Source organism: Elephas maximus, chromosome 27 (genome assembly GCF_024166365.1).
Source record: "Elephas maximus indicus isolate mEleMax1 chromosome 27, mEleMax1 primary haplotype, whole genome shotgun sequence".
In the NCBI taxonomy this organism is placed as follows: Eukaryota; Metazoa; Chordata; class Mammalia; order Proboscidea; family Elephantidae; genus Elephas; species Elephas maximus.
This window is the reverse complement of record NC_064845.1, coordinates 27,512,740-28,585,645: the sequence shown is the minus strand read 5'-3', so window position 1 is coordinate 28,585,645 and position 1,072,906 is coordinate 27,512,740. Positions and strand designations below refer to the sequence as shown.

Genomic DNA, 1,072,906 nt, shown 5'->3' with positions numbered 1-1,072,906 from the left:
CCAGAACCGGCCCCTGTACCACCTGGTGAGGTTGATCCTGCTCCTGCACCAAAACCGGAGCTCCACAGAGCACCACTGATTCCATCACCAGCTCCTGCAGTGGACCCTGACGAAGAGCCAGCTGGAGGCTCAGATTCGTATCCTGGGCCACCTCCAGAACCGGTTCCTGGACCACCGGCTATCGTCCATCCTGCTCCCGCTCCTCTTCCAACACTGGAGCTTGACGCAGCCCAGGTCTTTCCACAGCTGCATCACCAGCATCAGGTGGAGAGTCAGATGGAGAGGTGCATACCCATTCTGAGCCACCTCCAGAACCGGATTCTGGACCACCAGCTGATGGCGATCCAGCTCCTGCTCCAACACAGGAGGTCGACAGAGCAACAGCTATTCTGTCACGAGCTTCAGCTCTGGCAGCACATGGATAGGCCGCTGGAGATTCTGATTCTTAACCGGGGCCACCGCATGAGCCGGGTCCTGGACCATGTGGTGAGGTCGATCTTGATCCTATACCAACACCGAAGCTCAATAGAGCACCACCTATCCCATCACCAGATGGACAGCACGCAGCAGAGCTGGATTTTTACCGTGGGCAACTTCCAGAACACACTCAAGGACTACTTCTTGAGTCAGATCCCACTCTTGCAGGAACACTGGAGCTGGGTACGACAACAGGTCCTCTGTCACCAAGTTCAGCACTGGCACCTGACAGAGAACCTGCTGAAAGAACGGATTCTCTCCCTGGGTCAAGACCATAAAGAGCTCCTGGACCGCCTGCTGAGGTCCATCATGCACCTGGGCTAACACTGGAGCTCCACAGAGCACCATCACCAGCTCCAACACTGGCAGAAAATGGAGAGCCAGCTGGGAGATCAGATTCTTATCCTGGGCTACATCCAGAGCTGGCTCCTGGACCACTGGCTCATGTCAATCCTACTCCTGTTCCTCTACCAACACCAGAGCTCACTGTACCCCAAAGCCCTCCATCTCAATCTCTGGCTCAGGCACCAGGAGAAGAGCCTGATGGAGGGCTCGATTCCCATCCTGGGCCACCTACAGAAATGGTTCCTCAACCACCTGCTCCTACACCAACACCGGAAGTCCTTAGAGCACCAGGTATTTCATCACCAGGTCCAGCGATGGCACTAGACAAAGAGTCAGCTGGAGGGGTGGATTTCCATCCTGGGCCACCTCCAACTGGCTCACGGACAAACAGCTGATATCGATCCTCCTGCTACTCCTTCAACACTGGAGCCCCATGGGCTAATAAATCCTTCACCTCTAGCTCTGCCTCGGGCACCAGAGGCGGAGCCAGTTGCCCTACCTCCTCCACAGCAGCTCCTCATTCACAGCCAGGGAACATCAGCCTCAGAACCAGACATTTTCTTCTTCTCACCTCAGTGGGTACTTTTTTTGCTTTTGTTCTAGTATTTTTCCAGCTCAATTTATACTTTATAGCTTATACTATATTAATTGGTAGAGTTCTTCTTAAATAAAGTTTTGTTTCGATATCTTTAAAATGTGCCATATACTGCTTTACCTAGTTTCATAATCCTATTCAACCATCACCAGCATCTACTTCAGAACACTTTCATCACCACTATGATGGTTCATGTTATGTGTCAACTTGTGTAGGCCATTACTCTCAGGGATATGGCAGAAGTTATGTAATCATCCTCCATTTTGTGATCTGATGTGAGCAGCCAATGAGTTGGAAGAGAATTTTCCTTGGGGATGTGGCCTGAAAATTAATATATCTTCTGGGGTATGCATCTGGCCAATGCCTTTTTCTCTCTCCCTGTTTTAAAGGACCACCAGAAGCAGTTTGCCTTCAGCTGGTAAGGCCAGCGATACACCTTCACTAGTTTTTCTCGGGGCAATATCAACTCTCAAGCCCTATGTGATAATTCAGTCCACAGGGAACTTGATCACTTTTCCCTTCCGAAAGACGTCATACTGGTCCATTACATTAATGGCATTATGCTGACAACCTAGTAAGAAAGAAGTATCAATACTCTAAACTTATTGATAAGACCTTTGCATGCTAGAGGGTGGAAAATTATTGCGACAAAAATTCAGGTGCCTACATCTTAGTGAAATTTCTAGGGCTCCAGTGGAGTGGGGCATGTTGAGATATTCCTTGTGAAGTGGAAGGTAAGCTGATATATCTTGCCCTTCCGACAACCAAAAAAGAGGCACAACATTTGTTCGGCCTCTTTGGATTCTGGAGGCATCACATCCCTCATTTGGGTGTGCTATTCCAGCCTACTTATCACATGACTTGAAAAGCTGCTAGTTTTGAGCAGGGCCCACAACAAGAGAAAGCTTTGGAACAGGTTCAGGCTGATGTCCAAGCTGCTCTGCCACGTGGGCCACATGATCTGGCAGAACCAACAGTTCTGGAAGTGTCAGTGGCAGATAGAGATGCTCTGTGGAGTCTCTGGCATGCCCCTATTGGTGCATCACAGTGCAGATCCTTAGGATTTTGGAGCAAAGCCCTGCCATCCTCCATGTTTAATTACTCTCCTTTTGAGAAACAGGTTTTGGCTTGTTCCACAGCCTTAGTAGAGACTGAACACTTAACCGTGGGACACCAAGTCACCATGCGCCTTAGCTGCCCATCATGAACTGCATGTTGTCTGACATACAGAGCCATAAACCTGGATGTGCTCAGCAGCACTCCATCATTAAATGCAAGTGGTATCTATCATATCACGCCTGAGCAGGACCTGAAGGCTCAAGTAAGTCGCATGAGGAAACGTCCCAAATGGCCATGGTCTCCACTCCTGTTACATTACCTGCCCTTTCCTCGTCTTCATCTATGGCCTCATGATCAGTTGACTGAGGAAGAGAAAACTGGTGTCTGGTTTACTGATGTTTTTCTGCATGATATGCAGGCACCATCTGAACGTGGAAAGTGGCAGCAAAGCACTACAGCCCCTTTCTGGGAACTCCCTGAAGGACAGTGGTGAGGGGATAGCCTCTCAATAGGCAGAACTTCAATCAGTGCACATGAGTTTTCACTTTACTTGCAAGGATAAATGGCCAGATATGCAATAGTACACTGAGTCGTGGGTTGTGGCCAATTTTTTGACTGGATAGCCAGGGACTTGGAAGGAACATGATTGGAAATTTGGAGCTAAGGAAGTATGAAAAAGTGGCATGTGACAGAGCTCTCTGAACAGGCCAAAGAAGTGAAGATATTTATATCTTGTGTGAATGCTCTGACATAGGGAGCATTCTCTAAAGAAGCAAAACCAGTAAAATGTATAAAGATACATAGAGAGAGAGAGATTTATATCAAGAAAATGGCTCACATGGTTTTACAGGCCATAACATCCCAAGTCTGCAGGTCAGGATAGAGGCCTCTCCTGATCCCTGTAGCCTCAGGTGCTGGTGAACCCAATATCAGCAGGCTGGAGAACACAGGTGTTGCTCACAGGCTGTGAAGATCAACCAATCCCAACATCGGCAGGCAAGACTGTAGGTAAACAGCCAGCTGAAGTCCCGAGCAAGCAAAAGCCCCGGAGCCCTGCCAGAATGTCTGCACACATTGGATGCAGACCACACACCCAAGGAAACTCCCCTTCAAGCAACTGGCTATTCACAGCATATTGCACCATTGGGGTGATCACATATCAAATCTCAACAGGGAAGTGACCACAACATGACTGCCCAAACTCTGAGAATCATGACACAGCCAAGTTGACACACAATCTTAACTATCACAGTTTACCCCTTATCAATTCGGCCCCTGTAAACATGTCCTTCAACCATACATAATCTCTGAATAAAGACAATTACAACGTCATTCTTGTGCCTAACATGACACAACGAACACACATACAACCAAAACTGCACTAGCTCTGTTTACATCTTATATTTTATATAAATGGAGAAGACAAAAATATTTGATGCACACATACAAAGCAGAAATACTCATAACTGTTACAGCCCTCATTTCTGCAACTGATCACGTGGCCATAACTAGTATTTGGAACTACCTCCTTCCACCACCCATCCCATATTCCCTGTCCTCAGCAAGCACCTCAGCTGGTCGTGGCTCTCTGCCTGGTGGGGTGACCCAAACCGTCATTCCTAAAGGGTCTGGGCCATTAGTAGTCATTTCAGAACAGAGTTGCTGTAATTTTCCACTGACTTTAATCACGGGGCACGTGTGATGGTTAAGAATGTGCCAACTTGGCTAGGGTATGATTCTCAATGTTTTGGCAGTTGTCTGATGTTGTGATCACCTCCCTGTTGAAATTTCGTATGTGATCACCCCCATAATGGAATCTTCTGAGTAGTGTCAGTGCAGGTAGAGCCTGTGGTGGCTCACTTCCCCCTCAGCCTTTATCTTTTTGCCCTCTACTACCTACTTCCTTTTTGCTCATCTTGCCAAGGTTCTTGGCTTGTTCTGGATCCTGTACCTGTCTCTTGTTCCTCTGACCTCCAGTTCTTGGGTCTGGAGCTAGAAGCTTACCTGCTCATCTTGGGATTCACCATCATTCACAGCCTGTGAGCAAGAGCCTTGCTCTCCAGCCTGCTAATCTTGGGTTTGCCAGCCCCTGTGGCTACATGAATCAGGAGAAGCCTCTATCCTGATCCACAGACTTGCAGCTCTACAATCATGTAAGCTGTTTCCCAGATGTAAATCTCTCTCTCTATATATTTATACACTATTCTAGTTTTTCTTCTCTAGAGAACCCAGCCTAAGACATTTGGTACTGAGAGTGGTTCTAGAGAAACAAAATTGTAAGGATGAGTTTTCTAAATTAGTTTTCAAGTCTGGTTAGTCTCAAAGATGTTGATGACTCTGCTTTCAGTAGTAAAGAGGGCACTGCTAATCCACGGCATGAGGTGGCAATTCAAATATGCAAATTATCACCACCAAAGATTAGGTATTGGAAAAAGGCGAGGCTTGGAGTGATTGCATATATGATACCTTTCAACAATTTTCTCATAATGAGATGTTTAAGGAAGCTGGTTGGCTGGTCCTAGTTTCACTAGACGAACTGGTGAAAGAAAGACGTTTGCTCAGGGCTTCGGTGTCAACGCTCAAGTGCAGCGTAAACAACCTCAAAGTTTCTACTTCTGCTTTGAAAGAAAGCCTTATTTCTTGTAGCAACAGTGCTGATATTGCCAAAAACCAAAAAAGTCTTATTGTAAGAGTGGCTGAATTGCAACACCACTTCAATTGCCAGCCTCAAGAGATATCTGAAGTTCAAGTGAGGGCATTCATTGGGAAGAAATGAGATCCTGAAACTTGGGATGGGGACATATGGGCAGATAATTAGAAAGTTGGAGACACTGAGCCCCTAAATTTCATTTAATCACACCTTCCTATAGAACCACTTCCATCTGAAGAGATGACGTCATGTGTGTCTGCTACACCACTCTGCCCAGTAAAACCATTATCCTCTCCTCTTCCATCTAATGAGATTAGCCCTAGCCCAGGTGCCTCTAAAGAGCCCTTGCCTAAGTCATTGCCTGGGGCATCATCTGAGGCAGGTGCTTTATATAACACAATACTGAATGTTCTCAAAACAATTCCACACTACTGATTCTGGCTTCTAGACCTATAACTAGATTTAAGTCCCAGAGAGCCCCAAAAAGGTGAAGTACAAACTGTGACCCAGGAGGAGGTATGCTACACTCCAACAGAACTGCTTGACTTTTCTAATATGTACAAATAGGAACCAGGGCAATAGGTGTGGGAATGGTTATTAAGGGTGCAGGATAATGCTGCAAGGAACATAATGATGGATCAGTCTGAGTTTATTGATATGGGTCCGCTAAGCACACATTCTCCATTCAGTGTTTTAGCTTGAGAAGACAGGAAAAGATCTAATAGTTCCTTTGGTTGGGTTGCTGAAGCATGCATTACCCAGTGGCCTGCACTAAATCAAGCTGAAGTATCAGACCTTCCTTGGTATACTGTACAAGAAGGTATTCAAAGGCTTAGGGAAATTGGCATACTAAGGTGGATTTATCAGGTTAAACCTACACACCCACTCATGGATGCCCAGAGAACACACTTTTACCACAACTATGAGGAACAAATTTGTGAAGGGAAATCCCGCATCCTTGAAGACTGCTGTGATTGCTATTTTATGTAAGTCAGATTTGACAGTGGGAACTGCCCTAACTGAATTAAGACAGCTAAACACAATGGGGCTGACTGGACCCTGTAATAGTGGGAGCCAAGTGGTTGCACTGAATTGACAAAGTGGACAAAGACAAGGTGGGCGTGGTTACAGTAACAGACAGCAGAATCAAAGCAGTAATCAGAACAGTCTGACTCATATGCACTTACGACTACTAACTCATGGTGTCCCTAGGAGTGAAAGAGATAGGCAATCTACTAAATATATACTTGATCTGTACAAACGGATGAATTCTAGGTCAGGTGAACAGCAGCCTAACTCAAATTGCACTCAGTCAACTCCCACGCTTGAGCCAATTTGAATATCCACAATCCCTTCAATGAAGGGAAGGCCAGGTCCCCATGAGGAAAGACTGCCAAAAATTTATACTGTTAATCTCTCTCCTAGCCTTCCCCAAAGGAATCGACAACCTTTTATGAGAGTGACTTTTCACTGGAGAAAAGAAAATAATCAGACTTTTTGGGGAATACTAGATACTAGCTCTGAACTGACACTGATTTCAGGAGACCCAAAACAGCATTGTAGCCCATCAGTCAGGGTGGGAACATACAGAGGTCAGTTTATTAATGGAGTGTTGGCTCATGTTTGTTTCACGGTAGGTCCACTGGGTCCCCAAATCTCCCCATAGTGATTTTCCCAGTTCCAGAAGACAGTATTGGAATAGATATACTCAACAGCCTGCAGAAGCCCCACACTGAATCCCCAGCAAATGAAGAAAGGGGTATTTTGGTAAGAAAAGCCAAGTGGAAGCCATTATGACTACCCCTACCTAGGAAAATAGTAAACCAAAAGCAATACTGCATTCCGGGAGGAAATGCAGACATTACTGCCACCATCAAGGACTTGAAGGATGCAGGGGTGGTGAGTCTCACCACATCCCCCATTCAACTCGCCTATTTGGCCTGTGCAAAAAACAGATGGCCCTTGGAGAATGACAGTAGATTATCAAAAACCTAACCAGGTTGTGACTCCAATTGCAGATGCTGTTCCAGATGTAGTTTCATTGCTTGAGCAAATTAATACTTGTCCTGGTAACTCGTGTGCAGCTATTGACCTGGCTAATGCCTTTTTCTCCATGCCTGTTTGGAAGGACCATCAGAAGTTTGCTTCCAGCTGGCAAGGCCAGCAGTGCACCCTCAGTTGCCTGCCTCAGCGCTCCATGACTTTTCTAGCCCTGTGTCATAATTTAGTCCGCAGGGACCTTGCTTGCCTTGCCCTCTGGAAAGATGTCACACTGGTCCACTAAATGGATGATATTATGCTGATTGCACCTAGTAAGGAAGAAGTATCAATGACTTTGGACTTATTAGTAAAACATTTGGCTGCTAGAGGGTGGTAAACTAATCCCATAAAAATTCAGGCACCTACTATCTAAATGAAATTTTTAGGGGTCCAGCAGTATGGGGCCCGTCGAGATATTTCTTCTAAAGTGAAGGGTAAGTTATTGCATCTGGTCGCTCCCACAATTAAAAAGGAGGCACAATGCCTAGTGTGTCTCTTTGGAATTTGGAAACAACATATCTATCATTTAGGCATGCTACTCCAGCCTATTTATCAAGTGACTGGAAAAGCTGCTAGTTTTGAATGGGGCCCAAAACAAGAGAAGGCTCTGCAACAGGTTCAGGCTGCTGTGCAAGCCGCTCTGCCACTTGGACCGTATGATCCAGCTGATGCAATGGTGCTTCAACTGTCAGTGGCAAACAGAGATTCTGTCTGGAGTCTTTAGCAAGCCCCTACTGGTGAACCACCACACAGGCCCTGAGGATTTGGAGCAAAGCCCTGCCATCCTCTGCAGATAATTATTCTCCTTTTGAGAAACAGCTTTCGGCTTCTTACTAAGTCTTAGTAGAAACTGAACACTTAACCAGGGGCCACCAAGTCACCATACAGGCTGAGCTGCCCATCTTGAACTGGGTGGCGTATGACCCACAGAACCATAAAGTTGGATACACACAGCAGCACTCCATCATTAAATGGAAACAGTATATACAAGATTGGGCCCAAGCAGGACTTGAAAGCAGGAGTAAGTTGCATGATGAAATAGCCCAAATGCCCACAGTCTCTATTCCTATCACACTACCTTCCATCTCCCAGTCTGCACCTACGGCCTCATGGGGAGTTCCTTCTGATCAGTTGAATGAAAAAGAGAAACTTGTGCCTGGTTTACAGGTGAGTCTGTGCAATATGCAGACACCACTCAGAAGTGAACAGTGGCAGCACTACACCCCCTTTCTGGGACCTCCCTAAAGGGCAGTGCTGAAGGGAAATCCTCCCAATGGGCAGAACTTCAAGCACTGCACCTGGTTGTTCACTCGGTTTGGAAGGAGAAACGGCCAGATGTGACACTGTATACTGATTTACGGGCTGTGGCCAATGCTTTGGCTGGATGATCAGGGAATTGGAAGGAACATGATTGGAAAATTGTGAGACCAGGATTTACGGGGAAGAGGTATGTGGATAGTCCTCTCTGAATGGGACGAAGAAGTGAAGATATTTGTGTCTCATGTGAATGCTCACCAAAGGGTGGCCTCAACAGGGGGTTATTTTAAAAATCAAACGGATAGGATGATGTGTTCCATGGAAACCAGTCATCTCTTTCCCCAGCTACTCCCGTCATTGTTATGGGCTCATGAACAAAGTGGCACTGGTGGCAAGGATGGAGGTTATGCGTGGAACCAACAACATGGACTTCTACTCACCAAGGCTGACTTGGCTACAGCCACTGCTGAGCATCCAATCTACCAGCAGCACAGGCCAACACTGAGCCCCCGATATGGCACCATCCCTTGAAGTGATCAGCCAAGAACCTGGTGGCAAGTTGATTACATTGGACTACCTCCATCATGGAAAAGGCAGTGCTTTCTTCTTAATGGAATAGACACTTATTCTGGATAAGGATTTGCCTTCCCAATATGCAATGCTTCTGCCAAAACTACTCCGTGAACTTGCACAATGTCTTACTCACCACTGTGGTATCAGATACAGCCTTCTCCCTGATCAAGAGACTGACTTTACAGCAAATGAAGCACAGTAGGCCCACGCTCATGGAATTCACTAATCTTACCATGTTCCCCATCATTCCGAAGAAGCTGGTTTGATAGAACAATGGAATGGCCTCCTAAAGTCACAATTACAGTGCTAGGCGGGTGGCAATACCTTGCAGGTTTGAGGCAGTGTTGTCCAGGAGGCTCCATATGCTCCAAACCAGAGTCCAATATATGATGCTGTTTCTCCCGTAACCAGAATTCATGGGTCCAGGAATCAAGGGGTAGAAATGGAAGTGGCACCACTCACTATTACCCCTAGTGATCCACTCATAAGATTTTTGCTTCCTATCTCTGCAACCTTATGCTTTGCAGGTCTAGAGGTCTTAGTTCCAAAGGGAGGGATGCTCCCATCTGTAGACACATCACTGATTCCACTGAACTGGAATCTAAGAATGCCACCTGGCCACTTTGGGCTCCTTATGCCTCTGGATCAACAGGCAAGGAAGAGAGTTACCATACTGGCTGATGTGACTGATTCTGATTACCAAGAAGAAATTGGATTGATATTACATAATGGAAGAAAAGAAGACTACACCTGGAATTCAGGAGATCCCTTAGGGCATCTCTTAGTACTACCATGCCCTGTGATTAAAGTCAATGGAAAACTACAGCAACCTAATTCTGACATGACTACTAATGGCCCAGAACCTTCAGGAATGAAGGTTTGGGTCATCCCACCAGGCAAAAACCATGACCTGCTGAGGCGCTTGCTGAAGGTAAAGGGAATATGGAATGCGTGGTGGTAGAAGGTAGTTCTAAATACCAATTACAGCCATGTGACCAGTTGCAGAAACAAGGACTGTAATTGTTATGAGTATTTCTGCTTTCTCTGTGTGCAGCAAATATTTTTGTCTTCTTCACTTATAATATACAAGACGTAAACAGGGCTAGTGTGTTTTTGGATGGACGTGTGTTAGTTGTTTCATGTTAGGTGCAGGTGTGACTCTGTAATTGTCTTTATTCAGAGATTTTGTATGGTTTGGGAAGATGTGTACTAGTGCCAAGTTGACAAGCACTGGACTGTGATAGTGGCGTGTCAACTGTGGGTGGGCCATGATTATCAGTGTTTTGGCAATTCTATAGCGTTGTGATCAATTCCCTGTTGAAATTTGGTATGTAATCACCCCCGTGATGGAATCTGCTGAGTGGTATCAGTGGGTGCAGGGCATGTGGCAGTTCACTGCCTTCTGAGCCTTCATCACTCCTCCCTCCGATGCCTACTTCCTCCCTGCTTGCCTCACCAAGGTTTTTGGCTGGTTCTGGACCCTACACCCACCTCGCGTTCATCTGACCTCTGGTTCTTGGGACTTAAGCTAGCAACTTATCTGCCCATCTTGGGATTCATCAGCCTTCACAACCTGTGAGCAAAAGCCCTGCTCTTTGACCTGCCTATCTTCGGTTCGCTAAATAAGAGCTGTCACATGAATAGACATTTGCACATCCATGTTCACTGTGGCACTATTCACAATACCAAAAAGATAGAAACAACCTAAATGCCCGTCATTAAAAGAATAAATAAAGAAATTATGGTACATACAATGGAATATTATCAGCGATAAGTAACAACGATGAATCCGTGAAATACCTCACAACATGGATGAATCTGAAAGGCATTATGCTGAGTGAAATAACTCAGTCACAAAAGAACAAATATTATATGAGACCATTATTATAAGAACTCAAGAAAACATTTAAATAGAAAAAAGGATTCTCTGACGGCTACAAGGGTGGGGAGGAAGGGGTAGGGGAAACTGCTAACTAGATAGTAGACAGGGATCAACTTCGATGAGGGGAAGGACAACACACAATAAAGAGGAAGTCAGCACAACTGGACCAAAACAAAAGTAAAGAAGTTTCCTAGACACATCCACTTTGAGGGACAGAGCAGCTTGGAGTGGGGTCTGGGGATCATAGTTTTGGGGGACATCTGGGTCAACTGCCATAATACTTTATAAATAAAAATGTTCAACATCACACTTTGGTGAGTAGCATCTGCGGTCTTAAAGCTTGTGAGCGGCCATCTAAAATCCACTGATTGGTCCCATCCCACTCATAGCAAAAGAGAATGAAGGAAACCAAAGACGCAGGGAAAATATTAGCCCAAAGGACTAAAGGACCAAATGAACCAAAGATTTCACCAGCCTGAGACCTGAAGAACTAGATGGTGCTTGACTACCACCAACGACCACCCTGATAGGAAACATAACAGAGGGTCTTTGGACAGAGCAGGAGAAAAATGTAAAACAGAATTCAAATTCATGTAAAAAGACCAGACTTAACCATCTGACAGAGACTGTAGGAACCCAGAAACTAGGGCCCCCGGATGCTCTGTATCCCAGAACTGAAACCATCCCCAAAGCCTATTCTTCAGACAAAGAATGGACAGGGCTATGAAACAAAAAACAATACATGTGAGGAACACGCTGCTTAGTTCAATCAGATATACGAGACCAAATGGGCAGCTCCTGTCAAAAAGCAAGACAAGAAGGCCAGAACGGACAGGAACTGGACAAATGGACACAGGGAACCCAGGCTAGAAAGACAGAGGGTGCTGTCACATTGTCAGGACAGCAGCCAATGTCAAAAACAATAAGTGTACAAATTTTTGAATGAGAAATTGACTTGAGCTGTAAACTTTCACCTAAAGCACAATAAGAAAAAATGGTAATAATAAAAAGATTTCACCAAAAGAGTAAAAGGACAGCCTACAGACTGGGAAAAAGGTTTTGGCTATGACAAATCCTACAAAGATCTCATCTCGAAAATCTATAGGAAAATCCAACACCTCTACAACAAAAAGACAAACAATTCAATTTAAAAATGGGCAAAGGATATGAACACACACTTCACCAAAGAAGATACTCAGGCAGCTAACAGACACATGAGGAAATGCTCACACTCACTAGCCATTAAAAAAAAAAAAAAGCCATTAGAGAAATGGAAATCAAAACTACAATGAGATACCATCTCACCCTGACATTTCTGTCAATAAAAAAATAAATAAATAAATAAATAACGGAGAGGATGCAGGGAGCTTGGAACTCTTATTCATTGCTAGTGGGAACATAAAATAGTATAACGATTTTGGAAAATATGGGGATTCCTTAAAAAGCTAGAAATAGAAATGCCACACATCCTAGCACTCTCACTCCTAGGAATATATCCTAGAGAAAAAAGAGCCATCACACAAATAGACAGATGCACATCCATACATCCATGTTCACTGCAGCATTATTCCTAATAGCTAAAAGACGGAAACAACCTAAGTGCCCATCAACAGATGAATGGATAAACAAACTATGGTACATACACACAGTGGAATACTACCCAACGATAAAGAACAACGATGAATCTGCAAAACACCTCACAACATGGATGAATCTGGAGGGTATTATGCTGAGTGAAATCAGTCAGTCACAAAAGGACAAATATTCCATGCGACCACTATTATAAAAACTCACGAAAAGGTTTACAAACACAAACAAACAATCTCTGATGGTTACTAGGGAGGGGAAGAGTCAGTATGGAAAAACACTAACTAGACAATAAATAAGTGGTAACTTTAGCGAAGGGTAAGACAGTACACAATACTGGGGATGTCACCTCTACTTAATCAGGGCAAGGTCATGGAAGCTTCATAGACACAGCCAAACTCCCTGAGGGACCAAATTACTGGGCTGAGGGCTGGGGACTATGGTCTCAGGGGACATCTACCTCAATTAGCACAACATATTTTACAAAGAAAATAGTCTACATTCTACTTCATGAGTAGTGTCTGGGGTCTTCAAAGCTTGTGAGCATCCATCTAAGATATCCCACTTGCTCCACTCCATCTGGAGCAAGGGAGAATGAAGAAAACCAAAGACACAAAGGAAAGATAAGTCCAAAGGACTAATGGAAAACAACTACCACAGCCTCCATGAGACTGAGTCCAGCACAACTAGATGGTGCCCAGCTACCACCACCAACTGCTCTGACAGGAATCACATTAGAGGGTCCTGGACAGATCTGGAGAAAAATGTAGAACAGAATTCTAACTCCAAAAAAAGACCAGGCTTACTGATCTGACAGACACTGGAGAAACCATGAGACTATGGTCCCCAGGCACATTTAGTACTGAATTTATTCCTGAGGTTCACACTTCAGCCAAAGATTAGACAGGCCCATAAAAGAAAATGAGACTAATTTGGCACACCAGTCCAGGGGTAAGGACTAGAAGGCAGAAGGGGACAGGGAAGTTGGTAATGGGGAACCCAAGGTGGAGAAGGGGAGACTGTTGATATGTTGTGAGGGTGGCAAACAATGTCACAAAAAAATATGTGTACTTATTGTATAATGAGAAACTAGTTTGCTCTGTAAACCTTCATCTAAAGTACAATAACAAAAATGAGAACGAAAACACAACAAAAACTTTTAGGATACAGCAAAAGCATTGGTCAGAGTATGTATGCATCAATAAAAAAGAAAGGACCAAAATCAATAGTTTAACTCTACAACTCAAACAAATAGAAAAGAAGCAGCAAAAGGAGTCCCCATTCAACAGAACAAAAACAGTAATAAAAATCAGAGCAGAAAAGAATGAAACAGAAAACAAAACAAAAAATAGAAAGAATCAACAAGACTAGAAGTTGGTTCTTTGAGAGGTTCAATAAAACTGAAAAACCACTGGCCAAAACTGAAAAAGGAAAAAAAAATCAGAAGATGGAAATAATCAAACTAAGAAATAAGATGGGTGATATTACAACAGTACCAACTGAGGTAAAAAGGATCATAAGAGAATATTATGAAAAATAATATTCCAACAAATCCGAAAACCCAAAAGTAATGGACTAATTTCTAGAAACACACCACCCAGCTAAACTAACTCAAAAGAGGTAGAAAATTTTAACAGGCCAATAACAAAAGAAGAAATTGAATATGTCATAAAAAACAACAACAACAAAAAGGCCCAGCCAAGTCAGATTCACTGGAAAATTCTATCAAACATTCAGAGAAGAGTTGACACCAATTCTACTCAAACTATTCCAGGGCATAGAAAAGGAAGGAATAGTCCCTAATTCATGCTATGAAGCCAGCAATATCCTCATACCAAAGCCAGGCAAAGACACTGTTAACAAGGAAAATTACAGACCAAGAGTCCTTATGAATATAGATGCAAAAACTCTCAACAAAATTCTAGCCAACCAACAACTATATAATGATTAAAGGGACAATTCATCATGAAGGCTTAACTACAATAAAAACCTATGCACCCAATGACAGGGCTCCAAAAGACATAAAACAAACACTAAGAGCAATGAAAAGAGAAACTGACAGTTCCACAATAAGAGTGGGAGACTTCAACACACCAGACAGAACATCTAGAAAGAAACTCAACAGAGATATAGAAGAGCTAAAGAGCACAATCAGCCAACTTGCCCTCACAGACATATTTTGAACACTCCACCCAACAGCTGCAAAGTACACATTCTTTTCCAATGCACATGGGACATTCTCCAGAATAGGCCACATTGTAGGCCACAGAGCAACCCTCAACAAAATCTAAAGCAAACTGTCTTCTCTGACCACAATGCCATCAAAGTAAAATTAACAACAGGATTACTAAGGAAAAAAAAAATCAGTTACATGGAAAGTGAATAATACCATTCTTAAAAACTACTAGGCGATAGAAGAAATCAGAGATGGAATCAAAAAATTCCTAGAATTAAATGAGAATGAAAACATATCATACCAAAACCTTTGGGACACACCAAAGACAGTCCTCATAGGTCAATTTACAGCAATAGATGCACACATCCAAAAAAAAAAAAAAATCAAAAATTAACTACACAACTTGAACAAACAGAAAAAAAAAAAGCCCACAGACACCAGAAGAAAGGGAGTAATAAAGATCAGACCAGAAATAAATGAAATAGAAAATAGGAAAAGAATAGAAAGAATTAAGAAAATCAAAAGTTGGTTCTCTGAAAGGATCAACAAAATCGACAAACCACTGGCCAAACTGACAAAAGAAAAACAGGACAGGAGGGAAATAACCCAAATAAGAAATGAAATAGAGTACATTACAACAGACCCAACTGAAATAGAAAGGATCATAACACAGTATTATGAAAAACTATACTCCAACAAATTTGAAAACCTAGAGGAAATGGACATAATTTCTAGAAACACACTTCCTCCTCAAACTAACACAAAATGATGTTGAAAATTTGAACAGACACATAATAAGGGATTGAAAAGGCAAAAAAAACAAAAAAAACAACAAAAAAAAACCTGCTGACAAAAAAATGCCTTGGCCGAGATGGCTTTACTGGAGAATTCTACCAAATATTCAGAGAAGAGCTCACACCAGTACTACCCAAACTATTTCAGAATACAGAAAAGGAAGTGATACTCCCAAATTCATACTACAAAGCCAGCATAACCCTGATACCAAAACCAGGCACACCCACAAAGACACCAAAAAAAAAAAAATTACACACCAATGTATCTCATGAATATAGACACAAAAATTCTCACCAAAATTCTAGCCCATAGAAATCAGCATCACATCAAAAAAATAATACACCACAACCAATTAGGATTCATACCAGGTGTGCAAGGATGGTTCAACAGTAGAAAATCAATCAATGTAATCCACCACATAAACAGAAAGAATCACATGACCATCTCAATCAATGCAGAAAAGGCATTCAACAAAGTCCAACACACATTCCTGATAAAAACTCTCAATAAAATAGGTATGGAAGGAAAATTTTCAACATAATAAAGGGCATATACACAAAACCAACAGCAAACATCATTCTTAATAGGGAGAGGCTGAAAACATTCCCCTTCAGAACAGGACAAGACAAGGATGCCCTGTATCACCACTCCTATTTAACATTGTATTAGAAGTCCTAGCTAGAGCAATAAGGCAAGAAACAAAAATAAAGGGCATCCAAATTGGCAATGAAGAAATTAAACTCTCCCTATTTGCAGATCATATAATACTATATATAGAAAACCCAAAAGACTCCATGAGAAAACTACTGGAACTAATACAAAGATTCAGCAGAGCAGCAGGATACAAGATAAAAAAAACAAAAATCAGTAGGATTTCTATACATCCATAAAGACAACAATGGAAAGGAAATCAGGAAAACAGTATCATTTGTAATAGCCCTTAAAAAAATCAAATGTTTGGATGTAAAAGACCTATACAAAGAAAACTATAAAGCACTACTGCAAGAAAACAAGAAATCTACATAAATGGAAAAACATACCATGCTCATGGATAGGTAGACTCAACATGGTGAAAATGACAATTCTTCCCAAAGCGATTTACATATACATTGCAATACCAATCCAAATACCAACAACATTCTTTAAAGAGATGGAAAAACTTATCATGAACTTTATATGGAAAAGGAAGAAGCCCCAGATAAGTAAATCACTATTAAAAAAGAAGAATAAAGTAGGAGGACTTGCACTACCTGACCTCAGAACCTACTATACAGCTACAGTAGTCAAAACAGCCTGGTACTGGTACAATGACAGAACATTGACCGATGGAACATAATTGAGAACTCAGATGCAAATCCATCCACCTACGGTCACCTGATGTTCAACAAGGGTCCAAAGTCCATCAAATGGGGGAAAGACAGACTTTTTAACAAATGCTGCTTGCAAAACTGGATGTCCACTTGCAAAAAGAAACAGTATCCATACCTCACACCATATTCAAAAACTAACTCAAAATGGATCAAAGACCTAAATATAAAGCCAAAAACCATGAAGTTCATACAGGCCCTAATACACGTCATCAACAGGATACAAACCACAACCAACAACACACAAGCTCCAGAGGATAAGCCAGATAACTGGGACCTTCTAAAAATTAAACACTTATGCTCATCAAAAGACTTCACCAAAAGAGTAAAAAGAACCTACAGACTGGGAAATGATTTTTGGCTATCACAAATCAGACAAAGGTCTAATTTGAAAAATCAACAAGAAAATCCAACACCTCTACAACAAAAATACAAACCAATTAAAAAACGGGCAAAGGACATGAGCACACACTTCACCAAAGAAGATATTCAAGGGGCCAAGAGATGCATGAGGAAATGCTCATGATCTCTAGACATTATAGATACACCAAGCAAAACCAGAACGAGATACCATCTCACCCCGGCATTACTGGCATAAATTAATGAAACAGGTAATAACAAATGTTGGAGAGGCTGCACGGAGATCAGAGCTCTTGTGCACTGCTGGTCGGAATGCAAAATGATACAACCATTTTGGAAAACAATATGGCGCTTCCTTAGAAAGCTAGATATAGAAATACCGTATGATCCAGGAATCCCACTACTAGGAATATATCCTAGAGAAATAAGAGTCATCACATGAATACACATATGCACAACCATGTTCACTGCAGCACTGTTCACAATACGAAAAAGATGGAAACAACCTAGATGAACATCAACAGGTGAATCGATAAACTGTGGTACATACACACAACGGAGTATTACACAACGATAAAGAACAACGATGAATCTGCGAACTCTCTCATAACATGGATGGATCTGAAGGGCATTGTGCTGAGTGAAATAAGTCAATCACAAAAGGACAAAGATTGTAGGAAACCACAAAACAAAAAGGTTTACACACAAAAAGAAACAATCTTTGTTGGTTATGATGGAGGGGAGGGGTGGGGATGGAAAAACACTTAATAGACAATAGATAAGTGCAAACTTTGGTGAAGGGTAATACAGTACACAGTACTGGGGAAGCCAGCACAACCTGTATAAGGTAAGGTCATTGTAGGTCCATAGACACATCCAGACTCCCCGAGGGACCTAACTGCTGGGCTAAGAGCTGTGGGGACCATGACCTTGGGGAATATCTACTTCAATTGGCATAAACAACATAGTTTATAAAGAAAATGTTCTACATTCTATTTAATGAGTAGCATCTGGGGTCTTAAGAGCCCGTGAGCAGCCATTTAGGATACTCTACTGGTCTCACCCCTTCAGGAGCAAGGAATAAAGAAGAAAAATAAAGATACAAGGGAAAGTTTACTTGGAACGGCTAATGGACCACATCTACCGTGGCCTCCACCACACTGAGTCCAGTATAATGAGATGCTGCCTGGCTACCACCACTGACTGCTTTGACAGGGATCACAATAGAGGGTCCCAGACAGAGCTCGAGGAAAATGTAGAGCAAAATTCTAACTCAAGAAGAAAGACCAGACATGATGGCCTGACAGAGACTGGAGAAACACTGAGAGTATGGTCCCCGGATACCCTGTCAACTCAGTAATGATGTCACTCCTGAAGTTAACCCTTCACCAAAGATTAAACAGCCCCATGAAACAAAATAAGACTAAAGGGGTGCACCAACCCTGGGGCAGGGACTGGGAGGCAGGAGGGAACAGGAAAGCTGGTAATAGCGAACCCATGGTTCAGAACAAAGAGTGCTGACATGTTGTGGGGTTGTTAACCAATGTTATAGGACAATGTGTGTACTAACTGTTTGATGAGAAACTAGTTTGTTCTGTAAACCTTCACCTAAGAACAATGTGTGTACTGTTTGATGAGAAACTTGCTTATTCTGTCAACCTTCACCTAAAGTATAATAAAAAAGAAAAATAAATTCTAGCCAACTGAATTCATCAGCACATCAAAAACATAATATGTCATGATCAAGTGGGAATCATACCAGGGATGCAAGAATGGTTCAACATTAGAAAATCAATCAATGTAATTCATCACATAAATAAAACAAATGAAAGAATCATATCATCATCTCAATTGACGCAGAAAAGGCTTCTGATAAAATCCAACACCCTTTCCTGATAAAAGCTCTCAACAAAATAGGAATAGAAGGGAAATTCCTCCACATAATTAAGGGCACATATAAAAAACCAACAGCCAACATTATTCTCAACCAAGAACGATTGAGAACATTCCCTTTGAGAATGGGAAAGTGAAAAGGATTCCCTTTATCACAACTCTTATTCAATATTGTACTGGAAGTCCTAGCTAGAGCAATAATGCAAGAAAGGGAAATAAAGTTTATCCAAATTAGAAAGGAAGAAGTAAAACCATGCTTATTCACAGATGCCATGATCCTAAAACAAAAAAACCCACTGCTGTCGAGTCGATTCTAACTCATAGTGATCCTATAGGACAGAGTAGAACTGCCACATAGAGTTTCCAAGGAGCACCTGGTGGATTTGAACTGCTGACCTTTTGGTTAGCAGCCGTAGCTTTAAACACTATGCCACCAGGGTTTCCGACATGATCCTATACATAGAAAATCCCAGACATTCCACAAGAAAGTCACTGGATCTAATAGAAGGATTCATAAAATTGACAGAGTACAAAAGCAACACACAAAAATCAGTTGGCTTCCTCTACACTAACAAGAAGGACTCTGAAAAGGAAATCAAGAAAACAGTACCATTTGCAATAGCCCCCAAAAGGAGAAAATATCTAGGAAGAAACCTAACCAGGGATGTAAAAGACTTATACAAGAAAAACTATAAAACAGTACTGCAAGAAACTAAAAGAGATCTACATAAATGGAAGAACATTCTATGGTCATGGACTGGAAGACTTAACATTGTGAAAATGTCAATGCTACCAAAATAATGCGACTCTGATCCAAATCCCAAAAACAATCTTTAATGAAATGGAAAAACTAATCTCCAGCTTTATATGGAAAGGAAGGAGGACCCGAATAGCTAAAGCAGTATTAAGAAGAAGAATAAAGTAGGACTCCTCACACTTCCAGCTCTTAAAACTTACTACACAGCCACAGTAATCAGAACACCCTAATATTGGTTCAATGACAGACACACAGACCAATGGAATACAATTCAGAACTCAGAAATAAATCCATCTATCTGTGGGCAGCTGATCTTTGGCAAAGGGTCAAAGTCCAATCAATGAGGAAGAAACAATCTCTTTAACAAATCGTGCTGGCAAAACTGGATATCCATATGTAGAAAAATGAATCCGGACCCACACCTCACATCATGCACAAAAAGCAACTCAAAATGGATAAAAGACCTAAGTGTTAAAGCTAAAACCGTAAAGTTCCTGGAGGATAACACAGGGTCAAAACTGGGTGTGATGGTTAAAATTGAAGGTCCACTTGGCTGGGCCATGGTTCTTGGTGTTTATATGTGATCACCCCCATTATGGGATCTGCTGTGAGTAGTCAGTCAGTTGAAACGGGGTTTCCTTGGGCTTGTGGCCTGCATCGGAACCTAAGTGTTCATTCTGGCTACTGCCTGCTCTGGATCGTGCAGCTGCCTCCTGTTCACCCGACCTCCGTTTCTTGGGACTTGAGCTAGCAGCTTACCTGCTGATCTTGGGCTTCATCAATCTTCACATCCCATGAACAAGAGCCCTGCTCTACAGCCTGTCGATCTCGGGTTTGCCGGCCCCTGCAGCTACGTGAATCAGGAGAAGCCTCTATCCTGATCCACGGATGTGGGACATTCCAGCCTCTACAATGCTGTGAGCCATTTCTTTGATATAAATCTCTCTGTCTCTCTCTGTATATATTTATTAGGCTTTACTGATTTTGCTTCTCCAGAGAATCCAGCCTAAGACACCAGGGGACCTCATTTTTGGCATAAATAGCCCATCAAACAAAATCACAAATGCACAAATGACAGAAGATAAATTACATAAATGGGACCATATAAATATTAAATATTTATGTTCATCAAAAGACTTTACTAAGAGAGTAAAGAGAAAGTTTATTGGCTGAGAAAAAAATCTTTGGCAACAACATATCTGATAAGGGTCTAATCTCTAAAATATATAGAAAACTTCAATGACTCAACAACAAGAAGACAAATAATCCATTCAAAAAATGGGCAAAGGACATGAACAGATACTTCCAAAGAGCGTATTTAGGCAGCCGACAAATACATGAAAAGATGTTCATGATCATTAGCCATTAAAGGGATGTCAATCAAAACTACAATGAGATACCATCAAACCCCTGCAAAAATGGCAATGATCAAAAAAACAGAAAACAACAAATGCTGATGAGGTTGTGGGGATCGGAACTTTTATACACTGCTGGTGGGATTTTAAAACAGTAAAAGCACTATAGAAAACAGTACGGTGCTTCCTCAAAAAGCTAGAAATAGAAATACCTTATAATTAACAATCCGACTCCTAGGTATATATCCTAGGGACATAAGAGCACTGACATGAACACACATATGCATATCCATGTTCACTGCAGCGTTATTCACAATAGCGAACAGATGGAAACAACTAAGTGCCCATCAACAGAGAAATGGATAAGCATATTGTGGTACATACATTCAATGGAATACTGCGCAACCATGAAGAATCGTGAGGAGTCTGCGTAACATTTTACAATGTGGATGAATCTGGAGGACATTATGCTGAGTGAAATAAGTCAATCACAAAAAGACAAAGATTGTATGCTCCCACTATTATAAAAAGTCAAGAATACATATAAACACAGAAAGCAAAGTTGATGCTGCTCACCAGGGACTGGAGGGAGACGGAAGGGGAATCACTTTCTACATAGTAGACACTTGTTACTTTCCGTGATGGGAAAGACAATCCCAAATACGGATGAAGTCAGCACAACTTGACCAAGTTAAATAAAGACACTAAGAAGTACACTTAGAGAAAAAGAGCCAATTTTGGTAAAAACTATAACATATACAACTTTGCAACAACAGTAAAAATGACCAAAGGATATGTGTGTGGTTACGTAGGGAGATACAGGTGCACATACGTGTACAGGAAGGCAGATGCGAGTAAATGCATGCCCTTGTATAGGTGTATCTGTGGGCATCTGTACATATACCTTTGTGTGTTGTCATGTATATCCACACGTATAACAAACCATATGGGAGGCACCATTACAGAGGCTTCCTAGATATACCTGAAGAACTCACAGAATTGGTTTACTGGATTAGAAGGCTTGGAATCATAGTTTCCAGGGACAACTCAGTCAATTGGCATTCACAAAGATAATGTTCTACATCCTAGTTTGGTGAGTAGTATCTGGGGTCTTAAAAGCTTGCAAACAGCGATCTAAGATACAGCTATTGGTCTCTACTCGTATGGAGCAAAAGAGACTGAAGGAAATCAAAGATTCCGAGAAGAAATTAGTGCATGGGTAATTACAAAGGCCACTTATACTGTATTTTTCACTAATAAACTTGTCATGTCCCACGTGACATAGAAGACAGATGCATTAAAAATAACTATAAATTTATGTTTTTGGACATATAATTTATAAAAATATAACTTGTGGCAACAAAATAAAGGGGGGGTGAAGCTGTATACGAATAGAATTTTTCTGTTATTGAAGTTAAATTGGTATCAATTAAAACTAGATTGTTATGAATTTAGGATATTAAGTGTAATCACAATGAAAATATCTTAAAAATTCACACAAAAGGAAATGAGAAGGGAATCAAAATGGTTTGCTGTAAAAACTAATAACACAAAATATGGCCGTTTAGAAAGAAATGAGGACAAAACAGGTAAAAGACACACAGAAGACAAACAACAAAATGGCAGAAGTCCTTCCCCTTATCAGGAATCACTGCATATGCCAAAAAAGCAAACCAAACCCACTATTGTCCAGTCAATTCTGATACATAGCGACCCTAAAGGACCCTATAGGACCCTACAGAGCTCACTGTAGGGTTTTCAAGGCAGCTTTACAGAAGCAGACTGCTGTAACTTTTCTCCCACAGAGTGGCTGGTAGCTTTGAATCGCTCAACATTTTGGTTACCAGCCAAGTGCTTTAGCCACTGCATCATCAGGGCTCCTTCCTCAAACATAATCCATTGCCACTGGGTCAATTCTGATTCATAGCAACCCTATAGGACAGAGTAGAACACCCCTATAGGGTTTCTAAGGAGCGGCTGGTGGATTCGAACTGCCAACCTTCTGGTTAGCAACTGAGCTCTTAACCACTGTGCCAACAGGGTTCCTCTGCAAACACACCCATTGCAAAAAAAACCCACTGCCATGGAGTTGATTCAATTCTAACTCATGGCGACCCTATAGGATACAGTACAACTGCCCCATAAGGTTTCCAAGGAGCGACTGGTAGATTTGAACCGCCAACCTTTTGGTTAGCAGCCATAGGTCTTAACTACTGCACCACAAGGGCTCCTCCCCAAACACAGAGCTATATTAATCTACATCTCTAGGCAAGGGGATAATATTCGGCTATAAAAAATTAAGTTCTGATACATGATGTGACATAAACGAACCTTGAAAACATTGTGCTAAGTGAAATGAAGTCTGACACAAAAATGGTGTATGATCTCACTTCTATGAAGTATTTAGAACGGGCAAACACATTGAAATAAAAATATACTGGTGGTCACTAGGGGCTGGGGGAGGGAGGAATGGGGAGCTATTGCTTAATGAATACTGAGTTTCTGTTTCAGGTGATGAAAAAGTTGTAAAAGTACATGGTGATGGGGATGGCACAACATGGTTAATGTAATTAATGTCACTGAACTGGACTCTTAAAAAATGGTCAGAGTGCCAAGTTTTGTGTCATATATATTTTACCACAATAAAATTTTTGAAAATAGAGCTGTTTTAAGGGAATGCTGGATGTTTTTAATGAATCCTCACAACAATCCAATGAAGTAGATTTGCAAATGGAAGAGGGATTCACTTTACAAGCTGAAACTAGAAAGGAAAATTTTTAGTTCATTTATTCCAAATATATACCACGTTTTTAGCGTCAGCATCATGTGGATGAAGAGAATATGTGAATACTAAATAGCCAAGTCCAGATGTTATATTCAAAGAGGTGTCAGTAGGAAATTAGAAGGAAAGATAATCTGTGCAATTACATGGATAGAAATAAAGATTAAGTTTTGTCTCACATGCACTCCTACCATACATTTTTTCTTTGTTCATATGTCACCTTTCTTTAAATTCTGAAAAACATTTAATCCTGTCTTCATAGGAATAAATGAAATAAACATATGGCTTTGAGCTGTAACAAAAAAGGTTATATTGAATAGCCAAGACGGAGTCATTTCAAATGAGCCCCATTTAAAACTATTGTGGAAGCTTTAGCCATATTGAATTGTGTGACCTATTTTTAATGCACCTCTCTGTATACAATAGTTTTTATTTAATATGGGAGAAGGAGCAAGAATAAAAATGTCATAGAATAGTTAGGGGCCTTAAGGCACATTAATTTCCCAGTAGTCCCTTCCTTTAACGATTGAATTCTCTACATCTTCCCTAGTGACGCAAAACTGTGAGCCATTTAAATTCAAACAACTGTACAGGACACAACCAACTTAGCATGCCAGGGGTTGCAAAAAGGTCCTCATATGTATCAGGGAAGATATCAGCCACAATAAAGAAACAACAGAAGATAAATAACAGGATATTGCTTACCACACATGCTTCTAACTATGGGGAATAAATATTTCCTTGATGGTTTTCAAATGAGACATTAAACAGAAAGGCCACAGAGGGGAAAATTATATACTTGGGAGAAGAAAATGTAAATATAATAGCTACATGATGTCAATAATGATAATATCAAATAGTATAATTCGTGCATGCTTCTATAAAACCCTAAAGTATAAGGCAAAGGGGTCAAGTCTTTTACAAGAGGCCTTAAAACAATGTTGTCCACTAGAACTTTCCGTAATGCTGGAAATGTTCTCTATCTGCTCTGTCCCACATAATATCCACTAATCATTTGTGGCTCACTGAGCACTTGAAATGTGGCTAGTGTGGCTGAGGAACTAAATTTATTATTTTATTTCATTTTAATTAATTTGGATTTAAATAACAACATGTACCTAATGGCCAATGTAATTGACAGGATAGACTTACAATGGTTCCAAAGAAATTGATAAACATTCAAAACTAACCTGCTATTTAAACAAACTCCTTCTACTACATGAACCATAGCCGACAAGACCATGAGACAAGAAGAACTAGATGGTGCCCAGCTACCATTACCAACTGCTCTGACTGGGATCACAATAGAGGTTCCCGGGCAGAGAGGCAGAAAAATGTAGAGCAAAAATCAAACCCAGAAAAAAGACCAGACTTACTGGTTTTATACAGACTGAAGGAACTGCCGAGACTGTGGCCCTCAGACACCCTGCTAAGATGGAACTGAAGCCGTTCCCAGAGACCACCTTTCAGCGATAGACAGGCCTACAGAATAAATAATAACACCTGAGAGGAACTAGCTCCTTTGAACAGTTAATTATAGGAGACCAAAAGGGTAAGATGTGCCCAAAAGCAAAGATGATAAGGCGGGAAGGGGTAGGAAAATCGGCTGATAAGTAACAGGGACCCCAGGGCAGAGATGCGGAGAGTGCTGACACACTGCGGGGCCTGAGACCGATGTCCTGGGACATTCTGTGTGCAAATCCTTGAACGGTAAACCATTTGCTTTGTAATCGTCATCTAAAGCTCAATAAAATATTTAAAAAAAGAAACTCCCGCTGACTGTCATTTCCCAAACTGACTCCTGAACAGTAGCCAGAATTACGTCTGTAGGGCTGAAAGAGTTCTATTTGTTGGAGACACCTGCTGTTCCTGGGGGAAAAACTTACAGCAATGTCTAATGAAATATTGCCCCACAGTAATGAAATGGAATGTGACATTCAGAGGTTCTCTCACTCCTCTCCTTGGCTTATGGGATTCCCAGGGCGTGGCCTCACACTCAGTGGATGGAGACCTTCATCTGATTCTTGGATTCTAAACTAAGAAAATAACAAGGTCTCCTGACTGGTTACTTGAGAAGAAAATAAAATTGGCCTGAGAGCCTGGCCTCCCTCTGGCAAGGTATTACTGCTCTTACTAACAAATTTCTTCAGTGTGATCAGAGACTTCACATGCTACAATGCTATCATTTAACTTTCTACCTCGCATCATAAATTTAGACCTTGGTGGAAACCACCCTTGGAATCTATGCAGTGACATTCACTTCAACCAACCATAGCATTAATGTTTTGTTACGAACAAACTCATATATTCAGCCAGAGATGGAATGCAGGTTTGATTTAATTGACTGGGTATAACTGTCAGGAGCAGCACTGTCCAGAGACAGTATTTGAAAGTACATTTAGGCTCAGTGGGAAATCACGCTGTAATTGTTTAATAAGGAACACTGGCGGTGCAGTGGTTAAGCATTCAGCTGCTCACCGAAAGGTCTGTGGTTCGAACCCACCAGCTGCTCTGCGGCAGAAAAATAGAGCAGTCTTCTTTCATAAAGATTACGGCCTAGGAAACACTATGGGACAGTTCTACTCTGTCCTGTAGGTTCATTATGAGTCAGAACTGATTCGACAGCAATGGGTTTTATGTCTTTAATAATGTCTGCCATGGGCTCACAAATGGGGATCCTTGGCTTCAGTGCTGTTATGGATTGAATTGTGTTCCCCAAAATATGTGCTAATTCCTGGCTCTGCACCTACGGACTGTGACCCTGTTTGGAAATCAGGGTTTTCTTTTGTTACGTTATTGAGTCATACTAGAGCATTGAGTAGGTGGGTCCTAAACCTAATCACTTCTGAGTTATAAAAAGACCAGACCAGACACAGAGACATACACACAAAGGGAAAGACAGAGCTCATGTGAGGATTATCCACAAGCCACGAAACACCAAGGAACCAAGGAATGCCCGGGGCTGCAAATAAAGAATGAATCGATACAGCCAAGACCCTGATTTGAACTTTTAGACTCTAGAACGGTGAGAAAATAAATTTCTGTTCTTTACTGCCACACACTTGTGGTATCTGTGCTACAGCAGCACTAGGAAACTCAGACAGGTGCTGTGTATCTGTCATCCCTGTGCTAGACAACACAGGGGGACAATGGCGAAAGGGAAAATGGGAAGTAGAGTAGGAGCGCAGAGATCACAGACATTAATTGCCACCAGGAACTATTGTTGGTGGCATCATGGAAGAGCTGGTATTTGAGCTGGACCTTGAAAGATGAGTGGATTTTGGAGGGCAAATAAGAAGGGCAAAGGCAGTGCTGCAATAACAGACACATGAATACACAGCATGTCAGAGGAAGGGCAACTGTGTTTCTAACAAATGCAGAAGGAGCTGAATTGAAAGGTAATACTGCAAAGGCAGCCTGAAGCCAAATTCTGAAAGGCATGGAATGCCATGTTATGGAGTTTGTTTTCTAACGACACGTAGCCAGCAAAATTTTTGAACCAAGTTGTAGCCTGGTCAGATCTGCATTTTAGGAGGAGAAGTTTGTCTTCTATGATTGGGTACGTGAAGCAAGATATGGAACACAGCGAGTTCTTTTATTAGTTTATTTGTAATATAAGTTTCTCAAAAGTCTAAAACTGAGTTGAGAGGGCTTATTGTGGCAGACACTATTGGTTGCTAACCCCAACAAGCATTTGTTCTTCTTTATCAGTTTATAAAATCTTAATTTTGTCCAGGCAGCAAAATGCACAGACAAGGCGGGCCTTCCAGCTTGCCTCAGGGGTTGAATCATGATTTCCCTAAGCCAAATTTAAAATCCATTGCCTTTCTGCTAGCGGCTGGTGAAGGTGTGCTCCAGTTCTGAACCGAGAAACTGAAAGTGAAGTCTACTAGGAGGACTTTAGGTATCGTAAGTATTTTGATCCCTGATTAAAATATAGATGGCAAAGAGGCCTATTCCTGCTTACTGCCCAGCTACGTGAGGATGTAATGTCTACGGCAGCAGCAGCCATCTTCAAACTATGAGACAAAAAACTAATGTTGAAAAAAATAATACATAGGAAAATAGCAAAGGCAAAAGATAGTAAATGTATATTTAAAAAAAAAAAACAAAGCTGTTGCTGTGGAGCCGATTCCAAGCCCTAGTGACCCTAAAGGACAGAGTAGAACTGCCCCATAGGGTTTCCAAGGAGCACCTGGTGGATTCAAACTGCCAACCTTTTGGGTAGCAGCCATAGCACTTAACCACTATACCACCAGAGTTTCCACAAAAGTATATACGTCCTTAATTGATGGCCTGCTGTTACATGGCAGGATTAAATGTATTGTCTGAGATACTGTGCTATTCAAAAGTATTTTAAGTGACATGTTATATTTCTATCTCTATATCTAGATAGGCAGATTTATTCCAGAGTCTACCCTAAGCCATTTTGCAGTAACTGGTATTGGATTTATCCTCCCACACTAAATAGGTATTAAACTGGGCAAAACATATGAGGCAACAGTTTTCAGTCATTTTCAACAGGTCATGCAAGACTATAATCCTTGGGGGAAAGGAAACATATGAGCTTTGTCCCATATTCACCTTGACTCTCTGCCTAGCAGCATTTTCCTGACCATGTTGCAGGAAGATGAAATTTAAGCTGAGAGCAATGTATTGTTATGCTAAAGAGACAGAGGTGAGATTTTAGGACTGAAGATGTAATTAAAATTTGCAGGGCAGGGTATCAGAGAGGAGAAAATCGGGGATGGAGGAGGAGGGAAAAGAGTTTGGGTGGGTGTCCTTAGGTTGTTGGTTGAGGACTAGGCTGTACAAGAGAGAAGTAATACCAATCTGACACAAACACTTTCAGAAAACAGAGGAGGAAAGCACACTTCCCAACACTGGCCAACTGTTGTATGGCCAGCAGAACCCTAATACCAAAACCTCACAAGGTCATTCAAAGAAAAGAAAATAGCACACTAATATCCCTCAGGTAGATAGACACAAAAATCTTGAACAAAATATTATCAAGTCAAATCTCACAACGTATAAAAAGGATAATATAACCAAGTGAAATTTGTTTCTGAAATGCAAGGTAGATTTAATATTTGAAAATTAGTCCATGTAAGTCACTGTATTGAGAAGAAAGCAGAAAAGTCAGGATTACAAGCACATTTGAGGCATTTGCCAAAACTCGATGCGCATGCAAGATAAAAATTTTGAAACCAGGAGCAGAGAAGAGCTTCCCAGATCCGATAAAAAGCAGTATCAAAAAACCTGAAACTATTGTTTTCCTTCATGGGGAAATGTTGAACACTTTCACCCTACAATCCAGAATAAGACAAATCTGTGTGTTCTCACCACTTCCAAACATTGCCCTTGGGGTCTCAGCCATGCATTAAAGCAAGAAAAACAAACAAACAAAAAAGCATAACGGTTGGCAAGAAGTAAAGCTGTCTTTATTTACGGTCAACAAGATAAAAAAAATGTACATGAAAACTCTAAAGAATCTATGAAACGACTACTAGAACCAAAAAGCGTATTTAGCAAAGTCACAGGATACCACCAGGTCAGTACACAAAATCAACTGTATTTCTATATTCTGGCAACAAACATTTGGAAAATAGAGTCTTAAAAATACCATTTAAAGTAGTTATGTATCTATATATACATATGCACAGATATAAAATAGGAATAAATTTAACAAAAGTCACGCGAGTCCTATACATAAAAAACTGCAAGATGTGGCTGAGAGATACAGATGGTTACTACTATGTTGGGTCAACTTGGCTAGGCCATGATTCTCAGTGATTTGGTAGAAACTGTGCAGTCGCCTTCCATTTGGGGATCTGATGTGAGCAGCCAATGAGTTGAAGGAGGGAGTTTCCTTGGGGGTGTGGCCTGCCTCCAGTATATCAATGGACTTTCTGGCAAAGCCCTCTCTCTCTCATTGCCTGACCTCTGGTTCTTGGCATGGAAGCCTGCAGAAGTATTCAGCCTGCTGCCTGGTCTGCAGATTATGGGTTCATTAGCCCCCACAGCCCCATGAGCCAGCAGTGGTCTCCCAGCAGAGGCCACCAGCCTGTAGCCTGATCTGCAGATTTGGGGTTTGTCAGCCCCTGCAACCACATGAGCCAGCAGAGGTCTTCAGCCTGTTGCCAGGCTCACAGATTTGAGACTTGCCAGCCTCCACAATTGCATGAGCCATTTCCTTGAAGTAAATCTTTCTCTACATTTTTATACATGCTTCACTGGTTTTGCTCCTCTAAAGAACTCAGACTAATACAGAGATACTAAAGAAGACCTGAGTGAATTGAAAAAAAGAAGGACAATGTTTGAGACTCATCCTACCTGATTTCAAGGCTTACTATAAAGGTACAGTGATCGAGACAGTGTGGTATCGGTGAAGGAGAGGCAGACTAACGGAACAGGTTGGAGTGCAGACATAGAACCAGACATTTATGGTCAACAGATTTTGGACAAAGATGCTAAAATAATTCAATAGGGGAAGGGAAAGTCTTTTTTAATAAATGTTGCTGGTACAACTGGATAAATATATGGAAAAATTAATAAGAGCTGAACCATAAATCTAATGTAAAAGCTGAAACTATAAAGCTTACAGGAAACAACATAGGAGACCATCTTGTGATCCTGGGGTAGGCAAAAAATTCTTAGATACCACATAAAAAGCAAAAAAAAACAGAAAAGAAAAAATACATATATTGGATTTCATCAAAACTAAAATCTGCTCATAAAAAGGCACCTTCAAAAATGACCAGGTAAGCCCCAGAGTAGGAGAAAATGCTTGCAATACATATATATGACATAGGATTTGCACTCAGAATATATTAAAAACTGCTACAAATGAATGATAAAGACACAATCTAATTTTTTAAATAGGCAAAAGACTGGTACAGGTACTCCAAATTGTTGTGGTTATCTGCTGTCAGATCACCAGGTTTGTTCTTCCAGGGAGCTGCTGGTGAGTTTAAACTGGCAACCTTTCAGTTAGCAGCCAAGCCCTTCAGCATTGCATCACCAGGGCTCCTTACTCATCAAATAAGTTAAATGAATAGTCCATGAGCATATCACTGACCAGCAGGAAAATATAAAACCATAATAAGATAGAATTTCACAGCCACTAGGATAGCTAAAAATTTTAAGTGCAATAACATCTAACGTCGGCAAGGATATGGAGCAACTAGAAGTCTCGTAGAAGGTTAAACGTGTATCTACCCGATGGCTTAGCAATTCTGTTCCCACAGAGAGTAACTTAATTACCTTAGCATTTTTGAAAAATGAAAACATATGCCCACAAGGCTTGTGCAAAAATATTTATTGCAGCATTATTCATAAATGCCCCAAACTAGTAACTATACAAACACCCATGAACATGAGAACTGTGGCATATTTATAGAATGGAATTCTACGCACAATAAAAAAGAATGAACTACTAATACGTGCAGTAACATGTATGAAACAAACTTTGTTAAGCAAAAGAAGCTAGATAAAAAAGAGTATATACTGTACAAGTTCATTTATATGAAGTTTATGAACGGGCAAAGTTAATCTACCACAAGAAAAAACTAGAACAGTGTTCCCCTATGGGGATTCACTGGAAGGGGGACAAGCAAATTTTCTGGAGTGATGGAAATGTTCTATAGATTAATATGAGTGGGTTATGGATTGAATTGTATCCCTCAAAACATCTGTTGGAATCCTAACCCCTATACGTGTGTGGTGCAGTGGTTAAGTGTTTGGCTGCTAACCAGAAGTTCAGTGCTTCAAACCTACCAGCGGCTCCCTGGGAGAGAGATGTGGCCTTGGAAATGCTATAGGGCAGTTCTGCACTGTCCTAGAGGGTCGTTATAGGTCAGAACCAACTCAATAGCAATGGTTATACATGTGTATGTAATTTCATCTGGGAATAGGGTTCCTCTGTTATGTATGTTAATGAGGCTATATCAGTGTAGGCTGTGTCTTGGGCCAATTACTTTTGAGATATAAAAGGAGATTAGGCACAGAAGCAAGCAAGCAGAAACAGGAGAAAGAAAGATGCCTGTGGAGATCTCCAAGGAATGCCGAGAAGAACGCCAGAGAAGCTGTCAGGAGGGTTTTCCCTTGCAGCAGACAGAAAGAGCCTTCCCCTAAAGCCGGCACCCTGAATAAGGACTTCCAACCTCCTAAACTGTGAGAAAATTAATTTCTCTTCACTAAAGCCACCCACTTGTGGTATTTATGTTAAAGCAGCATTAGATAACTAAGAGAGAGTGCTAATTATACAGTTGTATACCTTTGTCAAAATTCATTAAATTGTACATTTAGGATCCATGTACTTTACTGCACTGAAATTTTACTTCAATAAAACAATACATAAAATGACAATTAGTAATTAAGTCCCTTTGCTCCTTTGCTAAATTTTCTCAGTTCTCCGTATTTTACCCTTCACAATATTCATCACGCTTTAACATTTGTTTGTCTCCCCTACCCCTTCCTTGTTCATGGCTTGTTCATCACAGTATTCCCAGGACCAAAAAGTATTCAAAATCGAAAAGGTACTTAATTATTATTTCTCTAATCAACAAATAAATGAGATTTAAAAAAAAGCTGGGAAATAATCTACCAAGAAGCTGCATTAAGATGGTCACTCAATTTTATGCTTCCTGATAGCCAAGGCAAAAAGAGCAATATTATCTGTCCTATTGTTAGGTCTGTTAGAAGGATGTGTGATATTGGTATGTCAATGGAATTATGGCCAAGGTACTCAGGGATACCTAAATTCTATCAACAGGCAACTACCCTTTGCCATGGGGTCCCTGAATAAGATTAGGCACAGTGCCGGCAAATGTGAAGCAATGCTGCACTTTCTTTTTAGCTGGGCACGTTCTTTACCTGGCCCCAACTATAACTCAGATAAGCTTATAAATTGGGCTGGATGACATGAAGTACACATTTTTCCTAAGCTAGTAGAGTGAGGCCTAAGTAGCTTCAGACCAAAGCAGATCATGAGAGCAGCTTCATCTCTTTCTAGAAATCCCCTTCACCTCTTAACCAAATCTAGGGTACAGCTCTTATCCATGTCATTAGAGGAATCATTCACCCAACATGTAGCCAGAGAGAACCCAACATAAATAAATCTGCTACAAAGAATCTCAGAAGAGAGACTTGGGGGATTGAGAAGTGAAAAGAGGTAGAGTAGGCTCAGAATACAACCTTGAGAGTTTAGGCAAGGGCAAGGAAGAGCTGTCATTCTCCTTAGCCCAGTGTCTTGCTAAACTCCACTGGCCTCTGGCATACTGTTATTCTGACTATGTACCCAGAATGCAGCACCTGCAAAGGCAACTAGGTTATTTCTGCCTTGCACTGCCAAGCTGGGTAAATTGGTCAAGGACTTCTCTGTCAAGCATCCAGGTCTACCCTGGGAGGTGAGAATAAACATAAACTGTCTCTTGAGCACAGAAGGGGAACATACTTTCATGAGAAGGGGACAAGGTATTGGAATAAAAGGGCTTAAAATGTTGATCTGTTGATGAAGCTGGATGTGAGAAGCTAAAGCCATATCTAATATCTAATATACATTATCTATTGGCATTTTTTTTATAATATGTTAAAATATTTTTAAAGTAAGTATAAGTGATGCACCCCCATATGTCTGTCAGTTTGTTGTACCGTGGAGGCTTGCATGTTGCTGTGATGCTGGAAGCTAGGCCATCAGTATTCAAATACCAGTAGGGTCACCCATGGCAGACAGGTTTCAGCTGAGGTTCCGGACTAAGACAGACTAGGAAGGAGGACCCAGCAGTCTACTTCTGAAAAGAATCAGCCAGTGAAAACCTTATGAATAGCAGCAGAACACTGATATAGTGCCAGAAGATGAACTCTCCGGGTTGCAAGACGCTCAAAAGATGACTGGGAAGGAGCTGCCTCCTCAAAGTAGACTTGACCTTAATGACATGAATGGAGCCAAGCTTTTGGGACCTACATTTGCTGATGTGGCACCACTCAAAATGAGAACAAACTGCTGCAAACATCCATTATTAATCAGAACATGGAATGTACGAAGTATGAATCTAGGAAAATTGGAAATCATCAAAAATGAAACGGAATGCATAAACAACAATCTCCTAGGCATTAGTGAGCTGAAGTGGACTGACATTGGCCATTCTGAATCGGACATGCCGGGAATGACACCTTGAAGAAAAATGGTGTTGCATTCATCAGAAAAACGAACATTTCAAGATCTATCCTGAAGAACAACACTGGCAGTGATAGGATAATTCCATACGCCTACAAGGAAGACCAGTTAATACGACTATTATTCAAATTTACACACCAACCACTAAGGCCAAAAAAAAAAAAAAGGCCAAAGATGAAGAAATTGAAGATTTTTACTGCCTTCTGCAGTCTGAAATTGATTGAACATGCAATCAGGATGCACTAATAATTACTGGTGACTGGAATGCCAAAGTTGGAAACAGGACGATTGGAAATTGGAAAATATGGCCTTGGTGATAGAAACGATGCCAGAGAGCAAATGGTAGAATTTTGCAACACCAACAATTTCTTCATTGCAAATACCTTTTTTCACCAACATAAACAGCGACTATACACATGGATCTCGCCAGATGTAATACACAGGAATCAAATCAACTACATTTGTGGGAAGAGACAACGGAAAAGCTCAATATCATCAGTGAGAACGAGGCCGGGGGCCGACTGTGGAACAGACCATCAATTGCTCATATACAAATTCAATCTGAAACTGAAGAAAATTACAAGTAAATGGGAGCCAAAGTACGACCTTGAGTATCTCTCACCTGAATTTACACACCATATCAAGAACAGATTTGAGGGAGGCAGGGCCAAGATGGCGGACTAGGTAGACGCTACCTCGGATCCCTCTTGCAACAAAGACTCGGAAAAACAAGTGAATCGATCACATACATAACAATCTACGAACCCTGAACAACAAACACAGACTTAGAGACGGAGAACGAACAAATACGGAGAAGCAGCGATTGTTTTCAGAGCCTGGAGCCAGCGTACCAGTCAGGCGGCTTCATTAACATCCGAATTGCCTGAGCCAGAGGGAGAACTCTGATAGGGATCTGACTGCATTTTTTTTTTAGCGGATTTTCTGGAAAAACTAGTTTCCCAGTGATGGCTCGGAGACAGCAGTCCATATCAAACCACATAAAGAAGCAGACCATGACAGCTTCTCCAATCCCCCAAACAAAAGAATCAAAATCTATCCCAAATGAAGATACAATCCTGGAATTATCAGATACAGAATATAAAAAACTAATTTACAGAAAGCTTCAAGACATCAGAAACGAAATAAGGCAAACTGCAGAAAAAGCCAAGGAACACACTGATAAAACTGTTGAAGAACTCAAAAAGATTATTCAAGAACATAGTGGAAAAATTAATAAGTTGCAAGAATCCATAGAGAGACAGCATGTAGAAATCCAAAAGATTAACAATAAAATTACAGAATTAGACAACGCAATAGGAAGTCAGAGGAGCAGACTCGAGCAATTAGAATGCAGACTGGGACATCTGGAGGACCAGGGAATCAACACCAACATAGCTGAAAAAAAATCAGAGAAAAGAATTTAAAAAAATGAAGAAACACTAAGAATCATGTGGGACTCTATCAAGAAGGATAACTTGCATGTGATTGGAGTCCCAGAACAGGGAGAGGGGACAGAAAACACAGAGAAAATAGTTGAAGACCTCCTGACACAAAACTTCCCTGACATCATGAAAGACGAAAAGGATTATCTATCCAGGATGCTCATCGAACCCCATTTAAGATTGATCCAAAAAGAAAAAACACCAAGACATATTATCATCAAAATCGCCAAAACCAAAGATAAACAGAAAATTTTAAAAGCAGCCAGGGAGAAAAGAAAGGTTTCCTTCAAGGGAGAATCAATAAGAATAAGTTCAGACTACTCAGCAGAAACCATGCAGGCAAGAAGGGAATGGGACGACATATACAGAGCACTGAAGGAGAAAAACTGCCAGCCAAGGATCATATATCCAGCAAAACTCTCTCTGAAATATGATGGTGAAATTAAGATATTTACAGACAAACACAAGTTTAGAGAATTTGCAAAAACCAAACCAAAGTTACAAGAAATACTAAAGGATATTGTTTGGTCAGAAAACCAATAATATCAGATACCAGCACAACACAAGGTCACAAAACAGAACGTCCTGATATCAACTCAAATAGGGAAATCACAAAAACAAACAAATTAAGATTAATTAAAAAAAAAATACACATAACAGGGAATCATGGAAGTCAATAGGTAAAAGTTCACAATAATCAAAAAGAGGGACTAGATACAGGAGGCATTGAACTGCCAGATGGAGAGTGATACAAGGCGATATAGAACAATACAAGTTAGGTTTTTACTTAGAAAAATAGGGGTAAATAATAAGGTAACCACAAAAAGGTATAACAACTCCATAACTCAAGATAAAAGCCAAGAAAAACTTAACGACTCAACTAACGTAAAGTCAAACACTATGAAAATGAGGATCTCACAATTTACTAACAAAAACATCTCAGCACAAAAAAGTATGTGGAAAAATGAAATTGTCAACAACACACATAAAAAGGCATCAAAATAACAGCACCAAAAACTTATTTATCTAAAATTACCCTGAATGTAAATGGACTAAATGCACCAAGAAAGAGACAGAGAGTCACAGACTGGATAAAGAAACACGATCCATCTATATGCTGCCTACAAGAGACACACCTTAGACTTAGAGACACAAACTAAAACTCAAAGGATGGAAAAAAGTATATCAAGCAAACAATAAGCAAAAAAGAAGAGGAGTAGCAATATTAATTTCTGACAAAATACACTTTAGACTTAAATCCGCCACAAAGGATAAAGAAGGACACTATATAATGATAAAAGGGACAATTGATCAGGAAGACATAACCATATTAAATATTTATGCACCCAATGACAGGGCTGCAAGATACATAAATCAAATTTTAACAGAATTGAAAAGTGAGATAGACACCTCCACAATTATAGTAGGAGACTTCAACACACCACTTTCGGAGAAGGACAGGACATCCAGTAAGAAGCTCAACAGAGACACGGAAGATCTAATTACAACAATCAACCAACTTGACCTCATTGACTTATACAGAACTCTCCACCCAACTGCTGCAAAATATACTTTTTTTTCTAGCGCACATGGAACATTCTCTAGAATAGACCACATATTAGGTCATAAAACAAACCTTGGCAGAGTCCAAAACATCGAAATATTACAAAGCATCTTCTCAGACCACAAGGCAATAAAACTAGAGATCAATAACAGAAAAACTAGGGAAAAGAAATCAAATACTTGGAAAATGAACAATACCCTCCTGAAAAAAGACTGGGTTATAGAAGACATCAAGGAGGGAATAAGGAAATTCATAGAAAGCAACGAGAATGAAAATACTTCCTATCAAAACCTCTGGGACACAGCAAAAGCAGTGCTCAGAGGCCAATTTATATCAATAAATGCACACATACAAAAAGAAGAAAGAGCCAAAATCAGAGAACTGTCCCTACAACTTGAACAAATAGAAAGTGAGCAACAAAAGAATCCATCAGGCACCAGAAGAAAACAAATAATAAAAATTAGAGCTGAACTAAATGAATTAGAGAACAGAAATACAATTGAAAGAATTAACAAAGCCAAAAGCTGGTTCTTTGAAAAAATTAACAAAATTGATAAACCACTGGCTAGACTGACTAAAGAAATACAGGAAAGGAAACAAATAACCCGAATAAGAAATGAGAAGGACCACATCACAACAGAACCAAATGAAATTAAAAGAATCATTTCAGATTATTATGAAAAATTGTACTCTAACAAATTTGAAAACCTAGAAGAAATGGATGAATTCCTGGAAGAACACTACCTACCTAAACTAACACATTCAGAAGTAGAACAACTAAATAGACCCATAACAAAAAAAGAGATTGAAACAGTAATCAAAAAACTCCCAACAAAAAAAAGCCCTGGCCCGGACGGCTTCACTGCAGAGTTCTACCAAACTTTCAGAGAAGAGTTAACACCACTACTACTAAAGGTATTCCAAAGCATAGAAAATGACGGAATACTACCCAACTCATTCTATGAAGCCACCATCTCCCTGATACCAAAACCAGGTAAAGACATTACAAAAAAAGAAAATTATAGACCTATATCCCTCATGAACATTGATGCAAAAATCCTCAACAAAATTCTAGCCAATAGAATCCAACAACACATCAAAAAAATAATGCACCCTGATCAAGTGGGATTTATACCAGGTATGCAAGGCTGGTTTAATATCAGAAAAACCATTAATGTAATCCACCACATAAATAAAACAAAAGACAAAAACCACATGATCTTATCAATTGATGCAGAAAAGGCATTTGACAAAGTCCAACACCCATTCATGATAAAAACTCTTACCAAAATAGGAATTGAAGGTAAATTCCTCAACATAATAAAGGGCATCTATGCAAAGCCAACAGCCAATATCACTCTAAATGGAGAGAACCTGAAAGCATTTCCCTTGAGAACGGGAACCAGACAAGGATGCCCTTTATCACCGCTCTTATTCAACATCGTGCTGGAAGTCCTAGCCAGGGCAATTCGGCTAGACAAAGAAATAAAAGGTATCCAGATTGGCAAGGAAGAAGTAAAGTTATCACTATTTGCAGATGACATGATTATATACACAGAAAACCCTAAGGAATCCTGCAGAAAACTACTGAAACTAATAGAAGAGTTTGGCAGAGTCTCAGGTTATAAAATAAACATACAAAAATCACTTGGATTCCTCTACATCAACAAAAAGAACACCAAAGAGGAAATAACCAAATCAATACCATTCACAGTAGCCCCCAAGAAGATAAGATACTTAGGAATAAATCTTACCAAGGATGTAAAAGACCTATACAAAGAAAACTACAAAGCTCTACTACAAGAAATTCAAAAGGACATACTTAAGTGGAAAAACATACCCTGCTCATGGATAGGAAGACTTAACATAGTAAAAATGTCTATTCTACCAAAAGCCATCTATACATTTAACGCACTTCCGATCCAAATTCCAATGTCATATTTTAAGGGGATAGAGAAACAAATCACCAATTTCATATGGAAAGGAAAGAAGCCCCGGATAAGCAAAGCACTACTGAAAAAGAAGAAGAAAGTGGGAGGCCTCACCTTACCTGACTTCAGAACCTATTATACAGCCACAGTAGTCAAAACAGCCTGGTATTGGTACAACAACAGACACATAGACCAATGGAACAGAATTGAGAACCCAGACATAGATCCATCCACATACGAGCAGCTGATATTTGACAAAGGACCAGTGTCAATTAACTGGGGAAAAGATAGCCTTTTTAACAAATGGTGCTGGCATAACTGGATATCCAGTTGCAAAAAAATGAAACAGGACCCATACCTCACAACATGCACAAAAACTAACTCCAAGTGGATCAAAGACCTAAACATAAAGACTAAAACGATAAAGATCATGGAAGAAAAAATAGGGACAACCCTAGGAGCCCTAATACAAGGTATAAACAGAATACAAAACATTACCAAAAATGATGAAGAGAAACCAGATAACTGGGAGCTCCTAAAAATCAAACACCTATGCTCATCTAGAGACTTCTCCAAAAGAGTAAAAAGACCACCTACAGACTGGGAAAGAATTTTCAGCTATGACATCTCCGACCAGCGCCTGATCTCTAAAATCTACATGACTCTGTCAAAACTCAACCACAAAAAGACAAACAACCCAATCAAGAAGTGGGCAAAGGAGATGAACACACATTTCACTAAAGAAGATATTCAGGCAGCCAACAGATACATGAGAAAATGCTCTCGATCATTAGCCATTAGAGAAATGCAAATTAAAACTAGGATGAGATTCCATCTCACACCAGCAAGGCTGGCATTAATCCAAAAAACACAAAATAATAAATGTTGGAGAGGCTGCAGAGAGATTGGAACTCTCATACACTGCTGGTGGGAATGTAAAATGGTACAACCACTTTGGAAATCTATCTGGCGTTATCTTAAACAGTTAGAAATAGAACTACCATACAACCCAGAAATCCCACTCCTCGGAATATACCCTAGAGATACAAGAGCCTTCATACAAACAGATATATGCACACCCATGTTTATTGCAGCTCTGTTTACAATAGCAAAAAGTTGGAAGCAACCAAGGTGTCCATCAACGGATGAATGGGTAAATAAATTGTGGTATATTCACACAATGGAATACTACCCATCGATAAAGAACAGTGACGAATCTCTGAAACATTTCATAACATGGAGGAACCTGGAAGGCATTATGCTGAGTGAAATTAGTCAGAAGCAAAAGGACAAATATTGTATAAGACCACTATTATAAGATCTTGAGTAATAGTAAACCTGAGAAGAACACATAATTTTGTTACGAGGCAGGGAGGGAGGGAGGGTAGGAGAGGGTTTTTTATTGATTAATCAGTAGATAAGAACTGCTTTAGGTGAAGGGAAAGACAACACTCAATACATGGAAGGTCAGCTCAATTGGACTGGACCAAAAGCAAAGAAGTTTCCGGGATAAAATGAATGCTTCAAAGGTCAGCAGAGCAAGTGCGGGGGTCTGGGGAACATGGTTTGCGGGGACTTCTAAGTCAATTGGCAAAATAATTCTATTATGAAATCATTCTGCATCCCACTGTGAAATGTGGCGTCTGGGGTCTTAAATGCTAACAAGCGGCCATCTAAGATGCAGCATTTGGTCTCAACCCACCTGGAGCAAAGGAAAAGGAAGAACACCAAGGCCACACAACAACTAAGAGCCCAAGAGACAGAAAGGGCCACATGAACCAGAGACCTACATCATCCTGAGACCAGAAGAACTAGTTGGTGCCCGGCCACAACTGATGACTGCCCTGACAGGGAGCACAACAGAGGACCCCTGAGGGAGCAGGAGATCAGTGGCATACAGACCCCAAATTCTCATAAAAAGACCAAACTTAATGGTCTGACTGAGACTGGAGGAATCCCGGCGGCCATGCTCCCCAGACCTTCAGTTGACACAGGACAGGAACCATCCCGGAAGACAACTCATCAGAAATGAAAGGGACTGGTCAGCGGGTGGGAGAGAGACGCTGATGAAGAGTGAGCTAATTATATCAGGTGGACACTTGAGATTGTGTTGGCAACTCTTGTCTGGAGGGGGGATGGGAGGATAGAGAGAGAGGGAAGCAGGCAAAATTGTCAAGAAAGGAGAGACTGAAAGGGCTGACTCAAGAGGGGGAGAGCAAGTGGGAGTAGGGAGTGAGATGTATGTAAACTTATATGTGACAGACTGATTGGATTTGTAAACGTTCACTTGAAGCTTAATAAAAGTTAATAAAAAAAAAAAGAATAGATTTGAAGCGTTGAACACTAATGACCGAAGACCAGATGAGTTGTGGAATGACATCTAAGACATGACAGAAGAAGAAACCATAGCAGGGGCAGGAGTTTGGGGGCCATGGGTCCAGGGGACATCTAAGTCATTTGCCATAATAAAATCTATTAAGAAAACATTCTGCATCCCACTCTGGAGAGTGGCATCTGGGGTCTTAAATGCCAGCAAGTGGCCATCTAAGATGCATCAATTGGTCTCAACCCACCTGGAGCAAGTGACAATGAAGAACACCAAAGACACAAGGTAATTATGAGCCCAAGAAGCAGAAAGGGCCACATAACGCAGAGACTACATTAGCCTGAGACCCGTAGAACTAGATGGTGCCCCGCTACAACTGATGACTGCCCTGACAGGGAACACAACAGAGAACCCCTGAGTGAGCAGGAGAGCAGTAGGATGCAGACCCCAAATTCACGTAAAAGGACCAGAATTAATGGTCTGACGGACACTGGAGGGACCCTGGAGGTCATGGTCCCTAGACCTTCTGTTAGCCCAAGACAGGAACCATTCCCAAAGCCAACTCTTCAGACAGGGACTGGACTATGGGATAGAAACTGATACTGGGGAACAATGAGCTTATTGGCTCAAGTAGACACATGAGACTATCTTGGCATCTCCTGTCTGGAGGGGAGAGGAGAGGGCAGAGTGGGTCAGAAGATGGCCGAATGGACATAAGACATAGTGAAGGGAAGAAGTGTGCTGTCTCATTAGGGGGAGAGCAATTAGGAGTATATAGCAAGGTGTTTGTAAATTTTGGTATGATTTATAAACTTTCACTTAAAGCACCATAAAATTTTTTTAAAAGCAAGAGGCATTAAGAAGACAGGAAAGAAAAGACCAAAATGGATGTCAGAAGAGGCTCTGAATCTTGCTCTTGAACATTGAGCAGCTAAAGCAAAAGGAAGAATCAATGAAGTAAAAGAACTGAACAGAAGATTTCAAAGGATGGCTCGAGAAGACTAAGTATTTGAATGACATGTGTAAAGAGCTGGAGATAGAAAACCAAAAGGGAAGCATATTCTCGGCATTTCTCAAGCTGAAAGAACTGAAGAAAAAATTCAAGCCCCAAGTTGCAACAGTGAAGGATTCTATGGGCAAAATATTAAACGACGCAGAAAGCATCAGAAGAAGATGGAAGGAATACACAGAATCATTATACCGAAAAGAATGGATCAACTTTCAACCATTTCAAGAGGGAACATATGATCAGAAACCGACAGCACCGAAGGAATAAGTTCAAGCTGCACTGAAGGTATTTGCGAAAAACAAGACTCCAAGAATTGACGGAATACCAACTGAGATGTTTCAACAAACGGAGGCAGCACTGGATGACAGCTACCTGGCCAACCGGCTGGAAGAGAGGCATATTTATGCCTATTCCCAAGAAAGGTGACCCAACCGAACGCAGAAATTATCGAACAATATCATTAACATCACACTCAAGCAAAATTTCGCTGAAGAGCATTCAAAAGTAGCTGTAGTAGTATATCGACAGGGAACTGCTAGAAACTCAAGCCAGATTCAGAAGGGGATGTGGAACCAGGGATATCATTGCTGATGTCAGATGGACCCTGGCTGAAAGCAGAGAATACCAGAAGGATGTTTACCTGTGTTTTGTTGACTATGCAAAGACATTCATTCGACTCTGTGGATCATAACAAATTATGGATAAAATTGTGAAGCATGGGAATTCCAAAACAATTAATTGTGCTCATGAGGAAACTGTACATAGATCAAGAGGCAGTTGTTCGGAGAGAACAAGGGAATACCGTGTGGTTTAAAGTCAGGAAAGTTGCGCGTTAAGGTTGTACCCATGCACCATATTTATTCAATTCGTATGCTTAGCAAATAATCCAAGAAGCTGGACTATATGAAGAAGAATGGGGCATCAGGATTGGAGGAAGACTCATGACAACCTGCAATATGCAGACGACACAACCTTGCTTGCCCAAAGTGAAGAGGACTTGAGGCATTTAATGATGAACATCAAAGACCACAGCCTTCAGTATGGATTACACCTTAATATAAAAATAAAGAAAACAAAAATCCTCACAACTGGACCAGTAAACAACATCATGATAAATGAAAAAAAGACTGAAGTTGTCAAGGATTTCATATTACTTGGACACACAATCAACACCCCTGGAAGCAGAAGTCAAGAAATCAAAAGATGCGTTGCATTGGGCAAATCGGCTGCAAAAGACCACTTTAAAGTGTTGGAAAGCAAAGATGTCACATTGACGACTAAGGTGTGCTTTACCCAAGCCATGGGATTTTCAATCATATCAGAAGCGTTAGAAAGCTGGACTATGAAGAAGGGAGATGGAAGAATTGACGCCTTTGAATTGTGGTGTTGGCAAAGAATATCGAATATACTGTGGACTGTCAAAAGAATGAAGAAATCTGTCTCGGAAGAAGTACAACCAGAACGGAATGCTCCTTAGAAGTAAGGATGACAAAACTGAGCCTTACACACTTTGGACATGTTGTCAGGAGGGATCAGTCCCTGGAGAAGAACATCATGCTTGGTGAAGTACACGGTCAGCGGAAAGAGGAAAACCCTCAAAGAGACTGACACAGCAGCTCCAACAATGTGCTCAAGTGTAACAAGGACTGTGAGCATGGCGCAGAACCAGGCAGTGTTTCATTCTGTGGTACACAGGTTCGCTATGAGTCGGAGCCAACTGGACAGCACCTAACAATAAAAAAGTAATGCACCAGTATCGTTAGGGAAGCCTGGAACAGTGCATAGCACTTAACTAAACCAAAAAAAAAAAAAAAAAAAACCCACTGTTGTTGAGTCGATTCCAACTCAGCGACCCTATAGGACAGAGTAGAACTGCCCCGTAGAGTTTCCAAGAAGTGCCTGGCAGATTCGAACTGCTGACCTCTTGGTTAATGGCTGTAGCACTTAACCACTACGCCACCAGGGTTTCCAAATAAAGGTTTATTGGATGAAAATTGAGAAACATAATTTAATATACAATCTTGTAACAGTAGTTCTCGAATTTAGCATGCATCAGAATCATCTGGAGGGCTTGTTAAAATACAAATGCTGGCCCCACACCCAGACTTTCGGAATCAGTACATCTGGGATGGGGCCTGAGAATATGCACTTCTAGTAAGCTCCCTTTCTAGTAAGTTCCCAGGTGATGCTGGCACTGCTGGCTTGGAACTGTACTTTATTAAAGAGCCATTGCCTTACAACGTTAGAAGCCCTTGGCCTCGTGTGAGTCTCTTTTGGTTCTTATCTTAACTGTGTAAGGATGTGTAGGTTCCTACCCTCTCTAACATCATAGTCTATGAAGTGGGAATAATGCTAGTACCCACCTCATGGGGTTACGGTGAATTTAAATGAGATGGTGCAAGTAAAGGCACCATCTAGCCCAGGGCAGGTGATTAATAAACATGAAGTATTGTTACTGTATAAGAGCTCCAACATGTAAAGCCCTCATCACCCATCACATAGGCACTTTTCAGTAATTTAATCAGGTGCTGTCGAGTCAATTCTGACTCATGGAGACACCATGTGTGCTAGAGTAGAGCTGTGCTCCATAAGGTTTTCAGTTGCTGATTTTTTGGACGTAGATTGCCAGGCCTTTCTTCCGAGGCTCCTCCAGGTGGACTCAAACTTTCAGTTAGCAGCCAAGGGCATTCGCTGTTTGCACCACCCAGGGACTCCCAATCATTGTTATTTTCATATTAGAAAGAGTCAGAGTGATATTTCTGAAACAGCAATCTGATCCAGCATCTTACACCCCAAGCACCAGGTCTAGTAGTAACACACATTCAATAATCACTGCCCACCAGAGGTTTCTGGTTTTCCCCTGTCTTTGAAGAAAAAATCCAAGAAAAAGACACAAGGCCTTCTGCTTGGTCCCTGCTTATTTCTCTCCAAGCTCTTCTCTTAGCAATTCCACTCCACTTCTTCCTCTCCAAGCTTCTCCCCTATGGAACTACTTGAAGTTATCAAAGATACATTTTGTGATCTATCTCTGGGGATTTCACTTTGCCTTGAATATGCTCCCTGCTCACCCTGTTGCCCACATCACCTCCACTTTTCCTTGGCTAACTACTGCCCCTCTCTGAAATTTTTCCTAAATGCCCCTACCCCCCACTGAGTTCTTGCTAGCTGCCATCCAGTTGGCCCCCAACTCATGGCAATGTCATGCACAAAGAGATTGGACCACTGTGAGCCGTAGGGTTTTCATTAGATCATTTTTTGGGATGTAGATTGTCAGGCATTTCTTCCTAATCTGTCTTAGTCTGGATGGTCCACTGAAACCTGCTCAGCATCATAGCAACACCCAAGCCTCCTATGGCAGATAGGTGGAGGCTGTATATGAGGTGCATTGGCCAGGAATCAAACCCAGGTCTCCCATATGGAAGGTGAGAATTCTACCACTGCACCACCACTGCTCCCTAAATCTAGAATAAAAAAATAGGCACCCCTAATTTGGTGATCCCACAATACCATCCATTTCCTCTACCATAATCTTATCCCAGTGTATTGTCATTTCCTGTTCCTTTTCCCTTTTCTTTTATTCCACTCTCTAAAGGAAAGGCTCTGGCTTCGGGGTGCCATGTCCCTAGAAACAATCACAGTGCTGAGTACAGAGTAGGTGCTGAGCAATAGTGAATAAATGGAGTCAGGGCAATAATACGATTACTTTAGTCAATGAAAGGGATGTTGCAGGGCTCCAAGTTTTTTTTTTTTTTCCACAAGTTAATCTAATCTGGCAGCATCCTGGATTTATAATTCAGATACTGGACTCATCAACTCTCATTTGTGCCTTTCAGAGAAGTGATTTTCAAAATTTAATATACAGGGAGACATAGCCAAGATGGTGAAATAGACAGACACTTCCGGCGAGCCCATTTACAACAAAGACCTGAAAAAAAAAGTGAAACGAGTATATTTATAATAAGCTAGGAGCCCTGAACATCATAGGCAAGCTTAGAAAATAAACTGAGGAGCAGGGAGAGAAAGAGACAGTTTACAAGCAGAGAGGAGTTACAGGACCTGAATTGTGGAGAGCCCTCAGGAACCATTCCCGGAAGCGGCGGCAGAAGGCTGGTACTACCATTTGGCTGCAGTTTCCACAGGGAGAAGCAGCCAGCCACACAGCCTACTCACACCTCCGAAACCAGACAAGAACAGTGCACTCGCCAAAAGCTAAGTACGTGTGTATATTCTACTGCGCCCCACCCCCTAACCCCCCACCCCCTCACTCCCCACCCCCCGCCCACCACCCCCACTCCAAAGCTGCCTTCAGTGGCTGATTTCACTGGGTCAGAGATAGGCCCTGTTGAGTGCCTAGAGCTATCTTCCCAGTCTTGGAGAATGAATAAATTTGCAGTTGGGGGAAAAGATAATTTGCCAGAGCCACCAACCAGTGAAGCTCAGGATAGAAGCGGCTCCTGTCCAGGCATAAACAGTCCGTGGGCTTTCAGTACCTTTCCCCTCTGCATGGACCTGTGTGGGCCTATTTCAGGAGAAAAGCCCCTTGTTGGCAGACTCCAGCCGTTTTGGCTGTGTGGCGGAGAGGTAGGTGTTTGATGTCTGACATTGCCTATGCAACAGGATCCTCACCTACCCAAATAAGGGACCTAAGGACTGGTGGCTCCTCTCAGGTCACCCAGCCACCTGTAACAGGGGTCCAAGGAAAACTGGTACCTCCCAATCCTTACAACCAAAAACACCGGGTGCCCATGGTCCACCTGCAGAACCCACCCACCTGTATGCTCTAGGGAATAGGAACACACTTAGAAGATTCCATCCAGAGAGAGTAATGTGTTCCTGCATCTTCTGCCCCCATGTACGCACAGGGCCCTCTCTCCCTCACTGAACAGGTCTTTGCTTTAAGGAGGCCTTGTCAGAGAGGCCTTCCCTGGTCAAATGATCCAAAGAAGCATTTCCTCCGGCAGCTGGTGCTCTCTAACCAAGCCTTTCTCAACCAGGGTTCCGTGAGAGAATTTCCCTAGAGAGAATCACGTCAGTGACTTTTTTCATACCTCCCAAGGATGGTACATAGCTAACATCCTTCTAGTTGCATACAAGAAGTTAATTCATTGTATATAACAGGTGTTGTAGGGCGTTAGTGTTTAATAACCCCATGGAACTATTAGAAAAGGTCTACTGTAAATGGTTATCCTACTTGATTTTTCTTCTGAGCTCTTATCAACATTTCATGAATTATCTCTTTATTGTCTCTAGAATGTAAGCATACGGACCTTGATTTTGTTCCCTGCTTATCCTCCATGCCTAGAAATGGTATATAGTAAAAAAAAAAAAAATCCACTGCCGTCAAGTTCTTTCAACTCATAGTGACCCTATAGGACAGAGTAGAGCTGCCCATGTGGTCTCCAGGGAGCGCCTGGTGGATTTGAACTGCCGGCCTTTTGGTTAGCTCTTAACCACTATGCAACCAGGGTTTTCCTGGTATATAGTAGACACTCAAAAAATATTTGTTGAATAAATTGCACAGCAGCAATTTGTGTTATAACTTTGTATGTAAAAGCTTTTCCATTGTTAAAACAATTCATGTTAAAACTTCTATATCCAGAAACATGTATATTATAGATTTCCTGAGTAGTATGATAAGACAGAAAATGTTAAAAGAATTGGAAAAGCTAAAACTATTAGTCCAGATAATAATAACAGAAGGCTTTAGTCATCCAATCAGAAATGACCAACTGCTCAATCAGGATGAGAGATGGGGGAGGGGTTAATAATTTGAGGATGTTTTCTACAACCCTTACCAACGGAAAGTAGAGTGGGCTTTCATTCCAAACAGGATCAGAAATGGACTCTAGGGATTGCTGTGGGTGCGCCACTCAGTAAGAATTAATAACGTAATTAAATTCTGCATCCTCATGAGACAGAGGAAAACCAAGAAACCCATTTCATGAACTCTAGATTTTTAAAAAGGAACATATGATCAGCATAGGCCCCATTTAGGAGATAACTGAAAGGAAGTATTTGAAAAAGTCAATAACCCACAAGAAAATCCTATACACTTTTTCCCCTGCTATCCATGAAAAGTTTGTACCAAGAAATAAAGATAACAAGCATTTTGGGATAGAAGCTAAAAAGAGAACTGGTAAAGTCATATAAATTACTGGAGAAAAAATAGGGCATTTTCCCCAAACTCACAAGAGAGCTCATGTGAACAGGATAAAGACACCCAATCAATTATAAATGAGGAGAATAATAACTACACCAGAAAGACTCTGAAAAGCACCTTGCAAGTGTCTTAGAAACCAATAAAAGGAGATTGTTTCAACATGTGAATGGGAGGAAGTCACTCAAAGAATAGGTGGGATCTTTGATCCTTGTAGATAAAGGATTTGCTTGAGAATGGAAAAGGGGACATTTTACACGCTGAATTATTTGAGCCAAATTGAAAGAATAAATGGAGGCTTCCTTTCCCATGATGTCCTCTAAGATGAACTAGTTGGAATTACTTGACTGCATGCTACTCGAAGATACTCTACCAGGCTGGACAAAATCAATGTGGACAAACTGTCAGGACAGAGAGATGGAGAATCTGCTGACTCAGATGGGTGGCTTATATCTACAAATGTGTAGCTGTAACCCCATTCAGTGAAGTTCAGAGGAGACCTGAAGAATCATGATCAGAAGAGCTTTGCTTTAATAACAGGCAAAGTCACAGAGCCTATAATACCCCAAAACCCACTGCTGTCGAGTCGATTCCGACTCATAGCGACCCTACAGGACAGAGCAGAACTTCCCCATAGAGTTTCCAAGGAACGCCTGGTGGATTCGAACTGCCGACCTCTTGACTAGCAGCTGTAGCACTTAATCACTACACCACCAGGGTTTCTCAGAGCCTACAATAGGGATTAAAAAATCATTGAATATTTAAACAAAAATCATCTTTGGGAGGAAAGACAATGTGAATTTTAAAAGTAAATGCATGCTTAATTTGCTGGTTTCAGGAGAGATGCACCGGTCACTAAACAAATGAGAACTGATGACTATCTTCTGGGCTAGTATATTTCTTTCCAATTGACTTTAACTGGGCTCTCCACGATGGCAACAGGGGTACAGACCACAGAATACTGCACAATCAATAGACAGCAACGTGCCCTCCTCTGAATGAAGTCCAAAGAGTAGGAATCCTCAGGGCTACCATTACATACACCTACTTCTTAACTTCTGTAGTAAAGAAATACTTAAGTGTTTGCTAACTAGGTTACTTCCAAAATCATATACATTGTCTTGCTGTTTGACTAGGCGTGATAAGAATTACATATCACCATATTGTATTTTTGCTTATCTCTTATGACCTTACTATTACTTATGAATTTATTAACCAGTTAAAGTTACAGGTTTAAAACGAACTAAAAGCCCAGCACACAGTAAGCATTCAATAAATGTTAACTGCATTTAAATTGATTTACGTAAATAAATGAAACTTCAGAAAATCAATCAATAGATTCCAGACTGTCCACTCTCCCTTCCCAACCCCAACTTTCCTTTATTTTCTACTGGGCTCCCTTCTGGAATTTCATCAGCTATCTCCAGCTATATCAGCAACAGCCCTCTGGCAAAAAGTTCCTGCTAATAAGGGTGCAAAAAATATAGTCTTTACATATTCTTACACCTATTTATGGGAGTTCCTGGGTGGTACAAACACTTAAGCGCTGGACTACTAGCTGCAGAGGTTGGCAGTATGAACCCACCCAGAGGTGTCTCAGAAGACAGTCTTAGTGATCTGTATCTGAAAGTTCACAGCCTTAGAAACCGTGTGGAAGACAATTCTACTCTAAGACACATGGGTTGCCACAGTTGGAGTCAACTCGGGGCCAACTGTTTTTTAGCTTACCTAATATTAAAGTTAATGAACAGTAATCCCATTCATTCACTCACACATGCCCCAGCTTTGAGGAAGTGCTCCTTGGGTATGGTAATTAGTCCTGATAAGTGTGTAAGGTTCGGGATGCAGCAGTCACCCATAGCTGAGGCACAGACAGATAAAACATGGCATAAAACAGAGAAAGGGTAAAAAGAGTAAGAGAGACACAACTATGGTTTAGGGCAGATGTTACAAGTCAGTCACCTATAGGGTGAGACTGGTGAAGCAGAGAAGTGAAACAGGCAGCGATAAGACAGTAAGAAGAGTTGGGGACTGTGGTATTTCTAAATTACACCCAATTTTTGCAACATGAGAATGCAATATCTACCGTATCTCATATTTTTGGAGATCTGGATTTTTATGAGAACTTACCCATTTTTTAAAAAGAAATCTCTGTGGACCAAGCACAACACATCTGCAAATCAGATACGAGCCACAGCTCCAACCCTTAGCTAAAAGGGTCAATTCCCCAGCCTAAAATCTCTCAAACCCCTTCCCAGAACTGTGTCATATGACCACTGCTAGGTGCAGGGGAGGCTGGGAAATTAAGGTGGTTTTTTGTTTATTTGTTTGTTTGTTTTAAGCTGAATACATTATTGTAGTAAAACCTGGGTTAAATTGTTGTAGTAAAACCTGGATTCAGCTACTAAGCAAGAAGGAGACCACACATCCAAAGGAGGGAATATGCCCCATGCTTTGAAATACTAGGTCTAAGAGAATTCCACAAACATCTACCTTCTCAGCAACCTCCTTTCTCCCTGCTCTTGAATGTTCCCTGGAGGTCCCTAAATTAAGCAACTAGCCTGAGTATAATGTGACTTGTACTGTTGTATTCCGCCAGGCGCTCCTTGGAAACTCTATGGGGCAGTTCTACTCCGTCCTATAGGGTCGCTATGAGTCGGAATCGACTCGAGGGCATTGGGTACTGGGTTACTGTTTTATTACACAACTGCATTCAATTAAAGGACTGCAATCACTGTGCTAAACGGGGCCATTATCAATATAGGGTGTGTCTGGGGAAAGCAGACAAATGAGAAAGGAAATATATGCTAGAAATACCAGGTGCAAGAAATTAAAACCTGAATCCCTCTTTTGCTGGGGCTTTCATGACGTGACAGATGTACTTCTCCTGTTACTGTTCCAGCCTCAAGACAAGCAAATGTCTTGAGGAGTCATTGGATTTAAATTACTTAGGAAAATGTCTCTGAAGTCAAAAGGTGTATGAACCAAGTACACATTTCTTGTTTTCACGTCAGTGACCGTCTTATCCAAGAGTTAGATGTACCAACTTTAAAATGTGAAAGAGACGGCAATAATCTCCTAGTAATGATGCGACATCAGTGGGTGGGGTTGATTAAGCCCTCTGGACTGCCATATTATTTTTCTGACTAGATTCTCTGGGCTTTGCCTTAAGCAACATAGGAGCAATACATCTAGTTAAGACACTCAGCAGAGTATCAGTTTCAGGTTTTCTGTAGTCTTTTTTTTTTTTTTTTTTTTGGAACATTTTCTTGTGGTTTGAGTAAAATTTTACAGAGCTTATTACTTTCCCATTCAACAATTTATGCATGTTTTGTTTCGTGACAGAAGCTGCAATCCCCCCAATCCCCAGTACCTTCCTGGGTACCCATTAGCCCATCTTCCCCTCTCCTTCCTGCCTTCTGAATTTTGTTCTGGGGAAAATGCTGCCCTTTTGGTCTTGTGTGGTTGATTGTTCTGAGGAGTAGGTTTCTCAAGGGTGTTATTCACTTTAGGGGCCGGTCTATTGTTTGGCCGAAAGGTGATCTCCAGGAGTGGGTTCAGTTCCAGGTTTGAAGAGTATCTAAGGGCCATAGTTTCAGGGGTTCCAGCAGTCTCTATCAGACCAGTAAATCTGGTCTTTTTCATGAATTTGAATTTTGTTCTAGAGTTGTCTCCCACTCTGTCCAGGACCTTCTATTACGGTCCCAATCAGAGTGATTGGTAGTGGTAGCCAGACACCATCTAGTTCTCCTGGTCTCAGGCTAGGGGAACCTTTGGTTCATGTGGTCCATTAGGCCTTTGGACTGTTTCCTTGAATCTTTGATTTTCTTCAGTCTTCTTTGCTCCAGACAGAAAGAGAGCAATAGTTGTATCTTAGATGGCCACTCACAAGCTTTTAAGACCCCAGTTGCTACTCACCAAAGTAGGACATAGGACCTTGTCTTTATGGACTATGTTATGCCCATTGACCTAGATGTCCCCTGAAACTATGGTCCTAAGCCCTCAAGCCCCATGACTCAGTCCCTCAAGGAGTCTGGTTATGGCTAAAAAGTTTCCATAACTTTGCCCCGTGTGCTCTACTGTATACATTGACATGTTGGCAGCACATACATGTATGTATATGCTCGTGGGTGTACTCCCACACTTGTTCAGCTTACATATCTACCTATATATCCACTGGTCAATTACTGTTTGTTGTTACATTATTGCAGAATTGTGTATTTACCTGCCAGTGCCTTCCTTTGCCTTGGTCACGTATTCCTGACTTCCCCCTTCTTGTTTATTGCCTTTCCCTTTACCCGAGTTAATATCTGTCTATTCAGTGATTTTCCCTCCCGCCTGTTCCCATCCCTGGTAACCATCAAAGAATATTTCTTTCTGTGTGTAAACCTTTTCTTGACTTTTTATAATACTGATCTCACATAATATTTGTCTTTTTGTGATTGACTTATTTCACTTAGCATAATGTCCTCTAGGTTTATCCATGTTGTGAGATATTTTGCAGAGTCACTGTTATTCTTTAACGTTGCCTAGTATTCCATTGTGTGTATGTATCATAGTTTGATTATCCATTCGGCCAATGATGGGCACTTAGGTTGCTTTTTCTGTAGTCTTAAGAGACCTGGATTTGCTCTTGATTTCTACCCAGAATTTACTTTCTTCAATTTTTTTTGAAGATCAAGTTTCTACTTTATTTTCCATTTACTGGGAAGAAAGAAAAATCATTTGCTTCCATTTTTACTTTTTACTCAATTCTCAGCATTTTTGTGGAGCTCTCCCCCACCAATGATGAAATCTTTAATTAACATTTTTTTAGTCATCAGGATTTTCTAGAGCTAATGATGCCTGGGAGCCCTGGTGGTGCAGTGGTTAAGAGCTCAGCTGCTAACCAAAATGTCGGCACTTTGCATCCACCAACTGCTCCTTGAAAATCCTAAGGGGAAGTTCTACTCTGTCCTTTAGGCTCACTATGAGTCGGAATGGACGCGATGGTAATGGATTCGGTTTTTGTTTTGGGCTTAATGATGCCCGAGGAACCTGTCAATAGCCACACAAATCCACATACACATATTAAATCCCTGTTACTGGAGTTGTTTACTCTGGGCCTTGCTGGCCAGCTCGTGTTCCTTCATCTATTTGCATCGATGTGGGCTGCCAGCTTTTGTAGAGTCAATATTTGTGTTTCAATCAAGCCAAGTCTCTTTGGAGTTCATCCTTCTTTACTCTTCCAGTGAGAACTATCATGGCCCTGCCCTTTCCTGTGGTTTTAGGGAATGCCTTGTCCTCATCCTTCTATTCCAAAGCAGGAATCAAATGGGAATTACTGTTTCCATGTCAATCTAGCAGTTTCACTTCTATTACATTAGCCTTCAGCAACCCATGCGAAGTCTCGTGAGTCAAATCTTAATTAGATTTTGAAAACCACAGTTCAAAATATAAAATGCCCTTCTGTATTAGACAGGGCTTGCTTTGGAATATACATGTGGAAAACCCAGTTGCAGTGGCTTATCTAAAATTTTTAAAAATCTTCTCAACAAGTCCAGAGGTAGGCTGGTGCAGCAGCTGTGCAAAGTCATTGCTGAAAGTTTGCTTGCCCAGAAAGCAACTCTGGGATGGAGAATGCACACAGGGAGTTTACTAATGAGCGCTCTTGGGATCAATGCCTATGGGATAATGGAAGAAAGCAGGATTGGACAGAGAACAAGTTGGGCTGTGGTGCTGCCACAAGAGGACCTCAGCCAGTCACGTGAGATCTGAACCTGTGATGGTTTTTTAGAATTTTTCTGAGTTGGGGCAAGGGAACAGGCCTTTATACTTCCTCAAAAGACAGTCACTAGACATGGGTTGCCCACCAGGAAGGAGGCATGACCTTCAGAGGGGTGCCATCTTTAAAAAAAAAAAAAAAAAAGCCATCTTTAGCTGAGGGTAATTCCCAGAGAGGGCTTACAGCTGAAGGCTATCAACTGGCCACACTCCCAGCAGTGGGGGGTAACAGACTTCAGTCCTGAAGGGGATCTCAGTAGAGAAGGTCAGTGCCCACCACAGTCATCATGTCCTAGGCCCCTTCTACCTTTCTGACCTGCCACTCTTAGCATTTGGCTTTCACGCTCACTGTTGCTTCATGCTCTCAAGGTGACTATTCCACCCCTTGCCTTATTTCTGCACTTGAGGCAGAAATAAGAAGGATGCAACAAGGAAGAGGAGGTAGCACCTATATTAAGAAAGGAATGATTTCCCAGAGATGTCCACCAGTCTTCTGTTTACATCTCACTGGCCACAACTTGTCACATGGCTATTTCTAGATGCAAGAGCTGATGGGAAATGAAAGTTTTAGGCAGACATATTGCTGCCTCGATGAAGGTCAGAATTCAGAGTTTTGATTTTAATGAAAAAGCAGAGAATGGAGATTGGAATTAGGAACTAGCAGTACTCCCACACCATCTGATTTTCAAAAATAGTTCACTCTCATTGACAAGAAGTTGGCAATTCTCTATAAACCTCAAGGATGTTTTTCCCTAATTTCTTCCCAGAAGCCACTTCTCTATCTTAATCACACATTAGTTGTACTACTTCCTTCTGTGGCCACTGCACGTTAGGATTCCTTTTCTAGTTGTCATGATCATCTCAAAAGAGTAAACCTTAAACTTCTTTCTTACTGATTCGTCATTTCTCTCTTTTTCTCTCTCTCACACACAGGCACAGATACATGAGGTTTTACTCTTTCTATGTTTCTGAGAGTAGAATGATAGTAACAAAGTGCCCTCATTTCATCCAGTCTAAAATCATCATTATATCCTTGTCAGTGTGGGATCAAACTAAAGTGCATCTAGAGATAAAAGAGGAACCATTGGCAATAATGGGTACACAGAGGATAGAGGTATAGCAAATCCAAGGTAGGGAATCCAGCCAAAGTAGAATGGACTAGGAAAAAGGTTGCCAGGTTTAGCAAATAAAAATACTGGATACCCAGTTAAAGTTTAATTTCACGTAACTAACAAATAATTTTAGTATAAGTATATCCCATATATTGTACGGGACACACTGATACTAAATATTTATTTGTTGTTTATCTGAAACTAAAATTTAACTGGTTACCCTGTGTTTTATCTGGCAACCCTGACCAGGAAGAATAGTGTCCACACCATCACAGAGCTCAATACTGCTACTGTGCCCACTTCTCTAACTACTAACTTCACCTCCTCCCCTGGAGCTTTCCCATAAACGTCTAGCCTGAGAACTACTGTCCAGTATGTTTGGAGACTCATCAAGACAGCTAAAGCTGAAACATTCTTTGCTAAAGCTTACTTTTTTTTTTATTGTCTAGAACACAGACCCCCTTGGGCATGCAGATGAGCTTCAAGTTGGTCTCTGAATCCATTGAAATTGTGGCCTTATGTTGTTTTCATTTATTTATATTCATTCATTCATCCTTTCGTTTAGTCATTTGACAAACATTTATGGCTCCTTACTGTATTAAAGGCACTAGACAAGGTCCAGAGAAAAAAGTTAAATAAGAAAGAGTCCCTTCATTCCAGATGCCCATGTTATATATGACATAACCTACTCTCGGGTGTAGTTAATGGTGGTGCACCAGGGACCCTTGGTGAATCCTACAGACATGGCTGGAGACTTTGCTGGCAATTTGCCATGGTATAAGTCTGTCCTTTCTGAGCATATGGACTCAGAAAACTTGATAGGAGAACGCAATCCTTCAAAGGTTAGGCCACACCATTGCATTGAGTACTGAAGGGAGCATGATAGTATTCTGCTATCTTGCATTATTAGATCATGAGACTTTTCCATGCTTGCTACTATGTACCAAGCACTCTAAGAGGACAGAAGCCCAAATGAGAAGCAAAGAATTGTAATTGGAGGTTTTCACTGTCAAGCACTGTGAATGAACAGGACCCTTAAGGGAGAGAAGTAGTGAGAAGGTCTTTTCCACAGGACTTGATTATAGACAAACTTCTTAACCTGCCTCTCCAAAGACAGGGATTGGAGAGGGAGTACGGTGGTCTCTAGTCTTTACCCTTTGAAACAGCTGAACGGTTTAAGGAAAAAACCTCACAGACAGAGATGCTGAGAAAACAGTGCCAGTTATTCGTGAGATTAAGGGCTTTGCTGAAATACTCTCACGACTAATGTCTAACTCTATCGTTGACTTTGGACTGGCAAAGAAAAGGGCTAATATCAACCTTCCTCATTCAGACCTCTCCCCTAAGAACTCAGAATGAAGAACTACCCACTTCTCCCCAGCCTCTAGAAAGAAGGGAACAGATCTTGAACATGTATTCTACTCCTGAGGGATGCTGTTATCTTTTATTTTGAAGCTTCTGGTGATTAGATTTGAGAGAGAGAAAGAGAAGACAGATTCAAATACCCCAGATTTATCTTAAAAACACAGCCCATAGCCAGAATGCTCCTTGGAAGCAAGGATGGCGAGACCTGTCTCACGTGCTTTGAACAAATTATCAGGAGGTTCCAGTCCTTGTGGATTTGACAGGCTTGGAAAACATACTACAGAAAAGCTTCACCCTTAGGTATGGGCCAAGGGCTCCCCTTCTCAGGATCTATGCCTCAGGGAACCTATGCTTTGGAGGGCTTCCTTCAAATTTTCTATCTTCCTCTTACAGGTGGGGCAGTACCATTTGGGCAGGATGCCCAAAGCCCAGGCAGGGATCTACAGGGACCTTGTTGCCTGTTCTGTCCTTTGGAACACTCTCTAATTCTCCGCCTCATGGATAGGTTCACCAGATGCCCCAAGAAACGCTGGCCAATATATCCATGGGGTTGTCCCAGAGCTTCTGGGCTAGGCCCTGAATCTACAATGGCAGTCTGGTGAGCAGATTACTCCTGATGGCATAAGCAGTACTTCTTGTGGGGGATCACATGAGATTGGAATAAATTCACAGTTGGGGGAAAAGGTAATTAGCCAGTTCCACTAACCAGCAGAGCTCAGGACAGAAGCGGCTCCTGCCTAGGCATAAACAGTTCATGGACTTTGAGTATCTTTTCCCCCTGCATGGACCTGTGAGGGTTTATTCTAGGAGAATTGGCACTTGATGGCACACTGCAACCATTTCATCCCCATGGTGGAGAGGTGAGTGTTTAATATTTGCCACCACTTGGCTATTAAACAGGGTCAAAAGGACTGGTGGCTCCACTCAGGTCACCCAGCGACCTGTGACAAGGGTCCAGGAATAACTGCTACCTCCCAGTCCTTACAACCAAAAGCATTGGGGGCCCATGGTCCATCTGCACAACCCACCCACAGGTACGCTCTAGGCAACAGGGACCCGCTTTCCTCACAGACACTTGGGGAAAGTTTCTTAGCCCCCTGCCTTGTTCACAGCATGACTCCCTACTGCAACCAGATACCAGTACCTACAACAATCACTTCTGCCCCTCTAAGATTGTATGACAGAGCTTGTACCACGCACTAGATGATGATCTACCTGGACACCTGAGCTGAATCCACACAAGAAAAGTGAATGGACTCCTAGACTGATATATCTGATAACAGCTCTAGCCATCTGGTGACAGGACATCAGACCTTCAAAGGCAAAAATAATCCAGCTAGCTCACTCAAGCAACCCATTTGGGCATATCAAAACAAAACAAACCAAGAAGCTACAATACGGGAAGCTAAAAATCTTGTGAGTGGGTCACTAGGGGTAATAGTGAGTGGTGCTACTCCCATTTCTCCCCTTGATTCTTGGACCCATGAATCCTGGCTACGGGAGATACAACACTGTATACTGGATGCTGCTTTAGAGCATATACAGCCTCTAGGTGAACACTGCCCCAACCCTACAAGGTACTGCTACCTAGCTGGCACTGTAATTGTGTCTTTAGGAGTCCATTCCATCATTGTATCAAACCAGCTACTTTAGGATGATGGGGAACATGGTAAGACCAGTGAATTCCATGATCATGGGCCCACTGCTGCATTTCATTTGCTGTGAAGGGAGTCCCTTGATTCAAGGAAATGCATGTGGGATACCATGATGGTGGATAAGGCATTCTCTAAGTGCATGGGTGGTAGTTATGGCAGAAGCATTACATGCAGGGGAAGCAAATCCATACGCAGAGTAAATGTCTATCCCCCTGAGCACAAAACGCTGTGCTTTCCATGATGGAAGTGGGCCAATGTAAACAGCTTGCCACCAGGTTACTGGATGATCACTTTGAGGGATGGGGCCGAATAGGGGACTCTGTGTTGGTCTCTGCTGCTGCCAGATTCTGCACTTGGCAGTGGTTCTCGCCAAGTCTGCCTTGATGAGTAGAAGTCTATGTTGCTGGACCCATGCATAACCTCCATCCCTGCCATCATGGCTACTTTGTTCATGAGCAATGATGAAAGTACCTGGGAAAGGAGGATGAGTGGTTTCCACAAAACACGTCATCCTATCCACTGGATTGTTAAAGTCTTCATCTGCTGAGGTCACTCTTTAGTGAGCATTCACATAAGACACAAATATCTTCACTTCTTTGGCCCATTCAAAGTGGTCTATCCACATACCTCTTCCCCACAAATCCTTATCTCCAGTTTCCCAATCATGTTCCTTCCAAGTCCTTGACAATCCAGGTAAACCACTGGCCACAGCCCATGGATCAGTATACATACAATCGCACATCTGGCCATTTCTCCTTCCAAGCAAAGTGAACACCCAGGTGCACTGCTCCAAGTTCTGCCCATTGGGAGGATTTCCCTTTACCACTGTCCTTTAGGGAGGTCCCAGGAAGGGGCTGTAGTGCTGCCACTCTCCACTTTCAACTAGTGCCTGCATATTGCACAAAACCATGTGTAAACAAGGCACGAGTTTCCATATCTTCAGTCACCTGATCATAAGGAACACCCCATGAGGCCACAGGTGCAGACTGGGAGATGAAAGGTAATGTGAGAGGAGTGGAGACCATGGGATTTGGGCCATTTCCTCATGCTACTTACTTGTGCCTTCAGGTCCTGCTCAGGCCCGATCTTGAATATACTGCTTCCATTAATGCTGGAGTGCTGCTGGGCAAGTCCAAATTTATGACTCTCAGACAACCTCCAGTTCATAATGGATAATGAAGATAGATAAAAGAATGAAAACAAATACATGCAAAGAAAAGAGCATGTTCTATAGAGAAAATAATGTAGGGTGCTGTGAGCTAAGGCTGGGGTGTGGTTCAAAAGGCCTCACTAACGTGACATTTATGTGTGACTGGAATGACAGGAGGGACCAGCCCTACATGAGTCTGGGGACAGCGTGCCAGGGCGAAGACACAGCTGGTGCAGAGACTGGGAGGCGGACATGAGTTTGTCTAGGGCGGGGAGGCGGTGGTTAAAATGCAGCCAATATGGCTAGAGGAAGCTGAGGGGGAGAGGAGGCAGGGAGGAGGAGGACAGATCCAGGACCCATGACCTGGTGGGCTGGAGGAGTTATCTCTTGCTCGCTGAGAACAACAGCCCTAAAAGCAATGACTCACAACAGCACACAGCACACAGTCTCTGTGGACCAGGAATCCAGGCAGGGCTCACATGGTGACTGCCCCAAGTTCTCAGGAGCCTGTAGTTGTGGTCTCAACTTACTCTTGACTGGGGAAGATCTGCTCCCTACTCACTGTCGTGTCATGAGCAGGATTCTGAGCTGTGGGACTGGGGGGCCTCACTTTCTCTCTGTCTGTTGATGAAGACTCTCCCTCAGGTTTGTGACATGAGTCTCTCCATGGGCAGGTCATACATCACAGCTCCTTCCCGGGGGAAGGGGGGAGAGATAGAAATAAATGAAAGACACTCAGGGGGAGAGATGACTTAGACAGAGAGAGAGAGAATAAAAGAGAGCCAAGAAACATTGCCCCATATGGGGTCATTACGAGTTGAAACCGAATCAGTGGCACCTAAGAACAACAACATTCTTGAGAAGCTAGCCGCTGAGTCCAATCCACACGGAGGGGAGGGGATCACCCAGGATGTGGAGACCAACAGGTAGGATTGTTGGGAGCCATCGTGCAGGCTGCCCACCCCCTAGTCTGAGATCAGGCACTGGGTCAGATTCTATATAATGGAAGTTATTGGAGGGTTTTATGCACAGGGTGACAATATCTGATGTTCATTTAATTTCAATCCCCTCCCGGTGCAGGCTGGGAATTGAGGCCAAGAGGGGAAGTGACTTTCCCAAGCTCACACCACCAGAACCCAGCCCTGTTTGGAGATGTACTCCATGCATCTTCCCATCCTTGCTTGAAATTCTTCCATCTCTGAGTTTGTGCATAAGCTACAGGAGCAGATTATCCAACAGGCAAGTAAACATGGTGAACACCAAATCTTTGATGTGGCAAAACCCATGTGAAATTGTTCACTACAGATTAGTAAGTAAGCACAAGGGGACCTGTGTTTACCTTGCTTACAGGGTCATCTGCCCCCATCAGGGACTGTAAATTTGAAAAGAGGCTTTGATTCTGTAGGAAGGTGCTCTGGGGTTGGGAGAGACAGATGCCAACCATACCTAGAAGCAGAGTATTAGATGTGGTAAAAAATTATGAAAAGGTGAAAATGTTTATTATAGATGATCTGGTAAGCTGGTAAGCCCTGTGCTTACCTTGCCTACTACATAATCCACCCCTGGTTAGCTTCAGGAAATTCCAGCCCATGGGTTCTGTAAGTATTACCTCACATATACCTGCTGAGGTTCCCAGGAAGAAGATACTAAAATGTTCCCTACTGTGTGGGTAGAGGACTGGGGAGGCTCTGAGAAGCACAAAGACTTGTCCAGGGTCACAAAACTGATCTGCTCAAAGCTGGGACCCTGGCTACACCCAGGCCTTCCACAGGCTCTGGGGGTGGGGGGAGGGCTGTGTTGGTGTCACTGTGTATAGTTATGGAGATGGCATGGGGAGAGGTGAGCATTCAGCAGCACAGTGGGGACTTTGGGGACATCTTAACTGACATCAGGCCAAAGTCAGGAGAGCAGGACGTGACCTCACTTCCTTGACAACAGAGTACATAGAACTTGGAACCCTGGTAACCAGCGCCCTACCCAGCTCACTTGAGTGGAGATACTCAAACTAGGAACATGTTTTCTTGTTGTCTCCCATCTTCCCTTGTATCAAAGCTTGAGAGACCCAGGAGTTCGACACTTTCACCAAGGCTGGGACATGGTCTTGTCCCCCACTCACGAAAGCTCAGGCCATTCACCAAAAAGAATCCAAAGGTAACACAGGGTGGCCCAGGGATGCCAATATAGGCCAGGCCACCACTGTGATCCCACCTGGGCAGTCCCACACCCCTCCCCCAGGTCACACCATCCCCCAGGCCATGACAGCCCTTGTCCTCATGGGGTCCCTGGTAATGGGGGCTGGGAGGAAATGTGGACAGAACTGAGGAGGTAGAAAGTTGTTGGCTGAGGCAGGGTCCATTTGGGAGAGAATTGGTGGGGTCAGGGAAGGAGGAGCCATGTGATCTGGGTAGATTTGGGACGGGAGGAGTGATAATGAGGATGATGAAAATGGGGCTACTGCTTCAGGACTAGCACACATTGAGGGCAAGCCCAAGCTCCATCCCCACGGTCTCTCACCATACTGGATTCATGGGGCTGAGTCTGACCATGGCTGGGTCTAGTCCATCAGATTGGGTGCCTTGGAGACCAGGGGTACGGTGGCAAGTGTGGAGGCCTCTTTTACTTCCCTGCCCTGATCCTGCTGATCACACAGAATGCTGGGATTTAAGTCTACCCAAGGGTTCCAGTTCAGACCACAACTTAGGAAGGGACTGTCGAGGTCACAGCTGAGTCAGCGCTCTCATTTGGGCCTTCTCAGAGATCCAGCTGACCCTGAGTGGGGACTCAAGGTGCAGCCCTAGCTGCTGGCATTGCCTCAGCCACTGTTGACCCTGTGCCAGCCCAGCTTCTGCCAGATCCTGCTTCAATAGGCAGAGCTTCATTTTTCTATCCATGGACTTGGTCAGGGCTACATGGTGCTGCTCACAGTCCAACCCACCCAGTATGGGAGAACTGGGAGCTCCTCGGAGGCACAAGGGTTTGATGGGCAGAAAGGGAAGGAGGTGGCTCGGAGGGGCTCTTGATGCATCCCTGGCAGCTGAAAGCACTGTCTCTGCGGAACTGCCAGCAGGAGATCCCCAAGGAAAAGGAGAATGGCATCGTCTACTCGGTCTACCCCAAGAAAGGGACCAGGAAGGGCTGGCAAAGGTTCTGGGTGAGTGCGGCTAGAGGGGAGCGGCATTCCCATCCAGGGACCCGAGATGACCAGAGGGGGCCCAGGGCCCAGACACCACCCTGTAGACCTCAAGTTCCTCTCAGGACTTTCCCTCTCGAGGGTCCCCAGTTCCCTCCCAAAGGAATCAACCTTACCCCCACAACACTGCCTCCCCTGCCCTGGCCAGCTACAAAGTCACTCTTCCCGTATTTGTAGGAACATGAGAGAAGAGCTTTTTATACCGTCTTCACTTCACATAAGCCAATGCATCTTTTGCATGTTGCTGCCATTTTAGTGCTTAACTTTCAACCCCAGAGCCCCAGGCAGCAGTCGGCTGGACTGTCCTTCCACACCTTCTCCCAGCTTCACACATCATCACACTTAGCAGGCTTCTTTTACCCTAAAGTGTGGGGCTCAGGCTATGACACACCTTTTTCTACAATCTGCAATCTCAGGGAATATATCACGTGACCCTTCATTCAGGTCAGGGGCTGTACCCTGACTCGATACAGAATGTTCCAGAAGGGAGGCCTATCCCCACAGTGACTGAGCCTCTCGCTGCTGCTGTCCCTGGACTGATTCCTTCTGCTGCCCTTTCAGCAGGGCTGCAGAAACGCTTACATGTGTCCTCATACCCTGACCCACCCAGGACAGACTCCCAGGAGTGGCATGCTGGGCAGAAGTATGTGCACATTTCAAGTTAGGGTCACTAGAGCCAGACTCCTTCCCAAAACAGCTGCCGCGGTCCAATGGCCCAGCAATTTGTGATGCTGGCTGAGTCTCTGCATTAAGCCCATTCCAGGTATTATGGTTCCTTTCCATTTTGCCAGTCTGCTGTCAGGGTGGGCAACAGAACTGCAGGGTGGCTCTAAGGCACCTGTTGGCCCTGAGAAGCTGAGCCACCTCTCAGGCCTTTACCAACCATTCACATTTGTCCTCCCTGAGCCATCTGGTCAGGTCCTCGGCTCTCTAGGGGTCTTTCTCCCACCCCAGGATCTCCAGGCTCTCACACTTGGCTGGATCTGGGTTTTCCATAGCTTCAGGTTCTCAAAACCCACTTTCACGTACAGAAAGAAAAATCTGTGTCTTGCTTAACTCATGGGTGAGTCTGCTCTGTGCACTGTCTTCAGCTGGAAGGAAGTGAGCTTGAACCATACCTTCCCCTCAGAGTCAGGAGCGGAAGAGGCCTCACATAGCACAGAGGGAACATCATGGAGCCCTAGTGTCAGACAGTTCTGGGCTCGGATCAGGTGACTTCAAGCAGACAATGGATATCACCAAGCCTCTCTTTTATCATCCCTGAAATGCGGAGTTTTGTGAGGACTCACTGGGATACAGCTTTTTCTCCAGGGAGATACCATGGTTACTTCGTTAACAAAATCACTTCAGGCTCCTAATGTTTGTAATCATCCCCCAACTCCAATCCTGCTTCGAAAGCTGAGACCTCTTTGCTGCTCAAGGCACTGGTGTCCCACCTCCTGACACAGATCACTGAGGGAGAGGGAGTACCTGGTCTGAGCTCTGAGCCCACAACCCTCCTGGTGGTTCATGGGGCTCCCTCTGACAATATGTCCCTCCTCTGTCCCATTCCAGTGTGTCCCTGGTTCTGACGAGGACCTGGATGAGGCCTGGCTGATGAAAACCTTCAAGGCAGGCTCACTGGAGAAGCTGGTGGAGCTCCTGGTGCCTGCCTACCTAAAGGGTGACTTCTCCTACATTGAAATCTTTCTGGGAGCCTACAGAACCTACGTCACCACCCAACAGGTCCTAGAACATCTGCTCCAAAGGTGAGCCCTCCACAGCCCAATGGGGACTCTACCCCCTACCAGCTGTGACTCTGGAGAATGTCACTTCACCACTCAGAGCCTTAGTTTTCTCCTCTGAGTAGGGTGCTAAAGGTCCAATCAGCTAGAATTACTGTCAGGACCACATGAGACAAGCCACAGGAGCCCAGCTCTAAGGTGAAGGGTGCTTGAGGGGCTGGGATGTTCACATTTATTATTTTCCTCTCTCCCGTGAAGAAGCTGTCCACGTGACCCCTCACTGACGACATACCCTTGAGCAAACCTACTTAACATTTGTAAAGAGGAGGTGCAGATTCAATTTAGTGGGTCCTTTTTTCTCCTTGGTACAGCCAGAACAGGGATCCCTGGAGGCTGGTAGAGGGGCCCCAGGACTCTTAGATACCTGGGAAGGTGCTGGTTGGGTTCACTCATTCACCAATCATCCATGAAGCCCCTACTGTTGCAGACACTGTTCTAGGTATTTAGCATTGTTCAGTGAAAAAAGCAGATAGGAAGCCCTGCCCTCCTAGGATTCTGTTCCAGTCTGAGAGTCAGACAGGAACACTAGACATCTTAAGCAGAGTAGTGTCCACAGTGCATTAGATGTGACACCCTCACACCACCTCTAGGTATGGATGTAACCATCCCTATTCTGCTGAGTACGGTGAACCCCAGGAGCAGCTGAAAGGGTGAGTGGACTTCGTGTGGAGAAGGAGGGCCTCCTATCTCTACAGAACGGTGGAGGTTTTAGGAGTCGTGTGTCTGGATTGGGGTTGGCAGACCCTGGCCCCACACATCTAGATTCCACTAGAGGGATGAGTTTAGGGGCACCCCTGCAGGATGTACGCAGTCATACAGAGATGGGAGTGGATCCTGGGTGTCATGGGCAGCAGAGGGGAGGCTGGGGGCTCAGAGAGGCCCCTGAGAGAATTCATCCTCCCACAATTCCCTCACATCACTGCTTCCTCCCTTGTCTATTTGGTGCCTAAAACAGGAGGTGTGGGGGGGCAGGATTGGAGGAAACTGCTCCCAAATCCCGATCCCCAGTTGTGGGTGCTCAGCTGCATGTGGGGCCCCTGTCCCAGGGGAGAACAGTGTCCGTGGGAGAAGAGATTCTCACACACATGCAGAGAACCAGGCAGCACGCTGGTGCACATGCTTCAGAGGAGGGGCCCTATGGCCTGGGCATCTGGGTCAGGAGATGGACTCTGTGTGTCGCCCAGCATCAGATAATCCTGGAGCACTACTGTGTGCCAGGCTGTGAGGTGAACCTGCAGACATGCATCTCCGTGCCCTTAGAGGGTTACTGTCCAGTGGGGAGAGGGCCAGGGGACAGAAAGGGATGTAATTCAGACTCCCTAGAAGGGAGAATTTGTTAGACCATTGATGGGGAGCTCCTTGGGACAAGCCTCTGTGCTAGCCTCCTGTCAGTGACCAGGCCTGCCACTGTCAGGGCAGTCAGAGGGCGTGTGCAGGGCAATACTGACCTTTGGAAAGTCAGGGGCAGACAGAGGGACTGGACCCTTGCAGGGGTGTCCTGGGAGGGCAGTATGGTGGGAAAAGCCAGACCTCTGACCCTGCTCTTCACCACCCCTCCCTAGCGCCATCTCTTTTATCCTGGGCACATGGCTGAAGGAATACTCGGAGGATTTCAATCAGCCCCCGGACTTCCCCTGCCTAAAGCTCGTGGTGGAGTATGTGCACGTGAACATGCCAGGCTCACATCTGGAGCATGATACCCAACTTCTCTTGGCACAGCTGGATCAAATGGAGGTCACTGAGGCAGAGCCAGAGGGTGAGGAAGACTGGGCAGGAGTGCATGTGAGCTTCTGAGGGGCACGGGGGAAGACCCCCAGAGGCTGGGGTTGAGCCAGAGTTCAGAGTAACTTCAGAACCTCCTCTGGGGGACTACAGTCTGGGAAGACTTCCTGGGGTGGAAATCTTGGAAACGGGCTTCTCTTCGTGGCAGTGGGTTGTTTCCCATCACTGGGAAAACATGAGGAAAGGCAGTCATGTTGGTGAACCTTTCTCCTCTTGCAGCTCTAGAGCCGGGGCCAGCGCCAACTGCAAAAGGAGCTCAAGAGCTAACTTTGCCCCAAGAACCGGCTCCTGGACTATCTCCTGGGGTACATTCTGCTCCTGTAGCAGCACCAGAGCTCCATGGCACACCACCTATCACGTCATCAGCTCCAGCACTGGCACCAGATAGAGAGCTGGCTGAACGGGTGGATCCCTCTCCTGGGCCACCTCCAGAACTGGCTCCCAAACCACTGGCTGATGTCAATCCTGCTCCTGTTCCTGTTCCAACACTGGAGTCTGATGGAGCCCAGGTCTTCCCCCAGCTCCACCACCAGCATCAGATGGAGATTCAGATGAAGAGGTGGATTCCCATCCGGAGCCACCTCCAGAACGGGATCCTGGACCGCCAGCTGACATCGATCCTGCTCCTGCTCCAAGACAGGAGGTCAACAGAGCACCAGCTATTCCGTCACGAGCTTCAGCTCTGGCAGCAGATGGGTAACCCGCTGGAGGTTCACATTCTTAAGCGGGGCCACCGCCTTAGCCGGATCCTGGACCGCCTGGTGATGTCCATCCTGATCCTGTACCGACACCGAAGCTCAATAGAGCACCACCCATCCCATCAACAGATGGAGAGCCCTCAAGAGAGCTGGGTTTTTACCCTGGGCAACTTCCAGAACAGACTCAAGGACCACTTCCTGAGTCAGATCCTGCTCTTGCAGCAACATTGGAGCTGGGTACAACAACAGGTCCAACATCACCAAGTTGAGCACTGCCACCTGACAGACAGCCTGCTGAAAGACTGGATTATCTCCCTGGGCCAAGACCATAATGAGCTCCTGGACCGCGTGCTGAGGTCCATCACAAGCCTGGACTAACACTGGAGCTCCAAAGATCACCATCACCAACTCCAAAACTGGTACCAAATGGAGAGTCAGCTGGAAGATCAGACTCTTATTCTGGCTCGTGGACCACTGGCTGATGTCAATCCTGCTCCTGTACCTGCAGCAACACCAGAGCTCACTGTACCCCAAAGCCCTCCATCTTGATCTCTGGCCGGGCACCAGGAGAAGAGCCTGCTGGAGGGCCCGATTCCCATCCTGGGCCACCTACAGAAATGGTTCCTCAGCCAACTGCTCCGGCAACAACACTGGAAGTCCTTAGAGCACCAGCTCTTTCATCACCAGGTCCAGTAGTGGCACTAGACAAAGAGTCAGCTGGAGGGGTGGATTTCCATCCTGGGCCAGTCACAGACAAATAGCTGATATCAATCCCGATCCTACTCCAACACTGGAGCCCCATAGGCTATTAGGTTCTCCACCTCTAGCTCTGCCTCAGGCACCAGAGGCTGAGCCAGTTGCCATACCTCAACAGGAGCTCCTCATTCATGGCCAGGAAACATTAGCCTCAGAACCAGACATTTTCTTCGTCTCACCTCGGTAGGTATTTTTTTGCTTTTGTTGTAATATTTTTCCAGCTCAATTTATGCTTTAGAGTTTATACTATATTAACTGGTAGATTTCTCATTAAATAAAGTTTTGTTTAAATAGCTTGAAAGTGTGTAATAGAGTGGCTTTACCTACTTTCACAATCCTATTCAACCATCACCAGTATCTACTCCAGAACACTTTCATCACCACTGTGATGGTTAGTGTTATGTGTCAACTTGGGGAGGCCATGATTCTCAGGGATTTGGCAAAAATTATGTAATCCTGCTCCATTTTGTGATCTGATATGAGCAGCCAATCAGTTGGAAGAGAAGTTTCCTTGGGTATGTGGCCTGAAAATTAATATATCTTTGGGGGTGTGCAACCATTAACCTAGCCAATGCTTTTTTCTCTATGCATGTTTTAAAAGACCACCAGAAGCAGTCTTCCTTCAGCTGGTAAGGCCAGCAATACTCCTTCACTATTTTATCTCAGGGATACATCAACTCTCAAGTTCCACGGGAAACTTGATCACTTTTCCCTTCCAAAAGACGTCACACTGGTCCATTACATTAATGGCATTATGCTGACTGAACCTAGTTAAGAAAGAAGTATCAATACTCTAGACTTGTTGGTAAGATCGTTGCATGCTAGAGGGTGGAAAATTATTCTGACCAAAATCTATGTGCTTACATCTCAGTGAAATTTCTAGAGCTTCAGTGGTGTGGGGCATGTTGAGATATTCCTTCTAAAGTTAAGGATAAGTTGATGTATCTGGCCCTTCCTACAACTAAAAAGGAGCCACAACACTTGTTGGGCCCCTTTGGATTTTGGAGGTATCACATCCCTCATTTGGGTATGCTACTCCAGCCTATTTATCAATTGACTTGAAAAGCTGCTAGTATTGAGCAGTGCCCACAAGAGAAAGCTTTGCAACAGGTTCAGGCTGGTGTCCAAGCTGCTCTGCCAATTGGGCCATATGATCTGGCAGAGCCAATGGTTCTGGAAGTGTCAGTCGCAGATAGAGATGCTGTTTGGAGTCTTTGGCAGGCTGCTATTGGTGAATCACAGGGCAGATCATTAGGATTTTAGAGCAAAGCCCTGCCATCCTCTGCATTTAACTACTCTTAGACAAAGAGCTTTTGGCTTGTTACGGGGCCTTAGTAGAGACTGAACACTTAACCATGGGAGTCCAAGTCACCATGTGCCTGAGCTGCCCATCATGAACTGGGTGTTGTCTTATTACAGAGCCATAAAGCCGGATGTGCTCAGCGGCACTCCATCATTAAACAGAAGTGGTATACAGGATATCGGGCCTGAGCAGGACCTGAAGGCCCAAGTCGCATGAGGAAATGGCCCAAATGCCCATGGTCTCCACTCCTGTTACATTACCTGCCCTTTCCTAGTCTTCATCTATGGCCTCATGATCAGTTGACTGAGGAAGAGAAAACTGGTGTCTGGTTTGCAGATGTTTCTCTGCATGATATGCAGGCACCATTTGAAAGAGATGACCTCGTGTCTGTCTGGCACACCACCCTGCCCAGTAAAAGCATTAGCCCCTCCACTTCCATCTCATGAGATTAGCCCTAGCCCAGCTGCCTCTAAAGAGTCCTTGCCTGAGTCATTGCCCGGGGCATCATCTGAGGCAGATGCTTTACAATGCAATGCTGAATGTTCTCAAAACAATTCCACACTACTGATTCTGGCTTCTAGACCTATAACTAGACTTAAGTCCCAGTGAGCCCCAAAAGGTAACTCCAACAGAACTGCTTGACTTTTCTAATATGTACAAACAGGAACCTGTGGAATAGGTGTGGGAATGGTTATTAAGGGTGTAGGATAATGCTGCAAGGAACATAAAGATGGATCAGTCTGAGTTTATTGATATAGGTCCACTAACCACACATTCTTCATTCAATGTTTTAGCTCGAGAAGTTAGGGAAAGATCTAATAGTTCCTTTCGTTGGGTTGCTGAAGCATGCATTACCCAGTGGCCTACACTAAATCAAGTTGAAGTCCCAGACCTGCCTTGGTATACTGTAGAAGAAGGTATTCAAAGACTTAGGAAAACTGGCATGCTAAGGTGGATTTATCAGGTTAAACCCACAGACCCACACATGGAATGCCCAGAGAACACACTTTTAACACAGCTGTGAGGAACAAATTTATGAAGGGAAATCCAGCATCCTTGAAGACTGCTGTGATTCCTATTTTATGTAAATCACATTTGACAGTGGGAACTGCCCTAACTGAATTAAGACAGCTACATTCAATGGGGCTGATCGGACCCTGTGATAGCAGGGGCCAAGTGGTGGCACTCAATCGAGAAGGACAAGGTGGGCATGGTAACAGTAATGGACAGCAGAGTCACAGCAGTAATCAGAATAGTCTGACTCATATGGACTTATGACTCCTTAGTCATGGTGTTCCTAGGAGTGAAATAGATAGGAAATCTACTATTTACTTGATCTGTACAAGCAGATGAATTCTAGGTCAGGTGAAGAGCAGTCTAACTCGAATCGCCCTCAGTCAACTCCCATACCTGAGAGAATTTAAAGACCCACAACCCCTTGAATGAAGGGAAGGCCAGGTCCCCATGACGAAGGGCTCAAATACACTGCCAAAAATTTATATTGCTATTCTCTCTCCTAGCCTTCCTCAAAGGAATGTATGACCTTTTATGAGAGTGACTTTTCATTGGAGAAAAGAAAATAATCAGACTTTTTGGGGATTACTGGATACTAGCTCTGAACTGACACTAATTCCAGGAGACCCAAAATGGAACTGTAGCCCACCACTCAGGGTGGGGACATATATAGGTTGAGTTATGAATAGAGTCTTGGCTCATGTTTCTTTCACGGTAGGTCCAGTGGGTCCCAGAATCCCCCTGTAGTGATTTTCTCAGTTCCAGAACGCATTATTGGAATAGACATACTCAGCAACCTGCAGAAGCCCCACACTGAATCCCCAACAAATGGAGAAAGGGCTATTTTGGTAAGAAAAGCCAAGCGGAAGCCATTACATCTCCCCTTACCCAGGAAAATAGGAAACCAAAAGCAATACTGCATTCCCCGAGGAATTGCAGACATTACTGCCACCATCAAGGACTTGAAGGATGCAGGGGTGGTGATTCTCACCACATCCCCCGTTCAACTTGCCTATTTGGCCCGTGCAGAAAACAGATGGATCTTGGAGGATGACAGTAGATTATCAAAAACCTAGGCAGGTTGTGACTCCAATTGCAGATGCTGTTCCAGATGTGGTTTCATAGCTTGAGCAAATTAATACATGTCCTGGTAACTCGTGTGCAGCTATTGAGTGGGCTAATGCCTTTTTCTCCATGCCTGTTTGGAAAGACCATCAGAAGTCTGCCTTCAGCTGGCAAGGCCAGCAATACCCCTTCCACTTGCCTGCCTTAGGGCTCCATGAGCTCTCCAGCCCTATGTCACAATTTGGTCAGCAGGGGCCCTTGATTGCCTTTCCCTTCCATAAGATGTCACACTGGTCCATTACCTTGATAACATTACTCTGGTTGGATGTATTAAGGAAGAAGTATCAGTGACTCTGGACTTACTGGTAAAACATTTGCCTGCTAGAGCGTGGTAAATTAATCCCACAAAAATTCAGGCTTCTACCACCTCAGTGAAAATTTTAGGGATCCAGTGGTAAGGGGCAAGTGGAGATATTCCTTCTAAAGTGAAGGATAAGTTATTGCATCTGGCTGTTCACACAACTAAAAAGGAGGCACAATGGCTAAGGGCCTCTTTGGATTTGGGAGGCAACATATTTCTCATACTCCAGCCGATTTACCAAGTGACTGGAAAAGCTGCTACTTTTGAATGGGGCCCAGAAAAAGAGAAGGCTCTGCAACAGGTTCAGGCTGCTGTGCAAGCTGCTCTGCCTCTTGGACCCTATGATCCAGCTGATTCAATGGTGCTTGAAGTGTCGGTGGCAGATGGAGATTCTGTATGGAGTCTTTGGCAGGCCCCTATTGGTGAACCACCCCACAGACCCTTAGGATTTTGGAGCAAAGCCCTGGCATCCTCTGAAGATAACTACTCTCCTTTTGAGAAATAGCTTGGCTTGTTACTGGACCTTAGTAGAGACTGAACGCTACAAAGACAGCTCATTTTTTCATTACACATTCTGCTTCTGCAGTTTTTCTGCTCCTTTAACATCCTTTTCCTTCCTGTCCTCCTATTTAATGTCAGCTGCTTGTGCCCAGGCACTGCCACCTCAATCTGCACCATTTTGTCACTGAAATATCAACAAGCTACTCCAGTGTCAGCTTCCAAGAGACCTTGAGGAAGTCCCTCTGCCCACATGTACCTCAGCCTCCTCTATGTGTCAGAAGGATGGTGGTCACAACCCTGATTGCTCAAACGTGAAAAGAACTCAGAACTGTAAAACAACAGACACATTTACGTAAGGGATTGTTATTACTATTAGCACCTTCACCTGCCTTTACAGGAAAGTTCTATTTCCTTTTAACCCTTATGGCTCTATGAATGCCTCGATTGAGCCGTCTTCTGCCACCTAGCCACAGGAATTATTTTCATCCTTTCACTGATTTATTATCTGTTCTCCATCTTAACCTTTCACTCTGGCCTCTTAGTTTAGCTGTTAAATGACTACCTGAGTTTTCTAGATTCAAGGACCGGGAACCCCAGGGAGGAAAGGTGCAGAATAAGGGAAACTCAGGGATGCTAGCCAAGACCAGAGCTGCAGGCTTTAAGGGCCTTACACCCTGTTCCTCAACAGCATTTCCCCTCGGCTCCTCAGGTCTGCCATGGCTGAGCTCAAAGACCATGTGGGAGCAGTTCAGTAAGCAACTGTCTGCAGAGGGCCCTGCCTGCAAGATAAAATGGACCAGGTCTCTTTAAAATGTGCTTATTGTAGTGAGGGCAAAATAAGTGAGGGATAGGCACTGATATGACAATGGCAATGTCTGAAATGGCAAGTGGACAACCACTGCTCTGAGCTGTTTCTCTCTTCAATTGCTTTCTTACTAATCATCTTTTACCTACTCACCCATTCTTCTGGAGAAGCGGGTAGAATAAAAGTTGAAAGCTATGGAATTAGTCACACAACTCTAGTACATGTTTTAAAAGTGTTGTCATTAGCCTCTTCCAACTCACATCTTCTAAAGAAAGTAAGAGCCCTGCTTTGTTGTCGCTGTTAGGTGCCGTCGAGTCGGTTCCGACTCATAGCGACCCAACGCACAACAGAATGAAACACTGCCCGGTCCTGAGCCATCCTTACAATCGCCGCTATGCTTGAGCTCATTGTTGCAGCCACAGTGTCAATCCACCTCATTAAGTGAGGGTCTTCCTCTTTTCCGCTGACCCTTTACTCTGCCAAGGATGATGTCCTCCTCCAGGGACTCATCCCTCCTGACAACACGTCCAAAAAGCCCTGCTAATAGACCGTAAATCCTCTGGGAATCGACACTATGACTTTCAGCTTAATTTTGTAGAATACATTTTCTAGAACATATGTATTTTTCACCAACTGGGATCACAATAGAGGGTCCAGGACACAGTGGGAGAAAAATGGAGAACAAAATTCAAATTCACAAAAAAGACCTGACTTACTGGTCTGACAGAGACTAGAAAAACCCCTGAGACAAGGGTCCCAGAACACTCAGAACTGAAGCTACTCCTGAAGGTCACCTTTCAGCCAGATTAGACAAGCCTATAAAACAAACAGTAACACACATGAAAAATGTGCTCCTTACATTAATTAAGTATATGAGACCAAATGGGCAACACCTGTCCAAAAGCAAAGACGAGAAGACAGGAAGGGACAGAAAAACTGGATGAAAAGGGAATGGGAAACCCAGGGTGGAAAGGGGGAGAGAGCTGACACTGGGGATTGCAACCAGTGTCACAAAACAATTTATGTAGACATTTTTGAATGAAAAACTAATTTGCTTTGTAAACTTTCACCTTAAGCACAATAATAATAAAAGTATTTTACTACATGTATTTTATTTTATTAAAAAATACATACATTTAAAAATTTAGACCCTTAAATTCTCCTCTTGCCTTCCTCCCTCTCCAAATCTCAAGGAGTCTTCCTCTTTCTCTCGACCCCACATCACCCAGAGCTATATTCCTTTCCGGATCATCTCCTTCCTTGGACCTTGAGGTCTCCAGATACCCCCGACCCCATTCCTAGCAACCCATCTCACATCTCACACTTTCAGCCTTCTTCACTTGCTCTCCCTTAAATGCTGATTTTCAAAGGGACATCACTTGCATGGGACTTCATGCCTTTGTTCTCACCTTTCAAGCCATCTGTTACTTCCTCTGGAACTCACTGCTGGTACAAAGCAGTAGAAATCTTATTTCCCACAGGAACAAAACACAGGGCGAACTAAATGGTCTCCCCTCTTTCCTATCACCTTACAAAAATGAGGTGCAAAAATCACCTTACAAAAATGAGGTGCAAGGGAGGGAATATTATGACCTAGAAGGAAGGAAAACCCTTGGGCTGTGCTAGATCTGAGAAGTGATGATGACGGGAGGGATGACATCAGAAAGACTCCATGAGGACTAGGATTACTACTCAGTAAAACTCCATCAATTTGCTGGTAATCACAGCAAAATTGCAAACAATCACTGGTGAGGAAAGACATGCAAAAAAATAACAATGAGATTTCACATCATGCATCTTAACCTAGCAAAAATTAGAGAACTGGAGAATGCCAATTGTGAGTGAGGATTTAGGGAAACAGGCCCTCCAAGAACTATTGGTGGACGGTGGTCCTTCTGGAGTGCAATCAATACCACCTAGTCAGATTAAGTACAGACAGTCCCCAGGGTATGAACATCCAATTTACGGACAACTCACAATTAAGAACGGACTGCCATAAAGCCTATTATGATAAAAAATTGAGTTAAGTACAACGGTTCATAATAATGAATATAAGCGCTACCTTGTGATGCTCATGAAAACACTGTGCGGTTTGGGAGTGTTTCTTAATTGTTTTATGTCCATGTTCTTGTTGTTGTGTGCCGGGGAATGGGTTCCGACTCACAGTGACCCTACACGACACAGCAGAACTGCCCCATAGCAGCTGGGAAGGAAAAATGGGGACACTATGGGCCTTAATATATGGTATAAACAGAATACAAACTATAAAAATGCACAAACACCAGAAGATAAATTAGATAACTGGAGGCTCCTAAAAATTAAACACTTATGCTCATCAACAGACTGCACCAAAAGTGTAAAACAAGAACCTATAGATCAGGAAAAAAATTTTGGCCTGTGACATATCCCACAAGGGTCTAATCTATAAAATCTATAAAATACTTCAACACCTCAGCAACAAAAAGACAAATAACCCAATTAAAAAATCAGCAAAGGATATGAACAGATACTTCACCAAAGAAAACATTCAGGCAGCTAACAGACACATGAAATGCTGGCAGTTATTGGCTATTAGAGAAATGCAAATCAAAACTACAATGAAATACCATCTCACCCCAGCATTACTGGCACCAATCAAAAAAACAGAAAATAACAAATGTTGGAGAGATTGCGAAGAGGTTGGAACTCTTATGCACTACTGGTGTAGGAATGTAAAATGGTACAACTATAGAAAACGATATGATACCTCCTTAAAAAGCTAGGAATACAAATACCATATGATTCAGCAATCCAACTCTTCGGAATATATCCTAGAGAATAAGAGCCATCACATGAATAGACATAGGCACACCCATGTTCACTGAAGCATTATTCACAATAGCAAAAAGATGGTACAATCTAAGTGCCACAACAGAAAAATGGATAAACAAGTTATGCGACATACACACAATGGAATACTATGCAATAAGAAAGAACAATGAGGAATCCACAAAACACCTAATAACATGGATGAATCTGGACAGCATTATGCTGAGTGAAATAAGTCAATCACAAAAGGACAAACAATGTACAAGACCACTATTACAAAAACTCAAGAAAAGGTTTACACACAGAAAAAACAATCTTACAAGAAGGGGAGGGGTGGGGAAGGGATATCACTAACTAGATAGTAGACAAGTGTTAACTTTGGTTAAGGGAAAGACGACACACAATACAGGGACCTCAGAACACCTCGACAAAGGCAGAGTCATAAAAGTTTCCTAGACACATCCAAACACTTGAGGGACCATGTTACTGGGGCTGAGAGCTGGGTACCATGATCTCAGGGAATATCATGGTTGATTGGCATAACACAGCTCATAAAGAAAATGTTCTACGTGCTACTTTTGTGAGTAGCATCTGGGATCTTAAAAGCTTATGAATGGCGACCTAAGCATATCTATTGGTCCCATCCCATTCAGAGCAAAGGAAAAGAAAAAAAAAAAAAGACAAAAGGAAAATATTGGTCCAAAGGGCTAAAAGACCACATGAACCACAGCCTCCACCAGCCTAAGCCCTGAAGAACTAGATAGTGCCTGGCTACCACCACTGACCACTCTGACAGGGATCACAATAGAGGGTACTGGACAGGGTGGGAAAAAAATGTAAAACAGAATACAAATTCACAGAAAAAGACTAGATTTACTGGTCTGACAGAGACTGAAGGAACCCCTGAAACTATGGCCCCCAGACATCCTGCTAACTCAGAATTGAAGCCACTCCCAAAGTCTACCTCTCAAACAAAGATTAGACAGGTGTATAAAACACATAACAACACACATGAGAAATGTGCTTCTTAGTTCAATCAAGTCTATGACATCAATGGGCAACACTTGACTAAACAGCAAAGACAAGAAGGCAGGATGGGACAGGAAAAATGGACAAACGGGTGCAGGGAATCTGGGGTGGAGAAGGGGAGAGTGCTGACACATTGTGCGGATTACAATCACTGTCACAAAATAATTTGTGTACAAATTTTTGAATGAGGAACTAATTTGCGCTGCAAACTTTCACCTAAAGCAAAATAAATTTTTTTTAATTAAAATATAAATTATCCTGCAACTCCGCAATTCTACTCTTAAGTATCTATCCTAGAGAAATTAAAAGTATATACACACAAGGACTTGTTTATGATAATGTACACAGCAGCATTATTCATAAGGGTCAAAAAGTAGAACCAATCCAAACATGCATCAAATGGTGAGCAGATGAACACAATACGGTGTATCTACACAATGGACTACTATTCAGCAATTAAAAGGAATGAAATACTGATGCATGCGGGAACACGGACAAACCTTGGAAACATTATACTTTGTGAAAGAAGCCCAATGCGAAAGATTACATGTTGTATGATTCCATTTATAGAAACATCCAGAAAAGGCAAATCTCTAACGAGAAAAAGCAGAGTAGTGGTTGCTTGAGGGTGGAGGATTGACTGCAAAGGGCAGGATGGACTTTTCTAGGGTAACTGAAATGTTCTAAAACTGGACTGTGGTCATGTTTGCACAATTCTCTAAATTTACTAAAGATCATCCAGCTGCATGCTCAAGCCAGTGAATTTTGTCATCTGTAAATTATACACCAATAAAGCTATGTGTGAAAAAATTCAATGTCATAAAATACAAAGAGGCCATGGAACTGCTCCAGAGTAAAAGAAACTAAAGACATGACAATTCATGGAATAAGTGATCCTAGACTGGATCCTGTACTGGAGGAAAAGAAAAATGCTAGAAAGGGCATTGTTGGGTTAAGTGACAAAACTGACCTATGGGCAGCATGTAAAATAGATAAAAGTACCGCAGCAAAGTGAAATTCAACTAGGTGGGTAATAGTACCAGGGCTCCATCAGAGAATGTCCTTATTCATAGGAAATACACAGTTAAGTGTTTAGAAGAAACATGAGGTATGCAACTTGCTTCCAAATGGTCCCAGAAAAAAAAAAGTGTCTACACACACACACACACACACAAAGGGAGAGAGAGAGAGAGGAGGGCGGCCACAAAAAGAGGGAAAATGTTAACAATAAATGAATCTGGCTAAAGGGTATACGGGTCCACTCTGTATTACACGGCAACTTTTCGGAAAGTTTGAAATTATTTCCAAATTAAAAAAGAATTTCTACTGAACAGCTTTTGCGCACCAGGTACTGTGTGAGGTGCTGGTTACACGGAGAGAGGACGAACAAGAATCCTGAGCTCGGCCTTCAGGGGGCTCAGCCTGCGTTAGTCAGCTGCCTAGTGGTCCACCTCTTCAGTGTGAGCTCCCTGAGGGCGGGAAGTGTGGAAGTTTAAAGAAGAGGGAGTTGGGGGGGGGGGGCAGAACAGTCAGAGTTGCTACAGTAGCCTGGCATCCCTGTGCGCATCTCCAGTTCAGAAGACAATTCCTTTCTAATGACAAATGGCTGTTAAGTGAACAAGCAGCAGAGAGAGTATTCATTGCATAGCATTTATTGTACACTGATCAACAAAATGCTTTTTCTTTAGGTCACTTACCAGGACAGGGACATTGCTTTGTTATCAAGAATGAATCCTTGTAATGAAATGCTATAATGAGACTGAAATCATACTCTCTTCATAATAAACTGTCTTCTTCTTCGTAATAAACATTCTTCAGGGTTTATCATCTGCTTTTCCTTTGTATCTGCATGTCCAGCACTTCCTCATAGGTGGCACAGGGTAGTCGGCTTTTTCAGGGGCGAGTTCACCTTTAGATTTCCTCCACTTGTACAGCTCATTAACCACAAGCTGAGGGGACAGAGGAAGCAGTAGGAGCAGGTGACCCGCAGCCCTGCAACTGAGCAGGCTGCACCGCTATTCATTTATTTTTGAAAACAACACTTGCGAATGCACCATATTTCAGGTGTACAAGTGAGTGGTCACAATCGCAGTAACCATGTTGTGCAACCGTCACCCTCACAGGCAGCGCCCTGAGCAGGGGTGATGGCATCCTGGTCAGGCCAGTCGTCGACTGCTGCCTCGTGCTGTTCGTCCACCGCTCACTTGGTGTAAGCTCTCGTCCCGCAACAAGACCGCAGGCTTCCCAGAGGACACGCCCAATGTCACAATGGACACTTAAGAAGCACTGCTGAAAGAGGTTCTCTGAAACCTGTGACTCTGGCAGGCTCTCAGAAGCCAGGAAGGGAACTCCAGACAGGAATGTGTGGCAGGGAGAGTGCCAGGCAGCAGTGATTCCTGTGGTTGAGCTGGGGGTGAGCTCCAGCCCTAGACTAAAGGAGAGCTGCAAGCCAGTTCTCATCTTCCCTCAGGAGCAAATCCTCAGAGAACCAGCCAGTCCTGCTCTGTCCCGCCAGATCTTCTTCCTAAATTAGGAGAGAACAGGAGAGTGCTCCCAGGAGCGGGAGAGGGATTCTGAGTAGCCCACACTGCAGGAAATAGAGGTTTATTAAAAAATGAAGGCGGATTAGGCTACCTAACCCCTAACACAAGTCAGCAAAGCAGTAACAGTTGAGCTCCTGTACGTCTCTCTTTCCATTTATTCTTTTTTTTTTTTTTTACTTCTCTTATTCTTTCTTATACTTTGGAAACCCTGGTGGCGTAGTGGTTAAGTGCTATGGCTGCTAACCAAAAGGTCGGCAGTTCAAACCTGCCAGGCTCTCCTTGGAAACTCCATGGGGCCCCTCTACTCTGTCCTATAGGGTCGCTATGAGTCGGAATCGACTCGACAGCAGTGGTGTTTTTCATACTTTATAGCTTTTTTTTTTTTTAATTGTGCATTAGGTGAAAAGTTAACAGAGCAAATCAGATGCCGATTCAACAGTTTGCACATAAAGTGTTTCATGGCCTTGTGTGTCAGCACTCTCCCCATTTTCACCCTGGGTTCCCCGTTTTCTTTTATTCCGGTTTTCTACCCCTTCCCGCCTTCTCATCCTTGCTTTTGGGCAAATACTGCCCTTTCGATCTCATATAATTGATTGTTCTAAGGAGCACATTCCTTTTAGGTGTTATTGTTTATTTTACGGGCTTGTCTATTGTTTGGATGAAGGTGGTCTCTGGGAATGGCTTCAGCTCCAGGCCAGAAGGGGGTCTTAGGGCCACAATCTCAGAGGTTCTTCCAGTCCCTGTCAGAACAGTTCTGGTCTTTTTTTGTGAATTTTATTTTTTGTTCTATATTTTTCTCCTGATCTGTCTGGGATCCTCCACTGGGACCCCAGTCGGTCACTATATTAATAACTTTTTAAAAATTCAAAATCAATAGTTTAAAAACATTCATCTTGCTCAAAGCCTGCATTTATTGCTCCCTCCAACTATGAATATTTCTAGTGTGGAAGATTACAGGAGTCAGGCCCTGATGCCTTTTCTTCAGAAAGAATAACAAGTAATTTAGGGCAACTCAGGCCCATAGTTTATTGTTACAACTCTTCCTTTTCTTTAACCCTAAACTCACTCAAACACAGGCAATCTCCCCTCTGTCAGTGCTTATACAGTGAAAAGATCAGGGTTCCTGTTGCCAGCCCATAAGACCTCTCCATTCAAAGAAGTTACACTGGATAATATTTGTCATTATGAGTCTAAAAAATAATCTATCTTAACTCTCCTCCAAAAGAGGGATCTGGGAAGAGTAATGTATTCTGCTGGATCTTTTTACACCACGGTTATTCCTATGGTCTTTTATATATTTCCCTCAGAGCCTGAGGTAAAAACAGAGGAAATTACAATATGTTGACAACTGGTAAGGATCCAATTAGCAATACACATGAATGACCAAGAAAGGGAGAAGAGTCCAAGAAGCCGTGTTCAGTGTCTCTCAGCAATAAACTCAGGAGGAAAACAGAGAGATGAAGTTAATTCAATGAGAACACGCATATATATAAGCTAACCAGGCCAAGCTAATAACTGAAAGCCAACAGATCAAACTAGAGAAGCAATACAAGCAAAACTCCAAAGTTAAGATTCCTTGAATGGAAAAGAATTTAAAAGTTTTATTTTGGTACAGAAACAAGGAAAAGGGAAAAAGGAGGAGAAAGAAAGAAGGAAAAGGGGCAGAATAAGGTAAGCTTTGAGAAACCAAAATTTACAGGTGTAACATACAGCTTCAATCATTTAAGCAAGAGGTAGAAAATGATGTTTTAAATAGAAGGATGAAAAGAAACACTGATGTGCTCTCAGCGCCAGCCCGAGGAGGGCAGAGCTGCCAGGAGAGCATCACTGTTTGGTAACACTGGCAGGCTTGTTCAGGCTAAGCGTGTTATCGCTGAGAATCAATATGGGGCAGTCTGCTCAAATGAACTTTCTGGGCTTGTCCAAGCTATCCCGTTAATGTCACGTTGCATTTTGTTAAGTGATGTTTGGAATTAAAAGCTTATTGGTTGGGCCTTAGAAACCTTTTGTTTTAAAGAAGTATTTCTTGTCATGACAGCTATAACCTTACATTTTACACTCACGATAAATCTCACTACACCTGAGAGGAAACAAATGCTGAGCAAACGAATCCGTGCTCGAGGATGCAGAGTGGCTGTGAAATTGCTGTCAGTTGCTGATACGGGTAGATATGCCATGCAGGACACCACGTGTGGGCACGAACATAATTCCCATAATCACTGGGGGTGGGGTGGGCAATGACCTTTAGGTGCATACTGATAGGGTAGGAGTGCTAGGATCCTGTCACAGAAAGATGTGGTTAGAGAAGATGTGAAAGTGGCAGGTAGAAGATAACTAATCAAGAATTGAGATGTCGACCAGCCCTGAAATTCCGATCATCAATAAGTTAATCAGCAAGCACGTGTGATGAGTTTATATTCAGAGCTCTGTGCTAGACAGGCAAAAAGAGGACATGGGTGGGAGAGTATCCCCAAGGCCACACTAAGTGCTTCACCTCACTTTATGTTCACAAGCAACCTATCAAGTAGGTATTATGATTCTCATCCTGCAAATAAGAAAATAATATTTACAAAAACAAAAAAGAGTAGCTGCTGAGGCTGCTCATGTGTAGCCAAAAACCTCATGGGATTTGCTTCTCTGCTTTGGAGGTTTAGGGTCATGGATATCCCAATTAATTGGCCAATAACAGTGTCTCTCTTCTGCCCCCTGGTTTGTTGAGCAGTGTCTGGGGTCTTTCAAGTGGCCATCCAAAGCACAACAGATGGTCTCTATTCGCCTGGAGCGACAGACAAAGAAGGACAGACAGGAATAGGAGGAGGATATGGAATGTGTGGCTAATTGGCTCCATGAACAACTGCCTCCTTTGCCATGAGACCAGAAGAACCAGATGGTGCCCAGCTACCATTGCTGAATATTTTGATTAAAGATTTTATAACAGAATCCTGATCAAAAGGGTGCTGGGAGCCAGGCTGCAAGGGCGGCCCCTCTGCACCCACTGCCCCCAGCATAAACATCGAAGAATCCCTGAAAAGTCAGGAGGAGCCAGGCTGCAAGGGCAGCCTCTCTGCACCCACTGCCCCCAGCATAAACATTGAAGAATTCCTGAAAAGTCAGGAAGAGCCAGGCTGCAAGGGCGGCCCCTCTGCACCCACTGCCCCTAGCATAAACATCGAAGAATTCCTGAAAAGTCAGGAATATCTCTGTCATCTGTGTTATGTTTCTATTTCATTTTCAGCCTGTGTATAGCAGAATGTATAAGCATAAAATTTCATTATAGATTTAGGGACCTTTGGACGGGGGGCGTCCTACTCATAATCCCCTGGTGAAATCTCGGGTAGGGACAGCCCGTGTGTTACTTGGGGATCAACATGAAGTTGTCTTAGGGGAAAAACAAATAGCTCGACTATGGAAAATAAGAATAGGATGGTGAAATCCTGGTATTTACCAAGGCCCTTTTTGTGATTAAACCACCACCCACACATGACCCCATAAAAGTGGAAAAACAAAAGGCAGTGAGTTCTCTCAGCCAATTTCTCAGCCAATTACAGCTCAACCTTCTCGTTTACCTCGCTCACTGCTGCGCTTGACTGGTCTTTGGGTAGAGATTGGGCTAATTGTCCTTGGCATAATCGTGGACAATATGACGTAACCCAAAGTGGCTGGACTTCAAAAATTTGGCCACCCTGGACAAAATGGACAAAGCCTATGTGGCAATGGTTTTTGCAAAAAGATTAATTATTATAAAAACTGTGGAAGGAATTGCAAGATTAAGCATAAAGTGTAAAGCAGTATGAAGTCAATTGTTACTTTGTGTAAAAATATATCAACAAAATATTCTCTTCAATTAAACAAAAACTCATTGTACTTGTGTGTGTATGCGGAACTGTACTATGTGTCACTTGGAAAATTATGTCTCTGGGAAATGATGTTTATGATTATATCTTGTACTGCCCCTTTATTGATCATGCGATGTTATGCTTTTGTAAGCTTATGATATAAAAGACCATGTAAAAAATAAAGAGAAGGCTTCTTTTTCTGCAGAATGAAAATATAAGACATACTACCTCTCATTCTTTTTTCGCCGAACTCTACCCCTCCTCTGGTAACCCTGTTCATTGCTGAGGCTGGCCCCCGGCAAAAGGGGGAAAATGAAAAGTAGATTTTCAAATTTTCATGGAATCCAGACTTTCTGGAGCCATAGAAGCTGGATGAACCCCTCAAACTATTGCCCTGAGATAATCTTTAAAACTTAAACCAAAGCTATCCCCTGAAGTCTTGTGAAAACCAAACAATAGTTTAGCTTAACTAGTAAAAAAAGGTCTGCCTAAGCATTATGCTCTTTGAAGATCTATCTATACGGAATCACATTGACAAGAGCAACTCAAAAGAACAGACAGGAACCTTAGAGGGTAGTGAGTTTACATCAATGCGGGAGGAACAACTCAGAAAACGAGGGTGACAATGGGTGCACAACTCAAAGAATGTAATCTGTGCCACTGAATTGTACATGTAGTAACGGTTAAATTGGTGTATGTTTTGCTGTGTATATTCTTAACAACTACAACAAAATAAATTTTATAAAAAAGAAAACTAAGGCTGAGTAAAATTAAATACTTCGCTCAAAATCACATTTCTAAAAACTGATAGAGACAGGATGGGAATACAGATTCATGCAGCTACTAAGCCCAAGGTTTATCAAGGCCATCAAATATTCACACAAAAAAAGGAGGGGGGCATTTATGCAGGAAGGAGAGAGTGGGGCACAGGCCAGTTTGGATAAATGGACATGTTGTGCATACAAAGAGCAGAAAGAAAGGGAGGCTGCAGTCAGCCTGGGGACAGCCTTTATACCCAGTTAAGAAGCACTTTGGTTTACAGCCCACTGCGAACCACAAAACTCTGGAAATAATGGACTGACATAAGAGAAAATGCAAAAGATTAAAGGACCTAAACAAGGTAACAGCATTCATGGAAGAAGAGAAAAGATAAAGGGGTATTTGGAGATACCCTAGAAGGGAGAAAAAGTTAAAATCCAGGACTGTAAAAATAGGATTTGGGCCTCTTTTCTAAATTGGGGCCTCTAAATATTTCCTGGAAACCCTGATGGTGTAGTGTTTAAGGCTATGGATACTAACCAAAAGTTCAGCAGTTTGAATCTACTAGGTGCTCCTTGGAACCCCTATGGGGCAGTTCTACTCTGTCCTATAGGGTTGCCATGAGTTGGAACTGACTTGGCAACAGGTTTTAAATAATGTCCTGACCTTTAATATTTGGCAAATATTTTATTACTGTCCAAAATTAAAAGTTCAAAAGTGATCAATAATGGTGCCCTGCAGCCACCAATGACGGCCCTGACGGAACAAAATGGAGAGTCCCTGAAGGAGGAGAAAAGTGGGGTGTAGATCTGAAATTCTCATAAAAAGGCCATACTTAATGGTCTGACTGAGACTAGAGAAACCCCAGAAGACATGGCCCTCAGATTCTCTGTTAACCTAGAACTAAAACAATTCCCAAAGCCAACTCTTCAGACAAAGAACAGGCTGGACTATAAGACATAAAATGATACTCGTGAAGACTGTGCTTCTTAGTTCAAGCAGATATACGAGACTAAATGGGAAATTCCTTTCTGCAGGTGGGATGAGAAGGCAGAAAGGGACAGAACTGGTAGAATGGACACATGAAATCTGGGGTGGAAAAGAGGAATGTATGATCACATTTTAGGGATAGCACCTAGGGTCACATAACAATATGTGTATAATTTTGGTACGAGAAACTACCGTCAGCTGAAAAATTTCACCTAAACCACAAAAAAAAAAAAAAAAAAGAGAAGGGAAAAATAAAAGTGATCAATAAATGTTCTTTCTCGTGGAACAGGGAAAGCTATTGATAGCTAGGAGAATCATCCTCCCCCTTGCCTGCTTTCTTCCTTGTTTCTGATGCCCCCTCGAAGGAGGTGGGTGCTAGGAATGGGTCACATTTAAAAACATTAAATCAGCCACAGCTTTACTTGTTTGGAAGTCCAAGGCAACAGCCAATGATGGGCTCAGGAGAGAGAGCACCAAGAGGCACTGGACCTTCCTGGGCCTCATAGGAAGGGTGAGGCGGCTCAACAGGTGGGGGGCTCTCAGTCACAGGTCCTCAATCAAGCATCTGCACCCACAGTCCTTCCCCTGGTGCACATTTATCCCTCAGGGGTCTCACACGGAGTGGCCTGTGGCAGGACAGGATTCATGGATCCAGGATTTTAGGCTCTCAGCCATCTTTCAGAATCTCTCAGGATCTCTTTATATCCTGGAGGGAGCAGATGTCTTTACCATTCCTACAGGATCTTCATTGAGGGTTACTGCAAGTTAATTCCTGATCCTATGGGAACAATTATATTTTTGGAAGAAAATAAGTTATGTATGCACAGATTTGAGTTGCTTTATCTTTATCTAATTTAGCCTGCAAGACTAGTGCTCATTTAAAATTAAAATTGAAGGTTTTAATCTTCTGGCAATATCTGGTTATCTATGTATAAATCTTCTCATTCAAAAGAAATAAAAGTAAAATTAACTATATATAATTCTGCACTTCTTTCTCTTCTCATTTTTTTAATTTCATAGAGGGTGTAGGAATCTTCAAGAAGAGAAAGAAGAGCAACTGGAGCAAATGATTCCCCTCTGTTCTTTTCACTTCGGTAGTCAGCAGCTGGGTGAGAAAGCTGACCCAGGCCACCCCTGGGTAACAAACTACACTTCCTCCTCACCCACCAGCTGGAGAAGCTCTGCTGCACCCCTTCTCTGCTGACTCCCCATCGACAAAGCTCCATCCCTCTAAGGAAGTGCCGACTGATTCTCTGTATGCAGTGCCACTGGGATCCAGCTACTCGGTGAGAAAAATTCAGTATTAGAGCCTTAAATGAATTCATCGACATCATGAGCTCTTTGTGCTGCCACAGATCACCCCGCTCACAGCTGCGCCGGTCCCAATGGAACCTGGACCGTCGTTCTTACCCTGGCACAGAATCAGGAATCAGGACAGAGCCTTCTGTGATATTATAATGCATTCCCTTGTAAAGTCACACTCAATCGTTGGTTCACATGAACAAAACCCACTATAACAACATATTAACTATGCTTTCTAAGACAGTAATCCCTGAAATGACACAATTTACACAGAACTTATTTTTAGACTAATACGCCAAGTTATTTTTTTTGTCCGACCTGGAATCTTACAAACCCAGCTGTTGAACAGCAATTGTCACAGATGTCAAAACGTCTTTCAACATTTACACAGTCACCTAGCCATTATTCTCGTGGGATACATGAGTGCCTGAGAGAATCACACTTGACGGATGCAAAAAATAGGATAGCCATATGGTAAATACAACTCCCCATGTCCCAATCATCTAATCTAGTAATTTCCCTACTATTCTATACTGAGAGGAAGCCCATCGTCTCAATTAAAAGAACGGGTTCATGCTTTTCCCCAAATGCTCCCGAACATGAGAACATGTAAGTTTTGTGAATGATCTTCCAATTCTCTATGCTACATGTAACCCACAAATGCTATTTATACTGATTCCTGAAGTTAACAACTCAGGGTCCCTATGTCAGAGAGAGAAGTCCCTGAGTGGTGCAAACACTGACGCACTCGATTACTAGCTGAAAGGTTGGAAGTTTGAACCCATCCAGAGGCACCTTGGAAGACAGGCCTGGTGATCTACTTCTAAAAGGTCACAGCGTTGAAAACCCTATGGAGCAGCTCTACTCTGCACGCATGCTCTTCCTATGAGTCGGAATCAACTCGGTGGCAACCAACAACAGCAACATACTGGAGACGGAGTCCCTGGATGGTGCGAACGGTTAAGTACTTGACTACTAACCAAAAGGGTGGTAGTTCGAAGCCACCCTGAGGCTCCCTGGAAGAAAGGCCTGCTGACCTGTTTCTGAAAGCTCACGGCATTGAAAACCCTATGGAACAGGTCTACTCAGCACATATGGGGTCACCTGGAGTCAGAAATGATGCAAGGGCAACTGGTTTTTTTGGTTTACACTGGAGGGGGTCTCATGTTCTATCAGTCTATTCTATCACTGCTCTCTTCTACGGAAACTGCCAGGACCACAGTCCTAACTGAAGCAAGTAGCCCTAGGCCACAAATGTTTGGACCATGTCGTGGATTGAATTATGTCCTGGCAAAAAATGTGTGTATCAATTTGGCTGGGCCATGATTTCCAATTGTGCGGTTTCCTCCATTTTATGATTGTAATTTTATGTTAAAGAGGATAAGGTAGGATTGTAACACCCTTACTGAGGTCACACCACTGATTCATTGTGAAGGGGGTTTTCCTGGGTGTGGCCTGCACCACATTTATCTTACAAGACATAAAAGGAAAAGGAAGCTAGCAGAGAGGGGGACCTCATACCACCAAGAAAGAAGCACTAGGAGCAGAGCACGTCCTTTGGACCCAGGGTCCCTGCACCTGAGAAGCTCCTCGACCAGGGGAAGATTGAGGACAAGGGCCTTCCTCCAAAGCCGACAAAGAGAAAAAGCCTTCCCCTGGAACTGATGCCCTCAATTTGGACTTGTAGCTTACCAGATTGTGAGAAAATAAATTTCTCTTTGTTAAAGCCATCCACTTGTGGTATTTCTGTTATAGCAGCACTAGATGACTAAGACAGACCAGCAGAAGGCATCAGCATCCATCGGATTGCCTGGTATGAGAGCTTACGCCAATAGGGATGATAGCTACTACAGAACCTATCACAGTCCATTCTTTTCCTGGAGTTTGGTGCATACACAGACCATCGGCTAGGTTGTGGGAGCAAGAAGGGAGAGCAGGAGCAGAAAGACACCAGAAGAGAAGCCAAAATGGAAATGCTGAGTCATGTTAATGGCCAAGAAGTAGAATATGAATGAGCAGCCAATGTTAGTGCAGACACACCCTGGAGTGGCACCAGACCAGGAACTATCTTCCTGCTCCTGAGTTAGGTCCCTCCCTGGCAGTAACAGAGGCCTCTGTTGACTTTCAGCCTCCGGGGCCAAGTCTTACAGTAGCAGAATGCAATTCTTCTAGTCTAATAGAATAAAATTAGTTCCCAACATCAGTTCCAGCACTGCAAGAAGTGGCTGTTTGGGGCCAGCTGTGTCAGAAATTAATGAGCCAGCCCCTCGGAGCACCTGCACCTTCACCAACTCTAATCACTTCTCCCTCCCAAGAAAGACACCAAGCTCATCTCTTTAGCTACCAGTGATTCTCAATCACAGGCATTTGGAAATGTGTATTGTGGGTGGGGTGGATATCTTTGCTTGACGTGATGACTTGGTTAAGTTGGAGTAACACGGGCATCGAGTGACCAGGGATGCTAAATGTTCCTAAATGGGCAAGGACAGTTCCATACAATGATAAGTCACACCAAAACACCCTCCTTGAGAAACACTGGGCCCCCTCCAACATTCTGGGCAGACAGAAGAGGGTAAGAAAGGCAAGTTAAAGAGAGGACGGCAGTAAGAGAATAAGCAACATCCTCCGTAAGAAGTGAACAACTCAAGTCAAGACTGTCCAAAAATCAATGTGAGCCCCTATGCACCTCCTTCCCTCACGTCCAGCAATAATGCTAAAGACAAAAGAAGTTCTTACTCTCATACCCCCTCCCATGGGCCCAGTTAGCTTTCAGTTTTATCTTTTAAAAACTGTGCATTTCCACATCTTTTTTCATTTGTTCTAATTAGAATAATTTCTTAGCAACTAAGAATAATTATTGCTGTTGTTGATAACAGTGACACCAAAACCAAACTCTACCATCAAGTGAATTCCAACTCAGAACAGCCTGACAGGACAGAGTAGACTGCCCCATAGGGTTTCCAAAGCTGTAATCTTTAGACAAGCAGACTGCCACATCTTTCTCCCACAGAGCAACTGCTGGGTTCGAACCACGACCTTTCGGTTAGCAGCTGAGCACTTAACCACTGCATCATCAGAGCTCTTTGATAATAGCAATAAAGTAACAACTGAAATTTTTTCCACGTTACTAAAGGGACTAATTACTAAATCTGTGCTGTAATATGTCTGTTGAAATTTTACCTTAGAGATTAATTCTTCAGAGGATAACTCTTCACAGATTAAGTTTGTGAATTAATATCCTCTTAGGAAACAGTTTTTTGAGCCACGCTGGGGAAACAGAAGGGGTGAAATTCTCTTGCCGTCTCTTCCAGACTCTTTATAAAGCTCTAGGCAGTGTTGATAGAGATCTGCACAAACAAGCTTTACCACCAATGATCAGGGCATGGGGAGACCAAATGGAAAGAGACAGCTTAGCAGATCAAAGAGCAAATATTTTAGAGGCAGTGTGCTCAATTATGTGGGAGACAGACCCACGGCACTTTCTATACCAGGCAGATGCCAACACAAGGTAGAAAGTTCACCAGGATACAACTACAGACTGAAACTCTCCCCAGAGTACAGAAGTCCAAAACTCAATTCTGTTTTCAACGACTTGACGTATTCACTTAACTAGAACACACCATCACTACAAGTGGGGGTTTCCAGCCTGTATGAGTCAAACAGGGGTCATTACAGGCTGAAACAGTGCTGGCCAATAGAACTTTCTGTGATGATGAACGTGCTCTACATCTGTGCTCTCCAATAAGGCAGCACTAAGCACATGTGGCTACTAAGCACTTGAAAGGTGGCTAGTTCAACTGAATAACTAAGTTTATTTTTAGTTGTAATTAATTTAAGTATAAATAGCCACCTGTGGCCTGTGCCTATTGTACTGGACAGCATAGTTAAAGGCTTAGACCATGCCCTGGGAAAATGATCCCAAAGTATATCACAAGACAGTCTTACTCATCCTCCGACTACCTGATAAAGCAGTTCCTTAACCCTTGCCCTCCATACACATGTAGACACTACGCATAAAATTTCAGCATATCACACATGACTAGACCAGCACTCTCAAATTTTAGCACACGTAAGAATCATGGAGGGCTTGTTAAAACACAGATTATTGAGCTCCAACCCCAAGTGTCTGATTCAGGAGGTCTGGGTTGAGCCCCTATCATTTACATCTCTAACAAGTTCCCAGGTAATGCTGATACTGCTAGGACCACACTCTGAGTAGTACTAAAATAAAAACTTCAACCATTCAAACACCAACTGTCATAGATTGAATTGTGTCCCCCCCAAAATGTAAGTCAACATGGCTAGGCCAGGATTCCCAGTATTGTATGACTGTCCACCACTTGGTCATCTGATGTAATTTCCTATGCATTGTAAATCCTACCTCTAGAATGTTAATGAGCTGGGCTTGACGGCAGTTATGTTAATGAGGCAGGAGTCAATCTACAAAATTAGTTTTTATTTTAAATCAATCTCTTTGAAGATATAAAAGAGAGAAGTGAGGACAGACACATGGGGACCTCCTAACACCAAGAACACAGACCCAGGAGGGGAGAGCTTCCTTTGGACCCAAGGCCCCTGCACTTAGAAGCTTCTAGGATGGGAATACTGATGACAAGGACCTCCCCCCAGAGCTCACACAGAGAAAGAGCCTTCCCCTGGAGCTAGCATCATGAATTTGGACTTCTAGCCTCCTAAACTGTGAGAGAACAAATTTCTCTTTGTTAAAGCCATCCATTTGTGGCATTTCTGTTACAGCAGCATTAGACAACTAAGACACCAACCTATCTACAAGAACAGCTTCTCTCACTGTCCCCTTTCTGCTACACAGAAGTGTCCCTTTCTTCTAGTAAACACTTAACACCTCGGGACCAAGATGGCTGACTAGGTAGAAGCTACCTCAGATCCCTCTTGCAACAAAGACTCAGAAAAACAAGTGAATCGATCACATACGTGACAATCTACAAACCCTGACCATCAAACACAAATCTAAAGAGTTGACCTGAGTGACAGAGACTCAGCCAGTGGAAGCAGGCTGCATATGGATGCAGCTAACCAGAGAACGAGCAATCACAGGGAAGCAGCAACTGTTTTCGGAGCCTAGAGCCAGCATCCCAGTCAGAAAACCTTGGCGCCAGGCTTTGGACTAGGCACAGGGGAGCTGGGCATGGCATCCTGAGATGGAACAAACACAGGAAACAGCACTAGCCCCCAGAAGTGACCTCGGGGGAAGCCCAGCTATTGCACGCAGGCAGAGCAGCACTGCGGCTGACAGGATGAGAAGTCACCAGTAGGCAGTGACTGGTTTTGGAGCCTGAAGTGCAGCATCCCAGCTGGGGAACCCTGGAGCTGGGCTTTGGACTGGGAGCGGAGGAACTGACCATGGCTTCTGAGACGGCAATAGCACGGGACACGGGCCTGACCCTCGGGGGCAATCTCGACCCAGCCAGAGCACACAGGCTACACACTCCTCGGGAATCTCAGAAAAAACAGTCATCTCCAAGCAAGGTAAGTAACGTTGTCTATATTCCTGGGTGCTACTCTCTCCTATCTATCTGATCCCCCCCACCCACTTCCCAGGCGGCTTCATTAATATTGGAATTTTCTGCGCCAGAGAGTGAAGTACTCTGCGGGTTTTCTTTGTTTGTTTGTTTTTTGTCTTTTCCTAACCCATTCTCCTGGCCTGAAAGAAGCAGTTACAAAAAACCCAGGGACCAAAAATCCTTCCCTGACTTCCCAAAATTGGACTGAAAATACAGAACCAGCTCCAGCCAAGCATATGAGATCCACAGTCTTGGGCTTTCATCCCTACAGGCCACAAGGTGGCTATTATAATGCAAAGGCAATTCTGATAGGGATCTGACTGTAATTGTTTTAGTGGATTACTGGAAAGACAGATTGCCCAGGTCTGATATCTCTACCTATTAAACAGAGGCCTCACTGACCCACAACTGAAAACTGAGGGCTGAAGCTTCACCCAAACTACCTAGCCTCCTGCCATAGGAGTCTGAGGATAGTGACACCTACCAATCTGTAGAGGTACATGCATTGGGTGCCTAAGGTACATCTGCAGAGCCCACCCACCAAAGTGCTTTAGGAATAGAGCACACCTACCTCAGTGGCACCTGGGGGAACCCTGTCAGCATCCTGCCCCCACTGGAGTGTGACCCCCTGCTGCTATTAGAATCTGGTACACACAACTATCACCACTACTCCTCCACTGAATAGGTGACAGTCTACACCACACACTTGGTGACCGAAAATCAGATTCTACCCAAGAATAGTGAATGGACTCTTAGGCTTATATACCTGGTAACAGCCCAAGCCAGCTGGTAATAGGACATAAGTGATTCAAAGGCTACAACAATCAAGACAGCACAATCTAGTAGCCCATCTACGTATATTGAAAGAAAACAAAACAAGATAAGACTCAGGGAGCAAATATAAAATAAATCATTACAATATCTTATAGATGGCTTGGAGACAGCAGTCAATATCAAATCACATGATTACCTCTACAACTCCCCAAATTAAAGAATCAAAATCTTGCCCAAATGAAGAAACAATCCTGGAATTGCCAGATACAGAATATAAAAAACTAATTTACACAATGCTTCAAGACATCACGGGTGACCTCAAAAATGAAATAAGGCAATCTACACAAAAAGCCAAGGAACACACTGATAAAGCAGTTGAAGAACTCAAAAAGATTATTCAAGAACATAGTGAAATCATTAATAAGCTGCAAGAATCCATAGAGAGACAGCATTCAGAAATCCAAAAGACTAACAGTAGAATTACAGAATTAGACAACTCAATAGGAAGTTAGAGGAGCGGAATCGAGCAATTGGAATGCAGAGTGGGGGAGCTGGAGAATAAGGCAATGAACACCAATATAAAGAAAAATCACATAAAAGAATTAAAAAAAAATGAAGGAACCCTAAGAATCATGTGGGACTCTATCAACAAGAATAACTTGCGTGTGATTGGAGTCCCAGAACAGGGAGGGATAACAGAAAATACAGAGGGAATAGTTGAAGATCTGTTGGCAGAAAACTTCCCTGACATCATGAAAAACAAAAGGCTATCTATCCAAGATGCTCATCGAACCCCATTTAAGATTGATCCAAAAAGAAAATCACCAAGACATATTATCATCAAACTTGCCAAAACCAAAGATAAAGGGAAAATTTTCAAAGCAGCCAGGGATAAAAGAAAGGTCTCCTACAAAGGAGAATCAATAAGAATAAGTTCAGACTACTCAGCAGAAACCATACAGTCAAGAAGGCATTGGGATGACATATACAGAGCACTGAAGGAGAAAAACTGCCAGCCAAGGATCATATATCCAGCAAAACTCTCTCTCAAATATGAAGGTGAAATTAAAACATTTACAGATAAACACAAGCTTAGAGAATTTGCAAAAACCAAGTATTAAAGGAAATTGGTCACAAAATCAATAATATCAGATACCAACACAACACAAGGTCACAGAACAGAACATCCTGATATCAACTCAAATAGGGAAATCACAAAAACAAATTAAGATTAATTTTAAAAAGAAAAAAATGCTCAAAACAGGGAATCATTGAAGTCATTATGTAAAAGATCACAATAATCAAGAAGAGGGACTAAATACAGGAGGCAAAGAACTGCCATATGGAGAGGAAAACAAGGCGATATAGGACGATTCAAGTTAGGTTTTTACTTAGAAAAATATGGGTAAATGTTAAGGTAACCACAAAGAGGTATAACAATTCCATAACTCAAAATATAAACCAAGAAAAACATAACGACTCAACCAACATAAATTCAACTACTATGATAACGAGGAACACAGATTTTACAAAGAAAAACGTCTCAGCCCAAAAAGTAAGTGGAAAAGTGAAATTGTCAACAACACACACAAAGAGGCATCAAAATGACTGCAATAAACACATACTTATCTATAATTATGCTGAATGTAAATGGACTAAATGCACCAATGAAGAGACCGAGAGTCTCAGACTGGATAAAGAAACATGATCCATCTATATGCTGCCTACAAGAAACATGCCTTAGACTTAGAGACACAAACAAACTAAAACTCAAAGGATGGAAAAAAATATATCAAGCAAACAACAAGCAAAAAAGAGCAGGAGTAGCAATATTAATTTCTGAAAAAATAGACTTTAAAGTTAAATCTACTACAAAGGATAAAGGACACGACATAATGATTAAAGGGACAATTGACCAGGAAGATAGAACCATATTAAACATTTATGCACCCAATGACAGAGCTGCAAGATACATAAAACAAACTTTAACAGAACTGAAAAGTGAGATAGACACCTCCACAATTATAGTAGGAGATTTCAACACACCACTTTCTGAGAAGGATAGGACTACCCTTCAGTAAGAAGCTCAATAGACACACGGAAGACCTAATTGCTACAATCAACCAACTTGACCTCATAGACTTATACAGAACACTCCATCCAACAGCTGCAAAGTATACTTTCTTTTCTAGTGCACATGGAACACTCTCTAGAATAGATGACATATTAGGTCATAAAACAAACCTTTGCAGAATCCAAAACATCAAAATATTACAAAGCATCTTCTCAGACTACAAGGTCATAAAAGTGGAAATCAATAACAGAAAAATCAGGGAAAAGAAATCAAATACTTGGAAACTGGACAATACTCTGCTCAAAAAAGACTGGCTTACAGAAAACATTAAGGAGGAAACAAAGAAAATCATAGAATGCAACCAGAATGAAAACACTTCCTATCAAAACCTCTGGGATACAGCAAAAGCAGGGCTCAGAGGTCAATTTATATCGATAAATGCACACATACATAAAGAAAAAACAGCCAAAATCAGAGAACTGTCCCTACAACTTGAACAAATAGAAAGTGAGCAACAAAAGAATCCATCACGCACAAGAAGAAAACAAATAATAAAAATTAGAGCTGAACTAAATGAAATAGAGAACAGAAAAACAATTGAAAGAATTAACAAAGCCAAAAGCTGATTCTTTGAAAAAATTAACAAAATTGATAAACCACTGGCCAGACTGACTAAGGAAATACAGGAAAGGACACAAATAATCCAAATAAGAAACGAGATGGGCCACATCACAACACACCCAACTGAAATTAAAAGAATCATATCAGATTATTATGAAAAATTGTACTTTAACAAATTTGCAAACCTAGAAGAAATGGATGAATTCCTAGAAAAACACTACTTACTTAAACTAACACATTCAGAAGTAGAACAACTAAATAGACCCATAATAAAAAAAGAGTTTGAAACGGTAATCAAAAAACTCCCAATAAAAAAAAGCCCTGGCCCGTATGGCTTTACTGCAGAGTTCTACCAAACTTTCAGAGAAGAGTTAACACCACTACTACTAAAGGTATTTCAAAGCATAGAAAATGATGGAATACTACCTAACTCATTCTATGAAGCCACCATATCCCAGATACCAAAACCAAGTAAAGACATCACAAAAAAGGAAAATTACAAACCTATATCCCTAATGAACATAGAGGCAAAAATCCTCAACAAAATTCTAGCCAATGGAATTCACCAACATATTAAAAAAATAATCCACCACGACCAAGTGGGATTTATATCAGGTATGCAAGGCTGGTTTAATATTAGAATAACCATTAATGTAATCCACCATATAAATAAAACAAAAGACAAAAACCACATGATCTTATCAATTCATGCAGAAAAGGCATTTCACAAAGTCCAACACCCATTCGTGATAAAAACTCACAGCAAAACAGGAATTGAAGGAAAATTCCTCAACATAATAAAGGGCATCTACACAAAGTCAACAGCCAACAACACTCTAAATGGAGAGAGCCTGAAAGCATTTCCGTTGAGAACGAGAACCAGACAAGGATGCCCTTTATCACCGCTCTTATTCAACACTGTGCTAGATAGAGGTCCTCCCCAGAGCTATTAGGCTAGACAAAGAAATAAAGGGCATGCGGATTGGCAAGGAGGAAGTAAAATTACCTCTATTTGCAGATGACATGATCTTATACACAGAAAACCCTTAGGAATCCTCCAGAAAACTACTGAAACTAATACAAGAGTTTGGCAGACTCTCAGGTTATAACATAAACATACAAAAATCACTTGGATTCCTCTACATCAACAAAAACAACAACGAAGAGGAAATCACCAAATCAATACCATTCACAGTAGCCCCCAAGAAGATAAAAGACTTAGGAATAAATCTTACCAAAGATGGAAAAGATCTATACAAACTAAACTACAAAGTACTAGTGCAAGAAACAAAAAAGGACCTACGTAAGTGGAAAAACAAACCTTGCTCCTGGATAGGAAGACTTAACATAGTAAAAATGCCTCTTCTACCAAAAGCCATCTATACATACAATGCACTTCCGATCCAAATTCCAATGACATTTTTTAATGTGATGGAGAAACAAATCACCAACTTCATATGGAAGGGAAAGAAGCCTCGGATAAGTAAAGCATTACTGAAAAAGAAGAAGAAAGTGGGAGGCCTCACTCTATCTGATTTTAGAACCTATTATACAGCCACACTAGTCAAAACAGCCTGGTACTGGTACAACAACAGGCACATAGACCAATGGAACAGAATGGAGAACCCAGACATAAATCCAGATATAAATCCATCCACATATGAGCAGCTGATATTTGACAAAGGCCCAGTATCAGTTAATTGGGGAAAAGACAGTCTTTTTAACAAACGGTGCTGGCATAACTGGATATCCATTTGCAAAAAAATGAAACAGGACCCATACCTCACACCATGCACAAAAACTAACTCCAAGTGGATCAAAGACCTAAACATAAAGACTAAAATGATAAAGATCATGGAAGAAAAAATAGGGATAACCTTAGGAGCCCTAATGCAAGGCATAAACAGAATACAAAACATTGCGAAAAATGACGAAGAGAAACCAGATAACTGGGAGCTTCTAAAAATCAAACACCTATGCTCATCTAAAAACTTCACCAAAAGAGTAAAAAGATCACCTACAGATTCGGAAAGAATTTAAAGCTATGACATCTCCGACCAGCGCCTGATCTCTAAAATCTGTCTGATTCTGTTCAAACTCAACCACAAAAAGACAAACAACCCAATCAAAAAGTGGGCAAAGGATATGAACACACACTTCACTAAAGAAGGTATTCAGGCAGCTAACAGATACATGAGAAAAATGCTCTCGATCATTAGCCATTAGAAAAATGCAAATTAAAACTATAATGAGATTCCATCTTACTCCAACAAGTCTGGCATTAATCCAAAAAACACAAAATGATAAATGTTGGAGGGGCTGCAGGGAGATTGGAACTCTTATACAGTGCTGGTGGGAATGTAAATTGGTACAACCACTTTGGAAATCTATCTGGCATTTTCTTAAAAAGTTAGAAATAGAACTACCATACAACCCAGAAATCCCACTCCTAAGAAGAGGAAAATAAGAGCCTTTACACGAACAGATACATGCACACCCATGTTTATTGCAGCTCCGTTTACAACAGCAAAAAGCTGGAAGCAACCAAGGTGTCCATCAACAGATGAATGGTAAAATAAATTATGGTATATTCACACAATGGAATACTACGCATCGATAAAGAACAGTGACGAATCTGTGAAACATTTCATAACATGGAGGAATCTGGAAGGCATTATGCTGAGTGAAATTAGTCAGATGCAAAAGGACAAATATTGTATAAGACCACTATTCTAAGATCTTGAGAAACAGTATAAACTGAGAAGAACACATTCTTTCCTGGTTACAAGAGGGGGGAGGGAGGGAGTGTGGGACAGGGTTATTTACTGATTAGTTAGTAGATAAGAACTACTTTAGGTGAACGGAAGGACAATACTCAATACAGGGAAGGTCAGTTCAACTGGACTGGACCAAAAGCAAAGAAGTTTCTGGGATAAACTGAATGCTTCGAAGGTCAGTGGAGCAAAGGCGGGGGTTTGCGGACTATGGCTTAAAGGGACTTCTAAGTCAATTGGCAAAATAAATTCTATTATGAAAACATTCTGCATCCCACTTTGAAGTGTGGCGTCTGGGGTCTTAAACGCTAACAAGCGGTCATCTAAGATGCATCAATTGGTGTCAACCCACGTGGATCAAAGGAGAACGAAAAACACCAAGGTCACACGATAACTATGAGCCCAAGAGACAGAAAAGGCCACATGAACTAGAGACTTAGATCATCCTGAGACCAGAAGAAATGGATGGTGCCTGGCCAACCAATGACTGCCCTGACAGGGAGCACAACAGAGAACCCATGTGGGAGCAGGAGAACAGTGGGATGCAGACCCCAAATTCTCATAAAAAGACCAGACTTAATGGTCTGACTGAGACTAGAAGAATCTCGGCAGTCATGGTCCCCAAACCTTCTATTGGCCCAGGGCAGGAACCATTCCCGAAGACAACTCATCAGACATGGAAGGGACTGGACAATGGATTGGAGAGAGATGCTGATGAAGAGTGAGCTACTTGTATCAGTTGGAAACTTGAGACTGTGTTGGCATCTCCTGTCTGGAGGGGAGATGGGAGGGTAGAGAGGGTTAGAAACTGGCAAAAAAGTCAAGAAAGGCAAGACTGGAGGGAGGGAGCGGGCTGACTCATTAGGGGGAGAGTAAATGGGAGTATGTAGTAAGGTGTATATAGGTTTATGTGTGACAGACTGACTCGATTTCTAAACTTTCACTTAAAGCACAATAAAAATTATTAAAAAAAAAAAAAACTTAACACCTAGTACTATAAATGCAGGGCAGACAGAAGATGAAAAAACAAGGCTACCTGTCTAAGACGGCTTCTCCACGTATTAGATCCAAGATTTGTCCACGTTTGTCATAAACTTTGCAAGTGTGTCTGTCTAAGACGGCTTCTCCACGTATTAGATCCAAGATTTGTCCACGTTTGTCATAAACTTTGCAAGTGTGTCTAACACTACAGAGACCAAAAACACAGCAAGGGTGAATGCTAGCCTTCCAGGATGGTTCACATCTAATTCCTGCACTGCCCGTCTTACAGTCAAGTTGGTGCTTTCCATCAAAATAACGTAGATCACTCAGGTCTAGGTTAGGATTACAGCCTTTTTCACCTTTTCAACACACAGTTCTGAAGAGTAATAAAAGAACACATGGATCATAGTAAAGCATTTATGAAAAGCCTATGTGAAGACAACGTTTTTCCATATTCCAAAAGAGAGGAGACAGAAACCTAAAGGCTCTAGAACAAAGAGACTTTTCCAAAAAGTTTTTGGTCTGCATTAATCACCGGCAACAACTCTTCTGGATCAGCAGTCATTTGAAAAGACACTTTGATTTGGGGGGTTACTTCTCTGTGTCCTCTGGTCCAATTATACAAGAGTCACCTTCACATTAGGAGATCGCCCCACCAAGTGCACTTTCCTGACTGCTCTCAACAGCCTTCTTCCTGCCTCCTCCACCCTCCCCTTTCTTTCCTCTCCAAAAGAAAGCCTTCATCCAGAATACACTGTCACAATAAACTAGGACAGGATGCCTTCAAATAAACTCCGATGCCACTACTCTTCACCATTTCCCACACCACTAAGCCTTCACCCTTCTCCAAATTCCCACTGCCCCTCACTTACTGCCATCACAAAGATTAAGAGTGATCTTTGGGTCTTGGAAATGTGGGGAGATAGGTATTGTTTCTGAGCACTTACACAACCCCCTAGTTGCCACGCAGTTCTATGCACATTACTTCCTTACACTGTGTCTACAGGTAGTGAAACTGAGGCACGATGAGGTTAAATCATTAAAATACAATCCCAGAGAAACTCAGAGTAAGATTAAATTCCTGTATCTCCCACTGGAGTCACTCTCACCTGGGGCTCTTTGGGTGCCCCTCCCCCCTCATGCAGACATCTGCCATGTCTGGAGACATTTTTGATTGTCACAATTCGGGAGGGGGGCAGTGCTACTGGCACCCAGTGAGCAGAGGCCAGTGATGCTGCTAAACATCCTACAACAACTCCCCCTTCCCCCCGCCCCCGCAACAAACAAGAACTGTCTGGATCAAAATGTCAACTGCATTGACCTAATCTCTAGGACTACGTTCTTTGGCCCCTAATTGATAGTTAAAGAATGGCTTACTCTACAATTTTATCATTGTACAGCATTTACACATGCCCCCCTTTTTTAGTCAAGTGCTATTTCTGACACGTTATACTTAAAAAAAAAAAAAAAACACTTTTTAGTTACTCTAAAAAAAAAAATTTTTTTTTTTTTTAAAACAGACGATATAGGGAGCCATAGAGGAACATGAGTAGAGCTCACAAAGCCCAACTCTCTTCCTTTATTGAGAAAACCTGGCAAAGACCAGCTCCTTTCCTTAGCAACCTCAATCCCCTGAGCTGTGGTCTGCCTGTGCCTGGCTGCTCACCTGGATTCTTCAGTTGCTGACATGCTCTTGCAGCTGCCTTTTCTCTGCTTTGCTCATCCCCACACACATGTTTCACTCCACAGCAGTAATGATGTACATTGATGGGAATCTCCAGAGATCTACAGCCCCTACTTGTCTGTTTCGCTCAGTAAATTACATTCATTACCGAGCCATGTGAGGCACCTAAGGACATCAACTTTTCTTGCTGCCCTCTGTCTGAGGCTGGGCAATGGGACATTACCTAGAAAGGGCTCCAAATTACTATCCTAAGCTGAAAACAACACTCCAACCAGTTTTTAAGCTGAATACAATTTTTCTTTTTTAATTTTTCACTCCCTGTCCCTCTTTCCTAACCATCCTTGGCTCTGCCTAGATTTCTATTAGTTGTAATTTTCTCTTCAAGGAGTCTGCTTTGAGTTCAAGCTGGAGAAGCTGGAGAGCTCAACAAGATGTGGTATCTTTTCTACTCCTTCTTCCAAGGCTTCCGCTTGGACTCTCAGAAGGGTACACCAAACAGTGACTTTGTCCTTCTGGCCTCAAACATCTTCAGCACAAATGAGAGCTCAAAGCCAGCCTTGGTCATAATGTTCCCAATGCCAATGCCTGATTCACTGTTGTTAGGTGCCATCAGATTCCCAGGTCTTTCTTCCAGCCGCTGGGTGGGTTTGAACTGCCAACCTTATGGTTAGCAGCCAAGTGCTTAACCTTTGCGCCACCAGGGCTCCTTGCCTGATTCACTAGGAACTGTAAATAGATGAGTAAATGGACATGTGACTGCCAGTGATGAAGGATAAAGTGGAACTGGCAGAACCACGTGCTTTGCTAATGCTATTATCCACCAAACCTGGAATCCTCAACTCTTTCGCAAGCTGTTTCCTTTCTAGAAAAAGTAATTAACAAAAGAACAGCTAAGGAAAGTGATCCACGGAGAAGGAGGATGGTGGTTGAGGGAATGTGAGTTGGCAGAGCTAACAACCTGATATGGTACATGAAAAAGGGCAATCAGACCTGGTTCCATTCTCGACAACACACCTCAGGAAGGCCCAACAACCCTTCCCTGGTTCTAGGAAAATCATGTCTCATGTCAATAAATCCCTAATGATGCCTGAGATATTTCCACCCACATAATGAATTCCATCCTATCACCCAAAACCTAATGGTTTTCTCTTCACAATTATTCACTGGCATGGTGTCTATGAGTTGAATCAACAGAGGCTTTGGGAACCTTTCACAGGCAGGGTATCCCATTGCACTAACTCCAAGAGGCTGGAGAGACAAGAGTCCCTATGACCTGGCAAAGTCAGAGTAACAGTGGCAGCCACTGCCTTTGCCTTACCCTGAAGTAGACAGTGTGACAGCCTTCAAACACATCTTCACAATCCATCAGCTCTGCTGCTTTTCACCACTCACTCACTTCTGCATGCTGGACCACGATCAATCAATCACCAACTGCCAGAGACAAAAAAAGGAATGAATGCATTAGGCCAACAGACCCACGACTTCAATTACTAAGTCACTGCTCGAGTGTATTTGTTAAAGTTGGCTAAGTGCTTAAGAAATAGACCCAAACACAGATAATGGCTCAAGCTCAAAATAAAAGTTTACTTCTAGCTCCTGTACACATACTGGACAGGTGAAAGATCTGTCACTGAGGTGGGCCTCCTCAATGCAGTGATCCAGGGACCCAGGCTGACAAGTCTTGCCACCTCTGAAACAATTTCTAAGGTTGCTCTGGGGTGAGGCGCGGCCAAGATGGTGGAATAGTCAGATGCTTCCAGGATCCCTCTTACAACAAAGACCTAAAAAAAAACAAGTGAAACGGTTATATATATGACAAGGGAGGATCCCTGAACACCAAAGGCAAAGTTCAGAAGTCAGACTGAGTGGCAGGGGGACGGAGACATGGGTCAGAAGCTGCAAGGAGTTGCTAGACCTGACTCGGCAGGAACCAGTGCCCCTCAGGCACAATCCCCCAGAGCAACTGCAGCAGGGCTGGTGGTGGCATTCAGGACGTGGTTTCCTCAGGGAGAGACAGCCAGCCGCACAGTCTACTCACACCTCCCAAACCACAGAAGAACAGCTCTCTCGGCAAAAGCTAAGTACTTGCGTTTATTTTACCGTGCCCCCAAGCCCCCAAGCCAGCTTCAGTGGCCATTAATTTCCCTGGGCCTGAGATAGGTCCTGATGCACATCCTGAGCCATTCTCCCGGCCTTGGGGGAAAAGATAATCTGCCAGCTCCACTAACCTGGGGAGCTCAGGACAGAAGCGGCTCCTGTCCAGGCACAAATGGTCCGTGAACTTTGAATACCTTTAACCCCTGCATGGAGCTGTGTGGGCCCATTTCAGATTAGGCCCTTGTTGGTAGACCGCAACGGTGCATCTGCTTGAGATCTGACTTTAACAGCCTCAGCTGTGTGGTGGAGAGGTGGGTTTTTGATGTTTGACAACTCTTTGCCTCTTAAACAGGGTCTTCACCTACCTACATCAGGGGCCTGAGGACTGGTGGCTCCACCCATGTCACCTAGCCACCCACGACAGGGGTCCAAGGGTAAGTCATTCCTACCAGTCCTTACAACCAAAAGCATTGGGTGCCCGTGGTCCAGCTGCAGAACCCACCGAACTCTGCGTTCTAGGGAACAGGGACACACTTTCCTCACAGACACTCAGGGGGACGGCTGGCAGCCCCCTACCTTGTTCAGAGCGTGACCCCCTTCTGCAACCAGATACCTGTGCCTACACCAATCTCCCCTTCCCCTCAAAGACCAAGGTTGTTCTGGGGACTTCACTCCTTTCAAGCCAGCTAGGAGTGGAAAACACAATGGAGGAGCTGCATGGGAGTTATCTTGTTAAGTTTGTCTCTCTTCCCTAGAAATGGATCTCAGTACCTCCCACTTCCACTCACATTATGCGGGCTAGAGCTATCCACACGGACTGCTCCGCAGCCAGGAATCTCTGTTGTACAAGGCTGACTCCAGCCCAACCAGGAACACAGCATTACGTTTGTTGTTGTTGTTGTTAGGTGCCGTCAATTCTGACTCAGAGAGACCCTGTGTACAACAGAATGAAACACTGCCTGGTTCTGTGCCATCCTCACAATCATTGCTGTGTTTGAGCCCACTGTTTCAGTCACTGTGTCAATCCATCTCATTGAGGGCTTTCCTCTTTTTTGGTGACCTTCTATTTTCCCAAGCATGATGTTCTTCAGGGGCTCGACCCTCCTGATCATAAGTCCAAAGCATGCGAGATGAAGTTTTGCTATCCTCACTTCTAATGATCATTCTGGCTGCATTAGGTTTAGAGCAAGAAATTTGGGATAAGACACAAGCACAGTAACCTTGCCTTAGTTACTTAACAACTCTGAGTCTTGATTTCCCCATCTGTAAAATACCCTGCCTTCCTCTGAGGGTCATTGCTGTTATTGTTGTTAGGTACTGTTTGCAACCCTGCTTTCAATTCTTTGAGCCATATGCTTAGGATTCGAACTGCTGGCTCATATGATAGCTCTACATTGAACTTTTTTGAGGAACCACCAAACTGTTTTCCACAGCGACTATGGCATTTTGCATTCCCACCAGTAATGAATGAGGTTCCAATTTCTCCACATCCTTGCAAACACCTGTATTTTCCTTTTTTTTTTTTTTTGTTATAGCCATTCTACTGGGGGTGAGGTGGTATGTCTTTGTGGTTTTGATTTGCATCTCCCTAAATTTTTTTTTTTTTAATGACTAACAATGTTGAGCTAGCACCAACAGAATTTTAGGATTCGTCATCGGTAGTAAAAACAAGCTCATCAGTTCATTTGAAGAGAGACAGAAATAAACCTCCAATAAGCTGAACATAGAATACGAACTGAAAGAGGAAGCAGGTGACTGGCGTACTGGCATCAAAGGCAGTGTACTCTACCTGGGTCAGGGTCAAAGCTGAGGTCCTCATTATACACTGTAACCTCCCCTTCACTGGAAACAGCACCCATCTCCCTCAAACATCATGTCTACAAAATTCACCTCAAAGAACAGCCATCTAGTTATTTCAGAAAAGAGAATGGATGAATGAACCCTGGCTCGTGAGGTCAAAAAAACCAATGTTCAAGTTTTGGGTTGTGAATACAATCTCAAAGGGACAGAATTTAAGAAAATCTATACTTATTAGAAACTTCCAAGTTCTAGAAAAACCTGATTTCAGAATAAGTTTGACCTGCCTTCTGTGCCAGCCCTGAAGTATACTGACTAATTAACCAACATTATTTTTACTAGTACTCTCACGCCTACCTTCAAGGTTTATAATTACTGGATATTGATCAGGTTTAAAAGTCACATGTATGTTTGCAGAATCCCACCCATGTGTGTAGGCTAGGTTTACATGCAACGAATTAGAAACTATGAAGTTATGGGGAATTTTAATTGAATCATGATTTCAACTTCAGGTTCAATTACCCAATTTATGCAACCCAAAATTCAAAACCTGTATTATGATGCTTAATTGTTAGGTTACATCCCACCTTCTCCCCCACTACACATGCAAAAACACACACACACACACACCCCTAGCAAAGTAACCGCAACCATCCCTCAGTCTCCACAAAACCCATTATTTCAACCTTACGTAAACAATTTGGCTTTCACAACTATTTTCTTTGAGCTTCTCTTTCACTGAGATCTCACAAAGCCTCTCAAGATCCTGTAGACTAGAGGCTACACACTGCTAGTTTGCCAGCTCCATTATTTCACCTCCTCCAGGAACTCCCAGAGACAGCAGTGCCACCTGCTGGTAGGGAAGGCACAATCTGCTTTCTGGAAGCCTATGGGTGACAGGAATGGCAGCCTAGATTTCTGTCCTTGGGAGCCTTTCTTTTCTAGAGCACATCATAAGCATAAGCTACCATCTGAGATGTGTAACCTCCACAGGAGCCTCCACTGTGACTTGCAGGTCGTCTGGAAGCCATGTAAAGCAAAGCCAGGCTGGCCAACAATGAGGCACTTCTGCCTGGAAATGCCTCCTCAATCTTGCAAATGCAAGAGCCTCACTGAATTCAACATTTCCTGGCTCTCCTTTTCCCCCACTGCTTCAGTATCAGATAACAGCACTCCCAGCCCCCACCTGTAGCTATGCTATCTAGCTCTACCTTACATCCTAAGGAAGGTGCTCAGACCCCTCCCAATGTGAAGGCTCTTACAGGTACACAATGTGACACAGATCCTTCTCAAGGGATACTACTGCTTAGGCATGCAAGTCAGACTCTAATTTTTCATTCACTCTCCATCCTCCCCATGCCTAACCCAAGGGACAGAAAGGACAGGAAGGAAATGATTTTGTTATTGTTTTGAAAGTAACACTAGTGAGCTTTCATTGATTCAGAGAGTAAACTCTTGTGCTATAGGTCACTAATACATGCTGCGTCCCTCAAGATGCACTCAGCCTGCCAATCTTCCTGGTTTCCCTTGCTTAACCTGATCAGTGTTTTTCAACCTTTTCACAGCCCCTTCCACAGGTGAACGTAAGAACTGCACGCCCTTTGTGTAGTTTTCACAGGCAGTCCCCAGTTACAAAGGTCCCACTAACATGCAACCTGTAGTTACAAACCAATCCCCATAAAGCCTATTTATATTAAAAATTTGAGGTATATACAATGGCTCGTAATAATAAACAGGTGCTACTTTGCAAAGAGCATTAAAACACTCTTATTATCACCATATTATCATGTTAAAAATATTCGAGTGTATCTGGAAATGATTCTATAATGCTTTTTATGTCTACAAAAGGAAAACTACGTGCTAAGACAAACATCTGGTTAACTAACATTAGATACAAACTGTACCTAACTGTTCCGGCTTATGTACAAATTCAACTTAAAGACAGATTTAGGAACGGAGCTCCTTCTTAATCCGGGGACTCCCTGCATGACAAAAATGACAGTTTTTTTTTTTTAGATCTAAAAGCATATACTTTTTCAAGTTATACCACCTCTCTCAAACTTCAGAATTCCTTCCCTCACCATCACCAACTTAAAAATTTTAGACAAAATTTTAAGTTATTACCAATAATTTGCTTTGTGTTCCAAACTATTAGCCGACAACCTATATTTCACTTTACTAGGGACAGTTGTTCCCAGCAAGCTTGAGCTTCGCAGCAACTTCTTTTACTTCCATTCACCTCAGAGTTCTCATCTCTCTAACAGATCCAAGTGCTCCCTCTTCAATTTTTTTTTTTAACTTGCCAAGCTAATTGATTGCCTATCAAGTATAGACATTTTGCCAGTATGCAAGGGTGGATTAGCCAGGAAGCAAGGTGTACAACAGGGTTAATTGTGTTTACTCACGAATCAGTAGTGAACAATTTCACGGGGGTTTCATCACACCTTTGATGTGGTGAAAAACAGGGAAAATTTTGACTACAGATTAGTAGGTAGGCACAAGTAAACCCGTGTGTACCTTGCTTATTGGATAAACCATCTCTGGAGTATGACTTACATGTTTGAAAATCACAGTGTTTCCTAAAGAAACAAATTTGTAGGGAGAAGAGGAATAAAACGGCTTTGAAAAGGTATCAGGGTGTCTCCAAGGAATCAGGTAAATATAAATCTTTGTCAATCTCATGCCAGAATAAATTCTAAGTGAATTACATTCAAACGCCAGAATACAGTAAAATTAACACTAGTTAACCACTGGAAAACTGAAGGGACTTTTTATGTTTCACTATAAGGATGTACACTATGCCCTTCCTATTGCAGGTCTGCGGAAATGGAGGAGAGAGGTAGGGGATACCCTGCAGTTTTAATCTGCTCTTAAACTCCTGCAGGCACCTCCCCTTTTCAAAGCGTGGTTTACAGGAGATATTCCCTCCCCACACATCCCTCTTCTGCCAGCCAAATGGTCTTCTTCAAACACACACTTTTCAAAGAACTGAGGAAGTCTGAAGAGGCTTAATTTAGACCTTGCCTTCACCCTACAGCCCAGTAACATGCAGAAAATAACTAATTTCCCTCTTGAACAGCCCCAGAAAAGCTTCAGTTCACAGCGACCCCCCACCCCCCCAACACACACACACAAAATCCTGTCTTCTTGAACAAGAATCTCAGTGTGCTGACCTAGTCCGCAGTTCACTGCAGGCATTTCCTTCCTCACAATTTACCAGTCACCAGTTAAGTGTCTCATTTAGATCTGCTCCACCAGCGCCCAGCTGCTTAGAACATTTTTACCTTTGTAACGAATCTCTGGGTCCCTTCAGCCCACTCAGAGCGCCCACCTGCGGGGAACCTGGGCCCTTCAGCCCACTCAGAGCGCCCAACTGCGGTGAACATGGGCCCTTCAGCCCACTCAGAGCGCCCAACTGAGGGGAACCTGGGCCCTGCAGCCCACTCAGAGCGCCCAACTGCGGGGCCCTGGGCCCTTCAGCCCACTCACAGCGCCCAACTGCGGGGAACCGGGGCCCTTCAGCCCACTCAGAGCACCCAGCTGCGGGGAACGTGGGCCCTTCAGCACACTCAGAGCGCCCAACTGCGGGGAACCGGGGCCCTTCAGCCAACTCAGAGCACCCAGCTGCGGGGAACGTGGGCCCTTCAGCCCACTCAGAGCGCCCAACTGCGGGGAACCTGGGCCCTGCAGCCCACTCAGAGCGCCCAACTGCGGGGAACCTGGGCCGAGGGCTCGCCTGAAGGTCGAGCGGCCAGAGAAGCTTCTCCGGGCGGCACTCTCCGGGTCACGCCGCCCCCACCCCGCCCGCACCAGGGAAGAGGGTCTGCGTCCACCTCAGAATAGGGGATCTCGGGGTGGTGGAGGGGCGTGTGAACCCCCGCCCGCCCCGCCAGGCCCATCCCGCTCACCCCGCCCCGCCCCGCCCATCCCGCTCGCCCCGACCCGGCCAACGTGCGATGCGACTGGCAGCCCCGCGGCCTCGCTCACCTCGGAAGAAACGCTCCGGCTTCCTCCGACGGCTCTGGGGAAGAAAAAAAAAAAAAAACCTGCCGCTCCCGCAGGCGCACTAGGCTCTCGCGCCTTCGCCCCTCCGGTCCAGGCGCGAGACCCTCCGACCAGGCTCTGGCCCGCCCCGGCCCTGTCGGTCAGCTGCCGCGAGAGCCAATCCGCTCGCACGGGAGGCCCAGCGGCAGTCACGTGGCCACAGCAGCCAATCACAAAATAGCCCTCGGCCGCCTGCTCCCAAGTCCCTGGGGGCTCAGCTGCTACAGTACAGAGAGGGTGTGAGACGTGCGCAAAAGGATGAGGATCCGTGTTCCGGGACTGATTGATTGATCATTTGCTACATCTTTTAGTTTCTAAAATCCTAATAATAGTCATCACCTGGGTACCTTGTTAAAATGCGGATTCCGATGCAGTAAGTTTGGGGTAGGGACCTGAGAGTCCACCTTTCTAACTAGCTCCCAGGTCGTGGTGATGATGCGCCTGGTCCAAGGACCACCCTCGAGGAGCAACATTTTAAGGAAATCTGTCAGAAAGCGTCGGTTTTACACCTGCCCCATGTTATTTTCAAGTTTTGAAACCTCTTCCTCCAGTGATGCAGAGCATTCCAGTGACTGACTAAGCAGGGGGTGTCCTGGTGACGCTCATGGTTTGGGCACCTGCTGAGGGAAAAAACCCGCTAACCAAACCAACTGCTGTGGTGTCGATTTGGACTCATAGGACCCTACAGGACAGAGTAGAACTGTCCCATAGGGTTTCCAAGGTTGTAAATCTTGAGGGAAGCAGACTGCTTTGTCCCAGGAGCAGCTGGTGGATTGGAACCCCTGACCTTTCACCGCTGTGCTCTGTTTAATTCCCACACCACCCACCCTTAGACTAAGGGACAACAACCTATGCCAACTTGGGGTTGGGGTATGGAAAGTAGAAATGGAGACTGTATGATCCTTGGAAATAACAGGACTGTGTTCTGAAATATTGGGCATGTGTTTCTGAGTGGCACCTGGGCCAGACTCTGGCATAAAGTCCCCCCTACTTTATGTAATTTACAGTCTGTCATACAACTACAAGGGCAAGTTCAGGAAGGGCACTTGGAGTATAGGAAAAACATGCAGGGACCTGATGCTTGCAGTGTAAGCTAGAGTGGTTGTACACTAACCTGCCTTAAAACCCACTGCCGTCGAGTCGATTCCGATTCATAGCGACCCTATAGGACAGGGTAGGACTGCCCTATGGAGTTTCCAAGGAGCACCTGGTGGATTCGAACTGCTGGCCTTTTGGTTAGCAGCCGTAGCAAACCTGCCTTAGAAGTCATAAAAATTTTCCCAGATGCTCTTCTGTAATTCCAGAGTCAGGACGTCAAGAAGCCCATTGCCTCTAACATCTCTCAAACTTGACCTGAACTTAGTGTACAGACTAGCCATCTAGAAGCTTTGTGGTTCAGCATAGCCAAGCTCTTATTACCCAGTGTTGTACTGATGTGGCTCAAGAGTCTAAGTGCTAAATTCTCTAAAGCCTTCAGACCAGGTGGTGTGATATTCCACCACATTGCTTCAAGCAGTTCTCTCTCACTATTCATCAAGGGGACTAAACTGCCACTTACAGAGAACTTCATCCTTGTCAGTGTGTCTTAGTGCTAGAAGTGAAGCCCAGTGAGTAACCTTGGACATTGTTCATCACATTGCTCAGTATCAGGGCACGCATACCACAAAATTCAGAGTTTCTGGGAGCACATTAAATCAAGTATAGCACCGGTTCTGGTTATAGCAGGAATAAACAGATGTCCAAGCAAGAAAAACACATTTGAAGTCTCAAAGAAAATCTTCTTTGCTGTCTTCTAATTCCGCTATGAGTCGGAATCAACTTGATGGCAATGAGTTTGGTTTGGGTTGGTTTTAGCATTAAACTGGAGGAGTCCTGGTGGCTCAGTGGTAAAGTGGTCAGCTGTTAACCAAAAGGTTAGTGGTTTATATCCACCAGCCGTTTCATGGGAGAAAGATGTGGTGACCTGCTTCTGTGAAGGTTACAACCTTGGGAACCCTATGGGGCAGTTCTACTCTGTCGTATAGGATCGCTATGAGTCACAATCAACTCAATGGCAATGGGTTTGATTTGGGGTTTATCATTACATCAGTGGTTCTCAAGCGTGGCTGTACAGTAAAGGTTTTTAAGGGTATAGATTTTGGGCCCCTGTGCCCAGAGATTCTGATTGGGGTGAGGCGTGGAACCTGTGTAGCTATAGGTTTAAAAAGCTCTGCAGGTGATTTGCTATCCAGCATGTGTGAGAACACCTGCATAAGTTCCTACATCAATGGAGTCATTCTTTCACAAGGAAAGTCAGCTCTGCAACACAGAACACTAATGACATTAAGACTGTGAAAACAGGGCATTTTGCACACAATATGTGAGAATAGATAAGAAAGGCCAAAAATAACTCATAGGAAATAAATACACCAAGGACAATTCAGCGGTACAAATTGAAAAGCCAGGTCCATAACTCAGTTTCATTCCAGTTGATTAGCTAAATATTTCAAAAAGAACCTGTTATCTTTGTTAACCATGCCAAGCTGACCAGCTCTCTAGTGATATCTTCACTTCTTCTATGCCCCTCTTACCAAAAGCAAATTCCTGGTTGAATATCAGTAACAGTTATTCTCTGAGGCTTTTCCCAAAGTGTGTAACAGAGTCACCAGGGATACTTGTTAAAATGCAGATTCCCAGGACCCACCCCAGAGCCTCTTGTTACCTCTCTCATGTAACGATCCTGAAGTCAGTATTGGTTAAATGGGAGTCCAAACTGGACCTCCTGATAGAAAGCATCCACACATAGGCAAGCCCTCAAGTAAAAGACCTATGCTATTAGTTTGCCATGCTGGCTAAATAAAGGAGGGCCATTCCATTTTATAAAACTCCAGGAGATTCTCAGTTCTCTTTACTGGGATTGTATGAAGTTCTGTCATTATTATTATTATTATTTTTAATCAGGCATCGGGATGCTGTTGTTGCACAGAGTTTTTCTACGGAATGATGTGTAATGCAGTGGAGCTTGACTCGGTATTTAACTCAATTAGTGAGGTCCCCTCAGAACGCTCTGCTAACAACAGCCATCTTTTTCTAAAGTGACTTTATTTGTGACACCAAAAATAAGGAAGCCCAATGCGTGAGCCTTCAAACTAGCTTCTTTCTAGCTCTGACGCTTTAAAAAATATATTTCACAGCATCCAAATGGGGGAAGAATGTTTTTTGCCTTGTAAACTTGTAGCTCTATCTACTGGGTAAAATAAGGACAGGTTTCACTGATATTTAACTAGCATGAATACTGTGAACTTTTAACTAGGAAAAAAAATTTGTTTTTCTCTTTATCAGTGTCAACATTATAAAGAGAGGGAACAGGAAGCAAAGAGATGCTTACCTGAGGATATGAATTTGTAAAAAGACATCCAGGCCCTCATTCATTTTCTGTTTTTCGGTCTACTTGCCTCACATACATGACTTGACTATTCTAGCTCAGGAAATGGCTATGTTAGGATGTGATATAAATCCCGAGTGATCACAAGCACTTTTCTTCCCCCCCAGAAATTGCTGAACAAGAGATTGGGGTATATTTGAAAAGAAAAGAAAGAGGTAAGATATAAACACCCCACCAATTTGCCAAGTCCCCAGAAATCCACCCATTGGTCTGTTGTGAGCAAAACCTCTGTAGACTCCTTTCTAATTGCTAATTACACTTTTATCTCTCTAGCAATAAACAGCTTCTCTAAATGCAATTGATTTCATTCACAAAGACTCACAGGTTATCCCAAAATTTACCCTCTGTAACATTTTATACCTATGTGTCTGTCTTTTGGAAATGCTGGTGGCATAGAGGTTAAGTGCTATGACCGCTGACCAAAAGGTCTGCAGTTCAAATCCACCAGGAGCTCCTTGGAAACTCTATAGGGCACTTCTGCTCTATCCTGTAGGGTTTCTATGAGTCAGAATCAACTTGACACCAAAGAGTTTTAGTTGTGTTTTAATAACTGTTGCTTTTTTTTTCTTTTTTTTTGTCATCCAGTGTAATCCTGTACAGATTTAGATTTAACCTAACACACAAGGCACAGCTTAGATAAAATGATTTTCTTCATGGTCTCTATAGGTTGTTACTTTTTAAAAAAATATTTCAGACTTAAGGAATGTGTAGGTAATATACAATATAGCCTTCTATAGCCCCCCCTTCAACTCATGAAAGAAAACGTTATAAATACAGTCAAAACTCCTTGAACCACTCCCAAGAAGTTTATTTTTTAGAAGGAGAGTTCACAATAAGCAAGCTTAGCCACAAAGGAAAGAGAATGGCTTATGTAAGGAAACATCATGTTGTATACATGTAATAAACAAAATATAAATGGACAAAGTTCTTACTGAACAAAATGTTTGGAAATTCCAAACTGGTATAAGAGCATGATAACAGAGCTGGAGTTTCCATGTGGTCCAACCAACCCTTGTGTTTTACAGTTACAGATTTGGAGCTGGAAAGCAGGTCACCTTTGGAGGGCAGCACAGGTAATTAGGAGCAGACATAAGGTGAGGGATCAGATCTCATTCATTCAACAAACACACTCCATGAGCCCTGTCTTTCAGCTCATTTTGGAAGAGAAGTAAGCCATCACAATTCAAGATTAAAAAGTGTTGTATTGCAAGTGAGGCACACAGCATGGCAAGAAAGCAAATAGGACCACCACTTCTGATTGATGGAATCAGGGAAGAATTTTTACAAGAAGTAATGCCTTAACTGAATTCCAAAGAACTAGTAAGAGTTTGCCAGCCAAGGGTATTCCAGGCCTGAGGAACAGGCCATATAAAAAGCACGAAACCATGGAACACTGCGGAAGAGAAAATAGTTTAAATAGGTATGAGAGGGGAAGAGGGTGAAATGATGATTAAAAGGTGGTGGTGTTTTGGTTAGGTGCTATCAAGTCAATTATGACTCATAGTGACCCTAGGTACAACAGAAAGAACATTGCTCAGTCCTGTGTCACCCTCACAATGGTTGTTATGCTTGAGCCCACTGTTGCAGCCACTGTGTCAATCCATCTCATTGAGGGGCTTCCTCTTTCTCCCTGATATTCTACTTTACCAAGCATCATGTCCTCCAGGGACTGGTCCCTCCTGATAACATGTCCAAAATAAGCGAGACAAAGTCTCGCCATCCTTGCTTCTACGGAGCGTTCTGGCTGTATTTCTTCCAAGGCAGATTTATTCCTTCTTCTGGCAGCCTGTATTCCTCGCCAACACCATAATTCAAAGGCATCAATTCTCCTTCGGTCTTTCTTATTCATTGTCCAGCTTTCACATATGAAGCGATTGGAAACACCATGGCTTGGGTCAGGCATACCCTAGTCCTTAAGGACTTTAAAGTGACATCTTTGCTTTTTAACACTTTAAAGAGATCTCTTGCAGCAGATTTTCCCAGTGCAATGCATCTTTTGATTTTTTGACTGCTGCTTCGGTAGACGTTGATTCTGGATCCAAGTAAAATGAAATCCTTGACAACTTCAGTCTTCTCTTCCTTTATCGTGATGTTGCTTATTGGTCCACTTGTGAGGATTTTTGTTTTCTTCCTGTTGAGGTATAAATCATACTAAAGGCTGTGGTCTTCATCAGTAAGTGCTTCAAGTCCTCTCACTTTCAGCAAGCAACGTTGTGTCATCTGTATATGACAGGATGTTAATGAGTCTTCCTCCAGTACTGATTCCCTGTTCTTCTTCGTATAGTCCAGCTTCTCAGATTATTTACTTAGCATACAGATTAAATAAATATGGTGAAAGGATACAACCCTGACACACACCTTTCTTGATTTTTAATCATGCAGTATCCACTTGTACTGTTCTAAAGACTGCCTCTTGCTTTATGTACAGGTTTCTCATGAGCACGATTAAGTGTTCTGGAATGCCCACTCTTGCCAATGTTATCCATAAATTGTTGTGATCCACACAGTCTAATGCCTTTGCATAGTCAATAAAATACAGGTAAATGTTGTTCTAGTATTTTCTGCTTTCAGCCAAGATCCATCTGACATCATTCCACATCCCCTTCTGAATCCAGTTTGAATTTCTGGCAGCTCCCTGGCAATGTAGAGCTGCAACCATTTTTGAGGTATCTTCACGAAAATTTTACTTATTACACTATTGATGATATTGTTCAATAATTTCTGCATTCTCTTGGATCACCTTTCTTTGGAATGGGCATGAATATGGATCTCTTCCAGTCGGTTGGCCAGGTAGCTGTTGCCAAATTTCTTGGTAGAAATGAGTGGGTGCTTCCAGCATTGTATCTGCTTGTTGAAACATTTCTGTTGATTTCCCCACAACTCCTGGAGCCTTGTTTTTCACCAATGCCTTCAGTGCAGCTTGGACATCTTCCTTCTCATATGCTACCTCCTGAAATGGTTGAATTTTGACAGTTATTTTTGGCACAGCGACTCTGTGTATTCCTTCCATCATCTTTCGATGCTACCTGCTTGTTGTTTTTTACTTGTAGAATGTTTCAATATTGCACCTTGAGGCTTCAATTTTTTCTTCAATTCTTTCACCTTGAGAAGTGCCGAGCTTATTCTTCCCTTTTGGTTTTCTAACTCCAGGTCTTGCACATTTCATTATAAACTTTATGTCTCCTTGGATGCCATTTGAAATCTTCTGTTTAGCTCTTTTACTCATCATTTCTTCCATTTGCTTTAGCTACACGATGTTCATGAGTAAGTTTCAGAGTCTCTTCTGACATCCATTTTGGTCTTTTTTTTTTTTTTGTCTTTTTAAGGACCTTTTGCTGTCTTCATGTATGATGTGCTTTATGCTTGATCCTACAACTTATCTGCTCTTCATTCATTAGTGTTCAGTGCATCAAATCTGTTCTGGAGATGGTCTCTAAATTCAGTTTGGATATACTCAAGGTTGTACTTTGGCTCTTGTGGACTTGTTTTAATTTTCTTCACCTTCAACTTGAACTTGCATATGAGTAATTGATGGCCTGCTCTGCAGTCAGCCCCAACCTTGTTCTGACTGACGATACTGAATGTCTCAGTTGTCCCCACATATGTAGATTGCAGATATGTCGATTTTATTCCTTTGTATTCTATCTGACAAGGTCTACGTGTGTAGTCATCATTTATGTTGCTGAGAAAAGGTATTTGCAATGAATAGTTTACTGGTCTTGCAAAATTCTACCATGCAATCTCCCACATAGTTTCTATAACCAAGGCCATATTTTTCAACTACTAATCCAAATTTTTTTTTTTAATCCTTCATGTGTGTTTCCAACTTTCTCCTTCCAATCACCAGTAATTACCAATGCATCTTGATTGCATATTTGATCAATTTCAGGCTGCAGAATTGGTAAAAATCTTCAATTTCTTCATCTCTGTCATTAGTGGTTGGTGTGTAAATTTGAATAATAGTTCCATTAACTGATCTTCCTTGTTGCAGTTGTTCTACTTAGGCACTGTCGAGTCAGTTCCAACTCATACCAACCCTATGCACAACAGAACGAAACACTGCCTGGTTCTAAGCATCCTTAACAATCATTGTTATGCTTGAGCTCATTGTTGCAGCCACTGTGTCAATCCACCTTGCTGAGGGTCTTCCTCTTTTCTGCTGACACTGTACTCTGCCAAGCATGAGGCCCTTCGCCAGGGACTGATCCCTCCTGACAACATCTCCAAAGTATGTAAGATGCAGTCTCGCCATCCTTGCTTCTAAGGAGCATTCTGGCTGTACGTCTTCCAAGACAGATTTGTTCATTCTTTTGGCAGTCTGCAGTATATTCAATATTCTTCACCAACGCCACAGTTCGAAGGCATCAATTCTACTTCGGTCTTCCTTATTCTTTGTCCAGCTTTCACATGCATATGATGCGATTGAAAATACCATGGCTTGGGTCAGGCGCACCTTAGTCTTCAAGGTGACACCTTTGGTTTTGAACAATTGAAAGACATCCCTTGCAGCAGATTTACCCAATTCAATGCGTCTTTTGATTTCCTGACCGCTGCTTCCATGGCTTTTGATTGTGGATCCAAGTAAAATGAAATCCTTGACAACTTCAATCTTTTCTCTGTTTATCATGATATTGCTCATTGGACCAGTTCTGAGGATTGTTTTTCTTTATGTTGAGGTGCAATCCATACTGAAGGCTGTGGTCTTTGATCTTCATTAGTAAGTGCTTCAAGTCCTCTTCACTTTCAGCAAACCAGGTTGTGTCATCTGCATTACGCAGGTTGTTAATGAGCCTTCCTCCAATCCTGATGCCATGTTCATCTTCATATAGTCCACGTTCTCGTATTATTTGCGCAGTGTACAGATTGAATAGGCATGATGAAAGAATACAACCCTGACACACACCTTTCCTGACTTTAAACCAATCAGTATCCACTTGTTCTGTCTGAACAACTGCCTCTTGATCTATGTAAAGATTCCTCATGAGCACAATTAAGTGCTCGGAAATTCCCATTCTTCGCAATGTTATCCATAATTTGTTATGATCCACACAATCGAATGCCTTTGCATAGTCAATAAAACACAGGTAAACATCCTTCTTGTATTCTCTGCTTTCAGCCAGGATCCATCTGCCATCAGCAATGATATTCCTGGTTCTACGTCCTTTTCTGAAACCGGCCGGAATTTCTGGCAGTTCCCTGTTGATGTACTGCTGCAGCTGTTTTTGAATGATCTTCAGCAAAATTATGCTTGTGTGTGATATTAATGATATTGTTCTATAATTTCCACATTCGGTTGGATCACCTTTCTTGGGAATAGGCATAAATATGGATCTCTTCCAATCAGTTGGCCAGGAAGCTGTCTTCCATATTTCTTGGCATAGACGAGTGAGCACCTCCAGCGCTACATCTGTTTGTTGAAACATCTCAATTGATATTCCATCAATTCCTGGAGCCTTGTTTTTCGCCAATGACTTCAGAGCAGCTTGGACTTCTTCCTTCAGTACCATCGGTTCCTGATATATGCCACCTCTTGAAATAGTTGAATATCACCTAATTCTTTTTGGTATACTGACTCTGTGTGTTCCTTCCATCTTCTTTTGATGCTTCCTGCGTCGTTTAATATTTTCCCCATGGAATCCTTCACTGTTGCAACTCGAGGCTTGAATTTTTTCTTCAGTTCTTTCAGCTTGAGAAAGGCCGAGCGTGTTCTTCCCTTTTGGTTTTCCATCTCTAGCTCTTTGCACATGTTCTTATAATACTTTACTTTGTCTTCTCAAGAGCCCCTTTGAAATCTTCTGTTCAGTTCTTTTACTTCATGAATTCTTCCTTTTGCTTTAGCTGCTCGACGCTCAAGAGTGAGTTTCAGAGTCTCCTCTGACATCCACCTTGGCCTTTTCTTTCTTTTCTGTTTTCTCAGTGACCTCTCGCTTTCTCCATGGTTGATGTCCTTGCACAACTCATCTGGTCTTTGGTCACTAGTGTTCAATGCATCAAATCTATTCTTGAGATGGTCTCTCATTTCAGGTGGGATATACTCAAGGTTATATTTTAGCTCTCGTGGACTTGCTCTGATTTTTTTCAGTTTTAGCTTAAACTAACATATGAGCAATCGATGGTCTGTTTCACAGTCGGCCCCTGGCCTTGTTCTGACTGAAGGCATTGAGCTTTTCCATCGTCTCTTTCCACAGATGCAGTCAAGTTGATTTCTGTGTGTTCCATCTGGTGAGGTCCATGTGTATAGTCACCGTTTATGTTGGTGAAAGAAGGTATTTGGAATGAAGAGGCCGTTGGTCTTGCAAAATTCTATCATTTGATCTCCGGCATTGTTTCTATCACCAAGGCCATATTTTCCAAAAACTGATCCTTCTTCCTTGTTTCCAACTTTCGCATTCCAATCGCCAGTAATAATGCATCTTGATTTCATGTTCGATCAATTTCAGACTGCAGCAGCTGATAAAAATCTTCTATTTCTTCGTCTTTGGCCCTAGTGGTTGGTGCGTAAATTTGAATAATAGTCGTATTAACTGGTCTTCCTTGTAGGCATATGGATATTATCCTATCACTGACAGCGTTGTACTTCAGGATCGATCTTGAAATGTTCTTTTTGACGAAGAATGCAACACTATTCCTCTTCGAGTTGTCATTCCCAGCATAGACTATATGATTGTCTGGTTCAAAATGGCCAATACCAGTCCATTTCAGCTCACTAATGCCTAGTATATTAATGTTTGTGTGTTCCATTTCATTTTTGACGATTTCCAATTTCCTAGATTCGTACTTTATACATTCTAGGTTCCAATTATTAATGGATGTTTTCCCCACATGTGTTTCAATTTGTCGTACTGTGGGGGCTTGTGTGTTGCTGTGATGCTGGAAACTATGCTACCAGTATTCAGATACCAGCAAGGTCACCCACGGAGGACAGGTTTCAGCTGAGCTTCCAGACTAAGACGGAGTAGGAAGAAGGATCCGGCAGTCTTCTTCTGAAAAGCATTAGCCAGTGAAAACCTTATGAATAGCAGCAGAACATTGATACAGTGCTGGAAAATGAGCCCCCCCTTATGAATAGCAGCAGAACATTGTCTGATATAGTGCTGGAAAATGAGCCCCCCCCGCCCCAGTCAAAAGATGACTGGGGAAGATCTGACTCCTCAAAGTAGATTTGACCTTAATGATGTAGATGGAGTAAAGCTTTCGCGGCCTTCATTTGCTGATGTGGCACGACTCAAAATGAGAAGAAACAGCTGCAAACATCCATCAATAGGCTGGAGTACCACACCCAAATGAGGAGTACATTGCTTCCAAAATACAAAGACGTACAGCAGGGGTTGTGCCTCCTTTTCAGTTGTAGAAGGGGCCAGATACATCAACTTATCCTTGACTTTACAAGGAACATCTTGACATGACCACACCACTGGAGCCCTAGAAAGTTTACTGAGGTGGAAGACATCTGAATTTTTTTGGAATAATTCCCACCCTGTAGCAATATTCTACCAATAACTGTAGAGTCATTGATATGTCTTTCTTACTAAGTCCATTCAGCAGAATGTCATCAATGTGATGGGCCAGTGTGACATATTGTGGAAGGAAAGGGCGATTAAGGTCACTGTGAATTAAATTATGACACAGGGCTAGAAAGTTGACATACCTCTGAGATAAGACAGTGAAGGTGTACTGCTGACCTTGCCAGCTGAAGGCAAACTGCTTCTGGTGGTCCTTCAAAACAGGGATGGAGAAAAACACATTGGCCAGATTAATGGCTGCATACCCCAGGAAATGTATTCATTTGCAGGCCACATTCCCAAGGAAACGCCTCTTCCAACTGATTGCTCATATCAGATCATAAAATGGAGTATGCTTACATAATGTCTGCCAAAACCCTGAGAATCATGGCCTACCCAAGTTGACACATAACATTAATCAACACAGTGGTGATGAAAATGTTCTGAAGTAGACGCTGGTGACGGTGAATAGGATTGTGAAAGTACATAAAGCCACTGTATTACACACTCACAGGCTATTAAAACAAAACTTTATTTAATGAGAAATCTACCAGTTAAAATACTATAAACTATACAGAATAAATTCAGCTGGAAAAATACTAAAACAAAACTAAATAGTACCTACTGAGGTGAGGAGAAGTAAGGATCTGCTTCTGGAGTGGATGTTCCCTGGCTGTCAATAAGGAGCTGCTGTGGAGGAGGTGTGGCAACTAGCTCAGCCTCTGGTGCCCCAGACTGAGCTGGAGATGGGGCTCCAGTGTTGGAACAGAAGCTGGATCAATATTAGCTGTTCATCTGGGAGGCAGTTGGAAGTGGCCCAGGATGGAAATCCACCCCTCCAGCTGGCCCTTCATCTGCTGTTGGTGATGAAGCTGGAGAAGGAAGACCTGTGGCTCCAACAAGTTCCAGTGTTGGTGCAGGATCAGAATGGACATCAGCCGGTGGTACGGAAGCTGGTTCTGCAGGTGGCCAAGGATACGAATCCAATGCTCCAGCTGGCTCTTTGTCTAGTGCCACTGCTGGAGCTCTGAGGAGCTCCACTGTTGGTGCAGGAACGGGATCAACATCAGCAGGTGATAGAGGAATCATTTCTGGAGGTTGTGCAGGGTTGGAATCCAGCTCATCCAGCCAGCTGTTCTCCTGGTACCCAGGCCAGACCTGAAGATGAAGGGTGGTGGGCTACAGCGAGCTCTGTTGTTGTTGTAGCAGCAGGAGTAGGGATGACATCAGCTGGTGGTCCAGGAGGCAGTTCTGGATGTATCCCAGGATAAGAATCAGACCTTCCAGCCAGCTGTCCATCTGGTACCAGTGATGCAGCTGGTGATGGTGCTCTATGGAGGTCCAGTGTTAGTCCAGGAGCATGATCAACTCCACCAGGTGGTCCAGGAGCCCATTATGGTGTTGGCCGAGGAAGAGAATCCGATCTTCCAGCAAGCTCTCTGCCTGCTCAACTTGGTGATGGAGGACCTGTTGTTGTACCCGGCTCCAACGTTGCTGCAAGGACAGAACATAACGCAGGAATTGGTCCTGGATTCTGTTCTGGAAGTCACCCAGCGTAAAAATCCAGCTCTCCATCTCTTGGCAGTGCTGGAGCTGCTGATGCTCTATTGAGCTTCGGTGTCGATTCAGGACCAGGATCTCCATCACCAGGTTGTCCAGTGTCTCACTCTCTAGGTGGTCCAGGTTAAGAATCCGAACGTCCATCGGGCTATTCCTCTGCTGCCACAGCTGAAGCTGGTCATGGAACAGCTGTTGCTGTACGGAGCTCCTGTGTTGGAGGAGGAGCAGGATCGACATGAGTTGGTGGTCCAGGTTCCGGTTCTGGAAGAAGCCCAGGATGGGAATCCACCTCTCCATCCAGTTGTCCATCGGATGCTGGTGATGGAGCTGGAGGAGGGCCCGGGCTACATCGAGCTCTGGTATTGGAGCAGGAGCAGGATTGACAGTAGCCAGTGGTCCAGGAGCCAGCTCTGAAGGTGGCCCAGGATAAGACTCTGACCCTCCAGCTGGCCCTCCATCTGGTGCCAGTGCAGGCGCTGGTGATGAAATACCTGGTGTGGTATGGAGCTCCGCTCTTGCATCAGAAGCAGGACTGACATCAGCCAGTGATCCAGGAGCCAGTTCTGGAGGTGACCCTGGCTGGGAATCCACCCCTCCAGCTGCCTCTCTATCTGGTGCCGGTGCTGGAGCTGGCGATATAATAGGTGGTGTGCTGTGGAGCTCCGGTGCCAATACAGGAGCAGAATATACCCCAGAACATGGTGCAGGAGCCAGTTCCTGGGGCAAAGATGGATCTTGAGCTACTTTTACAACTGGCCCTGGCCTTGGCTCTGGAGCTGCAAGAAGAGAAATGTTCACCAATATGACTGCTTTTCCTCATGCCTTTCCGATGATGAAAAACATCTCACGGCCATCAAGAGAAGCCCATTCCCAAGATTTCCACCCCAGAAAGTTTTCCCAGACCATGGTCCACCAGAGGAGGGTCTGAGGTTACTCTGCGCTATAGGCCAACCCCAGCCTCTGGGGGTCTTCCCGTGTCCCCCTCACAAGCTCACATGCAAGCATGCCCAGACCTCCTCACCCTCTGGCTGTGGCTCAGTGACCTCCATTTGATCCAGCTGGGCCAAGAGAAGCTGGGCATGGCGCTCCAGATGTGAGCCTGGCATGTTCACCTGCACATACTCCACCACGAGCTTTAGGCAGGGGAAGTATGGGGGCTCATCGAAATCCTCCAAGTATTCCTTCAGCCATGTGTCCAGGATAAAAGAGATGGCGCTGGGGGTGGGTGGTGAAGAGCAGGGTCAGAAGCCTTGCTTTCCTGCCACACTTCCCTCCCAGGGCACCCCTGCAAAGAGCCCTGTGTCTGCCCGTCCTTCCAAAGCTCAGCACCACCCTGCATCACACCCTCTGGCTATCCTGGCAGTAGCAGGCCTGGTCACTGAGCAGAGGGCTAGCACACAGCCTCCATCCCAGGGAGCTCCCCATCAATGGTCTGAACAACTCTCCCTCCTTGGCAAGCATGAATTACATCCCTTTCTCTCCTCTGGCCCTCTCCCCACTGGACAGTAACCCTCTAAGGGCACAGAGATGTGTGTCTGCATGTTCATCTCACAGCCTGGCACACAGTAGTGCTCTAGGATTATCTGATGCTGGGCAACATATGGAGGCTGTCCCCTGCCCCAGCTGCCCAGGCCATAGGGCCCCTCCTCTGGAGATTGTGCACCAGCATGCTGCCTGATTCTCTGCATGCATGTGATGGTCTTTTCTCCCATGGACACTGTTCTCCCCTGGGACAGGGGCCCCACATGCAGCTGAGCACCCACGACTGGGGAGTGAGATTCAGGAGCAGATTTCTCTCCCTCCCACCCCACACCTCCTATTTTGGGCCCCCAATAGGGGAGGGGGCAAGTGGAAATGTGAGGGGACTGTGGGGGGATGGGTTCTCTCAGAGGCCTCTCTGAGCCCCCAGCCTCCCCTCTGCTCCCCAGGACGCCCAGGTTCCACCCTCAGCTCTGTATGACTGCTTATGTCTTGCAGGGGGCGCTGCTAAACTCATTCCTCTAGTGGAATCTAGATGTATGGGGTGCAGTGTCTGCCCAGCCCCAATCCAGACACAGGCCCCATACAGCCTCCACCCTTCTGTATAGACAGGAGCCCCTCTTTCTCCACCCAAAGTCCACTCACCCTTTCAGCTGCTCCTGGGGTTCACCGTCCTGGGCAGAAGAGGGGTGATTACATCCATACCTAGAGGTGGCGTGAGGGTGTCACATCTAATGCACTGTGGACACTACCTGCTTAAGGTATCTGCTGTTCCTGTCTGACTGCCCGACTAGAATGGAGGCCCAGGGGGGCAGGGCTTCCTATGTGCTCCATCTACTGAACGATGCTAAGTGCCTAGAACAGTGTCTGCAACAGTAGGGGCTTCATGGCTAACTGGTGAAGGAGTGAACCCAATCAGCACCTTCCCAGGTATCTGAGAGTCTTAGGACCCCTCTACTAGCCTCCAGGGATCCCTATTCTGGCTATACCAAGGTCAAGGACCCACTAAAAAGAATCTCAAACCCCCCTTTACAAATGGGAAATAGGTTTGCTCAAGGGCACACGGTCACTGAGGGCTGAGCCAGACAGCTTCTTCATGGGTGAGAAGAAAATAATGAATGTGAACATCCCAGCCCTTCCAACACCCTTTACCAAAGAGCTGGCCTCTGATACACACTTCCCATGGCTTGTCCCACAGGGTCCTGATAGTAATTCTAGCTGATTTGTCCTTTACCACCCCATTTCTCAGTGGAGCAAACAGGCTCTGAGTGGTGAAGTGACATTCTCCAGACTCACAGCTGGTAGGGGGCAGAGTCTCCACTGGCCTGTGGAAGGCAGGCGCTCACCTTTGGAGCAGCTGCTCTAGGACTTGCTCGGTGGTGGCATAGGTTCTGTAGGTTCCAAGGAAGATTTCGATGTAGGAGAAGTCACCCTTTAGGAAGGCGGGCACCAAGTTCTCCACCAGCTTCTCCAGTGAGCCTGCCTTGAAAGTTTTCGTCACCCAGGCCTCATCCAGGTCCTCTTCAGAACCACAGACACACTGGGGGGGGGACAGAGGAGGGACATAGTGTCAGAGGCAGCCCCATGAACCACGAGGAGGGTTGGGGCCTGGAGCTCAGCCCAGGCACTCCCTCTCCTTCAGTGACCTGTGGCAGGAGGTGGGACAGGAGTGCCTTCAGCAGCAAACAGGCCTCGGCTTTCCAAGCAGGATTGGAGGTGGGGGATGATTACAGACATTAGGAACCTGAAGGGATTTTGTTAACTAAGTAACAATGGCATCTCCCTGGAGGAAGAGCAGTATCCCAGTGAGTCCTCACAGAACACCCCATTCCACAGATGAGAAAACAGAGGCTTGGTGACGTCTAGTGTCTGCTTGAAGTCACCTAGTCAGTGCCCTGAACCGTCCGATGCTAGGGCTCTGTGATGTTCCCTTTGTGCTACACGAGGCCTGTTCTGCTCCTGACTTAGAGGGGAATGTCTGGTGCAAGCTCACCCTTTCCCAGCTGGAGACAGTGCACAGAGCAGACACGCCCATGAGATAAGCAAGACATGGATTTTTCTTTCTGTACATTAAAGGGGGCTTTGAGAACCTGAAGCTGTGGAGCACCCAGATCCAGCCACGGGTGAGAGCTTGGAGATCCTGGGGTGGGAGAAAGACCTCCACAGAACTGAGGGTCTGAACAAATGACTCAGGAAGAGTGAATCCGAATGGCCAGTAAAGGAGTGAGGGGGGCTCCGCTTCCCAGGGCCAACAAACACCTCAAAGCCACCCTGCAGTTCCATTGGCCACCCTGACAGCAGATTGGCAAAATGGAAAAGAACTCTAATACCCAGAACTGGCTCGATGCAGGGACACGGCCACTGCCATAGACTACTGGGCCACAGGACTGCGAACGCTGTCTTGGGAAGGAGCCTGGCTCTAGTGATCCTAACTTGAAATGTGCACATCCTTCCCCTAGCATGCCACTCCTAGGAGTCTGTCCTTGGTGGGTCACTCTGTGAGGACACACATAAGCATTCCTGCAGCCCTGCTGAAAGGGCGGCAGAAGGAAATCAGTCCAGGGCCAGCAGCAGTGAGAGGCTCAGTCACTGTGGGGACAGGCCCCCCTTATGGAACATTCTGCAGCGAGTGAGGACACAGTTCGTGAACTGGAGGGGTCACGTGATGTGTTCCTCGAGCTTGCAGGTGGCAGAAAAAGATGTTTCATAGCCTGAGCCCTGCGCTTCAGGGTAAAAGAAGCCTGCTAAGCGTGACGATGTGTGAGGCTGGGAGAAGGTGTGGAAGGACAGTCCAGCCGACTGCTGCCCAGGGCCCTGGGATTGGAAGTTAAACACTAAAACAGCAGCAACACGCAAAAAGACGCATGGGCTGATGTGAAGCGACAACACTATGAAAAAGCCCTTTCTGATATTCCTACAAATATGGGAAAAGAGGCTTTGTAGCTGGCCAGGGCAGGGAGGGCAGTGGCAGGGGCTTGGGGGGACAGGAAAGGTTGGTGGTCAATTTCATTGAGAGGGGACCGGGGGCCCTCGAGAGGGAAAGTCCTGGGAGGGAACTGGTGGTCTCCAGGACGGTGTCTGGGCCCCGGGCGCCCCCTGGTCATCTAGGGTCCCACCCGGGGACCTACTCCCCTCACCTGCACTTACCCTGAGCCTACACCAGCCCTTCCTGGACCCCGAGTGGATGATGCCATTCTCCTTTTCCTTGGGGATCTTCTTCGCCGGGCTCTGGAGAAACAGTGCTGGCAGTGGCCCGGGAGGCATCAAGGGCCCCTCTGTGCCACCTCCTTCACGTTCTGCCCCTTTGGGTCCTCGTGACCCTGGGCCTCAGAGGAGCTCCCAGTTTCCCATCTGTCACCATGTGATGAGCGGGTCGGCCTGGGGGCTGCACCACCCAGCCCCAGCCAAGCCCACGGATAGAAAAATCAAAGCTCTGAGTATTGCAGCAGGATCTGGGAGAAGCTGGGCTGGCACAGGGTCAGCACTGGCCCAGGCAATGCCAGTAGTTAGGACTGCGATTTGATTGCCCCACTCAAGGCGAGCCGTATCTCAGAGAAGGCCCAGGTGAGAGTGCTGACTCAGACTGTGACCCCGACAGTCCCTCCCTAAAGCCCTGGTCTGAACTGGGACCTCTGGGCAGACTTAGGTTGCAGAGTTCTATGTGATCAGCGGGGTTGGGGCAGGGACGTAAAGGAGGTCTCCGCCTTGGTGCTCCAGCTCCCAGTCTCCAAGGCACCCAACCTGATGGACTAGGCCCGGCCACCACCCCATTCCAGGTCAGACCCAGCCCCATGAACCCAGTGACGGTGAGGGGCTGTGGGCCTGGAGCTTGGGGTTGCCCTCAAGCAACAGCACCATTTTCATCATCTCATCCTCACCTCTCCCCTCCCAAATCTCCCCAGATCACATGGCCCTCCTTCTCTGACTCCCACCCACCTTTCTCCCAAATGGACCCTGCCTCAGCCAACAACTTTCTGTCTCAGCGGTTCTGTCCTCATTTCCTCCCTGCCCCTGTTACCAGGGACCCCATGAGGACAAGGGTCGACATGGCCTGGGGGCTGGTATAACCTGGGGTGGGATGTGAGGCCACCCAGGTGGGATCACAGTGGTGGACTGGCTTGGACTGGCAGCTCTGGCCACCCTGTGTTACCTTCGGTTTCCTTTTGGAGAGTGGCCGGAGCTGTCGGGGGTGGGATATGAGACCTTGTCTCAGCCTTTGGGACAGGGTCGAACTCCTGGATTTCTCAAGCTTCGGTACAAAAGAGGATGAGAAACAACAAGAAAACATGTTCTCAGCTCGAGTGTCTCCACTCAAGTGAGCTGGGTAGGGGGCCTTGTTTTGCATGTGGGTGCCTGGTTACCAGGGTTCCAAGTTCTATGTACTCTGTTGACAAGGAAGTGAAGCCATGTCCTGGGTCCCCTTACCTGGGCCTGACCTTAGATGAGACCTCCCAAAAGTCTCCTCTGGGCTGCTTAATGCTCACCTCTCCCCATGCCATCTCCATAACTGTACCCAGTGACACCAACACAGCCCTCTCCCCTCAGCCCACGGAACCTGGGGAAGGCTTGGGTGCAGCAAACAGCTGGGTTCAGACACAGCTCATCCCTCTTAACCAGTCTCCAACCCTATACAAGTCTTTCTGCTTCCCAGAGCCTCCCTGGTCCCCCACCCTTACAGTGAGGATCATTCTAGCATCTTCTTCTTAGGGACGTCAGCAAGTGTATGTGAGATAAGAACCTGTTGGCTGACGTTGCATGTAGCTAATTAGGGGCAGATTATCCAATAGGCAAGGTAAGCACAGGGCTTACCTGCTTACCAGGCCATCTATAGTGAACATTTTCATATTTTGTCACCACATCAAAGTCTCTGCTTCTAGGTATGGCTGGCATCTGTTTCTCTCAACCCCACAGCACCTTCCTACAGAATCAAAGCCTCTTTTCAAATTGACAATCCCTGATGGGGGCAGATAACCCAGTAAGCAAGGTAAGCACAAGTTTACTTGTGCTTAATTACTAATCTGTAGTGAACGATTTCACATGGGTTTCACCACATCAAAATGTGGTGTTGACAATGCTTACCTTGCCTTTTGGAATATCTGCCCCTGTAGCTAATGCACAAACTCAGAGGCTCAAGAATTTCAAGCAGGACTGGGAAGCAGCATGCATGGTGGACACCTTCAAGCAGGGCTGGGTTCTGGTGGTGTGATCTTGGGAAAGTCAGTTCCCCTCTTGGCCTAACTGCACTAGTACCATTTACATCTTCTATTTTTTAAGTGAAGAAAACAAAAATATTTGATGCACACATACAGGGAAGAAATACTCATAACAATTATAGTCCTCATCTCTTCAGCTGATCACGTGGTCATAACTGGTATTTAAAACTACCTTCTTCTACCACCACTTCTGCATTCCCTTTACTCTCCGCAAGCACCTCAACTGGCATGGTTCTTTGCCTGGTGGGGCGACCCATACCTTCCGGGCCATTAGCAATCATGTCAGAATTGAGTTCCTGTAGTTTTCCATTGCCTTTAATCACAGGGCATGGTAGTACTACGAGACGTCCTCAGGGATCTTCTGTGTCCCAGAAATCCTCTTCTTTACTTTTATCATGCAATATCACTCTGATTTCCCCTTGGTAATCAGGATCAATCACATGAGCCAATATGGTAACCCCTTTCTTTGCCTGTTGATCCAGAGGCACGAGGAGCCCAAAGTGGCTAGTGGCATTCTTTTTTTTTTTTTTTTAATTAATTTTTATTAAGCTTCAAGTGAACATTTACCATTCCAATCAGTCTGTCACATGTAGGTTTACATACATCTTACTCCCTTCTCCCACTTGCTCTCCCCCTATTGAGTCAGCCCTTTCAGTCTCTCGTTTCGTGCCAATTTTGCCATCTTCCCTCTCTCTCTATCTTCCCATTCCCCCTCCAGTCAAGAGTTGCCAACACACTCTCCAGTGTCCACCTGATTTAATTAGCTCACTCTTCATCAGCATCTCTCTCCCCCCCACTGACCAGTCCTTTTCATGCCTGATGATTTTTCTTCGGGGATGGTTCCTGTCCTGTGCCATCAGAAGTTCTGGGGAGCATTGTCTCTGGGATTCCTCTAGTCGCAGTCATACCTTTAGGTATGGTCTTTTCATGAGAATTTGGGGTCTGTATCCCATTGGTCTCCTGCTCCCTCAGGAGTTGTCTGTTGTGCTCCCTGACAGGGCAGACATTGATTGTGGCCGGGCACCAACTAGTTCTTCTGGTCTCAGGATAATGTAGGTCTCTGGTTCATGTGGCCCTTTCTGTCTCTTGGGTTCTTAGTTGTCGTGTGACCTTGGTGTTCTTCCTTTGCCTTTGCTCAAGGTGGGTTGAGACCAATTGATGTATCTTAGATGGCCGCTTGTTGGCATTTACGACCCCAGGCGCCACAATTCAAAGTGGGATGCAGAATGTTTTCATAATAGAATTATTTTGCCCGTTGACTTAGAAGTCCCCTCAAACCAAGTTCCCCAGACCCCAGCCCCTGCTCCGCTGACCTTTGAAGCTTTCATTTTATCCCGGAAACCTCTTTGCTTTTAGTCCAGTCCAATTAGGCTGACCTTCCTTATATTGAGTGTTGTCTTTCCCTTCACCCAAAGCAGTTCTTATCTACAGATTGATCAATAAAAAGCCCTCTCCCTCCCTCCCTCCCTCCCCTCTTTGTAACCACAAAAGTATGTGTTCTTCTCCGTTTTTTCTATTTCTCAAGATCTTATAATAGTGGTCTTATACAATATTTGTCCATTTGCAACTGACTCATTTCGCTCAGCATAATGCCTTCCAGATTCCTCCATGTTATGAAATGTTTCAGAGATCCGTCACTGTTCTTTATCGATGCATAGTATTCCATTGTGTGAATATACCACAATTTATTTACCCATTCATCCGTTGACGGACATCTTGGTTGCTTCCAGCTTTTTGCTATTGTAAACAGAGCTGCAATAAAAATGGGTGTACATATATCTGTTTGTGTGAAGGCTCTTGTATCTCTAGGGTATATTCCGAGGAGTGGGATTTCTGGGTTGTATGGTAGTTCTATTTCTAACTGTTTAAGATAACGCCAGATGGATTTCCAAAGTGGTTGTACCATTTTACATTCCCACCAGCAGTGTATGAGAGTTCCAATCTCTCCACAGCCTCTCCAACATTTATTATTTTGTGTTTTTTGGATTAATGCCAGTCTAGTTGGTGTGAGATGGAATCTCATCGTAGTTTTAATTTGCATTTCTCTAATGGCTAATGATCGGGAGCATTTTCTCATGTATCTGTTGGCTGCCTGAATATCTTCTTTAGTGAAATGTGTGTTCATATCCTTTGCCCACTTCTTGATTGGGTTGTTTGTCTTTTTGTGGTTGAGTTTTGACAGAATCATGTAGATTTTAGAGATCAGGCGCTGGTCTGAGATGTCATAGCTGAATATTCTTTCCCAGTCTGTAGGTGGTCTTTTTACTCTTTTGGTGAAGTCTTTAGATGAGCATAGGTGTTTGATTTTTAGGAGCTCCCAGTTATCTGGTTTCTCTTCATCATTTTTGGTAATGTTTTGTATTCTGTTTATGCCCTGTATTAGGGCTCCTAGGGTTGATCCTATTTTTTCTTCCATGATCTTTATCGTTTTAGTCTTTATGTTTAGGTCTTTGATACACTTGGATTCAGTTTTTGTGCATGGTGTGAGGTATGGGTCCTGTTTCATTCTTTTGCAAATGGATATCCAGTTATGCCAGCACCATTTGTTAAAAAGACTATCATTTCCCCAATTGACTGACACTGGTCCTTTGTCAAATATCAGCTGCTCATATGTGGATGGATTTATATCTGGGTTCTCAATTCTGTTCCATTGGTCTATGTGTCTGTTGTTGCACCAGTACCAGGCTGTTTTGACTACTGTAGCTATATAATAGGTTCTGAAATCAGGTAGAGTGAGGCCTCCCACTTTCCTCTTCTTTTTCAGTAATGCTTTGCTTATCCGGGGGTTCTTTCCCTTCCATATGAAATTAGTGATTTGTTTCTCTATCCCCTTAAAATATGACATTGGTATTTGGATTGGAAGTGCGTTATATGTATAGATGGCTTTTGGTAGAATAGACATTTTTACTATGTTAAGTCTTCCTATCCATGAGCAGGGTATGTTTTCCCACTTAAGTATGTCCTTTTGAATTTCTTCTAGCAGAGTTTTATAGTTTTCTTTGTATAGGTCTTTTACATCTTTGGTAAGATTTATTCCTAAGTATTTTATCTTCTTGGGGGCTACTGTGAATGGTATTGATTTGGTTATTTCCTCTTCGGTGTTCTTTTTGTTGATGTAGAGGAATCCAAGTGATTTTTGTATGTTTATTTTATAACCTGAGACTCTTCCAAACTCTTCTATTAGTTTCAGTAGTTTTCTGAAGGATTCCTTAGGGTTTTCCATGTATACGATCATGTCATCTGCAAATAGTGATAGCTTTACTTTCTCCTTACCAATCTGGATACCCTTTATTTCTTTATCTAGCCTAATTGCCCTGGCTAGGACTTCAAGTACGATGTTGAATAAGAACGGTGATAAAGGGCATCCTTGTCTGGTTCCCGTTCTCAAGGGAAATGCTTTCAGGTTCTCTCCATTTAGAGTGATATTGGCTGTTGGCTTTGCATAAAAAAAAAAAAAAGATGCCCTTTATTATGTTGAGGAATTTTCCTTCAATTCCTATTTTGGTAAGAGTTTTTATCATAAATGGGTGTTGAACTTTGTCAAATGCCTTTTCTGCATCTATTGATAAGATCATGTGGTTTTTATCTTTTGTTTTATTTATGTGATGGATTACATTAATGGTTTTTCTGATATTAAACCAGCCTTGCATATCTGGTATAAATCCCACTTGATCAGGGTGAATTATTTTTTTGATGTGTTGTTGGATTCTATTGGCTAGAATTTTGTTGAGGATTTTTGCATCTATGTTCATGAGGGATATAGGTCTAAAATTTTCTTTTTTTGTAATGTCTTTACCTGGTTTTGGTATCAGGGAGATGGTAGCTTCATAGAATGAGTTGGGTAGTATTCCATCTCTTTCTATGCTTTCAAATACCTTCAATAGTAATGGTGTTAAGTCTTCTCTGAAGGTTTGGTAGAACTCTGCAGTGAAGCCGTCCGGGCCAGGACTTTTTTTCGTTGGAAGGTTTTTGATTACCGTTTCAATCTCTTTTTTTGTTATGGGTCTATTTAGTTGTTCTACTTCTGAATGTGTTAGTTTAGGTAGGTAGTATTGTTTCAAGAATTTATCCATTTCTTCTAGGTTTTCAAATTTGTTAGAGTACAATTTTACGTAGTAATCTGAAATGATTCTTTTAATTTCATTTGGCTCTGTTGTGATGTGGTCCTTCTCGTTTCTTATACGGGTTGTTTCCTTTCCTGTTTTTCTTTAGTCAGTCTAGCCAATGGTTTATCAATTTTGTTAATTTTTTCAAAGAACCAACTTTTGGCTTTGTCAATTCTTTCAATTGTTTTTCTGTTCTCTAATTCATTTAGTTCAGCTCTAATTTTTATTATTTGTTTTCTTCTGGTGGCTGATGGGTTCTTTTGTTGCTCGCTTTCTATTTGTTCAAGTTCTCGGGACAGTTCTCTGATTTTGGCTCTTTCTTCTTTTTGTATGTGTGCATTTATCCATATAAATTGGCCTCTGAGCACTGCTTTTGCTGTGTCCCAGAGGTTTTGATAGGAAGTGTTTTCATTCTCGTTGCTTTCTAAGAATTTCCTTATTCCCTCCTTGATGTCTTCTATAACCCAGTCTTTTTTCAGGAGGGTATTGTTCATTTTCCAAGTATTTGATTTCTTTTCCCTAGTTTTTCTCTTATTGATTTCTAGCTTCATTGCCTTGTGGTCTGAGAAGATGCTTTGTAATATTTCGATGTTTTGGATTCTGCAAAGATTTGTGTTATGACCTAATATGTGGTCTATTCTAGAGAATGTTCCATGTGCACTAGAAAAAAAAGTATATTTTGCAGCAGTTGGGTGGAGAGTTCTGTATAAGTCAATGAGATCAAGTTGGTTCATTGTTGTAAGTAGGTCTTCCGTGTCTCTATTGAGCTTCTTACTGGAAGTCCTGTCCTTCTCCAAAATTGGTGTGTTGAAGTCTCCTACTGTAAATGTGGAGGTGTCTATCTCACTTTTCAATTCTGTTAAAATTTGATTTATGTATCTTGCAGCCCTGTCGTTGGGTGCGTAAATATTTAATATGGTTATGTCTTCCTGATCAATTGTCCCTTTTATCATTATATAGTGTCCTTCTTTATCCTTTGTGGCGGATTTAAGTCTAAAGTCTATTTTGTCAGAAATTAATATTGCTACTCCTCTTCTTTTTTGCTTATTGTTTGCTTATTTTTTCCCATCCTTTGAGTTTTAGTTTGTTTGTGTCTCTAAGTCTAAAGTGTGTCTCTTGTAGGCAGCATATAGATGGATCGTGTTTCTTTATCCAGTGCGTGACTCTGTCTCTTTATTGGTGCATTTAGTCCATTTACATTCAGTGTAATTATAGATAAATAAGTTTTTAGTGCTGTCATTTTGATGCCTTTTCATGTGTGTTGTTGGCCATTTCATTTTTCCACATGCTTTTTTGTGCTGAGACGTTTTTCTTAGTAGCTTGTGAGATCCTCATTTTCATAATGTTTAACTTTGTGTTTGTTGAGTCGTTACCTTTTTTCTTGGCTTTTTTCTTGAGTTATGGAATTGATATTCCTTTTCGTGGTTACCTTATTATATACCCCTATTTTTCTAAGTAAAAACCTAACTTGTATCCTTCTATCTCGCCTTGTATCACCCTCCATCTGGCAGTTCAATGCCTCCTATATTTAGTCCCTCTTTTTGATTATTGTAATCGTTTATCTATTGATTTCCATGATTTCCTGTTATGTGTATTATTTTGTTTATTTATTTATTTTTTAGAATTAGTCTTAATTTCTTTGTTTTTGTGCTTTCCCTATTTGAGTTGCGTGGATATCAGGACGTTCTGTTTTGTGACCTTGTATTGTGTTGGTACCTGATATTATTGGTCATCAGGCCAAACAATCTCCTTTAGCATTTCTTGCAGTCTTGGTTTAGTTTTTGCAAATTCTCTAAACTTGTGTTTATCTGTAAATATCTTAATTTCTCCTTCATATTTCAGAGAGAGTTTTGCTGGATATACGATCCTTGGTTGGCAGTTTTTCTCCTTCAGTGCTCTGTATACGTCATCCCATTCCCTTCTTGCTTGCATGGTTTCTTCTGAGTAGTCTGAACTTATTCTTATTGATTCTCCCTTGAAGGAAACCTTTCTTTTCTCCCTGGCTGCTTTTAAAATTTTCTGTTTGTCTTTGGTTTGGGCAAGTTTGATGATAATATGTCTTGGTGTTTTTCTTTTTGGATCAATCTTAAATGGGGTTCGATGAGCATCTTGGATAGATATCCTTTCGTCTTTCATGATGTCAGGGAAGTTTTCTGTCAGGAGTTCTTCAACTATTTTCTCTGTCCCCCCTCCCTGTTCTGGGACTCCAATCACTCGCAAGTTATCCTTCTTGATAGAGTCCCACATGATTCTTAGGGTTTCTTCATTTTTTTTTAATTCTTTTATCTGATTTTTTTTCAGCTATGTTGCTGTTGATTCCCTGGTCCTCCAGAAGTCCCAGTCTACATTCTAATTGCTCAAGTCTGCTCCTCTGACTTTCTATTGCGTTGTCAAATTCTGTAATTTTATTGTTAATCTTTTGGATTTCTACATGCTGTCTCTCTATGGATTCTTGCAACTTATTAATTTTTCCACTATGTTCTTGAATCATCTTTTTGAGTTCTTCAACAGTTTTATCAGTGTGTTCCTTGGCTTTTTCTGCAGTTATCCTAATTTCATTTGTGATATCTTTAAGCATTCTGTAAATTAGTTTTTTATATTCTGTATCTGATAATTCCAGGATTGTATCTTCATTTGGGAAAGATTTTGATTCTTTTGTTTGGGGGGTTGGAGAAGCTGTCATGGTCTGTTTCTTTATGTGGTTTGATATGGACTGCTGTCTCTGAGCCATCACTGGGAAACTAGATTTTCCAGGTAATCAGCTAAAAAAAAATGCAGTCAGATGCCTATCTGAATTCTCCCTCTGGCTCCGGGTATTCGGATGTTAATGGAACTGCCTGGGGAGGGTGGGGGAGGGATCAGAGAGCTAGGAGTGTAGCACCACAAAATATAGAGCTGAACACCGCGTTCACGCTCCGCCCCCGTCCGCCAAAATCCGGTCGGGACGGGTCCCCGGCTGGGACGCTGCTTTCCCCGCTCCGAGACCAGTCACTTCCTCCAGGGGACTTCTCCCTCCGGTGCTCGGCACTGCTAGCGCGAACTGGGTGGGCGTCACCCCACACAAACGTGCGGGCCCCGCCCCGAGGTTGCTTTACGGAAATATAGCTGACCCCCCGCCCCGCTCGTGCCCCGCCCGCTTCCCGCCAAACTCCTGGCAGGACGGCTCCCCGGCTAGGACGCTGCTCTCCCCGCTCCAAGATAAGTCACTGCCTCCCGGGTGCTTCTCCCTCCAGGTGTGCCGCTACGCCGCCCGCGCCAACCAGCTAGACTCCCTCCAGGGATGGGTTCGGGGGGGGGTACGGCTGGGCCCTTTGTCTGTGCCGTCTGCGCCCCTGGGCTCTGCCCCAGATCGGGCTCCGAAGGTCACCTGCCTGGTACGCTGGCTCCTAGTTCTGAAAACGGTCGCTGTCTGCCCGTATTTGTTCGTTTTCCATCTCTAAGTCTGTGCTTGTTGTTCAGAGTTCGTACATTGTTATGTATGTGATCGATTCACTTGTTTTTCCGAGTCTTTGTTGCAAGAGGGATCCGCGGTAGCGTCCATCTAGTCCGCCATCTTGGCCCCCGGCTAGTGGCATTCTTAACTTCCAGTTCAATCAGTGTTTTGTCTCCTGCTTAGATCATCCCTCACTTTGAAACTAAGCCTCTAGGCCTGCAGAGCATAAAGTCTTGAGGATAGGAAGCAAAAATTTTGCAAGTGAATCTCTAGGGGTAATAGTGAATGGTGCCACTTCCATTTCCATCCCTTGATTCCTGGACCCATGAATCTTAGCTATGGGATGGCAGGGCTTTCTTCCAAAATCCTAAGGATCTGCACTGTGATTCACTAATAGGAGACTCCACACAGCATCTCTATCTGCCATGGACACTTCCAGAAGCATCGGATCTGCCAGATCACATGACCCAAGCGGCAGAGCAGCCTGCACCATCAGCCTGCACCTGCTGCAAGGCCTTCTCTTGTTCTGGGCCCCACTCAAAACTAGCAGCTTTCCGAGTCACTTGATAAATAGGCACAGTAGCAAACCCAAATGAGGGATAAGTTACCTCCACAATCCAAAGTGGCCCAACAGGTGTTGTGCCTCCTTTTTAGTTGTGGGAGGGGCCAGATAAATTGACTTTTCCTTCACTTTACAAGGGATATCTTGACATGCCCCATACCACTGGAGCCCTAGAAATTTCACTGAGGTGTAGGGAAACTGAATTATGGTTGGAATAATTTCCCACCATCTAGCATACAAATGTCTTACCAATAAGTCTAGAGTCATTGATACTTCTTTCTTACTAAGTTCAATCAGCATGATGTCATGAATGTAATGGACCAGTGTGAGGTCTCGTGGAAGGGCAAGAAGATCAAGATCTGTGATGGTTAAGATTGTGTGTTAACTTGGCTGGGCCATGATTCTCAGCGTTTTGGCAGTCCTGTAATGTTGTGATCACTTCCCTGTTGAGATTTGATACGGGATCACCCCATGATGGGATCTGCTGTGAGTAGCCAAGCAGTTGAAGGGAGCTTCCTTGGGCATGCAGCCTGCATTGAGTGTGGGCAGACCTTCGGGCAGGGCTCGGGGGTTTTCACTCATTCGGAGTCCTGCAGGTGGCTTCTGTTTTTCTGACCTCTACTTCTTGGGACTTGAGCTAGCAGCTTAGCTGTGGTCTTCCTGCCAATCTTGGGATTTGCCCATTTTCACAGACTGTGAGCAACAGCCCTGGTCTCCAGCCTGCCGATCTTGAGTTTATAGCTCCTGTGGCTATGTGAATCAGAAGCCTCTTTCCTGACCCATGGACTTGGGACATTCCTGTCTCTCCAGCTTCATGAGCAATACACTTTCAGTTGCCTATCTCATGGCTACATCAACTCTCCAGCCATAGGTCGTAACTTACACTGCTGGGAACTTTATCACCTTCCCCTTCCACAAGACATCACATGGGTCCATAACTGATTGGACCTAGTAAGGAAGAAGTGTCAGTGACTCTGGACTTATTGGTAAAACAGCTGCATGCTAGAGGGTGGGAAATTATCCCACAAAAATTCAGGCACCTTCCACCTCAGTGAAGTTTCTAGGGGTCCTGTGGTGTGGGGCATGTCGAGATATTCCTTCTATTTTCCTTCTTCACTGTCCACCTTTGGCATGCATATGAGGCTACTAAAAATATCATGGTGTGGGTTAGGTACACCTTAGTCCTCAAAGTGATACCTTTACTTTTTAATGCTTTAAAGAGGTCTGTTGCAGAAGATTTTGGGTACAGATGACAATATTTAAAGACTAAAAAACAACAGGCTATCTCCAGCTTGTCAGGGAACACGAAACGTTAGATGCTAGTCATCAGGTCTAACCTAGACATGAAAAAAGTGGCCAACACAGGAGCCTCCTGGACTCTGCCCTAACCCCTGGCTGGGTTGCTCTAGCTTCCTGATCACCACTGAGTTATTCCTCTGAGGTTCCCTTACACAGTGGCCTTTGGGTGCTGAAAGATCAGCTCTGTTTCATGTTTCAGTTAAGCCAAGAAAGAAAATTCCTTAGTCTCTGTCCCTTCATCTGCCTCCAATACTGCTTTAGTTTTCTTTTCCACATTATCTTTCTCCCCTCCTTCCTCTCTCTTTTAGCTCAGCACACACACAGACACACTTACTCTTTCAGCCCCTCTTCACATAGAATGATCCCAACCAGAGGACTTATGACTACAGCCGAGCCCATGTTCACAGGCGACAAGTGATGACCACTACTACTCCTCTAGGTGGATAGGTGACACTCTGCACCACACACTTGGTGACCCAAAATCAGATTCTACTCAAGAATAGTGAATGGACTCTTAGGCTTCTATATCTGGTAACAGCCCAAACCAGCTGGTAATAGGACATAAGTGATTCAAGGGCTACAATAATCACAACAGCGCAATCTAGTAGCCCATCTACGTATATTGAAAGAAAACAAAACAAGACTCAGTGAGCAAATATAAAATAAATCATTACAATTTCTTATAGATGGCTCAGAGACAGCAGTCGACATCAAACCACATTAAGAAGCAGACCATGATTGCTTCTACAACTCCCCAAACTAAAGAATCAAAATCTTTCCCAAATGCAGATACAATTCTGGAATTTCCAGATGCAGAATATAAAAAACTAATTTACAAAATGCTTCAAGACATCAGGGGTGACGTCATAAATGAAATAAGGCAATCCACAGAAAAAGCCAAGGAAGACACTGATAAAACAGTTGAAGAAATCAAAAAGGTTATTCAAGAACATAGTGGAAACATTAATAAGCTGCAAGAATCCATAGAGAGACAGCATTCAGAAATCCAAAAGATTAACAATAAAATTACAGATTTAGACAACGCAACAGGAAGTCAAAGGAGCAGACTCGAGCAATTGGAATGCAGAGTGGGAGATCTGGAGGACCAGGGAATTGACACCAATATATCTGAAAAAAAATCAGATAAAAGAATTAAAAAAAATGAAGAATCTCTAAGAATCATGTGGGACTCTACCAGGAAGAAAAACTTGCATGTGATTGGAGTTCCAGAACAGGGAGGAATAACAGAAAACACAGAGAGAATAGTTGAAGATCTGTTGGCAGAAAACTTCTCTGACATCAAGAAAGATGAAAGAATAGCTATCCAAGATGCTCATTAAACCCCATTTAAGATTGATCCAAAAAGAAAATCACCAAGATATATCATCATCAAACTTGCCAAAACCAAAGATAAAGGGAAAATTTTAAAAGCAGCCAGGGATAAAGGAAAGGTCTCCTACAAAGGAGAATCAATAAGAATAAGTTCAGACTACTCAGCAGAAACCATACAGGCAAGAAGGCATTGGGATGACATATATAGAGCACTGAAGGAGAAAAACTGCCAGCCAAGGATCATATATTCAGCAAAACTCTCTCTCAAATATGAAGGCGAAATTAAGACATTTACAGATAAACACAAGCTTAGAGAATTTGCAAAATCCAAACCACAGCTACAAGAAATATTAAAGGAAATTGGTCACAAAATCAGTAATATCAGATACCAACACAACACAAGGTCACAGAACAGAACATCCTGATATCAACTCAAATAGGGAAATCACAAACACAAATTAAGATTAATTTTAAAAAGAAAAAAATGCTCAAAACAGGGAATCATTGAAGTCATTATGTAAAAGATCACAATAATCAAAAAGAGGGACTAAATACAGGAGGCATAGAACTGCCATATGGAGAGGAAAACAAGGCGATATAGGACGATACAAGTTAGGTTTTTACTTAGAAAAATAGGAGTGGATATTAAGGTAACCACAAAGAGGTATAACAATTCCATCACTCAAAATAAAAACCAAGAAAAACATAACAACTCAACCAACACAAATTCAACTACTATGAAAATGAGGAACACACAATTTACAATGAAAAACGTCTCAGCACAAAAAAGTAAGTGGAAAAATGAAATTGTCAACAACACACACAAAAAGGCATCAAAAGGACAGCACTAATCTATAATTACGCTGAACGTAAGTGGACTAAATGCAGCAATAAAGAGACAGAGAGTCTCAGACTGGATAAAGAAACACAATCCGTCTATATGCTGCCTACAAAAGACACACTTTATACTTAGAGAGACAATCAAACTAAAACTCAAAGGATGGAAAAAAATAAATCAAACAAACAACAAGCAAAAAAGAGCAGGAGTAGCAATATTAATTTCTGACAAAATACACTTTAAAGTTAAATCCGCCACAAAGGATAAAGAAGGACACTACATAATGATTAAAGGGACAATTGACCAGGAAGATATAACCATGTTAAATATTTATGCACCCAATGACAGGGCTGCAAGATACATAAAACAAACATTAACAGGACTGAAAAGTGAGATGGACACATCCACAATTATAGTAGGAGACTTCAACACACCACTTTCGGAGAAGGACAGGACTTCCAGTAAGAAGCTCAATAGAGACACGGAAAACCTAATCGCTACAATCAACCAACTTGACCTCATAGACTTATACAGAACACGCCACCCAGCTAGCTGCAAAGTATACTTTTTTTTCTAGGGCACATGGAACTTTCTCTAGAATAGATCACATATTAGGTCATAAAACAAACCTTTGCAGAATCCAAAACATCGAAATATTACAAAGCATCTTCTCAGACCACAAGGCCATAAAAGTGGAAATCAATAACAGAAAAATCAGGGAAAAGAAATCAAATACTTGGAAACTGAACAATACCCTGCTCAACAAAGACTGGCTTATAGAAGACATTAAGCAGGGAAGAAAGAAATTCATAGAATGCAACGAGAATGAAAACACTTCCTATCAAAACCTCTGGGACACAGCAAAAGCAGGGCTCAGAGGTCAGTTTATATCGATAAATGCACACATACATAAAGAAGAAAGAGCCAAAATCAGAGAACTGTCCCTACAACTTGAACAAATAGAAAGCGAGCAACAAAAGAATCCATCAGGCACCAGAAGAAAACAAATAATAAAAACTAGAGCTGAACTAAATGAAATAGAGAACAGAAGAACAATTGAAAGGATTAACAAAGTCAAAAGCTCGTTCTTTGAAAAAATTAACAAAATTGATAAACCATTAGCCAGACGGACTAAAAAAATACAGGAAAGGAAACAAATAAGCCAAATAAGAAACAAGATGGGCCATATCACAACAGACCCAACTGAAATTAAAAGAGTCATATGAGATTATTACGAAAAATTGTACTCTAACAAATTTGCAAACCTAGAAGAAATGGATGAATTCCTAGAAAAACACTACCTACCTAAACTAACACAATCAGAAGTAGAACAACTAAATAGACCCATAACAAAAACAGAGATTGAAAAGGTAATCAAAGAACTCCCAACAAAAAAAGCCCTGGCCCGCACGGCTTCACTGAAGAGTTCTACCAAACATTCAGAGAAGACTTAACACCACTACTACTAAAGGTATTTCAAAGCATAGAAAATAATGGAATACTACCTAACTCATTCTATGAAGCCACCATATCCCAGATACCAAAACCAGGTAAAGACACCACAAAAAAAGAAAATTACAGACCTATATCCCTCATGAACATAGATGCAAAAATCCTCAACAAAATTCTAGCCAAGAGAATTCAACAACATATCAAAAAAATAATCCACCATGACCAAGTGGGATTTATACCAGGTATGCAAGGTTGGTTTAATATTTGAAAAACCATTAATGTAATCCACCATATAAATAAAACAAAAACCAAAAACCACACGATCTTATCAAATGATGCAGAAAAGGAATTTGACAAAGTCCAAAACCCATTCATGATAAAAACTTTCAGCAAAATAGGAATTGAAGGAAAATTCCTCAACATAACAAAGGGCATCTATACAAAAAAAAAAAAAAAAAAAAAAAATTTTTTTTTTTTTTATACAAAGCCAACAGCCAATATCACTCTAAATGGAGAGAGCCTGAAAGCATTTCCCTTGAGAAAGGAAACCAGACAAGGATGCCCTTTATCACCGCTCTTATTCAACACTGTGCTAGAGGTCCGAGCTAGAGCAATTAGGCTACACAAAGAAATAATGGGCTTCCAGATGGGCAAGGAAGAAGTAAAATTATCTCTATTTGCAGATGACATGATCTTATACACAGAAAACCCTTAGGAATCCTCCAGAAAACTACTGAAACTAATAGAAGAGTTTGGCAGAGTCTCAGGTTATGAGATAATCATACAAAAATCACTTGGATTCCTCTACATCAACAAAAAGAACAACGAAGAGGAAATCACCAAATCAATACCATTCACAGTAGCCCGCAAGAAGATAAAATACTTAGGAATAAATCTTACCAAAGATGTAAAAGACCTATACAAACAAAACTACAAAGTACTAGTGCAAGAAACGAAAAGGCACCTACATAAGTGGAAAACCATACCTTGCTCCTGGATAGGAAGACTTAACATAGTAAAAATGCCTGTTCTACCAAAAGCCATCTATACATACAATGCACTTCCGATCCAAATTCCAATGACCTTTCTTAACGTGATGGAGAAACAAATCACCAGCTTCATTTGGAAGGGAAAGAAGCCCCGGATAAGTAAAGCATTACTGAAAAAGAAGAAGAAAGTGGGAGGCCTCACGCTACATGATTTCAGAATATATTATAAAGCCACAGTAGTCAAAACAGTCTGGTACTGGTACAAGAACAGGCACATAGACCAATGGAACAGAATTGAGAACCCAGATATAAATCCATCCACATATGAGCAGCTGATATTTGACAAAGGCCCAGTGTCAGTTAATTGGGGAAAAGACAGTCTTTTTAACAAATGCTGCTGGCATAACTGGATATCCATTTGCAAAAAAATGAAACAGGACCCATACCTCACACCATGCACAAAAACTGAACCCAAGTGGATCAAAGACTTAACATAAAGACTAAAATGATAAAGATCATGGAAGAAAAAATAGGGACAACGTTAGGAGCCCTAATTAAAGGCATAAATGGAATACAAAACATTACTAAAAATGACAAAGAGAAACCAGGTAACTCGGAGCTCCTAAAAATCAAACACCTATGCTCATCTAAAGACTTCATGAAAAGAGTAAAAAGACCACCTACGGATTGGGAAAAAATTTTCAGCTGTGACATCTCCAACCAGCACCTGATCTCTAAAATCTATATGATTCTGTTAAAACTCAACCACAAAAAGACAAACAACCCAATCAAAAACTGGGCAAAGGATATGAACACGCTCTTCACAAAAGAAGATATTCAGGCAGCTAACAGATACATGAGAAAAATGCTCTCGATCATTAGCCATTAGAGAATGCAAAGTAGAACTACGATGAGGTTCCATGTCACTCCAACAAGGCTGGCATTCATCCAAAAAACACAAAATAATAAATCTTGGAGAGGCTGTGGAGAGATTGGAACTCTTATACACTACTGCTGGGAATGTAAAACGGTACAATCACTTTGGAAATCTATCTGGCGTTTTCTTAAAAGGTTAGAAATAGAACTACCATACAACCCAGAAATCCCACTCCTCAGAATATAACCTAGAGAAATAAGAGCCTTTACACGAACAGATATATGCACACCCATGTTTATTCCAGCACTGTTTACAACAGCCAAAAGCTGGAAGCAACCAAGGTGTCCATCAACGGATGAATAGTTAAATAAATTACGGTATATTCACAAAATGGAATACTACGCATCGATAAAGAACAGCGGCGAATCCGTGAAACATTTCATAACATGGAGGAACCTGGAAGGCATTATACTGAGTGAAATTAGTCAGAGGCAAAAGGACAAATATTGTATAAGACCACTATTGTAAGATCTTGAGAAATAGTACAAACTGAGAAGAACACATACTTTTGTGGTTACGAGAGGGGGGAGGGAGGGAGGGTGGGAGAGGGTTATTTGCTGATTAGTTAGTAGATAAGAACTACTTTAGGTGAAGGGAAGGACAATACTCAATACAGGGAAGGTCAGTTCAACTGGACTGGACCAAAAGCAAAGAAGTTTCCGGGATAAACTGAATGCTTTGAAGGTCAGCGGAGCAAGGGTGGGGGTTTGGGGACTATGGCTTAAGGGGACTTCTAAGTCAACTGGCAAAATAATTCTATTATGAAAACATTCTGCATCCCACTTTGAAGCGTGGCGTCTGCGGTCTTAAATGCTAACAAGCGGCCATCTAAGATGCATCAGTCGTTCTCAACCCATCTCGATGAAAGGTGAATGAAGAACACCAAGGTCACACAATAACTATGAGCCCAAGAGACAGAAAGGGCCACATGAACCAGAGACTTACATCATCCTGAGACCAGAAGAACTAGTTGGTGCCTGGCCACAACCCATGACTGCCCTGACAGGGAGCACAACAGAGAACCTCTGAGGGAACAGGAGATCAGTGGGATGCAGACCCCAAATTCTCATAAAAAGACCAGACTTAATGGTCTGACTGAGACTAGAAGAATCTCGGCGGTCATGGTCCCCAAACCTTCTGTTGGCCCAGGGCAGGAACCATTCCCAAAGACAACTCATCAGACATGGAAGGGACTGAACAATGGGTTGGAGAGAGATGCTGATGAAGAGTGAGCTACTTGTATCAGGTGGACACTTGAGACTGTGTTGGCGTCTCCTGTCTGGAGGGGAGATGGGAGGATAGAGAGGGTTAGAAACTGGCAAAATTGTCACGAAAGGAGAGACTGGAAGGAGGGCGCGGGCTGACTTATTGGGGGAGAGTTAGTGGGAGTATCGAGTAAGGTGTATATAAGCTTATATGTGATAGACTGACTTGATTTGTAAACTTTCACTTAAAGCACCACAAAAATTATTTAAAAAAAAAAAGGAAAGTAGTTATCTGCAGAGGATGGCAGGGCTTTGCTCCAAAATCCTGCAGATCTGCGCAGTGATGCACCAAGAAGGGCCTGTCCTTCAAAAGAAGGATGAAGAAAAAGGCATTGGCCAGATCAACGGCTGCATACCAGGTACCAGGAGATGTGTTAATTTGCAGTTCACTCCTCCAAGGAAACTCCCCTTCCAACGGATTGGCTGCTCACATCAGATCACAAAATGGAGGCTAATTACATAACGTCTGCCAAACCCTGGGAATCATCACCTAACCAAACTGAAACATAATATTAACCATCACAGTGGTGATAAAAATGTTCTGAAGTAGGTACTGATGATGGTTGAATAAGATTGTAAAAGTACATAAAGCCAGTATACTACACACTTAAAAATTATTAAAACAAATTTTATGAGAAATCTACCACTTAAAATAGAATAAACTATGAAGTATAAAGTGATCTGGAAAAATATTACCACAAAACCAAAGAAATTCCCGCTCAGGTGAGTTGAAGAAAGGGTGTGTTTCTGGAGCTAACGTTCCCTAGCTGTGAATGAGGGGTGGCTGTGGAGGACTTGCAGCAAATGGCTCAACCTCTGGTGACTGAGGCAGAGCTGGAGATGGAGGACCTGGTGTTCTATAGAGCTCTTATGTTGAGCAGGAGCCGGATCAACATCAGCAGGTGGTCTGGGAGCCATTCAGGACGTGGCTACAATTGAACTCTACGCCTCCAGCTGACTGTCCATCTGACGCTGGTGATGGAGCTGGTGACGGAAGAGTTGGTGCACTATGGAGCTCCAGTGTTAGTGCAGGAGCAGGATCAACATCAGCAGGTCATCCAGGAGCTGGTTCTGAAAATGACCCATGTGGTCCCTGTCCGCTGGAACTCACAATCTGTAGGGGAGACATGAAGATGGATAAAAGCATGAAAACAAACACATGCAAAGAAAAAAGCATATTTTATAGAGAAAATAAAGCAGGGTGCTGTGAGATAAATTTGGGGTGTGGTCCAGGAGGTCTCACTAAGGTGACATTTATGTCTGACCAGAAAGACAGGAGGCACCAGCCCTGCGCGAGTCTGGGGACAGCGTGCCAGGGAGAACACAGAGCTGTTGTGGAGACTGGGACGCAGACGTGAGTTTGTCCAGAGAAGTGGTTGAAATGCAGCCAGTAGAGCTAGAGGAAGCTGAGGAGGAGAGGAGGCAGGGAGGAGGAGAACAGGTCCAGGACCCATGACCTGGTGGGCTGGTGGAGTTCTCTCTTGCTCTGTGATAACAACACCCCCAAAACTAATGACTCACAACACACAACAGCACACAGTCTCTGTGGGCCAGGAACCCAGGCATGGCTTACCTGGTGACTTCTCCAAGTTCTCAGGAGCCTCTGGTTGTGGTCTCAACTGAGTCTTGACTGGGGACGATCTGTTCCCTACTCACTTCCGTGTTATCAGCAGGACTCCATGAGCTTTTGGACTGGGGGGCCTCACTCCTGTCTGTCTGTTCATCAGGACCCTCCCTCAGGTCTTTGTCACATGAGTCTCTCCATGGGCAGGTCATACATCACAGCTGCTGCCTGGAGGGAGAGAGAAAAATAAATGACAGACACGGGATGACTGAGAGAGAAACAGAGAGAGAGGATAAAAGAGAGCCACCACGGTGACCCCACTTGGGTGGCCCCACACCCCTCCCCAAGGTCATACCACCCCCCAGGCCATGCCAGCCCTTGTCCTCATGGGGTCCCTGGTAATGGGGGCTGGGAGGAAACGTGGACAGAACTGATGAGGCAGAAAGTTGTTGGATGAGGCAGGGTCCATTTGGGAGAGAGGTGGTGGGGGTCAGGGAAGGAGGAGCCATGTGACCTGGGGAGATCTGGGAGGCGAGGAGTAATAATGAGGATAATGAAAATTGGGTTCCTGCTTCAGGAATAGCACACATTGAGGGCAACCCCAAGCTCCATCCCCACAGCCTCTCACCACACTGGGTTCATGGGGCTGAGTCTGACCGTGGCTGGGCCTAGTCCATCAGGTTGGGTGCCTTGGGGAGGCTGGGGGCTGGGGTGGCAAATGGGGAGGCCTCTTTCACTTCCCTGCACTGACCCCGCTGATCACACAAAACGCAGGGATGTAAGTCTACCCAGGGGTTTCAGTTCAGATGAGGCCTTAGGGAGGGACTGTCGGGGTCACTGGCAAAGTCAGCACTCTCACCTGGACATTCTCTGAGATCCAGCTCACCCGGAGTGTGGCAGTCAATGTGCAGCTCTGGCTGCTGGCATTGCCTGGGCCACTGCTGACCCTGTGCCAGCCCAGCTTCTGCCAGATCCTGCTGCAGTAATTAGAGGTTGATTCCTCTATCCGTGGACATGGTCAGGGCTAGATGGTACAGCCCACAGGCCAACCCATCCAGCATGGGAGAACTGGGAGCTCCTCGGAGGCACAAGGGCTTCAGGGGCAGAAAGAGAAGGAGGCAGCTCAGAGGGGCTCTTGACGCCTCCCTGGCCGCTGCTGGCACTGTGTCTGCAGAACTCTCCGCAGGAGATCCCCAAGGAAAAGGAGAATGGCATCGTCTCCTCGGTTTACCCCAAGAATCGGGCGATGAACGGCTGCCGCAGGTTCTGGGTGAGTGCAGGGGGAGGGGAGTGACGTCCCTACCCAGGGACGCAAGGTGACCAAGACACCACCCTGTGGACCTCAGGTCAATCCCAGGGCTTTCCCTTTCGAGGGTCCCCAGTCCCCTCACAAGAAAATGATATCCCCACCTCCGCTCTGTCCTCCCTGCCCTGGCCAGCTACAAAGTCACTCTTCCCATATTTGTAGGAATATCAGAAATGAGGTTTTTATACTGTCTTCACTTCACAAAAAAAAAAAAAAATTTTTTTTTTTTCTTTTCACATAAGCCCATGCATATTTTGCCTGTTGCTGCTGTTTGTGTTTAACTTTCAACACCAGGGTCTCAGGCAGCAGTCGGCTGGGTCCTCGCACAACTTCTCCCAGCTTCACACATCATCACACTTGGCAGGCTTCTTTTATCCTAAAACGAGGGGCTTAGGCTATGACACATCTTTTTCTACAACCTGTAATCTCAGGGAACACATCACGTGACCCCTTCAGGTCAGGGACTCTAGCCTGACTCGCTGCAAAATGTTCCAGAAGGGAGGCCTGTCCCCACAGTGACTGAGCCTCTCTCTGCTGCTGGCCCTGGACTGATGCCTTCTGCAGGGCTGCAGGAACACTTACGTGTGTCCTCACACACTCACCCACCCAGGACAGACTCCCAGGAGTGGCATGCTTGGGGGGAGGATGTACACATTTCAAGTTAGGATCACTAGAGCCAGACTCCTTCCCAAAACAGCGGTCACAGTGCTGTGGCCCAGCAGTTTGTGATGCTGGCCACATCTCTGCATTGAGCCTGTTCCAGGTATTATGGTTCTTTTCTGTTTTGCCAGTCTGCTGTCAGGGTGGCCAACAGAACTGCAGGGTGGCTCTGAGGCACCTGTTGGCCCTAAGAAGCTGAACCGCCTCTCAGTCTTTTACCGATCACTCACATTTGCACTCCCTGGGCCACCTCTTCAGATCCTCAGTTTTTCGGGGGTCTTTCTCCCACCCCAGGGTCTCTAGGTTTTCAACCTTGTATGCGTCTGGGTGCTCCATAGCTTCATGTTCTCAAAACCCCCTTTAATGCACAGAAAGAAAAATCCATGTCTTGCCTATCTCATTGGTGTGTCTGCTGTGTGCACTGTCTCCAGCTGGGAGGGAGTGAGCTTGCACCAGACCTTCCCCTCCGAGTCAGGAGCAGAGCAGGCTTCATGTTGCACAGAGGGAACATCATGGAACACTAATGTCAGACAGTTCTGGGCTCTGACCAGGTGACCTCGGGAAGACACTGGATATCACCAAGCCTCTGTTTTCTCAATGGGGTGTTTTGTGAAGACTCACTGGGATACTGCTCTTCCTTCAGGGAGATAACAATGGTTACTTAGTTAACGAAATCCCTTCAGGTTCCTAATGTTTGTAATCAGCCCCCACCTCCAATTCTGCTTGGAAATCCAAGTCCTGTTTGCTGCTGAAGGCACTCATGTCCCACCTCCTGCCACAGGTCACTGAGGGACAGGGAGAGCCTGGTCTAAGCTCCGGGCCCCCAACCCTCCTGGTGGTTTATGGGGTTGCCTCTGACAATATGTTCCTCCTCTGTCCCACCTCAGTGTGTCTGTGGTTCAAACGAGGACCTGGATGAGGCCTGGGTGATGAAAACCTTCAAGGCAGGCTCACTGGAGAAGCTGGTGGAGCTCCTGGTGCCCGCTTTCCTAAAGGGTGACTTCTCCTACATCGACAACTTTCCGCGAACCTATAGAACCTACGCCACCACCCAGCAAGTCCTAGACCAGCTGCTCCAAAGGTGACTGCCCTGTCCTCCAAAGCCCAATGGGGACTCTACTCCCTACCAGCTGTGAGTCTGGAGAATGCCACTTCACCACTCAGAGCCTCAGTTTTCTCCCCTGAGAAGTGGGCTGATAAAGGTCCAATGAGCTAGAATTACTGTCAGGACCACATGGGATAAGCCACAGAAAGTGTATACCCAGAGCCCAGCTCTATGGTAAAGGGTGCTGGAGGGGCTGGGATCTTCACATGTTCTCCATCACGAAGAAGCTGTCTGCCTCCCTCCTCACTGACTACGAGCCCTTGAGCAAACATACCTCCCATTTGTAAAGGGGATGTTGAGATTCCATTTAGTGTGTCCTTGTCCTTGGTATCAACGGCACCGGATTTGGTTTTTGGTTTTGGCTTGTCCTTGGTATAGCCAGAAAAGAGATCCCTGGAGGCTGGAAGAGAGGCTACAGGACTCTCAGATACCTGGGAAGGTACTGGGTGGGTTCACTCATTCACCAATGATCCGTGAAGCCCCTACTGTTGCAGACACTGTACTGGGTATTTAGCATTGTTCAGTGAACAAAGCAGATAGGAATCCCTGCCCTCCTGGGCCTCCGTTCCAGTCCGAGAGTCAGATAGGAACACTAGACATCTTAAGCAAGTGGTGTCCACAGTGCATTAGATGTGACACCCTCACACCACCTCTAGGTATGGATGTAATCACCCCTATTCTGCTGAGTACGGTGAACCCCAGGAGCAGCTGAAAGGGTGAGTGGACTTTGTGTGGAGAAGGAGGGGCTCTATCTCTACAGAAGGACAGAGGTTTCAGGGGACTTGTGTCTGGATTGGGGTTGGCAGACCCTGGGCCACATTCATCTAGATTCCACTAGAGGGATGAGTTTAGGGGCGGCCCCTGCAGGACGTAAGCAATCGTAGAGAGATGGGAGTGGAACCTAGGTGTCCTGGGGAGCAGAGGGGAGGCTGGGGGCTCAGAGAGGCTCCTGAGACAATTCATCCTCCCAAAATTCCTTCACATCACAGGTTGCCCCCTTCTGTATTTGGGGCCCAAAACAGGAAGTGGGGGGGGTTGGGGAGTGGAGAAAATTGCTCCCAAATCCCCGTCCCCAGTCATGGGTGCTCAGCCGCATGTGGGGCCCCTGTTCCAGGGGAGAACAGTGTCCATGGGAGAAGAGACCCTCACACATGTGCAGACAACCAGGCAGCATGCTGGTGCACACGCTCCAGAGGAGGGGCATCATGGCCTGGACATCTGAGTCACGGGACGGACCCTGTGTGTCACCCAGCATCAGATAATCCTGAAGCACTACTGTGTGCCGGGTTGCGAGATAAACATGCAGACACGTATTTCTGTGCCCTTAGAGGGTTACTGTCCAGTGAGGAGAGGGCCAGGGGACAGAAATGGATGTAATTCAGGCTCCCCAAGGAGGGAGAGTTGGTCAGACCATGGATGGGGAGCTCCCTGGGATAGGGCTCTGTGCTAGCCCCCTGTCAGTAACCAGGCCTGCCACTGCCAGGATAACCAGAGTGTGTAATACAGGGTGGCCCTGATCTTTGGAAGGCCTCTGACCCTGCTCTTCACCACCCATCCCTAGCGCCATCTCTTTTATCCTGGGCACATGGCTCAAGGAATACTCGGAGGATTTCAATCAGCCCCCAGACTTCCCTTGCCTAAAGCTCGTGCTGGAGTATGTGCAGGTGAACATGCCAGGCTCACATCTGGAGCGCTGTGCCCAACTTCTCTTGGCACAACTGGTTCAAATGGAGGTCACTGAGGCACAGCCAGAGAGTGAGGAAGACTGGGCATGACTGCATGTGAGCTTGGGAGGGGCACGACGGAAGAACCCCAGGGGTTGGGGTTGAGCCAGAGCTCAGAGTAACTTCAGATCCTCCTCTGGTGGACCACAGTCTGGGAAGACTTTCCGGGGTGGAAAATCTTGGGAATGGGCTTCTCTTTGTGGCAGTGGGTGTTTTCCATCATTGGCAAGGCATGAGGAGAGGCAGTCATGTTGGTGAACCTTTCTCCTCTTGCAGCTCCAGAGCCGGGGCCAGCGCCAATGGTAAAAGGAGCTCGAGAGCTATCTTTGCCCCAAGAACCGGCGCCTGGACAATCTCCTGGGGTACATTCGGTTCCTGTAGCAGCACCAAATTGCCATAGTGCACCACCTATTATGTCATCGGCTGCAGCACTGGCACCAGATGGAGAGCTGGCTGGAGGGGCAGACCCCTCTCCTGGGCCACCTCCAGATATGGCTCCCGGACCACAAGCTGATGTTAATCCTGCTCCTTCTGCTGCTCCAACACCAGAGCTGCAGACAGCACCAGCTATTCCATCACCAGCTCCATTGCTGCCACCAGACCCAGAGCTGCCGGAAGGGTGGGATTCTTATCCTGGGCCACCTCCTGAACCGGCCCCTGCACCAGCTGGTGAGGTTGATCCTGCTCCCGCACCACAACCAGAGCTCCACAGAGCACCACTGCTTCCATCACCAGCTCCTGCACTGGAACCTGACGAAGACCCAGCTGGAGGCTCAGATTCGTATCCTGGGCCACCTCCAGAACCAGTTCCCGGACCACTGGCTGATGTCAATCCTGCTTCTGCTCCTGTTTCAACACTGGAGCTTGACGTAGCCTAGGTCTTCCCCCAGGTCCATCAGCAGCATCAGATGGAGAGTCCGATGGAGAGGTGGATTCCCATCGTGAGCCACCTCCAGAACCGGATCCTGGAACACCAGCTGACATCGATCCAGCTCCTGCTCCAACACAGGACATCGACAGAGCAACAGCTATTCTGTCCCAAGCTTCAGCTCTGGCAGCGGATGGATAGCCCGCTGGGGGTTCACGTTCTTAACCAGGGCCACCGCCTGAGCCGGGCCATGGACCGCCTAGTGATGTCGATCCTGATCCTGTACAGACACCGACGCTCAATACAGCACCGCCTATCCCATCACCAGATGGAGAGCCCGCAGAAGAGCTGGATTTTTACCCTGGGCAACTTCCAGAACACACTCAAGGACCGTCTCCTGAGTCAGATCCCGCTCTTGCAGGAATATTGGACCTGGGTACAACAACAGGTCCTCCATCACCAAGTCGAGCACTGCCACCTGACACACAGCCTGCTGAAAGATCAGATTCTTTCCCTGGGCCAAGACCATAACCAGCTCCTGGACCGCCTGGTGAGGTCCATCATGCGCCTGGACTAACACTGGGACTCCACAGAGCAGCATCACCAGCTCCAGCACTGGCACCAAATGGGGAGAAAGGAGGAAAATGAGATTCTTATTCTGGGCTACATTCAGAGCTGGCTCCTGGGCCACCGGCTGATGTCAACCCTGCTCCTGTACCTCTACCAACACCAGGGCTCAATATAGCACACAGCCGTCCATCTCCATCTCTGGCCCCGGCACCAGGGGAAGAGTCTGCTGGAGGGCCCGATTCCCATCCTGGGCCACCTACAGAAATGGTTCCTCAACCACCTGCTCCTGCACCAACACCAGAAGTCCTTAGGGCACCAGCTATTTCATCAACAGTTCCGGCAATGGCGCTAGACAAAGAGTCAGCTGGAGGGGCGGATCTCCATCCTGGGCCACCTCCAACTGGCTCCCGACAAACAGCTGATATCGATCCTGCTCCTACTCCAACACTGGAGCCCCACAGGGTATTAAGTCCTACACCGCTAGCTCTGCCTCGGGCACCAGAGGCAGAGCCACTTGCCATGCCTCCTCCACAGCAGCTCCTCATTCACAGCCTGGGAACATCAGCCTCAGAACCAGACATTTTCTTCTTCTCACCTCAGTGGGTGTTTTTTCGATTTTGTTGTAGTATTTTTCCAGCTCAATTTATACTTTATACCTTATACTCTATTAACTGGTAAATTTCTTATTAAAGAAAGTTTTAATAGCTTTAAAGTGTGTCATATAGTGGCTTTACCTACTTTCACAATCCTATTCAACCATCACCAGTATCTACGTCAGAACACTTTCGTCACCACTGTGATGGCTCATGTTACATGTTAACTTAGTTAGGCCATGATTCTCAGGGATTTGGCCGAAATTATGTAATCATCTTCCATTTTGTGATGTGATATGATCATCCAATCAGCTGGAAGAGAAGCTTCCTTGGGGATGTGGCCTGAAAATTAATATATCTTCTGGGGTATGCAGCCATTAGTCTCCCTGATGCCTTTTTCTCTATCCCTGTTTTAAAGGACCACCAGAAGCAGTTTGCCGTCACTTGGTCAGGCCAGCAATACACCTGCACTAATTTATCTCGGGGGTATATCAATTCTCAAGGTGTATGTCATAATTCAGTCCTCAGGGAGCTTGATTGCTTTTCCTTTCCAGAAGGCATCACATTGGTCCATTACATTGATGGCGTTATGCTGACTGAACCTAGTAAGAAAGAAGTATCAATACTCTAGACTTATCGGTAAGATACTTGCATGCTAACCCAAAAACCAAACACACTGCCATCGAGTCGATTCCGACTCGTAGTGACCCTATAGGACTGATTAGATCTGCCCGATAGAGTTTCAAAGGAGCACCTGGCGGATTCGAACTGCGGACCTCTTGGTTAGCAGCTGAAGCACTTAACCACTGTATGCCACCAGAGTTTCCATTGCATGCTAGAGGGTGGAAAATTATTCTGACAAAAATCCATATGCCTACATTTCAGTGAAATTTCTAGGGCTCTGGTGGTGTGGGGGATGTTGAAATATTCCTTGTAAAGTGAAGAATTAGTTGATGTATCTGGCCCTTCCTACAGCTAAAGAGGAGGCACAACATTTGTTGGGCCTCTTTGGGTTTCGGAGGCATCATATCCCTCATTTGGGTATGCTGCTCCAGCCTATTTATCACGTGGTTTGAAAGCTGCACCTTTTGAGTAGGGCTCACAACAAGAGAAAGCTCTGCAACAGGTTCAGTCTGACGGCCAAGCTGCTCTGCCACTTGGGCCGTATGATCTGGCAGAGCCAGTGGTTTTGGAAGCAACAGTGGCAGACAGAGATGCTCTTTGGAGTCCTGTTTAGAGTCTCTGGCAGGCCCCTATTGGTGAATCACAGTGCAGATCCTTAGGATTTGGGAGCACAGCCCTGCCATCCTCTGCATTTAACTACTCTCCTTTTGAGAAACAGCTTTTGGCTTGTTACAGGGCCTTAGTAAAGACTGAACACTTAACCGTAGGACACCAAGTCACAATGCATCCAGAGTTGCCCATCATGAACTGGGTGTTGTCTGCCTTATGGAGCCATAAAGCCAGATGTGCACAGCAGCACTCCATCATTACATGCAAGTGGTATACATGATATCAGGCCTGAGCAGGACCTGAAGGCTCAAGTAAGTCGCACGAGGAAATGGCCCAAATGCCCATGGCCTCCACCCCTATTACATTACTTGCCCTTTCCTAGTCTTCATCTATGACCTCATCATCAGTTGACTGAGGAAGAGAAAACTGATGTCTGGTTTACAGGTGTTTCTCTGCATGATATGCAGGCACCATCTCAACATGGACAGTGGCAGCAAAGCACTACAGCCCCTTTCTGGGACCTCCCTGAGGGACAGTGGTGAGGGAATAGCCTCTCAATGGGCAGAACTTCAATCAGTGAACATGAGTTTTCACTTTACTTGCAAGGATAAATGGCCAGATATGCAGTGGTACACTGATTCATGGGTTGTGGCCAACAGTTTGACTGGATAGCCAGGGACTTGGAAGGAACATGATTGGAATTTGGAGCCAAGGAAGTATAAAGAAGTGGCATGTGACAGACCTCCCTGAACAGGCCAAAGAAGCAAACATATTTGTATCTCATGTGAATGCTCTGACTTAGGCAGCATTCTCTAAAGAAGCAAAACCAGTAAAGTGTATAAATACCTAGAGAGAGAGAGAGATTTATATCAAGAAAATGGCTCACACGGTTTTAGAGGCCATAACATCCCAAGTCTGTGGGTCAGGATACAGGCCTCTCCTGATTCATGTACCCTCAGGTGCTGGTGTACCCAAGATCGGCAGGCTGGAGAGCAGGGCTTTTGCTCACAGGCTATGAAGATCAACAAATCCACAGAGTGGCAGGCAAGACCGCAGGTAAACTGTTAGCTCATGTCCCAAAAACTGGAGGTGAGACGAACAGAAGCCAGCTGCAGATTCCACAATGACAAAAGCCCCCGAGCCCTGCCAGAATGTCTGCACAAAATAGATGCAGGACACACACCCAAGGAAACTCCCCTTCAACCAATTGCCTACTAACATCATATGGCACCATGGGGGTAATCACATATTAAATCTCAACAGGGAAGTGACCACAACATAACATGACTGCCAAAACTCTGAGAATCACGGCACAGCCAAGTTAACACTCTTAACTACCACAGTTCGCCCCTTTCCAACTCTACACATCTCCTTAAACCATACATAATCTCTGAATAAAGACAATTATAAAGGCATTCTTGTGCTAACATGATACAATGAACACACATACAACCAAAAATGCACTAGCCCTGTTTACATCTTATATTTTATAAGTTGAGAAAACAAAAATATTTGATGCACACATAAAAGCAGAAACACTCGTAACAGTGACACTCCTGGTTTCTGCAGTTGGTCACATGGCCATAACTGGTATTTAGAACTACCTTCTTCCACCACCTATTCCATGTTCCCTTTGCTCTAAGCAAGCACCTCAGCTCGTCGTGGCTCTTTCCTGGTCGGGTGACCAAACTGTCATTCGTAAAGGGTGTGGGCCATTAGTAGTCCTGTCGTAACTGAATTGCTGTAATTTTACACTGACATTAATCACAAGGCATGTGTGATTGTTAAGATTGTGTGTGTCAACTTGGCTGGGCCACGATTCTCTGTGTCTTGGCTGTTGTACGATGTTATGATCACTTCCCTGTTGAAAGCTGATATGTGGATTTCAGATATGGAACCCCCATAATGGAACCTTCTGAGTGCTATCAGTGCAGGTAGGGCCTGTGGTGGCTCACTCCCCACTCAGCCTTTCTCTCTTCACCCTCTGCCACGTACTTCCTTCCTGCTCATCTTGCCAAGGCTCTTGGCTTGCTCTGGATCCTGCAGCTGTCTCTTGTTCATCCGACCTCCAGTTCTTGGGACTTATCTGCCGATCCTGGGATTCATCAACCTTCACAGCCTGTGCGTTTAAGACCCCTGCTCTCTAGCCTGCCAATCTGGGCTTTGCCAGCCCCTATTGCTACATGAATCAGAAGAAGCCTCTATCCTGATGCATGGACTTGCAAATCTACAATCACATGAGCTGCTTCCTTGATGTAAATCTCTCTTTCTATACATATTTATACCCTTGACTAGCTTTCTTCTCTAGAGAACCCAGCCTAAGACAGTTGGTACCGAGAGTGGTTCTAGACAAACGAAATTTTAAGGATGAGTTTTCTAAATTAATTTTCAAGTCTGGTTAGTTTTGAAGATGTTGATGACTCTGCTCTCAGTAGTAAAGAAGGCACTGCTAATCCATGGCATGAGGCAATTCAAATATGCAAATTATCACCACCAACAGATCAGGTATTGGTGAAAGGCGAAGCTCTGGGTGATCGCATATATGATACATTTCAACAATTTTCTCATAATGAGAAGTATACAGAAGCTGGTTGGTTGGTCCTACTTTCACCAGACGAACTGGTGAAAGAAAGAGATGCACTCAGGGCTTCAGTGTCAAAGCTCAAGTGCAGCATAAACAATCTCAAAGTTTCCACTTGTGCTTTGAAAGAAAGCCTTATTTCTTGTAGCAATAACGCTGATATTGCCAAAATCCAAACCAGAGTCTTATTGTAAGAGTGGCTGAATTACAATCCTACTTCAATTGCCAACCTCGAGAGGTGTCTGAAGTAAAAATGAGGGCACTGATTGGGAAGAAATAAGATCCTGAAACTTGGGATGGGGACATATGGGAAGATAATCAGAAAGCTGGAGACACTGAGCCCCTAAATTCCATTTAATCACTCCTGTTGGTAGGGTTGCCAATAGAACCACTTTCATCGGAAGAGATTACTTGACGTTTGTCTGCTACACCACCCTGCCCAGTAAAAGCATTAGCCCCTCCACTTCCATTTAATGAAATTAGCCCTTCCTCAGCTGCCTCTAAAGAGCCCTTGCCTGAGCCATTGCCTGGGGCATCATCTGAGGCAGATGCTTTACAAGACAATGCTGAACGTTCTCAAAACAATCCCACACTACAGATTCTGGCTTCTAGGCATATAACTAGGCTTAAGTCCCAGCGAACCACAAAAGGTGAAGTACAAAGTGTGACCCAGGAGGAAGTACGCTACACTCCAAGAGAAGTGCTTGAGTTTTCTAATATGTACAAACAGGAACCTGGGGAATAGGTGTGGGAATGGTTATTAAGGGTGCAGGATAATGCTCCAAGGAACGTAAACATGAATCGGACTGAGTTTATTGCTATGGGTCCACTAAGCACAGATTCTTCATTCAGTGTTTCACCTCAAGAAGTTAGGAAAAGATCTAATAGTTCCTTTGGTTAGGTTGCTGAAGCATGGGTCACGCAGTTGCCTACAGTAAATCAAGTTGACGTGCCACACATGCCTTGGTATACTGTAGAAGACGGTATTCAAAGGCTTAGAGATACTGGCATGCTAAAATGGATTTCTCAGGTTAAACCCACAGACCCACACATGGAATGCCCAGAGAACACACCTTTTACCACAACTGTGAGGAACAATTTTCTGAAGGGAAATTCAGCATCCTTGAAGACTGCTGTGACTGCTATTTTATGTAAATCAGATTTGACAGTGGAACTGCCCTAACTGAATCAAGACGCCTAAATACAATAGGGTTGATTGGACCCTGTGATAGTAGGGGCCAAGTGGCAACACTCAATCAACAAAGACAAGTGGACGTGGTTACAGTAATGGATGGCAGAATCAAAGCAGTAATCAGAATAGTGTGACTCGTACAGACTTAAGACTACTTAGTCATGGTGTCCCTAGGAGTGAATAAGATAGGAAATCTACTAAATATTTACTTGATCTGTACAAACTGAAGAACTCTAGTTCAGGTGAACAGCAGTCTAACGCGAATCGCTCTCAGTCAACTCCCATACTTGAGCAAATTTACGGACCCACAACCCCTTCAATGAAGTGGAGGCCAGGTCCCCATGAGGAAGGACTCCAATACACTGTCAAAAATTTCTATGCTCAATTCTCTCCTAGCCTTCCCCAAAGGTGTCTACAACATTTTATGAGAGTGACTTTTCACTGATGAAAAGAAAATAATCAGACTTTTTGGGGATTACCGGACAGTAGCTCTGAACTGACACTAATTCCAGGAGACACAAAACGGTACTGTAGCCCACCAGTCACAGTGGGGGTATACAGAGGTCAGGTTCTTAATGGAGTCTTGGCTCATGTTTGTTTCACAGTAGGTCCAGTGGGTCCCTGAATCCCCCCATAGTGATTTTCCCAGTGCCAGAATGCATTATTGCAATAGATACGCTCAACAACCGGCAGAAACCCCACGCTGAATCCCTCACAAATGAAGAAAGAGCTATTTTGGTAGGAAAAGCCAAGTGGAAGCCATTACAACTGCCCCTACCTAGGAAAACAGTAAACCAAAAGCTATACTGCATTCCTGGAGGAATTGCAGACATTACTGCCACCATCAAGGACCTGAAGGATGCAGGGGTGGTGATTCTCACCACATCCCCCATTCAACTCGCCTATTTGGCCTGTGCAAAAAACAGATGGACCTAGGACAACAACAGTAGATTATCAAAAACTTAACCAGGTTGTGACTCCAACTGCAGATGCTGTTCCAGATGTAGTTTGATTGCTTGAGCAAATTAATACATGTCCTGATACCTGGTGTATAGCTGCTGAACTGGCTAATGCCTTTTTCTCCATAACTGTTTTGAAGGACCATCAGGAGAAGTTCACTTTCAGATGGCAAGGCAAGCAATACACCTTCACTGGCCTACCTCAGCACTCCATGAGCTCTCCAGCCCTATGTCATAATTTAGTCAGCAGGAACCATGATTGCCTTTCCCTTCCATAAGATGTCACAGCTGGTCCACTACATTGACGGCATTATGCTGATTGGACCTAGTAAGAAAGAAGTATCAATGACTCTGGACTTATTGGTAAAACATTTGCCTGCCAGAGAGTGGTAAATTATTCCCACAAAAATTCAGGCACCTACCACCTCAGTCAAATTTTTAGGGGTCCAGTGGTACGGGGCATGTTGAGATATTCCCTCTAAACTGAAGGATAAGTTATTGCATCTGGCTGCTCCCACAACTAAAACAGAGGCACAATGCCTACTGAGCCTCTTTGGAATTTGGAGGCAATACGTTTCTCATTTCAGTCTGCTACTCCAGCCTATTTATCAATTGACTTGAAAAGTTGCTAGTTTTGAGTGGGGCCCAGAACAAGAGAAGGTTCTACAACAGGTTCAGGCTGCTGTGTAAGCCACTCTGCCACTTGGGCCACATGATCCAGCTGATCCAACGGTGCTTGAAGTGTCTGTGGCAGATGAAGATTCTGTCTGGAGACTTTGGCAGGCCCCTACTGGTGAACCACTGCACAGACCCTTAGGATTTTGGAGCGAAGTCCTGCCATCCTCTGCATTTAACTACTCTTCTTTTGAGAAACAGCTTTTGGCTTGTTACTGGGCCTTAGTAGAGACTGAACACTTAACCATGGGACACCAAGTCACCATGTGGGCTGAGCTGCCCATCATGAACTGGGTATTGTATGACCCACAGAGAAATAAAGTTGGATGTGCACAGCAGCACTCCATCATTAAATGGAAGCAGTATATACAAGATCGGGCCCAAGCAGGACTTCAAAGCCTGAGTAAGTTGCATGAGGAAACAGCCCAAATGCCCATGGTCTCTATTCCTAGCACATTACCTTCCTTCTCCCAGTCTGCACCTATGGCCTCATGGGGAGTTCCTTCGGATCAGTTGACTGAAAAAGAGAAACTTGTACCTGGTTTACAGATGATTCTCTGCAATATGCAGGCACCACTCAAAAAGGAACAGTGGCAGCACTTCAGCCCTTTCTGGGACCTCCCTGAAGAAAAGTGCTGACAGGAACTCCTCCCAACAGGCAGAACTTTGAGCAGTGCACCTGGCTGTTCACTTTGCTTGGAAGGAGAAATGGCCAGATGTGAGCTTCTATTCTGATACATGGGCTGTGTCCAAAGGTTTGGCTGGATGGTCAGGGACTTAGAAGGAATATGATTCAAAAATTGGAGACAAGAATTTATAGGGAAGAGGTATGTGGATAGTCCTCTATGAATGGGCCAAAGAAGTGAAGATATGTGTGCCATGTGAATGCTCACCAAAGGGTGACCTCACCAGAGGATTATTTTAACAATTAAGTGGATAGGGTGATGTGTTCTATGGAAACCAGTCATCCTCTTTCCCCAGCTACTCCCGTCATTGTTCAAGTGACTCATGAACAAAGTGGCCCTGGTGGCAGGGATGAAGGTTATGCATGGAACCAACATGGCCTTCCACTCACCAAGGCTGACTTGGCTGCAGCCACTGCTGAGCACCCAATCTGCCAGCAGCAGAGACCAATACTGACTCTCCAATATGGCACCGTCCCTTGATGTGATCAGTCAACAACCTGATGGCAAGTTGATTACAATGGACAACTTCCATCACGGAAAAGGCAGCGTTTTGTTCTTAGTGGAATAGACACTTACTCTGGATAAGGATTTGCCTTTCCAGTATGCAACACTTCTGCCAAAACTACCATCCGTGAACTTACAGAATGTCTTATCCCAGTCATGGTATCTCAAATAGCATTGCCTCTGATCAATGGACTCACTTTACAGCAAATGAAGTGCAGCAGTGGGCCCATGCTCATGGAATTCACTAATCTTACCATGTTCCCCATCATTCTGAAGCAGCTGGTTTGACAGAATGATGGAATGGCCCCCTGAAGTCACAATTATGGTGCTAGGTAGGTGGCAATACCTTGCAGGTTTGGGGCTGTGTTCTCCAAAGGCTCTATATGCTCTAAACCAGCACCCAGTATATGGTACTGTTTCTCCCATAATCAGGATTCATGGGTCCAGGAATCAAGGGGTAGAAATGGAAGCGGCACCATGCACTATTACTCCTAGTCATCCACTCATAAGATTCTTCTTCCTGTCCCTGCAACCTTACGCTTTGTATGTCTGGAGGTCTTAGTTCCAAAGGGAAGAATGCTACCACCTGGAGACGCATCACTGATTCCACTAAACTAGAAGCTACGAATGCCACTTGGCCACTTTGGGTTCCTTATGTCTCTGGATCAACAAGCAAAGAAGGGAGTTACCATACTGGCTGGTGTGATTGATTCTTATTACCAAGAGGAAATCAGATTGATATTACATAATGGAAGTAAAAAAGAGTATGTCTGGAATGCAGGAGATCTCTTAAGCCGTCCCCTAGTACTACCATGCCTTGTGATTAAGGTCAACGGAAAACTACAGCAACCCAATTCCGACATGACTACTAATGGCCCAGGCCCTTCAGGAATGAAGGTTTGGGTCATCCCACCAGGCAAAGAACCATGACCTGCTGAGGTGCTTCCTGAGGGCAAAGGGAATACGGAATGGGTGGTGGTAAAGGTAGTTCTAAATACCCGTTGCGGCAACGTGACCACTTGCAGAAACGAGGACTGTAATTGTTACGAGTATTTCTGCTTTGTATGTATGCATCGAGTATTTTTGTTTTCCCCACTTATAAAATGTAAGATGTCAACAGGGCTAGTGTGTTTTCAGCTGGATGTGTGTCAGTTGTATCATGTTAGCTGCAAGTGTGACTTTGTAATTGTCTTTCTTCATAGATTTTGTATGGTTTGGGGAGATGTGTACAGGTGCCAGGCTGACAAGGCGTGCACTGTGATGGTTAAGACTGCATGTCAGCTTGGGCTGGGCCATGATTATCAATGTTTTGGCAGTTGTATAGTATTGTGATCACTTCCTGTTGAAATGTGATGTGTAATCACCCCCAAGATGGAATCTGCTGAGTGGCATCAGCAGAGGCAGGGCATGTGGGAGTTCACCACCCCTCAGGTTCATCTCTCCTCCCTCTGCTGCCTACTTCCTCCCTGCTTGCCTCGCCAAGGCTTTTTGCTGATTCTGGACCCTACAGGTTCCTCGAGTTCACCTGACCTCTGATTCTTGGGACTGGAGCTAACAACCTACCTGCCAATCTTGGGATTCATCAGCCTTCACAGCCTGTGAGAAACAGCCCTCCTCTTTGACCTGCCCATCTTGGGTTCGCCAGCCCCTGGGGCTCCATGAATCAGGAGAAACCTCTATTCTGATCCACGGACTTGGGTTGTTCCAGCCTCTACAATCATGTGATTGATACACAAACACACACACACACACACATATATATACATACACGTATGCATATGTATATACGCTTTACTGTTTTGCTTCTGCAAAGAACCTAGCTTAAGACAGCACATATGCCCAGTTACCAGGTGCTCTGTCTCATGTTGCCTTCTCATACTCCCTGTCTGTATTCCTTGGTAGCTGTAGTCCAAGATGGCGAACCCATGCCGCATTAGCTGGTAGGGAACCTCCAGTCCATAGCTGTTTTCTCTGTTCTCTATCAGTTTCTTATTCCATTTGATGCTTGATCGAGTTCTTTATTCCTCCATTTGATGCTTAACGTTCCAGAACTGACGTATATATTTGTTTTGTTTTTTGGGTCTTTGCTGCAGAGAGATGGCATGCTGCTTCTGTGTATAGTGCCATGTTGGATGTGTCTTGTTTTCTTTATGTTGAGTCGCAATCCATACTAAAAGTTGTCATCTTTGATCTTCATCGGTATGTTTTTTAAGTCGGCAAGCAAGGTTGTGACATCTGCATTTCTCAGGCTGTTAATGAGTCTTCTTCCAATCCTGATGGCCCATCCTTCTTCACGTAGTCGGATTATTTGTTCAGCATACAGATTGAAAAAGTATGGTGAAAGGATACAACCCTGACGCACACCTTTGTACACGTTCATTGTACACGTTCCTCATGAGCAAAATTAAGTGTTCTGGAATTCCCATTCTTTAAATGTTACCCATAATTTGTTATGATCTACACAGTTGAATGTCTTTGCAGAGTCAATAAAACAGGTAAACATCTTTCTGCTATTCTCTGCTTTCAGCCAAGGGCCATCTCACATCAGCAATGATGCACCTTGTTCCACGTCCTTTTCTGAATCTGGCTTGAACTTCTGGCAGTTCCCCATTGATGTATAGCTACAACCACCTTTGAATGATCTTCAGCAAAATTTTACCTGTGTGTGATATTGATGATGTCGTTCAATAATTTCTGTTGCATCACCTTCATTTGGAGTGGGCACAAATATGGATCTTGTCCAGTGGCTTGGCCAAGTACACGGCTTCCAAATTTCTTGACACAGATAAGTGGGCACCTCCAGCACTGCATTCATTTGTTGAAACATCTCAATTGGTATTCTGCCAATTCTTACAGCCTTGCTTTTCGCCAATGCCTTCAGTACAGCTTGGACTTCTTTTTTCAGTAGCATTGCTTCTTGATCACATACTACCTCCTGGAAGAGCTGAACATCGACCAATTCTTTTTGCTACAGTGACTTTGTGTATTCCTTCCATCTACTTTTGGTGCTTCCTGGGTTAGTCAATATTTTCCTGTAGAATCCTTCAGTACTGCAACTCATGGCTTGAATTTTTTCTTCAGTTCTTTCAGCTTCAGAAATGCTTAGTGTGTTCTTCCCCTTTGGTTTTCTAATTCCATGTCTTTGCACATTTCATTATACTACTTTACTTTGTCTTCTCGAACAGACCTTTGAAATCTTCTGTTCAGCTCTTTTACTTCATCCTTTCTTCTGTTCGTTTTAGTTTCTCTATGTTCAAGAGCAATATTCAGAGTCTTTTCTGACATTCGTTTTGGTCCTTTCTTTCTTTCTTTCTTCTCTTTTTTAATGACCTTTTGCTTTCTTCATGTGTGATGTCCTTGATGCCATCCCACAACATTTCTGGTCTTTGGTCATTAGTATTCAATGCATGAAATCTATTCTTAAGATGGCGTCTAAATTCAGGTGGTATACACTCAAGGTCAAAGCCCTGGTGGTGTAGTGGTTCAGTGCTACAGCTGCTAACCAACAGATCAGCAATTTGAATCCACCAGGCACACCTTGGAAACTCTGTGGGGGCGGTTCTACTCTGTCCTATTGGGTTCTTTGAGTCAGGATACACTTGATGGCAACAGGGTTGGGTTGCTTGGTTGATATACTCAACGTTGTATTTTAGCCCTCACGGATGTGCGAACGAAAACCATAAATGCAGAGGCAGTGCTTTGAGGTCCAGCTTTTAACAATGGCTTATTTAATAATAAAAGCACAAAAGGCAAAATAAATAAATAGAACTTCATAAAAAGTAAAAACACTTTATCAAAAAAGTGAAAACACAAGCTACCAAATTGGAGAATATCTTCAGGAACTCTATGTCGTATAAGAATCTAACAATCAAACTATATACAAAACTTCAACAAAAAACCAAACCAAACACGTTGCCAATGAGTCAATTCTGACTCTTAGTGACAAAAAGACAAAAAAATCATAAAATGGGCAAAGGGCTTGAACACACATTTCACCAAAGAGGGCATTCAAATGGCCACCAGACACATGAAAAGATGCTCAGTGTCATTAGCCATCAGAGGGATGCAAATCAAAAACACAATGAGATACCATGTCACTTCCACCAGGATGTCTAATAATAAAAATAACAGACATTGGTTGGGATGTGGGGAAATTGGAGCCCTTATCCATTACTGGTGGGAATACAAAACGGTACAGCAGTTGTGGAAAACTGTGGCAGTTCCTCAAAAAACTAAAATAGGAGAGGCACTGCCAAGATGGGGGAGTACTCACATGCTTCCGGTGGTCCCTTTTACAAGAAGACCCCCAAAAAACAGTGAACTGACTATATATATGAAAAGTGAGGACCCATGAACATCAAAGCAAAGTTAAGAAACTGGACTGAGGAGCAGCGGGGAGGGACAGATGGTTCAGAATCATGAGGAGTTGCTGGACCTGTCTCAATGGGAACCAGCGCCCCTAAGCCCCAATCCCTGGCTTGACCACAGCAGCCCTGGCTGTACCATACTGAATGCGGTTTTCTCAGCCAAAGAGAGTGAGCAGCAGAATCTACTCATGCCTCAGGAATCAGCGAGGAACAGCCTTCTTGGCAAAAGTTAAGTGCTTGCATCTAATTTACTGTGCAGATTTATCTGATCCCTCCTCCCTCTGCCCCAGGTCCTAAGTCAGCTTCAGGAACAGTCAGTTTTCCTGGGCCTGAGCTAGGTCCTGCTGCGCACCTTAAGCCACTCAGGCCTTACAGAAGGAGCAAATTAACAAACAGGGAGAAGAATAATCTGCTGGCTCCCCTAAACTGGGAACTTAGGGAAGAAGTGGCTCCTGTTCAGGCACAAACAGTCCATGACTTTGAATGCCTTTGACCCCTGCATGGACCTGTGTCCCATTTCAGTAGCTAAGCCCTTGCTGTTACACTGCAAGGGTTTATGTGCCTGAAGTCTGACTTTAACTATTTCAGCTGTGGGGTGGAGAGCCAAGTTTTTAATATTTGACACTGCTCTGCCTGTTAAGCAGGGTCCTCACCTACCCACATCAGGGGCTTCAGGACTGGTGTTTCCACCCATACCACCTAGCCACCCACAACACCAGTCCAAGGATAAGTGGTGCCTCCCAGTCCTTACAGTTAAAAGCACTGGGTGGCTATGGCACGGCTTCACAGCCCACCCACCTGTACACTCTAGAGAACAGGGACTCACCTTCCTCACAGACACCTAGGGGGTGGTTGTCAGCCCCGACTTGCTCACAGTATGACCTCCTGCTGCAACAAGAAACTTGTGCATATACCAATCACTACTCTCCTCTCAGACCATAGGTGACAGCATGCACCACACACTTGGTGACCTGTTCACTGGACACCTGCCCTGAATCCACACAAGAAAAGTGAATGGACTCCTATGCTCGTATACTTGGTAACAGTTCTAGCCATCTCGTGAAAAGACATTACAGCTTAAAAGCCTCCAATAATCAAGTTAGCTCATTCCAGCAGCCTATTTGGGTATATCAAAACAAAACAAAGTAAGAAGCTAAGACAGGAACCAAACAAAATAAATAAATACAAAATAAATTATTACAGTGCAGAGTTAAATGAAATAGAGAACAACAAAACAACTGAAACAGTTAACAAGACCAAAAGCTCTTTCTTTGAAAAGATTAACAATCGATAAACCACTTACAAAAGAAAAACAGGAGACGAAGCAAATAACTGAAATAAGAAATGAGATGGGTGATATCACAACGGACCCAACTGAAATTAAAACAATCATTTCAGATTACTATGAAAAATTGTACTCTAACAAATTTGAAAGCCTAGAAAAAATGGACAAATTTTAGAAACACACTACCTACGTAAACGAACACAAATAGAGGTAGAACAACTAAAATTCATATCAAAAAAAGAGACTGAAAAGGTAATTAAAGAACTCCCAACAAAAAAAGCTCTGACCCTGATGGCGTCACCGGAGAATTCTACCAAACATTCAGAGACGAGTTAACCCCACTACTACTAAAGGTATTTCACAGCATAGAAAAGGATGGGATACTCCAAAACTCATTCTATGAAGCCAGCATCTCCCTGATACAAAAACCAGCTAAAGACACCACAGAAAAAGAAAATTACAGACGTATATTCCTCATGAACCTAGATGCAAAAACCCTCAATAACCTTCTAGGCGAAAGATTACAAAAACGTATCAAAAAAATAATTCACCATGACCAGGTGGGATTCTTATCAGGTATGCAGGGAGGGCTCAACATTAGAAATACAATCAATGTAATCCACCATATAAATAAAACAAAAGACAAGAACCACATAATCTTATCAACTGATGCAGAAAAGAAATTTGACAAAGTCCAACACCTATTCATGATAAAAACTCTCAGCAAAATAAAAATATAAGGGAAATTCATCAACATAATACAGGGCATTTATACAAAGCCAACAGCCAACATCATCCTAAATGCAGAGAGTCTGAAAGCATTCCCCTTGAGAAAGGGAACCAGAGAAAGATGCCCTCTATCATCACTCTTATTCAACATTGTACTGGATGTCCTAGCCAGAGCGATTAGGCTAGATACAGAAATAAAGGGCACCCAAATTAGTGAAGAAGAAGTAAAAGAATCTCTGCAGATGACATTATCTTATACACAGAAAACCCTAAGCAATCCTCAAGAAAACTACTGAAACAAATAGAACATTTCAGCAGAGTACCAGGATACAAGAAAAATATACAAAAATCATTTCGATCCCTCTACACGAACAAAGAGGAAATCACCAAATCAATACCATTTACAATTACCCCCAAGAAGAGAAAATACTTAGGAATAAATCTAACCAGAGATGTAAAAGATCTATACAAAGAAAACAAGACATTAAAGCAAGAAACCAAAAGAGACCAACATAAGTGGAAAAACATACCTTGCTCATGGATAGGGAGACTCAACATTGTAAAAATGTCTGTTCTACCCAAAGTGATCCATAGATACAATGCAATCCCAATCCAAATACCAGTGACGTATTTCAATGAGATGGAGAAACAAATCACCAACGTCACATGGAAAGGAAAGAGGTCTCCGATAAGTTAAGCATTACTGAAGAAAAGAACAAAGCAGGAGGCCTTGCACTACCTGATCTTAGAACATATTACACTGCCAAGTTGTCAAAACAGAATGGTACTGGTACAACAGACACAGAGGCCAATGGAACAGAATTGAGAATCCACACGTAAATCCATCCACATATGAGCAGCTGATATTTGACAAAGGCCCAAAGTCTGTTAAATAAGGAAAAGACAGTCTCTTTAACAAATGGCACTGGCATAAGAGGATACCCATCTGCAAAAAAAGGAAACATGACCCATACCTCACACCATGCACAAAAACTAACTCAATATGGATCAAAGACCTAAATAGAAAATCGAAAACAATAAAGATCATGGAAGAAAAAATACGGACAGTGCTAGGAGCCCTAATACATGGCATAAACAGTATGCAAAACGTTAGTAACACTGCACAAACACCAGAAGAGGAACTTGATATCTGGGAGCTCCTAAAAATCAAACACCTATACTCATCCAAAGACTTCACCCAAAGAGTAAAAAGATAACCTACAGACTGGGAAAAAGTTTTGGGCTACCACAATTCTCATCAGCATCTGATCTCTAAAACCTACATGATACTGTAAAAATTCAACTACAAAAAGACAAATAATGCAATTAAAAAATGGGCAAAGGATATGAACAGGCACTTCACCAAAGAAGACGTTAAGGCAGCTAACAGATACATGAGGAAATGCTCACAGTCATTAGCCATTAGAGAAATCCAAATCAAAACTACAATGAGATACCATCTCACCCAAACAATGCTGGCATTAATCCAAAAACTACAAAATGATAAATGTACGAGAGCTTGTGGAGAGACTGGAACACTTATACACTGCTGATGGGAATGTAAAATGGTACCACCACTTTGGAAATTGAGTTGGCGCTTGCTTAAAAAGCTAGAAATAGAACTACCATACAATCCAGCAATCCCACATCTTGGAATCTATCTTAGAGAAATAAAAGCCCTCATATGAACAGATACATGCACACCCACGTTCACTGCAGCACTGTTTATAACAGCAAAAAATGGAAGCAACCGAGGTGCCCATCGATGGATGAATAGATAAATGATGGTATATTCACAAAATGGAATACTACACAATGGTTAATAACAATGATGAATCCGTGAAACATCTATAGTACGAAGGAATCTGGAAGGCACTATGCTGAGTGAAATTAGTCAGCTGCAAAAGGACGAATATTGTACAAGACCACTATTATAAGAATTCAAGAAAAAATTTAAACACAGAAGAAAATATTCTTTCATGGTTACGTACGTGAGGAGGGAGGGAATGGGTATTCACTAATTAGATAGCAGACAAGAACTATTTTAGGTGAAGGGAAAGACAGTACACAATACAGGACAGCTCAGCACAACTGGACTAAACTAAAAGAAAGGAAGTTTCCTGAATACAACTGAACACTTTGAAGGCCAGAGTAGCAGGGGTGGAGGTTTGAGGACCATGGTTTCAGGGGACATCCAGGTCATTTGCATAACAAAATATTCTGCATCCCACATTGGTGAGTGGCATCTGGGGTCTTAGATGCTAGCAGGCAGCCATCTAAGATGCATCAATTGCTCTCAACCCACCTGGAGCAAGGGAAAATGAAGAATAACAAAGACATAACGTAAAGAGGAGCCCAAGAGACAGAAAGGGCCACATAAACCAGAGACTACATCAGTCTGAGACCAGAAGAGCTAGACGGTGCCCAGCGACAACCGATGACCACCCTGACAGGGAACACAATAGAGAATCCCTGATGGAGCAGGAGAACAGTGGGATGCAGACCTCAAATTCTTATAAAAAGACTCGGCTTAATGATCTGACTGAGACTAGAGGTAACCTGCAAGTCATGATCCCCCGACCCTTTGTTACCCCAACACTGGTACCATTCCCAAAGCCAATTCTTCAGACAGGGATTGGACTACACAATAAGACAGAAAATGATACTAGTGAGGACTGAGACTTTTGGCTCAAGCAGACACATGAGACTATATGCGCAACTGCTGTTTAGAGGTGAGATGAGAAAGCAGAGGGGTAGAAGAGCTGGTTGAATGGACACCAGGAATGCAGGTTGGAGATGAGGAGTGTGCTGTCTCATTACGGGGAGAGCAGCTAGAAGTACAGAGCAAGGTGTTCATAAGTTTTTGTATGAGAAAGTGACTTGATTTGTAGCTTTTCACTTACACCACAATAAATAATAAAAAATATTTTTTTACCCAGAAATGGAGCTACCATATGCCCGAGAAATTCCACTCCTAGGTATATACCTGAAAGGCTTGAAAGCAAAGACTCAGATAGGGATTTGTACAAGAATGTTCATTGCAGCCTATTCACAACAGTCAAAAGGTGGAAACAACCTAAATGCCCATCTACAAATGAATGCGTAAACAAAATGTGGTACACACATACAATGGAATACAATCATCCAGTAGGAGAAATAAAGTCTTGATACATGTGACAGTATGCTGAGTGAAATAAACCAATCATACAAGGAAAAATATTATATGACCTCCATCATATAAAAAGACAAGAAAAGGCAAATGTACAGAGCCCAAAGTTTATTAGTGGTTACCTGAGGCAGGGAAGGAGGAGGAATGGGGTGTTGACGGTGTTGGAAAAATCACATTGATTAAACAAGGGTTGCACAGCTAAGTATTGTAATTGCTGTCAATTATACACCTGTAAAAAGCTGAATTGGCAAAAGTTGTGTGATAGATATATTTATAACTACAAAAAAAAAAAAAAAAAGAGGAGCTGTTGAGGCTGCTTATGTATAACCAAACACCTCATGGGATTTGGTTCCTTGGCTTGGAGGTTTACAGTTATGACTTCATGGACCATCCCAGTTAACTGACCTAATAATGTATTTAGTGCTTAGTTTGTTTTGTAGTGACTGAGGTCTTAAAACGCTTGCAGGCAGCTGTCCAAGGCACAATTGGTCTCTATTCACCTGGAGCAACACGGGAAAAAAGAGGGTCAGGAATAAGAGGAGGATATGGAATGTGTAGCTAATTGCCTCCATGAACAACCGCCTCCTTTGCCATAAGACCAGAAAAACTGGATGGTGTCTGTCTACCATTACTAAACATTTTGATCAAAAAGTCCATAGAAGAATCCTGATTGCAGAACTTCGAATTCTCATGGAATCCATACTTTCTGGACCATACAGACTAGATTCACCACTGAAACTATTGCCCTGAAATGATTTTTAAACATTAAACCAAAAATATTCCCTGAAGTCATCTTAAAATCAGCCAAGAGTGTAGCAATACGCTCTTTTAAGAATCATCTATATACAGTGAGTCTATGTTAATGAGGAAGGAACAACTCAGAAAAGGAGGGTGAGAATGGTTGCACAACATGAAGAATGCAATCAGTGTCACTAAATTGTACATGCAGAAAATGTTGAATTGGTGTATGTTTTGTTCTGTATGTTCTCAATAACAAAAAAACTAATAAAATTCAGAAAAAAAAATCTGTTGACAATAAAAAAAAAAAAAAAGACAAATGACCAAGAAGGCTCTCCATGATTGTCCCCTATTACTCCTCTCTTATCATCTTCCCTTGGCTCACTCTGCTCCGGACTCACTGGTTTCCTTGCTGTTTCTAGAAAACCCCACACACCCTGCTGCATTAGTGCTTTTCAACTTGCTGTTCATTCATCTTGGAGCACTACCCTTCTCCCCATATCTGTGTCTCATTTCCCAATTCCTTCACCTTAACAAGGTCATCTCTCATCACCTATCTAAAACAACAAACCTCATGCCCTGAAACTCCAGGTTCCTCTTACTGGTTTTATTTCTCTCCAGAGTACTTATTGTCCCCAAAATTAAATGAATAAGTAAATGAACATGTTTGTTCATTTATCTATTACCATATTCTCCATTGAGAATTTAAGCTCTATTAGAGCACAGACTTTTTTTTTTTTTAATCTATTTTGCTTATTGCTGAATTCTCAGTGGGCAGAATCGTTTCTGAACTATAGTAGTCACATATATGACCAAAATAACACACCTGTTGAGTGAAAGAATGCACAAAGGAACCATTGGGCCATAGTCAATTCATAGCCAAGCACCATTTAAGTAGGGGAAGGGAGACAAGTGGATAGCTTAGGGGACTGAATACACTCATCTTCCCTGCCTACTCCTGGGTCCACAAGTTGTGTCTGGAAACTCTCCTGGGTACAGATTGACTGACAGCAAGACTTGAGAGTCTTGGGTCACCATCTATTTCCATTCCAGGGGATACAATCTTGCCGTATGAAAAGTACAAGTAGTGGTTCCAGAAGGTCTAGTTTTAAAATCCATTAATTATTTGGAAGGTTTGAGAAAGTAACTTAACTACATCGAGTCTCAGTTTCCTCATCTGTAAAACAAGAGAACATATCAGCTATTTTCCATATGGGATGCAATAAAGATTAAAAGAGGTAACATGAAAACAACGTTCTGTAAACTGTTAAAAAAAAAAAAAAAGCAATAAATATAGATTGTGATGGTAGAAGAGAACAATACTGATTTGGACGTACTTAGCAACTTAGGATTGGAGGAAGATTCATTAACAACCTAAGACATGCAGATGACACAACCTTGCTTGCTGAAAGAGGACTTGAAGCACTTACTGATAAAGATCAAAGACCGCAGCCTTTAGTACGGATTACACTTCAACATGAAGAAAACAAAAATCCTGACAACTGGACCAATAAACAACATCACGATAAACGGAGAAAAGATTGAAGTTGTCAAGGACATTGTTCTACTTGGATCCACAATCAACATCCATGGAAGCGGCAGTCAAGAAATCAGATGACACATTGCATTTGGCAAATGTCTGCAAGTATTTCTTTGAAGTGTTAGAAAGCAAAGATGTCACTTTAACAACTAAGGTGCGCCTGACTCAAGCCATGATGTTTTCAATTGCCTCATATGCCCATGAAAGTTGGACAATAATTAAGGAAGACTGAAGAAGAATTGGTACATTTGAATTATAGTGTTAGTGAAGAATATTGAAAATACCATGAATTGCGGAAGCACAAACAAATCTGTCTTACAAGGAGTACAGAGAGAATGCTCAATAGAAGCAAGGTTGGTGAGACTTTGTCTCACATAATTTGGACACGTTATCAGGAGGGACCTGTCCGTGGAGAAGGGCAACATAAAGTAAAGGGTCAGCGAAAAAGAGGAAAACCCTCGGCAAGATGGATTGACACAGTGGCTGCAACAATGGGCTTAAGCATAACACCGACTGTGAGGATGGCGCAGGACCTGCCAGTGTTTCGTTCTGTTGTACACAGGGTTGCTATGAGTCAGGATCAACTCAGTGGCACCTAAAAACAACAGCAACCAACAGGGTCATTGTAATTACAATTACATTGTAATTGACGGATACCTGATTAGTCATACAAACACGCAAAATATTTGTTGGTTGCTGCTATTAGCCTTGTTGGCCTAAAAGGAGAATGATGATTTTTTAGTACTCACAAGTGGTGAGTACTTTTTATGCATTATTTCATTTTATTCTAATAAAAAACTCTTGTGAGGTAAATATTACAACAACTATTTTAAAAGCAATAAGTGGCTTACAGAGGAGGTGGGGGCCAAGACGGCTGACTAGGTAGAAGCTACCTCGGATCCCTCTTGTAACAAAGCCTCGGAAAAACAAGTGAATCGATCACATACATGACAATCTACGAACCCTGACCATCAAACACAGATCTAAAGAGTTGACCTGAGTGACAGAGACTGAGAACGAACAACCACAGGGAAGCAACAACTCCTTTCGGAGCCTGCAGCCAGTGTCCCAGTCAGGAAACTTTGGCGCCGGGCTTTGGACTGGGCGCAGGGGACCTGAGCACGGCATCCTGAGGCAGCGCAAACACGGGACGCGGCACTAGCCCCCAGAAGCGACCTCGGGGGAAGCCCAGCCAGTGCACACAGGCAGCGCAGCCACGTGGCTGACAGAAGGAGAAGCCACCAGTAGGCATCGACTGGTTTTGGAGCCTGGAGTGCGGCGTCCCAGCCAGGGAACATTGGCGCTGGGCTTTGGACTGGGAGCGGAGGAACTGACCACTGCTTCTGAGACAGTGCAAGCACAGGACACGGGCCTGACCCTCGGGGGCAATCTCTACCCACCCAGCACACACAGTCAACACGCCCCTTGGGAATTTCAGAGAAAACAGTAATCCCAAGCAAAATAAGTAACTTTGTCTATATTCCGGGGTGCTACTCTCTCCTATTTATCTGAACCCTCCCCTCCCCTCCCCTTCCCAGGCGGCTTCATTAACATTTGAAATTTCCTGAGCCAGAGAGTGAAGTGTGCTGCGGTTTTTGTTTGTTTCTTTTTTTTCTGGTCTTTTCCTAACCCATTCTCCTGGCCTGAGAGAAGCAGCTACAAAAAAACACAGGGACCAAAAATCCTTCCCTAATTGGACTAAAGACACATAACCAGCTCCAGCCAAACATATGTGATCCACAGTCTTGGGCTTTCATCCCTACAGGGAACAAGGTGGCTAGTATAATGCAAAGGCAATTCTGATAGGGATCTGACTGTAATTGTTTTAGCTCATTACTGGAAAGACAAGTTTCCCAGGTCTGATATCTTTGCATATTGAACAGAGCCCTCACTTACCCACAACAGGGAACTGAGGGCTGAAGCTCCCCCCAGACCACCTAGCCTCCTGCCTTAGGGGTCTAAGGAGGGTGATACCTACCAATCTGTAGAGGTGCATGCATTGGGGGCCTAAGGTACAGCTGCAGAGCCCACCCACTAAAGTGCATTAGGAATACAGACACACCTACCTCACTGGCACTTGGGGGAAGACTGTCAGTATCCTTCCCCCACTGGAGTGTGAAACCCTGCTGCGACTAGAATCTGGTGCACACAACTATCACCACTACTTCTCTAGGTGGATAGGTGACAGTCTGCACCAAACACTTGATGAACCAAAATCAGATTCTACTCAAGCATAGTGAATGGACTCTTAGGCTTATATATCTGGTAACAGCCCAAACCAGCTGGAACTAGGACATAAGTGATTCAAGGGCGACAAGAATCAAAACAGAACAATCTAGTAGCCCATCTACGTATATTGAAAGAAAACAAAAGAGACTGGAACGAGAGAGTGGGCTGACTCATTAGGGGGACAGTAAGGGGGAGTATGGAGTAAGGTGTATACAAGCTTATATGTGACAGACTGACTAGATTTGTAAACTTTCACTTAAAGCACAATAAAAATTATTAAAAAAAAAAAAAAGCGATGAGTGATGTTCAGAGAGCTTAACTGCCAAAACTCGGATGGTCATGTAACTAGTAAGTACTAAACCCATTTCCAAAATTCCAAGCCATCCTCTGACTTTTAAAGTTAGGCCTCTCTTTACCCATGATATTTAAACATGTTCAAGACAGGTTGCTCCACATGAAATGTGCAGGGAAGGGTAGCACCATAGAAAGTGAAAAGTTTAATTTAAATTCATAGAAGGTAGGAAATGCCTGATATAAAAGACGACATGCTGCGTGATTCCATTCCTATGAAATTCTACAGCAGACAAAAATAAGCTATGGTAATTATCTTGTGGGGAGGGGGAGTAGAATTAACTCGAAAGGGGCAAATTGAAATTACTGATGTGACAGAAATAGCCTTATTTTCATAGTGGGTTACATGCTGTTTACATTTTTCAAAGCTCATCAGACTGTATACTGATGATCTGTGCATTTTACTGTACCTAAGTCATAATTCCATTTGAAAAGTTTAAGCTCATAGAAATAGAGATGAATTGTAGACTTGGGAACCAAATGAAACATAGTAACGCTAGAATGATATCACCACGATGGTAAAGGAAAAAGCTCCAAGCTCCTGACTACCAAGTAAACACAAAAAGCAAGTAGAATCTGTCAGAATTAACCTTGTCAGAACTCTGGTACACAGTCAGAGGCGCATGGCAATCAAACGAACACTGAATCAAGAAGGGGGTAACGTCAAGAAAATGGTACGAAAATTGTGTGGCTTTCTGTTACTGGCCTATGCCTCTCCCCTGCCCTGGCTCAGTAGCCAGCTTGAAGGGGCAACCCATATTTTCAGCTTGGGACTCTGGTCCTGGATTCTGAAAGGAATAAACCAAACCTCATGCACAAAGTACTATGTTTGTCTGTTTGAACCTGTCAGTGGCTACCTAAAGGGCTGAAGCAAAACTCATGTCTCTGTATCATCTATCTTAGAGGTAGTACAGGTGGAGGAGTAGCGGGCTCACTGAAAGTCCTGGGCTAAGAGAAGAAGATTCAGACACACATTCGAAAGCTGTGGGGTAAGGTCAGGGGCCAAAAAGAGAGCTTCTTTGGGAAGCTGGGGCATTCAGAAACACCCAGGTATACTGAGGAATTTAAAAAGACATACGAACGCCTAGGTTAAGATGCTCACCCAGAAAAGACCTGAGAACACCTTTAACGTTCACTTGGGGTTGATCTCTAGGTCAGCATAAACCTTCCTAAGTTTTGACGGAGTGTTGCAGGACAGACCCAATCTGCAAAGACCACAGAGGACTTTTCCTCTCATTGCTTACCTTTTCTTTGCTTCTTTTTCCTGTTTTCTTTCATTTTTTTTCTTTTTCTTTTCAACTCCTAGTGTTCATGGAAGTCTCAGTCAGAACAATAGCTGAGCATAACCTAAAGAAACAGAGACTTCAGTGAACACACATATCAAGTAATTCAGACTTTGCAAAAATTATTTCTGAAAGTCACTAAACCAATGGACTTCAACAACAAAACAAAGAGAGAGACAGAGAGGAATGGAGGAAGAAAGGAAAGTCCGGTAGAAGGGGGAGAATCTCATTTCAAGAGTTAAAATATTACTCAAATATCTGATTCTCAATTAAAAAAATCACAACGTATACAGAGAAACAAGGGAGAATGGTCCATTCAAAGGAACAAAGTGACAGAAATCATCCCCAAGAAAGCCAAGTTACTGGACTTACTAAAGACTTTTAAACAACTGTTTTAAATATGCTCAAAGAGCTAAAAGAAAACACAAAGAACTAAAGGAAATCAGAAAAACAATCTATAAACAAAGCGAGAATATCACTAGAAATATAAATTATATATATACACAAAACAGAAGCAAACAGAAAAGTACAATAACTGAAATGAAAAATTCACTAGAGGGGCTCAATAGCAGATTTGAGCTGGCAGAAGGAAGAATCAGTGAACCTGAAGATAGGACAACTGAAATAATTCGATCTGAGAAACCGATAGAAAAAAGAATTTCAAAACAATGTACACAGTCTAACAGACCTGTAGGACACCATCATGCAGAAAATATACACATTATGGAAATCCCAGAATGAGGAGAAAGTAAGAAAGGGACAGAAAGAATATTTGAAGAAATAATGGCTGAAAACTTTCCAAATTTGATGAAAGTCATGAATCTATGCATGCAAGAAGCTCAATGAACTCCAAGGATAAACCTAAAGAGATCCACAGTGAGACACATTATAATCAACCTGATGAACACCAAAGATAAAGAGTTTTGCAAGCAGTAAGAGAGAAGCAAATCATCCCATGAAAAGAATCCTCAAAAAGATTAAGTATCAATTTCTCCTCAGAAACCATGAAGGCCAGAAAGCAGTGGGGTGACATACTTGTAACGATGAAAGAAAAAAAAAAACTGCCAACTAATAATTCTGTATCTGACAAAACTGTCCTTCAAAACTGAGGGCAAAAAATAGAATATTCCCAGAGAAACAAAACCTAAGGAAGTAGGAAATGACCCAAGATGGCAGCTTAGTCACACACACCATGCTGTCCCCCTACAGCAGAGAACCAAGAAACCAAGTGAAACAGATAAAGATGATGTCATGGATAGAACTGTGTCCCCCCAAAATATCTCTGACCTTGGCTAGGCCATGATTTACAGTATAGTGTGATTGTCTACCATTTTGTCATTTCATGATATTTTTCTATGTGTTGTAAATCCTATCACTATGATGTAATGAGATGGATTAGTGGCAGTTATACTGATGAGATCTGCAAGATTAGATAGAGTCTTAAGCCAATCTATTTTGAGATATGAGAGAGAGGAGCGAGCAGAGAGACATGGGAACCTCACACCACCATGAATGCAGTGCTGGGAACAGGGTGTGTCCTTTGGATCTGACATTTCTGCACTCAGATGCTCCCAGACCAAGGGAAGACTGATGACAAGGACCTTCCTCCAGAGCTGACAAAGACAGAAAGCCTTCCCCTGGACCTGGCGCAATGAATTCAGACTTCTGACCTACTGGACTTGGACAGAATAAACTTCTCTTTGTTAAAGCCATCCACTAGTGGTATTTCTATTATAGTACCACTAGATGACTAAGACAGATGACAATCTGGGAACCCAGAACAGCAAATGAGTCAAACACCGAAGGAAAGGAGAACTGAATGAAAACAGCAAACAAGACGTAGAGACTGTAGACGTCCTGCCAGATAGCCCAGCACCATGTGGCCATCTTAAGATAAAGTGAGTTACATTCCTGGGTGAGGAGCTCAGGAAGGCAACTTCACAGAACCCCCATTAAGAGATAGAGATACTGTGTAGAAAAACATGGAACAAAACGAGGTGAGCAAAACATGAACCATATCTAAGGAAGCAAAGTGCAGGAAGGCAGGCGAGAGCCCTAGGGATCCAGGCAAACACAGAGTAGAGACTCACCTAGAAAACAGGGCAGAAGTACTCACAAGCAGCAGTTTCTGGTCATTAGGGCAGCTGGCACTGCCAGAGTGGAGGATCCTTGAAGTGGCAACTAGAGATCCCTCACATGACCAGACTCTGAACAGCCCACTCCCAGCATCTGGTCAGAGCTGGTCCTGATCACTGGTTGCACTCTGTGGGGAGTGCCTCAGCTCCCTCTCTATGCTCCCCGCTTCCCTCCCAGTTCCCAGGAGTGTGCCTCTCTTCCCTTCGCCACTTGGCAATCCACATAACACAACCCCGTGCTCTCAGACTTGCAACCCGAGGTTTTCATCTGTCCCGTGCATTCTCATGCCAACTTGCACACCTGGCAATCCACAGCACACAGTCGTACACTGTCGGACCTGCAACCAGAGGCTCATGCACGCTCCATCCACCCCTGCGCTACACAGCCCACCACTCCCACCACCAGACTGGCAATCAGAGGAGTGAAACTCCAGACTCACTGGTTTCCTTGCTGTTTCTAGAAAACCCCACACACCCTGCTGCATTAGTGCTTTTCAACTTGCTGTTCATTCATCTTGGAGCACGGCTCACTCTGCTCCGGACTCACTGGTTTCCTTGCTGTTTCTAGAAAACCCCACACACCCTGCTGCATTAGTGCTTTTCAACTTGCTGTTCATTCATCCTGGACTAGTACCCTTCTCCCTATATCTGTGTCTCATTTCCCAATTCCTTCACCTTAACAAGGTCATCCCTCATCACCTATCTAAAACAACAAACCTCATGCCCTGGAACTCCAGGTTCATCTTACTGGTTTTATTTCTCTCCAAAGTACTTATTGTCCCCAAAATTAAATGAATAAGTAAATGAACATGTTTGTTCATTTACCTGTTATCACATTCTCCATTGAGAATTTAAGCTCTATTAGAGCACAGACTTTTTTTTTTTTTTACTCTATTTTGCTTATTGCTGAATTCTCAGTGGGCAGAATCGTTTCTGAACTATAGTAGTCACATATATGGCCAAAATAACACACACCTGTTGAGTGAAAGAATGCACAAAGGAACCATTGGGCCATAGTCAATTCATAGCCAAGCACCATTTAAGTAGGGGAAGGGAGACAAGTGGATAGCTTAGGGGACTGAATACACTCATCTTCCCTGCCTACTCCTGGGTCCACAAGTTGTGTCTGGAAACTCTCCTGGGCACAGACTGACTGACAGCAACACCTGAGAGTCTTGGGTCACCACCTCTTTCCATTCCAGGGGATACAATATTGCCGTATGAAAAGTACAAGTTGTGGTTAGAGAAGGTCTAGTTTTAAAATCCATTAATTATTTGGAAGGTTTGAGAAAGTAACTTAACTACATCGAGTCTCACTTTCCTCATCTGTAAAACAAGAGAACAAAGGCTATTTTCCATATGGGATGCAATGAAGATTAAATGAGGTAACATGAAAACAACACTCTGTAAACTGTTAAAAAAAAAAAAAAGGAATAAATATAGATTGTGATGGTAGAAGAGAACAATACTGATTTGGACCTACTTAGCAACTTAGGATTGGAGGAAGACTCATTAAGAACCTAAGACATGCAGATGACACAACCTTGCTTGCTGAAAGTGAAGAGGACTTGAAGCACTTACTGATGAAGATCAGAGACCACAACCTTCAGTATGGATTACACTTCAACATGAACAAAACAAAAATCCTGACAACTGGACCAATAAATAACATCACAACAAACGGAGAAAAGATTGAAGTTGTCAAGGATTTCATTCTGCTTGGATGCACAATCAACATCCATGGAAGCAGCAGTCAAGAAAACAGATGACACATTGCATTTGGGCAAATGTGCTCCAAGTATCTCTTCGAAGTGTTAGAAAGCAAGATGTCACTTTAACAACTAAGGTGCGCCTGACTCAAGCCATGATGTTTTCAATTGCCTCATATGCCCATGAAAGTTGGACAATAATTAAGGAAGACCGAAAAAGAATTGGTACATTTGAATCACAGTGTTGGTGAAGAATATTGAAAATACCATGAATCGCCAGAAGAACAAACAAACCCGTCTTGCAAGAAGTACAGACAGAATGCTCATTAGAAGCAAGGTTGGTGAGACTTTGTCTCACATAATTTGCACATGTCATCAGGACGGACCTGCCCATGGAGAAGGACATCATAAAGTAAAGGGTCAGCGAAAAAGAGGAAGACCCTCAGCAAGACGGATTGACACAGGGGCTGCAACAATGGGCTTAAGCATAACACCGACTGTGAGGATGGCGCAGGACCTGCCAGTGTTTCGTTCTGTTGCACACAGGGTTGCTATGAGTCAGAATTGACTGAGTGGCACCTAAAAACAACAGCAACCAACACAGAGTCATTGTAATTATAATTGTAATTGACGGATACCTGATTAGTCACACAAACAGTCAAAATGTTTGTTGGTTACTGCTATTAGCCTTGTTGGCCTAAAAGGAGGTAGTACAGATGGAGGAGTAGCGGGCTAACGGAAAGTCCTGGGTTAAGAGGAGAAGATTCAGACACATGTTAGAAAGCTGTGGGGTAAGGTCAAGGGGCCAGAACGAGAGCTTCTTTGGGAAACTGGGGCATGCAGAAGCATCCGGGGATACTGAGGAATTTAAAAAGACATACAAACGCCTAGGTTAAGATGCTCACCCAGAAAAGACCTGAGAACACCTTTAACATTCACTTTGCGTTGATCTCTGGGTCAGCGTAAACCTTGCTGAGTATTGAAGGAGTGTTGCAGGACAGACCCCATCTGCAAGGACCACAGAGGATTTTTTCTCTCATTGCTTACCTTTGCTTCTTTTTCCTGTTTTCTTTCATTTTTTTTCTTTTTCTTTTCAACTCCTAGTGTTCATGGAAGTCTCTGACAGAACAATAGCTGAGCACAACCTAAAGAAACAGAGACTTCAGTGAACACACACACCAAGTAATTCAGACTTTGCAAAACTAATTTGTGAAAGTCACCAAACCAATGGACTTCAACAACAAAACAAAGAGATAGACAGAGAGGAATGGAGGAAGAAAGGAAAGAAGGAAGAAAAGAAAGTCCAGTAGAAGGGGGAGAATCTCATTTCAAGAGTCCTCATATCACTCAAATATCTGATTTTCAATTAAAAAAATCACCAGGTATACAGAGAAACAGGGGAGAATGGCCCATTCAAAGGAACAAAGTGACAGAAATCATCCCCAAGAAAGCCAAGTTACTGGACTTACTAGATAAAGATTTTTAAACAACTCTTTTAAATATGCTCAAAGAGCTAAAAGAAAACACAAAGAACTAAAGGAAATCAGAAAAACAATCTATAAACAAAGCGAGAATATCACTAGAGATATAAATTATATACATATAAAAAAAAAAGAACCAAACAGAAAAGTACAATGACTGAAATGAAAAATTCACTAGAGGGGCTCAGCAGCAGATTTGAGCTGGCAGAAGGAAGAATCAGTGAACTTGAAGATAGGACAACGGAAATAATCCAATCTGAGAAACTGAAAGAAAAAAGAACTTTAAAACAATGTACAGAGTCTAACACACCTGTAGGATGCCATCATGCAGAAAATATACACATTATGGATATCCCAGAATGAGGAGAAAGTAAGAAAGGGACAGAAAGAATATTTCAAGAAATAATGGCTGAAAACTTTCCAAATTTGATCAAAGTCATGAATCTATGCATGCAAGAAGCTCAATGAACTCCAAGGATAAACCCAAAGAGATCCACAGTGAGACACATTATAATCAACCTGATGAACACCAAAGATAAAGAGTTTTGAAAGCAGCAAGAGAGAAGCAAATCATCACATGCAAAGAATCCTCAAAAAGATTAAACATCAATTTCTCCTCAGAAACCATGAAGGCCAGAAAGCAGTGGGGTCACATACTTATGACAATGACAGAAAAAAAAAGAAACTGCCAAATAATAATTCTGTATCTGACAAAATAGTCCTTCAAAATTGAGGGCAAAAAATAGAACATTCCCAGATAAACAGAAGCTAAGGAAGGAGGAAATGACCCAAGATGGCAGCTTAGTCACACACACCATGCTGTCCCCCTACAGCAACGAACCAAGACACCAAGTGAAACAGATAAAGATGATGTCATGGATTGAACTGTGTCCCCCCAAAATATTTGTTAACTTGGCTAGGCCATGATTTCTAGTATAGTGTGATTGTCTACCATTTTGTCATTTCATGATATTTTTCTACCTGTTGTAAATCCTATCACTATGATGTAATGAGATGGATTAGTGGCAGTTATACTGATGAGATCTGCAAAATTAGATAGTGTCTTAAGCCAATCTATTTTGAGATACGAGAGAGAGGAGCGAGCAGAGACACATGGGAACCTCACACCACCAAGAATGCAGTGCTGGGAACAGGGTGTGTCCCTTTGGACCTGATGTTTCTGCATGGAGATGCTTCCAGACCAAGGGAAGACTGATGATAAGGACCTTCCTCCAGAGATGACAAAGAAAAAAAGCCTTCCCCTGGACCTGGCGCCCTGAATTCAGACTTCTGACCTACTGGACTTTGACAGAATAAACTTCTCTTTCTTAAAGCCATCCACTAGTGGTATTTCTATTATAGTAGCACTAGATGACTAAGACAGATGACAATCTGGGAACCCAGAACAGCAAAGGAGTCAAACACCGAAGGAAAGGAGAACTGAATGAAGACAGCAAACAAGACTTACAGACTGTAGGCATCCTCCCAGCCAGCCCAGCACCATGTGGCCATCTTAAAACAAAGTGAGCTACATTCCTGGGTGAGGAGCTCAGGAAGGCAACTTCACAGAACCCCCATTAAGAGACAGAGATACTGTGTAGACAAACGTGCAGCAAAACAAGGTGAGCAAAACACGAACCATACCTAAGGAAGCAAAGTGCAGGAAGGCAGGCGAGAGCCCTAGGGATCCAGGCAACCATAGACTAGGGAGTGAGCTAGAAAATAGGGCAGAACTACTCACCAGCAGCAGTTTCTGATCATTAGGGCAGCTGGCACTGCCAGAGTGGAGGATCCTTGAAGTGGCAGCTAGAGATCTCTCACTTGACCAGACTCTGAACAGCCCACTCCCAGCATCTGGTCAGAGCTGGTCCTGATCACTGGGTGCACTCTGTGGGGAGTGCCTCAGCTCCCTCTCTATGCTCCCCGCTTCCCTCCCAGTTCCCAGGAGTGTGCCTCTCTTCCCTTCGCCACTTGGCAATCCACATCACACAGCCCCGTGCTGTCACACTTCCAACCCGAGGTTTGCATCTGCCCCGTCCATTCTCATGCCAACTTGCACACCTGGCAATCCACAGCACACAGTCGTACACTGTCGGACCTGCAACCAGAGGCTCATGCACGCTCCATCCACCCCTGCGCTACCCAGCCCACCCCTCCCGCCACCAGACTGGCAATCGGAGGAGTGAAACTCCCCTCTCCCGCCCACCATTCCACCCACCTGGCGATCAGCAGTGAAAGCTCCTGTGCTACCTACCCAGTGACAAGTGACCCACGCACTCTCACCCCAACCACTGGGAAACCCGCAAGGCACACACACAATGCCCAACCCAGAGATCAGTAAGAACGCTCCCTGCACCCATGCTCCAGTAACCAGCTGGAAAGACACATCACCTCAGCAGCAATGGCAATACATCCTGACAGGTGCCAACTGAACCTCTGCCAAATGATGATCAGGAGATCCTAGTGCCCTCAGCCTACATCTCACCATCTGCAATGCCACACATTCCATATCCAAAGAGTTCTTGCAGGCTGTCTACACTTGTGCTGAAACCCCTTGATACCCTACCACCTAATGAGATAACAATTTGTGCATGTACAGTGGGCCTACCCCATCTATTTGGGTAGCACTCTCTCATGGTGGATATGGAAACATCCTGCCCTGACCTCCAGAAAACACACTAACTCTATCACTAACCCAGAAGGATCCCATGGTCCCACAAGTGCTGTGGAAGGAAGCTGAACACCCAACACTTGTCACCCAATGTCAGGAGAAGAGCCAGCTCTCCCACCTCCACTCAATCCAGTAAGGGAAGACAAATGAGCCTACCCAAAGAAGATTCACACATGAGTGTGACAAACCATACCCCATAGTGAGAGCAAATCATCCTCAGCCAAAATATACCACCAAAGTTACAAATAAGCCAGAACCACAAAATAAGTAATGCAAAGGAATAAAGTCATTCTAAAGAGAAAGAAAAGAAACAAGGCTCTGGATACATCAAAACAAAATAAAATAAATTAGCACACATCAGGAGCAAGGTAGAATGAAGAAAACTAAAGACACAAGGGAGAGATTAATCCAAAGGACTAATGGACCAAAACTACCACAGCCTCCACCAGACTGAGTCCAGTGCAACTAGATGGTGCCTGGCTACCACCACTGACTGCTCTGACAGGGATCACAATAGAGGGCTCTGGACAGAGATGGAGAAAAATGTAGAACAAAATTCTAACTCACAAAAAAAGACCAGACTTATTGGCTTGACAGACTACAGAAACCCCAAGAGTATGGCCCCCATCACACTTTTAGCTCAGTAATGAAGTCACTCCTGAGGCTCACCCTTCAGCCAAAGATTCAACAAGCCCATAAAACAAAACAAGACTAAAAGGGCACACTAGCCCAGGGGCAAGGATGAGAAGGCAAGTGGGGACAGGAAAGCTGGTAACAGGGAACTCAAGGTCAAGGAGGGGAGAGTGTTGACATGTCGGAGGGTTGATATCCAATGTCACAAAAGAACATGCGTACCAACTATTTAATGAGAAGCTAGTTTGTACTGTAAACCCTCATCTAAAGTATAATAAAAAAAATCAGCAAAAAACATACAATCAAGAAAGAAATATATAAATAAATTAACACCTTAATACCTCAGAGACAGTAGACAATAACAAATCATAGGAAGAAACAGGATAAGACAGCTCAAAAAAGTGAGCAAGATAAAGGAGCAGAAAACCTTACTGAGGAAGAACCACCTAATGAGGGATTCAAAAGACATATATAGGACCATCAAAGAGATCAAGGAAAACACAGACAAAACCCTAGAAGAATTCAGGAAAACAATACAAGAACAAAATCACAAGATAGACAATTAGAAACCATACAAAAACAACAACTAGAAATTCAGAAGATTAACAATAAAAAATCAGAAGTAAATAATGCAATGGAGTACACAGAAGTAGAATTTAGTCAATTAGAGAAAGAACCAGCAAAATAGAGAATAAATTCCTTGTTACTAAGTTGTTTGAGGAACAATCACAAAAAAGATGACGAAAAATGAAGAAAGCTTAAAAGTTATATGGGACACTATCAAGAATAATAATTTACACATAATAGAAATTCCAGAAGAGGAAGAGAAAAAAAAAAAGTATAGAGAGAATTTTCAAAGATTTATTGCCAGAAAATTTCCCTAATGTCATCAAAGACAAGAAGGTTTCCATCCAAGAAGCTCAACAAACCCCATACAGGATAAACCAAACAAACCAAAACCAGCGCCATTGAACCAATGCCAGAACCCCCAAAAAGTCACTAAGACATATTATAATTAAACTTTCCAAGAACAAAGAAAGAATTCTAAGAGCAGCTTAAGAAAAACAAAGTATCACCTACAAGGGGGCACCAATAAGACTAAGCACTGATTTCTCAGCAGAAAACATGCAGCAAGAAGGTAATGGGATGACATATGTAAAGCACTCAAAGAAAAGAACTGCCAACCAAGAATCTTATATTCAGCAAAACTGTCTTTCAAATAGAATGAAAAAACTAGAACATTTTCAGATAAAAGAAAAATAAGGGAATGTGTAAAAATCAGACCAACCTTTCAAAAAAACATTAAAGGGAGTCCTTCAGACAGAGAACCAACAATATCAGAGAACAATCTGAAACTAAGACATATAACAACATCACACAGATACCAACACAGATAAAGAATTCTCAAAAGTAAAATAAAGTGCAAAACTGAAAACAGGATACCAGAGATGTCAATCTGTAAACAATGACAGCTTCTAAACAAAAAGGGGGAATAAATGGAGAGGAAGTCAAGGCGATATCAAGATATAACACTGTTTTAAACTTAGGAAGATAAAGGTGAATTTCAGAGTAACCACAGGCAAAATTAATAAATCTACTTACCAAACAAAAACAAAATCAAAAAGAATCAGTAAGCACAAAGTCAACAACAATTGCGGATATGGGAAGAAAATCCATAAACAAAAACAACTTAGCAAAAAAATTTAAGTGGAACAAAGAAATCATTAACACCACACAAAAAAAAGGCATAACAAAATGACAACGGTAAATACATACCTATCAATAATCACACAGAAAAGAGACAGAGTGCAGAATGGATAAAAGAAATCCATGATTCATCAATATGTTGCCTACAACACACACTTCGGACATGAGGACATAAATGGCTAAAAATCAAAGGATGGAAAAAAATATATATATCAAACAAATAGTAACCAAAAGAGAGTAGGAATGGCAATAATAATCTCTGATAAAACAGACTTAAAGTCAACATCCATTATAAGAGACAGAAGGGCATCATTAACTATTAAAGGGTTAATCCACCAAAAGGACATAACCCTAATAAATATTTATGTACCTAATGACAGAGCTCCAAAATACATAAAGCAAACTCCAACAGAATTGGAGTTCTACAATAGTAAAACAGACAGTTCTACAACAGTAGTAGGAAACTTTAACACAACACTTTCGATGAAGGACAGAACAACTTGAAACAAACTCAACAAAGATACTGCAGATCTAACCAACAGACTGGAAAAGTTTTTGGCTATGAAAAATCGAATCAGCATCTGATCTCTAAAATCTACATGATACAGCAAAAACTCAACAACAAAAAGACAAATAACCCAATTAAAAAACTGGCAAGGACATGAACAGGCTCTTCACCAAAGACATTCAGGAGCTAACAGATACATGAGGAAATACTCACGATCATTAGCTATTAAAATAAAAATGGAAATCAAAACTACAATCAGATACCATTTCACCCCAACAAGGCTAGTGTTAATCAAAAAATCACAAAATAATAAATGTTGAAGAGGTTGTAGAGAGACTGGAACACTTACACACTGCTAGTGGGAATGTAAAATGTTACTACTTTGGAAATCAATTTGGCGCTTCCTTAGAAAGCTAGAAATGATCCAGCAATCCCACTCCTTGGAATATATACTTGAGAAATAAGACCCCTCACATAAACAGTATATGCACACCCATGTTCACTGCGGCACCGTGTACAGCAGGAAAAAAGATGGAAGCAACCGAGGTGCTCATCAACGGATGAATGGATAAATAATGGTATATTCCCATAATGGAGTACTACCTAACAATTAAGAACAATGAAGAATCCATGAAACATCTCATAACATGGAGGAATCTGGAAGGCATAATGCTGAGTGAAATCAGTCAGTTACCAAAGGACAAACATTGTATGAGACCACTATTATAAGAACTCAAGAAAAAGTTTAAACACGGAGGAAAATATTATTTGATGGTTATAAGGGTGGGGAGGAAGTGAGAGGGGTATTCACTAATTAGATAGTAGACAAGAACCATTTTAAGTGAAGGGAAATATAACACACAATACAGGGGAGGTCAGTACAACTGGGCTAAACAAAAAGCTAAGAAGTTTCCTGAATACAACCAAACACTTCGAAGGCCAGAGTAGCAGGACTGGAGTCTGGGAACCATGATTTCAGGGAACATCTAGGTCAATTGGCATAACAAAGTATATTAAGAAAACGTTCTGCATTTCACTTTGGTGAGCGGCGTATTGGGTCATAAATGCTAGCTAGCAGCCATCTAAGAGCATCAGTTGGTCTCAGAAAGGGTCACATAAACCAGAGACTACATCAGCCTGAGACCAGAAGAACTAGATGATGCCCGGCTACCACCGACGACTGCCCTGGCAGGGGGCACAAAAGAAAATCCCTGATGGAGCAGGAGGACAGTGGGATGCAGACCTCAAATTCTCCTCAAAAGATGACTTTATGGTCTGACTGAGACTAGAGGGACCCTGGAGGTCATGGTGCCTGGAACCTCTGTTAGCCCAAGACTGGAACTATTCCCGAAGCCAACTCTTCACACAGGGATTGGACTGGACTATAAGACAGAAAGTGATACTGGTGAGGAGTGAGCTTCTTGGCTCAAGTAGACACATCAGACTAGGTGGGCAGCTCCTGTCTAGAGGCAAGATGAGAAAGCAGAAAGGGACAGAAGCTGGTTAAATGGACACAAGGAATATAGAGTGGAGAGGAGGAGTCTGCTGTCTCATTAGGGGGAGAGCAGCTAGGAGTACCTAGCAAGATATGCAGAGTTCTTGTATGAGAGACTGACTTGATTTGTAAACTTTCATTTCAACCACAATAAATTAAAAAAAAAAAAAAGATTCAGAAAATCTAAATTAACACAATCAATCAACTCGACCTTGTAGATATATACAGAACACACCACCCAACAGCAGCACAGTACACATTCTTCTCCAATGCGCATGTACCATTCTCCAGAAGAGGCCACATTTTAGGCCACAAATCAAACCTCAATAAATTAAAAAACATCAAAGTACAGGTATGTACCACTTAATGTCCACAATACATTCTGTGAAATATGACATTACATGATTAGGACATTGTGTGAACACCACAGTATATACAGGAGAGAGGTACACAGGATGGTCACCAGCCACACCAAGGGACTGTGCAAAAATTTCGCTCTGCCGTAGTCAGTCCTGCATGGCTACTAGCCCGTCTCCAGGAGACACACCTGGCCCCCAACCTGCTGTGGCACGCACTTGCTGTCCAGCCAGCTGCCAGCTCCATTCCCTTCATTCCTCCCTGCCTTCCCCATCCCCAATAATGGCTTTCAATTCTTCCAGTCCTGCCCGCCCCTCCTTTACATCACATCTCCACATGCCTTTCCTATTCTTTCTCCTACCACCCCCTTGAGCCCAATAATTAGGTGACCAACCACAATGGGAGGAGCTGCAGCCTCAGGCCTGAGCTTCAAGTGTAGGGCGCCCAGGCTGACTGGAGCTGTGGCCTCAGCAGGGCATACCCCTCAGCAGCTCTGGCAGCATCACCCTGCCTGAGGTGAATATAGCAGGACAGGCAGCCACAGATGGGCACCGAGACCCTCACCCCTCTGCCCCTGGGGCCAGGGCAGATGTGGGACCCAGACAGCTAGTGAGAGACGGATCAGATTTCCAGCAAAGTACATCTGTGACATCCTGTTCTGTGACTGGGATTGCTAAACTCTATTATAACTTTACGGAACCACAGACATGTATGCAGTTGGATATTACCTGAAAGAATGTTAAGTGATGTATACCTGTAATGCAGAACATCTTCTTTGATCATAACGCTATAAAGCTAGAAATCAATAATAGAAAGAACAGTAAAGAAAAAAAAAAAACATGGAAACTGAATAATAACTTACTTAAAAACTATTGGGTAATCGAAGAAATTAAAAATGAAATTGAAAAATTCTTAAAATCCAATGAGAAAGAGGTGGAGCCAACATGAAGCTATAGACAGAAGCGCCATGCCATCCTTCTGCAGCAAAGACCAGAAAAACTAAGTAAAACAGATAACGAATGTCAATCCTGGAAGCCGAAGCATCAAATGAAAGAATAAAGAACTCAATCAAGCACCAAATGGAATAAGAAACTGACAGAGAACAAGGAGAACTACAGAGTGGAGGTCCCCTACCAGCTAAGGCAGCACGCATTTGCCATCTTGGACCACAGCCACAAAGGAACGCAAACAAGGAGTACAAGAAGGCAACTTCACAGAGCTCCCGACAGGAGACAGAGCACCCAGTAACCAGGGATACATGCTTTCCCACCCTCACCCTTTTTCCCTCTATGTGGCCTCCACTGCTTTCCAATGGGCCATGGTTACTCAGCTGGAGAGACACCAGCTCACTGCTGGCTGATTTGCCATCTTGGAACTTAGCCACCAAGGACTGCAGATAAGGAGGACGGGAAGGCAAACTTCATGCTGCTCCCAACAGGACACAGAGTACCCAGTAACTAGGGGTACACACTTTCCCACCTCCCAGCCTTGTTCCCTTGACACAGCCTCCAATAAAAAAAGAATAAAATAAAATAAGAAGACGGAAAAAAAAAGTGACCAATAAAAGTTCTTTCTGGTGGAACAGGGAAAGCTATTGATAGCTAGGAGAATCATGCTCCCCCTTGCCTGCTTTCTTCCTTGTTTCTGATGCCCCCTCGAAGGAGGTGGGTGCTAGGAACGGGTCACATTTAAAAACATTAAGTCAGCCACAGCTTTACTTGTTTGGAAGTCCAAGGCAAGAACCAATGATGGGCTCAGGAGAGACAGCACCAAGAAGCATAGCCCCTTCCCGCACCTAATGGGAAGGGCGGAGCGGCTCACTAGATGGGGGATGCTCAGTCACAGGTCCTCAATCAAGCATCTGCACCCACAGTCCTTCCCCTGGTGCACATTTATCCCTCAGGCGACTCACAGCGAGTGGCCTACGGCAGGACATGACTCAAGGATCCAGGATTTTAATTTTAGGCTCTCAGCCATCTTTCAGAATCTCTCAGGATCTCTTTACATCCTGGAGGGAGCAGATGTTTTACCATTGCTACAGAATCTTCATCGAGGGTTGCTGCAACTTAATTCCTGATCCTGTGGGAACAATGATAATTTTGTTTTATTTTTGCAAAAAAAAAATTATATATGCACAGATTTGAGCTGCTTTACCTTTATCTAGTTTAGCCTGCAAGATTAATGCTCATTTAAAAATAAAATGAAAGGTTTTAATCTTCTGGCAACACATGGTTATCTTTGTATAAATCTTCCTATTCAAAAGAAATACATATATATATACATACGTATGTTAAAATGAACTCTATATAATTCTGTACTTTTTTCTCTTCTCATTTGTTTTTTTTTTTTTTTAATTCCATAGAGGGTGTAGGAATCTTCAAGAAGAGAAAGAAGAGCAACTGGAGCAAATGATTCCCCTCTGTTCTTTTCACTTCAGTAGTCAGCAGCTGGGTGAGAAAGCTGACCCCGGCCACCCCTGGGTAACAAACTACACTTCCTCCTCACCCACCAGCTGGAGAAGCTCTGCTGCACCCCTTCTCTGCTGACTCCCAATCAGCAAAGCTCCATCCCTCTAAGGAAACGCTGACTGATTCTCTGTTAGTGCCACCGGGATCCAGCTACTCGGTGAGAAGAATTCAGTGTTAGAGCCTTAAATGACTTCATCGACATCATGAGCTCTTTGTGCTGCCACAGATCACCCCGCTCACAGCTGTGCCGGTCCCAATGGAACCTGGACCGTCGTTCTTACCCTGACACAGAATCAGGAATCAGGACAGAGCCTTCTGTGATATTATAATGCATTCCCTTGTAAAGTCACACTCAATCGTTGGTTCACATGAACAAAACCCACTATAACAACATATTAACTATGCTTTCTAAGACAGTAATCCCCGAAATGACACGATTTACACGGAATTTATTTTTAGACTAATAAGCCAAGTTTTTTTTTTTTTTCTCAGAACTGGAATCTTACAAACCCAGCTGTTCAACAGCAATTGTCACAGATGTCAAAATGTCTTTCAACATTTAGACAGTCACCTAGCCATTATTCTCGTGGGATACTTGAGTGCCTGAGAGAATCACACTTGACGGATGCAAAAAATAGGATAGCCATATGGTAAATACAACTCCCCATGTCCCAATCATCTAATCTAGTAATTTCCCTACTATTCTATACTGAGAGGAAGCCCATTGTCCCAATTAAAAGAATGGGTTCATGCTTCTCCCCAAATGCTCCCGAACATGAGAACATGTAATTTTTGTGAATGACCTTCCAATTCTCTATGCTACACGTAACCCACAAATGCTATGTATACTGATTCCCAAAGTTAACAACTCAGGGTCCCTATGTCAGAGAAAGAAGTCCCTGAGTGGCGCAAACAGTGACACACTCGATTACTAGCTGAAAGGTTGGAAGTTTGAACCCATCCAGAGGCACCTTGGAAGACAGGCCTGGTGATCTACTTCTAAAAGGTCACAGCGTTGAAAACTTGATGGGGAGACCCAAGGCCCCTGCACTGAGAAGCTCCTAGGATGGGAAGACTGATGACAAGGACCTCCCCACAGAGCTCACACAGAGAAAAGGCCTTCCCCTGGACCTAGCATCATGAATTTGGACTTCTAGCCTCCTAAACTGTGAGAGAACAAATTTCTCTTTGTTAAAGCCATCCGCTTGTGGCACTTCTGTTACAGCAGCACTAGATGACTAAGACACCAACCTATCTACCAAAACAGCTTCTCTCACTGTCCCCTTTCTGCTACACAGAAGTGCCCCTTTCTTCTAGTAAAAACTTAACACCTAGTACTATAAATGCAGGGCAGACAGAATATAAATAACAAGGCTACCTGTCTAAGACGGCTTCTCCACCTATTAGATCCAAGATCTGTCCACATTTGTCATAAGCTTTGCAAGTGTATCTAACACTACAGAGACCAGAAAACACCGCAAGGGCGAACGCAAGCCTGCCAGGATGGTTTACATCTAATACCTGCACTGACCCTGCCTCAGAGTCAAGTTGGTGCTTTCTATTAAAATATCTTACATCACTCGGGTCTAGATCAGGATTACAGCCTTTTTCACTTTTTCAACACACAGTTCTAAAGAGTAACAAAACAACACACGTATCATACTAAAGCATTTATCAAAGGTATATGTGAAGGCAACGTTTTTCCATATTCCAAAAGAGAGGAGACAGAAAAGTAAAGGCTCTAGAACAAAGAGACTTCTCCAAACAGTCTCTGGTCTTCATTAATCACCTCAACAGCTCTTCTGGATCAGCGGTCATTTCAAAAGACACTTCGATTTGGGGGGTTACTTCTCTATGTCCTCTGGTCTACTTATGTATGCGTCACTTTCACATTACAAGGTTACTCCATGAAGAGCACTTCCTTGACTGCTCTTCTCAACAGCCTCCTTCCTGCCTCCTCCACCCTCCTCTTTCTTTCCTCTCCAAAAGAAAGCCTTCTTCCAGAATACACTGTCACAATAAACTAGGACAGGATGTCTTCAAATAAACTCAGATGCCAGTACTGCTCACCATTTCCCACACCACTAAGCCTTTACCCTTCTCCAAATTCCCACTGCCCCTCACTTACTGCCATCACAAAGATTAAGAGTGATCTTTGGATCTTGGAAATGTGGGGAGACAGGTATTGTTTCTGAGCACTTACAGAACCCCCTAGTTACCACGCAGTACTATGCACATTACTTCCTTACACTGTGTCTACAGGTAGTGAAACTGAGGCATCATGAGGTTAAATCATTAAAATACAATCCCAGAGAAACTCAGAGCAAGATTAAATTCCTGTATCTCCCACTGGAGTCACTCTCAACTGGGGCTCTTTGGGTGCCCCTCCCCGCTCAGGCAGACATCTGCCATGTCTGGAGACATTTTTGATTGTCACAATTCGGGAGGGGGGCAGTGCTACTGGCATCCAGTGAGCAGAGGCCAGTGATGCTGCTAAACATCCTACAACAACTCCCCCTTCCCCCCGCCCCCGCAACAAACAAGAACTCTCTGGATCAAAATGTCAACTGCATTGACCTAATCTTTAGGATTACGTTCTTTGGCCCCTAATAGATAGTCAAAGAATGGCCTACTCTACAATTTTATCATTTTACAGCATTTATACATGCCAGTCAAGTGCTATTTCTGACATGCTATACTTTTTTTTTTATACTTTTTAGTTACTCTTAAAACAGAGGATATAAGGAGCCATAGAGGAAAATGAGTAGAGCTCGCAAAGCCCAACTCTTTTCCTTTATTGAGAAAACCTGGCAAAGACCAGCTCCTTTCCTTAGCAACCTCCATCCCCTGAGCTGTGGTCTGCCTGTGCCTGGCTGCTCACCTGGAGTCTTCAGTTGCTGACATGCTCTTGCAGCTGCCTTTTCTCTGCTTTGCTCATCCCCACACACATGCTTCACTCCACAGCAGTAATGATGTACTTTGGTGGGAATCTCCAGAGATCTACAGCCCCTACTTGTCTGTTTTGCTCAGTAAATGACATTCATTACCGAGCCATGTGAGGCATCTAAGGACATCAGCCTTTCTGGCTGCCCTCTGTCTGAGGCTGGGCAATGGGACATTATCTAGTAAGGGCTCCAAATTACTAACGTAAGCTGAAAACAACACTCCAACCAGTTTTTAAGCTGAATACAATTTTAATTTTTCACTTCCTGTCCATCTTTCCTAACCATCCTTGGCTCTGCCTAGATTTCTATTAATTATAATTTTCTCTTCAAGGAGTCTGCTTAGAGTTCAAGCTGGAGATGCTGGAGAGCTCAAAAAAGAGATGTGGTATCTTTTCTACCCCTTCTTCCCAGACTTCCACCCGGACTCTCAGAAGGGAACACCAAACAGTGACTTTCTCCTTCCGGCCTCAAAACTCTTCAGCACAAATGAGAGCTCAAAGGCAGCCTTGGTCATAATGCTCCCAATGCCAATACCCGGTTCACTGTTGTTAGGTGCCATCAGATTCCCAGGTCTTTCTCCCGTGGAGCAGCTGCGTGGGTTTGAACTGCCAACCTTATGGTTAGCAGCCGAGTGCTTAAACTTTGTGCCACCAGGGCTCCTCACCTGATTCACTAGGAACTGTAAATAGATGAGTAAATGGACATGTGACTGCCAGTGACAAAGGATAAAGTGGAACTGGCAGAACCATGTGCTTTGCTAATGCTATTTTCCACCAAACCTGGAATCCTCAACTCTCTGGCAAGCTGTTTCCTTTCTAGAAAAAGTAATTAACAAAAGAACAGCTAAGGAAAGTGATCCACGGAGAAGGAGGATGGTGGTTGAGGGAATGTGAGCTGGTAGAGCTAACAACCTGATATGGTACAGGAAAAGGGCAATCAGACCTGGTTCCATTCTTGACAACATGCCCCAGGAAGTCCCAACAACCCTTCCCTGGTTCTAGGAAAATCATGTCTCATGTCAATAAATCCCTAACGATGCCTGAGATATTTCCACCCACATAATGAATTCCATCCTATCACCCAAAACCTAATGGTTTTCTCTTCACAATTATTATTGGCATGGTGTCTATTGACTTGAATCAACACAGGCTTTGGGAACCTTTCACAAGCAGGGTATCCCACTGCACTAACTCCAAGAGGCTGGAGAGACAAGAGTCCCTATCACTGGGCAAAGGCAGAGTTAACAGTGGCAGCCACTGCCTTTGCCTTACCCTGGAGTAGAGAGTGTGGTACCCTTCAAACACGTCTTCACAACCCATCAGCTCTGCTGCTTTTCACCACTCACTCACTTCTGCATGCTGGACCATGATCAATCAATCACCAACTGCCAGAGACAAAAAAAAGAATGAATGCATTAGGCCAACAGACCCACGACTCCAACTACTAAGTCATTGCTCGAGTGTATTTGTTAAAGTTGGCTAAGTGCTGAAGAAATAGACCCAAACACAGATAATGGTTCAAGCTCACAATAAAAGTTTACTTCTAGCTCCTGTACACATACTGGACAGGTGAAAGGTCTGTCACTGAGGTGGGCCTCCTCAATGCAGTGATCCAGGGACCCAGGCTGACAACTGTCTTGCCATCTCTGAAACAATTTCTAAGGTTGCTCTGGGGTGAGGCGGGGCCAAGATGGTGGAGTAGTCTGATGCTTCCGGATCCCTCTTACAACAAAGACCTGAAAAAAACAAGTGAAATGGTTATATATATGACAAGGTAGGATCCTTGAATATCAAAGGCAAAGTTCAGAAGTTAGACTGAGTGGCAGGGGGACGGAGAGACAGTTCAGAAGCTGCAAGGAGTTGCTGGACCTGACTCGGCAGGAACCAGTGCCCCTCAGGCACAATCCCCCAGAGCAACTGCAGCAGGGCTGGTGGTGATATTCCAGACGTGGTTTCCTCAGGGAGAGACAGCCAGCCGCACAGTCTACTCACACCTCCCAAACCACAGAACAACAGCTCTCTCGGCAAAAGCTAAGTACTTGCGTTTATTTTACCGTGCCCCCACACCACCAAGCCAGCTTCAGTGGCCACTGATTTCCCTGGGCCTGAGATAGGTCCTGATGCACACCCTGAGCCACTCTCCCAGCCTTGGGGGAAAAGATAATCTGCCAGCTCCACTAACCTGGGGAGCTCAGGACAGAAGCGGCTCCTGTCCAGGCACAAATGGCCCATGAACTTTGAATACCTTTAACCCCCGCATGGAGCTGTGTGGGCCCATTTCAGATTAGGCCCTTGTTGGTAAACCACAATGGTGCATCTGCTTGAGATCTGACTTTAACAGTCTCAGCTGTGTGGTGGAGAGGTGGGTTTTTGATGTTTGACAACTCTTTGCCTCTTAAACAGGGTCTTCACCTACTTACATCAGGAGCCTGAGGACTGGTGGCTCCACCCATGTCACCTAGACACCCACGACAGGGGTCCAAGGATAAGTGATGCCTACCAGTCCTTACAACCAAAAGCATTGGGTGCCCATAGTCCAGCTACAGAACCCACCCAACTGTGCGTTCTAGGGAACAGGGACATGCTTTCCTCACAGACACTCGGGGGGACGGCTGGCAGCCCCCTGCCTTGTTCAGAGCGTGACCCCCTGCTGCAACTACATACCTGTGCCTACACCAATCTCCCCTTCCCCTCAAAAACCAAGGTTGCTCTGGGGAGTTCACTCCTTTCAAGCCAGCTAGGAGTGGAAAACACAATGGAGGAGCTGCATGGGAGTTATCTTGTTGAGTTTGTCTCTTTTCCCTAGAAATGGATCTCAGTACCTCCCACTTCCACTCACATTATGAGGGCTAGAGCTAACCAAACGGACTGCTCGGCAGCCAGGAATCTCTGTTGTACAAGGCTGACTCCAGCCCAACCAGGAACACAGCATTACGTTTGTGGTTGTTGTTGTTAGGTGCTGTCAATTTTGACTCACAGAGACCCTGTGTACAACAGAATGAAACAATGCCCGGTCCTGTGCCATCCTCACAATCATTGCTGTGTTTGAGCCCACTGTTTCAGTCACTGTGTCAATCCATCTCATTGAGGGCTTTCCTCTTTTTTGGTGACCTTCTATTTTTCCAAGCATGATGTTCTTCAGGGGCTTAACCCTCCTGATCATATGTCCAAAGTATGTGAGATGAAGTTTTGCTATCCTCACTTCTAATGAGCATTCCGGCTACATTAGGTTTAGAGCAAGAAATATGGGATAAGACACAAGCACAGTAACCTTACCTTAGTTACTTAACAACTCTGAGTCTTCATTTCCTCATCTGTAAAATACCCTGCCTTCCTCTGAGGGTCATTGCTGTTATTGTTGTTAGGTGCTATTTGCATCCCTGCTTTCAATTCTTTGGGCCATATGTTTAGGATTGGAACTGCTGGCTCATATGATAGTTCTACGTTGAACTTTTTTGAGGAACCACCAAACTGTTTTGCACAGCGACTATGGCATTTTGCATTCCCACCAGTAATGAATGAGGGTTCCAATTTCAACACATCCTTGCAAACACCTGTTATTTTCCTCTTTTTTTAGTATAGCCATTCTAGTGGGGGTGAGGTGGTATGTCTTTGTGGTTTTGATTTGCATCTCCCTAATGACTAATAATATTGAGCCAGCACCAGCAGAATTTTAGGATTCGTCATTGGTAGTAAAAGCAAGCTCATCAGTTCATTCGAAGAGAGACAGAAATAAACCTCCAATAAGCTGAGCACAGAATATGAACTGAAAGAGGAAGCAGGTGACTGGGGTACTGGCACCAAAGGCAGTGTACTCCACCTGGGTCAGGGTCAAAGCTGAGGGCCTCATTATACACGGTAACCTCCCCATCACGGGCAACAGCACCCATCTCCCTCAAATATCATGTATACAAAATTCAACTCAACAGACAGCCATCTAGTTATTTCAAAAAAGACAATGGATGAATGAACCCTGGCTCGTAAGGTCAATAAAACAAATGTTCAAGTTTTGGATTGTGGATACAGTCTCAACAGGACAGAATTTAAGAAAATCCATACTTATTAGGAAGTTCCAATTTTTAGAAGAAACTGATTTGAGAATAACTTTGACCTGCCTTCTGTGCCAGCCCTGAAGTATACTGACTAATTAACCAACATTATTTTTACTAATATTCTCATCCCTACCTTCAAGGTATGTGATTACTGGATACGGATCAAGTTTAAAAGTCACACGTATATTTCCAGAATCCCACCCATGTGTATACCCTAGCTTTACAAGCAAAGAATTAGAAACTATGAAGTTATTGGGAATTTGAATCGAATCATGATTTCAACTTCAGGTTCGATTAACCAGTTTATGCAAAGTGCTTTCAAACCCTGTATTATGGTGCTTTCCATGGTGCTTGTCAGGTTACATCCAGCCTTCTCCCACACTACACACACACATACACCCAGCAAAGTAACCACAACCATCCCTCAGTCCCCACAAAACCCATTATTCCAACCTTATAGAAACAGTTTGGCTTTCACAGCTATTTTCTTTGAGCTTCTCTTTGACTGAGATCTCACAAAGCCTCTCAAGATCTTGCAGACTAGAGGCTACACACTGCTGGTTTGCCAGCTCCATTATTTCACCTCCTCCAGGAATTCCCAGAGACAGCAGTGCCACCTGCTGGTAGGGAGGGCACAATCTGCTTTCTGGAAGCCCATGGGTGACAGGAATGGCAGCCTAGATTTCTGTCTTTGTGAGCCTTTCTTTTCTAGAGCACATTATAAGCATAAGCTACCATCTGAGATGTGTAACCTCCACAGGAGCCTCCACTGTGACTGGCAGGTCATCCGGAAGCCATGTAAAGCAAAGCCAGGCTGGCCAACAATGAGGCACTTCTGCCTGGAAATGCCTCCTCAATGTTGCAAATGCAAGAGCCTCACTGAATTCAACATTTCCTGGCTCTCCTTTTCCCCCACTGCTTCAGTATCAGATAATAGCACTCCCAGTCCCTACCTGTGGCTATGCTATCTAGCTCTATCTCACATCCTAAGGAAGGTGCTCAGACCCCTCTCAATGTGAAGGCTCTTACATGTACACAATGTGACACAGATCCTTCTCAAAGGACACTACTGCTTAGGCATGCAGGTCGGACTCGAATCTCTTTCATTCGCTCTCCATCCTCCCAGCGCCTAACCCAAGGGACAGAAACAACAGAAAGGAAATGATTTTGTTGTTGCTTTGAAAGTAACACTAGTGAGCTTTCATTGATTCAGAGAGTAAACCCTTGTGCTATAGGTCACTGATGCATGTTGTGTCCCTCAAGATGAACTCAGCCTGCCCATCTTCCTGGTTTCCCTTCCTTAACCTGATTGGTGTTTTTCAACCTTTTCACAGCCCCTTCCATAGGTGAAGGTAAGAACTGCACGCCCTTTGTGTAGTTTTCACAGGCAGTACTCAGTTAGCAATGTCTAACGTGCAACCTGTAGTTACAAACCACTCCCCGTAAAGCCTATTCATATTAAAAATTTGAGGTATATACAATGGTTCATAAAAATAAACTGGCGCTACTTCGGGAAGCGCATTAAAACACTCTTATTATCACCATATTATCGTGTTAAAGATATTTTAGTGTATCTGGAAATGATTCTTTAATGTTTTTTATGTCTACAAAAGGAACACTACGTGCTAAGACAAACATTTGGTTAACTAACATTAGATACAAACCGTACCTAACTGTTCCGGCTTATGTACAAATTCAACTTAAAGACAGATTTAGGAACGGAGCTCCTTCTTAATCCGGGGACTGCCTGCATGACAAAAATGACATTTTTTTTTTTCAGATCTCAAAGCATATACTTTTTCAAGTTATACCACCTCTCTCAACCTTCAGAATTCCTTCCCCCACCATCACCAATACCAACTTAAAAATTTTAGACAAAATTTTAAGTTATCCCTAATAATTTGCTTTGTGTTCCAAACTATTAGCCAACAACCTATATTCACTTTACTAGGGACGGTTGTTCCCAGCGAGTTTGAGCTTCATAGCAACTTCTTTTACTTCCATTCACCTCAGAGTTCTCATCTCTCTAACAGATCCAAGTGCTCCCTCTTCAATTTTTTTTTTTAACTTGCCAAGCTAACTGACTGCCTATCAAGTATAGACATTTTGCCAGTATGCAAGGGTGGATTAGCCAGGAAGCAAGGTGTACAACAGGGTTAATTGTGTTTACTCACTAATCAGTAGTGAACAATTTCACGGGGGTTTCATCACACCTTTGATGTGGTGAAAAACAGGGAAAATTTTGACTACAGATTAGTAGGTAGGCACAAGTAAACCCGTGTGTACCTTGCTTATTGGATAAACCATCTCTGGAGTATGTCTTACATGTTTGAAAATCACAGTGTTTCCTAAAGAAACAAACTTGTAGGGAGAAGAGTAATAAAAGGGCTTTGAAAAGGTATCAGGGTGTCTCCAAAGAATCAGGTAAATAAAGATCTCTGTCAGTCTCATGCCAGAATAAGTTCTAAGTGGATTACATTCAAACTCCAGAATACAGTAAAATTAACACTAGTTAACCACTGGAAAACTGAAGGGACTTTTTATGTTTCACTATAAGCATGTACAATATATCCTATTGCAGGTCTGCGGAAATGGAGGAGAGAGGTAGGGGATACCCTGCAGTTTTAATCTGCTCTGAAACTCCTGCACACACCTCCCCTTTTCAAAGCGTAGTTTACAGGAGATATTCCCTCCCTGCACATCCCTCTTCTGCCACACAAATGGTCTTCTTCAAACACACCCTTTTCAAAGAACTGAGGAAGTCGAAGAGGCTTAATTTAGACCCTGCCTTCCTCTCACAACAGCCCAGTAACATACAGAACATAACTAATTTCCCTCTTGAACAGCCCCAGAAAAGTCTCTGTTTACAGCGACCCCCCACCCCACACACACACACAAAATCCTGTCTTCTTGAACAAGAATCTCAGTATGCTGATCTGGTCTGCTGTTCACTGCAGGCATTTCCTTCCTCACAATTTACCAGTCACCAGTTAAGCCTCTCATTTACACCTACTCGGTTGCTTACAGCATTTGTGCCTTTGTAACGAATCTCTGGGTCCCTTCAGCCCACTCAGAGCGCCCGACTGCGGGGAACCTGGGCCCTTCAGCCCACTCAGAACACCCACCTGCGGGGAATCTAGGCCCTGCAGCCCCTTCAGAGGGCCCACCTGTGGGGAACCTGGGTCCTGCAGCGCACTCACAGCGCCCAACTGCGGGGAACCTGGGCCCTTCAGCCCACTCAGAGCGCCCAACTGCGGGGAACCTGGGCCCTTCAGCCCACTCAGAGCGCCCACCTGCGGGGAACCTGGGCCCTTCAGCACACTCAGAGCGCCCAAATGCGGGGAACCTGGGCCCTTCAGCCCACTCACAGCGCCCAACTGCGGGGAACCTGGGCCCTGCAGCCCACTCAGAGCGCCCACCTGCGGTGAACCGGGATCCTTCAGCCCGCTCCGAGCGCCCAACTGCGGGGAACCTGAGCCCTTCAGCCTGCTCAGAGCGCCCAACTGCGGGGAACCTGGGCCCTTCAGCCCGCTCAGAGCGCCCAGCTGCGGGGAACCTGGGCCCTTCAGCCCGCTCAGAGCGCCCACCTGCGGGGAACCTGGGCCCTTCAGCCCCCTCAGAGCGCCAACCTGCGGGGAACCTGGGCCCTTCAGCCCCCTCAGAGCGCCAACCTGCGGGGAACCTGGGCCCTTCAGCCCACTCAGAGCGCCCAACTGCGGGGAACCTGGGCCGAGGGTTCGCCTGCAGGTCCAGCGGGCAGAGAAGCTTCTCCGGGCGGCACTCGGGCTCGGTCCCCGCGTCACGCCGCCCCCACCCCGCCCGCACCAGGGAAGAGGGTCTGCGTCCACTTCAGAACCGGGGATCCCGGCATGGGGGAGGGGCGTGCGAACCCCCCCCACCCGCCCCGCCCATCCCGCTCGCCCCGACCCGACGAATGTGCGGTCGGACCGGCAGCCCCGCGGCGTCGCTCACCTCGGAAGAAACGCTCAGGCTTCCTCCGATGGCTCGGGAATAAAAAAAAAACCCGCCGCTCGCGCACGCACATTAGGCTCTCGTGCCTTCGCCCCTCGGGTCCACGCTCGAGACCCTCCCACCAGGCTCTGGCCCGCCCCGGCCCTGTCCGTCCAGGGCCGCGAGAGCCAATAAGCTCGCACGGGAGGCCCAGCGCCAGTGACGTGGCCACAGCAGCCAATCACCAAATGGCCCTAGGCCGCCCGCTCCGAAGTCCCTTGGGTTCTGCTGCTACAGCGCAGAGAGGGTGCCAGAGGCGCGCAGAAGACTGAGACTCCGTGTTTGGGGACTGATTGATCGTTTGCTACATCTTTTAGTTTCTAAAATCCTAATATGAATAGTCATCTCCTGAGTATCTTGTTAAACTCCGGATTCCGATGCAGTAAGTTTGGGGTAGGGACCTGAGAGTCCACCTTTCTAACTAGCTCCCAGGTGGTGGTGATGATGCTCCTGGTTCGAGGACCACCCTCGAGGAGAAAGATTTTAAGGAAATCTGTCAGAAAGCGTCGGTTTTACACCTGCCCCATGTTATTTTCAAGTTTTGAGACCTCTTCCTCCAGTGAGGCAGAGCATTCCAGTGACTGACTAAGCAGGGGGTGTCCTGGTGACGCTCATGGTTTGGGCACCTGCTGAGGGAAAAAACCCGCTAACCAAACCCACTGCTGTGGTATCGATTTGGACTCATAGGACCCTACAGGACAGAGTAGAACTGCCCCATAGGGTTTCCAAGGCTGTAAATCTTTAGGGAAGCAGACTGCTTTGTCCCAGGAGCAGCTGGTGGATTGGAACCCCTGACCTTTCACCACTGTGCTGTGTTTAATTCCCACACCACCCACCCTTAGGCTAAGACACAACAACCTATGCCAACTTGGGGTTGGGGTATGGAAAGTAGAAATGGAGACTGTGTGATCCTTGGAAATAACAGGACTGTGTTCTGAAATATTGGGCATGTGTTTCTGAGTGGCAGCTGGGCCAGACTCTGGCATAAAGTCCCCGCTACTTTATGTAAGTTACAGTGTGTCCTACAACTACAAGGGCAAGTTCAGGAAGGGCACTTGGAGTATAGGAAAAACATGCGGGGACCTGATGCTTGCAGTGTAAGCTAGAGTGGTTGTACACTAACCTGCCTTAGAACGCACTGCCGTCGAGTCGATTCCGATTCATAGCGACCCTATAGGACAAGGTAGGACTGCCCTGTGGAGTTTCCAAGGAGCACCTGGTGGATTCGAACTGCTGGCCTTTTGGTTAGCAGCCGTAGCAAACCTGCCTTAGAAGTCTTAAAAATTTTCCCAGATGCTCTTCTGTAATTCCAGAGTCAGGACGTCAAGAAGCCCATTGCCTCTAACATCTCTCAAACTTGACCTGAACTTAGTGTACAGACTGCCATCTAGAAGCTTTGTGGTTCAGCATAGCCAAGCTCTTATTACCCAGTGTTGTACTGATGTGGCTCAAGAGTCTAAGTGCTAAATTCTCTAAAGCCTTCAGACCAGGTGGTGTGATATTCCACCACATTGCTTCAAGCAGTTCTCTCTCACTATTCATCAAGGGGACTAAACTGCCACTTAGAGAGAACTTCATCCTTGTCAGTGTGTCTTAGTGCTAGAAGTGAAGCCCAGTGAGTAACCTTGGACATTGTTCATCACATTGCTCACTATCAGGCCAGGCATAGCACAAAATTCAGAGTTTCTGGGAGCACCTTAAATCAAGTATAGCACCGGTTCTGGTTACAGCAGGAATAAACAGATGTCCAGGCAAGAAGAACACATTTGAAGTCTCAAAGAAAATCTCCTTTGCAGTCTTCTAAGGTCGCTGAGTCGGAATCAACTTGATGGCAATGAGTTTGGTTTGGGTTGGTTTTAGCATTAAACTGGACAAGTCCTGGTGGCTCAGTGGTAAAGTGGTCGGCTGTTAACCAAAAGGTTAGTGGTTTAAATCCAGCAGCCGTTTCATGGGAGAAAGATGTGGTGACCTGCTTCTGTGAAGGTTACAACCTTGGGAACCCTGTGGGACAGTTCTACTCTGTTGTATAGGATCGGATCGCTATCAGTCAGAATCAACTCAATGGCAATGGGTTTGATTTTGGGTTTATCATTACATCAGTGGTTCTCAAGCGTGGCTGTACAGTAAAGGTTTTTAAGGGTATAGATTTTGGGCCCCTGTGCCCAGAGATTCTGATTGGGGTGAGGCGTGGAACCTGCGTAGCTATAGGTTTAAAAAGCTCTGCAGGCGATTTGCTATCCAGCATGTGTGAGAACACCTGCATAAGTTCCTAGATCAATGGAGTCATTCCTTCACAAGGAACAGTCAGCTCTGCTACACAGAACACTAATGACGTGAAGACTGTGAAAACAGACGGTGATTTGCACACAATATGTGAGAAGAGATAAGAAAGGCCAAAAATAACTCACAGGAAATAAATACACCAAGGACAGTTCAGTGGTACAAACTGAAAAGCCAGGTCCATAACTCAGTTTCATTCCAGTTGATTAGCTAAATATTTCAGAAAGAACCTATTATCTTTGTCAACCATGCCAAGCTGACCAGCTCTCTAGTGATGTCTTCACTTATTCTATGCCCCTCTTACCAAAAGCAAATTCCTGGTTGAATATCATCAACAGCTATTCTCTGAGGCTTTTCCCAAAGTGTGTAACAGAGTCACCAGGGGTACTTGTTAAAATGCAGATTCCCAGGACCCACCCCAGAGCCTCCTGTTACCTTTTCTCATGTAACAATCCTGAAGTCAGTATTGGTTAAATGGGAGTCCAAACTGGACCTCCTGATAGAGAGCACCTACACACAGGCAAGGCCTCAAGTAGAAGACCTATGCTATTAGTTTGCCATGCTGGCTAAATAAAGGAGGGCCATTCCATTTTATAAAACTCCAGGAGATTCTCAGTTCTCTTTACTGGGATTGTATGAAGTTCTGTCATTATTATTATTTTTCATAAGGCATCGGGATGCTGTTGCACAGAGTTTTTCTATGGACTGAGGTGTAATGCAGTGGAGCTTGACTCAGTTTTTAACTCAATTAGTGAGGTCCCCTCAGAACGCTCTGCTAACAACAGCCATCTTTTTCTAAAGTGACTTTATTTGTGACACCAAAAATACAGAAGCCCAATGCGTGAACCTTCAAACTAGCTTCTTTCTAGCTCTGACGCTTTAAAAAATATATTTCACAGCATCCAAATGGGGGAAGAATGTTTTTTGCCTTGTAAACTTGTAGCTCTATCTACTGGGTAAAATAAGGACAGGTTTCACTGATATTTAACTAGCATGAAGAATGTGAACTTTTAACTAGGAAAAAAAACATTTGTTTTTCTCTTTATGGGTGTCATCATTATAAAGAGAGGGAACAGGAAGCAAAGAGATGCTTACCTGAGGATATGAATTTGTAAAAAGGACATCCAGGCCCTCATTCATTTTCTGTTTTTCGGTCTACTTGCCTCACATACATAACTCGACTATTCTAGCTCAGGAAATGACTATGTTAGGATGTGATATAAACCCCGAGTGATTGCAAGCACTTTTCTTCCGCCCAGAAATTGCTGAACAAGAGATTTGGGTATATTTGAAAAGAAAAGAAAGAGATAAGATATAAACACCCCACCAATTTGCCAAGTCCCCAGAAATCCGCCCATTGGTCTGTTGTGAGCAAAACCTCTGTAGACTCCTTTATAATTGCTAATTACACTTTTATCTCTCTAGCAATAAACAGCTTCTCTAAATGCAATTGATTTCATTCACAAAGACTCACAGGTTATCCCAAAATTTACCCTCTGTAACATTTTATACCTATGTGTCTGTCTTTTGGAAATGCTGGTGGCGTAGAGGTTAAGTGCTATGACTGCTGACCAAAAGGTCTGCAGTTCGAATCCACCAGGAGCTCCTTGGAAACTCTATAGGGCAGTTCTGCTCTATCCTGTAGGGTTTCTATGAGTCAGAATCAACTTGACACCAAAGAGTTTTAGTAACTGTTGTTTTTTTTTTTTGGTCATCCAGTGTAATCCTGTACAGATTTAGATTTAATCTAACACACAAGGCATAGCTTAGATAAAATGATTTTCTTTATAGTCTCTATAGGTTGTTACTCTTTAAAAAAATATTTCAGACTTAAGAAATGTGTAGGTAATAATACGATATAGCCTTCTACAGCCCCCCTTCAACTCATGAAAGAAAACATTATAAATGCAGTCAAAACTCCGTGAACACTCCCAAGAATTTTATTTTTTAGGAGGAGAGTTCACACTAAGCAAGCTTAGCCACAAAGGAAAGAGAATGGCTTATGTAAGGAAACATCATGTTGTATACATGTAATAAACAACATAAATATAAATGGACAAAGTTCTTACTGAACCAAATGTTTGGAAATTTCAAACTGGTGTAAGAACATGATAACAGAGCTGGAGACTCCATGTGGTCCAACCAACCCTTGTGTTTTACAGTCACAGATTTGGACCTGGAAAGCGGGTAACCTTTGGAGGGCAGCACAGGTAATTAGAAGCAGGCATAAGGTGAGGGATCAGATCTCATTCATTCAACAAACACACTCCATGAGCCCTGTCTTTCAGCTCATTTTAGAAGAGAAGTAAGCCACCACAATTCAAGATTAAAAAGTGTTGTGTTGCAAGTGAAGCACACAGCACGGCAAGAAAGCAAATAAGACCACCACTTCCAATTGATGGAATCAGGAAAGAATTTTTGCAAGAAGTAATGCCTTAACTGAATTCCAAAGAACTAGTAAGAGCTTCCAGCCAAGGGTATTCCAGGCCTGGGGAACAGGCCATATAAAAAGCACGAAAGCATGGAACACTGTGGAAGAAAAAACAGTTTAAATAGCTGTAAGAGGGGAAGAGAGTGAAATGATGATTGAAAGGTGTTGTTGTTGTGCTTAGGTGCTGTCAAGTCAATTATGACTCATAGTGACCCTAGGTACAACAGAAAGAATATTGCCCAGTCCTGTGTCACCCTCACAATCATTGTTATGCTTGAGCCCACTGTTGCAGCCACTGTGTCAATCGATCTCATTGAGGGTCTTCCTCTTTCTCCCTGATATTCTACTTTACCAAGCATGATGTCCTCCAGGGACTGGTCCCTCCTGATAACATGTCCAAAATAAGCGAGACAAAGTCTCGCCATCCTTCTACGGAGCGTTCTGGCTGTATTTCTTCCAAGGCAGATTTATTCCTTCTTCTGGCAGCCCGTGGTATATTCAATATTCCTCGCCAACACCGTAATTCAAAGGCATCAATTCTCCTTCGGTCTTTCTTATTCATTGTCCCGCTCTCACATATGAGGCGATTGGAAACACCATGGCCTGGGTCAGGCATACCCTAGTCCTTAAGGACTTTAAAGTGACATCTTTGCTTTTTGACACTTCAAAGAGATCTCTTGCAGCAGATTTTCCCAGTGCAATGCATCTTTTGATTTTTTGACTGCTGCTTCGGTAGACGTGATTGTGGATCCAAATAAAAGGAAATCCTTGACAACTTCAGTCTCCTCTTCCTTTATCGTGATGTTGCTTATTGGTCCAGTTGTGAGGATTTTTGTTTTCTTCCTGTTGAGGTATAAATCATACTAAAGGCTGTGGTCTTCATCAGTAAGTGCTTCAAGTCCTCTCACTTTCAGCAAGCAACGTTGTGTCATCTGTATATGGCAGGATGTTAATGAGTTTTCCTCCAATACTGATTCCCTGTTCTTCTTCGTATAGTCCAGCTTCTCAGATTATTTACTTAGCATACAGATTAAATAAATATGGTGAAAGGATACAACCCTGACACACACCTTTCTTGATTTTTAATCATGCAGTATCCACTTGTACTGTTCTAAAGACTGCCTCTTGCTTTATGTACAGGTTTCTCATGAGCACGATTAAGTGTTCTGGAATGCCCACTCTTGGCAATGTTCCCCATAAATTGTTATGATCTACACAGTCTAATGCCTTTGCATAGTTAATAAAATACAGGTAAACATTGTTCTAGTATTTTCTGCTTTCAGCCAAGATCCATCTGACATCATTCCACATCCCCTTCTGAATCTAGTTTGAATTTCTGGCAGCTCCCTGGCCCAATGTACTGCTGCAACCATTTTTGAGTTACCTTCAGCAAAATTTTACTTATTACAATATTGATGATATTGTTCAATAATTTCTGCATTCTGTTGGATCACCTTTCTTTGGAATGGGCATGAATATGGATCTCTTCCAGTCGGTTGGCCAGGTAGCTGTTGCCAAATTTCTTGGTAGAAATGAATGGGTGCTTCCAGCATTGTATCTGCTTGTTGAAACATTTCTATTGATTTCCCCTCAACTCCTGGAGCCTTGTTTTTCACCAATGCCTTCAGTGCAGCTTGGACATCTTCCTTCAGTACCACTGGTTCTCGATCATATGCTACCTCCTGAAATAGTTGAATTTTGGCCAGTTATTTTTGGTACACTGATTCTGTGTATTCCTTCCATCATCTTTTGATGCTTCCTGCTTGTTCAGTTTTTTACCTGTAGAATGCTTCTAAATTGCACCTTGAGGCTTGAATTTTTTCTTCAATTCTTTCACCTTGAGAAGTGCCGAGCTTATTCTTCCCTTTTGGTTTTCTAACTCCAGGTCTTGCACATTTCATTATAAACTTTACTTTGTCGTCTTGGATGCCATTTGAAATCTTCTGTTCAGCTCTTCTACTCATCATTTCTTCCATTTGCTTTAGCTACACGATGTTCATGAGTAAGTTTCAGAGACTCTTCTGACATCCATTTTGGTCTTTTTTTTTTTTTTTGTCTTTTTAAGGATCTTTTGCTGTCTTCATGTATGATGTCCTTTATGCATGATCCTACAACTTATCTGCTCTTCATTCATTAGTGTTCAGTGCATCAAATCTGTTCTGGAGATGGTCTCTAAATTCAGTTTGGATATACTCAAGGTTGTACTTTGGCTCTTGTGGACTTGTTTTAATTTTCTTCACCTTCAGCTTGAACTTGCATATGAGTAATTGATGGCCTGCTCTGCAGTCAGCCCCAACCTTGTTCTGACTGACGATACTGAATGTCTCAGTTGTCTCCACATATGTAGATTCCAGATATGTCGATTTTATTCCTTTGTATTCTATCTGGCAAGGTCTACGTGTGTAGTCATCATTTATGTTGCTGAGAAAAGGTATTTGCAATGAATAGTTTACTGGTCTTGCAAAATTCTACCATGCAATCTCCCACATAGTTTCTATCACCAAGGCCATATTTTTCAACTACTAATCCAAAATTTTTTTTTTTAATCCTTCATCTGTGTTTCCAACTTTCACCTTCCAATCACCAGTAATTACCAATGCATCTTGATTGCCTATTTGATCAATTTCAGGGTGCAGAAGTGGTAAAAATCTTCAATTTCTTCATCTCTGTCATTAGTGGTTGGTGTATAAATTTGAATAATAGTTGCATTAACTGATCTTCCTTGTTGTTGTTGTAGTTAGGCGCTGTCGAGTCAGTTCCAACTCATAGCAACCCTATGCACAACAGAACGAAACACTGCCTGGTCCTAAGCATCCTTAACAATCATTGTTATGCTTGAGCTCATTGTTGCAGCCACTGTGTCAATCCACCTTGTTGAGGGTCTTCCTCTTTTCTGCTGACCCTGTACGCTGCCAAGCATGATGCCCTTCTCCAGGGACTGATCCCTCCTGACAACATGTCCAAAGTATGTAAGATGCAGTCTCGCCATCCTTGCTTCTAAGGAGCATTCTGGCTGTACTTCTTCCAAGACAGATTTGTTCATTCTTTTGGCAGTCCATGGTATATTCAATATTCTTCGCCAACGCCACAATTCCATGGCTGTTGATTGTGGATCCAAGTAAAATGAAATCCTTGACAACTTGATCTTTTCTCCGTTTATTATGATGTTGCTCGCTGGACCACTTGTGAGGATTGTTTTTCTTTATGTTGAGGTGCAATCCATACTGAAGGCTGTGGTCTTTGATCTTCATTAGTAAGTGTTTCAAGTCCTCTTCACTTTCAGCAAGCCAGGTTGTGTCATCTGCATAATGCAGTTTGTTAATGAGTCTTCCTCCAACCCTGATGCCCCGTTCTTGTTCATATAGTCCAGCTTCTCATATTATTTACTCAGAGTACAGATTGAATAGGTATGATGAAAGAATAAAACCCTGATGCACACCTTGCCTGACTTTAAACCAATCAGTATCCTCTTGCTCTGTCTGAAAAACTGCCTCTTGATCTCTGTAAAGATTCCTCATGAGCACAACTAAGTATTCTGGAATTCCCATTCTTCACAGTGTTATCCATAGTTTGTTATGATCCACACAGTCAAATGCCTTTGAATAATCAATAAAACACAGGTAAACATCCTTCTGGTATTCTCTGCTTTCAGCCAGGATCCATCTGCCATCAGCAATGATATTCCTGGTTCTACGTCCTCTTCTGAAACCGGCCGGAATTTCTGGCAGTTCCCTGTTGATGTACTGCTGCAGCTGTTTTTGAATGATCTTCAGCAAAATTATGCTTGTGTGTGATATTAATGATATTGTTCTATAATTTCCACATTCGGTTGGATCACCTTTCTTGGGAATAGGCATAAATATGGATCTCTTCCAGTCAGTTGGCCAGGAAGCTGTCTTCCGTATTTCTTGGCATAGACGAGTGAGCACCTCCAGTGCTACATCTGTTTGTTGAAACATCTCAATTGATATTCCATCAATTCCTGAAGCCTTGTTTTTCGCCAATGACTTCAGAGCAGCTTGGACTTCTTCCTTCAGTACCATCGGTTCCTGATATATGCCACCTCTTGAAATAGTTGAATATCGCCTAATTCTTTTTGGTATAATGACTCTGTGTGTTCCTTCCATCTTCTTTTGATGCTTCCTGCATCGTTTAATATTTTCCCCATGGAATCCTTCACTGTTGCAACTCGAGGCTTGAATTTTTTCTTCAGTTCTTTCAGCTTGAGAAACACCGACCGTGTTCTTCCCTTTTGGTTTTCCATCTCCAGCTCTTTGCACATGTTCTTACAATACTTTACTTTGTCTTCTCAAGAGCCCCTTTGAAATCTTCTGTTCAGTTCTTTTACTTCATCAATTCTTCCTTTTGCTTTAGCTGCTTGACACTCAAGAGTGAGTTTCAGAGTCTCCTCTGACATCCACCTTGGCCTTTTCTTTCTTTTCTGTTTTCTCAGTGACCTCTTGCTTTCTCCATGGTTGATGTCCTTGATGTCATTCCACAACTCGTCTGGTCTTTGGTCACTAGTGTTCAATGCATCAAATCTATTCTTGAGATGGTCTCTCACTTCAGGTGGGATATACTCAAGGTTATATTTTAGCTCTCGTGGACTTGCTCTGATTTTCTTCAGTTTTAGCTTGAACTTGCATATGAGCAATTGATGATCTGTTTCACAGTCGTCCCCTGGCCTTGTTCTGACTGAAGGTATTGAGCTTTTCCATGGTCTCTTTCCACAGATGTAGTCAAGTTGATTTCTGTGTGTTCCATCTGGTGAGGTCCATGTGTATAGTCACCGTTTATGTTGGTGAAAGAAGGTATTTGGAATGAAGAGGCCGTTGGTCTTGCAAAATTCTATCATTTGATCTCCGGCATTGTTTCTATCACCAAGGCCATATTTTCCAAAAACTGATCCTTCTTCCTTGTTTCCAACTTTTGCATTCTAATCGCCAGTAATAATGCATCTTGATTTCATGTTCGATCAATTTCAGACTGCAGCAGCTGATAAAAATCTTCTATTTCTTCGTCTTTGGCCCTAGTGGTTGGTGCGTAAATTTGAATAATAGTCATATTGACTGGTCTTCCTTGTAGGCATATGGATATTATCCTATCACTGACAGCGTTGTACTTCAGGATAGATCTTGAAACGTTCTTTTTGACGATGAATGCAACACCATTCCTCTTCGAGTTGTCATTCCCAGCATAGTAGACTATATGATTGTCTGATTCAAAATAGCCAATACCAGTCCATTTCAGCTCATTAATGCCTAGTATATTGATGTTTGTGTGTTCCGTTTCATTTTTGACGATTTCCAATTTTCGTAGATTCGTACTTCGTACATTCCAGGTTCCAATTATTAATGGATGTTTCCCCCACATGTCTTTCAATTTGTCGTACTGTGGGGGCTTGTGTGTTGCTGTGATGCTGGAAACTATGCTACCAGTATTCACATACCAGCAAGGTCACCCACAGAGGACAGGTTTCAGCTGAGCTTCCAGACTAAGACGGAGTAGGAAGAAGGATCCGGCAGTCTTCTTCTGAAAAGCATTAGCCAGTGAAAACCTTATGAATAGCAGCAGAACATTGATACAGTGCTGGAAAATGAGCCCCCCCTTATGAATAGCAGCAGAACATTGTCTGATATAGTGCTGGAAAATGAGCCCCCCCCCGCCCCAGTCAAAAGATGACTGGGGAAGATCTGACTCCTCAAAGTAGATTTGACCTTAATGATGTAGATGGAGTAAAGCTTTCGCGGCCTTCATTTGCTGATGTGGCACGACTCAAAATGAGAAGAAACAGCTGCACACATCCATCAATAGGCTGGAGTACCACACCCAAATGAGGGGTACGTTGCTTCCAAAATACAAAGACGTACAGCAGGGGTTGTGCCTCCTTTTCAGTTGTAGAAGGGGCCAGATACATCAACTTATCCTTGACTTTACAAGGAACATCTTGACATGACCACACCACTGGAGCCCTAGAAAGTTTACTGAGGTGGAAGACATCTGAATTTTTTTGGAATAATTCCCACCCTGTAGCAATATTGTACCAATAACTGCAGAGTCATTGATATGTCTTTCTTACTAAGTCCATTCAGCAGAATGTCATCAATGTGATGGGCCAGCGTGACATATTATGGAAGGAAAGGGCGATTAAGGTCACTGTGAATTAAATTATGACACAGGGCTAGAGAGTTGACATACCTCTGAGATAAGACAGTGAAGGTGTACTGCTGACCTTGCCAGCTGAAGGCAAACTGCTTCTGGTGGTCCTTCAAAACAGGGATGGAGAAAAACACATTGGCCAGATTAATGGCTGCATACCCCAGGAAATGTATTCATTTGCAGGCCACATTCCCAAGGAAACGCCTCTTCCAACTGATTGCTCATATCAGATCATAAAATGGAGTATGCTTACATAATGTCTGCCAAAACCCTGAGAATCATGGCCTACCCAAGTTGACACATAACGTTAATCAACACAGTGGTGATGAAAATGTTCTGAAGTAGACGCTGGTGACGGTGAATAGGATTGTGAAAGTACATAAAGCCACTGTATTACACACTCACAGGCTATTAAAACAAAACTTTATTTAATGAGAAATCTACCAGTTAAAATACTATAAACTATACAGAATAAATTCAGCTGGAAAAGTACTAAAACGAAACCAAATAGTACCTACTGAGGTGAGGAGAAGTAAGGGTCTGCTTCTGGAGTGGATGTTCCCTGGCTGTCAATAAGGAGCTGCTGTGGAGGAGGTGTGGCAACTAGCTCAGCCTCTGGTGCCCCAGACTGAGCTGGAGATGGGGCTCCAGTGTTGGAACAGAAGCTGGATCAATATTAGCTGTTCATCTGGGAGGCAGTTGGAAGTGGCCCAGGATGGAAATCCACCCCTCCAGCTGGCCCTTCATCTGCTGTTGGTGATGAAGCTGGAGAAGGAAGACCTGTGGCTTCAACAAGTTCCAGTGTTGGTGCAGGATCAGAATGGACATCAGCTGGTGGTACGGAAGCTGGTTCTGCAGGTGGCCAAGGATAGGAATCCAATGCTCCAGCTGGCTCTTTGTCTAGTGCCACTGCTGGAGCTCTGAGGAGCTCCAGTGTTGGTGCAGGAACGGGATCAACATCAGCAGGTGATAGAGGAATCATTTCTGGAGGTTGTGCAGGGTTGGAATCCAGCTCATCCAGCCAGCTGTTCTCCTGGTGCCCAGGCCAGACCTGGAGATGAAGGGTGGTGGGCTACAGTGAGCTCTGGTGTTGTTGTAGCAGCAGGAGTAGGGATGACATCAGCCGGTGGTCCAGGAGGCAGTTCTGGATGTAGCCCAGGATAAGAATCAGACCTTCCAGCCAGCTGTCCATCTGGTACCAGTGATGCAGCTGGTGATGGTGCTCTATGGAGGTCCAGTGTTAGTCCAGGAGCATGATCAACTCCACCAGGTGGTCCAGGAGCCCGTTATGGTGTTGGCCGAGGAAGAGAATCCGATCTTCCAGCAAGCTCTCTGCCTGCTCAACTTGGTGATGGAGGACCTGTTGTTGTACCCGGCTCCAACGTTGCTGCAAGGACAGAATATAACGCAGGAATTGGTCCTGGATTCTGTTCTGGAAGTCGCCCAGCGTAAAAATCCAGCTCTCCATCTCTTGGCAGTGCTGGAGCTGCTGATGCTCTATTGAGCTTCGGTGTCGGTTCAGGACCAGGATCTCCATCACCAGGTTGTCCAGTGTCTCACTCTCTAGGTGGTCCAGGTTAAGAATCCGAACGTCCATCGGGCTATTCCTCTGCTGCCACAGCTGAAGCTGGTCATGGAACAGCTGTTGCTCTACGGAGCTCCTGTGTTGGAGGAGGAGCAGGATCGACATGAGTTGGTGGTCCAGGTTCCGGTTCTGGAAGAAGCCCAGGATGGGAATCCACCTCTCCATCCAGTTGTCCATCGGATGCTGGTGATGGAGCTGGAGGAGGGCCTGGGCTACATCGAGCTCTGGTATTGGAGCAGGAGCAGGATTGACAGTAGCCAGTGGTCCAGGAGCCAGCTCTGAAGGTGGCCCAGGGTAAGACTCTGACCCTCCAGCTGGCCCTCCATCTGGTGCCAGTGCAGGCGCTGGTGATGAAATAGCTGGTGTGGTATGGAGCTCCGCTGTTGCATCAGAAGCAGGACTGACATCAGCCAGTGATCCAAGAGCCAGTTCTGGAGGTGACCCTGGCTGGGAATCCACCCCTCCAGCTGCCTCTCTATCTGGTGCCGGTGCTGGAGCTGGCGATATAATAGGTGGTGTGCTGTGGAGCTCCGGAGCCAATACAGGAGCAGAATATACCCCAGAACATGGTGCAGGAGCCAGTTCCTGGGGCAAAGATGGATCTTGAGCTACTTTTACAACTGGCCCTGGCCTTGGCTCTGGAGCTGCAAGAAGAGAAATGTTCACCAATATGACTGCTTTTCCTCAGGCCTTTCCGATGATGAAAAACATCTCACGGCCATCAAGAGAAGCCCAGTCCCAAGATTTCCACCCCAGAAAGTTTTCCCAGACCATGGTCCACCAGAGGAGGGTCTGAGGTTACTCTGCGCTATAGGCCAACCCCAGCCTCTGGGGGTCTTCCCGTGTCCCCCTCACAAGCTCACATGCAAGCATGCCCAGACCTCCTCACCCTCTGGCTGTGGCTCAGTGACCTCCATTTGATCCAGCTGGGCCAAGAGAAGCTGGGCATGGCGCTCCAGATGTGAGCCTGGCATGTTCACCTGCACATACTCCACCACGAGCTTTAGGCAGGGGAAGTATGGGGGCTCATCGAAATCCTCCAAGTATTCCTTCAGCCATGTGTCCAGGATAAAAGAGATGGCGCTGGGGGTGGGTGGTGAATAGCAGGGTCAGAAGCGTTGCTTTCCTGCCACACTTCCCTCCCAGGGCTCCCCTGCATAGAGCCCTGTGTCTGCCCGTCCTTCCAAAGGTCAGCACCACCCTGCATCACACCCTCTGGCTATCCTGGCAGTAGCAGGCCTGGTCACTGAGCAGAGGGCTAGCACACAGCCTCCATCCCAGGGAGCTCCCCATCAATGGTCTGAACAACTCTCCCTCCTTGGCAAGCATGAATTACATCCCTTTCTCTCCTCTGGCCCTCTCCCCACTGGACAGTAACCCTCTAAGGGCACAGAGATGTGTGTCTGCATGTTCATCTCACAGCCTGGCACACAGTAGTGCTCTAGGATTATCTGATGCTGGGCAACATATGGAGGCTGTCCCCTGCCCCAGCTGCCCAGGCCATAGGGCCCCTCCTCTGGAGATTGTGCACCAGCATGCTGCCTGATTCTCTGCATGCATGTGATGGTCTTTTCTCCCATGGACACTGTTCTCCCCTGGGACAGGGGCCCCACATGCAGCTGAGCACCCACAACTGGGGAGTGAGATTTAGGAGCAGATTTCTCTCCCTCCCACCCCACACCTCCTATTTTGGGCCCCCAATAGGGGAGGGGGCAAGTGGAAATGTGAGGGGACTGTGGGGGGATGGGTTCTCTCAGAGGCCTCTCTGAGCCCCCAGCCTCCCCTCTGCTCCCCAGGACGCCCAGGTTCCACCCTCAGCTCTGTATGACTGCTTATGTCTTGCAGGGGGCGCTCCTAAACTCATTCCTCTAGTGGAATCTAGATGTATGGGGTGCAGTGTCTGCCCAGCCCCAATCCAGACACAGGCCCCATACAGCCTCCACCCTTCTGTATAGACAGGAGCCCCTCTTTGTCTGCCCAAAGTCCACTCACCCTTTCAGCTGCTCCTGGGGTTCACCGTCCTGGGCAGAAGAGGGGTGATTACATCCATACCTAGAGGTGGCGTGAGGGTGTCACATCTAATGCACTGTGGACACTATCTGCTTAAGGTATCTGGTGTTCCTGTCTGACTGCCCGACTAGAATGGAGGCCCAGGAGGGCAGGGCTTCCTATGTGCTCCATCTACTGAACGATGCTAAGTGCCTAGAACAGTGTCTGCAACAGTAGGGGCTTCATGGCTAACTGGTGAAGGAGTGAACCCAATCAGCACCTTCCCAGGTATCTGAGAGTCTTAGGACCCCCCTACTAGCCTCCAGGGATCCCTATTCTGGCTATACCAAGGTCAAGGACCCACTAAAAAGAATCTCAACCCCCCTTTACAAATGGGAAATACGTTTGCTCAAGGGCACACGGTCACTGAGGGCTGAGCCAGACAGCTTCTTCATGGGTGAGAAGAAAATAATGAATGTGAACATCCCAGCCCTTCCAACACCCTTTACCAAAGAGCTGGCCTCTGATACACACTTCCCATGGCTTGTCCCACAGGGTCCTGACAGTAATTCTAGCTGATTTGTCCTTTACCACCCCATTTCTCAGTGGAGCAAACAGGCTCTGGGTGTTGAAGTGACATTCTCCAGACTCACAGCTGGTAGGGGGCAGAGTCTCCACTAGCCTGTGGAAGGCAGGCGCTCACCTTTGGAGCAGCTGGTCTAGGACCTGCTGGGTGGTGGCATAGGTTCTGTAGGTTCCAAGGAAGATTTCGATGTAGGAGAAGTCACCCTTTAGGAAGGCGGGCACCAAGTTCTCCACCAGCTTCTCCAGTGAGCCTGCCTTGAAAGTTTTCGTCACCCAGGCCTCATCCAGGTCCTCGTCAGAACCACAGACACACTGGGGTGGAACAGAGGAGGGACACATTGTCAGAGGCAGCCCCATGAACCACCAGGAGGGTTGGGGCCCGGAGCTCAGCCCAGGCACTCCCTCTCCTTCAGTGACCTGTGGCAGGAGGTGGGACAGGAGTGCCTTCAGCAGCAAACAGGCCTCGGCTTTCCAAGCAGGATTGGAGGTAGGGGATGATTACAAACATTAGGAACCTGAAGGGATTTTGTTAACTAAGTAACAATGGCATCTCCCTGGAGGAAGAGCAGTATCCCAGTGAGTCCTCACAGAACACCCCATTCCACAGATGAGAAAACAGAGGCTTGGTGACGTCTAGTGTCTGCTTGAAGTCACCTAGTCAGTGCCCTGAACCACCTGACGCTAGGGCTCTGTGATGTTCGCTTTGTGCTACATGAGGCCTGTTCTGCTCCTGACTTAGAGGGGAATGTCTGGTGCAAGCTCACCCTTTCCCAGCTGGAGACAGTGCACAGAGCAGACACGCCCATGAGATAAGCAAGACATGGATTTTTCTTTCTGTACATTAAAGGGGGCTTTGAGAACCTGAAGCTGTGGAGCACCCAGATCCAGCCACGGGTGAGAGCTTGGAGATCCTGGGGTGGGAGAAAGACCTCCACAGAACTGAGGGTCTGAACAAATGACTCAGAAAGAGTGAATCCAAATGGCCAGTAAAGGAGTGAGGGGGGCTCCGCTTCCCAGGGCCAACAAGCACCTCAAAGCCACCCTGCAGTTCCATTGGCCACCCTGACAGCAGATTGGCAAAATGGAAAAGAACTCTAATACCCAGAACTGGCTCGATGCAGGGACACGGCCATTGCCATAGACTACTGAGCCACGGGACTGCGACTGGTGTCTTGGGAAGGAGCCTGGCTCTAGTGATCCTAACTTGAAATGTGCACATCCTTCCCCTAGCATGTCACTCCTAGGAGTCTGTCCTTGGTGGGTCACTGTGTGAGGACACACATAAGCATTCCTGCAGCCCTGCTGAAAGGGCGGCAGAAGGAAATCAGTCCAGGGCCAGCAGCAGTGAGAGGCTCAGTCACTGTGGGGACAGGCCCCCCTTCTGGAACATTCTGCAGTGAGTGAGGACACAGTTCGTGAACTGGAGGGGTCACGTGATGTGTCCCTCGAGCTTGCAGGTGGCAGAAAAAGATGTTTCATAGCCTGAGCCCTGCGCTTCAGGGTAAAAGAAGCCTGCTAAGCATGACGATGTGTGAGGCTGGGAGAAGGTGTGGAAGGACAGTCCAGCCAACTGCTGCCCAGGGCCCTGGGATTGGAAGTTAAACACTAAAACAGCAGCAACACGCAAAAAGACGCATGGGCTGATGTGAAGCGACAACACTATGAAAAAGCCCTTTCTGATATTCCTACAAATATGGGAAAAGAGGCTTTGTAGCTGGCCAGGGCAGGGAGGGCAGTGGCAGGGGCTTGGGGGGACAGGAAAGGTTGGTGGTCAATTTCATTGAGAGGGGACCGGGGGCCCTCAAGAGGGAAAGTCCTGGGAGGGAACTGGTGGTCTCCAGGACGGTGTCTGGGCCCCGGGCGCCCCCTGGTCATCTAGGGTCCCACCCGGGGACCTACTCCCCTCACCTGCACTTACCCTGAGCCTACACCAGCCCTTCCTGGACCCCGAGTGGATGATGCCATTCTCCTTTTCCTTGGGGATCTTCTTTGCTGGGCTCTGGAGAAACAGTGCTGGCAGTGGCCCGGGAGGCATCAAGGGCCCCTCTGTGCCACCTCCTTCACGTTCTGCCCCTTTAGGTCCTCGTGCCCCCTGGGCCTCAGAGGAGCTCTCAGTTTCCCATCTGTCACCATGTGATGAGCGGGTCGGCCTGGGGGCTGCACCACCCAGCCCCAGCCAAGCCCACGGATAGAAAAATCAAAGCTCTGAGTATTGCAGCAGGATCTGGGAGAAGCTGGGCTGGCACAGGGTCAGCACTGGCCCAGGCAATGCCAGTAGTTAGGACTGCGATTTGATTGCCCCACTCAAGGCGAGCCGTATCTCAGAGAAGGCCCAGGTGAGAGTGCTGACTCAGACTGTGACCCTGACAGTCCCTCCCTAAAGCCCTGGTCTGAACTGGGACCTCTGGGCAGACTTAGGTTGCAGAGTTCTATGTGATCAGTGGGGTTGCGGCAGGGACGTAAAGGAGGTCTCCGCCTTGGTGCTCCAGCTCCCAGTCTCCAAGGCACCCAACCTGATGGACTAGGCCCGGCCACCACCCCATTCCAGGTCAGACCCCGCCCCATGAACCCAGTGACGGTGAGGGGCTGTGGGCCTGGAGCTTGGGGTTGCCCTCAAGCAACAGCACCATTTTCATCATCCTCATCCTCACCTCTCCCCTCCCAAATCTCCCCAGATCACATGGCCCTCCTTCTCTGACTCCCACCCACCTTTCTCCCAAATGGACCCTGCCTCAGCCAACAACTTTCTGTCTCAGCGGTTCTGTCCTCATTTCCTCCCTGCCCCTGTTACCAGGGACCCCATGAGGACAAGGGTCGACATGGCCTGGGGGCTGGTATAACCTGGGGTGGGATGTGAGGCCACCCAGGTGGGATCACAGTGGTGGACTGGCTTGGACTGGCAGCTCTGGCCACCCTGTGTTACCTTCGGTTTCCTTTTGGAAAGTGGCCGGAGCTGTCGGGGGTGGGATATGAGACCTTGTCGCAGCCTTTGGGACAGGGTCGAACTCCTGGATTTCTCAAGCTTCGGTACAAAAGAGGATGAGAAACAACAAGAAAACATGTTCTCAGCTCGAGTGTCTCCACTGAAGTGAGCTGGGTAGGGGGCCTTGTTTTGCATGTGGATGCCTGGTTACCAGGGTCCAAGTTCTATGTACTCTATTGTCAAGGAAGTGAAGCCATGTCCTGGGTCCCCTTACCTGGGCCTGACCTCAGATGAGACCTCCCAAAAGTCTCCTCTGGGCTGCTTAATGCTCACCTCTCCCCATGCCATCTCCATAACTGTACCCAGTGACACCAACACAGCCCTCTCCCCTCAGCCCACGGAACCTGGGGAAGGCTTGGGTGCAGCAAACAGCTGGGTTCAGACACAGCTCATCCCTCTTAACCAGTCTCCAACCCTATACAAGTCTTTCTGCTTCCCAGAGCCTCCCTGGTCCCCCACCCTTACAGTGAGGATCATTCTAGCATCTTCTTCTTAGGGACGTCAGCAAGTGTATGTGAGATAAGAACCTGTTGGCTGACGTTGCATGTAGCTAATTAGGGGCAGATTATCCAATAGGCAAGGTAAGCACAGGGCTTACCTGCTTACCAGGCCATCTATAGTGAACATTTTCATATTTTGTCACCACATCAAAGTCTCTGCTTCTAGGTATGGCTGGCATCTGTTTCTCTCAACCCCACAGCACCTTCCTACAGAATCAAAGCCTCTTTTCAAATTGACAATCCCTGATGGGGGCAGATAACCCAGTAAGCAAGGTAAGCACAAGTTTACTTGTGCCTAATTACTAATCTGTAGTGAACAATTTCACATGGGTTTCACCACATCAAAATGTGGTGTTGACAATGCTTACCTTGCCTTTTGGAATATCTGCCCCTGTAGCTAATGCACAAACTCAGAGGCTCAAGAATTTCAAGCAGGACTGGGAAGCAGCATGCATGGTGGACACCTTCAAGCAGGGCTGGGTTCTGGTGGTGTGATCTTGGGAAAGTCAGTTCCCCTCTTGGCCTAACTGCACTAGTACCATTTACATCTTCTATTTTTTAAGTGAAGAAAACAAAAATATTTGATGCACACATACAGGGAAGAAATACTCAACAATTATAGTCCTCATCTCTTCAGCTGATCACGTGGTCATAACTGGTATTTAAAACTACCTTCTTCTACCACCACTTCTGCATTCCCTTTACTCTCCGCAAGCACCTCAACTGGCATGGTTCTTTGCCTGGTGGGGCGACCCATACCTTCCGGGCCATTAGCAATCATGTCAGAATTGAGTTCCTGTAGTTTTCCATTGCCTTTAATCACAGGGCATGGTAGTACTATGAGACGTCCTCAGGGATCTTCTGTGTCCCAGAAATCCTCTTCTTTACTTTTATCATGCAATATCACTCTGATTTCCCCTTGGTAACCAGGATCAATCACATGAGCCAATATGGTAACCCCTTTCTTTGCCTGTTGATCCAGAGGCACGAGGAGCCCAAAGTGGCTCCTGGCATTCTCTTTTTTTTTTTAATTAATTTTTATTAAGCTTCAAGTGAACGTTTACCATTCCAATCAGTCTGTCACATGTAGGTTTACATACATCTTACTCCCTTCTCCCACTTGCTCTCCCCCATTGAGTCAGCCCTTTCAGTCTCTCGTTTCGTGCCAATTTTGCCATCTTCCCTCTCTCTCTATCTTCCCATTCCCCCTCCAGTCAAGAGTTGCCAACACACTCTCCAGTGTCCACCTAATTTAATTAGCTCACTCTTCATCAGCATCTCTCTCCCCCCCACTGACCAGTCCTTTTCATGCCTGATGATTTGTCTTCGGGGATGGTTCATGTCCTGTGCCAACAGAAGGTCTGGGGAGCATTGTCTCTGGGATTCCTCTAGTCGCAGTCATACCATTAGGTATGGTCTTTTCATGAGAATTTGGGGTCTGTATCCCATTGGTCTCCTGCTCCCTCAGGAGTTGTCTGTTGTGCTCCCTGACAGGGCAGACATCGATTGTGGCCGGGCACCAACTAGTTCTTCTGGTCTCAGGATAATGTAGGTCTCTGGTTCATGTGGCCCTTTCTGTCTCTTGGGTTCTTAGTTGTCGTGTGACCTTGGTGTTCTTCCCTTGCCTTTGCTCAAGTTGGGTTGAGACCAATTGATGTATCTTAGATGGCCGCTTGTTGGCATTTACGACCCCAGGCGCTACAATTCAAAGTGGGATGCAGAATGTTTTCATAATAGAATTATTTTGCCCGTTGACTTAGAAGTCCCCTCAAACCAAGTTCCCCAGACCCCAGCCCCTGCTCCGCTGACCTTTGAAGCTTTCATTTTATCCTGGAAACCTCTTTGCTTTTAGTCCAGTCCAATTAGGCTGACCTTCCTTATATTGAGTGTTGTCTTTCCCTTCACCCAAAGCAGTTCTTATCTACAGATTGATCAATAAAAAGCCCTCTCCCTCCCTCCCTCCCTCCCCTCTTTGTAACCACAAAAGTATGTGTTCTTCTCCGTTTTTTCTATTTCTCAAGATCTTATAATAGTGGTCTTATACAATATTTGTCCATTTGCAACTGACTCATTTCACTCAGCATAATGCCTTCCAGATTCCTCCATGTTATGAAATGTTTCAGAGATCCGTCACTGTTCTTTATCGATGCATAGTATTCCATTGTGTGAATATACCACAATTTATTTACCCATTCATCCGTTGACGGACATCTTGGTTGCTTCCAGCTTCTTGCTATTGTAAACAGAGCTGCAATAAAAATGGGTGTACATATATCTGTTTGTGTGAAGGCTCTTGTATCTCTAGGGTATATTCCGAGGAGTGGGATTTCTGGGTTGTATGGTAGTTCTATTTCTAACTGTTTAAGATAACGCCAGATGGATTTCCAAAGTGGTTGTACCATTTTACATTCCCACCAGCAGTGTATGAGAGTTCCAATCTCTCCACAGCCTCTCCAACATTTATTATTTTGTGTTTTTTGGATTAATGCCAGTCTAGTTGGTGTGAGATGGAATCTCATCGTAGTTTTAATTTGCATTTCTCTAATGGCTAATGATCGGGAGCATTTTCTCATGTATCTGTTGGCTGCCTGAATATCTTCTTTAGTGAAATGTGTGTTCATATCCTTTGCCCACTTCTTGATTGGGTTGTTTGTCTTTTTGTGGTTGAGTTTTGACAGAATCATGTAGATTTTAGAGATCAGGCGCTGGTCTGAGATGTCATAGCTGAATATTCTTTCCCAGTCTGTAGGTGGTCTTTTTACTCTTTTGGTGAAGTCTTTAGATGAGCATAGGTGTTTGATTTTTAGGAGCTCCCAGTTATCTGGTTTCTCTTCATCATTTTTGGTAATGTTTTGTATTCTGTTTATGCCCTGTATTAGGGCTCCTAGGGTTGATCCTATTTTTTCTTCCATGATCTTTATCGTTTTAGTCTTTATCTTTAGGTCTTTGATCCACTTGGAGTTAGTTTTTGTGCATGGTGTGAGGTATGGGTCCTGTTTCATTCTTTTGCAAATGGATATCCAGTTATGCCAGCACCATTTGTTAAAAAGACTATCATTTCCCCAATTGACTGACACTGGTCCTTTGTCAAATATCAGCTGCTCATACGTGGATGGATTTATATCTGGGTTCTCAATTCTGTTCCATTGGTCTATGTGTCTGTTGTTGCACCAGTACCAGGCTGTTTTGACTACTGTAGCTATATAATAGGTTCTGAAATCAGGTAGAGTGAGGCCTCCCACTTTCCTCTTCTTTTTCAGTAATGCTTTGCTTATCCGGGGGTTCTTTCCCTTCCATATGAAATTAGTGATTTGTTTCTCTATCCCCTTAAAATATGACATTGGTATTTGGATTGGAAGTGCGTTATATGTATAGATGGCTTTTGGTAGAATAGACATTTTTACTATGTTAAGTCTTCCTATCCATGAGCAGGGTATGTTTTCCCACTTAAGTATGTCCTTTTGAATTTCTTCTAGCAGAGTTTTATAGTTTTCTTTGTATAGGTCTTTTACATCTTTGGTAAGATTTATTCCTAAGTATTTTATCTTCTTGGGGGCTACTGTGAATGGTATTGATTTGGTTATTTCCTCTTCGGTGTTCTTTTTGTTGATGTAGAGGAATCCAAGTGATTTTTGTATGTTTATTTTATAACCTGAGACTCTTCCAAACTCTTCTATTAGTTTCAGTAGTTTTCTGGAGGATTCCTTAGGGTTTTCCATGTATACGATCATGTCATCTGCAAATAGTGATAGCTTTACTTTCTCCTTACCAATCTGGATACCCTTTATTTCTTTATCTAGCCTAATTGCCCTGGCTAGGACTTCAAGTATGATGTTGAATAAGAACGGTGATAAAGGGCATCCTTGTCTGGTTCCCGTTCTCAAGGGAAATGCTTTCAGGTTCTCTCCATTTAGAGTGATATTGGCTGTTGGCTTTGCATAAAAAAAAAAAAAAGATGCCCTTTATTATGTTGAGGAATTTTCCTTCAATTCCTATTTTGGTAAGAGTTTTTATCATAAATGGGTGTTGAACTTTGTCAAATGCCTTTTCTGCATCTATTGATAAGATCATGTGGTTTTTATCTTTTGTTTTATTTATGTGATGGATTACATTAATGGTTTTTCTGATATTAAACCAGCCTTGCATATCTGGTATAACTCCCACCTGATCAGGGTGAATTATTTTTTTGATGTGTTGTTGGATTCTATTGGCTAGAATTTTGTTGAGGATTTTTGCATCTATGTTCATGAGGGATATAGGTCTAAAATTTTCTTTTTTTGTAATGTCTTTACCTGGTTTTGGTATCAGGGAGATGGTAGCTTCATAGAATGAGTTGGGTAGTATTCCATCTCTTTCTATGCTTTCAAATACCTTCAATAGTAATGGTGTTAAGTCTTCTCTGAAGGTTTGGTAGAACTCTGCAGTGAAGCCGTCCAGGCCAGGACTTTTTTTCGTTGGAAGGTTTTTGATTACCGTTTCAATCTCTTTTTTTGTTATGGGTCTATTTAGTTGTTCTACTTCTAAATGTGTTAGTTTAGGTAGGTAGTATTGTTTCAAGAATTTATCCATTTCTTCTAGGTTTTCAAATTTGTTAGAGTACAATTTTACGTAGTAATCTGAAATGATTCTTTTAATTTCATTTGGCTCTGTTGTGATGTGGTCCTTCTCGTTTCTTATTCGGGTTATTTGTTTCCTTTCCTGTTTTTCTTTAGTCAGTCTAGCCAACGGTTTATCAATTTTGTTAATTTTTTCAAAGAACCAGCTTTTGGCTTTGCTAATTCTTTCAATTGTTTTTCTGTTCTCTAATTCATTTAGTTCAGCTCTAATTTTTATTATTTGTTTTCTGCTGGTGCCTGATGGATTCTTTTGTTGCTCACTTTCTATTTGTTCAAGTTGTAGGGACAGTTCTCTGATTTTGGCTCTTTCTTCTTTTTGTATGTGTGCATTTATCCATATAAATTGGCCTCTGAGCACTGCTTTTGCTGTGTCCCAGAGGTTTTGATAGGAAGTATTTTCATTCTCGTTGCTTTCTAAGAATTTCCTTATTCCCTCCTTGATGTCTTCTATAACCCAGTCTTTTTTCAGGAGGGTATTGTTCATTTTCCAAGTATTTGATTTCTTTTCCCTAGTTTTTCTGTTATTGATTTCTAGCTTCATTGCCTTGTGGTCTGAGAAGATGCTTTGTAATATTTCGATGTTTTGGATTCTGCAAAGATTTGTTTTATGACCTAATATGTGGTCTATTCTAGAGAATGTTCCATGTGCACTGGAAAAAAAAAGTATATTTTGCAGCAGTTGGGTGGAGAGTTCTGTATAAGTCAATGAGGTCAAGTTGGTTCATTGTTGTAAGTAGGTCTTCCGTGTCTCTATCGAGCTTCTTACTGGATGTCCTGTCCTTCTCCGAAAGTGGTGTGTTGAAGTCTCCTACTATAAATGTGGAGGCGTCTATCTCACTTTTCAATTCTGTTAAAATTTGATTTATGTATCTTGCAGCCCTGTCATTGGGTGCATAAATATTTAATATGGTTATGTCTTCCTGATCAATTGTCCCTTTTATCATTATATAGTGTCCTTCTTTATCCTTTGTGGCAGATTTAAGTCTAAAGTCTATTTTGTCAGAAATTAATATTGCTACTCCTCTTCTTTTTTGCTTATTGTTTGCTTGATATATTTTTTCCATCCTTTGAGTTTTAGTTTGTTTGTATCTCTAAGTCTAAAGTTTGTCTGTTGTAGGCAGCATATAGATGGTTCGTGTTTCTTTATCCAGTGCATGACTCTCTGTCTCTTTATTGGTGCATTTAGTCCATTTACATTCAGCGTAATTATAGATAAGTAAGTTTTTAGTGCTGTCATTTTGATGCCTTTTCATGTGTGTTGTTGGCCATTTCATTTTTCCACATGCTTTTTTGTGCTGAGACTTTTTCTTAGTAGCTTGTGAGATCCTCATTTTCATAATGTTTAACTTTGTGTTTGTTGAGTCGTTACTTTTTTTCTTGGCTGTTTTCTTGAGTTATGGAATTGATATTCCTTTTTGTGGTTACCTTATTATTTACTCCTATTTTTCTAAGTAAAAACCTAACTTGTATCCTTCTATATCGCCTTGTATCACTCTCCGTCTGGCAGTTCAATGCCTCCTATATTTAGTCCCTCTTTTTGATTATTGTGTTCGTTTATCTATTGATTTCCATGATTTCCTGTTATGTGTATTATTTTGTTTATTTATTTATTTTTTTAGAATTAGTCTTAATTTCTTTGTTTTTGTGCTTTCCCTATTTGAGTTGCGTTGATATCAGGACGTTCTGTTTTGTCACCTTGTATTGTGTTGGTACCTGATATTATTGGTCATCAGCCCAAACAATCTCCTTTAGCATTTCTTGCAGTCTTGGTTTAGTTTTTGCAAATTCTCTAAACTTGTGTTTATCTGTAAATATCTTAATTTCTCCTTCGTATTTCAGAGAGAGTTTTGCTGGATATATGATCCTTGGCTGGCAGTTTTTCTCCTTCAGTGCTCTGTATATGTCGTCCCATTCCCTTCTTGCCTGCATGGTTTCTTCCGAGTAGTCTGAACTTATTCTTATTGATTCTCCCTTGAAGGAAACCTTTCTTTTCTCCCTGGCTGCTTTTAAAATTTTCTGTTTGTCTTTGGATTTGGCAAGTTTGATGATAATATGTCTTGGTGTTTTTCTTTTTGAATCAATCTTAAATGGGGTTCGATGAGCATCTTGGATAGATATCCTTTCGTCTTTCATGATGTCAGGGAAGTTTTGTGTCAGGAGTTCTTCAACTATTTTCTCTGTGTTTTCTGTCCCCCCTCCCTGTTCTGGGACTCCAATCACTCGCAAGTTATCCTTCTTGATAGAGTCCCACATGATTCTTAGGGTTTCTTCATTTTTTTAAATTCTTTTATCTGATTTTTTTTCAGCTATGTTGGTGTTGATTCCCTGGTCCTCCAGAAGTCCCAGTCTACATTCTAATTGCTCGAGTCTGCTCCTCTGACTTTCTATTGCGTTGTCAAATTCTGTAATTTTATTGTTAATCATTTGGATTTCTACATGCTGTCTCTCTATGGATTCTTGCAACTTATTAATTTTTCCACTATGTTCTTGAATCATCTTTTTGAGTTCTTCAACAGTTTTATCAGTGTGTTCCTTGGCTTTTTCTGCAGTTATCCTAATTTCATTTGTGATATCTTTAAGCATTCTGTAAATTAGTTTTTTATATTCTGTATCTGATAATTCCAGGATTGTATCTTCATTTGGGAAAGATTTTGATTCTTTTGTTTGGGGGGTTGGAGAAGCTGTCCTGGTCTGTTTCTTTATGTGGTTTGATATGGACTGCTGTCTCTGAGCCATCACTGGGAAACTAGATTTTCCAGGTAATCAGCTAAAAAAAATACAGTCAGCTCCCTATCTGAGTTCTTCCTCTGGCTCCGGGTATTCGGATGTTAATGGAGCTGCCTGGGGAGTGTGGGTTAGGGATCAGAGAGCTAGGGGTGTAGCACCACAGAATATAGAGCTGATCACCGCGTTCACGCTCCGCCCCCATCCACCAAAATCCGGGCGGGACAGCTCCCTGGTTGGGACGCTACTCTTCCCGCTCCGAAACCAGTCACTTCCTCCCGGGGACTCCTCCCTCCGGTGCGCGGCACCACTCGCGCGAGCTGGGTGGCCATCTCCCGAAAGAACGGGTGGGCCCGCCCCCAGTGTCTATTCAGGAGAATATAATTGGACCCCATGCTCACGCCCCGCCCGCTTTCGCCAAAATCCCAGCGGGACGGCTCCCCGGCTGGGACGCTGCTCTCCCCGCTCCAAGACCAGTCACTTCCTCCCGGGGATTTCTCCCTCCGGTGCGCCACACCGCTCACGCGAACTGAATAGGCGTCACCCGCACGACCAGGTGGGCCCGCCCCCTGGGTCAATTCAGGGGAATATAATTGGACTCCGTGCTCACGCCCCGCCCACTTTCGCCAAAATTCCAGTGGAGCGGCTCCCCGGCTGGGACGCTGCTCTCCCCGCTCCAAGACCCGTCACTTCCTCCCAGGGACTTCTCCCTCCGGTGCGCCGCGCCACACACTTGAACTAGGTGGGCGTCCCCCCGCACGAACGTGTGGGCCCCGCCCCGGGGTCGCTTTAGGGAAATATAGCTGACCCCCCCCCGCTCGCGCCCCACCCGCTTCCCGCCAAACTCCTGGCGGGACGGCTCCCCGGCTGGGACGCTGCTCTCCCCGCTCCAAGATTAGTCACCGCCTCCCGGGTGCTTCTCCCTCCGGCTGTGCCGCTACGCCGCCCGCGCTAACCAGCTAGACTCCCTCCCGGGATGGGTTCGGGGCGGTAGGGCTGGGCCCCTTGTCTGTGCCGTCTGCGCCCCTGGGCTCTGCCCCAGATCGGACTCCGAAGGTCACCTGCCTGGTACGCTGGCTCCTAGTTCTGAAAACGGTCGCTGTCTGCCCGTATTTGTTCGTTTTCCATCTCTAAGTCTGTGCTTGTTGTTCAGAGTTCGTAGATTGTTATGTATGTGATCGATTCACTTGTTTTTCCGAGTCTTTGTTGCAAGAGGGATCTGCGGTAGCGTCCATCTAGTCCGCCATCTTGGCCCCCGGCTAGTGGCATTCTTAACTTCCAGTTCAATCAGTGTTTTGTCTCCTGCTTAGATCATCCCTCACTTTGAAACTAAGCCTCTAGGCCTGCAGAGCATAAAGTCTTGAGGATAGGAAGCAAAAATTTTGCAAGTGAATCTCTAGGGGTAATAGTGAATGGTGCCACTTCCATTTCCATCCCTTGATTCCTGGACCCATGAATCCTAGCTATGGGATGGCAGGGCTTTCTTCCAAAATCCTAAGGATCTGCACTGTGATTCACTAATAGGAGACTCCACACAGCATCTCTATCTGCCATGGACACTTCCAGAAGGATCAGATCTGCCAGATCACATGACCCAAGCGGCAGAGCAGCCTGCACCATCAGCCTGCACCTGCTGCAAGGCCTTCTCTTGTTCTGGGCCCCACTCAAAACTAGCAGCTTTCTGAGTCACTTGATAAATAGGCACAGTAGCACACCCAAATGAGGGATAAGTTACCTCCACAATCCAAAGTGGCCCAACAGGTGTTGTGCCTCCTTTTTAGTTGTGGGAGGGGCCAGATAAATTGACTTTTCCTTCACTTTACAAGGAATATCTTGACATGCCCCATACCACTGGAGCCCTAGAAATTTCACTGAGGTGTAGGGAAACTGAATTATGGTTGGAATAATTTCCCACCATCTAGCATACAAATGTCTTACCAATAAGTCTAGAGTCATTGATACTTCTTTCTTACTAAGTCCAATCAGCATGATGTCATGAATGTAATGGACCAGTGTGAGGTCTCGTGGAAGGGCAAGAAGATCAAGATCTGTGATGGTTAAGATTGTGTGTTAACTTGGCTGGGCCATGATTCTCAGCGTTTTGGCAGTCCTGTAATGTTGTGATCACTTCCCTGTTGAGATTTGATATGGGATCACCCCATGATGGGATCTGCTGTGAGTAGCCAAGCAGTTGAAGGGAGCTTCCTTGGGCATGCAGCCTGCATTGAGTGTGGGCAGACATTCGGGCAGGGCTCGGGGGTTTTCACTCATTCGGGGTCCTGCAGCTGGCTTCTGTTTTTCTGACCTCTACTTCTTGGGACTTGAGCTAGCAGCTTACCTGTGGTCTTCCTGCCAATCTTGGGATTTGCCCATTTTCACAGACTGTGAGCAACAGCCCTGGTCTCCGGCCTGCCGATCTTGAGTTTATAGCTCCTGTGGCTATGTGACTCAGAAGCCTCTTTCCTGACCCATGGACTTGGGACATTCCTGTCTCTCCAGCTTCATGAGCAATACACTTTCAGTTGCCTATCTCATGGCTACATCAACTCTCCAGCCATAGGTCGTAATTTACACTGCTGGGAACTTTATCACCTTCCCCTTCCACAAGACATCACATGGGTCCATAACTGATTGGACCTAGTAAGGAAGAAGTGTCAGTGACTCTGGACTTACTGGTAAAACAGTTGCATGCTAGAGGGTGGGAAATTAATCCCACAAAAATTCAGGCACCTTCCACCTCAGTGAAGTTTCTAGGGGTCCTGTGGTGTGGGGCATGTCAAGATATTCCTTCTATTTTCCTTCTTCACTGTCCACCTTTGGCATGCATATGAGGCTACTAAAAATATCATGGCGTGGGTTAGGTACACCTTAGTCCTCAAAGTGATACCTTTGCTTTTTAATGCTTTAAAGAGGTCTTTTGCAGAAGATTTGGGTACAGATGACAATATTTAAAGACTAAAAAACAACAGGCTATCTCCAGCTTGTCAGAGAACACGAGACGTTAGATGCTAGTCATCAGGTCTAATGTAGAGATGAAAAAAGTGGCCAACACAGGAGCCTCCTGGACTCTGCCCTATCCCCTGGCTGGGTTGCTCTAGCTTCCTGATCACCATTGAGCTATTCCTCTGAGGTTCCCTTACACAGTGGCCTTTGGGTGCTGAAAGCTCAGCTCTGTTTCATTGTTTCAGTTAAGCCAAGAAAGAAAATTCCTTAGTCTCTGTCCCTTCATCTGCCTCCAATACTGCTTTAGTTTTCTTTTCCACATTATCTTTCTCCCCTCCTTCCTCTCTCTTTTAGCTCAGCACACACACAGACACACTCACTCTTTCAGCCCCTCTTCACACAGAATGATCCCAACCAGAGGCCTTATGACTACAGCCGAGCCCATGTTCACAGACGACAAGTGATGACCACTACTACTCCTCTAGGTGGATACGTGACAGTCTGCACCACACACTTTGTGACCCAAAATCAGATTCTACTCAAGAATAGTGAATGGACTCTTAGGCTTCTATATCTGGTAAGAGCCCAAACCAGCTGGTAATAGGACAGAAGTGATTCAAGGGCTACAATAATCAAGACAGTGCAATCTAGTAGCCCATCTACGTATATTGAAAGAAAACAAAACAAGACTCAGTGAGCAAATATAAAATGAATCATTACAATTTCTTATAGATGGCTCAGAGACAGCAGTCCATAACAAACCACATAAAGAAGCAGACCGTGATTGCTTCTACAACTCCCCAAAGAATCAAAATCTTTCCCAAATGCAGATACAATCCTGGAATTGCCAGATGCAGAATATAAAAAACTAATTTACAGAATGCTTCAATACATCAGGGGTGACGTCATAAATGAAATAAGGCAATCTACAGAAAAAGCCAAGGAAGACACTGATAAAACAGTTGAAGAAATCAAAAAGGTTATTCAAGAACATAGTGGAAACATTAATAAGCTGCAAGAATCCATAGAGAGACAGCATTCAGAAATCCAAAAGATTAACAATAAAATTACAGAATTAGGCAACGCAACAGGAAGTTAAAGGAGCAGACTCGAGCAATTGGAATGCAGAGTGGGAGATGTGGAGGACCAGGGAATTGACACCAATATACCTGAGAAAAAATCAGATAAAAGAATTAAAAAAAATGAAGAATCCCTAAGAATTATGTGGGACTCTACCAGGCAGAATAACTTGCATGTGATTGGAGTTCCAGAACAGGGAGGAATAACAGAAAACACAGAGAGAATAGTTGAAGATCTGTTGGCAGAAAACTTCCCTGACATCAAGAAAGATGAAAGAATAGCTATCCAAAATGCTCATTGAACCCCATTTAAAATTGATCCAAAAAGAAAATCACTAAGACACATTATCATCAAACTTGCAAAAACCAAAGATAAAGAGAAAATTTTAAAAGCAGCCAGGGATAAAGGAAAGGTTTCCTTCAAGGGAGAATCAATAAGAATAAGTTCAGACTACTCAGCAGAAACCATACAGGCAAGAAGGCAATGGGATGACATATATAGAGCACTGAAGGAGAAAAACTGCCAGCCAAGGATCATATATCCAGCAAAACTCTCTCTCAAATATGAAGGCGAAATTAAGACATTTACAGATAAACACAAGCTTAGAGAATTTGCAAAATCCAAACCACAGCTAGAAGAAATACTAAAGGAAATTGGTCACAAAATCAGTAATATCAGATACCAACACAACACAAGGTCACAGAACAGAACATCCTGATATCAACTCAAATACGGAAATCACAAAAACAAGTTAAGATTAATTTTAAAAAGAAAAAAATGCTCAAAACAGGGAATCATTGAAGTCATTATGTAAAAGATCACAATAATCAAAAAGAGGGACTAAATACAGGAGGCACAGAACTGCCATATGGAGAGGAAAACACGGTGATATAGGACGATACAAGTTAGGTTTTTACTTAGAAAAATAGGGGTAGATATTAAGGTAACCACAAAGAGGTCTAACGATTCCGTAACTCAAAATAAAAACCAAGAAAAACATAACAACTCAACCAACATAAATTCAACTACTATGAAGATGAGGAACACACAATTTACAATGAAAAACGTCTCAGCACAAAAAAGTAAGTGGAAAAATGAAATTGTCAACAACACACACAAAAAGGCATCAAAAGGACAGCACTAATCTATAATTACACTGAATGTAAATGGACTAAATGCAGCAATAAAGAGACAGAGAGTCTCAGACTGGATAAAGAAACACAATCCGTCTATATGCTGCCTACAAAAGACACACTTTATACTTAGAGACACAAACAAACTAAAACTCAAAGGATGGAAAAAATAAATCAAACAAACAACAAGCAAAAAAGAGCAGGAGTAGCAATATTAATTTCTGAAAAAATAGACTTTAAAGTCAAATCCGGCACAAAGGATAAAGAAGGACACTACATAATGATTAAAGGGACAACTGACCAGGAAGATATAACCATATTAAATATGTATGCACCCAATGACAGGGCTGCAAGATACATAAAACAAACATTAACAGGCCTGAAAAGTGAGATGGACACATCCACAATTACAGTAGGAGACATCAACACACCACTTTCGGAGAAGGACAGGACTTCCAGTAAGAAGCTCAATAGAGATACGGAAAACCTAATCGCAACAATCAACCAACTTGACCTCATAGACTTATACAGAACACGCCACCCAGCAGCTGCAAAGTATACTTTTTTTTCTAGTGCACATGGAACTTTCTCTAGAATAGATCACATATTAGGTCATAAAACAAACCTTTGCAGAATCCAAAACATCGAAATATTACAAAGCATCTTCTCAGACCATAAGGCCATAAAAGTGTAAATCAATAACAGAAAAATCAGGGAAAAGAAATCAAATACTTGGAAACTGAACAATACCCTCCTCAAAAAAGACTGGCTTAAAGACTGGAGGGAATAAAGAAATTCATAGAATGCAACGAGAATGAAAACACTTCCTATCAAAACCTCTGGGACACAGCAAAAGCAGGACTCAGAGGTCTGTTTATATCGATAAATGCACACATACATAAAGAAGAAAAAGCCAAAATCAGAGAACTGTCCCTACAACTTGAACAAATAGAAAGTGAGCAACAAAAGAATCCATCAGGCACCAGAAGAAAACAAATAATAAAAACTAGAGCTGAACTAAATGAAATGGAGAACAGAAGAACAATTGAAAGGATTAACAAAGTCAAAAGCTCGTTCTTTGAAAAAATTAACAAAATTGATAAACCATTAGCCAGACGGACTAAAGAAATACAAGAAAGGAAACAAATAAGCCAAATAAGAAACAAGATGGGCCATATCACAATAGACCCAACTGAAATTAAAAGAATCATATCAGATTACTATGAAAAACTGTACTCTAACAAATTTGCAAACCTAGAAGAAATGGATGAATTCCTAGAAAAACACTACCTACCTAAACTAACACAATCAGAAGTAGAACAACTAAATAGACCCATAACAAAAACAGAGATTGAAAAGGTAATCAAAGAACTCCCAACAAAAAAAGCCCTGGCCCGGACGGCTTCACTGCAGAGTTCTACCAAACATTCAGAGAAGACTTAACACCACTACTACTAAAGGTATTTCAAAGCATAGAAAATGATGGAATACTACCTAACTCATTCTATGAAGCCACCATATCCCTGATACCAAAACCACGTAAAGACACCACAAAAAAAGAAAATTACAGACCTATATCCCTCATGAACATAGATGCAAAAATCCTCAATAAAATTCTAGCCAAGAGAATTCAACAACATATCAAAAAAATAATCCACCATGACCAAGTGGGATTTATACCAGGTATGCAAGGTTGGTTTAATATTTGAAAAACCATTAATGTAATCCACCATATAAATAAAACAAAAAACAAAAACCACATGATCTTATCAATTGATGCAGAAAAGGCGTTTGACAAAGTCCAACACCCATTGATGATAAAAACTTTCAGGAAAATAGGAATTGAAGGAAAATTCCTCAACATAATAAAAGGCATCTAAACAAAACAAAAAAAAAATTCTTTTTTTTTTTTTTTTATACAAAGCCAACAGCCAATATCACTCTAAATGGAGAGCCTGAAAGCATTTCCATTGAGAACGGGAACCAGACAAGGATGCCCTTTATCACCGCTCTTATTCAACATTGTGCTAGAGGTCCTAGCCAGAGCAATTAGGCTGGACAAAGAAATAACGGGCTTCAAGATTGGCAAGGAAGAAGTAAAATTATCTCTATTTGCAGATGAGATGATCTTATACACAGAAAACCCTTAGGAATCCTCCAGAAAACTACTGAAACTAATAGAAGAGTTTGGCAGAGTCTCAGGATATGAGATAATCATACAAAAATCACTTGGATTCCTCTACATCAACAAAAAGAACAACGAAGAGGAAATAACCAAATCAATACCATTCACAGTAGCCCCCAGGAAGATAAAATACTTAGGAATAAATCTTACCAAAGATGTAAAAGACCTATACAAACAAAACTACAAAGTACTAGTGCAAGAAACGAAAAGGGACCTACATAAGTGGAAAAACATACCTTGCTCATGGATAGGAAGACTTAACATAGTAAAAATGTCTATTCTACCAAAAGCCATCTATACATACAATGCACTTCCGATCCAAATTCCAATGACCTTTTTTAATGTGATGGAGAAACAAATCACCAGCTTCATTTGGAAGGGAAAGAAGCCCCGGATAAGTAAAGCATTACTGAAAAAGAAGAAGAAAGTGGGAGGCATCACTCTACATGATTTCAGAATATATTATAAAGCCACAGTAGTCAAAACAGCCTGGTACTGGTACAAGAACAGGCACATAGACCAATAGAACAGAATGGAGAACCCAGATATAAATCCATCCACATATGAGCAGCTGATATTTGACAAAGGCCCAGTGTCAGTTAATTGAGAAAAAGAGAGTCTTTTTAACAAATGGTGCTGGCATAACTGGATATCCATTTGCAAAAAAAATGAAACAGGACCCATACCTCACACCATGCACAAAAACTGAATCCAAGTGGATCAAAGACCTAAAGATAAAGACTAAAACGATAAAGATCATGGAAGAAAAAATAGGGACAACCTTAGGAGCCCTAATTAAAGGCATAAATGGAATACAAAACATTACTAAAAATGACGAAGAGAAACCAGATAACTGGGAGCTCCTAAAAATCAAACACCTATGCTCATCTAAAGACTTCACCAAAAGAGTAAAAAGACCACCTACGGATTGGGAAAAAATTTTCAGCTGTGACATCTCCGACCAGCACCTGATCTCTAAAATCTATATGATTCTGTTAAAACTCAACCACAAAAAGACAAACAACCCAATCAAAAACTGGGCAAAGGATATGAACACGCTCTTCACAAAAGAAGATATACAGGCAGCTAACAGACACATGAAAAAAAGCTCTCGATCATTAGCCATTAGAGAATGCAAAGTAGAACTACGATGAGGTTCCATGTCACTCCAACAAGGCTGGCATTCATCCAAAAAACACAAAATAATAAATGTTGGAGAGGCTGCGGAGAGATTGGAACTCTTACACACTACTGGTGGGAATGTCAAATGGTACAATCACTTTGGAAATCTATCTGGCGTTTTCTTAAAAAGTTAGAAATAGAACTACCATACAACCCAGAAATCCCACTCCTCAGAATATAACCTAGAGAAATAAGAGCCTTTACACGAACAGATATATGCACACCCATTTTTATTGCAGCTCTGTTTACAACAGCAAAAAGCTGGAAGCAACCAAGGTGTCCATCAACGGATGAATGGGTAAATAAATTACGGTATATTCACAAAATGGAATACTACGCATCGATAAAGAACAGCGACGAATCCGTGAAACATTTCATAACATGGAGGAACCTGGAAGGCATTATACTGAGTAAAATTAGTCAGAGGCAAAAGGACAAATATTGTATAAGACCACTATTATAAGATCTTGAGAAATAGTACAAACTGAGAAGAACACATACTTTTGTGGTTACGAGAGGGGGGAGGGAGGGAGGGTGGGAGAGGGTTATTTGCTGATTAGTTAGTAGATAAGAACTACTTTAGGTGAAGGGAAGGACAATACTCAATACAGGGAAGGTCAGTTCAACTGGACTGGACCAAAAACAAGGAAGTTTCCGGGATAAACTGAATGCTTTGAAGGTCAGCAGAGCAAGGGTGGGGGTTTGGGGCCTATGGCTTAAGGGGACTTCTAAGTCAACTGGCAAAATAATTCTGTTATGAAAACATTCTGCATCCCACTTTGAAGCGTGGCGTCTGGGGTCTTAAATGCTAACAAGCGGCCATCTAAGATGCATCAGTCGTTCTCAACCCATCTCGATGAAAGGTGAATGAAGAACACCAAGGTCACACGATAACTATGAGCCCAAGAGACAGAAAGGGCCACATGAACCAGAGACTTACATCATCCTGAGACCAGAAGAACTAGTTGGTGCCTGGCCACAATCGATGACTGCCCTGACAGGGAGCACAACAGAGAACCCCTGAGGGAGCAGGAGAACAGTGGGATGCAGACCCCAAATTCTCATAAAAAGACCATACTTAATGGTCTGACCGAGACTAGAAGAATCTCGGCGGTCATGGTCCCCAAACCTTCTGTTGGCCCAGGGCAGGAACCATTCCCGAAGACAACTCATCAGAAATGGAAGGGACTGAACAATGGGTTGGAGAGAGATGCTGATGAAGAGTGAGCTACTTGTATCAGGTGGACACTTGAGACTGTGTTGGCGTCTCCTGTCTGGAGGGGAGATGGGAGGGTAGAGAGGGTTAGAAACTGGCAAAACTGTCACGAAAGGAGAGACTGGAAGGAGGGCGCGGGCTGACTCATTGGGGGAGAGTTAGTGGGAGTATGGAGTAAGGTGTATATAAGCTTATATGTGACAGACTGACTTGATTTGTAAACTTTCACTTAAAGCACCATAAAAATTATTTAAAAAAAAAAAGGAAAGTAGTTATCTGCAGAGGATGGCAGGGCTTTGCTCCAAAATCCTGCAGATCTGCGCAGTGATTCACCAAGAAGGGCCTGTCCTTCAAAAGAAGGATGAAGAAAAAGGCATTGGCCAGATCAACGGCTGCATACCAGGTACCAGGAGATGTGTTAATTTGCAGTTCACTCCTCCAAGGAAACTCCTCTTCCAATGGATTGGCTGCTCACACCAGATCATAAAATGGAGGCTAATTACATAACGTCTGCCAAACCCTGGGAATCATCACCTAACCAAGCTGACACATAACATTAACCATCACAGTGGTGATGAAAATGTTCTGAAGTAGGTACTGATGATGGTTGAATAAGATTGTAAAAGTACATAAAGCCAGTATACTACACACTTAAAAATTATTAAAACAAATTTTATGAGAAATCTACCACTTAAAATAGAATAAACTATGAAGTATAAAGTGATCTGGAAAAATATTACCACAAAACCAAAGAAATTCCCGCTCAGGTGAGCTGAAGAAAGGGTGTGTTTCTGGAGCTAACGTTCCCTAGCTGTGAATAAGGGGTGGCTGTGGAGGACTTGCAGCAAATGGCTCAACCTCTGGTGACCGAGGCAGAGCCGGAGATGGAGGACCTGGTGCTCTATAGAGCTCTTATGTTGAGCAGGAGCCGGATCGACATCAGCAGGTGATCTGGGAGCCATTCAGGAGGTGGCTACGATTGAACTCTACGCCTCCAGCTGACTGCCATCTGACGCTGGTGATGGAGCTGGTGACGGAATAGTTGGTGCACTGTGGAGCTCCAGTGTTAGTGCAGGAGCAGGATCAACATCAGCAGGTCATCCAGGAGCTGGTTCTGAAAATGACCCATGTGGTCCCTGTCCGCTGGAGCTCACAATCTGTAGGGGAGACATGAAGATGGATAAAAGCATGAAAACAAACACATGCAAAGAAAAAAGCATATTTTATAGAGAAAATAAAGCAGGGTGCTGTGAGATAAAGTTGGGGTGTGGTCCAGGAGGTCTCACTAAGGTGACATTTATGTCTGACCAGAATGACAGGAGGCACCAGCCCTGCGCTAGTCTGGGGACAGCGTGCCAGGGAGAAGACAGAGCTGTTGCAGAGACTGGGACACAGATGTGAGTTTGTCCAGAGAAGTGGTTGAAATGCAGCCAGTAGAGCTAGAGGTAGCTGAGGAGGAGGGGAGGCAGGGAGGAGGAGAACAGGTCCAGGACCCATGACCTGGTGGGCTGGTGGAGTTCTCTCTTGCTCTGTGATAACAACACCCCCAAAACTAATGACTCACAACACACAACAGCACACAGTCTCTCTGGGCCAGGAACCCAGGCATGGCTTACCTGGTGACTTCTCCAAGTTCTCAGGAGACTGTGGTTGTGGTCTCAACTGAGTCTTGACTGGGGACGATCTGTTCCCTACTCACTTCCGTGTTATCAGCAGGACTCCATGAGCTTTTGGACTGGGGGGCCTCACTCCTGTCTGTTGATCAGGACCCTCCCTCAGGTCTTTGTCACATGAGTCTCTCCATGGGCAGGTCATACATCACAGCTGCTGCCTGAAGGGAGAGAGAAAAATAAATGACAGACACGGGATGACTGAGAGAGAAACAGAGAGAGAGGATAAAAGAGAGCCACCACGGTGACCCCACCTGGGTGGCCCTACAGACCTCCCCAAGGTCATTCCACCCCCCAGGCCATGCCAGCCCTTGTCCTCATGGGGTCCCTGGTAAATGGGGGCTGGGAGGAAATGTGCACAGAACTGATGAGGCAGAAAGTTGTTGGATGAGGCAGGGTCCATTTGGGAGAGAGGTGGTGGGGGTCAGGGAAGGAGGAGCCATGTGACCTGGGGAGATCTGGGAGGCGAGGAGTAATAATGAGGATGATGAAAATTGGGCTGCTGCTTCAGGAATAGCACACATTGAGGGCAACCCCAAGCTCCATCCCCACGGCCTCTCACCACACTGGGTTCATGGGGCTGAGTCTGACCGTGGCTGGGCCTAGTCCATTAGCTTGGGTGCCTTGGGGAGGCTGGGGGCTGGGGTGGCAAATGGGGAGGCCTCTTTCACTTCCCTGCCCTGACCCCGCTGATCACACAGAACGCAGGGATTTAAGTCTACCCAGGGGTTTCAGTTCAGACGAGGCCGTAGGGAGGGACTGTCGGGGTCACAGGCTAAGTCAGCACTCTCACCTGGACCTTCTCTGAGATCCAGCTCACCCTGAGTGTGGCAGTCAAAGTGCAGCCCTACCTACTGGCATTGCCTGGGCCACTGCTGACCCTGTGCCAGCCCAGCTTCTGCCAGATCCTGCTGCAGTAATTAGAGGTTGATTCCTATATCTGGGGACATGGTCAGGGCTAGATGGTACAGCCCACAGGCCGACCCATCCAGCATGGGAGAACTGGGAGCTCCTCAGAGGCACAAGGGCTTGAAGGGCAGAAAGAGAAGGAGGCAGCTCAGAGGGGCTCTTGACGCCTCCCTGGCCGCTGCCGGCACTGTCTCTGCAGAACTCTCCGCAGGAGATCCCCAAGGAAAAGGAGAATGGCATCGTCTCCTCGGTTTACCCCCAAGAAACGGGCGATGAAGGGCTGCCGCAGGTTCTGGGTGAGTGCAGGGGGAGGGGAGTGACGTCCCTACCCAGGGACCCAAGATGCCCAAGACACCACCCTGTGGACCTCAGGTCACTCCCAGGGCTTTCCCTCTTGAGGGTCCCCAGTCCCCTCACAAGAAAATGATATCCCCCCCTCCGTACTCTCCTCCCTGCCCTGGCCAGCTACAAAGTCACTCTTCCCATATTTGTAGGAATATCAGAAATGAGGTTTTTATACTGTCTTCACTTCACATAAGCACATGCGTATTTTGCCTGTTGCTGCTGTTTTAGTGTTGAACTTTCAACCCCAGGGTCTCAGGCAGCAGTCGGCTGGGCTCTCCTTGCACAACTTCTCCCAGCTTCACACATCATCACACTTGGCAAGCTTCTTTTATCCTAAAACGAGGGCTTAGGCTATGACACATCTTTTTCCACAACCTGCAATCTCAGGGAACACATCACGTGACCCCTTCAGGTCAGGGGCTCTAGCCTGACTCGCTGCAGAATGTTCCAGAAGGGAGGCCTGTCCCCACAGTGACTGAGCCTCTCTCTGCTGCTGGCCCTGGACTGATGCCTTCTGCAGGGCTGCAGGAACACTTACATGTGTCCTCACACACTCACCCACCCAGGACAGACTCCCAGGAGTGGCATGCTTGGTGGGGAGGATGTACACATTTCAAGTTAGGATCACTAGAGCTAGACTCCTTCCGAAAACAGTGGTCGCAGTGCTGTGCCCCAGCAGTTTGTGATGCTGGCCACGTCTCTGCATTGAGCCTGTTCCAGGTATTATGGTTCCTTTCTGTTTTGCCAGTCTGCTGTCAGGGTGGCCAACAGAACTGCAGGGTGGCTCTGAGGCACCCGTTGGCCCTAAGAAGCTGAACCGCCTCTCAGTCTTTTACCGATCATTCACATTTGCACTCCCTGGGCCATCTGTTCAGATCCTCAGTTTTACGGGGGTCTTTCTCCCACCCCAGGGTCTCTAGGTTCTCAACCTTGTATTCGTCTGGGTGCTCCATAGCTTCATGTTCTCAAAACCCCCTTTAATGCACAGAAAGAAAAATCCATGTCTTGCCTATCTCATTGGTGTGTCTGCTGTGTGCACTGTCTCCAGCTGGGAGGGAATGAGCTTACACCAGACCTTCCCCTCTGAGTCAGGAGCAGAGCAGGCTTCATGTTGCACAGAGGGAACATCATGGAACACTAATGTCAGACAGTTCTGGGCTCTGACCAGGTGACCTCGGGAAGACACTGGATATCACCAAGCCTCTGTTTTCTCAATGGGGTGTTTTGTGAAGACTCACTGGGATACTGCTCTTCCTTCAGGGAGATAACAATGGTTACTTAGTTAACGAAATCCCTTCAGGTTCCTAATGTTTGTAATCAGCCCCCACCTCCAATTCTGCTTGGAAATCCGAGTCCTGTTTGATGCTGAAGGCACTCATGTCCCACCTCCTGCCACAGGTCACTGAGGGACAGGGAGTGCCTGGTCTAAGCTCTGGGCCCCCAACCCTCCTGGTGGTTTATGGGGTTGCCTCTGACAATATGTTCCTCCTCTGTCCCACCTCAGTGTGTCTGTGGTTCAAACGAGGACCTGGATGAGGCCTGGGTGATGAAAACCTTCAAGGCAGGCTCACTGGAGAAGCTGGTGGAGCTCCTGGTGCCCGCTTTCCTAAAGGGTGACTTCTCCTACATCGACATCTTTCTGCGAACCTATAGAACCTACGCCACCACCCAGCAAGTCCTAGACCAGCTGCTCCAAAGGTGACTGCCCTGCCCTCCAAAGCCCAATGGGGCCTCTACTCCCTACCAGCTGTGAGTCTGGAGAATGCCACTTCACCACTCAGAGCCTCAGTTTTCTCCCCTGAGAAGTGGGCCGATAAAGGTCCAATCAGCTAGAATTACTGTCAGGACCACATGGGATAAGCCACAGAAAGTGTATACCCGGAGCCCAGCTCTATGGTAAAGGGTGCTGGAGGGGCTGGGATCTTCACATGTTCTCCAACACGAAGAAGCTGTCTGCCTTACACCTCACTGACTACGTGCCCTTGAGCAAACATACCTCCCATTTGTAAAGGGGATGTTGAGATTCCATTTAGTGTGTCCTTGTCCTTGGTATCAACGTCACTGGATTTGGTTTTTGGTTTTGGCTTGTCCTTGGTATAGCCAGAAAAGAGATCCCTGGAGGCTGGAAGAGAGGCTACAGGACTCTCAGATACCTGGGAAGGTACTGGGTGGGTTCACTCATTCACCAATGATCCGTGAAGCCCCTGCTGTTGCAGACACTGTTCTGGGTATTTAGCATTGTTCAGTGAACAAAGCAGATAGGAATCCCTGCCCTCCTGGGCCTCCGTTCCAGTCCGAGAATGAGACAGGAACACTAGACATCTTAAGCAAGTAGTGTCCACAGTGCATTAGATGTGACACCCTCACACCACCTCTAGGTATGGATGTAACCACCCCTATTCTGCGGCACCCCAGGAGCAGCTGAACCGCAGGAGCAGCTGAAAGGGTGAGTGGACTTTGTGTGGAGAAGGAGGGGCTCTATCTCTATAGAAGGACAGAGGTTTCAGGGGACCTGTGTCTGGATTGGGGTTGGCAGACCCTGGGCCACATTCATCTAGATTCCACTAGAGGGATGAGTTTAGGGGCGGCCCCTGCAGGATGTAAGCAATCACAGAGAGAGGGGAGTGGAACCTGGGTGTCCTGGGGAGCAAAGGGGAGGCTGGGGGCTCAGAGAGGCTCCTGAGACAATTCATCCTCCCAAAATTCCTTTACATCACAGGTTGCCCCCTTCTGAATTTTGGACCCAAAACAGGAAGTGTGGGGGGGGGGTGGGGAGTGGAGAAAATTGCTCCCAAATCCCCGTCCCCAGTCATGGGTGCTCAGCTTCATGTGGGGCCCCTGTCTGAGGGGAGAACAGTGTCCATGGGACAAGGGACCCTCACACACGTGCAGACAACCAGGGAGCATGCTGGTGCACACGCTCCAGAGGAGGGGCATCATGGCCTGGACATCTGGGTCAGGAGACGGACCCTGCGTGGCACCCAGCATCAGATAATCCTGAAGCACTACTGTGTGCCGGGTTGCGAGATAAACATGCAGACACATATTTCTGTGCCCTTAGAGGGTTACTGTCCAGTGAGGAGAGGGCCAGGGGACAGAAATGGATGTAATTCAGGCTCACCAAGGAGGGAGAGTTGGTCAGACCATGGATGGGGAGCTCCCTGGGATAGGGCTCTGTCCTAGCCCCCCTGTCAGTAACCAGGCTGCCACTGCCAGGATAACCAGAGTGTGTAATACAGGGTGGCCCTGACCTTTGGAAGGACAGGGGCAGACAGAGGGACTGGCCCATTGCAAGGGTGCCCTGGGAGGTCAGTGTGGTGGGAAAAGCCAGGCTTCTGACCCTGCTCTTCACCACCCATCCCTAGCGCCATCTCTTTTATCCTGGGCACATGGCTCAAGGAATACTCGGAGGATTTCAATCAGCTCCCAGACTTCCCCTGCCTAAAGCTCGTGCTGGAGTATGTGCAGGTGAACATGCCAGGCTCACATCTGGAGCGCTGTGCCCAACTTCTCTTGGCACAACTCGTTCAAATGGAGGTCACTGAGGCACAGCCAGAGAGTGAGGAAGACTGGGCATGACTGCATGTGAGCTTGGGAGGGGCACGACGGAAGAACCCCAGGGGTTGGGGTTGAGCCAGAGCTCAGAGTAACTTCAGACTCTCTTCTGGTGGACCACAGTCTGGGAAGACTTTCCGGGGTGGAAAATCTTGGGAATGGGCTTCTCTTTGTGGCAGTGGGTGTTTTCCATCATTGGCAAGGCATGAGGAGAGGCAGTCATGTTGGTGAACCTGTCTCCTCTTGCAGCTTCAGAGCCGGGGCCAGCGCCAATGGTAAAAGGAGCTCGAGAGCTATCTTCGCCCCAAGAACCGGCGCCGGGACAATCTCCTGGGGTACATTCGTTTCCTGTAGCAGCACCAAATTGCCATAGTGCACCACCTATTATGTCATCGGCTGCAGCACTGGCACCAGATGGAGAGCTGGCTGGAAGGGTGGACCCCTCTCCTGGGCCACCTCCAGATATGGCTCCCGGACCACAAGCTGATGTCAATCCTGCTCCTTCTGCTGCTCCAACACCAGAGCTGCAGACAGCACCAGCTATTCCATCACCAGCTCCATCGCTACCACCAGACCCAGAGCAGCCTGAAGGGTGGGATTCTTATCCTGGGCCACCTCCTGAAGCGGCCCTTTTACCAGCTGGTGAGGTTGATCCTGTTCCTGCACAAAAACCAGAGCTCCACAGAGCACCACTGCTTCCATCACCAGCTCCTGCAGTGGAACCTGACGAACAGCCAGCTGGAGGCTCAGATTCGTATCCTGGGCCACCTCCAGAACCAGTTCCCGGACCATTGGCTGATGTCAATCCTGCTTCTGCTCCTGTTTCAACACTGGAGCTTGACGTAGCCTAGGTCTTCCCCCAGGTCCATCAGCAGCATCAGATGGAGAGTCCGATGGAGAGGTGGATTCCATCGTGAGCCACCTCCAGAACCGGATCCTGGAACACCAGCTGACGTCGATCCAGCTCCTGCTCCAACACAAGACGTCGACAGAGCAACAGCTATTCTGTCACAAGCTTCAGCTCTGGCAGCGGATGGATAGCCCGCTGGAGGTTCACGTTCTTAACCAGGGCCACCGCCTAAGCCAGGCCATGGACCACCTGGTGATGTCGATTCTGATCCTGTACAGACACCGACGCTCAATACAGCACCGCCTATCCCATCACCAGATGGAGAGCCCACAGAAGAGCTGGATTTTTACCCTGGGCAACTTCCAGAACACACTCAAGGACCGTCTCCTGAGTCAGATCCCGCTCTTGCAGGAACATTGGAGCTGGGTACAACAACAGGTCCTCCATCACCAAGTCGAGCACTGCCACCTGACAGACAGCCTGCTGAAAGATCAGATTCTTTCCCTGGGCCAAGACCATAACCAGCTCCTGGACCGCATGGTGAGGTCCATAACACGCCTGGACTAACACTGGGACTCCACAGAGCAGCATCACCAGCTCCAGCACTGGCACCAAATCGGGAGAAAGCTGGAAAATGAGATTCTTATTCTGGGCTATATTCAGAGCTGGCTCCTGGACCACCAGCTGATGTCAACCCTGCTCCTGTACCTCTACCAACACTAGGGCTCAAGATAGCCCACAGCCGTCCATCTCCATCTCTGGCCCCGGCACCAGGGGAAGAGCCTGCTGGAGGGCCCGATTCCCATCCTGGGCCACCTACAGAAATGGTTCCTCAACCACCTGCTCCTGCACCAACACCGGAAGTCCTTAGGGCACCAGCTATTTCATCACCAGGTCCGGCGATGGCGACAGACAAAGAGTCAGCTGGAGGGGTGGATTTCCATCCTGGGCCACCTTCAACTGGCTCCCGACAAACAGCTGATATCGATCCTGCTCCTACTCCAACACTGGAGCCCCACAGGCTATTAAGTCCTCCATCGCTAGCTCTGCCCCGGGCACCAGAGGCAGAGCCACTTGACATGCCTCCTCCACAGCAGCTCCTCATTCACAGCCTGGGAACATCAGCCTCAGAACCAGACATTTTCTTCTTCTCACCTCAGTGGGTGTTTTTTCACTTTTGTTGTGGTATTTTTCCAGCTCAATTTATACTTTATAGCTTAGACTGTATTAACTAGTAGATTTCTTATTAAAGAAAGGTTTGTTTTAATAGCTTTAAAGTGTGTCATATAGTGGCTTTACCTACTTTCACAATCCTATTGAACCATCACCAGTATCTACGTCAGAACACTTTCATCACCACTGTCATGGTTCATGTTACGTGTTAACTTAGGTAGGCCATGATTCTCAGGGATTTGGCCGAAATTATGTAATCATCTTCCATTTTGTGATCTGATGTGATCAGCCAATCAGTTGGAAGAGAAGCTTCCTTGGGGATGTGGCCTGAAAATTAATATATCTTCTGGGGTATGCAGCCATTAGTCTCCCTGATGCCTTTTTCTCTATCCCTGTTTTAAAGGACCACCAGAAGCAGTTTGCTGTCACTTGGTCAGGCCAGCAATACACCTGCACTAATTTATCTCGGGGGTATGTCAATTCTCAAGGTGTATGTCATAATTCAGTCCTCAGGGAGCTTGATTGCTTTTCCTTTCCAGAAGGCGTCACATTGGTCCATTACATTAATGGCATTATGCTGACTGAACCTAGTAAGAAAGAAGTATCAATACTCTAGACTTATCGGTAAGATACTTGCATGCTAACCCAAAAACCAAACACACTGCCATCGAGTCGATTCCGACTCGTAGTGACCCTATAGGACTGATTAGATCTGCCCGATAGAGTTTCAAAGGAGCACCTGGCGGATTCGAACTGCGGACCTCTTGGTTAGCAGCTGAAGCACTTAACCACTGTATGCCACCAGAGTTTCCATTGCATGCTAGAGGGTGGAAAATTATTCTGACAAAAATCCATATGCCTACATTTCAGTGAAATTTCTAGGGCTCCGGTGGTGTGGGGGATGTTGAAATATTCCTTGTAAAGTGAAGAATTAGTTGATGTATCTGGCCCTTCCTACAGCTAAAGAGGAGGCACAACATTTGTTGGGCCTCTTTGGGTTTCGGAGGCATCATATCCCTCATTTGGGTGTGCTGCTCCAGCCTATTTATCACATGGTTTGAAAGCTGCACCTTTTGAGTAGGGCCCACAACAAGAGAAAGCTCTGCAACAGGTTCAGTCTGACGTCCAAGCTGCTCTGCCACTTGAGCCGTATGACCTGGCAGAGCCAGTGGTTTTGGAAGTGACAGTGGCAGACAGAGAGGGTCTTTGGAGTCCTGTTTAGAGTCTCTGGCAGGCCCCTATTGGTGAATCACAGTGCAGATCCTTAGGATTTGGGAGCACAGCCCTGCCATCCTCTGCATTTAACTACTCTCCTTTTGAGAAACAGCTTTTGGCTTGTTACAGGGCCTTAGTAGAGACTGAACACTTAACCGTAGGACACCAAGTCACAATGCATCCAGAGCTGCCCATCATGAACTGGGTGTTGTCTGACTTACGGAGCCATAAAGCCAGATGTGCAGAGCCGCACTCCATCATTACATGCAAGTGGTATACATGATATCAGGCCTGAGCAGGACCTGAAGGCTCAAGTAAGTCGCAGGAGGAAATGGCCCAAATGCCCATGGCCTCCACCCCTATTACATTACTTGCCCTTTCCTAGTCTTCATCTATGACCTCATCATCAGTTGACTGAGGAAGAGAAAACTGATGTCTGGTTTACAGGTGTTTCTCTGCATGATATGCAGGCACCATCTCAACATGGAGAGCAGCAGCAAAGCACTACAGCCCCTTTCTGGGACCTCCCTGAGGGACAGTGGTGAGGGAATAGCCTCTCAATGGGCAGAATTTCAATCAGTGAACGTGAGTTTTCACTTTACTTGGAAGGATAAATGGCCAGATATGCAGTGGTACACTGATTCATGGGTTGTGGCCAATAGTTTGACTGGATAGCCAGGGACTTGGAAGGAACATGATTGGAATTTGGAGACAAGGAAGTATAAAGTAGTGGCATGTGACAGACCTCCCTGAACAGGCCAAAGAAGCAAACATATTTGTATCTCATGTGAATGCTCTGACTTAGGCAGCGTTCTCTAAAGAAGCAAAACCAGTAAAGTGTATAAATACCTACAGAGAGAGAGAGATTTATATCAAGAAAATGGCTCTCACGGTTTTAGAGGCCATAACATCCCAAGTCTGTGGGTCAGGATACAGGTCTCTCCTTATTCATGTACCCTCAGGTGCTCGTGTACCCAACATCGGTAGGCTGGAGAGCATGGCTTTTACTCACAGGCTGTGAAGGTCAACAAATCCAAAGAGTGGCAGGCAAGACCGCAGGTAAACTGTTAGCTCAAGTCCCCAAAACTGGAGGTGAGACGAACAGAAGCCAGCTGCAGATTCCACAATGACAAAAACCCCCGAGCCCTGACAGAATGTCTGCGTAAACTAGATGCAGGACACACACCCAAGGAAACTCCCCTTCAACCAAATGCCTACTCACATCATATGGCAGCATGGGGGTAATCACATATTAAATCTCAACAGGGAAGTGAACACAACATAACACGACTGCCAAAACTCTGAGAATCACGGCACAGCCAAGTTAATACACAATCTTAACTATCACAGTTCACCCCTTTCCAACTCTACACATCTCCTTAAACCATACATGATCTCTGAATAAAGACAATTATAAAGGCATTCTTGTGCTAACATGATACAATGAACACACATACAACCAAAAATGCACTAGCCCTGTTTACATCTTATATTTTATAAGTTGAGAAAACAAAAATATTTGATGCACACATACAAAGCAGAAACACTCATAACAGTTACATTCCTCGTTTCTGTAGTTGGTCACATGGCCGTAAGTGCTATTTAGAACTACCTTCTTCCACCACCTATTCCATGTTCCCTTTGCTCTAAGCAAGCACCTCAGCTCGTCGTGGCTCTTTCCTGGTGGGGTGGCCAAACGGTCATTTGTAAAGGGTCTGGGCCATTAGTAGTCCTGTCGTAACTGAATTGCTGTAATTTTACACTGACATTAATCACAAGGCATGTGTGATTGTTAAGATTGTGTGTGTCAACTTCGCTGGGCCACGATTCTCTGTGTCTTGGCTGTTGTACGATGTTGTGATGTGATCACTTCCCTGTTGAAATCTGATATGTGGATTTCAGATCTGGAAGCCCCATAATGGAACCTTCCGAGTGGTATCAGTGCAGGTAGGGCCTGTGGTGGCTCACTCCCCACTCAGCCTTTCTCTCTTCACCCTCTGCCATGTACTTCCTTCCTGCTCATCTTGCCAAGGCTCTTGGCTTGCTCTGGATCCTGCAGCTGTCCCTTGTTCATCCGACCTCCAGTTCTTGGGACTTATCTGCTGATCCTGGGATTCATCAACCTTCACAGACTGGGAGTTTAAGAGCCCTGCTCTCTAGCCTGCCAATCTGGGCTTTGCCAGCCCCTATGACTACATCAGTCACAAGAAGCCTCTATCCTGATGCATGGATTTGCAAATCTACAATCACATGAGCTGCTTCCTTGATGTAAATCTCTCTTTCTATACATATTTATACCCTTGACTAGCTTTGCTTCTCTAGAGAACCCAGCCTAAGACAGTTGGTACCGAGAGTGGTTCTGACAAACAAAATTTTAAGGATGAGTTTTCTAAATTAATTTTCAAGTCTGGTTAGTTTCGAAGATGTTGATGACTCTGCTCTCAGTAGTAAAGAAGGCACTGCTAATCCATGGCATGAGGCAATTCAAATATGCAAATTATCACCACCAACAGATCAGGTATTGGTGAAAGGCGAGGCTCTGGGTGATCGCATATATGATACATTTCAACAATTTTCTCATAATGAGAAGTATACAGAAGCTGGTTGGTTGGTCCTACTTTCACTCACTAGACAAACTGGTGAAAGGAAGAGATGCACTCAGGGCTTCAGTGTCAAAGCTCAAGTGCAGCATAAACAACCTCAAAGTGGAAACACTTGTGCTTTGAAAGAAAGTCTTATTTCTTGTAGCAATAACACTGATATTGCCAAAAACAAAACCAGAGTCTTATTGTAAGAGTGGCTGAATTACAATCCTACTTCAATTGCCAAACTCAAGAGGTGTCTGAAGTTAAAATGAGGGCACTAATTGGGAAGAAATAAGATCCTGAAACTTGGGATGGGGACATATGGGAAGATAATTAGAAAGCTGGAGACAGTGAGCCCCTAAATTCCATTTAATCACTCCTGTTGGTAGGGTTGCCAATAGAACCACTTCCATCGGAAGAGATTACTTGACGTTTGTCTGCTACACCACCCTGCCCAGTAAAAGCATTAGCCCCTCCACTTCCATTTAATGAAATTAGCCCTTCCTCAGCTGCCTCTAAATAGCCCTTGCCTGAGCCATTGCCTGGGGCAGCATCGGAGGCAGATGCTTTACAAGACAATGCTGAACGTTCTCAAAACAATCCCACACTACAGATTCTGGCTTCTAGGCATATAACTAGACTTAAGTCCCAGCGAACCACAAAAGGTGAAGTACAAAGTGTGACCCAGGAGGAAGTACGCTACACTCCAAGAGAAGTCCTTGAGTTTTCTAATATGTACAAACAGGAACCTGGGGAATAGGTGTGGGAATGGTTATTAAGGGTGCAGGATAATGCTCCAAGGAACGTAAACATGGATTGGACTGAGTTTATTGCTATGGGTCCACTAAGCACAGATTCTTCATTCAGTGTTTCACCTCAAGAAGTTAGGAAAAGATCTAATAGTTCCTTTGGTTAGGTTGCTGAAGCATGGGTCACGCAGTTGCCTACAGTAAATCAAGTTGAAGTACCAGACATGCCTTGGTATACTGTAGAAGACGGTATTCAAAGGCTTAGAGATACTGGCATGCTAAAATGCATTTCTCAGGTTAAACCCACAGACCCACACATGGAATGCCCAGAGAACACACCTTTTACCACAACTGTGAGGAAAAAAAATCTGAAGGGAAATTCAGCATCCTTGAAGACTGCTGTGACTGCTATTTTATGTAAATCAGATTTGACAGTGGGAACTGCCCTAACTGAACCAAGACACCTAAATACAATAGGGTTGATTGGACCCTGTGATAGTAGGGGCCAAGTGGCAACACTCAATCAACAAAGACAAGTGGACGTGGTTACAGTAATGGATGGCAGAATCAAAGCAGTAATCAGAAGAGTGTGACTCATATGGACTTAAGACTACTTAGTCATGGTGTCCCTAGGAGTGAATTAGATAGGAAATCTACTAAATATTTACTTGATCTGTACAAACAGAAGAACTCTAGTTCAGGTGAACAGCAGTCTAACACGAATCGCTCTCAGTCAACTCCCATACTTGAGCAAATTTACGGACCCCCAACCCCTTCAATGAAGGGGAGGCCAGGTCCCCATGAGGACGGACTCCAATACACTGTCAAAAATTTATACGCTCAATTCTCTCCTAGCCTTCCCCAAAGGTGTCTACAACCTTTTATGAGAGTGACTTTTCATTGATGAAAAGAAAATACTCAGACTTTTTGGGGATTACCGGACAGTAGCTCTGAACTGACACTAATTCCAGGAGACACAAAACGGTACTGTAGCCCACCAGTCACAGTGGGGGTATATAGAGGTCAGGTTATTAATGGAGTCTTGGCTCATGTTTGTTTCACAGTAGGTCCAGTGGGTCCCTGAATCCCCCCATAGTAATTTTCCCAGTTCCAGAATGCATTATTGCAAAAGATACGCTCAACAACCGGCAGAAACCCCACGCTGAATCCCTCACAAATGAAGAAAGAGCTATTTTAGTAGGAAAAGCCAAGTGGAAGCCATTACAGCTGCCCCTACCTAGGAAAACAGTAAACCAAAAGCTATACTGCATTCCTGGAGGAATTGCAGACATTACTGCCACCATCAAGGCCTTAAAGGATGCAGGGGTGGTGATTCTCACCACATCCCCCATTCAACTCGCCTATTTGGCTTGTGCAAAAAACAGATGGACCTAGGAGAACAACAGTAGATTATCAAAAACTTAACCATGTTGTGACTCCAACTGCAGATGCTGTTCCAGATGTAGTTTGATTGCTGAAGCAAATTAATACATGTCCTGATACCTGGTGTATAGCTGCTGAACTGGCTAATGCCTTTTTCTCCATAACTGTTTTGAAGGACCATCAGGAGAAGTTCACTTTCAGATGGCAAGGCAAGCAATACACCTTCACTGGCCTACCTCAGCGCTCCATGAGCTCTCCAGCCCTATGTCATAATTTAGTCAGCAGGGACCATGATTGCCTTTCCCTTCCATAAGATGTCACAGCTGGTCCACTACATTGACGGCATTATGCTGATTGGACCTAGTAAGAAAGAAGTATCAATGACTCTGGACTTATTGGTAAAACATTTGCCTGCCAGAGAGTGGTAAATTATTCCCACAAAAATTCAGGCACCTACCACCTCAGTCAAATTTTTAGGGGTCCAGTGGTACGGGGCATGTTGAGATATTCCCTCTAAACTGAAGGATAAGTTATTGCATCTGGCTGCTCCCACAACTAAAACAGAGGCAAAATGCCTACTGAGCCTCTTTGGAATTTGGAGGCAATACGTTTCTCATTTCGGTGTGCTACTCCAGCCTATTTATCAATTGACTTGAAAAGTTGCTAGTTTTGAGTGGGGCCCAGAAGAAGAGAAGGTTCTACAACAGGTTCAGGCTGCTGTGTAAGCCACTCTGCCACTTGGGCCATATGATCCGGGTGATCCAATGGTGCTTGAAGCGTCCGTGGCAGATGAAGATTCTGTCTGGAGACTTTGGCAGGCCCCTACTGGTGAACCACTGCACAGACCCTTAGGATTTTGGAGCGAAGCCCTGCCATCCTCTGCATTTAACTACTCTTCTTTTGAGAAACAGCTTTTGGCTTGTTACTGGGCCTTAGTAGAGACTGAACACTTAACCATGGGACACCAAGTCACCATGTGGGCTGAGCTGCCCATCATGAACTGGGTGTTGTATGACCCACAGAGACATAAAGTCGGATGTGCACGGCAGCACTCCATCATTAAATGGAAGCAGTATATACTAAACCGGGCCCAAGCAGGACTTCAAAGCCTGAGTAAGTTGCATGAGGAAATAGCCCAAATGCCCACGGTCTCTATTCCTAGCACATTACCTTCCTTCTCCCAGTCTGCACCTATGGCCTCATGGGGAGTTCCTTCGGATCAGTTGACTGAAAAAGAGAAACTTGTACCTGGTTTACAGATGATTCTGTGCAATATGCAGGCACCACTCAAAAGGGAACAGTGGCAGCACTTCAGCCCTTTCTGGGACCTCCCTGAAGAACAGTGCTGACAGGAACTCCTCCCAACAGGCAGAACTTTGAGCAGTGCACCTGGTTGTTCACTTTGCTTGGAAGGAGAAATGGCCAGATGTGAGCTTCTATACTGATACATGGGCTGTGTCCAAAGGTTTGGCTGGATGGTCAGGGACTTAGAAGGAATATGATTCAAAAATTGGAGACAAGAATTTATGAGGAAGAGGTATGTGGATAGTCCTCTATGAATGGGCCAAAGAAGTGAAGATATGTGTGTCATGTGAATGCTCACCAAAGGGTGACCTCACCAGAGGATTATTTTAACAATTAAGTGGATAGGGTGATGTGTTCTGTGGAAACCAGTCATCCTCTTTCCCCAGCTACTCCCGTCATTGTTCAATGGACTCATGAACAAAGTGGCCCTGGTGGCAGGGATGAAGGTTATGCATGGAACCAACATGGCCTTCCACTCACCAAGGCTGACTTGGCTACAGCCACTGCTGAGCACCCAATCTGCCAGCAGCAGAAACCAATACTGACTCTCCAATATGGCACCATCCCTTGATGTGATCAGTCAACAACCTGGTGGCAAGTTGATTACAATGGACAACTTCCATCACGGAAAAGGCAGCGTTTTGTTCTTAGTGGAATAGACACTTACTCTGGATAAGGATTTGCCTTTCCAGTATGCAACACTTCTGCCAAAACTACCATCCATGAACTTACAGAATGTCTTATCCCAGTCATGGTATCTCAAACAGCATTGCCTGTGATCAAGGGACTCACTTCACAGCAAATGAAGTGCAGCAGTGGGCCCATGCTCATGGAATTCACTAATCTTACCGTGTTCCCCATCATTCTGAAGCAGCTGGTTTGACAGAATGATGGAATGGCCCCCTGAAGTCACAATTATGGTGCTAGGTAGGTGGGAATACCTTGCAGGTTTGGGGCTGTGTTCTCCAAAGGCTCTATATGCTCTAAACCAGCGCCCAGTATATGGTACTGTTTCTCCCATAATCAGGATTCATGGGTCCAGGAATCAAGGGGTAGAAATGGAAGCGGCACCATGCACTATTACTCCTAGTCATCCACTCATAAGATTCTTCTTCCTGTCCCTGCAACCTTACGCTTTGTATGTCTAGAGGTCTTAGTTCCAAAGGGAAGAATGCTACCACCTGGAGACGCATCACTGATTCCACTAAACTGGAAGCTACGAATGCCACTTGGCCACTTTGGGTTCCTTATGTCTCTGGATCAACAAGCAAAGAAGGGAGTTACCATACTGGCTGGTGTGATTGATTCTTATTACCAAGAGGAAATCAGATTGATAGTACATAATGGAAGTAAAAAACAGTATGTCTGGAATGCAGGAGATCTCTTAAGCCGTCCCCTAGTACTACCATGCCTTGTGATTAAGGTCAACGGAAAACTACAGCAACCCAATTCCGACATAACTACTAATGGCCCAGGCCCTTCAGGAATGAAGGTTTGGCTCATGGCACCAGACAAAGAACCACGACCTGCTGAGGTCGTTGCTGAGGGCAAAGGGAATACGGAATGGGTGGTGGTAGAAGGTAGTTCTAAATACCAGTTGCGGCCATGTGACCACTTGCAGAAACGAGGACTCTAATTGTTATGAGTATTTCTGCTTTGAATGTATGCATCAAATATTTTTCTTTTCTCCACTTATAAAATGTGAGATGTCAACAGGGCTAGTGTGTTTTCGGCTGGATGTGTGTTAGCTGTATCATGTTAGCTGCAAGTGTGACTTTGTAATTGTCTTTCTTCAGAGATTTTGTATGGTTTGGGTAGATACGTACCGGTGCCAGGCTGACAAGGTGTGGACTGTGATGGTTAAGACTGCATGTCAGCTTGGGCTGGGCCATGATTATCAATGTTTTGGCAGTTGTATAGTATTGTGATCACTTCCTGTTGAAATGTGATGTCTAATCACCCCCAAGATGGAATCTGCTGAGTGGCATCAGCAGAGGCAGGGCATGTGGCAGTTCACCGCCCCTCAGCCTTCATCTCTCCTCCCTCTGCTGCCTACTTCCTCCCTGCTTGTCTTGCCAAGGTGTTTGGCTGGTTCTGGACCCTGCAGGTACCTCGAGTTCACCTGACCTCTGGTACTTGGGTCTGGAGCTAACAACCTAGCTGCCAATCTTGGGATTCATCAGCCTTCACAGCCTGTGAGCAACAGCCCTCCTCTTTGACCTGCCCATCTTGGGTTCGCCAGACCCTGGGGCTACATGAATCAGGAGAAACCTCTATCCTGATCCATGGACTTGGGTTGTTCCAGCCTCTACAATCATGTGATTGATACACAAACACACACACACACATATATATACATACACGTATGCATATATATATACGCTTTACTGTTTTGCTTCTGCAAAGAACCTAGCTTAAGACAGCACATATGCCCAGTTACCAGGTGCTGTCTCATGTTGCCTTCTCATACTCCCTGTCTGTATTCCTCGGTAGCTGTAGTCCAAGATGGCGAATCCATGCCGCATTAGCTGGTAGGGGACCTCCAGTCCATAGCTGTTTTCTCTGTTCTCTATCAGTTTCTTATTCCATTTGATGCTTGATCGAGTTCTTTATTCCTTCATTTGATGCTTAACGTTCCAGAACTGATGTATATATTTGTTTTGTTTTTTGGGTCTTTGCTGCAGAGAGATGGCATGCTGCTTCTGTGTATAGTGCCATGTTGGAAATGTCTTGTTTTCTTTATGTTGAGTCGCAATCCATACTAAAGGTTGTCATCTTTGATCTTCATCGGTATGTGCATTAAGTCAGCAAGCAAGGTTGTGACATCTGCATATCTCAGGCTGTTAATGAGTCTTCTTCCAATCCTGATGCCCATCCTTCTTCACGTAGTTGGATTATTTGTTCAGTATACAGATTGAAAAAGTATGGTGAAAGGATACAACCCTGACACACACCTTCCTTAACTTTAAACCACTCAGTATCCCCTTGTTCTGTTCAAATGACTGCCTCTTGGTCATTGTACAGGTTCCTCATGAGCAAAATTAAGTGTTCTGGAAATCCCATTCTTTAAATGTTACGCATAATTTGTTACAATCTACACAGTTGAATGTCTTTGCATAGTCAATAAAACAGGTAAACATCTTTCTGGTATTCCCTGCTTTCAGCCAAGGGCCATCTCACATCAGCAATGATGCACCTTGTTCCACGTCCTTTTCTGAATCTGGCTTGAACTTCTGGCAGTTCCCCATTGATGTATAGCTACAACCAGCTTCGAATGATCTTCAGCAAAATTTTACCTGTGTGTGATATTGATGATGTCGTTCAATAATTTCTGTTGCATCACGTTCATTTGGAGTGGGCACAAATATGGATCTTGTCCAGTGGCTTGGCCAAGTACACGGCTTCCAAATTTCTTGACACAGATAAGTGGGCACCTCCAGCACTGCATTCATTTGTTGAAACATCTCAATTGGTATTCTGCCAATTCTTACAGCCTTGCTTTTCGCCAATGCCTTCAGTACAGCTTGGACTTCTTTTTTCAGTAGCATTGCTTCCTGATCATATACTACCTCCTGAAAGAGCTGAACATCGACCAATTCTTTTTGCTACAGTGACTTTGTGTATTCCTTCCATCTACTTTTGGTGCTTCCTGGGTTAGTCAATATTTTCCTGTAGAATCCTTCAGTACTGCAACTCATGGCTTGAATTTTTCCTTCAGTTCTTTCAGCTTCAGAAATGCTTAGTGTGTTCTTCCCCTTTGGTTTTCTAATTCCATGTCTTTGCACATTTCATTATACTACTTTACTTTGTCTTCTCGAACAGACCTTTGAAATCTTCTGTTCAACTCCTTTACTTCGTTCTTTCTTCTGTTCGTTTTAGTTTCTCTATGTTCAAGAGCAATATTCAGAGTCTTTTCTGACATTCGTTTTGGTCCTTTCTTTCTTTCTTCTCTTTTTTAATGACCTTTTGCTTTCTTCATGTGTGATGTCCTTGATGCCATCCCACAACATTTCTGGTCTTTGGTCATTAGTATTCAATGCATGAAATCTATTCTTAAGATGGCGTCTAAATTCAGGTGGTATACACTCAAGGTCAAAGCCCTGGTGGTGTAGTGGTTAAGTGCTACAGCTGCTAACCAACAGATTAGCAATTTGAATCCACCAGGCACACCTTGGAAACTCTGTGGGGGCAGTTCTACTCTGTCCTATAGGGTTGCTTTGAGTCAGGATACACTTGATGGCAACAGGGTTGGGTTGGTTGGTTGGTATACTCAAGGTTGCATTTTAGTCCTTACGGATGTGCGAACGAAAACCATAAATGCAGGGGCAGTGCTTTGAGGTCCAGCTTTTAACAATGGCTTATTTAATAATAAAAGCACAAAAGGCAAAATAAATAAATAGAACTTCATAAAAAGTAAAAACACTTTATCAAAAAAGTGAAAACACAAGCTACCAAATTGGAGAATATCTTCAGGAACTCTATGTCGTATAAGAATCTAACAATCCAACTATATACAAAACTTCAACAAAAAACCAAACCAAACACGTTGCCAATGAGTCAATTCTGACTCTTAGTGACAAAAAGACAAAAAAATCATAAAATGGGCAAAGGGCTTCAACAGACATTTCACCAAAGAGGGCATCCAAATGGCCACCAGACACATGAATAGATGCTCAGTGTCATTAGCCATCAGAGGGATGCAAATCAAAAACACAATGAGATACCATGTCACTTCCACCAGGATGTCTAATAATAAAAATAACAGACGTTGGTTGGGATGTGGGGAAATTGGAGCCCTTATCCATTACTGGTGGGAATACAAAACAGTACAGCAATTCTGGAAAACTGTGGCAGTTCCTCAAAAAACTAAAATAGGAGAGGCAGTGCCAAGATGGGGGAGTACTCACATGCTTCCGGTGGTCCCTTTTACAAAGAAGACCCCCAAAAACAGTGAACTGACTATATATATGAAAGTGAGGACCCATGAACATCAAAGCAAAGTTAAGAAACTGGACTGAGGAGCAGAGGGGAGGGACAGATGGTTCAGAATCATGAGGAGTTGCTGGACCTGTCTCAGTGGGAACCAGCGCCCCTAAGCCCCAATCCCTGGCTTGACCACAGCAGCCCTGGCTGTACCATACTGAATGCGGTTTTCTCAGCCAAAGACAGTGAGCAGCAGAATCTACTCATGCCTCAGGAATCAGCGAAGAACAGCCTTCTTGGCAAAAGTTAAGTGCTTGCATCTAATTTACTGTGCAGATTTATCTGATCCCTCCTCCCTCTGCACCAGGTCCTAAGTCAGCTTCAGTAACAGTCAGTTTTCCTGGGCCTGAGCTAGGTCCTGCTGCGCACCTTAAGCCACTCTCCTGGCCTTACAGAAGGAGCAAATTAACAAACAGGGAGAAGAATAATCTGCTGGCTCCCCTAAACTGGGAACTTAGGCAAGAAGGGGCTCCTGATCAGGCACAAACAGTCCATGACTTTGAATGCCTTTGACCCCTGCATGGACCTGTGTCCCATTTCAGTAGCTAAGCCCTTGCTGTTACACTGCAAGGGTTTATGTGCCTGAAGCCTGACTTTAACTATTTCAGCTGTGGGGTGGAGAGCCAAGTTTTTAATATTTGACACTGCTCTACCTGTTAAGCAGGGTCCTCACCTACCCACATCAGGGGCTTCAGGACTGGTGTTTCCACCCATACCACCTAGCCACCCACAACACCGGTCCAAGGATAAGTGGTGCCTCCCAGTCCTTACGGTTAAAAGCACTGGGTGGCTATGGCACGGTTTCAGAGCCCACCCACCTGTACACTCTAGAGAACAGGGACTCACCTTCCTCACAGACACCTAGGGGGTGGTTGTCAGCCCCGACTTGCTCACAGTATGACCTCCTGCTGCAACAAGAAACTTGTGCATATACCAATCACTACTCTCCTCTCAGACCATAGGTGACAGCATGCACCACACACTTGGTGACCTGTTCACTGGACACCTGCCCTGAATCCACACAAGAAAAGTGAATGGACTCCTATGCTCGTATACTTGGTAACAGTTCTAGCCATCTCGTGAAAAGACATTACAGCTTAAAAGGCTCCGATAATCAAGTTAGCTCATTCCAGCAGCCTATTTGGGTATATCAAAACAAAACAAAGTAAGAAGCTAAGACAGGAACCAAACAAAATAAATAAATACAAAATAAATTATTACAGTGCAGAGTTAAATGAAATAGAGAACAACAAAACAACTGAAAGAGTTAACAAGACCAAAAGCTCTTTCTTTGAAAAGATTAAGAATCGATAAACCACTTACAAAAGAAAAACAGGAGACGAAGCAAATAACTGAAATAAGAAATGAGATGGGTGATATCACAACGGACCCAACTGAAATTAAAAGAATCATTTCAGATTACTATGAAAAACTGTACTCTAACAAATTTGAAAGCCTAGAAAAAATGGACAAATTTTAGAAACACACTACCTACGTAAACGAACACAAACAGAGGTAGAACAACTAAAATTCATATCAAAAAAAAGAGACTGAAAAGGTAATTAAAGAACTCCCAACAAAAAAAGCTCTGACCCTGATGGCTTCACTGGAGAATTCTACCAAACATTCAGAGACGACTTAACCCCACTACTACTAAAGGTATTTCACAGCATAGAAAAGGATGGGATACTCCAAAACTCATTCTATGAAGCCAGCATCTCCCTGATACAAAACCAGGTAAAGACACCACAGAAAAAGAAAACTACAGACGTATATTCCTCATGAACCTAGATGCAAAAACCCTCAATAACCTTCTAGGCGAAAGATTTCAAAAACGTATCAAAAAAAAATAATTCACCATGACCAAGTGGGATTCATATCCGGTATGCAGGGAGGGCTCAACATTAGAAATACAATCAATGTAATCCACCATTAAATAAAACAAAAGACAAGAACCACATAATCTTATCAACTGATGCAGAAAAGAAATTTGACAAAGTCCAACAGCTATTCATGATAAAAACTCTCAGCAAAATAAAAATATAAGGGAAGTTCCTCAACATAATACAGGGCATTTATACAAAGCCAACAGCCAACATCATCCTAAATGCAGAGAGTCTGAAAGCATTCCCCTTGAGAAAGGGAACCAGAGAAGGATGCCCTCTATCATCACTCTTATTCAACATTGTACTGGATGTCCTAGCCAGAGCGATTAGGCTAGATACAGAAATAAAGGGCACACAAATTAGTGAAGAAGAAGTAAAAGAATCTCTGCAGATGACATTATCTTATGCACAGAAAACCCTAAGCAATCCTCAAGAAAACTACTGAAACTAATAGAACATTTCAGCAGAGTACCAGGATACAAGAAAAATATACAAAAATCATTTGGATCCCTCTACGCCAACAAAGAGGAAATTACCAAATCAATACCATTCACAATTACCCCCAAGAAGATAAAATACTTAGGAATAAATCTAACCAGAGATGTAAAAGATCTATACAAAGAAAACACGGCATTAATGCAAGAAACCAAAAGAGACCAACATAAGTGGAAAAACATACCTTGCTCATGGATAGGGAGATTCAACATTGTAAAAATGTCTGTTCTACCCAAAGTGATCCATAGATACAATGCAATCCCAATCCGAATACCAATGACGTATTTTAATGAGATGAAGAAACAAATCACCAACGTCATATGGAAAGGAAAGAGGTCTCCGATAAGTTAAGCATTACTGAAGAAAAGAACAAAGCGGGAGGCCTTGCACTACCTGATCTTAGAACATATTATACTGCCAAGTTGTCAAAACAGCCTGGTACTGGTACAACACACACAGAGACCAATGGAACAGAATTGAGAATCCACACATAAATCCATCCACATATGAGCAGCTGATATTTGACAAAGGCCCAAAGTCTGTTAAATAAGGAAAAGACAGTCTCTTTAACAAATGGCACTGGCATAAGAGGATACCCATCTGCAAAAAAAGGAAACATGACCCATACCTCACACCATGCACAAAAACTAACTCAATATGGATCAAAGACCTAAATAGAAAATCTAAAACAATAAAGATCATGGAAGAAAAAATACGGACAGTGCTAGGCGCCCCAATACATAGCATAAACAGTATGCAAAACGTTAGTAACACTGCACAAACACCAGAAGAGGAACTCGATATCTGGGAGCTCCTAAAAATCAAACACCTATGCTCATTCAAAGACTTCACCAAAAGAGAAAAAAGATAACCTACAGACTGGGAAAAAGTTTTGGGCTACCACAATTCTCATCAGCATCTGATCTCTAAAACCTACATGATACTGTAAAACTTCAATTACAAAAAGACAAATAATGCAATTAAAAAATGGGCAAAGGATATGAACAGGCACTTCACCAAAGAAGACATTAAGGGAGCTAACAGATACATCAGGAAATGCTCACAGTCATTAGCCATTAGAGAAATCCAAATCAAAACTACAATGAGATACCATCTCACCCAAACAATGCTGGCATTAATCCAAAAACTACAAAATGATAAATGTACGAGAGCTTGTGGAGAGACTGGAACACTTATACACTGCTGATGGGAATGTAAAATGGTACCACCACTTTGGAAATTGAGTTGGCGCTTGCTTAAAAAGCTAGAAATAGAACTACCATACAATCCAGCAATCCCACATCTTGGAATCTATCTTAGAGAAATAAAAGCCCTCATATGAACAGATACATGCACACCCATGTTCACTGCAGCACTGTTTATAACAGGAAAAAATGGGAGCAACCAAGGTGCCCATCGATGGATGAATAGATAAATGATGGTATATTCACAAAATGGAATACTACACAATGGTGAATAACAATGATGAATCCGTGAAACATCTATAGTACGAAGGAATCTGGAAGGCATTATGCTGAGTGAAATTAGTCAGCTGCAAAAGGACGAATATTGTATGAGACCACTATTATAAGAATTCAAGAAAAAAATGTAAACACAGAAGAAAATATTCTTTCATGGTTACGTGCATGAGGAGGGAGGGAATGGGTATTCACTAATTAGATAGCAGACAAGAACTATTTTAGGTGAAGGGAAAGACAGTACACAATACAGGACAGCTCAGCACAAATGGACTAAACTAAAAGAAAGGAAGTTTCCTGAACACAACTGAACACTTTGAAGGCCAGAGTAGCAGGGGTGGAGGTTTGAGGACCATGGTTTCAGGGGACATCCAGGTCATTTGCATAACAAAATATTCTGCATCCCACATTGGTGAGTGGCATCTGGGGTCTTTGATGCTAGCAGGCAGCCATCTAAGATGCATCAATTGGTCTCAACCCACCTGGAGCAAGGGAAAATGAAGAATAACAAAGACATAAGGTAAAGAGGAGCCCAAGAGACAGAAAGGGCCACATAAACCAGAGACTACATCAGTCTGAGACCAGAAGAGCTAGACGGTGCCCGGCGACAACCGATGACTACCCTGACAGGGAACACAATAGAGAATCCCTGATGGAGCAGGAGAACAGTGGGATGCAGACCTCAAATTCTTATAAAAAGACTAGGCTTAATGATCTGACTGAGACTAGAGGTAACCTGCAAGTCATGATCCCCCGACCCTTTGTTACCCCAAGACTGGTACCATTCCCAAAGCCAATTCTTCAGACAGGGATTGGACTGCACAATAAGACAGAAAATGATACTAGTGAGGACTGAGACTTTTGGCTCAAGCAGACACATGAGACTATATGGGCAACTGCTGTTTAGAGGTGAGATGAGAAAGCAGAGGGGTATAAGAGCTGGTTGAATGGACACCAGGAATGCAGGTTGGAGATGAGTGTGCTGTCTCATTAGGGGGAGAGCAGCTAGAAGTACAGAGCAAGGTGTTCATAAGTTTTTGTATGAGAAACTGACTTGATCTGTAGCTTTTCACTTACACCACAATAAATAATAAGAAATATTTTTTTACCCAGAAATGGAGCTACCATATGACCGAGCAATTCCACTCCTAGGTATATACCTGAAAGGCTTGAAAGCAAAGACTCAAATAGGGATTTGTACAAGAATGTTCATTGCAGCCTATTCACAACAGTCAAAAGGTGGAAACAACCTAAATGCCCATCTACAAATGAATGCATAAACAAAATGTGGTACATACATACAATGGAATACTATCATCCAGTAGGAGAAATAAAGTCTTGATACATGTGACAGTATGCTGAGTGAAATAAACCAATCATAAAAGGAAAAATATTATATGACCTCCATTACATAAAAAGACAAGAAAAGGCAAATGTACAGAGCCCAAAGTTTATTAGTGGTTACCTGAGGCAGGGAAGGAGGAGGAATGGGGTGTTGACGGTGTTGGAAAAATCACATTGATTAAACAAGGGTTGCACAGCTAAGTATTATAATTGCTGTCAATTATACACCTGTAAAAAGCTGAGTTGGCAAAAGTTGTGTGATAGATATATTTATAACTACAAAAAAAAAAAAAAAAAAAGAGGAGCTGTTGAGGCTGCTTATGTATAACCAAACACCTCATGGGATTTGGTTCCTTGGCTTGGAGGTTTACCGTTATGATTTCATGGACCATCCCAGTTAACTGACCTAATAATGTATTTAGTGCTTAGTTTGTTTTGTAGTGACTGAGGTCTTAAAACGCTTGCAGGCAGCTGTCCAAGGCACAATTGGTCTCTATTCACCTGGAGCAACACGGGAAAAAAGAGGGTCAGGAATAAGAGGAGGATATGGAATGTGTAGCTAATTGCTTCCATGAACAACCGCCTCCTTTGCCATAAGACCAGAAAAACTGGATGGTGTCTGTCTACCATTACTAAACATTTTGATCAAAAAGTCCATAGAAGAATCCTGATTGCAGAACTTCGAATTCTCATGGAATCCATACTTTCTGGACCATACAGACTAGATTCACCACTGAAACTATTGCCCTGAAATGATTTTTAAACATTAAACCAAAAATATTCCCTGAAGTCATCTTAAAATCAGCCAAGAGTGTAGCAATACGCTCTTTTAAGAACCATCTATATACAGTGAGTCTATGTTAATGAGGAAGGAACCACTCAGAAAAGGAGGGTGAGAATGGTTGCACAACATGAAGAATGCAATCAGTGTCACTAAATTGTACATGCAGAAAATGTTGAATTGGTGTATGTTTTGTTCCGTATATTCTCAATAACAAAAAAACTAATAAAATTCAGAAAAAAAAATCTGTTGACCATAAAAAAAAAAAAGACAAATGACCAATAAGGCTCTCCATGATTGTCCCCTATTACTCCTCTCTTATCATCTTCCCCTGGCTCACTCTGCTCCGGACTCATTGGTTTCCTTGCTCTTTCTAGAAAACCCCACACACCCTGCTGCATTAGTGCTTTTCAACTTGCTGTTCATTCATCTTGGAGCACTACCCTTCTCCCCATATCTGTGTCTCATTTCCCAATTCCTTCACCTTAACAAGGTCATCTCTCATCACCTATCTAAAACAACAAACCTCATGCCCTGAAACTCCAGGTTCCTCTTACTGGTTTTATTTCTCTCCAGAGTACTTATTGTCCCCAAAATTAAATGAATAAGTAAATGAACATGTTTGTTCATTTATCTGTTACCATATTCTCCATTGAGAATTTAAGCTCTATTAGAGCATAGACTTTTTTTTTTTAATCTATTTTGCTTATTGCTGAATTCTCAGTGGGCAGAATCGTTTCTGAACTATAGTAGTCACATATATGACCAAAATAACACACCTGTTGAGTGAAAGAATGCACAAAGGAACCATTGGGCCATAGTCAATTCATAGCCAAGCACCATTTAAGTAGGGGAAGGGAGACAAGTGGATAGCTTAGGGGACTGAATACACTCATCTTCCCTGCCTACTCCTGGGTCCACAAGTTGTGTCTGGAAACTCTCCTGGGTACAGATTGACTGACGGCAAGACTTGAGAGTCTTGGGTCACCATCTATTTCCATTCCAGGGGATACAATCTTGCCGTATGAAAAGTACAAGTTGTGGTTAGAGAAGGTCTAGTTTTAAAATCCATTAATTATTTGGAAGGTTTGAGAAAGTAACTTACCTACATCGAGTCTCAGTTTCCTCATCTGTAAAACAAGAGAACATATCAGCTATTTTCCATATGGGATGCAATGAAGATTAAAAGAGGTAACATGAAAACAACACTCTGTAAACTGTTAAAAAAAAAAAAAGCAATAAATATAGATTGTGATGGTAGAAGAGAACAATGCTGATTTGGACGTACTTAGCAACTTAGGATTGGAGGAAGATTCATTAACAACCTAAGACATGCAGATGACACAACCTTGCTTGCTGAAAGAGGACTTGAAGCACTTACTGATAAAGATCAAAGACCGCAGCCTTTAGTACGGATTACACTTCAACATGAAGAAAACAAAAATCCTGACAACTGGACCAATAAACAACATCACAATAAACGGAGAAAAGATTGAAGTTGTCAAGGACATCCTTCTACTTGGATCGACAATCAACATGCATGGAAACGGCAGTCAAGAAATCAGATGACACATTGCATTTGGCAAATGTCTGCAAGTATCTCTTTGAAGTGTTAGAAAGCAAAGATGTCACTTTAACAACTAAGGTGCGCCTGACTCAAGCCATGATGTTTTCAATTGCCTCATATGCCCATGAAAGTTGGACAATAATTAAGGAAGACTTAAGAAGAATTGGTACATTTGAATTATACTGTTAGTGAAAAATATTGAAAATACCATGAATTGCGGAAGCACAAACAAATCTGTCTTACAAGGAGTACAGACAGAATGCTCAATAGAAGCAAGGTTGGTGAGACTTTGTCTCACATAATTTGGACATGTTATCAGGAGGCACCTGTCCGTGGAGAAGGGCAACATAAAGTAAAGGGTCAGTGAAAAAGAGGAAAACCCTCGGCAAGATGGATTGACACAGTGGCTGCAACAATGGGCTTAAGCATAACACCGACTGTGAGGATGGCGCAGGACCTGCCAGTGTTTCGTTCTGTTGTACACAGGGTTGCTATGAGTCAGGATCAACTCAGTGGCACCTAAAAACAACAGCAACCAACAGGGCCATTGTAATTACAATTACAATTACATTGTAATTGACGGATACCTGATTAGTCATACAAACACGCAAAATATTTGTTGGTTGCTGCTATTAGCCTTGTTGGCCTAAAAGGAGAATGATGATTTTTTAGTACTCACAAGTGGTGAGTACTTTTTATGCATTATTTCATTTTATTCTAATAAAAAACTCTTGTGAGGTAAATATTACAACAACTATTTTAAAAGCGATAAGTGGCTTACAGAGGAGGTGGGGGCCAAGACGGCTGACTAGGTAGAAGCTACCTCGGATCCCTCTTGTAACAAAGCCTTGGAAAAACAAGTGAATCGATCACATACATGACAATCTACGAACCCTGACCATCAAACACAGATCTAAAGAGTTGACCTGAGTGACAGAGACTGAGAACGAACAACCACAGGGAAGCAACAACTCCTTTCGGAGCCTGCAGCCAGCGTCCCAGTCAGGAAACCTTGGCGCCGGGCTTTCAACTGGGCTCAGGGGACCTGAGCACGGCATCCTGAGGCAGCGCAAACAAGGGACGCGGCACTAGCCCCCAGAAGTGACCTCAGGGGAAGCCCAGCCAGTGCACACAGGCAGCGCAGCCACGTGGCTGACAGGAGGAGAAGCCACCAGTAGGCATCAACTGGTTTTGGAGCCTGGAGTGTGGCGTCCCAGCCGGGGAACATTGGCGCTGGGCTTTGGACTGGGAGCGGAGGAACTGACCACTGCTTCTGAGACAGTGCAAGCACAGGACACGGGCCTGACCCTCGGGGGCAATCTCTACCCACCCAGCACACACAGTCAACACGCCCCTTGGGAATTTCAGAGAAAACAGTAATCCCAAGCAAAATAAGTAACTTTGTCTATATTCCGGGGTGCTACTCTCTCCTATTTATCTGAACTCTCCCCTCCCCTCCCCTTCCCAGGCGGCTTCATTAACATTGAAATTTCCTGAGCCAGAGAGTGAAGTGTGCTGCGGTTTTTGTTTCTTTCTTTCTTTTTTTTCTGGTCTTTTCCTAACCCATACTCCTGGCCTGAGAGAAGCAGCTACAAAAAAACCCAGGGACCAAAACTCCTTCCCTAATTGGACTAAAGACACATAACCAGCTCCAGCCAAACATATGTGATCCACAGTCTTGGGCTTTCATCCCTACAGGGAACAAGGTGGCTAGTATAATGCAAAGGCAATTCTGATAGGGATCTGACTGTAATTGTTTTACCCCATTACTGGAAAGACAAGTTTCCCAGGTCTGATATCTTTGCATATTGAACAGAGCCCTCACTTACCCACAACAGGGAACTGAGGGCTGAAGCTCCCCCCAGACCACCTAGGCTCCTGCCTTAGGGGTCTAAGGAGGGTGATACCTACCAATCTGTAGAGGTGCATGCATTGGGGGCCTAAGGTACAGCTGCAGAGCCCACCCACTAAAGTGCATTAGGAATAGAGACACACCTACCTCACTGGCACTTGGGGGAAGACTGTCAGTATCCTTCCCCCACTGGAGTGTGAAACCCTGCTGCTACTAGAATCTGGTGTACACAAATATCACCACTACTTCTCTAGGTGGATAGGTGACAGTCTGCACCAAACACTTGATGAACCAAAATCAGATTCTACTCAAGCATAGTGAATGGACTCTTAGGCTTATATATCTGGTAACAGCCCAAACCAGCTGGAACTAAGACATAAGTGATTGGAGGGATACAATAATCAAGACAGCGCAATCTAGTAGCCCATCTACATATATTGAAAGAAAACAAAACAAGATAAGACTCAGTTGGCAAATATAGAACAAATTACTACACTATCTTAGAGATGGCTCAGAGACAGCAGTCGATATCAAACCACATAAAGCAGCAGACAATGACTGCGTCTACAATTCCCCAAACTAAAGAATCAAAATCTTTCCCAAATGAAGATGCAATCCTGGAATTGCCAGATGTAGAATGTAAAAAACTAATTTACAGAATGCTTCAAGACATCAGGGATGACCTCAGAAATGAAATAAGGCAATCTACAGAAAAAGCCAAGGAACACACTGATAAAGCAGTTGAAGAACTCAAAAAGATTATTCAAGAACAAAGTGGAAAAATTAATAAGCTGCAAGAATCCATAGAGAGACAGCATTCAGAAATCCAAAAGATTAACAGCAAAATTACAGAATTAGACAACTCAATAGGAAGTCAGAGGAGCAGACTCGAGCAATTGGAATGCAGGGTGGGGGATCTGGAGGACAAGGGAATTGACACCAATATAGCTGAGAAAAATCAGATAAAAGAATTTAAAAAAATGAAGAAACTCTAAGAATCATGTGGGACTCTATCAAGAAGAATAACTTGTGTGTGATTGGAGTCCCAGGACAGGGAGGGATAACAGATAATACAGAGAGAACAGCTGAATATCTGTTGGCCGAAAATTTCCCTGATATCATGAAAGACGAAAGGATATCTATCCAAGATGCTCATCGAACCCCATTTAAGATTGATCCAAAAAGAAAATCACCAAGACATATTACCATCAAACTTGCCAAAACCAAAGACAAACAGAAAATTTTAAAAGCAGACAGGGAGAAAAGAAAGGTCTCCTACAAAGGAGAATCAATAAGAATAAGTTCAGACAACTCAGCAGAAACCATGCAGTCAAGAAGGCAATGGGATGACATATACAAAGCACTGAAGGAGAAAAACTGCCAGCCAAGGATCGTATATCCAGCAAAACTCTCTCTCAAATATGAAGACAAAATGAAAACATTTACAGATAAACACAAGCTTAGAGAATCTGCAAAAACCAAACCAAAGCTGCAAGAAATACAAAAGGAAATTGTTTGGTCAGAAAACCAATAATATCAGATACCAGCACAACAAAAGGTCACAAAACAGAACATTCTGATATCAACTCAAATAGGGAAATCACAAAAACAAACTAAGATTAATTTTAAAAAGAAAAAAAACACTCAAAACAGGGAATCATTGAAGTCAATATGTAAAAGATCACAATAATCACAAAGAGGGACTAAATACAGGTGGTATAGAACTGCCATACGGAGAGGAATACAAGGCGATATAGAACAATACAAGTTAGGTTTTTACTTACAAAAATAGGGGTAAATATTAAGGTAACCACAAAGAGGTATAACAACTCCATAACTCAAAACAAAGACCAAGAAAAACATAATGACTCAGCAAACATAAAGTCAAATACTATGAAATGGAGGAACACAATTTACAAAGAAAAACGTCTAAGCACAAATAATTGAAAAATGAAATTGTCAACAACGCACATAAAAAGGAATCAAAATCACAGGACTAAACACATACATATCTATAATTATGCTGAATGTAAATGGACTAAATGCACCCATAAAGAGACAGAGAGTCTCAGACTGGATAAGAAACACGATCCATCCATATGCTGCCTACAAGAAACACACCTTAGACTTAGACACACAAACAAACTAAAACTCAAAGGATGGAAAAAAATATATCAAGCAAACAACAAGCAAAAAAGAGCAGGAGTAGCAATATTAATTTCTGACAAAATAGACTTTAAATTTAAATCCACCACAAAGGATAAAGAAGGACACTACATAATGACTAAAGGGACAATTGACCAGGAAGATATAACCATATTAAATATTTATGCACCCAATCACAGGGCTGCAAGATACATAAAACAAACTTTAACAGAACTGAAAAGTGAGATAGACACCTCCACAATTACAGCAGGAGACTTCAACACACCACTTTCAGAGAAAGACAGGACTTCCAGTAAGAAGCTCAACAGAGACATGGAAGACCTAATTGCTACAATCAACCAATTTGACCTCATAAACTTATACAGAACACTCCACCCAACTGCTGCAAAGTATACTTTTTTTTGTAGCGCACATGGAACATTATCCAGAATAGAGCACATATTAGGTCATAAAACAAACCTGTGCACGATCCAAAACATCGAAATATTACAAAGCATCTTCTCAGACCATAAGGCCATAAAAGTGGAAATGAATAACAGAAAAACCAGGGAAAAGAAATCAAATACTTGGAAACTGAACAATACCCTGCTCAAAAAAAACTGGCTTATAGAAGACGTTAAGGAGGGAATAAGGAAATTCATAGAATGCAATGAGAATGAAAACACTTCCTATCAAAACCTCTGGGACACAGCAAAAGCAGGGCTCAGAGGTCAATTTATATCGATAAATGCACACATACATAAAGAAAAAACAGCCAAAATCACAGAACTGTCCCTACAACTTGAACAAATAGAAAGTGAGGAACAAAAGAATCCATCAGGCACCAGAAGAAAACAAATAAAAATTAGAGCTAAACTAAATGAATTAGAGAACAGAAAAACAATTGAAAGAATTAACAAAGCAAAAAGCTGGTTCTTTGAAAAAAATTAACAAAATTGATAAACCATTGGCAAGACTGACTAAAGAAATAAAGGAAACAAATAAGCCGAATAAGAAGCGAGATGGGCCGCATCACAACAGACTCAACTGAAATTAAAAGAATCATATCAGATTATTACAAAAATTGTACTCTAACAAATTTGCAAACCTAGAAGAAATGGATGAATTCCTAGAAAAACACTACCTGCCTAAACTAACACAATCAGAAGTAGAACAACTAAATACACCCATAAAAAAAACAGAGATTGAAACAGTAATCAAAAAACTCCCAACAAAAAAAAGCCCTGGCCCGGAGGGCTTCACTGTAGAGTTCTACCAAACATCCAGAGAAGAGTTAACGCCACTACTACTAAAGGTATTTCAAAGCATAGAAAAAGATGGAATACTACCTAACCCATTCTATGAAGCCACCATATCCCTGATACCAAAACCAGGTAAAGACATCACAAAAAAAGAAAATAGATGCAAAAATCCTCAACAAAATTCGAGCCAATAGAATTCAACAACATATCAAAAAAATAATCCACCATGACCAAGTGGGATTTATACCAGGTATGCAAGGTTCATTTAATATTAGAAAAATCATTAATGTAATCCACCATATATATAAAACAACAGACAAAAATCACATCATCTTAGCAATTGATGAAGAAAAGACATTTGACAAAGTCCAACACCCATTTATGATAAAAACTCTCAGCAAAATAGGAATTGAAGGAAAATCCCTCAACATAATAAAGGGCATCTGAAAAAAAAAAAAAAAATACAAAGCCAACAGCCAACATCATTCTAAATGGAGAGAGCCTGAAAGCACTTCCCTTGAGAACGGGAACCAGACAAGGACGCCCTTTAAAACCACTCTTATTCAACATTGTGCTAGAGGTCCTAGCCAGAGCTATTAGGCTAGACAAAGAAATAAAGGGCATCCGGACTGGCAAGGAGGAAGTAAAATTATCTCTATTTGCAGATGACATGATCTTATACACAGAAAACCCTAAGGAATCCTCCAGAAAACTACTGAAACTAATAGAAGAGTTTGGCAGAGTCTCAGGTTATAAGATAAACATACAAAAATCACTTGGATTCCTCTACATCAACAAAAAGAACATCGAAGAGGAAATCACCAAATCAATACCATTCACAGTAGCCCCCAAGAAGATAAAATACTTAGGAATAAATCTTACCAAAGATGTAAAAGATCTATACAAACAAAACTACAAAGTACTAGTGCAAGAAACAAAAAAGGACCTACGTAAGTGAAAAAACATACCTTGCTCATGGATAGGAAGACTTATATAGTAAAAATGCCTCTTCTACCAAAAGCCATCTATACATACAATGCACTTCCAATCCAAATTCCAATGACATTTTTTAATGTGATGGAGAAACAAATCAGCAACTTCATATGGAAGGGAAAGAAGTCCCGGATAATTAAAGCATTACTGAAAAAGAAGAAGAAAGTGGGAGGCCTCATTCTATCCGATTTTAGAATCTATTATACAGCCACAGTAGTCAAAACAGCCTGGTGCTGGTACAACAAAAGGCACATAGACCAATGGAACAGAATTGAGAACCCAGACATAAATCCATCCACATATGACCAGCTGATATTTGACAAAGGCCCAGTATCAGTTAATTGGGGAAAAGACAGTCTTTTTAACAAACGGTGCTGGCATAACTGGATATCCATTTGCAAAAAAATGAAACAAGACCCATACCTCACACCATGCACAAAAACTAACTCCAAGTGGATCAAAGACCTAAACATAAAGACTAAAACGATAAAGATCATGAAAAAAAAACTAGGGACAACCTTAGGAGCCCTAATTCAAGGCATAATCAGAATACAAAACATTACCAAAAATGACCAAGAGAAACCAGAAAACTGGGAGCTCCTAAAAATCAAACACCTATGCTCATCGAAAGACTTCACCAAAAGAGTAAAAAGACTACCTACAGATTAGGAAAGAATTTAAAGCTATGACATCTCCGACCAGTGCCTGATCTCTAAAATCTATATGATTCTGTTAAAACTCAACCACAAAAAGAAAAACAACCCAATCAAAAAGTGGGCAAAGGATATGAACACGCACTTCACTAAAGAAGGTATTCAGGCAGCTAACAGATACATGAGAAAAATGCTCTCGATCATTAGCCATCAGAAAAATGCAAATTAAAACTATAATGAGATTCCATCTTACTCCAACAAGTCTGGCATTCATCCAAAAAACACAAAATGATAAATGTTGGAGGGGCTGCAGGGAGATTGGAACTCTTATACAGTGCTGGTGGGAATGTAAATTGGTACAACCACTTTGGAAATCTATCTGGCATTTTCTTAAAAAGTTAGAAATAGAACTACCATACAACCCAGAAATCCCACTCCTCAGAATAGGGAAATAAGAGCCTTTACACAAACAGATATATGCACACCCATGTTTATTGCAGCTCTGTTTACAATAGCAAAAAGCTGGAAGCAACCAAGGTGTCCATCAACAGATGAATGGTTAAATAAATTATGGTATATTCACACAATGGAATACTACGCATCGATAAAGAACAGTGACCAATCTGTGAAACATTTCATAACATGGAAGAATCTGGAAGGCATTATGCTGAGTGAAATTAGTCAGATGCAAAAGGACAAATATTGTATAAGACCACTATTCTAAGATCTTGAGAAATAGTATAAACTGAGAAGAACACATTCTTTTCTGGTTACAAGAGGGGGGAGGAAGGGAGTGTGGGACAGGGTTATTTACTGATTAGTTAGTAGATAAAAACTACTTTAGGTGAACGGAAGGACAATACTCAATACAGGGAAGGTCAGCTCAACTGGACTGGACCAAAAGCAAAGAAGTTTCCGGGATAAACTGAATGCTTCGAAGGTCAGTGGAGCAAAGGCGGGGGTTTGGGGACTATGGCTTAAGGGGACTTCTAAGTCAATTGGCAAAATAAATTCTATTATGAAAACATTCTGCATCCCACTTTGAAATGTGGCGTCTGGGGTCTTAAATGCTAACAAGCGGCCATCTAAGATGCATCAATTGGTGTCAACCCACCTGGATCAAAGGAGAACGAAAAACACCAAGGTCACACAATAACTATGAGTCCAAGAGACAGAAAAGGCCCCATGAACTAGAGACTTTGATCATTCTGAAACCAGAAGAACTGGATGGTGCCTGGCCAACCAATGACTGCCCTGACAGGGAGCACAACAGAGAACCCATGTGGGAGCAGGAGAACAGTGGGATGCAGACCCCAAATTCTCATAAAAAGACCATACTTAATGGTCTGACCGAGACTAGAAGAATCTCGGCAGTCATGGTCCCCAAACCGTCTATTGGCCCAGGGCAGGAACCATTCCCGAAGACAACTCATCAGACATGGAAGGGAGTGGACAATGGATTGGAGAGAGATGCTGATGAAGAGTGAGCTACTTGTATCAGGTAAAAAAACTTGAGACTGTGTTGGCATATCCTCTCTGGAGGGGAGATGGGAGGGTAGAGAGGGTTAGAAACTGGCAAAAAGGTCACGAAAGGCAAGACTGGAGGGAGGGAGCGGGCTGACTCATTAGGGGGAGAGTAAATGGGAGTATGTAGTAAGGTGTATATATGTTTATGTGCGACAGACTGACTTGATTTGTAAACTTTCACTTAAAGCACAATAAAAATTATTTTTTTAAAAAAACTTAACACCTAGTACTATAAATGCAGGGCAGACAGAATATGAAAAAACAAGGCTACCTGTCTAAGAAGGCTTCTCCACGTATTAGATCCAATACCTGTCCACGTCTGTCATAAACTTTGCAAGTGTGTCTAACACTACAGAGACCAAAAACACAGCAAGGGTGAAAGCTAGCCTGCCAGGATGGTTTACATCTAATTCCTGCACTGCCCGACTTGAGTCAAGTTGGTGCTTTCTATCAAAATAACGTAGATCACTCAGGTCTAGATCAGGATTACAGCCTTTTTCACCTTTTCAACACACAGTTCTGAAGAGTAATAAAAGAACACATGGATCATAGTAAAGCATTCATGAAAAGCCTATGTGAAGACAACGTTTTTCCATATTCCAAAAGAGAGGAGACAGAAACCTAAAGGCTCTAGAAGAAAGAGACTTTTCCAAAAGTCTCTGGTCTTCATTAATCACCTGCAACAACTCTTCTGGATCAGCAGTCATTTCAAAAGACACTTCGATTTTGGAGGTTACTTCTCTGTGTCCTCTGGTCCAATTATACATGAGTCACTTTCACATTAGGAGATCGCCCCACCAAGTGCACTTTCCTGACTGCTCTTCTCAACAGCCTCCTTCCTGCCTGCTCCACCCTCCCCTTTCTTTCCTCTCCAAAAGAAAGCCTTCATCCAGAATACACTGTCACAATAAACTAGGACAGGATGCCTTCAAATAAACTCAGATGCCACTACTGTTCACCATTTCCCACACCACTAAGCCTTTACCCTTCTCCAAATTCCCACTGCCCCTCACTTACTGCCATCACAAAGATTAAGAGTGATCTTTGGGTCTTGGAAATGTGGGGAGATAGGTATTGTTTCTGAGCACTTACACAACCCCCTAGTTGCCACGCAGTACTATGCACATTACTTCCTTACACTGTGTCTACAGGTAGTGAAACTGAGGCACGATGAGGTTAAATCATTAAAATACAATCCCAGAAAAACTCAAAGCAAGATTAAATTCCTATCTCCCACTGTAGTCACTCTCACCTGGGGCTCTTTTGGTGCCCCTCCCCCCTCATGCAGACATCTGCCATGTCTGGAGACATTTTTGATTGTCACAATTCGGGAGGGGGGCAGTGCTACTGGCATCCAGTGAGCAGAGGCCAGTGATGCTGCTAAACATCCTACAACAACTCCCTCTCCCCCTCCCCCCCACAACAAACAAGAACTGTCTGGATCAAAATGTCAACTACATTGACCTAATCTCTAGGACTACGTTCTTTGGCCCCTAATTGATAGTTAAAGAATGGCTTACTGTACAATTTTATCATTCTACAGCATTTAGACATGGCAGTCAAGTGCTATATCTGACAGGTTATACTTAAAAAAAAAAATGCTTTTTAGTTACTCTTAAAAAAAAAAAAATTTTTTTTTTTAAAACAGATGATACAGGGAGCCATAGAGGAACATGAGTAGAGCTCACAAAGCCCAACTCTTTTTCTTTATTGAGAAAACCTGGCAAAGACCAGCTCCTTTCCTTAGCAACCTCCATCCCCTGCGCTGTGGTCTGCCTGTGCCTGGCTGCTCACCTGGAGTCTTCAGTTGCTGACATGCTCTCGCAGCTGCCTTTTCTCTGCTTTGCTCATCCCCACACACATGCATCACTCCACAGCAGTAATGATGCACATTGATGGGAATCTCCAGAGATCTACAGCCCCTAGTTGTCTCTTTTGCTCAGTAAATTACATTCATTACCAAGTCATGTGAGGCATCTAAGGACATCAGCCTTTCTGGCTGCCCTCTGTCTGAGGCTGGGCAATGGGACATTATCTACTAAGGGCTCCAAATTACTATTGTAAGCTGAAAACAACACTCCAACCAGTTTTTAAGCTGAATACAATTTTTCTTTTTTAATTTTTCACTCCCTGTCCCTCTTTCCTAACCATCCTTGGCTCTGCCTAGATTTCTATTAGTTGTAATTTTCTCTTCAAGGAGTCTACTTTCAGTTCAAGCTGGAGAAGCTGGAGAGCTCAAAAAGAGATGTGGTATCTTTTCTACTCCTTCTTCCAAGACTTCCACCTGGACTCTCAGAAGGGTATGCCAAACAGTGACTTTGTCCTTCTGGCCTCAAAACTCTTCAGCACAAATGAGAGCTCAAAGGCAGCCTTGGTCATAATGCTCCCAATGCCAATGCCTGATTCACTGTTGTTAGGTGCCATCAGATTCCCAGGTCTTTCTCCCAGCTGGTGTGTGGGTTTGAACTGCCAACCTTATGGTTAGCAGCCAAGTGCTTAATCTTTGCGCCACCAGGGCTCCTTGCCTGATTCACTAGGAACTGTAAATAGATGAGTAAATGGACATGTGACTGCCACTGATGAAGGATAAAGTGGAACTGGCAGAACCACGTGCTTTGCTGATGCTATTATCCACCAAACCTGGAATCCTCAACTCTCTGGCACGCTGTTTCCTTTATAGAAAAAGTAATCAACAAAAGAACAGCTAAGGAAAGTGATCCACGGAGAAGGAGGATGGTGGTTGAGGGAATGTGAGCTGGCAGAGCTAACAACCTGATATGGTACATGAAAAAGGCAATCAGACCTGGTTCCATTCTCGACAACACACCTCAGGAAGGCCCAACAACCCTTCCCTGGTTCTAGGAAAATCATGTCTCATGTCAATAAATCCCTAATGATGCCTGAGATATTTCCACCCACATAACGAATTTCATCCTATCACCCAAAACCTAATGGTTTTCTCTTCACAATTATTCATAAGCATGGTGTCTATGAGTTGAATCAACAGAGGCTTTGGGAACCTTTCACAGGCAGGGTATCCCATTGCACTAACTCCAAGAGGCTGGAGAGACAAGAGTCCCTACGACCTGGCAAAGTCAGAGTAACAGTGGCAGCCACTGCCTTTGCCTTACCCTGAAGTAGACAGTGTGACAGCCTTCAAATACATCTTCACAATCCATCAGCTCTGGTGCTTTTCACCACTCACTCGCTTCTGCATGCTGGACCACGATCAATCAATCACCAACTGCCAGAGACAAAAAAAGGAACGAATGCATTAGGCCAACAGGCCCACGACTTCAATTACTAAGTCACTGCTCGAGTGTATTTGTTAAAGTTGGCTAAGTGCTTAAGAAATAGACCCAAACACAGATAATGGCTCAAGCTCAAAATAAAAGTTTACTCCTAGCTCCTGTACACATACTGCACAGGTGAAAGGTCTGTCACTGAGGTGGGCCTCCTCAATGCAGTGATCCAGGGACCCAGGCTGACAAGTCTTGCCATCTCTGAAACAATTTCTAAGGTTGCTCTGGGGTGAGGCGGGGCCAAGATGGTGGAGTAGTCTGATGCTTCCGGGATCCCTCTTACAACAAAGACCTGAAAAAAACAAGTGAAACGGTTATATATATCACAAGGTAGGATCCCTGAACACCAAAGGCAAAGCTCAGAAGTCCGACTGAGTGGCAGGGGGACGGAGAGATGGCTTAGAAGCTGCAAGGAGTTGCTAGACATGACTCGGCAGGAACCAGTGCCCCTCAGGCACAATCCCCCAGAGCAACTGCAGCAGGGCTGGTGGTGGCATTCAGGACGTGGTTTCCTCAGGGAGAGATAGCCAACCGCACAGTCTACTCACACCTCCCAAACCACAGAACAACAGCTCTCTCGGCAAAAGCTAAGTACTTGCGTTTATTTTACCGTGTCCCCAAGCCCCCAAGCCAGCTTCAGTGGCCATTGATTTCCCTGGGCCTGAGATAGGCCCTGATGCGCACCCTGAGCCATTCTCCCGGCCTTGGGGGAAAAGATAATCTGCCAGCTCCACTAACCTGGGGAGCTCAGGACAGAAGCGGCTCCTGTCCAGGCAGAAATGGTCCGTGAACTTTGAATACCTTTAACCCCTGCATGGAGCTGTGTGGGCCCATTTCAGATTAGGCCCTTGTTGGTAGACTGCAACGGTGCATCTGCTTGAGATCTGACTTTAACAGCCTCAGCTGTGTGGTGGAGAGGTGGGTTTTTGATGTTTGACAACTCTTTGCCTCTTAAACAGGGTCTTCACCTACCTACATCAGGGGCCTGAGGACTGGTGGCTCCACCCATGTCACCTAGCCACCCACGACAGGGGTCCAAGGGTAAGTCATTCCTACCAGTCCTTACAACCAAAAGCATTCGGTGCCCGTGGTCCAGCTGCAGAACCCACCGAACTCTGCATTCTAGGGAACAGGGACACACTTTCCTCACAGACACTCGGGGGGACGGCTGGCAGCCCCCTGCCTTGTTCAGAGCGTGACCCCCTTCTGCAACCAGATACCTGTGCCTACACCAATCTCCCCTTCCCCTCAAAGACCAAGGTTGTTCTGGGGACTTCACTCCTTTCAAGCCAGCTAGGAGTGGAAAACACAATGGAGGAGCTGCATGGGAGTTATCTTGTTGAGTTTGTCTCTTTTCCCTAGAAATGGATCTCAGTACCTCCCACTTCCACTCACATTATGCGGGCTAGAGCTATCCACACGGACTGCTCCGCAGCCAGGAATCTCTGTTGTACAAGGCTGACTCCAGCCCAACCAGGAACACAGCATTACGTTTGTTGTTGTTGTTGTTAGGTGCCGTCAATTCTGACTCAGAGAGACCCTGTGTACAACAGAATGAAACACTGCCTGGTCCTGTGCCATCCTCACAATCATTGCTGTGTTTGAGCCCACTGTTTCAGTCACTGTGTCAATCCATCTCATTGAGGGCTTTCCTCTTTTTTGGTGACCTTCTATTTTCCCAAGCATGATGTTCTTCAGGGGCTCGACCCTCCTGATCATATGTCCAAAGCATGCGAGATGAAGTTTTGCTATCCTCACTTCTAATGAGCATTCTGGCTACATTAGGTTTAGAGCAAGAAATTTGGGATAAGACACAAGCACAGTAACCTTGCCTTAGTTACTTAACAACTCTGAGTCTTGATTTCCCCATCTGTAAAATACCCTGCCTTCCTCTGAGGGTCATTGCTGTTATTGTTGTTAGGTACTGTTTGCAACCCTGCTTTCAATTCTTTGAGCCATATGCTTAGGATTCGAACTGCTGGCTCATATGATAGCTCTACACTGAAATTTTTTGAGGAACCACCAAACTGTTTTCCACAGCGACTATGGCATTTTGCATTCCCACCAGTAATGAATGAGGTTCCAATTTCTCCACATCCTTGCAAACACCTGTATTTTCCTTTTTTTTTTTTTTTTATTATACCATTCTAGTGGGGGTGAGGTGGTATGTCTTTGTGGTTTTGATTTGCATCTCCCTAAATTTTTTTTTTTTTTAATGACTAACAATGTTGAGGTAGCACCAACAGAATTTTAGGATTCGTCATCGGTAGTAAAACAAGCTCATCAGTTTATTTGAAGAGAGACAGAAATAAACCTCCAATAAGCTGAACATAGAATACGAACTGAAAGAGGAAGCAGGTGACTGGCGTACTGGCATCAAAGGCAGTGTACTCTACCTGGGTCAGGGTCAAAGCTGAGGTCCTCATTATACACTGTAACCTCCCCTTCACTGGCAACAGCACCCATCTCCCTCAAAAATCATGTCTACAAAATTCACCTCAAGAACAGCCATCTAGTTATTTCAGAAAAGAGAATGGATGAATGAACCCTGGCTCGTGAGGTCAAAAAAACCAATGTTCAAGTTTTGGGTTGTGAATACAATCTCAAAGGGACAGAATTTAAGAAAATCCATACTTATTAGAAACTTCCAAGTTCTAGAAGAACCTGATTTCAGAATAAGTTTGACCTGCCTTCTGTGCCAGCCCTGAAGTATACTGACTAATTAACCAACATTATTTTTACTAGTACTCTCACGCCTACCTTCAAGGTTTATAATTACTGGATATTGATCAGGTTTAAAAGTCACATGTATGTTTCCACAATCCCACCCATGTGTGTAGGCTAGGTTTACATGCAACGAATTAGAAACTATGAAGTTATGGGGAATTTTAATTGAATCATGATTTCAACTTCAGGTTCAATTACCCAATTTATGCAACCCAAAATTCAAAACCTGTATTATGATGCTTAATTGTTAGGTTACATCCCACCTTCTCCCCCACTACACACGCAAAAACACACACACACACACACCCCTAGCAAAATAACCGCAACCATCCCTCAGTCTCCACAAAACCCATTATTTCAACCTTACGTAAACAATTTGGCTTTCACAACTATTTTCTTCGAGCTTCTCTTTGACTGAGATCTCACAAAGCCTCTCAAGATCCTGTAGACTAGAGGCTACACACTGCTAGTTTGCCAGCTCCATTATTTCACCTCCTCCAGGAACTCCCAGAGACAGCAGTGCCACCTGCTGGTAGGGAAGGCACAATCTGCTTTCTGGAAGCCTATGGGTGACAGGAATGGCAGCCTAGATTTCTGTCCTTGGGAGCCTTTCTTTTCTAGAGCACATCATAAGCATAAGCTACCATCTGAGATGTGTAACCTCCACAGGAGCCTCCACTGTGACTTGCAGGTCGTCTGGAAGCCATGTAAAGCAAAGCCAGGCTGGCCAACGATGAGGCACTTCTGCCTGGAAATGCCTCCTCAATGCTGCAAATGCAAGAGCCTCACTGAATTCAACATTTCCTGGCTCTCCTTTTCCCCCACTGCTTCAGTATCAGATAATAGCACTCCCAGCCCCCACCTGTAGCTATGCTATCTAGCTCTACCTTACATCCTAAGGAAGGTGCTCAGACCCCTCCCAATGTGAAGGCTCTTACAGGTACACAATGTGACACAGATCCTTCTCAAGGGATACTACTCCTTAGGCATGCAAGTCAGACTCTAATTTTTCATTCACTCTCCATCCTCCCCGTGCCTAACCCAAGGGACAGAAAGGACAGGAAGGAAATGATTTTGTTATTGTTTTGAAAGTAACACTACTGAGCTTTCATTGATTCAGAGAGTAAACTCTTGCGCTATAGGTCACTAATACATGCTGCGTCCCTCAAGATGCACTCAGCCTGCCAATCTTCCTGGTTTCCCTTGCTTAACCTGATCAGTGTTTTTCAACCTTTTCACAGCCCCTTCCACAGGTGAACGTGAGAACTGCACGCCCTTTGTGTAGTTTTCACAGGCAGTCCCCAGTTACAAACGTCCCACTAACATGCAACCTGTAGTTACAAACCAATCCCCATAAAGCCTATTTATATTAAAAATTTGAGGTATATACAATGGCTCGTAATAATAAACAGGTGCTACTTTGCAAAGAGCATTAAAACACTGTTATTATCACCATATTATCATGTTAAAGATATTTGAGTGTATCTGGAAATGATTCTATAATGCTTTTTATGTCTACAAAAGGAACACTACGTGCTAAGACAAACATCTGGTTAACTAACATTAGATACAAACTGTACCTAACTGTTCCGGCTTATGTACAAATTCAACTTAAAGACAGATTTAGGAACGGAGCTCCTTCTTAATCCGGGGACTCCCTGCATGACAAAAATGACAGTTTTTTTTTTTTAGATCTAAAAGCATATACTTTTTCAAGTTATACCACCTCTCTCAAACTTCAGAATTCCTTCCCTCACCATCACCAATACCAACTTAAAAATTTTAGACAAAATTTGAAGTTATTACCAATAATTTGCTTTGTGTTCCAAACTATTAGCCGACAACCTATATTTCACTTTACTAGGGACAGTTGTTCCCAGCGAGCTTGAGCTTCGCAGCAACTTCTTTTACTTCCATTCACCTCAGAGTTCTCATCTCTCTAACAGATCCAAGTGCTCCCTCTTCAATTTTTTTTTTTTAACTTGCCAAGCTAATTGATTGCCTATCAAGTACAGACATTTTGCCAGTATGCAAGGGTGGATTAGCCAGTAAGCAAGGTGTACAACAGGGTTAATTGTGTTTACTCACGAATCAGTAGTGAACAATTTCATGGGGGTTTCATCACACCTTTGATGTGGTGAAAAACAGGGAAAATTCTGACTACAGATTAGTAGGTAGGCACAAGTAAACCCGTGTGTACCTTGCTTATTGGATAAACCATCTCTGGAGTATGACTTACATGTTTGAAAATCACAGTGTTTCCTAAAGAAACAAATTTGTAGGGAGAAGAGGAACAAAACGGCTTTGAAAAGGTATCAGGGTGTCTCCAAGGAATCAGGTAAATATAAATCTTTGTCAATCTCATGCCAGAATAAATTCTAAGTGAATTACATTCAAACGCCAGAATACAGTAAAATTAACACTAGTTAACCACTGGAAAACTGAAGGGACTTTTTATGTTTCACTGTAAGGATGTACACTATGCCCTTCCTATTGCAGGTCTGCGGAAATGGAGAAGAGAGGTAGGGGATACCCTGCAGTTTTAATCTGCTCTGAAACTCCTGCACGCACCTCCCCTTTTCAAAGTGTGGTTTACAGGAGATATTCCCTCCCCACACATCCCTCTTCTGCCAGCCAAATGGTCTTCTTCAAACACACACTTTTCAAAGAACTGAGGAAGTCTGAAGAGGCTTAATTTAGACCTTGCCTTCACCCTACAGCCCAGTAACATGCAGAAAATAACTAATTTCCCTCTTGAACAGCCCCAGAAAAGCCTCAGTTCACAGCGACCCCCCACCCCACACACACACACACACAAAATCCTGTCTTCTTGAACAAGAATCTCAGTGTGCTGACCTAGTCCGCAGTTCACTGCATGCATTTCCTTCCTCACAATTTACCAGTCAGCAGTTAAGCGTCTCATTTAGATCTGCTCCACCAGCACCCAGCTGCTTAGAACATTTTTACCTTTGTAACGAATCTCTGGGTCCCTTCAGCCCACTCAGAGCGCCCAACTGCAGTGAACCTGGGCCCTTCAGCCCACTCAGAGCGCCCAACTGCAGGGAACCTGGGCCCTTCAGCCCCCTCAGAGCACCCAACTGCGGGGAACCGGGGCCCTTCAGCCCCCTCAGAGCACCCAAATGCGGGGAACATGGGCCCTTCAGCCCACTCAGAGCGCCCAACTGCAGGGAACCTGGGCCCTTCAGCCCACTCAGAGCGCCCAACTGCGGGGAACCGGGGCCCTTCAGCCCACTCAGAGCACCCAGCTGCGGGGAACGTGGGCCCTTCAGCCCACTCAGAGCGCCCAACTGCGGTGAACCTGGGCCCTTCAGCCAACTCAGAGCGCCCAACTGCGGGGAACCGGGGCCCTTCAGCCCACTCAGAGCACCCAGCTGCGGGGAACGTGGGCCCTGCAGCCCACTCAGAGCGCCCAGCTGCGGTGAACGTGGGCCCTTCAGCCCACTCAGAGCGCCCAACTGAGGGGAACCTGGGCCCTGCAGCCCACTCAGAGCGCCCAACTGCGGGGAACCTGGGCCGAGGGCTTGCCTGCAGGTCGAGCGGCCAGAGAAGCTTCTCCGGGCGGTACTCGGGCTCGGTCTCCGGGTCACGCCGCCCCCACCCCGCCCGCACCAGGGAAGAGGGTCTGCGTCCACCTCAGAATCGGGGATCCCGGGGTGGTGGAGGGGCGTGTGAACCCCCGCCCGCCCCGCCAGGCCCATCCCGCTCACCCCGCCCCGCCCCGCCCATCCCGCTCGCCCCGACCTGGCGAACGTGCGATGCGACTGGCAGCCCCGCGGCCTCGCTCACCTCGGAAGAAACGCTCCGGCTTCCTCCGACGGCTCTGGGAAAAAAAAAAAAAAAAAAAAAAAAAACCTGCCGCTCCCGCAGGCGCACTACGCTCTCGCGCCTTCGCCCCTCCGGTCCAGGCGCCAGACCCTCCGACCAGGCTCTGGCCCACCCCGGCCCTGTCGGTCAGCGGCTGCGAGAGCCAATCCGCTGGCACGGGAGGCCCAGCGGCAGTCACGTGGCCACAGCAGCCAATCACAAAATAGCCCTCGGCCGCCTGCTCCCAAGTCCCTGGGGGCTCAGCTGCTACAGTGCAGAGAGGGTGTGAGACGTGCGCAAAAGACTGAGGATCCGTGTTCGGGGACTGATTGATTGATCATTTGCTACATCTTTTAGTTTCTAAAATCCTAATAATAGTCATCACCTGGGTACCTTGTTAAAATGCGGATTCCGATGCAGCAAGTTTGGGGTAGGGACCTGAGAGTCCACCTTTCTAACTAGCTCCCAGGTCGTGGTGATGATGCGCCTGGTCCGAGGACCACCCTCCAGGAGCAACATTTTAAGGAAATCTGTCAGAAAGTGTCGGTTTTACACCTGCCCCATGTTATTTTCAAGTTTTGAGACCTCTTCCTCCAGTGATGCAGAGCATTCCAGTGACTGACTAAGCACGGGGTGTCTTGGTGATGCTCATGGTTTGGGCACCTGCTGAGGGAAAAAAACCGCTAACCAAACCCACTGCTGTGGTCTCGATTTGGACTCATAGGACCCTACAGGACAGAGTAGAACTGCCCCATAGGGTTTCCAAGGTTGTAAATCTTGAGGGAAGCAGACTGCTTTGTCCCAGGAGCAGCTGGTGGATTGGAACCCCTGACCTTTCACCACTGTGCTGTTTAATTCCCACACCACCCACTCTTAGACTAAGGGACAACAACCTATGCCAACTTGGGGTTGGGGTATGGAAAGTAGAAATGGAGACTGTGTGATCCTTGGAAATAACAGGACTGTGTTCTGAAATATTGGGCATGTGTTTCTGAGTGGCAGCTGGGCCAGACTCTGGCATAAAGTCCCCCCTACTTTATGTAATTTACAGTCTGTCATACAACTACAAGGGCAAGTTCAGGAAGGGCACTTGGAGTATAGGAAAAACATGCAGGGACCTGATGCTTGCAGTGTAAGCTAGAGTGGTTGTACACTAACCTGCCTTAAAACCCACTGCCATCGAGTCCATTCCGATTCATAGCGACCCTACAGGACAGGGTAGGACTGCCCTGTGGAGTTTCCAAGGAGCACCTGGTGGATTCGAACTGCTGGCCTTTTGGTTAGCAGCCATAGCAAACCTGCCTTAGAAGTCTTAAAAATTTTCCCAGATGCTCTTCTGTAATTCCAGAGTCAGGACGTCAAGAAGCCCATTGCCTCTAAAATCTCTCAAACTTGACCTGAACTTAGTGTACAGAGTGGCCGTCTAGAAGCTTTGTGGTTCAGCATAGCCAAGCTCTTATTACCCAGTGTTGTACTGATGTGGCTCAAGAGTCTAAGTGCTAAATTCTCTAAAGCCTTCAGACCAGGTGGTGTGATATTCCACCACATTGCTTCAAGCAGTTCTCTCTCACTATTCATCAAGGGGACTAAACTGCCACTTAGAGAGAACTTCATCCTTGTCAGTGTGTCTTAGTGCTAGAAGTGAAGCCCAGTGAGTAAACTTGGACATTGTTCATCACATTGCTCAGTATCAGGGCACGCATACCACAAAATTCAGAGTTTCTGGGAGCACATTAAGTCAAGTATAGCACCGGTTCTGGTTATAGCAGGAATAAACAGATGTCCAAGCAAGAAAAACACATTTGAAGTCTCAAAGAAAATCTCCTTTGCTGTCTTCTAAGGTCGCTATGAGTCGGAATCAACTTGATGGCAATGCGTTTGGTTTGGGTTGGTTTTAGCATTAAACTGGAGGAGTCCTGGTGGCTCAGTGGTAAAGTGGTCAGGTGTTAACCAAAAGGTTAGTGGTTTATATCCACCAGCCGTTTCATGGGAGAAAGATGTGGTGACCTGCTTCTGTGAAGGTTACAACCTTGGGAACCCTATGGGGCAGTTCTACTCTGTCGTATAGGATCGCTATCAGTCGCAATCAACTCAATGGCAGTGGGTTTGATTTGGGGTTTATCATTACATCAGTGGTTCTCAAGCGTGGCTGTACAGTAAAGGTTTTTAAGGGTATAGATTTTGGGCCCCTGTGCCCAGAGATTCTGATTGGGGTGAGGCGTGGAACCTGTGTAGCTATAGGTTTAAAAAGCTCTGCAGGTGATTTGCTATCCAGCATGTGTGAGAACACCTGCATAAGTTCCTACATCAATGGAGTCATTCTTTCACAAGGAAAAGTCAGCTCTGCAACACAGAACACTAATGACATTAAGACTGTGAAAACAGGGCATTTTGCACACAATATGTGAGAATAGATAAGAAAGGCCAAAAATAACTCATAGGAAATAAATACACCAAGGACAATTCAGCGGTACAAATTGAAACGCCAGGTCCATAACTCAGTTTCATTCCAGTTGATTAGCTAAATATTTCAAAAAGAACCTGTTATCTTTGTTAAGCATGCCAAGCTGACCAGCTCTCTAGTGATATCTTCACTTCTTCTACGCCCCTCTTACCAAAAGCAAATTCCTGGTTGAATATCAGTAACAGTTATTCTCTGAGGCTTTTCCCAAAGTGTGTAACAGAGTCACCAGGGGTACTTGTTAAAATGCAGATTCCCAAGACCCACCCCAGAGCCTCTTGTTACCTCTCTCATGTAACGATCCTGAAGTCAGTATTGGTTAAATGGGAGTCCAAACTGGACCTCCTGATAGAAAGCATCCACACATAGGCAAGCCCTCAAGTAAAAGACCTATGCTATTAGTTTGCCATGCTGGCTAAATAAAGGAGGGCCATTCCATTTAATAAAACTCCAGGAGATTCTCAGTTCTCTTTACTGGGATTGTATGAAGTTCTGTCATTATTATTATTATTTTTTTTAATCAGGCATCCGGATGCTGTTGTTGCCCAGAGTTTTTCTGTGGAATGATGTGTAATGCAGTGGAGCTTGACTCAGTATTTAACTCAATTAGTGAGGTCCCCTCAGAACGCTCTGCTAACAACAGCCATCTTTTTCTAAAGTGACTTTATTTGTGACACCAAAAATAAGGAAGCCCAATGCGTGAGCCTTCAGACTAGCTTCTTTCTAGCTCTGACGCTTTAAAAAATATATTTCACAGCATCTAAATGGGGGAAGAATGTTTTTTGCCTTGTAAACTTGTAGCTCTATCTACTGGGTAAAATAAGGACAGGTTTCACTGATATTTAACTAGCATGAAGAATGTGAACTTTTAACTAGGAAAAAAAATTTGTTTTTCTCTTTATCAGTGTCAACATTATAAAGAGAGGCAACAGGAAGCAAAGAGATGCTTACCTGAGGATATGAATTTGTAAAAAGACATCCAGGCCCTCATTCATTTTCTGTTTTTCGGTCTACTTGCCTCACATACATAACTCGAGTATTCTAGCTCAGGAAATGGCTATGTTAGGATGTGATATAAATCCCGAGTGATCGCAAGCACTTTTCTTCCCCCCCAGAAATTGCTGAACAAGAGATTGGGGTATATTTGAAAAGAAAAGAAAGAGATAAGATATAAACACCCCACCAATTTGCCAAGTCCCCAGAAATCCGCCCATTGGTCTGTTGTGAGCAAAACCTCTGTAGACTCCTTTGTAATTGCTAATTACACTTTTATCTCTCTAGCAATAAACAGCTTCTCTAAATGCAATTGATTTCATTCACAAAGACTCACAGGTTATCCCAAAATTTACCCTCTGTAACATTTTATACCTATGTGTCTGTCTTTTGGAAATGCTGGTGGCATAGAGGTTAAGTGGTATGACCACTGACCAAAAGGTCTGCAGTTCAAATCCACCAGGAGCTCCTTGGAAACTCTATAGGGCAGTTCTGCTCTATCCTGTAGGGTTTCTATGAGTCAGAATCAACTTGACACCAAAGAGTTTTAGTTGTGTTTTAATAACTGTTGCTTTTTTTTCTTTTTTTTGTCATCCAGTGTAATCCTGTACAGATTTAGATTTAACCTAACACACAAGGCACAGCTTAGATAAAATGATTTTCTTCATGGTCTCCATAGGTTGTTACTTTTTAAAAAAATATTTCAGACTTAAGGAATGTGTAGGTAATATACGATATAGCCTTCTATAGCCCCCCCCTTCAACTCATGAAAGAAAACATTATAAATACAGTCAAAACTCCTTGAACCACTCCCAAGAAGTTTATTTTTTAGAAGGAGAGTTCACAATAAGCAAGCTTAGCCACAAAGGAAAGAGAATGGCTTATGTAAGGAAACATCATGTTGTATACATGTAATAAACAAAATATAAATGGAAAAGTTCTTACTGAACAAAATGTTTGGAAATTCCAAACTGGCATAAGAGCATGATAACAGAGCTGGAGTTTCCACGTGGTCCAACCAACCCTTGTGTTTTACAGTTACAGATTTGGAGCTGGAAAGCAGGTCACCTTTGGAGGGCAGCACAGGTAATTAGGAGCAGACATAAGGTGAGGGATCAGATCTCATTCATTCAACAAACACACTCCATGAGCCCTGTCTTTCAGCTCATTTTGGAAGAGAAGTAAGCCATCACAATTCAAGATTAAAAAGTGTTGTATTGCAAGTGAGGCACACAGCATGGCAAGAAAGCAAATAGGACCACCACTTCTGATTGATGGAATCAGGGAAGAATTTTTACAAGAAGTAATGCCTTAACTGAATTCCAAAGAACTAGTAAGAGTTTGCCAGCCAAGGGTATTCCAGGCCTGGGGAACAGGCCATATAAAAAGCACGAAAGCACGGAACACTGCGGAAGAGAAAATAGTTTAAATAGGTATGAGAGGGGAAGAGGGTGAAATGATGATTAAAAGGTGGTGGTGTTTTGGTTAGGTGCTATCAAGTCAATTATGACTCATAGTGACCCTAGGTACAACAGAAAGAACATTGCTCAGTCCTGTGTCACCCTCACAATTGTTATGCTTGAGCCCACTGTTGCAGCCACTGTGTCAATCCATCTCATTGACGGGCTTCCTCTTTCTCCCTGATATTCTACTTTACCAAGCATGATGTCCTCCAGGGACTGGTCCCTCCTGATAACATGTCCAAAATAAGCGAGACAAAGTCTCGCCATCCTTGCTTCTAAGGAGCGTTCTGGCTGTATTTCTTCCAAGGCAGATTTATTCCTTCTTCTGGCAGCCTGTGGTATATTCAATATTCCTCGCCAACACCATAATTCAAAGGCATCAATTCTCCTTCGGTCTTTCTTATTCATTGTGCAGCTTTCACATATGAAGCGATTGGAAACACCATGGCTTGGGTCAGGCATACACTAGTCCTTAAGGACTTTAAAGTGACATCTTTGCTTTTTAACACTTTAAAGAGATCTCTTGCAGCAGATTTTCCCAGTGCAATGCATCTTTTGATTTTTTGACTGCTGCTTCGGTAGACGTTGATTCTGGATCCAAGTAAAATGAAATCCTTGACAACTTCAGTCTTCTCTTCCTTTATCATGATGTTGCTTATTGGTCCACTTGTGAGGATTTTTGTTTTCTTCCTGTTGAGGTATAAATCATACTAAAGGCTGTGGTCTCCATCAGTAAGTGCTTCAAGTCCTCTCACTTTCAGCAAGCAAGGTTGTGTCATCTGTATATGACAGGATGTTAATGAGTCTTCCTCCAGTACTGATTCCCTGTTCTTCTTCGTATAGTCCAGCTTCTCAGCTTATTTACTTAGCATACAGATTAAATAAATATGGTGAAAGGATACAACCCTGACACACACCTTACTTGATTTTTAATCATGCAGTATCCACTTGTACTCTTCTAAAGACTGCCTCTTGCTTTATGTACAGGTTTCTCATGAGCACGATTAAGTGTTCTGGAATGCCCACTCTTGCCAATGTTATCCATAAATTGTTGTGATCCACACAGTCTAATGCCTTTGCATAGTCAATAAAATACAGGTAAATGTTGTTCTAGTATTTTCTGCTTTCAGCCAAGATCCATCTGACATCATTCCACATCCCCTTCTGAATCCAGTTTGAATTTCTGGCAGCTCCCTGGCAATGTAGAGCTGCAACCATTTTTGAGGTATCTTCAGGAAAATTTTACTTATTACACTATTGATGATATTGTTCAATAATTTCTGCATTCTCTTGGATCACCTTTCTTTGGAATGGGCATGAATATGGATCTCTTCCAGTCGGTTGGCCAGGTAGCTGTTGCCAAATTTCTTGGTAGAAATGAGTGGGTGCTTCCAGCATTGTATCTGCTTGTTGAAACATTTCTGTTGATTTCCCCACAACTCCTGGAGCCTTGTTTTTCACCAATGCCTTCAGTGCAGCTTGGACATCTTCCTTCTCATATGCTACCTCCTGAAATGGTTGAATTTTGACAGTTATTTTTGGCACAGCGACTCTGTGTATTCCTTCCATCATCTTTCGATGCTACCTGCTTGTTCAGTTTTTTACCTGTAGAATGCTTCAATATTGCACCTTGAGGCTTCAATTTTTTCTTCAATTCTTTCACCTTGAGAAGTGCCGAGCTTATTCTTCCCTTTTGGTTTTCTAACTCCAGGTCTTGCACATTTCATTATAAACTTTATGTCTCCTTGGATGCCATTTGAAATCTCCTGTTCAGCTCTTTTACTCATCATTTCTTCCATTTGCTTTAGCTACACGATGTTCATGAGTTAGTTTCAGAGTCTCTTCTGACATCCATTTTGGTCTTTTTTTTTTTTTTTGTCTTTTTAAGGACCTTTTGCTGTGTTCATGTATGATGTGCTTTATGCATGATCCTACAACTTATCGGCTCTTCATTCATTAGTGTTCAGTGCATCAAATCTGTTCTGGAGATGGTCTCTAAATTCAGTTTGGATATACTCAAGGTTGTACTTTGGCTCTTGTGGACTTGTTTTAATTTTCTTCACCTTCAACTTGAACTTGCATATGAGTAATTGATGGCCTGCTCTGCAGTCAGCCCCAACCTTGTTCTGACTGACGATACTGAATGTCTCAGTTGTCTCCACATATGTAGATTCCAGATATGTCGATTTTATTCCTTTGTATTCTATCTGACAAGGTCTACGTGCGTAGTCATCATTTATGTTGCTGAGAAAAGGTATTTGCAATGAATAGTTTACTGGTCTTGCAAAATTCTACCATGCAATCTCCCACATAGTTTCTATCACCAAGGCCATATTTTTCAACTACTAATCCAAAATTTTTTTTTTTTAATCCTTCATGTGTGTTTCCAACTTTCTCCTTCCAATCACCAGTAATTACCAATGCATCTTGATTGCATATTTGATCAATTTCAGGCTGCAGAATTGGTAAAAATCTTCAATTTCTTCATCTCTGTCATTAGTGGTTGGTGTGTAAATTTGAATAATAGTTCCATTAACTGATCTTCCTTGTTGCAGTTGTTGTACTTAGGCACTGTCGAGTCAGTTCCAACTCATACCAACCCTATGCACAACAGAACGAAACACTGCCTGGTCCTAAGCATCCTTAACAATCATTGTTATGCTTGAGCTCATTGTTGCAGCCACCGTGCCAATACACCTTGCTGAGGGTCTTCCTCTTTTCTGCTGACACTGTACTCTGCCAAGCATGAGGCCCTTCTCCAGGGACTGATCCCTCCTGACAACATCTCCAAAGTATGTAAGATGCAGTCTCGCCATCCTTGCTTCTAAGGAGCATTCTGGCTGTACGTCTTCCAAGACAGATTTGTTCATTCTTTTGGCAGTCTGCGGTATATTCAATATTCTTCACCAACGCCACAGTTCGAAGGCATCAATTCTACTTCGGTCTTCCTTATTCTTTGTCCAGCTTTCACATGCATATGATGCGATTGAAAATACCATGGCTTGGGTCAGGCGCACCTTAGTCTTCAAGGTGACACCTTTGGTTTTGAACAATTGAAAGACATCCCTTGCAGCAGATTTACCCAATTCAATGCGTCTTTTGATTTCCTGACCGCTGCTTCCATGGCTTTTGATTGTGGATCCAAGTAAAATGAAATCCTTGACAACTTCAATCTTTTCTCTGTTTATCATGATATTGCTCATTGGACCAGTTCTGAGGATTGTTTTTCTTTATGTTGAGGTGCAATCCATACTGAAGGCTGTGGTCTTTGATCTTCATTAGTAAGTGCTTCAAGTCCTCTTCACTTTCAGCAAACCAGGTTGTGTCATCTGCATTACGCAGGTTGTTAATGAGCCTTCCTCCAATCCTGATGCCCTGTTCATCTTCATATAGTCCACGTTCTAGTATTATTAGCGCAGTGTACAGATTGAATAGGGATGATGAAAGAATACAACCCTGACACACACCTTTCCTGACTTTAAACCAATCAGTATCCACTTGTTCTGTCTGAACAACTGCCTCTTGATCTATGTAAAGATTCCTCATGAGCACAATTAAGTGCTCGGGAATTCCCATTCTTCGCAATGTTATCCATAATTTGTTATGATCCACACAGTCGAATGCCTTTGCATAGTCAATAAAACACAGGTAAACATCCTTCTTGTATTCTCTGCTTTCAGCCAGGATCCATCTGCCATCAGCAATGATATTCCTGGTTCTACGTCCTCTTCTGAAACCGGCCGGAATTTCTGGCAGTTCCCTGTTGATATACTGCTGCAGCTGTTTTTGAATGATCTTCAGCAAAATTATGCTTGTGTGTGATATTAATGATATTGTTCTATAATTTCCACATTCGGTTGGATCACCTTTCTTGGGAATAGGCATAAATATGGATCTCTTCCAATCAGTTGGCCAGGAAGCTGTCTTCCATATTTCTTGGCATAGACGAGTGAGCACCTCCAGCGCTACATCTGTTTGTTGAAACATCTCAATTGATATTCCATCAATTCCTGGAGCCTTGTTTTTCGCCAATCACTTCAGAACAGCTTGGACTTCTTCCTTCGGTACCATCGGTTCCTGATATATGCCACCTCTTGAAATAGTTGAATATCGCCTAATTCTTTTTGGTATAATGACTCTGTGTGTTCCTTCCATCTTCTTTTGATGCTTCCTGCGTCGTTTAATATTTTCCCCATGGAATCCTTCACTGTTGCAACTCGAGGCTTGAATTTTTTCTTCAGTTCTTTCAGCTTGAGAAACACCGACCGTGTTCTTCCCTTTTGGTTTTCCATCTCTAGCTCTTTGCACATGTTCTTATAATACTTTACTTTGTCTTCTCAAGAGCCCCTTTGAAATCTTCTGTTCAGTTCTTTTACTTCATCAATTCTTCCTTTTGCTTTAGCTGCTCGACGCTCAAGAGTGAGTTTCAGAGTCTCCTCTGACATCCACCTTGGCCTTTTCTTTCTTTTCTGTTTTCTCAGTGACCTCTTGCTTTCTCCATGCTTGATGTCCTTGATGTCATTCCACAACTCATCTGGTCTTTGGTCACTAGTGTTCAATGCATCAAATCTATTCTTGAGATGGTCTCTCATTTCAGGTGGGATATACTCAAGGTTATATTTCAGCTCTCGTGCACTTGCTCTGATTTTCTTCAGTTTTAGCTTGAACTTACATATGAGCAATCGATGGTCTGTTTCACAGTCGTCCCCTGGCCTTGTTCTGACTGAAGGTATTGAGCTTTTCCATCTTCTTTCCGCAGATGTAGTCAATTTGATTTCTGTGTGTTTCATCTGGTGAGGTCCATGTGTATAGTCACCGTTTATGTTGGTGAAAGAAGGTATTTGGAATGAAGAGGCCGTTGGTCTTACAAAATTCTATCATTTGATCTCCGGCATTGTTTCTATCACCAAGGCCATATTTTCCAAAAACTGATCCTTCTTCCTTGTTTCCAACTTTTGCATTCCAATCGCCAGTAATAATGCATCTTGATTTCATGTTCGATCAATTTCAGACTGCAGCAGCTGATAAAAATCTTCTATTTCTTCGTCTTTGGCCCTAGTGGTTGGTGCGTAAATTTGAATAATAGTCGTATTAACTGGTCTTCCTTGTAGGCATATGGATATTATCCTATCACTGACAGCATTGTACTTCAGGATAGATCTTGAAATGTTCTTTTTGACGAAGAATGAAACACTATTCCTCTTCGAGTTGTCATTCCCAGCATAGACTATATGATTGTCTGGTTCAAAATGGCCAATACCAGTCCATTTCAGCTCACTAATGCCTAGTATATTGATGTTTGTGCGTTCCATTTCATTTTTGACGATTTCCAATTTTCCTAGATTCGTACTTCATACATTCCAGGTTCCAGTTATTAATGGATGTTTTCCCCACATGTGTTTCAATTTGTCGTACTGTGGGGGCTTGTGTGTTGCTGTGATGCTGGAAACTATGCTACCAGTATTCAGATACCAGCAAGGTCACCCACAGAGGACAGGTTTCAGCTGAGCTTCCAGACTAAGACGGAGTAGGAAGAAGGATCCAGCAGTCTACTTCTGAAAAGCATTAGCCAGTGAAAACCTTATGAATAGCAGCAGAACATTGCCTGATATAGTGCTGAAAAATGAGCCCCCCAGGTGGGAAGGCACTCAAAAGATGACTGGGGAAGATCTGACTCCTCAAAGTAGAGTTGACCTTAATGATGTGGATGGAGTAAAGCTTTCCCGGCCTTCATTTGCTGATGTGGCACGACTCAAAATGAGAAGAAACAGCTGCACACATCCATCAATAGGCTGGAGTACCACACCCAAATGAGGGGTACGTTGCTTCCAAAATACAAAGACGTACAGCAGGGGTTGTGCCTCCTTTTCAGTTGTAGAAGGGGCCAGATACATCAACTTATCCTTGACTTTACAAGGAACATCTTGACATGACCACACCACTGGAGCCCTAGAAAGTTTACTGAGGTGGAAGACATCTGAATTTTTTTGGAATAATTCCCACCCTGTAGCAATATTGTACCAATAACTGCAGAGTCATTGATATGTCTTTCTTACTAAGTCCATTCAGCAGAATGTCATCAATGTGATGGGCCAGCGTGACATATTATGGAAGGAAAGGGCGATTAAGGTCACTGTGAATTAAATTATGACACAGGGCTAGAGAGTTGACATACCTCTGAGATAAGACAGTGAAGGTGTACTGCTGACCTTGCCAGCTGAAGGCAAACTGCTTCTGGTGGTCCTTCAAAACAGGGATGGAGAAAAACACATTGGCCAGATTAATGGCTGCATACCCCAGGAAATGTATTCATTTGCAGGCCACATTCCCAAGGAAACACCTCTTCCAACTGATTGCTCATATCAGATCATAAAATGGAGTATGCTTACATAATGTCTGCCAAAACCCTGAGAATCATGGCCTACCCAAGTTGACACATAACGTTAATCAACACAGTGGTGATGAAAATGTTCTGAAGTAGACGCTGGTGACGGTGAATAGGATTGTGAAAGTACATAAAGCCACTGTATTACACACTCACAGGCTATTAAAACAAAACTTTATTTAATGAGAAATCTACCAGTTAAAATACTATAAACTATACAGAATAAATTCAGCTGGAAAAATACTAAAAACTAAATAGTACCTACTGCGGTGAGGAGAAGTAAGGGTCTGCTTCTGGAGTGGATGTTCCCTGGCTGTCAATAAGGAGCTGCTGTGGAGGAGGTGTGGCAACTAGCTCAGCCTCTGGTGCCCCAGACTGAGCTGGAGATGGGGCTCCAGTGTTGGAACAGAAGCTGGATCAATATTAGCTGTTCATCTGGGAGGCAGTTGGAAGTGGCCCAGGATGGAAATCCACCCCTCCAGCTGGCCCTTCATCTGCTGTTGGTGATGAAGCTGGAGAAGGAAGACCTGTGGCTTCAACAAGTTCCAGTGTTGGTGCAGGATCAGAATGGACATCAGCCGGTGGTACGGAAGCTGGTTCTGCAGGTGGCCAAGGATACGAATCCAATGCTCCAGCTGGCTCTTTGTCTAGTGCCACTGCTGGAGCTCTGAGGAGCTCCACTGTTGGTGCAGGAACGGGATCAACATCAGCAGGTGATAGAGGAATCATTTCTGGAGGTTGTGCAGGGTTGGAATCCAGCTCATCCAGCCAGCTGTTCTCCTGGTGCCCAGGCCAGACCTGGAGATGAAGGGTGGTGGGCTACAGTGAGCTCTGGTGTTGTTGTAGCAGCAGGAGTAGGGATGACATCAGCCGGTGGTCCAGGAGGCAGTTCTGGATGTAGCCCAGGATAAGAATCAGACCTTCCAGCCAGCTGTCCATCTGGTACCAGTGATGCAGCTGGTGATGGTGCTCTATGGAGGTCCAGTGTTAGTCCAGGAGCATGATCAACTCCACCAGGTGGTCCAGGAGCCCGTTATGGTGTTGGCCGAGGAAGAGAATCCGATCTTCCAGCAAGCTCTCTGCCTGCTCAACTTGGTGATGGAGGACCTGTTGTTGTACCCGGCTCCAACGTTGCTGCAAGGACAGAATATAACGCAGGAATTGGTCCTGGATTCTGTTCTGGAAGTCGCCCAGCGTAAAAATCCAGCTCTCCATCTCTTGGCAGTGCTGGAGCTGCTGATGCTCTATTGAGCTTCGGTGTCGGTTCAGGACCAGGATCTCCATCACCAGGTTGTCCAGTGTCTCACTCTCTAGGTGGTCCAGGTTAAGAATCCGAACGTCCATCGGGCTATTCCTCTGCTGCCACAGCTGAAGCTGGTCATGGAACAGCTGTTGCTCTACGGAGCTCCTGTGTTGGAGGAGGAGCAGGATCGACATGAGTTGGTGGTCCAGGTTCCGGTTCTGGAAGAAGCCCAGGATGGGAATCCACCTCTCCATCCAGTTGTCCATCGGATGCTGGTGATGGAGCTGGAGGAGGGCCTGGGCTACATCGAGCTCTGGTATTGGAGCAGGAGCAGGATTGACAGTAGCCAGTGGTCCAGGAGCCAGCTCTGAAGGTGGCCCAGGGTAAGACTCTGACCCTCCAGCTGGCCCTCCATCTGGTGCCAGTGCAGGCGCTGGTGATGAAATACCTGGTGTGGTATGGAGCTCCGCTGTTGCATCAGAAGCAGGACTGACATCAGCCAGTGATCCAAGAGCCAGTTCTGGAGGTGACCCTGGCTGGGAATCCACCCCTCCAGCTGCCTCTCTATCTGGTGCCGGTGCTGGAGCTGGCGATATAATAGGTGGTGTGCTGTGGAGCTCCGGAGCCAATACAGGAGCAGAATATACCCCAGAACATGGTGCAGGAGCCAGTTCCTGGGGCAAAGATGGATCTTGAGCTACTTTTACAACTGGCCCTGGCCTTGGCTCTGGAGCTGCAAGAAGAGAAATGTTCACCAATATGACTGCTTTTCCTCAGGCCTTTCCGATGATGAAAAACATCTCACGGCCATCAAGAGAAGCCCAGTCCCAAGATTTCCACCCCAGAAAGTTTTCCCAGACCATGGTCCACCAGAGGAGGGTCTGAGGTTACTCTGCGCTATAGGCCAACCCCAGCCTCTGGGGGTCTTCCCGTGTCCCCCTCACAAGCTCACATGCAAGCATGCCCAGACCTCCTCACCCTCTGGCTGTGGCTCAGTGACCTCCATTTGATCCAGCTGGGCCAAGAGAAGCTGGGCATGGCGCTCCAGATGTGAGCCTGGCATGTTCACCTGCACATACTCCACCATGAGCTTTAGGCAGGGGAAGTATGGGGGCTCATCGAAATCCTCCAAGTATTCCTTCAGCCATGTGTCCAGGATAAAAGAGATGGCGCTGGGGGTGGGTGGTGAATAGCAGTGTCAGAAGCGTTGCTTTCCTGCCACACTTCCCTCCCAGGGCTCCCCTGCATAGAGCCCTGTGTCTGCCCGTCCTTCCAAAGGTCAGCACCACCCTGCATCACACCCTCTGGCTATCCTGGCAGTAGCAGGCCTGGTCACTGAGCAGAGGGCTAGCACACAGCCTCCATCCCAGGGAGCTCCCCATCAATGGTCTGAACAACTCTCCCTCCTTGGCAAGCATGAATTACATCCCTTTCTCTCCTCTGGCCCTCTCCCCACTGGACAGTAACCCTCTAAGGGCACAGAGATGTGTGTCTGCATGTTCATCTCACAGCCTGGCACACAGTAGTGCTCTAGGATTATCTGATGCTGGGCAACATATGGAGGCTGTCCCCTGCCCCAGCTGCCCAGGCCATAGGGCGCCTCCTCTGGAGATTGTGCACCAGCATGCTGCCTGATTCTCTGCATGCATGTGATGGTCTTTTCTCCCATGGACACTGTTCTCCCCTGGGACAGGGGCCCCACATGCAGCTGAGCACCCACAACTGGGGAGTGAGATTTAGGAGCAGATTTCTCTCCCTCCCACCCCACACCTCCTATTTTGGGCCCCCAATAGGGGAGGGGGCAAGTGGAAATGTGAGGGGACTGTGGGGGGATGGGTTCTCTCAGAGGCCTCTCTGAGCCCCCAGCCTCCCCTCTGCTCCCCAGGACGCCCAGGTTCCACCCTCAGCTCTGTATGACTGCTTATGTCTTGCAGGGGGCGCTCCTAAACTCATTCCTCTAGTGGAATCTAGATGTATGGGGTGCAGTGTCTGCCCAGCCCCAATCCAGACACAGGCCCCATACAGCCTCCACCCTTCTGTATAGACAGGAGCCCCTCTTTGTCTGCCCAAAGTCCACTCACCCTTTCAGCTGCTCCTGGGGTTCACCGTCCTGGGCAGAAGAGGGGTGATTACATCCATACCTAGAGGTGGCGTGAGGGTGTCACATCTAATGCACTGTGGACACTATCTGCTTAAGGTATCTGGTGTTCCTGTCTGACTGCCCGACTAGAATGGAGGCCCAGGAGGGCAGGGCTTCCTATGTGCTCCATCTACTGAACGATGCTAAGTGCCTAGAACAGTGTCTGCAACAGTAGGGGCTTCATGGCTAACTGGTGAAGGAGTGAACCCAATCAGCACCTTCCCAGGTATCTGAGAGTCTTAGGACCCCCCTACTAGCCTCCAGGGATCCCTATTCTGGCTATACCAAGGTCAAGGACCCACTAAAAAGAATCTCAACCCCCCTTTACAAATGGGAAATACGTTTGCTCAAGGGCACACGGTCACTGAGGGCTGAGCCAGACAGCTTCTTCATGGGTGAGAAGAAAATAATGAATGTGAACATCCCAGCCCTTCCAACACCCTTTACCAAAGAGCTGGCCTCTGATACACACTTCCCATGGCTTGTCCCACAGGGTCCTGACAGTAATTCTAGCTGATTTGTCCTTTACCACCCCATTTCTCAGTGGAGCAAACAGGCTCTGGGTGTTGAAGTGACATTCTCCAGACTCACAGCTGGTAGGGGGCAGAGTCTCCACTAGCCTGTGGAAGGCAGGCGCTCACCTTTGGAGCAGCTGGTCTAGGACCTGCTGGGTGGTGGCATAGGTTCTGTAGGTTCCAAGGAAGATTTCGATGTAGGAGAAGTCACCCTTTAGGAAGGCGGGCACCAAGTTCTCCACCAGCTTCTCCAGTGAGCCTGCCTTGAAAGTTTTCGTCACCCAGGCCTCATCCAGGTCCTCGTCAGAACCACAGACACACTGGGGTGGAACAGAGGAGGGACACATTGTCAGAGGCAGCCCCATGAACCACCAGGAGGGTTGGGGCCCGGAGCTCAGCCCAGGCACTCCCTCTCCTTCAGTGACCTGTGGCAGGAGGTGGGACAGGAGTGCCTTCAGCAGCAAACAGGCCTCGGCTTTCCAAGCAGGATTGGAGGTAGGGGATGATTACAAACATTAGGAACCTGAAGGGATTTTGTTAACTAAGTAACAATGGCATCTCCCTGGAGGAAGAGCAGTATCCCAGTGAGTCCTCACAGAACACCCCATTCCACAGATGAGAAAACAGAGGCTTGGTGACGTCTAGTGTCTGCTTGAAGTCACCTAGTCAGTGCCCTGAACCACCTGACGCTAGGGCTCTGTGATGTTCGCTTTGTGCTACATGAGGCCTGTTCTGCTCCTGACTTAGAGGGGAATGTCTGGTGCAAGCTCACCCTTTCCCAGCTGGAGACAGTGCACAGAGCAGACACGCCCATGAGATAAGCAAGACATGGATTTTTCTTTCTGTACATTAAAGGGGGCTTTGAGAACCTGAAGCTGTGGAGCACCCAGATCCAGCCACGGGTGAGAGCTTGGAGATCCTGGGGTGGGAGAAAGACCTCCACAGAACTGAGGGTCTGAACAAATGACTCAGAAAGAGTGAATCCAAATGGCCAGTAAAGGAGTGAGGGGGGCTCCGCTTCCCAGGGCCAACAAGCACCTCAAAGCCACCCTGCAGTTCCATTGGCCACCCTGACAGCAGATTGGCAAAATGGAAAAGAACTCTAATACCCAGAACTGGCTCGATGCAGGGACACGGCCATTGCCATAGACTACTGAGCCACGGGACTGCGACTGGTGTCTTGGGAAGGAGCCTGGCTCTAGTGATCCTAACTTGAAATGTGCACATCCTTCCCCTAGCATGTCACTCCTAGGAGTCTGTCCTTGGTGGGTCACTGTGTGAGGACACACATAAGCATTCCTGCAGCCCTGCTGAAAGGGCGGCAGAAGGAAATCAGTCCAGGGCCAGCAGCAGTGAGAGGCTCAGTCACTGTGGGGACAGGCCCCCCTTCTGGAACATTCTGCAGTGAGTGAGGACACAGTTCGTGAACTGGAGGGGTCACGTGATGTGTCCCTCGAGCTTGCAGGTGGCAGAAAAAGATGTTTCATAGCCTGAGCCCTGCGCTTCAGGGTAAAAGAAGCCTGCTAAGCATGACGATGTGTGAGGCTGGGAGAAGGTGTGGAAGGACAGTCCAGCCAACTGCTGCCCAGGGCCCTGGGATTGGAAGTTAAACACTAAAACAGCAGCAACACGCAAAAAGACGCATGGGCTGATGTGAAGCGACAACACTATGAAAAAGCCCTTTCTGATATTCCTACAAATATGGGAAAAGAGGCTTTGTAGCTGGCCAGGGCAGGGAGGGCAGTGGCAGGGGCTTGGGGGGACAGGAAAGGTTGGTGGTCAATTTCATTGAGAGGGGACCGGGGGCCCTCGAGAGGGAAAGTCCTGGGAGGGAACTGGTGGTCTCCAGGACGGTGTCTGGGCCCCGGGCGCCCCCTGGTCATCTAGGGTCCCACCCGGGGACCTACTCCCCTCACCTGCACTTACCCTGAGCCTACACCAGCCCTTCCTGGACCCCGAGTGGATGATGCCATTCTCCTTTTCCTTGGGGATCTTCTTTGCCGGGCTCTGGAGAAACAGTGCTGGCAGTGGCCCGGGAGGCATCAAGGGCCCCTCTGTGCCACCTCCTTCACGTTCTGCCCCTTTAGGTCCTCGTGCCCCCTGGGCCTCAGAGGAGCTCCCAGTTTCCCATCTGTCACCATGTGATGAGCGGGTCGGCCTGGGGGCTGCACCACCCAGCCCCAGCCAAGCCCACGGATAGAAAAATCAAAGCTCTGAGTATTGCAGCAGGATCTGGGAGAAGCTGGGCTGGCACAGGGTCAGCACTGGCCCAGGCAATGCCAGTAGTTAGGACTGCGATTTGATTGCCCCACTCAAGGCGAGCCGTATCTCAGAGAAGGCCCAGGTGAGAGTGCTGACTCAGACTGTGACCCTGACAGTCCCTCCCTAAAGCCCTGGTCTGAACTGGGACCTCTGGGCAGACTTAGGTTGCAGAGTTCTATGTGATCAGTGGGGTTGCGGCAGGGACGTAAAGGAGGTCTCCGCCTTGGTGCTCCAGCTCCCAGTCTCCAAGGCACCCAACCTGATGGACTAGGCCCGGCCACCACCCCATTCCAGGTCAGACCCCGCCCCATGAACCCAGTGACGGTGAGGGGCTGTGGGCCTGGAGCTTGGGGTTGCCCTCAAGCAACAGCACCATTTTCATCATCCTCATCCTCACCTCTCCCCTCCCAAATCTCCCCAGATCACATGGCCCTCCTTCTCTGACTCCCACCCACCTTTCTCCCAAATGGACCCTGCCTCAGCCAACAACTTTCTGTCTCAGCGGTTCTGTCCTCATTTCCTCCCTGCCCCTGTTACCAGGGACCCCATGAGGACAAGGGTCGACATGGCCTGGGGGCTGGTATAACCTGGGGTGGGATGTGAGGCCACCCAGGTGGGATCACAGTGGTGGACTGGCTTGGACTGGCAGCTCTGGCCACCCTGTGTTACCTTCGGTTTCCTTTTGGAAAGTGGCCGGAGCTGTCGGGGGTGGGATATGAGACCTTGTCGCAGCCTTTGGGACAGGGTCGAACTCCTGGATTTCTCAAGCTTCGGTACAAAAGAGGATGAGAAACAACAAGAAAACATGTTCTCAGCTCGAGTGTCTCCACTCAAGTGAGCTGGGTAGGGGGCCTTGTTTTGCATGTGGGTGCCTGGTTACCAGGGTTCCAAGTTCTATGTACTCTGTTGTCAAGGAAGTGAAGCCATGTCCTGGGTCCCCTTACCTGGGCCCGACCTCAGATGAGACCTCCCAAAAGTCTCCTCTGGGCTGCTTAATGCTCACCTCTCCCCATGCCATCTCCATAACTGTACACAGTGACACCAACACAGCCCTCTCTCCTCAGCCCACGGAACCTGGGGAAGGCTTGGGTGCAGCAAACAGCTGGGTTCAGACACAGCTCATCCCTCTTAACCAGTCTCCAACCCTATACAAGTCTTTGTGCTTCCCAGAGCCTCCCTGGTCCCCGACCCTTACAGTGAGGATCATTCTAGCATCTTCTTCTTAGGGACGTCAGCAAGTGTATGTGAGATAAGAACCTGTTGGCTGACGTTGCATGTAGCTAATTAGGGGCAGATTATCCAATAGGCAAGGTAAGCACAGGGCTTACCTGCTTACCAGGCCATCTATAGTGAACATTTTCATATTTTGTCACCACATCAAAGTCTCTGCTTCTAGGTATGGCTGGCATCTGTTTCTCTCAACCCCACAGCACCTTCCTACAGAATCAAAGCCTCTTTTCAAATTAACAATCCCTGATGGGGGCAGATAACCCAGTAAGCAAGGTAAGCACAAGTTTACTTGTGCTTAATTACTAATCTGTAGTGAACAATTTCACATGGGTTTCACCACATCAAAATGTGGTGTTGACAATGCTTACCTTGCCTTTTGGAATATCTGCCCCTGTAGCTAATGCACAAACTCAGAGGCTCAAGAATTTCAAGCAGGACTGGGAAGCAGCATGCATGGTGGACACCTTCAAGCAGGGCTGGGTTCTGGTGGTGTGATCTTGGGAAAGTCAGTTCCCCTCTTGGCCTAACTGCACTAGTACCATTTACATCTTCTATTTTTTAAGTGAAGAAAACAAAAATATTTGATGCACACATACAGGGAAGAAATACTCATAACAATTATAGTCCTCATCTCTTCAGCTGATCACGTGGTCATAACTGGTATTTAAAACTACCTTCTTCTACCACCACTTCTGCATTCCCTTTACTCTCCGCAAGCACCTCAACTGGCATGGTTCTTTGCCTGGTGGGGCGACCCATACCTTCTGGGCCATTAGCAACCATGTCAGAATTGAGTTCCTGTAGTTTTCCATTGCCTTTAATCACAGGGCATGGTAGTACTACGAGACGTCCTCAGGGATCTTCTGTGTCCCAGAAATCCTCTTCTTTACTTTTATCATGCAATATCACTCTGATTTCCCCTTGGTAATCAGGATCAATCACATGAGCCAATATGGTAACCCCTTTCTTTGCCTGTTGATCCAGAGGCACGAGGAGCCCAAAGTGGCTACTGGCATTCTTTTTTTTTTTTTTTAATTAATTTTTATTAAGCTTCAAGTGAACATTTACCATTCCAATCAGTCTGTCACATGTAGGTTTACATACATCTTACTCCCTTCTCCCACTTGCTCTCCCCCTATTGAGTCAGCCCTTTCAGTCTCTCGTTTCGTGCCAATTTTGCCATCTTCCCTCTCTCTCTATCTTCCCATCCCCCCTCCAGTCAAGAGTTGCCAACACACTCTCCAGTGTCCACCTAATTTAATTAGCTCACTCTTCATCAGCATCTCTCTCCCCCCACCACTGACCAGTCCTTTTCATGCCTGATGATTTGTCTTCGGGGATGGTTCCTGTCCTGTGCCATCAGAAGTTCTGGCGAGCATTGTCTCCGGGATTCCTCTAGTCGCAGCCATACCATTAGGTATGGTCTTTTCATGAGAATTTGGGGTCTGTATCCCATTGGTCTCCTGCTCCCTCAGGAGTTGTTTGTTATGCTGACAGGGCAGACATTGATTGTGGCCGGGCACCAACTAGTTCTTCTGGTCTCAGGATAATGTAGGTCTCTGGCTCATGTGGCCCTTTCTGTCTCTTGGGTTCTTAGTTGTCGTGTGACCTTGGTGTTCTTCCTTTGCCTTTGCTCCAGGTGGGTTGAGACCAATTGATGTATCTTAGATGGCCGCTTGTTGGTATTTAGGACCCCAGGCGCCACAATTCAAAGTGGGATGCAGAATGTTTTCATAATAGAATTATTTTGCCAATTGACTTAGAAGTCCCCTCAAACCAAGTTCCCCAGACCCCAGCCCCTGCTCCGCTGACCTTTGAAGCTTTCATTTTATCCTGGAAACCTCTTTGCTTTTAGTCCAGTCCAATTAGGCTGACCTTCCTTATATTGAGTGTTGTCTTTCCCTTCACCCAAAGCAGATTGATCAATAAAAAGCCCTCTCCCTCCCTCCCTCCCTCCCCCCTTTGTAACCACAAACGTATGTGCTCTTCTCCGTTTTTTCTATTTCTCAAGATCTTATAATAGTGATCTTATACAATATTTGTCCTTTTGCAACTGACTCATTTCGCTCAGCATAATGCCTTCCAGATTCCTCCACGTTATGAAATGTTTCAGAGATTCGTCACTGTTCTTTATCGATGCGTAGTATTTCATTGTGTGAATATACCACAATTTATTTACCCATTCATCCGTTGACGGACATCTTGGTTGCTTCCAGCTTTTTGCTATTGTAAACAGAGCTGCAATAAACATGGGTGTGCATATATCTGTTTGTGTGAAGGCTCTTGTATCTCTACGGTATATTCCGAGGAGTGGGATTTCTGGGTTGTATGGTAGTTCTATTTCTAACTGTTTAAGATAACGCCAGATGGATTTCCAAAGTGGTTGTACCATTTTACAATCCCACCAGCAGTGTATGAGAGTTCCAATCCCTCCACAGCCTCTCCAACATTTATTATTTTGTGTTTTTTGGATTAATGCCAGTAGTTGGTGTGAGATGGAATCTCATCATAGTTTTAATTTGCATTTCTCTAATGGCTAATGATCGGGAGCATTTTCTCATGTATCTGTTGGCTGCCTGAATATCTTCTTTAGTGAAATGTGTGTTCATATCCTTTGCCCACTTCTTGATTGGGTTGTTTGTCTTTTTGTGGTTGAGTTTTGACAGAATCATGTAGATTTTAGAGATCAGGCGCTGGTCGGAGATGTCATAGCTGAATATTCTTTCCCAGTCTGTAGGTGGTCTTTTTACTCTTTTGGTGAAGTCTTTAGATGAGCATAGGTGTTTGATTTTTAGGAGCTCCCAGTTATCGGGTTTCTCTTCATCATTTTTGGTAATGTTTTGTATTCTGTTTATGCCCTGTATTAGGGCTCCTAGGGTTGATCCTATTTTTTCTTCCAAGATCTTTATCGTTTTAGTCTTTATGTTTAGGTCTTTGATCCACTTGGAGTTAGTTTTTGTGCACGGTGTGCGGTATGGGTCCTGTTTCATTCTTTTGCAAATGGATATCCAGTTATGCCAGCACCATTTGTTAAAAAGACTATCATTTCCCCAATTGACTGACACTGGTCCTTTGTCAAATATCAGCTGCTCATACGTGGATGGATTTATATTTGGGTTCTCAATTCTGTTCCATTGGTCTATGTGCCTGTTGTTGTACCAGTACCAGGCTGTTCTGACTACTGTAGCTGTATAATAGGTTCTGAAATCAGGTAGAGTGAGGCCTCCCACTTTCTTCTTCTTTTTCAGTAATGCTTTGCTTATCCGGGGGTTCTTTCCCTTCCATATGAAATTAGTGATTTGTTTCTCTATCCCCTTAAAATATGACATTGGTATTTGGATTGGAAGTGAGTTATATGTATAGACGGCTTTTGGTAGAATAGACATTTTTACTATGTTAAGTCTTCCTATCCATGAGCAGGGTATGTTTTCCCACTTAAGTATGTCCTTTTGAATTTCTTGTAGCAGAGTTTTATAGTTTTCTTTGTATAGGTCTTTTACATTTTTGGTAAGATTTATTCCTAAGTATTTTATCTTCTTGGGGGCTACTGTGAATGGTATTGATTTGGTGATTTCCTCTTCGGTGTTCTTTTTATTGATGTAGAGGAATCCAAGTGATTTTTGTATGTTTATTTTATAACTTGAGACTCTTCCAAACTCTTCTATTAGTTTCAGTAGTTTTCTGGAGGATTCCTTAGGGTTTTCCATGTATACGATCATGTCATCTGCAAATAGTGATAGCTTTACTTTCTCCTTACCAATCTAAATAGCCTTTATTTCTTTGTCTAGCCTAATTGCCCTGGCTAGGACTTCAAGTACGACATTGAATAAGAGCGGTGATAAAGGGCATCCTTGTCTGGTTCCCGTTCTCAAGGGAAATGCTTTCAGGTTCTCTCCGTTTACACTGATATTGGCTGTTGGCTTTGCATAGATGCCCTTTATTATGTTGAGGAATTTTCCTTCAATTCCTATTTTGCTGAGAGTTTTTATCATAAATGGGTGTTGAACTTTGTCAAATGCCTTTTCTGCATCTATTGATAAGATCATGTGGTTTTTATCTTGTGTCTTATTTATGTGATGGATTACATTAATGGTTTTTCTGATATTAAACCAGCCTTGCATACCTGGTATAAATCCCACTTGATCATGGTGAATTATTTTTTTGATGTGTTGTTGGATTCTATTGGCTAGAATTTTGTTGAGGATTTTTGCATCTATGTTCATGAGGGATATAGGTCTAAAATTTTCTTTTTTTGTAATGTCTTTACCTGGTTTTGGTATCAGGGAGATGGTAGCTTCATAGAATGAGTTGGGTAGTATTCCGTCTCTTTCTATGCTTTGAAATAGCTTCAATAGTAATGGTCTTAAGTCTTCTCTGAAGGTTTGGTAGAACTCTGCAGTGAAGCCGTCTGGGCCAGGACTTTTTTTTGTTGGAAGTTTTTTGATTACCGTTTCAATCTCTTTTTTTGTTATGGGTCTATTTAGTTGTTCTACTTCTGAATGTGTTAGTTTAGGTAGGTAGTATTGTTTCAAGAATTTATCCATTTCTTCTAGGTTTTCAAATTTGTTAGAGTACAATTTTACATAGTAATCTGAAATGATTCTTTTAATTTCATTTGGCTCTGTTGTGATGTGGTCCTTCTCGTTTCTTATTCGGGTTATTTGTTTCCTTTCCTGTTTTTCTTTAGTCAGTCTAGCCAATGGTTTATCAATTTTGTTAATTTTTTCAAAGAACCAACTTTTGGCTTTGTCAATTCTTTCAATTGTTTTTCTGTTCTCTAATTCATTTAGTTCAGCTCTAATTTTTATTATTTGTTTTCTTCTGGTGCCTGATGGGTTCTTTTGTTGCTCGCTTTCTATTTGTTCAAGTTGTCGGGACAGTTCTCTGATTTTGGCTCTTTCTTCTTTTTGTATGTGTGCATTTATCCATATAAATTGGCCTCTGAGCACTGCTTTTGCTGTGTCCCAGAGGTTTTGATAGGAAGTATTTTCATTCTCGTTGCTTGCTAAGAATTTCCTTATTCCCTCCTTGATGTCTTCTATAATCCAGTCTTTTTTCAGGAGGGTATTGTTCATTTTCCAAGTATTTGATTTCTTTTCCCTAGTTTTTCTGTTATTGATTTCCAGCTTCATTGCCTTGTGGTCTGAGAAGATGCTTTGTAATATTTCGATGTTTTGGATTCTGCAAAGATTTGTGTTATGACCTAATATGTGGTCTATTCTAGAGAATGTTCCATGTGCACTAGAAAAAAAAGTGTATTTTGCAGCAGTTGGGTGGAGAGTTCTGTATAAGTCAATGAGGTCAAGTTGGTTCGTTGTTGTAAGTAGGTCTTCCGTGTCTCTATTGAGCTTCTTACTGGAAGTCCTGTCCTTCTCCAAAAGTGGTGTGTTGAAGTCTCCTACTGTAAATGTGGAGGTGTCTATCTCACTTTTCCATTCTGTTAAAATTTGATTTATGTATCTTGCAGCCCTGTCATTGGGTGCGTAAATATTTAATATGGTTAGGTCTTCCTGATCAATTGTCCCTTTTATCATTATATAGTGTCCTTCTTTATCCTTTGTGGCGGATTTAAGTCTAAAGTCTATTTTGTCAGAAATTAATATTGCTACTCCTCTTCTTTTTTGCTTATTGTTTGCTTGATATATTTTTTTCCATCCTTTGAGTTTTAGTTTGTTTGTGTCTCTAAGTCTAAAGTGTGTCTCTTGTAGGCAGCATATAGATGGATCGTGTTTCTTTATCCAGTGCGTGACTCTGTCTCTTTATTGGTGCATTTAGTCCATTTACATTCAGCGTAATTATAGATAAATAAGTTTTTAGTGCTGTCATTTTGATGCCTTTTCATGTGTGTTGTTGGCCATTTCATTTTTCCACATGCTTTTTTGTGCTGAGACGTTTTTCTTAGTAGCTTGTGAGATCCTCATTTTTATAATGTTTAACTTTGTGTTTGTTGAGTCGTTACCTTTTTTCTTGGCTTTTTTCTTGAGTTATGGAATTGATATTCCTTTTCGTGGTTACCTTATTATATACCCCTATTTTTCTAAGTAAAAACCTAACTTGTATCCTTCTATATCGCCTTGTATCACTCTCCATCTGGCAGTTCAATGCCTCCTATATTTAGTCCCTCTTTTTGATTATTGTGATCGTTTATCTATTGATTTCCATGATTTCCTGTTATGTGTATTATTTTGTTTATTTATTTATTTTTTAGAATTAGTCTTAATTTCTTTGTTTTTGTGCTTTCCCTATTTGAGTTGCGTGGATATCAGGACGTTCTGTTTTGTGACCTTGTATTGTGTTGGTACCTGATATTATTGGTCATCAGGCCAAACAATCTCCTTTAGCATTTCTTGCAGTCTTGGTTTAGTTTTTGCAAATTCTCTAAACTTGTGTTTATCTGTAAATATCTTAATTTCTCCTTCATATTTCAGAGAGAGTTTTGCTGGATATACGATCCTTGGTTGGCAGTTTTTCTCCTTCAGTGCTCTGTATACGTCATCCCATTCCCTTCTTGCTTGCATGGTTTCTTCTGAGTAGTCTGAACTTATTCTTATTGATTCTCCCTTGAAGGAAACCTTTCTTTTCTCCCTGGCTGCTTTTAAAATTTTCTGTTTGTCTTTGGTTTGGGCAAGTTTGATGATAATATGTCTTGGTGTTTTTCTTTTTGGATCAATCTTAAATGGGGTTCGATGAGCATCTTGGATAGATATCCTTTTGTCTTTCATGATGTCAGGGAAGTTTTGTGTCAGGAGTTCTTCAACTATTTTCTCTGTGTTTTCTGTCCCCCTTCCCTGTTCTGGGACTCCAATCACTCGCAAGTTATCCTTCTTGATAGAGTCCCACATGATTCTTAGGGTTTCTTCATTTTTTTTAATTCTTTTATCTGACTTTTTTTCAGCTATGATGGTGTTGATTCCCTGGTCCTCCAGAAGTCCCAGTCTACATTCTAATTGCTCGAGTCTGCTCCTCTGACTTTCTATTTCGTTGTCAAATTCTGTAATTTTATTGTTAATCTTTTGGATTTCTACATGCTGTCTCTCTATGGATTCTTGCAACTTATTAATTTTTCCACTATGTTCTTGAATAATCTTTTTGAGTTCTTCAACAGTTTTATCAGTGTGTTCCTTGGCTTTTTCTGCAGTTATCCTAATTTAATTTGTGATATCTTTAAGCATTCTGTAAATTAGTTTTTTATATTCTGTATCTGATAATTCCAGGATTGTATCTTCATTTGGGAAAGATTTTGATTCTTTTGTTTGGGGGGTTGGAGAAGCTGTCATGGTCTGTTTCTTTATGTGGTTTGATATGGACTGCTGTCTCTGAGCCATCACTGGGAAACTAGATTTTCCAGGTAATCAGCTAAAAAAAAATGCAGTCAGATGCCTATCTGAATTCTCCCTCTGGCTCCGGGTATTCGGATGTTAATGGAACTGCCTGGGGAGGGTGGGGGAGGGATCAGAGAGCTAGGAGTGTAGCACCACAGAATATAGAGCTGAACACCGTGTTCACGCTCCGCCCCCGTCTGCCAAAATCCGGGCGGGACGGGTCCCCGGCTGGGACGCTGCTTTCCCCGCTCCGAGACCAGTCACTTCCTCCCGGGGACTTCTCCCTCCGGTGCTCGGCACTGCTAGCGCGAACTGGGTGGGCGTCCCCCCGCACGAACGTGCGGGCCACGCCCCGGGGTCGCTTTAGGGAAATATAGCTGACCCCCCCCTGCTCGCGCCCCACCCGCTTCCCGCCAAACTCCTGGCGGGACGGCTCCCCGGCTGGGACGCTGCTCTCCCCGCTCCAAGATTAGTCACCGCCTCCCGGGTGCTTCTTCCTCCGGCTGTGCCGCTACGCCGCCCGCGCCAACCAGCTAGACTCCCTCCCGGGATGGGTTCGGGGGGGTACGGCTGGGCCCTTTGTCTGTGCCGTCTGCGCCCCTGGTCTCTGCCCCAGATCGGGCTCCGAAGGTCACCTGCCTGGTACGCTGGCTCCTAGTTCTGAAAACAGTCGCTGTCTGCCCGTATTTGTTCATTTTCCATCTCTAAGTCTGTGCTTGTTGTTCAGAGTTCGTAGATTGTTATGTATGTGATCGATTCACTTGTTTTTCCGAGTCTTTGTTGCAAGAGGGATCTGCGGTAGCGTCCATCTAGTCCGCCATCTTGGCCCCCGGCTAGTGGCATTCTTAACTTCCAGTTCAATCAGTGTTTTGTCTCCTGCTTAGATCATCCCTCACTTTGAAACTAAGCCTCTAGGCCTGCAGAGCATAAAGTCTTGAGGATAGGAAGCAAAAATTTTGCAAGTGAATCTCTAGGGGTAATAGTGAATGGTGCCACTTCCATTTCCATCCCTTGATTCCTGGACCCATGAATCCTAGCTATGGGATGGCAGGGCTTTCTTCCAAAATCCTAAGGATCTGCACTGTGATTCACTAATAGGAGACTCCACACAGCATCTCTATCTGCCATGGACACTTCCAGAAGCATCGGATCTGCCAGATCACATGACCCAAGCGGCAGAGCAGCCTGCACCATCAGCCTGCACCTACTGCAAGGCCTTCTCTTGTTCTGGGCCCCACTCAAAACTAGCAGCTTTCTGAGTCACTTGATAAATAGGCACAGTAGCACACCCAAATGAGGGATAAGTTACCTCCACAATCCAAAGTGGCCCAACAGGTGTTGTGCCTCCTTTTTAGTTGTGGGAGGGGCCAGATAAATTGACTTTTCCTTCACTTTACAAGGAATATCTTGACATGTCCCATACCACTGGAGCCCTAGAAATTTCACTGAGGTGTAGGGAAACTGAATTATGGTTGGAATAATTTCCCACCATCTAGCATACAAATGTCTTACCAATAAGTCTAGAGTCATTGATACGTCTTTCTTACTAAGTTCAATCAGCATGATGTCATGAATGTAATAGACCAGTGTGAGGTCTCGTGGAAGGGCAAGAAGATCAAGATCTGTGATGGTTAAGATTGTGTGTTAACTTGGCTGGGCCATGATTCTCAGCGTTTTGGCAGTCCTGTAATGTTGTGATCCCTTCCCTGTTGAGATTTGATATGGGATCACCCCATGATGGGATCTGCTGTGAGTAGCCAAGCAGTTGAAGGGAGCTTCCTTGGGCATGCAGCCTGCATTGAGTGTTGGCAGACATTCGGGCAGGGCTCGGGGGTTTTCACTCATTCGGGGTCCTGCAGCTGGCTTCTGTTTTTCTGACCTCTACTTCTTGGGACTTGAGCTAGCAGCTTAGCTGTGGTCTTCCTGCCAATCTTGGGATTTGCCCATTTTCACAGACTGTGAGCAACAGCCCTGGTCTCCGGCCTGCCGATCTTGAGTTTATAGCTCCTGTGGCTATGTGAATCAGAAGCCTCTTTCCTGACCCATGGACTTGGGACATTCCTGTCTCTCCAGCTTCATGAGCAATACACTTTCAGTTGCCTATCTCATGGCTACATCAACTCTCCAGCCATAGGTCGTAATTTACACTGCTGGGAACTTTATCACCTTCCCCTTCCACAAGACATCACATGGGTCCATAACTGATTGGACCTAGTAAGGAAGAAGTGTCAGTGACTCTGGACTTATTCGTAAAACAGCTGCATGCTAGAGGGTGGGAAATTATCCCACAAAAATTCAGGCACCTTCCACCTCAGTGAAGTTTCTAGGGGTCCTGTGGTGTGGGGCATGTCGAGATATTCCTTCTATTTTCCTTCTTCACTGTCCACCTTTGGCATGCATATGAGGCTACTAAAAATATCATGGTGTGGGTTAGGTACACCTTAGTCCTCAAAGTGATACCTTTACTTTTTAATGCTTTAAAGAGGTCTTTTGCAGAAGATTTTGGGTACAGATGACAATATTTAAAGACTAAAAAACAACAGGCTATCTCCAGCTTGTCAGGGAACACGAAACGTTAGATGCTAGTCATCAGGTCTAACCTAGAGATGAAAAAAGTGGCCAACACAGGAGCCTCCTGGACTCTGCCCTAACCCCTGGCTGGGTTGCTCTAGCTTCCTGATCACCATTGAGTTATTCCTCTGAGGTTCCCTTACACAGTGGCCTTTGGGTGCTGAAAGCTCAGCTCTGTTTCATTTCAGTTAAGCCAAGAAAGAAAATTCCTTAGTCTCTGTCCCTTCATCTGCCTCCAATACTGCTTTAGTTTTCTTTTCCACATTATCTTTCTCCCCTCCTTCCTCTCTCTTTTAGCTCAGCACACACACAGACACACTTACTCCTTCAGCCCCTCTTCACATAGAATGATCCCAACCAGAGGACTTATGACTACAGCCGAGCCCATGTTCACAGGCGACAAGTGATGACCACTACTACTCCTCTAGGTGGATAGGTGACACTCTGCACCACACACTTTGTGACCCAAAATCAGATTCTACTCAAGAATAGTGAATGGACTCTTAGGCTTCTATATCTGGTAACAGCCCAAACCAGCTGGTAATAGGACATAAGTGATTCAAGGGCTACAATAATCACAACAGCGCAATCTAGTAGCCCATCTACGTATATTGAAAGAAAACAAAACAAGACTCAGTGAGCAAATATAAAATAAATCATTACAATTTCTTATAGATGGCTCAGAGACAGCAGTCGACATCAAACCACATTAAGAAGCAGACCATGATTGCTTCTACAACTCCCCAAACTAAAGAATCAAAATCTTTCCCAAATGCAGATACAATCCTGGAATTGCCAGATTCAGAATATAAAAAACTAATTTCCAGAATGCTTCAAGACATCAGGGGTGACGTCATAAATGAAATAAGGCAATCCACAGAAAAAGCCAAGGAAGACACTGATAAAACAGTTGAAGAAATCAAAAAGGTTATTCAAGAACATAGTGGAAACATTAATAAGCTGCAAGAATCCATAGAGAGACAGCATTCAGAAATCCAAAAGATTAACAATAAAATTACAGATTTAGACAACGCAACAGGAAGTCAAAGGAGCAGACTCGAGCAATTGGAATGCAGAGTGGGAGATCTGGAGGACCAGGGAATTGACACCAATATATCTGAAAAAAAATCAGATAAAAGAATTAAAAAAAAATGAAGAATCTCTAAGAATCATGTGGGACTCTAACAGGAAGAAAAACTTGCGTGTGATTGGAGTTCCAGAACAGGGAGGAATAACAGAAAACACACAGAGAATGGTTGAAGATCTGTTGGCAGAAAACTTCTCTAACATCAAGAAAGATGAAAGAATAGCTATCCAAGATGCTCATTGAACCCCATTTAAAATTGATCCAAAAAGAAAATCACCAAGACATATCATCATCAAACTTGCCAAAACCAAAGATAAAGAGAAAATTTTAAAAGCAGCCAGGGATAAAGGAAAGGTCTCCTACAAAGGAGAATCAATAAGAATAAGTTCAGACTACTCAGCAGAAACCATACAGGCAAGAAGGCAACGGGATGACATATATAGAGCACTGAAGGAGAAAAACTGCCAGCCAAGGATCATATATTCAGAAAAACTCTCTCTCAAATATGAAGGCGAAATTAAGACATTTACAGATAAACACAAGCTTAGAGAATTTGCAAAATCCAAACCACAGCTAGAAAAAATATTAAAGGAAATTGGTCACAAAATCAGTAATATCAGATACCAACACAACACAAGGTCACAGAACAGAACATCCTGATATCAGCTCAAATAGGGAAATCACAAACACAAATTAAGATTAATTTTAAAAAGAAAAAAATGCTCAAAACAGGGAATCATTGAAGTCATTATGTAAAAGATCACAATAATCAAAAAGAGGGACTAAATACAGGAGGCATAGAACTGCCATATGGAGAGGAAAACAAGGCGATATAGGACGATACAAGTTAGGTTTTTACTTAGAAAAATAGGAGTGGATATTAAGGTAACCACAAAGAGGTATAACAATTCCATAACTCAAAATAAAAACCAAGAAAAACATAACAACTCAACCAACATAAATTCAACTACTATGAAAATGAGGAACACACAATTTACAATGAAAAATGTCTCAGCACAAAAAAGTAAGTGGAAAAATGAAATTGTCAACAACACACACAAAAAGGCATCAAAAGGACAGCACTAATCTATAATTACACTGAATGTAAGTGGACTAAATGCAGCAATAAAGAGACAGAGAGTCTCAGACTGGATAAAGAAACACAATCCGTCTATATGCTGCCTACAAAAGACACACTTTATACTTAGAGAGACAATCAAACTAAAACTCAAAGGATGGAAAAAAATAAACAAACAACAAGCAAAAAAGAGCAGAAGTAGCAATATTAATTTCTGACAAAATAGACTTTAAAGTTAAATCCGCCACAAAGGATAAAGAAGGACACTACATAATGATTAAAGGGACAATTGACCAGGAAGATATAACCATGTTAAATATTTATGCACCCAATGACAGGGCTGCAAGATACATAAAACAAACATTAACAGGACTGAAAAGTGAGATGGACACATCCAGAATTATAGTAGGAGACTTCAACACACCACTTTTGGAGAAAGACAGGACTTCCAGTAAGAAGCTCAATAGAGACACGGAAAACCTAATCGCTACAATCAACCAACTTGACCTCATAGACTTATACAGAACACGCCACCCAGCTAGCTGCAAAGTATACTTTTTTTTCTAGGGCACATGGAACTTTCTCTAGAATAGATCACATATTAGGTCATAAAACAAACCTTTGCAGAATCCAAAACATCGAAATATTACAAAGCATCTTCTCAGACCACAATGCCATAAAAGTGGAAATCAATAACAGAAAAATCAGGGAAAAGAAATCAAATACTTGGAAACTGAACAATACCCTGCTCAACAAAGACTGGCTTATAGAAGACATTAAGCAGGGAAGAAAGAAATTCATAGAATGCAATGAGAATGAAAACACTTCCTATCAAAACCTCTGGGACACAGCAAAAGCAGGGCTCAGAGGTCAGTTTATATCGATAAATGCACACATACATAAAGAAGAAAGAGCCCAAATCAGAGAACTGTCCCTACAACTTGAACAAATAGAAAGCGAGCAACAAAAGAATCCATCAGGCACCAGAAGAAAACAAATAATAAAAACTAGAGCTGAACTAAATGAAATAGAGAACAGAAGAACAATTGAAAGGATTAACAAAGTCAAAAGCTCATTCTTTGAAAAAATTAACAAAATTGATAAACCATTAGCCAGACGGACTAAAGAAATACAGGAAAGGAAACAAATAAGCCAAATAAGAAACAAGATGGGCCATATCACAACAGACCCAACTGAAATTAAAAGAGTCATATGAGATTATTACGAAAAATTGTACTCTAACAAATTTGCAAACCTAGAAGAAATGGATGAATTCCTAGAAAAACACTACCTACCTAAACTAACACAATCAGAAGTAGAACAACTAAATAGACCCATAACAAAAACAGAGATTGAAAAGGTAATCAAAGAACTCCCAACAAAAAAAGCCCTGGCCCGGACGGCTTCACTGAAGAGTTCTACCAAACATTCAGAGAAGACTTAACACCACTACTACTAAAGGTATTTCAAAGCATAGAAAATGATGGAATACTACCTAACTCATTCTATGAAGCCACCATATCCCTGATTCCAAAACCAGGTCAGACCTATATCCCTCATGAACATAGATGCAAAAATCCTCAACAAAATTCTAGCCAAGAGAATTCAACAACATATCAAAAAAATAATCCACCATGACCAAGTGGGATTTATACCAGGTATGCACGGTTGGTTTAATATTTGAAAAACCATTAATGTAATCCACCATATAAATAAAACAAAAACCACATGATCTTATCAATTGATGCAGAAAAGGCATTTGACAAAGTCCCACACCCATTCATGATAAAAACTTTCAGCAAAATAGGAATTGAAGGAAAATTCCTCAACATAACAAAGGGCACCTATACAAAAAAAAAAAAAAAAAATTTTTTTTTTTTTTTAATACAAAGCCAACAGCGAATATCACTCTAAATGGAGAGAGCCTGAAAGCATTTCCCTTGAGAACGGGAACCAGACAAGGATGCCGTTTATCACCGCTCTTATTCAACATTGTGCTAGAGGTCCGAGCTAGAGCAATTAGGCTAGACAAAGAAATAATGGGCTTCCAGATGGGCAAGGAAGAAGTAAAATTATCTCTATTTGCAGATGACATGATCTTATACACAGAAAACCCTTAGGAATCCTCCAGAAAACTACTGAAACTAATAGAAGAGTTTGGCAGAGTCTCAGGTTATGAGATAATCCTACAAAAATCACTTGGATTCCTCTACATCAACAAAAAGAACAACGAAGAGGAAATCACCAAATCAATACCATTCACAGTAGCCCCCAAGAAGATAAAAGACTTAGGAATAAATCTTACCAAAGATGTAAAAACCTATACAAACAAAACTACAAAGTACTAGTGCAAGAAATGAAAAGGCACCTACATAAGTGGAAAAACATACCTTGCTCCTGGATAGGAAGTCTTAACAAAGTAAAAATGCCTGTTCTACCAAAAGCCATCTATACATACAATGCACTTCCGATCCAAATTCCAATGACCTTTTTTAACGTGATGGAGAAACAAATCACCAGCTTCATTTGGAAGGGAAAGAAGCCCCGGAGAAGTAAAGCATTACTGAAAAAGAAGAAGAAAGTGGGAGGCCTCACTCTACATGATTTCAGAATATATTATAAAGCCACAGTAGTCAAAACAGTCTGGTGCTTGTACAAGAACAGGCACATAGACCAATGGAACAGAATTGAGAACCCAGATATAAATCCATCCACATATGAGCAGCTGATATTTGACAAAGGCCCAGTGTCAGTTAATTGGGGAAAAGAGAGTCTTTTTAACAAATGGTGCTGGCATAACTGGATATCCATTTGCAAAAAAATGAAACAGGACCCATACCTCACACCATGCACAAAAACTGAATCCAAGTGGATCAAAGACCTAAACATAAAGACTAAAACGATAAAGATCATGGAAGAAAAAATAGGGACAACGTTAGGAGCCCTAATTAAAGGCATAAATGGAATACAAAACATTACTAAAAATGACAAAGAGAAACCAGGTAACTGGGAGCTCCTAAAAATCAAACACCTATGCTCATCTAAAGACTTCACGAAAAGAGTAAAAAGACCACCTACGGATTGGGAAGAAATTTTCAGCTGTGACATCTCCGACCAGCACCTGATCTCTAAAATCTATATGATTCTGTTAAAACTCAACCACAAAAAGACAAACAACCCAATCAAAAAGTGGGCAAAGGATATGAACACGCTCTTCACAAAAGAAGATATTCAGGCAGCTAACAGATACATGAGAAAAATGCTCTCGATCATTAGCCATTAGAGAATGCAAAGTAGAACTACGATGAGGTTCCATGTCACTCCAACAAGGCTGGCATTCATCCAAAAAACAGAAAATAATAAATCTTGGAGAGGCTGCGGAGAGATTGGAACTCTTATACACTACTGCTGAGAATGTAAAATGGTACAATCACCTTGGAAATCTATCTGGCGTTTTCTTAAAAGGTTAGAAATAGAACTACCATACAACCCAGAAATCCCACTCCTCAGAATATAACCTAGAGAAATAAGAGCCTTTACACGAACAGATATATGCACACCCATGTTTATTCCAGCACTGTTTACAACTGCAAAAAGCTGGAAGCAACCAAGGTGTCCATCAACGGATGAATAGTTAAATAAATTACGGTATATTCACAAAATGGAATACTACGCATCGATAAAGAACAGCGGCGAATCCGTGAAACATTTCATAACATGGAGGAACCTGGAAGGCATTATACTGAGTGAAATTAGTCAGAGGCAAAAGGACAAATATTGTATAAGACCACTATTGTAAGATCTTGAGAAATAGTACAAACTGAGAAGAACACATACTTTTGTGGTTACGAGAGGGGGGAGGGAGGGAGGGTGGGAGAGGGTTATTTGCTGATTAGTTAGTAGATAAGAACTACTTTAGGTGAAGGGAAGGACAATACTCAATACAGGGAAGGTCAGTTCAACTGGACTGGACCAAAAGCAAAGAAGTTTCCGGGATAAACTGAATGCTTTGAAGGTCAGCGGAGCAAGGGTGGGGGTTTGGGGACTATGGCTTAAGGGGACTTCTAAGTCAACTGGCAAAATAATTCTATTATGAAAACATTCTGCATCCCACTTTGAAGCGTGGCGTCTGGGGTCTTAAATGCTAACAAGCGGCCATCTAAGATGCATCAGTCGTTCTCAACCCATCTCGATGAAAGGTGAATGAAGAACACCAAGGTCACACAATAACTATGAGCCCAAGAGACAGAAAGGGCCACATGAACCAGAGACTTACATCATCCTGAGACCAGAAGAACTAGTTGGTGCCTGGCCACAACCCATGACTGCCCTGACAGGGAGCACAACAGAGAACCTCTGAGGGAACAGGAGATCAGTGGGATGCAGACCCCAAATTCTCATAAAAAGACCAGACTTAATGGTCTGACTGAGACTAGAAGAATCTCGGCGGTCATGGTCCCCAAACCTTCTGTTGGCCCAGGGCAGGAACCATTCCCGAAGACAACTCATCAGACATGGAAGGGACTGAACAATGGGTTGGAGAGAGATGCTGATGAAGAGTGAGCTACTTGTATCAGGTAGACACTTGAGACTGTGTTGGCGTCTCCTGTCTGGAGGGGAGATGGGAGGATAGAGAGGGTTAGAAACTGGCAAAATTGTCACGAAAGGAGAGACTGGAAGGAGGGCGCGGGCTGACTCACTGGGGGAGAGTTAGTGGGAGTAAGGAGTAAGGTGTATATAAGCTTATATGTGACAGACTGACTTGATTTGTAAACTTTCACTTAAAGCACCATAAAAATTATTTAAAAAAAAAAGGAAAGTAGTTATCTGCACAGGATGGCAGGGCTTTGCTCCAAAATCCTGCAGATCTGCGCAGTGATTCACCAAGAAGGGCCTGTCCTTCAAAAGAAGGATGAAGAAAAAGGCTTTGGCCAGATCAACGGCTGCATACCAGGTACCAGGAGATGTGTTAATTTGCAGTTCACTCCTCCAAGGAAACTCCTCTTCCAACGGATTGGCTGCTCACATCAGATCATAAAATGGAGGCTAATTACATAACGTCTGCCAAACCCTGGGAATCATCACCTAACCAAACTGAAACATAACATTAACCATCACAGTGGTGATGAAAATGTTCTGAAGTAGGTACTGAAGGTGGTTGAATAAGATTGTAAAAGTACATAAAGCCAGTATACTACACACTTAAAAATTATTAAAACAAATTTTATGAGAAATCTACCAGTTAAAATAGAATAAAGTATGAAGTATAAAGTGATCTGGAAAAATATTACCACAAAACCAAAGAAATTCCCGCTCAGGTGAGTTGAAGAAAGGGTGTGTTTCTGGAGCTAACGTTCCCTAGCTGTGAACGAGGGGTGGCTGTGGAGGACTTGCAGCAAATGGCTCAACCTCTGGTGACCGAGGCAGAGCTGGAGATGGAGGACCTGGTGTTCTATAGAGCTCTTGTGTTGAGCAGGAGCTGGATCAACATCAGCAGGTGGTCTGGGAGCCATTCAGGAGGTGGCTACGATTGAACTCTATGCCTCCAGATGACTGTCCATCTGACGCTGGTGATGGAGGTGGTGACGGAAGAGTTGGTGCACTATGGAGCTCCAGTGTTAGTGCAGGAGCAGGATCAACATCAGCAGGTTGTCCAGGAGCTGGTTCTGAAAATGACCCATGTGGTCCCTGTCCGCTGGAACTCACAATCTGTAGGGGAGACATGAAGATGGATAAAAGCATGAAAACAAACACATGCAAAGAAAAAAGCATATTTTACAGAGAAAATAAAGCAGGGTGCTGTGAGATAAAGTTGGGGTGTGGTCCAGGAGGTCTCACTAAGGTGACATTTATGTCTGACCAGAAAGTCAGGAGGCACCAGCCCTGCGCGAATCTGGGGACAGCAAGCCAGGGAGAAGATAGAGCTGTTGTGGAGACTGGGACACAGACGTGAGTTCGTCCAGAGAAGTGGTTGAAATGCAGCCAGTAGAGCTAGAGGAAGCTGAGGAGGAGAGGAGGCAGGGAGGAGGAGAACAGGTCCAGGACCCATGACCTGGTGGGCTGGTGGAGTTCTCTCTTGCTCTGTGATAACAACACCCCCAAAACTAATGACTCACAACACACAACAGCACACAGTCTCTGTGGGCCAGGAACCCAGGCATGGCTTACCTGGTGACTTCTCCAAGTTCTCAGGAGCCTCTGGTTGTGGTCTCAACTGAGTCTTGACTGGGGAGGATCTGCTCCCTACTCACTTCCGTGTTATCAGCAGGACTCCATGAGCTTTTGGACTGGGGGGCCTCACTCCTGTCTGTCTGTTGATCAGGACCCTCCCTCAGGTCTTTGTCACATGAGTCTCTCCATGGGCAGGTCATACATCACAGCTGCTGCCTGGAAGGAGAGAGAAAAATAAATGACAAACACGGGATGACTGAGAGAGAAACAGAGAGAGAGGATAAAAGAGAGACACCACGGTGACCCCACTTGGGTGGCACCACACCCCTCCCCAAGGTCATACCACCCCCCAGGCCATGCCAGCCCTTGTCCTCATGGGGTCCCTGGTAATGGGGGCTGGGAGGAAATGTGGACAGAACTGATGAGGCAGAAAGTTGTTGGATGAGGCAGGGTCCATTTGGGAGAGAGGTGGTGGGGGTCAGGGAAGGAGGAGCCATGTGACTTGGGGAGATCTGGGAGGCCAGCAGTAATAATGAGGATAATGAAAATTGGGCTGCTGCTTCAGGAATAGCACACATTGATGGCAACCCCAAGCTCCATCCCCACAGCCTCTCACCACACTGGGTTCATGGGGCTGAGTCTGACCGTGGCTGGGCCTAGTCCATCAGGTTGGGTGCCTTGGGGAGGCTGGGGGCTGGGGTGGCAAATGGGGAGGCCTCTTTCACTTCCCTGCCCTGACCCCGCTGATCGCACAGAACAGTGGGATATAAGTCTACCCAGGAGCTCCAGTTCAGACCAGGCCGTAGGGAGGAACTGTCGGAGTCACAGGCTAAGTCAGCACTCTCATCTGGACCTTCTCTGAGATCCAGCTCACCCTGAGTGTGAGAGTCAAAGTGCAGCCCTACCTGCTGGCATTGCCTGGGCCACAGCTGCCGTGTGCCAGCCCAGCTTCTGCCAGATCCTGCTGCAGTAATTAGAGGTTGATTCCTCTATCCGTGGACATGGTCACGGCTGGATGGTACAGCCCCCAGGCCGACCCATCCAGCACGGGAGAACTGGGAGCTCCTCGGAGGCACAAGGGCTTCAGGGGCAGAAACAGAAGGAGGTGGTTCAGAGGGGCTCTTGACGCCTCCCTGGCCGCTGCTGGCACTGTCTCTGCAGAACTCCCCGCAGGAGATCCCCAAGGAAAAGGAGAATGGCATCATCTCCTCGGTTTACCCCAAGAAACGGGCGATGAAGGGCTGCCGCAGGTTCTGGGTGAGTGCAGGGGGAGGGGAGTGACGTCCCTACCCAGGGACCCAAGATGACCAAGGCACCACCCTGTGGACCTCAGGTCACTCCCAGGGCTTTCCCTTTCGAGGGTCCCCAGTCCCCTCACAAGAAAATGATCTCCCCCCCTCTGCACTGTTCTCCCTGCCCTGGCCAGCTAAAAAGTCACTCTTCCCATAGTTGTAGGAATATCAGAAATGAGGTTTTTATACTGTCTTCACTTCACAAAAAAAAAAAATTTTTTTTTTCTTCTTTTCACATAAGCCCATGCATATTTTGCCTGTTGCTGCTGTTTGTGTTTAACTTTCAACACCAGGGTCTCAGGCAGCAGTCGGCTGGGTCCTCGCACAACTTCTCCCAGCTTCACACATCATCACACTTGGCAGGCTTCTTTTATCCTAAAACGAGGGCTTAGGCTATGACACATCTTTTTCTACAACCTGTAATCTCACGGAACACATCACGTGACCCCTTCAGGTCAGGGACTCTAGCCTGACTCGCTGCAGAATGTTCCAGAAGGGAGGCCTGTCCCCACAGTGACTGAGCCTCTCTCTGCTGCTGGTCCTGGACTGATGCCTTCTGCAGGGCTGCAGGAACGCTTACGTGTGTCCTCACACACTCACCCACCCAGGACAGACTCCCAGGAGTGGCATGCTTGGGGGGAGGATGTACACATTTCAAGTTAGGATCACTAGAGCCAGACTCCTTCCCAAAACAGCGGTCACAGTGATGTGGCCCAGCAGTTTGTGATGCTGGCCACGTCTCTGCATTGAGCCTGTTCCAGGTATTATGGTTCCTTTCTGTTTTGCCAGTCTGCTGTCAGGGTGGCCAACAGAACTGCAGGGTGGCTCCGAGGCACCTGTTGGCCCTAAGAAGCTGAACCGCCTCTCAGTCTTTTACCTATCATTCACATTTGCACTCCCTGGGCCACCTGTTCAGATCCTCAGTTTTGCGGGGGTCTTTCTCCCACCCCAGGGTCTCTAGGTTTTCAACCTTGTATGCGTCTGGGTGCTCCATAGCTTCATGTTCTCAAAACCCCCTTTAATGCACAGAAAGAAAAATCCATGCCTTGCCTATCTCATTGGTGTGTCTGCTGTGTGCACTGTCTCCACCTGGGAGGGAGTGAGCTTGCACCAGACCTTCCCCTCCGAGTCAGGAGCAGAGCAGGCTTCATGTTGCACAGAGGAAACATCATGGAACACTAATGTCAGACAGTTCTGGGCTCTGACCAGGTGAACTGGGGAAGACACTGGATATCACCAAGCCTCTGTTTTCTCAATGGGGTGTTTTGTGAAGACTCACTGGGATACTGCTCTTCCTTCAGGGAGATAACAATGGTTACTTAGTTAACGAAATCCTTCAGGTTCCTAATGTTTGTAATCAGCCCCCACCTCCAATTCTGCTTGGAAATCCAAGTCCTGTTTGCTGCTGAAGGCACTCATGTCCCACCTCCTGCCACAGGTCACTGAGGGACAGGGAGTGCCTGGTCTAAGCTCTGGGCCCCCAACCCTCCTGGTGGTTTATGGGGTTGCCTCTGACAATATGTTCCTCCTCTGTCCCACCTCAGTGTGTCTGTGGTTCAAACGAGGACCTGGATGAGGCCTGGGTGATGAAAACCTTCAAGGCAGGCTCACTGGAGAAGCTGGTGGAGCTCCTGGTGCCCGCTTTCCTAAAGGGTGACTTCTCCTACATCGACATCTTTCCGCGAACCTATAGAACCTACGCCACCACCCAGCAAGTCCTAGACCAGCTGCTCCAAAGGTGACTGCCCTGCCCTCCAAAGCCCAATGGGGCCTCTACTCCCTACCAGCTGTGAATCTGGAGAATGCCACTTCACCACTCAGAGCCTCAGTTTTCTCCCCTGAGAAGTGGGCTGATAAAGGTCCAATCAGCTAGAATTACTGTCAGGACCACATGGGATAAGCCACAGAAAGTGTATACCCGGAGCCCCGCTCTATGGTAAAGGGTGCTGGAGGGGCTGGGATCTTCACATGTTCTCCATCACGAAGAAGCTGTCTGCCTCCCTCCTCACTGACTACGTGCCCTTGAGCAAACATACCTCCCATTTGTAAAGGGGATGTTCAGATTCCATTTAGTGTGTCCTTGTCCTTGGTATCAACGGCACTGGATTTGGTTTTTGGTTTTGGCTTGTCCTTGGTATAGCCAGAAAAGAGATCCCTGGAGGCTGGAAGAGAGGCTACAGGACTCTCAGATACCTGGGAAGGTACTGGGTGGGTTCACTCATTCACCAATGATCCGTGAAGCCCCTACTGTTGCAGACACTGTTCTGGGTATTTAGCATTGTTCAGTGAACAAAGCAGATAGGAATCCCTGCCCTCCTGGGCCTCCGTTCCAGTCCGAGAGTCAGACCGGAACACTACACATCTTAAGCAAGTAGTGTCCACAGTGCATTAGATGTGACACCCTCACACCACCTCTAGGTATGGATGTAACCACCCCTATTCTGCTGAGTACGGTGAACCCCAGGAGCAGCTGAAAGGGTGAGTGGACTTTGTGTGGAGAAGGAGGGGCTCTATCTCTACAGAAGGACAGAGGTTTCACGGGACTTGTGTCTGGATTGGGGTTGGCAGACCGTGGGCCACATTCATCTAGATTCCACTAGAGGGATGAGTTTAGGGGCGGCCCCTGCAGGACGTAAGCAATCGTAGAGAGATGGGAGTGGAACCTTGGTGTCCTGGGGAGCAGAGGGGAGGCTGGGGGCTCAGAGAGGCTCCTGAGACAATTCATCCTCCCAAAATTCCTTCACATCACAGGTTGCCCCCTTCTGAATTTTGGGCCCAAAACAGGAAGCGGGGGGGTGGGGAGTGGAGAAAATTGCTCCCAAATCCCCGTTCCCAGTCATGGGTGCTCAGCTGCATGTGGGGCCCCTGTTCCAGGGGAGAACAGTGTCCATGGGACAAGGGACCCTCACACACGTGCAGACAACCAGGGAGCATGCTGGTGCACACGCTCCAGAGGAGGGGCATCATGGCCTGGACATCTGAGTCAGGGGACGGACCCTGTGTGTCACCCAGCATCAGATAATCCTGAAGCACTACTGTGTGCCGGGTTGTGAGATAAACATGCAGACACATATTTCTGTGCCCTTAGAGGGTTACTGTCCAGTGAGGAGAGGGCCAGGGGACACAAATGGATGTAATTCAGGCTCCCCAAGGAGGGAGAGTTGGTCAGACCATGGATGGGGAGCTCCCTGGGATAGGGCTCTGTGCTAGCCCCCTGTCAGTAACCAGGCCTGCCACTGCCAGGATAACCAGAGTGTGTAATACAGGGTGGCCCTGACCTTTGGAAGGCCTCTGACCCTGCTCTTCACCACCCATCCCTAGCGCCATCTCTTTTATCCTGGGCACATGGCTGAAGGAATACTCGGAGGATTTCAATCAGCCCCCAGACTTCCCCTGCCTAAAGCTCGTGCTGGAGTATGTGCAGGTGAACATGCCAGGCTCACATCTGGAGCGCTGTGCCCAACTTCTCTTGGCACAGCTGGATCAAATGGAGGTCACTGAGGCACAGCCAGAGAGTGAGGACGACTGGGCATGACTGCATGTGAGCTTGGGAGGGGCACGACGGAAGAACCCCAGGGGTTGGGGTTGAGCCAGAGCTCAGAGTAACTTCAGACCCTCCTCTGGTGGACCACAGTCTGGGAAGACTTTCCGGGGTGGAAAATCTTGGGAATGGGCTTCTCTTTGTGGCAGTGGGTGTTTTCCATCATTGGCAAGGCATGAGGAGAGGCAGTCATGTTGGTGAACCTTTCTCCTCTTGCAGCTCCAGAGCCGGGGCCAGCGCCAATGGTAAAAGGAGCTCGAGAGCTATCTTCGCCCCAAGAACCGGCGCCTGGACAATCTCCTGGGGTACATTCGGTTCCTGTAGCAGCACCAAATTGCCATAGTGCACCACCTATTATGTCATCGGCTGCAGCACTGGCACCAGATGGAGAGCTGGCAGGAGGGGCGGACCCTTCTCCTGGGCCACCTCCAGATATGGCTCCCGGACCACAAGCTGATGTTAATCCTGCTCCTTCTGCTGCTCCAACACCAGAGCTGCAGACAGCACCAGCTATTCCATCACCAGCTCCATTGCTGCCACCAGACCCAGAGCTGCCGGAAGGGTGGGATTCTTATCCTGGGCCACCTCCTGAACCGGCCCCTGTACCAGCTGGTGAGGTTGATCCTGCTCCTGCACCAAAACCAGAGCTCCACAGAGCACCACTGCTTCCATCACCAGCTCCTGCACTGGAACCTGATGAAGACCCAGCTGGAGGCTCAGATTCGTATCCTGGGCCACCTCCAGAACCAGTTCCCGGACCACTGGCTGATGTCAATCCTGCTTCTGCTCCTGTTTCAACACTGGAGCTTGACGTAGCCTAGGTCTTCCCCCAGGTCCATCAGCAGCATCAGATGGAGAGTCCGATGGAGAGGTGGATTCCCATCGTGAGCCACCTCCAGAACCGGATCCTGGAACACCAGCTGACATCGATCCAGCTCCTGCTCCAACACAAGACGTCGACAGAGCAACAGCTATTCTGTCCCAAGCTTCAGCTCTGGCAGCGGATGGATAGCCCGCTGGAGGTTCACGTTCTTAACCAGGGCCACCGCCTAAGCCAGGCCATGGACCACCTAGTGATGTCGATCCTGATCCTGTACAGACACCGACGCTCAATACAGCACCGCCTATCCCATCACCAGATGGAGAGCCCGCAGAAGAGCTGGATTTTTACCCTGGGCAACTTCCAGAACACACTCAAGGACCGTCTCCTGAGTCAGATCCCGCTCTTGCAGGAATATTGGAGCTGGGTACAACAACAAGTCCTCCATCACCAAGTCGAGCACTGCCACCTGACAGACAGCCTGCTGAAAGATCAGATTCTTTCCCTGGGCCAAGACCATAACCAGCTCCTGGACGGCCTGGTGAGGTCCATCATGCGCCTGGACTAACACTGGGACTCCACAGAGCAGCATCACCAGCTCCAGCACTGGCACCAAATGGGGAGAAAGGAGGAAAATGAGATTCTTATTCTGGGCTACATTCAGAGCTGGCTCCTGGGCCACCGGCTGATGTCAACCCTGCTCCTGTACCTCTACCAACACCAGGGCTCAATATAGCCCACAGCCGTCCATCTCCATCTCTGGCCCCGGCACCAGGGGAAGAGTCTGCTGGAGGGCCCGATTCCCATCCTGGGCCACCTACAGAAATGGTTCCTCAACCACCTGCTCCTGCACCAACACCAGAAGTCCTTAGGGCACCAGCTATTTCATCAACAGGTCCGGCGATGGCGCTAGACAAAGAGTCAGCTGGAGGGGTGGATTTCCATCCTGGGCCACCTCCAACTGGCTCCCGACAAACAGCTGATATCGATCCTGCTCCTGCTCCAACACTGAAGCCCCACAGGCTATTAAGTCCTATACCGCTAGCTCTGCCTCGGGCACCAGAGGCAGAGCCACTTGCCATGCCTCCTCCACAGCAGCTCCTCATTCACAGCCTGGGAACATCAGCCTCAGAACCAGACATTTTCTTCTTCTCACCTCAGTGGGTGTTTTTTCGATTTTGTTGTAGTATTTTTCCAGCTCAATTTATACTTTATAGCTTATACTCTATTAACTGGTAAATTTCTTATTAAAGAAAGTTTTGTTTTAATAGCTTTAAAGTGTGTCATATAGTGGCTTTACCTACTTTCACAATCCTATTCAACCATCACCAGTATCTACGTCAGAACACTTTCGTCACCACTGTGATGGCTCATGTTACGTGTTAACTTAGTTAGGCCATGATTCTCAGGGATTTGGCCGAAATTATGTAATCATCTTCCATTTTGTGATCTGATGTGATCAGCCAATCTGTTGGAAGAGAAGCTTCCTTGAGGATGTGGCCTGAAAATTAATATATCTTCTGGAGTATGCAGCCATTAATCTCCCTGATGCCTTTTTCTCTATCCCTGTTTTAAAGGACCACCAGAAGCAGTTTGCCGTCACTTGGTCAGGCCAGCAATACACCTGCACTAATTTATCTCAGGGGTATATCAATTCTCAAGGTGTATGTCATAATTCAGTCCTCAGGGAGCTTGATTGCTTTTCCTTTCCAGAAGGCGTCACATTGGTCCATTACATTAATGGCATTATTCTGACTGAACCTACTAAGAAAGAAGTACCAATACTCTAGACTTATTGGTAAGATACTTGCATGCTAACCCAAAAACCAAACACACTGCCATCGAGTCGATTCTGACTCGTAGTGACCCTATAGGACTGATTAGATCTGCCCGATAGAGTTTCAAAGGAGCACCTGGCGGATTCGAACTGCGGACCTCTTGGTTAGCAGCTGAAGCACGTAACCACTGTATGCCACCAGAATTTCCATTGCATGCTAGAGGGTGGAAAATTATTCTGACAAAAATCCATATGCCTACATTTCAGTGAAATTTCTAGGGCTCCGGTGGTGTGGGGGATGTTGAAATATTCCTTGTAAAGTGAAGAATTAGTTGATGTATCTGGCCCTTCCTACAGTAAAGAGGAGGCACAACATTTGTTGGGCCTCTTTGGGTTTCGGAGGCATCATATCCCTCATTTGGGTGTGCTGCTCCAGCCTATTGATCACGTGGTTTGAAAGCTGCACCTTTTGAGTAGGGCTCACAACAAGAGAAAGCTCTGCAACAGGTTCAGTCTGACGTCCAAGCTGCTCTGCCACGTGGGCCATATGATCTGGCAGAGCCAGTGGTTTTGGAAGCGACAGTGGCAGACAGAGATGCTCTTTGGAGTCCTGTTTAGAGTCTCGGGCAGGCCCCTATTGGTGAATCACAGTGCAGATCCTTAGGATTTGGGAGCACAGCCCTGCCATCCTCTGCATTTAACTACTCTCCTTTTGAGAAACAGCTTTTGGCTTGTTACAGGGCCTTAGTAGAGACTGAACACTTAACCGTAGGACACCAAGTCACAATGCATCCAGAGCTGCCCATCATGAACTGGCTGTTGTCTGACTTACGGAGCCATAAAGCCAGATGTGCACAGCAGCACTCCATCATTAAATGGAAGTGGTACACACGATACCAGGCCTGAGCAGGACCTGAAGGCTCAAGTAAGTCGCACGAGGAAATGGCCCAAATGCCCATGGCCTCCACCCCTATTACATTACTTGCCCTTTCCTAGTCTTCATCTATTACCTCATCATCAGTTAACTGAGGATGAGAAAACTGATGTCTGGTTTACAGGTGTTTCTCTGCATGATATGCAGGCACCATCTCAACATGGACAGTGGCAGCAAAGCACTACAGCCCCTTTCTGGGACCTCCCTGAGGGACAGTGGTGAGGGAATAGCCTCTCAATGGGCAGAACTTCAATCAGTGAACATGAGTTTTCACTTTACTTGGAAGGATAAATGGCCAGATATGCAGTGGTACATTGATTCATGGGTTGTGGCCAACAGTTTGACTGGATAGCCAGGGACTTGGAAGGAACATGATTGGAATTTGGAGCCAAGGAAGTATAAAGAAGTGGCATGTGACAGACCTCCCTGAACAGGCCAAAGAAGCAAACATATTTGTATCTCATGTGAATGCTCTGACTTAGGCAGCATTCTCTAAAGAAGCAAAACCAGTAAAGTGTATAAATACCTATATATATAGAGAGAGATTTATATCAAGAAAATGGCTCACACGGTTTTAGAGGCCATAACATCCCAAGTCTGTGGGTCAGGATAGAGGCCTCTCCTGATTCATGTACCCTCAGGTGCTGGTGTACCCAACATCGGCAGGCTGGAGAGCAGGGCTTTTGCTCACAAGCTATGAAGATCAACAAATCCAAAGATTGGCAGGCAAGACCGCAGGTAAACTGTTAGCTCACGTCCCAAAAACTGGAGGTGAGATGAACAGAAGCCAGCTGCAGACTCCCCAATGACAAAAGCTCCCGAGCCCTGCCAGAATGTCTGCACAAAATAGATGCAGGACACACACCCAAGGAAACTCCCCTTCAACCAATTGCCTACTAACATCATATGGCACCATGGGGGTAATCACATATTAAATCTCAACAGGGAAGTGACCACAACATAACATGACTGCCAAAACTCTGAGAATCACGGCACAGCCAAGTTAACACATACTCTTAACTACCACAGTTCACCCCTTTCCAACTCTACACATCTCCTTAAACCATACATAATCTCTGAATAAAGACAATTATAAAGGCATTCTTGTGCTAACATGATACAATGAACACACATACAACCAAAAATGCACTAGCCCTGTTTACATCTTATATTTTATAAGTTGAGAAAACAAAAATATTTGATGCACACATAAAAGCAGAAACACTCATAACAGTGACACTCCTGGTTTCTGCAGTTGGTCACATGGCCATAACTGGTATTTAGAACTACCTTCTTCCACCACCTATTCCATGTTCCCTTTGCTCTAAGCAAGCACCTCAGCTCGTCGTGGCTCTTTCCTGGTCGGGTGACCAAACTGTCATTCGTAAAGGGTGTGGGCCATTAGTAGTCCTGTCGTAACTGAATTGCTGTAATTTTACACTGACATTAATCACAAGGCATGTGTGATTGTTAAGATTGTGTGTGTCAACTTCGCTGGGCCACGATTCTCTGTGTCTTGGCTCTTGTACGATGTTATGATCACTTCCCTGTTGAAAGCTGATATGTGGATTTCAGATATGGAACCCCCATAATGGAACCTTCTGAGTGCTATCAGTGCAGGTAGGGCCTGTGGTGGCTCACTCCCCACTCAGCCTTTCTCTCTTCACCCTCTGCCACGTACTTCCTTCCTGCTCATCTTGCCAAGGCTCTTGGCTTGCTCTGGATCCTGCAGCTGTCTCTTGTTCATCCGACCTCCAGTTCTTGGGACTTATCTCCCGATCCTGGGATTCATCAACCTTCACAGCCTGTGCGTTTAAGAGCCCTGCTCTCTAGCCTGCCAATCTGGGGTTTGCCAGCCCCTATTGCTACATGAATCAGAAGAAGCCTCTATCCTGATGCATGGACTTGCAAATCTACAATCACATGAGCTGCTTCCTTGATGTAAATCTCTCTTTCTATACATATTTACACCCTTGACTAGCTTTGCTTCTCTAGAGAACCCAGCCTAAGACAGTTGGTACCGAGAGTGGTTCTAGACAAACAAAATTTTAAGGATGAGTTTTCTAAATTAATTTTCAAGTCTGGTTAGTTTTGAAGATGTTGATGACTCTGCTCTCAGTAGAAAAGAAGGCACTGCTAATCCATGCATGAGGCAATTCAAATATGCAAATTATCACCACCAACAGATCAGGTATTGGTGAAAGGCAAGGCTCTGGGTGATCGCATATATGATACCTTTCAACAATTTTCTCATAATGAGAAGTATACAGAAGCTGGTTGGTTGGTCCTACTTTCACCAGACAAACTGGTGAAAGAAAGAGATGCACTCAGGGCTTCAGTGTCTAAGCTCAAGTGCAGCATAAACAACCTCAAAGTTTCCACTTGTGCTTTGAAAGAAAGCCTTATTTCTTGTAGCAATAACGCTGATATTGCCAAAAACCAAACCAGAGTCTTATTGTAAGAGTGGCTCAATTACAATCCTACTTCAACTGCCAACCTCAAGAGGTGTCTGAAGTTAAAATGAGGGCACTGATTGGGAAGAAATAAGATCCCGAAACTTGGGATGGGGACATATGGGAAGATAATTAGAAAGCTGGAGACAGTGAGCCCCTAAATTCCATTTAATCACTCCTGTTGGTAGGGTTGCCAATAGAACCACTTCCATCTGAGGAGATTACTTCACGTTTGTCTGCTACACCACCGTGCCCAGTAAAAGCATTAGCCCCTCCACTTCCATTTAATGAAATTAGCCCTTCCTCAGCTGCCTCTAAAGAGCCCTTGCCTGAGCCATTGCCTGGGGCATCATCTGAGGCAGATGCTTTACAAGACAATGCTGAATGTTCTCAAAACAATCCCACACTACAGATTCTGGCTTCTAGGCATATAACTAGACTTAAGTCCCAGCGAACCACAAAAGGTGAAGTACAAAGTGTGCCCCAGGAGGAAGTATGCTACACTCCAAGAGAAGTGCTTGAGTTTTCTAATATGTACAAACAGGAACCTGGGGAATAGGTGTGGGAATGGTTATTAACGGTGCAGGGTAATGCTCCAAGGAACGTAAACATGCATCGGACTGAGTTTATTGCTATGGGTCCACTAAGCACAGATTCTTCATTCAGTGTTTCACCTCAAGAAGTTAGGAAAAGATCTAATAGTTCCTTTGGTTAGGTTGCTGAAGCATGGGTCACGCAGTTGCCTACAGTAAATCAAGTTGACGTACCAGACATGCCTTGGTATACTGTAGAAGACGGTATTCAAAGGCTTAGAGATACTGGCATGCTAAAATGCATTTCTCAGGTTAAACCCACAGACCCACACATGGAATGCCCAGAGAACACACCTTTTACCACAACTGTGAGGAAAAAAATTCTGAAGGGAAATTCAGCATCCTTGAAGACTGCTGTGACTGCTATTTTATGTAAATCAGATTTGACACTGGGAACTGCCCTAACTGAATCAAGACACCTAAATACAATAGGGTTGATTGGACCCTGTGATAGTAGGGGCCAAGTGGCAACACTCAATCAACAAAGACAAGTGGATGTGGTTACAGTAATGGATGGCAGAATCAAAGCAGTAATCAGAATAGTTTGACTCATATGGACTTAAGACTACTTAGTCATGGTGTCCCTAGGAGTGAATTAGATAGGAAATCTACTAAATATTTACTTGATCTGTACAAACTGAAGAACTCTAGTTCAGGTGAACAGCAGTCTAACGTGAATCGCTCTCAGTCAACTCCCATACTTGAGCAAATTTAAGGACCCACAACCCCTTCAATGAAGGGGAGGCCAGGTCCCCATGAGGAAGGACTCCAATACACTGTCAAAAATTTCTATGCTCAATTCTCTCCTAGCCTTCCCCAAAGGTGTCTACAACCTTTTATGAGAGTGACTTTGCACTGATGAAAAGAAAATAATCAGACTTTTTGGAGATTACCGGACAGTAGCTCTGAACTGACACTAATTCCAGGAGACACAAAACGGTACTGTAGCCCACCAGTCACAGTGGGGGTATATAGAGGTCAGGTTATTAATGGAGTCTTGGTTCATGTTTGTTTCACAGTAGGTCCAGTGGGTCCCTGAATCCCCCCATAGTGATTTTCCCAGTGCCAGAATGCATTATTGCAATAGATACGCTCAACAACCGGCAGAAACCCCCCGCTGAATCCCTCACAAATGAAGAAAGAGCTATTTTGGTAGGAAAAGCCAAGTGGAAGCCATTAGAACTGCCCCTACCTAGGAAAACAGTAAACCAAAAGCTATACGGCATTCCTGGAGGAATTGCAGACATTACTGCCACCATCAAGGACTTGAAGGATGCAGGGGTGGTGATTCTCACCACATCCCCCATTCAACTCACCTGTTTGGCCTGTGCAAAAAACAGATGGACCTAGGAGAACAACAGTAGATTATCAAAAACTTAACCAGGTTGTGACTCCAACTGCAGATGCTGTTCCAGATGTAGTTTGATTGCTTGAGCAAATTAATACATGTCCTGATACCTGGTGTATAGCTGCTGAACTGGCTAATGCCTTTTTCTCCATAACTGTTTTGAAGGACCATCAGGAGAAGTTCACTTTCAGATGGCAAGGCAAGCAATACACCTTCACTGGCCTACCTCAGCGCTCCATGAGCTCTCCAGCCCTATGTCATAATTTAGTCAGCAGGAACCATGATTGCCTTTCCCTTCCATAAGATGTCACAGCTGGTCCACTACATTGACGGCATTATGCTGATTGGACCTAGTAAGAAAGAAGTATCAATGACTCTGGAATTATTGGTAAAACATTTGCCTGCCAGAGAGTGGTAAATTATTCCCACAAAAATTCAGGCACCTACCACCTCAGTCAAATTTTTAGGGGTCCAGTGGTACGGGGCATGTTGAGATATTCAATCTAAACTGAAGGATAAGTTATTGCATCTGGCTGCTCCCACAACCAAAACAGAGGCACAATGCCTACTGAGCCTCTTTGGAATTTGGAGGCAATACGTTTCTCATTTCAGTGTGCTACTCCAGCCTATTTATCAATTGACTTGAAAAGTTGCTAGTTTTGAGTGGGGCCCAGAACAAGAGAAGGTTCTGTAACAGGTTCAGGCTGCTGTGTAAGCCACTCTGCCACTTGGGCCACATGATCCAGCTGATCCAACGGTGCTTGAAGTGTCCGTGGCAGATGAAGATTCTGTCTGGAGACTTTGGCAGGTCCCTACTGGTGAACCACTGCACAGACCCTTAGGATTTTGGAGCGAAGTCCTGCCATCCTCTGCATTTAACTACTCTTCTTTTGAGAAACAGCTTTTGGCTTGTTACTGGGCCTTAGTAGAGACTGAACACTTAACCATGGGACACCAAGTCACCATGTGGGCTGAGCTGCCCATCATGAACTGGGTATTGTATGACCCACAGAGAAATAAAGTTGGATGTGCACAGCAGCACTCCATCATTAAATGGAAGCAGTATATACAAGATCGGGCCCAAGCAGGACTTCAAAGCCTGAGTAAGTTGCATGAGGAAACAGCCCAAATGCCCATGGTCTCTATTCCTAGCACATTACCTTCCTTCTCCCAGTCTGCACCTATGGCCTCATGGGGAGTTCCTTCTGATCAGTTGACTGAAAAAGAGAAACTTGTACCTGGTTTACAGATGATTCTGTGCAATATGCAGGCACCACTCAAAAGGGAACAGTGGCAACACTTCAGCCCTTTCTGGGACCTCCCTGAAGAACAGTGCTGACAGGAACTCCTCCCAACAGGCAGAACTTTGAGCAGTGCACCTGGTTGTTCACTTTGCTTGGAAGGAGAAATGGCCAGATGTGAGCTTCTATTCTGATACATGGGCTGTGTCCAAAAGTTTGGCTAGGTGGTCAGGGACTTAGAAGGAATATGATTCAAAAATTTGAGACAAGAATTTATGGGGAAGAGGTATGTGGATAGTCCTCTATGAATGGGCCAAAGAAGTGAAGATATGTGTGCCATGTGAATGCTCACCAAAGGGTGACCTCACCAGAGGATTATTTTAACAATTAAGTGGATAGGGTGATGTGTTCTTTGGAAACCAGTCATCCTCTTTCCCCAGCTACTCCCGTCATTGTTCAAGTGACTCATGAACAAAGTGGCCCTGGTGGCAGGGATGAAGGTTATGCATGGAACCAACATGGCCTTCCACTCACCAAGGCTGACTTGGCTACAGCCACTGCTGAGCACCCAATCTGCCAGCAGCAGAGACCAATACTGACTCTCCAATATGGCACCATCCCTTGATGTGATCAGTCAACAACCTGGTGGCAAGTTGATTACACTGGACAACTTCCATCACGGAAAAGGCAGCGTTTTGTTCTTAGTGGAATAGACACTCTGGATAAGGATTTGCCTTTCCAGTATGCAACACTTCTGCCAAAACTACCATCCGTGAACTTACAGAATGTCTTATCCCAGTCATGGTATCTCAAACAGCATTGCCTCTGATCAAGGGACTCACTTTACAGCAAATGAAGTGCAGCAGTGGGCCCATGCTCATGGAATTCACTAATCTTACCATGTTCCCCATCATTCTGAAGCAGCTGGTTTGACAGAATGATGGAATGGCCCCCTGAAGTCACAATTATGGTGCTAGGTAGGTGGCAATACCTTGAAGGTTTGGGGCTGTGTTCTCCAAAGGCTCTATATGCTCTAAACCAGCGCCCAGTATATGGTACTGTTGCTCCCATAATCAGGATTCATGGGTCCAGGAATCAAGGGGTAGAAATGGAAGCGGCACCATGCACTATTACTCCTAGTCATCCACTCATAAGATTCTTCTTCCTGTCCCTGCAACCTTACGCTTTGTATGTCTGGAGGTCTTAGTTCCAAAGGGAAGAATGCTACCACCTGGAGACGCATCACTGATTCCACTAAACTGGAAGCTACGAATGCCACTTGGCCACTTTGGGTTCCTTATGTCTCTGGATCAACTAGCAAAGAAGGGAGTTACCATACTGGCTGGTGTGATTGATTCTTATTACCAAGAGGAAATCAGATTGATAGTACATAATGGAAGTAAAAAAGAGTATGTCTGGAATGCAGGAGATCTCTTAAGCCGTCCCCTAGTACTACCATGCCTTGTGATTAAGGTCAACGGAAAACTACAGCAACCCAATTCCGACATGACTACTAATGGCCCAGGCCCTTCAGGAATGAAGGTTTGGGTCATCCCACCAGGCAAAGAACCATGACCTGCTGAGGTGCTTCCTGAGGGCAAAGGGAATACGGAATGGGTGGTGGTAAAGGTAGTTCTAAATACCCGTTGTGGCCACGTGACCACTTGCAGAAACGAGGACTGTAATTGTCATGAGTATTTCTGCTTTGTATGTATGCATCGAGTATTTTTGTTTTCCCCACTTATAAAATGTAAGATGTCAACAGGGCTAGTGTGTTTTCGGCTGGATGTGTGTCAGTTGTACCATGTTAGCTGCAAGTGTGACTTTGTAATTGTCTTTCTTCAGAGATTTTGTATGGTTTGGGGAGATGTGTACAGGTGCCAGGCTGACAAGGTGTGGACTGTGATGGTTAAGACTGCATGTCAGCTTGGGCTGGGCCATGATTATCAATGTTTTGGCAGTTGTATAGTATTGTGATCACTTCCTGTTGAAATGTGATGTCTAATCACCCCCAAGATGGAATCTGCTGAGTGGCATCAGCAGAGGTAGGGCATGTGGGAGTTCACCGCCCCTCAGCCTTCATCTCTCCTCCCTCTGCTGCCTACTTCCTCCCTGCTTGCCTCGCCAAGGCGTTTGGCTGATTCTGGACCCTACAGGTTCCTCGAGTTCACCTGACCTCTGGTTCTTGGGACTGGAGCTAACAACCTAGCTGCCAATCTTGGGATTCATCAGCCTTCACAGCCTGTGAGCAACAGCCCTCCTCTTTGACCTGCCCATCTTGGGTTCGCCAGCCCCTGGGGCTACATGAATCAGGAGAAACCTCTATTCTGATCCACGGACTTGGACTGTTCTAGCCTCTACAATCATGTGATTGATACACAAACACACACACACACACACATATATATACATACACGTATGCATATGTATATACGCTTTACTGTTTTTCTTCTGCAAAGAACCTAGCTTAAGACAGCACATATGCCCAGTTACCAGGTGCTCTGTCTCATGTTGCCTTCTCATACTCCCTGTCTGTATTCCTTCGTAGCTGTAGTCCAATATGGCGAATCCATGCCGCAGTGGCTGGTAGGGAACCTCCAGTCCATAGCTGTTTTCTCTGTTCTCTATCAGTTTCTTATTCCATTTGATGCTTGATCGAGTTCTTTATTCCTCCATTTGATGCTTAACGTTCCAGAAGTGATGTATATATTTGCTTTGTTTTTTTGGGTCTTTGCTGCAGAGAGATGGCATGCTGCTTCTGTGTATAGTGCCATGTTGGAAATGTCTTGTTTTCTTTATGTTGAGTCGCAATCCATACTAAAAGTTGTCATCTTTGATCTTCATCGGTATGTTTCTTAAGTCGGCAAGCAAGGTTGTGACATCTGCATTTCTCAGGCTGTTAATGAGTCTTCTTCCAATCCTGATGCCCCATCCTTCTTCACGTAGTTGGATTATTTGTTCAGCATACAGATTGAAAAAGTATGGTGAAAGGATACAACCCTGACGCCCACCCTTCTTAACTTTAAACCACTCAGTATCCCCTTGTTCTGTTCAAATGACTGCCTCTTGGTCATTGTACAGGTTTCTCATGAGCAAAATTAAGTGTTCTGGAATTCCCATTCTTTAAATGTTACCCATAATTTGTTATGATCTACACAGTTGAATGTCTTTGCAGAGTCAATAAAACAGGTAAACATCTTTCTGGTATTCCCTGCTTTCAGCCAAGGGCCATCTCACATCAGCAATGATGCACCTTGTTCCACGTCCTTTTCTGAATCTGGCTTGAACTTCTGGCAGTTCCCCATTGATGTATAGCTACAACCACTTTTGAATGATCTTCAGCAAAATTTTACCTGTGTGTGATATTGATGATGTCGTTCAATAATTTCTGTTGCATCACCTTCATTTGGAGTGGGCACAAATATGGATCTTGTCCAGTGGCTTGGCCAAGTACACGGCTTCCAAATTTCTTGACACAGATAAGTGGGCACCTCCAGCACTGCATTCATTTGTTGAAACATCTCAATTGGTATTCTGCCAATTCTTAGAGCCTTGCTTTTCGCCAATGCCTTCAGTACAGCTTGGACTTCTTTTTTCAGTAGCATTGCTTCTTGATCATATACTACCTCCGGGAAGAGCTGAACATCGACCAATTCTTTTTGCTACAGTGACTTTGTGTATTCCTTCCATCTACTTTTGGTGCTTCCTGGGTTAGTCAATATTTTCCTGTAGAATCCTTCAGTACTGCAACTCATGGCTTGAATTTTTCCTTCAGTTCTTTCAGCTTCAGAAATGCTTAGTGTGTTCTTCCCCTTTGGTTTTCTAATTCCATGTCTTTGCACATTTCATTATACTACTTTACTTTGTCTTCTCGAACAGACCTTTGAAATCTTCTGTTCAGCTCTTTTACTTCATCCTTTCTTCTGTTCGTTTTAGTTTCTCTATGTTCAAGAGCAATATTCACATTCTTTTCTGACATTCGTTTTGGTCCTTTCTTTCTTTCTTCTCTTTTTTAATGACCTTTTGCTTTCTTCATGTGTGATGTCCTTGATGCCATCCCACAACATTTCTGGTCTTTGGTCATTAGTATTCAATGCATGAAATCTATTCTTAAGATGGCGTCTAAATTCAGGTGGTATACACTCAAGGTCAAAGCCCTGGTGGTGTAGTGGTTCAGTGCTACAGCTGCTAACCAACAGATTAGCAATTTGAATCCACCAGGCACACCTTGGAAACTCTGTGGGGGCGGTTCTACTCTGTCCTATTGGGTTGCTTTGAGTCAGGATACACTTGATGGCAACAGGGTTGGGTTGGTTGGTTGGTATACTCAAGGTTTTATTTTAGCCCTCATGGATGTGCGAACGAAAACCATAAATGTAGGGGCAGTGCTTTGAGGTCCAGCTTTTAACAATGGCTTATTTAATAATAAAAGCACAAAAGGCAAAATAAATAAATAGAACTTCATAAAAAGTAAAAACACCTTATCAAAAAAGTGAAAACACAAGCTACCAAATTGGAGAATATCTTCAGGAACTCTATGTCGTATAAGAATCTAACAATCAAACTATATACAAAACTTCAACAAAAAACCAAACCAAACACGTTGCCAATGAGTCAATTCTGACTCTTAGTGACAAAAAGACAAAAAAATCATAAAATGGGCAAAGGGCTTGAACAGACATTTCACCAGAGAGGGCATTCAAATGGCCACCAGACACATGAAAAGATACTCAGTGTCATTAGCCATCAGAGGGATGCAAATCAAAAACACAATGAGATACCATGTCACTTCCACCAGGATGTCTAATAATAAAAATAACAGACATTGGTTGGGATGTGGGGAAATTGGAGCCCTTATCCATTACTGGTGGGAATACAAAACGGTACAGCAGTTGTGGAAAACTGTGGCAGTTCCTCAAAAAACTAAAATAGGAGAGGCAGTGCCAAGATGGGGGGAGTACTCACATGCTTCCGGTGGTCCCTTTTACAAAGAAGACCCCCAAAAAACAGTGAACTGACTATATATATGAAAAGTGAGGACCCATGAACATCAAAGCAAAGTTAAGAAACTGGACTGAGCAGCAGCGGGGAGGGACAGATGGTTCAGAATCATGAGGAGTTGCTGGACCTGTCTCAGTGGGAACCAGCGCCCCTAAGCCCCAATCCCTGGCTTGACCACAGCAGCCCTGGCTGTACCATACTGAATGTGGTTTTCTCAGCCAAAAAGAGTGAGCAGCAGAATCTACTCATGCCTCAGGAATCAGCGAAGAACAGCCTTCTTGGCAAAAGTTAAGTGCTTGCATCTAATTTACTGTGCAGATTTATCTGATCCCTCCTCCCTCTGCCCCAGGTCCTAAGTCAGCTTCAGTAACAGTCAGTTTTCCTGGGCCTGAGCTAGGTCCTGCTGCGCACCTTAAGCCACTCAGGCCTTACAGAAGGAGCAAATTAACAAACAGGGAGAAGAATAATCTGCTGGCTCCCCTAAACTAGGAACTTAGGGAAGAAGTGGCTCCTGTTCAGGCACAAACAGTCCATGACTTTGAATGCCTTTGACCCCTGCATGGACCTGTGTCCCATTTCAGTAGCTAAACCCTTGCTGTTACCCTGCAAGGGTTTATGTGCCTGAAGTCTGACTTTAACTATTTCAGCTGTGGGGTGGAGAGCCAAGTTTTTAATATTTGACACTGCTCTGCCTGTTAAGCAGGATCCTCACCTACCTACATCAGGGGCTTGAGGACTGGTGTTTCCACCCATACCACCTAGCCACCCACAACACAGGTCCAAGGATAAGTGGTGCCTCCCAGTCCTTACAGTTAAAAGCACTGGGTGGCTATGGCACGGTTTCAGAGCCCACCCACCTGTACACTCTAGAGAACAGGGACTCACCTTCCTCACAGACACCTAGGGGGTGGTTGTCAGCCCCGACTTGCTCACAGTATGACCTCCTGCTGCAACAAGAAACTTGTGCATATACCAATCACTACTCTCCTCTCAGACCATAGGTGACAGCATGCACCACACACTTGGTGACCTGTTCACTGGACACCTGCCCTGAATCCACACAAGAAAAGTGAATGGACTCCGATGCTCGTATACTTGGTAACAGTTCTAGCCATCTCGTGAAAAGACATTACAGCTTAAAAGGTTCCAATAATCAAGTTAGCTCATTCCAGCAGCCTATTTGGGTATATCAAAACAAAACAAAGTAAGAAGCTAAGACAGGAAGCAAACAAAATAAATAAATACAAAATAAATTATTACAGTGCAGAATTAAATGAAATAGAGAACAACAAAACAATTGAAACAGTTAACAAGACCAAAAGCTCTTTCTTTGAAAAGATTAACAATCGATAAACCACTTACAAAAGAAAAACAGGAGACGAAGCAAATAACTGAAATAAGAAATGAGATGGGTGATATCACAACGGACCCAACTGAAATTAAAACAATCATTTCAGATTACTATGAAAAATTGTACTCTAACAAATTTGAAAGCCTAGAAAAAATGGACAAATTTTAGAAACACACTACCTACGTAAACGAACACAAACAGAGGTAGAACAACTAAAATTCATATCAAAAAAAGAGACTGAAAAGGTAATTAAAGAACTCCCAACAAAAAAAGCTCTGACCCTGATGGCTTCACTGGAGAATTCTACCAAACATTCAGAGACGAGTTAACCCCACTACTACCAAAGGTATTTCACAGCATAGAAAAGGATGGGATACTCCAAAACTCATTCTATGAAGCCAGCATCTCCCTGATACAAAAACCAGGTAAAGACACCACAGAAAAAGAAAATTACAGACGTATATTCCTCATGAACCTAGATGCAAAAACCCTCAATAACCTTCTAGGCGAAAGATTTCAAAACCGTATCAAAAAAAAAAATAATTCACCATGACCAAGTGGGATTCATATCAGGTATGCAGGGAGGGCTCAACATTAGAAATACAATCAATGTAATCCACCATATAAATAAAACAAAAGACAAGAACCACATAATCTTATCAACTGATGCAGAAAAGAAATTTGACAAAGTCCAACACCTATTCATGATAAAAACTCTCAGCAAAATAAAAATATAAGGGAAATTCATCAACATAATACAGGGCATTTATACAAAGCCAACAGCCAACATCATCCTAAATGCAGAGAGTCTGAAAGCATTCCCCTTGAGAAAGGGAACCAGAGAAAGATGCCCTCTATCATCACTCTTATTCAACATTGTACTGGATGTCCTAGCCAGAGCGATTAGGCTAGATACAGAAATAAAGGGCACACAAATTAGCGAAGAAGAAGTAAAAGAATCTCTGCAGATGACATTATCTTATATGCAGAAAATCCTAAGCAATCCTCAAGAAAACTACTGAAACTAATAGAACATTTCAGCAGAGTACCAGGATACAAGAAAAATATACAAAAATCATTTGGATCCCTCTACGCCAACAAAGAGGAAATCAACAAATCAATAACATTTACAATTACCCCCAAGAAGAGAAAATACTTAGGAATAAATCTAACCAGAGATGTAAAAGATCTATACAAAGAAAACAAGACATTAAAGCAAGAAACCAAAAGAGACCAACATAAGTGGAAAAACATACCTTGCTCATGGATAGGGAGATTCAACATTGTAAAAATGTCTGTTCTACCCAAAGTGATCCATAGATACAATGCAATCCGAATCCAAATACCAATGACGTATTTCAATGAGATGGAGAAACAAATCACCAACGTCATATGGAAAGTGCCGGGGGCCAGCCTCAGCAAAGAACAGGGTTACCAGAGGAGGGGTAGAGTTCGGCGAAAAAGAATGAGAGGTAGTGTGTCTTATATTTTCATTTTGCAGAAAAAGAAAGCCTGCTCTTTATTTTTTACATGGTCTTTTATATCATAAGCTTACAAAAGCATAACATCGCATGATCAATAAAGGGGCAGTACAAGATATAATCATAAACATCATTTCCCAGAGACATAATTTTCCAAGTGACACATAGTACAGTTCCGCATATGCACACAAGTACAATGAGTTTTTGTTTAATTGAAGAGAATATTTTGTTGATTTTTACACAAAGTAACAATTGACTTCATACTGCTTTACACTTATGCTTAATCTTGCAATACCTTCCACAGTTTTTATAATAATTAATCTTTTTGCAAAACCATTGCCACATAGGCTTTGTCCATTTTGTCCAGGGTGGCCAAATTCTTGTAGTCCAGCCACTTTAGGTTACGTCATATTGTCCGCGATTATGCCAAGGACAATTAGCCCAATCTCTACACCCAAAGACCAGTCAAGCGCAGCAGTGAGCGGGGTAGACGAGAAGGTTGACCTGTAATTGGCTGAGAAATTGGCTGAGAGAACTCACTGCCTTTTGTTTTTCCACTTTTATGGGGTCATGTGTGGGTGGTGGTTTAATCACAAAAAGGGCCTTGGTAAATACCAGGATTCCACCATCCTGTTTTTGTTTTCCATAGTTGAGCTATTCGTTTTCCCCCTAAGACAACTTCACGTTGATCCCCAGGTAATACACGGGCTGTCCCTACCCGGGATTTTACCAGGGGATTATGAGTAGGACGCCCCCCTCCAAAGGTCCCTAAATCTATAATGGAATTTTATGCTTATACATTCTGCTATACACAGGCTGAAAATGAAACAGAAACATAACACAGATGACAGAGATATTCCTGACTTTTCAGGAATTCTTCGATGTTTATGCTAGGGGCAGTGGGTGCAGAGGGGCCGCCCTTGCAGCCTGGCTCTTCCTGACTTTTCAGGAATTCTTCAATGTTTATGCTGGGGGCAGTGGGTGCAGAGGGGCCGCCCTTGCAGCCTGGCTCCTCCTGACTTTTCAGGAATTCTTCAATGTTTATGCTGGGGGCAGTGGGTGCAGAGGGGCTGCCCTTGCAGCCTGGCTCCCAGCAGGAAAGGAAAGAGATCTCCGATAAGTTAAGCATTACTGAAGAAAAGAACAAAGCGGGAGGCCTTGCACTACCTGATCTTAGAACATATTACACTGCCAAGTTGTCAAAACAGAATGGTACTGGTACAACAGACACAGAGACCAATGAAACAGAATTGAGAATCCACACATAAATCCATCCACATATGAGCAGCTGATATTTGACAAAGGCCCAAAGTCTGTTAAATAAGGAAAAGACAGTCTCTTTAACAAATGGCACTGGCATAAGAGGATACCCATCTGCAAAAAAAGGAAACATGACCCATACCTCACACCATGCACAAAAACTAACTCAATATGGATCAAAGACCTAAACAGAAAATCTAAAATAATAAAGATCATGGAAGAAAAAATACGGACAGTGCTAGGAGCCCTAATACATGGCATAAACAGTATGCAAAACGTTAGTAACACTGCACAAACACCAGAAGAGGAACTCGATATCTGGGAGCTCCTAAAAATCAAACACCTATACTCATCCAAAGACTTCACCCAAAGAGTAAAAAGATAACCTACAGACTGGGAAAAAGTTTTGGCCTACCACAATTCTCATCAGCATCTGATCTCTAAAACCTACATGATACTGTAAAAATTCAAATACAAAAAGACAAATAATGCAATTAAAAAATGGGCAAAGGATATGAACAGGCACTTCACCAAAGAAGACATTAAGGGAGCTAACAGATATATCAGGAAATGCTCACAGTCATTAGCCATTAGAGAAATCCAAATCAAAACTACAATGAGATACCATCTCACCCAAACAATGCTGGCATTAATCCAAAAACTACAAAATGATAAATGTACGAGAGCTTGTGGAGAGACTGGAACACTTATACACTGCTGATGGGAATGTAAAATGGTACCACCACTTTGGAAATTGAGTTGGCGCTTGCTTAAAAAGCTAGAAATAGAACTACCATACAATCCAGCAATCCCACATCTTGGAATCTATCTTAGAGAAATAAAAGCCCTCACATGAACAGATACATGCACACCCATGTTCACTGCAGCACTGTTTATAACAGCAAAAAATGGAAGCAACCAAGGTGCCCATCGATGGATGAATAGATAAATGATGGTATATTCACAAAATGGAATACTACACAATGGTTAATAACAATGATGAATCCGTGAAACATCTATAGTACGAAGGAATCTGGAAGGCATTATGCTGAGTGAAATTAGTCAGCTGCAAAAGGACGAATATTGTACAAGACCACTATTATAAGAATTCAAGAAAAAATTTAAACACAGAAGAAAATATTCTTTCATGGTTACGTACGTGAGGAGGGAGGGAATGGGTATTCACTAATTAGATAGCAGACAAGAACTATTTTAGGTGAAGGGAAAGACAGTACACAATACAGGACAGCTCAGCACAACTGGACTAAACTAAAAGAAAGGAAGTTTCCTGAACACAACTGAACACTTTGAAGGCCAGAGTAGCAGGGGTGGAGGTTTGAGGACCATGGTTTCAGGGGACATCCAGGTCATTTGCATAACAAAATATTCTGCATCCCACATTGGTGAGTGGCATCTGGGGTCTTAGATGCTAGCAGGCAGCCATCTAAGATGCATCAATTGCTCTCAACCCACCTGGAGCAAGGGAAAATGAAGAATAACAAAGACATAACGTAAAGAGGAGCCCAAGAGACAGAAAGGGCCACATAAACCAGAGACTACATCAGTCTGAGACCAGAAGAGCTAGACGGTGCCCAGCGACAACCGATGACCACCCTGACAGGGAACACAATAGAGAATCCCTGATGGAGCAGGAGAACAGTGGGATGCAGACCTCAAATTCTTATAAAAAGACTCGGCTTAATGATCTGACTGAGACTAGAGGTAACCTGCAAGTCATGATCCCCCGACCCTTTGTTACCCCAAGACTGGTACCATTCCCAAAGCCAATTCTTCAGACAGGGATTGGACTACACAATAAGACAGAAAATGATACTAGTGAGGACTGAGACTTTTGGCTCAAGCAGACACATGAGACTATATGCGCAACTGCTGTTTAGAGGTGAGATGAGAAAGCAGAGGGGTAGAAGAGCTGGTTGAATAGACACCAGGAATGCAGGTTGGAGATGAGGAGTGTGCTGTCTCATTACGGGGAGAGCAGCTAGAAGTACAGAGCAAGGTGTTCATAAGTTTTTGTATGAGAAAGTGACTTGATTTGTAGCTTTTCACTTACACCACAATAAATAATAAAAAATATTTTTTTACCCAGAAATGGAGCTACCATATGCCCGAGAAATTCCACTCCTAGGTATATACCTGAAAGGCTTGAAAGCAAAGACTCAGATAGGGATTTGTACAAGAATGTTCATTGCAGCCTATTCACAACAGTCAAAAGGTGGAAACAACCTAAATGCCCATCTACAAATGAATGCGTAAACAAAATGTGGTACACACATACAATGGAATACAATCATCCAGTAGGAGAAATAAAGTCTTGATACATGTGACAGTATGCTGAGTGAAATAAACCAATCATACAAGGAAAAATATTATATGACCTCCATCATATAAAAAGACAAGAAAAGGCAAATGTACAGAGCCCAAAGTTTATTAGTGGTTACCTGAGGCAGGGAAGGAGGAGGAATGGGGTGTTGACGGTGTTGGAAAAATCACATTGATTAAACAAGGGTTGCACAGCTAAGTATTGTAATTGCTGTCAATTATACACCTGTAAAAAGCTGAATTGGCAAAAGTTGTGTGATAGATATATTTATAACTACAAAAAAAAAAAAAAAAGAGGAGCTGTTGAGGCTGCTTATGTATAACCAAACACCTCATGGGATTTGGTTCCTTGGCTTGGAGGTTTACAGTTATGACTTCATGGACCATCCCAGTTAACTGACCTAATAATGTATTTAGTGCTTAGTTTGTTTTGTAGTGACTGAGGTCTTAAAACGCTTGCAGGCAGCTGTCCAAGGCACAATTGGTCTCTATTCACCTGGAGCAACACGGGAAAAAAGAGGGTCAGGAATAAGAGGAGGATATGGAATGTGTAGCTAATTGCCTCCATGAACAACCGCCTCCTTTGCCATAACATAAGACCAGAAAAACTGGATGGTGTCTGTCTACCATTACTAAACATTTTGATCAAAAAGTCCATAGAAGAATCCTGATTGCAGAACTTCGAATTCTCATGGAATCCATACTTTCTGGACCATACAGACTAGATTCACCACTGAAACTATTGCCCTGAAATGATTTTTAAACATTAAACCAAAAATATTCCCTGAAGTCATCTTAAAATCAGCCAAGAGTGTAGCAATACGCTCTTTTAAGAATCATCTATATACAGTGAGTCTATGTTAATGAGGAAGGAACAACTCAGAAAAGGAGGGTGAGAATGGTTGCACAACATGAAGAATGCAATCAGTGTCACTAAATTGTACATGCAGAAAATGTTGAATTGGTGTATGTTTTGTTCTGTATGTTCTCAATAACAAAAAAACTAATAAAATTCAGAAAAAAAAATCTGTTGACAATAAAAAAAAAAAAAAAAGACAAATGACCAAGAAGGCTCTCCATGATTGTCCCCTATTACTCCTCTCTTATCATCTTCCCTTGGCTCACTCTGCTCCGGACTCACTGGTTTCCTTGCTGTTTCTAGAAAACCCCACACACCCTGCTGCATTAGTGCTTTTCAACTTGCTGTTCATTCATCTTGGAGCACTACCCTTCTCCCCATATCTGTGTCTCATTTCCCAATTCCTTCACCTTAACAAGGTCATCTCTCATCACCTATCTAAAACAACAAACCTCATGCCCTGAAACTCCAGGTTCCTCTTACTGGTTTTATTTCTCTCCAGAGTACTTATTGTCCCCAAAATTAAATGAATAAGTAAATGAACATGTTTGTTCATTTATCTATTACCATATTCTCCATTGAGAATTTAAGCTCTATTAGAGCACAGACTTTTTTTTTTTTTAATCTATTTTGCTTATTGCTGAATTCTCAGTGGGCAGAATCGTTTCTGAACTATAGTAGTCACATATATGACCAAAATAACACACCTGTTGAGTGAAAGAATGCACAAAGGAACCATTGGGCCATAGTCAATTCATAGCCAAGCACCATTTAAGTAGGGGAAGGGAGACAAGTGGATAGCTTAGGGGACTGAATACACTCATCTTCCCTGCCTACTCCTGGGTCCACAAGTTGTGTCTGGAAACTCTCCTGGGTACAGATTGACTGACAGCAAGACTTGAGAGTCTTGGGTCACCATCTATTTCCATTCCAGGGGATACAATCTTGCCGTATGAAAAGTACAAGTAGTGGTTCCAGAAGGTCTAGTTTTAAAATCCATTAATTATTTGGAAGGTTTGAGAAAGTAACTTAACTACATCGAGTCTCAGTTTCCTCATCTGTAAAACAAGAGAACATATCAGCTATTTTCCATATGGGATGCAATAAAGATTAAAAGAGGTAACATGAAAACAACGTTCTGTAAACTGTTAAAAAAAAAAAAAAAAAGCAATAAATATAGATTGTGATGGTAGAAGAGAACAATACTGATTTGGACGTACTTAGCAACTTAGGATTGGAGGAAGATTCATTAACAACCTAAGACATGCAGATGACACAACCTTGCTTGCTGAAAGAGGACTTGAAGCACTTACTGATAAAGATCAAAGACCGCAGCCTTTAGTACGGATTACACTTCAACATGAAGAAAACAAAAATCCTGACAACTGGACCAATAAACAACATCACGATAAACGGAGAAAAGATTGAAGTTGTCAAGGACATTGTTCTACTTGGATCCACAATCAACATCCATGGAAGCGGCAGTCAAGAAATCAGATGACACATTGCATTTGGCAAATGTCTGCAAGTATTTCTTTGAAGTGTTAGAAAGCAAAGATGTCACTTTAACAACTAAGGTGCGCCTGACTCAAGCCATGATGTTTTCAATTGCCTCATATGCCCATGAAAGTTGGACAATAATTAAGGAAGACTGAAGAAGAATTGGTACATTTGAATTATAGTGTTAGTGAAGAATATTGAAAATACCATGAATTGCGGAAGCACAAACAAATCTGTCTTACAAGGAGTACAGAGAGAATGCTCAATAGAAGCAAGGTTGGTGAGACTTTGTCTCACATAATTTGGACACGTTATCAGGAGGGACCTGTCCGTGGAGAAGGGCAACATAAAGTAAAGGGTCAGCGAAAAAGAGGAAAACCCTCGGCAAGATGGATTGACACAGTGGCTGCAACAATGGGCTTAAGCATAACACCGACTGTGAGGATGGCGCAGGACCTGCCAGTGTTTCGTTCTGTTGTACACAGGGTTGCTATGAGTCAGGATCAACTCAGTGGCACCTAAAAACAACAGCAACCAACAGGGTCATTGTAATTACAATTACATTGTAATTGACGGATACCTGATTAGTCATACAAACACGCAAAATATTTGTTGGTTGCTGCTATTAGCCTTGTTGGCCTAAAAGGAGAATGATGATTTTTTAGTACTCACAAGTGGTGAGTACTTTTTATGCATTATTTCATTTTATTCTAATAAAAAACTCTTGTGAGGTAAATATTACAACAACTATTTTAAAAGCAATAAGTGGCTTACAGAGGAGGTGGGGGCCAAGACGGCTGACTAGGTAGAAGCTACCTCGGATCCCTCTTGTAACAAAGCCTCGGAAAAACAAGTGAATCGATCACATACATGACAATCTACGAACCCTGACCATCAAACACAGATCTAAAGAGTTGACCTGAGTGACAGAGACTGAGAACGAACAACCACAGGGAAGCAACAACTCCTTTCGGAGCCTGCAGCCAGTGTCCCAGTCAGGAAACTTTGGCGCCGGGCTTTGGACTGGGCGCAGGGGACCTGAGCACGGCATCCTGAGGCAGCGCAAACACGGGACGCGGCACTAGCCCCCAGAAGCGACCTCGGGGGAAGCCCAGCCAGTGCACACAGGCAGCGCAGCCACGTGGCTGACAGAAGGAGAAGCCACCAGTAGGCATCGACTGGTTTTGGAGCCTGGAGTGCGGCGTCCCAGCCAGGGAACATTGGCGCTGGGCTTTGGACTGGGAGCGGAGGAACTGACCATGGCTTCTGAGACAGTGCAACCACAGGACACGGGCCTGACCCTCGGGGGCAATCTCTACCCACCCAGCACACACAGTCAACACGCCCCTTGGGAATTTCAGAGAAAACAGTAATCCCAAGCAAAATAAGTAACTTTGTCTATATTCCGGGGTGCTACTCTCTCCTATTTATCTGAACCCTCCCCTCCCCTCCCCTTCCCAGGCGGCTTCATTAACATTTGAAATTTCCTGAGCCAGAGAGTGAAGTGTGCTGCGGTTTTTGTTTGTTTCTTTCTTTTTTTTCTGGTCTTTTCCTAACCCATTCTCCTGGCCTGAGAGAAGCAGCTACAAAAAAACACAGGGACCAAAAATCCTTCCCTAATTGGACTAAAGACACATAACCAGCTCCAGCCAAACATATGTGATCCACAGTCTTGGGCTTTCATCCCTACAGGGAACAAGGTGGCTAGTATAATGCAAAGGCAATTCTGATAGGGATCTGACTGTAATTGTTTTAGCTCATTACTGGAAAGACAAGTTTCCCAGGTCTGATATCTTTGCATATTGAACAGAGCCCTCACTTACCCACAACAGGGAACTGAGGGCTGAAGCTCCCCCCAGACCACCTAGGCTCCTGCCTTAGGGGTCTAAGGAGGGTGATACCTACCAATCTGTAGAGGTGCATGCATTGGGGGCCTAAGGTACAGCTGCAGAGCCCACCCACTAAAGTGCATTAGGAATACAGACACACCTACCTCACTGGCACTTGGGGGAAGACTGTCAGTATCCTTCCCCCACTGGAGTGTGAAACCCTGCTGCGACTAGAATCTGGTGCACACAAATATCACCACTACTTCTCTAGGTGGATAGGTGACAGTCTGCACCAAACACTTGATGAACCAAAATCAGATTCTACTCAAGCATAGTGAATGGACTCTTAGGCTTATATATCTGGTAACAGCCCAAACCAGCTGGAACTAGGACATAAGTGATTCAAGGGCGACAAGAATCAAAACAGAACAATCTAGTAGCCCATCTACGTATATTGAAAGAAAACAAAAGAGACTGGAACGAGAGAGTGGGCTGACTCATTAGGGGGACAGTAAGGGGGAGTATGGAGTAAGGTGTATACAAGCTTATATGTGACAGACTGACTAGATTTGTAAACTTTCACTTAAAGCACAATAAAAATTATTAAAAAAAAAAAAAAGCGATGAGTGATGTTCAGAGAGCTTAACTGCCAAAACTCGGATGGTCATGTAACTAGTAAGTACTAAACCCATTTCCAAAATTCCAAGCCATCCTCTGACTTTTAAAGTTAGGCCTCTCTTTACCCATGATATTTAAACATGTTCAAGACAGGTTGCTCCACATGAAATGTGCAGGGAAGGGTAGCACCATAGAAAGTGAAAAGTTTAATTTAAATTCATAGAAGGTAGGAAATGCCTGATATAAAAGACGACATGCTGGGTGATTCCATTCCTATGAAATTCTACAGCAGACAAAAATAAGCTATGGTAATTATCTTGTGGGGAGGGGGAGTAGAATTAACTCGAAAGGGGCAAATTGAAATTACTGATGTGACAGAAATAGCCTTATTTTCATAGTGGGTTACATGCTGTTTACATTTTTCAAAGCTCATCAGACTGTATACTGATGATCTGTGCATTTTACTGTACCTAAGTCATAATTCCATTTGAAAAGTTTAAGCTCATAGAAATAGAGATGAATTGTAGACTTGGGAACCAAATGAAACATAGTAACGCTAGAATGATATCACCACGATGGTAAAGGAAAAAGCTCCAAGCTCCTGACTACCAAGTAAACACAAAAAGCAAGTAGAATCTGTCAGAATTAACCTTGTCAGAAGTCTGGTACACAGTCAGAGGCGCATGGCAATCAAACGAACACTGAATCAAGAAGGGGGTAACGTCAAGAAAATGGTAGGAAAATTGTGTGGCTTTCTGTTACTGGCCTATGCCTCTCCCCTGCCCTGGCTCAGTAGCCAGCTTGAAGGGGCAACCCATATTTTCAGCTTGGGACTCTGGTCCTGGATTCTGAAAGGAATAAACCAAACCTCATGCACAAAGTACTATGTTTGTCTGTTTGAACCTGTCAGTGGCTACCTAAAGGGCTGAAGCAAAACGCATGTCCCTGTATCATCTATCTTAGAGGTAGTACAGGTGGAGGAGTAGCGGGCTCACTGAAAGGCCTGGGCTAAGAGAGGAAGATTCAGACACACATTCGAAACCTGTGGGGTAAGGTCAGGGGCCAAAAAGAGAGCTTCTTTGGGAAGCTGGGGCATTCAGAAGCACCCAGGTATACTGAGGAATTTAAAAAAACATACGAACGCCTAGGTTAAGATGCTCACCCACAAAAGACCTGAGAACACCTTTAACGTTCACTTGGGGTTGATCTCTAGGTCAGCGTAAACCTTCCTAAGTATTGAAGGAGTGTTGCAGGACAGACCCAATCTGCAAAGACCACAGAGGACTTTTCCTCTCATTGCTTACCTTTTCTTTGCTTCTTTTTCCTGTTTTCTTTCATTTCTTTTCTTTTTCTTTTCAACTCCTAGTGTTCATGGAAGTCTCAGTCAGAACAATAGCTGAGCATAACCTAAAGAAACAGAGACTTCAGTGAACACACACATCAAGTAATTCAGACTTTGCAAAAATTATTTGTGAAAGTCACTAAACCAATGGACTTCAACAACAAAACAAAGAGAGAGACAGAGAGGAATGGAGGAAGAAAGGAAAGTCCGGTAGAAGGGGGAGAATCTCATTTCAAGAGTTAAAATATTACTCAAATATCTGATTTTCAATTAAAAAAATCACAACGTATACAGAGAAACAACAGAGAATGGTCCATTCAAAGGAACAAAGTCACAGAAATCATCCCCAAGAAAGCCAAGATACTGGACTTACTAGATAAAGACTTTTAAACAACTCTTTTAAATATGCTCAAAGAGCTAAAACAAAACACAAAGAACTAAAGGAAATCAGAAAAACAATCTATAAACAAAGCGAGAATATCACTAGAGATATAAATTATATATATACACAAAAAAGAAGCAAACAGAAAAGTACAATAACTGAAATGAAAAATTCACTAGAGGGGCTCAACAGCAGATTTGAGCTGGCAGAAGGAAGAATCAGTGAACCTGAAGATAGGACAACTGAAATAATTCGATCTGAGAAACCGATAGAAAAAAGAATTTCAAAACAATGTACAGAGTCTAACAGACCTGTAGGACACCATCATGCAGAAAATATACACATTATGGAAATCCCAGAATGAGGAGAAAGTAAGAAAGGGACAGAAAGAATATTTGAAGAAATAATGGCTGAAAACTTTCCAAATTTGATGAAAGTCATGAATCTATGCATGCAAGAAGCTCAATGAACTCCAAGGATAAACCTAAAGAGATCCACAGTGAGACACATTATAATCAAGCTGATGAACACCAAAGATAAAGAGTTTTGAAAGCAGCAAGAGAGAAGCAAATCATCCCATGCAAAGAATCCTCAAAAAGATTAAGTATCAATTTCTCCTCAGAAACCATGAAGGCCAGAAAGCAGTGGGGTGACATACTTGTAACGATGAAAGAAAAAAAAAAACTGCCAACTAATAATTCTGTATCTGACAAAACTGTCCTTCAAAACTGAGGGCAAAAAATTGAATATTCCCAGAGAAACAAAAACTAAGGAAGTAGGAAATGACCCAAGATGGCAGCTTAGTCACACACACCATGCTGTCCCCCTACAGCAGAGAACCAAGAAACCAAGTGAAACAGATAAAGATGATGTCATGGATAGAACTGTGTCCCCCCAAAATATCTCTGACCTTGGCTAGGCCATGATTTCCAGTATAGTGTGATTGTCTACCATTTTGTCATTTCATGATATTTTTCTATGTGTTGTAAATCCTATCACTATGATGTAATGAGATGGAGTAGTGGCAGTTATACTGATGAGATCTGCAAGATTAGATAGTGTCTTAAGCCAATCTATTTTGAGAGAGAGGAGCGAGCAGAGAGACATGGGAACCTCACACCACCATGAATGCAGTGCTGGGAACAGGGTGTGTCCTTTGGATCTGACATTTCTGCACTCAGATGCTCCCAGACCAAGGGAAGACTGATGACAAGGACCTTCCTCCAGAGCTGACAAAGACAGAAAGCCTTCCCCTGGACCTGGCGCAATGAATTCAGACTTCTGACCTACTGGACTTGGACAGAATAAACTTCTCTTTGTTAAAGCCATCCACTAGTGGTATTTCCATTATAGTAGCACTAGATGACTAAGACAGATGACAATCTGGGAACCCAGAACAGCAAATGAGTGAAACACCGAAGGAAAGGAGAACTGAATGAAAACAGCAAACAAGACGTAGAGACTGTAGACGTCCTGCCAGACAGCCCAGCACCATGTGGCCATCTTAAGATAAAGTGAGTTACATTCCTGGGTGAGGAGCTCAGGAAGGCAACTTCACAGAACCCCCATTAAGAGATAGAGATACTGTGTAGACAAACGTGGAACAAAACGAGGTGAGCAAAACATGAACCATATCTAAGGAAGCAAAGAGCACGAAGGCAGGCGAGAGCCCTAGGGATCCAGGCAAACACAGAGTAGAGACTCACCTAGAAAACAGGGCAGAAGTACTCACCAGCAGCAGTTTCTGGTCATTAGGGCAGCTGGCACTGCCAGAGTGGAGGATCCTTGAAGTGGCAACTAGAGATCCCTCACTTGACCACACTCTGAACAGCGCACTCCCAGCATCTGGTCAGAGCTGGTCCTGATCACTGGCTGCACTCTGTGGGGAGTGCCTCAGCTCCCTCTCTATGCTCCCCGCTTCCCTCCCAGTTCCCAGGAGTGTGCCTCTCTTCCCTTCGCCACTTGGCAATCCACATCACACAGCACCGTGCTCTCAGACTTGCAACCCGAGGTTTTCATCTGCCCCGTCCATTCTCATGCCAACTTGCACACCTGGAAATCCACAGCACACAGTCGTACGCTGTCGGACCTGCAACCAGAGGCTCATGCACGCTCCATCCACCCCTGTGCTACCCAGCCCACCACTCCCACCACCAGAGTGGCAATCGGAGGACTGAAACTCCCCTCTCCCGCCCACCATTCCACCCACCTGGCGCAAGTTCCTGTGCTACCTACCCAGTGACACGTGACCCATGCACTCTCAACCCAACCACTGGGAAACCAGCAGTGCACACACATAGTGCCCAACCCAGAGATCAGTAAGAATGCTCCCTACACCCATGCTCCAGTAACCAGCTGGAAGGAAATATCACCATCAGCAATGGCAATATATCCTGACAGGTGCCAACTAAACCTCCGCCAAATGATGATCAGGAGATCCTAGTGCCCTCAGCCTACATCTCACCATCTGCAATGCCACACATCCCACATCCAAAGAGTTCTTGCAGGCTGTCTACACTTGTGCTGAACCCCCTTGATACCCTAACACCTAATGAGATAGCAATTTGTGCATGTACAGTGGGCCTACCCCATCTATCTGGGTAGCACGCTCTCATGGTGGATATGCAAACATCCTGGCTGACCTCCAGAAAACACACTAACTCTATCACTAACCCAGAAGGATCCCATGGTCCCATAAGTGCTATGGAAGGATCCTGAACACCCAACACTTGTCACCAAATATCAGGAGAAGAACCAGCTCTCCCACCTCCACTCAATCCAGTAAGGGAAGACAAACGAGCCTACCCAAAGAAGATTCACACATGAGTGTGACCCACCATACCCCATAGTGAGAGGAAATCATGTTCAGCCAAAATATACCACCAAAGTAACAATAAGCCAGAACCACAAAATAAATAATACAAAGGAATAAAGGCATTCTAAAGAGAAAGAAAAGAAACAAAGCTCTGGATACATCAAAACAAAACAAATTAGCACACATCAGGAGCAAGGTAGAATGAAGAAAACTAAAGACACAAGGGAGAGATTAATCCAAAGGACTAATGGACCAAAACTATGACAGCCTCCACCAGACTGAGTCCAGTACAACTACACGGTGCCTGGCTACCACCACTGACTGCTCTGACAGGGATCACAATAGAGGGCCCTGGACAGAGATGGAGAAAAATGTAGAACAAAATTCTAACTCACAAAAAAAGACCAGACTTATTGGCTTGACAGACTACAGAAACCCCAAGAGTGTGGTCCCCGATCACACTTTTAGCTCAGTAATGAAGTCACTCCTGAGGCTCACCCTTCAGCCAAAGATTCAACAAGCGCATAAAACAAAAGAAGACTAAAGGGGCACACTACCCCAGGGGCAAGGATGAGAAGGCAGGTGGGGACAGGAAAGCTGGTAACAGGGAACCCAAGGTCAAGGAGGGGAGAGTATTGACATGTCGTGGGGTGGATATCCAATGTCACAAAACAATATGTGTACCAACTATTTAGTGAGAAGCTAGTTTGTACTGTAAACCCTCTTCTAAAGTATAATAAAAAAAAACAGCACAAAACATACAATCAAGAAAGAAATACATAAATAAATTAACACCTTAATACCTCAGAGACAGTAGACAATAACAAATCATAGGAAGAAACAGGATAAGACAGCTCAAAAAAGTGAGCAAAATAAAGGAGCAGAAAACCTTACTGAGGAAGAAACAGTAATAGAACTACCTGATGAGGGATTCAAAAGACATATATAGGAACATAAAGAGATCAAGGAAAACACAGACAAAACCCTAGAAGAATTCAGGAAAACAATACAAGAACAAAATGACAAGATAGACAATTAGAAACCATACAAAAACAACAACTAGAAATTCAGAAGATTAACAATAAAATATCAGAAGTAAATAATGCAATGGAGCACACAGAAGTAGAATTTAATCAATGAGAGAAGGAACCAGCAAAATAGAGAACAAATTCCTTGTTACTAAGTTGTTTGAGGAACAATCACAAAAAAGAATGATAAAAAATGAAGAAAGCTATATGGGACACTATCAGGAACAATAATTTACACATAATAGAAATTCCAGAAGAGGAAGAGAAAAAAAAAAGTATAGAGAGAATTTTCAAAGATTTATTGCCAGAAAATTTCCCTAATGTCATCGAAGACAAGAAGGTTTCCATCCAAGAAGCTCAACAAACCCCATAGGGGATAAACCAAACAAACCAAACCCAGCGCCGTTGAGTCAATGCCAGACCCCCAAAAAGTCACTAAGACATATCATAATCAAACTTTCCAAAACCAAAGAAAGAATTCTAAGAGCAGCTCAACAAAAACAAAATATCACCTACAAGGGGACACCAATAAGACTGAGCACTGATTCCTCAGCAGAAAACATGCAGCAAGAAGGTAATGGGATGACATATATAAAGCACTCAAAGAAAAGAACTGCCAACCAAGAATCTTACATTCAGCAAAACTGTCTTTCAAATAGAATGACAAAACTAGAACATTTTCAGATAAAAGAAAAATAAGGGAATTTGTAAAAATCAGACCAACCTTTCAAAAAAACATTAAAGGGAGTCCTTCACACAGAGAACCAACAATATCAGAGAACAATCTGAAACTAAGACACATAACAACATCACACAGATACCAACACAGATAAAGAATTCTCAAAAGTAAAATAAAGTGCAAAACTGAAAACAGGGTACCAGAGCTGTCAGTCTGTAAACAATGACAACTTCTAAACAAAAAGGGGGAATAAATGGAGAGGAAGTCAAGGTGGTATCAAGCTATAACAGACTGTTTTAAACTTAGGAAGATACAGGTAAATTTCAGAGTAACCACAGCCAAAATTAATAAATCTACTCACCAAACAAAAAGAAAATCAAAAAGAATCAGTAAGCACAAAGTCAACAACAATTGAGGTTATGGAAAGAAAATCCATAAACAGAAAGAACTTAGCAAAAAAATTTAAGTGAAACAAAGAAATCATTACCAACACCAAAAAAAAAAAAAAGGCATAACAAAATAACAGTAAATTCATACCTATCAATAATCACACAGAAAAGAGACAGAGAGTAGCCGAAAGGATTAAAAAAAATCCATGATCCATCAATATGTTGCCTACAACAGACACACTTCAGACATGAGGACACAAATGGTTAAAAATCAAAGGATGGAAAAAAAATCAAACAAATAGTAACCAAAAGAGAGTAGGACTGGCAATAATAATCTCTGATAAAACAGACTTAAAGTCAACATCCATTATAAGAGACAGAAGGGCATCATTAACTATTAAAGGGTTAATCCACCAAAAGGACATAATGATAATAAACATTTATGTACCTAATAACAGAGCTCCAAAATACATAAAGCAAACTCCAACGGAATTGGAGTTCTACAATAGTAAAACAGAAAGTTGTACAACAGTAGTAGAAAACTTTAACACATCACTTTCGATGAAGGACAGAACAACTTGAAAGAAACTCAACAAAGATACAGCAGGTCTAACCAACAGACTGGGAAAAAGTTTTTGGCTACGAAAAATCCGATCAGGACCTGATCTCTAAAATCTACACGATACAGCAAAAACTCAACAACAAAAAGACAAATAACCCAATTAAAAAATGGGTAAAGGACATGAACAGACTCTTCACCAAAGACATTCAGGGGCTAACAGATACATGAGGAAATACTCACTATCATTAGCTATTAGAGAAATGTAAAGCAAAACTACAATGAGATACCATCTCACCCCAACAAGGCTACTGTTAATCCAAAAAACACAAAATAATAAATGTTCAAGAAAATGTAGAGAGACCGGAACACTTATACACTGCTAGTGGGAACGTAAAATGGTACTACTTTGGAAATCAATTTGGCGCTTCCTTAGAAAGCTAGACATAGAACTACCAAATGATCCAGCAATCCCACTCCTTGGAATATATCCTTGAGAAATAAGAGCCTTCACATAAACAGTATATGCACATCCATGTTCACTGCAGCACCGTTTACAGCAGCAAAAAACATGGAAGCAACTGAGGTGCCCATTAACGGATGAATGGATAAATAATGGTATATTCCCATAATGGAGTACTACCTAACAATGAAGAACAATGAAGAATCCATGAAGTATCTCATAACATGGAGGAATCTGGAAGGCATAATGCTGAGTCAAATCAGTCCGTTACCAAAGGACAAACATTATATGAGACCACTATTGTAAGAACTCAGGAAAAAGCTTAAACATGGAAGAAAATATTATTTTTATGGTTATGAGGGTGGGGAGGAACTGAGAGGGGTATTCACTAATTAGATAGTAGACAAGAACCATTTTAGGCGAAGGGAAAGATAACACACAATACAGGGGAGCTCAGCACAACTGGACTAAACAAAAAGCTAAGAAGTTTCCTGATTACAACCAAACACTTCAAAGGCCAGAGTAGCAGGACTGGGGTCTGGGAACCACGATTTCAGGGAACATCTAGGTCAACTGGCATAACAAAGTATATTAAGAAAATGTTCTGCATTTCACTTTGGTGGGTGGCATCTGGGGTCATAAATGCTAGCAAGCAGCCATCTAAGAGCATCAGTTGGTCTCAGAAAGGGCCACATAAACCAGACACTACATCAGCCTGAGACCAGAAGAACCAGATGATGCCCGGCTACCACCGACGACTGCCCTGGCAGGGGGCACAAAAGAAAATTCCTGATGGAGCAGGAAGACAGTGGGATGCAGACCTCAAATTCTCCTCAAAAGACGACTTAATGCTCTGACTGAGACTAGAGGGACCCAGGAGGTCACGGTCCCTGGAACCTCTGTCAGCCCAAGACTGGATCTATTCCAAAAGCCAACTCTTCAGACATGGATTGGACTGGACTATAAGACAGAAAGTCATACTGGTGAGAAGTGACCTTCTTGACTCAAGTAGACACATGAGACTATGTGGGCAGCTCCTGTCTAGAGGCGAGATGAGAAAGCAGAAAGGGATAGGAGCTGGTTGAATGGACACAGGGAATACAGGGTGGAGAGGAGGAGTGCGCTGTCTCATTAGGGGGAGAGCAGCTAGGAGTACATAGCAAGATATGCAGAGTTCTTGTATGAGAGACTGACTTGATTTGTAAACTTTCATTTAAACCACAATAAACTTTAAAAAAAAAAAAAGATACAGAAGATCTAAATTAACACAATCAATCAACTCGACCTTCTAGATATATACAGAACACACCACCCAACGGCAGCACAGTACACATTCTTCTCCAACGCACATGTATCATTCTCCAGAATAGGCCACATTTTAGGCCACAAACCAAGCCTCAATAAATTACAAAACATCAAAGTACAGGTATGTATCACTTAATGTCCACAATACATTCTGTGAAATATGACATTACGTGATTAGGACGTTGTGTGAACACCACAGTATATACAGGAGAGAGGTACACAGGATGGTCACCAGCCACACCAAGGGAATGTGCAAAAATTTCGCTCTGCCGTAGTCAGTCCTGCATGGCTACTAGCCCGTCTCCAGGAGCCACACCTGGCCCCCAACCTGCTGGGGCACGCACTTGCTGTCCAGCCAGCTGCCAGCTCCATTCCCTTCATTCCTCCCTGCCTTCCCCATCCCCCGTAATGGCTTTAAACTCTTCCAGTTCTGCCCACCCTCCTTTACATCATATCTCCACATGCCTTTCCTATTCTTTCTCCTACCACCCCCATGAGCCAAATAATTAGGTGACCAACCACAATGGGAGGAGCTGCAGCCTCAGGCCTGGGCTTCAAGTGTAGGGCGCCCAGGCTGACTGCAGCTGTGGCCTCAGCAGGGCATACCCCTCAGCAGCTCTGGCAGCATCACCCTGCCTGGGGCCAGGGCAGATGTGGGACCCAGACAGCTAGTGAGAGAGGGATCAGATTTCCAGCAAAGTACATCCGCTACATCCTGTTCTGTGATTGGGATTTCTAAACTCTATTATAACTTTATGGAACCACAGACATGTATGCAGTTGGATATTACCTGAAAGAATGTTAAGTGATGTATTCCTGTAATGCAGAACATCTTCTTTGATCATAACGCTATAAAGCTAGAAATCAATAATAGAAAGAACAGTAAAGAAAATACATGGAAACTGAATAACAACTTACTTAAAAATTATTGGGTAATCGAAGAAATTAAAAATGAAATTGAAAAATTCTTAAAATCCAATGAGAAAGAGGTGGAGCCAACATGAAGCTATAGACAGAAGCGCCATGCCATCCTTCTGCAGCAAAGACCAGAAAAACTAAGTAAAACAGATACAAATGCCAATCCTGGAAGCCGAAGCATCAAATGAAAGAATACAGAACTCAATCAAGCACCAAATGGAATAAGAAACTGACAGAGAACAAGGAGAACTACAGAGTGGAGGTCCCCTACCAGCTAAGGCAGCATGCATTTGCTATCTTGGACCACAGCCACAAAGGAACGCAAACGAGGAGTACAAGAAGGGAACTTCACAGAGCTCCCAACAGGAGACAGAGCACCCAGTAACCAGGGATACATGCTTTCCCACCCTCACCCTTTTCCCCTGTATGTGGCCTCCACTGCTTTCCAATGGGCCATGGTTACTCAGCTGGAGAGACACCCGCTCATTACTGGCTGATTTGCCATCTTGGAACTTAGCCACCAAGGACTGCAGATAAGGAGGACGGGAAGGCAAACTTCATGGTGCTCCCAACAGGAAACAGAGTACCCAATAACTGGGGGTACACATTTTCCCAACTCCCACCCTTGTTCCCTCGACACAGCCTCCAATAAAAAAAGAATAATATAAAATAAGAAGAGAGAAAAAAAAAAAGTGACCAATAAAAGTTCTTTCTAGTAGAACAGGGAAAGCTATTGATAGCTAGGAGAACCATGCTCCCCTTTGCCTGCTTTCTTCTTTCTGATGCTCCCTCTAAGGAGTAAAGAGCAAATATTTTAGAGGCAGTCCACTCAATTATGTGGGAGACAGACCCACGGCACTTTATATACAAGGCAGATGCCAACACAAGGTAGAAAGTTCACCAGGATACAACTACAGACTAAAAGTCTCCCCAGAGTACAGAAGTCCAAAACTCAATTCTGTTTTCAACGACTTGACGTATTCACTTAACTAGAACATACCATCACTACAAGTGGGGGTTTCCAGCCTGTATGAGTCAAACAGGGGTCATTACAGGCTGAAACAGTGCTGTCCAATAGAACTTTCTCTGATGATGAACGTGCTCTACATCTGTGCTCTCCAATAAGGCAGCACTAAGCACATGTGGCTACTAAGCACTTGAAAGGTGGTTAGTTCAACTGAATAAGTTTTTTTTTAATTGTAATTAATTTAAGTATAAATAGCCACCTGTGGCCTGTGGCTATTGTACTGGACAGCATAGTTAAAGGCTTAGACCATGCCCTGGGAAAATGATACCAAAGTATATCACAAGACAGTCTTACTCATCCTCCGACTACCTCATAAAGCAGTTCCTTAACCCTTGCCCTCCATACACATGCAGACACTACGCATAAAATTTCAGCATATCACGCATGAGTAGACCAGCACTCTCAAATTTTAGCACACGTAAGAATCATGGAGGGCTTGTTAAAACACAGATTATTGAGCTCCAACCCCAAGTGTCTGATTCAGGAGGTCTGGGTTCAGCCCCCATCATTTACATCTCTAACAAGTTCCCAGGTAATGCTGATACTGCTAGGATCACACTCTGAGTAGTACTAAAATAAAAACTTCAACCATTCAAACACCAACTGTCATAGATTGAATTGTGTCCCCCTCAAAATGTAAGTCAACATGGCTAGGCCAGGATTCCCAGTATTGTATGACTGTCCACCACTTGATCATCTGATGTAATTTCCTATGCATTGTAAATCCTACCTCTAGAATGTTAATGAGGTGGGATTGGTGGCAGTTATGTTAATGAGGCAGGAGTCAATCTACAAAATTAGTTTTTATTTTAAATCAATCTCTTTGAAGATATAAAAGAGAGAAGTGAGGACAGACACATGGGGACCTCCTAACACCAAGAACACAGACCCAGGAGGGGAGCGCTTCCTTTGGACCCAAGGCCCCTGCACTTAGAAGCTTCTAGGATGGGAAGATTGCTGACAAGGACCTCCCCCCAGAGCTTACACAGAGAAAGAGCCTTCCCCTGGAGCTAGCATCATGAATTTGGACTTCTAGCCTCCTAAACTGTGAAAGAACAAATTTCTCTTTGATAAAGCCATCCATTTGTGGCATTTCTGTTACAGCAGCATTAGACGACTAAGACACCAACCTATCTACAAGAACAGCTTCTCTCACTGTCCCCTTTCTGCTACACGGAAGTCTCCCTTTCTTCTAGTAAACACTTAACACCTCGGGACCAAGATGGCTGACTAGGTAGAAGCTACCTCGGATCCCTCTTGCAACAAAGACTCAGAAAAACAAGTGAATCGATCACATACGTGACAATCTACGAACCCTGACCATCAAACACAAATCTAAAGAGTTGACCTGAGTGACAGAGACTCAGCCAGTGGAAGCAGGGTGCGCACGGATGCAGCTAACCAGAGAACGAGCAATCATAGGGAAGCAGTAACTGTTTTCGGAGCCTGGAGCCACCATCCCAGTCAGAAAATCTTGGCGCCAGGCTTTGGACTGGGCGCAGGGGAGCTGAGCACGGCATCCTGAGACGGAACAAACACAGGAAACAGCACTAGCCCCCAGAAGTGACCTCGGGGGAAGCCCAGCCAGTGCACGCAGGCAGCGCAGCGACACGGCTGACAGGAGGAGAAGTCACCAGTAGGCAGCGACTGGTTTTGAAGCCTGAAGTGCGGCGTCCCAGCTGGGGAACCTTGGCGCCGGGCTTTGTACTGGGAGCGGAGGAACTGGCCACGGCTTCTCAGACGGCATAAATCACGGGACACAGCCCTAGCCCCAAGAAGTGACCTCAGGGGAAGCCCAGCTAGCACACGCAGGCAGCCCAGCAGTGCGGCTGACAGGAGGAGAAGTCACCAGTAGGCAGTGACTGGTTTTGGAGCCTGAAGTGCAGCATCCCAGCTGGGGAACCTTGGAGCTGGGCTTTGGACTGGGAGCGGAGGAACTGACCATGGCTTCTGAGACGGCACTAGCACGGGACACGGGCCTGACCCTCGGGGGCAATCTCGACCCAGCCAGAGCACACAGGCTACACGCTCCTCGGGAATCTCAGGAAAAACAGTCATCTCCAAGCAAGGTAAGTAACGTTGCCTATATTCCTGGGTGCTACTCTCTCCTATCTATCTGATCCCTCCCCTCCCCTTCCCAGGCGGCTTCATTAATATTGGAATTTTCTGCGCCAGAGAGTGAAGTACTCTGCGGTTTTTCTTTGTTTGTTTGTTTTTTGTCTTTTCCTAACCCATTCTCCTGGCCTGAAAGAAGCAGCTACAAAAAACCCAGGGACCAAAAATCCTTCCCTGACTTCCCAAAATTGGACTGAAAATACAGAACCAGCTCCAGCCAAGAATATGAGATCCACAGTCTTGGGCTTTCATCCCTACAGGCCACAAGGTGGCTATTATAATGCAAAGGCAATTCTGATAGGGATCTGACTGTAATTGTTTTAGCGGATTACTGGAAAGACAGATTGCCCAGGTCTGATATCTCTACCTATTAAACAGAGGCCTCACTGACCCACAACTGAAAACTGAGGGCTGAAGCTTCACCCAAACCACCTAGCCTCCTGCCATAGGAGTCTGAGGATAGTGACACCTACCAATCTGTAGAGGTACATGCATTGGGTGCCTAAGGTACAGCTGCAGAGCACACCCACCAACGTGCTTTAGGAATAGAGCACACCTACGTCAGTGGCACCTGGGGGAACCCTGTCAGCATCCTGCCCCCACTGGAGTGTGACCCCCTGCTGCTATTAGAATCTGGTGCACCCAACTATCACCACTACTCCTCTATTGAATAGGTGACAGTCTACACCACACACTTGGTGACCGAAAATCAGATTCTACCCAAGAATAGTGAATGGACTCTTAGGCTTATATACCTGGTAACAGCCCAAGCCAGCTGGTAACAGGACATAAGTGATTCAAAGGCTACAACAATCAAGACAGCACAATCTAGGAGCCCATCTACGTATATTGAAAGAAAACGAAACAAGATAAGACCCAGTGAGCAAACACAAAATAAATCATTACAATATCTTATAGATGTCTCAGAGACAGCAGTCAATATCAAATCACATGATTACCTCTACAACTCCCCAAATTAAATAATCAAAATCTTGCCCAAATGAAGATACAATCCTGGAATTGCCAGATACAGAATATAAAAAACTAATTTACACAATGCTTCAAGGCATCACGGGTGACCTCAAAAATGAAATAAGGCAATCTACACAAAAAGCCAAGGAAGACACTGATAAAGCAGTTGAAGAAATCAAAAAGATTATTCAAGAACATAGTGGAAACATTACTAAGCTGCAAGAATGCATAGAGAGAGAGCATTCAGAAATCCAAAAGACTAACAGTAGAATTACACAATTAGACAACTCAATAGGAAGTTAGAGGAGCGGAATCGAGCAATTGGAATACAGAGTGGGGGAGTTGGAGGATAAGGCAATGGACACCAATATAAAGAAAAATCACATAAAAGAATTAAAAAAAAATGAAGGAACCCTAAGAATCATGTGGGACTCTATCAAGAAGAATAACTTGCGTGTGATTGGAGTTCCAGAACAGGGAAGGGATAACAGAAAATACAGAGAGAATAGTTGAAGATCAGTTGGCAGAAAACTTCCCTGACATCATGAAAAACGAAAGGATATCTATCCAAGATGCTCATCGAACCCCATTTAAGATTGATCCAAAAAGAAAATCACCAAGACGTATTATCCTCAAACTTGCCAAAACCAAAGATAAAGGGAAAATTTTAAAAGCAGCCAGGGATAAAAGAAAGGTCTCCTACAAAGGAGAATCAATAAGTTCAGACTACTCAGCAGAAATCATATAGGCAAGAAGGCATTGGGATGACATATATAGAGCACTGAAGGAGAAAAACTGCCAGCCAAGGATCATATATTCAGCAAAACTCTCTCTCAAATATGAAGGTGAAATTAAAACATTTACAGATAAACACAAGCTTAGAGAATTTGCAAAACCCAAACCACAGCTACAAGAATATTAAAGGAAATTGTCTGGTCACAAAATCAATAATATCAGATACCAACAGAACACAAGGTCACAGAACAGAACATCCCGATATCAACTCAAATACGGAAATCACAAAAACAAATTAAGATTAATTTTAAAAAGAAAAAAATGCTCAAAACAGGGAATCATTGAAGTCATTATGTAAAAGATCACAATAATCAAAAAGAGGGACTAAATACAGGAGGCATAGAACTGCCATATGGAGAGGAAAACAAGGCGATATAGGACGATACAAGTTAGGTTTTTACTTAGAAAAATACGGGTAAATGTTAAGGTAACCACAAAGAGGTATAACAATTCCATAACTCAAAATAAAAACCAAGAAAAACATAACAACTCAACCAACATAAATTCAACTACTATGATAACGAGGAACACAGATTTTACAAAGAAAAACGTCTCAGCACAAAAAAGTAAGTGGAAAAGTGAAATTGTCAACAACACACACAAAGAGGCATCAAAATGACTGCAATAAACACATACTTATCTATAATTATGCTGAATGTAAATGGACTAAATGCACCAATGAAGAGACAGAGAGTCTCAGACTGGATAAAGAAACACGATCCATCTATATGCTGCCTACAAGAAACACACCTTAGACTTAGAGACACAAACAAGCTAAAACTCAAAGGATGGAAAAAAATATATCAAGCAAACAACAAGCAAAAAAGAGCAGGAGTAGCAATATTAATTTCTGACAAAATAAACTTTAAAGTTAAATCCACCACAAAGGATAAAGGACACTACATAATGATTAAAGGGACAACTGACCAGGAAGATATAACCATATTAAATATTTATGCACCCAATGACAGAGCTGCAAGATACATAAAACAAACTTCAACAGAACTGAAAAGTGAGATAGACACCTCCACAATTATAGCAGGAGATTTCAACACACCACTTTCCGAGAAGGATAGGACTTCCCTCCGGTAGGAACCTCAATAGAGACACGGAAGACCTAATTGCTACAATCAACCAACTTGACCTCATAGACACAGAACACTCCATCCAACAGCTGCAAAGTATACTTTTTTTTCTAGTGCACAAGGAACACTCTCTAGAATAGAGCACATATTAGGTCATAAAACAAACCTTTGCAGAGTCCAAAACATCGAAATATTACAAAGCATCTTCTCAGACTACAAGGTCATAAAAGTGGAAATCAATAACAGAAAAATCAGGGAAAAGAAATCAAATACTTGGAAATTGAACAATACCCTGCTCAAAAAAGACTGGCTTATAGAAAACATTAAGGAGGGAACAAAGAAATTCATAGAATGCAATGAGAATGAAAACACTTCCTATCAAAACCTCTGGGACACAGCAAAAGCAGGGCTCAGAGGTCAATTTATATCGATAAATGCACACATACATAAAGAAGAAAGAGCCAAAATCAGAGAACTGTCCCTACAACTTGAACAAATAGAAAGTGAGCAACAAAAGAATCCATCACGCACAAGAAGAAAACAAATAATAAAAATTAGAGCTGAACTAAATGAATTAGAGAACAGAAAAACAATTGAAAGAATTAACAAAGCCAAAAGCTGGTTCTTTGAAAAAATTAACAAAATTCATAAACCATTGGCCACACTGACTAAGGAAATACAGGAAAGGACATAAATAATCCAAATAAGAAACGAGATGGGCCACATCACAACACACCCAACTGAAATTAAAAGAATCATATCAGATTATTACGAAAAATGGTACTTTAACAAATTTGCAAACCTAGAAGAAATGGATGAATTCCTAGAAAAACACTACTTACTTAAACAAACACAATCAGAAGTAGAACAACTAAAGAGACCCATAATAAAAAAAGAGTTTGAAACGGTAATCAAAAAACTCCCAATAAAAAAAAGCCCTGGCCCGTATGGCTTTACTGCAGAGTTCTACCAAACTTTCAGAGAAGAGTTAACACCACTACTACTAAAGGTATTTCAAAGCATAGAAAATGATGGAATACTACCTAACTCATTCTATGAAGCCACCATATCCCTGATACCAAAACCAGGTAAAGACATCACAAAAAAAGAAAATTACAAACCTATATCCCTAATGAACATAGATGCAAAAATCCTCAACAAAATTCTAGCCAATGGAATTCAACAGCATATTAAAAAAATAATCAACCACGACCAACTGGGATTTATACCAGGTATGCAAGGTTCTTTTAATATTAGAAAAACCATTAATGTAATCTACCATATTAAAAAAACAAAAGACAAAAACCACATGATCTTATCAATTGATGCAGAAAAGGCATTTGACAAAGCCCAACACCCATTCGTGATAAAAACTCACAGCAAAACAGGAATTGAAGGAAAATTCCTCAACATAATAAAGGGGATATACACAAAGTCAACAGCCAACATCATTCTAAATGGAGAGAGCCTGAAAGCATTTCCCTCGAGAACAGGAACCAGACAAAGATGCCCTTCATCACTGCTCTTATTCAACATGGTGCTAGAGGTCCTACCCAGAGCTATTAGGCTAGACAAAGAAATAAAGGGCATCAGGATTGGCAAGGAGGAAGTAAAATTACCTCTATGTGCAGACGACATGATCTTATACACAGAAAACTCTAAGGAATCCTCCAGAAAACTACTGAAACTAATAGAAGAGTTTGGCAGAGTCTCAGGTTATAACATAAACATACAAAAATCACTTGGATTCCTCTACATCAACAAAAAGAACATCCAAGAGGAAATCACCAAATCAATACCATTCACAGTAGCCCCCAAGAAGATAAAAGACTTAGGAATAAATCTTACCAAAGATGTAAAAGACCTATACAAAGAAAACTACAAAGTACTACTGCAAGAAACTAAAAAGGACCTACTTAAGTGCAAAAACATACCTTGCTTATGGATAGGAAGACTTAACATAGTAAAAATGTCTTTTCTACCAAAAGCCATCTATACTTCCGATCCAAATTCCAATTACCTTTTTTAATGTAATGGAGAAACAAATCACCAACTTCATATGGAAGGGAAACAAGCCTCGGATAAGCAAAGCATTACTGAAGAAGAAGAAGAAAGTGGGAGGCCTCACACGATCTGATTTTAGAACCTATTATACAGCCACAGTAGTCAAAACAGCCTGGTACTGGTACAACAGGCACATAGACCAATGGAACAGAATTGAGAACCCAGATATAAATCCAGATATAAATCCATCCACATATGAACAGCTGATATTTGACAAAGGCCCAGTGTCAGTTAATTGGGGAAAAGACAGTCTTTTTAACAAACGGTGCTGGCATAACTGGATATCCATTTGCAAAAAAATGAAACAGGACCCATACCTCACACCATCCACAAAAACTAACTCCAAGTGGATCAAAGACCTAAACATAAAGACTAAAACGATAAAGATCATGGAAAAAAAACTAGGGACAACCTTAGGAACCCTAATTCAAGGCATAAACAGAATACAAAACATTACCAAAAATGACAAAGAGAAACCAGATAACTGGGAGCTCCTAAAAATCAAACACCTATGCTCATCGAAAGACTTCACCAAAAGAGTAAAAAGACCACCTACAGATTAGGAAAGAATTTAAAGCTATAACATCTCCGACCAGCGCCTGATCTCTAAAATCTATATGATTCTGTTAAAACTCAACCACAAAAAGAAAAACAACCCAATCAAAAAGTGGGCAAAGGATATGAACACGCACTTCACTAAAGAAGGTATTCAGGCAGCTAACAGATACATGAGAAAAATGCTCTCGATCATTAGCCATTAGAAAAATGCAAATTAAAACTATAATGAGATTCCATCTTACTCCAACAAGTCTGGCATTGATCCAAAAAACACAAAATGATAAATGTTGGAGGGGCTGCAGGGAGATTGGAACTCTTACACAGTGCTGGTGGGAATGTAAATTGGTACAACCACTTTGGAAATCTATCTGGCATTTTCTTAAAAAGTTAGAAATAGAACTACCATACAACCCAGAAATCCCACTCCTCAGAATAGGGAAATAAGAGCCTTTACACGAACAGATATATGCACACCCATGTTTACTGCAGCTCTGTTTACAATAGCAAAAAGCTGGAAGCAACCAAGGTGTCCATCAACAGATGAATGGTAAAATAAATTATGGTATACTCACACAATGGAATACTATGCATCGATAAAGAACAGTGACCAATCTGTGAAACATTTCATAACATGGAGGAATCTGGAAGGCATTATGCTGAGTGAAATTAGTCAGATGCAAAAGGACAAATATTGTATAAGACCACTATTCTAAGATCTTGAGAAATAGTATAAACTGAGAAGAACACATTCTTTTCTGGTTACAAGAGGGGGGAGGGAGGGAGTGTGGGACAGGGTTATTTACTGATTAGTTAGTAGATAAAAACTACTTTAGGTGAACGGAAGGACAATACTCAATACAGGGAAGGTCAGCTCAACTGGACTGGACCAAAATCAAAGAAGTTTCCGGTATAAACTGAATGCTTCGAAGGTCAGTGGAGCAAAGGCGGGGGTTTGGGGACTATGGCTTAAGGGGACTTCTAAGTCAATTGGCAAAATAAATTCTATTAGGAAAACATTCTGCATCCCACTTTGAAATGTGGCGTCTGGGGTCTTAAATGCTAACAAGCGGCCATCTAAGATGCATCAATTGGTGTCAACCCACGTGGATCAAAGGAGAACGAAAAACACCAAGGTCACACAATAACTATGAGCCCAAGAGACAGAAAAGGCCACATGAACTAGAGACTTTGATCATTCTGAAACCAGAAGAACTGGATGGTGCCTGGCCAACCAATGACTGCCCTGACAGGGAGCATAACAGAGAACCCATGTGGGAGCAGGAGAACAGTGGGATGCAGACCCCAAATTCTCATAAAAAGACCACACTTAATGGTCTGACCGAGACTAGAAGAATCTCCGCAGTCATGGTCCCCAAACCGTCTATTGGCCCAGGGCAGGAACCATTCCCGAAGACAACTCATCAGACATGGAAGGGACTGGACAATGGATTGGAGAGAGATGCTGATGAAGAGTGAGCTACTTGTATCAGGTAAAAAAACTTGAGACTGTGTTGGCATGTCCTCTCTGGAGGGGAGATAGGAGGGTAGAGAGGGTTAGAAACTGGCAAAAAAGTCACGAAAGGCAAGACTGGAGGGAGGGAGCGGGCTGACTCATTAGGGGGAGAGTAAATGGGAGTATATAGTAAGGTGTATATATGTTTATGTGTGACAGACTGACTCGATTTCTAAACTTTCACTTAAAGCACAATAAAAATTATTTAAAAAAAAAAACTTAACACCTAGTACTATAAATGCAGGGCAGACAGAATATGAAAAAACAAAGCTACCTGTCTAAGAAGGCTTCTCCACATATTAGATCCAATACCTGTCCACGTCTGTCATAAACTTTGCAAGTGTGCCAGAGACCAAAAACACAGCAAGGGTGAAAGCTAGCCTGCCAGGATGGTTTACATCTAATTCCTGCACTGCCCGTCTTAGAGTCAAGTGGTGCTTTCTATCAAAATAACGTAGATCACTCAGGTCTAGATCAGGATTACAGCCTTTTTCACCTTTTCAACACACAGTTCTGAAGAGTAATAAAAGAACACATGGATCATAGTAAAGCATTCATGAAAAGCCTATGTGAAGACAACGTTTTTCCATATTCCAAAAGAGAGGAGACAGAAACCTAAAGGCTCTAGAAGAAAGAGACTTTTCCAAAAAGTCTCTGGTCTTCATTAATCACCTGCAACAACTCTTCTGGATCAGCAGTCATTTCAAAAGACACTTTGATCTTGGAGGTTACTTCTCTGTGTCCTCTGGTCCAATTATACATGAGTCACTTTCACATTAGGAGATCGCCCCACAAAGTGCACTTTCCTGACTGCTCTTCTCAACAGCCTCCTTCCTGCCTCCTCCACCCTCCCCTTTCTTTCCTCTCCAAAAGAAAGCCTTCATCCAGAATACACTGTCACAATAAACTAGGACAGGATGCCTTCAAATAAACTCAGATGCCACTACTGTTCACCATTTCCCACACCACTAAGCCTTTACCCTTCTCCAAATTCCCACTGCCCCTCACTTACTGCCATCACAAAGATTAAGAGTGATCTTTGGGTCTTGGAAATGTGGGGAGATAGGTATTGTTTCTGAGCACTTACACAACCCCCTAGTTGCCACGCAGTACTATGCACATTACTTCCTTACACTGTGTCTACAGGTAGTGAAACTGAGGCACGATGAGGTTAAATCATTAAAATACAATCCCAGAGAAACTCAAAGCAAGATTAAATTCCTATCTCCCACTGGAGTCACTCTCACCTGGGGCTCTTTTGGTGCCCCTCCCCCCTCATGCAGACATCTGCCATGTCTGGAGACATTTTTGATTGTCACAATTCGGGAGGGGGGCAGTGCTACTGGCACCCAGTGAGCAGAGGCCAGTGATGCTCCTAAACATCCTACAACTCCCTCTCCCCCTCCCCCCCACAACAAACAAGAACTGTCTGGATCAAAATGTCAACTACATTGACCTAATCTCTAGGACTACGTTCTTTGGCCCCTAATTGATAGTTAAAGAATGGCTTACTGTACAATTTTATCATTCTACAGCATTTACACATGGCAGTCAAGTGCTATATCTGACATGTTATACTTTAAAAAAAAAAAATGCTTTTTAGTTACTCTTAAAAAAAAAAAATTTTTTTTTTTAAAACAGACGATACAGGGAGCCATAGAGGAACATGAATAGAGCTCACAAAGCCCAACTCTTTTCCTTTATTGAGAAAACCTGGCAAAGACCAGCTCCTTTCCTTAGCAACCTCCATCCCCTGCGCTGTGGTCTGCCTGTGCCTGGCTGCTCACCTGGAGTCTTCAGTTGCTGACATGCTCTCGCAGCTGCCTTTTCTCTGCTTTGCTCATCCCCACACACATGCATCACTCCACAGCAGTAATGATGCACATTGATGGGAATCTCCAGAGATCTACAGCCCCTAGTTGTCTCTTTTGCTCAGTAAATTACATTCATTACCAAGCCATGTGAGGCATCTAAGGACATCAGCCTTTCTGGCTGCCCTCTGTCTGAGGCTGGGCAATGGGACATTATCTAGTAATGGCTCCAAATTACTATCGTAAGCTGAAAACAACACTCCAACCAGTTTTTAACCTGAATACAATTTTTCTTTTTTAATTTTTCACTCCCTGTCCCTCTTTCCTAACCATCCTTGGCTCTGCCTAGATTTCTATTAGTTGTAATTTTCTCTTCAAGGAGTCTACTTTCAGTTCAAGCTGGAGAAGCTGGAGAGCTCAAAGAGAGATGTGGTATCTTTTCTACTCCTTCTTCCAAGACTTCCACCTGGACTCTCAGAAGGGTACGCCAAACAGTGACTTTGTCCTTCTGGCCTCAAAACTCTTCAGCACAAATGAGAGCTCAAAGGCAGCCTTGGTCATAATGCTCCCAATGCCAATGCCTGATTCACTGTTGTTAGGTGCCATCAGATTCCCAGGTCTTTCTCCCAGCTGGTGTGTGGGTTTGAACTGCCAACCTTATGGTTAGCAGCCAAGTGCTTAATCTTTGCGCCACCAGGACTCCTTGCCTGATTCACTAAGAACTGTAAATAGATGAGTAAATGGACATGTGACTGCCAGTGACAAAGGATAAAGTGGAACTGGCAGAACCACGTGCTTTCCTGCTGCTATTATCCACCAAACCTGGAATCCTCAACTCTCTGGCACGCTGTTTCCTTTATAGAAAAAGTAATTAACAAAAGAACAGCTAAGGAAAGTGATCCACGGAGAAGGAGGATGGTGGTTGAGGGAATGTGAGCTGGCAGAGCTAACAACCTGATATGGTACAGGAAAAGGGCAATCAGACCTGGTTCCATTCTCGACAACACGCCTCAGGAAGGCCCAACAACCCTTCCCTGGTTCTAGGAAAATCATGTCTCATGTCAATAAATCCCTAATGATGCCTGAGATATTTCCACCCACATAATGAATTCCATCCTATCACCCAAAACCTAATGGTTTTCTCTTCACAATTATTCATAAGCATGGTGTCTATGAGTTGAATCAACAGAGGCTTTGGGAACCTTTCACAGGCAGGGTATCCCATGGCACTAACTCCAAGAGGCTGGAGAGACAAGAGTCCCTATGACCTGGCAAAGTCAGAGTAACAGTGGCAGCCACTGCCTTTGCCTTACCCTGAAGTAGAGACTGTGACAGCCTTCAAATACATCTTCACAATCCATCAGCTCTGCTGCTTTTCACCACTCACTCGCTTCTGTATGCTGGACCATGATCAATCAATCACCAACTGCCAGAGACAAAAAAAGGAATGAATGCATTAGGCCAACAGACCCACGACTTCAATTACTAAGTCACTGCTTGAGTGTATTTGTTAAAGTTGGCTAAGTGCTTAAGAAATAGACCCAAACACAGATAATGGCTCAAGCTCAAAATAAAAGTTTACTCCTAGCTCCTGTACACATACTGCACAGGTGAAAGATCTGTCACTGAGGTGGGCCTCCTCAATGCAGTGATCCAGGGACCCAGGCTGACAAGTCTTGCCATCTCTGAAACAATTTCTAAGGTTGCTCTGGGGTGAGGCGGGGCCAAGATGGTGGAGTAGTCTGATGCTTCCGGGATCCCTCTTACAACAAAGACCTGAAAAAAACAAGTGAAACAGTTATATATATCACAAGGTAGGATCCCTGAAAACCAAAGGCAAAGTTCAGAAGTCAGACTGAGTGGCAGGGGGACGGAGAGATGGCTCAGAAGCTGCAAGGAGTTGCTAGACATGACTTGGCAGGAATCAGTGCCCCTCAGGCACAATCTCCCAGAGCAACTGCAGCAGGGCTGGTGGTGGCATTCAGGACATGGTTTCCTCAGGGAGAGATAGCCAGCCGCACAGTCTACTCACACCTCCCAAACCACAGAAGAACAGCTCTCTTGGCAAAAGCTAAGTACTTGCGTTTATTTTACCGTATCCCCAAGCCACCAAGCCAGCTTCAGTGGCCATTGATTTCCCTGGGCCTGAGATAGGTCCTGATGCGCACCCTGAGCCATTCTCCCGGCCTTGGGGGAAAAGATAATCTGCCAGCTCCACTAAGCTGGGGAGCTCAGGACAGAAGCGGCTCCTGTCCAGGCACAAATGGTCCGTGAACTTTGAATACCTTTAACCCCTGCATGGAGCTGTGTGGGCCCATTTCAGATTAGGCCCTTGTTGGTAGACTGCAACGGTGCATCTGCTTGAGATCTGACTTTAACAGTCTCAGCTGTGTGGTGGAGAGGTGGCTTTTTGATGTTTGACAACTCTTTCCCTATTAAACAGGGTCTTCACCTACCTACATCAGGGGCCTGAGGACTGGTGGCTCCACCCATGTCACCTAGCCACCCACGACAGGGGTCCAAGGGTAAGTGATGCCTACCAGTCCTTACAACCAAAAGCATTGGGTGCCCGTGGTCCAGCTGCAGAACCCACCGAACTCTGCATTCTAGGGAACAGGGACACACTTTCCTCACAGACACTCGGGGGACGGCTGGCAGCCCCCTGCCTTGTTCAGAGCATGACCCCCTTCTGCAACCAGATACCTGTGCCTACACCAATCTCCCCTTCCCCTCAAAGACCAAGGTTGTTCTGGGGACTTCACTCCTTTCAAGCCAGCTAGGAGTGGAAAACACAATGGAGGAGCTGCATGGGAGTTATCTTGTTGAGTTTGTCTCTCTTCCCTAGAAATGGATCTCAGCACCTCCCACTTCCATTCACATTATGCGGGCTAGAGCTAGCCACACAGACTGCTGGGCAGCCAGGAATCTCTGTTGTATAAGGCTGACTCCAGCCCAACCAGGAAGGCAGCATTACGTTTGTTGTTTTCGTTAGGTGCCGTCAATTCTGACTCACAGAGACCCTGTGTACAACAGAATGGAACAATGCTATCCTGTGCCATCCTCACAATCATTGCTGTGTTTGAGCCCACTGTTCCAGTCACTGTGTCAATCCATCTCATTGAGGGCTTTCCTCTTTTTTGGTGACCTTCTATTTTCCCAAGCATGATGTTCTTCAGGGGCTCGACCCTCCTGATCATATGTCCGTCCAAAGCATGTGAGATGAAGTTTTGCTATCCTCACTTCTAATGAGCATTCTGGCTGCATTAGGTTTAGAGCAAGAAATTTGGGATAAGACACAAGCACAGTAACCTTGCCTTAGTTACTTAACAACTCTGAGTCTTTATTTCCTCACCTGTAAAATACCCTGCCTTCCTCTGAGGGTCATTGCTGTTATTGTTGTTAGGTACTGTTTGCATCCCTGCTTTCAATTCTTTGGGCCATATGCTTAGGATTGGAACTGCTGGCTCATATGATAGTTCTGCATTGAACTTTTTTGAGGAACCACCAAACTGTTTTCCACAGCGACTATGCCATTTTGCATTCCCACGAGTAATGAACGAGGGTTCCATTTCTCCACATCCTTGCAAACACCTGTTATTTTCCTCTTTTTTTTTTTTATTATACCCATTCTAGTGGGGGTGAGGTGGTATGTCTTTGTGGTTTTGATTTGCATCTTTTTTTAATGACTAACAATGTTGAGCTAGCACCAGCAGAATTTTAGGATTCGTCATCGGTAGTAAAAACAAGCTCATCAGTTCATTTGAAGAGAGACAGAAATAAACCTCCAATAAGCTGAGCATAGAATACGAACTGAAAGAGGAAGCAGGTGACTGGCATACTGGCACCAAAGGCAGTGTACTCTACCTGGGTCAGGGTCAAAGCTGAGGTCCTCATTATACACTGTAACCTCCCCTTCACTGGAAACAGCACCCATCTCCCTCAAACATCATGTCTACAAAATTCACCTCAAAGAACAGCCATCTAGTTATTTCAGAAAAGAGAATGGATGAATGAACCATGGCTCGTGAGGTCAAGAAAACCAATGTTCAAGTTTTGGGTTGTGAATACAATCTCAAAAGGACAGAATTTAAGAAAATCCATACTTATTAGAAAGTTCCAAGTTTTAGAAGAAACTGATTTCAGAATAAGTTTGACCTGCCTTCTGTGCCAGCCCTGAAGTATACTGACTAATTAACCAACATTATTTTTACTAATACTCTCATCCCTACCTTCAAGGTTTATAATTACTGGATATTGATCAGGTTTAAAAGTCACATGTATGTTTCCACAATCCCACCCATGTGTGTAGACTAGGTTTACATGCAACGAATTAGAAACTATGAAGTTATGGGGAATTTTAATTGAATCATGATTTCAACTTCAGGTTCAATTACCCAATTTATGCAACCCAAAATTCAAAACCTGTATTATGATGCTTAATTGTTAGGTTACATCCCACCTTCTCCCCCACTACACACGCAAAAACATACACACACACACCCCTAGCAAAGTAACCACAACCATCCCTCAGTCTCCACAAAACCCATTATTTCAACCTTACGTAAACAATTTGGCTTTCACAATTATTTTCTTTGAGCTTCTCTTTGACTGAGATCTCACAAAGCCTCTCAAGATCCTGTAGACTAGAGGCTACACACTGCTAGTTTGCCAACTCCATTATTTCACCTCATCCAGGAATTCCTAGAGACAGCAGTGCCACCTGCTGGTAGGGAGGGCACAATCTACTTTCTGGAAGCCTATGGGTGACAGGAATGGCAGCCTAGACTTCTGTCTTTAGGAGCCTTTCTTTTCTAGAGCACATCATGAGTATAAGCTACCATCTGAGATGTGTAACCTACACAGGAGCCTCCACTGTGACTTGCAGGTCGTCTGGAAGCCATGTAAAGCAAAGCCAGGCTGGCCAACGATGAGGCACTTCTGCCTGGAAATGCCTCCTCGATCTTGCAAATGCAAGAGCCTCACCGAATTCAACATTTCCTGGTTCTCCTTTTCCCCCACTGTTTCAGTATCAGATAACAGCACTCCCAGCCCCTACCTGTAGCGATGCTATCTAGCTCTACCTTACATCCTAAGGAAGGTGCTCAGACCCCTCCCAATGTGAAGGCTCTTACAATGTGACACAGATCCTTCTCAAAGGACACTACTGCTTAGGCATGCAGGTCGGACTCTAATCTTTCATTCCCTCTCCATTCCCCCCGTGCCTAACCCAGGGGACAGAAAGGACAGGAAGGAAATGATTTTGTTATTGTTTTGAAAGTAACACTAGTGAGCTTTCATTGATTCAGAGAGTAAACCCTTGTGCTATAGGTCACTGATACATGCTGCGTCCCTCAAGATGCACTCAGCCTGCCGATCTTCCTGGTTTCCCTTCCTTAACCTGATGAGTGTTTTTCAACCTTTTCACAGCCCCTTCCATAGGTGAACGTAAGAACTGCACGCCTTTTGTGTAGTTTTCACAGGCAATCCCCAGTTACAAACGTCTCACTAACATGCAATCTGTAGTTACAATCTAATCCCCATAAAGCCTATTTATATTAAAAATTTGAGGTATATACAATGGCTCATAATAATAAACAGGTGCTACTTTGCAAAGAGCATTAAAACACTGTTATTATCACCATATTATCATCTTAAAGATATTTTAGTGTATCTGGGAATGATTCTTTAATGCTTTTTATGTCTACAAAAGGAACACTACGTGCTAAGACAAACATTTGGTTAACTAACATTAGATACAAACCGTACTTAACTGTTCCGGCTTATGTACAAATTCAACTTAAAGACAGATTTAGGAACGGAGCTCCTTCTTAATCCGGGGACTGCCTGCATGACAAAAATGATATTTTTTTTTTAGATCTCAAAGCATATACTTTTTCAAGTTATACCACCTCTCTCAACCTTCAGAATTCCTTCCCTCACCATCACCAATACCAACTTAAAAATTTTAGACAAAATTTGAAGTTATTACCAATAATTTGCTTTGTGTTCCAAACTATTAGCCGACAACCTATATTTCACTTTACTAGGGACAGTTGTTCCCAGCGAGCTTGAGCTTCGCTGCAACTTCTTTTACTTCCATTCACCTCAGAGTTCTCATCTCTCTAACAGATCCAAGTGCTCCCTCTTCAATTTTTTTTTTAACTTGCCAAGCTAACTGATTGCCTATCAAGTATAGACATTTTGCCAGTATGCAAGGGTGGGTTAGCCAGTAAGCAAGGTGTACAACAGGGTTAATTGTGTTTACTCACGAATCAGTAGTGAACAATTTCACAGGGGTTTCATCACATCTTTGATGTGGTGAAAAACAGGTAAAATTTTGACTACAGATTAGTAGGTAGGCACAAGTAAACCTGTGTGTACCTTGCTTATTGGATAAACCATCTCTGGAGTATGTCTTACATGTTTGAAAATCACAGTGTTTCCTAAAGAAACAAATTTGTAGGGAGAAGAGGAATAAAAGGGCTTGGAAAAGGTATCAGTGTGTCTCCAAGGAATCAGGTAAATATAGATCTTTGTCAATCTCATGCCAGAATAAATTCTAAGTGGATTACATTCAAACTCCAGAATACAGTAAAACTAACACTAGTGAACCACTGGAAAACTGAAGGGACCTTTTATGTTTCACTATAAGGATGTACAGTATGCCCTTCCTATTGCAGGTCTGCGGAAATGGAGAAGAGAGGTAGGCGATACCCTGCAGTTTTAATCTGCTCTGAAACTCCTGCACACACCTCCCCTTCTCAAAGCGTAGTTTACAGGAGATATTCCCTCCCCGCACATCCCTCTTCTGCCAGCCAAATGGTCTTCTTCAAACACACACTTTTCAAAGACCTGAAGAAGTCTGAAGAGGCTTAATTTAGACCCTGGCTTTCTCTCACAACAGCCCAGTAACATGCAGAAAATAACTAATTTCCCTCTTCAACAGCCCCTAAAAAACCTCAGTTTACAGCGACCCCCCACCGCCCCCCCCCAGCCCCCCCCCCCCCACAAAATCCTGTCTTCTTGAACAAGAATCTCAGTGTGCTGATCTGGTCTGCAGTTCACTGCATGCATTTCCTTCCTCACAATTTACCAGTCACCAGTTAAGCGTCTCATTTAGACCTGCTCCGCCAGCGCTCAGCTGCTTAGAACATTTTTACCCCTGTAACGAATCTCTGGGTTCCTTCAGGTCCCTCAGAGCGCCCAACTGCGGGGAACCTGGGCCCTTCAGCCCACTCAGAGCGCCCAACTGCGGTGAACCTGGGCCCTGTAGCCCACTCAGAGCGCCCAACTGCGGGGAACCTGGGTCCTTCAGCCCACTCAGAGCGCCCAACTGCGGGGAACCTGGGCCCTTCAGCCCACTCAGACGCCCAACTACGGGGAACCTGGGCCCTTCAGCCCACTCAGACGCCCAACTACGGGGAACCTGGGCCCTTCAGCCCACTCAGAGCGCTCAACTGCGGGGAACCTGGGCCCTTCAGCCCACTCAGAGCACCCAGCTGCGGGGAACCTGGGCCCTTCAGCCCACTCAGAGCGCCCAACTGCGGGGAACCTGGGCCCTGCAGCCCACTCAGAGCGACCAACTGCGGGGAACCTGAGCCCTTCAGCCCACTCACAGCGCCCAACTGCGGGGAACCTGGGTCCTTCAGCCTACTCAGAGCGCCCAACTGCAGGGAACATGGGCCCTTCAGCCCACTCAGACCGCCCAACTGCAGGGAACCTGGGTCCTTCAGCCCACTCAGAGCGCCCAACTGCGGGGAACCTGGGCCCTTCAGCCCACTCAGAGCGCCCAACTGCGGGGAACCTGGGCCCTTCAGCCCACTCAGAGCGCCCACCTGCGGGGAACCTGGGTCCTTCAGCCCACTCAGAGGGCCCAACTGCGGGGAACCTGGGCCCTTCAGCCCACTCAGAGCGCCCAACTGCGGGGAACCTGGGCCCAGGCCTCGCCTGCAGGTCCAGCGAGCAAAGAAGCTTCTCCGGGCCGCACTCCGGCTCGGTCCCCGGGTCACGCCGCCCCCACCCCGCCCGCACCAGGGAAGAGAGTCTACGACCACCTCAGAATCTGGGATCCCGGAGTGGGGGAGTGGCCTGTGAATCCGCGTCCAGCCCCGCCCATCCCGCTCACCCCGCCACGCCCATCCCGCTCGCCGGACCCGGCGAATGTGGGATGGGACCGGCAGCCCCGCAGCGTCTCTCACCTCCGAAGAAACGCTCCGGCTTCCGCCGACAGCTTGGGAATAAAAAAAAAAAAACAAAAAACAAACCTGCCACTCGCGCACGCGCACTAGGCTCTCGCGTCTTCGCCCCTCAGGTCCACGCGCCAGACCCTCCGCCCAGGCTCTGGCCCGCCCTGGCCCTGTCCCTCCAGGGCCGCGAGAGCCAATCCGCTCGCACGGGAGGCCCAGCGCCAGTCACGTGGCCACAGCAGCCAATCACCAAATGGCCCTTGGCCACCCACTCCAAAGTCCCTGGGGCTGGGCTGCTACAGCTCTGAGAGGGTGCAGGATGTGCGCAGAAGACTGAGTCTTCCAGTTTGGGGACTGATTGATCATTTGCTACATCTTTTAGTTTCTAAAATCCTAATATGAATAGACATGACCTGGGTACCTTGTTAAAATCCAGATTCTGATCCAGTAAGTTTGGGGTAGGGACCTGAGAGTCCACCTTTCTAACTAGCTCCCAGGTGGTGGTGATGATGCGCCTGTTCCCAGGACGACCCTCGAGGAGCAAGATTTTAAGGAAATCTGTCAGAAAGCGTCGGTTTTACACCTGCCCCATGTTATTTTCAAGTTTTGAGACCTCTTCCTCCAGTGATGCAGAGCATTCCAGTGACTGACTAAGCAGGGGGTGTCCTGGTGACGCTCATGGTTTGGGCACCTGCTGAGGGAAAAAACCCGCGAACTAAACCCACTGCTGTGCTGTCAATTTGGACTCATAGGACCCTACAGGACAGAGAAGAACTGTCCCATAGGGTTTCCAAGGCTGTAAATCTTTAGGGAAGCAGACTGCTTTCTCCCAGGAGCAGCTGGTGGATTGGAACCCCTGACCTTTCACCGCTGTGCTGTGTTTAATTCCCACACCAACCACCCACCCTTAGGCTAAGGCACAACAACCTATGCCAACTTGGGGTTGGGGTATGGAAAGTAGAAATGGAGACTGTATGATCCTTGGAAATAACAGGACTGTGTTCTGAAATATTGGGCATGTGTTTCTGAGTGGCAGCTGGACCAGACTCTGGCATAAAGTCCCCCCTACTTTATGTAATTTACAGTCTGTCATACAACTACAAGGGCAAGTTCAGGAAGGGCACTTGGAGTATAGGAAAAACATGCAGGGACCTGATGCTTGCAGTGTAAGCTAGAGTGATTGTACACTAACCTGCCTTAAAACCCACTGCCGTCGAGTCGATTCCGATTCGTAGCGACCCTATAGGACAGGGTAGGACTGCCCTGTGGAGTTTCCAAGGAGCACCTGGTGGATTCAAACTGCTGTCCTTTTGGTTAAAAGCCGTAGCAAACCTGCCTTAGAAGTCTTAAAAATTTTCCCAGATGCTCTTCTGTAATTCCAGAGTCAGGACGTCAAGAAGCCCATTGCCTCTAAAATCTCTCAAACTTGACCTGAGCTTAGTGTACAGAGTGGCCATCTAGAAGCTTTGTGGTTCAGCATAGCCAAGCTCTTATTACCCAGTGTTGTACTGATGTGGCTCAAGAGTCTAAGTGCTAAATTGTCTAAAACCTTCAGACCAGGTGGTGTGATATTCCACCACATTGCTTCAAGCAGTTCTCTCTCACTATTCATCAAGGGGACTAAACTGCCACTTAGAGAGAACTTCATCCTTGTCAGTGTGTCTTAGTGCTAGAAGTGAAGCCCAGTGAGTAAACTTGGACATTGTTCATCACATTGCTCAGTATCAGGCCAGGCATAGCACAAAATCAGAGTTTCTGGGAGCACATTAAGTAAAGTATAGCACTGGTTCTGGTTATAGCAGGAATAAACAGATGTCCAAGCAAGAAAAACACATTTGAAGTCTCAGAGAAAATCTCCTTTGCTGTCTTCTAAGGTCGCTATGAGTCGGAATCAACTTGATGGCAATGAGTTTGGTTTGGGTTGGTTTTAGCATTAAACTGGAGGAGTCCTGGCGGCTCAGTGGTAAAGTGGTCAACTGTTAACCAAAAGGTTAGTGGTTTAAATCCACCAGCCGTTTCATGGGAGAAAGATGTGGTGACCTGCTTCTGTGAAGATTACAACCTTGGGAACCCTGTGGGGCAGTTCTACTCTGTCGTATAGGGTTGCTATGAGTCACAATCAACTCAGTGGCAATCGGTTTGATTTTGGGTTTATCATTAAATCAGTGGTTCTCACGCGTGGCAATACAGTAAACGTTTTTGAGGGTATAGATTTTGGGCCCCTGTGCCCAGAGATTCTGATTGGGGTGAGGCGTGGAACCTGCATAGCTATAGGTTTAAAAAGCTCCGCAGGTGATTTGCTATCCAGCATGTGTGAGAACACCTGCATAAGTTCCTACATCAATGGAGTCATTCCTTCCCAAGGAACAGGCAGCTCTGCAACACAGAACACTAATGACGTGAAGACTGTGAAAACAGGGCATGTTGCACAGAGTATGTGAGAATAGATGAGGAAGGCCAAAAATAACTCATAGGAAATAAATACACCAAGGACAGTTCAGCAGTACAAACTGAAAAGCCACGTCCATAACTCAGTTTCATTCCAGTTGATTAGCTAAATATTTCAGAAAGAACCTGTTATCTTTGTCAACCATGCCAAGCTGACCAGCTCTCTAGTGATATCTTCACTTATTCTATGCCCCTCTTACCAAAAGCAAATTCCTGGTTGAATATCATTAACAGTTATTCTCTGAGGCTCTTCCCAAAGTGTGTAACAGAGTCACCAGGGGTACTTGTTAAAATGCAGATTCCCAGGACCCACCCCAGAGCCTCCTGTTACCTCTCTCATGTAACAATCCTGAAGTCAGTATTGGTTAAATGGGAGTCCAAACTGGACCTCCTGATAGAAAGCATCCACACATAGGCAAGCCCTCAAGTAAAAGACCTATGCTATTAGTTTGCCATGCTGGCTAAATAAAGGAGGGCCATTCCATTTTATAAAACTCCAGGAGATTCTCAGTTCTCTTTACTGGGATTGTATGAAGTTCTGTCATCATTATTGTTATTATTTTTCATAAGACATCGGGATGCTGTTGTTGCACAGAGTTTTTCTACGGAATGATGTGTAATGCAGTGGAGCTTGACTCAGTTTTTAACTCAATTAGTGAGGTCCCCTCAGAACGCTCTGCTAACAACAGCCATCTTTTTCTAAAGTGACTTTATTTGTGACACCAAAAATACGGAAGCCCAATGCATGAGCCTTCAAACTAGCTTCTTTCTAGCTCTGACGCTTTAAAAAATATATTTCACAGCATCTAAATGGGGGAAGAATGTTTTTTGCCTTGTAAACTTGTAGCTCTATCTACTGGGTAAAATAAGGACAGATTTCACTGATATTTAACTAGCATGAATAATGTGAACTTTTAACTAGGAAAAAAACATTTGTTTTTCTCTTTACACGTGTCATCATTATAAAGAGAGGGAACAGGAAGCAAAGAGATGCTTACCTGAGGATATGAATTTGTAAAAAGGACATCCAGGCCCTCATTCATTTTCTGTTTCTCGGTCTACTTGCCTCACATACATAACTTGACTATTCTGTCTCAGGAAATGGCTATGTTAGGATGTGATATAAACCCCGAGTGATCGCAAGCACTTTTCTTCCCCCCCAGAAATTGCTGAACAAGAGATTTGGGTATATTTGAAAAGAAAAGAAAGAGATAAGATAAAACACCCCACCAATTTGCCAAGTCCCCAGAAATCCACCCATTGGTCTGTTGTGAGCAAAACCTCTGTAGACTCCTTTATAATTGCTAATTACATTTTTATCTCTCTAGCAATAAACAGCTTCTCTAAATGCAATTGATTTCATTCACAAAGACTCACAGGTTATCCAAAAATTTACTCTCTAACATTTTATACCTATGTGTCTGTCTTTTGGAAATGCTGGTGGCGTAGAGGTTAAGTGCTATGACCGTTGACCAAAAGGTCTGCAGTTCGAATCCACCAGAGGCTCTTTGGAAACTCTATAGGGCAGCGTTTCTATGAGTTAGAATGAACTTGACACCAAAGAGTTTTAGTTGTGTTTTAATAACTGTTGCTTTTTTTTTTTTTTGTCATCCAGTGTAATCCTGTACAGATTTAGATTTAACCTAACACACAAGGCATAGCTTAAAGTGATTTTCTTCATGGTCTCTATAGGTTGTTACTTTTTAAAAAAATATTTCAGACTTAAGGATTGTGTAGGTAATATCCGATATAGCCTTCTATAGCCCCCCCTTCAACTCATGAGAGAAACGTTATAAATACAGTCAAAACTCCGTAAACCACTCCCAAGAAGTTTATTTTTTAGAAGGAGAGTTCACAATAAGCAAGCTTAGCCACAAAGGAAAGAGAATGGCTTATGTAAGGAAACATCATGTTGTATACATGTAATAAACAACATAAATATAAATGGACAAAGTTCTTACTGAACAAAATATTTGGAAATTCCAAACTGGTATAAGACCACGATAACAGAGCTGGAGATTCCACGTGGTCTACCCAACCCTTGTGTTTTACAGTTACAGATTTGGAGCTGGAAAGCAGGTAACCTTTGGAGGGCAGCACAGGAAATTAGGAGCACGCCTAAGGTGAGGGATCAGATCTCATTCATTCAACAAACACACTCCATGAGCCCTGTCTTTCAGCTCATTTTAGAAGAAAAGTAAGCCATCACAGTTCAAGATTAAAAAGTGTTGTATTGCAAGTGAGGCACACATCATGGCAAGAAAGCAAATAGGACCACCACTTCTGATTGATGGAAACAGGGAAGAATTTTTGCAAGAAGTAATGCCTTAACTGAATTCCAAAGAACTAGTAAGAGCTTCCAGCCAAGGGTATTCCAGGCCTGGGGAACAGGCCATATAAAAAGCACGGAAGCATGAAACACTGGGGAAGAGAAAATAGTTTAACTAGGTCTGAGAGGAGAACAGGGTGAAATGATGATTGAAAGGTGGTGTTGTTGTAGTTAGGTGCTGTCAAGTCAATTATGACTCATAGCGACCCTAGGTACAACAGAAAGAATATTGCCCAGTCCTGTGTCACCCTCACAATCATTGTTATGCTTGAGCTCACTGTTGCAGCCACTGTGTCAATCCATCTCATTGAGGGGCTTCCTCTTTCTCCCTGATATTCTACTTTACCAAGCGTGATATCCTCCAGGGACTGGTCCCTCCTGATAACATGTCCAAAATAAGCGAGACAAAGTCTCGCCATCCTTGCTTCTACGGAGCATTCTGGCTGTATTTCTTTCAAGGCACATTTATTCCTTCTTCTGGCAGCCTGTGGTATATTCAATATTCCTCGCCAACACCATAATTCAAAGGCATCAGTTCTCCTTCGGTCTTTATTACTCATTGTCCAGCTTTCACATATGAAGCAATTGGAAACACCATGGCTTGGGTCAGGCATACCCTAGTCCTTAAGGACTTTAAAGTGACATGTTTGCTTTTTGACACTTTAAAGAGATCTCTTGCAGCAGATTTTCCCAGTGCCGTGCATCTTTTGATTTTTTGACTGCTGCTTCGGTAGACGTTGATTGTGGATCCAAATAAAATGAAATCCTTGACAACTTCAGTCTTCTCTTCCTTTATCGTGATGTTGCTTATTGGTCCAGTTGTGAGGATTTTTGTTTTCTTCCTGATGAGGTATAAATCATACTAAAGGCTGTGGTCTTCATCAGTAAGTGCTTCAAGTCCTCTCACTTTCAGCAAGCAAGGTTGCGTCATCTGTATATGGCAGGATGTTAATAAGTCTTCCTCCAATACTGATTCCCTGTTCTTCTTCGTATAGTCCAGCTTCTCAGATTATTTACTTAGCATACAGATTAAATAAATATGGTGAAAGGATACAACCCTGACACACACCTTTCTTGATTTTTAATCATGCAGTATCCACTTGTACTGTTCTAAAGACTGCCTCTTGCTTTATGTACAGGTTTCTCATGAGCACGATTAAGTGTTCTGGAATGCCCACTCTTGCCAATGTTATCCATAAATTGTTGTGATCCACACAGTCCAATGCCTTTGCATAGTCAATAAACTACAGGTAAACGTTGTTGTAGTATTTTCTGCTTTCGGCCAAGGTCCATCTGACATCATTCCACATCCCCTTCTGAATCCAGTTTGAATTTCTGGCAGCTCCCTGGCAATGTACTGCTGCAACTATTTTTGAGTTATCTTCAGCAAAATTTTACTTATTACAATATTAATGATATTGTTCAATAATTTCTGCATTCTGTTGGATCACCTTTCTTTGGAATGGGCATGAATATGGATCTCTTCCAGTCGGTTGGCCAGGTAGCTGTTGCCAAATTTCTTGGTAGAAATGAGTGGGTGCTTCCAGCATTGTATCTGCTTGTTGAAACATTTCTATTGATTTCCCCTCAACTCCTGGAGCCTTGTTTTTCACCAATGCCTTCAGTGCAGCTTGGACATCTTCCTTCAGTACCATTCGTTCTCGATCATATGCTACCTCCTGAAATAGTTGAATTTTGACCAGTTATTTTTGGTACACTGATTTTGTGTATTCCTTCCATCATCTTTTGATGCTTCCTGCTTGTTCAGTTTTTTACCTGTAGAATGCTTCAATATTGTACCTTGAGGCTTGAATTTTTTCTTCAATTCTTTCACCTTGAGAAGTGCCGAGCTTATTCTTCCCTTTTGGTTTTCTAACTCCAGGTCTTGCACATTTCATTATAAACTTTACTTTGTCGTCTTGGATGCCATTTGAAATCTTCTGTTCAGCTCTTTTACTCATCATTTCTTCCATTTCCTTTAGCTACAGGATGTTCATGAGTAAGTTTCAGAGTCTCTTCTGACATCCATTTTGGTCTTTTTGGTTTTTGTCTTTTTAAGGATCTTTTGCTGTCTTCATGTATGATGTCCTTTATGCATGATCCTACAACTTATCTGCTCTTCATTCATTAGTGTTCAATGCATCAAATCTGTTCTGGAGATGGTCTCTAAATCCAGGTTGGCTAAAAAAAAAAAAATTTTTTTTTTTTTTTTTTATACTCAAGGGTGTACTTTGGCTCTTGTGGACTTGTTTTAATTTTCTTCACCTTCAAATTGAACTTGCATATGAGTAATTGATGGCCTCCTCTGCAGTCAGCCCCAGCCTTGTGCTGACTGATGATACTGAATGTCTCAGTTGTCTCCACATACGTAGATTCCACATATGTCGATTTTATTCCTTTGTATTCCATCTGGCAAGGTCTACGTGTGTAGTCATCATTTATGTTGCTGAGAAAAGGTATTTGCAATGAATAGTTTACTGGTCTTGCAAAATTCTATCATGCAATCTCCCACATAGTTTCTATCACCAAGGCCATATTTTTCAACTACTAATCCTTCATGTGTGTTTCCAACTTTCTCCTTCCAATCACCAGTAATTACCAATGCATCTTGATTGCATATTTGATCAATTTCAGGCTGCAGAATTGGTAAAAATCTTCAATTTCTTCATCTCTGTCATTAGTGGTTGGTGTGTAAATTTGAATAATAGTTGCATTAATTGATGTTCCTTGTTGTTGTTGTTGTTAGGCGCTGTCGAGTCAGTTCCAACTCATAGCAACCCTATGCACAACAGAATGAAACACTGCCTGGTCCTAAGCATCCTTAACAATCATTCTTATGCTTGAGCTCATTGTTGCAGCCACTCCGTCAATCCACCTTGTTGAGGGTCTTCCTCTTTTCCAATGACCCTGTACTCTGCCAAGCATGATGCCCTTCTCCAGGGACTGATCCCTCCTGACAACATGTCCAAAGTATGTAAGATGCAGTCTCGCCATCCTTGCTTCTAAGGAGCATTCTGGCTGTACGTCTTCCAAGACAGATTTCTTCATTCTTTTGGCAGTCCGCGGTATAATCAATATTCTTCGTCAACACCACAATTCCAAGGCGTCAATTCTTCTTCAGTCTTCCTTATTCATTGTCCAGCTTTCACATGCATATGATGCGATTGAAAATACCAACCATGGCTTGGGTCAGGCACACCTTAGTCTTCAAGGTGACACCTTTGCTTTTCAACAATTGAAAGAGGTCCCTTGCAGCAGATTCACCCAATTCAATGCGTCTTTTCATTTCTTGACTGCTGCTTCCATGGCTATTGATGGTGGATACAAGTAAAATGAAATCCTTGACAACTTCAATCTTTTCTCTATTTATCATGATATTGCTCATTGGACCAGTTGTGAGGATTGTTTTTCTTTATGTTGAGGTGCAATCCATACTGAAGGCTGTGGTCTTTGATTTTCATTAGTAAGTGCTTCAAATCCTCTTCACTTTCAGCAAGCCAGGTTGTGTCATCTGCATAATGCAGGCTGTTAATGAGCCTTCCTCCAATCCTGATGCCTGTTCATCTTCATATAGTCCATCGTCTCGTATTATTTCCTCAGTGTACAGATTGAATAGGCATGATGAAAGAATACAACCCTGACGCACACCTTTCCTGACTTTAAACCGATCAGTATCCTCTTGTTCTGTCTGAACAACTGCCTCTTGGTCTACGTAAAGATTCCTCATGAGCACAATTAAGTGCTCTGGAATTCTCATTCTTCGCAATGTTATCCATAATTTGTTATGATCCACACAGTCGAATGCCTTTGCATAGTCAATAAAACACAGGTAAACATCCTTCTGGTATTCTCTGCTTTCAGCCAGGATCCATCTGCCATCAGCAATGATATTCCTGGTTCTACGTCCTCTTCTGAAACCGGTCTGAATTTCTGGCAGTTCCTTGTTGATGTACTGTTGCAGCTGTTTTTGAATGATCTTCAGCAAAATTTTGCTTGTGTGTGATATTAATGATATTGTTCTATAATTTCCACATTCGGTTGGATCACCTTTCTTGGGAATAGGCATAAATATGGATCTCTTCCAGTCAGTTGGCCAGGAAGCTGTCTTCCATATTTCTTGGCATAGATGAGTGAGCACCTCCAGTGCTGCATCTGTTTGTTGAAACATCTCAATTGATATTCCATCAATTCCTGGAGCCTTGTTTTTCGCCAATGACTTCAGAGCAGCTTGGACTTCTTCCTTCAGTACCATCGGTTCCTGACATATGCCACCTCTTGAAATAGTTGCATATCGCCTAATTCTTTTTGGTATACTGACTCTGTGTGTTCCTTCCATCTTCTTTTGATGTTTCCTGCGTCGTTTAATATTTTCTCCATGGAATCTTTCACTGTTGCAACTCGAGGCTTGCATTTTTTCTTCAGTTCTTTCAGCTTGAGAAAGGCCGAGCGTGTTCTTCCCTTTTGGTTTTCCATCTCCAGCTCTTTGCACATGTTCTTATAATACTTTACTTTGTCTTCTCGAGAGCCCCTTTGAAATCTTCTGTTCAGTTCTTTTACTTCATCAATTCTTCCTTTTGCTTTAGCTGCTCGACGCTCAAGAGCGAGTTTCAGAGTCTCCTCTGATATCCACCTTGGTCTTTTCTTTCCTTCTTGTTTTCTCAGTGACCTCTTGCTTTCTCCATGGTTGATGTCCTTGATGTCATTCCACAACTCCCCTGGTCTTTGGTCACTAGTGTTCAATGCGTCAAATCTATTCTTGAGATGGTCTCTAAATTCAGGTGGGATATACTCAAGGTCATATTTTGGTTCTCGTGGGCTTGCTCTGATTTTCTTCACTTTCAGCTTGAACTTGCATATGAGCAATTGATGGCCTGTTCCACAGCCCTGGCCTTGTTCTGACTGATGATATTGACCTTTTCCATCGTCTCTTCCACAAAAAAAGAAAAAAAAATTTTTTTTTTTTCTTTATGTAGTCAGTTTGATTTCTGTGTGTTCCATCTGGAAAGGTCCATGTGTATAGTCACCATTTATGTTGGTGAAGGAAAATGTTTGCAATGAAGAAGTCACTGGTCTTGCAAAATTCTATCATTCGATCTCCTACATTTTTCACACATTGTTCATCACAAAGGCCATATTTTCCAACTACTGATCCTTCTTCTTTGTTTCCATCTTTCGCATTCCAATCACCAGTAATTATCAAAGCATCCTGTTTGCATGTTCAATCAATTTCAGACTGCAGCAGCTGATAAAAATCTTCTATTTCTTCATCTTTGGCCCTAGTGGTTGGTACGTACATTTGAATAATAGTCGCATTAACCAGTCTTCCTTGTAGGCATTTGGATATTATCCTATCACTGACAGCGTTGTACTTCAGGATAGATCTTGAAACATTCTTTCTGACAGTGAATGCAATACCATTCCTCTTCAAGTTGTCTTTGCCAGCACAGTAGACTATATGATTGTCCAATTCAAAATGGCCAATACCAGTCCATTTCAGTTCACTAAGGCCTAGGGTATCGATGTTTATGCATTCCATTTCATTTTCGACAATTTCCGATTTTCCTAGATTCGTACTTCATACATTCCAGGTTCCGATTATTAACGGATGTTTGCAGCTGTTTCTTCTCATTTTGATTCATGCCACATCAGCAAATGAAGGCCCCGAAAGCTTTACTCCATCCTCATCATTAAGGTCCACTCTACTTTGAGGAGGCAGCTCTTCCCCAGTCATCTTAGGAGTGCCTTCAAACCTGGGGAGCTCATCTTCCAGCACTATATCAGACAATGTTCCACTGCTATTCATAAGGTTTTCACTGGCTAATTCTTTTCACAAGTAGACTGCAGGGTCCTTCTTCCTAGTCTGTCTTAGTCTGGAAGCTCAGCTGAAACCTGTCCTCCATGGGTTACCCTACTGGTGTCTGAATACCAGCGGCTAGCTTCCAGCATCACAGCAACACAGACATGTGGGGGCTACCTCATTTAGTCCCTCTTTATTGATTATTGTCATCTTTCACATAGTGACATCACTGATTCCCTGTTTTCAGCTTTTTTTCATCTTAATTTTTGTGCTTTCCCTATCTGAGTTGATGTCTGAATGCTCTGTTCTGTGTCCTAGTGCTCTGTTGATATCTAACATTATTGATTTTCTAACTAGAGAATTCCCTTTATTATTTCTTGTAGTTTTGGTTTGGTTTTTGCACATTCCCTAAGCTTGTGTTTATGTGGAAATGATTTCATTTCACCTTCATATTTGAGAGACAGTTTTGCTGGATATATGATTCTTGGCTGGCAATTTTTCTCCTTTGATGCTCCATATATGTCCTCCCACTGCATTCTTGCCTACATTGTGTCTGCCGAGTAGTCTGAACTTATTCTTATTCATTCTCCTTTCTAGATGATGATGTTGCTTATCCCTGGCTGCTCTTAAAATTTTCTCATTATCTTTGGTTTTGGCAAGAATGATGATAATATGTCTTCGTGACTTTCTTTTGGGACCTACAGTGTATGGGGTTCTAGGATAGATGTCCTTTCATCTTTCACTCTGTCAGGGAAGTTTTCTGCCAACACACCTTCAACAATTCCCTCTGTATTTTCTCTTATCCCTCCCTGTTCTTGTATGCAAATCACTCACAAGTTATTCTTCTTGATAGAGTCTGACGTGATTCTGCATTCCACCTCCTCAATTCTGTTACTCTGACTTCCTATTGTGTTGTCTAATTCTATAATTTTATTGTTAATCTTGTCAATTTCTGAATGCTGTCTCTATGGATTCTTGCAGCTTATTAATTTTTCATAACGTTCTTGAATAATCTTAATTTCTAAACTGCTTTATCTGTGTGTTCCTTGGCTTTTCTGTATATTGCCTGATGTCATCCCTGATGTCTTCATGTGTTCTGTATATTAATCTTTTGTATTGTACATCTGGCAATTCCAGGAATACATCTTCCTCCGGGAAAGTCCTTGATTCTCTGTTTTTGGGAGTTTGTTGAAGCCATCACAGTCTGCCTCGTTATGTGATTTGATATCAACTGCTGTCTCTGAGCCATCTGTAAGTTCTTGTAATAATTTATTTTATATTTTCTCACTGTGTCCTAGCTTCTTGCTTTCTTTTGTTTCAATATACCCAAATAGACTACTAGAGTGTGCTAACTTGATTATTGGACGCTTTTTTTTTTTTGAAGCACTAATGTCCTGTTACCAGATGGTTAGAACTGTTACCAGGTATATAAGCCTAACAGTCCATTCACTATTCTTGTGTAGATTCAGCTCAGGTGTACTGACAGTTGGTCACCTAGTGCGTGGTGTAGGCTCTCACCTACTATCTTAGAGGGGTAGTGATAGTGGTTGTATGCACTGGTTTCTGGTAGCAGCAGGGGTTCACACTCTGAGGATGGCAGAGTGCTGACAGTCTTCCCCCAAATGTCAGTGAGGAAGGAGAGTCTCTGTTCTCTAGAGTGCTCTGGTGGGTGGGCTCTTTAGCTGTACCTTAGGCACCCAGTGCTTATCCCTGTAAAGACTGGTAGGTACCACTATCCTCAGACCCCTTTCATGAGTGGCTAGGTGGCATGGGTGGAGCCTCAGCCCTCAGGTCCCTGCTGTGGGTAGGTGAGGGCTCTGTTTAATAGGCAGAGTGGTTTCAGACCTCCAAAACCTGCCTCTCCACCACACAGCTGAAACCATTACAGTCAGATCTCTAAGAGATTTCCCCTTGCATTATAATAGCTACCTGGATCCACGTAGGGGTGAAAGCCAAAGTCTGTGGATCACTTATGCCTGGACTGGAGCCACTTCTGCTCTGAGCTTCCAGTTTAGGGGAGTTAGGAAAGTATTTTCCCCATGTTTGTTAATTGGCTCCATCTCCCACGCCTGGAGAATGGCTCAGAGAGGGTGCAACAGATTCTATCCCAGGCCCAGGGAATTCACCTCCTAATGAAGCCTGCTGCGCAGAGGCGGGAGGGATCAGATAGATAGGAGAGAGTACTTCAGAGGGAAGAGCTATTAGATCCATGTGGTAAATTAGACAAAATCATCTATCTTGTACCGAGAGTGCTCTTTTATCACAGATTCCAGGATGCATGTAGCCTGTGTGCACTGGCTGGTACCCACCGACATTGCCCCAGGGGGTTAGAGCTGCATTCCGTGCTTGCCTTCTTCTGCTAAAGCAGCTGTGTCCTAAACTCCACAGCCAGACCAGCGGCTGTCACACCAGGGGGTCGGGGTGCCGGCACTTCATTTGCCTTTTTTCACTGAAGCAGCTACTTCTAAAATGCTGTGGCCAGCCCTGCTGTAGACACACCACAGAGTCAGGGGTGTGCCACTTAGCTTGCACTCTTTTGCTGAATCTGCCGTGTCTCAGGAAACCACCATCAGCCCTGCGACACTTGCACTGGAGAACGGTGCCGAGGAATCGGAGCTGAGGTGCTGCGTGGGCTCGGCAATTCGTCACTGCTTCTGCACTGTCTCTTGCTCCTCTGTCACTCAGATCGATTCCTTAGTTCTGTGCTTGATCTTCAGGGTTTGTACATTGTCATATATATAATTGATTCACTTGTTTTCTCGGGTCTTTTTTGCAAGAGGGTTCAGGGGAAGCTTCTGACTAGTTAGCCATCCTGGCCCCGCCTCCTGAATCTGAAATTGAGACAGCACAAACAGGGGAACCAGCCCTAGCCCCCAGAATTGACCTCCGGGGAAGCCCAGCCAGTGCACGCAGGCAGCGCAGCAACGCAGCTGACAGGAGAAGTCACCAGGAGGCAGTGACTGGTTTGGGAGCCTGGACTGCGGCATCCCAGCCTGGGAACCTTGGCACTGGGCTTTGGACTGGGAGCGGAGGAACTGTCCACGGCTTCTGAGACAGCACAAACACAGGACGCAGGCCTGACCCTTGGGGGCAATCTTGACCCAGCCAATGCACACAGGCTACACACCCCTCAGGAATCTCAGATAAAACAGTCATCCCCAAGCAAGATAAGTAACTTTCTCTATATTCCAGGGTGCTACCCTCTCCTATTTTTCTGATCCCTCCCCTACCCATCCCAAGCAGCTTCATTAACATTGGAATTTTCTGAGCCAGAGAGTGAAGTGCTCTGCCGTTTTTTTATCTTTTGGTCTTTTCCTAACCCATCCTCCTGGCCAGACAGAAGCAGCAACAAAAAACCCAGGGACCAAAAATCCTTCCCTGACTTCCTGAAATTGGACTAAAAATACAGAACCAGCTCCAGCCAAGCATATGAGATCCACAGTCTTGGGCTTTCATCCCTACAGGCAACAAGGTGGCTATTATAATGCAAAGGCAAATCTGATAGTGATCTGACTGTAATTGTTTTAGTGGATTACTGGAAAAACAAGTTTCCCAGGTCTGATATCTCTGCATATTAAACAGAGCCCTCACTGACCCACATCGGGGACCTGAGGGCTGAAGCTCCCCCCAGACCACCTAGCCTCCTGCCTTAGGGGTCTGAGGATGGTGACACATACCAATCTGTAGAGGTGCATGCATTGGGTCCCTAAGGTACATCTGCAGAGCCCACCCACCAAAGTGCTTTAGGAAGAGAGACACACCTACCTCACTGGCACTGGGGGGAAGCCTGTCAGCATCCTGCCCCCCATGGAGTGTGACCCCCTCCTGCCACTAGAATCTGGTGCACGCAACTATCACCACTACTCCTCTAGGCGGATAGGTGACAATCTGCACCAAACACTTGGTGAGCCAAAATCAGATTCTACTCAAGAATAGTGAATGGACTCTTAGGCTTCTATATCTGGTAACAGCCCAAACCAGCTGGTAATAGGACATAAGTGATTCAAGGGCTACAATAATCAAGACAGTGCAATCTAGTAGCCCATCTACGTATATTGAAAGAAAACCAAACAAGATAAGACTCAGAGAACAGATATAAAATAAATCATTACAATTTCTTATAGATGGCTCAGAGATAGCAGTCGATATCAAACCACATAAAGAAGCAGACCATGATTGTTTCCACAACTCCCCAAACTAAAGAATCAAAATCTTTCCCAAATGCAGATACAATCCTGGAATTGCCAGATGCAGAATATAAAAAACTAATTGACAAAATGCTTCAAGACATCAGGGGTGACCTCATAAATGAAATAAGGAAATCTACAGAAAAAGACAAGGAAGACACTGATAAAGCAGTTGAAGAAATCAAAAAGATTATTCAAGAACATAGTGGAAACATTAATACGCTGCAACAATCCATAGAGAGACAGCATTCAGAAATCCAAAAGATTAACAATAAAATTACAGAACTAGACAACGCAATAGGAAGTCAGAGGAGCAGACTCGAGCAATTGGAATGCAGAGTGGGAGATCTGGAGGACCAGGGAATTGACACCAATATACCTGAAAAAAAATCAGATAAAAGAATATAAAAAAATAAAGAATCCCTAAGAATTATGTGGGACTCTACCAGGAAGAATAACTTGCGTGTGATTGGAATTCCAGAACAGGGAGGAATAACAGAAAACACAGAGAGAATAGTTGAAGATCTGTTGGCAGAAAACTTCCCTGACATCAAGAAAGACGAAAGAATACCTATCCAAGATGCTCATCGAACCCCATTTAAGATTGATCCAAAAAGAAAATCACCAAGACGTATTATCATCAAACTTGCCAAAACCAAAGATAAAGAGAAAATTTTAAAAGCAGCCAGGGATAAAAGAAAGGTCTCCTACAAAGGAGAATCAATAAAAATAAGTTCAGACAATTCAGCAGAAACCATACAGGCAAGAAGGCAATGGGATGACTTATATAGAGAACTGAAGGAGAAAAACTGCCAGCCAAGGATCATATATCCAGCAACACTCTCTCTCAAATATGAAGGTGAAATTAAGACATTTACAGATAAACACAAACTTAGAGAATTTGCAAAAACCAAACCACAGCTACAAGAAATACTAAAGGAAATTGTTTGGTCACAAAATCAATAATATCAGATACCAACACAAGGTCACAGAACAGAACATCCTGATATCAGCTCAAATAGGGAAATCACAAAAACAAATTAAATTAATTTTAAAAAGAAAAAAATGCTCAAAACAGGGAATCATTGAAGTCATTATGTAAAAGATCACAATAATCAAAAAGAGGGACTAAATACAGGAGGCATAGAACTGCCATATGGAGAGGAAAACAAGGCGATATACGACGATACAAGTTAGGTTTTTACTTAGAAAAATAGGGGTAGATATTAAGGTAACCACAAAGAGGTCTAACAATTCCATCACTCAAAATAAAAACCAAGAAAAACATAACAACTCAACCAACATAAATTCAACTACTATGAAAATGAGAAACACACAATTTACAAAGAAAAACGTCTCACCACAAAAAAGCAAATGGAAAAGTGAAATTGTCAACAACACACAAAAAAAGGGATCAAAATGACAGCACTAAAGACATAGAAACACATACTTATCTAAAATTACGCTGAATGTAAATGGACTAAATGCACCAATAAAGAGACAGAGAGTCTCAGACGGGATAAAGAAACACAATCCGTCTATATGCTGCCTACAAAAGACACACTTTACACACAGAGACACAAACAAACTAAAACTCAAAGGATGGAAAAAAATATATCAAGCAAACAACAAGCAAAAAAGAGCAGGAATAGCAATATTAATTTCTGACAAAATACACTTTAAAGTTAAATCCACCACAAAGGATAAAGAAGGACTCTACATAATGATTAAAGGGACAATTGACCAGGAAGATATAACCATATTGAATATTTATGCACCCAATGACAGGGCGGCAAGATACATAAAGAAAACTTTAACAGAACTGAAAAGTGAGATAAACACCTCCACAATTACAGTAGGAGACTTCAACACACCACTTTCCAAGAAGGATAGGACTTCCAGTAAGAAGCTAAATAGAGACACGGAAGACCTAATTGCTACAATCAACCAAACTGACCTCACAGACTTATACACAACACTCCATTCAACAGCTGCAAAGTATAGTTTTTTTTCTAGTGCACATGGTACATTCTCTACAATAGATCACATATGAGGTCATAAAACAAACCTTTGCAGAATCCAAAACATCGAAATATTACAAAGCATCTACTCAGGCTACAAGGCCATAAAAGTGGAAACCAATGACAGAAAAATCAGGGAAAAGAAATCAAATACTTGGAAACTGAACAATACCCTGCTCAAAAACAACTGGCTTATAGAAGACATTAAGGAGGGAAGAAAGAAATTCATAGAATGCAATGAGAATGAAAACACTTCCTATCCAAACCTCTGGGACAGAGCAAAAGCAGTGCTCAGAGATCAGTTTATATCGATAAATGCACACATACATAAAGAAGAAAGAGCCAAAATCAGAGAACTGTCCCTACAACTTGAACAAATAGAAAGCGAGCAACAAAAGAATCCATCAGGCACCAGAAGAAAACAAATAATAAAAATTAGAGCTGAACTAACTGAAATAGAGAACAGAAAAACAATTGAAAGGATTAACAAAGTCAAAAGCTCGTTCTTTGAAAAAATTAACAAAATTGATAAACCATTTGGCAGACTGACTAAAGAAATACCGGAAAGGAAACACATAACCCGAATAAGAAATGAGATGGGCCATGTCACAACAGACCCAACTGAAATTAAAAGAATCATGTCAGATTATTACAAAAATTGTACTCTAACAAATTTGCAAACCTAGAAGAAATGGATGAATTCCTAGAAAAACACTACCTACCTAAACTAACACAATCAGAAGTAGAACAACTAAATAGACCCATAACAAAAAAAGAGATTGAAAAGGTAATCAAAAAACTCCCTCCAAAAAAAGCCCTGGCCCAGACGGCTTCACTGCAGAGTTCTACCAAACATTCTGAGAATAGCTAACACCACTACTACTAAAGGTATTTCAAAACATAGAAAATGATGGAATACTACCTAACTCACTCTATGAAGCCACCATATCCCAGATACCAAAACCAGGTAAAGACACCACAAAAAAAGAAAATTACAAACCTATGTCCTTCATGAACATAGATGCAAAAATCCTCAACAAAATTCTAGCCAAGAGAATTCAACAACGTATCAAAAAAATAATCCACCATGGCCAAGTGGGATTTATACCAGGTATGCAAAGTTGGTTTAATATCAGGAAAAGCATTAATGTAATCCACCATATAAATAAAACAAAAGACAAAAACCACATGATCTTATCAATTGATGCAGAAAAGGCATTTGACAAAGTCCAACACCCATTCATGATAAAAACTCTCAGCAAAATAGGAATTGAAGGAAAATTCCTCAACATAATAAAGGGCATCAATACAAAGCCAACAGCCAATATCACTCTAAATGGAGAGAGCCTGAAAGCATTTCCCTTGAGAACGGGAACCAGACAAGGACGCCCTTTATCACCGCTCTTATTCAACATTGTGCTAGAGGTCCTAGCCAGAGCAATTAGGCCAGACAAAGAAATAAAGGGCATCCGGATTGGTAAGAAAGAAGTAAAATTATCTCTATTTGCAGATGATATGATCTTATACACAGAAAACCCTAAGGAATCCTCCAGAAAACTACTGAAACTAATAGAAGAGTTTGGCAGAGTCTCAGGTTATAAGATAATCATACAAAAATCACTTGGATTCCTCTACATCAACAAAAAGAACAACGAAGAGGGAATCACCAAATCAATACCATTCACAGTAGCCCCCAAGAAGATAAAAGATTTAGGAATAAATCTTACCAAAGATGTAAAAGACCTATACAAAGAAAACTACAAATACTAGTGCAAGAAACTAAACGGGACCTACATAAGTGGAAAAACATACCTTGCTCCTGGATAGGAAGACTTAACATAGTAAAAATGCCTCTTCTACCAAAAGCCATCTATACATACAATGCACTTCCGATCTAAATTCCAATGACATTTTTTAATGTGATGGAGAAACAATTCACCAGCTTCATTTGGAAGGGAAAGAAGCCCCGGATAAGTAAAGCATTACTGAAAAAGAAGAAGAAAGTGGGAGGCCTCACTCTACCTGATTTCAGAATGTATTACACAGCCACAGTAGTCAAAACAGCCTGGTACTGGTACAAGAACAGGCACATAGACCAATAGAACAGAATGGAGAACCCAGATATAAATCCATCCACATATGAGTAGCTGATAATTTGACAAAGGCCCAGTGTCAGTTAATTGGGGAAAAGAGAGTCTTTTTAACAAATGCTGCTGGCATAACTGGATATCCATTTGCAAAAAAATGAAACAGGACACATACCTCACACCATGCACAAAAACTGACTCCAAGTGGATCAAAGACTTAACATAAAGACTAAAACGATAAAGATCATGGAAGAAAAAATAGGGACAACGTTAGGAGCCCTAATAATAAAAAATAATACAAGGCATAAATGGAATACAAAACATAACTAAAAATGACAAAGAGAAACCAGATAACTGGGAGCTCCTAAAAATCAAACACCTATGCTCATCTAAAGACTTCACCAAAAGAGTAAAAAGACCACCTACGGATTGGGAAAAAATTTTCAGCTGTGATATCTCCGACCAGCACCTGATCTCTAAAATCTATATGATTCTGTTAAAACTCAACCACAAAAAGACAAACAACCCAATCAAAAAGTGGGCAAAGGATATGAACACGCACTTCACTAAAGAAGATATTCAGGCAGCTAACAGATACATGAGAAAAATGCTCTCGATCAGTAGCCATTAGAGAAATGCAAATTAAAACTACAATGAGGTTCCATGTCACTCCAACAAGGCTGGCATTCATCCAAAAAACACAAAATAATAAATCTTGGAGAGCCTGCGGAGAGATTGGAACTCTTATACACTACTGCTGGGAATGTAAAATGGTACAGTCACTTTGGAAATCTATCTGGCATTTTCTTCAAAAGTTAGAAATAGAACTACCATACACATAGAAATCCCACTCCTCAGAATATAACCTAGAGAAATAAGAGCCTTTACACAAACAGATATATGCACACCCATGTTTATTGCAGCACTGTTTACAATAGCAAAAAGCTAGAAGCAACCAAGGTGTCCATCAACGGATGAATGGGTAAATAAATTACGGTATATTCACAAAATGGAATACTACACATCGATAAAGAACAGTGACGAATCTGTGAAACATTTCATAACATGGAGGAACCTGGAAGGCATTATACTGAGTGAATTTAGTCAGATGCAAAAGGACAAATATTGTATAAGACCACTATTATAAGATCTTGAGAAATAGTACAAACTGAGAAGAACATATACATTTGTGGTTACGAGAGGGGGGAGGGAGAGAGGGTGGGAGAGGGTTATTTGCTGATTAGTTAGTAGATAAGAACTGCTTTAGGTGAAGGGAAGGACCATACTCAACACAGGGAAGGTCAGCTCAACTGGACTAGACCAAAAGCTAAGAAGTTTCCTGGATAAACTGAATGCTTCGAAGGTCAACGGAGCAAGGGTGGGGGTTTGGGGCCTATGGCTTAAAGAGACTTCTAAGTCAACTGGCAAAAAAATTCTATTATGAAAACATTCTGCATCCCACTTTGAAGCGTGGCGTCTGGGTTCTTAAATGCTAACAAGCGGCCATCTAAGGTGCATCAGTCGGTCTCAACCCATCTCGATGAAAGGAGAATGAAGAACACCAAGGTCACATGATAACTATGAGCCCAAGAGACAGAAAGCGCCACATGAACCAGAGACTTACATCATCCTGAGACCAGAAGAACTAGTTGGTGCCCGGCCACAACCCATGACTGCCCTGACAGGGAGCACAACAGAGAACCCCTGAGAGAGCAGGAGGATAGTGGGATGCAGACCCCAAATTCTCATAAAAGGACCAGACTTAATGGTCTGACTGAGACTAGGAGAATCCCGGCAGTCATGGTCCCCAAATCTTCTGTTGGCCCAGGGCAGGAACCATTCCCGAAGACAACTCATCAGACATGGAAGGGACTGAACAATGGGATGGAGAGAGATGCTGATGAAGAGTGAGCTACTTGTATCAGGTGGACACTTGAGACTGTGTTGGCGTCTCCTGCCTGGAGGGGAGATGGGAGGGTAGAGAGGGTTAGAAACTGGCAAAATTGTCACGAAAGGAGAGACTGGAAGGAGGGAGCGGGCTGACTCATTGGCGGAGAGTTAGTGGGAGTATGGAGTATGGAGTAAGCTTGTGTGTGATAGATTGACTTGATTTGTAAACTTTCACTTAAAGCACAGTAAAAATTATTAAAAAAGGAAAGTAGTTACCTGCAGAGAATGGTACGGCTTTGCTCCAAAATCCTGCAGATCTGTGCAGTGATTCACCAAAAGGGCCTGTCCTTCAAAAGAAGGATGAAGAAAAAGGCATTGGCCAGATCAACGGCTGCATACCAGGTACCAGGAGATGTGTTAATTTGCAGTTCACTCCTCCAAGGAAACTCCTCTTCCAAATGATTGACTGCTCACATCAGATCACAAAATGGAGGCTGATTACATAATTTCTGCCAAACCCCTAAGAATCATGGCCTAACCAAACTGACACATAACATTAACTATCACAGTGGTGATGAAAATGTTATGAAGTGGGTACTGATGATGGTTAATAATATTGTAAAAGTATATAAAGCCAGTATACTACACACTTAAAAATTATTAAAACAAATTTTATGAGAAATCTACCAGTTAAAATAGCATAAACTATGAAGTATAAAGTGATCTGGGAAAATATTACCACCAAACCAAAGAAATTCCCGCTCAGGTGAGTTGAAGAAAGGGTGTGTTTCTGGAGCTGACGTTCCCTAGCTGTGATGAGGGATGGCCGTGGAGGACTTGCAGCAAATGGCTCAACCTCTGGAGACCGAGGCAGAGCTGGAGATGGAGGACCTGGTGCTCTATAGAGCTCTTATGTTGAGCAGGAGCCGGATCAACATCAGGAGGTGATCTGGGAGCCATTCAGGAGGTGGCTACGATTGAACTCTACGCCTCCAGCTGACTGTCCATCTGACGCTGGTGATGGAGCTGGTGACGGAATAGTTGGTGCACTGTGGAGCTCCAGTGTTAGTGCAGGAGCAGGATCAACATCAGCAGGTTGTCCAGGAGCTGGTTCTGAAAATGACCCATGTGGTCCCTGTACGCTGGAACTCACAATCTGTAGGGGAGACATGAAGATGGATAAAAGCATGAAAACAAACACATGCAAAGAAAAAAGCATATTTTATAGAGAAAATAAAGCAGGGTGCTGTGAGACAAGACTGGGCTGTGGTCCAGGAGGCCTCACTAAGGTGACATTTATGTCTGACCAGAATGACAGGAGGCACCAGCGCTGCGCGAGTCTGGGGACAGCGTGCCAGGAAGAAGACAGAGCTGTTGCAGAGACTGGGACACAGACGTGAGTTTGTCCAGAGAAGTGGTTGAAATGCAGCCAGTAGAGCTAGAGGGAGCTGAGGCGGAGAGGAGGCAGGGAGGAGGAGAACAGGTCCAGGACCCATGACCTGGTGGGCTGGTGGAGTTCTCTCTTGCTCTGTGATAACAGAACCCCCAAAACTAATGACTCACAACACACAACAGCACACAGTCTCTGTGGGCCAGGAATCCAGGCATGGCTTACCTGGTGACTTCTCCAAGTTCTCAGGAGCCTCTGGTTGTGGTCTCAGCTGAGTCTTGACTGCGGACGATCTGCTCCCTACTCACTTCCATGTTATCAGCAGTACTCCATGAGCTTTTGGACTGGGGGGCCTCACTCCTGTCTGTCTGTTGATCAGGACCCTCCCCAGGTCTTTGTCACATGAGTCTCTCCATGGGCAGGTCATACATCACAGCTGCTGCCTGGAGGGAGAGAGAAAAATAAATGACAGACAGAGACGACTGAGAGAGAAACAGAGAGAGAGGATAAAAGAGAGCCAAGAAACATTGCCCCAAATGGGGTCATTATGAATTGAAATCGACTCAGTGGCACTTAACAACACTCTTGAGAAGTGAGTCCCTGAGTCCAATCCACACTGAGGGGAGGGGGTCACACAGGATGTGGAGACCAGGAGGTAGGATTGTTGGGAGCCATCGTGCAGGCTGCGTATCCGCTAGTCTGAGATGAGGCACTGGGTCAGATTCTAAATATAATGGAAGTTATCGGAGGGTTTTATGCAGAGGGTGACACCATCTGATGTTCATTTAATTCCAAACCCCTCCTGGTGCTGACTGGGAAATGAGGCCAAGAGGGGAAGTGAATTTCCCAAGCTCACACCACCAGAACCCAGCCCTGTTTGGAGATGTACTCCATGCTGCTTCCCACACCTGCTTGAAATTCTTCCATCTCTGAGTTTGTGCATTAGCTACAGGGGCAGATTATCCAACAGGCAAGGTAAGCACGGTGAACACCACATCTTTGATGTGGCAAAACCCATGTGAAATGCTTCACTACAGGTTAGTAAGTAAGCACAAGGAGACCTGTGTTTACCTTGCTTCCAGGGTCATCTGCCCGCGTCAGGGATTGTAAATTTGAAAAGAGGCTTTGATTCTGTAGGAAGGTGCTGTGGGGTTGGGAGAAACAGATGCCAGCCATACCCAGAAGCAGAGTATTAGATGTGCTGAAAAAATGTGAAAAGGTGAAACTGTTCATTACACATAATCTGGCAAGCAGGTAAGCCCTGTGCTTACCTTGCCTATTAGATAATCCACCCCTGATTAGTCAGCCCACAGGTTCTACAGGTGTTATCTCACATATACCTGCTGAGGTCCCTGGGAAGAAGATGCCAGAATGATTCCTATTGTGTGGGTAAGGGGACTGAGGAGGCTCTGAGAAACACAAAGACTTGTTCACAGTCACAAACTGGTTGACAAGGATGACCTTTGTCTGAACCCAGCTCTGTCAGCTCAAAGCTGGGGCCCTGGCTACGCCCAGGCCTTCCTCAGGTTCTGGGGGTGGGGGTGGGGAGGGCTGTGTTGGTGTCACTGTGTACAAGTATGGAGATGGCATGGGGAGAGGTGAGCACTCAGCAGCCCAGGGGAGACTTTGGGGAGGTTTTATCTGCCATCAGGCCTAAGTCAGGAGATCCAGGACATGACCTCACTTCCTTGATGACAGAGTACATACAACTTGGAACCCTGGTAACCAGGGACCAACATTCAAAACACAGCCCCCTACCCACCTCACTTGAGTGGAGACACTCAAACTAGAAACATGTTTTCTTCTTGTCTCCCATCTTCCCTTGTATCAAATCTTGAGAGACCCAGGAGTTCGACACTTCCACAAAGGCTGAGACATGGTCTCATCCCCCACCCACGACAGCTCAGGCCATTTACCAAAAAGAATCCAAAGGTAACACAGGGGGGCCCAGGGTTGCCAATCCAGGCCAGGCCACCACTGTGACCCCACCTGGGAAGCCCCACACCCCTCCCCAAGGTCATACCACCCCCCAGGCCATGCCAGCCCTTGTCCTCATGGGGTCCCTGGGAATGGGGGCTGGGAGGAAATGTGGACAGAACTGATGAGGCAGAAAGTTGTTGGATGAGGCAGGGTCCATTTGGGAGAGAGGTGGTGGGGGTCAGGGCAGGAGGAGCCATGTGACCGGGGGAGATCTGGGAGGGGAGGAATAATAATGAGGATGATGAAAATTGGGCTGCTGCTTCAGGACTAGCACACATTGAGGGCAACGCCAAGCTCCATCCCCACGGCCTCTCACCACACTGGGTTCATGGGGCTGAGTCTGACCGTGGCTGGGCCTAGTCCATTAGGTTGGGCGCCTTGGGGAGGCTGGGGGCTGGGGTGGCAAATGGGGAGGCCTCTTTCACTTCCCTGCCCTGACCCCGCTGATCGCACAGAACAGTGGGATATAAGTCTACCCAGGAGCTCCAGTTCAGACCAGGCCGTAGGGAGGAACTGTCGGAGTCACAGGCTAAGTCAGCACTCTCATCTGGACCTTCTCTGAGATCCAGCTCACCCTGAGTGTGAGAGTCAAAGTGCAGCCCTACCTGCTGGCATTGCCTGGGCCACAGCTGCCGTGTGCCAGCCCAGCTTCTGCCAGATCCTGCTGCAGTAATTAGAGGTTGATTCCTCTATCCGTGGACATGGTCACGGCTGGATGGTACAGCCCCCAGGCCGACCCATCCAGCACAGGAGAACTGGGAGCTCCTCGGAGGCACAAGGGCTTCAGGGGCAGAAACAGAAGGAGGTGGTTCAGAGGGGCTCTTGACGCCTCCCTGGCCGCTGCTGGCACTGTCTCTGCAGAACTCCCCGCAGGAGATCCCCAAGGAAAAGGAGAATGGCATCATCTCCTCGGTTTACCCCAAGAAACGGGCGATGAAGGGCTGCCGCAGGTTCTGGGTGAGTGCAGGGGGAGGGGAGTGACGTCCCTACCCAGGGACCCAAGATGACCAAGACACCACCCTGTGGACCTCAGGTCACTCCGAGGACTTTCCCTCTCAAGGGTCCCCAGTCGCCTCGCAAGAAAATGATATCCCCCCCTCCCCCACTGTCCTCCCTGCCCTGGCCAGCTACAAAGTCACTCTTCCCATAGTTGTAGGAATATCAGAAATGAGGTTTTTATACTGTCTGCACTTCACATAAGCCCATGCATATTTTGCCTGTTGCTGCTGTTTTAGTGTTGAACTTTCAACCCCAGGGTCTCAGGCAGCAGTCGGCTCGGCTCTCCTTGCACAACTTCTCCCAGCTTCACACATCATCACACTTGGCAGGCTTCTTTTATCCTAAAACAAGGGGCTTATGCTATGACACATCTTTTTCTACAACCTGCAATCTCAGGGAACACATCACGTGACCCCTTCAGGTCAGTGGCTCTAGCCTGACTCGCTGCAGAATGTTCCAGAAGGGAGGCCTGTCCCCAAGTGACTGAGCCTCTCTCTGCTGCTGGCCCTGGACTGATGCCTTCTGCAGGGCTGCAGGAACGCTTACGTGTGTCCTCACACGCTCACCCACCCACGACAGACTCCCAGGAGTGGCATGCTTGGGGGGAGGATGCACACATTTCAAGTTAGGATCACTAGAGCCAGACTCCCCAAAACAGCGGTCGCAGTCCCGTGGCCCAGCAGTTTGTGATGCTGGCCACGTCTCTGCATTAAGCCCGTTCCAGGTATTATGGTTCTTTTCTGTTTTGCCAGTCTGCTGTCAGGGTGGCCAACAGAACTGCAGGGTGGCTCCGAGGCACCTGTTGGCCCTAAGAAGCTGAACCGCCTCTCAGTCCTTTACCGATCATTCACATTTGCACTCCCTGGGCCATCTGTTCAGATCCTCAGTTTTACGGGGGTCTTTCTCCCACCCCAGGGTCTCTAGGTTCTCAACCTTGTATGCATCTGGGTACTCCATAGCTTCATGTTCTCAAAACCCCCTTTAATTCACAGAAAGAAAAATCCATGTCTTGGCTATCTCATGGGTGTGCCTGCTCTGTGCACTGTCTCCAGCTGGGAGGGAGTGAGCTTGGACCAGACCTTCCCCTCTGAGTCAGGGGCAGAGCAGGCTTCACGTAGCACAGAGGGAACATCATGGAACACTAATGTCGGACAGTTCTGGGCTCTGACCAGGTGACCTCGAGAAGACACTGGATATCACCAAGCCTCTGTTTTCTCATCTCTGGAATGGGGTGTTTCGTGAAGACTCACTGGGATACTGCTCTTCCTTCAGGGAGAAGACAATAGTTACTTAGTAAACGAAATCCCTTCAGGTTCCTAATGTTTCTAATCAGCCCCCACCTCCAATTCTGCTTGGAAATTCGAGTCCTGTTTGCTGCTGAAGGCACTCATGTCGCACCTCCTGCCAAAGGTCACTGAGGGAGAGGGAGTGTCTGGTCTAAGCTCTGGGCCCCCAACCCTCCTGGTGGTTTATGGGGTTGCCTCTGACAATATGTCCCTCCTCTGTCCCACCTCAGTGTGTCTGTGGTTCAAACGAGGACCTGGATGAGGCCTGGGTGATGAAAACCTTCAAGGCAGGCTCACTAGAGAAGCTGGTGGAGCTCCTGGTGCCCACTTTCCTAAAGGGTGACTTCTCCTACATCGACATCTTTCTGCGAACCTATAGAACCTACGCCACCACCCAGCAGGTCCTAGACCGGCTGCTCCAAAGGTGAGCACTCTGCCCTCCACAGCCCAATGGGGACTCTACTCCCTACCAGCTGTGAGTCTGGAGAATGACACTTTACCACTCAGAGCCTCAGTTTTCTCCCCTGAGAAGTGGGCTGATAAAGGTCCAATCAGCTAGAATTACTGTCAGGACCACATGGGATAATCCACAGAAAGTGTGTACCCGGAGCCCATCTCTACGGTAAGGGGTGCTGGAGGGGCTGGGATCTTCACATGTTCTCCATCACGAGAAAGCTGTCTGCCTCACTCCTCACTGACTACGTGCCCTTCAGCAAACCTACCTCCCATCTGTAAAGGGGATGTTCAGATTCCATTTAGTGTGTCCTTATCCTTGGTATCAGAAGAACTGGTTTTGGTTTTGGGTTGTCCTTGGTATAGCCAGAAAAGAGATCCCTGGAGGCTGGAAGAGAGGCTACAGGACTCTCTGATACCTGGGAAGGTGCTGGGTGGGTTCACTCATTCACCAATGATCCGTGAAACCCCTACTGTTGCAGACACTGTTCTGGGTATTTAGCATTGTTCCGTGAACAAAGCAGATGGAAAGCCCTGCCCTCCTGGGCCTCCATTCCAGTCCGAGAGTCAGACAGGAACACTAGACATCCTAAGCAAGTAGTGTCCACAGTGCATTAGATGTGACACCCTCACACCACCTCTAGGTATGGATGTAACCACCTCTATTCTGCTGAGTACGGTGAACCCCAGGAGCAGCTGAAAGGGTGAGTGGACTTTGTGTGGAGAAGGAGGGGCTCTTATCTCTGCAAAAGGACGGAGGTTACAGGGGACCTGTGTCTGGATTGGGGTTGGCAGACCCTGGGCCCCATTCATCTAGATTCCACTAGAGGGATGAGTTTAGGGGCGCATCCTGCAGGACGTAAGCAATCATAGAGAGATGGGAGTGGAACCTGGGTGTCCTGGGGAGCAGAGGGGAGGCTGGGGGCTCAGAGAGGCTCCTGAGACAATTCATCCTCCCAAAATTCCTTCACATCACAGGTTGCCCCCTTCTGTATTTGGGGCCCAAAACAGGAAGTGGGGGGGGGGTTGGGGAGTGGAGACAATTGCTCCGAAATCCCCGTCCCCAGTCATGGGTGCTCAGCTGCATGTGGGGCCCCTGTTCCAGGGGAGAACAGTGTCCATGGGAGAAGAGACCCTCACACATGTGCAGACAACCAGGCAGCATGCTGGTGCACACGCTCCAGAGGAGGGGCATTATGGCTTGGACATCTGGGTCAGGGGGCGGACCCTGTGTGTCACCCAGCATTAGATAATCCTGAAGCACTATTGTGTGCCGGGCTGTGAGACGAACATGCGGACACACATTTCTGTGCCCTTAGCGGGTTACTGTCCAGTGGGGAGAGGGCCAGGGGACAGAAATGGATGTAATTCAGGCTCCCCAAGGAAGGAGAGTTGGTCAGACCACGGATGGGGAGCTCCCTGGGACAGGGCTCTGTGCTAGCCCCCTGTCAGTAACCAGGCCTGCCACTGCCAGGATAACCAGAGGGTGTGATGCAGGGTGGTCCTGACCTTTGGAAGGGCAGGAGCAGGCAGAGGGACTGGCCCATTGCAAGGGTGCCCTGGGAGGGCAGTGTGGTGGGAAAAGACAGGCCTCTGACCCTGCTCTTCACCACCCATCCCTAGCGCCATCTCTTTTATCCTGGGCACATGGCTGAAGGAATATTCCGAGGATTTCAATCAGCCCCCAGACTTCCCCTGCCTAAAGCTCGTGCTGGAGTATGTGCAGGTGAACATGCCAGGCTCACATCTGGAGTGCTGTGCCCAACTTCTCTTGGCACAGCTGGATCAAATGGAGGTCACTGAGGCAGAGCCAGAGGGTGAGGAAGACTGGGCATGACTGCATGTGAGCTTGGGAGGGGCACGACGGAAAAACCCCAGGGGTTGGGGTTGAGCCAGAGCTCAGAGTAACTTCACACCCTCCTCTGGTGGACCACAGTCTGGGAAGACTTTCCGGGGTGGAAAATCTTGGAATGGGCTTCTCTTTGTGGCAGTGGGTGTTTTCCATCATTGGCAAGGCATGAGGAGAGGCAGTCATGTTGGTGAACCTTTCTCCTCTTGCAGCTCCAGAGCCGGGGCCAGCGCCAATGGTAAAAGGAGCTCGAGAGCTATCTTTGCCCCGAGAACCGGCTCCTGGACAATCTCCTGGGGTACATTTGGTTCCTATAGCAGCACCAAAGTGCCATAGTGCACCGCCTACTATGTCATCGGCTGCAGCACTGGCACCAGATGGAGAGCTGGCAGGAGGGGCGGACCCCTCTCCTGGGCCACATCCAGATATGGCTCCCGGACCACAAGCTGATGTCAATCCTGCTCCTTCTGCTGCTCCAACACCAGAGCTGCAGACAGCACCAGCTATTCCATCGCCAGCTCCATCACTGCCACCAGACCCAGAGCTGCCGGAAGGGTGGGATTCTTATCCTGGGCCACCTCCAGAACCGGCCCCTGTACCACCTGGTGAGGTTGATCCTGCTCCTGCACCAAAACCAGAGCTCCACAGAGCACCACTGCTTCCATCACCAGCTCCTGCACTGGAACCTGATGAAGAGCCAGATGGAGGCTCAGATTCGTATCCTGGGCCACCTCCAGAACCAGTTCCCGGACCACTGGCTGATGTCAATCCTGCTTCTGCTCCTGTTTCAACACTGGAGCTTGACGTAGCCCAGGTCTTCCCCCAGCTAAATCAGCAGCATCAGGCGGAGAGTCCGATGGAGAGGTGGATTCCCATCTTGAGCAACCTCCAGAACCAGATCCTGGAACACCAGCTGACGTCAATCCAGCTCCTGCTCCAACACAAGACGTCGACAGAGCAACAGCTATTCTGTCCCAAGCTTCAGCTCTGGCAGCGGATGGATAGCCCGCTGGGGGTTCACGTTCTTAACCAGGGCCACCGCCTGAGCCGGGCCCTGGACCGCCTAGTGATGTCGATTCTGATCCTGTACAGACACCGATGCTCAATACAGCACCGCCTATCCCATCACCAGATGGAGAGCCCGCAGAAGAGCTGGATTTCTACCCTGGGCAACTTCCAGAACACACTCAAGGACCGCTTCCTGAGTCAGATCCCGCTCCTGCAGGAACATTGGAGCTGGGTACAACAACAGGTCCTACATCAGCAAGTCGAGCACTGCCACCTGACAGACAGCCTCCTGAAAGATCAGATTCTCTCCCTGGGCCAAGACCATAACGAGCTCCTGGACCGCCTGGTGAGGTCCATCATGCGCCTGGCCTAACACTGGGACTCCACAGAGCAGCATCACCAGCTCCAGCACTGGCACCAAATGGGGAGAAAGGAGGAAAATGAGATTCTTATTCTGGGCTACATTCAGAGCTGGCTCCTGGGCCACCGGCTGATGTCAACCCTGCTCCTGTACCTCTACCAACACCAGGGCTCAATATAGCACACAGCCGTCCATCTCCATCTCTGGCCCCGGCACCAGGGGAAGAGCCTGCTGGAGGGCTCGATTCCCATCCTGGGCCACCTACAGAAATGATTCCTCAACCACCTGCTCCTGCACCAACACCGGAAGTCCTTAGGGCACCAGCTATTTCATCAACAGGTCCGGCGATGGCGCTAGACAGAGTCAGCTGGAGGGGCGGATCTCCATCCTGGGCCACCTCCAACTGGCTCCTGACAAACAGCTGATATCGATCCTGCTCCTACTCCAACACTGGAGCCCCACAGGCTAATAAATCTTCCACCGCTAGCTCTGCCTCGGGCACCAGAGGCAGAGCCACTTGCCATGCCTCCTCCACAGCAGCTCCTCATTCACAGCCTGGGAACATCAGCCTCAGAATGAGACATTTTCTTCTTCTCACCTCAGTGGGTGTTTTTTCGCTCTTGTTGTGGTATTTTTCCAGCTCAATTTATACTTTATAGCTTATACTGTATTAACTGATAGATTTCTTATTAAATAAAGTTTTGTTTTAATAGCTTTAAAGTGTGTCATATAGTGGCTTTACCTACTTTCACAATCCTATTCAACCATCACCAGTATCTATGTCAGAACACTTTCGTCACCACTGTGATGGCTCATGTTACGTGTTAACTTAGTCAGGCCATGATTCTCAGGGATTTGGCCGAAATTATGTAATCGTCTTCCATTTTGTGATGTGATATGATCATCCAATCAGCTGGAAGAGAAGCTTCCTTGGGGATGTGGCCTGAAAATTAATATATCTTCTGGGGTATGCAGCCATTAGTCTCCCTGATGCCTTTTTCTCTATCCCTGTTTTAAAGGACCACCAGAAGCAGTTTGCCTTCACTTGGTCAGGCCAGCAATACACCTGCATTAATTTATCTCGGGGGTATATCAATTCTCAAGGTGTATGTCATAATTCAGTCCTCAGGGAGCTTGATTGCTTTTCCTTTCCAGAAGGCGTCACATTGGTCCGTTACATTAATGGCGTTCTGCTGCCTGAACCTAGTAAGAAAGAAGTATCAATACTCTAGACTTATTGGTAAGATACTTGCATGCTAACCCAAAAACCAAACACACTGCCATCGAGTCGATTCTGACTCGTAGTGACCCTATAGGACTGATTAGATCTGCCCGATAGAGTTTCAAAGGAACACCTGGCGGATTCGAATTGCGGACCTCTTGGTTAGCAGCTGAAGCACTTAACCACTGTATGCCACCAGAGTTTCCTTTGCAAACTAGAGGGTGGAAAATTATTCTGACAAAGTCCATATGCCTACATTTCAGTGAAATTTCTAGGGCTCCAGTGGTGTGGGGGATGTTGAAATATTCCTTGTAAAGTGAAGGATAAGTTGATGTATCTGGCCCTTCCTACAGCTAAAGAGGAGGCACAACATTTGTTGGGCCTCTTTGGGTTTCGGAGGCATCATATCCCTCATTTGGGTGTGCTGCTCCAGCCTATTTATCAGTGGTTTGAAAGCTGCACCTTTTGAGTAGGGCCCACAACAAGAGAAAGCTCTGCAACAGGTTCAGTCTGACGTCCAAGCTGCTCTGCCACGTGGGCCATATGATCTGGCAGAGCCAGTGGTTTGGGAAGCGACAGTGGCAGACAGAGATGGTCTTTGGAGTCCTGTTTAGAGTCTCTGGCAGGCCCCTATTGGTGAATCACAGTGCAGATCCTTAGGATTTGGGAGCACAGCCCTGCCATCCTCTGCATTTAACTACTCTCCTTTTGAGAAACAGCTTTTGGCTTGTTACAGGGCCTTAGTAGAGACTGAACACTTAACCGTAGGACACCAGGTCACAATGCATCCAGAGCTGCCCATCATGAACTGGGTGTTGTCTGACTTACGGAGCCATAAAGCCAGATGTGCAGAGCCGCACTCCATCATTACATGCAAGTGGTATACATGATATCAGGCCTGAGCAGGACCTGAAGGCTCAAGTAAGTCGCAGGAGGAAATGGCCCAAATGCCCATGGCCTCCACCCCTATTACATTACTTGCCCTTTCCTAGTCTTCATCTATGACCTCATGATCAGTTGACTGAGGAAGAGAAACTGATGTCTGGTTGACAGGTGTTTCTCTGCATGATATGCAGGCACCACCTGAACATGGACAGTGGCAGCAAAGCACTACAGCCCCTTTCTGGGACCTCCCTGAGGGACAGTGGTGAGGGAATAGCCTCTCAATGGGCAGAACTTCAATCAGTGAACATGAGTTTTCACTTTACTTGCAAGGATAAATGGCCATATATACAGCTGTACACTGATTCATGGGTTGTGGCCAATAGTTTGACTGGATAGCCAGGGACTTGGAAGGAACATGATTGGAATTTGGAGCCAAGGAAGTATGAAGAAGTGGCATGTGACAGACCTCTCTGAACAATCCAAAGAAGCAAACATATTTGTATCTCATGTGAATGTTCTGAATTAGGCAGCGTTCTCTAAAGAAGCAAAACCAGTAAAGTGCATAAATACCTATATATAGAGAGAGATTTCTATCAAGAAAATGGCTCACACGGTTTTAGAGGCCATAACATCCCAAGTCTGTGGGTCAGGATAGAGGCCTCTCCTGATTCACGTAGCCTCAGGTGCTGGTGTACCCAACATCGGCAGGCTGGAGAGCAGGGCTTTTGCTCACAGGCTGTGAAGATGAACAAATCCAAAGAGTGGCAGGCAAGACCACAGGTAAACTGTTAGCTCACGTCCCAAAAACTGGAGGTGAGACGAACAGAAGCCAGCTGCAGATTCCACAATGACAAAAGCTCCCGAGCCCTGACAGAATGTCTGCACAAAATAGATGCAGGACACACGCCCAAGGAAACTCCCCTTCAACCAATTGCCTACTCACATCATGTGGCACCATGGGGGTAATCACATATCAAATCTCCACAGGGAACTGACCACAACATAACATTACAGCCAAAACTCTGAGAATCACGGCACACCAAGTTAACACATATTCTTAACTATCACAGTTCACCCCTTTCCAACTTTTCACCTCTACACATCTCCTTAAACCATAAATAATCTCTGAATAAAGACAAATATAAAGGCATTCTGGTGCTAACATGATACAATGAACACACATACAACCAAAAATGCACTAGCCCTGTTTACATCTTATATTTTATAAGTTGAGTAAACAAAAATATTTGATGCACACATACAAAGCAGAAACACTCATAACAGTTACACTCCTCATTTCTGCAACTGGTCACATGGCCCTAACTGGTATTTAGAACTACCTTCTTCCACCACCTATTCCATGTTCCCTTTGCTCTAAGCAAGCACCTCAGCTCGTCGTGGCTCTCTGCCTGGTGGAGTGACCCAAACTGTCATTCCTAAAAGGTCTGGGCCATTAATACTCAAGTTGTAACTGAATTGCTGTAATTTTCCACTGACATTAATCACAAGGCATGTGTGATTGTTAAGATTGTGTGTGTCAACTTCGCTGGGCCACGATTCTCCGTGTCTTCCCTGTTGTACAATGTTGTGATCACTTCCCTGTTGAAATCTGATATGTGGATTTCAGATATGGAACCCCCATAATGGAACCTTCTGAGTGGTATCAGTGCAGGTAGGGCCTGTGGTGGCTCACTCCCCACTCAGCCTTTCTCTCTTCACCCTCTGCCACGTACTTCCTTCCTGCTCATCTTGCCAAGGCTCTTGGCTTGCTCTGGATCCTGCATCTGTCTCTTGTTCATCCGACTTCCAGTTCTTGGGACTTATCTGCTGATCCTGGGATTCATCAACCTTCACAGACTGGGAGTTTAAGAGCCCTGCTCTCTAGCCTACCAATCTGGGCTTTGCCAGCCCCTACAGCTACATAAATCAGAAGAAGCCTCTCTCCTGATTCATGGACTTGCAAATCTACAATCACATGAGCTGCTTCCTTGATGTAAATCTCTCTTTCTATATATATTTATACCCTTGACTAGTTTTGCTTCTCTAGAGAACCCAGCCTAAGACAGTTGATACCGAGAGTGGTTCTAGACAAACTAAATTGTAAGGATGAGTTTTCTAAATTAATTTTCAAGTATGGTTAGTTTCAAAGATGTTGATGACTCTGCTCTCAGTAGTAAAGAAGGCACTGCTAATCCATGCCGTGAGGCAATTCAAATATGCAAATTATCACCACCAACAGATCAGGTATTGGTGAAAGGCGAGGCTCTGGGTGATTGCATATATGATACCTTTCAACAATTTTCTCATAATGAGAAGTATACAGAAGCTGGTTGGTTGGTCCTACTTTCACTAGACAAACTGGTGAAACAGATGCGCTCAGGGCTTCAGTGTCAAAGCTCAAGTGCAGCATAAACCACCTCAAAGTTTCCACTTGTGCTTTGAAAGAAAGCGTTATTGCTTGTAGCAATAACACTGATATTGCCAAAAGCCAAACCAGAGTCTTACTGTAAGAGTGGCTGAATTACAATGCTACTTCAATTGCCAACCTCAAGAGGTGTCTGAAGTTAAAATGAGGGCACTGATTGGGAAGAAATAAGATCCTGAAACTTGGGATGGGGACATATTGGAAGATAATTAGAAAACTGGAGACACTGAGCCCCTAAATTCCATTTAATCACTCCTGTTGGTTGGGTTGCCAATAGAACCACTTGACGTTTGTCTGCTACACCACCCTGTCCAGTAAGCACCTCAGCCCCTCCACTTCCATTTAATGAAATTAGCCCTTGCCCAGCTGCCTCTAAAGAGCCCTTGCTTGAGCCATTGCCTGGGGCATCATCTGAGGCAGATGCTTTACAACACAGTGCTGAATGTTCTCAAAACAATTCCACACTACAGATTCTGGCTTCTAGACGTATAACTAGACTTAAGTCCCAGCGAACCACAAAAGGTGAAGTACAAAGTGTGACCCAGGAGGAAGTATGTTACACTCCAAGAGAAGTGCTTGAGTTTTCTAATATGTACAAACAGGAACCTGGGGAATAGGTGTGGGAATGGTTATTAAGGGTGCAGGATAATGCTCTAAGGAACGTAAAGATGGATCGGTCTGAGTTTATTGCTATGGGTCCACTAAGCACAGATTCTTCATTCAGTGTTTCACCTCAAGAAGTTAGGAAAAGATCTAATAGTTCCTCTGCTTGGGTTGCTGAAGCATGGGTTATGCAGTGGCCTACACTAAATCAAGTTGAAGTACCAGACCTGCCTTGGTATCCTGTAGAAGAAGGTATTCAAAGGCTTAGAGATACTGCCATGCTAAAATGCATTTCTCAGGTGAAACCCACAGACCCACACATGGATGCCCAGAGGACACACCTTTTACCACAACTGTGAGGAAAAAATTTGTGAAGGGAAATTCAGCATCACTGAAGATTACTGTGATTGCTATTTTATGTAAATCAGATTCGACAGTGGGAACTGCCCTAACTGAATTAAGACAGCTAAACACAATGGGGATGATTGGACCCTGTGATGGTAGGGGCCAAGTGGCAGCACTCAATCAACAAACACAAGCGGACATGGTTACAGTGATGGACAGCAGAATCAAAGCAGTAAACAGAATAGTGTGACTCATATGGACTTAAGACTACTTAGTCATGGTGTCCCTGGGAGTGAATTAGATAGGAAATCTACTAAATATTTACTTGATCTGTATGAGCAGAAGAATTCTAGTTCAGGTGAACACCGGTCTAACTCAAATCGCTCTCAGTCAACTCCCATACTTGAGCAAATTTAAAGACCCACAACCCCTTCAATGAAGGGGAGGCCAGGTCCCCATGAGGAAGGACTCCAATACACTCTCAAAAATTTATACGCTCAATTCTCTCCTAGCCTTCCCCAAAGGTGTCTACAACCTTTTATGAGAGTGACTTTTCATTGAAGAAAAGAGAATAATCAGACTTTTTGGGGATTACCGGACAGTAGCTCTGAACTGGCACTAATTCCAGGAGACCCAAAACGGCACTGGAGCCCACCAGTCAGAGTGGGGATATACAGAGGTCAGGTTATTAATGCAGTCTTGGCTCATGCTTGTTTCACAGTAGGTCCAGTGGGTCCCTGAATCCCCCCATAGTGATTTTCCCAGTGCCAGAATGCATTATTGCAATAGATATACTCAACGACCGGCAGAAACACCACACTGAATCCCTAACAAATGAAGAAAGAGCTATTTTGGTAGGAAAAGCCAAGTGGAAGCCATTACAACTGCCCCTACCTAGGAAAACAGTAAACCAAAAGCTATACTGCATTCCTGGAGGAATTGCAGACATTACTGCCACCATCAAGGACTTGAAGGATGCAGGGGTGGTGATTCTCACCACATCCCCCATTCAACTCGCCTATTTGGCCTGTGCAAAAAACAGATGATCTTGCAGGATGACAGTAGGTTATCAAAAACTTAGCCAGGTTTTGACTCCAACTCCAGATGCTGTTCCAGATGTAGTTTCATTGCTTGAGCAAATTAATACATGTCCTGGTACCTGGTGTGCAGCTATTGAACTGGCTAATGCCTTTTTCTCCATAGCTGTTTCCAAGGACCATCAGAAGAAGTTTGCCTTCAGCTGGAAAGGCCAGCAATACACCTTCACTGGCCTACCTCAGCGCTCCATGAGCTCTCCAGCCCTATGTCATAATTTAGTCAGCAGGGACCATGATTGCCTTTCCCTTCAATAAGATGTCACAGCTGGTCCACTACATTGACGGCATTATGCTGATTGGACCTAGTAAGGAAGAAGTATCAATGACTCTGGACTTATTGGTAAAACGTTTCCCTGCCAGAGAGAGGTAAATTAATCCCACAAAAATTCAGGCACCTACCACCTCAGTCAAATTTTTAGGGGTCCAGTGGTATGGGGCATGTCGAGATATTCCTTCTAAACTGAAGGATAAGTAATTGCATCTGGCTGCCCCCACAACTAAAACAGAGGTACAATGCCTACGGAGCCTCTTTGGAATTTGGACGCAATATGTTTCTCATTTCAGTGTGCTACTCCAGCATATTTATCAAGTGACTTGAAAAGCTGCTAGTTTTGAGTGGGGCCCAGAACAAGAGAAGGTTCTGCAACAGGTTCAGGCTGCTGTGTAAGCCACTCTGCCACTTGGGCCATATGATCCCGCTGATCCAATGGTGCTTGAAGCGTCCATGGCAGATGGAGATTCTGTCTGGAGTCTTTGGCAGGCCCCTACTGGTGAACCACTGCACAGACCCTTAGGATTTTGGAGCGAAGCCCTGCCATCCTCTGCATTTAACTACTCTCCTTTTGAGAAACAGCTTTTGGCATGTTACTGGGCCTTAGTAGAGACTGAATGCTTAACCACGGGACACCAACTCACCATGCGGGCTGAGCTGTCCATCATGAACTGGGTGTTGTATGACCCACAGAGACATAAAGTTGGATGTGCACAGCAGAACTCCATCATTAAATGGAAGCAGTATATACAAGATTGGGCCCAAGCAGGACTTCAAAGCATGAGTAAGTTGCATGAGGAAATAGCCCAAATGCCCATGGTCTCTATTCCTATCACATTACCTTCAATTTCCCAGTCTGCACCTATGGCCTCATGGGGAGCTCCTTCTGATCAGTTGACTGAAAAAGAGAAACTTGTACATGGTTTACAGATGATTCTCTGCAATATGCAGGCACCACTCAAAAGTGAAGACTGGCAGCATTTCAGTCCTTTCTGGGACCTCCCTGAAGGACAGTGCTGACGGGAATTCCTCCCAACAGGCAGAACTTTGAGCAGTGCACCTGGTTCTTCACTTTGTTTGGAAGGAGAAATGGCCAGATGTCAGCTTGTATACTGATACATAGGCTGTGTCCAAAGGTTTGGCTCGATGCTCAGGGACTTGGAAGGAATATGATCCAAAAATTGGAGACAAGAATTTATAGGGAACAGGTGTGTGGATAGTCCTCTCTGAATGGGCCAAGGAAGTGAAGATATGTGCCTCATGTGAATGCTCACCAAAGGGTGACCTCAGCAGAGGATTATTCTAACAATTAAGTGGATAGGGTGATGTGTTCTGTGGAAACCAGTCATCTTCTTTCCCCAGCTACTCCCATCATTGTTCAAGGGACTCATGAAGAAAGTGGCCCTGGTGGCAGGGATGAAGGTTATGCATGGACCCAACAACATGGACTTCCACTCACCAAAGCTGACTTGGCTACAGCCACTGATGAGCATCCAATCTGCCAGCAGCAGAGACCAATACTGACTCTCCAATATGGCACCATCCCTTAATGTGATCAGTCAACAAGCTGGTGGCAAATTGATTATACTGGACCGCTTCCATCACGAAAAAGGCAGCGTTTTGTTCTTAGGGGAATATACACTTACTCTGGATAAGGATTTCCCTTCCCAGTATGCAACGCTTCTGCCAAAACTACCATCCGTGAACTTACAGAATGTCTTATCCACCGTTATGGTATCTCACACAGCATTCCCTCTGATCAAGGGACTCACTTCACAGCAAATGAAGTGCAGCAGTGGGCCCATGCTCATGGAATTCACTAATGTTACCATGTTCCCCATCATTCTGAAGCAGCTGGTTTGACAGAATGATGGAATGGCCCCCTGAAGTCACAATTACAGTGCTAGGTAGGTGGCAATACCTTGCAGGTTTGGGGCTGTGTTCTCCAGAGGCTCTATATGCTCTAAACCAGCGCCTACTATACGGTACTGTTGCTCCCATAATCAGGATTCATGGGTCCAGGAATCAAGGGGTAGAAATGGAAGTGGCACCATGCACTATTACCCCTAGTCATCCACTCATAAGATTCTTCTTCCTGTCCCTGCAACCTTATGCTTTGCATGTCTACAGGTCTTAGTTCCAAAGGGAAGAATGCTACCACCTGGAGACGCATCACTGATTCCACTAAACTGGAAGCTACGAATGCCACCTGGCCACTTTGGGTTCCTTATGTCTCTGGATCAACAAGCAAAGAAGGGAGTTACCATACTGGCTGGTGTGATTGATCCTTATTACCAAGAGGAAATCAGATTGATATTACATAATGGAAGTAAAGAAGAGTATGTCTGGAATGCAGGAGATACCTTAAGGTGTCCCCTAGTACTACCATGCCTTGTGATTAAAGTCAACGGAAAACTACAGCAACCCAATTCCGACATGACTACTAATGGCCCAGGCCCTTCAGGAATGAAGGTTTGGGTCATCCCACCAGGCAAAGAACCATGACCTGCTGAGGTGCTTGCTGAGGGCAAAGGGAATAAGGAATGGGTGGTGGTAGAAGGTAGCTCTAAATACCAGTTGCAGCCACGTGACCACTTGTAGAAACGAGGACTGTAATTCTTATGAGTATTTCTCCTTTGTATGTGTGCATCAAATATTTTTGTTTTCTTCACTTATAAAATGTAAGATGTAAACAGGGCTAGTGTGTTTTCGGCTGGATGTGTGTTAGTTGTATCATGTTAGCTGCAAGTGTGACTTTCTAATTGTCTTTATTCAGAGATGTTGTATGGTTTGGAGAGATGTGTACAGGTGCCACGCAGACAAGGCGTGGACCGTGATGGTTAAGATTGCATGTCAGCTTGGGCTGGGCCATGATTATCAATGTTTTGGCAGTTGTAGAGTATTGTGATCACTTCCTGTTGAAATCTGATATGTAATCACCCCCGATTCTGAGTGGCATCAGCAGAGGCAGGGCATGTGGCAGTTCACTGCCCCTCAGCCTTCATCTCTCCTCCCTCTGCTGCCTACTTCCTCCCTGCTTGCCTTGCCAAGGCTTTTGGCTGATTCTGGACCCTGCAGGCACCTCGAGTTCATCTGACCTCTGGTTCTTGGGACTTGAGCTAGCAACCTACCAGCCAATCTTGACATTCATCAGCCTTCACAGCCTGGGAGCAAAAGCCCTCCTCTTTGATCTGACCATCTAGGGTTCGCCAGGCCCTGGGGCTATATGAATCAGGAGAAACCTCTATCCTGATCCATGGACATGGGTTGTTCCAGCCTCTACAATCATGTGATTGATACACACACACACACACACACACACACATATATATACACGTATGTACATGTATATACGCTTTACTGCTTTTGCTTCTCCAAAGAACCTAGCTTAAGACAACACATATGCCTGGTTACCAGGTGCTCTGTCTCCTGTTCGGAGCTCCATGAAGTTGCCTTCTCATACTCCCTGTCTGTATTCCTTGGTGGCTGTAGTCCAAGATGGCGAATCCATGCCGCATTAGCTGGTAGTAGGGGACCACCACTTCGTAGCTCTCTGTTTTCTCTGTTCTCTATCAGTTTCTTATTCCATTTGATGCTTGATCGAGTTCTTTATTCCTCCATTTGATGCTTAAGGTTCCAGAATTGATGTATATATTTGTTTTGTTTTTTGGGTCTTTGCTGCAGAGGGATGGCATGCTGCTTCTGTCTATAGAGCCATGTTGGAAATGTCTTGGTTTCTTTATGTTGAGTTGCAATTCATACTGAAGGTTGTCATCTTTGATCTTCATCGGTATGTGCTTTAAGGCAGCAAGCAAGGTTGTGACATCTCCATATCTCAGGTTGTTAATGAGTCTTCTTCCAATCCTGATGCCCCATCCTTCTTCATGTAGTTAGATTATTTGTTCAGCATACAGATCGAAAAAGTATGCTGAAAGGATACAACCCTGACGCACACCTTTCTTAACTTTAAACCACTTAGTATCCCCTTGTTCTGTTCAAATGACTGCCTCTTGGTCTATGTACAGGTTCCTCATGAGCAAAATTAAGTGTACTGGAATACCCATTCTTTAAAATGTTACCCATAATTTGTTATGATCTACACAGTTGAATGTCTCTGCATAGTCAATAAAACAGGTAAACATCTTTCTGGTATTCCCCGCTTTCAGCCAAGGGCCATCTCACATCAATAATGATGCACCTTATTCCAAGTCCTCTTCTGAATCTGGCTTGAACTTCTGGCAGTTCCCCGTTAATGTATTCCTACAACCACCTTTGAATGATCTTCAGCAAAATTTTACCTCTGTGTGATATTGATGATGTCGTTCAATAATTTCTGTTGCATCGCCTTCATTTGGAATGGGCACAAATATGGATCTTGTCCAGTGGCTTGGCCAAGTACACGGCTTCCAAATTTCTTGACACAGATAAGTGGGCACCTCCAGCACTGCATTCATTTGTTGAAACATCTCAATTGGTATTCTGCCAATTCTTACAGCCTTGCTTTTCGCCAATGCCTTCAGTACAGGTTGGGCTTCTTTTTTCAGTAGCATTGCTTCTTGATCACATACTACCTCCTGAAAGAGCTGAACATCAACCAATTCTTTTTGGTAAAGTGACTTTGTGTATTCCTTCCATCTACTTTTGGTGCTTCCTGTGTTATTCAATATTTTCCTGTAGAATCCTTCAATACTGCAACTCATGGCTTGAATTTTTTCTTCAGTTCTTTCAGCTTCAGAAATGCTTAGTGTGTTCCTCCCCTTTGGTCTTCTAATTCCATGTCTTTGCACATTTCATTATAATACTTTGTCTTCTCGAACGGACCTTTGAAATCTTCTGTTCAGCTCTTTTACATCATCATTTCTTCTATTCGTTTTAGTTTCTCTATGTTCAAGAGCAATATTCAGAGTCTCTTCTGACATTCATTTTGGTCTTTTCTTTCTTTCTTCTCTTTTTTAATGACCTTTTGTTTTCTTCGTGTGTGATGTCCTTGATGCCATCCCACAACTTTTCTGGTCTTTGGTCATTAGTATTCAATGTATGAAATCTATTCTTAAGATGGTGTCTAAATTCAGGTGGTATATACTCAAGGTCAAAGCCCTGGTGGTGTAGTGGTTAAGTGCTACAGGTGCTAACCAACAGATCAGCAATTTGAATCCACCAGGCACACCTTGGAAACTCTATGGGGGCAATTCTACTCTGTCCTATAGGGTTGCTATGAGTCAGGATAGACTTGATGGCAACAGGGTTGGGTTGCTTGGTTGGTATACTCAAGGTTGTATTTTGGCTCTCACGGATGTGCTAACAAAAACCATAAATTTCTTAGAAGAAAATGCAGGGGCAGTGCTTTGAGGTCCAGCTTTTAACAATGGCTTATTTAATATAATAATAAAAGAATAAAAGGCAAAATAAAAAAATGGAACTTCATAAAAAGTAAAAACACTTTATCAAAACAGTGAAAACACAAGCTACCAAATTGCAGAATATCTTCAGGAACTCTATGTCGTATAAGAATCTAACAATCAAACTATATACAAAACTTCAACAAAAAACCAAACCAAATACGTTGCCAAAGAGTCAATTCTTACTCTTAGTGACAAAAAGACAAATAAAAAAATCATAAAATGGGGAAAGGGCTTGAACAGACATTTCACCAAAGAGGGCATTCAAATGGCCACCAGACACATGAAAAGATGCTCAGCGTCATTAGCCATCATAGGGATGCGAATCAAAAACACAATGAGATACCATGTCACTTCCTCCAGGATGTCTAACAATAAAAAAAAATAACAGATGTTGGTTAGGATGTGGGGAAATTGGAGCCCTTACCCACTACTGGTGGGAATACAAAATGGTACAGCAGTTGTGGAAAACTATAGCAGTTCCTCAAAAAACTAAAATAGGACAGGCAGGGCAAAGACAGGGAAGTACTCAGATGCTTCCGGTGGTCCCTTTTACACATAAGACCCAAAAAAACAGTGAATTGATTATACATATGAAAAGCGAGGACCCGTGAACATCAAAGCAAAGTTAAGACACTGGACTGAGCAGCAGGGGGAGGGAGAGATGGTTCAGAAGCATGAGGAGTTGCTGGACCTGTCTCAGTGGGAACCGGTGACCCTAAGACCCAATCCCCTGGCTTGACCACTGCAGGAGTGGCTGTAGCACGCTGAATGCGGTTTTCTCAGCCAAAGAGAGTGAGTAGCAGAATCTACTCATGCCTCAGGAATCAGCGAAGAACAGCCTTCTTGGCAAAAGTTAAGTGCGTGCATCTAATTTACCGGGTAGATTTATCTGATCCCTCCTCCCTCTGCCCCAGGTCCTAAGTCAGCTTCAGTGATAGTCAGTTTACCTGGGCCTGAGCTAGGTCCTACTGTGCACCTTACGCCATTCTCCTAGCCTTACAGAAGGAACAAATTAACAAACGGGGAGAAGAATAATCTCCTGGCTCCCCTAAACTGGGAACTTAGGGAAGAAGTGGCTCCTGTTCAGGCACAAACACTCCATGACTTTGAATGCCTTTGACCCCTGCATGGACCTGTGTCCCATTTCAGTAGCTAAGCCTTTGCTGTTACACTGCAAGGGTTTATGTGCCTGAAGTCTGACTTTAACTGTTTCAGCTGTGGGGTGGAGAGCCAAGTTTTTGATATTTGACACTGCTCTGCCTGTTAAGCAGGGTCCTCACCTACCCACATCAGGGGCTTCAGGACTGGTGTTTCCACCCATACCACCTAGCCACCCACAACACCGGTCCAAGGATAAGTGGTGCCTCCCAGTCCTTATACTTAAAAGCACTGGGTGGCTATGGGACGGCATCAGAGCCCACCCACCTGTATGCTCTAGAGAACAGGGACTCCAATTCCTCACAGACACGTGGGGGGTGGTTCTCAGCCCCGACTTGCTCAGAGTTTGACCTCCTGCTGCAACAAGAAACTTGTGCATATACCAATCATTACTCTCCTCTCAGACCACAGGTGACAGCATGCACCACACACTTGGTAACCTGTTCACTGGACACCTGTGCTGAATCCAGACAAGAAAAGTGAATGGACTCCTATGCTCGTATACTTGGTAACAGCACTAGCCATCTCGTGAAAAGGCATTACAGCTTAAAAGGCTCCGATAATCAAGTTAGCTCATTCCAGCAGCCTATTTGGGTATATTGAAACAAAACAAAGTAAGAAGCTAAGACAGTAAGCAAACAAAATAAATTAATACAGGAACTTATAGGTGGCTTGGAGACAATGGTCAATATCAAATCATATAAAGAAGCAGACAAAGATCTCTTGAACAAGCTCCCAAAACAGAATAAAAGAAATTTCAGAATGAAGAGGTCTTTCTGGAATTACCAGGGGTAGAATCCAAAATAGTAATATACAGAGCTCTTCAAGAGATCAGGAAGGAGATCAGGCAAATTGCAGAACAAACAAAGAATACACAGATAAAGCATTTGAGGAAATTAAGACGGTTATTCAAGAACATAACGAAAAATTTAAAAGGCTGAAAGAATCCATAGAGACACGGCAATCAGAAATTCAGAACTGCAACAATAATTTATACTTCAGAATCAGAGAACTCAATAGAAAGTCAGATGAGCACAACTGAAGAAATGAAAGTCAGAATTAACAGGACTGAAGATAACACACTTGACACCAATATATTTGAAGAAAAACCAATAAAAGAATTTTAAAAACTGAATAAACCCTAAGAAACATGTGGAACTCTATCAAGAGAAATAACCTACGTGTGATTCAAGTACTAGAACAGGGAGGGAAAACAGAAAATACAGACAGAATTACTGAAGATTTACTGGCAGAAAACTTCCCTGATACCATGAAAGATGACAAGCTATCTATCCAAGATACTCACCTAACCCCACACAAGGTAGATCCCAAAAGAAAGTCACCAAGACATATTATAACCAAACATGCCAAAACCAAAGATAAAGAGAATTTTAAGAGCAGCTAGGGATAAACAAAAAGTCACCTACAAAGGAGAGTCAGTAAGAATAAGCTCAGACTACTCAACAGAAACCATGAAGGCAAGAAGGCAATGGAATAACATATAAAAAGCCTTGAAGGAAAAAAACTGCTAGCCAAGAATCACATATCCAGCAAAACTGTCTCTCAAATATGAAGGCAAAATTAAGACATTTCCACATAAACAGAAGTTTAGGGAATTCGCAATAACTAAAACAAAATTACAAGAAATACTAAAGGAAGTTTTCTGGTTAAAAAAGTCAATAGCATCAGACAAAAACCCAAGATTAGAACACAGGACAGAGAAATCAGATATCAACCAAGGTAGGGAAATCACAAAAATAAATCAAGATAAAAAAACTGCACAAAACAGGGAAACAGGGACGTCATCGTGTAAAAGAAGACATTAAATCAATCAAGAGGGACAAGAAAATGTACTCATAGATTTTTCATATGAAGGAGTCAAGGCAATATACAGATAAAAGTTTGGTTTAAACTTAGAAAACTAGGGGTAAATAATACCGTAACCACAAAGGAGATTAACACCCCCACACATCAAAATAAAATATAAGAAAAACATAAAGACTCAGCAAAAACAAAATCAACACTGAAAAAAAGGAAAAGACAATTTATACAGAAAAACTACTCAACACAAAAAATTCAGTGGAAAAAAGAAATGGTCAACAGCACACAAAAAAAGACATCAAAATGAAAGCACTAAACTCATACTTATCCATAATTTCCCTGAATGGAAATGGACTTAATGTGCCAATAAAAAGGCAGAGAGTGGCAGAATGGTTAAAAAAATACACGATCCGTTTATATGCTGCCTACAAGAGACACATCTTAGACTTAGAAACACACAAACAAACTAAAGCTCAGAACATGGAAAAAACATATATATCAAGCAAACAACAATCAAAAAAGAGCAGGAGTGTCAACAGTAATTTCTGACAAAATAGACTTTAAAGTTAAATCCACCACAAAGGATGAGGAAGGACACTATATAATGATTAAAGGGACAATATACCAGGAGGATATTACCATATTAAATATTTATGCACCCAACGACAGGGCTGCAAGATACATAAAGCAAACTCTAACAGCGCTGAAAAGTGAGATAGACAGCTATATAGTAATAGTAGGAGACTTCAACACACCACTTTCGGTGAAGGACAGAACATCCAGAAAGATGCTCGACAAAGACACGGAAGATCTAAATGCCACAGTCAACCACCTTGACTTTGCAGACAAACACAGAACACTCCACCCAACAGCAGACAAGTATGCTTTCTTTTCCAACGTTCATGGAACATTCTCAAGAAGACACCACATATTAGGTCATAAAGCAAGCCTTAACAGGATCCAAAACATAAAAATATTACAAAGCATCTTCTCTGATCATAAAGCCATAAAAGTAGAAATCAATAACAGAAAAAGCAGGGAAAAGAAATCAAACACATGGAAATGGAACAACACCTTGCTCAAAAACGACTGGGTTATAGAAGAAATTATGGACAGAATAAAGAAATTCATAGAATCCAATGAGAATGAAAACACTTCCTATCAGAATCTCTGGGACTCAACTAAAGCAGTGCTCTAAGGTTAATTTATAGCAATAAATGCACAAGCCCAAAAAGAAGAAAGGGCCGAAGTCAAAGAACTACCCCTACAACTTGAACAAATAAGACAGTAGCAGAAAAAACCCTCAGGCACCAGAAGTAAGCAAATAATAAAATTTAGTGCAGAACTAAATGAAATAGAGAAGAGCGAAACAATTGAAAGAGTTAACAAGACCAAGAGCTCTTTCTCTGAAAAGATTAACAATCGATAAGCCACTGGCCAGACTTACAAAAGAAAAACAGGAGACGAAGCAAATAACTGAAATAAGAAATGAGATGGGTGATGTCACTACGGACCCAACTGAAATTAAAAGAATCATTTCAGATTACTATGAAAAATTGTACTCTAACAAATATGAAAACATAGAAAAAATGGACAAATTTTAGAAACACACTACCTACATAAATGAACACAAATAGAAGTAGAACAACTAAAATTCGTATCAAAAGAAGAGACTGAAAAGGTAATTAAAGAACTCCCAACAAAAAAAAAGTTCTCATCCTGATGGCTTCACTGGAGAATTCTACCAAACTTTCAGAGACGAGTTAACCCAACTACTACTAAAGGTATTACACAGCATAGAAAAGGATGGGATACTCCCAAACTCATTCTATGAAGCCAGCATTTCCCTGACACAAAAGCCACGTAAAGATACCAGAGAAAAAGAAAATTATAGATCTATATCCCTCATGAACCTAGATGCAAAAACCCTCAACAAACTTCTAGCCAAAAGATTTCAACAACATATCAAAAAAAGATAATTCGCCATGACCAAGTGGGATTCATATCAGGTATGCAGGGAGGGCTCAACGTTAGAAATACAACCAATGGAATCCACCATATAAATAAAACAAAAGACAAGAGCCACATGATCTTATCAATGATGCACAAAAGGCATTTGACAAAGTCCCACATATGTTCATGATAAAAACTCTCAGCAAAATAAGAATATAAGGGAAATTCCTCAACATAATACAGGGCATTTATACAAAGCCAACAGCCAACATCATCCTAAATGCAGAGGGTCTGAAAGCATCCCCCTTGAGAAAGGGAACCAGAGAAGGATGCCCTTTATCATCACTCTTATTCAACATTGTACTGGATGTCCTAGCCAGAGCGATTAGGCTAGATACAGAAATAAAGGGCACCCAAATTAGCGAAGAAGAAGTAAAAGAATCTCTGCAGATGACATTATCTTATACATAGAAAACCCTAAGTAATCCTCAAGAAAACTACTGAAACTAATAGAACATTTCAGCAGACTACCAGGATACAAGAAAAATATACAAAAAACATTCGGATCCCTCTAAACCAACAAACAGAACATCAAACAGGAAATCACCAAATCAATACCATTTACAATTGCCCCCAAGAAGAGAAAATACTTAGGAATAAATCTAACCAGAGATGTAAAAGATCTATACAAAGAAAACTACAAGACGTTAATGCAAGAAACCAAAAGAGACCAACATAAGTGGAAAAACATACCTTGCTCATGGATAGGGAGACTCAACATTGTAAAAATGTCTGTTCTACCCAAAGTGATCCATAGATACAATGCAATCCCATTCCAAATACCAATGACAGATTTTAATGAGATGGAGAAACCAATCACCAACTTCATATGGAAAGGAAAGAGGTCACCGATAAGTTAAGCATTATTGAAGAAACGAACAAAGAGGGAGGCCTTGCACTACCTGATTTTAGAACATATTATACCGCCAAGTAGTCAAAACAACCTGGTACTGGTACAACAGATACAGAGACCAATGGAACAGAACTGAGAATCCACACATAAATCCATCCACATAAGAGCAGCTGATACTTGACAAAGGCCCAAAGTCTGTTAAATAAGGAAAAGACAGTCTCTTTAACAAATGGTGCTGGCATAAGAGGATATCCATCTGCAAAAAAAGGAAACAAGACCCATACCTCACACCACACACAAAAACTAAGTCAAAATGGACCAAAGACCTAAACAGAAAATCTAAAACAATAAAGATCATGGAAGAAAAAATACAGACAGTGCTAGGAGCCCTAATACATAGCATAAACAGTATGGAAAACGTTAGTAACATTCCACAAACACCAGAAGAGAAACTCGATATCTGGGAGCCCCTAAAAATCAAACACCTATGCTCATCCAAAGACTTCACCAAAAGAGTAAAAAGATAACCTACGGACTGGGAAAAAGTTTTGGGCTACCACAATTCTCATCAGCATCTGATCTCTAAAACCTACATGATACTGTAAAAATTCAACTACAAAAAGACAAATAATGCAATTAAAAAACGGGCAAAGGATATGAACAGGCACTTCACCAAAGAAGACATTAAGGCAGCTAACAGATACATGAGGAAATGCTCACAGTCATTAGCCATTAGAGAAATCCAAATCAAAACTACAATGAGATACCATCTCACCCAAACAATGCTGACATTAATCCAAACAATACAAAATGATAAATGTACGAGAGCTTGTGGAGAGACTGGAACACTTATACACTGCTGACGGGAATGTAAAATGGTACAACCACTTTGGAAATTGAGTTGGCGCTTGCTTAGAAAGCTAGAAATAGAACTACCATACAATCCAGCAATCCCACTTCTTGGAATCTATCTTAGAGAAATAAGAGCCCTCACATAAACAGATACATGCACACCCATGGTCACTGCAGCACTGTTTATAATAGCAAAAAATGGAAGCAACCAAGGTGCCCATCAATGGATGAATAGATAAATGATGGTATATTCACAAAATGGAATACTACACAATGGTTAAGAACAATGATGAATCCGTGAAACATCTATAGTATGGAGGAATCTGGAAGGCATTATGCTGAGTGAAATTAGTCAGCTACAAAAGGACGAACATTGTACGTGACCACTATTACAAGAATTCAAGAAAAAGTTTAAACACAGAAGAAAATATTCTTTCATGGATATGAGGGTGGGGAGGGAGGGAAGGGGTATTCACTAATTAGATAGCAGACAACAACTATTTTCAGTGAAGGGCAAGACAGCACACAATACAGGAGAGCTCAGCACAACTGGACTAAACTAAAAGAAAGGAAGTTTCCTGAATACAACTGAACACTTTGAAGGCCAGAAGCAGGGTTGGAGGTTTGAGGACCATGTTTTCAGGAGACATCTAAGTCATTAGCATAACAAAATGTACAAAGGAAACATTCTGCATCCCACATTGGTGAGTGGCATCTGGGGTCTTAAATGCTAGCAGGCAGCCATCTAAGATTCATCAATTGGTCTCAACCCACCTGGAGCAAGAGGAAATGAAAAATAACAAAGACATAAGGTAAAGATGAGCCCAAGAGACAGAAAGGGCCACATAAACCAGAGACTACATCAATCTGAGACCAGAAGAACTAGATGGTGCCCAGCTGCAACCGATGACTACCCTGACAGGGAACACAATAGAGAATCCCTGATGGAGCAGGAGAACAGTGGGATGCAGACCTCAAATTCATATAAAAGACTAGGCTTAATGATCTGACTGAGACTAGAGGTAACCTGCAAGTCATGGTCCCCAGACCCTTTGTTACCCCAAGACTGGTACCATTCCCAAAGCCAATTCTTCAGACATGGATTGGACTGCACAATAAGACAGAAAATAATACTAGTGAGGAGTGAGATTTTTGGCTCAAGCACACAGATGAGACTATTTGGGCAACTACTGTTTAGAGGTAAGATGAGAAAGCAGAGAGGTATAAGAGCCAGTTGAATGGACACCGGGAATACAGGTTGGAGATGAGGAGTGTGCTGTCTCATTGCGGGGGGAGCAGCTAGAAGTACATAGCAAGGTGTTCATAAGATTTTGTATGAGAAACTGACTTGATTTGTAGCCTTTCACTTAAAGCACCATAAATAAAAAGAAAAAATTTTTTATCCCAAAAATGGAGCTACCATATGACCGAGGAATTCCACTCCTAGGTATATACCTGAAAGGCTTGATAGCAAAGACTCAAATAGGGACTTGTGCAAGAATGTTCACTGCAGCACTATTCACAATAGTCAAAAGGTGGAAACAACCGAAATACCCATTTACAAATGAATGCATAAACAAAATGTGGTACATGCATACAATGGAATACTGTCATCCAGTAGGAGAAATAAAGTCTTGTTACATGTGACAGTATGCTGAGTGAAATAAGCCAGTCATAAAAGGAAAAATATTACATGACCTCCATTATATAAAAAGACAAGAAAAGGCAAATGCACAGAGCCCAAAGTTTATTAGTGGTTACCCGAGGCAGGGAAGGACGAGGAAACGGGGGTTGACGGTGTTGCAAAAATCGCATTGATTAAACAAGGGTTGCACAGCTAAGTACTGTAAAAAAAAAAATTGCTGTCAATTATACATCTGTAAAAAGCTGAATTGGCAAAAGTTGTGTGATAGATATATTTATAACTACAAAAAAGAAAAGAAAGAGTAGCTGTTGAGGCTGCTTATGCATAACCAAACACCTCATGGGATTTGGTCCTTGGCTTGGAGGTTTACAGTTATGATTTCATGGACCATCCCAGTTGACTGATCCAATAATGTATTTAGCACTTCTGTTTTACCTTCTAGTTTGTTTTGTAGTGACTGAGGTCTTAAAACGCTTGCAGGCAGCTGTCCAAGGCACAATTGGACTCTATTCACCTGAAGCAATGCGGGGAAGAAAGAGAGTCAGGAATAAGAGGAGGAGATGGAACGTGTAGCTAATAACCTCCATGAACAACCGCCTCCTTTGCCATAAGACCAGAAAAACTGGATGGTGTCTCTCCACCATTACTAAGCATTTTGATCAAAAAGTCCATAGAAGAATCCTGATTGCAGAACTTCAAATTCTCATGGAATCCATACTTTCTGGAGCCATACAGACTAGATTAACCACTAAAACTATTGCCCTGAAATGATTTTTAAACATTAAACCAAAAATATTCCCTGAAGTCATCTTAAAATCGGCCAAGAGTTCAGCAATATGCTCTTTTAAGAACCATCTATATAGGGTGAGTCTATGTTAATGAGGAAGGAACCACTCAAAAAAGGAGGGTGAGAATGGTTGCACAACATGAAGAATGCAATCAGTGTCACTAAATTGTACATGCAGAAAATGTTGAATTGGTGTATGTTTTGTTCTGTATATTCTCAATAACAAAAAAACTACTAAAATTCAGAAAAAAAAAATCTGTTCACCATAAAAAAAAAAGACAAATGACCAATAAGGCTCACCATGATTGTCCCCTATTACTCCTCTCTTATCATCTTCCCCTGGCTCACTCTGCTCCGGACTCACTGGTTTCCTTGCTCTTTCTAGAAAACCCCACACACCCTGCTGCATTAGTGCTTTTCATCTTGCTGTTCATTCATCTTAGAGCACTACCCTTCTCCCCATATCTGTGTCTCATTTCCCCAATTCCTTCACCTTAACAAGGTCATCCCTCATCACCTATCTAAAACAACAAGCCTCATGGCCCGAAACTCCAGGTTCCTCTTACTGGTTTTATTTCTCTCCAAAGTACTTATTGTCCCCAAAATTAAATGAATAAGTAAATGAACATGTTTCTTCATTTATCTATTACCACATTCTCCACTGAGAATTTAAGCTCTATTAGAGCACAGACTTTTTTTTTTTAATCTATTTTGCTTATTGCTGAATTCTGAGTGGGCAGAATGGTTTCTGAACTACAGTAGTCACACATATGGCCAAAATAACACACACCTGTTGAGTGAAAGAATGCACAAAGGAGCCATTAGGCCATAGTCAATTCACAGCCAAGCACCATTTAAGTAGGGGAAGGGAGACAAGTGGATAGCTTAGGGGACTGAATACACTCATCTTCCCTGCCTACTCCTGGGTCCACAAGTTGTGTCTGGAAACTCTCCTGGGCACTGACTGACTGACAGCAAGACTTGAGAGTCTTGGGTCACCACCTGTTTCCATTCCAGGGGATACAATATTGCCTTATGAAAAGTACAAGTTGTGGTTCCAGAAGGTCTAGTTTTAAAATCCATTAATTATTTGGAAGGTTTGGAGAAAGTAACTTAACGACATCGAATCTCAGTTTCCGCATCTGTAAAACAAGAGAACATCAGCTATTTTTCATACGGGATGCAATGAAGATTAAATGAGGTAACATGAAAACAACGTTCTGTAAACTGTTAAAAAACAAAAGGAATAAATACAGATTGTGATGGTAGAAGAGAACAATACTGATTTGGACCTACTTAGCAACATAGGATTGGAGGAAGACTCATTAACAACCTGAGACATGCAGATGACACAACCTTGCTTGCTGAAAGTGAAGAGGACTTGAAGCGCTTACTGATGAAGATCAAGGACCACAGCCTTCAGTATGGATTACACTTCAACATGAACAAAACAGAAATCCTGACAACTGGACCAATAAAGAATATTGAAATTAACGAAGAAAAGATTGAAGTTGTCAAGGATTTCATTCTACTTGGATCCACAATCAACATCCATGGAAGAAGCAGTCAAGAAATCAGACGACACATTGCATTTGGGCAAGTGTGCTCCAAGTATCTCTTTGAAGTGTTAGAAAGCAAAGATGTCACTTTAACAACTAAGGTCCGCCTGACTCAAGCCACGATGTTTTCAATTGCCTCATATGCCCATGAAAGCTGGACAATAATTAAGGAAGACTGAAGAAGAATTGGTATATTTGAATTATAGTGTTGGTGAAGAATATTGAAAATACCATGAACTGCCAGAAGAACAAACAAATCTGTCTTGCAAGAAGTACAGACAGAATGCTCATTAGAAGCAAGGTGGGTGAGACTTTGTCTCACATAATTTGCACATGTTATCAGGAGGGCCCTGTCCGTCGAGAAGGACATCATAAACTAAATGGCCAGCGAAAAAGAGAAAGACCCTCAGCAAGATGGATTGACACAGTGGCTGCAAGAATGGGCTTAAGCATAACACCAACTGTGAGGGTGGCGCAGGACCTGCCAGTGTTTCGTTCTGTTGTACACAGGGTTGCTATGAGTCAGGATCAACTCAGACGCACCTAAAAACAACAGCAACCAACACAGAGTCATTGTAATTACAATTGTAATTGACAGATACCTGATTACTCACACAAACAGTCAAAATATTTGTTGGTTACTGCTATTAGCCTTGTTGGCCTAGAGGAGAATGAGGATTTTTTAGTACTCATAAGTGGTGAGTACTTTATATGCATTATTTGATTGTATCCTAATAAAAAAAATCTTGTGAGGTAAATATTACAACAATTATTTTAAAAGCGATAAGTGATGTTCAGAGAGCTTAACTGCCAAAACTCAGATGGTCATGTAACTAGGAAGTACTAAACCCATTTCCAAAATACCAAGCCATTCTCTGACTTTTAAAGTTAGACCTCTCTTTACCCATGATATTTAAACATGTTCAAGACAGGTTGCTCCACATGAAATGTGCAGGGAAGGGTTTTTTTTTTTTTTTTTTGGTAGCACCATAGAAAGTGAAAAGTTTAATTTAAATTCATAGAAGGTAGGAAATACCTGATATAAAAGACGACATGCTGTGTGATTCCATTCATACGAAATTCTAGAGCAGACAAAAATAAGCTATGCTAATTATCTTGTGGGGAGGGGGAGTAGAATTAACTCGAAAGGGGCAAATTGAAATTACTGATGAGACAGAAATAGCCTTATTTTCATAGTGGGTTACATGCTGTTTGCATTTTTCAAAGCTCATCAGACTGTATACTGATGATCTGTGCATTTTACTGTACCTAAGTCATAATTCCATTTGAAAAGTTTAAGCTCATAGAAATAGAGATGAATTGTAGACTTGGGAACCAAATGAAACATAGTAATGCTAGAATGATATCACCATGATGGTAAAGTAAAAAGCTCCAAGCTCCTGACTACCAAATAAACACGAAAAGCAAGTAGAATCTGTCAGAATTAACCTTGTCAGAACTCTGGTACACAGTCAGAGGCTCATGGCAATCAAACAAACACTGAATCCAGAAGGGGGTAACGTCAAGAAAATGGGAGGAAAACTGTGTGGCTTTCTGTTACTGGCCTATGCCTCTCCCCTGCCCTGGCTCAGTAGCCAGCTTGAAGGGGCAACCCATATTTTCAGCCTGGGACTCTGGTCCTGGATTCTGAAAGGAGCAAACCAAACCTTATGCACAAAGTACTATGTTTGTCTGTTTGAACCTGTCAGTGGCCACCTAAAGGGCTGAGGCAAAACACACATCTCTATAGCATCTATCTTAGAGGTAGTAGAGGTGGAGGAGCAGCAGGCTCACTGAAAGTCCTGGGCTAAGAGAAGAAGATTCAGACACATGTTAGAAAGCTGTGGGGTAAGGTTAGGGGCCAGAAAGAGAGCTTCATTGGTAAGCTGGGGCATTCAGTAGCACCCAGGTATACTGAAGAATTTAAAAAGACATACGAACGCCTAGGTTAAGATGCTCACCCAGAAAAGACCTGAGAACACCTTTAACATTCACTTGGGGTTGATCTCTAGGTCAGCGTAAACCTTCCTAAGTATTGAAGGAGTGTTGCAGGACAGACCCTATCTGCAAGGACCACAAAGGACTTTTTCTCTCATTGCTTACTTTTTCTTTGCTTCTTTTTCCTGTTTTCTTTCATTTTTTTTCTTTTTCTTTTCAACTCCTAGTGTTCATGGAAGTCTCTGTCAGAACAATAGTTGAGCACAGCCTAAAGAAACAGAGACTTCAGTGAACACACACACCAAGTAATTCAGACTTTGCAAAAATGATTTGTGAAAGTCACTAAACCAATGGACTTCAACAACAAAACAAAGAGACAAACAGAGAGGAATGGAGGAAGAAAGGAAAGTCCGGTAGAAGGGGGAGAATCTCATTTAAAGAGTTACCATATTACTCAAATATCTGAGTTTCGATTAAAAAAATCACAACGTACACAGAGAAACAAGGGAGAATGGCCCACTCAAAGGAACAAAGTGACAGAAATCATCCCCAAAAAAGCCAAGATACTGGACTTACTAGATAAAGACTTTTAAACAACTCTTTTAAATATGCTCAAAGAGCTAAAAGAAAACACAGAGAACTAAAGGAAATCAGAAAAAACAATCTATAAACAAAGCGAGAATATCAGTAGAGATATAAATTATATATATATACAAAAACGAACCAAATAGAAAAGTACAATAACTGAAATGAAAAATTCACTAGAGGGGCTCAACAGCAGATCTGAGCTGGCAGAAGGAAGAATCAGTGAACCTGAAGATAGGACAATTGAAATAATTCAATCTGAGAAACCGACAGAAAAAAGAATTTCAAAACAATGTACACAGTCTAACAGACCTGTAGGACACCACCATGCAGAAAATATACACATTATGGAAATCCCAGAATGAGGAGAAAGTAAGAAAGGGACAGAAAGAATATTTCAAGAAATAATGGCTGAAAACTTACCAAACTTGATGGAAGTAATGAATCTATGCATGCAAGAAGCTCAATGAACTCCAAGGATAAACCTAAAGAGATCCACAGTGAGACACATTATAATCAAGCTGATGAACACCAAAGATAAAGTTTTGAAAGCAGCAAGAGAGAAGCAAATCATCACATGCAAAGAATCCTAAAAAAGATTTAAGTATCAATTTCTCCTCAGAAACCATGAAGGCCAGAAAGCAGTGGGGTCACATACTTATAACCATGAAAGAAAAAAAAGAAACTGCCAACTAATAATTCTGTATCTGACAAAACTGTCCTTCAAAACTGAGGGCAAAAAATAGAATATTCCCAGAGAAACAAAACCTAAGGAAGTAGGAAATGACCCAAGATGGCAGCTTACTCACACACACCATGCTGTCCCTCTACAGCAAAGAACCAAGAAACAAAGTGAAACAGATAAAGATGATGTCATGGAGCGAACTGTGTCCCCCAAAAATATCTGTGAACTTGGCTAGGCCATGATTTCCAGTATAGTGTGATTCTCTACCATTTTGTCCTTTCGTGATATTTTTCTATGTGTTGTAAATCCTATCACTATGATGTAATGAGATGGATTAGTGGCAGGTATACTGATGAGATCTGCAAGATTAGGTAGTGTCTTAAGCCAATCTATTTTGAGATATGAGACAGAGGAGTGAGCAGAGACACATGGGAACCTCACACCACCATGAATGCAGTGCTGGGAACAGAGTGTGTCCTTTGGATCTGACATTTCTGCACTGAGATGCTCCCAGACCAAGGGAAGACTGATGACAAGGACTTTCCTCCAGAGCTGACAAAGACAGAAAGCCTTCCCGTGGACCTGGCGCCCTGAATTCAGACTTCTGGCCTACTGGACTTTGACAGAATAAACTTCTCTTTCTTAAAGCCATCCACTAGTGGTATTTCTATTACAGTAGCACTAGATGACTAAGACAGATGACAATCTGGGAACCCAGAACAGCAAATGAGTCAAACACCGAAGGAAAGGAGAACTGAATGAAAACAGCAAACAAGACTTACAGACTGTAGGCGTCCTGCCAGCCAGCCCAGCACCATGTGGCCATCTTAAGACAAAGTGAGTTACATTCCTGGGTGAGGAGCTCAGGAAGGCAACTTCACAGAACCCCCATTAAGAGATAGAGATACTGTGTAGACAAACGTGGAACAAAACGAGGTGAGCAAAACATGAACCATATCTAAGGAAGCAAAGTGCAGGAAAGCAGGCGAGAGCCCTAGGGATCCAGGCAAACACAGAGTAGGGAGTGAGGTATAAAACAGGGCAGAAGTACTCACCAGCAGCAGTTTCTGGTCATTAGGGCAGCTGGCACTGCCAGAGTGGAGGATCCTTGAAGTGGCAACTAGAGATCCCTCACTTGACCAGACTCTGAACAGCCCACTCCCAGCATCTGGTCAGAGCTGGTCCTGATCACTGGTTGCACTCTGTGGGGAGTGCCTCAGCTCCCTCTCTATGCTCCCCGCTTCCCTCCCAGTTCCCAGGAGTGTGCCTCTCTTCCCTTCGTCACTTGGCAATCCACATCACACAGCCCCGTGCTGTCACACTTGCAACCTGAGGTTTGCATCTGCCCCATCCATTCTCATGCCAACTTGCACACTTGGCAATCCACAGCACACAGTCGTACACTGTCGGACCTGCAACCAGAGGCTCATGCACGCTCCATCCACCCCTGCGCTACCCAGACCACCACTCCCACCACCAGACTGGCAATCGGAGGAGTGAAACTCCCCTCTCCCGCCCACCATTCCACCCACCTGGCGATCAGCAGTGAAAGCTCCTGTGCTACCTACCCAGTGACACGTGACCCATGCACTCTCACCCCAACCACTGGGAAACCAGCAGTGCACACACACAACGCCCAACCCAGAGATCAGTAAGAATGCTCCCTGCACCCATGCTCCAGTAACCAGCTGGAAAGACACATCACCTCAGCAGCAATGGCAATATATCCTGACAGGTGCCAACTGAACCTCCGTGAAATGATGATCAGGAGATCCTAGTGCCCTCAGCCTACATCTGACCATCTGCAATGCCACACATCCCACATCCAAAGAGTTCTTGCAGGCTGTCTACACTTGTGCTGAAACCCCTTGATACCCTACCACCTAATAAGATAACAATTTGTGCATGTACAGTGGGCCTACCCCATCTATTTGGGTAGCACTCTCTCATGGTGGATATGCAAACATCCTGCCCTGACCTCCAGAAAACACACTAACTCTATCACTAACCCAGAAGGATCCCATGGTCCCATAAGTGCTGTGGAAGGAACCTGCACCCAACACTTGTCACCCCATATCAGGAGAAGAACCAGCTCTCCCACCTCCACTCAATCCAGTAAGGGAAGACAAACGAGCCTACCCAAAGAAGATTCACACATGAGTGTGACCCACCATACCCCATAGTGAGAGGAAATCATGTTCAGCCAAAATATACCACCAAAGTAACAATAAGCCAGAACCACAAAATAAATAATACAAAGGAATAAAGGCATTCTAAAGAGAAAGAAAAGAAACAAGGCTCTGGATACATCAAAACAAAACAAATTAGCATGCATCAGGAGCAAGGTAGAATGAAGAAAACTAAAGACACAAGGGAGAGATTAATCCAAAGGACTAATGGACCAAAATTACCACAGCCTCCACCAGATTGAGTCCAGTGCAACTACATGGTGCCTGGCTACCACCACTGACTGCTCTGACAGGGATCACAATAGAGAGCTCTGGACAGAGATGGAGAAAAATGTAGAACAAAATTCTAACTCACAAAAAAAAGACCAGACTTATTGGCTTGACAGACTACAGAAACCCCAAGAGTATGGCCCCCATCACACTTTTAGCTCAGTAATGAAGTCACTCCTGAGGCTCACCCTTCAGCCAAAGATTCAACAGCGCATAAAACAAAACAAGACTAAAGGGGCACACTAGCCCAGGGGCAAGGACGAGAAGGCAGGTGGGGACAGGAAAGCTGGTAACTAGGAACCCAAGGTCAGGGAAGGGAGAGTGTTGACATATTGTGGGGTTGATATCCAATGTCACAAAAGAGTATGTGTACCAACGGTTTAGTGAGAAGCTAGTTTGTACTGTAAACCCTTATCTAAAGTATAATAAAAAAAATATCAGCACAAAACATACAATCAAGAAGGAAATATATAAATAAATTAACACCTTAATACCTCAGAGACAGTACACAATAAAAAAATCACAGGAAGAAAAAGGATAAGACAGCTCAAACAAGTGAGCAAAATAAAGGAGCAGAAAACCTTACTGAGGAAGAAACAGTAATAGAACCACCTGATGAGGGATTCAAAAGACATATATAGGACCGTCAAAGAGATCAAGGAAAACACAGACAAAACCCTAGAAGAATTCAGGAAAACAATACAAGAACAAAATCACAAGATAGACAATTAGAAACCATACAATAACAACAACTAGAAATTCAGAAGATTAACAATAAAATATCAGAAGTAAATAATTCAATGGAGTACACAGAAGTAGAATTTAATCAATGAGAGAAAGAACCCGCAAAATAGAGAACAAATACCTTGTTACTAATTTCTTTGAAGAACAATCACAAAAAAGAATGACAAAAAATGAAGAAAGCTTAAGAGTTATATGGAACACTATCAAGAATAATAATTTACACATAATAGAAATTCCAGAAGAGGAAGAGAAAAAAAAAAGTATAGAGAGAATTTTCAAAGATTTATTGCCAGAAAATTTCCCTAATGTCATCAAAGACAAGAAGGTTTCCATCCAAGAAGCTCAACAAACCCCATAGGGGATAAACCAAACAAACCAAACCCAGCGCCGTTGAGTCAATGCCAGACCCCCCAAAAAGTCACTAAGACATATCATAATCAAACTTTCCAAAACCAAAGAAAGAATTCTAAGAGCAGCTTAAGAAAAACAAAATATCACCTGCAAGGGGGCACCAATAAGACTAAGCACTGATTTCTCAGCAGAAAACATGCAGCAAGAAGGTAATGGGATGACATATATAAAGCACTCAAAGAAAAGAACTGCCAACCAAGAATCATATATTCAGCAAAACTGTCTTTCAAATAGAATGACAAAACTAGAACATTTTCAGATAAAAGAAAAATAAGGGAATTTTTAAAAATCAGACCAATCTTTCAAAAAAAACATTAAAGGGAGTCCTTCAGACAGAGAACCAACAATATCAGAGAACAATCTGAAATTAAGACACATAACAACATCACACAGATACCAACACAGATAAAGAATTCTCAAAAGTAAAATAAAGTGCAAAACTGAAAACAGGGTACCAGAGCTGTCAATCTGTAAACAATGACAACTTCTAAACAAAAAAGGGGGAATAAATGGAGAGGAAGTCAAGGTGGTATCAAGATATAACAGACTGTTTTAAACTTAGGAAGATAAAGGTAAATTTCATAGTAACCACAGGCAAAATTAATAAATCTACTCACCAAACAAAAAGAAAATCAAAAAGAATCAGTAAGCACAAAGTCAACAACAATTGAGGGTATGGAAAGAAAATCCATAAACAGAAAGAATTTAGCAAAAAAATTTAAGTGGAACAAAGAAATCATTACCAACACCAAAAAAAAAAAAAAAAAAAGGCATAACAAAATAACAGTAAATTCATACCTATCAATAATCACACAGAGAAGAGACAGAGAGTAGCAGAATGGATTTAAAAAACTCCATGATCCATCAATATGTTGCCTACAACAGACACACTTCAGACATGAGGACATAAATGGTTAAAAATCAAAGGATGGAGAAAAAAATCAAACAAATAGTAACTAAAAGAGAGTAGGAATGGCAATAATAATCTCTGATAAAACAGTCTTAAAGTCAACATCCATTATAAGAGACAGAAGGGCATCATTAACTATTAAAGGGTTAATCCACCAAAAGGACATAATCATAATATTTATGTACCTAATAACAGAGCTCCAAAATACATAAAGCAAACTCTAACAGAATTGGAGTTCTACAATAGTAAAACAGAAAGTTCTACAACAATAGTAGAAAACTTTAACACATCACTTTCAATGAAGGACAGAACAACTTGAAAGAAACTCAACAAAGATACAGCAGGTCTAACCAACAGACTGGGAAAAAGTTTTTGGCTACGAAAAATCCGATCAGCACCTCATCTCTAAAATCTACACAAGACAGCAAAAACTCAACAACAAAAAGACAAATAACCCAATTAAAAAATGGGCAAAGGACATGAACAGGCTCTTCACCAAAGACATTCAGGGGCTAACAGATACATGAGGAAATGCTCACTATGTAAATCAAAACTACAATGAGATACCATCTCACCCCAACAATGCTACTGTTAATCCAAAAAACACAAAATAATAAATATTCAAGAAAATGTAGAGAGACTGGAACACTTATACACTGCTAGTGGGAACGTAAAATGGTACTATTTTGGAAATCAATTTGGCGCTTCCCTAGAAAGCTAGACATAGAACTACCAAATGATCCAGCAATCCCACTCCTTGGAATATATACTTAATAAGAGCCTTCACATAAACAGTATATGCACATCCATGTTCACTGTGGCATCGTTTACAGCAGCAAAAAAGATGGAAGCAACCAAGGTGCCCATTAACGGATGAATGGACAAATAACGGTATATTCCCATAATGGAGTACTACCTAACAATGAAGAACAATGAAGAATCCATGAAGTATCTCATAACATGGAGGAATCTGGAAGGCATAATGCTGAGTGAAATCAGTCAGTTGCCAAAGGACAAACATTATATGAGACCACTATTGTAAGAACTCAGGAAAAAGCTTAAACATGAAAGAAAATATTATTTTTACGGTTATGAGGGTGGGGAGGAACTGAGAGGGGTATTCACTAATTAGATAGTAGACAAGAACCATTTTAGGCGAAGGGAAAGATAACACACAATACAGGGGAGGTCAACACAACTGGACTAAACAAAAAGCTAAGAAGTTTCCTGATTACAACCAAACACTTCAAAGGCCAGAGTAGCAGGACTGGGGTCTGGGAACCATGATTTCAGGGAACATCTAGGTCAACTGGCATAACAAAGTAGATTAAGAAAAAGTTCTGCATTTCACTTTGGTGGGTGGCGTCTGGGGTCATGCTAGCAAGCAGCCATCTAAGAGCATCAGTTGGTCTCAGAAAGGGCCACATAAACCAGACACTACATCAGCCTGAGACCAGAAGAACCAGATGATGCCCAGCTACCACCGACGACTGCCCTGGCAGGGGGCACAAAAGAAAATTCCTGATGGAGCAGGAAGACAATGGGATGCAGACCTCAAATTCTCCTCAAAAGACGACTTAATGCTCTGACTGAGACTAGAGGGACCCAGGAGGTCATGGTCCCTGGAACCTCTGTCAGCCCAAGACTGGATCTATTCCAAAAGCCAACTCTTCAGACATGGATTGGACTGGACTATAAGACAGAAAGTCATACTGGTGAGAAGTGACCTTCTTGACTCAAGTAGACACATGAGACTATGTGGGCAGCTCCTGTCTAGAGGTGGGATGAGAAAGCAGAAAGGGATAGGAGCTGGTTGAATGGACACAGGGAATACAGGGTGGAGAGGAGGAGTGCGCTGTCTCATTAGGGGAAGAGCAGCTAGGAGTACATAGCAAGATATGCAGAGTTTTTGTATGAGAGACTGACTTGATTTGTAAACTTTCATTTCAACCACAATAAACTTTAAAAAAAAAAGATACAGAAGATCTAAATTAACACAACCAATCAACTCGACCTTCTAGATATATACAGAACACACCATCCAACGGCAGCACGGTACACATTCTTCTCCAATGCGCATGTATCATTCTCCAGAAGAGGCCACATTTTAGGCCACAAACCAAACCTCAATAAATTAAAAAACATCAAAGTACAGGTATGTATGTACCACTTAATGTCCACAATACATTCTGTGAAATATGACATTACGTGATTAGGATGTTGTGTGAACACCACAGTATACACAGGAGAGAGGTACACAGGATGGTCACCAGCCACACCAAGGGAATGTGCAAAAATTTCGCTCTGCCGTAGTCAGTCCTGCATGGCTACTAGCCCATCTCCAGGAGCCACACCTGGCCCCCAACCTGCTGTGGCACGCACTTGCTGTCCAGCCAGCTGCCAGCTCTATTCCCTTCATTCCTCCCTGCCTCCCCCATCCCCCATAATGGCTTTAAACTCTTCCAGTCCTGCCCACCCTCCTTTACATCATATCTCCACATGCCTTTCCTATTCTTTCTCCTACCACCCCCATGAGCCAAATAATTAGGTGACCAACCACAATGGGAGGAGCTGCAGCCTCAGGCCTGACCTTCAAGTGTAGGGCGCCCAGGCTGACTGCAGCTGTGGCCTCAGCAGGGCATACCCCTCAGCAGCTCTGGCAGCATCACCCTGCCTGAGGTGAAAATAGCAGGACAGGCAGCCACAGATGGGCACCGAGACCCTCTCCCCCTCTGCCCCCGGGGCCAGGGCCGATGTGGGACCCAGACAGCTAGTGAGAGACGGATCAGATTTCCAGCAAAGTACATCTGCTACATCCTGTTCTGTGATTGGGATTTCTAAACTCTATTATAACTTTATGGAACCACAGACATGTATGCAGTTGGATATTACCCAGAAGAATGTTAAGTGATGTATACCTGTAATGCAGAACATCTTTGATCATAATGCTATAAAACTAGAAATCAATAATAGAAAGAACAGTAAAAAAAAAATACATGGAAACTGAATAACAACTTACTTAAAAACTATTGGGTAATAGAAGAAATTAAAAATGAAATTGAAAAATTCTTAAAATCCAATGAGAAAGAGGTGGAGCCAACACGAAGCTATAGACAGAAGCGCCATGCCATCCTTCTGCAGCAAAGACCAGAAAAACTAAGTAAAACAGATACGAATGTCAATCCTGGAAGCCGAAGCATCAAATGAAAGAATACAGAACTCAATCAAGCACCAAATGGAATAAGAAACTGACAGAGAACAGGAGAACTACAGAGTGGAGGTCCCCTACCAGCTAAGGCAGCACGCATTTGCCATCTTGGACCACAGCCACAAAGGAACACAAACGAGGAGTACAAGAAGGGAACTTCACAGAGCTCCCAACAGGAGACAGAGCACCCAGTAACCAGGGATACATGCTTTCCCACCCTCACCCTTTTCCCCTGTATGTGGCCTCCACTGCTTTCCAATGGGCCATGGTTACTCAGCTGGAGAGACACCAGCTCACTGCTGGCTGATTTGCCATCTTGGAACTTAGCCACCAAGGACTGCAGATAAGGAGGACAGGAAGGCAAACTTCATGGTGCTCCCAACAGGACACAGAGTACCCAGTAATTGGGGGTACACACTTTCCCACCTCCCAACCTTGTTCCCTTGACACAGCCTCCAATAAAAAAAGAATAAAATCAAATAAGAAGAGGGGAAAAAAAAGTGACCAATAAAAGTTCTTTCTAGTGGAACAGGGAAAGCTATTGATAGCTAGGAGAATCATGCTCCCCCTTGCCTGCTTTCTTCCTTGTTTCTGATGCCCCCTCTAAGGAGATGCGCTGCTAGGAACGGGTCACATTTAAAAACATTAAGTCAGCCACGGCTTTAGTTGTTTGGAAGTCCAAGGCAAGAACCAATGATGGGCTCAGGACAGAGAGCACCAAGAAGCATCGCCCCTTTCCGCACCTAATGGGAAGGGCGGGCGGCTCACTAGGTGCGGGGTGGGGGGGTCCTCAGTCACAGGTCCGCAGTCAAACATCTACCCCCCAGTCCTTCCCCTGGTGCACATTTATCCTTCAGGGGTCTCACAGGGAGTGCCCTACGGCAGGACAGGATTCAAGTATCCAAGATTTTAGGCCCTCAGCCATCTTTCAGGATCTCTCAGGATCTCCTTACATCCTGGGGGGAGCAGATATCTTTACCATTGCTACATAATCTTCATCGAGGGTTGTTGCAAGTTAATTCCCGATCCTATGGGAACAATGATAATTTTGTTTTATTTTTGTAAAAAAAAATTATATATACACAGATTTAAGCTACTTTATCTAGCTTAGCCTGCAAGATTAATGCTCATTTAAAAATAAAATGAAAGGTTTTAATCTTCTGGCAACACATGGTTATCTTTGTATAAATCTTCCTATTCAAAAGAAATACATATATATGTTAAAATGAACTATATATAATTTTGCACTTTTTTCTCTTCTCATTTTTTTTTTTTTTTTAATTCCATAGAGGGTGTAGGGATCTTCAAGAAGAGAAAGAAGAGCAACTGGAGCAAATGATTCCTCTCTGTTCTTTTCACTTCAGTAGTCAGCAGCTGGGTGAGAAAGCTGACCCTGGCCACCCCTGGGTAACAAACTACACTTCCTCCTCACCCACCAGCTGGAGAAGCCCTGCTGCACCCCTTCTCTGCTGACTCCCAATCGACAAAGCTCCATCCCTCTAAGGAAGCGCTGACTGATTCTCTGTTAGTGCCACGGGGATCCAGCTACTCAGTGAGAAGAATTCAGTGTTAGAGCCTTAAATGACTTCATCGACATCATGAGCTCTTTGTGCTGCCACAGATCACCCCGCTCACAGCTGTGCCGGTCCCAATGGAACCTGGACTGTCGTTCTTACCCTGACACAGAATCAGGAATAAGGACAGAGCTCTCTGTGATATTATAATGCATTCCCTTGTAAGGTCACACTCAATCGTTGGTTCACATGAACAAAACCCACTATAAAAAAATTTTAACTACACTCTCTCTAAGACAGTAATCCCCAAAATGACAACATTTATATGGAATTTATTTTTATACTAATAAGCCAAGTTATTTTCTTTGTCAGAACTAGAATCTTACAAACCCAGCTGTTGAACAGCAATTGTCACAGATGTCAAAACGTCTTTCAACATTTAGACAGTCACCTAGCCGTTATTCTCGTGGGATCCATGAGTGCCTGAGAGAATCACACTTGACGGATGCAAAAAATAGGATATCCATATGGTAAATACAACTCCCCATGTCCCAATCATCTAGTCTAGCAACTTCCCTGTTATTCTATACTGAGATGTAGCCCATCATCTCAATTAAAAGAACGGGTCCATGCTTTTCCCCAAATGCTACCGAACATGAGAACATGTAAGATCTGTGAACGACCTTCCAATTGTCTATGCTACACAGAACCCACAAATGCTATGTATACTGATTCCAGAAGTTAACAATTCAGGGTCCCTATGTCAGAGAAAGAAGTCCCTGAGTGGCGCAAACAGTGACGCACTCCATTACTAGCTGAAAGGTTGGAAGATCTACTTCTAAAAGGTCACAGCGTTGAAAACCCTATGGAGCAGCTCTACTCTGCACGCACGCTCTTGCTATGAGTTGGAATCAACTTGATGGCAACCAACAACAGCAACATACTAGAGAAGGAGTCCCTGGGTGGTGCAAATGGTTAAGCACTTGACTACTAACCAAAACGGTGGTAGTTCGAAGCCACTCTGAGGCTCCCTGGAAGAAAGGACTGCTGACCTGTTCCTGTAAGCTCACGGCATTGAAAACTCTATGGAACAGGTCTACTCCGCACATATGGGGTCACCTGGAGTCAGAAATGATGCAAGGGCAACTGGTTTCTTTGGTTTACACTGGAGAGGGGTTTCATGTTCTATCAGTCTATTCTACCACTGCTCTCTTCTAGGAAAATTGCCAGGACCACAGTCCTTACTGAAGCAAGTAGCCTTAGGTCACAAATGTTTGGACCATGTCGTGGATTGAATTATGTCCCCCCCAAAAATGTATGTATCAATTTGGCTGGGCCATGATTTCCAATTGTGCGGTTTCCTCCATTTTATGATTGTAATTTTATGTTAAAGAGGATAAGGTAGGATTGTAACACCCTTACTGAGGTCACACCACTGATTCATTGTAAAGGGGGTTTCCCTGGGGTGTGGCCTGCACCACATTTATCTTACAAGACAGAAAAGGAAAGGGAAGCTAGCAGAGAGGGGGACCTCATACCACCAAGAAAGAAGCACTAGGAGCAGAGCATGTTTGGACCCAGGGTCCCTGCACCTGAGAAGCTCCTTGACCAGGGGAAGATTGAAGACAACAGCTTTCCTTGAGAAAAGAAAGCCTTGAGACAAAGCCTTCCCCTGGAACTGACGCCCTGAATTTGGACTAGTAGCTTACTAGATTGTGAGAAAATAAATTTCTCTTTCTTAAAGCCACCCACTTGTGGTATTTCTGCCATAGCAGCACTAAGTGACTAAGAGACCAGCAGAAGGTATCAGCATCCATCGGATTGCCTGGTATAAGAGCTTAGGCCAATAGGGATGATAGCTACTACAGAACCTATCATAGTCCATTCTTTTCTTGGAGTTTGGTCCATATACAGACCATCAGCTAGGTTGTGGGAGCAAGAAGGGAGAGCAAGAGCAGAAAGACACCAGAAGAGAAGCCAAAATGGAAATGCTGAGTCATGTGAATGGCCAAGAAGTAGAGTACGAATGAGCAGCCAATATTAGAGCAGACACACCCTGGAGTGGCACCAGACCAGGAACTATCTTCCTGCTCATGAGTTAGGTCCCTCTGTGGCAGTAACAGAGGTCTCTCTCGACCTTCACCCTCGAGGGCCAAGTCTTGCAGTAGCAAAATGCAATTCTTCTAGTCTAATAGAATAAAATTAGTTCCCAACATCAGTTCCAGCACTGCAAGAAGTGGCTGTTTGGGGCCAGCTGTGTCAGAAATTAATGAGCCAGCCCCTCGGAGCACCTGCACCTTCACCAACTCTAATCACTTCTCCCTCCCAAAAAAGACACCAAGCTCATCTCTTTAGCAGCCAGTGATTCTCAATCACAGGCATTTGGAAATGTGTATTGTGGGTGGGGTGGATATCTTTGCTTGACATGATGACTTGGTTAGGTTGGAGTAACACGGGCATCGAGTGACCAGGGATGCTCAATGTTCCTAAATGGGCAAGGACAGTTCCATACAATGATAAATCACACCAAAACACCCTCCTTGAGAAACACTGGGCCCCCTCCAACATTCTGGGCAGACAGAAAAGGGTAAGAAATGGAAATTAAAGAGAGGACGGCAGTAAGAGAACAAGCAACATCCTCCGTAAGAAGTGAACCACTCAAGTTAAGACTCTCCAAAGATCAATGTGAGCCCCTATGCACCTCCTTCCCTCACCTCCAGCAATAATGCTAAAGACAAACAAAGTTCTTACTCTCATACCCCCTCCCATGGGCCCAGTTACCTTTCAGTTTCATCTTTGAAAAACTGTGCATTCCCACATCTTTTCATTTGTTCCAATTAGGATAATTTCTTAGCAACTAAGAATAATTATTGCTGTTGTTGATAACAGCAATGCCAAAACCAAACTTATTACCATCAAGTCAATTCCAACTCAGAACAACCTGACAGGACAGAGTAGACTGCCCCACAGGGTTTCCAAAGCTGTAATCTTTAGACAAGCAGACTGCCACATCTTTCTCCCACAGAGCAACTGCTGGGTTCGAACCACGACCTTTCGGTTAGCAGCTGAGCACTTAACCACTGCATCGTCAGAGCTCCTTGATAATAGCAATAAAGTAACAACTGAAATTTTTTCCACGATACTAAAGGGACTAATTACTAAATCTGTGCTGTACTATGTCTGTTGAAATTTCACCTTAGAGATTAATTATTCAGAGGATAACTCTTCACAGATTAAGTTTGTGAATTAATATCCTCTCTTTTTTTTAGGAAACAGTTTTTTGAGCCATGCTGGGGAAACAGAAGAGGTGAAATTCTCTTGTCACCTCTTCCAGACACGTTATAAAGCTCTAGGCAGTGTTGACAGAGACATCCTGCACAAACAAGCTTTACCACCAATTGTCAGGGCATGGGGAGACCAAATGGAAAGAGACAGCTTAGCAGAGTGAAGTGCAAGTATTTTAGAGGCAGTGTGCTCAATTATGTGGGAGACAGACCCACGGCACTTTCTATACCAGGCAGATGCCAACACAAGGTAAATAGTTCACCCGATTACAACTACAGACTGAAAGTCTCCCCAGAGTACAGAAGTCCAAAACTCAATTCTGTTTTCAACGACTTGACGTATTCACTTAACTAGAACATACCATCACTACAAGTGGGGGTTTCAAGCCTGTATGAGTCAAACAGGGGTCATTACAGGCTGAAACAGTGCTGTCCAATAGAACTTCCTGTGATGATGAACGTGCTCTACATCTGTGCTCTCCAATAAGGCAGCACTAAGCACATGTGGCTACTGAGCACTTGAAAGGTGGCTAGTTCAAGTGACTAAGTTTTTTTTAATTGTATTTAATTTAAGTATAAATAGCCACCTGTGGCCTGTGCCTATTGTACTGGACAGCATAGTTAAAGGCTTAGACCATGCCCTGGGAAAATGATACCAAAGTATATCACAAGACAGTCTTACTCATCCTCCGACTACCTGATAAAGCACTTCCTTAGCCCTTGCCCTCCATACACATGCAGACACTACGCATAAAATTTCAGCATATCACGCATGACTAGACCAGCACTCTCAAATTTTAGCACACGTAAGAATCATGGTGGGCTTGTTAAAACACAGATTATTGAGCTCCAACCCCAAGTGTCTGATTCAGGAGGTATGGGTTGAGCCCCTATCATTTACATCTCTAACAAGTTCCCAGGTAATGCTGATACTGCTAGGACCACACTCTGAGTGGTACTAAAATAAAAACTTCAACCATTCAAACACCAACTGTCATAGATTGAATTGTGTCCCCCTCAAAATGTAAGTCAACATGGCTAGGCCAGGATTCCCAGTATTGTATGACTGTCCACCACTTGATCATCTGATGTAATTTCCTATGCATTGTAAATCCTACCTCTAGAATGTTAATGAGGTGGGATTGGTGGCAGTTATGTTAATGAGGCAGGAGTCAATCTACAAAATTAGTTTTTATTTTAAATCAATCTCTTTGAAGATATAAAAGAGAGAAGTGAGGACAGACACATGGGGACCTCCTAACACCAAGAACACAGACCCAGGAGGGGAGCGCTTCCTTTGGACTCAAGGCCCCTGCACTTAGAAGCTTCTAGGATGGGAAGATTGCTGACAAGGACCTCCCCCCAGAGCTCACACAGAGAAAGAGCCTTCCCCTGGAGCTAGCATCATGAATTTGGACTTCTAGCCTCCTAAACTGTGAAAGAACAAATTTCTCTTTGTTAAAGCCATCCATTTGTGGCATTTCTGTTACAGCAGCATTAGACGACTAAGACACCAACCTATCTACAAGAACAGCTTCTCTCACTGTCCCCTTTCTGCTACACGGAAGTCTCCCTTTCTTCTAGTAAACACTTAACACCTCGGGACCAAGATGGCTGACTAGGTAGAAGCTACCTCGGATCCCTCTTGCAACAAAGACTCAGAAAAACAAGTGAATCGATCACATACGTGACAATCTACGAACCCTGACCATCAAACACAAATCTAAAGAGTTGACCTGAGTGACAGAGACTCAGCCAGTGGAAGCAGGCTGCACACGGATGCAGCTAACCAGAGAACGAGCAATCACAGGGAAGCAGCAACTGTTTTCGGAGCCTGGAGCCACCATCCCAGTCAGAAAACCTTGACGCCAGGCTTTGGACTGGGCACAGGGGAGCTGAGCACAGTATCCTGAGACGGAACAAACACAGGAAACAGCACTAGCCCCCAGAACTGACCTCGGGGGAAGCCCAGCCAGTGCACGCAGGCAGTGCAGCGACACGGCTGACAGGAGGAGAAGTCACCAGTAGGCAGCGACTGGTTTTGAAGCCTGAAGTGCGGCGTCCCAGCTGGGGAACCTTGGCGCCGGGCTTTGTACTGGGAGCGGAGGAACTGACCACGGCTTCTCAGACGGCACAAATCACGGGACACAGCCCTAGCCCCAAGAAGTGACCTCGGGGGATGCCCAGCTAGTGCACGCAGGCAACGCAGCAGTGCGGCTGACAGCAGGAGAAGTCACCAGTAGGCAGTGACTGGTTTTGGAGCCTGAAGTGCGGCGTCCCAGCCGGGGAACCTTGGAGCTGGGCTTTGGACTGGGAGCGGAGGAACTGACCATGGCTTCTGAGACGGCAATAGCACGGGACACGGGCCTGACCCTCGGGGGCAATCTCGACCCAGCCAGAGCACACAGGCTACACGCCCCTCGGGAATCTCAGAAAAAACAGTCATTACCAAACAAGGTAAGTAACTTTGTCTATATTCCTGGGTGCTACTCTCTCCTATCTGATCCCTCCCCTCCCCTTCCCAGGCGGCTTCATTAATATTGGAATTTTCTGCGCCAGAGAGTGAAGTACTCTGCAGTTTTTCTTTGTTTGTTTGTTTTTTGTCTTTTCCTAACCCATTCTCCTGGCCTGAAAGAAGCAGCTACAAAAAACCCAGGGACCAAAAATCCTTCCCTGACTTCCCGAAAGTGGACTGAAAATACAGAACCAGCTCCAGCCAAGCATATGAGATCCACAGTCTTGGGCTTTCATCCCTACAGGCCACAAGGTGGCTATTATAATGCAAAGGCAATTCTGATAGGGATCTGACTGTAATTGTTTTAGCGGATTACTGGAAAGACAGATTGCCCAGGTCTGATATCTCTACCTATTAAACAGAGGCCTCACTGACCCACAACCGAAAACTGAGGGCTGAAGGTTCACCCAAACCACCTAGCCTCCTGCCATAGGAGTCTGAGGATAGTGACACCTACCAATCTGTAGAGGTACATGCATTGGGTGCCTAAGGTACATCTGCAGAGCCCACCCACCAAAGTGCTTTAGGAATAGAGCACACCTACCTCAGTGGCACCTGGGGGAACCCTGTCAGCATCCTGCCCCCACTGGAGTGTGACCTCCTGCTGCTATTAGAATCTGGTGCACACAACTATCACTACTCCTCCATTAAATAGGTGACAGTCTACACCACACACTTGGTGACCGAAAATCAGATTCTACCCAAGAATAGTGAATGGACTCTTAGGCTTATATACCTGGTAACAGCCCAAGCCAGCTGGTAATAGGACATAAGTGATTCAAAGGCTACAACAATCAAGACAGCACAATCTAGTAGCCCATCTACGTATATTGAAAGAAAACAAAACAAGATAAGACTCAGGGAGCAAATATAAAATAAATCATTACAATATCTTATAGATGGCTCGGAGACAGCAGTCAATATCAAATCACATGATTACCTCTACAACTCCCCAAATTAAAGAATTAAAATCTTGCCCAAACGAAGATACAATCCTGGAATTGCCAGATACAGAATATAAAAAACTAATTTACACAATGCTTCAAGACATCACGGGTGACCTCAAAAATGAAATAAGGCAATCTACACAAAAAGACAAGGAACACACTGATAAAGCAGTTGAAGAACTCAAAAAGATTATTCAAGAACATAGTGGAATCATTAACAAGCTGCAAGAATCCATAGAGAGACAGCATTCAGAAATCCAAAAGACTAACAGTAGAATTACAGAATTAGACAACTCAATAGGAAGTTAGAGGAGCGGAATCGAGCAATTGGAATGCAGAGAGGGGGAGTTGGAGAATAAGGCAATGGACAACAATATAAAGAAAAATCACATAAAAGAATTTTTTTAAAATGAAGGAACCCTAAGAATCATGTGGGACTCTATCAAGAATAATAACTTGCGTGTGATTGGAGTTCCAGAACAGGGAGGGATAACAGAAAATACAGAGAGAATAGTTGAAGATCTGTTGGCAGAAAACTTCCCTGACATCATGAAAAATGAAAGGATATCTATCCAAGATGCTCATCGAACCCCATTTAAGATTGATCCAAAAAGAAAATCACCAAGACGTATTATCATCAAACTTGCCAAAACCAAAGATAAAGGGAAAATTTTAAAAGCAGACAGGGATAAAAGACAGGTCTCCTACAAAGGAGAATCAATAAGAATAAGTTCAGACTACTCAGCAGAAATCATACAGGCAAGAAGGCATTGGGATGACATATATAGAGCACTGAAGGAGAAAAACTGCCAGCCAAGGATCATATATTCAGCAAAACTCTCTCTCAAATATGAAGGTGAAATTAAAACATTTACAGATAAACACAAGCTTAGAGAATTTGCAAAAACCAAGTATTAAAGGAAATTGGCCACAAAATCAATAATATCAGATACCAACACAACACAAGGTCACAGAACAGAACATCCTGATATCAACTCAAATAGGGAAATCACAAAAACAAATTAAGATTAATTTTAACAAGAAAAAAATGCTCAAAACAGGGAATCATTGAAGTCATTATGTAAAAGATCACAATAATCAAGAAGAGGGACTAAATACAGGAGGCATAGAACTGCCATATGGAGAGGAAAACAAGGCGATATAGGACGATTCAAGTTAGGTTTTCACTTAGAAAAATACGGGTAAATGTTAAAGTAACCACAAAGAAGTATAACAATTCCATAACTCAAAATAAAAACAAAGAAAAACATAATGACTCAACCAACATAAATTCAACTACTGTGATAACGAGGAACACACATTTTACAAAGAAAAACGTCTCAGCACAAAAAAGTAAGTGGAAAAGTGAAATTGTCAACAACAGACACAAAGAAGCATCAAAATGACTGTAATAAACACATACTTATCTATAAATATGCTGAATGTAAATGGACTAAATGCACCAATGAAGAGACCGAGAGTCTCAGACTGGATAAGGAAACACGATCCATCTATATGCTGCCTACAAGAGACACACTTTATACTTTGAGACACAAACAAACTAAAACTCAAAGATGGAAAAAAATATATCAAGCAAACAAGAAGCAAAAAAGAGCAGGAGTAGCAATATTAATTTCTGAAAAAATAGACTTTAAAGTTAAATCTACCACAAAGGATAAAGGACACTACATAATGATTAAAGGGACAATTGACCAGGAAGATAGAACCATATTAAACATTTATCCACCCAATGACAGAGCTGCAAGATACATAAAACAAACTTTAACAGAACTGAAAAGTCAGATAGACACCTCCACAATTATAGTAGGAGATTTCAACACACCACTTTCTAAGAAGGATAGGACTGCCCTTCAGTGAGAAGCTCAATAGATACACGGAAGACCTAATTGCTACAATCAACCAACTTGACCTCATAGACTTATACAGAACACTGCATCCAACAGCTGCAAAGTATACTTTTTTTTCTAGTGCACATGGAACACTCTCTAGAATAGATGACATATTAGGTCATAAAACAAACCTTTGCAGAATCCAAAACATCGAAATATTACAAAGCATCTTCTCAGACTACAAGGTCATAAAAGTGGAAATCAATAACAGAAAAATCAGGGAAAAGAAATCAAATACTTGGAAACTGAACAATACTCTGCTCAAAAAAGACTGGCTTATAGAAAACATTAAGGAGGGAATAAAGAAATTCATAGAATGCAATGAGAATGAAAATACTTCCTATCCAAACCTCTGGGACACAGCAAAAGCAGGGCTCAGAGGTCAGTTTATATCGATAAATGCACACATACATAAAGAAAAAACAGCCAAAATCAGAGAACTGTCCCCACAACTTGAACAAATAGAATGCGAGCAACAAAAGAATCCATCACGCACAAGAAGAAAACAAATAATAAAAATTAGAGCTGAACTAAATGAAATAGAGAACAGAAAAACAATTGAAAGAATTAACAAAGCCAAAAGCTGGTTCTTTGAAAAAACTAACAAAATTGATAAACCACTGGCCAGAATAACTAAGGAAATACAGGAAAGGAAACAAATAATCCGAATAAGAAACGAGATGGGCCACATCACAACACACCCAAATGAAATTAAAAGAATCATATCAGATTATTATGAAAAATTGTACTTTAACAAATTTGCAAACCTAGAAGAAATGGATGAATTCCTAGAAAAACACTACTTACTTAAACAAACACAATCAGAATTAGAACAAATAAATAGACGCATAATAAAAAAAAGAGTTTGAAACGGTAATCAAAAAACTCCCAATAAAAAAAAGCCCTGGCCTGGATGGCTCTACTGCAGAGTTCTACCAAACTTTCAGAGAAGAGTTAACACCACTACTACTAAAGGTATTTCAAAGCATAGAAAATGATGGAATACTGCCTAACTCATTCTATGAAGCCACAATATTCCTGATACCAAAACCAGGTAAAGACATCACAAATAAAGAAAATTACAAACCTATATCCCTAATGAACATAGACGCAAAAATCCTCAACAAAATTCTAGCCAATGGAATTCAACAACATATTAAAAAAATAACACCACAACCAAGTGGGATTTATACCAGGTATGCAAGGCTGGTTTAATATGAGAAAAACCATTAATGTAATCCACCATATACATAAAACAAAAGACAAAAACCACATGATCTTATCAATTGATGCAGAAAAGGCATTTGACAAAGTCCAACACCCATTCATGATAAAAACTCACAGCAAAACAGGAATTGAAGGAAAATTCCTCAACATAATAAAGGGCATCTATGCAAAGTCAACAGCCAACATCACTCTAAATGGAGAGAGCCTGAAAGCATTTCCGCTGAGAACAGGAACCAGACAAGGATGCCCTTTATCACCGCTCTTATTCAATATTGTGCTAGAGGTCCTACCCAGAGCTATTAGGCTAGACAAAGAAATAAAGGGCATCAGGATTGGCAGGGAGGAAGTAAAATTACCTCTATTTGCAGATGACATGATCTTATACACAGAAAACCCTAAGGAATCCTCCAGAAAACTACTGAAACTAATAGAAGAGTTTGGCAGTGTCTCAGGTTATAACATAAATATACAAAAATCACTTGGATTCCTCTACATCAACAAAAAGAACATCGAAGAGGAAATCACCAAATCAATACCATTCACAGTAGCCCCCAAGAAGATAAAAGACTTAGGAATAAATCTTACCAAAGATGTAAAAGACCTATACAAAGAAAACTACAAAGTACTACTGCAAGAAACTAAGAAGGACCTACTTAAGTGGAAAAACATACCTTGCTCATGGATAGGAAGACTTAACACAGTAAAAATGTCTATTCTACCAAAAGCCATCTATATTTCCGATCCAAATTCAAATGACCTTTTTTAATGTAATAGAGAAACAAATCACCAACTTCATATGGAAGGGAAACAAGCCTCGGATAAGTAAAGCATTACTGAAAAAGAAGAAGAAAGTGGGAGGCCTCACTCTATCTGATTTTAGAACCTATTATACAGCCACACTAGTCAAAACAGCCTGGTACTGGTACAACAACAGGCACATAGACCAATGGAACAGAATTGAGAACCCAGATATAAATCCATCCACATATGAGCAGCTGATATTTGACAAAGGCCCAGTGTCACTTAAATGGGGAAAAGACAGTCTTTTTAACAAACGGTGCTGGCATAACTGGATATCCATTTGCAAAAAAATGAAACAGGACCCACACCTCACACCATGCACAAAAACTAACTCCAAGTGGATCAAAGACCTAAACATAAAGACTAAAACGATAAAGATCATGGAAGAAAAAATAGGGACAACCTTAGAAGCCCTAATGCAAGGCATAAACAGAATACAAAACATTACCAAAAACGACGAAGAGAAACCAGATAACTGGGAGCTCCTAAAAATCCAACACCTATGCTCATCTAAAGACTTCACCAAAAGAGTAAAAAGACTACCTACAGATTAGGAAAGAATTTAAAGCTATGACATCTCCGACCAGCGCCTGATCTCTAAAATCTGTATGATTCTGTTAAAACTCAACCACAAAAAGAAAAACAACCCAATCAAAAAGTGGGCAAAGGATATGAACACGCACTTCACTAAAGAAGGTATTCAGGCAGCTAACAGATACATGAGAAAAATGCTCTCGATCATTAGCCATTAGAAAAATGCAAATTAAAACTATAATGAGATTCCATCTTACTCCAACAAGTCTGGCATTAATCCAAAAAACACAAAATGATAAATGTTGGAGGGGCTACAGGGAGATTGGAACTCTTATACAGTGCTGGTGGGAATGTAAATTGGTACAACCACTTTGGAAGTCTATCTGGCATTTTCTTAAAAAGTTAGAAATAGAACTACCATACAACCCAGAAATCCCACTCCTCAGAATAGGGAAATAAGAGCCTTTACACGAACAGATATATGCACACCCATGTTAATTGCAGCTCTGTTTACAATAGCAAAAAGCTGGAAGCAACCAAGGTGTCCATCAACAGATGAAAGGTTAAATAAATTATGGTATATTCACACAATGGGATACTATGCATCGATAAAGAACAGTGACGAATCTGTGAAACATTTCATAACATGGAAGAATCTGGAAGGCATTATGCTGAGTGAAATTAGTCAGATGCAAAAGGACAAATATTGTATAAGACCACTATTCTAAGATCTTGAGAAATAGTATAAACTGAGAAGAACACATTCTTTTCTGGTTACAAGAGCGGGGAGGGAGGGAGTGTGGGACAGGGTTATTTACCGATTAGTTAGTAGATAAGAACTACTTTAGGTGAACGGAAGAACAATACTCAATACAGGGAAGGTCAGCTCAACTGGACTGGACCAAAAGCAAAGAAGTTTCCGGTATAAACTGAATGCTTCGAAGGTCAGTGGAGCAAAGGCGGGGGTTTGGGGACTACGGCTTAAGGGGACTTCTAAGTCAATTGGCAAAATAATGCTATTATGAAAACATTCTGCATCCCACTTTGAAGTGTGGCGTCTGGGGTCTTAAAAGCTAACAAGCGGCCATCCAAGATGCATCAATTGGTCTCAACCCACGTGGATCAAAGGAGAACGAAAAACACCAAGGTCACACGATAACTATGAGCCCAAGAGACAGAAAAGGCCACATGAACTACAGACTTTGATCATCCTGAGACCAGAAGAACTGGATGGTGCCTGGCCAACCAATGACTGCCTTGACAGGGAGCACAACAGGGAACCCATGTGGGAGCAGGAGAACACTGGGATGCAGACCCCAAATTCTCATAAAAAGACCAGACTTAATGGTCTGACTGAGACTAGAAGAATCTCGGCAGTCATGGTCCCCAAACCTTCTATTGGCCCAGGGCACGAACCATTCCCGAAGACAACTGATCAGACATGGAAGGGACTGGACAATGGATTGGAGAGAGATGCTGATGAAGAGTGAGCTACTTGTATCAGGTGGAAACTTCAGACTGTGTTGTCATCTCCTGTCTGGAGGGGAGATGGGAGGGTAGAGAGGGTTAGAAACTGGCAAAAAAGTCACAGAAGGTAAGACTGGAGGGAGGGAGCGGGCTGACTCATTAGGGGGAGAGTAAATGGGAGTATGTAGTAAGGTGGATATAGGTTTATGTGTGACAGACTGACTCGATTTGTAAACTTTCACTTAAAGCACAATAAAAATTATTAAAAAAAAAAAAAAACTTAACACCTAGTACTATAAATGCAGGGCAGACAGAATATGAAAAAACAAGGCTACCTGTCTAAGAAGGCTTCTCCACGTATTAGATCCAAGATTTGTCCACGTTTGTCATAAACTTTGCAAGTGTGTCTAACACTACAGAGACCAAAAACACAGCAAGGGTGAATGCTAGCCTTCCAGGATGGTTCACATCTAATTCCTGCACTGCCCGTCCTAGAGTCAAGTTGGTGCTTTCTATCAAAATTACGTAGATCACTCAGGTCTAGATCAGGATTACAGCCTTTTTCACCTTTTCAACACACAGTTCTGAAGAGTAATAAAAGAACACATGGATCATAGTAAAGCATTTATGAAAAGCCTATGTGAAGACAACATTTTTCCATATTCCGAAAGAGAGGAGACAAAAACCTAAAGGCTCTAGAACAAACAGACTTTTCCAAAAAGTCTCTGGTCTTCATTAATCACCTGCAACAACTCTTCTGGATCAGCAGTCATTTGAAAAGACACTTTGATTTTGGAGGTTACTTCTCTGTGTCCTCTGGCCCAACTATACATGAGTCAGTTTCACATCACGAGATCACCCCAAAAAGTGCACTTTCCTGACTGCTCTTCTGAGCAGCCTCCTTCCTGCCTCCTCCACCCTCCCCTTTCTTTCCTCTCCAAAAGAAAGCCTTCATCCAGAATACACTGTCACAATAAACTAGGACAGGATGCCTTCAAATAAACTCAGATGCCACTGCTGTTCACCATTTCCCACACCACTAAGCCTTTACCCTTCTCCAAATTTCCACTGCTCCTCACTTACTGCCATCACAAAGATTAAGAGTGATCTTTGGGTCTTGGAAATGTGGGGAGAGAGGTATTGTTTCTGAGCACTTATACAACCCCCTAGTTGCCACGCAGTTCTATGCACATTACTTCCTTACACTGTGTCTACAGGTAGTGAAACTGAGGCACGATGAGGTTAAATCATTAAAATACAATCCCAGAAAAACTCAAAGCAAGATTAAATTCCTATCTCCCACTGTAGTCACTCTCACCTGGGGCTCTTTTGGTGCCCCTCCCCGCTCAGGCAGACATCTGCCATGTCTGGAGACATTTTTGATTGTCACAATTCGGGGGGGGGGCAGTGCTACCGGCATCCAGTGAGCAGAGGCCAGTGATGCTGCTAAACATCCTACAACAACTCCCCCTTCCCCCCGCCCCCGCAACAAACAAGAACTGTCTGGATCAAAATGTCAACTGCATTGACCTAATCTCTAGGACTATGTTCTTTGGCCCCTAATTGATAGTTAAAGAATGGCTTACTCTACAATTTTATCATTGTACAGCATTTACACATGGCAGTCAAGTGCTATTTCCAACATGTTATACTTAAAAAAAAAAATACTTTTTAGTTACTCTTAAAAAATATATATATATTTTTTTAAAACACACGATATAGGGAGCCATAGAGGAACATGAGTAGAGCTCACAAAGCCCAGCTCTTTTCCTTTATTGAGAAAACCTGGCAAAGACCAGCTCCTTTCCTTAGCAACCTCCATCCCCTAAGCTGTGGTCTGCCTGTGCCTGGTTGCTCACCTGGATTCTTCAGTTGCTGACATGCTCTTGCAGCTGCCTTTTCTCTGCTTTGCTCATCCCCACACACATGCATCACTCCACAGCAGTAATGATGTACATTGATGGGAATCTCCAGAGATCTACAGCCCCTAGTTGTCTCTTTTGCTCAGTAAATTACATTCATTACCAAGCCATGTGAGGCACCTAAGGACATCAGCCTTTCTGGCTGCCCTCTGTCTGAGGCTGGGCAATGGGACATTACCTAGTAAGGGCTCCAAATTACTATCGTAAGCTGAAAACAACACTCCAACCAGTTTTTAAGCTGAATACAATATTTCTTTTTTAATTTTTCACTCCCTGTCCCTCTTTCCTAACCATCCTTGGCTCTGCTTAGATTTCTATTAGTTTTAATTTTCTCTTCAAGGAGTCTGCTTTGAGTTCAAGCTGGAGAAGCTGGAGAGCTCAAAAAGAGATGTGGTGTCTTTTCTACTCCTTCTTCCAAGACTTCTACCTGGACTCTCAGAAGGGTACACGAAACACTGACTTTCTCCTTCTGGCCTCAAAAATCGTCAGCACAAATGAGAGCTCAAAGCCAGCCTTGGTCATAATGCTCCCAATGCCAATGCCTGATTCACTGTTGTTAGCTGCCTTCAGATTCCCAGGTCTTTCTTCTAGCCGCTGGGTGGGTTTCAACTGTCAGTCTTATGGTTAGCAGCGAAGTGCTTAGCCTTTGCGCCACCAGGGCTCCTTGCCTGATTCACTAAAAAAAAACAAGAACTGTAAATAGATGAGTAAATGGACATGTGACTGCCACTGATGAAGGATAAAGTGGAACTGGCAGAACCATGTGCTTTGCTAATGCTATTATCCACCAAACCTGGAATCCTCAACTCTTTGGCAAGCTGTTTCCTTTCTAGAAAAAGTAATTAACAAAAGAACAGCTAAGGAAAGTGATACACGGAGAAGGAGGATGGTGGTTGAGGGAATGTGAGTTGGCAGAGCTAACAACCTGATATGGTACAAGAAAAGGGCAATCAGACCTGGTTCCATTCTCGACAACACGCCTCAGGAAGTCTCAACAACCCTTCCCTGGTTCTAGGAAAATCATGTCTCATGTCAATAAATCCCTAATGATGCCTGAGATATTTCCACCCACATAACGAATTCCATCCTATCACCCAAAACCTAATGGTTTTCTCTTCACAATTATTCATAAGCATGGTGTCTATGAGTTGAATCAACAGAGGCTTTGGGAACCTTTCACAGGCAGGGTATCCCACTGCACTAACTCCAAGAGGCTGGAGAGACAAGAGTCCCTATGACCTGGCAAAGTCAGAGTAACACTGGCAGCCACTGCCTTTGCCTTACCCTGAAGTAGACAGTGTGACAGCCTTCAAATACATCTTCACAATCCATCAGCTCTGCTGCTTTTCACCACTCACTCACTTCTGCATGCTGGACCATGATCAATCAATCACCAACTGCCAGAGACAAAAAAAGGAATGAATGCATTAGGCCAACAGACCCACGACTTCAATTACTAAGTCACTGCTCGAGTGTATTTGTTAAAGTTGGCTAAGTGCTTAAGAAATAGACCCAAACACAGATAATGGTTCAAGCTCAAAATAAAAGTTTACTTCTAGCTCCTGTACACATACTGGACAGGTGAAAGGTCTGTCACTGAGGTGGGCCTCCTCAATGCAGTGATCCAGGGACCCAGGCTGACAAGTCTTGCCATCTCTAAAACAATTTCTAAGGTTGCTCTGGGGTGAGGCGGGGCCAAGATGGTGGAATAGTCAGATGCTTCCAGGATCCCTCTTACAACAAAGACCTGAAAAAACAAGTGAAATGGTTATATATATGATAAGGGAGGATCCCTGAACACCAAAGGCAAAGTTCAGAAGTCAGACTGAGTGGCAGGGGGACGGAGAGATGGGTCAGAAGCTTCAAGGAGTTGCTGGACCTGACTTGGCAGGAACCAGTGCCCCTCAGGCACAATCCCCCAGAGCAACTGCAGCAGGGCTGGTGGTGGCATTCAGGACATGGTTTCCTCAGGGAGAGACAGCCAGCCGCACAGTCTACTCACACCTCCCAAACCACAGAAGAACAGCTCTCTCGGCAAAAGCTAAGTACTTGCGTTTATTTTACCGTGCCCCCAAGCCACCAAGCCAGCTTCAGTGGCCATTGATTTCCCTGGGCCTGAGATAGGTCCTGATGCACACCCTAAGCCATTCTCCCGGCCTTGGGGGAAAAAATAATCTACCAGCTCCACTAAGCTGGGGAGCTCAGGACAGAAGCGGCTCCTGTCCAGGCACAAATGGTCTGTGAACTTTGAATACCTTTAACCCCTGCATGGAGCTGTGTGGGCCCATTTCAGATTAGGCCCTTGTTGGTAGACCGCAACGGTGCATCTGCTTGAGATCTGACTTTAACAGTCTCAGCTATGTGGTGGAGAGGTGGGTTTTTGATGTTTGACAACTCTTTGACTCTTACACAGGGTTTTCACCTACCTACATCAGGGGCCTGAGGACTGGTGGCTCCACCCTTCTCACCTAGCCACCCACGACAGGGGTCCAAGGGTAAGTGATGCCTACCAGTCCTTACAACCAAAAGCATTCGGTGCCCGTGGTCCAGCTGCAGAACCCACCGAACTCTGCATCCTAGGGAACAGGGACACACTTTCCTCACAGACACTCGGGGGGACGGCTGGCAGCCCCCTGCCTTGTTCAGAGCGTGATCCCCTTCTGCAACCAGATACCTGTGCCTACACCAATCTCCCCTTCCCCTCAAAGACCAAGGTTGTTCTGGGGACTTCACTCCTTTCAAGCCAGCTAGGAGTGGAAAACACAATGGAGGAGCTGCATGGGAGTTATCTTGTTGAGTTTGTCTCTTTTCCCTAGAAATGGATCTCAGTACCTCCCACTTCCACTCACATTATGCGGGCTAGAGCTATCCACACGGACTGCTCAGCAGCCAGGAATCTCTGTTGTACAAGGCTGACTCCAGCCCAACCAGGAAGACAGCATTACGTTTGTTGTTGTTGTTGTTAGGTGCCGTCAATTCTGACTCACAGAGACCCTGTGTACAACAGAATGAAACACTGCCTGGTCCTGTGTCATCCTCACAATCATTGCTGTCTTTGAGCCCACTGTTTCAGTCAGTGTGTCAATCCATCTCATTGAGGGCTTTCCTCTTTTTTGGTGACCTTCTATTTTTCCAAGCATGATGTTCTTCAGGGGCTCGACCCTCCTGATCATATGTCCAAAGCATGTGAGATGAAGTTTTGCTATCCTCACTTCTAATGAGCATTCTGGCTGCATTAGGTTTAGAGCAAGAAATTTGGGATAAGACACAAGCACAGTAACCTTGCCTTAGTTACTTAACTCTGAGTCTTGATTTCCCCATCTGTAAAATACCCTGCCTTCCTCTGAGGGTCATTGCTGTTATTGTTGTTAGGTGCTGTTTGCATCCCTGCTTTCAATTCTTTGGGCCATATGCTTAGGATTGGAACTGCTGGCTCATATGATAGCTCTATGTTGAACTTTTTTGAGGAACCACCAAACTGTTTTCCACAGCGACTATGGCATTTTGCATTCCCACCAGTAATGAACGAGGGTTCCAATTTCTCCACATCCTTGCAAACACCTGTTATTTTCCTCTTTTTTTTTTTCATTATACCATTCTAGTGGGGGTGAGGTGGTATGTCTTTGTGGTTTTGATTTGCATCTCCCTAAATTTTTTAATGACTAACAATGTTGAGCTAGCACCAGCAGAATTTTAGGATTTGTCATTGCTAGTAAAAACAAGCTCATCAGTTCATTTGAAGAGAGACAGAAATAAATCTTCAATAAGCTGAACATAGAATACGAACTGAAAGAAGAAGCAGGTGACTGGCATACTGGCACCAAAGGCAGTGTACTCTACCTGGGTCAGGGTCAAAGCTGAGGTCCTCATTATACACTGTAACCTCCCTTTCACTGGCAACAGCACCCATCTCCCTCAAACATCATGTATACAAAATTCACCTCAAAGAACAGCCATCTAGTTATTTCAGAAAAGAGAATGGATGAATGAACCATGGCTCGTGAGGTCAATAAAACCAATGTTCAAGTTTTGGGTTGTGAATACAACCTCAAAGGGACAGAATTTAAGAAAATCCATACTTATTAGAAAGTTCCAAGTTCTAGAAGAAACTGATTTCAGAATAACTTTGACCTGCCTTCTGTGCCAGCCCTGAAATATACTAATTAACCAACATTCACCCCTACCTTCAAGGTTTATAATTACTGGATATTGATCAGGTTTAAAAGTCACATGTATGTTTCCAGAATCCCACCCATGTGTGTAGGCTAGGTTTACATGCAACGAATTAGAAACTATGAAGTTATGGGGAATTTTAATTGACTCATGATTTCAACTTCAGGTTCAATTACCCAATTTATGCAACCCAAAATTCAAAACCTGTATTATGATGCTTAATTGTTAGGTTACATCCTGCCTTCTCCCACACTACACATGCAAACACACACACACCCCTAGCAAAGTAACCGCAACCATCCCTCAGTCTCCACAAAACCCATTATTTCAACCTTACGTAAACAATTTGGCTTTCACAACTATTTTCTTTGAGCTTCTCTTTCACTGAGATCTCACAAAGCCTCTCAAGATCCTGTAGACTAGAGGCTACACACTGCTAGTTTGCCAGCTCCATTATTTCACCTCCTCCAGGAACTCCCAGAGACAGCAGTGCCACCTGCTGGTAGGGAGGGCACAATCTGCTTTCTGGAAGCCCATGGGTGACAGGAATGGCAGCCTAGACTTCTGTCTTTAGGAGCCTTTCTTTTCTAGAGCACATCATAAGTATAAGCTACCATCTGAGATGTGTAACCTCCACAGGAGCCTCCACTGTGACTGGCAGGTCGTCTGGAAGCCATGTAAAGCAAAGCCAGGCTGGCCAACAATGAGGCAGTTCTGCCTGGAAATGCCTCCTCAATCTTGCAAATGCAAAAGCCTTACTGAATTCAACATTTCCTGGCTCTCCTTTTCCCCCACTGCTTCAGTATCAGATAACAGCACTCCCAGCCCCCACCTGTAGCTATGCTATCTAGCTCTACCTTACATTCTAAGGAAGGTGCTCAGATCCCTCCCAATGTGAAGGCTCTTACATGTACACAATGTGACACAGATCCTTCTCAAGGGATACTACTGCTTAGGCATGCAAGTCGGACTCTAATCTTTCATTCACTCTCCATCCTCCCCGTGCCTAACCCAAGGGACAGAAAGGACAGGAAGGAAATGATTTTGTTATTGTTTTGAAAGTAACACTACTGAGCTTTCATTGATTCAGAGAGTAAACCCTTGTGCTATAGGTCACTGATACATGCTGCGTCCCTCAAGATGCACTCAGCCTGCCAATCTTCCTGGTTTCCCTTGCTTAACCTGATCAGTGTTTTTCAACCTTTTCACAGCCCCTTCCACAGGTGAACGTAAGAACTGCACGCCCTTTGTGTAGTTTTCACAGGCAGTCCCCAGTTACAAACGTCCCACTAACATACAACCTGTAGTTACAAACCAATCCCCATAAAGCCTATTTATATTAAAAATTTGAGGTATATACAATGGCTCGTAATAATAAACAGGTGCTACTTTGCAAAGAGCATTAAAACACTTATTATCACCATATTATCATGTTTAAGATATTTGAGTGTATCTGGAAATGATTCTATAATGCTTTTTATGTCTACAAAAGGAACACTACGTGCTAAGACAAACATTTGGCTAACTAACATTAGATACAAACCATACCTAACTGTTCCGGCTTATGTACAAATTCAACTTAAAGACAGATTTAGGAAGGCAGCTCCTTCTTAATCCGGGGATTGCCTGCACGACAAAAATGACATTTTCTTTTTTAGATCTAAAAGCATATACTTTTTCAAGTTATACCACCTCTCTCAACCTTCAGAATTCCTTCCCTCACCATCACCAACTTAAAAATTTTAGACAAAATTTTAAGTTATTACCAATAATTTGCTTTGTGTTCCAAACTATTAGCCGACAACCTATATTTCACTTTACTAGGGACAGTTGTTCCCAGCGAGCTTGAGCTTCGCTGCAACTTCTTTTACTTCCATTCACCTCAGAGTTCTCATCTCTCTAACAGATCCAAGTGCTCCGTCTTCAATTTTTTTTTTTAACTTGCCAAGCTAATTGATTGCCTATCAAGTATAGACATTTTGCCAGTATGCAAGGGTGGATTAGCCAGTAAGCAAGGTGTACAACAGGGTTAATTGTGTTTACTCACGAATCAGTAGTGAACAATTTCATGGGGGTTTCATCACACCTTTGATGTGGTGAAAAACAGGGAAAATTTTGACTACAGATTCCCGTGTGTACCTTGCTTATTGGATAAACCATCTCTGGAGTATGTTTTACATGTTTGAAAATCATAGTGTTTCCTAAAGAAACAAATTTGTAGGGAGAAGAGGAATAAAAGGGCTTGGAAAAGGTATCAGGGTGTCTCCAAGGAATCAGGTAAATATAAATCTTTGTCAATCTCATGCCAGAATAAATTCTAAGTGGATTACATTCAAACTCCAGAATACAGTAAAATTAACACGAGTTAACCACTGGAAAACTGAAGGGACTTTTTATGTTTCACTATAAGGATGTACACTATGCCCTTCGTATTGCAGGTCTGCGGAAATGGAGGAGAGAGGTAGGGGATACCCTGCAGTTTTAATCTGCTCTTAAACTCCTGCACGCACCTCCCATTTTCAAAGCGTGGTTTACAGGAGATATTCCCTCCCCACACATCCCTCTTCTGCCAGCCAAATGGTCTTCTTCAAACACACACTTCAAAGAACTGAGGAAGTCTGAAGAGGCTTAATTTAGACCCTGCCTTCCTCACCCTACAGCCCAGTAACATGCTGAAAATAACTAATTTCCCTCTTGAACAGCCCCAGAAAAGCCTCAGTTTACAGCGACCCCCCACCCCACACACACACACACACAAAATCCTGTCTTCCTGAACAAGAATCTCAGTGTGCTGATCCTGTCCGCAGTTCACTGCAGGCATTTCCTTCCTCACATTTACCAGTCAGCAGTTAAGCCTCTCATTTAGATCTGCTCCACCAGCACCTGGCTGCTTAGAACATTTTTACCTTTGTAACGAATCTCTGGGTCCCTTCAGCCCACTCAGAGCGCCCAAGTGCGAGGAACCTGGGCCTGCAGCGCACTCAGAGCATCCAACTGCGGGGAACCTGGGCTCTGCAGCCCACTCAGAGCGCCCAACTGCGGGGAACATGGGCCCTGCAGCTCACACAGAGCGCCCACCTGCGGGGAACCTGGGCCCTTCAGCCCACTCAGAGCGCTCAACTGCGGGGAACCTGGGCCCTTCAGCCCACTCAGAGCGCCCAACTGAGGGGAACATGGGCCCTGCAGCCCACTCAGAGCGCCCAACTGCGGAGAACCTGGGCCCTGCAGCCCGCTCAGAGCACCCACCTGCGGGGAACCTGGGTCCTTCAGCCCACTCAGAGCGCCTGACTGCGGGGAACCTGGGCCCTGCAGCCCACTCAGAGCGCCCAATTGCGGGGAATCTGGGCCCTTCAGCCCACTCAGAGCGCCCAACTGAGGGGAACATGGGCCCTGCAGCCCACTCAGACGCCCAACTGCGGGGAACATGGGCCCTGCAGCCCACTCGGAGCGCCCACCTGCGGGGAACCTGGGTCCTTCAGCCCACTCAGAGCGCCTGACTGCGGGGAACCTGGGCCCTGCAGCCCACTCAGAGCGCCCAATTGCGGGGAACCTGGGCCCTTCAGCCCACTCAGAGCGCCCAACTGCGGGGAACATGGGCCCTGCAGCCCACTCAGAGCGCCCAACTGCGGGGAACATGGGCCCTGCAGCCCACTCAGAGCGCCCACTTGCGGGGAACCTGGGCCCTTCAGCCCACTCAGAGCGTCCAACTGCGGGGAACCTGGGCCGAGGGCTCGCCTGCAGGTCGAGCGGCCAGAGAAGTTTCTCCGGGAGGCACTCGGGCTCGGTCGGGCTCGGTCTCCAGGTCAAGCCGCCCCCACCCCGCCCGCACCAGGGAAGAGGGTCTGCGTCCACCTCAGAATCGGGGATCCCGGGGTGGTGGAGGGGCGTGTGAACCCCCACCCGCCCTGCCAGGCCCATCCCGCTCACCCCGCCCCGCCCCGCCCATCCCGCTCGCCCGACCGGGCGAACGTGCGAGGGGACCGGCAGCCCCGCGGCGTGGCTCACCTCGGAAGAAACGCTCCGGCTTCCGCCGACGGCTGGCGAGGGGGGGAAAAACCCTGCCGCTCCCGCAGGCGCACTAGGCTCTCCCGCCTTCGCCCCTCGGGTCCACGCGCGCGACCCTCCGACCAGGCTCTGGCCCGCCCCGGCCCTGTCGGTCAGCGGCCGCGAGAGCCAATCCGCTCGCACGGGAGGCCCAGCGGCAGTCACGTGGCCACAGCAGCCAATCACGAAATAGCCCTGGGCCGCCTGCTCCCAAGTCCCTGGGGGCTCAGCTGCTACAGTGCAGAGAGGTGTGAGACGTGCGCAGAAGACTGAGGATCCGTGTTCGGGGACTGATTGATTGATCATTTGCTACATCTATAGTTCCTAACATCCTAATAATAGTCATCACCTGGGTACCTTGTTAAAATGCGGATTCAGATCCAGTAAGTTTGGGGTAGGGACCTGAGAGTCCACCTTTCTAACTAGCTCCCAGGTGGTGGTGATGATGCGCCTGGTCCGAGGACCACCCTCGAGGAGCAACATTTTAAGGAAATCTGTCAGAAAGCGTCGGTTTTACACCTGCCCCATGTTATTTTAAAGTTTTGAGACCTCTTCCTCCAGTGAGGCAGAGCATTCCAGTGACTGACTAAGCAGGGGGTGTCCTGGTGACACTCATAGTTTGGGCACCTGCTGAGGGAAAAAACCCACGAACCAAACCCACTGCTGTGCTGTCAATTTGGACTCATAGGACCCTACAGGACAGAGTAGAAATGTCCCATAGGGTTTCCAAGGCTGTAAATCTTTAGGGAAGCAGACTGCTTTGTCCCAGGTGCAGCTGGTGGATTGGAACCCCTGACCTTTCACCACTGTGCTGTGTTTAATTCCCACACCACCCACCCTTAGGCTAAGGCACAACAACCTATGCCAACTTGGGGTTGGGGTATGGAAAGTAGAAATGGACACTGTATGATCCTTGGAAATAACAGGACTGTGTTCTGAAATATTGGGCATGTGTTTCTGAGTGGCAGCTGGGCCAGACTCTGGCATAAAGTCCCCCCTACTTTATGTAATTTACAGTCTGTCATACAACTACAAGGGCAGGTTCAGGAAGGGCACTTGGAGTATAGGAAAAACATGCAGGGACCTGATGCTTGCAGTGTAAGCTAGAGTGGTTGTACACTAACCTGCCTTAAAACCCACTGCCATCGAGTCCATTCCGATTCATAGCGACCCTACAAGACAGAGTAGGACTGCCCTGTGGAGTTTCCAAGGAGCACCTGGTGGATTCGAACTGCTGGCCTTTTGGTTAGCAGCCATAGCAAACCTGCCTTAGAAGTCTTAAAAATTTTCCCAGATGCTCTTCCGTAATTCCAGAGTCAGGACGTCAAGAAGCCCATTGCCTCTAAAATCTCTCAAACTTGACCTGAACTTAGTGTACAGACTGGCCATCTAGAAGCTTTGTGGTTCAGCATAGCCAAGCTCTTATTACCCAGTTTGTTGTACTGATGTGGCTCAAGAGTCTAAGTGCTAAATTGTCTAAAACCTTCAGACCAGGTGGTGTGATATTCCACCACATTGCTTCAAGCAGTTCTCTCTCACTATTCATCAAGGGGACTAAACTGCCACTTAGAGAGAACTTCATCCTTGTCAGTGTGTCTTAGTGCTAGAAGTGAAGCCCAGTGAGTAACCTTGGACATTGTTCATCACATTGCTCAGTATCAGGCCAGGCATAGCACAAAATCAGAGTTTCTGGGAGCACATTAAATCAAGTATAGCACCAGTTCTGGTTACAGCAGGAATAAATAGATGTCCAAGCAAGAAAAAAACATTTGAAGTCTCAGAGAAAATCTCCTTTGCTGTCTTCTAAGGTCGCTATGAGTCAGAATCAACTTGATGGCAATGAGTTTGGTTTGAGTTGGTTTTACCATTAAACTGGCGAGTTCTGGTGGCTCGGTGGTAAAGTGGTCGGCTGTTAACCCAAAGGTTGGTGGTTTAAATCCACCAGCCGTTTCATGGGAGAAAGATGTGGTGACCTGCTTCTGTGAAGATTACAACCTTGGGAACCCTGTGGGGCAGTTCTACTCTGTCGTATAGGATCGCTATGAGTCACAATCAACTCAGTGGCAATGGGTTTGATTTTGGGTTTATCATTAAATCAGTGGTTCTCACGCGTGGCTGTACAGTAAAGGTTTTTAAGGGTATAGATTTTGGGCCCCTGTGCCCAGAGATTCTGATTGGGGTGAGGCGTGGAACCTGCGTAGCTATAGGTTTAAAAAGCTCTGCAGGCGATTTGCTATCCAGCATGTGTGAGAACACCTGCATAAGTTCCTAGATCAATGGAGTCATTCCTTCCCAAGGAACAGTCAGCTCTGCAACACAGAACACTAATGACATGAAGACTGTGAAAACAGAGGGCGATTTGCAAACAATATGTGAGAAAAGATAAGAAAGGCCAAAAATAACTCACAGGAAATAAATACACCAAGGACAGTTCAGTGGTACAAACTGAAAAGCCAGGTCCATAACTCAGTTTCATTCCAGTTGATTAGCTAAATATTTCAGAAAGAACCTGTTATCTTTGTTAACCATGCCAAGCTGACCAGCTCTCTAGTGATGTCTTCACTTATTCTCTGCCCCACTTACCAAAAGCAAATTCCTGGTTGAATATCATTAACAGTTATTCTCTGAGGCTCTTCCCAAAGTGTGCAACAGAGTCACCAGGGGTACTTGTTAAAATGCAGATTCCCAGGACCCACCCCAGAGCCTCCTGTTACCTCTCTCATGTAACGATCCTGAAGTCAGTATTGGTTAAATGGGAGTCCAAACTGGACCTCCTGATAGAGAGCACCTACACACAGGCAAGGCCTCAAGTAGAAGACCTATGCTATTAGTTTGCCATGCTGGCTAAATAAAGGAGGGCCATTCCATTTTATAAAACTCCAGGAGATTCTCAGTTCTCTTTACTGGGATTGTATGAAGTTCTGTCATTATTATTATTTTTATTTTTAATGAGGCATCAGGATGCTGTTGTTGCACAGAGTTTTTCTACGGAATGATGTGTAATGCAGTGGAGCTTGACTCAGTTTTTAACTCAATTAGTGAGGTCCCCTCAGAACGCTCTGCTAACAACAGCCATCTTTTTCTAAAGTGACTTTATTTGTGACACCAAAAATACGGAAGCCCAATGCGTGACCCTTCAAACTAGCTTCTTTCTAGCTCTGGTGCTTTAAAAAATATATTTCACAGCATCTAAATGGGGGAAGAATGTTTTTTGCCTTGTAAACTTGTAGCTCTATCTATTGGGTAAAATAAGGACAGATTTCACCGATATTTAACTAGCATGAATAATGTGAACATTTAACTAGGAAAAAAAACATTTGTTTTTCTCTTTACGGGTGTCATCATTATGAAGAGAGGGAACAGGAAGCAAAGAGATGCTTACCTGAGGATATGAATTTGTAAAAAGGACATCCAGGCCCTCATTCATTTTCTGTTTCTTGGTCTACTTGTCTCACATACATAACTCGACTATTCTGTCTCAGGAAATGGCTATGTTAGGATGTGATATAAACCCCGAGTGATCGCAAGCACTTTTCTTCCCCCCCCCCCCCCCCCAGAAATTGCTGAACAAGAGATTTGGGTATATTTGAAAAAGAAAAGAAAGAGATAAGATATAAACACCCCACCAATTTGCCATGTCCCCAGAAATCCACCCATTGGTCTGTTGTGAGCAAAACCTCTGTAGACTCCTTTATAATTGCTAATTACACTTTTATCTCTCTAGCAATAAACAGCTTCTCTAAATGCAATTGATTTCATTCACAAAGACTCACAGGTTATCCAAAAATTTACTCTCTCTAACATTTTATACCTATGTGTCTGTCTTTTGGAAATGCTGGTGGCGTAGAGGTTAAGTGCTATGACCGCTGACCAAAAGGTCTGCAGTTCAAATCCACCAGGAGCTCCTTGGAAACTTTATAGGGCAGTTCTGCTGTATCCTGTAGGGTTTCTATGAGTCAGAATCAACTTGCCACCAAAGAGTTTTAGTTGTGTTTTAATAACTGTTGCTTTTTTTTTTTTTTTTTTGTCATCCAGTGTAATCCTGTACAGATTTAGATTTAACCTAACACACAAGGCATAGCTTAGATCAAGTGATTTTCTTCATGGTCTCTATAGGTTGTTACTTTTTAAAAAAATATTTCAGACTTAAGAAATGTGTAGGTAATATGTGATATAGCCTTCTATACCCCCCCTTCAACTCATGAAAGAAAACGTTATAAATACAGTCAAAACTCCGTGAACCACTCCCAAGAAGTTTATTTTTTAGAAGGAGAGTTCACAATAAGCAAGCTTAGCCACAAAGGAAAGAGAATGGCTTATGTAAGGAAACATCGTGTTGTATACATGTAGTAAACAACATAAATATAAATGGACAAAGTTCTTACTGAACAAAATATTTGGAAATTCCAAACTGGTATAAGACCACGATAACAGAGCTGGAGATTCCACGTGGTCCACCCAACCCTTGTGTTTTACAGTTACAGATTTGGAGCTGGAAAGCAGGTAACCTTTGGAGGGCAGCACAGGAAATTAGGAGCACGCCTAAGGTGAGGGATCAGATCTCATTCATTCAACAAACACACTCCATGAGCCCTGTCTTTCAGCTCATTTTAGAAGAGAAGTAAGCCATCACAATTCAAGATTAAAAAGTGTTGTATTGCAAGTGAGGCACACATCATGGCAAGAAAGCAAATAGGACCACCACTTCTGATTGATGGAATCAGGGAAGAATTTTTGCAAGAAGTAATGCCTTAACTGAATTCCAAAGAACTAGTAAGAGCTTGCCAGCCAAGAGGGGGAACAGGCCATATAAAAAGCACGGAAGCATGTAACACTGGGGAAGAGAAAATAGTTTAACTAGGTGTGAGAGGGGAAGAGAGTGAAATGAAGATTGAAAGGTGGTGTTGTTGTAGTTAGGTGCTGTCAAGTCAATTATGACTCATAGTGACCCTAGGTACAACAGAAAGAACATTGCCCAGTCCTGTGTCACCCTCACAATCGTTGTTATGCTTGAGCTCACTGTTGCAGCCACTGTGTCAATCCATCTCATTGAGGGGCTTCCTCTTTCTCCCTGATATTCTACTTTACCAAGCGTGATATCTTCCAGGGACTGGTCCCTCCTGATAACATGTCCAAAATAAGCGAGACAAAGTCTCGCCATCCTTGCTTCTACGGAGCATTCTGGCTGTATTTCTTCCAAGGCAAATTTATTCCTTCTTCTGGCAGCCTGTGGTATATTCAATATTCCTCGCCAACACCATAATTCAAAGGCATTCATTGGCCAGGTTTCACATATGAAGCAACTGGAAACACCATGGCTTGGGTCAGGCATACCCTAGTCCTTAAGGACTTTAAAGTGACATCGTTGCTTTTTAACACTTTAAAGAGATCTCTTGCAGCAGATTTTCCCAGTGCAATGCATCTTTTGATTGTTTGACTGCTGCTTCGGTAGACGTGATTGTGCATCCAAATAAAATGAAATCCTTGACAACTTCAGTCTTCTCTGCCTTTATCGTGATGTTGCTTATTGGTCCAGTTGTGAGGATTTTTGTTTTCTTCCTGTTGAGGTATAAATCATACTAAAGGCTGTGGTCTTCATCAGCAAGTGCTTCAAGTCCTCTCACTTTCAGCAAGCAAGGTTGTGTCATCTGTATATGACAGGATGTTAATGAGTCTTCCTCGAATACTGGTTCCCTGTTCTTCTTCGTATAGTCCAGCTTCTCAGATTATTTACTTAGCATACAGATTAAATAAATATGGTGAAAGGATACAACCCTGACACACACCTTTCCTGACTTTAAACCAATCAGTATCCACTTGTTCTGTCTGAACAACTGCCTCTTGATCTATGTAAAGATTCCTCATGAGCACAATTAAGTGCTCGGAAATTCCCATTCTTCGCAATGTTATCCATAATTTGTTATGATCCACACAATCGAATGCCTTTGCATAGTCAATAAAACACAGGTAAACATCCTTCTGGTATTCTCTGCTTTCAGCCAGGATCCATCTGCCATCAGCAATGATATTCTTGGTTCTACGTCCTCTTCTGAAACCGGTCTGAATTTCTGGCAGTTCCCTGTTGATGTACTGTTGCAGCTGTTTTTGAATGATCTTCAGCAAAATTTTGCTTGTGTGTGATATTAATGATATTGTTGTATAATTTCCACATTCGGTTGGATCACCTTTCTTAGGAATAGGCATAAGTATGGATCTCTTCCAGTCAGTTGGCCAAGAAGCTGTCTTCCATATTTCTTGGCATAGACGAGTGAGCACCTCCAGTGCTACATCTGTTTGTTGAAACATCTCAATTGATATTCCATCAATTCCTGGAGCCTTGTTTTTCGCCAATGACTTCAGAGCAGCTTGGACTTCTTCCTTCAGTACCATCGGTTCCTGACATATGCCACCTCTTGAAATAGTTGAATATCGCCTAATTCTTTTTGGTATAATGACTCTGTGTGTTTCTTCCATCTTCTTTTGATGCTTCCTGCGTCGTTTAATATTTTCCCCATGGAATCCTTCAGTGTTGCTACTCGAGGCTTGAATTTTTTCTTCAGTTCTTTCAGCTTGAGAAAGGCCGAGCGTGTTCTTCCCTTTTGGTCTTCCATCTCCAGCTCTTTGCACATGTTCTTATAATACTTTGTCTTCTCGAGAGCCCCTTTGAAATCTTCTGTTCAGTTCTTTTACTTCATCAATTCTTCCTTTTGCTTTAGCTGCTCGACGCTCAAGAGCGAGTTTCAGAGTCTCCTCTGACATCCACCTTGGTCTTTTCTTTCCTTCCTGTTTTCTCAGTGACCTCTTGCTTTCTCCATGGTTGATGTCCTTTATGTCACTCCACAACTCGTCTGGTCTTTGGTCACTAGTGTTCAATGCGTCAAATCTATTCTTGAGATGGTCTCTAAATTCAGGTGGGATATACTCAAGGTCATATTTTGGCTGTCGTGGGCTTGCTCTGATTTTCTTCACTTTCAGCTTGAACTTGCATATGAGCAATTGATGGTCTGTTCCACAGTCGGCCCCTGGCCTTGTTCTGACTGATGATATTGAGCTTTTCCATAGTCTCTTCCACAAAAAAAAAAAAATTTTTTTTTTTTTTTTTTAATGTAATCAATTTGATTTCTGTGTGTTCCATCTGGCGAGGTCCATGTGTATAGTCACCATTTATGTTGGTGAAGGAAAATGTTTGCAATGAAGAAGTTGCTGGTCTTGCAAAATTCTATCATTCGATCTCCGGCATTTTTCACACATTGTTCATCACAAAGGCCATATTTTCCAACTACTGATCCTTCTTCTTTGTTTCCATCTTTCGCATTCCAATCACCAGTAATTATCAAAGCATCTTGATTGCATGTTCAATCAATTTCAGACTGCAGCAGCTGATAAAAATCTTCTATTTCTTCATCTTTGGCCCTAGTGGTTGGTACGTAATTTTGAATAATAGTCTCATTAACTGGTCTTCCTTGTAGGCATATGGATATTATCCTATCACTGACAGCGTTGTACTTCAGGATAGATCTTGAAACGTTCTTTCTGACAATGAATGCAATACCATTCCTTTTCAAGTTGTCATTGCCAGCACAGTAGACTATATGATTGTCCAATTCAAAATGGCCAATACCAGTCCATTCAGTTCACTAATGCCTAGGGTATCGATGTTTATGCATTCCATTTCAGTTTTGACGATTTCCGATTTTCCTAGATTCGTACTTCATACATTCCAGGTTCCAATTATTAACAGATGTTTGCAGCTGTTTCTTCTCATTTTAACTCATGTCACATCAGCAAATGAAGGCCCCGAAAGGTTTACTCCATCTACATCATTAAGGTCCACTGTACTTTGAGGAGGCAGCTCTTCCCCACTCATCTTTTGAGTGCCTTCCAACCTGGGGAGCTCATCTTCCAGCACTATATCACACAATGTTCCACTGCTATTCATAAGGTTTTCACTGGCTTATTCTTTTCACAAGTAGACTGCCGGGTCCTTCTTCCTAGTCTGTCTTACTCTGGAAGCTCAGCTGAAACCTGTCCTCCATGGGTTACCCTACTGGTGTCTGAATACCAGTGGCTAGCTTCCAACATCACAGCAACACACAAGCCCCCACAGTACGACAAACTGACAGACATGTGGGGGCTTCCTTACTTAGTCCCTCTTTATTGATTATTGTCATCTTTCACATAATAACATCACTGATTTCCTGTTTTCAGCTTTTTTTATCTTTGTTTTTGTGATCTCCCTATCTGACTTGATGTCTGAATGCTCTGTTCTGTGTCCTAGTGCTCTGTTCATATCTAACATTATTGATTTTCTAACTAGAGAATTCCCTTTATTATTTCTTGTACTTTTGGTTTGGTTTTTGCACATTCCCTAAGCTTGTGTTTATCTGGAAATGATTTCATTTCACCTTCATATTTGAGAGACAGTTTTGCTGGATATATGATTCTTGGCTGGCAATTTTTCTCCTTTGATGCTCCATATATGTCCTCCCACTGCATTCTTGCCTACATTGTGTCTGCCGAGTAGTCCGAACTTATTCATTCTCCTTTGTAGATGATGTTTTTGCTTATCCCTGACTGCTCTTAAAATTTTCTCATTATCTTTGGTTTTGGCAAGACTGATGATAATATGTCTTGGTGACTTTTGGGACCTACAGTGTATGGGGTTCTAGGATAGATATCCTTTCATCTTTCACTATGTCAGGGAAGTTTTCTGCCAACACACCTTCAACAATTCTCTCTGTATTTTCTCTTATCCCTCCCTGTTCTTGTATGTAAATCACTCACAAGTTATTCTTCTTGATAGAGTCTGATGTGATTCTTAAGAGTTTCTTCACTTTAAAAAAATTTTTTTTTCTGATTTTTCTTCAAGTATCTTGGTGCCAAGCACCTTATCCTCCATCTCCTCAATTCTGCATTCCACCTCCTCAATTCTGTTACTTTGACTTCCTATTGTGTTTCTAATTCTATAATTTTATTGTTAATCTTTTGAATTTCTGAATGCTGTCTCTATGGATTCTTGCAGCTTATTAAATTTTTCATTATATTCTTCAATAATCTTAATTTCTAAACTGCTTTATCTGTGTGTTCCTTGGCTTTTCTGTATATTGCCTGATGTCATCCCTGATGTCTTCATGTGTTCTGTATATTAATCTTTTGTATTGTACATCTGGCAATTCCAGGAATACATCTTCCTCCGGGAAAGTCCTTGATTCTCTGTTTTTGGGAGTTTGTTGAAGCCATCACAGTCTGCTTCTTTATGTGATTTGATATCAACTGCTGTCTCTGAGCCATCTGTAAGTTCTTGTAATAATTTATTTTATGTTTTCTCACTGTGTCCTAGCTTCTTGCTTTCTTTTGTTTCAATATACCCAAATAGACTACTAGAGTGTGCTAACTTGATTATTGGACCCTTTTTTTTTTTTTTGAAGCACTTATGTCCTGTTACCAGATGGTTAGAACTGTTACCAGGTATATAAGCCTAACAGTCCGTTCACTATTCTTGTGTAGATTCAGCTCAGGTGTACTGACAGTTGGTCACCTAGTGCGTGGTGTAGGCTCTCACCTACTGTCTTAGAGGGGTAGTGATAGTGGTTGTATGCACTGGCTTCTGGTAGCAGCAGGGGGTCACACTCTGAGGATGGCAGGGTGCTGACAGTCTTCCCCCAAATGTCAGTGAGGAAGGAGAGTCTCTGTTCTCTAGAGTGCTCTGGTGGGTGGGCTCTTTAGCTGTACCTTAGGCAACCAGTGCTTATCCCTGTAAAGACTGGTAGGTACCACTATCCTCAGACCCCTTTCATGAGTGGCTAGGTGGCATGGGTGGAGCCTCAGCCCTCAGGTCCCTGCTGTGGGTAGGTGAGGGCTCTGTTTAATAGGCAGAGTAGTTTCGGACCTCCAAAACCTGCCTCTCCACCACACAGCTGAAACCATTACAGTCAGATCTCTAACAGATTTGCCCATGCATTATAATAGCCACCTGGATCCTCGTAGGGGTGAAAGCCAAAGTCTGTGGATCACTTATGCCTGGACTGGAGGCACTTCTGCTCTGAGCTTCCAGTTTAGGGGAGTTCGGAAAGTATTTTCCCCAAGTTTGTTAATTGGCTCCATCTCCCACGCCTGGAGAATGGCTCAGAGAGGGTGCAACAGATTCTATCCCAGGCCCAGGGAATTCACCTCCTAATGAAGCCTGCTGCGCAGAGGCGGGAGGCATCAGATAGATAGGAGAGAGTACTTTCAGAAGGAAGAGCTATTAGATCCATGTGGTAAATTAGACAAAATCATGTATCTTGTACCGAGAGTGCTCTTTTATCACAGATTCCAGGATGCATGTAGCCTGTGTGCACTGGCTAGTACCCACCAACATGGCCCCAGGGGTTAGAGCTGCATTCCGTGCTTGCCTTCTTCTGCTAAAGCAGCTTTGTCCTAAACTCCACAGCCAGACCAGCGGCTGTCACACCAGGGGGTCGGGGTGCCGGCACTTCATTTGCCTTTTTTCACTGAAGCAGCTGCTTCTAAAATGCTGTGGCCAGCCCTGCTGTAGACACACCACAGGGTCAGGGGTGTGCCACTTAGCTTGCGTTCTTTTGCTGAATCTGCTGTGTCTCAGGAAACCACCATCAGCCCTGCCACATTTGCACTGAAGAACGGTGCCGAGGAATCGGAGCTGAGGTGCTGCGTGGGCTCGGCAACTCGTCACTGCTTCTGCACTGTCTCTTGCTCCTCTGTCACTCAGATCGATTCCTTAGTTCTGTGTTTGATTCTCAGGTTTCGTAGATTGTCATATATGTAATCGATTCACTTGTTTTTTTGGATCTTTGTTGCAAGGGGGTTCAGGGGAAGCTTCTGACTAGATAGCCATCCTGGCCCCGCCTCCTGAATTGAATCTGAGACGGCACAAACAGGGGAACCAGCCCTAGCACCCAGAATTGACCTCGGGGGAAGCCCAGGCAGTGCACACAGGCAGCACGGCAACACAGCTGACAGAAGAAGTCGCCAGGAGGCAGTGACTGGTTTGGGAGCCTGGAGTGCAGCGTCCCAGCCTGGGAACCTTGGCACTGGGCTTTGGGCTGGGAGAGGAGGAACTGACCACGGCTTCTGAGACAGCACAAGCACAGGACGCAGGCCTGACCCTCAGGGGCAAATCGACCCAGCCAAGGCACACAGGCTACACACCCCTCAGGAATCTCAGATAAAACAGTCATCCCCAAGCAAGATAAGTAACTTTCTCTATATTCCAGGGTGCTACCCTCTCCTATTTTTCTGATCCCTCCCCTACCCTTCCCAAGCAGCTTCATTAACACTGGAATGTCCTGAGCCAGAGAGTGAAGTGCTCTGCCGTTTTTTTATCTTTTGGTCTTTTCCTAACCCATTCTCCTGGCCAGACAGAAGCAGCAACAAAAAACCCAGGCACCAAAAATCCTTCCCAGACTTCCTGAAATTGGACTAAAAATACAGAACCACCTCCAGCCAAGCATATGAGATCCACAGTCTTGGGCTTTCATCCCTACAGGCAACAAGGTGGCTATTATAATGCAAAGGCAAATCTGATAGTGATCTGACTGTAATTGTTTTAGCGGATTACTGGAAAGACAAGTTTCCCAGGTCTGATATCTCTGCATATTAAACAGAGCCCTCACTGACCCACAACGGGGACCTGAGGGCTGAAGCTCCCCCCAGACCACCTAGCCTCCTGCCTTAGGGGTCTGAGGATGGTGACACCTACCAATCTGTAGAAGTGCATACATTGGGTGCCTCAGGTACAGCTGCAGAGCCCACCCACCAAAGTGCTTTAGGAAGAGAGATACACTTCCTCACTGGCATTTGGGGGAAGCCTGTCAGCATCCTGCCCCCCCTGGAGTGTGACCCCCTCCTGCCACTAGAATCTGGTGCACGCAACTATCACCACTACTCCTCTAGGTGGATAGGTGACAGTCTGCACCACACACTTGGTGACCCAAAATCAGATTCTACTAAAGAATAGTGAATGGATTCTTAGGCTTCTATATCTGGTAACAGCCCAAACCAGCTGGTAATAGGACAGAAGTGATTCAAGGGCTAGAATAATCAAGACAGTGCAATCTAGTAGCCCATCTACGTACATTGAAAGAAAACAAAACAAGATAAGACTCAGTGAGCAAATATAAAATAAATCATTACAATTTCTTATAGATGGCTTGGAGACAGCAGTCAATTTCAAACCACATAAAGAAGCAGACCATGATTGCTTCTACAACTCCCCAAACTAAAGAATCAAAATCTTTCCCAAATGCAGATGCAATCCTGGAATTGCCAGATGCAGAATATAAAAAACTAATTTACAGAATGCTTCAAGACATCAGGGAAGACGTCATAAATGAAATAAGGCAATCTACAGAAAAAGCCAAGGAAGACACTGATAAAGCAGTTGAAGAAATCAAAAAGATTATTCAAGAACATAGTGGAAACATTAATAAGCTGCAAGAATCCATAGAGAGACAGCATTCAGAAATCCAAAAGATTAACAATAAAATTACAGATTTAGACAACGCAACAGGAAGTCAGAGGAGCAGACTCGAGCAATTGGAATGCAGAGTGGGGGATCTGGAGGACCAGGGAATTGACACCAATATATCTGAAAAAAAATCAGATAAAAGAATTTTAAAAAATGAAGAATCCCTAAGAATTATGTGCGACTCTACCAGGAAGAATAACTTGCATGTGATTGGAGTTCCAGTACAGGGAGGAATAACAGAAAACACAGAGAGAATAGTTGGAGATCTGTTGGCAGAAAACTTCCCTGACATCAAGAAAGACGAAAGAATAGCTATCCAAGATGCTCATCGAACCCCATTTAAGATTGATCCAAAAAGAAAATCACCAAGACGTATTATCATCAAACTTACCAAAACCAAAGATAAAGAGAAAATTTTAAAAGCAGCCAGGGATAAAAGAAATGTCTCCTACAAAGGAAAATCAATAAAAATAAGTTCAGACTATTCAGCACAAACCATACAGGCAAGAAGGCAATGGGATGACATATATAGAGAACTGAAGGAGAAAAACTGCCAGCCAAGGATCATATATCCAGTTGTGTATTAATAGCTTGGAAAGATGTCCAAGACATATTGATAAGTGAGAAAAATTGCAGCACAGAATGAGAAAAATGGTCTCTTTATATATAAAAAAAAAAAAGTGTGTGTGTGCATGTGTGTAAGAGTATAATCCAAACTATAAAGAGTGATTAGTTCTGAAGGAAATGTTTGATGACACATTTGTCATTTTTTTATATAATGAGCTTTTGAAACGAAGTATTTTTCTTAAAAGAACAATTTGGCAAGTTCTGACAAAATGTTAATAATTTGGGATTTAGACTACATTTCTAGGTTGGTTTGAGAATAATTGACATCTTTTCAATATTGACTTCTAAACTACAAATACAGAATGTCTCTCCATTTATTCAAGTCTTCTCTGTCTCTCAGTACAGTTTGAAATTTTCCTTATGCTAGTCTTTTTAAATTGGCTGCTTGGTAATACATAGTTATAGTTGCCATGGCAAACAGGGAAACCCTGGTGGCGTAGTGGCTAAGTGCTAAACCTGCTAAGCAAAGGGTCATCAGTTTGAATCTGCCAGGCACTCCTTGGAAACTCTATGGGGCAGTTCTACTCTGTCCTATAGGTCGCTACGAATTGGAATCGACTTGACGGCAATGGGTTTTTTTTTTGATGGTAAGTAGAATTTTTTTTCCCCATGATATTTTCAAATTGGTTATTGATATGATATATAAAAGCTGTTGCTTTTCATATATATGTCAGAGGACTACTTATTGAAAGATACCCTTTGGTTTTTAAACAGTTGGTAGCAGGGAAGTTATGTGAGCAGGTTCCAGAATCGGGTCACTCAGGTTGCAATCATGGCTCTACCACTTACCACTCACCTCCTACTTAACCCTTCTGGAACTTAGTTTCCACATCTGTAAAATAGAAGCAATGATAAACTGTTTCTGTCAGTTTGTCATACTGTGGGGACTTGTGTGTTGCTGTGATGCTGGAAGCTATGCCACTGGTGTTCAAATACCAGCAGGGTCATCCATGGCAGACAGGTTTCAAGTGAACTTCCAGACTAAGACAGACTAGGAAGAACAACCTGGCAGTCTACTTCTGAAAAGAATTAGGCAGTGAAAACCTTACGAATAGCAGGGGAACATTCTCTGACATTGCACCAGAAGATCAGCCTCTCAGCTTGGAAGGCACTCAAAAGACGACTGGGGAAGAGCTGCCTCATCAAAGTAGAGTCGACTTTAATGATGAGGATGGAGTCAAGCTTTCAGGACCTTCATATGCTGACATGGCACGACTCAAAATGAGAAGAAACAGCTGCAAACATCCATTAATAATCGGAACCTGGAATGTCCGAAGCATGAATCTAGAAAAATTGGAAATCATCCAAAATGAAATGTAATGCATAAAGATCGATACCCTAGGCATTAGTGAGATGAAATGGACTGGTATTGGTCATTTGGAATCAGACAATCATATGGTTTACTATGCTGGGAATGACAACTTGAAGAGGAATGGCATTGCATTTGTCATCAAAAAGAACACTTCAAGATCTATCCTGAAGTACAATGCTGTCAATGATAGGATAATACCCATATGCCTACAAGGCAGAACAGTTAATACAACTATTACTCAAATTTGTGAACCAACCGCTGAGGCCAAAGATGAAGAAATTGAAGATTTTTACCAACTTCTGCAGTCTGAAATTGATCAAACATGGAATCAGGATGCACTGATCATTACTAGTGATTGGAATGCAAAAGTTGGAAACAAAGAAGGATCAGTAGTTGGAAAATAAGGCCTTGGTGATAGAATGGATGCCAGAGATTGCATGATTGAATTTTGCAAAACCAATGACTTCTTCATTGCAAATACCTCTTTTCACCAACATAAACAGCGATTATAAACATGGACTTTGCTAGATGGAACGCACAGGAATCAAATCGACTACGTCTTTGGAAAGAGACGATGGAAAAGCTCAGTATCATCAGTCAGAACAAGACCAAGGGCTGAATGCAGATCAGATCATCAAATACTCATATGCAAGTTCCAGTTAAAACTGAATAAAATTAGAACAAGTCCACGAGAGCCAAAGTACGACCTTGAGAATATCCCACCTGAGTTTAGAGACCATCTCAAGAATACATTTGACGCATTAAACACTAATGACTGAAGACCAGGTGAGTTGTGGAATGACATCAAGGACATCAAACATGAGGACAGCAAGAGGTCATTAAAAAGACAGGAGAGAAATAAAAGACCTAATTGGATGTCAAAAGAGACTCTGAAGCTTGCTGTTGAATGTCCAGTAGCTAAAGCAAAAGGAAAAAATGATGAAGTAAAAGAGCTGAACAGAAGATTTCAAAGGGAAGCTCGAGAAGACAAAATAAAGTATTATGATGATGTGTGCAAAGAGCTGAGATAGAAAACCAAAAGGGAAGAACACATGCAGCATTTCTCAAACTGAAAGAACTGAAGGAAAAATTCAAGCCTCAAGTTGTAATGAAAAAATATTAAATGACACAGGAAGCATCAAAAGAAGATGAAAGGAATACACAGTCACTATACCAAAAAGAACTGGTCGATGTTCAACCATTTCAGGAGGTAACATATGATCAGGAACCAATGGTGCTGAAGGAAGAAGTCCAAGCTGCACTGAAGGCACTGGCGAAAAACAAGGCTCCAGGAAGTGACGGACTACCAATTGAGATGTTTCAACAAACTAATATAGTGCTGGAAGTGCTCACTTGTCTATGCCTGCAAATTTGGAAGAGAGCTACCTGGCCAACTTACTGGAAGAGATCCATATTTATGCCTATCCCCGAGAAAGTTGATCCAACAGAATGCAGAAATTATCAAACAATAATATTAATATCACATGGAGACAAAATTTTGCTGAAGATCATGTTGAATGTAGAAGTGGCTGAAACAGTATATCGACAGGGAGCCACCAGAAATTCAAGCCAGATTTAGAAGAGGACATGGAACCAGGGATACCATCGCTGATGTTAGATGGATCCTGGCTAAAAGCAGACAATAACAGAAAGATGTTTACCTGTGTTTTATTGACTCTGCTAAGGCATTTGACTGTGTGGATCATAACAAATTATGGATAACATTGCAGAGAACGGGAATTCCGAACACTTATCTGTGCTCATGAGGACTCTGTACGTGGATTAAGAGGCAGTGGTTCAAACAGAGCAAGGGGATACTGCTTGGTTTAAAGTCAGGAAAGGTGTGTGTCACAGTTGTATCCTTTCACCATACCTATTTAATCTGTGTGCTGAGCAAATAATCCAAAAAGCTGGACTATATGAAGAAGTACGAGCATCAGGATTAGAGGAAGACTCATCAACAACCTGGGTCATGCAGATGACACAGTAACCTTGCTTGCTGAAAGCGAAGAGGATTTGAAGCACTTATTGATAAAGATCAAAGACCACAGCCTTCAATATAGATTCCACCTCAACATAAAAAAAAAAAAAAAATTCTCACAATTGAGCCAATAAGCAACATCATGATAAACAGACAAAAGATTGAGGTTGTCAAGGATTTCATTTTACTTGGATCCACAATCAACTCCCACGGAAGCAGCAGTCAAAAAATCAAAAGACACATTGCATTGGGCAAATCTACTGCAAGAGATCTCTTTAAAGTGTTAAAAAGCAAAGACGTCACCTTGGGTACTAATGTACGCCTGATCCAAGCCATGGTGTTTCCAATTGCCTCCTATGCATGCAGAAGCTGGCCAATGAATAAGGAAGACCAAAGAAGAATTGACACCTTTGAATTATGGTGTTGACAAAGAATATCGAATATACCATGGACTGCCAAAAGAACGAACAAATCTGTCTTGGAGGAAGTGCAACTAGAATGCTCCTTAGAAGCAAGGATGGTGAGACTGCGTCTTACATACTTTGGACATGTTGTCAGGAGGGATCAGTCCCTGGAGAAGGACATCATGCTTGGTAAAGTAGAGGGTGGACAAAAAATAGGAAGACACTCAATGAGGGTCAACAATGGGCTCAAGCATAATAACGATTGTGAGGATGGCGCGGGAGTGGGCAGTGTTTCGTTCTGTTGTGCATAGGGTCACTGTGAGTCAGAATGAACTTGACAGTACCTAACAACAACAGGGTTCTTGTGAGAATTAAATGAGACAATAACATGTGAAGCACTGAGAAGACGGCCTGGCAAGGAAGAAGTACTTAGCATATTTGAGTTATTTTTTTTATAATTGAGCCTTGTCATATAGTTTATCACACCTGTCAATAGTAATAATTTTATATTATTTCTCAACAGTACTAGCATATCCTTTCTCTGTTTTTAAGTAAGATTGTTGAGTTCTTTTTCTCTTCCTTTTCAATTGAATTGGCCAAAATTTTGAACAGTATTAAATAGTAATTATGTTTCAGGCCTTCCAAGTCTTATTCATGGCTTTACTAGATAATGCTTCAAACTTGATGAAGGTATAATGATGACCAGCCATTTAAGAAAGATATCCTTAACTCTATTTGTTAAATTTTTCTTCTCCTTATTTACTAAGTTTTTTTTAAAGAAATAAGTAGAAGTAAGAAACTTTTCTAAAGCCATTTCTCTTTTGACTATTGCTGAGATTATTAAAATATTTTTATATGATTCTTCTACTATTTTAGTTACACAAGTAAAGTTTGAGCATATCTTCATTGTAAAAAAATTAAGAAATATAGAGTTATCTAGAAAGAGAAGTCTAGAAAAGGTTCACCCCTCTGGCCCTTACTACTATATCCATTGACACCATTCTAATCCCTAGAGTTAACTTCTGTAGACAGATCTTCTTTAGCTTCATTTAAGGTACATGTGGAGACACACAAATACATAGTTCTATTTTTTTACACTAATGGGATCATTCTCAAATATGATCTAGTACACTATTTATTTTAGTTACTGCATCAGGGATTTTTCTGTTGTTTTAGTACATAACACAGTAACTCTCTTAGCAACTACCTCATATTCTTAGCACGGAGCTAACACTGTGATTGACTCATTCCCTTACTAATAACTATTTAGGTTCTTACCTTTTTTCCCCTATTACAGAGCTGTGTGGGGCAGGGGAAGCTGTAGTAAATAGTCTTATACAGACACCTTTGTACCCTTATGAGAATATTTCTTTAGCATACAAACAACTACGAGTGCAAATGCTAAGTGACAGATTAGATGCATTTCTAAATCAATAGATTCTGCCAAGTTATCTTCCAAAAAAGCTTCATCGAAAGAATCCAGTCATCTTAGCTTTAAACAGAGAAAAGAGATGTCAGTGTTGTTAAGAAATATAATTATCACCATTTTACAGGTATTATGGATTGAATTTCATGTTCTCCCAAAATATATGTGGAAATCCTAGCCCCTGTACCTGTTACTGTGCTTCGGTTTGGTGTTCGGAAATAGTGTTTTTTCTTTTGTTATTTTAATGAAATCATACCCCTCAAAAGTATCTGAGATTTTCTTTTATCGATCTATGCCTGCATTCTTAGAAAATATTTTACTTATTCTTATATTTTACTTACTATATTCTTCTTCTGATGTGCTATTCAATTTGACTTGTGAATACTTAGACTACTTGGAACTAGACTCCTGTCTGAGATTGTAGTAGATTTCTGCTAGAGGGTGTGCTCATTTAGGAAAATTCAGTGAAACAGGCTCCACCTTTTGCTATAGTCTAAATCACATGGCCATCAGGTGCTCCATGAAGTTCTAACGTAATTTATTTGTAAAATCCAGACACCAGGGAGCACTTCAACAAATTTTAAATTTTCTTCTGTGGTCACAGGTATATTTATGTTTTCTTCTTCTTTAATAAATTTTGATCTGTGTTTTATTATAAAATCATTCATTCTATCCAGATTTCAAACCTTTTAGCTGAGTCCAATGTAATAATGCACATGATAAAATTTTAAATCTTTCCTTTACCTGCGGTTATATTCTTTTCCTCTTTCCAAACTGTTTTATCCTTTTTTTTTTTCTTGATTACCTTTGCAAAGGTTTCTCTCTCTCTCTGGTGTTTTAAAGAAGAATTTCTTTGATTTATTTATCAAGTTTGCTCATTTTCTCTTTTCTAACCGCTAACGTCTGTTTCAATCTGTATCAATTTCTTCTTCCTATGTTTTTGTCCTATTTTCTTTATTGTCTTTTTAACTTCTAATCAAACAGTTTATCTGCATTTTTTTCTTGTTTAATTATAAAAGGCTTTAAAGCTCCTACTTGTTCTGTGTGCACAGCCTTGGCCTTCTCTCTATGTGATGCTCTTGTTAGTATTTTCTAAATAATCTATAACTGCAATGTTGGATTCTCTTCTACCCGAGTTATGTAGGTGTGTGGGGTTTTGTCTTCTTTAAGTTTTGGCATTAATATGCGATTTCACTGCACTGGGGTTCAAGATTGTGGCCTGCATGATTTCTTCTCCTTGGAAGGTATTAAATGTGGCCTAATAGCTAATTTGGAAACCCTGGTGGCATAGTGGTTAAGTGCTACTCTGTCCTATATGGTCTCTATGAGTTGGAATTGACTTGATGGAAATAGTTTTGTTTGGTTTGGTTTGTTTTCTTTTTTTTAATAGCTGATTGCTCTTAGTAAATGTTGCGTGGGCTTAGAATAGAGAATATATTCTCTACTGGGAACAAAGTGTGACACATATATGTGGTTGGAAAATATTTTGATATAACTTGGTTCAAGTAAGTCATCTGAGGTGCTGAATGAAATTTTTAACTTAGCAGACATGAATTGTTTTTTAATTGCAAATGAAGGAAGGAAGGGAGGGAGGGAGGGAGGACAGAAGGAAGAAAGTTTGCTTAGAATTCTAGAAACTAGGGTTTAAGTATCAGAAATCAATCACAGAGGATTAGCTATAGAGATTTATTCTATGAACTACAGACTTGAGAGGACAGAAGAAATTATGTAAAAGGAATTTTCATACCCAAAGAAATAAATGCAGAAAGGAGAAAGGCTGGAGAGAGGGTAAGAAAGTTAGACGCAGGTGAGTGTTTCTGAGTGGCAGTTCTGGCCCTGTCCCCTCCTAATGTCAAAACCCTGAAAAGAGGAAGGAGGGACCCAGGTTCTGGGGTCTGAAGGAAACCCTGCTTCTTACCAGGAGTTCTGAGAGGAAGAAAACTTTTCAAGTCTTCCGTGCCAATATGGAATGACCACCTGGGATAGAAATGGTGGCAGGGGAGGTCAAGAAGAGAGAGGGCCCTGGTGGGTTTGCAGATGACAGCTGAAAGGGTTGACTGAAGAGCTCACCTGGGCAGTTCTGGAGGTAAGGAATGCAGGGGCCTGCATTACAGGGCCAAAGTCACAGACAGACACCCAAGGGATCTGCCAGAGCTGGGATGAGAACCACGACTCCCAGGGACCCCTAGGCACAGGTCAGGCCAAGAGACAGACCATGGATTTCACTAGGTGTAATCTTAGGCCACTGAGGAAGGAGGCCATCTCCAAAGACCAAGCAGGACAAAGCACAGTAAAGGCCAGCGCAGAGTCACACAAACAATAGATAAGATGCCCCATCTCAGAGGCCGTGAGATTATCTGAGCTTCTTACGGCCAGAAGAAACCCAGGGGAATGGTAAGGTCAACCCTGAAAGATGCAAGATTGTTTCACATTTTAATATCTCTGAAATGGGCGTGTAAGTTACAAGCGATGGCCTCTTACAGTTTGTTATCTGTTGTCCAGTTTGTACTTGTGACAAAAAGGCATTGCCTATCCATATGTGAAAATTAAAAGTACCAGCTTTAAAACTTGCAGAACGGCAGTATCAGTAGATTGGAGAAAAAACTCATGGTAAAAGGGAAACAGCCATATATATTCCTCCCTGTCCCCACTGTGTAACATAGCCTTACCTTCTCCTTTTGATTAAGGTTAATTACCCCTGCCAAGATAGTGACTCCTTTTCTGTTGGTCTGGTAGACACAAAACCCATTGCCCTCCGGTCAATTCCATCTTGTGGTGACCCTACAGGACAGAGTAGAACCGCCCCATAGGGTTTCCAAGGAGCGGCTGGTGGATTTGAACTGCCTACCTTTTGGTTATCAGCCAAGCTCTTAACCACTACGCCAGCGGGGTCCCTTCTAGACACAAGGAATTCAAAATTGCTCAGACAGCTGCCATACTGTAGTTTGTGGTTCAGTTTTCCCTTGCTGTGTCCCCTGCCAAGAGTGTATTGCTTTTGGGGGCTAGAATCTCCAACATTGTAGAGCCCAAAGTCACGGGATAGGGTACCACAAAGCTACCCAGTAGATCATTGTTAATGACCACTAAGTGGGGCCATTTCTGCTTCTGCCCCTTGATTATTCATGTATTCTTCTTGTTTGGGACACAGAGCCATAAAGAGTTCCCTGATTCAGTGTGTAAGCTATGTCCTAGAGGAAGCACCCACACCCCATCCTTGCAGAATATTGCCTCAAGCTGCACCCTCAGCGTATCATTCCAATGCTCTATCAGGCTGGCAGCTTCTGAAAGCTTCAGTAAATAATATGACCAGTGGATCCCATGATCATGGGCCCACTCCAGCAGGTCTTTCACTATGAAGTGGCTATCTTGATCAGATATTCTATTGTGTGGGATCTCATGCCTGTGGACAACTTCTCCATAAGCCACTGAATAATGGTACTGCATGAGGCTCTGCCGGCGTGAAAGGCAAACTCAAATCCAGAATTGGTTGTCTCTTGCTGTTAGAACAAATTGCCATCACGTGATCAATTGATCTCATCAAGGATCAGTGCCATATCAGGGGCTCAGTATTGTCTCTGCTGCTGGCAGAATGGACATTCAGAGGGGACAATAGTTATATCAGGCTTGATAAATGGAAGTTCATGCAACTGGGTCTATGTGTAACATCTGTCTCTGTCACCAGGGCCACTCTGTTCATGGGTCCTTTCAATAATACATCATACCAGTTTTGGAGGGTTAATGTTGGAGGCTGGTTAACGTCAACTAGGCAGGAATTTGGTCTACTTGGTTGTTCAATGCCTCTTCTGTGATGGATGCTTTCTGGTGGGCATTAAAATGTGATACAAATATTTGTATCACACTTTATGCCTCCTTCCATAGGTCCATCTACCTGCCTCTACCCCACACTTCCTTGTCTCCAATCTTCCAGTCGTTTTCCTTCTAGGCCCATAGCCAGTCTGCCAAGTTATTAGCCACTGCCCATGAGTACATATATTTTGTCATTTTGGACCACTTCTCTTTCCACACAAAGTGAAAGACCAGGTGCACTACTTGCTGCTCTGCCCATTGGGAAGGCTTCCCCTCTCCACTTTGTTTCAAGGCCAACCCTGAGTCTGGTTGTAATGTAGTAGCTGTTCATTTTAGGCTTGAACCCACACACTGAGCCAACACAAATGTAAACCAAGCTAAGGCTTCTTCCTCTTTCTTCAGCTGCTCTTATGAAATCCCACATATGGCCATAGTTGTGAGCTGAGGGAGGGGTGCTGGTACAACCACATGGGTGACATGCGGGACTGAGCTACCTGCTTATGCAGTTTACTTGTGCCCTCTGTTCCTGCATGGGCTCAGTCCCAGATAGACCATTTCCATCTTAAAATTAACTGCTGCTGGGCTCACCCAAATTTCTGACTTGGCAGACCCAACAATTTTCTATGGGAAAATTAATTCCAATGTCAAAATCAGAACTTCAGCTAGTGAGAAGTAGATTTTCTCCTTGTATCTGGCAATAATTAAAGCATTTAGAAGGCTATCCCAGGGCCACAAGGTCCCAAAAAAGCAGAAACAATAGATATGTGGGATGGTTTGGCTGTGAGGTAGGGATTTATGGTGATGGGGATCTGGGATTTGGGGAGTAACTTCTGTGGCAAGACAGAGTGGTTCCAAGCAGGAACAGAGTTGGAAGCATAGAAATTCCTGAAGTGTATGCTTGACTGAGGTGGGAGCATTCATAAATAACAGAGATGCATATTTTAGGTGCTCATGGGCTCAAGGTTCCTTGAATACATCTTTTATTTATCAGAAAAGTGAGATGAAGCACAGGTTAAAGTGGGAACGAATCACCTATACTTGGCTATTTGATGAATTAAATAGGCTTATAAATGAGAAATATCTCTTCCCCTTGAACACATGCTGGCTCTGTGTCTTATTTTGACCAAAAGAATACAGTGGAAATACCACTGTTCTGCAACTTTCCAGGCTAAACCTTAAGACCACCATACTGAGTGGGAGCTCCAAGTGCCTGAAGAGAGAGAGGCCATGCTGAGGAGCACTGAGACGTCAGAGATGTGCATAAAGCCAACCTTCCAGCCAAGCCAGCCACCAGGTTAATGAAGTCAAGTGAATGATCCCAGCTGACATCACCTGGAACAAAAGACCACCCCACCAGACCCTGACTGAACTCCTGACCTACGGAACTGTGAGCAAATAAATGGTGGTTGTTTCAACCCACTAAGTTTTAGGGTAGTTTGTTATACAGCAATAAATAACTGCAACAGGTTAATGCAGTGTTTAGAGATAGACGGCCTTAACGAAACTGCAGTCTCAACGATGACTCATAAACCCCTTTGATTAATTGGAAATGAAATCATCATCAGTCCGAGTGAGAAGCAGGAGAGAGGGAATTCAGAGATGGACAATGACTCAGCAAAACTGTCTCTTAAAAGGAAAGTCATCTTCTATTCAGTTTCCCAAGGCCCTCTGTCAGAAAGGAGCTACCTGCTTTATTATCAGAGCAGTTCACATGATTCAGCTAAAGTTTCTATATTCCTGCTCAACCACACCTCTCTCTCCTCCTCCACCACCAGCAACAAAAATTCCTTGCTGTAAGTTTATTTTGCAAGTATTAACATATGTACATAAAATTATCCAAATAAAAGGACAATTTCCAAAAAAAAAAAAAAACTTAACTGCAAAAAGCCACATTTTAAAGTTTTTAAATGGCTTTCTTGGTCTTGACCAACAAGTAAATCCAGCAAAGCCCAAGGGCAGCTCTCTCTAGAGAGAACTCCTTAGAACTTTCCCCAAAAAATCCAGTTGTCCATGATAGAGAAGCCAGGATTAGAAAGTGGGTATGGGTTCTGACGTGGGGGAAACCGATTTCTATTCCAAGTTGTCTCACTAATGTTTGTAACTTTGAGCAGGCCATTTAGCCTCTCTGAGACTCAGATTCTTCATCTTTAAAATGGGATGTAATGTGCTAAACAAATGTTTATTGGGCTCTGACTCTGCCGTGCACAGTTCTAAACACTTGAGATACATCAGTGAACAAAAGACAAAAAAAAAAAAAAAAACAAACAGAAATTCTGCCCTCTTGGAGCTTATATTCTACTGAAAAAAGATAAACAATAAACATAATAAATATGTAAATGATATGGTATGATAGAAAGTGATAAATTCTATGGTAAAAATAGAACAGGGTGAGAAGGGACAATAACACAGGGCAAGAAAGCAGACTGCAGTTTTAACTAGTGCCACACATGTTATTGAGAAGGTGCCATTTGCAAAAAGACTTGAAGGAGATGAGGGAGTGAGCCGTGAGGATATCTGAGGGAAGAGTTCCAGAGAGAGGGACCAATAAGGGCAAAGTCCCCAGGTGGGTGTATGCCTGGTGAGTGTCAGGAACAGCAAGAAGATGATTGTGGCGGGGACGGAGTAAGGGAGAGACTAGTAAGAAATCAGCTACATAACCATTACTGAATATATTGATCGAAGACACTATAGAAGAGTCCTGATTAAAAGGGAGAAAATGCAGAACATAATTTCAAATTCTCACAGAATCCAAATTTCTGGATCCACGGAGCCTGGATGAACCCCCAAATCTACTGCCCTGAGATAATCTTTAAACCTTAAACCAAAAATATCCCCTGAAATCTTCTTAAAACCAAACAATAATTTAGCTTATCTAGTAAAGAATGTCTACCTTGAGTGTTATGCTCTTTTAAGATCGATCTACGTGGGGTCAAACTGATAATACCCAAAAAACCCGATTGCCGTCGAGTCAATTCTGACTCATAGCAACCCTAAAGGACAGAGTAGAACCGCCCCACAGGGTTTCCAAGGAGCGCCTCGCAGATTCAAACTGCCGACTTTTTGGTTAGCAGCCATAGCACTTAACCACTATGCCACCAGGGTTTCCAAACTGATAATAGCAAGTCAAAAGATTAGATAGGAATATTAGAGAACCATGAGTTGATGTTAATGCAAGAGGAACAACTCAATAAAGGAGGGTGAGAATGGTTGCACAACTTGAAGAATGTAATCAATGACACTGAATTGTACATGTAGAAACTTGAATTGGTTTATGTTTTTGCTGTATATATTCTCAATTTTTTAATTTTTTTATTCTCAAAACAACAAAAAATAAAACAAATTATTTTTTTAAAAAGGTTATATACACAAAAATATAAACCATTATATGAAGCCTCCAGGTAATGAGCAATCCTAGGTAACTGTAGTCTACAAAACATACCTCAACCAAAACCACTGACATTAAAACAAAAGAAATCAGCTACGTGCGGGATTGGGGTACTACGGGGTCCGTCATGTAGAGCCTTTAGCCATCTTAAGTCTTTGGCTTTACGTCTGATTGAAGTGGGGTCATTGGATGGTTCTGAGCAGAGGAGTGGCATGTTCTAATGTGCCATGTAACAGGACCCCTCTGGTCTCGGAGTTGAGAACAGACTTGCAAGGGGCAAGGACAGAAGCAGGGAGTCCGCTGTGATAATCCAGGGGAGAAATGATGACCCACACCCTGACATTTTAATTTGCCTATTGTGGGGCTCTGTTGAGTGAATGGCATGTAAGACATGGCAGAAAGGATGGGGGGAATGTAAATGATTGTTCTGCTGTCTTTGACACACCTACCCTGCACTGGGGTCTGCTGGAGACTGGACAGCTTCCGGCTGACCTCTTCTGGGGTTATGACTAACTGTGATGGAGGGAGTGGAAGGCAGAGAAAGATCTTTGTGTTTCTTTCCAAGTTTGTTGGGAACTGCTCATCTCAGAGGAATGGCTGGCTAGCCTCAGGGAAATCTGATCCTGCTTGGGTATGTATTTTGGGGAAATAAATCACTGTACACTCTTTGAACAGGAAACTTAGACAGCCTGTCAACAATGGTTGGATTTTAAAGACTGGAAATACCTCTTGACTAGGAGAGCTAGCATCCAGGTCCCACCAAGAGGGTTGGAGAGGAGCTTGCAGCCAGGATATGCAGCAGGACATACAGGCTGGGGTAAGACTAAGTCCTCCTGAGCTTTTAATGTTCCATTGGCACTTCCCTTACACACATGATGCATGGAAAACCCAGTGCCTGCCACGTTCAAGAAAATGTTCAATGAGTGTTATAAAGGAAACCATCGGGACGGATTTGGCATTGAGCTGAGTTGTGCTGGTTACCTTGTGACTTGTCTCATGCTTCTCTACACCTGATCACCTCCAAACAATTCCACTTCATCAAGGGTTTTCATTCATCGGGCTTTTGTCAACCAAAGCTTGGCTGTATTTTACACAGGTTGTCACCTTTAGGAATCCTAAGGAAATTTATATTTAAGAAAAAAAAAAGGGGGGTCTAAATTCAACACCCATTTATAATTAAAAAAAAAAAATCTCAGCAAGCTAGGAATAGAGAAGACTTTTCCTCAACCCGATAAAGAACACCTACAAAAACCTACAGCTCACATCACACTCAATGGTGAGAAGCTAGATGATGTTCCCCTAAAATCAGAAACAAGGCAAGGATGTTCCTGTTCTCCACTGCTATTCAACATCATATGGGAGGTCCTACCTAATACAAAAAGACAAGGAAAGGAAATAAAATGTATGCAGATTAGGAAGGAAAGAATAAAACTGTGTTTGTTCACAGATGACATGATTGTCTATGTAGAAAATCCCAAAGAATCAACAAAATCTTAGCGCTAATAAGTGACTATAGCAAGACTGCAGGACACCACTATACGTCTATTAGAATGGCTAAAAGCTAGAACACTGACAACACCAAGTGCTGGGGAGGATACAGGGCAACAGGAGTTCTCCTTTCTTGCTAGTGGGGAAGCAAAATGGTGCAGCCACGTTGGACAACCGTTTGGCAGTTTCTTACAAAGCTAAACAGCCTTAACATGTTGTAGTCATTGTTAGTACCATCTAATGGCAACCCCATGTGTTACAGAATAGAACTGCTCCATAGGGTTTTCTTGCCGGTAACCTTTATGGAAGCAGATTGCCAGGCCTTTTCTTCTACAGTACTGCCAGGTATGTTCAAACCAGCAATATTGAAGTTAGCAGTCGAGTTCAAACCGTTTGTGCCACCAGGGACCAACAATCGTCCTGTTTTGTATTTTCCCAACACTGTTAAAAACTTATGTGCACACAAAAACCTGCCCACAAATGTTTACAGCAGCTTTATTCATAATTGCCAGAAGTTCGAATCAGCTAAGATGTCTTTCAACGGGCGAATGGATAAATAAGCTGCAGTATACCTATACAATGGAATATCATTCAGCAATAAGAAGAAACACGCTAACAAGCCGGGGAAAAACATGGAGGAACCTTAAACTCATATCACTAAGTGAAAGAAACCAGTCTGAAAATTCCACATACCGTATGATTGAGACTATATGACATTCTGGAAAAGGCAAAACTACAGAGACAGTGAAGAGATCAGTGGTTGACGGGATGGGGTGGGGGTGCTGAATATGTGGAACGCAGGGCATTTTTAGGGCAGTTACACCATTCTGTATGATACTGTAATGGTGGATACATGACATTATGCATTTGTCAAAACCCTCAGGACTGAACAACACTAATGTAAGGTATAAAAAAAAAATAGACTGTAATTAATAGCAATGTATCAATATTCATCAATTATAACACATGTAACACACTAATGCAAGATGTTAATAATTATTAAGTAGTGGGGGAAAGGGAGTGTATAGGATCTTTGTACTTCGCACAATTTTTCTATAAAGTCTCAAAAATAGTCTATTAATTAAAGAAAAAAAGATGGTCTATAGTTTTCTTGATTGTCCCTTTTCTATATATATGATCTCCTACTCTTCTCTTTATCTGCATCTCAGCCCACAAGGCTCTGGCTATTTTTTTCAAGCAATACTTTTTGGGTACCTCTTACACAGCCCTGGTGGCTCCGTGGTTAAGGTTCGGCTGCTAACCAAAAGATGGGCAGTCCAATTCTACTAGCTGCTCCTTGGAAACCCTATGGGGCAGTTCTGCTCTGTGCTACAGGGTCGCTATAAGTCAGAATCAACTCAATGGCAATGGGTTTAGGTACCAAACCCTTAGCTCAGCTCTAGAGTTTCAGTGCGGAATAATTCAAGGTCCCTGCCCTTCAGCTGTGTTTGTTCTAGGAAATCTCTATTTTCTGCACAGGACCTGCATATTGCCTAATGCACCTGAGAAAGGGCTGTGACCAATCTAGAGGACCCCAAAGAAGGAATAAATTTGTCTCTGAACTGGGTCTTGGAGAGTGAGATAAGGAGGGAAATACACTCACGGCAGAGTAACTAATAGCTAAGAAAGCTAAAAATTAAAACTGTCTCTCCAAAAACTGTGCATGTATATGTGTTATACATTATAACTATTATAAATGTTATCAATAGAAAGGATGTGTAGCACAGAATTCACTACTAATAAAATACATGATATTCATCATTAATTATTTCTTCATGAAATGCTTTCATTCATTTTTGCCATTGTATCCATAGCCAAAGTAGGGCTGCAACTGACAAATAAATGTAGCTATGACATGGATAGGAGCCTTGGTGGCACAATGGTGAAGTGCTCAGCTGCTAACTGAAGGGCAGTGGTTTGAACCCACCCAGAAGCTCCATGGGAGAAAGACCTGGCAATTTGCTCCCGTAAAGATTAACAGCCTAAAAAATCCTATGGGGCAGTTCTACCCCGTCACATGGGGTCGCTAAGAGTAGGAGTATGAGAGAAATCCATGACACCGACCAACAACAACATCATGACACAGATATGCTGGTTGACATTTTTTTTTTTTTAATGACTAAGACAAAAGTGAAACAACAAAAATGTATGGGAGAATTTCACTCCTTGGTCAATGACATGAGTAACTTCTTTGCTGAATCCAGTAATAATTTTGAATACTGGAAAAATAGATCCATAATTTTTTGTGCTATTCCTAACGTAACGGCTACAGACATGACACATTTTTAAGTTTAATCATGTTATTAACACTCTTCCATCACTTTGTAAGGCCAGGCAATCAACAAAGCAATAAATCGAGCCCGGATTTGTAGGGTTTATTGATTTCTGTGGTACAAATACTGACTAGAGAAACCTTGTTGCCATCCAGTCAATTCTGGCTCACGATGACTCCATGTGTTACAGAGTACAACTGCTCCCTATGATTTTCTTGGCTGTAATCTTTATGGAAGCAGATTGCCAGGCCTTTCTTCTGTGCCTCTGCTGGGTGGGTTTGAACCACCAAACCTTTAGGTTAGTAGATGATCGCAAACTATTTGTACCACTTAAACACCGCCACCATAGCCAATTCCAAGCCACCAATATGACAGAGTTGCACAGTAGCAAGCTATTATACAATATTCCCAACATACAGATACCATAGACATAAATAACTGCTACAGCATAAGTAACAGTAAAATGTAGTCTAATAATTAAAAAGTGATGAGTTTTGAGTATTTCTTCTGCTTTAATATAGTTTATTTAATTTTTAATTATGTCATCATATTTTAATTTTTGATTAAGGCCACATTTAACAGTTTCTTGCAAACTTCCTGGAAAGCAAACAACTGGCTTTTGTGAGCCTGTACAAACCATCTCCGGCACACACCCCGCCTCTTGTAGCACACAGTAGGAATTCATTAAGAAAGAGTTGCCTTTCTTCCCTTTATTAAAGAACAAAAAATAGAAGCCGATTAGATAAGGTGGGTAAAATAATACTGATACGAATCCACAAAGAAAGGGCTGTCCAGAAAGCAGTGGTAACACTGTCCCTCCTTTTTCTGAGCACGGTCCCTGTCATTTTCTTCCAGAAGTGTCAGGACTGCTCTGCTCTGTGAAGGGGAAAAGGCTCCCTGGAATGACCCCCATGTGTCAGTCTCCCTCCTGGGCAGGCTCCAGGGCGATGGGCCTCCTGCAGGTCACATAATGCTCTGGCTTTGTGTCCAGACAAGCAGCTCAGCCAGCCCCGACCTCACACACTGTGTCAGGTGACACTCAGAGATTGTCTCCAGCAGCTCAGACTTCGCAGCAGCCAGCAAGATCTGGGAATATTTGTGACTGTGCCACAAAGAATGATTCTAAGGTGTCAATCAGAATAACACTCCATCCTTCCGAAATTCATGTGACAAAGTCCACAGAGAGGAAGCTGCTAATACGGAAATAACAAAATCTGTATGTTCCCTGATAGCAGGTTAGGCTCTAAAACACACCACCTCACCACCTCTGTGAGCTGGTGCTTAACACCTCTTCAAGACACCTCCACCGAGCACCAAGGTGCTTGCTCTCAGGACACAAAGGACCAAAGTGTTCCAAGTGGTGGTCCTAAGGGCTTTGTAAAATGTGACAGCACCTTTCACTTGGAGCACTCGGCAAGCCTTCCTTTGCCCACAGGCTGGAGAGTGGGCACAGGTAGAGAAAAACAGAGAGAACTCAGAGGAAGGTATGCCTACAAGCTAAGGGGAATAATGACCAAGTCTAGTAATCAATTCCCACTCCCCGGATGAGTGTTTGGGCTCCTGCATAAACTGCTTTCTCAATGACCACAGGAAGATGGCAGGGAGGAGGGACTGTAACGAACATCTATTACCTATTACTTTATCTGACTTTAGTCCTTACTTTTCTGGATTTTGCCTTTCCATTTTCTGAGAACCAAGCCACATGGTTATCATGGCAGCAGTCTATGCAACAGTGTAGCTCCTTTAGCTACAAGTGATTGATTCCGGGACAGGTACCCATCCCAGTGTAGGCTAATCAATCATAGATAGATAAATAGCTGCTGTCAAGTCAACTCTGACTCAGGGCAACCTTACATACAACAGAGCAAAACGATGCCTGGTACCAGCAGGTTCGAGTCTGTCATGGCAGCTATTCTGCCCATCCATCTCACCTGAGGGTCTCCCTCACCCTTGCTGGCCCCCTACTTTACCAAACATGATGTCCTCCTCCAGCAATCGATCCCTTCTGATGATGTGTCGGGAGCCCAGGTGGCACAGAGGTGTCCAAAGCAAGCAAGTTGGACGATATTCTGTTGTGATCCATAAGGTTTTCACTAATTTTTTGGAAGCAGATCAGGCCTTTCTTCCTAGTCTGTCTTAGTCTGGAAGCTCTGTTAAAACGTGCCCACAGGTGACTCTCCTGGCATTTGAAACACTGGTGGCATAGCTTCCCCCATCACGGCAACACACAAGTCACCAAGTACCACAAAGTGAAAGACGGTGGTCATTAACCTGACCACTAGGAATTTGGGCTTTAGACCTTGACTTTGGTCCCAGGGTTGGGTTTCTCTCCAGGCTGCTGAACCTGCTATACGTAAAACCTTGGTCCAATGGTGGCCGTGTTCCTCTGTGTAGACTAAGTAGGAGGAGAAACCAGTCATTACAAGAGAGAAAAGATACGAAGACCCCAGAGAGAAGCAGAAGCAAGCCACGGTGACAAATCGTGAAGGCTTTCAAGTCCATGGTCCCACTGGGATCCTGAGGCCCAAATCATTGCTGCCACTAGATTCCAGGGGAAATTTCCATCTCCATGTTATAATCTCCTTTTTACTTGTATTAGTCTGACCTGAGTTTTTGTTACCTCAAACCAAAAGAGTTATAATTTGTGAAAGCCCTGAAGAAGGGTTAAAATCAAGAGCTGGATTCTCCAGAAAATGCTGCGGTGGCCAGCAGGGTCATCTGGTCACTTAAGTAGGTGGTCGCATTACTTCCTGTTTGCCACTGGTTACTTTTGAATGGCCATCAATGATACTACTAATAATAACACTTATGGAGCACTTATGAGGAGCCAAACACTATATTAATTGGTATACATAATTATTTCATTTAGTCCTCCTAACTGTTCTATGGAAACCCTGGTGGCATAGTGGTTAAGTGCTACGGCGGCTAACCAAGGGGTTGGCAGTTCGAATTCCCCAGGCGCTCCTTGGAAACTCTATGGGGCAGTTCTACTCTGTCCTATAGGGTCGCTATGAGTCAGAATCAAGTCGACAACACTGGGTTTTCTAGGTTTAACTGTTCTATAAAACCAAAACTGTTCTATAAAGAAGGTATTATTATCATCCCTGTATTACAAATAGGGAGCCTTGAGTGTTTAAGTGTTCTGTGACTAAGTTTCTGTAACTCCTAGATCCATTAGACTATCTGGGCAATTTCATCCCTGTGAACTCCTATTTGTCACAATGAGCATCCTGATTTTTGTTTTACAAATATGGGCATTCTGCATTTATTTATTTATTTGTGTTTTATCTTGTTCCAGGAAGGATTTGAGGAGCGCCTCATTAAAAATGCACATAATGTAAAGTTTCCTGAATAAACTGAATGCTTCAAAGGCCAGCATAGCAGGGGCACGGGTCTGGGGACCATGGTTTCAGGGGACATCTAAGTCAATTGGCATAATAAAATCTATTAAGAAAACATTCTGCATCCCACTTTGAAGAGTGGTGTCTGGGGTCTCAAACACTAGCAAGCAGCCATCTAAGATGCATCAATTGGTCTCAACCCACGTGGATCAAAGGAGAATGAAGAACACCAAGGACACAAGGCGATTACGAGCCCAAGAGACAAAAAGGGCCACATGAACCAGAGACTACATCAGCCTGAGACCAGAAGAACTAGATGGTGCCCAGCTACAACCAGTGACTGCCCTGACAGGGAACACAACAGAGAACCCCTGAGGGAACAGGAGAGCAGTGGGGATACAGACCCCAAATTCTCATAAAACCAGACTTAATGGTCTGACTGAGACTAGAAGGACCCCGGTGGTCATGGCCCCCAGACCTTCTGTTGCCCCAGGACGGGAACCATTCCCAAAGCCAACTCTTCAGACATGGATTGGACTGGACAATGGGTTGGAGAGGATGCTGGTGAGGAGTGAGCTTCTTGGATCAGGTGGACACTTGGGACTATGTTGGCATCGCCTGCCTGGAGGGGAGATGGGAGGGTGGAGGGGGCTAGAAGCTGGCAAAATGGACATGAAAAGAGAGAGTGGAGGGAGAGAGCCGACTGTCTCATTAGGGGGAGAGTAATTGGGAGTGTGTAGCAAGGCGTATATGGGTTTTTGTGTGAGAGACTGACTTGATTTGTAAACTTTGACTTAAAGCACAACAAAAAATCATTTAAAAAATGCATATAACGTAATATAAAGTAATTTAACTGAATGCTCAAATGGGATAAAGATAAAACGAGAACAAGAAAGATACTATAAATACAGGAGAAATGACAGTGCCGCAAAAGCCTGACAGACAGGGTTTAATGTGAAAATTATTTATCACAGCATCATTTATAATAATAAAAAATTGGAAACTATATGTCCCACATAAGGAGACATAATAAATTATAACACATCTAGTTGATGAAATATATCATAAATCAGATTAAGGACATTGGAAAATGCCCACAACCTTTTTTTTTTTTTTTTCCACAAATAAATGTGTGGTGTAACACCAATTTTGTAAACATTTAAGGGAGATAGGCACAAATCTCAGGCTACAAGTTCAATCCTGCAAGAAACTACTTCTTTAATTTACTTTTTTATAATTTTCAAGTGGTAGAACTCTAATCTCCCCATTCCCCAGAGTTTTCTCTGGGTTCCATAGGTGCCAAGGCATCAGGGTTGATATAAGTGTGGAGAAGAATTCTTCTCTGGGTATTGTCTCCTATCCATGTTGGTGTTGGCTGAGACATTCTCATTCCCACACAATCTTTACATTTGATCTGTGCAGGGCACTGCTGGACCATCCCAACAAGTCTCCCTTTCGCCTACACAAGATTAAGGTGAGTTTCTGTCTGCTTCTACAGTGAGAATCTTAAATAATACAGTTTCACTCACCTTTCTTATTCTCCAGGGTGCAGTGCTTGGCTCATTATAGGAGCTACACAAGAAATGATTGTTTGATTGTTTGACTTATTTAAGCAACTAAGTGTGAATACCAAAGTATTTTTGACATCATGTATACCCTGTGTCCTAAAAGGAAACAGTCACTTGAGGGGCTCCACAGCAGGTGTAAACTGGCAGAAAAAAGAATCAGCAAACCTGAAGATAACACTATTAAGATTATCTAATTTGAAAAACCCAAAAAACCCAGTGCCATCATTGAGGAACAGAAAAAAAAAAAAAAAAGAATGAAGAAAAATGACTAGAGTCTCAGAGTCTTGTGGGACACCATCAAGCTAACCAACATACACATCATGGGAGTCACAGAGGAGAGGAGAGAGGAAAAGGGACAAAAAGAATATTTAAAGAAAATCACTGAAAACTTTCAACTTTGATGAAAACCATTAGACAATGAAAACCCTATGGATCACAAAAGCATATTGCCCAGTACAGTGCTAGAAGATGGAAGGTTGGAAGGCACTCAAAATACACAGTGACCACAATCATGCACTTGAGCACACCTGCAATTGTGCAGATGGCACAGGACCAGGCAACATTATTCTGTTGCATATGATGTGGCCGTGAGTTGGAGTTGACCCTATAGCAACTAACAACTACAACAATAATTAGTAAGAAAAACTACGCCATAAAATAAGATCAGACATGCATGCTCAGCAAAGGAGAAGTATTCCTTGCACAGTGCTTTGAAGATCAAAATAATTAAGTATTTATAGGTGAGACCCTGTTCTAAAGTGTGTGCAATTCATGTCGAACTGAGACAACAGATGAGGAGGGCTGTGTGGCTGGGGGCCCAGAACATGTGCGGCTGCTCATGTGAGCTGCATGTGGCCAACAGACGTAGAGCCCAGGACGTGCTGCGGGAATGGTCCCAGGAGAGAAGTGTCCCAGCGCACTCAGCCACACGTAGTTACTATGGGAAAACCAAGAACATCTTTTTCCGGATGTCTCTGACTCTCTCAAATTTTCTTTCCTTTTTTTCAATAACGGGACTAGTCATAAGTTTTTGAATAGTGTCAATTTTGTCAACTGGTGGCTACCAAAGGATAAGTCAGAATTTGCCAACAAATATTGGTATATCCACCAATTTTTTCCCACCCCTCCCTCCCTGAGAATTAGTCAAAGGACTTATCAGTTGTAAGTGAATTTTCTAATTGATGTTTTTTCAGCATCTTAGCTGATGGTTTCTATTGTTTCCCTTAAAAACACTGCTTAGTCAAAGTTAAAAAGAACTTTTTTGCGCATCAGGTGCTCCTTTAATATGCCTTTAAGCGTTGGTCTGTCTTTCGGAATTTGAAGGGCTTTCTTTTCTGAAGTTAATGAATGAACTTTAAAGCAGTTTTACAACTTTCCTGTCCTTTGCATTTCTTTCTCATATGAATAAACACATACAGGAACACACCTGCATGGAGCTGTAGATATTCTGTGTCCTGAGAGTGCAAATGTGCCATGCTCACTCTCACTTCTTCCTTCTCCCCACTTCCTCTGTTCCCAGTGACACAGACATTTATTTTGGCTACTTGAAAAAGCCCAAATGGGAACAAAGTTTTATTTAAAGAGACACATGTCAACATTACCACAGGTTACCTGATACACTGATTCATTAGTCCGTATTTGTCATCCTCTTGCAGTAAAATCATTCACAATCTAGCAACCGCTGGACACGTGATGTGAACAGAAGCCTGAAAGGTGCTTGCGTGGCTGGGTTGCTCCCTTGTGCTCTGGTGATCCACCATGAAAAGAACATACTCTAGGTAGCTGCTGACCCTTTGGCCTGGGCTCCAGAACAAGACATGTGGAGCAGACTCGAACCCAGTCTGCAGCCTGGGGTCTGGGACAGAATGCCTAGCCCAGTTAATCTGCAGCAGACCCACAGAACAGTGAGCGGCTCAATATTTGAAATAGAAGCAGGAAGGGTTGGTGCTTATCACTGGGCAGGACTCCAGGCTTGCAGCTGAAAAAAGGGCTAGTTAAGCCGAATAGCTATGTCCAAAATGGGTCAGTAAAAGGGGCAGGGGGGAGGTGGAGCCAAGATGGCAGAATAGACAAACGCTTCCGGCAAGCCCTCCTTACAACAAAGACCCAGAAAAACAAGTGAAACGAGTATATTTGTGACAAGCCGGGAGCTCTGAGCTTCAAAGGCAAGCTTAGAAAACGAACTGAGGGGCAGGCGGAGAAAGAGACCATTCAGAAGCAGAGAGGAGTTAGTGGACCTGAATCGCAGGGAGCCCTCAGGCACCATTCCTGGAGCGGCAGCGGCAGGCTGGTACTAGGGTTTGGCCACAGTTCCTCAGGGGGAAGCAGCCAGCCACACAGCCTACTCACATCTCTGGAACCAGAGAAGAACGGCGCTCTCGGCAAAAGCTAAGTACTTGCGTATATTTTACCACGCCCACTCACCCCCAAGCCAGCTTCAGCAGCTGAATTCCCTGGGCCTGAGATAGGCACTGTTGAGCACCTAGAGCCATGCTCCCGGCCTTGGTGTAAGGAAAAAATTTGCAATTGTGGGAAAAGATAATTTGCCAGCTCCACTAACCGGGGGAGCTCAGGACAGAAGTAGTCCCTGTCCAGGCATAAACCGTCTGTAGACTTTGAGCACCTTTACCTTCTGCATGGACCTGTGTGGGCCTATTTCGGGAGAATGAGCCCTTGTTGGCAGACTCCAGCCGTTTCAGCTGTGCAGTGGAGAGGTGGGTGTTTGATGATTGACGTTGCTTTGCCTATTAAACAAGGTCCTCACCTACCCACATCAGGGACCTAAGAACTGGTAGCTCCACTCAGGTCACCCAGCCACCCACGACAGGGGTCCAAAAATAACTGGTGCCTCCCAGTCCTTACAACCAAAAGCTTTAGGTGCCCATGGTGCGTCTGCAGAACCCACCCACCTGCACACCCTAGGAAACAGGGACGTGCTTTCCTCAGAGACACTCGGGGGTCAGTTCTCAGCCTCCTGCCTTGTTCAGAGCATGGCCCTCTCCTGCAGTCAGATACCAGTATATACGCCAATCACCCCTGCCCCTCTAAGACTGTAGGACAGAGCCTGTACCACACACTTGATGATCAGCTACCCGGAAACCTGACCTGAATTCATACAACAAAACTGAATGGACTCCTAGACTGATACACCAGGTAACAGATTTAGCCATCTGGGGACAGGACGTCAGAGCTCCAAAGGCGAAAATAATCAAGCTAGCTCGCTCAAGCAACCCATAGGGGTATGCCAAAACAAAACAAAGCAAGAAGATATGACACAGTAAGCAAGCATAAACTAATACGATAACTTATAGATGGCTCAGAGACAACAGTCAATGTCAAGTGCATGAAGAAATAGACCATGATCACATCACCAGGCTCTCAAAACAAAGAATCCAGGGATCTTCTAGATGAAAGTGCATTCCTGGAATTACCTGAGCCGGCATACAAAAGTTTAATATACAGAACCCTTCAAAACATCAGGAAGGAAATGAGGCAATATGCAGAACAAGCCAAGGAACACACAAATAAAGCAACTGAAGAAATTAAAAAGATTATTCAGGAATATAATGAAAATTTTAATAAGCTGGAAAAATCCATAGACAGGCACCAATCAGAAATTCAGAAGGTTAACAATAAAACTACAGAAGTAGACAACTCAATAGAAAGTCAGAGGAGCAGAACTGAGCAAGTAGAAGCTAGAATTTCTGAACTTGAAGATAAATCACTTGGCACTAATATATTTGAAGAAAAATCAGATAAAAGAATTAAAAAAAATGAAGAAACCTTAAGAATCATGTGGGACTCTATCAAGAGAAATAACCTACGAGTGATTGGCATACCAGAACAGGGAGGGATAATAGAAAATACAGAGAGAATTGTTTAAGATTTGTTGGCAGAAAACTTCCCTGGTACCGTGAAAGATGAGAAGATATCTATCCAAGATGCTCATCGAACTCCACATAAGGCAGATCTTAAAAGAAAGTCACCAAGACATATTATAATCAAACTTGCCAAAACCAAAGATAAAGAGACAATTTTAAGAGCAGCGAGGGATAAACGAAAAGTCACCTACAAAGGAGAGCCAGTAAGAATAAGCTTGGACTACTCGGCAGAAACCATGTAGGCAAGAAGGCAACGGTATGACATATTTAAAAAATTGAAGGAAAAAAGCTGCCTGCCAAGAATCATATATCCACCAAAACTGTCTCTTAAATATGAAGGTGAAATTAAGACATTTCCAGACAAACACAAGTTTGGGGAATTCGTAAAAACCAAACCAAAACTACAAGAAATACTAAAGGGAGTTCTTTGGTTAGAAAATCAATAATATCAGGTATCAACCCAAGACTAGAACACTGGGCAGAGCAACCAGAAGTCAACCCAGACAGGGAAATCCAAAAAAAACAAAGCAAGAATAAAAAAAAGGGAGGGGGCAGGGGTAAGAGCCCCTTTATAGAAGCTGGAAATCGGAGACAAATAGGGGCCCAGGCATCTAAGAATACAGGAGCAAGGAACTGTGGATCATCTTGGGCGAATGGGAGATGGTCAGCAAAATTTCCAGAAAAGAGGGGGAAATCCCCTGGATGGGACTTTCCATGGTCCACAAGAAATACGAATAGCTCCCTCTCATGGATTGAATTGTGTCCCCCCAAAATACGTGTATCAATTTGGCTAAACCATGATTCCAAGTATTACGTGATTGTCCACTATTTTGTTATCTGATGTGATTTTCCTACATGATGTAAATCCTACCGCTATGATGTTAATGAGATGGGATAGGTGACAGTTATGTTAATGGGGCAGGACTCAATCTACAAGGTTGGATTGTATCTTGAGACAATCTCTCTTGAGATTTAAGAAAGAGAAGCAAGCAGAGATACAGGGGGACCTCGTCCCACCAAGAAAGTAGCTAACAGAGCAGAGCGTGTCCTTTGGACCCAGGGTTCCTGCAAAGAGAAGCTCCTAGTCCAAGGGAAGGTTGATGGCAAGGACCTTCCTCCAGAGTCGACAGAGAGAGAAAGCCTTCTCCTGGAACTGATGCTCTGAATTTGGACTTCTAGCCTACTAAACCAAACCCACTGCCGGCAAGTCAATTCCAACTCATAGCAACCCTATAGGACAGAATAGAACTGTCCCACAGAGTTTCCAAGGAGCGCCTGGCAGATTTGAATTGCCGACCTTTTGGCTAGCAGCCGTAGCACTTAATCACTACACCACCAGGGTTTCCTCTGGCCTACTAGGCTGAGAAAATAAATTTCTCTTTGTTAAAGCCATCCACTTGTAGTATTTCTGTTATAGCACCCCCAGATAACTAAGAAACTCCCCCGAGAGGTATGCAATCTCTTCCCTAGAAGATGAGGGAGAGGACATACACTGGCAAAACTGATTCAAAAAAAAAACCCTAAGTGCCCATCTCAGAATAGATGTTTAGTACATGTACATGTTTCCTTTTGTTTCTTTTTTCAAACCTTCCTTTTTACATGACTTTTCCGAGTGCTTAGGAATCTCTTTTTGATTCCCTAATGTTCAAGGGACATTCTGTCTCTTTGACTCTCTGAGTGGACTAACCATCAATATTGCCCAAGCCTAGGCAGCCAGCTTCTCTCTTCTGTACACATTGGGTTTTACTAAAAGGCTATCTATGAAAAAAGGGGGAGTTCACCTGTGTTAATGAAAAATTCCCCCCCAAAAAAGAATTTATAATCTCTTGAGGTTGTTTTGAGGTTAAAGCTGACCAAAGAGTGGCACCAAAATTTAGGAACTGGTTTCTTTTTTCCAACAAGGATGTATTGGGGAAAATTCAGGAGCTTAGGTAACATGTTGAGTTCTTCTCTCCTATCTGCCTTGCACTGGTTCCCCTAAGCAGGCTCGCACATGAAGTGAGGAATGTTATCAATTATCTCTGGAAAAGAAAAAGCCCTGGCAACCCCAGGAAGACCAAGGGGAAGAAGCATTGCTATCTCCAGATTTCATTAATGATAGAAAGAGGAGTCCAGCCCAGGAAGCTGCCCAGAGAGATTCTACAAGAGATGAAGTGCCAAAGGTCTGGTAGGCAACAAGCCATGGGCATATGCCTCACATGCTCACACATGTGGGGTAACACACACGTCAGGGTTATCCTACCACAGGGGTGGAGGAGCTATGTATATTCGTCAAATCCCATCAGTCCTTGGTTGATAGCTACACTGAAGGGAGGGTGGTATGAGTCTCAGGCACTCTGGCCTGCAGTGTGGGCAGAGAGAGGCTTTCTACAGTTTCAGAGAAAGCCCTCAGGTAGAGAGATTGGAGACTGGCAGTTGGAAGTAGGCGTGAGACACAAGGAAGTGGTAAGGCCCTAAGGATATGGGAGAGGTGCTATTGTAGATTTTTATGCTTGTTCAAAGCAGCGTCCCAATAGGTTGTTGAACCCTGTTAGTGAGAAAAATAAAGCTGAGCTTGAATGACAAATGATCCAGGGACCAATATCACAAGAGCCACCAAATTAAAATAAAAACTAGAAATACTCGTTCCAAATACTTTATACTCATTCCTCAGGAGCACTGCTGCCATAGAAGGTAAATTTATCATCTCAGTGGTCAAGGCAACTCCACAGGGGACTGGGATCATTCATGTCAATAAATCTCACTTCAAAAGGCAATTGCCAGTAATTCCAGGGTGAGGGCCCCTTACTCTCTGGAGGCAAATTTAGAGCTTGTATGACGTCTGGGTGACTAAGGAGACTTGGATTAATTACAGGCAGGTGGCCATCCTTATTATTTCTGGCATCCAGGGAAATGCTCTACTCATAAAACTAACTTCTGGAGCTGTGTTTGGGACCCTTTCTCGGTCCCTGTAGTACCTTCTCATCCGCCCAGGGCCAGGCCAGGTTCACCACTTGCTGCCCATCAATCCTGCCAAGGGCGCTTCATTTGGACGCTCGCTCAGAACACTGGTTTGCTCTGGCAGGTGATGCTAGCATGGCACCATGGGCAAGCAAAAGGCTACCCACAGAGTTCAACTGAGATGCATGGTCCTTCACACCAGCCCTCCTGAAAACCCCTACAGTTCCCATCGCCTCTAAAATGTCTGCTCTGTAACTTATATTATTGTCTTATAGCTTTTCTTAACTCTGGTATTATTATTCAAGTGTACATGCGTATGTTTTGTTTCTACAAAGCCATTACAGGTCTTTGAGAATAACAACCATGACTTCTATTTTTATAGCTATCCTCCCCTCTTCCATGCCAACAGAATCCTAATTTTGTTCAGGTGGCAATGTGCCCAGTTTTGGACAGTGAGACCTACAGGTAAGTTGTTGTGAAGACTTCTGGGAAAGTTTTTGCCTTTCTGATAAAAAGAACCAGTTGGCATTGCTGTTCCCCTTTTCTACTTCTTCTTCTTTTTTTTTTCTGCCTAGAATACAGATGTGATGGCTGGAGCTGCAGCAATGGCCTTGCAACCATGAGGGAACATCCAAAAGAATTGCACAGACACTGACCCTGACACTGTTGAACTCATGAACCAACACCAGTATCGGCCTACCTCCAAACTTCTTGTTAGGTGAAAAAATAAGTGCCTATTTGTTTAAGCCCTTGAAAGTGGATTTTTCTATTATCTGTAGCCTCACAATAATGCTTGACAAAAGAAACAGTAGAAATAGTAGGAGCATGACCTCATTATATTCATCTCTGCTGTCTAAATCATACACAAGTACACCCCTGGAACAACCTATATCTCATGTGAAACCTGAACTATAAATGGGTATCTGGGAAATGAGGAAATATCTTTGACTTCCTCCCATTTAGCTTTCCCACTACAAAAGGGTTGGGATGGAATTGAGTGAGCCAGTTTGCAATACCTGCCATACCATCCGTGATAGGTAGGGAAATAGAGCCCCCATGCAAAATCCCTAATTGATGCCTCTTCTATTTAGTTAGGGAAAAAGTGGCCGCTGTAGCAGACAAACCCCAAAATCTCAATAGTTTTAGCACAATAGAAGTTTATCATTCAACCCTGTGATGTCCGAAATAGGTCTTGAAAATTGTGGAAGGGGACTGGGGGGCACTTTGTTCCGTGAGTCATTCCAGGACCCAGGCTGACTTCTTCAATATCAACTGGCAGACAGAAGAAAAGAGGGTGAGGAAGGCATGTGCTCTTCTTCAAAGCCTTGGCCTGGAAGAGGCATCCATCACTTATGCTCACATTCCCCTGCTGAGAGCTCATCTTATCACCTCCACCTAAATGCAAGGGGTGGGACACACAGTCCTTGGCTTGGCAGCAACTTCCCAGGAACAACTCTAGTCTATGGAAGGAGAGAACAAATCTTTGGGGAACAGCTAGGTGTCTGCCACCAGCTAAACTTGTTATAATCACTGTGGCAGGTTTTGTCCCTAATTGCTGTGTTAAAAAAAAAAAAAAAACCATTGCCATAGAGTCGATTTCGACTCAGAAAATTCTTAATGACGGAAAGGATAAGTATCTCTTTGTATCTCAACTCAACTATTGTGAAGAGCCACTAAAATATTTTAATGCCAATGTCCTTAAGAATAATTCTTCGTAAGGATCATTTTTAATTATTGTCTTTTGAAGCAAGGGGAATGTTTATTAATAACCTTGGATGTATATTTTTAAAAACAGTTTAAGCCATCGGTAAGTGATACCAAACAAGGGTTTCTTCTTGTCGTTGTGTGCCGTCGAGTTAATTATGACTCATAACAACCCTACAGGACAGAGAACTGCCCCAAAGGGTTTCCAAGGCTGCAGTCTTTAAGGGAGCAGATTGTCAGGTCTTCTCTCCCACGGAGCTGCTGGTGAATTCGAACTGAGCCTCAGTCAGCAGCCAAGAGTTTAACCATTACGCCACCAGGGCTGCTTAAGGGGTTCTTAATCTAGGGAATCTGTGGGTAGAATTCAAGAGGTTTGTCAACTTGGAAGAGAAAAATCACATTTGCACTAACCTTTATCTGAAATTTAGCATTACCTTCCGTAATGAATGTAGGTAACACACCACAGGAGTGTAAGCAGTAATTGTAACTGTCACCAACAGAAATCACAGATACTCTTATACAAGGTTACAGTTATTGGAGATATCTGGAAGTATTACTTATGTTCATCATTATTTCAAAATTACTGCAATCATCAATCTGTTACTAGATCTTGATATTTCAGCCACACTTACTATATTATAATACTTTAAATATTTTTGAAAGCTGTATTTTAATATAATATTATACATTATGTCTTATGCATTTAAAATTTTTATTTTAAAAAGGGGTCCAGGGGCTCCACTAGACTGCCCAAGGGATCCACAGATCAAGTAAGATTAAGTGTCCCCCCCCCACCCCCACTCTAAGGAGTGGAGCCCTGGTGGCAAAGTAGTTAAGAAATCAGCTGTTAATTAAAAGGTCGACAGTTCGAATCCACCAGTCGGTCCTTGGGAACACTATGAGGCAGTTCTACTCTGTGCTATAGGGTCATTATGAGTTGGAACTGACTCAATAGCAATGGGTTGGGTTACAGCTTGGGTTGGGTTATAGCTCCAGGGAGTAAGCAAGGCTATTAATGCAATCAACTTTTCACCATCAGTCTTCCCTTCGGAGCCCAGCCTCTGACAGTTTTTTCCCGCCTTAGGTTGCCTGTCTCTTCTCAGAGGCTGGTGGGAGGATGGTGGTTGTGTGCTGAGAACTCAGTAGGGCCCAGGCCAGGCAGGGCCCCAAGGGCCGGGGAGGCAGGGAAATGCGTTCCTGTTCCATTTCTCCACCTCACAGCAAATCACCCCTCAAACCTGAACCATGTTGACACTTTTCCAGATGACCTGGGGGCACCGAAGCAGCCTTTCAGTTTCAGATCTTTCTTCCCTCCCAGGGAGCCCAGGAGTTTTCACCTGAGCAGACAAGCTTTTGCAGTGAGGCCCACAAGTGTGGCTTTCCTCCCTGGCAAACATTCGCAGCTTCTCCTGGCAGGTTCCAGGACATGTTAATAAGTGCGATTAATTGGAGCCTGATTTGCAGACCTTATGGATTATTTGGGGTTTGTAGCTAATGGGGATCAAAGCTTGCACATACAACAGCCTCCCTCCAGAAGCTTAGATCACCCCAGTCTGTCCATCCCTGCTTTGTAAGAGCAAGAAAATAGCAGGTTTATCACAGAAGGGCCCCCAACAATGGAAATGAATTGACCCCTTCCCTTCCAGCTCCTGCAGGACACAAAGAAAGCCCTTCCTTGGTGCAGGACTGGGAGGATGGCTGTGTGAAGCAAGGCTTGGCGTGATTTAGTCAGTGGCAGGAGATTTTCCCTGGCACCCCTGCCTGCCAGCCATGCAATCACTAGCACCCTGAAGAGTTTTTTCTTTTTTTTTTAAATCATAGCCTTTAAGTGCTCTCTGTGTTTACAATTAGTCAGAAGCCCTGGGATGGCTCAATTCGGATCATTGTGCAGGGCCCACCCCCTTGCTTGCCCAAGTGTTGTAATGAGCCCTGCAAAGCTCAGCAAGCCTGCCTGGCAGTGGTGTTTGCAAAAGGCTCCCAGCCCTCTCCTCAACAAAGAAAAACATCTTGGCATCTGGGCTTTCTAGCTGTCATTCAGATTCTCTGCCTTTCCAGTCTGCCACTGCTGAGGATGGATTTCATGGAAGCATTTACTTATTTTGAAATGTTAGCACTGAAGTTTTGGTAGAAATTTGTAAATCTTGCATGTGAGAAGTAACGTCATGTTTGAGAATGCTCACAACTCAAGGAAGGGATAGGATGGGGGTTTCTTGCTCTTGTGTGCCATCGGGTCAATTGTGACTCATAGCAACCCTATATGACAAAGTAGAACTGCCCCATAGGGCTTCCAAGGAGCAGCTGGTGGATTTGAACCGTGGACATTTTGGTTAGCAGCCTGAGTTCTTAACCACCAAGCCAACAGGGCTCCAGAACGGGGTGGGGCATTCCATGTTAGGTTAAGAATGGGCCTACTGTTTTGGAAAACTGTTTGGCAGTATCTACTAAAGCTAAACATAGACACACACTAAGCCATCCAAACCCATTGCCCTGGAGTCAATTCCAACTCATAGGACAGAGTAGAACTGCCCCATAGGGTTTCCAAGGAGCAGGTGGTGGATTTAAACTGCTGCTCTTTTGGTTAGCAGCCAAGTTCTTAACCATTGTGCCACCAGGGCTCCCAGACATGCACTATGTGACCTAGCAATTCCACTCCTAGGTTATTTCCACAGAAATGGCACCTGAACCCCCCCAAATGTACTGAGATGTTCCCACTCGCATTATTTATAATAGCTCCAAATTAGAAACTGCCCAAATGCCCATCAACAACATAATGAATAAAAAAATTGAGTTGAATTCACAAAATGGAACACTACACAGCAACGACAATACAAACTACAATTACATGCAACAATATGGATGAATCTCACATATGAAAAGTTGAGCGAAAGAGGCTAGACATAAAAGAGAATATGCTGTATCACTCTATTATATGAAGAATGAAAATTGGTAAAACTAATGCACGTTATTAGTCAGAATGGTTATCCTTGGAAAAAGTAGTGACTAGAAAGATCTTCTGGGTGCTAGTAATATTCTGTGCCTTCATCTGGGGACTATCTACAACGGAGAAACTAGTATATGAAAATGTACTGAGTTGTAAATTTATGTGTTCATATTTCTGTATATATATTAACCAAAAACCAAACCTGTTGCCATGGAGTCAATTCCGACTCACAGTGACCCTTTAGGGCAGAGCAGAACTGCCCCAGAGGGTTTCCAAGGAGCACCTGGTAAATTCGAACTGCTGACCACTACGCCACCAGGGTTTCCGTATGTATATCATACTTCAAGAAATAGTAAATAATAACAACAATAATAGAGCTAAAGTTGAGGTTACCTTCTCCAAGAGGAAGTTTTAAGGCTGGCCTGATCATTGGATAGTTGGAGCCAAAGTGGTTGATTTTGCCTCCCCGGCCAGCTGGACCTCGTATGCCAGAGACCTGGGTCTGCTCTGAGGGCTGAGGTCACTCAGCCATGGGCTGTTGTTCTGAAAGCCCAGCAGTGTCCCGGCAGCTTCATTTCAGGGAAGAGCTCACGTAAATTCAAGGCAGATGACGGGGAGAGCTGTAACTGTGGAGGGGAGAGTCAGGATTAGAACCAAAGGGATGTGACTACATGCAAACTTTACAAATTTCATCCCCTGGGTACTCTAGGCATGCTGCCTAGGACCTGGGAGCTTCTTAAAAGTCTGAAATTTTATAAGGGTTAAAAAAAAGTATTAAAAAAAATTGCTGTTGATTCCAACTTATAGCGACCCTATAGGATAGAGTAGAAATGCCCCATAGGGTTTCCAAGGAGTGGCTGGTAGATTCGAGCTGCTAACCTTTCTGTTAGCAGCCAAGCGCTTAACTACTGCACTACCAGGGATCCAAAAAAAAAAAGTATAATGACTTCAAAACGCAAAACAGAAAATTACATAATCAAAATCAATAAATGTTTCATTAAATTTCTACAAAACAGCATTATGACAACTAACTCAGTGTTTCTCAGTCAAGCTCCATCTGCTTCTAAACGTCCAGAGGTCCAGGCATCTCAGACATTCCAGTCTCAGCTGAGCGCCTGATCGAGCCTCCAGATGATTGTAACCAGCCCCTGTCCCAGCCAACACTACCTGGAGCAGAAGGACCACACAGTCAACCCACAGAATTGTGGCTTTGCAGGGGTAGATTATCCAACAGGCAAGGCGCTTACCTTGCTTACCAGATCATCTGTAGTGAACATTTTTTCACCACATCAAAGATTTTTCTTCTAGGTCTGGCTGGAATCTGTCTCTCTCCCAACCCCATAGCACCTTCCTACAGAATCAAAGCCTCTTTTGAAACTTATAATCTCTGACAGAGGGAGATGACCCAGTAGGAAAGGTAAGCACAGGGTTACTTGCGCTTACTTACTAATCTGTAGTGAACAGTTTCACATGGATTTCACCACATCTTTGTTCACTACTGATGATCTGGTAAGCACCATGCTTACCTTGCTGATTGGATAATTTGGCCCAGGTTTTAAGCCACCATCTTTTGAGGTAATTTGTTAAACAGCATTAGCTAAGTGAAACAAAACCCTTTCGAACAGCAAAATTCTGTATGCAGACCTCTACAACAAAAAGACAAATAATCCAATTGAAAAAATGGACAAAGGATATGAATAGACACTTCACCAAAGAAGACATTCAAGCGGTCAACAGACACATGAGGAAATGCTCGCGATCTCTAGCCATCAGAGAAACGCAAATCAAAACCACAGTGAGACACCATCTCACCCCGGCATTACTGGCACGAATCAATAGAACAGAAAACAACAAACGTTTGAGAGGCTGTGGGGAGATCAGAACTCTTATGCACTGCTGATGGGAACGCAAAATGATACAACCATTTTGGAAAATGATACGGCGCTTCCTTAGAAACAAAAATACTATATGATCCAGTAATCCCACTCCTAGGAATATATTCTAGAGAAATAAGAGTCGTCACACAGACAGACATATGCACACCCATGTCCACTGCAGCATTGTTCACAATAGCAAAAAGATGGAAACAACCCAGTTGCCCATCAACAAATAAATGGATAAACAAAGTGTGGTACGTACACACAATGGAGTATTACGGAATGCTAAAAAAACGATGAAACTGTGAAGCATCATATAACATAGATGCATCTAGAGGACACTATGCTGAGTGAAAGAAGTCAATCACAAAAGGACAAATATTGTATGAGACCACTACTGTAAAAACTCATGAAAAGGTTTTACATACAAAAAGAAACAATCTTTGTTGGTTGTGAGGGTGGGGAGGGGTGGGGATGGAAAAACACTTAATAGACAATAGATAAGCAGTAACTTTGGTGAAGGGTAAGAGTGCACAATACTAGGGAAGCCAGTACAACCTACAAAAGGCAGGGCCATGGTGGGTCCATAGACACATCCAAACTCCCTGAGGGACCGAATTGCTGGGCTCAGGGCTGTGCGGACCATGGTCTCAGAGAACATCTAGCTCAACTGGCGTAACAGAGTTTATAAAGAAAATGTGCTACATTCTACTTTGGTGAGTAGCATCTGGGGTCTTAAAAGGCTGTGAGCGACCATCTAGGACACTTCACTGGTCTCATCCCCTCGGGAGCAAGGAAGAATGAAGAAAACTAAAGACATAAGGAACAGATTAGTCCAAAAGACTAATGGACCACATCTACCATGGCCTCCACCAGACTGAGTCCAGTACAATAAGATGGTGCCCAGCTACCACCACTGACTGCTCTGACAGGGATCACAGTAGAGGGTCCCGGACAGAGCTGGAGAAAAATGTAGAACAACACTCTAACTCTAAAAGAAAGACCAGACTTGCTGGCCTGACAGAGACTGGAGAAACCCTGAGAGTATGGACCCTGGACACCCTTTTGGCTCAGTAATGAGGCCACTCCTGAGGTTCACCCTTCAGCCAAAGATTGAACAGGCCCATGGAACAAAACAAGACTAAAGGGGCACACCAGCCCTGGGGCAGGAACTGGAAGGCAGAAGGGAACAGGAAGGCTGGTAATAGGGAACCCAGGGTTGAGAAGGGAGAGTGTTGACATGTCGTGGGGTTGTTAACCAATGTCATACAACAATGTGTGTACTAACTGCTTGATGAGAAACTAGTTTGTTATATAAACCTTTATCTAAAGTTCAATAAAAAAGAAAAATTCTGTATGCCTACTTTGGGACATGGGTGGAATTGAAGATATTTGATAGAGTGTGAAGTAGGTCCGAGGACCTAACAAGAGAGAAGATGCCAAGCAGCTGGTAGAAGATGGGCCCTCAAATAACCCCAGTCCCCAGAACGTGCAGCTACAGCGGGTTGTTTTAATAGTCATTTTGTTGTTGCTGTGTTTGAGTTAAAGGCCCCAACTGTACCAGAGCAGCATGCCAGGTGCCTGTTATCATCCTTACACCAGGAAGACAACTGGGGATTTTTCCATGTATGTGGCTTGGTAGGAGCCCTGGTGGTACGCTGTTAGGAGCTACGGCTGCTAACCAAAGGTCAGCTGGTTGAATCTACCAGCCGCTCCGTGGAAACCCTATGGGGCAGCTATACTCTGTCCTATAGGGTCTCTGTGAGTCAGGATTGACTCCATAGCAACGGGTTTGGGTTTTTGGTTTTTGGTGCTTCTGTGAGATTCCAACTCCTAATCAGAAGCTTCCTTTTCAAGAAATTATTGTGTAGCTGAGTGATAAGAATGAATTCAGCCCAGTCTGTTCTCAGATTCCCATACTCACAGAAAATAAGTAGTCTGAACATAAAGTCCTGGGAGGGGGCGATGAAGAGCAATACTCGCTCACCCAACTCCTGCATCCCTGGGCCCTCTGGCTGGCAGACCGCCAGGACACAGCTTCTGCCTCCTCCCTCCTTTCCAGGTGACGCTGTGGTACACAAGGCAGGGACTGCCCTAACTTGGGCAAAATGAGTGATCATTTGTTGCTCAGTAATATATATTGAGCACCTTCTATGTCACAAACAGATGCTATGTTGGGCACTGAGATACGCTGGTAAATAAAACAGACATTGTCCCTCCTGTCCTGGAGATTGCAGCCTAGTGGAAGAGACAGATGATAAACAAGTAAATAAACACACGCTATGAAAATGCCTCATTTGGTCCTGCCCCGGGGGCCCTTTGCATGATTCCCTCTTCTTCAACTGCTCTTTCTTCTAATATTTTTTGTCACTTAGGTCCCAGCTTAAATGTCACCTTCTCATAGAGGCCTTCCCTGCCACCCAGTCACCCTTTAGAACATCCCTCAATGTTCATTCTCTGAGTACAACCAGCGGCCATTGAGTCGATGCCGATTCACAGCAACCCCGTTTATGTCAGAGTAGAACTGTGCTCCACGGGGTTTTCAGTGGCTGATGTTTCGGAAGTGGATCACCAGGTCTTGAACTCGAACCACCAACCTTTCAGTTAGCAGCTAAGCACCTTAACCATTTGCACCACCCAGAGACTCCATTCTATGGGGAGCGTTACCTATTATCAGATAGTTCCTTATACGTTTACTGGTTTATTTGTTTACGATGTCTTTCTCCCCATAGAAGATAAACTCCAGGAGGAGAGGATCTTGTCTGTCTTGTTCACTACTGTATCTCAAGCTCCTAAAACAGTGCCTGGCATGTAAGTGGTGCTCAATAAATATTTGAATAAATGATGACATAAATTTGGCTCTCAACCTTTTCACTACTAAGGAAAACATTTTATTTTTTATCCTGTGCAGTTTACTGGTGATTTGACGTACCTTTCTATCTCCAAAAACTGCACTTATGTGATAATTTGCACACTTCTTTAAAAGGATATACATATATTAACAGCCAATTACAATTTCTGTTACTCATGAAAAAACTGGGGTAATGGCTTATAGAATTCCAGCCAGAAACAACGCAGATGGACACTTTCATCAGGGAGTTTTCTTACCCTGGATAAATGCATGATATTTAAGGGGCATTTAGAAATCTTGGAAACACCACATGGACATTTTGGCCGCTGTCCTTCATTTTTTTAAGAAGGATTTTTTGCCTGACTGACTCCATTTCCTTGTACAATAAAACAAAGGTGTCCTGTTCTCCTACCTCGGTCTCTCGTTTATTGCCAGCATGAGTCATGCCGAGTAAAAACCTGGGGTTTCCATCTGTTAACAGGAGTATGAGAGATTGATCTTGTAGTAGGATTGCCATACTTAACTAAAAATACAAGAGTCCCAGTTCAATTCGAATTTCAGACAAACAACAATTTTTCAGTATAATCCAAATGTTGCATGGGATATACTTAAAGAATTATTTGTTGTTTATCTGAAATTCAAATATAACTGAGAGTCCTGTATTTTATCTGGCAACTCTATCTGGTAGGTCTGTAGCTCACCAGTTTCCACACCTCTCCCATCCCTGTTTTGAGGTTTTTATTTCCTGCTACAATGGCTCCCAGACAATATGCAATGGGTGAGGGGAGATCCAGGGACAACCTGCTTTAATAACTGAAGGAGAACATTCCGAAATGCTGGAGAGTTTAAACTGGTCTCACGAAGCCCTACACTGTGTCAGCACCTGCCTTGAGAAATTCAATTCAGTCTCCTCATCCAATTGGTTGCTACCTCAAGCCTGCTGCTGTTTGGGGGAGCAAGGAGAAGAGAGAGACAGAGCCAAAGCACCCAACTATTGTATGGTGATATCTAGGCATTTGTAGTTGAGTTTATGTGAGTGTCAGGGTCTGCATGTGGGGTGATAATTAAGTGGTAGGTGGTATCAGGGAAAACTGTCAACATGGAGGCTGATGATAGATACTGGTGACCTAAACAAATGAGAAAAGTTAAATTAGTTTGGCTAATTATACTCATTTGGGTGAGCCTCCTAGCATAGATGCCTAATTCCCATATGGCACCGTAATACGTATATCATATATGCCTTAAGTTAACTTTGTCATAAAGTGTAATCCGATTAGAACAGGAGATTCAACACGTATTGAATTGAGCCATCATAGTTTGTCACTGGTGCAGAATGGATAGCTGCTAATCTTAATGTTGATGCAACTATGGTCTGAGCCACAGAGAGAAAAACAGCTATGGCAGCCTCTAAAATGGCTCCCAGGGAGCCTCATTTCCAGGTGTTCACACCCTTGTGTGATCCCCTGCCCTTCTGTGTCCAATTGGACCTAGTGACTGTCTTTTAACAAGATGAGGTGAATAATGACTGTGACTTCATTCTCTCTACCTCTCACTCTCTCTAGGTCCCTGGGAGGCACAAATGCTTTGTACTTGTCTACTAACCTAAAGGTTGGTGGTTTGAACCCACCCAATGGTATCCCAAAAGGAGCACGGGTGGCAAAGTGGTTAAGCACTCAGCTGCTAACCAAAAGGTTGATAGTTTAAACCCACCACCAGCTCTGTTGGAAAAAGATGTGGCAGTCTGCTTCCGTAAAGATTTGCAGCCTTGGAAACCCTATGGGGCGGTTCTATAGGGCTGCTATGAGTTGACATCGATTTGAGGTCAACAGCGTTAGTGGTACCGCAAAAGGTTACAGCCAAGAAAACCCCGTGGAGCAATTCTACTCTGTAACAAGTGGGGTCTCCGTGAGTTGGAATTGATTTGACAGCAACAGATATTTTTTGTTCTCACTCTCTCTTGCTGCTTACTTATTCTGGGTAAAGCCAGCTGCCATGTTGTGAATAGCCCTCTGGAGAGGCCTTCATGGCAAGGAACTAAGGGAGGCTTCTGGCCACCAATCAGAGAGAAAACCTGAGACCTACCAACGGCCACACCAGTCAAGCCTTGAGACAACTGAGATCCACCTTGATGCTGCCCACGAGAGACTCTGAACCAAAGGCATCCTGGCCCACAGAAATGTGAGATCATACATTGTTGTTTTAAGCTGCGAAATTTGGGGGTAATTTGTTGTGCAGCAGTAGGTAGCAAAAACAGGCACTTATTCAGGACTCTTCTTGTATGGTGTCATTGAGAAAGGTGGGTGAAAGTTTAATCCCTATTTTCTACAAAGCAGACACAGCAACCAATGAGGGGTCTACAGAGGGTTGGGGGGGGTGGAGTGATAGGAAGAAAGGCATGGAAACTGGTAGTTTACACATCAATATTGCCAAGTTCTTAGTACCTCTAGCAATGCCCCTGCCTGTCCCTGAAGATTGATTGGGTCATCTTGCTATGGTAACCCTGAGCTGCTCATTCCTTTTACAAACTGAATTTCCAATCACCTGCTGGGCCTCCAGATTATTTTCTTGCTTCTTCTCCCTTTGACTTATATTCTTGGGGTTGGCCTGTGCTGGTCAGGTCACAGGCAGCTCGTCTCCATGACTCCTGCAAAATGTACCCTTTGGAAAGACGTGCCAGTTACCAAGTTGTTGCCTCTCAACTCCAAACATGCTCTTCCATAGTCAGCTTTGTGATGCTGGCGCTGGGACAGGGCAACCAAATTTCTGCTTTGCAGTGGCTCCCCACTCGGGTCTGCCAATAGAGCGCGACAGAGGAATACCGCAGGCTGGAGGGCAAGGCAGGCACTTGCTCCTTCCTGTTTGCTTCCTGGTCCTGTAAGAAGCATTGGGTCCAGTCTGCAGTTTCTGCAACACTACTGAACTCACCTCATGGAGCCCCTCAAAGACACCAGCATTTGCTGAGCAGTACCCTCTCCTCAGAGGTCTGGGTCCCAGCCCCCAGGACCCTTCCCTGAGTTTCTAAGTTTTCATAAATTTCAGCCTCTTCCTGTTATTCTCCAGCACTAGAAGTGGTAGCTACTTACTGCAGTTTCTACTCCCAGATAATTGTTTGCTTTTTCAGTTGCCTAATTTGGGAACCCTGGTGGCATAGTGGTTACCAGTTTAGCTGCTAACCAAAAGGTCGGCAGTTCAAATTCACTAGGCACTCCTCAGAAACCCTATAGGGCAGTTCTACTCTACCCTATGGGGCCCAACTATGAGTCAGAATCAACTCGAAGGCAACGAGTTTTTTGTTTGTTTAAGTAGAAATTATTTATATTAAATTCTTGCTTTGAAAAAACAACCTGGTGTGCTTTTTTGCCTTCTGATTGTACCCTGACTGATACAGGCATGTCTTTGTTATCTAGTGCTGCTATAACAGAAATTTCACAAGTGGATGGTTTATTCTCTCAGTCTATGAAGCTAGAAGTCTGAATTCAGGGTGCCAGCTCCAGGGGAAGGCTTTCTGTCTCTGTCAGCTCTGGGGAAGGCCGTTGTCATCAATCTTCCCCTGCTCTAGGAGCTTCTTAGCACAGGGGCCCCAAGTCCAAGGGGTGCGCTATTTTCCTAGCTCTTGTTTCTTGGTGGTATGAGGGCCTCCTGTCTCTCTGCTTGCTTCTCTCTTTTTTATCTCAAAAGAGATTGATTTAAGACACAACCTAATCTTTTAGATTGAGCCCTGTCTCATTAACATAACTGCCACTAATCCCACCTCGTTAACATCATAGAGGTATGATTTACAACACATAGGAAAACCACATCAGATGAAAAATGAAGGTCACACAATACTGAGAATCATGGACTAGCCAAATTGACACACATTTTGGGGGGACACAATTCAATCCATGAAAAGGGGTGACTGATCTACCCTGGGCTTCTGGCCAGGCTATGTCTCAGCTTTTCATCATAACCCTCCAGAGAGAGCTGCCGGCCCTGTTATTGGTTTCTACTTTTATGGCTTTATGGTCAGAAAAGATGCTTTGTAATATTTCAATGTTTTGGATTCTGTTAAGGCTTGCTTTGGGGTTCAATATGTGATCTATTCTGGAGACTGTTGCACGTGCATTGGAAAAGAAAGTATGCTTGTTTGCTGTTGGGTGGAGTGTTCTGTGTTTGTCCACGAGGTCAAGTTGGTTGATTGTGGCATTTAGATCTTCTGTGTCTTTTTAGATCCTCTTTCTGGATCTTCTGTCCTTCACCCAAAATGGTGGGCTGAAGTCTCCTACTACTATCGCGGAGCTGTCTATTTCTCTTTTCAATGCTGTTAGAGTTTATGTATTCTGGAGCCCCGTCATTGGGTGTGTATATATTTATTATGGTTATGTTATCCTCGTGTATTGACCCATTAATCATTATATAGTGTACTTCCTTATCCTTTGTGCTGGATTTTGCTTTAAAGTCTATTTTGTCAGAGATTAATATTGCCACTCCTGCTCTTTGTTGATTGTTGTTTGCTTGGTATATTTTTTTCCCTCCTTTGAGTTTTAGTTTATTTGTGTCTTTAAGTCTAAGGTGTGTCTCTTGTAGGCAGCAAATAGACTGATCTTTTTTTTCATCCATTCTGCCACTCTCTGTCTCTTTATTGGTGCATTTAGTCCATTTACATTCAGTGTAATTAGTGACAGGTATGAGTTTAGTGCTGTCATTTTGATGTATTTGTGTGTGTGTCTATGTGTGTGTGTGTGCGGGTACCATGGAGAGTTTCTCTGTTACACTTAATTTTCTATGCTGTGTTGTTTTTCTTTACGTCATTTTCTTTTTCATTGTTGTTGATTTTGTATTTGCTGAGTCTTTGTGGGGTTTTTTTTTTTTTGATATGTAGGATTGTTAGTTTCCTTTGTGGTTACCTTAAGATCTATCCCTATTTTTCTAAGTTGAAACAAATCGTTTATTTCTTTATATTGCCTTGACATCCTCTCCATATGGAAGATTTCTGACTACATTTTTTAGTTCCTCTTTTTTGTTTTAATGTTGTCATCTTTTACTATTGATGTCTCTTTTTCCCTATTTTCAGTGTTTTAGCTTTGATTTATTTTTGTGACGTCCCTATCTGGGTTGATATCTGTGTGATATCTCTTCTGTATTTGAGTCTTGGGTTGTTATCTGATGTTTTTGACTTTCTAACTGAAGGACTCCCTTTAGTATTTCTCACAATTTTGGTTTGGTTTTTGCAAATTCCCTAAACTTCTGTTTATCTGGAAATGCCCTAATTTCACCATTATATTTCAGAGACAGTTTTGCTGATTATATACTTCTTGGCTGGCAATATTTTTCCTTCAAGGCTTTATATATGTCATCCCAGTGCCTTCTTACCTGCATGGTTTCTGCTGAGTAGTCTGAGCTTAGTTTTGTTGACTCTCCTTTGTAAATGACTTTTCATTAATGTATAGCCACTTTTAATATTCTCTCTTTATCTTTGGTTTTGGCAAGTTTGTCTATGTCTCAGTGATTTTCTTTTGGGATCTACCTTGTGTGGGGTTCAATGAACAACTTGGATAGATAGCTTCTCATCTGCTGCGTTTTCAGGGAAGTTTTCTGCCAACAAATCTTCAACAATTCTCTCTGCATTTTTTCTTATGCCCCCACTGTTCTGGTACTCCAATCACTTGCAGGTTATCCTTCTTGATAGGGTCCCACATAATTCTTAGGGTTTTTTCATTTTTTTAAATTCTTTTATCTGACTTTCCTCAAATAAGTTGGTGTCAAGTGCTTCATCTTCAGTATCACCAATTCTGACTTCCATTGCTTCAATTCTGTTCCTATGACATTCTACTGAGTTGTCTAACTCTGAAATTTTATTGTTAATCTTTTCGGTTTCTGTTTGCTGTCTCTCTACAGATTCTTGCAGCCTTTTAAATTTGTCATAATGCTGTTGTATAAACCTGTTAAGTTCCTCTACTGTTTTGTCTGTGTGTTCCTTGGGGTGGTCTCTGTTTTGCCTGATCTCCTTCCTGGTCTCTTGAAAAGTTCTGTATATTAGTCTTTTGAATTCTACCTCTGGTAAGTCCAAGACATTATTTTCCTCAGGAAGGTTTCTTGAGTCTTTGTTTTGGTGGCTTCATGAAGCCATCATGGTCTCTGCCTCTTTATGTGATTTGATATTGACTGTTGCCTCTGAGCCACCAATAATTTATTTTATTTATTCATTTATTGTTTGCTTACTGTGTCCCTGCTTCTTGTTTTGTTTTTATATGCCCAAATAAGGTGGTGGCGTGAACTAATTTGGTTATTCGTGCCTTTGAAATTCTCACATTCTGTCTCCAGGCTGCTAGAACTGTTACTAGGTATGTGAGTCCAGGAGTCCATTTCCTTTTCTTGTGAGGATTCTGATCAGGTGTCCAGGTCATTGGTCACCAAGTGTGAGGTGTAGGCTCTCATTTACAGTCCTAGATGGGAGGGATGATTGGAGTAGGCACAGGTATTTGGCTGCAGTAGAGGGTCATGCACTGATCAAGGCAAGGGGCTGACTGCTGTCCCTGAATGTCTATCTGGAAGGCATGTCCCTGCTCCCAAGAGCACATAGGTAGGTGGATTTTGCAGCCAGATTACGGGCACCCAATGCTGTTGGGTGTAATGGCTGGGAGTCACCACTTATTCTTGGACCCCTGTTGCAGGTCGCTCAATGGAATGGGTGGAGCTACCAGTCTGCAGGCCCCTGATGTGGGTAGGTGAGGACCCTGCTAAATGGGCAGGGTGGAGTCAACTCTCACAAATCTACCACTCCACCTTATAGCAGATACACATGAAAATAGGCTTCAGGTATAAACCCTATTATACTGTGCTAATGAGGGCCTACGCTGTTGAAATGGGCTAACACAGGTCTAACCAGGGGTGAAAGGCATACAAAGTCCATGGACCCCTAATGCCTGTGCCTAGGCAGGGAGCCTCTGCCTGCCCTGTATTCCCAGAGTAGAGGAACTGGCAGATTATTTTTTTCCTGTTTATTAATTTGTTCCCTCTCCAAAGTGAGGAGAATGGCTCAGGACACATGATGGGTCCTACTTCCTGCCCAGGGAGCACAGCACTTTCTAAAGCCTGACCAGGACCCAGAGCAGAGCAAGGAAAATGCAGATAAAAAGGGTTTTGTTTTTGTTTCTATTTTGATCCATATGGTGGGTTAGATGCTTGTACTTATCTTTCGCTGACTGAGCAGCATTTCTCACTGGTTCTGGAGACTTGAGCAGACTCTCCACCAATTGGTCTCTCCCAAGGTGGAGAACTGGTCCCAAAACCACCACTTTCCTCACCACATGCGCGAGCCAATCTAGCCTGCAGGGTGCCAGTGCTGGCCAGGTCAGGCCTGGCAACTTCTCACTGCTTCTGAACTGTCTCTCCCTCCCTCCGCCTCTCGGTCCAATTCCTCAACTTTGTCTTTGACATTCAGGGCTCCTACATTGCCATATGTAATCGATTTGCTTGTTTTTGCAGGTCTTTTTTGTAAGAGGGACCACGAGAAGCATCTGACTACTCTGCCATCTTGGCCCTGCCTCTATTCCATTGACTTGAATCACAAGGCATGGTAGTACCAAGAGATGCCCTAAGGGATCTTCTGAATTCCAGATGTACTCTTCTTTACCTCCATTATGTAATATCAATCCGATTTCCTTCTGATAATCAGGATCAATCACACTAGCCAGTACAGTAACTCCCTTCGTTGCCTGTTGCTCCAGTGGCATAAGGAGCCCAACGTGGAAGGTAGCATTCTTAGCTTCCAGTTCAATGGAATCAGTGATGCATCTCCAGGTGGCAGCACTTCTCCCTTTGGAACTAAGACCTCTAGATCTGCAGAGCATAAGGTTGTGGGGACACGAAGCAAAAAAGCTTGTGAGTAGGTCACTAGGGGTAATAGTGAGTAGTGCCACTCCTATTCCCACCCATTCATTCCTGGACCCATGAATCCTGGCTATGGGAGATACAATACCATATACTGGACACTGGTTTAGAGCATATACAGCCTCTAGGTGAATACTGCACCAACCTTGCAAAGCATTGCCACCTAGCTGGCACCGTAATTGTGTCTTTAGGAGTCCATTCCATCATTCTAACAAACCAGCTGCTTCAGGATGATGGGGAACATGGTAAGACCAGTGAATTTCATGAGCATGGGCCCACTGCTGCATTTCATTTGCTGTGAAGTGAGTCCCTTGATTCAAGGAAATGCATGTAGGATAACATGATGGTGGATAAGGCATTCTGTAAGTGCATGGGTGGTAGTTTTGGCAGAAGCGTTGCATGCAGGGAAGGCAAATCCATATTCAGAGTAAGTGTTTATTCCTGTAAGAACCAAACGCTGCCCTTTCCATGATGGAAGTGGTCCAACGTCATCAACTTGCGACCAGGTTGCTGGATGATCACTTTGAGGGGTAGGGCCATATCAGGGACTCAATTTCGGTTTCTACTGCTGGCACACTGGGCACTTAGCAGTGGTTGTCAACAAGTCGGCCTTGATGAGTAGAAGTCCATGTTGCTGGGCCCAGGCATAACCTCCATCCCTGCCATCATGACCACTTTGTTCATGAGTAATGATGGGAGTACCTGGGAAAGGAGGATGAGCGGTTTCCAAAGAACACGTCATCCTATTCACTTGATTGTTAAAATCTTCATCTGCTTAGGTCACTCTTTAGTGAGCATTCACATAAGATACAAATATCTTCACTTCTTTGGCCCATTCAAAGAGGTATATTCACATATCTCTTCCCCATAAACCCTTGTCTCCAGCTTCCCGATCATGTTCCTTACAAGTCCTTGACAATCCAGCTAAACCACTGGCCACAGCCCATGAATCAGTATACATACAATCGTACTTCTGGCCATTTCTTCTTCCAGGTAAAGTGAACACCCAGGTGCACTACTTGAAGTTCTACCCATTGGGTGGATTTCCCTTCACCACTGTCCTTCAGGGAGGTCCCAGCAAGGGGCTGTAGTGCTGCCGCTCTCCATTTTCAAGTGGTGCCTGCATATTGCATACAGCCATCTGTAAACAAGGCACGAGTTTTCTCATCTTCAGTCACCTGATCATAAAGAGCTCCCCATGAGGCCACAGGTGCAGCCTGGGAGATGAAAGGTATGTGACAGGAGTGGAGACCATGGGCATTGGGGCATTTCCCCATGCAACTTACTTGGACCCTCACATCCTGCTCAGGCCCGATCTTGTATATACTGCTTCAATTAATGATGGAGTGCTGCTGGGCAGGTCCAACTTTATGATTCTGTGGGTCAAACAACATCCAGTTCATAATGGGAAGCTCAGGCCACATGGTGAGTCGGTGGCCCATGGTTAAGCGTTCAGTCTCTACGAAGGCCCAGTATCAAGCCAAAAGCTGTTTCTCAAAAGGAGAGTAGTTATCTGCAGAGGATGGCAGGGCTTTGCTCCAAAATCCTACAGATCAGCGCTGTGATTCACCGAGAGGGGCCTGTTCTTCAAAACGAGGATGAAGAAAAAGGCATTGGCCAGATTAATGGCTGGATACCAGGTACCAGGAGATGTGTGAATTTGCAGTTCACTCCTCCAAGGAAACTCCTCTTCCAACGGATTGGCTGCTCACATCAGATCACAAAATGGAGGCTGATTACATAATTTCTGCCAAACCCCTGAGAATCGTGGCCTAACCAAACTGACATGTAACATTAACCATCACAGTGGTGATGAAAATGTTCTGAAGTAGATACTGATGATGATTGAGTAAGACTGTAAAAGTACCTGAAGCCACTATACTACACATGTTAAAATTATTAAAACAATTTTGATTTTATGAGAAATCTACCTGTTAAAATAGCATATAGTGATTTGGAAAAATACTACCACAAAACCAAAAAAAAATCCCACTCAGGTGAATTGAAGAAAGGGTGTGGTTCTGGAGCTGACGTTCCCTACCCATGAACGAGGAGTGGCTGTAGAGGAGGTGTAGCAAATGGCTCAACCTGTAGTGACCGAGGCAGAGCTGGAGATGGAAGACTTGGTGCTCTGTAGAGCTTTGGTGTTGAGCAGGAGCAAGACCAACATCAGCAGATGGTGTGGGAGCCATTTCTGGAGGTGGCTACGATTGAACTCTACGCCTCCAGCTACCTGTCCATCTGATGCTGGTGATGGAGCTGGTGACGGAATAGTTGGTGCACTATGGAGCTCCAGTGTTAGTGCAGGAGCAGGATCAACATCAGCAGGTGGTACGGGAGCTGGTTCTGAAATGACCCATGTGGTCCCTGTCCCCAGGAGCTCACAATCTGTAAGGGAGACATGAAGATGGATAAAAAAATGAAAACAAATACATGCGAAGAGCGTGTTTTATAGAGAAAACGAAGCAGGGTGCTGTAAGATAAGGCTGGGGTGTGGTCCAAAAGGCCTCACTAAGGTGACATTTATGTCTGACCAGAATGATAGGAGGGACCAGCCCTGCACAAGTCTGGGAACAGCGCACAAGGGAGAAGGCACAGCTGGTGGAGAAATTGGGAGGCAGACGTGAGTTTGTCCAGAGAGAGGGTTGAAATGCAGCCAGTATGGCCAGAGGGAGCTGAGGAGGAGAGGAGGCAGGGAGGAGGAGAACAGGTCCTGGTGGGCTGGAGGAGTTATCTCCTGCTCTGTGATAACAACACCCCCAAAACTAATGACTCACAACACACAACAGCACACAGCATACACTCTCTGTGGGCCAGGAATCCAGACATGGCTTACATGGTGACTGTCCCAAGTTCTCAGAAGCCTGTGGTTGGGGTCTCAACTGAGTCTTGACTGGGGAGGATCTGTTCTCTACCAACTACCATGCTATGAGCAGGACTCTGTGAGCTGTTGGACTGGGGGGCATCACTTCCTCTCTGTCTGTTGATTAGGACCCTCCCTCAGGTCTATGTCACATGAATCTCTCCATGGGCAAGTCATACATCACAGCTGCTTCCCAGGGGAAGAGACAGAAATAAACTGCAGACAGAGAGAGATGACAGAGAGAGAGACAAAGAGAGAGAGAGAATAAGAGAGCGCCAAGAAACATTGCCCCGAATGGGGTCATTATAAGTCGAAATCGACTCAGTGGTAAATAACAACATTCTTCAGAAGCAAGTCCTTGAGTCAATCCACACTGAGGGCAGGGTGTCACACAGGATGTGGAAACCAGGAGGTAGGATTGTTGGGAGCCATAGTGCAGGCTGCCCACCCCCTAGTCTGAGATTAGGCACTGGGTCAGATTCTATATAATGGAAGTTATTGCAGGGTTTTATGCAGAGGGTGACAATATCTGATGTTCATTTAATTCCAACCCCTTCCTGGTGCAGACTGGGAAATGAGGCCAAGAGGGGAAGTGACTTTCCCAAGTTCACACCACCAGAACCCAGCCCTGTTTGGAGATGTACTCCATGCTGCTTCCCACACCTGCCTGAAACTCTTCCATCTCTGAGTTTCTGCATTTGCTACAGGAGCAGATTATCCAACAGGCAAGGTAAGCACAGTGAATACCACATCTCTGATGCGGCAAAACCCATGTGAAATTGCTCACTACAGAGTAGGAAGTACAAGGAGACCTGTGTTTACCTTGCTTACACGGTCATCTGCCCCCGTCAAGGATTGTAAATTTGAAGAGGCTTTGATTCTGTAGGAAGGTGCTGTGGGATTAGGAGAGACAGATGCCAGACATACCCAGAAGCAGAGTATTAGATGTGAAAAAAATATGAAAAGGTGAAAATGTTCATTACAGATTATCTGGTAAGCAGGTAAGCCCTGTGCTTACCTTGCCTATTAGATAATCTGCCCCAGATTAGCTACAGGTAATGCCAGCCCACAGGTTCTATAGGTGTTATCTCACATATACCTTCTGAGGTCCCTGGGAAGAAGATGCTAGAATGATCCCTCGTGTGGGTAAGGGGACGGGGAGGCTCTGAGAAACACAGACACTTGTTCATGGTCACAAACTGGCTGACAGGGATGACCTTTGTCTAAACCCAGCTCTGTCTGCTCAAAGCTGGGGCCCTGGCTACACCCAGGCCTTCCCCAGGTTCTGGGGGCAGGGGGAGGGCTGTGTTGGTGTCACTCTGTACAATTATGGAGATGGCATGGGGGAAAGGTGAGCACTCAGCAGCCCAGAGGAGAATTTGGGGAGGTCTTATAAAAAATAAAAAAAAAAAAATTTTTTTTTTTTTTTATCTGCCATCTGGCCCAAGCCAGGAGACCCAGAACATGACCTCACTTCCTTGATGACAGAGTACACAGAACTTGGAACCCTGGTAACCAGGCACCCACATTCAACACGCACCACCCTACCCTGATCACTTGAGTGGAGACACTCAAACTAGAAACATGTTTTCTTCTTGTCTCCCATCTTCCCTTGTATCAAATCTTGAGAGACCCAGGAGTTCGACACTTTCACGAAGGCTGAGACATGTTCTCATCCCCCACCCACGAAAGCTCAGGCCATTTACCAAAAAGAATCCAAAGGTAACACAGGGTGGCCCAGGGCTGCCAATCCAGGCCAGGCCACCACTGTGACCCCACCCAGGCAGCCCCACACCCCTCCCCAAGGTCATACCATCCACCAGGCCATGCCAGCCCTTGTCCTCATGGGGTCCCTGGGAATGGGGGCTGGGAGGAAATGCGGACAGAACTGATAGGAGGCAGAAAGTTGTTGGATGAGGCAGGGTCCATTTGGGAGAGAGGTGGTGGGGGTCAGGGAAGGAGGAGCCATGTGGCCTGGGGAGATCTGGGAGAGGAGGATAATGAGGATGATGAAAATGGGGCTGCTGCTTCAGGACTAGCACACATTGAGGGTAACCCCAAGCTCCATCCCCACGGCCTCTCACCACACTGGGTTCATGGGGCTGAGTCTGACCGTGGCTGGGCGTGGCAGGTTGGGTGCCTTGGGGAGGCTGGGGGCTGGGGTGGCAAATGGGGAGGACTCTATCACTTCCCTGCCCTGATCCCCCTGATCAGATAGAACAGTAGGATGTAAGTCTACCCAGGGGTTCCAGTTCAGACCAGGCCTTAGGGAGGAACTGTTGGGGTCACAGGCTGAGTCAGCACTCTCACCTGGACCTTCTCGGAGATCCAGCTCACTCTGAGTGTGGCAGTCAATGTGCAGCCCTAGCTGCTGGCATTGCCTGGGCCACTGCTGACCCTGTGCCAGCCAACTTCTGCCAGATCCTGCTGCAATAGTCAGAGGCTGATTCTTCTACTCGTGGACGTGGTCAGGGCTGGATGGTACAGCCCACAGGCCTAGCCGCCCAGCATGGGGGAACTGGGAGCTCCGCACAGGCACAAGGGCTTGAGGGGCAGAGAGGGAAGTGGGTGGCTTGGAGGGGCTCTTGATAACTCCCTGGCTGCTGCCGGCACTGTCTCTGCAGAACTCCCCGCAGGAGATCCCCAAGGAAAAGGAGAATGGCATCATCTCCTCGGTTTACCCCAAGAAAGGGGCGATGAAGGGCTGCCGCAGGTTCTGGGTGAGTGCAGGGGGAGGGGAGTGACGTCCCTACCCAGGGACCCAAGGTGACCAAGACACCACCCTGTGGACCGCAGGTCACTCCCAGGACTTTCCCTCTCGAGGGTCTGCAGCCTCCTCACAACAGAATGAACATTTTCCCCTCCTTCCCACTGTCCTCCCTGCCCTGGCCAGCTACAAAGTCACTCTTCCCATATTTGTAGGAATGTCAGAAGAGAGTTTTTTATACTGTCTTCACATAAGCCCATGTGTCTTTTGCGTGTTGCTGCTGTTTTAGTGTTTAACTTCAAACCCCAGGGCCTCAGGCAACACTCGGCTGGACTGTCCTTCTACAACTTCTCCCAGCTTCACACATCATCAGTTAGCAGGCTTCTTTTACCCCGAAGTACAGGGTCCAGGCTATGACACACCTTTTTCTACAACCTACAATCTCGGGGAGCACATCACATGACCCCTTCAGGTCACAGCCTGTATCCTCACTTGATGTAGAATGTTCCAGAAGGTAGGCCTGTCCCCACAGCGACTGAGCTTCTCACTGCTGCTGGCCCTGGACTGATTCCTTCTGCTGCCCTTTCAGCAGGGCTGCAGGAACGCTTACACTGACCCACCCAGGACAGACTCCCAGGAGTGGCCTGCTAGGGGAAGGATGCGCACATTTCAAGTTATGATCACTAAAGCCAGAATCCTTCTCAAAATAGCTGTCCGAGTCCCATGGCCCAGTAGTTTCTGATGCTGGCTGCATCTCTGCATTGAGCCTGTTCTGGGCGTTATGGTTCTTTTCCATTTTCCGAATCTGCTGGCCAACAGAACTGCAGGGTGGCTTTGAGGCACTTGTTGGCTCTGAGAAGCTGAGCCCCCCTCACTCCTTTACCGAGCATTCACATTTGCCCTCCCTGAACCATCTGTTCAAATCCTCAGTTCTGTGGGGGACTTTCTCCCACCCCAGGATCTCCAGGCTCTCACCCTTGGCTGGATCTGGGTGCTCACTAGCTTCAGGTTCTCAAAACCCCCTTTAATGTACAGAAAGAAAAATCTGTGTCTGGCTTATCTCATGGGCGTGTCTGCTCTGTGCACTGTCTCCAGCTGGGAAAGGGTGAGCTTGCACCAGACGTTCCCCTCTAAGTCAGGAGCAGAGCAGGCCTCATGTAGCACAGAGGGAACATCACAGAGCCCTAGTGTCGGATGGCTCTGGGTGCTGACTAGGTGACTTCGAGCAGACACTAGACGTCACCAAGCCTGTTTTCTCATCTGTGGAACGGGGTGTTTTGTGAGGACTCACTGGGATGCTGCTCTTCCTTCAGGGAGATACCACGGTTACTTAGTTCACGAAATCACTTCAGGTTCCTAATGTTTGTAATCATCCCCACCTCCAATTCTGCTTGGAAAGCCAAGTCCTGTTTGCTACTGAAGGCACTCGTGTCCCACCTCCTGCCACAGGTCACTGAAGGAGAGGGAGTACCTGGTCTGAGCTCCAGGCCGCCAACCCTCCTGGTGGTTCATGGGGTTGCCTCTGACAATATGTCCCTCCTCTGTCCCACCCCAGTGTGTCTGTGGTTCTGAAGAGGACCTGGATGAGGCCTGGGTGATGAAAACCTTCAAGGCAGGCTCACTGGAGAAGCTGGTGGAGTACCTCGTGCCCGCCTACCTAAAAGGTGACTTCTCCTACATCAAAATCTTTCTGGGAGCCTACAGAACCTATGCCACCACCCAGCAGGTCCTAGACCAGCTGCTCCAAAGGTGAGCACTCTGCCCTCCACAGCCCAGTGGGGACTCTACCCCCTACCACTTGTGAGTCTGGAGAATGTCACTTCACCACTCGGAGCCTCAGTTTTCTCCCCTGAAAAGTGGGGTGGTAAAGGTCCAATCAGCTAGAATTACTGTCAGGGCCACATGGGATAAGCCACAGGAAGTGTGTAGCCAGAGCCCAGCTCTATGGTAAAGGGTGTTGGAGGGGCTGGGATGTTCACATTTATTATTTTCCTCTCCCCCATGAAGGAGCTCTCTGCCCTTGAGCAATTCTACCTCCCATTTGTAAAGGGGAGGTTGAGATTGTCCTTGGTATAGCTAGAACAGGGATCCCTGGAGGCTGGTAGAGGGGCCCCTCGACTCTCAGATACCTGGGAAGGTGGTGGGTGAGTTCACTCATTCACCAGTTATCCATGAAGCCCCTACTGTTGCAGACACTGTTCTAGGTATTTAGCATTGCTCAACGAACAAAGCAGAATAGGAAGCCCTGCCCTCCTGGGCCTCCATTCCAGTCCGAGAGTCAGACAGGAACACGAGACATCTTAAGCAAGTAGTGTTCACAGTGCAATAGATGTGACACCCTCACACCACCTCTAGGTATGGATGTAACCACCCCTCTTCTGCCCAGGACAGTGAGCCCCAGGAGCAGCTGAAAGGGTGAGTGGACTTTGGGTGGAGAAGGAGGGGCTCCTATCTCTACAGAAGGGTGGAGGCTGTACGGGGCCTGTGTCTGGATTGGGGTAAATCCTCGTGGTGCAGTGGTTAAGTGCCAGGGCTGCTAATGAAAAGGTCAGCAGTTGGAATTCGCTAGACACTCCTTGGAAACTCTACGGGGCAGTTCTACTCTGTCCTATAGGGTCGCTATGAGTCGGAATCAACTCAACGGCAGTGAGTTCGGTGTCTGGATTGGGGTTGGCAGACCCTGGGCCCCATACATCAAGATTCCACTACAGCGATGAGTTTAGGGGTGTCCCCTGCAGGACATAAGAAGTCATAGAGAGCTGGGAGTGGAACCTGGGTGTCCTGGGGAGCAGAGGAGAGGCTGGGTGCTCACAGAGGCCCCTGAGAAAATTCATCCTGCCACAATTTCCTCACATCACCGCTTGCCCCCTCTCCTATTTGGGACCCAAAACAGGAGGTGTGGGGTGGGGGTGGAGAAAATTGCTCCCAAATCCCAATCCCCAGTCAGGGATGCTCAGCTGTATATGTGCCCTTGTCCCAGGGCAGAACAGTGTCCATGGGAGAAGAGACCCTCACACACGGGCAGACAACCAGGCAGCACGCTGGTGCACACGCTCTAGAGGAGCCCTATGGCTTGGACATCTGGGGCAGGGGATGGACTCTGTGTGTCCCCCAGCATCAGATAATCCTGGAGCATTAATGTGTGCCAGGCTCTGGGGTGAACATGCAGACACGCATCTCCGTGCCCTAAGTGGGTTACTGTCCAGTGGGGAGAGGGCCAGGGGACATAAATGGATGTAATTCAGGCTCCCCAAGGAGGAAGAGTTGGTCAGACCATCGACGGTTAGCTCCCTGGGACAAGGCTCTGTGCTAGTCCCGTCAGTGACCAGGCCTGCTACTGCCAGGGCAGACAGAGGGTGTGATACGGGGTGGTGCTGACCTTTGGAAGGTCAGGGGAGACAGAGGGAACGGCTCTTTGCAAGGGTGCCCTGGGAGGGCAGTATAGCAGGGAAGCAAGGCTTCTGACCCTGCTCTTCACCACCCACCCCCAGCGCCATCTCTTTTATCTTGGGCACATGGCTCAAGGAATACTTGGAGGATTTCAATCAGCCCCCGGACTTCCCCTGCCTAAAGCTCGTGCTGGAGTATGTGCAGGTGAACATGCCAGGCTCACATCTGGAGTGCTGTGCCCAACTTCTCTTGGCACAGTTGGATCAAATGGAGGTCACTGAGGCAGAGCCAGAGGGTAAGGAAGACTGGGCATGACTGCATGTGAGCTTGTGAGGGGCACGGGGGAAGACCCCCAGAGGGTGGGGTTGAGTAACTTCAGAACGTCCTCTGGTGGACGACAGTCTGGAAAGACTTCCTGGGGTGGAAATCTTGGGAATGGGCTTCTCTTCGTGGCAGCGGGTGTTTTCCATCACTGGCAAGGCATGAGGAGAGGCAGTCATGTTGGTTAACCTTTCTCCTCTTGCAGCTCCAGAGCCGGAGCCAGCACCAGTGGTAAAAGGAGCTCGAGAGCTATCCTTGTCCCAAGAACCGGCTCCTGGACAATCTCCTGGGTTACGTTCAGTTCCTGTAGCAGCACCAAAGTGCTATAGTGCACTGCCTACTATGTCATCGGCTGCAGCACCGGCACCAGATGGACAGCTGACAGGAGGGGTGGATCCCTCTCCTGGGTCTCCTCCAGAAATGGCTCTCGGACCACAAGCTGATGTCACTCCTGCTCCTGCTGCTGCTCCAACACCGGAGCTGCAGAGAGCACCAGCTGTTCCATCACCAGCTCCATCACTGCCACCAGACCCAGAGCTGCCTGAGCGGTGGGATTCTTATCATGGGCCACCTCCAGAACCGGCCCCTGTACCAGCTGGTGAGGTTGATCCTGCTCCTGCACCAAAACCAGAGCTCCACAGAGCACCACTGATTCCATCACCAGCTCCTACAGTGGAACCTGACGAAGACCCAGCTGGAGGCTCAGATTCGTATCCTGGGCCACCTTCAGAACTGGTTCCCGGACCACCAGCTGATGTCAATCCTGCTCCTGCTCCTGCTCCTGTTTCAACACTGGAGCCTGATGTAGCCCAGGTCTTTCCCGAGGTCCACCACGAGCATCAGGTGGAGAGTCAGATGGAGAGGTGGATTTCCATCCTGAGCCACCTCCAGAACCAGATCCTGGACCACCAGCTGACGTCAATCCTGCTCCTGCTCCAACATAGGAGGTCAACAGAGCACCAGTTATTCCGTCACGAGCTTCAGCTCTGGCAGCAGATGGGTAGCCCGCTGGAGGATCACATTCTTAACCAGGGCCAAGACCTGAGCCGGGCCCTGGACCACCTCGTGATGTCGATCCTGACCCTGTACAGACACCGACGCTCAATACAGCACCGCCTATCCCACCACCAGATGGAGAGCCTGCAGAAGAGCTGGATTTTTTCCCTGGGCAATTTCGAGAACACACTCAAGGACCACTTCCTGAGTCAGATCCTGCTTTTGCAGCAACACTGGAGCAGGATACGACAGCAGGTCCTCCATTACCAAGTCGAGCACAGTCACCTGTCAGAGGGCGTGCTGAAACATCGGGTTCTCTCGCTGGTTCGAGACCATAACGAGCTCCTGGACTGCCTGGTGAGGTCCATCATGCACCTGGACTAACACTGGAGCTCCACAGAACACCATCACCAGCTCCAGCACTGGCACCAAACGGAGAGCCAGCTGGAAGATCAGATTCTTATTCTGGGCTACATCCAGAACTGACTCCTGGACCACTGGCTGATGTCAGTCCTGCTCCTATTCCTCTACTAACACCAGGGCTCAATGTAGCCAACAACCCTCCATCTCGATCTTTGGCCCAGGAACCAGGAGAAGAACCTGCTGGAGGGCCCGATTCCCACCCTGGGCCACCTACAGAAATGGTTCCTCAACCACCTGCTCCTGCACCAACACCGGAAGTCCTTAGACCACCAGCTATTTCATCACCAGGTCCGGCCATGGCGCTGGACAAAGAGTCAGCTGGAGGGGTGGATTTCCATCCTGGGCCACCTCCAACTGGCTCCCCACAAACAACTGATATTGATCCTGCTCCTACTCCAACACTGGAGCCCCACAGGCTATTAAGTCCTCCACCGCTAGCTCTGCCTCGGGCACCAGAGGCGGAGCCAGTTGCCCTACCTCCTCCACAGGAGCTCCTCATTCACAGCCAGGGAACATCAGCCTCAGAACCAGACATTTTCTTCTTCTCACCTCAGTGGGTGTTTTTTCGCTTTTCTTGTAGTATTTTTCCAGCTCAATTTATACTTTATAGCTTATACTGTATTAACTGGTAGATTTCTTATTAATAAAGTTTTGTTTTAATAGCTTTAAAGTATGTAATAGAGTGGCTTTACCTACTTTCACAATCCTATTCAACCATCACCAGTATCTGCTCTAGAACACTTTCACGACCACCGTGATGATTCATGTTATGTGTCAACTTGGGTAGGCCATGATTCTCAGGGATTTGGCAGAAATTATGTAATCATCTTTCATTTTGTGATCTGAGATGAGCAGCCAATTAGTTGGAAGAGAAGCTTCCTTGGGGACATGGTCTGAAAATTAATATATCTTCTGGGGTATGCAGTCATTACTCTGGCTAATGCCTTTTTCTCTATCCCTGTTTTAAAGGACCACCAGAAGCAGTTTGCCTTCAGCTGGTAAGGCCGGCAATACACCTTCGCTAATTCATCTCGGGGGTATATCAACTCTCAAGCCCTGTGGCATAATTTAGTCCACAGGGAACTTAATTTCTTTTCCCTTCCACAAGACATCACACTAGTCCATTATGTTAACGGTATTATGCTGACTGAACGTGTAAGAAAGAACTATCAATACCCTAGACTTATTGGTAAGACCTTTGCATGCTGGAGAGTGGAAAATTATTCTGACAAAAATCCAGGTGCCTACATCTCAGTGAAATTTCTAGGGCTCCAGCAATGTGAGGCATGTCGAGATATTCCTTGTAAAGTGAAGGATAAGTTTATGTATCTGGCCCTTCCTACAACTAAAAAAGAGGCACAATATTTGTTGGGCCTCTTTGGATTTTGGAGGGATCATATCCCTCATTTGGGGGTGCTGCTCCAGCCTATTTATCAAATGGCTTGAAAAGCTTCTGGTTTTGACTACGGAACACAACAAGAGAAAGCTTCGCGACAGGTTCAGGCTGATGTCCAAGCTGCTCTGCCACTTGGGCCATATGAACTGGCAGATCCAATGGTTCTGGAAGTGTCAGGCAGACATGCTGTTTGGAGTCCTGTTTGGAGTCTCTTGACAGGCCCCTATTGGTAAATCACAGTGCAAATCCTTAGGATTTGGGAGCAAAGCCCTGCCATCCTCTGCATTTAACTACTCTCCTTTTGAGAAACAGCTTTTGGCTTGTTACTAAACATTCAACCATGGGACACCAAGTCACCATGCTCCCTAGCTGCCCATCATGAACTGGATATTGTCTGATTACAGAGCCATAAAGCCGGATGTGCACAGCAACACTCCATCATTAAATGGAAGTGGTATATACAAGATCAGGCCTCAGCAGGACCTGAAGGCACAAGTAAGTTGCATGGGAAAATGCCCCAATGCCCATGGTCTCCACCCCTGTTCCATTACCTGCCCTTTCCTAGTCTTCATCTATGGCCTCATGATCAGTGGACTGAGGAAGAGAAACTGATGTCTGGTTTACAGGTGTTTCTCTGCATGATATGCAGGCACCATCTCAACATGGACAGTGGCAGCAAAGCAATACAGCCCCTTTCTGGGACCTCCCTGAAGGGCAGTGGTAAGGGAATAGCCTCTCAAAGGGCAGGACTTCAATCAGTAAACATGAATTTTCACTTTACTTGTAAGGAAAAACGGCCAGATATGCAGTTGTACACTGATTGATGGGTTGTGGCCAATTGTTTCACTGGATAGCCAGGGACTTGGAAGGAACATGATTGGCATTTGGAGCTAAGGAAGTATGAAGAAGTGGCACGTGACAGACCTCTCTGAACAGGCCAAAGAAGCAAACATATTTGTATCTCATGTGAATGCTCTGACTTAGGCAGCGTTCTCTAAAGAAGCAAAACCAGTAAAGTGTATAAATATCTATATATAGAGAGAGAGATTTATATCAAGAAAATGGCTCACACGGTTTTAGAGGCCACAACATCCCAAGTCTGTGGGTCAGGATAGAGGCCTCTCCTGATTCATGTACCCTCAGGTGCTGGTGTACCCAAGATAGGGAGGCTGGAGAGCAGGGCTTTTGCTCACAGGCTATGAAGATCAACAAATCCAAAGAGTGGCAGGCAAGACCGCAGGTAAACTGTTAGCTCACGTCCCAAAAACTGGAGGTGAGACGAACAGAAGTCAGCTGCAGATTCCACAATGACAAAAGCCCCCGAGCCCTGCCAGAATGTCTGCACAAAATAGATGCAGGACACACACCCAAGGAAACTCCCCTTCAACCAATTGCCTACTAACATCATATGGCACCATGGGGGTAATCACATATTAAATCTCAACAGGGAAGTGACCACAACATAACATGACTGCAAAAACTCTGAGAATCACGGCACAGCCAAGTTAACACATACTCTTAACTACCACAGTTCACCCCTTTCCAACTCTACACATCTCCTTAAACCATACATAATCTCTGAATAAAGACAATTATAAAGGCATTCTTGTGCTAACATGATACAATGAACACACATACAACCAAAAATGCACTAGCCCTGTTTACATCTTATATTTTATAAGTTGAGAAAACAAAAATATTTGATGCACACATACAAAGCAGAAACACTCGTAACAGTGACACTCCTGGTTTCTGCAGTTGGTCACATGGCCATAACTGGTATTTAGAACTACCTTCTTCCACCACCTATTCCATGTTCCCTTTGCTCTAAGCAAGCACCTCAGCTCGTCGTGGCTCTTTCCTGGTCGGGTGACCAAACTGTCATTCGTAAAGGGTGTGGGCCATTAGTAGTCCTGTCGTAACTGAATTGCTGTAATTTTACACTGACATTAATCACAAGGCATGTGTGATTGTTAAGATTGTGTGTGTCAACTTCGCTGGGCCACGATTCTCTGTGTCTTGGCTGTTGTACGATGTTATGATCACTTCCCTGTTGAAAGCTGATATGTGGATTTCAGATATGGAACCCCCATAATGGAACCTTCTGAGTGGTATCAGTGCAGGTAGGGCCTGTGGTGGCTCACTCCCCACTCAGCCTTTCTCTCTTCACCCTCTGCCACATACTTCCTTCCTGCTCATCTTGCCAAGGCTCTTGGCTTGCTCTGGATCCTGCAGCTGTCTCTTGTTCATCCAACCTCCAGTTCTTGGGACTTATCTGCCGATCCTGGGATTCATCAACCTTCACAGCCTGTGCGTTTAAGAGCCCTGCTCTCTAGCCTGCCAATCTGGGGTTTGCCAGCCCCTATTGCTACATGAATCAGAAGAAGCCTCTACCCTGATGCATGGACTTGCAAATCTACAATCACATGAGCTGCTTCCTTGATGTAAATCTCTCTTTCTATACATATTTATATCCTTGACTAGCTTTGCTTCTCTAGAGAACCCAGCCTAAGACAGTTGGTACCGAGAGTGGTTCTAGACAAACAAAATTTTAAGGATGAGTTTTCTAAATTAATTTTCAAGTCTGGTTAGTTTTGAAGATGTTGATGACTCTGCTCTCAGTAGTAAAGAAGGCACTGCTAATCCATGGCATGAGGCAATTCAAATATGCAAATTATCACCACCAACAGATCAGGTATTGGTGAAAGGCGAGGCTCTGGGTGATCGCATATATGATACATTTCAACAATTTTCTCATAATGAGAAGTATACAGAAGCTGGTTGGTTGGTCCTACTTTCACCAGACAAACTGGTGAAAGAAAGAGATGCACTCAGGGCTTCAGTGTCTAAGCTCAAGTGCAGGATAAACAACCTCAAAGTTTCCACTTGTGCTTTGAAAGAAAGCCTTATTTCTTGTAGCAATAACGCTGATATTGCCAAAAACCAAACCAGAGTCTTATTGTAAGAGTGGCTCAATTACAATCCTACTTCAATTGCCAACCTTAAGAGGTGTCTGAAGTTAAAATGAGGGCACTGATTGGGAAGAAATAAGATCCTGAAACTTGGGATGGGGACATATGGGAAGATAATTAGAAAGCTGGAGACAGTGAGCCCCTAAATTCCATTTAATCACTCCTGTTGGTTGGGTTGCCAATAGAACCACTTCCATAGGAAGAGATTACTTGACGTTTGTCTGCTACACCACCCTGCCCAGTAAAAGCATTAGCCCCTCCACTTCCATTTAATGAAATTAGCCCTTCCTCAGCTGCCTCTAAATAGCCCTTGCCTGAGCCATTGCCTGGGGCATCATCTGAGGCAGATGCTTTACAAGACAATGCTGAATGTTCTCAAAACAATCCCACACTACAGATTCTGGCTTCTAGGCATATAACTAGACTTAAGTCCCAGCGAACCACAAAAGGTGAAGTACAAAGTGTGACCCAGGAGGAAGTACGCTACACTCCAAGAGAAGTGCTTGAGTTTTCTAATATGTGAAAACAGGAACCTGGGGAATAGGTGTGGGAATGGTTATTAAGGGTGCAGGATAATGCTCCAAGGAACGTAAACATGAATCGGACTGAGTTTATTGCTATGGGTCCACTAAGCACAGATTCTTCATTCAGTGTTTCACCTCAAGAAGTTAGGAAAAGATCTAATAGTTCCTTTGGTTAGGTTGCTGAAGCATGGGTCACGCAGTTGCCTACAGTAAATCAAGTTGACGTACCAGACATGCCTTGGTATACTGTAGAAGACGGTATTCAAAGGCTTAGAGATACTGGCATGCTAAAATGCATTTCTCAGGTTAAACCCACAGACCCACACATGGAATGCCCAGAGAACACACCTTTTACCACAACTGTGAGGAAAAAAATTCTGAAGGGAAATTCAGCATCCTTGAAGACTGCTGTGACTGCTATTTTATGTAAATCAGATTTGACACTGGGAACTGCCCTAACTGAATCAAGACACCTAAATACAATAGGGTTGATTGGACCCTGTGATAGTAGGGGCCAAGTGGCAACACTCAATCAACAAAGACAAGTGGACGTGGTTACAGTAATGGATGGCAGAATCAAAGCAGTAATCAGAATAGTGTGACTCATATGGACTTAAGACTACTTAGTCATGGTGTCCCCAGGAGTGAATTAGATAGGAAATCTACTAAATATTTACTTGATCTGTACAAACTGAAGAACTCTAGTTCAGGTGAACAGCAGTCTAACGCGAATCGCTCTCAGTCAACTCCCATATTTGAGCAAATTTAAGGACCCACAACCCCTTCAATGAAGGGGAGGCCAGGTCCCCATGAGGAAGGACTCCAATACACTGTCAAAAATTTATATGCTCAATTCTCTCCTAGCCTTCCCCAAAGGTGTCTACAACCTTTTATGAGAGTGACTTTTCACTGATGAAAAGAAAATAATCAGACTTTTTGGGGATTACCGGACAGTAGCTCTGAACTGACACTAATTCCAGGAGACACAAAACGGTACTGTAGCCCACCAGTCACAGTGGGAGTATATAGAGGTCAGGTTCTTAATGGAGTCTTGGCTCATGTTTGTTTCACAGTAGGTCCAGTGGGTCCCTGAATCCCCCCATAGTGATTTTCCCAGTGCCAGAATGCATTATTGCAATAGATACGCTCAACAACCGGCAGAAACCCCACGCTGAATCCCTCACAAATGAAGAAAGAGCTATTTTGGTAGGAAAAGCCAAGGGGAAGCCATTAGAACTGCCCCTACCTAGGAAAACAGTAAACCAAAAGCTATACTGCATTCCTGGAGGAATTGCAGACATGACTGCCACCATCAAGGACTTGAAGGATGCAGGGGTGGTGATTCTCACCACATCCCCCATTCAACTCGCCTATTTGGCCTGTGCAAAAAACACATGGACCTAGGAGAACAACAGTAGATTATAAAAAACTTAACCAGGTTGTGACTCCAACTGCAGATGCTGTTCCAGATGTAGTTTGATTGCTTGAGCAAATTAATACATGTCCTGATACCTGGTGTATAGCTGCTGAACTGGCTAATGCCTTTTTCTCCATAACTGTTTTGAAGGATCATCAGGAGAAGTTCACTTTCAGCTGGCAAGGCAAGCAATACACCTTCACAGGCCTACCTCAGTGCTCCATGAGCTCTCCAGCCCTATGTCATAATTTAGTCAGCAGGAACCATGATTGCCTTTCCCTTCCATAAGATGTCACAGCTGGTCCACTACATTGACGGCATTATGCTGATTGGACCTAGTAAGAAAGAAGTATCAATGACTCTGGACTTATTGGTAAAACATTTGCCTGCCAGAGAGTGGTAAATTATTCCCACAAAAAATTCAGGCACCTACCACCTCAGTCAAATTTTTAGGGGTCCAGTGGTACGGGGCATGTTGAGATATTCCCTCTAAACTGAAGGATAAGTTATTGCATCTGGCTGCTCCCACAACTAAAACAGAGGCACAGTGCCTACTGAGCCTCTTTGGAATTTGGAGGCAATACGTTTCTCATTTCAGTGTGCTACTCCAGCCTATTTATCAATTGACTTGAAAAGTTGCTAGTTTTGAGTGGGGCCCAGAACAAGAGAAGGTTCTGCAACAGGTTCAGGCTGCTGTGTAAGCCACTCTGCCACTTGGGCCACATGATCCAGCTGATCCAACGGTGCTTGAAGTGTCCGTGGCAGATGAAGATTCTGTCTGGAGACTTTGGCAGGCCCCTACTGGTGAACCACTGCACAGACCCTTAGGATTTTGGAGCGAAGCCCTGCCATCCTCTGCATTTAACTACTCTTCTTTTGAGAAACAGATTTGGCTTGTTACTGGGCCTTAGTAGAGACTGAACACTTAACCACGGGACACCAAGTCACCATGTGGGCTGAGCTGCCCATCATGAACTGGGTATTGTATGACCCACAGAGAAATAAAGTTGGATGTGCACAGCAGCACTCCATCATTAAATGGAAGCAGTATATACAAGATCGGGCCCAAGCAGGACTTCAAAGCCTGAGTAAGTTGCATGAGGAAACAGCCCAAATGCCCATGGTCTCTATTCCTAGCACATTACCTTCCTTCTCCCAGTCTGCACCTATGGCCTCATGGGGAGTTCCTTCTGATCAGTTGACTGAAAAAGAGAAACTTGTACCTGGTTTACAGATGATTCTGTGCAATATGCAGGCACCACTCAAAAGGGAACAGTGGCAGCACTTCAGCCCTTTCTGGGACCTCCCTGAAGAACAGTGCTGACAGGAAGTCCTCCCAACAGGCAGAACTTTGAGCAGTGCACCTGGTTGTTCACTTTGCTTGGAAGGAGAAATGGCCAGATGTGAGCTTCTATTCTGATACATGGGCTGTGTCCAAAGGTTTGGCTGGATGGTCAGGGACTTAGAAGGAATATGATTCAAAAATTGGAGACAAGAATTTATGGGGAAGAGGTATGTGGATAGTCCTCTATGAATGGGCCAAAGAAGTGAAGATATGTGTGCCATGTGAATGCTCACCAAAAGGTGACCTCACCAGAGGATTATTCTAACAATTAAGTGGATAGGGTGATGTGTTCTTTGGAAACCAGTCATCCTCTTTCCCCAGCTACTCCCATCATTGTTCAAGTGACTCATGAACAAAGTGGCCCTGGTGGCAGGGATGAAGGTTATGCATGGACAACAACATGGCCTTCCACTCACCAAGGCTGACTTGGCTACAGCCACTGCTGAGCACCCAATCTGCCAGCAGCAGAGACCAATACTGACTCTCCAATATGGCACCATCCCTTGATGTGATCAGTCAACAACCTGGTGGCAAGTTGATTACAATGGACAACTTCCATCACGGAAAAGGCAGCGTTTTGTTCTTAGTGGAATAGACACTTACTCTGGATAAGGATTTGCCTTTCCAGTATGCAACACTTCTGCCAAAACTGCCATCCGTGAACTTACAGAATGTCTTATCCCAGTCATGGTATCTCAAACAGCATTGCCTCTGATCAAGGGACTCACTTTACAGCAAATGAAGTGCAGCAGTGGGCCCATGCTCATGGAATTCACTAATCTTACCATGTTCCCCATCATTCTGAAGCAGCTGGTTTGACAGAATGATGGAATGGCCCCCTGAAGTCACAATTACGGTGCTAGGTAGGTGGCAATACCTTGCAGGTTTGGGGCTGTGTTCTCCAAAGGCTCTATATGCTCTAAACCAGCGCCCAGTATATGGTACTGTTGCTCCCATAATCAGGATTCATGGGTCCAGGAATCAAGGGGTAGAAATGGAAGCAGCACCATGCACTATTACTCCTAGTCATCCACTCATAAGATTCTTCTTCCTGTCCCTGCAACCTTACGCTTTGTATGTCTGGAGGTCTTAGTTCCAAAGGGAAGAATGCTACCACCTGGAGACGCATCACTGATTCCACTAAACTGGAAGCTATGGATGCCACTTGGCCACTTTGGGTTCCTTATGTCTCTGGATCAACAAGCAAAGAAGGGAGTTACCATACTGGCTGGTGTGATTGATCCTTATTACCAAGAGGAATCAGATTGATAGTACATAATGGAAGTAAAAAAGAGTATGTCTGGAATGCAGGAGATCTCTTAAGCCGTCCCCTAGTACTACCATGCCTTGTGATTAAGGTCAACGGAAAACTACAGCAACCCAATTCCGACATGACTACTAATGGCCCAGGCCCTTCAGGAATGAAGGTTTGGGTCATCCCACCAGGCAAAGAACCATGACCTGCTGAGGTCCTTGCTGAGGGCAAACGGAATACGGAATGAGTGGTGGTAAAGGTAGTTCTAAATACCCGTTGCGGCCACGTGACCACTTGCAGAAACGAGGACTGTAATTGTTACGAGTATTTCTGCTTTGTATGTATGCATCAAGTATTTTTGCTTTCCCCACTTATAAAATGTAAGATGTCAACAGGGCCAGTGTGTTTTCGGCTGGATGTGTGTCAGTTGTATCATGTTAGCTGCAAGTGTGACTTTGTAATTGTCTTTCTTCAGAGATTTTGTATGGTTTGGGGAGATGTGTACAGGTGCCAGGCTGACCAGGTGTGGACTGTGATGGTTAAGACTGCATGTCAGCTTGGGCTGGGCCATGATTATCAATTTTTGGCAGTTGTATAGTATTGTGATCACTTCCTGTTGAAATGTGATGTGTAATCACCCCCAAGATGGAATCTGCTGAGTGGCATCAGCAGAGGCAGGGCATGTGGCAGTTCACCGCCCCTCAAATTCATCTCTCCTCCCTCTGCTGCCTACTTCCTCCCTGCTTGCCTCGCCAAGGCGTTTGGCTGATTCTGGACCCTACAGGTTCCTCGAGTTCACCTGACCTCTGGTTCTTGGGACTGGAGCTAACAACCTACCTGCCAATCTTGGGATTCATCAGCCTTCACAGCCTGTGAGCAAGAGCCCTCCTCTTTGACCTGCCCATCTTGGGTTCGCCAGCCCCTGGGGCTACATGAATCAGGAGAAACCTCTTTTCTGATCCACGGACTTGGGTTGTTCCAGCCTCTACAATCATGTGATTGATACACAAACACACACACACACATATATATACATACACGTATGCATATTTATATACGCTTTACTGTTTTGCTTCTGCAAAGAACCTAGCTTAAGACAGCACATATGCCCAGTTACCAGGTGCTCTGTCTCATGTTGCCTTCTCATACTCCCTGTCTGTATTCCTTCGTAGCTGTAGTCCAAGATGGCGAATCCATGCCGCAGTGGCTGGTAGGGAACCTCCAGTCCATAGCTGTTTTCTCTGTTCTCTATCAGTTTCTTATTCCATTTGATGCTTGATCGAGTTCTTTATTCCTCCATTTGATGCTTAACGTTCCAGAACTGATGTATATATTTGTTTTGTTTTTTGGGTCTTTGCGGCAGATGGCATGCTGCTTCTGTGTATAGTGCCATGTTGGAAATGTCTTGTTTTCTTTATGTTGAGTCGCAATCCATACCAAAAGTTGTCATCTTTGATCTTCATCGGTATGTTTCTTAAGTCGGCAAGCAAGGTTGTGACATCTGCATTTCTCAGGCTGTTAATGAGTCTTCTTCCAATCCTGATGCCCCATCCTTCTTCACGTAGTTGGATTATTTATTCAGCATACAGACTGAAAAACTATGCTGAAAGGATACAACCCTGACGCACACCTTTCTTAACTTTAAACCACTCAGTATCCCCTTGTTCTGTTCAAATGACTGCCTCTTGGTCATTGTACAGGTTCCTCATGAGCAAAATTAAGTGTTCTGGAATTCCCATTCTTTAAATGTTACCCATAATTTGTTATGATCTACACAGTTGAATGTCTTTGCAGAGTCAATAAAACAGGTAAACATCTTTCTGGTATTCCCTGCTTTCAGCCAAGGGCCATCTCACATCAGCAATGATGCACCTTGTTCCACGTCCTTTTCTGAATCTGGCTTGAACTTCTGGCAGTTCCCCATTGATGTATAGCTACAACCACCTTTGAACGATCTTCAGCAAAATTTTACCTGTGTGTGATATTGATGATGTCGTTCAATAATTTCTGTTGCATCACCTTCATTTGGAGTGGGCACAAATATGGATCTTGTCCAGTGGCTTGGCCAAGTACACGGCTTCCAAATTTCTTGACACAGATAAGTTGGCACCTCCAGCACTGCATTCATTTGTTGAAACATCTCAATTGGTATTCTGCCAATTCTTACAGCCTTGCTTTTCGCCAATGCCTTCACTACAGCTTGGACTTCTTTTTTCAGTAGCATTGCTTCTTGATCATATACTACCTCCTGGAAGAACTGAACATCGACCAATTCTTTTTGCTACACTGACTTTGTGTATTCCTTCCATTTACTTTTGGTGCTTCCTGGGTTAGTCAATATTTTCCTGTAGAATCCTTCAGTACTGCAACTCATGGCTTGAATTTTTTCTTCAGTTCTTTCAGCTTCAGAAATGCTTAGTGTGTTCTTCCCCTTTGGTTTTCTAATTCCATGTCTTTGCACATTTCATTATACTACTTTACTTTGTCTTCTCGAACAGACCTTTGAAATCTTCTGTTCAGCTCTTTTACTTCATCCTTTCTTCTGTTCGTTTTAGTTTCTCTATGTTCAAGAGCAATATTCACAGTCTTTTCTGACATTCGTTTTGGTCCTTTCTTTCTTTCTTTCTTCTCTTTTTTAATGACCTTTTGCTTTCTTCATGTGTGATGTCCTTGACGCCATCCCACAACATTTCTGGTCTTTGGTCATTAGTATTCAATGCATGAAATCTATTCTTAAGATGGCGTCTAAATTCAGGTGGTATACACTCAAGGTCAAAGCCCTGGTGGTGTAGTGGTTCAGTGCTACAGCTGCTAACCAACAGATCAGCAATTTGAATCCACCAGGCACACCTTGGAAACTCTGTGGGGACGGTTCTACTCTGTCCTATAGGGTTGCTTTGAGTCAGGATACACTTGATGGCAATAGGGTTGGGTTGGTTGGTTGGTATACTCAAGGTTGTATTTTAGCCCTCACGGATGTGCGAACGAAAACCATAAATGCAGAGGCAGTGCTTTGAGGTCCAGCTTTTAACAATGGCTTATTTAATAATAAAAGCACAAAAGGCAAAATAAATAAATAGAACTTCATAAAAAGTAAAAACACTTTATCAAAAAAGTGAAAACACAAGCTACCAAATTGGAGAATATCTTCAGGAACTCTATGTTGTATAAGAATCTAACAATCAAACTATATACAAAACTTCAACAAAAAACCAAACCAAACACGTTGCCAATGAGTCAATTCTGACTCTTAGTGACAAAAAGACAAAAAAATCATAAAATGGGCAAAGGGCTTGAACAGACATTTCACCAAAGAGGGCATTCAAATGGCCACCAGACACATGAAAAGATGCTCAGTGTCATTAGCCATCAGAGGGATGCAAATCAAAAACACAATGAGATACCATGTCACTTCCACCAGGATGTCTAATAATAAAAATAACAGACATTGGTTGGGATGTGGGGAAATTGGAGCCCTTATCCATTACTGGTGGGAATACAAAACGGTACAGCAGTTGTGGAAAACTGTGGCAGTTCCTCAAAAAACTAAAATAGGAGAGGCAGTGCCGAGATGGGGGAGTACTCACATGCGTCCGGTGGTCCCTTTTACAAAGAAGACCCCCCAAAAACAGTGAACTGACTATATATATGAAAAGTGAGGAGCCATGAACATCAAAGCAAAGTTAAGAAACTGGACTGAGCAGCAGCGGGGAGGGACAGATGGTTCAGAATCATGAGGAGTTGCTGGACCTGTCTCAGTGGGAACCAGCGCCCCTAAGCCCCAATCCCTGGCTTGACCACAGCAGCCCTGGCTGTACCATACTGAATGCGGTTTTCTCAGCCAAAGACAGTGAGCAGCAGAATCTACTCATGCCTCAGGAATCAGCGAAGAACAGCCTTCTTGGCAAAAGTTAAGTGCTTGCATCTAATTTACTGTGCAGATTTATCTGATCCCTCCTCCCTCTGCCCCAGGTCCTAAGTCAGCTTCAGTAACAGTCAGTTTTCCTGGGCCTGAGCTAGGTCCTGCTGCGCACCTTAAGCCACTCAGGCCTTACAGAAGGAGCAAATTAACAAACAGGGAGAAGAATAATCTGCTGGCTAACCTAAACTGGGAATTTAGGGAAGAAGTGGCTCCTGTTCAGGCACAAACAGTCCATGACTTTGAATGCCTTTGACCCCTGCATGGACCTGTGTCCCATTTCAGTAGCTAAGCCCTTGCTTTTACACTGCAAGAGTTTATGTGCCTGAAGCCTGACTTTAACTATTTCAGCTGTGGGGTGGAGAGCCAAGTTTTTAATATTTGACACTGCACTGCCTATTAAGCAGGGTCCTCACCTACCCACATCAGGGGCTTGAGGACTGGTGTTTCCACCCATACCACCTAGCCACCCACAACACCGGTCCAAGGATAAGTGGTGCCTCCCAGTCCTTACAGTTAAAAGCACTGGGTGGCTATGGCACGGTTTCAGAGCCCACCCACCTGTACACTCTAGAGAACAGGGACTCACCTTCCTCACAGACACCTAGGGGGTGGTTGTCAGCCCCGACTTGCTCACAGTATGACCTCCTGCTGCAACAAGAAACTTGTGCATATACCAATCACTACTCTCCTCTCAGACCATAGGTGACAGCATGCACCACACACTTGGTGACCTGTTCACTGGACACCTGCCCTGAATCCACACAAGAAAAGTGAATGGACTCCTATGCTCGTATACTTGGTAACAGTTCTAGCCATCTCGTGAAAAGACATTACAGATTAAAAGGCTCCAATAATCAAGTTAGCTCATTCCAGCAGCCTATTTGGGTATATCAAAACAAAACAAAGTAAGAAGCTAAGACAGGAAGTAAACAAAATAAATAAATACAAAATAAATTATTACAGTGCAGAATTAAATGAAATAGAGAACAACAAAACAATTGAAACAGTTAACAAGACCAAAAGCTCTTTCTTTGAAAAGATTAACAATCGATAAACCACTTACAAAAGAAAAACAGGAGACGAAGCAAATAACTAAAATAAGAAATGAGATGGGTGATATCACAACGGACCCAACTGAAATTAAAACAATCATTTCAGATTACTATGAAAAATTGTACTCTAACAAATTTGAAAGCCTAGAAAAAATGGACAAATTTTAGAAACACACTACCTACGTAAACGAACACAAATAGAGGTAGAACAACTAAAATTCATATCAAAAAAAGAGACTGAAAAGGTAATTAAAGAACTCCCAACAAAAAAAGCTCTGACCCTGATGGCTTCACTGGAGAATTCTACCAAACATTCAGAGACGAGTTAACCCCACTACTACTAAAGGTATTTCACAGCATAGAAAAGGACGGGATACTCCAAAACTCATTCTATGAAGCCAGCATCTCCCTGATACAAAAACCAGGTAAAGACACCACAGAAAAAGAAAATTACAGACGTATATTCCTCATGAACCTAGATGCAAAAACCCTCAATAACCTTCTAGGCGAAAGATTTCAAAACCGTATCAAAAAAAAAATAATTCACCATGACCAAGTGGGATTCATATCAGGTATGCAGGGAGGGCTCAACATTAGAAATACAATCAATGGAATCCACCATATAAATAAAACAAAAGACAAGAACCACATAATCTTATCAACTGATGCAGAAAAGAAATTTGACAAAGTCCAACACCTATTCATGATAAAAACTCTCAGCAAAATAAAAATATAAGGGAAATTCATCAACATAATACAGGGCATTTATACAAAGCCAACAGCCAACATCATCCTAAATGCAGAGAGTCTGAAAGCATTCCCCTTGAGAAAGGGAACCAGAGAAAGATGCCCTCTATCATCACTCTTATTCAACATTGTACTGGATGTCCTAGCCAGAGCGATTAGGCTAGATACAGAAATAAAGGGCACACAAATTAGTGAAGAAGAAGTAAAAGAATCTCTGCAGATGACATTATCTTATACACAGAAAACCCTAAGCAATCCTCAAAAAAACTACTGAAACTAATAGAACATTTCAGCAGAGTACCAGGATACACGAAAAATATACAAAAATCATTTGGATCCCTCTACACCAACAAAGAGGAAATCACCAAATCAATACCATTTACAATTACCTCCAAGAGAAAATACTTAGGAATAAATCTAACCAGAGATGTAAAAGATCTATACAAAGAAAACAAGACATTAAAGCAAGAAACCAAAAGAGACCAACCTAAGTGGAAAAACATACCTTGCTCATGGATAGGGAGACTCAACATTGTAAAAATGTCTGTTCTACCCAAAGTGATCCATAGATACAATGCAATCCCAATCCAAATACCAATGACGTATTTCAATGAGATGGAGAAACAAATCACCAACGTCATATGGAAAGGAAAGAGGTCTCCGATAAGTTAAGCATTACTGAAGAAAAGAACAAAGCGGGAGGCCTTGCACTACCTGATCTTAGAACATATTACACTGCCAAGCTGTCAAAACAGAATGGTACTGGTACAACAGACACAGAGACCAATGGAACAGAATTGAGAATCCACACATAAATCCATCCACATATGAGCAGCTGATATTTGACAATGGCCCAAAGTCTGTTAAATAAGGAAAAGACAGTCTCTTTAACAAATGGCACTGGCATAAGAGGATACCCATCTGCAAAAAAAGGAAACATGACCCATACCTCACACCATGCACAAAAACTAACTCAATATGGATGAAAGACCTAAATAGAAAATCGAAAACAATAAAGATCATGGAAGAAAAAATACAGACAGTGCTAGGAGCCCTAATACATGGCATAAACAGTATGCAAAACGTTAGTAACACTGCACAAACACCAGAAGAGGAACTCGATATCTGGGAGCTCCTAAAAATCAAACACCTATACTCATCCAAAGACTTCACCCAAAGAGTAAAAAGATAACCTACAGACTGGGAAAAAGTTTTGGGCTACCACAATTCTCATCAGCATCTGATCTCTAAAACCTACATGATACTGTAAAAATTCAACTACAAAAAGACAAATAATGCAATTAAAAAATGGGCAAAGGATATGAACAGGCACTTCACCAAAGAAGACGTTAAGGCAGCTAACAGATACATGAGGAAATGCTCACAGTCATTAGCCATTAGAGAAATCCAAATCAAAACTACAATGAGATACCATCTCACCCAAACAATGCTGGCATTAATCCAAAAACTACAAAATGATAAATGTACGAGAGCTTGTGGAGAGACTGGAACACTTATACACTGCTGATGGGAATGTAAAATGGTACCACCACTTTGGAAATTGAGTTGGCGCTTGCTTAAAAAGCTAGAAATAGAACTACCATACAATCCAGCAATCCCACATCTTGGAATCTATCTTAGAGAAATAAAAGCCCTCATATGAACAGATACATGCACATCCATGTTCACTGCAGCACTGTTTATAACAGCAAAAAATGGAAGCAACCAAGGTGCCCATCGATGGACGAATAGATAAATGATGGTATATTCACAAAATGGAATATACACAATGGTTAAGAACAATGATGAATCCGTGAAACATCTATAGTACGAAGGAATCTGGAAGGCATTATGCTGAGTGAAATTAGTCAGCTGCAGAAGGACGAATATTGTACAAGACCACTATTATAAGAATTCAAGAAAAAATTTAAACACAGAAGAAAATATTCTTTCATGGTTACGTGCGTGAGGAGGGAGGGAATGGGTATTCACTAATTAGATAGCAGACAAGAACTATTTTAGGTGAAGGGAAAGACAGTACACAATACAGGACAGCTCAGCACAAATGGACTAAACTAAAAGAAAGGAAGTTTCCTGAACACAACTGAACACTTTGAAGGCCAGAGTAGCAGGGGTGGAGGTTTGAGGAGCATGGTTTCAGGGGACATCCAAGTCATTTGCATAACAAAATATTCTGCATCCCACATTGGTGAGTGGCATCTGGGGTCTTAGATGCTAGCAGGCAGCCATCTAAGATGCATCAATTGGTCTCAACCCACCTGGAACAAGGGAAAATGAAGAATAACAAAGACATAACGTAAAGAGGAGCCCAAGAGACAGAAAGGGCCACATAAACCAGAGACTACATCAGTCTGAGACCAGAAGAGCTAGACGGTGCCCAGCGACAACTGATGACTACCCTGACAGGGAACACAATAGAGAATCCCTGATGGAGCAGGAGAACAGTGGGATGCAGACCTCAAATTCTTATAAAAAGACGCGGCTTAATGATCTGACTGAGACTAGAGGTAACCTGCAAGTCATGATCCCCCGACCCTTTGTTACCCCAAGACTGGTACCATTCCCAAAGCCAATTCTGCAGACAGGGATTGGACTGCACAATAAGACAGAAAATGATACTAGTGAGGACTGAGACTTTTGGCTCAAGCAGACACATGAGACTATATGCGCAACTGCTGTTTAGAGGTGAGATGAGAAAGCAGAGGGGTATAAGAGCTGGTTGAATGGACACCAGGAATGCAGGTTGGAGATGAGGAGTGTGCTGTCTCATTAGGGGGAGAGCAGCTAGAAGTACAGAGCAAGGTGTTCATAAGTTTTTGTATGAGAAACTGACTTGATCTGTAGCTTTTCACTTACACCACAATAAATAATAAGAAATATTTTTTTTTACCCAAAAATGGAGCTACCATGTGACCGAGCAATTCCACTCCTAGGTATATACCTGAAAGGCTTGAAAGCAAAGACTCAAATAGGGATTTGTACAAGAATGTTCATTGCAGCCTATTCACAACAGTCAAAAGGTGGAAACAACCTAAATGCCCATTTACAAATGAATGCGTAAACAAAATGTGGTACATACATACAATGGAATACTATCATCCAGTAGGAGAAATAAAGTCTTGATACATGTGACAGTATGCTGAGTGAAATAAACCAATCATAAAAGGAAAAATATTATATGACCTCCATTACATAAAAAGACAAGAAAAGGCAAATGTACAGAGCCCAAAGTTTATTAGTGGTTACCTGAGGCAGGGAAGGAGGAGGAATGGGGTGTTGACGGTGTTGGAAAAATCACATTGATTAAACAAGGGTTGCACAGCTAAGTATTATAATTGCTGTCAATTATACACCTGTAAAAAGCTGAGTTGGCAAAAGTTGTGTGATAGATATATTTATAACTACAAAAAAAAAAAAAAAGAGGAGCTGTTGAGGCTGCTTATGTATAACCAAACACCTCATGGGATTTGGTTCCTTGGCTTGGGGGTTTACCGTTATGATTTCATGGACCATCCCAGTTAACTGACCTAATAATGTATTTAGTGCTTAGTTTGTTTTGTAGTGACTGAGGTCTTAAAACGCTTGCAGGCAGCTGTCCAAGGCACAATTGGTCTCTATTCACCTGGAGCAACACGGGAAAAAAGAGGGTCAGGAATAAGAGGAGGATATGGAATGTGTAGCTAATTGCTTCCATGAACAACCGCCTCCTTTGCCATAAGACCAGAAAAACTGGATGGTGTCTGTCTACCATTACTAAACATTTTGATCAAAAAGTCCATAGAAGAATCCTGATTGCAGAACTTCGAATTCTCATGGAATCCATACTTTCTGGACCATACAGACTAGATTAACCACTGAAACTATTGCCCTGAAATGATTTTTAAACATTAAACCAAAAATATTCCCTGAAGTCATCTTAAAATCAGCCAAGAGTGTAGCAATACGCTCTTTTAAGAACCATCTATATACAGTGAGTCTATGTTAATGAGGAAGGAACCACTCAGAAAAGGAGGGTGAGAATGGTTGCACAACATGAAGAATGCAATCAGTGTCACTAAATTGTACATGCAGAAAATGTTGAATTGGTGTATGTTTTGTTCCATATATTCTCAATAACAAAAAAACTAATAAAATTCAGAAAAAAAAAATCTGTTGACCATAAAAAAAAAAAAGACAAATGACCAAGAAGGCTCTCCATGATTGTCCCCTATTACTCCTCTCTTATCATCTTCCCCTGGCTCACTCTGCTCCGGACTCATTGGTTTCCTTGCTCTTTCTAGAAAACCCCACACACCCTGCTGCATTAGTGCTTTTCAACTTGCTGTTCATTCATCTTGGAGCACTACCCTTCTCCCCATATCTGTGTCTCATTTCCCAATTCCTTCACCTTAACAAGGTCATCTCTCATCACCTATCGAAAACAACAAACCTCATGCCCTGAAACTCCAGGTTCCTCTTACTGGTTTTATTTCTCTCCAGAGTATTTATTGTCCCCAAAATTAAATGAATAAGTAAATGAACATGTTTGTTCATTTATCTATTACCATATTCTCCATTGAGAATTTAAGCTCTATTAGAGCATAGACTTTTTTTTTTTAATCTATTTTGCTTATTGCTGAATTCTCAGTGGGCAGAATGGTTTCTGAACTATAGTAGTCACATATATGACCAAAATAACACACCTGTTGAGTGAAAGAATGCACAAAGGAACCATTGGGCCATAGTCAATTCATAGCCAAGCACCATTTAAGTAGGGGAAGGGAGACAAGTGGATAGCTTAGGGGACTGAATACACTCATCTTCCCTGCCTACTCCTGGGTCCACAAGTTGTGTCTGGAAACTCTCCTGGGTACAGATTGACTGACAGCAAAACTTGAGAGTCTTGGGTCACCATCTATTTCCATTCCCGGGGATACGATATTGCCATATGAAAAGTACAAGTTGTGGTTCCAGAAGGTCTAGTTTTAAAATCCATTAATTATTTGGAAGGTTTGAGAAAGTAACTTAACTACATCGAGTCTCAGTTTCCTCATCTGTAAAACAAGAGAACATATCAGCTATTTTCCCTATGGGATGCAATGAAGATTAAAAGAGGTAACATGAAAACAACACTCTGTAAACTGTTAAAAAAAAAAAAAAGCAATAAATATAGATTGTGATGGTAGAAGAGAACAATGCTGATTTGGACGTACTTAGCAACTTAGGATTGGAGGAAGATTCATTAAGAACCTAAGACATGCAGATGACACAACCTTGCTTGCTGAAAGAGGACTTGAAGCACTTACTGATAAAGATCAAAGACCGCAGCCTTTAGTACGGATTACACTTCAACATGAAGAAAACAAAAATCCTGACAACTGGACCAATAAACAACATCACGATAAACGGAGAAAAGATTGAAGTTGTCAAGGACATTGTTCTACTTGGATCCACAATCAACATGCATGGAAACGGCAGTCAAGAAATCAGATGACACATTGCATTTGGCAAATGTCTGCAAGTATCTCTTTGAAGTGTTAGAAAGCAAAGATGTCACTTTAACAACTAAGGTGAGCCTGACTCAAGCCATGATGTTTTCAATTGCCTCATATGCCCATGAAAGTTGGACAATAATTAAGGAAGACTGAAGAAGAATTCGTACATTTGAATTATACTGTTAGTGAAGAATATTGAAAATACCATGAATTGCGGAAGCACAAACAAATCTGTCTTACAAGGAGTACAGACAGAATGCTCAATAGAAGCAAGGTTGGTGAGACTTTGTCTCACATAATTTGGACATGTTATCAGGAGGCACCTGTCCGTGGAGAAGGGCAACATAAAGTAAAGGGTCAGTGAAAAAGAGGAAAACCCTCGGCAAGATGGATTGACACAGCGGCTGCAACAATGGGCTTAAGCATAACACCGACTGTGAGGATGGCGCAGGACCTGCCAGTGTTTCGTTCTGTTGTACACAGGGTTGCTATGAGTCAGGATCAACTCAGTGGCACCTAAAAACAACAGCAACCAACAGGGCCATTGTAATTACAATTACAATTACATTGTAATTGACGGATACCTGATTAGTCATACAAACACGCAAAATATTTGTTGGTTGCTGCTATTAGCCTTGTGGGCCTAAAAGGAGAATGATGATTTTTTAGTACTCACAAGTGGTGAGTACTTTTTATGCATTATTTCATTTTATTCTAATAAAAAACTCTTGTGAGGTAAATATTACAACAACTATTTTAAAAGCGATAAGTGGCTTACAGAGGAGGCGGGGGCCAAGACGGCTGACTAGGTAGAAGCTACCTCGGATCCCTCTTGTAACAAAGCCTTGGAAAAACAAGTGAATCGATCACATACATGACAATCTACGAACCCTGACCATCAAACACAGATCTAAAGAGTTGACCTGAGTGACAGAGACTGAGAACGAACAACCACAGGGAAGCAACAACTCCTTTCGGAGCCTGCAGCCAGCGTCCCAGTCAGGAAACCTTGGCGCCGGGCTTTCAACTGGGCTCAGGGGACCTGAGCACGGCATCCTGAGGCAGCGCAAACAAGGGACGCGGCACTAGCCCCCAGAAGTGACCTCGGGGGAAGCCCAGCCAGTGCACACAGGCAGCGCAGCCACGTGGCTGACAGGAGGAGAAGCCACCAGTAGGCATCGACTGGTTTTGGAGCCTGGAGTGTGGCGTCCCAGCCGGGGAACATTGGCGCTGGGCTTTGGACTGGGAGCGGAGGAACTGACCACTGCTTCTGAGACAGTGCAAGCACAGGACACGGGCCTGACCCTCGAGGGCAATCTCTACCCACCCAGCACACACAGTCAACACGCACCTTGGGAATTTCAGAGAAAACAGTAATCCCAAGCAAAATAAGTAACTTTGTCTATATTCCGGGGTGCTACTCTCTCCTATTTATCTGAACTCTCCCCTCCCCTCCCCTTCCCAGGCGGCTTCATTAACATTGAAATTTCCTGAGCCAGAGAGTGAAGTGTGCTGCGGTTTTTGTTTGTTTCTTTCTTTTTTTTCTGGTCTTTTCCTAACCCATACTCCTGGCCTGAGAGAAGCAGCTACAAAAAAACCCAGGGACCAAAACTCCTTCCCTAATTGGACTAAAGACACATAACCAGCTCCAGCCAAACATATGTGATCCACAGTCTTGGGCTTTCATCCCTACAGGGAACAAGGTGGCTAGTATAATGCAAAGGCAATTCTGATAGGGATCTGACTGTAATTGTTTTACCCCATTACTGGAAAGACAAGTTTCCCAGGTCTGATATCTTTGCGTATTGAACAGAGCCCTCACTTACCCACAACAGGGAACTGAGGGCTGAAGCTCCCCCCAGACCACCTAGCCTCCTGCCTTAGGGGTCTAAGGAGGGGGATACCTACCAATCTGTAGAGGTGCATGCATTGGGGGCCTAAGGTACAGCTGCCCAGCCCACCCACTAAAGTGCATTAGGAATAGAGACACACCTACCTCACTGGCACTTGGGGGAAGACTGTCAGTATCCTTCCCCCACTGGAGTGTGAAACCCTGCTGCTACTAGAATCTGGTGTACACAAATATCACCACTACTTCTCTAGGTGGATAGGTGACAGTCTGCACGAAACACTTGATGAACCAAAATCAGATTCTACTCAAGCATAGTGAATGGACTCTTAGGCTTATATATCTGGTAACAGCTCAAACCAGCTGGAACTAGGACATAAGTGATTGGAGGGATACAATAATCAAGACAGCGCAATCTAGTAGCCCATCTACATATATTGAAAGAAAACAAAACAAGATAAGACTCAGTTGGCAAATATAGAACAAATTACTACACTATCTTAGAGATGGCTCAGAGACAGCAGTCGATATCAAACCACATAAAGCAGCAGACAATGACTGCGTCTACAATTCCCCAAACTAAAGAATCAAAATCTTTCCCAAATGAAGATACAATCCTGGAATTGCCAGATGTAGAATGTAAAAAACTAATTTACAGAATGCTTCAAGACATCAGGGATGACCTCAGAAATGAAATAAGGCAATCTACAGAAAAAGCCAAGGAACACACTGATAAAGCAGTTGAAGAACTCAAAAAGATTATTCAAGAACAAAGTGGAAAAATTAATAAGCTGCAAGAATCCATAGAGAGACAGCATTCAGAAATCCAAAAGATTAACAGCAAAATTACAGAATTAGACAACTCAATAGGAAGTCAGAGGAGCAGACTCGAGCAATTGGAATGCAGGGTGGGGGATCTGGAGGACAAGGGAATTGACACCAATATAGCTGAGAAAAATCAGATAAAAGAATTTAAAAAAATGAAGAAACTCTAAGAATCATGTGGGACTCTATCAAGAAGAATAACTTGCGTGTGATTGGAGTCCCAGGACAGGGAGGGATAACAGATAATACAGAGAGAACAGCTGAATATCTGTTGGCAGAAAATTTCCCTGATATCATGAAAGACGAAAGGATATCTATCCAAGATGCTCATCGAACCCCATTTAAGATTGATCCAAAAAGAAAATCACCAAGACATATTACCATCAAACTTGCCAAAACCAAAGACAAACAGAAAATTTTAAAAGCAGACAGGGAGAAAAGAAAGGTCTCCTACAAAGGAGAATCAATAAGAATAAGTTCAGACTACTCAGCAGAAACCATGCAGTCAAGAAGGCAATGGGATGACATATACAAAGCACTGAAGGAGAAAAACTGCCAGCCAAGGATCGTATATCCAGCAAAACTCTCTCTCAAATATGAAGACAAAATGAAAACATTTACAGATAAACACAAGCTTAGAGAATCTGCAAAAACCAAACCAAAGCTGCAAGAAATACAAAAGGAAATTGTTTGGTCACAAAACCAATAATATCAGATACCAGCACAACAAAAGGTCACAAAACAGAACATTCTGATATCAACTCAAATAGGGAAATCACAAAAACAAACTAAGATTAATTTTAAAAAGAAAAAAAACACTCAAAACAGGGAATCATTGAAGTCAATATGTAAAAGATCACAATAATCACAAAGAGAGACTAAATACAGGTGGTACAGAACTGCCATACGGAGAGGAATACAAGGCGATATAGAACAATACAAGTTAGGTTTTTACTTAGAAAAATACGGGTAAATATTAAGGTAACCACAAAGAGGTATAACAACTCCATAACTCAAAACAAAGACCAAGAAAAACATAATGACTCAGCAAACATAAAGTCAAATACTATGAAATGGAGGAACACAATTTACAAAGAAAAACGTCTAAGCACAAATAATTGAAAAATGAAATTGTCAACAACGCACATAAAAAGGAATCAAAATCACAGGACTAAACACATACATATCTATAATTATGCTGAATGTAAATGGACTAAATGCACCCATAAAGAGACAGAGAGTCTCAGACTGGATAAGAAACACGATCCATCCATATGCTGCCTACAAGAAACACACCTTAGACTTAGACACACAAACAAACTAAAACTCAAAGGATGGAAAAAAATATATCAAGCAAACAACAAGCAAAAAAGAGCAGGACTAGCAATATTAATTTCTGACAAAATAGACTTTAAATTTAAATCCACCACAAAGGATAAAGAAGGACACTACATAATGACTAAAGGGACAATTGACCAGGAAGATATAACCATATTAAATATTTATGCACCCAATGACAGGGCTGCAAGATACATAAAACAAACTTTAACAGAACTGAAAAGTGAGATAGACACCTCCACAATTACAGCAGGAGACTTCAACACACCACTTTCGGAGAAAGACAGGACTTCCAGTAAGAAGCTCAACAGAGACATGGAAGACCTAATTGCTACAATCAACCAATTTGACCTCATAAACTTATACAGAACACTCCACCCAACTGCTGCAAAGTATACTTTTTTTTGTAGCGCACATGGAACATTCTCCAGAATAGAGCACATATTAGGTCATAAAACAAACCTGTGCACGATCCAAAACATCGAAATATTACAAAGCATCTTCTCAGACCATAAGGCCATAAAAGTGGAAATGAATAACAGAAAAACCAGGGAAAAGAAATCAAATACTTGGAAACTGAACAATACCCTGCTCAAAAAAAACTGGCTTATAGAAGACGTTAAGGAGGGAATAAGGAAATTCATAGAATGCAATGAGAATGAAAACACTTCCTATCCAAACCTCTGGGACACAGCAAAAGCAGGGCTCAGAGGTCAATTTATATCGATACATGCACACATACATAAAGAAAAAACAGCCAAAATCACAGAACTGTCCCTACAACTTGAACAAATAGAAAGTGAGGAACAAAAGAATCCATCAGGCACCAGAAGAAAACAAATAAAAATTAGAGCTAAACTAAATGAATTAGAGAACAGAAAAACAATTGAAAGAATTAACAAAGCCAAAAGCTGGTTCTTTGAAAAAAATTAACAAAATTGATAAACCATTGGCACGATGACTAAAGAAATAAAGGAAACAAATAAGCCGAATAAGAAACGAGATGGGCCACATCACAACAGACTCAACTGAAATTAAAAGAATCATATCAGATTATTACAAAAATTGTACTCTAACAAATTTGCAAACCTAGAAGAAATGGATGAATTCCTAGAAAAACACTACCTGCCTAAACTAACACAATCAGAAGTAGAACAACTAAATACACCCATAAAAAAAACAGATTGAAACAGTAATCAAAAAACTCCCAACAAAAAAAAGCCCTGGACTGGAGGGCTTCACTGCAGACTTCTACCAAACATCCAGAGAAGAGTTAACGCCACTACTACTAAAGGTATTTCAAAGCATAGAAAAAGATGGAATACTACCTAACCCATTCTATGAAGCCACCATATCCCTGATACCAAAACCAGGTAAAGACATCACAAAAAAAGAAAATAGATGCAAAAATCCTCAACAAAATTCGAGCCAATAGAATTCAACAACATATCAAAAAAATAATCCACCATGACCAAGTGGGATTTATACCAGGTATGCAAGGTTCATTTAATATTAGAAAAACCATTAATGTAATCCACCATATATATAAAACAACAGACAAAAATCACATCATCTTAGCAATTGATGAAGAAAAGACATTTGACAAAGTCCAACACCCATTTATGATAAAAACTCCCAGCAAAATAGGAATTGAAGGAAAATCCCTCAACATAATAAAGGGCATCTGAAAAAAAAAAAAAAAATACAAAGCCAACAGCCAACATCATTCTAAATGGAGAGAGCCTGAAAGCATTTCCCTTGAGAACGGGAACCAGACAAGGACGCCCTTTAAAACCACTCTTATTCAACATTGTGCTAGAGGTCCTAGCCAGAGCTATTAGGCTAGACAAAGAAATAAAGGGCATCCGGACTGGCAAGGAGGAAGTAAAATTATCTCTATTTGCAGATGACATGATCTTATACACAGAAAACCCTAAGGAATCCTCCAGAAAACTACTGAAACTAATACAAGAGTTTGGCAGAGTCTCAGGTTATAACATAAACATACAAAAATCACTTGGATTCCTCTACATCAACAAAAAGAACATCGAAGAGGAAATCACCAAATCAATACCATTCACATTAGCCCCCAAGAAGATAAAATACTTAGGAATAAATCTTACCAAAGATGTAAAAGATCTATACAAACAAAACTACAAAGTACTAGCGCAAGAAACTAAAAAGGACCTACGTAAGTGAAAAAACATACCTTGCTCATGGATAGGAAGCCTTATATAGTAAAAATTCCTCTTCTACCAAAAGCTATCTATACATACAATGCACTTCCGATCCAAATTCCAATGACATTTTTTAATGTGATGGAGAAACAAATCAGCAACTTCATATGGAAGGGAAAGAAGTCCCGGATAATTAAAGCATTACTGAAAAAGAAGAAGAAAGTGGGAGGCCTCATTCTATCCGATTTTAGAACCTATTATACAGCCACAGTAGTCAAAACAGCCTGGTACTGGTACAACAAAAGGCACATAGACCAATGGAACAGAATTGAGAACCCAGACATAAATCCATCCACATATGAGCAGCTGATATTTGACAAAGGCCCAGTATCAGTTAATTGGGGAAAAGACAGTCTTTTTAACAAATTGTGCTGGCATAACTGGATATCCATTTGCAAAAAAATGAAACAGGACCCATACCTCACACCATGCACAAAAACTAACTCCAAGTGGATCAAAGACCTAAACATAAAGACTAAAACGATAAAGATCATGGAAAAAAAACTAGGGACAACCTTAGGAGCCCTAATTCAAGGCATAATCAGAATACAAAACATTACCAAAAATGACGAAGAGAAACCAGAAAACTGGGAGCTCCTAAAAATCAAACACCTATGCTCATCGAAAGACTTCACCAAAAGAGTAAAAAGACCACCTACAGATTAGGAAAGAATTTAAAGCTATGACATCTCCGACCAGTGCCTGATCTCTAAAATCTATATGATTCTGTTAAAACTCAACCACAAAAAGAAAAACAACCCAATCAAAAAGTGGGCAAAGGATATGAACACGCACTTCACTGAAGAAGGTATTCAGGCAGCTAACAGATACATGAGAAAAATGCTCTCGATCATTAGCCATTAGAAAAATGCAAATTAAAACTATAATGAGATTCCATCTTACTCCAACAAGTCTGGCATTGATCCAAAAAACACAAAATGATAAATGTTGGAGGGGCTGCAGGGAGATTGGAACTCTTATACAGTGCTGGTGGGAATGTAAATTGGTACAACCACTTTGGAAATCTATCTGGCATTTTCTTAAAAAGTTAGAAATAGAACTACCATACAACCCAGAAATCCCACTCCTCAGAACAGGGAAATAAGAGCCTTTACACAAACAGATATATGCACACCCATGTTTATTGCAGCTCTGTTTACAATAGCAAAAAGCTGGAAGCAACCAAGGTGTCCATCAACAGATGAATGGTTAAATAAATTATGGTATATTCACACAATGGAATACTACGCATCGATAAAGAACAGTGACCAATCTGTGAAACGTTTCATAACATGGAAGAATCTGGAAGGCATTATGCTGAGTGAAATTAGTCAGATGCAAAAGGACAAATATTGTATAAGACCACTATTATAAGATCTTGAGAAATAGTATAAACTGAGAAGAACACATTCTTTTCTGGTTACAAGAGGGGGGAGGGAGGGAGTGTGGGACAGGGTTATTTACTGATTAGTTAGTAGATAAAAACTACTTTAGGTGAACGGAAGGACAATACTCAATACAGGGAAGGTCAGCTCAACTGGACTGGACCAAAATCAGAGAAGTTTCCGGTATAAACTGAATGCTTCGAAGGTCAGTGGAGCAAAGGCGGGGGTTTGGGGACTATGGCTTAAGGGGACTTCTAAGTCAATTGGCAAAATAAATTCTATTATGAAAACATTCTGCATCCCACTTTGAAATGTGGCGTCTGGGGTCTTAAATGCTAACAAGCGGCCATCTAAGATGCATCAATTGGTGTCAACCCACGTGGATCAAAGGAGAACGAAAAACACCAAGGTCACACAATAACTATGAGTCCAAGAGACAGAAAAGGCCCCATGAACTAGAGACTTTGATCATCCTGAAACCAGAAGAACTGGATGGTGCCTGGCCAACCAATGACTGCCCTGACAGGGAGCACAACAGAGAACCCATGTGGGAGCAGGAGAACAGTGGGATGCAGACCCCAAATTCTCATAAAAAGACCATACTTAATGGTCTGACCGAGACTAGAAGAATCTCGGCAGTCATGGTCCCCAAACCGTCTATTGGCCCAGGGCAGGAACCATTCCCGAAGACAACTCATCAGACATGGAAGGGAGTGGACAATGGATTGGAGAGAGATGCTGATGAAGAGTGAGCTACTTGTATCAGGTAAAAAAACTTGAGACTGTGTTGGCATATCCTCTCTGGAGGGGAGATGGGAGGGTAGAGAGGGTTAGAAACTGGCAAAAAGGTCACGAAAGGCAAGACTGGAGGGAGGGAGCGGGCTGACTCATTAGGGGGAGAGTAAATGGGAGTATGTAGTAAGGTGTATATATGTTTATGTGCGACAGACTGACTTGATTTGTAAACTTTCACTTAAAGCACAATAAAAATTATTTTTTTAAAAAAACTTAACACCTAGTACTATAAATGCAGGGCAGACAGAAGATGAAAAAACAAGGCTACCTGTCTAAGAAGGCTTCTCCACGTATTAGATCCAATACCTGTCCACGTCTGTCATAAACTTTGCAAGTGTGTCTAACACTACAGAGACCAAAAACACAGCAAGGGTGAAAGCTAGCCTGCCAGGATGGTTTACATCTAATTCCTGCACTGCCCGACTTGAGTCAAGTTGGTGCTTTCTATCAAAATAACGTAGATCACTCAGGTCTAGATCAGGATTACAGCCTTTTTCACCTTTTCAACACACAGTTCTGAAGAGTAATAAAAGAACACATGGATCATAGTAAAGCATTCATGAAAAGCCTATGTGAAGACAACGTTTTTCCATATTCCAAAAGAGAGGAGACAGAAACCTAAAGGCTCTAGAAGAAAGAGACTTTTCCAAAAGTCTCTGGTCTTCATTAATCACCTGCAACAACTCTTCTGGATCAGCAGTCATTTCAAAAGACACTTTGATTTTGGAGGTTACTTCTCTGTGTCCTCTGGTCCAATTATACATGAGTCACTTTCACATTAGGAGATCGCCCCACAAAGTGCACTTTCCTGACTGCTCTTCTCAACAGCCTCCTTCCTGCCTCCTCCACCCTCCCCTTTCTTTCCTCTCCAAAAGAAAGCCTTCATCCAGAATACACTGTCACAATAAACTAGGACAGGATGCCTTCAAATAAACTCAGATGCCACTACTGTTCACCATTTCCCACACCACTAAGCCTTTACCCTTCTCCAAATTCCCACTGCCCCTCACTTACTGCCATCACAAAGATTAAGAGTGATCTTTGGGTCTTGGAAATGTGGGGAGATAGGTATTGTTTCTGAGCACTTACACAACCCCCTAGTTGCCACGCAGTACTATGCACATTACTTCCTTACACTGTGTCTACAGGTAGTGAAACTGAGGCACGATGAGGTTAAATCATTAAAATACAATCCCAGAAAAACTCAAAGCAAGATTAAATTCCTATCTCCCACTGTAGTCACTCTCACCTGGGGCTCTTTTGGTGCCCCTCCCCCCTCATGCAGACATCTGCCATGTCTGGAGACATTTTTGATTGTCACAATTCGGGAGGGGGGCAGTGCTACTGGCACCCAGTGAGCAGAGGCCACTGATGCTGCTAAACATCCTACAACAACTCCCTCTCCCCCTCCCCCCCACAACAAACAAGAACTGTCTGGATCAAAATGTCAACTACATTGACCTAATCTCTAGGACTACGTTCTTTGGCCCCTAATTGATAGTTAAAGAATGGCTTACTGTACAATTTTATCATTCTACAGCATTTACACATGGCAGTCAAGTGCTATATCTGACATGTTATACTTTAAAAAAAAAAATGCTTTTTACTTACTCTTAAAAAAATTTTTTTTTTTTTAAAACAGATGATACAGGGAGCCATAGAGGAACATGAGTAGAGCTCACAAAGCCCAACTCTTTTTCTTTATTGAGAAAACCTGGCAAAGACCAGCTCCTTTCCTTAGCAACCTCCATCCCCTGCGCTGTGGTCTGCCTGTGCCTGGCTGCTCACCTGGAGTCTTCAGTTGCTGACATGCTCTCGCAGCTGCCTTTTCTCTGCTTTGCTCATCCCCACACACATGCTTCACTCCACAGCAGTAATGATGTACATTGATGGGAATCTCCAGAGATCTACAGCCCCTAGTTGTCTCTTTTGCTCAGTAAATTACATTCATTACCAAGCCATGTGAGGCATCTAAGGACATCAGCCTTTCTGGCTGCCCTCTGTCTGAGGCTGGGCAATGGGACATTATCTACTAAGGGCTCCAAATTACTATCGTAAGCTGAAAACAACACTCCAACCAGTTTTTAAGCTGAATACAATTTTTCTTTTTTAATTTTTCACTCCCTGTCCCTCTTTCCTAACCATCCTTGGCTCTGCCTAGATTTCTATTAGTTGTAATTTTCTCTTCAAGGAGTCTACTTTCAGTTCAAGCTGGAGAAGCTGGAGAGCTCAAAAAGAGATGTGGTATCTTTTCTACTCCTTCTTCCAAGACTTCCACCTGGACTCTCAGAACGGTATGCCAAACAGTGACTTTGTCCTTCTGGCCTCAAAACTCTTCAGCACAAATGAGAGCTCAAAGCCAGCCTTGGTCATAATGCTCCCAATGCCAATGCCTGATTCACTGTTGTTAGGTGCCATCAGATTCCCAGGTCTTTCTCCCAGCTGGTGTGTGGGTTTGAACTGCCAACCTTATGGTTAGCAGCCAAGTGCTTAACCTTTGCGCCACCAGGGCTCCTTGCCTGATTCACTAGGAACTGTAAATAGATGAGTAAATGCACATGTGACTGCCACTGATGAAGGATAAAGTGGAACTGGCAGAACTACGTGCTTTGCTGATGCTATTATCCACCAAACCTGGAATCCTCAACTCTCTGGCACGCTGTTTCCTTTATAGAAAAAGTAATTAACAAAAGAACAGCTAAGGAAAGTGATCCACGGAGAAGGAGGATGGTGGTTGAGGGAATGTGAGCTGGCAGAGCTAACAACCTGATATGGTACATGAAAAAGGCAATCAGACCTGGTTCCATTCTCGACAACACACCTCAGGAAGGCCCAACAACCCTTCCCTGGTTCTAGGAAAATCATGTCTCATGTCAATAAATCCCTAATGATGCCTGAGATATTTCCACCCACATAACGAATTCCATCCTATCACCCAAAACCTAATGGTTTTCTCTTCACAATTATTCATAAGCATGGTGTCTATGAGTTGAATCAACAGAGGCTTTGGGAACCTTTCACAGGCAGGGTATCCCATTGCACTAACTCCAAGAGGCTGGAGAGACAAGCGTCCCTATGACCTGGCAAAGTCAGAGTAACAGTGGCAGCCACTGCCTTTGCCTTACCCTGAAGTAGACAGTGTGACAGCCTTCAAATACATCTTCACAATCCATCAGCTCTGGTGCTTTTCACCACTCACTCGCTTCTGTATGCTGGACCATGATCAATCAATCACCAACTGCCAGAGACAAAAAAAGGAACGAATGCATTAGGCCAACAGGCCCACGACTTCAATTACTAAGTCACTGCTCGAGTGTATTTGTTAAAGTTGGCTAAGTGGTGAAGAAATAGACCCAAACACAGATAATGGCTCAAGCTCAAAATAAAAGTTTACTCCTAGCTCCTGTACACATACTGGACAGGTGAAAGGTCTGTCACTGAGGTGGGCCTCCTCAATGCAGTGATCTAGGGACCCAGGCTGACAACTGTCTTGCCATCTCTGAAACAATTTCTAAGGTTGCTCTGGGGTGAGGTGGGGCCAAGATGGTGGAGTAGTCTGATGCTTCCGGGATCCCTCTTACAACAAAGACCTGAAAAAAACAAGTGAAACGGTTATATATATCACAAGGTAGGATCCCTGAACACCAAAGGCAAAGTTCAGAAGTCAGACTGAGTGGCAGGGGGACGGAGAGATGGCTTAGAAGCTGCAAGGAGTTGCTAGACATGACTCGGCAGGAACCAGTGCCCCTCAGGCACAATCCCCCAGAGCAACTGCAGCAGGGCTGGTGGTGGCATTCAGGACGTGGTTTCCTCAGGGAGAGACAGCCAGCCGCACAGTCTGCTCACACCTCCCAAACCACAGAAGAACAGCTCTCTCGGCAAAAGCTAAGTACTTGCGTTTATTTTACCGTATCCCCAAGCCACCAAGACAGCTTCAGTGGCCATTGATTTCCCTGGGCCTGAGATAGGTCCTGATGCACACCCTGAGCCATTCTCCCGGCCTTGGGGGAAAAGATAATCTGCCAGCTCCACTAACCTGGGGAGCTCAGGACAGAAGCGGCTCCTGTCCAGGCACAAATGGTCCGTGAACTTTGAATACCTTTAACCCCTGCATGGAGCTGTGTGGGCCCATTTCAGATTAGGCCCTTGTTGGTAGACCGCAACGGTGCATCTGCTTGAGATCTGACTTTAACAGTCTCAGCTGCGTGGTGGAGAGGTGGGTTTTTGATGTTTGACAACTCTTTGCCTCTTAAACAGGGTCTTCACCTACCTACATCAGGGGCCTGAGGACTGGTGGCTCCACCCATGTCACCTAGCCACCCATGGCAGGGGTCCAAGGGTAAGTGATGCCTACCAGTCCTTACAACCAAAAGCATTGGGTGCCTGTGGTCCAGCTGCAGAACCCACCGAACTCTGCGTTCTAGGGAACAGGGACACACTTTCCTCACAGACACTCGGGGGACGGCTGGCAGCCCCCTGCCTTGTTCAGAGCATGACCCCCTTCTGCAACCAGATACCTGTGCCTACACCAATCTCCCCTTCCCCTCAAAGACCAAGGTTGTTCTGGGGACTTCACTCCTTTCAAGCCAGCTAGGAGTGGAAAACACAATGGAGGAGCTGCATGGGAGTTATCTTGTTGAGTTTGTCTCTCTTCCCTAGAAATGGATCTCAGTACCTCCCACTTCCACTCACATTATGCGGGCTAGAGCTATCCACACAGACTGCTGGGCAGCCAGGAATCTCTGTTGTACAAGGCTGACTCCAGCCCAACCAGGAAGACAGCATTACGTTTGTTGTTTTCGTTAGGTGCCGTCAATTCTGACTCACAGAGACCCTGTGTACAACAGAATGGAACAATGCTATCCTGGGCCATCCTCACAATCATTGCTGTGTTTGAGCCCACTGTTTCAGTCACTGTGTCAATCCATCTCATTGAGGGCTTTCCTCTTTTTTGGTGACCCTCTATTTTTCCAAGCATCATGGTCTTCAGGGGCTCAACCCTCCTGATCATATGTCCAAAGCATGTGAGATGAAGTTTTGCTATCCTCACTTCTAATGAGCATTCTGGCTGCATTAGGTTTAGAGCAAGAAATTTGGGATAAGACACAAGCACAGTAACCTTGCCTTAGTTACTTAACAACTCTGAGTCTTGATTTCCCCATCTGTAAAATACCCTGCCTTCCTCTGAGGGTCATTGCTGTTATTGTTGTTAGGTACTGTTTGCATCCCTGCTTTCAATTCTTTGGGCCATATGCTTAGGATTGGAACTGCTGGCTCATATGATAGTTCTGCATTGAACTTTTCTGAGGAACCACCAAACTGTTTTCCACAGCGACTATGGCATTTTGCATTCCCACCAGTAATGAACGAGGGTTCCATTTCTCCACATCCTTGCAAACACCTGTTATTTTCCTCTTTTTTTTTTTATTATAGCCATTCTAGTGGGGGTGAGGTCGTATGTCTTTGTGGTTTTGATTTGCATCTTTTTTTAATGACTAACAATGTTGAGCTAGCACCAGCAGAATTTTAGGATTCGTCATCGGTAGTAAAAACAAGCTCATCAGTTCATTTGAAGAGAGACAGAAATAAACCTCCAATAAGCTGAGCATAGAATACGAACTGAAAGAGAAAGCAGGTGACTGGCATACTGGCACCAAAGGCAGTGTACTCTACCTGGGTCAGGGTCAAAGCTGAGGTCCTCATTATACGCTGTAACCTCCCCTTCACTGGAAAGAGCACCCATCTCCCTCAAACATCATGTCTACAAAATTCACCTCAAAGAACAGCCATCTAGTTATTTCAGAAAAGAGAATGGATGAATGAACCATGGCTCGTGAGGTCAATAAAACCAATGTTCAAGTTTTGGGTTGTGAATACAATCTCAAAAGGACAGGATTTAAGAAAATCCATACTTATTAGAAAGTTCCAAGTTTTAGAAGAAACTGATTTCAGAATAACTTTGACATGCCTTCTGTGCCAGCCCTGAAGTATACTGACTAATTAACCAACATTCACCCCTACCTTCAAGGTTTATAATTACTGGATATTGATCAGGTTTAAAAGTCACATGTATGTTTCCAGAATCCCACCCATGTGTGTAGGCTAGGTTTACATGCAACGAATTAGAAACTATGAAGTTATGGGGAATTTTAATTGAATCATGATTTCAACTTCAGGTTCAATTAACCAACTTATGCAACCCAAAATTCAAAACCTGTATTATGATGCTTAATTGTTAGGTTACATCCCACCTTCTCCCCCACTACAAACGCAAAAACACACACACACACACCCCTAGCAAAGTAACCACAACCATCCCTCAGTCTCCACAAAACCCATTATTTCAACCTTACGTAAACAATTTGGCTTTCACAATTATTTTCTTTGAGCTTCTCTTTGACTGAGATCTCACAAAGCCTCTCAAGATCCTGTAGACTAGAGGCTACACACTGCTAGTTTGCCAGCTCCATTATTTCACCTCCTCCAGGAATTCCCAGAGACAGCAGTGCCACCTGCTGGTAGGGAGGGCACAATCTGCTTTCTGGAAGCCTATGGGTGACAAGAATGGCAGCCTAGACTTCTGTCTTTAGGAGCCTTTCTTTTCTAGAGCACATCATAAGTATAAGCTACCATCTGAGATGTGTAACCTACACAGGAGCCTCCACTGTGACTTGCAGCTCGTCTGGAAGCCATGTAAAGCAAAGCCAGGCTGGCCAACGATGAGGCACTTCTGCCTGGAAATGCCTCCTCGATCTTGCAAATGCAAAAGCCTCACTGAATTCAACATTTCCTGGTTCTCCTTTTCCCCCACTGTTTCAGTATCAGATAACAGCACTCCCAGCCCCTACCTGTAGCTATGCTATCTAGCTCTACCTTACATCCTAAGGAAGGTGCTCAGACCCCTCCCAATGTGAAGGCTCTTACATGTACACAATGTGACACAGATCCTTCTCAAAGGACACTACTGCTTAGGCATGCTGGTCGGACTCTAATCTTTCATTCTCTCTCCATCCTCCCCGTGCCTAACCCAGGGGACAGAAAGGACAGGAAGGAAATGATTTTGTTATTGTTTTGAAAGTAACACTAGTGAGCTTTCATTGATTCAGAGAGTAAACCCTTGTGCTATAGGTCACTGATACATGCTGCGTCCCTCAAGATGCACTCAGCCTGCCGATCTTCCTGGTTTCCCTTCCTTAACCTGATCAGTGTTTTTCAACCTTTTCACAGCCCCTTCCATAGGTGAACGTAAGAACTGCACGCCTTTTGTGTAGTTTTCACAGGCAATCCCCAGTTACAAACGTCTCACTAACATGCAATCTGTAGTTACAATCTAATCCCCATAAAGCCTATTTATATTAAAAATTTGAGGTATATACAATGGCTCGTAATAATAAACAGGTGCTACTTTGCAAAGAGCATTAAAACACTCTTATTATCACCATAGTATCATGTTAAAGATATTTTAGTGTACCTGGGAATGATTCTTTAATGTTTTTTATGTCTACAAAAGGAACACTACGTGCTAAGACAAACATTTGGTTAACTAACATTAGATACAAACCGTACCTAACTGTTCCGGCTTATGTACAAATTCAACGTAAAGACAGATTTAGGAACGGAGCTCCTTCTTAATCCGGGGACTGCCTGCATGACAAAAATGACATTATTTTTTTTAGATCTCAAAGCATATACTTTTTCAAGTTATACCACCTCTCTCAAACTTCAGAATTCCTTCCCTCACCATCACCAATACCAACTTAAAAATTTTAGACAAAATTTGAAGTTATTACCAATAATTTGCTTTGTGTTCCAAACTATTAGCCGACAACCTGTATTTCACTTTACTAGGGACAGTTGTTCCCAACGAGCTTGAGCTTCGCTGCAACTTCTTTTACTTCCATTCACCTCAGAGTTCTCATCTCTCTAACAGATCCAAGTGCTCCCTCTTCAATTTTTTTTTTAACTTGCCAAGCTAACTGATTGCCTATCAAGTATAGACATTTTGCCAGTATGCAAGGGTGGGTTAGCCAGTAAGCAAGGTGTACAACAGGGTTAATTGTGTTTACTCACGAATCAGTAGTGAACAATTTCACAGGGGTTTCATCACATCTTTGATGTGGTGAAAAACAGGTAAAATTTTGACTACAGATTAGTAGGTACGCACAAGTAAACCCGTGTGTACCTTGCTTATTGGATAAACCATCTCTGGAGTATGTCTTACATGTTTGAAAATCACAGTGTTTCCTAAAGAAACAAATTTGTAGGGAGAAGAGGAATAAAAGGGCTTGGAAAAGATATCAGTGTGTCTCCAAGGAATCAGGTAAATATAGATCTTTGTCAATCTCATGCCAGAATAAATTCTAAGTGGATTACATTCAAACTCCAGAATACAGTAAAACTAACACTAGTGAACCACTGGAAAACTGAAGGGACCTTTTATGTTTCACTATAAGGATGTACACTATGCCCTTCCTATTGCAGGTCTGCGGAAATGGAGAAGAGAGGTAGGGGATACCCTGCAGTTTTAATCTGCTCTGAAACTCCTGCACACACCTCCCCTTTTCAAAGCGTAGTTTACAGGAGATATTCCCTCCCCGCACATCCCTCTTCTGCCAGCCAAATGGTCTTCTTCAAACACACACTTTTCAAAGAACTGAAGAAGTCTGAAGAGGCTTAATTTAGACCCTGCCTTCCTCTCACAACAGCCCAGTAACATGCAGAAAATAACTAATTTCCCTCTTCAACAGCCCCTAAAAAACCTCAGTTTACAGTGACCCCCCCCCCCCGCCCCCACAAAATCCTGTCTTCTTGAACAAGAATCTCAGTGTGCTGATCTGGTCTGCAGTTCACTGCATGCACTTCCTTCCTCACAATTTACCAGTCACCAGTTAAGCGTCTCATTTAGACCTGCTCCGCCAGCGCCCAGCTGCTTAGAACATTTTTACCCCTGTAACGAATCTCTGGGTTCCTTCAGGCCCCTCAGAGCGCCCAACTGCGGGGAACCTGGGACCTTCAGCCCACTCAGAGAGCCCAACTGAGGGGAACCTGGGCCCTGCAGCCCACTCAGAGCGACCAACTGCGGGGAACCTGGGTTCTTCAGCCCACTCAGAGCGCCTCACTGCGGGGAACCTGGGCCCTTCAGCCCACTCAGAGCGCCTCACTGCGGGGAACCTGGGCCCTTCAGCCCACTCAGAGCGACCAACTGCGGGGAACCTGAGCCCTTCAGCCCACTCACAGCGCCCAACTGCGGGGAACCTGGGTCCTTCAGCCCACTCAGAGCGCCTCACTGCGGGGAACCTGGGCCCTTCAGCCCACTCAGAGCGCCCAACTGCGGGGAACCTGGGCCCTTCAGCCTACTCAGAGCGCCCACCTGCGGGGAACCTGGGCCCTTCAGCCCACTCAGAGCGCCCAAGTGCGGGGAACCTGGGTTCTTCAGCCCACTCAGAGCGCCCAACTGCAGGGAACCTGGGTTCTTCAGCCCACTCAGAGCGCCTCACTGCGGGGAACCTGGGCCCTTCAGCCCACTCAGAGCGACCAACTGCGGTGAACCTGAGCCCTTCAGCCCACTCAGAGCGCCCAACTGCGGGGAACCTGGGTCCTTCAGCCCACTCAGAGCGCCTCACTGCGGGGAACCGGGGCCCTTCAGCCCACTCAGAGCGCCCAACTGCGGGGAACCTGGGCCCTTCAGCCTACTCAGAGCGCCCACCTGCGGGGAACCTGGGCCCTTCAGCCCACTCAGAGCGCCCAACTGCGGGGAACCTAGGCCCTTCAGCCCACTCAGAGCGCCCAACTGCGGGGAACCTGGGCCCAGGCCTCGCCTGCAGGTCCAGCGGGCAAAGAAGCTTCTCCGGGCCGCACTCGGGCTCGGTCCCCGGGTCACGCCGCCCCCACCCCGCCCGCACCAGGGAAGAGGGTCTAGGACCACCTCAGAACCTGGGATCCCGGGGTGGGGTGGGGGACTGGCGTGTGAATCCGCGCCCAGCCCCGCCAATCCTGCTCGCCCGACCCGGCGAACGTGCGATGGGACCGGCAGCCCGGCGGCGTCGCTCACCTCGGAAGAAACGCTCCGGCTTCCGCCCAGGGTTCGGGAATAAAAAAAAAAAAAAAAAAAAAAAACCCTGCCACTCGCGCACGCGCACTAGGCTCTCGCGCCTTCGCCCCTCAGGTCCACGCGCCAGACCCTCCGACCAGGCTCTGGCCCGCCCCGGCCCTGTCCGTCCAGGGCCAAGAGAGCCAATCCGCTCGCACGGGAGGCCCAGCGCCAGTCACGTGGCCACAGCAGCCAATCACCAAATGGCCCTTGGCCACCTGCTCCAAAGTCCCTGGGGCTGGGCTGCTACAGCTCTGAGAGGGTGCAGGACGTGCGCGGAAGACTGAGTCTTCCAGTTTGGGGACTGATTGATCATTTGCTACATCTTTTAGTTTCTAAAATCCTAATATGAATAGACATGACCTGGGTACCTTGTTAAAATGCAGATTCTGATCCAGTAAGTTTGGGGTAGGGACCTGAGAGTCCACCTTTCTAACTAGCTCCCAGGTGGTGGTGATGATGCGCCTGGTCCCAGGACGACCCTCGAGGAGCAAGATTTTAAGGAAATCTGTCAGAAAGCGTCGGTTTTACACCTGCCCCATGTTATTTTAAAGTTTTGAGACCTCTTCCTCCAGTGAGGCAGAGCATTCCAGTGACTGACTAAGCAGGGGGTGTCCTGGTGACGCTCATGGTTTGGGCACCTGCTGAAGGAAAAAACCCGCTAACCAAACCCACTGCTGTGGTGTCGATTTGGACTCATAGGACCCTACAGGACAGAGAAGAACTGTCCCATAGGGTTTCCAAGGCTGTAAATCTTGAGGGAAGCAGACTGCTTTGTCCCAGGAGCAGCTGCTGGATTGGAACCCCTGACCTTTCACCGCTGTGCTGTGTTTAATTCCCACACCAACCACCCACCCTTAGGCTAAGGCACAACAACCTATGCCAACTTGGGGTTGGGGTATGGAAAGTAGAAATGGAGACTGTATGATCCTTGGAAATAACAGGACTGTGTTCTGAAATATTGGGCATGTGTTTCTGAGTGGCAGCTGGACCAGACTCTGGCATAAAGTCCCCCCCTACTTTATGTAATTTACAGTCTGTCATACAACTACAAGGGCAAGTTCAGGAAGGGCACTTGGAGTATAGGATAAACATGCAGTGACCTGATGCTTGCAGTGTAAGCTAGAGTGGTTGTAGACTAACCCGCCTTAAAACCCACTGCCGTCGAGTCGATTCTGATTCATAGCGACCCTATAGGACAAGGTAGGACTGCCCTGTGGAGTTTCCAAGGAGCACCTGGTGGATTCGAACTGCTGGCCTTTTGGTTAGCAGCCATAGCAAACCTGCCTTAGAAGTCTTAAAAATTTTCCCAGATGCTCTTCTGTAATTCCAGAGTCAGGACGTCAAGAAGCCCATTGCCTCTAAAATCTCTCAAACTTGACCTGAACTTAGTGTACAGAGTGGCCGTCTAGAAGCTTTGTGGTTCAGCATAGCCAAGTTCTTATTACCCAGTGTTGTACTGATGTGGCTCAAGAGTCTAAGTGCTAAATTGTCTAAAACCTTCAGACCAGGTGGTGTGATATTCCACCACATTGCTTCAAGCAGTTCTCTCTCACTATTCATCAAGGGGACTAAACTGCCACTTAGAGAGAACTTCATCCTTGTCAGTGTGTCTTAGTGCTAGAAGTGAAGCCCAGTGAGTAACCTTGGACATTGTTCATCACATTGCTCAGTATCAGGGCACGCATACCACAAAATTCAGAGTTTCTGGGAGCACATTAAATCAAGTATAGCACCGGTTCTGGTTATAGCAGGAATAAACAGATGTCCAAGCAAGAAAAACACATTTGAAGTCTCAACGAAAATCTCCTTTGCTGTCTTCTAAGGTCGCTATGAGTCGGAATCAACTTGATGGCAATGAGTTTGGTTTGGGTTGGTTTTAGCATTAAACTGGAGGAGTCCTGGCGGCTCAGTGGTAAAGTGGTCAACTGTTAACCAAAAGGTTAGTGGTTTAAATCCACCAGCCGTTTCATGGGAGAAAGATGTGGTGACCTGCTTCTGTGAAGGTTACAACCTTGGGAACCCTGTGGGGCAGTTCTACTCTGTCGTATAGGGTTGCTATGAGTCACAATCAACTCAGTGGCAATCGGTTTGATTTTGGGTTTATCATTAAATCAGTGGTTCTCACGCGTGGCTGTACAGTAAAGGTTTTTGAGGGTATAGATTTTGGGCCCCTGTGCCCAGAGATTCTGATTGGGGTGAGGCGTGGAACCTGCGTAGCTATAGGTTTAAAAAGCTCCGCAGGTGATTTGCTATCCAGCATGTGTGAGAACACCTGCATAAGTTCCTACATCAATGGAGTCATTCCTTCCCAAGGAACAGTCAGCTCTGCAACACAGAACACTAACAACATGAAGCCTGTGAAAACAGAGGGCATTTTACACACAATATGTGAGAAAAGATAAGAAAGGCCAAAAATAACTCATAGGAAATAAATACACCAAGGACAGTTCAGCGGTACAAATTGGAAAGCCAGGTCCATAATTCAGTTTCATTCCAGTTGATTAGCTAAATATTTCAAAAAGAACCTGTTATCTTTGTTAAGCATGCCAAGCTGACCAGCTCTCTAGTGATATCTTCACTTATTCTCTGCCCCTCTTACCAAAAGAAAATTCCTGGTTGAATATCATTAACAGTTATTCTCTGAGGCTCTTCCCAAAGTGTGTAACAGAGTCACCAGGGGTACTTGTTAAAATGCAGATTCCCAGGACCCACCCCAGAGCCTCCTGTTACCTCTCTCATGTAACAATCCTGAAGTCAGTATTGGTTAAATGGGAGTCCAAACTGGACCTCCTGATAGAAAGCATCCACACATAGGCAAGGCCTCAAGTAGAAGACCTATGCTATTAGTTTGCCATGCTGGCTAAATAAAGGAGGGGCATTCCGTTTTATAAAACTCCAGGAGATTCTCAGTTCTCTTTACTGGGATTGTATGAAGTTCTGTCATCATTATTACTATTTTTCATAAGACATCGGGATGCTGTTGTTGCACAGAGTTTTTCTACGGAATGATGTGTAATGCAGTGGAGCTTGACTCAGTTTTTAACTCAATTAGTGAGGTCCCCTCAGAATGCTCTGCTAACAACAGCCATCTTTTTCTAAAGTGACTTTATTTGTGACACCAAAAATACGGAAGCCCAATGCATGAGCCTTCAAACTAGCTTCTTTCTAGCTCTGACGCTTTAAAAAATATATTTCACAGCATCCAAATGGGGGAAGAATACTTTTTGCCTTGTAAACTTGTAGCTCTATCTATTGGGTAAAATAAGGACAGATTTCACTGATATTTAACTAGCATGAATAATGTGAACTTTTAACTAGGAAAAAAACATTTGTTTTTCTCTTTACACGTGTCATCATTATAAAGAGAGGGAACAGGAAGCAAAGAGATGCTTACCTGAGGATATGAATTTGTAAAAAGGACATCCAGGCCCTCATTCATTTTCTGTTTCTCGGTCTACTTGCCTCACATACATAACTCGACTATTCTGTCTCAGGAAATGGCTATGTTAGGATGTGATATAAACCCCGAGTGATCGCAAGCACTTTTCTTCCCCCCCAGAAATTGCTGAACAAGAGATTGATTTATATCTTATCTCTTTCTATATTTGAAAAGAAAAGAAAGAGATAAGATATAAACACCCCACCAATTTGCCAAGTCCCCAGAAATCCGCCCATTGGTCTGTTGTGAGCAAAACCTCTGTAGACTCCTTTATAATTGCTAATTACATTTTTATCTCTCTAGCAATAAACAGCTTCTCTAAATGCAATTGATTTCATTCACAAAGACTCACAGGTTATCCAAAAATTTACTCTCTAACATTTTATACCTATGTGTCTGTCTTTTGGAAATGCTGGTGGCGTAGAGGTTAAGTGCTATGACCGCTGACCAAAAGGTCTGCAGTTCAAATCCACCAGGAGCTCCTTGGAAACTCTATAGGGCAGTTCTGCTCTATCCTGTAGGGTTTCTATGAGTCAGAATCAACTTGACACCAAAGAGTTTTAGTTGTGTTTTAATAACTGTTGCTTTTTTTTTTTTTTTTTGTCATCCAGTGTAATCCTGTACAGATTTAGATTTAACCTAACACACAAGGTATAGCTTAAAGTGATTTTCTTCATGGTCTCTATAGGTTGTTACTTTTTAAAAAAATATTTCAGACTTAAGGAATGTGTAGGTAATATGCAAATAGGACCACCACTTCTGATTGATAGAAACAGGGAAGAATTTTTGCAAGAAGTAATGCCTTAACTGAATTCCAAAGAACTAGTAAGAGCTTCCAGCCAAGGGTATTCCAGGCCTGGGGAACAGGCCATATAAAAAGCACGGAAGCATGAAACACTGGGGAAGAGAAAATAGTTTAACTAGGTCTGAGAGGAGGACAGGGTGAAATGATGATTGAAAGGTGGTGTTGTTGTACTTAGGTGCTGTCAAGTCAATTATGACTCATAGTGACCCTAGGTACAACAGAAAGAATATTGCCCAGTCCTGTGTCACCCTCACAATCATTGTTATGCTTGAGCTCACTGTTGCAGCCACTGTGTCAATCCATCTCATTGAGGGGCTTCCTCTTTCTCCCTGATATTCTACTTTACCAAGCGTGATATCCTCCAGGGACTGGTCCCTCCTGATAACATGTCCAAAATAAGCAAGACAAAGTCTCGCCATCCTTGCTTCTACGGAGCATTCTGGCTGTATTTCTTTCAAGGCACATTTATTCCTTCTTCTGGCAGCCTGTGGTATATTCAATATTCCTCGCCAACACCATAATTCAAAGGCATCAGTTCTCCTTCGGTCTTTCTTACTCATTGTCCAGCTTTCACATATGAAGTGATTGGAAACACCATGGCTTGGGTCAGGCATACCCTAGTCCTTAAGGACTTTAAAGTGACATCTTTGCTTTTTGACACTTTAAAGAGATCTCTTGCAGCAGATTTTCCCAGTGCCGTGCATCTTTTGGTTTTTTGACTGCTGCTTCGGTAGACGTTGATTGTGGATGCAAATAAAATGAAATCCTTGACAACTTCAGTCTTCTCTTCCTTTATCGTGATGTTGCTTATTGGTCCACTTGTGAGGATTTTTGTTTTCTTCCTGTTGAGGTATACATCATACTAAAGGCTGTGGTCTTCATCAGTAAGTGCTTCAAGTCCTCTCACTTTCAGCAAGCAAGGCTGAGTCATCTGTATATGGCAGGATGTTAATGAGTCTTCCTCCAATACTGATTCCCTGTTCTTCTTCGTATAGTCCAGCTTCTCAGATTATTTACTTAGCATACAGATTAAATAAATATGGTGAAAGGATACAACCCTGACACACACCTTTCTTGATTTTAAATCATGCAGTACCCACTTGTACTGTTCTAAAGGCTGCCTCTTGCTTTATGTACAGGTTTCTCATGAGCACAATTCAGTGTTCTGGAATGCCCACTCTTGCCAATGTTATCCATAAATTGTTGTGATCCACACAGTCTAATGCCTTTGCATAGTCAATAAAATACAGGTAAACGTTGTTCTAGTATTTTCTGCTTTCAGCCAAGGTCCATCTGACATCATTCCACATCCCCTTCTGAATCCAGTTTGAATTTCTGGCAGCTCCCTGGCAATGTAGAGCTGCAACCATTTTTGAGTTATCTTCAGCAAAATTTTACTTATTACAATATTAATGATATTGTTCAATAATTTCTGCATTCTGTTGGATCACCTTTTTTTGGAATGGGCATGAATATGGATCTCTTCCAGTCAGTTGGCCAGGTAGCTGTTGCCAAATTTCTTGGTAGAAATGAGTGGGTGCTTCCAGCATTGTATCTGCTTGTTGAAACATTTCTATTGATTTCCCCTCAACTCCTGGAGCCTTGTTTTTCACCAATGCCTTCAGTGCAGCTTGGACATCTTCCTTCAGTACCATTGGTTCTCGATCATATGCTACCTCCTGAAATAGTTGAATTTTGACCAGTTATTTTTGGTACACTGATTTTGTGTATTCCTTCCATCATCTTTTGATGCTTCCTGCTTGTTCAGTTTTTTACCTGTAGAATGCTTCAATATTGCACCTTGAGGCTTGAATTTTTTCTTCAATTCTTTCACCTTGAGAAGTGCTGAGCTTATTCTTCCCTTTTGGTTTTCTAACTCCAGGTCTTGCACATTTCATTATAAACTTTACTTTGTCGTCTTGGATGCCATTTGAAATCTTCTGTTCAGCTCTTTTACTCATCATTTCTTCCATTTCCTTTAGCTACAGGATGTTCATGAGTAAGTTTCAGAGTCTCTTCTGACATCCATTTTGGTCTTTTTGTTTTTTGTCTTTTTAAGGACCTTTTGCTGTCTTCATGTATGATGTCCTTTATGCATGATCCTACAACTTATCTGCTCTTCATTCATTAGTGTTCAATGCATCAAATCTGTTCTGGAGATGGTCTCTAAATTCAGGTTGCCTAAAAAAAAAAAATTTTTTTTTTTTTTTTTTTTTATACTCAAGAGTGTACTTTGGCTCTTGTGGACTTGTTTTAATTTTCTTCACCTTCAACTTGAACTTGCAGATGAGTAATTGATGGCCTGCTCTGCAGTCAGCCCCAGCCTTGTGCTGACTGATGATACTGAATGTCTCAGTTGTCTCCACATACGTAGATTCCACATATGTCGATTTTATTCCTTTGTATTCCATCTGGCAAGGTCTACGTGTGTAGTCATCATTTATGTTGCTGAGAAAAGGTATTTGCAATGAATAGTTTACTGGTCTTGCAAAATTCTATCATGCAATCTCCCACATAGTTTCTATCACCAAGGCCATATTTTTCAACTACTAATCCTTCATGTGTGTTTCCAACTTTCTCCTTCCAATCACCAGTAATTACCAATGCATCTTGATTGCATATTTGATCAATTTCAGGCTGCAGAATTGGTAAAAATCTTCAATTTCTTCATCTCTGTCATTAGTGGTTGGTGTGTAAATTTGAATAATAGTTGCATTAATTGATGTTCCTTGTTGTTGTTGTTGTTGTTAGGCGCTCTCGAGTCAGTTCCAACTCATAGCAACCCTATGCACAACAGAATGAAACACTGCCTGGTCCTAAGCATCCTTAACAATCATTCTTATGCTTGAGCTCATTGTTGCAGCCACTCCGTCAATCCACCTTGTTGAGGGTCTTCCTCTTTTCCAATGACCCTGTACTCTGCCAAGTATGATGCCCTTCTCCAGGGACTGATCCCTCCTGACAACATGTCCAAAGTATGTAAGATGCAGTCTCGCCATCCTTGCTTCTAAGGAGCATTCTGGCTGTACGTCTTCCAAGACAGATTTCTTCATTCTTTTGGCAGTCCGCGGTATAATCAATATTCTTCACCACCACCACAATTCGAAGGCGTCAATTCTTCTTCAGTCTTCCTTATTCATTGTCCAGCTTTCACATGCATGTGATGCGATTGAAAATAGCAACCATGGCTTGGGTCAGGCCCACCTTAGTCTTCAAGGTGACACCTTTGCTTTTCAACAATTGAAAGAGGTCCCTTGCAGCAGATTCACCCAATTCAATGCGTCTTTTCATTTCTTGACTGCTGCTTCCACGGCTATTGATGGTGGATACAAGTAAAATGAAATCCTTGACAACTTCAATCTTTTCTCTATTTATCATGATATTCCTCATTGGACCAGTTGTGAGGATTGTTTTTCTTTATGTTGAGGTGCAATCCATACTGAAGGCTGTGGTCTTTGATTTTCATTAGTAAGTGCTTCAAGTCCTCTTCACTTTCAGCAAGCCAGGTTGTGTCATCTGCGTAATGCAGGTTGTTAATGAGCCTTCCTCCAATCCTGATGCCTGTTCATCTTCATATAGTCCACCTTCTCGTATTATTTGCTCAGTGTACAGATTGAATAGGCATGATGAAAGAATACAACCCTGACGCACACCTTTCCTGACTTTAAACCGATCAGTATCCTCTTGTTCTGTCTGAACAACTGCCTCTTGGTCTATGTAAAGATTCCTCATGAGCACAATTAAGTGCTCTGGAATTCTCATTCTTCGCAATGTTATCCATAATTTGTTATGATCCACACAGTCGAATGCCTTTGCATAGTCAATAAAACACAGGTAAACATCCTTCTGGTATTCTCTGCTTTCAGCCAGGATCCATCTGCCATCAGCAATGATATTCCTGGTTCTACGTCCTCTTCTGAAACCGGTCTGAATTTCTGGCAGTTCCCTGTTGATGTACTGTTGCAGCTGTTTTTGAATGATCTTCAGCAAAATTTTGCCTGTGTGTGATATTAATGATATTGTTCTATAATTTCCACATTCGGTTGGATCACCTTTCTTGGGAATAGGCATAAATATGGATCTCTTCCAGTCAGTTAGCCAGGAAGCTGTCTTCCATATTTCTTGGCATAGATGAGTGAGCACCTCCAGTGCTGCGTCTGTTTGTTGAAACATCTCAATTGATATTCCATCAATTCCTGGAGCCTTGTTTTTCGCCAATGACTTCAGAGCAGCTTGGACTTCTTCCTTCAGTACCATCGGTTCCTGACATATGCCACCTCTTGAAATAGTTGAATATCGCCTAATTCTTTTTGGTATACTGACTCTGTGTGTTCCTTCCATCTTCTTTTGATGCTTCCTGCGTCGTTTAATATTTTCCCCATGGAATCTTTCACTGTTGCTACTCGAGGCTTGAATTTTTTCTTCAGTTCTTTCAGCTTGAGAAAGGCCGAGCGTGTTCTTCCCTTTTGGTTTTCCATCTCCAGCTCTTTACACACGTTCTTATAATACTTTACTTTGTCTTCTCGAGAGCCCCTTTGAAATCTTCTGTTCAGTTCTTTTACTTCATCAATTCTTCCTTTTGCTTTAGCTGCTCGACGCTCAAGAGCAAGTTTCAGAGTCTCCTCTGATATCCACCTTGGTCTTTTCTTTCCTTCTTGTTTTCTCAGTGACCTCTTGCTTTCTCCATGGTTGATGTCCTTGATGTCATTCCACAACTCACCTGGTCTTTGGTCACTAGTGTTCAATGCGTCAAATCTATTCTTGAGATGGTCTCTAAATTCAGGTGGGATATACTCAAGGTCATATTTTGGTTCTCGTGGGCTTGCTCTGATTTTCTTCACTTTCAGCTTGAACTTGCATATGAGCAATTGATGGCCTGTTCCACAGTCAGCCCCTGGCCTTGTTCTGACTGATGATATTGACCTTTTCCATCGTCTCTTCCACAAAAAAAAAAAAAGATTTTTTTTTTTTCTTTATGTAGTCAATTTGATTTCTGTGTGTTCCATCTGGAAAGGTCCATGTGTATAGTCACCATTTATGTTGGTGAAGGAAAATGTTTGCAATGAAGAAGTCGCTGGTCTTGCAAAATTCTATCATTCGATCTCCTACATTTTTCACACATTGTTCATCACAAAGGCCATATTTTCCAACTACTGATCCTTCTTCTTTGTTTCCATCTTTCGCATTCCAATCACCAGTAATTATCAAAGCATCTTGATTGCATCTTCAATCAATTTCAGACTGCAGCAGCTGATAAAAAGCTTCTATTTCTTCATCTTTGGCCCTAGTGGTTGGTACGTATATTTGAATAATAGTCGCATTAACTGGTCTTCCTTGTAGGCATATGGATATTATCCCATCACTGACAGCGTTGTACTTCAGGATAGATCTTGAAACATTCTTTCTGACAGTGAATGCAATACCATTCCTCTTCAAGTTGTCATTGCCAGCACAGTAGACTATATGATTGTCCAATTCAAAATGGCCAATACCAGTCCATTTCAGTTCACTAATGCCTAGGGTATTGATGTTTATGCATTCCATTTCATTTTTGACAATTTCCGATTTTCCTAGATTCGTACTTCATACATTCCAGATTCCGATTATTAACGGATGTTTGCAGCTGTTTCTTCTCATTTTGATTCATGCCACATCGGCAAATGAAGGCCCCGAAAGCTTTACTCCATCCACATCATTAAGGTCCACTCTACTTTGAGGAGGCAGGCCTTCCCCAGTCATCTTCTGAGTGCCTTCCAACCTGGGGAGCTCATCTTCCAGCACTATATCAGACAATGTTCCACTGCTATTCATAAGGTTTTCACTGGCTAATTCTTTTCACAAGTAGACTGCAGGGTCCTTCTTCCTAGTCTGTCTTAGTCTGGAAGCTCAGCTGAAACCTGTCCTCCATGGGTTACCCTACTGGTGTCTGAATACCAGCGGCTAGCTTCCAGCATCACAGCAACACAGACATGTGGGGGCTACCTCATTTAGTCCCTCTTTATTGATTATTGTCATCTTTCACATAGTGACATCACTGATTCCCTGTTTTCAGCTTTTTTTCATCTTAATTTTTGTGCTTTCCCTATCTGAGTTGATGTCTGAATGCTCTGTTCTGTGTCCTAGTGCTCTGTTGATATCTAACATTATTGATTTTCTAACTAGAGAATTCCCTTTATTATTTCTTGTACTTTTGGTTTGGTTTTTGCACATTCCCTAAGCTTGTGTTTATCTGGAAATGATTTCATTTCGCCTTCATATTTGAGAGACAGTTTTGCTGGATATATGATTCTTGGCTGGCAATTTTTCTCCTTCGATGCTCCATATATGTCCTCCCACTGCATTCTTGCCTACATTGTGTCTGCCGAGTAGTCCGAACTTATTCTTATTCATTCTCCTTTCTAGATGATGATGTTGCTTATCCCTGGCTGCTCTTAAAATTTTCTCATTATCTTTGGTTTTGGCAAGAATGATGATAATATGTCTTGGTGACTTTCTTTTGGGACCTACACTGTATGGGGTTCTAGGATAGATATCCTTTCATCTTTCACTCTGTCAGGGAAGTTTTCTGCCAACACACCTTCAACAATTCCCTCTGTATTTTCTCTTATCCCTCCCTGTTCTTGTATGCAAATCACTCACAAGTTATTCTTCTTGATAGAGTCTGACGTGATTCTGCATTCCACCTCCTCAATTCTGTTACTCTGACTTCCTATTGTGTTGTCTAATTCTATAATTTTATTGTTAATCTTGTCAATTTCTGAATGCTGTCTCTATGGATTCTTGCAGCTTATTAATTTTTCATAACGTTCTTGAATAATCTTAATTTCTAAACTGCTTTATCTGTGTGTTCCTTGGCTTTTCTGTATATTGCCTGATGTCATCCCTGATGTCTTCATGTGTTCTGTATATTAACCTTTTGTATTCTACATCTGGCAATTCCAGGAATACATCTTCCTCCGGGAGAGTCCTTGATTCTCTGTTTTTGGGAGTTTGCTGAAGCCATCACAGTCTGCTTCTTTATGTGATTTCATATCAACTGCTGTCTCCGAGCCATCTGTAAGTTCTTGTAATAATTTATTTTATGTTTTCTCACTGTGTCCTAGCTTCTTGCTTTCTTTTGTTTCAAATGTCCCCAAATAGGCTACTAGAGTGTGCTAACTTGATTATTGGAGCCTTTTTATTTTTGAAGCACTAATGTCCTGTTACCAGATGGTTAGAGCTGTTACCAGTTATATAAGCCTAAGAGTCCATTCACTATTCTTGTGTGGATTCAGCTCAGGTGTCCTGACAGTCGGTCACCTAGTGTGTGGTGTAGGCTCTCACCTACTATCTTAGAGGGGTAGTGATAATGGTTGTATGCACTGGTTTCTGGTAGCAGCAGGGGGTCACACTCTGAGGATGGCAGGGTGCTGACAGTCTTCCCCCAAGTGGCAGTGAGGAAGGAGAGTCTGTTCTCTAGAGTGCTCTGGTGGGTGGGCTCTTTAGCTGTACCTTAGGCACCCAGTGCTTATCCCTGTAAAGACTGGTAGGTACCACTATCCTCAGACCCCTTTCATGAGTGGCTAGGTGGCATGGGTGGAGCCTCAGCCCTCAGGTCTCTGCTGTGGGTAGGTGAGGGCTCTGTTTAATAGGCAGAGTGGTTTCAGACCTCCAAAACCTGCCGCTCCACCACACAGCTGAAACCATTACACTCAGATCTCTAACAGATTTGCCCATGCATTATAATAGCCACCTGGATCCATGTAGGGGTGAAAGCCAAAGTCTGTGGATCACTTATGCCTGGACTGGAGCCACTTCTGCTCTGAGCTTTCAGTTTAGGGGAGTTGGGAAAGTATTTTCCCCATGTTTGTTAATTGGCTCCATCTCCCAGGCCTGGAGAATGGCTCAGAGAGAGTGCGACAGGTTCTATCTCAGGCCCAGGGAATTCACCAGCTAATGAAGCCTGCAAGGGCAGAGGCGGGAGGGATCAGATAGACAGGACAGAGTACTTTCAGAAGAAAGAGCTATTAGATCCATGTGGTAAATTAGACAAAATCATCTATCTTATACCGAGAGTGCTCTTTTATCACAGATTCCAGGATGCGTGTAGCCTGTGTGCACTGGCTGCTACCCACCAAGATTGCCCCAGGGGGTTAGGGCTGCATTCCGTGCTTGCCTTCTGCCGCTAAAGCAGCTGTGTCCTAAACTCCACAGCCAGATCAGCAGCTGACACACCAGGGGATCGGGGTGCTGGCACTTCATTTGCCTTTTTTCACTGAAGCAGCTGCTTCTAAAATGCTGTGGCCAGCCCTGCTGTAGACACACCACAGAGTCAGGGGTGTGCCACTTAGCTTGCACTCTTTTGCTGAACCTGCCGTGTCTCAGGAAACCACCATCAGCCCTGCGACACTTGCACTAGAGAACGGTGCCGAGGAATCGGAGCTGAGGTGCTGCGTGGGCTCGGCAATTCGTCACTGCTTCTGCACTGTCTCTTGCTCCTCTGTCACTCAGATCGATTCCTTACTTCTGTGCTTGATCCTCAGGGTTTGTACATTGTCATATATATAATCGATTCACTTGTTTTCTCGGGTCTTTTTTGCAAGAGGGTTCAGGGGAAGCTTCTGACTAGTTAGCCATCCTGACCCCGCCTCCTGAATCTGAATTTGAGACAGCACAAACAGGGGAACCAGCCCTAGCCCCCAGAATTGACCTCGGGGGAAGCCCAGCCAGTGCACGCAGGCAGCGCAGCAACGCAGCTGACAGGAGAAGTCACCAGGAGGCAGTGACTGGTTTGGGAGCCTGGACTGCGGCATCCCAGCCTGGGAACCTTGGCACTGGGCTTTGGACTGGGAGCAGAGGAACTGTCCACGGCTTCTGAGACAGCACAAACACAGGACGCAGGCCTGACCCTTGGGGGCAATCTTGACCCAGCCAATGCACACAGGCTACACACCCCTTGGGAATCTCAGATAAAACAGTCATCCCCAAGCAAGATAAGTAACTTTATCTATATTCCAGGGTGCTACCCTTTCCGATTTTTCTGATCCCTCCCCTCCCCTTCCCAAGCAGCTTCATTAACATTGGAATTTTCTGAGCCAGAGAGTGAAGTGCTCTGCCGTTTTTTTATCTTTTGGTCTTTTCCTAACCCATCCTCCTGGCCAGACAGAAGCAGCAACAAAAAACCCAGGGACCAAAAGTCCTTCCCTGACTTCCCGAAACTGGACTAAAAATACAGAACCAGCACCAGCCAAGCATATGAGATCCACAGTCTTAGGCTTTTATCCCTACAGGGAACAAGGTGGCTATTATAATGCAAAGGCAAATCTGATAGTGATCTGACTGTAATTGTTTTAGTGGATTACTGGAAAAACAAGTTTCCCAGGTCTGATATCTCTGCATATTAAACAGAGCCCTCACTGACCCACATCGGGGACCTGAGGGCTGAAGCTCCCCCCAGACCACCTAGCCTCCTGCCTTAGGGGTCTGAGGATGGTGACACCTACCAATCTGTAGAGGTGCGTGCATTGGGTCCCTAAGGTACATCTGCAGAGCCCACCCACCAAAGTGCTTTAGGAAGAGAGACACACCTACCTCACTGGCACTGGTGGGAAGCCTGTCAGCATCCTGCCCCCCCTGGAGTGTGACCCCCCTCCTGCCACTAGAATCTGGTGCACGCAACTATCACCACTACTCCTCTAGGTGGATAGGTGACAATCTGCACCAAACACTTGGTGAGCCAAAATCAGATTCTACTCAAGAATAGTGAATGGACTCTTAGGCTTCTGTATCTGGTAACAGCCCAAACCAGCTGGTAACAGGACGTAAGTGATTCAAGGGCTACAATAATCAAGACAGTGCAATCTAGTAGCCCATCTACGTATATTGAAAGAAAACAAAACAAGATAAGACTCAGAGAACAGATATAAAATAAATCATTACACTTTCTTATAGATGGCTCAGAGATAGCAGTCAATATCAAACCACATAAAGAAGCAGACCATGATTGTTTCCACAACTCCCCAAACTAAAGAATCAAAATCTTTCCCAAATGCAGATACACTCCTGGAATTGCCAGATGCAGAATATAAAAAACTAATTTACAAAATGCTTCAAGACATCAGGGGTGACCTCATAAATGAAATAAGGAAATCTACAGAAAAAGACATGGAAGACACTGATAAAGCAGTTGAAGAAATCAAAAAGATTATTCAAGAACATAGTGGAAACATTAATAAGCTGCAAGAATCCATAGAGAGACAGCATTCAGAAATCCAAAAGATTAACAATAAAATTACAGAACTAGACAACGCAATAGGAAGTCAGAGGAGCAGACTCGAGCAATTGGAATGCAGAGTGGGAGATCTGGAGGAAGAGGGAATTGACACCAATATATCTGAAAAAAAATCAGATAAAAGAATATAAAAAAATAAAGAATCCCTAAGAATTATGTGGGACTCTACCAGGAAGAATAACTTGCGTGTGATTGGAGTTCCAGAACAGGGAGGAATAACGGAAAACACAGAGAGAATAGTTGAAGATCTGTTGGCAGAAAACTTCCCTGACATCAAGAAAGACGAAAGAATACCTATCCAAGACGCTCATCGAACCCCATTTAAGATTGATCCAAAAAGAAAATCACCAAGACGTATTATCATCAAACTTGCCAAAACCAAAGATAAAGAGAAAATTTTAAAAGCAGCCAGGGATAAAAGAAAGGTCTCCTACAAAGGAGAATAAATAAGAATAAGTTCAGACAATTCAGCAGAAACCATACAGGCAAGAAGGCAATGGGATGACTTATATAGAGAACTGAAGGACAAAAACTGCCAGCCAAGGATCATATATCCAGCAAAACTCTCTCTCAAATATGAAGGTGAAATTAAGACATTTACAGATAAACAGAAGCTTAGAGAATTTGCAAAAACCAAACCACAGCTACAAGAAATACTAAAGGAAATTGTTTGGTCACAAAATCAATAATCTCAGATACCAACACAACACAAGGTCACAGAACAGAACATCCTGATATCAGCTCAAATAGGGAAATCACAAAAACAAATTAAATTAATTTTAAAAAGAAAAAAATGCTCAAAACAGGGAATCATTGAAGTCATTATGTAAAAGATCACAATAATCAAAAAGAGGGACTAAATACAGGAGGCATAGAACTGCCATATGGAGAGGAAAACAAGGCGATATACGACGATACAAGTTAGGTTTTTACTTAGAAAAATAGGGGTAGATATTAAGGTAACCACAAAGAGGTCTAACAATTCCATAACTCAAAATAAAAACCAAGAAAAACATAACAACTCAACCAACATAAATTCAACTACTATGAAAATGAGAAACACACAATTTACAAAGAAAAACGTCTCAGGACAAAAAAGCAAATGGAAAAAGGAAATTGTCAACAACACACAAAAAAAGGGATCAAAATGACAGCACTAAACACATAGAAACACATACTTATCTAAAATTACGCTGAATGTAAATGGACTAAATGCACCAATAAAGAGACAGAGAGTCACAGACTGGATAAAGAAACATAATCCGTCTATATGCTGCCTACAAAAGACACACTTTACACATAGAGACACAAACAAACTAAAACTCAAAGGATGGAAAAAAATATATCAAGCAAACAAGAAGCAAAAAAGAGCAGGAATAGCAATATTAATTTCTGACAAAATACACTTTAAAGTTAAATCCACCACAAAGGATTAAAGAAGAACTCTACATAATGATTAAAGGGACAATTGACCAGGAAGATATAACCATATTAAATATTTATGCACCCAATGACACGGCGGCAAGATACATAAAGAAAACTTTAACAGAACTGAAAAGTGAGATAAACACCTCCACAATTACACTAGGAGACTTCAACACACCACTTTCCAAGAAGGATAGGACTTCCAGTAAGAAGCTAAATAGAGACACGGAAGACCTAATTGCTACAATCAACCAAATTGACCTCACAGACTTATACACAACACTCCATTCAACAGCTGCAAAGTATACTTTTTTTTCTAGTGCACACGGTACATTCTCTAGAATAGATCACATATGAGGTCATAAAACAAACCTTTGCAGAATCCAAAACATCGAAATATTACAAAGCATCTACTCAGGCTACAAGGCCATAAAAGTGGAAATCAATGACAGAAAAATCAGGGAAAAGAAATCAAATACTTGGAAACTGAACAATACCCTGCTCAAAAACAACTGGCTTATAGAAGACATTAAGGAGGGAAGAAAGAAATTCATAGAATACAATGAGAATGAAAACACTTCCTATCAAAACCTCTGGGACACAGCAAAAGCAGTGCTCAGAGGTCAGTTTATATCGATAAATGCACACATACATAAAGAAGAAAGAGCCAAAATCAGAGAACTGTCCCTACAACTTGAACAAATAGAAAGCGAGCAACAAAAGAATCCATCAGGCACTGGAAGAAAATAAATAATAAAAATTAGAGCTGAACTAACTGAAATAGAGAACAGAAAAACAATTGAAAGGATTGACAAAGTCAAAAGCTCGTTCTTTGAAAAAATTAACAAAATTCATAAACCATTTGGCAGACTGACTAAAGAAATACAGGAAAGGAAACACATAACCCGAATAAGAAATGAGATGGGCCATGTCACAACAGACCCAACTGAAATTAAAAGAATCATGTCAGATTATTACAAAAATTGTACTCTAACAAATTTGCAAACCTAGAAGAAATGGATGAATTCCTAGAAAAACACTACCTACCTAAACTAACACAATCAGAAGTAGAACAACTAAATAGACCCATAACAAAAAAAGAGATTGAAAAGGTAATCAAAAAACTCCCTCCAAAAAAAGCCCTGGCCCGGACGGCTCCACTGCAGAGTTCTACCAAACATTCTGAGAATAGCTAACACCACTACTACTAAAGGTATTTCAAAACATAGAAAATGATGGAATACTACCTAACTCATTCTATGAAGCCACCATATCCCTGATACCAAAACCAGGTAAAGACACCACAAAAAAAGAAAATTACAGACCTATGTCCTTCATGAACATAGATGCAAAAATCCTCAACAAAATTCTAGCCAAGAGAATTCAACAACGTATCAAAAAAATAATCCACCATGGCCAAGTGGGATTTATACCAGGTATGCAAGGTTGGTTTAATATCAGGAAAAGCATTAATGTAATCCACCATATAAATAAAACAAAAGACAAAAACCACATGATCTTATCAATTCATGCAGAAAAGGCATTTGACAAAGTCCAACACCCATTCATGATAAAAACTCTCAGCAAAACAGGAATTGAAGGAAAATTCCTCAACATAATAAAGGGCATCTATACAAAGCCAACAGCCAATATCACTCTAAATGGAGAGAGCCTGAAAGCATTTCCCTTGAGAACGGGAACCAGACAAGGACGCCCTTTATCACCGCTCTTATTCAACATTGTGCTAGAGGTCCTAGCCAGAGCAATTAGACCAGACAAAGAAATAAAGGGCATCCGGATTGGCAAGGAGGAAGTCAAATTATCCCTATTTGCAGATGACATGATCTTATACACAGAAAACCCTAAGGAATCCTCTAGAAAACTACTGGTACTAATAGAAGAGTTTGGCAGAGTCTCAGGTTATAAGATAATCATACAAAAATCACTTGGATTCCTCTACATCAACAAAAAGAACAACGAAGAGGGAATCACCAAATCAATACCATTCACAGTAGCCCCCAAGAAGATAAAAGACTTAGGAATAAATCTTACCAAAGATGTAAAAGACCTATACAAAGAAAACTACAAATACTAGTGCAAGAAACTAAACGGGACCTACATAAGTGGAAAAACATACCTTGCTCCTGGATAGGAAGACTTAACATAGTAAAAATGCCTATTCTACCAAAAGCCATCTATACATACAATGCACTTCCGATCCAAATTCCAATGACATTTTTTAATGTGAGGGAGAAACAAATCACCAGCTTCATTTGGAAGGGAAAGAAGCCCCGGATAAGTAAAGCATTACTGAAAAAGAAGAAGAAAGTGGGAGGCCTCACTCTACCTGATTTCAGAATGTATTACACAGCCACAGTAGTCAAAACAGCCTGGTACTGGTACAACAACAGGCACATAGACCAATAGAACAGAATGGAGAACCCAGATATAAAATCCATCCACATATGAGCAGCTGATAATTTGACAAAGGCCCAGTGTCAGTTAATTGGGGAAAAGAGAGTCTTTTTAACAAATGCTGCTGGCATAACTGGATATCCATTTGCAAAAAAATGAAACAGGACACATACCTCACACCATGCACAAAAACTGACTCCAAGTGGATCAAAGACTTAACATAAAGACTAAAACGATAAAGATCATGGAAGAAAAAATAGGGACAACGTTAGGAGCCCTAATAATAAAAAATAATACAAGGCATAAATGGAATACAAAACATTACTAAAAATGACAAAGAGAAACCAGATAACTGGGAGCTCCTAAAAATCAAACACCTATGCTCATCTAAAGACTTCACCAAAAGAGTAAAAAGACCACCTACGGATTGGGAAAAAATTTTCAGCTGTGATATCTCCAACCAGCACCCGATCTCTAAAATCTATATGATTCTGTTAAAACTCAACCACAAAAAGACAAACAACCCAATCAAAAAGTGGGCAAAGGATATGAACACGCACTTCACTAAAGAAGGTATTCAGGCAGCTAACAGATACATGAGAAAAATGCTCTCGATCAGTAGCCATTAGAGAAATGCAAATTAAAACTACGATGAGGTTCCATGTCACTCCAACAAGGCTGGCATTCATCCAAAAAACACAAAATAATAAATCTTGGAGAGGCTGCGGAGAGACTGGAACTCTTATACACTACTGCTGGGAATGTAAAATGGTACAATCACTTTGGAAATCTATCTGGCATTTTCTTCAAAAGTTAGAAATAGAACTACCATACACCCAGAAATCCCACTCCTCAGAATATAACCTAGAGAAATAAGAGCCTTTACACGAACAGATATATGCACACCCATGTTTATTGCAGCTCTGTTTACAATAGCAAAAAGCTAGAAGCAACCAAGGTGTCCATCAACGGATGAATGGATAAATAAATTACGGTATATTCACAAAATGGAATACTACGCATCGATAAAGAACAGTGACGAATCTGTGAAACATTTCATAACATGGAGGAACCTGGAAGGCATTATACTGAGTGAATTTAGTCAGATACAAAAGGACAAATATTGTATAAGACCACTATCATAAGATCTTGAGAAATAGTACAAACTGAGAAGAACATATACATTTGTGGTTACGAGAGGGGGGAGGGAGGGAGGGTGGGAGAGGGGTTTTTACTGATTAGTTAGTAGATAAGAACTGCTTTAGGTGAAGGGAAGGACCATACTCAACACAGGGAAGGTCAGCTCAACTGGACTAGACCAAAAGCAAAGAAGCTTCCTGGATAAACTGAATGCTTCGAAGGTCAACGGAGCAAGGGTGGGGGTTTGGGGCCTATGGCTTAAAGAGACTTCTAAGTCAACTGGCAAAAAAATTCTATTATGAAAACATTCTGCATCCCACTTTGAAGCTTGGCGTCTGGGTTCTTAAATGCTAACAAGCGGCCATCTAAGGTGCATCAGTCGGTCTCAACCCATCTCGATGAAAGGAGAATGAAGAACACCAAGGTCACATGATAACTAGGAGCCCAAGAGACAGAAAGGGCCACATGAACCAGAGACTTACATCATCCTGAGACCAGAAGAACTAGTTGGTGCCCGGCCACAACCCATGACTGCCCTAACAGGGAGCACAACAGAGAACCCCTGAGGGAGCAGGAGGACAGTGGGATGCAGACCCCAAATTCTGCATAAAAGGACCAGACTTAAAGGTCTGACTGAGACTAGGAGAATCCCGGCAGTCATGGTCCCCAAATCTTCTGTTGGCCCAGGACAGGAACCATTCCCGAAGACAACTCATCAGACATGGAAGGGACTGAACAATGGGATGGAGAGAGATGCTGATGAAGAGTGAGCTACTTGTATCAGGTGGACACTTGAGACTGTGTTGGCGTCTCCTGTCTGGAGGGGAGATGGGAGGGTAGAGAGGGTTAGAAACTGGCAAAATTGTCACGAAAGGAGAGACTGGAAGGAGGGAGCAGGCTGACTCATTGGCGGAGAGTTAGTGGGAGTATGGAGTATGGAGTAAGCTTGTGTGTGACAGACTGACTTGATTTGTAAACTTTCACTTAAAGCACAATAAAAATTACTAAAAAAGGAAAGTAGTTACCTGCAGAGAATGGTACGGCTTTGCTCCTAAATCCTGCAGATCTGTGCAGTGATTCACCAAAAGGGCCTGTCCTGCAAAAGAAGGATGAAGAAAAAGGCATTGGCCACATCAACGGCTGCATACCAGGTACCAGGAGATGTGTTAATTTGCAGTTCACTCCTCCAAGGAAACTCCTCTTCCAAATGATTGGCTGCTCACATCAGATCACAAAATGGAGGCTGATTACATAATTTCTGCCAAACCCCTAAGAATCATGGCCTAACCAAACTGACACATAACATTAACTATCACAGTGGTGATGAAAATGTTATGAAGTGGGTACTGATGATGGTTGAATAATATTGTAAAAGTATATAAAGCCAGTATACTACACACTTAAAAATTATTAAAACAAATTTTATGAGAAATCTACCAGTTAAAATAGCATAAACTATGAAGTATAAAGTGATCTGGAAAAATATTACCACAAAACCAAAGAAATTCCCGCTCAGGTGAGTTGAAGAAAGGGTGTGTTTCTGGAACTGACGTTCCCTAGCTGTGAATGAGGGGTCGCCGTGGAGGACTTGCAGCAAATGGCTCAACCTCTGGAGACCGAGGCAGAGCTGGAGATGGAGGACCTGGTGTTCTATAGAGCTCTTATGTTGAGCAGGAGCCGGATCGACATCAGGAGGTGATCTGGGAGCCATTCAGGAGGTGGCTACGATTGAACTCTACGCCTCCAGCTGACTGTCCATCTGACGCTGGTGATGGAGCTGGTGACGGAAGAGTTGGTGCACTGTGGAGCTCCAGTGTTAGTGCAGGAGCAGGATCAACATCAGCAGGTCGTCCAGGAGCTGGTTCTGAAAATGACCCATGTGGTCCCTGTCCGCTGGAGCTCACAATCTGTAGGGGAGACATGAAGATGGATAAAAGCATGAAAACAAACACATGCAAAGAAAAAAGCATATTTTATAGAGAAAATAAAGCAGGGTGCTGTGAGACAAGACTGGGCTGTGGTCCAGGAGGCCTCACTAAGGTGACATTTATGTCTGACCAGAATGACAGGAGGTACCAGCCCTGCGCGAGTCTGGGGACAGCGTGCCAGGGAGAAGACAGAGCTGTTGCAGAGACTGGGACACAGACGTGAGTTTGTCCAGAGAAGTGGTTGAAATGCAGCCAGTAGAGCTAGAGGGAGCTGAGGAGGAGAGGAGGCAGGGAGGAGGAGAACAGGTCTAGGACCCATGACCTGGTGGGCTGGTGGAGTTCTCTCTTGCTCTGTGATAACAGAACCCCCCAAATTAATGACTCACAACACACAACAGCACACAGTCTCTGTGGGCCAGGAATCCAGGCATGGCTTACCTGGTGACTTCTCCAAGTTCTCAGGAGCCTGTGGTTGTGGTCTCAACTGAGTCTTGACTGCGGACGATCTGCTCCCTACTCACTTCCACGTTATCAGCAGTACTCCATGAGCTTTTGGACTGGGGGGCCTCACTCCTGTCTGTCTGTTGATCAGGACCCTCCCCAGGTCTTTGTCACATGAGTCTCTCCATGGGCAGGTCATACATCACAGCTGCTGCCTGGAGGGAGAGAGAAAAATAAATGACAGACAGAGATGACTGAGAGAGAAACAGAGAGAGAGGATAAAAGAGAGCCAAGAAACATTGCCCCAAATGGGGTCATTATGAATTGAAATCGACTCAGTGGCACTTAACAACAACAACACTCTTGAGAAGTGAGTCCCTGAGTCCAATCCACACTGAGGGGAGGGGGTCACACAGGATGTGGAGACCAGGAGGTAGGATTGTTGGGAGCCATCGTGCAGGCTGCGTATCCGCTAGTCTGAGATGAGGCACTGCGTCAGATTCTAAATTTAATGGAAGTTATCGGAGGGTTTTATGCAGAGGGTGACACCATCTGATGTTCATTTAATTCCAAACCCCTCCTGGTGCTGACTGGGAAATGAGGCCAAGAGGGGAAGTGAATTTCCCAAGCTCACACCACCAGAACCCAGCCCTGTTTGGAGATGTACTCCATGCTGCTTCCCACACCTGCTTGAAATTCTTCCATCTCTGAGTTTGTGCATTAGCTACAAGAGCAGATTATCCAATAGGCAAGGTAAGCACGGTGAACACCACATCTTTGATGTGGCAAAACCCATGTGAAATTCTTCACTACAGGTTAGTAAGTAAGCACAAGGAGACCTGTGTTTACCTTGCTTCCAGGGTCATCTGCCCGCGTCAGGGATTGTAAATTTGAAAAGAGGCTTTGATTCTGTAGGAAGGTGCTGTGGGGTTGGGAGAAACAGATGCCAGCCATACCCAGAAGCAGAGTATTAGACGTGCTGAAAAAATGTGAAAAGGTGAAACTGTTCATTACACATAATCTGGCAAGCAGGTAAGCCCTGTGCTTACCTTGCCTATTAGATAATCCACCCCTGATTAGTCAGCCCACAGGTTCTACAGGTGTTGTCTCACATATACCTGCTGAGGTCCCTGGGAAGAAGATGCCAGAATGATTCCTATTGTGTGGGTAAGGGGACTGAGGAGGCTCTGAGAAACACAAAGACTTGTTCACAGTCACAAACTGGTTGACAAGGATGACCTTTGTCTGAACCCAGCTCTGTCAGCTCAAAGCTGGGGCCCTGGCTACACCCAGGCCTTCCTCAGGTTCTGGGGGTGGGGGTGGGGAGGGCTGTGTTGGTGTCACTGTGTACAAGTATGGAGATGGCATGGGGAGAGGTGAGCACTCAGCAGCCCAGGGGAGACATTGGAGAGGTTTTATCTGCCATCAGGCCTAAGTCAGGAGATCCAGGACATGACCTCACTTCCTTGACGACAGAGTACATAGAACTTGGAACCCTGGTAACCAGGGACCCACATTCAAAACACAGCCCGCTACCCAGCTCACTTGAGTGGAGACACTCAAACTAGAAACATGTTTTCTTCTTCTCTCCCATCTTCCCTTGTATCAAATCTTGAGAGACCCAGGAGTTCGACACTTCCACGAAGGCTGAGACATGGTCTCATCCCCCACCCACGACAGCTCAGGCCATTTACCAAAAAGAATCCAAAGGTAACACAGGGTGGCCCAGGGCTGCCAATCCAGGCCAGGCCACCACTGTGACCCCACCTGGGAAGCCCCACACCCCTCCCCAAGGTCATACCACCCCCCAAGCCATGCCAGCCCTTGTCCTCATGGGGTCCCTGGTAATGGGGGCTGGGAGGAAATGTGGACAGAACTGATGAGGCAGAAAGTTGTTGGATGAGGCAGGGTCCATTCGGGAGAGAGGTGGTGGGGGTCAGGGCAGGAGGAGCCATGTGACCGGGGGAGATCTGGGAGGGGAGGAGTAATAATGAGGATGATGAAAATTGGGCTACTGCTTCAGGACTAGCACACATCGAGGGCAACGCCAAGCTCCATCCCCACGGCCTCTCACCACACTGGGTTCATGGGGCTGAGTCTGACCGTGGCTGGGCCTAGTCCATGAGGTTGGGCGCCTTGGGGAGGCTGGGGGCTGGGGTGGCAAATGGGGAGGCCTCTTTCACTTTCCTGCCCTGACCCCGCTGATGGCACAGAACAGTGGGATGTAAGTCTACCCAGGAGTTCCAGTTCAGACGAGGCCGTAGGGAGGGACTGTCGGAGTCACAGGCTAAGTCAGCACTCTCACCTGGACCTTCTCTGAGATCCAGCTCACCCTGAGTGTGGCAGTCAAAGTGCAGCCCTACCTGCTGGCATTGCCTGGGCCACAGCTGCTGTGTGCCAGTCCAGCTTCTGCCAGATCCTGCTGCAGTAATTAGAGGTTGATTCCTCTATCTGGGGACATGGTCACGGCTGGATGGTACACCCCCAGGCCGGCCCATCCAGCATGGGACAACTGGGAGCTCCTCGGAGGCACAAGGGCTTCAGGGGCAGAAACAGAAGGAGGTGGCTCAGAGGGGCTCTTGACGCCTCCCTGGCCGCTGCCGGCACTGTCTCTGCAGAACTCCCCGCAGGAGATCCCCAAGGAAAAGGAGAATGGCATCATCTCCTCGGTTTACCCCAAGAAATGGGCAATGAAGGGCTGCCGCAGGTTCTGGGTGAGTGCAGGGGGAGGGGAGTGACGTCCCTACCCAGGGACCCAAGATGACCAAGACACCACCCTGTGGACCTCAGGTTACTCCCAGGACCTTCCCTCTCCAGGGTCCCCAGTCCCCTCACAAGAAAATGATCTTCCCCCCCTCCCCCACTGTCCTCCCTGCCCTGGCCAGCCACAAAGTCACTCTTCCCATAGTTGTAGGAATATCAGAAATGAGGTTTTTATACTGTCTGCACTTCACATAAGCCCATGCATATTTTGCCTGTTGCTGCTGTTTTTGTGTTGAACTTTCAACCCCACGGTCTCAGGCAGCAGTCGGCTGGGCTCTCCTTGCACAACTTCTCCCAGCTTCACACGTCATCACACTTGGCAGGCTTCTTTTATCCTAAAACGAGGGGCTTAGGCTATGACACATCTTTTTCTACAACCTGCAATCTCAGGGAACACATCACGTGACCCCTTCAGGTCAGGGACTCTAGCCTGACTCGCTGCAGAATGTTCCAGAAGGGAGGCCTGTCCCCACAGTGACTGAGCCTCTCTCTGCTGCTGGCCCTGGACTGATGCCTTCTGCAGGGCTGCAGGAACGCTTACGTGTGTCCTCACACACTCACCCACCCAGGACAGACTCCCAGGAGTGGCATGCTTAGGGGGGAGGATGCACACATTTCAAGTTAGGATCACTAGAGCCAGACTCCCCAAAACAGCGGTCGCAGTCCCGTGGCCCCGCAGTTTGTGATGCTGGCCACGTCTCTGCATTGAGCCTGTTCCAGGTATTATGGTTCCTTTCTGTTTTGCCAGTCTGCTGTCAGGGTGGCCAATAGAACTGCAGGGTGGCTCCGAGGCACCTGTTGGCCCTAAGAAGCTGAACTGCCTCTCAGTCCTTTACCGATCATTCACATTTGCACTCCCTGGGCCATCTGTTCAGATCCTCAGGTTTGTGGGGGTCTTTCTCCCATCCCAGGGTCTCTAGGCTCTCAACCTTGTATGCATCTGGGTACTCCATAGCTTCATGTTCTCAAAACCCCCTTTAACGCACAGAAAGAAAAATCCATGTCTTGCCTATCTCATGGGTGTGTCTGCTGTGTGCACTGTCTCCAGCTGGGAGGGAGTGAGCTTGGACCAGACCTTCCCCTCTGAGTCAGGGGCAGAGCAGGCTTCACGTAGCACAGAGGGAACATCATGGAACACTAATGTCGGACAGTTCTGGGCTCTGACCAGGTGACCTCGAGAAGACACTGGATATCACCAAGCCTCTGTTTTCTCATCTCTGGAATGGGGTGTTTCGTGAAGACTCACTGGGATACTGCTCTTCCTTCAGGGAGATAACAATGGTTACTTAGTCAACGAAATCCCTTCAAGTTCCTAATGTTTCTAATCAGCCCCCACCTCCAATTCTGCTTGGAAATCCGAGTCCTGTTTGCTGCTGAAGGCACTCATGTCCCACCTCCTGCCACAGGTCACTGAGGGAGAGGGAGTGCCTGGTCTAAGCTCTGGGCCCCCAACCCTCCTGGTGGTTTATGGGGTTGCCTCTGACAATATGTTCCTCCTCTGTCCCACCTCAGTGTGTCTGTGGTTCAAACGAGGACCTGGATGAGGCCTGGGTGATGAAAACCTTCAAGGCAGGCTCACTGGAGAAGCTGGTGGAGCTCCTGGTGCCCGCTTTCCTAAAGGGTGACTTCTCCTACATCGACATCTTTCTGCGAACCTATAGAACCTATGCCACCACCCAGCAGGTCCTAGACCAGCTGCTCCAAAGGTGAGCACTCTGCCCTCCACAGCCCAATGGGGACTCTACTCCCTACCAGCTGTGAGTCTGGAGAATGCCACTTCACCACTCAGAGCCTCAGTTTTCTCCCCTGAGAAGTGGGCTGATAAAGGTCCAATCAGCTAGAATTACTGTCAGGAACACATGCGATAATCCACAGAAAGTGTGTACCCGGAGCCCATCCCTATGGTAAAGGGTGCTGGAGGGGCTGGGATCTTCACATGTTCTCCATCACGAAAAAGCTGTCTGCCTCACTCCTCAATGACTACGTGCCCTTCAGCAAACCTACCTCCCATCTGTAAAGGGGATATTGAGATTCCATTTAGTGTGTCCTTGTCCTTGGTATCAACAGAACTGGTTTTGGTTTTTGGTTTTGGGTTGTCCTTGGTATAGCCAGAAAAGAGATCCCTGGAGGCTGGAAGAGAGGCTACAGGACTCTCAGATACCTGGGAAGGTGCTGGGTGGGTTCACTCATTCACCAATGATCCGTGAAACCCCTACTGTTGCAGACACTGTTCTGGGTATTTAGCATTGTTCAGTGAACAAAGCAGATAGGAAGCCCTGCCCTCCTGGGCCTCCATTCCAGTCCGAGAGTCAGACAGGAACACTAGACATCTTAAGCAAGTAGTGTCCACAGTGCTTTAGATGTGACACCCTCACACCACCTCTAGGTATGGATGTAACCACCCCTATTCTGCTGAGTACGGTGAACCCCAGGAGCAGCTGAAAGGGTGAGTGGACTTTGTGTGGAGAAGGAGGGGCTCTTATCTCTGCAAAAGGACGGAGGTTACAGGGGACCTGTGTCTGGATTGGGGTTGGCAGACCCTGGGCCCCATTCATCTAGATTCCACTAGAGGGATGAGTTTAGGGGCGCACCCTGCAGGACGTAAGCAATCATAGAGAGATGGGAGTGGAACCTGGGTGTCCTGGGGAGCAGAGGGGAGGCTGGGGGCTCAGAGAGGCTCCTGAGACAATTCATCCTCCCAAAATTCCTTCACATCACAGGTTGCCCCCTTCTGTATTTGGGGCCCAAAACAGGAAGTGGGGGGGGCGTTGGGGAGTGGAGATAATTGCTCCGAAATCCCCGTCCCCAGTCATGGGTGCTCAGCTGCATGTGGGGCCCCTGTTCCAGGGGAGAACAGTGTCCATGGGAGAAGAGACCCTCACACATGTGCAGACAACCAGGCAGCATGCTGGTGCACACGCTCCAGAGGAGGGGCATTATGGCTTGGACATCTGGGTCAGGGGGCGGACCCTGTGTGTCACCCAGCATCAGATAATCCTGAAGCACTACTGTGTGCCGGGCTGTGAGATGAACATGCAGACACACATTTCTGTGGCCTTAGCGGGTTACTGTCCAGTGGGGAGAGGGCCAGGGGACAGAAATGGATGTAATTCAGGCTCCCCAAGAAGGGAGAGTTGGTCAGACCATGGATGGGGAGCTCCCTGGGACAGCGCTCTGTGCTAGCCCCCTGTCAGTAACCAGGCCTGCCACTGCCAGGATAACCAGAGGGTGTGATGCAGGGTGGTCCTGACCTTTGGAAGGGCAGGGGCAGGCAGAGGGACTGGCCCATTGCAAGCGTGCCCTGGGAGGGCAGTGTGGTGGGAAAAGCCAGGCCTCTGACCCTGCTCTTCACCACCCATCCCTAGCGCCATATCTTTTATCCTGGGCACATGGCTGAAGGAATATTCCGAGGATTTCAATCAGCCCCCAGACTTCCCCTGCCTAAAGCTCGTGCTGGAGTATGTGCAGGTGAACATGCCAGGCTCACATCTGGAGTGCTGTGCCCAACTTCTCTTGGCACAGCTGGATCAAATGAAGGTCACTGAGGCAGAGCCAGAGGGTGAGGAAGACTGGGCATGACTGCATGTGAGCTTGGGAGGGGCACGACGGAAAAACCCCAGGGGTGGGGGTTGAGCCAGAGCTCAGAGTAACTTCAGACCCTCCTCTGGTGGACCACAGTCTGGGAAGACCTTCCGGGGTGGAAAATCTTGGAATGGGCTTCTCTTTGTGGCAGTGGGTGTTTTCCATCATTGGCAAGGCATGAGGAGAGGCAGTCATGTTGGTGAACCTTTCTCCTCTTGCAGCTCCAGAGCCGGGGTCAGCGCCAATGGTAAAAGGAGCTCGAGAGCTATCTTTGCCCCGAGAACCGGCTCCTGGACAATCTCCTGGGGTACACTCGGTTCCTATAGCAGCGCCGAAGTGCCATAGTGCACTGCCTACTATGTCATCGGCTGCAGCACTGGCACCAGATGGAGAGCTGGCAGGAGGGGCGGACCCCTCTCCTGGGCCACCTCCAGATATGGCTCCCGGACCACAAGCTGATGTGAGTCCTGCTCCTTCTGCTGCTCCAACACCAGAGCTGCAGACAGCACCAGCTATTCCATCGCCAGCTCCATCGCTGCCACCAGACCCAGAGCTGCCGGAAGGGTGGGATTCTTATCCTGGGCCACCTCCAGAACCGGCCCCTGTACCACCTGGTGAGGTTGATCCTGCTCCTGCACCAAAACCAGAGCTCCACAGAGCACCACTGCTTCCATCACCAGCTCCTGCACTGGAACCTGATGAAGAGCCAGATGGAGGCTCAGATTCGTATCCTGGGCCACCTCCAGAACCAGTTCCCGGACCACTGCCTGATGTCAATCCTGCTTCTGCTTCTGTTTCAACACTGGAGCTTGACATAGCCCAGGTCTTCCCCCAGCTAAATCAGCAGCATCAGGCGGAGAGTCCGATGGAGAGGTGGATTCCCATCGTGAGCCACCTCCAGAACCAGATCCTGGAACACCAGCTGACGTCGATCCAGCTCCTGCTCCAACACAAGACGTCGACAGAGCAACAGCTATTCTGTCACGAGCTTCAGCTCTGGCAGCGGATGGATAGCCCGCTGGAGGTTCACGTTCTTAATCAGGGCCACCGCCTGAGCCAGGCCATGGACCACCTGGTGATGTCGATTCTGATCCTGTACAGAAACCGACGCTCAATACAGCACCGCCTATCCCATCACCAGATGGAGAGCCCACAGAAGAGCTGGATTTTTACCCTGGGCAACTTCCAGAACACACTCAAGGACCGCTTCCTGAGTCAGATCCCGCTCTTGCAGGAACATTGGAGCTGGGTACAACAACAGGTCCTCCATCAGCAAGTCGAGCACTGCCACCTGACAGACAGCCTGCTGAAAGATCAGATTCTCTCCCTGGGCCAAGACCATAACGAGCTCCTGGACCGCCTGGTGAGGTCCATCATGCGCCTGGCCTAACACTGGGACTCCACAGAGCAGCATCACCAGCTCCAGCACTGGCACCAAATGGGGAGAAAGCTGGAAAATGAGATTCTTATTCTAGGCTACATTCAGAGCTGGCTCCTGGGCCACCGGCTGATGTCAACCCTGCTCCTGTACCTCTACCAACACCAGGGCTGAATATACCACACCGCCGTCCATCTCCATCTCTGGCCCCGGCACCAGGAGAAGAGCCTACTGGAGGGCTCGATTCCCACCCTGGGCCACCTACAGAAATGATTCCTCAACCACCTGCTCCTGCACCAACACCGGAAGTCCTTAGACCACCAGCTATTTCATCACGAGGTCCGGCGATGGCGCTAGACAAAGAGTCAGCTGGAGGGGCGGATCTCCATCCTGGGCCACCTCCAACTGGCTCCCGACAAACAGCTGATATTGATCCTGCTCCTACGCCAACACTGGAGCCCCACAGGCTAATAAATCCTCCACCGCTAGCTCTGCCCCGGGCACCAGAGGCAGAGCCACTCGCCATGCCTCCTCCACAGCAGCTCCTCATTCACAGCCAGGGAACATCAGCCTCAGAACCAGACTTTTTCTTCTTCTCACCTCAGTGGGTGTTTTTTCGCTTTTGTTGTGGTATTTTTCCAGCTCAATTTATACTTTATACCTTATACTCTATTAACTGGTAAATTTCTTATTAAATAAAGTTTTGTTTTAATAGCTTTAAAGTGTGTCATATAGTGGCTTTACCTACTTTCACAATCCTATTCAACCATCACCAGTATCTATGTCAGAACACTTTCGTCACCACTGTGATGGCTCATGTTACGTGTTAACTTAGGCCATGATTCTCAGGGATTTGGCCGAAATTACGTAATCATCTTCCATTATGTGATCTGATGTGATCAGCCAATCAGCTGGAAGAGAAGCTTCCTTGGGGATGTGGCCTGAAAATTAATATATCTTCTGGGGTAAGCAGCCATTAATCTCCCTGATGCCTTTTTCTCTATCCCTGTTTTAAAGGACCACCAGAAGCAGTTTGCCGTCACTTGGTCAGGCCAGCAATACACCTGCACTAATTTATCTCGGGGGTATATCAATTCTCAAGGTGTATGTCATAATTCAGTCCTCAGGGAGCTTGATTGCTTTTCCTTTCCAGAAGACATCACATTGGTCCATTACATTAATGGCATTATGCTGACTGAACATAGTAAGAAAGAAGTATCAATACTCTAGACTTATTGGTAAGATAGTTGCATGCTAACCCAAAAACCAAACACACTGCCATCGAGTCCATTCCGCTTCGTAGTGACCCTATAGGACTGATTAGATATGCCCGATAGAGTTTCAAAGGAGCACCTGGCGGATTCGAACTGCGGACCTCTTGGTTAGCAGCTGAAGCACGTAACCACTGTATGCCACCAGAGTTTCCATTGCATGCTAGAGGGTGGAAAATTATTCTGAGAAAGTCCATATGCCTATATTTCAGTGAAATTTCTAGGGCTCCGGTGGTGTGGGGGATGTTGAAATATTCCTTGTAAAGTGAAGGATAAGTTCATGTATCTGGCCCTTCCTACAGTAAAGTGGAGGCACAACATTTGTTGGGCCTCTTTGGGTTTCGGAGGCATCATATCCCTCATTTGGGTGTGCTGCTCCAGCCTATTGATCACGTGGTTTGAAAGCTACACCTTTTGAGTAGGGCTCACAACAAGAGAAAGCTCTGCAACAGGTTCAGTCTGACGGCCAAGCTGCTCTGCCACGTGGGCCATATGATCTGGCAGAGTCAGTGGTTTTGGAAGCGACAGTGGCAGACAGAGATGGTCTTTGGAGTCCTGTTTAGAGTCTCTGGCAGGCCCCTATTGGTGAATCACAGTGCAGATCCTTAGGATTTGGGAGGAAAGCCCTGCCATCCTCTGCATTTAACTACTCTCCTTTTGAGAAACAGCTTTTGGCTTGTTACAGGGCCTTAGTAGAGACTGAACACTTAACCGTAGGACACCAAGTCACAATGCATCCAGAGCTGCCCATCATGAACTGGCTGTTGTCTGACTTACGGAGCCATAAAGCCAGATGTGCACAGCAGCACTCCATCATTACATGGAAGTGGTACACACGATATCAGGCCTGAGCAGGACCTGAAGGCTCAAGTAAGTCGCACAAGGAAATGGCCCAAATGCCCATGGCCTCCACCCCTATTACATTACTTGCCCTTTCCTAGTCTTCATCTATGACCTCATGATCAGTTGACTGAGGAAGAGAAAACTGATGTCTGGTTTACAGGTGTTTCTCTGCATGATATGCAGGCACCATCTCAACATGGAGAGCGGCAGCAAAGCACTACAGCCCCTTTCTGGGACCTCCCTGAAGGACAGTGGTGAGGGAATAGCCTCTCAATGGGCAGAACTTCAATCAGTGAACATGAGTTTTCACTTTACTTGCAAGGATAAATGGCCAGATATGCAGTGGTACACTGATTCATGGGTTGTGGCCAATAGTTTGACTGGATAGCCAGGGACTTGGAAGGAACATGATTGGAATTTGGAGCCAAGGAAGTATGAAGTGGCATGTGACAGACCTCTCTGAACAGGCCAAAGAAGCAAACATATTTGTATCTCATGTGAATGCTCTGACTTACGCAGCGTTCTCTAAAGAAGCAAAACCATTTAAGGGTATAAATACCTATATATAGAGAGAGATTTATATCAAGAAAATGGCTCACACGGTTTTAGAGGCCACAACACCCCAAGTCTGTGGGTCAGGATAGAGGCCTCTCCTGATTCATGTACCCTCAGGTGCTGGTGTACCCAAGATAGGGAGGCTGGAGAGCAGGGCTTTTGCTCACAGGCTGTGAAGATCAACAAATCCAAAGAGTGGCAGGCAAGACCACAGGTAAACTGTTAGCTCACGTCCCAAAAACTGGAGGTGAGACGAACAGAAGCCAGCTGCAGATTCCAGAATGACAAAAACCCCCCGAGCCCTGAGAGAATGTCTGCACAAACTAGATGCAGGACACAGGCCCAAGGAAACTCCCCTTCAACCAACTGGCTACTCACAGTGTATTGCACCATGGGGGTAATCACATATCAAATCTCAACAGGGAAGTGACCACAACATAACATGACTGCCAAAACTCTGAGAATCATGGCACACCAAGTTAACACATACTCTTAACTATCACAGTTCACCCCTTTCCAACTTTTCACCTCTACACATCTCCTTAAACTATACATAATTTCTGAATAAAGACAATTATAAAGGCATTCTTGTGCTAACATGATACAATGAACACACATACAACCAAAAATGCACTAGCCCTGTTTATATCTAATATTTTATAAGTTGAGAAAACAAAAATATTTGATGCACACATAAAAGCAGAAACACTCGTAACAGTGACACTCCTCATTTCTGCAATTGGTCACATGGCCAAAACTGATATTTAGAACTACCTTCTTCCACCACCTATTCCATGTTCCCTTTGCTCTAAGCAAGCACCTCAGCTCGTCGTGGCTCTTTCCTGGTCGGGTGACCCAAACCGTCATTCCTAAAGGGTCTGGGCCATCAGTACTCATGTCGTAACTGAATTGCTGTAATTTTACACTGACATTAATCACAAGGCATGTGTGATGGTTAAGACTGTGTGTGTCAACTTGGCTGGGCCACGATTCTCTGTGTCTTGGCTCTTGTACGATGTTGTGATCACTTCCCTGTTGAAATCTGATATGTGGATTTCAGATATGGAACCCCCATAATGAAACCTTCTGAGCGGTTATCAGTGCAGGTAGGGCCTGTGGTGGCTCACTCCCCACTCAGCCTTTCTCTCTTCACCCTCTGCCACGTACTTCCTTCCTGCTCATCTTGCCAAGGCTCTTGGCTTGCTCTGGATCCTGCAGCTGTCTCTTGTTCATCCGACCTCCAGTTCTTGGGACTTATCTGCTGATCCCGGGATTCATCAACCTTCACAGACTGGGAGTTTAAGAGCCCTGCTCTCTAGCCTGCCAATCTGGGCTTTGCCAGCCCCTACGGCTACATGAATCACAAGAAGCCTCTCTCCTGATTCAGGGACTTGCAAATCTACAATCTCATGAGCTGCTTCCTTGATGTAAATCTCTCTTTCTATACATATTCATACCCTTGACTAGTTTTGCTTCTCTAGAGAACCCAGCCTAAGACAATTGCTACCAAGAGTGGTTCTAGACAAACAAAATTGTACAGATGAGTTTTCTAAATTAATTTTCAAGTCTGGTTCGTTTCAAAGATGTTGATGACTCTGTTCTCAGTAGTAAAGAAGGCACTGCTAATCCATGCCATAAGGCAATTCAAATATGCAAATTATCACCACCAATAGATTAGGTATTGGTGAAAGGCGAGGCTCCGGGTGATCACATACATGATACCTTTCAACAATTTTCTCATAATGAGAAGTATACAGAAGCTGGTTGGTTGGTCCTACTTTCACTAGACAAACTGGTGAAAGAGATGCGCTCAGGGCTTCAGTGTCAAAGCTCAAGTGCAGCATAAACAATCTCAAAGTGGAAACACGTGTGCTTTGAAAGAAAGCCTTATTTCTTGTAGCAATAACACTGATATTGCCAAAAACCAAACCAGAGTCTTATTGTAAGAGTGGCTGAATTACAATCCTACTTCAATTGCCAACCTCAAGAGGTGTCTGAAGTTAAAATGAGGGCACTGATTGGGAAGAAATAAGATCCTGAAACTTCGGATGCGGACATATGGGAACGTAATTAGAAAGCTGGAGACACTGAGCCCCTAAATTCCATTTAATCGCTCCTGTTGGTAGGGTTGCCAATAGAACCACTTCCATCTGAAGAGTTTACTTCACGTTTGTCTGCTACACCACCCTGCCCAGTAAAAGCATTAGCCCCTCCACTTCCATTTAATGAAATTAGCCCCTGCCCAGCTGCCTCTAAAGAGCCCTTGCCTGAGCCATTCCCTGGGGCATCATCTGAGGCAGATGCTTTACAAGACAATGCTGAATGTTCTCAAAACAATTCCACACTACAGATTCTGGCTTCTAGACCTATAACTAGACTTAAGTCCCAGCGAACCACAAAAGGTGAAGTACAAAGTGTGCCCCAGGAGGAAGTATGCTACACTCCAAGAGAAGTACTTGAGTTTTCTAATATGTACAAACAGGAACCTGGGGAATAGGTGCGGGAATGATTATTAAGGGTACAGGATAATGCTCCAAGGAACGTAAAGATGGATCGGTCTGAGTTTATTGATATGGGTCCACTAAGCACAGATTCTTCATTCAGTGTTTCACCTCAAGAAGTTAGGAAAAGATCTAACAGTTCATTTGGGTAGGTTGCTGAAGCATGGGTTATGCAGTGGCCTACACTAAATCAAGTTGAAGTACCAGACCTCCTTTGGTATACTGTAGAAGAAGGTGCTCAAAGGCTTAGAGATACTGCCATGCTAAAATGCATTTCTCACGTTAAACCCACAGATCCACACATGGAATGCCCAGAGAACACACCTTTTACCACAACTGTGAGGAACAAATTTCTGAAGGGAAATCCAGCATCCTTGAAGACTGCTGTGACTGCTATTTCATGTAAATCAGATTTGACAGTGGAACTGCCCTAACTGAATCAAGATACCTAAATACAATAGGGTTGATTGGACCCTGTGATAGTAGGGGCTAAGTGGCAGCACTCAGTCAACAAAGTGGACATGGTTACAGTAATGGACAGCAGAATCAAAGCAGTAATCAGAAGAGTGTGACTCATATAGACTTATGACTACTTAGTCATGGTGTCCCTAGGAGTGAATTAGATAGGAAATCTACTAAATATTTACTTGATCTGTACGAACAGAAGAATTCTAGTTCAGGTGAACAGCAGTCTAACTCGAATTGCCCACAGTCAACTCCCATACTTGAGCAAATTTAAAGACCCACAACGCCTTCAATGAAGGGGAGGCCAGGTCCCCATGAGGAAGGACTCCAATACACTGCTAAAAATTTCTATGCTCAATTCTCTCCTAGCCTTCCCCAAAGGTGTCTACAACCTTTTATGAAAGTGACTTTTCATTGAAGAAAAGAGAATAATCAGACTTTTTGGGGATTACCAGACAGTAGCTCTGAACTGACACTAATTCCAGGAGACCCAAAACGGCACTGTAGCCCACCAATCAGAGTGGGGATATACAGAGGTCAGGTTATTAATGCAGTCTTGGCTCATGCTTGTTTTACAGTAGGTCCATTGGGTCCCTGAATCCCCCCATAGTGATTTTCCCAGTTCCAGAATGCATTATTGCAATAGATAACACTCAACAACTGGCAGAAACCCCACGCTGAATCCCTCACAAATGAAGAAAGAGCTATTTTGGTAGGAAAAGCCAAGGGGAAGCTATTAAAACTGCCCCTACCTAGGAAAACAGTAAACCAAAAGCTATACTGCATTCCTGGAGGAATTGCAGACATTACTGCCACCATCAAGGACTTGAAGGATGCAGGGATGGTGATTCCCACCACATCCCCCATTCAACTCGCCTATTTGGCCTGTGCAAAAAACAGACAGATCTTGGAGGATGACAGTAGGTTATCAGAAATTTAACCAGGTTGTGACTCCAACTGCAGATGCTGTTCCAGATGTAGTTTCACTGCTTGAGCAAATTAATACATGTCCTGGTACCTGGTGTGCAGTTATTGAACTGGCTAATGCCTTTTTCTCCATAGCTGTTTCCAAGGACCATCAGAAGAAGTTTGCCTTCAGCTGGAAAGGCCAGCAATACACCTTCACTGGCCTACCTCAGCGCTCCATGAGCTCTCCAGCCCTATGTCATAATTTAGTCACCAGGGATCACGATTGCCTTTCCCTCCCATAAGATGTCACACTGGTCCACTACATTAATGGCACTATGCTGACTGGATCTAGTAAGGAAGAAGTATCAATGACTCTGGACTTATTGGTAAAACATTTGCCTGCCAGAGAGTGGTAAATTAATCCCACAAAAAATTCAGGCACCTACCACCTCAGTCAAATTTTTAGGGGTCCAATGGTATGGGGCATGTCGAGATATTCCTTCTAAATTGAAGGATAAGTTATTGCATCTGGCTGCTCCCACAACTAAAACAGAGGCACAGTGCCTACTGAGCCTCTTTGGAATTTGGAGGCAATGTTTCTCATTTCGGTGTGCTACTCCAGCCTATTTATCAAGTGACTTGAAAAGTTCCTAGTTTTGAGTAGGGCCCAGAACAAGAGAAGGTTCTGCAACAGGTTCAGGCTGCAGTGTAAGCCACTCTGCCACTTGGGCCATATGATCCGGCTGATCCAATGGTGCTTGAAGCGTCCGTGGCAGATGGAGATTCTGTCTGGAGACTTTGGCAAGCCCCCTGCCAGTGAACCACTGCACAGACCCTTAGGATTTTGGAGCGAAGCCCTGCCATCCTCTGCATTTAACTACTCTCCTTTTGAGAAACAGCTGTTGGCTTGTTACTGGGCCTTAGCAGAGACTGAACGCTTAACCATGGGACACCAAACACCATTTGGGCTGAGCTGCCCATTTTAAACTGCGTGTTGTATGACCCACAGAGACATAAAGTTGGATGTGCACAGCAGAACTCCATCATTAAATGGAAGCAGTATATACAAGATCAGGCCCGAGCAGGACTTGAAAGCCTGAGTAAGTTGCATGAGGAAACAGCCCAAATGCCCACGGTCTCTATTCCTATCATATTACTGTCCATCTCCCAGTCTGCACCTATGGCCTCATGGGGAGCTCCTTCTGATCAGTTGATTGAAAAAGAGAAACTTGTACCTGGTTTACAGATGATTCTGTGCAACATGCAGGCACCACTCAAAAGTGAACAGTAGCAGCGCTTCAGCCCTTTCTGGGACCTCCCTGAAGGACAGTGCTGACGGGAACTCCTCCCAACAGGCAGAACTTTGAGCAGTGCACCTGGTTCTTCACTTTGCTTGGAAGGAGAAATGGCCAGATGTGAGCTTCTATACTGACACATGGGCTGTGTCCAAAGGTTTGGCTGGATGGTCAGGGACTTAGAAGGAATATGATTCAAAAATTGGAGACAAGAATTTATGGGGAAGAGGTATGTGGATAGTGTTCTCTGAATGGGCCAAAGAAGTGAAGATATGTGTCTCATGTGAATGCTCACCAAAGGGTGACCTCACCAGAGGATTATTTTAATAATTAAGTGGATAGGGTGATGTGTTCTATGGAAACCAGTCATCCTCTTTCCCCAGCTACTCCCATCATTGTTCAATGAACTCATGAACAAAGTGGCCCTGGTGGCAGGGATGAAGGTTATGCATGGACAACAACATGGACTTCCACTCACCAAGGCTGACTTGGCTACAGCCACAGATGAGCATACAATCTGCCAGCAGCAGAGACCAATACTGACTCTCCAATATGGCACCATCCCTTGATGTGATCAGTCAACAACCTGGTGGCAAGTTGATTACACTGGGCCACTTCCATCATGGAAAAGGCAGCGTTTTGCTCTTAGTGGAATAGACACTTACTCTGGATAAGGATTTCCGTTCCCAGTATGCAATGCTTCTGCCAGAACTACCATCCGTGAACTTACAGAATGTCTCCTCCACCATCATGGTATCTCACACAGCATTGCCTCTGATCAAGGGACTCACTTCACAGCAAATGAAGTGCAGCAGTGGGCCCATGCTCATGGAATTCACTAATCTTACCATGTTCCCCATCATTTTGAAGCAGCTGGTATGACAGAATGATGGAATGGCCCCCTGAAGTCACAATTACGGTGCTAGGTAGGTGGCAATACCTTGCAGGTTTGGGGCTGTGTTCTCCAGAGGCTCTATATGCTCTAAACCAGCGCCCAGTATATGGTACTGTTGCTCCCATAATCAGGATTCATGGGTCCAGGAATCAAGGGGTAGAAATGGAAGTGGCACCATGCACTATTACCCCCAGTCATCCACTCATAAGATTCTTCTTCCTATCCCTGCAACCTTATGCTTTGCATGTCTATAGGTCTTAGTTCCAAAGCGAAGAATGCTACCACCTGGAGACGCATCACTGATTCCATTGAACTGGAAGCTACGAATGCCACCTGGTCACTTTGGGTTCCTTATGTCTCTGGATCAACAAGCAAAGAAGGGAGTTACCATACTGGCTGGTGTGATTGATCCTTATTACCAAGAGGAAATCAGATTGATATTACATAATGGAAGTAAAGAAGAGTATGTTTGGAACGCAGGCGATCTCTTAAGGTGTCCCCTAGTACTACCATGCCTTGTGATTAAAGTCGACGGAAAACTACAGCAACCCAATTCCGACATGACTACTAATGGTCCAGGCCCTTCAGGAATGAAGGTTTGGGCCATCCCACCAGGCAAAGAACCATGACCTGCTGAGGTGCTTGCTGAGGACAAAGGGAATACGGAATGGGTGGTGGTAGAAGGTAGTTCTAAATACCAGTTGCAGCCACATGACCACTTGCAGAAACGAGGACTGTAATTGTTATGAGTATTTCTGTTTTGTATGTGTGCATCAAATATTTTTGTTTTCTTCACTTATAAAATGTAAGATGTCAATAGGGCTAGAGTGTTTTCGGCTGGATGTGTGTTAGTTGTATCATATTAGCTGCAAGTGTGACTTTCTAATTGTCTTTCTTCAGAGATTTTGTATGGTTTGGGGAGATGTGTACAGGTACCAAGCTGACAAGGCATGGACTGTGATGGTTAAGATTGCATGTCAGCTTGGGCTGGGCCATGATTATCAATGTTTTGGCAGTTGTATAGTATTGGGATCACTTCCTGTTGAAATCTGATATGTAATCACCCCCAAGATGGAATCTGCTGAGTGGCATCAGCAGAGGCAGGGCATGTGGCAGTTCACCGCCCCTCAAATTCATCTCTCCTCCCTCTGCTGTCTACTTCCTCCCTGCTTGCCTCGCCAAGGCATTTGGCTGATTCTGGACCCTGCAAGTACCTCGAGTTCATCTGACATCTGGTTCTTGGGACTTGAGCTAGCAACCTACCTGCCAATCTCGGGATTCATCAGCCTTCACAGCCTGTGAGCAAGAGCGCTCCTCTTTGACTTGCCCATCTTGGGTTCGCCAGCCCCTGGGGCTACATGAATCAGGAGAAACCTCTATTCTGATCCATGAACTTGGGTTGTTCCAGCCTCTACAATCATGTGATTGATACACAAACACACACACACATATATATATATGTATCTACATGTACATACGCTTTACTGGTTTTCCTTCTCCAAAGAACCTAGCTGAAGACCACACACTTGCCCGGTTACCAGGTGCTCTGTCTCCTGTTGGGAGCTCCATGAAGTTGCCTTCTCATACTCCCTGTCTGTATTCCTTGGTGGCTGTAGTCCAAGATGGCGAATCAATGCCGCATTAGCTGGTAGGGGACCTCCACTCCGTAGCTCTGTTTTCTCTGTTCTCTATCAGTTTCTTATTCCATTTGATGCTTGATCGATTTCTTTATTCCTTCAATTGATGCTTAAGGTCCCAGAATTGATGTATATATTTGTTTTGTTTTTTGGGTCTTTGCTGCAGAGGGATAGCATGGTGCTTCTGTCTATAGTGCCATGTTGGAAATGTCTCGTTTTCTTTACGTTGAGTTGCAATCCACACTGAAGGTTGTCATCTTTGATCTTCATCAGTGTGTTTTTTAAGTCGGCAAGCAAGGTTGTGACATCTGCATATCTCAGGTTCTTAATGAGTCTTCTTCCAATCCTGATGCCCCATCCTTCTTCGTGTACTTGGATTATTTGTTCAGCATACAGATTGAAAAAGTATGCTGAAAGGATACAACCCTGACGCACACCTTTCTTAACTTTAAACCACTCAGTATTCCCTTGTTCTGTTCAAATGACTGCCTCTTGGTCATTGTACAGGTTCCTCATGAGCAAAATTAAGTGTTCTGGAATTCCCATTCTTCAAAATGTTACCCATAATTTGTTATGATCTACACAGTTGAATGTCTTTGCATAGTCAATAAAACAGGTAAACATCTTTCTGGTATTCCCTGCTTTCAGCCAACGGCCATCTCACATCAGCAATGATGCACATTGTTACATGTCCTCTTCTGAATCTGGCTTGAACTTCTGGCAGTTCCCCATTGATGTATTGCTACAACCACCTTCAGCAAAATTTTACCTGTGTGTGATATTGATGATGTTGTTCAATAATTTCTGTATTCTGTTGGATCACCTTCATTTGGAATGGGCACAAATATGGATCTTGTCCAGTGGCTTGGCCAAGTACACGGCTTCCAAATTTCTTGACACAGATAAGTGGGCACCTGCAGCACTGCATTCATTTGTTGAAACATCTCAATTGGTATTCTGCCAATTCTTAGAGCCTTGCTTTTCGCCAATGCCTTCAGTACAGCTTGGACTTCCTTTTTCAGTAGCATTGTTTCTTGATTATATACTACCTCCTGAAAGAGTTGAACATCGACCAATTCTTTTTGGTACGGTGACTTCGTGTATTCCTTCCATCTACTTTTGGTGCTTCCTGTGTTATTCAATATTTTCCTGTAGAATCCTTCAATACTGCAACTCATGGCTTGAATTTTTTCTTCGGTTCTTTCAGCTTCAGAAATGCTTAGTGTGTTCTTCCCCTTTGGTTTTCTAATTCCATGTCTTTGCACATTTCATTACACTACTTTACTTTGTCTTCTCGAACGGACCTTTGAAATCTTCCGTTCAGTTCTTTTACTTCATCATTTCTTCTATTCGTTTTAGTTTCTCTATGTTCAAGAGCAATATTCAGAGTCTCTTCTGACATTCATTTTGGTCTTTTCTTTCTTTCTTCTCTTTTTTAATGATCTTTTGCTTTCTTCATGTGTGATGTCCTTGATGCCACCCCACAACATTTCTGGTCTTTGGTCATTAGTATTCAATGCATGAACTCTATCCTTAAGATGGCGTCTAAATTCAGGTGGTGTATACTCAAGGTCAAAGCCCTGGTGGTGTAGTGGTTAAACACTGCAGCTGCTAACCAAAAGGTCAGCAATTTGAATCCACCAGGCATACCTTGGAAACTCTATGGGGGCAGTTCTACTCTGTTCTATAGGGTTGCTATGAGTCAGGATATACTTGACGGCAACACGGTTCGGTTGGTCGGTTGGAATGCTCAAAGTTGTATTTTCGCTCTCACGGATGTGTGAACGAAAACTATAAATTTCTTAGAAGAAAATGCAGGGGCAGTGCTTTGAGGTCCAGCTTTGAACAATGGCTTATTTAATATAATAATAAAAGAACAAAAGGCAAAATAAATAAATGGAACTTCATAAAAAGTAAAAACACTTTATCAAAAAGGTGAAAACACAAGCTACCAAATTGGAGAATATCTTCAGGAACTCTATGTCGTATAAGAATCTAACAATCAAACTATATACAAAACTTCAACAAAAAACCAAACCAAACACGTTGCCAATGAGTCAATTCTGACTCTTAGTGACAAAAAGACAAATACAAAAATCAGAAAATGGGCAAAGGGCTTGAACAGACATTTCACCAAAGAGGGCATTCAAATGGCCACCAGAGACATGAAAAGATGCTCAGTGTCATTAGCCATCACAGGGATGCGAATCAAAAACACAATGAGATACCATGTCACTTCCACCAGGACGTCTAATAATAAAAAAAAATAACAGATGTTGGTTAGCATGTGGGAAAATTGGAGCCCTTATCCATTACTGGTGGGAATACAAAACGGTACAGCAGTTGTGGTAAACTGTGGCACTTCCTCAAAAAACTAAAATGGGAGAGGCAGTGCCAAGATGGGAGAGTACTCAGATGCTTCTGGTGGTCCCTTTTACAAAGAAGACCCAAAAAAAATAGTGAATTGATTATATATATGAAAAGCGAGGACCCGTGAACATCAAAGCAAAGTTAAGAAACTGGACTGAGCAGCAGGGGGAGGGAGAGATGGTTCAGAAGCATGAGGAGTTGCTGGACCTGTCTCAGTGGGAACCAGCGCCCCTAAGCCCCAATCCCCTGCCTTGACCACTGCAGGGCTCGCTGTAGCATGCTGAATGCAGTTTTCTCAGCCACAGAGAGTGAGTAGCAGAATCTACTCATCCCTAAGGAATCAGCGAAGAACAGCCTTCTTGGCAAAAGTTAAGTGCTTGCATCTAATTTACCGTGCAGATTTATCTGATCCCTCCTCCCTCTGCCCCAGGTCCTAAGTCACCTTCAGTGACAGTCAGTTTTCCTGGGCCTGAGCTAGGTCCTACTGTGCACCTTAAGCCATTCTCCTGCCCTTACAGAAGGAACAAATTAACAAACTGGGAGAAGAATAATCTGCCGGCTCCCTTAAACTAGGAACTTACGGAAGAAGTGGCTCCTGTTTAGGCACAAACAGTCCATGACTTTGAATGCCTTTGACCCCTGCATGGACCTGTGTCCCATTTCAGTAGCTAAGCCTTTGCTGTTACACTGCAAGGGTTTATGTGCCTGAAGTCTGACTTTAACTGTTTCAGCTGTGGGGTGGAGAGCCAAGTTTTTGATATTTGACACTGCTCTGCCTGTTAAGCAGGGTCCTCACCCACCCACATCAGGGGCTTGAGGACTGGTGTTTCCACCCATACCACCTAGCCACCCACAACACCGGTCCAAGGATAAGTGGTGCCCCCCAGTCCTTACAGTTAAAAGCACTGGGTGGTTATGGCACGGCTTCAGAGCCCACCCACCTGTATGCTCTAAAGAACAGGGACTTACCTTGCTCACAGACACCTGGGGGGTGGTTCTCAGCCCCGACTTGTTCAGAGTGTGACCTCCTGCTGCAACAAGAAACTTGTGCATATACCAATCACTACTCTCCTCTCAGACCATAGGTGACAGCATGCACCACACACTTGGTGACCTGTTCACTGGACACCTGCGCTGAATCCATACGAGAAAAGCAAATGGACTCCTATGCTCGTACACTTGGTAACTGCTCGAGCCACCTCGTGCAAAGACATTACAGCTTAAAAGCCTCCAATAATGAAGTTAGCTCATTCCAGCAGCCTATTTGGGTATATCAAAACAAAACAAAGTAAGAAGCTAAGACAGTAAGCAAACAAAATAAATTAATACAGGAACTTATAGATGGCTTGGAGACAATGGTTAATATCAAATCATATAAAGAAGCAGACAATGATCACTTGAACACGCTCCCAAAACAAAGAACAAAAGAAACTTCAGAATGAAGAGGTCTTCCTGGAATTACCAGAGGTAGAATGCAAAATATTAATATACAGAGCTCTTCAAGAGATCAGGAAGGAGATCAGGCAAAATGCAGAACAAACTAAAGAGTACACAGATAAAGCATTTGAGGAAATTAAGACAGTTATTCAAGAACATAACGAAAAATTTAAAAGGCTGAAAGAATCCATAGAGACACTGCAATCAGAAATTCAGAACTTCAACAATAATACTTCAGAATCAGAAAACTCAAGAGAAAGTCAGATGAGCAGAACTGAAGAAATGAAAGTCAGAATTAACAAGATTGAAGATAAAACACTTGACACCAATATATTTGAAGAAAAACCGATAAAAGAATATTAAAAACTGAATAAACCCTAAGAAACATGTGGAACTCTATCAAGAGAAATAACCTACGTGTGATTCAAGTACTAGAACAGGGAGGGAAAACGGAAAATACAGACAGAATTGCTGAAGATTTACTGGCAGAAAACTTCCCTGATACCATGAAATATGACAAGATATCTATCCAAGATGCTCACCTAACTCCACACAAGATAGATCCCAAAAGAAAGTCACCAAGACATATTATAACCAAACTTGCCAAAACCAAAGATAAAGAGAATTTAGTTTTTTTTAGGGATAAAGAAAAACTCACCTACAAAGGAGAGTCAGTAAGAATAAGCTCAAACTACTCAACAGAAACAATGAAGGTAAGAAGGCAATGGAATAACATACAAAAAGCCTTGAAGGAAAAAAACTGCCAGCCAAGAATCATATATCCAGCAAAACTGTCTCTCAAATATGAAGGTAAAATTAAGACATTTCCAGATAAACAGAAGTTTTGGGAATTTGCAAAAACTAAAACAAAATTACATGAAATACTAAAGGGAGTTTTCTGGTTCAAAAAGTCAATAGCATCAGACAAAAACCCAAGATTAGAACATATGACAGAGAAATCAGATATCAACCAATGTAGGGAAATCACAAAAATAAGTCAATAAAAAATTGCGCAAAACAGGGAAAAAGAGACGTCATTATGTAAAAGAAGACATTAAATCAATCAAGAGGGACAAGAAAATGTACTCATAGATCTTTCATATGAAGAAATCAAGGCAATACAGAGATAAAAGTTTGGTTTAAACTTAGAAAACTAGGGGAAAATAATACCGTAAACACAAAGGAGATTAACACTCCTACACATCAAAATAAAATACAAGAAAAACATAAAGACTCAGCAAAAACAAAATCAACACTCAAAAAAAGGAAAAGACAATTTATAAAGAAAAACTACTCAACACAAAAAATTCAGTGGAAAAAAGAAATGGTCAACAACACACACAAAAAGACATCAAAATGAGAGCACTAAACTCATACTTATCCATAATTTCCCTGAATGGAAATGGACTTAATGTGCCAATAAAAAGACAGAGAGTGGCAGAATGCTTAAAAAAAAATGCACGATCCGTTTATATGCTGCCTACAAGAGACACATCTTAGACTTAAAGACACAAACAAACTAAAGCTCAGAAGATGGAAAAAACATACATATCAAGCAAACGACAATCAAAAAAGAGAAGGAGTGTCAACATTAATTTCTGACAAAATAGACTTTAAAGTTAAATCCACCACAAAGGATGAGAAAGGACACTATATAATGATTAAAGGGACAATATTCTAGGAGGATATTACCATATTAAATATTTATGCACCCAACGACAGGGCTGCAAGATACATAAAGCAAACTCTAACAGCACTGAAAAGTGAGATACACAGCTATACAATAACTTCAACACACCACTTTTGATGAAGGACAGAACATCCAGAAAGATGCCCAACAAAGACACGGAAGATCTAAATGCCACAGTCAACCAACTTGACCTTGTAGACAAACACAGAACACTCCACCCAACAGCAGACAAGTATGCTTTCTTTTCCAACGTTCATGGAACATTCTCAAGAAGACACCACATATTAGGTCATAAAGCAAGCCTTAACAGAATCCAAAACATAGAAATATTACAAAACATCTTCTCTGATCATAAAGCCATAAAAGTAGAAATCAATAACAGAAAAAGCAGAGAAAAGAAATCAAAAACATGGAAATGGAACAACACCTTGCTCAAAAACGACTGGGTTATAGAAGAAATTATCGACAGAATAAAGAAATTCATAGATTCCAATGAGAATGAAAACACTTCCTATCAGAATCTTTAGGACTCAACTAAAGCAGTACTCAGACGTTAATTTATAGCCATAAATGCACACGTCCAAAGAGAAGAAAGGGCCAAAGTCAAAGAACTACCCCTACAACTTGAACAAATAAGACAGCAGCAAAAGAAACCCTCAGGAACCAGAAGTAAGCAAATAATAAAATTTAGTGCAGAATTAAATGAAATAGAGGACAAAACAATTGAAAGAGTTAACAAGACCAAAAGCTCTTTCTTTGAAAAGACTAACAATCGATAAACCACTGGCCAGAGTTACAAAAGAAAAACAGGAGACGAAGCAAACAACTGAAATAAGAAATGACATGGGTGATATCACAACAGACTCAACTGAAATTAAAACAATCATTTCAGATTACTATGAAAAACTGTACTCTGAAAATTTGAAAACCTAGAAAAAATGGACAAATTTTAGAAATACACTACCTACGTAAACAAACACAAATAGAGGTAGAACAACTAAAATTCATATCAAAAGAAGAGATTGAAAAGGTAACTAAAGAACTCCCAACAAAAAAAAGCTCTGACCCTGATGCCTTCACTGGAGAATTCTACCAAATTTTCAGAGACGAGTTAACCCCCCCACTATTCAAGGTATTTCACAGCACAGAAAAGGATCGGATACTCCCAAACTCACTCTATGAAGCCAGCATTTCCCTGATACAAAAATCAGGTAAAGACACCACAGAAAAAGAAAATGGCAGACCTATATCCCTCATGAACCTAGATGCAAAAACCCTCAACAAACTTCTAGCCAAAAGATTTCTACAACATATCAAAAAAAAATAATTCACCATGACCAAGTGGGATTCATATCAGGTATGCAGGGAGGGCTCATCATTAGAAATGCAATCAATGGAATCCACCATATAAATAAAACAAAAGACAAGAACCACATGATTTTATCAACTGCTGCAGAAAAGGCATTTGACAAAGTTCAACACCTACTCATGATAAAAACTCTCAGCAAAATAAGAATATAAGGGAAATTCCTCAACATGATACAGGGCATTTATACAAAGCCAACAGCCAACATCACCCTAAATGCACACAGTCTGAAAGCATTCCCCTTGAGAAAGGGAACCAGAGAAGGATACACTCTATCATTTCTCTTATTCAACATTGTACTGGATGTCCTAGCCAGAGCGATTAGGCCAGATACAGAAAAAAAGGGCACCCAAATTAGCGAAGAAAAAGTAAAAGAATCTCTGCAGATGACATTATCTTATATGCAGAAAACCCTAAGCAATCCTCAAGAAAACTACTGAAACTAATAGAACGTTTCAGCAGAGTACCAGCATATAAGAAAAATATACAAAAATCATTTGGATCCCTCCACACCAACAAAGAGAACATCAAAGAGGGAAATCCCCAAATCAATAACATTTACAATTGCCCCCAAGAAGATAAAATACTTAGGAATAAATCTAACCAGAGATGTAAAAGATCTATACAAAGAAAACTACAAGACATTAATGCAAGAAACCAAAAGAGACCAACATAAGTGGAAAAACATACCTTGCTCATGGATAGGGAGACTCAACATTGTAAAAATGTCCGTTCTACCCAAAGTGATCCATAGATACAATGCAATCCCAATCCAAATACCAATGACAGATTTTAATGAGAGGTAGAAGCAAATCAGCAACATCATATGAAAAGGAAAGAGGTCCCCAATAAGTTAAGCATTATTGAGGAAACGAACAAAGCGGGAGGCCTTGCACTACCTGATTTTAGAACCTATTATACTGCCACAGTAGTCAAAACAGCCTGGTACTGGTACAACAAGAGATACATAGACCAATGGTACAGAACTGAGAATCCAGACATAAATCCACCCACATATGAGCAGCTGATATTTGACAAAGGCCCAAAGTCTGTTAAATAAGGAAAAGACAGTCTCTTTAACAAATGGTGCTGGCATAAGAGGATATCCATCTGCAAAAAAATGAAAAAAGACCCACACCTCACACCATGCACAAAAACTAACTGAAAACAGATCAATGACCTAAATAGAAAATCTAAAACAATAAAGATCATGGAAGAAAAAATACGGACAGTGCTAGGAGCCCTAATACATGGCATAAACAGTATGCAAAACATTAGTAACAATGCACAAACACCAGAAGAAAAACTCGGTATCTGGAAAAAAAAAACATCAAACACCTATGCTCATCCAAAGACTTCACCAAAAGAGGAAAAAGATAACGTACAGACTGGGAAAAAGTTTTGGGCTACCACAATTCTCATCAGCATCTGATCTCTAAAACCTACATGATACTGTAAAAATTCAACTACAAAAAGACAAATAATGCAATTAAAAAATGAGCAAAGGATATGAACAGGTACTTCACCAAAGAAGACATTAAGGCAGCTAACAGATACATGAGGAAATGCTCACAGTCATTAGCCATTAGAGAAATCCAAATCAAAACTACAATGAGATACCATCTCACCCAAACAATGCCGGCATTAATCCAAAAAATACAAAATAATCAATGTACGAGAGCTTGTGGAGAGACTGGAACACTTATACACTGCTGACGGGAATGTAAAATGGTACAACCACTTTGGAAATTGAGTTGGCGCTTGCTTAAAAAGCTAGAAATAGAACTACCATACAATCCAGCAATCCCACTTCTTGGAATCTATCTTAGAGAAATAAGAGCCCTCCCATAAACAGATACATGCACACCCATGATCACTGCAGCACTGTTTATAATAGCAAAAAATGGAAGCAACCAAGGTGCCCATCAATGGATGAATAGATAAATGATGGTATATTCACAAAATGGAATACTACACAATGGTTAAGAACAATGATGAATCCGTGAAACATCTATAGTACGGAGGAATCTGGAAGGCATTATGCTGAATGAAATTAGTCAGCTGCAAAAGGACAAATATTGTACGAGACCACTATTATAAGAATTCAAGAAAAAGTTTAAACACAGAAGAAAATATTCTTTCATGGTTATGAGGGTGGGGAGGGAGGGAAGGGGTATTCACTAATTAGATAGCAGACAAGAACTATTTTTGGTGAAGGGAAAGACAGCACACAATACAGGAGAGCTCAGCACAACTGGACTAAACTAAAAGAAAGGAAGTTTCCTGAATACAACTGAACACTTTGAAGGCCAGAGTAGCAGGGCTGGAGGTTTGAGGACCATGTTTTCAGGGGACATCTAGCTCATTTGCATAACAAAATGCACAAAGAAAACATTCTGCATCTCACATTGGTGAGTGGCATCTGGGGTCTTAAATGCTAGCAGGCAGCCATCTAAGATGCATCAATTGGTCTCAACCCACCTGGAGCAGAGAAAACTGAAGAATAACAAAGACATAAGGTAAAGATGAGCCCAAGAGACAGAAAGGGCCACATAAACCAGAGACTACATCAATCTGAGACCAGAAGAACTACATGGTGCCCAGCGACAACCCATGACTACCCTGACAGGGAACACAACAGAGAATCCCTGCTGGAGCAGGAGAACAGTGGGATGCAGACCTCAAATTCTTATAAAAAGACTAGGCTTAATGATCTGACTGAGACTAGAGGTAACCTGCAAGTCATGGTCCCCAGACCCTTTGTTACCCCAAGACTGGTACCATTCCCAAAGCCAATTCTTCAGACAGGGATTGGACTGCACAATAAGACAGAAAATAATACTACTGAGGAGTGAGATTTTTGGCTCAAGCACACAGATGAGACTATTTGGGCAACTGCTGTTTAGAGGTAAGATGAGAAAGCAGAGAGGTATAAGAGCTGGTTCAATGGACACCGGGAATACAGGTTGGAGATGAGGAGTGTGCTGTCTCATTTCGGGGGGAGCAGCTAGAAGTACATAGCAAGGTGTTCATAAGATTTTGTATGAGAAACTGACTTGATTTGTAGCCTTTCACTTAAAGCATGATGAATAAAAAGAAAAAATTTTTTAACCCAAAAATGGAGCTACCATGTGACCGAGCAATTCCACTCCTAGGTATATACCTGAAAGGCTTGATGGCAAAGACTCAAATAGGGACTTGTGCAAGAATGTTCACTGCAGCACTATTCACAATAGTCAAAAGGTGGCAACAACCTAAATGCCCATCTACAAATGAATGCATAAACAAAATGTGGTACATACATACAATGGAATACTATCATCCAGTAGGAGAATAAAGTCTTGATACATGTGACAGTATGCTGAGTGAAATAAGCCAATCATAAAAGGAAAAATATTACATGACCTCCATTATATAAAAAGACAAGAAAAGGCAAATGTACAGAGCCCAAAGTTTATTAGTGGTTACCTGAGGCAGGGAAGGAGGAGGAAACGGGGGTTGACGGTGTTGGAAAAATCACATTGATTAAACAAGGGTTGCATAGCTAAGTATTGTAATTGCTGTCAACTATATACCTGTAAAAAGCTGAACTGGCTAAAGTTGCGTGAGAGATATATTTTTAACGACAAAAAAAAAAAAAAAAGAGGAGCTGTTGAGGCTGCTTATGTATAACCAAACACCTCATGGGATTTGGTTCCTTGGCTTGGAGGTTCACGGTTATGATTTCATGGACCATCCCAGTTAACTGACCTAATAATGTATTATTTAGTGCTTCTGTTTTACCTCCTAGTTTGTTTTGTAGTGACTGAGGTCTTAAAACGCTTGCAGGCAGCTGTCCAAGGCACAATTGATCTCTATTCACCTGGAGCAATGCGGGGAAAAAAGAGGGTCGGGAATAAGAGAAGGAGATGGAATGTGTAGCTAATAGCCTCCATGAACAACTGCCTCCTTTGCCATAAGACCAGAAGAACTGGATGGTGTCTGTCTACCATTACTAAACATTTTGATCAAAAAGTCCATAGAAGAATCCTGATTGCAGAGCTTCAAATTCTCATGGAATCCATACTTTCTGGAGCCATACAGACTAGATTAACCACTGAAACTATTGCCCTGAAATGATTTTTAAACATTAAACCAAAAATATTCCCTGAAGTCATCTCAAAATTGGTCAAGAGTTTAGCAATATGCTCTTTTAAGAACCATCTATATAGGGTGAGTCTATGTTAATGAGGAAGGAACAACTCAGAAAAGGAGGGTGAGAATGGTTGCACAACACGAAGAATGCAATCAGTGTCACTAAATTGTACATGCAGAAAATGTTGAATTGGTGTATGTTTTGTTCTGTATATTCTAAAAAACAAAAAAAACTAATAAAATTCAGAAAAAAAAATCTGTTGACCATAAAAAAAAAGACAAATGACCAATAATGCTCTCCATGATTGTCCCCTATTACTCCTCTCTTATCATCTTCCCCTGGCTCACTCTGCTCTGGACTCACTGGTTTCCTTGCTGTTTCTAGAAAACCCCACACACCCTGCTGCATTAGTGCTTTTCAACTTGCTGTTCATTCATCCTGGAGTAGTACCCTTCTCCCTATATCTGTGTCTCATTTCCCAGTTCCTTCACCTTAACAAGGTCATCTCTCATCACCTATCTAAAACAACAAACCTCATGCCCTGGAACTCCAGGTTCCTCTTACTGGTTTTATTTCTCTCCAGAGTACTTATTGTCCCCAAAATTAAATGAATAAGTAAATGAACATGTTTGTTCATTTACCTGTTATCACATTCTCCATTGAGAATTTAAGCTCTATTAGAGCACAGACTTTTTTTTTTTAATCTATTTTGCTTATTGCTGAATTCTCAGTGGGCAGAATGGTTTCTGAACTATAGTAGTCACATATATGGCCAAAATAACACATACCTGTTGAGTGAAAGAATGCACAAAGGAACCATTGGGCCATAGTCAATTTATAGCCAAGCACCATTTAAGTAGGGGAAGGGAGACAAGTGGATAGCTTAGGGGACTGAATACACTCATCTTCCCTGCCTACTCCTGGGTCCACAAGTTGTGTCTGGAAACTCTCCTGGGCACTGACTGACTGACAGCAACTCTTGAGAGTCTTGGGTCACCACCTGTTTCCATTCCAGGGGATACAATATTGCCTTATGAAAAGTACAAGTTGTGGTTCCAGAAGGTCTAGTTTTAAAATCCATTAATTATTTGGAAGGTTTGGAGAAAGTAACTTAACGACATCGAGTCTCAGTTTCCGCATCTGTAAAACAAGAAAACAAAGGCTATTTTCCACATGGGATGCAGTGAAGATTAAATGAGGTAACATGAAAACGACATTCTGTAAACTGTTAAAAAAAAAAAAAAAGGAATAAATATAGATTGTGATGGTAGAAGAGAACAATACTGATTTGGACCTACTTAGCAACTTAGGATTGGAGGAAGACTCATTAACAACCTGAGACATGCAGATGACACAACCTTGCTTGCTGAAAGTGAAGAGGACTTGAAGCACTTACTGACGAAGATCAGAGACCACAACCTTCAGTATGGATTACACTTCAACATGAAGAAAACAAAAATCCTGACAACTGGACCAATAAACAACATCACAATAAACGGAGAAAAGATTGAAGTTGTCAAGGATTTCATTCTACTTGGATGCACAATCAACATCCATGGAAGCAGCAGTCAAGAAAACAGATGACACATTGCATTTGGGCAAATGTGCTGCAAGTATCTCTTCGAAGTGTTAGAAAGCAAAGATGTCACTTTAACAACTAAGGTGCGCCTGACTCAAGCCATGATGTTTTCAATTGCCTCATATGCCCATGAAAGTTGCACAATAATTAAAGAAGACCAAAAAAGAATTGGTACATTTGAATCACAGTGTTCATGAAGAATATTGAAAATACCATGCATCGCCAGAAGAACAAACAAACCTGTCTTGCAGGAAGTACAGACAGAATGCTCATTAGAAGCAAGGTGGGTGAAACTTTGTCTCACATAATTTGCACATGTTATCAGGAGGGACCTGCCCGTGGAGAAGGACATCATAAAGTAAAGGGTCAGCGAAAAAGAGGAAGACCCTCAGCAAGACGGATTGAAACAGGGGCTGCAACAATGGGCTTAAGCATAACACCGACTGTGAGGATGGCGCAGGACCTGCCAGTGTTTCGTTCTGTTGCACACAGGGTTGCTATGAGTCAGAATTGACTCAGTGGCACCTAAAAACAACAGCAACCAACACAGAGTCATTGTAATTACAATTGTAATTGACGGATACCTGATTAGTCACACAAACAGTCAAAATGTTTGTTGGTTACTGCTATTAGCCTTGTTGGCCTAATAGGAGGTAGTACAGATGGAGGAGTAGCGGGCTAACGGAAAGTCCTGGGTTAAGAGGAGAAGATTCAGACACACGTTAGAAAGCTGTGGGGTAAGGTCAAGGGGCCAGAACGAGAGCTTCTTTGGGAAACTGGGGCATTCAGAAGCACCCGGGGATACTGAGGAATTTAAAAAGACACACAAACGCCTAGGTTAAGATGCTCACCCAGAAAAGACCTGAGAACACCTTTAACATTCACTTTAGGTTGATCTCTAGGTCAGTGTAAACCTTGCTGAGTATTGAAGGAGTGTTGCAGGACAGACCCTATCTGCAAGGACCACAGAGGATTTTTTCTCTCATTGCTTACCTTTGCTTCTTTTTCCTGTTTTCTTTCATTTTTTTTCTTTTTCGTTTCAACTCCTAGTGTTCATGGAAGTCTCTGTCAGAACAATAGCTGAGCACAACCTAAAGAAACAGAGACTTCAGTGAACACACACACCAAGTAATTCAGACTTTGCAAAACTAATTTGTGAAAGTCACTAAACCAATGGACTTCAACAACAAAACAAAGAGACAGACAGAGAGGAATGGAGGAAGAAATGAAAGAAGGAAGAAAAGAAAGTCCGGTACAAGGGGGAGAATCTCATTTCAAAAGTCCTCATATTACTCAAATATCTGATTTTCAATTAAAAAAATCACAAGGTATACAGAGAAACAGGGGAGAATGGCCCATTCAAAGGAACAAAGTGACAGAAATCATCCCCAAGAAAGCCAAGTTACCGGACTTACTAGATAAAGACTTTTAAACAACTCTTTTAAATATGCTCAAAGAGCTAAAAGAAAACACAAAGAACTAAAGGAAATCAGAAAAACAATCGATAAACAAAGCGAGAATATCACTAGAGATATAAATTCTACACATATAAAAAAAAGAACCAAACAGAAAAGTACAATGACTGAAATGAAAAATTCACTAGAGGGGCTCAGCAGCAGATTTGAGCTGGCAGAAGGAAGAATCAGTGAACTTGAAGATAGGACAACTGAAATAATCCAATCTGAGAAACTGAAAGAAAAAAGAACTTTAAAACAATGTACAGAGTCTAACACACCTGTAGGATGCCATCATGCAGAAAATATACACATTATGGATATCCCAGAATGAGGAGAAAGTAAGAAAGGGACAGAAAGAATATTTCAAGAAATAATGGCTGAAAACTTTCCAAATTTGATCAAAGTCATGAATCTATGCATGCAAGAAGCTCAATGAACTCCAAGGATAAACCCAAAGAGATCCACAGTGAGACACATTATAATCAACCTGATGAACACCAAAGACAAAGAGTTTTCAAAGCAGCAAGAGAGAAGCAAATCATCACATGCAAAGAATCCTCAAAAAGATTAAATATCAATTTCTCCTCAGAAACCACGAAGGCCAGAAAGCAGTGGGGTCACATACTTATGACAATGACAGAAAAAAAAAAAGAAACTGCCAAATACTAATTCTGTATCTGACAAAATAGTCCTTCAAAATTGAGGGCAAAAAATAGAACATTCCCAGATAAACAGAAGCTAAGGAAGGAGGAAATGACCCAAGATGGCAGCTTAGTCACACACACCATGCTGTCCCCCTACAGCAAAGAACCAAGAAACCAAGTGAAACAGATAAAGACGATGTCATGGATTGAACTGTGTCCCCCCAAAATATTTGTTAACTTGGCTAGGCCATGATTTCTAGTATAGTGTGATAGTCCACCATTTTGTCATTTCATGATATTTTTCTATGTGTTGTAAATCCTATCACTATGATGTAATGAGATGGATTAGTGGCAGTTATACGGATGAGATCTTCAAGATTAGATAGTGTCTTAAGCCAATCTATTTTGAGATACGAGAGAGAGGAGCAGGCAGAGAGACATGGGAACCTCACACCACCAAGAATGCAGTGCTGGGAACAAGGTGTGTCCCTTTGGACCTGATGTTTCTGCATGGAGATGCTCCCAGACCAAGGGAAGACTGATGATAAGGACCTTCCTCCAGAGATGACAAAGACAGAAAGCCTTCCCCTGGACCTGGCGCCCTGAATTCAGACTTCTGGCCTACTGGATTTTGACAGAATAAACTTCCCTTTCTTAAAGCCGTCCACTAGTGGTATTTCTATTATAGCAGCACCAGATGACTAAGACAGATGACAATCTGGGAACCCAGAACACCAAATGAGTCAAACACCGAAGGAAAGGAGAACTGAATGAAAACAGCAAACAAGACTTACAGACTGTAGGCATCCTACCAGCCAGCCCAGAACCATGTGGCCATCTTAAGACAAAGTGAGCTACATTCCTAGGTGAGGAGCTCAGGAAGGCAACTTCACAGAACCCCCATTAAGAGACAGAGATACTGTGTAGACAAACGTGGAACAAAACAAGGTGAGCAAAACATGAACCATACCTAAGTAAGCAAAGTGCAGGAAGGCAGGCGAGAGCCCTAGGCATCCAGGCAACCACAGAGTAGGGAGTGAGGTAGAAAATAGGGCAGAAGTACTCACCAGCAGCAGTTTCTGGTCATTAGGGCAGCTGGCACTGCCAGAGTGGAGGATCCTTGAAGTGGCAACTAGAGATCCCTCACTTGACCAGACTCTGAACAGCGCACTCCCAGCATCTGGTCAGAGCTGGTCCTGATCACTGGTTGCACTCTGTGGGGAGTGCCTCAATCCCTCTCTATGCTCCCCGCTTCCCTCCCAGTTCCCAGGAGTGTGCCTCTCTTCCCTTCGCCACTTGGCAATCCACATCACACAGCACCGTGCTGTCACACTTGCAACCCGAGGTTTTCATCTGCCCCGTCCATTCTCATGCCAACTTGCACACCTGGCAATCCACAGCACACAGTCGTACACTGTCGGACCTGCAACCAGAGGCTCATGCACGCTCCATCCACCCCTGCGCTACACAGCCCACCACTCCCACCACCAGACTGGCAATCAGAGGAGTGAAACTCCCCTCTCCCGCCCACCATTCCACCCACCTGGTGATCAGCAGTGCAAGTTCCTGTGCTACCTACCCACTGACACCTGACCCATGCACTCTCAACCCAACCACTGGGAAACCCGCAAGGCACACACACAATGCCCAACCCAGAGATCAGTAAGAACGGTCCCTGCACCCATGCTCCAGTAACCAGCTGGAAAGACACATCACCTCAGCAGCAATGGCAATATATCCTGACAGGTGCCAACTGAACCTCCGTCAAATGATGATCAGGAGATCCTAGTGCCCTCAGCCTACATCTCACCATCTGCAATGCCACACATCCCACATCCAAAGAGTTCTTGCAGGCTGTCTACACTTGTGCTGAAACCCCTTGATACCCTACCACCTAATGAGATAACAATTTGTGCACGTACAGTGGGCCTACCCCATCTATTTGGGTAGCACTCTCTCATGGTGGATATGGAAACATCCTGCCCTGACCTCCAGAAAACACACTAACTCTATCACTAACCCAGAAGGATCCCATGGTCCCACAAGTGCTATGGAAGGAACCTGAACACCCAACACTTGTCACCCAATATCAGGAGAAGAGCCAGCTCTCCCACCTCCACTCAATCCAGTAAGGGAAGACAAACGAGCCTGCCCAAAGAAGATTCACACATGAGTGTGACCCACCATACCCCATAGTGAGAGGAAATCATGCTCAGCCAAAATATACTACCAAAGTTACAAATAAGCCAGAACCACAAAATAAGTAATACAAAGGAATAAAGGCATTCTAAAGAGAAAGAAAAGAAACAAGGCTCTGGATACATCAAAACAAAACAAATTAGCATGCATCAGGAGCAAGGTAGAATGAAGAAAACTAAAGACACAAGGGAGAGATTAATCCAAAGGACTAATGGACCAAAACTACCACAACCTCCACCAGATTGAGTCCAGTGCAACTAGATGGTGCCTGGCTACCACCACTGACTGCTCTGACAGGGGTCACAATAGAGGGCCCTGGACAGAGATGGAGAAAAATGTAGAACACAATTCTAACTCACAAAAAAAGACCACACTTACTGGCTTGACAGACTACAGAAACCCCAAGAATATGGCCCCCGATCACACTTTTAACTCAGTAATGAAGTCACTCCTGAGGCTCACCCTTCAGCCAAAGATTCAACAAGCCCATAAAACAAAAGAAGACTAAAGGGGCACACTACCCCAGGGGCAAGGATGAGAAGGCAGGTGGGGACAGGAAAGCTGGTAATAGGGAACCCAAGGTCAAGGAGGGGAGAGTGTTGACATGTCGTAGGGTTGATATCCAATGTCACAAAAGAATACGTGTACCAACTATTTAATGAGAAGCTAGTTAGTACTGTAAACCCTATCTAAAGTATAATAAAAAAATATCAGCACAAAACATACAATCAAGAAAGAAATATATAAATAAATTAACACCTTAATACCTCAGAGACAGTAGACAATAACAAATCATAGGAAGAAACAGGATAAGACAGCTCAAAAAGCTGAGCAAAATAAAGGAGCAGAAAACCTTACTGAGGAAGAAACAGTAATAGAACCACCTGATGAGGGATTCAAAAGACATATATAGGACCATCAAAGAGATCAAGGAAAACACAGACAAAACCCTAGAAGAATTCAGGAAAACAATACAAGAACAAAATCACAAGACAGACAATTAGAAACCATACAAAAACAACAATTAGAAATTCAGAAGATTAACAATAAAATATCAGAAGTAAATAATGCAATGGAGTACACAGAAGTAGAATTTAATCAATGAGAGAAAGAACCAGCAAAATAGAGAACAACTTCCTTGTTAATAAGTTGTTTGAGGAACAATCACAAAAAAGAATGACAAAAAATGAAGAAAGCTTAAAAGTTATATGGGACACTATCAAGAATAATAATTTACACATAATAGAAATTCCAGAAGAGGAAGAGAAAAAAAAAAAAAGTATAGAGAGAATTTTCAAAGATTTATTGCCAGAAAATTTCCCTAATGTCATCAAAGATGAGAAGGTTTCCATCCAAGAAGCTCAACAAACCCCATAGGGGATAAACCAAACAAACCAAACCCAGCACCGTTCAGTCGATTCCAGACCCGCTAAAAAAGTCCCTAAGACATATCATAATCAAACTTTCCAAAACCAAAGAAAGAATTCTAAGAGCTAAAAAAAAAGAGCAGCTCAAGAAAAACAAAATATCACCTACAAGGGGGCACCAATAAGACTAAGCACTGATTTCTCAGCAGAAAACATGCAGCAAGAAGGTAATGGGATGACATATGTAAAGCACTCAAAGAAAAGAACTGCCAACCAAGAATCTTATATTCAGCAAAACTGTCTTTCAAATAGAATGACAAAACTAGAACATTTTCAGATAAAAGAAAAATAAGGGAATTTGTAAAAATCAGATCAACCTTTAAAAAAAACATTAAAGGGAGTCCTTCAGACAGAGAACCAACAATATCAGAGAACAATCTGAAACTAAGACACATAACAACATCACACAGATACCAACCCAGATAAAGAATTCTCAAAAGTAAAATAAAGCGCAAAACTGAAAACAGGATACCAGAGCTGTCAATCTGTAAACAATGACAGCTTCTAAACAAAAAGGGGGAATAAATGGAGAGGAAGTCAAGGCGATATCAAGATATAACAGACTGTTTTAAACTTAGGAAGATAAAGGTGAATTTCAGAGTAACCACAGGCAAAATTAATAAATCTACTTACCAAACAAAAAGAAAATCAAAAAGAATCAGTAAGCACAAAGTCAACAACAATTGAGGATATGGAAAGAAAATCCATAAACAAAAACAACTTAGCAAAAAAATTTAAGTGGAACAAAGAAATCATTAACACCACACAAAAAAAAGGCATGACAAAATGACAACGGTAAATACATAACTATCAATAATTGCACAGAAAAGAGACAGAGAGTGCAGAATGGATAAAAGAAATCCATGATTCATCAATATGTTGCCTACGACAGACACACTTCGGACATGAGGACATAAATGGCTAAAAATCAAAGGATGGAAAAAAATATATATATCAAACAAATAGTAACCAAAAGAGAGTAGGAATGGCAATAATAATCTCTGATAAAACAGACTTAAAGTCAACATCCATTATAAGAGACAGAAGGGCATCATTAACTATTAAAGGGTTAATCCACCAAAAGGACATAACCCTAATAAATATTTATGTTCCTAATGACAGACCTCCAAAATACATAAAGCAAACTCCAACTGAACTGGAGTTCTACAATAGTAAAACAGACAGTTCTACAACAGTAGTAGGAAACTTTAACACATCACTTTCGATGAAGGACGGAACAACTTGAAAGAAACTCAACAAAGATACTGCAGATCTAACCAACAGACTGGAAAACTTTTTGGCTACGAAAAATCAAATCAGCATCTGATCTCTAAAATCTGCACGATACAGCAAAAACTCAACAACAAAAAGACAAATAACCCAATTAAAAAACTGGCAAGGACATGAACAGGCTCTTCACCAAAGACATTCAGGAGCTAACAGATACATGAGGAAATACTCACGATCATTAGCTATTAAAAAAAAAAATGTAAATCAAAACTACAGTCAGATACCATCTCACCCCAACAAGGCTAGTGTTAATCAAAAAAACACAAAATAATAAATGTTGAAGAGGTTGTAGAGAGACTGGAACACTTACACACTGCTAGTGGGAATGTAAAATGTTACTACTTTGGAAATCAATTTGGCGCTTCCTTAGAAAGCTAGAAATGATCCAGCAATCCCACTCCTTGGAATATATACTTGAGAAATAAGACCCCTCACATAAACAGTATATGCACACCCATGTTCACTGCGGCACCGTGTACAGCAGGAAAAAAGATGGAAGCAACCGAGGTGCCCATCAACGGATGAATGGATAAATAATGGTATATCCCATAATGGAGTACTACCTAACAATTAAGAACAATGAAGAATCCATGAAACATCTCATAACATGGAGGAATCTGGAAGGCATAATGCTGAGTGAAATCAGTCAGTTACCAAAGGACAAACATTGTATGAGACCACTATTATAAGAACTCAAGAAAAAGTTTAAACATGGAGGAAAATATTATTTGATGGTTATAAGGGTGGGGAGGAACTGAGAGGGGTATTCACTAATTAGATAGTAGACAAGAACCATTTTAAGTGAAGAGAAAGATAACACACAATACAGGGGAGGTCAGTACAACTGGGCTAAACAAAAACCTAAGAAGTTTCCTGAATACAACCAAACACTTCGAAGGCCAGAGTAGCAGGACTGGGGTCTGGGAACCATGATTTCAGGGAACATCTAGGTCAATTGGCATAACAAAGTATATTAAGAAAACGTTGTGCATTTCACTTTGGTGAGTGGCGTATTGGGTCATAAATGCTAGCAAGCAACCATCTAAGAGCATCAGTTGGTCTCAGAAAGGGCCACATAAACCAGACACTATATCAGCCTGAGACCAGAAGAACTAGATGATGCCCGGCTACCACTGACGACTACACTGGCAGGGGGCACAAAAGAAAATCCCTGATGGAGCAGGAGAACAGTGGGATGAAGACCTCAAATTCTCCTCAAAATATGACTTTATGGTCTGACTGAGACTAGAGGAACCCTGGAGGTCATGGTGCCTGGAACCTCTTGTTAGCCCAAGACTGGAACTATTCCCCAAGCCAACTCTTCGGACAGGGATTGGACTGGACTATAAGACAGAAAGTGATACTGGTGAAGAGTGAGCTTCTTGGCTCAAGGAGACACATCAGACTAGGTGGGCAGCTCCTGTCTAGAGGCGAGATGAGAAAGCAGAAAGGGATAGGAGCTGGTTGAATGGACACAGGGAATACAGGGTGGAGAGGAGGAGTCTGCTGTCTCATTAGGGGGAGAGCAGCTAGGAGTACCTAGCAAGATATGCAGAGTTTTTGTATGAGAGACTGGCTTGATTTGTAAACTTTCATTTCAACCACAATAAATTAAAAAAAAAAAAAAAGATTCAGAAGATCTAAATTAGCACAATCGATCAACTTGACCTTGTAGATATATACAGAACACACGACCCAACAGCAGCACAGTAAACATTCTTCTCCAATGCGCATGCACCATTCTCCAGAACAGACCACATTTTAGGCCAGAAATCAAACCTCAATAAATTAAAAAACATCAAAGTACAGGTATGTACCACTTAATGTCCACAATACATTCTGTGAAATATGACGTTGTGTGAACACCACAGTATATACAGGAGAGAGGTACACAGGATGGTCACCAGCCACACCAAGGGAATGTGCAAAAATTTGGCTCTGCCGTAGTCAGTCCTGCATGGCTACTAGCCCGTCTCCAGGAGACACACCTGGCCCCCAACCTGCTGTGGCACGCACTTGCTGTCCAGACAGCTGCCAGCTCCATTCCCTTCATTCCTCCCTGCCTTCCCCATCCCCCATAATGGCTTTAAACTCTTCCAGTCCTGCCCGCCCCTCCTTTACATCACATCTCCACATGCCTTTCCTATTCTTTCTCCTACCACCCCCATGAGCCAAATAATTAGGTGACCAACCACAAAGGGAGGAGTTGCAGCCTCAGGCCTGAGCTTCAAGTGTAGGGCGCCCAGGCTGACTGGAGCTCTGGCCTCAGCAGGGCATACCGCTCAGCAGCTCTGGCAGCATCACCCTGCCTGAGGTGAATATAGCAGGACAGGCAGCCACAGATGGGCACCGAGACCCTCTCCCCCTCTGCCCCCGGGGCCAGGGCAGATGTGGGACCCAGACAGCTAGTGAGAGACGGATCAGATTTCCAGCAAAGTACATCTGCTACACCCTGTTCTGTGACTGGGATTGCTAAACTCTATTATAACTTTATGGAACCACAGACATGTATGCAGTTGGATATTACCCAGAAGAATGTTAAGTGATGTATACCTGTAATGCAGAACATCTTCTTTGATCATAACGCTATAAAGCTAGAAATCAATACTAGAAAGAACAGTAAAAAAAAAAAAAAAAAAAATACATGCAAACTGAATAACAACTTACTTAAAAACTATTGGGTAATAGAAGAAATTAAAAATGAAGTTGAAAAATTCTTAAAATCCAATGAGAAAGAGGTGGAGCCAACATGAAGCTATAGACAGAAGCGCCATGCCATCCTTCTGCAGCAAAGACCAGAAAAACTAAGTAAAACAGAGACAAATGCCAATCCTGGAAGCCGAAGCATCAAATGAAAGAATAAAGAACTCAATCAAGCACCAAATGGAATAAGAAACTGACAGAGAACAAGAAGAACTACAGAGTGGAGGTCCCCTACCAGCTAAGGCAGCACGCAGTTGCCATCTTGGACCACAGCCACAAAGGAACGCAAACAAGGAGTACAAGAAGGCAACTTCACAGAGCTCCCAACAGGAGACAGAGCACCCAGTAACCAGGGATACATGCTTTCCCACCCTCACCCTTTTTCCCTGTATGTGGCCACCACTGCTTTCCAATGGGCCATGGTTACTCAGCTGGAGAGACACCAGCTCACTGCTGGCTGATTTGCCATCTTGGAACTTAGCCACCAAGGACTGCAGATAAGGAGGACGGGAAGGCAAACTTCATGCTGCTCCCAACAGGAAACAGAGTACCCAGTAACTGGGGGGTACACACTTTCCCACCTCCCAGCCTTGTTCCCTTGACACAGCCTCCAATAAAAAAAGAATAAAATAAAATAAGAAGAGGGAAAAAAAAAGTGACCAATAAAAGTTCTTTCCAGTGGAACAGGGAAAGCTATTGATAGCTAGGAGAATCATGCTCCCCCTTGCCTGCTTTCTTCCTTGTTTCTGATCCTCCCTCTAAGGAGGTGCGCTGCTAGGAACGGGTCACATTTAAAAACATTAAGTCAGCCACAGCTTTACTTGTTTGGAAGTCCAAGGCAAGAACCAATGATGGGCTCAGGAGAGACAGCACCAAGAAGCATAGCCCCTTCCCGCACCTAATGCGAAGGGCGAAGCGGCTTACTAGATGGGGGATGCTCAGTCACAGGTCCTCAATCAAGCATCTGCACCCACAGTCCTTCCCCTGGTGCACATTTATCCCTCAGGGGACTCACAGGGAGTGGCCTACGGCAGCACAGGATTCAAGGATCCAGGATTTTAATTTTAGGCTCTCAGCCATCTTTCAGAATCTCTCAGGATCTCTTTACATCCTGGGGGGAGCAGATGTTTTACCATTGCTACAGAATCTTCATCGAGGGTTGCTGCAAGTTAATTCCTGATCCTATGGGAACAATGGTAATTTTGTTTTATTTCTGTAAAAAAAAATTATATATGCACAGATTTGAGCTGCTTTACCTTTATCTAGTTTAGCCTGCAAGATTAATGCTCATTTAAAATTACAATTGAAGGTTTTAATCTTCTGGCAACACATGGTTATCTTTGTATAAATCTTCCTATTCAAAAGAAATACATATATATATATACATACATATGTTAAAATGAACTATATATAATTCTGTACTTTTTTCTCTTCTCATTTGTTTTTTTTTTTTAATTCCATAGAGGGTGTAGGAATCTTCAAGAAGAGAAAGAAGAGCAACTGGAGCAAATGATTCCCCTCTGTTCTTTTCACTTCAGTAGTCAGCAGCTGGGTGAGAAAGCTGACCCAGGCCACCCCTGGGTAACAAACCACACTTCCTCCTCACCCACCAGCTGGAGAAGCCCTGCTGCACCCCTTCTCTGCTGACTCCCAATTGACAAAGCTCCATCCCTCTAAGGAAGCGCCGACTGATTCTCTGTTAGTGCCACGGGGATCCAGCTACTCGGTGAGAAGAATTCAGTGTTAGAGCCTTAAATGAATTCATCGACATCATGAGCTCTTTGTGCTGCCACAGATCACCCCGCTCACAGCTGTGCCGGTCCCAGTGGAACCTGGACCGTCGTTCTTACCCTGACACAGAATCAGGAATCAGGACAGAGCCTTCTGTGATATTATAATGCATTCCCTTGTAAAGTCACACTCATTTGTTCACATGAATAAAACCCACTATAAAAAAATTTTAACTACACTTTCTAAGACAGTAATCCCCAAAATGACAACATTTATACGGAATTTATTTTTAGACTAATAAGCCAAGTTATTTTCTTTCTCAGAACTGGAATCTTACAAACCCAGCTGTTGAACAACACTTGTCAAAGGTGTCAAAACGTCTTTCAACATTTAGACGCTCACAAAGCCATTATTCTCGTGGGATACATGAGTGGCCGAAAGAATCATACTTGACAGATGGAAAAAACAGGCTATCCATATGGAAAATACAACTCCCCATTTCCCAATCATCTAGTCTAGCAATTTCCCTACTGTTCTATACTGAGATGCAGCCCATCGTCTCAATTAAAAGAAAGGTTTTATGCTTTTCCCCAATTGCTACTGAACATGAGAGCATGTAAGTTTTGTGAATCATCTTCCAATTCTCTATGCTGCACATAACCCACAAATGCTATTTATATTGATTCCAGAAGTTAACAATTCAGGGTCCCTATGCCAGAGAGAGAAGTCCCTGAGTGGCACAAATGCTGATGCGCTTGATTACTAGCTGATAGGTTGGAAGTTTGAACCCATCCAGAGGCGCCTTGGAAGAGAGGCCTGGTGATCTACTTCTAAAAGGTCACAGCCTTGAACACCCTACGGAGCATTTCTACTCTGCACGCACGCTCTTGCTATGAGTCAGAATCGACTTGACGGTGACCAACAACAGCAACATACTAAAGATGGAGTCCCTGGGTGGTGCAAATGGTTAAGCACTTGACTAGTAACCAAAAGGGTGGTAGTTCGAAGCCACCCTGAGGCTCCCTGGAAGAAAGGATCTGTTTCTGAAAGCTCACAGCATTGAAAACCCTATGGAACAGGTCTACTTTGCACACATGGTGTCACCATGAGTCAGAAATGATACAAGGGCAACTGCTTTATTGGTTTACACTGGAGAGGGGTCTCATGTTCTATCAGTCTATCCTACCACTGGTCCCTTCTAGGGAAACTGCGGGGACCACAGTCCTTACTGAAGCAAGTAGCCCTAGGCCACAAATGTTTGGACCATGTCTTGGACTAAATTATGTCCCCCCACCACCACCAAAATGTGTGTATCAATTTGGCTGGGCCATGATTTCCAATATTGTGTGGTTTCCTCCATTGTATGATGGTAATTTTATGTTAAAGCGGATTAGCTGGGATTGTAACACCCTTACTAACGTCACATCAGTGATTCAATGTAAAGGGAGTTTCCCTGGGGAGTGGCCTGCACCACATTCATCTTTCACAAGATAAAAGGAAAGGGAAACTAGCAGAGATGGAGACCTCATACCAAGAAAGAAACACTAGGAGTAGAGAGTGTCCTTTGGACCCGGGGTACCTGCGCCTGAGAAGCTCCTCCACCAGAGGAAGATTGAGGACAAGGGCCTTCCTCTAGAGCTGACAGAGAAAGAAAGCCTTCCCTTGGAGCTGACGCCCTGAATTTGGACTTCTAGCCTACCAGGTTGTCAGAAAATAAATTTCCCTTTGTTAAAGCCATTCACTTGTGGTACTTCTGTTGTAGCAGCACTAGATGACTAAGACAGACCAGGAGAAGGTATCAGCATCCATAAGATTGCCTGGTTTAAGAGCTTAGGACAAAAGGGATGATAGCTACTACAGAACCTATCATAGTTTATTCTTTTCTTGGACTTTGGTCCATACACAGACCATCAGTAGGTAGTAGGAGCAAGAATGGCAAGCAGGAGCAGAAAAACCCCAGAAGAGAAGCCTAAATGGAAACGCCGTGTCATGTAAATGGCTAAGAAGTAGAGTACGAATGAACAACCAGCGTTAGTGTAGACACACCCCGGAGTGGCATCAGACAAGGAACTATCTTCCTGCTCATGAGTTAGGTCCCTCCCTGGCAGTAACAGAGGCCTCTGTTGATTTTGAGCATCTGGGTCCAAGTCTTGCAGTAGCAGAAAGCAATTCTTCTAGTCTAATAGAACAAAATCAGCTCCCAGCATCACTTCTAGCACTGCGAGAAGCAGCTCTTTGGAGCCAGGTCGTGTCAAAAATTAATGATCCAGCCCCTCGGAGCACCTGCACCTTCACCAACTCTAATCACTTCTCCCTCCCAAAAAAGACACCAAGCTCATCTCTTTAACAGCCAGTAATTCTCAATCACAGGCATTTGGAAATGTGTACTGCAGGTGGGGTGGATATCTGTGCTTGACACAATGACTTGGTTAGGTTGGAGTAACATGGGCATCAAGTGACCAGGGATGATAAATGTCCGAAATGGGCAGGACAGTTCCATATAATGATAAATCACGCCAATACACCCTCCTTGAGAAATACTGGGCCCCCTCCAACATTCTGGGCAGAAAAAAGAGGGTAAGAAAGGCAAATTACAGACCGGAGAGCAGTAAGAGAATAAGCAACATCCTCCCTCAGAAGTGAACCAGTCAAGTTAAGGTTGTCCAAAGGTCAATGTGATCCCCTATGCACCTCCTTCCCTCACCTCCAGCAATAATGCTAAAGGCACACAAAGTTCTTACTCTCATACCCCCTCCCATGGGCCCAGTTAGCTTTCAATTTCATCTTTTAAACAATGCATTTCCACAACTTTTCATTTGTTCTAATTAGGAGAATTTCTTAGCAACTAAATAATTATTGCTATTGTTGATAACTGCAATGCCAAAACCAAACTCACTGCGATCGAGTCGATTCCAACTCAGAGCAACCTGACAGGACAGAGTAGACTGCCACATAGGCTTTCCAAGGCTGTAATCGTTAGGAAAGCAGACTGCCCCATCTTTCTCCCTCTGAGCAACTGGTGGGTTCCAACCGTGACCTTTCGGTTAGCAGCTGAGCACTTAACCACTACATCACCAGAGCTGCTTGATAATAGCAATAGAGTATCAACTGAAAATTTCTCCATGTTGCTAAAGGACTTAATTACTAAATCTGTGCTATAATACATCCGTTGAAATTTCACTTTAGAGATTAATTCTTCAGAGGATAACTCTTCACAGATTAAGTTTATAAATTAATATCCTCTTGTGAAACAGGTTTTTGAGGCACTCTGGGGAAACAGAAGCCGTCAAATTCTCTTGCCACCTCTTCCAGACTCTTTATAAAGCTCTAGGCAGTATTCAAAGAGACGTTCTGCACAAACAAGCTTTACCACCGCTGGTCAGGGCATCCGGAGACCAGATGGAAAGAGACAGCTTAGCAGATTAAAGAGCAAATGTTTTAGAAGCGGTGCACTCAGTTATGTGGGACAGAGACATACAGCACTTTCTATACCAGGCAGATGTCAGGACAAGATACAAAGTTCACCAGGATACAACTACAAAATGAAAGTCTCCCCAGGGTACAGAAGTCCGAAACTCCATTCTGCTTTAAAGGAGTTGAGGTCTTGACTTAACTAGAACACACCATCCTCCTCCAAGTGGGGGTTTCCAGCCTGTATGAGTCAAACAGGGGTCATTACAGGCTGAAACAGTGCTGTCCAATAGAACTTTCTGTGATGATGAACATGCTCTACATCTCTGCTCTCTAATAAGGCAGCACTAAGCACATGTGGCTCCTGAGCACTTGAAAGGTGGCTAGTTCAACTGAATAAGTTTTCTTGATTGTATTAGTTGTGTTAGTTTAAATATAAATAGCCACATGTGGCTTGTGGCTATTGTACTAGACAGCATAGTTAAAGGCTTACACCACGGACCAGGAAAATAATCCAAAAGTATGTCACAAGACAATCTTACTCATCTTCTGACTACCTGATAAAACGCTTCCTTAACCCTTGCCCTCCATACACACACAGACACTATGCATAAGATTTCACCATATCACGCATCACAAGAGCAGCACTCTCAAATTTTAGCATATGTCAGAATCACGGAGGGCTTGTTAAAACACAGATTATTGAGCTCCAACCCCACGTTTCTGATTCAGGAGGTCTGGGTTCAGCCCCAATCATTTACATCTCTAACAAGTTCCCAGGTAATGCTGATGCTGCTAGGACCACACTCTGAGTAGCACTAAAATGAAAACGTCAACTATTCAAACACCAACTCTCATGGATTGAATTGTGTCCCCCCTAAAATGTTTGTCAACTTGGCTAGGCCATGATTCCCAGCATTGTATGACTGTCCACCACTTTGTCATCTGATGGAATTTCCCATGGGTTGCAAATCCTACCTCTAGGATGTTAACGAGGTGGGATTAGGGGCAGTTATGTTAATGAGGCAAGACTCAATCTACAAAATCAGTTTGTATTTTAAATCAATCTCTTTCAAGATATAAAAGAGAGAAGTGAGTACAGAGACCTCCTACCACCAAGAATGCACAACCACAAGGGGGGCGCTTCCTTTGGATCCAAGGCCCCTGCACTGAGAAGCTCCTAGGATGGGAAGATTGATGACAAGGACCTTCCCTCAGAGCTCACACAGAGAAAAAGCCTTCCCCTGGAGCTAGCATCATGAATTTGGACTTCTAGACGCCTAAACTGTGAGAGAACAAATTTCTCTTTGTTAAAGCCATCCACTTGTGGCATTTCTGTTACAGCAGCACTAGATGACTAAGACACCAACCTATCTAGCAAAATACTTTCTCTCACCGTCCCCTTTCTGCTACACAGAAGTGCCCTTTCTTCTAGTAAAAACTTAACACCTAGTAGTATGAATGCAGCGTAGAGAGAATGTAAATAAACAAGGCTACCTGTCTAAGACGGCTTCGCCACGTATTAGATCAAAGATCTGTCCACATTTGTCATAAACTCTGTAAGTGTGTCTAATGCTACAGAGACCAGAAGCACAGTAAGGGTGAATGCAAGCCCGCCAGGATAGTTTATGTCTAATCCCCGCACTGACCCTTCCTTAGAGTCGAGTTGGTGCTTTCTATCAAAATAATGCAGATCACTCGGGTCTAGATCAGGATTACAGCCTTTTTCACCTTTCCAACACATACTTCTGAAGAGTAACAAAAGAACACACATGCGTTTATCAAAAGCATATGTGAAGACATCTTTTTTCCATATTCCAAAAGAGAGGAGACAGAAATGTAAAGGCTCTAGAACAAAGAGACTTCTCCAAACAGTCTCTGGTCTTCCTTAATTACCTGCAAAAACTCTTCTGTATCAGCAGTCATTTGAAAATATATTTTGATTTGGGGGTTACTTCTCTGTGTCCTCTGGTCTACTTATGTATGCCTCACTTTCACACTACGAGATCGCCCCATCGAGTGCACTTTCCTGGCTGCTCTTCTGAGCAGTCTCCTTCCTGCCTTCTCCACCCTCCCCTTCCTTTCCTCTCCAAAAGAAGGCCTTCATCCAGAATACACTGTCACAATAAACTAGGACAGGATGTCTTCAAGTAAACTCAGATGCCGGTACTCTTCACCATTTCCCACACCACTGAGCCTTCACCCTTCTCCGAATTCCCACTGCCCCTCACTTACTGCCATCACAAAGATTAAGAGTGATCTTTGGGTCTTGCAAATGTGGGAGGCAGGCAGGTATTGTTTCCGAGCACTTAATAGAACCCCCTAGTTGCCACACAGTACTATGCACATTACTTCCTTAGACTGTGTCTACAGGTCGGGAAACTGAGGCATGATGTGGTTAAATCATTAAAATACACTCCCAGAGAAACTCAGAGCAAGATTAAATTCCTGTATCTCCCACTGTAGTCACTCAACTGGGGCTCTTTTGGTGCCCCCGCCCCCTTCCTGTAGACACCTGGCATGTCTGGAGACATTTTTGATTGTCACGATTGGGGAAGGGGGCAGTGCTACTGGCATCCAGTGGGCAGAGGCCAGTGATGCTGCTAAACATCCTCTGACAACCGCCCCCCCACCCCGCTACAAGAACTGTCTGGACCAAAATGTCAACCGCATTGAGGTTGAGAAACTCTGGTCTACTGGTATCTCTAGGATTATGTTCTTTGGCCCCTAACTAATAGTTAAAGAATGGCTTACTCTACAATTTTATCATCGTACAGCATTTACACATGCCGGTCTACTGCTATTTCTGACATGCTATGCTTTTTAGTTACTGTTCAAACAGAGGATACAGGGAGTCATAGAGGGAAATGAGTAGAGCTCACAAAGCCCAACTCTTTTCTTTTACTGAGAAAACCTGGCAGGACCAGCTCCTTTCCTTAGCAACCTCCATCCCCTGAGCTGTGGTCTGCCTGTGCCTGGCTGCTCACCTGGAGTCTTCGGTTGATGACATGCTCTTGCAGCTGCGTTTTTTCTGCTTTACTCATCCCCACACACATGCGTCACTCCAGAGCAGGAATGATGTATGTTGATGGGAATCTCCACAGATCTACAGCCCCTAGTTGCGTGTTTTGCTCAGTAAATAACATTCATTACCGAGCCATGTGAGGCATCTAAGGACATCAGCCTTTCTGGTCGCCCTCTGTCTGAGGCTGGCAATGGGACATTATCTACTAAGGGCTCCAAAGTACTAAAGGAAGCTTAAGACAACACTCCAAACAGTTTTTAAGCTGAATACAACTTTTCTTTTTTAATTTTTCACTTCCTGTCCCTCTTTCTGAACCACCCTTGGCTCTGCCTAGATTTTTTTTTTTATTAACTTTTATTAAGCTTCAAGTGAACGTTTACAAATCCAATCAGTCTGTCACATATAAGTTTACATACATCTCACTCCCTACTTCCACTTGCTCTCCCCCTCTTGAGTCAGCCCTTTCAGTCTCTCCTTTCTTGACAATTTTGCCGGCTTCCCTCTCTCTCTATCCTCCCATCCCCCCTCCAGACAAGAGTTGCCAGCACACTCTCAAGTGTCCACCTGATATAATTAGCTCACTCTTCATCAGCATCTCTCTCCCACCCGCTGACCAGTCCCCTTCATACCTGATGAGTTGTCTTCGGGGATGGTTCCTGTCCTGTGCCAACAGAAGGTCTGGGGAGCATGGCCACCGGGATTCCTCTAGTCTCAGTCAGACCATTAAGTTTGGTCTTTTTATGAGAATATGGGGTCTGTATCCCACTGATCTCCTGCTCCCTCAGGGGTCCTCTGTTGTGCTCTCTGTCAGGGCAGTCATCGATTGTGGCCGGGCACCAACTAGTTCTTCTGGTCTCAGGATGATGTCAGTCTCTGGTTCATGCGGCCCTTTCTGTCTCTTGGGCTCTTAGTTGTCGTGTGGCCTTGGTGTTCTTCATTTTCCTTTGCTCCAGGTGGGTTGAGACCAATTGCTGCATCTTAGATGGCCGCTTGTTAGCATTTAAGACCCCAGACGCCACATTTCAAAGTGGGATGCAGAATGATTTCATAATAGAATTATTTTGCCAATTGACTTAGAAGTCCCCGCAAACCATGTTCCCCAGACCCCCGCCCTTGCTCCGCTGACCTTTGAAGCATTCATTTTATCCCAGAAACTTGTTTGCGTTTGGTCCAGTCCAACTGAGCTGACCTTCCATGTATTGAGTGTTGTCTTTCCCTTCACCTAAAGCATTTCTTATCTACTGATTAATCAATAAAAAACCCTCTCCCATCCTCCCTCCCTCCCCCCCTTGTAACCACAAAAGTATGTGTTCTTCTCAGGTTTACTATTACTCAAGATCTTATAATAGTGGTCTTATACAATATTTGACCTTTTGCCTCTGACTAATTTTGCTCAGCATAATGCCTTCCAGGTTCCTCCATGTTATGAAATGTTTCACAGATTCGTCACTGTTCTTTATCGATGCGTAGTATTCCATTGTGTGAATATACCACAATTTATTTACCCATTCATCCGTTGACGGACACCATGGTTGCGTCCAAATTTTTGCTATTGTAAACAGAGCTGCAATAAACATGGGTGTGCATATATCTGTTTGTATGAAGGCTCTTGTATCTCTAGAGTATATTCCCAGGAGTGGGATTTCTGGGTTGTATGGTAGTTCTATTTCTAATTGTTTAAGATAACGCCAGATACATTTCCAAAGTGGTTGTACCATTTTACATTCCCACCAGCAGTGTATAAGAGTTCCAATCTCTCTGCAGCCTCTCCAACATTTATTATTTTGTGTTTTTTGGATTAATGCCAGCCTTGCTGGTGTGAGATGGAATCTCATCCTAGTTTTAATTTGCATTTCTCTAATGGCTAATGATCGTGAGCATTTTCTCATGTATCTGTTGGCTGCCTGAATATCTTCTTTAGTGAAATGTGTGTTCATATCCTTTGCCCACTTTTCGAGGTTGAGTTTTGACAGAATCATGTAGATTTTAGAGATCAGGCGCTGGTTGGAGATGTCATAGCTGAAAATTCTTTCCCAGTCTGTAGGTGGTCTTTTTACTCTTTTGGTGAAGTCTTTAGATGAGCATAGGTGTTTGATTTTTAGGAGCTCCCAGTTATCGGGTTTCTCTTCATCATTTTTGGTAATGTTTTGTATTCTGTTTATGCCTTGTATTAGGGCTCCTAGGGTTGTCCCAATTTTTTCTTCCATGATCTTTATCGTTTTAGTCTTTATGTTTAGGTCTTTGATCCACTTGGAGTTAGTTTTTGTGCATGGTGTAAGGTATGGGTCCTGTTTCATTTTTTTGCAAATGAATATCCAGTTATGCCAGCACCATTTGTTAAAAAGGCTTTCTTTTCCCCAATTAACTGACACTGCTCCTTTGTCAAATATCAGCTGCTCATACGTGGATGGATCTATGTCTGGGTTCTCAATTCTGTTCCATTGGTCTATGTGCCTGTTGTTGTACCAGTACCAGGCTGTTTTGACTACTGTGGCTGTATAATAGGTTCTGAAATCAGGTAAAGTGAGGCCTCCCACTTTCTTCTTCTTTTTCAGTAATGCTTTGTTTATCCGGGGCTTCTTTCCCTTCCATATGAAATTGGTGATTTGTTTCTCTATCCCCTTAAAATATGACATTGGAATTTGGATTGGAAGTGCGTTAAATGTATATTTGGCTTTTGGTAGAACAGACATTTTTACTATGTTAAGTCTTCCTATCCATGAGCAAGGTATGTTTTTCCACTTAAGCATATCCTTTTGAATTTCTTTTAGTAGAGCTTTGTAGTTTTCTTTGTATAGGTCTTTTACATCCTTGGTAAGATTTATTCCTAAGTATCTTATCTTCTTGGGGGCTACTGTGAATGGTATTGATTTGGTTATTTCCTCTTCGGTGTTCTTTTTGTTGATGTAGAGGAATCCAAGTGATTTTTGTATGTTTATTTTATAACCTGAGACTCTGCCAAACTCTTCTATTAGTTTCAGTAGTTTTCTGGAGGATTCCTTAGGGTTTTCTGTGTATATAATCATGTCATCTGCAAATAGTGATAACTTTACTTCTTCCTTGCCAATCCGGATACCTTTTATTTCTTTGTCTAGCCTAATTGCCCTGGCTAGGACTTCCAGCACGATATTGAATAAGAGCGGTGATAAAGGGCATCCTTGTCTGGTTCCTGTTCTCAAGGGAAATGCTTTCAGGTTCTCTCCATTTAGAGTGATATTGGCTGTTGGCTTTGCATAGATGCCCTTTATTATGTTGAGGAATTTTCCTTCAATTCCTATTTTGGTAAGAGTTTTTATCATAAATGGGTGTTGGACTTTGTCAAATGCCTTTTCTGCATCAATTGATAAGATCATGTGGTTTTTGTCTTTTGTTTTATTTATGTGATGGATTACATTAATGGTTTTTCTGATATTAAACCAGCCTTGCATACCTGGTATAAATCCCACTTGATCATGGTGAATTATTTTTTTGATGTGTTGTTGGATTCTATTGGCTAGAATTTTGTTGAGGATTTTTGCATCAATGTTCATGAGGGATATAGGTCTATAATTTTCTTTTTTTGTAATGTCTTTACCTGGTTTTGGTATCAGGGAGATGGTGGCTTCATAGAATGAGTTGGGTAGTATTCCGTCATTTTCTATGCTTTGGAATACCTTCAGAAGTAGTGGTGTTACACTCTTCTCTGAAAGTTTGGTAGAACTCTGCAGTGAAGCCATCAGGGCCAGGGCTTTTTTTTGTTGGGAGTTTTTTGATTACCATTTCAATCTCTTTTTTTGTTATGGGTCTCTTTAGTTGTTCTACTTCTGAATGTGTTCGTTTAGGTAGGTAGTGTTTTTCCAGGAATTCATCCATTTCTTCTAGGTTTGCAAATTTGTTAGAGTACAATTTTTCATAATAATCTGAAATGATTCTTTTAATTTCATTTGGTTCTGTTGTGATGTGGTCCTTCTCGTTTCTTATTCGGGTTATTTGTTTCCTTTCCTGTATTTCTTTAGTCAGTCTAGCCAATGGTTTATCAATTTTGTTAATTTTTTCAAAGAACCAGCTTTTGGCTTTGTTAATTCTTTCAATTGTTTTTCTGTTCTCTAATTCATTTAGGTCATCTCTAATTTTTATTATTTGTTTTCTTCTGGTGCCTGATGGATTCTTTTGTTGCTCACTTTCTATTTGTTCAAGTTGTAGGGACAGTTCTCTGATTTGGGCTCTTTCTTCTTTTTGTATGTGTGCATTTATTGATATAAATTGGCCTCTGAGCACTGCTTTTGCTGTGTCTCAGAGGTTTTGATAGGAAGTATTTTCATTCTCGTTGCTTTCTAAGAATTTCCTTATTCCCTCCTTGATGTCTTCTATAACCCAGTCTTTTTTCAGGAGGGTATTGTTCATTTTCCAAGTATTTGATTTCTTTTCCTTAGTTTTTCTGTTATTGATCTCTAGTTTTATTTCCTTGTGGTCTGAGAAGATGCTTTGTAGTATTTCGATGTTTTGGACTCTGCAAAGGTTTGTTTTATGACCTAATATGTGGTCTATTCTAGAGAATGTTCCATGTGCGCTAGAAAAAAAAGTATATTTTGCAGCAGTTGGGTGGAGAGTTCTGTATAAGTCAATGAGGTCAAGTTGGTTGATTGTTGTAATTAGGTCTTCCGTGTCTCTATTGAGCTTCTTACTGGATGTCCTGTCCTTCTCCGAAAGTGGTGTGTTGAAGTCTCCTACTATAATTGTGGAGGTATCTATCTCACTTTTCAATTCTGTTAAGATTTGATTCATGTATCTTGCAGCCCTGTCATTGGGTGCATAAATATTTAATATGGTTATGTCTTCCTGATCAATTGTCCCTTTTATCATTATATAGTGTCCTTCTTTATCCTTTGTGGTGGATTTAAGTCTAAAGTCTATTTTGTCGGAAATTAATATTGCTACTCCTCTTCTTTTTTGCTTATTGTTTGCTTGATACATTTTTTTCCATCCTTTGAGTTTTAGTTTGTTTGTGTCTCTAAGTCTAAGGTGTGTCTCTTGTAGGCAGCATATAGATGGATCGTGTTTCTTTATCCAGTCTGTGACTCTCTGTCTCTTTATTGGTGCATTTAGTCCATTTACATTCAGCGTAATTATAGATAAATAAGTTTTCAGTGCTGTCATTTTGATGCCTTTTTATGTGTGTTGTTGACAATTTCATTTTTCCACATACTTTTTTGTGCTGAGGCGTTTTTCTTAGTAAATTGTGAGATCCTCATTTTCATAGTGTTTGACTTTATGTTAGTTGAGTCGTTACGTTTTTCTTGGCTTTTATCTTGAGTTATAGAGTTGTTATACCTTTTTGTGGTTACCTTATTATTTACCCCTATTTTTCTAAGTAAAAACCTAACTTGTATTGTTCTATATCGCCTTGTATCACTCTCCATATGGCAGTTCAATGCCTCCTGTATTTAGTCCCTCTTTTTGATTATTGTGATCTTTTACCTATTGACTTCCAGGATTCCCTGTTATGTGTATTTATTTTTTTTTAATTAATCTTAATTTTTTTTTGTGATTTCCCTATTTGAGTTGATATCAGGACGTTCTGTTTTGTGACCTTGTGTTGTGCTGATATCTGATATTATTGGTTCTCTGACCAAACAATATCCTTTAGTATTTCTTGTAGCTTTGGTTTGGTTTTTGCAAATTCTCTAAACTTGTGTTTGTCTGTAAATATCTTAATTTCGCCTTCATATTTCAGAGAGAGTTTTGCTGGATATATGATCCTTGGCTGGCAGTTTTTCTCCTTCAGTGCTCTGTATATGTCGTCCCATTCCCTTCTTGCCTGCATGGTTTCTGCTGAGTAGTCTGAACTTATTCTTATTGATTCTCCCTTGAAGGAAACCTTTCTTTTCTCCCTGGCTGCTTTTAAAATTTTCTGTTTATCTTTGGTTTTGGTGAGTTTGATGATAATATGTCTTGGTGTTTTTCTTTTGGGATCAATCTTAAATGGGGTTCGATGAGCATCTTGGATAGATATCCTTTCATCTTTCATGATGTCAGGGAAGTTTTCTGTCAGGAGTTCTTCAACTATTTTTTCTGTGTTTTCTGTCCCCCCTCCCTGTTCTGGGACTCCAATCACCCACAGGTTATCCTTCTTGATAGAGTCCCACGTGATTCTTAGGGTTTCTTCATTTTTTTTAATTCTTTTATCTGATTTTTTTTCAGCTATGTTGGTGTTGATTCCCTGGTCATCCAGGTGTCCCAGTCTGCATTCTAATTGCTCGAGTCTGCTCCTCTGACTTCCTATTGCGTTGTCTAATTCTGTAATTTTATTGTTAATCTTTTGGATTTCTACATGCTGTCTCTGTATGGATTCTTGCAACTTATTAATTTTTCCACTATGTTCTTGAATAATCTTTTTGAGTTCTTCAACAGTTTTATTAGTGTGTTCCTTGGCTTCTTCTGCAGTTTGCCTTATTTCATTTGTGATGTCTTGAAGCATTTTGTAAATTAGTTTTTTATATTCTGCATCTGGCAATTCCAGGATTGTGTCTTCATTTGGGAAAGATTTTGATTCTTTTGTTTGGGGGGTTGGAGAAGCTGTCATGGTCTGCTTCTTTAAGTGGTTTGATATGGATTGTTGTCTCCGAGCCATCACTGGGAAACTAGTTTTTCCAAAAAATCCGCTAAAAAAAAATGCAGTCTGATCCCTATCAGAGTTCTCCCTCTGGCTCAGGCTATTCGGATGTTAATGAAGCCGCCTGGGGAGGGTGGGGGAGGGAACAGAGAGATAGGAGAGTAGCACCTCAGGATATAGCCAGAGTTGCTTGTCTTGCTTGGAATGACTATTATATCTGAGATTCCCACGGGCGCGTCGCCTACGCGTGCTGGCTGTGTGGAGATTGCCCCCGGGGGGTCTGGCCCACTGGAGTCACGGTCACATCCTCCGTTTCCAGCCCCACGCCCAGCGTCAAGGCTCCCCTACTGGGAGGGTGAACTCTCGACTCCAAAATCAGTCGCTGCCTCCCGGGGACTTCTCGTCCCTCCAGCCGCGTTGCCGTGCCGCTCCCGCGAACCAGTTAGGCCGCCTCCCGGGGTTAGTTCAGGTGGGTGGAGCAGCTCCCCGTGCTTATGCCGAGACCGAGAGTCCCGGCTGGGACGCTGTTCTCCCCGCTCCAATACCAGTCACTGCCTCCCGGGGACTTCTCCTACCGGCTGCGTCCCACGCCACCCGTGCGACCCAACTGGGCCCCCTCCCGGGGTTAGTTCAGGGGGGTGGAGCAGCTCTCTGTGCTTGTGCTGTACCTGACTGGTACGCTGGCTCCAGGCTCTGAAAACAATTGCTGCTTCCCCGTATTAGTTCGTTCTGTCTCTAAATCTGTCTTTGTTGTTCAGGGTTCATAGATTGTTATGTATGTGATCGATTCACTTGTTTTTCCGTGTCTTTGTTGTAAGAGGGATCCAAGGTAGCATCTGCCTAGTCTGCCATCTTGGCTCCGCCCCTCTGCCTAGATTTTATTAGTTGTAAATTTCTCTTCAAGGAGTCTGATTTGAGTTCAAGCTATAGAAGCTGGAGAGCTCGGAAAGAGATGTGGTATCTTTTCTACCCCTTCTTCCCAGACTTCCACCTGGACTCTCAGAAGGGGACACCAAACAGTGACTTTCTCCTTCTGGCCTCAGAAATCTTCAGCACAAATGAGAGCTCAAAGCCAGCCTTGGCCATAATTAATGTTCTCAATGCCAATGCCTGATTCACTGTTGTCAGGTGCCATCAGATTCCCAGGTCTTTCTCCCATGGAGCCACTGGGAAGGTTCAAATTGCCAACCTTATGGTTAGCAGCCAAGTGCTTAACAATTGTGCCACCAGGGCTCCTTATCTGAATCACTAGGAATTGTAAAGAGATGAATAAATGGACACGTGACCACCAGTGAAAAAGGATAAAGTGGAACTGGCAGAACCATGTGCTTTGCTAATGCTATTATCCAACAAACCTGGAATCCTCAACTCTCTGGCAAGCTGTTTCTTTTCTAGAAAAAGTAATTAATGAAAGAATAGTTAAGGAAAGTGATCCACGGAGAAGGAGGATGGTGGTTGAGGGAATGTGAGCTGGCAGAGCTAACAACCTGATAGGGTACAGGAAAAAGGCAATCAGACCTGGTTCCATTCTGGACAACACACCTCAGGAAGGTCCAACAACCCCTTCCTGGTCCTAGGAAAATCACACGTCATACAAAGAAGTCCCTAATAATGCCTGAGATATTTCAATGCACATAATGAATTCCATCCTATCACCCAAAACCTAATGGTTTTCTCTTCAAAATTACTGACTAGCATGGTGTCTATGAGTTGAATCAATAGATGCTTTGGGAACTTTTCACAGGCAGGGCAACCCGCTGCAGTAACTTCGAGAGGCTGGAGAGACAAGAGTCCCTATGACTTGGCAAATTCAGAGTAACAATGGCAGCCACTGCCCCTTCCTAACCCTGGAGTAGGGAGTGTGGCAGCCTTCAAACACATGTCTTCACAACTCATCAGCTCTGCTGCTTTTCACCACACACTCACTTCTGCATGCTGGACCACGATCGATCAATCACCAACTGCCAGAGACAAAAAAAAATGAGTGAATGCATTAGGCGAAAAGACCCACGACTTCAAGTACTAGGTCACTGCTCGAATGTATTTGTTAGAGCTGGCTAAGCACTTAAGAAATAGACCCAAACAAATATAATGTCTCAAGCTCTATAAAAGTTTACTTCTGGCTCCTGTACACATATCGGACAGGTGACAGGCCCGTCACTGTGGTGGGCTTTCTCAATGCAGGTGATCCAGGTACCCAGGCTGACAACAGTCTTGCCATCTCTAAACAATTTCTAAGGTTGCTCTGGGGTAAGGCGGGGCCAAGATGGTGGAGTAGTTAGATGCTTCCAGCAATCCCTATTACAACAAAGACAAAAAAAAAAAAGTGAAACGTTTATATATATGAGAAGGTAGGAATCCTGAACATCACAGGCAAAGTTCAGAAATCAGACTGAGCTGAGCGGCAGGGGGAGGGAGAGATGGTTCAGAAGCGGCAAGGAGTTGCCAGACCTGACTCGGCAGGAACCAGCGCCACTCAGGCACAATTCCCCAGAACAACCACAGCAGAGCTGGTGGTAATGTACGGGATGCGGGTTCCTCAGGGAGAGACAGCAGGCCGCACAGTCTACTCACATCTCCCCAACCAGAGAAGAATAGCACTCTTGGCAAAAGCTAAGTACTTGCATTTATTTTACCACACAGCCAGCCTCCAAGCCGGCTTCAGTGGCTGTCGATTTCCCTGGGCCTGAGATAGGACCTGCTGCGTACTCTGAGCCATTCCCCTGGCCTTGGGAGAAAAGATAATGTGCCAGCTCCACTAAGCTGGGAGGCTCAGGACAGAAGCAGGTCCTGTTCAGGCAGACTTCAGGGACTTGTGTGGGCCCATTTCAGATTAGGCCCTTGTTGGTAGACTGCAAACGTATCTGCTCGAAATGTGATTTCAACTGTTTCAGCTGTGTGGTGGAGAGGTAGGTTTTTCATGTTTGACACTGCTTTGCCTATTAAACAGGGTCCTCACCTACCCACATCAGGGGCCTGAGGACTGGTGGCTCCACCCACATCATCTAGCCACCCACAACAGGGGTCCAACTGGTGCCTACCAGTCCTTACAACTGAAAGCACTGGGTCCCCATGGTTCAGCTGCAGAACTGAACCACCTTTGCGTTCTAGGGAAAAGGAACATGCTTTCCTCACAGACACTCGGGGGACAGTTGACAACCACCTGCCTTGTTCAGAGCATGACTCCCTGCTGCAACCAGATGCCTTTGGGTACACCAATCTCCCCTGTGCCTCGAAGACCAAGGATGCGCTGGGGAGTCCTCTCCTTTCAAGCCAGTTAGCAGTGGAAAACACAATGGAGGAGCTTGCATGGGAGTTATCTTGTTCAGTTTGTCTCTTTTCCCTAGAAACGGATCACAGTACTTCCTACTTCCACTCACATTATGCTGGCTAGAACTCAGCCACTAGTTGGCTAGAACTATCCACATGGACTGCTAGGCAGCCAGGAGTCTCTGTTGTACAAGGCTGAATCCAGCCCAATCAGGAAGAGAGCATTAGGTTTGTTGTTGTTGTTGTTAGGTGCCGTCAATTCTAACTCACAGAGACCCTGTGTTCAACAGAATGAAACACTGCCTGGTTCTGTGCCATCCTCACAATAGTTGCTATGTTAAAGCCCACTGTTTCAGTCACTGTGTCAATCCGTCTGATTGAGGGTTTTCCTCTTTTTGGGTGACCCTCTATTTTTCCGAGCATGATGTTCTTCACTGCCTGGACCCTCCTGATCATGCGTCCAAAGTACGTGACATGAAGTTTTGCTATCCTCACATCTAATGAGCATCCTGGCTGCATAAGGTTTAGAGCAAGAAATTTTGGATAAGATACAAGCACTGCAACCCTGACTTAGTTACTTAACAACTCTGAGTCTTGATTTCCTCATCTGTAAAATACCCTGCCTTCCTCTGAGGGTCACTATTGTCAGTGTTGTCAGGTGTTGATGAACTGGTTCCAACTCATCGCGACCATATTAGGAGACTCAGAATGAAACAAAGCAGCAGTTCTCAGACTCCCTGTGCGTGCACATCACCTCAGCATCTTGGTAAAATGTAGATTCTAACTCAGGAGGACACGGTGAGGTCTGAGATTGTGCTTTTCTGGGAAGTTCCCAGGTGATGTCAATGCTGCTGGCCTCAGAGGAACAGAAGAGAAAGTAAAAAGGGATAGTAAGAGAATATTTTTGTAAACCACAAAGTGATCTATAGAAATAAAGAATAATTTTCCTGGTCCTCACTTTAACTGATTATAAATGAATCCCCAACTAGCCAGCAGTTCTAGGATGTGTTTAGTATGAGCATCAGATAGAATTTGACAGTCACAGGGTTTGGAGAATAGGAAGAATTTAAGGAGTTACTATCCACCACCACCGCCCCCCCTGCTTATTTTTAAGACAAGGAATCAAATTCAGAGAAATCACTGATGCCCCAAAATCTCTCAGTAACTTAGTGGTGTGGTAGGATTAGAATGCAAACATTTTATTTTTTTTCTGTCATTAAATAAACTCAATGATAACCTTCTAAGGAAAAGGTACTTTTATGCTTCACTAAAGCTAGAACAAATATGATTCTGGTCCATACCCAAAAAGGTCCCAGAAGGTGAAATTCACCAAGAAAGGCCACTAGGGTACTAAATACAGGCAAGCTGTCACATGGTACACATCAAGGGACTTTTCAGGAAAATGATCTTCAAAATGCAGTGAGCCCTAACAAAGTTACGTCCCATGTATCCAAAATATCATGTAAACACAAATTTCCTTCTTTTTACTTTCTGGCAAAAATCAGAATTTTGTTTCCAATGTATACAAACTCTAGTCATTCCTATTCAGGGATAATTAGAAAAAGAGAGAGCTTGGAGTAGCAAACAGAAAAAGGAAATAAATGAGTTCCCTGAAGAAAAACAGTGGTTTCTGTGGCGAGCCATGAAGACAAAAAAATCTAAAGCTTTTTTTCTTTTTTGTATTCCTGACATGTAAATTATCCTGCATCTGAGATGATGGTGGGTCCTAGGTGCTTAGAGAAGAACATCAGATGTAGGATCACTGATGTGAAAGACAAGAGTCGAAAACTCCCAAGTCATAAATCAGAAAGGCACAGAATATCTGGAAACCAAATCGCAGTTGTCATCTCCAACAAAGCAAAGTGAATTTGAACATGTCTTGGTGAAATCAGGTAGGAGTACAACTGGGCCAATGAGCAACATCATGATAAAAGGAGAAAAGGTTGAAGTTGTCAAGGATTTCATTTTACTTGGATCCACAATCAACAGCCATGGAAGCAGCAGTCAAGAAATCAAAAGACACATTGCACTGGGTAAATCTGCTGCAAAGGACGTCTTCAAAGTGTTGAAGAGCAAAGATGTCACCCTTGAAGACTAAGGTGCGTCTGACCCAAGCCAGGTATTTTCTATCACATCATCTGCATGTGAAAGCTGGACAATGAATAAGACCAAAGAAGAACTGACGCCTTTGACTGGTGGTGTTGGCGAAGAATACTGAATATACCATGGACCGCCAAAAGAATGAACAAATCTGTCTTAGAAGAAGTACAGCCAGAATGCACCTTAGAAGCAAGGATGGCGAGACTGCGTCTCACATACTTTGGAGATGTTGTCAGGAGGGATCAGTCCCTAGAGAAGGACATCATGCTTGAGAGTACAGGGTCAGCAGAAAATAGGTAGAACCTCAATGAGGTGGATTGACACAGTGGCTGAAACAATGAGCTCAAGCATAATAACGACTGTAAGGATGGCTAAGGACCAGGCAGTGTTCCGTTCTGTTGTGCACAGGGTCGTTATGAGTCAGAACTAACTCAACAGCACCTAACAACAACAACTTATTGAGCAAGGAATGGTAAATGAAAATCAATACTTGCATGAAAAAAGCCAAACTCATTGCCGTCAAGTCGATTCTGACTCATAGCGACCCTATAGGACAGAGTAGAACCGCCCCATTGAGTATCAAAGGAGCGCATGGCAGATTCAAACTGCCAACCTCTTGGTTAGCAGCTGTAGCACTTAACCACTGTACCACCAGGGTTTCCAATACTTGCATATTCATTATTAATTTAAGATGAGTAAATATGAGTATCTTCATTTAGTGAGCAATTTTAAGTATTTTTAATAAAGTTTAAAATACTACTAGGAATTTCCATACCCCACCTCACAACCCTCTTCCACCAGAAGGCCTTTGACTCCTCAATCAAGAATTCTCCCATGGGAGGCGGAGCCAAGATGGCGGACTAGGCAGACGCTACCTTGGATCCCTCTTACAACAAAGACATGGAAAAACAAGTGAATCGATCACATACATAACAATCTACGAACCCTGAAACACAGATTTAGAGACAGAGAACGAACTAATACGGGGAAGCAGCGATTGTTTCCAGAGCCTGGAGCCAGCGTACCAGTCAGGTACGGCACAAGCACAGAGAGCTGCTCCACCCCCCTGAACTAACCCTGGGAGGGAGACCAGCTGGTTCCACGGGTGGCGTGGGACGCAGCCGGTAGAAGTCCCCCGGAGGCAGTGACTGGTCTTGGAGTAGGAAGAGCAGCGTCCCAGCCGGGGAACCGTCTCTCCGGGATTTGGACTGGACGCAGGTACGGCATAAACACGGAGAGCTGCTCCACCCCCCTGAACTAACCCCGGGAAGGGGCCCAGCCGGGTCACGCGGGCAGCGTGGGACTCAGCCGATAGGAGAAGTCCCTGGGAGGCAGCGACTGGTATTGGAGCGGGGAGAACAGCGTCCCAGCCGGGACACTCGGTCACGGCACAAGCACGAGGAGCTGCTCCACCCATCTGAACTAACCCCGGGAGGGGGCCCACCTAGTTCGCGGGGGCGGCACGGCAACGCGGCTGGAGGGACGAGAAGTCCCCGGGAGGCAGCGACTGATTTTGGAGTCGAGAGTTCACCCTCCCAGTAGGGGAGCCTTGACGCTGGGCGTGGGGCTGGAAGCGGAGGATCTGACCGTGACTCCAGCGGACCAGACCCCCCGGGGGCAATCTCCACACAGCCAGCACACATAGGCGACGCGCCCGCGGGAATCTCAGATATAATAGTCATTCCAAGCAAGACAAGCAGCTCTGGCTATATTCTGAGGTGCTACTCTCCTATCTCTCTGTTCCCTCCCCCACCCTCCCCAGGCGGCTTCATTAACATCTGAATAGCCTGAGCCAGAGGGAGAACTCTGATACGGATCTGACTGCATTTTTTTTTTAGCGGATTTTTTGGAAAAACTAGTTTCCCAGTGATGGCTCGGAGACAACAATCCATATCAAACCACTTAAAGAAGCAGACCATGACAGCTTCTCCAACCCCCCAAACAAAAGAATCAAATTCTTTCCCAAATGAAGATACAATCCTGGAATTATCAGATACAGAATATAAAAAACTAATTTACAGAATGCTTAAAGATATCACAAATGAAATTAGGATAACTGCAGAAAAAGCCAAGGAACACACTGAAAAAACTGTTGAAGAACTCACAAAGATTATTCAAGAACATAATGGAAAAATTAGTAAGTTGCAAGAATCCATAGAGAGACAACATGTAGAAATCCAAAAGATTAACAATAAAATTACAGAATTAGACAACGCACTAGGAAGTCAGAGGAGCAGACTCGAGCAATTAGAATGCAGACTGGGACATCTGGAGGACCAGGGAATCAACACCAACATAGCTGAAAAAAAATCAGATAAAGGAATCAAAAAAAATGAAGAAACCCTAAGAATCATGTGGGAGTCTATCAAGAAGGATAACCTGAGGATGATTGGAGTCCCAGAACAGGGAGCGGGGACAGAAAACACAGAAAAAATAGTTGAAGAACTCCTGACAGAAAACTTCCCTGACATCATGAAAGACGAAAGGATATCTATCCAAGATGCTCATCGAACCCCATTTAAGATTGATCCCAAAAGAAAATCACCAAGACATATTATCATCAAACTCACCAAAACCAAAGATAAACAGAAAATTTTAAAAGCAGCCAGGGAGAAAAGAAAGGTTTCCTTTAAGGGAGAATCAATAAGAATAAGTTCAGACTACTCAGCAGAAACCATGCAGGCAAGAAGGGAATGGGACGACATATACAGAACACTGAAGGAGAAAAACTGCCAGCCAAGGATCATATATCCAGCAAAACTCTCTCTGAAATATGAAAGCGAAATTAAGATATTTACAGACAAACACAAGTTTAGAGAATTTGCAAAATCCAAACCAAAGCTACAAGAAATACTAAAGGATATTGTTTGGTCAGAGAACCAATAATATCAGATATCAGCACAACACAAGGTCACAAAACAGAACGTCCTGATATCAACTCAAATAGGGAAATCACAAAAACAAACAAATTAAAATTAATTAAAAAAAAATAAATACACATAACAGGGAATCCTGGAAGTCAATAGGTAAAAGATCACAATAATCAAAAAGAGGAACTAAATACAGGAGGCATTGAACTGCCATATGGAGAGTGATACAAGGCGATATAGAACAATACAAGTTAGGTTTTTACTTAGAAAAATAGGGGTAAATAACAAGGTAACCACAAAAAGGTATAACAACTTTATAACTCAAGATAAAAGCCAAGAAAAACGTAACGACTCAACTAACATAAAGCCAAACACTATGAAAATGAGGATCTCACAATTTACTAAGAAAAACGCCTCAGCACAAAAACGTATGCGGAAAAATGAAATTGTCAACAACACACATAAAAAGGCATCAAAATGACAGCACTAAACACTTACTTATCTATAATTACCCTGAATGTAAATGGACTAAATGCATCAATAAAGAGACAGAGAGTCACAGACTGGATAAAGAAACACGATCCATCTACATGCTGCCTACAAGAGACACACCTTAGACTTAGAGACACAAACAAACTAAAACTCAAAGGATGGAAAAAAATATATCAAGCAAACAATAAGCAAAAAAGAAGAGGAGTAGCAATATTAATTTCTGACAAAATAGACTTTAGACTTAAATCCACCACAAAGGATAAAGAAGGACACTATATAATGATAAAAGGGACAATTGATCAGGAAGACATAACCATATTAAATATTTATGCACCCAATGACAGGGCTGCAAGATGCATAAATCAAATTTTAACAGAATTGAAAAGTGAGATAGACACCTCCACAATTATAGCAGGAGACTTCAACACACCACTTTCGGAGAAGGACAGGACATCCAGTAAGAAGCTCAATAGAGACACGGAAGACCTAATTACAACAATCAACCAACTTGACCTCATTGACTTATACAGAACTCACCACCCAACTGCTGCAAAATATACTTTTTTTTCTAGCGCACGTGGAACATTCTCTAGAATAGACCACATATTAGGTCATAAAACAAAACTTTGCAGAGTCCAAAACATCGAAATACTACAAAGCACCTTCTCAGACCACAAGGCAATAAAACTAGAGATCAATAACAGAAAAACTAAGGAAAAGAAATCAAATACTTGGAAAATGAACAATACCCTCCTGAAAAAAGACTGGGTTATAGAAGACATCAAGGAGGGAATAAGGAAATTCTTAGAAAGCAACGAGAATGAAAATACTTCCTATCAAAACCTCTGAGACACAGCAAAAGCTGTGCTCAGAGGCCAATTTATATCAATAAATGCACACATACAAAAAGAAGAAAGAGCCAAAATCAGAGAACTGTCCCTACAACTTGAACAAATAGAAAGTGAGCAACAAAAGAATCCATCAGGCTCCAGAAGAAAACAAATAATAAAAATTAGAGCTGAACTAAATGAATTAGAGAACAGAAAAACAATTGAAAGAATTAACAAAGCCAAAAGCTGGTTCTTTGAAAAAATTAACAAAATTGATAAACCATTGGCTAGACTGACCAAAGAAATACAGGAAAGGAAACAAATAACCCGAATAAGAAACAAGAAGGACCACATCACAACAGAACCAAATGAAATTAAAAGAATCATTTCAGATTATTATGAAAAATTGTACTCTAACAAATTTGAAAACCTAGAAGAAATGGATGAATTCCTGGAAAAACACTACCTACCTAAACTAACACAATCAGAAGTAGAACAACTAAATAGACCCATAACAAAAAAAGAGATTGAAATGGTAATCAAAAAACTCCCAACAAAAAAAAGCCCTGGCCCGGACGGCTTCACTGCAGAGTTCTACCAAACTTTCAGAGAAGAGTTAACACCACTACTTCTGAAAGTATTTCAAAGCATAGAAAATGACGGAATACTACCCAACTCATTCTATGAAGCCACCATCTCCCTGATACCAAAACCAGGTAAAGACATTACAAAAAAAGAAAATTATAGACCTATATCCCTCATGAACATTGATGCAAAAATCCTCAACAAAATTCTAGCCAATAGAATCCAACAACACATCAAAAAAATAATTCACCATGATCAAGTGGGATTTATACCAGGTATGCAAGGCTGGTTTAATATCAGAAAAACCATTAATGTAATCCACCACATAAATAAAACAAAAGACAAAAACCACATGATCTTATCAATTGATGCAGAAAAGGCATTTGACAAAGTCCAACACCCATTTATGATAAAAACTCTTACCAAAATAGGAACTGAAGGAAAATTCCTCAACATAATAAAGGGCATCTATGCAAAGCCAACAGCCAATATCACTCTAAATGGAGAGTACCTGAAAGCGTTTCCCTTGAGAACGGGAACCAGACAAGGATGCCCTTTATCACCGCTCTTATTCAACATCGTGTTGGAAGTCTTAGCCAGGGCAATTAGGCTAGACAAAGAAATAAAAGGTATCCGGATTGGCAAGGAAGAAGTAAAGTTATCACTATTTGCAGATGACATGATTATATACACAGAAAACCCTAAGGAATCCTCCAGAAAACTACTGAAACTAATAGAAGAGTTTGGCAGAGTCTCAGGTTATAAAATAAACATACAAAAATCACTTGGATTCCTCTACATCAACAAAAAGAACACCGAAGAGGAAATAACCAAATCAATACCTTTCACAGTAGCCCCCAAGAAGATAAGATACTTAGGAATAAATCTTACCAAGGATGTAAAAGACCTATACAAAGAAAACTACAAAGCTTTACTACAAGAAATTCAAAAGGACATACTTAAGTGGAAAAACATACCCTGCTCATGGATAGGAAGACTTAACATAGTAAAAATGTCTATTCTACCAAAAGCCATCTATATATTTAATGCACTTCCGATCCAAATTCCAATGTCATATTTTAAGGGGATAGAGAAACAAATCACCAATTTCATATGGAAGGGAAAGAAGCCCCGGATAAACAAAGCACTACTGAAAAAGAAGAAGAAAGTGGGAGGCCTCACTTTACCTGACTTCAGAACCTATTACACAGCCACAGTAGTCAAAACAGCCTGGTACTGGTACAACAACAGGCACATAGACCAATGGAACAGAGTTGAGAACCCAGACATAGATCCATCCACGTATGAGCAGCTGATATGTGACAAAGGACCAGTGTCAATTAATTGGGGAAAAGATAGTCTTTTTAACAAATGGTGCTGGCATAACTGGATATCCATTTGCAAAAAAATGAAACAGGACCCATACCTCACACCATGCACAAAAACTAACTCCAAGTGGATCAAAGACCTAAACATAAAGACTAAAACGATAAAGATCATGGAAGAAAAAATTGGGACAACCCTAGGAGCCCTAATACAAGGTATAAACAGAATACAAAACATTACCAAAAATGATGAAGAGAAACCCGATAACTGGGAGCTCCTAAAAATCAAACACCTATGCTCATCTAAAGACTTCTCCAAAAGAGTAAAAAGACCACCTACAGATTGGGAAAGAATTTTCAGCTATGACATCTCCGACCAGCGCCTGATCTCTAAAATCTACATGATTCTGTCAAAACTCAACCACAAAAAGACAAACAACCCAATCAAGAAGTGGGCAAAGGATATGAACACACATTTCACTAAAGAAGATATTCAGGCAGCCAACAGATACATGAGAAAATGCTCTCGATCATTAGCCATTAGAGAAATGCAAATTAAAACCACGATGAGATTCCATCTCACACCAGCAAGGCTGGCATTAATTCAAAAAACACAAAATAATAAATGTTGGAGAGGCTGCGGAGAGATTGGAACTCTCATACACTGCTGGTGGGAATGTAAAATGGTACAACCACTTTGGAAATCTATCTGGCGTTATCTTAAACAGTTAGAAATAGAACTACCATACAACCCAGAAATCCCACTCCTCGGAATATACCCTAGAGATACAAGAGCCTTCATACAAACAGATATATGCACACCCATGTTTATTGCAGCTCTGTTTACAATAGCAAAAAGTTGGAAGCAACCAAGGTGTCCATCAACGGATGAATGGGTAAATAAATTGTGGTATATTCACACAATGGAATACTACGCATCGATAAAGAACAGTGACGAATCTGTGAAACATTTCATAACATGGAGGAACCTGGAAGGCATTATGCTGAGCGAAATTAGTCAGAGGCAAAAGGACAAATATTGTATAAGACCACTATTATAAGATCTTGAGAAATAGTAAACCTGAGAAGAACACATACTTTTGTGGTTACAAGGGGGGAGGGAGGGAGGGTGGGAGAGGGTTTTTTATTGATTAATCAGTAGATAAGAACTGCTTTAGGTGAAGGGAAAGACAACACTCAATACATGGAAGGTCAGCTCAATTGGACTGGACCAAAAGCAGAGAAGTTTCCGGGATAAAATGAATGCTTCAAAGGTCAGCGGAGCAAGCGCGGGGGTCTGGGGAACGTGGTTTGCGGGGACTTCTAAGTCAATTGGCAAAATAATTCTATTATGAAATCATTCTGCATCCCACTTTGAAATGTGGCGTCTGGGGTCTTAAATGCTAACAAGCGGCCATCTAAGATGCAGCAATTGGTCTCAACCCACCTGGAGCAAAGGAAAATGAAGAACACCAAGGCCACACGACAACTAAGAGCCCAAGAGACAGAAAGGGCCACATGAACCAGAGACTTACATCATCCTGAGACCAGAAGAACTAGTTGGTGCCCGGCCACAATCGATGACTGCCCTGACAGGGAGCACAAAGGAGAACCCCTGAGGGAGCAGGAGATCAGTGGGATACAGACCCCAAATTCTCATAAAAAGACCAAACTTAATGGTCTGACTGAGACTAGAGGAATCCCGGCGGCCATGCTCCCCAGACCTTCTGTTGGCCCAGGACAGGAACCATCCCCGAATACAACTCATCAGACATGAAAGGGACTGGTCAGCGGGTGGGAGAGAGACACTGATGAAGAGTGAGCTAATTATATCAGGTGGACACTTGAGAGTGTGTTGGCAACTCTTGTCTGGAGGGGGGATGGGAGGATAGAGAGAGAGGGAAGCCGGCAAAACTGTCAAGAAAGGAGAGACTGAAAGGGCTGACTCGAGAGGGGGAGAGCAAGTGGGAGTAGGGAGTGAGATGTATGTAAACTTATATGTGACAGACTGATTGGATTTGTAAACGTTCACTTGAAGCTTAATAAAAGTTATTAAAAAAAAAAAAAAAAGAATTCTCCCATGCTGGGGGTTTTCCATGCAGACTGAAGCGTTATTAGTCTTCTTTGTACCGTGGGCTTCTCTGGCAGTCTGTTGAAGCCAAGGGCTCCCTCCTCAGAATGATGTGTTAAACGCAGGATGAAACACATAGGATTAAAAAGGAAGCCATGTGGAGAAATTAGAATCCTGGTGCGTTGCTGGTGGACTGTAAAACGGCAGTCACTGTGGAAAACAGTTGGGCAGTTTCTCAAAACGTTCAACATGGAATTACCATATGACCCAGCAATTCCACTCCTAGGTATATACCCAAAATATCTGAAAGCAGGCACTCAAACAGATACTTGCAGACAAATTTTCAAGGCAGCATTATTCACAACAGCCAAAAGACAGAAACAACCCAAGTGTCCACCAACGGATGATAAACAGAACCTGGAACATACACATGATGGACTATTATTATTCGGCCATTAGGAAAAATGACGTTCAGATACATGCTACCACATGGATGACCCCTGAAAATATTAGCCCTTAGGGAGTTCATGAACTTCAATTTAAGAACAAGTGATTGGGGAAGGACTCTTCTGGGATGGTCAAAGTTTTTTCTTACAGGAAACAGACGATGTGCAGAAAAGTTTTAAAAACCCAAAGATGCACAGAAAAATCCTGCTCGGGATCAGTCAGGGAAGAAAAGAATGAGCTGCAAAGAGAAGTCTAACCTTGACTTTCTCCCCAAACCCAACGCTATTCATGACGTGCCTTTAAAATCCTACATTAAGGAATTACCCAGACAATTTGCTTGGCCCCAGCCCTGCAGACAAAACATGTTTTATGTCCTGATGGCAGGTGAAGGGAGGCAGCACTGAGAACTGGAAGATCCAGATGAGATCCAAGCTTCAGTCTTAGTCCCCTTGTTTTCTGCCATTAACTAGCCCTGTTAGCTTGGTCAGGTCACCTAGTTTCTGAATTGAAACTTCCTGTCTATAAAATGAAAAGTTTGAATTAAACCATCTCTGGAATTCTTTCTAGCTATGACTTTGTGATTCTAAGATAATGCATAACTATCTGGAAGAAATGTTAACGAGTCAAAAGCCCGAAGCCACCATCCTGGGCACAGCTAGCTGCTGGGCTCTGGGGGCACCTTCTTTCTGGACTTGGAGAGTCCTTCCCAAGAAGGTTACACACTTCCCTGAGGTTCCGTAGCCAGACTCCTTCCCTGGAGCTGCAGTGGAGGAGCCTCAGTCAGATCTGAGCATTGAGCTCCCTCTGAGTCAAGAGACATTTTCATACTTGGGGAAACTCCTTTCTGAGAAGCTGGTTCTATCCCCCTCACTGTCCCCAGCAGCGGAGGCAGTAGTCAATCTGCTACTCCCAGAAGATGCTGCAGACTGGCTAGAAAGCCAAGCTGGGGCTCAAGGAATATCAGAAGCCCCTACACTAGCCACCTCCTGGACGCTGTCATCCTCTGTCCCTTCTCAGAAGACCTACCCAGCACCTATCGTTTCTGTCTGGGCTTCTTGCATTCTGGGACAGCCAAGTCCGTCACCTACACGTACTCCCCTGAACTTAACATGCTGTTTTGCCAGCTGGCAAAGGCCTGTCCAGTGCAGCCATGGGTCACCTCAACACCCCCGCCCAGCACCTGTGTTCACACCATGGCCATCTACCAGACGTCAGCATATGATGGAGGTCGTGAAGCACTGCCCCCACCTTGAGTGCCGCTCTGACTATAGCGATTGCTTGGACCCTCCTCAGCACCTCATGCAGTGGGAGGAAACCTGCATGCTGAGTATTTGGAGGACACCATCACTCTATGACATAGTGTGGGGTGCCCTAGGAGCCACCAGAGGTCGGTTCTGACTACCACCATCCACTTCAACTTCATGTGTAACAGCTCCTGCATGGGGCGCATGAACCCATTCTCACCATTATGACAATGGAAGACTCCAATGGTAATCCGCTGGGACACAACAGTTTCGAGGTGCATATTTGTACCTGTCCTGGGAAACACAGATGTACGGAGGAAGACAATTTCCACAACAAGTGGGAGCCTTGCCCTGAGCCACCCTCTGGGAGGATCACTAAGCAAACACTGCCCACCAGCACCAGCTCCTCTACGAAGCCAAAGAAGAAGCCACTGGATGAAAAATACTTCACCCTTCAGATCCATGGGCATGAATGTTTCAAGATGTTCCTAAAGCTCAATGAGGCCTTGGAGCTGAAGGATGCCCAGGCTGGGAAGCAGCCAGAGGGGAGCAGGGCTCAATCTAGCCTTCCCAAGTCTAAGAAAAGGCAATCTACCTCCCGCCATAAAAAACTAATGTTCAAGAGAGAGCAGCCTGACTCAGACTGACGTCCTTCACTTCCTGTCCCCCATTTACACACCCTGCCCCTGCCTTCCTTCCCTACCATTTTGAAATTCACATGCTTGAACCCCTGCTTCATACAGGTGTGCCTCCAAAACACTCAGGAATTCTTCACTTACCTTGGTCTGGGCCTCCACTAAAGATGTTGGCCTACACTGGTGTTTTGGGGGGCATGAGGGCAGCTGGGACAATCCAGCTTAGATTTTAAGGTTTTTACTATAAAAAATGCTTGGGAGAGAGAGGATAGCATTCCTGCATGTAAGAATTAGATTTTAAAACCAGTCATAGAACTGGCCATACCTGGGTTGGAAGCCTAGGTCACCAGCAGACTAGCCAGGGAAACTATCTCAAGGTGTTTCACTCCTCCTGACAGCAATGTGCACGTCTGTGAAATGCTGACACCCACCACCTACCTCGTGGGGTTTGACATGAGGTTAATGAAATGATGTGTGTAGGACTCAAAGATCCCAGAGGGCTGGAAGTCACCAGGGCTGGCCTTAAAACCGTCTTAGATTACATGGTATCTGGGACTTGGCCTCTGGGGAGTGCTGGTCCCCCTGTCCCTGTTGGTTGATGGATTGACTGGGCAGCTGCTTAAGGGAAGGGAGTTTCCAAGTCCCTTTTCTGCTGACCTAGCCACGTCCTGTCTAGCCTCCAGGTAAACCTCAGCACCTAAAAGGAAACCTCGCCCCATCCCACCCCCTGGAGGATTCCAGCTTTTCCATGGGATCTGCACCCACCACCATGTCTTACTGCCCCCAATGCTCAGAGTCTAAGTTCTTTGCACTCTGGAAGGCACGTTTGCATTCTTCACCTGTATCCCTTCTCCTCGCCCCTTTGTATATCCCATTTTTATACCTGTTTCTTATTTTACAATAAAATTTGCTATCAAAAAAAAATACTAATGAGACTTTAAATTTCTTCTCACCCTATGTCATGGATTGTATTGTCACCCCAAAATTGTATTATGTGTACCAACTTGGTTAGGCCAGGATTCCCAGTGTTCTGTGATTGTCCTCCATTTTGTGATTGTAATTTTATGTTAAAGACGGGTAGGGTGGGATTGTAACACCCTTCCCAGGTCACCTCCCTGAGCCAATGTAAAGGGAGTTTCCCTGGGATCTGGCCTGCACCACCTTTTATGTCTCAAGAGATAAAAAGGAAAGGGAAGGAAGCAGAGAGTTGGGGACCTCATACCACCAAGAAAGCAGCACCAGGAGCAGACCGCAACATTTGGATCTGAGGTTCCTGTGCTGAGATGCTCCCAGACCAAGGGAAGACAGATGCATCACAAGGACCTTCCTTCAGGGCCCACAGAGAAAGAAAGCCTTCCCCTGAAACCACCGCCCTGACTTTGGGCTTCTAGTCTACTGGACTGAGAGAGAATAAACTTCTCTTTGTTAAAGCCATCCACTTGTGGTATTTGTTATAGCAGCACTACATGACTAAGACTCCCTACACTCACAGTAGGAAAATGCCTTCTAAATGAGAATTTTTCAGAGGCTTCAGAAATACCTACACAAATCACGTAGTCAGACAATTTCAGGCTTGGAAGGAATCTTAAGCAACACTTGCCACTTCACCAATCCCAGAGAACAGGCGAGAAAACTGAGGTTCAGAAAAGTGAAGAGAGCTGGGGTCACATAAAGAGGCAATGTTAATAAGCTGCTGTGACTATTGCTATTTAGTACTAGCAGGATCTTTTCCCCAACAATTTTTATATGTACAATTCAGTGACATTGATTACATTGAAAATGTTGTACAACCATTACCACTATCCTTTTCCAAATTATCCCACCACCATTAACAGGAACTCAGTGGCCCCTAAGCACTGACTTCCCCTTTACTCTTCCCTCCCACCCCGGCAATCACTAATAAGCTCTGGTCTCTATAAAAAAAAAAATCGGCCTATTTCATGTAAGACGGATCAAACAGTATCTCTCTGTGACTGACTTATTTTGCTCAGCATGATGTTTTCCAGGTTCGTCCACCTTATAGCATGTATCAGGATTTCATGGCTGAATAATAGCCCATTGTTATGTATATTCCATTTTCTTTATCCATTCATCTCTTAATGGACATTTTTCTTGTTTTCAAGTTTGGGCTATTGTGAGTTGGGCTGCAATAAACACTGGTATACAGGTTGCTGTTTGCATCCCTGCTTTCAGTTCTTTGGGCCACATGCTTAGGACTGGGACTGCTGGGTCATATGTTCTACATTTAACTTTTCTGAGGAACCACCAAACTTTTCCACAGCGACTATGGCATCTTGCATTCCCACCAGCAATGAACAAGGGTTCCAAGTTCTCCACATCCTTGCCAACACCTCTTCTTTTCCTCTTTTTTTTAATTATACCCATTCTAGTGGGGGTGAGGTGGTATGGCATTGTGGGTTTGATTTTTTTTAATGACTAATAATGTTGAGCTAGCACCAGCAGAATTTTAGGATTTGTCATTGGTAATAAAAGCAAGCTCATCAGTTCATTTGAAGACAGACAGAAATAAACCTCCAATAAGCTGAGCATAGAATACGAACTGCAAGAGGAAGCAGGTGGCTGGGGTACTGGCACCAAAGGCAGTGTACTCTACCTGGGTCAGGGTCAAAGCTGAGGGCCTCATTATACACTGTAACCTCCCCATCACTGGCAACAGCACCCATCTCTCTCAAACATCATGTCTACAAAATCCATTTCAAACAACAGCCATCTAGTTATTTCCAAGGAGAGAATGGATGAATGACCCTGGCTCCTAAGGTCAATAAAACCAATGTCCAAGTTTTCGGTTGTGAATAAAATCTCAAAAGGACAGAATTTAAGAAAATCCATACTTCTTAGGAAGTTTCAAGTTTCAGAAGAAACTGATTTGAGAATAACTTTGACCTGCCTTCTGTGTCAGCCCTGAAATATAGTGGCTAATTAACCAACAGTATTTTTACTAATACTCTCATCCCTACCTTCAGGGTATGTGATTATTGGATACTGATCCAATAATGTATATTTCCAGAATCCCACCCATGTGTGTAGACTAGCTTTACAATGAAAGAATTAGAAACTATGAAGTTATGGGGAATTTTGATTGAATTATGATTTCAACTTCACATTCAATTAACCAATTTATTCAAAGTGCTTTCAAACCCTGTATTATGATGCTTAATTAGTAGGTTACATTCTGCCTTCTCCCCCACTACACACACACAACCAGCAAAGTAACCACAACCATCCAACCTTCCAGATGACCTGCCAGTCACAATGGAGGCTCCTGTGGAGGTTATGCATCTCAGGTTGTAGCTTATGCTTGTAATGTGCTCTAGAAACCTTATAGAAAAAGTTTGGCTTTCACAATTATTTTCTTTGAGCTTCTCTTTGACTGAGATCTCACAAAGCCTCTCAAGATCTTCTAGACTAGATGCTACATACTGCTGGTTTGCCAGCTCCATTATTTCATCTCCTCAAGGAATTCCCAGAGACAGCAGTGCCACCTGCTGGTAGGGAGGGCACAATCTGCTTTCTGGAAATTTTTTTTTTTTTTTTTTATGGGTGACAGGAATGGCAGCCTAGATTTCTGTCTTTGGGAGCCTTTCTTTTCTAGACCACATTATAAGCATAAGCTACCACCTGAGATGCATAACCTCCACAGGAGCCTCCACTGTGACTGGCAGGTCGTCTGGAAGCCATATAAAGCAAAGCCAGGCTGGCCAACAATGAGGCACTTCTGCCTGGAAATGCCTCCTCAATGCTGCAAATGCAAGAGCCTCACTGAATTCAACATTTCCTGGCTCTCCTTTTCCCCCACTGCTTCAGCATCGCATAATAGCACTCCCAGCCCCGACCTGTGGCTATGCTATCTAGCTCTGTCTCACATCCTAAGGAAGGTGCTCAGACCCCTCTCAATGTGAAGGCTCTTACATGTACACAATGTGACACAGATCCTTCTCAAAGGACACTACTCCTTAGGCATGCAGGTTGGACTCTAATTTCTTTCATTTGCTCTCCATCCTCCCGGTGACTTACCCAAGGGACAGAAACGACAGAAAGGAAATGATTTTGTTGTTTTGAAAGTAACAGTAACGAGTTTTCATTGATTCAGACAATAAAACCTTGTGCTATAGGTCACTGATACATGTTGCATCCCTCAAGATGAACTAAGCCTGCCAATCTTCCTGGTTTCCCTTCCTTAAACTGATCAGTATTTTTCCACCTTTTCAAAGCCCCTTCTGTAGGCTGAACGTAAGAACTGCATGCCCTTTGTGTAGTTTTCACAGGCAGTCCCCAGTTACAAAAGACCCACTAACGTGCAACCTGTAGTTACAAACCAATCCCCGTAAAGCCTATTTACATTAAAAATTTGAGGTGTATACAAAGGTTCGTAATAATAAACTGGCGCTACTTTGGGAAGCGCATTAGAACACTGTTATTATTACCATATTATCATGTTAAAGATATTTTAGTGTAGCTGGAAATGATTCTTTAATGTTTATGTATAGAAAAGGAACACTACATCCTAAGACAAACATTTGATTAACTGACGTTAGATACCAACCGTACCTAACTGTTGCGACTTACGTACAAATTCAAGTTAAAGACAGATTTAGGAGCGGAACTCGTTCGTAATCCAGGAACGGCCTGCATGACAAAAAATGACATTTTTTTTTCTTTAGACCTGAAAGCATATAGTTTTTCAAGTTATACCACCTCTCTCAACCTTCAGAATTCCTTCCCCCACCATCACCAATACCAACTTAAAACTTTTAGGCAAAGTTTTAAGTTATTCCCAATAATTTGCTTTGTGTTCCAACCACTAACTAACAACCTGTATTTCACTTTACTAGGAACAGTTGTTATGTTCCCAGAGACCTTGAGCTTCATAGCAACTTCTTTTACTTTCATGCACCTCAGAGTTCTCTGCTCCCTAACAAATCTAAGTGCTCCCTCTTCAATTTTTTTTTTTTTTTGTGACTTGTCAAGCTAATTGGTTTCCTATCAAGTGTAGACATTTTGTCAGGATGCAGGGGCGGATTAAGCAGTAAGCAAGGTACTCACAGGATTACATTAAGCGAGGTGTGCAACAGGCTTAATTGTGTTTGCTTACCAATCAGTAGGGCACAATTTCATGGGGGTTTCATCACCACTTTCATGTGGTGAAAAACAGGTAAAATTTTGACTACAGACTAGTAAGTAGGCACAAGTAGCCCCATGTGTACCTTGCTCATTGGATAATCCATCTCTGGAGTATGTCTTAGATGTTTGAAAATCATACTGTTTCCTAAAAAACCAATCTGTAGCAAGAAGAGGAATAAAAGGGCTTTGAAAAGGTATCAGGATGTCTCCAAGGAATCAGGTAAATAAACACCTTTGTTAATCTCATGCCAGAATAAATTCTAAGTCGATTACACTGAAACTCCAGAATACAGGAAAATTAACAAAGTAGTTAACCACTGGAAAACTGAAGGGACCTTTTATGTTTCACTGTAAGGATGTACAGTATACCCTTCCTATTGCAGGTCTGCGGAAATGGAGGAGAGAGGTAGGCGATACCCTGCAGTTTTAATCTGCTCCGAAACTGCTGCACACACCTCCCCTTTTCAAAGTGTGGTTTACAAGAGAGATTCCCTCCCCACACATCCCTTTTCTGCCAGCCAAATGGTCTTCTTCAAACACACCCTTTTCAAAGAACTGAGGAGGTCTGAAGAGGCTTAATTTAGACCCTGCGTTCCTCTCCCTACAGTCCATTAATAAGCAGAAAACAAGTAATTACGCGCTTCAACAGCCCCTGAAAAACCTCAGTTTACAGCGACCTCCCCCCCCCCCCCCAAAAAACACACACACAAAATCTGTCTTCTTGAACAAGAATCTCAGTGTGCTGACCTGGTCCGCAGTTCACTGCACGCATTTCTTTCCTCACAACTTACCAGTCACCAGTTAAGGGTCTCATTTAGACCTGCTCCGCCAGCGCCCAGCTGCTTAGAACATTTTTACCCCTGTAACCAATCTCTGGGCCCTTCAGCCTACTCAGAGCGCCCACCTGCGGGGAACCTGGGCCCTTCAGCCCGCTCAGAGCGCCCACCTGCGGGGAACCTGGGCCCTTCAGCCCACTCAGAGCGCCCACCTGCGGGGAACCTGGGCCCAGGGCTCGCCTGCAGGTCCAGCGGGCAGAGAAGCTTCTCCGGGCGACACTCGGGCTCGGTCCCGGGGTCACGCCGCCCCCACCCCGCCCGCACCGGGGCAGAGAGCGCTTCTGCACAGCTGCGCCTGCAATTGGGCGTCGCTCACAGCCCCGGGATCAGTGCGGGTCCCCAGGCTTCAGAGGTTCGCGTCCCAAGGCCTGGGCCACTTTAACGTGACACTCCATTTCTTCCCTCATTTTCCCGCTGCATTAATGCCACTTTCTGCTGGGCCCCAGCCCGGGTCCGCGCCTGGAACGCCCCCACCTCACCACCAGCGCCCTTTACCTGCCAGCATCCCTCTGGGCGGGAAACAAAGGCGGAGGCGACGCTGCCAGGTGGGCAACTCCTCTCCGGCGGCCCCGTCTCCGCGGTGGGGAGGATGTAGAGACGCGTAAGAGGGTAGGAAAGGGAAACCGAGGCACCGAGGGGTGGCTGAGCCTGGGTCTGCGGCCACCTCAGAAGCGAGGCTCCCTGAGGGTAGTTAACCCCAGACTATCCCCGCCAGGCCCCGCCCTGCGATCCCGCTCGCCCGGACGGTGAAGGCGCGATAGGACCGGCAGCCCCACGGCCCCGCTCACCTCAGGACAAGCGCTCCGGCTTCTTCCGACGGCGCGAGAGAAAGCCCTGCCGCTCGCGCACGCGCACTAGCGCTCTCGCGCCTTCGCCCCTCTAGTGCACACGCGCCCCTCTGACCAGGCTCTGGCCCGCCCCTGCCCTGTCCGTCAGCGTCCGCGACAGCCAATCCGCTCGCACGGGAGACCAAGCGCCGGTCACGTGGCCGCAGCAGCCAATCACCAAATTGCCCTCAGCATCACAGGCTCCTAGGTCCCTGGGGGCTCCTTTACTACCTGTGGAGAGGGTGCGGGGCATGCACAAAAGACTGAGTCTCCGTGTCGGGGGACTGAGAAGCGCTCGATTGATCATTTGCTACATCTGTTAGTTTCTAAAATCCTAATATGAATAGTCATCACCTGGGTATCTTGTCAAAATGCAGATTCTGATCCAGTAAGTTTGGGGTAGGGACCTGAGAGTCCACCTTTCTAACTAGCTCCCAGGTGGTGGTGATGCTGCTCCTGGTCCCAGGACCACCCTTGAAGAGCAAGATTTTAAGGAAATCTGTCAGGAAGCGTCGGTTTTGCACCTTCCCATGTTATTTTCAAGTCTTGAGACCTCTTCCTCCAGTGATGCAGAGCATTCCAGTGACTGACTAAGCACTGGGTGTCCTGGTGACGCTCATAGTTTGGGCACCGGCTGAGGGACAAAAACCCGCTAACCAAACCCACTGCTATGGTGTCAATTTGGACTCATAGACCCTACAGGACAGAGTAGAACTGCCCCATAGGGTTTCCAAGGCTGTAAATCTTTAGGGAAGCAGACTGCTTTGTCCCAGGAGCAGCTGGTGGATCGGAACCCCTGACCTTCCACCACTCTGCTGTGTTTAATTCCTGCACCACCCACCCTTAGGCTAAGGGTCAACAACCTATGCCAACTTGGGGTTGGAGTGTGGAAAGTAGAAATGGAGACTGTATGATCCTTGGAAACGACAGGACTGTTTGTTCTAAAATAGTGGGCATGTGTTTCTGAGCGGCAGCTCTGCCAGACTCTGGCATAAAGTGCCCCCTACTTTGTGGAATTTACAGCCTGTTATAGAACTCCAAGGGCAAGTTCAGGAAGGGAGCTTGGAGTACAGGAAAAAGATGCAGGTATCTGATGTTTGCAGTCTAAGCTAGAGTGGTTGTAATCTAACCTGCCTTAGAAGTCTTAAAAAATTTTCCAGATACTCTTCTGTAATTCCAGAGTCAGGACATCAAGAAGCCCATTTCCTCCGCCATCTCTCAAACTTGACGTGAACTTAGTGTACAGACTGTGCATCTAGAAGCTTTGTTGTTCAGCATAGCCAAGCTCTTATTACCCAGTGTTGTACTGATGTGCTCCAAGAGTCTAAGGGCTAAATTCTCCAAAACTTTCAGACCAGGTGGTGTGATATTCCACCACACTGCTTCAAGCAGTTATCTCTCACTCTTCATCAAGGGGAATAAACTGCCACTTAGAGAAAACTTTGTCCTTGTTGGTGTGTCTTATCAGGACTAGAAGTGAAGCCCAATTAGAAACCTCAGAGATTGTTCATCACATTGCTCAGTATCAGAGCAGACATAGCATAAAATTCAGAGTTTCTGGGAACACATTAAATCAAGTTCTGGTTACAGCAGGAATAAACAGCTGTCCAATGGAGAAAAAAACATTTGAAGTCTCAAAGAAAATTTCCTTTGCTGTCTTTTATGGTCGCTATGAGTTGGAATCAACCCGATGACAATGGTTTTGGTTTGACTTGGTTTTAGCATTAAACCAACTGGAGGAGTCCTGGTGGCTCAGTGGTAAAGTGCTTTACTGTTAACCAAAACTCAGTGGTTTAAACCCATCAGGCTTATCATGGGAGGAAGATGTGGCGACCTGCTTCTGTGAAGATTACAACCTTGGAAGCCCTATGGGGCAGGTCTTCTCTGTCATATAGGGTCGCTATGAGTCGGAATCGACTCCACGGCAATGGGTTTGATTTCGGGTTTATCATTAAACCAGTGGTTCTTAAGTGTGGCTGTGCAGTAAAGGTTTTAAGGGTGTAGATTTGGGGCCCCTGTACCCAGAGGTTCTGCTTGGTGTCAGGCGTGGAACCTGTGTAGCTACAGGTTTAAAAAGTCCCACAGGTGATTTGCTATCCAGCATGTGTGAGAACACCTGTGTAAGTTGCTAGATCAATGGAGTCATTCTCTCACAAGGAAAAGTCACCTCTGCAACACAGATAACTAATGACACGAAGACTGTGAAAACAGAGGGCATTTTCCACACAATATGTGAGAATACGTAAGAAAGGCCAAAAATCATCCATAGGAAATAAATACACCAAGGACAGTTCAGTGGTACAAATTGAAAAGCCAGGTCCACAACTCAGTTTCATTGTAGATGATTAGCTAAATATTTCAAAAAGAACCTATTATTTTTGTAAACCATGCCAAGCGAACCAGCTCTCTCGTGATAGCTTCACTTATACTATGCCCCTCTTACCAAAAGCAAATTCCTGGTTGAATATCATTAACAGTTATTCTCTGAGGCTTTTCCAAAAGTGTGTAAGGAGTCACCAGGGGTACTTGTTAAAATGCAGATCCCCAGGACTCACCCCAGAGTCTCCTGTTACCTCTCTCATGTAACAGTCCTGAAGTCAGTATTGGTTAAATGGGAGTCGAGACTGGACCTCCTGATAGAGAGCATCTACACATAGGCAAGCCCTCAAGTAAAAGAGCTATGATATTAGTTTAGTTTGCCATGCTGGCTAAATATAGGAGGGCCATCCCATTTTTAAAAACTCCAAGAGATTCTCCGTTCTGTTTACTGGGATTTTATGAAGCTCTGTCATTATTATTATTTTTTTTAATAAGGCATCGGGATGCTGTTGTTGCACAGAGTTTTTCTATGAAATGATGTGTAATGCAGTGGAGCTTGACTCAGTTTTTAACTCAATTAGTGAGGTCCCCTGAGAACGCTCTCCTAACAACAGCCATCTTTTTCTAAAGTGACTTTATTTGTGACACCAAAAATATGGAAGCCCAATGTGTGAGCCTTCAAACTAGCTTCTGTCCTGCTCTGATGCTTCTAAAAATATATTTCACACCATCCAAACGGGAGGAATGTTTTTTGCCTTGTAAACTTGTAGCTCTATCTATTGGGTAAAATAAGGACAGATTTCACTGATATTTAACTAGCATGAATACTGTGAATTTTAAACTAGAAAAAAAATTGTTTTTCCTTTATGGGTGTCATCATTATAAACAGAGGCAACAGGAAACAAAGAGATGCTTACTTGAGGATATGAATTTGTATAAAGCACATCTAGGCCCTTATTCATTTTCTGTTTCTCAGTCTACTTGCCTCACATACGTAACTCGGCCCCACCTCTCTGCCCCTTGATAACTTAGCTCCAGCCACAACTATCTTCTTAACTTTTCCTCAAATACTCCAAGCCCACTCTTGTCGCGGGAACACACTACTCTCTCTCTGGATGGGATCTTCTGCCCCCATGTACGCACAGGGCCCTCTCTGCCTCATTGAACAGATCTTTGCTTAAAGGAGTCCTTGTCAGAGAGGCCTTCCCTGGTCAAATGATCCAAAGAAGCATTTCCTCCAGCAACCGGTGCTCTCTAACCAAGCCTTTCTCAACCAGGGTTCCGTGAGAGAATTTCCCTAGAGAAAACCATGTCAGTGACTTTTTTCATACCTCCCAAGGATGGTACATAGCTAACATCCTTCTAGTTGCGTACAAGAAGTTAATTCATTGTATGTAACAGGTGCTTTAGGGCATTAGTGTTTAATTCTCCCATGGAACTGATAGAAAAGGGCTGCTGTAAATGGTTATCCCACTGGATTTTTCTTCTGAGCTCTTATCAACATTTCATGAATGATTTCTTTGTCTCTAGAATGTAAGCATATGGACCTTGATTTTGTTCCCTGCTTATCCTCCATGCCTAGAACTGGTGTATAGTAAGAAGAACAAATCCACTGCAGTCCAGTCCATTTCAACTCATAGTGACCCTATAGGACAGAGTAGAACTGCCCCATACAGTTTCCAAGGAGCACCTGGTGGATTCCAACTGCTGACCTTTTGCTTAGCTACCATAGCTCTTAACCACTATGCAACCAGGGTTTTCCTGGGATAGCGTAGACACTCAAAATATATTTGTTGAATAAACTCCACAGCAGCAATTTGTTATAACTTTTTAAAAGCTTTTCCATTTTTAAAACAATTCATGTTAAAACTTCTATATGCACAAATATGTATATTATGGATTTCCTGAGTGGTATGATAAGACAGAAAATGTTAAAAGAATTGGAAAAGCTAAAAATATTAGTCCAGATACTAATAAAAGAATGCTTTCGTCATCCAAAAGTAAATGACCAACTGCTCAATCAGAATGAGAGATGGGGGAGGGGTTAATAATTTGAGGATGTTTTCTACAACCCTTAACAACAGAAAATAGAGCGGGCTTTCATTTTTTTTTTTCTTTTTTTCATTCCAGACAGGATCAGAAATGGACTCTAGAGATTGCTGTGGGTGAGCCACTCAGTAAGAATTAAAAACATAATTGAATTCTGCATCCTCATGAAACAGAGGAAAACCAAGAAACCTGTTCATGCACTCTAGATTTTTAAAAAGGAAAATATGATCAATGTAGGCCCCACTTAGGAGATAATTGAAAGGAAGTACTTTAAAAAGTCAATAACCCACAAGAAAATCCTATATACTTTTTCCCCTGCTGTCCATGAAAAGTTTGTACCAAGAAATAAAAATAACAAGCATTTTGGGGTAGAAGCTAAAAAGAGAACTGGTAAAGTTAAAGCCATATAAATTACTAGAGAAAAAATAGGGCATTTTCCCCAGACTGGCAAGAGAGCTTATGTGAACAGGATAAAGACACCCAATAAACTATAAATGAGGAGAATAATAACTACACCAGAAAGACTTTGAAAAGCACCTTGCAAGTATCTTAGAAACCAATAAAAGGAGATTGTTTCAACATGTAAATGGAAGTCACTCAAAGAATAAGTGGGATCTTTGATCCTCGTAAAGGATTTGGTCAAGAATGGAAAAGGGGACATCTTACAGGCTGAATTGTTTGATCCAAATGGAAAGAATTAATGGAGACTTCCTTTCCCATGATGTCCCCAAAGATGGACTAGTTGGAATTACTTGACTGCATGCTACTCAAGATACTTTACCAGGCTGGACAAAATCAATGTGGACAAAATGTCAGCACAGAGAAATGGAGAATCTGCTGACTCAGATGGGTGGCTTATATCTACAAATGTGTAGCTGTAACCTCATGCATAGAGGGAGTTCAGAGGAGACCTGAAGAATCATGGTCAGAAGAGTCTTACTTTAACACCAGGCAAAGTCACAGAGCCTATAACACTGATTAAAAAATCACTTTATATTTAAACAAAAATCATCTTTGGAAAGAAAGACAATGTGAATTTTAAAAGTAAAAGCATGCTTGATTTGCTGGTTTCAGGAGACATGTGCTGGTCGCTAAACAAATGAGAACTGATGACTATCTTCTGGGCTAGTATATTTCTTTCCAATTGACTTTAACTGGGCTCTCCATGATGGCAACAGGAGTACAGACCACAGAATACTGCACAATCAATAGACAGCAACGTGCCCTCCTCTGAATGAAGTCCAAAGAGTAGGAATCCTGAGGGATCACATTAAACATACACCTACTTCTTAACTCCTGTAGTAAAGAAATACTTAAGTGTTTGCTAAGTAGATTACTTTCAAAATTTCACATGCTTCAAATGCCCTCATCATATACACTGTCTTCCTGTTTGACTAGGCAGGATAAGAATTACATATCACCATATTGTATCTTTGCTTATCTCTTATGACCTTACTATTACTTGTGCATTTATTAACCTGTTAAAGTTACAGGTTTAAAATGAACTAAAAGCCCAGCACACAGTAAGCATTCAATAAATGTTAACTGTTTAAATTGACTTAATAAATAAATAAAACTTCAGAAAACCAATGAATAGATTCCAGGCTGTCCACTCTCCCCTCCCAGCCCCAGTGTTCTTTCATTTTGTACTGGGCTCCCTTCTGGAATTTCATCAGCTATCTCCAGCTGTATCAGCAACAGCCCTCTGGCAAAAAGTTCCTGCTAATAAAGGTGCAAAAACCATAGTCTTTATAGATTCTTATAGCTATTTATGGGAGTTCCTGGGTGGCACAAACGGTTAAGCGCTGGACCACTAGCCGCAGAGGCTGGCAGTTTGAACCCACCCAGAGGTGTCTCAGAAGACAGGCATAGTGATCTGTATCTGAAAGTTCACAGCCTTGGAAACCCTGTGGAGGACAGCTCTACTCTAACACACATGGGTCGCCATAGTTGGAGTCAACTCGGGGACAACTGTTTGTTAGCTTACCTAAAAATATTAAGGTTAATGAATAGTAATCCCATTCATTCACTCACACATGCCCCAGCTTTGAGGAAGAGCTCCTTGGGTATGGTAATTTAGTCCTGATAAGTGTGTAAGGTTTGGGATGCAGCAGTCACCCATAGCTGAGGCATAGACAGATAAAACATGGCATAAAACAGAGAAAGGGAAAAAAGAGTGAGAGAGACAGAGACTGTGGTTTAAGGCAGATGTTACAAGACAGATGCCTATAGGGTGAGACAAGTAAAGCGAACGAATGAAACAGGCAGCGATAAGACAGTAAGAAAAGTTGGGGACTGTGGTATTACTAAATTGCAGCCCATTTTTGCAACATGAGAATGCAAGATCTGCCGTATCTTGTAATTTTTTTTATTAACTTTTATTGAGCTTCAAGTGAACGTTTACAAATCAAGTCAGACTGTCACACATAAGTTTATATACACCTTACTCCGTACTCCCACTTGCTCTCCCCCTAACGAGTCAGCCCTTCCATCGTGATTTTTTTAGAGATCTAGAAATCTGGATTTGTATGAGAACTTACCCATTTTTAAAAAAGAAATCTCTGTGGGCCAAACAAAACACATCTACAAATCAGATACGAGCCACAGCTACAACCCTTAGCTAAAAGGGTCAATTCCCCAGCCTAAAATCTCTCAAACCCCTTCCCAGAACTGTGTCATATGACCACTGCCAGGTGCAGGGGAGGCTGGGAAATTAAGCTGATTTTTTTGGTTGTTTGCTTTAAACTCAGTGCATCGTTGTAGTAAACCTGGGTTAAATCGTTGTAGTAAAACCTGGATTCAGCTACTAAGCAAGAAGGAGACCACAGACCCAAAGGAGGGAATATGCCCCAGGCTTTGAGGCTTTTTTTTGAATACTAGGTCTAAGGGAATTCCACAAACATTTACCTTCTCAGCAACCTCCTTTCTCCCTGCTCTTGAATGTTCCCTGGAGGTCCCTAGATCAAGCAACTAGCCTGAGTATAATGTGACTTCTACTGTTTTATTATACAACTGCATTCAATTAAAGGACTGCAATCACTGTGCTAAATGTAGCCATTATCAATATAGTGTGTGTCTGAGGAAAGCAGACAAATGGGAAAGGAAATATATGCTAGAAATACCAGGTGCAAGAACTTAAAACCTGAATCCCTGCTTTTCCTGGGGCTTTCAATACATGACAGACGTACTTCTCCTGTCACTGTCCCAGTCTCAAGAGAAGCAAATGTCTGAGGAGTCATTAGATTTAAATTACTTAGGAAAATGTCTCTGAAGTCAAAAGCTGTATGAACCAAGTACACATTTCTCGTTTTCACGTCAGTGACCGTCTTATCCAAGAGTTAGATGTACCAACTTTAAAATGTGAAAGAGAAGGCAATAATCGACTAGTAATGATGCAACATCAATGGGTGTGGGGTTGATCAAGCCCTCTGGACTGCCATAGTATTTTCTGATTTTAGATTCTCTGGGCTTTGCCTTAAACAACATAGGAGCAAAACATCTAGTTAAGACACTGAGCAGAATATCAGTTTCAGGTTTTCTGTAGTCTTTTTTTTTTTTTTCTTTTGAACATTTTCTTGTGGTTTGAGTAAAATTTTACAGAGCGAATTAGTTTCCCATTCATCAATTTATACACATTATTTTTGTGACAGAAATTGCAATCCCCTCAATCCCCAGTTCCTTCCCGGGTTCCCATTAGCCCACCTTTCCTGCCCCTTCCTGCCTTCTGAATTTTGTTCTGGGGAAAATGCTGCCCCTTTGGTCTTGTGTGGTTGATTGTTCTGAGGAGCAGGTTCCTCAAGGGTGTTATTCACTTTAGGGGCCGGTCTTTTGTTTGGCGGAAAGGTGATCTCCAGGAGTGGGTTCAGTTCCAAGTTTGAAGAGTATCTAAGGGCCATAGTTTCAGGGGTTCCACCAGTCTCTATCAGACTGGTAAATCTGGTCTTTTTTATGAATTTGAATTTTGTTCTAGAGTTGTCTCCCACTCTGTCCAGGACCTTCTATTATGATCCCAATCAGAGTGGTTGGTAGTGGTAGCCAGACACCATCTAGTTCTCCTGGTCTCAGGCTAGTGGAAGCTTTGGTTCGTGTGGTCCATTAGTCCTTTTGACTAATTGTTGCCTTGAATCTTTGATTTTCTTCACTCTTCTTTGCTCCAGACAGAAAGAGAGCAATAGCTCTATCTTAGATGGCCACTCACAAGCTTTTAAGACCCCAGTTGCTACTCACCAAAGTAGGACGTAGGACCTTGTCTTTATGGGCTATGTTATGCCCATTGACCTAGATGTCCCCTGAAACTATGGTCCTAAGCCCTCAAGCCCCATGACTCAATCCCTTAAGGAGTTTCGTTATGGCTAAAAAGTTTCCATAACTTTGCCCCCTGTGTGCTCTACTGTATACGTTGATACATTGGCAGCACTTGCATTTATGTATGCACTCATGGGTGTACTCCCACACCTGTTCAGCTTACATATCTACCTATGTATCCACTCTTAAATTACTGTTTGTGGTTAAGTTATTGCAGAATTGTGTATGTAATAGTATTTACCTGCCAGTGCCTTCCTTTGCCTTGGGCATATGTTGCTGACCTCCCCCTTATTGTGTATTGCCTTTCCCTTTATCCAAGTTAATATGTGTCTACTATTTACTTTGTGATTTTCCTTCCCTCCCGCTCCCATCCCTGGTAACCATCAAAGAATGTTTCTTTCTGTGTGTAAACCTTTTCTTGACTTTTTATGATACTGATTTCACATAATATTTGTCTTTTTGTGATTGACTTATTTCACTCAGCATAATGTCCTCTAGGTTCATCCATGTTGTGAGATATTTTGCAGATTCATTGTTATCCTTTAACGTTGGGTACTATTCCATTGTGTGTATGTATCATGGTTTGATTATCCCTTCAGCCAATGATGGGCACTTAGGTTGTTTTTTCTGTAGTCTTAAGAGACCTGGATTTGCTCTTGATTTCTACCTAGAATTTACTATCTTCAAATTTTATGAAGATCATGTTGTACTTAACCTCATTTTCCATTTACTGGGAAGAAAGAAAAATCATTTGCTTCCATTTTTACTTTTTACTCATTTCTCGGCATTTTTGTGGAGCTCTCCCCCACACTCCCCCACCAATGATGAAATCTTCTTTAATTAACCTCTCTAGTCAAAAAGTCATCAGGATTTTCTAGAGCTAATGATGCCTGGGAGCCCTGGTGGTGCAGTCCTTAAGCGCTCAGCTGCTAACCAGTATGTCGGCAGTTTGCAGCCACCAGCTGCTCCTTGAAAACCCTACGGGGAAGTTCTACTCTGTCCTGTGGGGTCACTATGAGTCAGAATGGACTCGATGGCAATGGGTTTGGTTTTTTTGGTGGGGGGTTAATAATGCCTGAGGAGCCTGTCAATAGCAACACAAATCCACATATAAACATTAAATCCCTGTTACTGGAGTTGTTTACTCTGGGCCTTGCTGGCCAGCTCTTCGTGTTCCTTCATCTATTTGCATTGAAGTGGGCTCCCAGCTTTTGTAGACTCAATATTTGTGTTTCAATCAAGCCAAGTCTCTTTGGAGTTCATCCTTCTTTACTCTTCCACTGAGAAATGTCAAGGCCCTGCCCTTTCCTGTAGTTTTAGGGAATGTCTTGTCCTCATCCTCGTATTCCAAAGCAGGAATCAAATGAGAATTACTGTTTCCCTGTCAATCTACCAGTTTCACTTCTATTACATTAGCCTTCAGCAACCCATGCTAAGTCTCGTGAGTCAAATCTTAACTTAGGTTTTAAAACTATATTTCAAAATATGAAATACCCTTCTGTCTTAGTTGGGGATTGCTTTGGACTATATATATGGGAAATCCAGTTGCAGTGGCTTATCCAAAATTTTTTAAAACCTTCTCAAAAAGTCCAGAGGCAGGCTGGGGAAGCAGCTGTGCAAAGTCATTGCTGCAGGATTGGTTGCCGGGAAAGCAGCTCTGGGATGGAGAATGCACGTGGGAGTTTACTGAGGAGCGCTCTTGGGATCAATCCCTATGGGATAATGGAAGGAAGCAGGATTGGACAGAGAACAAGTTGGGCTGTGGTGCCGTCACAAGAAGACCTCAGCCAATCACGTGAGATCTGAAGCTGTGATGGTTTTTTAGAATTTTTCTGAGTTGGGGCAAGGGAACAGGCCTTTATACTCCCTCAAAAGCCAGTCACTGGACATGGGTTCCCCACCAGGAAGGAGGCATGACCTTCGGAGAGGTGCCATCTTCAGCTGAGGGTAATTCCCAGAGAAGGCTTATAGCTGAAGGCTATCAGCTAACCACACTCCCAGCAGTGGGGGGTAACAGACTCCAGTCCTGAAGGGGATCTCAGTAGAGAAGGTCAGTGCCCACCACAGTCGTCATATCCTAGGTTCCTTCTACCTTTCTGAGCTGCCACTCTTAGCATTTGGCTTTCACGCTCACGGTTGCTTCATGCTCTCAAGATGACTATTCCACCCCCTGCCTTATTTCTGCACTTAAGGCAGAAATAAGAAGGATGCAACAAGGAAGAAGAGGTAATGCCTATATTAAAAAAAGAATGATTTCGCAGAGATGTCCACCAATCTTCTGTTTACATCTCACTGGCCACAACTTGTCACATGGCTATTTCTAGATGCAAGAGCTGATGGGAAATGTATGTTTTAGCCAGACACATTGCTGCCTCGATGAAAGCCGGAATTCAAAGTTTTGATTTTCAAGAAAAAGAGGAGAATGGAGATTGGAATTAGCAACTACCAGTACTCCCACACCATCTGATTTTCAAAACTAGTTAACTCTCTTTGACAAGAAGTTGGCAATTCTCTATAAACCACAAGGATTTATTCCATAATTTCTTCTCAGAAGCCACTTCTCTATCTTGATCACACACTAGTTGTACTACTTCCTTCTGTGGCCACTGCAGGTTAGGATTCCTTTTCTAGTTGTCATGATTATCTCAAAAGAGTAAACGTTAAACTTCTTTCTTACTGATTCATCATTTCTCTCTTTTTCTCTCTCTCACACACAGGCACAGATACATGAGGTTTTACTCTTCCTATGTTTTTGAGAGTAGAATGATAGTAACAAAGTGCCCTCATTTTATCCAGTCTAAAATCATCATTGTATCTTTGTCAGTGTGGGATCAAACTAAAGTGCATCTAGAGATAAAAGAGGAACCATTGGCAAAATGGGTACACAGAGGATAGAGGTATAGCAAATCCAAGGGAGGGCATCCAGCCAAAGTAGAATGGACAAGAAAAAGGTTGCCAGGTTTGACAAATAAAAATACAGGACACCTAGTTAAATTTTAATTTCAGACAACTGACAAATAAATTTAGTATAAATATATCCCAAATATTGTATGGGACACACTGATACTAAATATTTATTTGGTAACTGGTTACCCTGTGTTTTATCTGGCAACCCTGACCAGGAGGAATAGTGTCCACACCATCACAGAGCTCAATACTGCTACTGAGCCCACTTTGACTTCACCTACTCCCCTGGAGCTTTCCCATAAACGTCTAGCCTGAGAACTACTGTCCAGTATGTTTGGAGACTCATCAAGACAGCTAAAGCTGAAGCATTCTTTCCAAAAACTTACTTTTTTTTTTTTTTATTATTTCCTAGAACACGGACCCCCTCAGGCATGAAGATGAGATTCAAATGGGTCTCTGAATCCACTGAAATTGTGCCCTTATATTGTTTTCGTTTATTTATATGCATTCATTCATTCATCCTTTCATTTAGTCATTTGACAAACATTTATGGCTCCTTACTGTATTCAAGGCACTAAACAAGGTCCAGAGATAACAGTCAAATAACACAGAGTCCCTTCATTCAAGATGCCCCTGTTATATGTGACATAATCTACTCTCGGGTGTAGTTAACGGTGGTGTGCCAGGGACCCTTGGTGAATCCTGCAGACATGGCTGGAGGCTTTCCTGGCAACTTGCCATGGTATAAGTCTGTCATTTGTGAGCACATGGACTCTGAAAACTTGTTAGGAGCACACAGTGCTTCAAAGGGTAGGCCACGCCATTGCATTGAGTACTGAAGGGAGCTTGAAGTGAGGGATAGTCTGCTATCTTGCATTATTAGATCATGAGACTCTTTCCATGCTGGCTACTGTGTAGCATTTACTCTAAGAGGACAGGAGCCCAAATGGGAAGCAAAGAATTGTAATTGGAGATTTTCACTGTCAAGCACTGTGAATGAACAAGAAAGACACTTAAGGGAGAGAAGTATTTTGAAGGTATTTTTCCACAAGACTTGATCATAGACAAACTTCTTAACCTGCCCCTCCAAAGACACGGTTTGGAGAGGGAGTCTGCTGGTGTCTAATCTCTACCCTATGAAACAGCTGAACAGTTTAAGGAAAGAAACCTCACAGGCAGAGATGCTGGGAAAACAGTGCTAATTATTCTTGAGATTAAGGGCTTTGCTGAAATACTCTCACGACTAATGTCTAACTCTATCATTGACTTTGGACTGGCAAAGAAAAGGGCTAATATCAACCTTCCTTTTTCAGACGTCCTCCCTAAGAACTGAGAATGCAGAACTACCCACTTCTCCTCAGCCTATAGAAAGAAGGGAGCAGATCTTGAACGTGTATTCTACTCCTATGGGATGTTGTTATCTTTTATTTTGAAGTTTCTGGTGATTAGATTTGAGAGAGAGAAAGAGAAGATAGATTCAAAGATCCCAGATTTATCTGAAAAACACAGCCCATAGCCAGAATGCTCCTTGGAAGCAAGGATGGTGAGACCTGTCTCACATGCCTGGAACATATTATCAGGAGGTTCCAGTCCTGGTGGATTTGACAGGCTTGTAAGGCATACTACAGAAAAGCTTCACCCTTAGGTATGGGCCAAGGGCTCCCCTTCTCAGGATCTATGCCTCAAGGAACCTATGCTTTGGAGGGCTTCCTTAAAATTTTCTATCTTCCTCTTGTAGGTGGGGCAGTACCATTTGGGCAGGATGCCCAGAGCCCAGGCAGGGATCTACATGGACCTTGTTGACTGTTTTGTGCTTTGGAGCACTCCCTAATTCTCTACCTCATGGGTAGGGTTCACCAGATGCCCCAAGAAACTCTGGCCCATATATCCATGGGGTTGTCCCAGAGCTTCTGGGCTAGGCCCTGGATCTAGAATGGCAGTCTGGTGAGCAGATTACTCCTGATGGCAAAACCAGTACTTCTTGTGAAGGATCACGTGAGATTGGTACACCAGAATGGTGTTCACACATAAATTTTAGATAACTTAAATTCTTTATATAAACAGGGTCTGCACGCCCCATGTGTGACTTTGTTAAAGAATTTGAACTTTATCCCACCAGTAACAGATAGATCAAACTACATTACTCAAAATATAAGATACAGCCATTTCATCTATATCTCTCATTTATACATAAGAAACTAAAGCGTAGAGAGGTCAAGTGACTTGTCCAAAATCACACAGATGATCAGGGAAAGAACTCCAGGTTGACTGATAACTTTACCAACCCATTCACTTTGTGGGCCAGCAGACGTGTCCAGGAAGGCAAAGTTACCTTGACCAACGGTGTATACGTAAGACAGGGATAGGACCAGCAAGATCTCCTGACCTCCTAGGTCAGTGGTCTCTTTTCTCTACCTTCCTACTTAGGCATGTAACCTTCCTCACCACTCCTTCCCTCAGTCCTTTCCAATGGAAATTCTAGGCCTACTCACACCAAAATGTGAGTTTCAGACAGCCAGTTATCACCTAAAATAGAGTTTCTAAATCGGTGTTCCGGAGGTGTCAAATTCATTGGCTGTAACGTGCCTTCACCCCAGACTTCAGTAGCTTGTCATTTATGGATTAAAGAAACTACTTTCCACCATTTCCCACCACTGCTAAAGTTCTTCATGCATCACATTTGGCTCTGAATCAAGTTTATGGAATTGGTACAGTAACTTGGAGTATTTCTAACGCATTATCTACACTGGGATTAGTTTTCTTAAGCATATGGCCGTTAAAGAGTATCTGGCACATTGGAGGTGCTCACTAAATATTTCTTGAACAAATGAATGCTTGTGTTAATCATTGAAATTTTTTCAAATTTTAAAATTAAGGTAAAATTTACATATTTTTTATTTTACTCTTGTAGGTGTATAGTTCTGAGAGTTTTGACAAATGTTTACAGTCATGTAACCGCCACCACAATCAAAATACAGAACAGGTCCATCATCCCAAATGTTCCCCCAAGCCACCAATTTGTATTTTGCCCCTAAAGGTTTGCCTTTTTAACAATACCAAATAAATGGACTCATACAGGATGCAGCCTTGTTGAGTCTGGCTTATTTCACTTAGCTTAACGTTTTTGAGGTTCATCTATGTTGATGCATGTATTAGTAGCTCATTCCTGTATTCTTTGGTATGTTGTACCATAATTTGTTTATCTATTTCTCAGCTGAAGCACATTTGGGCTGTTTCCAGAATTTACTATACACTGATTTTTTTTTTAATAACTTTTATTAAGCTTCAAGTGAACGTTTACAAATCCAATCAGTCTGTCACATATAAGTTTACATACATCTCACTCCCTACTCCCACTTGCTCTCCCCCTCTTGAGTCAGCCCCTTCAGTCTCTCCTTTCGTGACAATTTTGCCTGCTTCCCTCTCTCTCTATCCTCCCATTCCCCCTCCAGACAAGAGTTGCAAACACAATCTCAAGTGTCCACCTGATATAATTAGCTCACTCTTCATCAGCGTTTCTCTCCCACCCGCTGACCAGTCTCTTTCATTTCTGATGAGTTGTCTTCGGGGATGGTTCCTGTCCTGTGCCAACAGAAGGTCTGGGGACCATGGCCGCCGGGATTCCTCCAGTCTCAGTCAGATCATTAAGTTTGGTCTTTTTATGAGAATTTGGGGTCTGTATCCCACTGATCTCCTGCTCCCTCAGGGGTCCTCTGCTGTGCTCCCTGTCAGGGCAGTCATCGATTGTGGACGGGCACCAACTAGTTCTTCTGGTCTCAGGATGATGTAGGTCTCTGGTTCATGTGGCCCTTTCTGTCTCTTGGGCTCTTAGTTGTCGTGTGGCCTTGGTGTTCTTCATTTTCCTTTGCTCCAGGTGGGTTGAGACCAATTGATGCATCTTAGATGGCCGCTTGTTAGCATTTAAGACCCCAGACCCCACATTTCAAAGTGGGATGCAGAATGATTTCATCATAGAATTATTTTGCCAATTGACTTAGAAGTCCCCGCAAACCATGTTCCCCAGACCCCCGCGCTTGCTCCGCTGACCTTTGAAGCATTCATTTTATCCCGGAAACTTCTCTGCTTTTGGTCCAGTCCAATTGAGCTGACCTTCCATGTATTGAGTGTTGTCTTCCCTTCACCTAACGCAGTTCTTATCTACTGATTAATCAATAAAAAACCCTCTCCCACCCTCCCTCCCTCCCCGCCTCATAACCACAAAAGTATGTGTTCTTCTCAGGTTTACTATTTCTCAAGATCTTATAATAGTGGTCTTATACAACATTTGTCCTTTTGCCTCTGACTAATTTCGCTCAGCATAATGCCTTCCAGGTTCCTCCATGTTATGAAATGTTTCACAGATTCGTCACTGTTCTTTATCGATGTGTAGTATTCCATTGTGTGAATATACCACAATTTATTTACCCATTCATCCGTTGATGGACACCTTGGTTGCTTCCAACTTTTTGCTATTGTAAACAGAGCTGCAATAAACATGGGTGTGCATATATCTGTTTGTATGAAGGCTCTTGTATCTCTAGGGTATATTCCGAGGAGTGGGATTTCTGGGTTGTATGGTAGTTCTATTTCTAACTGTTTAAGATAACGCTAGATAGATTTCCAAAGTGGTTGTACCATTTTACATTCCCACCAGCAGTGTATGAGAGTTCCAATCTCTCCGCAGCCTCTCCAACATTTATTATTTTGTGTTTTTTGAATTAATGCCAGTCTAGTTGGTGTGAGATGGAATCTCATCGTAGTTTTAATTTGCATTTCTCTAATGGCTAATGATCGAGAGCATTTTCTCATGTATCTGTTGGCTGCCTGAATATCTTCTTTAGAGAAATGTGTGTTCATATCCTTTGCCCACTTCTTGATTGGGTTGTTTGTCTTTTTGTGGTTGAGTTTTGACAGAATCATGTAGATTTCAGAGATCAGGCGCTGGTCGGAGATGTCACAGCTGAAAATTCTTTCCCAATCTGTAGGTGGTCTTTTTACTCTTTTGGAGAAGTCTTTAGATGAGCATAGGTGTTTGATTTTTAGGAGCTCCCAGTTATCGGGTTTCTCTTCATCATTTTTGGTAATGTTTTGTATTCTGTTTATACCTTGTATTAGGGCTCCTAGGGTTGTCCCAATTTTTTCTTCCATGATCTTTATCGTTTTAGTCTTTATGTTTAGGTCTTTGATCCACTTGGAGTTAGTTTTTGTGCATGGTGTGAGGTATGGGTCCTGTTTCATTTTTTTGCAAATGGATATCCAGTTATGCCAGCACCATTTGTTAAAAAGGCTATCTTTTCCCCAGTTAATTGACACTAGTCCTTTGTCAAATATCAGCTGCTCATACGTGGATGGATCTATGTCTGGGTTCTCAATTCTGTTCCATTGGTCTATGTGTCTGTTGTTGTACCAATACCAGGCTGTTTTGACTACTGTGGCTGTATAATAGGTTCTGAAGGCAGGTAAGGTGAGGCCTCCCACTTTCTTCTTCTTTTTCAGTAGTGCTTTGCTTATCCGGGGCTTCTTTCCCTTCCATATGAAATTGGTGATTTGTTTCTCTATCCCCTTAAAATATGACATTGGAATTTGGATCGGAAGTGCGTTAAATGTATATTTGGCTTTTGGTAGAATAGACATTTTTACTATGTTAAGTCTTCCTATCCATGAGCAGGGTATGTTTTTCCACTTAAGCATGTCCTTTTGAATTTCTTGTAGTAGAGCTTTGTAGTTTTCTTTGTATAGGTATTTTACATCCTTGGTAAGATTTATTCCTAAGTATCTTATCTTCTTGGGGGCTACTGTGAATGGTATTGATTTGGTTATTTCCTTTTCGGTGTTCTTTTTGTTGATGTAGAGGAATCCAAGTGATTTTTGTATGTTTATTTTATAACCTGAGACTCTGCCAAACTCTTCTATTAGTTTCAGTAGTTTTCTGGAGGATTCCTTAGGGTTTTCTGTGTATATAATCATGTCATCTGCAAATAGTGATAACTTTACTTCTTCCTTGCCAATCCGGATACCTTTTATTTCTTTGTCTAGCCTAATTGCCCTGGCTAGGACTTCCAGCACGATGTTGAATAAGAGCGGTGATAAGGGGCATCCTTGTCTGGTTCCCCTTCTCAAGGGAAATGCTTTCAGGTTCTCTCCATTTAGAGTGATATTGGCTGTTGGCTTTGCATAGATGCCCTTTATTATGTTGAGGAATTTTCCTTCAATTCCTATTTTGGTAAGAGTTTTTATCATGAATGGGTGTTGGACTTTGTCAAATGCCTTTTCTGCATCAATTGATAAGATCATGTGGTTTTTGTCTTTTGTTTTATTTATGTGATGGATTACATTAATGGTTTTTCTGATATTAAACCAGCCTTGCATACCTGGTATAAATCCCACTTGATCAGGGTGAATTATTTTTTTGATGTGTTGTTGGATTCTATTGGCTAGAATTTTGTTGAGGATTTTTGCATCAATGTTCATGAGGGATATAGGTCTATAATTTTCTTTTTTTGTAATGTCTTTACCTGGTTTTGGTATCAGGGAGATGGTGGCTTCATAGAATGAGTTGGGTAGTATTCCGTCATTTTCTATGCTTTGGAATACCTTTAGTAGTAGTGGTGTTAACTCTTCTCTGAAAGTTTGGTAGAACTCTGCAGTGAAGCCGTCCGGGCCAGGGCTTTTTTTTGTTGGGAGTTTTTTGATTACCGTTTCAATCTCTTTTTTTGGTATGGGTCTATTTAGTTGTTCTACTTCTGAATGTGTTCGTTTAGGTAGGTAGTGTTTTTCCAGGAATTCATCCATTTCTTCTAGGTTTGCAAATTTGTTAGAGTACAATTTTTCATAATAATCTGAAATGATTCTTTTAATTTCAGTTGGTTCTGTTGTGATGTGGTCCTTCTCATTTCTTATTCGGGTTATTTGTTTCCTTTCCTGTATTTCTTTAGTCAGTCTAGCCAATGGTTTATCAATTTTGTTAATTTTTTCAAAGAACCAGCTTTTGGCTTTGTTAATTTTTTCAATTGTTTTTCTGTTCTCTAATTCATTTAGTTCAGCTCTAATTTTTATTATTTGTTTTCTTCTGGTGCCTGATGGATTCTTTTGTTGCTCACTTTCTATTTGTTCAAGTTGTAGGGACAGTTCTCTGATTTTGGCTCTTCTTTTTGTATGTGTGCATTTATTGATATAAATTGGCCTCTGAGCACTGCTTTTGCTGTGTCCCAGAGGTTTTGATGGGAAGTATTTTCATTCTCGTTGCTTTCTATGAATTTCCTTATTCCCTCCTTGATGTCTTCTATAACCCAGTCTTTTTTCAGGAGGGTATTGTTCATTTTCCAAGTATTTGATTTCTTTTCCCTAGTTTTTCTGTTATTGATCTCTAGTTTTATTGCCTTGTGGTCTGAGAAGATGCTTTGTAATATTTCGATGTTTTGGACTCTGCAAAGGTTTGTTTTATGACCTAGTATGTGGTCTATTCTAGAGAATGTTCCATGTGCGCTAGAAAAAAAAGTATACTTTGCAGCAGTTGGGTGGAGAGTTCTGTATAAGTCAATGAGGTCAAGTTGGTTGATTGTTGTAATTAGATCTTCCGTGTCTCTGTTGAGCTTCTTACTGGATGTCCTGTCCTTCTCCGAAAGTGGTGTGTTGAAGTCTCCTACTATAATTGTGGAGGTATCTATCTCACTTTTCAATTCTGTTAAGATTTGATTTATGTATCTTGCAGCCCTGTCATTGGGTGCATAAATATTTAATATGGTTATATCTTCCTGGTCAATTGTCCCTTTTATCATTATATAGTGTCCTTCTTTATCCTTTGTGGTGGATTTAAGTCTAAAGTCTATTTTGTCAGAAATTAATATTGCTACTCCTCTTCTTTTTTGCTTATTGTTTGCTTGATATACTTTTTTTCCATCCTTTGAGTTTTAGTTTGTTTGTGTCTCTAAGTCTAAGGTGTGTCTCTTGTAGGCAGCATATAGATGGATCGTGTTTCTTTATCCAGTCTGTGACTCTCTGTCTCTTTATTGGTGCATTTAGTCCATTTACATTCAGGGTAATTATAGATAAATAAGTTTTTAGAGCTGTCATTTTGATGCCTTTTTATGTGTGTTGTTGACAATTCCATTTTTCCACATACTTTTTTGTGCTGAGGCGTTTTTCTTAATAAATTGTGAGATCCTCATTTTCATAGTGCTTGACTTTATGTTAGTTGAGTCGTTACGTTTTTCTTGGTTTTTATCTTGAGTTATAGAGTTGTTATACCTTTTTGTGGTTACCTTATTATTTACCCCTATTTTTCTAAGTAAAAACCTAACTTGTATTGTTCTATATCGCCTTGTATCACTCTCCATATGGCAGTTCAACGCCTCCTGTATTTAGTCCCTCTTTTTGATTATTGTGATCTTTTACCTATTGACTTCCATCGTTCCCCGTTATGTGTATTTTTTTTTAATTAATCTTAATTTGTTTGTTTTTGTGATTTCCCTATTTGAGTTGATATCAGGACGTTCTGTTTTGTGACCTTGTGTTGTGCTGATATCTGATATTATTGGTTCTCTGACCAAACAATATCCTTTAGTATTTCTTGTAGCTTTGGTTTGGTTTTTGCAAATTCTCTAAACTTGTGTTTGTCTGTAAATATCTTAATTCCGCCTTCATATTTCAGAGAGAGTTTTGCTGGATATATGGTCCTTGGCTGGCAGTTTTTCTCCTTCAGTGTTCTGTATATGTCGTCCCATTCCCTTCTTGCCTTCATGGTTTCTGCTGAGTAGTCAGAACATATTCTTATTGATTCTCCCTTGAAGGAAACCTTTCTTTTCTCCCTGGCTGCTTTTAAAATTTTCTGTTTATCTTTGGTTTTGGTGAGTTTGATGATAATATGTCTTGGTGTTTTTCTTTTGGGATCAATCTTAAATGGGGTTCGATGAGCATCTTGGATAGATATCCTTTCGTCTTTCATGATGTCAGGGAAGTTTTCTGTCAGGAGTTCTTCAACTATTTTCTCTGTGTTTTCTGTCCCCCCTCCCTGTTCTGGGACTCCAATCACCCGCAGATTATCCTTCTTGATAGAGTCCCACATAATTCTTAGGGTTTCTTCATTTTTTTTAATTCTTTTATCTGATTTTTTTTCAGCTATGTTGGTGTTGATTCCCTGGTCATCCAGATGTCCCAGTCTGCATTCTAATTGCTCGAGTCTGCTCCTCTGACTTCCTAGTGCGTTGTCTAATTCTGTAATTTTATTGTTAATCTTTTGGATTTCTACATGTTGTCTCTCTATGGATTCTTGCAACTTATTAATTTTTCCACTATGTTCTTGAATAATCTTTTTGAGTTCTTCAACAGTTTTATCGGTGTGTTCCTTGGCTTTTTCTGCAGTTATCCTAATTTCATTTGTGATGTCTTTAAGCATTCTGTAAATTAGTTTTTTATATTCTGTATCTGATAATTCCAAGATTGTATCTTCATTTGGGACAGATTTTGATTCATTTGTTTGGGGGGTTGGAGAAGCTGTCATGGTCTGCTTCTTTAAGTGGTTTGATATGGATTGTTGTCTCTGAGCCATCACTGGGAAACTAGTTTTTCCAAAAAATCCGCTAAAAAAAAATGCAGTCAGATCCCTATCAGAGTTCTCCCTCTGGCTCAGGCTATTCAGATGTTAATGAAGCCGCCTGGGGAGGGTGGGGGAGGGAACAGAGAGATAGGAGAGTAGCACCTCAGAATATAGCCAGAGTTGCTTGCCTTGCTTGGAATGACTATTATATCTGAGATTCCCGCGGGCGTGTCGCCTATGTGTGCTGGCTGTGTGGAGATTCCCCCGGGGGGTCTGGTCCGCTGGAGTCACGGTCAGATCCTCCGCTTCCAGCCCCACGCCCAGCGTCAAGGCTCCCCTACTGGGACAGTGCACTCTCAACTCCAAAATCAGTCGCTGCCTCCTGGGGACTTCTCGTCCCTCCAGCCGCGTGGCCGTGCCGCCCCCGAGAACCAGTTGGGCCTCCTCCCAGGGTTAGTTCAGATGGGTGGAGCGGCTCCCCGTGCTTGTGCCGTGACCGAGTGTCCCAGCTGGGATGCTGTTCTCCCCGCTCCAATACCAGTCGCTGCCTCCCAGGGACTTCTCCTACCAGCTGAGTCCCACGCTGCCCGCGCGACCCGGCTGGTCCCCTTCCCAGGGTTAGTTCAGGGGGGTGGAGCAACTCTCCGTATTTATGCTGTACCTGCGTCCAGTCCAAATCCCTGCGGGACGGTTCCCCGGCTCGGACGCTGCTCTTCCTGCTCCAAGACCAGTCACTGCCTCCCAGGGACTTCTCCTACTGGCCACGTACCACGCCGCCTGTGGAACTGGCTGGTCCCCCTCCCGGGGTTAGTTCAGGGGGGTGGAGCAGCTCTCTGTGCTTGTGCCGTAGCTGACTGGTGCGCTGGCTCCAGGCTCTGGAAACAATCGCTGCTTCCCCGTGTTAGTTCGTTCTCCGTCTCTAAATCTGTGTTTGTTGTTCAGGGTTCGTAGATTGTTATGTATGTGATCGATTCACTTGTTTTTCCGTGTATTTGTTGTAAGAGGGATCCGAGGTAGCGTCTGCCTAGTCCGCCATCTTGGCTCCGCCCCCCACACTGATTTTTTTAACTTTCATTTTGAAAAAATTTCAAACCTACCACGTATTAACATTTTGCCACATTTGCTTTATTTCTCCATGCACATATAAATATAAAATAGAAGCATTTTATTTCTAAACCATTTTCTTCTTTTTTTATTGCGGTAAATATATATGTAACAAATATGCATTAAATTTTAATTTCAAATATATTTTTTGTCATGTTTAAAGAACATTCAGCATCTATTCAAACCTTTAGCTTATGTTATTTCCCTGTTTGCATGGTCTGGTAGAGCTGATAAAGATCTTAAAATTAAGACAAAGTGTAAGTGTAACTGTCTGGTAGCAAAGTAAGAGTTATAACACAAAGCATAAACATAAATGCCAAGCAGCTCAGTGGTGTTAGACCTATTAGAGTCTGAGTCTGGACCCTCATCCTGGATCTGCTTTGCAAACGCGGTGGACATTAGTCCTTCTTCTCGCCAACTTGCATCGTGTGACTCTGCTGCCCTGACACTGGCATTACATACCACAGTATGAGACCTGTCCCATTTTCCCAATCTCCTTTGCAGCTAGGGCACAGTCACATGACCTTGGCTCCACCAATTAGATGCTTTGCAGGTGAATTTGGTTTGGAAGAGAGAGAGTAAGGTGAAGAGATGCATGCCTTTTTCTGGGGCATCCATTTTCTGGGGAGGATGGCAGTGAAGGCTGTTGTCTTCTCTGGACAATGAGGGGTGTTAAGTTCTAGTACCCAGGCCTCAGCGTTACCAATATGATCTGTGATGACTGTGCTCAGTAGCAACATTGGCTAAAGAAGGAACAGCTGTTACAGCAAAAAAACAGTACTATTCAGCAGAAAGGAGCCCTGGTGGTGCAATGGTGAAGCATTTGGCTGTTAACCAAAAGGTCCATGGTTTGAACCCACCAGCTACTCCATAGGAGAAAGATGTGGTAGTCTGCTTCCATAACGATCTATACCTTTGGTGACATCTCCGATCAGCAACTGGTCTCTAAAATCTACATGTTACTGCAAAAACTCAACAACAAAAAGACAGATAACCCAATTAAAAAATGGGCAAAGGCTATGAACAGACACTTCCCTGAAGAAGACATTCAGGTAGCTAAAAGACACGTGAGGAAATGCTCACGTTCATTAGCCATTAGAGAAATGCAAATCAAAACTACAATGAGATTCCATCTCACTCTAACAAGGCTGGCATTAATCCAAAAAACACAGAATAATAAATGTTGGAGAGGTTCTGGAGAGGCTGGAACACTTAGACACTGCTGGTAGGAATGTAAAATGGTACAACCACTTTGGAAATCGATATGACGCTTCCTCAAAAAGCTAGAAATAGGAGATAGGGCCAAGAAGATGGAATAGCCAGACAGTTCCTGTGATCCCTCTTACAACAAATACCAAAAAAAACAAGTGAAACGATTATATTTATGACAAGCTAGGAGCCCTGAATATCAAAGGCAAAGTTAGAAGATGGACTGAGTGGCAGGGGGAGGAAGAGACGGTTCAGAGGCGGAAAGGAGTTACTGGACCTGAATCGCAGGGAGCCCTCAGGCAACATACCTGGAGCGGCGGCGGTGGGCTGGTAGTAGCATTCTGCCACAGTTTCCTCAGGGAGAAGCAGCCACCCGCAACAGCCTACTCACAGGAACAAGAGAACAATAGCTCTTTTGGCAAAAGCTAACTACTTGCATACATTTTACCGTGCCCCCCACTCCCAAGCCAGCGTCCATGGCTGTTGATTTCCCTGGGCCTTAGATAGGCCCTGCTGAGTGCCTGGAGTCAACCTCCAGACCTTGGAGCAGGAATAAACTCACAGTTGGACGAAAAGATAATTTGCCAGTTCCACTAACTGGCAGAGCTCAGGACAGAAGCAGCTCCTGTTCAGGCATAAACGGTCCATGGACTTTGAATATCTTTCCCCCTGCATGGACCTGTGAGGGCCTATTCCAGGCGAATAGGCCCTTGATGGCAGACTGCAACTATTTCAGCTGTGTGGCGGAGAGGTGGGTGTTTGATATTTGACACCACTTTGCCTATTAAACAGGGTCCTCACCTACTCACAGAAGGGGTAAAAGGACTGGTAGCTCTGCTCAGGTCCCCCAGCCACCCGCGACAGGGGTCCAAGGATAATGGGTACCTCCCAGTCCTTACAACAAAAAGCATTGGGTGCCCATGGTCCATCTGCAGAACCCACCCACCTGTACGCTCTAGGGAACTGGGACGCACTTTCCTCACAGACACGTGGGGGATGTTTCTCAGCCTCCAGATACCAGTACCTACAGCAATCACCCCTGCCCTTCTAAGACTGTAGGACAGAGCCTGTACCACACACTTGATGATCAGCTACCTGGACACCTGAGCTGAATCCACACAAGAAAAGTGAATGGACTCCTAGACTGATATATCTGATAACAACTCTAGCCATCTGGTGACAGGACGTCAGAGCTTCAAAGGCAAGAATAGTCAAGGTAGCTCACTCAAGCAACCCATTTGGGCATACTAAAACAAAACAAACTGAGAAGCTAGGATACAGGAAGCAAAAATTCTTGTGAGTGGGTCACTAGGGGCAATAGTGAGTGGTGCCACTCCCATTTCCATCCCTTGATTCCTGGACCCATGAACCCTGACTATGGGAGATAAAACACCATATACTCGATGCTGGTTTAGAGCATGCACAACCTCTAGGTGAACACTGCCTCAATCCTGCAAGGTATTGCCACCCAGCTGGCACTGTAATTGTGTCTTTAGGAGTCCATTCCATCATTCTTTCAAACCAGCTGCTGCAGGATGATGGGGAACATGGTAAGACCAGTGAATTCCATGAGCATGGGCCCACAGCTGCATTTCACTTGCGTGAAGGGAGTCCCTTGATTGAAGGAAATGCGTGTGGGATACAATGATGGTGGATAAAGCATTCTCTAAGTGCAAGGGTGATAGTTTTGGCAGAAGCATTGCATGCAGGGAAGGCAAATCCATATTCAGAGTAAATGTCTATTCCCATAAGAACAAATGTTGCCCTTTCCATGATGGAAGTGGTCCAGTGTAATCAGCTTGCCACCAGGTTGCTGGATGATCACTTTGAGGGATGGGGCCATATCGGGGACTCAGTGTTGGTCTCTGCTGCTGGCAGATCAGGCACTTAGAGGTGGCTATTGCCAAGTCGACCTTGATGAGTAGAAGTCCACGTTTCTGGGCCCATGCATAACCTCCATCTGTGCCATCATGGCCACTTTGTTCATGAGCAATGATGGGAGTACCTAGGAAAAAGTTTGAGTGGTTTCCCCAGAACACGTTATCCTATCCGCTTCACTGTTAATGTCTTTGTCTGCTGAGGTCACTCTTTAGTGAGCATTCACATGAGACACAAATATCTTCACTTCTTTGGCCCATTCAAAGAGGTCTATCCACATAGCTCTCCTCCCCCTAAGTCCTTGTCTCCGGTTTCCCAATCATGTTCCTTCCAAGTCCTTGACAATCCAGCTAAACCACCAGCCACAGCCCATGGGTCAGTATACATACAATCGCACATCTGGCCATTTCTCCTTCCAAGCAAAGTGAATAACCAGGTGCACTGCCCCAAGTTCTGCCCCTTAGGAGGATTTCCCTTCCCCACTGTCCTTCAGGGAGGTCCCAGCAAAGGGCTGTAGTGCTGCCACTCTCCGTTTTCAACTAGTGCCTGCATATTGCGCAGAACCATCTGTAAACAAGGCACGGGTTTTCTCACCTTCAGTCACCTGATCATAAGGAGCTCCCCATGAGGCCATAGGTGCAGACTGGGAGACAAAAGGTATGTGACAGGAGTGGAGACCATGGGCATTGGGGCATTTCCTCATGCAACTTACTTGGGCCTTCAGGTCCTGTTGCGGCCCGATCTTGTATATTACCACTTCAATTAATAATGATGGAGAGCTGCTGGGCACATCCAATTTTACAACTCTGTGGGTCAGACAACATCCAGTTCATAATGGGCAGCTCAGGCCACATCGTGACTCGGCGGCCCATGGTTAAGCGTTCAGTCTCTGCTAAGGCCCAGTAACAAGCCAAAAGCTATTTCTCAAAAGGAGAGTAGTTAAATGAAGAGAATGGCAGGGATTTACTCCAAAATCCTACAGATCTGCACAGTGATTCACCAAGAGGGGCCTGTCCTTCAAAACAAGGATGAAGAAAAAGGCATAGGCTAGATTAATGGCTGCATGCCAGGTACCAGGAGATGTGTTAATTTGCAGTTCACTCCTCCAAGGAAACTCCTCTTCCAACTGATTGGCTGCTCACATCAGATCAAAAAATGGAGACTGATTACACAATTTCTGCCAAACCCCTGAGAATCATGGCCTAACCGAATTGACACATAACATTAACCATCAGAGTGGTGATGAAAATGTTCTGAAGTAGATACTGACGATGGTTGAATAAGATTGTAAAAGCACACAAAGCCACTATACTACACATTTTAAAACTCTTAAAACATTTTATGACAAACCTACCTGTTAAAATAGTATAAACTATAAAGTATAGAGTGATCTGGAAAATTACAACAAAACCAAAAAAATTCCCACTCAGGTGAGTTGAAAAAAAGGTATGTTTCTGGAGCCGACATTCCCTAGCTGTGAATGAGGGGTGGCTGTGGAGGACTTGCAGCAAATGACTCAACCTCTGGTGACCGAGGCAGAGATGGAGGACCTGGTGCTCTATAGAGTTTTGATGCTGAGCAGGAACAGGATTGACATCAGCAGGTGGTCTGGGAGCCATTACTGGAGGTGGCACAGGATTGAAATCCAGCCCTCCAGCTCACTGTCCATCCGATGTTGGTGATGAAATATTTGGTTCACTATGGAGCTCCAGCATTAGTGCAAGAGAGGACCTACAGCAGCAGGGGTTCTGGGACCTGGTTATGAAAATGAACCACGTGGTCCCTGTCCCCAGGAGCCACAAGCTTTAGGGTAGACACGAAGATGGATAAAATAATGAAACCAAATACATGCAAAGAAAAGAGCATATTTTATAGAGAAAATAAAGTAGGGTGCTGTGAGATAAGGCTGGTATGTGGTCCAAAAGGCCTCACTAAGGTGACATTTAAGTGCAACCAGAATGACAAGAGGGACCAACCCTGCATGTGTCTGGGGACAGCGTGCCAGGGAGAATACACAGCTGATACACAGACTGGGCAGCAGATATGAGTTTTTCCAGAGACGGAGTTGAAATGCAGCCAGTATGGCTACAGGGAATGGAGGAGGAGAGCAGGCAGGAAGGAGGAGAACAGGTTCAGGACTCATGATCTGGTGGGCTAGAGGAGTTATCTCCTGCTCTGTGATAACAACACCCCCAAAACTAATGACTCACAACACAACACAGCACACAATCTCTGTGCGCCAGGAATCCAGGCATGGCTTACCTGGTGACTGCCCCAAGTTCTCAGGAGCTTCTGGTTGTGGTCTCAACTGAGTCTTGACTGGGGAGGATCTGCTCCCTACTCATTTCCATGTTATAAGCAGGACTCTGTGAGTTGTTGGTCTGGGGGGCCTCACTTCCTCTCTGTCTGTTGATCAGGACCCTCCCTCAGGTCTTTGTCACATGAGTCTCTCCATGAGCAGGTCATACATCACAGCTGCTTCCCGGGAGGAGAGAGAGAAATAAATGACAGAGAGAGTGATGACTGAGAGAGAGACAGAGAGAGAAGGAATAAAAGAGAGCCAGGAAACATCGCCCCCAAATAGGGTCATCATCAGTTGAAATCGACTCAGTGCCACCTAACAAAAACATTCTTGAGAAGCGAGTCCCTGAGTCCAAACCACACTGAGGGTGTGTCCAATCCAAAGTGAGGCAAGGTGGTCGCACAGGATGTGGAGACCAGGAGGTAGGATTGTTGGGAGCCACCGTCCAGGTTGTCTACCACCTAGCCTGAGATGAGGCACTGGGTCAGATTCTATATAATGGGAGTTCCTGAAGGGATTCATGCAGAGGGTGACAATGTCTGACGTTCACTTAATTCCAACCCCATCCTAGTGCAGATTGGGAAATGAGACCAAGAGTGGAAGTGACTTTCCCAAGCTCACACCACCAGGGCCCAGCCCTCTTTGGAGATGTACTCCATGCTGCTTCCCACCCCTGCTTGAAAATCTTCCATCTCTGAGCTTGTGCATTCGCTACGTGGGCAGATTACCCAATAGGCAAGGTAAGCACGGTGAACACATCTTTGATGTGGCAAAACCCATGAGAAGTTGTTCACTACAGATTAGGAAGTAAGTACAACTAGACCTGTGCTTACCTTGCTTACAGGGTCATCTGTCCCCCGTCAGGGACTGTATATTTGAAAAGAGGCTTTGATTCTGTAGGGAAGAACTGTGGGTTTGGGACAGACAGAAGCCGGCCATACCTAGAAGCAGAGTACTAGATGTGGTGAAAAATATGAAAAGGTGAAAATGTTCATTACAGATGATCTGGTAAGCAGGTAAGCCCTATGCTTACTTTTCCTATTAGATAATCGACCCCTGATTAGCTACAGGTAATGCCAGCCCACGGGTTCTATAGACGTTACCTCACACAAACCTGCTGAGGTCCCTGGGAAGAAGACACTAGAATGATCCCTATTGTGTGGGTGGGGGCACTGGGGAGGCTCTGAGAAGCACAAAGACTTGTCCAGGGTCACAAACTGGTTGAGAGGGATGAACTTTGTTTGAACCCAGCTCTGTATGCTCAGAGCTGGGGCCCTGGCTACACCCAGGCCTTTCCCAGGTTCTGGGGGCAGAAGGAGGGCTGTGTTGGTGTCACTGTGTACAGTTATGGAGATGGCATGGGGAGAGGTGAGCATTCAGCAGCACAGTGGGGACTTTGGGGACATCTTAACTGACATCAGACCCAAGTCAGGAGACCAGGACGTGACCTCACATCCTTGACGACAGAGTACATAGAACTTGGAACCCTGGTAACCAGCCCCCTACCCAGCTCACTTGAGTGGAGACACTCAGACTAGGAACATGTTTTCTTGTTGTCTCCCGTCTTCCCTTGTATCAAAGCTTGAGAGACGCAGGAGTTCGACACTTTCACCAAGGCTGAGGCATGGTCTCGTCCCCCACCCACAAAAGCTCAAGCCATTTACCAAAAAGAATCGGAAGGTAACACAGGGTGGCCCAGGGCTGCCAATCCAGGCCAGGCCACCACTGTGATCCCACCTAGGCAGCCACACACCCCTCCCCCAGGTCATACCATCCCCCAGTCCATGCCAGCTCTTGTCCTCATGGGGTTCCTGGTAACGGGGGCTGGGAGGAAATGTGGACAGAACTGATGAGGCAGAAAGTTGTTGACTGAGGCAGGGTCCATTTGGTAGAGAGATGGTGGGGGTCAGGGAAGGAGGTGCCATGTGATCTGGGGAGATCTGAGAGGGGAGGAGTGATAATGAGGATGATGAAAATGGTCCACCCCCATGGTCTCTCACCATACTGGGTTCATGGGCCTGAGTCGGACCGCAGCTGGGCATAGCCCATCAGGTTGCGTGACTTTGGGAGGCTGGGGGCTGGGCTGGCAAATGTGGAGTCCTCTTTCACTTCCCTGCCCTGACCACCCCCCTGATCACACAGAACACTGGGATGTAAGTCTGCCGAGGGGTTCCAGTTCAGACCAGGCCTTAAGGAGGGGCTATCGGGGTCACAGGCTGAGTCAGCACTCTCGCCTGGGCTTTCTCAGAGATCCAGCTAATGCCGAGTGTGGCAGTCAACGTGCAGCCCTAGCTGCTGGCATTGCCTGGGCCACTGCTGACCCTGTGCCTGCCCAGCTTCTGCCAGATCCTGCTGCAATAATCGGAGGCTGATTTTTCTATCACTGGACTTGGTCAGGGCTGGCTCATGCAGCCCACAGGCTGACCCCCACAGCATGGGGGAACTGGGAGATCCTAGCAGGCAGAAGGGCTCGAGGGGCAGAGAGGGAAGGAGGCAGCTCGGAGGGGCTCTTGATGCCTCCCTGGCTGCTGCCGGCACTGTTTCTGCAGAACAGCCCGCAGGAGATCCCCAAGGAAAAGGAGAATGGCATCGTCTACTCGGTTTACCCCAAGAAACAGGCCAGGAAGGGCTGGCACAAGTTCTGGGTGAGTATGGAGGGAGGGAGTGGCATCCCCACCCAGGGACCTGAGATGACCAGAGGGGGACCAGGGCCCAGACACCACCCTGTAGACCTCAGGTCCCTCACAGACCTTCCCTCTCGAGGGTCGCCAGTTCCCTCCCGAAGGGATCAATCTGTCTCCCCCCAAACCCCTACTGCCCTCCCGGCCCTGGCCAGCTACAAAGTCACTCTTCCCATATACGTAGGAATATCAGAAACTAGTTTTTTATACCGTCGTCCCTTCACGTCAGCCCACGCGTCTTCTGCGTGTTGCTGCTCTTTTAGTGTTTAACTTCCAGCGCCAGGGCCCTGAGCAGCAGTCGGCTGGACTGTCCTTCCACACCTTCTCCCAGCCTCACACATCATCACACTTAGCAGGCTTCTTTTACCCTAAAGTGTGGGGCTGAGGCTATGACACACCTTTTTCTACAATCTGCAATCTCGGGGAATACATCATGTGACCCCTTCAGGTCAGGGGCTATATCCTGACTCACTGCACAATGTTCCAGAAGGGAGGCCAGTTCCCACAGTGACTGAGCCTCTCACTGATGCTGGCCCTGGATTGATTCCTTGTGCTGCCCTTTCAGCAGGGCTGCAGAAACGCTTACATGTGTCCTCATACTCTGGCCCACACAGGACAGACTCCCAGGAGTGGCATGCTGGGGGGAAGGATGTGCACATTTCAAGTTAGGATCACTAGAGCCAGACTCCTTCCCAAAACAGTGGTCGCAGCCCTGTGGCCCAGTGGTCTGTGACAATGGCTGTGTCCCTGCATCGAGCCCGTTCCGGCTATTAGGGTTCTTTTCCATTTTGCCAATCTGCTGTCAGGGTGGCCAATGGAACTGCAGGGTGGCTTTGAGGTGTTTCTTGGCCCTGAGAAGCCGAGCCCCCTCTCACTCCTTTACTGGCCTTTCGGATTCCCTCTTCCTGAGTCATTTGTTCAGATCCTGGGCCCTGTGGGGGTCTTTCTCCCACCCAGGATCTCCAGGCTCTCACCGTTGGCTGGATCTGGGTGCTCCCTAGCTTCAGGTTCTCAAAATCTCCTTTACTGTACAGAAAGAAAAATCTGTGTCTTGCTTATCTCACGGGTGTGTCTGCTCTGTGCACTGTCTCCAGCTGGGAAGGAGTGACCTTGCACAGACGTTCCCCTCTGAGTCAGGAACAGAGCAGGCCTCACACAGCACAGAGGGAACATCACAGAGCCCTAGCATCGCACGGCTCTAGGCGCTGACTAGGAGACTTCGAGCAGACACTAGTTGTCACCACGCCTCTGTTTTCTCATCTGTGGAATGGGGTGTTTTGTGAGGACTCAGTGGGATACAGCTCTTCCTCCAGGGTGATACCATGGTTACTTAGTGAACAAAATCCCTTCAGGTTCCTAATGTTTTTAATCATCCCCCACCTCCAATTCTGCTTGGAAAGCCGAGGCCTGTTTTCTGATGAAGCCACTGGTGCCCCACCTCCTGCCACAGGTCACTGAGGGAGAGGGAGTACCTGGTCTGAGCTAGGGGTCCCCAACACTTCTGGTCGTTCATAAGGCTGCCTCTGACAATATGTCTCTCGTCTTTCCCACTCCAGTGTGTCTGTGGTTCTGACGAGGACCTGGATGAGGCCTGGGTAATGAAAAACTTCAAGGCAGGCTCGCTGGAGAAGCTGGTCGAGCACTTGGTGCCCGCCTACCTAAAGGGTGACTTCTCCTACATCGAAATCTTCCTTGGAACCTACAGAACCTATGCCACCACCCAGCAGGTCCTAGAACAGCTGTTCCAAAGGTGAGCACCTCGTCCTCCACAGCCCAGTGCAGGCTCTGACCCCTACCAGTTGTGAGTCTGGAGAATGTCACTTCACCACTCAGAGCCTGTTTGCTCCACTGAGAAGTGGGGTGGTAAAGGACAAATTGGCTAGAAGTACTGTCAGGAGCCCGTGGGACAAGCCATGGAAAGTGTGTACCAGAGCCCAGCTCTTTGGTAAAGGGTGTTGGAGGGGCTGGGACGTTTACATTTATTATTTTCTTCTCCCCCGTGAAGAAGCTGCCTGCCTCACCCCTCAATGACTACATGCCCTTGAGCAAACCTATTTCCTATTCGTAAAGGGGAATTGAGATGCAATTTATTGTGTCCTTGTCCTTTTTTTTTTTTTTTTTGTCCTTGGTATAGCCAGAACAGGGATGTCTGGAGGCTGGTAGAGGGGTCCCAGGACTCTCAGATACCTGGGAAGGTGCTGGTTGGGTTCACTCATTCACCAATTATCCATGAAGCCCCTCCTGTTGCAGACACTGTTCTAGACACTTAGCATCATTCACTAGACAGAGCAGATACAAACCCCTGCCCTCCTGGGCCTCCATTCTAGCCAGGGAGTCAGACAGGAAACCAGACATGTTAAGCAGGTAGTATCCACTGTGCATTAGATGTGAAACCCTCATGGCACCTCTAGGTATGGATGTAACCACCCCTATTCTGCCCCGGATGGTGAACTCCATGACCAGCTGAAAGGGTGAGTAGACTCTGGGCGGAGAAAGAGGGGCTCCTGTCTATATGGAAGGGTGGAGGCTGTAGGGGGTCTGTGTCTAGATTGGTGCTGGGTAGACCCTGGGCCCCACATGTCTACATTCCACTAGAGGAATGAATTTAGGAGCACCCCCTGCTGGACATAAGCAGTCATAGGGAGCTGGGGGTGGAACCTGGGCGTCCTGGGGAGCAGAGGGGAGGCTGGGGCTCAGAGAGGCCCCTGAGAGAACCCATCCCTACACAACCTCCTCACATTTCCGCTTGCCCCCTCCCCTATTGGGGGCCTAAAACAGGAGGTGTGGGGAGCCAGGGTGTGGAGAAAATTGCTCCCAAATCCCGATCCCCAGTCATGGGTCTCAGCTGCATGTGGGGCCCCCATCCTGGGGGAGAACAGTGTCCATGGGAGAAGAGACCCTCATATACCTGCAGAGAACCAGGCAGCATGCTGGTGCACACACTCCAGAAGAGGGACCCTATGGCCTGGGCATCTGGGTCAGGGGATGGACTCTGTGTGTTGCCCAGCATCAGATAATCCTGGAGCACAACTGTGTGTCAGGCTGTGAGGTGAACATGCAGACACACATCTCCGTGCCCTTAGAGGGTTATTGTCCAGTGGGGAGAGGGCCAGGGGACAGAAGGAGATGTAATTCAGGCTCCCTGAGCAGGGAGAGTTGTACAGGTCATTGATGGGGAGCTCCCTGTGATGGAGGCTGTGTGCTAGCTCTCTGCTCAGTGACCAGGACTGCCACTGCCAGGATAGCCAGAGGGTGTGATGCAGGGTGGTGCTGACCTTTGGAAGGACGGGCAGACACGGGGCCCTTTGCAGGGGTGCCCTGGGAGGGCAGTTTGGTGGGAAAGCAAGGCCTCTGACCCTGCTCATCACCACCCACCCCCAGGGTCATCTCTTTTATCCTGGGCACATGGCTGAAGGAATACTCGGAGGATTTCGATCAGCCCCCAGACTTCCTCTGCCTAAAGCTCCTGGTGGAGTATGTGCAGGTGAACATGCCAGGCTCACATCTGGAGTGCTGTGCCCAACTTCTGTTGGCCCAGCTGGATCAAATGGAGGTCACTGAGACAGAGCCAGAGGGTGAGGAGGACTGGGCATGCCTGCATGTGAGCTTTTGAGGGGGACATGGGAAGACCCCCAGAGGCTGGGGTTGAGCCACAGCGCAAAGTAACCTCAGACCCTTCTCTGGTGGACCACAGTCTGGGAAGACTTCCTGGGGTGGAAATCTTGGGAATGGGCTTCTCTTGATGGCAGTGAGATGTTTTCCATCATTGGAAAGGCATGAGGAAAGGCAGTCATATTGGTGAACCTTTCTCCTCTTGCAGCTCCAAAGCTGGGGGCAGCACCAGTTGTAAAAATAGCTCAAGATCTATCTTTGTCCCAAGAACCAGGTCCTGGACCATGTTCTGGGGTATATTCTGCTCCTGTACTGGCACCGGAGCTCCATAGCACACCACCTATTTCATTGGCAGCTCCAGCACTGGCACCAGATGGAGAGCCGGCTGGAGGGGTGGATTCCCATCCAGGGTCACCTCCAGAACTGGCTCCTGGGCCACTGGCTGATGTCAGTCCTGCTCCTGCTGCAACACCGGAGCTCCATACCACACCAGCTCTTTCATCTCCAGCGCCTGCACTGGCACCAGATGAAGAGCCAGCTGGAGGGTCAGAGTCTTATCCTGGGCCACCTTCAGAGCCAGCTCCTGGACCACTGGTTACTGTCAGTCCTGCTCCTGCTCCAATACCAGAGCTCGGTGTAGCCCAGGCCCTCCTCCAGCTCCATCACCAGCATCCGATGGACAACTGGATGGAGAGGTGGCTTCCCATCCTGGGCTTCTTCCAGGACCGGAATCTGGACCACCAGCTGATGTCAATCCTGCTCCTGCTCCAACACAGGAGCTCCGTAGAGCACCAGCTCTTCCATGACCAGCTTCAGCTGTGGCAGCAGAGGGATAGAACGAGGGAGGTTCGGATTCTTAACCTGGACCACCTCCAGAGCGAGACACTGGACAACCTGGTGATGGAGATCCTGGTCCTGAACCGACACCGAAGCTCAATAGAGCATCCCCAGCTCCAGCACTGCCAAGAGATGGAGAGCTGGATTTTTACACTGGGCGACTTCCAGAACAGACTCCAGGACGAATTCCTGAGTTATATTCTGTCCTTGCAGCAACGTTGGAGCCGGGTACAACAACAGGTCCTCCATCACCAAGTTGAGCAGACAGAGAGCTTGCTGGAAGATCGGATTCTCTTCCTCGGCCAACACCATAATGGGCTCCTGGACCACCTGGTGGAGTTGATCATGCTCCTGGACTAACACTGGACCTCCATGGAGCACCATCACCAGCTGCATCACTGGTACCAGATGGACAGCTGGCTGGAAGGTCTGATTCTTACCCTGGGCTACATCCAGAACTGCCTCCTGGACCACCGGCTGATGTCAACCCTAGTCCTGCTGCTACACCAACACCAGAGCTTGCTGTAGCCCACCGCCCTCCATCTGCAGCTCTGGCCTGGGCGCCAGGAGAACAGCTGGCTGGATGAGCTGGATACCAACCCTCCACAGCCTCCTGAAAAGGTTCCTCCATCACCTGCTGATGTTGATCCCGCTCCTGCACCAACACCAGAGCTCCTTAGAGCACCAGTTATTCCATCATCAGCTCCAGCAGTGACACTAGACAAAGAGCCAGCTGGAGCATCGGATTCCTATCCTGGGTCACCTTCAGAAGCGGCTTCCATAGCACCGGCTGATGTTCATTCTGATCCTGGACCAACACTGGAGCTTGTTGAAGCCACAGGTCTTCCTTCTCCGGCTTCATCACCGACACCAGATGAAGGGCCAGCTGGAGGGGTAGATTTCCATCCTGGGCCACTTCCAACTGGCTCCCAGACGAACAGCTGATTTGATCCAGCTCCTGTTCCAACACTGAAGCCCCCTACACCATTAAGTCCTCCATCTCCAGCACCGTCTGGGGCACCAGAGGCTGAGCTAGATGCCACACCTCCTCCACAGCAGCTCCTTATTGACAGCCAGGGAACATCTGCTCCGGAAGCAGACCCTTACTCTCCTCACCTGAGTGGGTAGTTTTTGGGTTTTGTTGCAGTATTTTTCCAGCTCAATTTATTTTGTATAGGTTATACTATTTTAACGGGTACATTTCTCATTAAATAAAGTTTTGTTTTAATAGCTTTCAAGTGTGTAATATAGTGGTTTACGTACTTTCACAATCCTATTCAGCATCACCAGTATCTACCTCAAAACATTTTTATCACCACTGTGATGGTTAATGTTATGTGTCAACTTGGGTAGGCCATGATTCTCAGGGGTTTGGCAGACATTATGTAATCACACTCCATTTTAAGGTCTGATACGAGCAGCCAATCAGTTGGAAGAGGCGTTTCCTTGGGAACGTGGCCTGCAAATTAATATATTTCCTGGGGTATGCAGCCATTAATCTGGCCAATCATTTTTTTCCATCCCTGTTTTAAAGGACCAACTGAAGCAGTTTGCCTTCAGATGGCAAGGCCAGCAATACACCTTCACTGTCTTATCTCAGTGGTATGTCAACTCTCTAGCCCTATGTGATCATTTAATCAACAGGGACCTTAATCGCCTTTCCTTTCCACAATACTTCACACTGGTCTGTTACATTGATGACATTCTGTTGATTGGACTTAGTAAGCAAGAAGTATCAATGACTCTAGAGTTATTGGTACAACATTTGCGTTGTAGAGGGTGGGAATTATTCCCAAAAAATTCAGATGTTTTCCACCTCAGCGAACTTTCTAGGGCTCCAGTGGTGTGGGCATGTCAAGATGTTCCTTGTAAAGTGAAGGATAAGTTGATGTATTTGGCCCCTCCTACAACTAAAAAGGAGGCACAACCCCTGCTAGACGTCTTTGTATTTTGGAAGCAACATACCCCTCATTTGAGTGTGCTTACTCCAGCCTGTTTATGAAGTGACTTGAAAAACTGCTAATTTTGAGTGTGGCCCAGAACAAGAGAAGGCCTTTCAAAAGGTTCAGACTGACATGCAAGCTGTTCTGTCACTTGAGCCATAAGATCCAGCTGATCCAGTGATGTTTGCAGAGTCAGTTGCAAATAAAGATGTAATTTGGGGTCTTTGGCAGGCTCCTATTGGCGAATCACAGTGCAGATCTTTAGGATTTTGGAGCAAAGCCCTGCCATCCTACACAGTTAACTACTCTCCTTTTGCAAAACAGTTTTTGTCTTGTTACTGGGTCTTAGTAGAGACTGAACTCTTAACTATGGGCCACCAAATCACCATGTGGCCTGAGTCACCCATCACGAATTTGGTGTTGTCTGACCCACAGAGTCATAAAATTGGATGTGCACGGCAGAACTCCATCATTAAATGGAATAGGTATATACAATACAGGGCCTGAGCATGACCTAACACTCAAGCAATTTGCATGAGGAAATGGCCCAAATATCATGGTCCCCACTCCTGTCACATTACCTGCCCTCTCCCAGTTTGCACCTATGGCCTCATTGGGACTGCCTCATGATCAGTTGCCTGAGGAAGAGAAAACTCGTGCCTGGCGTATTGACTGTTCTGCATAATATGTAGGAACCACTTGAATGTGCACAGCGGCAGCGCTGCAGCCCATTTCTGGGACTTCCCTGAAGGACAGTGGCGAAGGGATATCTTCCAAATGGCAGAACTTCAAGTAGTGCACCTGGTTGTTCACTCTGCTTGGAAGGATAAATGGCCAGATATGCAATTCATGGGCTGTGGTCAATGGTTTGGCCGGATAGACAGTGACTTGGAAGGAACATGATTGAGGAATTGGAGCCAAGGAGGTACGGGAAAGTGGTATGTGATAGACTTCTTCAAATGGGCCAAAACTCACATTGTGTGGTGACTCCTTGTCTTTTACCAGGGATCCCTGTTTCTGCATTGGGCCTTTAGAGCAGGAAAAAACCATTATTTCTCTAAGCACCATTGCTGGGTTGAAATTATCATTTTTGGGTGTTTCATCCTGTGATCTGCTGAGCTGGAATAATTAGGAGAGTCATAGTAATATGTATAGGGCCCTTGCCACTTACTAGCTCTGAGATCTTCAGCAAATTACTGCCCCTCTCTGACCCTCGGTTTCCTCAGCTTTACAGTGGGAGTAATATTGTCTTCCTCACAGCGCTATTGTTGAGAATTACACTGAAATATTGGTGAAGCACCCAAAATGATGCCTGGCACGTAGTAGGCAATCAATGAATGGGAGTTAAAGCAAGAGATACAGGAAAGGTGGCCTGTATGCAGGTTCAATCTGGGAGTGCAGGGTAAAGTTGAGGTAGGGATATCTTGTCACCCAGGGCATCAGACTCCTTCCTATATAGCTGTCAGTTAGGTCCTTCCTGCCCAGGCCCCCTGTGTTCAATTCCTGAAGAGGTTCATTTACTAGAGACTTTTTAAGGACAAACAGAGGTTTCACAAGGAATGTCCGAACCCATACAATGAAATGGGAACTATACACAGTTTATTGTGTTTAACAAAATTATGTAGTGGGTAGATCACCAGTAATGTTTCCCACTTCCTCAAGAAATGAAGCTGTCAAGTCATATTTGAGCAGATCTTGCGATCAACTTTTGCTCTGCAGATGTAGGCCAAGGGCTTTTATGCCATGAGTAAGACATATGTAGTTGACTAGGAAAGCTGCTCCTCTTGTAGCATGCAGAAGTCTAAGGAAGATTTGCACAAGGTACGCAAGAAACTCAGGGGTCTCCTGGGAGAGAAGGAATTGATTGTATCTTATCACAACCAACCATGGCCAACAGCATCAACCACCACTACTACCACCACCACTACCTCCACCACCATAACCGTCACCATCTCCACCATACAACCCACCACCACCACTTCTAATGTCAGTGTCACCACCATCACACTGCCAACCATAATCATCACCATAATCACCATCGCCACTTCCATCATACAACCCACCAGCAGCATCACACCACCTACTGTCACCAGCATCATCATGCTACCCACCACCACCATCACCACCTCCATTACACAACTCATTGCCACCATCATTACCAGTACCACCATCACCATCACTCTTACCATCAATTTTACCACCATCATCAGTGAGCCCCCCACCACCAAAACCACCCCCATTATTCTCAATATCAACATCATCAGCATCACCACCTCCATTACAAAACCTGTCACCGCTACCATTACCACCCTCACTTTCACCATTGTTCCTTCCCCTATAATTCAGGCCAAAGACCCTAATATAAAGTTCTAAGAGAGAGATCACATGGACTTTCTTTGGCCCTAAAAGGGGAGAGAGAAAGGGGAGTGATAGTTTTTCTTTTTGAGGCTATGGATCAAGAGATCTACTTGCACCCTGATATATATGTGGGAAAAATAACACACAACTGGTTTGGAACAGAGTGTTATCCTTTCTTAAAGGAAAGTTGGGTCCATTATTCTTAATTCAACCAGATCATTAAGCAAAAAGACTCCCAAAACTACCCTCATCTCATCGTCATGGGACAGTCTATCACCCAAGGAAAGAGTGGGATGAGATAATCAAGTGGGCAAATGGCCCCTGGTGAGGGTGAGCCTTGAAGGTGATTAGACACAAATGTTGGACTTTCAGATACTCCCAGAAAGTGGACAAGGCTGGAGGGTTTCTCTCTGGGGCCTGACTGAGACATATTAATCCTACCTCAAATAATAAAAAGAGAGCAAGAGTGAGTCAGGAAGTGAAATACAAGTCAGAGACAATTTCCACACTATGTGGTCCTGGCATTAATCTCCAATCCCTACTAACGAAGAATCAAGGGACTCCTCACCTGGGTGTGGCAAGGACTTCTCTGTCCTGGCCCAATCTTTTCTTCTGTCACCAGGCTCTGCAGTCCTCACTGGTCCTCCTTTGTGTGCCACGCTGTTCCACATCAAGCTTTCAGGGATTAGGAAAGGGGCTTTCTTAGATAAACGTTCTTTGTCTGTTTTGGCTTTTACACTGAGATTGCAGAGGATTCTCATTCGTTTCCAGCCTAAAGGTACAGAGCTTCATCGGCTGTATTCACATAGCTTTAAGGTCCCTGGGTGGCTGTAGAAGCAGCACGGGGATGGTGAGTGACCTTCTCTAACCTCACAAGGGGGAAGAGAACCAAGACCGACAGCCCCAGCCTGGCCCCATGAGGTGGAGGCCAAACACGCCTCCTCTCTGCACCGTCTTCACCAATTCTGACACCGACCTTCCCGCGCACAGCACTCTCTACTTCTCTGCTGGGCTCGGTAATTCATTGCTGTGGCCACACAGAACTCACAGCCCATACTCGTTATTATGCAGTTTATTAGGGAAGTAACAGGTTACAATTCAGCCCCAGGAACACTCAGCGATACAGTTCTTCCACAGGCCAGTCTCCTCCCAGCCATGCTCACAGGCATACTTCTCCCTGGCCCTAGGCCTCTGCCCCAAAGCACCCTCTCTCTGTGAGCTGGAAAGCCCAATGCACAGTCTCCCTGCTGCCACGTCTCTACTGCCACTTCTCACTGCCTTTAGTGTTTCAGTTCTCTCTCTCTGTCTCCTGGTTCCAGGAGCTTCTCGGCATAGGGATCCCAGGTCCAAAGGATATGATCTCCGCTCCTGGCTGTTCTTTCATGGTGGTGGTGGGATTTTCTCCTTCCTGCCTCCTTCAAGCCTAGCAGGATGGCAAACCTGACCAATCCCTTTGGTAGGCTGTAAATACTGTATCTGCACAGTCCCGCCCCAATCACTTGGGTGGGAGTTGCAAGACCGTGGATAGAAATGCCATACAAAAGTGATCCATCACACCACAGTGGTGCAAACAGTTTGCATTCGACTACGAACCAAAAGGTTGGGGATTCGAAACCATGCAGCAGTGCCACAGAAGAAAGGCCTGGCAATCTTCTTCCATAAAGATTACAGCCAAGTAAACCCTATGGAGCTTGATTCTACTCTGTAACAACTGGAGTCACCATGAGTAGGAATTGATTCAACGGCAACAGGTTTTGTTTGGGTTTTCATATAGCTTTAACTTTACCTTTTGCTATTGGGACATTAAGGGAATCATGCCTCCTTTTCCAAGTGGGCTGTGAAATGCTGCTACTGCCGGGTTCACTGGGAATGGCCTTGTACTGCCTGCACTGTTCGGCGTTCTGCCTCGCTCTGGGCTGTGCACCCTCTGATCTGTGTCGCTGGAGTATGAGGGAGTCTTAAAGCCTGTGCTGTTTATTGGGTGGCAAGAGATGTAAACAGCCTACAAAGGCCTCTCCTGAGTCATCATCAGCTCTGGGACAAAGTGGATGTTGCACTGTGAACCATTCCCCCACCCCCACCCCAGCTAAGCTGTCTGAGGTTTTTATTTTTATGTTTTGTTGTTTAACTATTTCATGCCCACTTCTATGCAGGCTGTCTAGGCAGTTCTCCAGCCCACACACTGCCCAGCTCAGGTGGGGCCCTGAATTCACCCCGGAACCAAGATAGAGCCAGAGAAACTGCCACCATGAGCACAGATTAGTGACACAAAGGTCCCCAGACAGACTTGTGTCCCTAAGGCCCCCAGCTGTCTGGGGCTGTTAGCTGAGCATGAGGAGTTTTTAATTTTTAAAACACTTCAGTCACCAATATCAAAAGAGGTGCTGTCTAAAACATACAAGGTATACAGACGGCAAGGGAATCAAATTCTGAACATCGGGACTGAGGGTAATATATATATATATTTTTTTCAATCTTCTCAAGTTTAGCAAGGAGCACCATTGTGTTTATGTAAATTTTATATGCAATAATACAGAAATTATTATTTTGGGACAAAAAGCCTAAGATCCTTTGAAGCAAAAACACAAATAAGGACAGAAGAAATAATGAAGCAATGACAAGACCCCTTAGCAGTTACTCAGCCCGTGTGGTAAAATTCAGGGGGAAAATGTTCTGATTGTCTCAGTCTGGTTCCAGCTGAGTCCTTCTCAAAGGACTGAGATAAAGTATATGTGTGGGTGGGTTAGAAAGAGAGACCAAAACCCTGCTGCCGTTGAGTCGATTCCGACTCATAGCGACCCTAGGACAGAGTAGAACTGCCCCACAGGGTTTCCAAGGAGCGGCTGGTGGATTTGAACTGCCAACTCCTTGGTTAGCATCCGAGCTCTTAACCACTGCATCACCAGGGCTTTAAGAAAGAGAAAGAGAGAGAATGTAAATGTGAGTGTGCCAGTGTGAGTTGTGTTTGTAATCGTGAGTGTAAACGGGAATGTGTGTGTGACTATGAATGTGTGTAATGTGTGTATTTGAATGTGAGTGTAAGTTGTGTGAGAGTGAACATGCGTGTACAAGTTTGTGAATATGTAAATATAAGTACGTGAATGTGTATGTGTGTGAGTCACGTAAGTATGAGAGTAGCTCTGTGTGAGTATAAGTTGTCGAGTCAGAATCGACTCGACAGCACTGGGTTTGGTTTTGGTTTGGTGTGAATGTGAGTGTACAAGTCTGTGTGTCAGTGGGTGTGAGTGTGAATGTGTGCATGAGTGTAAGTTATGTGAGTGTGTGCATTTACTATCCACCCAAAGATGTAACTTTTAGGGATCTCAACTTTGAAATCTCCATTATTTCTGAGCACAAACACCCCCTTGTCCCCAGCGAGGTTAGCTTGGGACTTGGTGATGGCTCTAAGGAGCCCTAGCGGTGCAGTGGTTAAGTGCTCGGCTGCTAACTGAAAGGTTGGTGGTTTGAACCCACCAGCCGCTCCACAGGAGAAAGATGTGGCAGTCTGCTTCTGTAAAGACTGCAGCCTCGGAAGTACTACGGGGCAGTTCTACTCTGTCCTACGGGGTCACTGCGAATCGGAACCGACTCAACAGCAACAGATTATAACGTCCATCCAGCCCTATTTGCCCAGGACAGAACTCATTTATGCCTGTTGTCCTGGCATAACTTTCATTCCTTTGCAGCCGTATTGATTTTTGGTTGAGGTATAACTCACATCAGTCAAGGACATAACTCTTAAGAGTACAGCCTGATGATCACTCTGGGGGAGTCTCCCAGGGTTTCTCGTCAGCCCACCTGAAAGAGGGCGGATTTCATTGTCCACAAGCATTTTACTTCCCCTGTGGTCTTTGAGGAATACTTTATACATGCTGGAGAATCAAAGGAAATGTACTGCAGGTATTTGGAAACCAGGGAGGGTTTAAATTCCATTGCCTTGACTCGATGGGCTTTAAGGATGTGTCGATTCTAGAAGGTAGAAACGACTAGGAACTTTCATAGAAGTTACCATAATTCAAAGCGTCTGAACTTCCCTTTACCCTGTCACCACCAGTTCAGCCTTCCCCTGACAAACTTGACTTTCGTTAAAGGAATGAGTCATCCCACTTGAAATCATATAGGAACTGTGGGAGAGAGTATGGGATTTGGAGTCGGCCAGGCTTAGTTTTGCAGCTTGACTCTACCATTTGCTAGCTCTGTGTCCTTGGGTAAGTTGCTTTAACTTCTCTGGGCCTCACTTTCCTAAACTATAAAAGGGGCAACAGGATTTACTTTGCACAGTTGGGGTCAGGATGACATTTAATGACTATATGGGGCCTGGCGCATGGGCACCAAGTAGATGATAGCTAATAGTTAAGTCAGATTTAAGGATCAGAATAAAAGCAAAGTGTGGCAGATTATATTTTCCAAAATTGGCCGCAGCACTATCTCCAGTCTCACACATTCTTCCAGAATTTTGCTGCTCCGTGTCAAGAGGCAGGGTCTATTTCCCCTCTGTGCGAACCTGGACAAGACTTTGTGACTGCTTCAATAAACAATGTGGCAGAAGCAATGTTACATGACTTCAGAGGCTACATCAAAAAGGACAATACAGCTTTTGCCTAGTCCTCTCTCTCTCTATCAAGATGCTTACCCTTGGAGCTCAGCCACCATGCTGTGAGGAAGCCCATACTAGCCTACATAGAAAGACTACATGGAGAGGTCCACATGAAGAGGAACTGAGGCCCTCAGCCAACAGCCATTATCAACCATCAGACTTATGAAGGAACAAGCCTTCAGATGATCTCAGCTCTCACATACAAGACATCCCTGCTGTGCGCTGCTCAAATTCCTGACCCACAGGATCCGTGAGCATAATAAATGGTTGTATTAGCTGTGAAGATTTGAGGTAATTTTTTAACGGGCATAGTAATTGGAATTCAGTGTAATCATGGTGTTTCAGATGGGGTTGACATTTCTCTCATACATCTGCATCAGGCTGTTTGCTTTCATTCATTCCAAAATCAAAGGTTAAGAGCCTGTTATACATATTTGTACTGTTGCTTATGTTTGTAACCCAGTATGGAGGTTCCTTTTCACAAAATTAATTGGTCATGTACTCAAACCCAATGTGGTCTTCTATATCCAAGCTCCTACAGCCCTGTGTATTATTTAACACTGCCCATTTACTAGCCTGTGGGAGGTGGAACTACAAAATAATGTAACCATTTGATAACCAAAGATGTGTGAAGTTGTATATCCACATTGCTGCTATCCCATCCAGACAGCAGCTGTGGAAGACTGAATCCTGTTCCTTTGTTTTCCATGCCACAAAGATGGAAACTTTCTCCAGTACTATGAATTCATTTGAGGAAGGAGAGAATTACAGTAAACTAGCAAGGCCTCAAGGAGCCCTGGCAGGTCAGTGGTTAAAGCACTCGGCTGCTAACCAAAATGTCAGTGGTTTGAACCCACCAGCCGCTCCACGGGAGAAAGATGTGGCAGTCTAATTCCATAAAGACTTACAGTCTTGGAAACCCTATGGGAGACTTCTACTCCATCCTACAGGGTTGCCATGAATCAAAGTCGACTCAATCGCAGTGGGTTGGTTTGGTTAGCAAGGCCTCAGGTCACAGCCAAGGAAAATTAGGCCAGAAAGCTAAGGCAGCAGCAACACCAGTTTTGCAGACCGGTCCAAACCAGAGAGAATGGGATCCACAGGCAGGTCATGCGCATGAGAACCACACTGTGGTCTAGAGCAGTGGTCACAGTAGAGCGTGTAATAGAGCAGCTAGAGCATGAGCTTTGGATCAAACGAAGCTGGGTTCACATCTGGTGTCTCCACATACTGGCTGTGTGACTTTGGGTAGGTTCCTCAATTTTGCCATCTGTAACATAGTACCTGCCTCTGGCAGAGGTGACTAACTGTTTTCCAAAGATACGCATTCCTCCTGTATAGTGTAGTTGTGGCTGGGAAGCAGCTACCCCGCATCTAAAATTGCTGTGTGACTAGACCTGGTTAATGAAATACAAGCAGAGGTCACGTCTATCACTTCTATGCTGAGGTGGCTAAGTGCCCAGTGCACATTGCCCACACTAACTTCCCTTTTCCTGGTGAACCTGGAGGCCACGAGTTGAAGACGATGACATCACAAGGTAGAGTGACCCTGGATCCCTGCATCACTACTTGGAAGGAACCACTCAACCTAGAACAGGCACACTGCACTTTGTGCGAGTTACTATGTTAACACACTGAAAATTGGGGGTTGCTTGTTATAGCTGCTAGCCTACCCACACTCATACACTGTTAGATAACTGTTAACTGCATAATTGTAGGTAATTATAAACAATTTTTTACCGTCTGTCTTTCCCACTTGACTGGATGCTCCTTGAAAGCAAGGACTGGACCCTATTCACCCAGTGCCTTACACTGTGTCTGGTGCATGTGTTATGGACTGAATTGTGTCCCTCCAAAAAATGTGTCAACTTGGCTAGGCAGTGCTTCCCAGTATTGTGTGATTGTTCAGGGTTTTGTCATTTGATGTGATTTTCCTTTGTGTTATAAATCCTAACTCTATGATGTTAATGAAGTGGGATTAGCGGAAGTTATTATGTTAATGAGGCAGGACTCAATCTAAAAGATTAGAGAAACCAGATAACTGGGAGCTCCTAAAAATCAAACACCTATGCTCATCCAAAGACTTCACCAAAAGAGTAAAAAGACCACCTACACACTGGGAAAAAATTTTCAGCTATGACATCTCCGACCAGCGCCTGATCTCTAAAATCGATATGATTCTGTCAAAACTCAACCACAAAAAGACAAACGACCCAATTAAAAATTGGGCAAAGGATATGAACATGCACTTCACTAAAGAAGACATTCAGGTGGCTAACAGATACATGAGAAAATGCTCTCGATCATTAGCCATTAGAGAAATGCAAATTCAAACTACGATGAGATTCCATCTCACTCTAACAAGGCTGGCATTAATCCAAAAAACACAAAATAATAAATGTTGGAGAGGCTGTGGAGAGACTGGAACACTTACACACTGCTAGTGGGAATGTAATATGGTACAACCACTTTGGAAATCTATCTGGAATTTCCTTAAAAAGCTAGAAATACAACTACCATACGACCCAGAAATCCCACTCCTCGGAATATATCCTAGAGAAATAAGAGCCTTTACACGAACAGATATATGCACACCCATGTTTACTACAGCACTATTTATTACAATAGCAAAAAGCTGGAAGCAACCAAGGTGTCCATCAAAGGATGAATGGATAAATTATGGTATATTCACACAATGGAATACTACGCATTGATAAAACAATGATGAATCTGTGAAACATTTCATAACATGGAGGAACCTGGAAGGCATTATGCTGAGTGAAATTAGTCAGTTGCAAAAGGACAAATATTGTATACGACCACTATTATAAGATTTTAAGAAATAGTATAAACTGAAAAGAACACATTCTTTGGTGGTTATGAGAGGGGGGAAGGAGGGAGGGTGGGAGAGGATTATTTCCTGATTAGTTAGTAGATGAGAACTACTTTAGGTGAAGGGAAGAACAGCACTCAATACAGGGGAGGTCAGCACAACTGGACTGGACCAAAAGCAAAAAAGTTTCCTGAATAAACTGAATACTGTGAAGGTCAGCGGAACAGGGCCGGGGGTTTGGGGACTATGGCTTTGGGGGACATCTAAGTCAATTGGCAAAATAAATTCTATTAAGAAAACATTCTGTCTTCCACTTTGAAGTGTGGCGTCTGGGGTCTTAAACGCTAGCAAGCAGCCATCTAAGATACATCAATTGGTCTCAACCCACCTGGATCAAAGGAGAATGAAGAACACCAAGGTCACAAGGTAATTATGAGCCCAAGAGACAGAAAGGGCCACATGAACTAGAGACTACATCATCCTGAGACCAGAAGAACTAGATGGTGCCTAACCACAACCGATGACTCCCCTGACAGGGAGCACAACAGAGAACCCCTGAGGGAGCAGGAGAACAGTGGGATGCAGACCCCAAATTCTCAGAAAAAGACCAGACTTAATGGTCTGACTAAGACTAGAAGAATCCTGGCTGTCATGGTCCCCAAACCTTCGGATGGCCCAGGACAGGAACCATTTCTGAAGCCATCTCAGCAGACATGGGTTGGACTGGACAATGGGTTGGAGAGAGATGCTGATAAGAAGTGTGCCACTTGCATCAAGTGGACACTTGAGACTATGTTGGCATCTCCTGTCTGGAGGGAAGATGGGAGGGTACAGGGGGTTAGAAACTGGCAAAACGATCACGAAAGGAGAGACTGGAAGGAGGGAGCAGGCTAACTCATTGGGGGGAGAGTAAGTGGGAGTGTGTAGTAAGGTGTATATAAGTTTATGTGTGAGAGACTGACTGGATTTTTAAACTTTCACTTAGAGCAAAATAAAAATTATAAAAAAAAATATATATATAAAGTCCATGTCCAGACCCCAGGAAAACAAGGCTGTGTGTTTGTAAACTCCCTGTGATTCTACCAGGGCACCAAGCCATCCTGTCAGCCTTAGTCAATAAGACATTCATCCAAGGCATCACTGGGCACCTCCTTCCTCCTTCCTCTCGTTTTCCATTAGTGATATGAGTGCACTCCTCTCTGTAGCTGCTCAAACAGACCAGCCTCTCTTGGTCTCACATTCATGGCCTCTTTGTTGGTCCCAGCAGCCCCCAGGATATTGTCTGGGAATGGATGCTTTAATACCCAAGACCTTTCTACTTCTTCCCTCCAAAAGGGATTTTTCCCCCCTCCCAGAAAATATTTCAAGAAAACAATTCAATTTTCTTGTGTGGCTGAAGAGGTGCTGCTGCTGCTGCTGCTGCTGCTGAGGGGAAGAGCTCTCTGGATGTGATGGTGCTGAGAAGGACAAGAAGCTAACCTTGTTTTTCCTTCCCTATGCACATACTGGAAACCCTGGTGGCACAGTGGAGAAGAGCTTCATGCCGCTAACCAGAAGGTTGGTAGTTCGAACTTACCAGGTGCTCCTTGGAAGCTCTGTGGGGAGCTCTACTCTGTCTTAAAGGGTCGCTATGAGTTGAAATCGACTCAAGGGCAACGAGTTTAGTTTTTATGCACATCTAGAGTCCCTGGCGGGGCAAATGGATGATGTGCTGGGCTACTACCCAAAAGGTTGAAGGTTGGAGTCTACCCTGAGGCACCTCAGAAAAAGTCCAGGCGATCTAGTTCTAAAAAGTCAGCCTTTGAAGAATCCATGGAGCATAATTCTACCCTGACACACATCAGGTCACCATGAGTCTAAATCAAATTGGTAGCAACTGGTTTATGCACATGCTCATCCCATCCCTGGAGCCGTGGTAGCTCAGTGGTTAAGAGCTACAGCTTTTACCCAGAAGGTCGGCGGTTCAAATCCACCAGGCACTCCTTGGAAACCCTATGGAGTAGCTCTACTCTGTCCTATACAGTTGCTATGAGTTGGAATTGACTCAGTGCCAACGGGTTTGTCTGTTTTTGTTTTTAATCCCATCCCTGGAATCGAGATAGCAGTGCCCATGTGATGTCGGCGGTGCGACCCGAGGTCTTTGGTAGGGAAGGGGCCTCTGCTCTCCAGCAACCAGTGTTGAGCTGGGCTGTGATGCTGCCTGTTTCTAATGGCTCCCAGGACCCCATTCCTGAGAGATGTTTCCCATCCCTTGGCCTCCCTGCTCTTGACAATCTGACTTGCCATTGTCCCTGTCCCCTTGAGTTTGGAATTGATATGTAAATATATAGGTCGGTATTGCTGTGCTAAGCACCTTATAGTATTAAATCATTTAATTCTCACAAAAACTCTACGAATTAGATCCTGTTGTGAATTCTGTTGAGTTCCTGGCAGTTCCCTGTCCATATACTGCTGCAGACAGTTTGGAATTTTCTCCAGCAAAATTTTATTTGCATGTGATATTAATGATTATAAAGAAAAAAAAAACAAAAAAAACCAGCTGCCATCGAGTCAACTCTGACTCATAGCGACTCTATAGGACATTAGTGGTTGGTGTATAAATTGGCATCATAGTCATATGAACTGGTCTTCCTTGTAAGAGTATGGGTATTATCCTATCACTGACAGCACTGTACTTCAGGACAGGCCTTGAACAGTTCTTTTTGACAATGAACGTGACACCACTCCTCTTCAGTTTGTCATTTCCAGCAGACTGGACTACATGATTGTCTGATTCAAAATGACCAATACAAGTCCATTTCATGCTCACTAATGCCTAGAATATCAGTCTTTACGTGTTCTATTTCATTGTTGAAGACTTCCAGTTTTCCTAGATTTATACTATGTATTTTCCACATTCCGATTATTAATGGATGTTTGCAGTTGTTTCTTCTCATTTTGAGTCTTGCCACATCAGCGTACGAAGATCCTGAAAGCTTGACTCCGTCATAGTCATCAAGGTCTACTCTGCATTATGGAGGCAGCTCCGCCCCAGTCGTCTTTTGAGTGCCTTCCAAAATGAGGGGCTTGTCTTCTAGTACTATATCAGACAATGTTCCGCTGCTATGCAGAAGGTTTTCATTGGCCAGTTTTTTTTTAAGAAGTCATCATGTCCTTCTTAACAGTCTGTCTTAGTCTGGAAGCTCCACTGAAATCTGTCCACCATGGGCGACCCTGCTGGTATTCGAAATATTGGTGGTAGCATAGCTTCCAGCATCACAGCAACATGAAAGTCACCACAGTACAAGCTGGCAAACAAGTGGTAGGACAACTGCCTAGATGAAAACAAAAAAAATTTTAAATATCACTGTGCTTATTTGAAAAGTTTTGTATAAAACACGGCAATGGCCTACGTGACTGCTCAACTTCCCTTCCAGATCTAGGATAATTCTTTAAAGTTTTGGCTCCTAATTCTAAATGTGTGGTGTTCACTCGACCCTGTTTGTCTGCCCCCCCCTCTGGTGGCCATTATACAAATAACAGGTCAAAAAGCAACTCCCAGGGCAACGGCTGCTCTCTCTTTCATCAGTACTTCATTCATTCCTATGAACATCACCTACTATACGCCAGACCTTACTCTAGATGCTAGATATAAGAAACTAACAAGATAGAACACTGCAGTCAAGGGTTGTAGAGAAACAAGTGAATAGATAATTACAAATTAGTGAAACAAGGGTCATGGAGAAGCATAGAGAGAATACTGGGAGTGTACGAAGGATACCTGGGCTGGCCTTGGCATTGGGTTAGGGCAAATGAGGGGAAGTGGAGAAGGTGGGGATTGAGAAGGGCAGGTAGAGTTCCTAAATTCAAGTAGGAGTAGGAGATAAGAGAAGGCATTGGGAATTCAGGGAGTTGCCAGGATGCTCGTTCAATATGGCACAAGTCAGAACACAGGTTTCAAGGGAGGAGAGCAACAGGTGGGGTCAGAGAGATTGGTTGGGGCCAGATCACAAAAGACTTTTTATGTCACACTAGAGTTTGAACTTATATCCCCTAGGTTAGTGGTCCCCAAATTATTTTGATTATGTTCCTCATCCATAAAAATATTTGTGTATACACCTCCAATATATGAATATTTATTCATTTATACATTTTATACCTAGGCAGTGTAGTGTAATGGTTAAGAGCTTGGGCTCTGGAGTCAGATGGACTATATTCCAAATCCTGGCTTTGCTACTTTTTAGGGATGTGACCCTGAGCAAACAAATTCTCTGTACCTCACCTTCCTCATCTGTAAACCATAAGTTTTATGTTAACTTGCTGTCAAGTCGATTCTGACGCCTAGCGGCCCTATAGGACAGGGTATGACTGCCCCATAGGGTTTCCAAAGAGTGGGTTGTGGATTCCAACCACCGATCTTTCGGTTGGCAGCGGAGCTCTCAGCCATTGCGCCACCCAGACTCTGAATATGATTGTATACATCCACTACTGAGTGCCATTATAAAGGGGGGGTGGAATTTATACTTTGTAGGGGCTCCACTGGAAACCCTGGTGGCGTAGCGGTTAAGTGCTACAGCTGCTAACCAAAGGGTCGGCAGCTCGAATCCACCAGGCACTCCTTGGAAACTCTACGGGGCAGTTCTACTGTGTCCTGTAGGGTTGCTATGAGTCAGAATCGACTCGACGGCACTGTGTTTGGTTTTGGGGTAGGGGCTCAACCTGACCCAGAAAATCTGTCTTAACAGAAACTCACTTCAAAATGTTAAGAATTATTTTCATCTTCAAAACTTGTAACTCGAAGAGCAGACCACTTCTAACCCCTCACCTACCTGACCATAAATAGCCTTGGCGTCTCCTGATTGTACTTATACCAGATTCATCAGTGCAGGTAATTCCTGCATTTAGCTCAAAGCAGTGACATGAAGCCTGGGGTGGGGCCTAAGAACCTTCTTTTATAACACGCTTCCAAGTAGCGCTGATGCTGCTGGTCCAAGTACTACACTTTCACATTCTGAAAACAAAATATAAATATCAAATAAACTACCTCTGAAAAATATTTTCTATTTTGCCAGCACAGCTAGATGGTGCCTGGCTACCACTACCAAATACTCTGACAGGGATCACAAGAGAGGCTCCCAGACAGAGCTGGAGAAAAATGGAGCACAAAATTCTAACTCACAAAAAAACACCAGACTTACTGGTCTGACAGACTGGAGAAACCACAAGAGTATGGCCTCTTTTAACTCAGTACTGAATTCATTCCTGAGGTTTACCCTTCAGCCAAAGAGTTGATAGGCGCATAAAACGAACAATAATACACTTAGCTCAACCGTGTATACCAGACTAAATGGACCTACCAACCCAGGGGCAAGAACGAGAAGGCAGGAGGGCACAGGAAAGCTGGACGCATGGGAATGGGAACCCAAGGTCAAAAAGGGGAGAGTGTTGACGTGTCTCAGGGCTGGCAACCAATGTCACAAAATAATATTAATTATTTAACGAGAAGCTAATTTGCTCTGTAAACCTTCATCTAAAGCACAATAAAAACAAATAAATATTTTTATTTTACTTATTAGGACACAGCACAGTTTTGTTCTAAAAAATGTGTGTGTGTGTGTGTGTATATATATACATATAAAACCCTGGTGGCCTAGGGGTTAAGAATTCAGCTGCTAACCCAAAGGTCAGGGTCATAAGTCTGAATCCACTAGGCTCTCCTGGGAAACTCTGTGGGGCAGTTCTACTCTGTCCTCTAGGGGTGCTACGAGTTGGAATCAACTTGATGGCAATAGGTTTGGCTTTTTGTTGTTGTTGTTGTTCACGTATTTATGTATGGAAACCTTGATGGCGTAGTGGTTAGGAGTTTGGCTTCTGGCCAAAAGGTCGGCAGTTGAAATTCACCAGGCGCTCTCTGAAAACCCTATGGGGCAGTTCTACTCTGTCCTGTAAGGTTGCTGTGAGTTGGAATCCACTTGTTGGCAACGGGTTCGGTTTGATATATACATATATATGTGTGTGTGTCTGTGTGTGTTTTAGAAAAGGTAAATATGCTCAATTTTTTGACAATGTTGGTTTAGTCCTAAATTCAGATTATTCCAGTACTTGTAAAAGAACTTCAGCAACATGCACAGATACCAAATGGAAAAAGCGCTTTATGGACTTTGCCTAACAAGTTGTGATACTCATTTTTCAGCCTTATCCACCAGGTATGCAAAAGTCTTTGTTGAAATTCAGCTAACGTTTTCCATTTTTCCTAAAGTCAATCGGTTATTCTTGCAAAATAATTTTCATATTGTTAACAAATTAGCTTATTTTACCTTTTTATGAGGCTCGAATATCCTGTTTCCAAGTGTTTAAAGCATAGAAACGATTTTAATAGGTGGCCCGCTTACATAATATTCTGCCTCAAAATCACCTAACACTAGAGACATTTCCACTACCCCTTGTCAGTATAGTCTCTCCAAAGTATGAGTATAATTTTTTTTATTGGGTTTTAAGTGAAAGTTTACAGCTGAAGTTAGTTTCTCATACAAAAACTTATAAACACATTGTTATGGGACCCCAGCTGCTCTCTATAATGACAGCACACTCTCCCTTTTCCACCCCAGATTTCCCATGTCCATTCAACCAGCTCCTGTCCCTTTCTGCCTTCTCAGCTTGCCTACGGACAGTGTGAGTTTATTTTGAAAAGCTGTTACTCTCTCTCTTTCGTTTTGTTACAACCTAACCTTTCCCCTGAAAAGACAAATGTAGTTATTTTCTCAAATATCTTTTAGGTGCATTACTGGCATCGTTTTCAGCATGGAAAAGGTCAGCAAGTTTGGAACATTATTTATTTATAAAAGAAAAATAACACCCTTAAATCTGGTAACTCTTTTAAGTACATTGCCACAGGGAAGCTCCTTTTTCCCCCAGGTTGGTCATTTATTGTACAGATGGAGAACCACATGATGAGTTGACATGAGCTTCTCCAGGTGTGAAAACATACTAGTTGAGGGTCAGACAGTTTAGAATATGTTGCTTTCACAGCTGGAGTTTTTTTCAGACCTTAAGTTGAAGTAGAGGAGAAGCAAAGCAATGACCAGTCCGTGACCAGCACACAATTCATTTTACTGGTGAGAGTAGAAGACTTGAGGTATGGTTTTAGTGCCAGTGAACTGAAATTGCACATCAGTTTCTGGAGCCACCGTGATTTTCAATCTTGTCAAAGCCACGAACTCCGCATCCTGTGTCCTTCAACATATGCAGCCACCCTCGGCCCCAGAGAAACCCTTTTAACTTCATGTACTGTGATTGTGGAACACATTTTCTTTCTCACCCATTTATTCTACTTCTAGGTACGGAGGTCTGACTGGCATTTCTCCTTTTGTTAAAATACATGTAAAACAACAAGCCCCCATTGATAATACACAGTTCACTACAGATAATACAGAAAATGTACATATTGTTCCTATTAGAGTGACTGACCCAGTGGTGTGCTGTTAAATGTTTAACAACCAGCTCCGTGTAAAGAAAAAAAGGTATTGATTTGCGCTGCCTGCTAATTCTCATGGTGTAAATACTCCCGCCACGGCGAATTTCAAGCTACCAACGTGATGTCATGATCACAGAGTTGGGAGAGACGCACAGCAGCACAGCAATACAGCCCATATCCATCACCAAGATACAACAGATGGAAGTAATCTCAAGAGCAGACGTAATAGTAAAATGCAGTAAATCATAACTGGAAGCGATGCATTTTGAGGGCTGATTAACCTTTGCTTTTAAAATAATTTATTAAATTATAAGTTTACACATGTGATTTTTCAATAATGTTTGTTTACCAAGGAGTCCCTGGGTAGTGCAAACTGTTAACAAACTCAACTCCTAACCAAAAGTTTAGAGGTTCCAGTCTACCCAGAGGTGCCTCTCAAGAAAGGCCTGGCGATCTACCTCCAAAATGTCAGCGACTGAAAACCCTGTGGAGCACAGTTCCACTCTGACACACATGGGGTCGCCATGAGTTGGAGTCAACCCGGCTGGCAACTGGTAACTGGTGTTTATCAACAGACTCACGAAATTCCTGGAAAGTTAATAATATACACTTGAGAGCCAGTACAAGCCAACTCCAGCAGCACTTTGATCTTACCATGCTAAAAGAACAAGGCCTTGGGGAGGACCTTGAGTTAAAGCTCTTTTCCATCCGCTTAACACAGAAAAGCACCACACACAAGAGCTTCTTCCTGATTCTTGGTTTCTCCTCCTACCCGGCTCAGCCAGGGCAGTGGTGATGGAAGACAGTAGTCTTGTCACAAAATTTTTTGATATATATCCTTTTGGACTCTTTCATGTGTTTGTAGGCATGAGTGTGTGTATGTGTCTAAACAAAAACCAAACTCGTTGCCCTCAAGTTGATTCTGACTCAGCAATCCTATAGGACAGAGCAGAACTGCCCCATAGGGTTTCCAAGGAGTACCTGGTGGATTCAAACTGCCAGCCTTTTGGTTAGCAACCATTGCTCTTAACCACTGGGCCACCAGGGCTTCCGTATGTGTCTAAGTCTACATATATGTATGACTGTGTAATAAATATGAGACATCAAGAGTTTTTGAACAATTGAAGATATTGGGAAAGAATCAAACTAAGCTTGGTGCAAACCAATCTAAATGGACTGTATTTGTGTTGCACACTTTGTGGTTTTTAGGGCTCAATGATTTAAATGCCCTGGAGTTAGCCTATTGCGTGATTATCTTTATAGATAATTTAGGTGAGACTGCAATGAAAGACCTGGGACTTACATCCTTGTGTGCTGTGCTAGCATTACAGTAGACTTTAAGTTTCTGCATGCAGCATTACTGGATCCAACTTTAGGTTTATTCATTTATTTAGTCAGTTAGTTGGCAACTTGCCCTGCAAAAATGCTTCACTGTTTACCTTCTCATCAACAATACATGAAAGTCCCTCTTTTTTCACATCTACAGCAACACTCCATAATATTATTCTTCTTATCATTGTTTTTAAAACCTTTGCCAAACTTCGCAAGTGAAAAATATTGTTAGATATGCATTCTTTCATTATGAAGGAGGTTGAAAATCATTTCAGATCTTTGTTGGTGATTTGTATTTCTTTTTTTTTGGAAAGTGCTTGTTCGTACTCTTTTATTGGCTTGTTTATCTCTTTATTGATTTGAAAGAGCCCTGTACACTTCTAGAATACTAAGTTTTTGTCTATTATATAAAGCAAACCCTCCCCCTCTAGTTGGTATTTGCATTTTAATTTTGTTGTTGTTGTCATTTGCTATACAGAAATTTACATTTATGGAGTTAAATATATGAATAATTTCTATTACGGTTTTTTCTGCTTTTGTCTCAAATTATAAAAATATTCTATGTTTTCTTCTATTATTCTTTAATCTTTTAATTTGTCTTTAATCCACCTATTTATTTTTAACAATGTGTGAAGTAGAGATTTAATTCTATTTTTTCCTAAAATACAACTAATTATCCGAAGACTATCCTTTTATTTTAATAATTCGTACTTTCCCTATTTCTTTGAGACTTTTATAATATGATAAAACCAAAAAAAAAAAAAAAAACCCACTGCCGTCAAGTCAATTCTGACTCATAGCAACTGTATAAGACCAAGTAAAATTGCCCCATAGAGTTTCTAAGGAGCGCCTGGTGGATTCAAACCACCAACCTACTGGTTCGCAACTATAGTTCCTAACCACTATGCCACCAGGGTTTCCTATAATATGCTAAGCTCATGTAAATAGGTAAAGATATAGACTTGTTATTCTGTTCTATTAATCTGTCTTTTCGTCCCTTCACTAGTATCACAGCCTCCTAATTAGAGACATTTTATGGCACAATTCATCACCCACTACCTTTGTCTTATTTCTTTTTGCTATTCTCATTTGTTTACTCACCAAAGTAGCTTTAGATTCACTTTGTCAACTGCTTTTGAAAATATGTAAAGGTATTCAGACCCTGTAATATGGGGCTGGTATAGGAATATACAAACAGACTAACTGAATAGAATAGGAAAGTCTAGAACTGGACCCAAGTTGTATATGGGAACTTGGTATGTGGGGAGGGGAACATTTCAGATCTGTGGGAAGTGGATGGATTTTTCAATAAGGAATCTTAAAACTGTCAGTTACAGATATGGAAGAAAATGTAAGTTAGCTCTCAACCTCACACCATAATAACCTCACACAAGTGAATTAAATGCACGAGAAGAAAATATAGGATGATGCATTTAAGGTTGTGGGTTGAGGAGGAATTTCTCAGTATGATGCAAATCAGAGGTACTAAAAGGAGAATCTAACAGATTCTCTTACATAAAGTTAAAAGCTTTGTCATAACAACAACAACCAAAAAAAGAGAAAAATAGATGAAGTGAAAACAGCTGCAATATACGTACTAGACAACGGGTGAGATATATTATGGAGTTCCTACAAATTAATAAAAAAGAACAAAACACAATTTTAAAATGATCAAAGGACATAAATAGTTGAATCATGAAAGAAGAAACACAAAATGGCCACAAAAACTATGAGAAGAAGCTCCATTCTGCTAGTGATCAAGAAAATGGGCAACACCAACAGGAAGCAGTATTTGCTTACGAGATGGGCAAAATTTTAAAAAGATTGATAGCACCCAGTGTTGAAAAAAGTATGAGAAAATGGTCTGTCTTGAGGAAATGTAAATAGGCGCAAGATTTTTGCAGACTAACTTGATGGCATCGATCGAATTGTTACCTGTATACACCCTATGACCCAGCAATAGCACTCTTAGGAATTGATCCTCCAGAAATGCTAGTGTAAATGTGTAAAGATATATGTATAACAATGTTTATTTTAGCAAAGGCACTGGAAACAACCCAAATATCCATTAACAGGGAGATGGATAAATGGATGATGGGGCAACCCTCCTTCAAATATTTGCCCTGGTTAAGAGGAATGGATAGTTGCGTATTAATAGCTTGGAAAGATGTCTAAGACATACTGATAAGTGAGAAAAATTGCAGCACAGAATGAGAAAAATGATTCATTTAGGTTAACAAAAAAAAAAAGATACGTGTGTGTGTAAGAGTATAGTCCAACCTATAAGGAGTGATTACTTCTGAAGGAAAGATTTTATGACACATTTGTGGTTTTTTTTATATACTGAGCTTTTGAAATTAAATATTCTCTTAAAAGACTAATTTGGCAAGTTCTGACAAAAATGTTAATAATTTGGGATTTACACTACATTTCTAGATTGGTTTGAGAATTGACATCTTTTCAATATTGACTTCTCAACTACAAATATAAAATGTCTCTCCATTTAGTCAAGTCTTCTCTGTCTCTCAATACAGTTTGAAATTTTCCTTATGCTTGTCCTTTCTAAATTGGCTACTTGGTAATACACAGTTCTAGTTGCCATGGCAAACACAGAAACACTGGTGGCGTAGTAGCTAAGTGCTGCAGCTGCTAAGCAAAGGTCGTCAGTTTGAATCTGACAGGCACTCCTTGGAAACTCTATGGGGCAGTTCTACTCTGTCCTATAGGTCACTATCAGTTGCAACTGACTTGATGGCAACGGGTTTTTTTTTCCCCCCGTGGTAAGTAGAATTTTTTTTTCCCATGATATTTTCAAATTGGTTATTGATATGATACGTAAAAGCAATTTTCATACCCAAAGAAATAAACACAGGAAGGATAAAGGCTGGAGAGGGGTAAGAAAGTTAGATGCAGGCGAGTGTTTCTGAGTGGCAGTTCTGGCCCTGTCCCCTCCGAATGTTGAAACTCTGAAAAGAGGAAGTAGGGACTCAGGTTCTCGGGTCTGAAGGAAGCCCTACTTCTTACCAGGAGTTCTGAGAGGAAGGGAAATTTCCAAGCATTCCATGTCAACATGGAATCACCACCTGGGATAGAAAGGGTGGCAGAGTGGGTCTAGAAGAGAGAGGGCCCTGGTGGGTTTACAGATGACAGCTGAAAGGGCTGCCTAAAGGGCTCGCCTGGGCAGTTCTAGACGCAGGGGCCTGCATCATAGGGCCAAAGTCACAGACAGAGCCCCAAGGGATCTGCCAGAGCTGGGATGAGGGCCACGACTCCCAAGGACCCCTAGGCACAGGTCAGGCCAAGAGACAGACCATGGATTTCACTAGTTGTAATCTTAGGCCACTGAGGAAGGAGGCCATCACCAAAGACCAAGCAGGACAAAGCTGCACATTAAAGACCAGCGCTGAGTCACACAAACCATAGTTAAGATGCCCCATCTCAGAGGCCATGAGATCATCTGAGCTTCTTAAGCCCAGAAGAAACCCAGGGGAATGGTAAGGTCAACCCTGAAAGATGCTAAATTGTTTCACATTTTAATATCTCTGAAATGGGGGTGTGAGTTACGATCGATGGCCCCTTAAAATCTGATCATGGGCCTACTCCAGCAGGTCTTTCACTCTGAAGTGCTTATCTTGATCAGATATTCTATTGTGTGGGATCTCATGCCTGTGGACAACTTCACCATAAGCCACTGAATAACGGTACTGCATGAGGCTCTGCTGGCATGAAAGACAAACTCAAACCCAGAATGGGTTGTCTATTGCTGTGAAAACAATTTGCCATCAAGTGATCAATTGATCTCCTCAAAGATTAGTGCCATATCAGGGGCTCAGTTTTGGTCTCTGTTGCTGGCAGAATGGACATTCAGAGGGGACAATAGTTACACCAGGTTTGTTACATGGAAGTTCATGCAGTTGGATCTATGTGTAATATCCCTCTCTGTCACCATGGCCACTCCATTCACGGATCCAGCCAATAATACATCATGCCAGCTCTGGAGGGTTAATGTTGGAGGTTGGTTAATGTCAACTAGCCAGGAATTTGGTCTACTTGGTTGTTCAATGCCTCTTTGTGATGGATGCTTTCTGGTGGACTTTTAACATGTGATACAAAAATCTTCACACTTTATGCCTACTTCCATAGGTCCATCTGCCAGCCTCTACCCCATACCTCCTTGTCTCCAATCTTCCAGTCATTTTCCTTCTAGGCCCATAGCCAGTCTGCCAAGTTATTGGCCACTGCCCATGAGTACACATATTTTGTCATATTGGACCACTTCTCTTTCCACACAAAGCGAAAGACCAGGTACACTACTTGCAGTTCCGCCCATTGGGAAGATTTCCCCTCCCCACTTTCTTTCAAGGCCAACCCTGAGTTTGGCTGTAATGTAGTAGCTGTCCATTTTAGGCTTGAACCCACACACTGAGCCAACTCAAATGTAAACCAAGCTAAGGCTTCTTCCTCTTTCTTCAGCTGCTCTTATGAAATCCCACATATGGCCATAGTTGTGAGCTTAGGGAGCGGTGCCGGTACAACCACATGTGTGACATGGGGGACTGAACTATCTGCTTATGCAGTTAACTTGTGCCCTCTGGTCCTGCTTGGGCTCAGTCCCAGATGTAGCATTTCCATCTTGAAATTAACTGCTGCCGGGCTCACCCAAATGTCTCACTTGGCAGAGCCAACAATTTCCTATGGGGAAATTAATTCCAATGTCAAAATTAGAACTTCAGCCAGTGGGAACCAGATTTTCTCCTTCCTTGTATCCTGCAATAATTATACCATTTAGAAGGATGTCCTAGGGCCACAAGGTCCCAGAAAAAGCAGACACAATGGATATGGGGGATGGTCTGCCTGTGAGGTAGGGATTCATGGTGATGGGGATCTGGAATTTGGGGAGTAACTTCCATGGCAAGACAGAGTGGTTCCAAGCAGGAACAGAGTTGGATGCAGAGAAATTCCTAAAGTGAGTGCTTGACTGAAGTGGGAGCATTCATAAATAACGGAGATGCATATATTAGGTGCTCATGGGATCAAGGCTCCTTGAATACCTCATTTATTTTTCAGAGAAGTGAGATGAAGCACAGGTGAAAGTGAGAACAAATCATCTATATTTGGTTATTTAATTAATTAAATAGGGTTATAACTGAATTCTTTACTACTCCTCCCAATGAGAAATACTCCTTCCCTTTGAATATAGGCTGGCTCTGTTTCTTATTTTGACCAAAAGAATATAGTAGAAATACCACTGTTTTGCAACTTTCAAGGATAAACCTTAAGACCACCATGCTGAGAGGGAGCTCAAATGCCTGGAGAGAGGCCATGGTGAGAGCACTGAGGTGTCAGAGGTGTGCACAGAGCCAAGTTTCCAGCTAAGGCAGCCACCAACTGAATGCAGTCAAATGAATGATCCCAGCTGACATCACTCGGAACAAAAGACCACCCCACTGAATCCTGCCTGAATTCCTGACCTACAGAATGGTGAGCAAATAAATGGTTGTTGTTTCAACCCAGTAGGTTTTAGGGTAGTTTGTTATACATCAATAAATAACTGAAATAATACAGTGTTTAGAAGTAGAGGGCCTTAAAGAAATTGCAATGTCAATGATGACTCATAAACCCCCTTAGATAAATTAGAAATGAAATCAGCAGTCCGAGTGGGAAGGAAGAGAGAGGGAATTCAGAGATGGACAATGACTCAGCAAAACTGTCTCTTAAAAGGAAAGTTATCTCCTATTCAGTTTCCCGAGGCTCTCTGTCAGAAAGGAGCTACCAGCTTTATTATTAGAGCAGTTCACATGATTAAGCTGATGTTTCTATATTCCTCCTCCTCAACCACACCTCTCTCTCCTCCTCCACTACCAGCAACAAAAATTCCTTGTTTCAAGTTTATTTTGCAAGTATCAACATATGTACATAAAATCATCCCAATAAGAGGACGATTTCCAAAAGAAACTGAAAAAATCCACATTTTAGAGTTTTTAAATGGCCTTCTTGATCTTGATGAACAAGTAAAGCTAGCAAAGCCCAAGAGCAGCTCTCTCTAGAGAGAACTCCCTAGAACTTTCTCCCACAATTCCACTTGTCAATGACAGAGAAGCCAGGATTAGAAGGTCGGTGTGGGTTCTGACATGGGGGAAACCGATCTCTATTCCGGGTTGCCTCACTAACATTTGTGATTTTGAGCAGGCCATTTAGCCTCTCTGCATCTCAGATTCTTCATCTTTAAAATGAAATGTAATTCACTGAACAAATGTTTATTCAGTTCCTACTCTATGCCACGGTGGCGTAGTGGTTAAGAGCTACCAATGATAACCAAAAGGCTTAGCCGTTCGAATCCACCAGGTGCTTCCTTGGAAACCCTATGGGGCGGTTCTACCCTGTCCTATAGGGTCTCTATGAGTTGGAATCGACTCGACGGTAATGGGTTTGGTTTTTTTTTTTTTTTTCTACTCTGTGCCCTGCACTGTTCTAGACATCTGAGATACATCGGTGAACAAAATAGACAAAAAAATACAGAAATCCTGCCCTCTTAGAGCTTATATTCTACTGAAAGAGAGATAAACAATAAACATAATAAATATATAAATGATGTGGGATGATAAAAAAACCCCAAACCCAGTGCCGTCGAGTCGATATTGACTCATAGTGACCCTATAGGACAGAGTAGAACTGCCCCATAGAGTTTCCAAGGAGCGCCTGGCGCATTTGAACTGCCGACCCTTTTGGTTAGCAGCCATACCACTTAACCACTACACCACCAGGGTTTCCATGGGATGATTAAAAAAATAAAAATTTTTTTTTTTGATAGAATGTGATAAATTCTATGGTAAAAACAGAACAGGGTGAGGAGGGAGAATAATATAGGGGAAGAGAGCAGTCTGCCGTTTTAACTAGTACCATACATGTTATTGAGAAGGTGGCATTTGCACAAAGACTTGAAGGAGATGAGGGAGTGAGCCGTGAGGATATCTGAGGGGAGAGTTCCAGAGAGAGGGAAAATAAGGGCAAAGTCCCGAGGTGGGAGTATGCCTGGTGAGTTTCAGGAACAGCAAGAAGATCACTGTGGCTCAGACGGAGTAAGTAAGGGAGAGACTAGTAAGAAATCAGCTACGTGACCATTATTGAACATTTTGATCAAAGATACTATAGAAGAAGCCTGATCAAAAGGGAGAAAATGCAGAACATAATTTCAAATTCTCATGGAATCCAGAATTTCTGGATCCATGGAGGCTGGATAAACCCCCAAATCTATTGCTCTAAGATAATCTTTAAACCTTAAACCAAAAATATCCCCTGACATCTTCTGAAAACCAAACAGTAATTTAGCTTAACTACTAAAGAATGTCTGCCAGAGCATTATGCTCTTTTAAGATGGATCTACATGGGATCAAACTGATAATAGCAACTCAAAAGACTGGATAGGAATATTAGAAACCAGCGAGTTGATGTTAATGGAGGAGGAACAACTCAGTAAAGGAGGGTGAGAATGGCTGCACAACTTGAAGAACGTAATCAATGACACTGAATTGTACATGTAGAAACTTGAATTGGTTTATGTTTTTGCTATGTATATTCTCAACAGCAAAAAAAATAAATTATTTTTCAGAAAGGTTATATACACAAAAATATCAACCATTATATGAAGCCTACAGGTAATCATCAATCCCGGGTAACTGCAGTCTACAAAATATACCTCAACCAAAATCCCTGACATTAACACAAAAGAAATCAGCTACATGAGGGACTGGGGTAGTAGGGCGTCGATCATGCAGAGCCTTTAGCCATTGTAAGGCTTTGGCTTTACCTCTGATTGAAGTGGGGGCCATTGGATGGTTCTGAGCAGAGGAGTGGCAGGTTCTAACGTGCCATTTAACAGGACCCCTCTGGTCTCCGAGTTCAGAACAGATTTGCCAGGGGCAAGGACAGAAGCAGGGAGTCTGCTGAGATAATACAGGGGAGAAATGATGACCCACACCCTGCCATTTTAATTTGCCTATTCTGGGGCTCCCTGGTGCCGTAGTGGTTAAGTGTTACGGCTGCTAATGAAAGGGTCGGTAGTTCAAGTCTGCCAGGTGCTCCCTGGAAACTCTATGGGGCAGTTCTAGTCTGTCCTATAGGGTTGTTAGGAGTCGGAATCGACGCGACGGCACTGGGTTTGGTTTTTCGGTTTTATTGTGGGGCTCCACTGAGAAAATGGCATGTAATACATGGTGGAAAGGATGGTGGGGGGGATGTAAATGATGGTTCTGTCCTCTTTGACACACCTACTCTGCACTGGGCTGGGCTGGAGACTGGACAGCTTCCGGCTGACCTCTACTGGGGTTATGACTAACTGTAGTGGAGGAAGTGGAAGACAGAGGGAGATCTTTGTGTTTCTTTCCAAGTTTGTTAGTAACTGCCCGTCTGAGAGGAGTGGCTGGCCAGCCCTGGGAAAATCTGATCCTGGTGGGATATGTATTTTGGGGAAATAGGTCACTGCACACTCTTTGAACAGGAAACTTAGCCTGTGAACAATGGCTGGATTTTAAAGACTGGAAATACCTCTTGACTAGGAGAGGTAGCCTCCAGGTCCCACCAAGAGGGTTGGAGAGGAGCCTGCAGCCAGGATATGCAGCAGGACATGCAGGCTGGGATAAGGGTAAGTCCTCGTGGGCTTTTAATGTTCCATTGGCACTTCCCTTACACACACGATGCATGGAAAACCCAGTGCCTGCCACGTTCAAGAAAATGTTCAATGAGTGTTACAAAGGAAACCATCGGGATGGATTTGGCAATTACCTGAGTTGTCCTGGTTACCTTGTGACTTGTCTCATTCTTCCCTACACATGATCACCTCCAAATAATTCCATTTCATCAAGGGTTTTCATTCATCAGGCTTTTGTCAACCAAAGCTTGGCTGTATTTTATACAGGTTGTCACCTTTAGGAATCCTAAGGAAATTTATATTTTAAAAGTGGTCTAAAATCATCACCCATTTATGATTTAAAAAAAAAAAAAAACTCCCAGCAAACTAGGAATAGAGAAGGCTCGTCCTCCACTTAATAAAGAACACCTACAAAAACCTACAGCTGACGTCACACTTAATGGTGAGAAGCTAGATGATGTTCCCCTAAGATCAGAAACAAGGCAAAGATGTTCCTGCTCCCCACTGCTATTCGACATCACACGGGAAGTCCTACCTAACACAGAAAGACAAGGAAAGGAAAGAAGTGCAAGAAACCAGTCTGAAAATTCCACATACCGAGCGGGGCCAAGATGGCGGACTAGGTAGACGCTACCTCGGATCCCTCTTGCAACAAAGACTCGGAAAAACAAGTGAATCGATCAAGTACATAACAATCTATGAACCCTGAACAACAAACACAGATTTAGAGATGGAAAACGAACAAATATGGGGAAGCAGCGATTGTTTTTGGAGCCTGGAGCCAGCGTCCCAGTCAGGTAACCTTTGGTGCCCAATTTAGGGCAGAGCCCAGGGGAGGTGACAGCGCAAACAAGGGGCCCAGCCCTATCCCCCTGAACTCACCCCGGGAGGGGGCCCAGCCGGTTCACATGGGCCGCGTGGCAACGCAGCCAGGGGGAGAAGTTCCCCGGAGACAGTGACTGGTCTGGGAGCTGGGAGAGCAGCGTCCCAGCCGGGGAACCGTGCCACCGGGATTTTGACTGGGCGCTGGAACGGCACAAGCACACAGAGCTGTTCCACTCCCCTGAACTAACCCCTGGAGGGGGCCCAACCAGTCCGCGGAGGTGGTGCGGCGACGCGGCTGGCAGGACGAGAAGTCCCCGGGAGGCAGCGACTGATTTTGGAGCCGGGAGTAAAGCATCCCAGCAGGGGAACCTTGACACTAGGATTTGGACTGGCAGCGGGTGGCTTCACAGGGCCAGACCCCCGGGGGGCAATCTCCACACAGCCAGCACACATAGGCAACACGCCCTGCGGGAATGTCAGATATAATAATCATTCCAAGCAAGACAAGCAACTCTGGCTATATTCTGAGGTGCTACTCTCCTATCTCGCTGATCCCTCCGCCACCCTCCCCAGGTGGCTTCATTAACATTGGAATTGCCTGAGCCAGAGGGAGAACGGCTCTGGCTCTGCGGCAGCTTTGCTTTCCCCCCTTTTTTTTTCTTTTGGTCTTTTCCTAACCCACTCTTTCGGCCTGAGAGAAGGAACAACAACAACAACAACAACAAAAGACCAAGGGACCAAAAATCCACCCCTAATTGGACTGAAAACACTGAACCAGCTACAGCCAAGCATATATGATCCAAATCTCAGACTTTCATCCTTACAGGGAACAAGGTGGCGGTTATAATCCAAAGGCAATTCTGATAGGGATCTGACTGCATTTTTTTTAGTGGATTTTCTGGAAAAACAAGTTTCCCAGTGATGGCTCGGAGACAGGAGTCCATATCAAACCACATAAAGAAGCAGACCATGACAGCTTCTACAACCCCCCAAACAAAAGAATCAAAATCTTTCCCAAATGAAGATAGAATCCTGGAATTATCAGATACAGAATATAAAAAACTCATTTACAGAATGCTTCAAGACATCGGAAACGAAATAAGGCAAACTGCAGAAAAAGCCAAGGAACACACTGAAAAAACTCTTGAAGGACCCAAAAAGATTATTCAAGAACATAGTGGAAAAATTAATGAGTTGCAAGAATCCATAGAGAGACAGCATGTAGAAATCCAAAAGATTAACAATAAAATTACAGAATTAGACAACGCAATAAGAAGTCAGAGCAGCAGACTCAAGCAATTAGAATGCAGACTGGGACATCTGGAGGACCAGCGAATTCACACTAACATAGCTGAATAAAAAAATCAGATAAAAGAATTAAAAAAAATAAAGAAACCTTAAGGATCATGTGGGACTCTATCAAGAAGGATAACTTGCGTGTGATTGGAGTCCCAGAACAGGGAGGGGGGACAGAAAACACAGAGAAAATAGTTGAAGAACTCCTGACAGAAAACTTCCCTGACATCATGAAAGACGAAAGGATATCTATCCAAGATGCTCATCGAACCCCATTTAAGATTGATCCAAAAAGAAAAACACCTAGACATATTATCATCAAACTCGCCAAAACCAAAGATAAACAGAAAATTTTAAAAGCAGCCAGGGAGAAAAGAAAGGTTTCCTTCAAGGGAGAATCAATAAGAATAAGTTCAGACTACTCAGCAGAAACCATGAAGACAAGAAGGGAATGGGACGACATATACAGAGCACTGAAGGAGAAAAACTGCCAGCCAAGGATCATATATCCAGCAAAACTCTCTCTGAAATATGAAGGCAAAATTAAGATATTTACAGATAAACACAAGTTTAGAGAATTTGCAAAAACCAAACCAAAGCTACAAGAAATACTAAAGGATATTGTTTGGTCAGAAAACCAATAATATCAGATACCAGCACAACACAAGGTCACAAAACAGAACATCCTGATATCAACTCAAATAGGGAAACCACAAAAACAAATTAAGATTAATTAAAAAAAATATATACTCATAACAGGGAATCACTGAAGTCAATATATAAAAGATCACAATAATCAAAAAGAGGGACTAAATACAGGAGGCATAGAACTGCCATATGGAGAGTGAAACAAGGCAATATAGAACAATACAACTTAGGTTTTTACTTAGAAAAATAGGGGTAAACAATAAGGTAACCACAAAGACGTATAACAACTCCGTAACTCAAGATAAAACCCAAGAAAAACGTAACGACTCAACAAACATAAAGTCAAACACTACAAAAATGCGGATCTCACAATTTACTAAGAAAAACGCCTCAGCACAAAAAAGCATGTGGAAAAATGAAATTGTCAACAACACACATAAAAAGGCATCAAAATGACAACACTAAACACTTATCTATCTATAATTACCCTGAATGTAAATGGACTAAATGCACCAATAAAGAAACAGAGAGTTTCGGACTGGATAAAGAAACACGATCCATCAATATGCTGCCTACAAGAGACACACCTTAGACTTAGAGACACAAACAAACTAAAACTCAAAGGATGGAAAAAAATATATCAAGCAATGAGCAAAAAAGAAGAGTAGCAATATTAATTTCTGACAAAATAGACTTTAAACTTAAATCCACCACAAAGGATAAAGAAGGACACTACATAGTGATAAAAGGGACAATTGATCAGGAAGACATAACCATATTAAATATTTATGCACCCAATGACAGGGCTGCAAGATACATAAATCAAATTTTAACAGAACGGAAAAGTGAGATAGACACCTCCACAATTATACTAGGAGACTTCAACACACCACTTTCGGAGAAGGACAGGACATCCAGTAAGAAGCTCAACAGAGACACGGAAGACCTAATTACAACAATCAACCAACTTGACCTCATTGACTTATACAGAACTCTCCACCCAACTGCTGCAAAGTATACTTTTTTTTCTAGCGCACATGGAACATTCTCTAGAATAGACCACATACTAGGTCATAAAACAAACCTTTGCAGAGTCCAAAACATCGAAATATTACAAAGCATCTTCTCAGACCACAAGGCAATAAAACTAGAAATCAATAACAGAAAAACTAGGGAAAAAAAATCAAATACTTGGAAACTGAACAATACCCTCCTGAAAAAAGACTGGGTTATAGAAGACATCAAGGAAGGAATAAGGAAATTCATATAATGCAACGAGAATGAAAATACTTCCTATCAAAACCTCTGGGACACAGCAAAAGCAGTGCTCAGAGGCCAATTTATATCGATAAATGCACACATACAAAAAGAAGAAAGAGCCCAAATCAGAGAACTGTCCCTACAACTTGAACAAATAGAAAGTGAGCAACAAAAGAATCCATCAGGCACCAGAAGAAAACAAATAATAAAAATCAGAGCTGAACTAAATGAATTAGAGAACAGAAAAACAATCAAAAGAATTAACAAAGCCAAAAGCTGGTTCTTTGAAAAAATTAACAAAATTGATAAACCATTGGCTAGACTGACTAAAGAAATACAGGAAAGGAAACAAATAACCCGAATAAGAAACGAGAAGGACCACATCACAACAGAACCAACTGAAATTAAAAGAATCATATCAGATTATTATGAAAAATTGTACTCTAACAAATTTGCAAACCTAGAAGAAATGGATGAATTCCTGGAAAAACACTACCTACCTAAACTAACACATTCAGAAGTAGAACAACTAAATAGACCCATAACAAAAAAAGAGATTGAAATGGTAATCAAAAAACTCCCAACAAAAAAAAGCCCTGGCCGGGACGGCTTCACTGCAGAGTTCTACCAAACTTTCACAGAAGAGTTAACACCACTACCACTGAAGGTATTTCAAAGCATAGAAAATGACGGAATACTACCTAACTCATTCTATGAAGCCACCATCTCCCTGATACCAAAACCAGGTAAAGACATTACAAAAGGAGAAAATTACAGACCTATATCCCTCATGAACAGAGATGCAAAAATCCTCAACAAAATTCTAGCCAATAGAATTCGACAACATATCAAAAAAATAATTCACCCTGATCAAGTGGGATTTATACCAGGTATGCAAGGCTGGTTTAATATCAGAAAAACCATTAATGTAATCCATCACATAAATAAAACAAAAGACAAAAAACCACATGATCTTATCAATTGATGCAGAAAAGGCATTTGACAAAGTCCAACATCCATTTATGATAAAAACTCTCACCAAGATAGGAACTGAAGGAAAATTCCTCAACATAATAAAGGGCATCTATGCAAAGCCAACAGCCAATATCACTCTAAATGGAGAGAAGCAGAAAGCACTTCCCTTGAGAACTGGAACCAGACAAGGATGCCCTTTATCACCGCTCTTATTCAACATCGTGCTAGAAGTCCTAGCCAAGGCAATTAGGCTAGACAAAGAAATAAAAGGCATCCGGATTGGCAAGGAAGAAGTCAAATTATCTCTATTTGCAGATGACATGATCTTATACACAGAAAACCCTAAAGAATCCTCCAGAAAACTACTGAAACTAATAGAAGAGTTTGGCAGAGTCTCAGGTTATAAAATAAACATACAAAAATCACTTGGATTCCTCTACATCAACAAAAAGAACATCGAAGAGGAAATAACCAAATCAATACCCTTCACAGTAGCCCCCAAGAAGATAAAATACTTAGGAATGAATCTTACCAAGGATGTGAAAGACCTACACAAAGAAAACTACATAGCTCTACCACAAGAAATTAAAAAGGATATACTAAAGTGGAAAAACATACCTTGCTCATGGATAGGAAGACTTAACATAGTAAAAATGTCTATTCTACCAAAAGCCATCTATACATATAACGCACTTCCGATCCAAATTCCAATGTCATTTTTTAAGGTGATAGAGAAACAAATCACCAATTTCATATGGAAGGGAAAGAAGCCCTGGATAAGCAAAGTATTACTGAAAAAGAAGAAGAAAGTGGGAGGCCTTACTCTACCTGATTTCAGAAGCTATTATACAGCCACAGTAGTCAAAACAGCCTGGTAGTGGTACAACAACAGGCACATAGACCAATGGAACAGAATTGAGAACCCAGATATAAATCCATCCACGTATCAGCCCCCTGATATTTGACAAAGGCCCAGTGTCAGTTAATTGGGGAAAAATAGTCTTTTTAACAAATGGTGCTGGCATAACTGGATATCCATTTGCAAAAAAATGAAACAGGACCCATACCTCACACCATGCACAAAAACTAACTCCAAGTGGATCAAAGACCTAAACATAAAGACTAAAACGATAAAGATCATCGAAGAAAAAATAGGGACAACCCTAGGAGCCCTAATACAAGGCATAAACAGAATACAAAACAGTACCAAAAATGACAAAGAGAAACCCGATAACTGGGAGCTCCTAAAAATCAAACACCTATGCTCATCTAAAGACTTCACCAAAAGAGTAAAAAGACCACCTACAGACTGGGAAAGAATTTTCAGCTATGACATCTCCGACCAGCGCCTGATCTCTAAAATCTACATGATTCTGTCAAAACTCAACCACAAAAAGACAAACAACCCAATCAAGAAGTGGGCAAAGGATATGAACACACACTTCACTAAAGAAGATATTCAGGCAGCTAACAGATACATGAGAAAATGCTCTCGATCATTAGCCATTAGAGAAATGCAAATTAAAACTACGATGAGATTACATCTCATTCCAACAAGGCTGGCATTAATCCAAAACACACAAAAGAATAAATGTTGGAGAGGCTGCAGAGAGATTGGAACTCTTATACACTGCTGGTGCGAATGTAAAATGGTACAACCACTTTGGAAATCTATCTGGCGTTATCTTAAACAGTTAGAAATAGAACTACCATACAACCCAGAAATCCCACTCCTCGGAATATACCCTAGAGATACAAGAGCCTTCACACAAACAGATATATGCACACCCATGTTTACTGCAGCTCTGTTTACAATAGCAAAATGCTGGAAGCAACCAAGGTGTCCCTCAACGGATGAATGGGTAAATAAATTGTGGTATATTCACACAATGGAATACTACGCATCGATAAAGAACAGTGACGAATCTGTGAAACATTTCATAACATGGAGGAACCTGGAAGGCATTATGCTTAGCGAAATTAATCAGAGGCAAAAGGACAAATATTGTATAACACCACTATTATAAGATTTTGAGAAATAGTATAAACTGAGAAGAACACATACTTTTGTGGTTATGAGGGGGGGAGGGAGGGAGGGAGGGAGAGGGTTTCTTATTGATTAATTAGTAGATAAGAACTGCTTTAGGTGAAGGGAAGGACAACACTCAATACATGGAAGGTCAGCTCAATTGGACTGGACCAAAAGCAAAGAAGTTTCCGGGATAAACTGAATGCTTCAAAGGTCAGCGGAGCAAGAGTGGGGGTTTGGGGACCATGGTTTAAGGGGACTTCTAAGTCAATTGCCAAAATAATTCTATTATGAAAACATTCTGCATCCCACTTTGAAATGTGGCGTCTGGGGTCTTAAATGCTAACAAGAGGCCATCTAAGATGCATCAATTGGTCTCAACCCACCTGGAGCAAGGGAGAATGAAGAACACCAAGGTCACACGACAACTAAAAGCCCAAGAGACAGAAAGGGCCACATGAACCAGAGACCTACATCATCCTGAGACCAGAAGAACTAGTTGGTGCCCGGCCACAATCGATGACTGCCCTGACAGGGAGCACAACAGAGAACCCCTGACGGAGCAGGAGATCAGTGGGATGCAGACCCCAAATTCTCACAAAAAGACCATACTTAATGGTCTGAGTGAGACTAGAGGAATCCCGGCGGTCATGGCCCCCAAACCTTCTGTTGGCACAGGACAGGAACCATTCCCGAAGACAACTCATCACACATGAAAGGGACTGGACAGTGGGTGGGAGAGAGACGCTGATGAAGAGTGAGCTAATTATATCAGGTGGACACTTGAGATTGTGTTGGCATCTCCTGTCTGGAGAGGGGATGGGAGGATAGAGAGAGTGGGAAGCTGGCAAAATTGTCATGAAAGGAGAGACTGGAAGGGCTGACTCATCAGGGGGAGAGCAAGTGGGAGTACAGAGTAAGATATATGTAAACTTATATGTGACAGACTGACTTGTAAACGTTCACTTGAAGCTCAATAAAAGTTAATAAAAAAAAAAAAAGATCCATTCTACTACCACCGCCAAAGGTTATATAAGTCACAAAAAATGTTAAAAAAAAAGAAAACCAATATGAACTTGAAACAAAAGCGTTAACAACTCAGAAGGCTATAAGGGGAAATGAATACATACCACTCCCTATTGTTTGAAGGTTCTGCTCTTCGAAAGAGGTTCAGAAGACTCACAACAGTTACTTCTGAACTAAAGTGTTGTTTGAAAATCTAGGAGGGGAAAAAAAATCAATGAATAAATTTTTATTTGCATCAAAAAAAAAAAAATTCCACATACCGTATGATTACGACTATATGACATTCTGGAAAAGGCAAAACTACAGAGACGGTGAAGAGATCAGTGGTTGATGGGATGGGGCGGAGGTGCTGAATACGTGGAATGCAGGGCATTTTTAGGGCAGTTAAACTATTCTGTATGATACTGTAATGGTGGATACATGACATTAAGCATTTGTCAAAACGCACAGGACTGAACAACACTAAGGGTGAACCCTAATGTGAGCTAAAGACTTTACTTAATAACAATGCATCAATATTCATTCATCAATGATAACACGTGTAACATACTAATGCAAGATGTTAATAATTGAAGAAACTGTGGTGGGGTAAAGGAAGTGCACAGGATCTCTGTACTTTGCACAATCTTTCTATAAACTCTCAAAAATAGTCTATTAATTAAAAAGAAAGGTGGTCTATAGTATTCTTGATTGTTTCTTTTCTATATATGTGATCTCCTCCTTTTCTCTTTATCTCTATCTCAGACCACAAGGCACTGGCTATGTTTTTCAACCAACACTTCTTGGGTACCTCTTACGGAGCCCTGGTGGCTCAGTGGTTAAGCGTTCGGTTGCTAACCAAGAGATCGGCAGTTTGATTCTACCAGCCGCTCCTTGGAAACCCTGTGGGGCAGTTCTATTCTGTGCTACAGAGTTGCTATGAGTCAGAATCAACTCAATGGCAATGGGTTTATGTACCAAACACTTAGCTCAGATCTAGAGTTTCAGAGCTGAAGAATTCAAGGTCCCCATCCTTCAACTGTGTTTGTGCTAAGAAATTTCTATTATCTGCTCAGGACCTGCATAGACCCTAATGCACTTCAGAAAGGGCTGTGACCAATCTAGAGGACCCCAAAGAAGGAATAAATTTGCCTCTGAACTGGGTCTTGGAGAGTGAGATAAGGAGGGAAATATGCTCATGGCAGAGTAACTAATAGCTAAGAATAGCTAAAAATTACAATTGGCTCTCCAAAAATTGTGCATGTATACGTTATAGATTATAACTATTATAAATGTTATTGATAGAAAGGATATGTACAACACAATTTACTACTAATACTAACACATGATACTCATTATTAATTCTTCATGAAATGCTTTCATTGATTTTTGCCATTGTATCCATAGCCAAACCAGGGCTGCAACTGACAAGTAAGTGTAGCTACAACATGGATAGGAGCCTTGGTGGCACAACGGTTAAGTGCTCAGCTGCTAACTGAAGGCTGGCAGTTAGAACCCACCCAGAAGCTCCATGGGAGAAAGACCTGGCAATCTGCTCCCGTAAAGATTACAGCCTAGAAAATCCTATGGGGCAGTTCTACCCTGTCACATGGGGTTGCGATGAGTAGGAGTATGAGACAAATCGACTCCATGACACCTACCAACAACAACATAAGACACGGATGTGCTGGTGACATTTTTGTTCACGTTAATGAGTAAGACAAAAGTGAAACAACAAAAATGTATGTGAGACTTCATTCCTTAGTCAAAGACACGAGCAACTTCTTTGCTGAATCCAGCAATAGTTTTGAATACTGGAAAAATATATCCACAATTTTTTGTGGCATTCATAACATAATGGCTACAGACATGACACACTTTTAAGTTTAATCATGTTCTTCACTTTTTTCCATCACTTTCTAAGGCAATCAACAAAGCAATAAATCAAGACCTGATTTGTAGGGTTTCTTGATTTCTGTGGCATAAATACTGACTAAAGGAACTTTGTTGCCATCGAGTCAATTCTGGCTCACGATGACTCTGTGTGTTACAGAGTACAACTGCTCCGTACGATTTTCTTGGCTGTAATCTTTATGGAAGCAGATTGCCAGGCTTTTCTTTTACAGCTCTGCTCTGTGGGTTCAAACCACCAAACCTTTAGGTTAGTAGATGATCACAAACTGTTTGCACCACTTAAATACCGCCATCATGGCCAATTCCAAGCCACCAGTACGACAGAGTTGCGCAGTAGCAAGGTATTTACAATATTCCCAACATACAGATACCACAGACATAAATAACTGCTACAGCGTAAGTAACAGTAAAATGTAGTCAAATAATTAAAAAGTGATGAGTTGTGAATATTTATCTTTCATTTTAATATAGTTTATATTATTTTTAATTATGTTAACATATTTTAATTTTTGATTAAGGCCCTGTTTAACAGTTTCTTGCAAAATTCCTGGAAAGCAAACAGCTGGCTCTCGTGAGCCTATACAAACCATCTCCAGCACGCACAGCGCTGCTTGTAGCACACAGAAGGAATTCATGAAATAACTGTTGCCTTTCTTTCCTTTATTAAAGAACACAAAATAGAAGTGGATTAGATTAAAAAAAAAAAAAAAGGATTAGATACGATGGGTAAAAGAATGACCGGTACGAGTCCACAAAGAAAGGGCTGTCCAGAAGGCAGTGGTAACGTTGTCCCTCTGTCTGAGCACGTTCCCTGTCATTTTCTTCTGGAAGTGTAAGGACTGCTCTGCTCTGTGAAGGGGAAAAGGCTCGTTTAATGACCCACACGTGTCAGTCTCCTTCCTGGGCAGGCTCCAGGGCGATGGGCCTTCTGCAGGGCACATAATGCTCTGGCTTTGTGTCCAGACAAGCAGCTCAGCCACGCCCGACCTCGCACACTGTGTCAAGTGACACTCAGAGATTGTCTTCAGCAGCTCAGACTTCGCAGCAGCCAGTGAGACCTGGGAATATTTCTGACTGTGCCACAAAGAGCGATTCTAAGGTGTCAACCAGGAAAACACTCCATCCTTCTGAAATTCATGTGACAAAGTCCACAGAGAGGAAGCTGCTAATACGGAAATAACAAAATCTGTATGTTCCCTGATAGCAGGTTAGGCTCTAAAACACACCACCTCACCATCTCTGTCAGCTGGTGCTTAACACCTCTTCAAGACACCTCCACCGAGCACCAAGGTGCTTGCTCTCAGGACACAAAGGACCAAAGTGTTCCAAGTGACGGTCCTAAGGGCTGTGTAAAATGTGACAGCACCTTTCACTTGGAACACTCGGCAAGCCTTCCTTTGCCTACAGGCTGGAGAGTGGGCACAGGTAGAGAAAAACAGAGGGAACTCAGAGGAAGGTATGCCTACAAGCTAAGGGACAGAATGACCAAGCCTAGTCATCAATTCCCACTCCCCGGATGAGTGTTTGCGCTCCTGCATAAACTGCTTTCTCAATGACCACAGGAAGATGGTGGGGAGGAGGGACTGTAACGAGCATCTATTATCTATTTATCTGACTTTAGTCCTTACTTTTCTGGATTTTGCATTTCCATTTTCTGAGAACCAAGCCACATGGTTATCATGGCAGCAGGCTATGCAACAGTGTAGCTCCTTTAGCTACAAGTGATTGATTCTGGGATAGGCATCCATCCCAATGTAGGCTAATCAATCACAGGTAGATAGATAACTGTCGTCAAGTCGACTCCAACTCAGGGCAACCTTACATACAACAGAGCAAAACGATGCCTGGGACTGTGTCAGCCTCACAGTCACCAGCAGGTTCGAGTCTCCCATAGCAGCTATTCTGCCCGTCCATCTCACCTGAGGGTCTCCCTCACCCTTGCTGGCCCCCTACTTTACCAAACATGATGTCCTCCTCCAGCAATCGGTCCCTTCTGATGATGTGTCGGGAGCCCGGGTGGCACAGTGGTGCCCAAAACAAGTGAGTTGGATAAATATTCTGTTGTGATCCATAAAGTTTTCAGTAATTTTTTGGAAGCAGATCATCAGGCCTTTCTTCCTAGTCTGTCTTAGTCTGGAAGCTCTGTTGAAACGTGTCCACAGGTGACCCTCCTGGCATTTGAAACACTGGTGGCATAGCTTCCCCCATCACGGCAACACACAAGTCACCAAGTACCACAAAGTGACAGACGGTGGTCATCAACCTGACCACTAGGAATCTGGGCTTTAGGCCTTGACTTTGGTCCCAGGGTTGGGTTTCCCTCCAGGCTGCTAAACCTGCTACATGTAAAACCTTGGTCCAATGGTGGCCGTGTTCCTCTGTGTAGACTAAGTAGGAGAAGAAACCAGTCATTACAAGAGAGAAAAGATAAGAAGACCCAGAGAGGAGCAGAGGCAAGCCACGGCGAGAAGTCATGAAGTCTTTCAAATCCATGGTTCCACTGGGATCCTGAGGTGCAAATCATTGCTGCCACTAGATTCCAGGAAAAATGTCCATATCAATGTTATAATCTCCTTTTTTGCTTGTGTTAGTCTGACCTGAGTTTTTGTTACCTCAAACCAAAATAGTCATAATTTATGAAAGCCCTGAAGAAGGGTTAAAATTAAGAGCTGGCTTTGCCAGAAAATGCTGTGGTGGCCAGCACGGTCATCTAGTCACTTAAGTAGGCCATCACATTACTTTCTGTTTGCCACTGGTTACCTTTGAGTGGCCATCAATGATACTACTAATAATAACACTTTTGGAGCACGTACAAAGAGCCAAACACTGTATTAATTGGTATACATAATTATTTCATTTAGACTTCGTAACAATTCTATAAAGAAGGTATTGTTATTATTATCATCCCTATTTTACAGATAGGGAGCATTGAGCGTTTAAGCGTTCTGTGACTAAGTTTCTGTAACTCATAGATCCATTAGACTATCTGGGCAATTTCATCCCTGTGAACTCATATTTGTCACACTAAGCTTACTGATTTTTGTTTTACAAATATGGGCATTCTGCTTTTATTTATTGTGTCTTATCCTATTCCAGGAAGAATTTGAGAAGCACCTCATTAAAATGCATACAATGCAATATAAAACAATAAATTTAACTGAATGTTCAACTGTGATAAAGATAAAATGAGAACAAGAAAAATACTGTAAATGTAGGAGATATGAAAGTATTGCAAAAGCCTGACAGACAGGGTTTAATGTGAAAATTATTTCTCACAGCATCGTTTGTAATAATAAAAAATTGGAAACTATATGTCCCACATAAAGAGACAGAATAAATTATAACACATCTAGTTGAAGAAATATACCATAAAACCAGGTTAAGGACACTGAAAAATGCCCATAACCTATTTTTTTTTTCATGAATAAAACAGAATGTGTGGTGTAACACCAATTCTGTAAACATTTAAGGGAGGTAGGAACAAATCTCAAACTACAAGTTCAATCCTGCAAGAAACTACTTCTTTAATTTACTTTTTTATAACTTTCAAGTGGTAGAGCTCTAATCTCACCACTCCCCAGAGTTTTTTCTGGGTTCCATAGGAGCCAAGGCTTCAGGGTTCAAGTAAGTGTGCAGAAGAATTCTTCTCTGGGTATTGTCTTCTACCCATGTTGGTGTTGGCTGAGACATTCTCATTTCCACGCAATCTTTACTTCTGATCTGTGCAGGGCACTGTTGGATCATCCCAACAAGCCTCCCTTTCGCCTACACAAGATTCAGGTGAGTTTTGTCTGCTTCTACAGTGAGAATCTTAAATAATACAGTTTCACTCACCTTTGTTATTCTCCAGGGTGCGGTACTTGGCTCATCATAGGAGCTACACAAGAAATGATTCTGTGATTGAATTTGACTTATTTAAATCACTAAGTGTGAATATCTAAGCATTTTTGACATCATGTATACCCTGCGTCAACATGTCTTGTTTGTTAGATGTAACACTGACAACATGATAATCTGGAACTGGAAGTACCTTGCAACAATCCTAGGCGCATTTATTCAAGAAAAATACCGAATCATTGTAAGAACCGCAAGCTTTGTGGCATTTTAACTTGACCTATTCCCATATCCCTCTCTCCAGCTCTATAGAAAACCAAGAGCCTCATAACCACAGCAGCTACGAAAACCAGCAGCCTAGTAGCCACCAGAGGGAGCAGAAAAGGTTTGAAGCTCCCCCAAAAGTCCTATCCCCCGAGAACTGTCACTATTTCACCAGTTTGGCAGTTCACTGAAAAAGCTTTATTCTCAGAGTTTCTCTTCATTGACTCACTCTGTGAGACCAGCCCTGTCCCCAGGGCATTTGTCAGAAATAATTAGTAGCAACTGCTTAACATCACAGCTGCCTAAAGTAGAAACACTGGTAGGGGTTAACAAGAGGCAGACCAAAAACATTAATTAAAAAAAGAAAAAGATTGAGAGTGAGATGTCCACGGGGGCTTTATAAAGTCCAGACATGTTTCTGAGATTCCAGGAGGTCTCGTGCATATGCAGAGCTGTGCTGTGCCCAGGGAAGACCTGAGAAGACCCTATTTTCTCACAACTGCTGGCCTTGAGGCTCTGCACAAGAAGGAACTAAAGGGCAGGTAAAGCTGTAAAATGCCTGCCAAGGCATTGATGCCATGCCTCACACACACTGAGCCCCTTGGAAAAGGCTGGGAGACTTGTTGATTTAAGGCATTTAAGGAAATCTCTGTCTCATCATTTGCTGACACTAAGAAACCCCAGTGCCATGGTGGTTAAGAGCTCAGGCTGGCAACCAAAAGGCTGGCTGTTCAAATCCACGAGCTGCTCCTTGGAGACCCTATAGAGCAGTTCTACTCTGTCCTATAGGGTTGCTCTGAGTCAGAATCCACTTGACAGCAATGTGTTTATGGATAAGCTAACCAAGCAGAGACTTCAGTGGCTGCACACAACTAAGAATACAAGCTTTACAGAAGTAATCCAAGAAAGACACTAAACAAACAGCAACAACAACAAATCCTACAGAGGTGGGGAATACAATTTCGGTTTTCCACAGTATATTAAGTAAAAAATCCGGTCTTTAACAACAAATTATGAGACATGCAAAAAAATAAAAAAGTATACCTCAAACTGTTCCCGAGGCACCCATATTTTGGATTTACTAGACAAAAACATTAAATCAGCTATTACAAAGGAAATCACGTCCAAAAAATCAAAGAAAATGTGAGATTAATGTCTCACCAAATAAAGAATATTGATAACGAGAAAGCAGTTATACTTTTAAAAAAGGAAGAAATTCTAGAGTTTTAAAGTACAATTGCTAAAAAAGAAACATTCATTAGAGGAGCTCCAGAGCAGATGTGAACTGGCAGAAAAAAAAAAAAAGAATCAGCAAACCTGAAGACAAGACTATTAAGATTATCTGATTTGAGAAATAGAAAAAAAAAAAAAATGAATGAAGAAAAATGACCAGGGTCTCAGAGACTTCTGGGACACCATCAAGCTAACCAACATACACATCATGGGAGTCACAGAGGAGAGAGAAAAAGGGACAGAAAGAATATTTAAAGAAAATCACTGAAAACTTCCAAAATATGATGAAAACATTTGACAATGAAAACCTCATGGATCACAACAGCATATCGCCCAGTGTAGTGCTGGAAGATGAGCCCCGTAGGTTGGAAGGCACTCAGAATACACAGTGACCACAACAACGGACTTGAGCACACCAGCAATTGTGCGATGGCACAGGACCGGGCAACATTTTCTCTGTTGCACACGGGGTCGCCATGAGTCAGAGTTGATGCTACAGCAACTAACAACTACAACAACAGTCATTAGTGAGCAAAACTACGCCATAAAATAAGACTGGACAGGAATACTCAGCACAGACCAGGTATTCCTTGCACAGCGCTTTGAAGATGAAAAGCATTGAGTATTTATGGGTAAGACCCTGTTCTAAAGCGTGTGCAATTCATGTTGGCCTGAGACAACAGATGAGGAGGGCTGTGTGGCTGAGGGCCCAGAACATGTGCGGCTGCTCACGTGAGCTGCATGTGGCCAACAGAAGTGGTGCCCAGGACTTGCTGCGGGAATGGTCCCAGGAGAGAAGTGTCCCAGCGCACTCAGCCACACGTAGTTACTATGGGAAAACCAAGAACATCTTTTTCCAGATGTCTCTGTTTGTCTCAAAATTTTCTTTTCTTTTTTTAAATACTGGGACTAGTCACAAGTTTTTGAATAGTGTCAATTTTGTCAACTGGTGGCTACCGAAGAGTAAGTCAGAATTTGCCAGCAAATACTGGTAGGACCACCAACTTCTTCCCTTCCCCTCCCTCCCTGTGAATTAGTCAAGTGACTTATCAGTTGTGAGTTTTCTACTTGACAGTTTTGCAACATCGTAGCTGATGGTTTCTATTTTTTTCCCTTAAAAACAGGGCTTAGTCAAAGTTAAAAACTTTTTTTGTGCACCAGGTACTTACTCCCTTAATATGCCTTTAAGCATTTGTCTGTCTTTCAGAATTTGAAGGGCTTTCTTTTTAGAAGTTAATAAATGAACTTCAAAGCAGTTTTACAACTTTCATGTCCTTCTTTGCATTTCTTTCTCATATGAATAAACACATACAGGAACACACCAACACGGAGTTGTAGATACTCAGTGTCCTGAGAGTGCAAACGTGCCACGCTAACTCTCTGCTTCTTCCTTCTCCCCACTTCCTCCGTTCCCAGCGACATAGACACTTATTTTGGCTACTCGGAAAAGCCCAAATGGGAACAAAGTTCTATTTAAAGAGACACACATCAACATGACCTTAGGTACCTGAGACACTGAATTACTGGTCCATGTTTGTCATCCTCTTGTAATAAAATCATTCACAGTCCACTAACGGCTTCATGGAGAGTGGAGGACACCTGCCTCGCAACTTCTGGCTGGACACGTGATGTCAACAGAGGCCTGAAATGTGCTTGCATGGCTGGGGTGCTCCCTTATGCTCTGCTGATCCACCATGAGAAGAACATGCTCTAGGTAGCTGCTGACCCTTTGGCCTAGGCTCCAGAACAAGACATGCGGAGCAGACTTGAACCCAACCTGCAGCCTGGGGCCTGGGACAGAATGCCTAGCCCAGTTAATCTGCAGGAGACCCACAGAGCTGTGAGCAGCTCAATATCTGAAATAGAAACAAGAAGGGTGGGTGCTTATCATTGGGCCGGAGGCCAGGCTTGCAGCTGAAAAAGGGGCTGGTCAAGCCAAATAGCTTTGTCCAATATGGACATTAAAGGGGGGTGGGAGGGTGAGAGCCCCTTTACAGAAGCTGGAAGTCAGAGACAAACAGAGGCCTAAGCATCTAAGAATACAGAAGCAAGGAGCAATGGATCATCATGGGGGAATGGGAGATGGTCTGCAAACTTTCCAGCGAAAGGGGGAAATCCCCAAGAAGGGACTTTCCATGCTTCTCAAGAATGGCTCCCTGTCATGGATTGAATTGTATCCCCCCAAAATACAAGTATCAATTTGGCTAAGCCATGATTCCCAGTATTGTGTGATTGTCCACCATTTTGTCATCTGATGTGTTTTTCCTATGAGTTGTAAATCCTACCTCTATGATGTTAATGAGGTGGGATAGGAGACAGTTATGTTAATGAGGCCAAACTCAATCTACAAGATTGGATTATGTTTTGAACCAATCTCTCTTGAGTTTTAAAAAGGAGAAGCAAGCAGAGAGAAAGGGGGCCTCACATCACCAAGAAAGTAGCGCCGGGGGCAGACCGTGTCCTTTGGATCTGAGCTTCCTGCGGCAAGAAGCTCCTAGTCCAAAGGAAGATTGATGACAAGGACCTTTCTTCCGAGCTGACAGACAGAAAGCCTTCTCCTGGAGCTGTTGCCCTGAATTTGGACTTCTAGCCACTAGACTGAGAAAATAAATTTCTCTTGGTTAAAGCAGCACTAGATAACTAAGACACTCCCCCTAGAGGTATGCAACCTCTTCCCTAGGAGATGAGGGAGAGGACAGACGGTGGCAAAATTGATTAAAAAAAAAAAAGGTAAGTGCCAAGCTGAGGGTAGATGTTTAATACATTTTGTTTTCTTTCTTTTTTTAAACTTCCCTTTTTCTATGACTTTTTTGAGTGCTTAGGGATCTCTTTTTGACTCCTTAATGTTCAAGGGACGTTCTGTCTCTTTGACTCTCTGAGTCAACTAACATCAATATTGCCGAAGCCTAGACAGCCAGCTTCCTTCTTCTGCCCACACTGCGTTTCCTAAAAGGCTATCTGCAAAAAAAAAAGGGGGAATTCACCTGGGTTAATGAAAAGTTCTTAAAAAAAAAAAAAAAGCGTATTTATAATCTCTCCAGGTTAAAGTTCGCCAAAGAGTGGTACTAAATTTTAGGAACTGGTTTCTTTTTTCAACAAGGATGTTTGGGGAAAATTCAGGAGCTGAGGTAACCCATTGAGTTCTTCTCTCCTATCTGCCTTGCACTGGTTCCCCTAAGCAGGCTGGCACATCAAGTGAGGAATGGTAATGTTATCAATCAACTCTGGAAAATAAAAAGCCCTGGCAACCCCAGGAAGACCAAGGAGAAGAAGCACTGCTATCTCCAGGTTTAACTAATGGTGGAAAGAGGAGTCCAGCCCAGGGAGCTGCCTAGAGAGATTCTACGAGAGATAAAGTGCCAAAGGTCTGATAGGCAACAAGCCATGGGCTCCTGCCTCACATGCTCACACATGTGGGATAACACACTCATCAGGGTTATCCTACCACAGGGGTGGAGGAGCTGAGGTATGTATGTTCATCAAATCCCATCAGTCCTTGGTTGACAGCTACCCTGAAGGGAGGGTGGTATGAGTCTTGGGCACTCTGGCCTGCAGTGTGGGCAGACAGAGAGAGACTTTCCACAGTTTCCAAGAGAGCCCTCAGGCAGAGAGGTTCGAGACTGGCAGTTGGAAGCAGGCCTGAGACACAACGAAGTGGTAAGGACCTAGGGATATGGGAGAGGTGCTTCTGTAGATTTTCATCCTTTCCCAAAGCAGCGTCCCAATGGGTTGTTGAACCATGTTAGTGAGAAAATTAAAGTTGAGCTTGAATGACAAATGATCCAGGGACAAATATCACAAAAGCCAACAAATTTAAATAAAAACCAGAAAATACTCATTGCAAATACTTAATGCTCATTCCTCAGGAGCACTGCTGCCATAGAAGGTAAATTATTATCTCCGTGGTCAAGGCAACTCCACAGGGGACTGGGATCATTCATGTCAATAAATCTCACGTCGAAAGGCAAGTGCCAGTGATTCCAGGGTGAGGGCCCTTTCCTCTCTGGAGGCAAATTCAGAGCCTGCATTATGTCTGGGTGACTAAGGAGATTCGGGTTAATTACAGGAAGGTGGCCATCCTTAGCGTTTCTGGCATCCAGGGAAAAGCTCTACTCACAAAATTAACTTCTGGAGTTGTGTTCAGGACCCTTTCCTCGGTCCTTGTAGTATCTTCTCATTCTCCCAGGACCAGGTCAAAGTTTACCACTTCCTGTTCATCAATCCTGCGAAGGGCACTTCATCTGGACACTCACTCAGAACACTGGTTTTCTCTGGCAGGTGATGCTAGCATGGCACCATGGGCAAGCAAGAGGCTATCCACAGAGTTCAGCTGAGATGCATGGTTCTTCACAACAGCCCTCCTGAAAATGAGGTGGGATAGATTAAAAAAAATAAAACCCCTACAATTCCCATCTCCTCTAAAATGTCTGCCCTGTAACTTACATTATTGTCTTATAACTTTTCTTAACTCTGGTATTATTATTCAAATGTACATGCATATATTTTGTTTCTATAAAGCCATTATCAGGTCCTTCAGAACAGTGACCATGACTTCTATGTTTTAGGGTACCCTATAGGTTATCCTTCCCTCTTGCATGCCAACAGAACCCTAAATTTTTTTTTTTTTCAGAACAGTGACCATGACTTCTATGTTTTAGGGTACCCTATAGGTTATCCTTCCCTCTTGCATGCCAACAGAACCCTAAATTTGTTCAGGTGGCAATGTGCCCAGTTTTGGACAGTGAGACCTACAGGTAAGTTGTCGTGAAGGCTTCTGGGAAAGCTTTTGCCTTTCTGATAAAAAGAAGCAGTTGGCATTGCTGTTCCCGTTTTCTACTTCTTCTTCTTTTTTTTTTTTTTCCTGCCTGAAATACAGATGTGATGGGTGGAGCTGCAGCAATGGCCTTGCAACCACGAGGGGACATCCAAAAGAACTGCACAGATGCTGACCCTGACACTGTTGAATTCATGAACCAACACCAGTATCTGCCTACCTCCAAACTTCTTGTTAGCTGAAAAAATAAGTTCCTATTTATTTAAGCCCTTGCAAGTGGATTTTTCTATTATCTGTAGCCTCACAAACATGGTTGATAGAAGAAACAGTAGAAATAGTAGGAGCATGACCTGCACTCATTATGTTCATTTCTGCCTCCTAAATCACACACAAGTATGCCCACCTGGAACAACCTGTGTCTCATGTGAAGCCTGAACTAGAGATGGGTGTCTGGGAAATGAGGAAATATCTTTGACGTTCTTCCATTTAGCTTTCCCACTACAAAGGGGTTGGAATAGAGTTGAGTGATCCAGTTTGCAATACCTGCCATACCAACCATGATGGGCAGGGAAATCAGGGCCCCCATACAAAATCCCTAATTGATGCCTCTCCTATTAGTTGAGGAAAAAGTGGCCGCTGTAGCAGACAAACCCCAAAATCTCAACAGTTTAGCACAATAGAAGTTTATCATTCAATCCTGGGATGTCCAAAGTGGGTCTTGAATATTGTGGAAGGGGACTGGGGGGCACTTTGTTCCGTGAGTCATTCAGGGACCCAGGCTGACTTCTTCAATATTCAACCGGCAGACAGAAGAAAAGACGGTGAGGAAGGCATGTCTGCTTCTTCAAAGCCTTGGCCTGGAAGAGGCATCCATCATTTATGCTCACATTCCACTCCTGAGAGCTCATCTTATCACCTCCACCTAGATGCAGGGGCAGGACATACAGTCCTTGGCTTGGCAGCAACTTCCCAGGGACAACTCTACGGAAGGAGAGAACAAATTTTGGGGGAACAGCTAGTTGTCTGCCACCAGCTAAACTTGCTATAATCACTGTGGCAGGTTTTGCCCCTAATTGCTGCATTAAAAAAAAAAAAAAACCCATTGCAGTTGAGTCGGTTCCAACTCAGAGAATTCTTAATAGATAAATAAAAGAATGACTGGGAGGATGAATACACCTCTTCGTATCTCAACTATTGTAAAAAGCCATTAAAATATTTTTAACGTCAATGTCTTTAAGGATCATTTTTCATAAGAATCATTTTTAATTGTTGCAAGTCTTTTGAAGCTAGGGAAATGTTTATTAATAACCTTGGATGTATATTTTTAAATCTAGTTTATGCCATCGGTAAATGATACTAAACAAGGGCTTCTTCTTGTTGTATGCCGTCGAGTTGATTATGACTCGTAACAACCCTACAGGACAGGGCAGAACTGCTCCACAGGGTTTCCAAGGCTACAATCTTTAAGAGGGCAGATTGTCAGGTCTTTTCTCCGACAGAGCTACTGGTGGATCGAACTGAACTGCATTCAGCAGCCAAAAGTTTAATGGTTACGGCAGCAGACCCTCTTAAAAGTTTCTTAATCTAGGGAATCTGTGGATAGAATTCAAGAGGTGTATAAACTTGGAAGAGAAAACTCACATCTTTAAAATTTACTACCCTCTAACTGAAATTTAGCATTGTTGTTAGGTGCCGTCGAGTCAGTTCCAAAGAATAGCAACCCTGTGCACAACAGAACGAAACACTGCCTGGTCCTGTGCCATTTTTACAATCGTTGTTATGCTGGGGCTCACTGTTGTAGCCACTCTATCAATCCACCTCATTGAGGGTCTTCCTCTTTTCCACTGACCCTGTACTTTGCCAAGCATGATGTCCTTCTCCAGGGACTGATCCCTCCTGACAACATGTCTGAAGTATGTTAAGATGCAGTCTTGCCATCCTTCCTTCTAAGGAGCAAGACAGATCTTGTTCGTTCTTTTGGCAGTCCATGGTATACTCAATATTCTTTGCCAACACTGCAATTCAAAGGTGTCAATTCTTCTTTGGTCTTCCTTATTCACTGTCCAGCTTTCACGTGCATATGATGCAACTGAAAATACCATGGCTTGAGTCAGGTGCACCTTAGTCTTCAAGGTGACATCTTTGCTCTTCAACACTTTAAAGAGGTCTTTTGCAGCAGATTTGCCCAATGCAACACGTCTTTTGATTTCTTGACTGACAGTTCATGGCTGTTGATTGTGGATCAAGTAAAATGAAATCCTTGATAACGTCAATCATTTCTCTGTTTATCATGACGTTGCTCGCTGGTCCAGTTGTGAGGATTTTTGTTTTCTTTATGTTGAGGTGTAATTCGTACTGAAGGCTGTGGTCTTTGATCTTCATTAGTAAGTGCTTCAAGTCCTTTTCACTTTCAGCAAGCAAGGTTGTGTCATCTGCATAACACAGGTTGTTAACGAGTCTTCCTCCAATCCTGATGTTCCGTTCTTCTTCATATAGTCCAGCTTCTCAGATTATTTGTTCAGCATACAAATTAAATAGGTATGGTGAAAGAATACACCCCTGATGCACACCTTTCCTGACTTTAAACCAATCAGTATCCCCTTGTTCTGTCTGAACGACTGCCTCTTGATCTATGTAAAGGTTCCTCATGAGCACAATTAAGTGTTCTGGAATTCCTATTCTTCACGGTGTTATCCATAGTTTGTTATGATCTACACAGTCAAATGCCTTTACATAGTCAATAAAACACAGGTAAACATCCTTCTGGTATTCTCTGCTTTCAGCCAGGATCCATCTGACATAAGCAATGATATCCCTGGTTCCACGTCCTGTTCTGAAACCAGCCTGAATTTCTGGCAGTTCCCTGTCAATATACTGCTGCAGCCATTTTTGAATGATCTCCAGCACGGCAATGGGTTTGGTTTTTTTTTCATTTAGGTTAGAAAGACATAATGATAATCTGTAACCAAACGCTCACCCAGGGAGAAAGACTAAATCTCTCCGACACAGCTAGACGATTTCCAGATGGGCTATATATACAAAACCAACAAAGACTTAGAGACACGAACAAACTAAAACTCAAAGGATGGAAAAAAATATATCAAGCAAACCACAATCAAAAAAGAGCAGGAGCAGCAATATTAATTTCTGACAAAATAAACTTTAAAGTTAAATCTACCACAAAGGATAAAGAAGGACACTACATAATGATTAAAGGGACAATAGACCAGGAAGATATAACCATATTAAATATTTATGCACCCAATGACAGGGCTGATCAATATACATAAAACAAACTCTATCGGCATTGAAAAGTGAGACAGACAGCTCCACAATAATAGTAGGAGACTTCAAAACACCACTTTCAGTAAAGGACAGGACATCCACAAAGAAGCTCAATAAAGACATGGAAGATCTAAATGCCACAATCAACCAACTTGACCTCGTAGACACATACAAAACACTCCACCCAACATCAACCACCTATACTTTCTTTTCTAGTGCACACGGAACATTCTCTAGAATAGACCACATATTAGGTCATAAAGCAAGCCTTAGCAGAATCCAAAACACTGAAATATTACAAAGCATCTTCTCTGACCATAAGGCCAAAAAGTGGAAATCAATAACAGGAAAAGCAGGGAAAAGAAATCAAACACTTGGAAACTAAACAATACCCTGCTCAAAAAAGACTGGATTATAGAAGACATTAAGGATGGAATAAAGAAATTCAGAGAATCCAGTGAGAATGAAAACACTTCCTATCAGAACTTTTGGGACACAGCAAAAGCGGTGCTCAGAGGCCAGCTTATATCAATAAATGGCACATTCAAAAAGAAGAAAGGGCCAAAATCAAAGAATTATCCCTACAACTTGAACAAATAGAAAGAGAGCAACAAAAGAAACCCACAGGCACCAGAAGAAAACAAATAATAAAAATGAGAGCTGAACTAAATGAAATAGAAAACAGAAAAACAATTGAAAGAATTAACAAGGCCAAAAGCTGGTTTTTTCAAAAATGCTAACAACATTGATAAATCATTGGCCAAACTGACAAAAGAAAAACAGGAGAGGAAGCAAAGAACCCAAATAAGAAATGAGAGGAGCAATATTACAACAGACCCAACTGAAATTAAAAGAATCATATCAGATTACTATGAAAAACTATATTCGAACAAATTTGAAAACCTAGAAGAAATGGATGACTTCCTAGAAACACACTACCTACCTAAACTAACACAAGCAGAGGTAGAACAACTAAATAGACTCATAACAAAAGAAGAGGTTATCAAAAAACTCTCAACACAAAAAAGCCCTGGTCCGGATAGCTTCACTGCAGAGTTCCACCAAACTTTCAGAGAAGAGTTAACACCACTACTACTAAAGGTATTTCAGAGCACAGAAAAGGACGGAATACTACCAAACTCATTGTAGGAAGCCACCATATCCCTGATACCAAAACCAGGGAAAGACACCACAAGAAAAGAAAATTATAGACCTATATCCCTCATGAACACAGATGCAAAAATCTTCAACAAAATTCTAGCCAATAGAATTCAACAACATATCAAAAAAATAATTCACCATGACCAAGTGGGATGCATACCAGGTATGCAGGGATGGCTCAACATTAGAAAAACAATTAATGAAATCCACCACATAAATAAAACAAAAGACAAGAATCACATGATTTTATCAATTGATGCAGAAAAGGCATTTGACAAAGTTCAACACCCACTCATGATAAAAACTCTCAGCAAAACAGGACAAGAAGGAAAATTTCTCAACATAATAAAATGTATTTATACAAAGCCAACAGCCAACATCACCCTAAATGGAGAGAGCCTGAAAACATTCCCACTGAGTTCGGGAACCAGACAAGGATGCCCTTTATCACCACTCTTATTCAACACTGTGCTGGAAGTCCTAGCCAGAGCAATTTGGCTAGATAAAGAAATAAAGGGCATCCAGACTGGCAAGAAAGAAGTCAAAGTACCTCTATTTGCAGATACTTTGTACAAGTGATCTTATACACAGAAAACCCTAAAGAATCCTCAAGAAAAGTACTGAAACTAATAGAAGAGTTCAGCAGAGTACCGGGATACAAGAGAAACATATAAAAATCAGTTGGATTCCTCTAAGCCAACAAAAAAAACACCGAAGAGGAAATCACCAAATCACTGCCATTTACAGTAGCCCCCAAGAAGATAAAATACTTAGGAATAAATCTTAGTAGAGATGTAAAAGACTTATACAAAGAAAACTACAGTACACTTCTGCAAGAAACCAAAAGAGACTTACATAAGTGGAAGAACATACCTTGCTCGTGGATAGGAAGACTTAACGGTATAAAAATGTCTATTCTACCAAAAGCGATCTATACATTAAATGCAATTCCGATCCAAATCCCAACGACATTCTTTAAGGAGATGGAGAAACAAATCACCAATTTCATATGGAAGGGAAAGAGGCCTCGGATAAATAAGGCATTACTGAAAAAGAAGAACAAAGTGGGAGGCCTTACTTTACCTGATTTTAGAATCTATTATACCGCCACGGTAGTCTAAACAGCCTGGTACTGGTACAACAACAGATACATGTACCAATGGAACAGAATTGAGAATCCAGACATAAACCCAGCCACATGTGAACAGTTGATATTTGACATAGGCCCCCAAAACAGTCTTTTTAACATATGGTACTGACATAACTGGATATCCATCTGCAAAAAAAAGGAAACAAGACCCATACATCACTCCATGCACAAAAAACTAACTCAAAATGGATCAAAGACCTAAATATAAAATCTAAAACAATAAAGATCATGGAAGAAAAAATAGGGACAACATTAGGAGCCCTAATACACGGCATAAACAGTATAGAAAACATTATAAAGAATGTAGAAGAAAAACTACATAACTGGGAGCTCCTAAAAATCAAACACCTATGCTTATCCAAAGACTTCACCAAAAGAGTGAAAAGACTACCTACAGACTGGGAAAAAGTTTTTAGCTATGACATTTCAGATCAGCGCCTGATCTCTAAAATCTACATGATACTGCAAAAACTCAACTGCAAAAAGACAAATAACCCAATTACAAAATGGGTAAAAGATATGAATAGACACTTCACTAAAGAAGACATTCAGGTAGCTACCAGATATATAAGGAAATATTCATGATCATTAGCCATTACAGAAATGCAGATCAAAACTACAATGAAATTTCATCTCACTCCAACAAGGCTGGCATTAATCCAAAAAACACAAAATAAGAAATGTTGGAGAGGCTGTGGAGAGATTGGAACACGTATACACTGCTGGTGGGAATATAAAATGGTACAACCACTTTGGAAATCGATTTGGAGCTTCTTTAAAAAGCTAGAAATAGAACTACCATATGATCCAGCAATCCCACTCCTTGGAATATATCCTAGAGAAATAAGAGCCTTTCCACGAACAGATGTATGCACACCCATGTTTATCGCAGCACTGTTTACAATACCAAAAAGAAGGAACCAACCACGGTGCCCATCAACAGATGAATGGATAAATAAATTATGGTATATTCACACAATGGAATACTACGCATCGATAAAGAACAGTGACGAATCTGTGAAACATTTCATAACATGGAGGAACCTAGAAGGCATTATGCTAAGTGAAATCAGTCAGTTGCAAAAGGACAAATATTGTATAAGACCACTATTATAAGAACTTGAGAAATAGTTCAAAGGGAGAAGAAAACATTCTTTTGTGGTTATAAGAGGGGGGAGGGGGCATTCACTAATTAGATAGTAGATAAGAACTACTTTAGGTAAAGGGAAGGACAGCACTCAATACAGGGGAGGTCAGCACAACTGGACCGGACCAAAAGCAAAGAAGTTTCCTGAATAAACTGAATGCTTTGAAGGTCAGCGGAGCAGGGCCGGGGGCTTGGGGACTATGGCTTTGGGGAACATCTAAGTCAATTGGCAAAATAAATTCTATTAAGAAAACATTCTGCCTTCCACTTTGAAGTGTGGCGTCGGGGGTCTTAAACGCTAGCAAGCAGCCATCTAAGATACATCAATTGGTCTCAACCCACGTGGATCAAAGGAGAATGAAGAACACCAAGGACACACGGCAATTATGAACCCAAGAGACAGAAAGGGCCTCATGAACCAGCAGCTACACCATCCTGAGACCAGAAGAACTAGATGGTACCTGGCTACAACCGATGACTCACCTGACAGGGAACACAACAGAGAACCCCTGAGGGAGCAGGAGAGCAGTGGGATGCAGAACCCAAATTCTCATAAGACCAGGCTTAATGGTCTGACTGAGACTGGAAGGACCCCAGTGGTCATGGCCCCCAGACCTTCAGTTGGCCCAGGACAGGAACCATTCCTGAAGCCAACTCTTCAGACATGGATTGGACTGGACAATGGGTTGGAGAGGGATGCTGGTGAGAAGTAAGCTTCTTGGATCAGGTGGAGACTTGAGACTATGTTGACATCTCCTGCCTGGAGGGGAGATGAGAGGGTGGAGGGGGTTAGAAGCTGGCAAAATGGACACGAGAGCAGGCTGTTTCATTAGGGGGGGAGTAATTGGGAGTGTGTAGCAAGGTGTATGTGGTTTTTGTGTGAGACACTGACTTGATTTGTAAACTTTCACTTAAAGCACAATAAAAAAATATTAAAAAAAAAAAAAAAACCAACAGGCCTACCCCATGGGCACCGCCACAGTCCAAGACGCAGACCCAAGAAGGGATTATAATACCCAAAGAAGCAGGTGGACAAGAGACCACATGTTAGTGTGCCTGGTTGAGAGGATGAAAGCCTACAGAATAAAACCTACCAATTTCAATAAACTGGCCAGTATCGACCACGGGCCCCATGAAAACACCATTCTGTGGCCCTTTAATGTCTTTGATTCTTTTTTTACTATTTGGGCCTTGCCTCTTCAAAATACTCACTCTTTTTATATCCTCCAGGTTACAACAGTTTCAGTTGCAAATGGCTGGAATTCAGACATCAACAAATAATATAAGTCTTGAAAACCCTTTGGATCAAGCTGCCCAAAGCTTCACTCCTGGCTCCATGAAGTCGAGCTAACCACCCCCATTAGAGAACAAGTGCCACTCCTAGGGCCAGCTCTATGCCCCCAGTGACAGCAAGAAGTAGCTACAGAAGACAGACCACCCCCCCTTCAACAACCCCAAAGATTTGGAAGAATGGCACTTGAGGGGGGAAAGATTAAGGGGAAGGGTGAGAGCTTATGCTCCGGTAGAAGAAGTGACAGGGAGGGGTGACGTTCCTCAATAAGATAGTCCCTAACTTGATAAGGTCCCTGGCTTGGCTGTTAAATGTTAAGACGGAGAGAGAAGAGAAAAAGGGTATAAAACCCTAAGAAAACAACTATCAGGGCTCTCAGACTGTCCCTCTGAGCAGCCGCTAGATGCTCTCTGGTCAAGTGCACTTTTCGCTATTAACCCTCTGCTAACTAATAAAACCCCTTGCTTGCTTGACACTCTTTGTCTCAATGTTTGAATTCTTTCCTACACCGAAGACAAGAACCCAGGCTATTCTCTGGTAACAGGCTGAGCTCCAATCATTTATATCTCTAACAAGTTCCTAGGTAATGCTGATGCTACTAGGACCACACTTTGAGTAGCACTAGATTAAAAACTTCAACATATTCCAAAATGTGTGTCAACTTGACTAGGCCATGATTCCCAGTATTGTATGAGGATCCACCACTTTGTCATCTGATGTAATTTCCTATGTGTTGTAAATCCTACCTCTATCATCTTAATGAGGTGGGGTTAGGGGTATTTATGTTAATGAGGCAGGACTAAATCTACAAAATTAGTTTGGATTTTAAATCAATCTCTTTCAAGATATAAAAGAGAGAAATGAATACAGACACATGGGGACCTCCTACCACCAAGAATGCAGAACCACAAGGGGGGCGCTTCCTTTGGACCCAAGGCCCCTGCACTGAGAAGCTCCTAGGATGGGAAGATTGCTGACAAGGACCAACTCTCAGAGCTCACACAGAGAAAAAGCCTCTCCCTGGAGCTAGCATCATGAATTTGGAGTTCTAGCCTTCTAAGCTGTGAGAGAACAAATTTCTCTTTGTTAAAGCCATCCACTTGTGGCATTTCTGTTACAGCAGCACTAGATGACTAAGACACCAACCTATCTACCAAAACAGCTTCTCTCACTGTCCCCTTTCTGCTACACAGAAGTGCCCCTTCTAGTAAAAACACCTAGTACTGTAAATGCAGGGCAGACAGAATATAAATAACAAGGCTACCTGTCTAAGATGGCATCTCCACCTATTAGATCCAAGGTCTGTTCACATTTGTCATAAGCTTTGCAAGTGTATCTAACACTACAGAGACCAGAAAACACCGCAAGGGTGAACACAAGCCTGCCAGGATGGTTTTCATCTAATTCCTGCACTGACCCTGCCTTAGAGTCAAGTTGGTGCTTTCTATTAAAATAACGTACATCACTCGGGTCTAGATCAGGATTACAGCATTTCGCACCTTTCCGACACAAAGTTCTGAAGAGCAACAAAAGAACACACGTATCATAGTAAAGCATTTATCGAAGGCATATGCTGAGGACAACTTTTTTCCATATTCCAAAAGAGAGGAGACAGAAACGTAAAGGCTCTAGAACAAAGAGACTTCTGCAAACAGTCTCTGGTCTTCATTAATCACCTGCAACAACTCTTCTGGATCAGCAGTCATGTGAAAAGATATTTTGATTTTGGGGGTTACTTCTCTGTGTCCTCTGGTCTAATTGTATATGAGTCACTTTCACATTAGGAGATCGCCCCATTAAGTGCACTTTCCTGACAGCTCTTCTGAACAGCCTCCTTCTTGCCTCCTCCACTCTCCCCTTTCTTTACTCTCCAAAAGAAAGCCTTCATCCAGAATACACTGTCACAATAAACTAGGACAGGATGCCTTCAAATAAACTCAGATGCCAGCACTGTTCACCATTTCCCACACCACTAAGTCTTTACCCTTCTCCAAATTCCCACTGCCCCTCAGTTACTGCCATCAAAAGATTAAGAGTGATCTTTGGACCCTGGAAATGTGGGGAGACAGGTATTGTTTCTGAGCACTTAGAGAACCCCCTAGTTGCCACACAGTACTATGCACATTACTTTCCTTAGACTGTGTCTACTGGTAGGGAAGCTGAGGCACGATGAGGTTAAATCATTAAAATACAGTCCCAGAGAAACTCAGAGCAAGATTAAATTACTGCATCTCCCACTGTAGTCACTCTCAACTGGGGCTCTTTTGGTGCCCCTCCCCCCTCACGCAGACAGCTGGCATGTCTGGAGATATTTTTGATTGTCACGATTGGGAAGGAGGGCAATGCTACTGACATCCAGTGAGCAGAGGCCAGTGATGCTGCTAAACATCCTACAAAAAGCATCCCACCACCACCACCAAAACAAGAACTGTATGGACCAAAATGTCAAAATGTCAACTGCACTGAGGTTGAGAAACTCTGGTCTACTGGTATCGCTAGGATTACTTTCTTTGGTCGCTGACTGATAGTTAAAGAATGGCTTACTCTACAATTTTATCATTGGACAGCATTTACACATGCCAGTCAAGTGCTATTTCTGACATGCTATACTTTTTAGTTACTGTTCAAACCTGTTCAAACAGTTAACTATAGGGAGCCACAAAGGAAAATGAGTAGAGCTCGCAAAGCCCAACTCTTTTCCTTTATTGAGAAAACCCGGCAAAGACCAGCTCCTTTCCTTAGCAACCTCCATCCCCTGAGCTGTGGTCAGCCTGTGCCTGGCTGCTCACCTGGAGTCTTCAGTTGCTGACATGCTTTTGCAGCTGCCTTTCCTCTGCTTTGCTCATCCCCACACACATGCGTCACTCAAGAGCAGTAATGATGTACATTGATGGGAATCTCCAGAGATCTACAGACCCTAATTGTCTACTTTGTTCAGTAAATTGCACTCATTACCGAGCCATTTGAGGCACCTAAGGACATCAGCCTTTCTGGCTGCCCTCTGTCTGAGGCTGGGCAATGGGACATTATCTATTAAGGGCTCCAAAGTACTAACGGAAGCTTAAAACAACACTCCAAACAGTTTTTAAGCTGAACAGAATTTTTATTTTTAATTTTTCCCTTCCTGTCCCTCTTTCCAAACTATCCTTGGCTCTGCCTAGATTTCTATTAGTTGTCGTTTTCTCTTCAAGGAGTCTGATTTGAGTTCAAGCTGTAGAAGCTGGAGAGCTCAGAAAGAGACGTGGTATCTTTTCTACCCCTTCTTCCCAGACTTCCACCTGGACTCTGAGAAGGGGACACCAAACAGTGACTTTCTCCTTCTGGCCTCAACAATCATCAGCACCAATGAGAGCTCAAAGCCAGCCTTGGTCATGATGCTCCCAATGCCAATGCCTGAGTCACTGTGGTTAGGTGCCATCAGATTTCCAGGTCTTTCTCCCGTGGAGCCGCTGGGTGGGTTCCAACTGCCAACCTTATGGTAAGCAGCCGAGTGCTTAACCATTGTGCCACCAGGGCTCCTTACCTGATTCACTAGCAACTGTAAACAGATGAGTATATGGACACGTGACTGCCACTGAGGAAGGATAAAGTGGAACTGCAGAACCATGTGCTTTGCTAATGCTATTATCCACCAAACCTGGAATCTTCAACTCTCTGGCAAGCTGTTCCCTTTCTGGAAACAGTAATTAACGACAGAAAAGTTAAAGAAAGTGATCCACGGAGAAGGAGGATGGTGGTTGAGGTAATGTGAACTGGCAGAGCTAACAACCTGATTAAAAAAAAAAAAAAAAATACAGGAAAAAGGCAATCAGACCTGGTTCCATTCTGGACAACACACCTCAGGAAGGCCCAACAACCCTTCCCTGATTCCAGGAAAATCACATCTCATGTAAAGAAATCCCAAATAATGCCTGAGATAATTACATGCACATAATGAATTCCATCCCATCACCTAAAACCTAATGATTTTATCTGCACAATTACTGATTGGCATGGCGTCTATGAGTTGTATCAGATCCATGGGCATGAATGCTTCGAGATGTTCCTACAGCTGAACGAGGCCTTGGGGCTGAAGGACGCCCAGGCTGGGAAGCAGCCAGAGGGGAACAGGGCTCAATCTAGCCTTCTGAAGTCTAAGAAAGGGCAATCTACCTCCTGCCATAAAAAACTTATGTTCAAGAGAGAGCAGCCTGACTCAGACTAATGTCCTTCACTTCCTGTCCCCCATTTACACACCCTGCCCCTGCCTTCCTTCCCTACCATTTTGAAATTCACATGCTTGAACCCCTGCTTCATACAGGTGTGCCTCCAACACACTCAGGAGCTCTTCACGTACCTTGGTCTGGCCCTCCACTAAAGATGTTGGCCTACACTGGCGTTTTGGGGGGCATGAGGGACACTCTAGCTTAGATTTTAAGGTTTTTACTATAAAGAATGCTTGGGAAAGATAGGATAGCATTCCTGCACGTAAGAATTAGATTTTAAAACCAGTCACAGAACTGGCCATGCCTGGGTTGAAAGCCTAGATCACTAGCAGACTAGCCAGGGAAACTATCTCAGGGTATTTCATTGCTCCTGACAGCAATCTGCACGTCTAGAAAATACAGATACCTACCATCCTGCGGTTTGCCATGAGGTTAATGATGTATGTATGACTCAAAGATCCCACAGTGCTGGAAGTCACCAGACTGCTGGCCTTAAAATCGTCTTAGATTAGATTACATGGCATCTGGGACTTGGCCTCTAGGGAGTCCTGGTCCCCCTGTCCCTGTTGGTTGATGGATTGACTGGGCAGCTGGTTTAGGGGAGGGAGTTTCCAAGTTCCTTTTCTGCTGACCTAGCCACGTCCTGTCTAGCCTCCAGGTAAACCTCAGCACCTAAAAGGAAACCTCGCCCCATCCCACTCCCTGGAGGATTCCAGCTTTTATGTGGGATCTGTACCCACCACATGTCTTACTGCCCCCAGATGCTCAGAGTCTAATTTCTTTGCACTCTGGAAGGCACATTTGCATTCTTCGCCTGTATCCCTTCTCCTCGCCCCTTTGTATATCCCATTTTTATATCTGTTTCTTATTTTACAATAAAACTTTGCTATCAAAATAAATATTAATGAGACTTTAAATTTCTTCTCACCCTATATCATGGATTGTATTATGTCCCCCAAAAATGTGTGTAACAACTTGGTTAGGCCAGGATTCCCAGCGTTCTGTGATCGTCCTCCATTTTGTGATTGTAATTTTATGTTAAAGACGGGTAGGGTGAGATTGTAACACCCTTACCAGGTCATCTCCCTGAGCCAATGTAAAGGGAGTTTCCCTGGGATCTGGCCTGCACCACCTTTTATGTCTCAAGAGATAAAAAGGAAAGGGAAGGAAGCGGAGAGTTGGGGATGCAGCACCAGGAGCAGACCTCATCATTTGGATCTGAGGTTCCTGTGCTGAGATGCTCCCAGACCAAGGGAAGACAGATGCATCACAAGGACCTTCCTTCAGGGCCGATAGAGAAAGAAAGCCTTCCCCTGAAACCACCGCCCTGACTTTGGGCTTCTAGCCTACTGGGCTGAGAGAGAATAAACTTCTCTTTGTTAAAGCCATCCACTTGTGATATTTGTTATAGCAGCACTACATGACTAAGACTCCCTACACTCACAGTATGAAAATGCCTTCTAAATGAGAATTTTCCAGAGGCTTCAGAAATATCTATACATATCACCTAATCAGACAATTCAGACTTGCAAGGAATCTTAAGCAACACTTGCCACTTCATCAATCCCAGTGAACAGGTGAGAAAACTGAGGTTCAGAAAAGTGAAGAGAGTTGGGGTCACATAAAGAGGCAATGTTAATAAGCTGTTGTGACTATCACTATCTAGTACTAGCAGGATTTTTTTCCCCAACAATTTTTACAGGTACAATTCAGTGACACTGATTACATTCAACATTTCATACAACCAACGACTATCCTTTTCCAAATTATCCCACCACCATTGACAGGAACTCAGTGGCCCCTAAGCACTGACTTCCCCTTTACTCCTCTGTCCCACCCCGGCGATCACTAATAAGCTCTGGTCTCTATAGATCTGCCTATTTCATATAAAAAGGATCAAACAGTACCTTTCTGTGACTGATTTATTTTGCGCAGCATAACGTTTTCCAGGTTCATCCACATTATAGCATGTACCAGGATTTCACAGCTGAGTAATAGCCCATCGTTATGTACATTCCACATTTTGTTTATGCATTCATCTCTTGATAGACATTTCCCTTGTTTTCACCTTTTGGCTACTGTGAATTGTGCTACAATGAACACTGGTACACAGGTTGCTGTTTGCATCCCTGCTCTCAGCTCTTTGGGCCACATGCTTAGGACTGGAACTGCTGGGTCATATGTTCTACATTTAACTTTTTTAAGGAAACACCAAACAGTTTTCCACAGCGACTGTGGCATTTTGCATTCCCACCAGCAATGAACGAGAGTTCCAATTTCTCCACATCCTTGCCAACACCTGTTATTTTCCTCTTTTTTTTTTTTTATTATACCCATTCTAGTGGGGGTGAGGTGGTATGGCATTGTGGTTTTGATTTGCATCTCCCTAACGACTAATAATGTTGAGCCAGCACCAGCAGAATTTTAGGATTCGTCATCGGTAGTAAAGCAAGCTCATCAGTTCATTTGAAGACAGACAGAAATAAACCTCCAATAAGCTGAGCACAGAATACGAACTGCAAGAGAAAGCAGGTGGCTGGGGTACTGGCACCAAAGGCAGTGTCCTCTACCTGGGTCAGGGTCAAAGCTGAGGGCCTCACTACGCACTGTAACCTCCCCATCACTGGCGACAGCACCCATCTCCCTCAAACATGTCTACAAAATTCAACTCAACGGACAGCCATCTAGTTATTTCCAAAAACAGAATGGATGAATGGACCCTGGCTCGTAAGGTCAATAAAACCAATGTCCAAGTTTTCGGTTGTGAATAAAATCTCAAAAGGACAGAATTTAAGAAAATCCATACTTCTTAGGAAGTTTCAAGTTTCAGAAGAAACTGATTTGAGAATAACTTTGACCTGCCTTCTGTGTCAGCCCTGAAATATAGTGGCTAATTAACCAACAGTATATATTTTTACTAATACTCTCACCCCTGCGTTCAAAGTATGTGATTACTGGATACTGATCAGGTTTAAAAGTCACATGTATATTTCCAGAATCCCACCCACGTGTGTAGACTAGCTTTACAAGCAAAGAAGTAGAAACTATGAAGTTATGGGGAAATTTGATTGAATTATGATTTCAACTTCACATTCAAGTAACCAATTTATGCAAAGTGCTTTCAAACCCTGTATTTTGATGCTTAATTGTTAGGTTACATTCCGCCTTCTCGCCCACTACACAAAGACACACACACACACCCAGCAAAGTAACCACAACCATCCCTCAGTCCCCATAAGAACCTTTATGCCAACCTTATAGAAACACTTTGGCTTTCACAACTATTTTCTTTGAGCTCCTCTTTGACTGAGATCTCACAAAGCCTCTCAAGATCTTCTAGACTAGAGGCTACACACTGCTGGTTTGCCAGCTCCATTATTTCATCTCCTCCAGGAATTCCCAGAGACAGTAGTGCCACCTGCTGGTAAGGAGGGCACAATTTGCTTTCTGGAAGCCTATGGGTGACAGGAATGGCAGCCTAGATTTCTGTCTTTGGGAGCCTTTCTTTCCTAGAGCACATCATAAGCATAAGCTACAACCTGAGATGTGTAACCTCCACAGGAGCCTCCACTGTGACTGGCAGGTCGTCTGGAAGCCATGTAAAGCAAAGCCAGGCTAGCCAACAATGAGGCACTTCTGCCTGGAAATGCCTCCTCAATGCTGCAAATGCAAGAGCCTCACTGAATTCAACATTTCCTGGCTCTCCTTTTCCCTCACTGCTTCAGCATCAGATAATAGCACTCCCAGCCCCGACCTGTGGCTATGCTATCTAGCTCTGTCTCACATCCTAAGGAAGGTGCTCAGACCCCTCTCAATGTGAAGGCTCTTGTATTTACACAATGTGACACAGATCCTTCTCAAAGGACACTACTCCTTAGGCATGCAGGTTGGACTCTAATCTCTTTCATTTGCTCTCCATCCTCCAGGTGCCTAACCCAAGGGACAGAAATGATAGAAAGGAAACGATTTTGTTGTTGTTTTGGAAATAACACTAGTGAGCTTTTACTGACTCAGAAAACAAAACCTTGTGCTATACGTCACTGATATATGTTGCGTCCCTCAAGATGAACTAAGCCTGCCGATCTTCCTGGTTTCCCTTGCTTAACCTGATCAGTGTTTTTCAACCTTTTCAAAGCCCCTTCCATAGGCTTAAAATAAGAACTGCACGCCCTTTGTGTAGTTTTCACAGGCAGTCCCCAGTTACAAAAGACCCACTAACATGCAACCTGTAGTTACAAACCAATCCCCGTAAAGCTACTTACATTAAAAATTTGAGGTGTATACAATGGTTCATAATAATAAACTGGAGCTACTTTGGGAAGCGCATTAGAACACTGTTATTATTACCATATTATCATGTTAAAGATATTTTAGTGTAGCTGGAAATGATTCTTTAATGTTTATGTATAGAAAAGGTACACTACATGCTAAGACAAACATTTGATTAACTGATGTTAGATACAAACCGTACCTAACTGTTCTGACTTACGTACAAATTCAAGTTAAAGACAGATTTAGAAGCAGAACTCGTTCGTAATCCAGGAACCGCCTGCATGACAAAAATGACATTTTTTTTCTTTAGACCTAAAAGCATATACTTTTTAAGTTATACCTCCTCTCTCAACCTTCAGAATTCCTTCCTCTACCATCACCAATACCAACTTAAAAATTTTAGGCAAAATTTTAAAGTTATTCCCAATAATTTGCTTTGTGTTCCAAACTACTAGCCGACAACCTATATTTCACTTTACTAAGTTTTTTTTTTTAAGGGTGGGTTTTAGGGACAGCTGGGAAACCCTGGTGGCGTAGTGGTGAACTGCTATGGCTGCTAACCAAAAAGGTCAGCAGTTCAAATCCGTCAGGCGCTCCTTGGAAACTCTATGGGGCAGTTCTACTCTGTCCTATAGGGTCGCTACAAGTCAGAATCGACTCGATGGCAGTGGGTTTGGTTTGGTTTAGGAACAGCTCTTATGTTCCCAGCAAGTTTGAGCTTCGCACCAACTTCTCCTTTTACTTTCATGCACCTCAGAGTTCTCAGCTCCCTAACAAAGCGAAGTGCTCCCTCTTCAATTATTTTTTATTTAACTTGTCAAGCTAATTGATTTCCTATCAAGTGTAGACATTTTGTCAGGATGCAGGGGCGGATTAACCAGTAAGCAAGGTACTCACGGGACTACACTAAGCAAGGTGTGCAACTGGCTTGTGTTTACTTACCAATCAGTAGTGCACAATTTCATGGGGCTTTCATCACATCTTTCATGTGGTGAAAAACAGGTAAAATTTTGACTAGTAAGTAGGCACAAGTAACCCAATGTGTACCTTGCTTATTGGATAATCCATCTCTGGAGTATGTCTTAGATGTTTGAAAATCATACTGTTTCCTAAAGAAACCAATCTGTAGCGAGAATACGAATAAAAGGGCTTTGAAAAAGTATCAGGATGTCTCCAAGGAATCAGGTAAATACAGATTTTTGTCAATCTCATGCCAGAATAAATTCTAAATGGATTACATTGAAACTCCAGAATACAGTAAAATTAACAAAGTAGTTAACCAGGGGAAAACTGAAGGGACCTTTTATGTTTCACTATAAGGATGTACAGTATACCCTTCCTAGTGCAGGTCTGCAGAAATGGAGGAGAGAGGTAGGCGATACCCTGCAGTTTTAATCTGCTCTGAAACTCCTGCACACACCTCCCCTTTTCAAAGCGTGGTTCACAGGAGATATTCCCTCCCTGAACATCCCTCTTCTGCCAGCCAAATGGTCTTCTTCAAACACACCCTTTTCAAAGAACTGAGGAAGTCTGAAGAGGCTTAATTTAGACCCTGCCTTCCTCTCCCTACAGCCCAGTAACATGCAGAAAACAACTACTTTCCCTCTTGAACAAAAAAAAAAAAAAAAAAATTTTTTTTTTTTTCGAACAGCCCCTGAAAAACCTCAGTTTACAACGACCCCCCACCCCACACACATACAAAATCTGTCTTCTTGAAGAAGAATCTCAGTGTGCTGACCTGGTCCACAGTTCACTGCAGGCATCTCCTTCCTCACAATTCACCAGTCACCAGTTGAGCGTCTCATTTAGACCTGCTCTGCCAGCGCCCAGCTGCTTAGAACATTTTTACCCCCGTAACGAATCTCTGGGTTCCTTCAGCCCACTCAGAGCGCCCAACTGCGGGGAACCTGGGCCCTTCAGCCCACTCAGAGCGCCCAGCTGCGGGGAACCTGGGCCCTTCAGCCCACTCAGAGCGCCCAGCTGCGGTGAAACTGGGCCCTTCAGCCCGCTCAGAGCGCCCACCTGCGGGGAACCTGGGCCCTTCAGCCCGCTCAGAGCGCCCAGCTGCGGGGAACCTGGGCCCTTCAGCCCGCTCAGAGCGCCCAGCTGCGGGGAACCTGGGCCCTTCAGCCCGCTCAGAGCGCCCAGCTGCGGGGAACCTGGGCCCTTCAGCCCGCTCAGAGCGCCCAGCTGCGGGGAACCTGGGCCCTTCAGCCCGCTCAGAGCGCCCACCTGTGGGGAACCTGGGCCCTGCAGCCCGCTCAGAGCGCCCAACTGCGGGGAAACTGGCCCCTTCAGCCCGCTCAGAGCGCCCAACTGCGGGGAAACTGGGCCCTTCAGCCCACTCAGAGCGCCCAACTGCGGGGAACCTGGGACCTTCAGCCCACTCAGAGCGCCCACCTGTGGTGAAACTGGGCCCTTCAGCCCGCTCAGAGCGCCCACCTGCGGGGAACCTGGGCCCTTCAGCCCGCTCAGAGCGCCCACCTGCGGGGAACCTGGGCCCTTCAGCCCGCTCAGAGCGCCCAACTGCGGGGAACCTGGGACCTTCAGCCCGCTCAGAGCGCCCACCTGCGGGGAACCTGGGACCTTCAGCCCGCTCAGAGCGCCCACCTGCGGGGAACCTGGGCCCTTCAGCCCACTCAGAGCGCCCAACTGCGGGGAACCTGGGCCCAGGGCTCGCCTGCAGGTCCAGCGGGCAGAGAAGCTTCTCCGGGCGGCACTCGGGCTAGGTCCCCGGGTCACGCCGCCCCCACCCCGCCCGCACCGGGGCAGAGAGCGCTTCTGCACAGCTGCGCCTGCAATTCGGCGTCGCTCACAGCCCCGGGATCAGTGCGGGTCCCGAGGCTTCAGAGGTTCGCGTCCCAAGGCCTGGGCCACTTTAACGGGACACTCCATTTCTTCCTTCATTTTCCCGCTGCATTAATGCCACCTTCTGCTGGGCCCCAGCCCGGGTCCGCGCCTGGAACGCCCCCACCTCACCACCAGCGCCCTTTACCTGCCAGCATCCCTCTGGGCGGGAAACAAAGGCGGAGGCGACGCTGCCAGGTGGGCAACTCCCCTCGGGCGGCCCCATCTCCGGGGTGGGGAGGATGTAGAGATGCCTAAGAGGGTACGAAAGGGAAACCGAGGCACCGAGGTGTTGGCTGAGCCTGGGTCTGCGGCCACCTCTGAAGCGGGGCTCCCGGGGCGGGGCGGGTTAGCCCCAGACTACCCCTGCCACGCCCCGCCCTGCCATCCCGCTGGCCCGGACTGGCGAAGGTGCGACCGGTCGGCAGCCCCACGGGGTCCCTCACCTCAGGACAAGCGCTAGGGTTTCCTCCCACAGCGCGAGAGAAAGCCCCGCCGCTCGCGCACGCGCACTAACGCTCTCGCGCCTTCGCCCCTCTGGTCCACGCGCGCACCCCTCCGACCAGGCTCTGGCCCGCCCCAGCCCTGTCCGTCAGCGTCCGCGACAGCCAATCCGCTTGCACGGGAGGCCCAGCGCCGGTCACGTGGCCACAGCAGCCAATCACCAAATTGCCCTCGGCTGCGCAGGCTCCCAAGTCCCTGGGGTGTCTTGCTACAGCGCGGAGGGTGCGAGGCTTGCAGGAAAAGACTAAGCCTGCGTGTTCGGGGACTGAGAAGCCCTGGATTGATCTTTTGCTACATCTGTTAGTTTCTAAAATCCTAATATGAATAGTCATTAACTGGGTGTCTTGTTAAAATGCAGATTCTGCTCCAGTAAGTTTGGGGTACGGACCTGAGATTCCAGCTTTCTAAGTAGCTCCCAGGTGGTGGTGATGATGCTCCTGGTCCGAGGACCACCCTTGAGCAGCAAGATTTTAAGGAAATCTGTCAGAAAGTGTTGGTTTTGCACCTTCCCATGTTATTTTCACGTTTTGAGACCTCTTCCTCCAGTGATGCAGAGCATTCCAGTGACTGACTAAGCAGGGGGTGTCCTGGTGACGCTCATACTTTGGGCACCGGCTGAGAGAAAAAACCCGCTAACCAAACCCACTCTGTGGTGTCGATTTGGACTCATAGGACCCTACAGGACAGAATAGAACTGCCCCATAGGGTTTCCAAGGCTGTAAATCTTTAGGGAAGCAGACTGCTTTGTCCCAGGAGCTCCTGGTGAATTGGAACCCCTGAGCTTCCTCCGCTGTGCTGTGTTTAATTGCCACAGCACCCACCCTTAGGCTAAGGGACAACAACCTATGCCAACTTGGGATTGGACTGTGGAAAGTAGAAATGGAGACTGTATGATCCTTGGAAATAACAGGACTGTGTTTGTTCTAAAACACTGGGCCTGTGTTTCTGAGTGGCAGCTGTGCCAGACTCTGGCATAAAGTGCCCCCTACTTTATGGAGTTTACAGTCTGTTATAGAACTCCAAGGGCAAGTTCAGGAAGGGAGCTTGGAGTGTGGGAAAAGATGCAGGGACCTAATGGTGGCAGCATAAGCTAGGGTGGTTGTAAACTAACCTGCCTTAGAAGTCTTAAAAATTTTCCCAGATGTTCTTCTGTAATTCCAGAGTTAGGACGTCAAGAAGCCCATTGCCTCCGCCATCTCTCAGACTTGACCTAAACTTAGTGTACAGACTGGCCATCTAGAAGCTTTGTTGTTCAGCATAGCCAAGCTCTTATTACCCAGTGTTGTACTAATGTGGTTCAAGCATCTAAGTGCTAAATTCTCTAAACTATCAAACACAGTATGATATCCCACCACATTGCTTCAAGCAGTTATCTCTCACTATTCATAAAGGGGATTAAACTCTAAGTTTAATCTCTTTTCTCTAATGAGAAAACTTCATCATTGTCAGTGTGTCTTATCCGGACTAGAAGTGAAGGCCAATTAGTAACCTCGGACATTTTTCATCACATCGCTCAGTATCAGAGCAGACATGGCACAAAACTCAGAGTTTCTGGGAACACGTTAAATCAAGTATAGCACCTGTGTTGGTTACAGCAGGAATAAACAGCTGTCCAACTGAGAAAAATACATTTGAAGTCTCAAAGAAAATTTCCTTTGCTGTCTTCTAAGGTCGCTATGAGTCAGAATCAACTCGATAGCAATGGGTTTGGTTTGGGTTGGTTTTAGCATTAAACTGGAGGAGTCCTGGTGGCTCAGTGGTAAAGTGCTCGACTATTAACCAAAAGGGCAGTGGTTTAAACCCACCAGCTGTTTCATGGGAGAAAGATGTGGTGACCTGCTTCTGTGAAGATGACAACTTTGCAGATCTTATGGAGCAAGTCTACTCTGTCGTATAGGATCGCTATGAGTCGGAATCAACTCAAGGGCAATGGATTTGGTTTTGGGTTTATCATTAAACCAGTGGTTCTCAAGCCTGGCTGTACAGTAAAGGTTTTTAAGGGTGTAGATTTTGGGCCCCTGTGCCCAGAGATTCTGACTGGGGTGAGGCATGGAACCTGGGTTGCCTTAGGTTTAAAAAGCTCCACAGGTGGTTTGCTATCCAGCATGTGTGAGAACACCTGCATAAGTTGCTAGATCAATGGAGTCATTCTTTCACAAGGAAAAGTCATCTCTGCAACACAGAACACTAATGACATGAAGACTGTGAAAACAGAAGGCATTTTCCATGTAATCCATAAGAATAGATAAGAAAGGCCAAAAATAATTCACAGGAAATAAATACACCAAAGACAATTCAGCAGAACAAATAGAAAAGCCAGCTCCACAGACATCCACCCACTGATCTGTTATGAGCAGAACCTCTATAGAATCCTTTATAATGGCTAATTACATACATTTTTATCTCTCTAGCAATAAACATCTTCTCTAAATGTAATTGATTTCATTCACAAAAACTCACAGGGTATCCCAAAATTTACTCTCCATAACATTTTTTTTTATTAACTTTTATTGAGCTTCAAGTGAAGGTTTACAAATCAAGTCAGACTGTCACACATAAGTTTATATACACCTTACTCCATACTCCCACTTGCTCTCCCCCTAATGAGTCAGCCCTTCCAGTCTCTCCTTTCGTGACAATTTTGCCAGCTTCCAACTCTCTCTATCCTCCCATCCCCCCTCCAGACAGGAGATGCCAACACAGTCTCAAGTGCCCACCTGATATAATTAGCTCACTCTTCATCAGCATCTCTCTCCTACCCACTGTCCAGTCCCTTTCATGTCTGATGAGTTGTCTTCGGGAATGGTTCCTCTCCTGGGCCAACAGAAGGTTTGGGGGCCATGACCGCCGGGATTCCTCTAGTCTCAGTCAGACCATTAAGTATGGTCTTTTTGTGAGAATTTGGGGTCCGCATCCCACTGATCTCCTGCTCCCTCAGGGGTTCTCTGTTGTGCTCCCTGTCAGGACAGTCATCGATTGTGGCCGGGCACCAACTAGTTCTTCTGGTCTCAGGATGATGTAGGTCTCTGGTTCATGTAGCCCTTTCTGTCTCTTGGGCTCTTAGTTATCGTGTGACCTTGGTGTTCTTCATTCTCCTTTGATCCAGGTGGGTTGAGACCAATTGATGCATCTTAGATGGCCACTTGTTAGCATTTAAGACCCCAGACGCCACATTTCAAAGTGGGATGCAGAATGTTTTCACAATAGAATTATTTTGCCAATTGACTTAGAAGTCCCCTTAAACCGTGGTCCCCAAACCCCCGCCCTCTGCTGACCTTTGAAGCATTCAGTTTATCCCGGAAACTTCTTTGCTTTTGGTGCAGTCCAGTTGAGCTGACCTTACATGTATTGAGTACTCTCCTTCCCTTCACCTAAAGCAGTTCTTATCTACTAATTAATCAGTAAAAAAAACCTCTCCCACCCTCCCTTCCACTCCCCCTCGTAACCACAAAAGTATGTGTTCTTCTCAGTTTATACTATTTCTCAAGATCTTATAATCGTGGTGTTATACAATATTTGTCCTTTTGCCTCTGACTAATTTTGCTCAGCATAATGCCTTCCAGGTTCCTCCATGTTATGAAGTGTTTCACAGATTCGTCACTGTTCTTTAATGATGCGTAGTATTCCATTGTATGGATATACCACAATTTATTTATCCATTCATCCGTTTATGGACACCTTGGTTGCTTCCAGCTTTTTGCTATTGTAAACAGAGCTTCAATAAACATGGGCGTGCATATCTCTGTTTGTGTGAAGGCTCTTATTTCTCTAGGGTATATTCCGAGGAGTGGGATTTTTGGGTTGTATGGTAGTTCTATTTCTAACTGTTTAAAATAACGCCAGATAGACTTCCAAAGTGGTTGTGCCATTTTACATTCCCACCAGCAGTGTATAAGAGTTCCAATCTCTCCGCAGCCTCTCCAGCATTTATTATGTTGTGTTTTTTGGATTAATGCCAGCCTTCTTGGAGTGAGATGGAATCTCATTGTAGTTTTAATTTGCATTTCTCTAATGGATAATGATCGAGAGCATTTTCTCATGTATCTGTTAGCTGCCTGAATATCTTCTTTAGTGAAGTGTGTGTTCATGTCCTTTGCCCACTTCTTGATTGGGTTGTTTGTCTTTTTCTGGTTGAGTTTTGACAGAATCATATAGATTTTAGAGATGAGGCGCTGGTTGGAGATGTCATAGCTGAATATTCTTTCCCAGTCTGTAGGTGGTCTTTTTACTCTTTGGTGAAGTCTTTAGATGAGCATAGGTGTTTGATTTTTAGGAGCTCCCAGTTATCTGGTTTCTCTTCGGCATTTTTGGTAATGTTTTGTATTCTGTTTATGCCTTGTATTAGGGCTCCTAAGGTTGTCCCTATTTTTTCTTCCATGATCTTTATCGTTTTAGTCTTTATGTTTAGGTCTTTGATCCACTTCGAGTTAGTTTTTGTGCTTGGTGTGAGGTATGGGTCCTGTTTCATTTTTTGGCAAATGGATATCCAGTTATGCCAGTACCATTTGTTAAAAAGACTATCTTTTCCCCAATTAACTGACACTGGGCCTTTGTCAAATATCAGCTGCTCATATGTGGATGGATTTATATCTGGGTTCTCAATTCTGTTCCACTGGTCTATGTGTCTGTTGTTGTACCAGTACTAGGCTGTTTTGACGACTGTGGCTGTAAAATAGGTTCTGAAATCAGGTAGAGTGAGGCCTCCCACTTTCTTCTTCTTTTTCAGTAATGCTTTGCTTATCCGAGGCTTCTTTCCCTTCCATATGAAGTTGGTGATTTGTTTCTCTATCACAGTAAGAAATGACATTGGAATTTGGATCGAAGGGCATTGTATGTATAGATGGCTTTTGGTAGAATAGACATTTTTGCTATGTTAAGTCTTCCTATCCATGAGCAAGGTATGTTTTTCCACTTAAGTATGTCCTTTTTAATTTCTTGTAGTAGAGCTTTGTAGTTTTCTTTGTATAGGTCTTTTACATGTTTGGTAAGGTTTATTCCTACGTATTTTATCTTCTTGGGGGCTACTGTGAATGGTATTGATTTGGTGATTTCCTCTTCGATGTTCTTTTTGTTGATGTAGAGGAATCCTAGTGATTTTTGTATGTTTATCTTATAACCTGAGACTCTGCCAAACTCTTCTCTTAGTTTCAGTATTTTTCTGGAGGATTCCTTAGGGTTTTCTGTGTATAAGATCATGTCATCTGCAAATAGAGATAATTTTACCTCCTCTTTGCCAATCTGGATGCCCTTTATTTCTTTGTCTAGCCTAATTGCTCTGGCTAGGACTTCTAGCACAATGTTGAATAAGAGCAGTGATAAAGGGCGTCCTTGTCTGGTTCCCATTCTCAAGGGAAATGCTTTCAGGTTCTCTCCATTTAGAGTGATGTCGGCTGTTGGCTTTGCATAAAAAAAAAAAAATTGCATAGATGCCCTTTATTATGTTGAGGAATTTTCCTTCAATTCCTATTTTGGTGAGAGTTTTTATCATAAATGGGTGTTGGACTTTGTCAAATGCCTTTTCTGCATCAATTGATAAGATCATGTGGTTTTTGTCTTTTGTTTTATTTATATGGTAGATTACATTAATGGTTTTTCTAATATTAAACCAGCCTTGCATACCTGGTATAAATCCCACTTGGTCGTGGTGAATCATTTTTTTGATATGTTGTTGAATTGTATTGGCTAGAATTTTGCTGAGGATTTTTGCATCTATGTTCATGAGGGATATAGGTCTGTAACTTTCTTTTTTTGTGATGTCTTTACCTGGTTTTGGTATCAGGGAGATGGTGGCTTCATAGAATGAGTTGGGTAGTACACCATCATTTTCTATGCTTTGAAATACCTTTAGTAGTAGTGGTGTTATCTCTTCTCTGAAAGTTTGGTAGAACTCTGCAGTATAGCCATCCGGGCCAGGGTTTTTTTTTTGTTGGGAGTTTTTTGATTACCGTTTCAATCTCTTTTTTTGTTATGGGTCTATTTAGTTGTTCTATTTCTGATTGTGTTAGTTTAGTTAGGTACTGTTTTTCCAGGAATTCATCCATTTCTTCTAGGTTTGCAAATTTGTTAGAGTACAATTTTTCGTAATAATCTGATATGATTCTTTTAATTTCAGTTGGGTCTGTTGTGATGTGGCCCATCTTGTTTCTTATTCGGGTTATTTGTTTCCTTTCCTGTATTTCTTTAGTCAGTCTAGCCAATGGTTTATCAATTTTGTTAATTTTTTCCAAGAACCAGCTTTTGTCTTTGTTAATTCTTTCAATTGTTTTTCTGTTCTCTAATTCATTTAGTTCAGCTCTAATTTTTATTATTTGTTTTCTTCTGGTGCCTGATGGATTCTTTTGTTGCTCACTTTCTATTTGTTCAAGTTGTAGGGACAGTTCTCTGATTTTGGCTCTTTCTTCTTTTTGTATGTGTGCATTTATCGATATAAATTGGCCTCTGAGCACTGCTTTTGCTGTGTCCCAGAGGTTTTGATAGGAAGTATTTTCATTGTCGTTGCATTCTATGAATTTCCTTATTCCCTCCTTAATGTCCATAACATTTTATATCTATGTATCTGTGTTTTGAAAACCCTGGTGGCGTAGTGCTTAAGTGCTACAGCTGCTAACCAAAAGGTCTGCAGTTGGAATCCACCAGGAGCTCCTTGGAAACTCTATGGGACAGTTCTACTTTGTCCTATAGGGTCTCTATGAGTCAGAATTGACTTGACAACAAAGGATTTTCCCTGTGTTTTAATAACTGTTGCTTTTTTCTTCATCCAGTATAATCCTGTACAGATTTAGATTTAACCTAACACACAAGGCATAGCTTAGATAAAATGATTTTCTTTATAGTCTCTACAGATTGTTACTTTTTTAAAAAAATATTTCAGACTTAAGAAATGTGTAGATAATAATACGATATACCCTTCTATAGCCCTCCCCTTCAACTCAGGAAAGAAAACATTATAAATACAGTCAAAACTCCATGTACCACTCCCAAAAAGTTTATTATTTAGATCAGAGTTCACACTTAGCAAGCTTAGCCACAAAGGAAAGAGAATGGCTTATGTAAGGAGACATCCTATTGTATACATGTAATAAACAACATAAATATAAACGGACAAAGATCTTACTGAACAAAATGTTTGGAAATTCCAAACTGGCATATAGAGCATGATAACAGAGTTGGAGATTCCATGTAGCCCAACCAACCCTTGTGTTTTCCACTTATAGATTTGGAACTGGAAAGCAGGTAACCTTTGGAAGGCAGCACAGGTTATTAGCAGCAGGCATAAGGTGAGGGATCAGATCTCATTCATTCAGTAAACACACTCCATGAATCCTGTTTTAAGCTCATTTTAGAAGAGAAGTAAGCTCACAATTCAAGATTCAAAAGTGTTCCATTACAAAGATGCCCTTTATCACCGCTCTTATTCAACATTGTGCTGGAGGTCCTAGCCAGAGCAATTAGGTTAGACAAAGAAATAAAGGGCATCCAGATTGGCAAGGAAGAAGTAAAATTATCTGTATTTGCAGATAACATGTTCTTATACACAGAAAACCCTAAGGAATCCTCCAGAAAAATACTGAAACTAATAGAAGAGTTTGGCAGAGTCTCAGGTTATAAGATAAACATACAAAAATCACTAGGATTCCTCTACATCAACAAAAAGAACATCGAAGAGGAAATCACCAAATCAATACCATTCACAGTAGCCCCCAAGAAGATAAAATACGTAGGAATAAACCTTACCAAACATGTAAAAGACCTATACAAAGAAAACTACAAAGCTCTACTACAAGAAATTAAAAAGGACATACTTAAGTGGAAAAACATACCTTGCTCATGGATAGGAAGACTTAATATAGCAAAAATGTCTATTCTACCAAAAGCCATCTATACATACAATGCCCTTCGATCCAAATTCCAATGTCATTTTTTACTGTGATAGAGAAACAAATCACCAACTTCATATGGAAGGGAAAGGCGCCTCGGATAAGCAAAGCATTACTGAAAAAGAAGAAGAAAGTGGGAGGCCTCACTCTACCTGATTTCAGAACCTATTATACAGCCACAGTCGTCAAAACAGCCTGGTACTGGTACAACAACAGACACATAGACCAGTGGAACAGAACTGAGAACCCAGATATAAGTCCATCCACATATGAGCAGCTGATATTTGACAAAGGCCCAGTGTCAGTTAATTGGGGAAAAGATAGTCTTTTTAACAAATGGTGCTGCCATAACTGGATATCCACTTGCAAAAAAATGAAACAGGACCCATACCTCACGCCATGCACAAAAACTAACTCCAAGTGGATCAAAGACCTAAACATAGAGACTAAAATGATAAAGATCATGGAAGAAAAAATAGGGACAACCTTAGGAGCCCTAACACAAGGCATAAACAGAATACAAAACATTACTAAAAATGATGAAGAGAAACCAGATAACTGGGAGCTCCTAAAATTCAAACACCTATGCTCATCCAAAGACTTCACCAAAAGAGTAAAAACACCACCTACAGATTGGGAAAAAATTTTCAGCTATGACGTCTCCGACCAGTGCCTGATCTCTAAAATCTATATGAGCCTGTTAAAACTCAACCACAAAAAGACAAAAGCCCAATCAAGAAGTGGGCAAAGGATATGAACACACACTTCACTAAAGAAGATATTCAGGCAGCTAACAGATACATGAGAAAATGCTCTTGATCATTAGCCACTGGATAAATGCAAATTCAAACTACGATGAGACTTCATCTCACTCCAAGGAGGCTTCCATTAATCTCAAAAACACAAAATAATAAATGTCGGAGAGGCTGCAGAGAGATTGCAACACCTATACACTGCTGGTGGGAATGTAAAATGGTACAACCAATTTCGAAATCTATCTGGCGTTTCCTTAAAAAGTTAAAAATAGAACTACCATACAACCCAGAAATCCCACTCCTCGGAATATACCTGAGAGAAATAAGAGCCTTTACAGGAACAGATACATGCACACCCATGTTTATTGCAGCACTGTTTACAATAGCAAAAACGTGGAAGCAACCAAGGTGCCCGTCGACGGATGAATGGGTAAATAAATTATGGCATATTCACACAATGGAATACTACTCATCAATAAAGAACAGTGAGGAATCTGTGAAACATTTCATAATATGGAGGAACCTGGAAGGCATTATGCTGAGTGAAATTAGTCAGTTGCAAAAGGACAAATATTGTATAAGACCACTATTATAAAATCTTGAGAAATAGTTTAAACTGAAAAGAACACATTCTTTTGTGGTTACGAGACGGGGGAGGGAGGGGGGGTGGGAGGGGGTTGTTTACTGATTAGATAGTAGATAAGAACTACTTTAGGTGAAGGGAAGGACAACACTCAATATAGGGAAAGTCAGCTCGACTCGACTGGACCAAAAACAAAGAAGTTTCCTGAATAAACTGAATGCTTTGAAGGTCAGCGGAGCAAGGGTGGGGGTTTGGGGGCTATGGCTTCAGGGGACATATAAGTCAATTGGCAAAATAAATTGTATTAAGAAAACATTCTGCATCCCACGTTGAAGAGTGGGGTCTTAAATGCTAACAAGTAGCCATCTAAGATGCATCAATTGGTCTCAACCCACCTGGATCAAAGAAGAATCAAAAACAGCAAGGTCACAAGGTAATTATGAGCCCAAGAGACAGAAAGGGCCACAAAAACTAGAGACTTACATCATCCTGAGACCAGAAGAACTAGATGGCACCCAGGCACAACCAATCACTGCCCTGACAGGGAGCACAACAGAGAACCCCTGAGGGAGCAGGACAGCAGTGGGTTGCCTATCCGGAATTCTCATAAAAAGACCAGACCTCATGGTCTGACTGAGACTAGAAGAATCCCAGTGGTCATGGTCCCCAAACCTTCTGTTGGACCAGGACAGGAACCATTCCCGAAGACAACTCATCAGACGTGGATTGGACTGGACAATGGGTTGGAGAGAGATGCTGATGAGGAGTGAGCTAATTGTATCAGGCGGATGCTTGAGACTGTGTTGGCATTTCCCGCGTAGAGGGAAGACGGGAGGGTAGAGGGGGATAGAAACTGACAAAACGGCCACGAAAGCACAGACTGGAAGGAGGGAGCGGGCTGGCTCATTAGGGGGAGAGTAAGTGGGAGTATGTAGTAAGGTGTACATAAGTTTATATGTGAGAGACTGACTTGATTTGTAAACTTTCGCTTAAAGGACAATAAAAATTACTAAAAAAAAAAGATACATTTATCCTGCTGTCCACAAAATCAGTCCTTTTGTAGTAACGCTGAGGAAAGAAAAGTCACTTGATTGGTATGCCACGTAAAATCATTCAGAGTCTATGCAATGGATTTGCATTTGGTAAAAAAAAAAATTTTTTTTTTTTTTTTTTTAGTATGGCCATATTTCAACAGAGATTTTTCCATGCATTTTATTTGGATTGTTCTTCTGTGAATGTCATAATTAATGTCTTTTCTCAGCTTCAGCTGACATATATCATTGAATGGAGTGAAACCAATCATAGCAGTTGTTAGCTGTATGACTCTAGAAAACTCCCTGACAATTCCTCCTGGGATATGCTAAAGTAATACTAAAATAGATTATTAGAAGTCAAATGTCTTTGGGCAAAAATAAATTGTTTCCTGAGTTAAAAAACGTGTTCTGTTACAAATGAGGCACACGGCATGGTAAGAAAGCACATCGAAGGAGCACTACCTCTGATGGATGGAATCAGGGAAGAATTTTTGCAAGAAGTAATGCCTGAACTGAATTCCAAAGAACTAGTAAGAGTTTGCCAGTAAAGGGTATTCTAGGCCTGGGGAACAGGCCATATAAAAAGCATGAAAGCACGGAACACTGCGGAAGAGAAAATAGTTTAACTAGGTGTGAGGGGGGAAGAGAGTGAAATGATGATTGAAAGGTGGTGGTGTTGTGGTTAGGTGCCATAAAGTCCGTTCTGACTCATAGAGACCCTATGTACAACAGAATGAAACACTGCCCAGCCCTGTGTCACCCTCACAAGCGTTGTTATGCTTGAGCCCACTGTGGCAGCCATACTATCAATCCATCTCATTAAGGGTCTTCCTCTTTTTCCCTGACCTTCTACTTTACCAAGCATGACGTCCTTCTCCAGGGACTGGTCCCTCTTGATAACATTTCCAAAATAAGTGAGACAGAGTCTCACCATCCTTGCTTCTAAGGAGCATTCTGGCTGTATTTCTTCCAAGACAGATTTGTTCCTTCTTCTGGCAGTCCATGGTCTATTCAGTATTCTTCACCAACACCATAATTCAAAGGCATCAGTTCTTCGGTCTTCCTTATTCATTATCCAGCTTTCACATATGAAGCGATTGGAAACACCATGGCTTTGGTCAGGCACACCCTGGTCCTTAAGGACTTTAAAGTGACATCTTTGCTTTTTAACACTTTCAAGAGATCTCTTGCAGCAGATTTTCCCAATGCAATGCATCTTTTGATTTCTCGACTGCTGCTTCCATAGATGTTGATTGTGGATCCGAGTAAAACGAAATCCTTGACAACTTCAATCTTTCCTTCCTTTATCATGATGTTGCTTATTGGTCCAGTTGTGAGGACTGTTGTTTCCTTCATGTTGAGGTATAAATCATACTAAAGGCTGTGGTCTTTGACCTTCATCAGTAAGTGCTTCAAGTCCTCTTACTTTCAGCAAGCAAGGTTGTGTCATCTGTATATTCTAATGAGTCTTCCTCTAATCCTGTTTCCCTGTTCTTCTTCATATAGTCTACCTTCTCGGATTATTTGCTCAGTATACAGATTAAATAAATATGGAAAAAGGATGTAACCTGGACACACACCTTCCTTGATTTTGAATCATGCAGTATCCCCTTGTTCTATTCTAATGACTGCCTCTTGCCTTATGTACAGGTTTCTCATGAGCACGATTAAGTGTTTTGGAATGCCCACTCTTGGCAATGTTATCCATAAATTGTTACGATCCACACAGTCTAATGCCTTTGCATAGTCAATAAAATACAGGTAAACATTGTTCTAGTATTTTCTGCTTTCAGCCAAGATCCATCTGACATCATTCCACATCCCCTTCTGAATCCGGCTTGAATTTTTGTCAGCTCCCTGTCAATGTACTGCTGTAACCATTTTTGAGTTATCTTCAGCAAAATTTTACTTATTACAATATTAATGATATTGTTCAATAATTTCTGCATCCTGTTGGATCACCTCTCTTTGGAAGGGTCACAAATATGGATCTCTTCCTGTCGGTTGGCCAGGTAGCTGTTTCCAAATTTCTTGGCATAGACGAGTGGGTGCTTCCAGCATTGCACATTTGTTGAAATGTTTCAATTGGTTTCCTGTGAACTCCTGGAGCCTTGTTTTTCACCAACGCCCTCAGTGCAGCTTGGACTTCTTCCTTCAGAACCGTTGGTTCGTGATCATATGCTACCTCCTGAAATGGTTGAATGTCGACCAGTTCTTTTTGGTACAGTGACTCTGTGTATTTCTTCCATCACCTTTTGATGCTTGCTGTATTGTTCAATTTTTTACCCATAGAATGCTCCAATATTGCAACTTGAGGCTTGAATTTTTTCTTCAGTTCTTTCAGCTGGAGAAATGCCAAGCATGTTCTTCCCTTTTAGTTTTCTAACCCCAGGTCTTTGCACATTTCATTACAAACTTTGTCTTCTCAGACCGCGTTTGAAATCTGTTCAGCACTTTTAATTCATCATTTCTTCCATTTGCCTTAGCTACTTTATGTTCAAGAGCAAGTTTCAGAGTATCTTCTGACATCTATGTTGGTGGTTTTTTTTTTTTTTTTTTTGGTCTTTTTAATGACCTTTTGCTTTCTTCATGTATGATGTCCTTCCTGCATGATCCCACAACTGGTCTGGTCTTCATTCCTTAGTGTTCAATGCATCAAATCTGTTCTTGAGATGGTCTCTATGTTCAGGTTGGATATACTAAAGGTTGTGCTTTGGCTCTTGTGGACTCGTTTAAATTTTCTTTAGCTTCAACTTAAACTTGCATATGAGCAATTGCTGGCGTGTTCTGCAGTCAGCCCCTGGCCTTGTTCTGAGTGATGATACTGAATGTCTCAGTTGTCTCTTTCCACGTATGTAGTTTCCATATATGTCGATAGGATTGCCTTGTATTCATCTGGCAAGGTCCACGTGTGTAGTCACCATTTATGTAGTTGAAAAAGGTATTTGCAATGAATAGTTCACTGGTCTTGCAAAATTCTATTTTGCAATCTCCTGCATAGTCTCTATCACCAACATCATATTTTTCCGTTATTAATCCTTCATCTGTGTTTCTAACTTTCTCATTCCAACAACCAGGAATTAGCAATGCATCTTGATTGTGTGTTTGATCAATTTCAGGCTGAAGAAGTTGGTAAAAATCTTCAATTTCTTCATCTTTGGCAGTAGTGCTTGGTGTATAAATTTGAATAATAGTCGTATTAACTCATCTTCCTTATAGGTGTGTAGATATTATCTTATCACCGATAGCATGGTATTTCAGGAGAGATCCTGAAATTTTCTTTTTGACAACAAATGTGATGCCATTCCTCTTCAATTTGTCATGATTATCCAATTCAAAACGGTCAATACCAGTCCCTTTCAGCTCACAAGTGCCCAGGGTATCAATCTTAATGAATTTCATTTTTGACGACTTCTAATTTTCCTACATCCAAGTTCTCATTACTAATGGATGTTTGCAGCTGTTTCTTCTTATTTTAAGTTCTGCCATACGAGCAAGTGAGGGTCCCAAAAGCTCGACTCCATCCACGTCATTAAGGCGAACTGAACTTTGAGGAGCCAACTCTTCCCCAGTCATATTTTGAGTGACTTCCAACCTGAGGGGCTCATCTTCCAGCACTATATCAGACAGTGTTCTGCTCTATACATAAGGTTTTCACTTGCCAGTTTTTTCAGAAGTAAGTCCTTCTTCCCAGTAGGGAAGAAGTATGGTCCTTCTTCCCAGTCTCTCTTAGTCTGGAAGCTCCACTGAAATTTGTCCACGATGAGCGACCCTGCTGGCTTTTGAAATACCAGTGGCATAACTTCCAGCATTACCACAACATGCAAGCTATCACAATATCACAAACTGGCACACAAGTGGTGGACAATATGAAAAAAAAAAAACCTGGGTTAAAAGCCTGGATCCTCTACTTCCCAGCTGTGTACCCTTAGACTATTTGGCCCTTGGAAGATAATGGGATGAATAGTTTGCACAGTTTTTTCGTCTGTGAAATGGAAATAATAAAGGTGCAGGTCTTCGAAGAAGAACAACCAAAATGCTCCTTAGAAGGGAGAATGACGAGACTTCGTCTCATATACATTGGACATGTTATCAGGAGGGACCAGTCCCTGGAGAAGGACCTCATGCTTGGTAGTCAGCAAAAAAGAGGAAAACTATCAATGAGATGGACCAACACATTGGCTGCAACAATGGGCTCAAGCATAATAATGATCGTGAGGATGGCACAGGACCAGCAGTGTTTTATTCTGTTGCACATAGGGTCACTCTGAGTTGGAACTGACTGGATGGCACCTAACAACAACAGGCACTTGTCTAATACAGTTGTCCATAAGCTAATTAATATAAGATACTTAGAACAGTTTGTGGCACGTTGTTGTTGTCAGCTACCATTGAGTCAGCCCCTGGCTCACTGCAACCATCTGCACAATGGAATGAAACACCGCCCGGTTTGCACCATCCCCATGATCTGACCGTTGTGATCCAGAGAGTTTTCACTGGATGATTTTTGGAAGTAGATCACCAGGCCTTTCTTCCTAGTTCATTTTAGTCTGAAAACTCTGTTGAGACCTGTTCGGCATCAGAGCAACATGAAGCCTCCACTGACAGACAGGTGGTAGCAGTGATTGAGGTACATAGGCCAGGAATCAAATTGGGGTCTCCTGCATGGAAGGTAAAAATACTACCACCGAGCCACCAATGCCTCTGTTTGTTGTACAGACCCAAAAAGCAAATCTGTTGCCATCAAGTCAATTCCAACTTATAGCGACCCAGTAGGCACAGTAGACCCACCCCACAGGGTTTCCAAGGAGGGGCTGGTGGATTCAAACTGCTGAAAAAGTTTGACTCAGCAGTCTAACTGCTGAGAAAGTGCTGAATAAATGTTAACCCCCTGTTGCCGCTGAGTGGATTCTGACTCATAGTGACCCCACAGGAGAGAGTAGAACTACCGCAGAGGGTTTCCAAGGAGCTGCTGGTGGATTTGAGCTGCCGACCTTTTGGTTAGCAGCCAAGCTCTTAACCACTGTGCCACCAGGGTAATAAAGTCAGCTATTATTAATATAAGAGTCCCTGGGTGGTACAAATGGTTAGGCCCTGGACTTTTAACTGAAAGGTTGGTGGCTCAAACCCACCCAGAGGTGCCTTGGAAGGAAGGCCTGATGATCCACTTCCGAAAGGTTACAACTTTGAAAACCCTATGGAGCAGCAGTCCTGTTGTGCACACATGGGGTCTGTAGGAGTCGGAATTGACGCAACAGCAACTAACAACAAGCCACAATTATTAATGTTATACTCCTGAGCCTGGATGTGACCTCAGACTCCTGTCAACACAGTGTTGTTGGCAACGCACTTCAATAACCAGAACTGGCACCCAGTAGGTCACCTTCCGATCGTGCCTGGTACCTGGCACAACTCTGATTTAGAGCTTGCCCTCCGAGTGTCACTCACCCATCCAGTTCTTACTGTCACTGAAGCAAGTTCTCTGTGATAGCATATCCCTCCTGGTATACGATTTCACACCAACTCATGAAAAATTAGCCATGGGCACACCTAAATCTTTTCTTGAAAACACAGAGATTATTTTCTCTGATTTTTTCTATATAATTTTTAATAAAACACATCATATCCTTAAGTGGTTTCAGCTTTTTGTCCCTAATGCGTTACTTCTCACTTATAAATAACCAAGTTTACCTGTCATGTTTATGACTATACCTTTTCCCACCCCACCAGCTTGCCATTTCCATGCAGCAGAGCTCAGTATCTTTTACAAAGGCACAATATTGGGGCGTGTGGCCTCTACCCAATAATTCCTGAGAATTCTCAGGACCAATTCCTGGGCCTGGGATGGCTTTTACGCACGCATTCATTCCCACTCAGAACTAAATGTTACTGTCCTGAGGTACTTGTCGGGGATTCTCTGCGGTAGGTAAAAACCAGATTAGATGCTAAGGACACAGGGCCAAGCAAACAGGCATTATTTCCACAGCTGGGAAACTTCAGTTAGCCAATTGTCATCAAGTAAACTTTGACTCATGGGGACCCCACGTGTGTCAGAGCAGACCTGTGTCCCATAGGTTTTTCAATGACTGATTTTCAATAGTAGATCACCAGGCCTCTCTTCTGCGGCAACTCTGGGTGGACTCAAACCTCCAACCTTTCAGTTGACAGCCAAGTACATTAACTGTTTGCACCACCCAGGGACTCCTTAGGGAATTTACCATCCTTCATATCCTGCACATCCTTCCAGCCTTACCTTCCAGGCTGAGAAGCTCTGTCAGCCCTGGGACGGACATTGTTTGTCATGGATTGAATTGTGTACCCCAAAAATGTGTGTATTAACTTGGTTAGGCCATGATTCCCAGTATTCTCTGTTCTCCTCCATTCTGTGATCGTAATTTTATGTTAAAGAGGATCAGGGTGGGATTGTAAGACCCTTGCCAGATCACATCCCTGATCCAGCATAAAGGGAGATTCCCTAAGGTGTGGCCGGCACCACCTTTTATCTCTCAAGAGATGAAAGGAAAGTGAAGTAAGCAGAGAATGGGGGAACTCATACCACCAAGGAAGCAGTGCTGGGAGCAGAGCGCATCCTGTGGACCTGAGGTTCCTGTGCTGAGATGCTCCCAGACCAAGGGAAGACTGATGAAAAGGACCTTCCTCCAGAGCCAACAGAGAAAGAAAGCCTTCCCCTGGAGCCAGTGCCCTGAATTTGGACTTCTAGTCTACTGGACTATGAGATAATAAATTTCCCTTTGTTAAAGCCATCCACTTGTGGTATTTCTGTTATAGCAGCACTAGATGACTGAGACACTGTTGGTGTCCCACCCAGATCCACTGGAATTCTCTTCACCAGCTCTGTGTGCCCACCCCCCAGCCTCTGTTCTTTTTACTGTAATCTTCAGAGGATTGCCTTTGACACTAGAGCCACCTTGCCTGTATGAAGAGTGTACACTGCCCTGTTGGACAGCCCATAACCAATGACCAACAGGACAAATGTACATGTACAAAAGCCCAGCTCCTCTACCTCAAAGTGTGACAAACTCTGAGGGATAGTTGACACTAGAGAGCTCCCCACAGGATCAGGCTGAGTCTCTTGCTTGAAATAGCACGTTTGTTTGGCCCACTCCCTTACGGACTTCTCCTGGGAGCAATTCTTTTATGAATCATTTGCCCCTGAATCTTTGGCTCAGGACTGCTTCCAGCAATACTCAACCTATAGCTACTCTTTTCCTTATTATTACGGTATAGCATTATCACACTGTATTTACTTCGTCTAAGTCATGTGACATAACCTATATTATAAGCTGCTTGAAGGCAGAGACCATGCTTGATTCATCTTTGGAATCTAGCTATGGCCCTGGTCATGGCACATAGCTGGAGCTCAACAAACATTTGTTGACTTGAGCTAAAATCATGTCTCTGCTATGTCTCATCACACCATTCTTACCCCTCACTAGCCACTTTTCCACCTTATCCCACACCTCTCCGCCCCTTGATAACTTCGCTCCAGCCACAATGATTTTCTTAACATTTCCTCAAATACTCCAAGCCCACTCTTGTCTCAGGAACACACTACTCTCTCTGGGTGGAATCTTCTGCCCCTAGGTACACACAGGGCACCTTTGCGTAAAAGGGCCTTTGTCAGAGAGGCCTTCCCTGGTCATGTGATCCAAGGAAGCACTTCTTTCAGCAACTGGCTCTCTCTAACCCAGCCTTTCTCAACCAGGGTTCCGTGAGAGAATTTCCCTACAGAAAATCATGTCAGTGGCTATTTTCTCATGCCTCCCAAGGATGGTGCAGAGCTAGCATCCTTCTAGTTGCATAGAAGAAGTTAATTCATTGTATACAACAGGTGCTTTAGAGCATTAGTGTTTAATTCTCTGGTGGAACTCATAGAAAAGGGCTGTTGTAAATGATTATCCTACTTGATATTTCTTCTGAGCTCTTTATCAACATTTCATGAATTATTTATCATCTCCCTACCCCACCCCTCACTAGAATGTAAGCATATGGACTTTGATTCTGTCCCCTTCTTATCCTCTATGCCTAGACCTGGTATATAGTTAAAAAACCAAATGTACTGCCATCGAGATGATTTCAACTCATAGTGACCCTATAGGATGGATTAGAACTGCCTTATATGGTTTCCAAAAGGTGCCTGGTAGATTCAAACTGCCGACCTTTTGTTGAGCCGCTGTAGCTCTTAACCACTGTTCCACAAGAGTTTTCCTGGCATATAGTAGACACCCAAAAAGTATCTGTAGAATAAATTGCACAGCAGCAATTTGTGTTATAACTTTTTATGTAAAAGCTTTTCCATTGTTAAAACAATTCATGTTAAAACTTCTATATCCAGAAACATGTATATTATGGATTTCCTGAGTGGTATGGTAAGAGAGGAAATGTTAAAGAGAATTAGAAAAGCTAAAAATATTAGTTCAGATAATATTAGTTCAGATAATAATAACAGAAGGCTTTAGTCATCCAAATGTAAATGACCAACTGCTCAATCAGGATGAGAGATGGGGGAGGGGTTAATAATTTGAGGATGTTTTCTGCAACCCTTACCAACAGAAAATAGAGTGGGCTTTCATTCCAAACAGGATCAGAAATCGACCTATAGATTGCCATGGGTGAGCCACTCAGTAAGAATTAATAACATAATTAAATTCTGCATCCTCATGAGGCAGAGGAAAACCAAGAAACTCATTTCATGTGCTCTAGATTTTTAAAAAGGAAAATATGATCAACATAGGCCCCATTTAGGAAATAATTGAAAAGAAGTATTTGAAAAAGTCAATAACCCACAAGAAAATCCTATATACTTTTTCCCCTGTTTTCCATGAAATTATGTACCAAGAAATAAAAATAAGCATTTGGGGGTGGAAGTTAAAAAGAGAACTGGTAGAGCCATATAAATTACTAGTGAAAAAACAAGGCGTTTTTCCCAAACTGGCAAGGGAGCTCATGTGAAAACAATAATGACAGCCAATACATTATAAATGAGAAGAATAATAACTATGCCAGAAAGACTTTGAAGAGCGCCTTGCAAGTGTCTTAGAAACCAATAAAAGGAGATTCTTTCAACATGTGAACGGGAGGAAGTCACTCAAAGAATAGGTGGGATCTTTGATCTTTGTAGATAAAGGATTTGCTCAAGAATGGAAAAGGGGACATTTTACACACCGAATTGTTTGAGCCAAATTGAAAGAATAAATGGAGACTTCCTTTCCCATGATGTCCCCAAAAATGAACTAGTTGGGATTACTTGACTGCACGCTACTCGAAGATACTTTACCAGGCTGGACAAAATCAATGCGGACAAAATGTCAGGACAGAGAGATGGAGAATCTGCTGACTCAGATGGGTGGCTTATATCTACAAATGTGTAGCTGTAACCCCATTCAGTGAAGGAGTTCAGAGGAGACCTGAAGAATCATGACCAGAAAAGCTTTGCTTTAATAACAGGCAAAGTCATAGAGCCTATAACAGCAATGAAAAAATCATTGAATATTTAAACAAAAGTCATCTTTGGGAGGAAAGACAATGTGAATTTTAAAAGTAAAAGCATGCTTGATTTGCTGGTTTCAGGAGAGATGCGCTGGTTACTAAACAAATGAGAACTGATGAGTATCTTCTGGGCTAGTATATTTCTTTCCAATTGACTTTAAGCAGGCTCTCCATGATGGCAACAGGGGTACAGACCACACAATATTGCACAATCAATAGACAGCAACGTGCCCTCCTCTGAATGAAGTCCAAAGAGTAGGAATCCTGAGGGATCATGTTAAACATACACCTACTTCTTAACTTCTGTAGTAAAGAAATACTTAAGTATTTGCTAAGTAGGTAACTTTCAAAATTTTCAGTGCTTCAAATGCCCTCATTATATACACTGTCTCACCAATTGATGAACAGAAAATGGCTACTTAACTAGGCATAATAAGAATTACATGTGACCACGTTCTTTCTATCATTGCTTATCTCTCATGACCTTAACTATTACTTGGGAATTTATTAAACAGTTGAAGTTACAGGTTTAAAACAAATTGTAAACCCAGCACATCCTAGGCATTCAGTAAATTTGAACTGCATTTAAATTGATTTAAGTAAATAAGTAAAAATTTAGAAAACCAATTAATAAATTCCAGGCTGTCCACTCTTCCCTCCCTACCCCCACTTTCTTTTCTTTTCTTTTCTTTTGTAGTGGGCCCCTTCTGGGATTTCATCAGCTATCTCCAGCTGTGTCAGCAACAGCCCTCTGACAAAAAGTTCCTGCTACTAAGGGGGCAAAAAACATGGTCTTTATATATTCTCATAGCTATTTAAGGGACTTCCTGGGTGGCACAAACAGTTAAGTGCTGGACTACTAGCTGCAGAGATTGGCAGTTTGAACCCACCCAGAGGTGTCTCAGAAGACAGGCTTGGTGATCTGTATCTGAAAGTTGGAAACCCTGTGGAGCACAGTTCTACTCTAACACACATGGGGTTGCCATGAGTTGCAGTCAACTTGGAGGCAGCTGTTTGTTAGCTTACCTAATAATATTAAAATTAATGAACAGTAATCCCATTCATTCACTCACACGTGCCCAGCTTTGAGGAAGCCCTCCTTGGGTATGGTAATTTAGTCCTGATAAGTGTGTAAGGTTTGGGAGGCAGCAGTCACCCACAGCTGAGGCACAGCCAGATAAAACATGGCATAAAACACAAAAAGGGAAAAAAGAGTGAGAGAGACACAGACTATGGTTTAAGGCAGGTGTTAAAGACAGGTAAATGCCTATAGGGTGAGACAGGCGAAGCAAAGGAGTGAAACAGGCAAGGACAGTAAGAAGAGTTGGGGACTGTGGTATTACTAAATTGCAGCCCGTTATTGCAACATGAGAACCAAAGACCTGCCATATCTCATGATTTTTTTTTTTTTTTTTTGAGACCTAGAAATCTGGATTTTATGAGAGCTTACCCATTTTTTTAAAAAAGAAATCTCTATGGGCCAAGCAAAACACATCTGCAAATCGGATATGAGACACAGGTACAACTTTCCAGGTAAAAGGTCAATTCTCCAGGTAAAAGGTCAATTCTCCAGCCTAAAATCTCTCAAACTCCTTCCCTGAACTGTGTCATATGACCACTGGTAGGTGCAGGGGTGACTGGGAAATAAAGTTTTTTTTTTTTTAAGCTGAGTACATTGTTGCAGTAAAACCTGAATTCAGCTACTAAGCAAGGAGACCACACATCCAAAGGAGGGAATAAGCCCCATGCTTCGAAATACTAGGTCTGAGACAATTCCACAAACATCTACCTTCTCAGCAACCTCCTTTCTCCCTGCTCTTCAATGTTCCCTGGAGGTCCCTAAATCAAGCAACTAGCCTGAGTATAATGTGACTTGTACTGTTTTATTCCGCCAGGCGCTCCTTGGAAACTCTATGGGGCAGTTCTACTCCGTCCTATAGGGTCGCTAGGAGTCGGAATTGACTCGAGGGCACTGGGTACTGGGTTACTGTTTTATTACACAACTAACTGCATTCAATTAAAGGACTGCAATCACTGTGCTAAATGTGGCCATTATCAATATAGTGTGTGTCTGGGGAAAGCAGACAAATGAGAAAGGAAATATATGCTAGAAATACCAGGTGCAAGAAATTCAAACCTGAATCCCTGCTTTTCCTGGGGCTTTCATGACATGACAGATGTACTTCTCCTGTCACTGTCCCAGTCTCAAGACAAGCAAATGTCCCAGAAGTCATTAGATTTAAATTACTTAGGAAAATGTCTCTGAAGTCAAGAGCTGTATGAACCAAGTACACATTTCTTGTTTTCATGTCAGTGACCATTTTACTGAAGAGTTAGATGTATCGACTTTACAGCGTAGAAAGAGACGGCAATAATCTCCTAGGAATGATGCAACATCAGTGGGTGAGGTTGATTAGGGCCTCTGGACTGTCTTAGGCTCCTTCTACCTTTCTGACCTGCCACTCTTAGCATTTGGCTTTCACGCTCACAGTTGCTTCACGCTCTCAAGATGACTATTCCACCCCTTGCCTTATTTCCGCACTCAAGGCAGAAATAAGAAGGATGCAACAAGGAAGAAGAGGTAGCACCTATATTGAGAAAGGAATGATTCCCCAGGGATGTCCAGCAGTCTTCTGTTTACATCTCACTGGCCACAACTTGTCACATGGCTATTTCTAGATGCAAGAGCTGATGGGAAATGTATGTTTTAGCCAGACACATTGCTGCCTCGATGAAAGTCAGAATTCAGAGTTTTGATTTTAAAGAAAAAGTGGAGAATGGGGATTGGAATTAGCAACTAGCAGTACTCCCACACCATCTGATTTTCAAAAATAGTTCACTCTCTTTGACTAGAAGTTGGCAATTCTCTATAAACCTCATAGACTTTTCCCTAATTTCTTTCCAGAAGCCATTTCTCTATCTTAATCACACACGAGTTGTACTACTTCCTTCTGTGGCCACTGCAGGTTAGGATTCCTTTTCTAGTTGTCACTATTATCTCAAAAGAGTAAACCTTAAACTTCTTTCCTACTGATTCATCGTTTCACTTTTTTGCCCTTTTTCTCTCTCTCACATACAGGCACAAATACACCTGGTTTTACTCTTCCCATGTTTTTGAGAGTAGAGCGATGGTAACAAAGTGCCCTCATTTCATCCAGTCTAAAATCATCATTGTATCCTTGTCAGTGTGGGATCGAACTGAAGGGCATCTAGACATAACAGAGGAACGATTGGCAATAATTGGTACACAGAGAATAGAGGTGTAGCAAATGCAAGGTAAGGAATCCAGCCAAAGTAGAATGGACGGGAAAAAGGTTGCCAGGTTTAGCAAATAAAAATACAGGACGCCCAGCTAGATTTAAATTTCAGGTAAATAATGAATAATTTTAGTATAAGTATATCCCAAATATTGTATGGGACACACTGATACTAAATATTTATTTGTTGTTTATCTGAAGCTAAAATTTAACTGTTTACCCTGTGTTTTATCTGGCAACCCTGACTAGGAGGAATAGTGTCCACACCATCACAGAGCTCAATACGGCTACTGAGCCCACTTCTCTAACTACTGACTTCACCTCCTCCCCTGGAGCTTTCCCATAAACGTCTAGCCTGAGAACTACTCCTCAGTATTTTTGGAGACTCATCAAGGCAGCTAAAGCTGAAGCATTCTTTGTAACAACTTACTTTCTTTTATTATTTCCTGGAACACAGACCCTCCTGGGCATGTAGATGAGCTGCAAGTCTCTGCGGATCCACTGAAATTGTGGCCTTATATGGTGTTCATTTATATTCATTCATCTTTCATTTAGTCATTCAACAAACATTTATGGATCCTTACTGTATTCAAGGCACTAAACAAGGTCCAGAGATAACAGTCAAATAAGACAGAGTCCCTTCATTCCAGATGCCCCTGTTATATGTGACATAACCTACTCTCTGGTGTAGTTAATGGTGGTGTGCCAGGGACCCTTGGTGAATCCTGCAGACATGGCTGGAGGCTTTCCTGGCAACTTGCCATGGTATAAGTCTGTCATTTGTGAGCACACGGACTCTGAAAACTTGTTAGGAGCACACAGTGCTTCAAAGGGTAGGCCACGCCATTGCATTGAGTACTGAAGGGAGCTTGAAGTGAGGGATAGTCTGCTATCTTGCATTATTAATCATGAGACTCTTTCCACGCTGGCTACTGTGTAGCATTCACTCTAAGGGGACAGAAGCCCAAACGAGAAGCAAAGAATTGTAATTGGAAGTTTTCACTGTCAAGCACTGTGAATGAACAGGACACTTAAGGGCGAGAAAGAGTGAGAAGGTCTTTTCCACAGGACTTGATCATAGAGAAACTTCTTAACCTGCCCCTCCAAAGACAGGGTTTGGAGAGGGAGTCTGGTGGTCTCTAATCTCTACCCTTTGAAATAGCTGAACAGTTTAAGGAAAGAAACCTCACAGACAGAGATGCTGGGAAAACAGCGCCAGTTATTTGTGAGATTAAGGGTTTTGCTGAAATAATCAAACAACTAATGTCTAATTCTATCATTGACTTTGGACTGGCAAAGAAAAGAGTTAATGTCAACCTTCCTTTTTCAGACCTCCTCCCTAAGAACTCAGAATGCAGAGGTACCCACTTCTCCCCAGCCTCTAGAAAGAACGGAAAAGATCTTGAACATGTATTGTACCCCTGAGGGATGTTATTATTTTTTTTATTTTGAAGTTTCTGGTGATTAGATTTGAGAGAGAGAAAGAGAAGACAGATCCAAAGATCCCAGATTTATCTTAAAAATGCAGCCCAAGGTCAGCTCAATTGGACTGGACCAAAAGCAAAGAAGTTTCCAGGATAAAATGAATGCTTCAAAGGTCAGCGGAGGAGGGCCGGGGGTCTGGGGAACATGGTTTGAGGGGACTTCTAAGTCAATTGGCAAAATAATTCTATTATGAAAACATTCTGCATCCCACTTTGAAATGTGGCGTCTGGGGTCTTAAATGCTAACAAGCGGCCAACTAAGATGCATCAATTGGTCTCAACCCACCTGGATCAAAGGAGAATGAAGAACACCAAGGTCACACAATAACTAAGAGCCCAAGAAACAGAAAGGGCCAGAGACCTGCATCATCCTGAGACCAGAAGAACTAGTTGGTGCCCGGCCACAATCGATGACTGCCCTGACAGGGAGCGCAACAGAGAACTCCTGAGGGAGCAGGAGATCAGTTGGATGCAGACCCCAAATTCTCATAAAAAGACCATACTTGATGGTCTGACTGAGACTAGAGGAATCCCGGCGGCCATGCTCCCCAGACCTTCTGTTGGCACAGGACAGGAACCATTCCCGAAGACAACTCATCAGACATGAAAGGGACTGGTCAGCGGGTGGGAGAGAGATGCTGATGAAGAGTGAGCTAATTAAATCAGGTGGACACTTGAGAGTGTGTTGGCAACTCTTGCCTGGAGGGGGGATGGGAGGAGAGAGAGGGAAGCTGGCAAAATTGTCATGAAAGGAGAGACTGAAAGGGCTGACTCACTAGGGGGAGAGCAAGTGGGAGTAGGGAGTAAGATGTATGTAAACTTATATGTGACAGACTGATTGGATTTGTAAACGTTCACTTGAAGCTTAATAAAAGTTAATTTAAAAAAAAAAAAAAAAAAAAAAAACGCAGCTCATAGCCAGAATGCTCCTTAGCAGGAAGGATGGCAAGACTTGTTTCACATACTTTGAACATATTATCAGGAGGTTCCAGTCCTTGTGGATTTGACAGGCTTGTAAAACATACTACAGAAAAGCTCCACCCTTATGTATGGGCCAAGGGCTCCCCTTATCAGGATCTATGCCTCAGGGGACCCATGCTTTAGAGGGCTTCCTTGAAATTTTCTGTCCTCCTCTTGTAGGTGTGGCAGTACCATTTAGGCAGGATGCCCAGAGCCCAGGCTGGGATCTACATGGAACTTGTTGCCTGTTTTCTCCTTTGGAGCACTCCCCAATTCTCTACCTCATGTGTGGGGTTCACCAGATGCCCCAAAGAACTCTGGCCTATATGTCCATGGGGTTGTCCCAGAGCTTTTGGGCTAGGCCCTGGATCTAGAATGGCAGTCTGGTGAGCAGATTATTCCTGATGGCAAAAGCAGTACTTTTTGTGTGGGATCACATGAGATTGGTACGCCAAGATGGTGTTCAGATATAGATTTTAGATGACTCAAATTGTTTAAATACACAGGGTCTGTACAGCCTATGTGTAGCTTTGTTAAAGAATTTGAACTTTATCCCACCAGTAAGAGATAGATCAAACTACATTACTCAAAATATAAAATATACCCATTTCATCTAAATCTCTCGTTTAATACATAAGAAATTAAAGCCTAGAGAGGTCAAGTGACTTGTCCAAGATCACACAGGTGATCAGAGAGAAAACTCTAGTTTGATTGATCACTTTTCCAACCCATTCACTTTATGGGCCAGCAGACGTGTCCGGAAAGGCAAAGTCACCTTGACCAAGGGTCTACAGGTAAGACGGGGATAGGATCAGCAAGATTTCCTGACCTCCTAGGTCAATGCTCTCTTTTCCCTACCTTACTACTTAGGAATCTAACCTCCCTCACCACTCTTTCCCCCAGTCCCTTCCACCAGGAGTTCTAGGTCTACTTGATGCCAAAATGTGAGTTTCATACAGCCAATTATCACCTAAAATTGACTTTCTAAATTGGTGTTCCAGGGGGTGTCAAATTCATTGGTCGCAACGTGTCTTCACCCCAGACTTCAGTAGTTTGTCATTTATGGATTAAAGAAACTACTTGCCACTATTTCCCACCACTGCTAAAGTTCTTCATGCATTACGTTTGGCGTGAATCAAATCTAAGGAATTGGTAGAGTAACTTAGAATATTTCTAATGCATTCTCTACATTGGGATTAGTTTTCTTAAGTATATGGTCATTAAAGAGTATCTGGCACATTGGAGGGGCTCAATAAATATTGTTGAATCATGAATGCTGGTGTTATTCATTGAAATTTTTTTCAAATTTTAAAATTAAGGTATAATTTACATGTTCTAAAATTCACCCTTGTAGGTGTATAGTTCTGAGAGTTTTGACAAATGTTTACAATCATGTAACCACCACCACAATCAAAATACAGAACAGGTCCATCATTCCAAACATTCCTCCATGCCGCCAATCTGTATTTTGCCGATAAAGCTTTGCCTTTTTAAGAACACCATATAAATGGAATCATACAGGATGCAGCCTTGTGAGTCTGGCTTATTTCACTTAGCTTAATGTTTTTTGAGGTTCATCTATGTTGATGCATGTATTAGTAGCTCATTCCTGTATTCTTTGGTATGTTGTACCATAATTTATCTATCCCTCAGCTGAAGCACATTTCGGCTGTTTGCAGAATTTACTATACATTGATTTGTTTAACTTTCATTTTGAAAAAAATTCAAAACTACCAGGTATTAATATTTTGACACATTTGCTTTATTTCTCCATGCATGTATAAATATAAAATAGAAGCATTTTATTTCCAAACCATTTTCTTCTTTTTTTTATTGCAGTAAATATATATGTAACAAATCCGTGTTGAATTTTAATCTTGAATACATTTTTTGTCATGTTTAAAGACCCGTCAGCATCTGGGGCTATGTTCAAACCTTTAGCTTATGTTATTTCCCTGTTTGCATGGTCTGATAGAGCTCATAAAGATCCTAAAATTAAGACAAAGCATTAAGTGTAACTTTCTGGTAGCAAAGCAAGGGGTATAATGCCAAGCATAAACATAAACACCTAGCACCTCAGTGCTGTTAGACCTATTAGAGTCTGAGTCTGGACCGTCATCCTAGATCTGTTTTGGGAACACGGTGGACATTAGTCTTTTTCTTGCCAACTTGCATCTTGTGAATATGCTGCCCTGACACCAGCATTACATACCACTATTTGAGACCTTGGCTCCACCAATCAGATGCTTTGCAGGCGACTTTGGTTTGGAAGAGAGAGAGTAAGGTGAAGAGATGCTTGCCTTTTTCTAGGGTATCCATTTTCTGGGGAGGATGGCAGTGAAGGTTGTTGTCTTCTCTGGACAATGAGAGGTGTTAAGTTCTAGCACCTAGACCTCAGCATTACCAATATGATCTGTGATGCCTGTGCTCAGTAGCAACATTGGCTAAAGAAGGAACAGCTGTTACAGCAAAAAACAGTACTATTCAGCAGAAAGGAGCCCTGGTGGTGCAATGGTTAAGCATTTTGCTGCTAACCAAAAAGTCCGTGGTTTGAACCCACCAGCCACTCCACGGGAGAAAGATGTGGTACTCTGCTTCCTTAAAGATCTATACCTTTGATGACACCTCTAATCAGTGGCTGATCTCTAAAATCTACATGATACTGCAAAAACTCAACAACAAAAAGACAAAAAACCCAATTGAAAAATGGGCAAAGGATATGAACAGGCACTTTACTAAAGGAGCCATTCACTTAGCTAACAGATACATGAGGAAATGCTCACGTTCATTAGCCATTAGAGAAATGCAAATCAAAACTACAATGAGATTCCATCTCACTCCAACAAGGCTGGCATTAATCCAAAAAACACACAATAATAAATGTTGGAGAGGTTGTGGAGAGACTGGAACACTTAGATACTGCTGGTAAGAACATAAAATGGTACAAGCACTTTGGAAATTGATATGACACTTCCTCGAAAAGCTAGGAAAAGGGGGTGGTACCAAGACGGCAGAATAGCCAGACAGTTTCTGCGATCGCTTTGACAACAAAGACCTGAAAAAACAACTGAAACGATTATATTTATGACAAGCTAGGAGCCCTGAATATCAAAGGCAAAGTTAGAAGATGGACTGAGCAGCAGGGGAAGAGACGGTTCAGAAGTGGAGAGGAGTTACTGGACCTGAATCACAGAGATCCCTCAGGCACCATTCCTGGACGCGACTGCAGTGGGCTGTTAGTAGCGTTCTGCCACAATTTCCTCAGGGAGAAGCAGCCAGCCGCACAGCCTACTCGCAAGAACCTGAGAAGAATGGCTCTCTTGGCAAAAGCTAAGTACTTCCGTATATTTTACTGTGCCCCCTGCCCCCAAGTCACCTTCAGTGGCTTTTGATGTCCCTGGACCTGAGATAGGCCCTGATGAATGCCCAGAGCCAACCTCCAGGCTTTGGAGTAGGAATAAATTCACAGCTGGGGGAAAAGATAATTTGCAGCTGCACTAACCAGCAGAGCTCAGGAAAGAAGCGGCTCCTGTCCAGGCAGAAATGGTCCATGGACTTTGAATATCTTTTCCCCCTGCATGGACCCACTGTGAGGACCTATTCCAGGAGAATAAGCCCTTGATGGCAGGCTGCAACCATTTCAGCTGTGTGGTGGAGAGGTGGGTGTTTGGTATTTCACACTACTTTCTACTTTGCCTATTAAACAAGGTCCTCACCTACCCACATCATGGGAAAAAGGACTGGTAGCTCCACTCAGGTCACCCAGCCACTTGTGACATGGATCCAAGGATAACTGGTACCTCCCGGTCCTTATGAGCAAAAGCCTTTGGTGACCATGGTCCATCTGCAGAACCCACCCACCTGAACGCTCTAGGGAAAAGGGACACACTTTTCTCACAGATACATGGGGGACGTCTCTCAGCCCCCCACCTTGTTCAGAGTGTGATCCCCTGCTGCAACCAGATACTAGTATCTACACCAATCACCTCTGGCCCTCTAAGACTGTAGGACATAGCCTGCACCATACACTAGATGATCGCCTACCTGGACACCTGAGCTGAATCCATACAAGAAAAGTGAATGGACTCCTAGACTGATATACCTGATAACACCTCTAGCCATCTGGTGACAGGACAGCAGAACTTCAAAGGTGAAACTAATCAAGCTAGCTCACTCAAGCAACCCATTTGGGCACATCAAAAAACAAACCAAGAAGCTAGGATACAGGAGGCAAAAAGTCTTGTGAGTGGGTCACTAGGGGTAATAGTGAGTGGTGCTACTCCCATTTCCACCCCTTGATTCCTGGACCCAAGAATCCTGGATACGGGAGATACAACACCATATATGGGACTCTGGTTTGGAGCATATACAGCCCCTAGGTGAACACTGCCCCAACCCCACAAGGTATTGCTACCTAGCTGGCACTGTAATTATGTCTTCAGGAGTCCATTCCATCATTCTATCAAACCAGCTGCTTCAGGATGATGGGGGACATGGTAAGACCAGTAAATTCCATGAGCATGGGCCCACTGCTGCAATTTATTTGCTGTGAAGTGAGTCCCTTGATTCAAGGACATGCATGTGGGATACTGTGATGGTGGACAAGGCATTCTGTAAGTGTATGGGGTAGTTCTGGCAGAAGCATTGCATGCAGGGAAGGCAAATCCATATTCAGGGTAAACGTCTATTCCCTTAAGAACAAAATGCTGCCCTTTCCATGATGGAAGTGGTCCAACGTAATCAGCTTGCCAGCAGGTTGCTGGATGATCACTTTGAGGGATGGGGCCATATCGGGGACTCAGTGCTGGTCTCTGCTGTTGGCAGATTGGGCACTTAGCAGTGGCTGTCACCAAGGTGGCCTTGATGAGTAGAAGTCCATGTTGCTGGGCCCATGCATAACCTCCAACCCTGCCATCGTGGCCACTTTGTTCATGAGCAATGATGGGAGTACCTGAGAAAGGAGGACGAGTGGTTTCCACAGAACACGTCATCCTATCCACTTGATTGTTAAAGTCTTCGTCTGCTGAGGTCACTCTTTAGTGAGCATTCACATAAGACACAAATATCTTCACTTCTTTGGCCCATTCAAAGAGGTTTATCCACATACCTCTCTTCCCCATAAATCCTTGTCTCCAGTTTCCCAATCATGTCCTTCCAAGTCCTGGACAATCCAGCTAAGCCATTGGCCACAGCCCGTTCATCAGTACACATACAATCAATCGCACATCTGGCCATTTCTCCTGCCTAGCAAAGTCAACAACCAGGTGCACTACTTGAAGTTCTGCCCACTGGGAGGATTTCCCTTCACCACGGTCCTTCAGGGAGATCCCAGCAAGGGGCTGTAGTGCCGCCGTTCTCCATTTTCAACTAGTGACCGCATATTGCGCAGAACCATCTGTAAACAAAGCACGAGTTTTCTCACCTTCAGTCACCTGATCATAAGGAGCTTCCCATGAGGCCATAGGTGCAGCCTGGGAGATTAAGGGTATGTGACAGGAATGGAGACCATGAGCGTTTGGGCCATTTCCTCATGCAACTTACTTGGACCCTCACATCCTGCTCAGGCCCAATCTTGTATATACTGCTTCGATTAATGATGGAGTGCTGCCAGGCAAGTCCAACCGTACAACTCTGTGGGTCAGGCAACATCCAGTTCATAATGGGAAGCTCAGGCCACAGGGTGACTTGCTGGCCCACGGTTAAGCGTTCTGTCTCTAAGGCCCAGTAACAAGCCAAAAGCTGTTTCTCAAAAAGAGAGTAGTTATCTGCAGAGGATGGCAGGGCTTTGTTCCAAAATCCTACAGATCAGTGCTGTGATTCACTGAGAGGGGCCTGTTCTTCAAAACGAGGATGAAGAAAAAGGCATGGGCCAGATTAATGGCTGGATACCAGGTACCAGGAGGTGTGTGAATTTGTAGTTCACTCCTCCAAGGAAACTCCTCTTCCAACTGATTGGCTGCTCACATCCGATCACAAAATGGAGGCTGATTACATAATTTCTGCCAAACCCCTGAGAATCATTGCCTAACCAGATTTACACATAACATTAACCATCACAGTGGTGATGAAAATGTTCTGAATTAGATACTGATGATGGTTGAATAAGATTGTAAAAGTACATAAAGCCACTATACTACACACTTTAAAAGTATTAAAACATTTTATTCTATGAGAAATCTACCTGTTAAAATAGTATAAAGTATAAAATGACCTGGAAAAATACTATGACAAAACCAAAAAAATTCCCACTCAGGTGCATTGAAGAAAGAGTCTGGTTCTGGAGCTGATGTTTCCTAGCTGTGAATGAGGGGTGGCTGTGGAGGAGGTGCGGGAAATAACTCAACCTCTGGTGACTGAGGCAGAGCTGGAGATGGAGGATCTGGTGCTCTATAGAGCTCTTATGTTGAGCAGGAGCAGGATCGACATCAGCAGGTCATCTGGGAGCCATTTCTGGAGGTGGCCCAGGATTGAAATCTACGCCTCCAGCTGCCTGTCCATCTGATGCTGGCGATGGAGCTGGTGACAGAATAGTTGGTGGACTGTGGGGCTCCAGAGTTAGTGCAGGATCAGGATCAACATCAGCAGGTGGTCCAGGAGCTGGTTCTGAAAATGACCCATGTGGTCCCTGTCCCCAGGAGGTCACAATCTGTAGGGAAACATGAAGATGGGTAAAAGAATGAAAACAAATACATGCAAAGAAAAGAGCATATTTTATAGAGAAAATAAAGCAGGGTGCTGTGAGATAAGGCTAGGGTGTGGTCCAAGAGGCCTTACTAAGGTGACATTTATGTGTGATGAAATGACAGGAGGCACCAGCCCTGCACGAGTCCGGGTACAGTGTGCCACGGAGAAGATGCAGCTGGTGCAGAGGCTGGAAGGCAGACATGAGTTTGTCTAGAGGGAGGGTTGAAATGCAGCCAGTATGGCTAGAGGGAGCTGAGGAGGAGAGGAGGCAGGGAGGAGGAGGACAGATCGAGGACCCATGACCTAGTGGGCTGGAGGAGTTATCTCCTGCTCTGTGATAACAACACCCCCAAAAGTAATGACTCACAACAGCACACAGCACGCAGTCTTTGTGCGCCAGGAATCTAGGCATGGCTTACCTGGGAACTGCCCCAAGTTCTCAGGAGCCTGTGGTGGTTGTCTCAACTGAGTCCTGACTCAGGAGATCTGCTCCCTATTCACTTCCATGTTATGAGCAGGACTCTGAGAGCTGCTGGACTTAGGGGCTTCATTTCCTCTTTGTTGATCAGGACCCTCCCTCAGCTCTTTGTCACATGAGTCTCTCCATGTGCAGGTCATACATCACAGCTGCTTCCTGGGGGGAGATGAGAAATAAATGACAGACAGACAGAGAGATGACTGAGAGACAGACAGTGAGAGAGAAAGTATAAAACAGAGCCAAGAAACATTGCCCCAAATGGGGTCATTATGAGTTGAAATCGACTCAGTGGCACCTAACACCAAGAACAACATTCTTGAGAAGCGAGTCCTTGAGTCCAATCCACACTGAGGGGAGGGGGCCACACAGGATGTGGAGACCAGGAGGTAGGATTCTTGGGAGCCATCGTGCAGGCTGCCTACCCCCAAGTCTGAGATGAGGCACTGGGTTAGATCCTAAATGTAACGGAAGTTATTGGAAGGTTTTATGCAGAGGGTGACAATATCTGACGTTCATTTCATTCCAACCCCCTCCTAGTGCACACTGGGAATTGAGGTCAAGAGGGGAAGGGACTTTCCCAAGCTCACACCACCAGAACCGAGCCCTGTTTGGGGATCTACTCCATGCTGCTTCCCACCCCTGCTTGAAATTCTTCCATTTCTGAGTTTGTGCATTAGGCACAGGGGCAGATTATGCAATAGGTAAGGTAAGCACGGTGATCACCACATCTTTGATGCGGCAAAGCCCATGTGAAATTTTTCACTACAGATTAGTAAGTAAGCACAAGTAGACCTGTGCTTGCCTTGCTTACAGGGTCATCTGTCCCCGTCAGGAATTGTAAATTTGAAGAGGCATTGATTCTGTAGGAAGGTGCTATGGGGTGGGGAGAGGCAGATCCCAGCCATACCTAGAAGCGGAGTATTAGATGTGGTGGAAAAATATGAAAAGGTGAAAACATTCACTACAGATGATCTGGTAAGCAGGTAAGCCCTATGCTTACCTTGCCTATTAGATAATCCACCCCTGATTAGCTACAGGTAATGCCAGCCCACGGGTTCTATAGATGTTATCTCACATATACCTGCTGATGTCCCTAGGAAGAAGATGCTAGCTAGAATGATCCCTATTGTGTGGGTATGGGGACTGGGGACGCTCTGGGCAGCACAAAGACTTGTCCAGGGTCACAAACTGATTGAGAGGGATGAGCTTTGTCTGAACCCAGCTCTGCCTGCACAAAGCTGGGGCCCTGGCTTCACCCAGGCCTTCCCCAGGTTTTAGGGGGGAGGGGGAGGGTTGTGTTGGTGTCACTGTGTACAGTTATGGAGATGGCATGGGGACAGGTGAGCATTCAGCAGCCCTGGGGGACTTTGGGGAGGTCTTAACTGACATCAGGCCCATGTCAGAAGATCCAGGACATGACCTCACTTCCTTGACAACAGACTACATAGAATTTGGAACCCTGGTAACCTGGCCCCTACCCAGCTCACTTGAGTGGAGACACTCAAACTAGGAACATGTTTTCTTGTTGTCTCTCATCTGCCCTTGTATCAAAGCTTGGAAGACCCAGGAGTTCGACACTTTCACCAAGGCTGAGACATGGGCTCGTCCCCCAACCACGGAGGCTCAGGCCATTTACCAAAAAGAATCCAAAGGTAACACAGGGTGGCCCAGGGCTGCCAATCCAGGCCAGGCCATCACTGAGATCCCACCTGGGCAGCCCCACACCCCCCAGGGCATAGCATCTCCCTGGCCATGCCAGCCCTTGCCCTCATGGGGTCCCTGGTAATGGGGGATGGGAAGAAATGTGGATAGAACTGATGAGGCAGAAAGTTGTTAGCTGAGGCAGTGTCCATTTGGGAGAGAGGTGGTGGGGGTCAGGGAAGGAGATGCCATGTGACCTGGGGAGGTCTGGGAGGGGAGGAGTGATAATGAGGATGATGAAAATGGGGCTGCTGCTTCAGGACTAGCACACATTGAGGGCAACCCCAAGCTCTCCACCCCCACGGCCTCTCACCACACTGGGTTCATGGGCCTGAGTCTGTCCGTGGCTGGGCCTAGTCCATCAGCTTGGGTGCCTTGGGGAGGCTGGGGGCTGGGATGGCAAATGTGAAGGCCTCTCTCACTTTCCTGTCTCGATCCCCCTGATCAGACAGAACAGTGGGATATAAGTCTACCCAGAGGTTCCAGTTCAGACCAGGCCTTAGGGAGGGACTGTCAGGGTCACAGGCTGATTCAGCACTCTCACCTGGACCTTCTCTGAGATCCAGCTCACCCTGAGTGTGGTAGTCAACGTGCAGCCCTAGCTGCTGGCCTGCCTGGGCCACTGCTGACCCTGTACCAGCCCAGCTTCTGCCAGATCCTGCTGCAATACTCAGAGCTTGATTTTTCTATCCGTGGACTTGGTCACAGCTGGATGGTGCTGCCCACAGTCCAGCCCGCCCAGCATGGGGGAACTGGGAGCTCCTCAGAGGCACAAGGGCTTGAGGGGCAGAGAGGGAAGGAGGCAGCACGGACGGACTCTTGATGCCTCCCTGGCCGCTGCCGGCACTGTCTCTGCAGAACTCCCAGCAGGAGATCCCCAAGGAAAAGGAGAATGGCGTCACCTACTCGGTCTACCCCAAGAAAGGGACCAGGAAGGGCTGGCACAGGTTCTGGGTGAGTGTGGGGGGAGGGGAGTGGCATCCCCACCCAGGGACCCAAGATGACCAGGGGGGCCCTACGGCCCAGACACCTCCCTGTAGACCTCAGGTCCCTCCCAGGACTTTCCCTCTTGAGGGTTCCCAGACCCCTCACAAATGAATTAACCTTCCCCCCCATCCCCCACTGCCCTCCCTGTCCTGTCCAGCTACAAAGTTACTGTTCACGTAAGCCCATGCATATTTTGCGCGTTGCTGCTGTTTTAGTGTTTAACTTTCAACCCCAGGGCCCCAGGCAGCAGTTGGCCGGACTGTCCCTCCACACCTTCTTCCAGCTTCACACAGCATCACACTTAGTAGGCCTCTTTTACCCTAGAGCACAAGGCTCAGGCTATGACACACCTTCTTCTACAACCTGCAATCTGGGGGAACACAACGTGACCCTTTCAGGTCAGAGGCTATATGCTGACTTGCTGTAGAATATTGCAGAAGAGAGGCCTGCTCCCACAGTGACTGAGTCTCTCACTGCTGCTGGCCCTGGACTGATTCCTTCTGCTGCCCTTTCAGCAGGGCTGCAGAAACGCTTACACGTGCGGTCATATCCTGACCCACCAAGGACAGACTCCCAGGAGTGGCATGCTGGGGGAAGGATGTGCACATTTCAAGTTAGGATCACTACAGCCAGACTCCTTCCCAAAACAGCTGTCGCAGTCCCATGGCCCAGCAGATTGTGATGCTGGCTGCCTCTCTGCATTGAGCCGGTTCCAGGTGTTACGGTTCTTTTCCATTTTCCCTATCTGCTGTCAGGGTGGCCAACAGAACTGCAGGGTGGCTTTGAGGCACTTGTTGGCCCTGAGAAGCTGAGCCACCTCTCAGTCCTTTACCAACCATTCACATTTGCCCTCCCTGAGCCATCTGTTCAGATCCTTAGTTCTGTGGGGGTCTTTTTGCCACCCCAGGATCTCTAGGCTAACACCCTTGGCTGGATCTGGGTGCTCAAAACCCCCTTTAATGTACAGAAAGAAAAGTCCGTGTCTTGCTTACCTCATGGGTGCCTGCTCTGTGCACTGTCTTCATCTGGGAGGAAGTGAGCTTGCACCAGACCTTCCCCTCTGAGTCAGGAACAGAGCAGGCCTCACCTAGCACAGAGGAAACCTCACGGAGCCCTAGTTTCAGACAGTTCTGGGCTCTGACCAGGTGACTTTGAGTTGACAATGGATGTCACCAAGCTTCTGTTTTCACACCTCTGGAATGGGGTGTTTTGTGAGGACTCACTGGGATACTGCTCTTCCTTCAGGGAGATACCATGGTTACTTCGTTAACAAAATCACTTCAGGTTCCTAATGTTTGTAATCATCCCCCACCTCCAATCCTGCTTGGAAAGCTGAGTTCTCTTTGCTGCTAAAGGCACTTGTGTCCCACCTCCTGCCACAGATCACTGAGGGAAACGGAGTACCTAGTCTGACCTCTGGGCCCACAACACTCCTGGTGGTTCATGGGGCTGCCTCTGACAGTGTGTCCCTCCTCTGTCCCACCCCAGTGTGTCTGTGGTTCTGACGAAGACCTGAATGAGGCCTGGGTGATGAAAACCTTCAAGGCAGGCTCACTGCAGAAGCTGGTGGAGCTCCTGGTGCCCGCCTACATAAAGGGTGACATCTCCTACATCAAAATCTTTCTGGGAGCCTACAGAACCTACGCCACCACCCAGCAGGTCCTAGACCAGCTTCTCCGAAGGTGAGCGCCCCACCCTCCATAGCCCAATGGGGACTCTACCTGCTACCAGCTGTGAGTCTGGAGAATGTCACTTCACTACTCAGAGCCTCAGTTTTCTTCCCTGAGAAGAGGGGTGGTAAAGGTCCAATCAGCTAGAATTACTCTCAGGACCACACGGAATAAGCCACAGGAAGTGTGTACCTGGAGCCCAGCTCTAAGATGAAGGGTGCTGGAGGGCCTAGGATGTTCACATTTATTATTTGCCTCTCCCCCATTAAGAAGCTTTCTGCCTCACCCCTCACTGACTACGCACTCTTGAGCAAACCTACTTCCCATTCGTAAAGGGGAGTTTGAGATTCCATTTAGTGGGTCCTTGGTATAGCCAGAACAGGGATCCCTGTAGGCTGATAGAGGGGCACCAGGACACTTAGATACCTGGGAGGGTGCTGGTTGGGTTCACTCATTCACCAGTCATCCATGAAGCCCCTACTGTTGCAGACACAGTTCTCGGTATTTAGCACTATTCAGTGAACAAAGCAGATAAGAAGCCCTGTCCTCCTGGGCCTCCAGTCCGAGAATCAGACAGGAACACTAGACATCTTAAGCAAGTAGTGTCCACAGTGCATTAGATGTGACACCCTCATACCACCTCTAGGTATGGATGTAACCACCCCTATTCTGCTGAGTACGGTGAGCCCCAGGAGCAGCTGAAACGGTGAGTGGACTTTGGGTGGGGAAGGAGGGGCTGAGGTTTTAGGGGGCCTGTGTCTGGATTGGGGCTGGCAGACCCTGGGCCCCACACATCTAGATTCCACTAGAGGGATGAGTTTAGAGACACCCCCTGCAGGGCGTAAGCAGTCATTGAGAGCTAGGAGTGGAACCTGGGCATCCTGGACAGTAGAGGGGAGGCTGCGGGCTCAGAGATGCCCCTGAGAGAATTCATCTTCCCACAATCCCCTCACATCACCTGTTGCCCCCTCCCCTATTTGGGGCCCAAAACAGGAGGTGCTGGGGGAGGAGGAGCGGGGGGTGGAGAAAATTCCTCCCAAATCCTGATCACCAGTCATGGGTGCTCAGCTGCATGAGGGGCCCCTGTCCCAGGGGAGAACAGTCTCCATGGGAGAAGAGGCCTTCCCACGCATGCAGAGAGCCAGGCAGCACGTTGGTGCACACGCTCCAGAGGAGGGGTCCTATGGCCTGGGCATCTGGATCAGGGTACGGTCTCCGTGTGTCGTCCGGCATCAGACAATCCTGGAGCACTACTGAGGTGAACATGCAGACACACATCTCCGTTCCCTTAGAGTGTTACTATCCAGTGCGGAGAGGGCCAGGGGACAGAAAGGGATGTAATTCAGGCTCCCCGAGGAGGGAGAGTTGGACAGACCATTGATGCGGAGCTCCCAGGGACAAGGCTCTGTGCTAGCCCCATCAGTGACCAGGCCTGCCACCATCAGGGCAGCCAGAGGGCATGATACAGGGTGGTGCTGACCTTTGGGAGGTCAACGGTACAGGGGTAGACAGAGGGACTCGCCCCTTGCAGGGGTGCCCTGGGAGGGCAGTGTGGTGGGAAAAGCCAGGCTTCTGACCCTGCTCTTCACCACCCACCCCCAGCGCCATCTCTTTTATCCTGGGCACATGGCTAAAGGAATACTCGGAGGATTTCAATCAGCCCCCGGACTTCCCCTGCCTAAAGCTCGTGGTGGAGTATGTGCACGTGAACATGCCAGGCTCACATCTAGAGCACGATGCCCAACTTCTCTTGGCACGGCTGGATCAAATGGAGGTCACTGAGGCAGAGCCAGAGGGTGAGGAAGACTGGGCATGACTGCATGTGAGCTTGTGAAGGGGACATGGGAAGGCTCCCAGAGGCTGGGGTTGAGCCAGGGATCTGAGTAACTTCAGACCCTCCTGTGGTAGACCACAGTCTGGGAAGACTTCCTGGGGTGGAAATTCTTGGGAATGGGCTTCTCTTCGTGGCAGTGGGTGTTTTCCATCATTGGCAAGGCATGAGGAAAGGCAGTCATGTTGGTGAACTTTTCTCCTCTTGCAGCTCCAGAGCCGGGGCCAGCGCCAATTGTAAAAGAAGCTCAAGAGCTAACTCAGCCCCAAGAACCGGCTCCTGGACAATCTCCTGGGGAAAATTCTGCTCCTGTATCAGCACCAGAGCTCCACAGCGCACCACCTATTATGTCATCAGCTCCAGCACTGGTACCAGATGGAGAGCTGCCTGGAGGGGTGGATCCCTATCCTGGGCCACCTCCAGAAATGGCTCCCGGACCACCAGCTGATGTCGATCCTGCTCCTGCTGCTGCTCCAACACTGGAGCTTGATGTAACCCAGGTCTTCCCCCAGCTCCATCACCAGCATCAGATGGAGACTGAGATGGAGAGGTGGATTACCATCCTCAGCCATCTCCAGAACCGGATACTAGACCACCAGCTGACGTGGATCCTGCTCCTGCTCCACCACAGGAGGTCAACAGAGCTCCAGCTATTCCGTCACAAGCTTTGGCTCTGGCAGCAGATGGATAGGCCACTGGACGTTCAGATTCTTAAGCTGGGCCACCGCCTGAGCCAGATCCTGGACCACCTTGTGTTGTCGATCCTGATCCTGTACCAACACCGAAGCTCAACAGAGCACCACCTATCCCATCTCCAGACGGAGAGCCAGCAGGAGAGCTGGATTTTTACCCTAGGCAACTTCCAGAACAGACTCAAGGACCACTTCCTCAGTCAGATCCTGCTCTTGCAACAACATTGGAGCTGGGTACAACAACAGGTCCTCCATCACCAAGTCGAGCACTGGCACCCGACAGAGAGCCTACTGAAAGATCAGATTCTCTCCCTGGGCCAAGACCATAACGAGCTTCTGGAAAGCCTGCTGAGATCCATCATGCGCCTGAACTAACACTGGAGCTCCATAGAACACCATCACTAGCTCCAGGACTGGCAGCAAATGGAGAGCCACCTGGAAGATCAGATTCTGGGCTACATCCAGAACTGGCTCCTGGACCACTGGCTGATGTCAGTCCTGCTCCTGTTCCTCTACCAACACCAAAGCTCAATGCAGCCCACAGCCCTCCATCTCGATCTCTAGCCCGGGCACCAGGAGAAGAGCCTGATGGAGGGCTCGATTCCCATTCTGGGCCACCTACAGAACTCCTTGCTCAACCACCTGCTCCTGCACCAACACCGGAAGTCCTTAGAGCACCAGCTATTTCATCACCAGGTCCAGCAGTGGCACTGGACAAAGAGTCCGCTGGAGGGGCGGACTTCCATCCTGGGCCACCTCCAACTGGCTCATGGACAAACAGCTGATAGCGATCCTGCTCCTACTCCAAGACTCGAGCCCCATAGAATATTAAGCCCTCCACTGCTAGCTCTGCCTTGGGCACCAGAGGCGAAGCCACTTGCCATGCCTCCTCCACAGCAGCTCCTCATTCACTGCCAGGGAACATCAGCCTCAGAACCAGACATTTTCTTTTTCTCACATCAGTGGGGATTTTTTTTTTTTTTTTTGCTTTGTTGTATTTTTCCAGCTCAATTTATACTTTAGAGTTTATACTATATTAACTGGTAGTTTTCTCATTAAATAAAGTTTTGTTTTAATAGCTTGAAAGTATGTAATAGCAGTGGGTTACCTACTATCACAATCCTATTCAACCATCAGTACTATCTACTCTAGAACACTTTCATTACCACTGGGATGGTTAATGTTATATGTCAACCTGGGCAGGCCATGATTCTCAGGGATTTGGCAGAAATTATGTAATCATCCTCCATTTTGTGATCTGATGTGAGCAGCCGATCTGCTGGAAGAGAAATTTCCTTGGGGATATGGCCTGAAAAAAATACATTTTCTGCGGTATGCAGCCATTAATCTGGCCAATGCACTTCTCTCTATCCCTGTTTTAAAGGGCCACCAGAAGCAGTTTGCCTTCAGCTGGTCAGGCCAGCAATACACTTTCACTATTTTATCTCAGAGGTATATCAACTCTCAAGCCCTATGTGATAATTTAGTTCACAGGGAACTTGATCACTTTTCCCTTCCATAAGACGTCACACTGGTCCATTACATAAACAGCATTATGCTGACTGAACCTAGTAAGAAAGAAGTATCAGTACTCTAGACTTATTGGTAACATATTTGCATGCTAGAGGGTGGAAAATTATTCTGACAAAAACCCAGGTGCCTACATCTCAGCGAAAAATCTAGGGCTCCAGCGTGTGGGGGATGTTGAGATATTCCTTGTAAACTGAGCGATAAGTTGATCTATCTGGCCCTTCCTACAACTAAAAAGAAGGCACAACACTTGTTGGGCCTCTTTGGATTTTGGAGGCATCATATCCCTCATTTGGGTGTGCTACTCCAGCCTATTTATCAAATGACTTGAAAAGCTGCCAGTTTTGACTAGGGCCCACAATAAGAGAAAGCTCCGCAACAGATTCAGGCTGATGTCCAAGCTGCTCTGCCACTTGGGCCATACGATCTGGGAGATCCAATGGTTCTGGAAGTGTCAGTGGCAGACAGAGATGCTGTTTGGAGTCCTGTCTGGAGTCTTTGCAGGCCCCTACTGGTGAATGACAGTGCAGACCCTTAGGATTTTGGAACAAAGCACTGCCATCATCTGCATTTAACTACTCTCCTTTTGAGAAACAGCTTTTGGCTTGTTACAGGGCCTTAGTAGAGACTGAACACTTAACCACGGGACACCAAGTTACCACGCGGCCTGAGCTGCCCATCATGAACTGGGTGTTGTCTGACTCACAGAGCCATAAAATCGGATGTGCTCAGCAGCACTCCATCAGTAAGTGGAAGTCGTATCTACGATATCGGGCCTGAGCAGGATCTGAAGGCTCAAGTAAGTCGCATGAGGAAATGGCCCCAATGCCCATGGTCTCCACTCCTGTTACATTACCTGCCCTTTCCTAGTCTTCATCTATGGCCTCATGATCAGTTGACTGAGGAAGAGAAAGCTGGTGTCTGGTTTACAGGTGTTCCTCTGCATGATATGCAGGCACCATCTGAATGTGGACAGTGGCAGCAAAGCACTACAGCCCCTTTCTGGGACCTCCCTGAAGGACACTGGTAAGGGAATAGCCTCTCAATGGGCAGGACTTCAATCAGTGCACATGAGTATTCGCTTTACGTGGACGGAAAAATGGCCAGATATGCAATTGTGCACGGATTCACAGGTTGTGGCCGATAGTTTGACTGGATAGACAGGGACGTGGAAGGAACATGATTGGAAATTTGAAGTCAAGGAAGTATGAAGAAATGGCATGTGACAGACCTCTCTGAACAGGCCAAATAAATGAAGGTGTTTGTATCCCGTGTGAATGCTCTGCCTTAGGCAGCGTTCTCTAAAGAAGCAAAACCAGTTAAGTGTATAAATATGTATATATAGAGAGAGATTTATATCTAGGAAAGGGCTCACACGGTTTTAGAGGCCATAACACCACAAGTCTGTGGGTCAGGATAGAGGCCTCTCCTGATTCACGTAGCCTCAGGTGCTGGTGAACCCAAGTTCGGCAGGCTGGAGAGCAGGGCTGTTGCTCACAGGCTGTGAAGGTCAATGAATCCCAAGACTGGCAGACAAGACCACAGGTAAACTGCTAGCTCAAGTCCCAAAATCTGGAGGTCAGGTGAACAGGACCCAGCTGCAGAATCCAGAATGAGCAAACCCCTCCGAGCCCTGCCAGAACGTCTGCGCACATTGGATGCAGGACACATGCCCAAGGAAACTCCTCTTCAACCAATTGCCTACTCACATCGTATGGCACCATGGGGGCAATCACATATGAAATCTCAACAGGCAAGTGACCACAACATGACATGACTGCCAAAACTCTGAGAATCATGGTACAGCCAAGTTAACACACACTCTTAACTATCACAGTTCACCCTTTGTCAACTTGGTACTGGTACACATCTCCTTAAACCATATATAATCTCTGAATAAAGACAATTATAAAGTCATTCTTTTGCCTAACATGATACAATAAACACACATACAGCTAAAAATGCACTAGCTCTATTTACATCTTATATTTTATAACTTGAGAAAACAAAAATATTTGATACACACATAAAAAGCAGAAATACTCATAACAGTTACAGTTCTCGTTTCCTCAACTGGTCGCATGAGCGTAAGTGGTATTTAGAACTACCTTCTTCCACCACCCATTCCACATTCCCTTTGGCCTAAGCAAGCATCTCAGTTGGTCGTGGCTCTTTGCCTGGTGGGGTGGCCGAACCTATCATTCCTAAAGGGTCTGGGCCATTAGTAGTCATGTTGGAACTCAGTTGCTGTAATTTTCCACTGATTTTAATCAAAGGGCATGTGTGATGGTTAAGATTGCGTGTCTCAACGTGGCTGGGCCATGATTCTCTGTGTTTTGCCAGTTGTATGATGTTTGATCACTTCCCTGTTGAAATTTGGTATGTGATCACCCTCATAATGGAATCTTCTGAGTGGTTTCAGTGCAGGTAGAGCCTGTGGTGGCTCACTCCCTGCTCAGCCTTTATCTCTTCACCCTCTGCCACCTAATTCCTTCTGCTCATCTTGCCAAGGCTCTTGGCTTATTCTGGATCCTGCACATGTCTCTTGTTCATCTGACCTCCAGTTCTTGGGACTGGAGCTAGCAGCTTACCTGCTATCTTGGGATTCATCAACCTTCACAGCCTGTGAGCAGGAGCCCTGCTCTCCAGCCTGCTAATCTTGGGTTTGCCAGCCCCTGTGGCTACATGAATCAGGAGAAGCCTCTATGCTGATCCACCGACTTGCAACTCTACAATCATGTAAGCTGTTTCCTTGATGTAAATCTCTCCATATACATATTTATAAACTTGACTAGTTTTGCTTCTCTAGAGAACTTCTGACACCAGAAATGTTGTAGTTCTCAAACCAAAATTCTTACTCTGTACAGATTAAAAAAGCAAAGAATTTGATTGAGGGATAGTACAGCTCAAGCTGGGCCAGACTAAGTGAAAGTACAAAGTGCTCCACAGGGGCTAAGCAAAGAGTGGTTTTTATGCACATTTTATAGCCAAATAAAGCAGTTCTTTCTTCATATCTGATCAACTACATACTTCCTGAGAATGGTCTATACAAACTTTTTTTTTTCTAAGAATGATTCTAACATACTGTTCCTGGAACATTTTTGTTTAACATTTTCTGAAAACTATTATGTTAGTCAGCTAAATGCCCCTCACCCCCTGCTTTGCTTACCAGAAAGTAGTGTGTTAACTCCATGTTGTGAGCCCATCCTAAATGCCTCTAGTTTTGGATTCTGCTAGCACACCCCTCATCTACCTTCTCAAACTCAGCCATATAAACCAGCAAAGGAAGTAGAAGACTTTCTGTTTCTGAGTTGCATAGAATCCAGGGTCAGACTCTTGAGCTCGAACTAGGCCAGACCTGAGTAATCCGGCACAGAGCTGCTATAGTTAGAAGTGACCAGAACTTGAACCTACACTAAGATGCCTGGTTATTTTCTTCTTGCATGGGCTACAAATGTTCTCTTTGGTTTACAGTTATGGAGGATTAGAACACTTCCCCTGAACATTCACCTCATTACATAAAGTTAAATGGATTAAAGGGCTTCCCTGACTATAAAATAGCTCTCTGCAAAATTGACATTAAAGATCACAATATCTGAAAAGTTGCCATATTAGAAGACGGATAACAGAATTTTGAATGAGAACATGTGTTGGTTAGGTAGACAGCAAACGCCATATCTTTTAATGTGAGATCTCACTGAACAACCTTTAAGATAAATTATAAGCAGAGTATTTTGGTTAATAAAATCAATGATATCAAAACCTGTTCTCCATCCTCCACCCCTACACATACGCATAAATACTATAGCAATTAACCTTTGCTACGGGCAAATGGGAGCCCTGGTGGCATAGTGATTAAGTGCTATAGCTGCTTTTTTTTTTAGAGAACCCAGCCTAAGACATTGGGTACCCAGAGTGGTTCTAGAGAAACAAAATTGTAAGGATGAGTTTTCTAAATTAGTTTTCAAGTCTGGTTAGTCTCAAAGATGTTGATGACTCTGCTTTCAGTAGTAAAGAGGGCACTGCTAATTCATGGCATGAGGTGGCAATTCAAATATGCAAATTATCACCACCAATAGATCGGGTATTGGTGAAAGGCGAGGCTCTGGGTGATGGCATATATGATACCTTTCAATAATTTTCTCATAATGAGAAGTATAAACAAGCTGGTTGGTTGGTCCTACTTGCACCTGACAAACTGGTGAAAGAAAGAGACGATCTCGGGGCTTCAGTGTCAAAGCTCAAGTGCCGCATAAACGACCTCAAAGTGTCCACTTGTGCTTTGAAGGAAAGCCTTATTTCTTGTAGCAACACTGCTGATATTGTCAAAAACCAAACCCGAGTCTTATTGTAAGAGTGGCTGAATTACAATTCCACTTCAATTGCCAACTTAGAGAGGTGTCTGAAGTTAAAGTAAGGGCATTGATTGGGAAGAAATGAGATCCTGAAACTTAGGATGGGGACATATGGGCAGATAGTTAGAAAGCTGGAGACACTGAGCCCCTAAAATCCATTTAATCACTCCTGCCAATAGAACCACTTCCATCTGCAGAGATTACTCATGTGTGTCTGCTGCACCACCCAGCCCAGTAAAGGCATTAGCCCCTCCACTTCCATCTAATGAGATTAGCCCTTGCCCAGCTGCCTCTAAAGAGCCGTTGCCTGAGCCATTGCCTGGGGCATCATCTCAGGCAGATGCTTTACAACACAATGCTGAATGTTCTCAAAACAATTCCAGACTACTGATTCTGGCTTCTAGACCTATAACTAGATTAAGTCCCACCGAGCCCCAAAGAGATGTAGTAGAAAGTGTGACCCAGGAGGAGGTACGCTACACTCCAAGAGAACTGCTTGACTTTTCTAATATGTACAAACAGGAACCTGGGGAATAGGTGTGGGAATGGTTATTCAGGGTGCAGGATAATGCTGCAAGGAACATAAAGATGGATCAGTCTGAGTTTATTGATATGGGTCCACTAAGCACACATTCTTCATTCAATGTTTCACCTCAAGATATTAAGGAAAGATCTAATAGTTCATTTGTTTGGGTTGCTGAAGCACGGATTACACAGTGGCCTACACTAAATCAAGTTGAAGTACTAGACCTGCCCTGGTATACTGTAGAAGAAGGTATTCAAAGGCATGCTGAGGTGGATTTATTAGGTTAAACCCACAGACCCACACATGGAATGCCCAAAGAACACACCTTTTACCACAAATGTGAGGAACAAATTTGTGAAGGGAAATCCAGCATCCTTGAAGGCTGCTGTGATTGCTATTTTATGTAAATCAGATCTGAGAGTGGGAACTGCCCTAACTGAATTTAGACACCTCAATACAATTGGGTTGATTGGACCCTGTGATAGTAGGGGCCAAGTGGCGGCACTCAATCGAGAAAGAAAAGGTGGGCATGGTTACAGCAATGGACAGCAGAGTCAAAGCAGTAATCAGAATAGTCTGACTCATATGGACTTATGACTACTTAGTCACGGTGTCCCTAGGAGTCAAATAGATAGGAAACCTACTAAATATTTACTTGATCTGTAGAAATAGGAGAATTCTTGGTTAGGTGAGCAGCAGTCTAACTTGAATGGTCCTCAGTCAACTCCCATACTAGAGTGAATTTAAAGACCCACAACCCCTTGAATGAAGGGAAGGCCAAGTCCTCATGAGGAAGGACACAAATACACTGCCAAAAATTTATACAGTTAATCTCTCTCCTACCCTTCCCCAAAGGGGTCTACAACCTTTTATGAGAGTGACTTTTCATTGGAGAAAAGAAAATAATCAGACTTTTTGGGGGGTTACTGGATCCTAGCTCTGAGCTGACACAAATGCCAGGAGACCCAAAAGAGCACTGTAGCCCACCAGTCAGAGTGGGACACACACAGAGGTTAGGTTATTAATGGAGTCTTGGCTCATGTTTGTTTCATAGTAGGTCCAATGGGTCCCCAAATCCCCTCGTAGTGACTTTTTCCAGTTCCAGAATACATTATTGGAATAGATATACTCAATAACCGGCAGAAACCCCACACTGAATCCCTAACAAATGGAGAAAGAGTCATTTTGGTAGGAAAAGCCAAGTGGAAGCCTTTAGAACTACCCCTACCTAGGAAAACAGTAAACCAAAAGCAATACTGCATTCCTGGAGAAATTGCAGACATTACTGCCACCAGCAAGGACTTGAAGGATATAGGGGTGGTGCATCCCACCACATCCCCCATTCATCTCGTCTATTTCGCCTGTGAAAAAATCAGATGGACCTTGGAGAACAGTAGATTATCAAAAACCTAACCAGGTTGTGACTCCAACTGCAGATGCTGTTCCAGATGTAGTTTCATTGCTTGAGCAAATTAATACATGTCCTGGTAACTCGTGTATAGCTGCTGAACTGGCTAATGCCTTTTTCTCCATACCTGTTTGGAAGGACCATCAGAAGTCTGCCTTCAGCTGGCAAGGCCAGCAATACACCTCCACTTGCCTACCTCAGCGCTCCATGAGCTCTCCAGCCCTATGTCATAATTTAGTCAGCAGGGACCTCAATCGTCCTTCCCTTCTATACGATGTCACACTGGCCTGCTACATTGATGATATTATGCTGATTGAATCTAGTAAGGAAGAAGTATCAATGACTCTGGACTTATTGGTAAAGCATTTGCCTGCTCCCAAAGAGTGGGAAATTAATCCCACAAAAATTCAGGCACCTTCCACCTCAGTAATATTTTTAGGGGTCCAGTGGTATGGGGCATGTCGAGATATTCCGTCTAAAGTGAAGGACAAGTTATTTATTGCACCTGGCTGTTCCCACAACGAAAAAGGAGGCACAACACCTAGGAGGCCTCTTTGGATTTTGGAGGCAACATGTTCTTCATTTAGGTTTGCTACTCTAGCCTATTTATCAAGTGACTCTAAAAGCTGCTAGTTTTGAGTGGGGCCGAGAACAAGAGAAGCCACTCTCCCACTCTGCTGATTCAATGGTGCTTGAAGTGTCAATGGCAGATGGCGATGCTGTCAGGAATCCTTGGCAGACCCCTACTGGTGAATTGCAACACAGACCCTTAGGATTTCGGAGCAAAGCCTTGCTATCCTCTGCAGATAACTACTCTCCTTTTGAGAATAGCTTTTGGCTTGTTCTGGGGCCTTAGTAAAGACTGAATGCTTAACCACAGGCCACCAAGTCACCATGTGGCCTGAGCTGCCCATCATGAACTGGATGCTGTCTGACCCACAGAGTATGCACAGGAGCACTCCATCATTAAATGGAAGTGGTATATACAAGATTGGGCCTGAGCAGGACCTGAAGGCACAAGTTGCATGAGGAAATGTCCCAAATGCCCTTGGCCTCCACTCCTGTCACACTACCTTCCATCTCCCAGTATGCACCTATGGCCTCATGGGGAGTTCCTTACGATCGGTTGACTAGAGAAGAGAAAACTTGTGCCTGGTTTACAGATGGCTCTGTGCAATATTCAGCCACCACTCAAAAATGGACAGCGGCGGCACTACACCCCTTTTTGGGACCTCCCTGAAGGACAGTGTGAAGGAAAATCCTCCCAAAAGGAAGAAATTCTAGCAGTGCACCTGGTTGTTCACTTTGTCTGGAAGGAGAAATGTCCAGATGTGCAACTGAATACTGATTCAAGGGTTGTGGTCAATGGTTTGGCTGGATGGTCAGGTTCTTGGAAGGAATATGATTGGAAAATTGCAGCCCAGGATTTATGGGGAAGAGGTATGGGGACAGACCTCTCTGAATGAGCCAAAGAAGTAAATATATATGTGCCCCTTGTGAATGCTGACCAAAGCATGACCTCAGCAGAGGGTGATTTTAGCAATCAAGTGGATAGGATGATGCGTTCTGTGAAAACCAGTCATTCTCTTTCCCCAGCCAGTCACATCATTGCTCAATGAGCTCATGAAAAAAGTGGCCATGGTGGCAGAGATGGAGGTTATGCATGGGTCCAGCAACATGGACTTCCACTCACCAAGGCAGACTTGGCAGCAGCCACTGCTAAGTGCCCAATCTGCCAGCAGCAGAGGTCAACACTGGGTCCTTAATATGGCACCACACCTCAAGGTGCTTAGCAAGCAACCTGGTGGCAAGTTGACTACATTGGACCACTTCCATCATGGAAAGGGCAGCATTTGTTCTTACTGGAATAGATACTTACTCTGATACGGATTTGCCTTCCCTGAGCAATGTTGCCAAAACCACCATCTGTGGGCTTACAGAATGCCTTATTCACCATCATTGTTATCCCACACAGCATTGCCTCTGATCAAGAGACTCACTTCACAGCAAATAAAGTATGGCAGTGGGCCCATGTTCATAGAATTCACTGGTCTTACCATGTTCCTCATCATCCTGAAGCAGCTGGCTTGATAGGATGATGGAATGGACTCCTAAAGACACCACTATGCACCAGCTAGGAGACAATACCTTGCAGAGTTGGGGTAGTGTTCTCCAGGAGGCTGTATATGCTTTAAACTAGCATCCAATATATGGTGCTGTTTCTTCCGTAACCAGGATTCATGGGTCCAAAAATCAAGAAGTGGAAATGGGAGTGGCACCACTCACTATTACCCCTAGTGACCCACTCACAAGATTTTCACTTCCTGTCCCCATGATCTTATGCTCTTCAGTATGGAGGTCTTAGTTCCAAAGGGAGGAATGCGCCCACCTGGAGACACATCACTGATTCCATTGAACTGGAAGCAAAGAATGCCACCTAGCAACTGGATCAACAGGCAAAGAAGGGAGTTACCATACTGGCTGCTGTGATTGATCCTGATTACCAAGAGGAAATCAGATTGATATTACATAATGGGGATAAAGAGGAGTATGCCTGGAACGCAGGAGATCCCTTAGGGCATCTCTTAGTACTAGCATGTCCTGTGATTAAAGTCAATGCAAAACTATAGTAAGTCAATGCAAAACTATAGTAACTCAATTCTGACAGGGCTACTAATGGCCCAGAACCTTCAGGAATGAAGATTTGGGTCATGCCACCAGGCAAAAAAACATGATCTGGTGAGGTGCTTGCTGAGGGCAAAGGGAATATGGAATGGGTGTTGGAAGAAGGTAGTTCTAAATACCACTTACGTCCACGTGACCAGTTGCAGAAACGAGGACTGTAATTGTTATGAGTATTTCTGCTTTGTATGTATGCGTCAAATATTTTTGCTTTTTTCTTACAAAATATAAGATGTAAATGGGGCTAGTGCATTTTCAATTAATCACATGTTAGTTACATCATGTTAAGACTAAGTATGACTTTGTAATTGTCTTTATTTAGAGATTACGTATGGTTTGGGGAGATGTGTACAGGTGCTAAGTTGACAAGCGGTGGACTCTGATGGTTAATATTGTGTGTCAACACAATGGAGTATTACATAATGATAAAGAACAATGATGTATCTGTGAATCATCTCATAACATGAATGAATCTGGAGGGCATTATGCTGAGTGAAATAAGTCAACCACAAAACGACAAATATTGTATGAAACCACTACTGTAAAAACTCATAAAAAGGTTTGCACACAAAAAGAAACAATCTTTGATTGTTACAAGGGGTGGGGGAAGCGTGGAAATGGAAAAACACTAAATAGACAACAGATAAGTGGTAACTTTGGTGAAGCTAAGAGAGTACACAATACTGGGAAGCCAGAACAGCTTGTACAAGACAAGGTCATGGAAGCTCCATAGATACATCCAAACTACCTGAGGGACTGAATTGCTGGGCTGAAGGCTGTGGGGACCATGAACTCAGGGAACAGCTGATCTACCACAGCTGAGGTGGTCAGTGTGCTCCATCCATATTTCCTGGGACCACAATATCATTTTTAAAATTTTATATTGTTGAGAATATGTACAGCAAAACATACACCAATTCATCACAATTCAGTAACATTGATTATGTTCTTTGAGTTGTGTAACTATTCTCACTCTCTGTTTCTGAGTTGTCCCTCCCATATTAACATAAACTCACTGCCCCCTGAAGTTCCTATCTAATCTTTTGAGTTGCTGTTGTTACTTTGATCCCATATAGTCCTTCAAAGAGCACAATGCTCAAAGCAGACATTTTTACTACTTAAGCTAGGCTATTGTTTACCCTTAGGAAGACTTCAGGAGATTTTTTTTGGTTTAAGGTTTAAAGATTATTTCAGAGCATTAGTTTCAGGGATTCATTCAGCCTCCATGGTTCCAGAAAGTCTGGATTCCATGAGAATTTTAAATTCTTTTCTGCATTTACCCTGTTTTGATCAGGATTCTCTAGGCTCTTTGCTCAAAATGTTTGGTCGTAGTAGCTGGGCACCATCCAGTTCTTATAGTCTCATGGCAACTGAAAAAAAAAAAAAAAAAAAACCTGTTTCCCTCAAGTCTATTTTGACTCATAGCAACGCTGCAGGACAGAGTAGAACTGCCTCATACGGTTTCCAAGGAGTGGCTGGTAGATTTCAACTGCCAACCTTTTTGGTTAGCAGCTGAGCTCTTAACCACTGCCCCACCAGTTATTCATAGAGGAAATTAGAAACACATTCCATATTGTCCTCCTGTTCCTTACTCTTCTTCTTCCACTGTTGCTCCAGGCCCATAGAGACCAATTGTGGTGCCTTGGATGGCCACTTGTAAGCTTTTAAGAACCCAGGCACTATGCAAGGAACCAGGAGGTAGAACAGAAGCACTGAACATATTAGGCCAATTAACTGGGATGTCGTGTGAAACTGTGACTCATGATGACCCAATGTGTGCAGAGTAAAACTGTTCTCCACAGGGTTTTCAAGGCTGTGACCTTTCTGAAGCAGATCACCAGGCCTATCATTTGAGGCATCTCTAAGTGGGTTAGAACTGCCAGTCTTTCGGCTAGTAGTCAAGCACTTAACCATCTGCATCACCCAGGGGCCCTTGAGACATCATACCTAGTACTGTTTTGAATGACCTCAGGAGATGGTGATTTTTACCTCTTTGGGTAATCTCTCTGGCATTAACCAGGATATTTTTTTTTCTTTAGTCTTTAAGGGCATACAACCCATCATACATTGGGCCACCTCACAGGAAACTGATCAGTAGAACAGGAGACATTCAATGAGAGTTTTCTTTCCTGGTGCCTCAGGAGAACTAGAAAGAGTGACACACTTTCCTTAATGTTGATGTATTTATTGAGGAGGAAAGAAATTATGTAACAGGGAAGTGTGGGGCACTGTTTGAGAACTTGGTCTTATCTGGCTAGTTAATGGAACATTCTTATGCCTCGTTGTTTAAGGATTTCTTTTTTATTTTCAGGAAGACAGGAGGAAAGGAAGACATCTCAGGATCCCATTTGGAGGGTCCTTTGGCCACCACTGTCAGAAAATTTTCTCCAAGAGTCCTGGGCCAGACACCTGGATTTCCAGATGGGTTTTATAGTCAAGGAGATTTTAGAGAGGGGAGGTATTTCAGTTATGTAGAAAAGTTCAATTATCTAAAGAAGTTGTTTTTTTAAAATACCGCAAAGCTTTGTGATTTAAAACAACAGCAATTTTTTATTTTTCATGATTTTGTGGACTGACTAGTATCAACTGAGTGGTTTTGTTCCACATGGTATAGCTAAGTTCACTCATGGGCTACATTTAGCTGGAAGTCTGACTGGGACTAGGACATCCAAGATGGCCTCTCATCCTCTAGTTCCTCTCACCATTCGGTAATCTAGCTCACGTTTCTTCATATCATGGCATCTACCTTCCAAGAAGGACAAGCCCTGGTATGCGAGCACTTATCAAGCCTCTGCTGGCATCATTTTGCTAATGTCTCATTGGCCAAAGCAAGTCACACGATCAAGTCCAGAGTCAGTGTGGGAGGGGGCTACACAAGGGTGCAAACACCAGGAGGTTTTGTTCACTGGAGGCCACCACTATAACAATTTACCACAAGTGAGCAGGGCAATTTTGCACACTGGGTCTCCTCAGTTGTCAGTGCTGAGGTATGGATGCGTAACCTAAGATCTGGTCCTTGACTTTGCAGTTCCAGAAACTCTGTGTGATTAGGAGTTCATGCTTAGCCCCATGCTTTTATCTGAAATTGCCTCTCATCGTCACTCGAAGACGTGAATTTAGGCTCTCATAGTTTTATCTCAAGACTCTGTCGTCTCGACCACAGATGACTGAACCAGAGTGGACACCTGACCTATGACTCTGTTGGCTGAGCTGGCCCAATTGGACTTTCTCTTAAGACTTTGGAATGGGAATATTGAGAGACTAAAATCCAAACTGGTGAAGAAATTATAGAAAATTTCCTAGATAGTCTAAAATGAGTTCAGAAATATATCTAAACTCCTGAGATGACTAGAAAATGAGACTGCTAAACCATAGTTATTAAGAAATTGGCTGGTAAGCAAAAAGTTGGCAGATTGAATCCACCAGCTGCTCCTTGGAAACCCTGTAGGAAGCTCTACTTTGTCCTGTAGGGTCGGTGTGAGTTGGAATCAACTTGACAGCAACGGGTATTCACTAGCGGATATATGTTTCTGCTTATCCTCTTATACTCCATGACAATATCTAGCTGCAACGGAGGCTGGGAAATGTCATCTCTAGTTGAGTAGCCAAGCACCTAACTAGTATAGAAGAAAGAGAATATAGATCTTAATGAACACTTAGAAGACTCCACTTACACTTTGAAAAAAGTAGTTTAAAAACACATGAAGATTTTCATGGATAGCAAGATATTGTGAGTTGAAAACAACCTAGGCAGTGAGGCAAATTTGATGTTGGTCTGCATGAATGGCAATGTAGAATCTAGAAAGAGAAAAGTGATAGTCCTGTTTTGTCTGTGTTGTTTAGATGCCCTCTTCTTCCCCCTCATCCCCTCCCCACACAGCATAGTGTTCAATTCATGGTTATGTTTCAGGAGGGAGAGAGAAAAATGAGTATATTTAGAGGGAGTAAACAGGATGATGAAACCCTCAAAATCAGGTCATAAACACAGAACACAACAAAGAACCTCTGAGGGAGTAGGAAAGCAGTGGGATCCAGACCCCAAATTCTCATAAAAAGACCAGATTTAATGGTCTGACTGAGACTAGGACACCAGTGGTCATGGCCCCCAGACCTTCTGTTGGCCCTGGACAGGACTATTCCCAAAGCCAAATCTTCAGACAGGGATTGGACTGGACAATGGGTTGGAGAAGGATGCTTGTGAGGAGTGAGCTTCTTGGATCAGGTGGACACTTGAGACTATATTGGCATCTCCTGCCAGGAGGGGAGATGAGAGGGTAGAGGGAGTTCAAAGCTGACAAAATTAACAGGAAAAGAGAGATTGGAGGGAGGGAGCGGGCTCTCATTAGGGAGAGAGCAACCGGGAGTATGTAGCAAGGTGTATACACGTTTTTGTGTGAGAGACTAACTTGATTTGTAAACTTTCACTTAAAGCACAATAAAAATTAAAAAAAAGAAAGGTCGGAGTCAGGACCAACATGGCTGACTAGGTAAGAGCTACTGCGGATCCCTCTTGCAACAAAGACTTGGAAAAACAACTGAATCAATCACATACGTGACAATCTAGGAACCCTGACCATCAAACACAGATCTAAAGAGTTGACCTGAGTGACAAGCCACACCCTGAAGCAGCGACTGCTTCTGGAACCCGTGTCCCGTGCCATAGCCTTGAGCCCTTGTGGTTCCCTGGTGCTGAGTGGTGGGGCTAATTGCAGCTTACTGAGACGGGGCAAGCACGGGACACAGCCCTAATCCCTAACCCCCTGGGGTAACCTCAGTAGAGACTCAGCCAGTGCAAGCAGGCTGCACACTGACACAGCTAAAAAGAGAACAAGCAACCACAGGGAAGCAGCAACTGTTTTTGGAGCCTGGAGCCAGCGTCCCAGTCAGAAAACCTTGGCGCCGGGCTTTGCATTAAGTGCAGAGGAGCTGAGCACAGCTTCCTGAGACAGTGCAAGCACAGGACGCAGCCCTAGCCCCCTGAAGTAACCTCGGGGGAAACCCAGTCAGCACACGCAGGCTGCACAGTGATGTGGCTTATAGGAGGATAAATCACTGGGAAGCAATGACTGGTTTTGGAGCCTGGAGTGCAGTGTCCCAGTCAGGAAACCTTGGCGCTGGGCTTTGGACTAGGAGCAGAGGAGCTGACCATGGCTTCTGAGGGGGCGCAAGCACAGAACGAACGCAGGCCTGACCCTCGGGGGCAATCTTGACCCAGCCAGTACACACAGGCTACACGCCTCTCAGATAAAACAGTCACCACCAAGCAAGATAAGTAACTTTGTCTATATCGCTGGATGCTACTCTCTCCTATCTATCTGATCCCTACCCTCCCTGTCCCAAGCGGCTTCATTAACATTGGTATTTCCTCGGCCAGGGAGTGAAATGCTCCTGCTCGCCCAGGTTTTTTTTTCCTCTAACCCATTCTCCTGGCCTGAGAGAAGCAGCTACTAACAATCCAGGGAGGAAAAATCCTTTCCGGACTTCCCTATACTGGAATGAAAATACAGAACCAGCTCCAGCCAAGCATATAAGATCCACAGTCTTGGGCTTTCATCCCTATAGGGAACAAGGTGGCTATTATAATGCAAAGGCAATTCTGAAAGAGATCTGACTGTAATTGTTTTAGTAGAGCACTGGAAAGACAAGTTTTCCAGGTCTGATATCTCACCTATCAAACAGAGCCCACACTGATCCACAGCAGGGAGCTGAGGGCTGAAGCTCCACCCAAACCACCTAGCCACCTGCCAAAGGGGTCTGAGGATACTGACGCCTGCCAATCTTTAGAGGTACAAGCATTGGATGCCTAAGGTACAGCTCCAGAGCCCATCCACCAAAGTGCTTTAGGAATAGAGATGCACCTACCTCACTGGCAATTGGGGGAAGGCTGTCAGCATCCTGCCCTCCTTGGAGTGCAAGACCCTGCCGCTACTAGAATCTGGTGCACACAACTATCACCACCACTCCTCTAAGTTAATAGGTGACAGTCTACACCACACATTTCGTGACCGAAGATCAGAACACCTAAGCTGATTCTATTTAAGAATAGTGAATGGACTCTTAGGCTTATATATCTGGTAACAGACCAAACCAGCTAGTAATAGGACATAAGTGATTCAAAGGCTACAACAATCAAGACAGCACAATCTAGTAGCCCATCTGGGTATGCTGAAACAAAGAAAAACAAGCTAAGGCTCAGTAAGCAAATATAAAATAAATCATTACAATATCTTACAGATGGCTCAGAGACAGAAAGTCGATATCAAATCACATAAAGAAGCAGACCGTGATTGCTTCTACAAATCCCCAAATTAAAGAATCAAAATCTTTCCCAAACGAAGATATAATCCTGGAATTGCCAGATGCAGAATATAAAAAACTAATTTACAGAATGCTTCAAGATATCAGGGATGATCTCAGAAATGAAATAAGGCAATCTACAGAAAAAGCCAAGGAACACACTGATAAAGCAGTTGAAGAAATCAAAAACATTATTCAAGAACATAATGGAAAAATCAATAAGCTGCAAGAATCCATAGAGACACAGCATTCCGAAATCCAAAAGATTAACAATAAAATTACAGAATTAGACAACTCAATAGGAAGTAAGAGGAGCAGAATCAAGGAATTGGAATGCAGAGTCGGGAGTTGGAGGAGAAGGCAATTTACACAAACATAGTTAAAGAAAAATTAGATAAAAGAATTAAAAAAAAATGAAGAAACCCTAAGAATCATGTGGGACTCTATCAAGAAGAATACCTTGCATGTGATTGAAGTTCCAGAACAGGGAGCGATAACAGAAAATACAGAGAGAATAGCTGAAGATCTGTTGCCAGAAAACTTACATGGCATCATGAAAGACGAAAGGATATCTATCCAAGATGCTCATCGAACCCCATTTAAGATTGATCCAAAAAAAAAAAAAAAAAATCACCAGGGCATATTATCATCAAACTTGCGAAAACCAAAGATAAAGAGAAAATTTTAAAAGTAGTCAGGGATAAAAGAAAAGTCACTTACAAAGGAGAATCAATAAGAGTAAGTTCAGACCACTTAGCAGAAACCATGCAGTCAAGAAGGCAATGGGATGACATATATAGAGCACTGAAGGAGAAAAACTGCCAGCCAAGGATCATATATCCAGCAAAACTCTCTGAAATATGAAGGCGAAATTAAAACATTTACAGATACACACAAGCTTAGAGAATTTGCAAAAACCAAACCAAAGCTACAAAAATTACTAAAGGAAATTCCTTGGTCAGAAAATCTATAATATCGGATACCAACATGACACAAGGTCACAGAACAGAACATCCTGATATCAAGTCAAATAGGGAAATCACAAAAATAAATGATTAATCTTAAAAAGAAAAAAATGCTCAAAACAGAAACCACTGAAGTCATTATGTAAAAGATTCCAATAACCAAAAAGAGGGACTAAACACAGGAGGCATAGACCTTCCATATGGAGAGGAAAAAAAGATGACATAGGACGATACAAGTTAGGTTTTTACTTAGAAAAATAGGGGTAAATATTAAGGTAACCACAAAGAGGTCTAACAATTCCATAACTCAAAATAAAAACCAAGAAAAACATAACGACTCAGCAAACATAAACTCAACTACTCTGAAAATGAGGAACACACAATTTACAAAGAAAAATGTCTCAGCACACAAAAGTAAGTGGAAAAATGAAACTGGCAAAAACATACACAGAAAGGCATCAAAATGACAGCACTAAACTCATACTTATCTATAATTACACTGAATGTAAATGGAATAAATGCCCCAATAAAGACACAGAGAGTCTCAGACTGGATAAAGAAACATGATCTGTCTATATACTGCCTACAAGAGACACATCTTAGACTTAGAGACACAAACAAACTAAAACTCAAATGATGGAAAAAAATATATCAAGCAAACAACAAGCAAAAAAGAGCAGGAATGGCACTATAAATATCTGACAAAATAGACTTTAAAGTTAAATCCGCCACAAAGGATAAAGAAGGACACTACATAATGACAAAAGGGACAATTGACCAGGAAGATATAACTATATTAAATGTGTATGCACCTAATGACAGGGCTGCAAGACACATAAAACAAACTTTAACAGAACTGAAAAGTGAGAGAGACACCTCCACAATTATAGTAGGAGACTTCAACACACCACTTTCAGAGAAGGACAGGACCTCCAGTAAGAAGCTCAATAGAGACATGGAAGATCTAACTGCTACAATCAACCAACTTGAACTCATAGACTTATACAGAACACTCCACCCAATAGCTGCAAAGTATACTTCTTTTTCTAGTGCACATGGAACATTCTCTAGAATAGATCACATATTAGGTCATAAAACAAACCTTTGCAGAACCCAAAACATCCAAATATTACAAAGCATCTTCTCAGACCACAAGGCCATAAAAGTAGAAATCAACAGAAAAATTAGGGAAAAGAAATCAAATACTTGGAAACTGAACAATACCCTGCTCAGAAAAGACTGAGTTGCAGAAGACATTAAGGAGAGAATAAAGAAATTCATAGAATGCAATGAGAATGAAAACACTTCCTATCAAAACCTCTGGGACACAGCAAAAGCAGTGCTCAGAGGTCAATTTATATCAACAAATGCACACATAAAGAAGAAAGAGCCAAAATCAGAGAACTGTCCCTACAACTTAAACAAACAAAAAGCAAGCAACAAAAGAACCCATCAGGCACCAGAAGAAAACAAATAATAAAAGTAGAGCTGAACTAAATGAATTACAGAACAGAAAAACAACTGAAAGAATTAACAAAGCCAAAAGCTGGTTCTTTGAAAAAATTAACAAAATTGATAAGCCATTGGCCAGACTGAATAAAGAAATACAGGAAAGAAAACAAATAATCTGAATAAGAAATGAGATGGGGCATATCACAACAGACCCAACTGAAATTAAAAGGATTATATCAGATTATTAAGAAAAATTGTACTCTAACAAATTTGCAAACCTAGAAGAAATGAATGACTTCCTAGAAACACACTACGTACCTAAACTAACACAATCACAAGTAGAACAACTAAATAGACCCATAACAAAAAGAGATTGAAAGTGTAATCGAAAAACTCCGAACAACAACAACAACAAAAAAATCCCTGGCCCGGACGGCTTCACTGCAGAGTTCTACCAAACTTTCAGAGAAGAGTTAACACCACTACTACTAATGGTATTTCAGAGCATAGAAAAGGACGGAATACTACCTAACTCATTCTATGAAGCCACCATATCCCTGATACCAAAACCAGGTAAAGACACCACAAAAAAAGAATTACAGACCTATAACCCTCATGAACATAGATGCAAAAATCCTCAACAAAATTCTAGCCAATACAATTCAACAACATATCAAAAAAATAATCCACCATGACCCAGTGGGATTTATACCAGGTATGTAAGGTTGGTTCAATATTAGGAAAACCATTAATGTAATCCACCATAGAAATAAAACAAAAGACCACATGATCTTATCAATTGATGCAGAGAAGGCATTTGACAAAGTCCAACACCCACTCATGATAAAAAATCTCCGCAAAATAAGAATTGAAGGAAAATTCCTCAGTATAATTAAGGGCATTTATACAAAGCCAACAGCCAACATCACTTTAAATGGAGAGAGCCTGAAAGCATTTCCCTTGAGAACGGGAACCAGACAAGGATGCCCTTTATCACTGCTCTTGAATATTCAACATTGTGCTGGAGGTCCTAGCCAGAGCAATTAGGCTAGACAAAGAAATAAAGGGCATCTGGATTGGCAAGGAAAAAGTAAAATTATCTCTACTTGCAGATGACATGATCTTATACACTGAAAACCCTAAGGAATCCTCCAGAAAACTACTGAAACTAAGAGAAGAGTTCGGCAGAATTTCAGGTTACAAGATAAACATACAAAAATCACTTGGATTCCTCTACATCAACAAAAAGAACATCGAAGAGGAAATCACCAAATCAGTACCATTCACACTAGCCCCCAAGAAGATAAAATACTTAGGAATAAATCTTACCAAAGGTGTAAGAGACCTATACAAGGAAAACTAGAAAGTACTAGTGCAAGAAACTAAAAGGGACCTACATAAGTGGAAAAACATACCTTGTTCATGGATAGGAAGATTCAACATAGTAAAAATGTCTCTTCTACCAAAACAGTTCTATAAATACAATGCACTTCTGATCCAAATTCCAATGACATTTCTTAATGTGATGGAGAAACAAAACACCAATTTCATATGGAAGGGAAAGAAGACCCGGATAAGTAAAGCATTACTGAAAAAGAAGAAGAAAGTGGGAGGCCTCACTCTACCTGATTTTAGAACGTATTATACAGCCACAGCAGTCGAAATAGCCTGGTACTGGTACAAGAACAGGCACATAGACCAATGGGAAAGAATTGAGAACCCAGATATAAATCCATCCACATATGAGCAGCTGATATTTGACAAAGGCCCAGTGTCAGTTAATTGGGGAAAAGATTGTCTTTTTAACAAATGGTGCTGGCATAACTGGATGTCCATTTGCAAAAAAATGAAACAGGACCCATACCTCACGCCATGCACAAAAACTAACTCCAAGTGGATCAAAGACCTAAACATAGAGACTAAAACGATAAAGATCATGGAAGAAAAAATAGGGACAACCTTAGGAGCCCTAATACGAGGCATCAACAGAATACAAAACATTACTAAAAATGATAAAGGGAAACCAGATAACTGGGAGCTCCTAAAAATCAAACACCTATGCTCATCTAAAAAAAAAAAAAAAAAAAGACTTCACCAAAAGAGTAAAAAGACCACCTACAGATTGGGAAAAAATTTTCAGCTATGACATATCCGACCAGTACCTGATCTCTAAAATCTATACGATTCTGCTAAAACTCAACCACAAAAAGGCAACCCAATTAAAAATTTGGAAAAGGATATGAGCACACACTTCACTAAAGAAGATATTCAGGCAGCTAACAGATACATGAGAAAATGCTCTTGATCATTATCCATTAGAGAAATGCAAATTAAAAGTACGATGAGATTCCATCTCACTCCAACAAGGCTGGCATTAATCCAAAAAACACAAAATAATAAATGTTGGAGTGGCTGTGGAGAGATCCGAACACCTATACAACTGATGGTGGGAATGTAAAATGGTACAACCACTTTGGAAATCTATCTGGCGTTTCCTTAAAAAGTTAGAAATAGAACTACCATACAACCCGGAAATCCCACTCCTCAGAATATCTCCTAGAGAAATAAGAGCCTTTACACAAACAGATATACGCACATCCACGTTTATTGCAGCACTGTTTACAATAGCAAAAACATGGAAGCAACCAAGGTGCCCATCAACAGATGAATGGATAAATAAATTATGGTATATTCACACAACGGAATACTACGCATCGATAAAGAACAGTGAAGAATCTGTGAAACATTTCATAACGTGGAGGAACCTGGAAAGCATTCCGGCCCCAGTAACCCCAGAAGGCATTATGCTGGGTGAACGTAGTCAGTTGCAAAAGGACAAATATTGTATAAAACCACTATTAAAAGAACTTGAGAAATAGTCTAAACTGAGAAGAAAACATTCTTTTGTGGTTATGAGAGGGGGGAGGAAGGGAGGGTATGTGAGGGGTATTCACTAATTAGATAGTAGATAAGAACTACTTTAGGTGAAGGGAAAGACAGCACACAATACAGGGGAGGTCAGCACAATTAGAGTAAACCAAAAGGAAAGAAGTTTCCTGAATAAACTGAATGCTTTGAAGGCCAGCGTAACAGAAGCAGGTGTCTGGGGACCATGGCTTCAGGGGACATCTAAGTCAACTGGCATAATAAAATCTATTAAGAAAACATTCTGCATCCCAATTTGAAGAGTGGCGTCTGGGGTCTTAAACACCAGCAAGCAGCTATCTAAGATGCATCCATTGGTCTCAACCCACCTGGATCAAAGGAGAATGAAGATTACCAAGGACATAAGGTGATTACGAGCCCAAAAGATAAAAAGGGCCACATGAACCAGCGACTACATCATACTAGGACGAGAAGAACTAGATGGTACCTGGCTACAACCGATGACTGCCCTGACAGGGAACACAACAGAGAACCCCTGAGGGAGCAGGAGAGCAGTGGGATGCAGACCCCAAATTCTCATAAGACCAGACTTAATGGTCTGACTGAGACTGCAAGGATCCTGGTGGTCATGGCTCCCAGACCTTCTGCTGGCCCATGACAGGAACCATTCCCGAAGCCAACTTGTCAGACATGGATTGGACTGGACAGTGGTTTGGAGAGGGATGCTGGTGAGGAGTGAGCTTCTTGGATCAGGTGGACACTTGAGACTACGTTGGCAACTCTTGCCTGGAGGGGAGATGAGAGGGCGGAGGGGGTTAGAAGCTGGCGAAAAAGACACGAAAAGAGAAAGTGGAGGGAGAGAGCAGGCTCTCTCATTAGGGGGAGTAATTGGGAGTGTGTAGCAAGGTGTATATGGGTTTTTGTGTGAGAGAGTGACTGGATTTGTAAACTTTCACTTAAAGCACAATAAAAATTATTTAAAAAAAAAAAAGGCAATTGCCAGTAATTCCAGGGTGAAAGCCCCTTACTCTCTGGGTGACTAAGGAGATTTGGGTTAATTACAGGCAGGTGGCCAGCCTTAGTGTTTCTGGCATCCAGGGAAACGCTCTACTCACAAAACTTCTGGAGTTGTGTTCAGGACCCTTTCCTCGGTCCCTGTAGTATCTTCTCATCCTCCCAGGACCAGGTCAAGTTCACCACTTCCTGCTCATCAATCCTGCCAAGGGCACTTCATCTGGATGCTCGCTCAGAACACTGGTTTACTCTGGCAGGTGATGCTAGCATGGCACCATGGGCAAGCAAGAGGCTACCCACAGAGTTCAGCTGAGATGCATGGTTCTTCACACCAGCCCTCCTGAAAATGAGGTGGGATAGATTAGGCCCCTACAATTCCCATCTCCTCTAAAATGTCTGCCCTGTAACTTACATTATTGTCTTATAGCTTTTCTTAACTCTGGTATTATTATTCAAATGTACATGCATATATTTTGTTTCTACAAAGCCATTACCAGGTCCTTGAGAACAGTGACCATGACTTGTATGTTTTAGGGTACCCTATAGGTATCCTTCCCTCTTGCATGCCAACAGAACCCTAATTTTGTTCAGGTGGCAATGTACCCAGTTTTGGACAGTGAGACCTAGAGGTAAGTTGTTGTGAAGGCTTCTGGGAAAGCTTTTGCCTTTCTGATAAAAAGAAGCAGTTGGCATTGCTGTTCCCCGTTTCTACTTGTTTTTTTTCCCTGCCTGAAATACAGATGTGATGGGTGGAGCTGCAGCAATGGCCTTGCAACCATGAGGGAACATCCAAAAGAATTGCACAGATGCTGACCCTGACACTGTTGAACTCATGAAGCAACACCAGTATCTGACTTCCTTCAAACTTATTGTTAGGTGAAAAAATACGTTCCTATGTGTTTTTTTTTATATTTGTAGCCTCACAAACATGGTTGATAGAAGAAACAGTAGAAATAGTAGGAGCATGACCTCTACCTCATTATGTTCATTTCTGCCTCCTAACTCACACACAAGTACACCCATGGAACAATGTATATCTCATGTGAAGCCTGAACTATAAATGGGTGTCTGGGAAATGAGGAAATATCTTTGACTTCCTCCCATTTAGCTTTCCCACTACAAAGGGGTTGGAATGGAGTTGAGTGAGTCAGTTTGCAATACCTGCCATACCATCCATGATGGGTAGGGAAAGAAGGGCCCCCATGCAAAATCCCTAACTGATGCCTCTCATATTAGTTAAGGAAAAAAACACGCTATAACAGACAAACCCCAAAATCTCAAGAGTTTAGCACAATAGAAGCTTATCACGCAATCCTGTGGTGTCCAAAATGGGTCTTAAAAACTGTGGAAGGGGACTGGGGGGCACTTTGTTCCGTGAGTCATTCCGGCACCCAGGCTGACTTCTTCAATATTCATCTGGCAGACAGATGAAAAGAGGGTGAGGAAGGCACGTCTGCTTCTTCAAAGCCTGGGCCTGAAAGAGGCATCCATCATTTATGCTCACATGCCACTCCTGAGAGCTCATCTTATCACCTCCACCTAAATGCAGGGGTAGGACATACAGTCCTTGGCTTGGCAGCAACTTCCCAGGGACAACTCTACTCTATGGAAGGATAGAACAAATCTTTGGGGAGCTGCTAGCTGTCTGCCACCAGCTAAACTTGTTATAATTACGGTGGAAGGTTTTGTCCCTAATTTCTGCGTTAAAAAAACAAACAAACAAACAAACCAAACCCGCTGCCATCAAGCTGGTTCCAACCCAGAACGCTCTTAATAGATAAATAGAAGAATGACTAGAAGGATGAATATCTCTTCATATCTCAACTCAACTATTGTAAAGAGCCATTAAAATATTTTTTATGTCAATTGCCCTTAAGAATAATTTTTCATAAGAATCATTTTTAATGGTTGTATAAGTCTTTTGAAGCTAGGGAAATGTTTATTAATAACCTTGGATGTATATTTTTAAATCCAGTTTATGCCATCGGTAAACGATACTAAACAAGGGCTTCTTGTTGTTGTGTGCCATCGAGTCGATTCTGACTCATAACAGACGTATAGGACAGAGTAGAACTGCCTCATAGGGTTTCCAAGGTTTATAAACTTGGAAGACAAAAATCGTATTCGCACTAACCTCTAACTGAAATTTTGCATTACCTTCCGTAATGAATGTAGGTAACAAATCACAGGAGTGTTAGCAGGAATTGTAACTGTCACCCACAGAAATCACAGATATTCTCATACAAGGTTACAGTTATTGCAGATATCTGGAAGTACTGCTTATGATCATCATTATTTCAAAATTATTGCAGTCATCAATCTGTTACTAGATCTTCATATTTCAACCACATTTACTACCATATTATAATACTTTAAATATTTTGAAAGCTGTATTTTAATATAATATTATACATTATGTTTTATGTACTTAAAATTTTTAATTTGAAAAGGGGTCACAGGCTCCACTAGAATGCCAGAGGGGTCCATGAATCAAGTAAAATTAACTGCCCTCGCCCTGCCCCTGCTCTAGGGAGTGGAGCCCTGGTGGCAAAGCAGTTAACAGATCAGCTGCTAATTAAAAGTTCTGCAGTTCAAATCCACCAGTCACTCCTTGGGAACACTATGAGGCAGCTCTCCTCTGTGCTATAGGGTCGCTATCAGTTGGAATTGACTCAACAGCAATGGGTGGGGTTACAGCTTAGGTTGGGTTATAGCTCTAGGGAGTAAGCAAGGCTATTAATGTAATCAACTTTTCACCATCACTACTCCCCTCAGAGCCCAGCCTCTGCCAGTTTTTTCCGGCCTTAGGTTGCCTGTCTCTTCTCAGAGGCTGTGCACTGAGAACTCATTAGGGCCCAGGCCAGGCAGGGCCCCAAGGCAGGGGAGGCAGGGAAATACATTCTTGTCCCATTTCTCCACCTCACAGCAAATCACCCCTCAAACCTGAACTGTGTGGACACTTTTCCAGATGACCTGGGGGCACCAAAGCAGCCTTTCAGTTTCAGCTTCTTTCTTACCTCCCAGTGAGCCCAGGATTTTTCACCTGAGCAGACAAGCTTTTGCAGTGAGGTGCACAGGTGTGCCTTTCCTCCCTGGCAAACATTCGCAGCTTCTCCTGGCAGGTTCCAGGACAGTACATGTTAATAAAAATATATATATATATAAATACGTGCTATTAATTGGAGCCTGATTTGCAGACCTTATGGATTATTTGCAGTTTGTAGCTAATGGGGATCAAAGCTTGCACATACAACAGCCTCCCTCCAGAAGCCTGGATCACCCCAGTCTGCGCATCCATGCTTTGTGAGAGCAGGAGAATAGGAGGTTTATCACACGAGGGCCCACACAGTGGAAATGACTGACCCCGTCCCCTGCAACTTCTGCAGGACACAGACGAAGCCCTTCCTCAGTGCATGCAAGGGAGGATGGGTACATGAAGGGGGGCTCCATGTGATTTAGTCAGTGGCAGGAGATTTTCGCTGGTACCCCTGCCTCCCAGCTGGGCACTCACAAGCACCCTGAAGTGTTTTTCTTCTTCTTTTTTTTTTAAATCATAGCCTTTAAATGCTCTTTGTGTTTATAATTAGTGAAAAGCCCTGGGATGGCTCAATTCGAATCACTGTGCAGGGCCCGCCCCCCTTGGTTGCCCAAGGGTCGTTATTAGCCCTGGGATGATCAGCAAGCCTGGTTGGCAGGGGTGTTTGCAACACGCCCCCAGCCCTTTCTGCCACAAAGAAAAATGTGTTAGCATCTTGGCTTTCTAGCTGCCATTCAGATTCTTTGCTTTTCAGTCAGCCACTCCTGAGGATTTCCTAGAAACATTTATTTATTTTGAAATCTTATCACTGATATTTTGGTAGAGATTTGTAAATCTTGCCCGTGAGAAATAATGTCATGTTTGAGATTCTTCACAACTCAAAGAAAGGATACGATGGAGTTTTGTTGCTCTTGTGTGTCATCGAGTCAACTCCAACTCATAGTGAATCTATATGACAGAGTAGAACTGCCCCGTAGGGTTTCCAAGGAGCAGCTGGCGGATTTGAACCGCCGCTGTTTTGGTTAGCAGCCTGTGTTCTTTAGCACTATGCCACCAGGCTCCAGAATGGGAGTAGGGACATTTACTGTTAGGTTAAGAATGGGCCTTCTGTTTTGGAAAATTGTTTGTCAGTATCTACTACAGCTAAACAAAGACACACACTAAACTAACCAAACCCATTGCCATGGAGTCAATTCCAACTCACAGTGATCCTACAGGACAGAGTACAACTGCCCCGTAGGGTTTCCAAGGAGCAGCTGGTGGATTCAAACCGCTGACTCTTTGGTTAGCAGCCAAGCTCTTAACCATTGTGCCACCAGGGCTCCCAGACACACACTATGTGACCCAGCAATTCCATTCCTACATTATTCCCACAGACATGTGAACTGCATCCCCCCAAAATGTACAGAGATGTTTCCAGCTGCATTACTTATAATAACCCCAAACTAGAAACAGCCTGAATGTCCACCAACAATACAATGAATAAAAAAGTTTGGTGAATTCAGAAAATGGAACACTATACAGCAACGACAATACAAACCACAATTACATGCAACAATGTGGGTGAATCTCATACATGTAAATTTGAGCGAAAGAGGCTAGACATAAAAGAGAATATGCTAGATCATTCTAATTTTTTAAATAATTTTTATTGTGCTTTAAGTGAAAGTTTACAAATCAAGTCAGTCTGTCACATATAAGCTTATATACACCTTACTCCATGCTCCCACTTACTCTCCCCCTAATGAGTCAGCCCACTCCCTCCTTCCAGTCTCTCCTTTCCTGACGATTTTGCCAGTTTCTAACCCTCCCTACCCTCCTGTCTCCCCTCCAGACAGATGCCAACACAGTCTCAAGTGTCCACCTGATACAAGTAGCTCACTCTTCGTCAGCATCTCTCTCCAACCCATTGTCCAGTCCCTTCCATGTCTGATGAGTTGTCTTCAGGAATGGTTCCTATCCTGGACCAACAGAAGGTTTCGGGACCATGACGGCCGGGATTCCTCTAGTCTCAGTCAGACCATTAAGTATGGTCTTTTTATGAGAATTTGGGGTCTGCATCCCACTGTTCTCCTGCTCTCTCAGGGGTTCTCTGTTGTGCTCCCTGTCAGGGCAGTCATCGATTGTGGCCTGGCACCATCTAGTTCTTCTGGTCTCAGGACGATATAAGTCTCTGGTTCATGTCGCCCTTTCAGTCTCTTGGGCTCATAGTTATCCTGTGACCTTGGGGTTCTTCATTCTCCTTTGATCCAGGTGGGTTGAGAAGAGTTGAATTTTTTTTTTTTTTAGATGGCCGCTTGTTAGCATTTAAGACCCCAGACGCCACGTTTCAAAGTGGGATGCAGAATGTTTTCATAGTAGAATTATTTTGCCAATTGACTAAGAAGTCCCCTTAAGCCATAGTCCCCAAACCCCCGCCCTTGCTCTGCTGACCTTCGAAGCATTCAGTTTATCCTGGACACTTCTTTGCTTTTGGTCCAGTCCAGTTGAGCTGACCTTCCCTGTATTGAGTATTGTCCTTCCCTTCACTTAAAGTAGTTCTTAACTACTAACTAATCAGTAAATAACCCTCTCCCACCCTCCCTCCCTCCCCCCCCATAACCACAAAAGTATGTGTCCTCAGTTTATACTATTTCTTAAGATCTTATAATAGTGGTCTTATACAATATTTGTCCTTTTGCCTCTGACTAATTTTTTTTTTTAATTTCACTTAGCATAATGCCTTCCAGGTTCCTCTATGTTATGAAATGTTTAACAGATTCATCACTGTTCTTTATTGATGTGTAGTATTCCATTGTGTGAATATAGCATAATTTATTTATCCATTCATCCGTCGATGGACACCTTGGTTGCTTCCAGCTTTTTGCTATTGTAAACAGAGCTGCAATAAACATGGGTATGCATATATCTGTTCGTGTAAAGGCTCTTATTTCTCTAGGGTATATTCCGAGGAGTGGGATTTCTGGATTCTATGGTAGTTCTATTTCTAACTTTTTAAGAAAACGCCAGATAGATTTCCAAAGTGGTTGTACCATTTTACATTCCCACCAGCAGTGTATAAGAGTTCCAATCTCTCCGCAGCCTCTCCAACATTTATTATGTTGTGTCTTTTGGATTAATGCCAGCCTTTTTGGAGTGAGATGGAATCTCATCGTAGCTTTAATTTGCATTTCTGTAATGGATAATGATCGAGAGAATTTTCTCATGTATCTGTTAGCTGCCTGAATATCTTCTTTAGCGAAGTGTGTGTTCATATCCTTTGCCCACTTCTTGATTGGGTTGTTTGTCTTTTTGTGGTTGAGTTTTGACAGAATCATATAGATTTTAGAAATCAGGCACTGGTCGGAGATGTCATAGCTGAAAATTCTTTCCCAGTCTGTAGGTGGTCTTTTTACTCTTTTGGTGAAGTCTTTAGATGAGCATAGGTGTTTGATTTTTAGGAGCTCCCAGTTATCTGGTTTCTCTTCGGCATTTTTGGTAATGTTTTGTATTCTGTTTATGCCTTGTATTAGGGCTCCTAACATTGTCCCTATTTTTTCTTCCATGATCTTTATCGTTTTAGTCTTTATGTTTAGGTCTTTGATCCACTTGTAGTTTTTGTGCATGGCGTGAGGTATGGGTCCTGTTTCATTTTTTTGCAAATGGACATCCAGTTATGCCAGCACCATTTGTTAAAAAGACTATCTTTTCCCCAATTAACTGACACTGGGCCTTTGTCAAATATCAGCTGCTCATATGTGGATGGATTTATATCTGGGTTCTCAATTCTGTCCCATTGGTCTATGTGCCTGTTCTTGTACCAGTACCAGGCTGTTTCGACTACTGTGGCTGTATAATACATTCTAAAATGAGGTAGAGTGAGGCCTCCCACTTTCTTCTTCTTCTTCAGTAATGCTTTACTTATCCGAGAATTCTTTCCCTTCCATATGAGGTTGGTGATTTGTTTCTCCATCACATTAAGAAATGGCATTGGAATTTGGATCGGAAGTACATTGTATGTATAGATGGCTTTTGGTAGAATAGACATTTTTACTATGTTAAGTCTTCCTATCCACGAGCAAGGTATGTTTTTCCACTTATGTAGGTCCTTTTTAGTTTCTTGCTCTAGTACTTTGTAGTTTTGTTTGTATAAGTCTTTTACATCTTTGGTAAGATTTATTCCTAAGTATTTTATCTTCTTGGGGGCTAGTGTGAATGGTACTGATTTGGTGATTTCCTCTTCGATGTGCTTTTTGTTGATGTAGAGGAATTCAAGTGATTTTTGTATGTTTATCTTATAACCTGAGACTCTGCCAAACTCTTCTATTAGTTTCGGTAGTTTTCCGGAGGATTCCTTAGGGTTTTCTGTGTATAAGATCATGTCATCTGCAGATAGAGATAATTTGACTTCCTCCTTGCCAAACCAGATGCTCTTTATTTCGTTGTCTAGCCTAATTGCTCTGGCCAGGACCTCTAGCACAATGTTGAATAAGAGCGGTGATAAAGGGCATCCTTGTCTGGTTCCTGTTCTCAAGGGAAATGCTTTCAGGCTCTCTCTATTTAGGGTGATGTTGGCTGTTGGCTTTGTATAGATGCCCTTTATTATGTTGAGGAATTTTCCTTCTATTCCTATTTTGCTGAGAGTTTTTATCGTAAGTGGGTGTTGGACTTTGTCAAATGCCTTTTCTGCACAAATTGGTAAGACCATGTGGTTTTTGCCTTTTGTTTTATTTATACGGTAGATTACATTAATGGTTTTTCTAATATTAAACCAGCCTTGCATACCTACTATACATCCCACTCGGTCGTGGTGGATTATTTTTTTGATATGTTGTTGAATTGTATTGGCTAGAATTTTGTTGAAGATTTTTGCATCTATGTTCATGAGAGATAGAGGTCTGTAATTTTCTTTTTTTGTGATGTCTTTACCCGGTTTTGGTATCAGGGATATGGTGGCTTCATAGAATGAATTAGGTAGTATTCCATCATTTTCTATGCTTTGAAATACCTTTAGCAGTAGTGGTGTTAACTCTTCTCTGAAAGTTTGGTAGAACTCTGCAGTGAAGCCTTCCGGGCCAGGGCTTTTTTTTTGTTGGGGAGTTTTTGGACTGCCTTTTCAATCTCTTTTTTTGTTATGGGTCTATTTAGTCGTTCTACTTCTGATTGTGTTAGTTTAGGTATGTAGTGTGTTTCTAGGAAGTCATGCATTTGTTCTAGGTTTGCAAATTTGTTAGAGTACAATTTTTCATAATAATCTGATATGATTCGTTTAATTTCATTTGGGTCTGTTGTGATGTGGCCCATCTCTTTTCTTATTCGGGTTATTTGTTTCCTTTCCTGTATTTCTTTACTCAGTCTGGCCAATGGTTTTTCAATTTTGTTATTTTTCTCAAACAACCAGCTTTTGGCTTTGTTAATTCTCTCAGTTGTTTTTCTGTTCTCTAATTCATTTAGTTCAGCTCTAATTTTTATTATTTGTTTTCTTCTGGTGCCTGATGGATTCTTTTGTTGCTCACTTTTTATTTGTTCAAGTTGTAGGGACAGTTCTCTGATTTCGGCTCTTTCTTCTTTATGTATGTGTGCATTTATCGATATAAATTCACCTCTGAACACACCTTTTGCTGTGTCCCTGAGGTTTTGATAGGAAGTGTTTTCATTCTCGTTGCATTCTATGAATTTCTTTATTCCGTCCTTAATGTCTTCTATAACCCAGTCTTTTTTGAGCACGGTATTGTTCAGTTTCCAAGTATTTGATTTCTTTTCCCTAATTTTCTGTTACTGATTTCCACTTTTATGGCCTTGTGGTCTGAGAAGATGCTTTGTAATATTTCGATGTTTTGGATTTTGCAAAGGTTTGTTTTATGACCTAATATGTGGTCTATTCTAGAGAATGTTCCATGTGCACTAGAAAAAAAAAGGATACTTTGCAACTATTGGGTGGAGTGTTCTGTATAAGTCAATGAGGTCAAGTTGGTTGACTGTAGCAACTAGGTCTTTTGTGTCTCCATTGAGCTTCTTACTGGAAGTCCTGTCCTTCTCCGAAAGTGGTGTGTTGAAGTCTCCTACTATAATTGTGGACATGTCTATCTCACTTTTCAGTTCTGTTAAAGTTTGTTTTATGTATCTTGCAGCTCTGTCATTAGGTGCATAAATATTTAATATGGTTATATCTTCCTGGTCTATTGTCCCTTTAATCATTATGTAGTGTCCTTCTTTATCCTTTGTTGTGGATTTAACTTTAAAGTCTATTTTGTCAGAAATTAATATTGCTACTCCTGCTCTTTTTTGCTTGGTATATTTTTTTCCATTCTATGAGATTTAGTTTGTTTGTGTCTCTAAGTCTAAGGTGTCTCTTGTAGGCAGCGTATACACAGATCGTGTTTCTTTATCCACTTTGAGACTCTCTGTCTCTTTGTTAGTGCATTTAGTCCATTTACATTCAGCGTAATTATAGATAAGTATGTGTTTAGTGCTGTCATTTTGATGTCTTTTTGTGTGTGTTGTTGACAATTTCATTTTTCCACTTACGTTTTTGTGCTGAGACGTTTTTCTTTGTAAATTGTGTGCTCCTCATTTTCATAGTAGTTGACTTTATGTTTGCTGAGTTGTTACGTTTTTCTTGGTTTTTATTTTGAGTTATGGAGTTGTTATACCTCTTTGTGGTTACCTTAATATTTACCCCTTTTTTTCTAAGTAAAAACCTAACTTGTATTGTCCTATATCGCCTTGTATCCCTCTCCATATGGCAGTTCTGTGCCACCTGTATTTAGTCCCTCTTTTTGATTATTGTGATCTTTTACATAATGACTTCAATGATTCCCTGTTTTGAGCGTTTTTTTCTTTTTAAAATTAATCTTAATTTGTTTTGTGATTTCCCTATTTGTGTTGATATCAGGATGTTCTGTTCTTTGACCTTGTGTTGTGTTGTTATCTGACGTTATTGATTTTCTGACCAAACAATTTCCTTAAGTATTTCTTGGAGCTTTGGTTTGGTTTTTGCAAATTCTCTAAGCTTGTGTTTATCTGTAAATGTTTTAATTTCGCCTTCATATTAGAGAGAGAGTTTTCCTGGATAAAGGATCCTTGGCTGGCAGTTTTTCTCCTTCAGTGCTCTATATATGTCATCCCATTCCCTTCTTGACTGCATGGTTTCTGCTGACTAGTCTGAACTTATTGATTCTCCTTTGTAGGAGACCTTTCTTTTATCCCTGGCTGCTTTTAAAATTTTCTCTTTATCTTTGGTTTTTGCAAGTTTGATGATAATATGTCTTGGTGATTTTCTTTTTGGATCAATCTTATATGCGGTTCTATGAGCATCTTGGATAGATATCCTGTCATCTTTCATGATGTCTGGGAATTTTTCCAAGCACAGATCTTCAACTATTCTCTCTGTATATTCTGTTATCCCTCCCTGTTCTCGGACTCCAATCACATGCAAGTTATTCTTCTTGATAGAGTCCCACATGATTCTTAGGGTTTCTTCATTTTTTTTTAATTTGTTTATCTAATTTTTTTCCAGCTATATTGGTGTCCATTCCCTTGTCCTCCAGATCCCCCACTCTGCATTCCAATTGCTTGAGTCTTCTCCTCTGACTTCCTATTGAGTTGTCTAATTCTATAATTTTACTGTTAATCTTTTGGATTTCTGAATGCTGCCTCTCTATCGATTCTTGAAGCTTATTAATTTTTCCACTATGCTCTTGAATAATCTTTTTGATTTCTTCAACAGCTTTATCAGTGTGTTTCTTGGCTTTTTCTGTTGATTGACTTATTTCATTTCTGAGATCATCTCTGATATCTTGAAGCATTCTGCAAATTAGTTTTTTATATCCTGCATCTGGCAATTCCAGTATTGTACCTTCATTCGGGAAAGATTTTGATTCTTTAGTTTGGGGAGTTTTAGAAGCAATCATGGTCTGCTCCTTTACGTGGTTTGATATGGAATGCTGTCTCCGACCCATCTCTAAGATATTGTAGTGATTTATTTTATATTTGCTCACCGAGTCTTATTGTGTTTTGTTTTCTTTCAATATACATAGATGGGCTCCTAGATTGCGCTGTCCTGATTGCTGTATCCCTTGAATCACTTATGTCCTATTATCAGCTGGTTTAGGCTGTTACCAGATATATAAGCCTAAGAGTCCATTCACTATTCTTGAGTAGTATCTGATTTTAGGTCATCAAGTGTGTGGTACACACTGTCACAAGTCAATAAACACACGCAATGAAAATGCCTCATTTGGTCCTGCCCCGGGGGCCCTTTGCATGATTCCCTCTTCTTCAAGTGCTCTTTCTTCTAATAGTTTTTGTCACTTACGACCCAGCTTAAATGTCACCTTCTCATAGAGGCCTTTCCTGCCACCCAGTCACCCTTTAGAAAATCCCTCAATTTTCATTCTCTGAGTACAACCAGTTGCCATTGAGTCGATGCCGATTCACAGCAACCCCGTGTCTGTCAGAGTAGAACTGTGCTCTACGGGGTTTTCGATGGCTGATGTTTCGGAAGTGGATCACCAGGTCTTGAATTCGAACCACCAACCTTTCAATTTGCAGCTAAGCACCTTATCCATTTGCACCACCCAGAGACTCCATTCTATGGGGAGCATTTCCCATTATCAGATAGTTCCTTATATGTTTATTGGTTTATTTGTTTACAGTGTCTTTCTCCCCATAGAAGGTAAACTCCGGGAGCAGCAGATCTTGTCTGTCGTGTTCACTACTGTATCTCAAGCTCTTAAAACTGTGCCCGGCATGTAAGTGGTGCTCAATCAATAAGTATTTGAATAAATGATGACATAAATTTGGCTCTCAACCCTTTCACTACTAAGGAAAACATTTTATTGTTTATCCTGTACAGTTTACTGGTGATTTTACATACCTTTCTGTCTCCAAAAACTGCACTTATGCAATAATTTGCACACTTCTTAAAAAAAAAAAAAAGGATTAACAGCCGATTACATTCTCTGCTTCTCATGAAAAAACTGGGGTAATCTGAGAGGGCTTATAGAATTCCAGCCAGAAACAATGCAAATGGACATTTTCATCAGGGAGTTTTCTTACCCTGGATAAATGTGTGATATTTAAGGGGAATTTAGAAATCTTGGAAATAGCACACGGGCCCTCGTTACTATCCTCACAGGCTCCCGGTGGACATGAGTGATATGCATCTCTCCAGCCACCACACTAGAGTTCATTTTCAAGTCTATCAAAGTCATTTCCCAACCAGCCATACACTGAACACACACCTGCCTCACGCAGACCAGGCACTGTGCTACGCTCCGGTGTACAGAGTTGAACAAGACATGGTCTCTGGCCTCAAGGTGTTCAGATACTATAGAGGAGCCTAAGACCAAAACAGAAAAATATTATATGTTGTGATTCATGCAGTGTTGGAGCTAGGCAGAGACTGCTGGGCAAACACACTGGAAAGACACCTAACACAAACTGGGAGGGTTGGGGTGGAGGGCTGCCTGGAAGAGACACTGCTCTTGTTGAGTGTTAAATGATGGGAAGCAGTAGCCAGGAGAATGGAGTGGGGATAGCTGGGCAGAAGGGCCAGCAAGGCTATGGGCACAGAGGGGAGGGATGAAACAGCTTGAGTGAGAACAATGAGCAGAGAAGAAAGGAGAAGAGCTGGGGGATGAGGTTAGCTGGGCAGCAGGAACCACTTGGTCCAACACTGGGTCCCAGTTCTGATGACCAGATCCTGTCTTGTTCCTTCTATCCTCCCTGTCTTATCAACCCACCTGGGCCCTAGGAACCTGCAGTTTCAGAACCAGGATGCACATTTATGAAGAGCAACATGGACATTTTGGCCATTGTCGTTCATTTTCTTAAGAAGAATTTTTTGCCTGCCTTGGAGGCCCAGAAGATAAATATTTTTCTCTTACACTTCTTTTGGCCCCTAGTAGCAGCTAGCTTTTAAAAAGTCAGCGTGTGTCCACTCACTCTGAGAAACTTCAGCAAAGAATCCAGGAAATTTCCGCTACTTAGACAACTGGCAAAGACAGTAGTTTTCTCCCAGCACCAGGCAACAGTTTCACCCATACTGTGGTTAGACGGCAGGATAAAGAGCAAATTAGAGGAAGAGATTAAGATGTAATTGAACCTGTTTTTTCTGGTTTATGAGAAACCTTGGAGACCCATGTTTTGTTTTCCTGCTCCACAATGAACAAGTGAACTATTTCTTGTGACTTCATCTGCTTTGTTAATCAAAAAATAGGATCCATAATACTGAAAAAATTAATTTTGGGAGAAATTCTACCTGTATTAGTACTGGTTGCCATGGAATCTACCCCAACTCGTGATGACTCCATGTGTATTAAAGTAGAAATGTTCTTCACAGGGTTTTCAATCACTTATTTTTCAGATGTAGATCTCCAGGCCTTTCTTCCAAGGTGCCTCTGGGTGGACTCTAACCTCCAACTTTTGAGTTTAGCAGCAGAGCTTGTTAACCATTTGCACCACCCAGCACTCACTCCTATGGGGGTAGATTCGCATCTGCCTTCCCATGCTGCTCACCAAGGGGCAAACTAAATCCCTTTAACATGGACTGCTCAGGAAGAAATATTTTCCCCAGAGTGCTGGATTTTCTTGTTTTTGTTTGTTTTTATTTAAGCCCATACCTAGAATCCCCCTTTAGTCTCAAAACCAGTCTATCACTCTAGTCTTACACAAACTCCCACACCAGTGATGCTTAAAGACCTGGAGACACACACTCCAGGAGGCCAGTGTTGGGACAAAGTTCTACTGAGCACGTTGGGGAGAAAGAAGAGGAGTCCGCAGGTGAGTGTGTGGCATCTTATCTGGCAAAACGCTGCCCACATGGCTGCCTAGGGCTGATGGCACAGAGGCTTTGGGCCTGGGGTGGAGGCAGAGAGCAGCAGGGAGGGCAGGGTTAATGGCAGCACCATGACCATCAGAAAGGGCATGAAGCTCCTTGGTCTCACAGCATGGTGACCATCAGAGATGATAACAAGTTCCAGGGTGAATGGAATTGAGACAGAGCCCCCACAGTGCTGTGTTCTTTCCCTAGCTTCCTCCCCTACAGGGCTGTATTGAAAAATCTTTTACTTTGCTGGGCTCTCCCCACCCCACAGCTTTGCATTTGAATCTTGCTTTTGCTTAGAGGTTATACATAAACCTCATTGCACCTGCATAGTACGATTAAGACTGATGCTGACTTAACTTGTATGAACTCCCTGCTTGTAAACCCCTTTAAAAGTAACTTGCCTGCCCGTCCCTGGTGAGCAGTCTTGGTGGCAGCAGCTCTGGCTGACTCCATTTCCTTGCACAACAGAATAAAGGTGCCTTTCCTGTTCTCCCACCTTGGTCTCTCGTTTATTGCCCAATATGAGTCATGACCAGTAAGAACCCGGGGTTTCCACCCAGTAACAGGAGTATGAGAGCTTGATCTTGTAGGAGGATTGCCATACTTAACAACTAAAAATACAGGAGTCTTACTTCAATTTGAATTTCAGATAAACAACAAATAATATTTTAGTACAGCCTAAATATTGCATGGAATATACTTACACTAACAAATTATTTGTAGTTTATCTGAAATTCAAATACATCTGAAAGTCCTGTATTTCATCTGGCAACTCTAACTTGTAGGTCTGTAGCTCACCATCTTCCATACCTGTCCCATTCCACCTGTTTTGGGGTTTTTAGTTCCTACTAAAATTGCCCCCAGACAATATGCAATGGGTGAGGGGAGATCTAAGGGCAACCCGCTTTATTAATTGAAGGAGTAGTAGTTGTTGTTGTTATTAGGTGCCGCCGAGTCGGTTCTGTCCCATAGCAACCCTATGCACAACAGAACGAAACAGTGCCCGGTCCAGAGCCATCGTTACAATCGTTGATATGCTTGAGCTCACTGTTGCAGTCACTGTGTCAATCCACCTCGTTGAAGGTCTTCCTCTTTTCCACTGACCCTGTACTTTACCTAGCATGATGTCCTTCTCAAGGGACTGATCCTTCCTGACAACATGTCCAAAGTATGTAAGACGCAGTCTCACCATCCTTGCCTCCAAGGAGCATTCTGGCTGTATTTCTTCTAAGACAGATTTGTTTGTTCTTTTGGCAGTCCATGGTATATTCAATATCCTTTGCCAACATCACAATTCAAAGGCATCAATTCTTCTTCAGTCTTCCTTATTCATTGTCCAGCTTTTGCATGCATATGATGCGACTGAAGATACCGTGGCTTGGGACAGGCGCACCTTACTCTTCAAGGTGACATCTTTGCTCTTCAAATGCTTTAAAGAGGTCCTTTGCAGCAGATTTGCCCAATGCGATGAGTCTTTTGATTTCTTGACTGGTGCTTCCATGGCTGGGGATTGTGGATCCAAGTAAAATGAAATCCTTGACAACTTCGATCTTTTCCCCGTTTATCATGATGTTTCTCATTGGTCCAGTTGTGAGCATTTTTGTTTTCTTTATGTTGAGGTGCAATCCATACTGAAGGCTGTGGTCTTTGAGCCTCATTAGTAAGTGCTTCAAGGCCTCTTCACTTTCAGCAAGCAAGGTTGTGTCATCTGCATAACGCAGGTTGTTAATGAGTCTTCCTCCAATCCTGATGCCCTGTTCTTCTTCACATAGTCCAGCTTCTCAGATTATTTGCTCAGAATACAGACTGAATAGGTATGGTGAAAGGATACAACACTGACGCACACCTTTCCTGACTTAAAACTAATCAGTATCTCCTTGTTCTGTCCAAACAACAGCCTCTTGATCTATGTAAAGGTTCCTCATGATAACAATTAAGTGTTCTGGAATTCCCATTCTTTGAAATGTTATCCACAATTTGTTATGATCCACACAGTCGAATGCTTTCCATAGTCAATAATACACAGATATTCTTCTGGTATTCTCTGCTTTCAGCCACAATGCATCTGACATGAGCAATGATATCCCTGTTTCCTCTTCCTCGTCTGAAACCAGCCTGAATTTCTGGCAGTTCCCTGTTGATATTCTGCTGCAGCCATTTTTGAATGATCTTCAGCAAAATTTGCTGAGAATGACAACTTGAAGAGGAATGGTGTTGCATTCATCGTCAAAAAGAATGTTTCGAGACCTGTCCTGAAGTACAACGCTGTCAGTGATAGGGTAATGTCCATACGCCTACAAGGAAGATCAGTTACTATGACTTTTATTCAAATTTATGCACCAACCACTAGGACCAAAGATGAAGAAATAGAAGATTTTTATCAGCTGCTGCAGTCTAAAATTGATCAAACACGCAATCAAGATGCATTGATAATTACTGGCGATTGGAATGTGAAAGATGGAAACAAAGAAGAAGGCTCAGTAGTTGGAAAATATGGCCTTGGTGATAGAAACAATGCCGGAGATCAAATGTTAGAATTTTGCAAGACCGATGACTTCTTCACTGCAAATACCTTCTTTCACCAACATAAACGGCGACTATACACATGGACCTCACCAGATGGAACACACAGAAATGAAATTGACTACATCTGTGGAAGAGAGAATGGAAAAGCTCAGTATCATCAGTTAGAACAAGGCCAGGGGCCGACTGTGGAACAGACCATCAATTGCTCCTATGCAAGTTCAAGCTGAAACTGGAGAAAATCAGAGCAAGTCCACGAGAGTCAAAATATGACCTTGAGTATATCCCACCTGAATTTAGAGACCATCCCAAGAATAGATTTGACACACCGAACGCTATTGCCTGCTCTGGATCCTGCAGCTGCCTCCTGTTCATCTGACCTCCGTTTCTTGGGACTTGAGCTAGCACCTTACCTGCTGATCTTGGGCTTCATCAATCCTCACATCCCATGAACAAGAGCCCTGCTCTACAACCTGTCAGTCTTGGGTTTGCCAGCCCCAGCAGCTACATGAATCAGGAGAAGCCTCTATCCTGATCCACAGATGTGGGATGATCCAGCCTCTATAATGCTGTGAGCCATTTCCTTGATACAAATCTCTCTCTCTCTCTCCCTCTACTTATCTGCTTTACTGGTTTTGCTTCTCCAGAGAACCCAGCCTAAGACACTAAAAAGACACTAGGGGACCTAAATTTTGGCATAAATAGGCCATCAAACAAAACTACAAATGCACAAATGACAGAACATAAATTAGATAACTGGGACCATATAAATATTAAATATTTATACCCATCAAAAGACTTTACTAAGAGAGTAAAGAGAAAGCCTATTGACTGAGAAAAAAATCTTTGGCAACAACATATCTCATAATGGTCTAATCTCTAAAATATATAGAAAACTTCAACAACTCAAGAACAAAAAGACAAATAATCCATTCAGAAAATGGGCAAAGGACATGAACAGATACTTTCAAAGAGCATATAAGCCAGCCAACAAATACATGAAAAGATGTTCATGATCATTAGCCATTAAAGGGACATCAATCAAAACTACAATGAGATACCATCAAACCCCTGCAAAAATGGCAATGAACAAAAAAACAGAAATGACAAATGCTGATGAGGTTGTGGGGGATTGGAACTCTTATACACTGCTGGTGGGATTTTAAAATGGTAAAAGCACTATGGAAAACAGTACGGTGCTTCCTCAAAAAGCTAGAAATAGAAATACCTTATAATCCAGCAATCCCACTCCTAGGTATATATCCTAGAGATATAAGAGCAGTGACACAAATATATATATGCACATTCATGTTCGTTGCAGCATTATTCACAATAGCAAAAAGGTGGAAACACCAAAGTGCCCATCAACAGAGAAATGGATAAACGTACTGCGGTAAATACATGCAATGGAATACTGGACAACTATGAAGAATCATCGAATCTGCCAGGTACTCCCTGGAAACTCTATGGAGCAGTTCTACTCTGTCCTATAGGGTCACTATGAGTCAGAATCGAATCGAAAGCACTGGGTTTGGGTTTTTTTTTTTGGTTTATAAAGAATCATAAGGAGTCTGTATAACATTTTATAATGTGGATGAATCTGGAGGACGTTATGCTGAGTGAAATAAGTCAATCACAAAAAGACAAATATTGTATGCTCCCACTATTATAAAAAATCAAGAATAGATATAAACACAGAAAGCAAAGTTGATGCTGCTCACCAGGGACTGGAGGGAGAGAGAAGGGGAATCACTTTCTACATAGTAGACACTTGTTACTTTCGGTGATGGGAAAGACAATCCCAAATACGGGTGCAGTCAGCACAACTTGCCCAAGGTAAATGAAGACACTAAGAAGTACACTTAGAGAAAAAGGGCCAATTTTGGTAAAAACTATAACACATACAATTTTGCAACAACAGTAAAAATAACCAAAGGATATGTGTGTGGTTAAGTAGGTAAATACAGGTGCACGTACCTGTATAGGAAGGCACATGCAAGTAAATGCATGTGCTTGTATAGGTGTATCTGTGGGCATCTGTATATACACCTTTGTGTGTTATGTATATCCACACGTATAACAAACCATATGGGAGGCACTATTACAGAGGCTTCCTAGACATATCCAAAGAACACACAGAATTGGTTTACTGGATTAGAAGGCTTGGAATCATAGCTTCCAGGGACAACTCAGTCAATTGGCATTCACAAAGACAATGTTCTACATCCTAGTTTGGTAAGTAGTATCTGGGGTCTTAAAAGCTTGCAAAGCTATCTAAGATACAACTCTTGGTCTCTACTCGTATGGAGCAAAAGAGAATGAATAAATCAAAGGTTCCAAGAAGAAATTAGTCCATGGGTAATTATAAAGGCCAGTTATATTGTATTTTTGGCTAAGAAACTTGTCATGCCCCACATGATATAGAAGACAGATGCATTAAAAATAACTATAGTGGAGGGGGCCAAGATGGCTGACTAGGCAGACACTACCTCGGATCCCTCTTGCAACAAAGACTCAGAAAAACAAGTGAATCGATCACATACATGACAATCTACGAACCCTGACCATCAAACACAGATGTAAAGAGTTGACCTGAGTGACAGGTGAGCGAAAAGTTGCGCCTGAACCAGCAACCGCTTCTGGAACCCGCGACCCACCCCACGGCCTTGAGCCCCTGCAGTTCCCTGGTGCTGAGGGGCGCTGCTGATTGTGGCTTGCTGAGGCGGGGCAGGCACGGGACACAGCCCTAACCCCTAGTCCCCTGGGGTAACCTCCGTAGAGACTCAGCCAGCGCAACCAGGCTGCACACCGACAGGGCTAACGAGAGAATGAAAAACCACGGGGAAGCAGCGACTGTTTTCGGAGCCTGGAGCCAGTGTCCCTGTCAGAAAACTTTGGCGCCGGGCTTTGGACTGGACGCAGGGGAGCTGAGCACAGCATCCTGAGGTGGTGCTAACACGGGGTGCAGCCCTAGCCCCCTCAACTGACCTCGGGGGAAGCCCAGCCAGTGTACGCAGGCAGTGCAGTGATGCGGCTGAGAGGAGGAGAAGTCACTCGGAGGCAGCGGCTGGTTTTCGAGCCGGGAGTGCGGCATCCCAGCCAGGGAACCTTGGTGCTGGGCTTTGGACTGGGAGCAGAGGAACTAACCACAGCTTCTGAGACAGCACAAGCACAGGATGTGGGCCTGACCCTCAGGGGCAATCTCAACCCAGCCAGTGCACACAGTCCACACACCCCTTGGGAATCTCAGATAAAAGTCATGCCAAGCAAGACAAGTTGCTTTGTCTATATTCCTGGGTGCTACTCTCTCCTATCCATCTGATCCCTCCCCTTCCCTTCCCAGGCGGCTTCATTAACATTGGAATTTCCTGGGCCAGAGAGTGAAGTGCTCTGAGGTTTTTTCTTCTTTGTTTGTTTGTTTTGTCTTTTCCTAACCCATTCTCCTGGCCTGAGAGAAGAGAAGCAGCTACAAAAAAGCCAGGGACCAAGAATCCTTCCCTGACTTCCTGAAATTGGACTAAAAATACAGAACCAGCTCTAGCCAAGCATTTGTGATCCAGAGTCTTGGGCTTTCATCCCTACAGGGAACAAGGTGGCTATTATACCGCAAAGCAATTCTGATAGTGATCTGACTGTAATTGTTTTAGCGGATTACTGGAAAGACAAGTTTACCAGGACTGATATCTCTACCTATTAAACAGAGCCCTCACTGGCCCACAACGGGGAACTGAGGAACTGAGGGCTGAAGCTCCACCCAAAACACCTAACCTCCTGCCATAGGGGTCTGAGGATAGTGACATCTACCTACCTGTAGAGGTACATGCATTGGGTGTCTAAAGTACAGCTGCAGAGCCCACCCACCAAAGTGCTTTAGGAATAGAGACAAACCTACCTCACTGGCATTTGGGGGAAGCCTGTCAGCATCGTGCTCCCCCCGGAATGTGACCCCCTGCTGCTACTAGAATCTGGTGCACACAACTAACACCACTACTCCTCTAAGAGAATACATGACAGTCTATCCCACACACTTGGTGACCCAAAATCAGATTCTACTCAAGAATAGTGAATGGACTCTTAGGCTTATATTTCTGGTAATGGCCCAAACCAGCTGGTAAGAGGACATAAGTGATTCAAAGGCTACAACAATCAAGACAGCGCAATCTAGTAGCCCATCCATGTATATTGAAAGAAAACAAAATACAATAAGACTCGGTGAGCAAATATAAAATAAATCATTACAATATCTTATAGATGTCTTGGAGACAACAGTCAATATCAAACCACAGAAAGCAGCAGACCATGATTGCTTCTACAACTCCCCAAATTAATGAATCAAAATCTTTCCTAAAGGAAGATACAATCCTGGAATTGCCAGATGCAGAATATAAAAAACTAATTTACAGAATGCTTCAAGACATCAGGGATGAACTCAGAAATGAAATAAGTCAATCAACAGAAAAAGCCAAGGAACACACTGATAAAGCAGTTGAAGAAATCAAAAAGATTATTCAAGAACATAGTGGAAAAATTAATAAGCTACAAGAATCCATAGAGAGACAGCATTCAGAAATCCAAAAGATTAACAGTAAAATTATAGAATTAGACAATTCAATAGGAAGTCAGTTGAGCAGAATCGAGCAACTGGAATGCAGAGTGGGGAAGTTGGAGGATAAAGCAATTGACCAATATAGCTGAAGAAAAATCAGATAAAAGAATTTAAAAAAATGAAGAAACCCTAAGAATCATGGGGGACTCTATCAAGAAGAATAACTTGTGTGTGCTTGGATGTCCAGAACAAGGAGTGATAACAGAAAATACAGAGAGAATAGTTGAAGATCTGTTGGCAGAAAACTTCCCTGACACCATGACAGACGAAAGAATATCTATCCAAGATGCTCATCGAACCCCATATAAGATTGATTCAAAAAGAAAATCACCAAGACATATTATCATTAAACTTGCAAAAACCAAAGATAAAGAGAAAATTTTAAAAGCAGCCAGGGATAAAAGAAAGGTCTCCTACAAAGGAGAATCAGTAAGAATAAGTTCAGACTAGTCAGCAGAAACCATGCAGTCAAGAAGGGAATGGGATGACATATATAGAGCACTGAAGGAGAAAAACTGCCAGCCAAGGATCCTTTATCCAGGAAAACTCTCTCTCTAATATGAAGGCGAAATTAAAACATTTACAGATAAACACAAGCTGAGAGAATATGCAAAAACCAAACCAAAGCTCCAAGAAATACTAAAGGAAATTGTTTGGTCAGAAAATCAATAACATCAGATAACAACACAACACAAGGTCACGAAACAGAACATCCTGATATCAACCCAAATAAGGAAATCACAAAAACAAATTAAGATTAATTTTAAAAAGAAAAAAATGGTCAAAACAGGGAACCATTGAAGTCATTATGTAAAAGATCACAATAATCAAAAAGAGGGACTAAATACAGGAGGCACAGAACTGCAATATGGAGAGGAAAACAATGCGATATAGGACGATACAAGTTAGGTTTTTACTTAGAAACCTAGGGGCAAATATTAAGGTAACCACAAAGAGTTCTAACACTTCCATAACTCAAAATAAAAACCAAGAAAAACATAACGACTCAGCAAACATAAAGTCAACTACTATGAAAATGAGGAACACAAAATTTACAAAGAAAAACGTCTCAGCACAAAAAAGTAAGTGGAAAAATGAAATTGTCAACAACACACACAAAAAGGCATCAAAATGACAGCACTAAACACATTCTTATCTACAATTACACTGAATGTAAATGGACTAAATGTACCAAGAAAGAGACAGAGAGTCTCAGACTGGATGAAGAAACACGATCCGTCTATATGCTGCCTACAAGAGACACACCTTAGACTTAGAGACACAAACAAACTAAAACTCAAACGATGGAAAAAAATACATCAAGCAAAAAATAAAAAAAAAGCAGGAGTAGCAATGTTAATTTCTGACAAAATAGACTTCAAAGTTAAATCCACCACGAACAATAAAGAAGGACACTACATAACGATTAAAGGGACAATTGATCAGGAAGATATAACTATATTAAATATTTATGTACCCAATGACAGGGATGCAAGATACATAAAACAAACTTTAACAGAACTGAAAAGTGAGATAGACACCTCCACAATTACAATAGGAGACTTCAACACAGCACTTTCAGAGAAGGATAGGACTTCCAGTAAGAAGCTCAATAGAGACACAAAAGACCTAATTGCTACAATCAACCAACTTGACCTCATAGACCTATACAGAACACTCCACCCAACAGCTGCAAAATATACTTTTTTTTCTAGTGCACATAGAATATTCTCTAGAATAGACCACATATTAGGTCATAAAACAAACCTCTGTAGAATCCAAAACACCAAAATATTACAAAGCATCTTCTCGACCACAAGGCCATAAAAGTGGAAATCAATAAGAGAAAAAATAGGGAAAAGAAATCAAATACTTGGAAACTGAACAATACCCTCCTGAAAAAAGACTGGGTTATAGAAGACATTAAGGAGGGAATAAGGAAATTCATAGAATGCAATGAGAATGAAAATACTTCCTATCAAAACCTCTGGGACACAGCAAAAGCAGTGCTCAGAGGCCAATTTATATCGATAAATGCACACATACAAAAAGAAGAAACAGCCCAAATCAGAGAACTGTCCCTACAACTTGAACAAATAGAAAGTGAGCAACAAAAGAATCCATCAGGCACCAGAAGAAAACAAATAATAAAAATTAGAGCTGAACTAAATGAATTAGAGAACAGAAAAACAATTGAAAGAATCAACAAAGACAAAAGCTGGTTCTTTGAAAAAATTAACAAAATTGATAAACCATTGGCCAGACTGACCAAAGAAATACAGGAAAGGAAACAAATAGCCCGAATAAGAAACGAAAAGGGCCACATCACAACAGACCCAACTGAAAATAAAAGAATCATATCAGATTATTACAAAAAATTGTACTCAAAGAAATTTGCAAACCTAGAAGAAATGGATGAATTCCTGGAAAAACACTACCTACCTAAACTAACACATTCAGAAGTAGAACAACTAAATAGACCCATAACAAAAAAAGAGATTGAAACGGTAATCAAAAAACTCCCAACAAAAAAAACACCCTGGCCCGGATGGCTTTACTGCAGAGTTCTACCAAACTTTCAGAGAGAAGAGTTAACACCACTACTACTAAAGGTATTTCAAAGCATAGAAAATGATGGAATACTACCCAACTCATTTTATGAAGCCACCATTTCCCTGATACCCAAACCAGGTAAAGACATCACAAAAAAAGAAAATTACAGACCTATATCCCTCATGAACATAGATGCAAAAATCCTCAACAAAATTCTAGCCAATACAATTCAACAACATATCAAAAAAATAATCCACCATGACCAAGTGCGATTTATACCAGGTATGCAAGGCTGGTTTAATATTAGAAAAACCATTAATGTAATCCACCATATAAATAAAACAAAAGACAAAAACCACATGATCTTATCAATTGAAGCAGAAAAGGCATTTGACAACGTCCAACACCCATTTATGATAAAAACTCTCACCAGAACAGGAATTGAAGGAAAATTCCTCAACATAGTAAAGGGCATCTATAATTTTTTTTTTATACAAAGCCAACAGCCAACATCACTCTAAATGGAGAGGGCCTGAAAGCATTTCCCTTGAGAACGGGAAGCAGACAAGGATGCCCTTTATCACCGCTCTTATTCAACATTATGCTAGAGGTCCCAGCCAGAGCAACTAGGCTAGACAAAGAAATAAAGGGCATCCGGATTGGCAAGGAGGAAGTCAAATTATCTCTATTTGCGGATGACATGACCTTATACACTGAAAACCCTAAGGAATCCTCCAGAAAACTACTGAAACTAAGAGAAGAGTTTGGCAGAGTCTCAGGTTATAAGATAAACATACAAAAATCACTTGAATTCCTCTACATCAACAAAAAGCACATCGAAGCGGAAATAACCAAATCAATACCATTCACAGTAGCCCCCAAGAAGTTAAAATAATTAGGAATAAATCTTACCAAAGATGTAAAAGACATATACAAACAAAACTACAAAGTGCTACTACAAGAAACTAAAAAGGGCCTACTTAAGTGGAAAAACATGCCTTGCTCATGGGTAGGAAGACTTAACATAGTAAAAATGTCTATTCTACCAAAAGCCATCTATACATACAATGAACTTCCGATCCAAATTCCAATGCCATTTTTTAATGTGATGGAGAAACAAATCACCAGCTTCATATGGAAGGGAAAGAATTCTCGGATAAGTAAAGCATTACTGAAGAAGAAGAAGAAAGTGGGAGGCCTCACTCTACCTCATTTTAGAATGTATTATACAGCCACAGTAGTCGAAACAGCCTGGTACTGGTACAAGAACAGGCACATAGACCAATGGGACAGAATTGAGAACCCAGATATAAATCCATTCACATATGAGCAGCTGATATTTGACAAAGGCCCAGTGTCAGTTAATTGGGGAAAAGATAGTCTTTTTAACAAATGGTGCTGCCATAACTGGATATCCATTTGCAAAAAAATAAAACAGGACCCATACCTCAGTCCATGTACAAAAACTAACTCCAAGTGGATCAAAGACCTAAACATAAAGACTAAAACGATAAAGATCATGGAAGAAAAAATAGGGACAATGTTAGGAGCCCTAATACAAGGCATAAACAGAATACAAAACATTACCAAAAATGATGAAGAGAAACCAGATAACTGGGAGCTCCTAAAAATCAAACACCTATGCTCATCTAAAGACTTCACCAAAAGAGTAAAAAGACCACCTACAGACTGGGAAAGAATTTTCAGCTATGACATGTCCGACCAGCGCCTGATCTCTAAAATCCATATGATTCTGTGAAAACTCAACCACAAAAAGACAAACAACCCAATCAAGAAGTGGGCAAAGGATATGAACACGCACTTCACTAAAGAAGATATTCAGGCAGCTAACAGATACATGAGAAAATGCTCTCGATCATTAGCCATTAGAGAAATGCAAATTAAAACTACGATGAGATTCCATCTCACTCCAACAAGGCTGGCATGAATCCAAAAAACACAACATAATAACTGCTGGAGAGGCTGCGGAGAGATTGGAACTCTTATACACTGCTGGTGGGAATGTAAAATGGTACAACCACTTTGGAAATCTATCTGGTGTTATCTTAAAAAGTTAGAAATAGAACTACCATACAACCCAGAAATCCCACTCCTCGGAATATACCCTAGAGAAACAAGAGCGTTCACACAAACAGATATATGCACAACCATGTTTATTGCAGCTCTGTTTACAATAGCAAAAAGCTGGAAGCAACCAAGGTGTCCATCAATGGATGAATGGATAAATAAATTGTGGTATATTCACACAATGGAATACTATGCATTGATAAAGAACAGTGACGAATCTGTGAAACATTTCATAACATGGAGGAACCTGGAAGGCATTATGCTGAGCGAAATTAGTCAGGGGCGAAAGGACAAATATTGTACAAGACCACTATTATAAGATCTTGAGAAAGAGTATCAACTGAGAAGAACACACACTTTTGTGGTTACGAGGGGGGGAGGGAGGGAGGGAGGGTGGGAGAGGGGTTTTTACTGATTAGTTAGTAGATAAGAACTGCTTTAGGTGAAGGGAAGGACAATACTCAAAACACGGAAGGTCAGTTCAACTGGACTGGACCAAAAGCAAAGAAGTTTCCAGGATAAAATGAATGCTTCAAAGGGCAGTGGAGCAAGGGCGGGGGTTTGGGGACCACGGTTTAAGGGGAGTTCTAAGTCAATTGGCAAAATAATTCTATTATGAAAACATTCTGCATCCCACTTTGAAATGTGGCATCTGGGGTCTTAAATGCTAACAAGCGGCCATCTAAGATGCAGCAATTGGTCTCAACCCACCTGGAGCAAAGGAAAATGAAGAACACCAAGGCCACACGACAACTAAGAGCCCAAGAGACAGAGAGGGCCACATGAACCAGAGACCTACATCATCCTGAGACCAGAAGAACTAGTTGGTGCCAGGCCACAACTGATGACTGCCCTGACAGGGAGCACAACAGAGAACCCCTGAGGGAGCAGGAGATCAGTGGGATGCAGACCCCAAATTCTCACAAAAAGACCAGACTTAATGGTCTGACTGAGACTAGAGGAATCCCGGCGGTCATGGTCCCCAAACCTTCTGTTGGCACAGGACAGGAACCATTCCCGAAGACAACTCATCAGACATGGAAGGGACTGGACAGTGGGTAGGAGAGAGATGCTGATGAAGAGTGAGCTACTTGTATCAGGTGGACACTTGAGACTGTGTTGGCATCTCCTGTCTGGAGGGGGGATGGGAGGATAGAGTTGGAAGCTGGCAAAATTGTCACGAAAGGAGAGACTGGAAGGGCTGACTCATTAGGGGGAGAGCAAGTGGGAGTATGGAGTAAGGTGTATATAAACTTATACATGACAGTCTGACTTGATTTGTAAACCTTCACTTGAAGCTCAATAAAAGTTAAAAAAAAAAAAAAAAGAATGAAGAGCTAGGAGGGGAGTGCATCCTTTGGTCCCAGGATCCCTGCGCTGAGAAGCTCCTAGACCAGGGGAAGATTGATGACAAGGACCATCTCCCAAAGCCTACAGAAAAAGCATTCCCCTGGAGCTGGAACACTGGAATTGGACTTTTACCTCTTAGACAGGGAGAGAATAAATTTCTCTTTTTTAAAGCTAAAAAAAATAAACAAATAAAATAAATGTTCTTTCTCGTGCAACAGGGAAAGCTATTGATAGCTAGGAGAATCATGCTCCCCCTTGCCTGCTTTCTTCCTTGTTTCTGATGCCCCCTCGAAGGACGTGGGCTGCTAGGAACGGCTCACATTTAAAAACATTAAGTCAGCCACAGCTTTACTTGTTTGGAAGTCCAAGGCAACAGCCAATGATGGGCTCAGGAGAGAGAGCACCAAGAGGCACTGCCCCTTCCTGGGCCTCACAGGAAGGGTGAGGCGGCTCAACAGGTGGGGGGCTCTCAGTCACAGGTCCTCAATCAAGCATCTGCACCCACAGTCCTCCCCCTGGTGCACATTTATCCCTCAGGGGTCTCACAGGGAGAGGCCTGTGGCAGGACAGAATTCAAGGATACAGGACTCGAGGCTCTCAGCCATCTTTCAGAATCTCTCAGGATCTCTTTATATCCTGCAGGGAGCAGATGTCTTTACCGTTCCTACAGGATCTTCATTGAGGGTTACTGCAAGTTAATTCCTGATCCTATGGGAACAATTATACTTTTGGAAAAAAAAAAAGTTATGTATGCGCAGATTTGAGTTGCTTTATCTTTATCTAGTTTAGCCTGCAAGACTAATGCTCATTTAAAATTAAAATTGAAGGTTTTAATCTTCTGGCAATATCTGGTTATCTATGTATCAATCTTCTCATTCAAAAGAAATAAAAGTAAAATTAACTACATATAATTCTGTACTTCTTTCTCTTCTCATTTTTTTTCTTTTTTAATTCCATAGAGGGTATAGGACTCTTCAAGAAGAGAAAGAAGAGCAACTGGAGCAAATGATTCCTCTCTGTTCTTTTCACTTCAGTAGTCAGCAGCTGGGTGAGAAAGCTGACCCCGGCCACCCCTGGGTAACAAACTACACTTTCTCCTCACCCACCAGCTGGAGAAGCTCTGCTGCACCCCTTCTCTGCTGACTCCCAATCGACAAAGCTCCATCCCTCTAAGGAAGCGCTGACTGATTCTCTGTTAGTGCCACGGGGATCCAGCTACTCAGTGAGAAGAATTCAGTGTTAGAGCCTTAAATGACTTCATCGACATCCTGAGCTCTTTGTGCTGCCACAGATCACCCCGCTCACAGCTGTGCCGGTCTCAGTGGAACCTGGACCCTCGTTTGTACCTTGACACTGAATCAGGAATAAGGACAGAGCCCTCTGTGATATTATAATGCATTCCCTTGTAAATTCACACTCAATCGTTGGCTCACATGAACAAAACCCACTATAAAAAAATTTTAAGTACACTTTCTAAGACAGTAATCCCTGAAATGACAACATTAATATGGAACTTATTTATAGACTAAGAAGCCAAGATATTTTCTTTGTCAGAACTGGAATCTTACAAGCACAGCTGTTGAACAACACTTGTCAGAGGTGTCAAATCGTCTTTCACCATTGAGACAGTCACCTAGCCATTATTCTCGTGGGATACATGAGTGGCTGAGAGAATCATACTTGACAGATGGAAAAAACAGGCTATCCATATGGTAAATACAACTCCCCATTTCCCAATCATCCAGTTTAGCAATTTCCCTACTATTCTATACTGAGATGCAGCCCATCGTCTCAACTAAAAGAAAGGGTTCATGCTTTTCCCCAACTGCTACTGAACATGAGAACACGTAAGTTTTGTGAATAATCTTTCATTTCTCTATTCTGCATATAACCCACAAATGCTATTTGTATTGATCCCGGAAGTTAACAATTCAGGGTCCCTATGCCTGGGTATGCCAGAGAGAGATGTCCCTGACTGGCGCAAACGCTGACGTGCTCGATTACTAGCTGAAAGGTTGGAAGTTTGAACCCACCCAGAGGCGCCTTAGAAGACAGGCCTGGGGATGTACTTCTAAAAGCTCACGGCCTTGAAAACACTACAGAGCAGCTCTACTCTGCACGCACGCTCTTGCTATGAGTCAGAATCGACTTGACGGTGACCAACAACAGCAACATACTACAGACAGAGTCCTTGGGTGGTGCAAACGGTTAAGCACTTGCCTACCAACCAAAAGGGTGGTAGTTCGAAGCCACGCTGAGGCTCCTTGGTAGAAAGGCCTGCTGATCTATTTCTGAAAGCTCACGGCATTGAAAACCCTATGGAACAGGCCTACTCTGCACACATGGTGTCACCATGAGTCAGAAATGATGCAAGGGCAACTGGTTTATTGGTTTACACTGGAGAGGGGTCTCATGCTCTATCAGTCTATCCTACCACTGCTCTCTTCTAGGGAAACTGCCAGGACCACAGTCCTTACTGAAGCAAGTAGCCCTAGGCCACAAATATTTGGACCATGTCATGGATTCAATTATGTTCCCCCCCAAAAAATGTGTGTATCAATTTGCCTGGACCATGATTTCCAATATTGTTTGGTTTCCTCCATTGTATGATGGTAATTTTATGTTAAACAAGATTAGGTGGGATTGTAACACCCTTAATAAGGTCACATGAGTGATTCAATGTAAAGGGAGTTTCCCTGGGGTACGGCCTGCACCACATTCATCTTTCACGAGATAAAAGGAAAGGGAAGCTAGCAGAGAGGGCAACCTCATACCAAGAAAGAAACACTAGGAGTAAGAGTGTCCTTTGGACCCGGGGTCCCTGCACCTGGGAAGCTCCTCCACCAGGGGAAGATTGAGGGCAGGGCCTTCCTCTAAAACCCACAAAGACAGAAAGCCTTCCCTTGGAGCTGACGCCCTGAATTTGGACTTCTAGCCTACTAGGTTGTGAGGAAATAAATTCCTCTTTGTTAAAGCCATCCACTTGTGGTACTTCTGTTACAGCAGCACTAGATGACTAAGACAGTCCAGGAGAAGCTATGAGCATCCATAAGATTGCCTGGTTTAAGAGCTTAGGCAAAAAGGGATGATAACTACTACAGAACCTATCAGTCTATGCTTTTCTTGGAGTTTGGTCCATACACAGACCATCAGTTGGTTGTAGGAGCAAGAAGGGCGAGCACGAGCACAAAGACGCCAGAAGAGAAGCCTAAATGGAAACGCCGTGAAATGTTAATGGCAAAGAAGTAGAGTACGAATGAGCAACCAATGTTAGTGCAGACACACCCTGGAGTGGCACCAGACTGGGAACTATCTCCCTACTCATGAGTTAGGTCCCTCCCTGGCAGTAACAGAGGCCTCTGTTGATTTTCAGCCTCTGAGTCCAAGTCTTGCAGTTGTTGTTGTTGTTACGTGCCGTCGAGTCGGTTCCGACTCATAGCGACCCTATGCACAACAGAACGAAACACTGCCTGGTCCTGCGCCATCCTTACAATCCTTGTTATGCTTGAGCTCATTGTTGCAGCCACTGTGTCAATCCACCTCGTTGAGGGTCTTCCTCTTTTCCGCTGACCCTGTACTCTGCCAAGCATGATGTCCTTCTCCAGAGACTGATCCCTCCTGACATGTCCAATGTATATAAGACGCAGTCTCGCCATCCTTGCTTCTAAGAATCAGTCTGGTTGTACTTCTTCCAAGACAGATTTATTTGTTCTTTTGGCGGTCCATGGTATATTCAGTCTTGCAGTAGCAGAATGCAATTCTTCTAGTCTAATAGAACAAAATCAGCTCCCAGCATCACTTCTAGCACTGTGAGAAGTGGCTGCTTGGGGCCAGGTTGTGTCAGAAATTAATGAGCGAGCCCCTCGGAGCACCTGCACCTTCACCAACTCTAACCACTTCTCCCTCCCAAAAAAGACACCAAGCTCATCTCTTTAACAGCCAGTAATTCTCAATCACAGGCATTTGCAAATGTGTACTGTGGGTGGGGTGGATATCTCTGGTTGACACAATGACTTGGTTAGGTTGGAGTAACATGGGCATCAAGGGACCAGTGATGCTAAATGTCTGAAATGGGCAGGACAGTTCCATATAATGATAAATCACGCCAATACACCCTCCTTGAGAAACACTGGGCCCCCTCCAACATTCTGGGCAGACAAAAGAGGGTAAGAAAGGCAAATTAAAGAGAGGAGGGCAGTAAGAGAATAAGCAACATCCTCCCTCAGAAGTGAGCCAGTCAAGTTAAGGCTGTCCAAAGGTCAATGTGATCCCCTATGCACCTCCTTCCCTCACCTCCAGCAATAATGCTAAAGACACACAAAATTTTTACTTTCATACCCCCTCCCATGGGCCCAGTTAGCTTTCCATTTTATCTTTTAAACACCGTGCATCTCCACATCTTTTTATTTGTTCTAATTCAGAGAATTTCTTAGCAACTAAATAATTATTGCTATTGTTGATAATAGCAATGACAAAACCAAACTCACTGCGATCAAGTCGATTCCAACTCAGAGCAACCTGACAGGACAGAGTAGACTGCCACACAGGCTTTCCAAGGTTGTAATCTTTAGGGAAGCAGAGTGCCCCATCTTTCTCCCTGTGAGCAACTGGTGGGTTCCAACCGTGACCTTTCAGTTAGCAGCTGAGCACTTAACCACTGCATCACCAGAGCTCCTTGATAATACCAATAGAGTATCAATGGAAATTTTTTCCACGTTGCTAAAGGGCTTAACTACTAAATCTGTGGTGTAATATGTCTGTTGAAATTTCACTTTAGCAATTAATTCTTCAGAGGATAACTCTTCTCAGATTGTGTGAATTAATTTTTTGAGCCATGCTGGGGAAAGAGAAGTGAAACTCTCTTGCCACCTCTTCCAGACTCTTTATAAAGCTCTAGGCAGTATTCAAAGAGACACCCTGCACAAACAAGCTTTAGCACCCATGGTCAGGGCATGGGCAGACCAAATGGAAAGAGACAGCTTAGCAGATTAAAGAGCAAATATGTTAGAGGCAGTGCGCTCAATTATGTGGGAGACAGACCCACGGCACTTTCTATACCAGGCAGATACCGCCACAAGGTAAAAAGTTCACCAGGATACAACTACAGTCTGAAAGTCTCCCCAGGGTAGAGAAGTCCAAAACTCAATTCTGCTTTAAACGAGTTGAGGTCTTGACTTAACTAGAACACACCATCACTACAGGTGGGGGTTTCCGGCTTGTATGTGTCAAATAGGGGTCATTACAGGCTGAAACAGTGCTGTCCAATAGAACTTTCTGTGATGATGAACATGCTCTACATCTCTGCTCCCTAATAAGGCAGCACTAAGCACATGTGGCTCCTGAGCACTTGAAAGGTGGCTAGTTCAACTGAATAGCTACATTTCTTTTAATTGTATTGAGTTGTATTAGTTTAAAGATAAATAGCCACATGTGGCTTGTGGCTATTGTATTGGACAGCATAGTTAAAGGCTTACACCATGGACTAGGAGAATAATCCAAAAGTATATCACAAGACAACTTTACTCATCTTCTGACTACCTGATAAAACACTTCCTTAACCCTTGCCCCCCATACACACATAGACACCACGCATAAGATTTCACCATATCACACATCACTAGAGCAGTACTTCTCAAATTTTAGCACACATCAGAATCACGGAGGGCTTGTTGAAACACAGATTATTGAGCTCCAATCCCAAGGTTCTGATTCAGGAGGTCTGGGTTGAGCCCCAATCATTTACATCTCTAACAAGTTCCCAGGTAATGCTGATGCTGCTAGGACCACACTCTGAGCAGCACTAGAATGAAAACTTCAACTATTCAAACACCAATTGTCATGGATTGAATTGTGTCCCCCTAAAATGTCTGTCAGCTCAGCTAGGCCTTGATTCCCAGTATTGTATGACTGTCCACCAATCTGTCATCTGATGTAATTTCCTGTGCATTATAAATCCTACCTCTATGATGGTAATGAGGTGGGATTAGGGGCAGTCATGTTAGTGAGGCAAAACTCAATCTACAAAATTTGTTTCTATTTTAAATCAATCTCTTTCAAGATATAAAAGAGAGAAGTGAGTACAGAGACATGGGGACGTCCTACCACTAAGAATGCAGAACCAGGAGGAGAGTACTTCCTTTCGACCCAAGGCCCCTGCACTGAGAGCTCCTAGGATGGGAAGATTGATGACAAGGACCTTCCCCAAGAGCTGGCACAGATAAAAAGCCTTCCCCTGGAGTTAGCATCATGAATTTCGACTTTTAGACGCCTAAACTGTGAGCGAACAAATTTCTCTTTGTTAAAGCCATCCACTTGTGGCATTTCTATTACAGCAGCACTAGATGACTAAGACACCAACCTATCTACCAAAACAGCTTCTCTCACTGTTCCCTTTCTGCTACATGGAAGTGCCCTTTCTTCTATTAAATACTTAACACCTAGTACTATAAATGCAGGGTAGAGAGAATATAAATAAACAAGGCTACCTAAGACGGCTTCTCCATGTATTACATCCAAGATCTGTCCACATTTGTCATAAACTTTGTAAGTGTGTATAATGCTACAGAGACCAGAAACACAGAAAGGGTGAATGCAACCCTGCCAGGATAGTTTATGCCTAATCCCTAGAGTCAAGCCGGTGCTTTCTATCAAAATAATGTAGATCACTTGGGTCTATATGAGCATTACAGCCTTTTTCACCTTTCTGACACAAAGTTCTAAAGAGTAATAAAACAACACACATATCATAGTAAAGCATTTATGAAAAGCGTATATGAAGACATTTTTTTTTCCATATTCCAAAAGAGAGGAGACAGAAATATAAAGGCTCTAGAACAAAGAGACTTCTCCAAACAGTCTCTGGTCTACATTAATTACCTGTAACAACTCTTCTGGATCAGCAGTCATTTAAAAAGATATTTTGATTTTGGGGGTTGCTTTTTCTCTCTGTCCTCTGGTCTAATGATATATGAGTCTCTTTCACATTAATGAGATCGCCCCATCAAGTGCACTTTCCTGACTGTTCTTCTGAGCAGCCTCCTTCCTGCCTCCTCCACCCTCCCCTTTCTTTCCTCTCTAAAAGAAAGCCTTCATCCAGAATACACTGTCACAATAAGCTAGGACAGGATGCCTTCAAATAAACTCAGATTCCAGCAGGGTTCACCGTTTCCCACACCACTAAGCCTTTACCCTTCTCCAAATTCCCACTGCCCCTCACTCACTGCCATCAAAAAGATTAAGAGTGATCTTTGGGTCCTGGAAATGTGGGCAGACAGGTATTGTTTCCAAGCACTTAGAGAACCCCCTAGTTGCCACGCGGTACTATGCACATTGCTTCCTTAGACTGTGTCTACTTTACAGGTAGGGAAACTGAGGCATAATGAGGTTAAATCACTAAAATACAGTCCCAGAGAAACTCAGCGCAAGATTAAATTTGGTGCCCCTCCCCCCTCCCACAGACATTTGGCATGTCTGGGGACATTTTTGATTGTCACAATTTGGGAGGGGGGCAGAGCTACTGGCATCCAGTGAGCAGAGGCCTGTAATCCTGCTAAACATCCTACAACAACCGCCCCACGCCCCCCACAACAAGAGCTATCTGGACAAAAATGTCAACTGCATTGAGGTTGAGAAACTCTGGTCTACTGGTATCTCTAGGATTACTTACTTAGGCCCCTAACTGACAGTTAAAGAATGGCTTACTCTGCAAATTTATCATTTTACAGCATTTACATATGCCAGTCAAGTGCTATTTCCGACATGCTATGCTTTTTAGTTACTGTTCAAACAGAGGATATAGGGAGCCATAGAGGAAAATGAGTAGAGCTCACAAAGCCCAACTCTTTTCCTTTATTGAGAAAACCTGGCAAAGTCCAGCTCCTTTCCTTAGCGACCTCCATCCCCTGAGCTGAGGTCTGCCTGTGCCTGGCTGCTCACCTTGCTGACATGCTTCTGCAGCTGCCTTTTCTCTGCTTTGCTCATCCCCTCACCCATGTGTCACTCCAGAGCAGTAATGAGGTATGTTGATGGGAATCTCCAGAGATCTACAGCCCCAAATTGTCTGATTTGTTCATTAAATTGCACTCATTACCGAGCCATGTCAGGCATCTAAGGACATCAGCCTTTCTGGCTTCCCTGTCCGAGGCTGAGCAATGGGACATTATCTAATAAGGGCTCCAAAGTACTACCAAAACGAAAACCAAACCTAGTGACGTCGAGTCGATTCCGACTCATAGTGACCCTATAGGACAGAGTACTGCTGCCCTATAGCATTTCCAAGGAGCACCTGTCAGATTTGAACTGCTGACACTTTGGTTAGCAGCCATAGGACTTAACCAATACGCCACCAGGGTTTCCAAAGCACTAAAGCAAGCTTAAAACAACACTCCAAACAGTTTATAAGCTGAATACAATTTTTCTTTTTTAATTTTTCACTTCCTGCCCCTCTTTGCTAGCCATCCTTGGCTCTGCCTAGATTTCCATTAGTTGTCATTTTCTTTTCAAGGAGTCTGATTTTACTTCAAGCTGTAGAAGCGGAGAGTTCAGAAAGAGACGTGGTATCTTTTCTACCCCTTCTTCCCAGACTTCCACCTGGACTCTGAGAAGGGGACACCAAACAGTGACTTTCTCCTTCTTGCCTCAAAAATCGTCAGCACAAATGAGAGCTCAAAGCCAGCCTTGGTCATAATGCTCCCAATGCCAATACCCGATTCACTGTTGTTAGGTGCCTTCAGATTCCCAGGTCTTTCTCCCATGGAGCCGCTGAGTGGGTTCGAACTGCCAACCTTATGGTTAGCAGCTGAGTGCTTAACAATTGTGCCACCAGGGCTCCTTACCTGACACGTGACTGCCAGTGACGAAGGATAAAGTGGAACTGGCAAAAACCATGTGCTTTACTAATGCTATTATCTACCAAACCTGGAATCGTCAACTCTCTGGCAAGCTGTTTCCTTTCTAGAAAAAGTAATTAACAAAACAACAGTTCAGGAAAGTGATCCATGGAGAAGGAGGACAGTGGTTGAGGGAATGTGAGCTGGCAGAGCTAACAACCTGATATGGTACAGGAAAAGGGCAATCAGACCTGGTCCCATTCTCGACAACACACCTCAGAAAGGCCCAATAACCCTTCCCTGATTCGAGGAAAATCACGTCTCATGTAAATAAATCCCTAATAATGCCTGAGGTATTTCCATGCACATAATGAATTCCATCCTATCACCCAAAACCTAATGGTTTCCTGTTCACAATTATTGATTGGCATAGTGTCAATCACTTGAATCAATAGAGATTTTGGGAACCTTTCACAGGCAGGGCATCCCATTGCACTGACTCCGAGAGGCTGGAGAGACAAGAGTCCCTGTGACTTGGCAAAGTCAGAGTAACAATGGCAGCCATTGCCTTTGTCTTACCCTGGAGTAGAGAGTGTGGCAGCCTTCAAACACATGTCTTCACAACCCACCAGCTCTGCTGCTTTTCTCCACTCACTCACTTCTGCATGCTAGACCACGATCCATTGATCACCAACTGCCAGAGACAAAAGAAATGAATGAATGCATTAGGCCAAAAGACCTATGACTTCAAGTACTAAGTCACTGCTCGAATGTATTTGTTACAGTTGGCTAAGCACTTAAGAAATAGACTCAAACACATATAACGGCTCAAGCTCAATAAAAGTTTACTTGTGGCTCCTGTACAGATACTGGACAGGTGAAAGATCTGTCACTGCAGTGGGCCTCCTCAATGCAGTCATCCAGGGACCCACGCTGACAACAGCCTTGTCATCTCTAAAACATTTCTAAGGTTGCTCTGGGGTGAGGCGGGGCCAAGATCGCAGAGTATTCAGATGTTTCCGGAGGTCCCCCTTACACCAAAGACCCGAGAAAACAAGTGAAATGGTTACATATATGACAAAGTAGGATCCCTGAACATCAAGGACAAAGTTCGGAAATCGGACTGAGCGGCAGGGCAAGGGAGAGATGGTTCGGAAGCAGCAAGGAGTTGCTGGACAGGATTCGACAGGAACCAGTTCCCCTCAGGCACAATCCCCTGGAGCAACCGCAGCAGGGCTGGAGGTAGTGTTAGGGACCTGGTTTCCTCAGGGAGAGACAGCCAGCTGCACAGTCCACTCACGTCTCACAAACCAGAGAAGAACGGCGCTCTTGGCAAAAGCTAAGTACTTGCATTTATTTTACCACGCCCCCAGCCCCCAAGACGGTTTCAGTGGCTGTCAATTTCCTGGGCCTGAGAGAGGTTCTGCTGCATGCCCTGAGCCATCCTCCTGGCCTTGGAATAAAAAATAATCTGCCAGATCCACTAAGCTGGGGAGCTCAGGACAGAAGCGGCTCCTGTCCAAGCACAAACGGTCCGTGGACTTTGAATACCTTTAACCCCTGCACGGACCTGTGTGGGCCCATTTCAGGACATTAGGCCCTTCTTGGTAGACTGTGACGGTATATCTGCATGAGATCTGACTTCAACTGTCTCAGCTGTACGGTGGAGAGGTGGGTTTTTGATGTTTAACACCAATTTGCCTATTAAACAGGGTCCTGACCTACCCACATCAGGGGCCTGAGGACTGGTGGCTCCACCCACGTCACCTAGCCACCCAAGACAGGGGTCTAAGGATAAGCGGTGCCTACCAGTTGTTACAACCAAAAGCATTAGGTGCCCGTGATCCAGCTGTAGGACCCACCCACCTGTGCGTTCCAGGGAACAGGCATACGCTTTCCTCATAGACACTCAGGGGATGGTTGGCAGGCCCTTACGCTGTTCAGAGCATTAACCCCTGCAACACACAGACACCTGTGCCTACACCAGTCTCCCCTGCCCCCTGAAAACCAAGGTTGCTCTGGGGAGTTCTCTCTTTTCAAGCCAGCTAGGAGTGGAAACCACAATGGAGGAGCTACATGGGAGTTATCTTTTTGAGTTTGTGTCTTTTCCCTAGAAAGGGATCACAGTACTTCCTACTTTCACTCACATTATGCTGGCTAGAACTCAGTCACCAGTTGCCTAGAACTAACCACACAGACTGCTGCCAGGAGTCTCTGTTGTACAAGGCTGACTCCGCCCAACCAAGAAGACAGCATTAGGTTTGTTGTTGTTGTTGTTAGGTGCCGTCGAGTAATTCTGACTCCTAAAGACCCTGTGTACAACAGAATGAAACACTGCCTGGTCCTGTGCCATCTTCACAATTGTTGCTATGTTTGAGCCCATTGTTTCAGTCACTGTGTCAATCCATCTCACTGAGGGCTTTCCTCTTTTTTGGTGACCCTCTGTTTTTCCAAACATGATGTTCTACTTCTGCAGCTAGACCCTCCTGATCACATGTCCAAAGCATGTGAGATGAAGTTTTGCTATCCCCACTTCTAATGAGCATTCTGGCCGCATTAGGTTTAGAGCAAGAAATTTTGGAGAAGACACAAGCACAGTAACCTTGACTTAGTTACTTAACAACTCTGAGTCTTGATTTCCTCATCTGTAAAATACCCTGCCCTCCTCTGAGGGTCACTGTTGTCACTGTTGTTAGGTGCTGGTGAATTGGTTCCAACTCATTGCGACCGCATTAGGAGACTCACAATGAGACAAAGCAGCAGTTCTCAGACTCCTTGTGCGTGCACATCACCTGAGCATCTTGGTAAAATGTAGATTCTAACTCAAGAGGACAGGGCGAGGTCTGAGATTGTGCTTTTCTGGGAAGTTCCCAGGTGATGTCAATGCTGCTGGCCTCAGAGGAACAGAAAAGAGAGTAAAAAGAGATAGTTAGAGAATAGTTTTGTAAACCACAAAGTGATCTGTAGAAATAAAGTATTATTTTCCTGGTCCTGACTTTAATTGATTATAAATGAATTCCCAACTAGCCAGCAGTTTTAGGATGTGTTTAGTATGAGCATCAGATAGAATCTGACAGTCACAGGGTTTGGAGAACAGGAAGAATTTAAGGAGTTACTACCTACTACCACCCCCCTTATTTTGAAAACAAGGAAACAAATTCTGAGAAATCACTGATGCCCCCCCAAAATCTCTCAATAACTTAGTAGTGTGATAGGATTAGAGAGCAAACATTTGACTTTTTTTTTTCTGTCATTAAATAAACTCAATGATAGCCTTCTAAAGAAAAGGAATTTTTACTCTTCACTAAAGCTAGAACAAGTATGATTCTGGCCCATACCCAAAAAGGTCCCAGAAGGTGAAATTCACCAAGAAAGGCCACCGGGGTACTAAATACAGGCAAGCTGTCACAGGGTACGCAACAGGGATTTTTCAGGCATATGATCTTCAAAATACAGTGAGCCCTAACAAAGCTATGTCCCCCATATCCAAAATGTCATTTAAACACAAATTACCTTCCTTTCACTTTCTGGCAAAAACAAGAGTTTTGTTTCCAATGTGTACTAATTCTGAGTCATTCCTATTTGGGGATAACCACAAAAAGAGAGAATTTGGGGTAGCAAATAGAAAACGGAAACCAATGAATTCGCAGAAGAGGAACACAGGTTTTGGTGGCGAACCCTGAAGACAAAAGAATGTAAAGTTTTTTTTTATCCTGGCATGTAAATTATTTTGCATCTCTGAGATGATGGTGGGTTCTAGGAGCTTACAGAAGAACATGAGATGTAGGATCACTGATGTGAAAGACAGGAGTCAAAAACTCCCAAGTGATAAATCAGAAAGGCACAGAGTATCTGGAAACCAAATCGGAGAGGAAAAGAGGGGAGCCACTTAGCACGCATGTCATCTCCAACAAAGCAAAGGGAATTTGAAAGTGTCTTGGCGAAATTAGGAAGGAGTACTTATTGAGCAAGGAATGGTAAATGGAAATGAACACTTACATAAAAAATTTCTTTTACGTACTCGTTATTAATTTAAGATGAGCTACTATCAGCATCTTCATTTAATGAGCAATTTTAAGTATTTTTAATAAAGATTAAACTACTACTTGAAACTTCCATATTCCACCTCACAGCTCTCTTCCACCTTAAGGCTTTTAACTCCTCAATCAAGAATTCTCCCATCCTGGGGATTTTCCAGAATCTTCTGTAGACTACAGCGTTATTAGTATTCTTTGTAGCATGGGCTTCTTTGACAGCCTGTTGAAGCCAAGAACTCCATCCTCAGAATAAGGTTAATATTATTATTAAAAAGGAAGCCATGTCGAGAAATTAGAACCCTGTGCATTGCTGGTGGGATTGTAAAATGGCAGTCACTGTGGAAAACTGTTTAGCAATTTCTCAAAACGTTGAACACAGAAGTACCATATGACCCAGCAATTCCACTCCCAGGTATATACCTAAAATATCTGAAAGTAGGCACTCAAACAGATACTTCTACACAAATTTTCATGGCAGCATTATTCACAACAGCCAAAATGTAGAAACTACCCAAGAGTCCATCAACAGATGATAAACAAAACATGGAATATGCACACAATGGCCTATTATTCAGCCACTAGGAAAAATGAAGTTCAGATACGTGCTACCACATGGATGAACCCTGAAAACATTAGCCCTTTGGGAGTTCGTGAACCTCAGTTTAAGAACAAGTGATTGGGGAAGGACTCTTCTAGGATGGTGAAGGTTTTTTTCTTACAGGAAATGGTGTGCAGCAAAGTTTTTAAAAACCCGAAGATGCACAGTAAAAAATCCTGCTCAGGATCAGTCAGGGAAGAAAAGAATGAGCTGCAAAGAGAAGCCTAACCTTGACTTTCTCCCAAAACTCAACACTATTCATGCCATGCCTTCAAAATCCTATATTAAGGAATTCCCAAGAGATCTCTTTGGCCCCAGCCTCTATGTCCTGATGGCAGGTGAAGGGAGGCAGCACTGAGAAATGGAAGACCCAGATGAGATCCAAGCTTCAGTCTCAGACCCCTTGTTTTCTGCCACTAACTAGCTCTGTTAGCTTAGTCAGGTCACCTAGTTTCTGAATTGAAACTTCCTGTCTATAAAACGAAAAGTTTGAATTAAACCATCTCTGGGATTCTTTCTAGCTATGACTTTGTGATTCTAAGATAATGCATAACTATCTGGGAAGTAATGTTAATGTGTCAAAAGCGCAAAGCCACCACCCGGGGCACAGCTAGCTGCTGGGCTCTGAGGGCACCTGCTTTCTGGGCGTGGAGTGTCCTTCCCAGGACTGTTATACACTTCCCTGAGGTTCCATGGACAGACTAACTTCCCTGGAGCTGCAATGGAGGAGCCCAAGTCAGATCTCAGTACTGAGCTCCCTCTGAGTCAAGAGACTTTTTCATACTTGGGGAAACTCCTTCCTGAGAAGCTGGTTCTGTCCCCCTCACTGTCCCCAGCAGCGGAGGCAGTAGACTATCTGCTGCTCCCAGGAGATGCTGCAGACTGCCTAGAAAGCCAAGCTGGGGCTCAAGGAATATCAGCAGCCCCTGCACCAGCCACCCTTACACCAGCCACCTCCTGGACACTCTCATCCTCTGTCCCTTCCCAGAAGACCTACTGCAGCAACTGTGGTTTCCGTCTTGGCTTCCTGCATTCTGGGACAGCCAAGTCTGTCACCTGCATGTACTCCCCTGGCCTTAACAAGCTGTTTTGCCAGCTGGCAAAGACCTGTCCAGTGCAGCCGTAGCTCAGCTCACCACCCCACCCCAGCACCTGTGTTCACACCATGGCCATCTACCAGACGTCAGCATATGACAGAGGTCGTGCAGCACTGCCCCCACCTTGAGTGCTGCTCCGACTATAGCGATGGCCTGGCCGCTCCTCAGCATCTTATCCAAGTGGGAGGAATCCTGCGTGCTGATATTTGTAGGACACCATCACTCTTCGACATAGTGTGGGGTACCCTATGAGCTACCTCAGGTCGGTTCTGACTACCACCATCCACTTCAACTTCATGTGTAGCAGCTCCTGCATGGCGGGGGGGAACCCATCCTCACCATCATCACACTGGAAGACTCCGATGGTAATCTGCTAGGACACAACAGTTTCGAGGTGCATATTTGTACTGTTCTGGGAGAGACAGACGTACAGAGGAAGAAAATTTCCACAACAAGTGGGAGCCACCCTCTCAGAGGATCACTAAGTAAGCACTGCACACCAGCACCAGCTCCTCTACCGAGCCAAAGAAGAAGCCAGTGGATGAAAAATATTTCACCCTTAAGATCCGTGGGCATGAATGCGTCAAGATGTTCCTAGAGTTGAATGAGGCATTGGAGCTGAAGGATGCCCAGGCTGGGAAGCAGCCAGAGGGGAGCAGGGCTCAATGCAGCCTTCCAAACTCTAAGAAAGGGGAATCTACCACCCACTGTAAAAAACGAATGTTCAAGAGAGAGGGGCCTGACTCAGACTGACGTCCTTCACTTCCTGTCCCCCATTTACACACCCTGCCCCTGCCCTCCTTTCCTACCATTTTGAAATTCACATGCTTGAACCCCTACTTGATACAGGTGTGTCTCGAAAACACTCAAGAACTCTTCACTTACCTTGGCATGGGCCTCCACTAAAGAAGCTGGCCTACACTGGTGTTCTGGGGGGGCATGAGGGAGCTGGGACAATCCAGCTTAGATTGTAAGGTTTTTACTATAAGGAATACTTGGAAGAGATAGGATGGCGTTCCTGCACGTAAGAATTAGATTTTAAGAGCAGTCATAGAACTTACCATACCTGGGTTGGAAGCCTAGACCAGTAACAGACTAGCCAGGGGAACTATCTCAAGGTGTTTCATTTCTCCTGACAGCAATGTGTATGTCTATAAAATGCTGATACCTACCACCTACCTCGTGGGGTTTGCTGTGAGGTTAATGAAATGATATATGTATGACTCAAAGATCCTGTAAGGCTGGAAGTCACCAGGCTGCCTGGCCTTAAAACCTTCTTAGATTACATGGCATCTGGGACTTGGCCTCTGGGGAGTGCTGGTCCCCTGTCCCTGTCGGTTGATGGATTGACTGGGCAGCTGGTTAAGGGGAAGGAATTTCCTAGTTCCTTTTCTGCTGGCCTAGCCACGTCCTGTCTAGCCTCTAGGTAAACCTCAGCACCTAAAAGGAAACCTCACCCCATCCCACTCCTTGAAGGATTCCAGCTTTTACATGGAATCCGTACCTACCACCACGTCTAACTGCAACCAGACACTCAGAGCCTCATTTATTTTGCACTTTGGAAAGCACATTTGCATTCTTTGCCTACATCCCTTCTCCCCTCCCCTTTTTATATCCCATTTTTATATCTGTTTCTTATTTTACAATAAAACTTTGCTAATAAAAAAAATATTAATGAGACTTTAAATTTCTTCTCACACTATGTCATGGATTGAATTATGTCCCCCAAAAATGTGTGTAACAGGAGGCGGAGCCAAGATGGCAGAATATACAGACACTTCCGGAGAGCCCTCTTTAAAACAAAGACCCGAAAAAACAAGAGAAACAAGTATATTTATGACAAGCTAGGAGACCTGAGCATCAAACACAACGTTAGAAAATGAACTGAGGGGCAGGCGGAGGAAGAGATGGTTCAGAAGTGGAGAGGAGTTACCAGACCTGAATCGTGGGGAGCCCTCAGGCACCATTCCCAGAGTGGCGGCAGCGGGCTTGCACTAGCGTTCAGACACAGTTTCCTCAGGGAGAAGCAGCCAGCCACACAGCCTACTCACACCTCCAGAACCAGAGAAGAACGGAGTTCTTGGCAAAAGCTAAGTACTTGCACATATTGTACCAAGGCCCCCCGCACCCCACCGCCGCCAGCCAGCTTCAGCGGCTGAATTCCCTGGGCCTTAGATTGGCACTGTTGAGCACCTATAGCCATCTTCCCAACCTTGGAGAAGGAAAAAATTTGCAACTGGGGGAAAAGATAATTTGCCAGCTCTACTAATGGGCAGAGCTCAGGACATAAGTGGCTCCTGGCCAGGAATAAATGCTCTGTGGAACTCTGAGCACCTTTCCCTTCTGCATGGACCTGTGTAGGCCTATTTCAGGAGAATAGGCCCTTGTTGCCAGACTCCAACCGTTTCAGCTGTGCACTGGAGAGGTGGGTGTTTGTTGTTTGACATTGCTTTGCCTATTAAACAGGGCCCTCACCTACCCATATCTGGGGCCTAAAGACTGGTAACCACACTCAGGTCACCCAGCCATCTGTGACAGTTGTCCAAGGATAACTGGTGCCTCCCAGTCCTTACAACTAAAAACACTGGGTGCCCATGGTCCGTCTGAAGAACCCACCCACCTGCACGCACTAGGGAACGGGGACGCGCTTTCCTCAGAGACACTCGTGGGTCGGTTCTCAGCCCCCTACCCTGTTCAGACCGTGATCCCCTGCTGCAATCAGATACTGGTACATACACCAGTCACCCTGGCCCTCTAAGACTGTAGGACAGAGCCGTACCACACACTTGATGATCAGCTAAGAAGACACCTTAGCTGAATTCATACAAGAAAAGTCAGGGGACTCCTAGACTGATATACCTGATAACGGCTCTAGCCATCTGGGAAAGGACGTCAGAGCTCCAAAGCTGAAAATAATCCAGCCAGCTCACTCAAGCAACCCATTTGAGCATATCAAAACAAAACAAAACAAGAAGCTACGACACAGTAAGCAAGTATAAATTAATACAATAACTTACTGATGGCTGAGAGACAACAGTCAATATCAAATCACATAAAGAAACAGACTATGATCACCTCAGCAAGCTCTCGAAACAAAGAATCTAGGAATCTCCTAGATGAAAGTGCATTGCTGGAATTACCAGAGGCAGAATCCAAAAGATTAATATACAGAACCATTCAAGACATCTGGAAGGAAATGAGGCAATATGCAGAACAAGCCAAGGAACACACAAATAAAGCAACTGAAGAAACTAAAAAGATTATTCAGGAACATAATGAAAAATGTAAAAAGCTGGAAAACTTCATAGACAGCAATCAGAAGTTCAGAAGATTAACAATAAAATTACAGAAGGAGACAACTCAATAGAAAGTCAGAGGAGCAGAATTGAACAAGTACAAGCCAGATTTCTGAACTTGAAGATAAATCACTTGGCACTAATATACTTGAAGAAAAATCAGATAAAAGAATTAAAACAATGTAGAAATCTTAAGAATCATGTGGGACTCTATCAAGAGAAAAAACCTACAAGTGATTGGAGTACCAGAACAGGGAAGGATAACGGAAAATACAGAGGAAATTTTAAGATTTGTTGGCAGAAAATTTCCCTGATATTGTGAAAGATGAGTATACCTAACCATGATGCTCATCTAACTCCACATAAAGTAGATGTTAAAAGAAAGTCACCAAGACATATTATAATCAAACTTGCCAAAACCAAAGATAAAGACAAAATTTTTAGAGCAGTGAGGAATAAACAAAAAGTCACCTACAAAGGAGTGCCAATAAGAATAAGCTCAGACTTTTATTTTTTTTACTAGGCAGAAACCATGCAGGCAAGAAGGTGATGAGATGACTTATTTAAAAAACGGAAGGAAAAAAATCCCCAGCCAAGAATCCTATATCCTGCAAAACTGTCTCTCAAATATGAAGGTGAAATTAGGACATTTCCAGATAAACAGAAGTTTAGGGAATTCGTAAAAACCAAACCAAAACTACAAGAAATACCAAAGGGAGTTCTTTGGTTAGAAAAACAATAATATCAGGTATCAACCCAAGACTGGAACACTGGGCAGAGCAACCAGAAGTCAACCCAGACAGGGAAATTAAAAAAAAACAGAGATTAAAAAAAAAAAAGGGGCTCAAAACAGGGTAACAGTCATGTTACTATACAGAAGAAGACAACATTTAAATAATAAAGAGGGACTAAGAAACGTAATAACAGATCTTCAATTGGGAGAGGAAGATAAGGTGATACAAAAAAATAAAAGTTAGCTTTAAATTTAGAAAAATAGGAGTAAATAACAAGGTAACCACAAAGCAGAGAAACTATCCTGCTCATCAAAATAAATACAAGAAAAAAATAGAGACTTAGCAAAAACAAAACTAACAAGAGCAAATACGAGAAAAGAACAATATATAATCCACTCAGCACATAAAATTAAGTGGGAAAAAGAAACTGTCAACAACACACAAAAAAAAGACATCAAAATGATAACACTAAATTCATACCTATCCATAATTACCCTGAATGGAAATGGGCTAAATGCACCAATAAAGACATAAAGAGTAGCAGAATGGATTAAAAAACAAGATCTGTCTATATGCTGCCTACAAGAGACACACCAGAGATTTGGACACACAAACTAAACCTCATGGGATGGAAAAAATGTATCAAGCAAACAATAATCATAAAAAGAGCTGGAGTGGCAATATTAATTTCCCACAAAATTGACTTTACAGTTACATCCATCATGAACGATAAGTAAGGACACTATATAATGATTAAAGGCACAATATGCCAAGAAGATATAACCATATTAAATTTTTATGCACCCAATGACAGGGCTGCAAGATACATAAAACAAACTATCAGCATTGAAAACTGAGATAGACACCTCCACAATTATACTAGGAGACTTCAACACATCACTTTCGGTGCAGGACAGGACATCCAGAAAGAAGCTCAATAAAGACACCCAACCCACTGCCGTCAAGTCGACTCCAGAATAAAGACACAGAAGATCTAAATGCCACAATCAACAACTTGACCTTGTAGACATACACAGAATATTCCACCCAATAGCAGCCAAGTAAACTTTCCTTTCTAGTGCACATGGAACATTCTCTAGAATAGGCCACATATTAGGTCATAAAGCAAGCCTTAGCAGAATCCAAAACATTGAAATATTACAAAGCATTTTCTCTGACCATAAGGCCATAAAAGTGGAAATCAGTAAAAGAAAAAGCAGGGAAAAGAAATCAAACACTTGGAAACTGAACAATACCCTACTCAAAAAAGACTGGATTACAGAAGACATTAAGGATGGAATAAAGAAATTCATGGACTCCAATGAGAATGAAAACACTTCCTATCAGAACCTTTGGGACACAGCAAAAGCAGCGCTCAGGGGTCAATTTATATCAATAAATTCACACAAAGAAAAAGAAGAAAGGGTCAAAATCAAAGAATTTTACCTACAACTTGAACAAATAGAAAGAGAGCAACAAAAGAAACCCACAGGCACCAGAAGAAAACAACTAATAAAAATTAGAGCAGAACTAAATGAAATAGAAAACAGAAAAACAATTGAAAGAATTAACAAGACTAAAAGACGGATCTTTGAAAAAAGAAACAAAATTGATAAACCCTTGGCCAAACTGACAAAAGAAAAACAGGAGAGGAAGCAAAAAACCCGAACAAGAATTGAGATGAGCGATATTACAACAGATCCAACTGATATTAAAAGAATGATATCAGATTTCTACAAAAAAACATACCCTAAGAAATTTGAAAACCTAAAAAAAAATGGATGATTTCCTAGAAACACACTGCCTACCTGAACTAACACAAACAGAGGTAGAATTATAACAAAAGAAGAGATTGAAAAGGTAATCAAAAAACTCCCAACAAAAAAAAGCCCTGACCAAGACACCTTCACCGCAGAGTTCTACCAAACTTTCAGAGAAGAGTTAAGACCACTACTACTAAAGGTATTTCAGAGCATAGAAAAGGAAGGAATACTCCAAAACTCATTCTATGAAGCCAGCATATCCCTGATACCAAAACCAGCTAAAGACACCACAAAAAAAGAAAATTATACACCTCTATCCCTCATGAACTTAGATGCAAATCCTCAACAAAATTCTAGCCAAGAGAATTCAACAACATATCAAAAAAATAATTCACCATGACCAAGCGGGATTCATACCAGGTATGCACGGATGGTTCAACATTAGAAAAACAATGTAATCCATCACATAAATAAAACAAAAGACAAAAATCACATGATTTTATCGATTGATGCAGAAAAGACACTTGACAAAGTTCAACACCCATTCATGATAAAAGCTCCCAGCAAAATAGAAATAGAAGGAAAATTTCTCAATATAAAAAAGAGCCTTTATACAAAGCCAACAGCCAACATCATCCTAAATGGAGAGATTCTGAAAGCATTCCCCTTGCAGTTGTGAAGCAGACAAGGATGACCTTCATCACCACCACTCTTGTTCAACACTGTGCTGGAGGTCCTAGCCAGTGCAATTAGGCTAGACAAAGAAATAAAGGTCATCCAGATTGGCAAGGAAGAAGTAAAATTCTGTCTATTGGCAGATGACATGAACTTATACACAGAAAACCCTAAGGAATCCTCAAGAAAACTACTGAAACTAACGGAAGAGTTCAGCAGAGGATCAGGATACAAGATAAACATACAAAAATCCGTTCGATTCCTCCACACCAACAAAAAAAACACATCGAAGAGGAAATCACAGAATCAATACCATTTACAGTAGCCCCCAAGAAGATAAAATACTTAGGAATGAATCTTACCAGAGATGTAAAAGACTTATACAAAAAAAAACTACACTACACTTCTTCAGGAAACCAAAACAGACCCACATAAGTGGAAAAACATACCTTGCTCATGGATAGGAAGACTTAACATTATAAAAATGTCTATTCTACCAAAAGCGATCTATACATTAAATGCAATTCTGATTCAAATCCCAACGACATTCTTTAATGAGATGGAGAAATAAATCACCACTTTCATATGGAAGGGAAAGAGGCCACGGATAAGTACAGCATTATTGAAAAAGAAGAACAAAGTGGGAGGCCTTACTATACCTGATTTTAGAACCTATTATACTGCCACATTAGTCAAAACAGCCTGGTACTGGTACAACAACAGATACATAGACCAATGGAACAGAATTGAGAATCTAGACATAAATCCATCCACATATGAGCAGCTGATATTTGACAAAGGTCCCAGAACAGTTAAATGGGGAAAAGACAGTCTTTTTAACAAATGGTGCAGGCATAACTAGATATCCATCTGCAAAAAAATGAAACAAGACCCATACCTCACACCACGCACAAAAACGAGCGCAAAATGGATCAAGGACCTAAATATAAAATGTAAAATGATAAAGATCATGGAAGAAAAAATAGGGACAACGTTAGGAGCCCTAATACATGGCATAAACAGTACACAAAACATTACTAAAAATGCAGAAGAAAAACTAGAAAACCGGGAGCTCCTAAAAATCAAACACCCTTGCTCATCCAAATGCTTCACCAGAAGAGTAAAAAGACTACCTACAGACTGGGAAAAAGTTTTTAGCTATGACATTTCCAATCAGCGTCTGATCTCTAAAATCTACATGATACTGTGAAAACTCAAGCACAAAAAGACAAATAACCCAATTAAAAAATGGACAAAAGGTATGAATAGACACATCACTAAAGAAGACATTCAGGTAGCTAACAGATACATGAGGAAATGTTCACGATCATTAGCATTAGAGAAATGCAGATCAAAACTACAATTAGGGAGGGGGCCAAGATGGATGACTAGGTACACGCTACCTCAGATCCCCTTGCAACAAAGACTCGGAAAAACAAGTGAATCGATCACATACACGACAATCTACGAACCCTGACCAACAAACAAAGATTTAAAGAGTTGACCTGAGTGACAGAGACCCAGAACGAACACCTACGGGGAAGCAGCAACTGTTCTCGGAGCCTGGAGCCAGCATCCCAGCCGAGGAACCTTGGCGCGGGGTTTTTGACCGCGTGCAGGGGAGCTGAGCACTGCATCCTGTGACGGCGCAAACACGGGGCGCAGCCCTACCCCTCTGAACTGACCTCGGGAGGGGGCCCAGCCAGTCTACGTGGGCGGCGCGGCAACGCAGCTGGCAGGAGGAGAAGTCACCAGGAGGCGGTGACTGGTATTGGAGCTGGGAGTGCAGCGACCCAGCCGGGGAACCTTGGCGCCGGGCTTTGGACTGGGCACAGGGGAGCTGAGCTCGACATCCTGTGACGGTCCGCGCGGACGGCGCGGCGATGCGGCTGGTGGGAGGAGAAGTCACCAGGAGGCAGCGACTGTTTTTGGAGCCAGGAGTGCAGCATCCCAGCTGGGGAACCTTGACGCTGGGCTTTGGACTGACAGCAGAGGAAATGACCCTGGCTTTTGAGACAGCGCAAGCAGGGGCCGTGGGCCTGACCCTTGGGAGCAATCTCTACCCAGCCAGTGCGCACAGGCGACGCACCCCTCAGGAATCTCAGATAAAATAGCCATCCCAAGCAAGATAAGTAACTTTGTCTATATTACGGGGTGCTACTCTCTCCTGTTTTTCTGAACCCTCCCCTCCCCTTCCCAGGCAACTTCATTAACATTGGAATTTCCTGAGTCAGAGGGAGAACTGCTCAGCAGTTTTTCTTTTCCTTTTATTGGTCTTTTCCTAACCCATTCTTCTGGCCTGAGAGAAGCAACCAAAAAAAACCCAGGGACCAAAGATCCTTCCCTAATTGGACTAAAAACACAGAACCAGCTCCAGCCAAGCATATGTAATCCACAGTCTGGGGCTTTCATCCCTACAGGGAAAAAGGTGGCTATTACAATGCAAAGGCATTTCTGATAGGGATCTGACTGCATTTGTTTTAGCGGATTTACTGGAAAGACAAGTTTCCCAGGTCTGATACCTCTGCGTATTCAACAGAGCCCTCACTGACCCACAACAGGGAACTGAGGGCTGAAGCTTCCCCCAGACCACCTAGCCTCCTGCCTTAGGGGTCTAAGGAGGGTGACACCTACAAATCTGTAGAGGTACTTGCATTGGGGGCCTAAGGTACAGCTGCAGAGCCCACCCACCAAGGTGCTTTAGGAATAGAGACACGCCTACCTCACTGGCACTTGGGGGAAGCCTGTCAGCATCCTGCCCCCCCCCCCCCGGAGTATGAACCCCAGCTGCTACTAGATTCTGGTGCACACAACTATCACCACTACTTCTCAAGGTGAATAGGTGACAGTGTGCATCACACGCTTGATGACCCAAAATCAGATTCTACTCAAGAATGGTGAATGGACTCAGGCATATATATCTGGTAACAGCCCAAACCAGCTGGTGATAGGTCATAAGTAAGTCAAGGGCTACAACAATCAAGACAGCACAATCTAGTAGCCCATCCATGTATATTGAAAGAAAACAAAACAAGATAAAACTCAGTGAGCAAATACAGAATTAATCACTACAATATCTTAGTGATGGCTTGGAGACAGCAGTCGATATCAAACCACATAAAGAAGCAGACCATGACTGCTTCTACAACCCCCCAAACTAAAGAATCAAAATCTTTCCCAAATGAAGATACAATCCTGGAATTATCAGATACAGAATATAAAAAACTAATTTACAGAATGCTTCAAGACATCAGAAATGAAATAAGGCAAACTGCAGAAAAAGCCAAGGAACACACTGATAAAACTGTTGAAGAACTCAAAAAGATTATTCAGGAACATACTGGAAAAATTAATAAGTTGCAAGAATCCATAGAGAGACAGCATTCAGAAATCCAAAAGATTAAGAATAAAATTACAGAATTAGACAACGCAATAGGAAGTCAGAGGAGCAGACTCGAGCAACTAGAACGCAGAGTGGGAAATCTGGAGGACCAGGGAATTAACACCAATATAGCTGAAAAAAAAATCAGATAAAAGAATTAAAAAAAAATGAAGAAACCCTAAGAATCATGTGGGACTCTATCAAGAAGGATAACTTGCGTGTGATTGGAGTCCCAGAACAGGGAGGGACAACAGAAAACACAGAGAGAATAGTTGAAGATCTGCTGACAGAAAACTTCCCTGACATCATGAAAGACAAAAGGATATCTATCTAAGATGCTCATCGAACCCCATTTAAGATTGATCCCAAAAGAAAAACACCAAGACATATTATCATTAAACTTGCCAAAACCAAAGATAAAGAGAAAATTTTAAAAGCAGCCAGGGATAAAAGAAAGGTCTCCTACAAGAGAGAATCAATAAGAATAAGCTCAGACTACTCAGAAGAAACCATGCAGGCAAGAAGGCAATGGGATGACATATACAGAGCACTGAAGGAGAAAAACTGCCAGCCAAGGATCATATATCCAGCAAAACTCTCTCTCAAATATGAAGGCGAAATTAAGATATTTACAGATAAACACAAGCTTAGAGAATTGGCAAAAACCAAACGAAAGCTACAAGAAATACTAAAAGAAATTGTTTGGTCAGAAAACCAACAATATCAGATACCAGCACAACACAAGGTCACAGAACAGAACATCCTGATATCAACCCAAATAGGGAAATCATAAAAACAAATTAAGACTAATTAAAAAAAAAATGCTCAAAACAGGGAATCATTGAAGTCAGTATTTAAAGGTCACAATAATCAAAAAGAGGGATTAAATACAGGTGGCAAAGAGCTGCCATATGCAGAGGGAAAAAAAGCGATATAGGACAATACAATTTAGGTTTTTACTTAGAAAAAAAGGGGTAAATATTAAGGTAACCACAAAGAGGTATAACAACTCCATAACTCAAAATAAAAACCAAGAAACACGTAACGACTCAACAAACATAAAGTCAAATACTATGAAAATGAGGAACATGCAATTTACAAAGAAAAACGTCTCAGCACAAAAAAGTAAGTGGAAAAATGCAACTGTCAACAAAACACATATAAAGGCATGAAAATGACAACTCTAAACACATACTTATCTATAATTACGCTGAAGGTAAATGACTAAATGCACCAGTAAAGAGACAGAGAGTCTCAGACTGGATAAAGGAACATGATCCGTCTATCTGCTGCCTACAAGAAACACACCTTAGACTTAGAGACACAAACAAACTAAAACTCAAACGATGGAATAAAATATATCAAGGAAACAATAAGCAAAAAAGAGCAGGAGTAGCAATATTAATTTCTGACAAAATAGACTTTAAACTTAAATCCACTACAAAGGATAGAGAAGGACACTACATAATGATAAAAGGGACAATTGATCAGGAAGATATAACCATATTAAATATTTATGCACCCAATGACAGGGCTGCAAGATACATAAAACAAACTTTAACAGAACTGAAAAGTGAGATAGACACCTCCACAATTATAGCAGGAGACTTCAACACACCACTTTCGGGGAAGGACAGGACATCCAGTAAGAAGCTCAAAAGAGACACGGAAGACCTAATTACTACAATCACCCAACTTGACCTCATTGACTTATACAGAACTCTCCACTCAACTGCTGCAAAGTATACTTTTTTTTCTAACGCACATGGAATATCCTCTAGAATAGACCACATATTAGGTCATAAAACAAACCTTTGCAGAATCAAAAACATCAAAATACTACAAAGCATCTTCTCAGACCACAAGGAAATAAAAGTGGAAATCAATAACAGAAAAGTTAGGGAAAAGAAATCAAATACTTGGAAACTGAACAATACCCTCCTGAAAAAAGACTGGGTTATAGAAGACATTAAGGAGGGAATAAGGAAATTCATAGAATGCAACGAGAATGAAAACACTTCCTATCAAAACCTCTGGGACACAGCAAAAGCAGTGCTCAGAGGTGAATTTATATCGATAAATGCACACATACAAAAAGAAGAAAGAGCCCAAATCAGAGAACTGTCCCTACAACTTGAACAAATAGAAAGTGAGCAACAAAAGAATCCATCAGGCACCAGAAGAAAACAAATAATAAAAATTAGAGCTGAACTAAATGAATTAGAGAACAGAAAAACAATTGAAAGAATTAACAAAAACAAAAGCTGGTGCTTTAAAAAAATTAACAAAATTGATAAACCATTGGCCAGACTGACTAAAGAAATACAGGAAAGGAAACAAATAACCCGAATAAGAAACGAGTAGGGCCACATCACAACAGACCCAAATGAAATTAAAAAAATCATATCAGATTATTATGAAAAATTGTACTCTAACAAATTTGCAAACCTAAAAGAAATGGATGAATTCCTGGAAAAACACTACCTACCTAAACTAACACAATCAGAAGTAGAACAACTAAATAGACCCATAACAAAAAAAGAGATTGAAACGGTAATCAAAAAACTCCCAACAAAAAAAAAAACCCTGGCCCGGATGGCTTTACTGCAGAGTTCTAACAAACTTTCAGAGAAGAGTTAACACCACTACTACTAAAGGTATTTCAAAGCATAGAAAATGACAGAATACTACCTAACTCATTCTATGAAGCCACCATTTCCCTGATACCAAAACCAGGTAAACAAACACATCACAAAAAAAGAAAATTACAGACCTATATCCCTCATGAACATAGATGCAAAAATCCTCAGCAAAATTCTAGCCAATACAATTCAACAACATATCAAAAAAATAATCCACGACGACCAAGTGGGATTTATACCAGGGCTGGTTTAATATTAGAAAAACCGTTAATGTAATCCACCATATAAATAAAACAAAGGACAAAAACCACATGATCTCATCAATTGATGCAGAAAAGGCATTTCACAAAGTCCAATGCCCATTTATGATAAAAACTCTCACCAAAATAGGAATTGAAGGAAAATTCCTCAACATAATAAAGGGCATCTATTTTTTTTATACAAAGCCAACAGCCAACATCACTCTAAATGGAGAAAGCCTGAAAGCATTTCCCTTGAGAACGGGAACCAGACAAGGATGCCCTTTATCACCGCTCTTATTCAACGTTGTGCTATAGGTCCTAGCCAGAGCAACTGGGCTAGACAAAGAAATAAAGGGCATCTGGATTGGCAAGGAGGAAGTCAAATTATCTCTATTTGCAGATGACATGATCTTATACACAGAAAACCTTAAGGAATCCTACAGAAAAATACTGAATCTAATAGAAGAGTTTGGCAGACTCTCAGGTTATAAGATATACAAAAACCACTTGGATTCCTCTACATCAACAAAAAGAACATCGAAGAGGAAATCACCAAATCAATACCATTCACAGTAGCCCCCAAGAAGATAAAATACTTAGGAATAAATCTTACCAAACATGTAAAAGACCTATACAAAGAAAACTACAAAGTACTAGTACAAGAAACTAAAAAGGGCCTAATTAAGTGGAAAAACATGCCTTGCTCATGGGTAGGAAGACTTAACATAGTAAAAATGTCTATTCTACCAAAAGCCATCTATACATACAATGCACTTCTGATCCAAATTCCAATGACATTTCTTAATGTGATGGAGAAATAAATCACCAACTTCATATGGAAGGGAAAGAAGCCTCGGATAAGCAAAGCATTACTGAAAAAGAAGAAGAAAGTGAGAGACCTCACTCTACCTGATTTCAGAACCTATTATACATCCACAGTAGTCAAAACAGCCTGGTATTGGTACAACAACAGGTACATAGACCAATGGGACAGAATTGAGAACCCAGATATAAATCCATTCACATATGAGCAGCTGATATTTGACAAAGGCCCAGTGTCAGTTAATTGGGGAAAAGATAGTCTTTTTAACAAATGGTGCTGGCATAACTGGAGATCCATTTGCAAAAAAATGAAACAGGACCCATACCTCACACCATGCACAAAAACTAACTCCAAGTGGATCAAAGACCTAAACATAAAGACTAAAACGATGAAGATCATGTACGAAAAAATAGGGACAACGTTAGGAGCCCTAAAACAAGGCATAAAAAGAATACAAAACATTACCAAAAATGATGAAGAGAAACCAGATAACTGGGAGCTCCTAAAAATCAAACACCTATGCTCATCTAAAGACTTCACCAAAAAGAGTAAAAAGACCACCTACAGACTGGGAAAGAATTTTCAGCTATGACATCCCGACCAGTGCCTGATCTCTAAAATCTATATGATTCTGTTAAAACTCAACCACAAAAAGACAAACAACCCAATCAGGAAGTGGGCAAAGGATATGAACATATACTTCACTAAAGATGATATTCAGGCAGCTAACAGATACATGAGAAAATGCTCTCAATCATTAGCCATTAGAGAAATGCAAATTCAAACTACGATGAGAGTCCATCTCACTCCAACAAGGCTAGCATTAATCCAAAAGACACAACATAATAAATGCTGGAGAGGCTGCGGAGAGATTGGAACTCTTATACACTGCTGGTGGGAATGTAAAATGGTACAACCACTTTGGAAATCTATCTGGTGTTATCTTAAAAAGTTAGAAATAGAACTACCATACAACCCAGAAATACCACTCCTCGGAATATACCCTAGAGAAATAAGAGCCTTCACACAAACAGATATATAAGCACACCCATGTTTATTGCAGCTCTGTTTACAATAGCAAAAAGCTGGAAGCAACCAAGGTGTCCATCAACGGATGAATGGTTAAATAAATTGTGGTATATTCACACAATGGAATACTACGCATCGATAAAGAACAGTGAGGAATCTGTGAAACATTTCATAACTTGGAGGAACCTGGAAGGCATTATACTGAATGAAATTAGTCAGAGGCAAAAGGGCAAATACTGTATAAGACCATTATTATAAGATCTTGAGAAATAGTATAAACTGAGAAGAACACATGCTTTTGTGGTTATGAGGGGGGGAAGGAGGGAAGGTGGGAGAGGGTTTTTTACTGATTAGTTAGTAGATAAGAGCTACTTTAGGTGAAGGGAAGGACAATACTCAATACATGGAATGTCAGCTCAACTGGACTGGACCAAAAGCAAAGAAGTTTCCAGGATAAAATGAATGCTTCAAAGGTCAGCGGAGCAAGGGTGGGGGTTTGGGGACCATGGTTTAAGGGGACCTCTAAGTCAATTGGCAAAATAAATCTATTATGAAAACATTCTGCATCCCACTTTGAAATGTGGCATCTGGGGTCTTAAATGCTAACAAGCGGCCATCTAAGATGCAGCAATTGGTCTCAACCCACCTGGAGCAAAGGAGAATGAGGAACACCAAGGTCACACGACAACTATGAGCCCAAGAGACAAAAAGGGCCACATGAACCAGAGACTTACATCATCCTGAGACCAGAAGAACTAGATGGTGCCAGGCCACAATCGATGACTGTCCTAACAGGGAGCACAACAGGGAATCCCTGAGGGAGCAGGAGATCAGTGGGATGCAGACCCCAAATTCTCACAAAAAGACCAGACTTAATGGTCTGACTGAGACTAGAGGAATCCCGGTGGTCATGGTCCCCAAACCTTCTGTTGGCACAGGACAGGAACCATTCCCGAAGACAACTCATCAGACATGGAAGGGACTGGACAGTGGGTAGGAGAGAGATGCTGATGAAGAGTGAGCTATTTTGTATCGGGTGGACACTTGAGACTGTGTTGGCATCTCTTGTCTGGAGGGGGGATGGGAGGAGAGAGGGAGTTGGAAGCTGGCAAAATTGTCACGGAAGGAGAGACTGGAAGGGCTGACTCATTAGGGGGAGAGCAAGTGGTGGTATGGAGTAAGGTGTATATAAACTTACATGTGACACACTGACTTGATTTGTAGACGTTCACTTGAAGCTCAATAAATGTTAAAAAAAAAAAACTACAAAGAGATTTCATCTCACTCCAACAAGGCTGGCATTAATCCAAAAACACAAAAAAATAAATGTTGGAGAGAATGTGGAGAGACTGGAACACTTCTACACTGCTGGTAGGAAGGTAAAATGGTACAACCGCTTTGGAAATCAATTTGGCACTTTTTCAAAAGCTAGAAAAAGAACTACCATATGATCCAGCAATCCCATTCCTCGGAATGTATCCTAGAGAAATAAGAGCCTTTACACGAACAGATATATGCACACCCATGTTTACCACACCAGTTTACAATAGCAAAAAGATGGAAGCAACCAAGGTGCCCATAAATGGATGAATAGATAAATAAATTATGGAATATTCATACAATGGAATGCTACACATGGATAAAGAACAGTGAGCAATCTGTGAAACATTTCATAACATGGAGGAACTGGAAGGCATTATGCTGAGTGAAATTAGGCAGTTTCAAAAGGACAAATAGTACGTAAGACCACTGTTATGAGAACTTGAGAAATAGTTTAAACTGAGAAGAAAACATTCTTTTGTGGTTACAAGACGGGGGAGGCGGGTAGAATAGGGGTATTCACTAATTATTTAGTAGATATGAACTACTTTAGGTGAAGGAAAAGACAACACACAATACAGCAGAGGTCACTACACCTGGACTAAACCAAAAACAAACAAGTTTCCTGAATAAAATGAATGCTTGGAAGGCCAGCGTAGCAGGGGCAGGGGTTTGGGGACCATGGTTTCAGGAGACATCTACGTCAATTGGCATAATAAAATCTATCAAGAAAACATTCTGCATCCTACTTTGAAGAGTGGCGTCTGGGGTCTTAAACGCTAGCAAGCAGCCATCTAAGATGCATCAATGAGTCTCAACCCACCTGGATCAAAGTGGAATGAAGAACAACAAGGACACAAGGTAATTATGAGCCCAAGAGACAGAAAGGGCTACATGAACCAGAGACTACATCAGCCTGAGACCAGAAGAACTAGATGGTACTGGCTACAACCGATGACTGCCCTGACAGGGAACACAACAGAGAACCTCTGACGGAGTAGGAGACCAGTGGGATGCAGACGCCAAATTCTCATAAAAAGACCAGACTTAATGGTCTGACTGAGATTAGAAGGATCCTGGTGGTCACGGCCCCCAGACCTTCTGTAGGCCCAGGACAGGAACCACTCCCAAAGCCAACTCTTCAGACATGGATTGGACTGGACAACGGGTTGGAGACGGATGCTGGTGAGGAGTGAGCTTCTTGGCATCTCCTGCCTGAAGGGGAGATGAGAGGGTAGAGGGGGTTAGAAGCTGGTGAAATGGACATGAAAAGAGAGAGTGGAGGGAGGGAGAGGGCTGTCTCATTAGGCGCAGAGTAATTGGGAGTATGTAGCAAGGTGTATGTAAGTTTTTGTGTGAGAGACTGACTTGATTTGTAAACTTTCACTTAAAGCACAATAAAAATTATATATATATAAAAAAGAGGCAATGTTAACAAGCTGTTGTGACTACTGCTATGTAGTACTAGCAGGGCTTTTTCCCTAACAGCTTTTACATGTACAATTCATTTATACTGATTACATCCAACATGTTGTACAACCATTACCACCATCCTTTTCCAAATTATTCCACCACCATTAACAGAAACTCAGTGGCCCCTAAGCACTGACTTCCCCCTTTCTCCTCCCTCCCACCCCTGCCAACCACTAATAACCTCTGGTCTCTATACAAATCTGCCTATTTCATGTAAGAGGGATCATACAGTATCTTTCTGTGACTGACTTATTTGTGCAGCATGATGTTTTCCAGGTTCATCCACGTCAGAGCATGAATCAGGATTTCACTTCTTTTGATGGCTGAGTAATAGCCCATTCTTATGTATATTCCACATTTTCTTTATCCATTCACCTCTTGATGGACATTTCCCTTATTTTTACCTTCTGGTTATTGTGAGTTGTGCTGCAATGAACACTGGTATACAGGTTGCTGTTTGCATCCCTGCTGTCAATACTTTGGGCCATACACTTAGGATTGGAACCTACTGGTTCACATGATAGTTCTATGTTTAACTTTTTTGAGGAACCACCAAACTGTTTTCCACAGCGACTGTGGCATTTTGCATTCCCACCAGCAATGAGCGAGGGTTCCAATTTCTCCACATCCTTGCAAACACCTCTGATTTTCCTTTTTTTTTATTAGAGCCATTCTAGAGGGGGTGAGGTGATATGGCATTATGGTTTTCATTTGCATCTCCCTAATGACTAATAATGTTGAGCTAGCACCAGCAGAATTTTAGGATTCGTCATCAGTAGTAAAAACAAGCTCATCAGTTCATTTGAAGAGAGACAGAAATAAACCTCGAATAAGCTGAGCACAGAATACGAACTGCAAGAGGAAGCAGGTGGCTGGGGTACTGGAACCAAAGGCAGTGTCCTCTCCCTGGGTCAGGGTCAAAGCTGAGGGCCTCATTATACACTGTAACCTCCCCATCACTGGCGACAGCACCCATCTCCCTCAAACATCATGTCTACAAAATTCAACCCAACGGACGGCCATCTAGTTATTTCCAAAGAGAGAATGGATGACTGAATGAACCCTGGCTGGTAAGGTCAATAAAACCAATGTTCAAGCTTTGGGTTGTGAACACAATCTCAACAGGACAGAATTTAGGAAAATCCACACTTATTAGGAAGTTTCAAGTTTTAGAAGAAACTGATTTCAGAATAACTTTGATCTGCCTTCTGTGCCACCCCTGAAGGATAGTGACTAACTAACCAACAGTATTTTTACTAATACTCTCACCCCTTCCTTCAGGGCATGTAATTACTGGATATTGTTCAGGTTTAAAAGTCACATGTGTATTTCCAGAATCCCAGCCGTGTGTATAGACTAGCTTTACACACAAAGAATTAGGAGTTATGAAGTTGTTGGGCATTTTGATTGAATCATGATTTCAACTTCAGATGCGACTAACCAATTTACACAAAGTGCTTTCGAAACTTGTATTATGACGCTTAATTGTTAGGTTACATCCCGCCTTCTCCCCCACTACACACACACACACAAAAAAAAAACCAGCAAAGTGACCACAACTATCCCTCAGTCCCCACAACACCCATTATTCCAACCTTATAGAAACAACATCCATTATTCCAACCTTTCACAACTATTTTCTTTGAGCTTCTCTTTGACTGAGATCTCACAAAGCCTCTCAAGATCTTCTAGACTAGATGCTACATACTGCTGGTTTGCCAGCTCCATTATTTCATCTCCTCCAGGAATTCCCAGAGACAGCAGTGCCACCTGCTGGTAGGGAGGGCACAATCTGCTTTTTGGAAGCCTAAGGGAGACAGCAATGGCGGCCTAGATTTCTGTCTTTGGGAGCCTTTCTTTTCTAGGCCACATTATGAGCATAAGCTACCACCTGAGATGTGTAACCTCCACAGGAGCCTCCATTGTGACTCACAGGTCGTCTGGAAGCCACGTAAAGCAAAGCCAGGCTGGCCAACAATGAGGCACTTCTGCCTGGAAATGCCTCCTCAATGTTCCAAATGCAAGAGCCTCACTGAATTCAACATTTCCTGGCTCTGTTTCCCCCACTGCTTCAGTATCAGATAATAGCACTCCCGGCCCCCACCTGAGGCTCTGCTATCTAGCTCTATCTCACATCCTAAGGAAGGTGCTCAGACCCCTCTCAATGTGAAGGCTCTTACCTGTACACAGTGTGACACAGTTCCTTCTCAAGGGACACTAATGCTTAGGCATGCAGGTCGGACTCTAATCTCTTTCATTCGCTCTCCATCCTCCCCACGTCTAACCCAAGGGACAGAAAGGAAATGATTTTGTTGTTGTTTTGAAAGTAACACAAGTGAGCTTTCATTGATTCAGAGAGTAAACCCTTGTGCTATAGGTCACTGATACATGTCGTGTCCCTCAAGATGCACTCAGCCTGCAGATCTTCCTGGTTTCCCTTCCTTAACCTGATTAGTCTTTTTCAACCTTTCCACAGCCCCTTCCACAGGCTGAACGGAAGAACTGCACGCCCTCTGTGTAGTTCTCACAGGCAGTCCCCAGTTACAAACGTCGTACTAACGTGCAATCTATAGTTACAAACCAATCCCCGTAAAGCATATTTATTTTAAAAATTTGAGGTATATACAATGGTTCGTAATAATAAACTGGCACTACTTCAGGAAGCATGTTAAAACACTGTTATTATTACCGTATTATCATGTTAGAGATACTTTAGTGTAGCTGGAAATGATTCTTTATGTATAGAAAAGGAACACTACATGCTGAGAGAAACATTTGATTAGCTGACATTAGATACAACCCGTGCCTAACTGTTCCGACTTATGTACAAATTCAGCTCAAAGACAGATTTAGGAACAGAACTCATTCGTAATCCACAGATGCCCTGCTTGACAAAAATGACATTTTTTTTTCTTTAGACCTAAAAGCATATACTTTTTGTAGTTATACCACCTCTCTCAACCTTCAGAATTCCTTCCCCCAGCATCACTAATACCAATTTAAAAATTTTAGGCAAAATTTTAAGTTATTCCCAATAATCAGCTTTGTGTTCCAAACTATTAGCCGACAACCTATATTTCACTTCACTAGGGACAGCTCTTATGTTCCCAGCAAGCTTGGGCTTCGCAGCAACTTCCTTTACTTTCATTCACCTCAGAATTCTCACCTCCCTAACAAATGTAGGCGCTCCCTCTTCAATTTTTTTTTAACTTGCCAAGCTAATTGATTTCCCATCAAGTACAGACATTTTGCCACGATGCAGGGGCAGATTAATCAGTAAGCAAGGTACTCACGGGATTACAGTAAGCAAGGTGTGCAACAGGCTTAATTGTGTTCACTTCCTAATCAGTAGTGTACAATTTCACAGGGGGTTTATCACATCTTTGATGTGGTGAAAACCAGGCAGAGTTTTGACTATAAACTAGTACGTGGGCACAAGTAAACCCATGTGTACCTTGCTCATTGGATAATCCATCTCTGGAGTACGTCTTACTTGTCTGAAAATCGTACTATTTCCTAAAGAAACAAATCTGTAGGGAGAAGAGGAAAAAAAGGGCTTTGAAGAGGTATCAGGATGTCTCCAAGGAATCAGGTAAATAAAGATCTTTGTCAATCTTATGCCAGAATAAGTTCTAAGTGGATTACACTGAAACTCCAGAATACAGTAAAATTAATACCAGTTAACCACTGGAAAACTGAAGGGACTTTTGATGTTTCACTATAAGGATGCTATTGCAGGTCTGGGGAAATGGAGGAGAGAGGTAGGGGATACCTTGCAGTTTTAATCTGCTCTTAAACTCCTGCACACACCTCCCCTTTTCAAACCATGGTTTACAAGAGATATTCCCTCCCACACATCCCTCTTCTGTCAGCCAAATGGTCTTCTTCAAACACACACTTTTCAAAGAACTGAAGAAGTCTGAAGAGGCTTAATTTAGACGCTGCCTTCCTCTCACTACAGCCTAGTAACATGCAGAAAATAACTAATTTCCCTCTTGAACAGCCCCAGAAAACCCTCAGTTTACAGCAACTCCCCACCCACTCCCCCCCAACAACAAAAAAATCTGTCTTCTTGAACAAGAATCTCAGTGTGCTCATCTGGTCTGCGGTTCACTGCACGCATTTCCTTCCTCACAATTTACCAGTCATCAGTTAAGAGTCTCATTTAGACCTGCTCCGCCAGTGCCCAACTGCTTAGAACAGTTTTTGCCCTTTAACCAATCTCTGGGTTCCTTCAGCCCACTCAGAGCGCCCAGCTGTGGTGAACCTGGGCTGAGGACTCGCCTGCAGGTCCAGCGGGCAGAGAAGCTTCTCTGGGCAGCACTTGGGCTCAGTCCCCCGGTCACGCCGCCCCCACCCCGCCTGCACCGGGGCAGAGAGCACTTCTGCACAGCTGCGCTTGCAATTCAGCTTCACTCACAGCCACGGGATTAGTGCGCATCCCAAGGCTTCAGAGGTTCGAGTCCCAAGGCCTTGGCTACTTTAATGTGACCCTGCATTTTTTTCCTTCATTTTCTCGCTGTATTAAAACTACTTGCTGATGGGCCGCAGCCCAGATCTAGCATCTAGATCGCCCCCACCTCACCACTAGCACTCTTTACCTGCCAGCATCCCTCTGGGTGGGAAACAAAGGCAGAGGCAAGGCTGCCAGATGGGCAACTCCCTCCAGGGGCCCCATCTCCACAGTGGGGAGGATGTAGAGGTGTGTAAGAAGTTACAAGAGGGAAACCAAGGCACCAAGAGGTGTAGCTGAGCCTGGGTCTGCGACTACCTCAGAAGCAGGGCTCCCTGGCGGGGGTGAACCCCAGACTACCCCCATCCCGCCCCTCCCCGCCTATCCTGCTCACCCCAAACAGGTGAAGGTGGGATAGGAGGACCTGGTGCTCTATAGTACTTTGATGTTTAGCAGGAGCAGGATCGGTATCAGCAAATGGTCTGGGGAGCCATTTCTGGAGGTGGCCCAGGATTGAAATCTACCCCTCCAGCTCCCTGTCCATCTGATGTTGGTAACGGAACACATGGTGCACTATGGAGCTCCAGTGTTAGTGCAGGGGTGGGATCGATATCAGCAGGTGGTCCAGGAGCTGGTTCTGAAAACGACTCATGTGGTCCCTGTCCCCAGGAGACATGAAGATCGATAAAAGAATGGAAACAAATACATGCAAAGAAAAGAGTATATTTTATAAAGAAGATAATGTAGGGTGCTGTGAGATAAGACTGGGGCATGCTCCAAAAGGCCTCATTCCGGTGACATTTTTGTGTGACCAGAATGACAGGAGGGACCAGCCCTGCTCTTGTGTGCCAGGGAGACGACACAGCTGGTACAGAGACTGGGAGGCAGACGTGAGTTTTTCCAAAGAGGGAGTTGAAATGCAGCCACTATGCCTAGAGGGAACCGAGGAGGAGAGGAGGCAGGGAGGAGGAGAACAGGTCCAGGACCCGTGACCTGGTAGGCTGGAGGAGTTATCTCCTGCTCTGTGATAAAAAACACCCCCAAAACTAATGACTCACGACACAACACAGCACACAGTCTCTGTGGGCCAGAAATGCAGGCATGGCTTACCTGGTGACTGCCCCAAGTTCTCAGGACCCTGTGGTTGTGGGCTCAACTGAGTCTTGACCGGGGAGGATCTGCTCCCTACTTACTTCCATGTTATGAGCAGGACTCTGTAAGCTGTTGGTCTGGGGGGCCTCACTTCCTCTCTGTCTGTTGATCAAGACCCTCCAATCAGGTCTTTGTCACATGAGTCTCTCCATGGGCAGGTCATACGTCACAGCTCCTTCCTGGGGGGAGAGAGAGAGAAATAAATGACAGAGAGATGACTGAGAAACAGAGAATAAAAGAGGGCCAAGAAACATTGCCTCAAATGGGGTCATTATAACTTGAAATCGACTCAGTGGCACCTAACAACAACACTCTTGAGAAACAAGTCCCTGAGTCCAATCCAAAGTGAGGGGACGTGGTCACACAGGATGTGGAGACCAGGAGTTAGGATTGTTGGGAGCTGCTGTACAGGTTGCCCACCCCCTAGTCTGAGATGAAACACTGGGTCAGATTGTATATAATGGGAGTTACTGGAAGGTTTTACGCAGAGGGTGATGATATCTGACATTCATTTAGTTCCAACCTCATCCTAGTGCAGACTGGGAAATGAGACTGAGAGTGGAAGCGACCTTCCCAAGTTCACAGCACCTGAGCCCAGCCCTGTTTGGAGATGTACTCCCTGGTGCTTCCCGCCCCTGCTTGAAATTCTTCCAACTCTGAGTTTGTTCATTAGCTACATGGACAGATTACCCAATAGGCAACATAAGCACGGTGAACACCACATCTCTGATGTAGCAAAACCCACGTGAAATTATTCACTACAGATTAGTAAGTAAGCACAAGTAGACCTGTGTTTACCTTGCTTTCACGGTCACCTGCCCCCCATCAGAGAATGTATACTTGAAAAGAGGCTTTGATTCTGTAGGAAGGTGCTCTGGGGTTGGGAGAGATAGATGCCAGCCACACCTAGATGCAGAGTACTAGATGTGGTGAAAAAATATGAAAAGGTGAAAATGTTCACTACAGATGATCTAGTAAGCAGGTAAGCCCTATGCTTACCTTGCCTATTAGATAATCCACCCCTGGTTACCTTCAGGTAATGGCAGCCCACGGGTTCTATAGGTGTTATCTCACATACACCTGATGAGGTGTCTAGGAAGAAGACACTAGAATGTTCCCTACTGTCTGGGTAGGAGGACTGGGGAGGCTCTGAGAAGCACAAAGACTTGTCCAGGGTCACAAACTGATTGAGAGGGATGAGCTTTGTCTGAACCCAGCTCTGTATGCTCAGAGCTGGGGTCCTGGCTACACCCAAGCCTTCCACAAGCTCTGGGGGTGGGGGGAGGGCTGTGTTGGTGTCACTGTGTACAGTTATGGAGATGGCATGGGGACAGGCGAGCATTCTGCAGTGCAGAGGGGATTTGGGGGAAGTCTTAACTGACATCAGGCCCAAGTCAGGAGTCCAGGACATGACCTCACTTCCTTGATGACAGAGTACACAGAACTTGGAACCCTGGTAACCAGCCCCCTACCCAGCTCACTTGAGTGGAGACACTCAAGCTAGGAACATGTTTTCTTGTTGTCTCCCATCTTCCCTTGTAGCAAAGCTTGAGAGACGCAGGAGTTCGACACTTTCACCAAGGCTGAGACATGGTCTCATACCCCCCCAACGGAAGTTCAAGCCATTCACCAAAAACAATCCAAAGGTAACACAAGGTGGCCCAGGGCTGCCAATCCAGGCCAGACCACCACTGCGATCCCACCTGGGCAGCCCCACACCCCTACCCAAGGTCATATCATCCCCCTGGCCATGCCCGCCCTTGTCCTCATGGGGTCCCTGGTAACGGGGGCCTGGAGGAAATGTGGACAGAACTGATGAGGCAGAAAATTCTTGGATGGGGCAGGGTCCATTTGGGACAGGGGTCGGTAGGAGTCAGGGAAGGAGGCGCAATGTGATCTGGGGAGGTTTGGAGGGGGGAGGGGTGATAATGAGGAATGTGAAAATGGTGCTGCTGCTTCAGGACTAGCACACATTGAGGGCAAGGTGAAGCTCCACCCCCACGGCCTCTCACTATACTGGGTTCATGGGGCTGAGTCTGACCATGGCTTGGTCTAGTCCATCAGGTTGGGTGCCTTGGAGACCAGAGGCTGGGGTGGCAAATGTGGAGGCCTCTTTCACTTCCCTGCCCTGACTCCCCTGATCACACAGAACACTGGGATTTAAGTTTACCCAGGGGTTCCAGCTGAAACCAGGTCTTAGGGAGGGATTGTCAGGATCACAGGCTGAGTCAGCACTCTCACTTGGGCCTTCTCTGAAATCCAGCTCACCCTGAGTGGGGCAGTCAACGTGCAGCCCTAGCTGCAGGCATTGCCTGGGCCACTGCTGACCCTGTGCCAGCCCAGCTTCTGCCAGATCCTGCTGCAATAGGCAGAGGTTGATTTTTCTATCCGCGGACTTGGTCAGGGCTGGATGGTGCTGCTCACAGTCCAACCCACCCAGCATGGGGGAACTGGGAGCTCCTCGGAACCACAAGGGCTTGAGGGGCAGAGAGGGAAGGAGGTGGCTCGGAGGGGCTCTTGATGCCTCCCTGGCCGCTGCCGGCACTGTCTCTGCAGAACTGTCTGCAGGAGATCCCCAAGGAGAAGGAGAATGGCATCGTCTACTCGGTCTACCCCAAGGATGGGGCCAGGGAGGGCTGGCACAGGCGCTGGGTGAGTGCAGTGGGAAGGGATTGCCGCTCCCAGTCAGGAATCCGAGATGACCAGAGGGGGCAAAGGGCCCAAACACCACCCTGTAGACCTCAAGTCCCTCTCAGGACTTTTCCTCTCAAGGGTCCCAGTCCCCTCCCTAAGGAATCAACCCCCCCCCCCCACTGCCCTCCCTGCCCTGGCCAGCTAAAAAGTCACTCTTCCCATATTTGTAGGAATATGAGAAACGAGCTTTTCACACAGTCTTCACTTCACGTAAGCCCGTATATCTTTGCGTGTTGCTGCTGTTTTAGTGTTTAACTTTCAACCCCAGGGCCCCAACAGCAGCTGGCTGGACTGTCCTTCTACACCTTCTCCCAGCTTCATACATCATCACACTTAACAGGCTTCTTTTACCCTAAAGGGTGGGGATCAGTGTATGACTCACCTTTTTCTATAACCTCCAATCTTGGGGAATATATCACGTGACCCCTTCAGGTCAGGGGCTGTATCCTGACTCCATACAGAATGTCCCAGAAGGGAGGCCTGTCCCCACAGTGACTGAGCCTCTCGTTGCTGCTGGCCCTGGACTCATTCCTTCTGCTGCCCTTTCAGCAAAGCTGCAGGAACGCTTACATGTGTTCTCATACTCTGTCCCACCCAGGACAGATTCCCAGGAGTGGCATGCTGGGGGGAAGGATGTACACGTTTCAAGTTAGGATCATTAGAGCCAGACTCCTGCCCAAAATAGCAGTCACAGTCCTGGGGCCCAGCAGTTTGTGATGCTGGCTGCGTCTCTGCATTGAGCCTGGTCCAGATGTTATGGCTCTTTTCCGTTTTGCCAATCTGCTGTCAGGGTGGCCAACAGAGCTGCTGGGTGGCTCTCAGGCACCTGTTGGCCCTGAGAAGCTGAGCCACCTCTCAGGCCTTTACCAACCATTCACATTTGTCCTCCCTGAGCCATCTGGTAAGGTCCTCGGTTCTGTAGGGGTCTTTCTCCCACCCCAGGATCTCCAGGCTCTCACACTTGGCTGGATCTGGGTGCTCCACAGCTTCAGGTTCTCAAAATCCCCTTTAATGTGCGGAAAGAAAAATCTGTGTCTTCCTTATCTCATGGGTGTGTCTGCTCTGTGCACTGTCTTCAGCCGGGAGGAAGTGAGCTTGCACCAGACCTTCCCCTCTGAGTCAGAACAGAGCAGGCCTCACCTAGCACAGAGGGAACATCACGGAGCCCTAGTATCAGACAGTTCTGGGCTCTGACCAGGTGACTTCAAGCAGACAACAGATACCACCAAGCCTCTGTTTTCACATCTATGGAATGGGGTGTTTTGTGAGGACTCCCTGGGATACTGCTCTTCCTTCAGGGAGATAGCATGGTTACTTCGTTAACGAAATCACTTCAGGTCCCTAATGTTTGTAATCAGCCCCCACCTCCAATCCTGCTTGGAAAGCCAAGTCCTGTTTCCTACTCAAGGCACTCGTGTCCCACCTTCTACCACAGGTCACTGAGGGAGATGGAGTACCTGGTCTGAGCTCCGGGCCTCCAACCCTCCTGGTGGTTCACGTGGCTGACTCTGACAGTATGTCCCTCCCTCTGTCCCACTCCAGTGTGTCTGTGGTTCTGAGGAGGACCTGGAGGAGGCCTGGGTGATGAAAACCTTCAAGGTAGGCTCACTGGATAAGCTGGTGGAGCTCCTGGTGCCTGCCTACCTAAAGGGTGACATCTCCTACATCAAAATCTTTCTGGGAGCCTACAGAACCTACGCCACCACCCAGCAAGTCCTAGACCAGCTGCTCCAAAGGTGAGCCCTTCACAGCCTAATGGGGATTCTACCCCGTACCAGTTCTGCATCTGGAGAATGTCGCATCACCACAAAGAGCCTCAGTTTTCTCCCCTGAAAAGTAGGGTGGTAAAGGTCCAATCAGCTAGAATTACTGCCAGGACCACATGGGATAAGCCACAGGAAGTACGTACCTGGAGCAGAGCTCTATGGCAAACGGTGTTGGAGGGGCTGGGATGTTCACATTTATTATTTTCCTCTCGCCCATGAAGCAGCTGTCTTCCTCAACCCTCACTGACTACGTGACCTTGAGCAAACCTACTTCCCATTTGTAAAGGGAAGCTGGAGATTCCATTTAGTGGGTCCTTGTCCTTGGTATACTCAGAACAGGGGTACCTGGAGGCTGGTAGAGGGGCCCCAGGACTCTCAGATGCCTGGGAAGGTGCTGGTTGGGTTCACTCATTCAACAATCATCCATGAAGCAAGCCCCTGCTCTTGCAGACACTGTTCTAGGTATTTAGCATTGTTCAGTGAACAAAGCAGATAGGAGGCCCTGCCCTCCTACGACTCTGTTCTGTTCTGACAGTCAGACAGGAACACTAGACATCTTAAGCAAGTGGTGTCCACAGTTCATTACATGTGACACCCTCGTACCACCTCTAGGTATGGATGTAACCACCCCTATTCTGCTGAGTACGGTGAACCCCAGGAGCAGCTGAAAGGGTGAGTGGACTTTGTGTGGAGAAGGAGGGACTCCTATCTCTACAAAACGGTGGAGGTTTTAGGGAGCCTGTGTCTGGATTGGGGTTGGCAGACCCTGGGCCCCATACATCTAGACTCCACTAGAGGGATGAGTTTAGGCGCATCCCTGCAGGATGTAAGCAGTCACAGAGAGCTGGGAGTGGATCCTTGGTGTCATGGGGAGTAGAGGGGAGGCTAGGGGCTCAGAGAGGGCCCTGAGAGAATTCATCCTCCCACAGTTCCCTCATATCACTGCTTCCTCCCTCCTCTATTTGGGGCCCAAAACAGGAGGTGGCGGGGGGGCGGTGCGGGAATGGAGAAAATTGCTCCTAAATCCCAATCCCCGGTTGCGGGTACTCAGCTGCATGTGGGGCCCCTGTCCCAGGGGAGAACAGTGTCCATGGGAGAAGAGATGCTCACACACGTGCAGAGAACCAGACAGCAAGCTGGTTCACACGCTCCAGAGGAGGGGCCCTATGGCCTAGGCACCTGGGTCAGGGGATGGACTGTGTGTGTCGCCCAGCATCAGATAATCCTGGAGCACTACTGTCTGCCAGGCTGTGAGGTGAACATGCAGACACGCATCCCTGTGCCCTTAGAGGATTACTGTTCAGTGGGAAGAGCGCCAGGGACAGAAAAGGATGTAATTCAGACTCCCTAGGAGGGAGAGTTCATCAGACCATTGATGGGAGCTCCTTCGGACAAGCCTCTGTGCTAGCCTCCTGTCAGTGACCAGGCCTGCAACTGTCAGGGCAGCCGCAGGGCCTGTGCAGGGTGATGCTGACCTTTGGAAGGTCAGGGACAGAAACAGGGACTGGCCCCTTGCAGGGGTTTCCTGGGAAAGCAGTGTGGCGGGAAAAGCCAGGCCTCTGACCCTGCTCATCACCACCCACCCCCCAGAGCCATCTCTTATATCCTGGACACATGGCTGAAGGAATACGCGGAGGATTTCAATCAGCCCCCGGACTTCCCCTGTCTAAAGCTCGTGGTGGAGTATGTGCAGGTGAACATGCCAGGCTCACATCTGGAGCGCGGGGCCCAACTTCTCTTGGCACACCTGGATCAAATGGAGGTCACTGAGGCAGAGCCAGAGGGTGAGGAACACTGGGGATGGCTGCATGTGAGCTTGTGAGGAGGATATGGGAAGACCCCCAGAGTTTGGGTTTGAGCCAGAGCTCAAGAGTAACTTCAGGACCTCCTCTGGTGGACTACAGTCTGGGAAGACTTCCTGGGGTGGAAATCTTGGGAATGGGCTTCTCTTCGTGGCAGTGGGTGTTTTCCATCATTGGCAAGGCATGAGGAAAGGCAGCCATGTTGGTGAACCTTTCTCCTCTTGCAGCTCCAGAGCCGGGGCCAGCGCCAATTGTCAAAGGGGCTCGAGAGCTAACTTTGCCCCAAGAACCAGCTCCTGGACAATCTCCTGGGGTACATTTTGCTCCTGTAGCAGCACCAAAGAGCCGTAGTGCACCACCCATTATGTCATCGGCTCCAGCACTGGCACCACATGGAGAGCTGGCAGGAGGGGCGGACCCCTCTCCTGGGCCACCTCCAGAACTGGCTCCTGGACCACCGGCTGATGTCAATTCTGATCCTGTTGGTGCTCCAACACCGGAGCTGCAGAGAGCACCAGCTATTCCATCACCAGCTCCTTCACTTCCACCACACCCAGAGCTGCCTGAAGGGTGGGATTCTCATCCTGGGCTACCTCCAGAACCGGCCCCTGTACCACCTGGTGAGGTTGATCCTGCTCCTGCACCAAAACCAGAGCTCCACAGAGCACCACTGATTCCATCACCAGCTCCTGCAGTGGACCCTGATGAAGAGCCAGCTGGAGGCTCAGATTCGTATCCTGGGCCACCTCCAGAACCGGTTCCTGGACCACCGGCTATCGTCCATCCTGCTCCCGCTCCTCTTCCAACACTGGAGCTTGACGTAGCCCAGGTCTTTCCACAGCTGCATCACCAGCATCAGGTGGAGAGTCAGATGGAGAGGTGCATACCCATTCTGAGCCACCTCCAGAACCGGATTCTGGACCACCAGCTGACGGCGATCCAGCTCCTGCTCCAACACAGGAGGTCGACAGAGCAACAGCTATTCTGTCACGAGCTTCAGCTCTGGCAGCACATGGATAGGCCGCTGGAGATTCTGATTCTTAACCGGGGCCACCGCATGAGCCGGGTCCTGGACCATGTGGTGAGGTCGATCTTGATCCTATACCAACACCGAAGCTCAATAGAGCACCACCTATCCCATCACCAGATGGACAGCACGCAGCAGAGCTGGATTTTTACCGTGGGCAACTTCCAGAACACACTCAAGGACTACTTCTTGAGTCAGATCCCACTCTTGCAGGAACACTGGAGCTGGGTACGACAACAGGTCCTCTGTCACCAAGTTCAGCACTGGCACCTGACAGAGAACCTGCTGAAAGAACGGATTCTCTCCCTGGGTCAAGACCATAAGGAGCTCCTGGACCGCCTGCTGAGGTCCATCATGCACCTGGGCTAACACTGGAACTCCACAGAGCACCATCACCAGCTCCAAGACTGGCAGAAAATGGAGAGCCAGCTGGGAGATCAGATTCTTATCCTGGGCTACATTCAGAGCTGGCTCCTGGACCACTGGCTCATGTCAATCCTACTCCTGTTCCTCTACCAACACCAGAGCTCACTGTACCCCAAAGCCCTCCATCTCGATCTCTGGCCCGGGCACCAGGAGAAGAGCCTGATGGAGGGCTCGATTCCCATCCTGGGCCACCTACAGAAATGGTTCCTCAACCACCTGCTCCTACACCAACACTGGAAGTCCTTAGAGCACCAGATATTTCATCACCAGGTCCAGCGATGGCACTAGACAAAGAGTCAGCTGGAGGGGTGGATTTCCATCCTGGGCCACCTCCAACTGGCTCACGGACAAACAGCTGATATCGATCCTCCTGCTACTCCTTCAACACTGGAGCCCCACGGGCTAATAAATCCTTCACCTCTAGCTCTGCCTCGGGCACCAGAGGCGGAGCCAGTTGCCCTACCTCCTCCACAGCAGCTCCTCATTCACAGCCAGGGAACATCAGCCTCAGAACCAGACATTTTCTTCTTCTCACCTCAGTGGGTACTTTTTTTGCTTTTGTTCTAGTATTTTTCCAGCTCAATTTATACTTTATAGTTTATACTATATTAATTGGTAGAGTTCTCCTTAAATAAAGTTTTGTTTCGGTATCTTTAAAATGTGCCATATACTGCTTTACCTAGTTTCATAATCCTATTCAACCATCACCAGCATCTACTTCAGAACACTTTCATCACCACTATGATGGTTCATGTTATGTGTCAACTTGTGTAGGCCATTACTCTCAGGGATATGGCAGAAGTTATGTAATCATCCTCCATTTTGTGATCTGATGTGAGCAGCCAATGAGTTGGAAGAGAATTTTCCTTGGGGATGTGGCCTGAAAATTAATATATCTTCTGGGGTATGCATCTGGCCAATGCCTTTTTCTCTCTCCCTGTTTTAAAGGGCCACCAGAAGCAGTTTGCCTTCAGCTGGTAAGGCCAGCAATACACCTTCACTAGTTTTTCTCAGGGCAATATCAACTCTCAAGCCCTATGTGATACTTCAGTCCACAGGGAACTTGATCACTTTTCCCTCCCGAAAGACGTCATACTGGTCCATTACATTAATGGCATTATGCTGACAACCTAGTAAGAAAGAAGTATCAATACTCTAAACTTATTGATAAGACCTTTGCATGCTAGAGGGTGGAAAATTATTGCGACAAAAATTCAGGTGCCTACATCTTAGTGAAATTTCTAGGGCTCCAGTGGAGTGGGGCATGTTGAGATATTCCTTGTGAAGTGGAAGGTAAGCTGATATATCTTGCCCTTCCGACAACCAAAAAAGAGGCACAACATTTGTTCGGCCTCTTTGGATTCTGGAGGCATCACATCCCTCATTTGGGTGTGCTATTCCAGCCTACTTATCACATGACTTGAAAAGCTGCTAGTTTTGAGCAGGGCCCACAACAAGAGAAAGCTTTGGAACAGGTTCAGGCTGATGTCCAAGCTGCTCTGCCACGTGGGCTACATGATCTGGCAGAACCAACAGTTCTGAAGTGTCAGTGGCAGATAGAGATGCTCTTTGGAGTCTCTGGCATGCCCCTATTGGTGCATCACAGTGCAGATCCTTAGGATTTTGGAGCAAAGCCCTGCCATCCTCCGTGTTTAATTACTCTCCTTTTGAGAAACAGGTTTTGGCTTGTTACAGAGCCTTAGTAGAGACTGAACACTTAACCGTGGGACACCAAGTCACCATGCGCCTTAGCTGCCCATCATGAACTGCATGTTGTCTGACATACAGAGCCATAAACCTGGATGTGCTCAGCAGCACTCCATCATTAAATACAAGTGGTATCTATCATATCACGCCTGAGCAGGACCTGAAGGCTCAAGTAAGTCGCATGAGGAAACGTCCCAAATGCCCATGGTCTCCACTCCTGTTACATTACCTGCCCTTTCCTCGTCTTCATCTATGGCCTCATGATCAGTTGACTGAGGAAGAGAAAACTGGTGTCTGGTTTACTGATGTTTTTCTGCATGATATGCAGGCACCATCTGAACGTGGAAAGTGGCAGCAAAGCACTACAGCCCCTTTCTGGGAACTCCCTGAAGGACAGTGGTGAGGGGATAGCCTCTCAATAGGCAGAACTTCAATCAGTGCACATGAGTTTTCACTTTACTTGCAAGGATAAATGGCCAGATATGCAATAGTACACTGAGTCGTGGGTTGTGGCCAATTTTTTGACTGGATAGCCAGGGACTTGGAAGGAACATGATTGGAAATTTGGAGCTAAGGAAGTATGAAAAAGTGGCATGTGACAGAGCTCTCTGAACAGGCCAAAGAAGTGAAGATATTTATATCTTGTGTGAATGCTCTGACATACGGAGCATTCTCTAAAGAAGCAAAACCAGTAAAATGTATAAAGATACATAGAGAGAGAGAGATTTATATCAAGAAAATGGCTCACATGGTTTTACAGGCCATAACATCCCAAGTCTGTGGGTCAGGATAGAGGCCTCTCCTGATCCCTGTAGCCTCAGGTGCTGGTGAACCCAATATCAGCAGGCTGGAGAACACAGGTGTTGCTCACAGGCTGTGAAGATCAACCAATCCCAACATCGGCAGGCAAGACTGTAGGTAAACAGCCAGCTGAAGTCCCGAGCAAGCAAAAGCCCCGGAGCCCTGCCAGAATGTCTGCACACATTGGATGCAGACCACACACCCAAGGAAACTCCCCTTCAAGCAACTGGCTATTCACAGCATATTGCACCATTGGGGTGATCACATATCAAATCTCAACAGGGAAGTGACCACAACATGACTGCCCAAACCCTGAGAATCATGGCACCGCCAAGTTGACACACAATCTTAACTATCACAGTTTACCCCTTATCAATTCGGCACCTGTAAACATGTCCTTCAACTATACATAATCTCTGAATAAAGACAATTACAACGTCATTCTTGTGCCTAACATGACACAACGAACACACATACAACCAAAACTGCACTAGCTCCGTTTACATCTTATATTTTATATAAATGGAGAAAACAAAAATATTTGATGCACACATACAAAGCAGAAATACTCTTAACTGTTACAGCCCTCATTTCTGCAACTGATCACGTGGCCATAACTAGTATTTGGAACTACCTCCTTCCACCACCCATCCCATATTCCCTGTCCTCAGCAAGCACCTCAGCTGGTCGTGGCTCTCTGCCTGGTGGGGTGACCCAAACCGTCATTCCTAAAGGGTCTGGGCCATTAGTAGTCATTTCAGAACGGAGTTGCTGTAATTTTCCACTGACTTTAATCACGGGGCACGTGTGATGGTTAAGAATGTGTCAACTTGGCTAGGCTATGATTCTCAATGTTTTGGCAGTTGTCTGATGTTGTGATCACTTCCCTGTTGAAATTTCGTATGTGATCACCCCCATAATGGAATCTTCTGAGTAGTATCAGTGCAGGTAGAGCCTGTGGTGGCTCACTTCCCCCTCAGCCTTTATCTTTTTGCCCTCTACTACCTACTTCCTTTTTGCTCATCTTGCCAAGGTTCTTGGCTTGTTCTGGATCCTGTACCTGTCTCTTGTTCCTCTGACCTCCAGTTCTTGGGTCTGGAGCTAGAAGCTTACCTACTGATCTTGGGATTCACCATCATTCACAGCCTGTGAGCAAGAGCCTTGCTCTCCAGCCTGCTAATCTTGGGTTTGCCAGCCCCTGTGGCTACATGAATCAGGAGAAGCCTCTATCCTGATCCACAGACTTGCAGCTCTACAATCATGTAAGCTGTTTCCCAGATGTAAATCTCTCTCTATATATATTTATACACTATTCTAGTTTTTCTTCTCTAGAGAACCCAGCCTAAGACATTTGGTACCGAGAGTGGTTCTAGAGAAACAAAATTGTAAGGATGAGTTTTCTAAATTAGCTCTCAAGTCTGCTCAGAGTCAAAGATGTTGATGACTCTGCTTTCATTAGTAAAGAGGGCACTGCTAATCCACGGCATGAGGTGGCAATTCAAATATGCAAATTATCACCACCAAAGATTAGGTATTGGAAAAAGGCGAGGCTTGGAGTGATTGCATATATGATACCTTTCAACAATTTTCTCATAATGAGATGTTTAAGGAAGCTGGTTGGCTGGTCCTAGTTTCACTAGACGAACTGGTGAAAGAAAGACGTTCGCTCAGGGCTTCGGTGTCAACGCTCAAGTGCAGCATAAACAACCTCAAAGTTTCTACTTCTGCTTTGAAAGAAAGCCTTATTTCTTGTAGCAACAGTGCTGATATTGCCAAAAACCAAAAAAGAGTCTTATTGTAAGAGTGGCTGAATTACAATACCACTTCAATTGCCAGCCTCAAGAGGTATCTGAAGTTCAAGTGAGGGCATTCATTGGGAAGAAATGAGATCCTGAAACTTGGGATGGGGACATATGGGCAGATAATTAGAAAGTTGGAGACACTGAGCCCCTAAATTTCATTTAATCACACTTTCCTGTAGAACCACTTCCATCTGAAGAGATGACGTCATGTGTGTCTGCTACACCACTCTGCCCAGTAAAACCATTATCCTCTCCTCTTCCATCTAATGAGATTAGCCCTAGCCCAGGTGCCTCTAAAGAGCCCTTGCCTAAGTCATTGCCTGGGGCATCATCTGAGGCAGGTGCTTTATAACACAATACTGAATGTTCTCAAAACAATTCCACACTACTGATTCTGGCTTCTAGACCTATAACTAGATTTAAGTCCCAGAGAGCCCCAAAAAGGTGAAGTACAAACTGTGACCCTGGAGGAGGTATGCTACACTCCAACAGAACTGCTTGACTTTTCTAATATGTACAAATAGGAACCAGGGCAATAGGTATGGGAATGGTTATTAAGGGTGCAGGATAATGCTGCAAGGAACATAATGATGGATCAGTCTGAGTTTATTGATATGGGTCCGCTAAGCACACATTCTCCATTCAGTGTTTTAGCTTGAGAAGACAGGAAAAGATCTAATAGTTCCTTTGGTTGGGTTGCTGAAGCATGCATTACGCAGTGGCCTGCACTAAATCAAGCTGAAGTATCAGACCTTCCTTGGTATACTGTACAAGAAGGTATTCAAAGGCTTAGGGAAACTGGCATACTAAGGTGGATTTATCAGGTTAAACCTACACACCCACTCATGGATGCCCAGAGAACACACTTTTACCACAACTATGAGGAACAAATTTGTGAAGGGAAATCCAGCATCCTTGAAGACTGCTGTGATTGCTATTTTATGTAAGTCAGATTTGACAGTGGGAACTGCCCTAACTGAATTAAGACAGCTAAACACAATGGGGCTGACTGGACCCTGTAATAGTGGGAGCCAAGTGGTTGCACTGAATTGACAAAGTGGACAAAGACAAGGTGGGCGTGGTTACAGTAACAGACAGCAGAATCAAAGCAGTAATCAGAATAGTCTGACTCATATACACTTACGACTACTAACTCATGGTGTCCCTAGGAGTGAAAGAGATAGGCAATCTACTAAATATATACTTGATCTGTACAAACGGATGAATTCTAGGTCAGGTGAACAGCAGCCTAACTCAAATTGCACTCAGTCAACTCCCACGCTTGAGCCAATTTGAATATCCACAATCCCTTCAATGAAGGGAAGGCCAGGTCTCCATGAGGAAAGACTGCCAAAAATTTATACTGTTAATCTCTCTCCTAGCCTTCCCCAAAGGAATCGACAACCTTTTATGAGAGTGACTTTTCACTGGAGAAAAGAAAATAATCAGACTTTTTGGGGAATACTAGATACTAGCTCTGAACTGACACTGATTTCAGGAGACCCAAAACAGCATTGTAGCCCATCAGTCAGGGTGGGAACATACAGAGGTCAGTTTATTAATGGAGTGTTGGCTCATGTTTGTTTCACGGTAGGTCCACTGGGTCCCCAAATCTCCCCATAGTGATTTTCCCAGTTCCAGAAGACAGTATTGGAATAGATATACTCAACAGCCTGCAGAAGCCCCACACTGAATCCCCAGCAAATGAAGAAAGGGGTATTTTGGTAAGAAAAGCCAAGTGGAAGCCATTACGACTACCCCTACCTAGGAAAATAGTAAACCAAAAGCAATACTGCATTCCGGGAGGAAATGCAGACATTACTGCCACCATCAAGGACTTGAAGGATGCAGGGGTGGTGAGTCTCACCACATCCCCCATTCAACTCGCCTATTTGGCCTGTGCAAAAAACAGATGGCTCTTGGAGAATGACAGTAGATTATTTATCAAAAACCTAACCAGGTTGTGACTCCAATTGCAGATGCTGTTCCAGATGTAGTTTCATTGCTTGAGCAAATTAATACTTGTCCTGGTAACTCGTGTGCAGCTATTGACCTGGCTAATGCCTTTTTCTCCATGCCCGTTTGGAAGGACCTTCAGAAGTTTGCTTCCAGCTGGCAAGGCCAGCAGTGCACCCTCAGTTGCCTGCCTCAGCACTCCATGACTTTTCTAGCCCTGTGTCATAATTTAGTCCGCAGGGACCTTGCTTGCCTTGCCCTCTGGAAAGATGTCACACTGGTCCACTAAATGGATGATATTATGCTGATTGCACCTAGTAAGGAAGAAGTATCAATGACTTTGGACTTATTAGTAAAACATTTGGCTGCTAGAGGGTGGTAAACTAATCCCATAAAAATTCAGGCACCTACTATCTAAATGAAATTTTTAGGGGTCCAGCAGTATGGGGCCCGTCGAGATACTTCTTCTAAAGTGAAGGGTAAGTTATTGCATCTGGTCGCTCCCACAATTAAAAAGGAGGCACAATGCCGAGTGTGTCTCTTTGGAATTTGGAAACAACATATCTATCATTTAGGCATGCTACTCCAGCCTATTTATCAAGTGACTGGAAAAGCTGCTAGTTTTGAATGGGGCCCAAAACAAGAGAAGGCTCTGCAACAGGTTCAGGCTGCTGTGCAAGCCGCTCTGCCACTTGGACCGTATGATCCAGCTGATGCAATGGTGCTTCAACTGTCAGTGGCAAACAGAGATTCTGTCTGGAGTCTTTAGCAAGCCCCTACTGGTGAACCACCACACAGGCCCTTAGGATTTGGAGCAAAGCCCTGCCATCCTCTGCAGGTAATTATTCTCCTTTTGAGAAACAGCTTTCGGCTTCTTACTAAGCCTTAGTAGAAACTGAACACTTAACCACGGGCCACCAAGTCACCATACAGGCTGAGCTGCCCATCTTGAACTGGGTGGCGTATGACCCACAGAACCATAAAGTTGGATACACACGGCAGCACTCCATCATTAAATGGAAACAGTATATACAAGATCGGGCCCAAGCAGGACTTGAAAGCAGGAGTAAGTTGCATGATGAAATAGCCCAAATGCCCACGGTCTCTATTCCTATCACACTACCTTCCATCTCCCAGTCTGTACCTACGGCCTCATGGGGAGTTCCTTCTGATCAGTTGAATGAAAAAGAGAAACTTGTGCCTGGTTTACAGGTGATTCTGTGCAATATGCAGACACCACTCAGAAGTGAACAGTGGCAGCACTACACCCCCTTTCTGGGACCTCCCTAAAGGGCAGTGCTGAAAGGAAATCCTCCCAATGGGCAGAACTTCAAGCAGTGCACCTGGTTGTCCACTTTGTTTGGAAGGAGAAACGGCCAGATGTGACACTGTATACTGATTTAAGGGCTGTGGCCAATGCTTTGGCTGGATGATCAGGGAATTGGAAGGAACATGATTGGAAAATTGTGAGACCAGGATTTATGGGGAAGAGGTATGTGGATAGTCCTCTCTGAATGGGACGAAGAAGTGAAGATATTTGTGTCTCATGTGAATGCTCACCAAAGGGTGGCCTCAACAGGGGGTTATTTTAAAAATCAAGCGGATAGGATGATGTGTTCCATGGAAACCAGTCATCTCTTTCCCCAGCTACTCCCGTCATTGTTATGGGCTCATGAACAAAGTGGCACTGGTGGCAGGGATGGAGGTTATGCATGGAACCAACAACATGGACTTCTACTCACCAAGGCTGACTTGGCTACAGCCACTGCTGAGCATCCAATCTACCAGCAGCACAGGCCATCACTGAGCCCCCGATATGGCACCATCCCTTGAAGTGATCAGCCAAGAACCTGGTGGCAAGTTGATTACATTGGACTACCTCCATCATGGAAAAGGCAGTGCTTTCTTCTTAATGGAATAGACACTTATTCTGGATAAGGATTTGCCTTCCCAATATGCAATGCTTCTGCCAAAACTACTCCGTGAACTTGCACAATGTCTTACTCACCACTGTGGTATCAGATACAGCATTCTCCCTGATCAAGAGACTGACTTTACAGCAAATGAAGCACAGTAGGCCCACGCTCATGGAATTCACTAATCTTACCATGTTCCCCATCATTCCGAAGAAGCTGGTTTGATAGAACAATGGAATGGCCTCCTAAAGTCACAATTACAGTGCTAGGCGGGTGGCAATACCTTGCAGGTTTGAGGCGGTGTTGTCCAGGAGGCTCCATATGCTCCAAACCAGAGTCCAATATATGATGCTGTTTCTCCCGTAACCAGAATTCATGGGTCCAGGAATCAAGGGGTAGAAATGGAAGTGGCACCACTCACTATTACCCCTAGTGATCCACTCATAAGATTTTTGCTTCCTATCTCTGCAACCTTATGCTTTGCAGGTCTAGAGGTCTTAGTTCCAAAGGGAGGGATGCTCCCATCTGTAGACACATCACTGATTCCACTGAACTGGAATCTAAGAATGCCACCTGGCCACTTTGGGCTCCTTATGCCTCTGGATCAACAGGCAAGGAAGAGAGTTACCATACTGGCTGATGTGACTGATCCTGATTACCAAGAAGAAATTGGATTGATATTACATAATGGAAGAAAAGAAGACTACACCTGGAATTCAGGAGATCCCTTAGGGCATCTCTTAGTACTACCATGCCCTGTGATTAAAGTCAATGGAAAACTACAGCAACCTAATTCTGACATGACTACTAATGGCCCAGAACCTTCAGGAATGAAGGTTTGGGTCATCCCACCAGGCAAAAACCATGACCTGCTGAGGTGCTTGCTGAAGGTAAAGGGAATATGGAATGCGTGGTGGTAGAAGGTAGTTCTAAATACCAATTACAGCCATGTGACCAGTTGCAGAAACAAGGACTGTAATTGTTATGAGTATTTCTGCTTTCTCTGTGTGCAGCAAATATTTTTGTCTTCTTCACTTATAATATACAAGACGTAAGCAGGGCTAGTGTGTTTTTGGATGGACGTGTGTTAGTTGTTTCATGTTAGGTGCAGGTGTGACTCTGTAATTGTCTTTATTCAGAGATTTTGTATGGTTTGGGAAGATGTGTACTGGTGCCAAGTTGACAAGCACTGGACTGTGATAGTGGCATGTCAACTGTGGGTGGGCCATGATTATCAGTGTTTTGGCAATTCTATAGCGTTGTGATCACTTCCCTGTTGAAATTTGGTATGTAATCACCCCCGTGATGGAATCTGCTGAGTGGTATCAGTGGGTGCAGGGCATGTGGCAGTTCACTGCCTCCTCAGCCTTCATCACTCCTCCCTCCGATGCCTACTTCCTCCCTGCTTGCCTCACCAAGGTTTTTGGCTGGTTCTGGACCCTACACCCACCTCGCGTTCATCTGACCTCTGGTTCTTGGGACTTAAGCTAGCAACTTATCTGCCAATCTTGGGATTCATCAGCCTTCACAACCTGTGAGCAAAAGCCCTGCTCTTTGACCTGCCTATCTTCAGTTCGCTAAATAAGAGCTGTCACATGAACAGACATTTGCACATCCATGTTCACTGTGGCACTATTCACAATACCCAAAGATAGAAACAACCTAAATGCCCATCATTAAAAGAATAAATAAAGAAATTATGGTACATACAATGGAATATTATCAGCGATAAGTAACAACGATGAATCCGTGAAATACCTCACAACATGGATGAATCTGAAAGGCATTATGCTGAGTGAAATAACTCAGTCACAAAAGAACAAATATTATATGAGACCATTATTATAAGAACTCAAGAAAACATTTAAATAGAAAAAAGGATTCTCTGACGGCTACAAGGGTGGGGAGGAAGGGGTAGGGGAAACTGCTAACTAGATAGTAGACAGGGATCAACTTCGATGAGGGGAAGGACAACACACAATAAAGAGGAAGTCAGCACAACTGGACCAAAACAAAAGTAAAGAAGTTTCCTAGACACATCCACTTTGAGGGACAGAGTAGCTTGGAGTGGGGTCTGGGGATCATAGTTTTGGGGGACATCTGGGTCAACTGCCATAACATACTTTATAAATAAAAAATGTTCAACATCACACTTTGGTGAGTAGCATCTGCGGTCTTAAAGCTTGTGAGCGGCCATCTAAAATCCACTGATTGGTCCCATCCCACTCATAGCAAAAGAGAATGAAGGAAACCAAAGACGCAGGGAAAATATTAGCCCAAAGGACTAAAGGACCAAATGAACCAAAGATTTCACCAGCCTGAGACCTGAAGAACTAGATGGTGCTTGACTACCACCAACGACCACCCTGATAGGAAACATAACAGAGGGTCTTTGGACAGAGCAGGAGAAAAATGTAAAACAGAATTCAAATTCATGTAAAAAGACCAGACTTAACCATCTGACAGAGACTGTAGGAACCCAGAAACTAGGGCCCCCGGATGCTCTGTATCCCAGAACTGAAACCATCCCCAAAGCCTATTCTTCAGACAAAGAATGGACAGGGCTATGAAACAAAAAACAATACATGTGAGGAACACGCTGCTTAGTTCAATCAGATATACGAGACCAAATGGGCAGCTCCTGTCAAAAAGCAAGACAAGAAGGCCAGAATGGACAGGAACTGGACAAATGGACACAGGGAACCCAGGCTAGAAAGACAGAGGGTGCTGTCACATTGTCAGGACAGCAGCCAATGTCAAAAACAATAAGTGTACAAATTTTTGAATGAGAAATTGACTTGAGCTGTAAACTTTCACCTAAAGCACGATAAGAAAAAATGGTAATAATAAAAAGATTTCACCAAAAGAGTAAAAGGACAGCCTACAGACTGGGAAAAAGGTTTTGGCTATGACAAATCCTACAAAGATCTCATCTCGAAAATCTATAGGAAAATCCAACACCTCTACAACAAAAAGACAAACAATTCAATTTAAAAATGGGCAAAGGATATGAACACACACTTCACCAAAGAAGATACTCAGGCAGCTAACAGACACATGAGGAAATGCTCACACTCACTAGCCATTAAAAAAAAAAAAAAGCCATTAGAGAAATGGAAATCAAAACTACAATAAGATACCATCTCACCCTGACATTTCTGTCAATAAAAATAAATAAATAAATAAATAACAAACGGAGAGGATGCAGGGAGCTTGGAACTCTTATTCATTGCTAGTGGGAACATAAAATAGTATAACGATTTTGGAAAATATGGGGATTCCTTAAAAAGCTAGAAATAGAAATGCCACACATCCTAGCACTCTCACTCCTAGGAATATATCCTAGAGAAAAAAGAGCCATCACACAAATAGACAGATGCACATCCATACATCCATGTTCACTGCAGCATTATTCCTAATAGCTAAAAGACGGAAACAACCTAAGTGCCCATCAACAGATGAATGGATAAACAAACTATGGTACATACACACAGTGGAACACTACCCAACGATAAAGAACAATGATGAATCTGCAAAACACCTCACAACATGGATGAATCTGGAGGGTATTATGCTGAGTGAAATCAGTCAGTCACAAAAGGACAAATATTCCATGCGACCACTATTATAAAAACTCACGAAAAGGTTTACAAACACAAACAAACAATCTCTGATGGTTACTAGGGAGGGGAAGAGTCAGTATGGAAAAACACTAACTAGACAATAAATAAGTGGTAACTTTAGCGAAGGGTAAGACAGTACACAATACTGGGGGTGTCACCTCTACTTGATCAGGGCAAGGTCATGGAAGCTTCATAGACACAGCCAAACTCCCTGAGGGACCAAATTACTGGGCTGAGGGCTGGGGACTATGGTCTCAGGGGACATCTACCTCAATTAGCACAACATACTTTACAAAGAAAATAGTCTACATTCTACTTCATGAGTAGTGTCTGGGGTCTTCAAAGCTTGTGAGCATCCATCTAAGATATCCCACTTGCTCCACTCCATCTGGAGCAAGGGAGAATGAAGAAAACCAAAGACACAAAGGAAAGATAAGTCCAAAGGACTAATGGAAAACAACTACCACAGCCTCCACGAGACTGAGTCCAGCACAACTAGATGGTGCCCAGCTACCACCACCAACTGCTCTGACAGGGATCACATTAGAGGGTCCTGGACAGATCTGGAGAAAAATGTAGAACAGAATTCTAACTCCAAAAAAAGACCAGGCTTACTGATCTGACAGACACTGGAGAAACCATGAGACTATGGTCCCCAGGCACATTTAGTACTGAATTTATTCCTGAGGTTCACACTTCAGCCAAAGATTAGACAGGCCCATAAAAGAAAATGAGACTAATTCAGCACACCAGTCCAGGGGTAAGGACTAGAAGGCAGAAGGGGACAGGGAAGTTGGTAATGGGGAACCCAAGGTGGAGAAGGGGAGACTGTTGATATGTTGTGAGGGTGGCAAACAATGTCACAAAAAAATATGTGTACTTATTGTATAATGAGAAACTACTTTGCTCTGTAAACCTTCATCTAAAGTACAATAACAAAAATGATAACGAAAACACAACAAAAACTTTTAGGATACAGCAAAAGCAGTGGTCAGAGTATGTATGCATCAATAAAAAAGAAAGGACCAAAATCAATAGTTTAACTCTACAACTCAAACAAATAGAAAAGAAGCAGCAAAAGGAGTCCCCATTCAACAGAACAAAAACAATAATAAGAATCAGAGCAGAAAAGAATGAAACAGAAAACAAAACAAAAAATAGAAAGAATCAACAAGACTAGAAGTTGGTTCTTTGAGAGGTTCAATAAAACTGAAAAACCACTGGCCAAAACTGAAAAAGGAAAAAAATCAGAAGATGGAAATAATCAAACTAAGAAATAAGATGGGTGATATTACAACAGTACCAACTGAGGTAAAAAGGATCATAAGAGAATATTATGAAAAATAATATTCCAACAAATCCGAAAACCCAGAAGTAATGGACTAATTTCTACAAACACACCACCCAGCTAAACTAACTCAAAAGAGGTAGAAAATTTTAACAGGCCAATAACAAAAGAAGAAATTGAACATGTCATAAAAAACAACAACAACAAAAAGGCCCAGCCAAGTCAGATTCACTGGAAAATTCTATCAAACATTCAGAGAAGAGTTGACACCAATTCTACTCAAACTATTCCAGGACATAGAAAAGGAAGGAATAGTCCCTAATTCATGCTATGAAGCCAGCAATATCCTGATACCAAAGCCAGGCAAAGACACTGTTAACAAGGAAAATTACAGACCAAGAGTCCTTATGAATATAGATGCAAAAACTCTCAACAAAATTCTAGCCAACCAACACTATATAATGATTAAAGGGACAATTCATCATGAAGGCTTAACTACAATAAAAACCTATGCACCCAATGACAGGGCTCCAAAAGACATAAAACAAACACTAAGAGCAATGAAAAGAGAAATTGACAGTTCCACAATAAGAGTGGGAGACTTCAACACACCAGACAGAACATCTAGAAAGAAACTCAACAGAGATATAGAAGAGCTAAAGAGCACAATCAGCCAACTTGCCCTCACAGACATATTTTGAACACTCCACCCAACAGCTGCAAAGTACACATTCTTTTCCAATGCACATGGGACATTCTCCAGAATAGGCCACATTGTAGGCCACAGAGCAACCCTCAACAAAATCTAAAGCAAACTGTCTTCTCTGACCACAATGCCATCAAAGTAAAATTAACAACAGGATTACTAAGGAAAAAAAAATCAGTTACATGGAAAGTGAATAATACCATTCTTAAAAACTACTAGGCGATAGAAGAAATCAGAGATGGAATAAAAAAAATTCCTAGAATTAAATGAGAATGAAAACATATCATACCAAAACCTTTGGGACACACCAAAGACAGTCCTCATAGGTCAATTTACAGCAATAGATGCACACATCAAAAAAAAATAAAAAAATAAAAAATTAACTACACAACTTGAACAAACAGAAAAAAAAAAAAAAAAAGCCCACAGACACCAGAAGAAAGGGAGTAATAAAGATCAGACCAGAAATAAATGAAATAGAAAATAGGAAAAGAATAGAAAGAATTAAGAAAATCAAAAGTTGGTTCTCTGAAAGGATCAACAAAATCGACAAACCACTGGCCAAACTGACAAAAGAAAAACAGGACAGGAGGAAAATAACCCAAATAAGAAATGAAATAGAGTACATTACAACAGACCCAACTGAAATAGAAAGGATCATAACACAGTATTATAAAAAACTATACTCCAACAAATTTGAAAACCTAGAGGAAATGGACATAATTTCTAGAAACACACTTCCTCCTCAAACTAACACAAAATGATGCTGAAAATTTGAACAGACACATAATAAGGGATTGAAAAGGCAAAAAAAACCCAAAAAAAACAACAAAAAAAAACCTGCTGACAAAAAAATGCCTTGGCCCAGATGGCTTTACTGGAGAATTCTACCAAATATTCAGAGAAGAGCTCACACCAGTACTACCCAAACTATTTCAGAATACAGAAAAGGAAGTGATACTCCCAAATTCATACTACAAACCCAGCATAACCCTGATACCAAAACCAGGCACACCCACAAAGACACCAAAAAAAAAAATTACACACCAATGTATCTCATGAATATAGACACAAAAATTCTCAGCAAAATTCTAGCCCACAGAAATCAGCATCACATCAAAAAAATAATACACCACAACCAATTAGGATTCATACCAGGTGTGCAAGGATGGTTCAACAGTAGAAAATCAATCAATGTAATCCACCACATAAACAGAAAGAATCACATGATCATCTCAATCAATGCAGAAAAGGCATTCAACAAAGTCCAACACACATTCCTGATAAAAACTCTCAATAAAATAGGTATGGAAGGAAAATTTTCAACATAATAAAGGGCATATACACAAAACCAACAGCAAACATCATTCTTAATAGGGAGAGGCTGAAAACATTCCCCTTCAGAACAGGACAAGACAAGGATGCCCTGTATCACCACTCCTATTTAACATTGTATTAGAAGTCCTAGCTAGAGCAATAAGGCAAGAAACAAAAATAAAGGGCATCCAAATTGGCAATGAAGAAATTAAACTCTCCCTATTTGCAGATCATATAATACTATATATAGAAAACCCAAAAGACTCCATGAGAAAACTACTGGAACTAATACAAAGATTAAGCAGAGCAGCAGGATACAAGATAAAAAAAACAAAAATCAGTAGGATTTCTATACATCCATAAAGACAACAATGGAAAGGAAATCAGGAAAACAGTATCATTTGTAATAGCCCCTAAAAAAATCAAATGTTTGGATGTAAAAGACCTATACAAAGAAAACTATAAAGCACTACTGCAAGAAAACAAGAAATCTACATAAATGGAAAAACATACCATGCTCATGGATAGGTAGACTCAACATGGTGAAAATGACAATTCTTCCCAAAGCAATTTACATATACATTGCAATACCAATCCAAATACCAACAACATTCTTTAAAGAGATGGAAAAACTTATCATGAACTTTATATGGAAAAGGAAGAAGCCCCAGATAAGTAAATCACTATTAAAAAAGAAGAATAAAGTAGGAGGACTTGCACTACCTGACCTCAGAACCTACTATACAGCTACAGTAGTCAAAACAGCCTGGTACTGGTACAATGACAGAACATTGACCGATGGAACAGAATTGAGAACTCAGATGCAAATCCATCCACCTACGGTCACCTGATGTTCAACAAGGGTCCAAAGTCCATCAAATGGGGGAAAGACAGACTTTTTAACAAATGCTGCTTGCAAAACTGGATGTCCACTTGCAAAAAGAAACAGTATCCATACCTCACACCATATTCAAAAACTAACTCAAAATGGATCAAAGACCTAAATATAAAGCCAAAAACCATGAAGTTCATAGAGGCCCTAATACACGTCATCAACAGGATACAAACCACAACCAACAACACACAAGCTCCAGAGGATAAGCCAGATAGCTGGGATCTTCTAAAAATTAAACACTTATGCTCATCAAAAGACTTCACCAAAAGAGTAAAAAGAACCTACAGACTGGGAAATGATTTTTGGCTATCACAAATCAGACAAAGGTCTAATTTGAAAAATCAACAAGAAAATCCAACACCTCTACAACAAAAAGACAAACCAATTAAAAAACGGGCAAAGGAAATGAGCATACACTTCACCAAAGAAGATATTCAAGGGGCCAAGAGACGCATGAGGAAATGCTCATGATCTCTAGACATTATAGATACACCAATCAAAACCAGAACGAGATACCATCTCACCCCAGCATTACTGGCATAAATTAATGAAACAGGTAATAACAAATGTTGGAGAGGCTGCACGGAGATCAGGGCTCTTGTGCACTGCTGGTCGGAATGCAAAATGATACAACCATTTTGGAAAACAATATGGCGCTTCCTTAGAAAGCTAGATATAGAAATACCATATGATCCAGGAATCCCACTCCTAGGAATATATCCTAGAGAAATAAGAGTCATCACATGAATACACATATGCACAACCATGTTCACTGCAGCACTGTTCACAATACGAAAAAGATGGAAACAACCTAGATGAACATCAACAGGTGAATCGATAAACTGTGGTACATACACACAACGGAGTATTACACAATGATAAAGAACAACGATGAATCTGCGAAGTCCCTCATAACATGGATGGATCTGAAGGGCATTGTGCTGAGTGAAATAAGTCAATCACAAAAGGACAAAGATTGTAGGAGATCACAAAACAAAAAGCTTTACACACAAAAAGAAACAATCTTTGTTGGTTATGATGGAGGGGAGGGGTGGGGATGGAAAAACACTTAATAGACAATAGATAAGTGCAAACTTTGGTGAAGGGTAATACAGTACACAGTACTGGGGAAGCCAGCACAACCTGTATAAGGTAAGGTCATTGTAGGTCCATAGACACATCCAGACTCCCCGAGGGACCTAACTGCTGGGCTAAGAGCTGTGGGGACCATGACCTTGGGGAATATCTACTTCAATTGGCATAAATAACATAGTTTATAAAGAAAATGTTCTACATTCTATTTAATGAGTAGCATCTGGGGTCTTAAAAGCCCGTGAGCAGCCATTTAGGATACTCTACTGGTCTCACCCCTTCAGGAGCAAGGAATAAAGAAGAAAAATAAAGATACAAGGGAAAGTTTACTTGGAACGGCTAATGGACCACATCTACCGTGGCCTCCACCATACTGAGTCCAGTATAATGAGATGCTGCCTGGCTACCACCACTGACTGCTCTGACAGGGATCACAATAGAGGGTCCCAGACAGAGCTCAAGAAAAATGTAGAACAAAATTCTAACTCAAGAAGAAAGACCAGACATAATGGCCTGACAGAGACTGGAGAAACACTGAGAATATGGTCCCCGGATACCCTGTCAACTCAGTAATGATGTCACTCCTGAGGTTAACCCTTTAGCCAAAGATTAAACAGCCCCATGAAACAAAATAAGACTAAAGGGGTGCACCAACCCTGGGGCAGGGACTGGGAGGCAGGAGGGAACAGGAAAGCTGGTAATAGCGAACCCATGGTTCAGAACAAAGAGTGTTGACATGTTGTGGGGTTGTTAACCAATGTTATAGGACAATGTGTGTACTAACTGTTTGATGAGAAACTAGTTTGTTCTGTAAACCTTCACCTAAGAACAATGTGTGTACTGTTTGATGAGAAACTTGCTTATTCTGTCAACCTTCACCTAAAGTATAATAAAAAAGAAAAATAAATTCTAGCCAACTGAATTCATCAGCACATCAAAAACATAACATGTCATGATGAAGTGGGAATCATACCAAGGATGCAAGAATGGTTCAACATTAGAAAATCAATCAATGCAATTCATCACATAAATAAAACAAATGAAAGAATCATATGATCATCTCAATTGGCGCAGAAAAGGCTTTTGATAAAATCCAACACCCTTTCTGGATAAAAGCTCTCAACAAAATAGGAATAGAAGGGAAATTCCTCCACATAATTAAGGGCACATATAAAAAACCAACAGCCAACATTATTCTCAACCAAGAACGATTGAGAACATTCCCTTTGAGAATGGGAAAGTGAAAAGGATTCCCTTTATCACAACTCTTATTCAATATTGTACTGGAAGTCCTAGCTAGAGCAATAATGCAAGAAAGGGAAATAAAGTTTATCCAAATTAGAAAGGAAGAAGTAAAACCATGCTTATTCACAGATGCCATGATCCTAAAACAAAAAAACCCACTGCTGTCGAGTCGATTCTAACTCATAGTGATCCTATAGGACAGAGTAGAACTGCCCCATAGAGTTTCCAAGGAGCACCTGGTGGATTTGAACTGCTGACCTTTTGGTTAGCAGCTGTAGCTCTTAAACACTATGCCACCAGGGTTTCCGACATGATCCTATACATAGAAAATCCCAGACATTCCACAAGAAAGTCACTGGATCTAATAGAAGGATTCATAAAATTGACAGGGTACAAAAGCAACACACAAAAATCAGTTGGCTTCCTCTACACTAACAAGAAGGACTCTGAAAAGGAAATCAAGAAAACAGTACCATTTGCAATAGCCCCCAAAAGGAGAAAATATCTAGGAAGAAACCTAACCAGGGATGTAAAAGACTTAAACAAGAAAAACTATAAAACAGTACTGCAAGAAACTAAAAGAGATCTATATAAATGGAAAAACTTTCTATGGTCATGGATTGGAAGACTTAACATAGTGAAAATGTCAATGCTACCAAAATAATGCGACTCTGATCCAAATCCCAAAAACAATCTTTAATGAAATGGAAAAACTAATCTCCAGCTTTATATGGAAAGGAAGAAGGACCCGAATAGCTAAAGCAGTATTAAGAAGAAGAATAAAGTAGGACTCCTCACACTTCCAGCTCTTAAAACTTACTACACAGCCACGGTAATCAGAACACCATAATATTGGTTCAATGACAGACACACAGACCAATGGAATACAATTCAGAACTCAGAAATAAATCCATCTATCTGTGGGCAGCTGATCTTTGGCAAAGGGTCAAAGTCCAATCAATGAGAAAGAAACAATCTCTTTAACAAATCGTGCTGGCAAAACTGGATATCCATATGTAGAAAAATGAATCCGGACCCACACCTCACATCACGCACAAAAAGCAACTCAAAATGGATAAAAGACCTAAATGTTAAAGCTAAAACCGTAAAGTTCCTGGAGGATAACACGGGGTCAAAACTGGGTGTCATGGTTAAGATTGTATGTCGACTTGGCTGGGCCATGGTTCTTAGTGTTTATATGTGATCACCCCCATTATGGGATCTGCTGTGAGTAGTCAGTCAGTTGAAACAGGGTTTCCTTGGGCTTGTGGCCTGCATCGGAATGTAAGTGTTCATTCTGGCTACTGCCTGCTCTGGATCCTGCAGCTGCCTCCTGTTCACCCGACCTCCGTTTCTTGGGACTTGAGCTAGCAGCTTACCTGCTGATCTTGGGCTTCATCAATCTTCACATCCCATGAACAAGAGCCCTGCTCTCCAACCGGTCATCTCGGGTTTGCCGGCCCCTGCAGCTACGTGAATCAGGAGAAGCTTCTATCCTGATCCACGGATGTGGGACATTCCAGCCTCTACAACGCTGTGAGCCATTTCTTTGATATAAATCTCTCTGTCTCTCTCTGTATATATTTATTAGGCTTTACTGATTTTGCTTCTCCAGAGAATCCAGCCTAAGACACTAGGGGACCTCATTTTTGGCATAAATAGCCCATCAAACAAAATCACAAATGCACAAATGACAGAAGATAAATTACATAAATGGGACCATATAAATATTAAATATTTATGTTCATCAAAAGACTTTACTAAGAGAGTAAAGAGAAAGTTTATTGGCCGAGAAAAAAATCTTTGGCAACAACATATCTGATAAGGGTCTAATCTCTAAAATATATAGAAAACTTCAATGACTCAACAACAAGAAGACAAATAATCCATTCAAAAAATGGGCAAAGGACATGAACAGATACTTCCAAAGAGCACATTTAGGCAGCCAACAAATACATGAAAAGATGTTCATGATCATTAGCCATTAAAGGGATGTAAATCAAAACGACAATGAGATACCATCAAACCCCTGCAAAAAATGGCAATGATCAAAAAAACAGTAAACAACAAATGCTGATGCGGTTGTGGGGATCGGAACTTTTATACACTGCTGGTGGGATTTTAAAACAGTAAAAGCACTATAGAAAACAGTACGGTGCTTCCTCAAAAAGCTAGAAATAGAAATACCTTATAATTAACAATCTGACTCCTAGGTATATATCCTAGGGACATAAGAGCAGTGACATGAACACACATATGCACATCCATGTTCACTGCAGCGTTATTCACAATAGCGAACAGATGGAAACAACTAAGTGCCCATCAACAGAGAAATGGATAAGCATATTGTGGTACATACATACAACGGAATACTGCGCAACCATGAAGAACCGTGAGGAGTCTGCGTAACATTTTACAATGTGGATGAATCTGGAGGACATTATGCTGAGTGAAATAAGTCAATCACAAAAAGACAAAGATTGTATGCTCCCACTATTATAAAAAGTCAAGAATAGATATAAACACAGAAAGCAAAGTTGATGCTGCTCACCAGGGACTGGAGGGAGACGGAAGGGGAATCACTTTCTACATAGTAGACACTTGTTACTTTCCGTGATGGGAAAGACAATCCCAAATACGGATGAAGTCAGCACAACTTGACCAAGTTAAATAAAGACACTAAGAAGTACACTTAGAGAAAAAGAGCCAATTTTGGTAAAAACTATAACATATACAACTTTGCAACAACAGTAAAAATGACCAAAGGATATGTGTGTGGTTACGTAGGGAGATACAGGTGCACATACGTGTACAGGAAGGCAGATGCGAGTAAATGCATGCGCTTGTATAGGTGTATCTGTGGGCATCTGTACATATACCTTTGTGTGTTGTCATGTATATCCACACGTATAACAAACCATATGGGAGGCACCATTACAGAGGCTTCCTAGATATACCTGAAGAACTCACAGAATTGGTTTACTGGATTAGAAGGCTTGGAATCATAGTTTCCAGGGACAACTCAGTCAATTGGCATTCACAAAGATAATGTTCTACATCCTAGTTTGGTGAGTAGTATCTGGGGTCTTAAAAGCTTGCAAACAGCGATCTAAGATACAGCTATTGGTCTCTACTCGTATGGAGCAAAAGAGACTGAAGGAAATCAAAGATTCCGAGAAGAAATTACTGCATGGGTAATTACAAAGGCCACTTATACTGTATTTTTCACTAATAAACTTGTCATGTCCCACATGACATAGAAGACAGATGCATTAAAAATAACTATAAATTTATGTTTTTGGACATATAATTTATAAAAATATAACTTGTGGCAACAAAATAAGGGGGGGTGAAGCTGTATACGAATAGAATTTTTCTATGTTATTGAAGTTAAATTGGTATCAATTAAAACTAGATTGTTATGAATTTAGGATATTAAGTGTAATCACAATGAAAATATCTTAAAAATTCACACAAAGGGAAATGAGAAGGGAATCAAAATGGTTTGCTGTAAAAACTAACAACACAAAATATGGCCATTTAGAAAGAAATGAGGACAAAACAGGTAAAAGACACACAGAAGACAAACACCAAAATGGCAGAAGTCCTTCCCCTTATCAGTAATCACTGCATATGCCAAAAAAGCAAACCAAACCCACTATTCTCCAGTCAATTCTGACTCATAGCGACCCTAAAGGACCCTATAGGACCCTACAGAGCTCACTGTAGGGTTTTCAAGGCAGCTTTACACAAGCAGACTGCTGTAACTTTTCTCGCGCAGAGTGGCTGGAAGCTTTGAATCGCTCAACATTTTGGTTACCAGCCAAGTGCTTTAGCCACTGCATCATCAGGGCTCCTTCCTCAAACATAATCCATTGCCACTGGGTCAATTCCGATTCATAGCAATCCTATAGGACAGAGTAGAACACCTCCATAGGGTTTCTAAGGAGCGGCTGGTGGATTTGAACTGCCAACCTTCTGGTTAGCAACCAAGCTCTTAACCACTGTGCCAACAGGGTTCCTCTGCAAACACACCCATTGCAAAAAAAACCCACTGCCATGGAGTTGATTCAATTCTAACTCATGGCGACCCTATAGGATACAGTACAACTGCCCCATAAGGTTTCCAAGGAGCGACTGGTAGATTTGAACCGCCAACCTTTTGGTTAGAAGCCATAGGTCTTAACTACTGCACCACAAGGGCTCCTCCCCAAACACAGAGCTATATTAATCTACATCTCTAGGCAAGGGGATAATATTCAGGTATAAAAAATTAAGTTCTGATACATGATGTGACATAAACAAACCTTGAAAACATTGTGCTAAGTGAAATGAAGTCTGACAGAAAAATGTTGTATGATCTCACTTCTATGAAGTATTTAGAACGGGCAAACACATTGAAATAAAAATATACTGGTGGTCACTAGGAGCTGGGGGAGGGAGGAATGGGGAGCTATTGCTTAATGAATACTGAGTTTCTGTTTCAGGTGATGAAAAAGTTGTAAAAGTACATGGTGATGGGGATGGCACAACATGGTTAATGTAATTAATGTCACTGAACTGGACTCTTAAAAAATGGTCAGAGTGCCAAGTTTTGTGTCATATATATTTTACCACAATAAAATTTTTGAAAATAGAGCTGTGTTAAGGGAATGGTGGATGTTTTTAATGAATCCTCACAACAATCCAATGAAGTAGATTTGCAAATGGAAGAGGGATTCACTTTATAAGCTGAAACTAGAAAGGAAAATTTTTAGTTCATTTATTCCAAATATATACCACGTTTTTAGCGTCAGCATCATGTGGATAAAGAGAATATGTGAATACTAAATAGCCAGGTCCAGATGTTATATTCAAAGAGGTGTCAGTAGGAAATTAGAAGGAAAGATAATCTGTGCAATTACATGGATAGAAATAAAGATTAAGTTTTGTCTCACATGCACTCCTACAATACATTTTTTGTTTGTTCATATGTCACCTTTCTTTAAATTCTGAAAAACATTTAATCCTGTCTTCATAGGAATAAATGAAATAAACATGGCTTTGAGCTGTAACAAAAAAGGTTATATTGAATAGCCAAGACGGAGTCATTTCAAATGAGCCTCATTTAAAACTACTGTGGAAGCTTTAGCCATATTGAATTGTGTGACCTATTTTTAATGCACCTCTCTGTATACAATAGTTTTTATTTCATATGGGAGAAGAAGCAAGAATAAAAATGTCATAGAATAGTTAGGGGCCTTAAGGCACATTAATTTCCCAGAAGTCCCTTCCTTTAATGATTGAATTCTCTACATCTTCCCTAGTGACGCAAAACTGTGAGCCATTTAAATTCAAACAACTGTACAGGACACAACCAACTTAGCATGCCAGGGGTTGCAAAAAGGTCCTCATATGTATCAGGGAAGATATCAGCCACAATAAAGAAACAACAGAAGATAAATAACAGGATATTGCTTACCACACATGCTTCTAACTATGGGGAATAAATATTTCCTTGATGTTTTTCAAATGAGACATTAAACAGAAAGGCCACAGAGGGGAAAATTATATACTTGGGAGAAGAAAATGTAAATATAATAGCTACATGATGTCAATAATGATAATATCAAATAGTATAATTGGTGCATGCTTCTATAAAACCCTAAAGTATAAGGCAAAGGGGTCAAGTCTTTTACAAGAGGCCTTAAAACAATGTTGTCCACTAGAACTTTCCATAATGCTGGAAATGTTCTCTATCTGCTCTGTCCCACATAATATCCACTAATCATTTGTGGCTAACTGAGCACTTGAAATGTGGCTAGTGTGGCTGAGGAACTAAATTTATTATTTTATTTCATTTTAATTAATTTGGATTTAAATAACAACATGTACCTAATGGCCAATGTAATTGACAGGATAGACTTACAATGGTTCCAAAGAAATTGATAAACATTCAAAACTAACCTGCTATTTAAACAAACTCCTTCTACTACACGAACCACAGCCGACAAGACCATGAGACAAGAAGAACTAGATGGTGCCCAGCTACCAGTACCAACTGCTCCGACTGGGATCACAATAGAGGTTCCCGGGCAGAGAGGCAGAAAAATGTAGAGCAAAAACCAAACCCAGAAAAAAGACCAGACTTACTGGTTTTACAGAGACTGGAGGAACTGCCGAGACTGTGGCCCTCAGACACCCTGCTAAGATGGAACTGAAGCCGTTCCCAGAGACCACCTTTCAGCAATAGACAGGCCTACAGAATAAATAATAACACCTGAGAGGAACTAGCTCCTTTGAACAGTTAATTATAGGAGACCAAAAGGATAAAATGTGCCCAAAAGCAAAGATGATAAGGCGGGAAGGGGTAGGAAAATCGGCTGATAAGTAACAGGGACCCCAGGGCAGAGATGCGGAGAGTGCTGACACACTGCGGGGCCTGAGACCGATGTCCTGAGACATTCTGTGTGCAAATCCTTGAACGGTAAACCATTTGCTTTGTAATCGTCATCTAAAGCTCAATAAAATATTTAAAAAAAGAAACTCCCGCTGACTGTCATTTCCCAAACTGACTCCTGAACAGTAGCCAGAATTACGTCTGTAGGGGTGAAAGAGTTCTATTTGTTGGAGACACCTGCTGTTCCTGGGGGAAAAACTTACAGAAATGTCTGATGAAAATTTGCCCCACAGTAATGAAATGGAATGTGACATTCAGAAGTTCTCTCACTCCTCTCCTTGGCTTATGGGATTCCCAGGGCGTGGCCTCACACTCAGTGGATGGAGACCTTCATCTGATTCTTGGATTCTAAACTAAGAAAATAACAAGGTCTCCTGACTGGTTAGTTGAGAAGAAAATAAAATTGGCCTGAGAGCCCGGCCTCCCTCTGGCAAGGTATTCTTGCTCTTACTAACAGATTTCTTCAGTGTGGTCAGCGACTTCACATGCTACAATGCTATCGTCTAACTTTCTACCTCGCCACATAAATTTAGACCTTGGTGGAAAGCACCCTTGGAATCTCTGCAGTGAAATTCACTTCAACCAACCATAGCATTAATGTTTTGTTATGAATAAACTCATAAATTCAGCCAGAGATGGAATGCAGGTTTCATTTAACTGACTGGGTATAACTGTCAGGAGCACCACCGTCCTGAGATAGTATTTGAAAGTGCATTTAGGCTCAGTGGAAAATCATGCCGTAATTGTTTAATAAGGAACCCTGGTGGTACAGTGGTTAAGCACTCAGCTGCTAACCAAAAGGTCTGTGGTTTGAACCCACCAGCTCCTCTGCAGCAGAAAAATAGAGCAGTCTTATTCCATAAAGATTATGGCCTAGGAAACACTATGGGACAGTTATACTCTGTCCTATAGGTTCATTATGAGTCAGAACCGATTGGACAGCAATGAGTTTTAAGTGTTTAATAATGTCTGCCATTGGCTCACAAATGGGGATCCGTGGCTTCAGTACTGTCATGGATTGAATTGTGTTCCCAAAAATATGTGCTAAATTCCTGGCTCTGCACATATGGATATGATCCTGTTTGGAAATCAGGCTTTTCTTTTGTTATGTTATTGAGTCATACCAGAGCATTGAGTAGGTGGGTCCTAAATCTAATCACTTCTGAGTTATAAAAAGACCAGAAGAGACACAGAGACATATACACACAGGGAAAGACAGAGGTCATGTGAGGATTATCCACAAGCCACGAAACACCAAGGAACCAAGGAATGCCCGGGGATGCAAATAAGGAAGGAATCACTATGGCCAAGACCCTAATGTGGAATTTTAGCCTCCAGAACTGGGAAAATAAATTTTTGTTCTTTAAAGCCACATACTTGTGGTATCTATGGTACAGCAGCACTAGGAAACTACGACAGGTGCTGTGTATCTGTCCCCCCTATGCTAGACAACATGGGGGTATAACGCCCAGAGGGAGAATGGGAAGTAGAGTAGGAGCACAGAGATCACAGACATTAATTGCCTCCAGGAGCTATTGTTGGTGGCATCATGGAAGAGCTGGTATTGGAGCTGGACCTTGAAAGATGAGTGGATTGAAGAGCAAATAAGAAGGGCAAAGGCACTGCAGCAATAACAGACACATGAACACACAGCATGTCACAGAAATGGCAAAGTTTTTTCTAACAAAGGCGGAAGGAGATGCATTGAAAGGTAATACTACAAAGGCAGCTGGAAGCCAAATTCAGAAAGGCATGGAATGCCATGTTATGGAGTCTGTTTTCCAACGACAGGTAGCCAGCAAAATTTCTGAACCAAGTTGTAGCCTGGTCAGGTCTGCATTGCAGGAGGATGAGTTTGTCTTCTATGATTGGGTAGGTGAAGCAAGATGTGGAACACAGCAAGTTCTTTTATTAACTTATTTGTAACGTAAGTTTCTCAAAAGTCTAAAACTGAGCTGAGAGGGCTTACTGTGGCAGACACTATTGGTTGCTAATCCCAACAACCATTTGTTCTTCTTTATCAGTTTATAAAATCTTGATTTTGTCCAGGCATCAAAATGCACAGAGAAGGCAGGCCTTCCAGCTTGCCTCAGGGGTTGAATCATGATTTCCCTAAGCCAAATCGAAAATCCATTGCCTTTTGCTAGTGACTGGTTCAGATGTGCTTCAGATCTGAACAGAGAAGCTGAAAGGGAAGTCTACTAGGAAGACTTTGGGTATTGTAAGTATTTTGATCCCTGATTAAAATATAGATGTCAAAGAGGCCTAGTCCTTCTTACTGCCCTGAACACAGCTACGTGAGGATGTAATGTCTGCGGCAGAAGCAGCCATCTTGCAACCAAGAGACAAAAAACTAATGTTAAAAAAAAATACATAAGAGATAGCGAAGGCAAAAGACAGTAAAAGTATATTTAAACAAACAAACCCGTTGCTGTGGAGTGGATTCCAAGCCATAGTGACCCTATAGGACAGAGTAGAACTGCCCCATAGGGTTTCCAAGGAACACCTGGTGGATTCAAACTGCCAACCTTTTGGTTAACAGCCGTAGCACTTAACCACTATGCCACCAGAATTTCCACAAAAGTATATAGGTCCTTGATAATATCATTGAGGGCCTGCTGTTACATGGCATGATTAAATGTATTGTTTGTGATACTCTGCTATTCAAAAGTATTTTAAGTGATATGTTGTATTTCTATCTCTATATCTAGATAGATTTATTCCAGAGTCTACCCTAAGCCATTTTGCAGTAACTGGTACTGGACTTATTATCCTCCCACAGTAAATAGGTATTAAACTGGAAAAAAAACATATGAGGCAACAGTTTTCAGTCATTTTCAACAGGTAATGCAAGACTATAATCCTTGGGGGAAAGGAAACGCATGATCTTTGTCCCATATTCACCTTGACTCTCTGCCTAGTAGCATTTTCTTGACCATGCTGCAGGAAGATGAAATAAAAGCTGAGAGCAATGTATTGTTATGCTAAGGAGACAGAGGTGAGATGTAACTAAAATTTGCAGGGCAGGGTATCAGAGCGGAGAGAATTGGGGATGGAGGAGGAGAGAAAAATGTTTGGGTGGGTGTTCTTGGGTTGTTGGTTGAGGAGTAGGCTGTACAAAAAAGAAGTAATACCAATCTGACACAAACACTTTCAGAAAACAGAGAAGGAAAGCACACTTCCCAACACTGGCTAACTGTTGAACGGCCAGCAGAATCCTGATATCAAAACCTCACAAGATCATTCAAAGAAAAGATAATAGTACACTAATATCCCTCAGGCAGAAGGACACAAAAATCTTTAACAAAATATTATCAAGTCAAATCTCAAGACATATAAAAAGGATAATATAATATAACCAAGTGATATTTGTTTCTGAAATGCAACATAGATTTAATATTTGAAAATTAGTCCATGTAAGTCACTGTACTGAGAATAAAGCAGTAAATCAGGATTACAAACACATTTGAGCCATTTGACAAAATTCGATGCGCATGCAAGATAAAAATTTTGAAACCAGAATCAGAAAAGAGCTTCACAAATCCGATAAAAAGCAGCATCAAAAAATCTGAATCTATTGTTTTCCTTCAGGGGGAAATGTTGAACACTTTCACCCTACAATCCAGAGTAACACAAGTCTGTTTGTTCTCACCACTTCCAAACATTGCCCTTGGGGTCTCAGCCATGCATTAAAGCAAGAAAAAAAAAAAAAAAAAGGCATAACGTTTAGAAAGAAGTAAAGCTGTCTTTATTTACAGTCAACAAGATTACGTACATAAAAATTGTAAAGAATCTATGAAACAACTAATAGAACCAAAAAGTGTACTCAGCAAAGTCACAGGATACCACCAGGTCAGTACACAAAATCAACTGTATTTCTACATTCTGGCAACAAACATTTGGAAAATAGACTCTTAAAAATACCATTTACAGTAGTTATGTATCTATATATACATATGTGCAGATATAAAATAGGGATAAAGCAATTATCAGCATATAGAGAGGTGTACATAAATTTTTGTATGATTTGTAAACTTTCACTTAAAGCACAATTAAAAAAAATAATAATTGTGATGTGGACCAGCCCTGAAATTCCAATCATCAGTAAGTTAACCAGCAAGCACCTGTGATGAGTTTATATTCAGAGCTCTGTGCTAGACAGGCAGAAAGAGGACATGGGAGGGAGAGTACCCCCAAGGCCGTGCTAAGTGCTTCACCTCACTTTATGTTTACAAGCAACCTATAAAGTAGGTACTATAATACTCACCCTGCAAATATGAAAATGATATTTACAATGACAAAAAAGAGTAGCTGCTGAGGCTACTTACGTATAACGAAAATTCTTATGGGATTTGGTTCCCTGGTTTGGAGGTTTAGAGGCATGGATATCCCAATTAATTGGCCAGTAACAGTGTTTCTGTCCTAACATCTGGTTTGATGAGCAGCGCCCGGGGTCTTTCAAGTGGCCATCCAAAGCGCAACAGATGGTCTCTATTTGCCTGGAGCAACAGAGGAAGGACAGTCTGGAAGAGGAGGAGGATATGGAATGTGTGGCTAACTGCCTCCATGAACAACTGCCTCCTTTGCCATGAGACCAGAAGAACTGGATGGTGCCCAGTTACCACTGCGAAACATTTTGATTAAAGATTTTATAGCAGAATCTAGAACAAAAGGGGAGAAATGAAAAATAGATGTTCAAGTTTTCATGGAATCCAGACTTTCTGGAGCCATAGAAGCTGGATGAAGCCCTCAAACTACTGCCCTGAGATAATCTTTAAACCTTAAACCAAAAATATCCCCTGAAGTTTCGTTAAAACCAAAGTTAAGCTTAACTAGAAAAAAAGTTCTGCCTAAGCATTACACTCTTTTAAGATCTATCTATACAGAAGCAAATTGACAAGAGCAACTCAAAAGAACAGATAGAAACCTTAGAGGGCAGTGAGTTTATGTCAACGGGGGGAGGAACAACTCAGAAAACGAGGGTGAGAATGGGTGCTCAACTTAAAGAATGTAACCAGTGCCACTGAACTGTACATGTAGTAATGGTTAAATCGGTGTGTGTTTTGCTGTGTATTTAGTCTTGACAACTACAACAAAATACATTAAAAAAAAAGATAATTGAGGCTGAGTGAAATTAAATGCTTTGCTCAAAATCACGTTTCTAAAAACTGATAGACACAGGATGGGAATACAGATTGATCCAGCTACCAGGCCCAAGGTCTATCAAGGTCACCAAACATTCACACAAAAAAGGAGGGGGACATCTATGCAGGAAGCAGAGAAAGGGGCCACAGACCAGTTTGGATAAAGGACACGTTGTGCAAACAAAGAGTACAAAGAAAGGGAAGCTGGAGTCAGACTAGGGACAGCCTTTATGCCCAGTTAAAAAGCACTTTGTCCTAAGGCCCACTGGAAACCACAAAACTCTGGAAATAATGGACTGACATAAGAAAAAAATGCAAACGATGAAAGGACCTAAACAAGGTAACAGCATTCATGGAAGAAGAGAAAAGAGAGGGAGGCATTTGGAGAAATGCTACAAGGGACAAAAAGTTAAAACCCAGGGCTGTAAATATGGGATTTTGGTCTCTCAAAGCAAAAACATTACTTTCTAAATTGGGGTCTATAAATATTTCCTGGGAACCTTGGTGCTACAGTGGTTAAGGCTACGGATACTAACCAAAAGGTGAGCAGTTAAAATCTACCAGGTGTTCCTTGGAAACCTTTTAGGGCAGTTCTACTCTGTCCTATAGGGTCGCCATGAGTTGGAGCTGACTAGGTGGCACACAAAAAAACAGGTTTTAAATAATGTCTTGACCTTTAATATTTGGCAAACATTTTATTAATGTCAAAAATTAAAGGTTCAGGCGGGGCCAAGATGGCTGACTATGTAGAAGCTACCTCGGATTCCTATTGCAACAAAGACTCAGAAAAACTAGTGAATTGATCACATACATGAAAATCTATGAACCCTGACCATCAAACACAGACCTAAAGAGTTGACCTCAATGACAGAGACTGAGAATGAACAACCACGGGGATGCAGCGACTGTTTTTGGAGCCTGGAGCCAGTGTTCCAGTCAGGAAACCTTGGCGCCAGGCTTTGGACTGGGCACAGGGGAGCTAAGCATGGCATCCTGAGACAGCGCAAACACGGGACACGGCCCTACCCCCCAGAAGTGACCTCGAGGGAAGCCCAGCCAGTGCACACAGCACAGCGACACGGCTGACAGGAGGAGAAGACACCGGGAGGCAGCGACTGGTTTTGGAGCTGGGAGTGCGGCATCCCAGCCAGGGAAACTTGGCCCTGGGCTTTGGACTGGGAGCGGAGGAAATAACCATGGCTTCTGAGACAGTGCAAGCACGGGACGCAGGCCTGACCCTCGGGGGCAATCTCTACGCAGCCAGTGCACACAGTCAAAGCGCCCCTCGGGAAGCTCAGATAAAACAGTCATCCCAAGCAAGATAAGTAACTTTGTCTATATTCTGGGGTGCTACTCTCTTCTATTTATCTGAACCCTCCCCTCCCCTTCCCAGGCAGCTTCATTAAATTTCCTGAGCCAGAGTGAACTGCACTGTGGTTTTTCTTTCTTTTCTTTTTTGGTCTTTTCCTAATCCATTCTCCTGGCCTGAGAGAAGCAGCTACAAAAAACCCAGGGACCAAAAATCCTTCCCTAATTGGACTAAAAACACAGAACCAGCTCCAGCCAAGCATATGTGATCCACAGTTTTGGGCTTTCATCCCTACAGGGAACAAGATGGCTATTATAATGCAAGGGCAATTCTGATAGGGATCTGACTGTACTTGTAGCAGATTACTGGAAAGACAAGTTTCCCAGGTCTGATATCTCTGTGTATTCAACAGGGCTCTCACTGACCCACAACAGGGAACTGAGGGCTAAAGCTCCCCCCAGACCACCTAGCCTCCTGCCTTAGGGGTCTGAGGATGGTGACACCTACCAATCTGTAGAGGTACTTGCACTGGAGGCCTAAGGTACAGCTGCAGAGCCCACCCACCAAAGTGCTTTAGGAATAGAGACACACCTACCTCACTGGCACTTGGGGGAAGCCTGTCAGCATCCTGCCCCTCCCCCCTGGAGTGTGAACCCCTGCTGCTACTAGAATTTGGTGCACACAATTATCACCATTACCTCTCATGTGGATACGTGACAGTATGCACCACACACTTGATGACCCAAAATCAGACTCTACTCAAGAACAGTGAATGGACTCAGGCATATATACCTGGTAACAGCCCAAACCAGCTGGTAATAGGACATAAGTCATTCAAGGGCTACAACAATCAAGACAGCACAATCTAGTAGCCCACTTACGTATACCGAAAGAAGACAAAACAAGATAAGACTCAGTGAGCAAATATAGAATAAATCACTACAATATCTTAGAGATGGCTCAGAGACAGCAGTCAATATCAAACCACATAAAGAAGCAGATTATGATTGCTTCTACAACTCCCCAAACTAAAGAATCAAAATCCTTCCCAAATGAAGGTACAATCCTGGAATTGCCAGATACAGAATATACAAAACTAATTTACAGAATGCTTCAAGACATCAGGGATGACCTCAGAAATGAAATAAGGCAATCTACAGAAAAAGCCAAGGAACACACTGATAAAGCAGTTGAAGAACTCAAAAAGATTATTCAAGAACATAGTGGAAAAATTAATAAGTTCCAAGAATCCACAGAAAGACAGAATTCAGAAATCCAAAAGATTAACAGTAAAATTACAGAATTAGACAACTCAACAGGAAGTCAGAGGAGCAGACTCGAACAATTGGAATGCAGGATGGGGGGTCTGGAGGACAAGGGAATTGACACCCATATAGCTGAAAAAAAATCAGATAAAAGAATTAAAAAAAATGAAGAAACCCTAAGAATCATGTGGGACTCTATCAAGAAGAATAACTTGCGTGTGACTGGAGTCCCAGAACAGGGAGGGTTAACAGAAAATGCAGAGAGAATAGTTGAAGATCTGTTGGAAGAAAACTTCCCTGGCATCATGAAAGACAAAAAGATATCTATCCAACATGCTCATCGAACCCCATATAAGACTGATCCAAAAAGAAAATCACCAAGATATATTATCATCAAACTTGCAAAAACCAAAGATAAAGAGAAAATTTTAGAAGCAGCCAGGGATAAAAGAAAGGTCTCCTACAAAGGAGAATCAATAAGTTCAGACTACTCAGTAGAAACCATGCAGTCAAGAAGGCAATGGGATGACATATATAGAGAACTGAAGGAGAAAAACTGCCAGCCAAGGATCATATATCCAGCAAAACTCTCTCTCAAATATGAAGGTGAAACTAAAACATTTACAGATAAACACAAGCTTAAAGAATTTGCAAAAACTAAACCAAAGCTACAAGAATTACTAAAGGAAATTCCTTGGTCACAAAATCAATAACGTCAGATAACAACACAACACAAGGTCACAGAGCAGAACATCCTGATATCAACTCAAATAGGGAAATAACAAAAACAAATTAAGATAATTTTAAAATGAAAAAAACACTCAAAACAGGGAATTATTGAAGTCAATATGTAAAAGATCACAGTAATCAAAAAGAGGGACTAAACACAGGTGGCATAGAACTGCCATATGGAGAGGGTTACAAGGCGATATAGGATAATACAAGTTAGGTTTTTACTTAGAAAAATAGGGGTAAATATTAAGGTAACCACAAAGAGGTATAACAACTTCATAACTCAAAATAAAAACCAAGAAAAACATAACGACTCAGCAAACATAAAGTCAAATACTATGAAAACGAGGAACACACAATTTACAAAGAAAAACGTCTCAGCACAAAAAAGTAAGCGGAAAAATGAAATTGTCAACAACACACATAAAAAGGCATCAAAATGACAGCACTAAACACATACTTATCTATAATTACGCTGAATATAAATGGGCTAAATGCACCAACAAAGAGACAGAGAGTCTCACACTGGATAAAGAACCTCGATCCGTCTGTATGCTGCCTACAAGAGACACACCTTAGACTTAGAGACACAAAGAAACTAAAACTCAAACAATGGAAAAAAATATATCAAGCAAACAATAAGCAAAAAAGAAGAGTGGCAATACTAATTTCTGACAAAATAGACTTTAAAGTTAAATCCACCACAAAGGATAAAGAAGGACACTACATAATGATTAAAGGGACAATTGACCAGGAAGATATAACCATATTAAATATTTATGCACCCAATGACAGGGCTGCAAGATACATAAATCAAATTTTAACCCAACTGAAAAGTGAGATAGACACCTCCAGAATTATAGTAGAAGATTTCAACACACCACTTTCGGAGAAGGACAGGACATCCAATAACAAGCTCAATAGAGACACGAAAACCTAACTGCTACAATCAACCAACTTCACCTCATTGACTTACACAGAACACTCCACCCAAAAGCTGCAAAATATACTTTTTTTTCTAGCGCACATAGAATATTCTTTAGAATAGACCACATATTAGGTCATAAAACAAAGCTTTGCAGAATCCAAAACATCAAAATATTACAAAGCATCTTCTCAGACCACAAGGCCAGAAAAGTGGAAATCAGTAACAGAAAAATTAGGGAAAAGAAATCAAATACTTGGAAACTGAACAACACCCTCCTGAAAAAAGACTGGGTTATAGAAGACATTAAGGACGGGATAAAGAAATTCATAGAATGCAATGAGAATGAAAACACTTCCTATCAAAACCTCTGGGACACAGCAAAAGCAGTGCTCAGAGGTGAATTTATATTGATAAATGCACACATACAAAAAGAAGAAAGAGCCAAAATCAGGGAACTGTCCTTATAACTTGAACAAATAGAAAGTGAGCAATAAGAGAATCCATCAGGCACCAGAAGAAAAAAATAATAAATATTACAGCTGAACTAAATGAATTAGAGAACAGAAAAACAATGGAAAGAATTAACAAAGCCAAAAGCTGGTTCTTTGAAAAAATTAACAAAATTGATAAACCACTGGCTAGACGGACTAAAGAAATACAGAAAAGGAAACAAATAACCTGAATCAGAAACGAGATGGGCCACATCTCAACAGACCCAACTGAAATTAGAAGAATCATATCAGATTATTATGAAAAACTGTACTCTAACAAATTTGCAAACCTAGAAGAAATGGATGAATTCCTAGGAAAACACTATCAACCTAAACTAACACAATCAGAAGTAGAACAACTAAATAGACCCATAACAAAAAAAGAGATTGAAAAGGTAATCAAAAAACTCCCAACAAAAAAATGCCCTGGCCCAGACGGCTTTACTGCAGAGTTCTACCAAACATTCAGAGAAGAGTTAACAACACTACTACTAAAGGTATTTCAAAGCATAGAAGATGACGGAATACTACCTAACTCATTCTATGAAGCCACCATATCCCTGATACCAAAACCAGGAAAAGACATCACAAAAAAAAGAAAATTACAAACCTATATCCATCATGAACATAGATGCAAAAATCGTCAACAAAATCCTAGCCAATAGAATTCAACAACATATCAAAAAAATAATCCACCACGATCAAGTAGGATTTTTTTTTTTATGCAAGGCTGGTTTAATATTAGAAAAACCATTAATGTAATCCACCATATAAATAAAACAAAAGACAAAAACCACATGATCTTATCAATTCATGCAGAAAAGGCATTTGACAAAGTCCAACACCCATCTATGATAAAAACTCTCACCAAAATAGGAATTGAAGGAAAATTCCTCAACATAATAAAGGGCATCTATACAAAGCCAACAGCCAACATCACTCTAAATGGAGAGAGCCTGAAAGCATTTCCCTTGAGAACGGGAACCAGACAAGGATGCCCTTTATCACAGCTCTTATTCAACATTGTGCTAGAGGTCCCAGCCAGAGCAACTAGGCTAGACAAAGAAATAAAGGGCATCCGGATTGGCAAGGAGGAAGTCAAATTATCTCTATTTGCAGATGACGTGATCTTACACACAGAAAACCCTAAGGAATCCTCCAGAAAACTACTGAAACTAATAGAAGACTTTGGAAGAGTCTCAGGTTATAAGATAAACATACAAAAATCACTTGGATTCCTCTACATCAACAAAAAGAACATCAAAGAGGAAATCACCAAATCAATACCATTTACAGTAGCCCCCAAGAAGATAAAATACTTAGGAATAAATCTTACCAAAAATGTAAAAGACCTATACAAAGAAAACCACAAAGTACTACAGCAAGAAACTAAAAGGACCTACATAAGTGGAAAAACATACCTTGCTCATGGATAGGAAGACTTCATAGAGTAAAAAAATCTATTCAACCAAAAACCATCTATACATAGAATGCACTTCCGATCCAAATTGCAATGACATTTTTTAATGTGATGGAGAAACAAATCTCCAACTTCGTATGGAAGGGAAAGCAGCCCCGGATAAATAAAGCATTACTGAAAAAGAAGAAGAAAGTGGGAGGCCTCACTCTACCTGATTTTAGAACATATTATACAGCCACAGTAGTCAAAACAGCCTGGTACTGGTACAAAAACAGGCACATAGACCAATGGAACAGAATTGAGAACCCAGATATAATTCCATCCACATATGAGCAGATGATATTTAACAAAGGCCCAGAGTCAGTTAATTGGGGAAAAGATAGTCTTTTTTAACAAATGGTGCTGGCATAACTGGATATCCATTTGCAAAAAAATGAAACAGGACCCATACCTCACACCATGCACAAAAACTAACTCCAAGTGGATCAAAGACCTAAACATAAAGACTAAAACGATAAAGATCGTGGAAGAAAAAATAGGGACAATGTTAGATGCCCTAATACAAGGCATAAACAGGATACGAAATATTACCAAAAATGACGAAGAGAAACCACATAACTGGGAGCTCCTAAAAATAAAGCACCTATACTCATCTAAAGACTTCACCAAAAGAGTAAAAAGACAACCTACACACTGGGAAAGAATTTTCAGCTATGACACCTCCGACCAGCGCCTGATCTCTAAAATCTATACGATTCTGTCAAAACTCAACCACGAAAAGACAAACAACCCAATCAAGAAATGGGCAAAGTATATGAACACGCACTTCACTAAAGAAGATGTTCAGGCAGCTAACAGATACATGAGAAAATGCTCTCGATCATTAGCCATTAGAGAAATGCAAATTAAAACTACGATGAGATTCCATCTCACACCAACAAGGCTGGCATTAATCCAAAAAACACAATAAATGTTGGAGACGCTGCGGAGAGATTGGAACTTTTATGCACTGCTGATGGGAATGTAAAATGGTACAACCACTTTGGAAATCTATCTGGAATTTTCTTAAAAAGTTAGAAATAGAACTACCATACAACCCAGAAATCCCACTCCTTGGAATATATCCTAGAGAAATAAGAGCCTTCACACGAACAGATATATGCACACCCATGTTTATTCCAGCTCTGTTTACGATAGCAAAAAGCTGGAAGCAACCAAGGTGTCCATCAACAGATGAATGGTTAAATAAATTGTGGTATATTCACACAATGGAATACTATGCATCGATAAAGAACAGTGACGAATCTGTGAAACATTTCATAACATGGAGGAACCTCGAAGGCATCATGCTGAGTGAAATTAGTCAGAGGCAAAAGGACAAATATTGGATAAGACCACTATTATAAGATCTTGAGAAAGAGTATAAACTGAGAAGAACACATACTTTTTTGGTTACAAGGGGTGAGGGAGGGAGGGCGGGAGAGGGTTATTTAGTGATTAGTTAGTAGATAAGAACTGCTTTAGGTGAAGGGAAGGTCAATACTCAATACACGGAAGGTCTGCTCCACAGGACTGGACCAAAAGCAAAGAAGTTTCCGGGATAAACTGAATGCTTCAAAGGTCAGCGGAGCAAGGGCGGGGGTTTAGGGACTATGGATTAAGGGGACTTCTAAGTCAACTGGCAAAATAATACTATTATGAAAACATTCTGCATCCCACTTTGAAATGTGGCGTCTGGGGTCTTAAATGCTAACAAGCGGCCATCTAAGATGCATCAATGGGCCTCAACCCACCTGGATCAAAGGAGAATGAAGAACACCAAGGTCACACGATAACTATGAGCCCAAGTGACAGAAAGGGCCACATGAACCAGAGACTTACATCATCCTGATACCAGAAAAACTAGATGGTGCCCGGCCACAACCAGTGACTGCCCTGACAGGGAGCACAACAGAGAACCCCTGAGGGAGCAGGAGAATAGTGGGATGCAGACCCCAAATTCTCATAAAAGGACCAGACTTAACAGTCTGACTGAGACTAGAGGAATCCTGGCGGTCATGGTCCCCAAACCTTCTGTTGGCACAGGACAGGTACCATTCCTGAAGACAACTCATCAGACATGGAAGGGACTGGACAATGGGTTGGAGAGAGATGCTGATGAAGAGTGAGCTACTTCTATCAGGTGGACACTTGAGACTGTGTTGGCATCTGCTGTCTGGAGGGGGGATGGGACGATAGAGAGAGTTGGAAGCTGGCAAAATTGTCACGAAAGGAGAGACTGGAAGGGCTGACTCATTAGGGGGAGAGCAAGTGGGAGTATGGAGTAAGGTGTATATAAGCTTATATGTGACAGACTGACTTGATTTGTAAACGTTCACTTAAAGCGCAATAAAAATTATTAAAAAAAATTTACTACGCTTTCTAAGACAATAATCCCCAAAATGACAACATTTATATGTAATTTATTTTTAGACTAATAAGCCAAGTTATTTTCTTTGTCAGAACTGGAATCTTACAAACCCAGCTGCTGAACAACACTTGTCAGAGGTGTCAAAACGTCTTTCAATATTTAGACAGTCAACTAGCCATTATTCTCATGGGATACATGAGTGGATGAGAGACTCATACTTGACAGATGCAAAAAACAGGCTATCCATATGGAAAATACAACTCCCCATTTCCCAATCATCTAGTCTAGCAATTTTCCTACTATTCTATACTGAGATGCAGCCCATCGTCTCAATTAAAAGAAAGGGTTCATGCTTTTCCCCAACTGCTACTGAACACGAGAGCATGTAAGTTTTATGAATCATCTTCCAATTCTCTACACTGCACATAACCCACAAATGCTGTTTATATTGATTCCAGAAGGTTTTTTTATGCCAGACAGAGATGGCCTTGAGTGGTGCAAACGCTGACTCGCTTGATTACTAGCTGATACGTTGGAAGTTTGAAGCCATCCAGAGGCGCCTTGGAAGACAGGCCTGGTGATCTACTTCTAAAAGGTCACAGCCTTGAAAACCCTATGCAACAGTTCTACGCTGCACGCACACTCTTGCTATGAGTCAGAATCGACTTGACGGTGACCAACAACAGCAACATACTGGAGACGGAGTCCCTGGGTGGTGCAAATGGTTAAGCACTTGACTACTAACCAAAAGGGTGGTAGTTCGAAGCCACCCTGAGGCTCCCTGGAAGAAAGGCTTGCTGATCTGTTTCTGAAAGCTCACGGCATTGAAAACCCTATGGAACAGGTCTACTCTGCACACATGGTGTCACCATGAGTCAGAAATGATGCAAGGGCAACTGGTTTATTGGTTTACACTGGAGAGGGGTCTCATGCTCTATCAGTCTATCCTACCACTGTTCCCTTCTAGGGAAACTGCCAGGACCACAGCGCTTACTGAAGGAAATGGCCCTAGGCCACAAATCTTTGGACTACGTCATGGATTGAATTATGTCCGCCAAACCCAAAATGTCTGTATCAATTTGGCTGGGCCATGATTTCCAATATTGTGTCGTTTCCTCCATTGTATGATCCTAATTTTATGTTAAAGAGGTTTAGGTGGGATTGTAACACCCTTACTAAGGTCACATCACTGATTCAATGTAAAGTGAGATTCCCTGGGGTGTGGCCTGCACCACATTCATCTTACAAGAGATAAAAGGATAGGGAAGCTAGCAGAGAGGGGGACTTCATATCACCTAGAAAGAAACACTAGGAGCGAAGCGTGTCCTTTGGACCCAGGGTCCATGCGCCTGAGAAGCTCCTCCACCAGGGGAAGATTGAGGGCAAGGGCCTTCCCTATAGAGCCCACAAAGATAGAAAGCCTTCCCTTGGAGCTGACGCCCTGAATTTGGACTTCTAGCCTACTGGATTGTAAGAAAATAAATTTCTCTTTGTTAAAGCCATCCACTTGTGGTACTTCTGTTGTAGCAGCACTAGATGACTAAGACAGTCCAGGAGAAGGTATCAACATCCATAACATGCCTAGTTTAAGAGCTTAGGCCAAAAGGGATGATAGCTACTATAGAACCTATCATAGTCTATTCTTTTCTTGGACTGTGGTCCATACACACAACATCAGTACGTTGTAGGAGCAAGAAGGGCGAGCATGAGCAGAAAGACACCAGAAGAGAAGCCTAAATGGAAACGCCGTGTCATGTAAATGGTTAAGAAGTAGAGTACGAATGAGCAACCAATGTTAGTGCAGACACACCCTGGAGTGTCACCAGACCAGGAACTATCTTCCTGCTCATGAGTTAGGTCCCTCCCTGGCAGCAACAGAGGCCTCTGTTGATTTTGAGCCTCTGAGCCCAAGTCTTGCAGTAAAACCCACTGCTGTCGAGCGGGTCCCGACTCATAGCGACCCTGTAGGACAGAGTGGAACTGCCCCACAGAGTTTCCAAAGAGCGCCTGGCAGATTCGAACTGCTGACCCCTTGCTTAGCAGCCGTAGCACTGAGCCACTACGCCGCCAGGGTCTTGCAGTAGCAGAATGCAGTTCTTCTAGTCTAATAGAACAAAATCAGCTCCTAGCATCAATTCTAGCACCATGAGAACCGGTTTTTTGGCGCCAGATTGTGTCACAAATTAATGACCCAGCCCCTCGGAGCACCAGCACCTCCAGCAACTCTAATCACTTCTCCCTCCCAAAAAAGACACCAAGCTCATCTCTTTTAAAAAAAAAAAAATTTTTTTTTTTTTTATTTATTTTTTTTTTTAGCAGCCAGTAATTCTCAATCACAGGCATTCGGAAATGTGTATTGCAGGTAGGGTGCATATCTTTGGTTGACACAATGACTTGGTTAGGTTGGAGTAACATGGGCATCAAGTGACCAGGGATGATAAATGTCCTAAATGGGCAGGACACTTCCATACATTGATAAATCACGCCAACACACCCTCCTTGAGAAACACAGGGCCCCCTCCAAAATTCTGGGCAGACAAAAGAGGGTAAGAAAGGCAAATTATACACAGGTCGGCAGTAAGGTAATAAGCAACATCCTCCCTCAGAAGTGAGCCAGTCAAGTTAAGGCTGTCCAAAGGTCAACGTGATGCCCTATGCACCTCCTTCCCTCACCTCCAGCAATAATGCTAAAGGCACACAAAGTTCTTACTCTCATACCCTCTCCCATGGGCCCAGTTAGCTTTCCATTTTATCTTTTAAACACTGCATTTCCACATCTTTTTATTTGTTCTAATTCGGAGACTTTCTTAGCAACTAAATAATTATTGCTATTGTTGATAACTGCAATGCCAAAACCAAACTCACTGCGATCGAGTCGATTCCAACTCAGAGCAACCTGACAGGACAGAGTACGCTGCCGCACAGGCTGACCAAGGTTGTAATCTTTAGGGAAGCAGACTGCCCCATCTTTCTCCCTCTGAGCAACTGGTGGGTTCCAACCATGGCCTTTCGGTTAGCAGCTGAGCACTTAACCACTGCATCACCAGAGCTCCTTGATCATAGCAACAGAGTATCAACTGAAAATTTTTCCACGCTGCTAAAGGGCTTAATTACTAAATCTGTGGTATAATACGTCTGTTGAAATTTCACTTTAGCAATTAATTCTTCAGAGGGTAACTCTTCACAGATTAAGTGTGTGAATTAATATCCTCTTACAAAACACTTTTTTGAGCCACGCTGGGAAAGACAAGAGGTGAAATTCACTTGCCACCTCTTCCAGACTCATTGTAAAGCTCTAGGCAGTATTCAAGGAGACATTCTGCACAGACAAGTTTTACCACCGACGGTCAGGGCATGGGGAGACCAAATGGAAAGAGACAGCACAGCAGCCTTAGATTAAAGAGCAAATATTTTAGAGGCAGTGCACTCAATATGTGGGAGACAGATCCATGGCACTTTCTATACCAGGCAGATGCCACCACAAGGTAAAAAGTGCACCAGGATACAACTACAGACTGAAGGTCTCCCCAGGGTACAGAAGTCCAAAACTCAATTCTGCTTTAAAGGAGTTGAGGTCTTGACTTAACTAGAACACACCATCACCACAAGTGGGGGTTTCCAGCCTGTATGAGTCAAACAGGGATCATTACAGGCTGAAACAGTGCTGTCCAATAGAACTTTCTGTGATGATGAACACGCTCTACATCTGTGCTCTCCAATAAGGCAACACTAAGCACATGTGGCGTCTAAGCACTTGAAAGGTGGCTAGTTCAACTGAATAACTAAGTCTTTAAATTGTATTTAATTATATTAATTTAAAAATAAACAGCCACATGTGGCCTGTGGCTATTGTACTAGACAGCATAGTTAAAGGCTTACACCATGGACTGGGAAAATAATCCAAAAGTATATCACAAGACAATCTTACTCATCCTCCGACTACCTGATAAAACACTTCCTTAACCCTTGCCCTCCATACACACACAGACACTATGCATAAGATTTCACCATATCACGCATCACTAGAGCAGTACTCCCGAATTTTAACATACATCAGAATCATGGAGGGCTTGTTAAAACACAGATTATTGAGCTCCAACCCCAAGGTTCTGATTCAGGAGGTCTGGGTTGAGCTCCAATCATTTACATCTTTAACAAGTTCCCAGGTACTGCTGATGCTGCTAGGACCACACTTTGAGTAGCACTAGAATGAAAACTTCAACTATTCAAAAACCAACTCTCATGGATTGAATTGTGTCCCCCCTGAAATGTTTGTCAACTTCGCTAGACCATGATTCCCAGTATTGTATGACTGTCCACCAATCAGTCATATGATATAATTTCCTATGCATTGTAAATCCTACCTCTATGATGGTAATGAGGTGGGATTAGGGGCAGTCATGTTAATGAGGCAAAACTCAATCTACAAAATTAGTTTGTATTTTAAATCGATCTCTTTCAAGATATAAAAGGGAGAAGTGAGTACAGAGACATGGGGACCTCCTACCACCAAGAATGCAGAACCAGGAGGGGAGCGCTTCCTTTGGACACAAGGCCCCTGCACTGAGAAGCTCCTAGGATGGGAAGATTGATGACAAGGACCTTCCCTCGGAGCTCACACAGACAAAAAGCCTTCCCCTGGAGCTAGCATCATGAATTTGGACTTCTAGATGCCTAAACTGTGAGAGAACAAACTTCTCTTTGTTAGAGCCATCCACTTGTGGCATTTCTGTTACAGCGGCACTAGATGACTAAGACACCAACCTATCTACCAAAACAGCTTCTCTCACTGTCCCCTTTCTGCTACACAGAAGTGCCCCTTTCCTTCTAGTAAAAACTTAACACCTAGTACTATAAACGTAGGGTAGAGAGGATATAAATAAACAAGGCTACCTGTCTAAGATGGCTTCTCCACATATTAGATCCAAGATCTGTCCACATTTGTCATAAGCTTTGCAAGTGTATCTAACACTACAGAGGCCAGAAAACACCGCAAGGGTGAACACAAGCCTGCCAGAATGGTTTACATCTAATTCCTGCACTGTCCCTGACTTAGAGTCAAGTTGCTGCTTTCTATTAAAATAACGTACATCACTCGGGTCTAGATCAGGATTACACCCTTTTGCACCTTTCCGACACACAGTTCTGAAGAGTAACAAAAGAGCACATGTATCATAAAAAAAAAAAGCATTTATCAAAGGCATATGTTGAAGACAACTTTTTTCCGTATTCCAAAAGAGAGGAGACAGAAAAGTAAAGGCTCTAGAACAAAGAGACTTCTGCAAACAGCCTCTGGTCTTCATCAATCACCTGCCACAACTCTTCTGGATCAGCAGTCATTTGAAAAGATATTTTGATTTGCGGGGTTACTTCTCTATGTCCTCCGGTCTACTTACGTATGCGTGACTTTCACATTACAAGATCCCTCCACAAAGAGCACTTTCCTGACTGCTCTTGTGAACAGCCTCCTTCCTGCCTCCTCCACCCTCACCTTTCTTTCCTCTCCAAAAGAAAGCCTACATCTAAAATACACTGTAACAACAAACTAGGACAGGATGCCTTCAAATAAACTCAGATGCTAGTACTCTTCACCATTTCCCACACCACTAAAGCCTTTACCCTTCTCCAAATTCCCACTACCCCTCAGTTACTGCCATCACAAAGATTAAGAGTGATCTTTGGGGCCTGAAAACGTGCGGAAACAGGTATTGTTTCGAGCACTTACACAACCCCCTAGGTACCATGCAGTACTATGCACATTACTTCCTTAGACCGTGTCTACAGGTAGGGAAACTGAGGCACAGTGAGGTTAAATCATTAAAATACAGTCCCAGTGAAACTCAACCAAGATTAACTTACTGGATCTCCCACTGTAGTCACTATCAACTGGGGCTATTTTGGGGCCCCTCCGCCCTCACACAGACATCTGGCGTGCCTGGAGACATTTTTGATTGTCAGTATTGGGGAGTGGGGCAATGCTACTGACACCCATTGAGCAGACGCCAGAGATGCTGCTAAACATCCTACAACAACCAACGCCCCCCCTTCCCCCACAACAAGAACTGTCTGGACCAAAATGTCTACTGCATTGAGGTTGAGAAACTGTGGTCTACTGATATCTCTAGGATTACTTACTTAGGCCCCTAACTGAGAGTTAAAGAATGGCTTACTCTACAATTTTATCATTGTACAGCATTTACACATGCTGGTCAAGTGCTATTTCTGACATGCCATACTTTTTAGTTATTGTTCAAACAGAGGATATAGGGAGCCATAGAGGAAAATAAGCAGAGCTCGCAAAGCCCAACTCTTTTCCTTTATTGAGAAAACCTGGCAAAGACCAGCTCCTTTCCTTAGCAACCTCCATCCCCTGAGCTGTGGTCTACCTGTGCCTGGCTGCTCACCTGGAGTCTTCAGTTACTGACATGCTTTTGCAGCTGCCTTTTCTCTGCTTTGCTCATCTCCACGCACACACGTCACTCAAGAGCAGTAATGATGCATGTTGATGGGAATCTCCAGAGATCTACAGACCCTAGTTGTCTGTTTTACTCGGTAAATTGCACTCATTACCGAGCCATGTGAGGCACCTAAGGACATCAGCCTTTCTGGCTGTCCTCTGTCTGAGGCTGGGCAATGGGACATTATCCAGTAAGGGCACCAAAGTACTAAAGGAAGCTTAAAACAACACTCCAAACAGTTTTTAAGCTGAACAGAATTTTTCTTTTTAATTTTTCACTTCATGTCCCTCTTTCCTAACCATCCTTGGCTCTGCCTAGATTTCTATTCATTGTCATTTTCTCCTCAAGGAGTCTGATTTTAGTTCAAGCTGTAGAAGCTGGAGTGCTCAGAAAGAGATGTGGTATCTTTTTTACCCCTTCTTCCCAGACTTCCACCTGGACTCTGAGAAGGGGACACCAAACAGAGACTTTCTCCTTCTGGCCTCAAAACTCTTCAGCATGAATGAAAGCTCAAAGTCAGCCTTGGTCAATGCTTCCAATGCCAATGCCTGATTCACGGTTGTCAGGTGCCATCAGATTCCCAGGTCTTTCTCCCATGGAGCCACTGGGTGGGTTCAAACTGCCAACCTTATGATTAGCAGCCGTGTGCTTAACCATCATGTAACCAGGGTTCCTTACCTGATTCACTAGGAACTGTAAAGAGATGAGTAAATGGACTTGTGACCGCCAGTGATGAAGGATAAAGTGGAACTGGTAGAATCTCGTGCTTTGCTCATACTATTATCCACCAAACCTGGAATCTTCAACTCTATGGCAAGCTATTTCCTTTCTAGAAAAAGTAATTAACAAAACGACAGTTACGGAAAGTGATCCAGGGAGACGAGGATGGTGGTTGAGGGAATGTGAGCTGTCAGAGCGCACGACCTGATATGGTACAGGCAATCAGACCTGGTCCCACTCTCAACAACTCACCTCAGGAAGGCCCAACAACCCTTCCCTAATTCTTGGAAAATCATGTCTCATGTCCATAAACCCCTAAAAATGCCTGAGATATTTCCATGCACATAATTAATTCCATGCTATCATCCAAAACCTAGTGGTTTTCTCTTCACAATTATTGATTGGCATGGTATCTATGAGTTGATCAACAGAGGCTTTGGGAAGCTTTCACAGGCAGGGCATCCCATTGCACTAACTCCGAGAGGCTGGAGAGACATGAGTCCCTGTGACTTGGCAAAGTCAGAGTAACAATGGCAGTCACTGCCTCTGCCTTACCCTGGAGTAGAGAGTGTGCCAGCCTTCAAACACATGTCTCCACAACCCATCAGCTTCGCTGCTTTTCACCAGTCACTCACTCACTTCTGCATGCTGCACCATAGTCAGTCGATCACCAACTGCCAGAAACAAAAAAATGAATGAACGTATTAGGCCAAAAGACCCGCGACTTCAAGTACTGAGCCACTGCTCAAGTGTATTTGTTAGAGTTGGGTAAGAAAAAAAAAACCCCAAACGTGTAAGCAGTTAAGAAATAGACCCAAACACATAATATAATGGCTCAAGCTCAATAAAAGTTTACTTCTGGCTCCTGTGCATATACTGGATAGGTGAAAGGTCCGTCACTGTGGTGGGCCTTCTCAAGGCAGTGATCCAGTGATGCAGGCTGACAACAATACTGCCACCTCTAAAACAATTTCTAAGGTTGCTCTGGGGTGAGGCAGGGCCAAGATGGCAGAGTAGTCAGATGCTTCCAGCGATCCCTCTTACAATAAAGAGCCGAAAAACCAAGTAAAACGGTTACATGTATGACAAGGTAGGAGCCCTGAAAATCAAAGGCCACGTTACGAAATTGGACTGAGCGGAAGGGGGAAGGAGAGATGGTTCAGAAGCTGCAAGGAGTTGCCAGACCTCACTGGGCAGGAACCAGCGCCCCTCAGGCACAGTTCCCCAGAACAACCACAGCAGGGCTGGAGGCAGTGTTCAGGATGCGGTTTCCTCAAGGAGAGACATTCAGCCGCACAGTCTACTCACGCCTCCCAAACCAGAGAAGAACAGCGCTCTCGGCAAAAGCTAAGTACTTGCTTTTATTTTACCACAGCCCCAGCCCCCAAGCCGGCTTCCGTGGCTGTCCATCTCCCTGGGCCTGAGATACCTCCTGCTGCGCACCCTGGGCCATTCTCCCGGCCTTGGGGAAAAAGATAATCTGCCAGCTCCACTAGGCTGGGGAGCTCAGGATAGAAACTCCTACCGAGGCACAAACGGACTGTGGGCTTTGAATACCTTTAATCCCTGCATGGACCTGTGTGGGCCCTTTTCAGATTAGGCCCTTGTTGGTAGACTGCAACAGTGTAACTACTTGAGATCTGACTTCAGCTGTTTCAGCTGTGTGGTGGGCAGGTAGGTTTTTGATGTTAGACAGTGCTTTTGCCTATTAAACAGGGTCCTTTTTTTTTTTTTACCTACCCACATCAGGGGCCTGAGGACTGGTGGCTCCACCCACATCACCTAGCCACCCACGACAGGGGTCCAATGATAAGTGATGCCTACCAGTCTTTTCAACCAAAAGCACTGGGTGCCCATGGTCCAGCTGCAGAACCCACCCACCTGTGTGTTCTAGGGGACAGGGATGTGCTTTCCTCACAGACACTCAGGCAGCCCCCTGCCGTGTTCAGAGTGTGACCCCCTCCTGCAACCAGACAGCTGGGGGTACACCAATCTCCCCTGTAACTTAAAGACCAGGGATGCTCTGGGGAGTCCTCTCCTTTCAAGCCAGCTAGCAGTGGAAAACACAATGGAGGAGCTTGCATGGCAGTTATCTTTTTGAGTTTGTCTCTTTTCCCTAGAAATGGATCTCAGTACCTCCCACTTCCACTCACATTATGCTGGCTAGAAATCAGCCACTAGTTGGCTGGAACTATCCACACGGACTGCTGGGCAGCCAGGAGTCTCTGTTGTACAAGGCTGACTCCAGCCCAACCAAGAAGACAGCATTAGGGCTGTTGTTGTTGTTGTTGTTAGGTGCTCTGACTCTCAGAGACCCTATGTACAACAGAGTGAAACACTGCCCAGTCCTGTGCTATCCTCACAGTAGTTGCTGTGTTAGAACCCACTGTTTCAGTCACTGTGTCAATCCATCTCATTGAAGGTTTTCCTCTTTTTCGGTGACCCTCTATTTTTCCAAGCATGATGTTCTTCAGAGGTTGGACCTGATCACGAGTCCAAAGTATGTGAGATGAAGTTTTGCTAGCCTCACTTCTAATGAGCATTCTGGCTGCATTAGGTTTAGAGCAAGAAATTTTGGAGAAGACACAAGCACAGTAACCTTGACTTAGTTACTTAACAACTCTGAGTCTTGATTTCCTCATCTGTAAAATACCCTGCCTTCCTCTGAGGGTCACTGTTGTCACTGTTGTTAGGTGTCGGTGAACTGGTTCCGACTCATCGCGGCCGCATTAGGAGACTCAGAATGAGACAGAGCAGCAGTTCTCAGACTCCCTGTGCGTGCACATCACCTCAGCATCTTGGTAAAATGTAGATTCTAACTCAGGAGGACACAGTGAGGTCTGAGATTGTGCTTTTCTGGGAAGTTCCCAGGTGATGTCAATGCTGCTGGCCTCAGAGGAACAGAAAAGAGAGTAAAAAGGGATAACGAGTTAGAGAATATTTTTGTAAACCACAAAGTGATTTGTAGAAATAAAGAATAATTTTCCTGGTGCTGACTTTAATTGATTATAAATGAACTCCCAACTAGCCAGCAGTTTTAGGATGTGTTTATTAGTAGGAGCATCAGATAGAATTTGACAGTCACAGGGTTTGGAGAATGGCAAGAATTTAAGGAGTTACTCCCCCTCTCCCTCATATTTAAGACAAGGAAACAAATTCAGAGAAGTCACCGATGCCTCCAAAATCTCTCAGTCAGTAACTTAGTAGTGTGGTTGGATTAGAATGCAAGCACTTGCCTTTTTTCTGTCATTAAATAAGCTCAATAATAACCTCCTAAAGAAAAGGTATTGTTATTCTTCACTAAAGCTAGAACAAATATGATTCTGGCCCATACCAAAAAAGGTCCCAGAAGGTGAGATTCACCAAGAAAGGCCACCAGGGTCCTAATTAGAGGCAAGCTGTCACAGGGTACACATCAAGGGATTTTTCAAGGGAATGATCTTCAAAGCACAGTGAGCCCTAAGAAAGTTACGTCCTATGTATCCAAAATGTCACTTAAACACAAATTTCCCTCTTTTTTGACAAAAATGAGATTTTGTTTCCAATGTATACAAATTCTGAGTCATTCCTATTTGGGGACAATCAGAAAAAGAGAGAACATGGGGTAGCAAATAGTAAAGGGAAAAAATGAATTCGCTGAAGAGGAACACTGGTTTCTGCGGCAGAACTTGAAGGCAAAAGAATCTAATGTTTTTTTTTTCAATTCCTGGCATGTAAATTATTTTGCACCTCTGAGATGATGGTGGATCCTAGGCACTTACAGAGGAACATGGGATGTAGGATGACTGACGTGAAAGACGGGAGTCAAAAACTCCCAAGTCATAAATCAGAAAGGCACAGAATATCTGGAAACCAAATCAGACTGGAAAAGAAGGGAGCCACTTAGCACGCATGTCATCTCCAACAAAGAAAAGTGAATCTAAAAGTGTCTTTGTGAAATTAGGAAGGAGTATTTTACCTATTGAACACGGTACGGTAAATGGAAATCAATACTTGCATATCCATTATTAATTTTTTTTAGTTGTTAAGTGTATTTGCATTTTTCATTGCGCTTTAAGTGAAATTTAAAAATCCAGTCACTCACAAAAACTTCTATACACCTTACTACATACTCCCAGTTACTCTGCCCCCACTGAGACAGTCTGTTCCCTCCCTCCATTCTCTCTTTTCATGTCCATTCCGCCATCTTCTAACCCCCTCTACCCTCTTATCTCCCCTCCAGGCAGGAGATGCCAACATAGTCTCAAGTGTCCACCTGATCCAAGAAGCTCCCTCCTCACCAGCATCCCTCTCCATCCCATTGTCCAGTCCAAACCATGTCTGAAGAGTTCGCTTTAGGAATGATTCCTGCCCTGGGCCAACAGAAGGTCTGGGGGCCATGACCACCAGGGTCCTTCTATCCTCAGTCAGACCATTAAGTCTGGTCTTTTTATGAGAATTTGAGGTCTGCATCCCACTGCTCTCCTGCTCCCTCAGTGGTTTCCCGTTGTATTCCCTGTCAGGGCAGTCATCACCTGTAGCTGGGCACCATCTAGTTCTTCTGGTCTCAGGCTCACGTAGTCTCTGGTTTCTGTGGCCCTTTCTGCCTCTTCGGCTCGTAATTACCTTGTGTCCTTGGTGTTCTTCATTCTCTTTGGTCTAGGTGGCTTGAGGACAATTGATGCATCTTAGATGGCCGCTTGCTAGCATTTAAGACCCCAGACGCCACTATCCAAAGTGGGATGCAGAATGATTTCTTAACAGATTTTATGCCCATTGACTTAGACGTCCCATGAAACCATGGTCCCCACACCCCCGCCCCTGCTACACTGGCCTTCGAATCATTCACTTTATTCAGGAAACTTGTTTGCTTTTGGTTTACTCCATTTGTGCTGTATTGTGTTGTCTTTCCCTTCACTTGAAAGTAGTTCTTATCTACTATCTAATTAGTGAATACCTCTCTCCCACCCCTCCTGCCTCCCCACTCTCACAACCATCGAAGAATATTTTCTTTTCTGTTTAAACTATTTCTCGAGTTCTTATAATAGTGGTCTTATACAATATTTGTCCTTTTCCAGCTGACTAATTTCACTCAGCATAATGCCTTCCAGCATAATGCCTCCATGTCATGAAATGTTCCCATTGTGTGAATATACCATAATTTATTTATCCATTCATCCATTGATGGGCAACTTGGTTGCTTCCATCTTTTTGCTATGGTAAACAGCGCTGCAGTATACAAGTGTGTGCATAGATCTGTTCGTGTAAACAATCTTAGTTCTCTAGGATATATTCCAAGGAGTGGGATTGCTACATCCAATGGTAGCTCTATTTCTAGCTTTTTAAGGAACTGCCAAATAGATTTCTAGAATGGTTGTACCATTTTACAATCCCACCAGCAGTGTAGAAGTGTTTCAGTCTCTCCACAACTTCTCCAGCATGTATTATTTTGTGTTTTTTGGATTAATGCCACCCTTGTTGCAGTGAGATGGAATCTCATTGTATTTTTCATTTCCATTTCTCTAATGACTAATGATCCTGAGCATTTCCTCATGTATCTGTTAGCTTCCCAAGTGTCTTCTTTCGTGAAGTGTCTGTTCATATCTTTTGCCCATTTTTTAATTGGGTTACTTATCTTTTTGTAGAATTTTTGTAGTATCATGTAGATTTTAGAGATCAGGCAATAATCAGAAATGTCATAGCTAAAAACATTTTCCCTGTCTGTAGGTAATCTCTTCACTCTTTTGGTGAAGTCTTTGGACGAGTATAGGCGTTTGATTTTCAGGAACTCCCAGTGATCTGGTTTTTCTTCTTCATTGTTAGTAATATTTTGTATACGGTTTATGCCATATATGAGGGCTACTAGCGTCCCTGTTTTTTCTTCCATGATCTTTATCATTTTAAATTTTATATTTAGGTCTTTGATCTATTTTGAGTTCATTTTTGTGCATAGTGTGAGGTATGGGTCTTCTTTCCTTTTTTTGGAGATGGATATCCAGTCATACCAGCATCATTTGTTAAAAAGACTGTCTTTGCCCCAATTAACTGACTTTGGGTAGTCAAATATCTACTGCTCATCTGTGGATGGAATTACGTCTGGATTCTCAGTTCTGTTCCATTGGTCTATGTATCTGTTGTTGTACCAGTACCAGGCTGTTTTGACTACTGTGGTGGTATAACAGGTTCTAAAATCAGGTAGAGTGAGGTCTCCCACTATGTTCTTCTTTTTCAGTGATGCTTTACATATCCGAGGTCTCTTTCCCTTCTATATGAAGTTGGTGATTTGTTTCTCCATCTCATCAGAAAACGTCTTTGGAGTTTGGATCGGAATTGCATTAAATCTACAGATTGCTTTTGGTAGAAAAGACATTTTTACAATGTTAAGTCTTTCTATCTATGAGTAAGGTATGTTTTTCCACTTATGTAGGTGTCTGTTGGTTTCTTGCAGAAGTGTTTTGTAGTTTTCTTTGTATAAGTCTTTTACATCTCTGCTAAGATTTATTCCTAAGTATTTTATCTTCTTGGGGGCTAGCATAAATGGTATTGCTTTGGTGATTTCCTCCTCGAGGTTCTTTTTGTTGATGTAAAGGAATCCAACTGATTTTTGTATGTTTATCTTCTCTCCTGATACTCTGCTGAACTCTTCTATTAGTTTCAGTAGTTTTCTGGAGGATTTCTTAGTCTTTTCTGTGTATAAAGATCATGTTATCTGCAAATAGAGATACTCTGACTTCTTCTTTGACAATCTGGATGCTCTTTATTTCTTTATCTAACCTAATTGCTCTAGTTAGGACATCCAGCACAATGTTGAATAACAGTGGTCATAAAGGGCATCCTTATCTGGTTCCCGATCTCAATGGGAATGCTTTCAGGCTCTCTCCATTTAGGGTGATGTTGGCTGTTGGCTTTGTATAAATACCCTTCATTATGTTGAGGAATTTTCCTTCTATTCCTATTTTGCTGAGAGTTTTTATCATGAATGAGGGTTGAACTTTGTCAAATGCCTTTTCTGCATCAATTGATAAAATCATGTGATTCTTGTCCTTTATTTATAGCATGGATTCCATTAATTGTTTTTCTAATGTTGAACCATCCCTGGATACCTGGTATGAATCCCACTTGGTCATGGTGAATTATTTTTTTGATATGTTGTTGAATTCTATTGGCTTGAATTTTGTTGAGGATGTTTGCATCTAAGTTCATTAGGGATATAGGTCTGGAGTTTTCTTTTTGTGTGGTGTCTTTTCCTGGTTTTGGTATCCAGAATACGCTGGCTTTATAGAATGAGTTTGGGAGTATTACGTGGTTTTCTATGCTCTGAAATATCTTTAGTAGTAGTGGTGTTAACTCTTCTCTGAAAGTTTGGTAGAACTCAATCTCTTCTTTCGTTATGAGTCTATTTAGTTGTTCGACCTCTGTGTTACTTTAGGTAGGTAATGTGTTTCTAGAATTCATCCATTTCTTCTAGGTTTTCAAATTTCTTAGAGTACAATTTTTCACAGTAATCTGATATGATTCTTTTAATTTCAGTTGGATCTGTTGTGATATGGCCCATCTCATTTCTTATTCGGGTTAATTGCTTCCTCTTCTATTTTTCTGTTGTGAGTTTCGCCAATGGTTTTTCAATTTTGTTGATTTTTTCAAAGAACCAGCTTTTGGTCTTGTTAATTCTTTCAATTGATTTTCTATTTTCTATTTCAATTCTGCTCTAATTTTTATTATTTGTTTTCTTCCGCTGCCTGAGGTTTTTTTGTTGGTTTGTCTGTTCTCCTCTATTTGTTCAAGTTTTAGGGATAATTCTTTGATTTTGACCCTTTCTTCTTTTTCTTTCTGTGCATTTATTGATATAATTTGCCCTCTGAGCACTGCTTTCACTGTGTCCCAAAGTTTCTGATAGGAAGTGTTTTCATTCCCATTGGATTCTATGAATTTCTTTATTCCATCCTTAATGTTTTCTATAATCCAGTCTTTTTTGAGAAGGGTATTGTTCAATTTCCAAGTGTTTGATTTCCTTTCCCTGCTTTTTCTGTTATTGATTTCTACTTTTATGGCCTTATAGTCAGAGAAGGTGCTTTGTAATATTTCAATGTTTTGGATTCTGCTAAGGCTTACTGTATGACCTAATATGTGGTCTATCCTAGAGAATATTCCACGTACACTAGAAAAGAAAGTACACTTGGCTGCTGTTGGGTGTTCTGTACATGTCTATGAGGTCAAGTTTGTTTATTGTGGCATTTAGCTCTTCCGTGTCTTTACTGAGCTTTTTTCTGGATGTCCTGTCCTTCACTGAAAGTGGTGTGTTGAGGTCTCCTACTATTATTGCGGAGCTGTCTATCTCACTTTTCAATGCTGGTAGTGTTTGTTTTATGTATCTTGCAGCCCAATCATTGGGTGCACAAATAGTATGGTTATATCCTCTTGGTATATTGTCCCATTTATCGTTGTATAGGATCCTTTCTTATCCTTTATCATGGATTTAACTTTAAAGTCTATTTTGTCAGAAATTAATACAGCCACTCCTGCTGTTTTTCAATTGTTTGCATGATATACTTTTTTTCCATCCTTTGAGTTTTTGTTTGTGTCTCTAAGATATGACTCTTATAGGCAGCAGATACACAGATCGTGTTTTCTAATCCATTCTGCCACTCTCTGTCTCTTTATACGTGCATTTAGGCCATTTACATTCAGCGTAATTATGGAGAAGTATGAGTTTAGTGCTATCATTTTGATGTCTTTTTTTCAGTGTTGTTGTCAGTTTCTTTTTTGCACTTAATTTTATGTCCTGAGTATCTTTACATATTGTCCTTTTCTCCTATTCGTTGTTGTTGATTTTGTTTCCAAGGAGTCTCTATTTTTTTCTTGTATTTTATTTTGATGTGTAGGATAGATTGTCTCCTTTGTGGTTACCTTATTATTTACCCCTATATTTATAAACTTAAACCTAACTTTTATTTCTTCGTATCACCTTGTCTTTTCCCTATATGAAAGATCAATGACTATACTTCCTAGTCCCTCTTTATTGTTTTAATGTCGTCTTCTCTTACATAGTAACATCACTGTTTCCCTGTTTTAAGCATTTTTTTATCTTGATTTATTTTTGTGATTTCCCTATCTGGGTTGACTTCTGATTGCTATACCCAGTATTCTAGTCTTGGGTTGATACCTGATATTACCGATTTTCTAACCAAAGGACTGCCTTTAGTATTTCTTGTAGTTTTGGTTTGGTTTTTACGACTTCCCTGAACTTCTGCTTATCTGGAAATATCCTAATTTCACCTTTATATTTGAGAGACAGTTTTGCTGGATATGAGTCTTGGCTGGCAATTTTTTCCCTTCAATTTTTTAGATAAGTCATCCCACTGCCTTCTTACGTGCATAGTTTCGGACGAGTAGTCTAAACTTATTCTTATCGACCCGCCTTTGTAGGTGACTTCGTTTATCCCTAGTTGCTCTTAAAAGTTTCTCTTTATCTTTGGTTTGGGCCAAGTTTGATTATGTGTTCATGACTTTCTTTTAAAATCTACCTTATGTGGAGTTCGATGAGCATCTTGGACAGATATCTTCTCATCTTTCACGATACCAGGGAAGTTTTCTGCCAGCAAATCCTCTGTCATTCTCTCTGTATTTTCTGTTATCCCTCCCTGTTCTGGTACTCCAATCACTCATAGGTTATTTCTCTTGATAGAGACCCACATGATTCTTAAGTTTTCTTCATTTTTTTAAATTCTTTTGTCTGAGTTTTCTTCAACTATATTGGTGCCAATTTCTTCAATTTCAGAAATTCTGCCTTCCACTTGCTCAAATCTGCTCCTCTGACTTTCTACTGAGTTGTCTAATTCTGTAACTTTATTGTTAATCTTCTGAGTTTCTGATTGCTATCTATGGATTTTTCCAGCTTATTAAATTTTTCATTATGTTCCTGAATAATCTTTTCAATTCTTCAACTGCTTTATCTGTGTCTTCCTTGGCTTGTTCTGCGCATTGCCTCATTTCCTTCTTAATGTCTTAAAGGGTTTTGTTTATTAATCTTTTGTATTCTGCCTCTGGTAATTGCAGGAAGACACTTTCATCTAGAAGATCCCTTGATTCTTTGTTTTGAGAGCTTCTTCAGGCAATCGTGGTCTGTCTGTTTATGTGACATGATAGGGACTGTTGTCTCTGAGCCATCTATAAGTTATTGTATTAGTTTTTTTTACATTTGTTTACTGTGTCATAGCTTCTTGCTTTGTTTTGTTTTGATATGCCCAAATGGGTGGCCTGAGTAAGGAAGCTTGATTATTTTCACATTTGGAGCTCTGGCATCCTGTCTCCAGATGGCCAGAGCTGTTATCAGCTATATCGGTTTAGGGGTCCATTCACTTTTCTTGTATGAATTCAGCTCAGGTGTCCAGGAAGCTGATCATCAAGTGTGTGGTGCAGGCTCTCTACTACAGTCTTAGAGGGGCAAGTATCCACTTGCAGCAGGGTGTCATGCTGCGAACATGGCAGGTGGCTGAGAATCGTCCCCCAAATTTCTGAGGAAAGCATGTCCCTGTTCCCTACAGTGTACAGGTGGGTGGGTTCTGCAGATGGACCATGGGCACCCAATGTTTTCGGTTGTAAAGCCTGGGAGGTACCCGTACTATACCCGGGTCAGGGTCAAAGCTGATGTCCTCAGTATACACTGTAACCTTCCTATCACTGGCAACAACACCCATCTCCCTCAAACATCATGTTTACAAAGTTCATTTCTAAGAACAGACACCTAGTTATTTCAAAAGAGAGAATGGATGAATGAACCCTGGCTCGTAAGGTCAATAAAACCGGTGTTCACGTTTTGGATTGTAAATACGATCTCAAAAGGACAGAATTTAAGAAAACCCACACTTATTAAGAAGATTCAAGTTTTAGAAGAGACTGATTTGAGAATAACTTTGACCTGACTTTTGTGCCAACCCTAAAGTATACTGAATAATTAACCAACATTATTTTTACTAATATTCTCACCCGTACCTTCTAGGTAATGTAATTATTGGATATTGACCAGGTTTAAAAGTCACATGTATACTTCCAAAATCCCACCCATGTGTGTAGAATAGTTTTACAAGCAAAGAATCAGAAGTATGAAGTTATTGGCAATTTTAATTGAATCATTTCAACTTCACATTCAATTAACCAATTTATGTAAAGTGCTTTCAAACCCTGTATTATGATGCTTAATTGTTACGTTACATTCTGCCTTCTCGTCCACTACACACAAACACACACACAGAACCAGCAAAGTAACCACAACCATCCCTCAGTCTCTACAACACCCATTATTCCAACCTTATAGGAACAGTTTGGCTTTCACAACTATTTTCTTTGAGCATCTCTTTAACTGAGATCTCACAAAGCCTCTCAAGATCTTCTAGACTAGAGGTTACATGCTACTGGTTTGCCAGCTCCATTATTTGACCTCCTCCAGGAATTCCCAGAGACAGCAGTGCCACCTGCTGGTAGGGAGGGCACAATCTGCTTTTTGGAAGCCTATGGGTGACAGGAATGGCAGCCTAGATTTCTGTCTTTGGGAGCCTTTCTTTTCTAGAGCACATTATAAGCATAAGCTACATAAGTCACACCTGTGACTGGCAGGTTGTCCAGAAGCCATGTAAAGCAAAGCCAGGCTAGCCAACAATGAGGCACTTCTGCCTGGAAATGCCTCTTCAATGTCCCAAATGCAAGAGCCTCACTGAATTCAACATTTCCTGGCTCTCCTTTTCCCCCACTGCTTCAGTATCAGATAAGAGCACTCCCAGCCCCTACCTGTGGCTATGCTATCTAGCTCTATCTCACATCCTAAGGAAGGTGCTCAGACCCCTCTCAATGTGAAGGCTCTTACATGTACACAATGTGACATGGATCCTTCTCAAAGGATACTTCTCCTTAGGCATGCAGGTCACACTCGAATCTCTTTCATTTGTTCTCCATCCTCCCAGCACCTAACCCAAGGAGCAGAAACAACAGAAAGGAAATGATTTTCTTGTTGCTTTGAAAGTAACACTAGTGAGCTTTCATTGATTCAGAGAGTAAACTCTTGTGCTATAGGTCACTGATACATGTCACGTTCCTCAAGATGCACTCAGCCTGCCCATCTTCCTGGTTTCCCTTCCTTAACCTGATCAGTGTTTTTCAACCTTTTCACAGCCCCTTCCACAAGCTGAATGTAAGAACTGCACGCCCTTTGTGTAGTTTTCATAGGCAGTCCCCAGTTACGTCCAAATAACGTGCAACCTGTAGTTACAAACCAACCCCCGTAGAGCCTATTTAGATTAAAAATTTGAGGTATATACAATGGTTCATAAAAATAAATTGGCACTACCTTGGGAAGCGCATTAAAACACTGTTATTATTACTGTATTATCATATTAAAGATATCTTAGTGCATCTGGAAATGATTCGTTACTGTTCATGTATAGAAAAGGAACACTACATGCTAAGACAAACATATGATTAACTGACATTAGATAAACACCGTACCTAACTGTTCAGACTTATGTACAAATTCAACTTAAAAACAGATTTAGGAATAGAACTCGTTTGTAATCCGGGACTGCCTGTATGACAAAAATGACATTTTTTCTTTAGTCCTAAAAGCATATTCTTTTTCAAGTTATACTACCTCCCTGAACCTTCAGAATTCCTTCCCCCACCATCACCAACACCAAGTTAAAAACTTTAGACAAAATTTTAAGTTATTCCCAGTAATTTGCTTTGTGTTCCAAACTATTACCTGTCAACCTATATTTCACTGTACTAGAGACAGCTGTTACATTCCCAGAGAGCTTGAGCTTCACAGCAACTTCTCCTTCTACTTTCATTCACCTCAGAGTTCTCATCTCCGTAACAACAACTGTTAAGTGCTCCCTATTCCATTTTTTTAACTTGCCAAGCTAATTGATTTCCTATCAAGTGTAGACATTTTGCAAGTATGCAGGGGCAGATTAACCAGTAAGTAAAGTACTCACGGAGTTACACTAAGCAAGGTGTGCAACAGGCTTAATTGTGTTTACTTTTTTACTAATCAGTAGAGCACAATTTCACAGGCATTTCAACACATCAAAGATGTGGTGAAAAACAGGTAAATTGTGACTACAGATTAGTAAGTAGACACAAGTAAACCCATGTGTACCTTGCTTATTGGATAATCCATCTCTGGAGTATAAAAAAAAAAAAGTATAGATGTGTGAAAATCACAATTTCATAAAGAAACAAATTTGTAGGGAGAAGAGTAATAAAAGGGCTTTGAAAAGGTATCAGGATGTCTCCAAGGAATCAGGTAGATAGATCTTTTTCAATCTCATGCCAGAATAAGTTCTAAGTGGATTACATTGAAACTCCAGAATACAGTAAAATTTGCACACTACTCAACCACCGGAAAACTCATCACTACAAGGATGGGAAACCCTGGTGGCATAGTGGTTAAGTGCTACAGCTGCTAACCAAAGGGTCAGCAGTTCGAATCCACCAGGCACTCCTTGGAAACTCTATGAAGGCAGTTCTACCCAGTCCTACAGCATCGCTATGAGTGGGAATCGACTCGGCGGCACTGGGTTTGGTCTTGGTTTTCCATAAGGATGTACAGTATACCCTTGCTATTGCAGGTCTGGGGAAATGAAGGAGAGAGGTAGGGGATACCTTGCAGTTTTAATCTACTCTTAAACTCCTGTACACACCTCCCCTTTTCAAACCATGGTTTACAAGAGATATTCCAACCCCACACATCCGTCTTTTACCAGCCAAATGGTCTTCATCAAACACACACTTTTCAAAGAACTGAGGAAGTCTAAAGAGGCTTAATTTAGACCCTGCCTTCCCCTTCCTATAGGGTCGCTATGAGTACGAATGACTCGAGGGCAGTGGGTTTCGTTTTTTGCTTTGGTTCTTCCTCTCCCTACAGCCTATTTACTTGCAAAAAATAACACCTGTAACAGTCCCACAAAAACCTCAATTTACAGCGATCCCCAGCCCGCACCCACCGCCCCAAAAATCTGTCTTCTTGAACAAGAATCTCAGTGTGCTGATCTGGTCTGTAGTTCACCGCAGGCATTTCCTTCCTCACAATTTACCAGTCATCAGTTAAGCGTCTCATTTAGACCTGCTCCAACAGTGCCCAACTGCTTAGAACATTTTTTGCCCTGTAACGAATCTCTGGGTTCCTTCAGCCCACTCAGAGCGTCCACCTGCGGTGAACCTGGGCCCAGGGCTCGCCTGCAGGTCCAGCGGGCAGAGAAGCTTCTCCAGGCAGCACTCGGGCTGGGTCCCCGGGTCACGCCGCCCAAGTAAAGCCCTGTGTACCTCGCTCATTGGATAATCCATCTCTGGAGTATGTCTTTTAGATGTGTGAAAAACACACTGTTTCCTAAAGAAACACCCCCCACCCCCGCACCAGGGCAGAGGGTCTGCGTCCACCTCAGAAGCGGGATTCGCTGGGGGTGGTTAACCCCAGACTACCCCCGCCACGCCCCGCCCTGCCATCCCGCTCTTCCGGACCCTGCGAAGGTGCGATAGCACCAACCGTTCCATCGAGTCGCTCACCTCAGGACAAGTGCGCCGGCTCCCTCAGAGGAAGCGAGAGAAAGCCCCGTCGCTCGTGCACGCGCACTACGGCTCTCACGCCTTTTCCCCTGTAGTGCACGCGCCAGACCCTCCGACCAGGCTCGGGCAGCCCCGGCCCTGTCTGTCAGCGTCCAGGACAGCCAATCAGCTCGCACAGGAGGCCCCGCGCCAGTCACGTGGCCACAGCAGCCAATCACTAAATGGCCCTAGGCTGCGCAGGCTCCAAACTCCCAGGGAGTCTGTCGCTATACCGTGGGGTGGGTGTGAGGCCTGCACAAAAGACTGAGCCTGCGTGTTCGGGGACTGAGAAGTGCTCGATTGATCATTTGCTACATCTGTTAGTTTCTAAAATCCTAATATGAATAGTCATCACCTGGGTATCTTGTTAAACTGCAGATTCTGATCCAGTAAGTTTGGGGTATGGACCTGAGACTCCACCTTTCTAACTCGCTCCCAGGTGCTGGTGATGATACTCCTGGCCCGAGGACCACCCATGAGAAGCAAGATTTTAAGGAAATCTGTCAGAAAGCGTCGGTTTTGCACCTCCCCATGTTATTTTCAAGTTTTGAGACCTCTTCCTCCAGTGATGCAGAGCATTCCAGTGACTAAGCACGGGGTGTCCTGCGGATGTTCATAGTTTCGGCACCAGCTGAGGGGAAAAACCCGTTAACCAAACCCACTGCTGTGCTGTCGATTTGGACTCATATGACCCTCCGGGACAGGGTAGAACTGCCCCATAGGGTTTCCAAGGCGGTAAATCTTTAGGGAAGCAGACTGCTTTGTCCCAGGAGCAGCTGGTGGATTGGAACCCCTGACCTTTCACTGCTGTGTTTAATTTCCACACCACCCACCTTGGGCTAAGGGACAACAACCTATGCCAACTTGGGGCTGGAGTGTGGAAAGTAGAAATGGAGACTGTATGATCCTTGGAAATGACAGGACTGTTGGCTCTAAAATAGTAGGCATGTGTTTCTGAGTGGTAGCTCTACCAGACTCTGACATAGGGTCTCCCCTACTTTATGGAATTTACAGTCTGTCATAGAACTCCAAGGGCAAGTTCAGGAACGGAGCCTGGAGTATAGGAAAAACATGCAGGGACCTAATGGTTACAGCATAAGCTAGAGTGGTTGTAAACCTGCCTTGTTGTTGTTGGTGTTAGGTGCCGTCGAGTTGGTTTCAACTCATAGCGACCCTATGCACAACAGAACGAAATACTGCGTGGTCCTGCGCCATCCTTACAATCCTTGTTATGCTTGAGCTCATTGTTGCAGCCACTGTGTCAATCCACCTCATTGAGGGTCTTCCTCTTTTCTGCTGACCCTGTACTCTGCCAAGCATGATGTCCTTCTCCAGGGACTGATCCCTCCTGACAACATGTCCAAAGTACGTAAGACGCAGTCTCGCCATCCTTCCCTCTAAGGACCATTCTGGCCGCACTTCTTCCAAGACAGATTTGTTCGCTCTTTCGGCAGTCCATGGTATATTCAATATTCTTCGCCAACACCACAATTCAAAGGTGTCAACTCTTCTTCGGTCTTCCTTATTCATTATCCAGCTTTCAGACGCATATGATGTGATTGAAAATACCACGGCTTGAGTCAGGCTCACCTTAGTCTTCAGGGTGACATCTTTGCTCTTCAACACTCTGAAGACGTCCTTTGCAGCAGAGTTGCCCAATGCAATGCATCTTTTGATTTCTTGACTGCTGCTTCCATGGCTGTTCATTGTGGATCCAAGTAAAATGAAATCCTTGACAACTTCAATCTTTTCTCCTTTTATCATGATGTTGCTCATTGGTCCAGTTGTGAGGATTTTTGTTTTCTTTATGTTGAGGTGCAATCCATACTGAAGGCTGTGTAAGTGCTTCAAGTCCTCTTCACTTTCAGCAACCAAGGTCGTGTCATCTGCATAACGAGGGTTATTAATGAGTCTTCCTCCAAACTTGATGCCCCATTCTTCTTCAGAGTCCAGCTTCTTGGATTATTTGTTCAGCATACAGATTAAATAGGTATGGTGAAAGAATACAACCCTGACGCACACCTTTCCTGACTTTAAACCAATCAGTATCCCCTTGTTCTGTCCAAACAACTGCCTCTTGATCTATGTAAAGGTTCCTCATGAGCACAATTACGTGTTCTGGAATTCCCATTCTTCGCAGTGGTATCCATAGTTTGTTATGATCCACACAGTCGAATGCCTTTGCATAGTCAATAAAACACAGGTAAACATCCTTCTGGCATTCTCTGCTTTCAGCCAGGATCCATCTGACATCAGCAGTGATATCCCTGGTTCCATGTCCTCTTCTGAAATCAGCCTGAATTTCTGGCACTTCCCTGTCGATATACTGCTGCAGCTGTTTTTTGAATGACCTTCAGCAGAATTTTGCTTGTGTGTGATATTAATGATATTGTTCTATAATTTGCACATTCAGTTGGATCGCCTTTCTTGCAAATAGGCATAAATATGGATCTCTTCCAATCAGTTGGCCAGGAAGCTGTATTCTGTATTTCTTGGCATAGACGAGTGAGCACCTCCAGCGCTGCACCTGTTCATTGAAACATCTCAGTTGATACTCCATCAATGCCTGGAGCCTTGTTTTTCACCAATGCCTTCAGAGCAGCTTGCAGTTCTTCCTTCAGTATCACCAGTGCCTGATCCTATGCCACCTCTTGAAATGGTTGAATATCGACTAATTCTTTTTGGTATAATGACTCTGTGTAGTCCATCTTCTTTTCATGCTTCCTGCATCATTTAATATTTCCCTCATGGAATCCTTCGCTATTACAACTCGAGACTTGAATTTTTTCTTCAGTTCTTTCAGCTGGAGAAACGCCGAGCATGTTCTTCCCTTTTGGTTTTCCATCTCCAGCTCTTTACACATGTTATTGTAATACTTTACTTTGTCTCCTCGCGAGGCCCTGTGAAATCTTCTGTTCAGTTCTTTTACTTCATGAATTCTTCCTTTTGCTTTAGCTGCTCGAAGCTCAAGAGTAAGTTTCAGAGTCTCCTCTGACATCCACCTTGGTCTTTTCTTTCTTTCCTTTCTTTTCAGTGACCTCTTGCTTTCTTCATGGATGATGTCCTTGATGTCATTCCACAACTCGTCTGGTCTTTGGTCACTAGTGTTCAATGCGTCAAATCTATTCTTGAGATGGTCTCTAAATTCAGGTGGGATATACTCAAGGTCATATTTTGGCTCTCGTGGACTTGCTCTGATATTCTTCAGTTTCAGCTTGAACTTGCATATGAGCAATTGATGGTCTGTTCCACAATCGGCCCCTGGCCTTGTTCTGACTGATGATATTGAGCTTTTCCATCGTCTCTTTCCAAAGATGTAGTCAATTTGATTTCTCTGTGTTCCATCTGGCCAGGTCCACGTGTATAGTCGCCGTTTATGTTGGTGAAAGAAGGTATTTGCAATGAAGAAGTCGTTGGTCTTACAAAATTCTATCATTCGATCTCCGGCATTGTTTCTATCACCAAGGCCATATTTTCCAACTACTGGTCTTTCTTCTTTGTTTCCAACTTTCACGTTCCAATCGCCAGTAATTATCATTGCATCTTGATTGCATGTTTGATCAATTTCAGACTGCAGCAGCTGATAAAAATCTTCTATTTCTTCATCTTTGGCCCTAGTGCTTGGTGCGTAAATTTGAATAATAGTCATATTAACTGGTCTTCCTTGTAGGCGTATGGATATTATCCTATCACAGACAGCGTTGTGCTTCAGGATAGCTATTGAAATGTTCTTTTTGACGATGAATGCAACACCATTCCTCTTCGAGTTGTCATTCTCAGCATAGTAGACTATATGATTGTCCAATTTAAAATGGCAAATACCAGTCCATTTCAGCTCACTAATGCCTAGGATTTCGATGTTTATACGTTCCATTTCATTTTTGACAATTTCCAATTTTCCTAGATTCATACTTCATACATTCAGGTTCCGATTATTAATGGATATCAATGTTCCGCTGCTATTCATAAGGTTTTCCCTGGCTAATGCTTTTCATAAGTAGACTGCCGGGTCTTTCTTCCTAGTCTGTCTTAGTCTGGAAGCTCAGCTGAAACCTGTCCTCCATGGGTGACCATGCTAGTATCTGAATACCGGTGGCATAGCTTCCAGTATCACAGCAACACACAAGCCCCTACAGTATGACAAACTGACAGACACGTGGGGGAAACCTGCCTTAGAAGTCTTAAAAATTTTCGAGATGCTCTTCTGTAATCCCAGAGTCAGGACGTCAAGAAGCCCATTGCCTCCCCCATCTCTCAAACTTGACCTGAATTTAGCATAAAGACTGGCCAACCAGAAGCTTTGTAGTTCAGCATAGCCAGGCTCTTATTACCCAGCATTGTCCTGATGTGGTTCAAGAATCTAAGTGCTAAATTCTCTAAAACTTTCAGACCAGGTGTTGTGATATTCCACCACATTGCTTCAAGCAGCTATCTCTCACTATTCATCAAGGGAACTAAACTGCCACATAGAACTTCATCCTTGTCAGTGTGTTTTATCAGGACTGGAAGTGAAGCCCAATTAGTAACCTTGGACATTGTTCATCACATTGCTCAGTATCAGAGCAGGCATAGCAGAAAATTCAGAGCTTCTGGGAACACATTAAATCAAGTGTAGCACTGGTTCTGGTTACAGCAGGAATAAACAGATGTCTGACCAAGAAAAATACATTGGAAGTCTCAAAGAAAAATTCCTTTGCTGTCTTCTAAGGTCGCTATGAGTCGGAATCAACTCGATGGCGATGGGTTTGGTTTGGGTTGGTTTTAGCATTAAACTGGAGGAGTCCTGGTGGCTCAGTGGTAAAGTGCTTGACTGTTAACCAAAAGTCAGTGGTTTAAACCCACCAGCCATTTCACGGGAGAAAGATGTGGCGACCTGCTTCTGTGAAGATTACAACCTTGGGAATCCTATGGGGCAGTTCTACTCTGTCTCGGAATCGACTCCACGGCAATGGGTTTCATTTCAGGTTTATCATTAAACCAGTAGTTCTTAAGTGTGGCTGTGCAGTAAAGGTTTTTAAGGGTGTAGATTGGGGGCTCCTGTGCCCAGAGGTTCTGACTGGTGTCAGGCGTGGAACCTGGGTAGCTATAGGTTTAAAAAGTTCCACAGTTGATTTGCTATCCAGCATGTGTGAGAACACCTGCATAAGTTGCTAGATCAATGGAGTCATTCCTTCACAAGGAAAAGTCACCTCTGCAACACAGATCACTAATGACACGAAGACTGTGAAAACAGAGGGCATTGTCCACACAATATGTGCGAATACATAAGAAAGGCCAAAAACAATTCATAGGAAATAAATACACCAAGGATAATTCAGCGGTATAAATTGAAAAGCCAGGTCCACAACTCAGTTTCATTCTAGTTGATAAGCTAAATATTTCAAAAAGAACCCATGCCAAGCGAACCAGCTCTCTCGTGATATCTTCACTTATTCTACGCCCCACTTACCAAAAGCAAATTCCTGGTTGAATATCATTAACAGTTATTCTCTGAGGCTTTTCCCAAAGTGTGTAAGGAGTCACCAGGGGTACTTGTTAAAATGCAGATCCCCAGGACCCACCCCAGAGCCTCCTGTTACCTCTCTGATGTAACAATCCCGAAGTCAGTATTGGTTAAATGGGAGTCCAAACTGGACCTCCTGATAGAAAGCATCTACACATAGGCAAGCCCTCAATTAAAATAGCTATGCTATTAGTTTAGTTTGCCATGCTGGCTAAATATAGGAGGGCCATTCCATTTTTAAAAAACCCCAAGGGATTCTCAGTTCTCTTTACCGGGATTGTATGAAGTTCTGTCATTATTATTATTATTTTTTTTAATTAGGCATCGGGATGCTGTTGTTGCACAGAGTTTTTCTATGGAATGATGTGTAATGCAGTGGAGCTTGACTCAGTTTTTAACTCAATTAGTGAGGTCCCCTCAGAACGCTCTGCTAACAACAGCCATCTTTTTCTAAAGTGACTTTATTTGTGACACCAAAAATATGGAAGCCCAATGTGTGAGCCTTCAAATTAGCTTCTGTCCTGCTCTGATGCTTTTAAAAATATATTTCACAACATCCAAATGGGAAGGAATGTTTTTCGCCTTGTAAACTTGTAGCTCTATCTATTGGGTAAAATAAGGACAAATTTCACTGATATTTAACTAGCATGAATACTGTGAATTTTAAACTAGAAAAAAAATTGTTTTTCTCTTTATGGGTGTCATCATTATAAACAGAGGCAACATGAAACAAAGAGATGCTTACTTGAGAATATGAATTTGTATAAAGGACATCTAGGCCCTTACTCATTTTCTGTTTCTCAGTCTACTTACCTCACATACATAACTCGGTCCCACCTCTCTGCCCCTTGATAACTTAGCTCCAGCCACAACTATCTTCTTAACTTTTCCTCCAATACTCCAAGCCCACTCTTGTCACAGGAACACACTACTCTCTCTCTGGATGGAATCTTCTGCCCCCATGTACACACAGGGCCCTCTCTCCCTCATTGAACAGGTCTTTGCTTAAAGGAGTCCTTGTCAGAGAGGCCTTCCCTGGTCAAATGATCCAAAGAAGCATTTCCTCCAGCAGCTGGTGCTCTCTAACCAAGCCTTTCTCAACCAGGGTTCGGTGAGAGAATTTCCCTAGAGAGAATCATGTCAGTGACTTTTTTCATGCTTCCCAAGGATGGTACATAGCTAACATCCTTGTAGTTGCATAGAAGAAGTTACTTCATTGTATATAACAGGTGCTTTAGGGCATTAGTGTTTAATTCTCTTGTGTAACTCATAGAAAAGGTCTCCTGTAAATGGTTATCCTACATCCTACTTGATTTTTCTTCTGAGATCTTATCAACATTTCATGAATTATCTCTTTATTGTCCTAGAATGTAAGCATATGGACCTTGATTTTGTTCCCTGCTTATCCTCCATGCCTAGAAATGGTATATAGTAAAAAAAAAAAAAAAAAATCCACTGCCATCAAGTCAATTTTGACTCATAGTGACCCTATAGGACAGAGTAGAACTGCCCCATATGGTCTTCAAGGAGCGCCTGGTGGATTCGAACTGCCGATCTTTTGGTTATCTGCCATAGCTCTTAACCACTATGCCACCAGGGTTTTCCTGGTATATAGTAGACACTGAAAAAATATTTGTTGAATAAATTGCACAGCAGCAATTTGTGTTATAACTTTGTATGTAAAAGCTTTTCCATTGTTAAAACAATTCATGTTAAAACTTCTATATCCAGAAACATGTATATTATAGATTTCCTGAGTGGTATGATAAGACAGAAAATGTTAAAAGAATTGGAAAAGCTAAAACTATTAGTCCAGATAATAATAACAGAAGGCTTTAGTCATCCAATCAGAAATGACCAACTGCTCAATCAGGATGAGAGATGGGGGAGGGGTTAATAATTTGAGGATGTTTTCTACAACCCTTACCAACGGAAAGTAGAGTGGGCTTTCATTCCAAACAGGATCAGAAATGGACTCTAGGGATTGCTGTGGGTGTGCCATTCAGGAGGAATTAATAACATAATTAAATTCTGCATCCTCATGAGACAGAGGAAAACCAAGAAACCCATTTCATGCATTCTAGATTTTTAAAAAGGAAAACATGATCAGCGTAGGCCCCATTTAGGAGATAACTGAAAGGAAGTGACTGAAAAAGTCAATAACCCACAAGAAAATCCTATACACTTTTTCCCCTGCTGTCCATGAAAAGTTTGTACCAAGAAATAAAAATAACAAGCATTTTGCGGTAGAAGCTAAAAAGAGAACTGGTAAAGCCATATAAATTACTAGAGAAAAAAATACGGCATTTTCCCCAAACTCACAAGAGAGCTCATGTGAACAGGATAAAGACACCCAATAAATTATAAATGAGGAGAATAATAACTACACCAGAAAGACTTTGAAAAGCACCTTGTAAGTGTCTTAGAAACCAATAAAAGGAGATTCTTTCAGCATGTGAATGGGAGGAAGTCACTCAAAGAATAGGTGGGATCTTTGATCCTTGCAGATAAAGGATTTGCTCAAGAATGGAAAAGGGGACATTTTACACGCTGAATTGTTTGAGCCAAATGGAAAGAATAAATGGAGGCTTCCTTTCCCATGATGTCCCCAAAGATGAACTAGTTGGAATTACTTGACTGCATGCTACTCGAAGATAGTATCCCAGGCTGGACAAAATCAATGTGGACAAACTGTTAGGACAGAGAGATGGAGAATCTGCTGACTCAGATGGGTGGCTTATATCTACAAATGTGTAGCTGTAACCCCATTCAATGAAGGAGTTCAGAGGAGACCTGAAGAATCATGATCAGCAGAGCTCTGCTTTAATAACAGGCAAACTCAAAAAGCCTACAATACCCCAAAACCCACTGCTGTTGAGTCGATTCCGACTCATAGTGACCCTATAGGTCAGACCAGAACTTCCCCATAGAGTTTCCAAAGAACGCCTGGTGGATTCGAACTGTCGACCTCTTGATTAGCAGCTGTAGCACTTAATCACTACGCCACCAGGGTTTCTCAGAACCTACAACAGGGATTAAAAAAATCATTGAGTATTTAAACGAAAATCATCTTTGGGAGGAAAGACAATGTGATTTTTAAAAGTAAAAGTATGCTTAATTTGCTGGTTTCAGGACAGTTGCACTGATCAGTAAACAAATGAGAACTGATGAGTATCTTCTGGGCTAGTATATTTCTTTCCAATTGACTTTAATTAGGCTTTACATGACGGCAACAGGATACAGACCACAGAATATTGCACAATCAATAGACAGCAGCGTGCCCTCCTCTGAATGAAGTCCAAAGAGTAGGAATCCTCAGGGCTACCATTAAACATACACCTACTTCTTAACTCCTGTAGTAAAGAAATACTTAAGTGTTTGCTAAGTAGGTTACTTTCAAAATTTGACATACTTCAAATGCCCTTATCATATACATTGTCTTCCTGTTTCAATAGGCGTGATAAGAATTACATATCACAATATTGTATTTTTGCTTATCTCTTATGACCTTACTATTACTTATGAATTTATTAACCAGTTACAGTTACAGGTTTAAAACGAACTAAAAGCCCAGCACACAGTAAGCATTCAATAAATGTTAACTGCATTTAAATTGATTTAAGTAAATAAATGAAACTTCAGAAAATCAATCAATAGATTCCAGGCTGTCCACTCTCCCCTCCCAACCCCAGCTTTCCTTTATTTTCTACTGGGCTCCCTTCTGGAATTTCATCAGCTATCTCCAGCTATATCAGCAACAGCCCTCTGGCAAAAAGTTCCTGCTAATAAGGGGGCAAAAAATGTAGTCTTTACATATTCTTACACCTATTTATGGGAGTTCCAGGGTGGTACAAACACTTAAGCGCTGGACTACTAGCTGCAGAGGTTGGCAGTTTGAATCCACCCAGAGGTGTCTAAGAAGACAGGCTTAGTGATCTGTATCTGAAAGTTCACAGCCTTGGAAACCCTGTGGAGGACAGCTCTACTCTAACACACATGGGTCGCCATAGTTGGAGTCAACTCGGGGACAACTGTTTGTTAGCTTACCTAAAAATATTAAAGTTAATGAATAGTAATCCCATTCATTCACTCACACATGCCCCAGCTTTGAGGAAGCATTCCTTGGGTATGGTAATTTAGTCCTGATAAGTGTATAAGGTTTGGGATGCAGCAGTCACCCATAGCTGAGGCACAGACAGATAAAACATGGCATAAAACAGAGAAAGGGAAAAAGACTGAGAGAGACACAGACTATGGTTTAGGGAAGATGTTACAAGTCAGTCGCCTATAGGGTGAAACAGGTGAAGCGAAGGAGCAAAACAGGCAGCGATAAGACAGAAGAGTTGGGGACTGTGGTATTACTAAATTACAGCCCGTTTTCGCAACATGAGAATGCAAGATCTACCATATCTCATATTTTTAGAGATCTAGAAATCTGGATTTGTATGAGAACTTACCCATTTTTTAAAAAGAAATCTCTGTGGACCAAGCAAAACACACCTGCAAATCAGATACGAGCCACAGCTACAACCCTCAGCTAAAAGGGTCAATTCCCCAGCCTAAAGTCTCTCAAACCCCTTCCCAGAACTGTGTCATAGGACCACTGCTAGATGCAGGGGAGGCTGGGAAATTAAGGTGGTTTTTGTTTGGTTGTTTATTTGTTTTAAGCTGAGTACATCATTGTAGTAAAACCTGGGTTAAATTGTTGTAGTAAAACCTGGATTCAGCTACTAAGCAAGAAGGAGACCACACATCCAAAGGAGGGAATATGCCCCATGCTTTGAAATACCAGGTCTAAGAGAATTCCACAAACATCTACCTTCTCAGCAACCTCCTTTCTCCCTGCTCTTCAATGTTCCCTGGAGGTCCCTAAGTCAAGCAACTAGCCTGAGTATAATGTGACTTGTACTGTTTTATTCCGCCAGGCGCTCCTTGGAAACTCTATGGGGCAGTTCTACTCCGTCCTATAGGGTCGCTATGAGTCAGAATCGACTCGAGGGCACTGGGTACTGGGTTACTGTTTTATTACACAACTGCATTCAATTAAAGGACTGCAATCACTGTGCTAAATGGGGCCATTATCAATATAGGGTGTGTCTGGGGAAAGCAGACAAATGAGAAAGGAAATATATGCTAGAAATACCAGGTGCAAGAAATTAAAACCTGAATCCCTGCTTTTGCTGGTGCTTTCATGACGTGACAGATGTACTTCTCCTGTCACTGTCCCAGTCTCAAGACAAAAGAATGTCTGAGAAGTCACTAGATTTAAATTACTTAGGAAAATGTCTCTGAAGTCAAAAGCTGTATGAACCAAGTACACATTTCTCATTTTCACGTCAGTGACCATCTTATCCAAGAGTTAGACGTACCAACTTTAAAATGTGAAAGAGAAGGCAATAATCTACCAGTAATGATGCAACATCAGTGGGTGTGGGTTGATCAAGCCCTAGGTACTGCCATATTATTTTTCTGACTTTAGATTCTCTGGGCTTTGCCTTAAGCAACATAGGAGCAATGCATCTAGTTAAGACACTCAGCAGAGTATATCAGTTTCAGGTTTTCTGTAGTCCTTTTTTTTTTTTTTAACATTTTCTTGTGGTTTGAGTAAAATTTTACAGAGCTTATTACTTTCTCATTCAACATTTATGCACGTTTTGTTTCGTGACAGAAGCTGCAATCCCCCCAATCCCCAGTTCCTTCCTGGGTACCCATTAGCCCGTCTTCCCCTCTCCTTCCTGCCTTCTGAGTTTTGTTCTGGGGAAAATGCTGCCCTTTTGGTCTTGTGTGGTTGATTGTTCTGAGGAGCAGGTTCCTCAAGGGTGTTATTCACTTTAGGGGCCGGTCTATTGTTTGGCAGAAAGGTGATCTCCAGGAGTGGGTTCAGTTCCAGGTTTGAAGAGTATCTAAGGGCCATAGTTTCAGGGGTTCCAGCAGTCTGTATCAGACCAGTAAATCTGGTCTTTTTCATGAATTTGAATTTTGTTCTAGAGTTGTCTCCCACTCTGTCCAGGACCTTCTGTTACGGTCCCAATCAGAGTGGTTGGTAGTGGTAGCCAGACACCATCTAGTTCTCCTGGTCTCAGGCTAGTGGAAGCTTTGGTTCGTGTGGTCCATTAGTCCTTTGGACTGTTTCCTTGAATCTTTGATTTTCTTCAGTCTTCTTTGCTCCAGACAGAAAGAGAGGAATAGTTGTTATCTTAGATGGCCACTCACAAGCTTTTAAGACCCCAGTTGCTACTCACCAAAGTAGGACGTAGGACCTTGTCTTTATGGACTATGTTATGCCAATTGACCTAGATGTCCCCTGAAACTATGGTGCTAAGCCCTCAAGCCCCATGACTCAGTCCCTCAAGGAGTTTGGTTATCGCTAAAAAGTTTCTATAACTTTGCCTCCTGTGTGCTCTACTGTATGCATTGATATGTTGGCAGCACATACATGTATGTATACGCTCGTGGGTGTACTCCCACACTTGTTCAGCTTACATATCTACCTATATATCCACTGTTCAATTATTGTTTGTTGTTATGTTCTTGCGGAATTGTGTATTTACCTGCCAGTGCCTTCCTTTGCCTTGGTCACATGTTGCTGACCTCCCCTTATTGTGTAATGCCTTTCCCTTTACCCAAGTTAATATGTGTCTACTATTTAGTAAGAGATTTTCCCTCCCTCCTGTTCCCATCCCTGGTAACCATCAAAGAATATTTCTTTCTGTGTGTAAAACCTTTTCTTGACTTTTGATGATACTGATCTCACATAATATTTGTCTTTTTGTGATTGACTTATTTCACTCAGCATAATGTCCTCTAGGTTTATCCATGTTGTGAGATATTTTGCGGAGTCACTGTTATTCCTTAACGTTGCCTAGTATTCCATTGTGTGTATGTATCATAGTTTGATTATCCATTCGGCCCATGATGGGCACTTAGGTTGCTTTTTCTGTAGTCTTAACAGACCTGGATTTGCTCTTGATTTCTACCTAGAATTTACTTTCTTCAATTTTTTTGGAAGATCGTTTGTACTTAACCTTATTTTCCATTTACTGGGAAGCAAGATAAATCATTTGCTTCCATTTTTACTTTTTACTCATTTCTCGGCATTTTTGTGGAGCTCTCCCCCACACTTCCCCACCAATGATGAAATCTTTAATTAACATTTTTTTAGTCATCAGGATTTTCTAGCGCTAATGATGCCTGGGAGCCCTGGTGGTGCAGTGGTTAAGAGCTCAGCTGCTAACCAAAATGTCGGCAGTTTGCAGCCACCAACCGATCCTTGAAAATCCTAAGGGGAAGTTCTACTCTGTCCTTTAGGGTCACTGTGAGTAAGAATGGACGCGATGGCGATGGGTTTGTTTTGGTTTTGGGCTTAATGATGCCTGAGGAGCCTGTCAATAGCAACACAAATCCACATACGAACGTTAAATCCCTGGTACTGGAGTTGTTTACTTTGGGCCTTGCTGGCCAGCTCTTCGTGTTCCTTCATCTATCTGAATCAATGTGGGCTGCCAGCTTTTGTAGAGTCAATTTTTGTGTTTCAATCAAGCCAAGTCTCTTTGGAGTTCATCCTTCTTTACTCTTCCAGTGAGAAATATCAAGACCCTGCCCTTTCCTGTAGTTTTAGGGAATGTCATGTCCTCATCCTCCTATTCCAAAGAAGGAATCAAATGAGAATTACTGTTTCCCTGTCAATCTAGCAGTTTCACTTCTATTACATTAGCCTTCAGCAACCCATGCTAAGTCTCGTGAGTCAAATCTTAATTTCGATTTTGAAAGCCACAGTTCAAAATATAAAATGCCCTTCTGTATTAGACAGGGCTTGCTTTGGAATATACATGTGGAAAACCCTGTTGCAGTGGCTTATGCAAAATTTAAAAAAAATCTTCTCAACAAGTCCAGAGGTAGGCTGGTGCAGCAGCTGTGCAAAGTCATTGCTGAAAGTTTGCTTGCCCAGAAAGTAAATCTGGGATGGAGAATGCACACAGGGAGTTTACTAATGAGTGCTCTTGGGATCAATCCCTATGGGATAATGGAAGGAAGCAGGATTGGACAGAGAACAAGTTGGGCTGTGGTGCCGTCACAAGAGGACCTCAGCCAATCACATGTGATCTGAAGCTGTGATGGTTTGTTAGAATTTTTCTGAGTTGGGGCAAGGCAACAGGTCTTTATACTCCCTCAAAAGCCAGTCACTGGACATGGGTTCCCCACCAGGAAGGAGGCATGACCTTGGGAGGGGTGCCATCTTCAGCTGAGGGTAATTCCCAGAGAGGGCTCACAGCTGAAGGCTATCAGCTGGCCACACTCTCAGCAGTGGGGGGTAACAGACTCCAGTCCTGAAGGGGATCTCAGTAGAGAAGGTCAGTGCCCACCACAGTCGTCATGTCCTAGGCTCCTTCTACCTTTCTGAGCTGCCACTCTTAGCATTTGGCTTTCACGCTCACTGTTGCTTCATGCTCTCAAGATGACTATTCCACCCCTTGCCTTATTTCTGCACTCGAGGCAGAAATAAGAAGGATGTAAAAAGGAAGAGGAGGTAGCACCTATATTAAGAAAGGAATGATCTCCCAGAGATGTCCACCAATCTTCTGTTCACATTTCACTGGCCACAACTTGTCACATGGCTATTTCTAGATGCAAGAGCTGACGGGAAATGTATGTTTTAGGCAGACATATTGCTGCCTCGATGAAAGTCAGAATTCAGAGTTTTGATTTTCAAGAAAAAGAGGAGAATGGAGATTGGAATTAGCAACTACCAGTACTCCTACACCATCTGATTTTCAAAAATACTTCACTCTCTTTGACAAGAAGTTGGCAATTCTCTATAAACCTCAAGGATGTTTTTCCGTAACTTCTTCCCAGAAGCCACTTCTCTATCTTAATCACACATTAGTTGTACTACTTCCTTCTGTGGCCACTGCACGTTAGGATTCCTTTTCTAGTTGTCATGATTATCTCAAAAGAGTAAACCTTAAACTTCTTTCTTACTCATTCATCATTTCTCTCTTTTGCCCTTTTTCTCTCTCTCAGACACAGGCACAGATACATCTGGTTTTACTCTTCCCATGTTTTTGAGAATAGAGTGATAGTAACAAAGTGCCCTCATTTTATCCAGTCTAAAATCATCATTGTATCCTTGTCAGTGTGGGATCAAACTACAGTGCATCTAGAGATAAAAGAGGAACCATTGGCAAAATGGGTACACAGAGGATAGCAAATCCAAGGTAGAGAATCCAGCCAAAGTAGAATGGACAAGGAGAAAGGTTGCCAGGTTTGGCAAATAAAAATACAGGACACCCAATTAAATTTTAATTTCATGTAACTAACAAATAATTTTAGTATAAGTATTTCCCAAATATTGTATGGGACACACTGATACTAAATATTTATTTGTTGTTTATCTGAAACTAAAATTTAGCTGGTTACCCTCTGTTTTATCTGGCAACCCTGACCAGGAGGAATAGTGCCCACACCATCACAGAGCTCGATACTCCTACTGTGCCCAGTTCTCTAACTACTGACTTCACCTCCTCCCCTGGAGCTTTCCCATAAACGTCTAGCCTGAGAACTACTCCCCAGTATTTTTGGAGACTCATCAAGGCAGCTAAAGCTGAAGCATTCTTTGCAAAAGCTTACATTTTTTATTATTTCCGAGAACACAGACCCCCTTGGGCATGTAGATGAGCTTCAAGTGGGTCTCTGAATCCACTGAAATTGTGGCCTTATATTGTTTTCATTTATTTATATTCATTCATTCATTCATCCTTTCATTTAGTCATTTGACAAACATTTATGGCTCCTTACTGTATTAAAGGCACTAAACAAGGTCCAGAGAAAAAAGTCAAATAAGAAAGAGTCCCTTCATTCAAGATGCCCATGTTATATGTGACATAACCTACTCTCGGGTGTAGTTAATGGTGGTGTGCCGGGGACCCTCGGCCAATCCTACAGACATGGATGGAGACTTTGCTGCCAATTTGCCATGGTATAATTCTGTCCTTTCTGAGCATATGGATTCAGAAAACTTGATAGGAGAACGCAATGCTTCAAAGGTTAGGCCACACCATTGCATTGAGTACTGAAGGGAGCATGAAATGAGGGGTATTCTGCTATCTTGCATTATTAGATCATGAGACTTTTCCATGCTTGCTACTATGTAGCAAGCACTCTAAGAGGACAGAAGCCCAAATGAGAAGCAAAGAATTGTAATTGGAGGTTTTCACTGTCAAGCACTATGAATGAACAAGAAAGGGAGAGAAGTAGTGAGAAGGTCTTTTCCATAGGACTTGATCACAGAGAAACTTCTTAACCTGCCTCTCCAAAGACAGGGATTGGAGAGGGAGTACGGTGGTCTCTAGTCTCCACCCTTTGAAACAGCTGAACAGTTTAAGGAAAAAACCTCACAGAGATGCTGCGAAAACAGTGCCAATTATTCGTGAGATTAAGGGCTTTGCTAAAGTACTCTCACAACTAATGTCTTACTCTATTGTTGACTTTGGACTAGCAAAGAAAACAGCTAATATCAACCTTCCTTTTTCATACCTCTCCCCTAAGAACTCAGAATAAAGAACTAACCACTTTTCCCCAGCCTCTGGAAAGAAAGGAACACATCTTAGACATGTATTCTACTCCTGAGGGATGCTGTTTTCTTTTATTTTGAAGTTTCTGGTGATTAGAGTTGAGAGAGAGAAAGAGAAGACAGATTCAAAGATCCCAGATTTATCTTAAAAACACGCCCCATAGGTAGAATGCTCCTCAGAATCAAGGATGGCGAGACTTGTCTCACGTACATTGAAGATATTATCAGGAGGTTCCAGTCCTTCTGGATTCGAAAGGACTTGTAAAACATACTACAGAAAATCTCTACCCTTAGGTATAGGCCAAGGGCTCCTCTTTTCAGGATCTGTGCCTCAGGGGACCCATGCTTTGGAGGTCTTCCTTGAAATTTTCTGTCCCCCTCTTTTAGGTGTGACAGTACCATTGGCGCGGGATGCCCAGAGCCCAGACTGGGATCTACACGGACCTTGTTGCCTGTTCTGTCCTTTGGAACACTCTCTAATTTTCTGCCTCATGGATAGGATTCACCAGATGCCCCAAGAAACTCTGGCCAATATATCCACAGGGTTGTCCCAGAGCTTCTGTGCTAGGTCCTGGATCTATAATAGCAGTCTGGTGAGCAGATTACTCCTGATGGCATAAGCAGTACTTCTTGTGGGGGATCACGTGAGATTGGAATAAATTCACAGTTGGGGGAAAAGGTAATTAGCCAGCTCCACTAGCCAGCAGAGCCCAGGACAGAAGTGGCTCCTGTCCCGGCATAAATGGGCCATTGACTTTGAATATCTTTTCCCCCTGCATGGACCTGTGCTGGCTTATTCCAGGAGAATAGGCCCTTGATGGCAGACTGCAACCATTTCAGCAGTGCAGTGGAGAGGTGGGTGTTTGATATTTGATACCGCTTTGCCTACTAAACAGGGTCCTCACCTACCACATCAAGGGCAAAAGGACTGGTGGCTCCACTCAGGTCATCTAGCCACCCGTGACGGGTCCAAGGATAACTGGTACCTCCCAGTCCTTACAACCAAAAACATTCGGGGCCCATGGTCCATCTGCACAACCCACCCACATGTACGCTCTAGGCAACAGGGACCCGCTTTCCTCACAGACACTTGGGGAAAGTTTCTCAGCCCCCTGCCTTGTTCAGAGCATGACTCCCTACTGGAACCAGATACCAGTACCTACAACAATCACCTCTGACCCTCTAAGATTGTAGGACAGAGCTTGTACCACACACTACATGATGAGCTACCTGGATACCTGAGCTGAATCCATACAAGAAAAGTGAATGGACTCCTAGACTGATATATCTGATAACAGCTCTAGCCATCTGGTGACAGGACAGCAGAGCTTCAAAGGCGAAAATAATCCAGCTAGCTCACTCAAGCAACCCATTTGGGCATATCAAAACAAAACAAACCAAGAAGCTAGAACACGGAAAGCAAAAAATCTTGTGAGTGGGTCCCTAGGGGTAATAGTGAATGGTGCTACTCCCATTAATCCCCTTGATTCTTGGAACCATGAATCCTGGCTATGGGAGATACAACACTGTATACTGGATGCTGATTTAGAGCATATACAGCCCCTAGGTGAACACTGCCCCAACCCTGCAAGGTATTGCCACCTAGTGGGCACTGTAATTGTGTCTTTAGGAGTCCATTCCATCATTCTATCAAACCAGCTACTTCAGGATGATGGAGAACATGGTAAGACCAGTGAATTCCACGAGCACGGGCCCACTGCTGCATTTCATTTGCTGTGAAGTTAAGTCCCTTGATTCAAGGAAATGCATGCGGGATACTATGATGGTGGATAAGGCGTTCTCTAAGCGCGTGGGTGATAGTTTTGGCAGAAGCATTGCACTCAGAGGAAGCAAATCCATACACAGAGTAAGTGTCTATTCCCCTGAGCACAAAATGCTGCGCTTTCCATGATGGAAGTGGGCCAATGTAATCAGCTTGCCACCAGGTTTCTAGATAATCACTTTGAGGGATGGGGCCGAATCGGGGACTCAGTGTTGGTCTCTGCTGCTGCCAGATTGGGCACTTGGCAGTGGTTGTCGCCAAGTCTGCCTTGATGAGTAGAAGTTTATGTTGCTGGGCCCATGCATAACCTCCATCCCTGCCATCATGGCCACTTTGTTCATGAGCAATGATGGAAGTACCTGGGAAAGGAGGATGAGTGGTTTCCACAAAACACGTCATCCTATCCACTTGATTGTTAAAGTCTTCGTCTGCTGAGGTCATTCTTTAGTGAGCATTCACATAAGACACAAATATCTTCACTTCTTTGGCCCATTCAAAGAGGTCTATTCACATACCTCTTCCCCGTAAATTCTTATCTCCAGTATTCCAATCATGTTCCTTCCAAGAACTTGACAATCCAGCTAAACCATCGGCCACAGCCCAAGAATCAGTATACATACAATCGCTCAAATGGCCGTTTCTCCTTCCAAGCAAAGTGAACAACCAGGTGCACTGCTCGAAGCTCTGCCCATTGGGAGGATTTCCCTTCACCACTGTCCTTCAGGGAGGTCCCAGCAAGGGGCTGTAGTGCCGCCTCTCTGCATTTTCAACTACTGCCTGCATATTGCACAGAGCCACCTGTAAACAAGGCACGAGTTTTCGCATCTTCAGTCACCTGATCATAAGGAACACCCCATGAGGCCACAGGTGCAGGCTGGGAGATGAAATGTAATGTGAGAGGAGTGGAGACCATGGGATTTGGGCCATTTCCTCATGCAACTTCCTTGTGCCTTCAGGTCCTGCTCAGGCCCAATCTTGTATATACTGCTTCAATTAATGATGGAGTGCTGCTGGGCAAGTCCAACTTTATGACTCTGTGGGTCAAACAACATCCAGTTCATAATGAGAAGCTCAGGCCACGTGGTGACTTAGTGGCCCATGGTTAAGTCTCTACTAAGGCCCAGTCAGAAGCCAAAAGCTGTTTCTCAAAAGGAGAGTAGTTATCTGCAGAGGATGGCAGGGATTTACACCAAAATCCTACAGATCTGCGCAGTGATTCACCAAGAGGGGCCCGTCCTTCTAAACAAGGATGAAGAAAAAGGCATTGGCCAGATTAATGGCTGCATACCAGGTACCAGGAGGTGTGTTAATTTGCAGTTCACTCCTGCAAGGAAACTCCTCTTCCAACTGATTGGCTGCTCACATCAGATCACAAAGTGAAGACTAATTACATAACTTCTGCCAAACCCATGAGAATCATGCCCTAACCAATCTGACACATAACATTAACCATCACAGTGGTGATGAAAATGTTCTGAAGTAGATACTGATGATGGTTGAATAAGATTGTAAAAGTACATAAACCCACTATGCTACATACTTTAAAACTACTATAACATCTTATTCTATGAGAAATATACCTGTTAAAATGGTATAAAATATAAAGCATAAAGTGATCTGGAAAAATACTACGACAAAATCAAAAAAATTCCGACTCAGGTGAGTTGAAAAAAAGGTGTGGCTCTGGAGGTGAAGTTCCCTAGCTGTGAATGAGCCGTGGCTGTGGAGGAGGTGCAGCAAATGACTCAACCTCTGGTAACCGAGGCACAGCTGGAGATGGAGGACCTGGCGCTCTATAGAGCTCTGATGTTGAGGAGGAGCAGGATCGACGTCACGAAGTGGCCTGGGAGCCATTTCTGGAGGTGGCCCAGGATTCAAACCTACCCCTCCAGCTGTCTGTCCATCTGATGTTGGTGATGGAATAGTTGGTGCACTATGGAGCTCCAGTGTTAGTGCAGGGGCAGGATCAATATCAGCAGGTGGTCCGGGAGCTGGTTCTGAAAAGAATCCATGAGGTCCCTGTCCCCAGGAGGTCACAATCTGTATGGGAGACACGAAGATGGATGAAAGAATGGAAACAAATACATGCAAAGAGAAAAGCATATTTTATAGAGAAAATAAGGTGCTGTGAGATAAGGCTGGTGTGTGGTCCAAAAGACTTCATTACAGTGACATTTATATGTGACCAGAATGACAGGAGGAACCAGCCCTGCATGAGTCTGGGGACAGCGTACTAGGGAGAAGACAAAGCTGGTGCAGAGACTGGGAGGCAGATGTGAGTTTGTCCAGAGTGGCGGTTGAAATGCAGCCAGTATGGCTAGAGGGAACCGAGGAGGAGAGGAGGCAGGAAGGAGGAGGACAGGTCCAGGACTCATGACCTGGTGTGCTGGAGGAGTTATCTCCTGCTCTGTGATAACAACACCCCCAAAATTAATGACTCACAACACAACACAGCACACAGTCTCTGTGTGCCAGGAATCCAGGCATGGCTTACCTGGTGCCTGCCCCAAATTCTCAGGACCCTGCAGTTGTGGTCTCAACTGAGTCTTGACTGGGGAGGATCTGCTCCTTACTCACTTCCATGTTATGAGCAGGACTCTGTGAGCTGTTGGTCTGGGGGGCCTCACTCCCTCTCTGTCTGTTGATCAGGACCCTCCCTCAGGTCTTTGTCACGTAAGTCTCTCCATGGGCAGGTCATACATCACAGCTCCTTCCTGGGCAAAGAGAGAGAAATAAATGACAGACAGAGAGAGACAAATGAGAAAGAAGGAGAGAGAATAAAAGAGAGCCAAGAAACATTGCCCCAAATGGGGCCATTATGAGTTGAAATCGACTCAGTGGCACCTAACAACAACAATCTTGAGAAGCGAGTCCCTGAGTCCAATCCAAAGTGGGGGAGGATGTGGAGACCAGGAGGTAGGATTGTTGGAAGACAATGTGCAGGCTGTTCACCCCCTACTCTGAGATGAGACACTGGGTCAGATTCTATATAATGGGAGTTACTGAAGGGTTTTATGCACAGGGTGACAATATCTGACGTTCGTTTAATTCCAACCCCATCCTAGTGCAGATTGGGAAATGAGACCAAGAGTGGAAGTGACTTTCCCAAGCTCACAGCACCAGACCCCAGCCCTGTTTGCAGATGTACTCCCTGGTGCTTCCCACCCCTGCTTGAAATTCTTCCATCTCTAAGTTTGTGCATTAGGTACAGGGGCAGATTATCCAATAGGCAAGGTAAGCATGGTGGTGAACACCACATCTCTGATGTGGCAAAACCCATGTGAAATTGTTCACTAAAGATTAGAAAGTAAGCACAAGTAGACCTGTGCTCACCTTGCTTACAGGGTCATCTGCCCCCCATCAGGGACTGTATATTTGAAAAGAGGCTTTGATTCTATAGGAAGGTGCTGTGGGGTTGGAAGAGGCAGGTGCCAGTCATACCTAGAAGCAGAGTACTAGATGCAATGAAAAAATATAAAAAGGTAAAAATGTTCATTACAGATGATCTGGTAAGCAGGTAAGCCGTGTGCTTACCTTGCCTATTAGATAATCCACCCCTGATTAGCTACAGGTAACGACAGCCCGCGGGATCAGTAGGTGTTACCTCACATATCCCTGCTGAGGTTCCTAGGAAGAAGACGCTAGAATGATCCCTATTGTGTGGGTAGGGGCACTGGCGAGGCTCTGAAAACTATAAAGACTTGTCCAGAGTCACAAACTGGTTGAGAGGGATGAGCTTTGTCTGAACCCAGCTCTGTCTGCTCAAAGCTGGGGCCCTGGATACGCCCAGGCCTTCCCCAGGTTCTGGGGGCAGAAGGAGGGCTGTGTTGGTGTCACTGTGTACAGTTATGGAGATGGCATGGGGACAGGCGAGCATTTAGCAGCACAGAGAGGACTTTGGGGAGGTCTTAACTGACATCAGGTCCAAGTCAGGAGGCCAGGACGTGACCTCACTTCCTTGACGACAGAGTACATAGAACTTGGAACCCTGGTGATCAGTCCCCTACCCAGCTCACTTGAGTGGGGACACTCAAACTAGGAACATGTTTTCTTGTTGTCTCCCATCTTCCCTTGTATCAAAGCTTGAGAGACGCAGGAGTTCGACACTTTCACCAAGGCTGAGACGTGGTCTCGTCCCTCAACCACGGAAGCTCAGGCCATTCACCAAAAAGAATCCAAAGGTAACACAGGATGGCCCAGGGCTGCCAATACAGGCAAGGCCACCACTGTGATCCCACCTGGGCAGATCCACACCCATCCCCAAGGTCATACCATCCCCCAGGCCATGCCAGCCCTTGTCCTCATGGGGTCCCTGGTAATGGGGGCTGGGAGGAAATGTGGACAGAACTGATGAGGCAGAAAGTTGTTGGCTGAGGCAGGGTCCATTTGGGAGAGAGATGGGGGGGTCAGGGAAGGAGGCGCCATGTGATCTGGGGAGATGTGGGAGAGGAGGAGTGATAATGAGGATGCTGAAAATGGTGTTGCTGCTTCAGGACTAGCACACCTGGAGGGCAACCCCTAGGTCCACCCCCACGGTCTCTCACCATACTGGGTTCATGGGGCTGAGTCTGACCGTGGCTGGGACTAGTCCATCAGGTTCAGTGCCTTGGGGAGGCTGGGGGCTGGGCTGGCAAATGTGGAGGCCTCTTTCACTTTCCTGCCCTGACCACCCCGATAACACAGAACACTGGGATATAAGTCTACCCAAGGGTTCCAGTTCAGACCAGGCCTTAGGGAGGGACTCTCGGGGTCACAGGCTGAGTCAGCACTCTCACCTGGGCCTTCTCAGAGATCCAGCTAACCCTGAGTGGGGCAGTCAACGTGCAGCCCTAGCTGCAGGCATTGCCAAGGCCACTGCTGACCCTGTGCCAGCCCAGCTTCTGCCAGATCCTGCTGCTATAGGCAGAGGTTGATTTTTCTATCCGTGGACTTGGTCAGGGCTGGATGGTGAAGCCCACAGGCCGACCCATCCAGCATGTGGGAACTGGGAGCTCCTCGGAGGCACAGGGTTTGAGGGGCAGAGAGGGAAGCAGGCAGCTCGGAGAGGGTCTTGATGTCTCCCTGGCCACTGCTGGCACTGTCTCTGCAGAACTGCCCACAGGAGATCCCCACAGAGAAGGAGAATGGCGTCATCTACTCGGTCTACCCCAGGAAAGGGGCCAGGAAGGGCTGGCACAGGTTCTGGGTGAGTGCGGTGGGAGGGGAGTGGCATCCCCACCCAGGGACCTGAGACGACCAGAGGGGCCCGGGCCGCAGAAACCACCCTGTAGGCCTCAGGTCCTTCCCAGGACTTTCTGCCTCGAGGGCCCCCAGTCCCCTCCCAAAGGAATCAATCTTCCCCCGCTCCCCGCTGCTCCCCCTGCCCTGGCCAGCTACAAAGTCACTCTTCCCATATTTGTAGGAATATCAGGAACCAGTTTTTTTACTGTCCTCACTTAAGTCCATGCATCTTTTGCATGTTACTGCTGTTTTAGTGTTTAACTTCCAACCCCAGGGCCCAGGCAGCAGTAGGCTGGACTGTCCTTCCACACCTTCTCGCAGCTTCACACATCATCACACTTAGCAGGCTTCTTTTACCATAAAGTGCGGGCTTCAGACTATGACACACCGTTTTCTACAACCTGCAGTCTCCGGGAACACATCACATGACCCCTTCAGATCAGGGGCTATATCCTGACTTGCTGCAGAATATTCCAGAAGGGAGGCCTATCCCCACAGGGACTGAGCCTCTCACTGCTACTGGCCCTGCACTGATTCCTTCTGCTGCCCTTTCAGCAGGGCTGTAGGAACGCTTACGTGTGTCCTCATACAGTGATCCACCCAGGACAGACCCCCAAGAGTGGCATGCTGGGGGAAGGATGTGCACATTTCAAGTTAGGATCACTAGAGCCAGACTCTTTCCAAAACAGTGGTCGCAGTCCCGGGGCCGAGCAGCTTGTGATGCTGGCTGCGTCTCTGCATCGAGCCTGTTTCAGGTGTTAACGGTTCTTTTCCATTTTGCCAGTCTGCTGTCAGGGTGGCCAATAGAACTGCAGGGTGGTTTTGAGGCATTTGTTGTCCCTGAGAAGCTGAGCCACCTCTCGATCCTTTACCAACCATTCACATTTGTCCTCCCTGAGCCATCTGGTCAGATCCTCAGTTCTCCAGGATCTCCAGCCTCTCACCCTTGGCTGGATCTGGGTGTTCCATAGCTTCGGGTTCTCAAAAACCCCTTTAATGCACAGAAAGAAAAATCCCTGCCTTGCTTATCTCATGGGTGTGTCCGCTCTGTGCACTGTCTGCAACTGGGAGGGAGTGAGCTTCCACCAGACGTTCCCCTCTGAGTCAGGAGCAGAGCAACCCCCAGTTAGCACAGAAGAAACATCAGGGAAACCTGGGTCACACAGTTCCGGGTTCTGACCAGGTGACTTCGAGCAGACACTGGATATCACCAAGCCTCTGTTTTCACATCTCTGGAATGGGCTGTTTTGTGAGGACACACTGGGATAATGTTCTTTCTACAGGGAGATACCATGGTTACTTAGTTAATAAAATCATTTCAGGTTCCTAATGTTTTTAATCATCTCCCACCTCCAATTCTGCCTGGAAAGCTGAGTCCCACCTCCTGCGACAGGTCACTGAGGGACAGGGAATTCCTGGTCCGAGCTCCAGGCCCCCAACCCTCCTGGTGGTTCATGGGGCTGCCTCTGACAATATGTCCCCACTCTGTCCCACCCCAGTGTGTCTGTAGTTCAGATGAGGACCTGGATGAGGCCTGGGTGATGAAAACCTTCAAGGCAGGCTTGCTGGAGAAGCTGGTGGAGCACCTGGTGCCCGCCTACCTAAAGGGTGACATCTCCTACATCAAAATCTTTCTGGGAGCCTACAGAACCTATGCCACCACCCAGCAGGTCCTAGACCAGCTGCTCCAAAGGTGAGCACCCCGCCTTCCACAACCCAACGGGGACTCTACCTCCTACCAATTGTGAGTCTGGAGAATGTCACTTCACCACTCAGAGCCTCAGTTTTCTCCCCTGAGAAGTAGGGTGGTAAATGTCCAATCAACTAGAATTACTGTCAGGACCACATGGGATAAGCCATGGAAAGTGTGTACCCAGAGCCCAGCTCTATGGTAAAGGGTGCTGGAAGGGCTGAGATGTTCACGTTTATTATTTTCCTTTCTCCCATGAAGAAGCTGTCTACCTCACCCCTTATTGACTACATGCCCTTTAGCAAACCTACTTCCCGTTTGTAAAGGGGAGGTGGAGATTCCATTTAGTGGGTGCTTGATATAACCAGAACAGGGATCCCTGGATGCTTATAGAGGGGCCCCAGGACTCTCAGATACCTGGGAAGCTGCTGGTTCGGTTCACTCATTCACCAATCATCCATGAAGCCCCTACCGTTGCAGACGCTGCTCTCGGTATTTAGCACTCTTCAGTGAACAAAGCAGATAGGAAGCCCTGCCCTCTTGGGCCTTCAGTCCAAGAGTCAAACAGGAACACAAGACATCTTAAGCAAGTAGTGTCCACAGTGCATTAGATGTGACACCCTCATACCACCTCTAGGTATGGATGTAACCACCCCTATTCTGCTCAGTACGCTGAGCCCCAGGAGCAGCCGAAAGGGTGAGTGGACTTTGGGTGAAGGAGGGACTCCTATTACTACAGAAGGGTGGAGGTTTTAGGGGGCCTATGTCTGGATTGGGGGAAACCCTGGTGGCGTAGTGGTTTAGTGCTATGGCTGCTAACCAAAGATTCTGCAGTTCGAATTCACTAGGTGCTCCCTGGAAGCTCTACGGGGCAGTTCTACTCTGTCCTATAGGGTTGCTATGAGTTGGAATCGACTCGATGGCACTGGGTTCGGTTTTGGATTTTGGTGTCTGGATTAGGATTAGCAGACCCGGGGCCCCACGCATCTGGATTCTAGTACAGGGATGAGTTTAGGGGCGCCCCCTAAAGGATGTAAACAGTCATAGAGATCTGGGAGTGGAACCTGGGCATCCTGGGGAGCAGAGGGGAGGTTCAAGGCACAGAGAGGCCCCTGAGACAATTCATCCTCCCACGATTCCCTCATGTCACCAGTTGCCCCCTCCTCTGTTTGGGGCCCAAAACAGGAGGTCCGGGGGGACAGAGGGTGGAGAAAATTGCTCCCAAATCCCAATCACCACTCACGGGTGCTCAGCTGCATGCGGGGCCCCTGTCGCAGGGGAGAACAGTGTCTGTGGGAGAAGAGACCCTCACACACATGCAGAGAACCAGGCAGCATGCTGGTGCACAAGGTCAGAGGAGGGCCTAAGGGCCTGCGCATCTGGGTCAGGGGACAGACTCCGTGTGTCACCCAGCATCAGATAATCCTGGACCACTACTGTGTGCCAGGCTGTGAGGTGAACATGCAGACACGCATCTCTGTGCCCTTAGAGGGTTACTGTCCAGTGGGGAGAGGGCCAGGGGACAGAAAGGGATGTAATTCAGGCTCCCCGAGGAGTAAGAGTCGGTCAGAACACTGATGGGGAGCTCCCTGGGACAAGGCTCTGTACTAGCCTCCTGTCAGTGACCAGACCTGCCACTGTCTGGGCAGCCAGAGGGCATGATGCAGGGTGCTGCTGACCTTTGGAAAGTCAGGGGCAGACAGAGGGACCGGACCCTTGCAGGGGTGTCCTGGGAGGGCAGTATGGTGGGAAAAGCCAGACCTCTGACCCTGCTCTTCACCACCCATCCCTAGCGCCATCTCTTTTATCCTGGGCACATGGCTGAAGGAATACTTGGAGGATTTCAATCAGCCCCCGGACTTCCCCTGCCTAAAGCTCGTGGTGGAGTATGTGCACGTGAACATGCCAGGCTCACATCTGGAGCATGATACCCAACTTCTCTTGGCATGGCTGGATCAAAGGGAGGTCACTGAGGCAGAGCCAGAGGGTGAGGAAGACTGGGCATGACTGCATGTGAGCTTCTGAGGGGCACGGGGGAAGACCCCCAGAGGCTGGGGTTGAGCCAGAGTTCAGAGTAACTTCAGAACCTCCTCTGGTGGATTACAGTCTGGGAAGACTTCCTGGGGTGGAAATCTTGGGAACGGGCTTCTCTTCGTGGCAGTGGGTTGTTTTCCATCACTGGGAAAGCATGAGGAAAGGCAGTCATGTTGGTGAACCTTTCTCCTCTTGCAGCTCTAGAGCCGGGGCCAGTGCCAACTGCAAAAGGAGCTCAAGAGCTAACTTGGCCCCAAGAACCGGCTTCTGGACAATCTCCTGGGGTACATTCTGCTCCTGTAGCAGCACCAGAGCTCCATAGCACACCACCTATCATGTCATCAGCTACAGCACTGGCACCAGATAGAGAGCTGGCTGAACGGGTGGATCCCTCTCCTGGGCCACCTCCAGAACTGGCTCCCAAACCACTGGCAGATGTCAATCCTGCTCCTGCTCCTGTTCCAACACTGGAGTTTGATGGAGCCCAGGTCTTCCCCCAGCTCCATCACCAGCATCAGATGGAGAGTCAGATGGAGAGGTGGATTCCCATCCAGAGCCACCTCCAGAATGGGATCCTGGACCGCCAGCTGGCATCGATCCTGCTCCTGCTCCAAGACAGGAGGTCAACAGAGCACCAGCTATTCTGTCACGAGCTTCAGCTCTGGCAGAAGATGGGTAACCCGCTGGAGGTTCACATTCTTAAGCGGGGCCACCGCCTTAGCCGGATCCTGGACCACCTGGTGATATCGATCCTGATCCTGTACCGACACTGAAGCTCAATAGAGCACCACCCATCCCATCAACGGATGGACAGCCCTCAAGAGAGCTGGGTTTTTACCCTGGGCAACTTCCAGAACAGACTCAAGGACCACTTCCTCAGTCAGATCCTGCTCTTGCAGCAACATTGGAGCTGGGTACAACAACAGGTCCAACATCACCAAGTTGAGCACTGCCACCTGACAGACAGCCTGCTGAAAGATTGGATTATCTCCCTGGGCCAAGACCATAATGAGCTCCTGGACTGCCTGCTGAGGTCCATCACAAGCCTGGACTAACACTGGAGCTCCAAAGATCACCATCACCAACTCCAAAACTGGTACCAAATGGAGAGCCAGCTGGAAGATCAGACTCTTATTCTGGCTCCTGGACCACTGGCTGATGTCAATCCTGCTCCTGTACCTGCAGCAACACCAGAGCTCACTGTAGCCTAGAGCCCTCCATCTAGACCTCTGGCTGGGCACCAGGAGAAGAGCCTGCTGGAGGGCCCGATTCCCATCCTGGGCCACCTACAGAAATGGTTCCTCAGCCAACTGCTCCGGCACCAACACTGGAAGTCCTTAGAGCACCAGCTCTTTCATCACCAGGTCCAGTAGTGGCACTAGACAAAGAGTCAGCTGGAGGGGTGGATTTCCAACCTGGGCCACCTACAACTGGCTCACGGACAAACAGCTGATATCAATCCCGATCCTACTCCAACACTGGAGCCCCATAGGCTATTAGGTTCTCCACCTCTAGCTCTGCCTCAGGCACCAGAGGCCGAGCCAGTTGCCATACCTCCTCAACAGGAGCTTCTCACTCATGGCCAGGAAACAGTAGCCTCAGAACCAGACATCTTCTTCTCACCTCAGTAGGTATTTTTTTGCTTTTGTTGTAATATTTTTCCAGCTCAATTTATGCTTTAGAGTTTATACTATATTAACTGGTAGAATTCTCATTAAATAAAGTTTTGTTTAAATAGCTTGAAAGTGTGTAATAGAGTGGCTTTACCTACTTTCACAATCCTATTCAACCATCACCAGTATCTACTCTAGAACACTTTCATCACCACTGTGATGGTTAGTGTTATGTGTCAACTTGGGGAGGCCATGATTCTCAGGGATTTGGCAAAAATTACGTAATCCTCCTCCATTTTGTGATCTGATGTGAGCAGCCAATCAGTTGGAAGAGAAGTTTCCCTGGGGATGTGGCCTGAAAATTAATATATCTTTGGGGGTGTGCAACCATTAATCTAGCCAATGCTTTTTTCTCTATCCATGTTTTAAAAGACCACCAGAAGCAGTCTTCCTTCAGCTGGTAAGACCAGCAATACTTCTTCACTATTTTATCTCAGGGATACATCAACTCTCAAGTTCCACAGGGAACTTGATTGCTTTTCCCTTCCAAAAGACATCATACTGGTCCATTGCATTAATGGCATTATGCTGACTGAACCTACTTAAAAGGGAAGTATCAATACTCTAGACTTGTTGGTAAGATCTTTGCATGCTAGAGGGTGGAAAATTATTCTGACCAAAATCTAGGTGCTTACATCTCAGTGAAATTTCTAGAGCTTCAGTGGTGTGGGGCATGTTGAGATATTCCTTCTAAAGTTAAGGATAAGTTGATGTATCTGGCCCTTCCTACAACTAAAAAGGAGCCACAACACTTGTTGGGCCCCTTTGGATTTTGGAGGTATCATATCCCTCATTTGCATATGCTACTCCAGCCTATTTATCAAATGACTTGAAAAGCTGCTAGTATTGAGCAGTGCCCACAAGAGAAAGCTTTGCAACAGGTTCAGGCTGGTGTCCAAGCTGCTCTGCCAATTGGGCCATATGATCTGGCAGAGCCAATGGTTCTGGAAGTGTCCGTGGCAGATAGAGATGCTGTTTGGAGTCTTTGGCAGGCTGCTATTGGTGAATCACAGGGCAGATCATTAGGATTTTAGAGCAAAGCCCTGCCATCCTCTGCATTTAACTACTCTTAGACAAACAGCTTTTGGCTTGTTACGGGGCCTTAGTAGAGACTGAACATTTAACTATGGGACATCAAGTCACCATGTGCCTGAGCTGCCCATCATGAACTGGGTGTTGTCTTATTACAGAGCCATAAAGCCGGATGTGCTCAGCGGCACTCCATCATTAAACGGAAGTAGTATACAGGATATCGGGCCTGAGCAGGACCTGAAGGCCCAAATAAGTCACATGAGGAAATGGCCCAAATGCCCACGGTCTCCACTCCTGTTACATTACCTGCCCTTTCCTAGTCTTCATCTATGGCCTCATGATCAGTTGACTGAAGAAGACAAAACTGGTGTCTGGTTTGCAGATGTTTCTCTGCATGATATGCAGGCACCATTTGAAAGAGATGACATCCTGTCTGTCTGCCACACCACCCTGCCCAGTAAAAGCATTAGCCCCTCCACTTCCATCTCACGAGATTAGTCCTAGCCCAGCTGTCTCTAAAGAGCCCTTGCCTGAGTCATTGTCAGGGGCATCATCTGAGGCAGATGCTTTACAACGCAATGCTGAATGTTCTCAAAACAATTCCACACTACTGATTCTGGCTTCTAGACCTATAACTAGATTTAAGTCCCAGTGAGCCCCAAAACGTGAAGTACAAAGTGTGACCCAGGAGGAGGTACGCTACACTCCAACAGAACTGCTTGACTTTTCTAATATGTACAAACACGAACCTGGAGAATAGGTGTGGGAATGGTTATTAAGGGTGTAGGATAATGCTGTAAGGAACATAAAGATGGATCAGTCTGAGTTTATTGATATGGGTCCACTAAGCACACATTCTTCATTCAATGTTTTAGCTCGAGAAGTTAGGGAAAGATCTAATAGTTCCTTTGGTTGGGTTGCCGAAGCATGCATTACCCAGTGGCCTACACTAAATCAAGTTGAGGTACCAGACCTGCCCTGGTATTCTGTAGAAGAAGGTATTCAAAGGCATGCTGAGGTGGATTTACTAGGTTAAACCCATAGACCCACACATGGAATGCCCAGAGAACACACTTTTACCACAACTGTGAAGAACAAATTTATGAAGGGAAATCCAGCCTTGTTGAAGACTGCTGTGATTCCTATTTTATGGAAATCATATTTGACAGTGGGAACTGCCCTAACTGAATTAAGACAGCTACATTCAATGGGGCTGATCGGACCCTTTGATAGCAGGGGCCAAGTGGTGGCACTCACTTGAGAAGGACAAGGTAGGCATGGTAACAGTAATGGACAGCAGAGTCACAGCAGTAATCAGAATAGTCTGACTCATATGGACTTATGACTCCTTAGTCATGGTGTTCCTAGGAGTGAAATAGATAGGAAATCTACTATTTACTCGATCTGTACAAGCAGATGAATTCTAGGTCAGGTGAAGAGCAGTCTAACTCGAATCGCCCTCAGTCAACTCCCATACCTGAGAGAATTTAAAGACCCACAACCCCTTGAATGAAGAGAAGGCCAGGTCCCCATGACGAAGGGCTCAAATACACTGCCAAAAATTTATACTGATATTCTCTCTCCTAGCCTTCCTCAAAGGGATGTATGACCTTTTATGAGAATGACTTTTCATTGGAGAAAAGAAAATAATCAGACTTTTTGGGGATTACTGGATACTAGCTCTAAACTGACACTAATTCCAGGAGACCCAAAATGGAACTGTAGCCCACCGCTCAGGGTGGGGACATATATAGGTTGAGTTATGAATAGAGTCTTGGCTCATGTTTGTTTCACAGTAGGTCCAGTGGGTCCCAGAATCCCCCTGTAGTGATTTTCCCAGTTCCAGAATGCATTATTGGAATAGACATACTCAACAACCTGCAGAAGCCCCATACTGAATCCCCAACAAATGGAGAAAGGGCTATTTTGGTAAGAAAAGCCAAGCGGAAGCCATTACATCTCCCCTCAACAAGAAAAATAGTAAACTAGAAGCAATACTGCATTCCCTGAGGAATTGCAGACATTACTGCCACCATCAAGGACTTGAAGGATGGAGGGGTGGTGATTCTCACCACATTCCCCATTCAACTTGCCTATTTGGCCCAGGCAAAAAACAGATGGATCTTGGAGGATGACAGTAGATTATCAAAAACCTAGCCAGGTTGTGACTCCAATTGCAGATGTGTTCCAGATGTGGTTTCATAGCTTGAGCAAATTAATACATGTCCTGGTAACTCGTGTGCAGCTATTGAGTGGGCTAATGCCTTTTTCTCCATGCCTGTTTGGAAAGACCATCAGAAGTCTGCCTTCAGCTGGCAAGGCCAGCAATACCCCTTCCACTTGCCTGCCTTAGGGCTCCATGAGCTCTCCAGCCCTATGTCACAATTTGGTCAGCAGGGGCCCTTGATTGCCTTTCCCTTCCATAAGATGTCACACTGGTCCATTACCTTGATAACATTACTCTGGTTGGATGTAGTAAGGAAGAAGTATCAGTGACTCTGGACTTACTGGTAAAACATTTGCCTGCTAGAGAGTAGTAAATTAATCCCACAAAAATTCAGGCTTCTACCACCTCAGTGAAAATTTTAGGGATCCAGTGGTATGGGGCATGTGGAGATATTCCTTCTAAAGTGAAGGATAAGTTATTGCATCTGGCTGTTCACGCAACTAAAAAGGAGGCACAATGGCTAAGGGCCTCTTTGGATTTGGGAGGCAACATATTTCTCATACTCCAGCCGATTTACCAAGTGACTGGAAAAGCTGCTACTTTTGAATGGGGCCCAGAAAAAGAGAAGGCTCTGCAACAGGTTCAGGCTGCTGTGCAAGCTGCTCTGCCACTTGGACCGTATGATCCAGCTGATTCAATGCTGCTTGAAGTGTCGGTGGCAGACAGAGATTCTGTATGGAGTCTTTGGCAGGCCCCTATTGGTGAACCACCCCACAGACCCTTAGGATTTTGGAGCAAAGCCCTGGCATCCTCTGAAGATAACTACTCTCCTTTTGAGAAATAGCTTGGCTTGTTACTGGACCTTAGTAGACACTGAACGCTACAAAGACAGCTCATTTTTTCATTACACATTCTGCTTCTGCAGTTTTTCTGCTCCTTTAACATCCTTTTCCTTCCTGTCCTCCTATTTAATGTCAGCTGCTTGTGCCCAGGCACCGCCACCTCAATCTGCACCATTTTGTCATAGAAATATCAACAAGCTACTCCAGTGTCAGCTTCCAAGAGACCTTGAGGAAGTCCCTCTGCCCACATGTACCTCAGCCTCCTCTATGTGTCAGAAGGATGGTAGTCACAACCCTGATTGCTCAAACGTGAAAAGAACTCAGAACTGTAAAACAACAGACACATTTACGTAAGGGATTGTTATTACTATTAGCACCTTCACCTGCCTTTACAGGAAAGTTCTATTCCCTTTTAACCCTTATGGCTCTATGAATGCCTCAATTGAGCCATCTTCTGCCACCTAGCCACAGGAATTATTTTCATCCTTTCACTGATTTATTATCTGTTCTCCATCTTAACCTTTCACTCTGGCCTCTTAGTTTAGCTGTTAAATGACTACCTGAGTTTTCTAGACTCAAGGACTGGGAACCCCAGGGAGGAAAGGTGCAGAGTAAGGGAAACTCAGGGATGCTAGCCAAGACCAGAGCTGCAGGCTTTAAGGGCCTTACACCCTGTTCCTCAACAGCATTTCCCCTCGGCTCCTCAGGTCTGCCACGGCTGAGCTCAAAGACCATGTGGGAGCAGTTCAGTAAGCAACTGTCTGCAGAGGGCCCTGCCTGCAAGATAAAATGGACCAGGTCTCTTTAAAATGTGCTTATTGTAGTGAGGGCAAAATAAGTGAGGGATAGGCACTGATATGACAATGGCAATGTCTGAAATGGCAAGTGGACAACCACTGCTCTGAGCTGTTTCTCTCTTCAATTGCTTTCTTACTAATCATCTTTTACCTACTCACCCATTCTTCTGGAGAAGCGGGTAGAATAAAAGTTGAAAGCTATGGAATTAGTCACACAACTCTAGCACATGTTTTAAAAGTGTTGTCATTAGCCTCTTCCAACTCACAACTTTCAAAGAAAGTAAGAGCCCTGCTTTGTTGTTGTTGTTGTTAGGTGCCGTCGAGTCGGTTCCGACTCATAGCGACCCAACGCACAATAGAATGAAACACTGCCTGGTCCTGAGCCATCCTCACAATCGCCGCTATGCTTGAGCTCATTGTTGCAGCCACAGTGTCAACCACCTCGTTAAGTGAGGGTCTTCCTCTTTTCCCCTGACCCTGTACTCTGCCAAGCATGATGTCCTTCTCCAGGGACTCATCCCTCCTGACAACATGTCCAAAAAGCCCTGCTAATAGACTGTAAATCCTCTGGGAATTGACACTATGACTTTCAGCTTAATTTTGTAGAATACATTTTTTAGAACACATGTATTTTTCACCAAATGGGATCACAATAGAGGGTCCAGGACACAGTGGGAGAAAAATGGAGAACAAAATTCAAATTCACAAAAAAGACCAGACTTACTGGTCTGACAGAGACTAGAAAAACCCCTGAGACAAGGGTCCCAGGACACTCAGAACTGAAGCTACTCCTGAAGGTCACCTTTCAGCCAGATTAGACAAGCCTATAACACAAACAGTAACACACGTGAAAAATGTGCTCCTTACATCAGTCAAGTATATGAGAGCAAATGGGCAACACCTGCCCAAAAGCAAAAATGAGAAGACAGGTAAGGACAGAAAAACTGGATGAAAAGGGAATGGGAAACCCAGGGTGGAAAGGGGGAGAGAGCTGACACATTCCAGGAATTGCAACCAGTGTCACAAAACAATTTATGTAGACATTTTTGAATGAAAAACTAATTTCCTTTGTAAAAGTTCACCTTAAGCACAATAAAATAATATTTTATTACATGTATTTTATTTTATTAAAAAATACATACATTAAAAAATTTAGACCCTTAAATTCTCCTCTTGCCTTCCTCCCTCTCCAAATCTCAAGGAGTCTTCCTCTTTCTCTAGACCCCACATCACCCAGAGCTATATTCCTTTCCGGATCATCTCCTTCCTTGGGCCTTGAGGTCTCCAGATATCCCCTGACCCCATTCCTAGCAATCCATCTCACATCTCACACTTTCAGCCTTCTTCACTTGCTTTCCCTTGAATGCTGATTTTCAAAGGGACATCACTTGCATGGGACTTCATGCCTTTGTTCTCACTTTTCAAGCCATCTGTTACTTCCTCTGGAACTCACTGCTGGTACAAAGCAGTAGAAATCTTATTTCCCACAGGAACAAAACACAGGGCGAACTAAATGGTCTCCCCTCTTTCCTATCACCTCACAAAAATGAGGTGCAAGGGAGGGAATATTATGACCAAGGAGGAAGGAAAACCCTTGGGCTGTGCTAGATCTGAGAAATGATGATGACGGGAGGGATGACATCAGAAAGACTCCATGAGGACTAGGATTACTATTCAGTAAAACTCCATCAATTTGCTGGTAATCACAGCAAAATTGCAAAAAATCACTGGTGAGGAAAGACATGCAAAAAAATAACAATGAGATTTCACATTATGCATCTTAACCTAGCAAAAATTAGAGAACTGGAGAATGCCAATTGTGAGCGAGGATTTAGGGAAACAGGGGCCCTCCAAGAACTACTGGTGGACAGTGGTCCTTCTGGAGGGCAATCAATACCACCTAGTCAGATTAAGTACAGACAGTCCCCAGGGTATGAACATCCAATTTATGGACAACTCACAATTAAGAACGGACTGCCATAAAGCCTATTATGATAAAAATTGAGTTAAGTACAACAGTTCATAATAATGAATGGAAGTGCTACCTTGTGATGCTCATGAAAACACTGTGCAGTTTGGGAGTGTTTCTTAATTGTTTTATGTGCATGTTCTTGTTGTTGTGTGCCGTGGAATGGATTCCGACTCACAGTGACCCTACAGGACACAGCAGAACTGCCCCATAGCAGCTGGGAAGGAAAAATGGGGACACTATGGGCCTTAATATATGGTATAAACAGAATACAAACTATAAAAATGCACAAACACCAGAAGATAAATTAGATAACTGGAGGCTCCTAAAAATTAAACACTTATGCTCATCAACAGACTGCACCAAAACTGTAAAACAAGAACCTATAGATCGGGAAAAAATTTTGGCCTATGACATATCCCACAAGGGTCTAATCTATAAAATCTATAAAATACTTCAACACCTCAGCAACAAAAAGACAAATAACCCAATTAAAAAATCAGCAAAGGATATGAACAGATACTTCACCAAAGAAAACATTCAGGCACCTAACAGACACATGAGGAAATGCTGGCAGTTATTGGCTATTAGAGAAATGCAAATCAAAACTACAATGAAATACCATCTCACCCCAGCATTACTGGCACCAATCAAAAAAACAGAAAATAACAAATGTTGGAGAGATTGCGAGGAGGTTGGAACTCTTATGCACTACTGGTATAGGAATGTAAAATGGTACAACAACTATAGAAAACGATATGACACCTCTTTAAAAAGCTAGGAATATTGAAGCTTAATAAAAGTTAATTAAAAAAAAAAAAGCTAGGAATACAAATACCATATGATTCAGCAATCCCACTCTTGGGAATATATCCTAGAGAATAAAAGCCATCACATGAATAGACATAGGCACACCCATGTTCACTGAAGCATTATTCACAACAGCAAAAAGATGGTAAGTGCCACAACAGAAAAATGGATAAACAAGTTATGCGACATACACACAATGGAATACTATGCAATAATAAAGAACAATGAGGAATCCACAAAACACCTGATAACATGGATGAATCTGGAGAGCATTATGCTGAGTGAAATAAGTCAATCACAAAAGGACAAATAATGTACAAGACGACTTTTAAAAAAAACTCAAGAAAAGGTTTACACACAGAAAAAACAATCTTACAAGAAGGGGAGGGGTGGGGAAGGGATATCACTAATTAGATAGTAGACAAGTGTTAACTTTGGTTAAGGGAAAGACGACACACAATACAGGGACCTCAGAACACCTCGACAAAGGCAGAGTCATAAAAGTTTCCTAGACACATCCAAACACTTGAGGGACCATGTTACTGGGGCTAAGAGCTGGGTACCATGGTCTCAGGGAATATCATGGTTGATTGGCATAACACAGCTCATAAAGAAAACATTCTACGTGCTACTTTTGTGAGTCGCATCTGGGATCTTAAAAGCTTATGAATGGCGACCTAAGCATATCTATTGTTCCCATCCCATTTGGAGCAAAGGAAAAAAAAAAAAAAACACAAAAGGAAAATATTGGTCCAAAGGGCTAAAAGACCACATGAACCACAGCCTCCACCAGCCTAAGACCTGAAGACCTAGATAGTGCCTGGCTACCACCACTGACCACTCTGACAGGGATCACGATAGAGGGTACTGGACAGGGTGGAGAAAAAAATGTAAAACAGAATACAAATTCACACAAAAAGACTAGATTTACTGGTCTGACAGAGACTGAAGGAACCCCTGAGACTATGGCCCCCAGACATCCTGCTAACTCAGAACTGAAGCCACTCCCAAAGTCTACCTCGCAGACAAAGATTAGACAGGTGTATAAAACACATAACAACACACGTGAGAAATGTGCTTCTTAGTTCAATCAAGTCTATGACACCAATGGGCAACACTTGACTAAACAGCAAAGACAAGAAGGCAGGATGGGACAGGAAAAATGGACAAATGGATGCAGGGAACCTGGGGTGGAGAAGGGGAGAGTGCTGACACATTGTGCGGATTACAATCACTGTCACAAAATAATTTGTGTATAAATTTTTGAATGAGGAACTAATTTGCGCTGCAAACTTTCACCTAAAGCAAAATAAATTTTTTTAAATTAAAATATAAATTATCATGCAACTCTGCAATTCTACTCTTAAGTATCTATCCTAGAGAAATTAAAAGTATATACACACAAGGACTTGTTTATGATAATGTACACAGCAGCATTATTCATAAGGGTCAAAAAGTAGAACCAATCCAAGTGTGCATCAACTGGTGAACAGATGAACACAATACGGTGTATCTACACAATGGACTACTATTCAGCAACTAAAAGGAATGAAATACTGATGCACGTGGGAACACGGACAAACCTTGGAAACATTATACTTTGTGAAAGAAGCCCGATGGGAAAGACTACATGTCATATGATTCCATTTATAGAAACATCCAGAAAAGGCAAATCTCTAACGAGAAAAAGCAGAGTAGTGGTTGCTTGAGGGTGGAGGATTGACTGCAAAGGGCAGGATGGATTTTTCTAGGGTAACTGAAATGTTCTAAAACTGGACTGTGGTCATGTTTGCACAATTCTCTAAATTTACTAAAGATCATCCAGCTGCATGCTCAAGCCAGTGAATTTTATCATCTGTAAATTATACATCAATAAAGCTATGTGTGAAAAAATTCAATGTCATAAACTACAAAGAGGCCATGGAACGGCTCCAGAGTATAAGAAACTAAAGACATGACAATTCATGGAATAAGTGATCCTAGACTGGATCCTGTACTGGAGGAAAAGAAAAATGCTAGAAAGGGTATTGTTGGGTTAAGTGACAAAACCGACCTATGGGCAGCATGTAAAATAGATAAAAGTACCACAGCAAAGTTAAATTCAACTAGGTGGGTAATAGTACCAGGGCTACATGAGAGAATATCCTTATTCATAGGAAATACACACTTAAGTGTTTAGAAGAAACATGAGGTATGCAACTTACTTCCAAATGGTCCCAGAAAAAAAAAAGTGTCTACACACAGAGAGAGAGAGAGAGAGAGGAGGGCAGCCACAAAAGAGGGAAAATGTTAACAATAAATGAGTCTGGCTAAAGGGTATATGGGTCCACTCTGTATTAAACGGCAACTTTTCTGAAAGTTTGAAATTATTTCCAAATTAAAAAAGAAAAAAAAGAATTTCTACTGAAGAGCTTTTGCACACCAGGTACTGTGTGAGGTGCTGGTTACACAGAGAGAGAACGAACAAGAATTCCTGAGCTCTGCCTTCAGGGGGCTCAGCCTGCGTTAGTCAGCTGTGCAGCGGTCCACCTCTTCAGTGTGAGCTCCCTGAGGGCGGGAAGTGTGGAAGTTTAAAGAAGAGGGAGTTGGGGGCGGGGGGCTGAACATTCAGAGTTGCTACAGTAGCCTGGCATCCCTGTGCGCATCTCCAGTTCACAAGACAATTCCTTTCTAATGACAAATGGCTGTTAAGTGAACAAGCAGCAGAGAGAGTATTCATTGCATAGCATTTATTGTACACTGATCAACAAAATGCTTTTTCTTTAGGTCACTTACCAGGACAGGGACATTGCTTCGTTATCAAGAATGAATCGTTGTAATGAAATGCTATAATGAGACTGAAATCATACTCTCTTCATAATAAACTGTCTTCTTCTTCATAATAAACATTCTTCAGGGTTTATCATCTGCTTTTCCTTTGTATCTGCATGTACAGCACTTCCTCATAGGTGGCACAGGGTAGTCAGCTTTTTCAGTGGCAAGTTCACCTTTAGATTTCCTCCACTTCTACAGCTCATTAACCACAAGCTGAGGGGACAGAGGGAGCAGTAGGAGCAGGCGACCCGCGGCCCTGCAACTGAGCAGGCTGCACCGCTATTCATTTATTTTTGAAAACAACACTTGCCAATGCACCATATTTCAGGTGTACAAGTGAGTGGTCACAATCGCAGTAACCATGTTGTGCAACCGTCACCCTCACTGGCAGCGCCCTGAGCAGGGGTGATGGCATCCTGGTCAGGCCAGTCGTCGACTGCTGCCTTGTGCTGTTCGTCCACCACTCACCTGGTGTAAGCCCTCGTCCCCAACAAGACCGCAGGCTTCCCAGAGGACACGCCCAATGTCACAATGGACACTTAAGAAACATTGCTGAAAGAGGTTCTCTGAAACCTGTGACTCTGGCAGGCTCTCAGAGTGGTCTGAGTCCCCTGAAAAGAGATGTGGGAAGGCCAGCAACGACTGACGACAGCTATTACACAGGTGTGTCACTCTGTCCCCACGGAGGAGCAGGAGGAGTGTCAAGTGCTCTGCGTGGTTTAGGGTCTTCACTGGCATTCCCTCACCACTTCGTGAGGTCTAACGGGTGACCAGTCCACAGGAGGGTGGGCAAAAACATTGCAGAGGGCTTTTACATGGAGATAAGAAATTTAGAAAGACATGTTAAAGGTGGGGGTGCTGGGTAGCTCAGTGAAGAGTAAATCTGTTCTTCTGGAGAAGGAAATTCATCAAGTTTTGTGACTAAAAATAGAATACATTAAACTGACAAATTCACGAGAATATATACAAGTCTGCAAGACACTGGAAAAGCAGACAAGATAAGGAGATTGAAGACCGTATGTATTATTGGGAGCATGAAAGTCAGGTGAGTCAGTTATACAGTTGGACTCTGATCAAACAGACAGCTGGGTAAACTAAGACTGGACAGACTATGCGCCTCTCCTGGCTATGGGCATGATGGAGTAAAGGGAAAGCCTTGGGAATGAAGTAAGCCAGAATCCAGGATGGAGTACGAGGTGGTCTTATTGGTTCCACCTTAAGGGTGGGTCTAGGTAGAGGTTTGAGCATTAAAGGATGAGATATGAAGGGGAAGGGCTTGGATTGTAAATAAAAGTACTGAGCAGGAGCTTAGCCTCCTACAAAACAGCTGACTTGATCCTAGTCAATCTAAATAAATCCTGTGGATGCACATTGCCTCAACCAGTTTTCCTCACACCATTACCGAAATTAAGGAAAGTCTTGAGGGAGCAATGTCAGAGCCCTTATTTTATTTGCTAGACATGCATTTGCGAAATTACTTCTTAGGTTATTTAAAAAGGAATTGGTTCTTCTATGTAAATATCCAAAGTCAAACTAAAATCAACCATGTAACTGGGTAAAGACCCGTAAGAAATTAATCCAGGACCAACGCAATAAGTGCAATTCTGAATGTGAAGGTCGATACAGAAACTGAAACCCCAGTGAAGTCCTCTAAACCAGAGCTGTCAGCTGAATCATCGTGAAGGTGTGAAAAGTCTGTCAGTTTACTACTCCACAGTAATGCCATCTTAGGAAAGAGAGGCCGCTCCAGGTCTCTCACAATCTGGCAACAGCTTTCCCTCTCTCAATTCACCTCCCACTTGTCCTATGTTCCATCCACACAGGAGTCTTCACCATTTTGTCTTGCTTAGAATGTCTTTCCTATTTCCCACTATTTAACTTCTATTCATCCAGGTCCAGACTGAATCTGACAGCTTCCCAAGAAGGCTTTCCTTTTTGCTGCTGTCCACAGTGATTTCTCCCTTTTCTGAGCCCCTAAAGCATGACAAAAGAGCCTCAGTAACACAAAGGATGAGCACTAAGCTGCTAACTGAAAGATTGGCAGTTTGAACCCACCAGTGGCTCCTCAAGAGAAACAGCTGGTGATCTCCTTCTGTACACATTACAGCCAAGAAAATCCTATGGGGCAAGTTCTACTGTCACAGATGGTCACTATGAGATGAATTCGACTCGACAGCACTGAAGAACAACAAATCGTTCCTTCTTTATATAGCTTGGCAGTTACTACTATCAGATTTCTAATGTGCCTGACCACCTCCAAATGACTGTGAAGGGCTTCTTAAGGGTTAAGGACCCTACCTTGTATCCTCAAGCCTAGTACAGTGCCTCCAAGACAGTAGATGCCACTAAATATTTACAATTTTGTGATTCTTTGAATATGCTTCCTGTCCTTCGATCCAGTCTTCACATATCAGCAACATTTATCTCAATATTTTAACCAGGCCATGTCCACTCCCCGCATTTCAGATCCTTCACCCACTTTCCACTGTACTAAGCATGACTACACACTCCTTACCTTGCCTAGGACATTCTATACGATCTGGCTGTTTCTTAATCTCTAACCTTCTCTCTTGCCACAATCCTCCAAACTAGCACCATCTACCCACACCTGCCTTCTTACGGCTCCTAAACTGCCTCAAGTTCCTTGCACACGCTGCTCCCTCTTGGCCTGAAGTGCTGCCTCTAACACCTCCCCTCACCCCAGCCTACCCCTCACATAGTAGTCACAGGGCATGGCTGACCCCTTCCCATTTGTCACATCTCAGCTAACTCACCTGCTGAGAAGCCTTCCAGGACCCCACAGCCTGCAGCAGATCTCCCACATTACTATCCATCTCAGCCCCTGAGCTTTCTTCTTCACACTCAGTTTACTTTAACGTTTATTTCTCTTTGTCCTTACCCTCACACGACATGTAAGCTCCCTGGAAGCATAACACATATTTTAGCACAGGCTAGATGTAGTGTCAAGTAATTCCTTGATTTATGTACTAAACTAGTTAACTGAGAAAACTGTAACTGAAAACATTTGAAAATCTGTTGTAAATTCTTCAGCTAAACAGGTGGTAGCAAACTGTGAGACACGAGCAAGCTTTGGGCGGATGGCATGAAGGAGAATTCAGGACAAGAGAGAAACTGTCAAGAAAGGTCCTGTGGGCCAGATGGGCAGGAAATCCACCCCGGGTGCCAGGCTTCTGGCCTGGTAGTACTCTTATACAGAATGCATCAATCACTCACCAGATGGGCAAATATTAAAAAGTCAGACAATATCAAGTATTATGAGAGCATGGGGCACAAAAGCTCTCATTACACTAATGGGAGCAGAAGGTGTTATAAGCATTTTGGGAAACAACTTGGCATTATCTAGCAAAGGTGAATATACACAATCAACATGGGACAACAATGTGATACTTAACTATATAACTCAGAGAAAGTCTCACAGGCATGTACTTATGTAAGACGTACACACGGAAGACATGTACCAGGAGACATCAATAGAGCACTGATGTTCCCAAGGGAATGGATAAATACTGCACATTCATGTAAGTGAACATGAAGGAACCAGAGGTACACACTTCAACATGGATGAAGCTCCCACACAACAAAGCAGAAGCAAAGGTCACACAAAAATACACACACTATTGCGGTGTGATTAATTACTTTTGTGTGTGGCCTTTCTAGCCATGATCTTGTAACTCCCACCCAGGTAACTATGTGATAGGGTAATCGTGGCCTACCAAAGGACTGGTCATTTTTGCCTCAAAAGAGAACCAATTCCAGGGCAGAGAGGAGGAGCCCACCACCACCAAGGAAGGAGAGACCAGCAGCTGAGACCTGGCAGCAGAAGACAGTGAGGTGGGCTTCCAACAGCCCATGGACAAAGAAACTTGAGTACCTTTGGGCAGACACTGAGGGCCAAGGAGAGGCGTGCCTGTGAGCACTGCTGGGAAGAGGCTATCCTCAGGGAAGAACTGCATCCTGAGTGTTCCTGAACCTGAATTGTAACTGTTACTTCTGTAACAAACCCCATAGTCGGGAGTATGGTCTGTGAGTTCTGGGTGGTCGTTGCAATGAATTATCGAACCCAGCAGAGAAGTACAGAGTGCTGTGCGAGGGACAGCTGGTGTCAGAATTAATAAAGACGGCGGAGAGAGGAGGCCTGTCTGACGCCTGCCTCAGAGGAATCAGCCTTGGGCTGTTGATCTTCATTCCCCTTTCCCTCATGAAGTGAGAGGAGGTCAGACACCGTCCCCGTGCCGTTTTTACAACTGTGGTTTCATTTTTACTTAAGGATATGTAGGTAGATGGTAAAAGTTAAAACTGCAATAAACAGACTTCAAAATTTAGGATACTACTTACATCTAAGGAGCCCTGGTGGTGCAACAGTTATGCGCTCGGCTGCTAACTGAAAGGTTGGAGGTTTGAACCCACCCAAAGCTCCGAGGGAGAAAAGACCTGCTCATCTGCTTCCATAAAGATTACAGCCTAGAAAACCCTATGGGGCCATTCTACTCTGTCAGAGGTGGGGTCACTGTGAGTGGAAATCAACTACAGAGCACCTAACAACAGCAGTTACATCTAATAAGGGGAATGACACAGGATGCAAACGGAGAAGGGTACACCGAGGGCTTCAAAAGAAGTGGCAATGTTCTATGTTTTAGGCTAGGCAGAGGGTACACATTTTATTCTTCATACCTTACATATACATAATTACCATTCTATTCTGATAATTAATTTTTTAAAAGAATTTACAAACACTGATCACTTCTTTGGAGTGATCACTTCTAGTAGTACAGTGGTTAAGAGCTATGGCTGTTAACCAAAAGTTCAGCAGTTCGAATCCACCAGCCGCTCCTTGGTAACTTTATGGGGACAGATCTACTCTGTCCTATATGGTCACTATGAGTCAGCAATGGATTTTGGATCACTTCTTTAGAGGGGGGAAGGTAAACGGTTTGTTTGTATATTAAGAATACTGTGTAATGGAGCAGAGATCCCTTCAAAATGGCAGCTACGATGCCCAAACCCATTTATGCGCCCACAGGAGTACACTATATATCAGTTACTAATTCTTAGCCTTTTCCCACGTTCTATTTTTATTAGTCTACCTTTTTTTTCTTTCTTCCTTCACTCTTACATTTTAATTTGTTATATTTTACACATCTTTATTAGAGAGCTGCCATCCAGTCGATTGCTAATCATAGTGACTTTCTGTACAACAGAATGAAACATTGCCTGGTGCTGCATCTTCAGAGTTGCAGGCATGTTCAAGTCCATCGTTGTGGCTACAGTGCTAGTTCCTCTCACCGAGGGTCTCCTTCACCCTCGCTGGCCCTCTGCTTCACCAAACATGATGTCCTCATGTAGCGATTGATCCCTCCTGACGACATGTCCAAAGCAAGTGAGTCAGATGATGTTCTGTTGTGATCCACAAGGTTTTCATTGGGTAATTTTTGGAGGTAGATTGCCAGGCCTTTCTTCCTAGTCTGTCTTAGCTTGGAAGTTCTGCTGAAACTTGTCCACCATGAGTGACCCTGCCAGTATTTGAAATACTGATGGCATAGCTTCCAGCAACATGCAAGCCACCACAGTATGACAAATGGACAGGTGAGCCGCCCCCATAGAGTTTCCAAGGAGCACCTGGTGGATTCGACCTACCGACCTTTTGGTTAGCAGTCATCATTCTTAACCACTATGCTGCCAGGGTTTCTGAAAAAGTTACAGTACAAAATAAATGAGATACACATTAGAAATAATAATATGCTGATGCAGACAGGTTGAAGGGATCATTTTATAACCAAGCACTCAAAATACTAAAAGGGCTTATACCAAATTGTGATGGGAATGAACTTGGTGGTTATCCCAGTATATCACCACTTAAATTTCAAAAAAATTGCAAGCTCCGGGAAATTCCTGTCTTCACAGAAAAGACGAGCCTAAGTAAATCAACGGGAATCCAGTAAGAAATGTCACGCATGAGCCAACAAACATAGTGAAATAACTGGGGTATAAGTACATGTGAAGAATCGTGATCGCAGTGAAAACTCACAGAAGCCACACTAGAGAAGTAAAGATGAGAAGCGTCACATGGCTAATATGGTGGCTTTGAATCCTTACACTTAGAAAATGTATTTACACATCACGGAAGAATCTACAGAGCAGTCTATTTCCTTGTTTACAGAACCAGAACTGCCATGCATTAATAACCCTACAATCGTATTGAAAACTTCAGATGTATAACGCCACCCACTTTAAGCCTTGAAATCAGCTGAACTATGTAGAAACAGGCACATGCTGGCACTGCAATTTTCATTTTAAAATGATATTTTTATTCTTAGAATGCTGTGTATAAATGAATGCCATATGGGCATAATACAATCTCCCATTTAAAAAGAATTAGCTCAGTTATGAACAAAACAACTTGTTAGAAATAAAGTCAAGGAATAATCAATTAAATGCATCATAAGAGTTCTTAATTAAGAAATATATACTCTACGTTGAAGTTGTTTCTTTCTTTCAGAAAAGAAAAAAAAAAAAAACCTGTTTCTGGAACATGAAAGAAATTGGGTTTCTTCCATACTAACTAGTAATGCCAATACCAGGCCAGAAGTAGAGAGATTAGGCTTAAATCACCAGAAGACAAGATGCCACATTCTCCCTTCCTGAGCACTGTGATTTTATGATTTCCTAAGACAAATTTGGTTGCCTCCTCTATAAGGCAACAGGTGAAAAGAAAAACCTTGCAAAATACAACTACATTCACAGTAAATCTTATCTACCATAGCTGGGAAATAGAACATTCCGGCTAATTAAAAATTATGTTAGCCAGGAGTCAGGGTGTCCTTCTGTGAGGATCTCTGTGCATCAATGTGTGTGTCTTTATGGATATTCATGTATATTCATACATGTCCTCATAGACATCCCACACATTTCTGTTGCCAGTGTCCACAGAAATAGAGAAGAATACACAGTAGTAAAAATATCCTGAACATAATTTAATTCACTCAACAAATATATATTGAATACATCTATATTCAAGGATCACCATATTATGGTTTGGCATCTATAACGCTTCAGAGTGAGATCATTTCCCCAAAGTGACCCTGTAAGACATGTAAGTTCCTGACTTCTAAAAGTTTGCCGTCTAGCAGGGATCTGATTTCACTCTGGTATCTCAGGACCTTCAGGATCTCCCAGGGCAGGCGTGATGATGACACTGCAGACGTGAGGAAGCAGACTGATGATTTTTACGTGTTTCTGCTTGCAGTGAAACTCATGCCAGTCTGTGGCTTGTTGTTTCTAGGTGCTGTCCAGTCAGTTCTGACTCAGAGAGACCCTACAGAACAGAGCAGAACTACCCCATAGGGTCTAACCAACCTTTATATTCACATTTGTTCTTTTCGTTTGTTTTGAAAATTACCGTTCATATCCAAGAAATCTCCTTACACACAAAGGGGACATTTAAAAGTGTAGTGTTAAAACAACACAAGCGTTTCATTAACTGTCATTCCTGTGTCATATTCTTATAAAGGAAGCAGACTCCAGAAAGAGGAATTAAAATCAAGTCCTTCTGTCAAATGTATGCCCACAGGCAGAGAATAAGGCTTTATCAAGGAATCATTCTTATCAAAGAATCATTCTTATCAAGGAATCATTCTTATCAAGGAATCATTTTGAATTGAAAGTCAAGTACTTGCAAAGAGTTAAACACAAATGAGATGTCCCAAAATAGATCACTTAACGGGCACTTCATACTTTTTTTTGGCTTGTACTCTAGAAACACCTCTGGACTGACCCGAAGATAGAACTGAATGCTTCTCGGGTCAGTAGAGGTGATCCCTGGCTTTAGACCAAACACTTTCCTGCAGGCTGCATCTTCACTGAGTAGAGCCCTACCGCGCACATGGCAGACACTCTGCCCTTGGACTGGGACGCACTGCGGCTTTCATCTGCTCAGGTGGGGAAATGGGAAGGAAACTGACAAGGTGTGAAGGAGGACTCTTCATCAGGCACAAAGTAACCCGCAGAGATACGATGCAAAGGAGACACTATGCTGTGAAATACGTAAAATGATCCACAAAACTGAATAAAGCAGGAGAGCCCTCCATGACCCTCTGCTGTTCTTTAGCCCTCCTGAGGCAGGGACAAGGATGACCTCTGAGTGCACAGAATTAGGAGAGCCCCTCCTCTGGCTGGGATTAAATGAAGCCTTTTGTGCTCTGTATAAAAGCACCCCTCAAGAAGACTCTGGTGGGAGACCTTAACCAGGTCCCCCAATATCCACACTGTTCTCCCCACATCCCATTCCCTATACTCATAGCCTTGGGATATCACGTTTACAACAGTCACCATGAGAAGCCCAGGACTTCCAGGTTACTGATCATCCCTGCAACTTTTATTGTCATATGGCCTCTTCATCCCTTTCCTGACCCTGTCTCCCATCCTTCCCCAGTGCCTGAAACCCTTCCCCTGTGCTTTCTGGAACTCAAAGCAGTCATCAGCAAGATGCTCCATATCCTTGGACTCGTCTCTGAATGCTCCCCTCATCTTCCTGACATCTGGTTCTTCCCTAGCTCTCTTAATTGCTGGCGATTTTCTCCCCATATTCCTTGAACCACACTGTTTAGAGAAAGGATGGATGTCCATATTGCTTCTCTTTACTACATCCGGACTATTCTCCCTCCAGTCCTCTTCCATAAAAACCCTCAGCTTTGAATAGCACAAAATCAGATGTAGCACCAGGTCCCCCTCACTCTGGGAAGATCTGGGTTCCGGGCTCCTGGACTTTCCCCATCACTGCTGTAACCACGATGCTCGGGAGTATCAATACCGACACAGATGATCCCTCCAATACTCTGGCTCTCCGTCTTGTCCTGCACCCTAGCTTCAAGGACATACACCAGTTCTTAACTGAAATTCCTTCCATGTTACTCTCCAACACCACCAACTCCTCTCTTTCAAGTTCCCACCCTTTGGTACCCCAATTCCTGCAAACCTCTGACTCCACTCAGACCTGCAACCCACTGATCCTACCACTTAACACTGTCTCTCGCCCTCCTAATATCCACTTCAATTTCTTAACCAGTTTAAATTCCAAGATCAATTGTCATAACCACATTCTCTCATATATCCTAAACTCTTTTCCTCACTGTCATGTGGACCTGCTCCTCGGCAAAACCAACATGATTAATTTCAACACTCCACTTACTTGTATCTCGGCCCACAGAGAGAAAAAACACCAATCCCAAAGAATGGCCTCATTCTAAATTCACAACCCGAAACCTAACATGGACACCCTTACCATTGCTGCACAATCGGCAAACTCCTCAAAAGTGTCGTCTCCAACTTTTCTCCTCCCTTTTCTCTTGAATCCACAGGAACTTGATGAAATGAACGGACACTAAATAATGCCACCAGATTTTAGACTAAAACAAATTTAGTTCTGTGAAAGAAAATTTTATATGAGATTGACTGCAAGTTTCTAAGGAGGTATATATGTCCCAAGTTAGAATATGTATGCAAAGATTCCCCTTAGCACAGATTCTTAGGATAAAACTAAAAGACAGGATGGCAGAGTGCACTAAAGATTTAAGCTCACTAACGAACTTCCTTTAAACCTACTCTGATTCTTTAGACCATGGGCTCATACCCTACTGACCCAGAAGAATGCCCATTAACTACAGACAAATGTTTTTCTTCTCTGAGCCTAGAGAAAATAAAAACAATTCTAAATAACGGGATGTAAATGGAAAATTAGTAAAATTATCAAAAACTCTAAAAAGCATTGCAGGCTATTGCTTGTGTACCAGGTCAACAGGCTATGATTTTCCAGTGTCAAAAATAATTAGTCTGATGCTGCTAGAGGAAAACATTCACATCAGGAAAGCAAAAACTGGACTAAGGGATGACTAAAATCTAATTTTATTTGCAAACCTAAACCTCCAGCACTGCCATACAGGAATACTATTTTACATTTTAGACTCACTGGCCATGTTATCAGATTTCAATTGCAAGTTTTTAGAATATCTAATGCATTGCCAATAAATGAAAGTACCAGCTCCTTTTTAAAACAAAGTGCCAAAACTGGTAGCAACACTCAGTTAAATGATGTTGGAGGTCCATAAAATTATGCCAAATCTCTCTTTCAGTGGAAAACATTTGCCATTTTTCCTTTCCTATTTGGGTAAACACTCAAGGTAAGTATTACATTTGAATACATGTGTCAATAAAATCTCCCCTAGGCAGGTACTTAATGTATTCCACACCACACAACTGTATACCTACTTGATAATAAATTGCCTTGAAATTATTGTAGACTTTAAGCTTCTAGAGAACAAGGATGCTCCTCTGTGTGACATCTAGTGCCACAGTGTGTATGTAGCTGAACTTAACAGATGATGTTGCAAACACTCCATCAGAAGGGCCAAGCACATTTTAAATACTGTTAGGACTTTTGAGAATGAGGCACGCTCTCTGTACAAACATTCAGGCTACACGGCAAAATGCCAAAGCAAAAATAAAAATCATCCGGGAAAAAATATTAAGATTTTATTGAATACTCCTTCTGTATCCACATACATACATATGTACATGATTTTTGCATAAATGAATTTATACTTTTCATGCTGTCCTGTGATATGAATTGTTGTTTTAACTTGCTAACATACCATAGATATCTTCCCATAAAAACAAAGAACATATCATTTTAAACGGTTATATAGTATTCTGTGGTACATATGCATCATATTTAATAACAAATCTCCTGCTAATGGATATTTAGGTTATTTCTAGTTTTTTCTTACCAACAAAGCTATGATGAGTATTTTTGTGCATGTATCTCTTCACAGCTGTATCTCCTTAGGATAAATTCTAGAAGGTGAATTGCTGGGCCAAAAGGTAGGCAGAGTTTACATCTCTACATATGCTGTCGAACACCCCTTCAGAAAAGTTATAACAACGTACACCCAACTAACCACACTGCTCAAGAGCTCCCCTCTCTCGCCAACACTACTATCAAACTTTACCATCACTGCCTATAGAATTCCATTTTAGGGCTATTAACATAAATATTTCAGTTAGACATATCTTCTCAATCTTGTATATAGTGATTTTTATCATATACAAGCTTTTAAATAGTATGTAATAAACTTAGCAATTTTCCTTTAACATCTTCTAAGTTTCATGGCATTTAGGTAGAAAGATTCCATCACTCTAAAACTTTTTAATCATCAATATTTTCTGCTAATACCATTTTTCTTAACCTTTCTGAAACCAGACACTCCTTTGAGAATCTGATGAAACTAAGAACTATCCAGAAAAATGCCCAAAAATATAAAAATTTTGCAGACCATTTCAGAGAGCTCAACCATTTATTAACCAGCTATGTCATCTTGGGCAAATCGCATGTTTTCTATTTGTATGTTTCTCTGCCAACTAATGTAGAATAAAATATTTACCATAGGACTATGTGTACACATGTGACAGACATAACCACTCTATCCATAGGTTAAGCTGGTTGCCTTCTAGCGTCTTCTCTCGTGTGTACTCCATCCCCACTGCCTTGCTCCTCTGCCCACCCATTATACACGAATGATTTGTGAGTAAACTTGTAAAGAGTTCCCTTTTATTTCTGCCAGTTGGAATCTCTGGCCCAGCCCACACATATAAAGACATTTGGAAGAACTAGGAAAGAATGGAAGAAGGATCCCTCTCTATTTTCTATCCTCTGGGCTCATCTCAGAGAGCTCTTAAGTTTATTTTGTAATTTTTAAATTTTTTTTTTAAAGTTCTTACTTGCACCACAAAGACCCGAAAAAACAACTGAAACGAGTATATTTGTGACAAGCTGGGAGCCCTGATCATCAAAGGCAAGCTTAGACAATGAACTGAGGGGCAGGGGGAGGAAGAGACCATTCAGAAGTGGAGAGGAGTTGCCGGACCTAAATCGCGGGGAGCTCTCAGGCGCCATTCTCGGAGCAGCAACAGCGGCGGCGGCGGGCTGGTACTAGCATTCGGCTACAGTTCCCTCAGGGAGAAGCAGCCAGCCACATAGCCTACTCACACCTCCGGAACCTAAGGAGAACGGCACTCTCAGCAAAAGCCAAGTATTTGTGTATATTTTACTGCATCCCCCCCCACACCCCAAACCAGCATCAGTGGCTGAATCCCTGGTCCTGAGATAGACCCTGCTGAGCACCTAGAGCCATCCTCACAGCCGTGGCGAAGGAAAAAAATTGGAATTGGGGGAAAAGATAATTTGCTAGCTCCATTAACCAGGGGGAGCTCAGGGCAGAAGCAGCTCCAGTCCAGGCATAAACCGTCTGTAGACCTTGAGCACCCTTCCCTTCTGCACAGACCTGTGTGGGTCTATTTTGGGAGAATGGGCCCTTGTTGGCAAATTCCAACCATTTCAGCTGTGCGGTGGAGAGGTGGGTGTCTGACGTTTAAAATTGCTTTGCCTATTACCCACATAAGGGACCTAAGGACTAGTAGCTCCACTCAGGTCACCCAGCCACCCACAACACGGGTCTAAAGATAACTGGTACCTTCCAGTCCTTACAACCAAAAACTTTAGGTGCTCATGGTCCCTCTGCAGAACCCACACACCAGGACCCTCTAGGGAACAGAGACGTGTTTTCCTCAGAGACACTTGGGGGTCGGTTCTCAGCCCCCTGTCTTGTTCAGAGCGTGGCCCCCTGCTGCAATCACATACTGGTATATGCGCCAATCACCCCTGCCCCTCTAAGGCTGTCGGACAGAGCCTGTACCACACACTTAATTATCACCTACCTGGAAACCTGAGCTGAATTCATACAAGAAAACTGAATGGACTCCTAGACTGATATATCTGATGACAGCTTTAGCCAGCTGGGGACAGGACACCAGAGCTCCAAAGGTGAAAATAACCAAGCTAGCTCACTCAAGCAACCCATAGGGGTATAACGAAACAAAGCCAGCAGCTACGACACAGTAAGCAACCATAAACTAATACAATAACTTATAGATGGCTCGGAGACAACAGTCAATATCAAGTCACATTAAAAAAAAAAAAAACCATGATCACCTCAACAGGCTCTCAAAACAAAGAATCCAGGGATCTTCAAGATGAAAGTGCATTCCTGGAATTACCAGATGCAGAATACAAAAGTTTAATATACAAAACCCTTCAAGACATCAGGAAGGAAATAAGGCAACATGCAGAACAAGCCAAGGAACACACAGATAAAGCAGCTGAAGAAATAAGAAAGGTTATTCAGGAACATAATGAGAAGTTTAATAAGCTGCAAAAATCCACAAACGGCAATCAGAAATTCAGAAGATTAACAATAAAATTACAGAATTAGACAACTCAATAAAAAGTCAAAGCAGCAGAAATGAGCAAGTAGAAGCTAGAATTTCTGAACTCCAGGATAAATCATTGGGCACTAATATACTTGAAGAAAAAATCAGATAAAAGAATTAAAAAAAATGAAGAAACCGTAAGAATCATGTGGCACTCTAACAAGAGAAACAACCTACGAGTGATTGGAGTACCAGAACAGGGAGGCATAACAGAAATACAGAAAGAATTGTTGAAGATTTGTTGGCAGAAAACTTCCCTGATATCGTCGAAGAGGAAAAGATATCTATCCAAGATGCTCATCAAACTCCACGTAAGGTAGACGTTAAAAGAAAGTCACCAAGACATATTATAATCAAGTTTGCCAAAACCAAAGATAAAGAGACAATTATAAGAGCAGCAAGGGATAAACGAAAAGTCACCTACAAAGGAGAGCCAATAACAATAAGCTCAGACTACTCGGCAGAAACCATGCAGGCAAGAAGGCAATGGGATGACATATTTAAAACACTGAAGGAAAAAAAATTGCCTGCCAAGAATCATATATACAGCAAAACTGTCTCTTAAATGTGCAGGTGAAATTAAGGCTTTCCAGATAAACACAAATTTAAGGAATTCGTAAAAATGAACCCAAAACTACAAGAAATGCTAAAGGGAGTTCTTTGGTTAGAAAATCCATAATATCAGTTATCAGCCCAAGACTAGAACACTGGGCAGAGCAACCAGAAGTCAAACCAGACAGGGAAATACAAAAAAAAAAAAAAAAAGAGCAAGATTATTAAAAAAAAAAACCCAAAACAGGGTAACAGCGATGTTATTATATAAAAGAAGACAACATTAAAATAATAAAGAGGGACTAAGAAATGTAATCATACACCTTCCATATGGAGAGGAAGATATGGCGATACAAAGAAATAAAAGTTAGTTTTAAATTTAGAAAAATAGGGGTAGATAATAAAGTAACCACAAAGGAGACAAACTACCCTACTCATCAAAATAATATAAAAGGGAAAAATACAGACTCTGCAGAAACAAAATCAACAACAACAAATATGAGGAAAAGATAATATATAAAGAAAATCTACTCAGCACATAAAATCAAGTGGGAAAAAGAAACTGTCAACACACAAAATAAGACATCAAAATGATAGCACTAAATTCAAAATTCAAACCTGTCCATAATTACCCCGAATGCACATGGACTAAATGCACCAATAAAGAGACAGAGAGTGGCAGAATGGATTAAAAAACAAGATCCGCCTATATGCTGCTTACAAGGGATACACCTTAGACTTAGAGACACAAACAAACTAAAACTCAAAGGAGGGAAAAAAATATATCAAGCAAACAATAATCAAAAAAGAGTAGGAATGGTAATATTATTTCTGACAAAATAGACTTCAAACTAAAATCCATCAGAAGGGATAAGGAAGGACAGTATATAATGATTAAAGGGACAATACACCAAGAAGATAGAACCATATTAAATGTTTATGCACCCAATGACAGGGCTGCAAGATACATAAAACAAACTCTATCAGCATTGAAAAGTGAGATAGACAGTGCCACAATAATAGTAGGAGACTTCAACTCACCACTTTTGGTGAAGGACAGGACATCCAGAAAGAAGCTCAATAAAGACACGGAAGATCTAAATGCCACAATCAACCAACGGGACCTCGTAAACATATACAGAACACTCCACCCAACAGCAGCCAAGTATACTTTCTTTTCTAGTGCACATGAAACATTCTCTAGAATAGACCATGTATTAGGTCATAAAGCAGAATCCAAAACACTGAAATATTACAAAGCATCTTCTCTGACCATAAGGCCATAAAAGTGGAAATTAATAACATGAAAAGCAGGGAAAAGAAATCAAACACTTGGAAACTAAACAATACCCTGCTCAAAAAAGACTGGATTATAGAAGACGTTAAGGATTGAATAAAGAAATTCAGAGAATCCACTGAGAACGAAAACACTTCCTAACAGAGCCTTTGGTACACAGCAAAAGTGGCGCTCAGAGTCCAATTTATATCAATAAATGCACACATCCAAAAAGAAGAAAGGGCCAAAATCAAAGAATTATTCCTACAACTTGAACAAATAGAAAGAGAGCAACAAAAGAAACCCACAGGCACCAGAAAAAAACAAATAATAAAAATGAGAGCTGAACTAAATGAAAGAGAAAACACAAAAACAACTGAAAGAATTAACAAGACCAAAAGCTGGTTTTTTGAAAAAAATCAACAAAATTGATAAACCACTGGCCAAAATGACAAAAGAAAAACAGGAGAGGAAGCAAACAACCCCAATAAGAAATGAGAGGGGTGATATTACAACTGACCCAACTGAAATTAAAAGAATCGTATCAGATTACTATGAAAACCTATACTCAAACAAATTTGAAAACCTGGAAGAAATGGATGAATTCCTAGAAACACAATACCGATCTAAACTAACAGAAACGGAGGTAGAACACCTAAATAGACCCGTAACAAAAGAAGAGATTGAAAAGGTAATCAAAAAACTCCCAACAAAAAAAAGCCCTGGTTCCGGTGGCTTCACTGCAGAGTTTTACCAAACTTTCAGAGAAGAGTTAACACCACTACTACTAAAGGTATTTCAGAGCATAGAAAAGGACGGAAAACTACCAAACTCATTCTATGAAGCCACCATATCCCTGATACCAAAACCAGGGAAAGACACCACAAGAAACTTATACACCTATATCCTCATGAATGTAGATGCAAAAATCCTCAACAAAATTCTAGCCAAGAGAATTCAACAACATATCAAAAAAATAATTCACCATGACCAAGTGGGACTCATACCAGGTATGCAGGGATGGTTCAACATTAGAAAAACAATTAATGGAATCCACCACATAAATAAAACAAAAGACAAGAATCACATGATTTTATCAATTGATGCACAAAAGGCATTTGACAAGCTCAACACTTATTCATGATAAAAACTCTCAGCAAAATAGGAATAGAAGGAAAATTCCTCAGCATAATAAAGTGTATTTTTACAAACCCAACAGTCAACATCACCCTAAATGGAGAGAGCCTGAAAACATTCCCATTGAGATCAGGAACGAAACAAGGATGCCCTTCATCACCACTCTTATTCAACATTGTGCTGGAAGTCCTAGAAATAAAGGGCATCCAGACTGGCAAGGAAGAAATCAAAGTATCTCTATTTGCAGGTAACATGAACTGACACACAGAAAACCCTAAGGAAGCCTCCAGAAAACTACTGAAACTAATAGAAGAGTTCAGCAGAGTATCAGGATACAAGAAAAACATACAAAAATCAGTTGGATTCCTTTACACCAACAAAAAGAACATCAAAGAGGAAATCACCAAATCAATGCCATTTCCAGTAGCCCCCACGAAGATAAAATACTTAGGAATAAACCTTACCAGAGACGTAAAAGGCTTATACAAAGAAAACTACAGTACACTTCTGCAAGAAACCAAAAGAGACTTACATAAGTGGAAGAACATACCTTGCTCATGGATAGGAAGACTTAACATTATAAAAATGTCTATTCTACTAAAAGCGATCTATACATTTAATGCAATTCCAATCCAAATCCCAACGACATTCTCTAAGGAGATGGAGAAACAAATCACGAACTTCATATGGAAGGGAAAGAGCCCCGGATAGATAAGGCATTACTGAAAAAGAAGAACAAAGTGGGAGGTCTTAGTTTACCTGATTTTAGAACCAATTATACCACCACAGTAGTCAAAACAGCCTGGTACTGGTACAACAACAGATACATGGACCAGTGGAACAGAAATGAGAATCCAGGCATAAATTCAACCACAGATGAGCAGTTGATATTTGACAAAGACCCCAAAACAGTTAAATGGGCAAAAGACAGTCTTTTTAACAAATGGTGCTGGCATAACTAGATATCCATCTGCAAAAAAAAGAAACAAGACCCATACCTCACTCCATGCACAAAAACTAACTCAAAATGGATCAAAGACCTAAATAAAAATCTAAAACGATAAAGATTATGGAAGAAAAAATAGGGACAACGTTAGGAGCCCTAATACACGGCATAATCAGTATACAAAACAGGATAAAGAATGTAGAGGAAAAACTAGATAACTGGGAGCTCCTAAAAATCAAACACCTATGCTTATCCAAAGACTTCACCAAAAGAGTAAAAAGACTACCTACAGACTGGGAAAAAGTTTTTAGCTATGACATTTCTGATCAGAGCCTGATCTCTAAAATCTACATGATACTGCAAAAACTGAACTGCAAAGGATAAATAACCCAACTAAAAAATTGGCAAAGATATGAATAGACACTTCACTAAAGAAGACATTCAGGTAACAGATACATGAGGAAATGTTCATGATCATTAGCCATTAAAGAAATGCAGATCAAAACTAAAATAAGATTTCATCTCACTCCAATAAGGCTGGCATTAATCCAAAAAACACAAAATAATAAGTGTTGGAGAGGCTGTAGAGAGGTTGGAACATTTCCACACTGCTGGTGGGAATGTCAAATGGTACAACCACTTTGGAAATCCATTTGGTGCTTCCTTAAACAGCTACAAATAGAACTACCTTATGATCCAGCAATCCCACTCCTTGGAATATAGCCTAGAGAAATAAGAGCCTATATGCACACCCAGGTTTATTGCAGCACTGTTTACAATAGCGAAAAGATGGAAGCAATCAAGGTGCCCATCAACGGATGAATGGATAAATAAATTATAGTATATTTACACAATGGAATACTATGCATCGATAAAGAACAGTGAGGAATCTGTGAAACATTTCATGCCATGGAGGAACCTGGGAGGCATTATGCTGAGTGAAATTCGTCAGTTGCGAAAGGACAAATATTGTATAAGACCACTAGTATAAGAACTTGAGAAATAGTTTCAACTGAGAAGAAAACATTCTTTTGTGGTTACGAGACGGGGCAGGGAGGGAGGGTGGGAGAGGGGTATTCACTAATTAGATAGTAGATAAGAACTACTTTATGGGAAGGGAAAGACAGCACACAGCACAGGGGAGGTCAGCACAATTGGACTAAATCAAAAGGAAAGAAGCTGCCTGAATAAACTGAATGCTTCGAAGGCCAGCGTAGCAAGGGCAGGGGTCTGGGGACCATGGTTTCAGGGGACATCTAAGTCAATTGGCATAATAAAATCTATTAAGAAAACGTTCTGCATCCCACTTTGAAGAGTGGTGTCTAGGGTCTTAAACGCTAGCAAGCAGCCATCTAAGATGCATCAACTGGTCTCAACCAACCTGGATCAAAGGAGAATGAAGAACACCAAGGACACAAAGCGATCACGAGCCCAAGAGACAGAAAGGGCCACATGAACCAGAGACTACATCATCCTGAGACCAGAAGAACTAGATGGTGCCCGGCTACAACCGATGATTGGCCTGACAGGGGACGCAACAGAGAACCCCTGAGGGAGCAGGAGAGCAGTGGGATGCAGACCCCAAATCCTCAGAAGACCAGACTTAATGGTCTGAGACTAAAGGACCCCGGTGGTCATGGCCCTCAGACCTTCTGTTGGCCCAGGACAGGAACCATTCCCGAAGCCAACTCTTCAGACATGGATTGGACTGGGCAATGGGTTGGAGAGGGATGCTGGTGAGGAGTGAGCTTCTTGGATCAGGTGGACACTTGAGACTATGTTGGCATCTCCTGCCTGGAGGGGAGATAGGAGGGTGGAGGGGGTTAGAAGCTGGTGAGAAAAGAGAGAGTGGAGGGAGAGAGTGGGCTGTCTCATTAGAGGGAGAGTAATTGGGAGTGTGTAGCAAGGGGTATATGGGTTTTTGTGTGAGAGACTGACTTGATTCGTAAACTTTCACTGAAAGCACAATAAAAACTATGAAAGAAAAAAAGTTCTTACTTGCTCATCACTTATCTTTTGGCCACTCTCAGTTTCTATAAATCCTGGATTTTTAATATTTACCACGCTATAGGACAAGTTTTAAAATAAAACCCTAAAGGGTTACCGGGAATTGGAAAACCTTAAAACTTATGTAGGACATAAACTACTGCGTTGTTGAAAGATGACAGAAGTGAAACTAATGAGTACACCAGAAGGAGGTAAGGGACGCTGTATATTGCTTCATAAGTAGCAAGGAAGGAAGACTATGACAGATGTAAGGAGTAAGGGTTTCATGGAAAAGCTAAGTTGTGTGATCCAACGAAAGTCAAGAAAATTACAGTACTTTAATGATGAGTTTTTTTTACAGCATCTCCTTGAAATTCAAAGGAATGACCCCAAAATCTGGGTCACAGCCCAAGGTTTGCTACACAAAAGCTACTGACTGGTCGTGGGCAAGTCACTGTCCTCGCCTACATTGCTCATCCTCAGCTGAAACATCACGTTTTTACTAAAGTCCTCCCGGACCCTAAGCCAGCTTCCCACGTGGACTTCTGAAGCTATGCCATGGTAGTGTGCCACTGAGTCAATTCCGACTCATAGCGACCCTATATGACACAGCAGAACCACCCCAAGGATTTCCTAAGCTTTAAAAAAAAAAAAAATTTTTTTTTTTTTTTTTTTTTTTTTAAATCTTTACCGGAACAGATCATCAGGTCTTCTCTCCTGCAAAGTGGGTGGTGGGTTCGAATCTCCAACTTTTCAGTTAGCAGCCCAGCACTTAACCATTGCGCCAACAGGGCTCCTTTCTGTAGCTCTACATACTTCAATTTCTCATCAGACATTTAATTATTTCTTTGGTGTCTGTCCTCTGCATGTCAATGGTATGCTCCATGCAGATGTTCACCTCATATCTCCTGCTCCTTGCACAGCACGTAGCACAAAAAGGTGAATGAATGAATGAGCAAATGGATGAAGGGATAACTGAATCAATAAACTAATGGACCAAACAATGAGGTCGTATACCAGATGATCTCCAGAGTCTGTTAAAATGTTAATGTATCAAGGCCATTTTTTTTTTTCTTCTTCTTTTTGAACTCTATAAATGCCTGGGTCTAATTAGGTTAAAATATTTATGGGTCACCTATTTTGAACAGAGTCTTGTACTTGGTCTACAGGGAGAAAAAGGGTGAGTAAGGATACATGAGAATTATGTCTCATCCCTGCCCGTCCAAGAAATGGATCTGGCTGGAAAGGGAAAAATTGCACAGAACAACTAGGATGAAGGAACAGTACAACTTTAATGAAAACAGTGACTTCACAAGTATGACTGAGAACCTAAGGAAAAGAGTAACTGATCTGAGTATAAGGAGTTTGGAAGACTCTCCCAATTATTTGGGTGAGAGTACACTACACAGAGAGGTGACCACACAGCCAATTTAAGTGAGACCTGGTGGGAAAAACCTAGACCCCTCCCATCTCCTCACAGTGAAGGGGAAAAGAAGCCCCTGAAGTCAAAACTGGGGCTCCTGAGATTACAAGCTTTTCATGGGGATACAAGACAAGGAAAAGTAAGATTCACCTCAACAGATAAAGTCAGATATGGCCAAACTGATACTAACGCAGAATGCCTTCCTGGAAAAAAAAACAAAACCAATTGCCATTGAGTGGATTTTGACTCATATCGACCCTAGAGGACAGAGTGGAACTACCGCATAGAGTTTTGAAAGTGTGTCTGGTGGATTTGACCTCCCCACCTTTTGGTTAACAGCCTCAGCACTTAACCACTACACCACCAGGGTTTCCCAGGCTGCCTTGGAGGCATGAAAATTTGAAACCTTCCAGAAAAATAAATGTCACTCTGGGGAGAGCCAGGCAAGCTGAAGAAAAAATATAAGAATTATAGATAAGTTAGGGGGAAGGGACCAAGATAGACTATAAACAGAAACTACTAATATAACGAAGCTCCCATATTCTGAGCTCCTGCTATGTGCATCACACAGAGCAGGGGACACAAAGGATGCCAGAGAAGGGCATGGCATGGCCCCTGCCGTGTAGAGACCTCATTGCCTTACTGTGGAGACAAACTCTGTAATGGAGAAAAAAACACCCTATTAAGTAACAAAGGCCTCTGCTCCCAACCAAGATGTGGCCCCAAAGAAGCAAAAGGAGGTAAACAGAGAGGCCTGGAACAGAACTGTCAATCAGGGCTTTGTCCTTGGCACCTCTTGGTCTCCTCCTTCAGCCTCTCCTCCCTCTGGAGCGCTCCTCACCCACTCCTCCTGCCCCAGAGAAGAGGGCTTGTAGGTGCCAAAGTGGCCTGCCCTCCCAGTCAAACAACAGAAGCCAGGAAGGGAACTCCAGATAGGAAAGTGTGGCAGGGAGAGTGCCAGGCAGCAGTGATTCCTGTGGTTGAGCTGGGGGTGAGCTCCAGCCCTAGACTAAAGGAGAGCTGCAAGCCAGTTCTCATCTTCCCTCAGGAGCAAATCCTCAGAGAACCAGCCAGTCCTGCTCTGTCCTGCCAGATCTTCTTCCTAAATTAGGAGAGAACAGGAGAGTGCTCCCAGGAGCGGGAGAGGGATTCTGAGTAGCCCACACAGCAGGAAATAGAGGTTTATTAAAAAATGAAGGTGGATTAGGCAACCTAACCCCTAACACAAGTCAGCGAAGCAGTAACAGTTGAGCTCCTGTACGTCTCTCTTTCCATTTATTCTTTTTTTTTTTTTACGTCTCTTATTCTTTCTTATACTTTGGAAACCCTGGTGGCATAGTGGTTAAGTGCTATGGCTGCTAACCAAAAGGTCGGCAGTTCAAACCTGCCAGGCGCTCCTTGGAAACTCCATGGGGCCCCTCTACTCTGTCCTATAGGGTCGCTATGAGTCGGAATCAACACGACAGCAGTGGTGTTTCTCATACTTTATAGCTTTTTTTTTTTTTTAATTGTGCATTAGGTGAAAAGTTAACAGAGCAAATCAGATGCCGATTCAACAGTTTGCACATAAAGTGTTTCATGGCCTTGTGTGTCAGCACTCTCCCCATTTTCACCCTGGGTTCCCCGTTTTCTTTTATTCCGGTTTTCTAGCCCTTCCCGCCTTCTCATCTTTGCTTTTGGGCAAATACTGCCCTTTTGATCTCATATAATTGATTGTTCTAAGGAGCACATTCCTTTTAGGTGTTATTGTTTATTTTATGGACTTGTCTATTGTTTGGATGAAGGTGGTCTCTGGGAATGGCTTCAGCTCCAGGCCAGAAGGGGGTCTTAGGGCCACAATCTCAGAGGTTCTTCCAGTCCCTGTCAGAACAGTTCTGGTCTTTTTTTTGAATTTTATTTTTTGTTCTATATTTTTCTCCTGATCTGTCTGGGATCCTCCACTGGGACTCCAGTCGGTCACTATATTAATAACTTTTTAAAAATTCAAAATCAATAGTTTAAAAAAATTCATCTTGCTCAAAGGCTGCATTTATTGCTCCCTCCAACTATGAATATTTCTAGTGTGGAAGATTACAGGGGTCAGGCCCTGATGCCTTTTCTTCAGAAAGAATAACAAGTAATTTAGGGCAACTCAGGCCCATAGTTTATTGTTACAACTCTTCCTTTTCTTTAACCCTAAACTCACTCAAACACAGGCAATCTCCCCTCTGTCAGTGCTTATACAGTGAAAAGATCAGGGTTCCTGTTGCCAGCTCTCCATTCAAAGAAGTTACACTGGATAATATTTGTCATTATGAGTCTAAAAAATAATCTATCTTAACTCTTCTCCAAAAGAGGGATCTGGGAAGAGTAATGTATTCTGCTGGATCTTTTTACATCACAGTTATTCCTATGGTCTTTTATATATTTCCCTCAGAGCCTGAGGTAAAAACAGAGGAAATTACAATATTTTGACAACTGGTAAGGATCCAACTAGCAATACACATGAATGACCAAGGAAGGGAGAAGAGTCCAAGAAGCCGTGTTCAGTGTCTCTCAGCAATAAACTCAGGAGGAAAACAGAGAGATGAAGTTAATTCAATGAGAACACGCATATATATAAGCTAACCAGGCCAAGCTAATAACTGAAAGCCAACAGATCAAACTAGAGAAGCAATACAAGCAAAACTCCGAAGTTATGGTTACTTGAATGGAAAAGAATTTAAAAGTTTTATTTTGGTACAGAAACAAGGAATAGAGAAAGAGGAGGAGTAAGAAAGAAGGAAAAGGGGCAGAATAAGGTAGGCTTTGAGAAACCAAAATTTACAGGTGTAACATACAGCTTCAATCATTTGAGCAAGAGGTAGAAAATGATGTTTTAAAAAGAAGGATGAAAAGAAACACTGATATGCTCTCAGCGCCAGCCCGAGGAGGGCAGAGCTGCCAGGAGAGCATCACTGTTTGGTAACACTGGCAGGCTTGTTCAGGCTAAGGGTGTTATCGCTGAGAATCAATATGGGGCAGTCTGCTCAAATGAACTTTCTGGGCTTGTCCAAGCTATCACGTTAATGTCACGTTGCATTTTGTTAAGTGATGTTTGGAATAAAAAGCTTATTGGTTGGGCCTTAGAAACCTTTTGTTTTAAAGAAGTATTCCTTGTCATGACAGCTATAACCTTACATTTTACACTCACGATAAATCTCACTACACCTGAGAGGAAACAAATGCTGAGCAAACGAATCCGTGCTCGAGGATGCAGAGTGGCTGTGAAATTGCTGTCAGTTGCTGATACGGGTAGATATGCCATGCAGGACACCATGTGTGGGCACGAACATAATTCCCATAATCACTGGGGGTGGGGTGGGCAATGACCTTTAGGTGCATACTGATAGGGTAGGGGTGCTAGGATCCTGTCACAGAAAGATGTGGTTAGAGAAGATGTGAAAGTGGCAGGTAGAAGATAACTAATCAAGAACTGAGATGTCGACCAGCCCTGAAATTCCGATCATCAATAAGTTAATCAGCAAGCACGTGTGATGAGTTTATATTCAGAGATCTGTGCTAGACAGGCAAAAAGAGGACATGGGTGGGAGAGTATCCCCAAGGCCACACTAAGTGCTTCACCTCACTTTATGTTCACAAGCAACCTATCAAGTAGGTATTATGATTCTCATCCTGCAAATAAGAAAATAATATTTACAAAAACAAAAAAGAGTAGCTGCTGAGGCTGCTCATGTGTAGCCAAAAACCTCATGGGATTTGCTTCTCTGCTTTGGAGGTTTAGGGTCATGGATATCCCAATTAACTGGCCAATAACAGTGTCTCTCTGCTGCCACCTGGTTTGGTGAGCAGTGCCTGGGGTCTTTCAAGTGGCCATCCAAAGCACAGCAGATGGTCTCTATTCCCCTGGAGCAACAGACAAAGAAGGACAGACAGGAATAGGAGGAGGATACGGAATGTGTGGCTAATTGGCTCCATGAACAACTGCCTCCTTTGCCATGAGACCAGAAGAACTGGATGGTGCCCAGCTACCATTGCTGAATATTTTGATTAAAGATTTTATAACAGAATCCTGATCAAAAGGGGGAAAATGAAGAATAGATTTTCAAATTTTCATGGAATCCAGACTTTCTGGAGTCATGGAAGCTGGATGAACCCCTCAAACTATTGCCCTGAGATAATCTTTAAAACTTAAACCAAAGATATCCCGTGAAGTCTTCTGAAGACCAGACAATAGTTTAGCTTAACTAGTAAAAAAAGGTCTGCCTGAGCATTATGCTCTTTGGAGATCTATCTATACGGAATCACATTGACAAGAGCAACTCAAAAGAACAGATAGGAACCTTAGAGGGCAGTGAGTTTACATCAATGGGGGAGGAACAACTCAGAAAACAAGGGTGAAAGTGGGTGCACAACTAAAAGAATGTAATCTGTGCCACTGAATTGTACATGTAGTAAAGGTTAAATTGGCATATGTTTTGCTGTGTATATTCTTAACTACAACAAAATAAATTTTATAAAAAAGAAAATTAAGGCTGAGTGAAATTAAATACTTTGCTCAAAATCACATTTCTAAAAACTGATAGAGACAGGATGGGAATACAGACTCACCCAGCTACTAAGTCCAAGGTTTATCAAGGCCATCAAATATTCACACAAAAAAAGGAGGGGGACATCTATGCAGGAAGGAGAGAGGGGGGCACAGGCCAGTTTGGATAAATGGACATGTTGTGCATACAAAGAGCAGAAAGAAAGGGAGGCTGCAGTCAGCCTGGGGACAGCCTTTACACCCAGTTAAGAAGCACTTTGTCTTACAGCCCACTGCGAACCACAAAACTCTGGAAATAAAGGACTGACATAAGAGAAAATGCAAAAGATTAAAGGACCTAAACAAGGTAACAGCATTCATGGAAGAAGAGAAAAGATAAAGGGGTATTTGGAGATACCCTAGAAGGGAGAAAAAGTTAAAATCCAGGACTGTAAAAATGGGATTTCGGCCTCTTTTCTAAATTGGGGTCTCTAAATATTTCCTGGAAACCCTGATGGTGTAGTGTTTAAGGCTACGGATACTAACCAAAAGTTCGGCAGTTTGAATCTACTAGGTGCTCCTTGGAACCCCTATAGGGCAGTTCTACTCTGTCCTATAGGGTTGCCATGAGTTGGAACTGACTCGGCAACAGGTTTTAAATAATGTCCTGACCTTTAATATTTGGTAAATATTTTATTACTGTCCAAAATTAAAAGTTCAAAAGTGATCGATAATGGTGCCCTACAGCCACCAATGACGGCCCTGACGGAACAAAACGGAGAGTCCCTGAAGGAGGAGAAAAGTGGGGTGTAGATCTGAAACTCTCATAAAAAGGCCAGACTTAATGGTCTGACTGAGACTAGAGAAACCCCAGAAGACATGGCCCTCAGATTCTCTGTTAACCTAGAACTAAAACCATTCCCAAAGCCAAGTCTTCAGACAAAGAACAGGCTGGACTATAAGACATAAAATGATACTCGTGAAGACTGTGCTTCTTAGTTCAAGTAGATACACGAGACTAAATGGGAAATTCCTGTCTGCAGGTGGGATGAGAAGGCAGAAAGGGACAGAACTGGTAGAATGGACACATGAAATCTGGGGTGGAAAAGAGGAATGTATGATCACATTTTAAGGATAGCACCTAGGGTCACATAACAATATGTGCATAATTTTGGTACGAGAAACTACCTTCAGGTGAAAATTTTCACCTAAAGCACAAAAAAAAAAAAAAATGAGAAGGGAAAAATAAAAGTGATCAATAAATGTTCTTTCTCATGGAACAGGGAAAGCTATTGATAGCTAGGAGAACCATCCTCCCCCTTGCCTGCTTTCTTCCTTGTTTCTGATGCCCCCTCGAAGGAGTTGGGTGCTAGGAATGGGTCACATTTAAAAACATTAAATCAGCCACAGCTTTACTTGTTTGGAAGTCCAAGGCAAGAGCCAATGATGGGCTCAGGAGAGAGAGCACCAAGAGGCACTGCCCCTTCCTAGGCCTCATAGGAAGGGTGGGGTGGCTCACCAGGTGGGGGGTTCTCAGTCACAGGTCCTCAATCAAGCATCTGCACCCACAGTCCTTCCCCTGGTGCACATTTATCCCTCAGGGGTCTCACAGGGAGAGGCCTGTGGCAGGACAGGATTCAAGGATCCAAGATTCTAGGCTCTCAGCCATCTTTCAGAATCTCTCAGGATCTCTTTACATCCTGGAGGGAGCAGATGTCTTTACCATTCCTATAGAATCTTCACTGAGGGTTACTGCAAGTTAATTCCTGATCCTACGGGAACAATGATAATTTTGTTTTATTTTTGTAAAAAATAAAAATTATGTATCCACAGATTCGAGCTGCTTTATTTTTATCTAGTTTAGCCTGCAAGATTAATGCTCAGTCAAAAGTAAAGGTTTTAATCTTCTGGCAACACGTGATCATCTATATATCAATCTTCCCATTCAAAAGGAATAAATCAAAATGAACTATATATAATTCTGTACTTTTTTCTCTTCTCATTTTTTTTTTTCTTTTAATTCCATACAGGGTGTAGGAATCTTCAAGAAGAGAAAGACGAGCAACTGGAGCAAATGCTTCCTCTCTGTTCTTTTCACTTTGGTAGTCAGCAGCTGGGTGAGAAAGCTGACCCCGGCCACCCCTGGGTAACAAACCACACTTTCTCCTCACCCACCAGCTGGAGAAGCTCTGCTGCACCCCTTCTCTGCTGACTCCCAATCGACAAAGCTCCATCCCTCTAAGGAAACGCCGACTGATTCTCTGTTAGTGCCACGGGGATCCAGCTACTCGGTGAGAAAATTCAGTGTTAGAGCCTTAAAAGAATTCGTCGACATCATGAGCTCTTTGTGCTGCCACAGATCACCCCGCTCACAGCTGTGCCCGTCCCAATGGAACCTGGACGGTTGTTCTTACCCTGACACAGAATCAGGAATCAGGACAGAGCCTTCTGTGACATTACAATGCATTCCCTTGTAAAGTCACACTCATTTGTTCACATGAATAAAACCCACTATAAAAAAATTTAAACTACACTTTCTAAGACAGTAATCCCCAAAATGACAACATTTATACGGAATTTATTTTTAGACTAATAAGCCAAGTTATTTTCTTTGTCAGAACTGGAATCTTACAAACCCAGCTGTTGAACAACACTTGTCAGAGGTGTCAAATCATCTTTCACCATTTAGACAGTCACCTAGCCATTATTCTCATGGGATACATAAGTGGCCGAGAGAATCATACTTGACAGATGGAAAAAACAGGCTATCCATATGGAAAATACAACTCCCCATTTCCCAATCATCCAGTCTAGCAATTTCCCTACTGTTCTATACTGAGATGCAGCCCATCGTCTCAATTAAAACAAAGGATTTATGCTTTTCCCCAATTGCTACTGAACATGAGAGCACGTAAGTTTTGTGAATCATCTTCCAATTCTCTACGCTGCACATAACCCACAAATGCTATTTATATTGATTCCAGAAGTTAACAATTCAGGGTCTCTATGCCAGAGAGAGAAGTCCCTGAGTGGCACAAATGCTGATGCACTTGATTACTAGCTGATAGGTTGGAAGTTTGAACCCATCCAGAGGCACCTTGGAAGACAGGCCTGGTGATCTACTTCTAAAAGGTCACAGCCTTGAAAACCCTATGGAGCATTTCTACTCTGCACGCACGCTCTTGCTATGAGTCAGAATCGACTTGACGGTGACCAACAACAGCAACATACTAAAGATGGAGTCCCTGGGTGGTGCAAATGGTTAAGCACTTGACTACTAACCAAAGGGTGGTAGTTCGAAGCCACCCTGAGCCTCCCTGGAAGAAAGGCCTGCTGATCTGTTTCTGAAAGCTCACGGCATTGAAAACCCTATGGAACAGGTCTACTCTGCACACATGGTGTCACCATGAGTCAGAAATGATGCAAGGGCAACTGGTTTATTTTATCAGTCTATCCTACCACTGCTCTCTCTTCTAGGAAAACTGCCATGGCCACAGCCGTTACTGAAGCAAGTAGCCCTAGGCCACAAATGTTTGGACCACGTCATGGATTGAATTATGCCCCCCCCCAACCACCAAAATGTGTGTATCAATTTCGCTGGGCCATGATTTCCAATATTGTGTGGTTTCCTCCACTGTATGATGGTAATTTTATGTTAAAGAGGATTAGCTGGGATTGTAACACCCTTACTAAGGTCACATCACTGATTGAATGTAAAGGGAGTTTCCCTGGGGTGTGGCCTACACCACATTCATCTTTCACGAGATAAAAGGAAAGGGAAACTAGCAGAGAGGGGGACCTCATACCACCAAGAAAGAAACACTAGGAGCAAAGCCTGTCCTTTGGACCTGAGGTCCCTGCACCTGAGAAGCTCCTCCACCAGAGGAAGATTGAGGGCAAGGGCCTTCCTCTAGAGCCGACAGAGAAAGAAAGCCTTCCCTTGGAGCTGACGCCCTGAATTTGGACTTCTAGCCTACCAGGTTGTCAGAAAATAAATTTCCCTTTGTTAAAGCCATTCACTTGTGGTACTTCTGTTGTAGCAGCACTAGATGACTAAGACAGACCAGGAGAAGGTATCAGCATCCATAAGATTGCCTGGTTTAAGAGCTTAGGCCAAAAGGGATGATAGCTACTACAGAACCTATCCTGGCCTATTCTTTTCTTGGACTTTGGTCCATACACAGACCATCAGTAGGTAGTAGGAGCAAGAATGGCAAGCACGAGCAGAAAAACCCCAGAAGAGAAACCTAAATGGAAACGCCATGTCATGTAAATGGCTAAGAAGTAGAGTACGAATGAGCAACCAGTGTTAGTGCAGACACACCCCGGAGTGGCACCAGACCAGGAACTATCTCCCTGCTCATGAGTTAGGTCCCTCCCTGGCAGTAACAGAGGCCTCTGTTGATTTTGAGCCTCTCGGTCCAAGTCTTGCAGTAGCAGAACGCAATCCTTCTAGTCTAATAGAACAAAATCAGCTCCCAGCATCACTTCTAGCACTGCGACAAGCAGCTCTTTGGAGCCAGGTCATGTCAAAAATTAATGATCCAGCCCCTCGGAGCACCTGCACCTTCACCAACTCTAATCACTTCTCCCTCCCAAAAAAGACACCAAGCTCATCTCTTTAACAACCAGTAATTCTCAATCACAGGCATTTGGAAATGTGTACTGCAGGTGGGGTGGATATCTTTGGTTGACACAATGACTTGGTTAGGTTGGAGTAACATGGGCATCAAGGGACCAGGGATGCTAAATGTCCGAAATGGGCAGGACAGTTCCACATAATGATAAATCACGCCAATACACCCTCCTTGAGAAATACTGGGCCCCCTCCAACATTCTGGGCAGACAAAAGAGGGTAAGAAAGGCAAATTACAGGCAGAAGAGCAGAAAGAGAATAAGCAACATCCTCCCTCAGAAGCGAACCAGTCAAGTTAAGGTTGTCCAAAGGTCAATGTGATCCCCTATGCACCTCCTTCCCTCACCTCCAGCAATAATGCTAAAGGCACACAAAGTTCTTACTCTCATACCCCCTCCCATGGGCCCAGTTAGCTTTCAATTTCATCTTTTAAACACTGCATTTCCACATCTTTTCATTTGTTCTAATTCGGAGAATTTCTTAGCAACTAAATAATTATTGCTATTGTTGATAACTGCAATGCCAAAACCAAACTCACTGCGATCGAGTCGATTCCAACTCAGAGCAACCTGACAGGACAGAGTAGACTGCCACATAGGCTTTCCAAGGCTATAATCTTTAGGGAAGCAGACTGCCCCATCTTTCTCCGTGTGAGCAACTGGTGGGTTCCAACCGTGACCTTACGGTTAGCAGCTGAGCACTTAAACACTACATCACCAGAGCTGCTTGATAATAGCAATAGAGTATCAACTGAAAATTTCTCCATGTTGCTAAAGGACTTAATTACTAAATCTGTGGTATAATACATCCGTTGAAATTTCACTTTAGAGATTAATTCTTCAGAGGATAACTCTTCACAGATTAAGTTTATAAATTAATATCCTCTTGCGAAACAGTTTTTTGAGCCACGCTGGGGAAACAGAAGCCGTCAAATTCTCTTGCCACCTCTTCCAGATTCTTTATAAAGCTCTAGGCAGTATTCAAAGAGACGTTCTGCACAAACAAGCTTTACCACCGCTGGTCAGGGCATGGGGAGACCAAATGGAAAGAGACAGCTTAGCAGATTAAAGAGCAAATGTTTTAGAAGCAGTGCACTCAGTTATTTGGGACAGAGACACACAGCACTTTCTATACCAGGCAGATGTCAGCAAAAGATACAAAGTTCACCAAGATACAACTACAAAGTGAAAGTCTCCCCAGGGTACAGAAGTCCGATACTCAATTCTGCTTTAAAGGAGTTGAGGTCTTGACTTAACTAGAACACACCATCCTCCAACTGGGGGTTTCCAGCCTGTATGAGTCAAACAGGGGTCATTACAGGCTGAAACAGTGCTGTCCAATAGAACTTTCTGTGATGATGAACATGCTCTACATCTCTGCTCTCTAATAAGGCAGCGCCAAGCACATGTGGCTCCTGAGCACTTGAAAGGTGGCTAGTTCAACTGAATAAGTTTTCTTGATTGTATTTAGTCGTGTTAGTTTAAATATAAATAGCCACATGTGGCTTGTGGCTAGTGTACTAGACAGCATAGTTAAAGGCTTACACCATGGACCAGGAAAATAATCCAAAAGTTTGTGAGAAGACAATCTTACTCATCTTCTGACTACCTGATAAAACACTTCCTTAACCCTTTCCCCTCCATACACACAGACACTATGCATAAGATTTCACCATATCACGCATCACAAGAGCAGCACTCTCAAATTTTAGCATACGTCAGAATCACGGAGGGCTTGTTAAAACACAGATTATTGAGCTCCAACCCCAAGTTTCTGATTCAGGAGGTCTGGGTTGAGCCCCAAACATTTACATCTCTAACAAGTTCCCAAGTAATGCTGGTGCTGCTAGGACCACACTCTGAGTAGCACTAGAAGGAAAACTTCAACTATTCAAACACCAACTCTCATGGATTGAGTTGTGTCCCCCCTAAAATGTTTGTCAACCTGGCTAGGCCATGATTCCCAGTATTGTATGACTATCCAACACTCTGTCATCTGATGGAATTTCCCATGGGTTGCAAACCCTACCTCTAGGATGTTAATGAGGTGGGATTAGGGGCAGTCATGTTAATGAGGCAAGACTCAATCTACAAAAATAGTCTGTATTTTAAATCAATCTCTTTCAAGATATAAAAGACAGAAGTGAGTACAGAGACCTCCTACCACCAAGAATGCACAACCACAAGGGGGGCGCTTCCTTTGGATCCAAGGCCCCTGCACTGAGAAGCTCCTAGGATGGGAAGATTGATGACAAGGACCTTCCCTCAGAGCTCACACAGAGAAAAAGCCTTCCCCTGGAGCTAGCGTCATGAATTTGGACTTCTAGACGCCTAAACTGTGAGAGAACAAATTTCTCTTTGTTAAAGCCATCCACTTGTGGCATTTCTGTTACAGCAGCACTAGATGACTAAGACACCAACCTATCTAGCAAAATACTTTCTCTCACTGTCCCCTTTCTGCTACACAGAAGTGCCCTTTCTTCTAGTAAAAACTTAACACCGAGTAGTATAAATGCAGCGTAGAGAGAATATAAATAAACAAGGCTACCTGTCTAAGACGGCTTCTCCACGTAGTAGATCAAAGATCTGTCCACATTTGTCATAAACTCTGTAAGTGTGTCTAATGCTACAGAGACCAGAAGCACAGTAAGGGTGAATGCAAGCCCGCCAGGATAGTTTATGTCTAATCCCCGCACTGACCCTGCCTTAGAGTCGAGTTGGTGCTTTCTATCAAAATAATGCAGATCACTCGGGTCTAGATCAGGATTACAGCCTTTTTCACCTTTCCAACACATACTTCTGAACAATAACAAAAGAACACACATATCATAGTAAAGGGTTTATCAAAAGCATATGTGAAGACATCTTTTTTCCATATTCCAAAAGAGAGGAGACAGAAATGTAAAGGCTCTAGAACAAAGAGACTTCTCCAAACAGTCTCTGGTCTTCCTCAATTACCTGCAAAAACTCTTCTGTATCAGCAGTCATTTGAAAATATATTTTGATTTGGGGGTTACTTCTCTGTGTCCTCTGGTCTACTTATGTATGCCTCACTTTCACACTACAAGATCGCCCCATCGAGTGCACTTTCTTGGCTGCTCTTCTGAGCAGCCTCCTTCCTGCCTTTTCCACCCTCCCCTTCCTTTCCTCTCCAAAACAAGGCCTTCATCCAGAATACACTGTCACAATAAACTAGGACAGGATGTCTTCAAGCAAACTCAGATGCCGGTACTCTTCACCATTTCCCACACCACTGAGCCTTCACCCTTCTCCGAATTCCCACTGCCCCTCACTTACTGCCATCACAAAGATTAAGAGTGATCTTTGGGTCCTGGAAATGTGGGGGGCAGGCAGGTATTGTTTCCGAGCACTTAGAGAACCCCCTAGTTGCCACACAGTACTATGCACATTACTTCCTTAGACTGTGTCTACACGTCGGGAAACTGAGGCATGATGAGGTTAAATCATTAAAATACAGTCCCAGAGAAACTCAGAGCAAGATTAAATTCCTGTATCTCCCACTGTAGTCACTCAACTGGGGCTCTTTTGGTGCCCCTGCCCCCTTCCTGTAGACACCTAGCATGTCTGGAGACATTTTTGATTGTCACGATTGGGGAAGGGGGCAGTGCTACTGGCATCCAGTGGGCAGAGGCCAGTGATGCTGCTAAACATCCTCCAACAACCGCCCCCCACCCCGCTACAAGAACTGTCTGGACCAAAATGTCAACCGCATTGAGGCTGAGAAACTCTGGTCTACTGGTATCTCTAGGATTACGTTCTTTGGCCCCTAACTAATAGTTAAAGAATGGCTTACTCTACAATTTTATCATTGTACAGCATTTACACATGCCGGTCTACTGCTATTTCTGACATGCTATGCTTTTTAGTTACTGTTCAAACAGAGGATACAGAGAGTCATAGAGGGAAACAAGTAGAGCTCACAAAGCCCAACTCTTTTCTTTTACTAAGAAAACCTGGCAGGACCAGCTCCTTTCCTTAGCAACCTCCATCCCCTGAGCTGTGGTCTGCCTGTGCCTGGCCACTCACCTGGAGTCTTCGGTTGATGACATGCTCTTGCAGCTGCGTTTTTTCTGCTTTACTCATCCCCACACACATGCGTCACTCCAGAGCAGTAATGATGCATGTTGATGGGAATCTCCAGAGATCTACACCCCCTAGTTGTGTGTTTTGCTCAGTAAATTACATTTATTACCAAGCCATGTGAGGCATCTAAGGACATCAGCCTTTCTGGTCGCCCTCTGTCTGAGGCTGGCAATGGGACATTATCTACTAAGGGCTCCAAAGTACTAAAGGAAGCTTAAGACAACACTCCAAACAGTTTTCAAGCTGAATACAACTTTTCTTTTTTAATTTTTCACTTTCTGTCCCTCTTTCCAAACCATGCTTGGCTCTGCCTAGATTTTATTAGTTGTAAATTTCTCTTCAAGGAGTCTGATGAGTTCAAGCTACAGAAGCTGGAGAGCTCAGAAAGAGATGTGGTATCTTTTCTACCCCTTCTTCCCAGACTTCCATCTGGACTCTCAGAAGGGTACACCAAACAGTGACTTTCTCCTTCTGGACTCAGAAATCTTCAGCACAAATGAGAGTTCAAAGCCAGCCTTGGTCATAATTAATGTTCCCAATGCCAATGCCTGATTCACTGTTGTTAGGTGCCATCAGATTCCCAGGTCTTTCTCCCATGGAGCCACTGGGAAGGTTCAAATTGCCAACCTTATCGTTAGCACCCAACTGCTTAACAATTATGTCACCAGGGCTCCCTACCTGAATCACTAGGAACTGTAAAGAGATGAATAAATGGACATGTGACCACCACTGACGAAGGATAAAGCGGAACTGGCAGAACCATGTGCTTTGCTAATGCTATTATCTACCAAACCTGGAATCCTCAACTCTCTGGCAAGCTGTTTCTTTTCTAGAAAAAGTAACTAACGAAAGAATAGTTAAGGAAAGTGATCCACGGAGAAGGAGGATGGTGGTTGAGGGAATGTGAGCTTGCAGAGCTAACAACTTGATAGGGTAAAGGAAAAGGGCAATCAGACCTGGTTCCATTCTGGACAACACACCTCAGGAAGGTCCAACAACCCTTCCCGGGTCCTAGAAAAATCACATCTCATACAAAGAAGTCCCTAATAATGCCTGAGATATTTCAATGCACATAATGAATTCCATCCTATCACCCAAAACCTAATGGTTTTCTCTTCACAATTACTGACTAGCATGGTGTCTATGAGTTGAATCAATAGATGCTTTGGGAACTTTTCACAGGCAGGGCATCCCGTTGCAGTAACTTCGAGAGGCTGGAGACACAAGAGTCCCTATGACTTGGCAAAGTCAGAGTAACAATGGCAGCCACTGCCCCTGCCTTACCCTGGAGTAGGGAGTGTGGCAGCCTTCAAACACACGTCTTCACAACTCATCAGCTCTGCTGCTTTTCACCACACACTCACTTCTGCATGCTGGACCACGATCGATCAATCACCAACTGCCAGAGACAAAAAAAAATGAATGAATGCATTAGGCCAAAAGACCCACGGCTTCAAGTACTAGGTCACTGCTCGAATGTATTTGTTAGAGCTGGCTAAGCACTTAAGAAATAGACCCAAACAAATATAATGTCTCAAGCTCTATAAAAGTTTACTTCTGGCTCCTGTACACATACCGGACAGGTGACAGACCCGTCACTGTGGTGGGCTTTCTCAATGCAGTGATCCAGGTACCCAGGCTGACAACAGTCTTGCCATCTCTAAACAATTTCTAAGGTTGCTCTGGGGTAAGGTGGGGCCAAGATGGCAGAGTAGTTAGATGCTTCCAGCGATCCCTATTACAACAAAGACCAAAAAAAAAAAAAACAAGTGAAACATTTATATATATGAGAAGGTAGGAGCCCTGAACATTACAGGCAAAGTTCAGAAATCGGACTGAGCTGAGCGGCAGGGGGAGGGAGAGATGGTTCAGAAGCGGCAAGGAGTTGCCAGACCTGACTCGGCAGGAACCAGCGCCACTCAGACACAATTCCCCAGAACAACCACAGCAGAGCTGGTGGTAATGTACGGGATGCGGGTTCCTCAGGGGGAGACAGCGGGCCGCACAGTCTACTCACATCTCCCCAACCAGAGAAGAATAGCACTCTTGGCAAAAGCTAAGTACTTGCACTTATTTTACCACACCGCCAGCCCCCAAGCCGGCTTCAGTGGCTGTCGATTTCCCTGGGCCTGAGACAGGTCCTGCTGCGTACTCTGAGCCATTCCCCTGGCCTTGGGAGAAAAGATAATGTGCCAGCTCAGGACAGAAGCAGGTCCTGTTCAGGCAGACTTCGAATACCTTTAACCCCTGCAGGGACCTGTGTGGGCCCATTTCAGATTAGGCCCTTGTTGGTACACTGCAAATGTACCTGCTCGAAATGTGATTTCAACTGTTTCAGCTGTGTGGTGGGGAGGTAGGTTTTTGATGTTTGACACTGCTTTGCCTATTAAACAGGGTCCTCACCTACCCACATCAGGGGCCTGAGGACTGGTGGCTCCACCCACATCACCTAGCCACCCACAACAGGGGTCCAACTGGTGTCTACCAGTCCTTACAACTGAAAGCACTGGGTCCCCATGGTCCAGCTGCAGAACTGAACCACCTTTGCGTTCTAGGGAACAGGAACATGCTTTCCTCACAGACACTCAGGGGACAGCTGACAACCACCTGCCTTGTTCAGAGCATGACTCCCTGCTGCAACCAGATGCCTGTGGGTACACCAATCTCCCCTGTGCCTCGAAGACCAAGGATGCCCTGGGGAGTCCTCTCCTTTCAAGCCAGCTAGCAGTGGAAAACACAATGGAGGAGCTTGCATGGGTGTTATTCAGTTTGTCTCTTTTCCCTAGAAATGGATCACAGTACTTCCTACTTCCACTCACATTATGCTGGCTAGAACTCAGCCACTAGTTGGCTAGAACTATCCACACGGACTGCTAGGCAGCCAGGAGTCTCTGTTGTACAAGGCTGACTCCAGCCCAATCAGGAAGAGAGCATTAGGTGTGTTGTTGTTGTTGTTAGGTGCCGTCAATTCTAACTCACAGACACCCTGTGTACAACAGAATGAAACACTGCCTGGTTCTGTGCCATCCTCACAATAGTTGCTATGTTAAAGCCCTCTCTTTCTGTCACTGTGTCAATCCATCTGATTGAGGGTTTTTCTCTTTTTGGGTGACCCTCTATTTTTCCGAGCATGATGTTCTTCACTGCCTGGACCCTCCTGATCACGCGTACAAAGTATGTGACATGAAGTTTTGCTATCCTCACATCTAACGAGCATCCTGGCTGCATAAGGTTTAGAGCAAGAAATTTTGGAGAAGACACAAGCACAGCAACCTTGACTTAGTTTCTTAACAACTCTGAGTCTTGATTTCCTCATCTGTAAAATACCCCGTCTTCCTCCGAGGGTCACTGTTGTCACTGTTCTTAGGTGTTGGTGAACTGGTTCCAACTCATCGCGACCATATTAGGAGACTCAGAATGAGACAAAGCAGCAGTTCTCAGACTCCCTGTGCGTGCACATCACCTCAGCATCTTGGTAAAATGTAGATTCTAACTCAGGAGGACACGGTAAGGTCTGAGATTGTGCTTTTCTGGGAAGTTCCCAGGTGATGTCAATGCTGCTGGCCTCAGAGGAACAGAAGAGAGAGTAAAAAGGGATAGTTAGAGAATAGTTTTGTAAACCACAAAGTGATTTGCAGAAATAAAGAAGAATTTTCCTGGTCCTCACTTTAACTGATTATAAATGAATCCCCAACTAGCCAGCAGTTCTAGGATGTGTTTAGTATGAGCATCAGATAGAATTTGACAGTCACAGGGTTTGGAGAATAGGAAGAATTTAAGGAGTTACTATCCACCACCACCGCCTCCCCTGCTTATTTTTAAGACAAGGAATCAAATTCAGAGAAATCACTGATGCCCCCAAAATCTCTCAGTAACTTAGTGGTGTGGTAGGATTAGAATGCAAACATTCGACTTTTTTTCTGTCATTAAATAAACTAAATGATAACCTTGCAAAGAAAAGGTACTTTTATGCTTCACTAAAGCTAGAACAAATATGATTCTGGTCCATACCCAAAAAGGTCCCAGAAGGTGAAATTCAACAAGAAAGGCCACCAGGGTACTAAATACAGGTAAGCTGTCACATGGTACACATCAAGGGATTTTTCAGGAAAATGATCTACAAAATGCAGTGAGCCCTAACAAAGTTACGTCCCATGTATCCAAAATATCATGTAAACGCAAATTTCCTTCTTTTTACTTTCTGGCAAAAATCAGAATTTTGTTCCCAATGTATACAAACTCTAGTCATTCCTATTCAGGGATAATTAGAAAAAGAGAGAGCTTGGGGTAGCAAACAGAAAAAGGAAATAAATGAGTTCCCTGAAGAACAACAGTGGTTTCTGTGGCGAGCCATGAAGACAAAAAAATCTAAAGCTTTTTTCTTTTTTGTATTCCTGGCATGTAAATTATCCTGCATGTGAGATGATGGTGGGTCCTAGGTGCTTAGAGAAGAACATGAGATGTAGGATCACTGACGTGAAAGACAAGAGTCGAAAACTCCCAAGTCATAAATCAGAAAGGCACAGAATATCTGGAAACCAAATCGCAGTTGTCATCTCCAACAAAGCAAAGTGAATTTGAACGTGTCTTGGTGAAATTAGGTAGTAGTACAACTGGGCCAATGAGCAACATCATGATAAAAGGAGAAAAGATTGAAGTTGTCAAGGATTTCATTTTACTTGGATCCACAATCAACAGCCATGGAAGCAGCAGTCAAGAAATCAAAAGACGCATTGCACTGGGTAAGTCTGCTGCAAAGGACGTCTTCAAAGTGTTGAAGAGCAAAGATGTCACCCTTGAAGACTAAGGTGCGTCTGACCCAAGCCATGGTATTTTCCATCACATCATCTGCATGTGAAAGCTGGACAATGAATAAGACCAAAGAAGAACTGACGCCTTTGAACGCTGGTGTTGGCGAAGAATATTGAATATACCATGGACCGCCAAAAGAATGAACAAATCTGTCTTAGAAGAAGTACAGCCAGAATGCACCTTAGAAGCAAGGATGGCGAGACTGCGTCTCACATACTTTGGAGATGTTGTCAGGAGGGATCAGTCCCTAGAGAAGGACATCATGCTTAAGAGTACAGGGTCAGCAGAAAAGAGGAAGAACCTCAACGAGGTGGACTGACACAGTGGCTGAAACAATGAGCTCAAACATAACAACGATTGTAAGGATGGCTAAGGACCGGGCAGTGTTTCGTTCTGTTGTGCACAGGGTCGCTATGAGTCAGAACTAACTCGACAGCACCTAACAACAACAACTTATTGAGCAAGGAATGGTAAATGAAAATCAATACTTGCATGAAAAAAGCCAAACTCGTTGCCGTCAAGTCGATTCTGACTCATAGCGACCCTACAGGACAGAGTAGAACCGCCCCATTGAGTTTCCAAGGAGTGCATGGCGGATTCAAACTGCCAACCTCTTGGTTAGCAGCTGTAGCACTTAACCACTATACAACCAGGGTTTCCAATACTTGCATATTCATTATTAATTTAAGATGAGTAAATATGAGTATCTTCATTTAGTGAGCAATTTTAAGTATTTTTAATAAAGATTAAAATACTACTAGGAATTTCCATACCCCACCTCACAACCCTCTTCCACCAGAAGGCCTTTGACTCCTCAATCAAGAATTCTCCCATCCTGGGGGTTTTCCAGAATCTACTGCAGACTGGAGCGTTATTAGTCTTCTTTGTACCGTGGGCTTCTCTGGCAGTCTGTTGAAGCCAAGGGCTCCCTCCTCAGAACGATGTGTTAAACGCAGGATAAAACACATAGCATTAAAAAGGAAGTCATGTGGAGAAATTAGAATCCTGGGGCATTGCTGGTGGGACTGTAAAACGGCAGTCACTGTGGAAAACAGTTTGGCAGTTTCTCAAAACGTTCAACATACAATTACCATAAAAAAAAAAAAACTTTTTTTTTTTTTTATATGACCCAGCAATTCCACTCCTAGGTATATACCCAAAATATCTGAAAGCAGGCACTCAAACAGATACTTGCAGACAAATTTTCAAGGCAGCATTATTCACAACAGCCAAAAGACAGAAACAACCCAAATGTCCACCAACGGATGATAAACAGAACCTGGAACATACACACGATGGACTATTATTATTCGGCCATTAGGAAAAATGACGTTCAGATACATGCTACCACATGCAAAAACCACATGGATGACCCCTGAAAATATTAGCCCTTAGGGAGTTCATGAACTTCAATTTAAGAACAAGTGATTGGGGAAGGACTCTTCTGGGATGGTCAAAGTTTTTTCTTACAGGAAACAGACGGTGTGCAGAAAAGTTTTAAAAACCCAAAGATGCACAGAAAAATCCTGCTCGGGATCAGTCAGGGAAGAAAAGAATGAGCTGCAAAGAGAAGTCTAACCTTGACTTTCTCCCCAAACCCAACACTATTCATGACGTGCCTTTAAAATCCTACATTAAGGAATTACCCAGAGAATTTGCTTGGCCCCAGCCCTGCAGACAAAGCATGTTTTATGTCCTGATGGCAAGTGAAGGGAGGCAGCACTGGGAACTGGAAGATCCAGATGAGATCCAAGCTTCAGTCTTAGTCCCCTTGTTTTCTGCCACTAACTAGCCCTGTTAGCTTGGTCAGGTCACTTAGTTTCTGAATTGAAACTTCCTGTCTATAAAAAGAAAAGTTTGAATTAAACCATCTCTGGAATTCTTTCTAGCTATGACTTTGTGATACTAAGATAATGCATAACTATCTGGGAAGAAATGTTAACGAGTCAAAACCCCGAAGCCACCATCCTGGGCACAGCTAGCTGCTGGGCTCTGGGGGCACCTTCTTTCTGGACTTGGAGAGTCCTTCCCAAGAAGGTTACACACTTCCCTGAGGTTCCATAGCCAGACTGCCTTCCCTGGAGCTGCAGTGGAGGAGCCTCGGTCAGATCTCAGCACTGAGCTCCCTCTGAGTCAAGGGATGTTTTCATACTTGGGGAAACTCCTTCCTGAGAAGCTGGTTCTGTCCCTCTCACTGTCCCCAGCAGCAGAGGCAGTAGACGATCTGCTACTCCCAGAAGATGCTGCAGACTGGCTAGAAAGCCAAGCTGGGGCTCAAGGAGTATCAGAAGCCCCTACACTAGCCACCTCCTGGACGCTGTCATCCTCTGTCCCTTCTCAGAAGACCTACCCAGCACCTATCGTTTCTGTCTGGGCTTCTTGCATTCTGGGACAGCCAAGTTCGTCACCTACACGTACTCCCCTGAACTTAACATGCTGTTTTGCCAGCTGGCAAAGGCCTGTCCAGCGCAGCTGTGGGTCACCCTCAACACCCCCGCCCAGCACCTGTGTTCACACCATGGCCATCTACCAGACGTCAGCATATGATGGAGGTCGTGAAGCACTGCCCCCACCTTGAGTGCCGCTCTGACTATAGCGATTGCTTGGACCCTCCTCAGCACCTCATCCAGTGGGAGGAAACCTGCATGCTGAGTATTTGGAGGACACCATCACTCTATGACATAGTGTGGGGTGCCCTAGGAGCCACCAGAGGTCGGTTCTGACTACCACCATCCACTTCAACTTCATGTGTAACAGCTCCTGCATGGGGGGCAGGAAGCCATCCTCACCATCATCACACTGGAAGACTCCAATGGTAATCCGCTGGGACACAACAGTTTCGAGGTGCATATTTGTACTTGTCCTGGGAGACACAGATGTACAGAGGAAGACAATTTCCAGAAGAAGTGGGAGCCTTGCCCTGAGCCAGGCTCGGGGAGGATCACTAAGCGAACACTGCCCACCAGCACCAGCTCCTCTACCAAGCCAAAGAAGAAGCCACTGGATGAAAAATACTTCACTCTTCAGATCCATGGCCATGAATGCTTCAAGATGTTCCTAAAGCTCAACGAGGCCTTGGAGCTCAAGGATGCCCAGGCTGGGAAGCAGCCAGAGGGGAGCAGGGCTCAATCCAGCCTTCCCAAGTCTAAGAAAAGGCAATCTACCTCCCGCCATAAACAACTTATGTTCAAGAGAGAGCAGCCTGACTCAGACTGATGTCCTTCACTTCCTGTCCCCCATTTACACACCCTGCCCCTGCCTTCCTTCCCTACCATTTTGAAATTCACATGCTTGAACCCCTGCTTCATACAGGTGTGCCTCCAAAACACTCAGGAACTTTTCACATACCTTGGTCTGGGCCTCCACTAAAGATGTTGGCCTACACTGGTGTTTTGGGGGGCATGAGGGCAGCTGGGACAATGCAGCTTAGATTTTAAGGTTTTTACTATAAAAAATGCTTGGGAGAGAGAGGATAGCATTCCTGCATGTAAGAATTAGATTTTAAAACCAGTCATAGAACTGGCCATACCTGGGTTGGAAGCCTAGGTCACCAGCAGACTAGCCAGGGAAACTATCTCAAGGTGTTTCCCTCCTCCTGACAGCAATGTGCACATCTGTGAAATGCTGACACCCACCACCTACCTCGTGGGGTTTGACATGAGGTTAATGAAATGATGTGTGTAGGACTCAAAGATCCCAGAGGGCCAGAAGTCACCAGGCTGCTGGCCTTAAAACCTTCTTAGATCATATGGCATCTGGGACTGGGCCTCTGGGGAGTGCTGGTCCCTGTCCCTGTTGGTTGATGGATTGACTGGGCAGCTGGTTAAGGGGAGGGAGTTCCCAAGTCCCTTTTCTGCTGGCCTAGCCACGTCCTGTCTAGCCTCCAGGTAAACCTCAGCACCTACAAGGAAACCTTGCCCCATCCCACTCCCTGGAGGATTCCAGCTTTTACGTGGGATCTGTACCCACCACCACGTCTTACTGCCCCCAGATGCTCAGAGTCTAATTTCTTTGCACTCTGGAAGGCACATTTGCGTTCTTCGCCTGTATCCCTTCTCCTCGCCCCTTTTTATATCTGTTTCTTATTTTACAATAAAACTTTGCTATCAAAATAAATATTAGTGAGACTTTAAATTTCTTCTCACCCTATGTCATGGATTGTATTATGTCCCCCCAAAATGTGTGTAACAACTTGGTTAGGCCAGGATTCCCAGGGTTCTGTGACTGTTCTCCATTTTGTGATTGTAATTTTATGTTAAAGACGGGTAGGGTGGGATGGTAACACCCTTACCAGGTCACCTCCCTGAACCAATGTAAAGGGAGTTTCGCTGGGATGTGGCCTGCACCACCTTTTATGTCTCAAGAAATAAAAAGGAAAGGGAAGGAAGCAGAGAGTTGGGGACCTCATACCACCATACCTCATACCGACAGAAAAAGAAAGCATTCCCCTAAAACCAACGCCCCAAGTTTGGACTTCTAGCCTACTGGACTGAGAGAGAGAATAAACTTCTCTTTGTTAAAGCCATCCACTTGTGGTATTTGTTATAGCAGCACTAGATGACTAAGACTCCCTACACTCACAGTAAGAAAATGAATTCTAAATGAGAATTTTCCAGAGGCTTCAGAAATACCTACACAAATCACCTAGTCAGACAATTTCAGACTTGGAAGGAATCTTAAGCAACACCTGCCACTTCACCAATCCCAGTGAACAGGTGAGAAAACTGAGGTTCAAAAAGCGAAGAGAGTTGGGGTCACATAAAGAGGCAATGTTAACAAGCTGTTGTGACTATTGCTATTTAGTACTAGCAGGATTTTTTCCTCCAACAATTTTTACATGTACAATTCAGTGACATTGATTACATTGAAAATGTTGTACACCCATTACCATTATCCTTTTCCAAATTATCCCACCACCATTAACAGAAACTCAGTGGCCCCTAAGCACTGACTTCCCATTTACTCTTCCCTCCCACCTCGGCAATCACTAATAAGCTCTGGTCTCTATAAAGATCTGCCTATTTCATGTAAGAAGGATCAAACAGTATCTTTCCGTGACTGACTTATTTTGCTCAACATAACGTTTTCCAGGTTCATCCACCTTATAGCATGTATCAGGATTTCATGGCTGAATAATAGCCCATTGTTATGTATATTCCACATTTTGTTTATCCATTCATCTCTTGATGGACATTTCCCTTGTTTTCAGGTTTTGGCTATTGTGAATTCTGCTCCAGTGAACACTGGTATACAGGTTGCTGTTTGCATCCCTGCTTTCAGTTCCTTGGGCCACATGCTTAGGACTGGAACTGCTGGGTCATATGTTCTACGATTAACTTTTTTGAGGAACCACCAAACTGTTTTCCACAGCGACTGTGGCATCTTGCATTCCCACCAGCAATGAACAAGGGTTCCAATTTCTCCACATCCTCTCCAACACCTATTATTTTGCTTTTTTTTTTTTAAAATTATAGCCATTCTAGTGGGGGTGAGGTGGTATGGCATTGTGGTTTTGATTTGCATCTCCCTAATGACTAATAATGTTGAGCTAGCACTTTGTTTTTTTTTTTAGCACCAGCAGAATTCTAGGATTCGTCATTGCTAGTAAAAACAAGCTCATCAGTTTATTTGAAGAGAGACAGAAATAAACCTCAAATAAGCTGGGCATAGAATACGAACTGTAAGAGGAAGCAGGTGACTGGGGTACTGGCACCAAAGGCAGTGTACTCTACCTGGGTCAGGGTCAAAGCTGAGGGCCTCATTATACACTGTAACCTCCCCATCAATGGCAACAGCACCCATTTCCCTCAAACATCATGTCTACAAAATCCATTTCAAACAACAGCCACCTAGTTATTTCCAAAGAGAGAATGGATGAATGACTCTGGCTCCTAAGGTCAATAAAACCAATGTCCAAGTTTTGGGTTGTGAATAAAATCTCAAAAGGACAGAAGTTAAGAAAATCCATACTTAGGAGGAAGTTTCAAGTTTTAGAAGAAACTGATTTGAGAATAACTTTGATCTGCCTTCTGTGTCAGCTCTGAAGTATAGAGACTAATTAACCAACAGTTTTTACTAATACTCTCACCCCTACTTTCAAGGTATGTGATTATATACATTACTGATACTGATCCAATAATGTATATTTCCAGAATCCCACCCATGTGTGTAGACTAGCTTTACAAGCAAAGAAGTAGAAACTATGAAGTTATGGGGAAATTTGATTGAATTATGATTTCAACTTCACATTCAATTAACCAATTTATGCAAAGTGCTTTCAAACCCTGTATTATGATGCTTAATTGGTAGGTTACATTCTGCCTTCTCCCCCACTACAGACACACACACCCAGCAAAGTAACCACAACGATCCCTCAGTCCCCACAACAGCCATTATTCCTATAGAAACAGTTTCGCTTTCATAACTATTTTCTTTGAGCTTCTCTTTGACTGAGATCTCACAAAGCTTCTTGAGATCTTCTAGACTAGAGGCTACACACTGCTGGTTTGCCAGCTCCATTATTTCATCTCCTCCAGGAATTCCCAGAGACAGCAGTGCCACCTGCTGGTAGGGAGGGCAAAATCTGCTTTCTGGAAGCCTATGGGTGACAGGAATGACAGCCTAGATTTCTGTCTTTGGGAGCCTTTCTTTTCTAGAGCACATTATAAGCATAAGCTACAACCTGAGATGTGTAACCTCCACAGGAGCCTCCACTGTGACTGGCAGGTCATCTGGAAGCCATGTAAAGCAAAGCCAGGCTAGCCAACAATGAGGCACTTCTGTCTGGAAATGCCTCCTCAATGTTCCAAATGCAAGAGTGGCACTGAATTCAGCATTTCCTGGCTCTCCTTTTCCCCCACTGCTTCAGTATCAGATAATAGCACTCCCAGCCCTGACCTGTGGCTATGCTATCTAGCTCCGTCTCACATCCTAAGGAAGGTGCTCAGACCCCTCTCAATGTGAAGGCTCTTACATGTACACAATGTGACACAGATCCTTCTCAAAGGACACTACTGCTTAGGCATGGAGGTCAGACTCTAATCTCTTTCATTTGCTCTCCATCCTCCCGGTGCCTAAACCAAGCGGCAGAAACAACAGAAAGGAAATGATTTTGTTGTTTTGAAAGTAACAGTAATGAGTTTTCATTGATTCAGAAAATAAAACCTTGCGCTATAGGTGACGGATATATGCTGCGTCCCTCAAGATGAACTAAGCCTGCCAATCTTCCTGGTTTTCCTTCCTTAACCTGATCAGTGTTTTTCAACCTTTTCACAGCCCCTTCCGTAGGCTCAACATAAGAACTGCACGCCCTTTGTGTAGTTTTCACAGGCAGTCCCCAGTTACAAACATGCCACTAACGTGCAACCTGTAGTTACAAACCAATCCCCATGGAGCCTATTTAAATTAAAAATGTGAGGTATATACAATGGTTCATAATAATAGACTGGCATTACTTAGGGAAGCACATTAGAACACTGTTATTATTACCATATTATCATGTTAAAGATATTTTAGTATAGTTGGAAATGATTCTTTAATGTTTACGTATAGAAAAGGAACACTGCATGCTAAAACAAACATTTGATTAACTGATATTAGATACAAACTGTACCTAACTGTTCCGACTTACGTACAAATTCAACTTAAAGACAGATTTAGGAGAGGAACTCGTTCGTAATCCAGGAACTGCCTGCATGACAAAAATGACATTTTTTCATTAGACCTGAAAGCATATACGTTTTCAAGTTATACTATCTCTCTCAACCTTCAGGACTCCTTCCCCCACCATCACCAATACCAACTTAAAACTTTTAGGCAAAATTTTAAGTTATCCCCAAGAATTTGCTTTGTGTTCCAAACTATTAGCCGACAACCTATATTTCACTTTACTAGGAACAGTTGTTATGTTCCCAGTGACCCTGAGCTTCACAGCAACTTCTTTTACTTTTGTGCACCTCAGAGTTCTCTGCTTCCTAACAAATCTAAGTGCTCCCTCTTCAATTTTTTTTTTTTTTTTTTTTGCCTTGTCAAGCTAATTGGTTTCCTATCAAGTGTAGACATTTTGTCAGGATGCAGGGGCAGATTAAGCAGTAAGCAAGGTACTCATGGGATTACATTAAGCGAGCTGTGCAACAGGCTTAATTGTGTTTACTTACCAATCAGTAGTGCACAATTTCACGGGGGTTTCATCACCACTTTCATGTGGTGAAAAACAGGTAAAATTTTGACTACACGCTAGTAAGCAGGCACAAGTAACTCCATGTGTACCTTGCTCATTGGATAATCCATCTCTGGAGTATGTCTTAGATGTTTGAAAATCATACTGTTTCCTAAAGAAACAAATCTGTAGCAAGAAGAGGAATAAAAGGGCTTTGAAAAGGTATCAGGATGTCTCCAAGCAATCAGGTAAATAAAGATCTTTGTCAATCTCATGCCAGAATAAATTCTAAGCAGATTACATTGAAACTCCAGAATACAGTAAAATTAACAAAGTAGTTAACCACGGGAAAACTGAAGGGACTTTTTATGTTTCACTATAATTTTTTTTTTTTTATATATAAGGATGTACAGTATGCCCTGCCTATTGCAGGTCTGCAGAAATGGAGGAGAGAGGTAGGGGATACCTTGCAGTTTTAATCTGCTCTGAAACTGCTGCACACACTTCTCCTTTGCAAAGAACGGTTTACACGAGAGATTCCCTCCCTACACATCCCTCTTCTGCCAGCCAAATGGTCTTCTTCAAGCACACACTTTTCAAAGAACTAAGGAGGTCTGAAGAGGCTTAATTTAGACCCTGCGTTCCTCTCCCTACAGTCCATTAATAAGCAGAAAACAATGCTTATTAAGTAATTACCCGCTTGGACAGGCCCCGAAAAACCTCAGTTTACAGCGACCCCCCACCCCACACACACACACACAAAATCTGTCTTCTTGAAGAAGAATCTCAGTGTGCTGACCTGGTCCGCAGTTCACTGCACGCATTTCCTTCCTCACAATTTACCAGTCACCAATTAAGGATCTCATTTAGACCTGCTCCGCCAGCGCCCAACTGCTTAGAACATTTTTACCTTTGTAAGGAATCTCTGGGTTCCTTCAGCCCACTCAGAGCGCCCAACTGCGGGGAACCTGGGCCCTGCAGCCCGCTCAGAGCGCCCACCTGCGGGGAACCTGGGCCCTTCAGCCCGCTCAGAGCGCCCAACTGCGGGGAACCTGGACCCCTCAGCCCGCTCAGAGCGCCCACCTGCGGGGAACCTGGGCTCTTCAGCCCGCTCAGAGCGCCCACCTGCGGGGAACCTGGGCCCTGCAGCCCGCTCAGAGCGCCCACCTGCGGGGAACCTGGGCCCTTCAGCCCGCTCAGAGCGCCCAACTGCGGGGAACCTGGACCCCTCAGCCCGCTCAGAGCGCCCACCTGCGGGGAACCTGGGCCCTTCAGCCCGCTCAGAGCGCCCACCTGCGGGGAACCTGGGCCCTTCAGCCCGCTCAGAGCGCCCAACTGCGGGGAACCTGGGCCCTTCAGCCCACTCAGAGCGCCCAGCTGCGGGGAACCTGGGCCCAGGGCTCGCCTGCAGGTCCAGCGGGCAGAGAAGCTTCTCCGGGGGCACTCGGGCTCGGTCCCCGGGTCACGCCGCCCCCACCCCGCCCGCACCGGGGCAGAGAGCGCTTCTGCACAGCTGCGCCTGCAATTCGGCGTCGCTCACAGCCCCGGGATCAGTGCGGGTCCCCAGGCTTCAGAGGTTCGAGTCCCAAGGCCTGGGCCACTTTAACGTGACACTCCATTTCTTCCTTCATTTTCCCGCTGCATTAATGCCACCTTCTGCTGGGCCCCAGCCCCGGTCCGCGCCTGGAAGGCCCCCACCTCACCACCAGCGCCCTTTACCTGCCAGCATCCCTCTGGGCGGGAAACAAAGGCGGAGGCGACGCTGCCAGGTGGGCAACTCCCCTCGGGCGGCCCCATCTCCGCGGTGGGGAGGATGTAGAGACGCGTAAGAGGGTACGAAAGGGAAACCGAGGCACCGAGGGGGTGGCTGAGTCTGGGTCTGCGGCCACCTCAGAAGTGGGGCTCCCTGGGCGAGGCGGGTTAGCCCCGGACTAGCCCCGCCCCGCCCGCCCTGCCCATCCCGCTCACCCGGACCGGCGGAGGGGTGGGGCCGGCAACCCCACGGCGTCGCTCACCTCAGGAGAAACGCTCGGGCTCCCTCCGACGGCTCGAGGAAAGCCCCGCCGCTCGCGCACGCGCACTAGCGCTCTCGCGCCTTCGCCTCTCTGGTCCACGCGCGAGCCCCTCGGACCAGGCTCTGGCCCGCCCCTGCCCTGCCCGTCAGCGTCCGCGACAGCCAATCCGCTCACACGGGAGGACCAGCGCCGGTCACGTGGCCACAGCAGCCAATCACCAAATTGCCCTTGGCTGCAAAGGCTCCGAAGTCTCTGTGGAGCTTGTTGCTACAGCGCAGAGAGGGTGCGAGGCGTGCAAGGAAAGACTAAGCATGCTTGTTGGGGGACTGAGAAGCCCTGGATTGATCATTGGCTACATCTGTTAGTTTCCAAAATCCTAATATGAATAGTCATTACCTGGGTGTCTTGTTAAAATGCAGATTCTGATCCAGTAAGTTTGGGGTAGGGACCTGAGATTCCAGCTTTCTAACTAGCTCCCAGGTGGTGGTGATGATGCTCCTGGTCCGAGGACCACCCTTGAGGAGCAAGATTTTAAGGAAATCTGTCAGAAAGTGTAGGTTTTACTCCTGACCCATGTTATTTTCAAGTTTTGAGACCTCTTCCTCCAGTGATGCAGAGCATTCCAGTGACTGACTAAGCACTGGGTGTCCTGATGACGCTCATAGTTTGGGCAGCGGCTGAGGGGAAAAACCCGCCAAGGAAACCCACTGCTGTGGTGTCGATTTGGACTCATAGGACCCTACGTGACAGGGTACAACCGCCCCATAGGGTTTCCAAGGCTATAAATCTTTAGGGAAGCAGACTGCTTTGTCCCAGGAGCAGCTGGTGGATCGGAACCCCTGACCTTCCACCTCTGTGCTGTGTTTAATTCCCGCACCACCCACCCTTAGGCTAAGGGACAACAACCTATGCCAACTTGGGATTGGACTGTGGAAAGTAGAAATGGGGACTGTATGATCCTTGGAAGTAACAGGACTGTGTTCTAAAATATTGGGCATGAGTTTCCGAGCGGCAGCTTTGCCAGACTCTGGCTTAAAGTGCCCGCTACTTTGTGGAATTTACACTCTGTTATAGAACTCCAAGGGCAAGTTCAGGGAGGGAGCTTGGAGTACAGGAAAAAGATGCGGGTATCTGATCTTTGCAGCCTAAGCTAGAGTGGTTGTAAACTAACCTGCCTTAAAAAAAAAAAGCAGTGCTGTCGAGTTGATTCCGACTCATAGCAAGAAGTCTTAAAAAATTTTCCAGATACTCTTCTGTAATTCCAGAGTCAGGACTTCAAGAAGCCCATTGCCTCCGCCATCTCTCAAACTTGACCTGAACTTAGTGTACAGACTGGCCATCCAGGAGCTTTGTTGTTCAGCATAATCAAGCTCTTATTGCCCAGTGTTGTCCCTGATATGCTCCAAGAGTGTAAGGGCTAAATTCTCCAAAACCTTCAGACCAGGTGGTGTGATATTCTACCACATTGCTTCAAGCAGTTATTACTCACTACTCATCAAGGGGACTAAACTGCCACTTAGAGAAAACTTCATCCTTGTCAGTGTGTCTTATCAGGACTAGAAGTGAAGCCCAATCAGTAACCTCAGACATTGTTCATCACATTGCTCAGTGTCAGAGCAGGCATAGCATAAAATTCAGAGTTTCTGGGAACACGTTAAATCAAGTTCTGGTTACAGCAGGAATAAACAGCTGTCCAATGGTGAAAAATACATTTGAAGTCTCAAAGAAAATTTCCTTAGCCGTCTTCTACAGTCGCTATCAGTCGAAATCAACCCGATGACAGTGGATTTGGTTTGACTTGGTTTTAGCATTAAACCAACTGGAGGAGTCCTGGTGGCTCAGTGGTAAAGTGCTTGACTGTTAACCAAAACTCAGTGGTTTAAATCCACCAGGCATTTCATGGGAGGAAGATGTGGCGACCTGCTTCTGTGAAGATTACAACCTTGGAAGCCCTATGGGGCAGGTCTACTCTGTCATATAGGGTCGCTATGAGTCGGAATCGACTCCATGGCAATGGGTTTGATTTCGGGTTTATCATTAAACCAGTGGTTCTTAAGCGTGGCTGTACAGTAAATGTTTTTAAGGGTGTAGATTTTGGGCCCCTGTACCCAGAGGTTCTGATTGGTGTCAGGCGTGGAACCTGGGTAGCTATAGGTTTAAAAAGTCCCACAGGTGATTTGCTACCAGCATGTGTGAGAACACCTGCGTAAGTTGCTAGATCAATGGAGTCATTCTCTCACAAGGAAAAGTCAGCTCTGCAACACAGATCACTAATGACACGAAGACTGTGAAAACAGAGGGCATTTTCCACACAATATGTGAGAATAGATAAGAAAGGCCAAAAACAATTCATAGGAAATAAATACACCAAGGACATTTCAGTGGTACAAATCGAAAAGCCAGGTCCACAACTCAGTTTCATTCCAGTTGATTAGCTAAATGTTTCAAAAAGAACCTATTATCTTTGTCAACCATGCCAAGCTGACCAGCTCTCTAGTGCTATCTTCACTTATTCTGTGCCCCTCTTACCAAAAGCAAATTCCTGGTTGAATATCATTAACAGTTATTCTCTGAGGCTTTTCCAAAAGTGTGTAAGGAGTCACCAGGGGTACTTGTTAAAATGCAGATCCCCAGGACTCACCCCAGAGTCTCCTGTTATTTCTCTCATGTAACAGTCCTGAAGTCATTATTGGTCAAATGCGAGTCCAAACTGGATCTCCTGATAGAGAGCATCTACACATACGCAAGCCCTCAAATAAAATAGCTATGCTATTAGTTTAGTTAGCCATGCTGGCTAAATAAAGGAGGGCCATTCCATTTTAAAAAAAAACTCCAAGGGATTCTCAGTTCTCTTTACCGGGATTGTAGAAAGTTCTGTCCTTATTATTTTTATTTTTAATTAGGCATCGGGATGCTGTTGTTGCACAGAGTTTTTCTATGGAATGATGTGTAATGCATGGAGCTTGACTCAGTTTTTAACTCAATTAGTGAGGTCCCCTCAGAATGCTCTCCTAACAACAGCCGTCTTTTTCTAAAGTGACTTTATTTTTGACACCAAAAATATGGAAGCCCAATGTGTGAGCCTTTAAACTAGCTTCTGTCCTGCTCTGATGCTTCTAAAAATATATTTCACAGCATCCAAATGGGAGGAATGTTTTTCGCCTTGTAAACTTGTAGCTCTATCTATTGGGTAAAATAAGGGCAGATTTCACTGGTATTTAACTAGCATGAATACTGTGAATTTTAAACTAGAAAAAAATTGTTTTTCCCTTTATGGGTGTCATCATTATAAAGAGAGGCAACAGGAAACAAAGAGATGCTTACTTGAGAATATGAATTTGTATAAAGCACATCTAGGCCCTCATTCATTATCTGTTTCTCAGTCTACTTGCCTCACATACATAACTCGGCCCCACCTCTCTGCCCCTTGATAACTTAGTTCCAGCCACAACTATCTTCTTAACTTTTCCTCAAATACTCCAAGCCCACACTTGTTGCAGGAACACACTACTCTCTCTGGATGGAATCTTCTGCCCCCATGTACGCACAGGGCCCTCTCTCCCTCACTGAACAAGTCTTTGCTTAAAGGAGTCCTTGTCAGAGAGGCCTTCCCTGGTCAAATGATCCAAAGAAGCATTTCCTCCAGCAACTGGTGCTCTCTAACCAAGCCTTTCTTAACCAGGGTTCTGTGAGAGAATTTCCCTAGAGAAAACAATGTCAGTGACTTTTGCATACCTCCCAAGAATGGTACATAGCTAACATCCTTCTAGTTGCATAGAAGTTAATTCATTGTACATAACAGCTGCTTTAGGACATTAGTGTTTAATTCTCCCGTGGAACTGATAGAAAAGGGCTGCTGTAAATGGTTATCCCACTTGATTTTTCTTCTGAGCTCTTGTCAACATTTCATGAATTATTTTTTTTTTGTCTCTAGAATGTAAGCGTATGGACCTTGATTTTGTTCCCTGCTTATCCTCCATGCCCAGAACTGGTATATAGTAAGAAAAACAAATCCACTGCAGTCCAGTCAATTTTAACTCATATTGACCCTATAGGACAGAGTAGAACTGCCCCATACAGCTTCCAAGGAGCGCCTGGTGGATTCCAACTGCTGACCTTTTGCTTAGCTGCCATAGCTCTTAACCACTATGCCACCAGGGTTTTCCTGGTATAGAGTAGACACTCAAAAAATATTTGTTGAATAAACTCCAGAGCAGCAGTGTGTGTTATAACTTTTTATATAAAAGCTTTTCTATTTTTAAAACAATTCATGTTAAAACTTCTATATCCAGAAATATGTATAGTATGGATTTCCTGAGTGGTATGATAAGACAGAAAATGTTAAAAGAATTGGAAAAGCTAAAAATATTAGTCCAGATACTAATAAAAGAATGCTTTCGTCATCCAAACGTAAATGACCAACTGCTCAATCAGGATGAGAGATGGGGGAGGGGTTAATAATTTGAGGATGTTTTCTACAACCCGTAATAACAGAAAGTAGAGCGGGCTTTCATTCCAGACAGGATCAGAAACGGACTCTAGAGATTGCTGTGGGTGAAGCACTCAGTAAGAATTAAAAACAATTAAATTCTTCATCCTCGTGAGACAGAGGAAAACCAAAAAACGTGTTTCAGGCACTCTAGATTTTTAAAAAGGAAAATATGATAAATGTAGGCCCCACCTAGGAGATAATTGAAAGCAAGTACTTTAAAAAGTCAATAACCCACAAGAAAATCCTATGTACTTTTTCCCCTGCTTTCCATGAAAAGTTTGTACCAAGAAATAAAAGTAACAAGCATTTTGGGGTAGAAGCTAAAAAAAGAACTGGTAAAGCCATATAAATTACTAGAGAAAAAATAGGGAATTTTCCCCAAACTGGCAAGAGAGCTCATGTGAACAGGATAAAGACACCCAGTAAACTAAAAATGAGGAAAATAATAACTGTACCAGAAAGAATTTGAAAAGCACCTTGTAAGTGTCTTAACCCAGTAAAGTGTCTTAAAAACCAATAAAACGAGATTGTTTCAACATGTAAATGGGAGGAAGTCACTCAAAGAATAAGTGGGATCTTTGATCCTTGTAGATAAAGGATTTGCTCGAGAATGGAAAGGGGGATATTTTACACGCTGAATTGTTTGATCCAAATTGAAAGAATAAATGGAGACTTCCTTTCCCATGATGTCCCCAAAGATGAACTAGCTGGAATTACTTGACTGCACGCTACTCGAAGATAACTTTACCAGGCTGGACAAAATCAATGCGGACAAACTGTCAGGGCAGAGAGATGGAGAATCTGCTGACTTATATGTACAAATATGTAGCTGTAACCCCATTCAGTGAAGGAGTTTGGAGGAGACCTGAAGAATCATGATCAGAAGAGCTTTGCTTTAATAACAGGCAAAGTCATAGAGCCTATAACAGCAATGAAAAAATCATTGAATATTTAAACAAAAGTCATCTTTGGGAGGAAAGACAATGTGAATTTTAAAAGTAAAAGCATGCTTGATTTGCTGGTTTCATGAGAGATGCACTGGTCACTAAACAAATGAGAACTGATGAGTATCTTCTGGGTTATTATATTTCTTTCCAAGTGACTTTAATTAGGCTCTCCATGATGGCAACAGGGGTACAGACCACAGAATATTGCACAATCAATAGACAGCAACGTGCCTTCCTCTGAATGAAGTCCAAAGAGTAGGAATCCTCAGGGATACCGTTACATACACCTACTTCTTAATTTCTGTAGTAAAGAAATACTTAAGTGTTTGCTAAGTAGATTACTTTCAAAATTTGACATGCTTCAAACACCCTCATCATATACATTGTCTTGCTATTTGACTAGGCAGGATAAGAATTACATATCACCATATTGTATTTTTGTTTATCTCTTCTGACCTTACTATTACTTGTGAATTTGTTAACCAGTTAAAGTTACAGGTTTAAAACGAACTAAAAGCCCAGCACACAGTAAGCATTCAATAAATGTTAACTGTGTTTAAATTGATTTAATAAATAAACAAAACTTCAGAAAACCAATCAATAAATTCCAGGCTGTCCACTCTCCCCTCCCAACCCCAATGTTCTTTCATTTTGTACTGGGCTCCCTTCTGGAATTTCATCAGCTATCTTTTTTTATCTCCAGCTGCATCAGCAACAGCCCTCTGGCAAAAAGTTCCTGCCAATAAGGGTGCAAAAAGCATAGTCTTTATATATTATCATACCTATTTATGGGAGTTCCTGGATGGTACAAACAGTTAAGCGCTGGACCACTAGCCGCAGAGGCTGGCAGTTTGAACCCACCCAGAGGTGTCTCAGAAGACAGGCTTAGTGATCGGTATCTGAAAGTGCACAGTCTTGGAAACCCTGTGGAGCACAGTTCTACTCTAACACACACAGGGTCACCATAGTTGGAGTGAACTCAAGGACAACTGTTTGTTAGCTTACCTAAAAATATTAAGGTTAATGAATAGTAATCCCATTCATTCACTCACACATGCCCCAGCTTTGAAGCAGCATTCTTTGGGTACGGTAATTTAGTCCTCATAAGTGTGTAAGCTTTGGGATGCAGCAGTCACCCATAGCTGAGGCACAGACAGATAAAACATGGCATAAAACAGAGAAAGGGAAAAAAGAGTGAGAGAGAAACAGACTATGGTTTAGGGAAGATGTTACAAGACAGACACCTACAGGGTGAGAGAGTCAAAGCGAAGGAGTGAAACAGGCAGCAATAAGAAAGTAAGAAGAGTTGGGGACTGTGGTATTACTAAATTACAGCCCGTTTTCGCAACATGAGAATGCAAGATCTACCATATCTCATATTTTTAGAGATCTAGAAATCTGGATTTATATGAGAAATTACCCATTTTTTAAAAAGAAATCTCTGTGGACCAAGCAAAACACATCTGCAAATCAGATATGAGCCACAGCTACAACTCTTAGCTAAAAGTATCAATTCCCCAGCCTAAAATCCCTCAAACTCCTTCCCTGAACTGTGTCATATGACCACTACTAGGTGCAGGAGAGACTGGGAAATAAAGTTTTTTTTTGTTTTTTTGTTTTTTTTAAGCTGAGTACATTGTTGTAGTAAAACCTGGACTCAGCTACTAAGCAAGGAGACCATACATCCAAAGGAAGGAATATGCCCCATGCTTTGAAATACTAGGTCTAAGAGAATTCCAGAAACATCTACCTTCTCAGCAACCTCCTTTCTCCCTGCTCTTGAATGTTCCTTGGAGGTGCCTAGATCAAGCAACTAGCCTGAGTATAATGTGACTTCTACTGTTTTATTATACAACTGCATTCAATTAAAGGGCTGCAATCACTGTGCTAAATGTGGCCATTATCAATATAGTGTGTGTCTGGGGAAAGCGGACAAATGAGAAAGGAAATATATGCTAGAAATACCAGGTGCAAGAAATTAAAACCTGAATCCCTGCTTTTGCTGGGGCTTTCATGACGTGACAGATGTACTTCTCCTGTCACTGTCCCAGTCTCAAGACAAGCTAATGTCCCAGAAGTCATTAGATTTAAATTACTTAGGAAAATGTCTCCAAAGTCAAAAGCTGTATGAACCAAGTACACATTTCTAATTTACACATCAGTGACCATTTTACTGAAGAGTTAGATGTACCAACTTTATAGCATAGAAAGAGACGGCAATAATCTCCTAGTAATGATGCAACACCAGTGGGTGGGGTTGATTAAGGCCTCTGGACTGTCTTAGGCTCCTTCTGCCTTTCTGAACTGCCACTCTTAGCATTTGGCTTTCACGCTCACGGTTGCTTCACGCTCTCAAGATGACTATTCCACCCCTTGCCTTATTTCTGCACTCAAGGCAGAAATAAGAAGGATGCGACAAGGAAGAAGAGGTAGCACCTATATTGAGAAAGGAATGATTCCCCAGGGATGTCCAGCAGTCTTCATTTTAAGTCTCACTGGCCACAACTTGTCACATGGCTATTTCTAGATGCAAGAGCTGATGGGAAATGTATGTTTTAGCCAGGCACATTGCTGCCTCGATGAAAGCCAGAATTCAGAGTTTTGATTTTAAAGAAAAAGTGGAGAATGGGAATTGGAATTAGCAACTAGCAGTACTCCCACACCATCTGATTTTCAAAAATAGTTCACTCTCTTTGACAAGAAGTTGGCAATTCTCTATAAACCTCAAGGATTTTTCCCTAATTTCTTCCCAGAAGCCACTTCTCTATCTTAATCACACACGAGTTGTACTACTTCCTTCTGTGGCCACTGCAGGTTAGGATTCCTTTTCTAGTTGTCATGATTATCTCAAAAGAGTAAACCTTAAACTTCTTTCTTACTGATTCATCATTTCACTTTTTTGCCCTTTTTCTCTCTCTCACACACAGGCACAGATACACCTGGTTTTACTCTTCCCATGTTTTTGAGAGTAGAGTGATGGTAACAAAGTGCCCTCATTTCATCCAGTCTAAAATCATCATTGTATCCTTGTCAGTGTGGGATCAAACTGAAGGGCATCTAGAGATAAAAGGGGAACCATTGGCAGAATGGGTACACAGAGGATAGAGGTGTAGCAAATCCAAGGGAGGGAATCCAGCCAAAGTAGAATGGACGGGAAAAAGGTTGCCAGGTTGGGCAAATAAAAATACAGGACGACCAGTTAGATTTAAATTTCTGATAAATAATGAATAATTTTAGTATAAGTGTATCCCAAATATTGTATGGGACACACTGATACTAAATATTTATTTGTCATTTATCTGAAACTAAAATTTAACTGTTTACCCTGTGTTTTATCTGGCAACCCTGACCAGGAGGAATAGTGTCCACACCATCACAGAGCTCAATACTCCTACTGTGCCCACTTCTCTAACTACTGACTTCACCTCCTCCCCTGGAGCTTTCCCATCAACGTCTAGCCTGAGAACTACTCCCCAGTATTTTTGGAGACTCAACAAGGCAGCTAAAGCTGAAGGATTCTTTTTAATAACTTACTTTTTTTTATTATTTCCTAGAACACAGACCCCCTTGGGCATGTAGATGAGCTGCAAGTAGGTCTCCGAATCCACTGAAATTGTGGCCTCACGTGGTTTTCATTTATTTATATTCATTCATCCTTTCATTTAGTCATTCAACAAACATTTATGGCTCCTTACTGTATTAAAGGCACTAAACAAGGTCCAGAGAAAAAAGTCAAATAACACAGAGTCCCTTCATTCCAGATGCCCCTGTTATATGTGACATAACCTGCTCTCGAGTGTAGTTAATGGTGGTGTGCCGGGGACCCTTGGTGAATCCTGCAGACATGGCTGGAGACTTTCCTGGCAACTTGCCATGGTATAAGTCTGTCATTTGTGAGCACATGGACCCTGAAAACTTGTTAGGAGCACACAGTGCTTCAAAGGGTAGGCCACGCCATTGCATTGAGTACT

General features: G+C 43.5%; 3 protein-coding genes, 2 long non-coding RNA genes and 3 pseudogenes across 25 annotated transcripts; 4 read left to right on the top strand and 4 right to left on the bottom strand.

Moving 5' to 3' along the window:
• The first annotated feature begins 64,510 nt into the window (after positions 1-64,510).
• Positions 64,511-66,707, top strand: LOC126068369 (uncharacterized). The gene is made up of 4 exons (XR_007515651.1): positions 64,511-64,539; positions 65,166-65,225; positions 66,138-66,331; positions 66,577-66,707. It is a non-coding gene; the product is annotated as an uncharacterized LOC126068369 (long non-coding RNA).
• A 33,466-nt stretch (positions 66,708-100,173) lies between these two features.
• On the bottom strand, positions 100,174-597,667 carry LOC126068313 (ral guanine nucleotide dissociation stimulator-like). Of its 19 annotated transcripts, XM_049870813.1 has the most exons (13): positions 597,634-597,667; positions 574,588-574,665; positions 570,437-570,611; positions 570,147-570,259; positions 529,809-530,155; positions 515,561-515,793; positions 462,960-463,132; positions 462,670-462,782; positions 299,463-299,656; positions 298,763-298,822; positions 215,331-215,524; positions 213,375-215,085; positions 100,174-102,006 (listed from the first exon to the last, which is right to left on the bottom strand). In XM_049870813.1, exons 8-12 carry the CDS (start codon positions 462,715-462,717, stop codon positions 214,097-214,099), a joined length of 1,485 nt encoding a protein of 494 aa, XP_049726770.1. In that variant the 5' UTR covers positions 462,718-462,782; positions 462,960-463,132; positions 515,561-515,793; positions 529,809-530,155; positions 570,147-570,259; positions 570,437-570,611; positions 574,588-574,665; positions 597,634-597,667; the 3' UTR covers positions 100,174-102,006; positions 213,375-214,096. The 19 variants fall into 19 exon arrangements, 5 of the variants coding, with proteins under 5 accessions (XP_049726770.1, XP_049726772.1, XP_049726771.1 ...); XM_049870815.1 differs by lacking the exons at positions 529,809-530,155; positions 570,147-570,259; positions 570,437-570,611; positions 574,588-574,665; positions 597,634-597,667 and adding an exon at positions 527,913-527,936; XM_049870814.1 differs by lacking the exons at positions 515,561-515,793; positions 529,809-530,155; positions 570,147-570,259; ... (1 more) ...; positions 574,588-574,665; positions 597,634-597,667 and adding an exon at positions 469,564-469,707.
• LOC126068341 (probable serine/threonine-protein kinase samkC) lies at positions 296,017-297,725 on the bottom strand. The gene is made up of 2 exons (XM_049870823.1): positions 297,660-297,725; positions 296,017-297,414 (listed from the first exon to the last, which is right to left on the bottom strand). The coding sequence occupies exons 1-2, from the start codon at positions 297,685-297,687 to the stop codon at positions 296,426-296,428; spliced, it is 1,017 nt and encodes a 338-aa protein (XP_049726780.1). The 5' UTR covers positions 297,688-297,725; the 3' UTR covers positions 296,017-296,425.
• Positions 468,499-580,553, bottom strand: LOC126068250 (collagen alpha-1(X) chain-like). Its single transcript, XM_049870696.1, has 3 exons — positions 580,509-580,553; positions 576,697-577,072; positions 468,499-468,689 (listed from the first exon to the last, which is right to left on the bottom strand). Exons 1-3 carry the CDS (start codon positions 580,551-580,553, stop codon positions 468,499-468,501), a joined length of 612 nt encoding a protein of 203 aa, XP_049726653.1.
• Positions 597,668-667,796: 70,129 nt separating the features above from the next.
• On the top strand, positions 667,797-670,008 carry LOC126068249 (cellular tumor antigen p53-like; annotated as a pseudogene).
• A 142,291-nt stretch (positions 670,009-812,299) lies between these two features.
• On the bottom strand, positions 812,300-961,769 carry LOC126068364 (uncharacterized). Of its 3 annotated transcripts, XR_007515643.1 has the most exons (7): positions 961,685-961,769; positions 961,088-961,238; positions 907,709-907,929; positions 879,614-879,728; positions 843,341-843,579; positions 813,185-813,399; positions 812,300-812,727 (listed from the first exon to the last, which is right to left on the bottom strand). It is a non-coding gene; the product is annotated as an uncharacterized LOC126068364 (long non-coding RNA). The 3 variants fall into 3 exon arrangements; XR_007515644.1 differs by lacking the exon at positions 961,088-961,238 and having other exon boundaries at positions 961,685-961,760; XR_007515645.1 differs by lacking the exons at positions 907,709-907,929; positions 961,088-961,238; positions 961,685-961,769 and adding an exon at positions 879,884-881,665.
• On the top strand, positions 884,391-885,519 carry LOC126068324 (cellular tumor antigen p53-like; annotated as a pseudogene).
• An 89,872-nt stretch (positions 961,770-1,051,641) lies between the features above and the next one.
• Positions 1,051,642-1,056,539, top strand: LOC126068248 (cellular tumor antigen p53-like; annotated as a pseudogene).
• Positions 1,056,540-1,072,906: the final 16,367 nt, after the last annotated feature.

Excerpts from the sequence above, each read along its gene's own strand:
- LOC126068341 (XM_049870823.1), bottom strand. The coding sequence starts at position 297,687 with ATGGAGGTCACTGAGCCACAGCCAGAGG. Across the intron at positions 297,415-297,659 it reads CACTGAGCCACAGCCAGAGG|CTCCAGAGCCAAGGCCAGGG; the intron begins GTGAGGAGGTCT and ends CTCTTCTTGCAG.
- LOC126068313 (XM_049870813.1), bottom strand. The coding sequence starts at position 462,717 with ATGGATTGTGAAGATGTATTTGAAGGCTGTCACACTGTCTACTTCAGG. Across the intron at positions 299,657-462,669 it reads GTCACACTGTCTACTTCAGG|TGTGTCTGTGGTTCTGACGA; the intron begins GTAAGGCAAAGG and ends GTTCCACCCCAG. Across the intron at positions 298,823-299,462 it reads CTAGACCAGCTGCTCCAAAG|GTATGGATGTAATCACCCCT; the intron begins GTGAGCGCCTGC and ends CGCCACCTCTAG.
- LOC126068250 (XM_049870696.1), bottom strand. The coding sequence starts at position 580,553 with ATGAATGAGGGCCTGGATGTCCTTTTTACAAATTCATATCCTCAG. Across the intron at positions 577,073-580,508 it reads TTACAAATTCATATCCTCAG|GTGAGCGACGCCGCCGGGCT; the intron begins GTAAGCATCTCT and ends GTTTCTTCCGAG. Across the intron at positions 468,690-576,696 it reads GAGTAGGCTGAAGGGCCCAG|GTTCCCCGCAGTTGAGCGCT; the intron begins GTTCCCCGCAGT and ends TGAAGGGCCCAG.